General features: G+C 41.5%; 85 protein-coding genes, 6 long non-coding RNA genes, 5 other non-coding genes and 1 pseudogene across 173 annotated transcripts in view; 51 read left to right on the top strand and 46 right to left on the bottom strand.

Moving 5' to 3' along the window:
• Positions 1-3910: 3910 nt before the first annotated feature.
• On the bottom strand, positions 3911-11740 carry LOC139101822 (WD repeat-containing protein 20). 3 transcript variants are annotated; one of them, XM_070655264.1, is made up of 5 exons: positions 11099-11740; positions 10288-10479; positions 7755-9209; positions 5431-5503; positions 3911-4851 (listed from the first exon to the last, which is right to left on the bottom strand). In XM_070655264.1, the coding sequence occupies exons 1-4, from the start codon at positions 11366-11368 to the stop codon at positions 5453-5455; spliced, it is 1968 nt and encodes a 655-aa protein (XP_070511365.1). In that variant the 5' UTR covers positions 11369-11740; the 3' UTR covers positions 3911-4851; positions 5431-5452. The 3 variants fall into 3 exon arrangements, with proteins under 3 accessions (XP_070511365.1, XP_070511364.1, XP_070511363.1); XM_070655263.1 differs by lacking the exon at positions 5431-5503; XM_070655262.1 differs by lacking the exons at positions 3911-4851; positions 5431-5503 and having other exon boundaries at positions 6259-9209.
• A 184-nt stretch (positions 11741-11924) lies between these two features.
• LOC139101820 (U3 small nucleolar RNA-associated protein 25 homolog) lies at positions 11925-15354 on the top strand. The gene is made up of 3 exons (XM_070655258.1): positions 11925-12017; positions 12084-12358; positions 12707-15354. Exon 3 carries the CDS (start codon positions 12744-12746, stop codon positions 15108-15110), a length of 2367 nt encoding a protein of 788 aa, XP_070511359.1. The 5' UTR covers positions 11925-12017; positions 12084-12358; positions 12707-12743; the 3' UTR covers positions 15111-15354.
• A 220-nt stretch (positions 15355-15574) lies between these two features.
• On the bottom strand, positions 15575-21335 carry LOC139101827 (uncharacterized). 2 transcript variants are annotated; one of them, XM_070655272.1, is made up of 4 exons: positions 21221-21335; positions 20525-21063; positions 19465-20422; positions 15575-16153 (listed from the first exon to the last, which is right to left on the bottom strand). In XM_070655272.1, exons 2-4 carry the CDS (start codon positions 20666-20668, stop codon positions 15930-15932), a joined length of 1326 nt encoding a protein of 441 aa, XP_070511373.1. In that variant the 5' UTR covers positions 20669-21063; positions 21221-21335; the 3' UTR covers positions 15575-15929. The 2 variants fall into 2 exon arrangements, with proteins under 2 accessions (XP_070511373.1, XP_070511372.1); XM_070655271.1 differs by having other exon boundaries at positions 19465-21063.
• Positions 21285-24672, top strand: LOC139101828 (metalloendopeptidase OMA1, mitochondrial-like). The gene is made up of 8 exons (XM_070655273.1): positions 21285-21748; positions 22122-22679; positions 22779-22918; positions 23032-23205; positions 23278-23385; positions 23462-23662; positions 23792-23968; positions 24159-24672. The coding sequence occupies exons 2-8, from the start codon at positions 22334-22336 to the stop codon at positions 24252-24254; spliced, it is 1242 nt and encodes a 413-aa protein (XP_070511374.1). The 5' UTR covers positions 21285-21748; positions 22122-22333; the 3' UTR covers positions 24255-24672.
• LOC139101821 (nuclear RNA export factor 1) lies at positions 24629-31522 on the bottom strand. Of its 2 annotated transcripts, XM_070655259.1 has the most exons (10): positions 31328-31522; positions 30085-30431; positions 29704-29790; positions 29350-29593; positions 29055-29248; positions 28868-28980; positions 28669-28705; positions 28107-28336; positions 27802-27970; positions 24629-27698 (listed from the first exon to the last, which is right to left on the bottom strand). In XM_070655259.1, exons 1-10 carry the CDS (start codon positions 31395-31397, stop codon positions 27258-27260), a joined length of 1932 nt encoding a protein of 643 aa, XP_070511360.1. In that variant the 5' UTR covers positions 31398-31522; the 3' UTR covers positions 24629-27257. The 2 variants fall into 2 exon arrangements, with proteins under 2 accessions (XP_070511360.1, XP_070511361.1); XM_070655260.1 differs by lacking the exon at positions 31328-31522 and having other exon boundaries at positions 30085-31307.
• A 67-nt stretch (positions 31523-31589) lies between these two features.
• Positions 31590-34644, top strand: LOC139101824 (nucleolar complex protein 2-like). Its single transcript, XM_070655266.1, has 10 exons — positions 31590-31965; positions 32032-32132; positions 32207-32313; positions 32405-32559; positions 32647-32877; positions 32943-33131; positions 33204-33323; positions 33406-33537; positions 33611-33826; positions 33903-34644. The coding sequence occupies exons 1-10, from the start codon at positions 31924-31926 to the stop codon at positions 34221-34223; spliced, it is 1614 nt and encodes a 537-aa protein (XP_070511367.1). The 5' UTR covers positions 31590-31923; the 3' UTR covers positions 34224-34644.
• A 3583-nt stretch (positions 34645-38227) lies between these two features.
• On the bottom strand, positions 38228-42183 carry Patr-1 (Protein associated with topo II related - 1). The gene is made up of 9 exons (XM_070655406.1): positions 42056-42183; positions 41313-41504; positions 40780-41191; positions 40575-40672; positions 39715-40199; positions 39400-39613; positions 39122-39319; positions 38755-39021; positions 38228-38672 (listed from the first exon to the last, which is right to left on the bottom strand). Exons 1-9 carry the CDS (start codon positions 42092-42094, stop codon positions 38412-38414), a joined length of 2166 nt encoding a protein of 721 aa, XP_070511507.1. The 5' UTR covers positions 42095-42183; the 3' UTR covers positions 38228-38411.
• An 11-nt stretch (positions 42184-42194) lies between these two features.
• LOC139101914 (uncharacterized) lies at positions 42195-51700 on the top strand. The gene is made up of 6 exons (XR_011545639.1): positions 42195-42286; positions 42373-42452; positions 42552-42911; positions 43122-43200; positions 49367-49600; positions 51565-51700. It is a non-coding gene; the product is annotated as an uncharacterized lncRNA (long non-coding RNA).
• LOC139101902 (43 kDa receptor-associated protein of the synapse) lies at positions 43420-55178 on the bottom strand. 2 transcript variants are annotated; one of them, XM_070655415.1, is made up of 10 exons: positions 54605-55178; positions 51525-51744; positions 48024-48175; positions 47632-47778; positions 47193-47352; positions 46596-46796; positions 46106-46204; positions 44986-45177; positions 43970-44169; positions 43420-43810 (listed from the first exon to the last, which is right to left on the bottom strand). In XM_070655415.1, the coding sequence occupies exons 1-10, from the start codon at positions 54640-54642 to the stop codon at positions 43603-43605; spliced, it is 1617 nt and encodes a 538-aa protein (XP_070511516.1). In that variant the 5' UTR covers positions 54643-55178; the 3' UTR covers positions 43420-43602. The 2 variants fall into 2 exon arrangements, with proteins under 2 accessions (XP_070511516.1, XP_070511515.1); XM_070655414.1 differs by having other exon boundaries at positions 44986-45192.
• A 6778-nt stretch (positions 55179-61956) lies between these two features.
• Positions 61957-100286, top strand: Nau (myogenic-determination protein nautilus). The gene is made up of 5 exons (XM_070655421.1): positions 61957-65595; positions 67635-67938; positions 68788-68958; positions 76064-76142; positions 97942-100286. The coding sequence occupies exons 1-5, from the start codon at positions 65315-65317 to the stop codon at positions 98070-98072; spliced, it is 966 nt and encodes a 321-aa protein (XP_070511522.1). The 5' UTR covers positions 61957-65314; the 3' UTR covers positions 98073-100286.
• On the bottom strand, positions 81234-83491 carry LOC139101897 (glucose dehydrogenase [FAD, quinone]-like). The gene is made up of 2 exons (XM_070655407.1): positions 81652-83491; positions 81234-81541 (listed from the first exon to the last, which is right to left on the bottom strand). The coding sequence occupies exons 1-2, from the start codon at positions 83419-83421 to the stop codon at positions 81395-81397; spliced, it is 1917 nt and encodes a 638-aa protein (XP_070511508.1). The 5' UTR covers positions 83422-83491; the 3' UTR covers positions 81234-81394.
• On the bottom strand, positions 83669-86448 carry LOC139101899 (glucose dehydrogenase [FAD, quinone]-like). The gene is made up of 2 exons (XM_070655412.1): positions 84321-86448; positions 83669-84242 (listed from the first exon to the last, which is right to left on the bottom strand). Exons 1-2 carry the CDS (start codon positions 86091-86093, stop codon positions 84108-84110), a joined length of 1908 nt encoding a protein of 635 aa, XP_070511513.1. The 5' UTR covers positions 86094-86448; the 3' UTR covers positions 83669-84107.
• Positions 86535-93482, bottom strand: LOC139101898 (uncharacterized GMC-type oxidoreductase Mb1310-like). 4 transcript variants are annotated; one of them, XM_070655411.1, is made up of 3 exons: positions 93149-93482; positions 87111-88963; positions 86535-87001 (listed from the first exon to the last, which is right to left on the bottom strand). In XM_070655411.1, exons 2-3 carry the CDS (start codon positions 88884-88886, stop codon positions 86864-86866), a joined length of 1914 nt encoding a protein of 637 aa, XP_070511512.1. In that variant the 5' UTR covers positions 88887-88963; positions 93149-93482; the 3' UTR covers positions 86535-86863. The 4 variants fall into 4 exon arrangements, with proteins under 4 accessions (XP_070511512.1, XP_070511511.1, XP_070511509.1 ...); XM_070655410.1 differs by lacking the exon at positions 93149-93482 and adding an exon at positions 91797-93130; XM_070655408.1 differs by lacking the exon at positions 93149-93482 and adding an exon at positions 89523-90458.
• A 2058-nt stretch (positions 100287-102344) lies between the features above and the next one.
• LOC139101904 (maternal effect protein oskar-like) lies at positions 102345-107026 on the top strand. The gene is made up of 8 exons (XM_070655418.1): positions 102345-102693; positions 102931-103133; positions 103220-103373; positions 103705-103790; positions 103884-103989; positions 104277-104407; positions 104646-104944; positions 105120-107026. Exons 1-8 carry the CDS (start codon positions 102618-102620, stop codon positions 105229-105231), a joined length of 1167 nt encoding a protein of 388 aa, XP_070511519.1. The 5' UTR covers positions 102345-102617; the 3' UTR covers positions 105232-107026.
• Positions 107027-107633: 607 nt separating this feature from the next.
• Srp54 (splicing regulatory protein 54) lies at positions 107634-109904 on the bottom strand. The gene is made up of 4 exons (XM_070655417.1): positions 109815-109904; positions 109283-109742; positions 108354-109134; positions 107634-108118 (listed from the first exon to the last, which is right to left on the bottom strand). Exons 2-4 carry the CDS (start codon positions 109602-109604, stop codon positions 107737-107739), a joined length of 1485 nt encoding a protein of 494 aa, XP_070511518.1. The 5' UTR covers positions 109605-109742; positions 109815-109904; the 3' UTR covers positions 107634-107736.
• A 1025-nt stretch (positions 109905-110929) lies between these two features.
• On the top strand, positions 110930-112671 carry LOC139101912 (odorant receptor 47a-like). Its single transcript, XM_070655429.1, has 5 exons — positions 110930-111217; positions 111348-111953; positions 112062-112169; positions 112257-112412; positions 112580-112671. Exons 1-5 carry the CDS (start codon positions 110930-110932, stop codon positions 112637-112639), a joined length of 1218 nt encoding a protein of 405 aa, XP_070511530.1. The 3' UTR covers positions 112640-112671.
• A 78-nt stretch (positions 112672-112749) lies between these two features.
• Positions 112750-113909, bottom strand: LOC139101913 (uncharacterized). Its single transcript, XR_011545638.1, has 5 exons — positions 113767-113909; positions 113602-113685; positions 113337-113388; positions 113088-113133; positions 112750-112899 (listed from the first exon to the last, which is right to left on the bottom strand). It is a non-coding gene; the product is annotated as an uncharacterized lncRNA (long non-coding RNA).
• A 186-nt stretch (positions 113910-114095) lies between these two features.
• On the top strand, positions 114096-115680 carry LOC139101907 (homocysteine S-methyltransferase YbgG-like). Of its 2 annotated transcripts, none has more exons than XM_070655422.1 (2): positions 114096-114233; positions 114319-115680. In XM_070655422.1, exon 2 carries the CDS (start codon positions 114464-114466, stop codon positions 115424-115426), a length of 963 nt encoding a protein of 320 aa, XP_070511523.1. In that variant the 5' UTR covers positions 114096-114233; positions 114319-114463; the 3' UTR covers positions 115427-115680. The 2 variants fall into 2 exon arrangements, with proteins under 2 accessions (XP_070511523.1, XP_070511524.1); XM_070655423.1 differs by having other exon boundaries at positions 114098-114237.
• Positions 115681-115903: 223 nt separating this feature from the next.
• On the top strand, positions 115904-121587 carry Vtd (RAD21 cohesin complex component verthandi). The gene is made up of 13 exons (XM_070655403.1): positions 115904-116070; positions 116419-116593; positions 116666-116895; positions 116982-117165; positions 117333-117492; positions 117565-117757; positions 117873-118096; positions 118168-118388; positions 118479-118664; positions 118763-119116; positions 119295-119429; positions 119559-119714; positions 119830-121587. The coding sequence occupies exons 2-13, from the start codon at positions 116450-116452 to the stop codon at positions 119953-119955; spliced, it is 2313 nt and encodes a 770-aa protein (XP_070511504.1). The 5' UTR covers positions 115904-116070; positions 116419-116449; the 3' UTR covers positions 119956-121587.
• Positions 121588-121684: 97 nt separating this feature from the next.
• Cct1 (chaperonin containing TCP1 subunit 1) lies at positions 121685-125032 on the bottom strand. Its single transcript, XM_070655413.1, has 10 exons — positions 124861-125032; positions 124474-124559; positions 124262-124390; positions 123790-123887; positions 123541-123651; positions 123049-123454; positions 122776-122978; positions 122395-122587; positions 122158-122321; positions 121685-122086 (listed from the first exon to the last, which is right to left on the bottom strand). Exons 1-10 carry the CDS (start codon positions 124931-124933, stop codon positions 121876-121878), a joined length of 1674 nt encoding a protein of 557 aa, XP_070511514.1. The 5' UTR covers positions 124934-125032; the 3' UTR covers positions 121685-121875.
• A 92-nt stretch (positions 125033-125124) lies between these two features.
• Atf6 (bZIP_ATF6 domain-containing protein ATf6) lies at positions 125125-129113 on the top strand. The gene is made up of 8 exons (XM_070655405.1): positions 125125-125717; positions 125857-126039; positions 126110-126282; positions 126380-126596; positions 126728-127284; positions 127373-127542; positions 127798-128417; positions 128531-129113. The coding sequence occupies exons 1-8, from the start codon at positions 125636-125638 to the stop codon at positions 128788-128790; spliced, it is 2262 nt and encodes a 753-aa protein (XP_070511506.1). The 5' UTR covers positions 125125-125635; the 3' UTR covers positions 128791-129113.
• On the bottom strand, positions 128959-129912 carry LOC139101911 (sulfiredoxin-1-like). Its single transcript, XM_070655428.1, has 2 exons — positions 129439-129912; positions 128959-129373 (listed from the first exon to the last, which is right to left on the bottom strand). Exons 1-2 carry the CDS (start codon positions 129647-129649, stop codon positions 129225-129227), a joined length of 360 nt encoding a protein of 119 aa, XP_070511529.1. The 5' UTR covers positions 129650-129912; the 3' UTR covers positions 128959-129224.
• A 124-nt stretch (positions 129913-130036) lies between these two features.
• On the bottom strand, positions 130037-132293 carry LOC139101908 (uncharacterized). Of its 3 annotated transcripts, XM_070655426.1 has the most exons (5): positions 132165-132281; positions 131789-131974; positions 131324-131438; positions 130916-131214; positions 130037-130835 (listed from the first exon to the last, which is right to left on the bottom strand). In XM_070655426.1, the coding sequence occupies exons 3-5, from the start codon at positions 131430-131432 to the stop codon at positions 130572-130574; spliced, it is 672 nt and encodes a 223-aa protein (XP_070511527.1). In that variant the 5' UTR covers positions 131433-131438; positions 131789-131974; positions 132165-132281; the 3' UTR covers positions 130037-130571. The 3 variants fall into 3 exon arrangements, with proteins under 3 accessions (XP_070511527.1, XP_070511525.1, XP_070511526.1); XM_070655424.1 differs by lacking the exon at positions 131789-131974 and having other exon boundaries at positions 132165-132293; XM_070655425.1 differs by lacking the exons at positions 131789-131974; positions 132165-132281 and adding an exon at positions 131539-131739.
• A 109-nt stretch (positions 132294-132402) lies between these two features.
• Eff (ubiquitin-conjugating enzyme E2 eff) lies at positions 132403-135567 on the top strand. The gene is made up of 6 exons (XM_070655427.1): positions 132403-132723; positions 133953-134016; positions 134229-134260; positions 134516-134593; positions 134673-134778; positions 134872-135567. The coding sequence occupies exons 1-6, from the start codon at positions 132700-132702 to the stop codon at positions 135009-135011; spliced, it is 444 nt and encodes a 147-aa protein (XP_070511528.1). The 5' UTR covers positions 132403-132699; the 3' UTR covers positions 135012-135567.
• Positions 135568-135705: 138 nt separating this feature from the next.
• On the top strand, positions 135706-144496 carry LOC139101905 (progestin and adipoQ receptor family member 3). 2 transcript variants are annotated; one of them, XM_070655419.1, is made up of 9 exons: positions 135706-138180; positions 140146-140328; positions 140427-140447; positions 142037-142197; positions 142300-142456; positions 142539-142691; positions 142931-143210; positions 143329-143493; positions 143699-144496. In XM_070655419.1, the coding sequence occupies exons 2-8, from the start codon at positions 140182-140184 to the stop codon at positions 143466-143468; spliced, it is 1059 nt and encodes a 352-aa protein (XP_070511520.1). In that variant the 5' UTR covers positions 135706-138180; positions 140146-140181; the 3' UTR covers positions 143469-143493; positions 143699-144496. The 2 variants fall into 2 exon arrangements, with proteins under 2 accessions (XP_070511520.1, XP_070511521.1); XM_070655420.1 differs by lacking the exon at positions 140427-140447.
• An 11454-nt stretch (positions 144497-155950) lies between these two features.
• Positions 155951-158091, bottom strand: LOC139101455 (uncharacterized). The gene has a single exon (XM_070654609.1). The coding sequence runs from the start codon at positions 158082-158084 to the stop codon at positions 157779-157781; it is 306 nt and encodes a 101-aa protein (XP_070510710.1). The 5' UTR covers positions 158085-158091; the 3' UTR covers positions 155951-157778.
• Positions 158092-158324: 233 nt separating this feature from the next.
• Ptx1 (pituitary homeobox homolog Ptx1) lies at positions 158325-186149 on the bottom strand. 2 transcript variants are annotated; one of them, XM_070654608.1, is made up of 4 exons: positions 184209-186149; positions 172898-173092; positions 171631-171869; positions 158325-159155 (listed from the first exon to the last, which is right to left on the bottom strand). In XM_070654608.1, the coding sequence occupies exons 1-4, from the start codon at positions 184510-184512 to the stop codon at positions 158325-158327; spliced, it is 1569 nt and encodes a 522-aa protein (XP_070510709.1). In that variant the 5' UTR covers positions 184513-186149. The 2 variants fall into 2 exon arrangements, with proteins under 2 accessions (XP_070510709.1, XP_070510708.1); XM_070654607.1 differs by having other exon boundaries at positions 171631-171887.
• LOC139101456 (uncharacterized) lies at positions 167456-171291 on the top strand. The gene is made up of 3 exons (XR_011545554.1): positions 167456-167578; positions 169717-170304; positions 170420-171291. It is a non-coding gene; the product is annotated as an uncharacterized lncRNA (long non-coding RNA).
• A 15535-nt stretch (positions 186150-201684) lies between the features above and the next one.
• Positions 201685-204389, bottom strand: LOC139101653 (cilia- and flagella-associated protein 276). Its single transcript, XM_070654974.1, has 3 exons — positions 203664-204389; positions 203436-203576; positions 201685-203341 (listed from the first exon to the last, which is right to left on the bottom strand). Exons 1-3 carry the CDS (start codon positions 203868-203870, stop codon positions 203102-203104), a joined length of 588 nt encoding a protein of 195 aa, XP_070511075.1. The 5' UTR covers positions 203871-204389; the 3' UTR covers positions 201685-203101.
• Positions 204390-241196: 36807 nt separating this feature from the next.
• Positions 241197-290445, bottom strand: LOC139102207 (uncharacterized). The gene is made up of 3 exons (XR_011545667.1): positions 290374-290445; positions 290201-290292; positions 241197-244941 (listed from the first exon to the last, which is right to left on the bottom strand). It is a non-coding gene; the product is annotated as an uncharacterized lncRNA (long non-coding RNA).
• Lolal (lola like) lies at positions 272176-293491 on the top strand. Of its 2 annotated transcripts, XM_070655940.1 has the most exons (5): positions 272176-272305; positions 272417-272460; positions 291298-291531; positions 291616-291825; positions 292279-293491. In XM_070655940.1, the coding sequence occupies exons 3-4, from the start codon at positions 291343-291345 to the stop codon at positions 291808-291810; spliced, it is 384 nt and encodes a 127-aa protein (XP_070512041.1). In that variant the 5' UTR covers positions 272176-272305; positions 272417-272460; positions 291298-291342; the 3' UTR covers positions 291811-291825; positions 292279-293491. The 2 variants fall into 2 exon arrangements, with proteins under 2 accessions (XP_070512041.1, XP_070512040.1); XM_070655939.1 differs by lacking the exons at positions 272176-272305; positions 272417-272460 and adding an exon at positions 290397-290710.
• On the bottom strand, positions 284123-287924 carry LOC139101473 (CCAAT/enhancer-binding protein). Its single transcript, XM_070654628.1, has one exon. It carries the CDS (start codon positions 287123-287125, stop codon positions 286076-286078), a length of 1050 nt encoding a protein of 349 aa, XP_070510729.1. The 5' UTR covers positions 287126-287924; the 3' UTR covers positions 284123-286075.
• A 1397-nt stretch (positions 293492-294888) lies between the features above and the next one.
• On the bottom strand, positions 294889-298994 carry LOC139102202 (arrestin domain-containing protein 17). Its single transcript, XM_070655934.1, has 8 exons — positions 298861-298994; positions 296922-297077; positions 296562-296776; positions 296259-296444; positions 295963-296171; positions 295581-295828; positions 295367-295495; positions 294889-295275 (listed from the first exon to the last, which is right to left on the bottom strand). Exons 1-8 carry the CDS (start codon positions 298976-298978, stop codon positions 295259-295261), a joined length of 1278 nt encoding a protein of 425 aa, XP_070512035.1. The 5' UTR covers positions 298979-298994; the 3' UTR covers positions 294889-295258.
• A 1921-nt stretch (positions 298995-300915) lies between these two features.
• LOC139102206 (vesicle-associated membrane protein 4) lies at positions 300916-302965 on the top strand. Its single transcript, XM_070655941.1, has 6 exons — positions 300916-301195; positions 301309-301358; positions 301637-301687; positions 301762-301994; positions 302579-302654; positions 302737-302965. Exons 1-5 carry the CDS (start codon positions 301130-301132, stop codon positions 302608-302610), a joined length of 432 nt encoding a protein of 143 aa, XP_070512042.1. The 5' UTR covers positions 300916-301129; the 3' UTR covers positions 302611-302654; positions 302737-302965.
• Positions 302282-307090, bottom strand: LOC139102201 (U1 small nuclear ribonucleoprotein 70 kDa-like). The gene is made up of 9 exons (XM_070655933.1): positions 306628-307090; positions 306318-306508; positions 304172-304282; positions 303797-303893; positions 303658-303723; positions 303483-303590; positions 302996-303296; positions 302725-302890; positions 302282-302623 (listed from the first exon to the last, which is right to left on the bottom strand). The coding sequence occupies exons 1-9, from the start codon at positions 306951-306953 to the stop codon at positions 302607-302609; spliced, it is 1383 nt and encodes a 460-aa protein (XP_070512034.1). The 5' UTR covers positions 306954-307090; the 3' UTR covers positions 302282-302606.
• A 653-nt stretch (positions 307091-307743) lies between these two features.
• Positions 307744-311057, bottom strand: LOC139102200 (serine/threonine-protein kinase fray2-like). The gene is made up of 9 exons (XM_070655932.1): positions 310583-311057; positions 310274-310464; positions 309563-309673; positions 309156-309258; positions 309020-309085; positions 308841-308948; positions 308302-308653; positions 308020-308185; positions 307744-307946 (listed from the first exon to the last, which is right to left on the bottom strand). Exons 1-9 carry the CDS (start codon positions 310918-310920, stop codon positions 307918-307920), a joined length of 1464 nt encoding a protein of 487 aa, XP_070512033.1. The 5' UTR covers positions 310921-311057; the 3' UTR covers positions 307744-307917.
• Positions 311058-311202: 145 nt separating this feature from the next.
• Positions 311203-314010, top strand: Tfam (mitochondrial transcription factor A). 5 transcript variants are annotated; one of them, XM_070655937.1, is made up of 6 exons: positions 311203-311520; positions 311911-312277; positions 312395-312493; positions 312714-312852; positions 313145-313380; positions 313728-314010. In XM_070655937.1, exons 1-6 carry the CDS (start codon positions 311444-311446, stop codon positions 313737-313739), a joined length of 930 nt encoding a protein of 309 aa, XP_070512038.1. In that variant the 5' UTR covers positions 311203-311443; the 3' UTR covers positions 313740-314010. The 5 variants fall into 5 exon arrangements, 2 of the variants coding, with proteins under 2 accessions (XP_070512038.1, XP_070512037.1); XR_011545664.1 differs by lacking the exon at positions 313728-314010 and having other exon boundaries at positions 312714-313074; positions 313145-313286; XR_011545665.1 differs by lacking the exon at positions 313728-314010 and having other exon boundaries at positions 312714-313062; positions 313145-313284.
• A 115-nt stretch (positions 314011-314125) lies between these two features.
• LOC139102204 (uncharacterized) lies at positions 314126-315481 on the top strand. The gene has a single exon (XM_070655938.1). It carries the CDS (start codon positions 314539-314541, stop codon positions 315280-315282), a length of 744 nt encoding a protein of 247 aa, XP_070512039.1. The 5' UTR covers positions 314126-314538; the 3' UTR covers positions 315283-315481.
• Positions 315482-315687: 206 nt separating this feature from the next.
• Positions 315688-366050, top strand: Jvl (javelin-like). Of its 3 annotated transcripts, none has more exons than XR_011545649.1 (5): positions 315688-316697; positions 357510-358973; positions 359074-359172; positions 359471-361152; positions 362856-362996. XR_011545649.1 is itself a non-coding variant. In XM_070655580.1 (5 exons), the coding sequence occupies exons 1-5, from the start codon at positions 316653-316655 to the stop codon at positions 363168-363170; spliced, it is 2679 nt and encodes an 892-aa protein (XP_070511681.1). In that variant the 5' UTR covers positions 315690-316652; the 3' UTR covers positions 363171-366050. The 3 variants fall into 3 exon arrangements, 2 of the variants coding, with proteins under 2 accessions (XP_070511681.1, XP_070511682.1); XM_070655580.1 differs by having other exon boundaries at positions 315690-316697; positions 359471-360226; positions 362856-366050; XM_070655581.1 differs by having other exon boundaries at positions 315690-316697; positions 359471-359650; positions 362856-366050.
• On the top strand, positions 365268-371263 carry LOC139102193 (proton-coupled amino acid transporter-like protein pathetic; annotated as a pseudogene).
• Positions 371264-371998: 735 nt separating this feature from the next.
• Positions 371999-380733, top strand: LOC139102018 (proton-coupled amino acid transporter-like protein pathetic). The gene is made up of 9 exons (XM_070655632.1): positions 371999-372440; positions 373165-374031; positions 376764-376826; positions 377351-377440; positions 377615-377972; positions 378363-378644; positions 378726-378904; positions 378982-379157; positions 380227-380733. The coding sequence occupies exons 3-9, from the start codon at positions 376771-376773 to the stop codon at positions 380478-380480; spliced, it is 1395 nt and encodes a 464-aa protein (XP_070511733.1). The 5' UTR covers positions 371999-372440; positions 373165-374031; positions 376764-376770; the 3' UTR covers positions 380481-380733.
• Positions 380734-382694: 1961 nt separating this feature from the next.
• Positions 382695-392084, top strand: LOC139102022 (uncharacterized). The gene is made up of 6 exons (XM_070655635.1): positions 382695-383354; positions 383519-383674; positions 387952-388187; positions 388439-388728; positions 388806-389076; positions 389155-392084. The coding sequence occupies exons 1-6, from the start codon at positions 383211-383213 to the stop codon at positions 389414-389416; spliced, it is 1359 nt and encodes a 452-aa protein (XP_070511736.1). The 5' UTR covers positions 382695-383210; the 3' UTR covers positions 389417-392084.
• Positions 392085-393194: 1110 nt separating this feature from the next.
• Positions 393195-564371, bottom strand: LOC139102038 (cuticular protein 19). 4 transcript variants are annotated; one of them, XM_070655664.1, is made up of 13 exons: positions 564103-564371; positions 533958-534056; positions 533791-533834; positions 478290-478374; positions 473490-473775; positions 472432-472963; positions 468796-468909; positions 468496-468528; positions 411108-411310; positions 397422-397509; positions 394725-394903; positions 394313-394570; positions 393195-394142 (listed from the first exon to the last, which is right to left on the bottom strand). In XM_070655664.1, exons 11-13 carry the CDS (start codon positions 394737-394739, stop codon positions 393633-393635), a joined length of 783 nt encoding a protein of 260 aa, XP_070511765.1. In that variant the 5' UTR covers positions 394740-394903; positions 397422-397509; positions 411108-411310; positions 468496-468528; positions 468796-468909; positions 472432-472963; positions 473490-473775; positions 478290-478374; positions 533791-533834; positions 533958-534056; positions 564103-564371; the 3' UTR covers positions 393195-393632. The 4 variants fall into 4 exon arrangements, 3 of the variants coding, with proteins under 3 accessions (XP_070511765.1, XP_070511764.1, XP_070511766.1); XM_070655663.1 differs by lacking the exon at positions 564103-564371 and having other exon boundaries at positions 533958-534297; XM_070655665.1 differs by lacking the exons at positions 533791-533834; positions 533958-534056; positions 564103-564371 and having other exon boundaries at positions 478290-478946.
• LOC139102031 (probable basic-leucine zipper transcription factor N) lies at positions 398051-400547 on the top strand. The gene is made up of 3 exons (XM_070655651.1): positions 398051-398413; positions 398774-398873; positions 399124-400547. The coding sequence occupies exons 1-3, from the start codon at positions 398402-398404 to the stop codon at positions 400083-400085; spliced, it is 1074 nt and encodes a 357-aa protein (XP_070511752.1). The 5' UTR covers positions 398051-398401; the 3' UTR covers positions 400086-400547.
• LOC139101591 (uncharacterized) lies at positions 402584-407553 on the top strand. The gene is made up of 5 exons (XM_070654848.1): positions 402584-402926; positions 404833-404962; positions 405081-405320; positions 405405-405672; positions 405793-407553. The coding sequence occupies exons 1-5, from the start codon at positions 402915-402917 to the stop codon at positions 406403-406405; spliced, it is 1263 nt and encodes a 420-aa protein (XP_070510949.1). The 5' UTR covers positions 402584-402914; the 3' UTR covers positions 406406-407553.
• LOC139102194 (uncharacterized) lies at positions 409460-410325 on the top strand (the record flags this gene model as incomplete). Its single annotated transcript, XM_070655928.1, has 1 exon — positions 409460-410325. A coding segment is annotated over one exon (627 nt), but the record flags the coding sequence as incomplete, so codon positions are not given.
• Positions 414819-426151, bottom strand: Tll (nuclear receptor subfamily 2 group E member tailless). 2 transcript variants are annotated; one of them, XM_070654846.1, is made up of 4 exons: positions 425052-426151; positions 420535-420771; positions 420197-420417; positions 414819-420060 (listed from the first exon to the last, which is right to left on the bottom strand). In XM_070654846.1, the coding sequence occupies exons 1-4, from the start codon at positions 425116-425118 to the stop codon at positions 419395-419397; spliced, it is 1191 nt and encodes a 396-aa protein (XP_070510947.1). In that variant the 5' UTR covers positions 425119-426151; the 3' UTR covers positions 414819-419394. The 2 variants fall into 2 exon arrangements, with proteins under 2 accessions (XP_070510947.1, XP_070510946.1); XM_070654845.1 differs by having other exon boundaries at positions 414819-420102.
• LOC139102195 (uncharacterized) lies at positions 472889-478417 on the top strand. Its single transcript, XM_070655929.1, has 2 exons — positions 472889-473017; positions 473880-478417. The coding sequence occupies exons 1-2, from the start codon at positions 472889-472891 to the stop codon at positions 475749-475751; spliced, it is 2001 nt and encodes a 666-aa protein (XP_070512030.1). The 3' UTR covers positions 475752-478417.
• On the top strand, positions 482185-485650 carry Cpr27 (cuticular protein 27). Of its 2 annotated transcripts, XM_070655206.1 has the most exons (4): positions 482185-482637; positions 483329-483426; positions 483645-484043; positions 484428-485650. In XM_070655206.1, exons 1-4 carry the CDS (start codon positions 482626-482628, stop codon positions 484642-484644), a joined length of 726 nt encoding a protein of 241 aa, XP_070511307.1. In that variant the 5' UTR covers positions 482185-482625; the 3' UTR covers positions 484645-485650. The 2 variants fall into 2 exon arrangements, with proteins under 2 accessions (XP_070511307.1, XP_070511306.1); XM_070655205.1 differs by lacking the exon at positions 482185-482637 and having other exon boundaries at positions 482646-483426.
• Positions 487486-494090, top strand: Cpr97ea (cuticular protein 97Ea). Its single transcript, XM_070655238.1, has 2 exons — positions 487486-489952; positions 492020-494090. Exons 1-2 carry the CDS (start codon positions 489935-489937, stop codon positions 492896-492898), a joined length of 897 nt encoding a protein of 298 aa, XP_070511339.1. The 5' UTR covers positions 487486-489934; the 3' UTR covers positions 492899-494090.
• On the top strand, positions 498953-512128 carry LOC139101477 (uncharacterized). The gene is made up of 2 exons (XM_070654633.1): positions 498953-499087; positions 508611-512128. Exons 1-2 carry the CDS (start codon positions 499070-499072, stop codon positions 510267-510269), a joined length of 1677 nt encoding a protein of 558 aa, XP_070510734.1. The 5' UTR covers positions 498953-499069; the 3' UTR covers positions 510270-512128.
• Positions 518691-522254, top strand: LOC139101480 (uncharacterized). The gene is made up of 2 exons (XM_070654636.1): positions 518691-518870; positions 519320-522254. The coding sequence occupies exons 1-2, from the start codon at positions 518691-518693 to the stop codon at positions 521261-521263; spliced, it is 2124 nt and encodes a 707-aa protein (XP_070510737.1). The 3' UTR covers positions 521264-522254.
• LOC139101478 (sialin) lies at positions 523767-529613 on the bottom strand. Of its 2 annotated transcripts, none has more exons than XM_070654635.1 (9): positions 529025-529613; positions 527323-527528; positions 526950-527171; positions 526710-526794; positions 526303-526469; positions 525875-526024; positions 525511-525643; positions 524785-525038; positions 523767-524277 (listed from the first exon to the last, which is right to left on the bottom strand). In XM_070654635.1, the coding sequence occupies exons 1-9, from the start codon at positions 529089-529091 to the stop codon at positions 523984-523986; spliced, it is 1578 nt and encodes a 525-aa protein (XP_070510736.1). In that variant the 5' UTR covers positions 529092-529613; the 3' UTR covers positions 523767-523983. The 2 variants fall into 2 exon arrangements, with proteins under 2 accessions (XP_070510736.1, XP_070510735.1); XM_070654634.1 differs by lacking the exon at positions 529025-529613 and adding an exon at positions 528328-529018.
• Positions 530552-597734, top strand: LOC139101990 (tyrosine-protein phosphatase non-receptor type 13). 3 transcript variants are annotated; one of them, XM_070655552.1, is made up of 19 exons: positions 544706-547423; positions 555232-555796; positions 559944-560089; positions 575677-575849; positions 578986-579150; positions 584734-585611; positions 586284-586664; positions 588270-588450; positions 590213-590311; positions 591844-592064; positions 592177-592315; positions 592699-593477; positions 593631-593722; positions 594103-594686; positions 594798-595044; positions 595251-595496; positions 595727-595907; positions 596079-596346; positions 597604-597734. In XM_070655552.1, exons 3-18 carry the CDS (start codon positions 559945-559947, stop codon positions 596344-596346), a joined length of 4779 nt encoding a protein of 1592 aa, XP_070511653.1. In that variant the 5' UTR covers positions 544706-547423; positions 555232-555796; position 559944; the 3' UTR covers positions 597604-597734. The 3 variants fall into 3 exon arrangements, with proteins under 3 accessions (XP_070511654.1, XP_070511653.1, XP_070511651.1); XM_070655553.1 differs by lacking the exons at positions 544706-547423; positions 555232-555796 and adding an exon at positions 530552-531003; XM_070655550.1 differs by having other exon boundaries at positions 544706-555796.
• On the top strand, positions 535554-544092 carry LOC139102033 (uncharacterized). The gene has a single exon (XM_070655653.1). The coding sequence runs from the start codon at positions 536023-536025 to the stop codon at positions 536905-536907; it is 885 nt and encodes a 294-aa protein (XP_070511754.1). The 5' UTR covers positions 535554-536022; the 3' UTR covers positions 536908-544092.
• Trnae-uuc (transfer RNA glutamic acid (anticodon UUC)) lies at positions 560256-560327 on the bottom strand. The gene has a single exon. It is a non-coding gene; the product is annotated as a tRNA-Glu (tRNA).
• Trnae-cuc (transfer RNA glutamic acid (anticodon CUC)) lies at positions 588743-588814 on the bottom strand. The gene has a single exon. It is a non-coding gene; the product is annotated as a tRNA-Glu (tRNA).
• On the bottom strand, positions 588998-589069 carry Trnae-cuc (transfer RNA glutamic acid (anticodon CUC)). The gene has a single exon. It is a non-coding gene; the product is annotated as a tRNA-Glu (tRNA).
• On the bottom strand, positions 589424-589495 carry Trnae-uuc (transfer RNA glutamic acid (anticodon UUC)). The gene has a single exon. It is a non-coding gene; the product is annotated as a tRNA-Glu (tRNA).
• On the bottom strand, positions 589923-589994 carry Trnae-uuc (transfer RNA glutamic acid (anticodon UUC)). Its single transcript has one exon. It is a non-coding gene; the product is annotated as a tRNA-Glu (tRNA).
• A 28-nt stretch (positions 597735-597762) lies between the features above and the next one.
• Positions 597763-604207, top strand: LOC139101996 (putative leucine-rich repeat-containing protein DDB_G0290503). Its single transcript, XM_070655565.1, has 2 exons — positions 597763-601166; positions 601446-604207. The coding sequence occupies exons 1-2, from the start codon at positions 597885-597887 to the stop codon at positions 601515-601517; spliced, it is 3354 nt and encodes a 1117-aa protein (XP_070511666.1). The 5' UTR covers positions 597763-597884; the 3' UTR covers positions 601518-604207.
• A 2110-nt stretch (positions 604208-606317) lies between these two features.
• Positions 606318-662762, top strand: LOC139101989 (uncharacterized). The gene is made up of 12 exons (XM_070655549.1): positions 606318-610189; positions 636049-636511; positions 639237-639476; positions 639966-640441; positions 653097-653290; positions 654616-654798; positions 656888-657213; positions 657728-657894; positions 658087-658656; positions 658918-659099; positions 659527-659676; positions 659779-662762. Exons 1-12 carry the CDS (start codon positions 607852-607854, stop codon positions 659881-659883), a joined length of 5394 nt encoding a protein of 1797 aa, XP_070511650.1. The 5' UTR covers positions 606318-607851; the 3' UTR covers positions 659884-662762.
• A 42-nt stretch (positions 662763-662804) lies between these two features.
• On the top strand, positions 662805-670519 carry Trprs-m (Tryptophanyl-tRNA synthetase, mitochondrial). The gene is made up of 10 exons (XM_070655688.1): positions 662805-663081; positions 663205-663441; positions 663655-663843; positions 663953-664361; positions 664493-664773; positions 668965-669128; positions 669194-669456; positions 669654-669775; positions 669876-670146; positions 670257-670519. Exons 1-10 carry the CDS (start codon positions 663006-663008, stop codon positions 670480-670482), a joined length of 2238 nt encoding a protein of 745 aa, XP_070511789.1. The 5' UTR covers positions 662805-663005; the 3' UTR covers positions 670483-670519.
• LOC139102057 (uncharacterized protein C18orf63-like) lies at positions 665123-667919 on the bottom strand. Its single transcript, XM_070655689.1, has 9 exons — positions 667579-667919; positions 667287-667501; positions 667025-667178; positions 666754-666931; positions 666543-666657; positions 666338-666434; positions 665977-666204; positions 665483-665875; positions 665123-665407 (listed from the first exon to the last, which is right to left on the bottom strand). Exons 2-9 carry the CDS (start codon positions 667421-667423, stop codon positions 665336-665338), a joined length of 1374 nt encoding a protein of 457 aa, XP_070511790.1. The 5' UTR covers positions 667424-667501; positions 667579-667919; the 3' UTR covers positions 665123-665335.
• Positions 670520-670541: 22 nt separating the features above from the next.
• LOC139102026 (reticulon-4-interacting protein 1, mitochondrial) lies at positions 670542-672173 on the bottom strand. The gene is made up of 6 exons (XM_070655641.1): positions 671924-672173; positions 671526-671764; positions 671238-671447; positions 671061-671173; positions 670727-670994; positions 670542-670651 (listed from the first exon to the last, which is right to left on the bottom strand). The coding sequence occupies exons 1-6, from the start codon at positions 672171-672173 to the stop codon at positions 670544-670546; spliced, it is 1188 nt and encodes a 395-aa protein (XP_070511742.1). The 3' UTR covers positions 670542-670543.
• Positions 672174-678484: 6311 nt separating this feature from the next.
• LOC139102061 (uncharacterized) lies at positions 678485-681458 on the bottom strand. Of its 2 annotated transcripts, none has more exons than XR_011545656.1 (5): positions 681170-681458; positions 680583-680886; positions 680123-680244; positions 679259-679444; positions 678485-678647 (listed from the first exon to the last, which is right to left on the bottom strand). It is a non-coding gene; the product is annotated as an uncharacterized lncRNA (long non-coding RNA). The 2 variants fall into 2 exon arrangements; XR_011545655.1 differs by having other exon boundaries at positions 680023-680244.
• On the top strand, positions 679442-714247 carry Sif (still life). Of its 9 annotated transcripts, none has more exons than XM_070655535.1 (29): positions 679442-680012; positions 681648-681832; positions 682055-682173; positions 682404-682611; positions 682722-682963; positions 683085-683631; positions 684608-685021; positions 685586-685642; positions 685729-685903; positions 688643-688870; positions 690124-690253; positions 698785-698927; positions 699352-699619; positions 700292-700435; positions 700728-700910; positions 702043-702318; positions 702408-702578; positions 702835-703021; positions 704088-704354; positions 704616-704893; positions 704989-705183; positions 705426-705534; positions 706377-706556; positions 706630-706748; positions 706827-707003; positions 707090-707277; positions 707932-708317; positions 708403-708624; positions 708772-714247. In XM_070655535.1, the coding sequence occupies exons 1-29, from the start codon at positions 679843-679845 to the stop codon at positions 708948-708950; spliced, it is 6147 nt and encodes a 2048-aa protein (XP_070511636.1). In that variant the 5' UTR covers positions 679442-679842; the 3' UTR covers positions 708951-714247. The 9 variants fall into 9 exon arrangements, with proteins under 9 accessions (XP_070511636.1, XP_070511638.1, XP_070511641.1 ...); XM_070655537.1 differs by having other exon boundaries at positions 702043-702297; XM_070655540.1 differs by having other exon boundaries at positions 684671-685021.
• A 2241-nt stretch (positions 714248-716488) lies between these two features.
• LOC139101991 (NPC intracellular cholesterol transporter 1 homolog 1b) lies at positions 716489-724004 on the top strand. The gene is made up of 23 exons (XM_070655554.1): positions 716489-717764; positions 717937-718148; positions 718240-718370; positions 718462-718597; positions 718674-718863; positions 718981-719073; positions 719161-719378; positions 719500-719598; positions 719679-719878; positions 720037-720237; positions 720440-720644; positions 720741-720857; positions 720939-721119; positions 721185-721312; positions 721429-721683; positions 721807-721970; positions 722085-722200; positions 722267-722409; positions 722582-722778; positions 722946-723177; positions 723251-723364; positions 723499-723661; positions 723732-724004. The coding sequence occupies exons 1-23, from the start codon at positions 717542-717544 to the stop codon at positions 723740-723742; spliced, it is 3729 nt and encodes a 1242-aa protein (XP_070511655.1). The 5' UTR covers positions 716489-717541; the 3' UTR covers positions 723743-724004.
• A 92-nt stretch (positions 724005-724096) lies between these two features.
• On the bottom strand, positions 724097-726260 carry LOC139102027 (polyubiquitin). The gene is made up of 2 exons (XM_070655642.1): positions 726007-726260; positions 724097-725503 (listed from the first exon to the last, which is right to left on the bottom strand). The coding sequence occupies exon 2, from the start codon at positions 725483-725485 to the stop codon at positions 724337-724339; it is 1149 nt and encodes a 382-aa protein (XP_070511743.1). The 5' UTR covers positions 725486-725503; positions 726007-726260; the 3' UTR covers positions 724097-724336.
• Positions 726261-726504: 244 nt separating this feature from the next.
• Maf1 (repressor of RNA polymerase III transcription Maf1) lies at positions 726505-729266 on the bottom strand. The gene is made up of 5 exons (XM_070655671.1): positions 727988-729266; positions 727738-727887; positions 727289-727570; positions 727087-727206; positions 726505-727013 (listed from the first exon to the last, which is right to left on the bottom strand). The coding sequence occupies exons 1-5, from the start codon at positions 728068-728070 to the stop codon at positions 726941-726943; spliced, it is 708 nt and encodes a 235-aa protein (XP_070511772.1). The 5' UTR covers positions 728071-729266; the 3' UTR covers positions 726505-726940.
• Positions 729267-729415: 149 nt separating this feature from the next.
• Positions 729416-736095, top strand: Wdr59 (WD repeat domain 59). 6 transcript variants are annotated; one of them, XM_070655568.1, is made up of 20 exons: positions 729416-730005; positions 730099-730148; positions 730994-731129; positions 731212-731425; positions 731504-731637; positions 731712-731861; positions 731935-732094; positions 732177-732256; positions 732339-732378; positions 732472-732680; positions 732749-733012; positions 733082-733229; positions 733284-733477; positions 733550-733689; positions 733764-733982; positions 734073-734199; positions 734669-734698; positions 735188-735348; positions 735479-735732; positions 735819-736095. In XM_070655568.1, the coding sequence occupies exons 1-20, from the start codon at positions 729955-729957 to the stop codon at positions 735956-735958; spliced, it is 2901 nt and encodes a 966-aa protein (XP_070511669.1). In that variant the 5' UTR covers positions 729416-729954; the 3' UTR covers positions 735959-736095. The 6 variants fall into 6 exon arrangements, with proteins under 6 accessions (XP_070511669.1, XP_070511667.1, XP_070511672.1 ...); XM_070655566.1 differs by having other exon boundaries at positions 729418-730005; positions 732339-732405; XM_070655567.1 differs by having other exon boundaries at positions 729419-730005; positions 732339-732405; positions 733553-733689.
• Positions 736059-739411, bottom strand: Ahcy (adenosylhomocysteinase). Its single transcript, XM_070655636.1, has 6 exons — positions 739254-739411; positions 738436-738626; positions 737597-737938; positions 737040-737255; positions 736509-736732; positions 736059-736432 (listed from the first exon to the last, which is right to left on the bottom strand). Exons 1-6 carry the CDS (start codon positions 739279-739281, stop codon positions 736135-736137), a joined length of 1299 nt encoding a protein of 432 aa, XP_070511737.1. The 5' UTR covers positions 739282-739411; the 3' UTR covers positions 736059-736134.
• A 64-nt stretch (positions 739412-739475) lies between these two features.
• Positions 739476-741651, bottom strand: LOC139102060 (uncharacterized protein CFAP97D2-like). Its single transcript, XM_070655693.1, has 2 exons — positions 740957-741651; positions 739476-740652 (listed from the first exon to the last, which is right to left on the bottom strand). The coding sequence occupies exons 1-2, from the start codon at positions 741032-741034 to the stop codon at positions 740425-740427; spliced, it is 306 nt and encodes a 101-aa protein (XP_070511794.1). The 5' UTR covers positions 741035-741651; the 3' UTR covers positions 739476-740424.
• Positions 741652-743299: 1648 nt separating this feature from the next.
• LOC139102039 (protein big brother) lies at positions 743300-751965 on the top strand. The gene is made up of 3 exons (XM_070655666.1): positions 743300-743867; positions 744615-744806; positions 750022-751965. Exons 1-3 carry the CDS (start codon positions 743691-743693, stop codon positions 750430-750432), a joined length of 780 nt encoding a protein of 259 aa, XP_070511767.1. The 5' UTR covers positions 743300-743690; the 3' UTR covers positions 750433-751965.
• A 25424-nt stretch (positions 751966-777389) lies between these two features.
• Positions 777390-779180, top strand: LOC139102062 (uncharacterized). Its single transcript, XR_011545657.1, has 4 exons — positions 777390-777639; positions 777748-777877; positions 777991-778305; positions 778421-779180. It is a non-coding gene; the product is annotated as an uncharacterized lncRNA (long non-coding RNA).
• A 33-nt stretch (positions 779181-779213) lies between these two features.
• On the bottom strand, positions 779214-791703 carry Kat80 (katanin 80). 2 transcript variants are annotated; one of them, XM_070655583.1, is made up of 15 exons: positions 791523-791703; positions 790571-790701; positions 790036-790380; positions 789663-789853; positions 789428-789578; positions 789185-789348; positions 788989-789110; positions 788692-788745; positions 787971-788508; positions 787533-787836; positions 787244-787423; positions 787093-787169; positions 786936-787010; positions 783730-783849; positions 779214-783629 (listed from the first exon to the last, which is right to left on the bottom strand). In XM_070655583.1, the coding sequence occupies exons 1-15, from the start codon at positions 791554-791556 to the stop codon at positions 783497-783499; spliced, it is 2619 nt and encodes an 872-aa protein (XP_070511684.1). In that variant the 5' UTR covers positions 791557-791703; the 3' UTR covers positions 779214-783496. The 2 variants fall into 2 exon arrangements, with proteins under 2 accessions (XP_070511684.1, XP_070511685.1); XM_070655584.1 differs by lacking the exon at positions 788692-788745.
• A 188-nt stretch (positions 791704-791891) lies between these two features.
• On the top strand, positions 791892-793651 carry LOC139102045 (UPF0598 protein CG30010). 2 transcript variants are annotated; one of them, XM_070655674.1, is made up of 5 exons: positions 791892-792415; positions 792494-792722; positions 792815-792863; positions 792928-793148; positions 793237-793651. In XM_070655674.1, exons 2-5 carry the CDS (start codon positions 792567-792569, stop codon positions 793462-793464), a joined length of 654 nt encoding a protein of 217 aa, XP_070511775.1. In that variant the 5' UTR covers positions 791892-792415; positions 792494-792566; the 3' UTR covers positions 793465-793651. The 2 variants fall into 2 exon arrangements, with proteins under 2 accessions (XP_070511775.1, XP_070511776.1); XM_070655675.1 differs by lacking the exon at positions 791892-792415 and having other exon boundaries at positions 792501-792717.
• A 390-nt stretch (positions 793652-794041) lies between these two features.
• On the top strand, positions 794042-795982 carry P23 (cytosolic prostaglandin E synthase). The gene is made up of 3 exons (XM_070655687.1): positions 794042-794073; positions 794878-795247; positions 795336-795982. Exons 1-3 carry the CDS (start codon positions 794057-794059, stop codon positions 795459-795461), a joined length of 513 nt encoding a protein of 170 aa, XP_070511788.1. The 5' UTR covers positions 794042-794056; the 3' UTR covers positions 795462-795982.
• A 116-nt stretch (positions 795983-796098) lies between these two features.
• Positions 796099-797693, bottom strand: LOC139102054 (INO80 complex subunit C). Of its 2 annotated transcripts, none has more exons than XM_070655685.1 (4): positions 797190-797693; positions 796876-797068; positions 796487-796554; positions 796099-796363 (listed from the first exon to the last, which is right to left on the bottom strand). In XM_070655685.1, exons 2-4 carry the CDS (start codon positions 797057-797059, stop codon positions 796232-796234), a joined length of 384 nt encoding a protein of 127 aa, XP_070511786.1. In that variant the 5' UTR covers positions 797060-797068; positions 797190-797693; the 3' UTR covers positions 796099-796231. The 2 variants fall into 2 exon arrangements, with proteins under 2 accessions (XP_070511786.1, XP_070511787.1); XM_070655686.1 differs by having other exon boundaries at positions 796882-797068; positions 797190-797683.
• Positions 797694-797729: 36 nt separating this feature from the next.
• Positions 797730-799665, top strand: Tpi (triose phosphate isomerase). 3 transcript variants are annotated; one of them, XM_070655669.1, is made up of 4 exons: positions 797730-797855; positions 797916-798092; positions 798233-798486; positions 798626-799665. In XM_070655669.1, the coding sequence occupies exons 2-4, from the start codon at positions 797984-797986 to the stop codon at positions 799004-799006; spliced, it is 744 nt and encodes a 247-aa protein (XP_070511770.1). In that variant the 5' UTR covers positions 797730-797855; positions 797916-797983; the 3' UTR covers positions 799007-799665. The 3 variants fall into 3 exon arrangements, with proteins under 3 accessions (XP_070511770.1, XP_070511769.1, XP_070511771.1); XM_070655668.1 differs by having other exon boundaries at positions 797732-797851; XM_070655670.1 differs by having other exon boundaries at positions 797752-797847.
• A 12-nt stretch (positions 799666-799677) lies between these two features.
• Positions 799678-800646, bottom strand: Mrpl20 (mitochondrial ribosomal protein L20). Its single transcript, XM_070655683.1, has 3 exons — positions 800255-800646; positions 800043-800153; positions 799678-799943 (listed from the first exon to the last, which is right to left on the bottom strand). Exons 1-3 carry the CDS (start codon positions 800339-800341, stop codon positions 799695-799697), a joined length of 447 nt encoding a protein of 148 aa, XP_070511784.1. The 5' UTR covers positions 800342-800646; the 3' UTR covers positions 799678-799694.
• A 214-nt stretch (positions 800647-800860) lies between these two features.
• Positions 800861-803917, bottom strand: Lkb1 (Lkb1 kinase). Of its 2 annotated transcripts, XM_070655637.1 has the most exons (6): positions 803443-803917; positions 803126-803246; positions 802287-802472; positions 801908-802044; positions 801504-801847; positions 800861-801358 (listed from the first exon to the last, which is right to left on the bottom strand). In XM_070655637.1, exons 1-6 carry the CDS (start codon positions 803784-803786, stop codon positions 801195-801197), a joined length of 1296 nt encoding a protein of 431 aa, XP_070511738.1. In that variant the 5' UTR covers positions 803787-803917; the 3' UTR covers positions 800861-801194. The 2 variants fall into 2 exon arrangements, with proteins under 2 accessions (XP_070511738.1, XP_070511740.1); XM_070655639.1 differs by lacking the exon at positions 802287-802472.
• A 252-nt stretch (positions 803918-804169) lies between these two features.
• LOC139102013 (uncharacterized) lies at positions 804170-828715 on the top strand. Of its 2 annotated transcripts, XM_070655622.1 has the most exons (6): positions 804170-804552; positions 804630-804749; positions 804827-804922; positions 805117-805303; positions 824729-826251; positions 826642-828715. In XM_070655622.1, the coding sequence occupies exons 5-6, from the start codon at positions 824813-824815 to the stop codon at positions 826973-826975; spliced, it is 1773 nt and encodes a 590-aa protein (XP_070511723.1). In that variant the 5' UTR covers positions 804170-804552; positions 804630-804749; positions 804827-804922; positions 805117-805303; positions 824729-824812; the 3' UTR covers positions 826976-828715. The 2 variants fall into 2 exon arrangements, with proteins under 2 accessions (XP_070511723.1, XP_070511722.1); XM_070655621.1 differs by lacking the exons at positions 804170-804552; positions 804630-804749; positions 804827-804922; positions 805117-805303 and adding an exon at positions 816517-817536.
• A 116-nt stretch (positions 828716-828831) lies between these two features.
• On the top strand, positions 828832-838684 carry Galene (potassium two pore domain channel subfamily K member galene). 3 transcript variants are annotated; one of them, XR_011545650.1, is made up of 13 exons: positions 828832-829723; positions 829806-830141; positions 830271-830390; positions 830592-830718; positions 834345-834471; positions 834571-834672; positions 834777-834899; positions 835088-835227; positions 835536-835685; positions 835876-836115; positions 836359-836640; positions 836999-837761; positions 838120-838684. XR_011545650.1 is itself a non-coding variant. In XM_070655619.1 (12 exons), the coding sequence occupies exons 2-12, from the start codon at positions 829947-829949 to the stop codon at positions 837265-837267; spliced, it is 1875 nt and encodes a 624-aa protein (XP_070511720.1). In that variant the 5' UTR covers positions 828832-829723; positions 829806-829946; the 3' UTR covers positions 837268-838684. The 3 variants fall into 3 exon arrangements, 1 of the variants encoding a protein (XP_070511720.1); XR_011545651.1 differs by having other exon boundaries at positions 836999-837467; positions 837552-838684; XM_070655619.1 differs by having other exon boundaries at positions 836999-838684.
• On the bottom strand, positions 830811-834335 carry LOC139102059 (uncharacterized). Its single transcript, XM_070655691.1, is given in 6 exon segments — positions 830811-831251; positions 831253-831495; positions 831732-831818; positions 831908-832049; positions 832169-832345; positions 832472-834335. Coding segments are annotated over 6 exon segments (792 nt in total). The 5' UTR covers positions 832588-834335; the 3' UTR covers positions 830811-831224.
• A 1124-nt stretch (positions 838685-839808) lies between the features above and the next one.
• On the top strand, positions 839809-847076 carry LOC139102028 (TWiK family of potassium channels protein 18). The gene is made up of 6 exons (XM_070655643.1): positions 839809-841020; positions 841246-841411; positions 845148-845304; positions 845461-845545; positions 845658-845854; positions 846297-847076. Exons 1-6 carry the CDS (start codon positions 840712-840714, stop codon positions 846526-846528), a joined length of 1146 nt encoding a protein of 381 aa, XP_070511744.1. The 5' UTR covers positions 839809-840711; the 3' UTR covers positions 846529-847076.
• Positions 847077-847794: 718 nt separating this feature from the next.
• On the top strand, positions 847795-859985 carry LOC139102058 (uncharacterized). Its single transcript, XM_070655690.1, is given in 6 exon segments — positions 847795-850150; positions 855510-855938; positions 856135-856486; positions 856591-856988; positions 857115-857562; positions 858045-859985. Coding segments are annotated over 5 exon segments (2196 nt in total). The 5' UTR covers positions 847795-850150; positions 855510-855677; the 3' UTR covers positions 858782-859985.
• Positions 859986-860728: 743 nt separating this feature from the next.
• On the top strand, positions 860729-881619 carry LOC139102029 (MYG1 exonuclease). Of its 6 annotated transcripts, XR_011545653.1 has the most exons (8): positions 860735-860861; positions 860921-861148; positions 861250-861345; positions 861549-861785; positions 861861-862062; positions 862142-862506; positions 866498-866757; positions 881100-881619. XR_011545653.1 is itself a non-coding variant. In XM_070655645.1 (7 exons), the coding sequence occupies exons 2-6, from the start codon at positions 860925-860927 to the stop codon at positions 862502-862504; spliced, it is 1122 nt and encodes a 373-aa protein (XP_070511746.1). In that variant the 5' UTR covers positions 860735-860861; positions 860921-860924; the 3' UTR covers positions 862505-862506; positions 866498-866922. The 6 variants fall into 6 exon arrangements, 5 of the variants coding, with proteins under 5 accessions (XP_070511750.1, XP_070511746.1, XP_070511749.1 ...); XM_070655645.1 differs by lacking the exon at positions 881100-881619 and having other exon boundaries at positions 866498-866922; XM_070655648.1 differs by lacking the exon at positions 881100-881619 and having other exon boundaries at positions 862142-862385; positions 866498-866921.
• Positions 862549-863893, bottom strand: LOC139102048 (cuticle protein 18.7). Its single transcript, XM_070655679.1, has 3 exons — positions 863811-863893; positions 863329-863646; positions 862549-863044 (listed from the first exon to the last, which is right to left on the bottom strand). Exons 1-3 carry the CDS (start codon positions 863820-863822, stop codon positions 862856-862858), a joined length of 519 nt encoding a protein of 172 aa, XP_070511780.1. The 5' UTR covers positions 863823-863893; the 3' UTR covers positions 862549-862855.
• On the bottom strand, positions 867372-868159 carry LOC139102196 (cuticle protein 2-like). The gene is made up of 3 exons (XM_070655930.1): positions 868148-868159; positions 867708-868001; positions 867372-867569 (listed from the first exon to the last, which is right to left on the bottom strand). The coding sequence occupies exons 1-3, from the start codon at positions 868157-868159 to the stop codon at positions 867372-867374; spliced, it is 504 nt and encodes a 167-aa protein (XP_070512031.1).
• LOC139102049 (cuticle protein 2-like) lies at positions 868009-870726 on the top strand. The gene is made up of 2 exons (XM_070655680.1): positions 868009-869446; positions 869811-870726. Exons 1-2 carry the CDS (start codon positions 869435-869437, stop codon positions 870291-870293), a joined length of 495 nt encoding a protein of 164 aa, XP_070511781.1. The 5' UTR covers positions 868009-869434; the 3' UTR covers positions 870294-870726.
• LOC139102052 (cuticle protein 5) lies at positions 870857-873215 on the top strand. The gene is made up of 3 exons (XM_070655682.1): positions 870857-871736; positions 872088-872329; positions 872666-873215. The coding sequence occupies exons 1-3, from the start codon at positions 871722-871724 to the stop codon at positions 872883-872885; spliced, it is 477 nt and encodes a 158-aa protein (XP_070511783.1). The 5' UTR covers positions 870857-871721; the 3' UTR covers positions 872886-873215.
• Positions 875857-878824, bottom strand: LOC139102037 (uncharacterized). Its single transcript, XM_070655662.1, has 3 exons — positions 877409-878824; positions 876504-877122; positions 875857-876131 (listed from the first exon to the last, which is right to left on the bottom strand). The coding sequence occupies exons 1-3, from the start codon at positions 877418-877420 to the stop codon at positions 875941-875943; spliced, it is 822 nt and encodes a 273-aa protein (XP_070511763.1). The 5' UTR covers positions 877421-878824; the 3' UTR covers positions 875857-875940.
• Positions 880052-881141, bottom strand: LOC139102051 (cuticle protein 18.7-like). The gene is made up of 2 exons (XM_070655681.1): positions 881061-881141; positions 880052-880754 (listed from the first exon to the last, which is right to left on the bottom strand). Exons 1-2 carry the CDS (start codon positions 881070-881072, stop codon positions 880278-880280), a joined length of 489 nt encoding a protein of 162 aa, XP_070511782.1. The 5' UTR covers positions 881073-881141; the 3' UTR covers positions 880052-880277.
• A 723-nt stretch (positions 881620-882342) lies between the features above and the next one.
• LOC139102044 (uncharacterized) lies at positions 882343-883326 on the top strand. Its single transcript, XM_070655673.1, has one exon. The coding sequence runs from the start codon at positions 882343-882345 to the stop codon at positions 883021-883023; it is 681 nt and encodes a 226-aa protein (XP_070511774.1). The 3' UTR covers positions 883024-883326.
• A 110-nt stretch (positions 883327-883436) lies between these two features.
• LOC139102197 (uncharacterized) lies at positions 883437-886523 on the top strand. Its single transcript, XM_070655931.1, is given in 7 exon segments — positions 883437-883442; positions 883728-883922; positions 883924-883949; positions 883951-884008; positions 884465-885046; positions 885237-885414; positions 885943-886523. Coding segments are annotated over 7 exon segments (1281 nt in total). The 3' UTR covers positions 886179-886523.
• An 8941-nt stretch (positions 886524-895464) lies between these two features.
• Positions 895465-1144853, bottom strand: part of Heph (polypyrimidine tract-binding protein 1 heph) — a 349521-nt gene continuing 100132 nt past the window's right edge. For 5 of the 22 annotated variants that reach the window (XM_070655595.1, XM_070655596.1, XM_070655604.1 and 2 more), the window contains 16 exons: positions 1108625-1108780; positions 1057843-1057899; positions 1036584-1036637; positions 1002303-1002407; positions 978033-978182; positions 951594-951782; positions 933321-933458; positions 917972-918023; positions 914385-914443; positions 911048-911267; positions 909528-909742; positions 907285-907318; positions 905631-905723; positions 905164-905380; positions 904930-905071; positions 895465-904716 (listed from right to left, as the gene is read on the bottom strand). In XM_070655595.1, coding sequence (XP_070511696.1) covers positions 904648-904716; positions 904930-905071; positions 905164-905380; positions 905631-905723; positions 907285-907318; positions 909528-909742; positions 911048-911267; positions 914385-914443; positions 917972-918023; positions 933321-933458; positions 951594-951782; positions 978033-978182; positions 1002303-1002407; positions 1036584-1036637; positions 1057843-1057899; positions 1108625-1108780 — 1950 coding nt within the window. In that variant the 3' untranslated portion in view covers positions 895465-904647. Of the gene's footprint in view, positions 904717-904929; positions 905072-905163; positions 905381-905630; positions 905724-907284; positions 907319-909527; positions 909743-911047; positions 911268-914384; positions 914444-917971; positions 918024-933320; positions 933459-951593; positions 951783-978032; positions 978183-1002302; positions 1002408-1017849; positions 1018713-1036583; positions 1036638-1053379; positions 1053860-1057842; positions 1057900-1078439; positions 1082388-1085100; positions 1085155-1093625; positions 1094570-1108624; positions 1108781-1135749; positions 1135803-1139599; positions 1139713-1144853 lie in introns of those variants that run through there. The other 17 variants (XM_070655603.1, XM_070655617.1, XM_070655611.1 and 14 more) reach the window with 15 other exon arrangements.

Below are 1144853 nucleotides of genomic sequence, written 5' to 3' on the forward strand. Positions count from 1 at the left end.
AATTATATTATTTGATTGGCTCATCACAAGCCAACAATAATTTCCTGTAGAGTGCGCGCGGCAAATTAAAATTTACTTCTAGTTTCTAAGAACTCCCACAACGTGACGCCACTATTGCCGACGGCAGTACGAGCCATTCTAAACACTGACAAGAGTCAACCTCCACCGGCAAATGAATGTTTCATTTATCATTCTGTTTATTTGTTTAAATATCTCGACCACCTCTACGTCAAATTTATCTCTACCGTTGCATCGAGTTCCAATAACGGATTTAAAATCAACAAGACAAAGCATTCGGCAAAGTGGCGCCTGTTAATTAATTGCGAAGGTAGGTTTAATTAATTTGCAACGCGATCGCGGGGGAAAGGAATGTGTTGCAGGCGTAAAAATAAAAAGAAGCGACACAAGGCGTTTAACAATGAAATGTCTTTTTTTTCATTTACAATTACAAAGAATGTACACGCTTATAAACAAACAAAGAGAAATGCGCCGAGAAGTTACAGTACAGATCTGACGCGATGCCATAAAGCTCTTTGCGTGGAAAGGTCTTATAAAAAACTGCCGGAGAGATGCCTGGACTCGGTTACTCGTCCGATGTGTGTGTGTGTGTGTGTGTGTCGAAGGTATCATGATCAGCTGGACCGGTCGTCGCTGCCGCATACCGACGTATCCGAATTGCAAGCACGCTCTCGCCGCGACATCGTGATCCCTTTTTTTTCTTTATATCTCCCACGGAAATCGCGGACAATAACACGCAATCGCACGAACCGGCCGCAATTGTAAAATATCACTTGCGTTTGTACATAATCCGATACTCTCCGAGAAGTGAGAACCATCGAGAAGATCATCCCGCAAGTGTGAAAGCGCGGAAGGAATTCGAGTGTCGCATGGCAAAATATGGAACATCTGTCCACCTATTTCCAAGCCGCGAAATGATGCCGGTCGATCCGCGGTCGAAGTAAATTAAAACAGGTAATTATTTCACCGTCCAAAAAATCGTCTCCGATAAAAGACGCACGAAACTAAATTACTCTGCTCTCAACACCCAGAAATTTTCCTTTCGTTCTACAATCGTTTTTTTTATTTCTTTTTTTTTTCAAAGAGAAAATAACAGGCCTTGAATTAAAGTTTCATCGCGAGATATTTCAATACGTATTTCAACGCCGTTTTCCAGAATACAGAGGAATAATGCGTGCATTGTGGCTCTTGAAATAATTATTTCAAATGCGATTCTTCACCCGCAGCAGTAACGAACCGTGTCTTATATCGGCAACGTTTTAAGGAGGCAAAGTCGTTATTAAATTGTTTCGCGAGTGTCACCTGTGACTTATTACAGAGCAGCGTGACTCATTAGTCTGATTTACAGCGTCGCGATTGTTCGCGTTATTTTTGTCCCCGATGAGAAGTTCCCCCCGCTTTACGCGCGACGGCGAGAACTCGGCGTCGATTTCGTGTTCGGAATCAACGAAATACAGACGTGTCTCGTCTATTAAGACCGCCGCAGACTCCCGAATGAGAACTCGATCAAAACCGTGCCCGGAAGGTATTCGGATTCCTCGGTCGCTAATTGAACACTATTAAAATCCACGTCTTCACGCGCGCGGCGTTCTTTACGCGGGATCTAAAAAAATCCATTCGGTCTCGTTGAACGGCGAGCTCCTCGCACGTTTCACGTAGAAACCACTATTCCGCAGCGGAAATCCGTCGCCGATACCGTGGAATCTCGCCGTTTAGCTTACGAAATAGGAACTTTGTAGATCGCGATCATTTCCGCGAGGAAGGACGAGCTTGAAGGTATCGACAGATTCCACGCGAGATTTTTCCTATTCTTATCACGAGAGTCTCTCGATCCGAGTCTTTGATTTTTCTTCACTTTGACCCTCTCGAGCGAGATAAGAAATAAATTTTTTTTTTTAGATACACAGCTCTCGTCGCTGAAATACGTTACATAACTTCTTCTATCTTCGTGGTCGATTACATTGTATGTACGTTATAAACGGAAGGAGATAACGAGAGATTAAGATTCTCGAGAGATTAGATGCGGATCTCCGTTGATTCGTTCAGACTCGTTCGTCCCTTCCTTCGTGAAATCGTTGGATGAATAAAATAGGTCTGGTGTGTCGCAGGCCGGCTTTTTTTTCTTTTTTTTTTTTGCGTATAGTAAGTAAGAAACTAATCAGCGGTGACGCGTTGCTCAAAGGTTTGTTTCGGTGCATGACGGCATGATCTTTAGAAGCGCTATCAAGGTCTTTTCTATCAACGCAAATCAATTTTCATCTCGGCTTAACTTTTCTTTTTTTTTTTCTTTTTCTTCTTATTCTAAGAATTAGAGCAAAATTAAAAAAAAAAAAAGTTAAACCAAGATTAAAGTTAATACGCGTTGGTGGAAATGGTCCTTACGTCACCTGGACCGTTTTCGTCAAACAGTGGCGCACATATCACAGAATACCTTTAACGAACCCGCAGAATTAATAAAACAATTTCATCGTGCACGATAAATCACCAAGAATGTAAACGTCAAAACGGAAAGTCTTATCGAATCCGATCCCTTCTTATCGGCGTGATATATCAGTGCCCCGATAGAATTTCTCGTGCGCACGTCGTATGTCGCAAAAAAAAAAAAAAAACGTGGTATCGTTGAAACGTTACTTGAGACTTCGGGCTTGAAAAAGAAGCTACAGATAGAAATTATTTCGAAAAACTAGATCCTCGCTCGTCTCTGAAAAGGGGAGTGTAGAAAAAATATTCCTCAATTTCTTTTTGTACTTTGTAGACAATGGAATTTGCAGCCCTTTGAAAAGCATCACCGATATTCATAGTTATTTTTTTCTTTTTTTTTTTTTTTTTTTTTTTTAATAAAATATAGGTTCCCGATGGCTTATCTGGAGCTTCTTTTCCGCGTCGAATCTTCCATCGAATGAATGAAAATTCGGTGAACAGTGCTGTGACGAATTACCGCCGGCAAATTGAAGAGCTTAGTCGAATAGAGAACTCGAAAATATAGTCAACAATAGATAGTTAATCCCTGAATCGCGCGGGAATGCTCGTGACGAAGCTAATCGGTCGAAACGAGCTGCCGGATACGGGCAGCTGGTTTCCGACATTACAAATCAACATCGTACTTACTTCACGGTCAATGCAATACAAATCCTACGTATTAATATATAAATTAAAAACTAGTATATCGCCTTGCGGAATATTCTCTTCGAAGTAATCGACCGGGATGAAGCACTGAGAGTGATAGAGACCCAAGTCACAGTTTCTAAAAGCTAACGAAAAGCAACCCTCTATCGGGGGCGTTTGGGGAAGGGGAGGGTGGAGGAATGTTCTCTGAGTACTTCTGCGACTGTCCAAGCGACGAGAGGACGAGACGGACCGTGTAGAAAACAACAATCGTCTTTAGCGTGTCTCGTAAACGTTCGCGCCTGGCAGTCCGGTCTATGGCATCGCAATGAGCAAAAGTCGGAGCGAGTTACTTTAATGTATGGCCTAATAGATTACATGCTAGACTATGCCTCTCCGTTCTAGAGCTCGTCGTGGCTTAGGTCTATATGAATTTCAACGCTTCAAAATAATAAATACACGGAACGGCGTGCCGCGGCCGCCGGGAAAACTCGCTGGTCCCGTCGTCGCGGCGTCGCCTACTGACTTATACGAAATCTTGGTTTGGAATGATACAGCGCATCTCTGTCACGATCATCGGGCACACGCACGTGTACGTATATACATGTATACACAGAATTGCTTCCGATTCGCAGATTCCCCCTTAAAAGAGAGGCTCACGCGGGGTCGCGTAATGTTGTCGCGACGCTTTCGACGCGAGGAAAGGAAGAGGAAGAGAAATGATATGCACCGGAAGAGCGACTTATACCGAAACGAAAGCGCTGCATATGTATGTACGTGTGTTACATTTTCTTTTTTTTTTTTTTTTTTCTTTTACGTTTAGCTTTTTTTTTTCTTTTAAGCTTTAAGTCGAGCTGCGACCTGTAAAACGTAGGTGAATCAAAAGGAGTTCGCAAAGATATCCACCTCGCGAGCTTGACTGTCTAATCTTTGAGATATCGGATATTAACTTCGATATCTTGATATTTCCGCCCGTTTTCCTTTCCCGCTCATTCAATTTCTTTTTTGTCGTGATAATTAAAAAATAAAATAAAAGATAGAAAAGATTCTTATTTGAAAGTTTCTTTCTCTTCCGCGTTCGAGGCGTTCAAAGACGTCGTTAACACTAGAACTACCAAAGCAGCCGGATACTTGGTAATTTTTTTTTTTCTTTTTTCTTTTTTCTTTTTCAGCGAATTTATAACGGTGCACTTTCAAAAATTTCCCGTGACTCTCGTCGCGATGTGCTAGTAATGAAATTGATTAAGTTACTCTCTCCCTTTTCCAAAGATTACCATGTGGCCGTGTTCGAAACGTGGAGACGAGCACGTACGTCGATCTTGAGTAGTTCTGAGGGTTCTAGTGTTAAGGGCACCGCCGGTGTCGGGGGAAGACGTCCAGAGGACGAGGTCGCGCGACTCCGCGGTCCGATATCCGAAATCAAACGTCCAATCTCGCGGTGACGGATCCCCCACGGATTTCCATTTCGACTCGTCCGCTTTCCTCGACGAGTCCGCTTGCTTAAACGGTGCCGGAGTAGCTCTCGCTCGGCCAGACGTAGTACAGGTGACGTCGGCGTGCGTACGCCTGCTGAAGCTGCGCCTCGGACGCCCGCGACGGTCCCTGCGGTTCCTGATAACCTTGCGATGAAGCGGCGTCGGTGTCCGGGTCCGGCTATACTATGGTACCACCTCCTTCCACAGGACTGACCACGTGAAGAGCGGCGCCGCCGACCTGGTTGATCCCTGGCTGAAATGAGAGACAACGCGAACCACTCGTTGATACACGGCGACACGAGTAACGACGCGCTTTTCATTCGCCTAAGTGTCATCTAAGAACACGTGCCATTCCCAAAAAGTTTGCGCGCCTTCTACGCCGCGACGGAGACTTCTCCTCCGTCGGACGATTCAAAGTGGAATTTAAATTGACCGAGAACGGTGGAATTTTAATTTCCAAATTAATTTTCAAGGCAATGTACACATGGTACTTTATCAAGGAACTTTTCCTCTCGAAGCTGAACGTGTAATTTAGAAATAATTTCGGCTTAATTAACATACTACGCGTGTTTTTTTTCTTCTAATCTACGTGAAAACTTTTTGGGAATAATGCGAATCTGGCGATAAAGAGAGATAAAAAAAAAGTGCGTGAGAGCGGAGAAATGTATGATGCAAATCGTAGTTATGTAATTCAGAGGCACTGCCGAGAACTAATCTCGGCGAGAGCGGTGTGTGAACGATTCGAGCGTGTACACTATTCTACTTTCCATGACAAGTCTGATCAAGCGGTAAATAAAGCAAAATAGAACAGAAAATGATAAGTCATACGTACCATGCGATAACTCAGGGAAGTCTCATCCACGATATTCTCTTGCATCAGCCAAAGCGTGGTACAGAACATTAATCTTTCCGATCAATCAAAAGTGAGAAAAAAGGAATTAATGGTTCATCGGCCTTGAGAAATCAAGCGCAAGCATCGTCCGATTAAAATTATAAAAGACGCGCTATTAAAATTATAAGTCACGCTATAAAAAGAAGCAACGCACGTAATAAAACTTCACGCTGCGTTACTCCGGCAATAGTTAGGTATTTACGCGGCGTCGGCCAAAAGCGTTAAAGACTCGCTTTCATTAAATTGCAAGTGTACGTTGCGTTATTCTATTCAACGTGATAATGTAGCAAATTGATAGCGGCGATCAAACCTCTTTTTTTTTTTTTCTTCTGATTGAATCGCGCAATAAATAATTACGTCGCGGTATTCGTTTAATTCACAAACCCTGGCTAGTTTAGCCGGTCACAATTTAATGAGGCTGTCCCGCACTTTTGGACAAGACCGTCAAATAAATGTGTGAAAAAGGTGAGAGAGTGTGGAATATTCTCGTGATACAAATGCTCTATGCAAAACGCCCAGGAAATACTGTTCGAATCCTAAAATCGGGACCTAGTACTGTCTGTAACGTAAAAAAAAAAAAAAAAAAAAAGAAAGACATGCGACGTTCTTAGCAAATTGTAAATAAATTGTCTCACGTGTGTCACCGTACATATGCACGTATATATGTCACATATGTACCGTGTCGCACAGAAAACTCCCTGGCCGTTCTCTCGAGCTTCTGCATTTGATTCAACAAAATTTCAACAAGCGGGAAGCAAGCAGCGATCGTTCATTCAAATTTTTGCTTTATTGTACAACAAGGCAAAATTCATAGTTTGTTATTTTTTTTTTTTTTTTTTTTTTTTTTTTTTCTTCAACAAAGGATTAAATGTTCTCACATCTCACGTCGTAAGTCTGAGAGATGATAGTTTGGCTAAATAATTTCTTCGTTGACTCTCTATCAATGGTAGGCTAAAGCTAATTAACACTTTACAGAAGATAGAAAAAGAAAAAAAGATTTTTCCTCAATAAAGGGGCCTGCCCTGTCACGAGGCCTCATAGGGCTCAAACAACATTGCTCTCTCTCGAGGATGCAAATCAAAAACATAAATATATCGATATTCGATCGCTATCCTATAGCTCGTGCATCTCTGCAATATTCATCGCGAGAATATATCTTGACCAGACCATTATTAGGCACAGATATCAACGACAGTCTATACTATGAATGAACTAAGCATATTGTGTTCTTTTTTTTTGTTTAACTTGCAGCGCATGCACTAACGAGATATAAATTGTAGAATTGATAACATCTAAATAGAAAATAAGTTAAAGCCTCGTTTTTTTTCGCAAATAATAAACTATATTAATGCATCCGCAAAAAAACAAAATAGATATTATGGTGTATGTGTATGCGCGCTCTACACTACTTAACTTGAAATATCTATTTTCATGCATTTCGAGCAATTTATTTGTATTCAGAAATGTCGCGAGTTTATCTAATTAATGGAATGTTTAAAGGCAAGATTATACGAAAGATATTCATCATAATACTCGAAAACGATTGAAAATATCCGACACGGTTAAAAAAAAAGACGTCTTAAAAAATAAAAGATTGAGAGTTCGACAATACGCATAAATTTGAAGCTACGAACTTGTTCACTCATAGTATCGTCCGTCCATGTACTTCTGTAATTATATACATAATATAAACTTAAAGAAAAATACTTAAAAAAAATTCTCAATGCTCTTTTTCTACAATGGCACCTCCCAATACTAATAGAATTCAAACGCAATTATACACCCTATGGTCGTACTTAAATATGAATGGGGATTTTTAAGATTAAATATACTGATTGTAATATATAAAACTTAAATAACAGCAACATGATTGTCGTTTCAAACACCCGGCAAAGTAATACCGAATTTGTCAATGTACTTGTTTTAATACTTCCAAGCGAGAACAATCATTTGTTTTCAGGATATCCTCCCGTCACCACGGCAGATAATAGAAAGACTGCTCAAAAACGTAATTAGATTTTTCTGTGCCATTTTTGTCACGATAACATGGTATTTAAATTCTAACTCTACGTATATATGTACAGAGTTGTTGGATTTTCCGACTAATAGACTCTACACGATGGACTTGCTAAATAACGATTTGGAAATAACAGGTTACATCAGAGGTCGTTACACCGCATGGAATTGATATTACTAGTGTAGGGGTTGTTGCTATGATGGTGTGATGGCCTGTGCAGGGTGCTGCTTATCGTGAGAGGACCTACCATGTGGCCGGGCCTCGCCCACGTGTACACGTATCCATCTTGACACGCCGTCACGAAGCAATCTTCCCTAAACACTAACTCAGTCAGTCTCTCGTGCGCTAGCTTCTTGCACACCAGCGGCTCGAGGACCGGGCACTCGTCGAACCTGGGACACCAGGCGGTTCCTATCAACCTCATGGGATCGTCCATCACGGAACTAACTTTTTTACTCCCCGTCCCACCTACTAAACCCCCACCGACACTGTTGTTCAAACTACTACTCGTACTCGTCGAGTTGCCGGTGCTCGCCTTGTCGCCACCATTGTTCTGAACAATCGACGTCGTACTATTATTAGCCGTCGTCGCTGTTGCACCGGTGCCGCTACCTCGCATAGTGAGGCTAAAGTTTCTCTTGTGATTATCACCCTTACGTTCGCCGAAGCCAAGACCCGCTAGCCTCTGCGTCAACGAATTCACAGTTGCCACCGCGGCGTTCGTGCTAGTGCTATTGTTACTGGTCTCGTTATTACTACTCGCGTTTTCCTTGAAGTTTATATTATTCGAATTATTATGTTTAGCATTGGAGTTCGAATGATGATTTGCCGTCGTCGCCGCCCCGTTCCCACTATTAAACGTGCCCGAAGACGACAAGGTACCGCCGCTAGTGCTGCACGTCGCGGAAGGTCTCTGCTTGGCGCACACTGGTTGCCTCAGCACATCTTCCGTAATGTCCCATAGGCACAGTTGGGTGTCCTGCGATACACTGCCTAACCTATAGCACGTGCCACCCGACATTCTCAATTCTGAGCCGCAAGAATTACGGTTTGAATGAATGCCGCTCTGCGAAGTCGTGGACAGACGATGAGACTTCTCATGGAAGTGGTTGTGATTGTTGTGCGGCATCGTTTCGTCATCCGAACCGCTAAAGTCGGGATCGTGATCACCGTAGGACGTCGTATACGGATCGAAAGCGACCACGCTCACCCAACTGTGATGCCCTTGCCCTCGTGCTACGACCCGCTTCTCGTGGAAGCTCCAGATAGTGACCAGGTCGTCCTCACCGCCTACTACTACGTAACGTCCGTCTGGTGACCAGCACACGCACAAAAAACCGCCAAAGTAGCTTCTCGCCGACCCAACGAGTTCCATAGTATTGTATTGAAAAACACGCAAAAATCCATCCTGTGACACCACGGCTAAGTTCGTGCCACACGGACTGAAGGCGAATTCATTTATACAACATCCTTCCGCGCCTATTACCCACCGATACAGCGGATTCCTGGTAGATTTAGTTTTGCAAGTATATATGGCGTATCCGTCACCTGACTTGAATGACTGATAATGTGGTGCAGTGGTGCCGCAGAGCAGTTCTTCGTTATAGAGGTACAGCTGACCGGAACTATGAGACACCAGGAAGAGATTGTTCGATCCAGGTACCCATTTTATACATGTCACTTTGCTCTTGTCTATCAGCCTCTGAAATATAAACATTTTCCATTAAAAATAAAAATATTTTGGTATTCAAGTAACGCAATATTAATAATGTTAAAGTTATTATTAAATTTCTCTCTTGATACAAAACTTGAAAATAATTTCGATGTTATAATCTCAATAAGATCGATAAACGGAGATAAAAGAAAATAATACTCGCAACTGAGTTGAAAATAATGATTCAACGTTATCGGGGTATTAAAATACGTAATACAAAACTCAGTTTTATGCAACAATAATAAGTCGTTACGGATTTATCGAGACCAAAATGTATTTAAAATAGACAGCACGATCGTTCTGTCAAGGCCTGTGTCTACTACAAGAAGAAGCGGAAAGTTATGTAATGTTGCTTGTTGAGCTTAATTATTTGATTGAGATATAATTGCATTAGTGAGCGGGCCCACTGCTATAGAATAGCTTGGGTAATGTACTGCTAAATATTAAGTACAGTCATCCAGGATGTGACAGATGGTGCTAGGCATCCTGAACCAGCATTCATTTTTCAGTTTATCATGTTTCAATAAGATAACGCGAACGTATCATCAAGAACGGATAAGTGTTGACAGCTTTTACACACACTGCCAGAAAAACTACAGCGACATTAACTGCACTAGAGAATATTGTTTGAACTATGAGATTATTTATCTCTTTGTAAGCTAGGCTGACAGATAATGCATATAACATTTCTCTCCTTTCGACTAAATAAAAGAAGTCTCGTTTTCTCCATCAGGTGAAAAAGGCCCTTATCTTAAAGATAGTAATTAACCCTTTCACTACGGTGGTTCGGTCCACCGTAGTATCGCCACTGAATTAAACTCCGCGCCGAAAATGTGTACATTGCATTTGTACAGTTTATCTCGGAAGAAAAGACTTTTCTTTAAAACAATATACACATAATTTTTACATAAAAAATATAAACTTATTTAACCCGTTCGCTCTTAACACAGGATATATTCGGTGTTCATCTCAGCGGGTTATCACGTGAATGCCAAATATATCTGGCGTTAGAAACGAAAAAGTTAATAGAAATATGTAATTTAGATCAAAATTTGCTTTTACGTACATCTTCATTGTACAATTTGCTGAGTTGAGAGCTGTCCTTCTTTATCGGATCGATCAGCTGTATTTGCCCCGTAGAAAATCCCACCAGTAATGGAGCACTATCGGCCGTCGCTGTTGTTTGATTAAAATTGTGGCAGGTTGGATTAGTTCCCTTGTACAACTTTTTGTCCACTGGCTTGTTTAGGTCAACAGCCTGAAATATTTCAACAATGCGTTAAATCGAGACATCAAGTTTCTATGATCCTAATCCTATCAACAATAAATCATTTACTTTATAGTAGCAATGTGCAAATAAAAATGTATAAAACACTGCGTGCCATAGGTTATCGAAATATTTCATTTCAAAATCTCTTTGGGAATAATTTTAAACCTTCTCTCAAAGTCTCAATAAATTAGTTACGTTAATTTTTTACTTTTAACACAAATCAATGATTCAATCGGCGAATGCTGCTAAATTACGATAGCAATATTATCTGCGATGTTATTTATGCGATTACATTTCTGAGAATCATCAGTGCTAATGTTCACCGTCAGCTCGCTTGCTCGCAAATATAAAAAAAAAAGAGAGAGAATAAAAAAAAATAAAAAATAAAAAAAAAAGACGAGGAAAGTCAACGACGATTAACGCAAGTCGACCCCAGAAAAAGAGCTCTCGACGTCGCGCTCGTCATCGAGGTGTGCGGCGAAACGAATCAGCCGCAAAAATGGAGGTCTCGCGGCTCATCGAGGTTAGGTCGCGACGACGGCTCGTCGTTTCCGAATACAACACACGGTGGTCGTGGTCGCCGTAGAGAGATTGTCGCGGCGCTCACCTTCTTGACGCCGCGGTAGACGTAGACGTAGAGCTCCTTGCCAAAATTAAAGCACATTCGGTCGCCGAGACCCTGCGCGCCCGTGGGGTCCGCTGGGTCCGGTAGCGTGACGAAGGACACTCGTACGGACGCGCTGCCCTGGCTGTTGGTGTAGCCGACGCGATTCGGTCGCGAGTACTCCGACAGGGTCATCAGCTTGTAGGTACCCTCCCGCGTGACGAATTGTGTTTTCAGGTCCTCCTTCCCTCCTCCGTCCAGCTGCACAGCCATCTTACCACCAACAGCAGCAGCGGCGCGGCGGAGGAGTTCATCAGACACGCAGGGAATTATCGCTCGTAGGCCGCCCTCGTTTCTGATCCGTCGTTACTCCGCCGTGTTTGAACCACGGTTCTGATCAACGGGGCCGATCGGCAGAACGTCCGGTCGGTCGACCGTACGCGCGTACGTCCGTCCGTGTCCGCCTGCCCGCCTGGCTGCGTGCCTGCGTGCCGTGCGCCGTGCGTGCGTCGTCCGATCGCCGTCACTTGACTCCCTCGCCGCCGTCGCTCGCGTGTTGTACCTCCCCTCGCCCGTCCGTCCGCGGGCAACTTGACGCGCGCGAAGCAAGCTCCACCGGCGGGGACCGGCCGCCGCGATTGGGAAGAACCACACCGCGAAATGCCGCGCGGACTGCGGAGAATCGCCGCGAACTCGCGAACGTTCACGCCGGCCACCTGGCTGGCCCTTTAATGCCGCTTGTTTCTCTACCTGTCCCTTTTCGTCCCGCGTGACGTGACGGCGCGAACGCAGTTAGTGCATCCAAAATACCACCACGAAACCATACGAACTACTGCTCACGTAGTGCACTTACCGGACGGTGGCGGCGGCTCGCGCTGCCAGAACCATCGCGGGCTTTCCAGCGTCTCGCGCTTTGATTCAGGTAGAATTTTTTATTATATGCAATAAGAAGCGATAAGTTCGAAAGCGTTACTTAAAACATTTTCAGCGGAACGTCTTTTCTGAATGTTTTTTCTGCCGTCGTGAGAACATTTGCTCTTCGATTGTTCCGAGGACAATACGCGCTTCAGTTCACGCTGTCAATCTTATAATGGCCACTTCCGGCTTTGGCTCCACTCTCTTTTTTACTCACTCTAGACGTGTTTGGTTAATTGCCCCCTCTACACAGACGCAGATTATCAGAATAGGAGTCGTAGGAGATTGTAAGTGGATGAGGTTATGTGCACGTGAGATTTCAGGAGTATGCAATTGATTATTTAAGCGGTAGGTTTATTAAACATTTGAATTTATTGGAATTAAAGCGTCACAAGTTAATTATTCTTGAGTGAATATACAATAAGAGATTTAGTAATAAAGTTGAACTGTAATTGTTGTGTAATTTGTTTATTACATGCTGCTAATAAAAATTAATTAATAGTAAGTTTATTAAGGAGGACAACTTGTGTAAAAAGCTGAAAAATAGTATACCTTTACAGCTTTCTACACGAGTTTTCTTCTTTAAAAGTAAAACTTTACAATAAAACGATTAACGTAATTTGTATTATCTATAGATTTTTTAATTAGATTATACATCTATTTATTATATTTTTTTCTCTTTTGTAAAATTTGCAGTGATATACATACAGATTAAATCAATTATATTACTGCAATGGCTCCGAGAGGAAAGCACGGCAAAAAGAGAAAATTCAATGAAGATAATGCACAAAAACGACCAAAGTCAAAGAAAGGAAAATTTGATCTTAGAAAAACTGCTTATATTAAAGAGCGTGAAGCAAAAAATGAAGAAATTGAAGCTCGCAGAAAATTAATAGAAGAGGATAAAACACGCCAACGACTCGAAAAAATTGAAAGTTCTGAAGAAGAAGAGGTTGACCCCTGGTTGCAATATTTGTCTAAGTTATCCGGCTATAAACATAAAAATTTAATAGAGAAATTAAGAAAGCCTATTGTGACAAGCTCAGAAAGCGAAAGCGAAAGTGAAGGGTCTCGTACATCGAAAAAAACAGATAAAAAAAGAAATAAGAAAAAGATGAAGAAAATAAAAAAGAACATTGAAGAAAAAATACACGAGGAGTCTGAAAAAGAAAAGAACCAAGAATCCGAAGAAAATGAAGAATATTCCGATCATAACGATGAAGATTATGATAATGACGAAATTACAATTAGTATGAAAGAAAATGATTACGAAGACGCTGAAACTGCTGAAGAGGACGTTGGTCATTTGAGAGATCCATTTTCGTTACATTTACGCAACGATATGGACGACGAACTGTATAAAGCAGTCTCTGCAACACCACCAGTTACGGAGACCACAACGTTGGAATGGCCCACGCTCGGAAATTTAGTATGTCAGATTCCAAAGCCAGATTTGAATAGTAAAGTGACACAAGTCAAAAAACTTCTAGACGACGAAGAGAAACAATATACAAATTATGGTAAAATTCCAACTTTAATTGAAAATGTTGATTGGAACAAATTGCATGTAAAATCGCAGATTCAGAATAATTTAATCAAAGCTAACTACGATAATATAAAACATATTATAAAAAATGATTCTTCACCTATGACTCCTCTTCAAAAAGAATTGTTTTCAATAATAAATAATTACCAAGACTTGTATTATCCTAAAAGAACATTTTCCAATGCTGACGAGATACGATTCGTTTATTGTCTACACGTAATCAATCATGTTCTAAAGACTCGGACGAAAATACTTCACCATAGTGCGAAATTGGCAAAGTCCAGTCGTAGTGGCATGGGAGAAGTTCCAGATGAGTACAAGGATCAGGGCTTAGTGCGGCCCAAAATACTTATAATAGTGCCGTTCAAGCACTCTTGTTTAAAGATAGTCGAGATGTTTATCTCGATTTTATTTGGAGAAGACAAAGGCGGGTCTGTCGTCAACAAGCTACGATTCATGGAAGATTTTACTGGAAAGGAGTTAGCGATGCCCAAAAAAAATCCTAAACCAGAAGATTACAGACTGACTTTGCAAGGAAATCTCGACGATAAATTTAAAATAGGTATGGCAATTACTAAGAAAACTCTTAAATTGTACACAAATTTCTACTCTTCCGACATTATAATCGGTTCACCGTTGGGTCTGAGGAGAATAATAGGTGCAGAAGGCGAAGCAGTAAGAGACTACGATTTTTTATCGTCCGTAGAATTACTAATTATTGATCAGGTTGACATAGTCCTCATGCAGAATTGGGATCATTTGTATCAAGTACTAGATTATATGCATTTGCAACCTAAGAAATCTCGCGATATTGATTATTCTCGTCTCAGAAGTTGGTGTGTGAATGGCTGGACTAAATATTACAGACAAACTTTGATTTTCTCTAATATCGAATCGCCATACATAAATACATTGTTAATTAAAAAATGTTTTAACTACGCTGGGCAAGTAAAAGTAGCAAATGCATTGGAGCCAGGCTCGATTCGTGACGTAACTATTAAAATTCCGCAGGTATTTCACAGATTTGATGTCTCAGATCTTTGTCAGGCTATCGACGGTAGACTAGATTTTTTTTTGAAGGAGATATTACCACGATATACGGATCCTATATATAATCACACCTTGATCTACATACCTTGTTACTTTGACTTCGTATATTTGCGGAATCGTATGATGAAAGAGAAGATGAGTTTCACAATGATCAGTGAATACACCGAGGATCGGAAAGTCGCTCGAGCGAGAGATATGTTCTTTCACAGCGATGCACATTTCCTTCTTTACACAGAGCGCTGGCATTTTTGGCGTCGAACAAGGATAAAAGGTATTCGCCACCTTATATTCTATCAGTTACCTACTTATCCGCATTTTTACAGCGAAATGTGTAATTTAATGGATAATATCTACCAAAATCCGCGCTCCGGCACAGAATTTAATATGTCAGTAACCGTTATTTATAATAAATTTGATGCCATAACGCTCGCTCAAATAGTAGGTCAGAACAGAGCCGCTAAAATGATTGAATCGGAATCTAAAGTATATACGATTAAATGCTGAGACACTTAAAATCTTTTATCAGCTTGTACGTACCGTACGATGAAATAATTATAATATTATTTTAATTACAATAATTTTAATAACTGTTACCGCTATAAAAATTAAGTAATTATTTTGTAAATAAAATGTAAATATAATTATTTCATAATATAGGATTTTTATTTTATATAATTATAATCATATAAAATTTACATAAGATTGGATGAAATTTTTCATCGCGATAATAAATTAGTATTGTAATAAACGTCTGCAGTTACTGTGCATGCTCTTGTCTACAATACTTATAATTACAAAAATATTTTTGAGTATCTTTCTGTTGATATGACAGAAACGTTAAAAAAAGAATTTGAACACGTAAACTTCGGCAGAAAATTACATTTGTAATTTAGTTTTGTAAAACAATAAGAATGGAACATTTGTCTACGTTTTAAGATGAGAAAGATTAAATCTGAAGAACACGTGTATAACTTTATCTAAAACTTCATTATTTATTATTATTGTTGATTTTTATCCATCGAGTTTTCGCGATAGCGCCATCCATATACATATAACTTGATATAACTTTAAGCTACTAAACGATAAAACACTTAAATTAACTTATCTAATATACCTAATTTCTACATGTGTTTCGGAGAGAAGTTCTAGTTTGTATAATATTTTTTGTTTGGCAAGTTGAAGCTAATACGATTTCTGTCTGTAAAATACTGAAACTGTTTCCTTATATTTTATACTAATAGGTGTCGGTATTCTATTAGCTCTTAGTTTGGTTTCCTTGGACCTTATTACTTTCAATACGTGTGAAAAAAATTTGTTATTTGCTTAGGTAACATTCTCGTGGTCTTCGTTCATAATGCCAGTGAAATTATGATAATCCCGCGTTGTCGATATTGACGTGAGGTCCACGGACGTCTCCTCGACGTCCGCAATTTCCGTGAAGACTTCCGAGAAACTTTTTTGCTGCTGGGTGGTCGATACATCAATTTGTTCCAACTGTTTATTATCTATTGTCGCCGATCTCGCGGTCATCCTTTCGATTTGTGTCTCTGCAAATAAAGAATATCATTAAATTATCAAGATAATTACAATAGAATAATTGTAACTTTATTCATATCATAGAAATTAATATAAATTTAATTATTCCAGTTTTTTCTTTTTGTTTTAAATTAGAGCATTTTTTATTAATGTTCAATATTTCAATAATTTGCTTGAAACTCTCAGAAGTTTGTTTTCCGTTTCATTTATATTAATCTTTCTGTGGATTTTCGCAGTTTCTAATTATAGGGATGCTCGTATCATCCTCTTTTAGCTGGCTTTTCGGTCATTTTTACCATCGGAGATCGGTGGATTCGTTAGGGAGTCAAAGGAAGGAGACTTCGGGCATTCTGGCTGGTCTACTTTCGTTCTTCTAATCGCTTGATCCTTTGGGTTCCAAACGAAGGTGTAATACAGGGACAGCAATATAGCAGCCATGCTGACGAATATCACGTACGCGACCACTGTCAGCACTCGTATCAGTTTCTGTTTGTGCTTCGGTTCGTAGAGCTTATCTTTCCGCTCGTCCCCGGCGAAGCGGACCTCGTTGGGCGACGGCTTGCTCTCGCGATTACCCAGGGTACGACCGATGCTCGCCATCACGTTGTGAGCGCTCATTTTTCGTGGCAAATGCATCCCCCGACTCGGCGAGAATTCACGAACTCTCGATTAACGAGATGCTCGTCATTCCGCGGATGGACCTCACAGGAGGCACTCGAGAGAGACAATGCACAGCTGTTTCTTCTCAATATTGAAAAGCAAATCCACGCTTGATAACATCGATCAAGAGCGTTAGAAAAGCTTAGCTTGACGTGAATCGCGAGCTCTTCTGCGGAGAGAGAGAAAAAAAAATCCAAGATTTTAATTTTGCTTTAGAGATTGATATTTAGAAGTTGTACTTTTGATCGAACGCCTTTTAAGTAGGTATATGATATCGTATATCGTTAATCGAAAACTAATTAGATCCTCGAATATTAGCTCTTTCTGGCGAATACATTTGTGGGCATACCTCAACGTTAAACGCATCCGCAAATGACGCATGTTTATTTCCAACAGCGTCACATCCTCTCGAGATTCTCAGCTTGCGGCCTCCGTTACAAAGATCGTTTGTTCGAATACCGTTCGATCACAGCACAAGAGGGAAAACGTGTCTCGTAGACAGGGCGTGACTCGCCCGAGAGGCGAGCTTCGCCCGCAAGCTCCAGATTACGTGCCGAGGAGATTGGTTTCCGCGCTCCGGGATCGATAGGTCCAGGAGCTTTCAGCTCTCTCGTCTTCGCCACAAGAACTAAACACGCGCGTTCACCGCTGGGCTATTTCTGGGTGCCGGCTTCCGCAAGCTGGCCGTATCTCGTCGTGTACGTATCGCGAGTATGAAAAAAAAAAAACAACACACCCGCCTTGGATACGTGCACGGGAAAGCAGCACCTAGTGCGCAAGCTCCGGGACCTTGACCAGCCGGGAGCTTTTCGCTTCCAACGCCAGTCAGGAGTTGATAAACTTACAAAGATATACGAGGCCGTTACACCTACTGAGATCTGCTTTGTTTAATCGTACCGTTTTTTTAATTTTTTTTCTTTCTTTTTTTACGGTTTCTTTATTTAAAATATAACATTTCCTGTTGCTTATTTTCTCCCCACCCGTATTAAAAATATCGCGAAACACGTTGGGCGCAGTTAATTCTCACGTAGCAAGAAATTTTGTAAGATACGCGTAATTCGCACCGCGGAAGAATCGCCTTTCTAAAGTTTGCTGATTAAAAGAAACGTTTTTTCTGAAGATACGGATAAGAGTTAGAGGAGAGACGAGTAGAATATTTTATCGGCGAAATATATAGCACTGTCTCGAGATGGGATTAAATGTAACGAGAGTTGAATAAAAACGAGAGGGCGGCTGTCTGGGCTACTAAGCAATTTCGTTTCGAGAACGGATCGGCATAAGGCTTTTGTCGCTTTACTTGTTCTATAAAGGGTGGCGCGCCTTTGTTTTAGTAGAAGAACGTCACAACGCAATCCCTCGATCTTTTCCTCGACAAACACGGCACACTGTCCGATCCCTTAGCATAGGTTTCGTTATAGTCAAAGTATACAGACGTGGGACCTTGAAAACGGCTACAAGAAAATTATAGCCGAACTCGTAAATTATAAAGCTTCGCTGCCGTATTATAAAGTGTCTCCATTAAATTATAAAGCACTTTTGACACAAATACCAAAAGAAATATTTTACACCGTAAAATATCGTCGAGGTACTCTTTGAACGATTTAAATTATACGGCCGCGATTTTTATTAAATTAATACTTGTACTTCAAAAATTTGTCTAAAGTATAATTTGCTTTTGTTAAAAGAAAAATTACATGCATAAAAAATATTTTTTGCGTTATAAAATTTCTTGCTTACGATTATTACAAAGCGTACATCCGTTCGTCATAGTAATTTTGCCATTTTAATAATAATTAGAAAGTATAGAAATATAAAAAATAATCAGCGAGAGAAGGAAATCTTAAGACCTCTTGTTTGGGGTAACAGATGACTGTATTTTTAATTATTTAATTAAAAAATTATTTAGAGGCGCGTGATACGTTACCAAGAAACCAAATATATATTACACGTGGAGATATTTAAATGTTATTGGATTGTAAATGTGATGTAATATCGGAGAAGCCCTATAATTGATTGGGCTGACCCTGTTTCACTTATTACTCGGTAACAATGGATAACTATCGTATGCCGATCCATCGACTATTTCTAAGGCTTTAATTATTGTTCTCCATCTCTGTCACGTTAAGAATTCCCCCCTTTTTTATTTTTTTTTTATTTTAGTCGGCAAGAAAAATTACTTCCCCACTGGATACATATTTATCGTGCTAAAACTTTTATTTCTGAGTCAAGCAAATTTAATTTACTCATCACGCAGAAAAGAAATATAATTTCTTTAAACATTTAAGTATAAATATCTTTTGAAATGTTTCATATTTTTTATAAAAGAGCATTAATCTATACAATTATTTCTGCTTCAAGTTCCACGATTAACAGAACAAAATAAAAGGTACAAATTAAATAATTATTTAAAATTTTAATCGCTGCTTATCATTTGTTATAGAAAATGCATTATATTTATCATGTGATCTGGTGAAAACGGGGTGTTTATTTTATGGTTTACGAATATAAATGGGAACAATCGTAACGGCCTCGAGGGAAAACTACGAGTGACGTAACACATTGTATAATCATACTTATTGTATAATCACACGGTCACGTTTTGCGTGGCTGTGCTTATTCCGTAGCACCCATAAGAAAAAAGTGTATAGATCTGAATTCTTACCTTTGAAATCTCCTGTTTTCGCGACGTGTGACCATGATTTTGCGGTAACCAGGCTATCATGCATTTGACGGAATCCCGGATCGTCGATGAATTCCAAGCGTGACTGGCCGGTCGATGTGGTATCGTGCGTGATCTGTTCCATACGATCTTTCGAAGAGGGTTCGTTAGAATTATTTTCTTGGGGGTTCTCAACGCTATCATTTACTCCCGCTTTTGATAGAACGATCGTTTGTACGTTGTTCAAATCACTTTTTCGGTCATCCTGAATGAACCGATCATCGTTAGTCTTACTTCGCCTCACTGGTTCTTTCCTGTCGATCTTCAAAATCTCCTGGATCTTTTTCTTGAAAGAATAGTTTCCGAAACTGCGTCGACTATCACCATTTCTAGCGCCGCTGTTTGTCGTCACGTTGCTGAGCCCGTTTTTGAGATTCTTTTCTTCGATAATTGGATTGAGCCTGATGTTAGAATTTTTATCTAAATGTGCCCGACTCGTTTCAGTTTCTAGGATAGTCACGAACCTCGTAGAAGACGTGCTTTCAGCCTCTGACGCGTTAGAACCCGCGAGCTCTGAAGACAAATTGAGGCCATGAGTTTTTTCTTCGAGGATGTTTCCTTGCGCTTCGCCACGTTGTGAAATTATTGTAGAATTACGCACTGTCGTCACTCTGACCAGTGAATTGTCGAACTTACTCGGGGCCGTCGTTGCTCGCGACAAATTTCGGGCGCGCAAGTTGTCTACAAGCGAATGTCTCAACTTCAACAGTACCATGTTCAATCTATGATTCTTTTTCTCGAGATTTGTTTTCTCTCTGCGATCGAGAACCGAATCGCCGTCGTCGTGCATCGTGCGACTTAAAAGAGGTTTGTGCGCGCGATTCACTTCAGTCTGCAGCAGGAAACTGTCCTCTGTCGTCGGATCGACTTTCTCCAAGGTTGGTGCAATCAAGAACTGCATCTGCGGATCCATCCGCAAACGTTCGCGGTGCATGAGTCTCGGATTTGGCGGCTCCCACAGGAATAAGTAGTAGGCGCTCAAAAGAATGCCTACGAAACTCACCGAAAACAAGTAGGCCATTACGGTGACTACGCGGATTATCTTCTTCGTTCCGCGATTCTCGTAGATGTCCGCATTTGGATCCTTTGCCGCGGCATCCGCAGTGGAGGCGTCCTGCAATTTTCTCTCGTCGTCCTCCTTGCTCATTTCGGCTTACGTGCGTCTGATCTCCTACGTGAGAATTAATAATTAAGAAACCTCGATCTTCTCAGTCATGATTTTTTGTTCTCGCGGGGAACGATTTCTTCTCTCGCGGTATTTTTTCTTAACTGCCATTCGTGATTACATAAAAGAGATATGAGTTTACCAGCCGGCGCTCGGTTTTTTCGAATCTGGTTCACATTAATGGCTTAACTGTTTATTACATCTACAAGCTACCGCACACCATGCAAGGGTAGGAAATATGAGACGGTCTGTCGATCGAGGTAGAGCGTCCTGGTAGCGATAACACGCGCGACTGCAAGTTCTTGGCGAGCGACGCACCGCAGAAAAGCTCAACTTGGCGGCGTCTACCACGTGCTTGCGCAAGCGTTCTCGTCTTCCTGTAATGTGATTCACGTTAAATCTTGACAATAATTTGACAATAACCTTGGAGTGAATCGTAAAAAGCTCTTTTACGATTCGCTACTGCGAAGCAAATCGTCCTGGAATTTAAGTTTTTTTTTTTTTTTTTATTAATTCGAGACATAAAGGGCTAACCTCGATCGTAGACATCACAACTTCCGCGCGTAAAACATAGAAATACTTGCTGGTGGAGGTCCGGCCGTGGCTAATTAAATACTTGTAAAGGCAGGACCAAACTCTTAACTCTTTCGTCTACGGTGGAAATTATAGGTGCAAGAATCGTGATAAATCGGTATATATTAATTTTTTTATTACGCTCTCACCTGTGTATAAATAAAAAAGTTCGCAGCGCGCGAGATGCCAAGATGCAGCCATGATGTTCTGAGTCGCGCGCCATGAAATAAACTTCAAAATGACTTAAGTCGCGAAGTCGAACGATATCGAACGACGCCAAATCGACATGGCGTGTCTTGTATGTACGTCAGTCTAGTCTGGTTGAGATATACTACTGAAAAATTGGATAATATTTAATGAAAGACAAAATAAAATAAGATTTTGAGCGCATACATTTTAAATGGAAAATAAGCATTTTACAGCTTTTATACATAAATGTAAAATTACGTCGATAAATAAGACCTTACTACTTTAACCCAACGTATCATTGTAAGTCAGTGTATATTTAGCCAAGAAAGAGAATTATAAATTTCGTTAAAATTTGTATAATTGCTAAGTATTTTAGTACAATAACTGAAATTAAATTTAACTCCTTTAGTTTTGCAAATTTAAGTTTTGTAAAATATAAAGCTTTCTACTAAAACTAGAAATAAAACTTATCTTACATAACCAATAACTAGATTCTTGCTCATCTTACACTTTAGTCAAGTTAGATTGTATAATTATACGAAAAATATGACAATGTGATTGTCAACACAAGTCCTTGCCCAAATCAATTTATCTAGGATTTATTACTAGCTTACAAGAATTTATAGTGATACATTTGATGATTGCATTTGACATTGGTATTTTATTTTTATAGGAAATGATCTCCCTCATCAAAGTATTGCTTGACAAATGAAATAGTGAAGAATAATGAACGCTTGTGATGTTTCAAACTATTCTTATTAATAGTACTCACAGATTACAGACAATTATAGTCACTGTACTCTTATATGTGGCATCATACTCCTTGACAATCTATAGTTTGATTTCCATTTTGGATTTATTTACTACAAGCTAATTTTCTTCAATATGCTTAACATATCGAAAAATATATGTCAAAAGAATATTCGATGGAGTACAACCCATTTCATTATTTTCTCAGCAAGAGGTTACCATCATTCTTGGCCTAAGAAGTTTCTTGTTCAAAATAATATTAACTGCAGAAAGATACAGTATTTAAAATTGCAAAAATGTAATTTTCGCACAACGCAGAACTTGTATGTTCCACCGTTAATAGCTATGGTTCTGCGTCCTGTTTTACGTTTTGGCGCGTTACTTATCGGACGAGGTATAAAAAAGTGGTGGACACGTAAGTCAGAAAAAGAGAAAGAGGAATACAAACACTGGTTTAGGGAAAGACGTAATATGTTTTTAGGTAAATTCTTAGACTAAAAATTGCTAATTAATTATACTATAAGAATTATTTTATGCCATATGCGCTTTATACAAATAATTTTTTTTTTTTTTTTACTAGGTTGTTTTGGACTCTATGGTCTTATGTTAGCTGTTTATTACATGACTCATCTTGAAACAGATCCATTGACTCAACGTTCGAGGTTTATAATTTTTAACCGAGAACAAGAAAAAAAACTTGGAAAATTGATTCTCGAAGCTGTAAGTAAACGATCGTTGTAATAAAATAAAAAAGTTAGATTTTAAATTCTTTATTGCATGTGTATTAAGATATATATTTAAAAAAATTATATAACAAACTCTATTTTACTTAGCATTTAGAAGCTCATAAAAATGATTTGGTACCACATAATCATCCGGCTTATAAGAGACTTATGAAAGTGATCGAAAGAATTATTACAGCTAATAAGGATTTAAAATCGATGAGAGATATACAGTGGACTTTAACTGTTATCAATACACCATTGACAAACTCTTATATTTTGCCTGTATGTGCATTATCAATTTTACAGAATGATATAATGTATATACAAATTATTCTGACTTTCGTTTTTTTTTAGGGCGGAAATATCTTTGTATCTTTGGACATTTTAAAAATTACAGAAAATGATGATCAACTAGGTATTATTTTAGCTCACGAGATGGCTCATTCGTTACTGTTACATTCCGTGAGTAATAACGCGAATGTTTGATTTATGTTAATTAGAATTTAGAATATAAGTAATTAGTTTTTTCTATCAACAGCTTGAATCACTCTCAGATCAATTATTATGGGATTTTTTAATAGCAATACCAATATTAATAGTTTGGGCATTATTTCCTGACATGGCAGCTGCTATAATTCACATGATAGGAGAACGAATTCTCAATATTATATATAATCTGCCATTTAGCAGAGTTTTGGAAAATGAAGCTGATGAAGTAGGACTTAAACTAGCTGCAAAAGTATGTTATGATTATATCTAAATCAACATTTTACATTTTGTATTGCTGTTTATATATTTAAATTGATTGGTAATTAAGAAATAATTCTTGCTATTTATAAACTAGTATGTTTAATTATTCTTTGCGCAGGCTTGTATTGATATTCGCGAAGCTGTTGTATTTTGGGCCACAATGAGAACGCTTACAGAAATGCATACACTGCCTCCAGAATTACCGTGGATATCAACACATCCCACTCATGGAGACAGAGAGAAAAAATTGAACGAATTAATGACAAAAACTTTAGAGTTACGAAAAGATTCAGGGGTATATATTATTAGACGTTTTTTAATTAATTATTGTTTAATGAAAAATGTTAACCTATTTTTTAGTTAATTTTTTATTACTATATAATTTATAAACTGTCTGCTGTCGTAAAATTACTTATCACATTGATTTTACATCATTGATTTTACAAATTACAATGTGTTATAAAAATTTTTACTTTGACTTGCAGTGTTCGACATTGCCTGTAATAGATCCAAGAGACAAGTTTTACAAACGATCGGAAAAAGAACAGGAAATTTATTTTAAACAGAGAGGAATAATGTAAGATCAAAACTAAAAAAATAATAATTTTATCATTGTGCCTAATGCCTGTATCAGATCAGAGATTAGGGATACGATCAAACCACTACGAATGCGTTAAAACATTTCGAATACAATCAACTAGTCATTTCCAAATATTTTAACAGCATCAAGGACGTAATTGAAATAACTCTAATCTTTAATCTGATAAAGGCTTATAAAGTTTGATTTTTTTTTTTTTTTTGAAAAAATTGTTAAAATGTTTATGTTGTAAATATCAAACATATATTTTTATCTAATTATAATTATATATAATTATATACATAAAAGTAAATAAAAGATTAATAAAATATTATTTTTTTAATTCATATTACAGTTAAGAATTGCTCAACAAAGCAATACATCACTAATTTCTTTAATAAACATATTTACATTATGTACAATGTGTATCACCTTATATAATTTTTATACTATTATATCCTATTTGTTAATATTTTAATATTTTCTCCTTTTTTTCATTTTTTTTTGTTTAAAAAGTAAAAATGATTAATATTATGGTTTTCGTACATTTATATCAGTAAATTTTTTTTACTTGCACACATCTTACAAATCAAAAATATATTTATTATTTTCTTCATTAATATTGATATAAAAAAGTTTTTCAGAAGAATTCTATTTCCCTATTACATTGATTATTTATAGCTAGTGTTTACAAATGTATACGCTAGATTTTTGATACTTTGCGTGTATCATTGTCGAATCACAATACATGCATGCTACTCTGTTCTTAAATTAAAAATGTCGCATACGAATATGTGAGTATAAACTATTTCTCTTTGCTTTTTCTCACTTTATAAGCGTTCACGATAATCCCCCACACTACTACGCGATTGGCATAAGCATAATACTTGTATGTTTAACATCACATCCGTACATCAAAAATTATCCGCCTCTTAAACTCATAGAATGTCTCTTGAATCAAGAGAAATGCAGATAAAAATTCAGCCAATCCCACTATGACGATGTACGTCATGCATATGTGAGATATCAATTGCGATGAGCTTAACTGTATCTCATCAGGATTTATTCACCTCGTTCTGGGAACGAACTTTATGTTCTTCAAACGAGCAACGCCGTTCCTTTGCGTCTTAATGTCTGATAACAGATGACATTCGGGAATTGTTTTCTGATATGTCCTTGGACTTCAGAAATCCCAGTTAAAAATATCAAGATACTGTTCTAGAATTGAAATTTTCAGAACATTATCCTGGATACGATGTTTTTGGCTGTTTCTTATTACATGGATGTGTGTATATGAATGTGTTACGCAAACCCCATTTAATAAAATAAGAACAATGAAAAAAATAGCTATTGCATCTTACATATATAATGCTATATTTATATCTATGTACATGCTGTAAAAAAAATAGAATTTGTCACGAAAATCTATCCAGTTGAATAATTTATACTCACATAATGTAAGCGAACTTTGTTTCATACAATATATGATTAATGATTTACGAACGTATAAACCCTAGTGTATACTTTAAGACTATTTACTATTTACAATTTACAAAAACTGCGAGTTTGCTCATTAAATAACAATTTTGCGAAACTGTTCATACTTTCTACAAAATTGCACTAGTTATTATTTTCAATATTATTTTACGTATATGTTATTTTGAAATATTTTGTTAATTCAATTATTATACGAAACTTGTAAATTTAAACGTATGCATAGAAATCGAGCTTTTATCTGTGCGCGTAACAGAACCAGTTAAAACCTCATTATTTCTTATTACTTTGTATATATATTTATTACTAATTTATTATCATTTCTATCTTTCTATCTTTACATTCGCATTTCATGTAAAAATAACTATTTACAAAAATGATAAGTACTTTGATTAGAACGAGTTCAATTGCAACTATTAAAAATAAATATTTTAAAACAGTTATACACTGTACATTTTGACAAGTTTTAGTTATTTTTATCTGAAATGGTAGAAAGCGTAATAAAATAGTAATAAATACATGTACAAAACTACACATTTCTAATTTTACGAGAAAAAAAAATCTGAAGTTATTTATTTTTCACGTACTTTTAAACGAATACTTTGTTAATAGAGCAAAATCATATATCAATATTAGAAAAATTGAATTTTGAATATACAAACAAATTTTTGTAAATTTTTTAGGTTAAAGATTTTAGATGGTTTTTTTTAACTATACAATGATGTTAGATATAATTAAGTAGATATGCCTTTTGTCGTAGGTACAAATTAAAATTTTTTTTATTTAGAGAAAAAGATATAGATACTTTTTAACTTTTTATCAAATATATAGATATTATATATAAGATTTGAATTTTCTTTTTTTCTACATATAATATAAAATTTTTTTTTAGAAAATTTATTTTTTTTTATTAAAAAAAAAATTAAAAAGTATCGATATCTTTTAAATATCTTTCTCTTTTGCCTTATAAATGTAACATAAAAAAATGGGAAATATTTGTTTAATATCTAACATCATTGTTAAAAATATGTTACATATAAAGCGTGGAGAAATAAACAATGTAAATATGCTAATGGAATATTCATTTTTCTCTATATAGTTTTTATAAATTAAACGAATTCATTGAATTTGGAAATTGTAATATATGTATATTGCAAACATTTATGTGTAATTATATATTTCTCTGTTTGTGTGTGCACACGCGAGTGCATGTGAGAATACGTAATAAGAAATAGATATCCATAAGATACATATAATATAGATCAAAGCTCGAAAGTAGTTGCACATTTTGAGCTAATTTCAGAGTTCACGTCCCTCACTACCGCTCGAGGCTCGAAATGTGCAACTAATTCCGTGCTCAGATGTAGATATAAGTATACCATAAAAAAAAAGTTTAAAAAATTTAATGGAATGAAACGAAACAAAAATTAATATTTTGCAAAGAGCTCGCTTTCTCAGACTTTTTTTTTACTAAAGAATTATCACAATGGCAAGTTTTTTAATTTAACGTTCATTACTTGGTAAACGCTTCTGACGGTACCTGTCCACGTTTGAAGAACTCTTGAAAGGCAGAAAGCGCATTGTCATAATTCCACTGTGTTTCTTGCAAACACTTTAAGCTCCATTCCAAATTCATATTTGTTTGCTGGCTTAATGTCATTGTCATTTGTTGTTTGATGTCATTGGTAGGTTCCGTTGGCTTCGGTACTGCTGGAGTGGCCGCCAGTGACGATGTCTGTGGTTGAGTTGGTTGATTATTCAGTTGATTTACATATTGCTGAAGCTGTTTTAGAGTCGACTCAGGTGGCTGACTGATATGCAATTGTTCATTTCGAATACAATATCCCTCGCCTTCTGGGACAATTATAAATGTTCGATTGAAATAACGGATAGGCTCGTCCTTCCCAACAAACTCTTGAAAGAAGCCCGTTATCGTAATAAACATCATCGCTTGCTGCGGATAAATAAGAAATAAATTATCAATTTATTTTCATTCCTCATATAAAAGCACATCCACACTAGTGTATGACTATTTGGCGTAACAATTAGTTACTTACTGTAACAAGAGAGATGTCCATGGTAAAGGTATTCAACAAATGTCTTGTTCGCGGCATTTCTGTTATAAAAGAAACTACTGGTAATCTGCCATGTTTCAGTAATTTCTGTCTTTTGTGCGTGTCTTTTATTTTGGTTAAATCCCGGCTCTCCATAAGATACCCATTTAGCCTGTAACAAAAAAAGTTTTATACTTTTTAACTGTGTGCAGTATTAAGAACAAGACTATATTAAAAAGATATATTTATAACACAAAAATACTTAAAAAAAAAAAGATAAAATAATACAGCACTATATAAACACTTACTTATGGTTTTGGAAAGAAGTTATCGTCATGCTAAAGCATGCATGTTTATCATATGCATCAAGTAGCGGTTGACGATTTTCGCTATCGTATATCATAAAATATTGCTGCAAAAATTGACTCGCAATTTCTTGTGCCTTTGCATCAGCGACGAACATTCTTTGCGATGGAAGTATTTTAGCAGTATCATCGATTACATCGAAGACAATTGGACGTGGTAATTCTATACCATCCTGTTGTAGTATAATTAAAGTATTTTGCATGAAAAAATAATTTAACACTTACAAATATGTGTACACTGAAAAACAGATATGGCATTTGCTGCGACGAGCGGCTGGCGTACGTGACTTCCACCTTTCTCAGCCGCCGAGTGCGGAGAGGTGTAGTAGGCCGCGTTCCCTCTCAGTCTTCTGTAACCGGTGCTCCGCAACACATCTACGCGCGCGCTTCGTGTGAGATTCGACGCACATCACGCCAAGATCACGTACGCTAGCCGACGTCGTAGCACCACGAATGCCATTTTTGACGGTGAGAGTGTACATGTAATAATATGCATGATACTTACTAATTTCAGCAACTTTGGGAATCGTTTTCGAACATCGCTATAATTAACAAAAATTTATATAGTCGAATAATATAAATAACATAAAAATTTCGTTATTAGGTAATACAAAAAAATATTCAATTAAAATTTAAATATAAATCGCAAAATTTAATTTAATACAAATTTGCAGTTTAATAATATATAACAAACAATACATTACCTGATATAATCATTTTGCCGAGATTTATACCTATTACAAACGGGATTTCCAGCCAACTTTAATTCGATCAGCTTTAGATCCTTAATGGCATCTAAATGATACATGTCTCTGATCTAAGAATATATAATTAATTTAAATCATTGAAATCAATGTTGAGAACAATATTTCTAATTCAAATTAAACTTACCTTATTATTGCCAATGTACAGAATATTTAATTTCGAGAACTTTGTACTTAGCACATGAAGTTTCTCAATATTCTGCAGCTTATTGCCTTCTAAGTTTAATGCTTCTAAATTTGGTATATGTTCCGCCACAATATTCAACACAGTCAACAAGGTATTAGGTAAGAATAACGCACAAAAGTAATCAGAGCAAAGATCTGTAAAATAAATATAAAAATTTAATCTCCCGATAACATATTTTAAATTAATACATATTTATTTTAAGTTTACATATGCATAGTCATAATTTTCTTCTTACCTGGATCAAGATGAAATTTGGATAAATCCAAGGCATTTTTTTCTTGTAAATATCTTTTAACCATCGCTTGCTTTAATCGTTCTTTTAACTTGTTATCTATTTCACAAACAGGATACCCTGGTTTAGCTTTCACTTGCAGTTTCCATCCATCACACATTGTAATCTTCCGATCACAATTTAACAATGCCTCGACTGTTTTAAACTCATCTACATAGAAAATGGCCTCATTTCCTATTACTTTGTACTATAAAATAAGATTTTTCTTTAGTTGCAAAAATTTATCACTTTAAACTAATAAAACTAATGAAATAATTAAATCATACTAGTATATACATAAAAAAAAATTTTTTTTACCATTATAGGAGTAAATTCTTCAGGTGCCATATAATTCAAAAGTGTATTTATAACATAATCCTTGTTATATTTTTGTCCATATGGTATCTAAAAAATACAAATACAGATTTATTTTAAATTTTTGCATAATTAAACGTATAAATAAATAAATAAATATATATATACACACAGGGTGTTTGATTTAAGGTTTCCTTCCCGATAACGGTAGATAGATATCAGGAATACTAATCGAAAAATCAAATACCACTTAGTAAAATTCGTAACCGTTACGAATTTTACTAAATGGTATTTGATTTTTCGATTAGTATTCCCGATATTTATCTACCGTTACCGGGAAGCAAACCTTAAATCAAACACCCTGTATATGTATAAAATACTTACAACAATTCTATACCAACTGGCTTCTGCAACTGGAAGAGATCTCATTCTAGAGCCAAACTGACCTCCCTTGAAATGCCTGTTTGGCATGGGACTATTCCTCCCACGAGAGACTGTTCGCCAGTTTCTATCGTCTCCACCTCTATCCCTCTGATTGATAATAACTTGTCTAGAGTTATTATTTGAGCTGCCAGCCATCGGTATGTCTTCGTCCATACTCGCCAATGCAAATTGACGTATGTAGGACATATCTCTATGATTAGGTCGATTAAGAGCCTTAAAGGATACGCGATGTTTGGTGGGACCGATATGAGGTCCGGTGTTATCTCTTCCTACACGATCATCATGACCTAAGAATAAAATAGCGATAAAGCAGTAAAATTTTATGAAATAATGGCTATTTCTATCACAAAACAATTGTTTTGCACATGACATGTATATAATATTCAGCGATTCTTGATTACGATTCCTCACGAGTATTACACGAGAATAATTCGTAACAATCGTGTAAATAACCCTGGAATAACATAGCTCATCGGTTCCTGTAAAATATCTTGTAATATTACAAAACTTTGTTACATAACGTTGCAAGAAATCTTAAAAAGTCAATTGCAACACAAAATTACAAAATTAAAAATAACATCGTAAAAACACTTAAGTTGTGCTAAAATAAACTTCGTTTTGCCATGCTATACGAGAGTTCTCGCAATTACTTGATCGAAAAATAGAAATGTAAAGCAAAAGTCGAATCGTAATAACAGTAATGTTATTTTTCTTGAGATATCTGTTGACGAATTTGAATTTAACTTTTCCGAATTTGAATTTAATTGTTCCGGAGTAGCTTATTTGTTCATATCGCTCTATTGACTTAATAAATTCGTTGTTATTAAATTAAAGTCGCAAAATATCGTGCGCAAAGATCGCGCGAGTAAAATTGCGCAGCGTTGCGAGTTTCATATGCCGTCGGTGTCCATCTTGTTTTCCTGCGTTTAACGACAACGACGTCGTGAAATGTCGACAAACTTGCGAATAAGCTCGACCTCGAGTGTGGAGATCATCTCCGATCATCTCATCGGCGGGCGTACCGAAGAGGCGAGGCGAGAATTGCGAAAGCGCGCTCGTAAAGAATAATCGCGCGCTTGTAAAGAATAATCGCGTGCTTGTAAAAAATAATCGCGCGCTTGTAAAGAATAATCGCGCGGTCCCATCGTTCGTGATTCGTCACAAACGGACGAAAGGCACTCACCGAAGTACACCTTGTCCTCCATTCCTCTGCCGCCGTTACGGCCGCCCCGTTTATTCGGTTTTTTCGGCATCTTTTCCAGCGTCAAGCAACAGACCACACTGAACCTGCTCTTTTTTTTAACCTCTACTTTCCAAAGAGTAACTTTGCTTCTCGACGCAGCGACACGATGTAGGTCGTGTCGTGGCTCCGAACGAACTACGGGATACCGGAAATGAACAGAAATATGTGACTTTCCTTTGCGCATACGCAAAGAAGATTGGCTAAACGATGGTTATTCACTTAGGCCAGATTTGCAATGGACGTGCCAAGTCATAAAAATATGAATCAATTACATTGAAGTTCGAAGGGAATAATCGCATGTGATTGATTCATTTTCTTTTATGACTCAAGGCTCATTCTACCATTGCTAATCGGCCTTATGGGGCATACGACGTGATAAATCTGTTGTATTTTGAAACACGAAGTACTACACGTGGGAATTAAAAGATTGGAGCACGATTTTGATCGATTTAGATCGTAACAGGATTCTAATCTTTTTCTATTTTACGTTGCGTACTTTATCTTCGTTTGACGACGAGGATAATAATACTTTTGCAATGGGTTTAAATAACAAACACATTTCTAATAGAAATTCAAAGGTATTTTATAAAACATTTACAATTTTATTTTTTAATATTTTTTTAATGTTGTTATTTAATATTTAGGTTGCGAGTGATGACAGCGATCAATCAAAAGGAACTGATAAATGTAAAAAGATTACTATACAGATACTAAAAACTTGGCAACAAGAAATACAAACGGATAAGTAAGTCATTTTTTGTTTAAATTTTTTTTAGGTATCTGTGTATTATTTATAACAGCCTTATTCTTAATTTACAGATCAATTGTTACTATCAAACATGTTATAGAAGCATTCCATTCAGCTGTAAACAGTACTACAGCATCATCGGATATAATCCTGCAATATACAGTAGGAGGAAGTGCAAGTTGGTTTTAATTTTTTTTTTTTTTTTTTATTAAATAGCTAATTATTTTTTTAATTGATTTTAACTTTATCTTACTAATTATTATGTTTAGCATATAATGGTTTGATCCAACTGTGTGTAATGCAATTGCCTGATGCATTTAAACAGTTTTTAAAATTAGATCCAGAATCACAAGGTGTACATAAATCTAAAAGATTTGAAAAGATACAAGAGATTTTAAAATGCTACATGTTAGATTTAGTTAAAGTAAGTTTATGAAATTTTTTTCGTTTATCTTATGCATTTAATACAATTTAAACAATAATTCAATCTAATAAACAATCTGTTTTGCAGGTATTGGAGCAGGTAGCATTATCCAATAATAATGCTGCTGTTACAGTGCTTTTAAAACATCTTCATCAAATGCTGCCTTACACTGAATTGATTTCATCTTTGAATAAACCATTGTTAAAAATCTTATTAAACTTGTGGTCAACTGCAGACCAAACTATTTATATTATAGCCTTTATAAATATATTGCATATTGCAACTAGCAAAGAATTTGTAGTTGACGAACTATTAGAGGTAAAATTTACATGTCATAATTTTTATTAAAAAAGACTATTTGTACTAACATTGAAATTTTTTAGGTCATGTATGAGATATACAGTCAAAATATGAAGATTGTTTCACTCAAGACATTACCAAGGATAAATTTCATGAGAGATTCTTTGATCGAAATTTATCTACTCGATCATAATACTTCATATAGTCATGCGTTTTTACATATCAGACAATTAGCAATTGATTTAAAAAATGCAGTATCATTAAACAACAAGGTAATTATTAAGTAATCATAATTAATGCATTAAAAATGTATAAATAATACTTCAGATTTTTTTTGTTTCCAGAAACATATTCAGACTGTATATAATTGGCAGTATATAAATTCCTTGCGTTTGTGGACAGAATTAATAACTCGGGCAGGAAATAAATCAATGCTGCCATCGCTGTTATATCCATTAGTTCAGGTACCAGATGTTTTAAACCAACAAGCAAAAATAACATAATAGTCTATATTAATAAAAACGCATTAAATTATTTTTTAAATAGATTATTATTGGAACAATAAAAGTTAATCCAACTGTGACGTATTATCCATTGCGATTCCACTGTTTGGAAATGTTAATAAATATTTCAAAAGGAACTGGAACATTTATACCGATTTTACCTTTTCTTCTTGAGGTATCAATTACTTTCAAATTCTAATTGTAGTTCTAAGATATATCTTGTAATATTTTATTAATTTTCTTTTTAGATTCTAGACTCTTATGATTTTAACAAAAGACATCAAACAGCTACAATGAAACCTATATCCTTCGCTTGCATTTTGAGAATATCGAAATCACAGTTGGTAGAAAATAGTTTCAAAGATAGCATTATAGAAACTATTTATCAACTTATATTGGAATACGCAGCCAGTGAAAGTTACAAAATATATTTTCCGGATCTTTATACATCTTGTATTATACAGGTATTAAAAAAAAAAAAAATAAAAGTTAACAATTTTTTAATACGTTAAATATACTGTACCAATATATTTTTCACAGTTAAAAGAATTTCTGAAAAAATGTCATGTGGCAATTTATTGTAAGAAAATGAAACAACTGTTATCTCTTATTGAGGAAAATAAGAAATTCATTGAGAACGAGCGTTCGAAAGCAACAGTTGATCTACAAAACATGGCGAAAATTATAAATTGGGAAAATCGAATAAAAACAGATGGCACAGAAATAGTCAAGTTCTATGCCTCTTACATTAATCATCGTAAATCCCAAAATCATAAATTTCCTGTGAAGAAAAAAGAAAAGGTAAGTGTACCCGTTAAGAGAAAGTCAACAAAACGTAAATTAGAACTGTGTAAAAGATAATTAAAATTAATAAAAAATAATTATAAATAATACTAATTACTATGTTTCGATATCAGAAAGATACGAATATTTATTATTATGCATCTGTTAAATAAGGTAAGGAAAAAACTGTTTATTACAAGATATATTTAATAATTAATAAGAAGAAAGTATGTATAAATGTCGCCAAATATGGGTTTCATAGTAAAAATTATATAGAAATATCAGTGTTGACGGAGTGTTTTAATTAATTAAATACACAAGAGATACATAGGATGCAAAACATTTATTTAAGACTTTGATTTCAAATTAGATCAATTCTGTACATACACAATAGCTACAGTTATGTTTTCAGACTGTCATAAATGTACAATCAATTTTCTTTTAATATACATGTATATCACCGACAAGTACATAATAGACGCAGTGGCGTTAAACTATGCAAGTTTTTTTTTTTTTTTTAAAGTTACTTTAACGATTTCGGGTTTTTCTTTTATAGCACTCCATTATATCCGTTTCGTTTCTAAACATAATAAACATAGCGGTTTTATAAAAATATATTTTTAATCACAAAAAAGCAAACGCATGATTTTCACTCTAATCGCTTTATCTACTTTACAAGAAGACATGTTGCATTTTTCTTATTTATTCAGCTAAAATTTCAATTTGTATGACAATGACACAAACAGAATATGAATCATTCATATATTATAATGTAATTCATATCTGTATTGTAACAGATATATATATAATATATACTGGATTAATATTAAAGTATACAGATATACTCGTTGACAATAAAATCCCTTTGCTGTACAAATTGAATAAATTTTAGTTTTATATCGTTCTGCTGTGCTACAATGAATTTTTTGATACAACTAGTGCATTAGCAATAGTAATATAGTATCGAAACAACGTTGCCCTTGCAACAATTAATGCAGGAGGCAAAATTAAAAAACTGTAAATACGTACATGAGTTATTAAGAATACGATTATGTAAAAAAAAAAGGGGGGGGAGAAAGAGACAAACTAAGTTCTATTACTACATATGCTACATAATGTGAGTGAGTAGAAAAAAAAAACATTACTTTATCAATATATGTATATATTTATGAAACATATACATATTCTTTGTAATTTTGGAAAGAAAATAACAATATTCATTAATAGTCGCCTAATTTTCCTCTTAACATGTAAATTAATAAAGCAGAGTTTAAGCAATTAAAATGAGTACTACTCTAAAACGTATTTCTTTTTCTTAATTAATCTCAAGAAATTATTAAAAAATTCTTAGAGTTTAAAACAATTCATAAATATGCTGCTCCTACATTATATTTACTCTAAAAAATTGAGTCCACAGTTACGTAGTAAGAAGAATGTAATGTAACTTTTAGACTTCTCAAACATTCCTGTTTATAGATTAATGGGATCAATTTATGTATCCCTTGAATTCTCAGCATTGGTTATAAAAACATAAATTTAATTTCTTTTTATTAGCTGTTACATAAAAATAAAACCATTAATTAACAAAACTTTAAGCTATAAATTAATAAATTACTCGAAAGCATTAACAAACAAGTACTCATTTGATTCGCTTTTTTGTTCAACTTATTAATTCATTTAGTTAATTATCAAAAATGTGTATATAATGAAATATAATAATAGAGGTAAATAAAAAGTATGTAACACTATTTGTTATGTATTATTTAAATACTATAAGCAGCTGATCGCACTGAAATAACGTATGTTTGTATATGACATTATAACTTAATTTATATCAATGAAAATTAACTGAAATGCTGCAATATTTTAATGTTTTACTTTTAATGCTCTATTTAGTGAAGCAATTTACGTTACGATAGAAAACTGGCGCGATAAAATATTTGTAACTAAATTTGGATTGTGCATTTACAAAAATCGTAGTTATATGCGATGTTTTCATTTTCGTTTTTTTTTCTTTTTTAATTTTTTTTTTTTTTAATAGATTTTCCTTTACAAAATTTCATGCAATTTAAAAATATTCGAATAATTGATAATCATTATTACACTTGTTAAGACTACAAACTAGCAACAAGAAAGTCTAACTTGGAAAAATTGTTTTTGCAAAATAGTATTATTACATCATGCGACATGGCAGAAACCGAAATATTTCTGCATTTGATTATAAAATGCACCCATCATTCACGCAATACCATTCTATATACAAGCTAGAAGTACGTAAACAAATTTATAAATTAAACTGCGATAAAAAGTAATCGTCTTATTTAGTATTCTAAAGGCCATGTCATCTCATTCACTTTATTTTTAAAATTCTATTGGTACTGCAAACATACAGTTGCGATTACAGAATCCCTTTTCTTTTTTCTTTCTTTCTCTCTTCTTTTCATTACATGATCACAAGATTGCGTCTGATATACAACAACTATTTTATATTAAAAAATAAGAAAAGAAAGAGAGACCATGTTTTCTAAACTAATGAATCTGTAATCTTTTATAACTAGGACAAAGATCACGTTGTCACATGCTTTTGATATCTGAACTGATAGAAATTTAATTTTACTTAATATATAATACAAATGTTATAAAAAGACTACTACAGTTTTGCTGCTGATGAACTAACTTATGCAATTGTTGTATACTCCTCATCTTCATAATAATATCTTAACAGTGCAGTGTAAATGATTATCCGTCGTTATTTCCAAAATATAAGTCATCTGTACACTGATAGTGAGTTTTTTTTTTTTCTTTCTTTCTTTCTAAGCGCTAATGATTTCATTTACAACAATGCATAATGTATTTATAATAACGTAGACATTTGTTTCACATATAAATAAAAAAAAAAAAAGGAGAACATATACGATTCATCTTATCTTCCGTAAATATCATATGTATGAATACTAATATACATTGAGAGACAGATATGGCACATTTGCCGCGACGAAGGCGATTAACGTATGACACTATTGTGATGTGTGTCGATCCTCGTACGAAACCCATAGTTAATATATCGCGAAATGCCGGCCGCTGAAAACCACTGAGAACTGAGGAAGAGAACAGTCCCATTATTTCTCCCCCCTTTCTCGATCGGTGTTTTTTTCAGCGGCCGGCGCTTTGCAGTGTATTAACTATGGGTTTCGTGCGAGGATCGACGCACATCACGATAGTGTCATACGCTAATCGCCTTCGTCGCGGCAAATGCCACATTTGCCTCTCAGTGTACATGTATGTTTGCAAAATATACATAAAACTAAACCTTAAAATATACATTTAGCAAAAAAAAAAAAAAAATTTTAAAACAACTGTTAATGTAAAATATGTTATTGCGTTCTATAATAAAACATATTGAAAAAGAATGCAATTTGTAAGTTTTTTTAATGTATGTAAAATATTATTGTGTTTTTACATAAGAAAAAATCACACATAAAATAAAAAAAAAACGAACTAATATGTGTTACACATTTAAAATAATTTAAATATTAATCAGAATAATATATCAATAATAATCGATGTAAAGACTAATAGTAGAACCTATAATTTTAAAGGCATTAAAAATGTAAAAACATTAACTAAAAGAACTATGAAATATATAGCAAATAGGAAGATAAGATGTGTAGTTTACAAAGTCAGACATTCAAAATTATTATTTTTACTAATCTAAAAACAGGTTGATCATTGCAAATAAATGTGAACTATGATAACTTCAAATGTCTTACGTTAAACACTAGATACCAATCTTACACAGAGTAGGAATCAAAGTATACTGCAATTTAAGAGAAAAAAAAATACCTGTAAAAAATTTGGCATGCAATCTCTAGTTATTTGATGTTTTTTTTCTGATATAGTAGCTTCGTCATGCTATCGATTATGAAACTGATTGGTGTTTATAAAATATACAAGGAAAAGTAATATTATATATGTATATGAATAAGAAACTTCATTGTGTATCGAGATGTTCACAACATTTCTACCTATATATATACATATATAAATTTATTTTTTCAATATTCCGCATCAGATACTTAATCTACTTTGTAAAATCATGGCATCTATTTAGAAATATTATACACAATGAACGTTTCAATAACATTAGTAATTATTAAAATATTTGTCTGTATGTATTATTTCTTTTTAGCGTAATTTACTTTTCGCACGTTAAAAAAAAGACGAATCTTAAAAAAAAAATTGAAGTGTAATTTGTGTAACGTTAGACTATCGTAATGAATTGGCATCAGTCAACAAGCACGCTAGCGCTGTGTACCTTTCTAGTTTTAAACTGGAAATCCGGTTCAGATGTTTATTGAGCGTATTTGTGTTAATTGGCTGACAAGGTGCAATACAGGGTGGCGAGTCACCAATTAGCTCAACTATTGTCACTATAAAATTTGACCATTCAGAAGGCAAGGAATCATCTGTGACACACAATAATTGTTCAGCTTGCTCAAGCATCGTTGCTATTGCAGATATACCAAACTGAAAGACAATAAAACAAAGGTCATTAACGTTTAATAAATATAATAAAAAATTAATAATTATTAGATGACATGAAACAAACCTTATTCAGAAGAGCAAAAGTTAAACTATTATTTTTAACAGGATGAACAGTAGCCGAATCGGATAATGCTCTTGCTAATCGTAATATGGTATCAAAATCTTTCACCGTATTAAGCCATCTTCGAAATTCAGAATAAAAATCCGTCAATATGTGACAATCTCTACGACCTATCACGGCTAATCCTTTAAATATAGCAGTCCACAATTCTCTTAACTGTTTATTATGTTCCGTCACGTTCAGATGAGGTAAAAAACGTAACAGTAATGTCTGGAACATACGAATATTTATATATATATATATAAATATAAAATGTTGAAAATAATTTTAAACTTTAAATCTTAGCTTACTTCGTAAAAAAAAAATTTACCTTTCCTTTTCGAATACTTAGCATACTAGCTAATTTATCATCTTGTATTAATTGCTGGATACATATTAAAATCATGCTTATTAATTCCGGTTCAGTTTTAGTCGCATTTACTTCAGATTCCCCTTCTTGTTGTTGTAGTTCCGGAATCGAAGCGAGAGGGTTACTCAAATCTTCGAGTTTAAATTGTAATGTGAACAACTAAAAATTAATAAGTTATTAATAAAAAAAAATACTTTAAATTATTTTTTATATTAATAGTATAAGAATATTGACAATACTCTTTCAATTTCAAGAAGTAATTGTCGGGTTTTTTTAGTGTCCTTCTGCTGGGACTGAGATGTAGATTGAGAATCGCTATTTGATACGACATCCATATCAATGAGTTTACGTGGCGCTGTCACACTGCTACAATGAAGTTTGCCTAATGAGTTCTCAAATTGAGCTGGTGTATATGCTGATCTTGAAGGGGCTTGAGATGATGGTTCCCAATCTCTAAAAGAATAATTAAACAAAATAAATTCAAATAATTCAAGTAATAAATAAATTTTACACAAAATAATCACCAATATATATTTTGTAATAAATAAACATACCTGTGATCTCTATGATAGCCGTTATTGTTATGGTGTTTCTTATCTTTTTGCTCTTGATTTGCATGTTGTTTATTCCGTTTATCACAGAATACGACATAATAATGGTCATCAATGTACGGTTGAATTGTATTAAGTTGCAATAATTGAATATTAATTAACCATTGCTTTTCGTGAGGCTTTATAGCAAGTTTTCCTGAGTGTTCGTATTCCCCTGAAGCATTACCATTAATACCGTGAGAATAATGTTGATGATGATAAGACCTTTGATTATTTCTGTCATGATTACGGTGGGGATATTGATTGTTTTTAAAAAATGGCTGATGTCCAGCTTGTTGTTCGCCATGATAATAGGATCTGTTCTGGTTCCTCTGATTTCCTAAATGTGAATAAGAATGTTGCTGATGATTGGTTTGGTTATTAGGAAATGCAGGCATCATGTGATCTGGCCGAAGGAACTGTGGGCCTCCTAAATTAGGATGCAGTTGCTAAAATGTAATAAAAATATATTAATATAATAAAAATACTTTAGTATGAAAAACATATTTTATAACAGTGCTCGGAATAAAATGCACATTCCGGCCCGATTCTAAGTACTCCTCCTCCGTTCCCCCTCAATATAGCTCAAAGGCTAGCGCGGCCGAGTTGCCGATCGCGCGTGTGACGCTATGTCTCATTACATTTGTCACATATAAACGCTTCTGAAACATAGCGTCGCACGCGCGATCGGTAACTCAGCCGCTAGCCTTTGAGCTGTATTGAGCTGTAGTGGGGGTACGGAGGAGAAGTATTTAGAATCGGGCCGAAATGTGCATTTTATTCCGAGCACTGTTTTACAAGTATAATTTGTAAAATATACTTACAGGAGGGAAACCATAAGAACCATGAAGGGGTTGCCTTGGAACTGGTTGTGGCAACATTAAATGCGGAGGAGGATAACGTAATACATTACCAGGTTGATCTGACAAATAGAAAAATAAAAAGTATTATAATAAAAATTTTTTTATGTTATTTTTAATTTGTATATATTTTAATGTAATATTTATCAATAATAAATATTATACTTACTAATTAAGCCTAATAATCTAGGGTGTTGTATTAACTGATGATGTGGTACTCTTATATTGGGCAAAACTATAGGATGTGCTCCAGGCAAACCTAGTCCTGGTGGAAAACGTGGTGGAGGTAGGCCATTAACTTGAAGTTTTTCTTTCAAAGAAAGGGCCTCAAAAAGGAGTGAACCTTCAGACTTTTTCTGTTGTTGTTGTTGCGTTTGTGGTTTGTTGAGACCTGGTGGTGGTCTATTTGCAATAAGACCCCTTTCCAATTCTTCCACTGTACAGGCATTTGGTAAAGATAACCGTGGCTTTGGAGGAGATAAATTTAAAGGACTACCCCATACACCAGGTCGAGGAACTATTCCTTCCTTATCCAAGACCAAATGTGATAAGTTATCTTCGATATTTATGTTAGAAATAGTCTGTAAAAAACATAAAGCATATGCCAAGATGTTTAATTATTTAAGAAAATCAAATAATTTCAAAAAAAATAGAATAAAATGAGAGAACTAAAAAAATACTCTCAATAATAACTAATAATACCTTTTTACTTGTTGAACTCTGATTATGAAGGCGATTTGATTCAGTAATTTCGGCAAGTTTTTCATGATCTTCTTCCCAATCACCAATAGCAGCATCTGGACCAAATGTTTCATCATTCAATGCATCATACTCTTCTTCCTCAAGTTCATCTTCTTCCACTGGACAATCTAATCCATCTTCTAGATTGTTGTCCTAATCATATCAAGCAAATAATAATTATTACATCGATATAGACCAGATAAAAAAAAATACCACAGATTTTGAGAAGGGAAAAAGGAGAAAATCTATCAAAGTCATTACAAAAGTCACAGCCATGTTTCGTAACGACGATACTTCCAGCACATCGGATTCAAGTAAATGAGACGTTAATTAAAAGGTGTACGCGCAAATCTGTCGACAAGCTCGATTGGGATTTACGACTAGATGTTAATGACCTTTAGGGTAAGGAAAATAAGAACGAGGTTAGACGACGTAACGTAACCCCGCGACCGGGAGACGATTTTATCATTTTCCAGAGGAAGGGGGGCGTTATCGACGAGATGCAACTTGGGAGTAGAGTTCGCGAGACTCGCGCTTTTCGATCGGAGCCGCCGACATCGGCGAAACTGCTGTTTTCTTCGGGCAAAAGACGTACCGCGACGCGAATGTTTATCGAGGAAGATTCGCAGTCGCGTGTTACATCAAAACGCGGACAAATCGGGCCGCAGGCCGCGCTCTGCCGCGCGCTACGTTTCCGTACTTACTCCGAGCGTGGTATCGAAACCGAAAAAAGTGTCTGCCATTTGTGAAAATGAAATCTGCAAAATGACATGTTCCGATTAAACGTCAAGTGCTACAACGCGGGGCATCAGCTGCCATGGCGGCCATGCCGTAACTCGCGGATAACGTCAGACAAAAAGGCAAATGTACAACGAGCGAATTACGCAAGCTCGACAGTACCAAACTTTCAACCATTGAACTATCACTTGGCTACTGTAAGTGTTTCATATTTTTAAAAACTATTGTCTTCTCATTTTACAGTTTTCTTCCATTTTTTCGGTTAATTAACATATATTTACAGCTATGGAGTATAGCGATTATCGACGTGAAAATTGGCCCGAACATTTCGTCTAATGCCGACTTGTGTTACAATACGAATTGGTAATTGCTAAAATATATTATTTTTATAATATTAAGTTAAACATTAATTTAATTATTACGTAAACGTTGTTCAAACGCGTGGATATACGTCATTTACAGGTTTCAAGTGAGAAAAGTGCATGATGCACAGCTGAGAGCAACAAGTGCAGCATCGTCGTGACGGTGGCGCTTTAGGAGCGCGAAGTTGTTTTATGACGTTCGAATCACGGCCGTTTGCGGACCTTCCAGATCGTCAATTGTGTGTCAAGCGGATCGTCGTTTTGTAATAAACACCCATCAGCACCTATCGAGTCGAAGGTTCCGCGAAAATCATGATTGTGTGGTTTAATCGTGTGAATATAGTGAATCGTGTTCTGCGACCGTCACGAGTGTATATGAGTGCCACGAGAAGCTATGGAGAAACAAGAAAGTGAGAGCGAGTCCGGCACAACCAAGAGCACAATGGCAACGGAATAATTCGTAAATAATTTTATTTTTATATAATTAATTAAAAAAATTAATTTAATTTGTATTTATAATTTATTATTTTAACTTTTTTTTACATAATTTTATTTATTATTACTATAAAAAAATTATTTATGCGGAATAAATTGCATTTATTTGTCGCTCAATAATTTTGTGATCTATGTATTATTTCATCATTATTTGACATACTTTATATTTTTGCAGGTCTTACCCAGATCCACTCCAAGTGATTCTGCACATCATATGACTGCTGCACATCATATGGCTACTGCACATCATATGGGTGAGTGAATTAATTTTATCTCAGATTAAAAAAGAAATTGATTTATATTGTATTGCTTGTACTTGTTAACATTGTTTAATATGAAGATTAAGAATATTTAGAACATGTACTTTACATTTGTACAAATATTAGAAAAAATGTCTAATTATAATAGGTCAATATAACTGCAGGTAGATTAATGATAGGATTCGGGAGGGAAAGTATAATTAACAGTCAGAGTCGAGGCGTGCATTTTTTTTATTGCCATTAAATCTTTTTGTATCGCACTACTTTCCTTTGGCTTTCTTATTTTTCACATTATGATTCCTTAAAATTATCTAATCGCATGCGGATATCAATGCGTTAAAATAAACGAAATCCGTCACGTGCATCCGTGTGTTTTTTTTTTTTTTTTTTTTTTTTTTAAACACTACTCGTCGCATGACAGTCCTCAAGTGTTGCTAGGCTGCTGGCCCTCAATGATGCCAGGCTCAAGGAACTATGATTCAGAGTATTCATGCCATGAGGATCTTCGCAATGCAGGTACAGCCGTGAACTGACAGACTTGTGGCAGTCGGGGCACAAACGTTTCTTCTTTTTGTCACGTCTCTTCAAGATGTCATAAGCGCATCTGCCAAATGCATGTTCCACGAGAGAATAAGAACAGATATTCTTTTCGAAAAATTTGGGAATAGTTAGAATTAACACAAATATTATATTTTATTTTTGCTCTAGCTTATCTGTTGTTTCTAACAGAGAAGCAATCTTGAAGTTTTTCCACGTGTCTTACCGGGCGTGTAATATATGAGAGCAAGGTAGTGCTTCCAAGGAATCGGCCTCCAGACCGAAAGGTTCGTTACAGCTTCCGCATCGTAGCTCCAGATCTTCCTCCATTGCGATCGCCAGCCTCTCATAGTGACCCTTTTGCTCTTCGTCTCCCAAAGACCCGTAAATTCTCGACAATCTGGATCTGACCGTCCGCACCAGGAGCTGTGAACAATCAGATTCTCGTAATCTTAGATTGAACGCATTCTTTTTGCTCGTAGAAAAACGTGTAGATTTATAAAAGTGATAGTATAATGACGGTTTTTTAGCGACATTAAAATGCCATTAGAGACAACTCCGTCTCCAAGCTTCTTCTTCGAGCAGGAATTTAAAGCTTCGTTAATATCCTACGGTTAACAACCCTGGCCTCATTGTATACATATAGAAAAGAAGCGATAGAAAGTTATAAATAGCGAGCATTTTATCGTTTTAATTCACGGACTAACAATAATTTTTATTCGGTTCTGCTGGTCGTATTGACGAAGCTCATTGAAAATAGTCTTTAAATGTATATCTATGGTTAAATAATATCGTATTTTTCAATCTGTGGATGAAACTTCTTCCGCGACGCTCTAGTATCCAAAATTCAGCATCAACTTAGGTTTTATATTGAATAATCTAAAAATTCAATGAGTCTAAATTTTTATTTGGCAAAATAAAGTCTTACGTGGGGGAATAATTAATCAGTTAGGCTTGCATATATTCCACGCTAAATATAATCGAATCTTTTCGTCTCGAATTGACTTTCTTTCCCGGCACATTCGACTTGTTGCAAATCGGCGTCACATTTATCTTGAATTTCATTCAACCTCGAAGACTAAGGAAAAGGCGAAAAAAAAAAAAAAACTCGAGCTTTAACGTTTGGCAGAAGGGAGAAAATTGATTTGGCAATACATCGCCCTCCGGCTCTCTTCCCTCCGTTTTCGTGAAGCGGAACGAATGACGTGCATCACGATCCCGTGATCTCTATTGGCAGTTTACCTTGGCGCCAACCGATCCCGCCACTTCCAAAAGCCTGGTATTAAACTCGAGGGGCCTGCAATTGCATATCTTGTGCTGAAGCCGGAGAGCTTCGAGGCACCTCGCCGCGCCGTCCATCGCTTCCATTTGGCACAACCGATCGCCGGTTTTCGCTGCCGAGCCCATTGCGCTCTCGTACTGTCGAAACGCTTTCTGCAAAACGTCCATCTTAATCTCACCGATGTTATCGTTCTGACTAGCCGGCCGGCGTACGCGATACGTGAACTAAAGGCTAATTGTATATGCATCGCGATCGCCAACTAAAAGACAGGTCAAATGTAACAGGCAGTCTCTATCGCTCAAAAGCGCAATCGGCATTCGCGCAAGCAAACGAGGCGGACATCGCTATCAGGAATTCGTAACAATGCACTACTTAGCCGCGTATATAAATTATTACGTTAAATATTACATATAATTTTATTTATTCGTTGACACGGAACGAAAGCTTCATAAATTATATTGCGGTATGCGTACTCTGCTTTGTTTCAAAGCGAAATGTTTCGTTAAATTTTTGTCAAACATTTTTCAAGAATGCTTCAAAGGTTTTTTGTTGCAACGAAACAAAAGCGGTATGCGTTGCAGGCGCGATATAGCGTTAAAATCACTTTGTAACATGCGTGACGTGCAAAGAGACGCTTCGGTTATCGTATTTTTTTTTATCGCCGATGACAGTGCCCGTAACAATGTTGGAGCTAACAATGAGGCTGTGAATGGTTCTAATAGAATCGCAGCAATTGACGTGAATGTTGATAAAAAAAAAAAAAAAACAAAGAAACAAAATCTATGCAGATACGCTTTTGATGCAATATGCAAGTAAATATTTCACAACGTTACTTTTTATTACGCGATCGTACATGTCAATCTCTAAGCGAATTGAAAAAGGAAATAATCTCGAACGTTACTACCACTGCGCTTTCAGAATAAACGTTTTGCATGAGAATTCCACGTATAAGCGTCTACTTGTAATTAACGAGAGTAAAAGAGAACGATATATGAACATCAATCGTGATATTTATTATTGAGCTATTCATGTCAAAGCTAGAGAAAAGTTCACACTGGTAACTTAGCGTAAATTACTCACATTTATATCTGACTTCTTTCTGTAAATGTCTCCCATAATGCGGATGCTGCGAGCGTAGCTCGCCTGGTCGCCGGAAACTAGCGATAGCCTCGTTGCCTCCTGCACAGAATGCAAGACAGAAGTTAATGTCAGTAGCTAATTCGTATTACTTTGATCTCAATTAGTTGTTGTAATTTTCTCTACGAGATTATCTTCGATAAATTGCACGACACCATTTGTGACGATTGTTTTTTTTTTTTTCTTTTTCGACGATATTAATTGATTGAAGTCTGAATGTCTTTGACAATATAGAAACATATTTTTGCCGATTGAAGAAACAGAAATTGCGAAACTAAAAAATTAGCTCGTGAAATAGTTCAAATCTTTAATTTGATTTATACCGTTTAATGCGACACAGTTTTGTGTTGGTTTCTATCTTTGATCTGAACGACGTAAGTTTCTCGGTTTTTCCTTTTGCTCTCTCTTGAGAAATTTTAGGTTGAAACTTTACCGAGCAGTAATCATGAGCGTCGCCCAATTCGCCCTTTTTCCTAAGCGCTGCGGCCATTTGTAATAACGCCGCCCTGTGATGACGCGAATTCAGATCTCCCAGCTGCAAACTTCGAGAGAGATCATAAGCTCTTGCCGCGTATCTCGCGCTCTTGTCCGCGTCTTGTAATCTGCAGAAGAGTTCCGACAGACCGACGTACACCTAGAAAAGTATCCCAGTGATTTGAGTTTATCATCATCATGGATAAATGAACTGAGGAGATTATTAATGATAGAAAATCTTCGTCAACGTCTGTATGTATGAATATATTTTATGAAAGAAGAACAAAATATTATTAGCATATTTTTAAATTGCCATTTGAATTTTGTTTATTTTTAAATCATATAAAATTTTTGAAAATAAACAGAAAAAAATATTTTAATTTTTTTAATTAATTTGAAATATATGAAAAACGAGTTCGGCTTATCTTGCTGCAGGTCATAACTACAGCTTTTCTAATCGTTCCTGCGTCGTCTGTTAATTAACGAACACCACAACAATAACGCACGCTTACACTCGTACGAAAGAGGAAACTGGAAAACAAAGGGATTTAATTACCTGTAGTTCTAAGGAGGGATCTTGAATGGAGTGGGCGATTTTGTGGGCTCTTTGAAACGCTTCCAGGGCTTTACAGAATCCTGCTAGCTCTAAGTGGACTCTGCCTACCGTTAAGTGAACTAGTCCGGCAGTCGCGCACTGATCGCACTCGTTGTACAAACTACGATAATGCAAAATCATGTTTATTAGCACACATAAGCATATCAGTATAATTATCATTTAGCTAATTCGTTTATTGATTACAGAAATAGGTAGTCCTTTTTTGTTTTTAATTTAGAATTAAATGTATTGTGACTATTAGCAACTAGTGAACACTAGCAATAAGATTACAGCGACAAATAATAGACATCGCGTACATTACGCGTTTATTAAAATTTTTTTTTTTAAGTGGTATAGCATTATTTATACATATAGGCCGTGCAATGAAAGAGACTCAAACCTGTGCCGAGCGTAATCTAACGCTCTATCCAGAGCGCCTAATCTCTCGTGAGCCCTGGCTAAGTTCAAATATGCTTCCGCTCGCATATTCGGTGAATCCAGCTCTTCGGAAATGCATAATTGCTTGTTGCCGAATTCAATGCTGTCTCTAAAAGGAGAAAAATATCCGATGGAAAGGTTGTAGTATTAATCTCAAAAGTGCTGACACTTTCATGAAATAGGCAGAGAAAAATAGACAATTATAAAATCGAAGTTAAAGTTTAAATATCTCTAATCAAGTGATGCTTATTCTTGATAAATTTTTTATTAATTTTTGAAAATATTTTTAATAGTACTGATATTATAATTCCAACAAGAGAATTAAGAAAGGGATTGATTCTAGATTTGATCTACCTGTATTTGCCCCAATCCATGTACGCCTGGTACAAGTAACCGAGAAGAGCGAATTTATCCTCGCGATGCCTGATACTCTTCAACGCTCCTCTCCATTTCTTAACCGCGGCTTGTTGTTTATGAGCGCGGTACAATTTCAATCCCTGTTCCACCTGGGTTACATATAATAATGGAACTTCAGCATTATGCGCTCTATTCGATGCACGTGCTGATCTTATTATCACTTATCGCGCAGTTCTCACGGAAGGTTAAGGAATAATCCTCAGATTATTTTTGAGAGTCCTTAGGGAGGGAAAAAAAAATAAAAAAAGAAATTAAATTTCATTAATCATTTATCGACCTTTTAAACCGCTCTTCCATGAACTGTACGTCGCGTGATTTAACACTTTATCTCGACATGCAAGTCCTTGATTTCAGTCGATCGCACACGTCCTTGTACCTGGACTGTTTATCGGATACCCATCACATTTCCTCATATTAACTATAGTCAGGTCTGCACGCCCCCAATGAAACCTTGAAATTGATGCTCATGAAATTGACATTGAGTTAATAACGGCCCTTTAAGCAAGATGCAATGTTGAAGAGCGTGTGGGCAAGTCAAAGAGGAAATTACACGTACTATTAATACAGGCAATATTAATAGACGGTAATTATAAAACGACGTCTGTAAAGCCCGTTGCTTGCCTTTTGCATAGAAATCTGCCTGAGAGTTCAATACCGTTACTCTTTCAACTTCGCACTTGCCTCGAACAGTAGAGAGAGAAAAAAAAAAAACTCGCGTCGCTTTTTGTAGGGGATAGAGAGAAATGTAAAAATCACGCGGTACGATCTACACGGAAGATGCTTCAAAATTTCCTACTTGAATCGTTAAATTTTTTGCACTGCGAGTCACAATGCGTTCACATATATCATCGTGAAAGAGAACAGTTCTTGATATCTCACGTTTTCTTTTATTTCACCAAGTGCCGCTGAATTTCCAGCGGTTCTAAGAGAGTGAAGGAAACAGCGGTGCTGAACTAGTTGAATTCGCAGCAGCGAATTTCTATACTGTGAAGACGTAAAAATTGCTGCGTCAATATAAAGCAAAAAGAGTGACTTAATTTTTTATTGCAAAGTTGAATAGATATATGGATGTTCTTTTCATTATGAATAAAACTTTAATTTAATTTTTTTAATAATTTTTTTCAGCTTTTTTTTCTTAAATAAAAAAAATCAGTGTGACGCCTGAATTAATTGTCAAGTCGACGATTTTGAGATTTAATTTTATTTTAGTATTTAATTAATATATCCAAAGCAAAGACGGTTTTTCCGCGAAATGTTTAATATGGAAACTCAAATTTCAGATCATATTTGAGAGCACGAGATCTGCACCTCGCCCGTCTTTTTCATTGCGGGCCGTCTCATCCGCCGCTTGAATGCAAGTTCTCGGCACCGTCAAAATAATCCAGAAACTGCCACGGAAGGAAGGAAGGAAGGAAGGAAGGAAAGAAAGACGGACGGACAGAGGACGGAGAACGGAGGACGGAGGACGGAAGGATGGAAAATAACCTACCTTAGCCTAACCAAAAGCTACAAAGGTAAGTAAACCGGCAATACGCCGTTGGCCGTAGATTACTTAATTGTAATTATTATATAGAAATTATTATAATTAATTAATGTCTTTAATCATAATGACGCGCGTAGCACACGCATGGTTTTTTTAGTATTAAAAAAATTAACGTATAATTAATTAGAATGAGCGAAAAATGGTTTTGTAAAGTTTTTAAAGTCACGTTTTACTTTTAGAAGAATTGTTTGAAAAGTTTTAAATTAATATTTGATTTAATTACGTGACTGCTACAATACTAAGTAAAAATAATCGTTAATAACATTAACGTTAAAAGCGAAATAATATTATGCATAACTAGGACGAAGAGTATAATATAGCACTGCATTTTTAATTATATTTTATCGAATTGAAATGATATGTATAAATTGAATAGTGTTATCTAAATATGAGATTATTCACTTGCTGGACAAATTATACATCTTGCAAAAGATGTTGCTTGATAGTTTCCCTATCCAGGAAGAAGTCACGATACAGGGTTATGGTCTTTATCACGCAGCAATAACTTTAGCGTAGATAATGCGAGCAAAGGTAGAAGGCCGTATCGATTTGACCATAAACTTTGTCCCTGGCAGATTAAACTTGGCGATAAAATAAAAATAGTCTCATAAGGCATATAAAAACGTATCCACGTGCGTGTTCCTTGCCTAGATGTCATTTATGCCTATCAAAATTGTAAATTTAATTTAGCTGATTAGCAAACACGTTTATTTATCAAAAAATTTAACTGCATAGAAAATAAAAAAAAATAATATTAATAATAAGAAAGAAAACTGTTACAATTTCGCTGATAAATTTTTTTTTAATCAATAAATTGACTCGACAGTATTAATCTCATGATTCTCTAGTCTGTCGTTTCGATTGAGATGTCGTGTGGCTTTGATGACAACGTGAGACGCAAATTACGCTCGTTACTATGTGACGGCAGGCATCATGAATTAACTGTCAGACGCGAGACGCGAAATCATAAGTTTCTTTAGGTGAAACGCATCCAGAACGGTAAACACGGTACGGCCGGCACTTCGGTTTTAGTGGTTGCGAAAGGATAGCGTGACCGCATCTACGGCATGCGCATCGTGAACTTGACAGTGACCGATAAAGCATACTTGTCCGCGAAATACGCTTCGTTATGTAGCCGTCATGCCCCGTCGTTTGCTTGAGAGGGCCCTCAGATACTGTTACCCGTTTGACATATTACACCCCCGATCGCTTTGATACATTAAACGGGTTCAATGGTTAATGGCCGAGAGCGGGTCGGTCTAAAGAATCAATTATAATTAAATTAATTTGTAAGATCATTAATAATTCGGTAAGTGTTATCGTGGCGGGCGGCCAATTCCGGCTTCTAAGCGCGTTTGTCTAAAATTGTAATCGCCGCTCGCGTTTTCGGATAAAACACTTGGCACGGAAGCGGGAGCTTTATTAATAAATGGACATTCGCATTGAAATAAAATGTGCATTAAAACGTGACAAATAACAACGGCGCTGCATCTATCGTGATATTTATATCCACCACGTCTCTGTAATATATTAATTTAATTGTCTCGCGTTTGTAGCTTGCAATTGCGATATAATAAAAAGCATACGATGCATATCATTTTAATTGATAGAAATTTATACTTATTAAAATTGTCATATATGTATATTTTTATATGTTTACTCTTATTACTTTTTGCACTTTATCGAGTGATTAGTTAATAAACGGCCGATTCAACGTACAACTTAACAACGTGCAATTCAACGTACGTTTCTTTCGCAATCTATCCGGAATTTATTGGATATAATTTTCTAGCGAGACGTTTATATATTAAAGAACATCTGTTTATGAAATTGGGCCATTTATTTATTGTCACACGATGCTTCCATGATAATTAAGAGAGATAAGACACGCTTACCCTTCTTCGTGCTAATTGTTGATCGAGTCGTTTTCTGCAGCTTATGAGACACTCCCATATGCCAGCGCCCGACCTGCCTTTTTGATGATGACCATTATTTCCGTTGCCGTTTTGATGCCGGTAATCCTCCTCGGTGAACTCGCAGACGTCGAGTGGATGTCTCGATCCATCAGGGCTACCCAACAGCGCGGTCGCCGAGAGCTGATGACTCGCCGATCCGCTGTAAATTTCCCAACGTTAAAGGTAAGTTCTTCCATCTTTCAGACAATTGTGTTTATCTCATTAAAAAAAAACTTTGTTACAAAAAAAGAAAAAAAATCTTTTAAAAAAGCGCCAATTTGCACTTCTACAAAAGTTATATCGATTTATATTATTAGAGAATCTGTTTAGACCGTGGTCACAATCGCTGATTGTTTAAAGATAGCAAAGATTGACTCGAAAAAGAGCATTCGTGGAATTCCATACTCTCCATAAAACCCAATGAAGGAATTTAAAGAAGTCGTAACTGAGCGCTCCGCGATATTTTCACAACATCGATCGTTTAAGTTCTGCAGGAATTCTGAAATTGTTTTCTCGCGCTTGGCTAATTTATATTTGCGATATACTAAAGTGGAGCAATGTTCTTTTTTTTTTTCCCCTCTCTTGGTATTTGCATAAATCGACGTTAGGCGGTAAATTAATCGTAGAAAAATTATATCGGAGGCATAAATTACAGGAGGATTCAAATACTTTCGGGATAGAAAAAGAACTTGATTTATGTATATTATTTAATACGTATGTATCAAACGAAGACTGTACAATACGTATCATTTTTATTTTTTTACATATTTGATATACAGCATGTACGAAAGTATATGTATGGACATTAGAGTTACTGTTTATTTTTTTTTATTAATATTAATGTTAAAATTAATATTTTATTTAATATTAATACGCTGCTAAAATGTGCTACGCGACCAATAATTTGTAAAATGCTTGAACAATGTGATTCAATTATTTTTGGACGCTTTTCTTTATTAGTCAATATTTCGTAAGTGCGTGTCATACGTTCACGTTATATGATGGATGTAGGCAACTGACTTTCCCTAGGTTACATGCGCGGACTCTTAATTTATTTCTAGGACGAGCAGAAGGAGCGCTCAGAGATAAACCGCTTTTGGCTGTCGTCCCAGAGGTTGAGTTTGCGAATTGCACGTTAGGGAAGTTACAAGGTACACAGGGTATTCCATATGTAGCTACTACATTGCTCTTTACTTATGAATTTCCAGATCAATTCTCGGTTGTGCAGGCAAACTTTTCTTCCCGAAAGTATTATTTTATTATGCGACCCGCTTCTCAAAGTGCGTTTGAATTTTATTATGGACATTAATAGTCGCAATATAGCTAAATGTTGGACCGAAACGAGTTACATTAAATTAATTCTCGTAAAATTAAATAAGAGATAAAAGTATGACTGTCATGTTGGCGCGAGGAAGTTTTTTTTTTTTTGAAAGGCCAATCACGTTTAATCGCTCATAACTCTGGAGAATTACTATCCTTTTAATCTTCGCGAAAAAAGAAAAAAAAAGAAAAAGTGACTTTATATTGATCGAACTGTCCCCAGGCGAAAGGTAGCGAGATATGTCCGAGACACCCTGTGTAGAATCAAAGTTCTTACCTACTCTACCGCAATGCGACCATTGCACATTTGCTCTATATCCCAGAAAACTGAAATTTATTTGTATCCTTTTTCTTTCAATTCCGTACCGAGGTATAGCGAAACTTTCCGCCAGAATATATACTCGTTCTAAATTACGGTCATCAGCTACACTTTGCTCTTTCTCTTCTACTATGCATCACGATATTCAATATTTTAACATAATTTCATTTTGTATAATTTATTTATCGCGCATATATAAAATCAAACCGTGCTTCTTTCATTAGTTTTTTTAAGTATTATTATTATTTTTTTTTTAATTATTAATATTTTTTTTCTAAAAAAAAAAATTAAAAATTATCTTCTTTACGATGACAAATGTTGAAAAACTAAAACACGTATTCAGCGCATTAAAAAAATAATGCTTATACATTTATAGGAAAATATTGCGGAATATTTAATTGCAAATTGTCTGACGTTGATGAAACTAATTAAACCGAGCGATCGCAAAGCGAACTATTTTGTGCCTGACGTTCGATAGAAACCCCGTGAAAATCACGCTTCTCGTCGCAAATTACTTTCCACTCCCGCTAATGTTCACCCCAAAACAGTCGCGTGCCTGTGTGCACACGCGCACCCTCTGATATGTGTGTGTGTATGTGGGTATGTGTGTATACTAGCTCGTATCGTGTAAAGAGAAGAGTATACGACACTCTATCGCTTTCCCACCACGTTCGCTAGGTGGGCGAGGCACCTGCGACCTCTTTTGCTGACCCATTTACGAGCTACGAGATACGGTACGGCGTAGCGATTCTAAGTGGAAAATCGAACCATCCCCCCGGTTCTTCCACGCGTCGAGGTCGATCAACGAAATACAAGGCACCTGCCCTTGCCGTCCCCCGGCGCGTCTTCCACTTCTTTTAGGCACCCTGTCCTCGCTTGATCTCGCAATGACTCTACGCGAAAACCACTTCCAGTCAACGACTTTTCCACCTAGCTTGGAAAATGCACGCATAATTGACGTATCCGATTATAGGATTTCTGAATTACGTAGTCTATTTTCGGTACCGCGAAATTATTTATTCTTGCAACGTGTTCCGCTTGTTCGCGAAAATCATCTAAATAAAACCCGAAAAAAAAAAATACATTTAACAGGGTTACGATTTTACGATATTGCTTTCGTGTTAACATTTTTAACGTGTACCTGTTAGGGAGTTTTTAAAATAATTTTTAATTAGTCTGGATAATTATTTTAAAATAGACAAAAATAATTGAAAGGAATTTTTTAAGTACCCAATAGAATTGCTTACAACAGTATAAAGAGAAGAGTAAAAATTAAGACACATCGTGTTGAATCATGTGTTGATATTACTATTGTTTTTTTGGATATTAAGTACGGTTAAAATTTGCTAATTTATTTCGCGCCACAGGCAATAATACCCACCCGAGGTAATCCCTGGACGAGATAGACTCCCATGACATGGCTGTGTGTCTTTCTTAGGGCGGCTTCTTCTTTCCGTTTCGCGATGCAGTTTCTTCTCTCGTTCTCTTTTTCTTGGCGCTCTAATCTCATCTCTCGCCGCTAGCATTATCATGTCCGCGCACCCGCGTGAGACGGAGCATATCACTTCCTTGATTAATGAATTGCACAACGTGTGATTACGCACAACGTAACGCGCGTTGGTATTCGAGATCTTGATCCTTGTGTGGCGGTTGCTATCGAATTTTTACTATCGTCCGACGAACTCGAGGGTTGAACGAGCAGCGATCGAAGCTTCGCGCGATTTGAAGCACACAAGGGTCGCGCGTATTCCGTCGATCATTTTACGAACTCGATATTTTTCATGTCTGATAGCGTCGAAATATTTTAGCTAGTGACGAACGAATTGAATGAAGCACTCGTCGAAAAAAAAAATCTTTCGAGCCCGATCGAGGGAAAAGGTCGGCTTCAGTAATTAACGCGGATCGAAGAAGGGTATTTTATTCCGAGAATGCGAAGTGATAACAGTCGGGGGGCAATGAGAGATTTAAAGTTCTAGGACTTTCAGTTGGACGAGATTCGCAGTGGTGATTATTCCTCGATGATCTCTCGCCGAGGGTATAGTTCGAACGAAGTGAAGCTGAGTCGACAGTCGTTGAGGTAGATCGAGGATCGTCTGAGTTGGCTTTCGCACCCAGGGAATATTATTATTATTATTTTTTTTTTCTTTGGACAGACTCGATGCGCTTACTTGCTAACATATAAGGATGCACGTCTCGATCGAGAAAAATAAATTGCACGCCTGCGTGTCTTTGTACTTATATGCCTAATTGAGCACCGTGGACTCGCGCGAGTACTTGCGCGCATTGACGAGAAATAGAGAGTCCTAATAAGTTCCCTCCCTCTTTGTTTCCGTTAACGTAATTGGCAAATGTTTCGTGGCAGTTTCTTTGATCATTCGATCGATAAGGATTGTTTCAGGTATTTGACTCGTTACGACATGTAACACGTATGTAACACGTACGACCGCTTGAGTCTCACGGTACAAGTACTTAAGTATCTTCCTTTTTTTTTCTCTCTCTCTGCCGCTCCTGCAGAGATCGTCCCCAACTGATTTTTAGCCCTCTAGGAGGTTCCTTCTCTTGTGAGCGTTTTTTTCTTTTTTTTTTTTTTTCTTTACCTCTGCGGTCGAATTATCGATATTTGATTATCGGGGATCGCGTAACGTGATATACTATGTAATTTGTCAACGTTGTTATTTAGATCTCTATGAAAAGGTTTAACACACGTATAATATTTATATAATCATTTACGATGTATTGAAATAAATTTTTAACATGTATGTATACATGTATCTAATATAGATCTGCGCGGTGCTCCGCGTTTGTGTGCGTATCTGTGTGTACCCGTATATACATGCGTGTGTACGCACTTGTTTTAATTATCGAACGCATTAATGTTTCACTGTACTAGGTACAGCAATCGGTCGCCGCGAATTATTCGTGTCGGACGGTGCTGAACGTGCGTTTAGCTTTAATTGCGCTTAATCTGTTTTTCGCTGCTTCGGGAACGACGATGGGGATGAAAAGACTCCGTACGAATGCGATTATCACTCACGTTTAGTTTACGTAAATCAGTATGTAGCGACGGTGTTTGATCGACAGAGAATCCTTGGAACAATCGTTTTTTTTCTTTCTCTCTCTCTTTTTCTCTTTTTCTTTAAATCTTTCCTCGTGTCTTGTAAAGCTCTTCGACTTTCAGTTTTGACGCGTGTTCAGCACCGAGAAGGTTAAGGGACACGCTGTCCCCAAAACTAGGATCGCGTCGGCCCGCGGTGTCCTAGTTACCCCCGGTGACCCCCGGCGCACTTTTTCTCCCCCTCCGAAGTCACTCTGCTACTGGTGGAGCGCTCTAACTTCGCGAGAGCTCGCGCAAGTGAGATACACGGATTCCCGTTTGCTATATTCCGGACGGATCCATCGAGCGTTCTCCTAATTCCATAAACTATCGCTGTTCCGTCCCTTTCGTTAGGGCGATTATCTCAAAAGGTCTAACGCCACGTGTATACGTAGATTTTCTTCTCGCTACGGATTTTTTTATATTTTTTAAATTTTTTTTTTAATTTTTGTATATTGTTTAGAACATTTATTTGTGCAGCAGCCAACAACAGAAAAAGCAGGGCGCGCGTGCTTTAGCCCTTAGAAACCTGTCGCGTGCCTCTCCTTTCCCGCGTCGTTTCCGAGAACACACGTATCGGTGTCGCACCGGGATTCAGCCAGTGCGGGAAAAACTCGCGCAAGAACGCGATTTAGATCGGAGACGAGAGGAGTTCCCGGCGTAGTGGCCGCGCTGACACGTTCGACAGACAGTCAACGTTTGTATCCGGCGCCCATCGCGCGCCAAGCGCTCGTTCGTGGACCAAGCAACACCCGTTCCCGCTTGCTAACGATGAGACAGTAGTCGTGGTGGTCCCGAGGCGTCTCCTCATGCCGTCGCTAATTGATCCCCCGTTCGTCTCGATTTCAGGCCGCCACGTTCCGGCCTTGTTCCCCTTCCGTCATGTACCACCGTCCCCCTCGTCCGTCGTTCCCGGCACCGCCGCCGCCGCCGCGCGCGGAAAACCACCCCGCAACCGCTCGTTATCGGCAACGAGGACAGCCGAGGCTGCGGAAGGTTACGGGCGCGCGATGCGGATCGAGATAGGAGCCCGCGCTCGCACACCCTTCTTTCTTCCCTCCACCCTCCTGCCTTTCTCTCTTTCTTTCTCTTTCTCTTTTTCTCTTCGTCTCTCTTTTTTTCTCGCTGGCGCGCGTATGGGGCTGGTCCTTTCGCGGAGGTACACCGCGCGGCACCTGCGAAAATCCACCGCTGGTGGCCGGAGCAGAACTGTCGCGCCCGAGCCGCAGCAGCCCGCAACACACGACCCAACCGATCCTACCCCACGAACCTCCACTTCGGGCTTTCTCTCTCTCCTCACCCGTTATTCCACCCCTGTTCCGCCGCCGCCACCGCCGTCCTCCACCCTTTGCTCTGCTTCCGTCTCACTCTTTCCACCCCTTTGCGCTCGTTCTCTCCACCTTTCTCTGTCTGTCTCTCTCTCTCTCTTTCGGCGTCCCACTCTTCTCTTGGCGCCGCGCTGCTGCGCGTCCCGCAACCTTCGCCTCCATTCTTCTCACCCGCGTTTCCAACCCCATTCCTCTCTCGTTTTCTCATCCCCCGCGTCCTTCACCGCGAGCTTCACCGCTCTCAATCCGCGAGCAAGTCGCCCTCCGAGAAAAGTTTCTCTCCCTCTTCTCCCTTTTGCTTTTTCGCTCCAAGCTTTCTTCCTCCGCTTCGCTCATCGGCTTCGCTCGACTCTTGATCTCCGTTCGTCTCTCGGCCGTTATCCCTCTGCGCCTTCGCCCTTACGTCAAACCCTGTAGATAGCAAAGTTTCAACTCGTTACCGAAACTTATAGCGGTCACAGCAAACTCTTTAAACGTGCCGACGTGTCGACACGCTGTATTCACTGTTGGTTAAACACAATTGTAATTGGCCAGCAAATATGAATAATTCTGAGCCGGCGAACGATTTTCAAGTATAACAATAAAACTAAATATCACGTACATTTAAAATATACAAAATGATGTAATTACAGCTCGTCAAGTTTTAAGTGCAAGCTTTTGTCGTGATTGGAGTAGATTAAGCAACTGGTCTTAAAACTGTTTGTTAATTAACTTTTTAGATTAAAATTCTATTCGAGAAGAGGCCTTTGAAATTAGTTGAACAAACCAATCCTTAAGAAGCTTAATTTATGTAGGCCTGTAATTAAAAAGAAATTTTTACTGCGATGTAGTTTATTTTTCGCGCTGTAAACATCATCTCTCTTATTTTTTTGTTAAGAAGAGTCAATTTTGAAATACTGTTTTATTTTAATAAAAGAAATTATTTTTTTGTTGCAAAAAAAAGTAAAAAAAAAAAAATCTTGTTGCTGTCGTTCTTTTACGAGTTCTATAAATGTATACTCACAGAAGGGGGATGATATTCAAGTCTCAGGTTCTTCCCTCGGTAGGGAAACTGCGACCTCGAGGACGATAGAAATAAAAATCCCGCGGCCAAGATCGGCGTGCCGAATTAAAAAAATCTCTAGCCTGTTATTGGATGGGCCGACTTTTCACCCTCGTACAAAATCCCGCTCCGCCGGATGGAACGTCTGCCGTTGATACAACGAAATATCGCGTAGGCGTCGCGGCACGTACGAAAGAGATTTCTTCTCGGTCCCTCAGAGACAATATCCTGGATATCCCCGGTAGGATTAGAACGCGCGTTCTCTCTGAAATGCATTTCAGGGTGGCTTGGGAGGGCGAGGGAACAGTGACACGCACCCGGCACTCCGCCGATCAGCTGTCGTCTTTTTCTCAACCGCTGGGAACGTTTCCCTCGGTTTTACGGCTCGAAGGTTGTAAAGCCTAATGGAACGCAGGCACGTTCGACGATATTGCTATATCGACGTTGGCGTTTAAGTACAAGCGACAGTAAAAGCTTCTCCGACCGCTGGAAAATGATGCAGCCTCCTTACGCAAACTAGAACCAAGACGGATCGTTGCGGAGTAAGCCGCGACTCTGACTGCTTCTCTCGCGAAGGCAATATTCCCCGTTACTTATAAAATTATAAAATTGTTCCGCGCGTAGGAATTTTCAATGTCTACATTATTTATGAGGAAGCGAGTGACGCCATGAGCGAGGAAATTGCGATGAAATATATGCAAATAGAGAAAATATATATACTGAATATCTCGCAGGTTGTATCCGTGCGTTATATCTAAAATCCATTTGCGAAATCGTATTGGCTCGACAAAGCAAGCTTGCAATATAGAGCAGAAAATTGGTTCGCAAACTAACAATTCGATTGCGGATAAATAAGAAATACGGTGAGACATATTGCACTGCTTATGCTACGTAGGAAATTTAATACAAAAGGTGATAAAATTTAGATACCGCCGTTGAGTGGACATTTATTAATATAAAAATTTTACTACATAATTAAGGCTCTATGTAATTTATAAAAAATTACAAGAAGAACGTTGTAATAATGTGAACCAGTCGCGGAAGGATTCGAAGAAAAAAAAAAATTAAAGCGGAAGAAATAAAATTAAGGAACTAAAATTAACGAAAGATAGGCGATACGAAATTATGTTGATCTTAAAACCAACAGATTCAATACGTTTCTATTTTAAAAGCGGATGGAGGCGCCTAAACACGTAAAACCCGTGCTACGCGTGTGCGTGATGTGATAGATTACGCTTGTTTGGATAAAGAAGAGTAGGAAAGAAAAAAAGAAAAAAAAAGAAAAAGAAGAGAAGGGCTATTTGGTTTAATGACGACTATAAAATTCGAAATTCAAGTAAATAAAACATCTGTAAATTGTCAAAAAATGTATTTTCTAAAATTATTATACAATTTTGTATGTGAAGACAATTGTTTAACGAGAGTTTAATGAGATCGAGCTAACGCCGTAGTTATCATGATCGATAGGGAGAGACGAAAAAATGGAAAAATAGAAGAGGTGATCGCGTGATTACGAGCGAATTGTTCTTGATAGGAACCGGGGAGAGATCTGCGACGTCGCGTCGACTCGTCGTATCGTCCTTCAACGTTGAAACTATCCGAGGCATTCAGGCAACGCTCTGGCCGATACACGTCGAAGAGAATTCAAGACGGCCAACGAAGTCACATCGGATTACACCAAAACTACGCGCGACGCCACAGCGCGAAAAGACATCATAAACGCCGACAGAAGCAGCCCGTTAACCCTCTCGAGGCACATATTTTTCACCCTCGATTTTGTCGATAGACCACCTTCCTCCACGTTTTCACTGAGCCGTTGCTTCCAGAACCTCGGGGAAAATTTGAAATTCCAAGCTAATCGTGCATAATGCGAATTCAACGCGCGGAATGAAAATGCAAGAAGTTCGTTTTGAAATAGCGATTGAAGAAATCCCGAGAAAGCAGTCGATTATTTCAAGGTATTAGGAGAACTGACTGATTGAGGTGGGAAGAATGTTAAATATGCACAATGTAATCTCTCAGATAGCGAGAAGAAATTTAGTAGCACGAGCGTTTAAAATAGAAAATTTTTTTCTTTCTTTCTTTTTTTTATTTTTTATTTTTTTTTTAATTAGAAGTACTTTGAAATATTCTTTAACATTTCTAATTTTTTGCGTGGAATTGTTTCGCGCTTTAATAGCATCAGAGGAAAGAAATTTTGACTTTGTAAGTTTTCTGAATCTCGTAACTTTTCTGGTTCTCCGTTTGCCAAGAATTCATCGACTTTTTCATTTACGCCCGTAAGTTTTAAAAGATGCGAGAAAACTGATTTGGGAAATAAAAATTCGAGAGCGAGCGGGCGGGATGCCTGGTGTTAAAGGGTTAAGACATAGTTCCGGTGATGCTCTCGTAAAAGTGGGCGAGGCATTGCCCTCTCGTGAACTTTGGCAGATGTAGGTATCCCAGCCAGCCGAATCCTGAAAGGAGGCGAGAGTGACCCGTTTTGCGTCTCGCTTCTCGGAGTTTGTACTCTTTGCCCCCTTGTGATCCTCTTGCTCTCTCCTCCTTTCGACCCTGGCGAGACGAGCACATCCGAAGCTACGCCGAGGTTCCACGACGTGGTGCGAAAGGGAGGACTACCCCGTGTTTGCGAGGGCGCGCGCGCACTTGTCATCATTCCTGCACGTCCGTGGCACGTCCATGTGCATACATGTGCGTGCATTGCTTCTGTTTGCATACGCGTGTGCGAGTGTGCAAACCGGACGTTCACGCGCGCGCACACATCTCGCGTACAGTATGCGAGAATGCAGGGGAGTCGTTGTGGGTGTCTTCGAGAGCATGTATCGCCGGATGCTGCGACAGCGAATGAGAAATGAAGTCCGAGCCTTCGCTTCTCACCAAGTTGCTTATGACCGTGGATACAAAAGGCGTGCCTTTATACCCGCGATGAATTCATGCTCGTGACATCGTCCGCGGACGGGGACGCGACCCCGCGCTCTCATCTCGGCGATTTCTGACGTCGTTCGATAATAACCACTTTTAAGGATAATTGGCCTTGTCTTTTCTGACAAGAGGTACCGGGATCGCGAAACCGCGCGGATGAGATTTTAATAAAAGTCCATGTCGGGGGATATAGGCGCCGCGATGATTGTATACGTTGGCAGCCTTAGTTTCCTTTTGAAACGATCCTCATTAACAATGCCCGATAATGCGTTTTGATGCAGCTCTCTCCGGAGCGAAGTTTTAGATAGGAATTATTGCCAATTTTTTTTTTTTTTTTTCTACGTGACTTTCTATTTAAGACGATTAAGACGATAATCCATTGAATACTTGTACGCTGAAAAGCAGATATAGCGTTTGCTGCGCCGACGGCAGCTAGCGGAACGTGACTTTAGAGTTGTATACGTCGAGTTTCACATATGCCCCATGTATGTACCGCGCCGGCCGGATTGCCGAAGACCGATTTTTACCCGTTCTCTCATTCTCTGCCTCTGCTGCCTAGGATTACGCACGTTAACCGTTGTCGCCGCAGAAAACGCTATATCTGCTTTTCGGTGCACGTATACGCAAGTAATTAAATTGATTTTCTTACTTGTTTTCAAAGTATCTTTCCTCATGTTGAATTAGTTACAATACCCGTCGTTATTAAATTCATATATATTCAGTAAATGCAGATATTCCTCAAATACCGTTTATCTGGAACCACTGCCGGTTCTCCTGTAATCCGAGCGACCAGCATATTAAATGCTACACAGCGATTCTGAACGTATGTGTTTGGACAAGTGACGTCTCGTGATTCAGTATTCAACCATTGCTTCACTGTGAAAGCGAGATAATCCCATTTAACATTCTAGGTTCTGGAATTGGCAATTATATGTCATAAAAATACATCCTCGACGTATTGCCATTAAATTGCTTTATTTTATCATGCTTGGCGAAGCATTTATTTATTAAAAAAAAATTTTTTTTTTATAAATTGCTGACGAAAAACTTTATTAATTTCAAATTTATCTAGTCGTTCAGTAAACCATGCAAAAGGGACGAAATATCATATTAATTCAAACTCGACGTAAACTCACAAAAAAAAAAATTAATAGATTACGACATATAAAATATCGATTAATTGGAGTTTGTTCTCGCGGGCTAATTTTACTTTTATGTTATCGGCACACATCGTGTCGGCATGTCGCGGAATTCTGAACGTGTTTACACGGGACTTATAATTTCTGACGTTCAATCGCACCTTCGCCTACGAAAAAATACGATCGCCACCTTCCCTCCCCCGTCAAACCTTATCGTTATCACGCGGACACGCGCGAGTGCGGATTGTAGCGGCGATCGGTATTCGACGGGGCCGATGTTTGGTAGGCTAAAACTTCACCCCATTTTCTATCTCCGTGTGTCTGGATCGCTGCCAGGGTAATTTTAGCTTTTATTCGACGCTCAATAGTCTATTTTAATTCCGTGAAAGCGCGGAGCATAAAATGTGACAGACGCCGCTAGATTTACGTAAAGTTTACGTATCTGCGTAACTAGCTGGCGAACTGACGGTTATCTATACATATCTATACATATAGGCGTCCTATATGTATAGTTCTATGGACTATAGGCTCCTCTCTATCTCGATATATATGTATATATATATATATATATCTAGCTAGCTTTCGCTCTCTCTTCAATAAGACCGCAAATTGGATTGACTATCGAACGCGTATTGGAATGTCTGTCAAAAACCACGACCCGCTGTAATGAACATTTTTCTTTTTTGTTAGAGCGCCCGGCTATGAACTGTACGTTTCAGTTAAGCATTTTCGAATTCTGTCCTGAAACGTACCAGAAACTGCTGGCGAGCCGCAACATCCGCAGAAACTATATCGCCGGACGAAATACCTTCGTATAATCGACACAGTTAAATTACAAAACGATCGAAGATTGAATCTTGGAATTAATAAATTGCGCAATTAATTAAAATACTCGTCTTGCGTTTTATTGAGGAGACAGAAATTAAGCGGAGATGTTTTTTATTTTTTTTTTTTTTATTTTTTTTTTTCTGAAAACGTTACGTGATACTTAATTGACTTTAATTTACAATATAAATATATAAAGTCTAGAAAACAAGAAAAAGTCTTTCGTGTCTCTTACTAAAGAAATGTACGAACGATAAAAAGTCTCTCAGAAACATCAGCTAACCCAATAGATGATCAATCATTTTCCTCCAGACGAGACTAGAGGAAGAGAAGCGGAGAAACGTTTAAATCTCAGTTAACCGCAACTAATGTTCGTGATAGCAGTCCTTAGTCGATTAGCACTTCGTCCGGGTTGTTATGCTTTCGGACCACCGTGCTACCGGCGTTGATTTAAACCGAGGCTCGCGCGTAATAGCCCTCACGTCGCTCGTCGTGATTTTCCTGCGGCCAAAAGCTCGCGTCCGACGAATCTAACTCTCATTAATGATTAAACCACACCCCGTGATGAGTCCCTGCCAAACTCGTGCATCTATGACAGCACAGAGGCGGAGCGACATTCAGTTTGAAGGCGATTTTCCTCGGTCCCGATTGGCCGGGCGTCCTTAAAAATAGTCAGCCTGGGTGTGACCGTCGACGACGTGCATGTAACGTGTAAAATAATCCCAGCGCGTCTCCTACGAGAGCGAGTGTGCGTGCACGAGCGACCGGGCGAGTTTAACGACACGCGCGTCAAGAGATCCCATGTGGCAGAGGGACCGATAACTACCCGGAGGATGTCCAAGTCTTCACTCTGATCTGCGACTACGAGCTTTTCGGATCCGGTCCGCATCTGCTACGGTCGAATAACCGCGCGGAAGTTTTTCAAAGCCCGCCGGCAATATTTATTTTTTTTTTTCCTCCCCGGTGCTTTGAAGAGTGCAGCTTGCTCCGTATGCGTTTTTTCTCACGCGATCTTTGTACAAGCGCGAGACGACAGTGCGTTGTTCGCATCTGTCTTACGCGATTGATTGATCGGTACGTGGCTTCTTGTGTTTCGTAAAATTCGTGAAATCAGTTCTTCAGCTTTCCACTTGAATCAGTCTGGCTATGCCGGGCCGAATATGCAAGAGTGGTCGCACAATCGGTAAAGAACAGAAGAACGAATTGAACGACTTGAATAACGAACGATGCGCGAGGGTGGAATTTCAGTGGTTACAATAAATTGAAGCGGAAAATCTCGCACCTTGAATGAAACTGGCCAGGAAGCGTTGGACTCGGCAAAGTTAACGAAAAAATTAAAGAAGAAGTCGACACCGGCCACCGAATACGTTTGGATCCTGAATAGGACCAGTGAATCATCGTTCTTTCTTCAGGGAAGAAGAGAAAAGTCAAATTAATCGCCGCTGTGACGAGCGAAAGCAGAGAAAAAAGTCGCTGTCACGTTCTCGCGACAGGTGTTCTCCAGCCTCGTCTTCGGATCCAGCTGACTTTTAACGCGATGTCATTTCTGAGGGAAAATTAAAATCGACAAATTGAATTAAGTACGCTGGGTCTCGCAACGTTTACCGTCGGCCTCGTGTGTGATGAGTTCGGGGGTGAACACGTGGACGGGTCGATGTGCTTCGAGGGCCGTCGCAAGTGATCGGGTATAGTGACCAGCACGTGACGTCGCCACGCTTTCCCCGACGACGACCGGCGTGAGATGATGACCTTCGTGACGAACACAGTACCCTACGCGTACGAAGCGGCCACGAGGTCGGCATACGACGGTTACCGCCACCATCTGCATCACCATCATCATCACCATCATCCTCATCATCCTCATCATCCCCATCGGTATCGGCGCGTATACGCGCCGAGCGAACCAGAGTACCTGCAGGGATACATTTCCAGAAGAGACACGGACGACCGCGCGAGAATTATCGGTGCTAACAATGTTTTGGCGTCACCCAGCTCGCTGAATTATCGCAACGACCGAATCAGGTAAGCTTTTATCCGGGGAACATTTTTAATACTCTCTTTGTGTGTGACGAGCTTAAAATTAGATCACTGTAACTGCCTGTTAATTCAGCCATGTAAGAGAACGTTTTTAGTAAAGCTTTACGATAATAAGGTTTACGTGGATTTTCGTATCGACACTATCGCATATATTTTTTAATGTTATTAATAGATAGTAAATTAAAAGAAAATAAAATAAAAGTAATATTAAATTGTATTAAATAGTTAAAGGTATTTATACCTTTTGTGAAATATTCCATTAATTTAGTTATTAATTATACTTTTAAAACTGTTATTTTTTATCTCAATGTGTAAACTTAATTAATTCAAATAATGTGTTTTTATATAATACGTAATATTTTAATAATTATTTCCGCTGCGCACAGCTTTGTTATTTCTGTTAAGAATTAACTTATTTCTTTGGTCTGTTCCGGTTTCCATTTCTGTTGGTACATTGCAACTTCATAGCATTCTGCTTGTCTCTTTCTCCTTGCCTCCCTCCGCCTCTAGTTAGTTGTTTCATAAAATGTAAGCGTAACTTCGGAAATAATTATAGCACACGGAGACAATGAAATATAGTTCATACAATGCCCTACATATTCGAGTATATATTCCGCAGAGAACATTTAGAACTGTATTATTTTGTTAATTCCCTCTTTTTTTCAAATTCCTTTTAAATTATCACAATAAAGCGGTTTAATGAAGTTAATAGCTTTACTCTTTTTTTTTTCTTTATTTTTGTAAATATAGCCATTTTTAAAATTGTTACATTTTGTATCGTTCACGTAGGATCAGCTCTCTACATTCTTTTCTCCTAGCTTTTACCTTTGTAGTATCGAAGCATTATTGGATTTGGCGCGGCCAAATCAGATTTATTCAACATTGTTCCATTGTCAAAGCGCAAGAGCTGAAATATGTTGCTTTTACGGATTAGTATTAAAGCATTAGTGTAACAGCATGTTTGCGCGGTAAAATTTAATTCGTATAAAAAAAAATTTTTAGTCTTACAATTTGTTACAGTTTATAAAATAAAATTTCACACACGCGACGTACAAAAAAGTATTTCTTCAAATAATTTTCTTCTTTCTCTTTTGTCGTTCTTTCTTTTCTTTCTTATTATTTTTTTTTCTTTCTCTTTTTCGCTTTTTCCTTTTCATCTTTTTTTCAGCTCTGTGCTGCATCGCACTATCGTTAAAAATAATAAGACCGATTAAACTGTTCTTTAAACATTGAGTACGTTAATTTATATTTGCATTGAGCGCATAATGCATTTTTAAAAATGTGCAGAAAGATATTTCTCTCCTATTGAATATTTAAAAGTCGAAATTTGCATTAATAATATATTTTTGTGTTAACCTAATCTGGCGGGCCTGAAAAAATTATTTTGATAAAACTTGTAATTTTTTTTTTTTTTTTTTTTTTGACCGTCAATTATTTGCTTACTCTTTTATTCTATGATACAATGAAATTTAAATGAGATCGACACGTTCGGTCGCACGGTTGTCGTGTAATTGAAACGAGCTACCGGAATCATTATCCCCAATGAAAATTTGATGACGGTTTTACCGCGTATTAAACCATTTTCACTTCGTTTCGTCGCTCGTCGCTTTTATACAAGTGTCCTCCCCCTCTTTCTCCTTCCTCGCCGAGACGAGAGACACCTCTTCGCGGTGCGGCGAGGAAATACTTCTCGGCGAAACCACCTGGAACGTGTCCAATTGCAGAAACTACCTTTTGACAGACCTATGCACTTGTGTGCGTCGTTAAGTCCCGGTGGTAAGAGATAATTAAACCAAGAATCCGCGAATTAAATACCTATACTGGACATTTCGGCGTTCGCAGCTTAGCGCGCGCCAGGTACTTCGTTTTTCGCGCAGAAGGGATTATGTCGCGTACAAGTTCATGAACGAGAATAATCGGCATTTTATTAAATTGATTACTTTTGTACAATACTTTGCGATATACATATTATAATTAAATGTTGCTTGTTTTTAATTAAAAATAACTTTTTTTTTTTTTTTTAGTGCTCGGTACACCCTCGATTCGGATGACGCCTCGTCAGTAATATCGGCGGATGCTTCGGCCGATCTCGAGTCCGGGTCCGCGGACGCCGACGAGGCAAACGAGATCAACGAGACCAACGAGGCGAGCGAAGCGAACGAGAGCGAGCCAATCGAGCATGTGCCCCATCCTCACGTTTTGGATGCAGGCTCGCCGCACGGGCCGCGCAGGTGTCTTTTATGGGCCTGCAAGGCTTGCAAGAAGAAGACGGTCACCGTCGATCGAAGGAAAGCCGCCACCTTGCGCGAGAGACGGCGCTTGAGAAAGGTTAGTTGCCATAACGTCTGCGACATGTGCCTCGCACATTTCGTTAATGTCTCGGTATCTCGGAAACAACACGTTTATTTATTTTTTTTTTACTTCGCGTTTTTACAGAGTGATAATTGATGACTGCAACGACAGCAATTTTTATTTTTTGTCTAGTTAATGTTTTTTTATTTTTTTTTATTTTTTAATATGCATTTGCAACATAAATCTGTAATAGTTTAAAGACATTGTTTCTGAGGCACCGGAGTTCCTTAAGCTTGATTAATTATTTTGTGGACGTATGTGCTGCGTTTGAATTATGCAAAAAGTCATGACGTGTGCGTAAACCGTGTTTCCCGTTTACCGAACGGACACGTTGCTGTTTTGGCCGGTCTTGTAATTACTTAAAGCACATCATGTGCAATTCGTGTTTTCGGAGTAAACAACCTCAAAGAGAACGCGCTGACGGAAGGAAAACATCTGCGTAAGCGAAGTGATCGACTAAACGACGCCCCGTGATGATTCGAATGACGAATAATGTTTCGAGAGGCTGGCTTAAGTGTTAAATCTCGCCGGGAGTCGTTTGAAATCCGACGCCCGCGTGTACGCGCGTGCAATATTGGGAAGAGCCGAGTGAAATATAAACGCGGACGGGCGCTGAATTTTTCGTGCATAATAATAAAATATTGCCGAACAAATTTCACATGCTCGACGAATGTAAGAAGTTCCACTGTCGGTCAAGCGTGAGGCGACCGTATTCCGTTTTTGCTCGATCGATTCTCCTTCTCTTCGACGCGCGCGTTGCATTATCGCGTGCATTATTCGCGCAGTCTGTGACGCGTGTGGATAATTATGTAATTTCTGTTACAGGTAAACGAGGCCTTTGAGGTGCTCAAGAGGCGGACGAGCAACAACCCTAACCAACGTTTACCGAAAGTGGAGATACTGCGGAACGCTATCGAGTATATCGAGAGTCTCGAGGCGCTGCTACAAGGTAACAGACCTTCCGGACATCAGGATCACCCTTCCGCTGAGAGCATGGTAAGTACTACGTATGTGATAACTCGAAATAGGATCAGTGTACAGCGATATCGGTTTCAGCGAAGCGACCCGTGCGACAAAATTAAATCTTACATTAAATATTATTGATTAATTGATAATAATATAATTTAACTCTCCGAACCTTCCGTTCGTTAAACATTTTTGCCGTCACATGTTTAGACACAATATGTTACGCCACCACTTTTTTTTTACAATTAATCGAACCTTTCTAATTGATTGATAGTGAGACTCTCGTGAAAAAGTAGCACGTTGCACTTGAGATACGAGATGCATTTAAACGTTGCAGTCTACTTAGCCACACACATGTCCGACACGTGCATCGCATATCCACCGGTTCTAATGGTTTTTGACCCGCGACACCATTAAGCTCGTATCACCGTTTTTTTTTTTTTTTTTCTTTCTTTTTCTAGCGTGCGTAAAAAGGGTTATACTCGAGTTTCTCGCTCTCAAAAGGACGCGTTGTCGTTTATGATGATTACCGTAGCGAATATACGCTGATGCAAATGCAACTGGTGTGCATAAAATTTCTTTTAACGAAAGTAGAGCAAGTGTTTCCTCGTGATCCCTTTGAAAAGTTATAAACTTAAGTGTGTTTTGGAATATATAAATTAACGTCTTATAAATTAACGATAACAGTTATGATTAATGTTTATGGATTGCACTTGAATTGCACATTATTACGTTTGTCGAATATGTTTCTTAATGTTCAATACATGAAAAATTATTATGTTAGAGAGAATCTTGCAGTTTACAAATAACATTTAGCGAATAATATCTTAGTAATAAATTTGTGAGTAAAGTCTCGAAATTTTGTTGGATTAAATTTCATATCGAGCGACGGTCAGCGGCATAGATATATCACGAACGGGTGTCTCGGAGCCATTTCGATTTCGAACGTTAACTGAAATGTAATTGTATTTCTCTTTTGTCGGACTTTTATTACCCGACGCGTTACATCCGATCGATCAGGCATCCATCCACGACCCATTGACATGCAGATGCGTTCTTCACGTTTATTATTTCTGCAAATATTAAATTTACTTGAAAAAAAAAAAAAAATAAAATATAAATTGTCACAGACTCTCGATTTTGGCGATGCGAGGCGGCGTGCTTATATTTAGCGAAAGTGCGTCGACGTGTCCGCGCGCGAAAAAGCGTAGAAATATATTTCATTGTGTAATCTCTCCTGTGCCTTCTCAGGGAAGAGAATCTCGACGAGCGCGACGGCGCGTCGCGACGGGATTGCCGCGAAATTCCCGTGCTCGGTCAGGAATCCTTTTTATTTTTATTTTTTACGTAGTGCACTTACAGAGCACCGGAAACGCGGGAGGAGGGGTCCTCGGCCCTTCGCCCCCAGCACCCTCCTGCGCGACACGACGACGAGCCTCGCGTTCCGCGGCCTTAAGCCGCGTCTTACAAAACTCAGGCTCAATTTGTCTCGCGCTTTCGTCGACCCCCTTGCTCGCCGATCCTTTTCGTTGCGACGACGAGCTTGTTTGATCCTAAGTCCGACGCGGACCGCCGCTGAGGGATTTTCGTTCGATATTAATACCTGGAAGCGCCGAGATCGCGTTGGCGACCCGATACACCGCTAATCAGTATGCGATTGGCAGGTCTCTTATTATTCTCTTATCTACATGTGTACATCGATACAAATTTATTAATGGGTCTTTTAATTTTGTTATTGAGAAATTATTTTGTCGGTAAATTTACTTTAAAATTGAATATAAAGAGGTCGGTTTTAATAAAAAAAATAAATAAAAAGATAAAGTGGGAGAGCAAAAGAGGGAGGAAAAAGGGAGAAATAAGAGGGCGAGATTGATTGATTATTTTCTACCGGAGATCGATTTTCGCATGTGTGTCATACGTGTTGCTGACGAACTTCTCGTTTTCGATTGTTCCCTCGTTTACCACCGGGCACCGTTTTATCTCGATTTCTCCGGTGGATGTATATCACTGCCGGGAGAGCGTATCGCGCTGGATGTCGGAGCGTTTCTCGAAACACGCGGCGAACGGCGCGAGAGGAGGAATCGCTTTCACTCCGAGAATAGTCCGCCGCGACGCCGCATATAGATGCGCCGAGGACAAACCGATGATACGGGGCCGAATAAAATGCACGCGGGGTGTGTTCGGCGAGACCACTCGCGGAGCGTGGGAATAAACGAGGGAAAGAAGAATGAATTTGCCGGACGGGCGTTTCGTTGCGCCACGTTGATCGATACACGAGCGCGACCGGGGAAAGGAAAAAAAAAGAAAAAGAGAAAGTAAAAAAGAGGAGGAGAAAGAACGCGGCACTCTCTTTTCTCGTGGAGAACGAGAAACGATTCCCGATCAACTCTTCATTCCGCACCCTCGTGCTTCCACTCTCGGAATGCATCCGACGAGCATTCGCCGACCGTGCGCCAATAGTAACCACTGACGGGGAAAACGAGCTTTCAATGTCGATCGGAACGATCGCTTCCTTGTTAAGCTTTGATTTCTGACTCTTCTCGTTACCTCCCGCGCGCTTATTCGACCCCCATCCCCGGTTACTCGAATTTTATCGGTCTTTATTTGGTCATTTTTATGATTTTTTTTTTTTTTTCCTCGTCGATCGACTTCTTTATGCCTGCCTGATTGTTCATAAACTCGAAAGAGATATCGCTAAAAGCAACGTTGACTGTAATTAAATCCTTTAACCTTTCATTGTGTGGTAATTCCATCGACGCAAAAGCACTCGTTAAACTGCAATTTGCAAATTTCAACGTTTATCTCCGATATTTCTGACGCTGTAATACAAAATGACGGACAAGATGAAATAAGTGCTGCTGGAACTCGAGTCTTTGTGACAGAGATAATTTAGATTCTCAGTTGTCAGCTTTACTGTAATCGGGCGAAGTTTTGCGTAGGTAAAAGGTTTCTAATTGAACGCTATGAAAGTACGTCGCAAAATTAGTTTTACAGAAAATCCTTAGACATTTTCTTCCTCTATTCACCCTGAATTTGCAGGATGATTATGTGCATGCGGTGGCTATACATATACATTTATCTGGAATGTTACCTGATAATATTCGCCAGGGCATTGCGCTTATAGATCGATATGCAATAATTATCGCCTTGCCGTCTAGACTGGCCTTTAGCGTATTGAATTATTTCGCTGCAAATGAAAGATTAAATATGACACGGTGGCAGGTCATTTGGCGACGTGCCAGCAGCTATCGCAGAATAATCGGCAAAAAGAAAAAAAAACCCGGAAACTTTTTTCCTACCATCACAGAACTTGAATTCTTAAACCGAACAAGTCGCTGGGTAAAATCTACATTAATTTTATTAATGCGCAAGAGCGATAAAAGACCAAATAAAATTTAGATTCTGCAATTCTACAAAATAGATAGTAGTAAGACTCGGTATCGTCGAACGATTTCCAAGACGTAATGCTCCCCCGCGAACGTTGGGAATTCCGCAAACGTTCCTCGCCGTCATCTTGCGGAATCGATAAATTGCGAGAGCCGAGTTTACGGGTTGTACATAGTGTAACAGATGGAGACAAGCGGGTGCTTCGCGCGGTGTCAAAGTCGACTCGGCGAAGCACCGCGAGACATCCGCTGGCGGGTCCACCTCGCTCATACGTCTCCGGGGATTTCCGGTAAACGCAAAGCGATCCAAGGCACACTCTCGGGCGAGAATATCTCTCGCACTTAATGCGCGCCTCGTATTCCCGAGCGCGCGATTATTCGGAATTTATTCAGCCGCAGCGATCCGCGGGCGCATTATCACTCGCGCTACCCAGCAGGGTGCATTAACGCCGCTTCTGTCTTCTCGCGCGCGATGAAGACGCTCGCGCGTACATCACCGGGATCTACGATTGGCAAAGTAACGGCTCCCCTTTCGACCCGGGAGCATTTTGTTTCGGCGAGGCCCTCTTCGGCTCGGCCCGCGACCCTAAATCGAGCCGACCGTATCCTTTGGGGTTTTATGACGACCGCCGGAATAAGTCGGCGGACGAAAAATTGTTCCGTGCCGGCGAATAAATATTCATTAAAGACGAAGGCGTTTCTTTCGGTCCTCCGGCAACTTTCGTAAGACAGATGATACCACGCTTAGGGGAATCGCGGGCAAAAATGTATCCAATGTTTAATTTAGTCCGAGCTTATGAAGCCGACCATGCGCAGATCTTATTTATTTCCGTCGTGTCTTATAAGCTTCCCTTTTTTTTTATTTTTAGAGATAAAGAAGAATCACTTTCTCTGCTTTCTGTTAAAAAGCTGCGAACTTCTCTTCTCTCTCTATCACTTTCGACGGTGTCTTCCGGCGTGTGGTTTGTGCTCCCGTGATTTTATCGTTTAATTAGTTCCGAATTCGCGCGCCGCTCGCTGTCACGCGCGTTACCGCAATTATGTCATGATTACGCGGCGTGATTACATGGGTTTGTATCACGATGCTATGTAATGCGTATCACGAGAGCCGCTCGAAAGGGCTTTCGAACGCAGCCGGATTAATTGAACGCGAGGTATTAGCGATTCCGTGGATGGTAAAACCCGCCGATTCCGACTTTCGGAACAAATGTGCCGAGATGTGAAATATTCTTCGAAATGTAACCCCCCGATGAAACCCCTCGTTAATTAGCGCGTCGATATTTCCACGAGCCATTTCGATCTCGGTTTTTGGCCTGCAATCTTTTTCGCCGCGTATAGATAGAGCGTACGTGTTTAGATAAATCTCGTGATGAAATTATGTCGGAGTGCAAATCCTAAATTTATGCCACATCGCCGTGAATCATCCTGCATATGGCTCTCTTGGCATATACGTTGGTAACTCAAGTACTTGGACGACAAGGCTAGAGACAGCTTCAGTCGGCTTGTCATAGTGCATTCTCATTATTTAGAGAGACTGCATTACGTTTTATGCGCTCGAGGATGAAGCCAGAATATAACGGTGCTGTTGATAAGCTTTTACCCGTGCCTTTATTAATGCTTAAAATTTTTTATTTTTTTTTATTTTTACGACACCAGTTTCTCGTTACTTTTGAACTACGTACTTTCTTTGACTCTTTAAAAATTGATTATTAAATGCACTTAAAATAAGCCTTGACGTGTACGTATAAAGCAATTTATATTATAAATCGTATATTGAAATACATTTGCAAGAAGAAGTACTTTCCAATTAATTTTCTTTTTGTTTTTCTTATTTTTATAACGCAACGCTATTTCCGTGAAATAAAATTTGCATTAATCGATGAGAGCGTCAGTCGTTGCAGAACTCGCGCCAAATGATCGCGTCTACAAACGAGATCGTGCAGATTTCGAAGGTGATGCTGCGTTCCGTGATCGCTCATACGTATTCTCGCGACGACGCGTGCAGCGAGAACGTCGAACAAATGTGCGGTGCATTCGATTTTCAATTTGCGCGTCCCGTCGATGCGCTTTCTGGGCCGCCGGTGACCCAATTTCGCGTACTTCGTGCACGCGGAGTCGGAGGAGCAAATTGGGTAACGATAATTCCAGCGATTCCACCCGTCGCCGCTTCCCGCCTATCGTCGTCACGCTTCGCTCGCGAATATCTGCAGGGATGATCCTCGACCGTAGGATAAACCGAGGCACGATCGGGTTAATAGCTCACTCGAATACAACCGGCATTTCGTGCTCCACGTTACTTAGCGGAGATTAATTCTCTGGGTCACGTAAACTTTCGGATACATCATGCTCCATTCGAGCGGCTGCTGCAGTTTCGAACATGTAACTCCCTGATATATATATTTACATATCGGCTCTCGAACATTGACGTTTTGCACTTTTATCTCCCTCCGTTACCCAACTATTTTGCTTTTACCGTGACGCGTAGGTGAGCGCTTCGTCAAAAGTAAAAAAATATACACATCAATCGTCTTGATATTAAGCCTTGTAATGTTCGGTGATAAATTTCCAGCTCGATCCTTTTTCGTACGGAAGCGATGGAGTCTGTTATCTCCCGGGCTTATCTCACTTTAAGATTCTTAGGTATTACGGTTCTTAAGACCGTGCTTTCGCCACGTGAAAATATCTTTGCAAACTTGAAAATAAAAAGTAAGCTAAAAATTCGATGTAAAGCGGCCATTAAAAGGTGGCTTGCGGCGGAAAAAGAAGCAATGTGCTTTTATAAACGGTTAATAGCAACGGATAATTTACAATACAAGTAATTAGGTCGTTTAAAGTATTTAGGTTTTTTTTTTTTTTTTTTTAAGTTTTACGTTAACATCGCTGCAATTTTGTACGAATTAGAATAAAGCTGAAGTCATTGCCTGATCAGTTTACCCTGTATCGCCGTACAAAGTATACTTGCATAGCGAATGCATTTTCTTTGAAATACGATTACTTCGCTAACGTATTTGGATCGCGTTAAACAGCGGAGTCACCGTTAAAAGTGAAGGAAGAATTTCATTACTTTGAATGTAAATCTAACAAGAGACAGATGAACAGATTTTCTTCGAATCCTTTGTATTTAAAATAAAATCTCGTTTTCAAATTAATAATACGCAAATAGCCATTATTGGCATAAATCACATATTTGATCTGTATAAAATTTTTTTTTTATTTTTTTTATATTAAGCAAAGCAAGTGCTAGTTCAGTATTTTTAATATCGCAAAACGTTTGGATGACATTTTCATGAAATTGAAAAGGGATTGTATCTATTTCTTTTTTTTTTTTTTTTTTGCTGGAGAAAAGAGGACGGAGTCTAGAAAGCGTAATTAAAACCGGGACTTATTGTTCCTTACCAGGGAAATCAAGCGAAGTAACGCGATCAATGGTTTCCTATCGGAAAGCATTTGCGCGATATAGAGTTAGTTCGATTTAATTCGAATTCGTCGTTTCCCCTAATCCTTCCCTATTGAGAATCCATTATTCTCGAGCACGCTCGGCCTCTGTTGCAAGTGATATTCCCGTCGACGTGCTCCGTTTCATTTGCGTCGCGAGATGAAACGCCGCGGTCACGGATACAGCTACATTGAGAGGACATAAGAAAAAAAAAAAAAAATTAGGAAAGAGAGAGAGAGAGAGAGAGAGAGAGAGAGAGAGAGAGAGAGAGAGAGAGAGAAGCACTGCTTTACATTCATTTTCTTATTTACAGAATGGGGAGTCGCCGCAGTATGTGACGGACAGACTTCGGCAATTCTCGGATCCTTTGGCAAGGTTTCAACCAATTAACGGTGAGTGGTATTACTTACATTTTACCCTGCGTACGGTTGCTTACAAATTTAGGCTCTCAGGGGAAAGTACTTAACACCGAGGTGCTCTTTCCCCGTCCTCCGCAACATATCTTTCGGAGACTTTAATTACAGTCGTGTGCATATACGCGTGAATTACGTAACAAAAAAAAATAGCCCCGACACGTTGCACCGGTTACTGAGGCGATAATTTTAACTATTGTCTTAAAAATGTAACAGTGACGGCAGTACTTACGACGGTCAGCTCACTTTTAGATACTGCGGTAAATATATTTACAAAAAACTATCGTGAATAAATATTGGATTAATCTGGATCATATTTTAAAATATTTAATGTCGAAGAAAAAAGAAATATATATTTTAAATTAATTTTATATAATTTATTTCTTTTTATTTTTATTAAAAAAATTTTTTATGTTTTAATTTGTTAATATACTTTTCGGTTTTTTTTTACTAATTCTTAAACTATAATTTTGCATGGATAGATTACGTTTTTTTATCATTACAACGTGCACACCGCGTACAAAAATTATTAGAAGAAAATTCCTGACGTTGCGCTCTCGCGCTTTCACAGAAGAAATGGCGAAATGATTAGCGCACCGCGTGTCCGCAGTCCCCCGAAATTCTCGTCGCTCATGACTCGTTCTGTCACGCAAAAAAATCATCAACATCTGCATCGCATAAGGCGGCATTAGTATACAAGTCGTTACACTGTCTCATGATTCAAGAGCTCATAGGATTAAATTTGCGTTCGTTATTTCTCGCGTACGTCGAGTAAAAATAGATGGTACGTATTTCCGTGAAAATAGGTGGACGAACGTAGTTTTTCGGCGCATGTACCTAGATCATGCAACGTACTTTTAACAAACTCCACAATAAAATAAAAATTATTTTAATATAAAATTATATTTCTATCGAATTTACGATAGTTTTTCTATTTCGAGCAATTAATTAAATTATTTACTTAAAACAAGAAAAAAAAAGATATTAAAACATTTGATAACCACGTAGATGAAAACCATAAGTTTTATACGATGATATAAAAAATGTCGGCGATAAGTCAGATATAAAAATGATATCGTTCGGCCGCGCGAACTCATTTACAGCACTTTAACGGGCGCGCCGGGCGAAGTGATAAGACCGCGATCGAAACTTTCGCCGCTTCCGTTTCCTTTTCAAGCTACTGAACTGCTCGGGGAATATGCACGGGAACGAAGGCGACGAAGTCTGCGAGTATTACCGTTAGAATCAGTCCGTGTTTCGTTGCGTGTCGCGTCGTACTTCTGCGAAGGTACCGAGGCGCGTCTTACAAAGTAAACCGACACGGGCGATCTAAAACGGCGGGTCACTCGCGCGCACCCCGGCAGGTATTTTTAAACAGATTAATGTCGGACATGAGACGGGGCATTAAGCAGATCGGTATTAATGAGCTTTGTCATCCCTGAGTGACACCCGAGTCTCCGTTCGGTTACACTCGTCGCTATAGATAGCCCACCCGTGCGCTTCTCCGCGACATTTCTTCCCGCGACCGCTCGCGCGTGCAAAGCCGGCGTGTCGCGCCTACGAAAATCCTCGGTTGTAAGTATGTAGAAACCGGTGGGATTATCCGCGCTCACATGCGAGCTGCGTTAAAAGAGCCGAGGCCAGTTGGAACGCGAAATCGGAACAATCGGACTGCCGCTCGCTTCGGCATTGGGTGGGATGCTGTTCCTTTGTTACTTAGAGCTGATTTTTTCAACTTTTTGATAAATTTATCTACCAGACAAATCGTCTATCGTTATCTTTTTATTTAAACGAATAGAGACAGACGCAGACGCTTAGCTATTTGCACCTCTAAAATTCGTATCACGGTGATATCTTATTTCTTCATTATCTTGATTATCTTTTAAGTTAAAAGGCTTTTGCGCTGCTCAGTTTCTAAACACTTTACTTTTGGGGTTTGAAATTAAAAAACTTAATTTTGCCAGTATGCTTTAAACTCTATTAAAAGTTTGCACTACGCCCCGAAAGCGAAAGGGTTAAAAAAAAATTCTTTGTCGCATCTGGCGCTCGCTCGCCCGCCCTTTCCGTGTTGGTAGTAAAACGTATGCCGTGAATAAGCCTTAATACTGCGAAGGCAACAACCTCTATCGAGCCGGTATTGCGAATCTTTATTTACGAAGATACTCTGCCAGACTGACTTTTATTTTTTTTACTTTTATTTCATTTCTTTGACGTCAAAAATATTAATACGTATCTATACGTCGCAAACAAATAATTACGAGACAAACTTTTAAACGACCAGAATAAAGGTATTTGAGGGTTCAACGAGATCACTCAGCAATAAATTCGGCTAGGCACTTGATATCCAGCACTGAGACAATAAAAGCAATAAATCTAGTATGCCGTTCTCTTCACCATTTTTTTTTTTTTTTTGTTACATCGTACATACAAATTCATACTTTGACGTGAGTGCGCCGAATATTCGCTCTCTTGACTCCCCGATGTTTCCCAAATGAATAATAAATCTTTGAAGGCTCCGATATACGTGCAATCAGTTTACCATAGTTTTACTGAGCTTTGCAGCAGAAAGAGATTACGTTTTACAAATGAATATTTCACTATGTTTTTTTTTTCTTTTTTTCTTTTTTTTACATTGTGTATTACATACACTTGTATACGCAAAATTATATTCTGCGTTCTCTCGTTTTCTTACATATTTTCGAACGATTTAAATTAATAGAGTCGATTACTTCCGAATATATATTTTGCCTCGCAATATTCCCGTCGTCCACGTGCTGTTCTCTAGTTTTAACGTTTACCAATCACACTGTCCGCGATACAGAGCTGAGGATTAATCCCGTTGTCAATGGGCTTGCGGTCGGGGTCGCCTTCTGACATCCGATCGATCCTCTCGGCAGATCAAATTCTCGCGTGGCGCACGCGGCACCGCCCGTTCGCTCGCTTTTTCGGAGTCCGCCCTTCCCGTTCCCTCGTTTTCTGGCGTCGAAGACGCGCTGCGTTTTCGGATAAATTATTCGGGAGGCAGAAGACCGTGCACTGGAGGGCGCGGCCCTATTTTCCGGTCGACCGCCTGTGCAATTTCGATCGGTGCGCGCCAAGAGAAGCTGCCTCGACGCTACCACAATGCGGCCTCGATCTTTATAATTGACTTCCCATCCGAGATTCTCTCTGACACTTCGTCAGCCCATAAATGATCGTATAAAAAGAGAGAGAGAGAGAGAAAAAAATAGGTGGAGATTGCACTGTCGATCGCGTCGAAAAGACGCGCGCCGTTGTCAATTTCCGTAATAAATGAAATATACAGAGCGTTTCTCTTCCGCTGTCTCTCTTACGCTCGCTCGGCCAAGCGGCGTTTATTTAGAGGAATTATTGCGATATCGAAACCAGCAGAGCACGAGAGAAGTACAGATTGACTGAATGAGGGCTCAGAATTTAATAATAGTTATAATTTAAATGCGAATTCCGTGGATTTACATTAAAATTGCACGTATGCGCCGGATGATGTTCAGAAGTAGTTTTCATTTAAATTTCAGATTATTTTACTGCCAAATTCCGCTGGTAGACTTTTATTTCGACGTTCCATCTGTTTTCTGTACATTAATTTACACGGCTTTACAAAGAAATCCGGAATGTAATCGTTCGATAAGCTGAAATTATAAATTATGCACGCCAAGCTGCGGTAGATTTAATCAAAATTTGACTTTAATCTTTCATACACGTCGATTAATATTCGCTTTTTGTTCAACGGAACTCGTCTAACCGCTTCGCCCACTCTAAACTATAAACGTTTAACGCGAAGATTGCTATCAATTTAATTTAGTCCTCTCTGTTTTAATCTGAGTCGTAAAATGTCGGCGATAGCGACACCCTGTCACTCGTACGTGCCGTTAAATGTTAACAAATTTATTTCTCGTCACGTAATACAGTGTGTTTCTCAACACTTCTCTCGAAAACGTACTTTTGCCTACCACTCGTGTCGTTAATCTGCTCGTAAACGGCGAATATTGCCCATGTAAACGCCATTAGAGCCAACGTCATCGAGATCAAGAGCCTCTCGACGTTTCCCGCCTACACTTGGTCCAAAATGGAACAGAGGTTACGAATTAATTGGTAATCCTCCTTAATCGATTGCCGACTTTTCTCCCCCTCCCTCCCAATTAAACAGCACGCGTTAAATTAATACAAATATATTTGTGATATAAATTACAAAATTTTATTCGACATATACGAGTTATCTATGATCGGGTTATACGTAATGAAAAATATATAATTAGAACGCTAGTACGCAAATAGATAATAGAATTTCCTGTTCGTCGTCGCGCGAGTCCCACGTATCACGCACGCGAGCGACTCTCGGGGTGGCAGGGCGTCGAAGTAGCCGGCGGGATTCTTACATGTGTTCTATATTAAATTATTGCGTTTATGCGACGCTACCCTCTCGCAAGCGCGGTGGGAACGAGGGAGCGAGGAAGAGCCGCGATAGAGCGGAGAGCGACCGGCACTTGGACATTTATCCCCGCGGCTATTTCCGTGAGACACTTGTAATGTTTTCGTTTTTCCTCTGTGCCGAAAATGCGGCGGGATTAATTGGCCTACATTCTGAAAATAGATGAGCGCTGCAACGAGCGCGTGTGCGTGCGTGGCTTCGCGCGCGCGCGCTCACGCACACACGTGGAGGGCGTGAATCGACACACGTTTACAAGAGCCGAACAGTTCATTAATAATCCCGATCAACTGGTTTAAACAAGATATATGTATAATTAGAATTTAATTGAAATTTATAAATGCTTGTGAAGCATTCTCTTATAGATTTACCGTTTAGTTTCTCGTTGTCCGTTCGAGCGATGGTAAAATTGTATCACTGTCGACAAGGTGTCACGATATGGTTACTTTGGGCGTGTGAACACTTCAGCCATGCCAAATCGTATCACGTGCGCGATGTACACGCCTGTTCTGTAACAGCTTGCGAGGAAATTCTCCTTCGATCAAGTTATTTCATCTGCAAAATGCTAATCCACACGTGTCAAACGTAAGAACCATGTTAATGAAGGAAATCGTAATGTCATTCGCTTGTAATTCTCACAAATTTATTGCCACCTACCATATAAAATCAACAAATATGTACATCGCATTACGTAGGGTTTAATATCGCCACAACATTAAATTAACATACTATTGGTATTATCAGAAATTTCGACATGGAGCCACTTTGAAAAGTATATCTATTAAATCTACTTATTCTTCAAGTAACCCCATTCTTCCTTGATCATATCCGCTGCTTTTTCGGCGATCATGTACACGGGTATGTTTATGTGCGCTGACACAATTTCGGGCATAATGGACGCATCCGCGATTCGTAATCCTTGAACACCAATCACCTGCAAAATATTACATATTAGTTGTTTTTTTTTTATTATTATTTTTTTTTAAGATAGCTAGTTATTCTTTTTATTATTGTATTTTTTATAAGCATCACGTTTTTAAATACCTTTAATCTGGGATCAACGACAGCAGTTGGATCTTCTCTCGCTCCCATTTTGCATGTTCCGGAATAATGATAGAGCGTGGAAGACATTATTCTTATCACGCATTCCCAATAAGCGTCAGAGTCGTACTCGTAGCTGTTGCATTCCGGATAAGTAACGTTTATTAATTGTGAATTAAACTTCTGCATTATCTCTGTCCGGCCGATATTTAACGAAGCTCTAATTCCGGCGATCATCGACCTGACGTCGTCGGGATCGTCAAGATAATTCGGAACGATTTCCGGTTTGTCGTTAACGTCATTAGTTAAGAGTTTTATTCTACCTCGACTTTTTGGTTTTAACAGTATTGACTCAACGCTGTAGCCGTAGGTGTTAAGGTATTTGTGCCAGTTTTGATACAAGGGCTCTTTCAGGCCCAATAATTTTGGAAAAATATCTTTAAATGTACCGCCGATAAATAATAATTCGATATCCGGTAAACCGGTACGTTTTTCCGGCTGTTTTGTGTTGATGAAACCGAGGGCCTCGCATCCGCCCGGTATCGTTATCGGTCCTCTTCGGTTTTTCATAAAGTTCGATACATGACGATTGACGGGTTTCATCAATTTAGATAGCCGCAAACTTAACGACGCATTAATTTTCCACGTTAGCCCATAGAAGTTCAGGTGGTCCATCAAATTCTCGCCGACAGGCGCATTTTTTACGACGTTTATGCCTAGATCTGCGAGATGCTTTGTCGGTCCGATCCCGGAGAGCATTAACAGTTGAGGCGATTTAATCGCACCGGCGCACAGAATCACTTCTTTCTTCGCGTACACAATGATACGTCTACCACTCTTGATTAACTCTACGCCGATTGCGCGATTTGATTCAGGCTCGATCAGCACTTTTGTCACGGTACTCTCCAGAGTTATGTAAAGATTTTTGCGGTCGCGTATAGGACGCAAGTACGCTCTATTGCTGCTCAGACGAGTGCCGTTCAAGATCGTAGTCTGCACATACGAGAATCCTATTTCATTTTTTCCATTGTAATCTACCGTCGGATATCCCAATTCCTCGCCAGCTTTTAAGAATCCCTCCGCTACCGGAGTATGAAACAACGGGTAAGTGATGTGCACCGGTCCGTCCGTCCCGTGATATGTAGTATCCGACTTCAGCTCGGGGATATCTATTTTTTCAAGCTTTTTAAAATATTTAAGAACATCTTTGTACGCCCAGCCTTCGTTTCCCATCTCGGCCCAACGGTCGTAATCCTCGGCGCTACCTCTGGTGGCTATCATGAAATTGAGCACGCTGCTACCGCCTAATACTTTCCCCGCCGACCATGTACAACTATTATTCTTCATACCTAGGCAGTATTTGTCGGACGGCTTGGTTTTGTAATTCCAGCTGATGTTGTTGTCCATAGCCGTAATGGGAGCGGCTATGGGAATATTCATGAAAAAATCCTCGTGGTATCCGGCCTCGATGAGTAGCACTTTGTCTTGAGGAGTTTCGCTCAATCTCGCTGCCACTGTAGCGCCGGCAGTGCCGGCGCCAATCACTATGAAATCGTACGTGTCTCCGAATTGCGGTGTCATTTGTCGCATTCTTCGACTTTGAAAGTCCTGATTTTGCCCCAAAAGGCTTAACATTCCTATACTAAAATCTATTACGTCCGATAATGTTGATCTATTCGTTCCGCTGTTGTGCGACAATTGTTCTTCAGACTGTAAGCCAAGCACGACACTTAAACTAAAAACACGAAGTAGAATTGTCACTTTGCCGATCATGATTAAGATAGTATTTAAACGGCGAATGGAAGTACTTTGGTAACAAGAAGAAATTTTATTTAACTGCTCGTTATATATAAAGACGTGTTTGCCATGTAAATGCTCAATCAGTTCGAATATGTATGTATGATAAAGAATTTACGTTTCAGTTCGCGGCTAAAGCTTCCAACCAAGTTTCTCCGAATCGAATCTTATCGCGAGTATGTTTAAATTTTTGTACATGTTTGGATAATATTTCGTGTCATCTTGTGCACTTCCCTAATTTATATTTTGATTCTGTTGTGAATTTGTGTCAGCGTGGCTTGATTGAAGAATGTTGTCGAATAACTTGTGACTTTATCATTTTAATGTCGCAGCTGATTTCAATGATCGTTATCAGTGTCACGTAATACTGATATTTTTTAATCGTATATTCGGTTGGATACCGTATGTGTAATGCACGTCAGTTTGTGCTTAAATTGACTCGAATAATATGAACGTCGTTAAATTTTTTATAATGTGATACAGAAAAAAAAAGATAAAAGATAATTGGACAAAAAATTTAATGATACAATCAAGTAATTTTAATAATGCATATGTAATATTTAATCGCTTCGTATAGAACTGATAAAAAATTAACAAAGAGTAACAAAACATAAAAAAAATAATAATAATTTCACGGTGTTCTATTACTATTGTAAATTATATTAGTATCCCCATTCTTTTTTTATCATATCTACAGCTTTTTCGGCAATCATATAAATGGGTATAGTTGGGTGCCCTGATATAATTTCGGGCATGACAGACGCATCTGCCACTCGTAAACCTTGAATACCGATTACCTGCAAAATATTTTATGTGAATTTATAAAATATGTTTTTTTTTTTTTTTATGATTAATTTTTTTTTATAAATAAATACTTTTAATTTGGGATCGACGACAGCAGTCGGGTCTCCAATAGGTCCCATTTTACAAGTACCGCTTTGGTGAAAAAGAGTTGTGGACAGCATTCTAATGAGGCACTCCCAATAAGCATCAGAATCATATTTGTAATTGCATTCAGAATAAGTAATATTCACCAACTGAGAATGCAACTTTTGCATTGCCTTCGTCCGACCAATTTTTACCGTGGCTCTAATTCCAGCTATCATTGTTTCAATATCATTACGATCGTCGAAATAATTTGGCACGATCTCGGGTTTAATATTAATGTTGTTAGCTAATAATGTTATTCGGCCACGGCTCTTGGGCTTTAACAATATCGGCACCATGGTATAGCCGTAGGTATCGTATTTTTCCCATTTTTCAAGTATAGAATCTTTAAAGTTAAATACTCTAGGTACCATAAAATTTTGTATTGAAGTACTAATGTACAAAATTTCCATGTCTGGCAAATTGTTACAATTTCTTAATTGTTTCGTGTTAATAAACGCGAGAGCCTCGCATCCAGACGGCAATGTGTACGGTCCTCTGCGGTCTATAAAAAAATCTCCAGCGTACGGATGCAAAAGATTTAATACTTCGGATAGATGGAACGTTAGCGGCGCTTTTGTTATCCACGTTAATCCGAAAAAGGCGATATGATCCATGAGGTTCTCGCCGACAGGCGCATTTCGGATGACGTTTATGCCTAGTTCGGTGAGTTGCTTTTCTGGTCCGACGCCGGAAAGCATTAATAATTGCGGCGATCCGATAGCACCCGCGCTTAAAATTACTTCTTTACTCGCGAAGACGGTGATATTCCGACCATTTTTAATGAACTCCACGCCGACCGCGCGGTTTGTACTTGAATCAATTAGCACTCTTGTTACCGTGCTGTCGAGAGTCACGCGAAGATTTTTGCGATCACGCACGGGATGCAGGTACGCTCTGTTGCTGCTCATGCGAGTACCGTTTATAATCGTACATTGCACATATGAGAACCCTTTAATGTTTTTTTCATTATAATTTACCGTCGGATATCCCAATTCCTCGCCAGCTTTCAAAAAAGCCTCCCCTACCGGAGTACGAAAATTCGGGTAAGTAATATGCACCGGTCCGTCCGTGCCGTGATAAGCTCTGTCCGAGCTTAGCTCGGGGATATCCATTGTTTCTAACTTCTTAAAATATTTTAATACGTCTTTGTACGCCCAACCTTTGTTCCCCATCTTGGCCCAACGATCGTAATCCTCGGTGCTGCCTCTAGTAGCTATCATGTAATTAAGAACACTAGTGCCGCCGATTACTTTTCCTCTCGGTATAAGACAACTATTATTTTTTATACCACGACAGTACTTATTGGACGGCTTAGTGCGATAGTTCCAATTGATTTTTTGATTTACGCTGACGACGGAGGCGTATACTGGAATACCCATAAAGAGATTTTCGTTAGAACCGGCTTCAATTAGTAGAACTTTGACTTGAGGCATTTCACTTAGCCTCGCGGCTATAGCTGCGCCGGCTGTACCGCCTCCTATTATTATAAAGTTATATGTATCTCCGAATTGCGGTGTCACGTCTGAGATTTCTTGATTCAAAAATCGTCGGTTTTCGTTTAAAAAATTCACGGCACCGGTCGTCGCTTTTAATACTGATTGCACACTCCATCTGTTATTATGGTTGCTAAAAAAATTGCTAAGATAACGTCCGTGCAATTTGTTTATTATAGCACTAATGATAAAAACGCAAAAAATGTATCGAGTTATGTTTATCATGATTGATGAATAATTAATGAAAAAGAAATGGAATATATTGAACTTGCAACATTAAAAAGTCGACGTGACTGTTCACTTTGTTTGTATCCGATATATAGTTTTTATATTTACTTCGTGTAATCACCGATAATAATTACCATTTCACTTACGACTCTCGAGTTTATAAAATTCAACTGGCGAATTTCGGTTCCTGCTTACACGTATTTTTATAAGTTAGTGTCCCCTCCGTGCCAAAAAATTCACAAATGTTGCACAAACGACCTTGACGGAAGCGTAAATTAGTATGCGACTAGTGAGTAACGTTTATATTTAACATAAATTGCAAAACTTACTTCTCCGTTAATTTAAATTTTTTATTAAATCTCATCGTGTTGCAACAAATATCTTTAGCATTGAATAGGTGACGTCAGTTTAAAAAATGAATAAACGCATTATTGCTCATATTGTGCAATAGTATACGCATGTATTTATAAAATTCTATACACATCACTTATTTTTACATTATTCTTTACATTATATAATAAATAATATTTTAATTATTGCAAAATATATATAGAATATTGTTTGCTTTTAATAATTTATACAATTTTTAATAAACTAAAAAGAAACAAAATGTAAAGCAATATTTTAATAACACAGAAAGACTATAAAATATTAAAAGTTTTGAAACATCTATTTACAATTTGTTTAAGTCATTTTTGAAGTTTAATAAGACAAAAATAATAACGAAGAAATTTACTTATTTAATAATATTTTTTTACTATCACAAATTAAAGTATTTTCCATTCTGTCTTAATCATATCTGCCACTTTTTCAGCGATCATAAAAACAGGTAGATTTAAGTGCGCCGATACAATTTCTGGTAGAACAGATGCATCTGCTACTCGTAAATTTTCAATACCAATTACCTATAATATAATTAAAAATGTAAGATGTATATTTACATATTATTAATTATATTTTGGCATAAATATTTCTTCGTGTTAAAAAAAAAAAAAAAAAAAAGGCAATACTTACCTTTAGCTTGGGATCGACCACAGCAGTTGGATCTCCTCTTGCCCCCATTTTGCAAGTTCCAGAATAATGATAGAGCGTGGAGGATATTGTCCTGACCACGCATTCCCAATAGGCATCGGAATCTTCCTCGTAGTTGCATTTCTCGTAAGTAATATTTAATAATCGACTGTCGTAAGCCTGCATTACTTTTGTCTGACTCAGACTTTGAGCGGCTCTAATGCCAGCGATCATGGTTTTCATATCATCGGGATCGTCGAAATAATTCGGCACGATCTCCGGTGCAACATTAATGTTATTGGCCACTAACTTTATACGTCCACGACTCTTTGGTTTTGACAATGTTATTGCTATGGACCACCCATACGTGCCAGCATACTTGCCCCATTCCTGGCGTAAATATTTTTTTAAGTTTAACATTTCTGGGAAAAGATATTCTTCTTTAAAAGTGGCAGAGCCAAATAATAGCTCGATATCCGGTAGACCGCTATGTTTTTTTCGGTGCTTCGTGTTGATGAAGCCGAGCGCGTCGCATCCGCCCGCTGATGTAAGCGGACCTTCTCGATTCACTAAAAAGTCCGATATGTACGGATTGAGAGGGTTTATAAGTTCTAGCATGTTCAAGCTTATCGACGCGTTTATTTTCCACGTTAATCCGAAAAAAGTTACGTGATCCATCAGATTTTCACCGACGGGTGCATCTTTGACGACGTCAATGCCCAGTTCGGTAAGCTGTTTCGCTGGCCCGATGCCGGAGAGCATTAACAGTTGCGACGATCCGATAGCACCCGCGCTTACTATCACTTCTTTACTCGCGAACACGGTGATGTTCCGACCATTCTTAGTGAACTCCACGCCGACTGCACGATTTACGTTCGAATCGATCAGCACTTTCGTCGCCGTGCTTTCAAGGGTTACGTGAAGATTTTTGCGGTCTCGCGCGGGAATTAAATACGCTCTATTGCTGCTCATACGAGTGCCGTTCATGATCGTAGACTGCACATATGAGAATCCTATTGCATTTTTTCCATTGTAATCTACCGTCGAATATCCCAATTCCTCGCCAGCTTTCAAGAAGCCTTCCGCTATCAGAGTGTGAAATGACGAACGAGTGACATGCACCGGTCCATCCGTGCCGTGATAGATAGTGTCCGACTTCAGTTCGGGAATCTCTATTTTTTCCAGCTTTTTGAAGTATTCAAGAACGTCTTTATACGCCCAGCCTTCGTTCCCCATCTCGGCCCAACGGTCGTAATCCTCGACGACTCCTTTGTTAGCTATCATATAATTTATTACACTACTGCCGCCAAGTATTTTTGCCGTTGGCCAATTGCATCTGTTGTCTTCCATGCCGAGGCAGTACTTGTCGGACGGCTTGGTTCGATACTTTCGACTGACGCCGGTCGTCTGCAGGTAGCCGGCGAGCAACGGGATGTCCATGTATAAACTTTCATGCGTACCATCCTCAATCAGCAGCACCTTAATCTTAGGATTTTCACTCAGTCTCGCGGCTATAGTCGCACCAGCTGTACCGGCGCCGATAATTACAAAATCGTACGTCTCTTTTAATTGCGGCGTCGTGTCCGGTATCTGTTCTGCGAGAAAATGTCGACTGTCCATCCAGAAATTAAATATTCCACTACATAGTCTGAATACATTTATTAATCTTGAGCCTTTTTCATCACTGCCGTAAAGCTCATGGTACTTGTTCGGTAGGTATATTTGTGACAGGCCGATCGCAACGGCAACGAAAATGATAAAAATTGACGTCTTCGCCATGTCTCTTAAACAATTATCCCTCGGGTGTTTTTTCTGACGTAATAATAAGAAGCTGGGCCTGAGCGCTCAACGCGTACCTGTATTACAACACATATATATTATAAATGCAAACTATTTTGATAAAGTAGAAGTTATATTGTCGAACTGCGTCTTAGATCTTAATCTCTATTTCTTAAATATAAGTTTAACTTTAATTGCATAATAATATCTGATTTTTTTTACCCCTGTTTATGTATCAAAAAATATTCTTGACGTATTTGTAACATTATGTATGCGATAAAAATACTGCGAAAAAATTATAGTGCCATCAACACGCACCACAAAATGTCATTTGATTCGAATTTACATACTGTCGTAAAAAGTTAAGACGTTTTATCATGCATTGAATTGACAACATTAAATAAAAAAAAAATTAGAAAAAAATTACCAAGATGAAAAAAAGATTGAGAACTTATGACTGTTTTAACATATTTTTCACAATGTGATAATATTTCAATATAGACGTAATAATGCGTTCTTCTCGACGATTCTTCAGTTATTTCTTATACTGTGCGATACGTATTATTGTAATAAGTACAGAGTCGAGGAAATTTTGTTGCGTTTAACGAAAGATAAGAAACGAAACAAATTACAGACCACAGATAATCGCTGCGATTGAGGATCGAATACACGTCTTCAGGTACTCATATACGTATCGTGACCTGTCCGTTTTGCTGCTTCCAATTTTGCAACTCATTACTTTTCACTCGCACACGCGCCGATTTTAAGATCGTGTCGGTGATTCTTTTGGATCGAATCACCTTTTCACGTATGATCCAGGTGATGTCTACAGTCCTTGTGAGCGAGAGGAACACTCTCTGTTTAATTTGCTCTTATGTAGAACGGTAGGGTGCAGAAAACTGATTAACTCGATGACGTAATAATGTTGAATTTAATATTCGATTGTGTGTGCCTCGGAAGGACAGCGGCGTTAAGAAACGTTCTGATCTTCAATTTGGTTAACAATAACTATTATTTTAGTCTCTGTGTCAACTTTTATATCTTTTTCATACCTCGCGATTATACACGTTTTATTTATCTCGAAGACACACGATATATACGTTACAAGGCCGTATTTTAAATACATAACAGGCACTTTTCTACTTACAAGTACATACGCGCGAGTAAGTGTCGTAAATTAAGTTTGAAACTATACAATTTGAACGGCAATACCGGCGATACAGTATTAAACATTATTTTCACGTGATGTTTGTATGCATGTATGAGGAATAAGTCGAAATAAGGAACTTGGATAGCTGTTTATCATGTTCCGACGTGAATTCCAGACGATTTTAAACCCAATGACTGGCGACTTGAAAATCATTAATGCTCAATTTCTTCATACTTCTCGATAACTATCTTTCGGATAAAATATTTCTCTATATTTGTCTAACTTTAAGTATAAGCAAAGATTGAAATATAATTTATCTGAAAGATAAACTTATGTACAAGCCAAGAAAGCGGCCCTGAATAATGTTGTACGGAGTATGGAAGTTTTAAATATGTAAATTATATATGCAGAGCTTATAATTTATTTTATATATATATATATCATTACATTTGTTAATAATGCTATTGGTTTTGCTGTAATTTTATAATTCAATATTTTTATATTTAAAAACAACATGAAACATTGGATAGTTCCGTGCAAAAAAACCTTTATCATTATTACGAAAAAAAGAATCTAAACGTTTTACGACTCTCAATTATTAGTCATAATTTAACTGCGTCAAATTAGAAGACATTATGCAATTAATTGAAAGGAGAAAAAAGAACAAATGAATAATTTTGCATTAGCGCATATGTGCTGATAATATTTTTTTTTAACATTTATTACAGTCATGATCACTTTAATTACGTAACCAATGTCTTTATTTTTGGTTTTTTTCTATTTAAATGTGCTTTTAACGTGAGATATTTTTTTAAACAAACCGTGAAATTTTAAAGTACACCAATGAAGGAATTCTTGAGCATATTGTAGTGTTCAGATTTTTAATTAGGAAAAAAAAAAATTATAGTTGCAGCAAATACGGCCGGAATCTTTTTCGGTGTTCATTACCGAGGGCAAAACGTCCGAAGTTAATTAGCATTAGTTACGGGAAATTTCTGTAACGGAACAACGCAAGACACGCCCGGTGATCATTCATATGTCCGCTTGATAAATTGCGAGACGACATTCTTGCGTTGCCACACTCGTCTCCGAAGGGAAATGTTCGCAAAAACGAGCTCGATAACAATATCGCGTTAAAGCTGGTACCGTTTCGTCGCTACACCCTTCGCTATTAAAATAACTTGAGATTAATTAGCGTTAACGAACGATTGGCAAGTACCTGGAAGAAACGTTATGTAAGCGTAGCGTTTATTAATTAAAATTTAACACAATTTTATTTTGCACTTGCCCGCGTAATCTCGAGCTCTTATCGTTCCCTTCACAACTTTTCACGCGATGCAGATTTTATATTAAGGATAAAGCAAATTTTTTTTTTTTACTTTGTCTTCAAACGGAATCAGTTTCAATTTTTATGGTTTCTCTTCCACAATCAATATTACACTTTTGTTACACGAGTCACGTTTTTAAGAAAAATCAGGAAAACTGTGAGAGATTTATGAAAATATAACGTTTAAATTTTAATAGGAAATATAATAATGTTTTATTGTTTTCCACTATATTCAGACTACACTACATTTATTAAAAATTGACGATTTTGTTTGTTACCACTGTGCCTAGATAACACGTTGAAAAAAAAATTACTTTTATTTAATTCTTTTATTTAATTTTGAATGTTATTAAATATTCTGTTACATGCACTCACGCACAAATTCATGCTCTTATATACATTACGGAAATATACTCCGTAATTTTGGAAATACCTTCGTGTATCACCTTGTCGTGACCAGTAATTGTTGATGGAACGAATGTCGGCGATATTATGTTAATGTATCAGAATGATAGGCATCTTTATAGTTTAATCGTTTATTCTATGACGTTTCACGAATAACATTATGGCGACACGTCACGCATGTTAGCATGTTTTATCATACTATCTTTGCTCTTAGAATTTATTTTAAGTCGAGCTATTAACTTCCTTTTTAATTCGCGCGAGCGACTCTTCGTCCAGCTGCGATCGTCACACCTTAATATTTAATATTCTGAGAATATATTCGAGATATTAAATAACATTGGGTGCACACTTAAATGATGCATACGTTTTCTTAACGTTTGCGACTCCGAGATCGTTTTTAATCAAAGTTGTAAGCTGTCATCACGATATTATATCTTATCTTATCGTTTCTAAGATTTTTCAATTTTTTTACTTTTTTTTTTGTTTTTTTTTCCTCTCCTTATTCTATCGCGGATTCGTTGGATCGAGTGCTGAAGTGTCGGAAGAGATCGCTGCTAGATTGAGTGATGGAAAACCGTGCTAGCAGATTTTTTTTTGTTGCACGACCGCCGGTGCGGGCCCATAATTCACGATTGCGTTAGAACGCGTCTCATGCCGGTGAAACACACGAAAATCCTATCTATACCGAAATTGCGAGAGGAAAGAGAGAGAGAGAGAGAAGGCAGGGGATCTTTGCCAAGCGGCTCGCTGAAGCGTGTCCCGCTAGCGCGGTACCTGATTATTTTAATTAATGCGCCGCCGTTACGTTCCATTTAATAAGTGTTATTAGTCGAAAATTGTTCGTTGTTTTTTTTTTTCGCGTATTGGAAAAATTACACTATCTTTGCGGATGCGAAGGATAAAACGGGACACAAGGCACACCCGAGAATGGATCCAGTGTGGACGAATTTCGCAACATAGTTTGATCCTGCTGCGTGACACGCTTGCGACTTGGGATTTTCCGGCCTTCATTCTCGTGACACAATTCTCTCTGCAAATGTTTATCAAATGTCATCTCGAATTAAAGAACATATCTCGTGACATCTCCGATGTCATAATCGTGCTTTCGATTCTGTTTTCTCAAATGCTCGCTAAAGTAACACCGAATCGATCCGCACAGTCGCAATGCGCGCGCTAAAAAATTATTCTAACTTGTCTATTAATTAAAGTTGAAAAGAAAAGCAGTCCGGGATGAAAGTGCGAGTTTGTTAAAACAATTTACGGGTGCGAAAGCGATAGGTGTCGGTTGAAAGTGAGCGGATTTCTTTTCAAGAATGGCATGCGAGAGGGAAAAAGCGTAGCGTTAAAACACAGAAAACACATCGACGTTTCGAATCTCACTTTAAAGCCCCGCAGCTCGACCGCAGGGTCGTGTAGCATTCGCGCCACTACGGCTGTCCGGACTAATGGTCGCTCCCGACGTACGCACAATGTAGAAGTTGTTTATCCTCCGTGAATTACTGCTCTTTTGATCGTCGCGATTACGGCACGACCGCGCTCGTAAAGCTGCTGCGAACTGGGAGAGACGGTGTCTCTAATGTGTTTTCCCTTAAGTACGTGTCGTTTGATTTGGACGCGCCATACGGGATGTAGGGCAAGAGTTTACTCTGGGGCTAATGATCAAACGACTTGCCGCGACACTCAAAGGGACGAGAGACGCTGCGTTACTTTGAGGGTAATTAGCGATTATTGTTTGCCAGAACCCGAGTAGCATAATAGAACGCAATCGTGATCGCAAATCCACCAGATCAAAGACGTTACCCCTTCGATTTAACGATCGTGTTACATAGCTGGTATCGATCGACGGCTGGAATATATATCGTCGCGATTAAATTTATTACGAGGCCCGTAATTGCCTTTGGCCCTGAGAGAGAGAGCTGCTTTCGAAACGAGGGATCCGATTACCGGAATTTTTAGTAACGATCGCAGCGCACGAGAACGCTATCGGTTATTAATCCATTTTTTTTTCTTTTTTTTTTACAAAGCATTGTAATTTATTTCTAATCGCGGATAATTATACAATCATTACATCATTCCGTTCCGAACTCGGCGCGACGGCGTCATTGGCGCACGTGTGAGAAGTTATCTCGGAAAAGTATTTGGCCTTCCTTCGCGAAGAGGATAAGAAAATGCAAGCCGGAGTGCCATATATTGCCACGGTACATTAGTATGATGCATCGTCACCGGAGTCCTCGGCTTGGCGGTGCGTGAATTTAAGCACGAAACCGCAGCCAAGGTACATACTGCGCCGCACGCAGGAATCCGCTAATGTGTCCAGAAATCTCATTAAATTTCCCGTTTGCCGCCGATGGAAAATGAATCGAACGCACGGCGTCTTTTCATTCACTTGCAATTTTTTTTTTCTTTTCTTTATTTTTTCTCTTGTCCAGGTCTATAATACTTTATGATATAATAATTTTTTTTTTCCACTCAGAATATTGTTTCTTACTTTTGATCGATTGGCAGATATAAAGCGCAGATCAACGGTTGTAATAAATTGTGATAAGAAACCTAAGCCAGTCTTGTTAATCCACGCGTTTACCTTGAAGATTGATCGTTAAATGCTGTGTCAGGATTTGAATAATTTATTGCTTTTGTACAATAATTGTTTTATTTTACGTAAACTTCGTGTGAACCAATCGACCGTTAAGTCGTGTATGTAATATTAACTGAGCCGTTACAGCGGTTCGTAATAACAAACGCGACACGGGAAGACCTTTACGTGTTTATAATCGTAGAGGAACCTTGACTTTTGAATATTGTACAATCGGCGAACGAGCCGAGTCCCGCGGTCGAAGAAAATATTTCCAAAGAAGCTGCGACCCATTTAAGACACCGGATGCTTAGGACAGCGAGTAAATTAGAGACGACTTAATTGCGTTTCCGTCTTCAAAGATGTGTCCTAGACGATTTTGCTGAATGCTCGCGGACCTCCGCTAACGGCACAACGTACCTTTGATTCCTCCTCATTAGCAAGAAATGCATCGGTGACTCCGAACTTCCCAGGAACAAGAGGCTCTAAGTACGTTCCTCGCAGCGTTACCCCGGACCTTTTTTTCTTTTATTTTCCTCTTCTTTTTTCTCCCGCCAAAAGAAAGAAAATCCACCGGGAATATTAAGCCTTCGCACTAGAAATTATTTCACGTGGCCGAGGCGCGACTTATTTTAACGACGTACACGAGCCCGAGTCAGTCGAACTGGCGAACCAATTAGTAGAACACTTCGCAGCTTCGTGCTGAGCTACAAGAAGACCATTTATTGCATATGAAACACTGTACCAGTTCTGTTTACAAAAAATTCCTTGCGTGAATATCACAGCAAAGTCAACATTATTCTTTAACTCTGGCAAAATATAATAAATCACGCCACGTGGTGCTTAATATTCATTTATGAAATATTGTTGTGAATTGAATTAAGTTCCGAATTTAAACAATTTTTTAATTTAATTGTAGATCTCTCTTGTTTTTATCTATTTACTTATATTTATAGGCACGTTTCCGTTCTCAAATCCATCTCCCATACGTTTCTTCGTTGACTGGTTATTTCTGTCGTTCTTACCGAATGTTACAGGGATTACGATTTAATCTACCGATTTGCCGAGTTGATTAGAACGCCTCGCCGCGATATAGAACAAGCGCGCCGGACTCGCCGCGAGAAATAAATTAGAAATATAGAATGCCTGTTATACCACTCGATCTAATATCTCACTTTATTTATCGTCAGCGTAGCAAAAATTAATTCGACCGTTTTGTTCAATTCTTTTTTAATAATACGCGCGCGCGAGAGAATTTTTATTAATAAGGAGAAATAAACGCTTTTAACTTTTGGCACCTTTCATCTTTCATTACTCTGACCAGAGTTGTTACAAGTGAAAAAAATCGCACGTCGGAGGATGTGTCTTGCCTGCGTACGCGTCGAGAATTACATTGCAGTTGACAGAGTTGTCAGGCCTGTAAATAATTTACGCCACTATCGAGATCTATTCGGTCTCGCGATTGCACCAAACGAATCTGGCAAGCGATCTCGGTAGTATATCATCCGCAGAAGTATGACAAGGAGCTATCATACGTTCTGGGATTTATAAATAAACATTCGGCTCACTCCAACGTTCGTGCTCTGTCAGACAATCGTTTTAATCGTGATTAACGCTTGCCGCGGAATATTTCTGCGCTAAATTCCGAAAAGGTTTTCGTTTTGAGACAATACGTATACGATATAAACGCAGTACGTTTTAAGCATGTAAGATGCGTGCGAGAGAGAGAAAAAAAACGCACTTTTGTTTGAATGAAGTACAGCTTATGAATACGAAATTAAAAGTTTCTCTATTAAACTATTAATTTTCAGTAATTGTATCTTGTCGTTCTTTCGTTACGATATCCGCACTTTCCATATTATGAGATACTAAGCGGGAGCTATACAAATTCTTCTTTGCATTTTCTCATTATCCAAGCGCCTAAGGTTCCATGAATATTCACGATCTCCTCGAATCTACGATGTTTTTAACTTTATGGAGATTAAAGGCGACAAGAGTTCGAGCTTTCGCAATATTTATGAGAAATTACACGTCGGTGAGGACGAATATACATTATCACAATTACATAAGTAAAATTTGAATTAATAACTTTTACAAACTTTATTTGCGAGATTTTATTTTAACATGAAACTGATTTTTCTTTAACGGAAGTTTGATTAAATTCTATATTTTTTTTTTAATTTTTTTTTTTATGTAACCTTTTATCTTCAAAGCTAATCACGTTACTAACAAAATTTCTAATTAAATTTTTATCAAAATAATGTTTGCTTTAAATTAAATAAAAATTTCTTTGTCAATTTTCACGAAGTTTTACTTTCGCGAAAAATTGCTTACAAGTAATTGCCTGTCGTTTAAACTTTATTCTTTTTTTTTTTTAATATTGTTATTAAGTAAACGTTAACTTGAACAAATAAGTTATTCAAGTTATTCGTTTATACGATAAATTTGTAAAGCTGAGAATTAATTACTATCGTTTCTGTTACGCAGGACGGACGGGGAATGAAAGAAGGAGAGAAGATTGAAATTACCTGTCTTCTTTCATATTTATCGATGCATGTCGGCGCATTCGTCGTTCCAACTAATATTATTAGTTTCGTGCTGCCCATTTTCTCGGTTACACTCCTCAGCAGATATATCTTTATCCAAATTTCCGTGCCAGCGACACGTCTAAAATGCCGGTGGAGCGTGGGCGGCTAATTAGTCATCGGTGGATTTGATGATCTGTCGTGAAAACTTATATTTATATTATTATTAAAATTAGCTTGTTAAACGTTCGCGGATTTAAATATCCGGATACCAAATTGAAAACGATCTTTCGTTTCTCCGTAAATAATTGATATTACTTTAAAATCTTCATACCGTTAAGCACACGTGCTTTCTCTCTCTCTCTTCGCGAAGGTGAAAAAATACACCGAGAGAAAGATATCGTTGCTTTTTGACTTTTTATAACATTTTCAACGACAAATGTGATTGCGTCAATTATGAATACAATCACAAGTCAATCATATTTATCGTTGGAAGTGTTATAAAATTATAGGTGGATCTAAAAGTAACTATATTTTTCTCTCGGCGCATCAGGTCGAATTTAAGGCAGAAAGACGGAAGTACGCGCCGATGCCAAGAATAACGGCTTCAAAGTCCTTAATGTCGCAGTACATAACTTACGTAAATGCTTTCTCCGTGACGGGCCACGAAGGAAGAGCAGCCCTTGGTACGTTCGGCAAGCGGTCGCAATTCATCCGTATCTGGATACACAGCGCGACACGGGGACGGAGGGACGGTCAAAGAGCACCTAGAGTTCACTTAAAACGCAGTTTGTATTTCGCGCACGTTGCCCTCGTGTTTGCAAGACCCCCCCGCTGGTTGCCTCGAGATCGCGATGATCTTTTTGTGCTAAACGCGGCGTGAAAATGAAGTCCAAGTCTTGCGCTGAGTTTCGACTTGTCCGAAAAGGAGTATTTTAACGTGCGCGGCGAGGCGGGATTGAGGGAAGACGACGTTGTGCAAAATAAACGCGGGATGCATAATTTTCTTCTCTTTTTTTTTTCTTTTTTTTAACGAGAGGTGTTATTCTAATGAGGTTTCTATTTTTGTGTTGCAGGTTTCGAGCAGGCCGAGACATTATCCTCGCAAAATAACGGAAGCAGCTTGGACTGCCTCAGTATGATCGTGCAAAGCATTAATGGGCCGCTGCAGCCACCCTCTGAGAGTCACTATTCATCCCATCACTGATGAACGCACGGTATCGAGATCTTTTAATCGTTTCCAATCGATTTCTATCATTAACTTACGACGATTGGTGTGACATTCGATATCTTATCACCGCGCACGGTCGAAGACTTGACTGTTTTTTGTAATAATTCTGTTAATTGTATTACTTAGTGCTTCAGAAGTTGTTGAACGCCGCACTTTTAACGATTCGCGGATTGCCGAATGAAGATGAGCGACGTATATCGTTATTGACTCGGTTTAAAAATAAATAATAGCTTGTTTAATTAAAAAAAAAAAAGAAATTAAAAGTTTAGCTGTTTAATTAAAAGAAAGGGAACGGCCGTGTGTTTTTAAACTTTAGAAAAGAAGCGCGTGACTTCTCGAACATCGTGTACGATTTAGCTGACGCAACGAGACCGGGACTGGGTTCTCGATTTTTTCATCGAAACGAGAATTATGGGCGTTGCCGGCGATTAATAAGTCCAGGGAGTTTCACGAAGGCGCGCAAACACGGGTATAGATTCCCAATTTTTACCGATAAATCTACAGCCAGATATATCGGAAGCGCCGTCGAATAGTAAAATATTTTCACCCGCCGGCCAAAGGAAAACATTTTCAAGGATAATTTTGGCCCGTCCGCGCGAGCGTAACTCGAAATATTGTAGCCGGTTAACGCCGAATGCACGTGGCAGAGACGAAAATTTATAGCGGGTCGAAAATTCACCATGACGCGCAATTAGTTTATCGCAACTTTTCTTTCTTTTTTTTTTACGATTACTTTAATTCTACGTATTTATTAGCGAGCAATTCTATCTATTTACTTATCGATACTCTTGATGATTTTCTAAGACCCGTTTCGAACTCGTCCGCTTTTAACGCTGTCGATTTACAAGAAATGTAAATTGGAAGACGGTGAGAGTGCCAAAGGTATTCTTCCTGCTTCTACACTGTCTCTATTTATTTTTTTTTTTTCTCTCTCGCTTTCCCGCGCTTCTCGCTGGAAGTTTCAACAAAGCTTCTCTTTCTAATTACGTATTTAACATTATCTTTTCGCGTTCGCGTCGTTTTGCATTTTCAGGTTTAAAACTTGCGAGTCTAGTTCCTAGATACGACGGGAATCTCTTTCTTGTCTTGTGAAAATTTTCTTATCCTCTTATCCCGCGTCTCACGCGGGACATTTGTCCTCCGACGTACTCGATAACTTCCGCGGAGATCGTCGAAATTTTTCACGTGCCTGTCAGGCATCGATCCGCGTAGCATGTAAGAGAAAATGCCTTGTCGATACCGCGACGGTGTAAATATGTGAGATTATAGGACAATAAAGAGAAACGACGAGAGAAAGGCGTGACTTCTTCCATCCGCTCGTGTTTCCACCCAGCGCGGCTGATTTTCCCGGCGCCCACTTTGCGAATTCGCTTTAACGAGCTTTCGTCAGATCGCGGCCATTCATCAGATAGTGGATAATTAATCAGCCGGGTAACCATCTCTGCGCTATTAAGGACCACATATTTTAACGCTAGCCGTCACGACCGTCGTGCGTGATTAATGACGTAATTGCGAACGTTTAACACGTATCCCCGAATGTCTAAATGCCAACCTTTCGACCATTTCTCGTTCGGGCCACCTTTTTTCAAAAGTTTCGAGAGATAGAGAGAAAGAGAGAAAGAGAAAAAAAGGTTCTCTTGCGCTCATACTTGCGCGAGTATGTTACCGAAGGCGTTCAAAACGCGTCGGAAAGGCGCCAAACGGCTCGTCGGAACGTCTACATTTTCACGATACGACGCCACTTTGGACTCCAAAACGAAATAAAATGTCAGCTGTCGTGCCATCGCTTCCACTTCAAGTGTCGTTTCCTTCGCATTCTTACCTAAACGGAAATCTCGAAAGCGCCTCGAGTGTCGTAAAAACTTTCGTTCTGGCGCATCACGAGAAGCTGCGTCGATAGATATTTACATCGAGCGCCGTAAATTCTCGGTGTACATAAATTTCTAGTTGGTGCAAATAAATTTCCTATAAAATCGCGATAAATCATCGACGGCCGTGGATGCTCCTCGATTCTGATTACGTAGATATCGAACGTGACGTTATTACATAAAGAATAAAAAAAAAGAAAAAGAAAAAAATATATAAATATCGCGCTGTAATTTTTATTCTTTATCGGATCATTTCCACAAGCCGCGTCTTACGTTGCGCCAAAAAGTACAGCTATTTCCGCTTCTACCCCGTGTTAAAAGCTCTACTTTCATTCGGGCAGCTTTCGAGCGCAACGCGTCCTTCGACCGGGTCACCGGCAACTGCCGTGTCACCGTGGACAGCTGAAATTGCCGGCGATTTATGAGATACGCGTAAAGAGGCGTTCGCCAGCCGTGACACGGGAAATCGGAGCGGAGGGCTCGCAGAGAGAGAGACTAAACCGGACATGCTCTCTCGACGGTGAATCCGAAAGCTCGACGGACCCCGACCGGCGTATCGGCACGTTTTCAAAACAGGGCACGGTCCCACAGGGCACGTCGAATGCATCTGCGCTCAATTCGTCACGCCGCGCTATTAATGGCAAATTTAGAATCGGGGGATTCTTATGGAAAATCTCTCCGCCCTTGTCTTCCTTTTCCTGTAAAACGCTCTCGTGCATCCGCCGATGTTTTCCCGCGAACAGATCGCTATTCGACACCGTCGCTTCGCCGCCTTTGAAGGACCCCCTTGAAATAAGAATATTTTTCACGATATCGTTATCTGGGAAAGCGGAAGAAGTGACAGACACCGAAATTAGGACCTCAGTGATCTACAAGCTCGGAATGTCGAGTGCCATTTTAACGTTACTCTTCATGGTTTATTTGACTTGACTTACCGAGTTACCGCGCAGCCCTCGGCGGTGTTCCAATATTGTACGAAACGTGCAGATAGTTGGGCCAACGTATATTGCAACACAACGACACGTGAAGCCTTCAACTCCAGCTCGACATCTGTTGACCCTCCTGCGGCGTGCGACCCTTTAGGCTCCTCGAGAACTTTGATATCTCGAGGATCCCTTCGTGACAAGTGCGTACTCCACCACCCACTGTGAAGACGAACCGATGTATCGGAAACCTTGGCGGAAAAAGACTAGATGGACGTTAATTCGCGCAAGATTGTCGACAGTATAAATGCTTACGTGATAAACATTTATCACGAAAGTATTGTACTTAAAAAATTTTCTTACATTTTTAATTACCTCGTCGCGCGTAAGTATTGAAACATATTCTTTGTATAAGTCTTAAAACGGTTTTTAAAAGAGATTTTTAATAAGCAGTAAATAATAATTAATTTGAACAAGACGCATTTTATGCGTTCTTGTTTGCATCAATTAACAGAATGAAATTAATATTTAAAACATGTGAGAAAGAGGTACTTGATGGGTTTTTATAGGATTACTTGTGCCTGGCAGAATTGCAATAATCTCAGCCGCAATGCCGAAGTAAATGACGCTGATACTTTCGCTGGTTTGCAGAAACAATGTTTTTAGATCCCGCCGAATGGCCATAATTAGGGAGAAAGCAATAAAACGTATACGGGAGTTACCCAACATTTGCTAAAAATATCTATGTCGCGAGTGTAAGAATAGTTTGGGACGACATAAATATTTTCGGAGTTACTGACCCGTCAAAACTCTCCAGAACTTCGTCGAGAGACCGTGGGCATGTAAGTATCGGCATCTCGTAGAATCTTCTGAAAAATCGACTGTAACTAGAATTCGGTTTGGATCCTACATAATATTTTATCAATATAGTCAGCATTTCTTAATGTACTCCTAGTTTAATAATACTTAAGTATTTTATTAATTTTTCAAATAATCGCAATTACATTAAAAAAAAAAAAAAAAAAATATTGTTATTTTTCTGCTTTATGAATTATACTTTATAATTCCTGAAAAATTCTTCTTGTTAATCTATATTTTTGCTTTCTTACAGCTATAAATTTCAACGGATGGTTTTTAAAGGAAGGAGGAAATTTTGATTATTGGTAATTGATGAAACTTCTCATATTCTCTTCAGATATTGGTAAGTTAAAATATTTCGAAGTACCTGAGAATAATCCTTGAAAGACTTCGAAGACTATTATAACTGTCGTCATGACAAATAGTACAAGCGTGGAAGATTTTCACCGTTCGTGTTCGTCGCGTTTCCATTCAAACTTTGTGTACATACACACTTCTTATAACGTTATTTTTTCTATCTAGATTACCACCCGACGAACTGTGCTTACGAATCGGCGGAATTTTCCAGAATATCGGTGGGATATTCGAATCAGGGTGGCTCGTATCGCCAAACGACGAAACGGCGCTTATTCTTCAGTATACCGTTCGCGAGTGCGGACGTTGCCATCGAACTCACAGCAGCAGCGGGTCTGCAGACTTTTCGTAAAAGGCACATTTTTCTAATAAGATAGTGCAAGTGACGATTTGCAATTAAACGAACTTACTCTAAAACTAATAAGTAAAATTTTTAAGTTTCCGAGAAGTCAGTTTATTAATATAAAAATTGTCCTTTTAACGATTAGACGTAAAAGTTCTTTTTTTTTAATATAAAAATGGAAGAAACGGTGGCACTGATTAAGTCGTGTATAACTTCAAAGAAAGGCGGCATATTAATTAAAGATTTAAATGGTGAGTATTTTCACGTTTAAATATAATTTGTAACTTTGTCTCAATTAGATTATTTTACGCGCTTTTCTAATATTAATTAATAAATGTTGGAATTAAAATTACATTCAAATAAAATATTATAAAACTATTCTAACAGAAAGGTGCTTGTATTATCGAAATTATTTAATAAAATGTTACTCGAAGGATTCTATACCGAAAAATCGTTAAGTAAGAATAAGAAAATTTTTATTTTTGCAGATGAATTTCAAACTCTCGTCGGAGAATCTATTCCATATCGTAGATTGGGGTTTTCAAGTCTTCGTGCTCTTTTAAAAAATATACACGGTTTGGAAACATTTTGGAACGAGTTTGGTGAAGAAATATTGAAGACAAACGATTCTAAGATCTCTCATATCAATAGACTTATACGGAAACAAAGAATGGATTATTCAAAGACAAGGGTATGTTTATGGAAATTTTACAAAATATACTGTAGGTAATAATTAAATAAATTGAAAAATTAAGTGATAACAATGCTTTATTTCAGAATAAATACTATAAACAATTTATGCAAAATGAAAATCGTCTTAAATGTAAAAACACTGTATACAGAGACCGAAACAGCTTAGTTTATAATATTAATCGCACCAATAGGCGAAATCAAGACTTCACTCGCCGCCGTGATCCAAATTTATTTGGAAGTAAGATATCCATTTTGAAATATTTGTAAAAAGAGATAATAGTATTTTACAATTGACGATACTTGATTTTATTTGCTTTTCAAATATGTTTTTAAGATTCATTTTTAGATTGCACCATTGTAACGTAGTTTCTTTTTATTTATAGCATATTTTATTATATATTTCCATCTAATTTTGCATTTCTAAAATGCAACTTCGTTTATTGTAAAATCTATTTACAACAATTTAAAATATTATGGATTAACTTATTCGTTCAAATTATTTAAAATAACATTAACATTTTCTGTAACAAAAAAGAGTTTTTAAAATTAACTAATTAATTTACTTTTAGATGGCAATCATATTAATAACTTTTTATATGGTGAAGAAGAAAATCATTTCCCGGTAGTGATAGAAACTAATGAAATGAAAAATCAAGTGAGTACAGAATTTAAATTTCAAAGTATGTCAAATAAAATATCCCGAAAAATAGTAAATATTTTTTAATATGTTATATTAACATTATCGTAGGATAACATATATGAACCTGTGGCAAATGATCGACAATTACTTGGCGATGATTTCTTTTTACAACTTGCAATACGAAATCTTCATCTTCCTATATGGAGATATCAAGGTATGAGAAAAATTATTTTTAATAAACTTTTCAATCTCGTTTATATAAAAATTCACTTTTGCTTCGTCACATAATCTACTTCTTATTAAAATTATTCTTTAACGTCTTTTATTTTACAACTACTTGTGATTTTTTTTTTATTCGGAAAAATAATTTGTTTTTTATTTAATTAAAATTATTATTATCTAACCAAAGTTATGAACAGTGAGAAAAATTAAAATTTGATAACATTCAAGAGGAAAATATGCTTTAAAATAAAATGCTTTGTGTTTTATTATTTCATACAGACAGTTTAGCATTGCACTGTGGGTTGTGTATCTCCGGACAAACTATTAGCGACTGTACTCAAGCTTTGAGGAATGTTAGTACCATCTCTAATCGTGTCGTAATTCTGCTTGGATCGGTTGATGTTTATAACGTAAGTCACTTTGACTTTGTGCCGTTTTCAATGAATACGGACGCAGACCTAAATATTATATATTAAATATATTAAGAAATACATTTTTAATTTAAGGAATTAATTATTAATCAATATAAATTTAAACTTATTTGTTGAATGAGCTTGAATTTATTATTATAATTTTATTTTTTTTATTTTTTTGCACTTGTGAAACAAGTGACCAGATTTTCACTGAATGTTCTTCGGTTCTTTCCAGAACGCCACTTGCGATGAGATGATAGACGACATGACGGAGCTTTTACAAGTTCTTCGAACGAAATTTCATCTTTCGAATACAGCTATTACTATCTGCACCCTTCCGCCCTTGGCTAATCTCAGCATCTACGCTTATGAGAAACAGAGTATGGCATTTTTCTCCTTCAATAATTGGATAAGATCTCTGGCGGATAATCCGTCCGAAAGAGAGTCTTCTTTCGTCAACTATTCTGTGATAGATTTATACGAGCACTTCTGCCTTGACGAAACGTATATCACGAACTATGACTTGTTTCAAACGTAAGTATACAAAATAATCCAAATATTCAATTTAGATTTGCCGTCTTCTCATCGATTTAATTTTTCAATTTATTTCACATAAATAACTTTTTCGAAATATTTATAATTTTATTTATATCTTTGACTTGTAGCGATTAATATTTGTATTTTTTACATGATGTATTATTATTGTTAGTCAAGCCCGTAGAGTGTCTGGCACGAAACATTCTTATGTGCTGTGGAATGATACTGGACGGAAACGAGCTATGAACCTTATCTGTAAAAACAATATCACAGATCACTCTTAAAGTTCCAACTCACTATCGATGCCCTGAATCAACTGGGATCTTCCGTAATATATATGTATATATTTATATGATGAACATCATATATGGAAAAAAGCAAAACGATGCACCACGGAGGGCCTTATTCGTCGCTTGCGACGGAGAACGCTTTATTGAGGATATTCCAAATTGCATCGTTCTGTTTTCTTCATAGATATGCACTTAAGTATCACGAACAAATCCAAACCACATTTAATCTATCTTGTCCATAAAAAAAAGAAAAAAAATTGTATAACACTATCCGGATAAATCGCTTCATTGCGTCTAATCGAATGGCCGTGTCGCGCGAGAGATTAGTTCAACGAACAATTACCGGATATATAAATTTCTGCTCTGTCGCAAATTAAAAGCAGGACGAAATAATACATGCGTCTCCTTCGAGACACATGTATATATGTATATGTCTATATATTAATTTATTTATGTAAAGTATACAAAATGTAATTTAAATTAAATTTGCTTTCAAAAAGACGCTAATTTCAAAGTCAAATTCGTTTGCTCACGTTTTAAAAAAAGTTGTCGTTGACTAAGATAAGTATTTGAATTTATACGAAATATTGATATGTTCTCAGTTCGCAATATAGGCTTTATTATTTTGTAGCATCGGCAAAGATTAAATTAATTGAAAGATTAAACAATTTAACAATCAATTGGTACAAGTGTTTAAACATATCGAAAAAGTATGGTGCATTTTTATAATTAAATGCGGGTGATTTAAAAATGATACGCATACTTTTTTTCGGAACTATTTCAACTTCCTTCAACAAACGGAATGCACGAATACGAACTTTAATTGCGTCTCTTGCCACGCATTAAACGTAATTAATTATTCTTTGAATATATAAAGAGTTTTTGAAGTAGAACTGATTAATTATTAATTTTCAAAGTTTCTTAAACTCGAGTATGACTCATGTGATATTAATACGAAAGATTTACAAATTTCTTTTATTGGTTATTAAATGTTAAAAGCATTATACATATATCTAACAGAACCGGTTACTTTGCATATGAATAAATTAGCGATAAAACTTTCATGAAACGTGATCAAACGAAATTTAGCAAATTACAAATTAGAAATGTGTAAATTCTTGTAAAGAAATTAATCATGAGAAGGAATATTCATAGAGGTGCAGGCCATGTATTTCTTATTATGTGCGTGTATGTAAGTTATTTAATTGTTCGAAACATTAACTTTTATATTTTCTATTTTATGTATGTTAGCGTTTTTTTAGTACTCTATTTGATATACGTAAGCAAATTTAAAACATTAAAATAAAATTAAGAAAATTAAATGGTCAATTCATTTTAGAATTGTATACAATTAAATTATTTAAATGCGATTATTAATGTAATTACAAGCTGCAGAAAAATTTTGTGAAAAAGGTAGAAAATTAATGAATTTTTAATTCAATTCTTTAATTAAAAAGAAGAGTATAATAAAAAAAAATTTAATTAAGAGTTTATAAATGTAAAAATTAAAAACATAGCATTGTGAAAATAATCTTAGTTACTTTAGAAATGAATGCGAGAGGTATTTTAGCCGAAAAGAGAACATACATGTATTAATATGATAAGACGTGCAATTAAATAAATTGTAATAACAATTGCTAGAAAAATGTAAATAATAATAATGCTAGCGACACTTAATATATATATATATTTAGTGTTAATTAATATTGTACACGATGAGTTAGTAAGACGCGTCAAATTTATTTAACATAGCATGTATTGTGATCAATAAATCACGAATACCTTATAATTTTTACTTTTTTTTTTTTTTTCTTATGCAAAGATGTTTAAAAGTACCTTAAAATTTATGTTAAAGTTATGTTGAAGATTACGATATAGAACAATGTATAACTAACAGGAAATAACTAAAAATGAGCTCCGTACATACGTGGTCAAGAAATGCTTATATTAAATTTTTTTGGAGAAGTATATTGCACACGAAAAAGTAATAGTTAATTAAAATGTACAAAATAATAAAAATTAACTTTTTCTTGCGGCGCGAAGTTACAATTAAACAAAAACGGTAAATTAATCATGCGCCCATATAGGTGATCGAGAAATTCGAAGTAAATAAAACGATAAATTCAATATTATATGACATACCTCATATATCTATCTTGACGTTGGTTGACTTTCACCACTAACTCGACTAGCATATATTATGTTTAACGTTTTATATTATTTCTAGATCATTTAAGAACGTATCTAAATGGAAGTACGTAACGAGAAGAGAGAAAACGAAGAAAAATATGTTAAACCACTGCCGATTCCGAAAAAGAGAAACCAGATCATAAAATTTTAAACATCACACATTTCGATTATTTTATATGTCGCTATTTAAAAAAAAAAGCTTGATATAAATTTTGTATATTTATGTATTTGTTACTGTAGCAATACATAGCGATAAAGACAAATAGCTTGTCAAATTTAACGAGATAATTGAAAAATTGTATTGGTCGTCTAACTTTCCGACTCTGTTGTTTTATCTTTGTCGTTGATTTCTGTTGTAGATCTACCTTTGTCATCAGATTTGGAGTCTGATTTATCGCTGGATCGCTTGTCTTTACTGGATTTCTTATCGCTTCTACTGCTTTCCTTTTCGGGTCTCTCCCGATCACTGTCGCTCCTTTTACCATTATCCGACTTATCTTTGCTACGCCTCTCTCGATCTTTATCTTTAGATTTTTCCAAGGCGTATTTAGATTTGGATGATCTAGATTTGGATTTAGAACGTGAACGTCTAGATCTGGATGTGGAACCCTTGCTTCGTGACCGTGAACGACTGCGACGACGCGGTGATCTCTTCTTTCGTTCTTTTGATCTGGACGGTGATCGACGTGATCTTTAATAAAAGAAAAAAAAATAATACATAGTACATGCACATAAAAATATAATAATTTCCTTATATAAAGCATTAATCACATCTTGAATATATTTTTTTAGTACTAAAAACTTTTTTATATTTAATATATTTCATATTTTTTTAGAATTTATTAATTGAGAGTAAGAATATATAATATACATATATATGAATATAATATAATATTAAAGGTTAGTAAAAATAAATTTAGTTATACCTTGATCTTCTCGATCTACTACGCGAACGATGCCGACTGCGCGAACTGCTGCGTCGTCTCGATGGCGAGTTGCGCCTGCGGTCCTTCGATCGAGATCGTTTGGAACGCGAACGCGATCGACGTCGATGGCGGGAGCGCGAACGTCGGTGGCGTGATCGTGAACGCTTACGTGATCTTGAACGTCTGCTGCGACCACGAGATCGCGAACGAGACTTACGGCTGCGCGATCCGCTTCTGCTTCGCTTATCCTTAGACAGCATACCGATCATTGGATCAATTGCAGCAGAGATAAGATTATGCGCTTCTTTTACTCTTGACATTGCTTCCTCAATTTCTTTCTGTGCAGCCTCGTTGCTCTTTGCTTCAGGTTTCGCAATTGCTTGTGTCGAGTGGTAAAGCTTAATCGGACGGTCCGCTAGATGTTTCCCATTCAGCAGCAATGCTGAAACAACAGTGGCCTGTTCCGACAGCTCCACCAGCGCATAGTGCTCAGTATCTGAGTCCCTACTGCACATACGCAGGTACTTGATCTCCACGTTATTATTGCTGAAAAAATCCAGCAGTTGCTCGGCGCTTACTGATGTATCCAAATTTGCCACAACAAGTGTCCGACGGATCTCTTCAATACGTCTACTGTCGAGATGACCTGGCAGGTGTGGATAAGATGGCAGGCCATTTCCCTCAAGTTTAGGATCCATTGTAGTGATTACATGATTTGGAGGAATACCCTCAATAGAATTCACTACGTTCGGCGGCAGCTTTGGTTCTGACGGATAAAGACCTAAAAAAATTGAAAAAATTAATTCGATTTATACTTAAAACAAGCAAAATACTTTGTAAAAATTAAACAAATAAATATGTCTCTTTAATTCGTTAAAATGATAAAAATTGCTAGTACAAAATTGTTGTATAATCTTACACATTCTTACCTGGTACAACTGTGCCATTATTAGTCAGTTCCAATGCACGCTGCTCGTCTGGGATATCTCCATTCTGGTATGGAATTACTATCAATGCGCGGTCAATAAAGACAGTATTTGTCATATGCTGAGCAACAGCGACGCAACCTTGATCATGAAACTTGATGTAGCATATACGTGATTGTACCGGTACAGCAACATCCCGAATTGTCGGATACAATCTGATGTCCTCGATTTTTCCCAGATACCCAAAAAGAGTCTGCATCTGGTCTTTGGTGGCCTGAGGTGCGATGTTCGTCACCTGGACCACCTTCGTCGATCCAACCGCCATTCTACTAGTTATAATTCACCGCGACTCGCACGAGGTTATAGAGGTTATGCGTTCTAATTTCGTCGCGCCTTCAATGAAATAGATAGTAGCTCATCACATTTCTTTCTTTTTTACAATCACTCGAATTTTATCACCGCCCTAGAACAAGAGATTGTTTAAAAGAAAACTCGCTGTTTTATCGTTGACGAGAAAATTTTACTCTAAACTTACTCAACGCTCTTGCTCCGTTCACTCGGCGTTGTTGCGGCAACAAACAGAAGTCAGCCGTGGTCAGCCATATTTCTCGCTCGTCGATGATGCACTTGCAGTGAGCGTTGTTTGATTGACTAGCTCGAATAACGCTTCAAGAGCGTTCTTTTAAATTTATAGTTTTTAATTGGGTTTCTTGAACCGGCAACACGTCGTTGACCATAGATTATTCAATTGTAATCATTATATAGAAATTATTATAATTAATTAATGTCCCCAATTATAATTACGCGCACAAATTGGATGGGAAACATTTTTTAGAAAAATAGCGCACGCGAAGCATGGTTTGTTCTAATAAAATTTAAAAAATGCATTATAAAAATATATAATATTAGTCAGTAGCAGGAAATTTACATTAGAAAACAATTAACCAATGCTTAATTAAGAAACAAAATCTGCTTTTGGTCAAAATAAAATTTTTACATAAAAAAGTAACATAATCGTAATTTATTAAATAAGTAAGTTAGATTTTATTTGCGCTTTTTTTTTAAATACAAATATTAAAATTATTATAGACATACAGGTTTCTGAATTTTTGATACCGACGAATATACAATATAGGAAAATTTACACCGACAGAACTATTTTTCTCGATGCAAGCTTGATGTAAAAGACTTCCCGATTCCTTCTAAATAATTTTCCTATTCGTTCGTTTTGCGTCGAGGAGCTTCCACTAACATATACTTAACTAATGCTTGAAGCTGTACTTTCGATAAATCGACCTCAATTAATCTTTCACAACTACAGCAGAACTGATTTGTCTTTTGATGAAGGATAATGCGAAAAGTATTTTCTGGACATGAGCTTTGAATGTGTTATCAATTCATCCCCTAATCTATAAATAACTAAGTAGTGATGAAACGTGCAATCATTCCACCCCTCTGAGATTCTAGATTTAGTAAATGGTAAGCTTTCCAAGTTCTGAAAGGGTGAAATCGAATCTCTTACATCATTAAACTTGCCGAGACATTAAACTCTTCCGGTGAACGCCGTACTTCATCGTTCATTTTGCCACAAATTTTCAGCAGAATTATACGTTGTTCAAGAAATTTTTCCTGTTATTTTTCCTTGTATCCATGACCACCTTGGCGAACGATTCTCGAGAACGAGGGAGAATAGACACAACGGTGTTTCGTTATCGCGTGTACGCTTATCGCATAAGAAAGATGCTCTACCTCGGCGGTGTTTTACAAGATCGAACACGTTCAGTAGCCTGGTCGTATTTCACGGGTCTCTTAGTGATTTTCATGTGCTTCAGTCAATGTGTCTTCATTATAAATTTTTGTCGGGACCACACTGACAATTTAATACTTCTCATCAGAGGTTTTGGCTTGACCTGTAGCTTCATTGCACCTGTCTTAATGGTATTACTTATCCAATTTTTTGTTATTTTAAAAACAAAAAATCTTAATTTCAATAATTACAACTTTTCAAGACGATTGTATTTAGTAGTCATTTAATATCAAAAGTTTAAGAGATCAATCTTCCTTTCAGGCGGCTTGCTTTCTGGTGAAACGCGAGAAGCTGATAGAGCTTCACGATACATTGAATAATCTTTTCGAACGAGAATTAGTACAGGATCGAGAAAACAAAGCGACTGTGCTCGCTACTTTGTACGCTTTTGACAAACCGTCTTATATATTTTGCTTTACTCTGGCATTAACAGTAATGCTATTCCTTTATCAATCGTTTTTATCTATAGCTCGTCATATTGTCGATCATGCTAAACCTAAAAAACTACCGCTCCCGGCGAAACTGCTATGGTTTATACCGACCGGCGACGGTCTTCCTTTTTATCTGCATCTCCTTTATCAGATTGCCAGCCTCTGGTGGATGATCTTCACTATTGGCAGCGTCGACAGTCTTTTTGGTTATTACGCGTTTCAGATCTCTTCGATATTGAGAGCGATGTCTGCCAGGCTGGCAAATCAGCATCAAAATCGGGAGATGTTTGCGGTTGTCTTGAATATGTCTGTACACACGCATCACCGATTATTACGATGCGGCCACATGATGAGCGATATCTGGGGGGTGATAATTTTACGGATGCTCTTCGCAAACGCCGTGCTCATGTGCGCGTTGATCTTCGAGGCCAGTCCGGTTAGTTCTATCGCCTATCTATCTAGATCGCTGATTCCTAAATTATATAAATTATGAAATAGCAGATTTTGATATAATAATTATTATGTTATAACAATAACGTAACAGTTCACTCACCTGACAATTGGCCAGTTTTTCTTGTTCATCTCTTACATGGCATTGAAATTACTGCAAACGTTTATTTACGCTTGGTATGGCAGTCTCATTACAAGTGCGGTGAGTTGTAACTAGCTTCTTTAAATGTCGGATGGATTGTCGATAAGCTTAGAATTAATTATTTTACGTACGCACATGTGCATCTAGAGTGAGCACTTTCGTGAGGGAATATATTTCAGCGAGTGGCCAGACTCCAGTCTTGATCGTGTTGTTAGAGCGAACATTATGGTGACGATGATGCAGAAGCCGATGATCATTAAAGTATTGCATTTGTCTTCCGTGAACGTCAACATGTTTACCAATGTGAGTACTAAATTAATGGCTTAAGCAAATTTTAATCGAGGCTCATTACTCCTTGCAAATCATTTTTTTAATTTTTTATTCCCTATTCGTGCAAACATATAAAAGAAATGAGAAAACAAATGTTATTTATAGCTATATTATAGCAGTGATGATTAATTCATTATTAGATCGTGAACACCGCGATGTCCTATTTCTTTCTTTTGCAATCTTTGGACGAGAGTAGGTAAAGATGAACGTTAGACATCAACGAGGTTTGTAAATTTTAAGCAAGTAGTATTGTAACAATATAAAAAAAAAGTATGATTAAAAGATCGGGAAATAATTTTTGAAGTAAAACTTATCTTTTAAATATCATAATTTTTATTTGCTTTTAATGTACAAGTAGAAACTAATACCTTCATCACACCTCTTTTTAAAATAAAAATATAATATAAATACCTTCTTACAAAATCTGAAAAAGCCTTTATACTTGAGATTCGCAAACAACCTGCAAATAAAATAATTTCGTTAGTTAAAATTGATACTTTTTCTAAATAAAAAATTAACAAAAATAACAATCAGTTAGCAAATACTATACAAATCATAGCAATCATAGATCTTGGTGGATAATATCATCATTTTTATATATTTATAATTTTAAAAGTTTAAGTTATCCGTGTAACAATTAATAATTACCTGTAGTTTTAATCCTTTAATTATGATTTCCAGAAGTCTGGTAAATCTGATATGTAACAGAAAAAATTCAGTGTTTATTAGTAACTCATTTTATGCAACATCATTAAAATATTTTATTGATTTATTAAGTCAGAAATTGTAAATTGAAATATCATAGCAATCATAGATCTTGGTGATTACAATAACATCATTCTATATAAAAAAAAAACAATTAAAAAGATAAAGTAATACATAGAAAAGTATAAGTACCTTTTTTACACATCATTTTAAAACGCCCTTTTGACCAAATTTCACCATCAACCTAAATAATAAAAAAAATTCCGTTAATTAAAATTAATATTTTTAAGCTTAAATTTTAGATTGATAATAATAATCAGTTAGCAAATACTATACTAATCATAGCAGTCATAGATCTTGGTGGGTAATTATCATCATTTTCACATATAGTTCTATTAATCTTATACTCCGAACAATTATAGTCTTAAATAATAAATTATTAATAAATAAAATTTACCTAATTAAAAACTGATGGTAATTATAAAAAAGATAGGACTATTCTCAGATGTCCTTAAAATTTTGATTTTGTGTAGAACTCGATCTGTAAAAAATTAATTTGCTAGTTAAAATCGCCGCGTTGTATAATTAACAAAATTATGAAATTTTTTTAATTGATACTTACGAGGTTAGGTAATATGGCACGCAACGAATGTCCACGCGGTCTTCGCATACTCGGCATGCTCTCCCATCATCCCAGTGTCTTCGTACATCATCATTTTACCTTTCTCCTGCTTTAGAGGAGACAATGGAAATAAACAGTAAGAGCCCCACAAGTTCAAGATAATACTATAAAACAGAAAAGAGGTAAAATGATGATGTACGAGTCCACTGATGAGATAAGGGGCATGCCGAGGATGAGTAGACATTATTCGTACGTTCCACGTGGAATGAGGGACGCATACGAAGGCACTGGAGAGAGTGTAGAGATGGGCTAACAAAGCAACCAAAAGCGACGTTCAGTGACCTCTTGTATCTGAAATATTCCAGAATCTGAAAATATCTGCCTATCAGATATAAGAGCTCACTGAGCGGTTGCACTTCTGGATGACTGAATGCACTCATTCGTTGCGTGATATATTACGTAACCTCGCAAGTACCGATTTAAAAAAAAATTAATAACTTTTAAAATAATAAAAAGCGACTTTTCTTTTACTTACATGTTTGTTTCGTACAGGTCGATCTACGTGTACATACATTTTCAAAGACATTGGAGAATTAACGAGACCGTCTCCGTGATAATTACCATTTAAATATTTTAAATAATTGTGAAACATGAATTCAAGTGGATACGCTTAACCATAAGCTAATCAGAGTTAATTATGTCAAAAATAATAAATGTTCTGGATGGAGGATTCGGCGGACAATTGTCGCGACACGTAGGTGTAAAAATCGACGGCGACCCGCTGTGGACGGCACGGTTCCTCGCGACTAATCCTACTGCTGTGTATGACACACACATGGATTTTTTGCGTGCCGGTGCTGATATCATCGAAACTAACACCTACCAAGCATCTATACCTGGCTTTATGAAGTATTTAAACATGAGCTCTACCGAAAGTCTAAACTTGTTACTTACAGCTGTTCACTTAGCCAAAAAAGCTGCGAACGATTACTCCCAAGAAAAAGGACTCTGTCCTGAGTCTAAACCTAAGGTTGTTGGATCCTGTGGTCCTTATGGTGCTTATTTACATGACATATCCGAATATACTGGCGCTTATGGAAAAACTATGTCACGAAAAGAATTATATGACTGGCATAGGCCACGTTTCAAGGCACTGTTAGACGCTGGCGTTGACTTGCTTGCTTTTGAAACTATACCCTGCGTCGAAGAAGCAGAGGCATTGCTCGACTTACTGAAGGAATTCTCAGAAGCTCGTGCATGGCTTTCGTTTTCATGCCGGGATGATTGTCATATATCAGATGGCAGCGTATTTAAGGAAGTGGCCCTGCGTTGTTATCATACCTTGCCATCGCAAATCGTTGCAGTTGGCGTAAATTGCGTCGATCCAAAATATGTAACTCCCTTGTTGCAGAGTATCAATCCATCTTTAGAAAAAAAGCAAATTCCGTTAGTGGTGTATCCTAATAGAGGCGACTGTTTTACAATCGGTGAACAGGCTGTAGCCTCAGATGATTTACTAAATTTACCTATATCCGACTGGCTAGACTTGGGGGTTCGTTACCTCGGCGGTTGCTGCAAAATTTTTGCAGAAGATATTAAAACGATTCGATCAGAAGTGAATCAGTGGCTATGTTCGCAAGGAAAAAATTACACGATCTAACAGTTACTATTAATTTGTATTAAATTTCCGTGACAAAACAAAGGTGTATAAATATTGTATAATGTTGAAATACATTTTTAAAAATTTTACAATATAAAAATAACATTAATATAATTAATATTTCTTTATTTTGTATACGAACATTTAAAATAAGTCACAATTAGCAAAAGCGTGGATTGTCATAAAAAAAAAATGTTTTACCCGTTTCTGCTTAACGAGTGCAACAATACATTAATCAAATAAATAAAAAGTTTTTTTTTTTTAATTAGCCCGTTTCTAAAGTAAAATTTTCAGTTTAGATTTGGTCAGACCGTTATATGATGCAGTTGGGTGTTTCATTGGCCTTAAGGAGTGCGCGTTCCTAAAATAAACTAGCTGCGAGTAAGTCATACGAGAATGGATTTCGGAACAGCACGTAACGGTGAATCGTTCCCGCATGTTGGCGCGAGTGATCGCGCGTAAGCGCAGTGAATTTCGGGCAATTTCGGGTACGCGTCGAGGTGAGAAGGTACGCCGTATGTGTCGATGAGCTGAGTGATTCTCGTGACCGCGGGCTCTTTTGTGCGAGATATGTCGCGGCTCTGCGCGGCCTAACGAGACGGGACGGCGTAACGAGGAGTCGTGCGTGTCGTGAAGGAGAATTGGTACGAAAAGTTCAACGTTACCTTGTAACCGCCAAAACTGTAGACGGAAACGCCATCTTGTGCATTGATGTTTATATTTTCACAAGTCAAGCGGTACTCGTGAGTTCTCGTACATTTTATGAATTAGATCATGTGCCAGACGACACAGTAACATTAGATCGAGAATCTAACGTCGAATTTATTTTGCAGCGGTGCGTTACCAAATTATAACGTCCCGCTACCAGACAGGAATGTTTTATTGATGGTGTTAGGTTTGCACAGGATGGCGTTTGTTAAACGTTTTCCCGTTTTCTAAAGGCATTTCTTATAAAATGTTTAATTCACTTATTAATTCAATTTTTTTTGCAGACCAGTAAGAGATTAGAGAAATACAACAGTTATGTTTTATGCACATTTTGTGTTGGCCAAGAAAGGGCCACTGGCCCGAATATGGCTGGCTGCTCACTGGGACAAGAAACTAACAAAGGCACATGTATTTGAGACAAACATAGAAAAATCAGTGGACGGTATACTGCAACCAAAGGTATGTATTTGTTGTATTGTATACATTGTTTTAGCAACTATTGAAATTTGAGAGATATGATATTTGTAACAGGTTAAAATGGCTTTGAGAACATCTGGCCATTTGTTATTGGGAGTGGTACGAATTTATTCAAGGAAAGCTAAATATCTACTGGCTGATTGTAATGAAGCCTTTGTTAAGATCAAAATGGCCTTTAGGCCTGGAATGGTAGACCTACCTGAAGAACACAGGGAAGCAGCTGTAACAGCTATTACTTTACCAGAAGTATTTCATGATTTTGATACTGCTATGCCTGAACTTAAGTAAGATAATGTTAAACCTTATTTCTCAAAAAATTTATATGTAATATTTTTAAATATTTAATAAATTGTTTTTTTTTTTCTTTCAGAGATGTTGACATTGAAGCTCAGTTTAGTTTAAACCAATCTAGAGCAGAAGAAATAACAATGAGAGAAGATTATGGTAGTTTATCTTTGGTTACACATGATCAAGGTTTTGGTGATATGAGTTTTGATGCTGAACCTCCAGAGTTGTTGCGGCATGGCAGTGGCATAGAGCCTTCATTGGATCAGGTATTTATATTATATTTTGTATTTTTATTATTGTTGTTTAACTCACATTTGATTATCATATAATAATAAATCAGATTTAATGTGCTATATATTACTTTTAAATAAGCACTTTAAATTATATTTTAAAAAATAAATTTAAAATATTGATTGCTTTGCTTTAATTTTAGGGTCACATGTTGTTTAGCGATGGTCCAGGAATAGAAACGACATTAGAACAAAAGGAAAAAGAGCCAGTTGCAGGAACATCTGCTACAGCACAACCCATGGACATCGATACACCTATTAGAGATGATGGTTTTGGTGGTCATCTTGGTCAAGATATCATATGTATGATAAAAATAATTAGTATTTTCTTCGTAATTAGATCCGATAATTGTTTATAATTGTCACAAATTTTAGCGGGAGGTCTCTTCGAAGGTGGTTTATTTGACGAAGCTCCAATGGGTGAAGTACCTGTACCTGAAGTTAGTTCGATAAATGAACAGCCGGAAACAGGCACAGCCCCTGGAACTGCTGCTTCTGTACATGATGAATCTGATGAAGATATGGGTGATCATTTTGGTGGCCCAGGCTCTCCAATGGGAGGCATGAGGTATTTATTATTTAATTAATTTTGCATTATTACATTTCTTTTTTATCATTATTATTCTTTGCATACTATGTAAAATTTCATTATTATATTAATGCATTGATTATGTTACAAATAGCTCCGACAGCTCGAGACCGACTACACCAGTCGCGGCTGGAGAGGAAATTGAAGGAAGAATAAGCGTCGCCAGCCGGCGTTTTACACCAGCTCCACAAACTATACCGGAAGAACACGCCATTGACAACATAGAAGAACCACCTCCTTTGCAAGATCAAACCACATTGTTACACGATGAAGAAGAAAGTTTCGCGCTAGCTCCAATTGATGCATCAGCTTTAAAAGGTAAATTTTATTTTTAAATTAATGTACCTATTTGTTTCCCATAACTAACAAAAAGTTATCGATGTTTCTAGGTTTCACAAAAGCCAAGCGTAAACGTAAACTTATTGTCGATGAAGTAAAAAATATTTCCGGCGAAGAAATGAAAGCACAGCTGTCCGATACCAGCGACATTATTACAACATTAGATTTGGCACCGCCTACAAAAAGATTAATGCACTGGAAGGAAACAGGCGGCGTAGAAAAGTTGTTTGCTTTGCCAGGAAGGCCTATTCCGGCTCGTGTTCTATTTAAAGTAATAAGATTTTATATTACATAAATAACAATATTAAGTAGAAAAATTTAAAAACTTGTAATGTTTTTTAATTTTTTAATTTTTTTACAGAATTATCAAAGGCATCTAACAAGCAAATCTTACGATCATGATGATTTCGGACGGCTTGGAACTGAAGAGGATGGAATGTCTTTAGAACAAATGAGAGACGCTCCAGAGCCAGAAGTATCCTCTTTTGAACAAAGTATCCTCACTAAGCGTACAGGTCGAAAACGAAAAGCACCATTGGATGATGAGGTTAGTTATAAAAATAATAAAAAGAAAAGAATCCTTTATTTAATTGGAAAAATAATTATATTATATTTAATAACAATATAAATATCGTTTATGTTTAGATAAAGCAACCTCAACCACCCCAACCAACTCCAGATATCAATCAATTGAATGAAGCGGAAATTCCAAATATAATTGCGCAACATAGCCTTCCTTCCGAATCTGCACCACCCGAAATATCTTTACCAGCAGAACCATCGGTTTCTGATATAAGCAGCATTGTGCCTTCTGGTGAACCATCAGAAGTTGTACCGTCAACTTCTGAAGCGCCTTTACTCGGTTCGGAAATACCACAAATCGCGCCAACCGAAACTGCACACGAAGAACCCCAAATACCGTCAACGTCAACTCAAGAAGATGCCGCTGCAGCCGTACAAACATCTAATATGCAGATGGAAAACATGGGTTATGACCAAGTGAGTTAAAAACTTTTATTTTATAACAATTTATGAAAAATACATGTATGAAAATTATAGAACTTATGTTCGAGTTATTACATTATAATTATTACTTTTTAGCATATTAAATTTAGAGAACATGTAATATATATTTAATATAAAAACTCTTTTTAATACTGTATGATTTTAATAACAGGCACAACCACAAGTTTCGTACATGGGTTATGATGAACAACATCCCCCAGCACATACGCCTGGTGCAATTTCCGAAAGAGGACCCGCTACACCATGGAACCACGAAGATTATGAGTTTCCGCCGTCTGTGGGACCTGTAATATATTTAACATTATTTATAAATTTATATTATAATTTTTATTTTATATTTTTCCATTTTTTATTACTTTTAGTAGATAAAAAAATGTATAACGTTAATTGATTTTAATTGTGTTAAATTTTTTAGCAAGAGGAACAGCAAATGGATGAAACTTACGAACAGTTCGAAGAACGCGTTCTTAATAAAAGAGCTGCGCATATGTATCACGTCATTAAAAGCAAATTAGATACCAAAGATAGATTAACACTATCAGAGATGGCATTCAAAAATAATCGCAAACAGGTTAGTGTTAAATAATTTTTACAAATAATTGATTATTTATCTAAAATTCTGTATGTTTGTTTTTCTATATAAAATTGTTTAGCGATAGCTAAAAAGAATAATTTAATTTTTGCAGGTTGCGCAGAAATTTTACACACTATTAGTCCTGAAAAAGTTCCAAGTATTAGAACTTAATCAAGAATATTCATACGCTGAGATTATAGTCACAAAAGGACCAAAATTCGAAAATCCTGCGTTATAAAAGTTATCTTCTCAAAAAATCACTGTAAGTATCGATATTGGAGAGACATTTACATTTTTACATATAAAATATCAAAATAACATTTTTATTTTTTCGTAAATAAATTCTAAATAAAGTTAATTAAAATTAAATTAATTTAATTAAAAAAATTGGTTGATTTTGAACACAGTGATTTATAAAAAATAGTTGCTTAAATCGCATTCCTTTCTTTACTCATATACACTACAAGTAATACATGATGTATTACTGTATCATTATTTTTTACTTTATAAAACAGAAAAATTAATTCGAGAATTTATTTATAGTACTTATTTACACATTTGTTAATGTCAGCAGTTATTAATGGAAAAATTTATTTGATTAGTTATGAATAATAATTTTATGTATTATTGTCAGAAAGAAACTGAACATTACACACATACATAAAAACTAAATATTATAAAATTAATTATACTGCTATTAAAAAAAAAAGAAATAGTATGTTAATACTTATCAGATTATTTAATGATTTATCATATTTGTAAATCAAATGATAAGTTTTACTGTAAATATAACATGAAACAGATTATTAAAATATTATCATAAAAAACTAAGTAATGTGTCCATCAAGATTAAAAACAGTTAATTGCTATAATGTAAAAAAATTTATTGTAAATACCATCTATTTCGAATTATATTGACTGAAAAATTCAATATCGCTTATATGTAAAATCGTTTATAAACGATATTGAACCTACTCTGAACACATATCATATAATACTTAAAACTGTTATTCTCTATTATTTTCCATTAATAAACTGTTAGATAGATCATAAGTCATTAAATCAATATAAACACTTATAATCATTTTCGTTTTTTGTATGCATGACTAAAAAAAATTTTGTTTGAATTTAAAACATAGTAATTTATTGAATGATGATCACATCACACATACACGTATGATTTATAAGTCCCGCATTCATCACTTCGTACACTGAGAGGCAGATACGGCATTTGCCGCGGAGACGGCAGTTAGTGTATAACACTATCGTGATGTGCGTAGATCCTCACACGAAACCCGTAGTTAATATATCGCGAAGCGCCGATCGCTAAAAACCACCGAAAATTGAGGGAGAAAACAGTCCTACTACTTCTTCCTCCATCCTCTCGATCACCACTCTTTAGGCCGTCCAGGGTGGCAATTATTTGCCTCTCAGTGTACATTATGACATCAGAAGTGAAAAAATATACCATAAAATTTCTTCGAAAATATGTTAATAGAGAAATATTTTGCAAGAAATTTTATCGTTTATTTCTGACGTTACAATCTAAAATAGTAGTGAGTAAACAGGAATCTTAATATTAATTTTATATTATTTTTATCTAAAATAAAATTTTTATATCATGCATACGTATAATTTAAGTCATATTATTTAAGTCATATTCATTAGTATATAATTACATAGGCACTTGAATAAGATTGATATAATTAGCATAGACAGTATAAGATACATTTTCAATATAATGTAAATACCATGATTATTATGGCTAATTACAAAATTTTCTTAAACATAATAGTTTATTCATCTAAATCAAAGAAATGTAAGTTTAAGAATATGTTAGTTTTTAGGAATAAAGGAAAAATTAAATAAATCTCCTACATTCTTGTTGATAAAAACATTAAATTCTCTATTGTTGTAATATTAATATAGTAACATTTAACGTCGAGTTAATTAATTGAAGTTTAACGTTATGTTATAAACCAATTTTATTTTAAATTTATTCATACACGGGCTTAAATTGTGTACATGCAATATATGAAGCAGCAAGTTGTAGTAAAATCTTTATTATCGCGTGGTATTTGCGCGCAGTGATTATATGCAGTGGAATATGTACAAATCTTTTATTGTACTCGGTATAATACGTAAATGCATTTTGATATTAATCTTCCAGTTCGCCAGCATCCATAGCATCTTGATAAGATTTAGATTTTGAACGTTCGGGATCTAGTTTAATCATATCATCAATTCGAAGAATGGTTATCGCTGCTTCAGTAGCGAATTTCAAAGATTTAATTTTGGAAATGGCTGGTTCCAATACGCCTGCTTTTTTGTTATCTCTTATGCTTCCTACAAGTAAATCAAGACCGACCCTGCAAAAGTACAAATATAATTTATAACATTTATTTTATGTAGCAAACTACAAAAATCACTTAAAACTTACCATTTTAAGTCGACAAGATCTGGTTTTGTTATACTAGAATTATGATAAGCTCGAAGCTTGGCGACAAGATCGGTCGCGTCTTGTGCAGCGTTTACGGCCAACGTCTTCGGTATAATTAATAAAGATCGAGCAAATTCGGCTATTGCTAATTGTTCTCGAGAACTCTGCAACATAAAAATATATAAATTTTATGCTAGAAAAAGAAATTTATTGTAAAGATATAAAATTTAATAATACCAATGATGTCGCAAAGTTTTCTAGATATATTGAAAGTGCAGCTTCTACACAACCGCCTCCTGCAACGACACTTTTGCTTTCCAAAACTCTTTTAACGACGCATAGCGCATCGTGTATGGAACGTTCCATTTCGTCACAGTAATAATCGTTTGGTCCGCGTAAAATAATTGAACTCGCTGTACGTGCTTTAGGCCTTAAAAATTGAAAAAAATTATTTTTTATAAAACTAATAATGTAAGATGGCGCGTCGCTCATGAATGAAACAATTAACTAATAGTCGATGTACCCCAAATTTAGAACCCGAACGTTACCCTAACTTTACATGTCTTACAAAATATAAATTATATATATCGGCATCCTAATATTAAAGTACACATATACCCTTTAATCAAAATAAGTTCGTCATCGCATATTATCTCCTGCACCACTTCAGCAGCCTCTCCCAAGAAACTGGCATCAAAACTCTCCTCTCCTTCCATGTTGGTCAATGAAGTCAAAAACTGAGCACCAGTAGCTTTAGCGATTCTTTTCAAATCAGCTTTCTTGCATCTACGCACTGCCATGGCTTTAGCTTCTACGAAATACTGTGGAGAAATCAAAGTAAATATTACCCTAGTTTTTAGAACTCATAATGTGATATAAATATCATTGTACCTTTAAGCATAAATCGTCAATGCCGCCAGATAAAAGAACGACATTAGTTCCAGCGGCAAGAATCTTCTGAATACGTTCCTTAGTAATATCAGCTTCGCGTTGACGAACGGCTTCAAGTTTTTCGGGATCTGTTATAAGTACTTCGACACCCAACTTCATTTTCGCTTTCTGTAATGAGAAATCTAGACACGCGATTTTCGCGTTTGCTATTCTCTTCGGCATTGCTTGAGAAGCGACGGTGCAATTTAAAGCATATCCTTGAACCAAAACTGATTCTCGAACACTTTTTCCGTGCGCCTTCAAGACATTGACTGCTTTAACAGGATATAAAAATCCTCCTTTGCCGTCATTGATTTTTATCGCGTTAGCAGCGTCAACTACCATGTTGCCAAAGAAATTGGCGTCACTAATTATTTGTTATAGAAAATATTACATCGTTCTTATAAAATAATGAAGATAAACTATAAAAGAAAATTGTAACATAAAGGATACGCTCCAATAATTTTGCTCGACATAGAGGTTTTTGCAACATTGACTAAGCAATCTCTTCCAAGCTCATCCACACTGACAGTAAGATGCTCCTGAATATACTTGCATGCTTCTCTAAAATTAATTTCATATAAAAATTATATTAATATTTTAACTTATAGTTGTGTCCTTTTATAAATTTTATATCGTCGTTCAATATCAATCGTATTAAATCGATTAAAATAAAGTATTTAACGAGAGCGGAATATTTACTTGCACGCAAGCCTGTAACCGCTAATGACTGAAGTAGGATGTATCTTCTGTTTCACAAGTTCATCTGCATTTTTCAAAAGCTCAGCTGCTACTATAACCTGCGAATATAAAATATTTCACTAATTATTTTGCAAGTGCATGTCATATGCGAATGAGAGAGAGAGAGAGAGAGAGAGAGAGAAAAAGGAGCCGCGAAAAGCGAAAGGAGGTGTGTAAAGCTCGAAACGAGAAACAGGAGGTGGATGCGGCTCGGCGGGATTCGCCTTTCGCTTTTTAATCCGCGAAACGCCAATTTCACGAGATGTCTCGCGCGCGATGGTCCACACGGCTCGAACGATACGTAGCCCGATAAAAAGCAACAGAACTGGGTAATAGAGAAAGAGAGAGAGAGAAAAAAGAGTTCAGGATCGAGCGTAACGATAAATTCAATTATAAATTTTATAAAATAAACAACAATAACTCGATTGCTTACCACTGAAGTGGTACCATCTCCAACTTCCTCATCTTGCAACTGAGCTAATTCAACTAGAACTCGTGCAGCTGGATGTTCAACTTCCAGCAAGCGTAAAATAGTTGCTCCATCATTTGTAACCGTGACATCCTGAAAGCATTGATATCGACATTAACATTTTACTTTAAATTTTTATTTTAAATCAAACGTATGTAAATTAAATTAATACATACTCCGATGTCATCAACCAACATCTTATCCAAACCAACAGGGCCCAGAGAACTTTTAACCACGTTAGCGATAGCACAAGCAGCCATGACTGAAATAAATTTAAATATTATAATGTATTTTTTGGCGAGCTACTTTTTAACTACTCTATTTCTCCGATTGCTAGCCTTATCATTCAATAGCTGTGCATCGTTTTTTGTTGCAAATAAAACAGTAAGGATACCCGAGCGTCGTACGTAACGCTTACGATAATCGATAATTTTTTTTCGCGAATTTTCGTGTTTCTCGGAAGACAAACGGTCGATGCATCGCGTGCAAGAACCGACACGCAAGAATCTCGTGGCTGAGGGACGCGGTATAACCAAACTTTGCGGAATACTTGATTTTCGCACCATTTTGCGTCCGCACCGGCGCTCCAGATTGCCGGATGCCTCCGACAGCTAAGGGACTCGCTACCGTCGACATTACGAGAAACTTGGGATTACTCCGACGTTATTTAGTCACGATGACGAAGAAGCACAAGATAAATCGAGAGAAAGCGCGTGCGACTACGAGACCAAATACAGTCATATAACAATCGGTAGTGTCGGCCAGCATAAACTATAGATATAGACCTGAGGTGGGGGCGCAAGACCTAGGGGATTGAAGAAGGGGATTTAACTTCTTCTTTTTTCTCAACGGCGCATGTTCTCTAGCTGGCAAGTAAAGGTTCTCACACACAAATGCTATTTTCCTGGCCAGGTCGACAGCAAGGTGTAGTAAGCTTTAAATGAATAATCGAGTGTGATGGCCGAAGACTGAATCCCTTTCACCGTTAAAAAAAAAACGTCACTCCTCTTACCCCAACGCTTCCTCTGCCTTCAGCTCTGTTCCGCACCTCGGCTTCATGAAGGGGCGTTTTGAGACTTTTGACGTTTATGACACTGTCAACTTTTTCGCTGTACTGTAAAATGTTTTGATTACGAACATATGTGACTGTTGCACACTTATATATTTGCGATTTGTATGTATGTTATACATGTTTAAATTCTTTCCGGCTCGTGCAACGAAATTCGCAGTCCTTTGTGGATGTATCACTGGGTTGAGTTTGAATTCTTTGATTATTTTGCTGTGAATGTATCTATCAAAACCTAAGTTCACCGTAGAAACACACTGCCGCACAGAAACATGCCGAGTATAGAGTTTGGACAACGAAGTAACGGCGTCGCGACGTCGGAAGCTCAAATGTTTAACGAGTTTGAACTCTTAGGTTAAGTATTGTGCATTAACTTTAGATTAAATATTATTATATATTAATTACCCGTGCAAAATGCTCGAGTATGCGATAAGAGCTTCTTATTTAGCTACACAAATTGACACATGCTTGGCTTAACATATTTATTTTGCAGATGGAAGTAATCATTTTGATTCTGATGATCTTTTCCAATCCTGGAGTTCTGAACTAGGAATTCCTATTGTACCAGAAGAAAATGCAGTCCTGGATTATGATAAAAGTAAAAATGAAGGGGTAAAAAATATATTTGATTTGTGGACACCTTTTAAAGAGTTTGACTTTGCACAAAGTAATTCAGGTAATATATTTTCAAACCTTTTTTTTTTTTTTTTAAAGTAATTTTTTGACCGTTTGCAAATTGTTTATAGGCTTGGAGGAAACAAAGATAATGAATGAAATTAAATTTGAACCTGAGAGTCCCACCATTCAATTTCCATTGTCACCTAGTAGCCTTAGTCATTCAGAATCTAATGATTCTGATAAGCAAATATGTTCTGCACAAGAATTGCCAAATTGTACAGTGCAAAATATAAAAACAGAGGTATATGCAGTAGCATATAAATTATTGATAAAATACATAAAGGTTTAAACTGTACATATCACTAATAGCTGTTTAAAATCGTTTTTTTGTTTTTTAGTTTTCTTTAGAAACACCAACGATTTCTTCACCACAATGCGTATCTCCGTTATCACAATCGTCTCAATCGTCTTTAAGTACATCGAGTGTTGAACAACTCAACTTTATACCTGTTAACAAGGATGATTTAAAGCTTACAAAATTTATTATTCCAAAACCAGATTCTGTAAGACAAGCTAATGTTCAGCCTATGAACGTCCCGCAACATATAAAATACGGTAAAAATTTTATACCTTATGTAAATATAAAATTATTTATTGGTATATTATTAATAACAAACAGCAAAACTACTAAAAAATAATTTAAATACTTTATTTAAACCTTAAAGAAATATTATTAACATTTACAGAAGAGTCTCAAAATACTATTTTTCTTCAAGACGTTGCTACATTCGCACAGAATGCAAATTCACAGCCTGTATTATATTCCTCCAAACTCCGAATATTACCGAATAAGCAACAGAGTTCAGTAAATATAAAAAATACAACTGATAAAGAAACGGAAAATGCATTTACGTTTCCGCAAAACGTAAAAATAATTAATACTGTATCAAACATTTGCACAACAAATACTACAAACTCCATGGATGCTCCTGTTGTTTTAAACAACGGATCTGCAAAATGTAACAACATTATCGTGACAAACAAGCCAATTAATTATACACCAGTTCAAGTAATGCGAAATAAAATAAACTCAAATTCATTAATTATACAAAATGAAGCAGTCGATTTCATGAATTCGTCAAAAAATAATCAAGAATATAAATTAAAAGCATTAAAAAGACAACAGAGAATGATAAAAAATAGAGAATCGGCTTGCCTCTCACGAAAAAAGAAAAAAGAATACGTATCCTCTTTGGAGAAAGAAATATCTGAATTGAAAGAAGAGAATAAACAATTAAAAACGGTAAACATTCCACGATTTATATGTACAATAATTTTTATAAAATTGCAATTCAGTATTTAACTTATTTTTTAATGATACATTTTTTTAGGAGAATGCAGTTTTAAAACAAAGACTATCAGAAGCGGAAAACAGTACAACGCATAATAATAACAAATATAAAGATTTAAATTTTAAGCCTTTGAAAAAGAAAATAAAAGGAAGTGCTGTTATTTTTCTCGGTATAATTTTCATGGTATCTTTTAACATCGACGGCTTTAGGTAAGTGTAATGATAATATGCATTAATATGAAATTTTTGAAAAAATAGAACTTTAAAATTTTTTACGATAAGTAATTTAATTTTAACTGAAGAGTTAAATATTTTAATTTTAATAAAACTTTTTACATTTCTATACTATCTGTGTACAATAAAATCTGAATACATTAAATATTTATTATTTTGTATAAATATAAAAATAGGAAAATATCAATTTAAGAAAACGTAAAAATAAAATATCTTTTATTTTTATATAAGGGGAACACATTCACAAAATGTACATTTTAAAACTGAATCTGATAGTCTATCAGTACCTTTAACAGAGGATAAACATAACAGAAGATTATTCTGGACGGTTGATGAGAACGATAACAGTATGGACGAGCGAATTGAAGAAACTTTTAATAAAAGTGTACCGATACATCAACCAGTATGTCCGATGTACATTAATCAGAGTGAGTCGATACGTTTAGACAACGAATTAAGACGTTGGATCGTTGGTGAATCTGATCGAGAAAATCAGACCGCTTTAAAGAAAACAAAGTTACAAACAGATTCATTAAATGTATCTTTGTCGAGATTGCCGCTAGCAGAAAAGGCAAGAAGAAAACTGTACTTATCACGGGATCGGAAAATAAAAACAATGCCCAAATTAATTGATATTCCTACCGTTGATCAATATCCAGATAATAACGCGATTGAGATCTTTTCTCCGATATTGAGTGAACATGCTTCTTTGTTTGAAGCTTTAGGAAGAAAGGACGATACATTTTATGTTGTCTGGTTCAGCGGCGAACATTTATTATTGCCAGCTTCACGAAAAAATAACACGGCTAGACCTAAAATGTCTTTAGTTCTACCTGCCGTATCTATAAATGGTAATTAAATAATGTTATACAGTTATATGCGTAATTGTACATGAGTAAAAATATCAATACGGCAATGTAGCAATACGTAGCACCAACGCGATATATCTTTTTTTCTTTTTCAGGTACGTTTTCAACGCCGTCTAATCATATAACAATGATGCAAATTGATTGCGAAGTGACTAATACGCAGTTATTACATTTACAACAGTCCATCATACCCGTTCATTTGCGAAATAGTAAACCCTCAAGTCAATCGAGTCAAACTCATTCTGTCGAGGATATGGACGACCCATCCGCGAATAATGTAACTAGAACTTACAAGCCTTACTTTTTAAAAGAGGCAAATCGAAAGCTTCGATCTAGAAAACACTTTATGCAATGATTAATGATAGGAGAAAATTACAGATTTTGAGGTACTATATAATAGAAATACTTAATCGTATAAGTATGTTCCTAGTCGTAATAAAAAAAATATGAAGAACGTTAATGATAATGTAACGATAAAACGTATAGTGATATAGTATAAAGTTACACAATAATATACATATAATTATACTTTGAGTTATAATCTATTTCATTTATTAATTTTTTCAAAGTTTTCTTGTTTATTACATTTAGAAAATATATTATAAAATCTTTACGAAAGATATAAATATATTGCTATTTGTACATACTTATTATTTTACATACATTTATAAAATTTAACTTGTTTTATAGGTGATTTAAAACCCTGAAAGGCTTTGATAATCTACTCTCACATTGCTTGAAATCTATAAAAGTTTATTACATTATTTTATGTAATATATATTTGTAAAATTATTTCAACTCCGGGGTAGAATTTCCCAAGTAACATCTTAAGTCTGTTAAAGTTGATGAAATTATTTTGGCTCTAATGGTCTCTTTACCTAATCGCTGATGGGCAGTGTAACGATGACAGCCACCAAAAGAATAATAATAATCACCACCTAAATGCAATTGAAAAGTTTAGTTATGTTTTTTTTAATTTTTTACATAGCTGCTTAGATTTTACCTTGGCTTCCTACGATCCACAATACATCGATGGGTGGTACCGTGTGCTCAGTCTCGGCGTTTTTTAACGCGTTCATTAAACTTTCGACTTTTTTCTCGTTTACTTCTGCGGGAAAAGGTCTGATAATCACACTCATCGGCATCTCGTGTACCTCTGCATGAGGACTCGAATGAATCGAGCTGGCCAGTTGGCACGCACTCCTGCGTAGCATTTTACTTAACGTTTGCTTAATCTTGCGCGACTATCACCTGTATGTACGTACAAGAATCTACATGCAATCTCCTGAGTACTTAATCTTAGAAAATTACATCATCTTTCGAGAAAAACATTCTTGTATCGAATAATCAGTTTTGCTGCTGCATCGGAAGTTGAAGGTGCGTTATATAACAAACCTGTTAAAGCGTCGATATAAAAAAGGAATAAAAAAATTATTAGAGATTGACATCTCGAGATTTGTGTACTGTGCACTGGTAAGATACTACCAGTGTTATTACGTTTTTTTACAGGTTAAAGTTTCTACTTAGTCGGTAATAATAATAATAATAGCGCTATTATTATATTTATTACTAGTAATATAATAATCGTATTAGTTTTTCCAATTCTTCTGTAGAGCGCAAATTTTTTTCAAGAGGAATAATAGAAAAAAACGCAAAATTAAGAAGAAATTAAGATATACGTATAATAAAACCGCAAATTGTTTAAGGATTTTTTCTGTAATTTTTATGTTTAATTATTTTAAAATAGATATTTTACAATTGTCCTGGATCGGTTGCACTTTGTTTTACAATATATCCGATATTCTACTAGGTCACTTAAAATTAAAGAAGACTTCCGTACTACAACTGTAGCATAAAAAATTTTAAGAACCAATGAAATTTACAGCATTAATATAAATACGAAATACAGTCACTACCTTTATGTATAAAACTTCTTTTAATTATATGTATTTTAATGCGTTTTTTTTGGGCTTATTCATGACGTAACAGCGACATAAAAAAAAAATCTGACAACACATTTAAATAATGCAAAAGTTTGCATTTAAATTTCTTTGACCGTCTTTTATCTCTTCAACATTGTACAAAATTTCCAACAATAGAATTCCACTTCCCGTTTGCTTATTTAATTATAAATAATTATGCATTTGGTAGTGTAGCCTCGTAATAGTAATAACGAATAATAATATAACGCATTAATACAAAATTGAACATAAATAAACTAAAATCACTTAGTATTACGGTAAATAATGTGAATGACAATTTAAACATATAAATTATTTTAGGTTTAACGTTGCACAATAGCAAAGCAGCTACTAACAGACTACTGTTTTGCGAATCGTGTAACGTTGTATACCTGTACAGGCGTCCTGCCGCCAATAACAAGTAAGGTACTATTATTGCCTGCAAATATTAACAACACTTATAAGTTATTAATGTCATCATCACAATTCCAGTAAAATAAGAGAATATTTTAAGTGTACCTGTCCAAATAATTTGTCAAGTTTCAACAGTAGTAAAATATTGATGATCCCAGCCAGTAAAACGAAATTGATACGCTTGAACAATAACGTGTGTAATATAGATTTGGACTTTGATGCTTGTCCTGATAAATGTACATTCTCATTGCTGGCATCATTTAAGAACCCTTCATATTCATTTTCAGATTTTGCACAGTCTTGCTGTGGTGTATTATTGGTATTGTATACAGCAGTTCTGATAATGTCGTCTTGATAATTTGACTCGGCTTTAACCCTGCGGTCTTCTACTTGCGAGCCACTATCTGGAAAATAGACTTCAACTGTATACATAATTTACGTGTAGTTAGCAGAAAGTTGGCTTTAAATCAGATTTCAAACACATTTCTGTTTAGGCATATTGGTTATATTTACCCTTTGTCTCACCCGGACTAGTTCTCCCTGTAATTTTGCGCAAACGATTTTCCGAGTTTTCTAATATTCGCCGTCTCCTTGCTTCTCTCTTAGCATTGGTTTCATCCATCGTGCCCTGACGATTGAATCAAAATACACGTCGTTAACTAACACGTGAATCCTTTTGCAAAGAAATTTAAGGAAAAATAAAAAAATAATTTTTAATCCTCAATTACAATTTAATCAAGCGCTCATACAAGTGGTTGAGAAATTCGAAGTAAATAAAATAATAAATATAATGTAATATGTTATATATAATGTCTGACTTCGCGTCAGTTGACTTCCATCACTATATCGATAGGTTTGATATCGAGAGATTTGGCTTGATTGCCGGTGGCGGTCTACTGCCATCAGTACCGCGATTTCAGACGGTAACGTCGCGTTTTGGAATTTCTCGGGAACTAAAACTAAATTTAAATTTCCTACCAACGCGCGGAACAATATTTGAAGTGGGCTAAGTGGGCATCTATTTTGCAAAGAGACGGGCAAGCTGAGCGTTCCTGCCGATGTTTACCGATCGCTGTCACCTCGTGAAACGTAGAGCTCCGTCGTTCTTTAATCGAAAACCGTGACGATATTTCCTCAGCATGAGTAATCTATTTAAGGCGTTCGCTGCAATGACATGCAATAAGTGAGCAAGGTCATTCCTCCGTTCGGTTCTCAGCAAATGTGGGAGAACACAACTCGGGCGCTCGGGGCGCTGCTCAAGGTGGACAATCGGGCGAAAAAAAAAAAAAAAAAAATATATATATATATATATATATATATATATATATATATATATATATATATATATATATACCTTATTCGCGCTTTCCAATTTCATCTCTACTCCCCTGGACCCGCGCGTCGACCCCAGAGGGATAAGTTTTCGACCTCACTTTCGACAGAAGCGGAACGTATACATATATGTATACGATGTATAGTATAATACACACGGCGCGCGTGCTGAATCGCAGTGACATCTGTCAACGGTGTTGCGAGTGCGGTGGGAATTTGTCGGTTGCCGATAAAAGGAAATTCCAGTCGCGTGGGATCAAAAGGTTGACGAGGAGTGCGAGAAGACACCGGGACGCGATATTAAAAAAAATATAGATTAAGGCCGGGTGCGTATTTGCCGTTTGAAAGCCACGGTGAATCCAGTGCGTGCGTGAGACGAAGGGGGAACCGCATCTTCACCGCGTGCGTGTGCGCCGGATTGCGGACAGCGCGCTTGACCAGTGCAGTCGGGCTACGTTTAGAAGACAGCCATCTTGCAATCCCTAATCAAAGATCCACGGCAAGCGGGTATCGCTGTCTGGTTTGCGGCCAGTTAATATCAACACACAGTTCGTCAAATGGCTTTAAAGCGAATTAATAAGGTACGTGGAGGCCGGTCGTCACTCGCGTCGCGTGACAACGCGCCCGGGCGTTGTCGGTACGCCGTTGTCCGGCCGTACGCCCCTTTAACGTTCCTCTCTTCTACCTCGCCGAGGCTGCTGGTGGCGAAGGCAGTGTGGTGCGAAGAACGCCGGAGAAATCTGCGTCGGCGGGCCTCTTTGGCCGTCGCCGTCGCCGACACCGATCGCGTACGATCGCCGGGATGGCGACCGTGCCGCCGTGTGCGTCCCGGAACCGCGCGAACCGTCCCTCTTGACGCCCCGCTCCGGCCGGGCACGGCCGTCGGTGACAGTGAAAATCCGGACGGACTTAACGTGTCCCTCGTGAACCACAAGATCTCGTAAAGTAACGCGCGATCCGTGCCGACGTCGCCGATGCGCACATCAACTCACGGGTCGTTCTCGAGGCTCCGCTTTCGGGTGCTACTCGCTGGTCTTTTGTGCCTTTTACCTCATGGTGTTCACAATTATTCTTTTCCTTCAGTGACCTGCTGTGAAAGCCTTGCGATTTGTATATAGTATAGTAATGTGAGTCATTTGACATGGTGCATTTTCTTACGAGAGTGCCAATAACGTTAGATTTATTGTTCATATAGTATACAGAATGGACTATGGTACAGAGCGGGATTGTAGAGCTTAATATGTATGACCAAGGCAGAAAAGTCTAGCGAAGAGCTACTATTTTTATTTATTATATATCGTTTATCATAGGTGTTGCAATGATATCAATAATAGAATACAAGAGTATAAGAATATGATCTTAGAGTTACTAAATGTTGTGGCAATGTAACAAATTTTTTTTTAACATAATTTTTATTTTTGCTATAAAAATATCATACTTGAGATTATGAATATCAAAACAGCTTTATTAAAAAAAAAAATTTATTAATATAAATATTTCATCTTTATCTTACATATATACATATATGTAATCTAGAAGATTCTATGTATGTATACCTATATCTATATATATCTATATGTAAGGTTTTAGTGTGAAGAGAATGTTGGTATAAATCTAGAACTGCTTATAAACTTATAACACAATATATTCAAATTATTGCTGTAGAGTATATTAAATTGTTTAATTACAATATAATTCTATATTATGTACTATATAATTTTTTTCATTTAGAAATATTCGCAGGAACTGTATTGAGTTGTGCAAAATTTTGAACTCTTTGTAATGTTATTACCTGTGCTTATAATTTCAGGAACTTCAAGACCTTGGTAGAGATCCGCCAGCACAATGCTCGGCCGGACCTGTAGGAGATGATTGTAAGTATCAAGTTTGTAATAAATTGATAATAATGTAAATCAAATAATATATGAACATTACAAACTTTAAGTTAAAACTTTATTTTTATTGGAATTTTGTATTTAGATATTTTGAAGTAGAAAGAACTGGTTATTGACATATCATGAAAGTATATAAGATATATTATACAATGATAATTTACATGTAATTGTTTAATCTAATATTTTTTTAGTATTCCACTGGCAGGCAACAATTATGGGACCAGTAAGTGATATATAACCTTATATAAATTATTAACTATATTGTATATTTTTTCGCATTATATTCAAGAGAGTGATAAATATCAACTTTAATAATAATTACATATACATTTTGTACTTCTTATATAATATTTTTTTTAGAATAATTTTTTAATACATTGCTGATAAAATATGGCTATCAAAAGTTGATATATAGTTTTATTATAAAAAAAATTATGTAATATATATTGTATTAATATTTTTTAATTTTTTTTTACAGCCCGACAGTCCGTATCAAGGAGGGGTATTTTTCTTAACAATACACTTTCCAACAGATTACCCGTTTAAGCCACCTAAGGTACATCGCGTTGTACTGACATAACCTTACATTTGATATGGTGGAAATGAAACAGCATATATTTACTATTTATTTACAGGTGGCATTTACGACTAGAATTTATCATCCCAATATTAACAGTAATGGAAGTATTTGTTTGGATATTCTAAGATCTCAGTGGTCTCCCGCGCTCACTATATCAAAAGGTACATATTTTATATTGCGTGCAGATACACGTATATTATATGTACATTTGAAAAAAACGTATTAATTTCAACGTTATCGACCTTATCTTCCAGTGTTACTGTCAATATGCTCCCTACTGTGCGATCCAAATCCAGATGACCCACTGGTACCAGAAATAGCCAGGATATACAAAACCGACAGGGAGAAGTATAATGAATTGGCACGCGAATGGACGCGCAAGTATGCCATGTGATGCGCCAATCTCCATTGACTTCAACATCCAACCACCAGCAAGAAACAGCCCCAGCCTATTGCCACTTACGCATCAGCACCGATTGAAATTAGCTATGGCTCGTATACTTTTAAACTTAAGTCAGTATTCGGGCCCGAGGAATCCTCAGGCATACGTGATCGATCTGAACTTCTTGCGGTTCAGGAACTCCGCGGATAGTTAAAACGTTGCCACAATGGCAATCGAGGCAATTTTGAAGGTGGTCACCCAGCATCATATATACTGAATCAGACAAGACATGTCCGCTTTGTTTTTTCATAATTAAAAAAACGGAAATAACATAGGAGAGTGAAAGTAGGATTTGTATTTGAATTTAATAGATTGGTTTCTAATTATTGTGCTTATAATTGTAATATTATGATACCTACTTTCTTCAGTGAAAATGAAAACTTTGAACTGGCAGCACATCGATTGTTAGTTTTAACGCAAGTGAGCAATGTTTGCCCGTCCCTTGAAACGATGTGGTCACTCTTTTGTAAGACTGGGCTATATATATATAAATATTACTGAAACTGTACGTGTATGCTTTGTTCAATTATTAAAATTCCTTATACCTGACAAATTCTACGAGTAACTCGAAATCTGTGCTTTTGGTTCCTGTGTGTGTGTGTAGTAATTTAATTATGCATATCGTTAATTGGCAAATGGCAACCGTGCAACTTTAAGTAATCGGAAGTATTTAAAAACGCTGGCTAAAGATTTTCTGTTAGGATTGTGGCCTGCGGTTTTTCACAAGTCTCAAATAAGATTCGTTACGTAATTTATTGAAGACATACAGATCGCTCATGTTATCCTTTTCTGTTTTAGATTAATGATAAGTAGTCGATGGATCCATTTCCTCGATGAATGGAAGAAAGCAAATTCCGATTATTTAAATTTATATACGGATCGCGTTATAAATTAGGCGACAATAATGTCGACGGGGCGAGAAGATCGTCATTGGATATCCAACATCTCGGCGATTTATTTCGCAGTGCATGAATGCACTCTATTATGTTTATGCGTCGCGCTTTGCGAATCAGGAATTCGCCCAACTCGTCGCTTATCGCGGCGCTATTTTACTCGCATCAATACTTTACAACTGTTTTGCGTGCAAATGTTTCTTTAAGCAGCGACTTTTTTTTATTATTTAGTTTTCGCGACCAGGTATTTTTCCTTTCATCCACAATATAAACGCGTGTACCTTGCGACGCGCGATCGTACTGTCCATTGCTGGACGAACGATAGACTTAAACCTGTTATTTAAACGTTGCGATTACAATATTATATCCAATATATTGTGGCTGTAAGGGTAAAGTAATGTGATTACATATTATTTCTTTAAAATCTAGCTCTACAAAATGAACAAAATGCATCGTTCAATTGCGCAATGTCATTCAACGCGATAATGCGTTTAAGAATATATGAAACTACATATTTGCACTGTTTGATGGTGCTAGCAGTGTGTTTTTGGCTTCTAACCATAGATAAATAAAATCCGATACACCGTTAAAAAAAAAAAAAAAAAAAAAGGGAAGATTATGATTACTTAATTAGTGCGTAAGTGAAACGATTTTGTCTTGCGAACCATGTGTAAAGCGCGCGCTAGAGGCGAAAACGTCTCTATATGATCGGTGCTTAAATATGGCAAGCTGATGGGGCGACTAAAGGAACTTAGAGAAGGCAAATCGATTAGTATGTAATGCGGCGGACCGCTGTTTACGCCGACCTTGTCTCATACGACCGTGTATTTGCTGTAACTTAATTACGAGTAAACGCGTCGAATCTGGTATTTAAAAGTTATAGCCCTCGAAGAAAAAAGAAAAAAAGGAAAAAAAAAAAAAACTGATCATCGTTCACTCTTTAGTAGAAGACGACTATTCATGTGTATAATTAATTATTACTACCGCAATAATGAACATTTTTAATAACTTATCTTGTGTACATTTTAGCTTTAGCCCTTTATATAATAAAGTCCACATGATGATAAGATAAAGCGCCGAATCCTTCTTTTCTTATCCTCGTGCGGCCTGCCGCAAACTCGAGCGTGCGAATGATAAGTGGATATCACGATTCATCGGTCACGTTTCATGCTATATAGTCATCATATGTCCTACCGTAGAAGCCGTGCGACTGAAGATTCGTGCCGATAGCTGCAAAAGTATTATCGCTGCGCCGATCACTCGTTCGAAAGTGGTCTTAGCCCACACGTCTTTCCCAATTCTTCAATGTCATCCGACGTGACCTACGTGAAAGTCACATGAAACCGATTTGTCCCCCTGAGGATTTTATTATACGCAGCTGACGCGCTTTCGACAAAAGAAACTTTTTCGCCTTTCGAAAGCGACGACAGAGACTAAAATCTTAAAGATAGGTATGTATAATTATAAGCTAGTCGAGATCTGCGATTTAGGCAGGACACTAAAAGTATAGTTTGTAAAAAAATAACCGAGTCGACTATATAAGATTAAATAGAAACGTGCGTGCAAAGGCTTGAACAGTGAGCGATATATTAAACTAATAATTACAATATTACAAAAAGCGATTCAGAACAAGGAAAGAAAAGAAAAAAAAAGTTATGTAGAATTTACAAGTCACATTGTTAATTACGTATACGTATCGTATCACTACGTCGTGCCGCGCGATTTGTACGTAGCGATTAAGAATCCGAATCGCTCCAGCGGACAACCGTTCGAATGCATATTTTACGTTATTGCGAGATGCGACATTGAAGGCCGTCCGGCGGTTCGCTGATCGCGAATCCGTGGAGAACCGGACGGGTGTTCGCAGTTCGGCGGGCAGTGAAAGTACCGACACGGTCCCCCCTTCGTGCCACGAGTACGAGGGGGGACTCTGTTGATTCCTGAGCATGTGCTCCTCGTACGTCGGGTGCGACCCTGGCCAGTCGACCATCATCCTCGTCGTCGTCGCCGCCGCCTCGCTTCGCAATCCGCGCCTCGGCCTCGGCTCATTTAGACCAGCATTCAGCACGGCGCGCTCGGTGCGGTCGATCGAATCGCGTTTGTGGTCCGATACGTGGTGGAGATCGCACGCAAAGAGTGCGCCGATGCGTCGGTAGGCACTCGACCACGAGAGACGTCGATGACTCTCCGTTTCCTCGACCGTCTGTGAACGATCGCCACTTCACGAGGTACGTGTTATCACCGTTAACCGAAGTGGCCGTCCGAAAGCGAGCCTCGTCCGCCGCGAGAAAAATTTAATCACCTTCGACCGTCAAACGGGACACGTCACTTTTCGCGATTGTACGCAAGCAATAGTGTAAAGAATAGAAAAAAAAAATCAGTACATACATATATTGTTAATATTTAAACGACTGAAGACACTCTGATCTTTTCGAGCGCCACTGTTTTACACGTATTTGAATATTTACGATTTGCAATCGAGAGAGACCGCGTTTTGAACCAAATTGTAATTTAAAGTGAGCCCGATCGATTGGTAAATTAAACTATTGTACCAATTAAATAAATAAATTTTACGCGAAAGGTGGAAACGAGCGATCAATTTTACTCGCTAGATTCTCAATGTCACTTTGCCTCTCAATGTGACTGAACAATAGGACTTTGTCCTGCGAATTGCAGAAGAGATAGTAATCTATCAAGGAAGCTTGAGAATTGACGACAGTCCGCAGGTCATTAGCTTGACCTACTGAATAATTATATATATGTGACGTACATAATGAAACGCCGCGTTATCAGTCACATTTATTTAGTTCGTTATCAGCTAATGAATTGGAGAACATTAAACATACGATAAAATTATGTACAACAAATTCAATTCACTTTAAATCTTTTAATTAATTGAGGAAATATAAATACACGCAGGTGCACGCGATTGTACTTTTTAAAACAATTGTACACGTGGTAATTCATACTTCACCGTAGTTTTATTACATTTATATTTTTACGTAATTAGTTTTTTTTTTTTTTTCTAGTTCATTAGCTAATGCATAATTCGCTAAAGCGTAAAAATGTCCACGATATCGTTCGTCTTTGTTCTTAATTGTTCGCACGAATATAAATATACTGTCTATTGCATAGAATTGACGCAATTGGTCTTTGTGCGTCAGCAAATAGATAATCACGATAGCACAATTTTTATCTGCCAAGACAATGCCGCCGGCTTCAACCTGAAGGATTTAATAATAATTAAAAGTATCCGTAAATAATATAAACGCCGCGACGCGGGGGGAAAGGCTGAAGATTTTAGAATTATACATATCGTTACGCGAACGCGCCTCTCGGTCACTTCCTGCTCGTATATATAATGGTGAAAATACAGTCCGTGCGATCATACTTTTCACCGGGTGTAAACGGTACGATCTCGGCGGATTCCAAAGTGCGCCTTCGACTTTCTCGTAGATTAGACGTAGCTGCGTGACGTAGAGAGAGTGAACAGAAATCTCCTCCTCTCACGCGGAGTCCAGATAAAAAGACAACTAGGACATCGCGAATGTCGGGCCGCGCTTTTTCGCTCCTAACGTTTTCCGAGCGCTCAGCTAACGAAACCGCCGCTTAATTCATCGTTAACGACTAGAAATTTCCGAACTATCAAGCGCCGAATAAGCCTTTTCGGCACGGCCGCGTGAATTTCTAATCGGTCGAACTTCGCGTTTCGAAAGCCGAGCCGCGTTCTTCGCCTCCGATTATTTCTTTCGTAGCGCAGTTTTTGTCCTCGCTACTGTAGCGACGGCAAATATCTGCCGGACTCTGCACGGCCGCGAACAAAATTCGCTTCCGATTAAATGGCGTAAGAAAGCATTCCGCTCGCTTACGACTAGTTACCGCCTGCTTTTCCGTATTCGCGCGGGGCAATCTCCTTTCTCGAGAAAGTTACGTATACCAACGTCACCATACATATCAAAGTTGTATCTCTAGTCGGGCTTCTGAAGAGCTTCGTTCCGATGGATAAGCATTCTTTTTTTTTTTTATCTTTTTTTTCTTTTTCTTTTTATCACGCGCGCGTTCGTGTTTTTCCTAAGCGGCGTGGAACAACCGGCGCTAGTTCGATAATCATTAGGACAAATTCGTTTGATTGTAACACCGTCGCGGATAACACGATGAACGCCTGTCTCTAATCTTTATGTCGTACGTTTCAGGAAACAGGTGTTGCACAAAAGGTCTACGCCGCTTGAATGATGAAACTACTTGCCGGCGTGGAGGAGGTTAGCGACCACTGCGAAAAAGAGACTAATAATGGCCAACTGCACAACAATAACAGTCATGAAAAGCAATCTACAACAGAATTGGCGCAAGAAGCGACGAAACCGCTCGTCAAGAAGGTTAGTCGACATTCTTAGGCCGTGCGCCACTTGTAAACAATATTTTACTAAATTCGCCGGCGGATTAAAAGCTTGAGATTTAAGGATAAAGCTTTCAGATTAGAGAACCGGAGGAAAAGGTAATAACGTCAAGCGATCACGGCAACGACGAAGTGACTTCCTCGAGAATCTTCCGGATAAGAGAGTTTGGTCCTGGAATTTGGTCGCTAGGTTATAAACAAAGGGCACTGCGAGGCTGATATGGTCTATTTCTTGTCGAAGTCATTCATTTCCGTCTTTTTTTTTTTTTTTTTTTTTTTTTTGCAAGACCAGGACACGCGACTACGATTTTCTGGGTTACACGATAAACTCTGTAATTTTACATTTCTCCTGTTACCGTGTGCGTTACGAGTGCGGTTTAAAAAAAAATCAGGAAATTTCCTATCGCTAGCCAGAGATCGCTAACGAAGTCTATTTTGCGAAAAGTGTATTCATCATTCGTCGCTTCCGCAAGTGATAATGTTAGTAGTTTGTCTCGGACGTAACGGGCAAATTACAGCGAACTTTAATCGCTTCGACGAGTATCCATTGCAGGGAGAGTATAGATCAAGTTCTGAAGTTATATTCCGACGAAAAGTCGGCGTTATTTTATTAGTTATTTATCATCTTCCGCAACGGCACTCGCTACAATCGCGCTTGATATTGCTCCATGCCAGCTTAGCAACGGGAATCGATTTCACTAGCTATAAATGCGGCACGAGAGGAAAACGGATGGCGTAAACTTGACACACTCGAATGAAAGGCAGGTTCCGTTGCGGCCTACTTACCGCATTCGCGTATCTGTGAAAGATGTGGTAGGCCCGAAACACGTCTTATCTACATCCTCTTCTATCTTTTATCCAAGTCATTAAGAACGCATCCTACATGCGCCCAATGCACTTGTCAATCTCCTTTCATATTGCTCAAATCTCCTTTCTATCTTGCTCTTAATATAGTAACTAGGGATTAAATTTCCATGTTATACTACATACCATGATACGCTATATTTTATAATTTATTCTCTATGCTATGAAACGATTTCTCTCTTAACGCGTTGAATACTTAGCTGTTATACTGTTTCTTAATTATTGTTAAGACAATTAAATGTGGCGTAGATAATTCATAGAAAATATTTAATTCTGTTTAGCATGGACAGCGTTTTCTCTTTCTAATAATTATATCAGTTAAAAGGAAAATTCATTATATCACGAAGTCACATTATTTCATTGTTTCTGCGAGGTTTACATCGTTGAGGAATGCCATAAACGAAAGCAATGAAAGCATTTGGTATTGTCCGGAAGATTCCGAGTACAGTAAAACGTTATTTCTTGTAGTAGGACTTATGTAAGTCAAGTCACTTATGATTATAACGTGGAGTCAATGATATGCACGAAACGAACAAAATACTTTTTTTTCCGCTCATGCAAAACAGACTGCAATTTTTTTTATTATTATTTTTTTTTTTTTTACATAATTATATTATTTGAAAAGTATAACAATAGGTTTACATATATTGGACAGCGCAAGAGGAAGATTGAATTCAATGATTATTCAATCAATAATTTAGAAGACAATTGTTTTTTTTTCTTTTATTATTTATAGCTTTTGATTTAATATTTCTTGAAAGCATACTGGATGTCTTATTCAGCGCTAACATAAATATCTAAAAAGTATTTTCTTTCTTAAATAGATATGCGACGATGCAACAGCCAAGAGGGAAAGTATATCAGTGGACGAAGAAAAGCTAAGACATTTGCTTCGGTTCGAGGACGCACCTGAATTTCTTCAGCATAATCCTTACATACTGCGTGGCTACCGAGGCTGCCTGACCACCAAATTGTGCCTGGAAAGGTTGAGTTTAACATTTCACGATTTAATAAATAAATTCTGAATTTTGATAAAAATAAATTTACAGTATGACGATATATTTAATGAAAATATTTTATATTTTAGCATATTTTGGTGGACGAACGAGACCGTAAACATATGGAGCCATATTTTCGGCTGGATGCTTTTCTTCGGTCTGACGTTATATGATCTCTGTTTATTGAACATTCATGCGCCATTTGGCGATAAAATGATTGTGTCACTGTTACTTCTCTGTTTCCAGGTAAAAATTACAGTAGCAGGCAATATATATTTAATGGCTCATTAAAATACAGAATAAATTTATTGAGTTAAATTGTTTTTAGATATGCATGATTCTGTCGTCTGTGTATCATACGTTCTCATGTCGGAGTGAGAAGGATTACTGGTGCTTCCTGGCTTTCGATTTGTTTGGTATTGCTCTGAGCATGCTATCGATATATATGTCGGGGGTCTACTATGCCTTTTGGTGTCACAAGGTGAAGAAATCATTGATTTCTCTGACTATAGGTCTAACGATTCTATATACACCTTATGTATCTTATATACATACATATATGAAAAAAAGTTAATGTTCTAGTGCTTGCATTAATGAAATTATTATGATTTGCAGTTCTCTTGAAATAATAATTATTAAAAAAAAAAAAATTAAAGTATTTTTCAGTTTTTAATTAAAATTAATTAAGTAGGTTACATTAAATAATTATTTTGTTTACAGGAGCTACAGCAGTTTTATCTCTCAACTGTGCTCGCAATCTTTATTATAGCGATGATACTCCAAATACCGAGACTGAACATCAATAGCAATATTAAGCTAGCCGTATTCGTGAGTTGGGCGATATATGGCGTATTGCCAACGCTGCACTGGACCATTGCGATGGGTGGTTTTGATAACCCGATCGTTAGAATGCTTATTCCGAGGGTGATAGGAATGTACATTATTAATGCGGTAGCATTTGCGTTCTATATGCTCAAAATACCCGAACGTTTTTATCCAGGTAATTGTCTGTAATTAGTACTCTCGTTATTGCAACAATGTTCCTTGTTTTGCATAATGCTGAATAATGGTATGATTGTCATGAAATAAATGCTAACATTGTTCGATGTTTCTTACAGGCTGGGTGGACTATGTTGGATCGTCCCATCAATGGTGGCACGCGTTGGTTGTGTTAGCCCTCTATTATTGGCACAACACTGGAATGCTTTACGTGGAATACAGAATGAATCACGGATGTCCGAGTAGTGCGCTATTATGACATACGGATTCTGGCGACCAACCAGGTATGCAAGATAATGGCCATAACTCAACACCGCCGATCGCCCGATAGTGATATTGATACTATAAAGTATAAACCATATCACATTTTTTTACAGCATCAAATATGATCGTCGGTTGTGTCGAAAAATAACCGAGATATTTAAAACTTTAAAATATAATAAATTTTATAATAAATTAAAGTTTAAAATTGTGAACATTTTATTGCAGAATCCATCCTCGCCATGGATTGCTCCTGCATGATGAAGATGGGTACTACTCGGTCGTCATGGGTCACGGATCCGCCGTTCTATAGTATTTTGAAGAATACATCTTGTGAGATACAAAATCCACTGCGTATGTACGCGCATCGATAGTCGTGACACGTACAGTTTTAAAAGAAATACGCGTTGCAACGTTTCTGAATAGAAAGAGACTCGTCCTGGATATATAAGTCACGATATTCCGTAACTCTATTTATATTTATCCGATATCATTATTTATGTTCGTTTCATGACAGCTAGCGTTATTTTAAATACTTTCCTCTTCTGATTTTTAATTCCAGCAAGACTATAAAATATAAAGTAAGATCAACTAATACGAAGCCTTCTAGTATTTTTTGAAACGCATTATTTAAATTTAATTATGGAATGAGACATAGATGAGATTTACGAACAAATTTAATTAAGTTAATTTATTCAATCTTGGTAAAATGTTCTGTTACGTTCTGATTTCCTGCTGGAATTAAAAGCCATTCTGTGTTTTTAGAAGTACATTACTGTTTTTGTTATGTTCCAAGGAAACTGGGGTTTCAAACTGTTTGATATAGACTATAGGCTATTGATACAGCGTTTTATCACACTTTTTTAAACAATGTTAGAAATAATTCGACTGAGTCTAAATGCTGCATCTTAGAGTGGCTCTTAAACAATACGCAATATTACATATAAATATTAAATGGTAATAGCTGTAATGTTAAAACACTGTTCCAATCATTGAATAAAAAAAAGAAACATATTTTATTTATAATTAACAGTATCTTCTCTCGATCAATTAAATGTATAATTGTATACGTTTAATGTTTCTTTTATATATTATGACTTTCTTCTCTTATCTCATTCTTTTTAATTATTATATTTATTAAATTAGTAACAGAAATGAAGGAAAAAAGGGAGAGATATTATATTTGTTCCAGCGTAAGTCTGTTTCTTTTTATCTTTCTTAATGTTTCAGTATTGTTTCAATAAACTTTCCTTATCCCGCACATTAATTTTATCCACAGAAATGCTATTACGTCTGTCGAACAAATTCCACTGGTTGGACATTTACCTTCGTAGTCTCTTTTACAACGTCGTGCACTTACGTATGTTTCCGGTCACTCGGTATAGGTTGACAGACGCCGTCCCGAGATGGCGACCTCGTCGGAAAATTCGAACTGTGCCAGTTGGAGCAAGTCGCAAATTGCGCGCGGCACGTCTCGCACTTTCGTCGTCGGATTATCATGATTTTTGACCGGATGGATCGCCGGAAGCGGCCCAAAAACCGAGATCCTCGATAGCTCGTATCAGCGATATGGTAAGAGCACCGTAATTTCTAGTCTGCTCGCGCTTCTGACGCCTCGAGTCCCGCTCGGCGATCTCGCAAAGGGCTTTGCGGGGGAGGTCGCTGTCCGCCATTACGTACGACCTTTCCTGATCTTTTGTTAATCGCTCCGTACGCAGCGGGCAGCTTCAGTTACGACTCGGTGCCTCCTTACCATACGTATACTCGCAAGGTGAGGGTCGCGTATCGGTGCCACATCGCTATTAGAAGTACGAAGTCGCGCGTTGTACCCGCGTACGTGGAAGTTCTTGAGAAAATTATAATTCAGAATTTTCATTCGACAGGTGGACACCTGGTCGTCGTTACATCGGTACGTTAATTAATTTGTCACCGGCCATTTTATCGTCGCAGGAATGGATGCACGGGATAACGGTCGGCGTTACGTCGCCGATAATTAAAGGTAATTTTGCCCGTTTATTACGACGTAGAAATGATCTCGCAGCTAGGTGTTACTTCGTCCTGCCGGGACCGTCGCGTAATCCCTCCTGCAGTCCCTTTTGCGTCCGCGACTTTCACTTTTCTTCCGTCGACGATGCGTCTAACCGAGCGGCGGCGATTCTTTATCCGTGCAGGGGGTAGGAAGCGCGAGGGGGGCAAGGCGGTGCGAGCGGTAGAATTTACGTAGCACTTAATCCGGCCGCTTAGAAGGCCTCGGCAAAATCACCCTACTTCACGTTCTCGAGCACCTTCGGCCCTCCGTTCCTTCGCGCCTTCGTCCTGCGCCACTCATCATCCTCGCCTCGCATTCCGGCGCTTTTCCGCTCGCGCTTTTCATTAGCTGGCAAGAGCGATATTCCCGCGAGACGTATTTTATCATTTTCCGTATGGTTTACTGGTCCATGTATTTCGCTACACTCCACCAAAATTAATTACCTGAGTATTCAACGAAACGAAGTCAGAATAGTCCTTAGTTGAAATAAAATAAATTCTTTATAGAATTAAAATCGCGCAAATGGAATCGTTCAATTTTAATGTCGATTACTGTTCTTGGTTTCTCATCGCTCGTTTTTTTTTTTTTCAGCAAAGAGGCGGAGAGCAGCTGAGCGAGCGTAAACACGCCACCGAACACTCCCAGCTTGGAGCTACGTTTCTACGAAGTGTTTTATCGCGAAGAGGCATCGCTCGATTTGTTTACGTCCGTCCAGCGTCTCCTTTTCCGAGGGACGGGCAGTACGGAGGGACGAAGGCGTCGTCAAAACAAAACCTCGGCCCGAAGTAAGTAAACGTCCACCTGTTCTTTCTTATATTTCTGAAATCTCCTTTAATTTTCGGATGACAGTCTCCGGGATTAAAATCTGTCCGGCATAATATTATTTTGTATTTTTCACACGCTTTAATTGCAAAAGCGAGCGTCTTTTAATAATCGCAACGAGTAACTTGTCGGCGTGGCGGTGAAACATTTTGTTAGCATTCGAATAGTCGGAGCAGGAAAACGTGGAACATTTTCGGTCCTCGGCGTTTCGTGGGTGCCGCGCGGGGATTTCGCGAAAAGGTTTCGCGAATCAGCCGCGAAGCCAATCCTTTAATCGTCAGTGCTAAAATATTATAAGGCGCGTAATCGCTCGCGATCGCGCCGAAATCCGCCGGCTAATCTCTCCACCGTAAAAGCGGGTTTTATGTACCCATCTACCGCGAGCGCGCCCCGGCTACGGCCGTTACACCGACACTTCGCTCTCGTTGCTTCGTTCTCGCTGCTTCCCGAGATTTTAATGGTAGTCACACGGCGGATCCGACGGCGGAGAGAAAGAGAGAGAGAGAAAGAGAGCCGGCCGATACGAGTGTACACATTATTCCGTCGTCAGAGACAACAGAAACGTTAATCTCGGTCGCCAATTATCGGTTTTAGGCAGCACTCCTCGTTGTCTTTCGCGCGGTGTCGCTCGCGCTAAAAACCGCCCGGGGTTCGCGCCCACTCGCCACCGTTTGCTCGAAAGAATGATTAAACGCGGCTCGATTCATCGATTATCGGCTTTGCGCCCCGAAGGGAAATCGCCGCGGCTGGCGTGCCCCTATATGCTGCACCCGATTTATATCACGAGCTTCAACGAGGTGTCCCAGATCCACCGATCTCAATTTACGATTCCTTGACCGAGTTGCGGTTTTAATGAAGATCCATTGTTGAATATTAAGAGCCTGCGGCGATACACGCGGAATAAAAAGGGGAGAAAAAAAAATGTTTTCTCGCACAATTCATTTTTTTACAAGTTTCTGTTTGAGATATAATAAGTAATGGCTCGGAGAGTTCGCCAAGGAAGGGAATTAGTTAAAACGCGTGCGAAGTAAGCTCGTATTTTAGGACTTGTATTCCGCGACGTAAAATTATCGCGCGATATTGAGACGACGGGGGACGAGCGAGAAAGACGCGGAAAGGAAAAGAGAGTGAAAGGGTGGGCATTGCATCCGGAAAAATAAAGGAAAGTAGCACCGGTAATCCAGAGCGTGGCCCGGGTCTTACCGAGGCTTCCGCGGATGTTTATTGAGTCGGTACGCGCACGCGCTACATGCAACACTATCATCTCATCTCATCCGGTCTCGTCTCATCGCCCGTGTATTCCCCCGCGGCTCCCGTTTCCCCTTTCGCTCTATTTCTTTCTCTCTTTCGTCGCCTGCTCATTTGCTCTCTTTCTTTCTCTTTCTGTCTCTCCTTCGTACTTCGTTCTTGATTTTATCTCTATCACATTTCTCGCTTTTCCTCGCCTTTCCTATTCTCTTCCTTCCGCTCGCCACCTTATCCCCCTTACGCTCGCGACGTCCATTCAATTCTGTCTCATCTGCCCGAGGTTACTTCGGGCCTTCCGTCGCCCTATTTTCCCTGGGCCATCGACTCTTTCATTCATTTCGAACTCGGCACACCCGCCGGCTGATTTTACCATCGCGATCTCCGCCACGTGCTTTATTTTTATCCCCGCGTTTCCAGTGACGCGGAAGTACCGAGTCGAGTCTATTTTAATATGAATTATGTAATTGTGCACGCACTGCATGCCTGAAGTTTAACATCGGTTAAGATAAACTCGTTAGGATCGTCGCGATAACAATCTTACGTTTTTCTTTTCTCTTCTTTTTCCTTTTTTTTTTTTTTTTTTTTTTCTTTCTTTCTTTCTTGTAATTTGAGATTAGAAACGAACAAGACATTTTAATGTTACGATTTATTTCCGAGTCGCAATTACACCGATTGAGCTCTCAAGATTGTGCGCTGCAATGCGAGCTGAGTAACAATAGAGGCGAGTGCGCGACGACACATACGCGCCGGCACGAGTTAGATAAATCTCGAGTGAAACACATGCACGCATGGTCCCCTCGAAAGGGTTGTTTGCACACTGATAACTGGCGCATACGATATGAGATTATTGTAAAGATAGGGAGCCGTATATAACGTACAGCTGTAACCCGCGCCACGTTGACACAGATAGAAAAAACAACGAGAACCGCTGCGCGCTTTTTTTTTTTTTTCCACGCCGCTTCAATTATATCGGCCCGTGCTTGCGCAACACTTATAGCGCGCTGTTTTCTGCACGTCTATTATTGCCGTCCAGCGTTCTATTTATTTTGCCGTCAGTGGGTCACAAATAATTGCCACGTACGTGTATCTACGATATTGTTTAAAGCAACGTCGGGTTTAAACACCCCCAAAATTTCGCTTACTATTCTTTATATATTTTTTTTTTTTTTATATAAATTAAAATAACCGCGAATGCGATACGTGGATTCTTCGTACGACACGCGCGGTCTTATCAGAAATCATTTTCCAGCGCATGTAATCTTATGTCAAAGCGAGAAATCCGCCGAGCATTACGTCGTTTAGTGGTGTAATAAAAGTCGCGAGAGATAGCGTTCGCGGAATCTAGATTCTTACATTAGTTTCGCTTATTTCGGTTTATTTCGTAGACTGGGTGGGAGCTCGCGTGGGTGCCCGAGGGATTTCTTCGTCAATAATAATTCAGCCGCGTTCGCTAATTCGTCCGTCTTCGCGCTATTGGCGTCGAAGTGGCGGAGAGGTCGGATAAAATTAAAAATAATTAACGAAGCTAACTGCTTCCCTTCCTCTTCACGAAGGAGCAGACCGCGGGTGGATTGAGAGGGAGCTTTAAAAGCCACCTGTAACCGTTATTACTTTTTCGCTTTCTCGGATCGTTCGCCACGCACGTACCGGCAAACGACACTGTCGTTGTTGCCGCGTGAATGCGGCCTATCTTTTCTTTGTTTTTTTTTAAATATTTTTTTTATTTTCTCTTCCCTTTTTTTTCGATACCAAATTACTCCTTCGTCGCCACACCGTGATGCACCACGCGCACGCGTAAGAGAGGCACGCGGCGATCAATCTCTCGAATCTCTCGAATTGCCTTGCGAGAAAACAGCCCCGTATTAGCATTCGCCGACATTATATACGAGATACAGCGTGGCGGCGATGATAATTAATTCAATCGAGTTCCGATTGCACATCCGGCGATATCCGCAGCTTGACCGCGCAAGCATGTGCGATTGTGATTTACAATTCGTAATATAATGTCAATTTGGCATCAATGAAAAATGTTTACTCCCGTGATCGTTACTTTAGAAATGTTTGAAGAAGAAAAAAAAACCCAACGTGTATTTATAAGAGCCGTATTTTTGCATCCATTATTTTTTATTTGTTCATCGCTATGCGACTCGTTATCCTTGATTTTTACGAGAGGGCACGACGAAAGTCGTCGGTTCTTCTCACGAGTGACAGGCGAACGCTCGTTCTTTACTTAATTGCGAAAATCCGAGGGGGTAGAGACCGTTCTCAGCTTTCCGAATGCTACGCTCGGTTAATGCACCGCTCCCTCCCCCGTCACGCTCGGCAGTCTGGAAAACCGGCGATTTTCTTTTCCCCTCTCTCTTCCCACCCGCCCGTCTTTCCACCGGCGTTTTTTCTCTCCACGTTCCTCCGGCGGAATCTCCGCCGTTCGTTGGTTTCGGTGCTCACCGACGCCAGAGAGAATTAGAAGCGCGGGGAGTGTCGACGGTGACGACGATGACGACGGCGACTTGTACGTTTCTCTTTCTAAGCTCAGTCGCTTCCTTTTCTCTTCTTTCGCCTCCGTTATTCTCCACCTTGGTTCTCCTGCTACTCTATATCGGGGAGCCTCCATTAAATTCATTAGGCCATTAGTGGCTGCAACCCTCCAAGATGGCTCCCGTCGCCTGGCAACGCTCTGCTTCTCCACGCTCACCCTCTCTTTGCTTCTCTCTCTCTCTCTTTCTCATCCTCTTTCTCGTTCTCTCTCTGTTTTCTCTCTCCATTACTCCCTATCTCCTAGGTCCAATCTCTCTCTCCCTCGCTCAGGTTTTCCTGGTTCCTCCTTCCGTTTCTCCCACGTTCCCCGTAAGTTTCCACTCACTCTGCGGGGCGGGTGGGTCTTGGCGGATGTAATTAGATTCAACGAGCGAGAAAAGGGAAGGGCGGAGGGTAGCTGCTAGGTTGGAAAAGGTGGTAGCCCAGGAGGTTAGCCTGCTCTCGAGGTACGTCGCTGAAGAGGGCCATTGCCAGAGGATGGCCAAAGGTTTCCCTCGTTTCTCTCTTACGATATCCCGCCAACCCTCTTCGTTTTTCTTTACTCAAGCCGTCGTCTACGACGAGTCCGTTTTGGTGTACACGTACAACGCTTCCGGGATCGTTTGCTCCCTGCTTTCACGCTCGCTTGGCATGTAAACGTTATTATTGCTCTCCCAGGAAGTAATTTTGCCGTTATTCATCTTTATTTACCGTTTAATTTCTTGTAGAAATTGCAGTGGCCAATTTTGTTATGCATAAATATTAATTAACAATTATTTATTGTAACATGCCGTCGGCGGCAATTAAAAATACGTTTATGATTTATCTTTTGCTAATATAAAATTGTGCAGGTTTTTTATTTTTTTTTTTTTAACATTAATTTGTTTCGGGAATACGAATACAGCGGACGTGAAAATTTTATTCTCGAGCCGACATTGCCCGCAAGCTGTGAAATTTGTTATTTTTTTTTTTTGTCATGTCTTTTGCTTTTGGATTTGCATCTTATCCTTTCGCGTCAAGGATTAGAACGTAACGCGCAGATGTTGGGAACGCGGCAAAGTGATAGTATAACTGCGGGAAGATTAGCCAAGTCAAGACGATGGTGGACAATGTTGCATTTCTAAACACAAGCCGAAGCGCGCTCATACGAGCGGCTGTTTTCGGGGGTGGCAGAGCAAAGGGGACTCTTAAAATACTCCAAGAGCTTCTAAATCATGGAGGCTTAGTCGCCGTCGTGCGAGCAGGGATTACCTACCTTACTTCAAAGTGCCCTGCAGGTGCAGCCTCCCCGTTCCGAATCCTCTTCCACGACAGAACGTTGAATCATGACGCGTCAGTCGCGCTTAACGACACCGTCTCGTGCGTGCTTGTCGAATGCACGTTCTTTTTGCCTCGACAGTCGACCATTTCTCCTACATTCGTTACCGAGGGCGCGAAACTTGCGAAGTACCGTTTTAACACGTGGCACGTAATAAAATGCGTACGCAACTTACGAAGAAAATGTCAAACATCTCAGAAGTACTATTAAAAAAAAAAAAAAAAACTTTTAATGCGATTCTCAATCAAGTGTAACAAAGAATTACTCCGCAAATTCGGGTCTTGGCCCGAAAGTAAACGACTCATTTTGATTTCTCTCCGGGTCAACATTGCCCTCCGGATTTTAAGAGCGTTTCTTCGTTAAACACCAGCAAATTTAAACGCGCGCTTATTTCCGTGAGATTTGCAGAACGCTCCGCTTTTATACCGGAGTAACGTTGGGTGAACCAGAGTATTCGGAAGCGCGTGGCTAACGATTACCATAAGAATTAAACGCGGACAGAAACGCGGAGCGGCTCTCTCTCTCTCTCTCTTTCTCTCTCTTACCCCGGACGAGGCAACGTCATTTCATTTTCGCGGCAAACGAAGCCGAGGAAGAATTCTCCCAATTCTCTAAGCCCCCGCCCTAAGCCCTCAATTTCACTAGAGTAAAAGCTCAACGGGAAGCGTGATAAAATGGCTTCTTATTCCCGCGTTTATATTCAATCTCAACGCCGACGCCGCAGCCACAAAGGGCTCCATTTGAAACACGTTAGTCGATGCGGTATACGCCGGATAGACACACACGCACACAATGGGGTAGGAGAGAATCGCGGTGATGCATTATGTAGCACCCTCGCTGATCCTTATATGCATCTATGCATGGTCTCGGCGACGTACCAACTTTATAGACGTGCTACAACACTTACCACCGATCCGAACCGTTAACATAACCACAAACGTATTTTGATAATGCACTTCTAGTTTACATAGCAAGGAACATTATTCATAATTTGAGCTTTCGTATTTGTCGTTAAAAAAAATTTCTTTAATGAAATTAATTATTAAATATGTATTTGTGATTATAATATTTATCGTTATTAAAATGCAAATTTATTTATACTGTTTAAATTTTTTTTTTAATTTATTATTTTTTTTTTTTACAGACAAAACGTGCCGTGTTCATTTCATTACTTGAGACGTCGAGACGACCGGTTGAGAGAGTTTTGTTCGAGAGAAAATGCGGGTACAGTTCGATTTTATGGCACCATGCATATGTAAGTACAACGTTTCGCACTTTGACTGATTGCTATGCGCGAAAACAATCGACACCAAGTGCACCGATCGACACCCGCGTCGAAATAATGTCACAGAGTAAATTCGATAAAAAACAATTTATCAAACACGTGTATGACAATGAGCATCTTGTGAAAATTAAGTTTCGCAATTCGGAGGAATATAACTTTACGAGAAACGTTGTCAGAAAACTAGCCTATGTAATTTACTAGAATGCAAAATGTATTTCTTTTTTATTAATGAGTTTCACGATACAAGAGCGGGCTAGCTGAAGCAAACTTCTAAAGTAAGTTGAACGATACGCTTGATTCGAGCGGTGCCTTGGTCGATAGCTCGCGTACCAGCAATAAATAACACCATACCTTAGATCCACTCTATATGGTATATGTGCATGCGATATATCGTACAATAGTTTGCATAAAGCGCTACAATAAATGTAGTACGGTGGAGAACGACGCCGTGCGGGAATTATATTTAGAATTCACTGATTAACGTCGTGAGTATCGGTGAAAAATATTTTTCAGTTATTCGAATGGTGAATCACTCGTTTGATAAATTAATGAAGAAGTTAATCAGAGTTTCATAAGCTGATATCTAACGATTAGTACTGCCGTTAATTGTTTTTTTTTTTTTTTATCAATTTTTTACGTTATTTTCGGTTGAGTTACTGACCTTAGTTACACAAGTTGACGGCGCGAGATAATAACGAAGGTGCGGAGTTCTCGTAAAACCTGCCGAAGATGTTGGTTACGCCAATGCGTAAGAACGGCGATAAGGTCGTGATGATGGCGCAGATACCCAGCCCGGTATCTTTATTACCCTTCGCGAGACACGTTGCTCAAGTTTACGTTAATTGCCATTTTATCTCACTCAGACGCCTGATATTTTGAGCGCGTGATCCGCGCAAACTTTACAGCGCATAAACGGGAGAGGTGACAAGTCTCGTAGAAATGTTTGTTTCAACCAATAGCCGAGATGTTCATTCTAAGGAATAATTAAAGAAATTATCATTATGAGAACATTTGTTTATTTAGAAAAAAAAAGAAACTGGTTACCGTCGAGATGTTTTTAAAGATACTTTTATCTCCGTTGAAGGCGCTTATTTCGCATTTTGATAAATCGTCATACGTGAGCCATTAAAGAAAGAAAAATCGGATCTCGAACTGGTATCAGTAGATTATTACAAATCTAGTGTAACTCCGCGATAGTAAGAATGCCGAAAGGGATTACGGTGTCGATTCGTAATATTTGTCTACCCGAATTGAGGACGTGCCCGTCAGCGGTGTCGCGACACAAGGGGAAAGGATCGCGCCGCCATAGGAGTTCAAGACCGCCGTAAGCAAGAACAACATATTCACGAGACTGTATCGGATTTTATTTCGCGGGTAAATCCTCGAATCTCAACGGGCCCGTTTTCGTCTTTGCGTATTTCGTTCTCCCGCGATTCGTCCCGCCGTTACGGTTCTCAGCCCTCCGCTTCCTCCTCCTCGTCCCGTGTCGTCCACGTGCTTTCACTCCGCCGAGAGAAGTTTCGGGAGTTACGGTGACTGTTCGTAAGCCGGCGAAGACGATGACGGCCCCGGCACGTCTTTTTACTGGCGAAGGTCATTTTACCGGGGGGAGGGAAACGTGGATAGCGGGGGATGCGACCCACCCCAGCCTACTTCGTTCCATTTCTTCCCGTCTCCCGCCTTCTCGTTTTCCTGCCACGTCTCGCCGGAGCTCGTCCGTATTCAAATATTCGGCCGGGGATGCATGGAGGCGAACGAGAACCGAATTACCTGCTCTGAATTGGAGACTGGCATGGAGAGGCGGCGTAGAACTCGTTGTTATGGAACGAGGCGAAAGCAAAGTAGGACGCTCGACCGAGAGAAAACTTCTTTTTTCGCTTCTCTTCGAAATTCCACGCGGTTGAAAACGTCGAGATATCAAGCCTATATCACATCCGGCAATTTAATTCAATACGCGAGACGAGGTTATTATCTATCTTTTAAAGTAAAATCAGAAATAGAAAATAAAGTCCGTACGATTGGGAGGGAATAACTTTTCTTAATGTCGTAAAATATTAAAATCTATGTTACGATGGAAACGTAAGAGATCTAATCGTTACCGGTTTTTCCGCGATGCTAATTTCTTTTCCCGTTTGGCTCACCTCGGAGTCTCCGCTACCTGCGTGCGTATTGCGTGGTCGGCCGCCGACAAAGAAATGCGGGATAACAAAGCCGCGTGAAGCACGTACGCCGACCTGTAATGCTTTTAGTATAGAGATCTTTTTTTGGAAATTTTCTTGCCTGTGAATAATAGAATGATATAGGCGTTTTAAAGGAGTACGCACGGAGATTTTTGAGGAAAGTGTCGTGCGCCGTATGAGCGATAAGATTACGGAAGAAGATAAAACGCGGAGAGATAAAACGCTCTTTGTACATTGGACTTATAATTAGGAAGAATTTTAAGCAGCTTGATGAGATCCACCAAAGATATCGAGAAAAAAAAAATACCGATAATATTAAATTTGTAACGCTAAAACGATGATAAAATCATATCTATCGCGGCGGTAATCTAAATTATATTAAATTCTAATCAGTGCAATTAATATAATTAGCACATTAATTTTCGTCGCTATTTATTGGATCGTAATAAAGCCGGTGACTTTCTTAGTGCGCGAACTGCCGTATGTATTGTGTGTATAACAGGGAAACATACGGGTTGTGCAACATCTTATAACTGCTGCGCCATTAACGGCGCCCACGATCATTGTAATATACGTTTAGTTTAGTTTAGCACATGAGGGTGGTTGCGAGCCAGCGTGCGATCGACCCTCGTGTGCCAGCCGGGGGTGCATAATTTATCGCCACGTCCCGACCGCCGTAATGCAATACGTTACACGCTCGGCATGCATGTGAACTCCACGTAGGTTATCGATGCTCCCTCAATGTCCGAGGGGCATAACTAACTACCTATAAATAGCACGATCATGTATCGGCATTCATTGCCCAACGTCTCTCCATTTGGAGTGAGACTTCCCGTTTCGTAATACGACAATACAACGTACATTTCGCGGCAATTAAAACAAAGTACGCGCGCGCCTTTACGCCTCTACGCGAGCACAATTATTTTTATCTGACTTTACGAGCTAGTCGTTACCGGAGGGATTTTTTAAATAACCATGAAACTACAAAATAAAAATTGAAATCTTATCGGCGAGCTTTCTCTCTCTCTCTTTCTTTCTCTCTCTTTCGCGCGCGCGGGTGAGGGATATAATTTCGAAGACGTTGTTTTAGAATAGAATTGGTTTTTATTGTGACTAGATTACAAACGGGGCCTTTTACGGCGCTCAATATCGCCCAGTAGGAACGTTTACACGTAGCGAGTGAGGTGACAAACGGTAATGAAGAACATTCTGCGTGACATTACGGATCACTCACCGCGGGGGACTGGGATATGTGATTACGACGAACATTTGTACGACATTGGGATTCATACAAAATAGCGGTCGTTTCTTATGCCTATCTTACATGACTATGCCTCGAGCTTTATGGCGATCAGCCGCTCGCTGCCGACTTCCGAAGTCGATACGATTCGCGCAGTGCCTCGCCGTCGTTTCATCTCGTCAAAATCTCCCCCGGCACACCACCCGCACTCTGTCCCCCCCTGTTATATGTATTAATTTATAGTTTATACAATTACCTCCGTGGCCTCGACGCGCGGCATAATTACTATACATACGTGATATTTTTTGGGTTTAACTTTGGTTTTTGTTGCCTCACAACGCGCGGTCTATCAAATAATAAGCTACTTATAAAAATAGGACATTTCCGTTGGTTACGTTAACGCGTCTCTAATTACACAATCAAAGATACAGTACATATAAGTTAAACACTGCCGTTGGAACGATAAGAGTACGAAGGGGTAGAGGAATCGACGGACTTGAAAAATCCCAATTGCACGCGCCGCGCGAGGATATTGTGAATATTGTTTTAATAATTCGACAATACTAATTCAGATTTATAACGTTACGCCTAATCGATAAAATGCTCTTTGTTCCATACACTGTACAACGCATAATCCGATTACTTACAGCCTATAATATTTTAGTATTCTGCTGAATAATCATTATTATCGTCATTACATTGTAACAATTTTTTGGTATACAGTTACGCTCAGCATAAAGAGCCGGCTTCTACTATACATATATCTACAGAATATGAGTACGTGATTCGCAGGGAATCTTCATTAGCGTCGTCGTTCTTAAAAATTAGCCCCACCCCACATTTATATCGTCAAAAAGAAATGACTGAAACACGCATCTGCATTCGGTGCGTTCGCGTTACATAACTTTCTCGGAAAAAAAATCTGCTTTTCGTTTCTTTTCAAGCGAAATAACATTTCATTATTTTATCGTGATATATGATAATTTGATCAATGAGCACAATTGCCAAATTAAAATATTTTAAAAATGAGGGGAGGGGAAAATATATTTTTCATCGCGGCGAAGGTTCAATTTTTGTACTCCATTAATTTTCATCTGTTTTGAGAAATATATGCAATTTCTAAACTCATTAAATTCATAGTGTAATCGTGCTCGACGTAATCGATTATTCGTATAATATATATCATATTTACAAAGTAATTAAATGTTTTTAATTTAAATTCTTCCACCGTGCTTTATAAACACTAGCTTTTTTACCCTTTTTCTTTGCCCTCAATTTTCGCGAAGATCCCGAAAACGAGGATTATTAACCGTAAGCAAATTAAAAATTTACAAAAAGCAAATATTTCCAGGCCTGACCTAATTTTAATCGCGTGTTTAAGTTCAATTGATTACCGATCAACGCGTAATAAATAACTCGGTATTTTTTATGAATTCTATAAAAATATATGAAAATGTCGTTTTGAATTTGCAGTGTTGTAATTTTACTGTAACTGAATTATTTTTACTTGTCGATGACTGAAAGAGATATAAATCTGGTATCTTCGAACCACATTCGTACATCAAACATTTGATATTTTTTATATAACAAACGAAAATATCTCGATAAATTAAGAAAATCAAAACAACGCCAACATTTTTATTGAATGATCAATAAATTTTTACTGGCCTCAATCATCATCCCGTGGCAAAGACAGCGTCTGCGAACCGGACGCGATTGGCGGCGTCGTCCAACAGTCGAACAATGACGGCCAGTAGCCGGTGGCGGTAGTTGCGTGTTGCCAGTAACCAGTCAGTCCGGTGCCACTTCCGGTGGCCGTACCCGGTCCTCCTACACCGATACCGACACCGACGCCGATACCGCCGGCAGTGGCAGCTACTACCTGTTCAGGATTGACCATGCTGCCCGTCTCGATAACACCACGTTCGTCCACTTCCATTTTTTGGTCCGCCGCGGACCCGTCCTCATCGTACATGAGGTAATGCGGGTGCGAGGTCGTCGACGAAGGTGTCGACGATAGCGTCGGCGAAGCGGCGGACCTAGGCCTGGGTCACTCTTGCGACCTGAGCTGATTGTCGCTCGGTTGACCTGACACCGTGGCCGTGGGTGCCGCAGATTGCGGCACTACTTGACTACCACCGCCACTGAGAGAACTCCCGGAATTCGGATTTGTTACGCTGTGATGATGGGGGCTAGATGTAGCCCCCGCTTCGCCTCAGACCTGGGCCCTGGCGGTGGCGTTAGGGTGCGCTTCAGGACCGCCCGGGGAATGAGGGTTTGTTCCGGCCGCTGTTGTCAACGCGTACTGACAGGCACTCAAACTGCTACCGCCGCCGCCGCCGCCGCCACCACCGCCGACGGAAGACGCTCTGGAGCTTACGGGACTTATACTTCCGGCCGTGGTACCGCCCGTAGTGCCGCCCGCGCCGAAAGAACCGCCGCCGGCGCTACCGTAACCACTGCTGTGCTGTTTCGCCTTCATTCGTAGCGAGGCGATGCTACTCGACGTCATCACCGTGCAGGAATCTGGCGATCGATGGTGTGGCGTGTAGACTGGCGGTCCATACGGATGATGCGGTGCCGCAGGCGCAGCGTACGGACACGCCGCGCCGGATGCCGCGACCGGCGAGCTCGCGACGCCGAGACCGGAGCCCATTCCCGGCAGCATGGACGTAGCCGCCTGGCCGACGGAAACCGACATGCCGCTCACGTGGCTGCCCGCGACCGACGTCGCTGCAGCGTTAAAAGGATTCACTGGGCTGACCTGGGCGTGATGGTGATGATGCGACGCCGCAGGCACGACCGATCCCAGAGTATTCATCCAGGGGAAGCTCTTGCCGCTCAACGGCGACGGCACTTTGGCCCAATTGTTGTAAGTGCTGTACGAACTGTAGAGGGTATCGGGGTCTGGAAATGGTTGGGCGATAAAGCCGTTCAAGCTGGCGGTGCTGAAGCCGGACTTGAAATCCGCCGCGGCCTGCGCGGCGGCATTCATTGCGTTGCGTTCCTTCTTTCGCCATTTCGCCCGCCTGTTCTTAAACCAGACCTAGAAGCAAAAATGAAAAAGAAACGAAACCTTGCGAGAAAAATGCGTTTGCTAGTTACAATAAGCAGAGTACAATTTTTTAAATTTATTAAAAGCGTGCCAGTTATTTTATATTTTCTGACACTCCGTTTCTATCTTTAGAACAAATATTTTAAGGAGACCCTGCGATTTTTTTTATGACATACGGACGCTACCCTTCGGATTTTGTTTCTAACATATATCGCTCGTATATTGAGACCGAGCGAAGGAGGAAAAGAAGGGAGGGAGGGGCGTAACGATGCGTAGTGTTTCGCCAGATTTTGCACACCGCGGGTTATCAGTTACGAACGCAACGAAGAGAGCAAAGGGCGGCGGTTCCGTTTCGCGGTAGACGGTGGAATCTCAAGACAAATAGCACGAAAACCCCGGCGAGCATCTCCATCCTGAAATATAATAGCGTTAATTCAAGGCGGCCCTTCTTCCACGCTCGATACTACGGCGAGCTCTGTCAGCCGTTTTCACCCTTCGCTCAGCACTCTCGCCCTTCACCCTTAAACCTACCTACGACGTCTTCCGACCGTGACGTCTCTCTTTCCTGACGACGCCCGTCGACGTTCTTCGCTCGCCCCCAACAATTATACGGGTGGTTGCGCTCAGATACACGTCGCTCTCGCGTAACTGTAAGGCAAGGGGCGGGAAAATGCGACACACGAAGGGTCGTGGTGTAAGTATTCGACGAGGAAAAGGGTCGGGAAGCTAGGGAACGGTGGATAAGAAAAAGGAGAGAAGTATACGGAGAACGGCGCAACGGTGAAGGAGGTCGGTGGAATACTTCGTAAGATGGATGGCCTTACGATCACGCCGTAGAAACGCTAAGAGGCGCGACGGGTCATTGAAAGTGGGGGCGGAAGACTAGCTAATGAAGAATAATGTCCTCACCGATTATTCTCAGGACGTCGCGTAACAACCCAAATTTGCTAGTAATCTTCATTGTATAATTGAACGGAGTAATGAGACGGCGGATAAATATAGGTAAAAAATAATTGCACTTAAAATTTTTTTTTTTTTTTTAGTCACGCATTACTTTGTAGGTAGTGATTTTTATTAATAAATAATTATTATATTCCTTTTATCATTATGCATTGCAGCCAGTATAATATCAATGCAATTTTATAAATACGACCTATCTGCTATTATCTTTTTTTTCTTTTTTTTTTTGTTGATAAAGAATGGGTTTATCTTTAATAATCTGTCTTCGCAAAAGATTTACGTATAGATGCGCATTTTTTTTTCCGCATCGGTAAGCCGCCCGAGAAACATCATTGGATTTTACGAAGCGGCCCGGTAGCCGCGACACTACGGACGACGGTAAGCCAGGAGGGAGTAAATTCGATAGGACAGAATGGTACGGCGGGCGAAAGATGCTGCGACTCGAGAATCAATAAACTCTCTCGCGCCAGGACGCACCGTGTGTACACAAGATGCCGCGCCCATAAAATTTCTAAACAACGTCGCGGAATTCTGGCTGCAGCTATTCAAAATGACCAGGAAATATCTTGATGCACTTGATTCGTAACTCGCCGACGATCGAAACGCGCGTGAAAACTATCGCCCGGCTGAACTTTAACTATTGACCGGATGATCTGCGGAATCGTGAGAGAAATCACGCCTGCGGCATAAATATACCGGCAACGTATCGTGTTTCGGTAATAATTGACGTTATAATTAATTGATGTATTATGTTAATCTCATTAATAGCTATTTCCAATCCAATTTGATGAGTATCCATAAAATAGTGGGCACCGTCGGTTACAATGCGGGACTGTTTACCGCCGCGCAAATAGCTGCACGTTCGTTCGCAGGTACGCGTAACTTTTAATAAATTAGAGAATCACGTTATTAAAGTGGCCGTCGAAAAAAAAATGTCGAGATATTGCCTCGGGAGGGGTGGTCCAGTTGACGCGATAAATCGAATTCGTTGTTTCCCGCCTGGCTACCGACTTGGAGAACAATGGTCGCGTCACATCATTCGGGCAATAAAATCTCATCAAATCACGACCCCTCGCCACCGTGTAAGCCTCCACTCTCTTTCTTCCTCCTGCTCGCGCGCGCGTTCGGCTCAATCTACGAAAGCTTATATAAATGTAATGAGACCGTGACCGGGGATGCCTCATCAATCACACCCCCTACGGCCTCCCCTTGTCCCATTCCATCGTCGGCGTTGCTCTTCCCTACGGTCGTCTTTCGCGCCGCACATACGTCTACGTACTACATAGACACCCTCGAACACCGCACCGGCCCGTCCGCGGTAATCCCGTGACTTAACATCGGGCTCCGGGCTTTCCGGGTAACCGCGATTTGTTCCATTGCGCTCAGAAGTTGCGCGCCACACCGCGCCGTTAGTTCCTCGGTCAAGAGAGTCTTACAGCCGGAGTCTTACTGGAGCCCCGGCTCTTGAGTAAGGCCTATTTAAGCGAAACGGTTTTCAAACTATATCCCATCGCACTGGGACCTTCTTTTACAGCACCGATTTACTACGCCGTGTATAAATTACATTACAATTAGATTTTCGAAGACTTGAGAAGTGTTATCGAATTTATTAAAGATACTCATTTTATATTTACCGTCTTATATTTCAGCTTATATGAAAATTGACTCGTATAAAATAAATATCTACTTTCATCGACGTATAATAAATTTGACAATATTTAAGTAAAATCTTAGAGCGTCGATGCGGCAAGTAAATAGTAAAAATATAAATCTTTCGATGTAGCGTTTGCCATTTCTTTGCGTTTTTCTGCATCTAGATTAACGATCTCGTTCATTCTGTGCGAAACGTTCACGTGAATTCGTGCGAGTTCGCATCCTTTACAAAATGAAGGAGGAAAGAGAGAGAGAGAGAGAGAGAGAGAGAGGCAGAGAGAAACAGAAGGACGAGCTAAAAGAGGAGGTTGTGGGGGATGGTAGAAGGGAGAGAAACCTGACATTCGTAGGGTGGAGATGGTGATGGTGGACGCGCCGGAGGGGAAACTCGAGGGGGAGTCTGAGGGAAGGTTAGTCGTGGGTGTAGAGATAGGGAGAGAGCGAGAGCGAAAGAGAGACGCATGGACGAGGAAACGGAAGTGGAGGTGGAGGAGGATAATATTGATCCCCTCGTAGCCCCGCCCCTCCTCGCCCAGCCGACGCCATCATTATATTATCCACCATCCCTCCGACTCCGTTTCCCGACGTATCGCACACCTACGACCTCTCGAAATTCGCGAAACTGCCCCGGCCGTGCACGCGACGTCGTCTTGTATTCCCGAGAAGAAACTTTCCAAAGAAAACAAAAAAATAAAATAAAATAAAAGAAAAAAAAATTAAAAAGGGGAGGAAAGCATCGAAAGCTACCCTTACGTTCCCTTGTGTTCTCCGGCCGATCCTCTTTCTTAACCTCCATCACCCTTGTTTAGCCTCAGCGTCTCCTCGCATCGAAAAAAGATGGAGAATAGCTTTGGGAGGAGGGTAGCCGTGGCCACGGAGGATTCGTGCCAGGTTTCCCGAAAATCTTCCGAGGACCAGCGCGCGTGCGAAAGCGCCACTTCATTAAAAATAAATTCCGTGAAGCAGCCGACGGATATCCGGGGGCTTCGCGAGGATTTTACGCCGCAGACTCGCTTCCTCATTCTCTCCCGTCCTATCTCTTCATGTCTCGTTCGTTGTTCCCTCCGCCTATCTATAATTCGACGCACCTTTCTCGTTTGTCTCGTGAACGTTATCTTGATGTTCTCCATTTCTCTCTTCTATTTTCATTGTGCCGTGAATTAGTTTTACCTCGTGCTCCACGTTTTTTTTTTTTTTTTTTTTAGTTGAATGTTTTTTATCGTAGAATTTTTCGGATTTTCGCATTGTTACAGATTTTTAAATAATTTGGTAGTCTCGTAAAATATCGTGCCACGTCGGCATCGAATGTGCCGTCATCGACTTTATTAAATATTCATTATTAACGTCATCGTCGTCTTTTAGTTTTGATTTCATTGCCTCGACCTGATTATGACTATGACTATATTGCGCTGCGTCAATTTGCAAAAATCATGAGCGTCGTTACGGAGAGTGCAAGCAATTACTGTGGTGAACAAACAGGTGCGATGACATCGGTAGTTACGCGCCGAAAACACGATGGTAGCGGCGCGACACCACTTCGTTAAAAGTAAATTCCGTGAAGTATACCGCCGGATATCCGGGGGCTTCGCGGGGATTTGACGGTGGCGCGAAGGTGGAAACCTTTTGTCTGTCGGGAATAAGCGGTTCGCCACTCGTAACTTTGAACTACTCCTACATCTCTTTGCGAAAGCTCTCGCGACACCGTCCGCGATTTATAACAACATCCGCTTTCTCTCGCCCGAACATCGGTCTCGTTGTAGCCAAGAGGAAAGAAAAAAGAAAAAAAAAAAATTTGCGACGCTACTAATTTCCGTTCGATATTCTTGAGCCCGCTGTCACTCGCTCGGGAACCAATTGATCCCACCCACGGTTATGCGAAGTAACATCCTAATAATTTTTTAAGTGCTTCCTCCCACGAGAAAATAAATAGTTTCGACGCACGGAGATGGCAGCTGCACGTTTATGGCAGACTCGCTTACCGCGGCCATCATGGCTGCCAGGATGAATTCTCCTTTCCTACGTTTCTCCTCTCGCTTTCTCCGTAAAGTATTTCTTTCTATCTCGGCTTTGATCCTCTCTCTTTCTTTTTTTTTTCTCTCTCTCTCTCTCTCTCTCTCTCTCTCTCGTACTGAACAGAATCTCTCTTTCTTTTTCTTTCTGCGACTCTACATGCACCCATACACGTCTTCTAGCACGCGAAATACACTCTCCGTCTTCTGGTCGTTGCTCCCACTCTTCGTCGTCTTTCTTACCTCCCATGCCCTCCGCTCGGTCTCAGTCTCAGGTTCCAGCCGTGGCGTCTCCATAAATCTCGCTATAACGCCGAGATGGATCAGTGAGAATGGCCACGTCCGACACAGGGGAAACGGGACACGGCTGTGTTTGTATCGTTGCATACATTGCTGGTATATACGTGGTCGGTGCGCACGCGTCTACGTTTGAGGGTAGAATCGGCGAGCACGCAGCAAACACGGCAAACCATCGGCCATCAGAAGTGGATAGGAATAAAATTCGTCACATCTGCGATACGAATCCCATCCACGCGTGTACCAACAATTTGAGATCGAAATAGTCGACGTTGTTCCTTAAGAAATTTCATATGCTTGGGTATCTGATATTTCTTCTCGATGTCATTCACTTCAATTTAATATGTTGACGCAAATGTTTAAAATCTAATTGAAACTTATCGATATTGCAATAAAATGTTCTCAATCGTGGGAATAAGCAAAATCATAACAATTGCAAGTTTAATAAATGCTTTTGAGATTTCATCGTTTGATGGTTGAAAACTGAGATGTTGAGCGGAAGTTTATGTTCAAAGCTTTTTTTTTCTATTAATAATTCTTTCGGGCTACTTTTGGCTTAATACTAATATTTCATTGTGTTTGCAGGATCCACGCAGATTGGAAGGATACAGCCGACGGAAGCGAGGAATCGTTCGCGTTAAAGCGTCGCGAAGGGCGGCACTGAACGATACAAACTGCGCGCACCACGCGGAATGGGAAGCTGGGCTTTCTCCGTCTCTTTCTCTCTCTCGCACTGAGTGAGTAGTTTTATGGATTTTTTTATCGTTGTGCTGGTGGACCGTAACAGCTGCACAGCCGGTGGGATTCGGATATTCAATGTCGGCGTACCTGTATGGATATTAAATTAACACCCGTAAGCCGCGAGTATTAACAACTTTGCAAAAGATTATACGAGATTATGAGCTCAAGCGGAACACGTGATTTTTAATGCCGCCATCCTCGTCCTGCCGGCTCTCGAGGCTCCTCCATTTCTTTGTAATTTATAAATAGTTATGGCTCATTGTCCGTGTTCACAGCCGATTCGTTTCCAGTTAAATGTATTTTTTTTTTCTTTCTTTCTGCTCCTTCTTTTTTCTTTTATTTGCTTTATTTAGCTGCATATCGGAGTCTGTTAGCTCGCGATTCTTCCGTGATATCGGCATAAGAGTGCCGCGTCCGAATTTATCATGAGGTACATTAGAATCACGCACGCACTCCATTCTCCTTGCTTCCGATAAAAGATATTTTCTGTGCCGCGTTATATATTACACTGGGCATATACATGTATTTTTTATTTTATTTTATTTTTTTTCAACGCATTCTATTTTTCTTTGAATGAATTTACGTCTCGTACTTTTTACTTCGCTATGGAGTTTATGAAACGATGAGCGCAATGATTTTATTTTACGACGCGCATACATATATTTACTTGGATCAAATACATCTTCTGCGAATTAAGATCACTGACCGTTAAAACCTGGAAAACATTTCTTTATCGCGATAAACTCCGATTAGTCCCGGAAGAATGATTAATCAATTTCAAATTATTATCCGAAAATCGATACATTCTTCAAGATTTTGACCGCGATCACGCGAGGTTTAAAAATATCAACTGCGTAAGATTACCAAGAAAAATTGACATACTCGAGATATTTTTTTTTTTTTACGGTAGAATTACAGAACACATTACAATGCTGTGTATTAAAAATACAGATTCCAATAGAAGATTAATTGCCACCGATTCGAATCCTGATTCGCCCGTGTAATACGCGCAGCTCGCCTTTTGCCATTTTTCATCTCGTTCAGCGTGATATTAACTTGAAAACGGCCACTCTCGGACATTACCGTAAAGCCGATCGTATCTCCGCTTCGACCGGCTTTAAAGCCAAACCTGGAGCCGAATAGAAGAGCTTTTTGCGGGATAAAAACTTACGACGCCTAACGTTAAATTGAATCTGACCATCTCAATTTATTGTGTATCGTGTTAAACATATGTCTACCACCGCACGTGACATGTAGTCACATTTAAAATAAATTTCAGATTTATTTCGTCTTTTTACTCGAAAGTTTTCGTATAAAATAAAAAAGGTTTAATCGTTGAACTTTAAAATTATCCGTATCTTTAAATAAAAAAAGTTGGCGAGACGTCTGAATTAATTGTTAATCGATTCTGTTGTTGCTACTTATGGTTATTTAATTAATATATCTAGACAAAGACGGTCGTCGCGATTTTCCCTTTTCTCACCCGCAACCACCAAATTATATGATTATACAATGTATTTCATGTATTAAATCCTATTAATAAAAAATTTCTGTGAACGCCTGATGTAGTTAAGCGTCGTCGGTACGGTACGGGAAAGAAATAGAAAGAGATAGATGTCCCTAGCGCGCCGACCAATTACAGCGCTCCATCGATCGCCTGATCACGAACAATCTACGCGATCCGTGGCGCAGCAGAGAACGTACGCCGGGCACGCGGTCCACATGGAGAGCAAGGGTTTTCAAGACTTTGAAGCATCTCTCACGGCTTTTCATCGTGCACGTATGTCTTGCCTCGCCCTAAGGGCCCTACGAACCGTAGTGTCGTGCCCAGAACACCGCCGTCGTTCATCCACCGACAATCGACCGGACAAATAAAGGTAAATTTTCTCGTTTCTTATTCCGCCAAGATAACTTCTTGTAGCGTACTTGTAGTCGGGCGACGATACGCGAGCATCGAAGTTGCAATGTTCGCGAAATGTTTAATATCGAAACTCAAATTCCAGATCATATTTGAGAGCACGAGATCTGCACCTAGCTCGTCTTTTTCGTTGCGGCCAGTCTCATCCGCCGCTTGAATGCAAGTTCTCGGTATCGTCAAAATAATCCAGAAACTGCCACGGAAGGAAGGAAGGAAGGAAGGAATAAATGAATAAATTAAGGAATAAAAGGAAGGAAGAAGGGAAGGACGGAAGGATAGAAAATAAGCTACCCTAACCTAACCAAAAACTACAAATGTAAGTAAACCGGCGACACACTGTCGGCCGTAGATTACTCAGTTATAATTATTATAAAAAAATTATTATAATTAAATAATGTCCGTAATTATAATGACGCGCGCGAATCGTGCGAGTGACTAGTTCTAGTTTATTCTAAAAATAATATTACTGTGATATGTTCAATTATTTATATGAATGTCGGAATTTATTTTCAGAATATTTCATTAATCGTGGTTACGCACTTCATAGCTCAAGACAGCGCAGTGCATTTTGCGTTCACGAAAACTTACGACCTAGCGATGTCATCGGAACAGCAGAGCCAGGCAACTGCCACGAATTCGATGTTAAACCACGGTGTAACTGGACGCGCGGGGGCCGAATCGGAGATGCGAGAGGCGCGTTTGCATACGATGCATCGCGATGCAAATCGGTTCGCGTGATGCGAACGAGATACGCGGGTGGATAGGCGATGCGCCGCGGTGAAGCGGGGTGTGTGCAGCCCCGGAATGCAGCCAAGCGTTGTGCGGCGAGGCTAAAGGTAATAATTGATATATAGCGATAGCATTGGCCGCTGACAGCCGCTAACCCGGCCGAATACGGATGACACTCGGTAATCCTCACTCTCATACCGGTTAGTGTCCACCTATATTCCGCGGCGTCCCATTTCCCATTCCCATGGTGTGTAAGCTCCTCTCTCCCGCTTTCGTTCTCTCTCTCTCTCTCTCTCTCTGTCTCTCTATTTCACCCTCTTTCCCTCCCTCTATCTCTCGATCCCTCTCGTTCGCGCAACCCCTTCGCCGTTCGAATCGGGCTGAGATATACAGACACTGGATATGTGTCGGTTGCGCCGCAATCAGGGGTCCGGGAGGGTGGATGATTGCGCGGTAGTGTAAGAGAGAGAGTAGAAATTGGATAGACAAGAAAAGAGAGCGAGCGAGAGGGAGAGACCTGGAGAATAGAGAAAGAAGGACAGAGGTAGCACACTGCCACTGGAGGCTGGTGCACAGAGCGACTCTCGTGCACTAGCCAGAGCGCCGCCGCGAGGTGTGCGGTGCAACCATACTAATCCGCCGATGGATTTATGGTCTTAATCACCGGCGGATTATCTCGGACAGCCGCGCTCTGCTGCCACCGACCGAAACATACGCCTGCCTCTTTGCAGATAACTGTACCCGGCTTCGCGTTCAACCTCTCTTTCTGTTGGTCTCTCTCTCTCTCTCTCTCTCTCTCTCTCTCTCTCTCTCTCTCTCTCTCTCTCTCAATTTTGCTTCTCGTCCTGTTTCTCTTGTCGACTCTTCGTGCCTTTCTCTCCGTTCTTCTCTTCAATATGACGTTTTCGGATCTTTTATCTGGCACCAGGGATTTCTATGACGTTATGTTACGCTGAGGAAACGAGCTTTAAAAGTAGTTCGCGATAGTTCATACTGTGCACAAAAGAAAACTCGTAAACCATTACACTCGAATAAATAATTTTAAGGTTTCTTCTACTTGTAAGCAATTTGTTAAATTAAATATAAAGTGTCAAGCCTACTTTTACCAAGCAAACATTTTTACAATATAAAACTTGAATTGTACGCCCGTGGGCTCTTGCGTAGCGACGCTATTATTTTTCATTACGAGAAATAGCGCGATTTGAACTTCGGGCTAATCAGGGCTTCGCAGAAGGATGTCTTTCGTACTCAAGGTAAACGCGCGCCGAGATAGGTTTAAAATGAAGAATGCCTCCATAATGGCGTTACAGTTTGCGAACGAGCGACGGCCGGGGATCTGCAGCGTTTTGGTACATGGCGTATAGCACCGTGGCGGGAACACCGTACCACGCTATGTGTGGTTCTATAAATCCACCGGGGCTTACTGGCGCAAAGCCTCCCCCTGCGGCCTGCGCGCGGCACTCTCACCTCTTTCCTCATGTGACCTATCTGCCCATTCTCTTCCACATACCCTGTGTCCTCTCTCGCTGATGCTGTGCCTTTTTCACGCACACTTCTTCCGCGATTTTCCTGTCTCGCGCCGGCGACCGCTCGCGGGAGCGTCCCGATGAAACGCAAGCAGGCCGCCGGGATTTCAAGAAGCATGTCTGGTCGCTCGCTTGATCCGTTTCGAAGTCACCTCGGACTTGGGCTGCGCGCGATCCGTCGTTTGTTCGCGAATCAAGTCGCGGAGACGCCGCGGCAAGAGGATTTATACAGCGCTTGCGGATTTGCGGACTTTCCAACAGTCTAGTTCCCTTCGACGTCATCTTGCGGCAACGAAAAGTGCTTTTTCCCAATCCCGGAAAAAAATTTCCATTGTGTTAACATCAGCGCTCTCGCTTAGACTTGTCACGATGCTACGCGATCGTTTCTGAATTCGCAAAATCCCACGGTGTACGAAATTTTAATTATATATATTTCTGTATTTCGAAAAATTCTAATTTATTAATTCATGTTATAATTTTATACTCTTTAATTAATTCATCATCGTTCATCATTTATTATTCATCATTTTAATTATATTCTTTTTCTTCAAGTTAATTACGTGAACTACGAATAGTCGATATATCATAATTAACAGATATCGTAACATATCCGCTAGTTAGAAATTCGTTGAATATTATTTTAATATTATCATTTTAATATTTAACGTAATATTTGTGATGCGTTGAAACTAATATTCAATATAATATTCTGTATTTAGATTGTTCTTCAAGCCTTGGAATACCGCAGCGCTAGAGATAAACAAGGTCACCGGCGGGGACGGGCGAGTGTCTACGCACAGTGCTATCACCCCCTCATTCCTTCCCGAATGGTCGACTGCGCAGCACGCAGGTAGCGAAGCTCCGTGCCGACAAGTATTATAATTGACGAACCAAGCTGTTTGCTGACGTGATTTAAGTTGCAGTAATGATCTTTAGGACACAGTCTTTCAAAGATAAGTATTTTCGAAGCGAACTTGCACAGATTACCCGTGATTTTATACTACAACGCATATGTTCTATTTCATAACTTTTATATAAATTCGTATACCGATGAGTTGATTTGATCATGTCGTGGTGAGTGGATCTGATATCTCAAAAGTAGTATCTAAGCACAGTTTATGTTTCGTTTAGATGCAAATCGAACGGAGAAGCTGACTACGTCGTTGATGTACTTGGAAATCTAACCACCAGCAGGTTCGTCGTACTCCAGGAGTGCCTTACGGTATCGCGCGAGTGGAAGCCACCCAGAGGCTGAGAGGAGGAGGAGGTCTAGGAAAGACATCGGGCCTCGTCGGAGCAGCTGGATGGTAATTAATTTTTGTGTATTAATCTATCGATTACTTGACCTTATTGTGTCGCAGTAAATGAGTTTAATATTCCAAAAATGTTACTTAAGCCCAACTCTTGTTTCTTTCTGTTTAGGTGCGTGTCCAAGGGACAGATTGACTGTGTCGCCGATGCACTTTCGTGAATTAAACCGTCGGCAAGCTCGTCGCGTTCGTTCCGGGAGTGTCGTTTACCGCGCGAAAAATTTTACAAGTAAAAAACGGGAGTGCCGTACGGTATCGCGCGGATTTAATTATCCGCGCTGGTCGAAAAGTAATTCATTGTACGAACCGCAGCCGGTTCGTCGGGCGTGTGCTTCGGGAGTGCCGTATTCGCGCGATTACATCATCCGCGTTTTTCGCGAGTGTCCAATGCGCAAGTGGAAGCCACCCAGAGGCTGAGAGGAGGAGGAGGTCTAGGAGAGACATCAGGCCTCGGCGGAGCAACGAATGGTAAGAATCATTTCACATTGCATAATATTAACAATTTCTATTAGAAATAATCTTTTTGCTGTTTTAATAATTTCAATAAAAAATAAAATAGCGAAATAATTATAAAGAGAAAAAATATTAAATTTTGAAAAAAATTTATTCTTAAAGATCTTGTTTGAAAAATAAATAATTGTTTTATTAAAGATCTAATTGAGGAAGAAATTAAAAACGCGTTAATTATTTTTTTTAATGATGAACATTATTTTAGATAATTAAAATTTTTTTTTTTATAATGTTGCAGGATTACCGCAATTGCTAAACTCCGCCGTCTACACATCGTACTGGTGAGTCAAAAATTTTTTTTTTTTTCAAGCGTTAACATTATGCGAAGCTCCATTACACGTGGAGAAAGAATACTATATGTTCTATAAATTTTTGTCCACTGATATTTATTCTCGCTACACAAAATGATTCAAGCGAGAAAACCAGTCGGCATAGAAACTGTCGACAAAATATTTAAGTAGAAACTTTGATTAATTAATAGTTATTAACGTGTCTCCTTTAAAAAATCTCGTTATTTTTGGTTTCGTCTCGTAAAAGCCGTTGGTATATTTCATTAACGTAAGAAATATCGCCCGTAGTCAGCAGATTGTTGCCTTTGTAATCGATACTTTGACGCTTCAATGCATTCGTTGTTCGTTACCGTTTCATTTATCGCGAGTCCGAAGTTTTAGGTTCGCTTCGACGCTGTTATATTTTTCCCTTTTCCGAGAGGATTCTTAAGAAAGCAATTCCAGAATCGTTAACGTTTCACAACGTAGACATTATGGCGCGATAGACTTTAGACGTAGATTGTAATGCCGTCAATTTTCTTACCCTGACTCGAGCTTCCGTAAGATTCGTGCAGCAAGCTATCTCTTCTCTAGTTGACATATCTGGGTATCGGTTCCTCATAAACGTCATCTCTAGATTCTGAAGTTGATGCTGCGTAAAGTGTGTCCTTTGCCGCCTCTGTCTTTTGTTCTTTTTTCCATCCTTGTCGTCATTATCGTTAACTCCGACCACTCCCCCAGGAGAAACGACACCACCACCGGCTCCCAATTCGTGTTTCACTTCTGGTGGCGTTCGTACACCTAAAAAGTGTTAAGGTATCATATCTTCGACGAGATGATCAGTCGTTTCACATAAAATATAGGATCAAATATTCGTAATAAAATTAATTATTTCTGAGCTTCCGTGGTAATAATACTAAAAAAGATACGCGCGATATATTAATTTAGTTTTTAGATATTTAGACCACATATATCTCAAAATAATAAAATTTTAAACAAACTTTTTTTTTTTTTTCTTTTTAATATATTCGGTTTATTGAACGAGATGAAATTTGCTCGTGTTTGCGCAAGTACCGCTTGTCTTGTCACGAAAGTATGATCAACCCTACCGAGAAATATGTAGGAATTAACGTCTCTACCGGTATTAGAATGGACGCAAGGGTCCATATACGGACGGTGAGATTCGTGGCGAAGGTTTGTTGTTAACCGGGAACATAAGACTCCGGGAGATATTTCAATTTGCGGGGATTTAGGACGCGAGTGAGAGTGTTCCGGCTAAGTGCCGAACAAACGTGCAAACAAACGTAAGCGACCTTTTCCGCTTTTCCTCCTGCTCGTCGTTATCCACCACTCCGCGCATTCGTTTTCAGAACTCCGTGCAAACGCGAGGTAGAGAATGGCGTCCGAATGGAACTCTCTTCTTCCATTCCAAACTAAACTTTGATTCGAGCAAATACGTCTCTCCCGTTACTGAATCTAACGTCGAACTTCGAATTACGTAAATATGTGAATATATGAAGATATCAGATTTTAGATTTGTAAAAAAAAAAAAAAAAACTCGTCGAGTTGATATAACTGTTTTAACGCGCCTTTTTTTATTTTTTTTTTTATTTGAATAAAATACAGCGCAAGGCCTTGAAACTAGATTACTTAACGAATTACGTATACATATATTTTAAGACAATAATTTGATATAATTTAATATAGTTGATAATAGAAATGACATTTACGTTAATTGTACTCTAGATGAAAAGTATTCAGTTTTTTAAATACTTTAATTAAAAAAATAATTTCGCACAATTGGAACGTACCTTTTCGAATATCCGGCCTGTGGGTTGTGTTCGTTCGGTTCCTCGGCTGCCCGGTAGAGTATCCGCCGGAGGGTGTCGTGGGGGTCGCTCCCGGTGTACTAGGGTTGCTGCCACCGGGGGTGTGAGCGCCGTGACCCGCGTCGAGCCTCGCGAGACCCCCGTTGGTCTCGTCTCCGAAGTCACTCTGTGCCCAGACTGCAAAACACATCACACCCTCTTGCAACGTCGTCTAGGCGCACAGTAATCCTTATTTATTCTTGGCTGCAGCCGCGCGCGTTAATTGAAGGGGCTCCTTTTCGCTAAGTCATTCGCGCACGACACCGCGACCTAACGAACGACATTGTCCTCTATACATTTCGCATTTAAGCCAGATAATTAAGCTAGTGAGGATTAAATGATTACCGTTTGCGTCGTATTAATAAATAAAAAATTAATTTCGTTCTCCGCTCGTCGCGAAATAGCCATTTTAGGGTTGTAACTCGTAATAGCAATGCACATGTCGCGCGAATGGGTTAATTAATAATCGCGCGTCACCTTGCCCACCCAAATAAAAGTTATGTCTCACTGCGGCGAAGCGTCCCTCAATCGACGACTATTTATCCACGGGCAAAGTAAACGCGATAAAAAGGACCGAAGATGACTTCCCGTTGCATCTTTCTGTACTTACTTCTTTGCCGATGTGTGCTTCTCATGCACGTGTGTGCGCGCGCGAAGCCATGCGGGACGGTCTGAGAAGTTAATCGGCCCGGTCGTTTAGTTTCGCTCCGTTTAGTTATATTTGGTTTCCACGGAAGCACCAAGGAGAAGGGACATAGTTCACAATTAGTCGGCGCATAACTCGGGCTGATTTAGTACCGTGGAGGCTGCGACGAAGACGCGCGTGTCATTCCATCGCGATACCTCCGCTTGTGTGCGCGACGCACACGTGTTCGTACGAAATAAAAGAGGACTTCTTGTGCGATATTCTCAGTGTCAGGGATTTTAAATACGTTTAAAGTTTTTTCAAATTAATTTTTTTTTTTTTTTTTTTTTTTTTTGCGCGCGCGAATAAGTGAGGCTCTAATACAGTTAAATAAGCGTTTTTACGCACAGAAATATTTATTTAAACTGGAATCAATTTTAAAAAAATTTAATTAAGTAATTTTTTATATATATATTTCGCGAATCATATGCGATTTTTTAAATATTACGCGAGTCCCAATTAATCTCCCTTTGAATTTGTTTAGTTTCTTTTATTTCGAAATAATTAAATACTTTGAAATGGAAGGGAATTGTTTTTATAATTGATAATAAAATCGGATATTAAAAATAGAACGTGAAAAATAAAAATGATACGGTTCGTAGCAAAGTTTAGTGAGGCCTTCACTTGGACGTTTATCTCAAGCGAAGTTATGACATCTTGGTAGACAACTAAGTTAGTACTCCATGTGCACGCTCACGAATGCACGCGTAATATTTTTTTTTATTTTATTTTTTTTTCTGGCAGCGGATGACGAACTTGTCGGCATGCGCGATATTTTAGCAAATGCTGCATTTTGTACCACTGACTTACGAACGCGCGGCTTAATTGAGGAAATCATTGAAAATGCTAACAGGCGTGCGGTAAACAATTATTAATATTTTAAACGATCCCTTTCTGTTAATATCTTTTTTGTTAACACTTCGATTGCCAAGATTGAGGTTGGCACAAGTTCTAGGAGGTTCAAAGTCAAAAATAATACGTAACTACTTTTTTTTTTCTTTTTCCTACGACCGTAAAGCAAACAGTTTGCTTTGCCAATCGTTTTATAAATTCATGCGGTTACGCTGGCACAACTTTTTCTGGTAAAAGTCAACGGTAAATGTCGCGATTTCCCAAAATCGACAGATTTCTCTCGGGAGTATTCTGTATTTACGGCACAACTATAAATTCGTAGAGAAACGCCTATGGGAAAGCGTGGTGAAAAACGTTGCGCCATCGTGGAAAATTGATATTGACGAATGTCGCGACTTCGCGTCGTATAAATCAATCTTGCCTGGACATCGTCGCGCGATCACACGTGCGGATACTCGTCACGCGTTCGTTGCAGGTGCATCGTGCATGTTCATACGATCATTACAGTTATTTATCGCTTCGGTAGCGGATATTGAAACCGGCATAATTTCGGTAGGCTTTGATCCCGACGCTACAAATGCCGCGGAAATGACCTGTGCAATTCGCCACAACGATTAGCATAAAAATTTTTTTTTTTTGAAGTACAATTAGGAACCAGTTTAAATTCGTAACGCGCGAGCAACTTGTTAAAATAAGTTTTAACTTTTGTTTCTCTCGTATATAAATTACTTTATTCCCGCGTTTTATGAACAGTCGGTATTTAAAGCCCGTTGTAAAGCGAACCGAATTTCAATCTCGCGTTCACTTGTTTTCTCGCAAGTATTCGTATAAATATACGATTGCGACGCGCGAAATTGTGACTCGTCCGACGGAATTTTGTGATTAATTCGCCGGCCGACGAAACGCGAGAGCAGACGGGTTGTGTCGACAACGGGATTACGCAAGGCGCAAAATGCGGTGCAATTTCGAACGGGACAACGTATAACTGTGCCACGCATCGCGGAAATGCTGGGGCGTCTCTCGAAATTTATTCTTGAAGCTGAAACGCTGTTCAGCATCGCTGAAATTATTCGGTAAACGATACGGGAATGCTTTTGATAGTACGTGAGCTTCGTCGGGCCGTTCCCTAATTTTCATAATCCACTCGGGCATTAATTTTCAAAAGTTAAACAATCGCAATGTGACATCGTAAATTACGTAAATAAAAACGGCCGTCTTATTTTTTCGTATTATTTGCCGCTTCGGATTTTCATAGTTAAATGAAACGCGCGAGAAACCCTTCGCGGAAGAGCTCGGGGATCTTCATCTGTTTGCTACGAAGGTATTTAAATGTTAACCGACGGATATGCTGCGCCTTTCTCGTTTCGCTGAAGATAATGTATACCGACAAAATCTCGACATACCCTGCTTGTATATTATTTCAAGATTAGAGTTAATCACATAATCTACATCGTGATCTAACATTACTCAAGCGACCTGTTCACTAGGTGAAATTTATAGATCGTCATTTCTCACGCTTCATACGCCCCAAGTAGCATTATAGACAAGAGGTTTTTACACTTTGACGACTCTATCGAACTCGTATTACCATTTATCACGGAGAGCTTTTTTGTACTATAAAAATTTTATATATTATAGTATGTCGATAATCTCGACGATTAATTTAAATTGAGTTGCTCGAAATTTCAATGCTGCCAAATAATCGAATGCAATTAAATTTTTTTTTCTTTTTATTGGACGTGACATTAGAAATAAAATTCGAATTTAGGGCGGTAGATGCGAAGTGAGGGGTGCGAATATTTTACGGGAGCCGGTAATAATAAATAGAGAGACTTGGAGCAATGATTTTCCAGGGTGTCGTTCGCGGATACACTTTCCTCGCGTCTAGCGCGCACGTTCCCACGAGATCCCCTGCGGAGTTCTCGGAGGCTTAAGATGTCGTATCGTTTGACGGCTGTGTACTTGCTCGTTGGTGGCCACCATGGATTCGTGGCGGAGTTACCGCGGATACGAGAGGATCCCAAGAGGGCGGAATGTGGCCCCGGCGCCCTCCGCCCCGCTCTGTCAAACACGTTCGACACCCCCGATCCCGTTCGCGCGCTCGAGCATTTCGTTCCTCGAAAAAGAGAGATCATATATTGATCCCTCGACCTGAAAACGTCGAAACAATATGGACTTTTCTTCGTCGTCGACGTGGCCGTTTCGTACGTCGAACCTTTGTCAAAAATATCGCGCGACACGTAACGCCGCGCTAATACATTTTCGCTCACCTAGACACAAATAAATGTAAAACGTAGTCTTAACTCGATGAGAAACGATCGCGTTTACCGCAATAATTATAATAATAATAAACGGTCGGCGCGCTTTCAACTTTCGTCACTTTCGAAAATGAGCGGAAAACGGATAGGCGCCTCGAGCTCCGAGTATCGCGTTGCGTCGGTTCGCACGTGTTTTCACACAAAAGAGAAGCGGCCCGAAAACTCGGTTCATGAGAGAGTGCGGATGACAAGGGGAGAAAGGAGCCGGCAATGTACGGTCGAGCGGACAGAATAAAGAAAAGCGAGAGTCAGGACGAGTGAGAAGGAAACAGGGTAACTAGAAAGAGAGAGGGAGGCGGGTTGTAACTCACAAATTTATTACTTTTCCCCGCGCGCTTCAAGTTATTTTATGCCAAAGACAAACCGGGCCCGTCCTGCGCGAGCGAGGGGAGACGACGAGAACGAATATCCCGACCGCCTCGTCGACGCGCGTTTTTACGCTCGCGGGATATATTAGTGGACCGCTAATCCGCATGGATTTTACGGGGCGGCTGTGCACGCGAGAACGCCGTCGTCGTTGTCGTTGTAGTCGTCGACGAAGGAGACGACGAGCGACAGCGACGATTGCAGCGACGAAGTCGCGTACACCGTTTTCATCTCGTTCCGTTTAGCCTCCATCGAGTCTCTTCATCCTGATCCTACCGACCTCGGCCATGCCCGAGTTTGCGCTCGGGCTAAGTCGACTTACGCCCTTTCGTCGATATCGCGATGTTACAGTGAACTTCGTCGATCGGCATCGCCTTTCGGAAACCCTTTGCATAACCGGGGGATATTTGATAGAGTCGCATAGGTCTCGTGACAAAATCACAAGTAGTCGTTATTATAATTAATTAATACAAAAATCGGCGTGGAGTAATTTGTCACGATATTACGAGTAGAATACGAAGACCGAGTAACCGTGCAACGTCCCGCGTTGCAATCGTATATGCGTACACAATATTCTGTCTTAATAATTACAATGAAAATTCAGTTTCAATATTGTACAATTTTATTTTTACGCGGTTGGTGTAATTGAAAATTAATATTTGTCCGCGCGCGAATAAATAATGCAATTTCGTTAATTTTTCGATACATCCGGGCAAGTATAATCCAGGCCGTGATTACTGTACACACCGACGCTAAGCCGTGGAAACTATAAAAGCCGTGGATTATGATTTAGGTCATTGTAGTCCGATCTCCGATACAAAATTAACAGCGTGCCGTTATTTCGACGTTGCCTGCTTTTCACCACCCGTAAGTTTTACTCGCGCGTAATAATGACGCGAGCGTCAATATTCCCGGCATCGAATCAAGAGATATTTGGCGCATTGACGTTTTGATGCTATTAATTTATTGCGGTAGTCAAACGGAAATATCTTTATGCCTTTTAAATAATTTATATTATTTTCGTGACAACTGTGAGATATACATATATGACAATTTTTCTATTCTTACGTATATAAATCAATACAGAATATGGACATTAACAGATTATTAATATCAATATTTGTTATTATTAATATTTATATAATTTGTACTTTATAAATGCACTTTATGACTGTTCGTGCTAGAGAGATTATTATTGTTTCTTTTAAAGATTTTGGTTATTTTACGCTAAACGATTGTTAAATATGAACATGAATACGTGACGCGCAAAAATTGTGCGTGTTTAGTGGACTATGACGCGACGTAATTCGACGATAAAAGGGGCTCATAGGGGGTCGGTGAAATATACGTATCACACAGCTGCGAAGTGCTTGAAAAGTCGCATGAAACAGCTCGATCATCGAAAATTTTCTTATGCTATTGCATTTTTATTAGATCCGAAGAATACTCCACTAAAATTAATATCCAATATCATCCCAATTAATATCCGTATGCTCGTAATACGTAATATCTCAATCAGGCACGAATAATAAATTCAAAATTAGTCCCTATTTATAAAATAAATTTTTTATTGTTACTTTTATTAAATTGTCACATATACATGTATATATATTTTTACATTATATTCGTCACCGTATATTTATTCCCTCGGTAAGACAAGTTGCAAGTCCTTTTTCGACAACAAATGGGCGTTTTCCCCCGATTCTAAGAAAACCAAAATGTGTCACGTATAAGGGATAGCGTTTCTCGAATGACGGACGAGCGCAGCCGCGATTCCAATAATTACTAAAGCGTGCGATCCCCGTAACAGGAGGCGGAACGTCGGGGTTACGTCAGGGATTGAGGTACGGCGGCGTGGTGAGAGCACCTGCGGACCCAGCAGCCTTCTCGGGCGAGAGAAAGTCCTAGTCTGCCGCTGGGTCTTCGCCTCTAATCTCCTAATCCTTGGCTTCCTTAGGAAGTCGTTTATTAGTCAACCGCAACCGAGCGCTATGCGTCACCGGTGCAAAGTATTTTGTATCCGGAGCCTTAAAATCACTCCGCCTATAAATATATAAAGACACACTCGTGCGCCGCGTCACGTCGATCGGCCCTCGTTATGGATCCCTATCGCTGGAAAATATAAGATTAAAAAAATCCCTCACCTTTCAATAGATATTACGGTCTTTAAATATATCTTTTTATTCAACGTAAACGTCGACATTTTTATTTTTGCTTCAATTTATTAACGTCGCGGGCGCTTTTATTAAATTTATAAAACTTTATTTTTTTGATGACACTGGCGATTTACGGTGTTTGAAGTCGCTTAACTATGTGTAAAGTGCTCAAGTGAGATTATCTCGGAGTGTTTTGTCCTACGTGGAGATCTATTCCCTCGCGATAGAGAAATCACGAGGGCCGTACAACCGATTAGTTTGTTTGCCTGACACAGAAACGTCGGGAGCGATTCTGCGGATGGGGTTCGTTATCGCTTGTCAAGCAGTGCGTTTAGTTTCATCTTGACGCGCGGGAAAACCACATGGAACCAATGAGTAATTTGAGCACAAGTAGCGCTCCTTCGTAGGCGTGACAGGGATATTTCGTAAGGTCCTACAGACCGAAAGGATCTGCGGGTTCAGACTGCCTGGCGCTTTCCGAAAATCTGGTGTCAGAATTCGAGAAGACGCCGGGAATGAAACGATCGGGAATGATCATCCTATTACAATGAGAAATTGTGAGCTCAGCGTGAAATATATACCCCCTAACAAGCTTTTAGTCAAATCGAAAAAGTTTGGTAAAGTTTTAAATTCTGCAATTTGACGATTAAAAACTTGATCGCGATAAAGCTAAATTATAATTATATTTAAAAAAAATACATATAACGTTGTTTTTTTATAATATTAATGGAATATACCGAAAGAAATTGCGGTAAAAAATAAGTTCAGGCAGCACACATGCTCAAAAGACGTCCAGATGTCCGTAGATATTCTATAAATAGCTTCTAAACGTTTTTTTTCTTTTTTTTTTAATATATGCGCTGTCTGGAATAATTAAAATAATTAGAAATAACAGAATAAAACGATAGCACCTGCTTCGGCCATCGTAGCATTTGTTTACACATTTTCGTCACTCGCTCGAATTTCTCACACATCGGCACGTCCGGGAATTTTGTCGGTGAAACAACCCTCAGAAATGAGCCGACGGCGGTCTGAACCTGCTGAGTACACAAAACCTCGTTGTTGAAGTAGACAGAGACCTGCCTTACCGCAGCAGCTGAGATAATGGGAAGGAAATCAGTTCATTTCTATGTTGATCCCACCAGTTCGGTCCCCGGCGCTTAAAGGATAGCCTCGATTGGCTCGCCGATCGAGAAAATCGTACTAGAACATCATCGTAGCTAATCGAAAGATTTGATCGCGACCGTCGATTGTGAACAATTCAAAGAAGCACGCGAAATGCAAGAAAATGCATCCGCTAATTGTCTCAAAAGGTCTCAAAAAAAGAAAAAAAAACATTTCACGTTAATATTATGCTTATAAAATTTTAGAATTTATTTCAAGTATTTTAGCGAATAAAAAAAAATTAATATCCACATATAGATACAATATATTTCATATTTTTAAATACGCGCACTGTGAACGCATTACGGTAAACCTGAATTCTCAATAGATTGCGACATCTCGCTTTTGTCACGTTAGGGAATTCGAAGTTTCGTTTGAAATCGCCGCACTGCAAAGTTTATCCCGATGGAGGAATCGCGGTTGGCGGCGGTCGCGGTTCAATTTCGCGTCTAAACGCTCATAAGTTTTGCGGCGAAGAAGACTTTTGCGGGCACACTCTCCGGGGAGGCTAGAGGCTAGCCGAGCAATTTGTCAACACCATTAGTCCGGGGGATGTGCGCCAAGGGTGGAGTTCGACGCATCTGCTAGCTCGATCGCAAGGCCGCGTGATAATAAAGGGGTAGTTAATGACTAACGGGGGCTCCGCAGATCGTAGCCGGCCGTATGCCGCCCTGTTGACAAAATATTGAGCCTCCGCCGTCCGGCCGGTCGGGGAAAGCAGATTTTCCGCAGCGATTCTTCCCCGATCTCGATCCAATCGGCGCGTCGCTATCTATTTCCGCGTCATCGTTTTCATTAGGGGAGCGGCGTTGCTTTTATCGCGGTCGACCGTCGGCATTAATTTCCATCGACGTGCCGATATTAATAGAGCTCGCGTAATCCCGCCGCGATATTAATGACAATAATATGTGGGGTAGCGTTCGCGATAGAAATTTTAATTCGCTCGCGGCCGCTTCGAATTTATCAGCGTCCTACCTGTTGACCGATCAAAGCGCGCCGGCAAATAACGCGAAAGCGAGCTGGCACTCGAATAGCAATAAGACAGTTAAACGAAAAATCATTGAGAATGCTGATTGCTTTGCGGAAACGAGAGCCGCGAGTAATCCCTCTTCGCGCGGATTCATAAATTGGAGCGCACGGATTTGATCCTCGGCACTCATTTATACATCGCGTATCTAGACGCAGGGGCGATTTATTGTCGGGAAAACGGATGGAGAAAACTCGATACATTTACGAGAAAAATGCGCTTCTCTTAGAGTATCCGCGATCCCAAATGGCGGGAGTCGTTGGCGCCGGAGCTAGGATTGGAACCGAAACGGGGATAGGTAGGATGCCATTGGAATAAGATCGGGTTTAGCCGCAGTGTCGGGTTCGAGCCCCGGATAAGTCTACCTTATCCCGATAAGCCGGTGAGTTAATGAATCACAAAACAGGTGGTGGCGCTGCCACGAGAGAGGATCGTCTTCGTCGTCTTCGACGATCGCCGTACGTGCGACTGAATTCGCCTGTCGTCCGAATGACACTACATTACAACGAACGACTAGCGTTATAAAACCTCGACTTCCGCGTCCGTCCCGACGAGCGTCCTCGACTGGCGTTTCCGAGCAAAATTTCGATACGAAGAGGGATTTCCGTAGGTTTTACATAAAAACATAAGTGACTCGTATCTTAAATCAATCATTAAAAAAAATAAAATTTCGTATCACAGGGCACGTAAAGTGTTCGTAAAAAAAAAAGGAAAAAAGAAATTAAAGAGATAAGAAATTTAATAAAAGCATTCACGTTCGGGCATGAGAAACGCATCTAAAATTAGGCATTTGAATTATTCGTTTCCGGTAAAAATATCACGCGGCTTTGAGTTTTTAGGTAAAGCGCATTACCACTCAATAAGGCAGGAAGTTTTATCTAGTACTTTGTGTCGTTGATAGAATAACACAATCGAGGCTTATCAAGATTATTTGTAAATTTTTATCTGTACTCGCCTGGCACTTGACAAGAATCAATGTCGTTTCGTCAGACGAGAGTCTCTTCTGATATTACGATTGAAAGAAAAAGAAAGGAAAAATAAAAAGAAAGGAAAAATACTTTAAGCTTCGAATAGGTCGGTCTCTAGGTAACGCGCGGAAATCCGCTTATTGATTTTGCCTTTTTAATTTGCTAATGATTATATACTTATCTATTGTTTGAGAGATTTGCTTGCGCGTACGATAACGCGATAGATTATGATTGGTCAACAGTCTATCACAACGGAAATAACATTTATTTGGTCTTCGCCCACGACAGGGAAGGGGGTGTTTGTAATAAACGCATCTGAATTACAGATCGTTTGATAAAAGCGCAACGAGGGAGAGGTAATATATTAAATTTTGCCTCCTTATCGAGGTTTATCGGTGATGAGGCGTGTAATTGAATATTTCAGATCGTCACACCGTGACTCGTCCCGCTGAATCACACGCCCGATCGAACCGGACGTTCTGTTATTTTTTATTATTATTATTATTTTTTTTTTTTTCGATCAAATTTTGATTCATTGACTCCGATTGTTTCCGCGTCACGCGTCTGTTTGTTTGTCGCGGTATTTATTTCGCGGCCAACGCCGAATAAAGAAAGTCTTCCCGCCTTTGTGCCCGCGTCGCGCGCATCAATCTTATTTTGGGAATGACGCGTTTGCGATATGAGATTTTTCGGCGAAGATGTACGATAATGCAGCTTTCGCGCCGCGCAAAGTCAAGAAAAACGGCGGGCACTTATCGCGCGAATAAATGAGGATCGATAGTATCGTCAACAATAAAATCAAACTTTACGACAAGTCGGTTTACACGCGATTACATCGGCGATAACGCGACTGGACATTGGAAAAAGCAAACCTCGTATCTTGTCGATATGTAAGAGAAACACGTCGTTTGTAAGTACCGAACTCATCCTCGAAGCCACTTAACCGCTTTATCACACTTAATCCTTTCGTAATCTTATAGAATATGTCCCGATTCATTATATCTCGTGCATTTTATGCAGCAACGTATTAAATCTTGTCCTCCTGCATTAAATCTTGAAGTAATATTGTAGAATGTTGGTTCACAAAATATATATATTAAAAAAAAAGAGAGAGAGGGATTTATCGGCGAAAGCCCTGGTCAGTTTTATTGAAAGAATGCATCGGCGTGCTATAATCATCAAAGTTATTTTTTGGAATCGCACGTTTGACGACCTCTTCTCGACAGTTTTCTAGACAAGATTATCTCGCTTCCCAACGAAGTGGGTATTTAAACGAGTTCCCTCAAAAAGCGACTAATTGTCAATCTCCGTTATTAAAACGTTTACGATGTGTTGATTGCACAAATCGCGCGGATCGGACAGACGACGAAATATAAGACGACTAAAAATAAGCGCCGTATATATGTATACATGATATCTAACTAATTTGCTCCCTTCAATATCTTTATATTAAACACATTGCTACTCAGCCGAATAAAAAGAGCGAACTGTATTTTCGTATTCTAGAATTTTTTTTCCTTTTTTTTCATATTTATTAACAGCAATAAAATTGAATTTACTCTCGCAAGCTCTTCAAATAGTTATTTGCGGAAATAGGCAGGCGATACATGCGGCGCGCGAATGTTTCGTACATAAATCGTCGATCGCGTTAAATTCGTATCGTAGCCAACACGGTCGCGGGCGTCCGGTAGCCCTTAGTATTGTGAACGACTCACCACGTTTAAGTTTTTCCAACGGCTCGTGGTGCAGCTGGTGGCTAGAGTTGTGCAGCATCGAGGTGTCGTGATGCGAATTACCGTGGAGATCGTGATGGTGCATCGCGCCCTGAAGATGGTCGCCGTGCAGGCCGGCCATCGAGGCAGTTGCCGCAACCGCGTGCTGGTGATGCTGCACCGAGAGGCCGCTCGTAGGTCCGATCACGAGGTCCTGTAGGCACAGGTCCGCGTTTCCGCTGCCACCACCGCCGCCGCCGCCGCCCCCGGCGAGTTCGAGGCTCCCCCCGGCCCCGCCGCCCCGCTCCATACTGTAGAAAGTTAACGTCGTGTTGACTGTTCCTTACGACTCGGTGACACGATCAGCCTGGCCCGCGAGAGGCCGCGAATCAGCGCGATCGACGCCGGTTTGCTCGTTGACGCCTTCTACGGACACATTCAAGTCTCCTGTTTTTTTCGTGGATCGACGTGTATCATTAACGGGAGTCCGCGGTGATATTTTTTTTTTCAGCGACGATTGTCAGCCGAGAGTATCAAGTTCGTTTCTTGCGAAGAGAAAGTTCTCGCCACGAGAATTTTAATTGCGTCGGGTTTCGTTAAAAAATTTTTTTTTATCAAGACTGCGCGAATAATTTTTTATTTTTTTATTTTTTTTTCACCGTGGATTCGTGAGGGAATTACATTCGGGTGATTTTAGAGATCGGTCACGATGCGTTCGTCATATATCGTCGGCAAGCGCACACGCGGCGTTGAAGATGGACCGACGGGAGCGTGTGGACGGTCGCGAACTCACGTCGTGATGCCAAAAAGCACGGAACTCACGTGGAAAGACGCGCGCTGCGATACGGAGGTGTGATAAATCTGATAACCGTTCAATGTCGCCGCGTTACGTAAGGAAAAAAAAAAGAGCGAAAAGAGTTATAAAATACGCCGCTTAAGTAGGTTAAATCATCAGCACTATCATCTTCATAAATATCATCCGCCTGAAAAAGATGAGGTCGCCTATCTTTCTTGCTTCTCCGCTGTTTGTATCTTTCGATATTTCGCCGTCTTTTCACCCTTTACGACGACGTCAGTCGTTGCAAATATTCACTGTTTGAGACTTTTCGTGCTTCTGCTCCATATGAGCTCTGTCGAAACGTTCATAGAGTAGGTGATTCGGAGGTTCGTTGAAAATTCGCAGTCACCGCGTTAAGATGGCTGACTCCCTGCAATATCTAGCACTACGTTGACCATCTCACTTTTGTCACCCACTCTCCAGCGAGCTTTCCACCAAGAGCCAACATCCACTGGCTTCTGTCACGAATCCAAGTCGCGCCGATATATTTTTGTAAGTGACGGACAAACTCGGCCACTACCCCCGTGATACCGCGATTTACGTTATCACCCACTTGCGTATTTTCGTTCTTCACTCCGGTGTGCTGTTTACAGGCGGTTTACAAACGCGTGGCGATAAACGGGAGACCAACGAGGTCTCCTCACCCGCGACCGTCGTCGGACGCCGCGGCCGCGGCCGCGGGTAACGACGTCGACGTCGTCGTCGTCGTCGGCACGAGCGCGTCGATGGCGATGGTCACGTAGAACTCGTCACTATTTGCACCTCCGTTCTTAACGTGCGTTAAAGAGGAGAAGCGCGGAGCGGGACACGGCGACAGAGGAAAATATAAGAAGGCGGCGGCGGCGGTACCGCCGGTCGCAGCGGTGTATCCTGATTTTCCCGCCGGTAGACGAAACGCGTCGTAGTGGCTAGCGCCGCGTAAGTCGGTTGGTAGGTGGGTCCGCCAGGCTTAGCCGGTTGAGCCTTTCGGACTGCCTGCCGGCTTAAGTCTCTAAGTCGGTAAGCCGAGCGGATCTAGTGGTCTTGGCTGGTGCACTGGCTGCCTGCTAGCTTGCTTGCCTGGCTGCCTGCCTGTCTGGTTGCCTGCCTGCCTGCCTGCCTGCCTGCCTTCCTTGCTTGCCGGACGGCCTGCCTGACTGTCTGACTGCGCCTCTCCCTCCGGCTCGTTCGCTCTTACTCCCCTCCATCCCGTAGCTTCTCTCTTCGCCTCCACCCGGAGCAGATTCCCCTCCACTCGGTGCATCTCGCTCGTACTCGTGATATCGCTCGCTCTCTAGCATCCGCTCGCTCCCCTTGGCACGATCTCTCACGCCTGTGCTCGCGCTGCCGCTCGCACCTTTCCTCCCTCGACTCGCTCTATCTCGATCGCATCTCGCTTTCTCGCTCGGTACCGTCCGCTCGCGATTCGTATCCTCCCGCTTCGTTTTCGTGCATCCTTGTCCACGTTACGCGGACTCTCGCCCGCCACCTCGCGATCTCTTGCACACCGTCATCTTGTCCCTCCTCTCAACTTCGGCCAACCCCTCCGCACGTCTTTCTCTCGCACAGCATCCCTTCTTCCAGAGCCGCATGGCGTTCCTTTCCTACCGCACCTCTTGCTACCCACGCGATCTCTAACGCCGAATTCTCGTCTCGTACGTCAAGTCTAGTCTTCGTTAATAGCGATTCTTCAGATATTTAGTTCATCATCGTTTCTCTCTTTGTGCCTGTCTTTTCGTCTTCGAGCGGCTCGCAATAACGTTACGATAATATTATCGTTACCATATAACTGTCCGTAACTGTTGCGATTTTTCGCGTCCCTTTTCGTTGCATAGTTGCATCGGTTAACGTTCCGTGTCGCCGACGCGCATCCCTTTCGGTGCATCCCTACCGTTGGATTTTCACCCCACCTTTGACCCGAGGTTGCCCCACCTACGGTAACGACGGTGGACGGCGTGCTTGTACCCCCGCAAGCGAACGCACACGCACACGTGGCATTTCCGCTTTTCTCTCGAACCGCCGGCGGTCTTGCGGACGCTGCCGTACTACGACGATTATCGTTTGTTGTTCCTCCCGGCAGGCCTTCGCCGGTACCTTGACCACGCGAGAATCGCGATCCCACCACCGTCGGAGTAGTCCCGAAGTCCACCCCTCGTGCTACCGTAAGAAATGCATCGCTATATCACCGTTTGTTTACCTGAAAACTCACGCGCGATAATGAAACCGGGGAAAATAGAACAGCCTTGCGCCCCTGCGAGAAGTCAATCTTGTCGCTTCTCTCGCGCAATAGAAAAGAATAAAGTGCAGAAGCATCGGGAAGTCTTGTTTACAGTTCCATAACGTTATTAGTTAGAACTCTCTTTCAAACAATTATTTGAAAAGTAAAACATCGAACATTGCTAGGAATTTAATTGGCAGATAATCTCGGCATTTAATTTTATTAAGAAAAAAAAAGAGGGGAGGCAGGTAACTTCACGATTGCATGTTTCGTGAAATTGAAAAAGTTTGCGGCTTTATTTGAAATCGGTCGGAAATGTTAGCACGCATGCTAGTATGCAGTTATCGCTCGGCTTATCAAACTCGGAGCAAATATCGGTCTGCAGTGACGTCTGGAGTAGGTAGTCTGTATTGAGCGTAGTATTCGATTTGGTGTGTCGCAAATGTTAGGAGTTTACGACTGCGGATATTCCACAAGCGAATTCCCGATTCTGTCGCTGATCCATTGCCAAATAATACGATTAGTTGTACAACATAGATGTTGCGCATTGATTTAAGAACTTATTACGTTGAGCAATTATTTAGAAACAGTTTCTACAAATTCTCATTTAATTAATAATCAGCAGTGATTTAGATAAACTAATAATCCCTTCTTTTTTTTTTCAATTTGTAAATATTGCATTTAAATATCGCAAGATTTAAATTAATTAAAATTTTATAAAACGAGTAAAATTTTTACGTACAGTCGGAATTTAAAGAAAGATACAAAGTAGAGGGGAAAATATCCGTGTTCGACAACTGATTTCTAGCTTCACGATTGAGCCAAAGGTGCAAGTCGCATTTACTATCCCGTCCGCTCGCTGTGTATTATATCGATTTCGTATTGCGCCAACCGAATAACCCACAAGTCTTTCGGTGACTACTTCGTAGACATGACGGCGTCCGGCTCATTCTTATTACGGCGGGGAACAAGGTCCGAAAGGGTCAGAGACGATGTGGGCCGCGCGTGATCCTCGTAAGAGAATCGTCAGCGAAGGGAACCGTGGACGTCGTGACTGGCGTCAAGAAGTTATCGCGCGACGAATGGGACGACGAGGGTAAAAAAAAAAAAACATCTTTCGGGAGGGAGAAAGAAAGAATATGCGTGGGAGAGCGATAACAAGGGGGTACGGAAAGGAAAACGGAAAGAGACGGAGAGTAACTACCTGCGGTGCCGAAGGTGGATGGGTCAAGGGGGTGGGAACGCGACTCTAAAGCACTCGATGGAAGAGAACGCGGCGGGCGCGCGCGGAAAACGAAGAGCGCGATACGAAAACGGGGGTTGTAGCGGCAGTACATACGTCAAGCTAGGAACAGAGCGCCATCCCGGGGATCCCCTAACGCCTCGGGGAAAGTAGAGGAGACAAATGACAAGATGGCCACGCCTACGGTGGAGGCAGCGTGGGCGTTATTTGCCGGTGTGTGCGTGTGACTTCCCAGAGTTCAGAGCCAGAGTGGGAGCATCACATTGGTGCAACTCTGTGCCAGTCTGGTGGGACAGAAGCGAGAGAAAGAGGAAGAGAGAATGAGAGAATGAGAGAGACCGGAGAGGAGAGGAGGATGAGAGAGATAGATAGACAGAAAACGAGAGAGTGGGTTACATAGGATACGGTTGCGGGGTAGGACGCGTTCAACCAGGGTGTCTTTTGATTTTTGAAGCGACCATCGGAGTTGTACATACAGTCAGAGTACGGGCAAACTAGCGGGGCCGCGCTCCACCTTGATACATTAAAATTGAAAATGACGGTCGTAGACGGGCCCAGTCTTTAAATAAAACGTTACCTTTCCCGCTCGTAGAAAATAATACGCTGCCTCTCTTTTTTTCCCCCCTTATCTTTTTCATTTACTCTTGTACATCGGCGGCGTCTTGTATCGGACGTGGGGTGTATTTCAGTATTGGCATTTCGACAGTTTCCGTTGGACGTATCGACAACTTAATATCGTTCCATTAAAACTGTAATAGCAATGTCTCGCGATACTTATCACGATGCACGTAAAATAATAAAATTAACATCCGGAATTATTTGGTAAAGTATAAACGGCGTTTATTGCGCCCAGTAGTAATAGTCAGCGCGACGCGATCTGCGACACGGTCGCATCTATTACCCACGACGGTGAAATAATAAGACTAATTAACAAATAGAACCTTGAGCCATTTAGCCGATGCATGACATAAACAATCGGGAGAGTCGAGCGTTTGTATTACACGTCCATAATTACCGTAATTCAATAATAATTGAAGGATTACGGATTATCTCTGTACATAGGAGAGTCGCGGCACGGCTTTGCGGTTAGCCTCAACGTCGAGGCTGTCGCACACGATTGCACTCGCTATTTGCTATTGGTCTCTTTCGATCTACATTCAACTCTCACTCGGATTCGATAATCGGGCCACTTTTGTCGATGGGTTAAACTTGGCGGGATGTATATTGGCGCTGTTCCTTTTTATCGACGATCTGCCTTGAAATCAGCGCGCGTATAAAGCGCTTAAAAACAGGCAAAACTTCGAGATGACAATCCTATTTTCTTCCTCGCGTATTTTGGTGTTTACGACAATTTTTGTGCACATTTTAATCAGCAGGCCTCGACTTTTGTTATTGGCATGTAATAAATGATAATTATTTACGCGCACGATGCTGAAATCGCAGATTCTTATCGCGCTTTTGGTCGGTTTTACGAGCCGCTAAAAACAAAGTCCCGGCGCATTATCTAATTACCACTCGTAATTCTAATTACCGCTCGGCATCATACGCGTGATTATTATTTGTACTTGCCATTTGCTCAATATCGGCGACAACCATAAACTAAGTTATTGCCGGGATGCCATAAAAGGATAAGATAGACGTTTATCAGCTACAAGCGGTCGGTTGCTCGTTTTAACGACGAGAACTCGACTCGCAGGCACACATGTCTGACATTAAATATTACCCGCGAGACGATTATTTTGCGACGTAAAAGAATAACGAAAAATTCAATTGCGTTATTGTAAATTACGTTTAATTTGCAATGCACAAAGTGTACAAGTGACGTGAAAAATCAATACCCAGGCAAAAAGTTTTTTAATAAAAATAACAAAGTTTAGATTACGGGTTTACTTTAATTTTAGAATTTTTTTTTCTTCTTTCGGAGTTACGCAATTTGTAAAGATAATTTTTCTTACGTAAGTGCAGAATATTTTCTGCAAACACCCGTTCGGCTGTCGATATTAGTCAATGATTATTTTTATTATTACTTTTCGTTGCTTGTACTCAATGTTAAACAACTTTATTCCATGAATGAAGACTCGCTCTCGTTCCTTTATACGTATTTCTCGGGTAGAAAATGCGGACGTGGAGAAAAATTTCATTTCGGTTTATTCGAAATATCAACAAGATAGGTAAGATCAGCTGATCGGTCCGGCCAAAGGATCCATTGACGGCATGAAGCCGTTTCTACGATCGCAAAGGGAGAGCAGATCAATTGTCACCGACGTCGTGACTCGCTCGTGTTTTACTAGCGATAGTAAAACGTGCCCGTGGCGCAATCAATACTCGGTGCGAAATATCGTTTTCGAGATTCGTATCTACCGACACGATAACATTCTTCTTTGTGCCTACGTTCCTCTTTCGCTGCTGAATCTCGACAAAGACGTCTCGAAGCAGGCAGAGGCATGCATTCTTCCGATTCTCTCTTATCGCCGTTCTCAGAATGATACGCATCTCGTAATGCTTATTGCAGAGTAATCGATATATCGATTAGCCATTTTTATCCGCTTTGCCGTCGAATACTGTCAAGGTTAATTTTTGATACTGCTCTGAAACAAAATATAATTTTTTTTCTAAAAACAAATTTTTAATTTTTTTTTTTTTTTTTTTGCATTTATTTGCGATGTAATTAAATTTTGAAATAAATGGCAATGTGTTCTAAATGAAGCTTTCTTCAGAACATTGGCGTGTATAAAACCTAGGCTCTGTTTACATAATGAAATATAGATTGCCGTACGATTTAAAGCCTCGCTGAAAAAGTGCACGGTAATTTACATCTTTAATCGGTTTTGTTTTCTATCGGCCGACCCGCGCGATAAAAAAAAACGACTAATCTATCTATCTTGATTGTAAAATGTGTCCATCTGACGCGTCGACAGTTTATCTTCGGGCGGGATCTTTTCGTTGAATTCGAACAAATGGCAGCGAGTAATGCTTATCTCACGATAATCTTCCGCCACGATCTCCAAAATCATTTCAAGATTTTCACGGCACCGGACGTCGAAAGGTACAGCTTTCAATTTTGAGCAATCGAGCCAAGAGTGTGTTTACACTGAAAGGCAGATATGGCGACGGCAGCTAGCGAACGTGACTTTTGCGTCGTGTGCGTCGAGTTTCACATGTACCGCATGTATATACCGCGCCGGCCGGATTGCCGAAGACTGATTTCTCTCCGTTCTCTCATTTTCTGCCTTTGCCGTCTAGGATTACGTACGCTAGCCGCTGTCGCCGCAGAAATGCCATATCTGCCCTTCGATGTACATACCTTTTTTTTTTTTTTTTTTTTTTTTTTACGCGCGAGTTGTCGCGTTCGTCGAGCCGTTCAAAGTTTATTCTCGGACAGAGGAATCATATCGATTGCCGTCAAGAACGGTACCTCGGGGTTGCTCTCTGTTTCGATTTCGTTTACTACTGGTGTCAGCCGTTTCTCCTTTTCGCTCCCTGGACGCTCGTGCGTTTTCCTTTCTTCATCGACTCACCCCCTTCGCTCTCACTCCATATGGCCAAGCCGTTCGGTCGTTACAGCGCGCCGTCTTTACAAATTTTATATCATTTTTATGAGGCATAAAGTCGTCGAGAAGCCGACCAGGGAGAAAAGGGAGAGGGTTAGAACCGCGAGGAGGAGCGGGAGGGAAGGCTCCTCCGTTCCAAATCGCCCCTCTCGGTCTCTCTATCACCCCCGCTAACCAACCCCGTAGTCACGTGGCTGGGCGGAGCGGATCGCACCCCGTCGTCCTTGCTCGTCGTTGTGAAGTGCAAAGAGCGGGGCAAGCCGGGCAACGTAGTAGGGGATGTTGCGCCACGTTAGGGGTGGAGGATTGTAATTCGCCGAACGAACTCTATATCGAGGAACGCTTCATGTCTTGTCTTGTTAAAAAACTCGCGATCACCAATACGTCTTTTTCATCTGTAAAACGAAATATAGTTACGGGATAGCGTTCCTTATTTTTTTAATTTTTATTTGTACGATCAAATTCACATGCGAGACGTTTTATAGCAAAGCTCGTAAAGGTGTACCGTATCAGGAAAGAAAAATGCGTAGGCAATTTTTTTTTAATTAATATAATAATTCATAGATTATTCAAATTAAATGAGTTAAAACCAATTTTGAGATACAATATTTAAAAAGAAAAATGTAATATTAAATTTACAGTCTCCGAAACCGCGTTATATTTCGCTCTTTATTATTTTAGTTGGAATACAAGACAGAATATGAGCCACGATTAAATCGGTTAATTGAAAAGAGAGAACGGGGGGATGATAAGTCGCGACGCAACGAATCGATCGGCTCTTTGCGACTATGCCGCCCATTGCCCAATTATACGGCGAGGATTATTCTCCCAGTTTAAGGTTAATCCTGTTTAAGATGGACGGAAAGTAGGCGAAAACTTGGCTTCTTACTCGGTCAGCCTTTCAGCGATAGTGCGGCTTAGCGGCATTAGGAACAACGATTCCGTTAACGAGCTTTCAATGGAGCAGACGATTCTGCTCGCGGATTCGTTTCGCGCTTTTTTAAATACACAGTACAAGATTCGATTCCCAACTAGCTTGACATCCTCCGATTTTTGCATTCTGATCCTCTCGAGTTAGCGAGAGAGAAAGAGAGAGAACCATTTGCGCTGTTCGCTTATTTCATGCGTATATTTTTATCACAAACATATTTACTCGATGTTACACGGACACATTTAAAGCTAGTAATATTTTAAATCGTGAAACTTCATGCATTATTCTAACTCTAAGTATTTCTAAAACAAATCACAAAATTATATTTAATAAAAGGTGTACATATTGTAAAATATTAATTTTATGCGTGTGTAAAAGTTAGATTGCAATTACTATTTTATTAGTTATTACAGAAAAGCGCAAATCTTCTTTTTTTTTTTCTTTTTTTTTTCCTTTTTTTTCCTCTTTTTGTACGAACTATATTCTGTCTCTTTCTCGCTTTTCCTCTTCTTCTTCTTCGTTATTTTAAAATTCAACGCGCACGTGTAAACGACGTCACCCTTTTGCGTGTTTTGATAAATGAACCGCGAGTACCGTCATCCCCTTGCCCGACCTTCTTCAGCCTCCCTTGATTCCACTCCATCAATTTTCAATCACAAAGAAGTCTCTGCGCCACCACCGCCGCAGTTATCGCGACTCGTTCTTTGGCCAGTTATAGCTACCTACATGTATACCTATTCCTCTATCTTTCTACTCGCATCGCTTTCCTCTCGCAGTGTATTTTAGTCCACAAAAACGTTTCGCCAAGAGGGGTAAAATCTATCTTTTAATCCTCGTCAATTGTTACATCCGACTATTATATTTCTCATCTTCCATAAAGTTTAAAATTGATTTATTAAGAATAAAATAAAATTTTTTTTTTTTTTTTTTAATAACTCTCGGGAAATTCAGCGTCGACTTCGTTTTTAAATCGCTCTCGTGTTCGATTGTTAATTTCGAATATCGACACATGGATAGGAGTCAACAGGACGAAGTGTCAATAATTTTTAACGAGAGCAAATTGGGTGAATTGTCTTAGCGAACATTGCGATAAAAATTATTGTCGCGATTCTGTTCCGTGGTTCGATGCGTGCTGCAAGGGATTATTAGGATAAAGAGAGGCGTGCAAGATAAGCAAATGTTTTTTTTTCCTCCTTTTTTTTTTTTATTATTGGCAAATGTTCGAGACCCGCGCGTGACTAATCCTAATGAAAGCGGACGCATTGGTCGTATTTAATGACCAATGAAGATAATAAATGTACACGGATGGTAAACATTAACAATTGTACGAATTATCTTCTTTCGTGCCGACGCGACGGCTCGGCAATAAAGATATCTTCTCATGATTACTGTCTCGTACATGGAAAACGTAATAGATGATCGGTTATTAGCATTGAAATTGAAATCTTGATTCGTAATACTGAAAAAAAAAGAATCAATCGGACTATATGTAGGATCGCAATAGTTGCATTTTGGGGATTAAATATAACGATAATTATATAAAGTGAATAAAAATATGATGGCAGTTTATTGAATAGTTATACAAATATGTGTAAAAAGAGTTGCTACGGTTTAATTAAATTCTTATAGTATTATTCCTATTTCGCGCAATTATTCGGACTATATCAATCAATTGCACCTATGTCGATAACTGACTTCCGCCGATTCCAAAATGTCTGTTATCTCGTTCTTCTATTATTTCGCGTATCTTTTTCTTCGCTTTCTCTCTTCCATCTCTTTGCCGATGCCGGGACCGAGTTTACGGAACGGCATCGAGGAGCACTGAAATCAAAGAAATCTTCCGTAATCCAGCCAGCGGTCTCTGCCGTGGTCTTCCGGACGACCAGTCAGGCCGCAAAATATACTCGAAATTACGATCTATCCAGTGCGAAGGGACGCTTTCTTGCCCTCGATTTCCTCGGCCCCAAGGAAAGCGAGTAGGGTGAGGTCCTTCAGTCCTCCTCGAAAATTACTCAACGCGCTCGCGTGTACGGCGCGTATCGCGTGTACGTCGATACAACGCACACCGTGGACGGTCGGGCGCGAACACAGGCGCGTAGTTCCCGTCGATATTCACGCACCCACACCCACCCGCCTTGTTACATCGGGCTCGCACACACGCGGCGGCCGGGAACGGGGAAGGAGTCTCGCGGCGGGGAGCGTAGGTGAAGCTGAAGAGAGGATACCACCGCGGGCTCCCCTCGTTTCCCGTCCTCTGGAACAACGAGCCGACGACCAATGAAAACGCGAGTCCGGGGCGGTGCCTTTGGTGTCGGCCAACATGGCAGCTCTTCGTCTTGCTCACCCGCCGGTGGACACAGTGCGGAGGAAGATCCACTTCGTACATCTCTCGTCGATACTCCCGTTTCCACCTATTGTTCCTCGCACGTTTCATTGTCGCGGAGCCCCCCGAGCCGCATCTCTTGCCGGCCAGCCGACAGAAATTTCACGATGCAGTGACCCGCGTAATTCGGGCCGGATAGACAGATATAGCATTGTTTTCAGTAGACGCCAGGTACGCTTCGCCGAGACGGGCGCGCAGCTCCACGTCGCCGAACGCCGGACGTGAGGTGAAGTGCGAGCGACAGGTGAAGCGGCCACGGCGTCGTTCTTAATTTACAAAGCTCGACGTCTACGAGAAATATCACCTAGTGTCCAATACACGCTCGACATTTCTTATTATATGCTATACTGATCTTTAAACGAATTTCTCGCACGTGACTCCGTTGTAATTAATTTGTCTGCTTGATTATCTCTTGAACAGATAATACGAATACTTTGATGATTTCGCGATGTACTTTGTTAGAAAATGGGAAAGTTGGTAGATTGAACGAACGTGAAACTAATAACGGGTGATTTTCGCAAATTTTATTAAGTATAAATACTTGAAGTCGCTCAAAATTAATTGCAAATAATCGCGTATAATAATAATATATATATATTTTTTTTTTCTACCCCGCATCTCTGATTTTTATTTCTACTCGATATACTGCTCGGTCGACGATCGAAAATGCTTATTGCTTCTTCCGCAGATCTCCATGAGAGAGACTTTACGTACCAACGTATAGGGTGCGTCAATAATATATCATTACAGGATTTTAGACTACTTTGGAAACGGAGTTTTGGCGCGAGCCACGGCTAATCTCTCATGTAGATAATAATGACTGGAAAAGCATTGTACGTCTACCCACAGAAAATTCATTTAGTCTGAAGCTCCGCATAACTTATAATGGCTTAGTTGATATCGCAAATTATTTTCCCACCGTGGCCCGGATTAAGCAGCGCCTGCCTAAAATAATTATCCCCATCCTATCCGCGCGAATGATAATGTTCCTATAAATACCTTAAAAGCTAAGAGCTCGCGCTTGAATTTTCCGACGCTTACACAGGTAATTATATCTCGCACGGCCCAGTTCATTCTCACACGGCCGAAATTGCAGTTATTCCAGTTGGGGCCAAATCTTATTTTACTTCCCTGTAATTTACACGCACTTTAATAGTAAGTTTAATCGGTAAGATCGCAAAAATTTACCGCGACGCGCCGATAACACGTAAGCTTCTCGATAACTGCCACATATTTTACGAAATTAGAATTTTATCCGATATGTTTTATTTCTCATTCTACGACCAAGATGCAACGACATATGCGACACTTTTGCAAGCGTTACGTCGCGCGTAGCCCACGTACTTGGTTCATGCGACTCGAGTACACAAGGTATATGAGTATTCAAGGACCGACATAAAGATAAGTTCTTTCCACGAAGACAGTAGGAACAAAGATTGTAAGAAGGTGTGAAACGAGCCACGTGCTCCACTACGCGCTCATATATCACAGCCCTTTCCATTCTCTTTCTCTTCTACATCGCCCGTTCTCTCTCTCTGTCTCTCTTTCTATTTTTTCTTTTTTTTTTTTTTTTTTTTTTTTTTACTTTTCTCTTTGCATCTCTCTGTCATTCCGACACTGCAAGGGTGCAGGGGTGGTGGCAGTCTATGAATATTCTCGTTCGCCCCGGGCAATGAAATGATGAACGACACCCCCGTCCGACGTCACCCCCTCTTGACGCTCAACCCCTCACCTTTTGCCGGCGTCCTACCGAAAAGAAGAGCCTCACGCTCGGTTTCCTTTCGCGGTTCCTCCATGCGAACCGTACCATCGGTTCCTTAAACTTTCGCAGGCGTTGGGACCACCCTCGATCTCATTTATCAAAATCAAGCCGCCTCTATTGGTAACTGACGTAATTGCTCGAAGATGTTGCGCGAATTCGACGGAATCGTTAAGACCTATTTAGACGATCCACTTAGGCGTTTCTCTGGAACCTGATCGTTACAGTATCATGCTAAAATCGTATCATTCTGAAAGTCTATCGGAAGTTATCTCATTCTCTCGAAATTTAAAGTATTAATATTTTGCATAATTATGATAAAAAAAACGGCGTGTTACGATTCCACTTGCTGTAAACGGCAATTTTTTATTGAAGAAAAAATAAATAAAAAAAGAAGAAAGAGAGAAAGAGGTCATCTTGACAATTTTAAGATAATTTGGGGCGAGACATTTGTTTTTCTTTTTTATGAGAAATTATCGTCTCGAGAGATGTAATAAATGCTGCTTCTACAATGGGGAGAGTAATTCTTTGGGCGATAAAAATTGTCGTTTGGTGGGAAATTCAAGTGTCTTCTTTCACAATCGTTCATTCTCTGATTGGCTTTTATTTTTGCGACAACTTCGGCTGCGTGTACCGACATATCCGGCGACATGTGACGCGAGTGATTCTCTGCAAGTTGAACGACGCGCGGCGGCTCGTCTCGTCTATGAGTGACGGCTCGTAAAACCTTATCGCTGTTGTTCGGCACGAGCAAACGAACCCCTCCCGACGCTATCGCCTCTCTTGGGTTAACGTAAATACGAGAAATGATTAAACGCGAGCAATCCTCTCGGCGACTTCCAAACACTCGCAGTTTTAGGTAAATTCTATGGCGCCGTAACTTTTTTTTTTTTTTTTTTTTTTTTATCTCGCTTTCGGCCGGCCAGCTTTCGAGATATTTGCGTGTCGTTAGAAATGACAGTTCACCTGATAATCACGCTGCAGATACGTATCCTAAAAAAATCTTTATAGTTTTATAATTATATTCTATGATAAAATTAATGATTATCCCTCTATGCCACGTGTCATTAACCCGTGATCGTCTGATAAGAAGTGGACTCACTTTGACGACCTTGACACACGTCAGTCACCCTCGGAACTACGGTAATTGTTACGTGCCCTTCCCATAGCCCCCCTTTTTCCCCCCCAAAAAATACTATTTGTGTGCGACCTATAGATATGTTATACGCGTCGCGTATTCTCATCCGTCAGATTTTCCGCGTCTGTGAGTCGACGCGACGTGCGCTCCCCGACGGCGACCGTAGGGAAACCTTTAGGGGTGAAAACGCGCAGGGGATAGCGGCAATCTCCGTCGAAACGCGTTTCTCACTGCGGCGGCTGGAAACGAAATACCTCGCGATTTTATTCGCGCGGATTCCCATTATATTGAAAAATACTCGTTGATTTAGCGACACGTCTGAAGATATTTTATAGACGCGAGATATTCGAATTAAAATAAAATTAATCTAGCTTACGCCTCATAAAAAAAAAATAATAACAATAAAATAAGATAAAACCTATCTTTATTCCACCGTACTTTTGTTTCTTTAATTAACGTTACCGTATTATGTAAATTATATAAATTGTTGTTTGAGCGTATCCGCGACTTGGTGCGAAATATCGCGATTTATTGTTCCAATTGATTGCAGCCGGCGGGCTCTCTCGCTAATAATTTGCATGATCATAGACGTCGCGAATATTCGAGCGAGTCGAGATGGCAGAAACAACCCCCGGAATTGCGGCACGTCGGGGCACGCAAAGGGGCGCCGTGGACGCGTGTCCGTGTTCCCACGTGTCGATGCCGGGGATCGTTGTACATACATGTATACCGTCGTGTGTGCCGTCGTTCTGTCACGTTTCTCACTCTCGCGAAGTTCTACGCCGATATTTGCCCTATTCGCGGCTATAAGTGGATACAACCGTTCTACGAAAATCTCGAAATACCGGACAAATAAACGATCGTCTCGTAAAAGCGTCATTCCCTCTCTCTTTGTGTTCTCTGGTCATTTTTACGTCGATGTAAAATAAATTTTACAAACGTGGGATTAATCTTAATCTTCGTGAAGACGTTGACGACGTATTATGCGCAAAATTATGTGACATTTGTGCTGCAATCTTTTACACATCGCGGGAAGACGCGTGCGATTATACAATATTAGAGGATACATCTAATAGGCGCGTAAATTATATTTGCCACTGGGTGCGATTAATGTGACGATCAAAGATAAATTTAAAGAAGATTTAACGTGACTCGGCCGGTCTTCGAAGTAGCCGGGGGAGGAGGAGGAGGAGGAGGGAGGGGGGAGGAGAAAGAGCGCGTTAATTAACTAAAATCAGATCCGGATAATCGAAATAATCTCCGGGGGCCGCAACGAGAGGGGGATTAGACGTCTACGGAAATACTAATCCATTTGTTATACACCACCGGCAGTAAAATCTATCCGCCCGGGCGAGCTCCTAGGACGTTGTTATTTTAGGTGATATCTGTGAGCACTGGCTGAGGTGACGCGAGGGGGGGGGAAACGGCGAATAGATTGAGGAGAGGCAGAAGGGAAACGCGGAGGGAACGGTCGTCGTCGCGCAGGTTGCGGGTCGAGCCTTACCGAGGGAAGCGCGCCCGGAGGACCCTCGAAGGTAATCTTGGCTCGTTCGCGGAGGGTTGCATTTTGATCCCCGGAGCTTCCACCGTGGCACGATCTCTCCGCGCCAACCGCTGCGTCTGGGGCTCACGCATTTACTATAATTAGAACTCCCTAATTAACGAGCAAACGTCGCACGGGTCTGTCGTAATCTCAGGCTTGACCTTCCACCATCGTTTAGACGCCTTTTCTCGCCCCGCGTTTTAATCCGCCTGCCGCCTCTTCCTTCCTCGCCGCCTTTCTCTTTATCTTTCTTTCTTTCTCTATCTCTCTCTCTCTTTCCCTGCCCATTCGTGGAGCGTCAAGAAAAAGTAGAGGCTGCTCGCGCCACTAGAATTTATTCCGCTCTTTTTATTGCGAGATTAAGGAAAACATATATAGCAAACACGGTGCTGTTTGGCGACTTGGTCAAAAAGCAAACGCTATTAAGTTTTTCGTTTTATCTTTACGCGAATAATTACATTCCTTGTGCAGTTAAGTCGTTATTAATATATCTTTTTGGTAGTTTGATACTGTGGGAATGCTTGAAATTATTTTGAAGGAAACGCAACGAGAGCACGCTGACTCTCACATTCGAGTAGTTGGTATTTTTTAAAACTCACGTACGAGAAAGAATAACATTAGAAACGTCCCTTCCCTCCGCTTGTTCCCACTGCATTTGAAATCGCACGACGCACGTAATGTCAGTCCTGATACTCACGCGTCACCAGATACCCCTTTTTCTCTTGGGGAGGGGCTGTTTTAAAATAATTTTAAAACATTGAGTAAACACTACACGTTAGCGCGTGCAACCGCGTTGAATCAAAATAAGAAAATAAGCTTTCTAATCCACTTCGCAGTTAGAGATTTTTCTTCCTCTCGTTCTGTCATCAGCGGCGGCTGAGAAACGCAAATAAATTGAAATTAAAAAGCACTCTTATGGAGTTGTACTGTAATTAAATATCAATACATTTTTTTTTTTTTTTTTATATTTTATTTTTAATTTACTTTGATTACATTTGAAGTACAAAAGTGTAACACGACACAAAGTTGAAAAACGATGAAAAAGTCGTCAAAAGAGAAAAGTCGTTTTACAAAGTTACAAAATTCATACAGTATTTCGAGATAAAAAAAAATTTGTAAATATGTTGGCTATCAATTAATGTCATAACGCGTTCTCAAAATTATTACTTATATAATATATTTTATGTGTAATGTTAGTTTCTTTAAACGTAGAATCAGAGAACGGTTTTACGATGCGAGTGAAGCAACGGATTAATGTGGAAATTGCATAATATGTGACGTCTGGTTAATTTAGTATGTTGCTTATTATTCGCTGTGTCATTTGCGGCTTTGTCTATTTAGCTAAAACGACGGTGGAAGAACAAAATCCGAAAGGAACGATAAAACCCGGTGGGGTAGTGCCAGTGTGCGCCGCGCTGATAAATATAACGTAACAAGTTCAGTGGAATAACAGCTTCATCCTGGAGGGATCAATGTGACTTTGCTTCGACTTTCACGCAAAATTTCCTTCTGGAAAAGCGTACGCGTGAAAGAATCGAATAGATAGAGCGGAGTCGGTTCAAACGCGGTATATACGACAGCGTCATTGCTCAGTCATTACGTGGATTAATATATATATATATATATATATATTTTTTAAGAATCTTATTTCTTACGTTAATTAACTTTTAAAAATTTACAATCTACACATTATGAATTAATGTAACTGATATTTTTACACGATTTAATATAATTTCCATTTGATTAACTTTATGATAACATAAATTGTAGCTGGTCATTTTTTATTCTTCTAATTTAGCATTTTTATAAAGTGCAAATTTTAATATAAAACTTTAAATTGCGCACTTAATCGCAATTATTTCTCTTTCTCTCTCTCTCTCTCTCTCTCTCTCCTTTTTTTTTTTTCTTAGTTGCATTCGATAGAACAGATCGCGTCCAGTCGTTAACTTGCAATGACAAAGAAGCTTTCCATTTCCTTAATGGCGGCGGCAAAATTATATGCGCGCGAGCGACCGTAAAAAGTAAATTAAATAAGAATTAAATACAAATAAAACCGTTCAGCCAAGTAATTGGCTGGTAACCTCGCTCGTTGCCTGACGACCGTCTGAGATCGTTCCTACCCTTATAGCCCCGGTAGCTCTCTTCGTTGTACCGGGGAAGAAAGAGGATCCGCGTCAATAGACATGTCCCACGGCGTAATCCGCAGAAAAATTACTATTATCGGGACCGCCGAGTTTACGATTAATCGGAACAATCGCAAATAACGGTATTGCGGAACGCTGTAATAAATTTAGATAACCGCCACGGTCGTACGTACGTAGGTCAAGTGTTGCACGATAAGGCATAAAGTCTGTGTTAACTTTTAATACAAAAATAATGGAGGAAAGCTAAACGCGCGCGAGAATTCATCACCCGGCGCCGCTGCGCGAAGTTCGTCAGAAAGCTTTTTAAAAGAGCTGGGAGAATGGGGTCAGACGGAGAGGAAGGGTGGCGCGCTGCATCTCATAGCCGAGGTGGAGTTTTCGTGACGAGGCGGTCGGCGGGGCAATCATGGCCGGATTAGACGTATGTATAAGGATCGTTGCCCGGCGGAGGGGGATGCCGGAGGGTTGTCAGCCGGGTCAAACGGGTCGCGAGATAGACGTTTGCGCGCAGGGACGAGAAACATAAATGATATTTCATGAGGAGCATATGCGTGCGGAGACGACTCCTCCTCCGCGCGAGCCCTCGGCGAGGGTGGCCCCGCTGTCACCCCGAGCTGGCAGCGGGGCGCTGGTTTATTACAAACAAGGATTACCCGGGTAATGGGACATTCTGTCCCTTTGCTTCGCCGTCGTGCCGAGTCGAGCAGTGAGAACTTTGGATGCGCACTGACTCACGCGTCTGCCGATCTTCTCGCGTCACTTCGTAGCCGCCGAAGGGAACGAAAATACGACCGGGAGATCCTCCGCTCGCGATAGGCCAGATCACGATCTACTGCATCAATTTGTCAACGCGATTTAGATTAGCATAGATGGCCGAGATAATCTCAGACTTTATGATACTGCGAAATAACGGCGACGATTGACCCGATTTAATCGTACGTGTTCCGTGACGTGAAAAGTCTCCTAATATGATCAATTTCGTGCCTACGTTACGGTCACGTTGGCGATCCACCGTTACTACGGGCGGTGTTTCAAAACGCAAATCTCGCCAGATTATGCCAATAGCGATAATGGTATTTGTAAAAGCGGGTGCTTCATTCGGCGAATTGCAGGTTTCAGTTTAATCCGAACGTTCTCCAAGCATGCCGCTCAAACACCGCCCAAATCCGTGTTTAAATACTGTAAAAAGTTCCGTCGATTTTGCGACTGTATCCGGGATTCGATTGGTCCATATGAGGGCCCTCGATATTTAATTTCACGCTGCTCGGATGAATTCTCCGCGGTAAAGTTGGTCCGCTATGACACCTAGATTTATCCGCCGATAAAGGTACCCGAACTACTGATTTAAGTTCTCCGTCCGAATGGCCGCTCACGTGCGTCGGTCTATCCGGTTTAGGTGGTTCCGGTAAAATCTAAAATGTTTAAACGCACCCACTTATTTTTTCACCCGGAAATTTCACACCGTTGAAAGAAGCGTCTGCATATTTTATTCCGTGTAAAAAGTACCTTGATCTCGTTTCGCAAGACACGCCAAGTTTCTCTGCCCAACGTTTCCGGCTGGATAGGCACGTATACTTTCGAAACCAGAGTGTCGCGACTGTGAGCGTAAACACTGTTCAGCGCTAAGTCGAGGGCGTCGCGCGGGACCTGTAAAAATAATTATTCATGTATATCGAAATTGTACAAGTCGAAGAGACACGATATACTCTTCTTTCACTTCCTCGTATGTCAAACCTGCGATCTGACGAATCGACGGTCTCTGCGGATGCTGTTCAGAGTGTGATGAGCGAAGAGACGCTCGTGGGCGCTCAGTTTGATGTTCCAGTTTTTGTCCGACGGCGAGACTTTATCTCCTAACACAGGTCCGCGCGATATCCACGCTCCTTCTCGAGAGATATCCGGGACGGGATAAGGATTCCGTACGTAGTATGCCTGGGCCATTGTAGCGCGAATTATCTCGTACCCACACTTGCGAATGCAAAATATACATAGGAATCAATTTTCTAATCGAGGCATATTGTAAAAGTTGAAGTCCTGTCAGTAAATCGTTCGACCAGCTTATCGAGAGAAGTATGCCAGGAACATCTAAAACTATCAGCAATATGTTTATGCGTTCAAAGGTTTAAATTAGCAAGTCAAGTTTTTATGTATTTTACTTTTTTTTTGTCGAAGGCAAGAAAAGAAATCTTGGTGCGTTATTATTTTCATTTTAAATTAATTTTTATTTGGCATTGCAAGGAGCGCGTTTCGCTTTATTCTCGATTTTTATAATTAAAAAAAAAATTGGAAAAAATAATTTTTTTAATAATTAATTAAAATGGAAGTGCTCGTGCTTTATTTATAAAAGCGACTGTGTTACGTGCGAACGCTCTTTCGTATAAATCTACAGCAAACAATGGCAAACCGTTCGAATTCAAGAGGCCTCATCCGGTCTTTCAGTCTGTTTCTTCGGGATTAAGACGCGACTCCGCCGCAAAGAGCAACACTCGAGCCGGCTCGCGTCCATTTCTATCCGACTTTAAACTCATGCGAATGGCCTGCATCACATCACTCTCAACGGGGTGTCCACTTGTCGTTCCTTCCGCTCGTTCTCGCTTTCGCGGCGGTACTTATTTGGAATATTTCCTAAGGCTCAAAGTTCCACCGAGCTCTCGGATACTTTCGCGTCGTGAAAGGATCTACTGTGAAATTCGGCCGAGGCTTTTCACGAATAACGCCGTTCACATTCGCACCTCCATTCGTACTTGTTTGAATTCAGCCGGCTCGGTTGACATAACATATCCGACGGAAATGAGTTTTCATGAGATAGAACGGAAACGTAAGCGAGCCAATTGAGTCTAATAAGCGCAAATCGGTTTGTGGTAGTTCGGAATATAGCGCGCGACTCTGAAGTTCAGCGAGCTGTAATTTAGAAGAAAAGAAAAAACAAAAAGGGAAATATCGCGATAAAACTTCCGCCGAAATTAAATCTAAACCTGAACGTGAGTACAGATCCCTGCTAAAATGATCCTTTATTAGTATCGTGCGTAAGTTTATTAAAATACGATACGTGTAGTTGACGTTGTTTGTGTGCATGGTATCAGGCTTTGGAGGAATTTCTCGAGTAAACCTAGAAATCGCGAATCGCGGTTGCATGCATCCGTGCTCTTCCCGCATTTAACGTACTTTGCTCAGGAGGTGGTCGGCCACGGCCAATGTCGACGTCCAATATTAAACCCGTAGTAATTTATGTTAGCGCGAGCGTGCATAATGCTGTTTGTATAAAGCGCTACCGGCACGTGTCGACTCGTGTCGACAGTACGTATCACTCCCTCCTGCCTGTCCTTTAATTCCCGCTGTGCTGCATAGGCGACCCGCAAAATCCCGGCCAGTACGCACGCATATCATTTTAAATGCGTCCTTGGATTTTGAGAATCGCGCGAGAAGATAATACTGCACTCGTCGGCGTGAACTCTCGCATTCTTGTTGCAGGATAAATTATTACAATTTCCCCACCCTTCTCTCTTTCTATTTTATACGTACCCATGGATTCGTACGGTTACAGAAAAAAATTCACGTTGAAGATAGAGTCGTGAAAATAAGAAAAAAGAAGTTGGATGTGTGTTACTCTCGCATTTATTAACCGTGGGTATAATTAATATTGAATATAATATATTAGGCGGGTTATTAAGTAGGTTTCGATGAAAAAGTGACGGAGGGGGATTTCTTTTTTTTTTCTCTTTTTTTTCCTCTCGGTAAATGCTGATTTATTATGCTACTTGTACGTGAATTCTCGTTTCTCGTGGGGGAAGCGAATCATCTTCCGCGTCATTGCTTGTTTGGCCTCTCCTTCGGAGCCTCGGTTCCCCGAGCTGTACGATGGGGAGACGACACGCGTAATCGCGTAATCGCGTAATCGTGGCGCGTGCTGAAGTTCGGGTTGCGGGAGCTTTGCGTGCGTCTACACTGGTACACGTGCGACATTGCACACCCTGAATCAACAACGATCGCGAATCGCACAGATCTATTCGTGAATGTCAAACGGACGCGTACGTCTGTCCGTCTGTCCGGGCGACGAATCCCCGGTAGCGCGTTTTACGAGATAATCGGCGCAGCGATCTGGACCGGATTACCGCCGACTATCATAAGCGCATCAAGTGCACTCCGACCGGAATGACGCTAATTAAGCAAGACGGATAATCGCAGTAATGACCAATTTTACGTATTTTTCCGACGAGCAGATTAACAATTAACTTACGTTAATGACCGATATTCGTGATATCACGGTCGTATATTAATTCGTTGGAAAATAAAAGAAACAATCTTAAATGTAATTTTTGTAACATTATATTAATATTTAAAATATTTCTTTATAGTAGTTTTTTTTTATTGCGGGCTAGGCTCGTATCTTTCGTATTCCTTTTTTTTTCTTTCTCTTTTTTTTTTTTTTTTAATTTTTACGTTTTAAATTTACGCGAAAACGTAAAAAAGAGAAAATAAAAGCAAAAGGGTAAAGCTGTCCTTTTACTTTTTCGACTTCCATGTTTACTGTCACCCCTCTCGCACAAGCAACGCGGCATATTCCGCAGAAATGACCGAGTTCCTACGATTGTGCCGAGATTCCCTTTAAATCCTAATCCGGTAATATTCTCGGGCCGATATACCGGCATCGGTAATGGAATCGCGCATTCAAATGGACATCGTTTCCCACCGACGGCGGTGGCGGCAGGAGGCAGGTCGTGGCGAGGGACAATGCCAAGGGATGATATTGCCAATATTTGGCTTGATTCTGGTGCGAATGTGCTCGGCTGTGTGCCGAGGGTTGCGGCCCGCTCTCTCGCACCCCCTTGAACTGGGGTTGGGCAGGGCGCGTCGGTGTACGTTAGACGAGCAAGCCGATTACCATTTGAATGCATCTACCGGCGGTCAGCCTTTGTGAGCCCCCGTGACACTGACCGCACCTACCTATCTATCTAAGGGAGAGATTCACCTACCCCTCGGTTGCCTCCCCCCCCCATCTTTTGTCGACGACCGTCTGTTCCACGATGATGCCGCGTCGAGAAAGAGTAGTCGTCGAGATTTGTCAACATCCCTTACTCCCACTTAATTTTTTTCCACGATCGTTCCGGCTTGGTTGTCGACCGGCGTCTCTCGTACGGAAGATCGATCGAACACCGGGAAATAAAAAAGTGATCGAATTGGCCGTGCCGGTGGTGCAAGCAGTTCACTCCTGAGGTGGTGGACACTTCTAATCGATTGAGTCTAAAGGGCGTTCCGACGCTCGGCACGCTTCCCTTTGTTTCCTCGATCTGATACATTTGTTGCTTCGTCAACGTTGCGTTTAAACGACGGCAGACAAAGCTCGGGATAACATTTTTTTGATAAGGATAAAAGTTAAATTAAATTTTTTTTAATTTATAAGTGATAATCGAAAGAGGCATTAGAAGAAGTTACTTGCCGCGCTCCACTTGCGTTTTTCGCGAATAAGTCAGTGAGTTAGCTTTTACAATTTGCTACCCTCCGTTTAGAATAATGTCTTACACCCTGCGTGACCGATGCGACGCAACGAATAGGGCGGATGAGGCGTCGGTGCGACAGGTGGCCCGTGAAATCAGTGCACGAGCGCGTCGTTTTCTACGACCCTCGCTCGATGCGCTTCATTAGGAAATTAAGTGCATAATAATTAGAATCGAGGCGCCGATAGGCCACGTTAAACGTTTCGTTTTACGAGCTATCGCGTCGCGTAACCAATTTATTCTTTATACACGCGGTTTAATATGCTTGCAAAAGAATTTTTGTTTTCTCTCTTTTTTTATTTCATATTTTTCCGGACCCAACTAACGTTTTGAATCTCTCAGCGATAATACTTGAAAAATTATGTTCAACGTGAGCCCGTATAAGTAAGTTATCAAGATTGGGTTTAGATCCTTGATTTAATTTACTTTCATTTATCTACTCGGAAGAAAAATAATCTTGCTTGCGTATAAATGGAATTAGTTGGGCATTATTATCGCCAAGGAGTAGCTCTCGATGCCGCGTATTCATCAAAGACTTCGTGCGTGAATTATTTTTCGGTAAATGTAGAACATTTCGTATACAATGCTCGTGCGCAATTTGCATACCGATGATCGAGGGGGAGGGGAGGAGGGGTGGGTGGTGCTCGTGCAGAGTTTCGTGCGTCGCGCGAGCTCGCCGGTGTATTTTAGCATTTCACGTTTGTTTCCATTTAAATGGTAATCGGGTTCATAATGTAATTGTATTCGCCGCGTAAGCCCGGGCTCACCGCAGCGGTACGTCCCGGCCATTGTTTGCATTGTTCTCCTCGCGGCGCGAACAATCCGCGCGCACCCGCGCTGCCTTTCAGCCTCGCGTTTTGGCGAAATCTAAACCCCCTCGGGTCCCTCCCCCGCGCACCTCTCGCGCCAGATATTTCGCCCCGATGCGAAAACAACGCGTATCTCGCCGACGAATGTCCGTCGAATGCTTATTCGATTGGAAATATTCATATCGACGTGGAGAATTTTTAATCCGCCGCTTCAAGCGTGTACATATGCGTAACAGAAAAAAAAACACACACATACACAGTACTCTCTAATTTCTGACTGCAGCTAAATTAATTTTAAATCGAAATCGTATAATACACCGTAATCAATGTGGTCACGCGACCTATTCTCGTACTTGTACTTAGTTTAAAAAAAAAAAAAAAAAAAAAAAAAAAGAAAATACTTGTATATATTTTTGTACAATAATCGTTAATATTTTTATAATTATTATCTGATTTACGTCCAGTACGCTCTTTAGACGAGCTGAATTTTGTCATATGATAAATGTCGGCATTTTATTGTCCGGCATTTTTTTTCTCTTCTCTTCGGTGACGTGATTTTTTTCATGCAAATTTATAGAGACACGACATAGATCATTGCGTAACGTTAACCGGCGCTACCTCGCACGGGGGAGAGCGTATCGTTAAACAGCTCACGGAGGACTCGCGGAATCCGTCGGTCGAGGTGAAACGCGGAACGACGGGGTTTGAAACGAGGTGTGCGAAAGGGGGGTTGGGCGTTATTGCAACGCGAGGGATGTACCAGGCAACGTTAGCGTATACGCATATCATACGTGCGTGCTTGCGCGCAAGTAGTATGTGTGTATACACACGTCAGACTCGCGGTCGCCTTTCTCTCATACATATTCATCAAACGCTAATTAATCATCGCCCGCCCGGCACACCCACGGCGAGCTACCCCCTTGGTAACCTACGAAGCAGGGGTAAAAAAAAAGTACGAGCGTTGTCACGCAGATATCCATATATTACGAGCTGCATCCAGATGTCGAAGTCGTCACTACGTAGCGAGATTTTTTTTACGCGCGACAGTACGGAAAAATAATAAATTCGGCACCGAAAGAAGTCTGTACTTTCCTTTGAGCTGCACTAAAAACGTTTCCAAAAAAAAAAAAAAAAAAAAAACACGTTTAATATTAAAATACTTATCGAAGTTGAAATTAAAATATCGGACAAGGCTTTATCAGGTTTCCGCAAATTTAATCGAGTGAAATGATGATCGGGATGCCTTTCAATCGTTAATCGAAACAAAAATGATGCAGAACAAACTGTCATTGTCACAAGGAGACAAAAGAAATTGCATTTAAAGACCCGTCATAAATTTCACGGACGTTATCTGGCGCGCGAGAGGAGTTGTACGATAGCGAAGTATCGATACGGCGGAAACGAAATATCCGCGAGCCGCGCGACCTCCCCGCTCGTAGCTCATAAATATCGCTGTGTTGGGCGATCAATCTAAATTGTAATTTTGTTATCCCATTAAGCAGGCGGCCACCTTCGCACGCACTTGCGGGGTTCTTGCGTTCAGCCCCCGGCCCTTTTCACGCAGACGGGCCGCATATAATTAGGTGTCGTTTATTTTACATCTGAAGGCGCCGTGCATCGTTGGGGTGACATCTCTCTCTTTCTCTCTCTTTCTCTCTGGCTTTCTTGCCATATATTTATATGTATATATACCGTATACATGTGTCGCATACACATACACAACTTGCGCGATGTGGCAGTGGCTCATAGAACGCTCGACTGCTAATGTGACGCGATCATCGCCACCCAGCCATCGTCCATTGATATTATACGCGCCGAGGGATGCCCGCACCCTTCTCGTCCTTTCGGTATTTCCTGCTAACCCTGCCTTCGCCTCGGCACCCCACCTCTGCTTCTCGTAGAATAGCAGTGCAGTTTTCTACGTCACTGTTCGTACATTACGCGATCTCGCCCGCGAGATAACGACACCGATACCTAAACCAGTTAAGCGAAATTTAGCTCTGCTTAGCGCGAGGCTGAGAGAACGCGTGATAAATAAAAATAAAATTATTTTATGTATCCGAAAATTAATTAATTATTTCGTACGTTTGAGGCGCAGGTGGAATGTTAGTTAGAACGAATGAGAGATGTGTCCTCGCGATTTTGCGCGATAAAAATGCCATTTTTTTTCTCCCCTCGCTGACACTCGAAATTTCAAGATTCGGAAACGCGTTTGCTGAAAAACATGCCGGCGTGTTTTGACTGTCGCCATCAAATCGCAACGAAGCGGCAGATTGCGACCTGACAAATGAGCACGGGGACGCGATTCACGGTAGACATATGGGCTTCATAAAAAAAAAGAGAAAAAAAAAGAGAGATATAGGTGGCTTGCAGTCGATCCGAAATTAATGGAGACCAAACACCGCACATTCTATGTCGCCGCCGTCCCAGTTGTGTGTACACATTGGCGATCGCTATTATGCTTCTGTTATAATGTGTGTACACACCCCCTTTAGCACAATAGAATGATCTATGACTGCTGCAAGTACGAATCGGCAAGTCGGATTCACGCATTTTTCTTTTCTATTCCTTTTATCATTCAAATTTAAATAGCTAGGCTTTCTATATTTTATTTTAAATCTAAAGCAGTTAAAGAATTATCAATATGAATAAAAAAAAAAAATAGACACCGCATATAGTTTTGGCTTAATTAATTATTTGTGACTAAAAAAATAATATATATTTCGGCAATCTACGAATGTATATTATGCAATTTGAGATTTCCTCGTAAGAAGCAAGACTTTGCACCTTATTTGCAATATACTTGAAAGGGCAAACGTCTGCGTTACGCGCACAATCGTGTAATTCGGCTGCGTCTAAGCGTACAAATAATAAAATTGGATTTCGCCACCCCCGCCTTAATGCATACGTGGCGCGTGACTCTCGGAGGGTAGGTTTCCGAAGGTGGACAGGGGTACGGCGGGGGGTTCGAAGGGGCTGGGATGCTGCTTTGAGCTGCAAGATCAAAGATGCCCTGTAGCAATTCCGTACCTTCTACGTGACATATTACGTGTAAATTGACGAGGACAGGCATGAGTGGCGCGGCACGTAGCGAACTTTGATCATTTCACCTGTGGGACTTGCATGTACGCCCCGCGGCAGTCGCGATAAGGAATACGATCGTTGCCGATAAATTTGTATTTGGTCCTGTCATTGTAATGATGCTGTTTGATGACGCACGCTAATCGATTAATACCTTACATCAATCTCTGGATGATTCTTGTATGTACGTAACGAAGTATTTGACGCAAAGCTCACTAATTTATCAAGATAACAATTGCAAGAATTTTAGGTTTTTTAATTGAGCAAAAAAAAAAGATAAATTTGTTGCTTTAATTTCGTTACTTATAATAATTATTATTTTGTCGCGAGGAAGAAATGTGGCACGAGAACGTCTTATGTATTATTTGTATTATGTATTTTGCGAGAAAATACGAATACGTATTGAATTAAGAAAAAAATTATTAAATGAATAAATTTACCTTTGTAAGGGAAAAAAAACTAATTTTTGACGCTCGCCTGCGACTTCTTTCTGCACGAAACGCACTGGATATCTCCTCGAAAGAACAGGTTTCCCTGGCAACAAGCGGAAACATGTATACTGTACAGACGTAGAGTTATATCGATATTACTTTGATAAAGAATCTTGAAATACGCTTTCCGTGCTCCATCTTTTCGTTGCTTTCACGACTCGAGTGACTCCGATAGAACTGCAGTGGATAACATTTAAATCTAGAACGTGTGTGCGTTGAACTTATCTGTCTGAGAATGCCAGAAGTACCGGGACTCGGTGTTCATACTCAATCGGTAAATTGAAAGTATAAAATATTAAAAATAAAGCGTAATTTTTACTAAAATACTTTTATTACATATTTAAAATTGTGGACAAAAATTTGCGTAGAACAATATTAATTTTAGAACTGTAAATACAGGTAATTAGATGATATTTATATGACCATCTGTTGATGTGGTATCATGCTAATAAAAAAAACCAGATCTTATATTAATTTTTATATTAAAGATTATTTAATATTGCTTAACAGAAAGAATAATTACAACTATTAAGTAAGAAAAATTATATAAGAAATAAGAAAAATTTTTGAATTGAAATATATTACATTCTAGATAACAGAAACCTAAGATAATATTAAAATATAATAATATTTCGCGGTGAAAAAGTAATATTTTGTAAAATTACAAAATTATAATTACATTAATTCGATATTGGATAAAAGATTTTTTATTTTTATATTGTTTTTTTTATTTTTTTCTTTTATCGTGATGCATTATACTTTATTTGTAATTTATTAAAGTGGATAAAAATAATGTTATTTAAATTTCTAATAAGATCGTTCATTATTTCATTTATTTTCCATCACTCAAAGTATACGTATTATCAAGCAGAGTTTAAATGGTTCCATCTTTATCGGCTTTGCCTCTTTGATGTAGAAGATATTTCACAGTGGTCTTGTATGATGGCGGCATCTGTGTACACAACATTTTTACTTTTATTTGAAATGTAAATTATTCCCAGTAGTATAATACATCGAATAATTTTATTTTAAGAATATTATAACAGAAAATTTAAAAAAATTTGTATAACTAATCTTTTTTTCTTTTTTTTTTGATTTCAGATTTCCAAGTAAGTGAACTACCACCTAAGAAAATTCTTCAATGCGTGAGTCTTATTTATTTTTAATTAGCATTAACGTGTTTATTATAACGAACAATTATCTAAATATCTATAATATATCTCTTCATTTACTGACATCGCTGGTTTTATATTCAGTTACATCTCAATCTTTACGTTCGATTTAATATTTCGTACTAACGCTTAAGCGTATAAAGGCGTGAAGATGGATAGGAAAGTAAATACAAATGTTTCGCGATAAGTCCCTTATAATTTTTTTCTTTTGAGCATGTCTCTCAGGCATACGCTGTTTATAAAATTTACCATTAATTATACGTATGATCTGGGTCATGTGAATCGCGAACGGTTAACAATCCATAAGTCGCCGCGTGCCACGTGGAGACAAAGCTGATGGTCCATGGTATCGAGTGATTTACGGCACGTCGAGATAATCGGCCTACGAGAGCACGTCACATTTCGATAATGCGCGGGCAAAAAATATGTTGGCATGTTTCGGCCAACGTATTATTAAATATCACGTATTATTTTGCCCCTGCGGGGTCATCCGCGATAATGACGTAGCAGCGGCTCGCGGGGTCACGTGTCGGGGGTAAGGCATCACGGAGACCGATTTCATTGGCGGACGCCACCATCGTACCACCCATAAAACGTCGTTATTCTCATACACCACGATAACAATTGTGTATTTTCACGCGAGGCGACTAACCGATGTTTGTCAGCGGAGAGCGCGTTGATAACGATAACGGGGCGCCCCGTCACACCCGTCCGCTTTCCTCGTCGTCGTCATCACTCTCGATCGTTAAGATATGCCGATAATCGTAGGGCGTTTCTGAACTATTTATTAAAGACGGAAAAGTTGGTAGAAATTTTGTAAAGAAGAAAAAGAAAAAAATCTAAATTTAATTTAATTTTTTTGGGGGGTTTTTTTAATAATCAAATATTGAATATAAATAATAAATACTAAAAATTTCTTTTCTAATTTCTTCTTCGAGACTCTCGAGAAAAATAAGATTGCAGAAATTTTGATCTGCTTATATTCCGTTCAGTTTTATTAGGAGCACACGTGATGTATATATAGTATAATTTGTGTATTAAAATGCTCAAGTTAAACTACGACAATTTAAAACCAAGTGCAAAACACTGTAGAGATAGTAGAATTAATGAAGATCACGCATTTGAATGTGTTATTTAAGGGGATCTGATGACCTCTTAACGAAAAACATAATATATGCATCGTTCAGAAAATAAATGAGAAAGCATTTGATGATACTGATACCGTGTGGGCAGGCGTTACGAGCAAAACATGTTTTCTTATATTACAATACTTTTGTTACTTTTGTTACATTAAAATCCGATCTTTCAATTCTTATTTTTTTATTTTTTTTTAATTTTTTTTTACGAGAAAGAGATCAACATATCTCTGGCGTAAATTAACTACAAGTCCGAAATCTACATTGATAGGATTATTTCTAAGTACGTCAGCAGCATCTCGAAATTTACGGTGCGGAATAAGCGGGATACAAGCGCGACAATATTTAAACGTAGATTCGAGCATAAAATATTTACTTCGTATTAATTCATGATACTGTCTAATTTATTTCAAAGGATTTGTATTAAGATATTTGATACATTAACGAGAGTTACCTCTCTTTCACGTTTACTGTTTCGAACAGCTTTCAGATCAGTTTTCTATAAAAATTTCCGAGAAAAATTGCGGAGAATATTTCTTTGTCGTTATTCTGGCACGAGGATTTTACTTAATTTTATTATATTTATTATATGGAGACCCGGAATAAATGAACGTCAATCAGTTTTAGATACACGGGCGGCGAATGATTCACGGGAAACGCGAGATGTCGAGATGCTGTTGGCCGGCCGTTTCTCGTAGTCAGGGTTCAATGTTCACTCCGCACAAGGACGTGACTGCCGCCGCCGACGGCGACATCGGTGGGTGATGGCGCGGGGGGAAAAAGAATAGCCGGGGTGTAAAAACATTGGTATTTTCTACTGGATCGAGTAAGCCTAATGAGTCGCCTAACACGCTGAAAAATGATAAGGCCGGGTCCTTGACAGTTGGCACTTAAACGGAGCCCCGATAAGCGCGCGACGCCAACGTCGCCTTTCCGGTATCGACGCGATCTTAACCCTGAGCCGCATGTACGAATAAACACGCCGCGTCTGTAATTAAAAAAAATTACCAGAAACAGGAAGAGCTACTTTTTAAGTCGATAATCGAGAGATAAGGTAATATTTACTGTCACGTGAAATACTTTAGCATTGCGTTACGCGTGATAATTGGTTACGACAAAGTTTTAGTTTCAGCGCATGAATTGGACACTTAATAAGTCGTAGCGTTGGCGATAATTTTATGCGCTCAATGGGAACTAAAGTTTTTGCATTCCATTCTTTACATCGCTTTACGTTATCTTTTTCGTTATTAAAAAAAATATATACATAAATTCTCAAGGCACTGTTACTCCTCGAGAGATAATTTTATACGCACGTAGGCACTGCGAATTGCAGTTTGCAACGCGATACTTGCATTCGCGTAAGTAGCGCAGGGCACGGAGGACCGGCTTCTAATTAATTAGCTTTGGTTGTTTATCAGTTTGAATCGAAATGTACGTTTTGGCCATCGTCGGGTGAACTTCGCACCCGATTAACGGCGGACTCGCAACGCACCAGCCGCGGCTCCGTGCGCACTTATTCCGCTCGAGTGACGATTCGACTCGGTAATGATTGTGCGGCGGCGATTACGCAACGGGGGTAGAGAGACTCGAGAGCCCGCGCGCGATCGTTGAGTAAGAGACGAGGTGAAGGTGAGCGGTGAAGCCGAGAGTATAGTAGTAGTAGCAACGCGCTGGTCAGGCAGCACGCGGGGAGGGTGAACTGCAGCTGATCGCTCGCATCTACGGGCGGGAGAGCACGTAGGATCAACGACCGGAACCGCATCGTGATCTCGCAAAGCGGGGCAGAAGGCAGAATTTCCCTTTCATCGCGAAGCGCCCGTGGTTGCCCCGCTCTCGCGTAAGCCACGGTTTGTTAGATAATGTGCGCGCTACTTAGCTATACGGCCGGTTATATGCCTTTAACTGCTTTACGATCTGCTCCACTTCGCTCAAAGACGAAAATCAGGTACACTCGTTCGACTCATTTCGCAAGTATAACTCGAGACAAATCCGCGTAAACAAATAGGCGAGAAGTCGAATATATGCGGACGGGGGATCAACGCCGAGCAGTGTAAGCATGGTTACGTTGGCTTTTTTTTTTAATTTTGCTACAAAAAAAGCCTCCGAGTTAAAGAGATGGGAAGTATTTTTTTTTCTCTCGTCTGAATTAAACTATACGCTAAATCAGGGTACGGGATAAGGTTCAAAGAAATGTTTAGCTCGTCGGAAATGATAAGGGTAAAATAACGCAGACACAATAACGCGCTTCTTCGTAATGGCGATTATATTTAAATATCAAGGACGTTGGATGGCGATGACGTGAAATGGTTGCGGTGGCCGATTAGCGGCATCAGGGAATACCTCGGGATTTATGTCGAAATCCTGGCCGGTGCTGACTCGTCACGCTGGATTCGCACACGTACGCGCGCCCACAATGCACGGAGGGAAGCACGTGGGCACGGAGGTGGGCCTTATAAAAGTAGGTGTGCTAGCATGCACGTAGGGGGTTTTACGAGGAAACTGCACAAACCATAACCTACTTCAATCGAAGTAAAGTGGACGCGAGCGGTTCGGCCGCGGGAAAGAGGGAGAAAGTAAATCGAGGAGGAAAGAGGGGCCACGGTTCTTTGGAATTTGTATGGTCATCGTTTACGTGGACGGACATTCTCGGAATAATTACATCGGGCATTCGGAACGGTTAAATTCTGCCAACTTTCCATTTCAATGCGAATCCAAGGCTTCTAAAGAATTCGATTGACCTACATTTGCGTCTGGTTGACGTGTGCGAAAAAATTTTTTTGCTACGAGATTAGCACCTTTATAAAGTAATATCGTTTGATGAAAATCTGAAGAAAGAATATAATGTAATATGTTGACGGTACTTTGTAATTAGGTTTGAACTTAATACTTTAGCCTCTTATTATTCCGACTAATTACAAACGAATATTGTGAAATATTTCGCTGCTTTTGACAAAATCCCTCGGTCGATATTTAAAACAAGGTTTAATATTAATCGTCGCGGTATCGCGTAAATTTATAAAATGTAAAAAATAATGTGTCGCAGCTGGTTTTCTCTAAAACTCGTCGGCTTTTATCCGAAAAATTCTGGAACTTATTGGTCGTTGCTCGCACTTAATCGCCGGATGGATTCGCTATCGATGCTTTGGGTCAAAGCGTGACGTGAAGATACAAGTTGCAGACGTGAAAAAAGTTCGCGATATAAAAGAAAAACGTAAAGCGTAAAGTATGCGGTTAATTGTGTTCAGGCTGAAAAGTTATCAGGCACCGGATAAAGGTTATCGAAAATGCGAGACTCATTATTTCGTTTTTTATCCGCAAAATACCGTTGCATCTTTCAGCTTGCTTTTCCTTGTGCCAACTAAACGATGCTTACCCTTATGAAACCTCGTTTTAACATGCGCGTTAATTACGCGTGATTATTAATAAAATTAAGTATTTTTGGTAGATGTTAGGGATGGCGAAAGGAAAGAAAAAAAAAAAATAATTAAACAAATTATTCCTCAGGCAATCGTATCTTTATTTTCGCATGAGTGCTACAATTATGATATTGATTAATGTCGCGTGCGGCATGTTGTATCGCAGATAATGCATCCTGACGCACATGCATTTTTTAACGGTAATCTCTTAAATATTAGCCAAGTGTTATTGTATTGTGTTATTGTATAATAATGTGTATTCGGGATAAACGAAACTGATATCGCGGTATTATCGCGGTGTCGAGAAAATATGGCACATCGGAATAACGTCAAAGAAACGTTTAAATTGTTGGCGTCGGTGTGTTGCATCAAGGGGAGCTTAGAAAATAGAATGGAAAACACACAGTTCAGCCGCAGTCAGCAAAAATACAAGAATCGCAGAGTTGATTTAACTTAGCGTGTTGTTCAAACATATTTCTCTTACATTTAAACTCGCCCACGTCTGCAAAACTTTTCGCCGCTGATAATCGTAATAGAATTTTAATACGCTCCGTACTTCGGCGTTAGTGACGTTTTCGCGAATAGGAGCCTCTCGTCCTGATTTTCGAATTTTCCGTGACGGCAGGCCGGTAATTAGGTGTCGAAATTTCATCAGCGCGCGTCGCCGAGAAAGATCGTGCACACGCAACGTTTGACGTCGACGCCACGATAATTTTGTAAACCGTTACATGCGTTGCGTGATCTCGATGGAAGAAAGAAGGTTCAGAGGCGACGAATCTTTTATCGATTGATAGGGGGTCGTGGCGGGACGACACGGCGAGGTTGAGGCAACGGGCAAAGTGGAAAACGGCAATAACAACGATCCACATGGACCCCCTGCGACGCGTATCGCTCATTTCCATTGCGTCAGTAGCTTCCAGTAATAACGCCGACCCCCCGTGGGTTATCGTTCCGTATTTTTGCTCCTTTTCGCTTTCTTCGGCGGTTCTTAATCGCGCTAGATTTTCTTCACTCCTCGCCTCGTCTCTCGCCTTGTCGCCGCGGTCGTCAGCGATAACTCTTTTGATAAAACCATCCGCGGAGGAGTCGCGCTACGAGCGAAGTCGCTTAATTGCGTCGCGAGGCCCTCCGCTAATTTTTATCTGTCCTCCACGTGCTGGCGTCCCTTCGTGGTACACTGTCGGTTGCGCGCATCGATGTCACTGGAAAGTATTCCTCAAGTTGCATCAGCCACTCGTTTCTGGTCCGGGAAGTGTGTACGACGTACGTGATGTAGTTGAAATCGACGCAACGGGAGATTAAGGCACGTAGAATGTCCGTCGGTGTTTTTATTCGAGTATGGTGAATAATATCTTAAATGCAAGCTTATTAAATCTATAACATATAAGTGTCACGGTTACGTTTTATAACAAACAAAAAAAAGGAAAAAAGAAAAGCTTGTATTTGAATCAACCCCTTGACCTTATACATACACTTCGAAAAGTCGTACGTGAGTCATTTGCAAACAAAAAAGATTACATGCGTATCAGTTTACTTCACGATAATATTAACTGTTTACGGCGATGATTGATGTATCACGTATTAAACAATTTGGTTGATAAAATGATATTTTTAACACATACCGGTAACGGTTCCATTCAACGGTTTGGTTTTATAATGGAGCCGATTGCGGCAGCGCTTACTCATTGAAAATAACCATGAAGAATAAATATTGATAATATTGCAGTTTTTAATCAATATTTCATTTGTGTACGAAATATTCACCTCGGGAAATATATATTTAATAAACCGGCGGGATTAAATATATAGAACCTACACGATTAATTGTACAAGAGATAATTATATCAATTTTCCGCGGAAGTTCTATCTAATAAAAAAAAAAAAAAAAGAATTTTAAATAAATAAATATAACACGAATAAAAATTCGGAAAAATTGACAGCCTCGCGTAATTTAATTTTAGGAGTAAAACGGACGCGATCGAAACACTTTTGACCCTTGCTCCTAATGAGCGACAGATTACGCGCAACTTAAGAGACAATATAATTAGCAGATATATTCCGTCGGTCGGCAGACACGGCGTCCTTTGACCTTCTGATTCCACTCGAATGAAACGTACATATAGGCCTGTATTAATGTATAAGTTATATTCCATTGCATCAGATGATCCGATTAGTTTTATTCCAAACGGAACCGACTGTCATGTGTTTAAAATAAATTTTTTTTTCCGATACAACGTTCGATATTTTCTTTGATACTGCGACAAATATCGGCTCGGAGAAAACACTCTTCGCTATAACGGTAGATAGCGATTCTTATTTCTTGCGTTCTTTGTAATGCTAACGAGGCGGTATAAATCGCGCGTATATTATGCAATTGGATCGGTTTGTTATGTATGCAACCTAGTGACATGTGCTATGAATACACTAATGCTATGCATGACTTCACGAACATTGTTGTACCTGTTAACTGTTCGAGTCATGAATTCATGAGCTTTTTGTAACTTGACCAAATCGTGTGTGTGTCCCATTTTACTTCGCTTCAAAATATTACAGACGTTTATAAGATTTCTATTTTTATTAAATATATTTATTTTTCTTATTTCTTAATATATAACGTATCTTAAATTGCATATTATACACGTACGAACCCGCTCGCTATTTCTTTTTATTATCGACGATTTTATTATTACGTAATACGCGTGTAAAAAAAAAAAAAAAAAAAAGAAGGTGCATAGGCTTTTTTTACACATATCTTTTTCGCAGTCAATTACAACCGATCTTCTTTCTCTCATCGTACTATTTTAAGATTGCTTTCGCTTTTTATCGGCACTTGTGATTTTTGAGAAGGAAATGAGACGGATGCAACGAGCACGCGCACGAGCTCGGTCATTCGGTCACTCGTAGTACATGCGGCTGCGTACGCTAATATTAGCAGCGCAACATGGTAACCGCGCATCGAGCTTATTCCTGGCCTAGCAGCCAGCTGCTTGGCTAGCCAGAGTCAAGGTTACGGCATTACTAGCGACTTGTCGATGTTATAGTTGTAGATATCACGCACATGGTCGCGTGTGCATCAATTACATCGGGCTGCTTTTTCCGGATATAAGAATTTGAATGGGAGGGCGATACCGAAGCAGGTGATACTAGCGATAGTAGCGGCAGTAGTTATATGTATCATTCAGAAAGGGGGATATAACTAGACTGCGATTAAGAGGTTCAAAGTGCGGATGGCGGTATAAAACTTTTAACATTAGTTGGCTCTATATTTTTAGTCGTTTTTATAGATACATTTTATCCGCGTTATTATTGAAAGTTTTTCAAAGCAAAAGCGATAAAGCGATTGGAAAAATATCGGCGGTCTGCGAAGTTGAATTTTCCCAATTAAAAAGCACAGACTTTTTATTCACTTCCTGTTTTACTTACAATACTTATCTGCTTACGTGCTGTATCAGCGCGAGCACGGAGGAATGACGATAGCACAATTCTATAAAAAGATGCTGCAAAATAGGCCGCGGAGGATTCCACGACGGAAATGTCGCGCCATTTCGTCGTTCGCCGTACGGTCGTCGACGGTGACGGCGGCCTTGGCCTTCGTTTTCGCACCAAGTTACCGTACTCCGTTGCCTGTAGCAAATCGTATCTACGAGCCAACCCACTTCGATTGGGGCGGGCGAGCCGTATGTGGAGCATGCGTTTCACGGTAAAAGTGACACGGCGACGTTACGTTACGTGCCCCGTTATGGCGCATGTCTGCTAGTCGGGATGCCGGTTTACTTCGTTTTATCCGCTAACCTAAGGCCAAGGTAGTGGGCATGTTACTTTCACCGATTATGTTGATCCCTCGCGACGCCGTCGGTTTCTCGAAACTCTCCTCCTACCCCCTTCCTCCGCCGCGGGTTTCATTCCTGTCTTCGGTGTGTGCCGTATTAGGCACGTATCCTGTTCTCGTTGATTTTGTTATTAGAAAGAGGGCCCCGGCTCCGAATCCGACGTCCGACGTTTCATATAAATTTCACGTCAATCAGATGAAGTTTTTGGTAGCATTTGAATACCAAGTAGATTACTATCAAAGAAACTCCAAACGAATCCCGGTTGTCGTATATGTATTATTATTAAATTATGTATTCCATTAGCGCTATGGTTCTATATAATTACGATTATTTTGCATTTAATTGTGTTATTTTTAGAGGTTGATAAGTAAATTAATTAACATTGCTTGCATTTCAAATAAAATATTACATCAGATTTGATATTGCTGTCGCTAGATGCAAATGGCATACTTATATGCAAAACCAGTTCTTTTTTTTTTTTTTTTTTTTTCAAAATAATTAAAAAAAACATTTAATATTCGCTCGAAAATCGCTCAGTTTATCTGAAACCATTTCCGCTCTAACAGCTATTTTTAAAGATTATCTAGGATTATATTAACATTACTCGATAACAAGAAACCTCGTGCACTGTAACAATTTATTTTTATCTGAAGACAATGTACAATAAAATCAGTACGAAGAAGTTGCTCTTTAAATATACTGATAAAAATGCCGTTCGTTAAGATAGTTATTTCTGGTTTTAAGATAAAAAATTATTATTACTTTGTTAATTTACATATATGTATAAAACGGCAAAATTTATTTCATTATATGTTTTATTCGCAAAAAAATAGTCTGTAATTTTTTTTTTTTTAAAGATACAAATTAGTCGATTCTAAAATTTGTAGGCATCAAAGTTGTCGCATCATCGGCGCATGATCGCGTAATCGGCATGCCCTAAGCACTGTTTAGAATTCAGCGCGCGCCATTAACCCACAAAGTGCCTTTCTACTACTAAAATAGAAGGGCACTCGCGGCTGTTAATGGCATGCCCCGAATGCGTTAAAGCCCACGATGGCTCTTTTCTCATAATTAGGGGAAAACTTTATCGCCTAGCTGTTAGCATTCTTCGCCGCCACTTGCGAACATAATCATTTTCAAGACGTCATTCCAATGACGTAGGTCTTAGAAGTTTAAGCCTCCCTAATTCTCTGCGATTCTGAGATATCAAACTCTAGAGTTCGTATCTGCAAAAAAAAAAAAAAAAAAAATTTAGAAGTTGAATGCGGGTTCTTTCTCCAAACGCGCTATCGCTGGTCTCTGCTTTTACCGGCGATAATAGGGCCATGATAAAAAAAATGAAACATTGCCACGGGGTTAAGTACGCGCGTACTTGCACGGCGTGTACGTACATACGGCCGACAGTGAATGAGCGTAAGCGAAGCGCTTCTTGTGCCGGCCTCGTAATGAAAGTGAAATCGAGGGCGCCGCCAGTCGAAGTGCCTGGTTGTTCGTTCGCTTCGTCGCGGTTCTGCCCCGCCAACGACGTCGGGACTTCGCCGAGAAGTCACTCGGCCGACAGGAACAAACAGTTCGCACGTCGTGGTTACTGAGTAACCCGTATGTCTGCCGGAAGTAGGTTGGTGCTGATCTCGTTACTCGATTTCGCTCGGACGACCTCGCTTGAGAAAGGGAAAGGCACGCATATAGAGGAACGTATCATCGTTTTTATAATCTCCTACGCGGCGAAATTACCCATTTTTGGTATTCCCGTCGAGGCTCGGTTTCTGCACGAACTGCGTAATACGAAAAATCTACGTAGAAGACGGAATTTGAGCGGGACGTGTCGATACGTAAGATGACATAACGCCACGCGCCATCGTGGCGCTTTTATTTTGAATTTTAAAAATTATTGTATTATTATGTAAGCGACGATTTTTTTCCTTTGTTTCGCGATATTTTTACTGTCATTTTTAACTAAAATGCACATAATATTTTGCAATAAATAGTATAAATAATTAATAACTCTGTCGCTATTAAAATATTAATTTTGTCTTCTCTCTTTTTTTTTTTACATTTATAAATTAAATTTATAATATTAATTTTGGAAACCGTAAAAAAGTGTGATATTTATTATAATTTGTCAACTTATTTATTATCCACAAAAAAAATGTTCGAAAAATGTTAAATAGGTAGTTGAAAATATTTTTAATACACATAATTTACAAAAAAAAAAAAAATTACAATAAAAATATCGTATTTTAAATAGGACTGTAATTAAAAATAGCGTTGTGAAATTTCGTACGTCGCGTATAATGAAATGTTTATGATACGTGAAGGAATCAAGATAGAAAGTTATATGGAGCAAGGTACAAGTCTTATATTTCGAGAAAGAAATTAGGAACCAGGCATGGCGGTACCATCTAGAATTTCTAGATCTTAAAAAAAAAGAAAATCAAGCGCAGGTCGGCGGAGGAGATGAAGAGAAGGAAAGAGCGGCTAACGTCGCCCGTGGTAGGGAAGAGTGAAGGGCGGGGGTTTTAACAAAGAGGGAGGGACAGCCCACAGTGTTGGCTCAAACTTTCACTTTTTTCACCTCTTCGCCTCTCTCACAATGGTTTTTAAAAAGTGCCATGGCGGTACCAGATTGCGATTGGCGGATTTTTGTTCGGTCTTCTCGTTCATTGGATCTTTCTTTCTCCCCCTCTCCCTCTTTCCCTTGTAGAGCGGATTCTCTCTGATCTCTCCTGTTCTCGCTCCTTTCCTTCGTTCCCTATTTCGCGTCTCTCTTTCTAGCTTATGGTTCTTTTTGCTCGCTCGGCCAGGGTCCTCTCTCTTTTTCTCGGATTATCCCCTCCAGGACGATCGGTCTCTCCCTCCGTTTAACCCTTCCGATACTTCTGGGCACGGCAGGAGTCCTTATGTAACTGACACCATTCCGCTAGAGTAACCGGGACAAAACGCCGTACGGTATTATATCGGATAAACAAAGGAAACAAGGGGCGCAAAGAGCGCCTTCGAGAATCGAGCTAGATAATCTGATAACGTGCATCTCGATATGAAGACGCGTGTTTAAACGAAGAAATAAATTAATTGCGAAAAGCAAAAAAGAACGCAATGGTAAACTTTCTAGCTTTTGAAATACACATTCGTGTTAAAAAAAAAAATAGAAGTTTGAAAAATCAAAAAGAGAAGTAACGAGAGGGTTTAGTACAGCAATACAAATTTATTATAAAATTGCAATGTAGGTAGAAAAGTGCTATAATATTTATTATTAAAATATACAAATTATATTTATACAAGAAAGTAACGAAATCATTTTTCAAGGGTCAGTAGTTTTTACCAGTCTTCTTAACGACGACGTCGACGTTCATCTCGGGTTCGAGAAAAAAAAAAGAAAAAAAATTTTAGCTTCCTTTTTTTTATGACACAGTTAATCGTCACGCTCTAACCGTGTCCGCATTCCCGGCCGCGTTATCGTGCTGAAATCAAAGGGGGCCGGTGGACGAAACCGCGACGCGCAGAGCGCGGCGTGCTAATTGCAGCAATTAACAGCGGGTCGCGCGAACGTTCGCGGATCGCGCTTGTCTCTCGGGTGCGCGAATCTGGAGCGGATTCAACGATCGCCGACGACCGTTCCATTGTTGGCCGCGGCCGCTAAGAATTCCCCGCTTTAGCAATCTTCCCAGGCCCGATCTAGTTGCCGCCCGCCAATCGGCGCCCCACGGGAGACGACAAAAGTTTCGCGCAACAATAAGCGACGTTGCAAATCCGGCGGCGGCAGCTTGCGAAACGGCACCAGATTATTTTTCTTATAATCCGCTCTGCTTCTCCGTCGTGCGAAGTCGCGCGGGAATTTCTATCATTTTCTTCATCCTTCGCGCCACCCGCCTCTGTTTCCGCGCTGTCGACGGGGCACGACCGCGTATTTCGTGCGATCCGTACGCTTTCGAAACGTTGATCACGGTCGATTTGCCGAGGGGCGTCCTGGCCATCCTTCTCGTACGTTGATTCCTAAACGAATTTTCCCGCTAGACATCACGTTCAAATAAGGAATTGAACAAAGTAACATTCCGATCGGTCCTTAACGATGTATAGATAGCCAACGGTGCAGGTTCTCGTTCGTGAAAATAATCGCCGTTTTTTTTTTCTTTTTCTTTTTTTTTTTTTCACGCGCCACGATTGTTCCTCAGTACAATCGTTCTTTTGTAACTACATTTGTTTCTATTCTGCCGTGCATTTCGTCGCTGGTATCCGTTTTTCATTGTGCTAGGTAACGTACGATGAATATTTCAATCGGAAAGGTTAATGATAGTGCCGTTAATTGCGCATTGCTTGCAAATCTCGATCGCGTCCCACAAACACCTTATCCATCTTTGTCACGCGTGTGTTGTTGTTTTTTGGCACGACGAAGATGAATATTCACGATTGCCTGTTGAGCAACGTCGAGAGATAATTTTGCGATAGCGACTTCATTAATTTTATATTTAATTATGTGCGCTAAATGATAATAGCAAATTGAACTATCGAACCGAAGCTTCTAACAGCTTCAAAGTGATGATATAATTATTATAATAATTGAATAATATTATAAACGATGAATGGACTAAGCGGTTCTATTATCCTGTCGATATTATCTCGATACGCAACGTTGTTAAAAATAATGCGTCTTTTTCACCGCGCATGCATGTAGTGTTACATCAGTAGAGGCAGTTGCGAGTCCCGTGCATTTTCCTTTGCAATTAATTGTTATCGAAAGCCTGTTACACTTGGCGCGTAACCAAGCGATTATGACGCCGACGATGACGATGACGACGCGGCGACGCTAAGCGACGCCTGCCTGACGGTGGGGGACGAAGTGAAAGTGAGTCGAGCATTGTTTAGGAAGCCTCATTCCTGCAGCGGCTCTCAATGATGCCTTGCACGCCGGCGTTGGCTTAGGAGTCGCTCGTAAAATGTAAAAAAAAAAAGAAAAAAAAACCCCTCGACGCAATTAGTAAGGAATAACTTGCGGAGTAAAAGCATTTTGGAATTCATTGAGAAATCCACTTCGAAACGCCCGCCGACTTCATCTTCACTACGGAGGACGACGTTTAAAATATAATTTAATTATAAACACTCTCGGTCGAAGTTTGTTTAAAATACTCGTTTAAGCATTCCGACTATTCTGGCAAATGTCAATTTTATTATTTTGAATCGCTTCCCATTTACAATAAATTTTAATTAATTAAGCAGCGAAGTAGTTAATCGCACAAAGGTGCAGTTTAAGTATCAAAATCACTATACACATAGGAGACGTCAACTATCGGTGTCCTTGGTTTTCAACGACGCGAAGCGTTTTTTTTTTTTTTTTTTTTTTTTTTTTTTTTTTTTTTTTTTTTTTTTTTTTTTTTTTTTTTTTTTTTGTTTAGCTCGATCAGCAACACGCTCGATTGCGGAAACGTTATGCGTAGCGAAAAGATCGTAAATGTAAAATTATTGATAAGCGTCCGTGCTCGGGGCTGCGTAAAAGAAATCAGGTTCTTAATATGACTTGGAATTATTTATGAACCATCGTTGTCCGTCTCTCTTTAGGTCTCCATCCATATAAATCGAGGCATAAGAGTTCTTTAATGAAGTGAAATAATACCTTTTTTTTTTTTTTTTTTTTTTTTTTTTTTTTGTAAATACAAATGTAACACGGTAAACATTTCATTTATTCAACTTCACGAGGCTTTTAAAAAATATTTCGCAGCCACGTCGCTGCCATTTACGGCGTGCGTATTATTCATAGAAAAAGAATGCCTGCCGGTAATAGCTTTCATTAATTTTTACCGAACGCGCGAACGTCGGGAGCGAAACCTGCGGTTAGACCGCTGAACACGTCAACGATTTTCCATGGTGAATTCCCGCGAGGATGTGGCATTTTGATCAATGTTGGAATGATGCCGGGTATTGGTGCCCGTTTGCTAGCGGGCTGATCGTACGAGCTCTCACGACAAATGAGCTGTGCTTTTGGCAAGACAACTTTCCGCACGGCAGATGAATCGATCAAGTAAACGCCCGTGGCGAATATTTCCACACACGTGTACGATATTTTTTTTTTCTTTTTTTTTCTTTTTTTATTAGAGTTTAACAAGGAAAAATATTAATTAAATCTGTAAATATTAACCTTCTTGGCAAGTATTTCTTAAGATCAGATGCAGATACGATAAATCCATCGTCGATTTAGAAATATTCGACGCAGTTGGTGGATACAAAATTTCACGCAACGGACAAGGGTTTATTTAAGTTAGTTTATCGTGGTGTAGAAAGATATTTCTAACATTATGCGTCATTATGTTCCACACACGTTCATCGTCTTTCTGCTAAATCATCGCGTTTTCTTATTTCGAAGCCTCCTACAGTTACGGTTTCTTCTCGATTCTTAAACGCCGAGCCGATAATTCATTCATAATTAAATTTCCGCGTCGATGAAACCGTAGTAGCGATACCGGCAATCGACTCGCCACAGAAGAAACGCGGCGGGCATTATCACATTATCTTTCTGCAATTTCTGGGAAGCGATCGTACGTTGACGCGAGCGGAGCTAAATAAGCGGGATAAATGTTTAGAGAAAACTTCCGTGCAACAACCGTGCGCATATAATAGCCGTATAATAACCGATTGTGAAGGCAATTAAAGTCTCGGCGAGGTGCGCTTTTAGAGGCGTAGAAATCGTAGGTGCGCCAGGGCAGTGACGCAAAGCGACCGACGCATTTTCTATTACGCATCGGCTCGACGTGGATATAGACTACGTCGGCGATGATTTTCTTCGGCCGATTGTGTTCGCGAATGCACGCGCGTCCACCGGTATGTGTACACATCTACCAGGAATCCGCTGCGGGTAATACCCGAGAGTGTCGAGCTGTCTGATCGCGAGGCCGTATATGTGTGCGTACTCACGTCCCACGCGTACAGCCCCGCGTTTATTACTCGGGCAACTCGATACCCATTTCATTGCCGAAGAGTCTTTTCCGGCTTGTTACAAAATATCGCTTAATTGCTCGGTGGCCTTCGTAAAATTTGAATTAGCGATAAAAATATTTCTGAAACACAGAAAAGCGCGATGCGAGTCGGTAAATTATGTTCTTATTTTACAAATTTATATATCGTTCTTGAAAAGAATCGTGATTAGGGGGAGTTTATACATTTACGTGTAAGATTTTAATAATAAAGAGAAAGGGTTTATTATCTGCCTGTCGTGTCACTTTAGAGATACTAAAATGGTAATCGTTTTTATCGTTGCACGTGAGATTTGCATTAACCTCGGGTTAATATTCCCGTGCGAAAAAAGGGTATTGTCGCTTTATTATTACAGCGGGATTTCCTTCGAACTTGCTCGAGGCCGTGCGTTATTATATCGTTAATTATGCAATAATATCACTTTGACATCGGTGCCAATTTAGCGGGAATTCCTATTAATTTTCCTCGAGAATTTCCTCGAGAATATGCCGCTTGCGCTATCATGTTTTCACACATTAATCAATGTTGTCTTCACGGTTTTGAATACCAATAAGATAATTCCTCATACTTTGTTGCGCAATACGACCCAATGTGAAAAGCGTATTTATATTTAAAAAAAAAATAAAAAAAAGACGTATACCGAGATAAAAATAATCGTGAAAATTACAATTTGAATATTTCTCGAAAATTAATATTTAATACGAAACACTTGAAATACTTTTTGACTTGACATCTCGACTACTTTCTCAAATCCTTTTCACTGAACGCTTTCATAAACTGTATAATTGAAAATTACATTCCTCGAGTACATTTCCGTTCTAAGCAAAATTTAATATCATTAATATTTAGCACGAAGCTAACGTTGATCAATTGAAGCACGCATTAAGTAAATTTATTTCGCTTTCTTCAAAACACGACGGTGGGTAACATTAAATTCTAAAAAATCTTAATATTATTTATAGTAGGTCGTAAATAGTTTTTTTAAATTTTATTTTTTTTTTATTGAAAAGCTACGCTGATTGTCCGCTTCCAGTAGCAAATATCAATGCCGTGTCATCCGTCGAGTCCAGTTATTCGAGTTCTCAGGAATTTAATCATATTCACGAATAAATTATCGGCGAATCATGGCGTCACATAAAAATGTTATTACTTCCGACTGCGTGAAACATGAATCGAGAATTAAAGCATACGGAAAGACGGTTGCAGCAAGGAACGCAACGACTTCATACATAGAATATCTTCGAATCGTTCATATTATAAATCGTCGTTTCGATATCTCTTCGTGAAATTACATTCGTCACGGAGATGGCAAAGGTCACGCGTGTCCGAATACTTCTTCGAGTTGTGCACAGAAAAATTTTGTAGAACCGTCAAACTCCTGCCAGTTTACGCCACTTTGCATAATATCTATAGAATAATACCGCCTCGCGCCGTTATCTTATTCGGAGACACTTTTTTAACGTTAAGTATTCTTTTCTCGGGGAACGAATCGGGTCAGTTCTCATTTTCTTTTCGGTCAATATTACCGTAACGTCACGTAGAGCGACGCGTGCAGGCTGTGGAAGACGAAGGCGCGTGCGAGATATATCTGCGACGAAATAACGCTTCGCAACCGGTTACGCTGATAAAGCGACGATAGCGAGGACGAGCACGGTCGCGGGTCAAATCGTTACCCATGACCTTACCGAGCTGGTATCGTTCCACGTGCGGAAACGGCGATTCGATCGAACGACTCAAGGACTCCTACTGTCCTATACGGCGGTATCTGATAGCATCCGCAAGCGATAGCGCGCATTGCATTTGATACGGTTACTCCGTAACGTAAAGTAAAATCCGTCAGCGGCATGATTTGCTGCGCGAAGAAGCTACCTTAAACGTCAACCGTGCCTCCGTAACGATATTACTTTCCCACAGTCCGTACGTGTATCCGCGGCTCGAGAAGCTTATTTAGAATCGAGGTAAAAATATGGCCAGCGCGTGTGGAGCCGTGCAAACGAAAAGTTCACGGCACGCTCATCAGGACTGTTTCGCAGTTTCATACTCTCGTCTTCAAGCACAATCTCGTATTACTATTCCCGTAAAGAAAATTGTATTTTAAAAGTCGATATTCTATTCGCGTTTATGTACGATGGATTAAATATTTTTACTTCGCAAGATTGTTCTGTCTAGATATTTAGAAAAAAATTTTTTAATATACTTTTTTTTTATCGGTTAATAATTTTATAGAAAAAAAAAAAGGAAAAAAAACCCCACAATGTTTTTGAGCGATATCTTTTATTCAGCGTACAGAAAATATTTCTCATTAGAAAGTCAGGCGCTAGGCCTGGGCTCAAACGTTTGGTATACCGTCTTAAGATTAAGTGGACAAGTCGAGGCCATCTTTGGCGGAGGTTCGATTCGATTCGACGTCTCGTATCTACCTGGTGGACAAAACCTATTTCTTCCGGATAGGGCTGGCGAGAGAGTGCGGTGCAAGGCGCGTGTTCTTTTCTAGGGTCGATGACCGCGACCGACCAGCTAGGAATTTGGTGCAGGTGAGGCCCAACGGGAGGAACCGCCTTCCTCTCTGTGTCGGCAATGGCCCGCAAGGGGGATCATGTCTGCTCGTTTGCTTGTCCTCTTGTGTACTCTTGCGGGCCAATGACCTGTCGGGTGCACCTTGTACAAACGCCGACTTCCGTCAAGTGACCGCGTGCGACGCGCGTGATTTCTTTCGCGTAGCTAATTGCTCGACTTACATCACTCCGAAGGTCTTCCCGTCTCTAAATAATTACATCGAAGTTAAAGACTCGCGACAATTTCGCGGCAAGAAGCGCGTATCTTTTTTGTTACAATATTAATCGATAACCGCGTTAGGTATTTTTTTTTCTTTTTATTTCCTAAGAAAGTTTAGGGAAAATCTTACTCTATGTATCGGACGCCACCCAGCCAACATGAATGAACGGTTGTTAGGGAACGTAATTTTTAGTACGATCGTGTGTGTGGGTAGGCGATAAATAATCGCGGGGCGAAAATCGAATTGGTAGTGTAACGTTCTTTCGGCATCCTTTGTGATTCCTTTGTTCACGGATTCCCGCGGTGAATCGGAACTCTCGTCCGAAGAAAATAGGTAAAGGGTCGACGGCCCTATTTCGCTCGAAGTCAAATATCTCGAAAGAGCCCGGCCGCTTCCGCCTCGTTTTGTAAAAAAAAAGAAGGATATGAAATAACACGGTACGGATTAGGAACCCTAATCAAAAGGCGGATTTGGGGCTGGCGGACGCCTCAGTTTTCGTACTGCCGCTTCGGCTTTCTGGTTGCTTGCCAATTTGCGTCCGGCATAAATAAACGCGTTCCCGTGTGGGTGATATCTGTGCACGCGCGCGTGCGTGCACGTGACGGTACCGCGCGCGCCTTGGCGAACACAACGTCTCCTTAAGGTCAGATGAGCACGAAACTCTCCCGAGGAATTACGTTCGTTTTTTTCTTTTTTTTTCTTTTCCCCTCTGTCCACGCCGGATTTAATTCCCGATCGTGTGAGAAGGATCCTCCCTTCGTGGAAGGCAACGAGAAGTCGAGAAAAATGCGGAAGAGCCGCGTACACCGCGGCGCGATAATTATTTATAGTTCTCAAATGATAAAATAACTATATGCTGCCGTGGTCATGTGTGACTCGATGAAGCGTCGTATGTTTCGTACTGCGTCTTTTGAATTCGAGATCGGTATCGGCTTTGAGACTTCTCGGGTAAAAATAAAATTCGTTAACAGATGTCCTGTTCGTAATTAATAGACTAGTCCGTTAATCTACGAGCAATTTTTTCATAAAAGAATAATCGTAACTTATGCCCGTTCACGGTTTCCGCAATAGAAGCTTATTTTTTGCACGATATCTGACCTACCGTAATACGTAAGAATTTTTACGCACATACGGAGGAAGAGAGAAAAAAAAACAGCGAAATTTACGTACATCATTTATTTTCGCGTCTAAACATAGACTTGGAGAATAAAAAATGATCGTATACATGTTTTCAGCTCATGCAAATTTCTCTCAACTATTATGCTCAGGGTTTTCCGATATTCCCGATAATTTATACGGTTTCATATATTTATGCACCTAGAAAATACAGTTTTTTTTTTCTCTCTAATTGAATATTTAAATAGAATATTTTAAAATAATTACTAAAAATTTTGCGGGGGTTTCTTCTTTTTTATTATTTTTTTTTTCCTTTCTCTTCGTGCGGCTCGTTAGATTTTAACAATCGCGTTTCAAGACTTTCAAATATTTTCGTCGCACATTATTCTTTTAGATAAATGTACTGTACGACGATGATTAATCCTGCGACTTGTAATATATTTCCGTGTATGCTTTCTTAACATCTTTATGTGCCGAAAACAAATGTTTACAACTTCAGTTTTCGTTGAGTGTGTACGCACGTATCGGCAGTCGTTAGCTTGAAATCCGACAATGCGTTCGCACGATTAATGGATGCTAAATATAAATGCGACGTGGACGTATAAACAGTGTATTCGAGTGTATATTTGCATAAACGTGGCGCTTCTCTAGGCGCTGCTCTAGAACTTAGAGCAGCTCGTATCTATGCCCGTGTCGCCTACACTGCAACTTGATCGCAATAGACAAAGTGAGGCATTTAAATGAACCCGTCTCGATTTCGCCGTGGGAGCCGGACAAAGATGATTTATTCAAAAAGACAGTAAACCTAATGACTTGGAATGACGTGGAATATAATCGAACCGTTGATTGATTTCCTCTTATCTTTTTAAATTACACTCGGCGTTTTTAGAACGCGTAGCGCGTCATATTTTACTGAGATGCTCACTTGCAAGTGTAATTTATTCAGCTGCCGAGTTATGAAAAAATTAAGAGCGCAATGGTAATTTATGTTATTTCCTCCTTTTTTTTTTTTTTCCCCTCTTTAATCTACATTCGTTGACATTTCTCTTTTTAACCGAAGTATGATTATCGTAGAAATTAAATCTCCGACGGAGAGCGAAACAGCTTTAACGTGACGTAAAGGACATAAAGGAAGAATAGCGGCTTCGTCCGAGCGTATTCGTTGAATGAATGTGATCACGTAATCACGCAGTCGGCGCCGTCGATTGCGCTAGCGCGACGCGAGCCGGATTGCGGAGCTTTTGTCTCGCTGGTAGTAAATCGCAAGCCCCGTAGGTCAGCGACGTCGATTACGAAAAGTCGTTCGCTTGCCCAACTGCTTGGTCTAACTAACTGACTAACTCACTGACTGACTGACTGACTGACTGACTGACTGACTGACTGACTGACTGACTGATTGCGCGGTTGATTGACTTGCTCATTCGGCGTAGGCCGTACGTGTACACATCGCCGTGATGCAAGGCAAGGTCAGGGCCTCGCGAAACAGCTGTTAGGCCTAATCCAACCCACGTACGGGCGCGAAACGGACTTACGCGCGAGCGTATTTGTTAACACCGCTCTGTTTCCGCGTCGATCGGGTCGGTCCACTCGTGTCCGGTGCCCTCTGTTCACCACCGACATCACTCTCTCTCATTGCAAGGCGTAAAAGCGACCTCGCGCTCTCTCGGTTTACTCCCCGGCGATTAGCGCCGATGAATCATCGTGCAGCGAGAGAAAGGCGAATGATGTAAACGAACATCCGCGTTAAATAATGAAAGAAATCAAGTCACTTCTCGTTTCTCGTCCACTAACGAGTTTTTGCATTTGAAGAACGTTAGTACGATCGTACTTGTCCTCGCGCGAAACACGTCGCTTAGATCGGATCCTCGTACGAGATTTGCGAATTAGAAGACTCCCCGTCTTATGGGATACCTCTCGCTTGGTGCTTCCTGCTTTTTATTTTTAAAACGAAAATCTTGCGTTATATTATTTCTGTGCAGATAAGCGTAGGGATGCGCAGGCTATTTCGACGGCTGCCGGAGTTTTCTTTTTCATTCCGTGGTAGGGGAGATAGTGAATGCTTTATCTATATCACGCGTTATTCCCGTGAAAATCAAATTCACGCTCGTAATTTGATTTCTATAAAAAGAATTCCAGATAATATTTAATATGAAATTTTGGCCGATACTCGATATGCGCGGTATTTTCAGCAACGATAAATGACGTAAATCGATGATTAAAAAAAAAAAAAAACGTTTGACAAGTAGAAAAGGGCAGTTGGTTTACGCGGATTTCCGCTAGATCGCCACTTCGAGCTTGGCTCGATCCGGCCGGCGTCTCGACGCGGACCGATCGCTTCTTCGCGGATTCTCGCGCCCCGGAACGTCATCTTTTCATATAGGTCATGCACGATCGTTCCTCCTACGAAAGGCTGCAACAGACAACGACGGCGGCCTTGGCGACTTCAGAGAGAAAAAGCGCGCTCTGATCGTGACCTTTGGCGCGGCCGCTACCGCCGTTCATTCGAACACGAGCAAATATGTACGAGCGCACGCGTGCAACACACGGATGACCCGCGTGCGCGGCATCGCGTGCGCTTCAAGAGACTTCTTTGCGCGATGCATCACTCGCGGACGAATCGTTTGATGGCACGTGCGTATCCGATGCGTGTCACGCGTGCCACACGCCCGCGACTTCGATTTATGCGATCCCTTAAAGCTCGAAAGCTTTCAACGGCCCGCAATTGCGGATCGTCGCGCTGTGATCGATCGTACGAGGAAAAAAAAGTACGACAATTTTAGACGACGACTACCGTGCTTGACTGCGTCTCTTAAAAAAAAAAAAAATCTGACAATATTTATTCACGTAATTAGTAAAATATACGGAGTGTGGTGTACGACCTTTTTTTCTCTCTCTTTCCACCGTGCTCGCTAGTTCATAATTTACGAATTACACTCCGAAGATTAAACGGTCCGAGAATTTCGTTTATTTGCGTAAGTGCTTTATGCGTCAATTGGCGCGTGCATTACCGTCTATTCTTCAATTCGCGAGTCGATAGCCTTCGGCTTTGTTGGAGTGAACGTATTCAGCCTTCGTTCATTCAAGAAGAAAAACATAAATAAAACCGCGGCTTAATATGCGTCGCGCGTTCTACATTATGATGAATGACTGGTAGTTTGATGAATATCTCCGAGCGCGAAGGTTCAACGTACAAGTATATATATATTTTTTTTTCTTTTTTTAATTCTTAATAATCGAACGCGCGATAGTTCTCACTGGGACTCGAGTAAACGGCGATGAAAGTGCAATTACCGGCTCGCTTTAACGCAAGCGTTTATTTATACGTTATCTCGATTTTGATTGGAATAAAAGTCACACGGGACATTTTCCCGGAATGCTGTCGAACGTAAAGACAGCGACGTGTGGTAGCCAAAAGCAGGTGTCGCGATTCTTTTCAGGAGAAAAATCAACGACTCTCGCGTCGCGTCGCTTGCCGAGTGTTGTCCGCCGTTGCACTTTGATCGCCCGTGGAAATAGTAAAATGCGTAGGAAATCAGGGAGTGGTGCGTGCAGCGCTAAATTCTCACGCCGAACGTGAGCGTACCGTGCGTGTACGTAGATACGCGCGAGAGAACACGAGTGGGCGTACTTAGGTGTGGAACGGGGGCGAGAAGAAGGTCTTCGATCGGGACGATCGTTTGATCGTGACTTGAGACCACGAGCGAGATCGATACTTTTTTTTTTTTTTAAAGGTGGTCGTAGGGACTATTGCGCGAGTAACCACCTACGAATGCTTTGTGCGCGACAAGCCTCGCATATGATTACCATCCATTTAAATAAGTAATAATAAAAAATAAAAAAACGGTATTATTAAATAAGAGATGTGATCTTGGGTGGTTGATCGACAAAAAAAAGAACAAAAAGAAAGAAAAAAATAATTAATTTTATTATTAATATTTGATTACACGATCAATTATTATTATATATACAGGAAGAATATATGAATAATCAATTATTTACTTAGAATATATTTGGGTTTTTTTTTTTATCTTCTGAACTTTAAAATAATAAAGTTCTATTAAAGTCGAATTCAAATCAGGCTGCGAAGAATAAATTTCTCAGCTGGTCCGTCCATCACCGGCAGGCTCAGTTTCTTACAATTGCAAGTCGATTTCCGTTCGTATCTGTCGTTCGTATTACTACGCGTAAGAACATCGCATTGTCTAAACACTCTAAAGAGTTACACCGCAAGCAACATCTATGAAACTAATAATGCAGTAAGTCACGAGTGCGGACGTCTATTACCTATTGACTCTCGAGAGTGCGAGGAGAGTTAACCCTCTCGCGACCGTTTCGTACCGCGAGAGTCCTTAATCTCTTAAACAGCCTTTGTCTTTGAAAGCGCGCTTCGCTCTGTCGAGGTGCAATCGCAATAAAACGGAATCGGTCGGTTCACGAGGGATTTACGACGAGCGGCGGTCTCCCGCGGAGTTGTCGTTTCTAAACGCACTTGGGCTTTAGAGCTCGGGGCCCGTTTTCCTGCCGTCTACGTTGCGACACGGACCAACGGTACATCCTCTCGAATGACAACGCACGTACGAGCTAAAGAGGATTTGTCCGATGGAACTATACAGATAGCGAGGTGCGCTTGCATACCAATGCAATACAATTAGAAATAATTTAATATTATCAACAAAACCGCATTTATCACGACGGAACGTTGATAGGGTGCGCAAATTATTACAAATCCGCCGACTCTAGCCTTTATTTAGAGTTCGTTGGAACTGATTTACACTCTTTGGTGATTCTTTTTTTTCCTTTCGGGCTATCCCGCGAAGTAATCTTTATTCCGGTACAAACCTCGCTTTACCGTTCTCGTTACCCGGCCGAGATTGGGCCGAGCGCCTCATCATTCAAGCAGAGAATTACGCAAACGGCTCGCGACGGCCGTTCATCCGTTTGAGACTTCCCAGAGGTGCTCGTGAGCGCGCTCGACCCGTCCGTGTATCTCCGGGCCCCGATCTCTGAGCGGCGGCGGCGACGGCGTGCGAGCCAGCAGTCAGTGGCTTTCAGCTTCCGTGGGCCGATATCGGCGGTGACGGTAGAAAACGGTATGGAGAACGCGAACGTCTTATTATCGTGCGTTCCGTAGTCGTCGCCTAAGCGGCCGGCCTTGATCCTTTAGTGCTGCAGTCGCCCGGAGCTCGACTACTCGGCGCGCTGCTCGCCACTTTCACTGACTAAGTACTCCATCCTGTCCTGTCCTGTCCTATCCTGAGCGCTTGTACGCGCACACGTGCACACATACGCTTCGCGCATTATGCTCACCTAGCTAAACCGCGGGCACAGAAACGACTCTCAACCGGTACTCTCTCGAGAGCTTTTCGTCTCCTCGCCGATGCGCCACGGCATCGCGCGGGTCTCTCTTTTGATTATCTGTTAGCTGTCCCGTTAGATCTGACGCTATAACAAAACACCCGCTGCTCCCTTTTTTTTTTTTTTTTTTTTTTTAACCCTTCTCCCTCCCCGCGGCTGCGGGGCAACATGCCCGAGCCGAGATTGCGGTACGCTCTTGGCCGTGCATGCGAGTTACGACGAGTTATCGCGTTTCTTTAATGACGGGGGGATTACCACGTGAGAATCCGGGTAATTCTCAGTTAGGCGCCCGGAATAACTGGACGGATCTCCAATTTCGAGAAAGGAGTATCTGCTTGCCTGATTTATTTCAGTCGCACCATTATGTTTTCAAATAAAACGCAATTATTTTTCTACGATTCCACTCTTTAAAGGTGCCGTTTTATTTTTAGACCGTTCATTCTTTCGTCTTCGACGAAACTATTGGATTTATTTTTTTTTTTTTTTTTTTTAAGTTTGTATGTGTGGAGATACCAAGTGTCAGTCAACACGCGAGTTATTGAATTTCTTTGACGTCCGTTTATCGCGAGAAAATCCCAGGGCGCGCGTTATCGGGCACCGGCGGCAGGTCGGATACCTGCATCTTTTTCTCGTCGAAACAGCTCTGCCGAGTTAGGCCGCAGGAAAACGCATGTCGCGATAAGACGGCACCCGTTGATCTATTGCGTCGACGTCGATCGCGACGCGCGACGCACGTACGGGCGCCCGCAGAGTTGAGCACCGCTTCCTCGTTTCTAGGTTACACGCGCAGCGAGCTGAGTTTCACTTTTTCAGTGTTCGACGCCACGCTCCGCGGCCATCGGGAAGTTGGCCGGGTCTCGTCTAGCGTTCGTCGGGGACGTCGATGTATAGACGTTCGCAGCCGCGGAGAGCAACGCGCTACCCGGGCCCCATCCGATCCATCACTCGCGATCGGCTCGTGTTCACCGGCACCAGCTTAATCAGCGTGAATTATTTCGGTAAAAAAAAAAAGAAAGAAAAAAAGGGAATGGTATAAATAATGATATTAACGGTGCAATGCATCACGTTGAATCACAGTAGCCAAGCCAGAACGAAAAACTCTTTAATGGCAAACACGTTTAAAGTTTTGGATGCTACGCAGTAGTCCGTACTGCTCCAAGGTTGGAATTCGCATAGTTACCTAATAGCAACATTCCATAAATCTGAGTCATCCGGTTGTAATTATTCTTCGGCCAGATTTCCCATATTTAACAAAAACATTGCGATTTGCCGAACTCGCCGAGTCGACGAATTAATTTATTAATTATCGTAGATTTTAATCGTCAACTTCGAGCCGCTGAACTGAAACTGACGACTCCCTTTTTTTTCTTCTTTTTTTCGCGATCGTCCGCAATCTCCTCGATTTGATTCCATTGACCTGTGTCGCGGTTATCGCAACATTGTTATCTAACGTTTTCCGTTCTAAGTCGTTTCTTCTCCGTTCGCCGTTCCGTCGTTCTCACGCCTTGTTTCTCCTCTCGAATTTCAGGCTCTCATGGTCGTCCGTGCTAGACATAGCACATGTAGCGAGTGTTCGGTGAAACTCGCGGCCGACACGAGCCTGGAATACGCGAGGAGCTCGAGACTTTCGTTTTTGAAAGAGCCAACTTCGCCGCCGAATATGCGTCCTCGTTCGTACCGCCTTTTTAACGTTCTAAGCTGCAGGCCTCGATCGTCGCGGCATTGGCGAACTATGCGCTGCACAGATGCGATAGTTTCTGCGAGCGAGCCGACTCCCTCGGACTCCATTCATGCTGAAATTCAGTACGTTCGTGTGCCGAATCTTTATTTAATTAGAAACTTTTTTTTTCCCCTCGTACAGCAAACGGATCTTAGTCTTCTATAATTTCAAAAGTGATTCTAGGATTTAGAGAGCTAAGAAATGTAGTTCTGTGTTTTATAATCTCGACGATACTGTCGAGGAAATAATTGAATAATTTTTTCTTCCGAATTTTCGAATTTATTGCTGAACTTAATAAATTTTACAAACGGGGCGCACGTAATACTTTACCTCTCTCTCTCTCTTCGAGTATAGTATTATCGTGTCGGTGCCAGTAGCAACTTCTAGTAGCGCCATCAATGGAAAACCTGATTTCTTGACCACCTGTTGCTTGTCCCAACAACTCGATCTATTCCCGCGCGTGTCCCACACGCATACCTGTTATTTTCGCATAAATAGACCGCGGGCTCGCCGGATCGTTGAATCTACATGGGATCTACGAGGCCACGTGAGACTTCTTTCCCGTGACGCGGCCCACGAAAGTTGGTCCCCCAGCACGTCCGTAACCCTCGAAAATTTGAACTTTCACCACCGAGGATAGCCATACATCGCGGCGTATAGAGGAATCGTTTGAGTGAGATACGTGAGGTATAAAAATAGCCAGCGGAAGAGAATCAACGAGAAGGAAAGTGAAACTTCGCGTACGACCGGATAGCCAGACCTCCTTTTATTATCGCACCAATTATCGCGAGATCTATTTGGCGCAATTTAGGACCTGTATTCGTCACCGAATCCCTCTCTATGATTAATGGATCCCGCGTATTAAACCGCGATTTAATAAACAAGAATATGTATTTTGTCGCGACTAAGATAATGATCGTTTAATGTACTAATGACTGTCGTGAAGAGAGTGGACCTCTAGCGTAAAATTTCTCTTACAAAAGCGAGATGTATCAGACTGATTAATATTTCTACAGACATTTTAATAATTGCAGTAATTAAAAAAAAAAAAGAAAAAAATGTACAGATTTGATTTATCTAACGGCGTCAAGATTAGCAGGCTGAGCATATAACGGAAGATACGTCTAATCGTTATACCTCATTTTGTCAAAGTAATGTAGGTAACTTCCGTAATGTTGGCAAAGATATTAGATAAGCGAAGATAAGAAGTGGGAAAAGTGTGTCGGAGCGATTCACGTAACAGGCGAACTCGATAGCCGGCATTCCTGCCGAGCGCAACAGTCTCTGAGGAAGCGAATCCTTCGGTGGCTGATGTAACATCGCGGAGACCCACTGACACGCATCGGTAATGCTTATCCTACGGAGATACGGAGAAACGACACTTTAATTAATTAATCACGATGCGAGAAATGAGAAAGTGTATTGTATTTTCCGAGTTCACGGGGACTTCCAGAAAAGTAGCGCGGCCGAAAGACTGAGAACAATCCTACCCGACGTTTTGTTGAATGATAAAAATTCAAGATATTGTCACGTAAAAAAAAAATAAATAAATATTTATTAAACGTTATAAAAATAGTGAGACAGCGTAACGATAATTAATTCTTAATTATTTATTAGGTTATTAATTTGATTACAAATTATTTTTATCGTACGCAATCTGAATGACGCGTGAACTGGTCGCAAGTCTGCTGTCGCGGATTCTAAATAAACCCCGATGATTTATTTTAATATTTTCGGGACCGAAACAAACTTCCGATGCGGAATTAATCTCCACGTAGAATTTTTTTTTTTTTACGTCGACAAAGTTAAACGCGCACACATAGTTTTAAGTGTCACATGCGGCGAGATGTGATATCGGCACATCAAACTCGCATGTCACGAGCATCATCATCGGCGACGTAACGTCGGGTGGATACGATCGATAACGAGTTGTCGGTTTCATCGTCTTGTCACTTTCCCTGCGATACGGGTTTCCCGCGCAGACTTGTGCGTCGGCTTAAGTGTGTCACCGGGTCTACCGAGTGCAAATAAAACGCGATCGCTTAAAGCACTATATTCCCGCCGTGCGGAGCAAACTGTCGCATTGTATCGCGCCGTTATTTGCTAAGCATAAGTACCTATAGTTATGCAACGTGTACAAATCCGTGCTACGATATGATAGACGTCTGGCGGACCTTTCCGTATTATGATACGATATACAGTTTAAAAAAAAAAGCGATAAAATAAGATTTCTATTATTTAACCTCTCTTGCAATAACTCTTTACTTCTCCGAAAATTATTTATTCGAGACCTCAAATACAAGTACAACACATTTTTTTTCTTTTTTTTATAACCTTAATGAATTAAAAAAAAATCTATAGCATCTGCGTTCTGAAAAACAAAAACAAAAAAAAATGAATTCTATTGCGTTGCAGTCGGTAGTCGACAAATGTCAAGGTTTTGTTTTAAAAAAATATCACCGCCCGTTTATTCTTGTGTCTTACTGATTCTTGGCTGTAATCACCGAGATCGTGAAAATTGAAAAATTGGAAAGTGTGTCGACCGCACTCTCCCTTTCATAGCCACTCCATTCGCGCATCATCGAAGACGTCTTCGACGAGGTGGACGCTTTCGATGTCGCTTAGACGTTGCGTAACACCTACCTACGAACCCGGTTCTAGTTCTCTTTCTCTCCTCCCCCCCTGTCTCTCTCATTCTCTCCCTCCCTTCCTCTCTTAATAGAAGAAGCAACGGGGAATTTCGGGTAAATGGGTCGCTCGAGCGGGGCTCGTATTCGTTTCGCGGAAACCGGATACACTTCGACAGGCGACCGCTTGGATGCTGCGATTTGTAAGGAATGGAAAAAATACCGAGTCGTCCGCTCTCGTGGTCGCAGCAACGGAGAAAAGGAAATCGCCGAAAAAGGAAGCTTGCTCGCGACGTTCGTTGTCGTTCTCGATGATGATATTGTAAAACGATAAGATCGCATTACGATGCAATTTTAGTCCAGCTGCATTTTGAAGTTTTATAAGTATTTTTAATCGGCAATTAACGACTTTAAATAATTTTACGATTTACATTGCGAGAAAAGGAAAAAAAGAAAAACAAGAAATTAATATCATAAACATTTATTTACTTAATTTTTAGTTACATTTAATAAGAATTAAAATTAATTTTAAAAGTATACTTATTTAAATAATTAGAAAATTTTTTTGCCGCACGTGTAAACACAACTTTCGATTCCATCTATGAAGTGTGTAAGAAGAAAGGAAAGAAAAAAAAAAAAAGTAAGATCTTTTTGGCGATGATAAATCGATTCGTAGAGATCTGTTAAGGGCCGGAAGTGAGCACATCGTGTCACTTTCCAAATACTTTTTACTGCCGACTTCGTCTCTCTGTCGTGGGATCGGCGACGTTTTTTCCATGAACACGGTATGAAAGATGGAAATGAGTAGGGACACACAGCATTGTATAACTAACTGTATGCGTGCAATGTACGAGAGTGTGTACGTGTATCTGCATGGAAATCGCCGTGCGAAACGCGAGGAGACTATCGGAATCGAGGTACAGTTTCGTCGCTTGTGTAACAAAGAAGTCGGGGAAACAGGATAACGATTAAACGGAATAATTACAATTATGCACAAACACGAGCGGGTAAATTATAAAAGTGATTCACAAACCGCAAGAGAAAAATAGTCATTGCCCCAGTAGTTTCCACAAAAAAAAAACTAAATAAATAAATAAAATTAAAAAAAACTTATTTCCTACGCGGTAAAAAGAATCATTGAGTCACGTGTTAATTTAAAGATACACGCCGATGCAAAGGGATCAGATAGGCGGGGAAAAGGGTGAGACGGAGGCGTCCCGTGCTCTCTGCGGTGAAGGCAATCGTCGCGACTGGCTTGGCAGCGCTCACGATCCGTGACGCTCCGTGACTCCTGGATCTAGGCCGATTGTATAATGCGAACGTTTCACTAAAATCGTTAAATAACAGCCTACTTCGGCGATTCGCCTAAGCTCGCCTAAGAGAACAGGGACTGGCCGACCGTCGCGCATCGATCGCGACTGCGTTCCTCGTGCTTAGTCATCGGTCATCGGGTTCTCCTCTCTCCTCCCCCTGTCATCACCCCCGATCCTTGGATAATCGTTTTTCGCTTTCGGTACGCTCGCTCATGATCCTCTGGACCCCTCGACCTCCGGCGATTCCTCGCGAGCACAGCCGCGAAAGGAGCGACTCTTCTTCGCTGGCGTCGCGTGGCCGATGCTTTTACAATAATGCCCGCGGAATATTACGCACTTGCACGGAATATTCCGTGGCAAAAGTACATTCTTCTACTACTTTTTTTTTTACGGGATTTGTTTCTCGCAATAAAAATTTTGAATCAACACGTTCGAACTTCTTGATTATAATTAAGTATTTTAATTAATCTTTTATGAGCAAACTATTTTTTTTTCCTTTCTTCTTTTCTTTTTTTCCGTAGATTTCTTTTCGATTTATTCCGTGTTAAATTGAAGGACTTCCCGCGACTTTATTTCGACGCAAATGAGGTAAAAGTACGTTGTTACAATTCAATACTGTTATGACAGGCTGGTAAAGGGGTGACCTTTCAAGGCAATTGTTAGCGGTAATCACGTGTAATAATTTTTTTTGTTTTTAAATTCAGAATACATTATCGAGTACGGCGAGCTGAGTCACATAGTTAACGCGATTTATGTCAGGATAACAGAAATGTAGAGTGCGATAGAATAATTAGCATATCATGCCCTTCGATGTTGTCTAAATAAAACAATCTCATATCTTAAATGAAACTTTACTAGTGCTCGTAACTAGAAGTTCTTAGTTAATTTTAATATTAATTTGTTAGAGATGAATATATCAAGATAAAATAAACTCACGACGTGTTCTCACATTGAATTGTGTAAGTACATAACGTTTTGTGTACTTAAAAAAAAAAAATCTATTGACTTCGTAATGAAATTTTAAATAAGAAGCCAAGTAAGTGACGGTAAGAAAAATCGTTTGATTCACTGACAGTTTAATAAAAAAAAAAAAAGAAAGAAAGAAAAAAAAATTTAGCCTACGGCTTTGAAACATATTTCATTTGCGGCCTGTTTCGAAAATTATCTTGTCGTCTTTCAAACGACTGACTTGCCGAGCGATAGATGAAACGGTAATAGAGTCGAACTCCGTCGTGGCGGTACGTTGAGCAATTCCGCAATCACGTTTATTGCCGAGCGTTCAAACGCGAGAGTCCGCGCGATCCCGGTCAATATTCATGTTAATCACGGCGAAGTGCACTCAATTAAACATTATCCCTCCCCGCGAGAGACGGCGATCGGCAAATAGATACGCGCCATCGATCGTAAACCCGCTACGGCTTGGAATACCAATGGCGCACAAATGAAAAATGTTGCTCGCGACCGAGCTGAGACTCGTACCTGATTACCATCCTGGTACAGACATCCTGTGTGTACGTGCCCGGTGGTACAGTTTTAATTGCACCGTCTTTAGAGCAAGGGCAGTAAAATATAGTATATTGATACGGTTGAAAACTCGTGTCTCTTCCAGAGAAAGCACGACGTTTTATAACGACGAAGCAGATTAGCTTAGGTTCGTAAAACGAAGGCTGATGAAACTGAGATTAGTGAAATTAGTTGAACTGCGCCTTAATCTGTAATTAAAAAAAAAAAAAAAATTTGTACAACTTCCTTATTGATATATCTTTATGATGAAAATTAAGCATCTTTAATTACTTTAAGGATAAATAATTTCGAAATCGTAACTGGTTTACTTGAGAAAAATCGTTCGACTGATATCGCGTTAATCTTCTGAAACTTTTGCGATTATATTTAGCAATCTCTTGACATCCGACATTAATTATCTACGACGGTACGGATTAAAGTTATCTTGGCTAACGTCACATCCGTACGTTTTGAACGCCATTGACCTCTCGCGCGACGCAGATCGGACAGGATGGCGTTAGATTGAGTGGTCGAGCGATCGCTTCATCGGCATCGTTAATCATCCCCGATAACGACGCGGCGGGAGGAAACGATGGAGCAAAAAAAAACGCGATTGCACAAAGACGTAGCTACAACGTGCGCGGACGCGGTGGCCAGTTACTCGGAAGTAAACCGCACGGCGGTTCTGGAAGTGAATCAGGATATCTTGACCGTTTTCCTCTTCCGCGCGGGAATACTCCGTCGACTCGCAAAACCGCATGACGAATCGGCGATAATCACCCACGCGCGGCTTTCCCGGGGACGAGATGTGCAGGTGCGTTTTTTACAGGACGCGTGACGGTTGTCTCTATTTATAATCATTTCGACCGCGATTTATCCTGCTCCGCCGTAGACCTATTTCGCAGATTTCGCGGATTTCTTCTGGGAAGTATCCCTCTGTCTCTCTGTCTCTTTCTCTTTCCCTCTCACGTTTAGCGACATTGGACATTTTTATATATTCCTCCGCCGATGTCGACGTGAGTAAACAAGCCATTAATTTTGCATACGAGTCGATGGACTTTATTGACTTATCAAAAATATTACCAAAGGTGCGACAATAAGTCGCCGATTTGGATTCGGAATGATACGGATCGAATAATCGCTTGCGGCGTGCATATAATTTTTGAAAGCTCTTATTGTTGATAAATTCACAGAAGTTACAGCCGGAAATATATGTCAAGGGGGGTAATCTTTCCGGTAAAGACGTCGGCAATTGACGCGTCGTCGAGAACTACGCTACCGCACTTCCTCGACGTTGCACTCGCGGCCGGAAGCAGTTTGCGCATCGCGACCAAGTGGTCACAGGCAAGAGGGGGAGCAGAACTCCTGGGGTTTCCTTTGGCCGCGCTCGGAAAACCGTACGAGAAAGAGGAAAACGAAATGCGCGGGTATACGAATGTTACGCAACGTGGCCGTCGAGAGTGCGGTCGTGCGGCCGCAATCGCTCCTAAACTCCTAAGCGCTTCGCTTGACAGCACGGCGCGAGGTTCGAAAGTAAGTGCCCCCGTCGAGACAATGCCTCGTGAAAATGGGGCAGAATAATTAAGCCGTTATATAACCAGAGTTCGTAAGCCTTCGGAGTGTCGCGGCGTGGCGTGGCCACAGCGTTGGTAAATAGGGTGGCATGACGACTCCGCGGCGTCATTACCCCCTTACCAGGAACGATGCCGAGTAGCGATAAACAATTTCATAAGACGCCTAAAGACTTCCAGATATTTTCCCCGACACCTTTCCGTAGATACGAGACGTCTCGCTATACGTTTTGCGTTTTTTTTTTTTTTTTTTTTTTGCCGCATCAAAAAGTTTAATGTTCCCTTGAAAGCCACTTTCGATGAAAGGCGACTTGAAACTTTGTTCCGTTAATTCTCTCACTTGGAGGCAAATGTCGAACGTTAAATTAATTATTTCGGACTCTGTTAGTATTTGGACAAATCACGTTGATTTCTAAACGCGAGCCGTACCTCGGTGACATCACCTCTTATCGTTTGTATAATACAAACGACCTTTGCCGCCGTGCGCGCGTACGTTTTGCACGTTATTATTACAGCACCGTTAACGTAACCGGTTTCAGCGTGCGATTATGTTCAATTTATTCGGTGCGTGGCTTCTAAAATATGCTCTCTCGTTTCTAAAAAGAGATATCCGACAGACAGCCGGAGATCCAGGGTACACCGGACCCGCGATATCTGCAATCTCGCGAATCGCGCACGATCGCATTCTCCCCTATCTCTCTTTCCTCCGTTCTCGCGAGTATCTCAATGTCACGCGAGCGATTGAGCATCGACATCTAGAGCGACAATTTAAATTTCATTATTTGCCCTTAAGACAACGTTTCAATCGCGATATAATTTAATTAGAATCTAATCCGCGCTCGATCATTTACATTGCGCAAACCGTTTAGAGCAGATACGCTGATCTGAGAGAAATAGAAATAGATGACCTACGGTCTAATTTAAAAGCATTGGGAAGAATAAAATGAAATACAAATCAAGAAACGTCATTTATATATGCTTTTTATTTATTTTATTTTATTTTTTATGTCGAGCTAATTTCTGGATTCTTTAACTTCTATTGTTCACGGAGAGCAGGAGTAGAACGTTTTGTATTCAGCGGTAGAAGTAGCAACGAAGTGCGTGGCGTTTCTTTTCTTTTCTTCTTCTTCTTTTTTTTTTTTTCTTTTTTTTTCTATGTTCTCGCGACAAAACAACGAATTCCTTTCGCTCGCGCGGGTCCGAGGCGGTAGCAGCCCGACACATCCACCTCGATAACTGTTCGAGCCAAACCAGCTGAGAAGCCTATTACGCCACTGTCTGTTTACACTGGAAGTCGACTATACGCACGGCCACGAAATGTTTTTCCACTTTAGCCGAGAATGCAAAGAGAGACTCGCTCGCACTCGTGGCGCAGCAGCGGTCGTTCGGCCTTTAGGGAGAAATTGGCAAAGAAAACCGCGGGCTGCGGTCGATCCTCGATGGTTTACGCCGTAAATTATACGATCGGAGGTTACTTCGCAAACGAAACGTGGACAATTTTTACGCTTGCAAAACTTCGCTGTGATTTTTGCCAATTTTTTTCTATTCGACCATTTTGCAATTTTAACCATCTTGATAATGAATTTCGTCTGGCCGTGATCACTTTTAGTAATCGGTGAGTTATTAGGAATTAATTTATTAATAGTGAACTCGCTTACCGATGTCACTGTCGTATAGAAGTTATCTTACTCGGGGTGATTACGAACGATAATATACGTTGAATGAGTTTAATCTCAAGCATCTTTCTCGCCTGAATAAAATGGTAGTAGGATGAGAAAATATTGTCAAAACAACGGGGATTAAGTAAGGGCGCAGGACTGGGTGAGAAATGATTGTTGACGAACGTTAGTAGCAAAAACCCGTATCGACGTATATGAATACTATAGATTCGTATATAAGGATATAACTAAAAGAGACGTCATAAACACTAAATTGTGACACGAGTATTAATACCTCCAGTTTGCCATACTAGTTGGCATTGCATCACTTTCTACTTAAGCATTCTATCTACGAATATATATTAATCTATCATATATGCATAACTTTTTCTACGTATTTATCATTTTTATACATTTAAAAAAAAGGAAAAAAAAACCACACATATAACTTATCAGAAAGAATTGCCTCGTTTAATCATAAATTCGAAAAATATGAATACTGAATCTACGCAACGGGACAAAACATTGTTTAGCGGAAAATATGGCGATTCCAATTTTAACTGACATTGACACTAATCCATAACGTATTGCTGCGTCTGTGACAAGCATATTACAATCGAAAGAAAACGGTTTCGCGTAAATGATCGAGTGATCGGATCCCGCGAGGCGGAGTGCCGAAAATGTCGGGTCGGTCAGCGGGTTCAGGCCAAAGGCGAACACCAGGGGAACCAAATCGTAAAATTGTACGGGTCGAGGTAATAACGAATAGCCGGGGTGGAGTTTCATCGCGACGCAGTTCTTCAGGACACCAGGCAGGACGCGGGCTCCGGTCGCGGGGATCGTATCTGCGACCGGCCGATCGGTCGGATGGGTGCCGGAGGTGGCATCATAGTAGTAATAGTAGTAGTACCAACGGCGGATAGCGTGGCTGTTTGCGAGTCTCCGGTGCCTGCTCGACGGCGGTGCTTGTGCCACTTTCACTTGGTTACATAACCAAGGTACGTTCGTGCGCGCGAGCGAGCGAGAGGGGAACTGGGTAAATGGGAGAACCAACACGATTCCGCGCCGCCAGCACCACCGCGCCGCGCCGGTGAGGACGACGGCGGAGTAATAGTATCACGACTTCGGCAGGGATGCTTGAATTCAACGGGGTATCGATACTTTCACCCGTCCGCCGACGAAAATACCGGAGGTATTTCAATCCTCTCCCGACGGGTTATTTCCGAAAGTAACACCGCCGGAATGCGTAAACGTCACTCGTTCGCAAAGGGGGAAATAAAAAACCAGTTTACTCCGGATTAAATTAATCAAGATCGTTATGAAATATATTAATATACGCGTTGATCTTGTTATATGAAGAGAGAGGACGGTATAATCTGCGAGGCGGTTGATACGAAATTATTTACTCGCGATGAATTTTCTTCTGCGTTGTCTTTGAGAGAGAGAGAGAAAGAGAGAGAGAGAGAGAGAGCGAAGAGTATGCGGTAATATAATTAACGCGATTAAGAACGATTAATGTTATTCGGCGATCTCGGGTCTAGTTCGTGTATTTGACTCTGCGATAATACCGTGGACTTGGAACGTCTCGAGAATTCGCAAAAGGCTCGCGCAGCACGAGTTTGCGTTTCTTGCGACCTCGTCGTGCACCGGCTGCAAAGTCCATCGGTGGCCCACGGCTTTTCTGGGTAATGAATGCGTTGATATATTGGCAGTGAGGCGTGAATGGAAAGAGCGGGGAGATTGTCGATTACGGAGAAATTTTCTTCCAAGTTTTCCCCCTTTGCAGTCACGAAGTTTACTGCTTGCTTGTTTGCTCGTTGATTTAATCGTGATTTATCGGGAGGCTAAGTCCCCATTGTAATTAATAAGGCCGTTTGAGCTATAAGGAACGAACGAATTATGCGATTCGCTCCCCGCGTAAAATGCTGAACTTAACTCATGCAAGTAAGATCACGGTAAACTAAAAATTAATTGGCGTGCGATAATAATTCGATCTCGAATTTTATTTCTCAATATAAAATCCTTGGATATTGTATTATTTATTTTTTATTTTTTTATATATATATATATTTTTTTTTTTTAATGATGTAACAGCACGATGTGTATCAAATAGAAATCGTTGGGTATTTAACGTTAAATATACGGTGTGATGCAGCCTACGTAAAGAAGAGATAGGCCTCGCGAATTGCATAACTGCTCGGAGGAAATACGGACTTTACTTATTCGAACGTGGACGTTGAAGCAGGCGCACATTATCCAGAACTAAAAGAATTGAACTTACGATGAAATCTCATCGCAACTCCTTGGCGTAAATTATAATAAACAGCTGTCTATTTTTTTTTCTTTTCTCCCCTTTTTTTTTTGCCGTGTGCATGAATGCGCTTCGCTTGCTTTATGGCAATTATGCTCCCGTCAAGATTTATAGTCGTCCTCTCGCGATCTGGCTCCAATAGTGTCTACGCGAGCAAGGTTTAAGAGTGCCGCCAATCACGATCATTAAAGATTTATGTCCTCTCTTTCCTTTCAACGGTACCACCGTGCGCTAATAATAATGCACAATTACGTCGCAATTGCATTATCATTGCGCTCACGCATATTCGCGGCGTCCGTTTAGTGACGTGCGCACATATCGATCGACTTTTGCATAACCGAGTTAAAGAGCCTCGAAGTCAACAAATCGAGCACACTGTCGTATGTCCGACAGCATCATAATGCGGAGTAACTACATAATTGGTAATAACTTAAACGCGGCCTTTATGCTGAGGAGCGAACGGGCATTTAGCGGTGTTCTTCGCTCAAAGCTGAACATATTCAAACGCGTTGCGTACTAAATCTCTTTCTCCTCAAATTGTGCCGGTAGCAGATATCTAGAAGCGACGAGAGTGCAATCGCGGTTCTTACAAATAATAATTGTCAATTTCCTTCGTACGTAACATACCAGTAAATTTACAAAGACTTGAAGGGGATCGATCAAAGCGATAATCATCACTCAGACATAGAATAAGAAGAAATCTGTAAACTATTCTATCGTACGAGATTAAATTTCCCTAGTGTCCGCTGTAAAGAGAGGTTAATTATTGCAAAATTAATGAATCTGTCGCAGATAGAGGTAAGCGAGGGGAAAAAGTTCCACGATTAGGTTCGATTTTAATTCTCGAGGGTAGCTTGCCGCCAGGCGTCTTTTCTCCCGGTGTGCGCGAAGATGCGCGGCACCGGAGCAACAAGTGGGAAGCGCAGCTTGAGGAGGCTGGCGGGGTCCATGCGGCAGAGGACGACGCGTCCTCCACATCTCGGCGGGGAAGCTTCGTCGTCCGCTGTGCGCGACGCGGCGCGAGAGCAGCTGCGGCGCGGTGAACGCGCGGAGCGGATCCTTTCCAGCAACCCCTCCAGAAGAGCGGCCAAGAGAGGCAGGCGAGGTGGATGCGATGACCCAAATACGAACCAGTGAAAGTGGCACACTGGTCAGGCATGGCCTGCGCCGCCACCGTTCGTGTTCACCCACACGCGCGCGTACGCGCCCGTGCACGCGCGGAGCGCCTTCCTCGACAACGTGCGTGCCTACGTGACGCGTACGAGCTCGCGCTAGGTTTACGTGCGTGCATGTGTTTTTCGTACCTTAGGCGAGTTAGTTCTCTCCCCGGCTGGCACCGCGCGCCGCGACGTTGACGAGGTGAAGGCGAAGTGGGCGCACCAGCTACCGACTGATTACTAATTAGAAATTATGGAAATGCATCGCACGCTCGCTCACGCGTGCTCTTCCATTGGCACGCCCGGCCTTTCTTTTGTCCCCTGAGTCGAACATAATCCTTTATTGCTTAATTGATTCTTTTCATATCTTTTTTTTTTCGTTTTATCTTTTTTTTTTTTTTTCCGCTTTGTCGTTTAACCCAACTTTTTAAATATTATAATATTATACGCATTTTTTTGAGTATGACAATAACGCAGTAATTAAGAATAAATGTTGCAATGAATAATCTGTAAACTATTCTATCGCAAGTACGTGCTAATGAAAAAAACATTCTTCCTTCTGCGTCATAGTTTTCCTCATCAGTCGCTCGACGTGCTAGGTTTCTTCTAATTTCCGACGTTCGCAGCTTCATTTTTACGCGTGTTGCTTCAGAGGATCGGTGACGATTGACTTGTCGCAAAGGTTTCACTCACTGACGGTGACTTAATTGAAAATACTTGAGTGGTATCTTTTAATCGACCCTCAAAGTGTTTTTAGATGACCGAGCAAATGTAGCGCGTGAACGGCAGATTCTTTTCACGATCCCTTTTCTTTCTGAGCAACGTTTCTTATACGAATGTTTTATTAAAATATATTACGGAAGTACTTAGATCGATCTCGATTGTATAATTCGATAATTAAATCGTTTCTACCGGAAGGAGAATGATTATATTTGATCGCGCCGTCCGTCGATTCGCCACTCGGGTGACTTGGTCGATGATCGTGGACTCGTGATTCACGAAATTCGCGTTTGTCGGCAGCCGGAACTTACGCTTTTCTACCTCCTCGAGACGGGACGATCAAGGACGAGAAAGTGAATTATAGCTGGCTCATTTACTCTCTCGCGCACTCGCCGATCGGCTGATGAAAGGGCCAACGCGCGGCACTCTCGTTGTGTGCTCGGCCTGTTTTAAAAACTAGTCATTCAGGCTTTGCGCGACCGGCCATTGTCGTTTAGAGAGATTGTATCGCGCCGTAATCGACGCTCGCTGCAGGAACGACGTTAAAGATCGTTAGAACGTTTTTCTTTTTTTTTTTTTTTTCCATAAAACCAGCGAACTGTAAAATCTCATTCTATTCAGTTAGTCACTTGCACGTTAATTTTTGTAATTTATCTAGGAATCGTTAGAGAAATAACTGGTTTTAGTATATCGTTAAAGTCTTTAATATTATATTTTAAAAAATTGCAGAATTAAATTTGGTTTTTATACTTCAAGATTTTTCTATTAAAAAAAAAAAATTTTTACCTTTTTTTTATTAATTTTATTAACTAATGTACTGGCATGTCTACAATAATATTTTCCATTTTATGTTACAGAACTCCGGCAGAACTTTACAACTCCGTTGAACTTCAAGCAGATTGGTAAGTAAAATAATTTTTTCCTTTTTGTAGTTTGTAATTAGGGTTTCTTCAAAAATAGTGCGCGCATGGTTTCTTCTAGTGAAAAATAAAAACGTCGATGGGAACGCGACTTCCTAATTAAAGCCGCTTCGATTTCCGACGCGTCTGCGAGCGCGAAATGATGTATGGCCGCGAATGATCTACGGGCGTTTAATTACTCGACGGATTGGCTTACAGGTGAGGCATGTCTGCGTTGACAGAGCCGTAACAAAAAGGAATAATAGCCGTGTACATACGAGCCGGAACGAGGCTTCGGATCAAAGTCAGCGGCACCCTCGAATCTAGTTCTAGTACGACTATGAATAGACGACGAGGTCTCTTGGCCCAAACGTGCATGGCTCGTATCCCAATTAAATGGCCATGCGATCACCTTACAATTAGCGCTGTACCGCAAATTAAATTTGATTTCGTTAGTTTTCCATTCCGCTCGGAGGCGACAAATTTAATTTATGATAAACGTGACAGACAAACGTCCAATACAAAGCTCGTACACAAATTACCCGAGACAATGATCGGTTAAGTCAGTAATTAACTAATAAAAATTATGCGGCATCTGAGTAAAAAGTCAATTAAGCCGTAAGCGCGCATCTCTTTCGGTTTCTACAATAAATTTATTACGATATTAATTTCTGCAATTACCCGCCGTGTACATTTACATTTGCCGTGTCATTCTACCGACGGTGGCGGTACTCCATTTCTCCTTCAATTTCCGTGCGGAAACTGGGCACACGTTCTCGTTCGAACTTTCGTCTCTCTTTACGTCACCACCTACCACCACATGTTCCTCGGATCCAAATCGGAACCCTACGGAGCGGCGCGGCCGCCGGCCGGCATCAAGGGCTAAAAATTTTCTCGGCTTCTATTAATAGGGCGAATGCCCTCAATACTGGCGTCTATATTCAGCGCGCGTACACACACGTGCGTGCAGGTGCACGTGGACGCATGTGCGTGCGCCCGTCTTCTGTGCGCGATAGGCCCGCGTATAGGGCTGTAGGGGTCCCTCGTCGGAAGCAGCGGACGGTCAACGTTGACGTGTCTAGGCATAAAATCAACTTCGCAGTCGTTTAGTCAGAACGGAAGATCTTGCGGTTCCTATAAAAGGAAATCAGCTTTCGACGATGTACTTCATGAATTGAGAGTGACATTTGTTTGCAACGGAAGTTTCGTTTCCAAGTCTGCGGTCGGCGCAGCTTCCTTCGCTCTTATTTTCTCGTCTCGTTCTTCTCTCAACGTGCGTATTCTATGTCGCTTTTCTTTTTCTTTTAGTATTGTCGAGTTCTTTGTCGGCGCTAATGATGGCAATAAGTCGTCGTTTATTATCAAAAGTCCTCCCTGAATGCATAAAAGCGTGTTTCATTGAACGTTTTATAAAGAAAGAAAATGATCACTTTCGTGTTTTTAAAAACTTGTGAGATCTTCCTAACGTTCGTCGTTATACGTTATTCGATTTTCGTACGTGGCGAATAATAAAAATTAAATAAAATAAAAAATAAAAGAAACTTGGCACTTGCACGCAGAAATTTTGTAAAACACTTGCGTAAAATTGTATCTCTTCTTTTTATTTTTATTCGAGTTCTGCGAAGTAATGTTTTACGAATCATTCTACGACCTGTCTTTTCGCAATAGTCTTATTCTTAATCTGCGGTCGACGTGTTTTCCTCCACGGCGTCATTTCGATGCATTATAGTTCGATCGTGCGTGCAATTACGCAGAGGCAACCTGTTTCCGTCGTTTCTGGTATCATCAGCGTGATCATTTCACAGAAGGGAAAAAAGTATATTCACATTCGAGTCGTTGCGTTAAATTTACAGCGTTTCTAGCTCGCGTTCCATTAAAAACGCCGTTTGCATTCGATGCTCTCTCCGCGCATTTCCACCGTTCCTGTTAATAACGTTCAATCAATTTGTTATCTCCGTTCGTAACCTCGTGCTATGACACCTTTGTTATCGCAGCTGTCCTAATCAGTCTCTCGACCGGTCACTTTTCCTATCGCCTTTTATTGCTGTCGCCTAAATTCTTGAAGACAAGACGGCCGCGCAGGTTGCCCATGTATCTTCATTGAAAGATACATAAAAAGATATTCGTGTTTAAATGTTTACTTACTTAGCCTTTTTAAAGTTCTACTTTTGCGATAACGAATGAAATTACTGTGAGATAAAAATTACAGCTTGTTCCTCGAAAAAAAGAAAAAAAAACATATATGTATAATATATAGGGATGTATAACCAAGCAGAAAAAATTTTATATATAAAAAAAAGAAAAAAAGAATTAATGACCACGGAAGCAAGAGATACGCGAGCCTTCTTCGCACTTCATTTTTCATAAAAGCCACATAAATGGTACATTAGAAAGTACGCTGGCCATTTTCGCCGAAGTGGCCGATTACGTAACTCCCCGCGTTGTCGACGTGTCGAAGACGACGTGGCCGCGCGGCGGTGTCCTTTGCCGAAAGTTCTCGAAAGCAGGAAAGTGGGCATCGCCCAGACTTCGTCGCAGGCATCCCTAATCACGCTCGTTAGCGCGGCGCGGAATAGGACCGAATCCGTGGCGGCCGGCGATAGCCGGAGCGCGCGGCACGGCGCGGAGCAGTAGCGGTCCAGCCGGTCCGGCTTTCTCGAGAAGTGCACCTTGGCACACTTACTCGGCGCAACCCCACGCCGCGCCGCACCGCGCCACGCCGTACACGGCTCCGCGGGCGATTCACCTACTCGCTTCTACTCGCGGCGTTCCTCTTTCGAAGCACCGCGTCTCTTACCGACTTCGCCGTGCTTTCCGCCGGTCGTGTCCCTCCTTTGTCTTCCGCGTCTCTTCTATCACCATTGTTTACGAAGATCGCGGCAAACAACACCGGCGACATCCGACCCACCGTCCGATACCCGGGATTTATTAGCCGCGGCGATGATTAATAATTTTCGTAAAATTTAAAGCCTTCTCCGCTCACGTTTAATCTATTTTTAGTATCTTGAAAATAGTAAATATTCAAACTGTAATGAATATTTAACGAGAGGCAGGCCGGCCTATTGCAGTGGGAGAGATTCATTAGCGTCACTTCGCGTTATTACTTCCGATAGGGGGAAATGTTATATTAATTTGACGTTTATACAATACTATTTTGTGTTTTTTTGTTCTTTTTTTTTTTTTTTTTTTTTTTTGCAATGTTCTTACTTTTCAATAAGCGTCGAGGAGCGTCGTTGACGCTGTGTGGCACGACGTTCTCACATTACCTTTTTTTTTCTTTTTTTTTTTAACACGAAGCATTAATAATCTCACTTGTGATGAATTATTCCCAAAACTCTTTAGCGTCGGACTTACTCCCAATAAATTATATCCTTCCCCTCAATACCTCCGCGATAACGGTGATGCCGTCCCGGTGAATGGTGTAAATCGATCTTGGCTCTCGCGCCACGCAGATCCGTTCGCGCATACATTTTCACGACGCGCCTGTGTGCGTGCGTTAGTCTCGTCGCTGTACGTACGCGGGCGCACAGAGGCACACGCGCGCACGTACGCACGGCACGTACGTGCGCACATGCACGCGTACGCCGGCCGCTTCACTTTCACGCTCTACGCCTGATTCCAGGGCTCACTCTCGTCTTCTAACGCTCGGCGAATGCGCTCGCGCGCAGCATCCGTGTACTTGCACGTGTGCGCGTGTCTTGTACGTGCACGCGATAGGCTCCGCACAAATTGACCTCACTCTCGCGCGTCGCTCGGCTGCTGCTGCTGCTGCTGGCTCCGAGAATCGTTCGGTTACATAACGGCGGAGGCAGAAGTGCACGCTTCTCCGCTCCTCGCGGGCTCCTTACTTTTCCTGGCTTCGCCTCGCTTCGCTCAAACGCGCGACGCGCCGCGACCGTGCCTTTTAGCTCGGCATCAAAAGTTTCAACGTTTCCTTCTTTCGAAAAGCGACGCTTGAAAATTGTCACCAGACGACTTTATATATTTTTTTTTATTTCTTAATTTTTTTCTATTAAACTGTAGACAAATTTACATATGTATATTAGAACAGAAATATTATTTAATTTAAGATACACGTATAATTTTCTAAATATAAAGCAAATTGTACTAAATGGATTGGACGTATATAAAATGAATATGTTCATATTTCTAGTGACATTTCAAATGTGTCGGACTGCATTTCGCAGAAATGAAATATGTTTATAATAGATATATCTGCTGCAGTTGCAATAAATTCATATAGAGAGAAAGAGACAGCAAAAGTGCTGGCATGAAAGGGGAAATTCCCGGTTTTAATGATCCCTTAATTACTCGCTCCGAATATATAGAAATCTATTCGTATCGATAAGATTAATTCAACGAAGCGTCACGCGAGCCGGGACGTTGATTAATTCGCTAATCCGATAATTCCGCTACGTCTACTATAGAAATCCCCGTGAAGCCTATGTGATCGGTCAACAAAGGGAAATGTGCACGTCCTATCTTATCGCATTTCACTGGACGTAGCATAGAGATACTGCGGAGCTCGCGAATAAAAATAATGAAAATTACACGGTAGTTACGGAAATTCTGATGAACCGATCAAGTTTATCATTGCAGATATCTACATATACATATATATGTATGCGCGAACATGATTCTTTAAGATAAATTCTTTTTTTTCTGTCTTTAGACATGAATCACTAATAGAATTTTAATAACATGCCTTATTTCGCATTTATTTCTTACATTTTTTTTTCCTATTTTTTCCTCTAAGAATACAAAGAGTTTCTTTCGTTTAAATTACAAATCTCAAAATTTCGACTACGCTGTTATCCACATTTAATTACTGAAGTTAACGCTAAGCTGTGAAGTAAAAAGGCGCTGCGCGTTCGGTCTCTTTCTTCACGTTTGTCCTCTTTCTTTGGCTCGACATGGATCACCGAGTTACTCACGTCGCGCAAAAAGAATCGGGCGGGAAAAACAAAACAAAACAAAAAAAAAAACGCGATACACGCTGACGCGGATTGTCACGGTGCCCACCGCCGTCGTTCTTCGTCGTACCCGGTGAGAGAAGGTGTATAGGGCTCTCGATGGGGAAAGAGAGAACGAGAGCGAAAGAGAGGCCCCTGGCGCGCCTGAGCTTAATCTAGTGAAAGTACGGTCAGCGGTAATGGTCGCGGCTATTTTATCAGCCCACTTCTTTTTTCCACGGTGTCGCATTGTACGCAATGGCACCGCGCGCGTTTTGGCCGTTCGGTTTGATTATTTCCATGATCCCCGGCGATTGGGGCCGGGCTAGAAGCGGTCCGTGGGTTTCACCGAGTTTCACCGTTCTGCCGTGGCGGCTTTTGGGCCACGAGGCTTATCATTATGCAACGATTGGCCAACGTATAAATGAATTAGGTAATCCCCCGTTCGGCGAAATCTCAATTGAATTGGATTGTATTTTTTATCGTCCCGCGGTAAATACCGGGGAATTGTGTTCTACCTGGAGGACCCGGCTAGAGAGAATAATCGCTACCGAGATAAGCGAAATGCAACGCGACGAAAATGAATTTTGTTGTTTTCACGATAGGGCAGAGAGCTTTTTACCGCGAAAGTGGAAGGGGGGGAGGCCGCTCTTTGTTTTTTCTTAGTCACGCATACAGCTAAATCGGCTGCGCTGCACACACGATAAGCACCCGGCTATCGTCCAGGAATCACTGATAATCGTCTGAGTACTGCTTAAAAATAGCCTTGTGGCGCGACATTTATGTACCAGCGGGTTCATTCATGAGCTATCGCACGACACGTGCGCGGCAACGGTGCACATATCTATGTTCGCTTATGCGATAAAAGTCATTTAAATACAAGTAATTTTATGTTTTAAATAAACGCATTGATACGAAAACAAAAAAAAAAACTAGCCAGATACTAAAAAGAAAAAAAAAATTGTGAACGTATTTGATGGTTTAAAAAATACTTTATTAAAGTCTTGCTTTATCACGCTCTTCTCTTATTTTATTATTTTTTTTTTTAATAAAAATATTGCAATAAAAATTGACGGGATTTCTTATGCGGAAATACGATATTTACGTCGAATGTCGGGAAATTTTTCAGGTATCTTAAAATAAAAAAAATAAGAAAAAAGAATTTTTACAAAAAGAAAAAACCACAGATTATGATATCAGAAACGACGATTAATTATTAATTGAAAATTAATCCGATATTTCCGTAAATTAAGATAAGCATTAGCCATGCATTAGCCCTGCTTGAATTTTAATTATTTGAGAGATACAACATCCGTTCGAGTTTAGCGATTAACCACTCGAGCCGAGTCACCAATCGATATTTATTAAAAAATTTAAGGACTCAGCAAAACTTCGTGCAACACAAGGCGTGTGTCAGCTTTTAATACTGTCGCTCATGCAAAAAAAAAAAAAAAAATGCGCGCACGTGCAGTCGCTTAAACGAAAATGCGGTCGCTAATCACGCAACGTTCGATGTCGTTCCTCTGGATTCGCAGCCGGTGCGCGGTGCTCGCAGTTTCCGCCATTAGTCACAAGACGATTCTGTGGTTAAGAATCCCCGCGAATGGTGCATCATAATTGTTCATTTCGTTACGACACGCGCAAGATTGCACGCAGCTCATTCGCTTATTAGTATTTACAGCCTTCGAGGCCGACGATCTATCGTTTTTTCTCTACAATATATTTCGTATACCATTGGGTTTTTATTACAACAGTATTACAAATTCACGTTCCGTATAAAATTAAAAATCCCGCGGCACGTGCACGCTTATGCAGCAATTTTACGATTTCAGCCATCGATCTTTTTTTCCGCGGGTCGAAATTAAATTAATGTTGATATATTAAATATTCCCCGTCGCGTAAATTTTCGCGCCAAATGCCAGCGAAACTTATACAATTATTACAATGTCCGTGCATATAATACTTATTAATTTTTGTAAAAGAGGAAAAAAAAACCATTGTGGCAGTTTGAATTAAAAATTCAAAATTTAGTCATTATGCATACCGTTTTTTGATATTGCTCAGCAAAAAAAGAAAAATGAAAGAAACGAAAAAAAAGACAGACATTACGCCGCGTGAATCGGTAATGGTAATGACGTGCGCGGGATATAAATTATATCTCGTGCAAGATTATTTGTAATCTCCGAAAGATCGCGCGGTTCATTCTTGGATTAAAGGACGTACGGTCGTCCCGCCTCCTGTCATTGACATGTCTCGTGAATAATCACTGTCGCCGTTATCGCTGGCCGAAAGTGCAGTAAACTGTCGTTTTCATGGAAAGGGAATGACTCGTACGTCGGCGTTAATCTGTCGGCGGGACGGTTTTAAAGGTGTTTGTCGAGCTATCGTTGCACCGCGCACAACAGGTGGGTAACTACCGGCGCGTGCGCTACTCCCGAGAAGTCGGCATGCTCGACGAAAGGATTCGATCAGGACGATTGTTGTACAAAGATTTCATATACCACTTTAATTTTTTTTTCTTTTCTGTTTTTTTTCTTGCGACGCTCCGGAGGACGCAACGCTTTCGATGCTAAAGATCATCCCGAAGAAGAATACGCGCTTGTAATTTAATAATACTCTTCGACTTAATATGACACAGATATATGACGACAAAACGTTTAAAAAAAAAAAGAAAAAAAATATTCGTTAAAATCAAGAAACGAGATGTGAAATATGATTATCACAACGGACAACTGACAGAAACGACTTCTCAAGCTCGTAAAACACATATTTTATCGCATGACACGCGCGGGAAGCGAATCCTTCAATACGTTCGGGTTACTGTGAGTCGATAGTCATCTTGGCGGAGAATTACCATCCAAATTACGATTAATGGTTAGATGCGACATTGATAGTAAGTACGTACAAACCGCAATAGAATCGATCACGAGCCGATACGTTTAGCCGCGTTTCGAATACGCATATGAATATCTCCGGCTATTATCTGGTCTTCAATTATTCACGCACGTGTGTGTGCTTTTTTTTTTCTCTTCTTCCTTTTTCTAAATTATGCTCACACGTGTAGTACGCGAAGTCATCACGCAAGCGAATCTTTTTCCCAATGTGACGATCAGACGCGCAACTATTACGCGAGATATACCGCGGTTAATTATACGAAATGCAATGAGAAAGACGGTATCACGTCTCGAAATCGAAAGCGTCCATTGAAACGACGCTTGAAGTGACGCCAAGTCCATTGAAACGACGTTTGAAGGAACGCGAAGTCAAGGAATCATTCATAAATTTGCGATAATTAGCCTAATAATTACCGGACAATTATTTATTATCTCAACGGTGACGCATGTTGTGACACTGAAAACCGATACCGACTAAATATATTATATGTTAAAACAGTATACGTGACCCATACAATGTCTTTCGTATTTAACCTACGAAGTTTCTTCAACAATGGCTTCCATGAATATTTAGAGATACGTTCGCTTCATAAGTTAAATCGGGGGTCAATAATTTGTAATTATCATATGCGAGCTGTCGAGCGTATTAAAAGAGCTCGGGCCTAATTGTGATTCGGGCCGGAATTAATTAACGAGACCTTATCGCGCCGGGTGAGAATCCGAGGGCGTTTTGCGTTTTTAAGTTTATTACGCTTTGTACATAATTAATTCGAAATTTTGCAGTTTCGGCGGATTTGTCGTTAAATTACCGCGAGGAGTAGCTCTCCGCGACGTTCTTTCTACGGTTCGCCTGGATGTCGAGATCTCTTTCGCACGAGACACGGTATGTCCATTAGGGCCGCTAGATGCTCGGTGATGTCATCGACAGATCCGCGATTTCGCGACGGCAAAAGATATACTCGTCGAGTAATTATCGTTAGAAGCGATGGCTGAATTACGAACATGATAGAAGAGACACGTGGGCCCGGTATACGTGGGTCGTCGGTGGCGATGCGCGTTTCTCCCGTCCCGCGATCGATTCGTACACACGCCAGATTCTCGGACACAATATTTATCAGCGAAGAGATTCGACCGATTCGCGATAACGCGCTGCGTTGATATCAAAAGTAAGGCAGGGTTCCTCCGCACGTGTCTTTATCGTGTACCGATCTGCCTGCAACGCCGATACGGTTCTTTTTAATAAACGCCTTAATCGCGAATTTATTCTGACATTCGTTGAAACGTATTCCGAGTAGGTATGTACGATAAAAGGCAAATATGGCATTTGCTGCGTCGACGGCAGCTAATGTAACATGACTTTAGCGTCGTGTGCGTAGAGTTTCACATGTGCCGCATGTATGTACCGCGCCGGCCGGTTTGCCGATGACTGATTTTCTCCCCGTTCTCTCATCCCTTGTTTCTGCAGCCTAGGGTTACGTACGCTAGCCGCTGTCATCACAGAAAACCCTAAATCTGTCCTTCGGTGTACGTAGAATTTGTTTCACATTTCGCTTATTATTTTCCTGAAACTTTTCTAATGAATTAGCATCGTTGAAAAATGCCAGCTATTTAAATCTTTCACGTCCCTTTTTTAAATTAAAAAAAAAAAAAAAGAAAAAAGAAATTAAAAAGGTAGAGTAATAATTCACTGCATAGCTGTGTTTAATAAATGTTTAATAAATGTTCGCTAAAAGTTCAGTAATTCACGTAGATCGATTTTAGGATTACTGTTTTTAGTTGGTTGCGCCTGCTTTGGGCGCGATTAATTCTTAAACGATATCGCAGTCGATGCGCGCTCACAATCGGATGATGCGACGGCGGAGAGTCTTAATCGCAAAAGTCGTTATCGGTATACGTTGTCAGGGAGACCTGACAGGTGATCAACGTCGCTGTCCGGTCATCAACGACGCGCGAGTCAATGACCCCGCTGCACCTACAGCTCTTAATTCGATGAGTCACTTTCGGCACATGCAGTTCCTTTCTTTATCAAGCTGACGCTATACACGGTCCGAGAATACGTACGCTATCAGCTTTCTGTATTGTGACATCTCGTATTTCCGCGCGCGTATGCTTATCCGCATCGAGGATCGACTTTGAATCCTTCATCGAATTAATAATTTTACTTCTTGTAGGGATTTCGGAAGCGACTTCTCTTGATTTTTTTTTTTACGTAAAAAATACGAATAAATTAAACAGTTATTTATTTTTTTTTTATATTTTACCAAAACACAAATCGATTAATTAAAGCAAATAAAGAAATTTAAATTTTTTTATTATTTTATAATAAACAGATAATTCTAGTTTATCAATTGTATGTATATCTCGGTTGTTTAATCCAAGAATTTTTAAAGAGAATATGAAAAAATGGTAAATATCGCTAAGCGGAATTGTTAAAGAGATTGTGTTACATCATACCATTGCCATATGCAAATTGCTTTTCAATATTATTTCCTTTCGTTCGCATTACAGAATCGGCATGCGCAGGTATTTTATACATTTTGTCGTGTGTGTTTGAGCTACGAATAAATTACCGAACCGGATATTTTTGTAGATCTAAACCGCGGTAATTCCTTTTATTTCCCGTTCCACCATTCAAGCACGTGCTAACAGACACGTGTAACTTTTGAAACGATTAAAGATCCGATCGCGAGGAGAGATACAGCTTCCTTATGTGCGTTATGTTTTTTTTTTAATTTTTTTTTGTTATCCTTTATTGAAAAGACATAGATTAATTTAAAGAAATATAAATATATACAAAATTAAATAAATTCCTGATTAAAATTCCTAACTAAAGATTTATCTTCTCGAGCGAGCTGCACACGTAAGAAAATCCACGAATGCCGAACAGTAGCAAAACCAGTAAAGTACGTCTGAAGTAGGACAAGAAGCCGCGAAGAAAATAAGCCTAGCACCGGAAATGCAATATGGCGCAAGAGAGAACGCGATAATAAAATAAAAAAAAAAAAAGAATAGTACGAAAGAGATTGGACGGAAAAAAGGACGTAGGTGACAGGGGAAAAAAAATGAGACAGAAAGGAAGAGTGGGAAGAGAGTCCCGAGTGAAAGGTAGAAAGAGAGAGTGCGAGAGAATGGTGCGTAATGTGAGCTATGTGCGTACACGTAATGCAGTTCGCGATGCAACATTACACGACCTTGCGGGCCATGCGCACGTCTCGCACGCGCGAATAACGACGAGCTCGTGTGTGCGTACGCACGTCGTACGAGTATACAAAAGCGTGTACGCGCGGGCATGTCGCATGCAATCCCGATCGGAATTCGTTAGAAATTACGCTCGCCATTGTAACCGCGAGCGTATTCCCCACCGTGCTTGCAATTAAATCTCGTGGCATTAGTTTTGCGTTAAATCAATTGCAACGCGGCAGTTAGGATTATCCAGCCGGCTCATTTCCGCTCGTCGAGAGGTGTGATTCTCGTGCGATTACATTTTCATTACCGATACTTTTGCTATCGAACTTATTTTTGGTTTTACTATTTCTTTCTTTTTTTTTTTTTATCTGCCTCGAATGCATGTATATCTATATTTTTTCGTAAACAGTTTCTATCTTTGAGCATTCCGCCTCTTCCTTATCTTTTATTTTATGAAGTTTATTTAGAAAACGATAAGAAATCTCTCTTTTTTTTTTTTCTTTCTGCCTCCATTTTTCACGATCGCTTCACATAGGTAATTTTCTTTTTTTCTTTTTTTTTTTTTCTTTTTGTGTAATTTTTGTGCATTGCATATGCGCACCGCTGGTAACGGTGAATATTTTCGCAGCAACAACTTAATAAGTAAGTCTTTGACGATAGGAGTAATCGGTACTTGGAGCGGGAGGTTAACAAGTGATAGGTGGCCTGCGTTCGCTTTTTCGAAATTTTTATGGACTCGTCAGAATATCGTCATATTGTCATTTTTTTCGCAACAAGGGAAAATTATACGTTCGATAAAAAAAAAAAAAAAAATTTTTTTTTATACTTTCTACTTACAACTAGTCATTTTTTAATACTTTACGTTATTTATTTTACAGCCTTACAATTAAATTTTCTATTCTGAAAAATTTTAATATAGCAATTGAAGGATTAATCATTTGTGTTCGAGATTCAAAATGATCTGACTATTGAATAGTTCTGTGTTACATCATTTCGATATTTGAACAAGAACGAGATTTTCTTAGATGACCTTCTGAACTTCAACTCATGAAGTCTTGTCCGGGGACGATAAATTTACGATCTACATGTGCGTTTATTGAGATATCGCGATCCTGTTCTCGAGAACGAGAAAAATTATCGGATATCTTTCGGACCTCATATATCACATATCGAGCAACGTAAATAATAAAGGCAGAGACGCGATCGGAGAAGTTATTCGGAGTCTTAATTATTAGCGATAAGACTACATTAATGTGAAGAAACACAAGAGTGATCTTTTATCATCCCTTATATAATATTTTTTTGTAAGAATGTAGGAAATTTCTCGAGATTAGGCGGAAAATTTATGTGCGTAAAAAAAAAAAAAAAAAAGAAAAAGAAAAAAGTACGAGCGTGATTCATTGAAATAAGTGATGGATTGATATTAACAATTTAATTCAGGCGCAAAACAGAATTCAGTCACTTATGAACAATCGAATTGTATTCAATCGCTACGCAAGGATAAGAAATTTATTAATTAAGTAAGCATTGATAAATCCGATGCTCCTGTGATTTTGTCCTTGCGCTTAGTCACATTGCAGCAGATAACGTTCATGACTTGTATAAATTCTCAGACATTTCGATACGTGTGCAACTTTGTCGAGGTCGCGACAATATCGTGCTGCAAATTGGCAGCAATGCATTAAATAGAAGTGATCGTACGTGCGAGGAAATTGGCTCTGTAGTATATACCCGTACGAAGTACGAAGTTGCCGCGGCGCTGCTCTCAATCTAAGAAGTGTACGATTGAAGTTTAGATATCGTTTTCCTTTTCTTGCCTGTTCTTTTTTCCTTTTTTTTTTCTTTTTTTCAAATTGCCACGGAATGTATAATTATCATGACGTCAATGACCATTTATGTCTACGAGATATACTGTGCGTGAAAAATTCACGCAGAATTCTCGCGCAAGTCGAGAGTCGAAGTGTCAAGTCGCAACGCGAAGAAAGAATATTTTTAATGTTGGATAGATTGGGCTTTTTTATATTGATAAGAGTTAATTGGAAGTTAATATTATTATATAACACAAATAGCATAATGTGCACATGCAGCGAGAAAATCGAGAAATGTTTGACACATGTTTCTATTATCTATGCGTACCGTTATCTTGTATCGCATGTCAATTCGCCACACCGGTGTATACTTTTTTTTTTATCTGCTAATCGGTATTCTAATATAAGAATTGGACATGCAGAGCGTTGACCTAATTATTACGTTTTTTTTTTTTAAATATTTTTTTTATAATTAATAATGAGGATGTAACCTGAAAGCGGATTGGGTTACGACGCTAAAGTACGATCCGCATCACTTACATGATAAATGCGTGCACGCGAGTTCTTCTTATCATCTTCGTTCCTCTGGCTAGATATCTTTCTCATTTATCCCTACGTCGACGTAGCTCTCTGTCTTTTTCTTGTGCGAACGAGTCTAATCCGGCGGCCACTGCGCAGTAATTAAAATTCATGCCACAGATTCGTGATAGGAAAAATCGTACGTCGACCCATGATTTGCAGAGAAGTCCTTGATATGCCGTCACTTACGAACGAATCATCAGCGCGGACGTAATTCTTGGAAAAATTATTTCGAGCGATATCGTGCGTTACGCATAGAATTAATCGAACTAGTTATTGCAAAGTTAACGTATATTTGCATTTAAAATAGATAGATGGACAATTCGAGATTTATAAATGGTTCAGAACTATTGGATACCTTCTCGCAATTGACATGAAAATTTTGTCACGCGCAACGATGAGATAATTGATTTTTAATTAACGATTTTACGAGCTAGCGAATCGCCGTCGCGGCAATTAAATGTAAATAGAGGTAAAGCGTACCGCGTTATGTCTAAGCGGTTTAATAGCAGTAAAAGGAATATATTGGTCGATCTAGCCGGGGAAATGAAAGCGTATGAACAAGGGTGACGGAAGGCCATCGGGCAATTTACTGCTTCGCGGCTCAAATGTTACAACGAACGTAAATTGCAACACGTATAGGAACTGGAGGAAGAAAATCGCGAACGAAAGTGTAAAAGTAAGAGAATGATTGGCTGGCGGTGAAAAAACATACAATCAACGGATGCTGTATCATCGCATATCATCGCGATGAATTCATTCGACGTAAACTACGCGATTGTTTTATCTCTTTTCCGACCGAACTCTCGTCTATTGTGCGCACAAGCTCGTATCTAAGTACTTAAATCTTTTGAAAATTCATGTGCCGATCGGTATCGCGTCTCGCGAAGCGGACAGGGCGCGGATCGTCGCGCGGACGTGATTTAGCGGGAATGTGCCTTAATTTAGGAGTAAAATAGAGTTGGTTTAGGTAATCGCGAGAACGGGGAAGAAGCTTGCTCGTCGGAGCGATCGCGAAGGTTGCCTTGTCCGTTCGACCAGCCCGCGCGCAAAGCCGCCTGGCCACGCTGTGTGCTCTCCTACGCGCTTCGCTCCCTCGTATCTAACGTTGACCCACTTCTCGAGCCGCCGCGGAGAACCGCGGGGACCCGGGGAAAGGATGAGCCGAAAGTATTCTTCGTTCTAGCGCGAGCAGCCCGCGCCTCGTCACGCCGTAAACGATCGCGAAGCCGTGCGAATAAAAGATAAAGAGGCTTACGTCCGAAAAGATACTTTTTGCTTTGAGGTTTGCCTCGAAGACGCTATTCGTCGCTACTCGGGCTTAAAAATTAATAAAGGATTTCACGTCGGAGAAATAATAATGTTGACGTGAAACTGTATTGAAAAAGAATTATTTTGCCGCTGAGAAAGACTTCGAGGGACCATGCTGGTTATATTAGATGTGTCGCGAGGCCACTTTTGTCTTGTGGCAGAGTCTCCTGTTTTACTGCGTTTGCAATTTATTTTAAAGGGGTAACAACAACTGGTTCAGCAAATTCCCGAGGCGGCAATGACGGATCAGCGATTAAAAGCGAGATTATTTGCTTTCGGCGACCCTGTTAACGGTCCCCAAACGAAAGCTTCGAACAATGTCCTTCTGCTTGTGATACTTTTACGAAGCCTTTCGAGAATGATGATAGAACTGCTTACCGATTAAACAAGACAAATAACGTTGGACGAAATCGAGCTCGTTCTCGAGGTTAACGATGTATGTTTTATTCATTCATTTATTTATTTATTTATTTATTTTTTTAATTATTCATTGCCCGAACGCGTCGCTTTATTCGCTGATTCTGACAATTTCTGATCGCCTTAACAGATCGTAGTGTATTTATTGCCCAGTCAAACTTGAACTCGTAAGCAGAAACATTTGGAACATTCGTTTTTGTACGTGCGCAACACTTTTTCGCTGGCTTCTTTAGGCCTTTTCGTTGCAAGGAAAGTTTTTTTTTCTAAGATGGACGAACATTAGGGTAATGTGTCGTGACTTTATCTTGCCCGATTTACAAAACACTAGTTAGCATCACATACCTATTACTGTTCATGCGTGATAAAAGCGACGGAACACCTGACATTATTGGCACATGTGCCGGTGGCTCCTTCTTTGAGCTTGATGGTTACATTGTGTAACATACCTTTTCCTTTTCTACCGGCGATACAGAGTAATATTTAGCGTGATGTAATATAAGCAGAATTTTGTGTGACACTCCCTTCGCATGTAACTTAAACCTTTTTCAACCTTATTATCAACCCGCAATGCACACGTACACGTCTAACGTCCACGTTTAGAAAAAATTCACCGAATAAGAACGCTCAATAAATCGATGCCATAAAAAGGAAATAAAAAAATAATAATAATAATAAAAAAATAAAAAAAAGAAATTTCTCTCTTATATACGCGGATTAATTAACTCGTGTACAAACTTAGGCGCAGGAATTAAACTTCCTGCGCAACAGAACGGAGTCCCGTGGCCTTAAATCGCTCGGTAAAAAGCGCGGGGAGGGCAGAGGATTATTACGAGGGATAGTAAACGTCAGCGCGATATTACTTGCGAGAGAAAACACCTCGCTGTTCGGCTGGTATGATTTTTCATTGAGCTAATCGCGACCGGAAGCTCTCATTGGAGAGTCAGTCGCTGTTGCTACAGGCGGCCGTTATGAGGCATGCATTAGCATTCCCTCGAGACTTCGACGGCGTAGAAGGCGCGCGTATGCGTGTGCGTACACGCCTAGGTGCACACGTGCGTGGTACCTACGGCGCACACGTGGATAAAGTGCTGGCGCGAACTAAATGTACAACGTCACTTGAACCTTGATCTCTCGGTACTGGTTTCATCGCATGCATAAAACTTGTATATTTACGTGTGTATGTATGCTATACATATATGTATATAGTATATATATACACACAGTGAAATGCCGGTTCTTTTACGGTCCACCGAAAATTGATTTCGTCTATCTAAATTTCTCCTGTGAAATCGTATCTAATTTTTTTTTCCCCCTCTTTTTTTTTTTTTTTTTTGCGCCGCCGTTCGCATTCGCGCAATTTAAATCGGCGGAGCAAGGCAGTATTTCAAGTCTCATAAATCACGAAACGCTTTAATTTGTAATATCGTTTTATTATTAATAATCGCGCAAATATGTGACGCACGCGGACTGATAATTAACACATTGATTAACGTCTCTGTCTCTGTAATTATTTGACAGCTTGTAATTAAATGGATAATGTTTAAATATATGAGACACTTTTTAAGTCGTAAGAAAGTACTGTTGGCGATATGAGTGTGAATATTTTTAACGTGCCGCGTGCGTATTGTGTTTCTGACGGCGTTACTGGTTTAAAGTACGATCCAATTTTTTTTTTCTTTCTTTTTCTTTTTAATTCGATAGACAATACGCAGCCGAGTTTAAACGGCACGGAGATACAATCGCGGTTCTTACGCCGCTGAATGTACAAATCGGTGAAACTGAGAGTAAAAGGTAACGAACGAAGCCCGCCGTTTCTGCGGCTCTGAGAGAGGAAGACAGGATGATCTAGGCCACTGAAAAAGGAAAGTGGCCGGCTACCGCGTCTGCCAGTGGGTAGAACTACTCCGGCGTTCATTATGCAATAATTATTATGATCGCGCCGCTGCCGCCGCCGTCGTCGTCGCTCGTCATTATCGCGAGTCAATTGCAGACCCGACGCGCGTATCGCTACTATCGTAACCCGACCTATCCTTTAGATTGTAAATAATTGCGCGTAGAGCTCGCGATCGCACGAGCCGGTAGGCGCGCGATTAACGCCGCTGCTGCAAATTCTCGGCGGCGGTAATAACAGGCCGGCCTCTTTCGGCTCCTTTCCTCCTCCACTTCCGCGGCGACTCAATCTCGGCGTGTCCACGCGAATCTGCAATTATTCGCCGCGAATCGTTTATTGATGCTTAGATACTCCGGCGCGTGAACGTGTGTGAGTCACGGCGGGCACAATGTGACTTCAGATATAAACAACGTACGGTTTCTTCACCTTCGACTATAAATACTTTACGCGTCTACAAATCTTACTTAAGTTATTTAACAAAAAAAAAAAGAAAAAAAAAAAGCTGAACTTTGCTACTATTTTTCCGCGTGATTTTAATATCGATGTACGAAAAGAGAGAAGAATAATGCAATTCGGTGGCCTCGCTGTTCGATTCGTTGCGTACGAGCTGGTAGCATAAGACCGAGAAAATGGAACGGTTGCTATTTGCTGACGAGCAGCAGGGCTAAGGAAAAGAAAAAAAAAAAGTGGCACAGCCATTCTACAGGCTTGTGGACTGACGAACATAGGAACGAAGCGACGTACCTCGTGCCATCGTCATGACTTGACATATACGCTTGAGGAAGATCTGGCGGTTTCCAAGGATGAGACTCTCTCATCCTCGCTCGTGGAATCCAGGAACAGGTCTGCATCACTCGAGACGTTAACGATTCTATTAAAATATATCTCGTTCGCATACAGTTCACGATGTTAACTTATGTCTAATTTCTATACAGCCGTTGTCATTTTAATTTTGGTTAAGAGTCATTAACATGCTGAACATTACCTTGATTTTTTTCTTTTTTTTTTTTCATATGTCCGTATTTTTCGAGGGCGAATATCTTTCTTTTCATATATTAATATTAATTATCAATGTTTTTATTACGCGTTAAAAAAAATACTTTACTACATTTTAATTAAAACATAAGTTTTTAATTAGCATAAAAAAAAAATTTCTTGATTTGATTTTATTATTGATACAAATTTTTTTGTTCTTTTAATAATGGTGGGAAAAAAGATGATAACTTTGTCATTCGATCATCGGCAGTTCGATGAACCAAGAATACTCGGTTATTGTTTTTGGAAAAGAAAACTGTCGACTCGACGGGATCCAAGCTTTTTTGATTTATAATCACATCGAATTGCAAAAGACAGGATATAAAATCTTTTTCAGCGAATGTTTCTCGTGTAAAATTTCTCACAAGAAAACAGCTATAATCCTATCTTAAAAAATTCGTGTGACGCGTAAATTAGCTGTTAATTGTTACCGCTTAAAACCGACGCTGATTAGTTCTCTCTCGCTAGGTTTGCTTCACGCCAAGCGAGAGTCAACGTCGGCTGTCGAGTCTGCGATTTCGAGATTCAATTTAATTTTAATATGTAATTAATATGTCTAGGCAAAGACGGTCTTCGCGATTTTCGAGATCGAGGATGACCTGGTGGAAGTACCGTCTTTGTCTGGACATACCAATTAAATATTACAATTAAATCGAACAAGAGTAACGAATAGATAGCCGCGGGGAGGCAGAGAGGCGGGGGGTAGAGCGAGCTCTAACCTACGTGCCGTGCGCTAGGTATATTCCTCCACTACTCCCACTCTCACTTTGTCCTTCTCTAGCAGTCGTGCGAAGCACACGTACGCACTACACAGCAGCCACGTGTCCGTGCCGAAATTAATACGTACTTGCGTTTAACGAAAACCGCCCGGCACGAGAACTATTTTCTCCTCCCTATTTTCCGTGTGAAAAGAATACGTGCGATTACGTCTCCTTTCTTTAAAGTAAATTATATCCTTACGCGTTTATCTCTCCGAACTAATCTTTTATTTCAGAAGCGAATTAATCGATTCTATTGTTGCCGTTTATTAAATTATATATTTTTTTTGTTACAGATCGATGCAGCTGCATTCGCTACTGTTCAACGAAAGTTGATTTGTGCGCGGAAGGATGACTCGACACGTCCCATCTGAGAGGAGGAGCAAGCCCGGGAAGGGCATCATGCATCGGCGGAGCAACTTTTAGGTGAATATAAATTTTTTCTTATTTTTTGAACTTTATAAAAATAAAGTTTTACTTTTACATTAATTTTAATACTAACATGTCTACATTAATATGTTTTATTGTATGTTACAGACACCAGCAGAAATCTATAACTCCGCTGAAGCTCATGCAGATCGGTAAGTTGCATGATTTTCTTTTCGTAGTTTGCAATTGGGATCTGTTAAAAAATAGCGCGCCCGTAGCAGCGCGCATGGTTTCTTCTAGCAAATATATAAAAAGAGAGGAAAATTGCAACTGTACGTTATTGCGCAAGAATCTGTAATAATTTGAAATAATACGATCAGTTCGTTTATGAAGTACAGAATTGATTTCGCGAAAAGTGCTGGTTACCGTGTGCAATAGTACCGACGGTATTTATTTTCCATAAGCCAATGCGGCACAGTGAATGCAACTTGCTCCTTGTCATTAGGTAAAGTGCCATGCGGTGCGAATGGCAACATACTAGCCTGCACATAAAAAGTATAAAATTTTCCTCTTCGATTTCCTGTTCTGTTTGTACATTTTTATTTCACGACAGAAATATCGAAAGGTAACAGCAGCGCGCACAAAACATTTGTCCATTATATTTTTAAGTCTTAAACTGGCATACGTATGTATATGGAAATACTACGAGTCTTCTTTACTTGCTCAAAAAAAAAAAAAAAAATTTTAAAGAAAAATCGCGCTTGTCCTTACTTCGAGCTTTACGTTCGTTTTTTTTTTCTCTTTTTTTATTTTGGTAAATGTGCAATATCACGAGACGCCGAGCGGAGGCGAAGGTGAAAGGATGAGAAACACAAATTCGGGAAATATGTGGTACAGCGGTTAATTGAAACAGCGTCAGCGGCAGCAGGTCGATTACGCGAGTCGTGACTTTGCGAAAGTAAGAACGCGGCAGGCCGGTCGCGGTACAATTGCTTTAATTCTCTAATTAATTAAAGTGTTCGCGCGCGGCAGTGGCCGAGCCGCATACGTTCGCGCGCACATCCGGCATCTCTCACGTCAGCATTTGCATACAGTTGAGCGTTTTCACATTTTTATTTTACACCGCGGGGAGATACCGGGGCTTCTCTAACACCTCGGAGTTACCTATTCAATTTAATCGTGATTAATTCATAATAGTTGCGCAATAAGTCGATTAATTTTCTCGAACTGCGGACGGTTCTCTCTTCCTTTAATTGAATAATTACGCTCTTTCAACACATTGTATTTCACGGTGTACCGCGTTTTATATTATTCGAATTTTAATTCCTCCTAATTATAGATTCTGCTTTCTCTCAATGCACACCGAGGATACAAATCATGCGACGATGAAGTAATTCTTCTTTACGAAATTTTATAGAATTCTTTTACATTTTAATGCATCCTGGGTTTTTTTTTTTTTTTTTTTTTTTTTTAAATTGACAGGTGTAATCCCTTTTCAAAGCGAACGATTAACGCTGCGGTCTCTAGAATAAGATAGAGGCTAAGTGCGATTTTCCTGTCTCTTTCTCTCTCCCTGCTTATCGGTCTATCTGTCTTTCCCTTTCGCTTCCTCTGCCAGCTAAGCGTGTTACGCACGATCGGTATCGTCGCAAATTATGCATTTACGACGCGTACAACTAAACGACATTGAACCGCGACCTGTGTCTTAGCGGCCCCACTTTTACTGACCCCCATCTCATCAATGATTTCGCAGTATCCCCGTAGTGAAAATACGCCGGTTCTTCTTCGCGTGGAGCTACCTGTAATTTATAACGCGACTTCGCGCGCGTACACGCGTATACGCGTCTCACGAGATACGCGCGAGATAACGATTACTTTTATAAATAACAACGCGTTAATTCATAAGGTAGCCGAGAGGTGAAAGTCTTTATAAAAGGCCAAAGGGTCGCGTTTTCCGATCGGCAAAAAAAAAAAAAAAGAAGCCTTAAATGATCAACGCACGATGCATAATGGCTCGCGATACTGGTCACGCCTAAAGACTCGGTCGTTTCTATTCGCCGCGAGAATATTAGATGGATAAATAAACGAAAGATTTTAATGTTACTCCCGTTTTTAGAATATCAAATGCATACATTTGAGAAATTTGTTCGGCATTTGCCTCAATCGTCGTAATTAACTTTTAACGGTCGTAAAGAAAAAAAAAAAAAACTTTATGCCTTACGTGCGTTATAGTTATTAACTGCGGTATAAAGGATTAATTACATGAAAACGATATTTTAACTTCGCGTGTTTAAACCATCGTGAGAAAATAAAAAGAAAAAAGAAATAATAAAGTTTAGCGTTCGTTTTCACTTTCTAGCTGAAACATCGGGCGTTTAACAAATGTGCAGTAGCAGCTACACGAAACGATACTTTTCTCGGGAGAAGAGCCTTTCCGCGTGTTTCGGAGCACCGAATGTAAATTTAGATTACTTCGCAATCGAATAATTTACCAAACTCGACGTTACGAGATGCCGTTGTCATTGTCGAGACGTTCGAGTGACGAATGGATGCATATGCCAGCGTATTGCGAAACGTGTGAGAAAAGCGCGTGCAAAGTAACGCGGAATACACGGCGCGAGGGAAAGGTGTTTGAGGAATGCCATTAGCATTTCGGATGACCGTGCGCGCAGACACACGAGCACCGTCGTACAATAATTGAACCATGACCCGCACGACCCTTCTCTCTTTCGCTTCCTATGTGCGGAGCGTGTCAGCTGATCGCGCGATTTAGCCTGCGTCCGATTTAATAGAACAGTCACTGTTAAAAGCTTTGGGATTATAAATTTTTTTTTTTTTTTTTGCAAAATATAATGTGGAGCGTTAAAGTACACGGCCGATTAAATCATTAAGAAACTTTGAGGGAACGACGACAAACCGCTCGGAAGTTAAATCGACTAATGGCTGAAATAGCTTCGCCCGCGAGGTGTCCGTTCTTCGAATGTCCGTGTATCTCGCCGAAAATAAACCGCGGCGCTCAGCCGACGAAAGGAAAATGAAAATAGGTAATTACGTGCCCGTATTTCGCGCACGCGGTGCGATGACCGATAAAGTTTCCACACCCGAGGCGACGAATGCAGCGTGCTCGGTTGCACCGTCAGCTCTCGGCCGGGCGGCCCGATCGCGTGTGCATACGCGAAAGTTCTGTCGAAACGGTGCCTTAGTCATCGTCCCTTTCCGGAGGATATAGGTATATATTCGATAATACTAATCCGCGCTCTCTCGCGTAGTCGCGGCTTTTGCTTTCTTGCAGCGCAGTGACCTGATTCCTTGCGTGCAACAGTAAGAGCGTTTTCCAGAGGCAGGAGGAGGAGAAGGAGAAGGGAGATGGAAAGAGAGAGTGGCACAGCTAGAGAGGAAACAAGAGAGAAAGAGAGAAGGAGAGAGAGAGAGAGAGAGAGAGAGAGAGAGAGAGAGAGAGAGAGAGAGAGAGAGAGAGAGAGAGAGAGAGAGAGAGAGAGAGAGCGCCAAAGAAAAGAACGAGAGAACGCTCGCGCGCCTCGTGACACGTAATACCCGTCACAGTAATAGCGGTACGATATTATAGCACCGCTAATGTCATTCATTTGTGATTTAATGAGAGGAGTCGAGAGACCGCGGCCGTCCGACTGCGAGAGGACGCCGACTGCGCGCCGACGACATTCGTATCGAGGAAGAACCGCGGGGATTTCTTGATCAGATCAGAAAAGAAGCTTTTCGTCCAAATAGTAGCAGCAAAGCGCTTTAAAAACAGCTTTAAAAAAAAAATAAAAAAAAAGATTTCCAATTTTCGAAAAAAAAAAATTCTAACATATTTCGTTAAAAACTCTAGATTTCAAACCAGCAAGTGCCATCGTTAGTCTCAATAGCGACTAATATCTCAACTTTATGTGGGTTATCTCTGTTATGTTAGTTATGCCTGGCTCTAAGAATTTAGGTTGGCCATATGGTGTACGGAATCGTCGCGTTTCTTTCTTGGCCGGTTATTAATATCGCGCTGTCGCGTCCGCACAAGTCGTCCTGTCGATCGAACCGATCCGCCCGATGTGCATAACATTTTCGAAAATATATTTGACGTATCTTCATCTCAAAAATAAATCTAACTTATTTTCGTAAAAATATATAAAAACTACCCGAGCTAACGGCCGGCTATTAACGCGATCGCCAAACTATACATATAATTAAAATACGCATCACGAAGTTACGAATTTGTTGAATTTACGTAACGAGTTTTTTTTTTTTTTTCTCTCTTTCTGCTTTACGCTGACGCGTTCCCACGCGTGCGGATCGAAGTTTTACAGTGATGACACGCCGAATGATCGCACTCTCATCAATTCACGGAGTGCTATACAAGTCATGCTAGATTTATGCGGCGTTAACTAGGCATTGCGTAGCATAATCCACTCATGAGAACACTCTCGTTAACCTTTTTATACCGCTACAGCAATTTGCGTATCTTCGGAATGTTCTCGTACTGATTATCTACGTTGCGTAGCGGTTGTAATTGTACCCCGCTTAATTACGTTTAATTAAGGACGCTGATTTTCTCATCTCCCGCCGCGCCTGTTTGACACCGAGGGATCCGCTCAAACTAAACGCGGCCTCAAAATTATTTGTAGAACGAACAAGCGTTACCATGTAAATTATGTTACGTAACGAGAATTCGGTAAGAATTTTTGTAAAATATTAAATTTTAAACTGCTAATATTTAATGGGAAGGCCTTACGTAAATAATTTGTGTGAAAGTATATGAGAGCACATTTTATTACGGATTATAATTTATATAATATAATTTTTAGTGAAATCTTTTTTTTTTTTTTTTTTTTTTCTAAAGTCAACACTTTAACGCACAGTTCCGTTTCGACAGAAGTGATCGAAAAAAAGAATTCAGCTTTCTGTGTATTGAAAATTACCTCTTGCGGCTACCTCGATATCTATCTCTTAGATTAGAACTTATGCGTGTCACAAAACTAGATTGTGACGCATTGCATGTATCGAGCGTAAAGAATCGAGCGCGGAAGTAGCCTTCATTGACTTTTAGGCAGCGCCCGTACCATTTACCGTTGTCCCGAGGAGTAAACGACCGTATAAAGGCACTGGTGTGTGGCCTTTAGAGTGTTTGTGGCGGTCCACCGTGAGCGAGTGAGTGGGTGATGCGTTTGGAAGCGGCCGCGACGAAAATAAATCCCCTCCCCCTCCCGGGCCTTCCTCGCGTAAACGACGCACGTTGTGCGTGCACGCGTGCTGTCACGGGCCGCGTACACGCGTGTCCATTCGTGGGACGAGAATCGGCCGGCACGTTCGAATTTCATGCGATCGACCAATCTGGTCCTTCATTTCTCTTTTCGTGGGAAGTGAATGCGTCATTATTCACATGTACGCATAGCTCACGGTAAATATGTGACGAGCCGTCATCCACGCCGTCCGGATGTTATGCAGGCGTCGAAACGCGTGAAAGTATATCGCACGTTTTTTTTTTTTATTATTTTTTTCAAATTTATTTGGAAGTCTCCTTGGATCAATATATTACTTTTGACATCGATAGGAGATAACTTTAAATCATTTATCGAGACTTGTAAAGCAGACATAAATATTGCCAGAAATGTCAAAATAATGAAATTTGCATTGATTTACATAAGTTAGAAAGTCTTCAATTTGCTTTTGTCTTCTTTTTTATTTTTTTATATTTTTATAAATGAATTTTAATTATCTTCTTTACGGATGTCGCTTCGCGTGATGGCTCATTTATAAATATTCGCAAATAATCGTGCATAATCTAACGAGAATTAGAACGTAACGTTTAAAAGCAGGCAGGGCAAAATTTTTATTGCTCTCCAAATTTAGGCGCGATTCGCGGCAGGTGAAAAGGAGAGTGAAAGAGAAAGAGAGAGACGCTTTCGGACTCGTCCCTGATGCGTTGTATGCGTCTAATATAGCGATGCAGGCGTGGAATATAGGTCGCATGCTAGAACGCTCTTTTATATACTTGCCAGTCCGACACTCGAAGATTGTAACGAGGATATACGCGTACCCACGCGCTGATACATAGAGACACACACATTATGCATTCCAAGTTCGACATACGTCTTATCACGCCCGTTGAAAATAACGGTTGAGTTATCGTAGAAATACATTAATACATAGTCCCCATACTTAATTAATCAAAATTCTTACTTGCGAATTTATTAGAGATCAACATCGTATTTTTGAATAAATAGAATATCGCAATAAATATAAAAATTTATATTACTTCGTCGACTGTACATTTTATCATTTTTATTTTTCAGTTGGTAATAATTTTGTTCAAGTTTTTATTTTTTAATTTTTTTTCTTTTTTTTCTTTAAATAAATTATACGCGATTTTTAGTTAAAATTAAGATTTCAATAGCTTATTGCTCTCTCTTCCCGCGAAAAGTGGCCGGAAGTTTAAATTTTATTTTTTCCTCCGGACGTTAAACTGGCAAGAACAGAGGTCCAGCGTACGATGATGCGGGATTGTTACCCAGACAATACCGGAATGTTTTACATGTCAATATAACGTTGCAGAAGATCACTGAGGTCTATCGTTCGGCAACGATCGATTCGCGCGGGATACAAGACTGTCTTTCTCGTCTCTCCCGTTGATTTTCATTCCCGTAGAGTTCCGCACGTACGGCTACGAGCCGTTACGGCCAGCATAACAATGCATGACGTAACTCTGGGGTCGAATCCTCCTTACCTCCTCCGTGCAACGATGTTACAGGAAAGTGAAACTCTCGCAAACCAGGTCACACCCACATCGTGTTCGCGGCGCTGAGCCGCGCCGATCGACGGCGGACCCTTTTTAACTTCGAGCTAGATGCTTTTCCGACACATTAAACGGCAATTGGAAATAAAAAGAAAGATAAACTCTATCCGCGAAAATTAATTAACACATCATTAAGCGTGTTTTAATTTAAAAGAAAAAGGAAAAAAATTAAATCAAAAAGAAAAAAAATAAAATCAACTACGTTCTTAATTTTCGATAGTTTAGTACAACTTTAAAAGTTTAATACAATTACATTTAATCCTGTAGTTTTATATTTATGTTCCGGCAGTTATTAGCGATTTGTTTCACCGAGTCTTATTTGAATACGACAATCAAATAAGACATTATGTATATTTCATTTAAAAACTAGCGAGATATTGATTCTGATATTAATCCGTGAATATATATTCGTAAACAACTGACTAGAGATGCCAGAAAGATTTATATATTTAAACATTTACTACGCCTATCTAAATTTTTTGTATATACAGATTTCGCAAGCCACTTTCAATTTTTCATAGTTTAGTTAAAGTTTAAAAAAAAAATCTTTATTTTCTTCCCCTTTTTTTTCTTTCTTTTTTTAGTTCTGTTTTTTTTTTTTTTTTTTTTAATATTAAGTTATACGTACAAAATATTTTAAAACTCGATAATCGACGACGTTCGGTTATTTGAAATTACGAATAACAAAAATTAATAGGTCAGACGTACTGTCGCAGACGTCGGCAATTACGATGATACCAGGCAACTAATTCGGTGACAGCTTCCGCTGCACACGAGCGATCATCTCGGGAATCTGGCTCGAGATGCGAGATGCGTCGGCTCAATGTCACCGGCGGCATTAGCGTCGCGATTTCGCTAAGCTCTTAGGATGCGCGGACGGTTCTAGCGGATCGGGAGCGAGAGTCCGTTTCCGCGCTGCAACACAACGGCTTCGCGACATCCGCCGCGAGGCCCCCGTGCGGCTTTACTCGCGTATTCGTCATGTGCGCGCAAAACGAGAGAGAATCGGACGCGGGCGCGCGTGGGTGCGGGGCAGTCTTGGCAGAGTTGGCCCTAACCCATATAACGTCCGCGGCCAGAATAGAGACCGAGCGATCGAGCGAATTGGAAGATAGGTATGTGCAGGTAAACTCATAAGCACGGCCGGGAAAACGGGAGTATCGAGTTGCTGGCGATGCGCCCTTACCGGGCCACCTTTTTTTTTTTTTTTCCTCCCCGCGCGCTTCGATGTTCGAGACGAAAAGTGACAAACAGAAACACTTATCTATTTTAGCCGCGGTAACTTCAACGCGATCGGTCCTCCGAGTCTTAGTTTAATTTTATGTACATTTATACGATTTTGCAAGCCGTTAATTTGTAAATATCTTAATAGTATCCGGTCTTAAAATAAAAAAAAAAATAAATATATTGGCCGTAAAAAATTATCACGAGTTTCTCAATTTAGCTGCGCGTATATTAAGGATTTTTTTTTTATCGCAAAAGCTATTTTCTTTGTATCTTTATTTCTAACCGCAACAAAATTTCCTGTGCTATTTTCTTCAAAATACAACATCGGTAAAAGGTAAACCGATATGACACTAGCAGTTAATACGTGCAGACAGAAGCGGATGATAATGTTAGTATGAATTAACCATTGCTGGCTCTCTCATAATTCGCACTGGCGGTACGCCATCATCCCCGAAGCTAAGACAAAGAGCCAGCTGATAATAGGAGTGGAGCTAAGAACATCCGGCACGAATAAATATATTCTGCATTATAATATTATTAATACGCGCGTCCTTATGTAAATTTATACACAAAAATATATAATCAAGGTTAGAAGATCTATTCCGATTAATTATTGTAATCATTTGTATGAATAATTTAATTGTGATAAAGTCGACTGACTGCCGATGAACGTTCTAATGTATTATAAAAACGCATTATAATAATCGTCTTCGCTAATATAGACTGAAAGATCATCTTGCTGCGTCAGCATGAGGAATTAAATGAAGATAATACTGATAAAATGCTGATAATAAGTACTAGTGGCAGATATTATATCACACGCGTAAGAGAGTTAGTCTTGTTTTCTTCTTAAATTTTGTTTAAAGGTGAAAAGATGGAATTAACGAGCAAGTAGCCGTGCGTAACGTCGGTATTATTCGGCAAATAATATTTAAATTAAATTAATTCTGATGGATCGAGAGAAATATAAACGCGCGAAATAAATATCACCCTTTCTATCTTTCCGGTGATTTATCTCTCATAAATTTCGGCAGTTCCTAGTTAATAAATTTTATCGGAAACAAACTTGCGATTCATTCTCGCAAGGCCGAGAGTGGCTCGCGCGAACCGTTTTCAATAATATCAGAAGTTGCTGTCCGGTATTCTCAGTGCGTGCCCGAAAAGTGGACGCACCGCGTAAAAACTCCTCTGGCATAGCTTGCGTCTAAAACAGGAATCGTCAGTGACACGTGCATGCAGACATCTCGGCGTCAAAACTTGGCGCATTATGTCAGACATTTAACGCCGGTAACAAAACGAAGTGCCATACAATAATCGTCGGTTATTGGAAATTGTCAAGTCGTTCAATTTATTGTTATTGTTCAAGTTTTTTTAAATTTTTTTTTTAATTTTTTTTAAGTTAGAAGAGCGTATACTATACAATTTCTTATCTAAGAAGGACGGGCTAGTACATTTTTGTGTGATATGTCATTCGAATGTTTTCAGTAGTAGTATTGAACATCATCGGTTTATACTAATTTTAATCTAAAATCAATACATTTATCAAAAAGAACAAAAAAAAAAGATTTTGTTACATATTGTTAGATTCCATGGATGCTAGGCGCCAAAAACAAATAAAAGTGAAGTGGGACTGTCTCTTTTTTGGACTTTCATCTCTTTAGATCTTTGACAGAATTTATAGGAGGAAAAAAGTTTATCTAAGACAGTCGTCGAATTTATTTGAGAACATATGCGTCATAAAGTGTTCTTTAGGAAGCCATTATATCGTGGCAAAGGCATACGGCTCGAAATTGAAAAGTGAAAATCTACACAGGCTATTTTAATGAATGATTGCAACTAAAAAAAAAAGAAAAGAAATATTATCTCAATAATATAGCGTTTCAGTTTGCGCTGCCGTCTACTGTTCTCAACATTTTCCTCAAGAATCCGCGCTACATTTTCTTGGCAGTGCGTACGTTCTCCTGCATCAATGTCAATTCCAATTCTTCGGAAGTATTCCGTCTTGGCATTTCATTTTTATTCTTTGTATACTCGCCTGCGTGCATTTCTACCTCGAACAATGTTGTCGCGTGCATACATACAACATGACTCTTTGCATTATATCACGTAGAAGTACGATAAATTGTCCGCGAGACTCGTGAAACCAAGCGGCGAGTTCACGCGAGGCCGTGCACGGCCTAAGGCGCAGCGACGTCCGCGAGAGGAGGTATTTTTCCATAGAAATAATTTTTCATGGAAAAAAAAAGCAAAGTAAAAAGCGAGCATTCAGTCCGATAGTACGCATACGCGTATTCGTATATCGATTGTGCGTCGTCGTCAGTTCTCACTGATTTACTTTTACAAAGTTTTGCTCTCTCATTTTTTCACCTTATCGCGATAAAATGAAGAATATGTACACACCGATATAATGCCAATGAACGCGATCACAATCAGTGCTTGAAGTCATGTAAAGGAGCGTTTTATTTCAATGCATTTTGGTGCTCTCTCCATTCAACTCCCTGCGTCGGTTTCATCATCGCTGCTACGATCACCCCATTCAGATAACGCGCTCGATAATTCTTTTTATAATTATTTGTAAAAATAAATATTAATTAATCTTTTGGTGACTCTTACGTTGCTCGTTTTCAATTAATGTCGATATTGTCGATTTTACGTGGCCGACGTGAAAAAACTCGCTTCGCGATTTTTCACCACGTGAGCGATGTGCGACTTCTTCTTTACGCGCCTTCGCACGCATCGTGCGTTCGTTTGCGTGCGTGATTCGCGAGCACGTGCGTCCACGCGTACACGCCGCGTATCCTGTTCCGCGGAGCTCTCGCTGCAACGCGTCACGCTCGTCACAATGGTGCTAATCTATTTAATCTGACTAACAACAAACTTATCTCGTGACTCACTCGCCGCGCGATGGATTCGCGCGCCATTGCGCCAGATCGCTCGTCGCACCTCCTGCTCGGTTTGATGCAAATGCCGATGGATTTTTCCGGCAGATCAACGCCCGGTTATTTTGTTTTGTACGCACGCATGGAAATATTCCCTTTGGCGGGACTGGCTCTCGCCTTGACCGCATACGTGACGTCATTAATCTCAGGTCAGAACGTTATCAGTGATAACGAGCGAGTTCGTTTCCTTATCTCGTGATACTTTTGTGGTTTAAATCTTACTTTTACAAACACCTGAATGGGCTGTTGACTTTATAATGCAATTTTTTTTTTTTTTTTTAATATTTTCGGATATTGATTTACAACAGAAGTTCTTTTTTTTCTCTAAACGCTTTTTTTCAAATAAATATCTTTATTTATTCTTACGTTTCGCGTTGCGTAAAAAAGTACTTTGTACGTGAAAATCTCACTTAGGTATGCCAAAGTAGACAACTGTCGAAGTTACGGCTGTGTACATTTTGGCACTTTAATATTTTGAAAATAAAAAAGAAAAAAAAAGAAACAGTTGAGCGCATTTTGTAAAAAAATTCTTTAAATAAAACGTAACGTTCAATGATCCATAATTGGGAACGGCTAAAAGTTGATATTCGTATTGTGCGTATCGTGCAGCGATAAAACCTACGCGTGTATTATTTTTGTACATGTGGCCGCCGGGGGACACATCGACGGAACGGAAAAGTTCAGTACGCTCGCATGTAGTTCTTTAAATTCCGGGATTACAGCGCGAGAGCGTTATCAGCCGTCGTGGAGAAGCCAGCTTTGGGCATCAAAAGCTTAAGTGTGTGACGGAGAAGTACATTTTCGAGCGGGTGGGAAAAGTAAGGCACGGGAGAAATGGCGGGATAGGTGACGCGACCGAAAATGAGATAAGGCGAGAAACAGAGGCAGGCGTGTTAACGTATATACGTTTCATATCAAAATATATTTGTGCATAGACAAGAAGACAACCGTGGCGGGTAATTTTCAATGTACCCTTAGCGTCATACATCAGTCATACAAGGCGCGCGCGTGCACTACATCTCGCATTCACACCAGTTGCATGCGCGGTCGTACGTCTTCGTTTAAAACAATTTAAATTGCAGGTAAAAGTCGCAGGTAAACGCGCTCGTGTTCAATATATGGTGCGCACCCGGCTGCCGGCGACTTTGTCGCCCGGAATCGGATTTAATGTGCGAGCCGACGCCGCGCAGAAGAAGCCCGCTTCGTGCAACTGCATGCTTGTACAGAGCATTACGTGTATGATCCCCTGGACTCTTCCGCCCTCCTGATTATCGGTCTCATTCTCGCCGCTAATAAAATATGCAATTACAACAATTTCGTTTCTCCCGACGCATTCGTGCACGCGATCGCGCGTGTGCACGTGCGCGCAACGCAATGCGACTGGGTCTGCACACACGCATACATGTATACAATCCGTTCGATTCGCCAGTTTCTCTCTCACATACTCACTTTCTCTCTCTTTCGCGCTGTTTTTCTTCTAACAAAATATATTAGCTTTTTATGTACATACATCTCAAATATAATAGTAATAAAATTAATTAGAACTATAATACAAGAGCGTGGATAAAGTGCTCGGCTGTGTTGTTTGGCCATGTCTCGTCAGATACGACGAGTACGGAAGCGAATACATATCGAGAGGAGATGGGGATGCCTCGTTTGATGTACGGTTATTGATACGAGCCACGTTGATACCGATCACCGTGTTCCGATATGACTTCTTTTTTAGGTACTTGGTAATTGAAGAGTGATAACCTAAGTTTCATTAATTTAACGTTATCTAAGAACCGCATCTAAATACAGCGCCGTGTGTGCGTGTCTTTCGCGTTGGAGATGTAGTAAATGTGTGTCCGTGTTTTTGTTTGTGTGTAGTACGAAATATAATATACAACTAAAGTGAGAATTCACCTGCGTGAATCACATCAAGACGCGATTCGTTCGAAGTGTCTCGGGAGCGCTTGCCTTCGCGTTGCGACTTTTCGAATTTACGAGAGAAACAAAAAAAGAAAAAAAAAAAATATAAAAAATATTTTATCGGTATCGAGATCGATGAGCAACCTTTGCTTATCTAGCCCGTGAATGCTAAGAAGGTAGATCAAGAGGGTCAGGATTTTTTTTTTGTTAATAATGCGAATGACGAAGAAAGAATGACAGAAAAAAGTTTTACTTTTTCTCGCATCTTCTTTTTTTTTTTTTTTTTTTAATTCTAAGATTCCGGGCTCTCGATGATATATCACGAAATTGCAACATGACGGCTCGCTCGCGGATCACGCGATCGATTCTGCACGATTGATTGTTCCTTATTCATCGATGTTCGCCTCCCTTCCGCTGTTCAGTGTCCAAACGGCACTCTCGAGCGAAGGGCAAGCTCGTCCCGCGGACAATAGGCACTTCTTTCTTCGGTAATACGCGAAGTTCTTCCGCGAACGCGTTCTTCAATCGTCGCAAGCTCTCGTAGAGCAGCTTCGCTCCTCTCGCTCGCCCTCCTACGCGACTCTCATCGACTCTTTCCTCCCACGCTCGCGACGCAACGACGACGCATGCATGCACGTGCGTTCGCATCGCGCGCTCTAGGCCAAGTGAGATACAAAGGACGTCGCAGAAGAATCGTCGAGAGAAATGAGACGGAAACGGAAAGAACGGGTTCGCGCGACGGGAAAACCAGGGCGGGGGGGGAGGGGAAGGAGACAACCTTTCTTCAGAGACGCGCGCGAGGAAGCGGAAGACGCGACTGATTTGGTCTCACAATCGAAGCGGCCTGATCGCCCAGGGACGCGAATGAACGGCGACGTCGTCGACGGACGATGTCACCTCGAATCGCGCGGCAATGTCCGTGCACTGCTGATGCCGTTGCTGCTGCTACATGGGTCCGACCGCGTGCTGCTGGAACTGGTCGAGATGCCTGGAGATCTCGCGGTGCAGTTGCTCGGGCACCACACCGACGCTGCTGAAGAGCGATCTGAGGACGTTGAGCTCTTCGTTGAGCAGCTCGATCCGCTTCTTCAGCAAATCGTTGTCTTTCACCAAGAGTTTGACCTTCTCCTCGGTCTCGCGCGATCGCACCTTCGCCTTCTCGCGGCTTTTCCTCACGGCGATGTTATTCCTCTCCCGTCGACGCCTGTACTCGTCGCTCGCCTTGTCGATGGCCTTGGTCTGCTTCCTGGCGACGTTCGCCGCGCTGTGATGCTGATGGGCCATTACCGGGCCCTTCATGGGCCCACCTCGCGGCGGTTGTTGATGGACCGGCGCGCCTGGATGGCCGGCCGATATCGTGGACGGCGTCAAGGTGGTGAAGGTTTGGCCACCGTTGGCGAATGGGTTGTTCGTTACCGGGCTGTAACCAGCTGGCGGATACTGAGGGCAGTGGCGTCTGTAGTCCGCCGGGTCCAACGGTTCCTCTTTGATACTAGGCGATTCCGAGCTCGAACTGTTGCTGTCGCTGCAGCTGTTGCTGCTCTGGTGATAGGTCGCACCGCTGTGTACCGGCTGCGGCATGTAGGCGAGGGTCGTGCGCGGATAGCCCGTCCGAACGTGCTTTATGGCGGTGTTGGTACCGAGCATGTCCAGCAGTCCGTCACCGAACTGATTGTCATCGATCAGATTTTGTAGATCCAAGGAAATCTCGGGGGCATTGAGATCGGTGAGCTCGCCGGCGGCGGCGCAGTGCTCAGCGTATTGCTGATGCAAGCTCGCCTTGCTGCCGGAGACCTGCTTCACCACCGCGCTGTTCTGCTGCTGGTGGTTGTGATTGTGGTTGATTTGCAGCGCGGAATTATTATTATTCGTCGCGGCATTATTGTTGTTCTGGTTGCTGGTGTTGTTGTTGAGAACCTGAGACTTCTTCAAGTCAGCCGTACCTTGGGCCTGGGCCTGGTGGGCCGCCGAATCGTACATGACTGGTGATTCCATTGCTCACTCGCACATCACAGACGAGAATCCCTTCGCGATTATCACCGCGACCACCCGGCACGTCCCGTTCGTTTGTGCGTAGAAACGTCGATCTGCGCGGTTACTCTCGCCGTTTTTCTACTACTGGCCTCCCTCTCCTTCGGCCGTCGTAGCGCGTACTACTTTGTCCAAGACGGCCCGGCAGGAGATGAGGAGAGGTCCTTTTTCCAGGGGGAGTATCTACTGTCGTCGCACCGTCACCGTCATCGGTAACAAACGGATCCTGGTCTCTTCGTAGCGCGCCACGCGATTTTTGACACTGTTCCAAATACTTACTTAATGGTTTCCCCGGGTTATATATTGCGGCGACCTCGAGGACGACGTTTCACACGTTTCCGTCTGACGAACGACGACAGTCTCGGCTTCGACTTTCGGTCGTTTTCTGGCCCGTGTCAACGCGCGTCCGCTCGAGAACAAGTCCTGAACGCGGCTCTACTGACGCCCACGCGCACCGCCGTACCGTCTCTGTGTGCGATCTTGGCCCCTCGCGCTCACCAGTACACACGGAAAGGACCGCTACGTGGAGCGCGGAGAAGAGTGAAGGGAGCTCGTTGCGGTAACAACAAACGCATTCGAGAGTTGGCGCGCGACTGAGCGCCTCCACGGCATGTCGCAAGCTTTCAATGTGGCGCACGCCAAGAGTCGCTCTGCGCCTCATTGCGCTTGCGCCCGCGAGCGTGGACGCGCTTCCCTCCGCGCGTTCCGCTCCGTGCTTCGCCTTCCTCTTGCAAGCGGTCCTCTCTCAGAGGGACCGACCGCGGATCGTCCGCCGCCGCTCCTCCTCTCTTCGCGGCGCTTGCTCGCGAGTCAGCTCCCACTTCCCCTGGCCCCTTGTCTTCCCCCGGCTCTCGTTTTTTTTTTTTTTTTTCTTTTCCTTTTTTTTCTCTCAGTTTATTACCTATGCACGCCTCTCTCTTCACGGTTTCTTCAACAATTTCCATCCTCTTCTCGTATTTTAATAAAATCTGATTTTTCTTCACTCGTTTATTAAGACTCTTCGAGGCGTCGCAGGCCTTTTCTCTTTTCTCTTCTTCGTCTTTTCATCATCTCCCCGCGACACATCGCGGTTCCGCTGTGGCTCCACACAGCGGAAACGATTTTCCGGCGCTGGATCCTTCGTTAGAGTTCCCGTCGCGCGTGTGACAGACTTCTTTTTCTTCTTTTTTTTTTTATTGGTGACGGGTGTATAGATTTTCCTGCTCGGACAATTAGCCGTCGTGGCGTTCATTAGGCGAATTGTTCGGGCAATTAGTCATCTGTCCGAATTGATAATAATTAAATTTTAATTAAACGCTAACCTACGAGATCGTCATGAATTTCCGTTGCTCATTTATGTCCTTTAAATTAATATCTTACAAAATTTATTTGATTTAACCTTATAAATGCCACGTAACGCCTCGCAATGATCTACTTTGAAGTGACTTTTGGAAGCATCTTCCCGCGGTTAACAGGAAAATTATCATCATTTGCACGATATTGCGCAATCGACAGTAATCAATTTAGCATCAACTATCGTACGTGTTTCTGAAATTTCTAAAGAGATGATTCTTCAAATCATTAAAACATCACTTTAAATGCTCGAAATACATTCGAATGACACGGGACATGCAAATACCAGGATTATTCAAATAGTAGAATGAATTATTAAATAAAACTCGCAGAGGAACTTAGATTCTTCGTCAAATTTAATCGAGATCTCTGACGAAGCGCGCTGCTTTCTAATTGAACTAATAGATTTTATTTCAACTATGTTTTCTCAATTTCCGAGAATTATTAGATTAAACTAGATTCTATTTCCTTATTTGTGTCTTCGACGGTCATCGGCGGCCTTATCATTCCGCTGTGATTGAAGCACGTTTGAGTCTCGTACCCTTGATCAGCTTTAGATTTTCCTTCGCGGAACCTCTCGGAACTTTTTAAAACCCTCGGCCTCTTCTGACTGCCACTTATACCCGGATCGAATGTTTTATTTTTAAGGGACAATTTTTTTTTTCCTCCCGCAGGGAACACAGATCTCCGCGGTGCTGCACGCAGACTCGGCAAACGGCTTCGCGTCCTCGCGAATAGGCGAATCATTGTTGCGTCATGTTTTGATTGTTTATCAACGCACATTTTTTTATCTCAGCATCGCGCGCGCAGCGTAGCTACGCGTGCGTTGATCTACAAACTAACGCACGCTGACGTATTAATCGCTCGGATTGAACGACGAGTTTCTGCATATCAGCGACTCGCTTGCGTCGATATTCTTGTCATTATCGAATCAAAGCAGAAGAGAAAAAAAAAATGGGGGAGGAGAGGGGGAAAAAAAATAGAAAAAAAAATACCAGAAGCGACTTTTGCGTGCGATTAGCAACGCGATTATATCGCGTTAATTAACATCCCTTCGCGAATCACTAATTAAGCGGCTTACACGCTCTAATTCATGCTACATACGTGTATCGGTTATGTGTGTTTATTATATAACAGAGTGATGAAACAGGAATAAGAGACCTGTAAATGATACGTTATCTCCTGTCCGTTTCTTTCTTTTTAGCTCTTCTATTTTATTTTATGTCTCGAATCCTTTTTTTCTTATTTGCTACTTATAACTTTTCCCTCCCGCATGTCTTTCTTTAGCTCGAGAAAATATCATATTATTTATTTAATTTTTAATGGATTATTAATTGTTACCTTAATAGTAGTTTTTTTTAATGCAGTTTATATTACTACTTAATTATATCATTTTGTTTCACAGTAAATTATATCTTTCTTGAAAGTTATAATCAGTTGTCGTATTACCTTTAAATGCGCAAAGAATTTTTTAGGGCTCAACATATACCTCACATTTAAGAAGTTTAAATTGAAGTATGACTTAAACAAGCAGTCATTGCTTATTAGACAAACAATCGGAATGCTACGAAAAAGTTGAGCGGCCGAGAGGTTAATATTATCATAATTTACAATTAATAATTTATAATTAAAGTCTTTAAAGTTTAATATCATAACAATTTTCATAAATTAGCAAAATTAAGAGAGCGGATAAGAGTATGAACTTACCGTTTGCGAGGGTCACACACATGATAAATGAGTTTCGAGTACGGCCACGGGTAAAGTCCTCTCTCTCTCTCTCTTCCTCTCTCTCTCCCTCTCTAAAAAACAGAAATGGCATCGATAAAATCTCAATTAGGTTTAATCTGTTTTGTGAAATAACTGGAAATTAGCTTGCTTACCGGTTATTTTAAGTCTACGCAAGTTCCAAGCACGTACGCCATGTTACAACGAAACCAGCGACTAGGTCTCTCGCACCATCTAGCGGCGTTAGTGTTATTACGTCAGTCGGTATTACGCGCACGGCGACCGACCAACCGACCGATTGCCGCCGGAAAGACTCGAGCACAGCCGAATTTCCTCGCCGTGATACTAGCCACAACAAAAAATTCGTGGTGGTCGCGCAAAAAGTTTTTGGCGCAACGTATTTTTCGCATTTCCTCTACGGAAAGACAAGGTGCCAGTCGTCAGCTACGTCGTCGCCTCGTCCAGGATCCGGCGGCCCGTCGACGGCGCGAAGTAAGAAAAGCGCGTGCGGCAAGCACGCCGTGGGGCTCTCTCTCTGTCTCTCGCGTTCGATCCCGCCTGCCGTGTGTTGTGCATCGGACACCCGTGTGTTCCCTTTTCGCGGGCAAGACGGCCCTCGACGAGCGCGTGCATGCTCGCCGCGATGTCGTGACGGCGAGGAATTTACGGAGGTCGATGCTACCCGTCGCAGCACGCGGCCAACAGTTCGCCCGAATTCTCCTCGTCGCTACGAAACGATATGCTTGACCCCGTGCCACGACTCGGCGCTATCGCGCTTCGTTGATGCCTCGACCCGCCGTGGCATCCTTTGGCTTAACCTGCAAAAGACGTCTCGCCCGCGCGCCTCTCTGAATTTCCCACTCGTACCGAAGCTTTGCGTTCGCCGTAACGCAGTTCATGCATATTTTCTCACGGAAGCGTTGCCGAGACCTTGCTTTTTACGCATCTTCTAATTTTGTTTTGTCATTCTTAATTTGTGCCTCTTTTTTTACTTTTATCTCGATTGGTATACGAATCTTACGAATACTCCCGCAGGTTCCCTGATTTATTTGACTGATAGTCCTTTGTTATGTTTACAGACTGCACAATTACGCAAGAGTTATAGGGCAATTCCAGGATTCACAATGGCGGGAGAACAACAGCAGTTTTTTCTCAAATGGAATGACTTTCAGTCGAACATGGTGTCATCGTTTAAACACCTGCGAGATGAGAAAAGCTTCACGGATGTGACATTGGCTTGCGATGGTCAGACTTGTAAAGCGCATAAAATGGTTCTGTCCGCGTGTAGTCCTTACTTTAAATCTTTATTAGAAGTAAGTATATTAGTAATGTTATACCGCTTGGTGCCGCTAGTTCGCCGATATATTTTGCAATTAAATAAAATTTTCCTTTAACAGGAAAATCCGTCCAAACATCCAATTATAATTCTAAAGGACGTTGCATACAGCCACCTACAAGCCATTCTCGAGTTCATGTACGCAGGTGAAGTGAACGTTTCGCAGGATCAGCTGCCAGCGTTCCTTAAAACAGCAGACCGGCTTAAAGTTAAAGGACTAGCTGAAGCTCCTGGTGCCATTAAGAGAGAAGGTTAAAGATACGTAAATATGGTATGCTTCAAAATTTCGTTAATTTCAGATAGATTTGATAAAAATATTTGTCAAAACATTCCAATTTTTCCATTAATTGCTAAATTTTCTTTTCGTTCATTCAAGTATGATTAATTTAGTAAGATATTTATATATCAATAATAAAAAAAGTGAGATATTTTATAATATATGCTGCTAGTATTTCTTTAGTAATATTGATTTCAAAGTGTATATGCTATATAAAAGTTCATTGTTCAGTTAGTGATTGTGCAAAAAAGTATTTATTCTCTTGCTTCAATTAATATGTACGTATAAGAACTCTTAATTTATACAATTGCTATATAAACATTGAACATACATATTAAGAACTGACTAATTCATTAAATACAATTTTGCATTATCATTTTTTATGCATGATTGTTTAGCTGATTAAAAAAAGGCAAATGGGGCAAAAATGTGAATTTTCCATTGCAGGTATTTGAAAAGTGTGTGGACTGAAAAAACAGTGTAATAATGTAAAGTGATTGAGTAAAACACATGTCACACAACCAAAACACACCACACAACATACATTATAAATATATAGAGACATATGTAAAAAAAAAGAAAAAAAAAAGAAAAAAAAACACTGCGTGTGCACAACTCAGTGTCTTTCGGTTCATGACTTGGATCAACACGCGGTGATGTAAAATAATGCCTTTTTCTTATTCTCAGTTAAATGTTAACGGTTGTATCGATAGTATGTACACATGCATACAAGTAGAGAGAAGATGTTGATGTTTGTCTTGAACCCAATTATGCCACATTGTGGCAACAATAACAACATTGATTATTTTTTTAAAACAAAGTATCGCGAATGAGTGAGTCGCGATAGTTTTACAATGCATGCTGACCGGGGCAGTCTTGGTGGATCAAGTTGGAAATGTTGAGAACAGCTGTTACAACGCCCGTTTTTTAAAGCCGATCTACCTGATTCATAGCACTCCCCTTTCAATTCTATTTGGTAGATCTATTCACGAAGTAGCATTATCTCTCATTTAATTTTGTCGCGCGTCAGCTATTACTTAACTCACTTGCGACAATATGTCGAAATATGAAAATGTGATGTTTTCTTTTCATAGAAGTTTATACTGTTTTTATTGTACGTTATCGTAAATTGTTATGAAGATTTTTTTTAAGGAGATCGATCGATCGATCAGGGCATTAACGATCTTGTATCTAAGCTGAATTCTGTATAAAATATTAAGTAATAAATAATGAAAGTATTTTATTGACATTTAATCAGGCTCCTATCGTGGATAGATTTACGAAACTCCCAGCAAATCATTTAAAGAATGTCAAATCAAGTTTACTGGAAGTAGTAACGTACGCGTTTATATCGTTTTCTTTTGTCAATTTTACGGAAATGCTCTTTTTTTTTATTATTCTTACAAAATGTAAAAAAGAAGAATATGGATAAGTATGGAATACGTCAGGAAATGTTTTAATATAATCAGTCCCGTACAAGTTACCTCTTCTAGTGATCATGATTTTTACTTAACCAAATACTGCCAGTATTTGTACCGGCGTATTCACAATATTACCGATATAGACCAAATTTATTTATGATAATAATATATTAAGGGTTAAATGTCTTAAATTGAGGGAAGGTTATTGTAATATAAGCGAAGTAAATTTTTGTAAAGTCGGAGCGCACAGTTCCTTTTCCCTCCCTAACAATCAAGATGCTTGCAAGTCTAGAGAAGAAGTCAGGAAATATCGAGTGCAGAATACAAAAGTCGATTTTTAAATTCGCTCTTTTCTCGTCCACAATTAACTAATTTAACATTCAAAATGTTGTATTATTTTTAAATTTATTTTATGATACCCCCATTTTATCAATTGCATTTATCACTAGACAAGTCAACGCTCGTAATTCCTGACTCCGCTGTCTCTTGTAATTACATACATATTGAAAAGTTCTCCAGTGTTTCGTGAGTTTTCCTTGCGAGTTAATTATCTTTGTGCCTAATATGACTTTATTCCAAGTTTTATTTGGATTATATACCGAATTAGCACGAGTGAAGTTTTACGGACACTGAATGCCGACTTAAAGTCGTACAATCTTGTATCAAGTGTCAGTTATATACTGCAGAATGTTATAAATCATTGTGCATCGTTTCCTACCGATTTTGCTTCGGATGTTTCTGTAAATCACCCATGAGACCGCCCTATTAAAACTTACGGGCCATATATAAGAATGGTCCATTAAAAAGAAATTGTTCATAATAACGTATTGAACTATGTGATTAAGTCCAGATTTTTTTATGGAACTTGACTTTGTATCAAAGTAAACGCTTCCATACCGATGACGCCTGACAAGTTCTGATAATTACTGGGACCATTCTCACGTAAGCGGCATTAAAATAAAATTTTACGCTACTAGTTTTTTGACTTCATCTTTTCAGGATGAGAAGTTAATTACTCGAGGTTTTTTAAACATCGAAAGACTTTATCATTTCTGCAATCATCCGATAGCAATATCGCGTAATACATAACCGACGTTCAGTCCTCAGTATTTAAAGCAATGTTAAAAGCGTCGAAATGGATGGGTTCAGTTCCTACAATGATATGTTTGCCGGGCATTTGGTGGCTGAATGTGAATAATAATACCATGTACATTTGCTATGCTGTAAATTTGGGATACAATTATTGTAGAATAGAAAATCTCATGTGTAGAAGTGACCGTTCGCGCTAAATTCACGAAATCATGTACGTCATATAATCCTTTTTCTTCATTTTTTTCGCTCTATCTCCGACTTCCATATATTGCACATTTTGTGTTCGCGATTGCAAATTTATTAGTTTGAAAACTCTCAGGATGAATCTCTTCCTTTCCCTACCATCTGTCCCTTTTTGTTATTCCAGTCGTTATATTCAAAATTTGAATATTTCCTTATTAACGTTACTTTTTCTATTATATGACTTGATGATTACGATATAATGTTGAGATATAAAATAAATTGTGTAAATATGCCATTTTTTCTTTTGGCATAATTGTCTTTATTATTCCTTCTCATGTATTCCTTCTTATAGATTTCTTACTTCTTTAATTTTCTTAAAATATTTTATTGTTTGTAGACAATCATTGCATACAAAATATGTATCGCAAACGGATCTTTTTCATTGTATGTAATTTGTTCTGCACAAAGCGTATCGCACAATAAATTTATATTCACATAAGCAGGATAAGATATAAAATATAAAAATATTTATACTTATGTATATACGATCAATTTATACCTAAATAAGTTTAATAACATCCACATAAAATACTATATGAGGTAGTAGCAATTAATTTGATTAGCTTTTTTGATGTCCCAATTAATTTGTTCGTTATCACAAATGCGTTGAATGGAAGTAACTTAATTGGTGTTAAGCTCACCGTTCTTATTGATTTTTCAGAATGGGTATTTTATTTTTCAGGTGGACCTAAAAAGTATATATAAAAAATTTAATAAAAATTAAACATGTAATGTTAAAAATGAAATAAATTTAATAACGAATAGCATTCCATTCTTACGTGGTGGTGTAAAATTAAAGACCGGATATCTTGGTGCAAAAGGTTCATTAGCGCCGTGCACGTAATTTGATTCGTCTTCATCTTTAATGCTGTCCGCTCTTTGCATACATTCTTCATACGATGGCGGTGCTAGATTTATAAATGGTTTATTACAATTATTACAATTTAAAAATTTATTCAGTTTTTTAATTATTTATAAACAAAAACTACTTACGAATATCCCATGGATTAGTCGATGTGCCAGGTGCACTCGGAGAAATAAAACCTAGTCCTTGAGGATAGGGCACGTTCGGTGGTGCATAATCTGGAGATGTCGGCATCGGCGGTGGTGGATCATAATCTTGTTGCACTACAGGAGCTGAAGGCTGATGTATGTTCGGTAGATAAGATGCAGATGTAATAGTAGAGTGTAATGGAATTGTTCCGATCAAGATTGGATAAGTCTTAGTGATGCTACAATGCCTGTCATAAAAATTAAATCGATCTCTTAAATTACTAATTAATATATTAAAAAATAAATTACTGTTAATAACACGTATATAATTGCATGCATGAATTGAGTATTTTATTTTGTTATCCGAGAAATGTATACATACGTTCCAGAGACATGGATTGTAACGCGCATGGAATATTTTTGGTCTATTATACTGCAATATTCCAGTTGGGATGGTGGTATTGGTGGAATTTGTAATCGTGATATAATATCGGTTTGTTGGCTGAATGGTCCCATGCTTTGTTCGGCTTTTAAGATTGCCTTATCCGTCTTGGTCGTATTATATGGTGATCTTGCGTGGAATTCTAAAGACTATAAGGACAAGAATTAAAATTAAAGATTACTATTACTATATCGATTGAAATTAATTTGTTACCTCGGTTATAATGTTATACCCACCCGTTCTAGTTTAACGCAGATCTTCGTCACGTTAACACTGCTGGTATTATTGAGGTTGACCATAGTTTCTATTGATTGTCCAGGAACGAACCCCGTTGTCGGTATTCTGATACGTACTTTTATTGAGCCCAAGTTGAAACAACAGAAACAACAAAAATTTTCATTCACGTCGTCATCTACACCGATCTAAAAAATCAATTACCTTTAATAATGCTAATAATGTTATTTTAGAATCAATATTATTTTTACGTAATATAGAATTCTTATTTATTAATAAAAGAAATTTATCGGAATTTTACTTACACACAGATGACTTCGAGAGTTCAAATCATAAGATGAGACTACGGTAAATGCAATTTTGCTTTCATGATCGAATCTCCATGGTCTATCAATGACGGCTTTCATCGTATATCGAATGTGACCGTTTGTATGTTCGAAACTGCATGGTATATTGTATGGTAGTGAAAAATTAAAGGAATATCTATGAAATCCCACTGGTATTCGTACTTCTCCATTGCCTGAAATGTGCCACATTGATATTTATTAAACAAATTTATAATTTTTGTAGGTAATATTATAAATTATATTTTTACAGCAATTTTTTTAAACATACTTTCAGGTGTGACAAATTTATTTCTAATAGATTAATCTTGTGAACGTTACCTGCTGTACTCCCCAATAGGTAATAAGTCAAGTTGAAATACTGCTCGCTTGCTCGGAAATGATCAACCTGGGTGTGACTGCGTCCTTGGGAATCTTTGGTACTCCTTCTTCTCTCCCAGCTAACATTAGCTTCTCCCTTAATCGACAATTTTAGCGCTGCAATCAAAGAAATACTGTTACTCTTATCGCTACGTGTTTTTCATTAAAATTATTCTCCTACTTTTTTTTTATCTCGTCGCAATTATTATCAAAAGAAATTTAACGTCTATGAAGAGTAAAAGAAAAGTAATTTCAATAATTTACCTACAAATTATACGGTATAAAAGGCAAGACTTGCGCATCAGTAACAATACTCTACCTCACACAAAGTTCAATGTCGTTTCAAACGTATCAATAATATTCGCAGACATATTGCACAATGTGTGTTGCATAACTTAGTTACAGCTGATGGACATAAAAATAGTTAGTGAAAACATTAAAGTGATCGGCTTTTCGTATGTTACCTCACAATATATCGATCGTTTTCTAACAATCTGCGCGAAGATCGTCTTCCAAAAAATTTATTTTTAGCCTGTTGCTGTTTTACAATTTTAAAGATACGATGTGCGAAACGCACGTTTGTAACGAGTGCTACTTTCCATTAATTTACACCAATTGCACAAAAAGTCAAATAATTAATTCACGCTCGTGACGTCATTCTCTACCTTTGATGTTTAATAAATGTTGATGGAAGATAGAACGACGTCGCAAATGAAAATTATTCGAGTTTTGAAGTAAACGAGAAAAGCAGCTACACTGAGAAGCGTTCGTAGACGTGTGCGTAAGAATTATGTTACGTAGACCGATATTACAATCCAATTGTTCCAACTTTGTGGTTAAACTTATCAAGTAATCATATGTCTATCTTCATCTTTCTTTTTAATTAGGTAAAGATAGGAACATGTTTACTTGACAGTAAAATTGCCAGGAAGTTAGAACAAACGACACGACATATATACACGTGAGAGTTAACAGAAAGTTTCCGAGACGTTTCTAGTATGCAATATTTCAATGTCATTTGCCAATTACTTTAAAATGGGCTTATAATTATCACAATGTTCGTATCGCGGGCACGTGAATGAGATAACTCCAGCAATCTTTTCAGATGCATTCTCGGAAAGTCATCTCTGATAACATGGATCGATAACCGGTTTCAGATCGAAATGACATTTCTTTCATTTACATCCGAATTATACGAGCACGTTTTATTTCTTTAACCAAGTTATTTTTAAGACGCGGTGGCCAAACTAGAATTTCAACGCGAATTCCATTAATCCTGAAGCAAGCCAGAAACGTGAATAAACGCGAGCTCGTATTACGTTGCGCCTATGAGTTTGTGGTATTTGTTTCCGCGTGATGTCATCATTCATTGATCGTTTAATCAGATCTTTTTTACAGTCGATAGGATCTCGTGTACAGAAAACCGCTTTTTTCACGAATGCAATTACGCGATTAGTGGAAATGCATGTCATTTCCGACCGTTTATTTCTTTTGTCGCAAGGATAAAAAATATCGATATAATACATTCCTACAAGTGTACTATATAATGTAACAAAAATTCTAGCGCTTGTTAATTTTTATAAATGTTTCGGTTTAGATTTACAATTACACAGTTATCGTTATTTTCACCAAATTGTAAAAGATCTATTAAGCTTTTTCAGTCAGTCAAACGCTTTCTTTTACGCCCCTGACTTCACACTGACACAAACTTTTACGCACGTGCACATACGAGCGCACATATGCCGCGCGACGCGTTGCTGCTTCTCTGGCGCCCGACGTTCTTGACGACGCAACGCCGACGACGCCGATAAAGCCAGCGCCCGGCGCCTACAATCGCTCGATACCATGAAGTGCGTGCCGTATGCCAACCACGTGCCGGGCCCGGATTCACATTATTTACCTCGGACAGTCTTCTCCCTGGCCAGGTCTATGATGACGTCGCCGGTGACGATGTCACCGGGCGCGTAAGTAGCGCCCGGCCGATCAAACTCGATGCGAAAGGTCCGCAGCGACGGCATTCGTGAAATGAGCCGGTTTCACGTTATCACCGAGCGGGTACCAGATCGAACGACCAACGCGGTCCAAAGTGGGGAACGCAACTGGACGTGACCGGTTCAACGAGACGCACGTCGACCGAGTCCCTTTGCGATGTAGGCACCGCATGTTCTGTTCGAGTCGTCGCTAGACCGATGAGCGTCGAGACATGGGTGGGCGGTTTGTATCAGCACCCCACTTAAACGTCATCGGGGTGCGTGCGGCCATATCGTGTCCCTTGCGATAGTTCGCCGATGGAGGGAATTTGCGGGATTTCCTCGGGAAATAAACGCGAAACTGAGGGCGTTGGAGAATGATTCTACACAATAAAAAGCTTCTGTATATCGTGACGTTAACTCGACAATTACAAAGTTCGTCGTAAAGCTAAAAATAACGGTAAGTCTCTTCCGTGAGTAACAAAAGTTTTTTTTTAAACATCTGCGTCACTCGGTAATCATCCAACTCGCACGTGAAAAATATTAAATCGATTTTTGTAAAATGTTACAATCATGAGTCATATAAAGAGTAATAAACTTGAGTTAAACATAAACCGTATGACGCGTTATTAGATAAAAATACAACTCCGCGAAATGACGATAGAGGATTACGGAGAACCGATACGCAGTGGAGTAAAGTCAGAAATGTTGGCGGTATGTTGGCAAAGTGCCAGTAAATTCCACTTGGCTACATCTCTATAAAGCTGTGTTTTTATCAGCACCATGTGCCGTCATAATGTAGGAATTCAACAAAAACGTAACAGCGATACAATAAGAAATTCGTGTTTTTAACATTAAAAAATTATATTAAAACAATTTTTTTTAATAACATTAATGTATAAAGGTAGCGAATATTTAAGATAGTTGACTGAGTCACTTTACATTAATCGATGCAACATACCGCCAGACGATTCCTCAATGTGTACAAATGTAATGTAAATCATTCTCCATAGTAAAATTAAGATATTTTAACATAATCGGATAAGCCTAGCTTTTCATATTCTAACGGTACTGTCTGTGCTAATGTTTGTCCATGTCTTTTTTCTTTTTAATTGGAGAAATTTACATTATTCTAATCGCTATATTCGATCGTTTCTTCGTACTCTGTTGACTGTTGAGACCTGGTGGAAGAGGATGAGACCGATTTAACTGAAGTCGACGACTCCACGACTGACTTTGTCTGGACGCTCTGTACGGATTTCGATGTTGAAACGGATTTCGTCGCCGACGTCACGTTCATCGATTGCTCGACGAGGCTGCTGCTCGAGTCATTTGCTGAAAAAAAAATATTATGTATTATTTTTGTATAGATTGGGTTACGCGAACACTTCCGACTGTTTCGAAACTGTTTCCTGAAATAATTTGCGTTGAGAAGCTGATCAAGTTTCGTTCACCGCACATCACGTTTATTGCTAGCTAACAAGCCTTGGAAATAATTTCGTTTAAATAAAAAAATAATAATAATTCCGTGAAGTAATTAACAGTATCACGAAGTACATCGTGTTCTGTCCGGAATTTTACTGAAAAGTAAAACTATTTGCTTAGTACATAGCCGATATTTTAAATTATAAGTACAAGGGTGCAAAACTAAAGAAAGAAGAACGGGGACAATTTAAACAGGTGCAAAATGCCAAATTTCAGTTTGTCGAAATTACCTTTGGCGACTTCCATAACGGCGTTTTCGGTACCTTCAACTTTGCGTGAACAATGCACAACGGTGAGAATTATTCGGGATCGAACTTACGAATGGTGAGAGCATCGGAGCTTCGGGTTATTTTAAACTTCACGATACGGAGAGGGAAAGTCAGCATCACGTGGCAAGGAACAGCGGACAAAACGTGAAAAACTACGACGCCAAATATTCGTGGAATCTCAGCTGCAACGACGAAGCGCGACACTGAGTCAACGATCTTCATTTGGAAAATATTTTTGTGCTGTTACAAAACGTGAACGGTCCTGCTAAGTGCTGCTCTCTGCCGCCGTTTCGCCTGATACGCGGTTGGTAAAGCAAATTGGTTCCTGGTAAAATGGCCGACTGCCCGTAGGAGGTTATATTCTAATCGCCAGAGAAGACATTCCAGTGTGCAAATTGGTTATTCGAACCCCGCGAATAATACGCGGGCCTATTTTCCTAAGGATATGCTGTCGTCTGGTAAACGCAGTTTATCCAGAGAGGACATCAAAACCGCGGACAAAGATGAGAAGGTAAGCACTCCTCGACACGGCATCGGCGACCCTCGAAAAAGCAGCGTTCTCGTATGATGTCATACTTTGGCGGGAAATCTGACATATACTTAAATCGATGTATTGCTTTGCAGGAATCATTATTGGAACATGACAGTGATCCCGACGAGGATATGCTGTTTACGTAAGATGAAAAAATTCTTTCCGGCTACAATATTAATTGAACAAATTTCTGTAAGAATACAGTAGGCGACCGAGTTTTTGGCACAGTTAGCATAAACATTGTACTTGGCAAAATATCAGAAATAATTTTTACGTTGTATTATTCGGCTTAAATTTCACATCTGTGAATTGTCTGTGTGTCTATCTTTGTAGATTTATAATTGATTTTATTCGGTTCTTGCTATATTTAAGAAAGTGCCTTAATTAATACAAATGTACTAATGTGGAATTCAATTCCAGGCGGCCCAGCACGTCAAATGGAAATGAACATGTTGATGATAAAATAGATGGGTGAGTGGTGATAATTTTTTTTTACTGTTTAATGCAATTTTAATATTGTATATAAATTATGTCTGTATTTAAAGCGTTAAGCTGCAGATTCAAGAAGTGGCGGATGTGATGAGAGATAACGTTCAAAAAGTAATGGATCGGGGCGAGAGACTGGAGGATTTGCAGCAAGCGAGTGATCGTTTGAATTTGGCTGGAAATGAATTTAGAGAGGCCGCGAAGAGAGCTCAACAAAGAGCGTGGCTACAGAACATGAGATCGAGGGTTATTATTATCATGGTCACGGTGACGATTGTGCTTTTCATTGTTGGTATGAAACCACTACTCGTTCATATACGTATACACACATAAGTATATTAATATATATTTATCTGATAACACCACGATAAACGAAATCGAATTATAGATCGTATCACGTTTTATCTCTTCATATCTTTAAAGCTTTTAGAATCTCGCAAATAACGCATAATTACTCATTGTTTTATCTCTATTCTTTTTTCATGACATACATATATTTATTTACATAAAGTTCTGTCGAGCTCTCAGCGTGAACTCGTCTGAACTCGTCTCGATCGGATATACATTTTTACCTCCATGTTATGTGTAAGAATATATTATATTTCCATGATACATTTATAAATACAATCTTATTACAATGTCGATTTTTACGATTTTACTGAAATATATGTAAACTTCACATATGTAAAGTTCACATATTTTATTTACACGTAATATATGGCAATTAATATTTTAAGCTCCATGTCAAAAACCTGCTTTTTATAGACATTAAGCAAAGTTAAATAAGATAACTTATACTAATGACAATAATAGATGAATATAATATATATATTAAATTATACTTATATTATCGATAACAGTTTTTTTTTTTTTTAGTGCTATCGACGGTGTATATAATCCAATATTAAAATGGTCCAAATCCTGTAAAAAAATTGTGTAATTATACATATAGGTATGTTATACATATATAAATTAAACATACACATGTGTGCAGATAAGCGTATGTATATTTATTTGCATACTTGGATTTGGAGGTGGATGTCCCAATCTGTACATATCCGGAGGAAATCGTGGCGGAAATGGTCTGACTGGTGCCATTAAACCAGGATGTCTGCCTCTTGCCATAGGAGGAATTTGGCCTCTCAGTGGAACCATAGGACTTACTACAATTGGTCTCGGAGGAAAACCCTAAATACATATTCATAAGGATAAAATAAATGAGTAATCTAACAAATTTTCATTAAAAATATTTATTTAAATTAATATAGTAGAGTTTTTATATGTTTTACTTACACCATAAAAAATTGGCATAGATATTGGCGATTCTATATAATGAGGTGCTATGTCCCTTCGTTCCCTAGATCTACCTCTATCTTTATTTCTGTCCCTATCTCTGTCTCTGTCCCTGATCCTCTCCCTGTCTCTCTCTCTTTCTCTATCCCTATCTCTGTCTCTGTCTCTGTCCCTATCTCTATCCCTGTCCCTGTCCCTGTCCCTGTCCCTGTCCCTGTCCCTGTCTCTATTTCTATCTCTCATTTCGTAAGAACTTTCATTTGATCTTTCCCGATATTTGTGATTTTCTTCCATAGCCGATCTGTAAAAGTCACAATTAAACATTATTTTTCATAGTTTAATTAAAATATCTTTTTCTTTTATTTTGCAAATTAATCAATTACATCTAATAAAAAATTTTTAATTAAATAATGGAAATTTACCAAACATTTAAATCAATGAAAGAATTAATTATTTTAAAAAAACATTAAATAATCGTACTTCCTACCTCGAATAAGAATGTAAATCTCCAGAATGCGATTGACGACTGTCGCGTCTATTTGAATTTTTTTCTGTATATCTTTCTTTATATTCTCTGTGTTTTTCTGAGCTGCTTCTAAAAAATGTAAAAAAAAGTTTAGTTTTTTATTACAAATAAGTAAAATTGCTCAAAGAAATTTTACCCTTCATGTTTATGAATGTCACGAATTCCCGTTTTGTTATCTTGATGATTTAAATCTGCATGATGTCTAAAATTCGAAAAAAAATTAATTAAAAATACACATTTAATATATATAAAATATCATTGTAAATGAAACAAACCTAGATGTACAAGAGGTCGAATATCCGGTCCTATAAAACTCGTCCCTAATTGAATTCGAAGATGGTCTTCTCGAGGTACGTGGTTTTACTGTTGAACCTGAAATATTAAAGTTATAATATGCATTGCATTATTTTAATATTATACGGTATTATGCATTTGTTACAAGGTTACAAAAACCAGAATAAAAATTAAAAATTAATTTAATCTTTTTTTACATAATTCGTTTTTTTTAATTAAATGCATTTATCATGCTTATTGTATTTTTTGTTAAAAAAAATGTAGAAATATTCAATATAATTTTGTATACTTATTAATTCAAATTTATTTTACACAATAATAATATTTAATTAACATACATTAATTAATATACATACCCGAATGTTCTTTATCTATAGCTACGACTGTACGTCGCTCCTCTATTTCATTAGTTTTGTTTATAGCCTTCTTTATGTCTTCCCGGTCGAAGATTGGTTTGCATCCTTCTCCTAGAGTTTATACTACTGTTTAATGATATATTTCTAATAATCATAAATAAAAAAAATTAAATAATACATTTTTACAATTATTTAAAGTGATTTTTATTAAATTTTTGGCTGCTTTAAATTATGTTTTTTTTATTTTTATTATTATTAACTTTTAATGTTGATTGCTGTTATAATTATAAAACCATTGCACTATTATAAACACTACATGCATTAAAAATATTAAAAGATATATTGGAAAATAAAATTAGTATTTGCTACACTTATAACAAAAAAATACAATATTTTATAAATTTAAATGTAAAGAATAAAAGAGTTATGTAATAATTCGATAATGTTACACTTGCAATGAGTATAATTTACAGTTATTAAAATTTTTTTCTTTTTAATTATTAAATGTCGTTCATATTTATATATTACACTTTTTAAATATGAAATTAAATTATATAATTTATTTAAGTAATATATTATTAATTATTGTAGATGCACAATTATTTTATAAAAAGGTTTCAAAAGACAAATTTCAAAATTAAAAATAATTTAAACAGAATGTAAAATCTTGCGTGAAGTACATCTTCTACATAGTAAGCAGAAGGAAATCTTCCATCGTTAATATATATTTATCTTTAACAAATAATGTCTTCCACTGTTGATAAACTGTAATGTTGAAATAATTAGCGATTATAAAATTTGAGCCAATTATTTTTTTAATTAATTAATTCAGAACTAAAAATTAGAAGTTTATTAACACATCGATCTCGTTGCGCAAACACTTAGCGTGATACATTATAGCGCCTCTTGATATAATATACAGTGTCCCACTTCATATAATAAAACTTTTAGAGGCAAATAGAACTTTTGAAGATAAATAAAAAAAGTTCCATGCAGTTTTACATTATTTTCGTAGTAGACGAGAAAGCAATTAAAAAAAAAATATCTTCCATATAATTTAGAATATTTATTGTTAATATTTAATTGTATGAAATAATTTTTTAATGTTAATTCTGAGAAATCGCATTCAATTTTCATTTACTATAAGTATCTTCGATTTTATTAGGCGTATCATCTATGTATCATCTTCCACGATGCAAAAGCATTTTTATATCTACAAGCAAAGTATTAAAAACTGTACCTTCGGTAACAGCGGGTCCTTTGTAGAAATATTTTTATGAATATGAACTTTAATTCGATGCAGCTCCGTGACATCAATGTCTGCATCCTGCAAACCTGTATTCTGAGGTATTTGTTTCTCGCACCTCGCCCTTTTCTGTTTCTCTTTAGTTCTTGAACGTAAAATTGAATAACTGTTGTAATCTTCATGATATGTCGATTTTTATATATACTTCATCTAAAAAAGTTGAATACATTGGATTCATTGTTAACAATATCACGTAAGGCACAGTTAATAAATCTTATAAAAATGAAGCAGTTTAGGATCTTTATAATAATTATTTCGAGTAATTAAGTCCGAAACCGGCAAAATTTCAATTACTAAATGTTTTTTAAAGCATTCCAACAATAATAAAAATTAATTTAATATTTTTTAAAAGTTTTCACGGTAACGCTTGACAGACTCATTATATTCTAATTGACAACTCGTTTAAATATGAAACAAATATTGAAATATAACTGATTAACTTTTTATGGTACTTATGCAAGGAATTCGGAGATGCTACTCTATTAAAAAAAACGATGAAGTAACCAAAATTTTATAACCAGCTTCATAAATGTTTTTTTTTTTTTTTTAGCATTTCGAGTGTTTTTCTTGGTGGATGTTATCTTCATGAAGTTTGTCATCGACTTTCTGTAAGATCTTCATGTATGAATAGCAGCTTCGTGTATGATGTACGGAATAAATCTACCAAAGTATTAATGTCGCCTATATATATATTACCATACCATTATTACTGTAACCGCTGTCAATGATTTAATTGTAATATAATTCACTCATTGTAAAATGCTAGATAATAATTATGTTTCTAAAAGGAATAAAAATTTAGAAAATTCAAGATTAAAAAAAAAAAAAGCAACATTTTACCATCTCTTCTCTTAACGATTACATCGTCAGGATTAAGTATATCTCGTTGTAATTCAGTAACAATGGGTCCTTTTGCAGGAATATTCCGATGAATGTCAACTTTAATTCGACGCAGCTCTGCAATATCAATCTCTGCATTCTGCGGACCTCTGAACTGAGGTACCGTTCCACTTGTACTAGGCCTATCTAATCTAAAAAATATAGACATATTTCTTGACAACAAATGCCTATATGAACAACTTTTAGACCAGTTCACACATTTTTTTTTTTCAGAGGCAGCCCAAAAATTATATGTGCATCTTAAACTCACTTTTCGTGCAGACTACTGGACTTAGAGGTAGTTGAAGCAGATCTACCTCTGTATTGTAGATGCGCGGGAGACTCACTACCACTTTTGCTTTGACTATGACGTGAGGATTTTTCATGTGCATATTTTAAGGTAAGTGCACGTTTTCTTTCGTATTCTTCGATTTTTTCCCGCTTTAACTTTTCGTGTTCCTTCTCTCGCTCTTGCTGACGTTGCCACTCTCTCCTACGCCTCTGCTTCTCTTCCTCGTTTCTTGAACGTAAAATTGCGTAAGTATCTTCATTACGTGCCGATCTTGATGTATCGTCATCTCGAAAAGTGGACTGCATTAAATTTATTGTTAATAATATATCAGGCACAGATCCGCTGTCAAATTTCAGCGAAATGGAGCAAATGAGAATCTTTATAATAATCGGTTTTGCTTGTATTATCTTGCGATAAGCTGACAGAAATCTTGCTGCAATTAAATGCAAGAAAAAATTAATGGCTTCGAGTAGTCCGAAGCCGAAAAAATTCCAATTATTATATCACCAAACGTTTTCAAAAGCAGACAACAGCAAATATTGATTCAATATTCTTTCGGAGTTTTCACATAACACTCGACAGACTCGCTATATCGCGCGATATAATACGACTTTTCTTCGACAGTTTGGCACTTTTCCCTGTTACTAGGCACTGTTACTAGGATAATACGATCGATTCGAACCGGTAGGCGGCGTTGCGATTCCAATGGGATATGGGCGTAAACCTAGAAGGACCACGGATATGGGCAGTATAATATACGCCCATTTTCCATAGTGGATCAAGTAAATGTCACGTATTTGGGGAGGAGATATGGCGCTTGTCTAGAGTGACGGCGACCAGCGTGCGTGATCTTAGCGTAGTCACATTTTGCAGACAAATGCGCGCGCTTTAAAAAACCCACGTCGTGACCAATCAGCTTTCCGATCTTGCGGAAAAACTACGAAATTTCGCGTTTCGTTTGCAAGAGCACAATAGATAATAAACTCGCGATTTCAGCGGTGAATTTTAAAACTTAGGTTTTGTATTAATAGTAAATAAAAAAAAAAATATTAGTATTCTATATATTTTAGTTAATTAAAAAAATAAAAGTCACTCTGCACGTATAAAAAATTTATTAATTATATAAAATGACATTACTTTTGAAATATAACATATGTAATAACATTGTTCGTTTATTTACATTTATTAGCAAAATACAAATATGCAAAAGTAAATTAAAAGTAATGGATGGGATTCAGGCACATAGTACTTGTCGGACAGCTTGCAGTATCACTCACTTGCAGTATCAAGGTTTTCCTCTTTACACAGAAAATTGCGTATTCACATTATACTGAATAACCCGAGATGTTTTTTGTATATATATTTTTATACCTGTATTTGGGGGTGGACGTTCAAACATGCGCACATCTACAGGAAATCGTGGCCAAAATGGTCTGGGTGGTAACATCATACGAAAAGGACTGCCTCTTGCTATAAAAGGAATCTGTCCTCTCAGCGGAACAATAGGTCTTACTGCAATTGGTCTCGAAGGAAATCTCTAAATACGTATTAAGAAAAAAAAAAAAAAAAAAAAAAAAATTAGAATTTTGACAAATTTTCTTTCAAAATATTTATTAAAATTAATACAGCCAAGTGTGAATATGTTTTACTTACGTTACAATAAATAGGCATCGGTAATGGCATTTGTATAGAATAAGGTGCTATATTCCTTCGCTCTTCAAATCTATTTCTATCTTTATTTCTCTCCTGACCTCTGTCGCTTTCTCTTTCCCTATCCCTATCCCTATCTCTATCTCTATGCCTATCCCTATCTCTATGCCTATCCCTATCCCTGTCCATATCTCTATCTCTATTCCTGTTCCTGTCCCTATTGCTTTCGCTGTCCCTGCCCCTATTGCTTTCGTTGTCCCTGTCTCTATTCCAGTCTTTATTTCTATCTCTCATTTCGTGCAGACGTTCATTTGATCTTTCACGATATTTGTAATTAATTTTTTCTCTAAATGATCTGTAAAAATAACAATTAGAAATAATTTTTTATAATTTAATTAAAATATCTTATTTTTAGTTTGCAAATTAATAAAATCTATTGCATTAAAAAAAATTATATAAATAATTATTTAAATATTTAAATCAATAAAAAATTATTAATTAAAAAAAATTAATTATGTACATTAAATAATTGTACTTCATACCTCGAATACGAGTGTAATTCTCTAGAATGCGATCGACGATCGTTACGTCTATTTGAAACTTCTGCATATTTTTCTTTATATTCTTCTCTGTATTTTTCTGAGTTCCTTCTACAAAATGTAGAAAAAAGATTAAGTTTTTTTTAAATACAAATAAATAAAATTATTTAAATAAGTTTTACCTTTCGTGTTTATAAATATCACGAATTTCTGTTTTACTATCTTGACGATTGAAATCTGCGCGATGTCTAAAATAAAATAATAAAATTAAAAGTGCCCGTTTGATATAAATAACACTCTATTGTAAATGAAACAAACCTAGATGAATGAGGGATTGAATGATCGACACTATAAAACTCATTCCTAATTGGATTCGAAGATAAAGATCGTCTGTTCGAAGTATGTGATTTTATTGCTGAAGCTGAAATATTAGTGTTATATAATGTGCATTGCATTATTTTAATATTATGTTGTATTATACATTAGTTGCAAAGTTACAAAAACCAAAATTAAAAATAAAAAAGTTAATTTAATCTTTTTTTTTACACAATTCGTTTTTTTTATTAAATGTATTTGTCATGCTTATTGTATTTTTTGTTAAAAAAAAATTTAGAAATATTCAATATAATCTTGTATACTTATTAATTCAAATTTATTTCACACAATAATAATATTTAATTAATATATTTAAAATAAATAAAAGAAATAAAAATTAATATACATACCCGAATGTTCTTTATCTATAGCTACAACTGTACATCGCTTTCTTATGTCATCAGTCTTGTATATAACTTTTTTTATGTCTTCTCTGTCGAATATTGGTTTACTTCCTTCTCCTATATAGTTTATACCGTTGTTTAATGATGTATTTCCAATAAGCATAAGTAAAAAAAATTTTAATACCAATGTATAATTTTTACAATTGTTGAAAGCAATTATAATTAATAAAATTGCTCATCCTTATATATTAAAAACGTTAATATATATATGTCTTTAACAAATATTATCTTCAGTTGTTGAAAAATGTAGTGTTGAAATAATTAGAAATTATAAAATTTAAGCAGATTATTTGTCAAATTTTACATAAAAAAAGTAGAAAGTATATTTTTAATATAAAAAGTTAAGCATTAATTAAGCTTTGTAATGTATTATTCAATACATTTAGACTATTAACACATGCATCAATGTAATCTTCATGAATGTCATTGATTTTTTAGATCTTCATGTATGTAGAGTAACTTCAAGTATGAAGTAAGAAATACTACCAAAGTATCAATCTAGCATTTGTTAGCATAATACCATTATTATAGTAACTTGCTGTCAATGCTTTGATTATGATACAATTTACTCATGACAAAGTGCTAGAAAACAATTATGTTTCTGAAAGAAATATGAATTTAAAATATTCAAGTAAAAAAAAAAATGCAATATTTTACCAGCTCTTCTTTTAATAATTACATCGTCAGGATTGAGTATATCTCGTTGTAATTCAGTAACAACAGGTTCTTTTGCAGGAATATTCCGATGAATGTCAACTTTAATTCGACGCAGCTCTGCAATATCAATCTCTGCATTCTGCGGACCTGTGAACTGAGGTACCGTTCCACTTGTACTAGGCCTATCTAATCTAAAAAATATAGACATATTTCTTGACAACAAATGCCTATATGAACAACTTTTAGACCAGTTCACACATTTTTTTTTTTCAGAGGCAGCCCAAAATTATATGTGCATCTTAAACTCACTTTTCGTGCAGACTACTGGACTTAGAGGTAGTTGAAGCAGATCTACCTCTGTATTGTAGATGCGCGGGAGACTCACTACCACTTTTGCTTTGACTATGACGTGAGGATTTTTCATGTGCATATTTTAAGGTAAGTGCACGTTTTCTTTCGTATTCTTCGATTTTTTCCCGTTTTAACTTTTCGTGTTCCTTCTCTCGCTCTTGCTGACGTTGCCACACTCGCCGACGCCTCTGCTTCTTTTCCATGTTTATTGAATGTAAAATTGCGTTATTGTGATCTGCATTACTTGTTGATTTTGATGCTTCGTCATCTTGTAAATTTGAATTTTCTGCATTCATTGTTTTTAAATCTTCAAATGTAAAAAGGTAACGGATGATGCAATACTCGGCAAAAATAATAACAACCTGTTGACAAGTAAAAACACATTCGAACACGTTGTTTGTACTAGCGTCTTTCCACAATGTGACTTTCCTGCTTTTAGTGGCTTTCTCTGTTACTGAGCACTGTTACTAGGATAATACGACCAATTCCAACCGGTAGGTTGCGTTGCTTTTTTTTTACTTTTTTTCATAAACCGTTTACACGCGCTTGGTGTCCAATCAGTCTTCTACTTTTACGGAAATACGGCGAGTTGATTGGCTTTTGCGTTTTGTATGCAAAAACTAATGGATTCGCAGCTCCAATAGTATATTTGGAAACGGAAATAACGGAATTCCAAAAAGAGTATTCTTAACCTCAATTTAGTCTTTCTCGGTGGTGTTTTGATCATATCCTCTTCTTGACAAAGATATTGAAAATATTTCTTGATAAAAATCTCGTTCGGGATTGTTTCAATCAACTCGGTGGTAATACTGAAATACTATGATTACGGCAACGTACAGGCTGCTGCTTCCTATTAATAGAAAGCATTTCAATCCGCTAAATTTCTTTTATACTAGGTAAAGAATATTCTAATTTTCTACGACTGACAATATAAATTTTATTTATTTTTAAACGTTTGTAAATCACAAAGTAGTATGTTCTTTATTTCGTAAAACAAGAACAAGCAAAACCTTTTTGGCAGTGTGTAAAAATTACTACAGTGATTCATGCCTGTATTCAGTAATTGTCATGTAATTTTGCTATTTTTTAGTTATTGCGGTTAAATTTCTGGAATATACTTCGATTAATATACAAAACGGTTATTAAAAATTACAGAAAAATTATTTGCATAAAATTTATCTTTAATTTTATTGTATTATATAAATAAGTAACATATAATGTTAATAACTATTACTACTTTATATCTTGCAAATTATAATAATTAGATTTTTTATTTATTTTTTCAGAGAATTTGCTTCTGTGGAAGATTTTTCAACTAAATCAAAACTTGGAGGAGGAAAAAACTCTTTACCACCAAAACCAAAAAGACCTCTAAATGTATTTTTAATGTATTATACTTCTGTAAGAAACAAATTGCAAGAGGAATATCCTCATTGTAAAGCAAAAGAACTTGTGGTAAAAGCATCACAGAAATGGGCAGAAATTGATCCAACAATAAAGCAGAATTTGCAGAAGCAGTATCTTGAACAGGCTTCCTTATATAAAAAGAAATTAGTGGATTATGAAAATTCTTTAACCAATGATCAAAAGGTGGAAATAGTACAAGAATTGTTAAAGAAAGGTCAGAAATTTAAAAAGAGTGAAATTAAACAGGTATTTGAAATAATCTTTAATATATATATATATATATATATATATATATATATATATATATATATATATATATATATAATATTTTATAATTCTAACATATTTTTTACTTTTTGATAGAAACTTTTGGAACTTGGAAAACCAAAACGACCATTAACTGCTTTTATGTTGTTCTTGCAAAGTAAAAAAAATGACAAAAAGCCACAAGTATCACACAAAGTAAGTTAATAATATAATCTTTAAACTCTGTATGTACCTATGGTTGTGTGTTCCTTATTTTTTAGCTAAATTTTTAATTCTGGGTATAATCTTATTATATTTTTATTATCAGGTTTTCTTCATTTTTGTTGGCTTTTATCGATAAAATGTGCACTAAATAAATATAAATTTAACTATTTAATTAAAATGTTTTAAATAGGTTTTTTTTTCATATTTTCAGGATTTCTTATTGAACATGAGTGAAGAATGGAAAAATATGACGACAGAAGCTAAAAATAAATATAACGAGGAATCAAAAAATTTATTAGAGAAATATAAGATTGAGATGAAAAAATGGGAGGATAATATGATTCAAGCAGGTCATTATAATTTTATAAAGTCCAATGTTAAATTGAAGCTCCAAACCAATAAAAGTGAAGAATAGGATTTAGAGTGCCCCAACCAGTGTAGTATGCCCATTGCTGAATCAATTGCTGCAAATTTCTCCAATATTAGGATAAAAAACAAAGAGAATATTAAAGTAGGTTGGGGCACTGATACTACACAATATACATTTGGAAATAATCTCGGTACTAACAGTGGTAATAAGATTGCATTAACTAAAAATAATTATGTATATGCGATTAATTAAATTATAAAATTTACATTTAGATCAACGACATGAACCTAGAGAAGGCTTAATATCCTATAGCAATCAACAAAATACTTTACAAACTGGAACGAAACATTTGAAGATTACGGTAATGGATGCACCGATAAATGATCCCAAAAAGACAGCTGTACAATCTCATAATACATGTATACATATACAGATATATACATATTTCACCTCTACATGGAGAAGAGTTTTCACAGTTTTAAAAGAGATTATTGAAAATTGGAGGATGGTAAGAGAATACATATTTATTGGCACAGTTGGTATCCTAATATCAATATATTGCGTTTTAAATCTTATGTATAAATAAGCACGATAAATCGTTGTGTACATCGAAATCTATCGAGCAGCTTGTGCTTTATTTTTATATATCATGCACTTTATAATGTATAAGAGTATATTTTATTTCCATAATAAATTTATACAATTGTTTCTGTGTAAAATATTCCTTATTAATATATCAATTAAATTTAATTATCTTTACTTGCACATAATATACAGAATTTAACATTAATACTTTAAGCATCATTTTCAGAACTCACATACTAACACCTCATCTTTTTTCTTGTATTTTTATAGAAATTATTCTAAGTCAAATGAAGTGACTTATGACGATGACAGCAGCAGATGCATATAATACACTCCAACATTTATAAAATATATGTATCTAGTGTATCTTTATATTTACATTATTAATGATTGTGAAACTTATCCTAAAATAACATAAGTTATTTTTCATCTATTTCTCTTTTCTTATACGAGTATGATTTTTAAAGTACGATATTTTACAATAAATTTTTTTATAAAAGAAACAAATGTATGGTAAAAGAGATTTAAAATATATGAAAAAATTAGAATGTAATTTAATTGTTTTTTTTTTTAATTATTTTATTTTTATTTTAATTGAAGGATTGACTTATATGTTAAGAATTTCACATTTTCTTTTTATACTATATTTTTAAAGTTTTTTGTTTTTAGTTCTACATACTTACTGCATTTGATAAACAGAATTATGTGTTATAAATGATCGTGATAAACGATTTAATATTCATGATTTGAAACAGGTATTTAATAATTACTTAGATTTTAACTACATTTATGCAGTTATAAAAAGCAAAATTTAAATAGTGTTCAACGATACAAAACGAAATAAATAAATTCTGTGCGCAATATATAATCTATGTGTACGTATAAGTTGTTGATCGTATTTAATTATTTTAACGAATAGGCAAGCCAAGTCCATGAGGCAATCGTTGCGTAGATAAACCAAGTTTGTCGGAGCTGCTCGCGTCCGCCTTCACGCCGATCATTCCCTTCACTCTGACAATATGAGATTGGAAAAATAAAGAGACCTAAATCGACGAGTGTAAGCCGACAGCCAAACACGGCGATGCGTGACAAACTCCAACAAATGTGCACGTGCCGTGCGAAGAAATATGCACATCGCAAAGAAGGGTCGAAGGACCGTTCCAGGCGAAGGAGGCAGGTCTTCGTGCATAATCCGAAAGAGGAGATCTGGCATGAACCGTACATGCAGACGCTTCACCGTGAATTCTCGGACGAGTCCATGCTGTGCGGCTCCAAAATCGAGCTACCCTGGCGGGACATCTTTTTACCGGCAGCGGACGTGAGAATTCGTTCCGGCGCGGCTCCGACGGCTGATCGAGAGGTGAACAAGACTGAAACAGAGATCGCAGCCAGCGGGGAAGAGCGAGAATCCACCGGCGAAATGACGCTGCCTTGGCGAGCGGATCTGCTCATTACGGAGATGTCGCGAGTCACGTTGGACGACCCGGACACCTGTGACTCTTCACAGGAGATACCCTGGACCGACTTGATTCTGGAAAAGCCAGTGGAGATACGTCCGTCGACAGAGGAGCAGACTTGCCCGTCTGACGACGTCGAGATTCCCTGGAATGAAATTCTAGTGCCACGCGACGTCGCTATTAAACCTGAAAAGAAACGAAGGCATCCTTCCTTCAACCGAGCGCCGAATCCGCGTACCGACACACCGTGCAATTTCAGTTGCACGCCCGTCTGCTGCGCGAAAATCCGTCCGAAAACTTTTTCTAAAACTTATAACAAAGCGAATTCGAGTGTCCCGAATTCCGTTTGGATGCCTACCTGCATGTAGACATTTATTACTACATTGATTGAACGTTAACGTTAATTATAGTTTCAATATGTTTTTTTTTCTGTTAATATAATTTCTCTCGAGCAGTTTCCCTCGTCTTGCAATAATTTATTGCACATTTAGAAAAGAGAAAGTATATTAATTTAAAGAGAAATTATGTCGAAAAAAAGGAACAAGCTGTAAGATCTTTGAAACAAAACGAGCTTGTTTAATTTATTAGAAAAGTTCAAAATTACTTTCGAGAGAGATTGCAAAATTATTCATGATAAAACGATCAAGCGAATATCAATTAAACATTTTTGTTAATCGTGGCAAAAGGATATTAAGGTGTGTTTATTCCTTGTTATAAAATTTGATAAAATGAATAAAGCTAAATTATCAGCAGAGTGAGATCAACGTCGAGCCCGAGATCGACGTGATAGCGATAGGTGGCACCTTCGTGACGCTTCGGCCATCATTGACCGCTCGGCAGTCACATACGTTGATGGTGCGGGTAGCGGGGTGACCACTGGCCAGTCGGTACGAGACAGTCAATGCGTATGGACGCGTTTCGCAGGATCAAGGACAGACCTGGAATCGACGCGGTACTGTCAGGTGGCGTCACCGTGTCGTTTCGGCCATCGTTGGACGCTCACGTGACCCGCGTCGTCGGCGACGGCGGCGGTGCAGACGCCGCGGTTGCCAGTCAGTTTTGGACAACCAACGCGTATGGACGTAAGTCGCGAATCAGCTCGCGCGCGAGAGAGAAACAGAGATACAGCCGTGTCGTGCGTGCAACGAAAATGGCGTAGTGATCGAGCGCGAGTGTCCGTATTTTCACGAACAGGCAAAGGCCGGTGGGAACATCGCCCGACGGTCGGGCTCTCAATCGCGAGGACAATCGCCACCGACGAGAGCGCGCCATGATCGAATTGGGACGACGAACCCGGCGACGTCGTTGGTGATATCAATGCAGTGCGTATTCCGGGCGGTGCTACGGTGAAGCTGTGCGCGCATCGGGACCGGAAAGAGTCCGGCAAGTCTCGCGTTCTCGTCGCCGTCGCAACGCCCGCGAGCGACGACGCCGTCGCTGCCACGCCACAGTCTTAACGTTGCGGCGCAACGCGCGACGTGACGTAACGCGACGTGTGACGTGACGGGTGACACGCGAACCCAAGTGTCCCGGCCGCGAAGTGCATGAACCCAGGAGAAGCGGACGAAGGATGGTACCTCGTCTCCGATCGGACTTCGGTGATCCTGCCTGCTCGTGACAGCCCGAAGACTCGCACCGATCCTGGCGAGAACAAGATGGCGCCACCGACGTTTTGACACTTGCCGAAGGACGACCCGTCAGCTGAACTTCACCGCTGCCCGCAAGCGATCCGTCTATTATGAGCAGAGAATTCTACGTACCCTGCACACCTTACGCCTATCAGGTAAGTGACGTTGCTACCACTTGCCGATCTAATCTCTTATCTCTCGGACTCGTGTACTTTCGAACCGCAACATCAGCGGTAGCTCTCGATTCGCACCGCCGAAAAAAGTACGTTCGATCTCTTTGTTTGAGATTTGAAAGTATTGCGAAGTAATTTTTTTTCAGTATTGATCGTTGTGCTAGGAAACTCGATGATTCGGTAACACGCTTCATAAAAGAAAACAAATTTTAACGCGAAATACTATGCCGGATATTTCTTTTTCTTTTTCTTTTTTTTTTTTTTTTTTTTTTTTTTGCAATTGTCGAATAATCGGGAGGGTATTGAACACACGCATTTATTGCATTTGCATAACGTGCGTTGTGTGATCGATGACAAACAAATGCTGATCGACCAGCGATCGATATACATATATCAAAACGAGCGACGTTCAAATTGATAAGTAGAGCCGTGCCGTCAGTTCGCTCTTTTATCAGCGACATGATTCAGATATGAGTAACACGGCAAACGTCGAGGCTTCGGAGACCTCGGATGCTCCGAAACGACAGGATTCCGCGGATCACGTGCCCGTTAATCACACCGAGCGTAGAAACTCCGATAAGACATCTCTGTTCTCCGCGATGAAGGAGAAGGTGAGGCTCGAACATTTTAGATTCCGATAGGAAGATATTGAGAAACAGGGGAGGTGAATATTTCACGAAGAACCCGGATACTTTCCGGAGACTGTATATTCTGTGTACTCTCGCATTTTCGGAGCTCTTATCAAAACTTTCGTGTCGTACGCCAAGCGATTTGTAACATCGAGTTAGTTGCAGCATCAATTCAGGCGTTAACGGTGCTTTCCTTTTTTTTTTCTTATATATATATATTCTTTATTTTCTCTAATACTTTAGTATTCAACACGCGATCCTCGTACGGTACTTGTACTAGATATCCCGCTCTACGCTTTGAAACAGTAAATAAAGTCTGCTCGGTAAAAGTTTATCTGGAAAAGTGTCGGGCTGCGTTTGAAGAATTCACGGTTGACAAGCGAGAGACGCGAAGCGTGGAATATCCCATACGCGTTCTGCGTTATAAACTTTTTGTAGTACTCCATTACATAATTAATACGAGTCTCCCGTATCTGTGTTCCACACTTTACACGCGGCTCATTCGAACGAAAAGGAAATGATCCTTTTCGAACGGAAGTTTCTCGTAACGGTGCAAAAGTTTACTTCCCGTTTGTTATAGCGCGTTATAATATTGTCAGACAATCGCGTTAATTGGAGAGCTCGGCACAGCAAATGTCAATGACAGAACGAAAGTTGAATGGCCAGGCCGGTCGCGGCAAAATATATTAATTAAACAATTCAATTGACTTTGCGACACGGGGGAGGAGCGATTTGCATGCTTTACGTTCGAGAGGAAACATCGTCTAATGAACACAATGCACAGATTAGATCGAAGCTGCCCACCTTTCATAACCCTTTGAAGCGATTTATGAAATCGAAGAGTGAGAGGGAAACCGACTCCGAAGTAGGGAATGCGAATCACTGCGAAATTCGTCCGCGCGTTCTCGAGAAATCCAACGAGCTCGCGAATCTCAGTGGTAAATATTGCATTCGATGGAAAAAAAATCTATCGTTTTTTTTTCACGTTTTTCCGGAAGAAATATACATTTAAAAGCACTTAAATATCCTTTTTAAATTTCCACTTCGTCAGCGTCCACGCTGAACGAAGAAGACACGGCGAAGAGCAATGGCTCGGATTATCGGTCCGAGCATCATCCAGTGGATGCTGCAAGGACGCGCGAGTCTTGCCAAGACCTCGCCAGTTATTTCTCCGAAGTCGACCGCGATGAACCCTCGACCTCCGGTACGAACACTATCGTCCTCACCGCGAGCACCTTCGATCGCGACGTCGAGAGAACGGAGCCGAGTAAGACCTTATGGAATTCAGAACCGCGCTTGCGATTTATTTACGAAATGAATATAGAACGAGCCATATAAAGTATCTGCCCACGTTATATTCAGGGGGGAAAAAAAATTTCAAGATTGCCGTAAATTTAATTTAAATTTATCCGAAGTGTATGAAAATTATAAGATATTCTTTTAAATTTTCTTCATTTAAGTCGAAATCTTTTTCGAAATACGCGGCGTATTTAATAAATTATAAATACTAAATTAGATTAGTTAACATTCACAAATAATATGGAAAAATGCGATAAATTTTTATTCCGTTTATTATTAATGTAATTAATACTTAAAATCGCGCAGCGTGCAGTTAGAATCACATGCGACAGTTGCAACGTCTTATTTTCCGGTCGTTTTTCTCGACGATGCGCACGTTGCAGGTGAGACTTTGCAAAGTGTGACAATGACGACTTCGACATCATTTGGCAGCGAGATAGCAGATACCTTTTCGTCTTCCATGAACATTGAAGAAGTGTCGGACGTGGATTTCACAGACACATTGCAGCATGGCACCATTATAGCCGTGGTAGAACAAACGTTTCCCGCTCAATTAGGGTATCGCTAATTTCTCCTTTTATATTTTCGCAATTCGAAAAAATTACAATTACTAAGTGGAAACTTCAGTTTTTAATTATCTTGTAGAAAAATTAAAAAAATTATTTTTTTTTTGTTTTTTTTCTTTTTTTTTGTCGGCATTTAGGAGCTTTTTCTAAACACCGTATTTTTTACGATACTGCATTTTTTTTTAATTTTTGACTTCATTGTTTAATATTTTACGCAAGCTCTCGTTTATTCTCGTGGCACAGATTTTGAAATCAATTGTCGACGCAAAAAGCAGAGATATCGAATTTATATTGCACATAGACGTAGCGTTGCAGCTCGAATTCGCAAGCCTGTTCGCGTGCTAACCGCGCTAAAAATCGGTAACGGTATCGCCATTGCGGTCGGTTTACATTCGACCAACGCGTCAGCGACACTCACAGTACGATACTCGCCGGAAACGGTCTCGACTGGTTGATCAGCTTGACCCTTATCGGCTCGCAAATGACTGAATAAACTTTCAAATAAGATGCCCCTACTTAAAAATTGCACGCATTTATTCGAGAAGAGAGTTCTTTATTTTTCTTTTTACATAATACATACTTAAAAGTACCTTTTACACTTTCGTAACTTTTTAATATTAGAAGAAAATCGTCATAGAAATATATTTGAGGTATTATTATGGTTACGCGTAATTTTTTTTCTACCTGCATGTTTCGAAAGAACGCTACGTAACGTATTGCAAGAATATTTATCTAGGAACGTGGAGCATTTCAATTAACATGTGCACATCGAGCCGATCGATCGAGATACGTTTACGTTAAAGCGATATTTCTTTAAAGGCATCCGCGGATTCGAATTGCAACGAGTTCTGCGAGTAACGCAGGGTGTAGGACTGCACTTTCACGGCTTTGCGTCCTGTTCACTGGATCGTATGGAGATCCTATTTGATTACAGGCTTTGTGCTATATGCGAGTGGCGGTTACGTCTCTCGATCAGCGTGACTCATTCGCTTCGCGTACGCGCGTGTACACGAGCAACGTGCTTGTATCTATCGATCACCTCATTTGAGAAAGTTGCGTGAGGTAACGCGCATTGAAACATTACATTTGCCATAAAAATATGAAATCAACCATCCTCGGTGATATCGTGGATTTCTATTCCTCGCGAGCTCCTGTATCTCACCTCTATCTCCTCGGTTTCTCCTAGTCATTGCTTCATCGGCTCGAAAAATCTTCAAGCAGATCGTTTATCGATACTGGAACTTTTAATTTTCGGTGATCTATCCAAATTTAGCAATATTTTATTGGGTATTTTTTTTTAAATATATTTTTTTTTAATAACTTGGTTTAAATACAAATATATTAATTTGCTTTATCTTGTGTGCAAAATCGCTTTTAATTTTGCAATCTATGTTGCATTTTGATAACGGGGATATAGATACGTCGCGAGGCAATTATTTTTGACGTACCGGCTTCTGCGTCTTGTCGGTACCCGGCTTAAACACGATCAGATATCTGATAATGATTAATAACGCGCTACGATGACAATATCAGACAAAGCGATCCAGCTGTATGAAAGCGGGAAGAGAGGTGCACTTTCTCTATGTGCGATATAAATAAGATTTCGAGCAAATTTCTCTTTCCGAGCTTTAACTGCGGTTAACTTCTTCACAGTATCGCCTTTTGTCCACCGCGGGTTCTCTAAGGAAAGCTTAAATTGCTCCTCGCCGCGAAATAACTTAGCCGATTTGTCAGACAGGCAGGTGCATCCTGGCACGGAATATGGATTCGGGACATCGTAGCGCGGAGTGATCGATCGCTTATGTTAATGTACAGGGTGTTTCTGAATCTTATTAAGCGTTAAAACTTTCATTTGCTACATAACTCGTTCATTAATTAAGCAAATTGATATTTGCTATCAATTATGAAAGCATGACCGCTCTTACGTGTCATACTTTCATAAACGCAGTATCGATTGTCTCGCGTTTTACGTTTTTACACATAATACTTTTTAATTTGCAAGAATTTCTTTTCCACATTTTTATTACTGAACAAATTCACGAACGAAAATTTACTCGGACGGGACACCGATATGATTTATGCAGACGTAAAATTCGCGAAACTGGCGCGATAAACATGAACCACTCTGTATACTGGTACAAACGACTGTGGCGTGCCGACAAACTTCGAAAAATTTCGATCGCGAGTTAAATGAGGAATTAGTCGTCGTTCCTCCCGACGATCGACTGCAGCGGCGCTTTCATATACCGTGACGTGATGATAATTTTAGTCAATAGTTGCCGATGTCACGCGGTTCCATTTCCGAGGGAAATTGAAATCGTGCTCGTACAGCCCTGATTTATTCAAACCGCAATAGATCACCGTACAAATCACCGTGTAAGAATTTCGATGTTAATTCGTTTGAGCAATAGTTGCTAATTCCTGCCGATGCATTAAAAATCCTTTCCCCGCAAAATGGACGTGAGTCACGACGCAGGAATCGTCTTATATCAAAGGTAATAAAATTAATAGGATAATAAAATAAGCAAAGGCGCGCGTGCAAGTTCGATGATGTAAGGACGCGGGTAGGTACGATTTCGTATTATTAATCGATGAAAAATACGTACATACGGGCGGCGGGTGCACGTGCGCGTCGAGTATAACATCGGGTTCGGTCACCCATTTCATGGGCGTCTCCTAAATGCGACTCTTACCCCGGCGTGCGAATGCGTACGTGCGTGCACGCGTGTGCGTTCGCATGAGTAAGTTTTACGCGATAGCGTCTTACTTATTGCTTTAGAAAGTAAAAGTCGTCGTTCTACGATGCGCCACATGCACGCAATGCGACATATCAATGTGAGGTTCCTCGGGAAACCACGCTCCCGCTTTGCGAATATTTATTAGCTTGTCTTCTTGTTTTTTTTTTTCATTTTTTCTTTGATCACGTTTGAGCCAGTACATGTAAACTATACAGATAAGCTTATAATTTTGCAATAATTGTTTAATTTAAGAAGTAACATTGCCGTGCAATTGAAAAGGGAGAGATAAAACATATTAATTTTGAACTAAAGTACACTTTTAGCTTGCTACTTTTTAAATTTCTTACCTGCAATTAAATGTAAAGATATTTTTTGTAACGAAATTTAATTACTGGATTAATAATTCAATAAGTATTTCGAAATTACACTCCTACTGGCGGACTAACGATAATTGAATCTCAGGAATCGGATCATTAACGTGCCTGAGGCGACCGGGTCAAGAACGCGGGATCAAAGAGTAGGTCGGGATGATCCGCAAGAATTTTACAACAGTCCTCTACTGGTTATTCGCAAGCCGATCTGTCCGCAAAACGACGAGCCTAGCATATACTGAAGTTAGTGATTGTCAAGTATTGTGATTATCGCAAACGAGAAATCAGTATTTCTCGCATGTATCATACATTAACGATTTATCCATGAAAACTTCGCAAATAAAGCTCGCTCTAAACGCGTAACATGTTCATTTTCTTGAGGCACCGCGGCGGGAGAGAGAAAGAATATATATATATATATGTAAAAAAGATCGATTATGCAAAAGGCAGCGCAGTAGCTTGTCGGGACATTTAAACTCGCTAACTTACGAATCCCTTCAAATCCGTTGCACGTTTTACTTGCTCGTCGCACGAGCTGTCTTCTCCACTTACATAGAGGAGGATTCAAGCGGCATCTCTCGCACGAGACACGTGCAGCAAATATCCATGAACGTGTCTCTCGTGCACATTCGTCGTGTCAAGCTAACGCGAGCCGCGCACGATCGATAAGAAAAGTGTTTTCTCGCAAATATTTAAGATTACATATTCCACTGTCGGTGCGCATCTCCACGCGATGTCGGTACAGCTAATAATTTACGTCAGCTACCTTTCGTTATATTCCAAGGAGCGTGAAAGTCTTTTTCATTATAACGATCCCGCCTGAAAATTGCGCTTATTATGGAAACAGTTACTCACGAATTATCTCAGCTTTTAGGATAAATAGACTTCTAATTACGGACTTTGATCTCCGTCGATGAATTTTAATATCCGCACATATCTCCTTACTCAAGGCACCTTCCAGGCGTAAAATAAATTCGTAATTTGTAGATTAATCGCACGGTTTACGTCGATCAATTTATCCCGGTAGTATTTCGAATGTCGATTTCTCTTAAAAGCGCAAATAAAAATATGTGTGCCTTTGGAACAATAGTGCGCTCACTGACGTCGGTGTTATTATGCACAATTATGTGTGGTTAGCGCAATCAGCGTATGCAGTGAGGTGTAACATTTATAATTAACCCGACCAACTGCGCACGCGTGCATGAATATAATCGCGAATTGCAACCGGAGGTAATCCTTCGATGAAGCATCCGAAAAAAAAGAAAAAAAAAAATTAGCGTTTTATGCTGGTAAAGGAAAGTAAGAAGACACAATTGAGTTAATGATTTAATAGAGAGCGTTGAACAAATCCGTTTTAAAAAGGGAGAAAGAAAGAGAGAGTTCAAATATGCACGAACATTAAGTACTCGCATATGTCCAGGTGCTGATGTTAGAAAGTGAGTTACGCGAGCATGCACACCTTTGTTCGTCTTCATTATATGGCGACAATGATTCGACGGTAATTTTATTATTACTTTTTTTCCATTTCTTTTTCTTTACTTATCTATTCGTTTACATAAACACGCATAACGACGAGAGAGGCGCCGAGACAATGACTGAGATGCTACAGCGTTTTGGCGACGTAGCGCAGTCGACGTTGCAGTAACTTACGATGTAACTTTATTACGAAATACGGTTATGCAATATGCAATTATGTTAATTTATTTTTTTTAATTTTTTTTTAACGCCGGAAAATATGAGATCTTTAATTTTGAAAAGGAGACTACGCAGAATTATTTTACTTCCGCGATTTGCACATGGATGATGTATTTAGTTGAGCAGCGAATCGCCTTGTTAGATTATTTTTACTTTTTTCTTATTTATTCGAAGGATAAAATAGGTGTTTTTTTAAATTACCTTGAAACTGTCTTGAGATAATCTTTTTGTTGTTTCATTAAACCAGTGGACCAATTTGTAATTAGCGAGTTTATGTCGAATGAGCGAACGGAATTATTTCAGTAAGTAGGAAATCACGATTACGATCAAAGGGATTTTTCCGTGGCCGTTGGTTTGCGCCAAATTATTTAAGATAATTACGCGTTTCTTGCACGTTTTATCTATCCATACAGTTTACAGTGAAACAGGGTTAGATGGTAATATTGCTGTTGTTACGTGGCAGCGGCCATTGTTCTCGCAGAAAACGAGTTCCTGACATTGAAAACGATTCACGTGTCGACAGCGTGCGGCCAAGGCCCATTTTTTGCGTGACATTAAACACGATCATCGTGATAACACATGATTTTAATTTCCACGATGCGATTTTGACGTTAAATTATTACAGTAGGTATTAATCGTGACATCGCGGTAAAGTAATAGGTACGTAAAGATGCAATTTGTGTAACATCTGTTACATACTCGCGTAATATGTATTCGTCATATTTCCACAACGTATAACTAATTACAAAGTTATTAAAAAAAAAAAAAAAAGAAAAAAGGGAAAAGGAATTATCTGATGTAAGATACTTAATTTAATCCCCGATTAAACATCACAGCTTTCTTCGTGCTGGGTGATTCACACGTTAAAATATTTGACACCGCTGTTATATTCCTGTCGGGAAGCCTCTCGCAGTTCTCGTGACGACCACAGGTTCGTATGTACGGTAATGTTTATTGGTAGAAGTTCAGGAGGTTTCACCGCCACGCTTTCAACAGTGTGTCTGCTGCGTGTAAGAATGGTTTGCATTTCACCAGAGAAACTCTTGCGGGGAACGGGTCGACGAAATCGTCTTGCGTTCGCTTTCCATCCTTTTCGATGGCTTTGTCCTTGCCCGGGTTACACCCTTCGCTCACGCGGATGTTTCTTTTTATGGATTGTCGCGGAGCGACACGTTGCGTCATGTGGTCCACAGACGAAAGTAGCTCCTTGCTAATCAAGTTCAATTTCTTGTATTATCTCATGCTAATCTATATGTAAAAATGTTTATACGAATTAGATATTTAAAACCTTAGTAAAATTTATATTACATTATAATTTGAAAAAGAAAGAAAAACGTGCATCTTGGGTATAAAAAAAATTTACATGTTCTTTTTATCGTCTATGGACTAAAAATATACATATAAAGGGTTCGGTTTTTGTAACATTAATTCGAAAGTTATGCTCACCTTGTACACGCACAATTTTAATTTCATTAAAACGAGCTCATTGAGCGCGTGTCCAACGCGGAATTTCGTTCCTTTTTTTCTTTTCTTTTTTTTTTCTTTCCACAGTGATGAAGAAATTTCCGCTTGCAAAATTGCGCCTCGAGATCGCTGTAATTAAGCCTCTTGTCGTCGCACGACAAGTAAGAAAGTGGAAGAGGCTTTTCGAGCGTTGAACACTTTTATTCCTAGTTACATACATATGGTCATGCGTTAAATTTCATTTAATTAATTTTTTGCACGCGTACATACTACAACCGCGACGATTAAATGTACTTTCTCATGTAATGGATGACCATTATTTGAAAAGTTATCGCTACATCAACGTGCAATTGATCTCGCTGTTTCGTGATTGCGGTGTGTTCTAAAAATTTTAACTACATACCCCTTTAATTAATATTCTGTTAGATATTACAAGATAAAGATCCGTGTCACATCTTATTTGAAATTAAAATCAGATTTAAAATTAATACGTTGTAAATTTAATGTCTTTTTTTTTTATTGTTTTACGTGTTCCTTGACATTTTCATGCCAGATATATGATTATATTAAAAAATATTACGATAGTTTTTACATTCAGATCTCTCTTTATAGAATCGCTCGGTCGTAAAAGTCCACGCTTGATTGCAAATTTTGTTTTATTGTCTTTTTTTCTTTTTTTTTTTTAACTATAAATCAGCTTTAGATGTGTTCGTTGATGTACCGAATTAACGCGTTGAACATTCCATCATTTCTGATCGGTAGTACATCGATCGCGAAGTATTTTAATCGTGAATGCCTTCGAACTCGCTCATCGAACTCGATGTGGCGCGACGGCCGGCCCCGCGACAAGTTCCTCCTCGCGACACGAAGCTTCAGCCGTGATATGTGTGTCATCGTGTTAACTATACGGTCGCCCGACGTGTCGTGCGACCTGTTTTCTTGTTTTTCACAAGGCACTTTTAGCAAATCATTCTTGCGTGAATATTTTGTATATAGGTACGACACGTTCCAAGGAATCACGGAAGTCGTTGCGCGTCCAAGGCTGCTCGCAATTTTAATTCGCGGATATTAAATAAATTTCTGCTCTCCAGTCGCACCTACGTCCGTGTCGTGTCATATGCAAAAAGCCCATTACGCTTCCTGAAAAGTTGCAACGGGAAAAAGCCGCGTCGAGTCTTTCGAGAGCCAGACGGGGGCCGGGGTGGTGCTCTTTTACGCTCTATCGCACGTCCTTGATTTCGTTCGGCGGTAAAATTACGGAGAGAAGAAAAAAAAAAATAAAAAAGTATCTCCTTTTTATTACTAGTAAACCCCGTGGATCGCGGTGCCTTTATTCGCAGAGTTAAAGAATGCAGGTGAATGTTGAGCGATCTCCGCGAGCGGCGGGCTCTCGCGTTAACGAGTCTCCAGAGATTTTCTCCTAGCACAGCGCGAGGCTACACTGTACTAATTCACTTGCATTGCCATGACGCACCGTGTTTGCGATACGAGCGAATTTATCGCTCGACGATAACCGGCAGCAAATGCGGAATGCGCGTTCGCGAACCGGCGAAGTCGAAAAGCCGGCGAGCCGATAAATCGCGGTTAATAACGGTGAACTGGCGCGCGCGCGTGTAAGGTCGGCGGTGTCTCGAAACGCTTTCGATCTTACGATTAGTAGCTCGACCCCGTAGCGATAGCGGCGTACTCGTGAATTGTGACCAAATTGAATAATACCGACCCGATGCGGCCACGTTGAGGCGAGACGTCACGCGGATTATTAATCGCGCGCGTATTGCGTGCGAGCCCCGTGCAATAATTTCTAATTAAAACTCAAAGCTCGAGGCGCACTGTTGACCCGCGAGCATAAATTCCGCGACTCGGGAGAGAAAAAAAAAGAAAAAAAAATTCGAGCTCTTTAAACCCTTCACCACCTTTTACGCAAGATTGTAGTTGCACTTTTTTTTTTACTTTCGTTAATTTTGCTCAATGTCTTCTTACTTCTTTATTATATTTTAATTCAATGGTTATTTACTGTTACATCTATTTATTCTACTTTTCCTTTGACACGTTATTCGCACTTCGCACTCTTCCGAGTGTCCATTTCGAGGTGATTGTACGAGAGAATGGCTGTTCTTACAGCATCTAATCTGCATTGAACGCGGAAGCTCGTTTCGCACCGCTGTGCGTTAGTCTGCCATTCAGCGGAAACTGGTTCTGTCGTCGGACAAGATCAAGGCTCGATCGCCGGCGATCTATTGACGATCTATCGCAAATGCGTGTCAACAGTGATCAGCGATTGACCGATCTCGGCCCGGATAAAATTTTTCCGCTCTCGCGCAGAGATAGCGGTTAATATTAGATCCGCACGCAATTCACGCATTCCTGAGGCCTAACGTATCGATACCTTACGTGCTTCCTAGCCGGCGTGATGGAATTTTATAAATAACTTCTAATAACTGGCGATCATTCTGTGCTGCGAAGTATCCCGCTACTTCCTTCATTTTTATTCTTTGCTATAAATCTTTTTTTTTTCTCTCTCTTTCTTTCTCTCTTAAATTGCAATATTTTTAATATATGCAATATACGTGTATATGTACATATTTCCAAATTTTGCTCCGTGTAAGTTTAACAGTTAATTTTAATAAGATGTAAATATGTGTAAATATATACGTATCATATTTTAATAATATGGATTTAATAAGGGTCGGCCTTAGTGGCTCATATCTAAATCATCCCGGTCCCCTAAGGCAAATGTAAGGTACCTATTTGTTTGAGTATGAAATTACTATTTAACTAACATAAAATTGCGCTAGCAAAAAACGAGTCACGTATATTCACAGTTCGCCGAAAGAATCTCTATATTAAAAAATTTGCGAGACTTATTTGGGACAAAGTTGCTGGGAATCAAATACGAAGTCAAACTCACAAATTTTTTTTTTTAATTTACGTATCCTTCGGAGAAACATAAAAATTTATGACGAGAGGCATAATAGCCTACGTAGTCGTAAAATAGTGACGATTGATGATTGGTGACTTTCCCTCCGCCCAATAAAACTCATAGACGCGATAGTCTTTGATAAATGTAAAAAAAGAAAGAGAAAAAACGTCGGATATCTAGATACTAAATGTGGTCCTGCGATCTTGCGTACCGGGTCGTCGATCGGAATTCGATTCAGAAGATATCCGGAGGCGACGTGTACGCGATACAAGGCCGCGAATCGTTCTCGTGCTGTTCAAAAATAAATTACCGGTCTAGGCCTTCCTGGCGCAAGACGGCAAGGTTGCGCGAGCGACGAACCAAAGAACCGTACCTTGCGACGTGTCTTTTGAGCCCTCTCACTTTTTTTTTTCCTCTCCCCCGTTCGCGTTCCTCGGCGTTCGATTTCACGCGGTAAATCGGATCGACTCGTTTCGCCGCGTTTCCTTCATCCGCGCAAGCGTCCGCGCGAACTTCGGAAGCTAAATTTATCTATAACAACTATTAATAACTTTCCCTTGTTTGCGACAGCCTATAAAGTCGGGCAGGCATCGTTAATCTCGTGCGATTTGTTTTTAACTTAACGTGTTAGGTAAAGCACCGACATTACGTATTACATTTTAGTACAATTCCAAGACGTGGAGTTGCAAAGACCAGGAAGTCTGTCGGTAAAATAATAATAAAAATAAAAATAACTGCAGCTCGAACGGCCGGATACACGATAATAATTAATAACTTCTTGTGTTATTAAATTAAATTTATTTCACGGCAATCTGGAGGAACCCACAGTGTAACGCAGACGTATTAAAATCACGCGGATAACGTACGGCTTATTGCTTTTTAATTGCGAGAATTGCAAAATTATTAGCAGCGTGATATGTCATGCGTTAAACCGTCGGTAAGCCGCATCCATCATTAACAGCCGTGAACGAGCTTCTCACGGCATTTCTGTCTTTCTTCGACCTTTAATGATAAATTCTGATTAATCTAATTAGGGAATGTAACTCGCCGCACCGTTACCGTACTCCGTTGTATGCGCTTCCAATTAAATTTACGCGCTCGCTTAGAGACGTATTTTGCGCGGACACGTATTATATGTAACGCAGTTCGCGTTCGTTGCGATTTGCACCCGAAGTATTGGAGTGTGATTGATACCGATCGGTGGATTCTGCGATACTGTTATAGGACGCGGTCAGCGGCGGATCTCGCGCGACACGGCTCGTTAATCGTCTACTCGCGATATTTCTGCGGTGAGGAGAAACATGGGTGGCCGACTGAGCTGCGTCCGTTACGCATCCTCTTCGAACGCGATGCTGCATGCGTAATTAGCCGGCATATGTGCGTGCTAATCGCCGGAAGATTTGATTTTCGTCCGTGCCGGCGCAAATCATCTGTCCTGAACGCTAATATTAATTTCTTCCTTCCCCCTTTTTTTCTTTTCTTATATCATACGCGGCCGAGAAATATTTGTGTTAAATCTTATTAAATCTTATAAAATCTTATTAAATTTGATCTTATCTTTGTTGCGTAAGAGAAAATTAAAGAACAATTTTTTAAAGACTCCGACAGTTTTTTTTTTTTTTTTTTTTTTTTTTTAGCATCTATAAATCTGCAAGCACGATCGCCGTGTGATGTGAACGCATCTTAAATTTCGCACCGCTCGCTTAGCTTCACCGTCTGCTTCGTCATTTTCAGAAATACGGGAATCCTTCGGTGCTGCATTTCGCGGTGTAAAGCATTCCTCGAGGTACGCCAGGCGCGGAACGGTGAATTTGCATAATGCGAATAATTTATTAACGTTCTACGCACTCGCCGGTGAAATTGCGACGTGCACGCTTTTCCTTTTGGATATGTCGATAGTTTTGTCGATTTGCATATTTCTGCAATATTCGTGGCCAGGGTTGCATGCGGAGAAAGGCATTTATATTTATTTCATCAAATGCGGCGTGTTACATATTTCAAGACAATAGTTTGTATGACTGTACATTACCGACGAGACATAAATTCAACTTGTCGCCTCTCGGCAGAGTTACAATTACTTTTATTACATATTTCTTTTGTATATTTTTTTTTTTTTTTTTTTTTTGTAGCGAGATTTTTATTAAAATTCTCATTAGCCAAGTCGCGAAATTGCTCGAGCTCACATATTTTCTCCTAGTCTCTGTACCCTTTTGAGGTTTTTGTACGGTAATGTTTTTTCAGACCGGACTTGGCCTCTTTAAACTCTTGCATAGTTCAGTCAACGGCGGCACATGTATATGCATTATGCAAACGACGAAATTAAGAGTTAAAGTTCGTGGCCGCGCGATTTGGAACAGAGAAAACGCCGGTCATCGTCGCACGTGCGTTTAGTGATTGCGAGTTGGTTGGCCGGCGAACGATGCGCTGGAAAATTATGCGCGACGATAAGGGCGGCGTGTGCTAAAAGTCGATAAATGCACGCGAGTCGAGTTAAAGCTTCTCACCGATGCCCGTTCGCGCGTCGGTGTTTTACGTGACCTCAGAGGCACGCACGCAGCGGATTTCCTTTGCTTTCCGGCAAGGAAAAATAAAACAACTTCCGCATTTAATTCGGAGTAATTTCAGAAAAACGTCGTTATCTAACCGGATCGAAATAATGGATGTATATCATCCGAGACCGCTTTCTCCGCGAGGCGGATATCGTTAACAAAGTTAAGTCTTCTAATCTGAATTTGTGTTTGAAATGGAGATGTACGATTTGGAATGAGATTGCCGCATTTTCGCGCACGAATATACGAGGCCGGTTATCACGATATATCTCGCGAGATACGCGAGAAGATAAGTGGGAACGTTCACGGAAAGGCGAAGTACACGGAAGTTTAACTTATTGAATATAAAATTAGATGTAACGCAGAAAAAGCCTGTCGAAAAATGTCAAGGATTGTGAATTTTATTTTTTTTTAGTTTTTTTTTTTGCCGCAGTAGAGGTTTCGGGAAAAAAAGAAAGATGCGGAGATACTTCGCACCGGACATCGTAATTATTTCGAGTACGGATATTAATATTATGTTCGCGCGCGATGTTTGCTCTGGATAGCTCCGGCAGTTAGCGATAATAGGTCCATCTAAGAAATTTCCGAGGACTTTGTTGCCACGGTACGGTGAAATCGTTTGTGTGCCGGTTTCGCAACGGCCACGCGCGGTTGAGTCAGTCATGGGTTTTAAAATTTTCTATTCGCGTGCAGGTACCCACGGGCGCTGATGAACTCCTGGCACGACAGTGTTATCGAATTGTCTAGCCGGTAAAATGTTACTCCGCGCTCGAAATACGATAATGGACACACGCGGTAACTTCGCCTTTATGTAACAATCTTTTCACGTCTTTCCGCGCCGAGAGGACAATGTTGCCCCAGTGAGGCGAGTACAGTTTTCAACGGTACTTAGAGTAGCGATCTAAATTGGGATTGTCCTCTTTAATTAAACTTTCCTTCCTTGTTATATCTATTTTCTTCCTTTCTTTGGAATGCGAACGCACGTTAGTCACTTCAGTTTGAGCACGGGGAAAGCGTCGGGTGGAAAAAAAAAAAACTGTTGGACAGACCACATTTGCTTTACGCTAACGAGATGTCGGGGAAAAGAACTTACATCAGCGACTTTTTGTAACGTGATTAAGACTCTTTGGCGCATAAGTAACGAGAGCTTCTAGAATATGATTGTAAAACATCAGTAACGAAAATGTGCCGCCATTAGTACAAGTCAAACGTACGCGGCCGGTTGTTCTTTCATCTTCTTTTTTTTCTTTTTTCTTTATCTTTTTATTCTTGCGACCGATGTAATGTTGGAGAATTATCAGCCGGGATCCGCGACATACTGGCTTACATAAGGTTTCGTGTATCAGGCGTGTACCTTCACAGGACGAAAAATAATACGAATGCTCGAGTGAGCGCGTGTGCGAGGACCGGTCCGCAAAGGAGGGCAGTCAGCTTTAGGGGTCGAATTTTAAGTCGCCAATTCTCATTTGTCCCTGGGCAATGAACGTTCTGCTTCTTACAATTGAATTGACTGTTTGATTGCGAGCAACATAAAGTAAACGTTTGTCATATGCAAAAAAAAAAGATTAAACAAAGCTAATAGCGTAACAAATTCGCATTTAATATAATAATTTTAATGTACTATTTTTTTTTTTAAGTTTATACTAAGAATTAACGTTCAGGTGGAAAAATATTTTAAAATCAAGCACCGTTTCCTTTAACATCTGCGTCGCGTCGCTCGTACACGGGAGAAATAAAATACGCGTGAGTCATAAATAATGACACTAATTTTCTACCGGCTGCGAATGGTTTTTCGCGAAACTGTAAGCCGGCGAGTCGCAGGCTCAGCTGATCCGAGATCGTCCAGATTAGTTTCTCGGGGAGTTCCACGAAGATAACGATCTCCATTAAAACTTCCTTCATAGGATAAAGTCGTTTTCATGCTCATTAGGGTACACGCGGGTCCGCCGCGCTGCTACCGATTTCTACTTTTTACGCGACACCCAGCGTAATTTTGCAATGTTATGATTCCGAGCACGCATACGGCCACGCTGGATGGTGATGGCCCAAGGAAGTCGATGTCTGACAAGCGAGACGAATGTAGCATAACGAATTACGCAAGTCTCCTTCTCTCTTTCTCTTTCCTCTCTCGCAGCGGCGCGATGTGCGCGCGTGAAAAAGCATTCTTTGTACCTCCGGTCGCTCTTACTTTTTGCCGGGAGGATCGCAGCTGCTTTCTTTTCCGCGTCAAAGGGATTTGCTTGCTCGGAAACCCGGCTCAATAATTATTGCCGCTCGCGCGGTTCGCGGAACCTCGCCGCGTTTCGACGTTATCTCTTGCGAAAAATAAGGCTTTCTCTCCAGATTTTTCCTCTTCTCAACGTACCGCTGGATATCGCGGCGACGATTTGCGGAATCGGGAACGTTGCGGGTAGAAAAAGAAAAAAGAAAATAAAAAAAAAAGGATGCGTGAGTCTCACGAGGCGCTTTGGAACCGGCGCAACCGAACGCGGTTTCTTCGCCCCCTTGCCGGCCCGACAACTCCGCGCTATTGTATCAGCTGTCCTCCTTTTAATGCCGAACGGAATTACGAGGCTGTGTTTAATTGAGTACCAGCGCGAACTCGACTCGCCTAAGGATAACGGTGCGTTTTTATTACCTCGTTGGCCTGGAACAATCGACAAGTCGGATTCGCTCCGGCCCGGTTCCGATCAGAATTTTTCATTTCTGCATCCGGTGCGGAAGTGCTGCATATAATATTTCCTCGATTTAAGGTTTAATTGGCGGCCACTCTAACGCGAAAGTGTTAATTTCGACCCAATTGGGTAAAATCTCCATTTCGTAATTGCCGGCGAGTGCGCGCATAACGGTAGATCCTTAATTAAAACTATTTACTTTAATTTCGATAAAAAACAATTTCTCGACTCGCGCCGCAAAGCATATTTCTTCTGTTGTACTCTTCGGCCGATAATCTCATTGATGATCTAGTATCTTCGCCAATTTTGATCAGAGTTAAAATCATAATTAAAATAGAAAATGTAATTGGCATTAATTTAAAGGAATTAAACAGGTGAAGATAAATAAGGAAAAAGAATGACTTCCGTACCATCTATTCAAATTTATTAGACACAAAGTGCAATGGCCGTGAGCATAAAAAATAAAGAAATAATCACGAGGAAATGATCTTATCCGACGTGTTATCTAAAATTATTAAAAATTTCTTCTGCGCGTAAGAGAACCCGCAATTAAGTTCATCACTTGGTGTGCACGAAGCTAAATTAATAAAATGTAGCTTCGTGGTAATTTAAGATGTCGCATTTAAATAACAAATACACGCGCGTCTTTTTGCTAGGGTAGAGAAAGAAGCTTCCGTTGGTTCTTTAAAAGAAACGCCGACAAACGACGGTAACAAAACTGAAGGAGGAGCCGTACACTCCTGTTCTCAGTTAGAAACAGCTTATCAGATCCCTGATGTCAATGGTGAGATAGTGCAGGACAATTAGGTTCCATCTACAAATTGCCTCCGTCGTGCCAGATGATATCTCGGTCTTAATAATCGGGTCTCGTGCATTGTTCCGTCATGTTTATCATTGTCCCACAAGTGACGATAATAGTCTCACATGATTAGAGTCTCGGTGTCGTTTCCGGTGCGTATGTACGACTCTCTTTCCGTCAATGATCGCGGATGATGTAATCTCGGTAACACATCGCGGGGCAATGTACAATTAATTAAACACAATGAAACATTTCTCCGTCGGGCTGAAATCCTCCGCGCCGGTCCCTCGTCCGCGGTGAAGGAAAAAAAAATATATACCCACCCGCGGCATTATTGCACACCCAATTAAATCGCCGGGCAATTTGAGAGAAAGAAAGAGAGATCGGCGATTAATAAATAAATGGCGAAAGCAATCCAGGAAGTGCGAAGATCGCGGCGCTTCGTCAGGATCGATGAACCTCTGTCGCCCTTCCTCCCTTCTCCCCCTCTTGATCCTCGTCTCGGACGAGAGGTCGCGATTTTTTTACAACTCGACGCCCACCCCGGGATGATTTATTCGAATTATAAATCGGCGAGACTCCCACGTTGAGACACGTGCAACGCCTGCCTTGCCGTTCGTGGGAGGTCGAACGCGTCAATTATACACGACCCACGCCGGCCAGGCTCGATTTGTACACGTGAAAGTGTTAGAGCATGTCAGGAACCTTCGTGCCTATCTTTCCGCACGCGTACGATCCGTTTGATTCTTATCAACGACAAAGGAAAAAAAAATAAAAGAGTAAAAATAATAAAAATAAAAATTGTTTTACTAATCGAACCGAAAGGTAGTTTTCACTACAATAATTAATTTAACAGTGCAGAAATGGCAGCGCACGAATCATTTATCATCGCAGCGTGCAATGTTTTGACTAATATGCTTAATTTATCATTGTTGCGCACTAATGTTTTGACTGGTATGCTTATTTAACGTTTCGCGCTTACCGCTCTCAATTTATCTTGCTAATCATTTTTTCCAATCGTTATCGCTTTTGATTAACAAATCACGAGGTTAGGCCTTATCGCTGCGGTTTCGAGAATTACTTCACGTTTTCGGGCGTAGGATGCACTTTGTATTTCTTTTCTATCGTGCGAATCGATCTTGAGGTTTCGCGTAAGCCGCGCGTTTCCTTTGTCCGCGTAATCCAAACTTGCGTTCGGCGCGCTTGGTAGGCGAATGGTTTTAACAAAAGGGGAAACAAAAGACGTAAAGGAAAGTCGCGATCATAGTTAGCTGCCGTCCGTTGCGAACGTGGCGCATCGTCGCAAATACGATTGTACTCATGCGGGAAGTATTCTCATTAAGTCCTGCGGAATAGGAGGTGTAATAATCAAGATTCTTGCACCTGCAGGACCGGCTCCGGCGTTCTCGGTGAGTTGACGATGATGACGGGGGTCTCCGCAGGGAGAAAGATCGATGCACCGCTCGATGTATTTTTACTCCGGTCGATTATTTCTGTATCCGACGGTATTTTAAATGCACACAAGACCCCGGCATGCGCAAAAAACTGTAACCGCTTCTTATAATGTACGAGTAACATTAATCGACAATTTATTTTTCTACTCGCGTCACATCCATTTTGTGGCGCAGTAATTGCACTTACTATTCCAAGAATAGTAAGTTAATTTCTCTGCCCTTCCTCCCCCTTTTTTTTTTTTTTTCTCTTCTTCCCTCTTTATTTTCTTCGCTCGTCCTTCTTTCCCTCGCCGGCCAGATAACCGCATGATCGTCGTGTAGCCCGCGAAACGAGTTTTACAACTAGGCGACCTCCGCAAGGCGAAGTTACAGAGTGAGAGAGCTTCTCTCTTTCTCTCTCGCGGGCCCGCGATGAAAAGAAGGCGTACGAAAGGCGGCCGAAAGAAATTTTGCGCACGTTTACATTCCATGTACGGGGAATACATACCGATGATCGTCTTGTAATAAAATCGGACGGTCATTCCGCGGATTCCGCTCTCGCGTGCAAGCGCGAAGGCAATCAGCCCACATAAGCGAATAAACGTTCGACCGCCGGCGAATGAAACGGAAAAAGGGGGAGGGATGGGGGATTGCGCCTGCTACCAGGGAGAATTCACGTAGGTATAACGTAAGAGATCCGCGATGTACGAGCATGCAAACTTCAAATTGCACCCGCGACATGATGCACTAATGAGGAAAGAAAAACATGAAGAGCGTAAAGACGCGTCGTTTACGTATACGTAAATAAGTATAAAATGTCATAAAAGATACTGCCGACTTGTACATAAAGCGAACGAAATATAGGCATAGGCGCGCGTATGTGTAAAAGTAAAATTGTCATACGCGTACGTGTGAGGGATTAAAATAATTAAAAATAATGTATAACAAAAGACGAGAGATGTGCGAATGCGAACTTTTAAGCACGGGATAAATATTAATTTTATATGTATATATAAATTTTATTTTTTTAATCCTTTATAAAAAGTGCCACTTAATCGCCGCTTTGGAAACTCCAATTTACAAACTAATTACACGATCATTTACAAAGTTATATATGCTCAACGTTCCGGGAACGCTTGATGCGTGCTAGGAGAATGCACGTGACGTAAGATTTCCGCGCGCGATAGTTAGCGCATATGGATTTGCGTAAATAGCTACGTGGCTTCTTTTTCTCTCTCTCTTTCTCACGTGAAGCTCCAGTTACCAACGTGATTAGATAGCTCGAGTGTAGAATTACTTCGATAATATGTACGCATCGTGTATTACCGGGGCAATGCGATACCGAGATAAAGATTCTCTTTGCGCGCGGCGCGCATCGCTCATGTCCTCTGCGAAAAGACACGGGTTCGCATTACGTAACTGTTTTTTTTAAATACATTTCATATTCTTACGTTCTAGTTTCTCTCGTACGCACCACGTGCGTACACTTCCGATCTTCCTCTAACAATTTGCAATTTTAATATAAAGATACATTTCAATAACTTGCTTTCAATAATTAATTACATGCTGATTAATACAATAATAGCGGATGTTACGCGCGTAAAAGTATACGACGTTAATTTTTATTGCACGTAACTTTTTCGATTGCGCCAGCTCATAGACTCGAGAGCCTTGAACAAAACAACTAGACTAACGACATACGGTTCGGCCCCTCGCGTTGCTCCGATTTTCTTCTTTTAATTCGCATCGCTGTCCGGCAGTGAGCACGGATCAATTTCCTTCAATCGATACCGCGACATGCTGCTTCCCGTGCAGAATCGCGCTGCCGCTTCGTAGTTTTCGGACTCGGTGGCCGAATCCTGAAAAGCCAGAATGACAATCGTGCATCCTGCGGAAGCGGATGCTTGTCAGCACGCTTGGCTAACTCCCTTCGTCGTTTCACGACCCACTCCCCTCCTGAAAATAACTTTCAGTGAACGTTTGCATAGCAAAAATATGAATACGCTTTACTTTATGATCTTGCAGTGACGCCAATACTGCACTTGGTACTCGCCTTTGCGCAATTCGCTTGTAACGTCAAAAAAACTCGTCGATGATAAGCGCAATCTTATTATGTACACTCTTTATCTCGTATCACAATTGCCTTTCCGAGTTTTGTTTCTGCTTGTCTAGAATGAAGAGCATGCCAGTTAATGATGGAATATTTTCCGGTTGTTATTTTCCACTCGAATACTTGCGGAGACCGTCGTCGCGTTATCAATGATGATCAATCAGAAAAATCATCTCTCTCCCGGTCGATGTAATTAAAAGAAAAAAAAAAAGAAAAAATATAAAAACGTGTAGCTGTCGCATATCGTCGAGGTAATTACTGTTTTTTCCGTGTAAGCCTCTGTCGCAAATTTTATGGCTGGCTAGTATGGTCGCTAGTATGACGTAGGTATTATTCTGAGATGCGAACCGTTCAAATTACAGCTTGGAATAATCAAATTCTACGACGTTGTATCCTGCCCCCCATGCATCATGTGCGCCATGTGTGCGCGGCTAGTTTCAATTCCAGGAGCCTAGTTTACGGATGCAGGCATACTCGTGCACGCGAGCCGATACGCGGGCAACGAGCGTGCTGAGGAACGGGTTAGAACGGACATGCGTGTACGTGACTGTGATCGCGCATATGGCCACCGGTGCCGAGATCGCTGCAGCACTCGAAGCCGAGTGGAACTTCCGGTTGTATTAAACAACTTTATCGGCGAGGAAGTCGAAGACTAACGACATCGATTGCGTCCCAAAAAGATATTAAAACAGCCCGGGAATTCTTATTAGAATTTATGCAATTAAAAAGAATAAAAATAAAATAAAATAACATTATGCACGTGCTCGTGCCCCGGCTTGAATGGAACGGTGACCGTAACTGACTAAGCCCCGCGGTTTCTAATACTTTCTTTAAATGTCTGAAGTGCAACGTTTAAAATAGACAGACGTCCAGACAGAAATTGTTCATTTAGACGTGTTTATCTTATTTTAGAAAGTGCAATTTGTTTAATGCTCGATATAAGAGGCGTGAGACAAGATATTAATTTTTCTTTCTTTCTTTTTTTTTTTTTTTTTTAAGACGTGAGGGAAAATCGACACTTATTGCAAATTACATATTGACCACTTAGTCACGGTGGTGAACAATGCGTGCCACTTTTGTGATGAAATAAGTATCCGAATTTTGTTCGCTTTTTTCGCGATTACGATATACAGCAATAAAATGCGTCCGCAAATTGTCCGCTAATTGACCTGTTTATGTCCTATTGACATAACTTTAGCATCCGTTTTCTCAGATTATGACGTACACGCGGACGCGAACGTAATCCTTCCCGCATTAGTCTAAATGGCCGCTCTTTGAAACAATATTGCGGGAAACGGTACACAAACGCTTTCCTGCGGACGAGACCGAATTAGCAGAATGAGAATGACACGCAACTTGCAGCCAACAATTCGATTCCCGTTACCGTGAAAGAATAACGCGCCGTACCGTAACACCCAACTACCATACGATTTACTGCGTTTTCGCTGTTATTAAGAGAAAAGTATCACGGCTTCTGATATCTGATGATTCATTTTTCAGGAGAACACTTTGTCTCTGCGCGAATCTTTTTCTCTCGCCAGGCGTTGCGCCGCTTTATGAACAATAAAATAAAAAAAAATAAAAAAATATATATATACAATATATAAAAGCGGAATAAATATGTCATATATGTGTATACATAAACGCGTGGGTACGAAATGAAAAGAATGAGTACATACGTTCAGACGACAATGTCTTTATCTGCTTACTTTGTACACTAATTACCAAATAAGCTCGCCACGTAAAAATGCCAAGTCCACTTTCTCATCCCGGATGTAATCGCGCTGGTATTCAGATCTCGCGGGAGATAAAATTGGCACGAGACCGGCAAGGTTAACGTCGATTCCTCTAATTTAATAAATTTTCGTCAAGTTATTACGGCGTGGATTTTACGTTTTTAGTATCTCCAAAGAAACGTGCGTGGGCTAACGTCGCGGCCGCATGCGGATCTCGCGCATTACGACGATCGACCGAGAGGTTTCTTCCTCAGCCGGCGAGGTTGAACGCCCTCGTAACGTCTCAAAGGAGAAGCGATTGAGCCACGGCCGCGGTGCCCCGCGCCGGCTCCGCCGTCATTTAACCGGATTAGGAAGCCAGCTGAAGAAACTGGCGGAGTTCGTGTCGCGCGATATACTCCAGATACAATATGACCGCGGGAGCGCGCTCCGCGTGTGTCTGCAAAGCTCCACGCGTGTACGCGGGTGCGTAACCGTACACGCCGGAGTCCGACAAACCCGGTGAACCAGCTCGCTTGCCACGGTTTTACGAGACACTTGTCGAGTGCCGGTTGCACTTCGCCCGCGATCCTTCCGCTTTCTGCGTGAAAGCCCGACGTTCACTCGGAACTGCCTTTATTCTTGAGTAAATTGGCGGCAATTATAATGCACGGTTATACGCGAAACCAAGCGTACTCGCAATCCCGGCTAATTGTAAAACAACAGCTGCGCAAAAGTCCCTATGTATTTATCCGGTAGTGCGATATTGTAAAGTACGACATTTTTTATTTTATTATTTCTTTTTTTTTTTTATTTTTACATTTATGCTTCGCTGGCTCGACGTCCGGCGTCTTTTCAGCGACACTCGTGGGCCTGCGGCATTTTCAGTTGCGCACACAGCAGACGTATCGATATTTTCATATTCAAGTACGTGTGGTACACATACGAGAGTAATTTGTCCGTCAATCGTTCGCGAGTTGAAAGCGGGCACTTCATACGTGCTTGCAGCTCAAGTACCTGCAGAATTGTGTGTCGAAATAATTCATGCGGGCTGAATTTCCGACGACGCCGGGGTAAAGCGCGAATGTAGCTCAAAAAAAAAAAAAAGAAAAAGAACCGAAAAACTTACATCACGTCTGAAATACGTACTTGAGCCTACTAATAACCGAGAGGCCCGTTAAGATAAAATCTGTAAAACCGTTCTGAACCATTACCCTGACATTGTTAAGTCTTCCATTGTTCTTTTCTTTTTGTCAAATGTTTATGTTTTGCGTAAGTTTTAAAACATACCTCGTTATTAATACTCTTCACATTTTTTTTTTTCTTGTATGACGAATTCATGTTTAATTTTATTTACATCGACGCTCACGTGGACATTAATTCAACGTTATCGTTAGTCAGTGACAGGAGGAAATATCGAGATATCTTGTTTCTGTTTTTCGCCAATCAGGTTCGGATTAATTAAAAAAAAAAAAAATTAATTTCTATCTGTAAACACATAAAAAATAAAATAGTCGCGATGCAATTCATGATAAATACGATTGAAAAAAATATCTCATTATAGTCCGCGACAATTGAAACTTAACTGCAATTTCTGCAAACTTTTCGACATGTGGATGCGATAAATACGATTGACATTAAATCTCGTTATCTCGTCCGCTACTATTGAAACGTAATTGTGTAAGCGATTTCTGCAAATGTTTCAACAGTGGACTGCACGGCTAAAACATGCTTCGATGATTTCCCTTCTTTTTTTTCCTTTTTTAACATTACACCGTTACTGCCTGCCGTCCGATGCGTTTAAAAGCGATTACGACATAGTGGGAAGGGAAAAAAAAAAGAAAAGAAAACCCCGCTGCCTTCGTCGGCAGAGTGCGAATTGGTTGTAATTGGACTCGCGTCTGTAACACAACGCAAGATATGCGTGTAATAACTATAATTACGGCGGAAAAGGTGAACGTATTGATCGTTCGCAATCGAATGTATTGGCCGTCTGCAATCGCAGATGCTTCGTCCATTTCCACTTTTCTCCTCCGTTATTTATTTATATCTACCCGTACCGCAAAGTTAATTATATAATTAAATATTAATTAATAACATACGCGTTACAGTCTCTATTACGATTTATTATCGCAGATATGAAAGTTTCGCCGAGAAAAATCTTTCTCTTACGTGTCGCGCTTGTATATTAACGGTTTCTCTGTTTCATTTCACATTTACCAGACGATTTGTTATTTTTTATAACAAAGTAAAACGCGTACAAAAAGCGCCGCGCGTGCGTTTGTTCAAGGAACATTTCAATGTCCCCCTCGGTCGATACCGAAGTAATTAACCATCGCCGTCTTCCTTCCGCGCTCGGGTTTATCAGCGATTTGTTTATAATGCGTAATCAACAACCGTTTTCCTCCCGTAGAAGCTTCCGCGTTTATTCTTTCCACGTGCATCCCGGTATCGTCGATTTGCACCAAGCTCGGCGCATCCGTGCGCACTTACGCGCAACCAATTGCTCTTCCACTTTCCGGGGTTAACGCGTATTTGCTGTACAATTTAATCATTGCCTGCGTTCGATGAGATAGAGCTAGCCACACGGCCGTCGATGCCGGAGAAAGATAATCACGATAATTTGTATGTAAAGACACAGATATTTACACATTTATATTGGTCGCCGGTAAAAATCCCGATGCATAGAGATAGATTGCGAGCGATTGAAAACCGGCTTTACCAGCCGAATATTCTCTCTCCGTAGGGATCGCGGTGGGGCGAGAGGAGGAGAAAGTGCGTATAGTAATCGGCGTCGGTGGAATCGGCTCTAAATCATCCTTGATCTTGCCACCCCGCGTCTTAGCCTGCTGCGCCGATGGCAGCGTTCAATTTCCGCTCGCATCCACCTGTGCACTTGGGTTTTTTTTCCTCTCTTTTCTTTTTTTTTTTTTGTGTTCCGCACATGTTCCGAGATAACCTGATGCTGCGCATCGCAGGTGGAGGTAGCGCGCGAGTGCTCGCAATATCAGCGACGCAGAACAAGCCTGCACCTCGGATGGTTTTACATACGTTGCTCCTCGCGTGCAGAAATAATCTACTCTTAAAGCGAAGATTCAGCCCGTGATTCTAGAGCGCGGATCGTGCTATAAGAATGTAAAACAATGGAAGACATATGTCACGCGACGTAGATAAGATTGCACGTAACGCGTTGGTTGCATAAACAGTTCCGAGCAGACGACAGTTATCAAGGATCACTTAAAAAATGCATACTTATCATCGACGCGCTTATCTGATATTTGTTTATCGTTAAAATTTGCGAAATAAGCTTGTAAGGTAGAGGCGCGAGTTCAACGTATTTGATCTTGTAATTTATATATTACTCGATAACTTTCGGGTCTATTTATGAGGTTTGTCTCTCGCGCGAAAGTGTTTCGGGGAAAAATTTACGCATATGACGAGCATTCTGCTTTCTGCGCCAAACATATAAGTGAAAATGTTTGAGCGATATTTTTCTTCCTCGCGCACGGTCTCCTCCTATATCGCGTTCGCGATATACGCCGTGGCCGACGTACGCCGATTTAAAATGTTGATAGCGTCCCATTATGGTTAAATAACTGCTGACCGGGAGTAGTGCTCGCTGGCTCTGACCGTGGATAAAATAAAGCGGCGTGCTGTGGCCACGCTCTACAAATCAGCGGAGAAAATGCTCCCGCCTAGTGCGATGCTGCACGCGTAAAAATGTACCAAGTAAAGTATATGGGGCTCAAAATAATGTTGGAGGGTAAACATGTTTTTTGGGAAATCAAAAAAATTTTTTTAGATCTTTTATAGTCTCCCCGAAGAAATTCTTTTGATGTCTTATACAATTTCGTGTTAAAGTAAAAATCAACAGAGTTCTAGCTATTCAAAGGGTTTCTTTTTTTTTGTCTTTATTAGAGAAATTTTGTAAAATGAGATGGATTAACCGAATTGATCAAAAGATTTACGTACGAGAAGAGACAAATGTTAGTATTCTTTAACAAGTGATCACGTTTCGCAAATTTTTTAACCGCGTTTCGATCGAGATGAGGCAGTGAGCGATTTCACTCGGCTCGTACGACCGTTCTCATCATCCACCATCTGTCATCTTTCGGGAACACCTGTTTACCGAGAGTTTAACTCCACGTAAAAGGAGCTACATTTTATTATTGCATCATCATTTGGACAAAAAGTTCAGGATATCTGCTTACGATAAAAAAAATATATATATATATATAAATATAAAATATTAATTTCAAATTAAGAATATTACATATTTACAAAATGTTTTTATTTAAGCTCAGCTTCTCGAATTACTAAGCAGCGTGCATCTCATTGCGTTCTAGTCGCTGCAATTAAAAAAAAATTATTTTATCAAGCTTATAAAGTCGCATGTTTAACTTCGATCTGTCGGTTGCGCAAAAATTTTATATACATATATAAGATTTATCGGACGTATCTAGAATCCAGCCAACTCTGTCGTCGCATCCTTTCCGCGCTTCTTGATAATTACGCTGGCCCATTTCGCATCTAGTTACAGTTATTCACAATCAGTGGCACTATACGGGAACGCTAATTTCCGCAGATATGCGACCCAATCTGTGCGATGCGTGCAGTTATAATGATTGTTTTACGTCTCGCAGAAGTACTGCTAATTGCGCGCGTAAGAAACTTGATTTGTATCACGGGCAGATGGGTTATTGAGCGTAGTTTCGATACCATCGATTTTCCCCACGAGAAGAGTTCATTGTCAAAATAGTTTTACGCTACGTTAATTGAAAAGAAATAAAAGTAGAAATAAAATAAAAAGTGTGAGGCGTTCCTTAATGAATTATTCTTTTGCGTGCGTAGAAATCGCTGTAACAACTTCTTATTCAATTTCGAGATTTATGCGTTGTTTGATCGATTCGAAACGTGCGGATTAGAACGCGAGATTAACCGCCCAGACTGTTTTCTTTGACTGAAGTTTCAAAGGCACCACCGCTTAGAACCGTACCACTTAATTGCACGCGAGCGATTCGTTGCTGCACAATGCGCCAACTTGCACCAAGGGTCAAAGTGACTTTCAACTATACCCGGCCAATCCTCGTAATTAGTGGCTGCGCCCTTCGCCACAAGAAGTGGTCCCTTAATTGAGTCTCCATGAAAGAAAGAAAAAATAAAAAAAAAAAAACGTCTGCAGAAGCGATGACTCTTATTAAACTGCTTAATTGTTACGGCCAGATTAATTCGCCATCTCTCATGATATTATATTCCGAAACATTTAAACATATTCATAAATTATATAAAAACTTACGTAAATATTAAATAAATTTCAAATTATATAACGCGCGTCTGTGTAAAAAAATTTTATACTTTAAACCACGGTACGACGAAGTGAAAAACTTGAAATTAATTAAAAACGTTATATAAATTATACAAGGAAGGGAGGGAGAAAGAAGTTTGAATTAATTCGACACGAATTCGACCGTCGACGCAACAATTTGATCGCAAAAGAGGCCACGCCATTATCGGATGTTAATCGAAGCATTCGGTTCGATCGATTAATGATGCTGGCATATCCGGCCCGATGCACCTGCCCGTTTCAGTCGATTGAAACTGCGCGCTATCGATAGAATCGAAATCAGGGCGGGGATTCGCGGTCGCGGTCGATTAACTTACGTAATCACGCAAACACGGGAAGCGATACCAATTAGACGCAGTCATTATTCTTGCTGGTCTCTCGCAACAGCGTTGCTCACCGGTCCCCCGCTTTGACCTTTACCTTTTCGCTGCGCGGCTCGCGAGATTTCGGGATCGCGTGGCGTAATCGGGCGGGGCAATTTTAAATCCACGGCTTGTTTATTGAACGGGACAAAGGCGCGCGGATTTTGTTACCTAATTACCGCAGCGTGCATGCCGGCCGGTCAACGTACTCGAGCGTATTGCGGAGTCACGAAACGGCGTTACGAGCAAGCGCGCACCGAGTCCGATAAGTGCGAGCGTCTCGTCGCGCAAGCACGCGAGAATTTCTACACTTTGCCATAGGATCGTGCTAATTGCCGCTCGTTGCCCCTCGCCTCTTGTTGCGAGACCAACGCGTGCACGGAGGGCACGCTTTGTTACCGGCTTCCCCACCGGCTGTCCTTGCGAGCCGCGACTCGTATTACCTTGTAGAGCCCAAACTAGATAATTATTTAGTCCGCGATGCTGAAAAGTATTTTTATACCCCTTTGGTATCTTGATTCTCCCTTGCCTTGCCCCGACACTTTCTCCCGCTCTGCGCGGCAAGAAAATGCAAAATGAAAATCAAGAGTCGATTTCACATTTTTATTTTCTGCAGCTGCTTTTTCAAGGATAAGCGAAGCATGAAACCCGAGCGAGCGCAAGAATCTTACCTGAGTCGGCCGAACCGTCGAATATCCCTCTGCTCTAGTCTCCGCGTGAACCATTCGCGAATAATGGGCAATTTATCACCGCGTATTTGCGTCACTAGAATGATATCGGGCGAGTCGGTGCTCGCGATCGAACGGAACGGCCCCATCGTGGCAGTTTTATTATCCTTTCATGCTATCATTCGACCGTGCGAGAGTTACGGCGCTGAGAGGTGCGCTGGGCAAAAATGGGTCGAAGATCACGACAGCACGAGCTGGCACCTCGTCATTCCCGTGACATTTATTATTGAATTACAGAGTTAGTTGCCGCGATCCATTATCATTATTCTTTTATTTTTTATTACGGTTTTGAAATTAATTTTTTAATATTTTTTTACTATATAACTTTAGAGTTGAACACAGTTTCAGAGTCGTAATATTTTACTATATATATATATCAGATTACTTGGTAGCTGGTGCGTCAATTTTTCCGTGAATTATTCGTACGGTTTCCTCTTTTTCAAAGGAAATATTTATTTTAAAAAGAATCCGCGAACGTTCCATTCGACGAAGCAGCCATCGCGTTCTAGGATCCAACGGCTTAATTAGCTCTTTACCAAGTTCACAAAGGCGCAACGATATGTCTGAAACGAAATTTACATCACTTTAAATAAAAACACGCATAATTGTTGCATACCTACTCTTTGCCCCGAGAACTGCCAAAATTGTTTATTCCAACTTTTGTGCACATAATTATCTCGACATTTTTTAATTGCTTCTATTACTCAAACTATTTTATTAATAAAATTTATTAGCAAACTCGTGTTATATAATTTATATATAAAAGTATAAATTGTTCTAATGGCCTCAATCGTCGTTCTCAGTGAAATATTAAGAGACGACATGAGATTAAGATGTTTGTGAACCTCTAGTTTAGACTGTCATGCGCGTTTGCTGCTATGCAACCGCATACATTCTTCTTCTCATGCGTATTGAGTCGCGACATGCATGTTCACGATGATGCTTCACGTTACGAATCGCCAATCAACTGCATCCTGCAGTCTCGTTCCTTCTTTCTCTCTCCCCCGCACCTCGCTTTGTTGCTCATTCAATGCTACTATGATAAGCGATGATTATTATTAAGACTCGACAAGAGTTTAACGAATCTTTATAGCAAGCGTATCAATTTTTTTATTTTTTTTTTATTATTATTATTTCTTATTTTAATGTAAAAGAACGTTGATATCGCGAATCGAAGGCGACAGACATATTCGTTTTATTAATTAATGAAGCTACGTATATGTATGGTATTAAGGCAATATTCCGCGCAGTATATTACGTACATATTATTAATCAAAGAAACGTCAAGTATACGTGTACGTACGTGTGTTAAATTTTGGATTTCTCCTCTACCCTCAATTTAAATAAATTTTTCTCCGAGTATCGCGTTATGTCGAACAAGTGTTTGATCGATACAATGTCTCTTAATTTCGATATTGGCCTACATTGCTTTCACTTTTGCTGTATCCCTACTTTCCCATGGTCACGCCGTGAGGATTACTCGAGTTGCATTGAATTGCTCTACCCGGTGATTTACGAAAGACTGCAGAATTGCACTGTGCAAAACACGACATCGCATCACACGACTGGACGTAGAAAGAAAGCAAAGTAGAAACCGTTCAAATTACAAAATTGTCGTGATACGATACGCTAAAATTACCTACGCAAATTGTTTTTTTTTTTTTTCTTTTTCCTTCTTTCTTTCTTCTTCTTTTACGTACAATTGATTAAATACTTAAGTGTTGTGTCTGGAATTTTGAAAAATGCCCCAGCGTAATCGCTTATCGGACGCAGCTGCACGGAGCACGATGATAATTTAAACGCGTTCTATATACATGTATTTTTCCTTAATCAAGGCATGAATGTACTGTACGCCTATCCTGAGATTTATTATCAATGAGATGCTCACTGGCGCATGCATAACACATGGCGTGCATCTGGTGTGCGTGCCCGAGTTGTGTGATGGAAGAAAATTGCTTTTGTTAAACAGCCCCTGTTCTACTCGCTGTTGCATTACTTTACTCCTGTCGCTATTTTATAAAAAAAATTTCTTTTTCATTATTTCTACATATATATTTACATATTATAATATTTCTTTGATTGTAATTTTTATTTACGAAATTTTTATATTTAAAAATACTTCACGTTACTTATCGTTGTAGACGTTTTGTAGAGAAAATTCTTTGCGACTCGTACGAGCAACGCAATTGTTACCTACGTGTTAAGCAAGAGCAGTTCATCTTTGTGACATTAAAACCTCACGGGTGTACGTGCGTGAATGAAACATGCTCGAACTCGAGTGTAATATACATGCTATAATCGTCCATTATACCGACGGCATCGTGAAAGCGAAATTGTGGGAGTTGGAAAACATTGCTCCTGCTCCACTTTTCCCGTTAATTGTTGAACGCGCTCGAAAGAATGGACAAAATTTGCGAAAATTGCTGCATGTTTTATTGTCGCCCGTACGCCGGAACATTTGTTTCGAAGTTTCCACGTGGAGAGTTTCTTATGCACAATGTGCTCGTTTTCCTACCTCTCACGTGATAACAGTTTCTAAATTTAACGGGGTTTACTTTTTTTTTCTTTTTTTTTTTCTTTTTATTGAAATTATGTGAACGTTATGAGCATGTACCAAAACTCAAGAGTGTACATGTGCGGATTAAAATACAGGCTCATTACTACAACGATGACAAGTCGTTCTACTTTGGGCGGTTTACGGGCGGTCATTATCTAAATTATTTTAGCACGTATCCGCTTGCGAGCTCCTGGTCTGATATTTTAAGATTTATATTTGCTGGATATTAAAATTCGTCGGAGAATCTTCGAAAACTACGTTCGCTCATCCCTTTAATTTTTCAATCGCCTTAATTATTACAACCTGTTTTCGTTTTATCTCAATATTTCCTATCAGAGACTAACTTTACGAATCTCCCATTCTTTCTCATTACACTGTTTAGGAATTAACTGTTAAAAGGATGATGCGCGTATCGAGAGTAATATCGACGACGGATTTAAAGACAATCTATTTAAACGAGTGTGATTAAATTCATCCGGTATTGTGGAATCTGCAATTAACTTCGTGATCCTCTGTTACATGCCGCTATAATTCATCGGGCTCTTTAAGCACGAGCGCAAACTGCCCGCTAACGATCTGTGATTTGCAACGTTTCTCGAGTACGAATCACGAAGACGGGCCGGCCGCCTTCGGAATTATTGAATCGTGAGCAAGATTTAATTTATTGAGTACGGTCTCGCCAGGGGTTGCACGTGTTGTTACGAGTCAGTTTGCGTTTTGTAGCCACTGATATAGGTAGGGACAGGCCCAGATATAATTATTTTAAGAACTGCACAATATCCGCGGGCGACGCCGCGGCAGCGTTATGCACGGGAAGCAACTTTCACTGCGCAAACAATGAGAAATGATGATTGCTCCAATATGACCGCGGCGAGCGAACTACCGAAGCGTTACGTTAATACATTTTTGCCGAGCGTTTCGTTTTTTTTTCTTTTTTTTTTTTTTTGCGCGGGGATCGTAATGCACGTTTTACGCAGCAAATGATGCTCGCCTGGCATTAATCTCCTCACCGTGTCCGTTATATTTTGCACTTAGAAAGTGTTCCGAATTTATATCTTTACCCTCCATGTAGACGCAGAATGGTAAAATGCATTTTCTCAACGCATTAATCTATCCAAAGCGTATATCGGGCAAGTTTAACATCACCTTACACTTACGTCCTTTATGACAACTTAGTTTTTAAATATCGATTTTGGTTTAAATTGTGCAAACGGAAACGGGGGGTTTATGTAACGCTTGAAACTCGAATTATTACGTAATAGTTTTTACTTCTGTCTACTTTCATCTTTTTTATTGCGTCACTTCATCAAGCGTTAATTGACTCGTTAATACTTATTTCGTATATATTTTTTTTTATAATCCGACGATGTTACGATTTATTCAACGTTGTACAGCGCATTTTTATCGAACATAATCTTTCTTTATTATATTAATACACTTTTGGTTTACAATATTAATTAAAATAATGCAGAAATAGCTGCGGTTAAAATTCAGAAAATGGTACTTAAATCTTCGTGTAATATTAAGAGAACTGAATTGGGTCCATGGCCGGAACGGACACAGATCACATGACAGTTCGCATATGTCCTTATATCGATGTAACGATCGATAAATTCCATAACAGGATGTCGAGCGGTATTATGTAAACCCTTGGGGATCGAATAGATCAGCCAATCGGGTCAGCGATCGATCAATTGATCAAGTTTTCATTGCGATCCGTCTGCGTTTGATTTCGATCGTCACTATTCAATTTTTTGTAATTTAAATTAGTTTCGAGAACTCGATCGACACAGCCACATCCCCATTACTTACACAACGCGACGGTAGAAAGTTATTTTCCTCACTGGGATCATTTTTTTTCTTTTCTTTTTTTGTTTAATTTTTTTCTTTTTGCGAGATTTAATAGCGATTGCTTGCGATGTGAATTTTTTTTTTTCTATCAGCAACCTTGCACGCAATCGCTTCTTTTCGTTTGACATTCGTATTGGCACAACGCTTGGGGAGATAATTTGACAAATGTTGAATGGCCGACGCTGAATAAAATTGAAAATGGGGAATCGGGTACCCAGCTGAGCATCGCGGGTGCACGAAATCAATTGCCCGCGTAAACACGTAATGGAAAATCAGCTGGAATGGAAAGTCGCGTCGTCGGCAGTCCTACTTCTCGGCGGCATCAATATTGACCTTGCGGCGCGGCTGGATTTATTTTACTGTCGTCGAATACAGCCGGCTTTAAAGGCGGAAACCTCGACGCTCGCCGGAATGCTCGTCTTTACACGCACCCACGCGTTCTCGTAGCGCGAAATGTCGCGAGCCGGTCGTACGTCAGATTACTCTCTTGGACTTTTTGACGAGAACGAAAGTCGAATCGTTTCCAGACCGCGATATTTCATGCGATCGCCGATATTTAGGGCAATCTTTTCGCGTGATTTGCTTTGCAGTTTCAAGTTTGTTTTTATTAGTTATTAACTTTCCTCGAGAAACAACGACGTAATTCGTCAGAGGAATAGAATCTCGCTTATCGAGGACTCGATTGTACATTCGCGGACGCAAGTGGCACCGATCAAGGTTCGCCGAAGGAGGATCATCGTCCTTTTGCGGCAGGAGAATTCCGTTGAATGTCGAGGGTCATTTTAAGATACAATTTACCGAAGTTAGCATTGATCTATTTTATCTTCCGTGACGTTTCAGGCCGTTGAATTATCGAGGTTCACAATTCATTCGTTGCTGCATTGAGATGCTTGAGCGTGCTATTACCGCGTGTTAATCGATAAACTTCGTGCCGTTAATTAATCACTGGAATTTCAAGTATTCCTCGGTAAGAATGAGTGTCATTGAGAAGAAGCTAATCACTTGACTAAGTAATTACATTCCTGCATACGTTTACTGCCTATACGTGAGCTGTTAAAGCATTCGAATACCTTAGATCCTATCTCTTGTAATTTATACTCTATTTTACCTATATTAAATATAAATTTTTTTTTTTAACGATACATTCAATTTTCTATTGTATTGCATCACGAGTTCGCACATTGACCTGGTTTTTCCAAATGACTGCTTATCTCGAAATCGAATCTGTTACAAGTCTCGTGCATTTTGCGCCGAAGAAGCGAGGTGTGTCGAAAAAAAGAAAGAAAAAAAAAAAGAGAACAATTTAGTTGGCGGCAGGCTGATTCTTTTGTGAGAATAAATTGCGTGGGAAGGTTCGTGGAAGTTTTCACGGGTCGGCTTGTAGAAACCGCTTCCTAGTTATCGACGATCCGCGTGTCACAAACCCCATTACTCATCAACGCCTCCCTTGACCCGCATACGCGTTCACCGTTGACGCCACCGTCTTCGACGCGCCGGCGAATTTTTAGCAATTAGATATCGGCAGCACGCGTCGGTAAAATTACACGAGTGGAGAAAGTCCTCGACGAGTATTCCTTATCAATTGATTTCCCCCCTGGGGATTTCACGCAAGTTCCACACTCGACCTCGTTCGGAAATTACAGTGATCGTTCCAAAGAGCTTGACATTGTGCGTTCTGATAGAACTAACCAACGACATATATATATACGTATATATATATATATAGGTACACCGAGCAATCTGTCTGCGAAGTGAAACCGGACTGAAGCTGGAAATTAGTAGTTTCATATTGCGGAGAGATTGTTTGCGCGCTCGAGTATACTTTTTCTCATTTCATCCCGTGTAAGCGTCTTAAACAACATTTTACTACGGTACATTCTTAGGAAAAGGCGCGTCTAATGAGTGTTAAAGCCACTTTTGACCTGGATTTTTAAGCGCTCTTCCAGCGCACTTTCGTGGATTTCTAAGGGGTTTCTGGTAAGACAATTACTTGGTACGTGTATAACTGGCGGTTCGAATCCTTGAGGTTCGAAATACCGGCGCGGCCTTCCTGCGGCTTCGCGGTGCCGGGCGCCCACATATCATCGCTAACAGATAGTCTTTCCCGGCGAGTTCGTTGCCTAGGGTACCGTGAACTTGAGGCGTAACGAGCGTTTCCTTGCGCGAAGTTCAACGTGTTCGATCCGCGACGCGAGATATTCACAAAGTAACGAATAAACACGCCTTTATCGAGCATCGTTGAGGGGCGGAAAAATCAGCATGAAGCGAGACTTCCCCACGCCGATGTTTTATACAGTCGACCCTTATTCTCGATTAGCCCGCCGTGATGCGAAGAGTGATCGCCTCTCACTCCGTTCGAAATTAAATGGCCCGCATACGCGCCTTGCCGCGTTAAACAAGCGGTCTTGAGCCCCGACACCGCCTCTAACTATCGCACTTGTACTTGGAGAATACCCCCGGTCGAGCTTTTATCTTTGACAATTACTTTTATGTCGTCTACGACGCCCGGTCTCACCCATATATATGTAACCGAGATGGAGCAACGTCGCGGTTTAACGGATAACCGTTCCACTTGGAAGTTCCGACCTCGATCTCGCAAGAAGTTTTTCATAAAACCTTGAATTTTGACGTGAAATATATATTCTGCATTTTACAATACATCTACACAATTGATTTTTTTATATCGCATTTTATACCAGATGCAGCATATTGAGCGTTACTTTAAATTATTTGCGAACGGAATATTATACTTTTTGGTGTCGAAATAATTTATTGTTGCGATAGACTAGTAGACGAGAAAAAAAAAAAAACTAGCGGCAATCGCCGAGGCTCCTTATACGAGTGACATGCACGTGCAACGGCCGAGCCATTATTATACGGATGATTACCGATGCGGGGGCTTCGCGTTTGCACGCGGATGTGTCTGCTAAGATCTGCTCGAGGCATCGTCTTGTGGGTTGAAAAGAAAAGCCGCGATATAAGCATCAACGCCTTATGAATCACGAGCCCACGAGCCAAGATTTTCATTCCTTTTCGCTCGTAATCATTTCTCAGCGCTTGATTATGATAAATGGTCCGAGTGAATGACAATGTTTTTATATTTTAATTAAACAGATATTATATAGAGTTAGCTATTTTTAACTCGAAAGGAATTGTTAATCAAGAGGACAATCGACGTTACAGGGTTCACGTATATTGTAAAAAGTCGCCGAGGTAGTAAATAAAGTTGCAATTAGCATTGATCCGACGGTATATCGATGGAGACCCTTGTCCTTTGGGGGCATTGTTTCCAGGGTGAAGAGAAGGCCTTGAGATTACCATCGACGCTTCATAAATCACGCGAACCCCTCGAGCGTGCAGGCGAATCTTTTTCGCCTCCGTCTCTCTTATTTTTTTTTTCTTTTTTTGTAACGTTGATTTGTAGAAGTTTGATTCGTCGTGGATTTGCGCGTCAAATTAATTATCCTTGTTAAGGAACAAAAATATGCCTCGCTTGTTTCATTACCATCCTATATCTCGGTCAATGTGGCCTCTTATAGAAACGAGGGTGTCCATCGGAAAAACGCTGCTCCTTCGCTCTTCGGTACATCGCATTGTGTCGCGGGCTCGTAAAGATCCGTTGTCGTGACGTTCTCGTCCTGGAGTAGCTGCGTCTAACGAGAAACGTTTAAAAGGAGCGGCACGTTTAAGGAACAATGGCGAAAACGTGTGTGGGTGAATGTCGCGGAAAATGCGGAGGCCGTGCCCGGGAATAGCCTTCGAACCGAAGGAGAGAATTGATCTGTCGAAACAGTCAATAACCCGTTATTGACCGTTAACACGAAGTACATATTTATAATAGAGAGGGTAACATAAAAAAAATTATATAAAACATTAAGAATACATAAAAAAAAAAAAAATAAAAATAAAAAAACAGACTTAGACGAAATGAAAATTGCAAGGTTTAGATTTGTTATCGAGGTAAATCACGTCGAGTCCTTGATGTCGAATGTAGCAATCGAACTTGTTTGAAACAATTGTTATTTCGTAATTTAAATACTGGTAATGAGGTACCGAGCATAAATATATTTCCCAAACATTTAATTGCAAAAGTTCAGTTGAAATATAAATATTTAACTACGTGACTTTGAGAGATCTCTCGACCTGAACGAGCTCACGGTGAATTCGCTTAAAAATGTTGGCGGCGACGTCCCGCACCGGGTACGATACCGTCTGTCGAGATCTGCGTGAATCATTCGTTCGCGGACAAAGGTGGGATTCGTTTCCTCGCTCGGGACGGCATTATGCTCCCAGTTGCAACATTACGTTGCTTAAACATTACGCAGAGGTGACCGTACAGATAAACCGATTGTGCAAGGAATGAATGGAAAAATTCTTTGCGTGAGCATTAATAAGCGGTCGGCAATTAGCACTGAAAGTCTTTTTAAAATGCCAATTTTGCGGGCATAGGAATCATAAACGAGAAAGTGCTGTTCCTTCGCGATGCCGAATTAGGATAAAAGCGACGAGAGCGTTTCGCGTGACTTTCACTGATTGCTCAGCAATTTTATTCCCCAAAATTCACGCGTGACGGTCTCGCTACGAATTCTCGCCGACTGTCCGAGATACACGTTAAAAGGTTAGGCATCGCGTCCGCTCCTCGTCTTCGACGTTTACCGTTTCGACGAAGAAATATCACGAGAAAGACTTTGACACAAAAGCCCCGTTTTCTCTCGCACTTTCCTGCCGCCTTGCCGCTTGACTAATCAGACGCGTCACGCATCGTATCGTCGCGCCGAGATGTGACGGTAGCAGGCGTATCACGCATAACCGGCATCGGCATCTTCGACATCGTGTGGTGCAAATTGCGCGAAGATAAAATAACGGGCGTGAAACGCGTGTCCGCTACATGGGAGGTTTCCACTTTCTTTCCCAGCTGGGGAACATAGTTCGAGGTACCGCCTGCCTACTCGATAACACGTACCATAAAATAAGACCAGCAATTTTGACCGCGCACTTTGGAAAATTACTCCGGTCTAACTATTTAACTTTACTTAATTATAATTCTAAATATGATTACCGTATCTTAATATTTGTGCGTTATTTATTACATATCGTTCATAGATAGCGTATCATTACCGACAGTTGTCGTGCTGTTTATTTGGTCATTATTGACACCATTTGGCGATATCCCATTTAGAAATCTGATCTTACAGCGGATATCGCAATTAGTGTATGTATGATATATATATATATATATATATATATATATACCATCCGCTTTTCTCTAAATTATTTGACAGGGAGTAAAAGTAACAGTGACACTTAGCTTTTCCCGGATAATGCGATTGCGGACTAATTATCTCTACGCACATCCGTTTCGGTGCACGCTTTCGCATCTCGCTTTCGACTACACGGGACGCGCACATAGGCGTTTATTTTACGAGGGAAAATGCGTGTTTCGTCATCAGCCTCGAGTTTGCACGTTGAATCGCGTATATAACTAGTAAGAAAAAAAAAAAAATTACGACCATGTTAGATACATCGCCTAAATTCAAATTACTTAGGAAGAAAAAAATCTGTATGATCGGATGCTGCGCGTGATCGCCGGCCGGGTCGTTTTATCAATCGGTGGCGATCAGTAGCGATCGGCCGTACGAATTTCTCATTATCACCGGCGCGATATACGTGCCAGTGAAAGTAGGAACGACACCGCGTGACGTTGCACGCCTCGTTAGCGTAATCCGGTGATTATCGCTTTTAGAAATGGTATACTTTTCGGGACGGGCCTCGACGCCCGTCCGGAAGCGAGCTCCTTCGTATCGCGAAGGAAGAATATTAGGTCTCGATAACACGATTCCCACTACCGGAAATGCATCAGGAAACGATAATCGCGGCGTGGAAGGCTTTAAAAGCCTAAGCACCGTTTTATAATACGGCAGACATACGATTATCCATTTATGCATTTTATGCATTCGATTATGAGAACGCCGGGGATCTTAGCGATGCACGCGAATTACCCGAATCTTCACGCTTGGCGAATTCACAGTAATCTGGTAATCTTAGCCGGTAAAGTGTTTCCCCGAAGGATAATTAAGGCTTGTTGCGCACGACAATGAAACTACGGGCAATTATAAAGATAGATAATTCGCGAACGCAGGAGTCGTGGCTTCGCTTTTGCCGTTCAATGGTTGTAATCAAATCGACATCGCGCATAAGTGACTTTCCAGTTACTGGACACCAATCCACGCGGTATATTCCGAATGACATTTCGCGCTAAGTATATGTATATCGCAAATGCTTTGGAGTACTCATTTGTCGCGAGCGTGAGATATATCGGACGTATCCCTTAAATGGCGGAAAGGACGATCTCGCGGGAACGAGATAGAAATTGCACTTTCCAATGCGATAAATTACGTCGATTATCGACGTAATTTCTGCTGTCACGGGGTCCGCTCGCGTGCGCGGGTGTGTCCGAAAGGAACGACGCGGGATTGACGGTACTAGAGAAGATGCCGAACTCGGCAAATTACCAACGTGTTCGGATAACAGTTGGCGCACCTTCACTTAGGATTAGCGGGTATGTTATTTTCGCGCAGGAAAGTGGTTTCACCGTCACGCATAGGGCTTTACTTCGTGGTACTTATAGAAAACGATCGAGAGATAGGAGAGTGTCGTTTTCTTGTCGACTTCAGCGGCAAAAAGAAAATTTTTACCTTGCAATCGATTTAATTAATGAATTTATAAATAGATTAGAAACTTAAGTAATTTTTATTACGACATTTACGTATTTATTCTATATTATTACACGATATATATGTAACGAGGAACTGTTTCCTTTTTTTTTTAATTTTTTTTTATTCTGGATTATCTAGATTATCGTGTAATGTTTAACCGCAAATTATAGATTGGGTAAATGCTTTACAAAGTACGCGTTATTTTGTGGTTGCACGTTTTCTTTAGGCTATAATAAATTGCTAAGGATTACAATTTCTTCTTGATTGTTGCAGCATTCCGGCAGCGGTAGCAGCGGCAGCGGCGGCGGTTCGACGGAGGGTGTTGTGGTGAACGTCGGTGCCAGCAACGGCGTCGGCAGCGGCGTCGGCGTCGGTGGCATGGACTGCATGCCCTTGCGCCCTGGTCCGTTCCACTACCTTATCAGCGAGCAAGCCAAGTCCCTGGTGGCCCTGCAGGAATTGCAGAATGAGGTCGGTGCCCTGCTCGAGTTCCGGGACCTCGTCATCGAGACGTTCCCAAACCTCCGGCACAAGATGGTCGCGACGGCGTCCGCGGGTGCGTCCGTGATGTCGTCCACCTGCACCCAGAGCTCGCACATTCCGCTACCGCTGTCGAGCCCGTCCTCGCGAAGGATATGCGAGTGGGAGCCCGGCAAGATAAGACGGCGAGTGACGCGCGAAAGTAGCGGCGGCGGCGGCGGCGGTGGTAGCGGAAGCGGCGGCGGAGGTGAATCTTCATCTTCGCTACCTAGAAGCCGCAGCAACTCCCACAGCGGCGGTACCAAAAACAACTGCAGCGCAACGGTCCAGGACTCCGGTTTCAGCACGGAGACCTCGTCGAAGGATAGCGCCTCGACGGCGATCGCGCCGCGCGCGAGCAGCCCACGGCCGAATGCGTTGGACGAGGCGGAGGATGAGCTCTGGAACTTGCTGGACGTCATCCACCGTAAAGGAATACGGTTACGGGAGGAAGTCGAGTGCCTTCAAGGTCGCCTGGGGAGCGTGGCGACGGAGGACTTAGTGTCGACGGACGTGCTCGAGGCTGTGAGACAAATCACCGGCCTTGACGATGACGACGGGACGATTGACCGAAGTAGCGACGTCGTTGATGACGAGAACGTCAATCGGCAGGACAGCAGGGACCCGCAAGTGATAGCTCTCAGGCGGGAAAGGGAGCAGCTGCTGGATAAGGTGGCCGAACTGGAAGCGGAAACGATATCGAGTCGCGCCCGAGCCCAGGAACTACAAACGGAATTGGCTGCCTTGTCGGCGCTAAAAACTGGCCTGGAAGATCGGTTGCGGGCTGGACTGACCGAGAACGTTACGGAAATTTTAACACCGGGCGTTCAAAGACTGCAACCCATCACGCCGGTAATTACCTCGCCCAAGAACGCCAACATTACTAGCATTAAGAGCAAAAGCTCGGCGTTTGCATCGGTGATCGGTGGTTCTGGAAGTAAAGCTCATAAAAACCGTTTTCGCACGAGGACTATCGAGAAGAATGTGCTGCTGGATGTCGTCGGGCGCAACGACGAGATGCGCAATGTCGACATCGATATTGAGGCAAACGTGAATGAAAGGCGAGTTAGGTTGGGAGCGCTCGATTCCATCCTAGTCTCGCCCACCAGGGTGACTCACGTGAAAGATGTAGATTCAAAGAAAATTGCGGCCATTCTTCGCGAGCACTCGCCCCTCGAGCTTCAACGGCACCTAATCACTACTACCGTCCATAATCAGGTAATTGACGATTTCCACTCTAATCCATCTATCTATGAAAGAAGAAAAAAAAAAAACCTTCACCTATATCTGTTAATCTCTTGACAACTTGCTCATTTAGGTTTTACAAAAAAGGCTAGACGAAGTAAAAAAGAGTAGCGAAACTCTTTCGGAACGACTGGACAAATCGCGCGAAGAAAATGACGATTTACGTTTCCAGGTGAGTCGCTTTATTAAAATCTTATTAAAAAAATTTAAAAACTATTATAATAGATGTATTTATTATTTCCCTTAGAATTACTAAATTTCTTCATTTTACTACTGGAACGTAGTTAATTATTGTCCTTCCCCTGCTGCCCACAAAGGTATACTCCGCTTCCTCTTCTCTTTACTTCTCAATTCATAATCCACCATTCCTTTACTTCTACAAACTTAATTTACCGTTTTTTTTTTCATTTATTTTTTCATTTTTTAAATCTTTTTTCTTCTTTTTCTAATATAAAATGCATTGTTTTCAGTTGGAAGAGCGAAATATTGAATTGGAAGGCACGCGGGCGCGAGTACGCGTGTTGGAGCGTCTTCAACAACGACCGCCAACGGAGACTGAGCCCGAGGCGGATTTAGAACAGCCCAGGTGCGAGCAGAACGGTCTCGAACCCGGCAGCAGTACAGAGTCCGCGCGGGACCATCATCAGCCGGTAGAGATCAAACCGTCGCCGCGGCGGCGTCCTAGTCGTATACCTTTACTCGGCAACATAAGCGGCAAGACAGCATCGACGACGCCTACAGCGAATGTAACTGCAACGATACCTGCGCGACCAGTCAGTCACGGCAGGAACGATAGCAGGGAATCGCTCAAGTCGCTAACGAGACCGCCGCGTGATTCTAGTCGCGACAGCCATGGCGGCGGCAAGTCGTTGTCGAAACCGCGCGACTCCAGCCGGGACTCTTTGGGCAATAGGAGTTTATCCAAGAGCGGTGGTAACGGAAGCAGCAACAATAGTGTCAGCGGCGGAAACAGCAAAGAAACAAACCGGGAGTCATCTTTGAACAACCGGTCCTTGCCGCGTAACAATTCCAGCCGAGACTCCTTAAATAAATCCTCCTCGCTGTCCCGCGCCCGTGACTCGCTGGAGTCGAACAACAATCTCGGCACGTCTTCGCCGACCACGGGAACGATTAACGTTCCTCCTCGACGACCGCCCGCTCCCGCACGCCGTTCCCACAGCCTGGCGCGCGCAGCGACGTCCGTCGATACGGCCGAGAACGGCAAGGTACGACCCGTAAAGCAATTCTTTTGGAGCAGCTGGCTGAAGTCACCGTTGTCCAACGGCCCGGTATAGTAGAGAGCTCTTGGCAAGCCTTCTCTCCCCCAGGATGACGGACTGTAGTCGCTCTCTCTCTCTCTTAGGGACAATCACCGCCTTCGACATCATTCCCTTCGAAGTCCATTCTCTTATCCTTGGAAATCGAACTAGAAAATCGCTATCCTTTTTATTTCCCATTAATATTTCGATTCGCACTGACTTTGGTCTCGTTAAATTAAGATCGGCTAGACGGATTAAATGGCTACTCACTCTACCGTCGCTTTCATTTGACGGTCAATCCTTTTGTAGTATCTTGCTAACTGTTTCATTTCTGTATTTCTCGCCTGTAACTATTACTATTACTATCATTACGTCACATCTTTAACGTACATATTAATTGTAACAGTGATTATATCTGTCGGTGAAACCGAGGGACGATATACATAAATTTATCGAGGATATATCTGACGTGATCTCCTATAATGATACAGATAATGGTATGCACCGACATTTTATAACATTTATTTCCTATTTTTCCGTGACGTTTTTCTTTGTCCTATCCAATTTCCTCTAATACCATCGCGGACTTCGATACGGTACCAATGATGTACGATTACACGCAGGAACAGAATTTCCATTTTTCTACCGAGCCACTATCTTTACCTGATAATGTTCCTGGAAAAAAAAAAGAAATGCCTCTCTAACATGCAGAGACTTGAGCGAGCGAATCGACTGATTCTTGTTTTAAAACCATCAATTGTACGTCCGACCGTCCACCATACCGAAATCAGTCTGATCTGGAGGGTAGGCGAACGTGCGTTCGAGCCCGTCCCCAACGGCGGTCCAATAAAGAAAGAAAGTGGCCCCTTCTCGCGTGCCGCCGGTTTTTTCTCGTAAGTTATGCTTCTTTTATTATCATTTGCTTCGATGCTTCTTTCCTGGATGTGGTGAGCTGTAGCCTTTATCTTTTCAATCCACTTTTATTCCCACCCCCCTGCCCACACTAGTAGAATATACACAATGGTTTGAACGTTCTCACTTGGATTTTGGCATGCGCACGTACCCGTAGTTAAATCTCCCGGATTGCAAATATATAAGATACTTCTGCAAATATATTACGTGAGTTCTTTAAGCTATTGGAATGAATAACGTAGTTTTAATACGCTTTTGTTTGAATTATATAGAACTAATAGGTATTAATCGTTTAGTTTATTGCAGTAGATTCAATTTTTTTTTTATATATTATTTTTAAGACACGTTTTTCTTTTTGCTTTTCTGTCGAAAAAGATCGCTTGTTCTACACGTTATTTTATAACAGAAAATAATATATTTTTAGGTATCTTATTTCTTAGAATCTTAATAGTAGTGTTAAAACACACGGTAAAACGAACAGTTTCTTATATTATTTCAAAATCGCATCGCGAAAGGTGTACACGGTTACTCGCACATTGGACATTGCCGCTTTTTCTTTTTCTTTGCAATTTATGTACGAGAAATCCATTAATTTGTGCATGCGCGGCCGATCACAGAATATTTGATCAAAGTCTACGCATCCATCGTGATAAGCGCGAGCTTTCATCACATAGCTTTGTTTTAGTACGACCGACCGCTCGGTAGAATTAGAAATATCCTAGCACCACATTTAGATTATCACATTTGTCTTTCGTTCATAAAAATGCAAACAGCCGTGAATGCTCGGTTCGTCGCATTATCCATCTGTCTTTCGTACATTTTGCTGATACGTCTTTTCGAGCATCTGTTATTCGCACGATGTGGGGAAAAAAAAAGAGAGAAAAAGAAAAGCCATTTATTTAGCACGTGCATATTTTTATCGTCAGCATTCATCGCCAGCGAATTTTCTCCTTGCTCTTTTAAACGTATGTTGTGTGTTTAAATTTCGTTTGCTCTTTTCGTTTGCCGAGATTTAATCTTATTTGCTAGCGTAGCTTGTATGTGGAGCATAGAAACCCGAGAGAGCTGTTATAGTCGCGATCGATCATAGCCGCGTTTGCGATCAGCGATTTTGAGAAGAAAATGAATCGACCACACGCTTACCTGCTTGGATTCCCCCCAGTTCATTATCCATCTCATGTCCAGCAATATCGCGCGGGACAGTTTTATATTTTTTACGACACATGCGTTCCATTCGCTAAAATAATTTAGAACGTTTCTCTCTATCTAAATATCACGATTCTTATTTACATTTCTTACGAATTCGAATCATCAGTAGTAAATGCGCTTCGTATTAAAGTCTTACTTTCGCCTATATATACTATATACATATATTATACAAATATAAGGAATGATAGATAGCATCTTGATAGTATTAAAAGCCAGTAACGCTGATACCTTTTTTTTTACAGATTATTGCCACTACGTTTAACATGTAATTTTCTTTTGTGTAAATTTTGTTAAAAAAAAAAACACACAAGATTGATACAATTTAGCAGCTCTAAATAATGTATAAAATTTATCTTTTTTATGCATCTCTAAAGCGATGCTGTAGTTTCGGCAGGAAGGCTCTGTCGCTTTATGAGAGAACAGTCGGGCGCATTTGATTTATTCATTTAGGTAATTTGAATTCCGTGTCTTTCAGAACTGCGCCGAGCCAGCGTGTTCCTGGTGTTCGACCAACAGCAGTTTCCGCCACAGCGACTCGTCCCTTTATCCGGATTCCTTGAATCAAGAGACATCTTCGGTCACCGGCTCCACACGGGTGGAATTCATAATTGGCTCGCCCACCAGGCACTTCCGCACGAACTCTGCGTGGCCTCATCGTTATTTCGACAGTATCGACTCGGCGGCTACGGTGCCAGAAAGCCTGCTAACCGACGAGTTCCCTCTGCGACGTGGTGAAGCCCTGGCAGAGTGCGATTCGCTCGAGTGTCATCCGATTTCGAGCGAATATTAAATAGTGCCGACATTAACGCGAAGCTAGTTAAACGGCGAGTTGCGTGGAGTTAAGCTCCTTGCTCCGGCTTCTTTCATACCATTATTTCATACCACATTACTGGTTATGCTTCTACGCGGCCTTGCATGCGTTGTGTCACCGATGCATACATAAATGTATACATAACAAGAATTCTAGACACGTAAAACATATTCGTTCAAATGATACGACGCGCTGGAAATGTGACACTGGCGTTCTCAATGACTCTTATTCTGTGCCTTTTTAATCGAATGTTTTTTCGTTTTTATTTTGTTGAGGAGTCGAAAACCACGGCGATTCTAGACGTACAGAAATTTAACGATTCTAAACTGAAGTATAACAGCATTTTCCTCAGAAGTTGATATGTACTGCCCCCCGAATTGCATTTAAAGAACATTTCATACATCTTTGTAACACGACGGAGATTTTTTAGCAGGCAGTTTTGCTTTCTGGCAATAACTGAGAAAATGCTTAAAGCTGTTACTTTCACTTTGAGGAAAATGCGCGATCTAAAGACGGTAGTACGATCAAGTTTAATTTTTCATAACTTTGTCATGTTTAAATACAGTTTTTCAAATTTATATAAAAATATAAAATTTGTTTATGAAAGTAAAAAAAAATAGTATACACGTACGTATCAATATATAATACAATTTTTTTTCGAATTAACAAAAAAAAAAATGTGTACAAGAATATACGTTTTTTTTCATCTCTGCTCGAAGTTTTCACGCATACGTGTAAAATATATACCTGAGTTATCACAAACCTAAAAGTTATATATAATTTATATTAATTAAGAAACATTTTTGAATATTTTATAAAATCGCATATCAATAAGTGCAATGGTAAATACTTATATATTTTTTTTTTTTTGTTTCAATGTTATGTTTAATACTATTTTCCACGTGTATTTGGTTTACCTAACCAACATCAAGAATGAGTTTGTTAATCAAACTTTCAATTACTTGGTCAACGTTCGGTAACAATATTTCGTAACTTCATACATTTTACGTCTTTATGTATCACTATTTGTATGTATTTCACGAATATTTCTAATTTCTTTTACTTTTAGGCGAAAAGCTTTGGTTTAATAAAAGTGTATCGTTAGCAGTCGAGTGTTGTGGAAAGGTCCGCTCGGGTTACTAGCTCGCGACAGAAGATAACAGTCGATATATCTCACATTCCATAACTGCAATTTCATATTCCATTTAGCATTTCTATTTTCGAATTAAATCTATGTTGTGATTAATTACTATTTTATTTATTACGTTTGTTATTATAATGTGGATTTATGTCCAAGTGTAGCCGATGTTAAGTTGACGATACGAAAACAGTGCTATGCATTAAAAGAAGTGCGTGGTGATTGTTGAAAAATTTAAAAGACAAAGCATATGTTGGAGTTTTCATTGAATATGAAAATATGTTGAGGGTTCTTTAGTCACACTTTCTCAAAAACAACACATATCATTTAATTATCATGCGCTTGTCCGCAAGATGCAATAACGGGTTGTACATTGGAGAGATATACATCGAATGCATGAACGAACAATGAATGCGAACAGAACGAATAAAAATGCGGTGTATTAATCAAGTTTTCAAAACAATTTTAATTTCGTATTTGCCGTTCATTCGTTTTTCGTTCTCAACGTGTATATTTGAGTGATAAAATGTGAACGATGTGAAACTCTTACTCGTTATAGGAAGGTTAAAGCTCGTCGAATTCACCGGAATCGTGTATTTCAATGTGCGATAATTAAATCCTACGATGCCCGCGACTCCGGAAAGAGCACTTTCTACTACACAGTTCCTCGTTTCAACAACCAATTTAATTATTTATAACTAATAACGTGACGATTGTGAACACTGATTAATAATCACAGACAAAACCTGTGATCTTAGCTATAAATAACCGTGAAACATGTGATTAACATATAGTTTAAGGTGTAAGCCACAGGACTGACGGATTTTACTTATTATTTAGCGCCTAATATCTTTACGCGCGATGGAAACGAACAGGGGAACCGGCGCGCACTCGGTGAATTTTTGCTCTTTTCCTTGTCTTATTTTCCTTCTTGTACAATGAGGTTCGTGATGCCAGCGAAAATGCTCAGATATTATTGTTATTCGTACAGCCGGTGGACTTTAGTGCTCGTATCGACGTGCTCGCTGCCGACTGGAGGCTATTATTTTTATACCTTTAATTAACAAGAAAGAGCATATAAATGGGCTGCGGGGGTGCAGCATCCTCTCGGTATTGACGGTTATTTAAGCGCTGTCACTGTATTATATTTTATCTAGTTTAGATATGTCTTATCATTATAGAATTATTAATTATTGTTTTACGAATACACACCGATATTTGTACATAGAGGACGTCGCGATTTATTTAAATAAATTAGCTATAATGTAAATAAATATTATATGTAACGAATCTGCGATGATGTGATCCTATTAATAAAAAGAATTACTTGAAAATTACAAGAGAGATATGCTCTCACAGATCTCAAATACAGGACCTAGTTAGCGTAGAGCTGACAACCGACCTAACAAGGCTAATCTAAGTGTGTCGTGAACGCAACATTGTGGCCTCTGAATAGGGGACATAATGATATAGGCTGAGGCTCGTTCTGAGCTGCGGTGCCATTGGAAAAAAACCAAATTTATTTCATCGAAATAAATACCACTTTAGATAAAAAGAAGTGTTCTAAAAAATTGGCATTTTCACACGTATTTCAAGTCAAAAACGAAAACTCGAGATACTTTATCTCTTCAGTTGTATGATTATGTAACTAATATGTTTCTTATCGTATTTATGCAGCTAAAGAATTTCTTATAAGAAAATGCCTTTTGATAAACAGCTATGTAGAAATAAATCGCGTTACCGTGAAACTATTTGTTTTTTAAAACATTTTGAAACGACGACTTTACACTAATGAAGTCTTTTGTCTTTTTTTTTTTTTATGTAATCCTAGGTGAGATAACAACGTTGAATTATGCAGTTCCGATTTCATTAAACTATTTTTTTTTTTTTTTACATATATTTCAAGTTTATTGAAAGTAGTATGAAAGCGTAATTATTTAAAAGAAAAGTTAAGCATAAAATTGTTATGTACAATTAAAATTCGCAGTAAAAATAGTGCACTTACACTATCGTGCTAAATAACGAGTAATTATACGTTGTTTAACACTAAACGACCACGTTTATCTGTTTTATTTCTAGAGAATGCGTAGTTGTTGAACATTGTTGTAACATGAATGTTCGAAAAGAAATATCTTTTATTATATTTTGCAGTTATAGGTCTACTTTAACTTCGTAATATTAATTTTAATTACGATGTAATTTTTTTTTTTCTAGTTTTCAGAAGGATGAAAAATAAGTTGACGTGGATTAAAGTTAATTTGCATTAGCAGAAAATTAAAGAGAAAACACTTAATTTTATTTTATTATTTTTTTTTTAATACGAACTTGAGAGTTTCCAATCTTTTTCTCGAGTAATTTAAATCGATAGTAAATTCATGAAGATTTTGTACTCTTCGGGTGTAAATGTCAGTCAAAGTTACGAAGGTAATTGTCCGTTTGACTTAGCCGTACTTTGAAATTGCCGCATTTAAAGACGTTTTCGTCACGTTTCCTTCGACGATCAGATTGCGTGCGGATGTTTTCTTGCCGGATTAAATGCCACTTCTGCTAAACGGGTTTACGAGCAGGCATTAATACCACACGTAACATCACGCGAGCGGGTTAATAAATAGTTTACCGATTAGCATCGTCCTACGAGAGCGTCTCGCTGGATCCGCGAGCGAAAGATCCGGATGCTGTCGAAGATATCCAAGGAGACCTTGCGGAATTCCAGGCAACGCGCGATATGATCGATAAGTAAGATATTTTCTGTTGGGCATTTAAATACGAGGCGCGCATTTACATTCTTGATCCGATGCTGATGACAGAGCTCGCGTCTCAAAAGGGCAAGTCGCGGGAAATAATCTAGCCGAGCGGTCGATCCAGGAAGATGCGTACGATCCCTTCACTAATCGCGCTTCCACGTTTCTGACCTCGTACGTTGTCCGCCTTTAATCCTAAACTGCGCGATTAACGTGAAATATATTCGTGAAATATTTATCATTGCGCAGAACGACGTGGGAAACGATTGTACGCGATAAATTTTGTAAAATTAATCGGGATTAACGGTTGGATTAACGATTAAACGTTATCTTATTTATTACACGCGGTTAGCTTATCGGGCACGCAGAAAAAAAAATCATGTCTGTATTATTCGCGATAAACGTTTCGCAGAGATTTCGCCGTGTTCATGCATCTGGTGAAGAGTGCGATGGGCACCGACGTGCTTTTCCTGCCGCACGCGTTTCGAAGGACCGGCTACGCGTCGTCGATCGTCTGCGGTATCGGCGTCGGTACGCTGTGCGTTCACACGGCCGTTATCGTCATACATGAGAATACGGGAAAGCTCGGAGAGAACCTTTCCTTCCTCGAGTCGTCGCCGGCTGAGCATTTAAAAACCGATAAACACCCGGCGGGAACGGAAAAGAAGGAAACAGCCCGGCGACACTCTCGCCCTTACGCCGCCGATGACTCAATTGTTTGCGAATCGGCGCCGCCGATGAGATAAGCTATTAAACATAGAGGGAAAGGAAGGTCCCATCGCGCGAAACCGCATCCGAATGCAGACGGGTTCCTTTTTCTCTTTCTTCCTCTCTCTTTCTTTCTCGATTCACAGGTGCAATGCTCCCAGGAGTTATGCAGGCGCAATCACGTGCCCAAGTTGGATTTTGCCGAAACGGCGCAGTTCTCCTTCCAGGCGGGACCGGAGAGGATTCGAAAGTACGGCAGGCTATTCGGCGTAGTTACCAACGTGATCATTTGCTCCGTACACTTTCAGGCCGCCGTTGATATACATCTTGTACGTGGCCACGTCATTCCAACAGGTATACGACAGAGCACCGCGGATACCGCCGGTGCCGGAAGTCGAGGCGATAAAACAGCATCGTGACGTCCGTTCGGTGACGAATAAAAATCCTCTTACCCGGAGTACCCCCGGTCCGGAACGGCCGGCCTCAATTTCAACCGCCGGCTCTCTTTACGAAACCGCAAGCCGTCGCTTGTACAGAGAACGGAAGATCCTTCGCTTCCACCGGTCACCCGGAAATCGCAGCTCGGTGTTTCAATCAAAGAAACACCGACCTAAGGTCCACTCTCGCAGACGGGGTGGGGAAAAATCTTTTTGCTGCCTGGATCGCATTTTATTTTACGCGCGCCGGTCTACCTCGCGTTTTCGCTGCATTAACCAAATAACAGAGATTGAACAAACAGTGCCGATGCGATACGACAAATTGCGGGAAATCGCGATATCTATCTTGAAATCAAATCAGCGCCTTTTCTTTTTTTTTTTTTTTTTTTCCCCTCCGCGATAAGTTTTCACTCGTTTCGACGTAATCGCGGATATCTTTAATTCAGAGATATCCGGCGTTATATCAAAGCCGAATTAGTTACGCAACGCGTATCGCTTTGTGCACCGCGGCGCTCATTTCCAGGTGATAGAATTCTTCTCGAGTCTCGAGATGAACCTACGTCTCTACGTCGTTATCTTCTTCCCCGTCACCTGCGCCCTGGGATTCGCGCCGAACCTGTGGTATCTTGCGCCGTTCTCCGTCGTCGGTGCTCTCTTCCTGTTTCTCGGGGTCTACATCGCGCTTTATTATTTCCTGGAGGATACTCCCGATCCCCGTAGACTTGACGCCCTAACGACCGTTCTACCCGTGCCCATGTATTGCGCCATTATTATGTTTGCCTTTCACAATATGACTCTGTACCTGCCGCTGTAGAACGGAATAATGCATCCCGGCTGTATGCATCGATTGATCGTCGCCAGCACGTCCCTCAACGCCATCGTCTACCTGGCTTTCGGTTTACTCGGCTACTACAAGTACCCGAAACGCTTGCGACACCGTAATTAAGAACTTGCCCATGGAGGAGACGTAGGTGGATTAATTTTCTACCTTGCGAAATACTCGCGCTACTACTCGCCGATATATTTATATAATTAGTACCTTAACGTTGAAGATATTTGACATATTTCTCTCTGTTTTCCTTTCCCTTTCGATCAATTATCGTTAATTACATTTCGATCAAGTACTAGCCGGAATTTTGGCGGACCGCTCGGCGCACGAAATACCGGACGGAATTACGTCAGTTTCACGTGCAAATGAACTTTGTTACTTCGCCAGGGATGTCAGCTAAATTGTTATCAACGGTAATTACCCTGTGCACGAGAACGTGCGACAATCGGTAAATATCTCGGCTATGAGTTTTGAAAACTGACAGCTGTATAATTAACGTCTCGTAATCGGCGGTCGCAGAACAGGATGTGCTTAACATTTACGTGGCCGCGCATTTTTTTCTACGCGCACGTTATTCCCGATTTTCACGTTCTATCGCTCGGCGTGCCTAGTCGAAGTGGACGGGCTTATCCTTCGAATAACGTAAATTTTTAACAAAAGCGAAACGGGATAGGCAGCCAACCATGAGCTGGAAAATACGCGAGGGTCAGTTTGACCACGTGAACGTGAAGGACTCGACCCCGGCTCGAAACTAGTTTAAAAGACAATTTCAGTCAAATTGTCGGAATAGTTATATCTAGACAATGCGTCCTGACGACTTCACGTGTCGTTGATTGCAATATGTAGATGTAATATTCGAGGAATTGTCCGAGCGCGAATCAACTCGTTCCGCCGATTGATTTGCATTTACGTCGCATAAAATTTCGAGTTATTAAATCCGACCGTTTATCTGCACGTAATGAGTAATGTCCTGAATTATTCAGATTATTATTAACACGTGTCGAGAAACGTAACTCACTTTAGAATGTTGTTATGGAATTTGTCTGGAAATATTTCTTCTTGAGTCATCGTCGAGCTCCCAGACGTCCCGTATTTTATTATAGTTAATAAAGCCGTGTCGCACGTTTTTGCGACGTTTTAACGTTATTTTAAAATCCAACTGATAATAACACAATCTCACAGCGACAATAATTATTCGTTCACCGTAACTATAAATTTCGTCAGAAACGTAAACGGTTCACGTGTTTGGAATTGTACCGTGATAATCTTTTCCACTTCAGCATTAATCTAAATCTATCTCTTTCGATATAATAATTGTACTTTAAATCGATAAAAAAAGGAAACGGAGGGAATATCGTTGCTGTATCGTCAATTGAGATGCGTAATCTGATATTTTTATCGATCGGAGACAATTAAAAAATTTGCAATTCATCCACTTTTATCAATCAAGTTTTTACTACATTTTTACAGCCTAGCCCAAGTAGTCAAGGTAGTCGTTTTCCTGCCGGTCCTCTTCACTCTCGGTTTGGCGTACTACGTCCCGATCAGCGTCCTGTGGCCGGCGATACGTTCGAGAGTCGCGGCGAAAAGCGTGGCGCAGCAACGATTTTATGAAAGTTTACTTCGGTTATGTGGTGTAATGGGCACCAGTGAGCATGTCGCGATTATGATCACTCGATGGCACGAATGTTGAATGTAATTACCAGGAAGTAACTCGTCCTTGTCCCTCTTTCCCGTAGCGCTCTCGGCCATCGCTGTGCCCCAAATGGTACCCTTGCTGGGCCTGTTCTCCGCCTTGGGCATGTCGACCATCATGCTGCTCATACTCATACTAATCGAGACGTCGACAAAGTGGGCGGAAGCCACGAGGACGATGCTCGCGAAGAACATCGCTATTTTCGTCGTGTGGCTGTTAATCTTGGTATACGGTTCTTAAAAATGGATGTGCAGAGAAAAAAAAAAGAAAGAAAGAGAGAGAAAATCGCGTTTCCTTTTAATTTGTATAACTTTTCGAAATATATGTTTCCTTCAAGTTTTTAAAAAGTTCGCCTCGCGCCACGAGTTTATTAAAATAATTCCTCCGTGAAAAATACGAATTAGCTTCGAGATCCGTTTATCGACTCTCTTTTCCAATTTAATCGATCGTGAGATTATCAGGTACACATAAACACTGTTATTATTTATCTGACACAGCGAGTTTGTTTTAATACGCATTTAAATAATCTTTAGGTGATGCAATGTACACTTGTGTTACTTTACAGATTTTCGGGACGATAGAGAGCGTCTGGTCGATCGTTAGGGAATACGGTGGTACGAGGCAGGAAGAATGCTGATTGATTACTTGTCAAATTACCCGCGAAAGAGACTGAAAATTACGATGCCACTTCCTGATAGTGTGACACACTACGTTAAATAGCCTGATGTCACCCGTGGATGCGAAGAGTCACGCGGTAAGGCGATATTGCGATAAAAGATGAAGGACTCTCCAGAACGGCGCGGCGAAAGGATGAATATAAGAATTTTACAGCCGCTCTCTTTGATTGCACCTGCTTTCTACGCACTACGATTCGCGGGAAGAAATATCTGCTGCCTCGTTTATCATGAGATTACTTCAGCTTGCGTAATTACAAGGGTGGCACAGTTCAGCTTATTTTTTTGCGACCTCCTCGCTTCTAAATGTCAACGCGGCTAACGCCAATATCGATACCGAGGACCCTTAATTTCCGTAAAGATTGGAATGTCGCAATTGCGAGACATTCCAGAAGGGAGAGAGAAAGAGAGAGAGAGAGAAAGAGAGAAAGATAGATACCTTCAATTTCCCTCGACTGGCGTTTACGTAACTCATGCCGTTCGCAATGTGGAACAAGAGCTACAATGAGAAACTGCACCGCGGCGCAGCGCGGCCCAGAGAAGGTGGGAGATCGCCAGGGACCTTTTTACGAGAAGAGGAAAAGAGCTGGCGAGCACCGCTCGTCCTGTGAATGGAGGAAGATGAGGATAAGGTGAAAGGGAACGCGCGAGATACACACAGAGGCAGATCAAGCTGATCGCACAGTCGAATAGCCGACGTCCCTATGGATATACGAAACTCGACGGCGGTTACTCGGCTAGTATACTTCAAGAGTCGGTGGTGTCGGACGATCTCTGATCCTAGTGGCCCGTTTCTCATCGATTCGCCGATCTCAAAGTGCCGTTAATCAATTAATCACGCGGTCGTCAACGCTCAGGCGGGGACAAATGCGGAATGGAATAAAGAAGCGGAAGCGACGCGGCAAAGATTACTGGAGGGAAATACGTGAAAGCGGAAAGCGATTCCATGGTCGATATTTGATTTCCGAACGTCGATTCTCCTCACCACTGAAACTATTGTCCATTCATGAAATCACAAACCTCGAGGTACACCACGGAGAGAATCCAGATATTACTTTATAAATGCAGCTCCATTAAAAACATTTCGAACATCTCCCTGACCGCTTTGCATGCATCGTAATTCTGTACATTTATTTATCGCGATAAAATTTTCAATTTAATTTATTTAACTTTACAACTGCCCCGATCACTGGATAATTTTTCTTACCCGCACCGAGACATTTAAATTCATGTAATTAAGAAAATAAAAATCAAATTATTGTTCTCTTTTTTTTTTATATCATGATTGAATCAATTAATCGCGCGCCCGGAAAATTATTTCGCCTAATATGCCAAGTACTTGATTACTTTCCGATATTAAACGTTAATTATACGATATTATTTTGAGCTATAATGGAAAACAAAGTCATCGGCTTCATACGCAGGCATGCGGCAAAGTAATGTCGAGTACATTACATGCTGTTACTATCTACTCCCTCTCTTGCCAGCGTCTTCGCACAAGTGAGGAAGCTTGTGCGAGGTAGTTACTCACGTGTACTGACTGACCGTATATATACCTGGCTAAGGCGAAGTCGCTCAGTCGTGTGCGGTCTGTCACCGTTTCACGTTAATTTCGCTTGTTCCTCATTATAATTATTGTTTTCCTTGCCCTCGGCGAAAGACCAGCGAGAAAAAAAAAATATATATGTATCGAATACATCGCGAAGTAACAGTTATTAATTTATTATCATACGTATATTCGACCACTTAGCGACCTCAAACGGACATCAATCATCCGGATGACCACGGGCACTGATAAGTCTACCATCGTGAAAATAAACCCCCCTGATACCGCACCATTGTGGAAGCGCACCGGCAACACCTCGACGGAATTCAGGAATAACACCCACAGATGAGTTATCAGAGAAAATTTATATCGGAACCGCGTAATTCAACATCGCGCGAATATTCGCCGTCACCGAAGTGAAATCTAATCGTCACCTTGCAACGCGAGCGTGCGAATTTTCAAATCGTATTGATTCAATATTATCGAGAGGCTTGAAACGTAATTTATCGTGAAATTTTATAAAATACGGTGACGATTGAAGAAGGATCCATCCGGCTATCGATCCCTTTTTGCAATTACAAATTGCCGGGATCGCGATTGGTCCGGACTTATTTTTATCTGAAAATTTTCTAAGCCGCACTTGGCTAAATTTAATCCAGCGATAAGTTATTATCGTTATATTACACAAATATAGCCTTTGAGAAAGAAAGAGAGAAAAAAATTTAAAAAAAAAAGGCAGAAGGATACGAGACCTTGAATAGAGTTTACAGTTCTCGATCGAACGGAGCTCACGTGAGTGTTTCGTGCTCCGAAAGAGGGAAAGGAAAGTAAGAAAGGAAATAAAGAAAGAAAATAACATTTTTCGAGTAAATAAGAAACAATTCGCTAAGAATTTGAACCAGGATAATAAAGTATATAATGTAGAGCTAAACGAGAAAGCTGGAATTTTTATTTTACGCAAAATGACTATGTGAAGAAGGATTCGGTGTACGAGAAACGTCATTAAAGAAAGAAACAAACCTTCATTTAGAAATCAAGTACCTGTTCGCGTCCACATCTCAGAATTCAAAAGTAAGTATAATTTCAGCAGCTTAAATTATCTACACACACTAATATTCGTTCTTATAATCAATAGATGTTCTTAACTTACAAGCTTGGCTTGTTATGTAAGGATTATGTACCTACGCACTCATTGTCACAGAAAACAATAAGTTCCCCTGATACATTGCGAGCAATGACTTTGAAATTCAAATATTTGCAACCTACATACAAAGTCATGAATAATAATTTTTTTTTTTCTTTCAAATTTAAACAAATACTTCTCTGCCATAAATTATATAATAGAGCATTGTGATATATTTCTTAATTAATAATATAGTTTACGCAAAAACTATTTTTATACTTTATCTTAATATATTTACTACAAATTGTTAACTTAGTATTATGTTTTTTTTTTTTTTTTTTTTTTGGTACTTATTTGTCTCACACTGCAATTTCATAACACATAGCTGAGATGTTAATTAGTCTCGAATCTCTAGTTGCCGGTCTTTTTTCTTGAAATATCACTTGAATATGTTACGTTAGAGTTGATAAGCTATCAACACACAAGCAACAAACGTAATAATTTAAATACCCTTTCTTATTTTTATTTAAAGGATTAATTTAACTTTTTCTTATTCACGCCGGCGTGCAATCATTTTTCTCGACAATTGTACGTGCATATTTGTTAAGAATCTTTATAGCATCTTTATGAGTAATTTTATACGATGAACGACTTTGTGTCCGAGTCGGAATGTATTGCGGAACAAAATTTTTGTAAAGCAAAATTTCGTAAAATAATTTAAAATACATTTTATGTCTGTAGTAAATTATTAAAATAATATCAAGCGTCGGATCACTTAATTCAGGTATATATTTTACAGGATCTTACAATATATTGTCGACAGTTAGTCTTTTTTGCGTAAATAATTCTAACTTGTGAAAGTTAGAAAGTTTCAATCATACTGTTCGATTTTTTTGCCATAAAAATAATATCCTTTGTAATGATAGGATGACTTGCAATCCGCTGGACAGATAATGTTGTCCAGTGTAGACGAATATTTAAAATAATAATTATTCAATAATCACTTATCGATTATAAAATATCATTTCATAACAAATGGTTACAATTCGTAGCAAATAAAAAATTGAATTTACATAACGTCTAAAAGTGACAAAATATTTATATTATTTAATAAAATTCTTTCGAAATTGTGCGCTGCGAATAATAAGATCTGTGTCCACTTGAATTCTCAGTCTTATCGATACGAAGCTTATCTGTAAGACTTCTGCGAAGTAATTTATCTCGGTAAAATCATTTTGTTGATTAATTTGTAAAGAAATATTACGAGTAGCACAATGTGTTCACAATTTTTTTCACGTCATATCACGATATGACGCGTCGAAATGATTAAAAAGAAAGACGTTCTTTCTCTCCACTAAAGAAACATTTTAATTCTTTTACAAATTGCAATCGTAAACCGTTACTTTTTTTTTTTTTTTTTTAATCAGAATCACTCTTTACTCTTCGTGGAATATTTATGAGGTGCAATTTCAATTGAACGCGTCCTTCGCAACATTGAAATCTGTCACATATACGCTGCATGTACTCGTTTATACAATCAAGGATCTTTCGAGGACCCACATGTATTCCGATTCGTTTATTATTACTGAACGAGATTGCGCGATGAATAATACAGTATAATTGAGTTTCTGCAATGCAAAGTCATTGTCCTGTCGCTTTTACGTGAAATGGCGAAAGGAGAGTCAAGAATCGGTCGCTATCGACCGGCTGCAATAATGAGCGCAAGGAGCCGTCTTACATAACTTTGACGTTTTTTTTTTTTTTCCTTTCTTTTATATCTCTCATTAATTTCCCACGTGAATCTCAGGTTGCCCGTCGGGTGGCAATCCACGAAGAATTTTCGTCATCGGAACCACGAAACTGCGCGCATGTTTTTATTAGCAAATTAACTTCGGAGAAACTTTTGAGAAAATTGGTCAAGGTGAAGTATCATATAATGCCCATTTGTCAGATGTGTATCGTATACATACGTATATGATAGATATGTAGGTTTTTTTTTTACGTAACTGGCTACCTGTGTCAATAAGTTTTGAGAAATTCCGATTCTTTCATGCATCCCTTTTCCCAGTCCTATTTTTCAAATTCAAATTTTGTTTTTTGTTATTTTCAATGAATACTGCATACATTTTAGTAGATCAACTACCGTATAAAAAAATGCACAATCGTTTACGGCAATGTATAATATATTTGTTCTTTCAATAATTTATCGTCTCGGTAATTCGCATCAGCATAAAAAAAAATCGCGGTCAGTGTTTGTTTAACTGATTGCCATTTTATATTTACAATATGATACGGCAACGAGGAAGTTTTTCGTTTCAGCATGGATGATTCCGATAATGCTTATCTCATATGATGCGCTAGTAATACATTTTATGTCTAAGATTATCAATTGTTCGACAGCTTAACATATCATGAATGAAAATTGAAAGACAAAACCGATAGGGATGTTAATGTTGCAATAAGTGTTTCGAATTATAATAATTTACTATAACAATGTCTTTTAGAGTTGTTGGCGTGCTAAGTTTTATTGAATTATTAATTCATTTATTTTTAATTCGGTAACGATTAATTTATATTAATAAATGAGATAATAATTGCATGTAATACCCCGCTAAGATTTAATTAATGCTGTAATTTTTTTCTTTTAATTTATTTTATAATATTAATGTTTCTATAACAGGATCACCATGGGTCGAGCGGAGAAAGAACAAACCGGTAACCCCATGACGGAATTCAGTAGCAGGTATTTGTGCTCCTAAATTAATTACCGATGCTGCATTATTTGCACAGATGATTTAAGCGACGCGATAAATAAACTTGAAACTAGAATATAAATTTCGGTGAATCAATTGCAAGTAACCTTGTCGATACTGTCCATACGCGACAACTATGTTAAAGTCGTGCTGATAAAAATTAAATACGTGGATGACTGACAACGACATTTTTAATGAGCCTGGCGATAAAGATTCTAAAGCTATAAGAATCAATCGCAGACAACGCGACTTCTGTATACACAGCGTCTGAAAAAGTAATCGTTATCGATTAAGTATAATCATCGTGGAATGCGATTGTATCGTACTTTACCCAGAGATAGGAAGCGCGTTGCATAAACTCGACCTTTTTTTCCCTGTAACTTAATTAACACGTCGAGTTTCAATTTTTATTAACACCCTTAGTCAAAGTACGGTAAATACTGCGGCATCGAATAATACCGGCGGACGAAACATTTTTCCGACAATTGTAACAATTTGATCTTATCGTTTTCAGCACAATGATAGTTCCTAATATTGGCGAATATAAGGAAAAGGATGAGCTGTACGATCCATTTGAACATCGGGACAAGCGACATGCAACTTCGTAAGTTTCAAGTCTTTATCGACGCACTGAAAGTCACAAAGTATCGCAATAATTAAAAAACATTTTTTTTTTTTTTTTAACAACGAAACGGAACTATAAACAATTCTAAAACACTACGACCCGTTTCGGCAGGTAAGGCCAGTAATATAATTCCACATTTCGCGAATGTTTCAGAGATCTGGGTTCCTTGACGCATCTCCTAAAGTCCTCTTTAGGAACGGGAATTCTGGCCATGCCGCACGCGATAAAAAACGGAGGGTTGCTCTTCGGCGGGATCGGTACAATTATAATCGGTATGATCTGCTCTCATTGCGTGCACATACTGGTACGCACGTCTCACGTGCTTTGTAGGCGTACTAAAACGCCACAGATGTCCTACGCCGAGACAGCGTACGCAGCCTTTCTCTGTGGACCAAAGTCAGTCAGGCCTTGGGCCAAAGCCAGCAAGATATTCGTGAACATTGCTCTGTGCGGGACGTACGTAGGCGGCACGTGTGTCTACGTCGTCTTTGTTGCTACGTCTATTCAAAAGGTACGTACGTACCTTGCATTATTCATGACGGCAAATCTACTTATCTAAGTTAATTGCAAGACACGCTTGATACGATAAGCGCAACTTGTCAATGCATTTTGTTTTTTTATTTTTTTTTTTTCTTCTTCTCATTCCGTTGTAATTGTTTTCCAAGAGAAATTACATTCCGAGCAATAACAAGAAGATAAGTTTGATAATGTAGGAATTATTATGTAGCTCGTTGGATATTTCACAAATAACATATTATTATCAATAAGTTCTTATCGATTTAACCATTGTTATAAAATTCTTTCTTCCTTACTCGTAGTAATTACTGATTAACCGCGTCGCAAATACAATTTAGAATCATTATCTAATTTATTATCCGTCTAATATTATTTTCTCTTCTAGGTCGCTACATATTACATCGATAGGCCATTGGATATACAATTGTGCATACTCTCGCTGATCCCGGCGTTGATATTACTCGGCCAGGTGCGCGACCTGAAATATTTGGTGCCGTTCTCGATGCTGGCGAACATCTTTATGATGACCGGCTTTGCGATCACGCTATACTTCATTTTCAAAAGCGAACAGCTGCTGACGTTCGAGAACAACAAATTGTTTGCTGAGGTGGACCAGCTTCCTCGTTTCTTCGCGACTGTGATATTTGCCATTGAAGGCATCGGCGTCGTAAGTTTCAATTAATTGGGCAATTAGCCTCTTTAGTATTCTCGACCGCTCTTTGAACCTGATATATAACTGCCGTCGCAGGTGATGCCGGTGTCGAACAACATGAAAACGCCGCACCACTTTCTAGGATGCCCTGGTGTGCTCAACATCACGATGTCGATAGTTGTGTTCCTGTATGCCATGATGGGGGTGTGCGGTTATCTCGCGTTCGGTGAACAGTCTCAAGGCAGCGTCACGTTTAATTTGCCAGACGATGACCCGTAAGCGCGGGCCCTTACTTCGATACATATATTATTTCAAGGGGTGCATTACAGCCTAACGAGAGGTATTGTTTCAGTGCCGCCCAAGTGGTGAAGATCTTCATCGCCGCGGCCGTTCTCTTCACTTACGGTCTGCAGCTCTTCGTGCCGCTCGAGATCATGTGGACTGGCTTGAATTCCATGAATTTGTTCAGCCACAAATACGCAGCCGTCGCCGAGACGCTAATGAGGGTGTTCGTAGTTATGATATCAGGTAAAGTGCATTGTATCATTTATGTACGGTAGTTTTAATCATTGTTCTATAATTAAATCTTCACGGATGTAAATAGAAGAGCATTTTCCATTTCGCGTATAAACAAATAATTAAAGCGACGATAAAATTCCTCGACGGTAAAACCGCTATTGAAGAGATACTTTTTTATACACGAATAAACCGGTTTCATGCGTAGGCGCTTCTTTACGTTATTGAAAAGAATAAAATATCCGTTTGGTGGCTCGTATGTATCCTCCTCCGTGTCTGTAAATGGATTTTTGGAAAGAATCTAGTCTTAAAAAATATTAGAAAAAAAAAATAAATAAAAAGCAAACATAATTTCGTATTCTGAATCAGTTTTATAGAATTTTTTGCGCTATAAATCTTCGCTTTTTTTTCTTTTTTTCTTTTTTTATCGAGTCCTTGACAATTTAAAACGCAAATTAAAGGTTCGCAAATTTACACGGAAAAGTAATATAATTAATATCACAAACAGATTTTACATTTTTTTTTTTCAAAATGCTGCGTTGTATAAGAATCGTCTATCGCGATCTCAGTGATGAGTCTAACGAAACGGTTAGATAGTCACCGAATACTCGAAGAGACAGTGTGTTTTTCACATCGACGTGCTTTAAAAAGTTAACACAGCTTTCCCGTAACCTTTTCCGGCTGCGTTTTTACGACGATGACTCACGCAGTCTTGACAGAGAAAAGGTCGGGTCGGAGACCCGATCGGCGGGTTCATTGAGTGATCGGTGTCACCCACTTATCTCACGCGCGTGTATGCGTGACGCGCCTTTTTATCGCGGAAAAAGAAAAGGAATTGTCTGTGTAGCCATCTGCTGCAATTCGAATTGCAGTTTATTCAGTATATCTTTCATATATTTGTATAAAGGTAAAAGATAATAAAAATGCCGTGCTTGTAGCGATACTATTTGATGAAAATTACGATGCACGCCGCGTGTTTGTCGAGTTCGAATGTAAGCTTTGATTTAATCATATTAAAGCGATTGACGTATTTGTGATATATTGTAATTTTATATATATATTTTTTTTCTGTTTCTTACAGTGGTCATGGCGATAGTAGTGCCCAATTTGGACGCAATTATTTCTCTAGTCGGTGCAATATTCTTTTCTATTCTTGGTATTAGTATTCCAGCCGTTGTCGAGACAATTTCATGTTGGGAAAGCCATTTAGGCGCATTGAAATGGCGGCTGTGGAAAAACTCTTTGTTACTTGTATTCTCGATGTTAGCGTTAATATTCGGCACTTGGATCTCAATAAGCGACATAATCGAATCTAAGGAAAAACAAAATTCATAAGAAAATCAAGAAAAAAAAGTGAATAATATTCATGTTTTATTTGCCGCTTCGTCTAAACGCTTTATGTATTTGGAACTCCAGTGTCGACGAGAAATGCAACAAAGTTTTTAATGAAACAACTTCTTAGAGCAGTACTCATGTACATACATTCTCGTGATTTGCGTTCATATTTGACTCGTGGATCTCAATAATTTTTTTTAAATATAATGAACTATTGTAATTAATAATAAATTTTAATAAGTTTATTGTTTAACTGCCTCGTATTTTTCTGTCAAAAGTATGTACACCGAAGAGCAGATATAATGTTTTATGCAGTGATAGCGGCTAGCGTATGCAATCCTAGGTGATAGAGACAAGGGATGAGAGAACGGTGAGAAATCAATCATCGGCAAACCGGCCGGCGCGGTACATATACGCGGTACATGTGAAACTTCGACGGACACGACGCTAAAGTCACGTTCTCTAGCTATCGTCGTTGTATCTGCCTTTCAGCGTACCTGCTATTTATTGTATGTATAGTTTTTAAGTGATTTCTTTTCAGCGAGTTAATGGTTTTAAGTTACGTTCTTTCTAACGTTGCTTCAGTATATCTGTTATTTGAATAACTATCTTAAAAATGCCGTGTCGGATCGAATTAAATTCAGTGTTATCGCTTTTCCGCAAGACCGTGACCACGGTCCCGCTTCCGACGCTATCCCAATTCGCCGGAGGCGGCTCGTACTGGATTTCCTCGGAACTAACTAGCAGAACGGCATTCCCGCTAATTTCGTGGCCTCGGTAATGGGAGATAGCGGCCATTATAAAATTGGCGTGGTCATAAAATTGGCGGGTACGGCGCTCTGACCATGCCGCTAATTTACTCTACCTACACTCTTAATATCTCCCGAACATTTTTGGATACTCTGGGGCCGCGAAATCCCGGGACTGACGGATTACTCATCTTGCTCAAACTTTTGAATTCGATTATTTATATGACGCATGATTAAATTACCATTATCGTTTAATTATATTTGAGGATTAGATATTATTTATGCGATTGTCAATATATTTTTTAATAACAGTTTAAGAAGCTACGCGCGCGCTGTTTTTTGAAGAAATTTCAATTTGCTAGCGTTATTAAATTGGGACATTACTTAATTATAATAATTTTTTTATAATAATTACAATTGAGTGATATACGTAGCTGACGGCGTATTGCCGGCTCACTTACTTTGTTTCTGCCAATTGGGTTAGGTTATTTTCCGTCTTTCCGTCCTTCCTTCCTTCCTTCCTGTCCTTCGCGGCATTATTTTGGATTATCCTGGACGTGTTGTAGCATTAAAATCACTCGATCGCTATATTACACTGCTCTGCTTTTTTTTTTATAATCACTATCACTATCAGGATGTAAAGCGAGGCCCAAGTCATCTTTAGAATCTTCGGTCAACTCATCGGCTGGATGAACAATGCCGAGAGCTTGCACTGAGCGGCAAATGAGACGGGCCGCGATATGAATTAAATGTTCCTCGCGCACTTTGTTCCCCGTCGACAATTATTCGTATGCGAGACTTTCTGTTCGCGGTAGAAAATACGCGTAATTGCGGAGCGATTAGAAACACGTCTTTGCGCCCGAGCCTCCGCAATTAGACTAAAATGGCCGTTAGAGATTTCGGCCCTTCGAGGAAAAGAGACGACCGCGTAAAAAGTGAGTCAATAGACTCGATCGTTAATTGATCGTACTTCTCGCGCGGAGCTCGCAAAGCGCTTGATTTGTTCGCATTTGATTTTATGTGCTCTGTGAATTCGTGGCGTTTTCCTTCAAAACAGGAAAATCGAATATAATAAATCCGAATATATTTTTGTCTTCGTAAAAATAAAGGATAAAACATGTTACAAAACGCGCGCGCGTTATGCACTTTTGATTTTCCGTTGTAAAAAAAATTTGTTTTACATTTATAATTTTCATCAATAAAATATTTAAATGTTAAAATTGTAATTGACGATTTAGTTGCCACCTCGCAATTAAAATTTATTTTAAATAACTTTTTGGCCGCCGGGGTGTCATCCATACTTTTTAGAACTGTGACTGAGCGCGATGTTGTCCGCTGCGCCTGCTAGATCGCGCGCGGATGCAGAGATGCGGCGCCTCTAGAGTGCCTCCGTTCACGAAGAAAGTCTCGTGCCGGCCGCCATATTTGTTGCGGTCGTGTTTGCCGACGAAGCGATTTGCCGTGGCTGACGGGAGTAGAGTATTGACTCGGTAATTTCACAAATGCGAGCGTATTGCGCATCGGTGCACGTGTCCGGCGAACGCGAGTCGCGCTTTCGCTTGTCGATTACCCAGGCCGCGGCACTCGCTTGCGTCTGAAACCAGGAGAAGCGCCTCTCGCATGTCGAGTCGAAGGGCAGGCCGGGCGTCGCTTCGCGGGGACCTGCGGAGATTCTACAGGGAGTCGGTGGCACGGCGCGCTAGCCGACGGTAGCGACAAAGAAAAGCGGAATCGGTCGTGGCTCGTGGGCCCTCCCCCTCTCGTACGAGACACGGTTTTCCCGTAGACGTCCTCTTCGTGCCCGGACAGCGGCTCCCGCATCGACGGTGAACGGCGCCGACCCCGAGTGCTCGCCATCCTCCGCATCCCGGCGCGTGGCGGCAACGTCATAACCTTAATCCCCCGGTGTAATCGTGCCGTTGCGCGCGCGTGTGCGTGCGTGCGTGCGTGCGCGTGTTTCGCGTTCCCGTCGCCGTTGACAATGGCAATGCACGAGGAGCTCCGAGGCTTCGCCGAACTCTGCAGGCTGTGCTCGCTCAAGAGCGGCCCGCAGCTGCAGATATTCGACAAGGAGAGCGAGCAGCGGCAGTTGCTGTTCAAAATACGTTCCTGCGTGCCCATCGCGGTGAGTAAAAGCGACACGTAACTCCTGCATTGCCGTCCGGAAACGATCATGTGCGCGAGATGTTTAACCGAGCCGCAGTCTCTCCTGCGAGAGATTGAGTTATCATTTCAATTTTTTTATTTTTTTTATTTTTTATTGAATTAATTAATTAATTTTTTTTACAGATAGCAAAGGAGGATGAACTGCCAAAAAATATATGCCAGAGATGCATCTACAAGTTGGATATGTTCTACGAGTTTCGCCTGAGCTGCCTGTCTACGGAAACGATACTGAAAAATTACGCGGATTCCTTGAAGAACATCGTTGCACTTAATAATCAGGTAAGTGAAATTTTCCTTCGCGCATAGGAATTAAATTGTGTAACGCTTTTAATTGTAACCAGGTAGATTGCCGTAATGTCACATGTTCAGAAATTGTGAGCTTGAAATTTTGATATTAATCGTTTGGATTACATGTATTTTAATTCATGTAATTGTCAGTAGGTTTACAATGCTACGAGAATAATTACAGCGTTCGGTATCCAATTCTTGAACATGGGAATAATTATGGAACGTGGCGAGAGTAGGAAACCATCGTGAGAACTGCTGCTTTAGCACGGGGAAAAACAAGTTCTACGATTTTTGATTTAATTGTACGAAGATTGAGCTCTACGAGACGACGCGGAGATCTTTCGTGACTTCTTCGAGAATGCGCCGCATCCTCCTTTCTCGTTCTCTTATAATTGATAATCCAGCGATATACAGCATCTTTCCAAAAGTGTTCTGCGACTAATACGACTGGTACGTGAGATTAGAATTCAACTCGAAAACGTTAGGTGCCTCCGAAAAAGCCGACTACAAAGGTATCAGTGGCGCGCGGAGTATCGCTAGGTGCTACATCTCCTTTTTTTTTTCTTTTTTTTTTCCTTCCGTACTTCTGGTAGCAGCGAGCCATGAAAGGGACAGGGTCGACCGGACGGGAGCACGGGTCCTGTCGGATGGTGATCATGAGGGAGACGGAAAGGAGTGAGGAAGGGGACACGGGGAGAGAAACGCGCGCAGGAGCGTCACTGATCGGTAGCTAGAGGTGCTCGAAGACCCCGCTGACCCCCCTTTCCGTGTCTGCTGCACCCGGCGGCGCGCGATCTCAATAATTTCACCCTCGCGTACGCAACGTAGACAGGCAGGAGGTGAGGAGGGTTAAATAGGAGGAGGCGGAAAACAGGGAGAAAGACAAAGAGATGGCGAGAGCGAGGAGGCGAGACAGAGAGAAAGAGAGAGAGAGTACATACGTTTGTGTGTGCTATCTGAGTAAATGTATGTGCGTGTGCAAACGACCGACGTCGCGACGCCTATTGATCGGCGCGTCGCGACCGCGAGACGCGTTGCGCGCACAGAAAGCGAAAGTCGTAGTACCTAAACTCCTTTCTTCGCTGTCTCGACCGCCTCTTGCCCTCGTATTTCTGCTATCTGCCTCCGCGACTTATTTCTACCTGCCTCCTCCTGTCCCCGTTGTTCGTGTTTCGAACACCTCCGTGTCTCTCCTAATTTCGCCACGTTTTTTTTTTCTTTTTTTTTTGTTGTTGTATATCTTTCTTTCTCTTCCACGTTTCATTTTCTTTTCTTTTTCTCTCTGCATTATATACGTATACTTTATCTTCTCGCGTTAAGATGCACGCTGCTGCTTTGTTCATTTTCAATCGCAGTATTCCGAATCTAATTAATGTATTGTTATACATTTTTTTTTTAATTCCCTTTCTTTCTCGCGACGTTTCTCATCAACCGCATTCTTTCTCCCGCATACTTTTTTACAAATTTTCGTCCTATCTCGGATAAATTTAGTCGCGGAACGCGTATAAATCCCGCGCTACTCTTTCTCCTCCGTTCCCCCTTTGTTTCTCTTCTTCGATCCCGGATCGCTTGATCTTCGCCTCCTTCCTACGGCCGTCCGTTCTCCTCCCCGCTGTTCTCGGCGGTCCTGGGCACAGGTGCAACGTGAGTTGCCGAGCTCGTGCGCCGTACTTCTTCGGCAGGAAACCTGTTTCGAAACCCGGGATATACCCCGAGACGAGATCAACGCAGCCTCGTTACGTGGGTGACTCTCTTTCTCCCTCGTCGAGCGGAATATCGGCGGCGGTGGCGATGGCGGCGAAGGGCAGCGCGACGAGGAGGATCGCGAGACGACGTTCTCCTCTCGTCGTCCCTGGCGTTCCCTCTCATGAATCGCTCCCGCGTTGCGACATGTGTGTGCATGCGCGCGCGCGCAAGTTCTACCTCCTCTTCTGCGCCTCTCTCTCTCTCAGGACTTCGTCTTCTCTCTTTCGCTCTCTCAATGTCAGTGTCAAGGTCAGCGGGCCGACGCACCGGTCGCGCCGCCACCACTGTTGCACCGCACACAACGGCGGTGCCTTCTCCTCTTGCATCTAATATCGCTCGCCGGTAGTACGCGCGCACATAACGCCGAACGAGACAGGGATAGAGAAATAGGAATGGAACGGAAAGAGGAAACAGGAGCGGGATCGTGAACGCGAGCGAGAGCGCGCGGGTACGCGCCGGCACCCCCACGCGGTCGTCCTTAACGCCGCCACTTCGTTGTGCCCCGTTGGTCTCGCGTCTCGCTCACTCCGGTTCGATCTCGCATTCCGGAGATATCCACGCGGGTACATCGTAACGCGTCACGTCGATGCGCCGTTGGTCATCCTCCAGCCCTTTTTCCCTTTCGGCTCTTCTTTCCTCGTCCGCATTTTTTTTTATCTTCTTTTTTTTTGTCCTCCGTCGGATCTCCGTTACGTCTCCCCAGCTTCTCGCGCGCGATTCCTCTCGTGGTGGCGAGTGATACACGCGTATCATCGTACACGTGAACGCACACCTTGCGTTCCGCCCTGCCGATCGGGTCGGTCCAGCCCCGTTTGTCTCTCTCCCCGTCGCTTCCCAATCGTGCCTCCTCTCCGCGGCGCCCTAGGGCGCGTTACAGCGCCGGCCGTGGTGCATTCCGCGGGGAACCTCCGCTCTGGCGTCGTTCGTACCGCCGCGTCGCTTCGTCCGTGTGTCACCAAGCTCTTTTTCTCTCTCTCTGCCTTATTTCTTTCTCGCCGTGCCCTTCCGCTCGCCTCCGTCGTCTTGAGGAACGCGCGCACACACGCACACATCCCTCTTTCCGCCCCGTCTTCTCTCGTCCCCGTCGCCGAGACCCCGTCTCCCTTTTTCTCCTCTTCCCCTCCCTCCCTCCCGTTCCCCTTCACCTGCGGTTCCGTCTTTCTTTCCTCTCTTTCTTCTCCTCGCCGAGTCCGACGGCGAGGGAAACGTCTCCCCGGTCGTCTCGCGCTTATCCCCTCTGCGCTCCCCGTCGGCTACTTTTTTTTCGCTTCTTTGTCCTTGCATCCTCCCGCGCCGGGAATCGGCCGCGGTCGCCGCCAGCCTCTCGCGGCTCTCTTTCTCTCTCCCGTTTCGCGAGCCCGAGCCGCGACGTTCCCTCGTACGCGTCGCGAAAAGCACGAGAGCGCGTAAGAGAGCCCATTTGCGTAAGAGACCGTAAACGCGCATGTCAGTGTCGTACGTTCGCACACCGATAGGATTGTTTCGTCCGAAGCGTGCCCGGTTATCGTCGTTGCCGTGCGTCCGGGGCGTTTTAGGGAGCCCACCAACCCCCGAGGATGAACGCCGGGCTCTCGCTGTCGCCGCCACGCCACGCGCGATCCGTGCTGTGACTCGAAAAATCTGGACCCCCGGACGAGAGCCTCGGGGAAACGTCGTCTGTCTCTCTCCCCGGCCGAGGGTTCTGCCGGCCCTTTGACTCTCGAAGCCCAACAGTCTTCCTCGGAACGTGGACTGGTCTCCGTTGGTGCGTGGTAAGCGCGTCCGAAAACTACGGCCCGTTTCTTTTCTCTGCGAGAGACCGACTCGCGCGACCGGCTTCTTTCTCTCGGTTTCTCCCTTTCGGTAACCGTCCGTTATTTATCGATCGCAATTTCACGTTTTATTTCTCGCAGGATTACTTTTGGTGCGGTCTGAAATTTAATACTTGTTGCGTGAAGTAATTTTTGTTCTTTCAGCATGATTTATGGTTAATTAATTAGAGCATGATGTATTATTAAAAGAAAGAAAAAAAAAACATTTATTCTGTAATTATTTTTGAACAAATTTTTATTCCGCGTTTCTCATATGTACGAATAATATTTTAAGCCGCTCTCGTAAGAGGAGTTTGGTTTATGTTAGCATACGCACAGATTTCCGGATCTTCGTAAAGCCATCTTTGATGCGCCGTTCTCGTGTCAGACGACGGTTTGACGCCATAGAGGACGATACATAATTGAGACACGCCGAATATTCGTCGAGTGCCTCCATTCTGTCTTTGGTGATTATATTAAAAAATAAATTAACATTAAATACCGCGACATAGTAAAGTCTGCGAAATTTATTTAGAGAGTGCTGCGATAACAGCTGTGTTTTAATAATTTACACGTATTGATATAAAAAGGAAGTGAGGCAAACGAGTTTAAAAGTTATAATCCACCTATTAGATTTTTTTTCGATGTTGATTAAGCCATGTAATATTTAACGCGTTGTTAAGTGAAAATTAATTATACATAGTGTACGATTAATCGATGATGTAAATTTAGGATAAGGACAAGATGTCAAACGGCGGTCAGCAGCAACAGCACGCGAGTTACGCGGAAACACATTCTGCAGCACACGCGGCACTGCAGCAGCACATGGCACAGCAGGCTACTCAGGCCAGGCTAGCTGGACCGGTGCCACACGCGGCACCGCAGCCACCGAATCCCACGTTTACCTTGCCGGACGATGGGCTCGGTTACGATGATGGTGTAAGGGTCCTGCGATCTATCGGAACATGGTACGTCATGCGTACTTTAATTTGTTGCAAGAATATTATTGCAAAAAAAAGAAAAAAAAAACAGAATGTTTTTCAAAATCTTTTATAACATTTTAAAATCATATTTTATTTTCTTATTTTAAAGCTTACATTATTGATTGCATTAAATTTCAGTACAATCAATAGTTGGATTTTAGTTTCGAGGCAAAGTATATTATTGTAATATGATAGTCATTGTTCCTTACTTACTCTACTTTCATCACACATTTCAGGTCATCGGATTACTCTGCCGCAATGCGTCCCAGCATGATGCCGGCGTTTCCCGGAACAGACCAGCAGTTTGGAAGTAGAGCACCGGCGGTAAATCAGCCATTACGGACAACGACAACAAACAGCGTAAGTGTTCGTCCGGGATCTGTTTCAAAAGCTACTAATACTGGTGAACCAACGACGAAGGCGTTTGCGTGTTCTGTATGTGGCAAAGGCCTCGCCCGTAAGGATAAACTCGTCATACATATGCGTATACATACTGGAGAGAAACCATATTCCTGTGAAGTGTGCGGTAAGTGTAAAAATCATATGAATATGTTTTATCTAAAAGGAATCACTTGAATTAATAAATCTAACTCCATGTTACAGGTAAAGCCTTTGCGCGTCGAGACAAATTAGTCATTCATATGAACAAACTTAGACACAAACCTGGCGTCTCACCTTTGTCAGCGCCTACAACTCCAAGATCTGATCAGCATCAACAGCAGCAGCAACAGCAGCAGCAGCAGCAACAAGCGCAACAGCAACAACCATCTCGCCAAGATAACATTCATAAGTTAAAAGAGGAGCCAGTGAGTTGGGCCTGCGAATTATGCGGGCGATCACTTGCTACTAGGGAGGAATGGACACAACACGCTCGGTTAATATTATTATTTTTAACATTAATATGTTTAAAATTTAATTTAATGTCTATAATTTTAATTTTGATCAATCACAGATCTCATTTGGAAGCAAGTGTGCCACCACAACACGCCGCTCCGTATTTTCCTGGGTCTGCACCACCGCCGCAATCGTACGCTGCCGAGAGGAATTTTTGCTTAATGTGTCGCGCCGACTTTACAGATAAGGCTGAGTTTATGTTTCATATACGTACACACTGCGAGCACGGTCAACCATCAGGTAAACCAACCGGCGGAGACGCTGCAACAGCTGAACTTATTGCTAGAGGACTCGTTGATCCTTCCGGATTATGCAGCTAGAATTACTCTTTTCCATGTCACCACGTACCGTCGATTTGTGTCTTACCATAGTACAAGTTTTCTGCTCTATTTCGATCAGAAACTTTCGCATAGGGTGTCATGCATATTGTGATTGTAATGATATATATACCAACTTATCAATAATAGATACACAGTAGCACGTTAGTAGTAATTGATAACGAATAGCTTTGTTACAATGTTCATTATAAATTAAGTTGGTAATTCCGTGCAACTGTGATTAATTTCTAATATAATTAGAGCCCTTTGCACATATCTTTTTTTTTTTTTTTTCTTAAAATAATAGTCTTGAATTTTAAGATTGTTTTACGACAGATTATTAAAACAGAAATACACGTTATGTAATAAATACATATCATCTGAACAAAATTTTGTAAAATAATTTACAGAAATACACTACTGTGTATCTTTTCACGAGATAAGATCTACATTATTGAAAATAAAAAAAAAAAAGAAATTTAGATACTGACATGATACTGCGATATGGTAAGAACGTGCATTATTGTGTCAGTATTTAAAAAGCTATTACTTAATAGTATACGTTCCTACATAGCTAGCTTCTTGCTATTTGTAGGTACTAAGAGACCTATTCTGTAACTTTTTAATACGTGACTGTAAGCTTTATTCATGTTATAAATATATTAATTATTTAGTTGCACTTTTAATTTCTTTAAATAGTAGCATTATTTAGATGCTTTTTGTTTATAATTAATAAATTTATATTTTATATTAAAAAAAATTTTTTAAGATTTAAATACGATCGATAAAGTTAATAAATATTAAATTTCATTAATAAAAATTTTTTTACTGAAAATGTTTAATAAAGAATGAGACTGGAAGGTAGATGGACTGCTATGATATCTACATAGCGTGAATAAAGTTTAAAACCAATTATGTACTTGCATACAAAACATACATATAAAAGGGCCGATTAATGATTATACGAAAATATTATATTGTTGCGTCATTTAAATTAGAGTTGGATTTAACTAAGTTACATTTAAAGAGTTACAAAATGGGCCTGTAGCAGAATAGTAATCTCTGATGTACAGGTTTGTTCTCAATGCTATTATATTTTTTTATATGTATATGTATGTTTTTCAATTGCAACGTTATAATTTAGAGAATTTATTATTATTTTGGTAGCACGTCGTTTTCTGCATTTTAATATCAATGAGAACGAACGGTGCCGTCGTTTACAGATCTGATTTTGAAAATTATGTTTTGTACAGAACGGTTCATCTAATTCGATTAGTTTAATTTTAATTAAAATATCTTTAATTAATTTACATGCAAATAAAAATTGTGTATTTAATGGTATACATTAGTTTAAAACAATAAATGATTTTCAGATATCTCTTTGGAAATTATTCAAGTTATCGAATTAGATGAATACGATTTGTATTATACGTTTATCGAAATTTTATAAACTTATAAAGACAGCGAACTGAATACATTGTTAACTTAGGTACGAAGCATGGTTCTCTGCAATGCACAATTATCAGCAATGGTCGTGTAACTAAAAACGAAGAGTTTTCGCTATTCTATTTGAAACAGGCGAAGTACGTATGCTCAAAATATTATTTTTTTTATTATTAATTAATTTGTAGCGTGACTAAACATTTTTTATAGATAATTTTTTAACCGTGGTGTAATTATTTTTTATTTTATTGTTACAATTATTTTTTGGAATCTCAAGTATCAGCATGTACTTAATCAAAGGCAAGATTTATACTTAGTTATTAAGAACAATTGTATGTGTTATTCGCACCGGGAAATTAGCGACAATAATCGAGTTCCAATTTTCGCCGGGAGCCGAATACGCGCGTCATCATATTGGCAGACTCTCAGGCACTTTAATGTAAAATTTGCATTGTGAACAAACTATATCTTCCAGAAGAAGCCGATAGGATTCGCTTGTTATAGCGCTTAAAAAGCTTCCTCTCGTCTCTCTAGAATAGTTTTCTAAGATAAGTCAGTAAAATGCGCTAAGAACGCAAAACTGCCGTGCCTCCTGCCCCCACGTACAAATCCGCTTCCGAGTTGTTTTCCATTCGACGGCCGTTTTATGAAACGGTCCTGCCTCTGATGTAAAAATCAAAAGTTTGAGCCTAACGATGAGCATATATTTTGTGTAAAATAACATTTACAATTATGCCACTAGAGGTATAATCGCCGCGACAATAGCGACTATCTTAGACTATCGTACAAGCAATTACAACACCCGGGAATATCCCGAATTTTTATCCGATCGTATATATTCAGCGTAGTGAGATTAATGTAGAGCACTGGCTTCCCACGAAATCGACTTTATTATTTTTTTTTTTACCGTACCGCGTCAAGATAAAAACAACAACTTTTAAACTATTATTAAATTAAATTAATCTAAGGAGATTAAATTTAAATTAATCTCCTTAGACCCCAATACTGTTTGCAGTCGAGGAAACGGATAACTAACTCGCCCACAGATTAATCACGACATTAGACGTTTGATAGAGAACTTAGGGATACTAGAACCAGTACTATTCTTCACGTGGGAATGAAACAACGCAGACCGATTACACGCTTTATAATGTTCAGCGTAAGCGTGAGAATGTATGCAGCCATTGTAATTTGAATTTCTTTACGAAGATTTATTTTAGTATTTTTATTTTTCTCGATTTTTTTTCTTTTATGTAAAAGAGAAAAACAGTGAAAAGAATAGAAAGAAAGAGCGACATGTTCAAGTAGACGCGATGCATAAAAATGTTCTCATGCGTTGAGAATTTTGGAAGAATAGACGCATAGTGCCTTTTCTCTGGGACTTATTCACACCATCATTTGAAATTCACGTGTTCGGGGCGGCACACCGGCATAAATAAAACATTGACATAAGTTAGTTACTTAGGTAAGACGGGCGTTTATTTTCATTTTCGTCCTTCCGTTAACGAGGGGAGTGAAACGTTCGATGCCACACTGCCTCTACAGCAGCTGTTTTAGACTACTTTTATACTGTTGATGTCACGCGCAGCTAATCAGAGTCTGTATATTAATGCCATTATATACGGAACAAAATGTATACTCAAATATACCTTTATAAATAAAACACGACCAAAAAGCGAAATCGTATCTGGTGCTGGTCCGCGTTCGGATTTCGTGTCTCTTGCGTTCAAGATTTAACTCTTGAACCGTAAAGCGTTGGCGCTGCCGCGATGACAATGCCGGCAATTCGAACGACAATGTTGTAACGCGTTTCCTCGGGCGACGGTGTCGGAGATTGACCTGGAAATATCGTGCCGTGCGCATTTCTTTCTGCCCACCTTTGGGTTGCCAGAGCTCCCGCCCGGATGCAGGCGGTTCGCCTTGCCAGATCGCGCCGCGCCCGTGTTACGACCAGCGATAATAATGGCTAGCGAACCGGCTCGACTTCGTTGCATTTTTATTTCCTCGCCCTTGCCGAGCCCTCCCCTCGCGGGCGAGCGACGGCGCGGTGCATTCGCATTATCACTCGCGAGCCTGGGTAATAAGATAATCGTTCCTTTGTCCCTCCGGCTCTTCCGTTTCTGCCGATAATTTGTCTTTCACAGAACGAGACGCAACGAAGCGCTATTTTAATAATATTTCGTGACGGACGGTCGCATTTAAGTACACGCGCGTACCTTTTTACTTTATTATTTGTAAAATTTAAATAAATCTTACCACGTCTTTCTTTAATTAATTTTTCGTAAAAAAAAAGGATTTTTTTGTATGTATTTTTTATTTGTTATAATATTCGTATTAGATATATATTTAATTATAATTGTAAATTAAATTAAAGTAGAATGAAGGTAGCGTTTCTCGTAGAAATGTATGTATATCGGGCGTATCCTATACTTCTTTCGGTATCGTGGGATTCTCAGTTGCAACATCACGGAGAACGCAAAGGTTACCGGATGAAAGTAAGTCGACCCTACGGAGCATGTGATTGTACTTGCATTTGTACGGGAAATTGCTATGCGGGGTACATCGGGCACTACGCGCGATACGGTCGAGACGAAATTTATTGTATTCCGTGCAATAACGATGATTTATTTTTCACACGCGGGCAAACGAGGCGCGATTATATGATAGAGCTCTGGTGAGAATATACTTTAGTTAAGTTCAAAATTATTATAAAATTAGAATTTTTACACGAGATTTTTTTTTCTTTTTTATTTATTAATTTTTTTTCACACGATACTCAACTTTTGCTGAACGTGTAGGAAAAACCGTCGGGGGTGCGATTGAAGCTGAGCTTTCCCGGTGGATAAAACTTCGGAGCCGCCGGGGTTGATATCGCGTTGTGTTGCGACGCAGGGCGAAGGTGAGGGTGTGAGCGCGGTCTCGGTGGTGTATATGAGGGTATACTCTGCAATTCTGAGGGATAATGATAGTGAGGTGACGGCTGTGGTCGGTACGGATACCGCGGTGATGTTGGGACCGGTTGATACTGAGGCGGCTCTGACGTTGGTTGATACTGCGGCGGCTCTGGCGTTGGTTGATACTGCGGCTGATACTGCGGCCGAGGTTGCGGCTGATAAACGACAGGCTGCGGCTCGTAATCCGGTTGATAGCGGCGCGGGTACTGCCGAGGGGTTGGCGGCGCGTAACTCGGGGGTTGATAATCCGGTGGGTTGTATTGCGCCAGGGGTACGTACTCCGGTTGCGGTGGCACCTGCGGGGGTGCGCTGGGAATGTGATCCCCGGTCGCCTGTCGGAAGAGAAAAAAAAATGTGCGAGGATTAATTTGATGAGATGAAGAAGAAACTTGTGCTCTTTAATTTTTAATCCGTTCTTTTTTTTTCTTTTTTTAAATATATAAGTGTTATTAAAATTAAATTAAGAAATCAATCAAAATAATAACGCTTATTGTCTACATACTTGAAATCCGTTCTTTCCCGCCGTGTAAGTCACCGTGCGCCTCTGGCCAGTTGGATCGATGTATGAATACGATCCACGTCGATTACCCTCCACGTCGCTTTCTTCCTTAAATTCCACTCCGTCGTCTTGAGAATAAGCGGCGCCGAATGTGCCGTCACCCGCGAGATAACGCGCATCGCTCAAAATTGCCGCTTGATGTGGCGACGGGTAATAAGACTCTTGACTGGAGACACCGGCGACGACACCCAGCAGAAGCACCTGATGAAATAATTAGAATAATTAGAGATACGTTTTTTTTTAATCCATGCGAATTAAAATAAACTGTGTATTTTATATGGAGTTACTATATCGTGATGTTAAACGAACAATTTGACGAGAGCACGCCGCGGTTCGAGATAAGACGGATACTTACGATCCCAACCAACATGTTGAAGGTATAATGGATCCTTAGGCAGCGGGAAGCATAGCAGTGCTCCCAGAAGCCGATGAGAGGGGCGTTTTATACAGGTCGGTCGACTCAGGGCAACCCGGCGAAGAGGCCTTGATGGCAAACCCGCGCGGTCCCGACTCGCATTGATCTTCCACCACGCCCTGCGAACAATTTCTATGCAAGTTTCTAGTCTTCGTACTTTCCGCGTAATAACTTAGGTCTTTAGCCTGACATTTCGCTCGGCTCGCGAGAAAAGAAAACCGAGCATACCCGCTCCTACACTTTCAAAAGGCTTTTTTATTTCTTGCCAAAGAAGCGACATAAATTTTTCATCAAGATTAAAGTCACTTATAATCGAAAAGACTTTTTAAATGTATAGTTTATGATTAATGAAGTAAAGTGTACTTGTAATTTACGTTCTTTAATAAAAAATAAAAATCTTCAACGTGGAATTTATGCCTGTCATTTTTTAATTACCCGCTGCCAGGGATTTCTCGATGAGAATTCATATTGTTCGGGGCTGAAATTTGAGATCCTTCACTCGTACACCACAGTGGATTATGTACCGACTTTACTGAACGCGCTTACCGACTTCCAGTGGATTATCGGAGGTATAAGGACGAACGTGCCGAAAGCTTAGGGCATTCTTCGGGGTTGGCGTCACGCGCGATCCTCGAAATTACTTTTCTCGGTTGGAATCAAAGCCTTCGTCAAAAAAAAGTAAGATCGTTACCTTCCACTCGGCGGTAACAACCAGATCATCGATTTCACTCGCGAACTCGCGATATTACGGTCGCGGTAATGAGTTTTTTACGTCCATTACCGCATCGCAAAATTGGCATCGACGGCGCGAGACGCCGAGAAAATCAAATCGACTTGCGCTTTAATTGCTCCGGCACGCATGCGGTATTTAATCTTAATATGTTTCCGTTTTCCTTAATAACTCTCAGCCGGTGGCGAAAGCGCGGATCACATTGCTTTCAAAAGCTATCTGACATTTTTTCTCGTTTACGATTATTTCTACATCTCGCAATCGCGCAGCGCAGTGTAAATGTAAAAGATTATAAAATTCCTCATCCGACGTTAGATATCCTGTTTCGCGTTTTTACACAATTATCCCAGCACGCGATTTTCCCGACACGGATGCAGAAATTAGCCGCCGAATAAAATGCTTTCCTCCTCAATTTTCGCGGTTTTTAATAACTCGTCGACATGAACACGAGAAAGAAGAATCGGAACGGGGAAATAAATAATCGAATCCCTATAATTTAGTTCGAATCAGAACAGTATCTTATCCAATATTATTTTCCACTTAATTAAACTCTTAAGCATACGTGGAATTATAAATTAGCGAAAAAACAATAAAGAGATCGTTCTGCCCTCTTCCGCCTTTCTATCGTTGAATATTTAATAGCGTATCTCAGTTTGTGGGACATTTTGGCGGAAAGTAAATCCCGACGAATTAGTTCACGCGTGGTATCTACCGAGCGTAATTGAAGCACACCTCGTCGGACGAGATATCGCACATATCGCGGGCACAGTTTGAACGGAAGGAAGTACATTTCTACACTCGGCTGCGTGAAACAACCGGTGCAGTATCAGGCGCCGCAGCATGAGATCTTCCCAGTCGATCGGCCGAGAATAATCGACTTTCTCCGCCCGCTTCCTCCTGTCAAATCCTTTTTTTTCAGTTTTTTTCTCTTTCTTTTCGTGGTCGATCGTACCTTTCAAATCTTATCTCGCGACTGTGCGAGTTTTTCATCGTCTACATCCGCACGCGCGGACGTAGGCTGACGCCCGTTTCCAAGTGTGTCGCAATGCTCGTCGTTTCGTTAGCAATTTCGAAAATTGCCGTCAATTTCGAGCCGGAAAAGGAAAGGGAGGAAATTCGCCGAGGAACGCGATTTTACGCGACTTTCATGGTTCCATTCAAAGCGTGCGTTTCCGGTACCCGCGGATAATCTTACACATGCACCTAATATTCCTTTGTACGATCCATTAATAAATTACTTCGACCCTAAACGGCTTCTCGGAAGGATTGTTTGGTAATCGGAGATTGCCGAATAAAAAAAAAAAAAAAAAAAACAATGATACCATTTCTAGAATAAAATTATATAAAAGGAAACTGTATATCTTATTTCGACATTTGAATCGCTAAAGGATTAATGCAACGTAATGTCCGCCGTTCGTTTCTCGCGAGCGGCTAAACGAAAAGATTTCGTATTAATTTGTACACAAAACGCAGCAGGATACGTCGGACATTTATGGAGATTTAATTTACGCGTTTTAATACGTCAGTGCGTTATTCTGGGAGATAATGATCGTTATTCGCGAACGGTTATGTTGCATTCTCCGTCGCATTAAAAACTCACGTCATGCGGCCGCGTAATTATCTTCCCCGTGTGCGGTTTTCTTTTCACGCGGCAATAAAGCAGGTCCATTATCTCGCGGAATTTATAGATCCGAGTTAAGTAGATCCCTCGTTTCATTTTCTTTTTTTTTTCTTTTTTTTCTTTTTCCCTCTCGCCGTCACTTTTCACCCCTTAGTTTTCCCGGACTTGGCGGTGCGCCGTGAATCGCCGGGCTGACGCAAATTGGTGGTCTTTAACGCGCGGCGCAAATCGTTCGCGCGTCGTAAATTTAATTACATGAAACGTAGAGGGACAGTGTAGTACTTACATTACGGTTCTTTCTTCAACACGTTTCGGCCGTTTAACCAGGAAGATCCGCATTGCTCCGAGCTCGACTCAATGCTACGTCTTTTTTCCTGGAAAATGAAAGATGAATTAATTTTCACACGGGGAATATTTGTGAAACATTTTGGAAAAAGGGTCATATGTTATACGCGGAAAAATAATACTAATTAAAATTTTTTAAATAAAATTCTTTATCTTTTTCTTTTTTTTTTTTTATAACTACGAAGTTATATTTATTATCCTTATTTTCATTCCTTTTTCGTTTCCTGCAATTCTACGCGATTGTGCACTTTGTTACATCGCAATGTGAATTATTAGAGACATTTGCTGCTATACTGCGCACTCTCTTCCCATCTGTACTTCTTACTTGTGATCATTTAAGTGCACACACGAACCTTAACGGCTCTGCTTTAGCGCTCTAAGACGCGGGATTCAACTAAAAAAGCACCGCGCCAATGTTTCTTATTACATCATTGTAGCCTCGTTAAAATCCTCGAGATCCCGCGGAGCCTAATGATTTCGCCATTCCGGTTTCTGAAATCTAAAAAATCGTTTCGCGGAACGTCAGGTTGAACGCCTCAATGTGTTCAGCTCTTTTAATATTTTTATCCTTCTAGTCCGAGTAGAATAATTATGAATTTCTTTAAACTTCTGAATTTTAAGTGTCCTGGGTTCGCGAGAGGTCGCATCTCTAAATACAATTTCATTATAACGTTTCGCAAGATACGTTGCATTCTTGCTAACGGGTGATAATATGTCTTCCAGGAGAGGGAGGCCTTTTGTCGGAGTTCGCTCGTTACTTCAGGTGGAATTACTTTAAAAGTAGGTAGCTACCAGCCGCGCGCCACCAATTACGCCGGGGCGACTACGGCTATATAGAAGAGCCACGCCGACTCCGCGGGCTGTATTCTGCAAGTAAACTCGGCGCGACAATCCCGCGTGCATCTCTCACCACACGCAGCCATGAAGCTACCAGTGAGTGCTCGGAATATTCGGAATCGTATGATCGTGCCGGAACGTACATTGATAAAGTGATGAGTCTTACAATATTTCCCGTCGCATTTAATTTCGCTTTCACGTGTGACCATTTAAAGTGGACTGTATTACTTCGTCGGTTTTTGATATCGAACAACTGATGTTGAATCACCTCGGCATTAATTTTTATTGACACATATGCCGCAGTGATACTCGTATGATTTCAATCACGGTCGCGTAATTGTTCCTTGATTTTTCAACGTTGTATCTTTCGGACGTATTTATTCGGTGGTTTGCTCTTTTAATGCCAGCGGACATTATCGGATATATCGCTAATGTTACTTAATACAAAATTTGCAGATTCTTTTTATCGTGGTGACGTCGCTTGCATGGGCGAAAACGGACAATGCTGGGAGGATTCCTCGCGCGCCGCAAGGGCAAATTAAATACGTCGACGGTGGTGAGTGAAAAGCCTTTTTCAATTTTTTTTTTTTAAATTAAAGATATGCTTCGGAAATTTCGTTTCCGATGTATCGCAATTAAATTAACCGCTTACCGCTACTGCCGTTGCAATGCGCGCATAAGTTGATACCCACATCCCAGATCTTTAGAACAATCGTGATTTCCTGACCGGGGTCAGCGTTGCGCAAGCACTGACAATCGGCGACTGGCAATAAATGGATGTCGGAATCACGGAACGTTTGTTGCAGGTTCGAAGGTCAACTGGGAGTACCTCACTCCCCAGAGTCAGCTGCGACTGCAACGGGCGAATGCTCAACGGGCACAGCGTGCCGAAGGCGGCTCACCCCTTCATCTGCGGCAAGCCCAGCAGTCAGCCCCGCGGCAACGTGCCCCGGCACCGCAGCCGCAATCCCAAGTCCAGCAGGCCCAGGCTCCGCAGTACTACAGCTACCAGCCGTACACGTCGTTGCCGGGCCACCTAAAACAGCTAATCGATTCGGTCTACCAGCCGCAAGCTCCCTACGTCGACCCTTCGTCCTTCATTTACGGTGGTAACTACTTCGCGGCGGCGCCTCAGCAACGCGAGCAGCAGCCGGCACCAGCCGCGTCCGAGGTTCCTCGCAGTGCTTATTTGCAACCGTCGGCGAGATATCAGTCGATCGACCCTCAAAGGGCGCAGCCCAGGTACGAGTACAGCGACAGGAGGGTAGAGCGTCAGGACAGGATCGTCTACAGGGAGGATTCCGAACAGCAGCCGCAGTCGCAGCTACAGCTACAGCTGCAACCGCAGTCGCAGTTACAGCTACAGCTGCAGCCGCAGCCGCAGTTGCAACACCAGCCACAGCACCAGCCACAGCACCAGCCACAGCACCAGCCACAGCACCAGCCAGAGCCGCAGCCACAGCCGCAGCAACCCCAGCAAATAGTATTTCCGCTAGGAGCTGTACCTGAATCTCCGCTACCTACCTTGTATCTAGACAAGAACATGCCGACGGAAATCAAGCAGTTGCTGAAGTATCAAGCGCAGATACCATATGACGTCACGGCGAATCGCATTCATTACAAGCCGAAGAGCATCTTCATTCCTAAGCCGTTATCCGACGACAACAAGGGACTCTATTACTATCGCAGCAAGGTTTACTATCCGAACGACGAGAACGTCGAGGCGGAGGATCCCCAGGACAAGCCGGTCGAGGAACAGCGCCATTGACCGAGAATTGGATTATGTAACATGATTTTTCTATAATTTAATATTCTATTTCTCGATAAACCTCGAGGAAAAGAAACTAGCTACAAGATTTTTGTTCAGTTTAATTCTATTTTTACCTGCGGAAATAATTTTCACCTTCTTGATATCGCTGAGGTTTTGCTAAGAGTGTTTCTTGCGCTTCTGAATTTGTTGCATCTCCTGTTGAGATTTCAAGACACATTTTTATTTTACTATATTATATTGACAATCCATTCCGATTAATTTGACAGTCGAGAATGGATAAATACTCGTTACCCGTCAGTTACAATTAATATATTAATTGAAAAATAGAGAATAATTGACTATACAGTAGAGCGACGAATGTAACTTTTTGTACGAAATAAATCGTTTCCGCTTCTGGCATCGTAGGAGTCATTCACCTCCTCATAGCGCAATTTGCTTTTATTATTTTAGCTCGCGCTACTTCCGCTCGTAAAAAAAAAGAAAAAAAAAAACAAAGTGAGTTAAACACGAGCGAAAATCCGATAAAAGTAGAACTTATCGTTTACGCCTTTCAGGAAGTTTTGCGCGACGCATGATTTGCTTAATTATACATGAGGATAGATACCGAGTCTCACGATATAGTGCAAATAGAAAGCTAAACAATTTTTCGCTTTCTATTGAATAAAGATATCTGATCTCCCTACAATATTAGAAAGCGATATCTCACGCGCAGATTCGCGATACAGCATTACAATAAAAAAAAAATAAAAACTAAAAAAACAAAAAAATTTGAGTTAAGATGTATGTAAATTTCACAAAAGAAAGCGAACTAAACGGCTTAGTCTGAGAAATTTCTTATCAGATTAAATCGTATAAATTACAGAAATTACTGCTCGGCGTGAACAGCTCGACGGGGGAAAAAGGACTATGCGCGACAGCTGTACTAACTTTTTATCAATAGATTCAATGCGTTCTGATTAGAAAGGAAATTGAATTCTTGTCTGTCGCAAAAACCTATTTAATTCTACGGAACTGGAAATTCGATCGGGCGTTGACGCATAACAATGCAAGGTGAGAATATTCATAAGGCAAGAATTCGAAAAGGCGTATTCTCGCCAGGCGCGGTTTCGTTTTCGCGCGGAAGATAAAAAATCTTAAAAGCACAGACGAGACAGCATTTCTCCGGAAGAGCCGACTGTTCGCTTTCGTACCCTTCACGCTTCGCACACGTCGATGAGTTCGTCGAGTCGCCACAATTGCGAATAATTGCGTTTTTATTTCGCGCGATTTTCCCTTTTCACTCATCGCCGGAGCGAAGACTCCTGCGCGAACGAACCTCTCCGTCAGGGTCACTTTCTTTAAGTTCATTGATCTGCCCAAAGAGATTCGAAGGAAATTAAAAAAGCTCGAAGGAATTTAAATGAGAGAAACGCGAGTCGTCTCACTCGGCGCTCACTTTTCTATTTCTTCGATACTTTTTTATTTACCTGTATCGAATATTTCAGTAAGAATTGTTTTCACACGTCGATACAAGTCGCAGGGTAAATCTATAATTTTACGGGAGATCGGCGGCCTATCTATCGCGATGCGACACGGTGCAGCTTTCTACCGTAAACTGACGTAACGCGGCATTTCCATCTGCGAGTAAGAGCGACTTTGTAGTCAAATAATTGGATAAGGGAGAAATACGCTCCCGTAATTGCGTATCTGAAATAGAAATCTGCGAAACCAACAATAAGACTTCACGAGTTTAATGATACGGAGCATCGGAGATCCGTTATCGAATGTATTGCGAAAATAGAAATCTGTAATTTCTACGTGCGACGAGGACGCAGCGTTAAGAATAATATAGGTTTAAGACACATTCGAAGTAATGCAGCGTAATTCGAAGAATAATTTCCCTGATTACAGTTTTGTAGGTGTAACTATTACACGAATCACCGCGGTATTAAATTAATGCTTCTTACCGTCTTATTTTACTTTCTTTCGAGATTCAACTTTGTTTTTTTTTTCTTTTAATATTTTTTTCTTCACTTTAAATCGATGTTATCGTCAATATTTTTAATGCTCGAAGCGACGGCGCGCAGCGGTCTTTATGCGCGTCTTCGCTCGACAGAACAATAATTGAATTCAATGTCGGCAATTAATTACCGTGGATCCACGCGCGGTCTTTACTCCGTAACCTTTGAATGGCGACCGCCTGGGAAATATCGTGTTGCATCACATTCCATCGCGGCTATTCCGTCGTTTTCCATCGGCGCGGTCGAGACTTTTTTTCACGATTAAAATACATCATGCGAGAGATGCATGCCTCGTATTATAATTGCATAGAGAGAAGGCCTAATGATTCCGAGATAGGCAGAGCCTCCCGAGGTGGCACTCGTAAGAAACTATACCTTCTTGTGCCTTTATTGGAAAAATTTAATCATCAAAATTTATTATAACTTTTTTTTTCTTTTTTCTTCTTTGGTAAAGGAAAGTATTTGTAAGAATATAGAATAAACTTGAAAAGTAGGAACTTTATAAGAAGGCTATTATGGTATTTGCGAGAGAAAAAAATTTGTAGGTCTAGAACTTTACAACGGGATTAACGTGAGACTATTGCTTAGCGCCGGAAGCGATTGCCTTTAATATGCTCGCGCTCGCGAGAAAAAGCAACGATTGTCGGAGCAACGATATCGGCCGGCCGGCCGGCCGACAAGGTGCAAGATGGAGGTGGCTCTCGCCAAGTCACATCCCCGTCATCGAAAGGCTCCTTTTACGTGGCCGACTATAAAGTTGTTCTGGTGACCGCGCGCCCGCTTCAGAAACACTCCACCCTCGAACGAATCGACCAGCTTTCACGCCATGAAATTACACGTAAGTACGCAGCCGACTTGTACCGTTCCTTTTCTTTCATTCTAAAGTCCCCGTTCAGGAAAAAAAATAAAAAATAGATAACAATGTAAAACATACTTTCTTCCCCTCGGCGTGGACAAAAAGAAATCGCGTGCGCCTAATCGCGCTGAAAATACCAACCGGATACACCGACTGATAAATGCGCGACGATTCAATTAACGGGTGCCGCCTGTTGCTTTTTCACCGTCTCGTTTCTCCAACATTTTCTTGCATATCTGCCGATCAAATTCTTAATCACTGCGCGAATCTCGGAAGGCTTGTCACTGTACGTAGATTTCACGATAATCGTTTACGAGGAAAACGTCGCGTGCATGTTCCGCAGAGTATTTCTTTTTTTTTCCAAATATAAGTTAAATGCTGAATTTATTTCGCTCCGTTTTTCACATCTCCGTTCACGTTTTTTTTTAAATATGAAAATTGAATATCCTCTTGCAAGGTGTTAGACGTAATCGTAAGATTCGAAAAGGCGAAGTCGTTTGTTCTGTCAGAGATACAGGTCAACCGCCGTCCGTCAAAAGGTAACGAGCGTGAATAAGGGAATGATGAATGTCGTGCACGTAATTGCATCGTTAGATGTCGTAAAGGGGGTGACGATTCGGAATGTTGCTTAATTACCGCGGTCACTGGCCGGGAGTGCATTTCACGACCCAATTGTCAGCCGCGAGTAATCAGATTTTTGCAATCCTGTTGCAAGCTCATAGATCGAGGTTTCAACACGGGGAGCAGCCTGATCTATCGACTTCTTTCGCGGTCGCTCTACGTATTTTCTCTCTTTTTTTTTTATTTTAATTATACCTACGATGAGATCTAATAAATCTTCACAAAAAGAAAATGACAGACGTAACAAAAGCAACTGTATTCGTTAAAATTAAATACTGAAATATTTGCTAATTTTTCAACCGGTTGTAATTAAAAAATAAAATTATTTTACTCTGTTAAACAAGAAAATATATGTAGACCTCAATAATCAGCATGCGTGACGTAAAATGTCGTCGGGTTTCCGCGTTCTAGCGAGACACGACTGCAGAATTTGTGCAATTTCGAAGCAACATTTCGTCTCGCGATAGCCGGTCGTGGACATTCTTTCTTTTTTTTTTATTTTTTAAACAAGTCAAAGTCGATTTTTTTTTTTCGAATAATCACGTCGGGCGTGTCTAGACGATTAATGTCTATCGCGCTTTCTACCGACTAACCGTATACGTTCGCAGCCTGGCGCATTCAATCGCCTTAGCCGCGAGTCAACTTACAGCTTGCACTTTTTTTTTTTTTTTTCTTCCACCTTGCCTTTTTGTCTTGCGGCCGCGTTCCTAACGACTCGAGTGCGTCTTGTGATCGCGAATGTTAGCCGGCAGCCGTGCTCACCTTTTCCCGATTACCGTGATTAAAGATTCATGCGCTCGTGCACTTTCCCTTCCAGCTTCCCGGTGCCGGTTGCCCGATACGCTTCCATATATGCAATATAGTATACATACCGTAAGACAGATTCAGGTTTAGTGCCACGCGCATTAGATAATGATCTCTGATCGTCTGGTTGCAAAATCGAAAACGCTCGATATCGAAAGTGAAATAAGTACTTTAATACCGTAACATTATATTCCGATTATAATATAATAATTAAAGAAAGTGACATAATAATGATAAATATAATTACTCTATCTTTTAAATATAAATTATAAGAAAGATAATATAATTTACATTAAAAATTATTAATATACGATTAGTTAATAATTTTTTTCTTTGCGTAATCGACTTTCTCTTATTACCAATGTACGTATATGCAGTGCATTTTAATATATCGCAAAATATGTGGCGTTACTACTGTGTTCTGATAGTCTTTTAAAATACGGTCATAAATATTCCGTTACAGGTTTTACTACTGACGGCACTTCCTATGTGCCTAGCTCAATTTTCAATCCAGGGGCCTAGCGACGGACATCGACGGGCTCAAGGTCTTAAGTTCAGCCAGGAGAAAGGACTCGAATACACAGAAGCGAGTGGTAAGTGGGAACGGGCGTAGACAATGGAAAGTGGCTGTACGAACTAGGGGGACACTTTGCATCAATTAAAAATTTTATTGTTTTCCTGGGTGGCGTCTTTAATATTTAATTTTTTTAGAGGGAGGAGGTGCGGGGGACTTTACCATTCAAGGTGCGACCGACGGTAACAGCAACTTCAGGATCCAAGGTGCCACGGACGGGCACTCGAACTTTCAAATTCAAGGACCCTCAGATGGCGGAGCGGCCACCTACAACGTGCAAGGGCCGATAGACCGATATGGCCAGTCCACGCAGCAACAGAATTACGAGCAAGATAATCAGGTTAATGCCAAAGCGCTCCAGTACAACGACCCCACCGGTAATTAGCCTCGACTTTAATTAGCGAATTTTCTCACCCTCAAATTTATGTAGGAGTCGGTTTTATGTGAATTTCCATCGAAAGGTTACAGGGTAAACTGGAGATCGTACGACCGTCAGGCGCGCCCGGAAGCTCAACCGGAGCCACAATACGCGACGCAAGCTGCGGCACCGATTCCGCGTGCTCCACCACGACAGCGAGCGCATCGACCCCAAGCGCGACAGCAGTCGCAGCAGCCGGCGGAACCGTTGCCAAATTACAGGCCGTACTCTAACGCGCCACCGCAGATCCAGCAGTTGCTTCAGTTCCAACAGCAAATTCCGTACATTAACATAATCCCGGAGCCGTACAGGTATATAGCAATTAATGAAGACGGGACCTTTTAGTCATCAACGTCTGTTCTTTGTTATCTTTTATAGAACTAGATTTAAAAGTAGGTACGTGATTTTTATCATTCTTAATTCAATTTCAGATTCGACGAGGAGGCCGCGGTTCGATCTCAGTCCGAACAGGTCCAGGCGCATCTCAAGCAGCTGGCTCAAGAAGCTGCGGCCGCGCCTGTGCGTAATTACGCCGCCGATTCCGCGCCTACGCGTAATTATGAGCCAGCACCCGCGCCCGCGCCCGCACCTCGTCAAAAATCACGCGGTCACTCGAGGAGCAAACGTCAGGCTCAGTATCGCGCCCAACCGCCGGCCGAGCCACAGCCTAATTATTCGCCCAATCTACCGTCCCATTTGCGCGAGCTGTTGAAGTTCCAAGCGCAAACGCCATACAACATCTTTGCCAACCAAGTTAATTACCAAGTCGACAACAAGGGATACGTGCCGCAACGCGTGGACTCGCCGCAGCAGCAGCAGCAGCCTCTGCAGCAACAGCCGCTGCTGCAGCAGCAGCCGCTGCAGCAACAACCGATACTGCAACAGGCGCAGTACCAGGGTCAGGGTGGCGCCTATCAAGGCCAGGCTAGCGCATACACGGAGGCTCGCATACAGCCCGAGTACAACCAGCTCGCGTACAACCAGCAGCTCGGCTATAATCAGCAGCAGTCTGGCGTAAGACCCGTCACCGAGAACCAATACTGATTGCCTCGGCGAAGTGTCTTCACTGTCGTATCTTTTCATTTCGACTGGTGGAACGAGACCCTGCCAGGACTGGATTAAATTCTATATAATGTGATAAATTATGCTCGAGTCTTTCCTAACACGCAGGTCGATCAAGAATATAATAAAATTTGTTTATTAATTGAACGTAAAATGAATATTTGGAGAATTATTTTGTTAGGTTTGTAGAGAGGATTCTTACGAGAGCAAAAAAAAAAAAGGATTGCTTAGATCAAATTGATCTATTTCAAATTAAAATATTCTGAAAATTAATTTTCTACCGTAATAAATCTTTTTAATAAAAACGAGCACATTAAAACGCATACCGATGCATGTTTAACATTATAAAAATATATGTAATAAGTCTACTTGTACTATAGTCTTTTACATTTGTACGTGTTGTCAAATAAAATATTTGCGATTGTGTCCTCGTGACGCAAGCTTACTCTTTTTTTTTTTTTTTTTAATTTAATTTAGCTGATAGACATCAATTAATTCTAAAATATTAATAAAATTTTATATATCTTATTTTATTATTATTATTTTTTAATAATTACGTTTAATCGAATTTATTTTAATTTTATTTTCCGCGCGCTCGCACAAAAATAAGTTAAATAAAATGTTTCATACATTAAAGACATTGGAAAAAAATTTGGAATGTCGAAAGCGGAATGCAGAACTTTTTACGCAATCTTAGCACGTAGATACATGTATGCCACGCTTGACGATGAAATTGCACCAGCTGATAATCGCGATCAAGTCGTTTCTATATTACTGAGTTACACTCGTCAATTAATTTCAGCAATTTTAACGAGAACAAAGCGGCGTATTTTCCAGAGAGTTTTTGATATTACAAAAAACATTTTTTTTTTTTAATAAAAGAAAAAAAATCTGCGTAACAATATTTATATTAATTAAATTTAATTACTTCAAGTTTAATTCAAGATTAATTTGGAAAACGTAAAAATTCATTATATTCAAAATTTATTATGCCGTTTAAATACTTTCTGCATATTATGCTCCAGCGGTATCATTCGTAAAAGGCGCATAACGGGACCGGCCGCGTTACTATTGTAGCTGCGCACTTTAATGATGCATTCGATTTACGACTCGCGGTGAATACGGAAGTGATGGGTGCATTCGTTTCCTGTACGATGTCGACTGAACCATTACGTGACTGGATGCGGCATGTAGTACGTGTATCACCCTCTCTTACAAATAGCAGATATTCATCAAGGTGTACCTTCTTTCACTCGGCGAGCACGTGGAATGCCGTGTTTCCATCGTGAGCATTGAGTTCGCGAGTAATCAACATGTACCACGCGATTAAAGATCTCACGGCGCGACGACGGCGAGATTGATGGCTCCGATAGCGCTCTACGTCTACGTTGTAACTAGAAAAGTATTACGACCTGTCTCTTGTTAATCTCCTCGAAAGATAGAATACAACAATCATTAATAAACGTAATCGCGACTATCTGTTAATAAAAAAAAAAGAATTATATAAAATAATAATAGAGAAAACAGGACATTGGAAATTTTGAAATGCTTCATTAAATAAAGAAATGCAAGGATCGTATCGTTGCATGGAGCTGTGTGTCGATATTAAAGCTACAACTGCGGAGAAACGAACAACTTTCACGCAGTTCGAAAATAATTGATGATATAACGTATAACAATGTTTCGTTCGCTCGGCGCAGTCAACGTCTTGATGGGCAGCGCAAAATTCTAATTGTAAAATTCGATGTTCGGCACGGCTGTAGAGAAAATACGGGGAAAAGAAACGGTCAAACCACTTTCACGTAATGGTATCGCTATAATCCACGATGTAATGTAGAATTACATAATGTATGAAAGGAATATGAAATTCCACGTAGGAGAAAAGAAAGTTCGCTATCCTTGCAATTTTGTAAATTTATTTCCAATTAGGCTGTGAATGTGTTTCAAGTTTGATATTACGTGCCGCATGCTAGACGCGTGCCGCCTATAAAATAGCTACGTATTAACCGAATAATTCCAAATTTAATAATTACGTTAATTAACTTGGAAAAAAAATTATTTAAGTGAATTATTTAAAATAAATAAAAATAAATAAGATTTTTTTTCCGATTAATTAAAATATCTCGTTGTTACGGATGGAAATTTATTAAAGAAAAATTCAAGCAAAATTACTGACCCATATTTCGCCGCGGGGCATAATGCACAAAAGTGACGAATAGTATATGTATCGCATTGCGCTTTGACTTTTCTAGTGCTCCGGCCACTTCCTGGCGCAACTGGCGGCGGCTGGCTGTTATAGGCCACGGGGCGCACTGGCTCGTTGAATTACGTGACAACGGGCGGGGGATTTGCACGCGAAAGAAAAAAATCGGTTGAAACCCGTCCAACCATGAAAGCTGGTGGTGGCCGACGGCACGGTTCAACTCGCGACGACCGGGGCCCCATATAGAAGTGCGTCGCGACGCGGCCGCCAGTTTCGTCCTGCTGCCCTTCGGATACCGTTGTTCAGTAATCATGAGATTTCTTGTAAGTCTGCGGCCGCGAGAGCATCGTGAATTTTCGCGGCGCGATATGCACGTTGGTAGAAAGTGCCGATTAAATACGCCGACGTGGAGAGTCCGACGTCCGAGCGGAGTGCTCGTTTTTGCTTTCCAATCTCGAGTTGATCGTTAAAATCGTCGCAGTTTTATTCCCGAGCATGTAATCTAAAGAAGGAAAAGAGAGGACAAGCAAAACTTTATCGTTCATCGATCGGGTGTCAAGTACGTCCCGAGGAAATTGACGCGCAAAAAGTTGACGGAACGAACGTTCGTGTCTAATGGCCTTTTCATTTTCTTCCTTTTGCGGTGAAAATTAATATCTTATATATTAAGTCATCGCGGGTATAAGAGTAAGGATAACGTTTAAAGAAAGAAGTTAATTAAATTCGTGACCATTTTTTCGTTTACCTTCACAGTACGTAATTAAAAAAAAAAAATTTTTTTATTTGCCTAAAATATCATCCCCCCGTTACTATTGTCTTTCAGCTCTTGATCCTCGTCGTGGCGCCCGCTACGCTGGGTACAGAAGTCCACAGTAAGTAGCAAAATATTTCATTTGGCATATTTTTTAAATTCTCTTTTAGGACTCACTATTAATTATCGCGCAGACCATAATCGGGAGCGTAGGCAGGCGCAACCCAGCTACCGAGCCTTCAATCAAGCGCCGGCGGCAATCAAGCAGATATTAGCCGCGCAGCAGTACCGAGATCCGATTGTCAATCTACCGCCGCAACAAGTGCCGAATTTGAAGCCTTCGCAGCCTATCGAGCCCCAGGTGCTGCAGCAAAACCAGGCGACTCAGTATCGACCGAAAGTGCAAATAGGCCAGGCGCCTCCGCAGCCGACCTACAAGCAGATCCCCGTAAGACCAGCTCAATACGCTCCGTCGGCCGGAGCTCGACAACCTACCCCGCAGTACAACAATAATTATGCGCCGCAACCGCAACCGCAACCGCAACCCGCTCCGCAATATCGTTCCAATTACGCCCCGCAACCGCAGCAGCCACCCGCCGAGCCTAATTATCAGTACTCCAGAAATCTCCCGCCGCATCTTCAACAGCTCGTGCAAGCTCAATACAACCTGGGTAATACAATCCCGCAGGGACAGGGACGTCAGGGATAACGCTGATAAGAACGTCGGGACGACGATCTAAATTCTAGACGTCGGTCGTTTCATTTCTTTTTTTTCTATTTTTTTTTTTTATCATAAAAGCACCCGTCATACCTCATATACTTTATCATTGCATCCATTGCATTTATTAATCTTTATTACCGATGAAATCGTGATTTTTGTTGAAATGAACATCTTCGCAAGGATGATTATTTCTTTCTGTAATATTTTATTAAACGTCTTTAATTTATTCTGACAAATTAAATCAAGAAAGTTAAGTTTATAGATTTTATATTTTTGTCCGAATAATTGCGCGAAAAATTAATCTCTAGAGATTTTTTATTACAAATTATGTCAGAGCTTTCTATCTTTTTTTTTTTTTAATCGTTATTAATTCGTACATATTTTTTAATTTTACTTCGCCCATTTCGTTCATTCACGACCGCATTTAGATTCTCATACCAATTTGTAAATTAAGAGAAATTCTACGCAAATAAATTTAATCCAGAGCTTCTCTCGATTCGAACACAAATCGTATTGCTGTGTCAAATCGTGTCGGAACTTTAAGATTATATATATTGTCATCGTTTACGTCAACTTTGATACGTATTTGTCGTTTAATTATGCACCCCTTAACCATTCCCTTTCGGATCTGCCGGCCGCAACCACCGATCGAAGTACGCGTTTTCTTTAATTCGCGCCAATGAATGAATATTAAACCGAAAACGTTCATATTTCTGCCGACAAATGCAGTTGGGTGAGCGTTCGGGGCTCGTATATAGAGCGCGGCATAACTCAGCCGAGAAATCCGAGGGTATCATCGCACCGATGGTTCCGCACAAGGGGCGTATCTGCACGTCACCACTCCGGCAGAACCGGGCCGAGGAGATCACCCCCTTGTGCGTCACCCCCTTGCCGCCGCCATGACGGCGGCCCGCACGAACGAATGCAGTCTTCACTTCGCGCACCCCAGAGAGGCGCACGCACCGCAGTCACACCATCCCGTTCTGCCCCCCTCGCTGCCGATTCTTACCTCCGTGCATCCCGTGAATGCGTGCCCCCTCGCCGACAAACAGGGAAGAGGATTAGCGAGTCCATTAAAGTCGCAGACTCTATTATCCGGAGGGCACGGCCACGGTGACATCAACTGCTTTCGGCCATTGGCGTAGATCATTCTGTGATCTCGCGAATCAAGCTTCTATCGTCGCTTTGGAACTTACGGAGATGCTTACTTATCTGAAAAAAAAAAAAAGAAAAATAATTGTATTACTGAACATTTTAAAGATAACTAATTTTTTCACCCTATTCGTCGGGCGAGTCCGCTGCGACAATCGTTCCGCGCGATTAGTTCGAGTGTCAATTACACGCAACGCGCAATTAGTTTACATAATGGATCTAGTTTAATTTCATAATGTGTTTGATATTTTTTTTCGCCGCTTTCTTTACGCGGTTGCGTTTATATCGCAAAAGCAAATAGATTAGAATGGGCGGATTAGAATTTTGCGGCGAAAGTGCCGCACCGATGGCTAGAAAATTGCTGAAAAACACGCGGGGAAAGGTTCACGGAAAAAAAATCGACGCCACTGAAGGGAGAGGGGGTCATAGAGGCAAATTACAAAGGGAGGATTACCGGCAGCTGGACTACCAAGCAACCACGTCTCTTTTCTGGCTCTCGCGAGCGAGCGAGCGAACGAGCGAACCATCCATGTCGTTCAAGAGCTCTTTGTCCTTCGACGCATTGGTAACATAATTATCGGAGTTATAGCAAGCCAAAACCCAGGCCGCATCCGAAAAGGGTGACGAGCGGTTAGGCAGTGACATCACGTGTACGTGCGCGCACGTGGAACGGTGTCACGAGCGTTAGAGATTTGTCAAGGAAACTTTGCGGAGTTGGAGCGCGATAAATATTCACAAAATTTTTACGTTTAGCCGCGAATAAAAATATCTTAGCAGAAAATTTGAGAACTTATCGAAACCTCTGTTTTCTGCCTTTGAAAAGAATTTCTAACTGATGTTTAATATTAATAAATGCACACGGTGAATAATATTAAGGATTAAAAAAAATGCTGCTATAACTGCACGCTTAACGGAACCTGCTCTCGAAGCGTGATCGCAAAAAAAATAAACCGCCAGCATTTCATTTGTAATACAGATTAGATATAGACTGCGTAATGTGCTTCGCATGGCTTTTGTGCAGCTAATTACGAGGCTAACGCGATACAGGTATCTCGGCTCGTTGAAACGTACGTTTTTCGTCCGCGGATTTCGCAACGGTGCTAACGGGTGTCGTGTTTCCTTCGCCGAGGTAACACGAGGAAAAAGAGAGAGGAGGTCGGCTTTTGTGGCTTTCATCGACAAGAAATATGTTACCCGATTTCGAAAGTACTTAAGAAAGTATTTATAATACAAAATATTTTCTTGAAAATTCTTGTACTTTGGATTACAGCTCTTCTTTGAGCAAATCTTGGTCCGTTAACAAAAGCGTCGAGATATTAAATTTATAAACGCTCAAAATTTTAATACTTATTAGGTCAAAATAAGCGTGATGAACAAACAATAGTATATGTATGTTAAATAATTTTAGGAATTAATTATAACAATTCCAGAAGATAAAAAGGAATGAGCGTCACCTTATGCACTCGACGCCGTTGCAAATTCCGATATACAAAGCGCGATTAATGTTACCTCGTTATACTGTTTTATTGCAGCCTGTTGAACTGCACATTCACTTAAATACCCACTAGTTAAATACAAAGACCAGTGATTATTCTTCATGAGCATATGAGAAAAGAAAGATCGATATTTTCAGAAAAAAAAGAAAAAAAAAAGAAAAAAAAAACGAGACATTTTAAATTCTTAATAAAATCTTATAATATTTAATTTTGTTTTCACGTTTACTTTTATGAGTGAATACTGTGCGCACGTATTTCGAAATATTAAGATATATTTTAATAGCGCAAGAGCTTTCATGACAGCCCAAAGGACGTAAAGAGCGTGTGAAACGGGTTGTGGTCTGTTGGAGTGATTCCAATAATTGCGCTTAATCCTTAGGGTGGCGGCACGCGGCGGACAATCGAGTCCCCCCGGCAACCCTCTATTTTTTTTTCGCTCTCCGCCTCTCTTGACCATTTCTCCCGGCGCTGCTGGCTTATTCCAGATTCCATTTGGAAGTGTTAGCGATGATTATGACGGGATTTATTTCAATAACAGAGGCACGCCGCGTTCCTGTTTGTCATAATCGACGCAATCGTCCCGTACGCGAAAATGTTTCATGTGTCACCGGCAAACAGTCAAGAGTGTCCGCCAGGCACGAGGGATTTTCATATCAACGCGTACGGCGCATCTTTTTCGCACGGAGTCCTGCTTTAAAGCTCTAAAAAAAAACCCGATGGGAAATAAAATGCTCTTTCTTCAATCTAAATCGTTCTTTTCGTATCTTTATTTGCTCGGGAGATGAAATCTATGGACAGTCGATTCGACGTTGAGCCTACCTATTTTATCGAGGCTGACGAGCAATGTTGTCAGCCGAACAATGAATAAACGAAACGCTCGCGGGTACGAGAGCGACGTGAGATGTTATTGGGCGACCCTGATCTTTAGCGAAGTTACTGACCCTGTTCCAAGTCCTCCGTACTATTATGAGGAGAAGCCAGACCGGAAAGATTCAGCATGGCCGACTAATAGTGCCGGCCAATCGCTGCACTCTCTATGACAGCTGCGCATCCCTCGGAAACTGGCTCACTCGCCGGTCCCTCTCACTCTCTCTCTTTCTCTCTTCGTAGCCGAGATATAGTACGGGATCGGAAGCCTAACTTTCTGATTTTTGCCTTACGAAGTCAGCCATTGTGAAAGGGGGGGCCCGGCTTCGCTCGTGTTGTGAGCCTTCATGTGGTCTTAAGTCGCCGTAGCCGGTCTCATAATTGTCTGTCGCACACACGTGCTTTTTAGCGTCTTAAACGCTCGCGCCCAACACTGGGGACATGGTCCTTTGAGCAAACGATGTCGTAACACAAGGAGAAAGGATGAAAAGTCCTGTCACGATGCAGTGTGACATTTCTACCTAACGGGGGAGAGAGAAGAGAGAGAGAGAGAGAGAGAGAGAGAGAGAGAGAGAGAGAGAGAAAATTGTGAAATAAAAATACGAGCCCGCGCACGTTACCAAGCTTCCATTTCTGCTAACGATTAGTTAATAATAATTAAATATAGTGGTATTCCAATTATTAAAAAAATTTCCAACTTACTTTAATTATGTCATTTATATAACTCATTATCTTTTCTCTAATAAAGCTTCCGCTTGAAGTGCAATCAATTACGATAAACTTTCTTGATTTGCATACCAAATATTAAAAACTGATCCAACCTGTTCGCGCAAAAATAAATACGTCTATTTCAGTTATATAAGTTCCCGTTTGACATAATCACGTAATATGTGTACATTCGATAACATTTAATTTTAGTTTTGCATCATATACGAACATATCGTAAGCAGAAATTGTTTAACATAATATTAAAATCCGTCCGTACGAGAAAATCTCGATACGCCGTGTACTTTTTTTTTTTTTTTTTTTTTTTTTTAGGCTAAAACAACGAAAAGTTATTACTTCGCGATGTGTATATGGGGACTATTTAAATTTTAAGGGATTGCTAGAGGCGGCAGGGCCAAGCCAGCAGCTGGAAACGTTCCCGCGACTTCGGCACGGCTTCTCGCGACTCGGATCTCCCGTGAGCCCGGGGGGTTGGCTCGGTTGAATTTAGCGTATTTGCCGTAAGCAAGCCCCCGGAATCGTTGCGTCTCACTCGACGAACGAATATTTGCACGTGCCGGGCGTTTCGCGTCAGGAATTTAATAAAGCGGGACCTCGCCTCGTCTCACCGTAAACCTACGGGCCGAATTATATGCGTTACCGCTGCGCTGCGTTGCGTTAAACGCGTGCATCCGCGTTTCGAGCATGCCAGGAAATGACGACGACGACTACGACGACGACTGTCTCTCACCCCTCGCCCGTGCCCACTTACTAGCCACCCTTCGTTCACCACCCCCGTCAATTCCGGGCGCAACCACTGCGCGCTTCTGTAAAACGCTACCCGGCTCCCATTGTCGCTTCCCGCCGTTGATGCGTCCATTATGTACTTGGCTGATGGGAACAGATTATGTTGGTCGCTGTCATTGAGGGGCTCATCACCGTGCCTGACACTGATGCCCACTGTACGGCGGAGGGGTAGAACGCCTGTTAGACGCATGCTTATTGTCCGAATAAATTATATCGGCGGGGTAAGGCGAGTTTCTTCGTGACGGTACGGATGCTCGATTTTGATCGCTTATTTTTCCCTTTTCCTTTTTTTTTTTTTTTTTTTTTGCATTACATATTGGTACAAAAGATAACTCAATTCAATGCTAAAAAAATTAAAATCTTTAATAATAATAAGAATAATTAAATGCATTTAATGTTAAAACAGTGCCAAGCCGGTACCCTTAATTTAAACTCGGAGAAACTCGAAGCACGTTAATAATGTTTCGTGAAAACGAATTATAAGCCGAGACTACAAGATCGCGAGCTGAGAATTCAGGAAGTGTCCCACTTTACGAGATCTACCTGGGGGGATCGCATGGTCACTAATTGACTAGAATGCCGGTCGCGTTTTCTATTTTGTTACCTCAAAACAAAGCCAACAATGGCGTACAAAGCAAAGCGCAATTCGTGAGAGATCACTTGAACGGCATTGACGCGGTCTCTCAGAGCTTCTCTCTCTCTCTTTCTTTCCCTCGCAGTCTCTGGGCCTTCGTGAATCGGCGACGAAATCGAGATTGTAACATATAGTCGAGTGCCCTTTGTACGTATAAGTACCAGTTGCCACTGTGGGGTGCAATTACATCGTCGCCCCATTGTCCCTCGTTCGCGTTTTGTTACTGTTACTTATACGATACGGCGATACGCGGTGGGCAAAGGCGAGCGATGGGAGATCGACGTTATTGTTTACGGTATTGTCCCGCGGAATGAGCCGCGCGTTCTTGAACTAGAGCCGTGTGTTTTCATCGCTCTCCGCGGTCGAGGTGGCAAGGTGCTGTCAAATACTTTATCGGTGGGAAACCGTTCGCGTATTAATTGCAGCACACACAACCGGCCATCAACTAAAATTATTAAAATATTGACGAAATTTTACAGGTAGTTATTTTTAATCTGCTCAACTTTCGTTCACATTTTAAATAAAATGTTTTACATTATATACGTACACGTTCTTTTTTTTTTGTATAATTTTAAGATAATATATTATCACGATTATTCTTTAAAAAAATTAATAAACTATCTATAGAGATTGAAACGCTTCTTTTCAAGAATGTAGTTTTAATTAAATGTAGTAAAAAAAAATTGTTATGTATGTCGGTGCAATTATTTGCATGCGCGTAAGTGTCCATGTGTACTTTCGGAACAGCTTTTATTTTAACCAGAGGAATTCCGCAGCCCCCGGCTATAGATCTATAACGTTATAATGCAGCCTCTCTGATATCGACATTGTTGCCCCCGGAGTGGCTCGTCATTGTTCAAAAGTCCCAGGATTATTATTCACTCACCCGGAAACGTTACAGTGTTACTTGCTGAAGAGCGTAGGCCTCCTCGATTACGAGAGCAAGCTTCGAGGGTGCAGTGAGGACAGGCGGACTCTCCCTCTTTTTCTCTCTGTCCACCTTTCTTTAGCCGGTAGACACTTTGTGCGAGAAATGGTAACATACGGCGGCTCAAGAGAGAGCTTTATTAAATCGAGATGTTAATTGGGTGCTACGGATATTGCTTCTCTTCGTCCCTCGCAAATGATACACGCACCCCTCCGCTTTCGAAAAGCTCAGTGATTTGCGTGGAACTTCGCTTCAATCAAATTTGTAAATTTTAAATTTAACAACGATTGTCTATGTTAAACATTTTGCGATTTGAAATTATATATTTTTTTATAGCAGCATTAATAAAAAAAATATTTTATACAGAAAACGTTGTGTTGAAATTTTAATTATAATTTCTTTATATTAAAAAAAAAAAAAAAAAAAAATTAGATTTATAGTCTATCTTGCAGGATTTCGACCTTTCTAAAATACAAAAATGACTGGTAGGTATATAATTTGTTGAGGAAACCTATTATTTGGATGGCTAACTTTGAATTAAACAGTAGCCGGTCAAGAGTTCAACCGGATAGCGGAATCCTTCAAAAAAAAAAAAAAAAAATAGTCTGGATTCGGGTATAATAGCCTGTCGAATTAGCCAGGTAAATATTCCACCTCGATCCACCTATTGGGAAAAGTTTTAGCTAAACGTGACAGTTACATTCTCCAACGCTTTGATTTACAAAATCTTTTAGTATTTGTACGAGGAAATATAAAAGCCTGCGAAAAATTTACTCGTAAAAGTCGACTTCTTGACGACTTCTATTAAAGATCTTTATCGTTCTATGAAAAGAACGATGGAATAGGTGGAAATAAATTATTTTATTAAAAACGAAATTTTTTGCAAGTCGATTATGTACGTACACGCGTCTTTCAATCGTTGTTAATATTTTTAGACGTTCGAAAGATCTTTGCACGTAAGTTTGAGCAAACAAGAGGGTGAGAATTGAAATGCGTATCGACATAAACATATTTAGGCAAAAAAGAAGCAGTAGTGCCGATAAGTGGCAACATTCGAGAGTTCGTTCATGCGAGTAACGAGAGTCGCAATTGAAGCGAGCGCCAAAATTACTCCACATGTCCCGCATCTCGGAACTTCGTGAGAATATTCCGTCGCACTTTTTAAGCATATAGTAACACCAATATAAATCGATCAATGTAAAGTAATTTTATACAATTACCTAAAAAAAAAATAATAATAATAATAATTAAAAAAAACGAAACCCATGACGCAGCGTGCAATTATAATATAATTATGTTAGAGATAAGCCGTCTTAGACTTCATTATCTAATACCTTTCTCGACTCGTTCTTATTTACACAGCGTAAGAATAGCAATGTGGAGAAACTAATAGAAATTTGGCGACGGCAGACGGCGGTAACAAAGATGTTGAAAAGAATCGAGTCTCAGAAATAACTAGGTCTCCAACAGAAGCACGACGGCCGTTGACAGAAATGTCGACATGGATTAGTTCGGCGGGAACTATTTGCCCTGGTGATTACACGTTAGCTTACGAAGGTAGGGAAATATACAAAATATACTGACAGCGCCTTCGGAGTCCGGCATGGTTTTCTTTGTGCTGCGATTATAGCTCAAATCACTGTGAAATCACCGCGTATTCTGCGGCCCGACGGCCCAGGTAAATCTCGAACACATAATCCCTTTGCTTTTCTCCGCTCTTATAATAAATGGAAGGTAGATCTCTATCTCCTCTCGTCTAGATCCTTCGGTTAAAGGCAGGCAGAAAATACCGAAAAATAATTAGCGCCATTGTCTTGATACCTGTAAATATACGGAGATTCGTGATGGAAATGTCAAGGAATATTTTAAGATAAATAACGTTTTAAATATACATTGTAATATACAATACTGTTAATATACATATTCGTAGATCTTATTAATACACACGTTTGAGTTGTTCGCACGTGCACAGCAATAAGATATCATTCTATATATTTTTTGTCTTACTCATTTAATTCGACAATTAAACGGTAATGAGGCTACGTTTTTACATTCGTATTTACATAGATATATCCGTATAATAATTTCTTTAATTGTCAATACAATTCTACTAGTGGTTTTGATTAACTTCTTGCACAATTTCGAAATAGTATATTAAATAATATTTATATAAATGGAAAAATTCTGATATGTTTAAATTTAAATTTGTACATTGGACAAGTTTAAATCACTTGCTTATATGTATACATAATTTAATGTGTGTAAATGCAATCAAGAGGCACCATAGTGCTTCGCGCCAAGTATAGGCGCAGCAAAGCACTGCCTTTACTTTTTATACGCGAGACGCCGTTTTTTTTTTTTTAAAAATCCGTAGATGTCGAATTCTCAACGACGACTGATAATCTTAACGTCAATGCACATTATATGTATACAATCGAATTCGATGTAAATGAATTGTCATAGAATTATTACATTTATATATCAGTATAATAAATTAATAAAATTACAACTTTCTTGTCATGCAATAATAAAAAAAAAAATTTTTTTTAAGTAATTTAGAGTTTTAAAAAAAAGCTTTTTTTTTCTTTTTAAATAAATAAAATATTTACAAACGTTCAATATTTTTTAACATGCTAGAACAAAAACATAACAAATAAAGATTTCTATTTGAGTGTCATATTGCTTCGACGGGACCGGCTTGTATACGTTAAGACGCTTTATACACGTCGCAGATAATCCTTTCGATCGGGATCACGCCGATCGTTTTTCTGAAAAATAATTCTTCGATAGCATGCGCAGATACGGATCGTAGCGTAGGTAATAACAGTAGCAGTTTGTTAAGCCTAAGAGTTCCATAAGAAGCTCCGCTGAGTCGTTGTCCTAAAGCTAATTGTGCGCTGTCCATCAACCGAGCAACGCATACGGCGTCCCTAAGCCGACTCCCGGGGCTTGGTGAGTTGCTACTAGTGCTCCTGCTGCTGGATAAAGATTCTGTGTCTAGACCAGCTTTGAAAAGCACTATCGCTCTAATACAGGCGAACTCGTGCTGATCGAGGTTCATCGCGTGAAAACCGGCTAAAGTTTCGCGAAAACGATTTACCTCTATCGCAAGCCCGATACGTTGAAGATTTAACGGTAGTAAAGGCGTGGGGTCGAGAGTCGGAATCATCTGTGCGGCGGCCAGTAAAAAAAGCTCGCGCCAGGAAGACTCGAGCAGCATCAGCTGGTCTTCCATGGCGAGGCTAGTCGCTGATACTAAATCTCGTGCCCAGTGCACATTTAGGAAGAGTAGCCTCGCGGCCTGTTCGCATATGGATTCGGGATTGATCGAAGGGATAAATGGCAACTGCAAGCTCGATATACTCGATGGCATCTGCAACAGATGACGACAATCCCAATTTCTTCGATGTTGAAACTAAATTTTTGCGATTCCAGAAAAATGTATTTTATTAACATTTTTTATTTTTTTTTAATTAACGTGCTGTATAGATATGAAAATGTAAACGTACCTTTGACATCGTCAATGCGTTGCAGTATGCCGGATGCAAGGGAGGATGGGGCGATGGCCCAGCCACCGAAACGCGTGGTTCCGACGGCGCTTTAGGTAGAACAAGATCTAAAGCCGTTGGCGGCGGTGCTACCATGCTATTCATAATTTCAGGTTCCTTAAGAAATAAAGCCATTTGCCTACGAAGTGTCGAGTTTCGTGGGCCACGCTCATGTTGGACAGCTATAAAAAAAATATAGATATGTCATTAAAAAAAAAAAAAAAAAAAAAATAAAATATAAGAATATTTTAAGAAATGACGAAAACGAAACAACACCGAAGTGAGAACGCCTCAATTACCATCTTTGTTCATGCCGGCCTGTATGCATTTTGCTAGCCTACAGGCACGGCATTGATTCCGATGCGTCTTGTCTACCATGCAACCCCCCTCGGACTTAGCCTTGCATACGTATTGACGGTTTCTTCTAATTGATCGCTTGAAAAAACCGGCGCATCCATCGCAAGCAAATATACCGTAATGTTTTCCCGAGGAGTGATCTCGGCACACCTTGCAGGGTATATCATAAAGAATGCGGCCTGAAATGGGAGAAAATATTCTAAATAAAATAACGACAAAAGTTTTTTAATAAGAAATCAAATAAAATAAAAAAAAAAAAAAATAAAATAAAATAAAAAATAGAAAAAGAGTGCAGCTTCCTTTTTCGCGTATTTTTGCAAAGTCCGGTAGGTCGAACAGCAGTCCTTTTAAAGGAACTTCAGCGCAATTTGATCCCAGCGATTGACAGACGTTTTCGCGAGGCAGCGACTTCAGTGATCTGTGCAAGGAACGGCGCTGACGCGGATAGGCACTTCATCATTCCCTCGTCAATCAATTCGATACAATCGTCGCGTCAACTTTCTCGCGTTCAGCGACGGAGTCGTCGCCGGTCGGCGAGTAAGCACGGCCATTGTTAACGATCAATGGGAAAGGACGCGTTAATCTCCGCCGGCGAAAAATGCCGGTATTTTGGTCGAAACCCGTTTACGAGCGACAACACGAGCCCGCTGAATGACGTTTTGGACGTGAATGGATCGATTTGTCGCCAATAGTTCCCGCAGGAGGGAACGTGGTACAATATGCCGCGTACACACGCAAACGTGGACCCGAATCACGGGCGCGCGGATAACAGGAAGGGAAAGAGGGAGCGCGCGCGTTTGTAATGGGGTACCAACTCCTTGTCACGGGCTCCGCCTACGCCATTGAGCCCGAGGAGATCGTGAATGGGCCTGAATAGGCCGGATGTGGCTGCTGCATTCAGTGATCCTAAGTGAGCAGCCAGAAACACGACACTTTGCTCGAACCCCGAACTCTCTCTCTCTCATTCGATCTGTCCCATCGGTTTCTTTATCTTTATCTCAGTTATTGTAGTCGCTACCTGTGCGAGAACAATCCGACCCAAGGCTCGTTTAATTCTTTTAATTGCGAGCGTGGAAAGCGCGCGCGGCTAAAGCCGCGCAACAACCTGTTGATTAATAGATACCAGCTTACCGAAGTTAATGGCAACTTTACACAAGATACCGTGACTAAATACTTTACATGATCATTAATCCACTTAAATCTCCGATTTCTTTGAAAACCTTTGGGGATCGCTCGTGCGAGAGTCACACACTCGGTTGTTAAGTCTCAACTTTCATATTACACGTTTTTACTGTTTCTTACAATTACCGGATAATAGCGACAAATTGAGAAGTTTCACGGTCGTGCACGCGAGCCGCTCTTTCTCTTTCTTTATAATATTCACGGTTAAAAGGCGCTTACCCTTCTTGGCGGTGCGTGTGACCGAAAGAGAGAAGACATTGGTGTTCCTGAGGGTAAATCATTGACGAGAAGGTCGCGGTAATGCGCAAAACGCGGTGCACATGTTCGCAAGCGGAAAGCAGACGGGTTGGCCGCGGCCGAATGACAGGGCAGCACCCCTCGCCTCGACGAGGAATGTCCACCTTTTTCTCTCCCTTCCCAGGAGGGAAACTTGGTGCACGCGTGCCCACGATCGCAAGCACGCGTCGGAATCACGCAACGTGTTTCTGCACTCGTCGTCACGCGGCTCGCATGAAATTTGCAGTTGGTCAGCTCGCGAGTCACTCGCGATTGAATTTTTCATCGTCGAGAAATTGAGCACTGTACTTTGCACAGGCAGATCTTCCTTCTGTCACGTATATCGCGTTAAATATTCATGCGATTTTTATAGCAACTATCGCGGACAGTCTATTCCTTCGTGTCTTCTTCGCCGAAGTAGGAAAGAGGGAAGAAAAGACGGAGGGGAAAGGGGAAACGCTTAGGTAGAAAAGGGAAGCCCTTTCACGGGGTTGCTGTAAAAATCGCGTGAATATTTGATGAGGAACGTGAATGCGCGCGTTTTCAATCGCGTATATATGCGAAAAATACTGTCATTAGCCTCGGCCCGGAGGTGTGGCTCGCGGAAAGAGGGGAATGTAAAATCGTACGTTTGCCGTGCGGCACGAAGACCGGTAAGTATTACTCTAAAGCGCGAGCACGTGTGCCCCCGTATTAATTATTTCATTTGAGCCACCGACGAAAAACCGCCCGAATACACGTATTACGTCAGAATTGTAAATTCGAGCCCGACGCGCACGTGGAACATCCGACATCTGAAATTCAGAAAGCGGAGGCGTGCGGGGCGGGGAGACCCGGGTCCCGCGAACATAATCGGATATGTAATTCGCCGGCCACGTTATTTCAAGTTTTCCCTCTTTATCTCTCGCTTACTCTCGCCGAAAGCCGAAAGTTGGCACCCGCGCGTGTTCGTGACCACGAAATTAAGGGAAAAGTTTCTTGCGCGCATCGTCTGCGGCCGGTGCGCGTTCGCATGCAAAGGGTGAAAGAGAGGACGAGTCGGCGCGACAAGAATTGACAAAACGCGGGAGTAAAAATGTATCCACCGACCGAACTTTCGTACTAAATTACGAACTTCTTCATATAATTGCAGGGGGTTGATAAATTGTGTCTCCGATCCACGAAACATACATGACTAGCTTTGCGCTCGGCGACAACCCATAGTTGCCTCGCCACTCGAACGGCACCGAGTTTCGTCAACAAAAAATAACCTGTCCTGCCATTAAACTCTTTTTTTCGTATTGATCTTTCATGGTGCTCACTTGTAACACATTCATCTGCATCGACGGGTACAGAATCGAATAATAATGTAGTAAAAATGTCTGCTAAATTCACATTTATAAATACCATATAAAACATTTACGTAAAACAATTCGTAGTAATGTGTTAATAAAAAGTTATCGAAAATATTAAAAATCGACATAAATGTACGATATAAATATTCGTAATTTTCTGTACAAAATGTACGCATGTAGTTAAATGATGACTTGTTTCCTGTCGTTCTATCATTTCATGCACCATCAGGTGGCACATTGCGAACGAGCATGGGAATGTAATGACATGTGTTTTTCGAGACAGCCGTTTGCTATCAGTACGCATACGTATTCATATTTAATTGATCTAGAGTAACGCAGCTTATCAGTCATCTGCTCGGTTCATTGACGCGCGTCCCTCTCGCGTTCGCAAAGAAAGTCTTGTCTTAATAATTTAAATAGAAATTTATATAACTGCGCCCAAATTAATCCTGTGCGTTGCACTGATTCGAGGCCAAATGACGCTGTGTTCAACCACCCGCGACAACCTGCTAGTCGACTACCACGGTGATTCGTTCCCGGTACATCATTTTAAACCATCTGTTGTTACTTTCTCATGGATGAGCTACGCTCGAGGATGAATCGCTTTAAATGCACGGTGGCTCGCTATATTTAAAGGCCACATGTTTGTTGTTTCACACGAGATAAAATTAGTACGTGACAATCTATAAAAATCGACACCGCAATTTATGATCACGATCGGTCAGTTAGAATTTAGATAAATAATTATTATATGTATACATACATTGCATATGTATATATTATATACGTGTAAAAAATATATTTTAAAAAACATATAAAAAAATTAATATAGTGAAGTCGGTTAAATTTACTTTTTATTTTTTTTATAATCTTTAAGACTAGAAAGAGAAAGTGAGCTAAACTAAAAAAAGATAAAGCAATTAAACCGAAGTTACAATAAAATGATGGAAATAAGCATGACCCTAAAAGAATCAATATAATGACGGAACGAAGATTAGAGCAAATTAGATAATATTCAATTCTTTGTGCTTTCGTGTACAATTCTGTTTATCTGTGAATATTGTCTGTGAACTCTACTTATCGAATTCTTATTGTTTCAAACTACGTTTAATCAAACAATTTTTCACGGTTTTATTACGGAATTCATATGCTAATAACTGACTTTAGTTAAAGTACAATGACATAAAACAGAACAAATATGTTCGGACAAAAAAATATTTGTACAAATAAAACAAATTTTAATACAAAAAAAAAAAAGTTGTTTGTTAGTCTATCAAATTTGTTTTTCTGATTGTAGATTAGAAATTAGAAAATATTGGTTAGATTCAGCAAAAAAAGCAGCTTAGAGCAACTGTTGTAAATATGGTAAATACAGTTAATGTACATTTTTAGTTGAACTTAGCCACTGGCTGCTTTTTCTGTTTAATCTTACCTAGCCAATGCTTACAACGGAATGTTCAAAATTACATTTCTCTAAATAAAACTATTTTGACGACGTTATAAAATATTGTTAAAAGACAAGGCAGATATTGGCACAAAATTACACGCGCACATCGAAATTATTAATTAAAAAAAAAAGTACAAAACGACTTTAAAATAAAATATTAAGAAATGTATTCGAGTTCTCGATAAAATCAAACAAACATAAAATAAAGAAATATATTTACTTGAAGAAGCCGGCATCTTTGACGGCGGAACAGACATGTGAGCCATCTGTGACTCCTGATTCTGCATCCTTCGTGATCGTCACTGCACAACAGTCATTGAAAAAAATCTCGAGCGAAAGATAACTTTGACCGACAGAACCGCGCACACAATGGGATGTTGTCCTTTTTATTTCAAAGCCGAACTTTTCGGACGGCTAGTCTACCGTCTGGTTAACGGCATTTTTGGCTGCGATACGTCGAGAACTAGCATCGAGGTGAAATGTGACTGAGAGTCACCTTAGCTAAGACTTTTTGATGCGAAGTACCGATAGTGAACATTTTTGATGCTGCCACGGAAAGCGTGTCTCATTGGCCGAGTGCTCCCTACCCTTGGCGAAGGGCGGTTCTGACGTTAGGAGTGGTTCGTCGCTGACGTGTCCGGGGGTTGAACGCCACTACTGTGAGACGACAGGGGGTTGCGTCATCATCCCCACTGCGTGCATCACGTCGCGAGTCACAACGAAGGTGAGAAGAAGAGGAGCATCCGCGCATCTCACGAGGGGGTGCACATAGCAATTTTTTTTACATTACGTGTATAATTTTAAATTTACTTGAATTTTTTTTTTTTTTTTGCACGAGCTAGTCTTGGATAGATCGTCATCGCTATCATTGCAATTATTTTCAAAATTACTAAGAAGTTGAGACAATAAGTCTTTAGCTCGGTTAATCCGGCTGGTTCCACAATTTTGCGGTAAGCGCCGTAATTTCGAATGCTCCGCTTGAGAAATTAAATCCTTCGCCTTTCGCGGCCGTTGTGATTCGTTGATGCGTGCGTTCGGAGGAGGCTCAGGTAGAGGGTAGACTTTTGTACGGGCTTTGCCATTCAAAATGCCACGGCGATACGCGGAGAAGGTTAAACGGCGAAGCGCATATACTTGGAATAATAGCGACGCGGGCAGATGCACCGCGCCTGACTCCCTGACTCCATCTTGAATTATCTCGTGCCCGATCCCTACGATACTCCCCTCGCAAACCGTGTACATGCGTGCGCGCCGTGTGCGTGTGCGCGCGAAACGGAGTTGGGGCGCGAGCTGTTTTTGCAGTCGGCGAATTACGCTAGGAATCTGTCATAACCGATGTAATATCGCGAAGATTGGATCTCTCGATGGCATATCATACTCTCCCTCGCCCGAAAGAGACCTATACGAGTCGATGCTATCTTTATAGATTGCGCCAGGTGCATTTTTTATAACGCTCCGCAAGTATACATGCGAAGGGTGCTTTGATAACTTTAATTAATCGCGCGCGTTATTAATTCCTCCAGACACGTGTATTTAAACAGTTAAAGAAAAGATTTAAATTTTCTTTGCGATACTTAGTACTATTTTTTTTTTTTTTTTTTTTTTTTTTGTATGACTGGAAAATAAAAATGTTAAATAATTCAGAAAGAAGAGACTGGCACAGTTGTTTAGCTACAAGTCTTTCAGCTTACGAATATTTACGTGTGTTTTATAAACGTTTCCGTAATCTTTTCTTAAACATTGACAGTACAGGGATTCTATAAACGAGCGACAGAAAAAATATTTTCTACGAATAGAAATGTATTCTCGGTTTTATATGTTTGTAACCCTCGACTTGGCCGCCATTGACAGGCCGATGCGGCCGAATGCTCGTCCGACCGTGCACCGTTTTGGCTTCGGTGCAATATGTCGGGATAGAAGATTATCTACGTAACTACCTCGGGAATACGGAGCTTGACAATAGACACGTCGCTTCTCTATTCTGCACTGCCGTTCACGGAGGGGGAAAATTTTTTCGCGTTTCTTACGTGAGCAAAAGATTTAAGTCACGTTGTCAGAAAGGCAAACGCCTAATAAAATCGAAATCAGAATATATTTATCTGTTGCAGATATCGTAAAAAAACAAGTAGGTTCTTAACAATGACCAGAATTATGCAATAACACGTCGGAGAAAACGACAACGTTATTTTCGAGAATGCTTTTTGTTGCAAGTTACTTCCGACCTGACTTCGGTTTTGATATATTTTTCGTCACAACTTAAAGTAATCTTTAAAAATCCTAGCTTTGTTACAATATTATTGACGTGTCAAGTAAAAAAAAAAAAAAAAGATAAAGGAGTTTCAGTTTTTAAAACTGAAATAAAATATCTGAACGTTACTGAAATGCCAATAACAAGTCAATTCGTAAGAGCAACGCACACATATAAAATTTAGGTATAAGTCTGAGCAACAAAAAATTGGGTAATAAATTTTTTAAGTATTAAAACGCTCAGGGCACTTTACTGAGCTGTGCTTGAAGCTAATATAAAAAAAAGTGACGAAAGGGAAATTTACGTTGGATGTCTAAATCATGCCGGAAAGCACGTAAAACTATAAGATAAAAAAAAGCAAAAGTCAAAGTTCTATTCCTTTAAAATCCGTCGTTATTTTTCTATGAATATGCGATTCGACCAGCCAGGAAATACTTTGACATAGTTTACATTTGCCTTGACTCTTTTTTTTTTTTTTTTTTTTACTAGCGTAGTCACTTAAGCTTCAGGTAATGAATGTGGCGCCGAAATCTCCTAAGTCGTACCTAAACCGTACGCTTTTTCTTAATAGCTTTCCTTGCGGTCCGTTTGCGTGAATGCCGCTTTGGCATTTATAGAAATTTTGAAGAGTTTTTATCACACTGCGAGATGAAAAGAGCCGATAGATTTGTTTGGCTCTTGTGTCGACGCAACGGAAAATTTATTACTAAACCCGTTCTTAACTAGTCACAACTATGTTTTTATAATTTACTTTTGCGAAGTAAATTTTTTATTTAAATATAATTTTACACGGCGTTAGAATTATATTGTAATAACCACTTTTTCATTAATCCGCGATGAGCGTAAATTACAGGAAGCAGCGCGAAAGGCACGAGATTAGGCGATTATAGTTTACGTGACCGAGCAAATCGCTAGTTCACCTATCAGATACGTGACGGAGTGATTAGAACAATGACGGAGCACCTACCTGTTGCTGCCTCTATCTAGACACCGCCGCGTACATCAGCGGTACTAGGATGGCAATATTATGGGAACTAACGAGCATATGGTCGGGTCAATATCGCACAAACGCGAGGATCGGCGATGGCCCTCGTGTTTTACCTGATCGTTGGGGGAGTAGAGCGGGCGCCCTTTGGCGATGAAACCATACGAAAATCCGCCATATGCGTGAACTCGCGCTCATGAGAATGCTCGAGTCTCCGGTTAATTTGACATGGGAAGCTAGCGTGAGGGGCGGCATCGCGCGGTATTGGCGGTTCACGAAAATTTCCCAGCGCGCGATGTATATGCTTCTTTCCGCAGGTTATTAAATTTATTTTAATTTTATGCCCTTTTATAAGAACGTTCCCGAAAAGAATTTTTTTTTTTTTTCCTCCCAATATTTCTTCCCTCCCGAGTCGGACATTTCCTCGCCGCGATTTGCTGCTACGGGAATACTGTGATAATAATGACCCAGACGACTTTTAACCTCTTCCGGCTGCTTGGAGACCATGAAGTTCTCCAGCTTGGATGACGATAGAACGTCGGGGAAAAACGAGGGCGCAAAGACGTCCGTTAGTCGGCCGGAAGTTCAGTGTTATGAAAATCACGTCGGTTAGTCCGGTATCCGATTTACGTAACGAACTTTTCGCCGTTTTCGCGTTCGCTATTTGTTCTCAAAATGGGCGGTGCGACGTGCAAAGCGACAAGTAGTTACACCGGCCAGTAGATCAGAAATCAGAGACGGCGCACCTTGAGAAAAGAAGACGAAGGAGCTTCTTGAGGAGTACCTTACAAGACGCGCATCCATCCTGGGCGGAGACATCCGGCCTCTGGTTACGCATTCATCTATGTGCGAGAGACTGCTTGTCATTATATCAGAAGAAAAAGAAAAAGAAGCCAAGACGATCGGTGGGAACCATTTTTGGAAGCAACTTGCAAAGAAGAACTCTCTCTTTCTCTCTTTCTCTCTCCAATGTGCAACGTATTTCTGATGAAAGGATTATTTTATTTATAGTTTGATTCCCCGAGAAAATATTTTATTATAGTTAAAGCAAATCTAAAAGAACATATATTTTTTTTATATTCTTAACATTGTTATCTGTAATTTATTTTACATTTTAAAGTAGCATAAATTTATTATTTTTTATATTTTCTTCAGAAACAATTATATGTATATTTATTACTGTAGAACGTATAAAATTAATAAAACGACAGAAAAAGAAGTATATGAGAAAATTCTTTCTTTTTAATTAATAATTTTTTAATTTTATATATTCGTTCGAAAATTTAACGTTCCTTGCTAAGACAGAGTTTACTTTGAAATCCCTACTGCAATGGCCGACCATTTCGATGGAACCACTCCCACGTCAGACGCCCAAGAAAGATGTCTTCTTGCAGGAGATCATGTGGGCTCCAGTGCAGAATATAAGACGCATCCCCATCGATTCCCGTAGTCGTCTACCCGCACTGACTGTAAAGCGCAGCTTTGAATGGCCGTTCTGAAAAAGCGCAGTGGCCCCCGACCAAGTGACGTAACTCGAACCCGCTGTCAGCACTGACAATGTGCTGACAGTCGATTCTTTGTCAGCGTTGTCCATCTCACCTATTCCTACAGTCTCGTCTTCTCTCTCCTCTTTTACTCGCAATAAAAAATATTTCTTAACGCTCTCTTTAACGCTGCTCTTATAAATTGCTCAGTAAACTAAATATCGTCACTTTTCACTCGCCATATTGCGCCCACTCTACTTCCTCTGTACGTATTACTAATTAATATTAATAACGTAATCTGTTTTTATATTTTCCCTTTTTTTATTTTTTTTTCTAATAGATTCTCGTAAGTTACGCGGCTTTTCTTTTTTCGCTGGTCCCGCTCTCGCCCTGTTAACGAGTGCCCCCGTCGTTCGCTTCTATTTCGCCTCTCTTCGGCTTCTCAAATTTCCATCGGCGGCGTTTCGACGCTCGCCTTCCCCTTTTCATTTCGTGTCCTCGCTCGGGCGATTCGCCTTTTGACGAAGTGCTTCTTTAGTTTGAAAACGCGCGTCATTCAATACTCCCGCCCGCGCCAAACAAAGCGCTTCCGGAAGCGCCGTGAGATTTAACTATCTCGCTGCATCGCAGGTAGTTGATGCTGGCTGATTTACCCACTTCGCGCTGAGAGCCGTGCAACACCGACCAACGTAAGTTTCCGTGAAAAGAAAAAAAGAAGAAAGAAAAATACGTAAAACTATCGCGTTTCATCAACAGTAAATTAAAATTGCTTAAAAACGTCATAAAATCAATTGCTTTCGCGCAAATGCATTGTTTAAAATTTTATGATTAACGTAATTTTACATGCGTTTAAACAAACGTAAAGCAATATTTAGTTAATGTACACCTGCCGTATCTAAGAGAAATCGAATTTTAGGGTTATATATTTAAAAAAAAAAAAATATAAATATATATAAAGGTACTAATGATTATTGAACCTTCGCAAAATTGCACATCTGGGCAGACAGTCATAAAAGTCGGCGCCGTATAGATCATAAGGTGTCATAAAAAAAAAAAAAAAAAAAACACTTCGGCACGTCATAAAACATAGCGGAAAGTGATTCACAGTATAACTAGTATAAATTAAAAGTTAGTCACAATACGTGTTTGCTCAAGTTCACACGTCTTAATTATAAAATTATATTTTTAAAAGATAACATTATTTTATTTTAATCGTTCGGTCGTCCTGCTACTTTTCATAGTATAAATCGATACGTATAAAATTTCTTTCGTTTGCTCCAAATTATTTTACTCCGTCGTTACGTATCATTAGCGAGAAGTAGATAATTGCCAGTCATAGATTTTCCTAATCGACCGCTATCAATCAATCATCCAATTTTGTCGACGGTACGGCGCTAGATAAACGGAGAATGGGACGAATCTGCGGGGCTTAGACGTGATTCATGCGAAGCGCGATGTTCAAGGCAGGGGATGATGTAACGGAGAAAGAAATCCGAGGGTGAAGAAGAGACGGAAAACGGAACGCACGTGTTTCTTGTATGGGAGCGTTCACACGAGGACCATCGTCGTCGGTTAATCTAATCATTCGAATGTAAGGTAGGTATATCACTTGTACAGGGCGCTCCTTTTATCTATAGAATATTTTTAAATAATCCGATTTGAACTATTTGCTAAACTCACATTTTTATAGTCGATTATTTAACTTGACTCGGTAATAATAATTTTTGTCGATAAGAAACTCGTCATATTTTACTGTTAATCAAATTGGTATACATTTAAGAATTTTAATATAGTTTCCAAAAACCTTTTATTCGGCACATGTTAAAGTTACTTTAATAGTAACAATATTAAAAAATTAATATTGTTGAATTTTGGCACAATTTACATATACGTCCTAATTTAATTTTTAGCGTGGAAAATCTGGAGCAACCTGTATATCAAGGTGTACGTGCAGCATCATTCCTTCGCCAGTTCCTCATTCCGCGACGCCACCCTCGGGTTACGACGCCTGATCCCTATTCACCCCCGCGGCACACGACATTTCGCAGCCGTGTCAATGCGACCCCCGTTGAGAATTCCATTATCGCGGCGACGATTTATGCCCGTCCCGACTCGCGAACGACGAGCGCGGTATTCCTCGTCGAGATGGAAGCGAGCGTTGTCACTCCCGGGATCTCTTTTGTGCCCAGCCGATGGCGCGCGGAATGTATGTCGGCGGTTTTCCATAAGCGACGCTATTTTCGCGCCACGACCTTGCGCGGTCGGACGTCTGATTTATAGTGATTGTAAATCTGACGTGCTGGGAACCGTGCGACCTGTTCGGAAATATGATACGATCCCCTCAGAACTATGCGAATTCTTAATTGCCAATCGCGGAACGTAATTAAGCAAGATGCACCGTGCATTCCACGGTTCTACTTTTCTTTATGTTATAACGTCAGCTCGATGATGTGAGAAAAGAGTTAGAAATATGCGATACCAGGTGTGCTAATGGAGCCGTTGACGCTCCAAGTGGTGTAGGGAAGGGTGCATGTTCGCCAGAGATCAGATCACCACGCCTTCCGCGACATTTACCTATGGCACCCGCATGCGCGATGTACCCCGCGATGCGCTCGCTGGTGGTCGCTTTCGTGCCACTGTGGTGGCAACGTGACGTATATTTAACGACATACGCGATACACGCGACCTGTTCGTACGAGGGCGTACCCCCTGCGCATCACACGTGTGAATGTCCGTACGTTGCCGATATACCTGACGTAACAACGCTGCGGGGTCAATTCTATACTATTATGCTTAATAAATTACAGATAAATACGTATGCTTCGAAAAAATGCTGCACGACTTCAAACCGTGGAATTAGAAAGGTGAAAACAGTTGAATAACTTCTTTTTCGATTTTTTTTTCTTTTCTTTTTTTCCGCGTTTATAACGCAAATTTATCGTACTGTCACGTATCGAAAATTGTGAGGAGTCGACACGGGGGGTGGAGGAAATACGAAGGGAGAACGCTAAAGAGCGTCGACGGGCACGAAGTTGCGGTGGAAATTGTAGAACGCGTCATGCAAACTCGCGTACACACGAAACGCGTTCACCCTCGCCTCTCCACACGTGGCTCACGTGAATGTCCATGAGAACTCGTGGTACCGCAGCACCGTGCAGTCGTCATATGGAGCTCATTAGTCAACTAGCTAATGACGCGCGATACCATCCACCGTCCGAATGATTGTGCAGTCGCACGAACGAATCAATACAAAATAGAATAAATAGATAATGCGAATTATCATGGCACACGTCCTGCAGCTTTAAATTAATTTAAAAAAATAGAAGCTCGCGACCGAGTTTTCGTGTATGAGATTTAAACGCCGTTCGTAATTAGTAGGATTATTTCTTTATTTAACTGATAACGTTAATTTGATTTTTCCTACATTTATTCCTCTAGATTAAATTTAAAAGATTTATGTCAACAAAGAAAATATAAAAAAATTTATATTAAGAAAAAATGTAAAGTAGAAGACGGGCGTCCCATTTCGGAATTAATCGGGGCAAGAGTAGCCGACACAAATTCCACAATGGGTCGCAACGGGTGTTCGCGATATAAATATTTGTCTCGCGAGAAAATACGAGAGGGTGCCGGGGGGCAAGTGCGAGAGCCGTCGCGAGGGGTGGAGTACCTCGAAAAATAATGGCGTGCACGCGTGTGAGCGCGTATGCGTGAATACGCGCGAGGCCGGGGAGTTCTTCAGTCGGGAAAAGCCCTCTTCGGTACTTGAAAGACAAAAACATCTTGGCCGACGACGGCCCGCATGTCTTCGCCTTTCAGAAGAGTTTGTGGGAAAGTTTGTCGGACTTCTCCCCGCCTTTTAGTCGATCCTTCACAGAAACGTTTATCGATACGGGAAATGGGAATTTTTCTACGGTAATTTTTGCAACAACCGCACGCTTTTGTAACGTCGCATGTTAATAATTTTTTGTTATCGATTATAATATTTTATTATTTATATGTATGTTATTTATAACCTTTTTTTTAAATTTAATTAATTTAATTAAAAATAATTAACATTAAATCTGAGCAGAATAAATTTTTCTAAAAATTAATGATTGATTTGTCGACGAGCATAAGTAACGTCCGATATTAAGATCCTCAATTTGCTCAGCGGGCTCTTTTTGGACGAAGAGCATCGTTCCATTCTAGCTGATCGCACGTCTATATTCATAGCGGCGCATAATAGCGGCTCCTCGGGGTGGCAAGGACAAATCACTTAAGATCCGACACTGCTGTGGCGCCGCAGCTCGATGTGACAAATTACTCCTCCATTATGATTCGCCGATGACGCGCGGTGTCAATGATAAAATATGGAAGGCGCTCGCTCGCGCCGGGACTTAATTAGCGAGACAGACACGAACGCCGGGATTCACGTTAACGGTAATACGATGGAGGCCCGCTTATCTCGTCGTGCGATTTTAATTGCCGGGCGTGAGATAATTGAAAAAAAAATCGCGAGTGCATTGCCGCGTTTTGCGCGCGAGAAAATTAAAAGGAAACTGAATTCCAGAGACGCCACTTAATTATCATTTGCCCAGACGGTATTTACGGCCGACGAGGACTGATCGAATTTATTGCGGCCGCTCGTGATAGTCCTTGCGCGATAACAGGATGCGAGTTTAATTGCACTACGGATTTCTTTTTTTGTTTTTCCCCCTCGAAAGGTAGGTCAATGCCACCGCAAGGCGTTACTTTATGGCTCCAGATTTTTACGAGGCAGTCGATATATTTTAATATGATAACCAAAATAATAATTGGATGAAGATGCATATCGCACATAACATGTTAGCTGGAACGTATAATTTATACTATCTTCCGAGATTATCGCGGGGTTTTTTTTTTTTTTAATTTGTTTACCGGCAATCAATATTGTATCGCGCACGAATTCTTCGATCATTAAACAGCGGTATTAAAAGTTTTCGCATCGAGTCCCAGATTTCGAGAAAAAATATAAGCGTCGTTTCAAATAACGTAACACGATGAAAGCAGTAATGTTTAGTATGCGAGTCAGAGGAGACTCGTCCGACGCTATTGTCAAATGTCGTTGTTAGTGACCTGAAAAACTGTCGTCGAAGTTCACTCGTCTTTATACCTCGCAGCAGCCGTTAGATCGGATCTCAAACCAGATCTCGCTAGGCCGGAGATCCGGATAGAGATGCGACGGCATTTCCACTTCGTTTTGTGGGCGTACGTCCCGAGGAGTCTACCGGCAGAAGGACACGGGATCGGCCCCGTTGAAGACGGGGAGAGGCGGAGGGGCAGGTAAGCTTTGAATGGACGCGGCATTCAATGTTTTATCGAGGATCTACGTCGGCTGAATACCTTCGTCGACCACCTTTGTACCAGGTCGCGTTGCGAGATCCTTCGTCTCGTGGAATAAGAGAGTGGGAGGAGTAACGAGTCGCAAAAGGATACCGGGCTTCCCTTTTCCTCCATCTTTATCTCACTGTCGAGTGGGATACTCCCCCCGTTGTGTCGGGGGTAGGTGCGCACAGGTGGTACATCCTCTTGGTACCTTCACGCACCACTAATTTCCCGCTCGTTAGCCTCCGTAGGTGATCGTTTCGGAGTCCCATTCCAGAAGCTGTTTCCTCCGCATTAACCTGACCCTGTCCGCGATTGTTTGCGCCGTGAAATTAAGAACTAGGCCAGCTTAAAAGCCGCTTTGTACGTATTATCGGCGATCTCTCATTAAATTTTCAAACTGTGAGATACCGAATTACTATTATATAAATATTTAAGATTTAAAAAAGTGATACTTCGACAATAAAATTAATCCACCCATTTTCAATCATGTAAAAAAAAAATTTATATTTTATATTCAGATATTTGGAATAAAGAAAAATTTATTACTCTTCGATCTACGAATTATTTCATAATATGAGCTACCTTATTCCTCGACATTACTCCTTTTTGCATCTCGATCCTTTGATCCTGCAGTTCTTTTTTTTTATCACGTGAGCGCTCTCAGCCTTTTCAACTGCAACGCGATCGAAAGTGTCTGTAGCAAATATACAAGACCGTCGTCGGCAATAGTTAAAAAAGTAAGTGTATTGAAGTCACGTGTACCCCCGCGGGATGAGTGCGCTTACGCTTCCATTTTTGGGGCGCTCGTTCCGTTTCGGGGTAGAGTCCCCTCGAGTACGCACTTCTAAATAGCGCCATGTCCGATCACGTCCTGATTGTCAACGCGAGGGCAAAGGGGATTAGTGTTTCAATTATCTGCACAATAAGAAACGTGACCAAACGGCGGCGCGCGAACCCGCGCAATATCGAGTGGCGGAGTCGCGTGACCATGTTTATTCGCCGTCGAAACCCTGGTGGTTGCCCCTTTAAATGCCACGCTTCTATTTTAAATCCAGCATCGGTAATCCAACCGTGTAACGGTAAGACCTGCTCCTAACTTACCGGCTCCTACCTGTGCCAGGTGATGGTTACCTGGTTCCATCTACACGTTTAGATAGTTTTGCAGAACATAATTGTGACCGATCACGAAAATACTTTTACGCCCGTGGTGGACGCACCCCGAGGCTCGCGAGTCTCGCGAACCGGATCTCGGCCGGTGAGACGTTTCCCGTCGTTAAAAAGCGATCCATCAGCTGTTTGCTGGTGAACCGATATCGACAGCGGACTTCGGGGACAGCCTCGTTTCTGTACGGACGCGTATAACCAAGTCTCGCGGGTCTCTTTGTATACGAGCCAAATAATAAAAGCCTTGCTCTTTCTTATGTGTGAGTAATTTTCTTTCCTGCGAGAGTGTGCGGGAAGTGCGAGCCAGCGCAAAGAGAGCGTGAGCACTGGCGTAACAATATATTATATGTATATATGTAGATACTTCTCAGATACAGTAAATTCGAGAAAAAAAAAAAAATTTTTTTAAATAAAAAGAAAAAAAAAGCGGTGGTCCTGACTTGATTATTAACGGGAGTTTTGATTCGGACAGTTACGGAGACAGCGGAACAACGTTCGGCGTTGTAATTAACTGCCGGATCGACGTCGTATAATACGAACGATTCGATTAACACTATAACCGTATGCCAGTTGTATGATTTCCAGTAACGAGTCAGGTGCCATTTATTCCAGTATCGTCGACGGCCATCTGCGGCGTAGCTCCTCGTCGCGGTATAATTTACAGCGGCGCGAGCGTAAATTATGAAAATTTCCGACTGTCGAAGGGGGCTATCCTCAAGGTTTTCACGTCGCGGATAATGCCGGCCGGAGCTACAATTATCATCGGCTCGAATCAAGGATGAATCACGGCATTGGGTGCGCGAGTCGCGCGGGTCTCGGAGCGACCGGTTCGATTTTATTCAAATTATTTCGTCCCGATACATCATCATCGGGAGCCAATTATTGTTCGCGCCGTATTCCATTTGTAATTAACCGTGCACCTGCAATTGAATGCGTTCCGTCTTACTCTATTGCGAATAAACAACCCATCGTGAAAGCAACGCTGGCAAAATGTATCAGCGCCGATACGCGCGCACGAGGCTGCCAATTAACGATAGCTAGTTGCCCGAAAGATCTCGTAATTGATCGCCCATGGGATTAAATTGGCACATCAAGGAATTTCTTTTAAAAATAAAAAGAAAAAAAAAGAACGAAAGACGGAAACAACGCGTTTATAAATCTCGCGTGGCGATTGTTTAATATTTCTGCGGTTATTCGTGCACTCTTCCGCGCTTAACGAGTCCGATCATTTGTGATCCCGATTGTCGCACGTCGCTTATTGTTAGCGATTATTATTAACCGATCAGCTTATCCCGCGGGACGGTAGTTACTTAACGCGTAATGCGAATCACGAGCGGGACTATATTCGCGAAAGCGACGACACGTAAGTATCTTATCAACCGTTATTCGCCGGGCATAATAGAGGTAACATTGAAGTGCGAGGAGGTAATGCGCTCGCATCGTTCCCATGTATATCCGAATAAGATCCCGTTGAATTGGCGCTCTGTACACATCGGCAGAAAGTTACGGCGCCGTGAAGCGCCGAAATTACGATTATGGGCGCGTGCAGAATTTTCATCCTCCTTTCGCGGAGCAAACAACGGGTGCAACAAAAATTCTGATCGCCGAGATTCCTCGGGGCTAGCCCGCATGCGATAATCAAGAAATATGCGCTATTAACGATAACCTCTCTCTCTCGTTGGACTACTTATGAAAATATCTTATCGGGTATTCCGCGAAGATTCGTTCCGATAATTTTCAAGTGCGCCATTAAGTTCATTGACGATTCGAGTACACGTCGTTCTCGCGGGGCGTTCCGATTAAATCTGTATTCGCGTTATGGATCTTTTTTCTTTTTCTTTTTTTTTTTCCCCTCTCCCCATCGGTTCCTCGTTCCTTTTTGCTACTCGTCGAAATTTATTCCTCGCAAGTGTGTCACACTGGCCGCGGCACAAATCGCTCGAATTCCTCTCGCGGAGTTATGCGAAGCGCGTGGCGGATAATCGAATATTTTTATTTTTTTGTTAATTTTAATCTTAACAGGTTGATTTCGAGGCGCGCCTCAACGGGAGGCCGAGAACTTTGTCCCAGCAATTCTTTTTTTTTTTTATTCGCAAAAGGCACAACGAGACAACTGGCGCCATGTAGCTTTTCTTCGCCTGAACGATCGCACATAGACGCAATATATTCGACTGTAGATTATGCTAATTAATTGCCGCACGCTACCGCTTTCTGCTCACGGCTCTTTTCTCCGTAGGTGGCCGTGGCTATCGTATTTGAAGAGCATTCTATTTTCAGATTGTATTATCTCGTTCAGTTTTACGATCTTTAAGAATGGTTTTTATTATAATATAACTTTCTTCTCGCCAATAAATATCACTTTTGCGAAGTTAACGATGATCTATGCGACGTGTCTATGCGACAAAATCTTCATTTAATTTAATTTAAAGTGCTGCAGGCGGTGTTTTAAATATAAAACGACTCGAGAGACATTTCACTCAATTTTCTGTCGCAGTTATTTCCCCTTCGCCCCCTCTTTTTTTTTTAACCGTAAAGACTGTGCTAAAGAATGATACGATCGCAAAATCTGAGATACCTAACGCTGATTAAATTTTAAGATCTGGCTGACATTGATTTTATTTCATAAAGCTTCTCATCTATCACTCACAAACGTGAAATCAAGGCAATCCACCGACGTGTCGTTCCCAATTTGCTACGATATAAATGGGCTCATGTAACTGAGTGTCGTACAACGTAGATAGATCGTTAAACGTGCATTTTTTTTCCTTTTTTTTTTGCCAGTATTTTCTCGTCCCACTTGCATGTGAGAATGAACGCAAGCTCATTCGCGCTGATCGCGGTATGCAAATCGGGCTCGTTCGATTAATTCTTATTTGGTATGCCCTTTATTGTGATACGCATTATTATATGTTAAAGACAACCGTCTTGTTCAGTGTGCGACGTGAAGCATAATGGGAAACTGGGAACATTATTCATAGAACAGATAACGACGCGATACGTGATTAATGTCAAATAAGATTAACGATGAGAAGAATCATAGTTCCCGCGTGAGCAATCGGAGTAATTAAGACAAGAAATATTATATATTTTCCAAAATTGTAAATTAATTAATTTACTGATCTTTCTTTCTTTGTTTTTTTCTTTTTTCTCTTTCTTTTTTTTTTAATTTTTGCTTCAAACTTTTGTTCTAGAATATTTCATGTAAGATTAATATGATAATGATGGACCATACCTTTGTCTTTGCGTATGCAATACTTTACTGCCGCGAGGGCGCGGAATACGAAAAGAAACGGCAAATCTTTTCGACGGGGAGGAGTTGCATTATGCAAATCGATTGTCACCGTGTTCGGATTTCTTCACAATATTGAAAAATCATTCGACGTTGGCTTGACAGAAATTCGACCCGCTCCTCAGGTCGTCTCACCCGCATCGCTACGAGGTATAAATACCGGTTGACCTTGCAAAAAATGCAGATTCACGTGGCTCGCATTGGAGACCCATCCGAGTTATGCGGAACAACGCCCCGTCAAAGAAATTGGACCGGCCGCGTCGCGACGATCCTTTAGTATCGTAGCTTACCATGTTAATTCACCCGCTGAGTATGTAAACCTTCCGCGGACGGAAAAACAAGCTGACGTTTTGAGGCGCATGCATCAATTATACCCGCGATAACGCAAATTAGTTTTAAAAATCAGTAACCGACGACATTGTTTGACACGTGCACGCAGCAGACTGCAGGTAGCTAAAAGTACGATGTAATTAAACGAATATCACGACCGGTCAAAGTAGCTGCTGACGCCCATAAATTAAATGTACAGTAAATTTATATCAGATTTCTTTTCTCTGTCAATTTTATTATGCGAAAATGTAGCGGCTACCCGCTTCGCCGAATGTCGAGAATGACAAATTAAATACTTACGAAATATTATACGTAATATAATTTTTTGTTGCTTTATGTCAAACTTGTAGCTTTAAAATATGTTATTTGCCTGATTATATCTGTAGAAAAAAAAAAATAAATTGGATATTCAGGGCGTCCGACAGTGTACGTGTTATATGTATTGCATGTCGCACGATGTCCATCAATCCCTCGTAACGAAAGAGCGGAGGAGCAATGAGAAATAATAAACAGAATATTCATCGAGACTGATGGATGGTTGTCGACAGGCAGAATGAGCTCATGATCGAATAATCGTCTAATTAATCGAGTTGTCGGAATTTGCGTAAAAGGTATTCATCATTCGGACATATAGAGATTTATATGTCCGCGCATAATGAACATCGCGTTGCGTTAATCATTCATGATGCATGACAAGTTTGTACAAGTGCGAATATTTGCGAAATCGCGGACGCAGTAATGCAATTTTCTAGTCCTTTTTTTTTCTTACCTCTAATAAAAAAAAAAAGAAGAAAAAGAGAAAAAAAAACATTTTAATGATTCTTCGTAGTGCAGGACATTTCTATTATCAATCGGGTTTATAACACGCATTACTGTATATTCTCTGTATGATATAAAAAAAGATATGCAAATGTACGTGCTATATATTTAATTCTATCGCTGCGATTTCCACGTAAAGCCGCGAAACGATCGTATGACTTATGGAAAACGTTAGGGTTCCCAGATCCCAGAATCTTGATTGAAATTCACATCGAAATTCCCGCGGAATTCCACGCGAATTCTATTTTAGTCATCGAGAGGGGGAGGGAAAGGGGAAGGAGCATCGTATGTTAGAACGCACGGTGGTTGTTCTTCCAAGTCGAAGGTGGAGCTCCAGCGAACCTAATCGCGAACGTTAAAAGGATCAGAGGAGTAGAGGAAGGTTTATCGACACTTGGCCTGATCCACCCCCGACATTCTCGTCCGAACGCCGGTACTATTTATAGAGGGGCCGAATGCGTGAGTGGACAAAAATCCGGCGCCACGTAAAAATTGGTGTCATCCACGACGGTAGATTCAAATTTCTCCTCGTCATTGGCCTCCGTGCTTTTGTCTCCTCCGCAAAAAGTATCGTTTACCCAAACCGGGCTTTCGCGCAGCAAATCCCAAACTTAATCGCCATTAGTTGTACTAAATTAATTAAAAATTAATTACGCCGTTTCGTTTTACTTTGCAGCGTTCTGACTTTTGACTGAGAATGTAAAATTGTGAAATAAAAAAATTAATATATATCTATCTCGTGTGTTATTTGTTTCAAGATTTTTTTATGCGTAAGAGGCTTCTCGCGTTCAACGTATCTGTTCGCGATTCTGAACACACGCGCGCGAAGACCCGCATACGAACGTTGCGTCGCCCTACGATGATACGGCTATTCGTTCGAGCGCTAGGCGCCAATCTTAATGTCAATCTCCGATCTTGGACCCGCTACCGTCTTACGTGGGGATTTACGAAAACATAACAAAGTGTCGCAGGGCCGACCCGGCGGAGCCGGTGCCGTGCCGGCCCGATCGGCGCGAGGATCCGGTCTTGTATCCCCGCGCCGATTAATTTCAAGAATGCACCGCCATTTATAACAAGCCGGCATCCCGCTCGCTTAATGGTTACAGATAGCCCGTGGCGGAGTCGCTCCGACCTCGTATGTGCAACTGCATCTCGTATGCGTCACCATTTCTCATACAGCCCGGCGAAGTACGACGCGTTACTAATAGCGCTTGTAGGGATACCCGTTTCAACTCTTCGAAACAAGGTGATGACTGCAAAAAAGTCGAAACGTTATTTCGGATATGTGCATTTATCTTCTACGGCGATAGTCGAGAATTCAATTTTTTCTTTTTTTTTTTTTTCTGCAACGTCTATTTACAAAACATTTATTTAATTGTAACGAATAAACTATTCCACCGACGTTACGTCGAATTGAGGCAATCGTTTGAAAGTCCGGCAAGCTGTTTCACAAAAATTGCCATTATTGCAGACTGAATCATACAGTTTCGTGGACCATTTGCGGTGAAATCGAGTGTAATTAAATTACTTCCCGTTGAATCATCGGATATCAATATGTAGCGCAAACGTTTCTCTGAATGTTGGCGTCGTTCAAGGCCGCTCGCGTCATAAATACATCACGTTTAAAAGGTGTACCGCGAACGCAAATGCTAATTGACGAGAGTAATTTAGATAAATTTCTCGATTCTTATTTCAATCGTAATTTGTTCAGTGAGGTGAGCTTTCCCAGGGAATCGGTCCTATTAGAAACAGTTACCGTTTTCCTTTCGATTTCTCAACGATTTAGTGTTCGCCGGTACCTTGACACGCATATTTTCGTTCCCGGCGATGTGTTAGAAATGAAATCAATCTTATAGAAAAATGGAATTCCCATAACGCGCGAACTCAGACGTCCCGAGTTGTTATCTCGCAATTGATAATTCCGAGCAATTCACGGCTCAAAAGCGATTGGATCTGCGTGAAAGAGAGCCTGATTACTCGATATTTATTTCTTCGATATTTAATGAACGGGCAGAAGTCGTTAATAATAGTATGATGGCCAACTTATTGAATATTATCCTATGCATATTAAACAAGTATCCCCGTTAAAAGCGGATTTCGCTTAATAATCCGCGTCGCGTTTGAGAAAAAAATAAAGTCGCAAATAAAGACGCGATTTAAATCGTTCGGCTGCGAGATTTACGACTTCGCGCGCGCATTATCGTCCGAAGATTTGCTTGCCCGATGCATACCTTGCGAATACGAATGCGCAATAGGTTACCCCTCGAAAGTACATATGTATTTTTTACACATACGATACGTAACGGGCAGAGAGTCGCGTAACGGAATCCTGAAAAGAATTGCACCAAGTGCAATCTGACAAATTTGCCTATTGAACAATCGTCGTTGTTATTAATTATATCTGAAGAAATTACGTCGCAATTGGTATCGAAGATAGATTATTAAATTTGTGTCCTTAAGTACCGGCAGTAGTAGAACATTTATTTCATATTTTAATGATAAAAAAGTAATTACTTTTATTGGACTGTAACTGAAAAAATCCGAGGGACGTATAATTTATTAAAAGAAAAAAATAAATAAATTATGTTACACGTCGAGATGGTGTCGTAATAAGATGCAACGAATCCCGTGGGAATTAAAGCCCTGACTTTGCCATTGAACGAATCCTCTTTCGTGGAGATCAATATTTTTTTCCAATCGCCATGAGCGAGACGAGCCGAGTGAGTTACAGGTACATTGTAGTCGCCGTGGAATGCAATTACATTGTTCGCTCGGACGCGCGGAATGCGCCGAGAATAAATACGAGTTTTTATAACGTGGAACTGGACCGTAGGCGAGACTGATGGCCCTTGTTCAAATTTTTCGACGATACTGCGCCGCATGTTTAAACAGGAAAAGACGCTTGTTATTCTTTATGCACCTCTTCCTTTATCATTCCACCTACGCATCAATTAAGTAAAATTATTTCTCGACATTTTATTTATTCACACCGTACTCGCGTGTTGTCATTTATATTTATATTTACTGCATTACATTTTCTTTTTCTTTTCTTTTTTTATCATCGCAAACGCCGTTGTTAAATTTTAATTTCGTGTCTCTTTCTTCGTGTTTCTTGAATTAAATTAATCGACGATTACTCTCACACGGTCGCAATAATTTATTGTCCACGGGGAAAAAGTATTATTATTTTGCCGCGATATCCGTGGTATCCGAAGCACCCGGCCGCCGCGATTTTTGTCAGACACTTAGAAACTCTTCTTGTTTCCCCGGGTGCGAGATATGGATCCCTCCATCCTCTCGTATCTTGACCTTTCGCCGGCGAAATCGCGAAACAATGCCGACGCTCGCGCGGGAACAATGCGCGCATGCATATTCCTAGGTCGCGGCTGACCTCCGGTGTAAGATCCAGCCGCGTCTCTTAGATTCTTGCGAAGGCCCCGCGCGAGTAAATGCACCAGCCCGCGGACGACATAGGCACGCGAATAATGCAGATAAAGGGAAAATTTAGCGACCAGCGCGTGCGGTACACCGAATGACGCAGTACGCGATCTTCGAAGCATCCTCGAACTCATTGATGACGTAACGATCCTCGCGAGATACGCAAGTCCTATGAAACGCGTCAACACTTGACAATATTTCGCTTCAAAGTAATCAAAATAATTTTTTATTTGAAAATTTTGAGCCTATATATGATTTTTAATGTATCATTATTTTATATCGTAAGTAATATATACGTAAAAAATAATTCGTTGATAATAAAATCAAAAGAAAAAAAAGAAAACTTATGTAGTTAGCTTAAACATTCGAGTTTCGTTAAAATGCAAATTCGTGGGAAGTTATCTGATGAAATATTTCATTGACGATATTTCGACGGAAAATGATCTTATCGCATTCTTAAGTGCTGGTTCTGGGATGCAAAAGCTGTTCCCTTAAAATCCTTAAATGTTCGTTTTTCGTCGAAACAAACGGTAGCCGAGTGAAAAACAAAATTGCGGCCCGTCGAGACGGCGCCGATAAATTCGCGCGTGGTTAATCATCGTGAGCGACGTGCCAAGCGAAACGTGCGTTCCCGCGTTCGGTTCGCGCCATGCGTGATCAAGTGTAAACGCGGTCGAAAAGCCCGATGTAACTTGAGTCGCTTCGAGACATTTCGTGCTCCGTATCCGGCGTGGAAAAACCTAAAGAAGGCGGGATATATCCTTCGTCTTCGTGAGAGCGCGCCACCACGAAGGTCGTTCCGCTCATTCGCAAGGTCGGTTATTCATCCGCGCCCGTTGCACAAGGATTTCGTTAAATGCGCTTTATATCCCTCGCCAGTCATCGCCGTCATCATCCTCCATCGTAACGGAGAAATACCGGAACAAATGGCCGTTCCGGGAGTTGTACCGCGCCGGACCAGTTCCGTGATCTTGATTTTCCATCCCGTGAAATCACTTCTAAAGAGCGTCTATTCTTCGATGACTATCATTTTCGAGATTTGAAATCCTCTTCTCTCCCGAATAAATTTTGTTAAGTAACGCCGCCGCCCGATGTGGCACGCAAGTAAAAAGATCTCAAAATTGCTCGCTTAATTATTCATCAAATTAACAGGTCATCGCACGTGATTAAGACGGAACGTTTGATATCATTCATCCGCTTTTGCGAGATACGCATTTCGTAAGATTCGCTAGCTTACAACAGAGTGATTTCCGATGAGTGTTCCCGAGGTATTACTAACGAGACTCTGATGAGTTCTACCATTTTTTTTGGGTTTTTTTTTATTCTTTTTGCCGAAAGGAGTTAATCGCGGCACTAAACATTCTCTACCTTAAATCTCATTTTAATTATAATTTAGGGGCTCATATATAAACCAGAGATACGCCGGAGAAAAGCCGATGGCGCGGCCGTTAAAGGTACGCAGATTGTATTTCCAGAACGCGGAGATTTTAGAGCGTCGTCTGTCTGCGACCGCGTGACAGTTCGCTCACGACCTTCAGTGCGGTAACGAGCGCCGCACGACTAATTAACGCGCTTTAATACGCTATCATTTTTGCAAGCTCGTAAAACCAACGACGAAACGTTCGCAAATATACGAGATCCGAACACGTTTAGGTTCTGGGATCTAACAGCGCTGTAGTTGGCAATCTGGTGTTTCCGCAGGCAATATTTTTCAACACGATTCACAGCTCGGTCGTCTCCGTGTTTGATTTGTACTTTATGAATAGCGGGGTCGGAAATTCCGTTAAGAATAAAAAAAAAAAAAAAAAAGAGAGAAGAAAAGCGGCGATTAAGGATGCCTCGCTTTTAGGAAAAACTCACTCTTCCATTCTTAATCTTTAATAAAGATATATATCCTATTGAGATAAATTGTCGGAAACCCCCTCGGAGCCTTTCGAGTGGTAAAATATGTATCCTTTATATTCCCCCGCTCTATTCACGGCCTCCAGGTATTCGAGTATTAACATAATCCGAAGATCGGAGTCAACCCGGGATGAATCGGGACGTCGGAGGGAGCGTCGCGGCGCGAGATTAAGAATTGCGCGTTAGAGAGAGGGTACCCCCTCGCGAAGGAAGGAAAGAGGGGGCGCTGATAGAGGCGATCGGCTCTCTCAGATCAGCTGTGAGAGCGGCGTGGCGCCGTGTGCCGCGGCTCTGACCCGCTGTCAGTTGCCCGAGCCCTGTGCTACGGTTAGGACCGCACATAATCGTCACCTTTTACACGACGACGCGTCGAACTAGCCACGGGCCCGTCCGCGCCGATCCGCGTCGTCCTCCGCAAGCAAGCACGTCCTTCACGTCCCCGTTACGAGATCGGCGATCGGGCGAGCAAGATCGACGGCGATCGGCATCCGAGAGAGGCGAAAGGCCAGCAGCGATCGAGAGCGAGTGTGATCGACCGTAGTCCGATCTCCGATCGGACCTCTGTTCGCGACGGGGATAGCCTGGCATGTCGTTAATTCAATAATCAATAGTCGCTGATCACCGCGGGCTGTCGGCGAAATTCCGAGCGAGCGTGTCCTCTCTCGTGGGAGGAGTCGCGAGTCGCGGGAGAAGGGCAGTTCGATTAAAGGGCGTGATTAGTGATCTTTTAATTTTAATTTTTTTTTTTTTTTTTTTTATTTCTTTCCTTTCTTTTGTGTGACGTCGAGAAGTGAGCAACAGGCCTCGAGTTACGAGAAGGAGTCCCCGCGGGTGGCGCAAACCCGGGGAGCTGCGGGTCCAGGATGATCTGGTAGAGAAGAGCGAGCCACCCCCTCGGTTCGAGAGCGCGAGAAATGGCGTGCGGCATATCGATCGACGTGATCACGAGCACGGTGCTTCTCCTGCTGGTAAGCCTCCGATTATTGTTGTTTTACGAGCTATCGGGCCCCGAGAGGTCGATAACGCCCTTTCACGAGAGCGTAGTCAATGACGACGGATCCGGTAATAGGGCCAGGGCCTTTTTTCCCATCCATCCTCCGTCACGATCGTCTATTACTACTTAAAAATTTCCCGGCTGCACGCGATTCCGCATAGAAAAACGTTTCTCAAAAAAAAAAAAAAAAAAAAAAAAAAAAGGAAAAAAAACGAATACCGAATGATTCGAGCGTGATCACATTCGGACTCCCGCGTGAAACGCGTTCAGAGAATTAGAGCGACGAAGTAGATGCAACGCAGGGAAAAATAATTTCACGCTCGCCGTTTCGTTAGCAATGAGATCTATAATGTCGCTTGGCTCTCGTAAAATCTCTCGGCGCGCGTTACCTTCGTATGCGGAGTGGCATTCACACACGGCGCGTGCAACGTGTCGACTGGTGTACGTGGTTGGAGTCAAGGATAACGTCGTTATCTAGCCCGTGCCCCCGCTATACTTATGTACATCGGGTATACCTGGTGCATACATGTAGGTACACAATAAACCGTCGCCGTCGCGGGCGAACGCTACTTTCGTTATGCAAGCTGGGAATGTTAACTTATCGCGGTCCCTGCGAGCGATCATGCGCCTTTTCTTACGTAATGCAAAGTAAGATGAGACCAGCGTGAAAATTTCGTGTGCCGTACATTTTAGAGACGAGAGAGAGAGAAAGAGAGAGAGAGAATAAACTTTGTAATATTTACATAAGCATCGAAGTGAACCAAATTGACGCAATCGGATAGCGGAATGTTCTAAATCTTGATCAATTTCACCGATGAATAAATTAGTTCTAGTTAGGCGGCGGTGGTTTGTAAATCACATTAGATAATTTACTAACAAGTGACGGAAATTAAAGATGAATTAATTATTCATACGTTATTTATGCATATTGGGTACGGTAAGCTGTTTTGTAAATTTGGCTCGAGATACCACGGTACAACATACGTGGAATAAGTTATCAAGTAAGCGGTATTCCTTCGCGACGTTGATGAAATTTATAAAATAAAGATCGTAAAATAAATGTGTACACATGTCGCGACTTATGCGAATGTCGTGTTAATTTTCTGTTCGCCGTGCGCATAATCGTTCACCAGACAGTAAGTAATTAGGGATAGAAGCAAACTACTGATGTCTTTCAACATTAATTTTTAAGAGATAATAGCGTAGCATTAATAACATTATTATCAATGATCGTTATAAATTCATTATGATCACCAAACGATATACATATTCGCTTCCTTGCAAATCAACGAGAAAATTAATAGATACTCGCGTAAGTTTTTATTTCTTTCGGATAAATGTATTTTTTTTTTCATTATCAGAGTCAAATTTTTAATTGAACAATAATACGCACAGTTTCTCTGCATATTTAATTAAGATTTAATTAGTAACCGGTATACTTTTGATCGTAACGAGTTATATGCCTATTATTCATGGAGTCGATTTAATTAATCAAGAGATTATTTACATCTTTCTTCTCGCTTAAATTGATATTTCTTTTTTCCCTTCCTTTTCTTTTTTTTTTTTTTTTGGTCGAATTAAAGATTCTATCACAAATTACGTGATTGCGCACGGTCGAGCTTAAAGCGGGAGATAGTTTGCGTAAGTGTTGTATATTTAATTATCGACGGGACGGTATGCTACGAGACAGTTCAACAATTTAATTAATTAACGCTCACGAACCGTATGACAATTACGGAACCGCCGATCGCAAAGTGATCCGGTTCTCGGGGCAACTGGTTTATTCGCGCGAATGTTTCTTACGGTATGGAAGCGTATCGTTTCGAATGCACATTTAGCGATGCATCTGAAATGCAGGGCGCGTGTGGACGCACGGTTCCCGTTCGGTAGCTGCCTGCCATTGAAAAATCCTACGCGATAAAGCGAGATTTATGGATGCGCATTTAGATCCGCATAGGTAGATCGTACCGCGTTTATACGTAAAAATAAATAATTGGGCCCGTGATTTAAAAATCCACGAAACTGTATCGAGATAAATTGAATGCATCGTGAGTTTCTTAATATAAAACGCCACGTACTGTACAGCTTTCGTTTCCACGTGTGTTTCAAGCATATACACGTATTTTTCGCATTCGGCTCGCGTCCGGTACGGGCTTATATCGTGCGTGATAGCGCTATGTAGGTAGGCGCATCTAGAAATTGCAAATTTAAGACGCAATAATTTATCTGCGAATACACAAAAAGTTAACGTCTTACGGCGCTCACGAGAGAATCATTCGGCCGAGGCCAATAGCGTTCAGTTAAAAAGACTGTTATAGACGGCCAGCCGTCTCGTCTAATACCGCGGTAACATACGTAATCCTAGCACAATCCGTGCACAAACGTGATGCGACGTCGCGTATGGTACACGCGCACACACACACGGGAGATACTCGGCGTGCAAAATGTCTTTTATCTGGAATCTCGTTTCGACGTAAATGCATTTTCCAAACGCCGATTCGCGTTGCTGCGTTCATTATTTCGGGATCTTTATGGAAATTTATAAGAAAAAACATTGCGTAACTTACGCAAAAATAGCCTCACGTCGTAACCGAGTTATTGCGCTAAATTGAATATTCTCCCGCTGACACGTTGGATTTCGTAGATTCAGCACGTTCTCCCGCGAACCCTTTTCGTCGATATCGCTAGCGTTGAAGCACACGCGGATTAAAAATGTTGAAACAGTAACGAAAATCTCGTCTTCCACGTGCTCTGTTAATTAAGATGCCCCGCGGGAGCAAGTAGCAGTATGAACGAAACTCGGACACCGCAGGATATCCGAGTTAGTTTCTTAATTCACAGCGCTGGCCAAGGCGGTATCTCTTTTAATTAAGGTGCCCGCGCTCCGTTACAAAGGCCCAAGGTAATTGGATAACGAGCGGTTTAAGAATCGGCAGTACTTGTAAGACACGCGCGATTTAACCGAGGCCGGAAGTGACGAAAATCAACGCGGTAGCGTCTTTCGTTTAATTTAATACATGCGCTGGCCCGGCAAGAACCGAGGATAAATGGCCCGTACCGTCAACAGGAGATAATCTTCGAGTTAGGCCGATAACTCTGTTAAATTGTAAATATTAATATTTAATGATCGATAAGAACAGCTCTGCCATTCAGTTTTGAGATTAATGAAGACATTTTACCGGCGATTATTATACCTTTTTATTTCTTTTCTTTTTTTTTTCAATAGACGTATGATGTCACGCTTGTATCCTTTTTATTTTTTTCTTTTTTTGCCTCCAAGGTAAGATTTTGACTGTTACTCGCGTGTAATAAGTTACGAAATCGCCGTTACACGATAAATCCATCGTGCATTCCGTGCCATTACGTCCGATGAGAGTCACGAGAATGTCGCGGAGATGTGAACTCGGTGTTTAAATGCCCGACGCGGTGTCGCTTGGAAAAAAAAATTAAAAAAAAATGTTCTCAAAACGAGAAACGCCCGTGCGCCATACAAGTGGCCTGCCTGCGGGAGGTGGATGCATAAACGTATGCATCTCTCCTACAGGGAGCAAAGCGAAATTTACGATTTCACATAACGGACGAAAGACGGCTTTTCACGTGCGCCGCGACACACGACTCTCGTCCGCGGTTATTGCGACCGAAGGTCACGGTCAGGCGGAATAACGCTAGAACTCCCATGCGATCGTACTGTTTATAGAATTTATGCTCCACGCTTGTCTTGTTTTCGATACTGGGGTTAATATAAATCACCATTCGCGATTGACGCGTTTCGTTGCAATTCACGTACATTACAATTTATTCGGAGGGAATTATACGACTGACTTTTGAAAAGTTTAAGTAATGTTCTTTAAAAAAAAAAAAAAAAAGAAAGAGAGTTTGAAATGTTATTTTAAATTATACGAAACTTGTGATATATTAAGTTGCAAAAGGGATGATACGTATATTCGAAAGAGAAAAAGGCACGGGCGTTTTGGGCCGAGGCGCGTGCTCATTGTTACGAGAAGCTATCCGCAAAACCGGTCCAATGATATTACAGAAAATTTATCGCTCTCGCCTCTCGGGCGCCGCGTCAGAGCGTGGAAGCGCTGCTGCAACGGTACATACACATAGCCGCGCATACCGTGGAAGATTTTGTCGAACAATTTAAAAGTGTGCCACTGCTCCGCAAGCTGCGTTTACCAGCGCAATCGCTAGCAATCAAAGAAAAAAAAAGAAGGAGAATCGAATGTATAAAAAGTACGCGTTGCTCGTTGAAACTCTCGTGAAATCTAGGATAATATGAGACGCGGTAAAAATGGTTTTTCTCGGCAAAACGAACGCGGCATTTCCGCTACATCGCGTCAGCATTTTCACGCCCTGTATAGCATTAAAAAAAATGTACGACGAGAAACGCCGCGGAATGCAGAAACGCAAGAAGTAGAGCGAAAATTTATTTTACAGCGGGGTGGGGATATATGTTTTAAAATCAAACGCGTTATCTCTTTCTCACCCGCGAAAAGGCATTATCGTTCTTCACCGCGAAAATGAGGGAGGGTCAAAGAAGCCGTTAGCATAGTCAAACACAAAATCTCGATTTTTTTTACCTGGCGAAATACCAGTCAATCCAGTATTTGCGTCTCGAAAGAATGCAATTATTTTATTTGAAAAAGTAAACCGACGATTTTTCTACGGTCTTTTCTTGAATTAAGCACACATCGGCGATAATGTGGATTAGGGAGATGCCTAAATCGCGCCTCAGGAATCTCGCAGTATCTCGCCGCAGGCCGCGCATCTCGTGCGTTAAAATCGTCGCACTTGAGATATCGCGGCGCCGTTGTGTCGATCGAAGCCCTAATCAGAAGCGGCGAAAGATGACGCGTTAAACCGCCCGTTTATCGCAAAAATAAAATAACGAACGGAAAGATTTCAGTAAATAAAACTTCTGCACCGTACGCCGGTATTCTTAGCATGAAAAAAGACATACGCGATTATTTATTAAAATAATTTCAAGATGCAGTAACGTTTATTCTGAAAACTCTTCAGGTGTCGAGTGCCCTCAACATCTCGCCTCTTTTGCATTCAAGTTATTTTATTTTGCATTGTGCAACTGAATCGATCGTCAATGAACCAGCGACCGGAGATGATGACGACGAATGATTCATGCAATTCTACTTAATGACGAGTGTTCGAAGCGACAAGTAGCTTCGGTAATTTCTGGACAGCCAGTCTATAAGTCTCCTGATAAGTAAAAAGAAAATTCTTCAACGCCAGAATTGTCGCTAGTCGATGTGCAATCCGCGTTACGATTCTAATTATTAAAACGCGAAAAAAAAAAATTCTCCGCGATTTAAATTTCAACTTAACGTAAATATAAAATTGTAAACGTGTATTTCCCTTCTTTTTTTTTTATTCAAATAAAATTATTTTATTTTGCACTTAGACACACCATTAGAAATTATTAGGTACTGAAATGATTGTGATCCCAAGTCGCGTGTATTCTACCCTATAATCAAACATGACAATACCGTGTTAGAATGCGATTATATTGCTGTAGTCGCGATGATAATGTCATAGGTGACTGTGAAGTCGCGAAGTGCGCTTCGCTAATGGAACTAAATCACGATTAAACAGAGTAGGATGTATTCGCGAAGAAATCCTTACGAAACCCGTTTTACGGGAACGATTCCGACTAATCGCGCGGTACCGTACGAGGGAATACACACGGATGGAACCGAAAGATAGCTTTGTTGTGCGTCTCGGGATACCGTTAACGGATATAAAGACGCGCGGAATTCACGTTGCATTGTTGACGACGGCACGTGTAAAGAATGATGGTGCCTCGATAACGGTACACTGTAACAAATAGAGAGCGCCCGATTGGAGAGAGTTGGGTTGCATGCCGCCGTTTAGTCTCGACAAAAAATAGTAGAGAAAAGAAAAATTAAAGCGGTTGCGCACCTCGGACTTAACTAGAAGCGAATCTTCATTTTTACGTTATAAATGCCATCGACGTATAAAAGTATGAGAAAAAAAAAAAATAAATTATCCGGGGACTGGCTGGGGGAACCGAAATGATGAGAGCGGGGAAAAATATAATATTCGATTAATAACATAAAAGTGAGACTAAAAAACGTGATTATATCAATTACATCGATAAGTATCATTGCCCACGTTTGACGATGTTACAAAAAAAAAAAAAAAACCCGAGATTAATAATGAGAAACGGGTTACCCGAGCCGCTTTAGTATTATTTTGTTCCCTTTTGCGGATTTTAACGGCTGCTGCCGGTAGCCGCGTTATTAATAATAATTTACGTTTTATCGATGAACGTTATTATGCCGCGCGTTTAAGAGACGAAGGGGAAATGAGAATCGGGTTTACAATGCCTTTCGATATTGCGGACTGCGAGTAACGCGTATCAACCGGGTGAGAATTATCGTCGGCCGACGGGACAATAATAACGAATGACATATCAGATTCTCAAGGATCTCGTGATATATTATCCGACGTCGCTCTGTGATAGCCGTTTATCGAAATGCGCCGGTAATATGCCTCCGAAGAGTTGTTTTATTTTGCGCATTCTTAAATATAAGTTCGTGATGCTCTAAGTAATATTTTATGCCCTTTTTCTTTTTAACTATATTAATTAGTTTTTCTACATCTGCCTCGCGACGCTACGCCTTAAGTGTTAAAACTCTTAATTTTACAGTCTAATTACAAAATTTATACGTTTAAATATTTAACCGTATCGCTGTACTGTGAACCTAACTCGCGGAGAACGAATCACATTCCGCGCGCTCTCATCCAATTTCCTGCGAAGTTAATAGAAAATTTCCGTTGACTTTTTTTTTTATGAAGCAGCGGGATGCTTCACCCCCGTAGTCAACAGCTTGGTGCGTCACGTATAAATGTAGTTCCCGTCACACAATTAACTCGTCATTACAATTAATTAAAACAACAACGCGAAACGAGCCAGGGATAAACGATATCATCTCCCCTTCGTGTTTCCTCCTCGTCGATGTTTCCCCTCTAGTTACAAAATTATAAAATTTGTCTCTATAACTAATACTGTAATTTATTTTGGAATCTGTATTATAATTTCAACATTATTTTGAGAGTATCGAAAGTAAGCCGGCATTCCTAAACGAGCGGGTACAATTTTAGTAAACGAACCTTTAATTTTGGCGTTGATCCCGAATTATTAGAAAAATACGTTCAACGATCTCACCCACACGAGACTTGGCGATCGCTGCGGATTTATTGAATGAGAGCAAAGCTTAGTTAGAAAACGCCGCCCACGTTCGTGCCATATTAAGTCAGCGAGCCTATCAATCGCGGCGCATTGTCACGTGCGAATGTGTGTATCAATCATTGACTGGCATTCGCATGACATCAAGTGATCTATTAATCGTTGCGAAATGAAATAGTCGGCATCGAACGATTAAAGATCCCGATCGAGAAACTAGCGCCGTTATATTACGTCTCAGAAGTATACGATTAAAATTTAAACCATTTGCATGAAACTTTAATACCTTTGCGGGATACTTTCCTATAACGGCGTCATTCGCAAAAGACGTGCTAAATTTTCGTTCTTCCGTTCGTGAATGTAAACGTTTAAAAGAGTTTATCGTATATTATACAGTCCCGTTTACGAGTACACCGAATTATTCTCGGACTAACTTCATATAGCTCAACGTTAAGTGCATCGGTTAACGTAACTCACGAGGGATCGCATTAACTCAAACGATATTTCTTTACCGGGAGAGGAAGGCACCATTAATTCTGAATAATTGTAATGTATAGCATTAGGCTAACAATTCAACTTACCGACGCGCTAAGAATCCAACATTAAGAAGCTTTAATCGCAGAACGCTTATCGCTCGCGTCATTTGCATGCAACGTTTCTCAGGCAGATCGTCGATCATAAATTTTTCCGGGATAACATCCCGCAGAAAATACGACAACGCGTAAAAATTCTCGTCTCCCTGCGAAACAGGTAAAGGGCCCGGCACAAATTCTTTCCCTCCCCTCCGACCCTTTGCCCCTGAAGCTGTAAAACATTTGTCGGCGACGAAATCAGGTAGGAAGGGCGAGAACTGGGCGCTATTAATAGAATTGTGCTTATCTCGACGGATTCTATATATAGCCGCGGGGTGCAATTTTACAAGGGGGTGTATGTCGACGGACACATTATCTGTACCGGTTTTCTGGTATGGTGTGCGTCAATCGTCCGAGGAATATGGAACGTTTAAGCACCACGGACGCTTGCGATAATAACTGCGTTCAAAGCCGCGCGTACTTTGATAACCGATAAGTTCAATTAAAGCGCAATTAAAACTCACATTTACACAAAACGGCCGAGGGAACGGAAGCCCGGTAATTCATTCGATCGATTTTTTAGCACCGAGAAGCTAGAATGCCGTTTATCCGTATACGTCGTTCGTTTCGTCGAGATTGCATGTAATGGTAGCGTCGCGAACTCATTGGCAGTCGCCGCGTTATTTATGTTCCTCGAGGCAAGGTTGAGAAAAATGGTCCCGAGCACCCACATCCCGTGCTCTCGTGTACGACCTTAGCTCATAAATCCTCACGTTCGTTGGGAAGCAGATCGAAGATTGCGTCGACCGTATTCTCCATTGAGTCCCGGCGAACAGGTCGATGTTCTTCAATCGAACCTTTTTTTTTCCCCCCTCTTTTTTTCTTTTCAGCGCCGAGCTGCGTTTTACTTACCACCGAGGTTTCCAATTTCGATCGCGCTGCGAGTTTATTTATTCCTTTGTACGGAAAGCTAAAATTTCGCTCTTTTCCTTTTTTCTACGCACAATCATCGGTTCTAGTCTACTTCTACCCGTGAGCTAGTTTTACCATGTAATTTTTGTTTTTTTTTTCTTTTTCTTTTTATTAGGAAAAAGTCTGGCTGGAGCAACCAGTTTCAAGTAGAGCAACAATTATAATATACTATATCACTAATTATGTTATTATATGAAATTATGAAACAATTAAGAACTTGTTTATATCTAAGAGGCATACTTTCCGAGTCTATGTCATTATTAAAGTTTACGTTATTAGCTCTTCAATCGAAACGATGCGCGAATCTTCCCAGCCGACAACAACGTTAATTTAACATTCGCCGATCACGGTCCGTTGGAATGCACCGTCAAATTCTCCGTTTCTCTCCTTTTTCCTCATTCCGCCTCCTTCTACGGGGATCGAGTCGTGCGCGGGGCCAACTTCACGGGGAATTTTGAGAGGAGCTTTATAGTACCCTTTATAGTACTCTTATCTCGTCGTGGCTATTCCTTGCGTCATATATTTGGGCCGTTGACGCCGCTTGTCGCGATGGGTTGGAGGACCTCGACAAGGACGACTCAGACTAAGGCAGGATCTGGCAAACAGCCACACGAGTGTGGCCCGTGCCCTGTGCCATCTCGCGCGTTTCTTTTTTTATTTCTCCTCGCAAGCAGGATTTTCCCTTTCGTGGTCCCAATCGGTCGTTGACACATCTTCCCGTAAAACCACACGGCTTGCACTAAATTCACGTGCCGAAGTCGCGACATTTAAACATTTGCAAATTAAACCCGCAATTAAAATTTACCGTATTTTAAAATTCGCAAATATAAAATATAAAATCATACGTAATTTTGCAAATTATATTTTTCATGAAAAATATTTTTATTAATTTAATTATTTTTCTCACGACGCGCGGCGGCTCGAGCGTTTGCCGTTTATAAAAATCGCCGGGACGAGAGATTAACAAAGCGCCTTTTTTCCCGCCTTTTCCCTTATTCTTCGAGCAGAGCAGAATAAAGAATTGTCTTCATCGTCAAGGTAAACTTGGCAGGGCTTCACTTAAACCGGACAGATAACCTTTGGCAGAACGCGCGTGTAGAAATCATACGGGCAATTAAGTGGTCTTTATGAGCATACAATGTGACATATTCCCCGTGTAATTTTGCCGAGCGAATGCCGGCAATGACTGCACCGGATAGACCGCGCACATGCGTCACGTCGTATTTTCTTCGCTTTAGCCGCGCGTCTCTTTGTGCTCAAATCCGTTTCCAAGGAATTCCGCGCCGCAGGCCTCTCTTAGGCCGAAAGATTACGATGCCGGATCTCTCTCTCTCTCGGTTCGATTCGCACCACGCGGGCCTCGAAATTCTCGCGTAAGTGCGCAACGATGTTAATCCATTTTGAAATAGTAATCGTGATACGCGACATAATTTCGTATTAATTTAATCCGAAGCGCGCAACGCATGCGTTTCCAATTGCTCGCTATCGTAACGCGACAACGGCCGAGAGGAGTCCCCGTTCCGATAAGGTACACCTCGTAAATACCTCGCTGGCTCGCTTTCGGCGGTACAGTTTCCCTTTTAAGCGCGCGGTTCTTTATCTGCTTCTTATTGTTAACCCGGATCCCTGAAATATCGGATCAGGCGCAATTACCGCGCGGAAAAACGAAATTCGAGCGGGTTAATGTTAACGAGACGTGAAAAATGCGCCGACAAGGTGAAGAGTTAAGAGCGAAAGATTACCCGTTGACGAGTGCGCGGACGGAAACGCGGCCGATGAACCATTTAGCGCGCCTCAGAGAATTCTGCGTAAGAATTCGAAAGGAATTATATAGGGCCACCTGGTACGAATGGCATTGAACGACCTTCACAAATCGGGGTCTCTGTCCCGTGAACGGCCTCATGCGGGAAGAGGATTTTTACATTCGGCTCGACAGGGCGCACATTAAGGCACGATAGGCATCGGTGACTGAACGCCGGTCAAATTATGTGTTATCCCGGCTACGCTGGCAATCGGTGGATTCGGAGCACGTCATCCGATCGCGGCTATAAATATCTTCATCGGCAACAATGTCATTATTATCCATAGTTAATATCGTTTGTCGTGCCTTCGCAATCATACCGGAGAATGACGCGGCTTGTTGTTGCTCTCTTACGATTATACGGCAATCCCGCGTGTCATCTTTTCCCTATTTAATTCTGTTTGATAAAAAGAACGATGTACGTTTTGAATTGTTACAAATTTATCCGTTTTTTATTTCTCTGTATTCATATGCAGAAAAAATCAGTCAATCCGGGAATTAATGTATTTTTTTTTAAATAAATATACATTTCATTACAAACGTTTCTAATGGAGATTAATAAAATCTACTGTATGTATAAAATGAAATAAAAATTATTTTATCGTCACACGATGCCGACGCGAACGGAAGGAGGGCTCGTTTATAAGTAGGGAAGAACGTCAACCGTTCAATTCTCTCGTTTAGTTGAATTCGCCACGGAAAAGAGTCGCCGAGACGTCGCCGGGAATGATTAGGTTCTTCGCTCGTTCGTTTAAACTCGCTGGTGACCCTTGATCCGGATGTCGGTCGCGTTCGGACACGCGATGGTCCCCACGAGATACATTATTACCATATGGGCGCATCCGGGCAGGGTAACTACGGCCGACGCGATTTATGGGCCTAACTCTTCCGGCGAGAGATGAGAGCGCGACGCATCTCGACGAGAGAGCACGCGAACGTGAGCGATACGGGGAATAGCTTTGAACGCTTTGTTGCTCGCCCCCTAATTGGACAAGTGATCGTGCTTTAAAAGCTCCTAAACGACCTTGGGACTGGGGTACGAATAAATCGCGCGACCACCACTCGACATTATCTCGCCGAAGCGCATTTGTACTCGTTGCCGAACCCCGATGTGTACATAATTTGCAGTAACGCGCCCTTAAAACTGTGATAATCATTTTTCTCGGGCAGCACAAGCTCGGGAAGGCAGAGGGGGCTTATCTCGTAAATGATTGCGACGTTCGAACTCTACTTCTTTCGTAATTCTGTATTATCGGTTTGTTAAATCTTGTAAAAAAATTGCGAATAATGCTACTTTAAGAGACTAATTTTACGAGACCTGCGGGATAATATCATTTTCGCGTGTAATTTGTATATTTAAAGAGTAAGTGAGATGTTCATACGTTAATTAAAAACTAAAATTATTGGGTCTCTGTTTTCTTCACAAAGTATATTTGGATTTTATTCGAGAATTAAACAACGATTATGTGTACGAATTATGAAAAATTTTTAATTTATTAGCGGTCCAAAAGACTTAAAATATTTTTTTTTTTATATATACGTAGCGTCAATAACCAATATGCGAGGTATGCCGGTTTGGAAATCGGCTACTTGCACAATATACATTTTAAACGCGTACGTTCGTTCCCTCGAGCCCTGCGTGCGTTCGGGAGAATAAAAAAAAATGATTTAAGATGTCGTAAGGTGTCATTTACGTCATTAAATTAATTCACGACACCCGCGGTCCATATTTAACAGCATTCTTCTTAACTTTACGACGCGCTTCGAACACCTCGCGCCGTCGAAAAAGCGCCGTTCGTCGGAACGAAGACGCTCGTCCGCGCTTTCGTGTAAAAGTGAACTTTTACTTTTCACGAAGCGAGTTCGTCGATTATAACCGGCCGAGATATAAATATCTCTCGCTTCCTTAATAAATTTTAATACCCTCGTTAAGGAGTTTAATTGTTCATAAACCGCATGTGATTTTGCCGGAGCGTAAGGCCGGCCGATACAAAGGAGGACGTTAACGGCATGTCGTACGTTATTTTCAAATGTGCAAACAGCGATATAATTAAAAAAAAAAATTTGTGTCGTAAAAAGAAAAAAAATGAAGAGAGGAGGGCGAGACCGTCTTCCGCGCGGTTGACGAATGTAGAATGTTCGTTGTGCAATTGCGTTATCGAAGTTGCGACACGAAGAGCCCGGGCGGTTGCAGTAAAGTCGCATTAACCTTCCGACAATCGCTGCTTTTTGTATCTTACGATCGTGTCCGTGCACACGGTGACGTATCATCAAAATATATGACTTAATCTCTTACGTAATGAGAAAATAAATAAATTGAGGGAGAACCGGTTCATCCGATAAATAAATTTGACTGCTGTCGCGATGATATATATCCTAAAAGCGCACGCGAGAAATACGCGCCATTCGACAACTTCATCGAGCAATCTTTGCATTTATTTCCCCATTCCTGGGACGATCGCGCGAAATCTCGGAAGCTGACAATTACAGCGTTCTAACGCTCTCGTACAAATTCTGGGGCAAGTAGAGCGCGATCTCTCGCGTGCCCGAGTTCTCGAAACGGAAACACGCCGTCGCATATAAATATATATTTTCAACACTTCGAGAGTGCGCCGACTTACTTTTTCCTGTTCGCCTTTACGCGCAAAGATGCAATGCGCATCGACGGAGGATAAAAATCGCAGTCGCCATTAAAGTCACCTCGTATTTCCTGTGATTTACGACTGCACGCAACGCTCGGAGCGCGGATGCCGTTATATATATATGTATGTACGTACGCACGCACGTGTATATTTCTTCTCGTCGTTCTCTTCAATGCGCGCACGTGTCCATCGGTGCTCGGTAAGTGCGCCCGCAACATCGACGCATTCGCGCGTATTCACCTTTGAAAATAACTCACGCGCTGCAACACGAGCGGATATTGCATTTTGAGCGGGAGAGTCGCGTGCAAATTTTTTTTAATCCGCGTGGAAAAACACGTAATTTAGAACACGAAGAAATTTGTCATTATTTCTCTTCTCACCGCAAATTATCTTGAAATCTATTTTTCCAAGCGATTCTTTCGAGAGGTGCTTTATTGAAAGAATTAACGAAAAAGCGTATATGATTCCTCGCGAACTTTTCGTTCTCGCGATTCTTTAAAGATCGCGTTTCAACGCTGAAAATCGAGACTCTCGCGAAGGCACAGAACGAACCCGATTTTTACTCGTGCGCGCGTTTGTCCGTGTCACGGCCATCTAAGATGGAAAATAACAGCACGCATAATACGCGTCCAGATAGCGAAACGTCGTTCATCAGTCATACGCGAATCTAAGCCGGGCATCGAAAAATTCGGCACGACGAAAGAGCCTCTTATCGAGCAACGTGATCGGTCACTGGCTCCATCGGGCGTGTTTAATCGTATACTTCGGGCCGTATTAATAAATTTACATCTCGCACAATTTGTCACGGGAATAGAGAAAAAGACCTCGACAACCTGTTGCTCGTAATGATATAAGTGACATAATGGCTGCCGGTGATGCGAAACGAAAGAAAAAGTTCTTTACGACACGATCGTATCCTCTATCAATTAATTCCGGAATAAATTTGCGACGAAAGATGCGTAACACGTACAGAAAAAAAAAGAAAAAAAAAATGAGCAGCTAATTTCGCATGAATGCGTCATTAGGATTAATTATTCAGTTATCTATTTCGATACGCTTTAATTTTGTGTTAATCTTGTCACTCGATACGTGGTTAGATAAAATATTTTATGATACGAATACAGTATTACGCACGAATATTTCATCTTGTATTAAAAAAAAAAAATAAAAAAATAAAAAAAAAAACGTTTGCTAAAAGCTGATCGTTATCTTCATTGCGGCATTCTTCAATTGATATTTTTTATGAAACGCATTAACGCCGATTCCCACGTACGGGGACAAAATTCCGCGAAGCGATGCTTCCTCAGACTCCGCATCTTCGCGCGAGGGAATGGGAATCGCGCTTACCCGAGTGTACCGATAAGGTTCGCGACCCGCTGCATGCAGCCTCGTGCATTGAATCACCGCAGGTACCTACTTCGCCTCTAGCCCACTTAACGTTACTACCTGTAATCGCTACAACTGTCTGATACTAAACGGCAACGTGCGGGACTGGATGACGCGAAAATAAACATTCTCCTCGGGACTTGTTGATTGAACTATACAGCGGAGGAGTATTTTCGCGCATTAAAAACTATTATTGCGACTATACTTTTAAAGGTAAAAGACCGATTAAGTCAGTTAAAAGAAAGTTTCTTTACGTAAGGCGTTGATAAGAATTACAATTATTCACTCGTCCGTGATAACAGACGATTGTTTGCGCGGCGGATACCAAGTCGCAAATCGCAGCCAATGTGTCCACGGCAGAATATAAGTTAATTTTTTTTTTCCCTTTTTTTTTCATCGAATGAGATATATGGCATTTGCAATTTAATTTCCAAGCGGCACATCCGTAATTCATATCCCGGCGTTCACCCACCCCGATTGAGTTACTACAGCAGACAATTAACGAGAGACCTACGTCCGTTATTGCAATTATTTCACGAAGCAACGAGCCGCGCTGCAAATATATGTAGACAATCTCGCGTGGAAACGAGATAAAGTTAGAGAGAGAAGGAGCGAGGGACTGCGACCAATCGCAATTTCTTTCTCCGCTCGGCGACATGGGCGGTCGACCTGCGTTAATTAAAATGTCAACCGAGGAAAAGGAATCACGTCCAAGGAGACGTATACCGCTGCGACAGTTTTATTATAATGGCGAAACTACCGGCCGGCAAATTATACCTTTGTCTCACTTCGGAAACCCAGCGATTAGGCTAACAGCTAGTTTACCCGCACGCGTGCCACGTGTCCCGCGACGTGGGACGCAAAATTTAATCATACGCTCATTACATAAGGATACTAATTATCAATATTACGGATTTACTTTCCAAGTTTCACGGCTCATTTCACGGCGCGAGCAATGTTTAAAATGATGTATCGTGTAGAAACGCGCGTTCGTTCGTTCGACAAATTCACGCGCGCGTGTCATCGGGAATAAAATCGCGTGTTCGTACCGATGTAATGGCACCCACGATTGACTGGGACCGATTCTTATCGACGTATTGGAACTCACGACGGACGGTCTCCGCTTAATTGTAGCATCTTGCCTACGCGCGGTTATTAGCCGTCGAGATGAGCATCGGCCGGGTCGCAACAACGGCGGTGCACGGCGAGATGTATTGTGCAAGTGTGCGTACTATGTAGGAGTACCTTGGGCACCGGGCGAGATATGCCTTTCACATAACTGTGAGTAAATGCCAGGCCGTAACTGCGCGCGCTAGCGGCTCTCCGTGCTCCACCTCCTAGATGAGACCTATCCTCTATCTATCTCGCCGAGCAATAAGCAATAACTCGCTCTCGACGCTCCGCTGCATCGAAAAAAAATCCTACCATTTTCACCCACATCGGACGACTTCAAACCTGTGAACGACTTTAATCCGCCGGCCCTTCGTAAAGCATTCTTTTACGGTACGCGATCATAACTCGTATAATCCTTACCAAAGATTTTATTGACGCAATAAATGACTTATTAACGGGATTGCTTTGAGATCTTGACTTAGTCGCCGCAGTGGAAGCTAACTGTATCTCTTAGATCTCGCCGTAATGGATTCAGACAGAATGAAATTTAACTTGATGATGCCCGATCACGTGCGATTCAATATGTAACGAGATTTTAATACGACAAATATAAAAGTCGGGCGTACAGTTAGCTCGAATTATATTTTATCCTAAGGTTATGAAAAATCTTTTTTACATGGCTCTTGAATAGTATTTAAAAAAAGTAATACAATGTTAAAATTGGGGTAAGAAAGTTTTCCGAGAGGGAATATGTTCAGAAATCTCGATCATTTCGATGCATTTACAGGTGAAAGTTCGTTTTAGCCCGTTTAATTTTATTTAACAGATAAAATGCTAACGGAAAAGTGTTAACGCATTGAAAGTATCGGCACGATGCACCGCAATGATGTCGACTAGGTATCGCGAAGTCACATAGCTTTGCGCGACGCGGATTGCCGCGGCACTCGTGAAACTCACGAGGAGATGCCTGATCCACCGTGGCGGCACAAGTATTCCGCGAAATCGCAATAACAATCGCGATGAACCGTGCGAAATTCAGAATCGATTCTGTAATACGAGCGCGTACCGCGTATCGAATTCAATCACGGCCCGCCGTCGTCAATGCGCAATTACGCCGAGAAGACATAATCGTTATTATATTAAAATCACGTAACCGACGATATCGCAACTGAAATTACCGGCCGTACGCCCGGCAAGCCCGAGAGAGACAGATTTTGAAACGTAACGAAATGTCGCGATGCCGAATTTACATTTGCACAGGACCGCCTAGATCAGCGTTGCGTGACCTCGGACAAAAAAAAAGCACGCGTTCCACATTCGAAATGTCATGATCTTTCCATTCGCGGTGAGGTTTTCCGACGATCGGGGTAGCGATCGCCGGTGGTGAGAAAACGTTAGCCACGGAGTTCGATTAAAACATTATAAATCACATTCTACGTCATGTTTAGCGCGATATGACGGATAAGATTGTACGATAAATAAATACTGGGATGTACTTGCGGTATCTTATATTTCTTGGCTTCTATTTGCAGAGTGTCTACTTTTAAAATAAATATGTAAAATTAAAAAGGGAGAGATAAAAAGCGCCCGTTTTTTTTTCGCTGATCGGGGAATAAAAATTAATTTATAATTACATGCAAGACATTTCGTTTATATAGGTGATTTCCTGCGCACGTTCAACTAACGTTTGACGTCACACAACCCACATAACGCATAACTTATAATTTTCTTTACTTGCGCAACCGCCGCCTATTTCTAGAGACAAAGCTTTTAAGATATAAAGTCGTCAGATATAAAATCGGATATCCTGTTATAGTTTTCGCTCCGAGCGCCTTTAGTGCCGCGTGAAGGCCGGCTTGCACATTGTAACGCATAATGTGACGCACACGGACACACAGACACACCGAATTCTATTAAGCGAGGCGTGTAAGAGCGAGGGAAAAGTATGACTGACGCTAATAATTGATCGTTAATGTGCCGGCGAGCAGACCGTTCTAATTAATTCTTTCGCGATTATCTTCTCGTGGCCCGGGGAATGATTATTAAAACGTCTTGCAAAACGACGTGCAACTGCATAAGGATACCCGGTGAGATTATCCTTCTTTCGTCGTGCGCGCCTGTCCTTTCAACGTCAGGTTCGTCTGACACGTGTCTACTGCGAGCAAACCTTACTTTGTCCGGTCAAAAGTGCGTCGTGAGTACGCCCGAAGAGAGGAAAAAAGGCTCTAAAGATCCTCGAGCGACCGCGGGGTGCCCCTGTTCACGAGATATCTTTTTCAGGAACCTCAGAAAGAACCTTCGGTTATCTTGCGCGAGTACACACCGCGTATCCCACGTCTCAATTAAATTCCGTTCTGAAAACCGACACGTGATACTCCACACCTCGTCGATCGGTGAGATAAACCCGAATTATTCTTCCATCATTACAGCGTCCGTAAAGAATTTCGTGTTAAATTTTTATTTCTTTTTATTTAATTTAATTTATCGATATTTTGTAGTCAACATGTCAAATGCCAAGAGACTACCACGAAACTGATGCTTCGTGATAAATTTGACGAAAAGGAACAGCAAGTTTTTTTTTTTTTTAATTAAAAGGTAGAGATATGAAAAGATTTTGAGTCACGTAAATGACATCCTTGAAAAATAATACAAACTATGAATATAAATTAATTTTTTTTTCTAAAACAAAAAAAAAACAGATGTTCGACAAATTTCATTTGCAGTTCGAGCAATCAGTCAGCTTAACTCGTTTCTCCATTGTTCTTAAGTGCAAGTATGGCGAAGCCTTTCACGACCACGAGCGCAATTCGTGCAATCATATTTACCTTCAACCGCGCCGCGCTAACTCCGGTCGTATGCGAAATGCGTTTCTACCGGTGGCTAAACTCTTCTTACTCTGCTTTCCTGACGTAATCGCGCAAGGCCGCGACGAAGCAATCGCTCGAAGCGAGGCTGCGACCACTTATAAAACACTTAGAATAACTAATTCTCAATAATACCCGGGGATATCGTGACAGGCGGCGTCGCATTACCATAATCGCTCCAAAATCGGATCGCATTACAACTTCCGAACAACGCTGCTAATGAATTAAACCAGAAAAAAGTTCCCGAGGCTAAATATACCTCACAATAAAATTCAAATACTAACAATATCCTTATCGAGTCTCTAAATGTCGCTAAGCTTGAAAACATTCGTATATATATATATATATATATATATATATATATTTCTTTTTTTTTAATTTACATAAATTTTTAATTTTTTTAAATGTAATGTAATAATTAATTTTACACCTGTCAATGCGCGTTCGGTTACATTTTCGACCGCGTGACCGTCGACGTTCACCGTTCGTTCTCGTCTGCTCTGATAATTGCCGCTCCATACGTTCGTTTAAGTTACCAAGGATCAACGGACTGTGGTCGATGGCAAGGTACCTTGCCAATTTCTGTGCACCGACCGACCAGTCGGCGACCGGCACAATAATCGTTTATCGCTTCATTCGCCGGCCATTATAAGCAAGCACCGTGGTAATAACGTCTCCCGCTGCGACCATATATCGTCCTGCCAGAGTTACACCGCCACGGATATCGAACGCGAACGATTTATTAACCCCTTTATCGGGCTCCGTTTCACGATACCGTATCCCGAGTAATTACCTGATGAGTCTATAATGCAACGTAATCAACCTGTCACGGGCACGCGAAAAAGAAAGCGTCGCCTGCGTCGTCGGCGTAATAAATGCGAATTTCTTTATTCAATTGCACCGGATTATTAAACGAACTTTGTTTACAGGCGCGGGCATAAATTCACCGTCGCGTGTACCACTCGCGACGGTCTCTTCCCCCGAGTAAATAAATACAGCACGTATTTTTTGCTCTCCCTCCTTCTCTTTTTTTTTTTTCTTTTATCTTCCGCGGCATAATATCCATATTTAATATCCCATTACTAGCGCGAGACGCGTTCCGATCCGCCCTACATTAAGTTCCAGAACACGTTTCGTACTTTGTATTACAAGGCGTACGTAAAATCAAAATGTGCTTTTATTCGTTTTTAGATTGGCGGAACCTTCTTTCCAAAAAAAAAAAAAAAAAAAAAAAAAACGTAAAACTTTTCTCCGTGTAAACGGTCGTAATTTCTGAACTTTCACTTTCGGAGGTAGCGAACCTCGCTTACCGATTGCAAACTAAAGAATATAACTGCAACGGTTCCTACCGCAAATCGATCTGCGAACGAGTTGGCATTTTCGTGCTCGACACGGGTAAAAGTGTTTCCGTAAAATTTTTGCGCGATGCTAGACGACCGTAAGAACGAAGAGTTTACCGCTGCAGCGAAATAAAAAGAAATTATTATCCGCGGCGCACATGTCTTTCCGCGGTAAGTAGATAATGAACTAACTACGCGGATACGTTTTTATTACTCTCGAGAGTCGGAATACGATCGCAGCAAACTTATCCGCGCGGTGAGCGCACAAATTTAATTTAATATTCTTAAATCTTTATACGATAGTTCAAACATAAGTCAATTCGCCGGAGAAGTCCGGCAAGCGGAAAACGATTCCCTTTCCGATTCTCGACCTGACCCGCGTTACCGCATCATTCTCGTCTGCCAATGACGCTCGTTCCGCCGCCGAACTTTACGTGAACGCCGAGGAGTCGCCCACGCGCGTACAAGGAAGTCATTAGAATGATGTATCTGATGCGAGACGCCACACGACCGACCCGAATACTTTCGACGCGCGTGCCCGCCGCTTTCTTTCCCGATACACCCGAACGTGAACGCTGTGTGCGACCTTGCGATTATCCAACGCCAAAGAAAGAGCGTGCGTAAGCGTTTCCGAGATGCGTTTTCACTTTGATTTTTATTAACGGGGGATTTTTATCTGCCCCGAGCAACCTGCTCTCAAAATAGAATTACGACGGACCCAGGCGCGGCGAAGCTCGCCCGACAAGCGTGCAGATTTTTCATCTGATTTTCGTCCGACGGACAATCCAACTTTTACAATGTTCCGCAGTAATATTAAACGACTTCTGGAATTGTTACGTAAACTACCGCGTTATATATATCGCGGGTACTTTGCGTGGGACACTTTTCCCGGGCTTGCTTAATACGACGGTTTGGTTAAAAATGTCGCGATTTCTTTTAGGCCTCGATTACAGTGTCGTGCTTATAAAACGGCGCGAAACGCGTTCGGCCGCGTAATCTCTTACGTAAATTATTTAGAAGCTGCGTGTGGGAGGGCGGTATTTATAAGACGGCGACTCCGAGCACGAAATTACGCCACGTGTTCATTGTGTAAGTATCGCCCGATGTACGCAAACTAGTTGAACTTTCGCTCGACGGGTACTGAAAACTGACCCTTGACAGTCTTGATAGAACGCGCGATAAATCTGCTACCGATATCTGATGCCGATCAGAGAGCGTGCTCAATGTGAAAGATATGTCAAGCGAATTAACGGCTCAGGCACGTCCTTCGCGAATTAAATTGAACTTCAAATATATGTATAAGAATTCAAGAGAATGTTGAAGGAAGAAAACGCTTTGGGAAACGAATCTCGAATAAAATTAAGTGAGATAAGCGCAATAAGAAATATAAACACTGAAATTCAGATGTGCGTCCGCGTCTCGATATTCGAATGAATCGTATGGAAATCTTTGACTGACGTATCCTGATACGATCGTTGCAAATGGGATATTTATTTGCATAAGTAATGCACCATAAATATAAGTTATGGATAGTTTCAGCCCCGCGCTTTACCTTGACTCCTACGAATCGACAGGAAAGCGATTTGCTATGCTTTTTCGCGTCGTGATTTAACCGGTAAGAAGCGTGAGAAAATCGTGTAACTTCACGTTACACCGGAATGTTCGCAACGCAACTGTTGTCATATATTAAAATTCAATTCTACAACTACTACGTTACTACATTAAAAAAAAAAGTCATGCGACTCACCGATCGATGCGCAGCAGCGGAGTTTCGACGATCCTGTAACAAACAAATTTAAAAATTAAATTGTAGAGAAGTCAATCAGAATAATATCTACTGTATAAAAAAAATATAAAAAATTACTTTAATAAATGTTTTTAATTAACAAAACCATAATAATATGTTATCTGAATAAAATTTCTAAGAGATTAAATTTTTCTGCAATTAAGAGAATTTTTTTTTTTACAAAAAAATAAACTATTATTTTAATATTGATCTTGATAATGTGAAAGTGTTAATTTTATGTAAATAAAAAATGATATTCACCTTTGGGTTGCTCCGCCGAAGCATGATGTCCTTCCTGGACCTCCTCCTCCTCTCAGATAAGAATGTGTCGAGCCATCCTTCCGTACACACAGAGAACACTCATGAAAATCGTAACTGTAATTATAATTGCGAGAGTTATAATTAAAACACCGATCACTTCAAAATTTCTCGTGGGACATTATTAGACGGCACTTGCGTTTCTAAATTTCGCATAGTAAAATTTGCGCGATTACTTTAACGATATTCTCGAGAAAACGGCCGACGAACCGTTCGTTTTATTTACTCGAATCGATAGCTACGATTTCCTGAAAACCTCTTCCGGATTTTTATCTAAGCGGAACAAAAGTTCTGTTTCTTATCGGAAGTGAAGACAAAACAAGCTAGCACCCACGAAGGGACGGAACGCTGAACGAGAGCATTAAATCGATTTGCGCCCACCTCACGTCGGCTCGCAAATCCGCAATTCTTTTGCGATGATGGGATCGTCTTTTTTAAATCAGCCGCACCTGCATATTGTTTATAACTTATCGGATAAATCCGTCGGCTGCAGAGACGTCGTCACCGCTCTTTATCACTTTGTGGTACCCACGCGCGAATTCCTGCGTAAATTCCTGTTTATTAACTGGCGTATTACCGCGCTGTCGATTTCGCGCGAGCATAGTCGGGACGTAGATTACAATCGCGTATCTCGTTGACTTTGATCCAGGCGTTAATCTCGAGACCCGCTTTAAGTACCTCGATTTTTAATCATACTTAAAAACGAAAAAAAAAAAAGAAAAAAAAAACAAACGTTAAAAATCCTCGGTGATTTCATTATCGAAAATAAACACGTAGCTTCTCTGCCTGCAGAGAGAGCTTGACTGAAGATATAATACATTTGTATAATAAATGAAAGTACGGAGTAATCAATATAACGAAATGACGACTTTGTTAGCGCACGGTGGAATCGTTCGATCTCGGACGTCAGCATAACGAAATAAATTATCCCGAATACCGCTTGTATCGGTATACCGCTCGCGCAGATATATTAGCGCAATTTATCGCGGTCGAGCCTCCGGAAAAGAAAACAAGGGTGAAAGAATTTGTTATCGTAATAAAAACCATCCCGCGGGGCGTGCGCCGTTCGTAATTGATTATGGACCTTGACACATCCTTTGATAAACTTTGCGCTCTTCGGTAATGGACGTAGACTTCAAACGCAGATACGTGGCGAAAAGAAGAAGAAAAAAAAATAGGAAAAAAAAGAAAAAAAAATATGAGAAGTGATAAATAAATATATCCGATACGAGAAATCGCGCCGTGCGACGTGTCTGATTTAGCCGCGTATCAATCACCGCGCGTATCAAGCGTCGTAATATGTGCGACGATTATCGCCATCTCGTTTAATAAACGACTCTGTCGCGTGGGATGCTTCGATTACGAGAGTGCGCCCGTGGAAAAAAAAATGCGTGCGTGCACGAGCAGATACTCGTGGAGTGACTCGACGCCGGTGACCTCACGGCGAAGTGTCCAGCGCGACAGCATGCGTTCCCCTTTCAACAGGAAACTACCATTCTCTATTCCGCCGTGCGACCAGTCCCGCCGCTTTTTAACATCTCGTTAAAAGTATCGTTGCGCCCGACTGCTTTGTAAATCGGCCCGTTATTAATTCTACATTTTCAATATCCGCGCGCGACTTAGCACCGATTTATGAGAGAGCGCACGAGCCGAGGACGACGCGATTAATCTCCGATATGCAGGACCGAGTAAATATCGGGATCCACGCATTTGCGTCCGTTTTGACGTTCGTAATCATCCCGAAGAGCAAGGCTGCGTATTAATCTTCCGTGAAGAATTGACCGTGGTGGCTCGAACAACCGACGTTTAGCGCATCGCTCATGCCTCGTACTCGAATTTTTCTTTTTACGTTGTTACTTTTTGTTTAAACATTAACGTAATAAATATAGTTGTACACTGAAAGACAGGTATGGCATTTGTTGCGGCGACAGCGGCCAGCGTACGTGATCTTAACGTGGTGTGCGCCGAGTCACACACGAAGCGCGTAGCATACGTGCCGTGGAGCGCCGATCGTCGAAGACTAAGGGGGGAAACGCGACTCCGCTATTACATCCTGCGCGGCTGAGGGAGGAGTCAAGAGAGGAAGAAAATCATGTACGCTAGACGCAGCAACCACCTAATCTACCTCATATAAATACAATCGCGTACAGAAAATTTAGATCTGGCTAAAAAACTTATTTCGGGCTTTATTTCCTGATAATTAATCCGCGGACATTCTTACGTTTTGATAAATTGCATATGAACAAAATAATTGTATAAGTAATTAGTGCGCGATAGTATTACGGTTATTTGAACTGTAAGTAAAGTACTTTACCGATTTTAATACCGAATCCTTTTAAATGGAAGCGTGACTTAACTTAACTTTTCGCACGGTATTGAACGCGCGTGTAATATATTAGATAACTTTAGCGTTCCAGATATTCGCGGTACAAATTTATTCAACCGTAACCGCGTGCTCGTATGACGGTAAGCAGAAAAGACGCGTCTATTTTCGAGTATGCGAGCAGATTTCCCATCAACGGCGCGCGAATATGGTACCGGTGGTACCGGTTTGCGGATCTCAGCCTCTTTTATTCAGAGTAACTCTTAGTTCTCCTCCGCATCCTCCCACCCGCCCTACCCCATGCCTTCCATTTCGCAATCGCGGGGGCACGATAAGTAATAAAAGCGAAGATAAAGTCCTGCAAATGCCCGGTAAATTGCTGCGAAATAATTGTCGAAGCAGCGCCGTTAATAAAATAACTTACAAAAGACAGATATGATAACGCATTCACGTTTAAACGTCGAATTCGGGCTTGGTGTGACGAGACAGATATTTATTTAATTAATTTATTTCCTTTTTTTTACTTTTTGTAATTTTTATAAATCTCTGGAAACGCCGTCCTTTGTTGTTGCGCGGCTGTGCGTAAAGAATGTTGAAATTCGACGTTTAAGGGAAATGCGTCGACGGCGGGCCTCGAGCGAAAATAATTCCTCGCCGTTGTAAAAGTGCGCGAGATTTTCATCGAACGAGCGGCTATCGTTGGAGGACTTTACGAGCGATCGCGTCGGGGCAATTTATAAATCGCACGGATGCACACCTGCCTGCGTCCTTCGTGCAAAACGTCGTGCGGGACGCATAAAAGCAGTTTATCGTTTCTCGGCGTGGATTCGACGTCAAACCGACACGATCGCATAGTCGTTCGCATTTTGTTCGTCTTCTTTGAGGAAGGCGAAGCGAAAGGAGCAAGACATTCGCGAGCTTGTCCGGAGGTTCCGCGTGCGTTTAATGACAATGCGAGACACGCGCGATTAAAATGATATACCCCGTAATTGTTCCATTCGGATTCTTTACTTCGATATTATAGTCATTAAACTCATTTCAGCAATATTTTTTTACTTTATTTTTTACTTGTTCTAGGACTTAATTTAAATGAGAAACGTTCTTCATAATTATCTTTCATGCGTGGTAATTGAATTTTTAATACAAATTTTAGTTAATTAATAGATCTCGATTCGCGCGCGTTTATTACATTTGGGGACATTAATTAATTATTATGATTTATTTGTGATAATTACAATTGAGGGATTTGTACTTACATTTGTAGCTTTCGGTTAGGTTAGGGTGAGTTATTTTCCAGTCATCCTTCCTTCCTTCCTTCCTTCCTTCCCTCCTTCCTTCCTGTCTTTCGTGGCAGTATTCTCGATCATCTTGACGTTTTGTAGCACTTTAAATCACTTGACATCATATCACACTGTTCTGTTTTTTTTGTTTTATTTTTTTGAGTCACTATCACTAACGATTGTCTGTTTTATACTTCTGATTTTCCTAGCGTTGCTTACTTCCGCTTCACCCCAATCGTCCTTGATCTCGTCGCAAGATAACTGGCCGCGATGTAAGACGAGGTTATCCTTGGTTCTTCTATCGATCCTCGTCGGCGGAATTAACAACACCGAGAGATTTTACTACGCGACGAATGAGACGCGCCGCGATACGATATGTTCCCCGCGCACTTGACCTTCTCGAAGCTCCTCAAAAGTCACTTGTCGAAATGGGATGAGAACCACGGCCGCGACGAAGAAGACAGGCGAGGTGCGGGTGTCACACTCCGATAATATGAATCGCCGGAACCTGCCGAAAAAAATTGTGATGGAAGCCGGTCGTCGAAAATGCCCGACGCTAAGAGTAATTCACGGACGCTCCGTATGCGCTGTGTGCGCTGAAGTCGCCACGTAACCTTGTCCCAAAGCACTTTTTCGCGGCACGGAATAAAGCACAAAGCGACAAGTGAAATAGCTCAGACGTGCAAAATATGATTGCCCGTTCCCGACTCGACGACGTCGACACTACTTTGTACGCGGGATTATCCTAACCGCGACCGAAAATACGCGTAATTGCGGAGCGATTACCGACACGTCCACACGCCCGAGACTCCGCAACTAGACTGCCCGTTAGAAATTTCGGCACTTAGATAGAAGGAGACTACCGCGTGAGCGAGTGAGACAGCCGATGCAACTCGATCGTCGATTGGTCGCTCCTTGTCTAGCAAAGATGGGAGACCGAGTCCGCGTAAATTCTCGGAAAAGATCCGCAACGCTGATCCGCGACTGTCAACCTTTCGACTACGAGCGAAAAAACTAAAGGGGCGATTACTAACCATCGTCTCTCATGCCTCACTCCTTACTGCACTCCCCTGTAGGTTCGATCTTCAACTGAACGGCTGTCCTTCTCGCTCGGAGTTCTCGGAAGCGTCGAGCTCAACGCCGAGCTCGTCTATGTTTGTTTTGACGCGCTCGTCGAGCTCGATGCGTCCTCCCCCACAATTTAAAAACCCAAGCGAGCCCGTTTATGTTTTGGCTGTTCCAAGCTCGGCTCGTCATTTTCCAGTTTCCAAATTGTCGTTGTTAGAAAGCTCGTGTTCGACGAGGCCCAAAAAAAATAATCTGAAATCATAAAAAAATTTATAAGTTAGTATAAAATATTTTAATGATGCACACTTAGTAAAGAAGTTAGTAAAGTAACATTAAACGATTATGTGGTTTTTTAGGTACTGCTTCAGGCGGCACTAGTCTGGGAGGAAGTGCGCGGCGCTCCAGCGAAGAAGAACGACATCCTCGCTGGTACCGAATTTCTCTCGGTCTTTATAAACGGCGCTATGGCGACCCCGTCGCCGCGACGCCGAGGATTTCGACGTGGCCACCAAGCGTCGGCGTCGGCGTCGGCGCCGGCGTCTGCAACGGCGGGTGATAGCGCGACCGCCGAGTCGCACCAGCACGAGGCGTCGATTTACCGAATATCCCAAAATCCAAGCGGCGGCCGACCGATCTCGGTGTCGAGGCCGCAGACGAGCGGCCGCGAGGAAGTCGTGCGCTTCTACCCCATTAATCAAAAAACGTTGGAGAACCGACAGCAAAATTTAGCGTCGCTGATCGATGACCTGAGCACTCCCGGCGGAATAGGGTCGACACGTTTGACTCCCTCGAGCGCGGTAACGGCGACGATGACCAGCGTGCCGACGTTGGCTTACCAAGATCGCACGACTTCGAGGTCGAACGGGACCAACGGACCCGTCACCGGCGGCAAGGGTGTCAGCCGGCAGAAAGTAATTGGTGTCAGCGTCACGTCCACGGTCGAGGCCACGCCGTACAAAGTACGCGTCGAGCATTACGACGGTGCCGGCGCCGCGGTGGTTACGCGACCGCCGAATCCGGAATTCGCGGCAAGCAAAGAAGTCGCCAGGGAGTCGAGTAAGAGCACGACGAGGAGCGGTAGCAGATTGGCGACGCCGTCGTCGCCTACGACGACAATTTCAACGACCGCGACTACGACGACTACCGTGACGAACACGCCACCGCCGGTGGGACGATTTGTTACTGAGGAGCTCAGCAACATCGTCTCGGAGTCGAATAGGAGCGAGTTCTCCGTTGACGAAGACTTGCCGAGCACGAGTTGGCGCGGCCGCGTGACTATGACGCCGCGAATTCAGCAGGTTTCCACGAAAAGTCACCAGGACGAGGAGGCTGACGAGGCGCGGATTATCGACGTCGATGCGATCACTCTGCCAACGGAGGATAATTACGAGCTGCCAGTAGAAAATTCGGAGCGGCGCGAATTGAACGAGGAGCTGCCGGAGATATCGGCGGATCGGCTTCAAGGTCGCAAAATGGGACGTCATTACGACGCGCCGTTCTATAATCGATCGGGCCCGAAGGTGTACAGCCAGTCGTCGAAGATCGTGTACAAGCCGCCGCGGGTTTATAACGAGCCGGTCAAGGTGTACGGAGAGCCCGCGAAGGTGTACGGTGAATCCGAGCGGGTGTACGGGGAGCCAGCTAAAGTGTATAGCGAGCCGGCTAAGGTCTACGGCGAGCCAGCCAAAGTTTACAGCGAACCCGCGAAGATATACAGCGAGCCCGCCAAAGTCTACGGCGAGCCGGAGAAAATCTATTCGGAGCCGTCGAAAATTTACTCGGAGCCGGCTAAAGTCTACGCCGAACCGGCCAAGATCTACTCGCAGCCGGCGAAGGTGTACGGCGAGCCCAGCAAGGTGTACGACTCCGAGGGTCAGCCGGTGGATCGCCGGCGAGAAAACGGCGAACCCGACGAGCAGAACTACGAGATCGACGAGTCGGTCAGCGTCGGCAGCAACGGCAACGTCCACGGGCCGCAGCTGGTCGTCACCGAGGAAACTCCGGGTGCATCCGAGATCGAAGACGGCCACAAGGTTGGCTACGTAGTGGAAGGCAGAAATTACAGGAAGTACAGAGTCGAGGAGAGAACGCCGGATGGCTTTATCGTAGGCGAGTACGGCGTCGTCAGTCACGATGATGGCTCGTTACGCGGCGTTAGATACACCGCTGACGGTACCATCAATCCCCAGCTCATTTACGACGCCCTGATGAAGTTCCTCGCATTGTGAGCGTCGTGATAAAAAAAAAATGAAGTGAAAGGAAGGAGGACGAATCGTCGCGAGGCATCGGGGAAAGTCACACTACCGTCGCTAAACTAATTTTTATCATTAACTATCTATGCTCGCCTTAGAAATCAAAAATAATTCATAATTCGCCGACAGACGACGGGCAAAGATTTTGCACGGTCCGTCTCCGTTGTTCGAAGTGACTCTGATTAATGAAACTTTTTATTTAACGTCAGCTATTGATGGATCACAGCCATTGTTTCTTTCTTCAAGAAGACTCGATCCCGCGACGTCGACAGCGAAATCGGCGGACCGCGGATCTCTTCGAGATGGCTTCGGCGACGTCGTCAACGAGATGAACACGACTGATTCTTTTGCTCTTGCCAACTCAACTGCCTCAACAATTAATTTTAAGACAACGATTTAGGATCTAAGGAAGAAACCCTTTTCGACAAAGACGGCGCGCACGCCGACCCGAGACTCGATAGGTCCACCAGGACCAACGCACGAAAGTCGAATCTCGATACTCAGTCATTGCGAAACGCTGACAGATGAAAGTTACTCTTTGGGTGGCGAAAGTACGAACTTTTGTGCGCAGTGCTGCTCGATGGCCTTTGACGATTGTGGCAACCGATCGAAGTGGTTGTCGAACGTTTTTCTTACAAGCTATTTGTAAGAACTTTGGAAATAATAACCCGGCTACTTGCGGACCGCTAAAAAATATATCTCGTAGGGAGCTGGCGCTCGTGTACGCGACACGCACGTCGGACGTTTTAATAATTTTATCGTAACACTGACGCTGGGAAGTTAATAATTTCTCCGCAAGTTTTATATAACAATCAATGCGGTTGTTTTTTTTTATCCTTCTCTGTGAGCATGATATTGTAGTAAATTTATAATCACCGTTTCGTCGTAATTATAAAATAAATGAGAATCGCCCGATAAAAAAAAGCGTCGAAGAGATGTCGGATTTCTGTGCGACATCGGCACAACTCGAAACTGATTTTCAAATATGATTGACAATGATTTCTTTGCGCGTGTATCGATACGCATCATCGTAACTGAATACTTTATACAACGATTTTACATAATGATAATCCGTACCCACCTTTGTGCATTTATCGAGAATGTGTCCGCGACAGATCCTCGATCCCTGATCTCTGATCTTTGATCTCCGGTAAGAAAATATTAAATCACGAAGGCACGGGATTCCAGATACTTAGGCTGTTGGAGTTTGGCTGAATGCGTATTTTAACACGCGCGTGTCACAAAAATGATCACGATATTTTCCCGCGCGTTCCGTGATCGTTCGATCAATTTTTTTTAGAATAGTGAACGTCAGAGATCCTCGATCGACCGATATGATACGATCTCGCGTGACACGAAAATACGTCATTTCTTACACGTTGAGGGGAAATGTTCCACAAAGTGTCACATACTGTTAAAAGATTCGATTTCATCACAGATTAATTTAACCGAAGGGGGATTTAACAAATTACTTTTATATCGCAGTTAATGATAGAACATTCAATACTATCCTTTATTATTATTTTTTCTTTTAAATAAAAAGTAAATTAATGTGCATGCGATGCAATAAAATTTTACTACGTTTAGCATTTTTAGACATTTAACAAAAGTATTAAAAAAAATTAATATTACGTACGTAGATTTTATTAAATATTTTATTGAGTGTCGATCAATAAATGGATTGCGTTCGAATGTTCTAACGTCAACGGCTTCTCAAATCATTGACTGAGAATCCCCCTCGCGTACTCTTATCGCGGTCACGCTTCTGCGATGACGAGGTAGACGAAATAAAATTGCAACTGCCAGGGCCCTCCGTTTCGAAAGAAAGCCGATCAAACGAGCCGACGGGGCCCCGCGGCTGCGATGGACCCGACCCGACTTGTCGCGGCAGCGTCTCCGCGCGTATCCTAGGTACGTAAGTTCCCTAGACCTAAGGCTGACAAAGGAAGTATCTCAATCAGCGGGCAAGCTCGTATCTTTTCTGTAGCGTCGATTGTATTGTTTAGCGATTTACGACTAGTTTGTTCTTTCACATTACCTCAGTCTTTTGAGATAGTTCCTCTCGCCACGCAATATCGAGCGAGCACGCTCACACCCTAAGCGCGAGTATCGCTCTGGAGACTCACGAGAGACGTATTATTCGGAATGCGCCGAAATCGTCTTTGCTTCTTCGACGAGAGATTACGGGAAGATAAACCTCGACTTTGCCGATCAACGGAAAACGGTAACGTAATTGGATTAAAAGCAGCGACGTTAGTTTTTCGGCGGCCTGCGTGCGAATATTTATCGCGTATTGCTCACGTTCGTAGACTATAAATGTCTCAGTTATATTCTACTTTACTGTTCCATATGTACATTCTAAAGCATTACAATATATCGCAGAAGGTATCTATAAGAATTTACTTTCGTCTAAGGCATGAATCCTAGATAATCTCTACTATAAAAATATTGTATAACGCTGTGTGCAAGCCATCGCCATTTTCCAGCAGCGACTTTGTAATATCTTGTACTCACCGTTAAGTTTTACTTTCTTGCGCGCAGTTCAGCATCCTGGAAATTTGGTTCTGCTAGCTGGCCCGATCAGTTAGCTGCATCCAATCTGTACAGAAAGACAGGACAAGAATTAGAAAAATAAAAACAAACTATCGTTTTAGCCTGTTCCGTAATTAATTTACCCCCTGTGTTTCGCACGTCTAATCGTTATCGTCGGGAAATTACATCGAGTTTCCCGGCTGCAAGCCGGCTGTAATTTGCACTGCGCGGTCCTTATGGCCGCGTTCTTTAACATCACGAAAAAGAAAAAAAAAAAAATATTAATCCCTAGAAATTATAAATCTCCGATTGCATGTGGCACTATTCTTCTTAAATCAAAAGCACGAGACGTCATCGTTTCAGCGATAGAATTGCTTTGCAATTTACGGTAACCGATCAAATTGATTTAAAGTTTATCATAATTTCGATGAAGCTCAAATACTTTCTTTATGTCGTTAAGGAAATAATAAAAATATAATACCTTAAGTAATTAATAAAAATATGCATTTTGCTCGTACCTAAAGTTTTACGTATATTCAACGAACGATACAACTCCAGTAAAAATGCATCTCGCATGTACCTAACGCGGAACCCCTCGTACTCCTTCCCGTGCTTAATCTCAGTCATTAAATTATCATCTCGTTCCAGATATATATTATCGTTTGCGCCCGTGCTCACGTTCTTTCTTATTTAACGACGGAATATATTCGAAGTTGCAATAATCTATAAAAATCATGCCCAAAGATTTTTATCCGAGTTACTAAACTCAGACTTTAACGTGAGGATATACGTTTTGCGAGTCTACGTCAGCGGCGGCTGAAACTTTTCGTTATCAACCAGTTGCCAATTTGAAAATGTAAGGTATGTACATAATGTAATGCAATCACTCGCAATAATCGCGGTATATTTGCACCGCGATAACATCTCGAAAAAAAATCGACGGCAGCTTATTATCGCGGTTTATGTGTCTCCCCGCCGATATTATAAATTGCGTTAACCGAACGTAAAATATTGCAACGCGAAGCGCAAAATACGAGAACGAAGAGGACAAGAGAGCGGTGGATAACGAATCACGAATGCGAGGAAACAAGGTAGCGTGGTTTAACAGGTGGTTTTTGCTTCGTGCCGATAATTCGCGAGCAGAAGGGCAGCAAGAGCGCCTAAATGGGAGTCTTCATTGTTAAAAAAGTTTTTTTTTTTTTCTTTTTCGTCTGATCAACGCTTCCTCCTTTCTTCCCTCTTCGCAGTAAATGTTCTCAAAGTGCACGCTCGTTTAAGTTTTTAAAACGACGACGGCTGTCGTGCATCGCGACGATATCTATAGTAACAGGCGTATCATGAAGTACACGTAACCGTACAATAAAAAGAATATACATATAGGAGAGATACAGGGAGAAAGGATGATGATTACCTCTGCATTGTATATCAGCTTAATCTGTTTTATGTGACGCTTCAATTTCGTATATCATACTCGGGAGCTGAGCGCACATTGCGTGAAAAGTAAACGGGGGTTTCAGAACGACCGGGTAATCAGAATCCGTAAACCAACGAGAAATATGGGAATATTAATGTGCAAGCACGTGTAATTTTTATCGTTACTATCTGTTTACTTTACGAGGGCGGCGAGCATGTAGGAATATACGTACGTTTATTACAGAAATAAAGACTGGCATATTTATTTTTAAATCGTAGAAATATATCGTGCATTGCAAATTTGGCGAGGAATGGTTTTTCACTTTTTGAGATTTAAATGTGTTAATTTTTAATTTAAAAAAAAAATTATTTGCGAGGTAAATTGAACGCCTGTTTGCTGATTACCTTTCGCGGCGAAGTCGGGATGAAAGTCGAAGGCACGGCGTCAGTTTTGCAGTCACTTTGACGTTGCAGTGTCGATACCTTACGGGCCGATGGTGAACCTCGTGCACTTTCATCGACCAAGGCACGAAAAATATTCGCAATCGCGTACTGTGATAACGTAAAATTATCTACGGTATCAAGATCCATTGATAATTTAATATTTATTTTTCATAACCTTATTAAGTCGCGTACTATTTATTTTTTTATTTACTTCATGCCTAACGCTTTTTCTTTTATTAATCTTATAATTCTGAAATACTATAATTAATCAATTTAGAGAATTGCTTTGTAAAATAAAATTAAAAAATTAACGCATTATTTTTTTTCCCGCCACGTTTGCAGTATAAATACTTCGAAGAAATAGATTTCAAGCTAGAAGTTCTATTTGGTACGTGAGAATAATACAAATCTAAACGTACACACTTACGTAATATTCATTATTCATTAGAAAATAATTGTACGCAATCCGCGTTACGAGCGAAAAACTCGGTGAAATTAAAATTCGCTTTCCGTCTTGGAGTTGCCGCATCGATTCGCAAGGTTTTTCGCGGAAAGCGGATGTTCATTGTCTTCATCGACGTGGTCATTCACGCGGCGAGAGCTGTCACGTAAGAATTATACCTTACGACACACGCAACAACATTGCACAAAGATATAACGAGTGTGACATGCGATCAATGAGACGGGTAATAAACTCTCCAGTTACGGCTGTCACTCAATTGCAAAGGAATACCGGTCGCTTTGTTTGTCATTGCCTGAATGTAAATTCCGGATCACCGTCCTTACATACTTTCACCCGCCACGTTTCCCCGAGAACAATGCAATCGCAATATTTTCGCGCGACAATCTGTCCGTCTTCAGAGTCGCAGAAACCATTTTTCTCAATAACGTCCACTTACTCGCTCGTTTATTTATAAATCGAGTAATTTCGCGCAGAAACCGGTCGCGCCAAACCAATATACCGAGCGACAATATGCATGCAAAAAAAAATATAAAACATTTTGACCGCGTTAAATAAAAAATATTTTTCGAAGACAAGCGAAAGCATTTTTACGAGATTTCGCACCGGGTTGAATTTATTTCAGAGCTTTATTCCAAATCGCTGCGGGTGAAAGATAATTAGCGGTGAATTAGTACGATCGGCGCTATTATGTTCGCACCGTACGTTTCTCACGGCGGCGAAAACCACGCTGCAAGGTGGTAAAAGCAGTAGATTTTATTACGTTGCGATATTCCGCATCACCCTTGTTGTGCTGCCGAGCTAAATGTCAAGATGTTCTCTCGTATGATCGGAAAAGTTCTGGGTTAACCTGACGATTCGTATAATTATATAATCGATGCTCGTAGCTTGTGCAAGTATACGTCAAAATCATTAGGTTACCGCGGGCATTACGGAGTGAAAAATAGGTATATAGGACTCGGTTCGTCGAAGTAGTCGAGTTCGTTTGCGAATAAACACGCATGTGTGCAAATATATTTTAATGGAGAATATTTAACATCGCGGAACCGAACGATCTTTAAGAAAGAAATTTTTGGAGTTTAATGATTGGTAATTAAAATGTCAGTTCGTGCCGCTCGAGCATTTAACGTCGGGATCGCTGAAATCCGCGCGGTTTAAGTCCACAGCAAGAAACGTATCTCGCGGATGCAGACATCCTTGAGATGAAAATACAAGAGGGTCTCCACTCGCGCTGCGAAATTACGTCTGAAAATCAAGGGCGTTTTGAGTGGTCAAGGGCTCATGTCGGGCGTCGTGTTGCGCTTGCATGTCTGCCAGTCATTTAAACAACGTCGAGAAATTACTTGTCATCGATTGCAATATGCATCTCGCCCGAGTAACGCGTAATTTTCTTTTTCGCTGAATTTCTTCAGGTTAAAAAATAACAGAGTTATTATTTCAAAAACATAATCACGTCTGGCGAAGGAGCATCGTTATAGAGAAGAATAAACAAGTGTGATTCGCTTCTTTTTTTTTTTTTTTTTTTTTACGTTAATTTACATAAAAACTAACTGATGATAATATTAAGACAGGAAACAGAGAAAAACTCGTTTACTTGATTTATTACGTGTACGTATTAACATATTGGAAAGTTTGAAAAGACTACGGACGTAACTCTGAATCATCGCGTGCAGTAATTTAAACCTACGATAAACTCACCGCGCTTATTTATAAACGTTCAATAATCATCGCCTCATTTGTCGGTGCCAATTTGTACTTACGCCACGCATCGCGCTCGATAGTTACGTGCAGTTTTGTCGTCAATGAAAATCGGAAGAGCCCGGGAGATGCAATAGAAATTTTCAATCTCTTTGTAAGGTAAGCTCGCGTGCTGAGGTTGAGGCGGAGGTCGGGCCCATGGGCGGGCCCCGCCGCTCCCGAAGGGGACCTATATAAGTAGACTCGCTCGGCGTATAGCGCGATCCTATAACACAATCACTTCTGCCTCATCACCAACCAGACATGCGTCTTCTCGTGAGTAGCGCTACTCCTCTTTCTCCTAAAACCCGTTTCATTCATTCGTACGCAACAAGTGCTGGACACCGCGGCAATTAGTCCGCGAAGGGAAACTTAATTCCGATAATTGTGCGCATACCTGTAAGCGATGCTAATTGTGTGCTAATTAATAGTGGGATGGCGAGATAAATTGGAATATGTAAGAGTGAAATTTGTTTTTTTCTTCTTTCCATTTTCTTTTTTTTTAATTCCGTGAATAAAATTGACTTTATGAGATTATGTTAATTTCAGTGAAAGACTTGACGCATACGAGTCTTGTAGAAAATTGTATAAAAAGGTGCGTGTTACGTTATTGCTACGAATTTCTTTTTTAATCTGTCCACGGGTAAAAGAATTACAATGTGTGTATAATAAAGGGTTTTAGAATGTTAACTAATTTCAATGATCAGCGATTAAATTGTTGCTATTTGATTATTATCGATTGATTATCATTAAAAGCGATGTATATTCTGTAAAGAATATTTCTGTAAAGAAGCGTGTATCGACAAATTTTAAATTTTACGTGGTTATTTATTGAAAAAAAAAATTAGCAGAAAATTGTAATGGCACGTCTTCGCGCGATCTCGACACCGACTTTCCTCGAATGCGCGTAGGCCATTGGAAAGTGTTCCGAATACCAATTCGTTTTTACGCAAATGCGTGTCACCAGGTGCTGTTTCTCTTGTTTTGCCTCGGCCTTGCGGTCGCTCAGTACGATCAACCGTATCCTGTGACTACACCGGTGCCTATCTTAAAACAGATTAACAAGTAAGTGCTAGATCGGCATTACGTAAACGAATGCAAACGGCAACGTAACGAATACCTCTGAATTTCTTTTCGATGTGAAAGTTATTTTGTTAAAATAACATTACTTTTTACGACTTTTCCTCCGGGCTTTAACTTCACTTTCTCAATTCTGACAAAATTCCGGCGGCGTGCACATACGGCTAGGATCCCCGAAATATGAACTCGTCGATTTTCAACAGGCACAACGAAGATGGTAGCTACAGTTACGGTTTCGAGGCGGCGGATGGCTCGTACAAGATCGAGTCCAAATACCCAACCGGCGAAGTTTACGGTAAGTACGGGTTCGTGGACGACTCCGGGAATGTGCGGGAGATCGAGTACGGAGCGTCTAAGCGCGGCTTCGAGCCGGTTGGTCCTGGGATAAACGTGCCCCCGCCAACCTTGACCGGCAACAGCATCAACGGCAACGCGAACGAACCCGAAGACGATGGGCAATATCGCGAAGATCCGTCGATCTACCATACCGATCCGCGCTTCACCAATGGAGAACGTTACGATGTGCCACCGCAATATAAACAGCAACTGATATCGTACAACGTGCCGCAATCAGTTGCACCGGCTGCTTACAATCAACTGAAGTGAGTCGCAATTTTTTAAATCATCTGAGATACTTCAAAAATCTGATACACAAGAAACTTAAGAGTTAAGTGACAATGAGTCGCAGCAAGGATTAATTATTTCTACTAAAAGTATGACAATTGAGAATCAATATTTCTATGCGCTCTCTGTATTAGAGCTTACGATTTTACTCGATCGAATCATTTGAATTAAAACACACGCGAAGATCGGCCCATCGCGGAGAAACGCGGAGCGATAACGAGCGGGCTAAATGTCAAGTGAATCACTGAAAGTACAGAGATCGTGACTTGCTCAACTTGCCGGGAAATCGGTCGTACCTCCGAGCTTCGGCGGGAATGGGAAAGGAAATATCGGCTGACCCAATTTCTTTTTTGGCTTTTTAGATACAACGCGCCCGCCGATTACGAGCCGACGACGGTAAGTCCGCGGTTCCAGCCGGAATATCGACCAAAATATCGATCGCAGTACAAACCGCAGTATCGAGGTCAACAGCTGCAGTCCGCATATCCTTCGCCCGCAATTGCAGCCGTCCCTCAAGGACATTCCGCGACCAGCATCGACGTCAATGCCGGATTGGCATCTTACACGGTTAATTACTAACGATAAAGAAAGAGGGAGAAAGTCGTGCAATCGTACATGTTGCACGTGTACATATGTTATTTATAGATATTCTGCGATCGCTGCGTTCCGAGTACTCATTAAATTATCGCACGTAAAAAGTTAAATTAGTGTCGCCGTCGGAATATTTTCGACAACGCACTGAGTTAGTGGTCATTTAAGGATAAACTGCATATGTAGACACTATGATTAGTTTAGATATAATCCTGATACATATTTTAGACCGTTGCTAACGCGAGTTCCGAATGAGACACAGTGTCTTCTACCTCTGGTTCTCCAATGTTTTCCTCTTCCGGTCTCTACCTCTTTAACTAAAAACTTAGCAGTGGCTCTTCTACGATTTACTTGTTCTCAATTTCTACTTGCACATCTTTCCCTATCTCTACTAATTTTATTTCGCAATTACGCGAAGTAATATGCGTAGAATGCATCGATATACAACTGAATGATTTAATCCTGATCGATTTATTAATAAATTCAAGTTATGTGTATCAATACGTGCACCGATAAAATAAGGATTTCTAAATTCCCGCGACTGCAGACGTTAAAATGTAAAAAAACGTTGCGTTAAAAACGCAATTAACATTTTTTTCCCCCCCCGGCGCACGAAGAACGCCATCGGGCTACATCGGGGCACGCCCAAGAATTTTATCGTTGTGTAACATCTAAAGACATGACATGCTACCTTCGCACTCGGCCTTTCCGAATGCGCGTACAATAAAAATTCACGTGCATTGCGGTGGATCAGATCCGGATCTTACCTCCACGTTCTTTTGAATTCTCTATCTTCGACAGGCCTCGCTCTCTGCATAATCACTAATCATATTCATTCGAATAATAATCTGGTATCACATTTAAATTCATAAAAAAAAAAAAAAATAATTTTTTTAGAACCGACATATTATAAGTTAAGACACGAAAATAAATCCTAACTTTGTATTACGAAAGATGTAATATTTTCAATAAAGCACGACGTCGCTTCAGCTTTTATCTCGATTTTTTATAATTATAACTATGAATAAACGGACATAACAGGAACAGTTGACTTGTACTGGCATCACGTTTCAGCTTCTGGTTTAGGATCCTAATCTCCACGCATGGGGCTTACATGTCGCGCATACCTGATACGTGGAGAGTGCCACGGACCACCGCCCAAGTCCACCTTTCACAATATAATCCGCGATCAAGTCGATTCTCGTCTAGATCAGCGTGTACCGCTCAATCAAACACATGTGTATCGAAAGCATCAATTCCACGGGAGAAAACATTGACACAGCTACTTCTAAATCTCCGCAAATACAATAGAATCATTAAAAGATTATATTAAGTCGGGATTAGGTTGTACATGTACAATAAAATTAAAGAAATAAAAATAAAAATGTATTCTACACATAACCCATAAAAAAAAAATTAAATTTGTAAATTATTATATTAAATTTAATATTCCGCGACCACAATTAATTACCGCAAATGCACGTATAGAACGTGCATACCTCTTGCAACGTAACGATATTTACAGAAAAAAAAAGTTATATTGTTAAGAAAGAAAGTAACACGCAATTGTCACGCGTGATGACTCGTCGATACCTGACGATCGAGTTTTCATTCCCCTTGTTTTCGATACGCATTTTATCGAGGCGCGACACGCGTGCACGCAGTGTATCGCGATTCCGCGTTCACTCTCCAGACATTCTGATGCAAGGCGTGGTGCGACGGTCCGGTGCACCAGATGTCGGCAGAACTTGCTTTCCTTTATCGGCGTAATGAACACGTATAACTTTCCTCTTTTTGTCGCGCCGCTACATAATTATAAAACAAGTCGAATCGCGCTAAGTCAACCGAAAGTCATTTGTATCTCTTATTAAAACGCGATACTGCATTAAGATATGAATACTCTAATATTTTTCAATATTTTTCATTATTTTTAAATAGTACCTTTTTCATTTCTACAGGGCGTCTACGTTGCGTTGCAATTTGTCGAGTCATAATATAAATATCAGTAATCGTCGAGTAAAAAAAAGAACTCTTTCTTTTTTTTTAACGGACATTTAGTATTTATTTCGTGACATGCATTAGTAATGATTTCTCGTGTGATTTAAACAATTTGTATCCTTTAATGCATTGCTGCGTAACAAAATGTAAGTCATAACTCGACAAATTTAATTTTATTTAATTGACAAGTTTTACATCGCGTACTTCAATACGAAAATAATAACTTTTGGAAAAGTTACTCAAAGAATATCTCACCGTACTTTTCAATACGGAATATCTTATAACGTAACGTAGATATTACAGTTGTTGCTATGTAATAAAATAATTTATACGTAATTGTGAGCACTGGTTTTCTTTTCCAAATACGCACGCGTGCCACAACGACCGGGCGGCTTTTACATTTTAGATAGTGCAAACGTTAATCACATCACCTTCTCTTACTAGCAAACGTCAAACACATCGTCCAGTTTTTGCGGGTTTAAGATCCAGTTTCTGCGCGTATGTGCCGTCGTTAAGCTCGGTCAATTCTTTTCGACTGTTGCATAAAAATAGAAAGTCGTAACGTCAATCAATAGAAGCTGCTGGGCGAATCGTCGTTGGGTGGTTGAAAAAAAAAAAAAAAAACTACGCGCCTTGTTTGAGCCACAAAGTGTCGTTTTATTTCCATCGCAACCATGTCCGTGACAATTTTACAATGAAAATGAGGGTGCGAGACTATAATGCGAGATTTAAAAAATTAATAAATAAATAAGAAAATTGCGCAATTACAAGCGGCATTGCTAGACGTCCTACGATATCAAGAAATTAATTCAACCTAAGATGATGATCTATATCGGTAAATGTCAGGGCTAGCGGCTGTGCGACCAGCAAACTGTTTTCGTAGGGAGAGACTCGTGAAAGGCGACGTTTGCACTTCAGTAAATTATACAGATTTCTGTACGTGTGCTTTCATCATGTATTGCGAGTGAGTAATATTTTTTTTTTTTTAATTGTGGAAAAAAATTTGCAAAGAGATTTAATCGAAATTTTTATGAATATTATTAAAATATTCGCTTGACCGAACTTTGTAATACTACAACGGTGTATTTGGAAAAGTTAACCTGTTCGTGTTAAATAAAATCCAATGTCTGAATCCAATCGGTTCATTATACGAATTTTTTGTTCCCCGGTTGTAAAAAAATTGACCGATATATCTCCTTTCACCGGACGGCATTGGAGCAACCGCGAAATCTTCGGCGAAACGAAATTGTAAATGCAGACATAATCTGAGTCGTTCACGGACGATTATCGCGGGTCTTAATCGTGGGGTATGTCTCGTGGAAGTCATCATTAAGCCACGCACACCATAATACGTCGTAATCGCCTTGAAAACCTTGAGGACGAAATTGTATTACATAATTATTCGAAATAAAACAGTTTCCGAGTCTACTATAATTTTTTTTCTTTTTTTTTAATCTTTTTAATAACTGTCTAATGCTTGTGCCATATTGTATTTTAACGCAAAAAGCGTGACATATCACTTCGCAGAATATTAAGGAAATTTATTAGAATTAAATTAAAATAATCTCCAAGTCGTCGACACATTATCGATATCAATTGGCGCGTGACGTGGCGAGAAAAATTAGCTAACGAAATAAGAGACGGGAATATCGGTCGATTGGTTGGTCGGCCGTTTAATATGTCGATAGAAAGTTACAAAATACCGATCCACCGCATAATTTCGCAGGCGGAACCCATGCGATTCGCGTGTTTCGTAAAAGCATCGGGTGAAAACATCACGAGTGCTGACCGGTTGATCGGCCCGCAAAGGCCGTACTCCATTTTACCGAATCGCTACTCAACCTTGCTTTCGGTCAGTTCAAGGAGACGAATGCGAGTCACGCCATTATAATTTAAAAGCTCAATGTCGCGCTCTTATTTATAAACCACGTGAAATCGAACGGCGCGAGCCGTACGTTGTTTAAAAGTCCCTCGTTTTAAAGTCTCCCCCTTCCGTATACGATACACGTGTTTTATATATATAAAAAAAAAAATCTGTGGAAATGATGCGATTAAGATCACCGCGGAGAATCACAACAGATTACTTCTCCATAAGTTGATATTTATTCTGTCGATATTTGATTTTCAAATATGTGTAATCAAATCAGGGTGGGGCCACATGTAATAACACTTTCTCTTTTTCAAGATACTACTTAAGCGAGAGTGAGTGTCGCGGGGCAGAACGTATTGTTGAGATTGATATTACATAAACCCCGATGCCTCAAATTGCGGTCAATTACTTGATCGTCTACGCGAACGATCTTGTACAATTTATATGCTCGCAGGAAATACGTGATTTCGTAGGAAGTGCCTTCGATTGCGACTTTCAAATTAATTTTGGAATGTATAAAATATGTGTTTAGCGTAGTTATACAGACATGCGTGACACAGGAGTTGCAAAACCCGTCAAGTTGGTGGTCCAATACTGGCTTGAAAATCGCTTCGCGGGGAGAAAAAGACTGAGCGACACACCGACGTAGATAAAATGGTTCGGTTTTTACAATTTAGCGACCGGGAGGCGAGACGGTGACCAGTGATAAGAACGAGCGCACTCGTCAAATTATTTGAAACGGTGCTCCTGCGTAATTTCTCTCTCGTGGCCCCGATCTATACCTCTATCGCCTCAGTTTTACATAATATCTTACCTTAGAAACTCGGCACACCAGTTTCACAAAACCGATCCAATTTTTCGTCGGTGACGACGTTACATGATCGCCGGCTACGAATATCTAAGCGTCATTTATTCCGTTCATTCAAGAAGATGTCGTTGAACGAAGAGAAGTCGGTTCGGCCGAGCGCCGTTAATTCACGAGCCGTTTCGATTTCAGCGGAGTACACAACTCGATGGGAACGAATAATCTTTCAGAGTCGACCTGACGCGAGAATTACGCTCGCGTAATGACGAAACCCAAACGATATTCGATCCGCGAATCACCCAACCGAGCAGCGGGGCTCGCGGATTTTCCAGATTCTCGAGAAACCAGAACACGCTGGTGGGGAATATTTAGGGGATATAAGGTGCTGTGAGACAAGGCGAGCATACGTACGTACAGAAGTACGAATAGATAGTGAAAGTCCCCCGGAGCGAACAGGAGTGTAGAGGAAGGGATCGGGGGGCTCGCAGGAACGGGGGGGCTCCAGTAAGGTATATGAGGGCCTCAGTTCGAGCAATCGCCGGTACTCTAGCCTCGCTGCCTACTTACATTCACACACACTAACACAACCACCGCCGGGAAACACGATGCGCACCCTCGCGACGGTACGTATCTGAGTGCACCATCATCGTCTCGTCATTGTTCCTCTCGCGGATCTTGGCTTGGAAAAAAAAAAAAAGAAAGAAAGAAAGAAAGAAAGAAAATTCCTACAGCTGCAAGCGTGAAAGCGGAAATCGCGTGTGATGTGACTGTGGCTGTGATAAGTGCATACTCGTATCGTGAGTTCGGAAAATTAACAATCCTAAAGAATATTATACTTTTTACATCCCGCCTTTAGAGAGGAAATCGAAAACGAAATCTTTTAACAGGATCTTTATGCTCCTCTCGACTTTCTATTCTTTATGCGACTTTGCCTGCTGGTCGCGTAGAATGTCGCGATTTTACTACAGATGTTAAAACCTGTACGATTTAACGGCGTTGAAGAAGAAATCTCGAAATCGCAAAATGATGAATAACGATCCAGCGATAATGCCGGTAGCCGCGATTTTCTTTAAAGTTTTCGCTATCTTCCCCGGCTCAATTTATGTTCCGCTTTATATTTCTTTTTGTTACTTAAGAATCAGGATTCTAATGTTATTCATTGGAATCGTTAAGCCCGGCGCGCAAGAAGCGAAGCGAAAAACAGTATCAATGCGTAGGCTTGGCCGCGTTGCGCAACTTTCGTGATCTCGTTTCCTACTTTCTTCCACGTCGTGGAAAAATTTATTAAGGTTTCACCTATTATGAACCACGCGGGGATGCATTTATTTTTATAGCGCGCCCACTGGCGCTTGCGGAAAGGCGATTATATAATTCGTCATTACGTTCGAGGCGGTCGCGTGCGATGACCGACGAGAGAGAATACAGAGTTCTCGAGGTCGGTTGCACCAGCATCGGTTAATCATGGTTAATTAACTGTTAGCCGTAGACATGCGCCGCACAAGACAATCTTCTTTCATTTCTTTCTTTTTTTTTCTCCGTTTTCCTTGCCACGATAATAGTCCGGATTCTCAAAAATTATTTTCTACTATTTTCCACCGTCTTTTCCTCGGTAGAAATTTGTATGCGAAAGAAAATGCAGTTTGCTTACAAGTTAAATTCACCAAGAGCATATTGAGAAAATAAACGTGTGTAAAAATGCGGAGAACGGAAGTAAAGATTGCGAATTAATAACGGGGTTACTTGCACTAATATTTGCGCGCACGTATGCAAAATAGCTGTCGCGCGGGGAAATACGAGTTTCTAGTGGCGAGTCAATGTAAGATAACGACGTAACAGGCGTAACAACGTGGCATAATGTGATAAGAGAGCAAACAAATTTCACGACACGGTGATTTAATTAGTAGTTTATGCAATTAATTTAAATCAGTTAACTAAGGCCGGCTCGGTTAATCCCTTCTCTCGACATTTCACGCTTATTTGGAGTTACAGGAAGCGTACTATGCAGATCGAGGAAATTAATTATTCCTCGTTAATTTTAGAATCGGCACGCGGGCGTAACTGGTAATGAATACGAGCGCGCACGGTCACGCGTGAACGATATGCGATTAATAACTTGATTTATCGGTTTTCGCACGTCGGGGTAAATTCCGCGACGCGAGATCCGTATCGCCGTCGCGGAATCTCGGTTCTTTTCAGACTCCGCGGACCTATTCTATGTCGCAACGTTATTGACGTGACTGACGGTTAAGGCTCTGCTCGATAGGATAAGGAAGATTCGTCACGCGATAATCTGACGATTACATTTCACGAAGAATTCGTAACTGTATCGAATCTCGACGCCTTTCATACATTTGTAACTTTCGAAAAATATTGATTATTAAATCACGAAAGCTAGAAAGTTATTAAGTAACTAAGAAAGCAAAGTTAAATCGAGATAATAATGTGGCTTTGGTTATAATTCTTATTTAATTGTGACTCAATTTACATGATTAAATTGAGCAGAAATAAATCTTGCAGCTAAGCGAGACGTAAAAAAAAAAAAAAAAAAAAAAAAAAGGGCAGTTAAAAGCTTTCTATAAAATACTAATGCGCAAGCAGTCAGCAATGGTGCGTGCCGAGTATATTAACTAGTAATACATGGCAAAAAAAAAAAAAAAAAGCAATGACCTAAAGACACTTCCGCGTTTCAGGTAGCAACGGTGGTTACCGCGCTGCTGGCGGTGTCGGCACAGCAGTACCAGCCCGGCGGCAATTACGTTGACGATTATGCCCAGTACGACTCCCAGCGGCCAAGCCAGCCGACTCCACGTAGTTACGCGACCGACGCCGTGCCGGATCGTCAATCGGCCGCGCCAGCTAACGCGAAGCCTACACCGGTGGCGATCCTGAAGCAAATCAATCGTCACAACGAGGACGGCTCGTATACGTACGGTTTTGAAGGCGCGGATGGCTCCTTCAAGATCGAGACTAAGCTACCAACTGGCGACGTGAAGGGCAAATACGGCTTTGTCGACGACACCGGCAAGGTCCGCATAGTCGAGTACGGGGCAAACCAGTACGGTTTCCAGCCGGCCGGTGAGGGAATTACCGTCGCTCCGCCGACCCTGGTCGACGAGACTACCAGTAAGGAGGCACTCGAAGCCCAGGCCTACGAAGAGTATCAAGAACAGCAAAGACGGCAACAGCTGGCCACGCGTCCAGCTTATCAACAGCAATCTCACACCCAGGCGGTGTACGCTCCCGCGCAGGTAGCCCCGAGCAGACCTGCCCTTCCTAAATCGCCTATTTTCACCCCGGCCGCCGCGGGACCGCAACAATCTCTACTGCCACAAGGCGCCTACAATGAGCCAGCACCGGCCTCGCAGCTCTACAATCAAGGACCAGCTCAGTTCAGCCCGTCGCCAAACCAAGCGGCCGCTCAGTTCAACCCGTCGCCGAATCAAGCGCCCGAGGGCCGCCAGCCGCAGACCCGCAGCGGCGGCGGTATCCTGGACCAACTCGCCAGGGACTACGCTCTGCCTCAGGGAGTGGCGCCGCCGTTGCACGACATCAGCTTCGGCTACTACTAGGCCGTCTAGTCCTGCCTCTTTGCCTACCGACGAGTAGCGGGATCTAGGATCAACCGTTGGCGCCTCAACAAATTTTTGCATTTCGTTCAATCGTACTATACGAAAATCTCTTGTATTTTTTATTTTTTATTTTCTTTCCGTAGGCTAGATCTTACACGTAGAATTTAATTTTGGTGTTCATAGCAATTAAGAGCTATTGAGATCTCGAATGTTACACGATTGATCCTAGATTCGACTGCTCGTCCCGGTTGCATGTTGGTCTTGTATGTATTTTATTCGTGAATGGGACGCGTCGGCGATTTATCGTAAATCGCAGTGTGATTCACTCTTATACCGAAGTGGACGACGCTGTGATTGATGATCGCCGTGAGTAAATCGCCCATTACATTCGGAAGTTGAGAATCATTAGTATATTGGCATCTAATATCGCAAATTAAATGATAAAACTCCATTTCATCTGCATAACACGATTTTTATATTTATATTTAATTAAATAATAATTAAAGATATGTATCTGTGAGATTAAAAAAAAAAGAAAAAAGATAAATTTTTATACTTTAAATTGTATCATTTCATCCAGAAGTAAACTGTGATAAATTAACAGAAAAAAAATAAAAAAAAAAAACAAAAAATTTTTGATAAAAATTAATACATCGTTGTAAATTGTATTTTCAGCCTTATTATATTTCCTTTTCTCGATTTTAAAGATGAAGTAAAAGAATTGTTCGTACGTAAAAACAAATTAAATCTTCAACAAGGAGATAAACGCCAAAGTCTAAGTTCTCAACTTCTTACCTCGATTATCTTTTTTTTTTTTTTTTCACAAATATCCATCGAATTACGACATTAGAAGATAATATTTGACGTCATTTTTTTATCACTCATTAAAATTATTACTACACATATCATTACTTGTTCGAGAATTATTCGGAATAACAATCAATTGCACGACTTAAGTTGTAAAAAGAACAAAAGATGTAAATAAAATTTCTCATCCTTCCTTTCGGCGGGCGTTCGCCTCTGCGGCAGAAAACGCTTTCGCGCTGAGAAACAAGCCATTGGAATACTGTTGCAATTAATTACAATTGCGACGAGAGTCCCGCGAGAATGTTATGTTAATTGGGCGTGCTTACTATTGTAACTAGATTATTGTAAGGTAATTTGAGTGGAATAAAGTGAGGCCAATACTAAATTCCACTGTCTGTCTTGTGGAACGCAAAAGAAAAAAAAAAAAATTTCTGTATAATGCCGATGTGACGAGATTTCCTGATTTCACCTTTCCAATTACGTTCCTCATTAGGCTTCAAGCCTTTCGATGCTCGTATTTGTTGAACGCACAAAAGAACAGAACGTAGTTACATCTTCGCTTGAATATACTTCCAGTAATTAACACTCAATTCTAAATTACCAATTTGTTCTTCACGTTTATAAACGTGGCAAAGATACTTAAATTATTAAAGAGAATACGCAGATAATAATTTCTATAATTTTATAAAAATATTTTATCATTAAAAATATTTTTATTTTTTTATTTTTTATTCGATCCGTTCAACGTACGCAAAATATGGTTTAAAAACGCCTGATGCGATGACAACCAAAGTCACAGTGTTGCAAGAACGGCTGTATCCGGCTGCAATTTCATCTTCGCCCTATTTTGACTTCCAAGGATTACGAAATGCCGCGGGTAAGTATAAACCGGTCCGATTTCTCACAGGTGAAAATTTTCGCATCGCACGGAGAACGCCCGATCTTTATTTTCAGCTTTTTGATTCCCTTCAGGCAACCAAATTTTTCGCGTGTTCCCACATGTTGCTCTCGCAAATAATTCCCGGTTTCTTCGGCGTTTCGACACAGCGATTCGGCAAACACTTCTCGAAACATTCCGCTACTTTCGGAGATATCCGTCACAATTGAGTCTTGTTACGGCGAACAAAGGGGTTCTACTTTCGTTCTCAGAAAGTCTCAAGGTGAACGAGCCGGCGCGATACGTCTCCGCCTTCAAAAGTTCCCGGCGATCGGTCGCAAAAAGTGCGTGCGCGCTACGAGTTATTACGTATTGTAAAGCCGATCGATAAAACGCGACCTTGCTGGCCCCGCAATTTTCGCCATTACTTCCTGCATCTTTCGTAACAAATAATCAGAAATATCTTTATGCGGCGTTCCTCTATTGATCGCATCGATTGTCTGTTCTTCGCGCCATAAAAACAGCGCGTTTTGTAAGCGTTATCTCAATCGTTATTACCCCAATCGTTTCGCGCGTGTATAATTTTCTGCGAGCGGACTTTGCTTCTTTTTCTTTTTAGCGTATTCAAGGGTACCCGATAATCACGCGTTTGCATTATTTATGCCGTTGTTTCGCGCATTTCAAGGGCCGTCGGATAAATATTCCTGTACCATCGGCCATTTCAGGCCGCGAGGCGAAGAAGACTCGCGAACTCGCGCGCACCTGTTTATCAATGAAGGGTGTTGGGGCATTTAATATAACCACCGCGTTCACGGTTGCGGGACCTAACCGTGGCGAGACGTATCCTGGCGTAGCGCCAAACGATCGCGTCATAACGTACCTTTGTGCAAGGTGGGCATTACTTCATGCACGTTGACCTTCTCGCATGCAAAGAGATAGCAGCCGCGACGCGGATGCGGCGGTGCCTGACCGACAGCTATCGCGCGTAAAAGCGGCGCCGGCGTAAAATGTACGCATTGACACTCACGCCTTAGAAAGCAGCGAGACGCAGTGCCGAGATAGCCGGCAATTATCGCAATCTTAATTTCCCCGTAGAATCTCAATTATTCTTATTGACTCGCTCGCTCGATCGCGGGCCAACGATAGCGCGCGACGCGACGACGAGGTGGAACACGACTCGCGCTATAAAATTCGTAATGAAGGAAAATCACCCGTGGCACGCGAAATTATACACGCTACTCGTAACGGACCGTTGACTTGTCAGCCAGGCGAGTCACGCAAAACGTTCCGTCGGGTTTCAACATTAGACGGCAAAGCTGGCAGGCTTCACCTACCTCGGCTAAATTTATGCTCCCCCCATCGACGTTGCACAAAATCAACGATAACATTGACGCAAGCGATCGTGACTTTTAATCGAGACTCGCTCGGGAAAAATTCGGCGAGGCATAATTGAAACTCTTCTGACCTGACTTTGTTCGGCCAAACGCGGCTCTTATTCGCGTTCGCTAAACTTCGAATAATACGTATACATCGTAATACATTTAAATAGCATGTAAACCATTCTAACAGCTCTAATATTAACAAGAAAATTTTATATAAACGCACGATGGAGCGATATACCATCCGAATAAATTTTTACGTAATACCAGAAATAAAACTGATTAAATTACGGAGTAGCACGCAAGGTACAAGGGAATAACGAAGATATGTGTAACGCTCTTGTAAACACTTAGACCGGACCTGCGAGTGTGAAAATAGCCTCGTGAAAATAACTTTCCCCTTCGAAAGTTTTAAGACGGTCAGCTGAGCGCCATGGAATCCGTTCGCGATCGCGTCAGGATGTAGCATTGATAATCAACTCTGCGCACGTTTAAAATCGATACGATTCTCTGTATATTATTCTAAATATATATCGCAAAGGATTATAAGTCCAACAAATTAAAATATTCGCGGTCTGTAAAAAAATTTTGCCAAAGCTTAAAGAAAGAAAATTTTCTTACAATTAGTTATCGATAGCAGCGATGGTCTAGCGAGTGAAAACGATATTGCACCTGTTTAATGAAACCGAATTAATTGTACAAGACTCGTTTATTATTCCCGGGTGATTTTATTTTCGCCACAACATTGCGTACTGGCGCAACGACGCCGCTACGACTGGCCAAGGCATGCGGCAGAAAATGCCGCAGCATTGATAATGAACCGTGTGCCTAGGCACGTGCCCCTGCTTGCGTGGAGATGAATCGATGCCTCGAGAAGTAATAACATCGTGCACCACGTTCCGGTGCGGTGCCGGCGCCGCGAGCGTATCCATTCGCCTCGTCTTTCCCATTGATGATACCGAAAGCGAACTCGAATACGCCTCCGTCAGACCTAATGAAAGCGAGCGAATGCGATTTCTTCCTGAGAAACCGGCTTTCGTGATATTGGCATAAATAATCCCGGAGCGGAATAAGATTCGTCGATGCTGCAACACATATATCGCTAATTCATCCCGCCGTGAAGTTTTACGATAATTTCACAGAAATTTGAAAGCCGACTGCGAAAGTCGCCGATATGTATTTCGACGGAATTGGAATCTTTCTACTAGATTACTTCCACCAATTTCGCACGGCGCTCACGTTATAATATAATTAACGCAGCTAATGCCGGCATTTGCGTGATCACGTACCCTGAGCATCGCATCGATTCAAAATCGTTTCTTTTTTCGAATTTATCAATTTCGCCGTTCGCTGCCTTGCGTTATTATGATTCCGATAAACTGGCAAGACGCATGCACACGGCGCCGAATCGATAACTATATCGATTATGCTAAGTGCACTTCCGTTCGTAATATAACACAACGAGCGAAAGCGTATCGCCATCTTCTAGGCTTCACGTAGATCGGCGCGGATGCTTCGTAACTGTCTTAAGAAATAGGAACATCAATTACCCCGCGACTCTCCCGAATTAATATACATCGTTCTCGCGCGGCGCCTGAATGCGATATTAGCCGCTCTACCCGGCTCCTCCGTCACTTTCTTCTTCTCGCCGGTGCGTACGTGTACCAGTTCTCGCTCTTCGCGTACTAGTAGATTAATATCGAGACCGCTTCGGTTGATATTACTATCAACGTCTGTTGCGCGATAAACCTGGCAGATCGTATCGCACATTATTTCACTCCCGTAAAAATCGTTATTGGAAAATCTCGAGATCTCGAATAGAAAACGTTATTAATTATTGACTCACGGGACTTTACGTCCGGAGATCGTTTTCTTAACTAAGCAGAATTAAACGCATTGTTTTACGAATATATTTATTATGTATTGTTCTTTTTTTTTAATATTCCATCAATTTTGATTGAAAATATTAGATACGCAATATATTATTATATAAATGTAGAGACAAAACACACATGCGAGATAAAAAAAAAAAAAGAATTGAACAATTTCCGCGGATTGTGAACACCTGAAAATGAATTCCCCGGCAGCGTTCTGAATGTATCTCGAATATCTGCCCATGTGTATAAATTTTTCTCACGACCCTGTACGATCTAGACTATCGGTCGATCTAAACTTTCGTTTGCCAATTCGCCATGCGCGCTCACACAATGCACGTTATTTACACGCACTCCGTTCTAATTAAGCACCGCAGAACTGAGTACGAATTGATAATGACTTTGCCGGATCTGGAGCGTTATAAAATAATATTATCAATGGAAGAAACATACATACGCACACGTGCGGCTAAAAACCAGTCATGTAACAGCGCAATTCTAACGATGTCAATTTAATTGTAAAAAAAAAAAAATAAATAAAATAAAAAAAGAAAGAAAAATAAAATCTGCTTGTTGTCGTAAACACGCCATCGTGAACTGACAGAGACGTATATCGGGCCGCGGCATAACGTACGGAAGAAACTTTGCTGCATGCCGGATCGTTTTAGAGCGGTAATTAATATGCCAGCGCGTTGGCTCATTTGTGCGGTGAATACCTCGGGGGTATTCTATTATCCTATATGAACCGCCTTTCCATCATCATATCTCAATAGACGCTGACAATCTAATTTGGCATAGGGCATAACGCGCCGGAGCGCGTTGTCTTAGGCGTAGAGAATCGGTTCTCACGACCCTGCCCGATCCGATATTCCCGTACCCCTTTCGGCGATCGAAGTGTCCACCCGCGCGCGTTCCACGCACCTTCGCCAGATTTTGCGTACAACGTATACGCAACTCGGAATAGTATTTCGCCATCGCGGTGGGCCGTGCAGCTGTTTGGCAATGGCCGTGCCAAGCTGGTCCTCACCGGAACCTAATTCGCCGGGTGTCGCGGTGTCGAAGAGGACGTAGCGCTATCCGACGACCGGGTGCCCCCCACTGTAGGCAAAAGCCTCCGTGTAGGTTATAAAGGACCGAGCACAGAACTATACGGCTGCACTCTCTCAGTGAAACTCACGGAGGACCGTTCCTCGACAAGTAGTATCTCCCCCTCCTCGTCAGCAACGCGTGCACCATGAGGATTATACTGCTGGTATGTACTAAGTCATTCGGTTCGTCTTGTTAAATGTGATTTTTATCGGCCCTTTCCCTTGGTGATTTTCTTAAAAATTCTCTTACAAAATATTAACAATTTTTTAATTATTTACACATGTACACACCAGTCCGGAAAAAAAGTTGAAGTAGAAAATAATCTTTTTTTTTTTCCCCCCCAAAATGGTTCTTGTATTCCGTAAGACATTTTATATGTGATACAGCAATAAAATTTAATTTTTAAATACTTCTTAAACTTACATATTACTTTTTATATTAATCGCATTTTATCATTGACAATGTATTTCGTCATGAAAGAACATTAATTGCAATGTCTTGAAAGCAGTTATTATTTTGTAACCTACATCTAATTAACTGTTATTAACGTAGAAAAATTAGTCTTGATGATATATATCGCGGTTTATTGTTGAAATTGGCGCACGTGTGTAAGGGTATTTAGAATTCATAGACTGCGAACGATTAACTACGACGGAAAGTGAATTGTGTCCGCCCACACGGTGTTCCGAGCACGGCCACGGGAATTTTCGCTGAAAGAAATCCCCCGTTTTCTCATCCGTGCGAAAAGCGCGCCGGACGCGCGCGAGGGAGCTGTTCACCTCGAAAATTGCAACAGTTTTCTCGCGAATTAATTGTGCACCGCAAGGCGGTTGTTGACATCCATCCGTTGCCTTAATGAACCCGCACCCGAACGGTTGAGTAATCTTTTGTTGAATGGGAAGCGGCCTCACACATCTCGCGCGTTGAAATCCGCGTTTAAGCGCGTTATCTCGTTACAGTCTGACATTTTTGCGCGGCAACTTGCATTTTTTTTTTTTCTTATGTTTCGAACACGCTCATTACATGCCACGTTGATTGACAGTGAAAGTTGCAGTACATTATATTCCGGTTTGGTATTGTTGTAACTAATCCACGGCCCGGCATTCCTGACCCGAGTCGCACGAGTTCAGTGGACATGACATTTCTTTCTTCATCGGTAAAGCTTTTTTCCTCGCGGCGACACGATACGAATTTTACCGATTACATTTCGCACTTTTACTCTCAATAGCGTGTAACAATCAATTACCGCGCGCGTACGGCTGTAAACAGCCTGGTGTCCGTCAGGTTGTTGTGGGAACGTTTAATAATTGCCGATTTCACTCCGTGCACTTGCAGCACAAGTAATTCGCGAGTCGTGCGAAGAAATGCACCGGGGATCTCGCACGCGGATATCAGCATCGATTTCTCCAATTCCTTTTCCCGCGCAAGGCGACAATTAAACGCTTATTAATAATTCACGAGCGGTTTCTATATCGCGATCGTTTCCCTATCTCCCACGTTTAGCGAAATTAAACCGCGCTCCCAAGATAAGCGGATTCGTTCCGCGGGAGTTAATCGCGCGAAACGCGGACGATCTCTCGCATCCCGCCGAGGAGGAAGCGCGGGATAACTCCGGATGCGTTCGCGAAACGCCTCGAGTCGATACCAAGAAACCGGCGCTGATCGAAGCGATCGGTGGATCTGGAGAAGTTTGCCCGGGGTAGTCCGATTATTGGCACTTTCACCGATTACACAAATATGGGACGTCTGTTTTCGCGAGACTTTTCGTGGCGATACAATGCACAATATTCCCGCAGTGTCGACTTACGTCAATCATGATTCCCCCACGGCGGCGGGTCGTCGATAACGAAGGCAGAAAGCGCTCCTACGCACAAAAGCATTTTTTTCTCTCTCCTCGCCCGTGACGTGAATCGAGAGCACTTCTCGCGGCGCTTGATACCGGCAATCGCGAGAAACCACGTTGGAAACGTCGGTTTCCAATGACGCAGCTCGTCTGTCACGAAGATCAAACGCCAAATCGAGCGGCGCTTTTTCTCCGCTCAATCGGGCTCGCTCGAGCACGAACGGCGTCGATATGCTGCCGCATAAATCGCGCGTGATTCGTAGCGGATGAAAAAAAAGAAAGGAAAAGAAAAGAAGATAAAATAAAAACGACTTATCGCGGCGATCGTTCGCAAGATCGTCGTCGAGAAACCGGAGTTTTCCCGGAGTCAGAACCGACGGTGAAACCTCGGCAACGCCGAATTGCGAAAGCGAGGCTAATATATATAATAGAAGTAAATATCTCTGCCCGCTTTCAGCAACGATTCTTTGGCGATAAACGATCTTCGGGGCGCAAAGGTTTCGTTCTTTTATTGGCCGCGGGTCCTCCGCCGCACATCTTAAAGATATTGAGACACGGTCGGCAACCTCAGCTATTGTGCCGATCACGTCACTTTACTGCCCGCTTTTTACCGTTATTACACAACAGGAAATCGATTATCGCACGCTCCTCAATTATATCGGCTCATCAAACACCCGTCAATTTACGGGCATGCACTTTCGAGGGAAAAATCAGGCGCAATTTCGGGGAATTTATTTTTTTATTACTATTACAGAAACGTAATAATTATTGACGCGTTAAAAAAAAAAATAATAAAAAAAAATATATATACATAAAAAAAAATCGGCGCGAGATTTCAACGTCAAAAAACGATCGTAGCTGCCCCGACTAATTAGCATTCCGAGGCGGGCTTTCCCGTTTTTGCGCGCGCCCGCGGCGGCGGTCTTGCTGGTCTCATTAGGCAGCCAGTTCAGAAGAAAATGTGAGAGCAAGAAATATATCGCAACACACGGGAGGCAGGCAAATCCATAAATTAAGGGCATGCCGATCTTTCGAGCGACTCCGAGCGGTCGCTCCTTACGAAACGCACCGCGCCGTCAGTGTTATAATTACGCCCGGTATTGTGGATGCACTGGCGAACGCATTAACTTTGCCGCATAAGGTCGGCAGGGTAGTTTAGAAATATCGGGTAGATCGTCGGCGTATGCACACACGCGGTACCGCGTGCACCGATGAGGTTGAACTCGCGATGGCGTCCCGCGATAGAGATGAAACCCCCCATTACGGTAATGAGATTGCCCGATTAATTCGACGTTCGTCTTCCGCATAGAAATTCGAGTGGGTGTTACTTCTCCCGCAATTATCCATATTCGACGTTAAATATACTGGTAATCACTTTAATTACTTTCAGCCCGAGTCCATTGTAATAGCGCTCGACGAGTAAAAACGCGTTTATTCACCGGCGAAGACTCCAATTCGTGAAAACCCCGTGACGATTCGCGTAATTATGAAAAAATATCGTTTCCACATCTTCGTCGATAAATTGCGAATAAATTAAAAAATTAGCGTCGTAAAAGACGCGGAAAAATATTGGTACACGTCAAATTGCGTTCTTATTAATCTGCTTTCAACTTTCCCGCGTGGCGGTCTGAAAAAGCGGCCGGCCGAATGACATTCTAATGATAAAGAAAAACGAAAGTTAGAGACCGGCGAGCGCGCGCAAGACCGGCTGGCCGTAAATACAAATCCGCGGCACGGCCCGCGGGGGTTTCCGTTCGGCCGGGCGGAAGAAAGTGAGAGCGAACGGGACTTGACGCAAATAGATTGCGGTTTTCAAAAGACAAGGGCACGACGTGCGCTCGACGCCATACGAAATGAGCCGCCGGTTAGCTCTCGCCGCGCGAAACCACCCGCGAGTTATTCGAGCCTTCGAACGCCTTTTTCCGAGCGCCGCCTTTGTTTAACACGTCGGTGCACCGCGCGTGCACGCCACGTCGCGCACTTTCAAATATTTGTCTCGACCTTACGTGAGAACGATCGCGCGTGCAACCGGGGCGCGAATCGGCGTTCCCGTTCGTTCTCACTTCCGGCGAACGCCAGATTATCGGGGGGAAGCGAAACGAAACGCCCGGATGCTGCGCGCAGCATTCCGAATTCTGCTCTCTCGCGTCAATCGCCGCCCGCGCGAGACATCTCCTCCGCTCGAGAAAGTCATCTTTTCCCGTCACCTTAGAAAGACCGCGCGGGAAAAATAGTCGGCGCCAGATAATGAAAGCCGTCAGGCTGATTCTTTACGCGGCGATCTACATCCTCGTGGCGTCCTCGCCGGGGCCGTTGCACGTAATCGCGACGCCTTACGTGTGACTTTCGCCCGTTGATAAAACGTGGGCGCTGTGCAGTTGCCCCGCACGCTCATTGTTACAACGCCGGTTATCATTGACATCTACACGCTTCTGCGCAAGAAGACGAGATACGCTGGGACAGGTGTCGAAAGTGGTAGAAAAAGACTCGTCTTATTTAAACGTCGGTGTTTCAACAGCGCCGGATTAACATATCTTTCTTTCTCTCTCTCTCTCTCTCTCTCTCTCTCTCTCTCTCTCTCTCTCTCTCTCTCTCTCTCTCTCTCTTTATCGCGGGCGAGCTATTCTTTCGCCGCGACCGGAGACGTGGCTGGAACACAATCTCGTAACTTTCTATCGTCCCGAACACTTCCCTCGCGATTTTTCCGAGACGTGTGCGTAATTTCTCGCAACTCTCGGCGACGCACGTCCGCACCGCCACCGGTGGGCCTTTATTCGCGCGAGCGCGAGACCTCGTGCCACCGCGACCCTCAGAGCCCACCTTTTCTCGAGGCGATCTCAATTCTGGATTGCGTCGATCGGCATTACGTCACGATATAATTACAGAAACGATGGATTATTTGGGTTGCTTTCGTCATTCCGCCTATCCCTGCCGGCGATACTTATACATTCGTTACGATTCGAGACGCTCTGGCTCGCGACGCGGCGGATTATCTACGGTTATTTTATTCGTCCTCGTTACCCGATAATTATCATATTACTGCGACGAGTCCGGCCGTCAACGCTTCGATGATTCCTGAATGCGCGAGAAGAAATTCAATCCGCAAGGTTAAACGCGACCGGCGCCGTACTCGCAATTACACGCCGCTGAGGATTCATTTCTTATCTCAATCATCGCCGACCGTTCCTCGTTGAATGCCGGTCGGACAAGTGGTATAATCGCGCGGCTGAAATTGCATCGATGCGTGTTTTAATCACCGCATTACGGCCAGGAGGACGCGGGTATCGCGTTCCCGGTTGGAATTAACTTACATCTGAGTCAGCATCCCACTTCTATTTTCTATAACTTACGAGTATATGCCGGAAACAAGAATCCACTTTCGCTCTGTTACTTTCCGCGTGCTATTTATCACGCGCGCCGATAAATACTTAAAACAAGGATTCACAGACGTTTCTCATGACGGTTTGTATGCTCGTTGCGTCACGGGTTTTATTAAGAAAGATAGAAAAAGGGAAAAAAAAAAAAAAAAAAAGATAGAATGTATTGATACCTGTGTAAATAGCGTTCAGAATACCCTTCCTGGTGCGCGCAATGCAATTAATCATGTCGGGCTCGAGATAAAGCGGATCTGATACGCTCGTCAGCGGCTCGCTAATTACCGATAATAAACGCTGAGTTCATCGAGAATGAATTCACGAACGCGACGCGCAGCTTCCACCGCTTCCGGAAATCTGGACGAGGAAAGTTGCGGGCGATCCAGTCTGACCTAACTACTTCCTAGCGCGAAACGCGAGAGGAACGTTCAAATCGGCATTCGCGATCGATATTACGTATACGGGTATACGTGTGCATACGGTTGGGTGTGCATACGTACGCGCGCGTGTACGTGTGCGCGTGTAACGAAATCGAGAACGCGGCTGTTGAGGCGCAACCGGTCGTCGTAAGTCATATTTTTCTTTTTCTTTCGAAACCAACGGCGTCACCTTCACCGTGAAAGGAACTACTTGCTATCGTGCCCCTTGACGCCACTCTTGCCGTTATATTTATCTATTTAGCTCGACCGGGAGATCATTGTTACGTTATATGAATATATATATATACAGCGGTGTTTCCCGCAAGCACACTCGCTTTCAACGACTTCCTCAGATTTTTTACGCGAAGCGTATTGGCGTACAAGCGGCACGTTACGAGACCACCGCTAATCGCAGATCGGTAATTGGCTCTCTCGCTTGCATGATTGATCCCACGCGCGGCGAGGTTTCTTTCATTTTCTAAAAACCCACGGTTAGCCGGGTAAAGTGGATATTGCCTATTAATCGTCTCCCGCCATCAAATTGTACGCGGCGTAAAATTGAGCGATTGTGGATCTTGGCGGCAAATAATTATTTTACCGTTACGTAAAATATCGGATGACTATTTCTTTCATGAACTCGTGAGAGTAATTATATATTGTATTGAGAATGAGTCGCGTAAACATTTTTTTTTCTTTTTTTTTAAATCATTCCTCAGAATTATCTAATCTTTTTTCGGACACTTTGATGCTAATTAACTGTTTCCCGTCTCGAGATAAGAGACGGAAAAGGGGGGGGGGGCAAAAACGTCGCGGAAACGATCGAAATCGAAGATACGAGGTGCCGGCGAGCAAGCGAAGCAGGACGTATGCTTATTGAGCGCGGCGAACGCGGATTTGCGCGCAACGATTCTTCCTTTCTCCGGATAGCTTCGCGCGGGGGCTCACTTAGACCGAGGCGTGGTGCGCCGTGGTCGATTGCTCCTAACTGGATCGGGCCACGGACCGAATGTGTCCGTGCCTCTCACTGTATGTGACTGGCATGCCAGAACGTTGATTACAGAGCCCTACCTCGGCGTCACGATTTGCCTCGAACCCGGACCAGATGGAGGAGTCATTAGCCGGTACACGCTGCCAACGGCCCGGACAGTTGCGAGCGCGTACGCCGTGGCCGACGATAATGACGACGTTGCAAGTCTTCTCGACGATTTCGTCGGAGGCGGCCGCGGCGCGGGTCCGATAATCGCGATTCGACTTGTACCCGAAGACCTTTTCTGCTTTCAGAGAGCGCTCGGAAACCGGGTACGCAATTTCGTTTTCCCTCAAACATCGATTAGATAATCAAACGGTTTATCTCGTACCCAAGGGGGAGATCAGGGAGCGTCTGATAGTCCAAAACCCGGAAGAATCGACACGCGAACGGTAGAAGCTTTGAGAGAGATAATAGTCATTCATGACGATGGCGATGGAAAGTCTCTGCCACTCGCAAGGGCCGCAAGAAATTTTGCGCCGAGTCGTTTTTTTTTCTTATATTTCTTTTTTTGAGTCAATGCTTTAATCGATTGGTTCGCGAAAAATGACGAAAATACGAGGGTGAAACACGCAGGATTGCACTGCGGAATGGGTAATCGTTTTATTAAAGCTGGTACTGCACGTTCGCAATCGAATTCGCGACCGCGAGGCTCCGACTGAGCCATCGATTATGAGAGACAACTTTCGCATACTTTTCACGCTTACGACACCCGTTCGTTCCCATTTGTCACAACGGGCCGAATTGAGTCCGGCGGATTTCGTCAGCGGGCAATGCGCGCTGCGTCGAAGGAAGGCGCCGACATTTTATCACCGGGTCGACATGGAAATTAATCGGTGCACGCCCAAGAGAGCACGCCGCGGCCATACCGTATCGCGCGAAAGTTTCAGGACGACGTGCCTGCCTTCTCGTCCCAAGGACGGATCGTGTGCTTAATGCGCAATCATCAAATATTCCCGATCGGGTCATCGCGAAGTCGAGCGAATCGATCTTATCGGTCGGCTCGACCGGGCGCGGAGCCCCCACTTCAAGGAGCAAACGCTGTCGTACGAGATCTCCCTCGTGCATCCGCGTCTGAAATATTTCTCCCTCCGTTTCCCCCACGAACGGCGCTGTTAAAAAGATTTTCAACAAAGATCCCGCTTCACGGCGATAATAAAAAAAAAAAATTTAGAGGCAAGATGCCGATTACGTACGCAATTATTAACAGCATTAATTGACGCGGATTGGAGATACGAATCTAGAATGCCTGAGAAAGTAAAAGGCTCATTAATTCTCCACGCATCATTACATAAAAATGTTCGACTTGCGTCCGTGGCACTTTCGATTGACCCAACCCGTCCACGACGACCAAAGAATAATAGACTTTTTTTTTTTTTTTCTTCGCGTGTCTATCTTTTATATTATTGTATTCAACGAGAGATACACGGCGTTTCCTGTGGGTCGTCACTAGGTGTGGTTAACCGCCGCCTGTCTTTTGTGCCCGCGCGGCTTGCTCTCGACTTGGTTCAAGGAGATCCAGAAGCGGCCCCGGCAACGACGGCGAAACATGCGCGCCGAGTTACGTTACGACGCTCTGAATCTGAATCTCTTTCTCTCTCACGGTAGGCAGCGACGGCCGCGCGCTCCTGCCTCGCCCCGTATTCGGGTCAGCCAAGTAGTAGAAATTACGTAACACGTGTGCGCCAGGGCGGTTCCCACCGACAGCCTTACCGGAAGTCGAGGCCACGTTTTGTCAGAGGGACCGCGTGGTCAGCCTCGCGAGAAAAACGGAACGGCCGAGGAATGCCAAACTGGGAGAGACCGTTTAAACTCTGACTTATGACGCACGCGATGCGATAAGAAAAAAAAGAATCTCCGCGCCGCGTATCTCCGATTTCATTGATTTGGAGAAATATTACGTATTGTTCGTTAAACGCATATATCTTTGTTCGCAGAGTTGGATCGGTACAATAGCGATCGCGCGCTCTGTAAAGTATCCGCGCGGCGATCAGATTCGATTCGCGCGAGATAAGATAGCCGATTAGTAATTCGTAATGGAATTCGCGGCATTCGCGGTCGCAGAAAATTCACGTTCCGGATTTACCGTAACGGACACGGTCGTGGAATCGGAGCAAAACCAGATGCAATCCGGTGCATAGGTTCGAGCCTTTTACGATCACTCGTGTTTCCCGTACTCGACCGAGCATTCGGTCGCGTTCGAGCAAACGATAAGGAATTTTTCGCGCGTACCGCTCGCGCGCGCACGGAACGTTCACTGATCCGCAAAACTCGCTCTCTCCTCGCTCCATCTTCTGCTTCCTATTGACTATAAGCGTACCTCCGCAACGCGGATCCGGCATCGCGCTTGAAAACCAGACTAGGCCCATATTCATTCCGCCTCGAGTGGCTCAAACAATTTTCGATTACGCTTCTCGCGTGACGCGATAACGCCGCGCGCCCACTTCCTCCCTTCGCTGCGAGTGAAAGATCGCGGCCGTCTGACAAGTATCGCAAATTTCTACTTAACGCCGCTGATTTTTTTACTATTACGCAGGTTATTTAGTCGTTTCTCGATGCGCACGAACGCCGACGTTAAATATCAGGATTCTTCCGTTACTTCGCAAATTAATTTTTTCAATTCGATCTTTATATACGTACAATTAAAGAGATATATTTTTCTCGGACAGAGGTGAGAAGTAAAATCTTGCCGGTAAAATAAATGTATGTAAGTATTCCTCTTGAATAAATTGAGAAATTTTACGAAACGGATAATTACGCTTGTTTAGCCTTATCTAGATTTTAGCAGACACATAAAAATTTACAAACCACGATATTTACTGAAGAAACTCTTATCTCGTTTCCCGGTTTCACTTTGCGAAACTTCTCTAAAAATTTCGATCCGACGGGAACACGCTGGCCGCTTTCTTCCGTGCGCACCACGCGTAACGTCGTATCAACACATTAATAATCATATGCCCGTACCAATTGTACAATGTGTGTGCTGTCTGCCATAAATTCTTTTTCTTTTCTTTTATTGTCAGGTGATCCCGGCGTGTCTGTTCGCTTTAACGGAAGCGCGGCGAGTGCAGATCCGGCCTCGCGTAACGGAGCCTCAAGTCTACTACGAGGAAGACAATCAGGCTGCCGAGGACGAGTTCGATAGCGTGGCGGTTTATCAGCCACGCACGCGTGCGCTTCCCTCGCCGCGGTCGAAAGATGCGCTGCACGGATCGAAACCGCCGCCAGTACAAACCATCAGAAATTACAACAAAGTGAACGACGACGGGTCCTTCACCTTCGGCTACGAAGCGGCCGACGGTTCTTTCAAGGAAGAGACTCGCGGCACCGACTGCGTGGTGCGCGGCAAGTACGGCTATATCGATCCGGACGGCAACAAGAGAGAGTTCACCTACGTCTCGGGCAACCCCTGCGATCCAAACGCGCCGAAAGATGAAGAAGAAGAAGAGGAAGAAAAAGAAGAGGAGATCTCCGGGCCGGCAAATTATCCCGTCGTCAGGCCCGTGCCCCGACCTGTGAGGCCGACGTATCAGCCGGCGACCACTCGTGCACCAACCACGATATTCCAGACCGAATATCACCTCGACGACGACGCGAGCCAAGAGCTAACCGAGGACGATCTAAAGCCGCAGCTGCGACCATCAGCCTTCAGAAGACCTTCGAACTTAGTGCAAGTCACACCCTCCACCGCCCTTTACGAATCTTCGCAGTCTCCTACCCCGTCTCTTTTTAGGCTAGCCTCCACTCCCACGGCCCAGTATCAGACGACTGCGACGCCCGTCCTCCGTAGCCAACCCACAGTGACCTCGAGCGTTTATCAGTCGCTCGAGACTACTACTCGCCGACCAGTAACACGCCATCCCAGGCCCCAATCGGTCGCGATAACCCCACGGCCCCATGTCGCCCAAGTAGCCGCGCAGTACGTCTCCCCCAGTAGCACCGAACGTCCCGGCAGTCTGCTCTACACCCCCACGATATCGCCGTTGCGCACCACGACGGCCGCTAGTGCTCCCCATCTCGACTTTGCTGCCGAGCTCGAGCGTTACGTGAATACGATCGGCTCGCACGTTCCCGCCGCCCCCGTTGCGAGGCCCCAGCCCGCCCAACCGTCGCCCCAAACCTCGAGAGTTAAGTTGACCGGTCAGACGTCGGTCACCGCCGCTTCCGCCGCCGCCGAGCCTATCTACCAATCGGAACTCGTGTACGATCCCTCGACCGGTCAGTACAATACCCAACTTTATCAGACATTACCCCAGACAGTAGGTGAGTTTAGCCTCAGTCACAAACTCCAACCATTCGTAGCCCAGCCCCAGTCCCTACTCGGTCTGCAGCAGCTGCAGCAGGCCCAGCGTCCAGTCTATAAGCAGGCCCAGTCGGCGCCGACCCCGACCATAACCCAGCCCCAGGAGGTACTCTACAGGAAGCAGCAAGCGCAGCTGCTCCAGCAATCTCAGCAGCTCTACGCGCAACAACAACGTCGCCAGCAGCAACAGCAGCAGCAGCAGCAGCAGCAGCAGCAGCAACACCAGCAGCAGCAACCACACAGGCTTCAACTGTTGGACGCGCAAAGAGACCACCAGGCGTTTTATTACGTCGCGCCCTTGAAAGCTTCCACCGCCACGTCCCTTTCAGTAGGTCAGATCGATCAGTTTCTCCGAGGTAGCAACCCTAACAACTACTGACGCAACCTGAGTCGCGATTCCTAAGAGATCTCCCCCCGGATCGTCCCGAATCGTCCCCCTCGTCGATATTTATCATTCGGTATTTTGCCTCGGGCGTCCCGCACGAGCCGAATCGCCGAGGCTCTCGTACTGGTCAACGTCAAATTGTCGGCCCGTGCGCGCACAGAGTATTACGTATAAGTATATGCATTATATATATATTATATTAAATATATATTTCACGTGGTGGCGCCGAAGCTAGGATATACGAAAAATATATCGCCGAGAGAACGCGGCATACGCGAACGCTTCGACGCACGCATTGCATATACGCGAGAAATGCCCGTGCGTTTAACATAATCCGCGCGCGACGCGAGAAAGGCGCGCGAATATACATAATTGCGATGAAAAGTATCCCGATAATGAAGGCCGTGGAATTTTTTTCTATTTTTTTTTACCATCGGCGTATTGCACGAAACGCGAACTTTCCAAGAACACATTCTCGAAGATCGTTATTGTGAGCGGAGGTATCTTGCGGTCTTTCCGTAATTTTCATTTTGCAGTAAGTAGAATTTTTCGAATTACCGACGGTACTCTTTCGCGCTTTGATAGTCGCGCCGTAATTGTATATAGCGTTTCGCTTTTCCATTCAATGCGTGTCTCAAAGCGTTTTCGCGTTTGTCCGCTCGTCTCGGCGAACGCGCGAACGATAATACCGTCCATAAAGACGACGCAATCGGAGAAGGTTACAGAGATTAAAGTATGTGATAACGGATGGAGGGTCCGCGCACGTAAATACATATACGATTACAAAGATAGCGTAACTCGTAACAATAACGAGGAGCCGAGCGGCAAGACGTGATACGTGACAAAATTTATATTCTAGATAATCGTCCTCTTTTTATTTCTACTTTTTTTTTTCCCTCCCGCCACAATTTCCCAAGCTGAATAATCCCATCGCAAGTCTCGTTATTTCCGAATGCCTAACAAAAAAGGAATTATTCGAGCGAGCCTCCGCGCCCGCTCCGGTAAAAAACAGCTTGTCGAGACAATGCGCTCTCATTAGGTGCAGCGAAATTTTATTTATTCGCGCGTCGAGTTGACACCGTGCGAGGGTTCCTTCCGTTTCTCAGGCCGATCCCGAGAACACACACAGACACACACGCGCACACCTCCTTTTCTACTCCGGTATATCGTGCGCATTTATGAGGCACGTTAGAGAGTGAAAGCCAACGACCTGACGCAATACTCACGCACGCATGTACGATGTATTACCGCGGCAATTTCTCGCGGGTCCCTAACGCCGCGCCGTCGCAAGGTATCCACAGGAGTATCCGCGATACAAACAGAATATACTCCGTCCCCGCGGCCGCGAACCTTTTATGCACGACCCCGTAAAAGCATGAACCGTGTAATAATACTCGGCTCGATTACAAAACGTCGATTCGGTGCAAACGTCGAGTCGCATGAAAGGCGAGTGAAACGCGATCAAGCAGAAGGGGATAATTAAGTCGAATCAAAAACCCCGTCGGTGTTTCGAGATACTTTCGATTAGGCATACAATGTTGCACATCCATACTATTATGTCATAGAATGCACGGGACGCATCCGTGACATAATAGTTGTAGTGATATAACGTCGCGGTTGATTGTTTCTTCATTGCCGCTCGCCTTAATCTTTTCCGAGGTTCTTCCCCGAAAGTCTTACCGCGCGTATAGTGCTAAGGCGTAAATTGTATATTGTTAGATTTTATATTTTTCAAATTAAACGCTAATTGAAAGGTATAACGAAATATAAAATCTAATAGAAGTGTTTTAAATGTTCAACGTAATTTAAAGTTACTATGTAAATCTCTATTTTTATTAAATAATATATATATATTTTTTTTTCTTTAATTAAATAATAATGATTGTTCGTAACAATCACGACAAAAGCTTCCATTAACTTAATACTTCGTAGCGTTTCTAATATTTCTCGAATGTGTCAGGGCGTCGAAATTTCCCAGGCTCGTCTGCACTTCGAGTTCCGCGTGGCGAGCATTGCTCGCGTTTTAACCGTGCAATAACTCCGATATTCGATACGCGAGCGTCGGTAGGAAGTGTACACGGCCTTTTGCAACGTAGAAATTTTGCAAGCTTGCCCGCGAGTAGGGTTCACTGCGAGTCGACCGTCGGGGAAACTGCAATACATTCTTATCGGCGTAGCCGGGTTTGTAGGGACAACATTCTATTCGCGCCGCGGCCGTCGAGGACTTTCTATTTGCATTCTCTGTGTCACAAGTGTGAGAGAATCGATTCGAGGTTTAATGCGTTCCGCGACTCGGCACCGTTCGGTCCGCGGAAACGCGCGTATATATCGAATCCGGGAAGGAAACGACGGTGGATCGTCGCTCGCGCGCCGACGAAATATCACTTTTACCGCAAAGCCATTAATGAAAACTGCAAAAAGAAAAAAAAAAAAAATAAAATAAAATAAGGAAGGAAAAAAAAAGAAAAACAAAAAAAAGTTTTCCGTGTATCCCTATCATTACGGTTTTAATAACGAATCTAATTTTCCTGCAACAAAATCTTAACGAGAGATTGTTCTGCGATAATTATTGAAATTGCAACGTCCCGAGCGCATTAACATTTAATGCTCAAATTACGTTTGCGGCAAACCTCACTTAAAATTAATAAGAAAGTGATTTCAAAAATTCAATTAGTAATTGTTTATAAGCAACAGTTGAAGTTTCCGTAAAATGCAATTCGATTCGCATTTCAAGAGGGTTTCAGATACCGCGGCAAAAAAACGCGATCAACGATTTCACGGTTTAATCGCGATCACGTCGTTGCTGTAATGGGCTCAGAGCGGCGGTTGTCTACTCATATTGTAAATAATACTCGTTAGGATTAAAATGCATAGCGATTACTTAGCAATTCATACTCATAATTAATGATACGACAATTGCGCATAAATCTTCGCAAAGAGGAGTCTTAGGTTACAGTTGTTTTTCTGTATTTTTAATTATTATTTGTAAGCGTAATCGAAAGAAAAATATTGTAAAAATGTCCTGCGCTGTCACTTTATTTCTCCCCTGATCCTCCAGTATCGTTTCGCTTTCGCTTACTCATTGGAATATGCATCGCGAAACGGAAATATCGCCGTACGCGCGTGCTGATTGAAACAGGCGTGTCGAATGTTTGTTTATGATAAACGCCGCGACGGACGTTCCGCGTGTAAGCCGTATGAAACCTATGGGCACTTAATTTTTCCGCGTTCCTCCGCAAATCCGCATATTTATTGTATAAAGGAAACACCGACGTCCATAATAATCAGATTCGTCGTACGTGCTCGCCGTAACACCGGCGTAATTTACGATTTTTCTTTCCATCGCAAAGCGAAGAAGTTGCAAGAGGACACTTTTATTTATTATCTCGCTATTAAGGCATTATTTTAATTCGCTGCCGTGATCACGGACAAAAACTTGTTTGCTAAGAAAGTGAGAGAGGCAGATTTTTACAGATAACAATTACCAACTCTCTCTCTAGTTTAATAGAAATTACGGAGGCTGTAAATTCCAGCATCCGCGCGGGTGAAATATTATCTCGCGCGGTTTGACGGCCTCCGAAAGGTGCTGTGCTTTTGCCGCACATGCGAACGCGGGATTTTTACGAGGTGAGAATGAACGGCCGACGCCCGGCGGCGGGTCATTTTTCGTTTCGTGCCGCGGTTAGAATCACGCCGCGGTAGGCGCTTCCGCGAGAAGAAATTGGAAAAGTGAGAAAGGCGGCGGCGCGTCGTTGTGCACGATGTACATAAACGCTGTTACGTCACCAAACGACGGCTACGTGCTATCCACCTGCGGCGTTTTCTCCGCTCCGATTATGAACCACGTGCCGCTGTGAAATCGCAATCGGCGCGCTCGCTCTGGTAAAAATGAAGACGAAATCGTCCCGTAACGCGCAGTAACATCCCACGAATCCGCCACCATCAACAGGACGCCTCGCAAAAATCACGATTTTAATTGCAATTTTTACAATCCGCGCTTCAAAACGCGCTTTCATTATAGGGCACCACCGTTCTATCTATTTCATATTTTCTACTCGCGAAAGAATTGTTCCTGAAAAGGTTAAATAAATCTCATATGTATTGGGTTGCATCTCTAATTCTCGTCGTTCTGCGTACCTAATCAACGCCGATATGCATAATGACCATGTACGACGTTAGCTCCGCTTGACGGGTAATCTTAATGAAATGTCAATTTCAACGGAACGTACTTCGTACGCGAAATTTTCCACGCTTTCATAATGTCGTTAATAATAAATTTTCGACTTTTATCGGCTCAAATGTGTAATAAACAGGTTAATTTAATAAACAAGGATGTATCACGATATACGTCGTTGTATGTATATACATTTGATTTTATAGTAAAAGTGGAGTGCGAACGCTTAAGTGAAAGTCATCGAAAATGAAAGGGTCGAGAGTGAAGTGTTAAATCAAACCACACTAGACACATGCACTGGTACTCGCCGTCTGTGTATGTGAATGACCGTTGCTAAATATATTATCTAAGTTTTGAAACGTGCACGCGCGTGGATACAATCGCGAAAGTAAATTGGATCGATGATTTATTTTCGACGCCGTGTCGAGAAGATGTATCATATTTTATTAGCCGTGTCATGCAACAGCTGAACTTCGTTGCAAAATCAATAAACAAGCCTCCCCATTATTAATCAATAAAAAAAAATAAATAAAAAATTAAAGAAAATAAAATTCCCGACTTATACAGCAAGAATGCTCTTTTACCGTTTCGTTTCTCGAATGCCGAAATCTTTGGAGCGTAATAGCGGCATGTGTAACCTTGAACTCCAAGCTTCAGTGGACCGTGATACTACGGTTTTACTATTTATCTACGATTTTGTGGCTGGCGCAAGCCGCAGATCGTTAGCGAAAGTTACGCTGCTTTCTACAACGCGCTCTCTATTTTGCCGGTAAAAGATGAGCAAGACAATAACGGCTGTCACTTAACGAAGCGACCGACGCATCTCTACAATCGTAAGGAAACTTCTCTGAAAAGTCTATAAATATTATCACTTGCGCGGTAGCCGTAAGTGGCGTAAGTGATACTTGACCGTCGCGGTGCGCTAGATGCGATTAATTAACCGCAATTTAATTATTAATTTATATTAATGAACGCACCGTGAGAAATTAAGTTTCATACATCCAGCGTCCGCGGTGGAAATAAATGACTGTTTAAAAAGCGCGACAGATGGACAGGTAAATGTAAATGTCATTAGTTAGTGTCAACGCGATTCAATCACGCGGAGTAGATTACGCGCAGGATGACGGTCATGCGCAACATCCTCCATTCTATGAGATAAGCGTCAGAGGAATATGACAGCCGTAGCCGTTTTTGCCACTCTCACGGCGGATATAAATGCGTAGATTGACATAACATAACGACGCCGGTTTATGTCATTTAGATGCGCCACGCCGATGCAAGGTAAGTTGAGCTCGCAAGAAAAATCGGTAACAAAAGATGACGAATCCGGCCTACGGGCACTTATGCAAAACTCTATGAAGTAATCCAATTACAATAATCTCGCCGTGAAGCCCGGCTTCAATTACATTCGGCGAGTTCCTGACGCATTTCACTACGTCGTGCTACGCCGTATGAAAGGCAGTATACTCGAGGAGCTGAGCGATATGACGTCACGAGTGCTAACTACTAACACATAAGTTCATTACGGATGATAAAATATGTATTCAGGATGAGAAATATTTCCCGACGACTTGGCGTATTTCTTTGAAAATAATAAGTTTATAAAGTCACTCGATCCGCAAGCGGTGATAAAATAAAATAGCAGGATCAATTATCAGATTAGTATTTTCGCTCGATTTTTGATACCTCGTTGATAAGCACTCCTAATTATTTTGGTAATTTATTAAAAAATTTTTAATCACGTAATTGCATTTTCTTTTTCTAAATTTATATTTTAATATTCGTGTCGCGTAGAAAATTATCTTATTATATCGAGATGTTTCGCAATATTTCGTGATAGCGTTTCGCAAACCCGAATAACAGATTACCGCAACAAAAAGTCAGCGCAGCCTCTGTGGATTTTTGGTGGCTGGAAATAGAGCACGGATCTATGGTTTCCACGGACGCGGTGTGAGACCTTTCGTGTGTAACGAAGTAGGTGTGTCAGTCGAAATATAATTGAAATAATATGTAACCGGTAGTTGCGTTACGATTAACTCTGTACTCGCTTTCTTTAAAAGAAACTAATAACGCTATTGTCTAGATGTGCAAAATTAAAATGCTAAAGAATTATAACCAGTAGAGGCTTCTTTAAATACTGCATATTAGAAATTAAAAGCGAAAGAACGCTATGTAAATTTTAAAAATTAAAAATTAAATAACAGATGATACGATTAATAGCAGTTTCGTACCAAGCAGCCCGTTAAGAATTTATTTTTCTCTAACAAATCGTTAGGAAATCTCATTAACGTTATACAACGTTGGAAATTGCAACGTTTTGGTGAATTAAGCGTCAAGAGCGTGAACAGATAACAAGATCTAATTTTTCATTCAATTTTGAGCAAATTTTCTTCCGATAGAAACTTAATTTAAATTACGACACCGATGGCGTCGCGATTACGAATAAATGAAATTATTTCTACAATTAATTGTGCAATTTTAACGCGTGCAGTAATATTAAGAAGAGATTAGCATTAATTATACTGTCTGTTGAATAATTGTTAAGAGAAAGTCTCGCGACGAACTGGAGAACTAATGTCACCTGAGGTACTTCGCGTACTTTTCCCGGATATCCTGCATATTTTAATTATTTAAAATTCAATGGCCGGCCAGAGGTTCGCGTTTGCGGGGCCCCGAGGCACGGGCCCACCGAGAAAGACAATGATTCCCCGCGGAGGAAACGTGCGACGCGAGGTAAGATAGACAGCCGATACGTCCGCGAACGCGGGGCATATCAAGGTGGCATCAAAAAGTGAATACGAAACCGGAGGAAATTGCATGATGTAATAATTGTCCTGTGGGAGTGCCTAGAGTGGAGCGAATACCACAATACCGGTGTTGCACACTATGGGAACTATTGTTACAGATTTTACAGTCTACTACTGTGTGCTTCTTGCCCGGCCGTCAACTCCCACGTGGCTTTCACTTGTCCCCGCGAAACCAAACTTCTTCGTATGTTCCATTCTGTCAGGACATCGCGCTCATTCGTCCCCTCTACGGTAAACGCGTTTCCGTTCTTTTACGTCGCCATTATCGATGCACTTTCTTCGGCCCCGCGAAATGAGTAAACTTTTTTTTTTTAGACTTTCAACAATGTCTAAGAGCCGCGATTGTAATACTTACAGAAATTTATTAAAACGAATTAATTAATATATTTCCAACCCTACAGTTTGCAAAATTAATTTTTAAAACTTAGATAACTCGGAAAAAAATGCAAAAGGTAAAGAAAAAAAAAAAGATTGGTTTTCGAAATTTATGTCGCGGAGAAGTCAATCACCAGCAACTTTTCTTCGGGTCGTTAGAGAGTAATTTTCATGTCGGTAATTTTGCTCAACGGAAAAAAAAAAAAAAAAAAAAAAAAAAGAAAAAAGTGTAATCGAGATGAGCAAGCACAACCGCGAGCCATCATTGTCCCGTATTCTCCGTCGAAGCGTCATTGCGGCGCGCGCGACGTTTCGCGTTTTTTTTGCCTGCCGGGAAAGCCGTCACTCGGTACTCCGACGTCTTAATGAACGTTTAGGGGTCATCAAGGTTGAACGTGGCGGCGCGGTACACCGTGGAAGGGGCGCGGCGGTGGTGCCTATTGTGTCACCCTATATATAACGGCACCCGACACCCCACGCCGTATTAAGAACATTCACCGCATCCGCGGTAACATGGTTTCCAGTTCCAACAAGGTATACCGCCGAGTATTCCGCGCTAGCGCGAGTGCGTGCCTCGCTAGTTTGGCGGCCGCGTACGCCGGGAAAGAAAGAGAGAGAGCCGAGATCAATTTCAGCAGCAATCAATCTAAATGCGAGTGCACGGTCTAAACGTTCCGGCGATTTTTTTATTTTCGCAATGCCGATATTGGTGCCCGTGGGAAAGTGCGCGCGCCTTGGCGAACCCCGTTTGCACGCGACGTTTCGCCTACACGTCCTCGAGATTTACCTACCGGTGAAGCGGTCTAAGAAACGTAGAGTGACAAAGTGCATCGTTGTGTGAACGTGAACGCGTATTATGAATATTGCAATTTAAATGCGTAAGCGCCGAATGAATTTAAAGCGCGCGGTTTCCAGCGCGTGGAAATATACCGCTTGCTATCTCGCATATTCAATGATTTACCGTAGCTTTCGGCGTTATTTACGATGCACTGTGTCGCACGTTGTCTTTCGCATTGCAATGTTTCCTCCTCATAGAGAAAAATCATCTTTCCTTTTAAGATGACGCCATGGCTGATGGCATTTTTCTGCCTGGCGACCGCTAGCTGTTCGAACGTCACGGACCAGCAACCATCGGAAACGCAACATGATCACCAAGTGGCGATCTTGAAGCAGATCAGAAAGGTGAACGAAGACGGTTCTTACACATACGGTTACGAAGCCGGCGACGGATCATTCAAGGTAATTATGCGTAACTGCATAAGCGCGGCGTAATGTGTAACCGCGCCTAACGCCTTGTCTTTTTTTTTTTTTTTTTTTTAAACTACCATAAATTATAGCGCACAATAAGTTCCCACAGTATTGGATATTAATTAGCCAGAAACATTCTTTCTATTTCTGTTCATACTTAAAATACCGATGTGCTGAGCAAGTAAAATTGATATAAATGTCGATGCAAACGATTGAATATAAAAATCTAATTATTATCCACAATAAAAAAAAAATTGTTATATAATTTATTATTTACGCTTACTTTTTTTTTTAAATATTATTAAAATAAAAATTTTTTATAGTTTTCATTATTACTTAAATTTCTGTGAAATAAGATGTTTAAAAAAATCGTATCGGGGATTCGCAGTTAAAGTCGCGCCACTTTCGAAGTACTGAATAAAAAATACTTGCTTTGTCAGGTCGAGAGTCGCGATGTTTTGGGCAACATTAAAGGCACGTTCGGTTTCGTCGACGCCGACGGCGAGATAAAGAGGGTCTCGTATTCCTCGTCAAACGGGACGGGCTTTAAAGCAACCACCATGTCGCCATTGCAGGAACACGTATCGGTCGTGCAAAATATACCGCGCCTCAACCGTACCGTAACCACGAGAAAACCAAGCATCGTATACGCTACGACGACGGAATCGTCAACCAGGCCGTCGGTGGTGCAGTCGATTCCTCGAACGAGGAAAACGACCACCAGCACCACTACGGCGAGTCCAAGTACAAGCTCTACGGAGGCACCGAAAACAATATTCGGACACTACCTAAAGGGCACGTCAAAGAGCAGACCGCGCTTCGTTATCAACGGCCAACAGAGGCCGATCGTTATAGAAGAGGATGCCGAAGATGAAGACTCGCAGATCAACCGACCCAGCACGGACGACAAGAGCGGCGCTTATCGAAGAATTATTTTCGCGAAGCGGCCGATCGAGCACAGCCTCCCGCCGATCTCCGAGGATTTCGTGGAGAAAGACGACGAGCCTAAGATCACGACGGGAAATACTTTGCGGAGACAGCTGCACGACGAGACGACCAAATCGAGTTCCGCTATTGTCGACGACAGCGACGATCATTCCGACGTTTACGGCGGATCTTTATCAACGACGCGTCCTTTGTTCACCACGGCGGCTCCATCGCGAGTACTCCAGAGAGTTTCCAGCACGCAGCGACCAGAACGACCGAAATTCTACGTCAATCGGCAAGAGAATTTAGGAGCGGCTGGTCGGTTCGACAGTCCAAAATACGAAGGTACTCGCGTCTACGAGACGGAGACGAAGCCGACTCAGGAAGAGCGCACGACCCAGCAAGTTCTGCTTCGCACTTCTACGGCCAGGGTGCCGACGGAGAGCCGTGACTACGTCAGACAGAGCACCGAACCTATTTTTATGAGACAGCAGCCGGAACAATATCTGCGAGAACTGCCGCCTAGATTACTCGTCCAGCCTCAACAGGGAAATCTTGAAGAGGACGGAGGAGTTTACAGAGCGATACCGATCGGTAGAATTTTGTTGCGACCGCCATCGAATCACCAGCAAGTTTACTCAACCACGACGGACGCAAATGTTCACTACCTGACGGAGACTCCCGTGCCCGATCCCGAAGACGAGGCGCGAATCGCATTGAACATGAATTATATGCGCCCGCGTCCCGTGCGGCCGTTAATTTACTCGGATCCTGAACAGAGAGCCCGGCCTGTTTTGCGACCGATCCCGGGCTCGGTGGCGGATGACAGAGACTACCGAGCGACCACGCCTGAGTATCCTTATCGTCCAGGAGGAGGACTAGCGCTACCTCCGGAGCCACCAAATCCGATCTCGCCGCCTCTAAGTCGGCGAGATTTTCAACTGTTACTGAAACGGCTGCTGGTGAGCCAATACGGCGTGCAAGCTTTATCTTATCCAAAGAGCTTCCTCGAAGACGCTCTGTACGATCAGCAGCCGTATCCTTCCTACTCGACGGACTATCAAGCGCCACTTCCGCGATCCGAACTCTACGATCAACAGGCGCAGTACGGCGAACGAGTATCCATGAGACGTCCGATGTATTCCCGAGCTCTGAGTCCGCTCTATCATCCTCAATACGACGATTACCAAGACAGATACCCCAAGAGAGTATACAGACAGAAATTCTACACGCAGGACGTGCCCGACGACGGTGACGAAATTTTGCCGGCGCCAATTAGGGAAGCTTTGCTACTGCGAATGGTGAACCTTGCGATAAACACTGAACGATCGACGATGGTACCGGCGATGACGACGACAACGCCGGCGTCAAGATACAGAAAGACAGGCCCGGTAAGAAGCGTGCAGATTATTACCGACGACGACGAGGAAGAGAAAGACATGAGGAAGAAGATATAACAACGGACAAGCGAGATTAGAAGTAGCTAGGAATTACGAAGAAGTATTACATTCGTTTGAAATATAATATATAAATTAAATTATTGTAGAATTTTAACTAATTGTAAGAATTTTTTTTTACACGAGAAGAGAGAACCTCGACAGAGAATAACGAATTTATTTTCAGCAGTGCATTTTTAAATACGCAATTTCGATTATTAATTATCTTGCTACAGTATCAAATTCTCACGAGAATATATTTAAGTATGACGAAGCGGCTTACGTCAACGGTGGCCTTTTTTTTTTTCTGTAGCGAACGAACGGATATATACGTCCATCGGGTAAGGACCAATGTCTTGCACGCAACGGACGCATTCGTCGTTAATGATTCGGATCGACTTCGCGAAAGGGAAATCGTTGCTGCGCAGCCCGAGCGATTTTCTGCACGATAACCTCCCATTTGTTGACGCGCATATTTGTATACGCATCAGAATAGGTGCACCCAGTGTACGACTACGAAATTAGATAATTAAATTTCTTTCCTAAGAAATTATTTTCTCGCATACTTGTCTATTCAGATATCGCATTACGTTTTTCTCACGCTGCCGCGTCGGAATCACGCTGAAAATTTATAATGAAAGAATACTGTCGAAACAGCGAAATCATTAGTGAACGACGATTTCAATAGACGACAGCTTTAATTTGTAATTGTATGATAATTATATTGTGACGGCAGATAATTAGCGTATTTTAAGCGGCTTATTAGAAGGCGGACAAAACACGCTGGGCATTTATTGATCAGCGATCGATTACTGGGTGCATCCGTCTTAAAGCAGCTATTCGAAAGAAATCTTTTTCGCGAGATACTGTCCGCTGTGACGGGCAGCATCCGCGAAAGCTCTAGATCCTAAGGCATCTCTAGCGTGCTCCCTGCTTACGGTTGTAAATACGGCGTTACGTAAGAGACTAGTGTGATATATACGCATCGAAATAAAGAAAGAGTCGGACGGTAGACGCCAAGGCGTTGTGTGAGAACTCATTTCATAAGTCCCTGAGAGTCGGCGTTACCGGGAAAGAATAGTAACGCGTCTACCGACGGTAATTAGCGTCGCGCGTTGCGACATTCTTGCCCAGTCGGGTCTAAGCGGTAAACTTACGCGCGAATATGTGGCCGAGGAGGCCTGTAGATCATGAGATCTCGCGCGTGATTTCCACGCATTCGGAAAGCCCGGCTGTTGTTCTACGAGCGAAATTCTTTGTCGCAAAAAAAGGGAGGGGAAAAAAGAAAAAAGCGTTACGCACGACACGCGACGTAAATATCTCTCACGCGCTTCTGAACGATACGTGAGAAACGGAACGATCGCCACCGCACGGTGAAACGTTCGATTTGTCTCGGTAAAAACAAACTAACGAGACACAAAAAAACACAAACGAGAACAAGTTCATTAATGGCACGTGTGTTTATTGACTCGTTAGGCGAAAGGACTCATTTTAATGTTTCTCGCTTAGTAAATCCATAATTTTCTAATAACGAGCTCGAAAAATAAAATAAAATAAATTAACGCGCTGGCGATGCGAAATATTTTAATATTTCACGTTTCGAGGACGAGAAAAAAAAAAATATGTGCGCGTTATTGATAAGTGAAACGAATGATCGCAATACTAAACAGCTCCGGTCGGGAATGCCGATCGAAACGGGTTACCGATGTAAAAAAAATAAAAAAAAAATAAAAAACAAAAAAAAATAACGTGCGAGATACTTGAATTCGCGGCGAGCGGCGGATCGTTTTCCGCGGGTATCTAAAGAGTGCCCTGATTTTTCCACGCGCGCCGGATATGCACGCTTGCATTTGAAAGGCTGTCGTTAGGACGCGAGGACACTCGCCGGCGCGGAGACAGCGGTCTTGCATATTCTTCCGGTATTCCGTGTATACGTGCCAGTGGCGTAGGTGCGTTTTCGCAATGGGACCGACACCGACAACGCGGACCCGCAAGGATTATCTAATTAGAGTGCCGCACATCCGTCAGTCAGTCTCGCCTTCCCCGCTTTTTCTCCGGGGATAGAAAGTCGCTAAGGGGCACACGGTGTCTCGCAGGCACGCGCGTAATGCATAGATTTGTATGCAAAGAGGAAATAACGCGAGCGGAGAAAAGACCGCGGCGAGGGTATCCCGATGAGGCGGCTGTGCCGCCGCCCAACAATGGTTGAAAGCGAGATTGATTCGAGACCGAAAGCGACGACGCTCACCCGAACATTCGTCCCCCTCGAATTTCTAACGCGCGTTGACATTTTTATCAACTATCGACTTTCTACGAAAGTCGAATTATATCTGTCGACGGATCTACCCGTTATTATTCACGGCATTGTTTCGCAACGATTTTATCTCGGGCAGGCTCGAATCGCGTTTCGTGGACGTGTAACGACGGCTCGCAAATGGCGGCATTATACACCTTCTGCAAAAGCAAGATCCTGTTGAAAAACTTATATATTCAGTTTTGCAACTATCCTCGAAGGCAATTCGTCTTGATTGTATAAACCTTTTTTTTATTCCTACTCTTAAAATATATTTTCTTATATACACCCACCGTTACATGTCTTCGAAGTGTTTACTGTACATAAATTTTTTTTTTCTATCGATAATGTCTCGAGGATGAGGGCAGAGGGGAGGAAGGTGGAGTATCCTTGGTGCAAGATGAGGCATGAAAATAGCGCGGAGAATTGGCACGAGGGCGGTCGCAATTCAATTGGAGGCCACTGAGATCTTCGAGTGAATGGACGAGGATCGCGGCACGTTTTTTAAACTCTCGACGTCGTCCTCGAGCGCATAGGGCACAAAGGGCTCGGTTTGCACGCCCACGTCCTCATGATCGAGCTCCAGCGTGTCTTGCTCGTAGATTACGTCGTGACTCCGCGGTCTCGCCACAGATGGGATCCACGGTTGCGGAACGCCTTTGCCGAGCGCCAGAAAAACCGCAGCGGTCGTCAGTAAAACGACAGAAGCAACGCCGAACACCAGTCGCCAAGAGCCAGCGATCTGAAACGGACGACATATCGCAAACGCGAACGCAGACTTAAAGAATAAATATCGAAAAACTTCATCCACGACGGTTGCGAGCAATCGAAAACGAGAGGAGACCATAAATATGCCACATAAAAATTTTAATATGTGCGATACCTCGCCTTTCAAATATCACTCCAACGTTCCACGTGCAAAGAGATTAGAAAAAGAATAATAAAGCCTTCAGTACTCCTCTCTTATCTCAAAATTAAAAACATTACACGCGATTATTTAGATTCAAAGCCTGTCATGCTGGAGTAACAATAGCGCGGCGTGTAGTAATAATTGTTTCGGTGAAAAGCAGCGGGAGATTTGTGCGAAGCGTTAGAAAGTAAGAGGAAAGAGTCGTCGCTAAGTTCTCATTGCGTAACCCCGGCCATTTAGCGCGTTTGCGGATGTAAAAAGCTATTTAATGAGTTAGAATCGCGCGCGGGCGGATAATAACGCGCGCCCGCGTCCGCCGGCGATTACGATTCGACTTACGGAGCCATGAAGAGCCTGGGTGACGAAGTAATTGGCGGCGAGCAGTCCGGCGGCACCCAGCGTCGAGCAGAGAGCGCACGCGGCCGCGGCGCACGCCGGCGATTCCGCGGGTGCGAGGTCGGCTATGGCCGCAAGGGCACCGGCCGGCGCGGTGCCGGAGACGAGAAGGGCCGCGATCCCAAGCCAGGCGGCGCCCAAGGCCTGACAGCCAGCGTACCCGGCGACAAAGAGAAGTGCCGCGGGGATGAAGTGCGCTAATCACCAATTTCAATATTATAAGTAACCGGGGAAATACACCGAAGGGGAAGGAAATCATTCTCACCGCTTTGCCGCATGTGGGATAAAAGTTCTCGCGTTACTCAACACATTTGAGACTTTCCGTCTTCAATTATCGTAATGAGATCTCGTAAGCTATTATTCTCAGAGCAAGGTAACGCCGACAATCAATTCGCCTCGCCGCGTGAAACGTGAGTAATGTATAACGCATCGGCATCGCGCAGCGTTTCTATGACTAACGCGACGGTCGTTGAGAATTTCTCGCGGTTTTTCACATTATTATATATATAATTTTTTTTTTTTTTAATTAAAAATGTTGTTATCGACTAGATAGAAATTAGAAAATACCTTCTTTTATGAAAATTAATTTGATCGATATTAAATGGCATTAAAGTGATCGACATTCTTGTTTTACCGCAACGCCGTTTACGGGAAAATGAAACAACGCACCTGTGTAGACGACTAACTTTCTCGCCGTGGTCGTGGAAACTATTTTAGATTCGCGGACGTGATCTACGAGGAGACCGCAGGTCAGCGCAGCCATGAAGTGACCGATGTGAGGTAACGTGGTCAGCACAGAGTCCTGAATCGAATTAGAATTTAGTAACGAGGTGAGAACGCACGAGCTCGTGGCTCACGTAATATCAGTCGCAGAACTGCAGCTCTAACTAAATATATAGCATATTATGTCATAACGTTAAGCTTGTGTTACCTTCCCTCTCTCCTGTCATCGGAAACATTTTCTCCACTTTCATATTTGCGACACGTTTTGAAAATAATGTAACTAGGTAATAATAAATTTCTGCCAACTTACGTTGGCTGTGGAAAACCCATAGATGAGTTTCAGATATTTCGTCATGCCAAGGGCGAGAGTCGCGTCGCCCCATTGATTGCCCATCGTCGCCACCGCGGACGCCCATACGGGTACGGATCGCAGCAGCTTTCCCCATGGTATCACAGCCGCCTGTGATAATTGCCATCCTCGTATTTACGTCGGAATAAAAAAAAAAAACTACCTCGCTAAATATTTAAACGGTAAATCACAAACCAACGTTAGATGCGCGACAGGCATTGTCGCGGTTTACTAATTAGCAAATGGAAATTTTCTAAAGACCATGACGGAATCCTCTGTCCAAGGGCCGTCTTTATCAAACTGTTAATTAGCACGTTCTCGACTACTTCGATAAACTACTAAAAATACCGCGAGAGCATTCGTTAAAACAGATACGGGGAGTCGCTTACGGTTGTGTCGTGTTGATAGGACTTTGGCGTATCCTTAACGAAACGGCCGAAGGCGAAATACCAGCACAGTGCCAAAAGAACCAGACCGTAACACAGGGAATCGCGGCCGAACGTTCGCACTACCGCTGTGCCCAACCATCCGGTGAGACAATAACCCACGCTGACAGCTTGAAACACGAGAATTAGAATTAATCAGGCAGCCTTAAAAAAAAATAAAAAAAAGAAACAAACCACGCGGTGTCTCGAGGCGTTTAACGACATATTTTAGAAAATATCTCCGAGCTCGTAAAATATATTATTCGGTACGTTCTTACTGCAATAATTAATGGCTCGGAGGGTTCGTTGTTCTCGTTACACTTTTTACATTTCATTTGTAAACGGCCGTCCGCTCGCAATTACCAACGTACCTGCGTAGCAGCTGAAGTACCAACTTCTGTGATTACTTTTAAACCAGGTCATAGCGAACATGTGAGCAGCGGGCATGGTTGCGCCCTGTAAAAGAGGATGTCGCAATGATACCCGCGCGCGCTTTACGGTTTTACGCGGCGCCGCATTTTTACGACGATACGTAAAAGCCGTGCCCCGCGCGCGTCGTCGCGCGGCGTCTTCCCGAAGACAACGACAATAAATCTACGGCGCCGACTTACGGTGCATAATCCTTGAAACAACCGAAGCGCGACATGCGAAGGCCCACGCCAGGCTGCGGGTACTAATAAAGAAGCTAAGCAGGCGCTAAGAACCGCACGTGAGAACACCATGGAGGGTCCGGATCGACCCCATACCAGGCAACCTCCCAGGATCGGGCCAGCGACTTGTCCCCATAAAAAAGCCTCGCGCATAATCGATTCCGCCCGCTCTTCCTGTGGCAGCTGTCGTTCACAAATTATAATTAATTATAAATGTCATTTTATAACAGCGTTGCTAAATACTATTTTCCGAAATTATAAATCTACATAATTCTTTATTTGGTCTTTTTTTAATTTACTTCTTTTTAAATTGGCTTTTTAAATACGTGTATACCTCCATAAAAATAATTTCGAAGTCCTCGGTGCGATTGCGGCTGGTAATATTGACCAACATATCGCAGTGCCAAGATGTGTCGATGATGGCATGATTGTCTTTTTGATTCGCTAACAGTGCGACGGAGGAGCTGACTTCGACGGCGCCGCAAAGCGCAAATCCAACTGCGACTAGCGCGGCGACGATATGTCGCGCTCGTACAGCCGCTAACAAATAACAGTATAATTACGTAATGACATTGTAATTCTAACTAACTCGATTAAATCGCTAGTAAAAGTCAGTGAATAATTGTAACAATAACCGATCTACCATATTACCGATAAAGATCGACAAATAAAAATCGGCCAAAGATTATTTTATCACAATTGCTAATAAAAGTTTCAGAACATGAAAATTTTTCAAGTGCCAAATTGTCGATAAAGAAAATAATTAAAAAAAAATGTTTTTAGTCTCTATTATTCTCCGCAAATTAGAAGAACAACGGTAACAAAAGAAATTTGTGCACGTATGTAAACACATTCATTATCGTAGTGTCTAAACGCCAGAGCAGAGCAATGTTTGATTTTGATAAGTTACTCAAACGGCTGGTACGATAGTATCTGCGTACAAATTCTAAATATAAAAAGTACTTATACCATTTTTCCAGTGTAAAAATATTGGTATTAAAATGTAGTCTATATAATGTAGTCGATATTAATTATAAAATTTTAATAACATACTAGCGATTTTTTTTCTGCATTTCGAGAGTATCATCGTCAAAAGATTTAGCGCAGCCCTTCAAAATTCTTGAATATCAAAAAGAAAAGTGTCTTTATTATTTTTTAATTTGTCACCATAATTATAATCATAAAATCAAATATATGTATATTCGTTTTAATAAAGGATAAATTTATAGTATCGATAGTTATTTAAAGTTTGGCCGCGTGACAGCTTAAAATAAATTTAGATCTCACCCGCGCGATATAAAAGATAAAATTAGTTACGGCGATTAAAATTGTGACGAACCTCGAACTTCTTGCGCAGCAAGCTTTAGTTGACAACTGCCATGTTTAACGAACTGCACGCTACCTCTCTTGACGAAGTCTGCCATCTCACAAAACTCAAAAATAATAAGATCGACCGCGACATCTCGCTCTTATCATGCCCAGTGATTCTTCGCGCACTATCTCTCCACTACTCCGAGTATATTACCAGCGACCTCGACTTTCGTTCGGCGATGATGCAACGCAAATAGCTCATTTTTTTTTCGACTACACAATGAACACGTAACGATTTTACTTCCTCTTGTAATATAAACCGAAGAAATAATCTCATTATTATTATAATTTTTTAAATTTAATTATCAATTTGTCGTACAAATTACAGATAAACGTGACGCCAATCACTAATACCAATACCGAGTAAGATCCTAACGTTTTGAATCTATTTAAATTTTAAAATATAATTTTAAACCTAACGTGACTGCAATCCTAACTTTTTCTTCTTGTTTTTTTTTTTTCTTCCGTATGAAACTAGTTTAAGAATCTGATGAAGTATCACATTGCCGTTTCAGAATGCTCTATGAATAATCAACAAGTTATTTAACCTCCTATAACGAGGAACGTCGTAGATTAATTATCATTCTATGATATTCGGAATTAGGCCGCGTTAAGAAAATACCGGAAGTCACTTTGCGAGGGAGGCCGATTGAGGGCACACGTACCTTTGACTTCGAGTGCCGCGTGTCTCAGCTGGACACTGCCGCGTTTAAGGCGAACCAATGCTGCCATCGTCGTCAAACGAGTCGGCGCATCGATTGCAGTCCCGTAATGTTAAACCGATACGAGCGCATATCAACAACGAGTCCGTATCCGGTCACAATTTCCGATTACGCGGCGCGAGATTGATGGAACACGACGAAGGCGGCGAGTTACGCGAGCCATACTGGTCAACTGGCCGATGCGAGTGTGTGAATGAATATCCCCGTTAACGAGACTTGATACAATAAGTACCTATGCCGAGTCAGCCTTGAGGCACCGTGCGTGAGGCCCGCCTCGTAATATTTTACCCACGTCGGGTTCGAGCTGAGCGATACATCGAATCTCGTCACCGATAAAGATCTTCAAGCCGCTCGAGTTTTTTTCCTGGCCTTATCATGAACACATAACGCGTGATGTGGCAATAAATATTATTGAATGTAATTAATGCAGTATTATTATACGCGCGCGCCATTGCGGCGCCTGTAATGCGAAAGAAACATTTCTGGATTCGTTACTCTATATTCGCGAGTTGCATTTTTCAGACCGACAAATATTTGGCGCGCAGTTTTTTTTTTTTTTTTTTTTAATTGAAAATAAAATTCGTACAAAAAAAATAGAACAAGATCAAATTCAGATAAATTACTCAATTTGTTACTAACTGTTAATTAAAACTTTTATTATATTTTTTTTTATAATAATTGATAAGAAGAAAAATAAAATTTGTTTTGTTTAGTAAGAAATCGAACGGGGTAAATATTTAAAATTACGCCCCCACCTTAGATTTTCTTTAAACTTGGAAAATGGATTTATTTTTATCCTAAGAAGGAAAGTTAAATTTTACTGAAATTTAATCATTTGTTGAAATTTAATATTTTAGATTCGCTTTAACGTTAACCAGTCTAAACTCATCGGTTCATCAGTTGATAATATAGAACTGCATTCATGAACAACGGAAGGTGAGTGATATTCATTATTTTAAAGTGTTATCATTGAATGTACAATGCAGTTCACTACGGTAGACCATTCGTGGTAAAAGTTAAGCGATACTTTCTTCATTGCCAGTTACCGATAGTTTCTTGTATTAAAAATTTATTATAATAATTAAAACATACATATGTATATCATATCATACGTAAAGATTATCAGTTCGATAATAGAAAATAAATTCATTTTCTAAGTTTAAAAAAAAATCTAAAGTGGGGACGTAATTTTAAATATTTACCAATTTCAGATAAATATAAAGTTCTAAACATTATACTTAATAAAAATGTTAAACATTTTTTTTTAATTTAGCATTTTAAAGAGCCCGTATTACCAACAACCAGTTTACCTCAGCAGGCAAACGAACCTAGAAATCTTGCCATGAATTGATCTTGTTTCAGGTCGCGCAGGTGGTGGGCCCCTCTCTCCTTCACCGGCCACCAGCAGGGGCCAGTGGGGACCAGCGGGTTACCACCTGCGCAACGATTGGTCAGTTTGCAGGCAGGTCAAAACGGCAACGCATCGCTCGGCAGACGTTTGCCGCACTTATCCGCCGCTTTGAAGCGGAGCGCGCGGTCCCCGCGGCTTCGCATACTTTACGTGTCCTATCCGCAGCCGATCGGTACGCACATGTACGAAAAACCATTGGGCATAAGGACGCGGCGTGTAATCACGAAAAATAGGAAAACGCAGACAACGTGGTGGCCCGACCAGGAAGAACGGGCTCGGGATTCCCATTGTGAGTTTCGGGGAGTTGTGCCTGTAACGGAGGATCGCTTTTGAAACGAGTCCAGGGCGATGCAGCGCGCAGGGCACCCGGGTGTTTTGACATTCGCGACACGTAGTTGTGTTTTATTGTAGTGATTTCAACGCAAGTGCTCTGAGGGATAGCCGCGCGCGATAGCGGTGAATGACGAGAAGGGCACTGCCGGTACGCAGCGGGGGACGAACGAGCTACTAGGTGAGTGGACTCCGGTTTTCGTTGCGTTTCGACCGTTTGCTTTGGGAGGTTAAGTTGGATACCCTGCTGGGGTCCCGCGATACCACCTCCCCCGATCCCTACCCGTTGCCCCTCGGGCCCCCTCGTGCGGCCAGTCACGAATGGTCCGACGCGGACAATACGGGGAGACCGACGAAGGGCACCCAGGTCCATGCCGACCGAGAGGTCCTTTGAACGTTCGGAATGCGTGCCGGCGCATCTCCATCATCCCCGCTCCTTCCTCCACTCATCCGGATTCTTCTTCATCCCGTACTTCCCATCCATTTCACTCTCACCGTCGCTCCATAATTCTTTTCAATTTTTACACTCGCCCAGACGCCAAATGAAGTAGCCGCGTCTCTATGTTTTCCTCCCGTTGTTACATCACGCGTATTAATAGTATTTTTTGGAGAAAACTGCATCGAGCGTATCGGATCGTCTGCTGCTGTCGGTTAAAATTGCGTCTACGATACCGTGGCATTATCAGCGAAATAAAGCGCGAGATAACTACGTTATGAGTCAATCTCTCCGTCCGGAATAAGCAAGCATCTCGGAGGCTTCTCTAAAAATATTTAACTGCTTCTTTTTTCGGACGCGGATATTTAAGTTCTATTTTATTTGCGTTATTTTGACTTTATTTCACATATTTTCTATTGATGCATTTACGTTTATTAAATAAGTCAGCCTAATTTTGTGAATACTTTCGATGTATATCGATGAAATTTATTCACTCACGTCGTGCACGAGAGTCATATCTTTTTGCATAAACGTTTGTTTCTACGTTACATCTCGGGGTAAATCTCTTTTCAATATATCTTCGACAGGAAATTACGTTCACGCCAGGCATCTGAGCGATCCGGTGCGAAAGGTATGAGAAGAAAGTGATCGGTGACGCGAATATTTGCTCGCATCGTAGTCGACATCGCGCTATTTATATATATGTTCTCTAAATGTAAGTGGGAAACCTGCCTGCCTCCTCCATTCGAAATTTTAGACAGCTCGTATGATTAATCGAATTTCTTCATGGAGCACCACATGGGAAATGTTGCATGCGATCTAATCGATTGGAAGATGACAACGTCGGATTTCACCTCATGTATCGGTGATTTATTAAGCCGCGGATAGTAATTACCGGATTGTGTATTAGATCCTAACACAATCGTTAGAATCGACATTGTGTTGTTATATACAATTAAGGGCACGTCGTAAAAAAATTCGATCCTGATAAATTCCGATTATCGAACGAACGTGTAGAATAAATCGATACGTAACGAAACGCAACAGAGAAAATTAATTTCACAATTGTTTTTACGCTTTAAAAAAAAAAAAAAAAATTATTGATTTTGAGGTTGCACGATAGCGCACGTAAGATTATATGAAAGATTGTAAAAGAGGTTGGCGCGTAGTATTGAATTTGCGAGATACTTAGGAATGCTGTCACGCGCTGTGCGAGTTCCGAAGAACTCCAAGGCACTGCCACGAAATCTTTTAATGAGCTTACGAAGCCTAGAAGCCTTATATTGGCACGTTTCACGGCAACGTAAACGCGAGTAGCGGCAAATCGCTGATGGCAGTTGTTGCATGCGTCACGTCACCCGGATTTCACGCTCCGTAAAAAGCTATAGAAAACGCAGGCTACTTCGAAATTCAAGCGCACGTTTACGGGGTGTTCACGAACTCGGAAGAAGTCGACGTAACTATGGTGAGTCCGTCCGTAACATGCCCATAAATTAAACACACGAGAGAAACATTACATTTCCCAATGTCCCATTAAATTCGTTAAGTCAAATTCTAAAGTCAGCCTCGCGATTTCGCAATTTTAAATTAATAAAAGTTGAGCCACGCTATCTTGCACCTAAAATCCTAAAATCATCGTTGTAAATTGTAACTGACCAAATATTTGACGAGATCGGTAGAACGACATGTAATAACGGTGTTCGGTTAGTAAGGTACGTTCGGCGATGACGACGGTCGAAATTTACCAACTACGATTTGTGGTGCGTGAGAGCAACGAGGGAGAGATTAAACTTTCCCGTACAATAGAGCAGTTCGACTTACGGTGAAGGGATGCGCCGGGGAACGAGAGAAGGGAGGGGCTCGGCGGACATATCACTTTCCGTAGAAATGATCGCACACAGCCCGGAGGGCTGTCCTTTGCCGATAACTGCGTCGTCGGTGTAATTTCCTCTTTCGCTGACCGCGGAGCTCTCTGTCGCGCTCTACGTGCACGTTTTGTTGCGCGCAATGTTCGTGTTCCGTCGCACTTTATTGCGTACGATTGCTTCTCTAGTAACGGCACCGAATTTAAATTCAGGATCCGTGGAATTTTATTTCGTTCTTGTCGATATCGAGGGCGCGTTATCAACCTACCTGGTTTTCATTTACACGCGTATCGTTTTCGACAAAGCCGGTCGGGGCTCGAGTACTCGAAATAGGAATAACGAACGAGTCAACTTTTCTAACTAAACGTTCGACGAACGACTTCCGAAGTGGAGCATCGGGGACAACGTTCTACTGTTACCTCGTGATGACCAACTTTTCGCTCGTGACGTAATATATCCGAACCATTTAATTATAGGACGAGCAAATATGCAACTAATAAACGATCGGCGTTTTGACGTATCTCGATTTTTGTTCGTTACACTCTCGATACTTTTTTTTTCCTGATTATTTTTTAATTTATCGTACTAGAAGAAACTATGCGCGTGTTATTTTTGATGAAACCCCAATTACACACTACAAAGAAAAAAGAAAAATTATTTAACTCACCATTCTGCATGAGCTTCAGCGGAGTTGAAGACTTCTGCCGGTGACTGTAACAAAAAATGGAAAATATTAATGTTGACATGCTAATAAAATAATTAATAAAATTAATTAAAAAAAAGGTAAAAATTCTTTTTTTTATGAAGATTTTATTTTAAAAAGTTCATGCTTACCTAAAAGTTGCTCCGCCGATGTATGATACCTTTCCTAGGTCCTCCTCCTCCTCTCAGCACTGGTCACTACACAACGGGGATGTCAATCTGGATTGTTATCTGAAACAAAAAAATTAAATTTTATTAGCAAAAAATGATAAAAATCAAATGTGCTGTGTTACAACTAAGTAACGCAATTGCGAACGCTTCACGTTTTTTTCATTCAGGCGTATTTTTAATTCAGGCGTCACACCAAGTTTTTTAAATAGAATATGTACGGCCTCGTACGATTTTACCGCGGTGAACAAAATCCATCAATTATTACCAACTTTTTTACGACGTACATCGACATACTGTAAAACAAATCAGTTATTTGTCGATTTATCTTGCTCTCATCGATACGCCTTTCACCGATCGCGCCAGCGACGTGAAATATTCTCTGTCGAATTCAATTACGATCGATCTTTGACCTTTGTAACCAATTTGAGATCTTCCGCCACCCATCTGTTTCCATCAATGCCTCCCCCATGATCCCATCAGCCCTATTATTCGTCGTTGAGGTGTAAACAATGGAGTCAAAATTTTGATAACTAGCCAGTCACCGGACGACACTCTCGAGATAGCGAGGGAACGAGTAAAGGGAAGGGCGCGAGAGGGGCAAGGCGAAAGAGGGAACTAGAGCATTGTAAAGAGAACGATTTGCACTGGCGAAGGCTGTTCTTTGTCGATAACGATTCCGCTATTCCTTCTTGCGAACTGACTCCGCATAATACCGTAAACTTTCATCTGCCAAGTTCCATATTCGTCCCTTCCGTTTCACACATCGCTCCCCGCGAAAATGGAAAGTTGTTAATCAGTTTAATTAAAGTAAATTAAATTTTAGTTGACTAAATAAATTTCTTTTTAAATTGTAGCTTGTGTCGAAAAGGCGCGCAAAGAATCTTTAATACCTCTTTCCGTAATTTTAATTTCGTATGCGACGGTTGAAGTGCTTAACCGTAGACTCGATGCGTTGATCGCGGTCATCACACCCACCTCCTAAGTATGCGCGTCTCCTGTACGCTCAGGAATGCTACATGTAACTGTGCCCGTGCACACGTGTATCTATCTCTGCTTGGAGAGGATTGTACGTAAACGCTTTTAATTTCATCTTATCCCGGGCTCACCAATTATCATACATCACGCCACGAAACAATTTCTCTTTAAACTTCCGATTTATCATCGCGTCAATTTTTTTTTAGCTGACAAATCTGTTGTATCAATTAAATGTTTTTATCTTTAACAATCAAACGCATAGAATGTACTTTTGTGATGCGCAGCATTGAAAATATTTCCAGATAATCGTTATATGATCAGTATGAAGAAACGTGGAAGCAACGAAAATAAAGGTAGTAGAAACGATCAGAATGGAGGCAACTTATCAGAGAAGTCAGATCCGGGAGGTCTGAGCGAGGATGAGAATCAAGGTTTTGGTAACTGGCTTCGGTCCAGCACCGGTATCGAAATGATGCGACTCTTCGTAATTACAAATTCAATTTTACTTTTCGTAACAATGGGCTGGCCGAACATAAGAGAATCCTTCTATATTATCAAAGACTATTTGATGGATGAAGAAAATTGAAAATGAATATATTATATCATCACCAATTTTAAGCGCGCACGGTAATGTTTTCAGTTATTATAATTTAGATCAATAATAAGTACGTTCTAAGATTGTCAAGGAGGTAGACAGATATTTAAATTTAGATCTGGAAAGATAAACGAAAAGTAATTGACGTCTTTCGAAAGATTTAAATTTGTGTCACAAATGGGGGTAAACTGAACGTAACAAAACTTCTTTTTCGCGCGGCGTTTGAAAGTCAGATGTGCAGGTGTTATTTGCGCAAGATAAAATTCTTTCTTACATTTTTCTCACTAAAAGTAGTTTAACAAAAAAAAAGAAAAAAAAAATTTTAATTTTTTATTAGTATAATATATCGTTTGGCCACATCAACCGACAAATAAATGCGGTACTATTAAGATATATTTTTATTATACTATATATATCAATAGTTACGTTGTAGTAGGGTAATCGCGACGTTTAGTCATGCTGGCGTTTATTGTTCGCGGGGTGTTTCTGGTCAGCGTGTTGAGTTGGTATAGCGCCATCGTTTGGAAGGTAATCGACAGTTACTTCCAAGACCAGTTTCGCGCTTACTTGCAAGAAGAGTACCGCAAGCATCCGCGGATCAAGGCCGACGTTGAGAGCGCCGTAGCTGTCTATAAGGAGTCGCCGAGCGCGTTGCCAGTCGAGTCAAGTTTAAGCCCCGGCGTTGCGGAGATCTGCGATTCCAGCGTAGGGCGACCGGCCGACATCGCGAACGCCTATCCCGGTGCGATCGTTTCGGCCGTAAAGCCGGCGGAGCCGGTGGCAGGTGGCACCAGCGAAATCGCGGCCGCCGTAGGCGTCGGTGCCACGGATAGGGAAACATTCCCGGCGGACGACGCGACCCGATTGACGCAGGAAAGTAGGGAAACGCCGAGCGACAGGCGCGATAAAAAACAGTGGACGGGCGCTATCAATCAGGACAACAACCGCGAAGGCGACACGGCTGAGGATGGAGCGCTTCCGTCCCCCACGTTCGCGCGTCGTGTCGAGAAATCGCAGCGTCGTCTCGGCAAGAGGAAACTGTCGCGTCCCTCCAAAGAGGTCTCGGGGGAGATGTCGCGGGAAAAGCCGAGGAACCGAAGAGTGAACACGCTCGTTCTAATTGACGCCGACTTTGCCGCCGCGAAGACCGGCGATAACGATTTCTCAGAGTTCGAGGACGAGGAGGAGGATTCGAGTGGTAAGGAAGGGGTCCTCGTGTCGCAATTGCCGTTCCAGCCTAAGGCGGATATCGGAGGCTTAGATAGGGTAACCGCGGATGAATTCTGTCCTCTAACGTTGGAAGACGAGGCTTCCTGCGGGGAAATCACTACGTGGCCGTGACTGATGAGCCCGTCGCGGTAAGAGTGTTAGGTCGCAAAAAGAAAAATAAATTATGCATTAACAGCGGGACGTCGAAGGGCCCAGGGACACGCTGGGAAATCCGAGGGAAAGGACCGCGGCTGTTATTAGAATAAATCTGTTCAATTAGTTTTTATTAAGGACGATGATGAAGGACGTAGCATAAAGATGTTTTAGATCTTCTTTTGCTTATTGCAATTTATTTAGTTCGCAACTCGAGTGGAATATAATAAGACTATAATGTACGACACAACTGTATGCGGTTTAAATATAAAATGATATTCCTTTCAATTTATAGAAAAATGGAATTTAAACTGAAAATTAAATCTCGATAACGACACACGTGGTGAGCGTTTTCCTACTTTCCTGGGACAAATGTAAAAAGATATTCATTTGACGTTTAATTTTCTAATCGCTTCTTGTTTTGCGTTCTGGTGCCATGTAATAAATCTCACGATTCATTTATCTTATGAGTTCTGCGATTTGCGGCGGCAGTAATGCTCGTGGTATTAATTGAGAATAAGTTTTCTTTGCCTCGGGATATTCCGAATCCAGGACAGAGGCAAGTGATTCCGTAAATCGAATAGGATCGTTAAACGAGCCCGCTGTCCTTTGACCTTGCGAAAAGAGGTTCTACGAGGAGAAACTAGCGAGGCTGACTGTGAGAAGTCAGAGAAATCGCACCGCGCTGTATCGGGAACATTTATTCAACGGAAAAGTTGAAGTCGCATGCCAAAACGTGAAATTTATCTGCGAGTACCTCGTCGCTGAGGGATAAAATTAAACAACAGTATGCGAATGTACGGCGCAATAATGGATAGCGTTTGTCGCGTTACGTAAAGATGACGAACGTCCTGAAGTAATTATTAAGAAAGACGCGTAGACGTTTTGTAGATGTAACTTCAAGCAAGATCGAGCAAGGTCAGGGCGTCTTAAGTTTCTTTTTAACAAGACGCTGCCGCATTTTCTTTAATAAGTAATCATTAATAAAGCATATAATCAGCTAATAGCGAGGCAAACACGATTCGCTACTATTCATTACGCTCGAGAGTAAAATCAAGTAATTTACACATTTATTTTCTAAGCTGTACAGACTGCAAATAAAGCAAAAACAAATTTTTTTTATGCTTTTAAGTCAATAATGATAATGTTTGCAGTGTATTATCGTTTTATATTTATTACTATCGTCATAGTAGGTATTATAATTAACGACTTATCGATGGACATCCATGCAAATCACCTGTTTCATTTACATTGCGAATGTAACATTAACAGTGGTCAAATTATGAATAATAAAATTATAAAATATATATTATTTCCAGCTTTAGTAAAAAAAAAGAAAAAAAATAAAAAAAAAAATACAGATAGACATTTAATGTACGGTTACAGAAGCAATTATGGTAGTTGAGCAATTTAAAGCAATAAATCAGGTTATTTTGGATGGTTTTCATTTCCCCGCCACATTAATCACATAATGAGTCTGTATTTGATTGTCGGACATTCACACGCCCCGTATTGACGCGTTTTATTACCTCGAAAAGCCGCGGTAATTGACTACGTAGATTCAACTAATTTGCATTTGCTAAATACTGCGCGGTATTGATTACGATTCAAAAGCAGCAACGTCTGTGACCACGAAAGAAAACCCCGTGCACCCAAATAACAATACTACCGAATGGTAGGTGGTGACTGCGATATCCTTTGCCATTCGAACAACAAAATATCTCTGAATCATTATTGTCGGCTAACAAGACGGCAGTTTATGCAAACTGCAGTGTGACGATAAAATAAATGAGCGAGTATTTGCGTAACAAGCAGAGCACGAATATTTTGCAACAAGGACATATTACGAGCGTCGTGTTTAACTTTTCGCGAGAAGTAACTTGTACATTTTATTTTTTTGTCTTTTTTTTATTTACATGTAATATTTGTGTGCGTTTAAAAAAATGATTTAATTGAATAAGACTTTGCGCAAGGCTACAGAACAATACCACGTACCAAAACTACGCGGCAATTCCTCGCGTGGACGCGAAGAACAAAGAATGATGTCGAGAGGAACGATCGTGGACGCGCGCGGAGTAATTTCCTATGTAATTGAGAAAATACACCGGCAATGGCCTCATTACAGTAGCCGTCGATTTCTCGTAACGACTTTCCGCGCGCGACCTGATTTGGCGCTACGCTCATTTTTTTTTTTTTTTTTTATCTGCTTTTCTCTCGCGTCGCGAGAATTATAAACAGCGAACGATAACGTCGATATCACGATCTACTTCCGGCGAATATTCCCGGCTGAAAGATACAGACGAGTCGCGGGGTTTCATTAATCGCTTTAATTAGGTATGCCGTATTACCACGCTTGCTTTCAGATTAACGATCGGCGATGAGCTCTCGTCAGTCGTAACATCGAAAATTAACTACCTGCTCATCGTTAAGCGACTCACTAGTACGCAAGATGCGCTCGAGTCACATGAAACTTCACATTCCACGTAATCGTTATCGAGGGATTATCCTTTTAGAAGTTATTCCGCGTGTTGGGAAATCGAAGGATTTACCTAGAGACCTAAATTCTCCCTCCCCCCTCCCCCGTCTTCGTAAATAAAGAAATTTAATTTTATTCAAATGTGTTATACGGGAAAGCGCGGCTCTCTCGTAAATAATGCACATGCAAAAGATAATCCTAGTGTGTCATACCGCCTGGTATGTGATTTGCTTCAAAAACAATTACACATAATAAACGGCTCGAAAGAGTCTCCCAGCCCCGTGACCCTACTTTCTCAGTTTCGGCGAGAAGAAAGTAGTCCGGAATCCTTAATCTTCTCGGTGTTTTCAAGCTTCGCGGCAGCCGGCGGGGAAGAACGGGATTTTGGAGCAATTAGCGGATACTCGCAAATGAACCGTGAAGTGCGGCGCCGCGAATTGAATAGGCAACGGAGAGAATCTAGTTTCACTTTTACAACCGTTGTGGTCCTTCCTGCGCGTTACCGTGCCGTCCCGTTTCCGCGAATGGATCTCTCTCAGCGAAGAGATTTATTATCTGTATTGGTGAAGTCAGCCCGGTTAATTGGATCTCGGTAGGTATTACGTACAAGGCGCTTTGGGGTGTGACGTGATTTAAGCCCGCGAATAATGCTAACTCTCGGCAGCGTGAATTTCACTCCTCTTCACGCCGGCAATTAAAACTATGTGGAATTAATTTGCGCGACGAGCGCATAGTCCGAGCACGTTGCAAGGTCGCAATCTTTTAGCATTCCCGTACGTGAAACGTATACGTAATCGATGAATACGCATCTAAAGAGCAACCAGCTGCGGCGATCGATTTTTTAAGCCGCTCGCTGATCGCGTTACGTAATTTGCCGCGCGACGCGTAATTTCAACGTGAACACGCCGGCGATTTTTTTCGTTAAATTTCCTCGACGTTATCCAGGACACAATGCCGCGGAAAGACTATCGCACAGTCGTGTTAAACTTTCTACCAAGATTCCGGTTTAAGTTTTAGCGTTGCGGGATCGTCGCGTACGAGTTCTCACCGAAATGTTATCGCGCGGCGAACAACAGAAGCGCCGTAATGTGACACGCGTCGGGAAGGCAACCAGTATTCACGTTTCCTCCGCGATTTGTGTCGCACGCAGAACGCCGGTGGCTACTCTTGCGCTGAATCGCAGGTAGATAGGTGAGTGAACGACCTTAATGCAACGGTATTTGTGCGTGATTTTCAAAGCACGTACGACAACGGCACGTTACAGACAACGGGTGTTAAAAGTGTCGTGCACCGAAACTGCTCCGGTTACATCGCCCGGATCCGCCGCCTACATTCTGCATTCACGAGATGAGAAAACGATCTTCGTGAGCGACACAGTGCAGTACAGCGTACTGTTTTATTTATTTACTGCGCGGTAACAAAATTAACGCAAATAAATGAGTAATATAAATATTAAAAGAAAAAAAAAATTATTTATTACGTTATTGTAGAAACAAAAATTAAGATTAACAATTATAGAATGAGTGAAAATATTTATAAATATTAAGCAGCACATTTTTAATTTATCACCGATGTGCAATTAATAAGATCGTAATACTGAAAAATAAATGTCTTTCAGTTACGCTGCGCGGCGTTTAGAAAACGTCACGTTAGCTTTAAATTAAATCCATTTCGATAAATATTTCAAAAAATTATCATACGCATACGTTTACACGAGCGAGGCGTAACAGTAATAGAATTATAATTCCGATACGAGCTAACGTAAGAATCGACGAGGGAAGCCCCGTAAATCTCCCGGAATATATTAATTAACTCGACGCATTCGCTCACGCGCGCAAACTTGTCCCTAGCTTTTTATAATCGCTATCGAGACCGCTGATTTTTGAGAGTAGAAAACTAGCGGCGGCACAAGTACGAAACCGCTCGTGTTTCTAGTAAGCAGAAGCGGGAGGCTCGAAACTCTAGTCAAGAACCTGTTGCGGACGATTCTACGATCAGAAATATGCCTGGACCCTCGAGAAGCACATTCCAGAGGAAAGGTCGAGAAGGAGGGGTAAGGGGAGAAGGGAACGGAAATCGGAATAAAAGGGAAAAAAATTTTTATTACGATTCAGTTGGATTAAGCGACGTCGCGTTCTTCGCCGTTATATCGCACTAAAACAATTTGATATTCGATATGTCACCGATACGCTATTATAGCAATTACTCGTATCGCGATAATTCTTCGCGATAAGTGAAAAGCGATCCGAGATAAAGAGACGAAAAGGAGATAACATTTACTGCGTGATTATCGGGCCGAGCGTAACGAGGAAAATCGTACAGCAACAAGCGAAGGCGCTAATGAGAATAGTTCTAATTACAACGATAGTGCAGCGATTTTCACGATAAGTAGGAAAATACTGATGTATTTTGATGTTCCCGGAGTATTATTACATCACGCTACGAACTCTTCCATTATCCTACCATTTCCCTTTTACTATCCTTCGTGTAACATTTTTGTATCTGAAAATGTGTCGCATTTTCCCCAGGGGTTCCTAACGTCGGTACAAAACCATACCGCTACTGTTAGTAGTGCTAATTTCTCGGATTACTCGTAAATACGTGTCGCAAAAGAGAGCTGACAAAAAAAAAATGTCAAAGTAAAAAGTACAACGTGGCCATTAGTATTACGTTTCTTTCGAGAAAGACGCGACCAGACTCCAAAAGGTGTTAAACCATTTTTTTGCGGCTCCTCCGACTGCTGTTGCAATCTCTCTCTCTTTCTTTCTCTCTCTCTGTCTCTTTTGCCGTTTGTGACGAGAAAAAGTAATCGGAGTTGGAACTCCCTAACGATCGTACATCAGTCATCTTAATAAAGAATTTCCAGGCCGTTTTTCCTAGTAAGTAACACGTTACGCAACGTTTGGATGGCGCATGGATCTCTCGGGAATAGTATTCCATGAATAGTATACCGCGAATGTTACATTCGATGCGCGTATAGCGCGACCTCAGAATAGCTCGGATTAAAATGCACCCGTTGCTTTCCGTCTACGAGCCTAACGATCAGAATTTCAGAAGCTTCTAAATACTAGATGCACTAATAATAATGGTTAACAACATGAAATCTTGATGATTAGTGATTGATACAACCTGTTATTAATACAATCTGTTATACCGAGAACAATTCTCATTATCAGAAATTATTAATATTAAAACTAATTATATTCAATTATACTCAATTATTAACTGCAGTGGTTAATGTGACAATTGTGTGATCAATGTGTTGCAAATTAGAAATAAATCGATAACGCGTTGACTTTATAAATAAATATTGTACGATTCAACCAAATCAATTTAAGAATAACAGTGATTAAATAATGTTCACCGTCAGTTGCACGTAAAAGCGATTATCGTCGCGAGTTATAATTTACGGACCGAACAGGGAGCCATGCAAAATTACGGTAATATCACTGCGCATTGTGAACGAACTGCTTTACCGCGCACAAATATAACGAATGGATAGGGCCAGGCCGTGAAGTCCGTTCGAAGTTAGTCGTTCGGCGCGATATGCAAACCCTTTCGCAACTCTCGAAATATCCAGCAATTTCGTTGGAAATTCTCACAACCGAGTTTAATTAACAGATTTATTGCACGACGATTTAGAATTTCAAACATCTTTGCAGAATATTTGATATAAAATTGTCCAATATATATAATTATAGATTAAATAAAGAATTTTTAAGAAAAAAAAAAAAAAAGAAGAGAAAGACGTTTAAAAATAAAATCTAAGGTTAAACAACAATATGGAGTTTATAGCTTATAGCAGTTTTCATTATAGTTTTAAAAGCGTCGCTTCCCTTCTTATTCACTCAGAACATCGCCTGTAGCTTCGTTAGAATTCTTCGTAATTACGTTTCGTCATTGGCGCAAACTTTATCGCTACTTCAACGAGAGCCTTGCGCCAATGTAAGTGTTTAACCAGTCGCGCGAGCTTTTCGTCTCGATCAACGTTAAAGAGCATAGAATGATAAAGCTCGACGAATAATATAATCGTACGAAAGTGTACAAAACAAATGGCTAAATGCAATATTTGATTCAATCGAACAGCAGAAAATGTAATTATTTCGTAATATTATTATCACATAATGATATCTCACTTTGTTTCGCATTGGATGCATATAGGAAATAGTTATGTAATCAATACTATAATGTATTAATTATTAAAGTTTTCATTACGCATACTTGTCACAAATTAAGCTTGATTAAATTGTAAATTGAACTCTATTAATATCTAGAAATACTTATAAATAAATTTTGTTAAAAAAGAAACTTGCGGCATATTTATAAAAATTTTATCAATAATAATAAAAAGTTAATCGAGACAATATTGTTAAATTGCTGAAATCATAAACTATTTTAAGCTACCTAGTCTGCAATTTTCAACGTCGTGATATGTTTACCACACTTATTTCATAAAGTCGTGCTTTATCTTCATCTGCCGAGAATTCGGCTCGTAGATGTTTGCGCACATATCAAAACTTGATTCTTAACAAAAATTTTTATTTAAGTCAATAATTTGAGGGCTGCGAACTTTTACACGAAAATATGTATATAGTATAATCAGACGAAAGCAAAGATACATGCAAATCGTAAACCTAAACTAAGTTTAGATTGTACACATTGATTTGCACGTTATCATTGTTTTACGAATATAAAACCGTTCTTTAAAAACTCTATCACACAATTGTCGGCAAAAACTGCTACTTTTAACATCAATTCAAATTCAAATAAATCACTTCGTGAACAAATTTTTTATTCGACAAAAGAAAAAAAATTTTACGATCGGTTTTCAAACGTAATTATCAAATGCAAATTATTCCAGAATTATTCTCGGCAGAAAAAAAAAAAAAAAAAATGAATGAAGATTTGTCCGACGGTGAAATACCTGTTTTTCATGCCACAGAAGCGAGTAACGAAAGCAACTCGAGAAGAAAACCGTGATAATGCATTAATGAACTAATTCAACAGAATATTGAGAAACTTCGTATAAAGAAACGCGCAAACGTCAGACTTAATTTCTTTTAGACTGTTGCAAGGAGATTAGAAATATCAGATTAAGATCGGAAATTATCGAGATAAAACAGACAGTAATACCTAATTAAAATAATCGAAAAATACATCCTTTTTAAAAAAAACTTTTTCTTTCAATTCACATCTCAGCTATTATCGCGAATAATATAACGTGACAAAAATATAAAATTAACTTTTCTAAATAAAAATCTGTTTAGTATCGGTCGTCTGGTCACTGTCTAGCGCGGACCATGTATCTAAATACATAGATATCTAAACGCTTTTCGCTGCGTACTTGTTTACTGTTGTGTGTTGATCTTACGCAACTCTCGCTCGACTGCCGAATTCGCCGGGCAAACCGGTTCTTGCCGCCCGCATAGGATAGCACGTGCAGTATACTAGTACGCGGCGAAAAACGTTTAGATTTCCAGCTTTTCTAGCTCGTTATTAGCCGGTAATAATTGTCTAATACTTGAAACGTTACGAAGGTTACATTTCTGGCTCAGTGGTGGACAGTTTTGTTAGACGGTCACGAGATAAACCACGGATTGGCTAGTTAATCGTTAGATAACGGTAAGGCTAAAATTTCCATTCAGGTATTCACAGCCTGACGAGAAAAAAAAGTATGTACGTAAATTATGCATTCGAGCTGCGAAGCTAGCAAAGGTCCGGTCTAACTGGCTGGACCTTTTTTATTCATATATTTTTGTTTAAAACAGCTATTGTTTGCGACCCACCGAATTGACGCTTAATGATCGAAATATTATTCAGTCCTGACATATACATTATCCTGTCTGTTGCGAATAAATTGTGTACGACTCCGCCGGCGATACAAAATTCAGCGCAAACTGTTAATCAATCAACCAGTCCAGACGGTTAGCTGAAATATTCTGTTTGCGGGACGAACCGATACCTCCGCCAATACGTCACGGCTCGCTTAAAGTACACGTTCAATTATTCATGAAATTGTCGGCCGAACATCACGCCTCGTATGTCTTGAGATCACGTTCTATTCGTAGATCGCGTACGAGTGCAATCAATGCCCGGTGGAATCGTCAAGATTGCCATTATTGGCGAGACCTCGCGGGCGATTTCTACCGCCGGTCTTTCGCACACGAAGAAAAATTTATTCGATTAATACAAATTAATTATATCGGCACACGAGGGTCTCGGTCGGAAATTTTCGGCAATCACGCACCTCGTCGAAGAGAATAAAAAAAGACCCAAAGTTACTTTAACCCCGTGTCTTTTGTGTCCAGTCCTTCCTCCACTTATCTCGCACCGGTTGGCGATGCGTAAATATTTCAGGCGCGTGCAAACGCGACTAATTAGAAACGCATTATTACCATCTCTTCCCCCCTCCGTCCCTCCCTGAGCTGCGAGAACGTAATTAATTAAGCGGCCTCTACAGAGGAAGGCTTGGCCGTAAGAATTCTACGACCGTTACAAAACTGCCGTTAATAAATCTAGGCTAATTAGTTAGAAGCGAGGGCGAGTTACGTACGCCGACATGTTTTATGCATTGTTTGAACCGAGTTGGCAAAGTGCGACGTGCACATTATAGCCGGTGCAGCCGTCATCTCGACGCGAGAACATCAGCACTTAGCTCTCGCGCGTAAAAAAAAAAAATTGATTAACATATCTTTCGTGATCTGTAGTCGCCGGTTTTTTTGCACAATCGCCCGTACCTATCGCGCTGCGTACTAATTACAGTCTTCTATGTCACATTCGAAATTCCAGTTTGCGCAATTAAGATCGGTTTAACGCAAATTACTAAAGTAACAATCTGCCGGCGATAATACACCGTAAAAAAAAAACTGAAGTGTCGAAAACTTTTACGGTTTAACTTATCGCGGTTTAAAAAGTTTACTTAATGTTATAAAACTGCATTTATTTTTTAATCTATCTAATCGGCAGCAATTTAGCTCGAGCCCCCGCGGCCAAAAATTGATAAATTAAATTGATAACCGCTCTCGGATCGTGTATTGTTCTAAAAATGGCGATTTAATCGAATTCACAGCGGCACTACGGCCAAGCCTTGAAAAAGTCGAAAGGTCGGCATGTTTAATTGATTCTTTTAAGCAGCGATATCGATATTAACTTAATTTACGGCGATTCTAGCCGGTGGTACAAACGAAAATTAATCATTTAACTCGATACATTTGCAACGGGTATTTTAATGCGCGAGCACGCGATCGCGATCGATCGCCGGCGCGACTCGATTCACGTCACCACGCGTTCTCCTCGTCGGACTGGTTGGCAAAATGCTCAGGAATGGACCAGAAACGGACGGGGGAGCAACAGTTGCGTAGGGTGGGTGGATGCGCGGCTGATGAAGGAGTAAAGCGGAGGATGGTAGCAGGGGTCGGACGAGGGATGAGAAGCACACGTAGAAGGGGGTTGAAACTCGGCGGCCGACCGCCGATGTGACGTGCCTCAGTACTCTCCACCAGTATTCATCCAGCGTTCGCATCGCGAGCAACCCCCAGCAAGCCTCCGTAAGAAATCACGTTCGTAAAAAAGGAAAAAAAAAAAAAAAAAAAACCCAACGAAATCGCGATCGGTTATTAACTGAGATCGACTCCGCTCGAAACATAAATCGATTTTTGCGGACCCGTCGCGTTTCCCGTCGCGCTCAAGTTACATTTGAAAAAGTTATCAATCGAACATTGACGTGCGAACGGTGGTGATCCGGTGACAATATCGAAAATGCGAGGGGCTGTCCCTGGCAAGTGCGTCGAGGTACTACGATGCGTGAGCGCAGCGATCGCAATTCTACCTAGAAGTTCGATATTAAGCGGCGATACCACGTGGAACGTGGTCCACGATTTTCGTATCTTCAATCAGGGTTTGGATTCACGAGCGAGATTGTTCGGCAGACAAATTTTAATTTAATTTTACCGCAGCCTCGTTAAGCGAAATACTTGGCAACGTTTTTCGAAGGACATTAAATACATGAAGGCAATCACGGTAACTAACTCCTGTCCACGCATGTTAATACATCCCGGAGTTTTTTAAATCACGTATATTTTATTATTACGCTCATTAAAAATTGCGCGTCATTACCTTCTTAGAACCCAAGTGCGTCAAAGTTTCGCATAATTATACGTCGGCTGAAAAGTCCCAAAACGATGCGTGGGTGTCGTAAAAAGCCAGATGAACATATACGTGCTGTACTGATATCCGCGAAATATTTCCGTAATATCGCACAACTGACGGCACTCCTACGCAACGTTCGTGCTATAGAATGTAGATCCCGATAATCGTGGTATTTGTGCCCGGAATGCGAGTGTAAAACTGCGGGGAATATCGAGAAAATAGAAAGCCGCGAAAGAATACCATTGGGGAAAAAAAAGAAAAAAAAAAAAAAAAACATCGAAATAACAGGCATTAATATAGATTATAGATAGTACTTTAGCACCGAAATAAGCGCAGAATAATTAGTCTCATTATCGATTCCATTTATCTACACGCGTTCTACCGCACAGTAACCTACGTCATTTCAATGGAATTATCATTGATTCCTTTGATCCGTGTGGAATTCACGTACGAATTATTTCACTTTACATATCTCTCTCTCTCCGCATAAAAATTATTAACAATTCAATAAAAACGAGCCTTCGCAAGGTTCTTCTAATTTGTCGTTGTTATCGCAGCTCTCTTTTTTACGAACGTAATTATCGAATGCGGTGAATCTAATTTTAATACTTTTATCTTAATTTTGTAATTGAGGAATATAGCAAGGATGTCCTCTGGATAGGACGTGCTTAAACTATCCAAGAGACATCCATGTGCTATTTGGATAGGACCTCTCGAGAGGCACGGCAAGTCGAAAGCAGTGCTCGAAAACCTTCTTGTTCAGCTAAACGTATATTTGAAAGAGACGAAGAGGCGGCCTTGCTAAACACAATAGCCGTGAGCCATTGGTTGCAGCGTTGGCAATACAGCGAAAAGAGGGAGGCGCAGCTAAACACAAATGACACGAGCAGATCGATCGATCGACGATTAAATGATTAAACGATTAAAGCATAATTCGCAGCATTGAGAGGGATATTTAGATTTGCGTTTCAAGGACTCGCAACGAAGCACGGTTGAACGAGATCCATACAAAGAAATAATTGCGTGCGCGATGTAGACGTAATTAATAGTAAAAGCTATTTGAATCCGTTATTTCTTTTTCATGTTTTTTTTTATTTTATTTTTTTATTTTTATTTTTTTATCCGCGATGAGACGTCGAGATATAAAGTTTTTTAATTTAATTTAGTTTTCTCTCTCACGTTGAATGGTTCAATCACGGACGAAAGATTGCCCGCATCGGGGGTATATCTGCCCGCGGCCAAGTGATTTTCCAGTTATGCAAGTTTTCCAGCATCCACCGGTCCCATTCAAACGGGTCTCGCCGTAGCGTCGACTACCGCCGGAAATTTACGGGGTGACATAATTTCCGCGCGGCCCAATGCCCCGCCGAAAAAGGCGCGCCCCCGTCTTCGTGTCAGTTGCCCCCGTGCGCTCGTTGAATAACCGGAGGAAAAAAAAAAAAAATTCATAAATCATCGACTACGGAAACGCGAAAGTTACAGATCGATCCGGCGAGTTATTTTCACCTCCGGCATAAAATTTTTCACGTCGCGCTTGTTATCGTCTGTTATGAATATCACAAACTCGAAATACTCATAGTGATAATAACTTCGAGAATATATTTACCAAAATTTTATTTTAAATTTTTTACGTCCGTAGCCGATGCGCATAGTACCGAATGTTAATTTCACTCTAATTATTCGTAGATTTGTCAACGATTGGGATTTTCAAAATTAACTACAAAAAAAAAATCTACGGAAAGTATCCTCGAAACTGGCAGATAATAGATTTACAAGTTTTTTTAATCGTAATTAGAACAAACCATGCTTCTTGCGAGCCTTATATTTTTTCGATCCCCTTAAACAATAGAATATCTCTCGTAATTTACAAAATACAGGAGTAGCAATTGAATCGCGCTTCAAAGCGGAGTTCGACGATACTATTAAATAAGGACGACAGTTACGGGACGAACGGAAAGAGAACGGATAATAAGTTCGTCTCTCTATGCCAATAATGCAACGGGCCCGTGAGAAAATAAAAGTAATAATAAAATTATTCCATCAGTGATTTAACTTTTCTTCGGGGCTTGATCCGGGTGGATCAGACGGGCCCGGCTCGTAATTTGAACTTCGTTCCTAGGAAGGCAACTTTCGTCCTTCAGCGCGACTGTTCGGCAAAAAGTTCGGAAGAGATCTTCGCGAGGAAGATCCTTCATGATACCGGTATTGCGCTCCGACAACAAACAAGAGGCGAAAAACGGGAAATGTCATATGCGTCTGCCAGCTGTTGCGTATTTTAAAGCTGAAAAGCGTGTGACGCGCATGTTTCATGGCGTGACACGTGCTCCGTTGCACAGCATCTCGATAAACGGGCCACTGCTATGCGACAGAACGGATTGCGTCATAATATTCGGAGATGATGGTCTTTGCCCGGCGCGGTAATCCATCAATTTTCTCTCATTTACAGAAAAACAGAACAGAATGCTTAATCCTAAAAGTATTTCTAAAGAAACGAACGTGCCTCTTTGAAGTATCTTCAAATTTATTTAACGTAGCCTTCACATTCGTTATTATTCTCAAAATCTTTAAAATATATTACAATCGGGAAAGAAATAGATATTCTATATATGAAAAATGATTGCGCACTGTATAAAGTCTCATCAAAGATATATAACTTGTAATTTGTATTATTTCAGATGATAAATTTTTTTTTTGTTAATGCACAATTAGCGGCAGGCGGATGATTTATTATGATTTGAATTTTTTTGCGATATATTGTTGTGATAGGACGCATTAAGACGTCAAGTCTACTGAACTGAACGTATTCATTGGATGATTAATTCGTCGCGATGACGCGTAGAAAGTCGGTGGACAATTATGCTTGATCGAGTGCGGAAATAATAATGCTCTTATCGTTTTTAGCGCTGATTTTCAGACGTTTATACGAGAATCAAGTATGCACGGGTGCAGACGCGATTAATAAAAAGACAAAGTCACTCGTGTAAATATAAATGCAGCCTCCCTCCCGTAATGGCGTTCGTTTAAAGCTGTACCGGAAATACGATTTTATTTCCATTAAAATTTGCTTAATGTACCGAGAAGACTGGATTAATTTTGCTCGGTAATAATAACGTGACTCTAAATGCATCTCTTCGACGGTACTGAGAGCTCTCTCGCAAATTCGACACTGCGTTTCCGATACGTCTTTCCCCTCCTTCGCGATCAAACTATTTCGAACCGATAGAATCCCGACGGGATTTATGCTAATTTCAAGATCGAGTACGACATAGATTGCGCGGCAAATGACGTGTGAAGGGGATAGATAGAAAACGTTGTAATGTACGGTATTGGGTTTTGTGGCAAAACGTGGCTTTAAAGCGAGCGAAAATAGAACGAACAGCGGCGACCGATGATACCTGATGAAAGGGTTCCCTTAGCGGCCTCTCTCTCTTTCTCTTTTTCATACCGCTTCTTTCTACTTCCCCGAAGAAATTCGTTGGGTATCGAACAGATGAGACGAAGGAGGAAGGGAGTTTAGAATGGTTTACGCCGCTGCCGAGTAGTTGCGACAGATATAGACCGCGAGATAAACGACGTATTACCGGTATAAAGCAACTTCACCGACGCACGGCGACGGCTATACCTGTCAGCACGATGTACCACTGCACTCGTATCTTTGCCATAGCCTCTTTTCTCGATCCAATTCAACGAATCCGTGGCGTACGTGTGCGCCGTACGTACGTAGGTTCGGGGATATGCGCCTCACACGTGCACGCGCGGGAACACAATAAGATTCGCGTTCAACATCGAAAAGTGAAAATTCGAGGAAGTCTTAGAATAGAAACCGCGAATGGAGGCGAAAGGAAAAATAGAATCCTCGTGAATTTTTATGAAAATTCGATATTAGATAGTAGCACGTAACACTCGAGATAGACCGAACTACGGTGAACGAGATTTCATTAAAACGTGCGTAAGAAAAATACAAGTCCGCCTTATCGAGTTGTATCTATAATTACAGCACCCGGGATATATCTTGCCTTTTCTTTGCCAGCAAAATTGATATAAAGTGTTCGCGGGGAATTTAATGGGCCATGAATCGGAAAGGCACGGTATCAGACGTGTAAACGCTAACTCTACCCTCCTCGCCCCCGTTGATTGCCCGACATTTTGTCGCTGTAACGACGCGGCAATCATATCCATTAAGCATATTGCATTTATCTCCACACTTCGTGTAATTATTGCGTCACAGTGGCGCAATCCGCGATATCGGGGTACCAATTGATTGTGGGAACATCAATTTGGCGATCTCATTTGACATGCACCCGTGGGCGCGAGGTTACGCGTTTCGTGCACGTAACGGCACGCGATCGACATTGATTTTGCCATTTAATGGATCGTTCGATTTTTACGACGGTCTAGCCCGGATTTTATTAAACGGCTTTTCTACGGCCGTGTTTTTCTTTCCTCTTGTGCTTTTTGGTTCTCACGCCTCAGCGATTCCACCCTCGGCAAGCACGCGTCAACGATAAAAGCAACGTTTTCCGCGGCCAATTTTTCTTGCGTGTAACGATAAAATTGTTGTTTTTATCTCGAAAATATTTCGGCCAGAATAAATCCGCGAAATATAATTAATTAATTAAAGTCGTTACGGTTACGTAAAATGAAATACAATTACAGAAAGAAAAATTACAATAATATAACTCGCAGCTAATGTGGTAAATTCGTAGTTCATAAATCAAGTCTTTACTTTTTTTTTCTTTTTTTTCCCTCCCGAAAACTCAGCACGTTTTGAATACGCGAAAAAACTTTTTCGGCGAAGTACACAAAAGTTTTATAAAAATTTAGAATGTATACAGTGAGATAGTTTTCGAATGCAGCGAAGACGAAAGTTTTAGTTGCAACTTCTCGCTGAAAAGGATTATGCCCGACGGTATTCTCGGAATGGACAGGTTGACAGACGTTAAAGGAGCATAAGAGGAAAGTTTTTGCGCACGAGATGGTCTCTCCCCGTCGCGATTAAATGTATGCATGGGATACGTTGGTGCATCTTAGGCAATCACGGTTGCAGAAAAAAAAAGTGGCTGAGTCGCGAACGTGTTAAACGAACCGCGACGTCGTAATTTCCAACGACGGTTTGCGATGCACTTTTAATTTCGCCGGGACGAAAGATACGCGCGCTTTTACAAAGTAGACCGACCCCGGCGACTCGCAAGTTGCCAACCCAGAGAGAAACTACGAAATTCCTTATCAAATTTCCAGTACATTATTTCTCACGGAATATTGCAATTCGCATAGAAATACGAGCCGCATTAACGATTCAGGATAGAAGACGGGGAATTATTAGTGGCTTCGACAATGTGCGCGAACATGAAATACGTGGGAGCAGTTAGTGCGATGTGTGAGTGTCCGATGATACAGACATGTACCACCTGATATTCGCGAGAGAATTTAATATGCGAGAGAAATATAGAGAAAGGATTCTATTTTTTATTTCTTTTAAATTTTTACTTCGCATAATTATTTGCATTAAAATTTATTTGAATAAATTCGAAAGAAGTGATAACCGTACTACTTTTTTTTTTTTTAATATAAATTGAATTATAAAATCTTATTTGTTTGGAACAAATAAATTAGATTTTTTTTTTCTTTTTTTTTTTAATATAGAATGGTTGTACAGCACGTAAATTGACTGCGATTCGATCTTTTATCTCGTTCATCGGAGTATGTCATTTTTCTATCTAATACACACACGTTCAAAACTGATAAAATACATTTTATTTTTTATTCGAACGTTGAATCGACAACAAATCTCATTTCGCGGGAGAATATTTTTCTTTATGCTGCATCACGATCAACTCGCGACAAAGTTTATCCTCTGCCGTTTTTTTTTTTTTACGCCACGATTGGCCAGACAATTAATCCCGCAATAATGAATTGTCGGTTCTGAACGTTATTTTTTTTTTTCTCTGATAGAAATCTCGTCCGCTTTTCGTCGCGTAGCAGTAATCTTTTCCTTTGCTTTTATCGTTTTTAAAAAATATTTTATCAGTGCAATCGGTTCTTCTCAAGCTCCTATATCACAAAACTCAGTAATCTATGAAAAACCTTTCCGTCCTGCGTAATAAATTTTTTTTAGATAGGATTTATTTTTTATCGTGACCCCTGGCAATAATGTAATTTTCGGGGATTTAATTTATAAGGAATCCCCTTACGAAGTGTGTTGCGAAACTTGATTCTGCGAGAATTCATCTAGAAGTTTTATGTAAAAAAAAAAAGTATTATACGCTACAGGATCATGGCAGAAAAAATGGTTGTATTTTCATGCGACTTGGACGCGACGTACAAACGTATCGCAAATAAACTACTTCGCGAAATGGTTTATTTGCAATATGTTGTAATAAAATTTTTAATTCATTTTTTCCATTTGCCTTTTACATGAGAATCCAATTACTTGTTTTAATTAATTAATTACAACCCCTTTCATTTCGCGTAAATGGTAGCGTATGCTCAGCGAAATTTAAATAGTAACTATACCATTCCGTAAATATGAATGTTTCCAGTCAATGAATCGACATATCAAAAGCAAGTTTCGAGTCACGTAAAACACCAAAACGAAAGTTCAACGTTATTGAATATCGCACGTTTAATAATATGTATAACGTTATATCGAGATTATGCTAAATCGAATAAACGGATTCATTGCAACTCCTTTATGAAAATATTATCGTTGCAATTGATAGAATATTATTACCACACACTTAAGTACATGGCATCATGAATATTATTACGCAGTCGGTATAATTTGCATATTTAATTTAGGTACATGACGATATTGATCTACAAAGAAAACGCAACTTAAAATTTCACATTTAAACTCATTAAATTACTTAATTTGATTAGTACCGACATACGAAGCATTCTTAAAGGAAGGAGCTAAGCGATAAATTATTAATAGCTTTGGTCCTGCAATATTAATAATGCCGGAACCTTTTAAAAGGGATTATGCAACGTGTTTGCATGAAAATAATTAAAGTACAAACAAGTTAAAAATTGAAGAAGAAATTCTGCGCAATAAATTGCAAATATGACGATTAAATTAGCAAAATGTAGTTTTATAATTAGAAATAAAGAGAGAAAATATACCGTTCCAGCCAATCGGTATCGGTTCTGTATTTTAAATTAAATTTAAAATAGTATAAAGATTAAATTATACATATATTAGTTCATAGGCTTTATGGCACAATTACGTCCGATATAATTGGTTTTTCTTTTAACGAACGAAAGAAATAAACGCAGATATAATAGGCTAATATTTCATGCAAATGATAATAATTGCTGATATCGGCACGTACATTCCTGTCGGCAGTAATACGCGCAACTCGACGATTCTGGTGCCGTTGGTTGCGATAACTTTCGATAATAATTCGTGAGAAATCCAATTACCGCGGTCCTGTCGGCACGCTCTCGCCATTGGTCGCATAGCTGCCACGATTCGAGTTTAGAAAGAGGTTTTTAAACTCCACAATAGAAAAAATTAAAAAAAAGAGAGAGAGAGAGAGAGAGACGTGAAAATTGTCCTACTACTTTCGCTACCACGCTGTGTCTCGGGTTACTTTTAATTAACCGCTAATTACCCTCCGCTGCGCTCAGTGCATTACAAGTATGCAAAAGCGTCATCGCGACAACGCACTCGATTTCAGCGGCGCGAATACCACCACGAGATAAATTGTTCTTCCACCCCATCTACATACAAGTGCGGTACACTCCGGAAAATATCAAAAATTACTGAAATGTTCGTGTAGCAAACGTGAGTGTGACACGGTTTTGCAGAAATGATCGTCGAAAATTTGCCGATCGCTACGCTCGCAGTCCGAGCTGCCTGAGGCCCCGAGCGGATTCATTTTTACACCGCAGTTACGCGCGCTGCGCGACGAAAAGTTTCCCCCGTTACGCGTGCAAGTAGAGGCACGTCGATGAAATAAAAAGGGACTACGGTGGTGGACACGAGGACGGAGCTTGGCTGGGCTTGCCGTGGATGCACGCGGGTAATGGTGAAGGAAGCCTGCACGCGCACAATGCACCTGATAACCTTAAATTCCCTGCTGATGTTCGACCTCGTGTTCCTGTTTTTCCTGTTCCTCATCGGGGTCTCCTGCGTCGTGTACTACATGCCCGGTGGTTCACGTGGACACACCATCGCGCCGTACGAGATCATCACGGCGCGAATGCCGCCGCGCTATGACACACCGATCGACAATGTGTAAGGTGGGTATGGGAGTGAATGCGAATCGCAGACATCGACCAGGGTGAATGAGATTGCGCGGAGATGTTCCGCCAGACATCGGGATTTCGCCACCCCCGCGGATTCATGAATAGCCGATGAAAGCGCGCAACGGTTTTTTTAGAAATCGATTCACCACGCGGGACACGGAATCGCTCTGTTATAGGTGTCATGTTCTCGGGCTGGCTCGCGATCAAATTGTCCATTGACGTTCTCGATTTGAAAACACCGTGGTCGCGTACGCAACACTGATTTGATTACGAGCGATCCAAACTTCCTGCATGATTGTGCATCGCGCAATTTTGATCGGCGTTCTGATTAAATCGTGCGAAATCGGAATGGCTACCTTCCGCTCGACGCTAACTGATTGTCCGCTAATTAAATACCAGCCCCCCTTTCTCGTAATCGCTCGTAAACGAATGCGCTAACGTTATTACACGCGCATTTGTCTGCCTTTCGCAAATGTTTCCGCGGTGACATTGGAAAAAAAAAAGGAAAGAAAAAAAAGCACGATTTTGGTGGTTTAGAAGCGAGGCGCGATAGCAACGAAAATTAATGGCCAGCCAACCGTTGAAATGTAATGGCAAATGAAATATCCGGTGCGCGTCTGATTACGTACCGATCACTGAAAGCAGTTATCGCATGATCAGGTCTGTCAAAAACACTCAAGGCTGCCTCTTTTCAACTTACGCGACCGAATTCGGATATTGCATAATTCAACGCTGTTCTGCTTCGGGCGTTGCATAAAAGGTGACCGAGTTGCATGAATGGTTGCACGTATGCCCATTGTACGGCCAAGAATAACCTAAAACGCGGGAGCGATCGAATGTGATTCAAAATAAATGGCATTTGGCTTAAATGACGTACGTCTTAATAGAAATATCATACGTCTCGTTAAAATTATGCAATCCCGCGAAACGAATATCACGCTAATAATAAGGCGTCCGAAAATAAACGGATCGATAGTCGCGGCATTACCATTTCAATGCCTAAATTTAGACGGGGGCAACGAATTAGAAAATACGTACTGACAAAAGTGACGAGGTTTGCATACGCAAAAAGGTCAAAGTTTTACCTCGTGGAATATTATCGTCTAATTTGGAGGCGATATTGACACATCCCTTTAATAATCGACTTTGCGCGCCGAGCAACGCGACTTCGGCACCGTTATCCGAATTAGCCCGTTAATTGCCCTCGACGTTTTCCTGTTACCGACGGGCCAAACCCCGCGGAAAACCGGCGCCCGGCCACGCGAAATGGAATATTTGTCGCAGAAAATTAATATTTCCGCAAAGTTTCTTTGCGCTCGCCGCCGGGAGAAATCAAGGTTGATATACACGACGCTGCAGACTGTAGAGAATCACAAACAACGATATTAATGAAGAACGAAAGTTTCCCAACTGGGATGACGCTCTAACTTTTCGGCGAACAAACGACGTGACAAAAATAAAAAAAAAAAAAAAAGAAGCATAAAGTTCTAAGTATATAAAGTAAATTACTGCAACTGACGAAAGAATAACAAATGTACGTGTCGTACTTAATTTTCTTTTTCTATATCAGATAAACTTTTAATTAATTAAATTTAGCTTCGTTTAGAATAGTTTGCAAGTGATGCACGAATTTATTCGTTGCTTAAAATTGAAAATAATTAGCTTTCCGAAAATTAAAAATTAAAAAAAAAAAAAAACTGGGTAGATATTATTATCGCCAATAACGCAACGTCAATTTAAAAGCGACGAATAATTGTAAAGATGAAAATGATTGATATTGCAGTGGGAAAGCGCGAGGCAATATTTGCAATAAATCCTATCGCTGTGCAATCTAACGTTTTGAACTGCGTGGTTGTGTGCGGACCTACGGCATATCCATCATCGAGTCACTATATTTTACGACAGTTCATTGATTAAAAATGATGGGAAGATAATGCGCGATAGGGATGCGTAAGCCAATGTCAATACGCGAGACAGATATCAATCACGAAATGGACCGTTGGGGGTGAAAGACTAATCAAGGTGTTTGTTGACATCGCGAATAACCGCGATCACAATAACGATCCAATTGCATCGCCCTAATTACTCCTGGAAAAGTTACGTCTCTCAGAAAATTGTTCAATTTATAACTTTGTTGACGGAATGAAATTCATGCGTGGTTTAATGGTATGCATGATGTTGGGGTGCGTGCAACGAATGGGAAAATTCAGCCCGGCGATAACTTCGTAATGTACGTCAATGTGAAACGGCCCAACCGAGTAAAGTCGAACACGTTGTAAATTGACAGCCGTCGTACCATACAGGTAATAACAATTAAAGTTATCCCGAACGAACAAATAGGGAACGGTCGAAGAATTCGATGTAAGTGTACCTGATAAAACTGCAATTCGTGAAGAAAGAAAAAAAAAAAAAAAAAGAAAAAAGAAAAAAAAAGAAACAAAAGACAAGATAGAAACTTCGTGTCGCTTCGAAAATATTTTCGAAAACTTTTTCATGTATCACGTCACGCGGGAAAGTTTCACATGAAAAATCGCGGTCCTGATTACATAATAGAAAGGATAATCATAAACTGACTAGATCGGAAGTACGAGGAAGCGTAAATCGAAACACACCCGCGAGATAAAACATATATGTATATCGGGAGTAAACTATCTAAACTACAGTTTCGCGGGGAAACTCGATAATCTGAAACTTTCATGCGTGAGCTCACCGTTCATCGAACTCCTCGATATAATGCGCGAACGTTTATTTTATTAGAGAAAGTATGCAATAATTAAAGATAATTGTTATTACCGAGAAAGTTGGGATACAAATTAGACTTGCGTACGTATAAAAAAATTTTTTTTCTACGCTAATTTAACGGAAAAAAAAAAAAAATTTCGTGATGCAGCAATTTAGATGTAATATTTTAAAGTTTACCACTAAATTCGAAACCATTTGCTATTTTCCGTCAGACTCGATTGCGTTCGAACGTATTCACTTTTCACGTTAATTAGCGCGACGTGATAAATATGTAATGGATTAAATTTTGATACGATCCGGACGTGACCTACGCACGTGTACGGGACACCTTTCGTATAGAAACAGAGAAAAGCAGATAACGATAGTCCGCGTTACTCTGCTTGAAAGAGCAGTCGCGGAGAACAGTGCTGAAAACGGGACTGACGTCTATTGTTTTCCCTGACGATATATCTGTTGATTGTTCCTCGAGATGTGCATATGACGACGAGATTTCCGCAGTTGCTAGATTTATCTGCGCACACCGGGGACAAACCGCGTCGCTTGATTAAAAAATAAATTTACAGAAATACCGAGGAATGTTCACGTTCAATCGATAAACCTACGAATATCCTCGATATTCAAAAAGAATTTTGCGAGGTGTTAGAAAGCTGAGAATTTTTAACCAAAAAAATGTAACTTGCGTAATATTATCATTCCTATATTTTTTTGTGACGTTATAAAAACTTTTAAAAAAATTTTCTCACAAGATATTTGTAAAATATATCAATTTAATTTAGATTTATGTAACTTTGTATGTTTGAAAGTTAAAAAAAAAATCGTACGATATTAAACTGTATATTTATTATGCGATTTAATAAAGTCAAGCGCTCTGAAATTATGTTTGCAATAATTTTTGTCATAAAACGCTTTACTTCATGCTTGCACGCTGCACGACGTTATTGAAAAAAAAAGAACCTAAGTAACCCGTAGAAAATAATTCTTCATTCGGTGCTGCATCAAGTCGCAGCGACATGTCGAACAAAGAGGCTAACATAACAGAACTGAACAAGCAACGTGCTCCGATACCTTCAATATGCACGCTGTGGCTTGTTTGCATTTGTTTATTCGCGATACGCGCTACAGAACATGTTGCTATCATGTCGTTTCCCTGATTCTGCGCATGTTCATCGTACAGAGCAACGCGAGCACCGTCCTGACATTTAAAATCTCTATTTCGTAATTTTTATCTCTTAATGTATTCATGTCACATTAAAACATTTCTAGTTTAAACTCTTTTTATAAATATATCGTTAACGTTTTTTTTTTCTACGTTGTCATTATCTGTATATTTCAAAAATTCACGTAAAAAGTATTTCAAAGTTTTTAACGAATGACCGATATGTTACTTTATTATTTACAGAATGCCGGCGGATGTAATCGGAGGCCCGGGACTCGCAGTAGTGGCAGGAGATGTCCTTACCCTACGAGGTACAGGACTCGCTGCTGCAGAAACGTGGGCTCTCCTCTGTCAGGCGGCCCAGGCCCTCCAGGACCTTTTTCTTTCAAGTAAGTTGAAAGAGTTACGTAAGCAATTACAAATTGCTTCGATAAATGCTTTTATACAATTTAAATAATTTATTTAAAAAAAATAATAATAAATAGACTGCGGTATAAATTTGAAAAAAGTTACTAATTAAATTAAATTAATAAAAAAAAAAAAAAGAGTAAAAAATTCCGGTACCGGGAATCGAACCCGAGCCTCCTGGGTGAAAGCCAGGTATCCTAGCCACTAGACCATACCGGATTATACAAACGATCTTGTGTTAATCCGGTACTACAGTTCCAAAGATTCGCTCGAATGGCTACTTTAAACATTTTAATTTTATAATTTAAACAAACCTACCATAAAAACTGCGCTTTATTAATCTTCGCGTGCATAATTACTATTTCTAAAAACTAAATATTATTTCCCACCCGTGATAAAATCTTTCATAAAGAGATAAACCGTGATCTCTTGAAAAAGAAAATGTTACACGCCAAAACGTTTCCGCTGAATACACTGACGCTTTCGCGAACGCTATCGTCAAACCGTCGCCAGCGTTATTATAGATAATACACGCACGATTACGTCAATTCTCCCCTACATCCCTGCAGGACGGTTAAAACGTTTCAAGGGTCGAAACAGTGTATCAAGCCTGTCACGATTTGATGAGGCAGTTCTCTTACGATATATTCTTTCATATCCGACTTATTTCACGCCCCGGCGACCGTTGAGAACAAAAAAAAAGGACGTTTTCCGTATAACAGGATGCGCTATAAAAATCATATCCACCCGCCTCATCGCCGAAATGGTCAATCGAATTGCGTGGTTGATGAACCCGTCGAATAATCAAGGGCTTAGGATAAGGCAGTAGTAGCTTCCCTCTTCCCTTCTTTAGATTATTACTTATTATTGATTATTATAACTACGTGATCAACCGTCGTTCGTCAGAATAATAAAAAAAAACTATATAAAGTAAACGCCTAAGTTTTCTTAATAAAAAAAAAATGTGCGCGGCATTTAATCACGCGCATTTATTGTAAATTTTATCCCGCGTATTTATATACTTTATCACACAATTAACATATTATCCGCAAATTTTTAATTTATCGAGCTCGTAGTTAACGCACGGCTGCATTTAGTCTGTCGCCCGTACGTTTGCTTCGTGAATAAATCACGAAACGCGTAAATTCCATTGCGGTTTCATTCATTTCTAACTCTTTTGTCAAGCGATGCTCAATTTTTTAGTAAAAGAAAAAAAAAAACCGGCCTGTATTATAATAATAGCCGCGATTGGGTAAACTACCGCAGCGCGCTCGTTAATTGAATTCATTAATATCTCACGCCAGCGCTTTTTTTTTTATTTATTTTTCTCGCTGGAAAAATTCGCAATACATCTGGCGCCAGATGCCGTCATGCCACATCGCTGCTCTCTGTCGATTCATTTACGTTCCCCGTGGCGATGAGTGAATTTATCATTCGCGCGAGATTAACACACTTTCGAGATGTACTACGAAAATTACATTGCTGCGAGTGGAACGAAGACAGCGCGTCGTAGCGCGAAACAAATAATCCCCGCGATATAAAATAATATTTTATATCATTAGAAGCAGGCTTGTAAAAAAAAAAAAAAAAAAACTGTTCCGCGATTCGTCCCGACGTTTACACGTGGCGTTGCGTTGGGAAATTGCAAATAAAATCCGAAATGGGAACACCGTGATGCGTACCAGGGAGAGAGGTCGATAATATCAAATCTAGACAAAGGACAAAGGCCAGGGGGGCTGTTAAACCGCATGTATCGCGATGATTACGACGCTCTCTGAGCAAAGTCAAACGTCGAACAGGCGTGAACGTTAAATATTCAATAATTACAAACCGTGTCGAAAGACCGGCGTCGTTGTCAAAGAGACATTGCTAATCGAGTAATCGGCGACGTTGTCGCAGAATTAATCGCATCATCGAGCAAAGCTACTGTTACGGCAATCGATTACCGTCCTTTAAGATCACCCTTACGATACTTTCCGTATAGATTTAAATTTATCTTCGCGATACCATATTCAATTAACTGCGTATACATCGCGAAACTTTTAATCCTCTCTCATTTCTCAGCATAAAAATGTTTTAATAAAAAGTCTAATGACACGCACTCAGAAAAATATTTTAATCGTAACAATAAAATAAACGCAAATCATTAAGTTGCAGCGCAATGCTACGAAATATTAGTAACGCTAATAAATATGTGGTCAATGCGTGTTTGTTTTGTAACATTCGCTGTTAATTACAAGAGATTGTTAATTTCAATGCGTATCAAACGAATTAGTTGTTACATTTTGCTACAAGTACAAATAAAATTTAATTTTATTACAGTTACGTAACGTCAAGTATTTTTCTCAGTGGCGTACATTGTTTTTCGACGAGAATTACGCCGAGTCAAACAATCAAATATTTTTTTCCCTCGATCGCAAAAGTATTAAAAAAAAAAAAAAACGCTATAACGTTACGTTAAATCCGCATCTATCCGATTGGAGGCATAAAGATTTGCAAAACAATAAATTACAGAGATCAGCCCGAGTTTGGGCTTTTTCCTCGATGGTGCCGGACACCGGACCTAACTAATGGAGGCGGGTGAGGTATGGATAGTAAAGCGAAGTAACGATATATCTTCGGTATCGAAATATCCATCAGCATCCCTCCCTAGCGCCGTCGCGCGAGATTAAACGCGTCAAGCCGCGCGCTCAACACGTTGCGCTAGGCTCTCATTCTTGACTCACATACGCGCGGCTTAACAGGCGTGTTTACAATGTCGGCAATTCGGACCCTCCGAATCCTCCCTCTGGGATTGCCATGAGATATCCCTGCACGCGATTGCGATGCCGCATAGCATGACTCACGAGCGCGTTGTATAATAAGCTGTGCAACGCCGGCACTACAGAGCTCCGAATGCCAAGAATTCGTCCCAAAGTTTGCCACGAAAATTAAAACCTTCCCCCTTTTGACTTTAAACATAACGCGACACCGCAGCTTCCCTCTTTCTCAACGCTCTTAAAAAAAATATTTCTAGACATCTAGTTTACTTGACGTAACGTAATAAAATATTTAAAGTCAAGAGACAAAAAAAAAAAAATTACCTTTGAAAATTGTAATTATTAATTTTAAAGTGGCGGTGTTATTGTCAAACGTTTATCGAGATGTTATCCGTATCACCGATTTATTATAAATTTTATTAATACCGGAATGCTTTACAGTGAGGAGCCGTAATAATATTATTGCATTTCCTAGCACCGTGTGAAAATATACGTATAATTTTCCGCGTGCGTCTCAAAAGTCAACCACGCGGGATGATTCAACCGCACATCCTCGAAATAAGCTCGTGTCAGAGCTCGTGTCAGAGCTGCCGGAAGGCTCGGAATTATATTAGTCGGCATCTAAGTCGTTACCGCAAATCGATTCTGCTGCCAGCCATAATATGGCAATGTAATTATCTTCTGAATGCGAAGCATTGGAGAAAAGGAGCCGAGAAAGGGTTGAAAGCATCGTTACCGGCGACGGAAGGTGTAACGTGGAAAATTTAAGGAGTAAATATTTAGCTACGAGGGGTGCCTACTGTTGAGCGACAAATGACGCTACAAAGATGGTAGATCATTAAGCACTACATCTCGCTTGAAGAGCGTACCGGGGTCGCTTACCCTCGCAATTCTTAGCGACCCTCGGAAACCCGTCGACTTCGAGAAAAATCGGAGAGCCCGGGGGACATATCACTGTAAAATATGTATGTACATTTACATACATTTCCCATTTTTTCCGCTACCAGCTTCCCGTTCCGCTATTTCGAGCATATGCCGTACCTCATAAATGAATTGAATACAAACAGCTGCAAATCCGTTTACGTTGAAATTTTTTTTAACCCGGTGAGACTGTTTAAAGATTAAAATACTTTCTATCAAAGACCGGAAAGAACCTAATTCGCGCGCGTTTATTACATTTGGGGACATTATTATAATTTATTTGTGTTAATTACAATTGAGTGATTTGTACTTACATTTGCAGCTTTCGGTTAGGTTAGAGGAAGTTATTTTCCAACCATCCTTCCTTCCTTCCTTCCTGTCTTTTGCTGCAGTATTCTGGATCATCTTAACGTGTTGTAACACTTTCAATCACTTGACATCATATCACACTGTTCTGTCTCTTTTTAGTTTTTTTTTTTGAGTTACTATCACAAACGATTGTCTGTTTTATACTTCCGATTTTCCTAGCGTTGCTTACTTCCGCCCGGTTTTTACTTCAATCGTCCTCGATCTCGTCACAAAACACTGGCGATGTAAAACGAGGTTATTCTTGATTCTTCATTCGATTCTTCGGCGGAATGCACGACGTTGAGAATTTTCGTCAAGCGGCGAATGAGACGAGCCGCGATACAAAATGTTCCTCGCGCACTATCTTTTTCAAGCTCCTCAAAAATCGCTCGTCGAAATGGGATGAGAACCTCTGCCGCGACGAAGAAGATGGGCGAAGTGCGGATGTCACACTCCAACAATGGCGATCGCCGGAATCTGCGGAACGTCGCTGAAGGAGATGGTGCGTGAAGCGGGTCGGTAACGTCGGACGCGTTGCGTAATCGGACGCTTCGTGCGTTCCGCCCGCAACGCAATTTTGTTGTTCCGGAACACATTCTCGAAGCACGAAACGGAGCGGCGAGTGGGCGTACAAAAAATGTGCTTGCTTCCCCTAGGTCGTCCTTGATCTCGACATGCTGAGGACCGGCGCCAAGCAACGAACGAGGCGGGCCGCGACGCGAAATGTTCCCCGCGCACTTTATTTCACTCGAGTTCCTTAAAAGTCACTTATTCGAAACGGAACGAAAACCTCGGTCGCGACGAAGAATACTGGCGAGGTGCGGATCTCTTCCCGCTTCTCTCGCACAATGACGGTTGCCGGAATCCGCCGAAGAAAATCATGATGGGAGCTCCGGTCGAAAATGCCCGAGTAATACGTGACGATATTCACGTCGGACGCTCCGCGCGCGCTCGCCCGCTGCATAACCTGCTTATTCCGGAACACTTTTTCGAGGCACGAAACGAACCACTAAGCGACGAGTTGAACGACACAAATGTACGGAAAGTGTTCGTTCGTTTCTGAGTCGGCGACGTCGACGCGTAGTCATACGGGAAAATGTCCTATCCGCGGTCGAAAATACGCGTAATTGCGGAGCGATTACCGACACGACCGTACGCCCGAGGCTCCGCAACTAGACTGCTCGTTACAGATTTCGGCACTTGAAGAGAAACAGTCGACCGCGTAAAAGAAGTGAGACAGCCGATGCAACTCGATCGTCGATTGGTCGCTCCTTGTCTAGCAAAGATGGGAGACCGAGTCCGCGTAAATTCTCGGAAAAGATCCGCGACGCTGATCCGCGACTGTCAACCTTTCGACTACGAGCGAAAAAACTAAAGGGGCGATTACTAACCATCGTCTCTCATGCCTCACTCTTTACTGCACTCCCCTGTAGGTTCGATCTTCAACTGAACGGCTGTCCTTCTCGCTCGGAGTTCTCGGAAGCGTCGAGCTCAACGCCGAGCTTGTTTATGTTTGTTTTGACGCGTTCGTCGAGTTCGATGCGTCTACACCCACAATAAAATAAACTCCAAGCGAGCTCATTGCTCGTGCATGTTTCTTTCTTCGTTATTCCAAGCTCAGCCCGTCGCCTTCCAGTTTCCAAATCGTCGTTGTTAGAAAGCTCGTGTACGACAAAGCCCGAAAAAATAATCTGAAATCATAAAAGAATTATAAATTAATATAAAATATTTTTATTACGCACACTTAGTAAAGTAGTTAGTAAAGTAGCATTAAAAAATTATGTGGTTTATTTAGATGCTGCTTCAAGCGGCACCGGTCTTGTCGAATGCATTTAATAAATTTTCTTATGTCTTTGATATAACTGAGAGCTATTTTAAACGACCCATCAAAGTGTGGAATATTATCTGCCGGCGCGGATATTCGCTGTATACAGCGGACTATGAAAGAGAAGTTAGAAAGATCGTTAACGCGAAAGACGTTCGAAGTGTACCGTCGTAGTCCCAGCTTCGGCTGCAGCGGCGGCGAAACGTAATTAATGATCGAGATGGAAGTCGCTAACCGTCGAAGGGTGGCGGAGAGAATGTGGGAAGACGGAACAGGCATTTCCCACGCGTTCAAGATGAGTTTGGTGGAGGGAATCACGGAATCTCGCACTCGCGCGGATGATCGAGTTATGAACGTAGCGAGCGCGAACCGATGATGCTGTTATCGTGATATAATGTACCATCTCTGCTCATAAAGTCATTATCCCAAATTGTACGTTGCAGCGGAGGGATTCACGGCGGAATATGTTAACGACGTTATTAAGAGAGTTTCGCCGACATGTAACATGAACTGATTACAAGCAAACAGACTGGAGAATAATAAAAGTAATAATAATGTATGATGATTATTTTTATTTGCAAGCGTAGGCAAGAATTTTACGTGATTTGACAGAGGAATCCGGTGTAACGCGTATATAAATATATTGTTATTTGACACTTGGTGGTGGTGTGGAAAAGAGTTGAGTTGCAAGATGAGGTAAAGCTTGCGGGGATCGACGAGGACCCTGAGGACGACGGAAGGCCGGAAACGGAGCAACTCGAGCGGAAAAGGTGCCAGGAAGCGTCTCGACGTGCAGTTTGGAGGCACGGAAACATGCGATAAGACGAGAGAGATCAAGGTGCCGCGACGAGAAAAGATATGCGCGGAGAGGGAGCGGCAACTGTTGCGACAGAAGCTGGTGATGCTGCGATGGACCCCCGCGGCCGGGAACGTAGCTGCGAAAAACGGATCCGCGGGGCGTACGATTCACGCAATCTCAAGGGCCTGCGAGAGACCGAGAGCATTCCAGATTTCGAGATGGTAATCGTGTTCGAGCACGAACAACCGATAAATTCGCGTTCGCGCAGGCCGTCTGTTTCGCGGACAAAGAAATCTTTTACAAAAAATATTTCCTATAAAGAAATAATAAGGTTTATTATTATAAGAAAAACGCCTCGCAGTCTATCAAACTTTTTGCAACAAGCCAACGTTATTATCAAATAAAATCAGCCGTGGCCCGATTCGCTTGAGAGATTAACGATATAAATGTTGGCGAATAAATGGCTGGAAACGATCGTCTCGAGTTACAATTGCTAGGCACGTGCCAGGTGGAGTTTCCAGAATAGAGACTTATACAATTCATTGAAGAATATTTTCTATATTAAACGCGATGCCCATTGTTTAATGAGCATAAAGCAGCAATTTACCCGCAAGTATTATTTCTCTAAACAATCATAATATTTCTCTTGGAATTACTGCCCGGCTTTTAATTTGCAAAAGAGCATTTAAGTGGTTCTACGCGGGTGGGCGGGCGGGCGGGTGTAAGTGTCGAGAGTTAAAGGGGCCGTCTCTTTGTGGATAGATAATGAGAAACAAGGATAAATGAGATGAAACGGAGAGAAACTTCATATGTCGGAGTTATCGTGATTCTCACTCTTCATCTCTTGTTAAGTTATACGCGGTGAATAATTTCAACTGTTTAATTATAAATGACTAATTAGCGTAACAACCTGACTGCAAATTCGAAGTTGTTGACTTTCGTTCGTTCAACTCGCCACGCTTTGTACAAATATAGAACTCGAGGGGGAAAAAAAAACATCAATTTCGTTCGAATTGATTGCATTTTTACGTTTTACCAGACATAATAGATACTAACATAAATTAACAATTTTATGCGACTGTCGCAAATACTCATGAATCAATACGAGAATCAATATTATATGTCGCGATTATTATAAATTTATATTTTTTATGCTACCCACTTGGCTCTTTTACATCGTAGCTGTTTGATCTCATAACTTGGTACATTTATTCCAGCCAATGTTTGCTAAAATGTATAGTAAAACATATTTCACAGTCAATTTCTCTTTTTTACTGTCCGTATTTACACTTTTTCATGTTTCGCAATAAAAAGGTTATTAAAAATTTTAATTAAAAATAAAGAAAAAAAAATGATTAGCTGGAATTTTGGCTGAAATTTCAATTCGCTGCGAGTCATCACGACGGCTTAGGAAAGTGGAGAAGCAATTTGGAGAAGAGTGAAATTTAAGCGCGCGCTTTTGATAGACGGTTGAAAACATTTAGAGCAGCGACACCGCTGCTTTTCGCCAAGTTCTTTATTAACGTTGATATTTCAAAGACACGGTGAACGTACGGATTCATCGGTAACCCTGTTCACGCGTCGGCGGATGAGGACTTCTCGCCGAAGGCTATTGTATGTTGTCGACATTATTAAAGCTTTTGTATATGTATACTTTCTTTGACGTAGGCCAAAGGAGTTGTCGCCGATATTTCAAGTTTCTTTTACAAAATGTACTACAAGCGAATAAAGAGCGATATTAATTAGCTCTTGTTGTCGGCGAGTTGAAAGCGGAAATACCACGAAAATGATTGCGCGACGGGGACGATTCTTAATGATGGAACGACAGAATAAAACCTGCTACAGAGAAAAATACCGGAGTACCTACTAACTTTGCCTACCAGCGTTCGCGTCACAAACAAGCGTCCGCATATCTTAATAAATTTAGTAGGGAAAAAATTAATATAGAAAAAGAATTCATTAAATTTTTTCTTAAACAAAAAATTATTGTTCAAAAAAGTCGAACTTCTGCAAAATGCATTCGATAAATCACGACGTCGTGCCTCCTACCGTTTCTTTTTTTTTTCTCTCGATTCAAGACTTCGCCTATCTCGTCCGCGGAACAGAGGATTGCCATTAAAGGTACAGATACTCTCAAATCAATGTGCATTTGTTTCAGTGTAGGACTAGCGGCATAGCTAATGCAACCAGAGTTAAGTCCTACGAAACTTTGTTTCGCCAACCAATGCAACAAGCAACTACAAGTGAAAAACATTCGTAACAGAACTTTCAAATCCGTTACAAAGGGCGAAAGTTGAACGGGTTTGCGTGTAACGGTTTTGCACTCTTCTCGCCTAACAATCGGGCATTAAAGGGGACAAATTTTTACAGAAAATAAAAAAGAAATAAAAATAAAAAATAACGTTATTTGTCGGCCTCGCCTTTAAACGCGCGTATGTAGGCCGCAATCAATGCGTTTGTTGCAATGAGACGTGCATCTTCGTGTAAATCGTGGCGCCTACTGCAACGAAAAGTTATGCGAATAGCGTAAGGTCGTGGAATTCCAGTCATTTTCACATTCTCTCTTATAAAATGAAATTCCACCCATGTGAAAACCGACGCTTCAGTATTACCGCCGCGTTATCCTTGCATGATGAGTCTCGCGCGCGACGCGTACGTTTTACACGGTGATTTCTCGATATCCCGCGGTTGACCTGAATTTTAATAACACTCGAAGAAACCATGCGCGCGTTATTTTTTAAGAAACCTCAATTGCAAACTATAGAAAAAAAGTCGTACGACTTACCAATCTGCATGAGCTTCAGCGGAGTTGGAGAGTTCTGCCGGTGACTGTAACATAATAAAACAAATTAATGTACACATGTTAGTAATTAAATTAATGTAAAGGTAAACCCTTTTTTGTTTTTTTCTAAAAAAGAAAGAATTTATATTTACCTATAAGTTGCTCCGCCGATGTATGATGCCCCCCGGGCCTGCTCCTCCTCTCAGATGGGACGTGTCGAGTCATCCTTCCGCGCACAAGTCACACGCGAACACCCCGACCGTGATTTTATTATCGCGAAATTTACTGAACACTATCGCGCGTTATTTATCGGCACACCTGAAAAAAGAAAATCCTGAAAAAGAAAACAAGTTACTGACTTACCAATCTGCATGACAGCGGAGTTGAAGAATTCTGCCGGTGGCTGTAACATACAAAGGAAAATATTAATGTAGACGTGCTAGTAAATTAATAGAATTAATAAAAAAAAGATAAAAAAAATTTTTTTAATAAAGATTTTATTTTAAAAAATGTATGCTCACCTAAAAGTTGCTCCGCTGATGCATGATGCCCCCGGCTCTGCTCTTCCTCTCAGATGGGACGTGACGAGTCATCCTTCCGCGCACTAGACATTCGCGAACGCACTCCCGTAATAAAATAATCGTAAAAACAACGCCCGAAAACTAGCGGCACACGCGGAACGACCGACGAACCGACTGCGGTTCGTATAATTATTAATTTCGGCGGTAACGACACTTTTGTTAACGACGGCGGATGCAGCTGCGTCGATCTGTAACAAAAAGAAATATAAAATTTAATTGTAGAGATGCTACAAGTATTTAGTCTTTAAAAAAGAATGAAAGAAAAATAAAATATTTCTTACCTCTGGGGTTGCTGCATTGATGCACGGATGCCTTTCCGAGGCCTCCTCCTCCTCTATGAACACCAGACCTCCCGTCGGAGTGACCAGCTTCCTTTCAGGCTATTCGAACTTCGTCCTCGCCCTGGTTATCTGCAAACAAAAAGCCCAGACAATTAATTAAAATTACGCGAGTCTATACAATACTTCTAAAATGGAAAGATCACCTCAAAGAGATGAACGCATAAGTAAGGATGTACATAGCTTACATTAAAGAAAAAAGACGTGGCCACAAGTGCTCCTCACACGGAGAATGAGGAGAAGATAGTTATCGTACCGGGAGGATTTTCGTTAAACGCAAATACTTATCACGTTAGGCACGTGCACGCGGTTGCTGTGAGAGCGTAGTACGTACATGTGCTTCGCGCGACCGCTGGAGAAGGACAAAGCGAGAGTGGGAGTAGTGAGGGAATATACCTAGCTCGCGGCACGTAGGCTCGCGCTCGCTCCCCCTCCTCGTCCTCCCACCCCCCGGTCCCCACCCGCGCTTATCTATTCGTTACTCTCGTTCGATTTAATTGTAATATATAATTAGTATGTCCAGACAAAGACGATACTTTCACCAGGTCGTACTCGACCTCGAAAATCGTGAAGACCGTCTTTGCCTGGACATATTAATTAAATATTAAAATTAAGTCAAACCTCAAAATTACTGACTTAACAGCTGACGTTGACTCTCGCTTGGCTTGAAGCAAGCCAAGCGAGAGAGAACTAATCAGCGTCGTTTTTAGGCGGTAACAATTAACAGCTAATTTACGCGTTACCTATTTTTTAAGATAGGATTTAGAGACATATTCCAACAGCAGTCGTGAAAAATATATTGGCTCGCGCGTTTGGTTTAAAGCAATATTGTAATTCTTTATTTTATTCATACGTAATAAATAAATTATAAATTCTTGTTATGCCGTTTCACAAAAATAATGTCTAAATTGAAAACGCAATTTTCATACTCGAAATTTTAACCTTAAAGCGCCACAAATTTTTGATTATGCTAATATCTAACCCTTGCGACAAGCCACGCTGCAAGTAAGGACCAGGTAGAGCATATTTCTCTTCCGTATTCTCAAGTGGAAAGAGACGCGTCAGTATCAGGCTTCTTTTTAAAATGCGCCAATAACGCGCTGGCTATGATCCACGGGAAACTCGTATCGTAAATCGCGGACCGGAAAAGTGAATCGAGTCGACGATTTCTCTGGTTTTTACATTTCTACTTTTGTCGGAAATCTATAAAGCTAGATGCTAGAAACTTTCCTCTGCCCGTCGAGATGTTTCTTTGTAGAAAATTGATCCCTCTAAAATTAAATATTTTTTTAAGTGCTATTAATAAACTGTTCTGAAAACAAATTGCGTGCAATATTACTTTACAGATACCGTAAAAAAAAAAAGAAAAGTTTAATTATACGTACTTGACGATATTTTATTCGCCACTTTCGTCGGCTGTTCGTTTTCACGGCCTGAAAAATTTCCCTCGTTCACGGGGCGCATTTCCCCATTTCGCGGCACGATTTTTCCCCGCCAAAACGGTCACCGACCGTATTACTCAACAAATACAGAAGACTCGACTCTAAACGCATGCCGGAAGGGTTGTGGAGGGTAGATTTCGAACGGTCAGTGTTTATAGGACGGACAGAAACCGAGGGTTCTAGGAGACTATTCATCAATGTCGAAACACGCACGTACACGTGTACACGTATATCCGTACGTATATATTAGGATACGTCCTTATCCCTCTTTGGGGAAAGGGATGTTGCTAGCACACGTACGCACGCCTACGTTACACGCCCACGTGAACGAGACACCGCTCCTGGAATCCGCCAACGTGGTTAGGAGATAGGCGAACATTGCGATGCTTCGCGAATCTCTAAAACAATCTTCAAACGTTCTCTAATGCGGGATGTCGATTGGGAGCTCAAAATAATAAATATCGTCAATTGGAGAACCTACTTTCCGGATCACGATCGAATATCTAATTGATTCAACGATGGAATTGTCACCTTCTTTCGAGCTTTACTGCAATCCGCGGGAGATTAAAAAAAAAATTATTTTAATCATAGAAAAAAAAAAAAATATGCCAAAAATTAATTCCCCTTAATGAATTATTTAATTAAATCTTATTAACTATAGCTTTGTTTTCAAACTAAACTCGAAGCTAAAGATTTAATTTTGTTTATTTAATTTAATTCAGTAAAGAGCCGTAACGGATTATTGCCTGAGCGAAGATCGATGGAAGACAAGCACAATACGATGTAACGCGGGATCTGCTTTGACCTCTCACGGCGTGGATAAACGCGAGAGATGTGCGAGGGATGTAGAAAGAGCAACCTAATGTTTGAAGTATACGCACGGATCATCAATCATGTATGAAAACCTCGTGAATACGTTCGCATTTGTATGCACTAACGAAAATTTACTTCATATCAGTAAGAAGTTACAATGATTTGCGACAGTAATTAATGTTATGCGCTAATTGCACTTGAAGGGATTTACTTATACCTTCAACATGCTTCGCTAAATAAGGAGAAACGTGGAATTATAACGCGTTTACTGTTGCTTGTTAATATACTTTAATAACGTTTATTATTTTACCGAACGTATATTAATTCATCGAAATTCTATAATTACATATTAATTTAATAAATAATTAAAAAAAAAAATTATATAATATATATTTCAAAATGAGTGAAAGACGCTCTTCTACGCGATTCTCTTTTCTCACAAGATTCTTTTATACTTTTATGTTTAACTTCACGAGCAATAAATATTTTTGCATCGCAAGAGAGTTTTATTTCACTTTCGCGGAATAGAGTCGTCCTGCGAGTGGCGAGTTTGTGCGTTGCTGCACATGTTGCATATCTAGAACGAGTAGGATCGCCGTGACATTAGTTTCCGAGGACTCTCGCATTCATAGAACAGGAAATCGCACCTTCGTCGACGACCGGATTGCGCCGCACGGCGGAGTCCGATCGTTTACAGAGATTGACTACCGGCGCGACATAGAGGGAAATAACATTGACGGCGACAAAAACGGACGGTGATAAATGACGCCGAGCGTTCGATACCTAACCCCCGCTGTACAGTTTATATCCAGCATATTTCTTTTCCGGCGACGAAATGCAAATGACATCGGTAATTAACGTGTTAATTATGCAAATTGGCGTTTTCAAAAACAGCCAAACTAAACTCGTGACAACGTAGCGGCGCCAATTATATTCCGTTTGCGTTCGATTTTGCCCGAAAAGCATGTAACGTGCGTAATGGTTTTTTCGCGTAATTCAATTTTAAATACGTCCCCGAGCATGTGCGGATTTGAAGTGACATGGAAGTGTTCCGTTAACGATCGGCCGATGTGACTCCGCGCAGATCTCTCTCTCTCTCCCTCTCTATCTCGGGATTAGTCGAGATTTATCGGAGAACACGTCGATCCGTTCAGATCCACCTAATTTCCTTAGAGCTTAAATCTTCGGAGAACGGAAATAGTTTATTGCTGGAAGCGTCGTCCCGTCCGACGCGTCTCTGCTTTCTAATTTACACGGAAAACTGTCCAATCGTTCGCGGAGATTGACTACTGGTAGAATTAGAAATCGCATCTCGTATCGGCGAATGAAGATATATAAATAAAAAAAAAATAAAAATAATGAAAAGATGGGAAAAAAAATGTAACGATGCAAGTAACGATAAGAGAGCATGCATCGTCACGTAGTAATTCTCGCGTCAGTTTAAAACGCTTCGCGCGCACATATGTGTACAGATTCACGTTCGTGAGGCTAAAATAGAATGTGAGGATTAGGAGTTTACATGCATATTAATTCAAGTTAATCGAGCGTGCCGCGGTCTTAAACGCTTAACGTGTCGATTATGACAGTGCGCTATAATTTCCGTGAGGGTACTTGCGGAGCACACGGCGGAAGAGGAAGAATTTGTCGGCCGGAGCGCTTACCCAAATTGCCACGGAATACTCGGGAGAATATTCTCCGTGTCAAGGCGCTTTAGCCCACCATTAGGCTGTTAATGTTCGTGACGCGCGCAGAATTAGCACCCCCAATGGTGAATTATACGGGATTTATAACGGGCGGCAGTATAATGGATGGTCTAACATTTCAAACCGGGTTTGCTTTCGCAGTTAAACAAAAGTGACGACCACGTGGAAAACGTGGCTTTATTAAGACAACAGAACAGAAAACGTTGATGTACCTGCAAAATAACCCGCGGAGCAAAACTTGAGAGTCCTTTTAACTTCTATTCGGCGTAATTCCATTTAACACAGAAATTGCGGGGGCGCGACACCCGACTTCCATCATTTCGCACCGAGGAGATGCCGACGAATAGCAACCTAGGCCAATATTGAAGCAATCGGAACGTCGAGACCGATCGGGCGATCGCAAGTCGATGAAAACACGATTACGAGTTTGAAGAAAATATGATTTGCAGAGGGAGAAGAGGTCGAATTCATTCGCGGTTTCCTCAATCTTTTTTCTCTTTTTTTTTTTCTCTTTCCAACCTCGATGCGACTTCCTTTCAATTATGTTTCAAACGTTTGACACAATTTTTAAGAATAAGATTTTAGAAAAGTAGATTAAAGAAGACAGCAGACGTTAAAAAAAAGGGAAAGAGAGAAATGAGTTAAAAACGAGAATAAATGATCTGAATTGGTGAGGACGTACGATCGCGGTAAGTAACTCAATTTTCAGAAAATCCTTTTGTCGAGTGAAAAGGGTCCCCCTCGTGCACACCTGCGACCAGCTTTCTATCTTTAAGGCGGCTAGACGCTCCACAAGCTATTACCAATCAAAAAATTAATTATAACCCTAATCCCTTTCCGTAAGTGGTTTGCTGCGCATATAACTGATTGCAGCTTTGAAAAACAAACCGCTACTCTGATCAGTCGTGACCGACGGCTCTAAAAAAATAAAATAAAAAAAAGGCAGTTTTCGCAATAATGTGTACTTGATGTAGTAAATGAATAAATACAGAAAGAGAATTTTTGTGTGGAAAATCTGTCGTCTCGCAGGGATACCTGACAGATCTCATTTTATTTTACGCAGTATTATATGGAAACGCTCTCCATGCATAATTAATTTTTTATGTTTTTAAAAGCGCATTGTGAATGAGAATAGATATACCGTGCAATTTCATGTTTCGTATATATGAGGCAATTTATATTTTTTCGAACGCGAAGCAGAGATAAGTTTGCTATTCTGAAGACGGGGCTTACATTTTCCATTAATATTTGTTTCAGATGGTGGCGTGGTGGGTGGTTCGAGAGCAGGACCAGTGGTCACTCCGCACACGCTGGAACTGACACCACGTGGCAGAGTTTTGCTGCAGCTCGCACCGCCGGAAACTGCTCGGGCGTACCTGCCGCCGGAGTATCGACCCGGCCGCGTATATTCGGACACGGATTCGGAAAAAGTACGTCACATTCAGCCTAGCACTTAATGACGCGCCGTTAATTCAATAACGAATTGCCCCTTACGTTGAAATTGCCCGACGCCGAAGACTTTTAGAGCGAACGCTTCGAACGTTTCTTATATTGCACAGCTCGGCGTAAGATCACGAATTACCGATGCTCCGAGCGGATACGTATATCTTGTTTAAATTTCCTTCGTCCTGCTGTTCTGTTTTCCTTAATTCGCTTTACCTCGGTCACCGATCGGTCTGCCCGTGACGCTGTACCATCACCTGGTTCTCACGAAACGTTTGAACAGGCTCTCGATGCGCGCAATCGCAATAATACTATATTATATTGACAAAGGTAAACATTCGAAAACAGAGACGAATAATTGCACGTCGTGAAATAGATACGAGGATCAAGAAAGAACGTGACAAAACGGATTTATCGGGGAACATCTCCATTTCTCCGATTGTTGAATTATTACGCGTACGCGTGCACAAATGATGGGCGAGTATTTACGAAAGGGCGAGAGGGCCGATGGTATAATTAAAAGAGCATCGCGCGCGAGGAATTATTAACGCGTCCTATTAAAATCCTTTCAACGCGAAGAGGATTAAGCCGCTATAGTCGTCCTTTGACGGCTCGACGACTTTTTATTTGCTCGACTTCCGCGTTTCAGCGCCGGATGAATTTTTAACAGGGCGGCCGCCGCCGCCGCCGCCGCGCGAAGCTGAACGTTCGAAGAACTCGAAGAACGAAAAGAGATGCAACAGAGACTGAAGCTGGTTTTTGTGTACTTTTAGCAAAATCCAAGCGCCGTTCCTACGCCTCCTCTCACTTTTTTTTCTCTCTTTTCTTTCTTCCCCCAAGCACGCCCGTCATATTTTCTCGCTCTTTCTACCATCCCTTTCCTCCCACAACCTTTTCGCTCCTCTTTTAGCGTCACCCTTTCCGTTGACGGCTGCACGTTGTTTCAACACGAACCAGTATTTATCTTGTGCAGATTAAAGGGAGAATAAACGGCGCGTACGATGAATAAATAAATAAACTTTGGCATATCACTCCTTTATATCACCTATCCCGAATTCCTCTCTTTTTTTTTTTATCTCGCCCCCGTAGTCAATGAAGAGATAAGTTATCGCGCAATCTTGATATACTCCGCTGCATCCGTATCGCTCCATAAGCATACGAAAAGACGAATTTGCATGTAGTTTATGTTTGCGCGAAGAACGTTCGTAACTGTTAAAGTAAAACTCCCGGCCGTTTACGATGGTGACTATAATGCTTGTACGATAGAAGTGAATAAAAGCAAGAAGAGAAATGCCCGTGGAAAGTCGTGAAAAACTTGGATAACTTCAGTAATTTGATGTTAACGAGATCGTTGACTTTCCCGTTTCATATTTTAATATTTTATAAATAGATAATTTAAAATTAAAATAAGAAAGCTGTGTATTTGAATAAGTAATGTAGGTATTTCCTCTTTACGCAAAATTCTGATAAAGGCCAATGTTAATTACCTAAAAATTATCTTACTAATTTAATGCAAAACGAAAAAGTTCTTTTAATAAAATTCATCAGGATCTAATATTTTATTTTTTTCATTCATGCTGGTATCGCGAACCAACAAGATGTAATATTCAGTTTCAATCAAATAAAGTACTAGTGCATCTCCATTAACGATACTCTAAAGCGTATCGAAAAATAAATTCCAATTCGCAGTAATAGGATTCTAGAAGAAAGAAAAATGGAAAGCTTCGTTGCACGCGGTAAAAAAAAAGTACGATAAATATCGCTGCACTTTTAAATTAGAAATAATTATTATTTCGTTAATAACCTGTTATCTCCAAATGCGAAGACAATAATAAAAGACCTCTGCAATAAAGAGAGAACAGTTTTATTTTAAGCGCCGTAGATAGGAAACGTTTTCAAAAATATCTGAATAAAAATTTGTCATAAGAATTATCTAGTCTCCAAATTTTTCTTTTTCTTTTTCGTGGAGTCACGCTTTTGATTTGAAATATCCTAAATCCATCATTGATAAACAGAGTCCCCCACGTGTCTTGACAAGCACGTCACGATCTTTCCGGAGAACACGAAACTTTTGCTGGTGATGGTTGCAGCACCGCGGTACATAACGACGATTACCTGAGCAGGATAAAGCTAGCGCGAAAAAGCACTTGCCTTTCCGGCGGTTGTCGCTCTTACATTTTTCACAGCGTGACACGGCGGCGCACAAGCGAGTTGTTAGAATGATCTCTCTGACACGGTGAGAGCACGAGCGCTTATAGTTGTACGTGCAACACCGCTGCTACTCTTCCGCGCAAATAAATGAGGAGATCAATGGAACAAAAAGATTTTCCCGAACGTTAAAAATAAATATCGGCAAATAATCGTGAGCTAAAATGCAAATGCAGAAACAAAAATTAGAAAACCGACGGAAAAATCGCTCGTAAAATTATTCAGGGAGAATATTTATTCTTTTCAAACGACGAAAGTATCAAATAACTTCGATGCTTATGTTTGAAGTACCGAGCGGATGAAGAAACGTGATCGACGTGTTCTAGTATCGCCGACGGAAGCATTGGACAATATTGTTTTTCTTTTTTTTTTTTTTTTTTTTTTTTCAGTAAATAAAAATGTCGATAACTAATATTTCCTGAAATCTACATGATCCTTCTAGATGTGTTTAGAAGCGTACGCGTACATATGTATTCCTTCGCGGAAATAAGAAAAAAGTCCGATTATTGCGCGTCGATTTTTGATATAGGAATTTCGGCGTTTCGAAATCCGTGCGCATCTCGACACACTTTTATCTAATACAAGAGTTGTTCCTGACATGCATAATAAAAATATAAATACATCTCTACATTTACCGTTTAAAATAATCTCTTTATTTATAAATCTTCGTGCGGAGTAACGTGATGCACGTTACATATTTATTTTATTTAATATTTTGTACGCGCTTGATGTTGCTGAACATTTTATTTTAAATGTAAAAATCCTACGTAAAATAATGATACGATTTATTTAATGCTATTACTTTTTATATAGTTTTATATATCTGGCGTATCTCTGCTATTAATTTATATTTAAATATATATTTCAAGTTTAATGTACTTAAAGAAATCTAATTAGTCGCAATTTGAATTCCAGATGTGGATGTATTCTTTAGGCAGAGCATTATTGGACACAACTCCCAGAGCAACGGCGTTAACGGGGACCGTTTCCGTTTCGCCCTCTTCCGCTTTGCAATCAGTGTTGGCCGCTATGACAGAGCCTGATCCTCGCAGACGTGCCTCCTTGATGAATTTGCTCGACGTAAGTTCTTAAGTTTTAATGAAATTCTTCTATCCAAATACCCACCCTAAAAGTCTCTTATCCACGTCGAGCTCGCGTCAATCTTTGCCAATTTCCGTAAATATCCGCGAAAATTATTAACGTAACATACATACGTAGAAAAATGTGTAATGAGTACGTTTTATTCGTATTCGTCGAAGGTTCAACGTCAGCGCGAACGTTTCTGCATACAAATAACGACTGCACCGGACGATGTATACGGTCTGCTAATAAAAGGCCGAGACTACCGATTTTTACCGTAGGTACGACCAGACACACTCGAAATTCCGAAGTTCGTTGTGTGCGCACTATCGACGGTTCGAAATAAATCAGCGAGTATCGCTTCGAGTGACTCTTCAGCGTTCAATACTTCACCCTGCGCGCCGTAACAACGCGTCATTTTCACGTATCTTTCTCAAAACTGTTTTCGATTCTCGCGTTACACAGTGCCGCTGGTGGTTCGATATGTCTGGACTCCGGAGTCAGATAAATGCATCAAAACGATGCAGACAACATTCAATAATGAACATATTACTTTTCTGTTTTTTTTTTGTTTGCATTACGATTTAAAATTTTAATATATGAATATGTAAAAAAGAGAAAGAGAGAACAAGAAAGAAGAAACGAAGAAAGGGAATGTATGTATATGCATGTGTATATGAATATGTGATAAGAGCGGCGCGGTTAAATAGATCGGCGGCGTTTGCCGATATCACTAAGAAGCGGATCAGTTATCGACTCCGCTTTGATAAGCTTTGCCGAAAAACTTGCTATGTAATGCGAGCGTGTATGCGAGGTAATGTAAAAAAGGGAAAAATCGTCAAGCAGTTCGGTTTTTTTTTCAATCCGCCGTGTTAAACGAATATCTATGCGATTTGGTTCCCGACGATCCGCGAATCAATTGTAATCTCGAGCTCGCGTAAAGCAGCACACAGCTACATTAATTTTCTTATCACGAGTTACGAGTGACTCGACATTGCGAACGTATCTGTGCAAGCAGCTGCGTCAGACGGAAATTGGGCGCACAAATGCACGTGAAATGCATAGCGCGTAGTAAGAAAGGCCGGGTCGTCTCCACGGTGAGAATAATAAAGCAATTTGTCGCTAATAACACGTGACACTACCGTGACGAGGAAATTTCAAGACGCAACGTGTCACAGTAACTCGATTCTTAGCATGTGACGTAGACTAGATGTTACAGCAAACATGTGTACGTGTCCGCCCAGTCACCACGTCTAAAATTCACACGAACAAGCGACCTGCCGCGATGCAGAATAGACCATAATTGCAAAAACCAAGTATTTTATGTGGGCCATCATACTCCCGCGTTTTATAATTTTCCATTTTATGCTAAAATACGAGTCTCCTAGCTTCCTGGAAAAGGGGAAAAAAAAGCGACCGCCTAACAAATCTATATTTTTATTCGAAATTTACATCGCTGCGATTTTATTTACCTTTCATTTATTTACCTTTCATTCATTATCTCCAGTGAGTTGATAACTTAGACACTGAATGAGATGAGAAACTCGGGCTCGTTAATTGACGTTGTGGATTTTCTTTCCCGCGACAGTTTCATCGTTATCTGGGCATGATTAACGTTTAACTTCGATAATGTTCATGTGGAATTAACCGATAGACCACATAGACTAAATCATACCCACGCGACACCGTGCGGGCCTGGAGTGTCCGCCGTCGGCTTGCATGAAAGCGCGCTTTAATTGAATCACCTATCACGAGCAGAGTGAGTACGTTGCGCGTGTTGCATTTGTACGTCGAGACGGCATTCGAGGTGCAGGCGGACACCGATGATTTACGTGACAAGAAACGGCGACGTGAGATGTCACGTTATAACGATGAATACACGTAGGTTTAAATAATACTCGTAGAACGGAGTCAGAAACAATATTTAGCTAATCTGATCGAACGCTACGTCGTGAAATTTAATTAACTGCGCAAAACAACAACGAAAAATTCCCCGTCAGAAAGAGTCAGCCCCCGACACTCTCCCGCATTCAAGAGGCGGACAAGAGGAGTCCGTGGAAACGGATCTCCCGGAAAAGGGAAGAACTACGGAGCTTGAACTACGACCTGCACATTATTACAGGCGAACATTGGCCACGCCCGCGAGAACCCAGGATTTTTTTTTCCTACAAACCTTTGCGGAGGGTGATTGCAATTTTACAAAATGATACGAAACTTTCTTACTTGTCCTACTGGAGTTCTATTTATCCCTAAGAGTTTAATGATACCTAACCAAACACCCTGTATGTTAAATGACACAATTTTTTTTTTTTTTTGTAACAATGCAAAGTATTTTCTATCACATGTAACATTTTTATTATTTTTCACGTCATTCTTCGAGCGTGTTATACCACAACTCGCCCAGCTATTATATGCGGTTGGTGGTCGCCGGAGCGCATATGCATTTGATTGATTTTCAATTCGTACAGACATTCCATGTACATACATAAATCCGTGTAGATGAATATGTATAAAAACGATAATAAGACGTAGACGTTTCCCTCGATATTTTTTTTTTTTTTTTTTTTTTTTTTATTACGACAAATTCTTTTGCGAATTAAGAGTTTTCTCTTGCACGAAAGGCGAAATGGGCGGGATGGAATTTCATTAAATGGGATTTACACAACTTTTTAATTGTGTACATTAAATATCTTGGCAAAGGGAGACTGAAATTAATATTTCATTTTAGCGAAGTTTCGAACTGAATTAAACTCTCTGCACTTTTAACCGGGCTACCGTTGCAAATTGAGTTCGCGTTTATTATTTGCTTTCTGTGCGAATTGATACAGGGGATGTGAATAGAAAAGATCTAAATGTTATAGTAAGAAGAAGAGCTAATCCATCCGTAAAAGCGATGGGAGCTCAAAAGCGCGTTGTTCCACGTAGAATTAACCCGCCGCAACATCTTCCTATGCAACAGAAACTTGCTACCGTTACCCTAGCAACTGAAAATTCGTCAAAGGATACCTTGTTTGCCATTGGCAAGAATATATCCGAAGTGAATAACGATACTCAGATTCAACCGTCCGTACCTAGCCTCATACCCAGAGAAAAATATAGTTGAAATAACCATAAAAAAAATTATTTTATAGTTATTTTGACTATGCAAACTTTGCAACAACTATGTGCATGTCGTTAGTATTATTAAAATTAGCATTATACATTACCTCGAAGGTAGAATTAGTTAATTAACGCATATACATGTATATATTATTATATATAATATAAAATCAGATAAACGTCCATGGCAAATCTGAAAGTTCTTAGTAATCATTGCAGACATAATATGATCTCGCAGATGCGTTTATCGTGCTACCCAGCGCGCCGCCGATTATCTAGTTTCAAAACTTTCGTGCAGTAGATGAACTATTAGCTTAAGAGGACAATAGTTGTTGCCGGAATTCTATAGATCCTGCTAAGCTAAGATCCTCGCAGAGAAGTGCTAGTACCTATTAACGCATCATTGTGTTCTCTGCGATGATAAATGCGAAAATGTGCGCACGAGGATTAAAAAAATATAGCTCTTCGTCGATATGTATAATTTCTCGGGTTAATTTTTAGAATTAGCGACAATCGAAAATTAGTCAATTAAGAAATTAATTAAAAGATCAAAGTCAAACAAATATTTATTAAGCAGTTGAAAAATTTAATGTATGAAGATTTTGCTCAGATCTGCGGTTGATATTACACCGCGATTTAAGGAATAAACAATGCGCGGGCGGGGTAATAAACGTGTAGACTATTATCCCGTAACAAATAACGGCAAATGGCGCCTCGCGGGTTAGTCGAGCTCGTGCAACGATTGGCATCTACCGGCCGCGAACTCAGTAGGGCACTCGTCCTAACCCCAGCAGCCCGTTCGGCTACAGGCTTTATCCGCGCGGATAGATACGGCGAGGCAAAGTAGGTACTCGGACGGATAATTTATTGGCCGCCGTGGATTCCTCCTAGAAACTGCGGTTCCGCATTACGCCGCATACCGTGTGCTCTCGTCCTTCCGCTTCCCCGCCGGCCAATTTCATCAATTTTGGGGGGGTGGCTATCAGAGCTGCAGCTGCAAAATTATCGCGGCCCCGAGAGCTAGGCGACTTATTACACCGCCGACGTCGTTCTTTACGCGCGATAACCGCCCGCCGCGTTTTTGAGATTACCGGCCGTTAATCATCGAGCTTGGCGAAATTATCGTAGGTACGTATATATGCGAGGATGCCACCGTCGTATGCAATTTCGCGTCCCCGCTCTCATCGTGCCCGTTCGAGGCGCGCTAAACCCCCCAGAAGATCCCCGGAATCGTACCGGCGAACCGGTTTGTGAATTTATTTCTTGTAATGTCGCTTAATGACGTCCCGCGCCTGCATAAAGTAATCTCTCGCGAGCTAGATTTAAACTCACGATCTGACTCACGCAGATTTATCGATGGCTTCATTGCGCTTGCAGCAAGTTTCACTTTAGCCCTTATTTCAACTCGGTATTACCGAGTCGGTAACGCTGTTGCTTATTGAAATTGCTATAAAATCTAGACGCATACTTTGCGCATACTTGTTTCGACTGATTTCTGCATTCGACGCATTAAGCGACACACGATCTGTTTCACACGGAGGAGGTTTCTCAGATTTTCGAAGCGGATAAATTGATTTTTCTTCTTTACTCAAGCTTACACACAGTTTCAAGACTCGAATTGAAAAATTTCCTAAGCATCGATGCGCGTGCTCTCGCGTGGGAATACATCCCGCATCTTCGTGGTGTTGCAACGTGCAACCGCATCCTCTATCGCGCTATCTGTTCACCCTAATATTTACACGTGAGAGAAGTGTGCATCACTCGTGTCTCCTTGTCTGTTTGCTGTCTGATCAAAATAATTTAATCATGCGCGGAGGTGTCGCGGGTGTCCATCGCGCCCACGATTAAATTTCATCTTGCTATTTGCATCTGTATAATGTCGTCGAAAATCCGATGAGCAGATAGAAATCGCCCGTTTGCGTCAACCCCTTTCGTAAAATCCCCTCGACGCGAAAAGGACCGAAATCGAAAATTCTCGCGTCTGGAAAATACATTTTAATTCTAATACGCGAGTAACAGAAACAGAATTTCAATTAATATTAAATTATATATTGTTTATCACACGGGCGTAAAGTGTACGAACAATGCGCACAATCGGCAGAAATAATTTCAATGCGATATATGAAGGTAGCGCATTTATACGTATGTATATTACATACAAAATTTGTTTATTTAATTGAGTAAATTAATATAAAATAATTTCTAATATTAGATCAAAAATAATATATCGCAAAGTGATCGATATTTTATATTTGTTAAAACGACAGACACGAAAATTAATTATATCACGAAACTAGAAATCCGTATATTTCACGAATAATTCAAATAATATATTTATATTATAATAATCATAAATTAAAACTCGTACCATTTCTATTTCTATTCTATCTTACTAATAATATTCTATCTTACAATAAAAATCCAACCGCGCCATTAATATACAGTGCGACAATATTACAGTATCGTATTCTCGCTTTGTGTCAGGTAATATCCGAATACTGCCGGACGCGACTACAAGCAAGGCCCTTCACGCACATAGTGATGGAGATGTATCGAGAGGTTGTGAAGTCGCCGCAATATGCCGCGCGGAAACGAGCAATCCACCATCAACTGACTGTCCAGTGCCCGGCGCGGAATATGATTGAACAATTCAATCAGCAGAAGATCTACAGTCTTCCACAACGACACCAACAGGATTACGTCCAATCTATGAATGGCCTACCGTTTTTTCAACACCACCCCCGCATCGGGCAGCACATGCCGAATCAAATATCTATGCAGCAGCAGCAGCGTAATCATATTCAATACCTAGCTAATCAATTTCGCTCGCACCATCAGCAACAAGATCAGCAGCTACCAAAAAATCAGCAGGACCACGGCAATCATTACTACAGCCATCAACACGCTGGAATGCATTTTAGAACACAGTCGCGCAATTCCCAGTCGCACCCGAATCTAACGAGCTTGTGCGACTCGCAGCAACAAGAGCAGCAGCAGCAGCGACATCGAGATACCTCACTAAATGCCCGCAGGACACACTTTCAATCGCACCTGGACATCCAAAACGGCAGTCGATCGATAGGGCCGGCGATGACACGTCGGATTCATCATCATTCGAGGACGTATTCGCAACCGGTTTATACGCGGCTTCAACATACTAGGAGCAGCGGCAATCTGCCGACGGCGACGAGCACGATGGCCGACGGTAATCCCGATGGGAATGTTTACAACGACCCAATATACGCCCTGCCAGTTAAGCCTTTCCTGAGCTCCCAGGATGTGCGAGTCAATGGACTGTCGGCGAAAACCCATACGATCTGTCACGGCAACGATGTTTATAAAGGATCATCGTCGATAAACAGGTACGTGCGAGACATACGTATACTTCCACGCGCATCAGAAAAAACACTGATTTTATTACCCTTCTAATACTACCTCCGCGGAGATTCGACGTGACCGAAAATATCCGACGATTAACTTGCGCCAATTAATTTCAATCGTAATTTATATTCTTGGACCCGAGTGGAAACTCATCTAGCTAATCTGATTTTGCAGCTAGTGATTAGATCGCGCAGATTAAATATATTTTCTAATTAGTAACTAGCTTGGTACTAGCCATAAATTATAAGAAAGTATTTATTATTTAATGACTATCTTAAAAAAATAAAGTTGCCATTAAAAAAAAAATCTGTTTTTTTGGCTCGTTATTAGAAATAAATAATTGTTTAGTATCTAGACGCTTTGAACGTTACGTTTCTGGCTCAGTTTCGTGCTGGACAGTTTTGCTAGACAGCCACGAGATAAACCACGAATTGAATAGCTAATTATTAGGTAACGATTGAAATCAATTTTCACTCGAGGCATTTCTCGCTTTCATATTACAATTTCTTAATTTAATTTAATATTCGATTAAAATTTTGAAATAATAAAATAATCTTTTTAATCTCGAGTAATAATTTTTTTTCTGTTCCGTGAAACGCCTAATTTTTTTTCATTCTGAAAAAAAGTAAAAATAATTTGTTTCCCAAAAACAGGCACCTATCGAATACCGATCATTCTCAGCCCGACGTAACTTCGCCATCAAACGAGCGTCTTCGCGAAGACGTGTACGGGCGAGCACCTGCGGAAAGAATAATTTTACAAAGGCAGCACTCGAATCCGCAATTACCAAGCAGAACGCAAGCTAATCAAGATTTTAAACGGCTGTCGCAACCGAGCATTACAACCGCCGAGACTCGATGCGTCGCACGAAAGGAGGAACAGGCGATACGAAAACAAAGTTCAGCTTCCACCATGAGGATAGGAAGAATACAGGGACCACCGAAGCCACCTCGCATTATCACCACCCTAAGAAAAACCGCTCTTTCCGATTCGGAATGTAACAGTCAAACTGAGCCGCCGGCAAAACCTCCCAGGTATTTCCATTTGTTCCTTATACCATAATCAAATTAGATCTGCGTCAGTTTATCGTAGCCTGTAACGCAGTTTTTCTTCGCGATAAAAAAAAAAAAAAAAAAAAGGAAAAAAAAAAGAAAACGAGATGTTCGTCAGAAACTCGAGTAACAAATTGTGCGCTACTCATTATTAGAAGAAAAGCCATTGCGATGCAATTTCGATCGTTACAAACCATCTGAGCTAACCGATAAAATTTTAATCAATAACCAATTTCGTTTAAAGTGAAAAGAAAAGGAAAAAGTGGAAAGAGCATATCTCGGGATAGCGCTTCCATTCTTTAATTAAACCTTTTATTTAATATCTTCCCGGATGGAAAAGTAAAATGTAAGTTTCGCGCTAATATGCAATACAATTTTATGCACAGAGAGTAAATTTATAACTTTTTGCAATAATAACGTCGAATCGCGAAATAATTCAGAAAAATTTGTAGTTCACGCTCTGCCAGAATTTCATCGATCGCGCGATAAAGGTCGAAGGCAAACGAGGACACGAAGGGGGACGTGAAACAGTTTCACGATCTTCATGCACGACCCGCATTATTAAGTTTTGCCTCTCAGTCGTACGTTCGTGCTAATAAGCGCTTGCAAAGTTCACTCAAGCAGAGAGACAGGTCAGAGACACGATTTTCCTCTGACACATCGTAGTTTCGAATAGTTTAAGATACGTTCAGGGAGCTCGAAATCAGCTGTACGGCGCGGCTAATTGCGATTGAATGCATACCCGATCGGCTACTCCGGGTTCATGTGATAAGGTCAAAACATGACGTTGCTGGTCACAACCTTTGACTTTCGCGAGAATTATGGAATCCCCAGATACACATATGCATATAATGGCAAAACTCAGTCGAGCGGAAGTAAAATGAAAAGCTCGCCGTAGCTTTATAGCATCAAAAATTGAAATAAATGAGAGGCAATTTAATTGAATTAAATTTTGTCTCTACCGAAATATCCGGTCAAAAGACTTTGATGTTAAATATTCACTGTAGCAATTTTCAATATTACTATTTCTCTCGTACGACTTTCATAAATCTTTGCCACTTTCGCCCGTGGAAATTGGTCTTAACTCTTAACAAAAATTAATTCACTCTCGAGAGAACACGTGGCCCGTTACCTACTTCTTCTCGCGTCAAATTTTCGGTGCGAACGATAGAAGATGATGAGAAAGAGACAGAAAAAGAGAAAGACAAGGAAGTACTTAGCAACGACTGCTCTAAAAAAGCATCCGGAGCATACTCCAGTTAAAGTTTAATTAAACTCAGTACGTCAAAGTTCATTAACACTGCTGCATATGGCAAGATCAGATTCTACCAGGTGCTATCTGAAATTTTGACGTAGGTTTCGGTTCGTTGCATAATTAGGTGCAACGTGGTATGTTATGCCAAATGAAAAACCCTACTTAGCTGAATGCATATTAATCATACAGACTGCAGAAAAAAAGTTGGAGAGAAATAAAGCTCCACAGCTCATTTTGTGGATTATACTAAATTTTTCGCGCTTTTTACATTGAAATGTATTGCTGCGTTCGTACGTTACTTTTGAAAGAATCCTACAAAAATATATTTTCAGACTTATGGTAAGGAATGGACCACGAGCTCGACGAGGGAAAGCAGTTCAAAGAGCACCATCGCGTTTATACAGGACAGTTGGTGGGCCTACGAGGTGTTTTAATAAAGCGCAATGCGTTGGTCCTGAATTTGTGGTTCGTGCTAATCAACCTCCGAAAACATTATGCGTGGGACAAATAAAGGTATGTAATTGTAACGTTTTACTGATTAGCATGATCAAATAATTAAAAATTAAATTAAATTGTTTTATGAACTTTAAACTGTTTAACATACATTAATTTTTTTACTTTGAATTTTTTCGTGTGTTTTAATTCTGTCTCAAATTAAAATCTTTTATATTTGATTTTTCAAAAAGAATCTGCATTAAACGATTTTAATAATTCGTAAGAAAAATCCAGTGGACGGAAAATTAAAATGCTTTTGCTCAGTTTTACCGGTGTGACGTTATGAAGTTCCGCTAAGTGCAAAAAAGATTTCCGGTACCGGGAATCGAACCCGAGCCTCCTGGGTGAGAGCCAGGTATCCTAGCCACTAGACCATACCGGACGTCGAGTGGTTGTTCATTCATAAACGATCACCCTCGTCCCAGTATTCAATTTACGACTTGAAATAAAAATTTACTTTAAATTTTATAAAAGTAAACATTTTTTAAATATATTAAAATATTTGGAAAAACGTAACAGCAAAATTTATTATAAAACATCGTTAAACATGAGTAAAAGAAAAAAATTCCGGTACCGGGAATCGAACCCGAGCCTCCTGGGTGAGAGCCAGGTATCCTAGCCACTAGACCATACCGGATGATCGAGTGATGATCCTCTAAGTCGAAACAATGGGCACAAGCATACGAAAATAACCTTACTTCCAGAAAATATATTATTATATATCATATTACTAAAATTTAATATCTAGTATTTTAGATACTATCATTATAACATCATCCAAATCTTTTTTTAGTTTTATTTCATTATTATCTATTGTTTCGAAATAACAATTAATTTTTATTATTCGGGACATTAAATTTAAGTAAAATTGAAGTTAAGCAAAAATATATAAAGATCGTAATTATAAAATAAAAAAAAAATATTTCTCCTAACACGCGCAAATAAAAAATAGTGTTAAAAATATGTAAAAGAGAAAAAAAAACAAAAAATATTCCGGTACCGGGAATCGAACCCGAGCCTCCTGGGTGAAAGCCAGGTATCCTAGCCACTAGACCATACCGGATTGAAATCCAAAAGGCTGAAGTTCAAATATCCAACTCTGCTAATATCAATAACTTTTCAATTTAATATTAACTTCAAATACTAGATATAAAATAAACTTTGTATCGAGAAATGTAAATTTATTTTATAAACTTTGAAACAAAAATGACTAATGGATTCATAAAATATTATACATTTCCACTCAATCTGAATAAAAATATTAAAAACATATTTATTTTAAAATATATATTTTCTTTTCAAGACACAAAACCATGTGAATTGTTACATCTACTTTAATATCTATTGTTTAATATTTCTACAATAAAAATAAAAAAAATTGGGAATAACTTTTCGGAAGTTTATCCCTTATACTATTTTACTAGTTTTATTTAAACTATTTCTTCGATAGAAGTTTATTCTATTTTTATAAATATCAAAATAAAAAAATATTCCGGTACCGGGAATCGAACCCGAGCCTCCTGGGTGAAAGCCAGGTATCCTAGCCACTAGACCATACCGGATTCTGGTATCGACTCCCAATTTGGCTGTATACGAGGCTATATGTAGGAGGCATAGGTTACTTTAATATAATTTTCTGAATTCTTATATCTCTTGTCTAAGATTTAGTATTTTTTTAATGCAAAAAAAAAAATATAATTTAACATTACATATTCGTATCAATAAATAAAACCAGAGAGATGAAACAATATGACAATAAACCAATAACTTATTTGTGCAGGCGGGCAATTCTGGTCGAATAGTTGTAATAATGCTAACAGGACAACGCGTGGAAGTGACCTGTGATCCTCAAAAAGTCACCGCCGGAGATTTATTTCAGGTAAGCTCACAGATAAAAATATCAAAGTGCATTATATTAATTAGTTTCTCAATCAAATGTCAAATTTATTCCAGATATTAATGAACTGGACTGAAATAATTTAAAAATCAATTTTTTAAATATTATCTTCTCGCGTATTTATCCTAACTCGTAAAAATTTTTTTCGTGAAATAATTTTCCACACTAAAAAATTGTATCATTATTGGACCTCGCGAAGGCATCGTGAAAAAAAATTATTTTCCATTTGTTGCGCGCGCGAATAAATATATTCCGCCGGTAAGTGTCTTGACAAAAATTCTGTGAAAAATATTTTGTCCGCTAGTTCACGAAGGGAGGTTCGATCGCAATGTTCGTGGCCTCTCAAAGCCACACTTAGGCCGCGAAAGCCAAGACGTGGCCGGTTGTTTACGAGACCACAAATTCCGGCGTGAACTCGCGAGAAGTTCTGGCGAGCCGCCAAGCCTAATCATTATATACGACAGATCCACAAACCATGAGTTATGTGATCTCTACAACGAGCACATCGTGCAATTCCTTCTCCCATAAGAATCTGTTTTAACATTTGTTCAAATTCGATATCACAAATAAAGACATTTCTTTTGTAATATAATCCATAAGATTACGAAGAGAAAAGTCGATTGTGAGTAACACTCTGAATTATTTATAAAAATGAAATGAATAAAATATGAACCTCAATGCCACTACGATAATGAAATTAATATATCGCATCATTACAATTTCATAATCTGTGCTACTACAATTTTTATAACTTACAGAATAATCAACTTTCTTTTTTACTAAAATTCTAAAATACGAAAAGAAATGAAGGAATCTGGCATTTAATTTTACTAGCCTAAAAAAATAAATTTCTGCTTTAAAGCTACAGCATCTTCTGTTACTATCTGCTATTTAATTCGAACTTTCGAGCGTGACTGGAGTATTCATCGTGCAGTTTTTAATAAACAGCTGATTTACAGTGAGCGGCCAGATTCAAGAGTTCACTGAGAGAACTTCCAAATTGAATTACTCTCGTAGATTCGCGCTAATAAAAAATTATTTCTGCAACAGAAATCCGTATCATGTCGCGCCATAATAATCTTTTAGAGCAATCAAATGCACACCCGGTGCTCTCTGCATTTAATTGCTTGTCTCGCATAATAATATTACGATAAATCGTTTACGAATATTATTTCAACTCTCTTTCTCTCTCTTGTACCTCGCGCGCGCCGTACAAACATTAATTTTAATGAGAAACGTGTAATGTTAAATTGTTACATTGCTGACTCGCGCTAAAAATTACGTACTGAATTTATAATTGTTAACTTATTTATTAGGAATTGTGACAGCAACGAATCGCGTTGCGTTTACCGTTTGTAAACTAATACGTATTCGCGTAACTTTCGTTTTATCCCGTTGCATTAAAGCTATCAGTTAAATCAACACACAGATTTAACCAATCTCAAACAGAACTCTACATAAACCGTGCGTAGCATATATATCTTTTTACACATTATATATGCAAATCCTTTCAGGCTATTGTTCAAGCGGAAAATCTCGATGAAAACTTCACTCTGGGATTGGCCGTGCTGCTGGCCGGGGATTTTGCGATATTACCACCCGACACGAAATTAAATAAAGTCGCGCCCCCGGGCTGGTTGAGCAGTGGCAAAAGTAAAGGTTTGTTGGGTCTGCCGACTAGTTTTATGCTGTACTTGCGGCTTCGGTTCTTCCTGCCATCTCTTCGCGGCACCAGGTTCGTTTTTTTTTTTTTTTTTTTTAAACCCACATGATAAAGTTAACGTGCTTTAAATCTGTGCTTTTATCTCGTCGCGACTTAAACAAACGTTTTTCTATGCCGTTTTCAGAAGCTGGATATCGAAGCATCTGCTATATTTGCAAATAAGGCGATGTATACTGGAGCAGCAGCTGGTCTGCCCATATTCCGAATTAATCAATTTGACAGGCCTCGCACTTCAAGCTGAATTCGGGAATTATAACGTCAATGTGAGTTAACGAATGATTCATACGTCGCGCGTTGTTTGAAATAAAATATCGTCGTAACGCGAAGTATGATAATATTCAAAAATTATCGTTAAGCTTTAAATAATAAAAATTAAGCAAAGTTGAAAGCAAAAATAAAACAATATAGTAGAATAATAAATTTGATATCATAAATTCGATCAGTAGTGCTAGTTATTAATATTAATAAACCGCAGTGAAACAGATATTAAACTATAATAAATCCCTGTAACAGCTGAAGTGAGTAGTTGTCAAAATTACTTTACTCTGTTGTGGCGGAGTTGACAGCAATTTTGACATAATCTGTTCGATTTCTCTACCTCATCGTGACTGATCTTTATATATATATATATATATATTTTCCACAGGAGCACGGCTGCGGGGATTACTTCCTTCTCGAGCATTACGTACCGGAATCCTTGATATTGAGCGCGGACCGGCATCAATCGCAACCCTGTGTCGACGCCGATACACTTCGGGCGCAGCTACACCGCGCTCACCGCGACCGCCGTGGCTTGGACTCGAACAAAGCCGAGGAGATGTTCATAACTCACGCGCAGTCCCTGCCGGATTACGGCTCGCACTACTACATCGCCACAGTGGACTCGAAGGAGCTGGAGAAACTGATGGCGCGACAGAGAAAGGGGAAGAGCGCCGTGTCCGACAATCGCGATGCCGTGTCGCCGCAAGACGCTGCGGGAAACGCTTATCGCCAAGAGAAATCCACCCGGGAAATCTGTTCAACCTATGGTAGAATTGGGATCGCGCGATTAAATTCGCGTGAAAACGCACCGACGATACCCTACTCGGACGAGCACGCGAAGAACGCGAATTTACGCAACGACGACGCCTGCAATAACAATCACAGCAACAACAAGAACAACAACAGCAGTGTTAACGGCGTCAGCCATAACAACAATAAAAACAAGAGCGGCAAGAGAAAAGTAGACAGCAACGTGTGGCTGGCGATACATTCGCAAGGGATGAAGCTGCTAGAACGAGGGGGCGAGCCGAGGGAGAGAACGGAACTGGCCCACTTTCAGTGGCGAGATGTACAGACGCTGAGTTACAACAAGAGCTGCTTGGTGGTGCACAGTAAATTGAATGGGAAGGGATGCAAGTTCAAACTACGAATGGATCATCGAAAGTAAGTTTGCCTACCGCGATTTCGGAGATTAATCGGATGGAAGTCTTATTAATAGAGCGAATACTTGGAAATGTATCGAGTGCGCCTCAGTACGAACTGCCGCCTGCCACTTATCGTAACGACTTATGCATAAAGTATCCTTCTATTTTCCAGAAGTTACTTCGCCTTCAAGCTCACCTCCCTGCATCATCAGTTCTTCCTAAGACTTCGCTCGGAGCTCACATCGCTTCAGGGCCTGGCTAAAGGTACACGTGCCTTTTCTCTTCGATTAAGCTTGTTGAAATGTTTCAGACTTAAACTTTCCGCGAAAGTTACGCGATAGGCAACTATGTAAATTGTGATACTTTATCGCACGGATTTTGATCTCCTCCCGCTATTCTTCGACGGAGATATTAACGTGTAAATAATGCAGTAAATTTCAGCAAGCTACAGCGACTGTATCGATAATCTTACAAAAACTATTAATTACGAAAGCTTTTTTCAAATATGATATTTCAATCGCTATTAATTTTTTTATTTTTTTTTTATTTATTATGTTTTTTTTTAATTAAAATTTTCTGTCGAGTTATTTCGTTGAAACGTTTATCAAGATGTTTAAAATAAAATCAATGCGTAATATTTTCAGATTTTGGAGTGCCATTAATCGAGACGAAACCTACACCATTAAAATCCAAGATCGTCGACGGTAAAAGTAAACAAACTATCGGACAACCGGTCAAGTCGCAAAAAAGGATAAATTATCCGATGCAACTGGAGGAATATCAAAATAAAGAGAACGAGAACCCTCAAAAAGATACAATCGTAGTGACGGCAGCGAAGGACGTCGGCCGCGAGCCCGGATTTTATTCGTCGGAGGAAGATGTTCTTTACGCGCAAGTAAACGTGCGATTAGAACCGGAGGGACAGTCGCGAGACACGGAGGAGGAGTCGGAAAGAGGCTTGATGACACCGCATAAAATCTTGCTCGAAGCTAAAGAAACCAAATCGGAGCACGATAAATTGTACGCTTATACCGGCTTAGACAGCGAGGCTGAAACTGAATGCACATACTCGCTACCAAAAGTTATATCGAGCAACCAGCTAGATAAACCTAATAACCCGGAAGAGCTATACGCCGCTATTAATAAAGTTCGTCTATCGGGAAAGAGCGAGTTTCCTGTTCCGGAAGAAGTTTGGAACGTCTCCGATGTCAAGAAGACATTACAAAAGGTGCCTACGTTCCCTAAAATTTGTATATTAATTGCAAATTGCCCGCTAAATTTTCAACATAAAATTATTTTTCGAAATAACGTGTTTAACAAAGTTATATTGTCACTTTAGATGAAAGCAGCTAGTTTACCGAATTACGGTACGCCGAGGCAGTCGGGTGGTTTTCGCACGCCCAGTCTGCCACGTCGATTGGGTGTGAAAATGGGAACGCGAGCGATTTACAGTAGTCTGGTCCAGAAAGATACCGCGCTTACCGACGACACGGAATCTCTGTCTCTAAAATCAGACACCGAATCGTCTGCCCAGTCGTTATCGGCACGATCCATTGAATCGCCCATGCCGGAAGCGTACGTGCTGAGTGAGTAACGGTGTTAACTTTAAAGTATCTTCTATTCGAGTTTCTATTTATACAAAATTAAATATCACGCCACTTGCCATGTGAGCGTGCAAACTTTTCTTTAGCTATTTATATTGCTTAAAAAAAATTTTTTTTTAATTATTTCTGCTTGTTACAAATATTGATAAAAATTTTATTTAAAATTTGCTTGCTTTCTACTTCAACAGATGCCGATATACGAACCGACGACGAAACGTTCCGCGTCCCGGAGGACGAATCGATATCTGCGTCCTTAATGGCTCGTTTGGAAGAACTGTCGTTCACCGAAGAACGGGTTTTGCATACGATTAAATTAGAACGTGGCCACGGTGGTAGCATAGGTTTGCAAGTAATGGAAGGTAACGATGGCGGTGTTTATGTTCAAGCAGTTTCTGTCGGCGGATCAGCTGATATGGCCGGAAACGTAAATAAAGGTTCGTACGATATTCACGTTGCTTCAAAATTAAAAAAAAAATTTAATTTATAGAGACATAACAATAGAGATCATATTTAAAATCATAATTAACTGCAGTGTTAACAAATTGAATGAATAAATAAATTAACGATATACACAAAGATATAAAAGTAAATCAGTGGATAAAATTAAATGTAATTAAATACGTTAAATAAATCGAAGTATTTAAAGTAAAAATTATTTTAACAGGTGACCGGATCGTAGCCATAAATGGACAGAATCTGCTGAACCTTTGTTACGAGGATGCTCTGAAGATGTTGCAGAGCTCGTCTGAAATGATCGAGCTGGTTCTTTCGCAACCCGCGATTCAAAAAACCACGGAATCGAAAAATGACCAGGAAAAGGGTTCTATTGAAAACCATTACTTACAGTAAGTATTTCGAACTGACTAGCTTAATTATTTGATAACAAACAGATGTCTATAAAAAAAAAAAAAAAATCACGAACTAATCGATTTTTACTAATAAAAATCTTGCTACAAAAAAAATAAGAATAAAAAAATTAACCAGCAGAATAATTTCATTTTATATCACGTTCGCAGCGAGATCAAATTTGACGTGTCGTCGGAAGCGGAAACGTCCAGCATGATGAACAAGTGGATCGCTCAGAAAACTACGGATGTAGCGTCGGTGCAGAACACCTCGAGCGCATATAGCAGCGCTGCATCCAGCGCTATGGGCAATCACAATAATGCTAACAGCCTATACATGACTGATCTCATTGACAATAACGCGTTAAAATCTGCCAGTATGCTGTTATCTATAGAAGATTTCGACGTTAGTAGAACGAGTCGTCAAGTTTTCATTTAAGTAAGTAAAGTGCCTCTTCCCGAATGAAAATTTATCTACCTAATCTGATTTTGCAGCTAGTGGTTAGATCGCGCAGATTAAATATATTTCTTAACTAGTAACTAGCTTGGTACTAGCCATAAATTATAAGAAAGTATTTATTATTCAGTGACTGTCTTAAAAAAGTAAAGTTGTCATTTAAAAAAAAAAACAAAATCTGTTTAGTATCGGTCGTCTAATCACTGTCCAGCGCGGACCATGTATCTAAATACATACATAGATATTTAAATGTTTTTCGCCGCGTACTTGTTTACTGTTGTGTGCTGATCTTACGCAATGCTCGCTCGACTGCCGAATTCGCCGGGCAAACTGGTTCTCGCCGTCGCGATAATGTGAATACGTACGTGTGTTTACATCAGCTGGCTGCCTCGCGTTGGATACACGTGGTGGAGGCGCGAATATATATTTTTATCTAATATTCTATATATAATTCAATCACGTTATTTCTGGATAATTTATCATCGATTATACATCTGATAATTTATCAGTCTCCTACTGCACGATGGAAATTCACAGAAAATTCTATTTGCGATAAAACTATTATCTCGAATTGTAAGCAATACACGACTGTGTTGAACATATGGCACTCGCTTGTAATCGAATTGTTTTTATCCGTTTAACGAAGCCCCTTGTCGGAGCTACCGAAGTTTGTATAGCTCTTGCCCTTTAAATTAAAATTAATAGACAAGATTTCAGGCATGCAAATAAATTTTTTTATTAAATTATTGAATTAAAATAATCTTATAAAATAAAATAGCATTGTTTGGTTTATTAAATTAATCTTGAAAACGTTTTGAGATTTAAACGACGTGCCTAAAGGAAGAATATTCAGTTTCGCATGAAATATTGTTCTTTGTTTTAAAAAAAAACTATGCATAAATTAAAACAAAAAAAGTATATATGTATATATCACGTATTTTAATGTGCAATGTTCACACATTTACTTTCACATAGTATTAATATTGACCGTGTAGGTCAGGAAGGGGAAATCTATGTGTCATTTCTAAGGAATCGTCTTAGTAAGTCTCGGACAGTCTAACGTCGTGGTTTCTCGCGTTTATATTCTAAATACCGGAGCCGTCTGTGCATTACATTTACATAATCATTTACGTTATGTATAATTGTAAGAACAACCATCTCAGTTGACCTTTTTTCTCTATATTTTATCGAAATTACAGAATTTTTCTATAACACCCTCTTTATTTTTTGCCGCAACAGATAACGGAGATTCGACCGAGCCACCTGTGCCACCGCGACGAATAAAACGTAAGACCAAAGGTCCAGCGTTTGTGAAGGATAAAACTGCAACGGAAATTACGAACAATGTCGCGATATATCAGCAAAAACGTCCACCGCTGCCACTTCTGCCGGAAAAATGTCGACGAAACAGTTCTCGACACCTCGAAAACCGTGATCCGCAATGCGACACCGCAGCAAACTGCCCAACTGTCGAAGGCGAGCGACACCCCGAGACCCGCGTCATTGACACTGCGTCGGAGATGATCGACGCGAAGCCTCGTGGCGATGCGACGTCCATGAAAAAAAGCGAGACGACGAGTAACGACGCAAACGGTGACCTAATTTCAAAGTCGAACGTAGCGAAACCGCCGTTTCCATTTTACTTCGACGCCGCGTTGTCTAATCGAAAAGTGTCTAACAAATATCCGTCGTTTTTTTTTACACGGCAGGATTTTGAAAAGGTAGTGTTCGATACGCGAAACGGGAACTATCATGTAGGGCTTGAGGATTCGCGAAGCTTACGCGAAGAGTCGCCGACGAAAGCGCTTACATCGGACGTCGACAGTAATGTTTGTTTCCGCGTCACGACGACAAATCGTCCGTTCGAAAAGTGTCTAGATGGATGGACAGATCCTTTCGACGACGATGATTTTACTCGGCAGTTCGATCATCGCCACTTCGGAGACTGCACCAACGAAAACGATCGAACGAACGAGAGATCATCTGGTTGTGACGTTAACGATAACAATAACCATTCGAAATGTCGCACGGGCGCGAAGGTACGATTCGCGATAGACTCTCAAAACGCCTCACCGTCAAAATTCGACTCCGCCGTAAAAATCGGTGCACCGTGCGACACTTTACAGACCTACAAATCCATTCTCGACGACGGACAAGTCGACGAACAAAGCGCGGCTTCTTCTGTGAAACTGACTGAAATCCGAGTGGAATTTGCGGACGTAAAAGATTGCTGCGACAATACGAGAGATAAATCATACACGTCGAGTGTCGAGGAGGGAAGTTCCGCGATGAGAGAAGACGATCCTTTCATAACAGTGGGCGCAAACAAGGTCGACGCGAAATTAAAGACGAAGATTCCACAAACGTATCACAAGGATAGAAATAACGACGTTAATTGCGTGAAAATTCGCGAGGGCTTCGATTTGATATCATGGAATGTGGAGGCTAAAAGCGCTCTTAAAACCGTAAAGGAAAATGTAATAACCAAGGAAACTATCGCTAGCGAAGAGCACAATGCGAAACAAGTGGCCCGAAGTGACGCTCCGTCAGAAGTTTCCGAGAACGTTCGTCGCTTTACAGATAAAAGTTTGGAAACGGCCTGCGAAGTTGAAAAAACCACGAAAATAACTCAAGCAATACGTCGAGGCGAAAAAATGTTTAATGTATCGCCACATAATTTTTTAAACGAATGCAATGAGCCGTCGAATATTTCCACTAACGATTTTATGAATAAATCGAATCGAATTGACCAAACTAAATCACTTCTTGAAAAGACTAAAGAGAAAAACAATTATTTCGTGGATTCTAAGAGTAATCGCAAGATAATTTCTCCATCGAAACACATTTTCATAGAAAAAAGCATTCCTGTTAAAGCGAGACGAAGTTCTTTTTTGGAAACTATGCTGTTTGATGAATCAACTGACATGTCGATGTATCGTACGGTAATTTCGACCGTAACCGACGTAGATAAAGAGTTAAACAACTCTAATAAATCGCCGAATAAAATTGCAAAAGTAGAAACGGATATCACGATGGAAAGTAAACGTTCGCGTGATACAACAGAAATAGATACGAGGGATCATAAAGTTTTAAAGAACCTCGAGAAGATGGAAGAAAAGGCTGTCAAGATTTCAAATGTAAAATCAATCCAATCGGAAAATAGAAGTCCCAGTGACGTAAAGAATGATGTGTTGAATGAGCTTCTCTGCAATTTTAGCAACATAAAGTTAAAAATAGTGAGCCCCGAGAATAAGAGATCGTCAACAAAGATAAGAGATGACGAGAGCCTTTCTCCCTCAATTGCGATCGGTAATAACAAAAATTTTCGAGAAAACGCGGATGCGTCTAAATTACAAAAGTCTCAAAACGTCGTTTGCAGCGTTTCTTTAAACATTAAAACTGTTGATGTGAATCGTAACGCAACGGTTGAGGAAGTCGTAAAAAACGATGTCATAAAAATAAAGATTGAGGAAAAGCCACAAGATCCCACGAGCCACTCGCCAGCGCTCGATGAAAAAATCACGAAGAATAGAATAGACATTAAAGGCGAAAAAATGAACGAACCTTCCTGCGACATCGAGAATAAAATTGCTAAAGATAATTCCGCGATGAAGATCGCTGAAAGTTCTTCGGACATTAAATCAAAAGAGATCAATACTGAGATAAGTAGCGAAAGAATATCCGAAGAGGCAAAAAGTAAGATCAATCGGGAGCATAAAAAATTACGAGATACTCGGATCCCCAAGACGATACTTAAAAAGATTAGCGTCGAGACCGTCGAGCACGAGCAGCAACGGGCACGTGAATTCCAGAAAAGAATTCTTATCGGTGCACCCGCGACAATGAACAAAATTTTCGACAGCAAAGAATCGAAGGTCAGACGCAAGACTAGTATGGAAAACCATAAGAATTGTGAAAAAGCATCAGGGAAGATTCATAGCAAAGAAAAGACTGACGCAAAATCCGTGACTAACGCGGCCGATGACGATCGAGGAAGGATCGAAGATCGGCCGATATGTACATTAACACCGGACACGATGAGCAGCGGCGATAAGTGTGCCATAATTAGGAACTTTTCTGTAAACCGTCGTAACAATAATGACAATAACAGGGCCCTAACACCCGTAGCTAACGTAAGTAACGACCAATCGTTCCGCGACGTTGTAACGATAACCCCGGGTAAAGTTAAAAGTTTCGTTAAGTACTACGAGATTCGGGACGCGACGATCGTCGAACAGCATTCTAAAATTAACGATAGGGAGAAAGTAGCTAGACCTAAGTTCACGGTGAGCCAAGCTGCGCCCGCGGTCGCGAGGAACTCGCAGCAGCCGGAGCCGATAACGAGTGAAACGAGAAGTAGGAACAAGAGCGTTAAATCAAACGACTATGATCTTCCTAGAATATCGTTTAGCAAAAATCAACCTTTGACGTACGTCCCAAGGGCTCCGGAGCCACTTCTCAACGGTCCAATTTGTAAGAAACCGACGGAATTGAAGATTAAACGGAACGGAAAGAGTACGCCCGACGAGGAGACACGTGCGCGGTCCACCAAGGCTACTGCGAAAAAGTCGGTGCAATTCCTAAGTGGCTGCACCGTAATTCATTCAGAAACTTTCGCCAAGGACGAATCCACGGTAACTACGGGCCGCGATATAAACACGTTGAGAAAGAGGAGAGCCCCTGGAGTACCATCGTCGTGGGATTGCAACGGTTCCCAGAAGCTAACTCGCGAAAACGTGAAATCGGAAAACTCGCCGAACGTTGGAAAAGATTCTCACGGACCTCGGGAGGCCGTTACTGAGGTTAGTGAAGCAAACGAAAATTCTAATTACATTTTAACGAAGGCAATATTTAATAAATCTAATAATAATAATTACGTAGCTTATTGTCTATATGTATACAAATACCTTTTTGTATAATTCACAATTATATTCTATAAATCTCTTTAATTAGAGAGTTAGGGACGTTTCATAAAAACGCAATATTATAGTAATAATTTCGTAATTTTGCTGCGTTTTAAATTAAACTTGTATAAAATAAAAACGTGTTATAAAAATTTGTTATTAATCTCTCCTTTTCAGAGACATACAGTAGCCGATCGTACGCAGAATTCAGGTACTAATCGCTTTATTTTAAAATCAGAAACCCCATAGCTCGTATTTTACTGTATACATAAATAATATATGTAGTTATTACGAGTCGTCGTTGCTCCGAATCTCAACAAAAAAAAAAAAAGCAAATGTATCTCGTGACAAAATCCTTGTGTAAACTTTTTGATTTTCGCTACTAATGGAAGAATAGATTTTACATATTAGCTGTTAAAGAGTGATTTTTGCTCACCAAGCACTTCGTATATTTATTAATAAATTTTATAATACGTATAATACAAATTTTATCTCAAAGACAAAGTCCATTGTTTCATATAAAACATTTGCTTCTTCTATTTGCTTTTTGTGTCGGCACAAAACCAATTTTTAAATTATAAATTTATCATATAACAACTTTAAACTTTAAAGAGAAATTATAGTATCGATTTATCTATTGAAACTATTCTCATTTAGCTGAACGTCATGTGTTCCGATAAGCGAGATACGCCACGTGCATAAATCCCGTTTCAATAAGCCGGGTTGGCGCGCATCCCGATAAAAGCGATGAGTGGCTTTGCAATGACCAAATTTTCCGTGTGTTCCAAAAGGATTGGAGGATCGCGGTGAATCGCTCGGCAAACAGACCGCCCCGCTATTCTGGTCCGAGTGCTTTAAACTGCAATGCGTTCTAAACGTTCCCGGCCGTGAACAAAATTTCGCCAATTTATGGAAAGGTACGCGGTATCTCCCTCCCCTCGGCCTTTTCCGCCTAACAATTATTCGACTCGTGTGCTTTAAATGCTATAAAATGTAATTAAAGAATCGCCAAATCCATTTATCTTAAACGTGCATCAAGCAAACATTCGCATATTACATGTTAATTATTTTATTTTATTTTATTTTTAACAAGTAACAAAAAAAAAGACGGACTTTGTCTTAGATAACAAACTCGAGATAAAATTGTAAATGTTACATCAAACGGTAAGAAAAATTGAAACGAGAATAAAATACATATACCGGACAAGGTACAAATTCTCCTACCGTAAAATCTATTCTTCCTTTGACGCTCCATGTATTGTTAGTTTTGAGCATTGTGACTATTTTAGACACGTGTGTCTGAAAGGACTGCTTGTAGCTCTGTTATTGTCGCGATTTTTCCTGTAAGTTTTCCAAATTGGTCCGGGTTTAAATTTTATCAGGACCGCAGAATAAACGTAAGTCTGAGCATAATTAAGTTTAATGTATTCGCAGATACAATGCGCAAAAAGTACCTTTCGTTGACATTAGCAACGTAGTAATCTCATATCATATTTCTGATTTGTTTGAACGAAAAAATCAGCAGGAGAGGGCAACGTGGTTCGGAACACTACGTGTAACTTGATATTAAGAAAAAACCTCGCGACATTGAATGCCACTCGTAAATAGCAATTTTAATAGCAAGCGTTTTTTTTTGTTTTTTAATTATTATAAGATGTCCTTTTTTTAGAGTGATTTTAACGCCGATATAATGATATTGTATCTACTGCATAGGATCCTCTTTCATAGCGTTCTTATCTGACTGCTTTACTCGATAAGGATTCAGAGCGTCGCGAAAGTACTTTTTACGACAACGCGGTAATAACGTGATAGAATAATTTCCTTAGTAAAGAAACGTGCAATTTTTGCAGTAAACAAACGCACCTATAATTACGTAATAGTATTTCTGTTGACTTATTGTAAGTATTATGATTTATCTTACGGGCGAGTGCATCTTTGTATTGTGCGAATTAAAAGCGATGTATCTCAGTTAGCCATACTTAAAAGAAAAAAAAAGCTTGTTGTGCGATTCGGTGTTATTATATGCATATATATGTATGTGTATTGTATGTGTATACATATGCAATACTTGCTACGCATATTATCACATATATTATGTAACTACATGTACACGATAAATGTATCATTGTGGTGATAATTCTATCATTGCTATGTGAGATATCTCGTCGTTGATTATACGTACATTTTAAATAACGTTAATTATCATATAGATGTCTATGCAAGCTTATTCTAGTTTACTTATAGGTGCATTCTAAAAAAAAAAAAGAAAAAGAAAAAAAAAGATAAAGCACTTTCTGTCTGAAGAAAGCAATCAATTTTAAAACAACGGTTCCTTCTTAACGTCGCTTTCGTACGTCAGACGGTGATATACAGTAACAGTTAGTTTTTAAATAACCACCGAAGTCGTATTACGACCATTTTGGTTTATCGATAGCTTAATTTCGATAGTTTATGCTTTAAATTATTTCTGATAAGTCAGCGCAGTATTTGCAGTAAACTCTTTTTATTAGCGAGTCGTGATGAATAAAGATGGCATATGCAGAAAAAATTATCATGTACATTCATTCAACGATACCTGGCAAAAAGAGCTAGAAGACTTTTTAGAAGTAACACGTAGAATAAAAAGACGAATCGTGCAAAGGACTAATCTAGGACAGTTTTGTCGTTCATTTTCCCTTTATGAATGCATTTTTAAGCACAAAGGATATTAATAATATTTTATAATATTTAAGAGAAGTTTATACTATATACATATATATATAAATGACAAAACTCTATATACCAACTTTCGAACTTAGCTATACGTGGTGATGCAATTTGTTGTCAAATTACATAACTGTCGTTTATGTTTGTTCAAATAGATGTAACTCCTAGTAATGTATGTTTATAAGTGTCCGCTGAACGCTAAAATAAATTATTATTTTTATGGTGTATAAAAACTTTTCTTCTACTCGCCACCTATCGTAAGTCGTTGCTTTGTAACGTTAAAAATTTATTTTGCAATTCTTGTTGGATTCTTTTAAATGTGTTATATATTTTACGTATTTGTTGTGAGAATAGTACACACATCTCGAATGAATTTATTCGTATCTCATAAAATATGTCTTTATATCGCAAGTATTTTATTTAGAGATTGTACAAAATGTTCTTTTTTTTTCTCTCTTTCTCTCTTTCTCGTCAAAGCCTGCATTTCGCTCGAAAATAGATGTCCGAGTGCAGGGTACTAAAAATATTCCCTGGAGATGACTAAGGTGACAATTTCTGGCAATTATATATGTTGACTCATCTCTCGCGAATTACATAAGCTCACTACTTAATAACGGTTCATATCTGCTAATCAGTTAACAATATAACACAACGTGACAAACTTTTATCTCTGCGCGAATACATCCGTAGAGAATAGCGCGTGATTTCTGTTCTATTTCTATTGATCCTAGTCATCGATTTCTAATCCAAAATAAGACCTGCCTTACGACAGATAATTACAAACCGAACTTGGATCAGCGTATCGAACAACGGAAGAACGGATTCCGAAGGGAACATATATGGTACGTTTCCTTATCCGAATTTAGCACAACGCGACATTACGAGAACGCTCCGCGATATCGGGGCCACGTTGGATAAAAATAAAGTGCCTGTTACGAGCAACGCATGAACCAGTTTGACGCGGTCGCCGCATCGCGAATCGGCGTCAAGCGTGCTCGATCGTAAAAGGATACCGGTCAATTTTTTTATTCACGACACCTGACATTGCGCGACGGCACCGTCCACGCCGTCGCTGAAACGTTCCCCGGCTCGCGAACGTCTCACTCCACGGAGGAATTCGATTACACGTCTGGGGAAAGAGACGTGCACGCTCAGTTAAACATTCCTCGTACGGAAAATATGAAACGTAACCCGCGATTCGTGGGAGATACCGCGTTCCTAAGGAGCATTATGCGGATCGGGAAATATTATGCTAATCCGAAACTTCGGCTGAGGTGAAACTCGCTTACCGAAACTGCGTCAATGTAAATCTCAACTTGTGCAAAGTAAATTTTCAAAAAAATTTAAATATTTCCTACTGCGCGTGGGAAGATTTTCATTCAGTGCGATTTCCACCGCGACATCCAATCTCACGGTAGTCGCAGTCACTGGCTTGCAATTGCGTAAAAGGAAGGGAGAAAAAAAAAATCATAAATTGAACCGACAAAGCTATATGGCATAATTCAGCATGCTCTGATGATGCGTGTATGCGGCACCTATTTTCGCCAACCCTACCCTCGATCGATCGTAAACAAATTTCTCTCGGGGCATTGATCCATTCTTGAGATGCGTCGATGCAGCGATATTGGCCGACATCATCGTCTCGATCGACCCACGTTTCGTACTAAATCTATATATGGGGTGTCCCGAAATAATAACTATTTCCTTGACCTACGCATTGCTGCATAAATTTTTAACCACAACCATTTCATAACTTTAAAACTTATGTAAAAATAAAATGGCCAATTTTCACTGACGCTGATACGAGATTCGTGACCGTTACTCATCCCAATGTTATGAAGAATAGAATTCCAGCTACGTGTAAATATAGTTTCTAAACTTGCAAACTTAAAATTAACTTTACACCTACTACTTTCAACTGGCAGATGTCAGCGTGCAGAGCGCTAACTTCCTAATTTATATTTAAGATGCGCGTCTTGAATGTCATTTAACGCGGGGCGGCTTTTAAACGAACGTGAGAGTACCTCGCGAAGTAGTATCTTTCTTAAAAGTTATAACTTTGTACGCTGCATGGCATTGCATATGCGTTTACTAGTTCCTATGCAAAGCGAAACGTACGATTTGGCTGGCCTGACTCACCCACGGTGTTTAAAACGCTCGTGCGAGCACCTGTGCGCGCTCGAGAACAGCGCAAGTGAGTCTTCACTGATATTCGTGACACGTCCCACGTGCCGGAATTCCTACACCCTACCCGATAGATCCCGCGGGATTTATTTTCGGATCGGCGTGACGCCACCAAGCGGGTTTACAGTAGTGCCGTGCCGCACAGACCCGGATTCGCCTTCTTACACTGCGTCGATCTCAGTGAGGTCCACGGCTGCTTGCCGCTCAAGTTTACGCGACGACTAATCGATAACGACCGAAATTTTTATCGTCAAACATCGGCGGAAACGACGACCGCGGAAATTCCGTGATCGAAACAGATAAACGAGCCTGCAGTGTTAAAAAAAAAAAAAAAAAAGAAAAAATGTCCGCGTGCAATTAATCGCTGTCTGTTTAAAAATATTTCTCGTCTCCGATTTCTATCTCCGACGTTTCTCAAAAGTGTGCTAAGTACAAATACATGTGTTTCTGGGAATACTGGAAAATCAGATTCGCAATTTTCACGGCGATTCGCGACGATTCGTGTCGTCGGTCGGCGGACCGATTGACCGCCGCGAAACGTTTCGCGCCAGTGCGTGCAGCCGTGTTTCGCGTTTTATTCCCGAGAGAAGTTAAAATAAGCTGTGCTATCGGGCAAGAAAATGTCACGAGAAAGGTTCCAGCGAGCGTCACGTATCTGACTTGTATACATCGCCGAGAAATATTTAACGTCGTTCGCTGCAATATATACAGATGCGTATAAACGTACCGCCGTCCGGCCGCACGTGTGGTATCGTTTCGCGAGCGCAGCGGTCCATCTGCTTTGGAAAATTACGAGCGGCGTGTTGGAACGCGCGAGATAAATCTACCGCGAATCGTCTTGCAATGTGAGACGTAACGCGAAATTGTGGTTCTCTCTCTCTTTCTCGTCCTCTTTCTCTGCCGTTGTCACCTCGACAACTGCGGAGAAAGAAAGTCTGCGCGAGTCTTAGGTCTCCGCGAATTTGACAAGTTGCCAAGTCCGCGAGGTCGCCTTACATAACGCCATGTAACGCTCGCGAACTTGGACTGCGGCGTCCGCAAAAGCGAGCGAACCGGCAATTCGCGATCGTCGATCGCGCGGCGAATGCGGGAAACACGAATGCCACGACGTGAGAGCGCATACTACACGGCCCGGCTTGCTATTCGCGGTCGCATGGAAAACGGGACTGCAGTTTTAACTCGGAACTGATCGCTGAGCGAACGACAGCTGAGCGACAGCGACTCTAAATCACAGAAGCCGGTAGTTGACCGCGAGCAACGATCGCGTTAAGTGTACGATATCTTTCTCGTGGCCACGGGGTAGCGCTAAAAAATTTTATTTCTTATTATTTAAGGTGATATACGCGATTATTCTCCGAAGAAGTGTGGAATAATTATACGATTGTACAATAACGAAATACTTCATTTAACTTTAATAAAAAAAATTTTTTTTTAATTGTTTTATCGTGAGAATAAAAATTTATAGGCAATCTGAACGAACGCACGTTGCAACAAAACCAAGTGACGAATGATCTTTCTCAAGGGCCATAAAATTCATCGAGGCAAGGAGGGATCCTGTTAAAAAGTTCAGAGACGATGAACTCGATTGAAACGAGAAATTAATCGGGGACGATCAGTGGACGAGCGAGCGAGTGGTTTTTCCGGCAGATTATTCGAGCGAGAACGAGCGAAGTGGCGGAAAGAAACGACGACCATGAAGAACGCCCATCCGATCGTCAGCGCGACGACTTCCAGTCCGGTCGGTCCAGATTCCAGAGATCTTGGTGAGCCGGCGGACCCGATCATCCGGCTAAAGCTGCAGAAGCCGCTGCACTGGGAGTGGGAACTGACGACGTCCGCCGACGCGCTACCCGTAATCCAGTTGTTGGACAAGGATGGCCGGCTGCTAGTCGAGACCACCGGCCGAACGGCGCAGCGGGCGAGAGGTTCCTTCAAGGAGGGTCTGAGGACTCACGAGCAATTCCCCGTCGACGAGTCAGCAGCCAATTCGAGAAGCAAAGAGCAAACTTCCTCACCGTCGACATCGTCCACCGCCTCGCTCGCGATGCCCGTTCGGAATAATCGCAATATCGACGGCTTTAGCAGTAAATTCGGCACATGTAACTTCGTACCGCGAAAATCCCGAAGCGACGTTAATATTAAAGAAACGCGGAGTAAAAGGCGACACTCGTCCACCGTCGAGGATCCAACTACGAAGGCGAAGCTCGAAAAGAATATCGAGGAAGCAGCGACGAAGCTGAAAAGATACTCCGTCGGAGATTACCTGCGGCAGCAGATTATGAATGATTTGCGCTCGCGTAGTACAACAGCTGGAAGAACTGCGGACGACGTAGCCAAGGACAGGTGCAGGAAGGTTAAGGCGTACTTGAGAAGTCAGAGCGAAACCTTACTTAGCTTAGTACGCGAAGAGGAATGCGAAAACGAAATAAAAAATTCTGCGGGATTAAACGGCAAAAATCTCCAAGATCACAATTTGCAAAACAGTGACACAGTCAATTCCGACGAGAAAAATTCGAATGGAAAAAACACAAGGGTGAAGTCGTATCTGCGATCCCGAAGCGCCTTAATAACGACGGAAAATTCGGCGAAGGAGAGCTCAAAATTGAACGAAGGCGACGGAGTTGTTCGCAAGATAAAAGATGACATGAATGAGGAGGAGCTGGCGAGAATCAGAGCGTTCCTACGCGAAAAGATACGAAGGCGAATGAATATGGAACAGGCATGCTCGAAACCGACCGTTCGCGCCGACATTTCCGGGACCGTCGAAAAGACCGGGATCAGAAAAAGATATTCGAACTACGGCCACGAAGAAAATCAAAGGCACTACAGAACGCGAAAAGTACGCAGCGAGACGAGTATTTTGCGATTCAATCCCGAGGTGACCGAGAGAGAGAGACTAAAGTCCAACAGACAATTGGAGAAATCAATGAATTGTAGCGAATCTCCGGAGAATTCTCAATTTCAAAGACAATCGCGCAACTATCGACGATCGAAGAGCGACGCTCTGGTTCAAGCTACGGAGCCGGATAATCGAACAAAGTCGCAGCTCAGGAGAGAGTCATCGAGCCTGGACAGAAGGAAAGTCTACCGAAAAACTAAGAGCGACGTTTTACTCGGACAAATGACGGCGGTAACATACGCAGACAGCGCCAAGGACCTCGCAAATCCTTTGAGACCTATAAAAAGCCACGAGAATGTGGAGAAATCCTGGCGAGAGTACAAAGAGCGAAAAAGAAGCGAGAGACTACGCCGGGAATCCGAAAGAGAGGTGCCTGAAGAGGACTTCATGAGCAAGCCGAGATGGAAGGATCTGCAACGCGATCTTTGCTTTTCGCGTAACTGCAAGATTTGCCAAAACTTAAGCAACTACGCGGATCCGCTTTGCTATCAAAACGAGAAAACGCATCAGAATAACGAAGATCCGGCGAGAAAGGAAACAGTCGCGAAAATATTCGACGACGAGACTTCGTCGACAAACGACAGCAGACCTGGCACCAGCTTGCAGGAAAATTACTTGCTTGTCGGACGGAAAAATGAGCGCCGATCGCCGATCGTCGCCAAAATTCAAGTGAAAAATCGTAGCAGCGATATCAGCGGTGTATCCGCGTTAAATATCAATTCCCCGGATTTCGGATACAACTCGATCCCTTCGAAGAGTGCTTTCGAAAATTACCGAGAGTTGTACACGCGCTCCAACGTGAAAAAGAGTGATACCTTTAAAATTGTCGACGGAAGTGAAAATCTCGAGAAACGACCGAACGACACGAAGATAAACGGCATTGATACGTCCGACGATTTCGGTTATCTAAACGGCAAGATTTCACTGAAAAATAAATCGAACGAGGACATCACTAAGGATTACTTTAAGAGAGTTTACAAACTATTGAAGAGACGACAAGAGGAAATGAAAAAAACGATAAATGGTAACCACGACGAATTTCCAGACAACGATGATTCTTCGTCCTCGAACTATATCGAGGAAATGGAAAAAAAGAGACATCGCCGCAGAAAGAAAGACAAAAATCCACAAGGTACGATTATTCACAGTATAAAATTCTAATATGTGATCGTTGATTATAAATAGTAATTAAAAAATTACTTGTACTTTTTTAAGCATTGGAGAAATATACATAGTTTGTTAAAACCACAGATAAGTGCAACTTATAAAATACCGAAACTCGGGCGAAGCAATAATTATTAGCGATGCTTGAGAATTTTAATTTACGCTGCCTGGAACAATATGCATAACGAGCTCTTTACAAACTGGTACATCCGATATCGCCCTACCTTTCCTGATGCGAAAAGTTTTGTCATGAAAGTACACTCGCTTGTATATGCTACTCGTATTTATACAACGTCTCTCGTAACTCATTACGTGTATTTCAACAATATTCATTAGGCGTCATGAAGTTTTCATATTTTATAAGACTAAATTACGTGTTATCTTATCGCTTGACAATCACTTTCGGCAAAAAATTATAGATAACTTCGCACAAAGAAAGAAAAAAAAATTAAAAAAATTGACTTGACTAAACATCTTGACATCTCTCACGCTTATGACAGTTTAATTTCCCCTCTTTTCACGAAGTGATTTTGTGCGGTGGGAAAACTCTGTTTTTGCTTTCAATGTGCATTTTCTTACGATTTCCAACTGTTTGCCTCTGGTCTTCCAATATCCGTTCTGTCGACCCTTCAAACTTTAGAAATCTCCTTTTTTTCGCATAGGCTTTCGAAAGATAATTAAATTTATCCGAGTAGCAAAGGTAGTGATCAAGATATAATTGTAAAAAAAATTTTTTTAATAGGACTTATTATTATAATTATACGTATTATTCGTAAATATGTTACCGTAAAAAAAAAAAAAAGATTTAGCTAACTTTTTAATAAGGCATCAACAAAACAGTATATCTGAATAACGCCGCATCGCTTCAAAAAAAGAAAGCTCTGAATTTTTAATAATTTAACTGCCACAGCTTTATTATACATTCGACGATTTTACCAACTGTGAACCTTTAACTTTTATGAATTATAGAACACGACCTCTGTTCTCGTTGAATCGAAATCTAACATTGGCAGAAAAATACTGTGTAAACCTTTGAGAGGTCCCCGGAAACACTTCTCGTGCATTGTCAATTCTCAGAAGCCTTGCGTAAACTTCGAGACTTTCGGTTTAAAGGCTTGGCAAAAGCTCGTCCCTCAGGACTTGTAAAAATCACGAAGAAATCTTTCACTCGCTCTGACCTATTCATGTCTTTCGTAAGATCACCCTGTTATTATAACAAGAAAAAAAAAATAAAGCGAGGGTGTAAATTTTCAGCTGGAAGGTCGCTTTGAATTTCAATCTCAAAATGATACAACCGCTCCGCGATCTATTTATCTTTATCCCTAGCCTGAATTATAAATATTAAAAAATTTCACCACCCAGACTTTTCGTCAAATAATTCACCGAAATGAAATAGTTCAAATAAAGTGCGTTGCACAAAATTAACGTTTTCATCACGACTGCAAAATATCTCTATTTTCTCATTACGCTTGACCGGGAGATTGATCTTGTAAAATTCCATTTAGCGCACGTGCAGATATACGGTATTACACGAAGCGACAAAAGGTATATTTGGTGCGTTGTTGGCCTTGGTTCAAAACGATTTGAAGCTATGTGAGATGAGGCACGTGCCTGAACGAACTTGTTGCTAGATACGAAACGTCACGTTTGACGATGGCAAATAGACAATTGGCCAGTAGTATCGCGCACAATAAATTATGTCCCATTTACGATATGATATGCGTATATCTAGCTAACCCGTTATTTTTAATAACAAACGCACGACATGAGCGTAAAATTGTTAAAAAAAAAAATTAAAAAGAAGTGGAGAAAAAGAAAAGCCGTCCGCTTTCAGACCAATTTTTTAAAAGAAAAAACGCCGAAACTTTTTTTATATTTATGAAAATACTCATGTGTTTTTTAAAAGGAACCCGGAATTCTAAATAGAACTACGAAATTCAAATATACGGGGGCTAACTAACACGCCACGTAAACCACACGTTGAAAAAACAGCGGTTTAATTTCTTTCGCAATATAGTTCGACACGTCGCGCGGCAAACGTTTATTTCAAAGTAATTAACAAGCTCATCAGTTTTTATCGCTAAATAAATACACGTTTGAGCGTAAATCGCGAGAATAAATAAAACGTGGTCCACGTACCATATACCTCATCGTGATTTCTGTTATTTAAGAGGAGCGTTCGCTGCCGAGTAGCACCGATTCATTACAACCAGCGCGATGCATTGTCGCAGACAAATAAATCCGCGAAGGAAAAAGCGCCTGTTAAAACATAATTCTTTCCCGGCATTTTTAAACGGAGCTACCGCTAACAATACCACGTGTGACGGCAGCAAGAAAATGAATCGATAACTTCCACCAGTCATGCGACGTCCTCGATTTCAAAGTTGAACTTGTCTTATACATGTTGAAATGCATTGCAATTCATGCAAGCGTCAAGGGATTTGCTTCAATCTCGAGTATTAAAAAAAAAGAAGTAAAAAAAGAAGCTTATTTAAGTTTGTACAGCATTTGCTACTTTAATCGTTTATGAGAGTGTATGCAAATAAAGCGAAGTAACCCATTGAAACTATTCGTCTACAAAAAAAGTAAAATAAAAAAAGTGTAAAATTAGTCCCCCACTTTTCAAATCAATTTTTTAAAAGAAAAGTACTTATGTGCTCTTAAAAAAGAACCTAGAACTCTAAACAAAATTATAGAATTCAATTGTACAAGAAGCCTAGCTTCGCACACCCTAGTTCACGCTGTTGTAAGAATAATTAAAGCGCCCTGAATTTTGTATTCTCGCGGTCTGCGTAAGCGGTAACATTTCACGGAAATATCAGATACTCGGAAGAGTAGCCAGTAATAGCAACAGGAAATTAGCTCAGCATCCACCGAAGAAGAAAGTTTCGAGAAGAATAACGCTCAAATAATTGGAAAATTAAAATCATACGTCGCTATATAAAACGATGATTTTATAAAACTAGAGAAAAAAAAGTCATGCGACTTACCAATCGGCATGAGCTTCAGCGGAGTTGTTGAGTTCTGCCGGTGGCTGTAACATAAAATAAAACAAATTAATACACACATGTTAGTAATTAAATTAATGTAAAGGTAAAACCTTTTTTTTTATTTTCTAAAAAAGAAAAAATTTATATTTACCTATAAGTTGCTCCGCCGATGCATGATGCCCTTCCCGGGCCTGCTCCTCCTCTCAGATGGGACGTGACGAGCCATCCTTCCGCGCACTAGATATCGCGATCGCGAACGCACTCCCGTAAATCGACAATCTTAAAAAAAAACGCCCGAAAATTAGCGGCACACCCGGAACGACCGGCGAACCGACTGCGGTTCGTATAATTATTAATTTCGGCGGTAACGACACTCGTTGACAATAGTTGATTCAGCTGCGTTGATCTGTAACAAAAAATATATATATATAATTTAATAAATGGCAACAATAGAATCGATTATATCAACTAATTCAAAGCAACTCACGGATTTTTTTAAATAGAGTACAATAAATATTGCGCAATAAACCAATACGTGAAAAAGAAAAATGCTTCAATAAAAATTTCGGAATTTTCTGATAAATCTCTCTTTGCTTGCATAAATATGCAAATACAATTTCCATCTCTATCCATCGAAGGTAATACCATCGGAACAAATATTTGCCAAATTTAAAACTAAAATTTCTGAGAGTTTCACAATGATACGGAGAACTGTGAAATTAGATCATGCAATTTCGACGCGATGCATTATCCCGATTACGTAATACGACATCTCTCCCTTTGAATAAATTGCAGGCACTTGAATCCGACCACGACCATCGCGTAGATGTTGAAACTCAAGCTGTAAACTAAGCTCTACTTGCAATGTTTCTAATACCATATTACATATGCAATATAAACACAAAATATATTCCTGGATAATATCGCACTGCATATTTCATTAAAAATCACTACCGCAAAAAAAAAATAAAAATAAAAAGTAAAAAGAGAAATTTATTTAAGTTTGTACACCATTTGATCTTTTAATCGTTTATAAGAGTGTGTGCACATAAAGCGAAATAGCCCATTGGAACTATTTTTTTACAAAAAAAAGTAGGGAAAAAAAAAGTGTCAAGTTAGCCCTCCGCTTTTCAAGCCGATTTTTCGAAGGGAAAACACCGAAACTCTTTTTACATCTATGAAAGTACTCCTGTACTCTTTAAATAAAAAAAAAATCCTGAAACTCTAAACAAAACTATAAAATTTAAATGAACAAAGGCTAACCTCATACACCCTTTTTTTTATAATTGACTGTATTATATAAATTAAAATAAATAAAACCGTTTTAAGAAATTATGTAGTTATGGAGTATCTATGTAGAAATAAAAGTAGGTGCTTCTCTTCACAATCGAAGATGCCTTTGTCGATATGACATCAGCAACACACGGTGAAATCTGCTAGTGGTGCAGATTAAACTCGCGAGGCGTGAAGCTAAATCTTAGAGCGCGGAAACGCGCTAGAATTCTCTTATTGTTCATAATTCTGGCCTGTCTTTTGTTCGCAAATCGAGCTAGCGGACGGGTAGACGTAAGAACGAGCACGCGGGAACGAGCTCGGAGAAAGAAGAAAACGCGAAGGAACGGAGAACTTGCCGGTGCATAGATCTTCCAAGTTACTGCTAGATAAATTGTAATAATCTAATACAAAAGACGGGTTTCCGTTGCTTCCTCTCGGCGCATCAGTCATGAATAATCATCGCGAGATTCGTCTACTTGATGGAACACGCGTCACCATTAACCGCGTTAGCTATTTCTATTATGCCTATTCAAATCCGCTAATTATACCAGATATTAGTAACCTTATCCTAACGAAGGCAATTAATTCTGCATCTATTAATAACCGCAATTGCATTCGTTACGAAACTGTCGATGCAAATAATCGTAAAACCCATAAAAATAATATTAATTGAAAGCAGCTCGAGATTAAATCTCTCGCACTCTGAATTAATTTCCGAAAAATAGCGCACGCGAAGCATGATTTCTTCTGGTTTTAAATTAATTGCACGAACGGCATCGTGGCTGTCTGTCAATTACAAATAAAATTAATTTCTGTACAAATTAGATTAATTAATTCAGTATTTATTAGTATTTAAGATAGAGAGAAAAAAAAAAGAAGGAAAAAACCTCAAACTTGTTCTCTCACTGAAGTTTCACGTGAAGTCTGCACCTTACATCGCGTCTCGCAGCGTGTAAAAAATATTCGCGAGATCCGAGAGAAGAGGAAAGCGTTGATACGCATGTAAATAAAGCATCTGACAGGTATCGGACTCGACAGGATTCCAACCGCGTCGATCCGGACCTGGGATAAGTCCAGGGGTAAATGGGGGATACACGTCGAAAGGTCGGCCAAGGGTAGGGGATGGCAGCTGGTGGCTGCGACGGCGCGGGTGAAACGAGGACAGGGATGGCATACCTGCTCTCGAACGGCAGTTCGGTCGGTCGTTCGGTCTAGTCGGTTAAAAAGGGGTCGAGTAAGTTTGCGTTGGCGCGCAGCCCGCCAGTTCCTCGCGAACCGCGAGCCGTATCGCACCGTGTCAGGTGCAAATGCACCAGACTCGTGCGTTTTCCCTGCACGTCTCGCACCTGAACGGGGCAATCAATTCGGCTTCGCCGACCAAAGTGTCGTCTTCTCGCGAACGCCGCCTCCGCGCTTCGGAGAGAAAAAAAAAATTTCAAGCGTTACCTCGCGACACGTTCGCCCGATCAAGACTAAGGACAAGGTCGACTCGGCGCTGATCTCCATTCATCGTCAGCCGAAAGTTGCCGCACACGAAACAATACGGCAGTGCGTGAGAATTAATTGCACCTTCTTCAAACGGATTTTTGGAAAAACCGCGCAAAAACGTGAAATCTATGACTTGTGTTTAGCGTATCGGGTTTGATTGAAACCGAATAACGCATCCCATAGAACTCCGTGCGGAAATTAACGAAACCGGTGTATACGCAAGTGCCTTTTTCTCCATACGTACTCGTTAGGTTGTCCAAAAAATATCAACCAGCGAAAATACTAACAATTTCATAGTCATTACCTCCCTATAATGTCTCGTGAAAGCGAAATAAAAAGGAAAATTCCCGTTGCTGCTACTGATTTTGTTGCTCTTTTATCTAATAATCTTAATCGGAAAATGTCTACGAACGTATAAACATAGAAAGAATATGATTACGCAAAAGCAAAGCGAGATGAAACTCGTCAAGTATAAATACATTTCACGATTGTGCTCCCATAAAGTAAATCGATCGATCATGGACGAGCCCGTAATTACTTTTGTCGCCCGAATTATCTCAACCTCGTCAAGAATTTCTACACGTGTCTGATCGCCGCGGCAGCCAGGATTTTCACGAAAGCAAGAGCACGCCGTCCTTCGACCAGTGCATCTCCTCCAACGATTTTTGCACGCTGCAGTCGCGACGCAAGGCGTGATTTACTCTCGACCAGAACTACGCGACGGACGAGCTCTTTGTTCACGGACGTGAACCGAAATCGAGTCCCCGAGATTTAAATGGCGCTATACTCGAATGGAACGAGGCAATAGATTGCGAACCCAACGGAAACGCACCGCGTCATTTACGGCGTAGCCAAGTGCATCAGCCGACTGTTCAACCGTTTGAATTGCTGTGAATCACTCGACGAAAAATCGTAAGGCTTTAAAAAAATATTAGATTGTATATCATTACATCACCCGTTCATTCAAAGCTTATCACTCTCTTGTAAATACGATTTACTTGCAAGAATTTTCTTTTCAAGAACGCCTGCAATTATGTTAACTTACGCTGTTAAAGTTGTCTAAATGAAAAAGTTATTTTCCACGGAAATGTCTTTAAGAATCTTGTGAGAAAAATTAAAAAATTTTTTTTTTTTTTAACAGAAACTTCCAGGTGCACAAAGGAAAGAACGCTTTAAAAATACAATAGTACGACTGTCTTTCTTTTAAAAACAAAAAAAGCTCCTTTTGTTTTGTTGCATTTGATTCTATATATGAAACGGGAAACGGTATTGCGCAAAATGGTATAGACAAATATTTACAATTTAATGGAGAATCACTCGAATTCCTGTATGCGCCCAAAATGAGAAGCGCGACGTTTTAAATTTAAATTTTTGATGCGCTGCGCTACATGCTGCGTGCATAAAATGTGCATAAAGTTTTGTCGTAAATTGCAACGTTTTACAGTAAACCAGTTAGCGTGCGCAAATTAAGTTTAGATATTAATACTAAGTTAGTTGGTGTATCACCGTTGATTTTAATCTTAGGTAAGCTCATGCTAATGAAAAGTTTTAATTCACTTTCGACATCCGAGATTTTATCTCGCTTAACCCCCCCCCAAAAAAAAAAATAAAAAACTACAAGCAGATGTATCGCGTATATTGTTTGATCAATGAAGGGGCATTGCACGTTTAATTCATGTAGCGAAAACTGAACGCTTCTCATAATCAATAACATTTGTTTTGACGTTTCTGTAGCGTAGCAACGTAGAAACGTAGTCGGTATTTGAAGTCATTGGACTTGGAAAATTTCTTAGATTTAAATACAGTCTATTCTGTGCCAGTAGTATTGTGCATATATGTATTGTACAAGTGTAAATTTTCTATTAATTATTAGAACAAACCTATGTGACCGTGGGCGGAGAATGCCTTTCCCATCGCGCGACCCTGTATTTACCCTGTACATTTTGAAATAATAACCCAGTCCAACGTAATTAAATACATTTGCAAAAATCCGAGATAATTAAAACGGTCCAGTGTTCGCTTCTGCTTCGACGATACTTATGCTCGCAAGTTATACGTATAAAGACAGGCATATAAAACAGTCACAGAAGTTGACGGCATTCATGTAACTGCGAAAAGGGCTTGGGCGGCATTAGCTGCTTTAAATTAGTTCGCAGCGGATTACTTGAGAGCCACTGAAATGTTATTAGTTTGCCGACAGCATAATGAGATTGCATGCACAATCGCGCACCGTTATTAGAAGCGTTATGTATGATTTTCATGATGACTAAAGACGCTAAAGGGTACATTTTGCTCGGTGAACCGAATTCGCAGACCTACGGATATTCAGCAAGCGGAACATTTCCTCACGAAATTTGAATTAAATCAGATATACAATTTCTCCGCTTTAATTATACCAAGCGGTATTGTTTTGACAGAGGCGCTAATCAATAACGCAGCCGGTGAAATTATTAATTAGAACAACGCCTACGTATTTTTCTGATCATTAAAATATAAAATATTAAATATAACTATTTTGATGTAATTTGTCACTCTGGCGATTTTATAAATTTAATCGATTTCTTCAAAAACATATAGGGAATTATATTTTGGGAAGTACCAATAATTATTTAACTGTCTAACGAGACTGTTATCTATTTCAAACATATTTAAAACAAATTCTAATTCTGCTTATTTCGTTTATGCCCGGCATAATAGATTGGATGTCGTCTGACGAACGAGACAAAACGGTGACACGGGTGGGTCCTTTTCGAAGTTTTCAGAGCAAAAGCTCGAAGCGCAACGAACATACAAGCGCGATAAGTCCTCCGTTCTCGACGCCGAGATAAAGCACAGGGAGCCTCGAACTGCCAAACTTCCAACCTCGGGGAAACTTTAAACATCGTCATTCGGCCGAACCGAATTTCTAAAGCTACAGCACTAGCCCGGATTCTGTTCGTCACGCGCGAGTGCTAGCCGCGGTTAATACTGCGGAGTGGTAGCACAACGGATGCAGCGAGCATCGCGTTGCACAACAGGGTGTACCCGTCCCCATCGACCGATCTCGAAACTAAGTAACGCCGAAAGTTTGAATCGACTTATAACCCTAAGGTAGGAAAAAGTGACGCTTCGGCAAAACACTCTCGCGAAAATTTCATCATCAGTAACGGGATCCCTCGTGGAGATAAAAAAGACCGTCAAGGTAATCTTGTAAAAAAATTGTACAGGACGGACGAAACGAGGTCGGTATAAATATATATAGGGTGAAGTGGTATCGTTCCAAATAACATAAAGTGAAATTTACAAGCTTTAACAACATTTCGCTAATACGAGGTGTTCAGATTTTCTTCTTTAGTTTTGATATATGTACGAAAAAGTGTGCGAAATTCAGTACTTCTTTGTACAATTGTACATTAAAAAAAATTTTTAGCAATTTGAACGCAACAAGCACTGTAAATCGATGTTGCTCTAGTTAATTAAATACTGTTTGTAAGCCTCGGGGAATAGCAGCACGTAATTACGAATAGAGAAGGGAAGATTATGCAAATATCGAACGATGACGTAATGATAGCACGTTTGGAGTAATTTCGTAGGTAGGTAGGTAGGTTCAATCGGTATCAACACTATTAACCAAAGTAAATTTTTGTAATAAAGTTATAACACGTTTCATAATTATCAACCTCACCTCGCAAACGTTAAAAACGAAAGATGAGCCCTGCTTCATTTATCGGCACAACATCAAGGAATGTTATGTACTGAGAATATGTAAACTTTACGCTCTTCTTGTCGCAAGACGCAAGCGGTCTCGACAGATATTAAATGACAAGGTCACATAAAAATATGTAAAATTTTTATCGTATCTGACGTGAAATATTTGACAGGCGTGAGGGGAGACGCGACACGATGTTAAAATCAGTGTCGACTCACGATGGTTGGTTGACGCATAAACTTATCGATCTGATACATAAACGTTTAAATAGCATTGATAACGAAAGAATGTACGTTACCGATAATAATTGATAAGACAAAGACGTGACTTGAATCAGTCAATTCTCCACCTGCATCGGTCACAGGTGATAAATAAAAAAATTTAGCCGAAAGTACACTGAGAGACAGATATGGCATTTGCCGCGGCGACGGCGGTTATCGTATGACACTATCGTGATAATGTTCGTCGATCCTCACATGAAACTCACACGAAAACCCGCGGCAAATGCCATATCTACCTCTCAGTATTAGGTATACTCGCTTTGAGTGTGCATTTATCTTTAGCTCTTTTGTAATAGATTAATGTATTAAACAATACGTTATTTGTTTATTCAAAATTTTTTTTTCTACTTCTAAAAAAGTCTGCACCCGAGATAAAAGTTTTAGAAATTTAGAATTAATTCCGTGCTTGTTGTTAATTACTATAAAATTTTCGAAACTAAATACATACTAAATACGAAAGCCTCTTATTTGAGTACGTATAAACAGAGAAATTAAATGGGCATCAAGATATTTTTCTACTAATTGAACTTGTTCATAGAGATCTAATAATTGCTTGTCTACTCCTTTGGGAGAATTGAGGTTTGATGGTATATAGGATATATATATATATATATAATCTTGTATAACAGGTGAAGTATTAGCGAAACGTTTTACAGTACCGAACGTATCGAGTAAGGAATAAATGCACTTCTACTGTCCATTCGTGTTTCTTTTTTATCTCTATAACCTCTACAGTAATTTGGTCAGAGCTCTTGATACGATCGAGCACCTTCTCGATGTAGCTGATACTTTTCGATTAGCGAATTCTCTCTCTCTGTCGATATCATTTTTTTTTCTTCTTTCTCCCGTTTTCGCTCGCTCGTGCAATTACAATTTCTTTACAACGTTATTGCAAAAATTCAATCGTTGTATTTTTAAATATTATTTTTTTTTTACTTTAATTATTGTTAGTCAAATTTAAACCTAGACGTTTTGATCGTAATATGTCACATTGCTGGAGCATTTCGTATTTGCGTGCTCCTCTTAGCGTAAAATTGGGGCTTGGCAGAACTTGGCAGTAATTTATTCTCTTAGGATTTACAAACTTCTTTCGTTAAGTCGCTTGGAGTGTCCGATGCAATCGAGCACATCCCCTTGACACTGTATTTATTCTTACATTTTTTTTTTTTTTTAATTTTACTCGTACCGTGTAATTTTTAATTTGATATCCGATTGCAACAGAAAGTTATTTTTACTGAGTAAGTTTAATTGACGTACAATTTATATAAAACGTTATAAAAATAATAGAAATAATGTTTTAGATATTTGTTAAAAAAACATTTTTCTTTAATATTTAATATTCGCTTACGTTAAAATTTAGTTCGATATTTATTTAATAGAACTGTGATACCTAAAAATTTCCTATTCAATTAGTTTCCTATTCAAGAAACCGGCGACGTTAAAACTCTTTAACAGGCATTTATTCCCCCGATTCTTTAAAAGTCTACCATGAAAATTGCGAATAAAACTATTACTGAATTTTAAAATTTAACAATATCAAACATCACCGTTGGCATTTCTGTTAAAAGCATATCAGATTTGCGACGTTAAATTGGAACGGATGCATCCCGACGGTGAATCCGCGCTACCGAGCCCTCGCCGCGCCGACACATTGTACCGGCGTGTTCTTATCGGCTACGTATGTAGTCGACGAACTTCGGGCTGTCGTGCCGACTCTGGAATGCCTCGCATACCTACGAGTGCCGTGGGTGACGGTGCCCTACGTGGGTACTACGTACGCGCCCCTCGGTAATTTATGATCTCGCGCGGGCAACGTCTCCGGCAAGGTCCCTCCGCCAAGTCGTTTCTGGTTGCGTAAGAAGCGCGGGAAGTAGCGAGCGATGAACTGATACACACCTTATTACGTCCCGACTACTAGTCTTATTACGTATTCAGCATAATGCGGTTTACGTTGCAAATGCTACGTGTGAATTTTAATGGAAACGCCGGTATACAAAACTGATACATCGATTTAAGTAGGGGACTCGAAATTAATGTAAGAGATAAAAATATTCAAGATTGTAAACAGCAAATGATAATTTATACGAGATAAAGATAAATTACAACGACACGAGGTTTGCGAGACACAGCTAGGTCGTGCGAATATGAAAACGGAGGAGGATGTAACGCGATGGCCAGACATTGAAAGCGGAAACGACAATTCTTTCGTGATTTTATTACGTTTTAGCATGGAACTTCCGACACTTGCATATTGGCGTTATGCATGCGAACGATAGATAAAAGACAGAAATATATAGTGACGTGGAAGTTTATAGGTCTACTCGATGTCTTTTGGAAAATGTTGAGCACTTTAAAACTCTCGTTATTGGGTGGGAAAGTTTCGGGATGATAAAACGAACCTATTTTGTTTCAATTTCACTTTACAGTTATCTCGGCGTACTAAAAGCTTCAGATGTTTCAAGTGCCTCGTAGATTACTTGCTGCAGTATATGAACGAGATTTTATGAAAATGTCGAGAATTCGTAAAATTATTCACGATACTATTTACGTGATATATCGAAAGCAATAGTATATAGTTATAAGTCTTGTTTTCCATATATTATCTGGCAGTAGTTTTGCAAGCTTACACTGCTTTATCTTTAACAGTCATTTATCTCGATCCGTCGTTTCTTCGAGGTCGCGCAAGACCAGACGCGCTAGTCGCGAGATAAATGATTCGAACGACGCAATGTAATTCCGCCAGGCTCCGCCAAGACGCCGTTGACCATTTCTTTTTTTTCTTTTGGAATCGCACTACGCGAGTCGGGATGCGTTAGCAGCCAGGAAAAGGAACCTTATTTTATTTATACGCGCAGCTGGATCAGTTCAAAAGCGAAAAAGAGCAATGCGCGGTTTATCGCATGCGAAAATAAAAAAAAAGAAAAAAGAACGAGAGAAAGACTGAGAAAGAGTGAGACGAGACGGCCTGGAATGGACGGAATGGCATGTTAGGGGAAATGTACGTGTGCAAATGTTCCGCACACACTCGTGGGTGTTGACATCCAATTGTAGCGAACACTTCGACCGAATTAGAAAGGTACGTTTAACGATATACAACAGCTGAGAAAACCTGCCTGATACATTACTTTTAACGCGTCGTATACTGTTCTGTAAATCAGTATGAACTTTATTCAAGTTCATACTGTAATTTCGAATTACGGGATACTTTGAACGTATCATGATGAATAAAGAATTTATTTTATAGAAATTATATTTTATAGAAATATATATATGTATATATATTTTTAAAAATGTACGATTTTTTGTGTACGCAACAATAGTTCTGTGACTCAGCAGAATGGCGTGGGAACGAGATATGCCATTCTTAGTCGTAAACAGCAGGGGGAACTGCCACCTGATTTTAGGATATGTTTCCTTTTTTTGAGCTTGTCGAATAGACAAAAATTCTTTAGGCGCGGTATAAATTTTTAAGAAAGTTTCTACGTTATCTTGAAAGGAATAGTTTGAATACTGTTTTAGTTATTTTGACTTAGTCATTTTGACACGTGAGACAGTTGTTTTTACGCATGAAAGAATGTAAAACCGTAGATTAATAATCTTAATTTAATAAAGGTTTAAATGGCGACAGTGAAAGCTACATTCGAAAAGACAATGCTTCAAAGATAAACTACAGACGAAGAAACCAAGTTACATTAGCTGTAATAGTTTGTCATAATAAATCTTTACACCGGCGTTTATCTACTTGTGAGTTTAGGAGTGTTCTCGAAACGAGAAAATCACGACAGCCAAGTTCTGCGAATGCAATGGATTTAATCGTTAAGTTTCAAGTTGCTGACTTAAACGTCTGTTAAATTTGCGTCTACGTACGTAATTAATAATCCATATATTTAATGTCGATACTGACAATTGCAAATAAAAAATAATGTACACAACGCGTTGCGATAGTAATTCGTGCCTCAGACAATTAATTAAACATAAAAAGCTTACCGACGAATTATCACGAATGGAAAGTGATTACATTAGAATATTTTAACGCGATTTCTACGAGCCTAGGTAATTTGAGATTACTAGATTGTACTAAAGAGAGAAACACCAGAAAAAAAAGGTAAAGGCTAATTTTCGAACGTCCGCTCCACGAAGTATGTCCCGAGGAAAGTGTAACGACGTGATGCTATGGAAAGAAAAAGAACACGTCGCGAAAAAGCAATCGAAAGTAACGTGGCGCGTGCTAAAGATTTAACAGAGCGAGAACGAAAGCAAATACAAAGTCAAACGAATATTCCATTGCGCCGCGGTAAAATTAACGGCGGACGACGCGACACCGAGTCTGCACCACGGAGATCAAGAAGTCGTGCACAAGAAGGAAGTATAATAATTGAGCATTTCCGCAGCTCTCGACATTTACTTTACAACGTCGCCCTAATACGTTTATTTCGTTCCCTTTCCTTTTTCCCTCGTTTCTCTTCTTCACGTATGCAGACGAATAATATTAAGGCGTGCCTTAGAGTAAAATGCATCAGAGAATGCACTCAGCGCAGCCATGAGATCGCGTGCATCTCGCGATTGTTTCGGCGAAAATTAACTTCGAGCGACATAAAATTATTAGGAGACAGTTACAACCACCCACATTATGGATAACATCATCGTATAGGTGTTCAAGAATGATAGTTGCTACCAAACCAGATTTTCAGAAAACCGTAAATTAGAAGTGACTTTATAGATAATGTAAAATCAAACTTTAACCGGAAGTTGACTGCTTACGCATAAATGTTTTTGAAAATATAGTAGCACGACGTTACAGAAAAAGGAAACGTGTCAGGTATCTATGAGACGTAGCTGAACGCTTTGCGCCCATCGATCGCGTGCATTCTCCGATACCAAAAAGCCATTGATACGATGGAGAATGCACTCCTTAGGACCGCAAGTTATTTTAAGAGAACTGGTTTGGTAGCTGTGCTATATTTACTTTTCTCCGGCACGCCAAAGTCATTGACAGCGTTCTTTACTCGGACTTTACTTCTCTTGTCCTTCGGCCCGGTACCGAAATGTAGTTGAAACAGATTTTTACTAATCTATTTTTTTTTTTAATATATATAATTATTAATATTAAAAATTCGTAAGAAATGGAAAAGCTATATTAAGATTTCAGGCCAACGATATTTAACTGCGAGAAAATAATATATTTTGTACAGTTACCGTCAGGAATGGTGTTCGTGGTGCTGCGACGGCGGCTAGCGTACGTGATCTTGGCGTGGAGTGCGTCGAATCTCATACAAAGTGCGCGTGTAGGTGTGATAAGGAGCGCCGGTCACAGAGGACTGAGGGGGAACGCACCCTACTACTATCTCCCTCGCACTCAGCAACCGAAACGGGGAAGTCACGTACGCCAGCCGCCGTCGCCGCTCGTCGCAGCAAATTTCATATCTGCCTTTCAGTGTACACGATTGAGTATAAATCTACGAATAATTCAACCTGAGATGTTTAAGCTGTGAATAATAGAAACACTGGGTCAACAGTGTTCATATTCATAGCACATTACAGTTCGATCGTAAATTAGAGCGAATAATGAATGTGTTACAGCGTCATGTATGTAGATATCCGATACGAAATTATTCAACGCTTGTTGAAGCCTGGTATAGTCTATCGTCGCCGATAATCGGCGGTGACGGCCCCGATACGATAATTATCCCTGGTATTGCCTTTTTTAGAGAATACAAAGACCGAGGCCGTTTTCAATACTCTGGCCTAGTGCGAACAATCGAAAACTTCCGCTTCCTAACCGAGCGAAACCACTTGACCACGCTCACCGAGGTGTTCCGACGCGATGCGAGACTGTCTTAATACCAAAAAAGGCAAATTCTGCGTCAACACGATAAAAAATACTCAGAGCATATCGTGGACCGGAATGGAATCCGAATCGACTCCGACAAGACCGCCGCTGTCACAAACCGCGAACAATCCGGCAAGTTCGGCAATTTTTAGGAATCGCCTTGTGATACTAGCGATTAAATGAACATATATTAATAAATTATACCGTAAAAAAAAATTTTTTTTTAAGTATACAATTGAGTTTATGCTGTACAACATGAAGAAGAATATAGTTATGCGAAAATTTGAACGCGATAAATCCTTCCAAAGAAAACCGAAATGGCAAGCAGAACAATTTATTTCAGCCATAAATCTAACGCTCTGCTAGGTTTATCTTCTATTCCACTATGCTACGAGAAATAACAAGTTTGTACGCTGTTCCTGCGTGTTTCCGGCCAGCTATCCACGTACATCTATTCAATCGCGCTAAAAATTGATTTTTGGATTAACAGCTTGTAGCAAGCCGATCTAAAAATGAGAATTTGCCACTTTGTCCTTCGAAATACTCGAGACGTGAATAAACAGGATGAAAGAAAAATAAAAAATAAGTAAGGTTACATTGCGTGACACTCGTATTTGCAACGTGCTGTAATTATTTAACTGAATGAATCTACTTTCTCTGTCTCTCTTGCTCATCGGACAATGTGCGTCAGTCTTCCCTGCTGCGAAATACTCTTCCCCGTGATAAATTCTCGACATAATTGAGCGCTGAGGGAGAACGAAAAAGTTTGGACAGACATGTCAGTATTTTTCTACAGTTTCCCTGTTGAAAATGTTATAAACGAGAAAAGCATTCAACGCGTCACAGTTGTTTTCTGTATTTTAGTAGTTTATTTAAATCCATGCAAACAATTATTTTTTACGTAACATTGTCTGTCGTCAGTTTTTTTTTCTTTTTTTTTAAATATTTATTAAATAATTTATTCAGAGTTGAAGTTTAAAAATCTTTAAAAAGATGAAGTAAATATCGACTAACCGCCGACGCCGCAGCAGACACCATAACTCTCATGTACATTTCACAGCATACAAGCCAATATTTTTTTATTGCACCTTCCACCATTTAATATGTATAACGTTTCGAAAAAAATGTAAATTGTATACAGGCACATTAATAATTTAAATACTGAATTATTTAAAACATACCTAAAGTTATTGAATAATTTTGTTTTTCTTATAAAAGTAAATGTATTATTAATTTCTTTCTTATATAATTACTTCGTGTGATTGATATCTTAGCGATACAATGTAAAAGTTACATTACACGAGTAATAAAAATTTTTTTTAACTATTTCCACAAAAATAAAATTAAAATCGACAAATTAAAAGAAGAAAGATCGTCGACCACCTCCGAAACACTTTTTCAGCTGCGAAATGTGCATCCCCGAAATAAATTCTTTAAGTTAATAGAGTATAGGGAACAAATAAAAGTTGAGGGCAAGCTACGGCGCCACCGAGTCGAGCAGCTTCGGTTGAGATGAATATGTATCGCAAGACTTACTCGGTACCATTTGTCTTTGGACTCAGCTTCCAAGCGTTTTGAGTCGACACGAATCAAAAAGTACCACGATGATGAAAATGAATAATTTCTAGTCCGCGAAGATAACACCGAGAATCCGTTAGCTCCTACATTAAAACTTGGCAAGAAACAGTTCAACTTTTACATTTTAACTCGAGCAGAGTGAAATGGTCGCAATTAAAAAGCGAAAAGGTTAATATAAGTGTCATTAAAAGAACCCTCGAGACTAAGTCTTAATTTAATTTAATGGCTTTACCTAAATTTCCGACTTAAATTAGAAAATATTAGAAGAACGACGAAATAATGAAAGAGTACAGAATACATTGAGTTTTCAAGCTTTGTAATCTGCACGTAAATGTCGAAATCATTAATTGATAATAACAAGCTATTATGTAATTTACTCATTCAGACTGTACGTAAAAATAGTTTATGTATAGTTCCGCGTATACATTCATCTTTTAAAATAGTGTAACGAAATTTCCGATACTTCGTTTAATGTGTCAGAATTCCACGTGGCCGTACTACGACCACACGAACGGAGCCTGGTACAAGTCGCCAAGTGGCTAACAACTAACGACCGGTACGCAGCGTATACCTACTTTATAACCGAGCCGAGATATAGCCCTATAGCGGACGAAAGCGTATGGTGCAGGCAGAACGGCGCGTACACGTATATACTTATGCACATATATGTGCACACACGTGCTGTCGAGAAGGCAGCATGCAGTGAACCAAGCACCGTCGAAGAGAGGGAAGAGAGCAGTTTCATGCCGAGTGAGCAGTCGAGCCTCAGAATCGCGCGGAGCTCCAACTCGGTCTCTTGGACGCTCAGGCACGCCGTGGCCAGAGAACCAGCCAGCCCAGGTCTCCTACGACACATTCCGACAGCCGTCCGGAAAGTTATCTAGAGACCATCTTCGAATCACGTTCCGAAATACCTGCCGAAATACCGTGATCTCTCGCGCCGCGTCGTCCACTTCCGAACGCGCGTCCCTCGCGGAATCTCGCTGTTTTAATGTGTCGATCAAACGTCACGAAGTGAAAATGTCGACGTTAGGACCAACACTAATCTGGACTGACCTGGAATCGATCCAATGCGGCCCTTTTCAAGCTACCGTACTACATTCGTTTTATTGCCGTCGACGAGAAGATTAAATGTGGTATCGATTGTGTGTTACAAAGAAGATCTCTGTACGTCGATTAACTACTACGATCTAAATCGGCTTGGAACTATTCCAATATAAGACACATTTTTAAGTTTATTTCTACTTTTTGCCGTGGAGAAATAAAATTATATTTATTGCGCACCCAAGAGTGATATCGATGTGATTAGAAAAATGCATGCTATTCAAAATATTTTGTCATTTTGGCGCGTTAATCGAAGTGCAGTAATTCTATGCGTTATTGCTGGAATATCAGTTGTTTGAAAACTACTCAATCAAACTTTTATCAAAGAAATATGTTCACGTTATTACGCGTTCTATATTGCGACAGTGCTAAATCTCTTTCTGGAAGAGCGCGTATCAGTTGGTGAATCATGTCTCATTATCTAGATTAAATAGCACGTCAATTTTATGTCGACGAATGAATCAAGAGCCAAGCGAGATCGAAAAAATTGTTCACAGCACTTCTTGTGAAACGGAGAGCATATATCGTTTCGTGTATCGTTCGAAGAAGCGGACGTAGCAACACTTTGATTGAACGGATCGCTGATTTCTCGCGTGTGGGTTTAAGGAACTTCGCCACGAGATCGTTCCAAGCGGGAACGCGCGTGCGGTTTGAGGATAAACGTCATGTTCTCGCGTTGTAATTTTCGGATTACAAGTTATCCACAAATGCGTAGTGTAACTTCAAAATTTGACGCGCACTCACGTTTCATCGAAATCTCCGAAACTTTCACAAGCAGGAAGCGAAAGTTCGTGAAATGTTAAAGTGCTACGTGCCCTTACTCGAACAGATGATGTGTTATTTGTAAAGATTTCTCTAACCGCCCGAGGATTCAAGAAGTAGCCGAAGTCTGACGAATAAATCTGGTTCTTTTACCTGAGATGCTTTTAGGAGCTATACCCGCATACCTGATGTCTCATGTAGCTACGTTACAAATGAGATATAGTGTATAGTGACGACATCATAATGCTTTTGAAAAACAATTATGAAATACTGGACACACGATAGACAGTAATTAAAGATATGGTAGCTCTGAGTGTAATAATCGTGAAGTCATAAAAACAAAAAAGTCGAATAACGTATATTACACAAATGTATACGTTACGTAATCGAAAGTTACGAAGGAAGCAAGACGTCAAGATATAAAATACTATCGTGCCCGACAGGTGAGAAGAGAGTTCTCGCGAAAACAGAAAAATCTACCGAAGCGGCGACAGAATTATTCGGCCTTCACTACTACACAACGAAAACATGCGTAAGTCATAGCGTAGAAAAAAAATATATTAGAGAATCGGACACTGGTCAAACACGTTAGGTCAGTAAAAATAGAGAACGAAGACGCACGATCGTGTGGATGCGTTCGTAGATGCAGGTCGAAAAGTAACATGGACTACATGTATCGAGGCATCTCGGCGATTAACACGTAACGATTGGTATCGAGAATTTCGCAGAAAAATTATTTGTGAAACCAGTTCGCCCACCATGCGCGCATACGTGACCGGCTTGAAGAACTGAATCGCGATGCTCATCCGCAAGCCTGTCGATTCACCTCCCTCGATACATTATTCAAGGATAAGTACAAGTTACGCATGGTCAGTCAGTCGAGACAGTAAACGTTTTCTTACCTTTTCTTTTTACCACTGCCAATGCAATTATCGACGTAACAAAGCGTAATTTTTACGTAACGTTAACATTGACAAAGTTAAGAACGCGAACTTGAAATATTATCTTAATTTAAAAAGAGACGTAGAGATTTAATTGCCGTTGCTTTTCCGCGACGTTAATTTATTCCCTCGCCTGTCTCATTTCGGAGCACCTGTGTACTGTACACTGTTTTAACCTCCGGCTGAGGAATGCGGGACTCGTATTCTCAAAGTCGCGCGAGGCACGTACAACGCCCGTCCACCGACCTTCGCCTGTGTATTTTACCCCTACGCAGTTTAACGCCATATAATAGAATATATGTCTACACTGAATAACATATCGAATATTACTTTTAATATATCACAAATTTGTCAAAATACCGAGAAATAACAACGATAATAATCATTATCTGACAAATTTACGGTAATCAGTAATCACAACTAGTAATTACTTATTTGAAAGAGAGATAAATTGCGACAAATTTATGAATGATTTTGGCTCTTAATGGAACTGTTATTTGTCATATTATATGTCCTACTTTTCCGCATGTCGCATAGTAATCAGATAGAAAGTAATAAATGCCAGTAATGAGAGAAGCTCTGCGCTAACAATTTCCGCAGCGCGGCACGTGGGAACACGTTTACTTGCGTTTCACGTGCATCATTCGTAGCGTAATATGTTTATTAGCTGTTTGCGAATCCGCACTTTCGCAATAACAATCTAGATAATTTACCGGCGTATAAACCAAGATTCCCGTGCAACGTGCACGAGTTAATTAGACATCTTGTCGTTCCCTCTGATTCTGCTCGCGGTATTCGCGTGATAACTTGGCTACGTAGAACCTCGACCGCCGTGTTAATCTAATTCAAGATTTATCACTTGCGCTATATCGGATATTACATCTGCCAACTATAACATCTGACGCGCCTATTATGCATTGAATTGCCATCGTAACGAACATCAATCAAAATTCCCTTTGTAACAAAGATTGATAGAATTACTTAAGTATTCTGTATCGATAAATCCATAACTCAAACTTAACTAAAATTTAGTGTCTAAAATTACATTCAAACATATAAGAATTTTTCTAGACATAACATTCAACAGTGAATTTCTGTGCGGTTATTCATACATTATAAATATCCATGTTAGCGTTAAAATTGATGAATATAGAATTGCGAGAAGTGCTATCTATTAAGAATGAGCAAGCTCGCGATAAACTGATATAGAAATATCCGTAATCGCACACCCGTTATCTAAACTCAATACGTCACCCCAATATCGATGGAAAGCGGCAAAACCTGTTTAGTTTCTACGTGTAATTCACCTGCTACTTTAATTTCACTATTTTCCACGTCACGTCTTTTATTCATTAAACTCACCACCTGGCGCGTACGTGAAACAAAATGATAAGTATTGAAAAGTTGAAGATAAATTCTCAAACCGTTCAGGATTTTCCTCAACGATTAAAGATACCATTTTTCATAACTGACAAAGATAAAAATGAAAACTTTGATTAAAGCGAGATACACGAAAAAAAGATTGACAATATTGTTTGAAACAAAGACTTTTTTTTTTTACCAGCGACCACTAGAAAAAAAGAACAATTCATCTTGTTTCATTCGCTCCGAGCTTTTTATTGCCAATAACGAACAGTGACGAGCACAGCCCGGTGTGAAACGCGAATAGCAGCTAAAAATCACGAGAAACGCTGACAGGTAATTCAATCTGCGCAACAGACACCGAAACATACTTTGTGCAACTAAAATTCTACGACCAGACATTTCTCGACTGCATATTCTCGACTGTATAGAAAGAGAGATATAACATGCTTTTCAACTTATATTCATTATTGTAGTATACTTGAAACTTTTCCATTACTAAAGTATATAACAAGAATTAATGTGATAAATTAATGAATATTAATAGAATCTTTATGACCTTCAACGTAAGCAAAGTATTACTTCCACACTGTTTAATTTATCAATTTTCAACAATATTAATTCCAAATAAAACAGAAATAAAAATAATTTAATATATTTATTTGAAAAGAGAGAATATTACGTTTAATGTCATCATTCGAAACCGAATGTGTGCGCACAAACACAAATGTTTGTACCAAATAGCAAGCAATATCTGAGTAACAAGCTTTGAATGCTCAGTTAATGATATCTAATTGTCCTCTTTCCCTGCCTATCTCTGTATAAAGATTGATCCGTGCAATGTGATGCACAAAATTTCTCAACTCATCGCACTATTATTTCGCAAATTTTACTCAGATTTAATTACTAAAGTTTTTCATTTGGTACCCATACGCAATAGAAACAACATTAACCAACGGCATTATCGTAATCACAATGCGCTTTATGATGCAAGCGTAAAGTTGCGCTGTAATCAGCAGCATTGCGCATCAAAACGCGCAAATTGCACGCGCGAGTAAGACCGAATACGCGACTGCCGCCGTTTCATCCTCACGATTGTGATTCGCACGAGCGTAGAAATGTCCGTCGCGAGTATAAATCTTTGACGGCGCAACCGACTATGAAATTATCGTTTTGATGCTTAAGAGCTCCAACTATACATCATCTTGGCCACGTAGCCCTTCACCTTTTCGTCCGTCCGTCCGCCTCTTTTCCGTCATCCGGTTCGCCCCGATTCTCTATCCCTCTCTCTTCTCTCTTTCCCTTCAAACCTGAGATGCAATTTTTTAAAAGAAACGTTACCAATTAATCACGGCATACATTTCCCCTACGGTTCGCTACGTTCTTACTCTCGATTCCCTTTTCCCGTTTGAAATTCGCACGCACAAGAGCTGCACCATGCTGTTTCTCCCCTTATATCGCGAAGCGTGATATATGTCGAATAAACGGTTCAGTATACGGGCTACATTTCGTACATACCGCTGAACGCCCGCATTTCGTTGGCACGAATAGCGATGGATAATCTAGGAGACATTCTATTCGCGAGAAAGAAAAAAAAACGGGAAATGCCGAGAGCGAGCGCCCGCACTCAAAGATCTAGATACTCAAAGTCGAGAGGCTGGCAGTTGAAGTATTAACGACAGTATGTCAGCCTACGGCGGCGTAACATTATCGCATGAGCGACGTGTCATTAACAGGCTACATAATCGGCTCGTGTGCACATTGCGTTATATACAACCCACCCAATAACCAAATAATTTTCAAATTATAGTTTAGACAATTTATATCGTTAAGCAATTTCAATAATTATAAGTACTTACAGTATAAAACATACATAATTAATATCTGCCATTTATACTGTCGCGATAAAACTTAAAAAACCTATATATAGCTGAATATAAAAAGTTAAATTATAATAAGAAAATTATTAAAACGAAACCACTTTGAGTGTGAAATCTTTAGAAATTCTTTTTATTTTATTACTTAGCTCAAGCTCTTTCTTGTCGCTGCGATAATTCACGTATTTCATAAATATAATAATCGGCCTTTTTTTCAGGATTTGTAAACTGTTTAATTACCCAGAACGTCAACCAGACCGCCGCCTTGACCTTACGATAATAAATCCACGGCAGACACGGGTTAATTGGCATACAAATGGATTTTCCAACACATCAGTTTGCACGAGTGCACAGTCGTTGTTACTGCTTACTGCTTGCGTTGCGTTTACGATCAACGAGCACGTGCTTGGCATAATGCGAATTAGTGCACGATTCCGCGCGCTATTCCGGTTATTTCCGCCCGCGATCTCTTTCCGTCCCAAACAGTCTCGAATTGTTTTTCGTCGGCGGTGTCGGTTGATAGCAAAGCAACGGTAATTGCATGACGATGAATCGAGCATTTCAGTTCCGCTAGTGCGTAACGCTCTCTCGGAACTAATTGTGAAGTGATTATAATTCTACATCCGTATTATCCCGCATTTTGTGTATTTCCACCTTCTCTCTTGATCACGATAGCGCTAAATATTTTATAAGCAGAAAAGTGCAATTTATTGTTTTCAACGATATTTCTTTCGCATGAAATAAATTTTTTTCACGGATAAAACTAGGTAATTCTCTATCGTGGGTTTTCATGTAGCATTTCGCAGCCTGCATTTTACATCAAAACGAAAAAAATTTCTTTTGCCACCTCACATGTATATCTTTTACTTCGAAACGTTATTACTAGTACAAACGCACGCATTACAAACGCGTCACGCACTGGTAAGATAGCAATTACCGACGCAACGGTGATTTCGCGTGCGCGGTGGAGAAGGCTTTTTTTTTACACATCGGTTCGTATGCGAAATAATGTGCGCCCGAGGACCACGTATTAAATTAAATAAACGTATCTTTAGACATCTTTTACTTAAGACGCTCTTTCTAAGATAAACTCCGACAGACCAGCATCTACGGTACTGCAGAAACCTTAGATTCGCGATCTTTGTTAAATGGGTGCGAAGGACTAGAGCTTCTTTTCAAGAGTTACAACGTTGTTACAACTGCTTCCCCTGACTTCTTTTTATTTTTCTTGGTTACACCGTAAAACAGCGATTTTATCGGTTAACCTAACAGCAACGACAACGACGACATTATCTAAAATAGGTTCTATACACATAGAGAGAAACTGCTAGGAATATAATTAAAAAAAAAAAAAAAAGAAAATCCTACATCTAGTGCGCGAAAGAGATAAAAGATTTGAATTTTATAAAGGTGAAACTAGAAAGAGGAATCATGTCATTTGTAAATTGAAGAAATATTATCAAATAATATATAAAATAATCTATTTTTTTTAATAACATTAGAGACTCAACGTCTCTTTTTAGAAATCTGTTCTAAATATTATCATAGAGAAAATTTAAATGGCTCTTTTAAAAAATATTTAAGGTCACACATTTAGAAATCATTATCCCTTTTGTGTGTCGACAATGTAATCTGCAAGTTAATTTTAACAATTGCGTTTAGCGGATGTTGCAGATCTATGAACCAGTCGATTACCGTTAACGGTTGATCGTCCCGATTACCGTAAAATTGCTAACGTAATACTTTCCTACGAGAAATCAAGTACAAGCATGCGAAGTATGACTCCCAGGCATTTCCTTCTCATGTGTGTTAATGACCGACTCTTTCTTTGAATCATTACAACCTTCCGCTTGCGAGAGCCGTGAACGGCAGGAAGTGCATTCCGACTATATTTTACATTAAAACTGAAGTTTCAGTCCAAATATTAAGATAAACATTCCTGTTTTTCTCAGAAGAAATAACAAAACTAATTTAATTAATATTCCTCGTTTAAAAACGGATTGTTACCTCAGAAAAAGTTTTGGAAATAATTATATTTTCACGTTTACAATATACGTACGCGATCAGTTCAAACGCAATTTTACTTTCGGCAGAATAAATCGCAATTCATGTGCGCGCGCGCGCGCGTTTGAGTCGCCGATGAATTAATTGGACTGTGTGCGGTACCGATGCTCTCATTCATTCTTCTGTTAGCTGTTGTTTCTTTTGCATCGAAAATTAAAACTTTCCGCTTGTAGACATAACAACCGCGATACGAGTCTGGCGTTTCGATCTAGCTCCGTTCGTTGGACTTGTGGAGGTGCATGCATGCCGGTCGCATTAATAATACGGTTATGCAATAAGTATCGTGCACGCTAGTTATTAGTGACTCGAACCCCGGGTATGCAGCTATGAAACGCGCTCTATAGACACAACACTAAGCTTGCTGTAAATACGAACGAATGCAACCGCAGCAGAAACTGGAAAAATGGGGGAGTCGGCGTTACTTTGAAATGTGATCGGAGAGATTAAATGTGCGAAGTTTATACAACCTAACTTGTTTTTATCAGATCTTGCGACTAAGCAAAAAGAGAGAAATTTATTTTCCCACAATCGCTAACAAGAACAATGCTAATCAAATGCTAATCAACAACGTTATTTTATAATTGCAGGTGAGGAAGTGGCGACAGTACCGTCCACCAGCAACGGCCAGGAGAGCTGGAAGACGCAGAGATTGTCCGTAAACGGAGAATCGCCGCAATCCAGCAATCGTCGCCGCGGCTGCCGGCCCCAATTGCAACCAGTCGTTTCCGGTAGTAAGAGAAACCGGCCGGCGCCACCCCCGCCGCCAATATCCTGCAGGGTCAATGCCAAGGATCGACTCGACGGATACTTCGACTGGCCGAATAAAGAGAACAGGCCCGGAAATGCCGTGAACCAGTGCGAGGACGACCATCAAACTAACCAGATACAGGCAATCGAAGAGTCAACAATGGGATCGAATCTCAGCAGGCACGACAGAAAAGGCCTTAACGGTCGGCGCACTCAATCTTCCGGAAATCTATGCGAGCCTAAAGGTGGAAAACTCAGCATGGGGAAGATACTAGTGCCCTGTTCCAGCGCGCAGAAAGAAAGGTCAGTCGTTCGTAATCATTATCTTTCTCATTACTGAATACAATTTTACAATTTATTTTTAACCACGGTATAAGGACCTTTACGAGACCAATACGTTTTAATTATATTCTAACGGATATTTAATAATCGTAATATTAAAATTGATTTGAAATAAATTCTCTTCGTTGAACAAAACTTAATTCGATAATATTATATTATAATTATAAAAAATAAATATTAAATTAGGTTGCATTCCGGTTAAAAAAAAAAAAAAGAAAATTATTGAAATTATATGTATCTAAATATAAAGCTGGTATGAACTTTGTTGCCACGAAGTGGAAATTAAATATTGTGAAATATTACGTGAATTACGAGAAATTACGAGAAAAAGGAGGCAAGGGAAAGAGGTGTTTCAGTCACACTTCTCTCGCGACAGATTAGATCTTCTTTGTAATCTAGCCTTACAAACACGTTAATTTTTTGAACGGTACGAGAAACGACTTAAAGCGCTGGAAGGAACAGTTGTGTTGCAACACGCCGACAGAAAGGTCAATTCACGATCGATTACTTGTCTAACCCCCTTAAGGCATTGCTAGTATCACGCCAATAGTTTACTTAACACAAATTTACTTGTGGGTGAGGGACATGTTCGAAATAGATTTCATATAGTAATACATTGTTTAAATTAAAACGTGACAAATACATGCGATAAGTTATAAATATTCAAAAATTGTAGAAGATATATTTGAATTAAATACGATAGTCGATATTCGTTCATAAAGTAAAACAAATAAAAAGTATCATTATCACGAAAAATTAGTGTAGTAAAATCAACTAAGATTGATTGCGAATCGATTGATGGGTTTCTCTTTTATGAGGTCATTTTCTTGATTATTCCGTCGAGGATTACGAGGCAGTATCTTCTTATAAATTATGAATAGCTATATTTACTCGTGATTACTAGCCAAATAACGCAGCCCAGTAATTTAAAAGCAAATACTAATTAAGTATAAAAAGATGTTTAGATATTTTAATTAAATGAATAAAATAAATTATAAAAGGAATAACATATTTTGTTATTCATAATTGCGATATTTCTCTAAATTCATGCTCGGTAGGTTCTCCGTTTCAATGACAATTGAATTTAACAAGATTATTTAAAGTAACCGGGTTTAAAACAAAAAGGAGAAGACGAGTAAATTTTACTGGCGCAAAAGCTGTTCTGCATCTTGCAACGACGTACAAAACAGAGAACCTACTTGCATCAGCGTCTCCTGGGTGCGTAGTTCTCTCTTGCAGCGACTGCACAAGTAACCTTACAATGGGGTTGGCGCCGGCGCCTCCGGTAGTAACAAGTTGCCGGCCGCGAGATAATTTAAAGTACCTCTAAGGTCAGCCAGTCGCTGAACCAGAGCGGCTTCCATTAAACCCTCGTTTACACAGGGATGGCGCAGAGCCCGGAGGAATAAGGGTACGTGGGCTAAAAGAGCAGTCACGGGTAGAGAATATTAAAAGGTGGCCATGCGCTTCCTGATCTCATTTGCGTAAGTGCTGTTGTCTAACCCGGCAGTGACAACACTAGTGCAAGTGAAGTCGTCGCTCTGTTTGATACCTGTTTTGCTTAAACCTCGATCAAACTGCGTTTTAGTTACATTATCGAAAAGTCGTTTCTTTATTGACGTAAGAAATTATTTTTTAATAAAAAAAAAATTAAATTAAATTAAGATAATAATTTATATTTTATTTGAATCTATAATGGAGTATTTCTCACAGTTTTGTGTTATTTTATTCTACTTCTCATCACGTTAGAGGCTGTGCTATAGGACTGTCATTTGTATTATTTCTCTCTGACTAAATAAAACATTTAGATTTAAGTGTCCGCGTCGCAAGAGGTCGAACTAAGTGGAGAGACCGGTGAAAGGTCAGATGTTCTGTGCGCTTATGCATGCCGCGAAGGTTTGCACAAACAAGCATTCGCCTATTCACACCGGGTGTGAAAGCGAACTACGGCGGATGATGTCACGTACGAATTATTAGTAAAGTTTCCTATACCCAATACGGTTCGTTGTCACGTAGAATGTTTTATGAGACGCACGCAAACACGATCACCGAGTAAATATGAAATGTTTTCAAGTGCCGTGACATTATAACGATTATATCACGCTTCCTTGCTTATTTTTTAACAGTTAAAATAATGTAACATAACGACAACGAATAAACGAAACAAGTTAAAAAATAATAAGATCTATATTGAATTTTATTTTAATGTGATTTCTATATTATAGTAGAACCATTTATTAAAAAACTGACTATTTTAAGACGCTACTTTTTTTTTATTTTAATACCTATACATTTGCAAACAGAGGACGAAATGGCGAAATATCTTACGAAAATCATCTATGGCGGTATTTCGATTCCAATGCACTCGATTTCATCTTGTTCGAATGTCACGTATGTCACATAACACGAACGTGCTGTCACGGGAGAGTTTTTCTCATCGCATCGAATGCACCTCATATATATATATCGCTTTTAAGTGCTTTTATTTTATTTGCAATAAAGGAAAAAGCGAAGTAGCTTACATAATATACCGTAATATGGAATATTTAAAAGAAATGTATTCTATAAAGTGTCCTATTAATATGTGCGTCTCTATAATTTCTAATTAATTATTTCATGATCCGTTCCGGATCAATTTAAATAAATTGAAATAAATTTATCTTAATTATTAATTATTTCTGTGCAGATATAAATTTTGCGGTTCGCTACCAAATCACTTGGATGATAAAGATACGCTGGATGACGACGAAGGAGATAACAACAACGTTACGCCAGATAATGTTGGCGGAAATTTTAGGACGTTACCACATATGAAACGCTCGTTTGGAGTGCATTTCTCGGATGGCGAACCAACTGGCACATTGGATCTTGTTAAGCACCGGTCGCAAGAGTCTTTGGGCTCTTTAGACGAGAACGATCCCTGGAGGTACGTAATAAAATAACGCAACCATTATTCATGCCACGTCACAGAGAAGTGCGATGGGCATTAGACATTTGACAGTTAGAATTAATTATTCCTAATAAATTCCTGAAATTAATTACTTCACGATTGCGCGTACACATTTCGTCGCAAGACTATCGAGAAATCGACACGAACGGAGGCATGGCAATTTGGAGAATTCCGGGAATGTCTCTTTGGACTTCAATCTTCGTCGATCGATTGATCGCGCATATTCTCATATCAAACACGAACCCCCGAAGTTTTAACTTCAAATCGGACGTGGCTCTCTCCCCGTTTCCCTTTCACGCGCGTAGGAAACTTTTCACATTTTAAAGTCTGAGAAAATATTTCTCCCATCGGTCCTGAACTCGAAATGGCTCCCTTTTGTCAACGAACGCAAACGTGCAAACTGATCTCATCCCGGTGGAAAAGATTAATGGAGATTAACGGCAAGCATACCCGGCTTGATTTCAGATATCAACAGAGCGACCTCGACCTCGTGCGAACGCGTTACGGAAAGTGCGATTCGGTTAAGAGAAATCGCAGCGCTGACAACGTGTTAGTCGACTCTGGCAGGAAATACGGAGGCCGCAACGTATCCTCAGAGGACAAATATCACCGAAACACGAACCTCGACCAACTCGGCACGATGCCGAAGCGCAAGGAAGATGCCAGAACCAGTAGTGGCAAGAGCCTGGAGTCGAATTCATCGTCTTCGCAACCGCGCATAACTAACGTCAACAAGCCAATAGACGACTTGGTGATGATAAAGATGCACAAGCCTGATTGCGAGCTGGTCAAGCATCGCCAGCAGCTTGCCAAGTGCGTCGACTTGAAGCTGAACAAACTAAGTGGGGAACCGCAGGACCAAGGATACGCGTCGGAACGTTCGCCCGAGGACGAGCACCCACCGTCGTTACCAGGTCAACCGTTTCCAAATGTGACACCCGGTAAGTGACTTATTACAGATCATTCACAATAGATACTTTCTTTTTTCTATTTTATTAAAGAAAATCGCGACGTCATTCTTTCTCGTACTAGATGCAAATCTTTTTTTTTTTTTTTTCTACGTTCCATACGACGATGCATAAAACGTGAGTGCCTTTTCCCTCCCTGTGAAAAAGAGTCCATTATCCAGCACGTAATTAACACGTAATTAATATTCACTTGCGCGTAATCAGCTTATTGTTAGCAAGCGATATTCACCGTAACGCGAATACTTACTACTATCCAATCGTGTGAAATATTCACTCGCGTGGAAGAACGAACGTTTCGCTCGAGGGAAATCGGTAGGAGAATAAATAGTATGAAAATGCGTTTACGCAGGGTAGACGTGATAGAATTCTAAAAGATTTAGAGGAAGGTGAATTATAAGACGCGTCAAAGTCCCATTTGCCCCTTGCAACGCTTTTATAAATCTTATTTTATATAAATTACCCGTATTCTCGCGCAAGAAACTGTCACGAACTTACTGAAGGCCGAAACTCCCTTCTTCGCTACCTACCACCGTGAAAATACGCAACAAAGTGGCCTTGCCACATGAAGTAACGAGCGACTGATAAAGATGAATAGCTCGGTGATGACAGGCGAATGAAAATCGTGCTCTCCATAATCGACTGACTAGTTAAGAAATATGTTTAAACTGTGCGATCTAACCACTAGCTGCAAAATTAGATTAGAAAAATAAATTTCTACTCGGGCTATTCTACGTAACCGACTCGCGCGCTCCAGACTTCCCGAGTCGAAGAACCGAAATTTCTCTACCGTGTAGCGCATCCGGCGATAGGGCGAGGGTCGTCGCATTAGCTGGGAAATCGGTCGGCGAAATTATTCATGCTGCGGCATGTTACGGGCCGGCCACGTAACACACCACGTACCACGATACGCCACGCGACGTACCTTCGAGTCGGCGGCGGATTTCCTGACGAATTGCAGTCCCCACGCGTACGAACGAAGCAAGGGTCGTCGATCGGAAATTACCTTCGTGCCAGGGATGGAAGTCGGGCCAAGGCGTGATTGAGAATTAAGTTTCAGTGTTTTTATCCGGCTAACTGCACGTAAAAACGATCGATACGAACGCGATTGAAAATATCGGTTTCTTTGCGTAAAGTCTTTTAATCGTAGCGAACGTATCGTTTTTTTTGCAAATCTGAAGGTAAATTCCCGCGACATTATTCTAACACGCTTGTCATTGTAATTATTTCCTTTTGCAATTATGACGAAAAATAATTAGCCTTTTTGTACGTATTGCACTCTGTGAAATATTACATAATACGCGGTAATTTACACACAGAGCTACTTTTAAGGATTTAACGCACGGTTGAAAAAAAAAATTACCTTTTGCCGTAAATCTCTCTCTCTTTCTTTTTTCTTTTTGCCTATCTTTTTTTTTATGGATAAACGAAGACGAGAGAAAATCGCGAGACGTGCACCGTTTAACTATTCTTCGGAGAGCGAATCGTTTTTCTTCTTAACTCATTCATTAGCATTCAACGCGTTACGGCTTTTCTTTGTTTTTACCGGGGAATTATTAGACCAATTAGGGCCGTACAAGCACAATGTGCGGAAATTGCAAGAACGAACCGTAAAGTTCTACCTTCTCTTTAGACTGTATTGCGATCGAACGGGCCGAAAGTTTTCATTGCGGCCTTTTGCGCAAAAGTGTTCTCTTAGGATTTCAATTTCTAGGATCATTACCTCCGAGCAGCGTAGAAATTACAGATTTTGCATACAGAAGCCGCGGGTAAAATACAGATATATTCTACGGTCATATTTCACACATACCGTCTCTTTGCAATTTTGTAATGAATGGACACTACTATGGATTTATTATGCAAAAGGTTCTGTCTGAAAGAAATCGTATACGATATGACACACCTATATTTAGCTTTCATTCTAGGATCAATATCCCTCCCTCGTAAAAGGAATTATATTTTATATATAATAATATTAAAAAAAAAAAATGTAGATGTATATATCGTTATATATAAAATGTAATTAAAATAGCATAAAATAATATAAAAATAAATAAAGTAAAAGATAAAAGTTAAAAAAGTGTAGAGTAAATATTTGTTAAACAACAATTTTTTAATATTTGTTCAATCTTGATAGAACACGCGTTGCGTAATATGTGTTATAATCCACGTCGCCCTACAACCCGTTTTTCACCCTACTTTCTCTTTCATTTTCCACCTCATTTCTCAACATCCCCACAACTCGATTGCAAATGTAGCGATCACACGTATCTTCATGCGAATATGAGGTGTAATATTTCCGTGAATTTATACGAGTTATAAAATTCTAGCACGAAGAAAATAGAATCGGCACCGACTGATCCTATTTTCACTTTGGAACTTTTCAATATTCGCTGAATAGTCCATGATTATAAAATATTATATCCGAGCCTTCCTACAGTCAGCAGAGATAACATTGGTAAAAAGTACATGTACAAAATTCTATTCTCTAATATAACTTTTTTATAATATAGAGTTGTTCTCGTTCTATAAGAAAAAAAAAAAAAGTACTATTGATCAGCCAGGCAAATATTTTATATTGATAAAAATAGTGAAGGATGAGTGTACGTGTCTCTAAGAATAATTAATAATAACTGCATAATAATTTAACGTGTAAAAATAATATCAGATAAACCGAGATACCGGCGCTTCCTCAATGAATGATTACGTCAGTCGCGCACATTCGTTCGACCTAAGAAAAATATGCCAACGTGCCCGAAAATGCTGTCCAGCATCCCACGGAATTCGCATTAGGGTCAGTTGGTCATCGCGCGGTGCAGCATTGTCAGGAATACCGAAATTAACCGGCGCCACCGACCTTGTAATCCGCGCATGGAACGCGCCAAAACTGTGGAACAATATAGTTAACCACTTTCACCCCCTCCCCCGCTTTTCAACAACATCCCAACAGCTCGCGGACTTACAAATGGGTCAATAGGTGAGACGCATGAAACGTACATCGAAGTGACCCAGATCGGCGAGAATAAGGCGAGAGCGGTCGTGCAACGGCCGTACGATCAATAGCGTACAATCTTGACTTAGAAAACCTACAATGTCAGCGAAGGAAGGCGGCACTGAACTAAGAGAGCGGAATCGTTTGCGAATTAAGTGCTTTCGGGATTCGCGACAGTCAGCCTCTCTTCTTTACGTAAATTTTAATAGGTAACAACTGCACCGAAAAGCTATTTACTTGATCCGATTCAGGTAGAAATTTCGATATGAATTTTCAATTACCAATTTCTGTTGTATATGATAATATTTAATTGAAAGCGGAATAATTTTTAATATCGAGTCGGAGCGAGCCAAAATAAGCTAGTATTTAAAACTTGTTAATAATAAATATTAATGTTATATATGTGACGTGAATTAATTTGGACGTTCGGTATCAGAATGCGAGGTTCTAAAGATTTGAATCGCTCAGTTCTCTCGGGTTTAGCCAACGTTCTGTCATAGACATTCGTATTCGAATTAGGAGGAGCGTCCTGAATCAAGTCCCCGACTATTACGTGAACGGAATGTTTCTCGCTCGAGTGCACAGTCCTGTTATGACACAATGACGAATATAAACAATTCATATCGCGAAACATGGAAACTGCATAACAAGGATCATACCGCCTGATTGTATATCGATTGAATCTTCTCAGCAGTGTTAACCGAAAATGTACGGATTGAGCCCTATGTAACGAGTATCATAAATACTAGAGTGTTGTTTATTAGTTTCGCAAGTTTAGCCTTGTTCGCATAACTAAGGGTTAACGCGGCGAGGTTTGCGCATTACGTTGTTAAATATTCTCATCCACCGCGCGCGAGATGTACTTGATGAAAGATAACTAGCGGTTTAAAACGCGCGTTTGACATTTATTACATTGTATATTTCGCCCGGGAGATAAAAATGTTTCATTAAGTGTCGCTCGTTCAGCTAACAGTGGACCGAGGGCGTTTAATAGAGTAACCCGAAGACTTCGGAGTTTCAAACGACGTACGTCGACCGTGTTCTTTATTATCGCAAATCGTTTTTTAACACCATTGCGATGCGCCGCGCGCATTTGAGCGATATATTATTGGTAACCTTGTAATTTCAAAGCTGCCTGGATCCCGTCGCAAATCACCAGTTCGTACAAAGTACATGCAGCCGTAGTTGTTCACAAAGGACCGCGGTTATATATTCTGGGTCAGGGTCTCTCAAAACTGGGTTGTCTTGCCGCATGTTCCGGAGCATGCAAAAGCGCCCGGCTATCCCGGAAAGATCACGCCATCAGCTTGCGACTCGCAAGATCCTTGGAGCACTTCAGTTGATCCCGTAAAGTTACAGCGTCGTGACTATTAAACGTAAGCTCACGTAGACTCGCGTAAACGACGATCGTGAAATTGCCGGCGGTACGGAAGGCTACATACCAGAAATAGTTTACGTTTCCCCGTGCACTTCGAAAAAAATGCGTCGCGCAGGCCATATCTTACGTGGCAGGGAGATGCTGTCGCAACGAGATCTTTATAGACGATAAATGGGATATTCATAAATCGAAAGACGTGATGGATGATTTGCGTGAACTAGAGAACGACCTATGAGAACCGCTGTTCTAGAATACATACGTAAACGTTATTCGTGGGCGGAAGGGTAATAACTATGCTACGAAACTCGCCCGTCAGGCGCAATGAACAACGGTGTGTTGTTAAATTGTGCCATTAACGTTCTAAGGACGCGTGTCATCGTGTCACCGAGTTATATTCAGAGGATGAATGAAATTTTTTGGCGTCGTGTCGAAAGCTAACGGCTTGCTCGAATATGCGTCATGATATTTTTCACATTTTACCTTTTTCACTGTAGATTGTTATTTCATGAAATAAATATTAATTCTTTTTTTCACTTAATTAACGAAATACTAAATTAATGTATGAGCAAAGTAATTTACTTGTTAAATGTAAAAAAAAAAATAGTAATGATAAAACAACAGCAGCTGAATGAATAACGAAAAAATCCGAAAAAAAAAATCTAAAACCTGTAGGTATTTATGTATAACATATTCCTTTTATGTGACTGTACAGTTACATAAAAGGGATATGTTATACATTAGATCGTTGTGAACACTGGTGAGAAAAAGATTGTAGGTGTGCCATAAATCAAATTCCTTTTATCTACAACTTTCTTTTCCAAGCGCGGCAGTATTTTTAATCGGATAAATCTTTCATTTCTCGTTGCCCGGACTTGCACGTATTTCTAACCGCAATTAAAATGCATCCTTAGAATCTGAAAATTTCCGCAAAATCATACTTGCATGTCCCGTCTCATTTATGCGAAACGAGGAGCGAGGGATTTCGGTTCCTTCTTAGCGAGGGCCGTCGACACGAAACTAAACTCCGAGTAGCACGCCGACGGAATAGCTGCGGACATCCGGGTTTCCAGGTACGATCGCCTTCCAGTTACCCTCCCACCCGTCGAGTAATTCATTGTTCGAATGATGGCGATCGCGTTATCGCAGTTTAATGCCCTCTCGTATCGCATTAGCATCTGAGTCGGCGGTGCGCGCGGGCCGCTTATGTACGCGAAACACCTCGTCCCTGAAAATTGTCGCCGATTATTATTCCGCGCGGTCGCGTGCCGTGGATTTCCCCGTCCGGAGAATCGGTAATGAATGTTGGAAACATGACGCGATAAATGCGTTTCGTCGAACGAATTCCGATTTGCGATCCGCCGCATGCGCTAATGAATACACAGAGCTCGGCCAGGAAGAGTGACACCGCACCACGCTTTCTGCGGCGACCGTTCACCCGGCTTTCTTTTTTAATTCTCCGTGCTTGGTTATTTCCCGATTTTCTCTCTGCATTACCGCATTATCGCAGTGCGCTTCCGCTAAACAAACCGTTACTCCTCGAAATAAATAATATTAAAAGGTTCTAACTGAAAACCGCCGAGAGTCAGAGTGTACTTATTTTTCAAAAAACGTTAAAAAAAAAAATCTCTGAATGTTCTCTTATTCACAAGTTTGAAGAACGACGATCAATCAAAATTCTTAACAAAATATTATCGAATTATGTAATAACGATATTTATAGTTTCCCCTTTTTTTTTACGAAATTTTTCGTTATAATTAAATTGACTATACATCAGAAATATTGTAAATTATCAAGACAATGTCAAAAGTTATCACCAAGTCCGCTCTTTTTTCTATTATCAATTTATCGTCGTAACTTATGTGGTAGCGGACTTTCAACTCTTTCTCGTCACTGCCTTATGATGCGATTTAATAAAACGCGTCATTAATCACGAAGCACGATAACGAGAAACGTGTGTTAACAGCGCAGTACCGTCAAGAGCAGGTCAATGGAATACTCAACCGGATTTCCGATCGGCGGACTCGCTTTCAGATTTAACCGCATGTTCGTTCTCAACCCTACTGGGTAATTTATAGTTGGCCTGATGGCGATCGCATTATCGCGATTTAATGGCTCATCCCTATGTTCCATCGCAAAATATCGCCCCTCTTTCCTCTCCGTTATCAATTTTAATCTCGCTTTATAAAGCACACGAATATTAATGCTGAAGTTTTGCTACGCGATATTTAATGTGAAAAATATTTTTCTAGACGTTGCAGTTTGCAGTTAAAGTCTATTTTTCAGAATGAGGAAAATGTTTTATTCAATACGCCAGTAATTTATGTTAATGCCTGCTGAGATACGCTCGTGTGTGATAAGTTACACGTGTCAATCTCGGGAAAATTTTCGTAAGATCACAGTCGATGTTCCGAGGACCGCGCATTTTTCTCTCGATAGCATTCGATGCATTATACTTCGATGCAACTCGCGGGATTATTCTTTTTTGGGGGGACAGCTCTTAGCAGATTTTAGTATGCCACGCGTTTTCCCGCGATTCGTTCAGTATTTACGATCGCCAACTTGATAAATGGCGAAACATCTTTACGACGATGCATGAACGCGGCGTAAGAGGATCACGTAACAAATGGCACAGAAGATATCTCGCGACCACGTGTGACGCGGACTAAAGATTCCGCTACTTCCCTCCGTCTCGTTAGGAACGAAATATCTCCCGATAAATCTCCCCATAGCGCTCTAAACTCCCATCGCACTTCCGTCACGGATGCAAATGCTACTGACGTGCGTTAAAAAGGAAATGACCACGAGTTATGGCGCTTTTTGAATACGTATTTTTTTTTTTTTTTTTTAACCAGAAAAACGCATGCACTAACTTTTAATATAGCACGTGAATTTTAAATGTCATGTTTAAAAATGTTGCTTTAATTTTCTTTATCGATCAAATAATTTACATATGCAAAACGTGGACTTCATATGTATATTATTTTTCCCTCCAATGCGGCATTTTATTTTTACAACAAGCTTGAAACATATTGACAAATTAATCTTGAAATAAAATTTAAGAAGGAGAGAATGAAATGTTTACTGCTAGGTACTTCAGAGATAAAGTTCACTTTTCTTGAGATATGACTTTGATATAGTGGCGAAGAAATTAAATCTGATAAAAAATGGACCGTCGGTAGTAGTAAACAGAACGATAACTTCTATTATAACAAGACCGTACTCGTTATCACGTAAATCTAAAAGCTATTAATCGACCGGAATATTCAAAGAGGGAGAAACGAGTTTTCTCGATCGAATTGTTCGTACAGAATAAGATTAATTAATTTTCCGAATATCTCACGAAGCTTAATTACTGCTCAGAAAATTACTCCGGCTTCATGACGAGAATGTAATCCAATTTTAATGACCTAGACCTCGCTTTATTGTGTCCGTTTTTCGTCTCAATTCGGAACAAAGTGATCCTTAATAATTCTCGTCGGTGCGGGCGGATGGCAAAAAAAGAAAAGAAAAAAAAGTGAAATTGATCGAGTGATTAGGTACGGCAATTGCCGCAATTGAACTTAGCCATCGTGGCAATTTCTCAGCTAATATAAGTCGTCGAAAATATTCCCGAGCTACTCTTACAAGTGTAAAAAAAACATATCTGATAAATAAATCGCTTGCAACATTTTATTCGCGCAATTATCGGTGAACGGGTGCTTGTGTATTTTTTTTTCTTTTTTAGTCGTTTCACTGTTAATTATCGGAATGAGCCGACCGTGCAAGGAATTCTCAGCGTCACGCGATCGACATGTGCATACGTCATCTAATACATTTGTGGCAACCATTTGAGATCTAATCTCCTTAAGACCACGTCGTATCTCGGCAGTCATTAATTATCAAATAGCTTCTACGAAATCATCTGTAATACGAAGATGCGATTTCCGATGTTTAATTTATTTGCAGAATAAGCACACTTGGTGCCACTTGTTATCGCAATGAGACACTTTATTATTATTGAAACACACGGCCGTAGATTACGCGCGTATCATGATTCAAGTTAACGTTACTAACCGTACAATGTGAGAGATCTGACCGAAAAATCGCTGTGGTGACCCAAGTAAAAATGGGCTCACTGTGTAATTTATCTCGATTCATAAATGATACTCCGAAATTCGTCCGGCCAAGAGGAGGCTAAATGCGCGAAAGGCCCAACCGTTTGTTCGCTCGCCGTCCTTTTATGAATCGTAAATTTTACAGAGATATTTCTAGCCCTATTTCTCTCTCTCTTTCTCTCAAATCCGACTGTTTTCCGACAAGGCTCCCCGCACGTAATCATTAGAATTCTTGGCAAGTCGTGCAATTCAGTCTCAACGCGAATTACTGATCCACACAAGCGTACGATAATTAAATTCGTCCATTAAGAAAGTTTTAGAATTAATGTAAAAGCAATAACATTAAAAAGTCATTAATTTACGTATATGTTTATTGTGTATAAAAAAACCCCCCCCTAATTTTATTAATTATCTTTTTAGAATTAAGATATCAAGCATAAAAAAATCTATGAAACAACTAATTCCGATAATTCCGAATTCGCGGCATGTAGTCGGCGATAACAGCAACCACGGCGGTAAATTAAATGTAGGAACCTCGGAGATAATGGTCTCGTCTTTATCGAGGGTATCTTACAGCTACCGCCGGCAGGACGTGGAAAAGTAATGGCCTGCAGATACTACCTTTCCGAATAGTTGAAATATCGGCCTGTCAGAAATTCTAGAACTGGAATTGCATTCCACCGCTCCTTTTACCGGCCTCCGTTTTCTCGCAGGATTACTTAATTTATCATTGTAACTTGAAGTTTATACTTGCTCCGTGGACTGCATCCACAAGTTTATTGTATAAATCTTATCGAAACTTGAATATTATACAGCACCTTCAGTCGTATAAATCGTGTTAAAATAGAAATGCTACACCGTTTTGCCAAGCGTCTTTTGCTAAAATTTTAATTGGATTCGCATTAAAATTTTAATTGTGCCGAGAGAATATTTAGACGGACGAATTAACGACGGATCCTATACTGACAGAGACATCCAACAACTCGTAATTATTGAATTACAAATTACACAATCATGGTAAATTGCGAAAAGCCGTCGTCGGCAAGAAATATCGTGAGGATGTGAAAAATTGGCGTAAAGAGCCAATTTACATCGTCGCACACGTCGCTCGTTAAGTGCGTGTTTGTTCGACGCGGTAATGACATTAGATTTCTTGCTCTAGAGTGGCCGCGCTTGCCATTAGACGGTGCATTTTTCGCCGATGAAAAGCAACCTCGAACCAGAATGTCGATGACGAGAAAAACTAAGAGTGACGGGATACGGGGCGGACGGTAGATGAAAGGGGAAAAATATGTCACAGGCAATCTACAACTAACGAAGCCGGTATTAAAGACCGCCACCCGGGCTACTGAAACGCGTACATTAGTCCAATATTTCGTTCTTTGCTTTATCGTGTTTTTAGAAAGTTTAATTTTATGGCCAACGTTGATCCCTTTCGCTTTTCACAGTTTTAATTACATGAACATAAAAAAATATCTATTCTCGAAAAGTATCGAATAAAAAAACCCGCGGCATAACTTTATATTTAAAAGTACGTTGTTACGTTAAAATGCATATCGAGAAATGGAAAAGAACATCTTTCTATACAGATGCCAAATTGCTGGCGTTCCCTTCGAACGGGAATAATTCGCCATTATGTAATTTGGAGAATTGTCCGCGGTACTTTAAGATATTCCATTATCGAACGAACGGGGGATTGGGACTTTCGAAAGAGCCTAGTTCCCGCGGATGATAATCTACACGCCAACGGCGGTATCAGCAGCGAGTTTGTTAGACCCGTAAATATCGGTATCTTCATCACGAACCACGGGTGGCATTTTCTGCTATCTCGTAATGGATTCCATAACGGACGTTGCATACGTGTTAGGCCGTTTCGTTCGTGCGGATACCCCGGAGGGGAATCCTCTTCTCTCTCTATCGCGAGTCTTCGCCCGTTACAACCCGCTGACCAACCTAAATGCCGACGTAGCTTTAATTAAACGGCCTCCCTCGCGTATAACTGATCGTTTCCGTAATCGGATGGTTTTTACTGTCCGCGGATATAGGGCGACACCGGGTGTGCACGTGGACTTTGGGGTTGAGCTGCAGCTCGAGGGGCGCGTCTGATCCACGCGAGGCGATATGCACGTCCCTTCCTCATTGTTCTGCATTTATTTTAGTAAACGGTGAGAGAAATGGAAGATCACCGGCGGTAGTTCGCGCGTTCGCGGCACGATGCACCTCCCGAGGCATAAAATACTTTAGCACGCTGAACCCTACACTCGGCGCATACCTAGTTGCATCGTCAAGTGAATTGTCACGATTGGCGGTGTAGCACGAGACGTCGAAACGTACTTTACGTAGGTTTACTTGGCACCTCTCGCCGAGGATGTTGATTAATTAACTGCTAACTGATATCTCTAGTTGCTTCTTGAGAGGATACGAGAGAATTACACGAGATATGTAACAGAGAAACGACATTTCAGCAACTGTAATTAATTAACGCCGTTGAGATCGCACGTTACCAGATTGATTAATAACCGAGAGTTAATTACGTAATTTTAGTAACGCAGTTGATAATACGGTCGGAGCATATTATTAAATTCATCTCTATATTTAATTTATTTTTAGACGCGCTCGCTTCTAACAATCGCACGAAGAAGTTTATTATTGTAGTTTCCTTGCTAAAGTTAAACCGTAATCATTCTTGGAATGCACGAGAGCGTAGAAATTATCGCTCCTCCAGTTTCCAACGTGCAGCCGCTTTGTCAGCAACTGTGATCTTAATTGTAATAGTCGTGTGGAGCACAGTACACACGTGACGCAGAATGACGGAGGAAAATTGTCGCTCCTAGATTCGTCGAATTGTCCGCTCAATTTCGCGAGGCATTTAGCAAATGATCGAGAAATCTATTGAACGTGAATCCCGCAATTTTGAAGCGATTCCAACAATGGCCTATCTCTTTCTCTCTCTCTCTCTTTCTTCCCCTCTTTCGTGTATAGAAAGAGTGACACTGTGTAACTCTAGACAATAACGCAATGTACGTAAATTACCTCTTCGCAAGGTAGCGGGAGAGGCCTCGATTTGAATAGCAAATAAAATGAACAAAAGTGAACAATACGCAGGATATGTCATCTGAAATGGGTTAATATCCGGTGGTGGTAGGTCATTCCAAACCGTTTTATATCAAATATAAATTCCATTTAAAAAAAAAAAAAGAAAAAAAAACATACGTTTATTTAGAATGGGATAATTTACAACCAAAAACTCTCGAGTCAAACGTCGATAACCACTTTCAATCGCAAATTCGTCGCTTTAATATTACGTCGCGCTTTGAACTTCTAATGAATTGAATTCTACATTAGGTTTGCTGCGGTCACCGCGGCCTTTTAATTGGTGCTAAGTGGCACCACGCTCTGTAACGCTTTGTAACACTTCGGCTTTAAGCGTCGGCCCGGCACAAACGGCACGCGGCACAGTTACATAAAATCAAAGTTTCTCAAATCAAACAATCTCTCTCGCGCACGATCATTGCGACTGTCAGCGAAATTTTGATGGCGTGAGAAGCACGCCGGAGAAACGGCACGCGTTCCCGTGCGCCGGTTTATCCACATTTCAGAAACATGTCCTCCGAGTGAGCGCGACGAAAATTATGACCGACAGGACGCATCTCGCGAAAGCCAGCTACAGCGGTTGAAATATGCACACAGCGTGCCACTGTGTTGCACAGAACGCCACGACAGAAAGTAATTGTTCCTATTGTACCACCGCTACCAGATATTAGGCCATACGTCATCCCGGCAAGAGCAATGAATTATCTAGCCCATCCCGGAGGCAATTCCGAGAAATCAGGATTTTAATTAGGCAAGATCCGCCCTTTGTCTGTGCTTAATTACAATCGATATCGTTACACCGCAGCCGCGGTGCGGGCCGTTGGTCTATCTTATCTATCTTTTCATAACGATTATCTGTCACTTGAAGCGCAAATAAATTAATCATAGATCGCGGCAGATAAAAAATTAAATCTCAGCCTTTATAGAGCTGTATTAAACTTGCGTTTTGCATATCCAGTTCGTGACACAGCTGAATTAGCCATGCGAAACAGATAAGCGAAATATTTTCAACGAAACGTGACATTGTACAAGGGGCACTTGTAAATCCAGTGAAAATGTTTAAATAATTTTCAGAGAACACATTCCGAGTGACGCTACAGAAAAGTAGTCGAGGTCTCGGGCTGAGCGTTTCCGGCGGCGGCACCGCAGGACCCGTCAGAGTAAAGAGACTCTTTCCTCAACAACCCGCCGCCTTATCTAACAAACTTCAAATTGGCGACATACTACTGGCAGCCAACGGGACCCCGTTGACCGGCCTTACCAATTACGTAAGTAATCAATTAGCAATAATTAGAAATTCACTGAATAAAATCGATCGACAGACGCTACCTTAAATATTTTTTTCTACTTTACGTTTACAGTACAATTATATTATTTCTCGTGGAAATTATTTCTTTCCCTAAAACGTGAATAGAACCTGCTTTCGTGGAGGAAACAGCGCGCGGAACAAATTCTATTGATGTTAGATAAACGTAGGAAAACGCACGTACGCGCGCTCTTTGTTACATATTCTAAGTACTCGGTAGTAATGATTGCTACGTTCTCGACTGACGGCCTCAGCCTTGCTCTCTTCTCGCGGCTCTCGCGAAGATTTGCATTGGATTAGCATAATGCAGCTACGCCCGCGAGCCCCGGTAAGAGGATAGACGTTATCTTGCGTGTACTTGGCAGCTTGTCCCACGAGGGCAAAAGCGATGCTGCTTCCCTTTGCTAGTACGCAAACGCGTATGCCTGCGTCGTAAATTCGCGTGCTTCCGTAGCCCTCGCACGTTTTCCGCGAAACGCACGGACTCACTTACGGAAGACGTTAAAACGTTAACTTTATCTAAACTCGGTTGCTCCGATTTGCTACGGGATACCAGTTTGAAAATTATAACCGCGGCCAAGTTCAACTGCAGTCGTTGTGAAGCAAAAAAATCGCACGCTCACTGCTTATTAAATTTGATACGAAATTAAAGAAAAGCAGTCTTCTAAATTCATATCGCAACGCGTAAGAAATAGACTAGCAATATAAATTACTTTCTTTGAATGTGATGGACTTCGAAAAACTTTACTATTTTTGCGAATGTAATTTGATTCAAGTGAATCGTGAAGTACAAATTATTGCGAGAAAAAGATGCAATAACAACTTCTTCAGAGTTCAAGAATTTTATCGACGAAGATATATGAACGTCCAAGTCTTAATAGATGTATCTATGATTTATTTATTTCTTGTACAGAGTAAAACGCAACCGAAAGAGAAATTCAGAATCTAATTTAAAATAAATTCAAGTAATAAGATAAATCGTTGTCAAGTAACAATGTCTTTTTAAAGACTTTACGTATGTTGAACTATAAAATCACCTTCTTTTCGATTGCCCTACATATTTCGATCGACGTACGTGTCAAATTTCTATTCGCTAACTTCGTCGACATTACGTTTTTGTTATAAACGAATGGAATATACGATTCGCTGCCGTTTTGGCTTTTTGGGTCACCGAAAACCGTAATGCCTTTGAGGAAAATGACGCTGTCACCGAGTCAATAACTTTGAAAACATTATCTTTATATTACGAAAGAGCACATACTCTTATTTCAATGCTACTTGTTGCAGGAGGCTCTCGAAGTTTTGCGTACAACCCCTAGCACGATCGAGCTGGTGGTGTGTCGACTTCCAGGAGACAGTAATGTTACACCACCAGGTGCACCACCACCACCTCCGGCAAGACGAGAACCACCCCGAGAGTCGTTACGTTCATTTGCCCCTCTACCGCCCCTTCAGATCGAACCTTGCGGGGTAAGTAATGTTCTATATAAACTCTCTATGACTTACCAGTCTGCATGAGCTTCAGCGGAGTTGTTGAGTTCTGCCGGTGGCTGTAACATAAAATAAAACAAATTAATATACACATGTTAGTAATTAAATTAATGTAAAGGTAAAGCCTTTTTTTTGGATTTTCTAAAAAAGAAAAAATTTACATTTACCTATAAGTTGCTCCGCCGATGTATGATGCCCCCCGGGCCTGCTCCTCCTCTCAGATGGGACGTGACGAGCCATCCTTCCGCGCACAAGTAACTCGCGAACGCGTCCGGGTGAAGTTACAATCGCGAAAATTACTTAACAAATTTTTCGACACTCCCACATAAAAAATAATCGTAAAAAAACGCCCGGTAACTATCGGCAGCCCCGAACGACCGACGAACCGGCTGCTGTTCGTATAATTTCGAATTGGCGTGCGGCACTATTTTAATCCTGAGCGATGCGACGCAGCGGAGTTTCTCTTGAATCTGTAACAGAAAAATGAAATAATTATTTCGTAGATGTTACAACTAATTAAATAAAATAATGAAAAAGTGTTATAAAAATTCTAAAGCATTTTATTCCTAAGAAAAAGTAATAATTACCCTGGGGTTGCTCCGCTGGTGCAGGATACCCTTCCTGGGCCTCCTCCTCCTCTCAGGATGTCTCCGGGATGTCGGGTTGATCCTTCTTCAACGGTTGAGTGTTCTCTGAAACAAAAAAATTGCAATTAATATTCTGTTCTGTTTTGTTCAATATAATGTTCTGTTCAATGTCTTATTGAGCACGTAATGTTTATCGTACCGCGCGCGTGTTTTGGTGCTGGGTGACCGGACGCACATTCCAACGCTAGCGCAGCAAGTACGTACCGTCCCCCTTACTCCCTGCGCTCCCCGCGCCTACAGGCGTTTTTACGATTAAAATTAAGAAGCGCGAGAACAATCACTCATTGTATAAATCTACTTTATCGATATTCGTGGCGTTGCTTACCTTTATCGGGTCTTCACTCGAGTCGTCCTCGATCTCGAGACAAACTGGATACGACGTAAAGCGAGGTTGCAAGATTCATCTGGATCTTTCGATCAGCTCTCCGCGAAATAAACGATGTCGACAGCTTCCGCCAAGCGACGAACGAGACGGAGCCGCGATGTAAAACGTTCCCCGCGCTCTGTCTTCCTCGAGTTCTTTAAAGATTCCTCGCTCGAAACGGGCTGAGAAGACGCGACGGAGAAGACGTGCGAGGTGCGGATCTCACGTTCTAATGGCGGTTGCCGGAACCCGCTGAATGTCGTTGACGAAGGTGACGAAGAAAGCGGGTTGGTAACGCCGACCACGCAGCGCAATTCAAGTCGGACGCTCCGTGCGCTGCACCCGCTACGCGTAATCTTGTCTTTCCGAAGCACTTTTTTGAGACACGAAACGGAGCACAAAACGACAAGTGCAATAGCTCAGACGTGTAAAATATGATTGTTCGTTCGCGAATCAACGACGTCGACACTTATTTAAACGCGAGAGTATCTTAATCGCGGTCGAAAATACGCGAAATTGCGGAGCAATTAACGACACGGTTTCGCGCTCGAAGCTCCGCAATAAGTCTGATTCGTTAGATGGCGGCACTTAGAGAGAACGAGACAACCGCGTAAAAGAGTGAGACAGTCAATGCAACTCGATCGTTTATTAATCGCTGCTCGTCTTGCAAAGATGGGAGATCGAGTCCGTGTGAATTCTCGGATCCGCGACACTCGGATCTCGGAATCCGCGACACTGGTCATGAGGTTCATAAGACCCACAGGGTGAGGTGAGACATAAGTACGTGACAATTAGCTGCGAGAGAACACGCAGATACCTCGACATCGTTCCGAATCCGCTGCTCTGCACGTGGCCGGCGTATCTTATTAACTGCGCATCGGGTGGCGCAGACTGTTCGCGATCACACTATCGAGGGAGCGCTGTGATTGGTCGGCGCGCTAGGGTCTCTAATAGTACTAGACTAGTTTACCCACCCGTCGCCGAGCTTCAATGTGACCCGAGCATGATCGCTGGTAAAAGTTATATCATATAACGACGAATGCAATTCCGTGTGCAGGAGTTTGACATCGAGATGACAAAAGTTAGCGGCAGTCTTGGTTTCACTTTGAGGAAGGCGGACAGTAGTGCCCTGGGTCACTATATACGTGCATTAGTCCGAGAACCGGCTTTGAGTGATGGCAGAATCCGGCCGGGTGATAAGATCGTCGCGGTGGACGGTGCACCATTGTCACCGATGAGCCACGAGGAAGCGGTGCAATTGTTACGGCAATGCGGTCCGATAGTGAAGCTACGTTTGTATCGAGATCTGGCACAGACCCCGGTCTCGGCACTCTCACCCACTGAGCCCGATCATCCTCTCCGTCCACCACGTACGAGTTTAAGGTACATTTTGATCCATTAATTACATTATATTTAATAACATTAAAAAGAAAAAAGAACAGTAGACGTTGTAGGCAAATAAAATATAATGGTTTTAAGTATCTATGAGTATTAAAAAATGATTATAAAGGCTTACATTTTTTTTTTGTTTGATTTTTATTTCTGTTTGACCTTTGAAAGAATATTCAATAGTAAATCTGATTTCAATTCCATCGTGGATATTCCTTTATGCTTTTATATCATGCATGCACACTCCATTTCTTCACCAACAAATTGCATAAAATCACATATGCAATTTATTTCTTCATGCCAATAGAAAATATTATTAATAAATGATTGCAGATGCGTGTACGTATATTTTATATTTAAAATTACTTGCTAATATGATCAGTTTCTATAAAAACGTGACGTTTATGATTTTTCTGTACAATAAATAATTTTTATAATAAATTTATTAATTAAATTTAAAATTAATTAAATTTTATAATAAATAATATTTTATGTAATTTTTCAATAGACAAGAAGCTGTGGATATGCTTTGCGATTTGGCTGTCCGAAAACTGTCACCTGGTACATCAAGTGGATCTAATAGTTGCAAACAGCAGTCACCTGGTGCATCTTGTAATTCGCCCCGAAGGCTACGTCGCCTCGCTACACGCACTCCCACTGCCGAAATTGATCAAGGTGAATTTCATTAATTAACAACAAGCACAGTAGCAACATATTATTTAACGCCAAGCTATCTTTCTCTCAAAATTATCTTGAATTGCAAGGGATTTAGTCAATTCTTAATAATAAAAGTTTAGAACCTAACTTCTCAATGAGTTTCTTATTCAAAACATAATCTCTTTATGACAAGTATTCTCCATATCGCAGAAACTCCGGATAGCAAGTTGCAAGACATGCCAACGACGTCGTCGACGGCCAGCCAAACGGAGACCACGTCAGACTCGGACCAATGCTCCGTCAAGACGCAAATCAGCAATTCCCAGGCGAACACACCTGCGGCCGACATAATCGATCCGCTGGCGTTCTACGACAAAGACGATTCGAAGCTGGCAGCAAACAATGCAGTCAGGCCTCACTTCCTCGATTTGTCGGCGCCGCAAGATAGGCCGCACTACCACTTTTGCAGCGTCAATTCGGATAGCGACTACTCCGGAGACGAGGTAATTGTCGCTGAGCCAGAGCGTGATCGTGTGGCCGAGCCGAGTTACAATGACGATAGAAACGTGACAGTGCTGTCGAGTGACGAGCACGACAATGATCTGCCATCCCAACCGGCTTCGATGCCGCCGATACTGTCGTCCACCAGCAGCACCAGCACTGCCTTCAGCTACAAAAATCCGGTTTATCAAAGCGCTAACCCAGCTTGTGGTAGCGTCGGTAGTGATCCGGGTGAAGCCAAGAGTAAAGTCACACATTCAAGCGATCAGGATATCCCAGGTAATTTACACTACGTCTACTCTATTGTTTGTTTTATCAAATTAATTATCAATAATTATCAAATAAATTTTAATGCATAAATATATACATAATATACGCTGTCTACTTGGTGCACTATTATCGTTGAAACTAATCAACGCTTTAGAGGGAGAGGCCGATAAGATAACGGCCACATCGTTGCAAAATAACGAAACGTTCTCAAGTGTCAATTGAGACATTATTTCAAACTTGCTAAAGTCAGTTTTTTGCTTTGCCGCACAGGGAAGATTTTGCGAACGAACAATCCAGGCGGTAGCAAAGGATTGTTGAAGTGGAAGGGCGTAATGTTCGCTCCAGACGACGAAGTGAATCAAAGCATTAGGCACAACGAGCAAGAAGAGGCTACGGGAGATACCACGGATTCAGCTCCCATCTCAGTCGACGATCTTGAACAAGGCAGCGAGGTTCGATTTTTCAATAATAGAGTTCTTTATTTTGATCCAAACATTAAATTTTACGACATTTTAATTTACAGCAAATAATCTTTACGATCAATTTTGTTAAAGTCCAGAAATTCAATTTAACATTTAATAATTTTTTTTTAAATAATTTTTTAAATAATTTTTTAAATAATTTTTTTTAATAATTTTTTAAATAATTTTTTTTTTATCTTCAATAATAGAGTTCTTTATTTTGATCTAAACATTAAATTTTACGACATTTTAATTTACAACAAATAATCTCTACGATCAATTTTGTTAAAGACCAGAAATTCAATTTAATATTTAATAAATTTTGCTCTTTGTTTCATCGATTGATTGTTTTTAACATTGAAATAATTATTGAGCCTGTCGTATTGCAATGTTGCGCAACCCATTTTTATCTTTGCAGGTGTTTATGGTAGAGTTGACGCGTGGGTGGAATAGTCGACTAGGTTTTAGTTTGCAACCGGAAGGAAATCGTACAGTGATATCGGTCGTGCATCCAGACAGTGTTGCAGCCAAAGATGGTAGGCTTAAACAAGGTGACATATTACTAATGGTGAGTCTCGCACATTAAACTGACCTGTCGCTTCTCTCAAAAGTGTTTTTATATAAATTTTTATTATATTTTTAAACTAAATATTATTTATTGTTTATTCAGGTTAATGAAGAAAGTGTAGAACACATGTCAACACCTGATATAATAGATTTGTTACGGAAAATACGCGGCTCAATAGGTATCACGGTTTTGAGGAGGCCTAAATAAGATAATATAACATCACACTAGTCTAGTAAGTGATCGACATAGAAAAATCGAAAGAGAAATGATCTGATTGATATCGTTCCTTATGAATAAGCAATGGCAAGTTTGATTTAGATGTAAGTTTAGCGTAAAGAAAGCTTAATCAGGAAAAAAAAGCTAATTTTCTTTGACAATTTATTACATTTTGAATAATAATAGGTGATAGAAAGAAATAATAATTATTGAGAAATAAATCACCATTGTTTAAAAAAAAAGTACAATGAGAGGTGTCATAAATTGGCAGATCTTCCACATTGGAAAAAAAAAATGAATCTATATGTCAACGACGAAGATACAAAGCAACAGCTTTGCAAGACATTTTTACTCTGTAGCAGCCAATGCTAATACCTTCAACTGTAAAAAAAAATCGAATTAATTAGCATTGTCTGTTACAAAGCAAAATTGATCATTTTCGATTCAGTCGATTATAAAAGACTGCCGTCATTAAAATATTAGCAGATGCCATCCAGATAATATTTCTAACGTATGTGCGGGAATAAAGTCACTTAATTTTACAGATTGACTTCTTATATCTGCATATTTACGATCAGAATTTCGCTGGAATGCTGTTACACCGTGATTTATTAAAGAATGTTTAATTTGACATGCTGATCGCGACAAACTGTGCATTAATAATAGAATAATCGAAGTCCTATCCCATAAGTTTGAATCTTTTCAATCTCTAATTATCGGCGCCCGTTAATAGTATTTCCAATAGTTTGCAGTGAATGTTTGTGAAAAATGGCATTCTCTGATTAATGCGTATTCCTCTAATTCAAGAATCAAAAAGGATTAATCAAAATACGATTAGAGAAAAATACAATATGATCGGCTTAGTCGGAAAGTAATCGATTATCTATAGGAAAAGCGACCTTAGTCTTTTTTATAAAAATGCGATATGTACATAGCTGTAACAATATTCTTTTAAATATGTTGACGAGCGTGAAAAGAAAAACTGATTTAGGAACTTGTAGTATATATATCTTACATATCTTTGTAAATTGTACATATTCTACTTTATCTAAAAAAACACATGCAGAGTTCTACGAAAGATAGAAAGTTAGTGGAAGTGAATTTGACGTCAATAAAGTACTCTTATTTTTTCTTAATATACTTCAAATAATTCAACTTAAAATTAAAACAGCATTTTATATTTTTTCGAAGGTGTTGACAATTTCTCTTCCAATTCTTTCGAAAATAGAACTAAACACACACGTATTGTGTAAATACTATATTTTTACTATAGAAAGTGTAATTTTATCGAAAGAGCTTGACGTTTATTATCGCAGAGTCATGCGAAAAATGCGGATTAATTAATATTATTTACTCAACGTCGCCACGAGCGAGAAATAAATTTCACATAAAATGAATTCATCGTGAGGCAACTTAACTTACATTTCGACTTCAACTTCGTCCGTTCGTGATTAAATGAGGGTTTACAATAATTAATATGTGTGATAAAAGAAACTCTGTGAAGTTTCATTATTCAAGTGAAAGAGATAATCTATTTTCAGGAAATTTCCTTTAACTGGTCAAATACATTTATAAATAAAGTAACAAATTTAACTGACTAAATAAATAATAGGAGACAATTGGCCTTCCTGCGGCGAAATCAAATTTTTGCCGTATTAATATTTAACTTTTCAGAAGCTGTTATCTCTGGTCTCTTAGCGAATCAAAAGACAATCTATCGTAAGCGCCAAGAACAAATAAGTCGTAAATATGTCGCTAACGAATTTGACGATAAATGAATTGCGAGTACTACTTGTAAGATAATGTCTCACACATCTTTAACATTTCGATCTTTTGTAAAGATCAACTGATTACTACGTACGGAATAAAAGTTCGAATCGCTTGTAGCATATACTTGAGGGATGTATCAACGTACGAGTAACTACCTCGCGTGATGCCATACAATAGCGGAACAGAAACTATTATTAACTACATGAATCCGTTCAAAGAAAAAGATATTTTATGCTTGAAAATGTGTATTTCCTAATCTTGTGTACGTGTATGCGAACTAGTATATGAAGGTGTATGTGTGTGTGTATGTGTATGCATTAATCATGTAATTCCAGAAAAAAGAGAAGATAATTATATTGATTATTCTATTGATGCTCTATGAAAGAATGTTAAATACGGGAGTTAGACATAAGTTACGTACTAATGTACATGAATTATTTTACATTTACATTATTACATCGACGCTTCCCGAGCCGTAAACAAATTTTTGTTCCTACGATAATGATGCACCTCACACGCAAATGAGGGAAAAGGTGCCGGTACGATATACAGTTTAACGGTCTATAACAGTGCAATAATATTAAGAACTAGAGAGAACAATATGTAATGAATGTGATAGTTCCGTTTAGAACATTAGCGCTGTAGACTTAAACAAGTTTATCGTGTGAATTGCATACATAATTGTGTACGTAAAGTTAACTGTACAGTTGTATAAATCGATACCAAAGTTGTATTAATGTCAAAGTTGTGTAATATCAAAGACGAGTAATTTACTCTGTAATCGATTGTTAAAAACAGGCAGCTATATTTTGACATTACGTTAAGCTTATTAAATTATTGTTAGTATATCTATAAATACATTCGAGATGCGTAAGTTTTATCGAAAATTGTTCCGATTAATATATCATTTACTGTCTTTCCTGTTCGTCTGACTGGGCGTTTAGACACCGCGCAAAAAGTTTAAATTTTGTTTAGTTCTTAGAAAATCCCAAAACGCGACGCTACCGTCACCACTGACTATAGTGTGACACTTGCAATAAATATGTATATTTTGTTTAGAAATTTCGCTATTTCAGTTCGATTTCGGGTATACAAACATCAAGTACGTTCTCTCTTTTTTCCCCCCCCTGTCTTTCTTTAGTAAATGTACTCAACAAGGAATCTCTCTACCACAAAGTTTCAAGAAAAAAAAAAAAAGAGAAAATATTTGCCAGCTAAATGTTCTGTGTGTTCAGTTGAATGTTTAGACGAAGATAGAAATCATCAGTGTTACACGTTGTTTTCGAGAGACTTGCTAGCTTACTTGTCGTAAATGTAACTATTTAAAGACGAAAAGTGAAAGAATGTTGAACTCAGAGTCCCATGATAGTGTAAAAAAGAATGTTGAGGCACAGACGATCACCGCAATGCAAAAGCAAGGTAACGATTTCCTTCTCAATTGTGAGATACTTAGAAAATTGTAAAACAGTTATTTGTACCTCCGATTGTGTCTCTAAATTTATAAATTGTCAAATAAATAACACGCGGAAACTTTTTGCGAAGGATACACTTTGAACGCTGTAAATAATTATGATGAGAATTTATTGCACGTAAGCGCAGCAAACGGTTGTTTCGAAATTGTGAGAGAGATTTTGAATCAGAAGGAAAACCATCGTGTCATAGATAGAAAGAACAAGTTTGGCTGGACTCCACTGATGCAAGCGATTCGCAATGGAAATATCGATACCGTAAAGTTACTTTTAGAGAAGAACGCCGATGTTAATCAAGTGACTTATCTGGGTGAGTAAGCAATTATTTGTAATTACAATTAACTGTTGGTATTAAAAGAGTAACGACTTTAAAATTTCTGTTTGCATTGTTATTTTTCTAGCGGTATTTACCACAAGGATAACTTGCCGATTATATTGTTATGTTGAATAATAACATTAAAAATAATAAACCAATGCTATAGCTGTATTCTAAGGGCAATTTCTTTTTTAATTATTATTATAGGCATGTCGGTTCTTGGATTAGCTGCTGCAATAAGTAAAGAGATGTTTGAAACGGTGTACAACGCTTGCCCTGACGCATTAGTAAACACAGTGAACGATGACATTACTCCACTGTCTGTGGCGGCCATGAAAAATGATAAAGAATTATTTCTAAGGCTGGTGGAGTTAGGCATGCCAGTCTCGACTGCTAGTTAGATAATTTTACAATTTTTATGCTTGTTAATTTTTTCGTTACTAATTATTTTATAATAAACGTAAAAAAATTGTTTCTAACAAACTGATTAATATTCTGAACACAGACGGATACACTCGCACCATGATGAAACGTTCTACGGTACCAGAAATAGCCGTCTTGGCGAATGAAGATTTAACTGCTACTGAGGACTATTGGAATGATACATCGGATAATATCGAAGTGATAGGCGAACCAAATATGAAAGATAATTTTACTTTCAATGACGACGAGAAAACAAAAGAAAAACTCAAGCTACACCTGTTATCCGTAGTTAAAGAATCTGATAAGCAAATATCACCAAATTTAACGTACGAGATGTTTAAGTTCCCGAAAGCCGATTTTGAGGAAGACAATATTACAGAAAAATCGAATGTTTCTTCTCAAGATTATAAAGCACATAAAATGCCTACGACAAATAATTTGGAAAAGTATTCCGTGATAAGCGAAGATGAATCAACGCCTATGCTTCGAAGGTAAAAAGGCAGTAATAAATTTAATTTTTATTGAGCTCTTTTTACATCGAATAAATGAAATACTTATTAAAGCATATATTTGAATATTTTAAAATAATATTAAAAAGAAAAACAAAATTGATACTTTGCAGATTACATTCGATACGCCCTACAGATATTGATATGCAAAATTTGTCATGTAATTTTAATGCTACGCTGGGATTTACGCCCGAATTCAGCCCAGTCAAATCACCTTATGTACCTGCGGATATCGGTGAAGAAAATGTATTTGGTGAAAATACTCCAACGCCTCCACGGTGCAAAACACCACCAAAAGGAACGCTTCTGCGTTGGCCTCAAACAAAAATGATTATGGTACTAAAACACTTCGGACTGGATCAACACATTTCTGTATTTCTTGAACAAGAAGTACGTTAATTTTTAAAGAGTTCGTGTATTAAAATTGTTAAAAAATAAACGAGCAATAGTACCCACTCTTTATAATTATAATAATTTAATTAAAATTTCTTATATGTTTTTATCACAGTTTTAAATATATACGATTTATTTTATTTTATTCTAGGTCGACTATGACTTATTTTTAACACTTGAGGATGAAGATTTGGTACAGATTGGTATCGAACATGAGAGAGACAGACGCGACTTGCTAAAGGTGATAAAAGAATGTCCACAATTCTAAACTATGAAAAATTTACAAGTATTTGATTATTTTTATTAATGAATTATTTGTAGAAACACGAATACAATTGTTGTTAATTGAATTGAAAAATTTTAACACATTATGATCTTTTCGTTTATGTTCTAAAAAATAATTTATAACTTTAATTAATTATTTAATTTACTTATTACTAATCTAAAATTCTATTAGAAGTATTATCTTATTAAACAAATTGTTATTATACAATACTGTGTTTTAGATGTAAAAAAAACAAATGATAATAATTCTTATTGAAACAGCATATAAGTAGTGTTTTTTAAAAATTTTTTAACAATTTTTCCTTCAGGCTCTTTTTATCGACCTTTTCTTCTTTCTCATCCATCAGTTCCTTTAAAGTAATATTATTATTAATTATTTCATTCCATAAACAATTGTTATAAGTTTCCACATATAATATATTTACCAAGAAAGATTTATCTCCAGATATTTGTTCTTCTTGCTTAAAATAATGTGACTTGCTTTTATCTTCCTGCTTTAATGATTTACTGGCTACAGCACTATCTGTGCTGTATATGGTCGAAAGACCAGTAATTTTAAACAATTTATCACAGTTATTCGTAGAACATGTCGAACTAATAACAATATCGTAATTAATTTCAGTCTTGCCCATAGAAGAATTATTAATTCCTGGCAACGATAATCGCGACCGTTTTGTGGGAATGTTGCACGTATCAAATGTTCGAGATATATTACTAATTTTTCTCAATCCTGTGCCATATCCCGTATCACAAATGGAATATCTATCAATCTTTGGTAACATCGGTGAGTAAGGTAGAATGGTTCCTTGATACGTATTCTGCAAAACCAGTTACATATTAAATGTAAGTACAATGAACGTATTGATTTAATCTGATTTAAAAATTAATATTCTAAGATATATGCAGTTTATATTCTCACCTCTGAACATACATCTAGTTGCTGATTGCATAACTTTGCCACTCTCGCTTTTAAATCTCCTATAAACTTGTAAATTTTTGATACTGGATCTGTCGTAAGAAGAAGAGTTTGTGGAGGTCCTGAAGTTAAGCATGTTTCAGGATATACGAAAATGTTCGATTTGAAATAGAAAAATTCGACGTCATAAAATAAGCATCCTTCTTCATAATCTGGCAATATATAACCGTGCTAAAAGAATCAAATTGGTTTTACAGCTTATCAATCATTTGTATAATAGCTAATTTTTATTAGGCAATAACATAATTAGTTTAAAATTAAACTTAAAAAATAGTAATTCGATAAATTATTAATAGATTCGTACCATATTTTTCCAATATCCTCGGAGATCTTCATAATTTTTAAATAGGTACTTTTTGTTAATTTCTTTTGATATGTTTAATATATTTGCCACTTTCAAGCTAGAAATAATGTTTCGAATTATTAAATACAATAAGTGTATTTGAAATTGATCGTTGTAGATAAAGACTGGCATAGATTTTTTATAGAATTTCCATATTATATCTTGCCTCGGTAGAACGCGTACTGGCGCCTGCAATTCGTGTTGTAAAGGACGCACGGTATTCAGTCTTAGGAACGGTATTTTGAGATTGAAGGCCTCCACGTGGAGTTGAGCGCTGTTATCTACAATATTCATTGTCTTAGAATTTCTTGTTTAACTAATTACGCAACTGAAATTACTTCATTATTCATTTTAGATATTGAAATTAAGGATCGTACTACATATATTTTTTATATTGAGCATCATCGCGTTGACATTTCCCGTCGAACTGAGAAAATCTTGTCCTTCGACGAGGTACAATCCGACTTTGTTCCATTGCGGTGCCAACCTCTGTTCCATTGTATAAAGCAGGCACGTTTTATAAACGTAAGCCGGAATGGGATCAAGTAGGTCTACCTGTATGTGACATTTGGACAACGAGATCAGTGAACAAAATCGATTACACGCGAGATGCTGCATTTTATGGAAAAAGCCAGCAAAGTCACGTACCACCTGCGTGTCGAGAGCGTCGCAGTGATCTCGAAAAGTACAGCTTCCGTAAAAGTCCTTGTCAATCATAACGTAAATCGAATTACCGTTCTCGAGTAGTTTCCGATTAGTTATTGGAGCGGCCATCGCCTGAGGAATTTCTTGAAGAAATTGCCTGAAAACCGACGTTTTTTTTTTAGGATCGAGACGTACGAGCTCGTCGGAAATTGAGCTTTTTCTTTTTAAATAATCGAAATATGCCAATGCATAATTTTATACATACCGACATTTGAGCTTGTATTCGCAGTATTTGGAATAGACCATGGGTCTATTCTCGGAATTCATAATCTTTAAAATTGCGCAGCAGAGATCGTCCTTTCGAGGTAGGGTGATGTTGAAGACTTTTACAGTGGAAACCATAATTAACGTTCAATCAAACGGTGATACAAGATTGTTCTACGACGGAAGCTCGTATGGAACGAGGTAACGGAACGTAACCTACATTTTAAAACATTTTCAGATTAATCGAAATATAATGCGCAACATTTCTTATTAAATAAAGTTTCTGTTATTACTCTTGAAATGTATTTTTTCTTCTGTTTAGAGTTTTTTTGTTTTTTTTTTCAGCAGAAAGTGGAAATCAGCCTTCTTGTTCTTTGCAACTGTACGATTGTTTGCAAAGAATAATTGCTAATGCATTAAGTTAGCCAAGTAAATTTCCAAATTTAAAAGGACGTTTATAATTGGCTGAGACATTCGCTGTGAAATTCGCTGAGACAATTGATCGCAACGCAAGATGGCCAATTATCGTACACCGAAGACCAGATATGGTGTTAGCCGCGGCTACGGCGGCTGGCGAACGTGACTTCTCCCTCTCTCGGCCGCCGAGTGATGTGAGGTGTAGTAGGCCGCGTTCCCCCTCAATCCTCTGTGACCGGTGCTCTGTGGAACATCTACGCGCGCGCTTCATGTGAGATTCGACGCACACCACCCCAAGATCACGTACGCTAGCCGCCGTCACAGCACCACGAATTCCATTCCTGACGATGAGTACGCTGAAAGGCATATTAACATTTGCTTCGGCTACGGCGGCTAGCGTACGTGATCTTGGCGTGGTGTGCGTCGAATCTCATACGAAGTGCGTAGAACATGTGCCGCGGAACACCGGCCACCGAGAGGAGCCCAGTAGTCCCCGTACAGTCGAAAACCATTGAGAATTGAAGGAGGAGATCGAGCGGTATGTATTGCGCATGCTGCGCACTTTGTGTGAGACTCAACGCACACCACGTTAAGGTCACGTATACATATTATAGTTAACCGCTGTCGCCGAAGCAAACGCTATGGGTGCATGCGTTTACGCAGTAGTCAGAGCAGTTATTGCACTTGTTCAAAGTTTATCTCTTTTTTTTTTTTTTTTTTTTAATGTAAAAGAACAAAGATAAACTCTCAGCTAGTGCAGTAACTGCGCTGACTACTGCGTAAACGAGTGCACTCAAAGTCTGCCTTCCAGCGTACCTTCTATTATTATTTAAAATGAAACAAACATTTATCAACCAAGTATTACATAGAAAAAGAAAATCATATAACAGGTAACCACACGAACGTGCATGTGCAGTTGATTCGCATTGCTGCCAATCAAACGAATCGAATCCGTTGTCGGCGAATTTGTACGATTCAAACCTCATATTCGCAACGTTAGGACAAAGTTAATATTAATTTTTTAAAAATGTTGAAAATATTGCGAGTTGCCGTTTGTTCGGAAAGAACTCGGATGGCAAGATCCGAGAGATTCAGAAAATATTGTAATCAGGTTCGGTCATGTTTTGTCTCCTAACCTAATTTTTTGTGAAATAAAATTGTTTTTAAGGTAGATTTAGTGTTTAATATATTACACGAGTGTGTTTAAAGAATTGTCTATAGTGTTGATTTTTACTACGTATCTTCTTCTATTTTGCAGGTAGCGGATATTGAATATCCAAAAAGGATATTCTCTGGAATTCAGCCTACGGGAAGTGTGCATTTGGGTAATTACTTTGGTGCCATTCAGAGATGGGTAGAATTACAAAATTCTGGCGAAGCAGTTCTATGCAGCATAGCGGATTTGCATTCTATTACTTTGCCACAAGTAAAAATACTATAGATTAAATTTTTATATTTTGTTATTATTTGCTGACAGTATACAATCTGTAGGACCCCCAAAAATTAAGAGAAAATGTTATGCTGATAACTGCAACACTACTAGCATGTGGAATAGATTTTAAGAAAAGTATTTTATTTGAACAATCCAAAGTATCAATGCATACAGAATTATGCTGGGTTTTGTGCACTATCACAACCATGGCAAGATTAGCACATCTACCACAATTCAAGGAAAAAAGTGAATCCTTAAAAAATGTACCTTTAGGATTATTTATCTATCCTGTTTTACAAGCAGCTGATATATTACTTTACAAGTATATATTTTTATTCTTAACTATATGTCAAATTGTTAGATATAAATTTAGAAATGCAAATAAATATAGTACTAATAAATAGTAGTAATAAGTGCCTATTTACTTCAAAATTTATTAAATTCTGATGTATTAATGTAATTTAATGTTATTTTATCATTTTTATGCAAGGTAATAAACTATGAAAATTTTTGTTTTAGAGCAACACATGTTCCAGTTGGACAGGATCAAGCTCAGCATATTCAGTTAGCACAAGATTTAGCACAGATATTTAACAGAAAATTTGGACAAACCTTTCCAATACCACATGCTCTTATTAGTGGTAAATAGTAATTTTTTGAAATTTGAATATGTTAATTTTAATTATACAAATAATAATAAAATTAAATAAAAAATAATGAATAAAACTTTTATATTTTTAGATAATCGGAGCCAAAAGATTAAATCTTTACGAGAACCTACAAAAAAAATGTCAAAGTCACATACAGATTCCAAGTCCAGATTAAATATTTTAGACGAACCCGATGTGTTGTTGGAGAAAATTAAAAAATCTGTAACTGACTTTACATCTGAAATAACTTACGAGCCAGATAAACGACAGGGAGTATCTAATTTAATTAATATACATTCTTTATTTACTGGTAAGACTCCAGAGGAAATATGTAAAGAAGCTGCAAGTTTGAATACAGGACAGTAAGTATTTTAAATTTAATATTTAGGAGAAAAAAATTCTGAAATTTTTCTTAAATAAAGGAGTTAATAACTGAATATAATCGTGAATTATATGTTTCGATTTTTAATAGGTATAAATTGCTATTAGCAGATATAGTAATAGAAAAATTATCCCCAATTCGTAATAATATATTGAGATTGACTAAAGAACCTGCTTATTTAAACGAGATTTTAAAGGAAGGTGCAGATAGAGCGACAGAACTTGCGACAAATTGTTGGACGGAAGTTATAGGAAAGGTTTTTGGTAATGATTTACGAGATGTAAAAAATGTAAAAAATACTGCAAAAGTTATGTAGATAATTATTATTAATAAATACAATACTTGTAAAAATACATTAATATAATATTTATCGCAGTCTATCTCATATCAATGACTAGCTTACCTCTTAAATGGCCTAGTTTCAATCTTTCATATGCCTGTGGCAAATCTTGAAAAGGATACACTTGCTGAATAACAGGTACGATCTATAACCCACACAATATACAATTATAAAATTTGTAGTAAAAAAAATGTATTGTGCCATGTATTTATAAACATACCTCTTTATTTTTTACAAGTTTTTGAAGAACATTAATCCCTGTTTGAGAGGGTACAAAAAATCCCCATTTAACACAACTGTTTTTTTCTGCTTTTGGAATATTAAATTTGAGAAGATCCGCGAGATTCTGTGCCATTCCTACGACTAACCCATGATGATCCAAATTTTTTAACAATGGAGAATTTAATGCTATGTAAGTATTATGCGGATATCCTTTCATTCTGACATATGCTGGTCCTTGATTCGCGCAATCTAAGATTATGTCGTACCTGCTCACAAATAATCGTATATATACATTTATTACATACAATACAATTTAATTTAATATCACTTACGGTCCTTCTGAAATAATTTCTCCGTCAGCAGTATCTTGTTTATAATCAATTACAGTATCAGCACCTAATTTCTGCAGCATTTCTACAGCATCACTACTGCATGTGGTAATTACCTAAACAAATTTAATGCTATTTATGCTGGAGACTTTAATGCAATATATGAAATTAAATATTTACATGCATGTTCCAAGCTTTTAGCAGCTGTATGGCTAAAGTACCAACACCTCCCGAACCTCCTACGACTAAGACGCGTCTGTTCAATCCCGCAACTATCGCTGTTTTGTAACAAAGTCCACCTGTGAGCCATAGTGCAGACCATGCAGTCAGTCCAGCGTACAAAATACTTGCCGCCTCAATGTAAGATATATTCTGAGGACGTGGATTTACCTGGTAAAAAAATTAATATTATTTGATATGATTAAAATTTAATATTGATTTGATTATTTTATATTAAATAAGTCTTACTAAGTTACTATCAACTACAACATAATTAGCATGACAGCCCTGTTGTTCAATTGGAACCACTCCCCACACTTCCTCTCCTAGCTTAAGTCGGCTTACATTATGCCCTTTTGATACAACCACACCTGAAAAATCTCTACCCAATGTCAATGGCAAATCTAATTCATTAACTTGATTCCAGGTCCCAAAAGCCAAACTTTTGGCTTTACGCATGGTGTTTAACAGAGTATTACCATAGCCATCTGCAAGAAAATATATGTCTTTGTATTATAACTTTTAAAATTAATTATATCTATATTAATTTTGATTCTAAACAGAATTATATATATTTGCTAACTTCAAATTCAACATATTTTAGAGCAGAAGACATGCAGGATATTAAATATAAATACAGGAAGTACCTGTCATCGCGACATCGATAGGATTCACACTAGCGGCTTCAATCTTCACTAAAACATCAGTGGGATTCGTGATCACCGGCGTTCTTACGTTAGATAGTCTCAAGTCTTTCAGCCCATTATAAGAATGTATTTGCCAGGCTTGCATCCTGTCTCCTAGATTCTCTTGCAAATCGACTGACAGCTTTGACAGGAAGCGAAGATGCATTGTTCGAGGAATACATCTTAATTTTAGAATCGTCTTACACAGCATCTTTCACGTAAATACGGATGCTGCGGTTAATATTGAAGGTTAGGTATGCACCTGTAAACGCAAGTTTCCCTCTTGAGTTCGCGTCGTATTTACAATCACTTAAAAATTGAGTGACGAATTTTTATACGTTTTCAGAGTTGCAAAATCGTGTAGAGAGAGCGGAGAAAAATGAGATAACGCGATAAAACTGTGCATTATGATTTTACGTCGTTGAGAAGATGTCACAAACATCAACACTCGCGCCACGTGTCTCTCGCATCGATTTAAAAGGTTTGTCCGACTCCGTTTTTCTCACTTTTGCATTTACAAATAAAACATGCGTTTAATACTTTTTAAATCTTTTTTGAAAAAATACATTAGCAAATAAATCTTAGTATAACATCTGCTCTATATAAATTTATCACAATTTAATATCGTAGTTTACATAAATTAATATAATTTTATTTTCTATTTTCCGTCGTCTTTAATGAATATTTTATTCACAAAAGGCAGTTTTACGAAATAAAAAGAAAAAAAAACTGGAGTTGATCTGCAAGTGGAAGAGGTACGTTTTTCGTCGCCCGTGGCGCGCTTTCATCACGGCCATACTACTGTTACTACTCTCTCGCTCGTAGCGACTATCGCAAAGTAGGAAAATGAAGTAAAAGAGAAACAAGAGAAGGAAAAAAAGGTAGCAGAACTATTTATAACAATATTTATTACGTTCTTTGCATACAAAATGCTTATTTGCATATCTTTTCAGTCGCCGTATTGGAAAACAACAGATGCGATCGCTGAACGAATTGCGGATCACGCAAACGTGAACCGTTAGGTTAAGCGCAAAGGAATAAAATCGTGACAAAGTGCGATGACTCCTGTGGATGCTGGATTTCTTTCGGATGGTTGGTGCGCGCGTGCCTCGCATTGATCGCCAATCGCCAGTTACTCGTTGGTTTGACGGATACGGTGATGCTGGCAACGAGGACGAGGACAGGACCGCCGATCAACCCCTTGCGTGGCGAAGCGACGGAATTAAAATCGATGGAGATCCATGCGCGCTCATCGTCGCCGAGGTGAAAACATCATACGCGAAGCACTTCTGCGAGGGAGGACGAGAGTGCGGTGAGTACGATGAGAAAATCTACCCTTTTGTCGTGACCTGTTTTTCGCCCTGAGGGGGAAAAAAAAAAAACGGAAAAAGGTTGCCGCGAGATCTTGACGGCCGAGGGAAACAGACCGAGCGAGCAAAACGGCAAGGGCGGTGATGCGAAAGGGCGCGAGTCGCAGGGTCGTATCTGAGCAGGGTAGTTGGAAAGAGAAAAGAAATAGAAAACCCCTCGCTGGATTGATCTCCATCAGTCGAAGTTAATCTCTAATTAGTACCGAACGTCGAAGCGTGATAAAATATTTTTTTTGTTATTGATGTGAGTTTACTTTATTTACTTCTTTCCACGTGAAGATAGTTTAAAGGCTCTTGTTAACGCAGTTTCACCCCTGAGTCGGTAAGGGACGATCTTGGCGACGCGCGCGTGGTAGGAAGGGAGAGAGGAAAGAGAGAGAGAGTGAGAAAAAATCGCCGCGGGGAACTACACGAAGGAAAACGGAAAGAAAGAGGGAGCGAATCGAGATGGAGTTGTGAAAAGGGGTTGGCGGGAGATGAGGGCAACGGGAGCGACATACGGAGGGCGCGTATAGTGGGGCGCACCGGCGCGGCACGTCGCGGCGTGACGGGAGGAACGGTGAGGGTGGCCGCGAGGAAAAGGGCGCATCGCGGGCGCAGCGCGAGAGAGGATATTGACATTTTCGGCCGTGGGGCGCGCATCGTGGTGAAGGCAGAGGGGGTGTACGCTGGAAGGTGGAGGCGGGGGACAGACGGGGAACGGGGTGTGCGCGCGACGGGGCAGTCGCCTCTCCCTGCCGGATCCTGCAGTATCCATGGCTACGTCGTCTGCGAGGATTTCCCGCGAAAGACCGGAAGCGTGATCGCACGACGGAGGCACGGGGTCCGTCGGCAGCCACGACAGCGAGGGGGGTCGAGCGAGTCAGCGAGGTAACGGCGACAACAGCATCACCGACAACAACCGCAACGGGGGTGACTTCGGGAGCGGCACCCGGTTCTTTCCGAACGTTCGTCGTGTCTTGCTCCGGTGGGTTCCGCGAGAATCTCCCTCTCTCTTTCTCCCTCTCGTCGAGAATAGGGTGGATACCGTACCTCATCCCAGTTTTCCCCCCCGGGACTCCCCTCCCTCGGGCTATCGCGGGGGCCGCGTAACCCCGGCCCCGCGCCTTCCCCCGTACTCTATCGTTGCCGTCGCCGCCGCCGCCCACGACCTTCCCTCCGACTGTCGTGCGCGGCGCTTCCAGCATCCCTCTTGAAACCGTTGTCCGTTTGTCTTTTCTCGCCGTGGTGGTGTCGTCGCGTGAGGACTCTCACTCACGGCATCCAGACCGGGGCTCCTTTCTCGGGAGCGACTGGTCGAGACGCCGGTTTGTTCGATCGAGTGTCTAGGAAGTCGAGGAAAAAGCGTCGCCGTGTGGGTGAGTGTGAGTCATCGTCACGCGGACGGAGGGCGGAGGATAAGGATGTAATAGATAATAAAGAGACGAGGGTGAGAAAATAGAGAGCGAGATGTACATATATATATATAATTTAGATAGATAAATAGGTAGATAGACAATTAGAGAGAAAGAGACCAGGTGAAACAACGGGGTGTACTCCTGTACTCCTGCCTCCTGGCAGGAAACACAGGAGAGACGTTCTCTCCCTTCGTCGGTAAGGTGGAAGGTGGCGAGGGGCGTTGATTGTACGTACACCGGTGCTGCACTTGTAGTGGTGACGGATAGCATAGTGGTGCTGTCGGTAGCGACGGTGGTGGAAGTGGTGGTGGTGGTGGTGGTGCATCCCGCAGTGTGTTTACCCAGGGTGAGGTGCTTCTCGCGCGCGCGACTAGGCGGAGTCGTACCTCTCCGTCCGGTCCCGCTTCCGCTTTCCGCGTCTCCCCGTGACCGCTTCGCGACGACGGAGCGACGTGTACCTCTAACCGTGACCCGCTCTCTTTTTCTCTCTATTTCCTTCTTTCTGTCCCTTTGTCTCTATCTTTTCTCTCTCTTTCTCTCGCTCCCTCTCCCTTCACGTATCTACCTACTTACTTCTCGTACCTAACGTTGACGTGTCAGAAGAGGCGTTGCCGCGGCGGCCGCGAGCAGCTTCCACCCTCAAGGAGGATAACCGGATACCGCTGGACATACAGTCTAATCCCTCGTTGCCGATGCTGTAGGCCCCGTTCCGGAAGGGTCTCTGTCTAAGGACACGTCCCAGGTATCAGCCCTGCTAGTCGATAACGATCACAAAGTTAGATACGAAGGCGTTGGCTCACCTCGCGGCGTTTCTCCGTCTGCGCTCCCACAAGAAGAACGGACATGGTGCTTCTGTGACCTTCTTTGTGTGGAGTTTCGTTCGATTCAGCGAAAATATCTCATCGGTATCGCGAACATGGATACCTCGAGGGCGTATGTAAATATTAGTGGAAATACTTAATCTCACGGTGGTTTCAATCTTCGGTATCACGGTGTGCTTCGATCGTCCGCTCTACAGTTATCTGAAAAGTTCCTCGGCTTCCTAACACGCGAACATTCATAGATGAAATCCGAGTTGATGAATATCACGAAGTGATGTGAAGGCGTTGGCTCCATCCTCAGTTTTTATTTCTCGTGCCTGAACAGTGTATAAATTTTTCATTATTTTGTAATTCTGTGCGTTGTTTAGTTCGATTTGGCGATGGGATTATTCAGGTTTAAGATCTTCATTTTCTGCGGAAAAGAGAAAGGGAGAGAGAGAGAGAGAGAGAGAGAGAAATGAATATCGGTGAATACACCCTTAATTTTTTTTCTTATAAATTTTTATTATAGACTTTTTTTTTAAAGATATAGAACTCGTTTTTTTCTAAAAATGTTTATTTATTATTTATTTTTTTTTTTTTAATTGATACACTTATAAGTTATATACGTTAAAATATATATTTAGATATATGTAAATAGAAATTTTAATGCATGACAGTGTGTATATGTAGATAGAAATAATCTTGATTCTAAAAGACTTTACTACATATTTAAACACGTGCAGGTATTCTGCAAATCGATAATAATGAAAGAAAAATTTAAGTTCTTTTTTTTTTCTTCTTCCTTTTGTTAAAACTTTAGAAGAAAAATACGTAACTTTTTCTACAATCCTTCCAATAAATGTTTAATCAACTTTAATATCGTTAAGCATACTATACAAGTTTTAAATTGAACATCAAAGTTTTTAAGTTAATTTCAAGTTGAAGAAAAATAATTGTTTATTTTAATTTCTGATCGGTATTCGAGTATAAAAGTTGGTGGAAACGCTTCTGCGATAAAGTCTGATCTTTATTAACGTAATTACATGTTATACATTTATACATTACGTATATCGTGCAATATTAAATATTTTTTTTTTAATTACTTAAAATATTTCTTTCTTTTTCCTTTATCGCGACAAAAAAAAATGTTTTATCCATATCAATAGCTTATTACTTTTAATAGTTAATATCCTCGTATTACATTATCATTAATATTCTATAGTATAATGCTCTTATATTGCATTTTACATTTTATCGAGAATTTACGAGTTTAATTCGCGCGAGTAGCGTATCCACCAGTCAAACGCAGCCGAGCGGAGTAAGAAGGAATAATCCTCTGGCTCACCTGAACTGTCGGATAGACGACAGTGCTCAACACCATGGAAGTCTGGTTTCACACGAACGGATAGCACGAACGTGCACCCGCCATTCATGTTTAGCCACGGACGACGAGTAACCGCATCGCCGCCGAAATCGATATAGTGTTTAGAGACTTCTCTCCCTTTCTCTCCTTCCCTCCCTTTTCTCTCTCTCTCTCTTTATGTCTCTTTACCTTTACACCCACGTCTACGTCGGCCGTATACCTACCTTCCGTATCCCGGCTTTCGTGTCGGATAACGAGCGGACTCCCAGACTCAACTAGGGCTTCCTGTCTACGTTTCTTCATTCGGCGCTACGCCCACGTCCATCGTATTTATCAGGCGAACCGATAACGATTCAGAAACTCTTAATTTCTTTTTCTTTCCCTTAGCCGATTTTGATCCGCTCGTTGCGTCCCGGATCATAACAGCGGCGGTAGCGTTGTCGTGATTTTTGCAGACAGCAGGCACACAGCATCCGTGATTTTCCGCCGTCTCCGCCGCCCATAATTAATCCTTTGAGACCACGGTGGTCATGGATGCACGCACCGTTTGACATTTATCCACTCTAATCGCGGGTCTCTCGTCCAATTAAGCGGCATTACACGCGCCGCTCATGAATCCGCGCTTTTGTCCAGACGGACGCCTGATGATGTAAAAAGCTTAGGTAACGACAGCCATCCGGGGTCTAAAAATAATTTGCCGCCTTCGGCACGGCTGCCCAGGCACGAAAACAATGTGTGAAGTTTACCGAGCCTGGCTGATTGTAGAGGTAGATGACCAATTAATGAAAAAAAAAAAAAAATTTCTATACCTATTCAGTCCGACTTTTTCCCCTTTTTCTTTTTTATATTTATTTAACGTACAATAATTCATCATTTTTGAATTATTCAACACGCTCGTACCGTTGTATCGACATTTAAAGTTATTAAAAAGATTAATACGTTACAACGTATCGCTGAATGTATCTTTAACGACTCGAACGATTGTTCGCGTGCCAATTTTGCACATACATATGTGGAACGAGCACGCGGTTGAAAATAACTGCCAACTGCATTGGAATCTCTAATAGGAATGTTCAACCTGGCTCCGGAGAATCCAGGCTCTTCTGCCTTCTCCGTGATAGCAGTTATGAGACGAAAAACGTTACTAAAACCCTCAAGGCTTCCTCGACATTGCGACGCAGCGAATGCATTCCCAGAACGAATGATGTATTGCGTGACCGTCGGTTCAGTAACCCTTCGGTGGCGGCTACTCCTTTTATTATCCACGACACATCTGCACAATGCCTCGCGTTGTTGACCTCCCACCTAACGTCGGCGGCTTCGGCCGAACGATAAAATCGCGCGCTTGCTTTAATCGATAGCACGTCGTGAAGGAACACGTCGCGGAAAACGTGAATGAAACGCGAGAAAATGGAAAGAAAAAAAAAAACTTCCGGAGCAAGCGCTGCCGAAGTTATTAAACGTCGCGAGAAATTTTAGACGAGACGAACGGCGAGTGGTAGCTTATACCCTACCGAAAGTTTGCCTGAGATGGGTTTAGTTTACCGAAGTTTAATTGATCTTGGACGCATTTTCGAAGCTGATAGATATTCATAGTATTATAAATTAGTTTATTGAAAAATTGAATATTGCTAATATGTTAATAAATTTTAAAACAAACTTGCAACTTATATAAATTGGATTGGCGAAGTGCATTAGGTTTCTAAGTGATTACGACGGTTGTATGGTCAGCCTTGTCTTGAAACTCGTCTCCTGAAATAAATTAAGCAAAGGTTTATAATTTTATTTGAAAATTTTTACACTTATTGATCTATTGATTGTCTATCTACTTCTTAAAAGCAATTTTTTTTAAATATATCTTAAGCAGGGAAGTTAATCGATGCTTAATTGAATTTTTGTTTGCAGCATTTGACCAATACTTTTCATACAACTTAAAACTAGAGCATTTTTATATATGTACATACGTGTTAGATTACATTAATTAATTTAAATAATAGTTTGTTACACATTATATCGGAAAATATACGATAAGGAATTAAATTAATTATAAAATGTCTCGCAAATGTGTATCAACAAATTATTAACATAGTAACAGAATAATAAAATATATAATTAAGCATTTATAAATATTGCAATTAATTTTTTTAGTTTAGTTGATTATTATTTTAATAAAAATAAAAGGTATAAAAAACAACGCGTATGTACATATAATATAAAACATATACTATACATGATACATACGCATATAATATTAAAACTGTAATAAACGATCAGAAAGTTGACGTTATATCGAAATAATTTTACAAAATTAAATCCTGTGTAACAGCATTATCAAAAATAATACTTTTAAAAATATAATTTACCTGAATTGCCAATTTTATTAGATGATATTCGATGTGCTTTTCTCATTACTAATCAACTTGTATCGATTTGCAGGAATCATGCTGGGAACGAGCTGATGATCATCGACGTCTGCAATGATGTGACAATAAAGATACCTTCCACTCTCTGGTAACTCTGGGATCGTCTCGATAATACACAGTGCTTCCCTATAACACACGATTTGAAGATCAAAACGCGCAAAGAAAAAAAAAAAAAAAAAAGCAACGTTAAACCGCCGACCGTGGTCGGCGTAGTGGAAATCGGTGCCAAAAGTCAACAGAGACAAACCGTACGAGCCAGCCCCGCAAAAGTGTGTCAAAGAGAAACCCAAGAGGGTGAAACGCAGAGAGATAGAGAAATAAACGAGAAGGATCAGGCCGGATATCCTGAGGTACGGGGGAGGACAGGACGGGCGGATACGTGCTAAGGCGTGTCGAGCCGGAAACACGAACAGGCACCACGAGTACAGGGTGGTGGTGACGCAGGCAGAGCGGTGGTGGTGGTGGTGGTGGTGGCGGCGGGGCAAGCAGGTGGCTGGTTCTAAGCCGGAATAAGAGCAGTTAGAATGGGCAACAAGCTCTCCTGCAGTTGCGCACCCCTAATCAGATCAAAGACGTATCGGTACGAGGACAGCCCATGGCAGACCGGTGCCAGGGGCGGGATGGGCGGCGGTGGAGGACGCAGGGGTGAAACTGGCCACTTGCTCAGGTGCGGAAGCTTAAGAGAGAGGAAGAGGTGCGCATACCATGCCATTCAACCATTGAATCACTCTCCATTCGACCATGTTACCCACTCTTTCTCTTCGATGATTACCATACACCCTTAACTGTATGCATTATACTGACTCTCTTTCTCTCTCACTTTCTTTCTTCCCTTTCTTTTTTTCTCTTTCTCTTTTTCTCTTTCCTCTTTTTTTTTCTTCTTCTATCTTTCTTCCCTTCTATCTTATTAGCTTTGTTGTTGGTACCTGCAAGCAGCATGAGAATAATAGATGCACTGAGTGACAAGAATAAAATACTTTATTTTGCGCATAAATTATTTAAAAGATATATTTAATTATTTTAATTCAATTAATCAAAAAGCCTACAGTACATTAAGAAAAGTATAGAACCAAGAAATTATTTTATCAACAAACAATTCTACATGAGTGCAATCTTAATTTTTTAGCATACAACTATCATATTTTATTAAAAGTAATGATCTTAACGAGCTCTTTCAAGCATTTATTTAAAAAATGTAGTTTTCGGTAACTTGGGTTTAATATATTACTTTATAGCACCTAGAAGATAGAAGCTATATACATACTTCTGCAACCGAATACCGAACATCAGACGTCGCGTTTTATTCACGTCACTCAGACTGTCTCGTATTTTCCTTATTTATTCCTCTTTTTTTTCCCTAACTTCTTTTTTTCTCTGGCTGGTCCTCTCTTATTGTCTCATTTGGCGCTTGTTCCTAGCCTCTCTTTCTTTCTTGCTTTTTGTCCGATTGTTCAAGCTGATAGCACATTTATCACAGCCGAACCTCGTTTTTCTTATTTAGACACGCTTCGTTAACTTCGAGTAATATTACGATCTCAACTTATTCTTTATCTTCGCCGGGCACAGACCTACAAAATAATACGCATAAGGAAAATCGCGCTTTACGTTTGGATAACAGAAGTGACAGTTCTTTTTTCGCTATTTTTGCTTCGCGCTTAGCATCTAGCCTGTGGAATTTCATTTGAATTAAGTCAAACGAAAAAAAAGAAAGAAAATTTATGCTTTGAATAACTTTTCTCCCTGGCGTTATCATTGTCTTTTTTTTTTTTTTTTTTTTCTTTTTACGGAATTCTCAATTGCACACTTTCAGGTTATATACTTGTCTACTTTACACCTCATCCGTATACGTACGCTTCGCATAACCATTAGTATTTTTAGTCGCGTTACTTTCTCATCCACTCGCCGGTGTACAAAATTCAATGACGTGCCGTTTCTTCGGAATTAAAAATAAATACCTGCGGTAATCGTAATTTTAGTACAGAAAGAGCTCGCTATTTAGCACAGTAAATGTTGCACGCGCGTAATTTATGTGTGCACTTGCGATTTCCCATCGACGCATACGACGATTTATGTTCTATCCGTTTCAAAATAAAACGACCGACGTCATACGGAAATATTTTTATGCAGTTTCAGCGTAGTATCGACTATCGACGGAGATATAATGAAGTACCTAACGAACAGACCGGTCTGTTCGTGTTATGTATATGTATTTTTTTTTTTATTGTAGTATCACGCCTGCTCTACTTTCTTTCCCTAGAAGTTTCCTAAACTGTCAATGTTTAAAAAATTACGTTGTCGCGATACACGATGTAATGACGAGAGTTTGTAGGCTGTGGGCCGAAGTGTTCCATGTAAATTCGAGCGGAGGTGGGACCGTTAAGTGGCAGCAAGTGTCCGAGGACTTGGTCCCGGTGAATATAACCTGCATCCAGGATTCGCCGGAATGCGTCTTCCATATCACCGCGTACAATAGCCAGGTCGATAAGATCTTAGACGTGCGGTTGGTCCAGCCAGGTGAGCCATAATTACACCACGTATTTTAAGAAACTTTAATTAAACCTCAGTTCTTTATAGAAGGAAGAACAACAACGTGTTTATTAAATAAAACAGAGATATGCGCAAAGAACAATCTTTGCAGACCGAGCTCTGCTTTCAGGATGATATTGCGACGAGGTCGATCACAGGGCTCGATGCGAGTTATTCTGCCGCAATTAATATTACTCAATTGTGTTTAAGGTACGCGCATCGGTCAAGCGTCGGAATGCTTCGTGTATTGGAAGGACACGGTGACAAACGACACATGGGGCCTGAATTTCACGTCTCCCATAGATGCAAAACAATTTAGAGAATGTTGCGTAAGTCTAAAACCTAAAACACGCATTTTGTTACATTATACATCAACCATGCCACAACCCTGTTCGCTATCACTCTCTCAGTCGCGTCTCCGCCTATTTCCTTTCATTATCCGGGTTCGCGCGCGAGGAAGTTGTGCGGAGATGACTTTAGGAGCGACACACAACAGTCCGATACAAGTCCGATCCGACTTCTTAGGTCATTTGCAGTCACTAGTTAATTTTCCATACAGTCACCGTCGTTCAAGATTTCAAGGAAAGCGTCCTCTTCTTACTCGTTGAAGCTCGAGCCACCGAACAAGCAGAAGATCAAAACGCGCCGAAAGCCGCTGTCGACACCGGCCTCACCGAGCCGATCCAGAGAACCACAATGCACCTGCATGACGCCTGAACAGTATGCCAGACTGCGCAGCCAAGACGCCAGATATCGAAGTCCATGCGGTACGTATGAGTAATTTATAAAATATTAGAATAAATATTTATTGCGACATATGTAATAAATTAATAAACGTTCTTTTAGTAATTTGTACTTTTTATTTATATATTTTTAGGGCCGTCTACTCTTCCACGGAACATGGGGCGATCGACGGAAATGGAGACGCTGCCGATTCGAGATAAAATAACAGCAGCCACATCTAGCGCGTCTCTATACGACAACGTTAACAATACTAGTGCAACACCCGGGAAAACGCCTAAGATCGGCGAGGCTAAAAAAGAGAAGCAGAACGAAACGTGTCAGACGACTCCGAAGACTGCTAATATTGGAATCGGAACGGTCACCGTAGGATCGCAGGTGAGTATCGGCCTCGGCAAAATATTAAACACGATGTCAAAGAAATTTCAGCTGTAAACTATTCGTTATTAAAATTAAAGAACACTACTTGGAGTTTATTAATGATTCGAATATTCCACAGATTGACAGTCCCGACGACAAAGGTTCCGCAATATCGCCGAAGAAGCAGAAAAGCCAGGACTCGTCCACCCAGCAGAACGGTATCGAGATGCTCAAGTCGGAAGGCACTCAAGCCGGCGGCACTCTACAGAGCAAGTCATTGCGCAAAGAGCAACTTCATCACACCAAGTCAGCTGATTACACCGAGCTGGAGATGCAAAACGGCAATCTTTTTAACATCGTCAACAACAATCACAGCCACAGATCGAAAAGCAAAAGCACGGACGACATGCGGATCGAGAACGCGCAGAACGGCCTCAGCCTCGACTCGAACACCTTGAAGCGCATGCTGAAACCAATGCCGAGCGTCGACAGCCCGGTGGCGTCGCCAGAAACGACGAGAAAACGCCACAACCATCATAGTTATCATTATCATCCCAGCAATAACAATCAGAAGTACATGATGCAGGAGGTCGACAACGAGAATTATGCGCATCCGTATCGCGCGCCTTACAACAACAAGTTCCAAGGTTCCAGGAGCATCCACGACATGAGTCGACAATACTCCGGTACGATTTCTTCTTGTCAATGATTTGCTACTAATTTTTATTATTTAATTTACGATCTTTTTAATATTTAATTATTTTAATGTCACCCTGGCATTTTAAATCATTTCTGCACATTTGCAATTGATAATTATCTGTTGAGATATATATATTTACAATATAATAACATTTAGTTATTTAAGAATTTAATTAATTGACGAATGCGTTTAATGTTTAAGTATTTTATTAGTTTTACATATTTTTACTGTGTGATCTATTTAAAATATGTTAACTATTGTAATTAAAATGGGGCCACGTTATCATTGTTGAGACAAACGGATTAATAATTTTATATAATTAATTAATCGAGTTAACAATTTTTGAAAATTTTAGAAACATTTTTAATTAAATTGAGTTTTCCAACAATGAAAACGTACAAAAGCAAAGAGATGGATCACGTTTTCTTTTAAAAATACAAAATTGTTTATACAATTTTTCGAAAGATCATGATATAACATTTATTAAGCTTAAAATAATGGGGTTTAATCGGGCGTGATTTAAAGTGGCAAAAAGTAAAAGGTGACAAAGTTTACACCGACAATTACGTGATCGATCTTGGATATGATCTCGCCTCTTGCCTGATTCCATAATACCGGCGAACACGTAACTCAGTAGGAAGTCCCTGCGGCTAACCGGTGACTGATCCTCTGATGTCCACCTGTCCCTCTAACCTTTAGCTACACCCTCGGTATAACGCAACATGCGCACAGAACGCATAATGCAACCGTATCCTGATGAAAGTCACGGGGTCACCCACCACCTTTTGCGGCACCCCCTAACATTTTGTTACTTGACCGTCTTGCATACATGCGCACTAGAGGACAACGTGGTTAGTCAGTCACCTCCATGGCCTCAATGGGTCATTCTCGGACGGACCGCTTCCCGGGTTACGCGTTCGCCATCTCCGAGCTAACTTGTCACGTCTCACCCCGTTGATTAGCGTCTGCATCTCATCACGTCCGTCGTACATCCTGCACACTCGGTTGCACATCTCTGCCCGCAGGCGGCAGAAGCAGGACGTACTTAGATTCGGAACGTAATCGGTGCACAGGTGACATGTCGCCGCCCTCGGACAATATCATCTTCGACAACCAGTGCTATGCCACCACGCCGAGCTCGTCGAACGGCAACTCCGACATGGAGCAGCCGAATCACTGCAACTCCCGCCGCTGCAACGGCGGCCAGACATATCAACAGAGCATGCAGTCAGTGTCGACGCCGGGCAGCCCGACCAGCCGGCTGCTCCTCGAGTACGAAATGCATCTCAGGAACACCCTCGCCAAAGGCATGGATGCCGAGAGCTACAGCCTGCGCACGTTCGAAGCTCTGCTCACACAGAGCATGGAAAACTTGGGTGAGACTAAATCTTCGATACGAAAAACCCAACTCCTGTTTCTTTTTTTTTTAGCCGCAGGATCTCGAGAAGAACTTGATTAATGTTTATAACGGAAACTTGATTAATATTCACAACGAAAAGAGAGCAGACTTTTTCACAGCTAGGTTGGAGCAATCTTTTTAATAACAAATGATTTTTTAGATAACTATTGATTACTCGTTTTGATATGGAATTTCGTTTAGGCGGTGCATTACATCGTGAAATTGCTTGCATTGCTTCGTAAGGGCTTAATAACTACAACGAATAACGTTCTCAAAAGCATTGGCAAGATTTCATTTTCATATCTTGTAACATGACATTTAAAAAATTAAATTTCAGGAAGATAATTGCGTGCTATTCTAGCGATGGAGAAATAATCTTTTTGCATATTTCATTAACTCGTGTTCTTTTCAATTGAACGAATTAATTAAACTTTAAACCGTAACCTTTCCAGTTTTTATCAATATGGTATATGTATCGAAATAATTGTCTGTAAATTACCACGGCACAAATGATTAACAAGAGAGTTTTTCTGTTTTACAGAATTCGCAGAAAACATACCGTTGAACGTTCAGCGCACACCTCATGCCTCGCGACGACGTAAGTTGAAAATATATTTCGATAAAATGCGACGATGAAAAAAAACATTTGTATATTCCCTTACTAACCAATTTTCATGGTTGCAGGTTCGAATTCCAGTAAGTCATCGACTTTGCCGCTATCATACCGCTATTGCAACGAACGACAGAATAGCAAGGACAGCCGCGACGGCTATTACAGCGATCACAACGAGGTAATGAGAGAGAAGAGAGAGCGAGACATCGATCGAGATCGCGGCTATCTCAGCGACTATAATTCGAGGTAAACCATTGCTTCCATTTTCATTATGATCAGGATTTGCACTGTAAAGAGTTTCACGCATTCGCTTAAGCGCGCTTTCACTCATCTGAACGAAACTGAATCCTAGCTGGACGGTACAAAGTAAAAATAAATCTTGTTTCTCTTTATATTAATGTAATTATATAATTAAATAAGAATAAGATTTTATTGAGAAATATTCTTTAAGTTTTCGTGGCACATAAAATAATATGAAATATTTAAAGCCTATTTTGTTTATTCGACAAAAGTATTTTCTCGACATTGAAAGTATGGATTCATTAAAGACATTGCATTAGATATATAATTCTACAATCATTTTTACACCGGCACAATGTAGAAACTCAGGCCTGTTCATAATTTTTAATTACTTTTTAATTATTCACGTAAGATTTATATAGTTTTCAAGTAATTTTTTAATTCTGTACGATTTAGAGTAGTCGATTTATTAATGCTTTCCACCTGCTTCGTTAACATATCCCGCAAGTAGTATAACGTTAAATAACGTAGACGCGCGCGGTAGGGCCCAATAATAGCCACCGACCCTTCGGCTGCCAAAGGGTGCGCGTATCAAAAAAGGCGCGAAAGTTGCTGTTGCGAGACTTTGACATTTAAAGGGCTGCGCCCGGCGGCCACTCGACTGATGGTCAATGAGACGTGTTCGTCCATTAAGGGCGACCTGGATAATATCACCGGATGTGATGGTATCGCTCATCGATAGCCCGCGGGTGGCGCAGAGAGAGAGAAAAAAAAATCATATCACGTGCGCCGAGGGTATCGATGGGCGTCGCGCGTCGACGGGCGTCGCGTGGTGTCTATCGAGGTCTATCGAAGGTACGCCTCTCGATAGAACCTCGAGCAATATCGGCGCATGCATGCACCACCATCCCCGCCGGCCGCCGGCGCGTTGTGCATCACGGGTCAGCGACGGCGGCTGACAGCGGCGAGCCGCATCGTGATAAATATAGACACCGCGCGAGTGGGCTTCAGCTGGACGGCGAGAGCGAAGAAGAAGGGTGTTCCGTGGTCCCGCGACCACGGCGAAAGAAAGAAATGCGCGCGCGGCGCGTTCTGACGGGCGATTTCCGGTCTGCTATCGAAGGCGCGAAACGGGGACGGGGCCTTGCGACATAGAGCTGCGTGGATCTCGCGCCGCGTCGTCCTATGCCAAGAGTGATGTGCTCGAATGGGGTTGCGTTGTGACGTGCCGAGTGCAGGTGTTGACGTGAACCTTCGGTAAATGTAAGGTGTGCGAAGAGACGTAGCTGATGGACCGCTAGTAGGCCGCAGTTAGGTATCGCGTGGGGAAAAATTCAAGTGTCGAGTGGAAAATAATGTGGAAAATGTTGAAAATTAAAATACCATGCGATACGCTTCGACGTTCTTGGGTAACATTTAATATCGTGCCATCGCTGAAAATTTAGACGAAAATTTGGAACTCTAATTCAGCGGAACAAGATTTTCCTCGTCCTATCAAATTATAGATAAAAGCAATTTTGTGAGCGAGTCCCAGAGAGAGATATTTATCTCGTCACTGTGCAAAGCTCGGATGGAGATGGTTTCCAAACAGAATCAACGGGGATAATCGCATCGTGGAAAAGAGGTGCGGCGAACGGAAATAACAATAATAATAATTATTATAATTACTTCGTCATGTTTAGTGTGCAAATATTAGCGCTTTCGAAAACAAATGCGAGGATAATTATTTCGTCGTGCCACGCGTGATTGTCGGCCGGCACGAAAAGAAAAAAAAAAAGAAAAAAAAAACGGGACGAGAGGAAATCATTATTCTACCGGCGCCGCGGGTGCAAACAGCGCACATTTTGACGCACCGACGATAATCATCCCTTCGTTATCGAGTGCAAGCGTTGAATTAATTGTCGAGCTGATCGACGTCGGCGTTGCGTGATCCGCAACTCAAACACTCGTGCGTTGTTTAACGAAGGAGTCAGCGCTAAATCGCAACAATGAACTACAGCCTGCAGCGTAAGTATAAGTCGCTCGAGAGGCGACGGGAGCCAAAAAAGATGCCGAAGATGCCGCGGCTGCCGGAAAAGATATTCTATCGGATCCTGGACGACGGGTCAAGCGGCCAAAACAAGAAGCAGGTCAAGTTTCAGATGCTCGGCGAGGAGGATGACATAAAGGCCGGCGTGTTCTCCTCGGACTTATCGCCCGTACCTGCACGGTACTACGCACAGAACACGGATCACACTTAATCCCTTGTACTTGGATATCATTAATGCAATAGCGCTCGGCAAGCGGAGCATTTCCTTCTTGCTGAACGTAACAATGTTCTCTCGACTACTTTGACCGTTTCTACTTTCTCTCTTTCGAAAGTACCGACGGATTGTTATTGTACAAACGAAATGTTAACGAGATCTTTCTGAACGAACTTTATCAAGGAACAATTGTAAATTGACTGAGTTATTATTCGAGTCCGGTCTCTAATATCGTTGATAAGAATACTATAAGAAATGCCGTACCTTGTTAACGTTACACTCTACTGACAGTATTTTTTTTATTAATTTATACAAATGTATTGCATTTGTACTCTTGTCAATTTGTCAGATATTTTTTATCTCGGGGGGGTTCACTCTGAGAAATTTGGGTTTTCTGTCTGGGTCGAACCGGTGCTTCTAAATACAAGGGTCTCCCGCGAAATGCGATAATTATCGTGATGTATCGTATACAATTGATCTACATGATGCACGATGCTTGCAGATGCGCCAGCTGTATCGGGGAGTCCGCGCGCGCACAATGGTTCCGGCATTCCGATGGTTGGCACTCCGGCAGCTCGACCTTCGGCTCCGGCGCTTCGAGTTCGATAAATCCAGGGTACTCGGGACACAAGAGAGAATCTCCTTGGGATTCTCTGCCGTCCCTGAGACACGAGGGCAGCCTCAACGACAGTGGTTACAAGTCCAATCGAACTGACTCGCTCGAACAAAGGTGAGGGAGGCAGATCCCTCACGCGGGGCCACGAGCTTTCGAATCGACGTTCGATCTTTGTGCGGAACGCCCAAAAAAAAAAAAAAAAAAAAAAAATCTCAACACGAGTTCCAAAGATAGATCTTTTATCGGGTTTTACTTTTAGTTACACGTTGGAGCGACAATGACTCTCTTTTCAGCTGTAAGTCACGTAAAAGAGGACGCCAGAAATTATTATTATTATTAAAGGTATAATGCGGGGAGAGATGTCTGGAAGGAATTGCGAATTTTTAGCGCAAACATGATTGATGATTGTACAATGAACGCAGGTGTAAAATACATTTCTATAACTTTTATAATTATTTGTTATTTTTTGAATACTTTTCGATTATTTATGATCTTCGGCGATGGTCACCTGGGCCAGCTTCGCCGTGAAAAAAATCATTTAGCAATTATCTTAAGATTAAACACGTTCATAATTTCAGACTAACATTTTTTCATATCACATTTATCACATAGCTTAGATTCACATTGTATTAAAAAAAAATGTAGAATTTATTTTTAACTAATATATACAATAGCACTTTTTAAAACGCAAGTACGTAGTAAAAGTATAGTAAAAATATCCGTAGTTAAAACTTAGAGAAGAACATGAAGTCTCTCGGTACAATGCGCACTTGTACCTTAGTGTTCTTTTCTTATAGTTGACGTTCATTCGCTATCATCTATCTTTTGTTGCCCTACATTGTTCGCATTGTCTTCCACACTTTCATTGTGCTCTGCGTTCCCTTCCTGCTTTTATCGCACATCTCTGTATTGTCGCGAGAACGATTTTATTAATCTTAGTGTTAACGCTCTTTACATTATCGATAGCAGCATTAGAGATGTAACATTTGCATTGTATTACAAACGTTAACAAAAGCTGCTTGCCAATCGTGTGTGCAAGGTATGGCTCGTCATATACATAATAAGTCAAGAAATACGCGTTTTCTGAAGTGATTAAAAAAACGGTTGTTTTGTGTGAGTAATGTCTGAGATGATTACAGTTCTCTACTCTCTAATATGTGCACGGAAAATTAACCACGTAGACATTTTATTACAAATTAATTTTTGTAACAATCGAAGAGGCAAAGATCTTTTCGCATTCGAATCACTATTTAATTAGGACACATCGCGAAGGGAGAAAGAGAGTGTGTGCATCTGAATGACATTTACCTCGCACGTCTTTGTCGTGTTGCGTCACAGTATTCACTTGGACGTGTTGCATATTCCAGAGTTACTTTCGACAGACAGGACAGCGTCAGATCTGACTACATGTCCGACCGGGATGGCAGATACGGAATCGTTCAACAAGCCTCATTGGAGAGCACCGACTCGAGGCTCTGCTACTTGACGTCTTCCGAAGTGAGTTATCCAAGCACTTGTTGACCTTATCAACCTGATACATCCAAGTGCCACTCAACAGTGCCTTTGTAGCGCACAGTTCGTATTCAAGCTATGCACGACTATGATATGTGCAAAGATCTACTTGGATGTCTTGTGTTAATATTCTGCATGTCTAGAATATGTCCCCGCCGGTTCCGAATAATTTTGTCCCAGTAGCAACCGCGGAAGGCCATACCGTAAATTATTAATAAAGATTGCGTTCCCTTAGTTCACTTCAATAATCGATAACTGTGATTGCTGCGAGCAGTAGTAAATTAAAAAATTTAATTCTTCACTTAAGAATCATAAATACGTCGTGCTAAATATTAAATTTAATCACGCGCACTTTAATATTAATTAAACGCGAGATGGTAATGAGCATTGGATCGCGCAGCACGATTGGAATTATTGATTTAACGGGAAATAAAGATTTCGTGAAGTAACATGAAGTAGATGCGAATAAACATTTTATGAATTGTATTTTATGAGTAATATAATTAATTAGTATCGTTAAATATTAAAAATAGCCTTGATAAATTGTATTACGTATAAAATGTATGTAATACAATTATCGAATTAAGTAAAATGAGCAGGTGCATAAAATAAAATACAACTTGTAAAAGAATATTTATTTCCATAAATTAGGGCTACAATAAATTAATTTTTCTTTCAATTTTATTTAAATTGCAATAGAAAAAGACGTGAAAATATTTTTGGAATACATATCATATTTTTAAAATTAAATATATCCTTTTGTTGCATTTAAATTTGATCACAGTTATTTTAAATAGTAATTAAATAATAAATTAAATCGCGAATTAGATGTATAAATTTATAACAAAATACTGGCTTTCTTTGTTCCCTTTATTTATAATGAAAATGTCGCTTTATATGGCTTTTTATTGCTGCTTGTTTTTTTTTCTTTTTTTTTTTACTTCTTTCGCCCCCGCTGCATGCATACAGTGCAAAACTTTTCACAAAAGCGTGTTCGCGATGTGGCGCGGACGCATTATTCTTAAGCCCTTTGAGAAGATACTCTGTCTCTCGTGCTCTTACCATCCATTTGTGATTTAAAACGGAGCGAAGTACCCAGCTGTACTTGCGAAAGCTCAAATCGATGAGCGATGGCGGCAACCGTTCCCGAAGGCTGTAAAGCCACTTTAAATCGCGACAAATAAGAGCATATTTTCGTAATTTACATCTTATTAGTTTGGTTTGACTCAGAATTCGTTGTTTCGCGACGAAATCGAGACGAAAGTCATATCCACAAAACCGTAACAAATCGAATCGTGCTTTGTAAAAGGCGCTCGGGATTTACATTTAATTTTTGATTATTAAAAATTCATGCATCGCGCTTTTGATTTCTCTGTCAGCGCAAAAATATTAATAACACGCCGAGTGCAAACGTTCGCACAATGCCTCGAAACTACTTCCCGTTTCTAATAGTTACGAGAAATTGCGCAACCCGCGGGTCATCTCCGAGTTATAGAAATCGCGCTCTCGCATCGGCCACGCCTATCGTGTAACGACGGCGTTACAAAAGAGGTCAGCGCGAATCGAGGAAACGGAAATGCACATACGTGCTCGATAAACGGGAAACGGTGCCTTATTCGCGGGCGATTCGGCAAAAGCGGGAACCCCGTGGATCATCGCGATCTACTTTCTCTCGTCTTGTTCACGATCACGCGTGAGGATCCCGTGTGAGCAATTGTATTTTTCGACGATTGCATTGTGCGGGCGCATGATCCGCTTTTGCGTACGAAGGGCGTTTATGCGCGACCGACGGACATCGATAACCTACTAACCCTGTGCTTCGTGCTCGCGAGCTGTTCGAGTCCATCGGTAATGCAACCCCTTACGGAGTAAGCACCCCGTCTCGTCTCGGTTGTTTTGCACCGCAAATAGAAACGTGTGGGTATGTGGTATACGTATGTACAAAGAGATATATATGTACAGACGAGCGTATCGTGAAATGGGTGGGGTTCGTACGTGTGCAGGAATCCCAATGCGCTTTATCGTTTGCGTATATATTTATATAAATACACCCCACCGCGGCCTTGCATGTGCATACGCGCGAATGGTACCCATTACGAAAATCAAACGCTGTGTAATGAAGATTCTGTTAATGCGTGCAAACGCCGGCTTTTATTCGATAAATTGTCAAACAGTTGTTTGCCGTCCCACTTCAGTCTACCGCGGCGACGCGATAATTCAGAACAATTTAAAACAGAAGCTCTACACCGAACTTCTTTTTTTTTTTTTTTTAATGTTATAAAATTATATCCACGTATTTGGATTTAGTTACAGAAATATGAATTTAAGCGCTCTCGTTCTAAGCGATGCATGTTTGTACTGCGAGTATTTTATTTTTATATTCACTAAAAGTTTTTTTTTTTTTTTTTTACTTGAAAAATCACTGACCTGTTTTATTTTCGATTTGGAAAAATTAATTTATATTAAGAGAAGCATTGAGCTTATAATTTTAGAACAATACTTTTTATGTTATATAAAATAACGTAAAGATTTTCTTTTTTTTTTTTAATTTGTAATTATTTATTCTGGTAACTCGTGTCGGTAGCTGTTTCAAAATATAACAATCTACCATAAAGGTTGGGGGCTTTTGCCGAGCATCGTGCGCAAAGACACGCGTCTAAGGGTTAATAGGTCGCGCCGAGATTAGCGGTCCGAGCTCGGTGTATGAGAGTAAATAAGAATCGAGCACTTCTGCATCATTGCACAAGTCGAGCAGTAGCCTGCGCCAACAGGTGCATGCGCAAACGAGCGCGCAAATCTTTCGCGTCTTCGGCCCTTTTTCAGCATTTTTTTTTCCCCAACGTTTTCTCGTCCGCGTTCGCGTTGGACGCGCAAATCCAAGTGGAAGAGATCAACGATTGGCGCGCGGCGCGATCGCACAAGCGGATGCATATCTAATTCGATCGACGCGTGAAAATCACAGATATCGGACCTTATTGTTTCGATATAATGGACGATACGCTCCACGGCACACCGACATTTCTTATCGCCTTTCTCTGCAAGAGAAACTGTGTTGTAAAATTCAATAAAACTTGGCGTCGCTCGCATGCGCGCCAACCCGTTATACATAATCCGCGTAGGATAATTTTTTTTTAACTCTTTTTCTTAAAGGGATTTTCCTTTACAGCGAAATGCACGGTGCTAAGCGCGAACAAAAAATTAAAGTACATGTAGATACACGACAGTTGAAGATCGGTCCATTTAATTGAATAAAATAATTCGTTATATTAAATTGCATGGTAAAGCTGGGGGGTTTTCTCTCCGCTAAAAAAGCTATTTATATAATTTGAAAGATAAAAGTGTTAAAAAATATAATTATCTCACTTTTATTAAAGAATAACACATAGAAAGAGAGTTAGACCGAAAGAAGCGCTTGAATTAATTTTACAACACTGTGAAATTCAGCGATAACGCTTCTTTGATTAAAGAAAATTACAAAGTGATAGATAAACACGCAGAATAGCAGCAGGCCAACGGATATCTAAAGATCCTTCTTACACCGTTTAAAAGTTTCTCGCTGCTATCCTTGACGTCCGGAATAAATTCGTCCGAGGACGCGACTCCGGAAAAGTAATCCCTCGAAGGAGCAGCATTCGAGAAAGCGGCGGAATTGACCCCCATTTATTGAAACTCGCTCAAGTTTCTCTCAATCAAATCGGATGTTCGTCATTGGGGCAGCGGTAACAATCATCGCGCAGCAACTTGGCTGTCAGAGTCGATCAGCGCAGCGCGTCACGTTTTCCCCTCTCCCACCTCTCTCTCCTATGCAACCCTCGGCGGTGCATACCACCCCTTTCACTAGTACCTCGTTACGTCTCCGAAGTGTAGCTCCCCACCTCATGCCACGGACACCTCCACCGGCGATATCCCAGTGGCACCCTCCCTCCATCGCATCCCTCTCCCGCTATCGCTGCTTTCTCCGCTTCTCCTCGCTTCGTTCCTGCAAGCCCCCTTCGACCACCACAAGGACTGAGATATTGATTCCCCTCGCGCGGTAGCAGCTCCTCTTCCCTGTTCTCCAGCGGCAGTCCGGAGCGAAGCGCGTTCGCGGCTGCGGACTTGGTGACACCCGCACGCAACCGAGGAAGAAAAAGAGGAAAAATAAAAAGGAAACGAACGAGCGAAAAAGAAATAGAGAAAGGGAAAAGAAAATAAAGAGTTTCCAACAACCCCGAGAAGTGTACCTTGTTAATTTGCTCGCGATCGGCGCCCTCTCTTCACCCCCGTGAGACCTAACCCGATTCCACCGTAGGCGGTGGCGACAAAACTTGGCGATGACGAGGGCACTCGGTCGCGGGACCATGTCGCGGCGTGACCGCGCGTGCAACGGGGCCCATCGATCGATGAGCGCGTATTAGCGGCCACGCATTATTAGCGAAAACGACCAAGCGGGCGACCTCGTGGAGAACGCGCGACGCTGCACGACGCAGCTTCCTCTCCCTCTCTCGGACATCATCTCTCCACCGCGGCTCGCATCACCGCCGGGGCGCGCTTGGGAGAGTGCGGCGCCCGCTGATGCGCCGATGCGTCGATGCGCGGGCGCCGGAAGTCGCCGAGCCGAGCGCGCGATACACGTCCCCGGACACGTCGGCAACGGCACCAACGGCTGTCGTCTATTCGGAGAACGCGGCGAGGACGCGCGTTTTTTCTTCGCGCAAACGACAGCCCCCTGGACCCGCGAATTGCATCCGATCCATCCGCTGCAACGAGCCCTCGTCGCGTCACCCCTGCGGGGAAGAGTCACTCACGGAGGCTTCATCGAGCGTGAATGCAAGAGCCTGTGTGTTCATCGGATGTGAGATTGCGAACCTTCCACGACGGCGCGTCTGGTAACGATAACGAGGTCCTCGGGGGATTCTCCACGTTTATATGCGGAAGTGCAGCCACCACTCGAAGAGATCTCCGATGAATTCAACGAAGATCATCGCGTCAAAGGAATTCCTTAAAAGTTCTCTTGAACAGTTCCTCCGCTAGTTTACGAGAATCGCGTAAAGGGGTGTTTCTGCAGAACGTCATTGAGACCTTCGCGTTAAAGTGTGGACCGGAAGTTAGACGACGCGCCGATCGCTTCTACGGGGACACCCGCGCGTACGGAATTCGGTCACACGTGCAAGGTCGGTGAAAAACGCGGTCGTGACGTGCCGGTGCGCGTCGACAATGGTAACATCGTCACTGGGTACCTGGATTCATCTCACCCCCTCGCGTCAATGATCACCTGGTGGGTCATTTCCGTCGCGGAATAACTTCCGGAGAATCGAGAATGAATGCAATCGAAGGACTAACTCCAGCTCATCGACGCTAGAGCTACGCGAGAGGGAGAGACTTTATTGATAGAGCACATTTAAAAAAAAAAAGAAAAAAAAAAGATTATACTTGTAAAGAGGGCAAAAATCAAATAGGTGAGAGACCGATAGAGTTAAATCGAAAAGAGGAGATTAGTTAAAGATTAAAATAGTATATTTGAAATGTAGTTAGCGATTACACGAGAGATGCGAGTGTGAGGGAGCGCACGATAGTTCGCAGCGCATTTTTCTGCGAGAGAGAAGAAAATCGATGCTTTGAGAGGGCACCTATAGCGATGTGTGGAAAAGGAGGGAAATCAGCTGGAGAGGAGCGAGGATCAACATTCAGAGAGTTCATCTATATGTATACCTAAGCATTGAGAGTATTTTTCTATGGATAGTTTGTTTCTATTACATAAGCGTGAAGAAAAAAAAGGAATAGAAAATATTCTATATATTATCAACCACCCCCTGAGAAGGCAGGAGTCGTAGTGGCGTCGTCCGCGATCGTCCAGCCCATCGTCGACGGCGGTAATCTCCTGCTAGGCACTTCTTGTTTAGAACCCTCAGGGTAAATCTCGAGGACTCTAATAAAATTCTGCGTACAAGTACCTGCGAACACCCGCGGCGGATCTTTCGCCGCGCTCTGGCTTCTCCGTAAGGCATCGCCCTTTGGATTTTCAAGGCAGCTAGATTAGATCGTAGTTATAAAGCTAAGAAGTCTCTTTAAATAGTAATTGATTTTAACAGTGCAAAAGACATTTGCCTTAAAATAGATTTCTTTATTGACAAATTCGAGAAGAGAATTCTCCGAGTATAAACTGATTATAAATCCGGCGTGAAATTGATCAACGGACGACTGACTCACTGTCGTTTCAACTTTCGAGATGTGCGCACCGCTTATTTATATTTTATTCGGCGGGTATATCTGTGATCGGCCAGCCGCCAAGTGTCGCATTCTGCGATAATTTCGGCAGAGTATATGTATGATATTTAATTACGAAAATAATTTTAACGAGAGCGTCGATTTGAGCCGAGGTTCACTAAGATCGCGAGAGTACAAAGTGTTTCTCGAAGCTATATCGTTGAGCTTGCACATCGCGACAATCGATCGTACGTGAATATCTCGTTGAGCCACGTGGATACATTATCTTCTGCCGTCCGCGAGACAATAATGACACCAGAGGAGAAACGAAAAGCTGGCGATGAGACCATTTCTCGTCGTGACCGAGAACTCAAGGATGCCATTCTAAGATCATCCTTCTTCTAGGCGTCGTCACCAGCCGCGGGTTCCGCGTTTCTTCCTCGTTCATTTCACCGCCGACAGCGAACGACGAATAATGGTAGAGCCGAGATGGTCGATCAAGTGTACGAATAGCACCCTGGACTTGCTGGATCCGAGCGACGATTTCTACACGGACCTGAAGACGCAGCATAAGCGACGTTGCTGGAAGTACTTTTGCTGGTGCCGCAGGCACACGATCAGTGTGATATGCATTAACGAGACGCGCAAGCTGTATTGGTTCAACTGTCGGAACGTGCAGGAGAAGGTGACGTACGGTTCGGGCGAGGGATACTACCACAAGTTACTGCGACTGGTGAACGACGCGCTGAGCGCCTGGGCGCAACGTTACATCGACGGTTTGAGCGTGGCTCGTCGCGAGATTATGTTGAGGATCAACGGTAGCGCGGAGAACAACATGAAGCTGCTTAAGGAGGGCTGTTACTGCCACTACCACCCGCACATGACTGCGGATGCGTGCAACGCCGACTTTCTTAGAAGAGTCGTAAGTTTCTGGGCCGACGAGAGCCTCAGGGGGATACGCGAGAGGCTCCGCGGCATGATGAATATTACGAAAAAGGTAGAGAACACGAATCGCGAATCTTTTTATATCTCTTCTGGAAGGAATGCTTCTCTCGATATTGTATATGTCCCTGAAATACATATATGAATATTTTCCCGGTGCTGCCACGGTCGCACCTGGATACCGCTCGTATTATTGGCATGCGCTTCGGCCAGAGAAGCAAGGGTAGAAAAGACCACCGAGTCAAGTCCGCGTCGCCAGATATGCCGCCGTTTCCGTTGGACTTTCGTTCGTCGACCCCCTGACTACTCGCACTCAAATGTCGCATCTCATTTTCATCCTCGCCATCGTTTCGCAACAAGATAATCATGCATCCACTCGGGAAGCGTCGCGTTTAACCAGATAAATCGATAAATAGTTTTGAACGCGACAAATGATCGAAAATAACGAGGGGATGGACAGCGAAAGCAGTGGAATTACTAAACGAAGCATTGCACTTTGCATTTGCGACGCAGCTGTTCTTTTTCTTTGCTGTATAATGCGAGTAAAGTAGAAGCATGTACGTTCGCGTTAGTATACGATACCGATACGATCTTCTTGTGCAAAGCACTCGTAAAATAAAAAAAATAAAAAACTCGTTGGAGTTGCATCGATATTAGTCGCCCACGTTCGAGCAGCATGCGCTGATTAAAAGCTGTAAAATTTCTCTGCATCTCCACTGCCAATTAATCGTAATGCGAATGCCCCTTTTCTTGATTTGCCCTTTTATTTAGTCATAGCGTAAACGCCTGATTTAATCGTAATAATATTAATTAATAATTGATTCTCCGTTACCCGCATATTTGATTAAGAAAAAAAAATCTATTTTTGAAAGTAATTTACCTTTTTTAATAAATTAATTGATTGAAATTGATATATATTGTAAATAACACGATTTTATATATGAACTCCCTAAATGCACTATTGTGATAGATGAGGAATTAACGACGAATTATGTACATATAAAGCATCCTATCATTGTCAGTAATTCAGTAGATCTCTCTGCATAATCATAATCCTTTTATCGATAACTACTTTTTTCTCACGATCGCACAATATATTTTTTCTACGCACATCTCTTCTACACACGACATGTTTTTCCTCTTCACGTACACGAGCGACTTTGCGAAACTTTTCATAATACTCAATAAATTTATCTTACACGACTAAAATTTATCTTGCATAATAAAATATAAAGTTCGAGCACGAAACAAATTTCAAAAGAAATGAGAAGCAATTGATCGGTATCTGTTGTTCAACTTGGTTGCGGAGTCGTTCGTATTTGTCACGGATTTTTACAACGGCAAGCGCGTTTATCATAGCTGAAGATAAACTTTGACGTGTTTTCTAGATGTCGGACGACGATAGGATGTCACTCACCACCGCCGTTAGCGACGATGACGACGGCGAGAGTGCTATAAATTCACCCTATCGGAAGCAGACCGGCACGGCTGCAGCCTCGTTTAATTGCACCGGAGCTGTTCGGAAGGCAGGGTAAGTCATTCGCATTATTCTTTTGTGTATTCATTAAAAATGACGAGTTTGAAGAGTATACGACGCTCTCACTCGAAAAATAATCTAAATCACGCTTTTTTTTTTTTTTTTTTTTTACAAATTTTGATACATATCGATATTTATATTGCACGGATTTGTATCAACTTACAACAAACGAAGAAAATTTGCATACAATAAATATCCATTATTATTTATGATATTTGATTAAAATTCCAATAATCTCAAAATAAATGAAATCGAATATGGAATAGGCTGTAATTGTAGAAACAGCAGTGAACGTGACATTAAATTATTTTTAAATATCACCGCATATAATACAAATTATTAATTGTAACGTAATTACATTGATGAATAATTTAACGTGAGAGAAAGCGTGGTAACGGGGTGGTTTCGGAATTTCTAGATTTCTCAGCGTGAAGAAATGGCTGCTGCGCAAGAAGCATCAGATCGAGCTGGCCAAGAAGAGGGGCTGGAGGGGTTACTGGGTCTGCTTGAAAGGCACCACTCTTCTATTTTACCCCTGCGACTCGCAGGAGAGCAGGGCTATGGAAGCGGCACCTAAACATCTGATCATCGTCGACGGTGCGATCATGCAGCCGATTCCCGAACACCCAAAGAAGGATTACATATTCTGTCTGAGCACCGCGTTCGGGGACGCTTATTTATTCCAGGTAAGAGAAACTCACCGCGTTTAACGTAATTAACTGTTTATTACAAAAATTGCGGAAAGAATTTGCGGATTGAATTTAATCAGCACGCGAAAAAGATTCTCCTCCCGTAATACAATACTGTTTCATACTTTTTTTTAAAAACTTTTAATAGCCAAGATTTGCGGGAAATAAAAACTGAAATTGTATAATTAGCATAATTTGCATAACTGTATATATAACTTTGCAGTTTATATGTATGTACTCTTCTTAATTGGCATGTTGAACATTGTCGTAAATAATACGCCAATTAAATTTCAAGTAAGACTGTTGTAAAGTACGTGGGTAAAGTATTGAAAAATCGAGGGAGGAACAGTTATACCAGTTCATTTTGATTCGCGCCACTTCGGTGGCCTCCCGAGAGTGCATTAACCGCGCGATTCGCTAACTAGGTGTATTTAATTAACCCCGTCTCACGAACTCGTTCCCTCGGTCACGCAACAAGGCGAACTTTTAATAATCCACTACTGACTACTTAAAAGCTCGCCTAGACTTTAAATCATCTCGGAGACGCGAGCGACGTGACGAGGTGACGATCGATCAGCATGCAAAGTTTACCGATGGGGGCGGGAGGGCAAGGGGAGCGGATCAAATTCTGGCCCGAAGAGAAACATGGTGTGTGCTCTCTTTGTTTAGGCGCCGTGTCAAGTGGAGCTGGAGAACTGGGTGAATAGTATTCATTCAGCGTGCGCCGCCGCGTTCGCGCGCCATCGCGGCAAAACCGGCACGCTGCATCTGCTGCAGGAAGAGATTTTCCGTTTGGAAAAGTCGATCGAGTCGGTACGTGGGTAGAATACAAGTTGATCGATACAATCTCGCCCAACTCGACTTGCTGTCGAAAGTCTGGATATGTATATGTAAATTAAAAGTGGTGCATGCACGAAAGGAAAGAGCTTCCGCGCAATCGCTTACCTGACAAAAATTACTGTAAGCCTTTGGCAAAAATTGAGAATACTTTTTGTCCGCGCTTTTTTTTTTATTTTTATTTTTTTTTAATATCTATATTTTGACACAGTTTTTAATATAAGAACAGAGATCGGATGGATACGGTAATCGTATTGGCTGCTTGCAGGATCACAAGATGAAACACATGGCGGATCTTCAGCAATCAGTGGTTTCTGACGTCGACACCAAGCAGCAGATCAACAATCAAATAGTACAGTGGGAGGAGAATCTGGAGCGACTCCATTGCGAGCAATTCCGTTTGCGGTGCTACATGGCCAGTTTGCAGAGCGGCGAACTGCCCAATCCCAAGGTAAGTATCACTTTCATTAAAACATCAACATTAAGATTGAAATAGAATATTAACGCTTCCTAAACCGACAGAAAAATACCGTAGCTCATAATTACTTCGTGTAATTATAGTCTAATTGTTTGGGCAGTAAAGAAGTAATTTTTTAAACAATAAAAATTGTCGCATTCGTTGTATAATTTATAATACTAAAAAATATGCAAAATATTTATATTTTATGAGATTAAATAATTTTTTTTTTTTTAATTTTTTGAATAAACAAATTTATAATAAAACCATTATCAAATAAATTTATTATTTGTAATATATATATATATTTTTTTGATTAATTTAAGTACAATAATTCGCTTTGTGCTGGCGTTGTTTTATCACGAGAAAAAAAAGTTTTTGAAAGACTTTGTCGTCGAGCTGATTCTATTTTGCCGTATGTACACGCGTTCCCGTTGATTGTCGTCGAATGCGATGATGCGGAATCGGTGGGTTACGTTCAATTCCAATCGCAATCGAACGAAAAGCCGTGATTTGGCTGTGAGCTTTCGTCGCCTCCGTGAAAAAGCTGGTTTTCCTTAGCTTCTCGCCGGTAAACAATATTACGCACTGCGATCTCTCCGCGCAACTTAGTTGCTGCAATTGCCTGAAAAAAATTGTTCCTCTCGCTAGTGGCGCACACGCAATCAGAGTTCGTTAGAGATCCATCTGCGTCGCCCTCATGTAATTTGCGCCATTCGTTATAAATGATATCGATCGTCAAGAAGAGGTGGAGGGAGAGAGAGAAAGAGGAGAGAGATGGCGAATTAGGTGGCCAGGCAATACCCGATGAATTAACGTTCTCGCGATCGTTACAGTCGAGCGACATTAATGACATCGATTCATAATCAATAAATGAAAATTGCCCTAAAAAGTGCAACGTTTTATCAAAGGCCAGTTCATTTTTTAACAGTCTCCTTTTTGAAAAAAATATAAACTTCCGCGACGAGCGGTTTTTATCTCATTTTTGTATATTCAATTTATCTGAGAAGTTCCCTGAATCTAAAAGATCTTTTTTCCACTTTGCAAAAGCGACTTTAAAGATTAACGAAGGGGCTTAATTCGAGAAAAACATTAAATGAGCTCGATTCTCCCGTTTCTTTTTCAGAGTCTACTGACGCACGTATCTCGCGCCACGAAGCAAATGCTGAACAAGTTGGGCGTGTTCACAGTGTCGTCTTTCCACGCGTTTATTTGCGCGCGTAGCCCGTCCCTGCTAAATAATTTATTGGCGGGTCGCGGAGCTACAAGGAGACGACCGCCGCTGCTGTCGAGATCGAACAGTGGTTCCAGCAGACGCTCGCTGCAGATCTCGTCCAGGGACGAGGAGAAGAGCGTGAAGGTGTCCGTGCCGGAAAATCAGGTACGATCGTCAGGACATCGGGTGAGTTGATCGAAATTCTTATTCCGTTCACTTAGTGTGTGGTAAGGATAAGGCGAGCGCGACCCGGCGTTTCCTGTTTGTTGTTTCAGCTGGTCTCGGTGTTCCTACGCGACGCCATGACCGTGGAGGAGTTCCTGGCGAGTGCGTGCACCAGAAAGAATCTCAATCCGATGGAGCACTTCGTGCGCGTGAAAAAACGTCGAGATATGGAGGACCATAATTACTTTGTGCCACATAGGACTGATTTGATAGAAACATATGTAAGTTCAACGGACCGGAATTAGTATATTTAAAATAATCGGAATGTGCAATAAAACGGTAGATAAAACCGGCGTATAAAACGAGACGTTGCTGCTTCACTTGGGAATAAAAAGAATAAGCCCAGAGTCATTATTTCAGTTTCAGCTGAGCAATTGAATAAAATTTAATGTATGCGAATAATTTTGTAGAAAGCTAGGAGCCACCTTAATAGCGATTTCTTGTACCGAAAGTTTAACATAAACTTTTTGTTGACAGTTGCATACGCACGAAATCGTGGAAGTCTGTGCCAAGATTTTATATCAAGTGGAATTGCAAAGGAACACTTTAGAGCAAATGTGGGGCTTCTCCGTCGAGGCGGAGCTCATAGAAAACTCCGAAAGGCAGGACGAGCTCTGCTGCTACGTTAGTAGAGTGGAAGACAAGAGCGTCGCCATGCAAAACGGTAAGCACCCCTTATCTAGGACAACTAAAATAAACGTCCCTCGAGTACAACAATTACAAGTTTCGATCGTTACAAGGTCTTTTTTGTTTCTCGTCATTTATCAGAGATAATTTTTTCTTATTGCTAGCTTCTATTTTAGCGTTATTGATTCTTTTTGCAACTGACCTTCTCTGTGGCAAAATTGTAAAATAACGTATGTAATTAATTAAAAAGTTTCTGTAACTTTTTTTTTAGGAGCATTATTCAGATTAGAAAACAAGGAGTTGAACAAATTTAAAAATTCATATAAATCTGTGTCACGTTAATAAATCAAGTGACACCAGCGGAATAAAAATGGCACCTCGTTAGATACCTTATTCTTTATTCTCCACTCACGATTTAACTTCTTGCGGATCTTAGAAGATAGCGTACGCCGTAGTCCGACCGTATTAATTTTTTTAGACTTGACGTCGGCGCCAGGACGCGCAAGGACGCCATTGAAAAATCATCGATTTTCCGCGCCTCGTCGCTTACTCGTTGAGCAGCCTCTCGTGCTTACGGTTAAATGAAGCGTATATAATGCGTGTAAAAAAAGAAATATATATATATAATAAAAATACATGTGTATATGTGCGCACACCGGGGGTGGGACGATCTTAGGGCCGCAGGCGCGAACAAATCCGAATGACATTTAGCGCCGCCTTTCCGCAAATCGTGTCTAAATTTATCGGACAGCCTGCTCGTTAAGCACAACCGAAGGGAGCGACTTATTATAGTTGCGAAAGATACCGAGCCGAACGGTTGATCAAGGTGCATCGCGAGTCGGAACAATGTCAGTCGGAATCTGAAAGTTCTTGCAAAGTTATAAAATTATTTGTGAGGAAAAACACTTGAGAGATCGTCTATAAATTAAAAATTTTTCGCGACGTTAATAAAAATTGATTATACTATATATAATTTCCAATCTTCTAACGTTGCTAGCCAGCGACAATAATTTTATTGCCGACAAAACTTTTACGCTTGTAGATATTCTTTCCCGGCATAAATCTTCGAAGAATAAATTTGCAAATTGAACCGCTGCTTTCAGGAATCATTAAGGGCGACGAGATTATGGTGATCAACGGCGCCATCGTGAGCGATCTAGATATGATGTACTTGGAGAGCGTTCTGCAAGAGGAGGTAGGTCTCTGCATGATGATGCGATCGTCCAGGACGGAGCCACCAGATCTCACGGGCATTATGCGAGTCACCGACGACATAATCGACAGCTTGGTTTGCCCCCCGCCGCCTACCGACCCGCCAGTAATCAGCGAAGAAATGATTTCCGGTCTGATTGTGCCAGCACCCGGATGGAGTAAGTTCTTTCGTTTTATCTTTTAAGAAATTGTTGCATTAAAAACCATTCGTACTACTGCTATCATTGAAGATTATACTACTTGTGAAAATGAGCTTATTAAGTTAATAATACAACATTAAAAGCACATGTTTACAAACTTTGATGAAGCAAGAAATTATATTTAAAAAGTAATAATTAATATAATTATACAAATTTTTATATAGCATATTCTATAGCGTTATAGCACATCTTAACGTTAATTTTATTTTGTTGGCGCAGGCAAAGAAAATATTATGCAGGAATGCTCATCAGCCGGTCTCATGGATAACAAACAGGCTTCGCGCACAAATTCTTTCGAAATCGAAAACCTCTTGAAGACTGCCGAACAAGTGACAGGGATTTGCCGTTCTCCAGGTGAGACCAGGAAGTCGAGTCCCACCGGAAGCGTCGTCAGTTCTCACTCGCAAGCTCTCACACCGAGCCGGCAGCTTAGCGACGCTGAAAAGCTTAAGAAAGTGATTTTAGAATTGATTGAGACTGAACGGACTTACGTAAAGGTAATAACGATTTAATATTATAATTATACAATTTTTTTATAATGGATAATTTATGACGGCTTACTTAACAAACCTCTTCTTGTTTGCGTTTGCAGAATTTAAATAATTTGCTGGAAAACTACTTGGAGCCCCTTAAACGCGAGACCTTCCTATCGAACGCGGAGATCAACGCGCTGTTTGGTAATATCCAAGAAATCGTCACGTTTCAACGACAGTTCCTGCAGAATCTTGATCATGCCATCGAGATGGAGGTCGATTTCAATAGCTTTGACCATCCGAGTCAATTTAAGGTACGCATCATTGATCCAAATCAAATTACATACCTCACAGCTCGATTATTTATCCAAGAACCGTAAACCGATATGCAGGTTTATGAATCAAGAAAATTGAGATGTATTTTTTTTAATATGAAGCATTGTTATTCTAACAATACAAATGTACAAACTTAATAACATATTAAATTAATTTTCAACTAACTGCATTTTTATAGCTTTTAAGTGGAAACTCATATTGCTTCTCGTATCTGTTACAGGGAGTTCTGTTTTCCATTGGAAGTGCCTTCTTATATTACGTAAATCACTTTAAGCTGTACAGCTCGTTTTGCGCCAGTCACTCGAAGGCTCAGAAAGTTTTACATCCAAGTAAGTTTCCTTTTAAAATACCTTCCTTTTCGCGAGAACAATCTCCGTTTCCTTATTTACGTCAACGCGACTGATTCTTCTCAATCGATAATTTATTTGCCGGAAATAGCTGCCCAGCATCGATCGTTACTCTTTATAAATGTATTGTTCTCGGAAAGTTCTCCAATTTATTATTCGTGTCAACCTTCCGCGAGTGGATGACATTTTTGTGACCGTCAGAGAAACGCGTTATTAAATATTTAAAGAGATTGGTCGACTATTTTTTGCGATACGTCTAGTATTTCACGTCTAATTTTATTTTAAAGAGTGATGGCAAAAAGACCGGTCTTTTGGCCTATTTTTTGGACCTCGAATTTCTAACTTTTTTATGCCAACTAGTGTTATATGAGATATTAATTTCAGAAAAATTTTAAGATGAGCATAGGCACGGTTCCGGATATATGAAGGGATAAAAGTGATGGTTTTTCATAATCCACGACTTTCATCCCCTTATATCTCTGAAACCGTGTCTGTGCTCAGCTTAAAATTTTACTGAGATTAATGTTTCATTTAATAGTATTATTTGGTATAAAAAAAAGTTTGAAATTCGAGGTTCAAAAAATGAGAGAAATTTGCCATCACTCTTTTCGAAAAATTTAATACGCTATTAGTGTTGCTCTATCTGCCCGTTCAATTTTCTATGTAACATCTTTACGCAGAAATGTCCCAGAAGCTTAATTTTAATTCCGTGCCGGATGAGTCTTTTTCTTTATTTTTTTTTTTTTTTGCAAATCGCATTTTATATAATTACGACGGAACGAAGCAATCTCCCGATAATTATCAGAGATAATCGACAATTTCAGACGAGGGAAATCAAGCTTTACAAGAGTTCCTGCAAGCGAGAAATCCCCGGCAGCAACACTCGTCGACTTTAGAATCGTACTTGATAAAACCTATACAAAGAATACTCAAGTATCCGCTGCTGTTACAGCAGCTTAGGAATCTTACCGATGAACGAAGCGAAGAACACCAACACTTAATCGGTAATTACTGCGGTTATATAACGAACAGTTTAAAATGCTATTAAAGATTTAATCGCGAATGCGTAAATTGCAGAGGCGCTCAAAGGGATGGAAAAGGTAGCAGAGCATATAAACGAAATGCAAAGAATTCACGAAGAATACGGCGCTATTTTCGATCACTTGTTTAGACAACACCAAAAATCCTGTAAGCAGGTAAGTCGATCTATTTATTTTTATACGTCGAGTAGTTTTAAATTGTTAATTAATGCAATTAACGCAATTTTTTGGCAGCCGATTGACTTAAGCCCAGGCGATCTTTTGTATTATGGCGGCGTCGAGTGGCTCAATATTTCCGATTTTCTCGGCAAGATAAAGAAGGGTCTCGAGTTGCATGCGATGTGCTTCGTATTTAAGTCGGCCGTTGTGTTCCTGTGCAAGGAAAGATTGAGACAGAAAAAGAAGCTCATGGTCAGTGTCCACATGACCTATTTTTTTTTTATATTGATCTTTGCAACACTTGATACTCAAGAAGTGGTGATTATGCTTTTTTTCAGGGAGTTTCTACGAAGGCTAATTCCAGCGAAGTAGAAATTATCCGTTACCAGGTGTTGATCCCGGTGACGGAAGTACAGGTCAGGGCCAGCTCCGCCAAGGATATGGAGTCTCACTTTTTGTGGGAATTGATTCATCTAAGAAGTCAATTACAAAGGAGATCGGAGAAAGTATACGTGCTTTCCAACAGGTATTTTCTTTTTATTTTCCTAAACTTTCTATCTGAATTAAAATAAATATCAAATTAAACGATCCAATATAAATTTTCTACAAAAATAAATTACTTTTATATATTAAATTTAACAGTAAGGTGAAACGAAATAAAATGTACTGGTTGACCTGTATCCGTAGCAATTATTCGTCGCACTTGACTGCAATCAATTACGCGACACAAATTAGTTTTACTACAGTTATCAATCAAAGTAAAAAATTAACGAGAAATATTGGAAATAAATTGCAGCTAAATGAAATATTATTTTGTTTAATCGATTTTGCCATGTCTTAATCAAATTTCATCTTTTTGCTAACAGATATATTTCGCTATTTTAACGAAAATAAAATTTATATCTATGTGCTATGCTTTTTTTTCTCTAAAAATATATTTGTAATAAATTAGTTAAATATTTCGAATCAAGATATTTATTTAATTTTTAACATCGTTGTTTTGGTGTATAAATGATAAGAGAATTAAGAGGCGGGCAAATGTAACAATTAAGTTTTAAAAAAGGGTTAACGTCGGACATCATTTATTTAGACTGTCGCAAGAACTTGAATATTTAACGCGAAGCACTACTGTGTTTCTTGATTAAATGAGTCGTTCTTTAGCTTCAATTTTTTTTTATAGCACGACGGAATTCCGTAATGCGTTCCTGAAGACGATCCGGCAGATTATCCGCGAGTCGGTGAGGAACATGAGTATACCCTCGACGAAACAGAATCTGAGTCAAGCGCCGATGTCGATGACGCCTCGAATGTCGACCGGTCACGTCGAAAAATTTAACAAGCAGCAGGTCGGCCAAGGCCAAACGCAAAACGGAAATGCCGTGACGGGTACGCTCTCAAAGAAAGCGATGAAGCAGCAGCTGTTGTCCAGTTCGCACAGACGTAAATATAGCCACTCGAAACAGCAAGTGGAGCATGAGAGTTCGGAAGATAAAGATCAGGAGGACGCGCCTGCCCCTCAGCAGCAAACATTTCGCTCCAGGAGCAAAACCATAAGCGACACTTCCGGTAAGGCAAAACTCTCGTTTGGTTAAAAATAGGTCGATTATAATGAGAATTATTATGAGCAAAGTTATTTGTGCTGTTACTTCAGGCGAGATAAAAGTCGAAATGGATTCAGGGACAAAGTCGGAAGGTGAGGAAGACTCGCAAGCTTTTTTAGGCGAAAAAAAGACGAACCTCGGCCGCACACCTAACCATCTGACGCTAAGTACCACATCGACAATTTCGGCGGGAAGTACTGGCAGCCAGGCTAGATTAATTCAGTCTTCCCATCAGCCTGAGAATTATCAACCCATCACCGTCAAAGAACTTGGTAAGTATATTAGTCGCTGATGTTTCTATGTCTGCCGAAACTCACATCAAGACCACCTTATTCTTTAAATATGAATTAAAATTAAAATATATGTATAATTTATTTTTTATTTGCTTAAAAATGTAAGACACTGATTCTCAAAATCAGGTTCGCCGATTTGGAAGCCACGGGAGCTACCCTCCTTGGGAGAGGCCACCACGTTGCCGCGCAAGGGTAAGTCGGCCGGAGAATTTACGGACATGGGCTCGAGCCAAAGCGCTTCCCGAAAGTCACTGATGGAAATCAATAATTGTGCTCAACAACCTAACTTTAATAATCACGTTTAAGTTGAATAATATCGAGGCTGACTCACTATAATAACGTTAAGTTACCACCGCCATTGAACGCGACCGGTACCACGACCACTACTAACATTATCATCGCCACCGATGTCACCCACCCATTACCACGACGATCCGAGTGTAATAACACAGAGATAATTATTCGATTATTATAATAATCGTGATAATGCGCGAGGTACACGCATCCCGCCGCCCACGTGGAAATTTGCGAAGACTGCGCTTTCTCCCTTTGCTCTCTTCCTCATTTCGTCTTCCAGCAGGGAATCCGTATGTGCTTGCATGCGTGCGACGCGGTCGACTGTATTATTTGTACTGGAGCAAGCGAGATGCTCGATCGGGGACTTACTCCTCGCCATGGAAGATCCGATCGGATCTGAGTATTTCTTCTTTCCTCCTTCGTCACGTCTCTTGGCGGTTGACATATTCAAATAGTGAAAAAAAACGCAAAAAAAAAAAAATATTAACGACGTAATATTAAAGTTAAGATAAGGAGTGTGTCATTAAAGTAAGAACGTCAAACTTACGGTAAATAGTTTTGATTTTGACAATCGTAACGCGAACGAAGTCTTAGAGGGTTGAGACCGAGTTTATGCCGGGCAGATCGCTAGCTCTGAAAACGAAATAAATCGTTAACGAATTAATTGATCTAATTCTTCGCGATCGAGCGTAAGACTGGATTGAGACAACAGGGAATTTGAATTTTTAGACGCTTATTGCACTTAATAAATTGTTTAAGTTTGCCCATTTTTACATATATAGCTTCGGTTTTTCTCTTTTTTTATTTATTTTTTATCTTATTGCCAATATTGCAAGATATTGCAGTAATCAGTTTTAATATAAGGCTTATAAAAGTTTTATTAAATATAAGGAATTTTAAAAACTGTGCGTTTAAAGTTAAATAAAACGCAGGTTTTGGTATTCATTTTTATACTCGTATAATTGATTTACAAACTTAAAATAATTTTTTTATATTTGCCAATAATTTGTAACATAAAACGCTTTCTATTCTGCAAAAAAAAAAAAATATATATATATATAAATAAATATAAATATACGTACAGAAAAGGGAGAAACTACGAGGCGAGATTAAATAATCGAGATTGTTAGCGCAACGTGCCTGAGGGATTTAGGAATGATGGGCCGTGTCGTCGCTTCTCGAATGTATAATCTCTATTTAACAGCGTCCATCGGTGTAATTTTAATATCGCCGGGTCACGACATGCAACTCGATTGTCCTTTTGAGGATCGCCGACGATCGAGGCTCCTTCGATCCTGTCAATCCCGTTTTCGCGTGGACGGCGGCGCGGACGATCCGGCGAGATAATCGACTCTGTAAATAATGTAATGATAATTATCGTCACACGTTGTGGTCCACATCGTGTCACAGGATCGCGCGTCACGCGTGAAGCGCGTAGGCGCGCTCGTTACGTTGTTCCCCATTGCTCCGCCACGCTCCCACGACCCACATCCCCTCATTTTTTTATTATTATATGAAACCGTCGTGTGATGCGCGTCACGCCATTGACGATCGCTGAATGACGCGAGGGCTGCAAAAGCAGCGTGAGAGAAACTTATTATAAGATCTGCATAAAAAAATAAAAAATATTAAAAAAAAGAAAGAGGGGAAAAAGGAAGAGGAAACAGAAGTTCTCTCGAAGAAGCTATTCGCGCGCGTAGCGAATAAGACTTAGCGATTAAAAAGAAATCAGTTAAGATATGTTACGCGTGTCTGCGCATACATACACATGTGTGCACACACATGCGTATGTATACGTAGGCGACGAACAGAAAATGTATGTATACATACTATATATATATGGAATATTATGTGGGAGAGAAAGAGAGAAAGGGTAGATTTGTGAATTGCATGAATTATAACGTCGTCCACGGTCCCCATCCCCTACTTCTCCCGAAAAAAAAAAGAAAAAGAAAACGTTCCGCCGCGTGTTAACCTGTTTTCAGGGTCGAGCATCCTCGCCAATATAGCAGACTTTATTTTTAACGTTACTTAAAATACAAAAGAGAGCGATTGAGCGAGTGAAAAAGTCTATACGTGATTGTGAAAAAAAATGAAAAGAAAAAGAAAAATTGAGATAGAGAGTGTGATTGAGTAATGGGTAAGAAGTACTCAAGATCGAAGCTGTGAAGCAAGATGCACCGAGAGACGCATTGAAGATCCGTAATTAAGGAAATGGGGATGAATGGGAGAGAGAGAAAAAGAGCGAAAGTGAGGGATGAGAGCGCACATCCTTTAAAACGTACATATTAAATTTTGGGGACGGCGAAACGGTATTGGCACCGAAACCTTTCACGATAATCCGATACATATACCGAGTTGTTAATGGGTTTTACGATAAACTAAGAATGGTATCGAGGGATAAATACGTGTAAATTAGACGACAGAAAGTATCCACATAGACGTATACCTACAACCAAAAAAAAAAAAAAAAAATATAAATAAAAAAAAAATATATTATACACACACATACACACATGAACACATACGCAAACACTCCTCGACATACAACATGCAAATGTTCAAGCACAATTGGTGGTAGGAGCTAAGGGTGTCCTCGGATATCTTCTCGGCAATATTCTTCAGAAATGTCCCGAGAAACTCTTAAGAACCCAGGATATTCGTCGAGATTCCGAGAACATTCCGAGGACTCTCCGGCGCCTTTCATCACCATCCGTACGCGTACTCGAGGGATGTGGATATCGCGCACACGATAACTTATAATCGATTAGTCCAACCGAACGCGAAGGAAGACGCTCGGAAATTTCGCAGTGGCCGTGTTTCCCGAGTAGGACAATAAAGGGATGAACCGGACGACGCCCGGGGCGCCGGTTCCTTCGATCGAGGAAGCCTCCGATTTTTTGGTATCGTTCTTTTACCCGTGATTCCGCTGCGGGATTAGCACCGATCGGGTTGCTACGATAAACCGGTTAGCAGCACAGGGAATCGTACATTGCGAGCTTAGATCTTCCTCGACGTCAACCCGGCGTTTTAGCGCGACAACGTCTCGGGTCATGCATGTTGACACCGTACTCGCTTCTATGTTAACATTAATACCAATCGCGCCGATACGGTATTGCCCTGTAATTATCAAACGATTTTTCACGGCGTTACTGATAACGGGAATTGATTGGAGTACCATAGGCGCGTATCGTTTAGAAATCGTCTTCGTTCTGCGCTTCAAATTGACGATCGTCTTCCGCTCGCGGGCAAATACGGATTTAATTGCTAACCAACGGGATTTGACATAGCCAAATCGAGTACTGATACACGACGCATACGCACACACTTGATACGTTGCGATTCGCGACGATCCGCGACGATCCGCGATCCTATCGGACGCGCCTCTCGTCAGGTTCCTTTCGTGCTTGCGTACAGGATTTTAATATTATAATACCGAAGCACCACGATATTACAGCATTGTAAGAATAAAATGTTATACTACGTTATATTATAATATTACAACGTTATAAGTTTATATAAAGATGAACGAGAGGAATCGTGCTGTCAATATTGCGCGCGATATCTAGTAAAGAAGAAAGAGGCTCTTGTCATAAAAGAAAACATCGAGCAAACGGAATTTCCAAGGGTTGCACAGCTCGGCGAATTTTTCCACTTAATGCTTTTCAGGGAAGAATGTCGTGTTAATACGTATCCGCGAAATCGCGTCAATTATTAGTATATTTCCGAGGGGTGTAATTATACAAACTATATCGAACGGAATACTTATTGTACAGTGTGCATAGAAACGGCGAGGACGGGGAACGGGTGACGCGTTTGATCCTTTTCCTTTCTCCTTCGTGGCGGGGTTGCGCGAACCCCGTGAATTTTATCCGTAATGTATGTTTTATCGAACGCTGTAATATTGCTTCCATCTCGAGCGCGTTACCACGCATCTAACATGCGTGATTTAAATGAAGATTTCTTACGATTTTATAAACCATCACGGATACCTCGGTGACACGCACGTACTTTTACAAAAGCTGCATTAAGTCGTGAAACTCGTCAGCTTGTGACACCCAATTATTTCTTACGATTTCAAATTGAAATTTTGTTCTTTTCATGTACGTTTTAAATTACAAATCTAATAATGTATTTTTTTTTTTATTGTATACGTTTAGTTTGATCAAGGAAATTTGAACTTGTCGATAAAGAACAAAATTTCTAAACTATTTTCGAGAAATTAAGAATATGAGAATTAAATTACGTCCCTTTACGACGATTAAAATGACAAGAACTCTTTCTTTTTTTTTTTCTTACACTTGAAATCGAGTATGTCGTTACGGACCCTGCTATCCTATGCAAAAGTGAGCCTTACAGAAGACAGAAATATCAGTAAAAATTGAACTGTAAAATCGTGACGCTTTACAATTAATTTATTTTGATAGAAAAATTTCTTTGACGAGACACACGTTCTTCGGAAAAAAAACAAGCCGGATTCTCTTCGAAACAAATGTCTGGGAAAATATGTGATGAACGTAGTGCCAAAATTGTCTTATAGCAATAATTAGTAGGATTAATATCAGACTGACTTTATAGTGTTCAAGCGCGAGAGTTCGTCGAAAGGTGAAAATTTAATGGAGACTTGTCGTAATTAATGAACGTCACTTTGACGATTGGTAATCGGTGGTCTTCAATTTAGCTGACTAAAAAATCATGCCTAACATCAAAAGAGAACATAAAATTTTCGACAGTAACTGTTCTTCTATAAGAACACTATCTCGATTCGAACAAACAAAAATTTGTGTAAAAACTTAACGCATCAAAAGAAAGATAACATTATTATCTCAAGATTTGAGTAATTCTGTGATTTTGCAGTTCGATTTTTCTGAACGATTACTTGCGATAAGCGGTGCATTAATGCCGAAAAACAAAGTTGTTATTAATTTTTGCCCATACAAATTATTCGAAAGTCGCTGCCTAAAGTTTAAGATAATGGAAATTTCACTTTAAAATAATTTCCTTGTATTTAACACAGAAGAATTTACTTTTCTCTGTATTTTAATTTAATTTAGTCATTAGAAAAAAGGGGGGAAAAAAAATTAAGGCAGTCAAGTTTTAATGGTACTATTTGACTTTTTCTTATCGATATTGTTCAAGTGCTCGTTGTATCAAGAAACTGGGATAGCAGGAATTAAAGATACGAACAGATACACGTAGCACATGCACACACGTACAAGTTACATACGAGACACGTACAGGAAACAGCAACACAAAATATATTTAATAAGGCATCGGTTAAGACAGCGAAAAAAAAAAAAAATAAGATACCTACTTACTAATTACTATAGGCGAGAACATACGTGCAGATTTAAGGGAAAAAAAAAGAAAAAAAAAGAAAAAAAAACAATTTACAGAGGACTTCTGTTGCTCGAATTATTGCATTGTCTACTATATATAAATTTTATTGTATAAATTTTGTCGAGAGAGGCACGCCTCCGAGCGAGAGTCGATGTTTCTTTTTCTCCTCGACCCCCGTGTTCTTCCCGTTGGAGGATCTACGAGGACATTCGAGAGAAAGAGGCTGAGGAAAGTGCGCGACCCACCGAGGAGTCACCTTTTTCGCACGGCTTGGTTTCTTAATTTTTTTTTATCATAATTATCGTGATATCGTGAGGATACCGCTGCTCCATAGGCAACAAGTTTCATGAACCTACGAAGCTTTTCCGTGTAGAGTCTCGCGAAGAACAATCTTGGACGTCTATCACAGATGGCTTGCGATAAAAGCGAAATCGATTTATCATTATCCCGACGTGAACGCTGTATCTCTGATAAATATAAAGTCCATTGCGCAGCTGTGTAAACAATGTAGTAAGCACGATTGTCTGCCGTGCATGTTCGAAACGAGCTGCTTTCTTCGTGTCTAACGTACGCACACAGATGATGAAAAGCATTCAGCCGCCGCCACCTTATCGTCGCCCAGGTGTCTTCTAATCGGAGTTAATCGAGCTTAAGATATTTTATCTTCCTAAGAAATCTTAAGAAATCTCATTACGAGTTTGAAAACACGGCATTACCAAAGGTTGAGGGTTTATTCAACCACAGCTGTTCGCAGAGATACGCGAAAATGACTTTACGCTTTGTATTCTTTCTAAAAATTATTTGCTTTATATTATCGTTTGTAGAATTATGGAAGCTCCACGTATGCATTAATATTGGAATAATATAAGAAAAAGAATGAAGAAACGCAGACGATATTACGGTTCGTTAACTTTTAAGAATTTTTTTTTCTTTTAATTAATATAAAAGTGTACATCGAAGGCGGTTAATTGAATAATTATCTTAAAAATTACGCTGTCAAGTAGCTCGACTTTCGTAAAACGCTGCCAGAAATTTCTTGGACTATTCATTGAATATATTCGCATAAAAATGCGAAAAGGGTTGAACGAATTATCGGCTGCTCGCGATTTCCGCCGGATCCTCACATTTGCGCACTTTCCTCGGCGACGAGTTAGGAGGAAATAAATAAATTAAAAAAAAAAAAAAAAAAAAATCGAACAGGGTCGAGACGTTCTAGCTCGGAGACGTATCCGAATAGTTGGCCTAGTATCGAGTTTCATACTTTTTGCTCCCCCTCCCCCTCCCCAGCCCCGGGTACGCAGTGGATCGAACGATTGATCGTCTATTGTATGATTATTGACATTCTTCCAGAAATTTTATTGATAGATATATATAAACTTTATCGCTACCGTTGAACATAGTAATATTTGGGGGTATATATGATTAGGGCGACACCTTGGGTGTTTATTGGGGGTACCGAGAATACTATATTGAGGGTGAAAGAAAACGAAAAAGAAAGAGAAGGAGAGAGAGAGAGAGAAAAATTATGAGAACATAAGGGGTGAGAGAGAAGTCTGAAAGGAAAGTGCGGGGGAAATTGGTAGGATTATTATACATATAAATATATAGGATATATAAGAGAGAAAAGAGGTGACGTCAGGGGGCACAGTCGAGGGAAAGGACGGGGGCGGGTGATAACGAAACGAAGACGAAGTAGCGATGTAACGGTGTAATGAGTCTTTCCAGGGGAAACGAGATAAGAAGGAACCGGTGAATATATTACAGAGACTTAGTCTCCTTCTTGGGTTGAACATAACGCGAGATGAAGCGGCGAGAACCAAGAATGAGATTAAACGTTACAGTGTGCACGAGCAGAAATATGTATATGGTACGCGCGAGAGATAGAGAGAGTATAAAAATGAACCCTTTACGTTTTCTCAACTCGTTACGTAAACGGTACGTTAGAACTGGGATATATTATGATTACGATGATTGCTATATTCGTTGTTATTGTTCCTCGGTTGTATACGGAGACGTTTAAGAGTGATCCATTTGTACAATCATTGAGTCATTAAAATATGATTATTCATTATGGAAGCCCTGCCTTTTCCCTTCTCTTTTTATCTCCGCCACCGTCGAGCACTGCTAACTAATCTGGTTCTATTTTTTTATCATATCGCAGTGGAGTTATCGGATTGATTACATTCTTAATTAATTGCTATGCAATTCATTGGTGTTTTATTCAGTAAAAATTTATAATATATTCTGTAGTGAGCGCATTTTAAGAGCCGTTGCAAATGATGTTGGTATTTATTAAGAATCGATTTTTCGATAAGTATCACTTCTTAAAATTGAAATATAAAAATACAGTATCAAGATTAAAAAATAAAAAAAAAATTATTAAGGACTGCGTTCGTCGCTTTTCTTTACATTTTGCTTTTTAAAAGCATTTTTTTAAGTTAACGCGGAAAGCTTTTATCATTTTGTTTCACGAGATACAATGTAGAGACAATGAGATAGATATCGATAACTCACAGGTGTTTGATACTTCTGATTGGGTTAAGTAATTAATAAGTATCGCAGATGAAACAATGTAAGTAAAATACTTGAGCTCTGGGTACTCGAATTATTCTCTAAATTTCTCCCTTTGAGTTTAATTAATTTACTCACTTTGTGAATGCATGAATTAATTAATTAACGCCTGATTCAATCTCGATTGAACAATTGAGAAGATCAATTCTTATGCGTCTATTGATTGCGTTACGTTCCATCATCGATAACAAATTGGAACTCTTGCCGGCGGTGATAAGCTACCGGGTGGATTGATAAACGCAATTCGATATGATGATGTGCCGGCCGTTTGAAACAGTTGTCCGTTCAATGCGGGGAGAGAAATATCAATGGATATTTCGACAGTCTCGCAAATCGCGGCGGCGCTTATATTGTAACGGGAGTAATAAGCTGTCTGATATTCAAATGAGTAAGGTGTCGGACAATTAACGCGCGGAGAGATTTATTGTGTGAACGTGGAAATGGACGGCAGCGCGAAATGAAAATTTGCACCAATAACTACCGAATTACCGTAGGGTGATATTTGTCGCGTTAATCTCCCTTGCGAGTGATTTGTCGCCGCGATAACGACTACGTCTTGAAGCTGCGAGTCCAGTTCTCGCTTCAAGACATTAATTATTAATTATCAATTAATCATCGGGACACAGGAATCGAGCTGTTCAGAGACATCCTCTTGTGTAAATCCCTCGATTAATAGTTTCCTGCAATTATGACGCGGTTTAAAGCGCTCAGTCTTCTCTTCGCGCTGTGCTTCGTCTTGGTATCGGCAGATGAATACGAATGTTCGTGGCACGGTCAATGTGGAATGGGGGTTCTATTGCCGCGAATGTGTGTGGCAAAGAATATCACCGCCCAGCCGATCACGGATGCAACGGCCAAGGTTCTCTTGCGAAAGAGATGTCCACACTTCTTCGACGATATATCAGAGAATGGTTTGTACGCACATTTTTAATCGAAACTTTAAAACCTTATGCTGAAAAGTCCGTTTCTCTTATCGCGTAATTAATAATAAAAAGAAAAAAAAATGCCAAAAAAGATTTTTACTTTTGAGGGTTTATTTTACACGTACTTATGCAACTAAAATATATTCCATTTTTTTTGTAGAGTCACCGATAACGTGCTGCGACAGCGAACAGATCGTTACAATGGATCAGAGTATGAATCTGGCGGAAAATATTTTTGGCAGGTGTCCGACTTGCGTAAGAAATGTGTATCGCTTTATTTGCGAGATGACCTGCAGCCCCGAGCAGGGTCGATTCGTGAAGGTGACCAAGTCGGAAGAAGAAAACGGCCTCGAGTTTGTCACCGAATCTGAGGTAATTTAACAGTTTTAGCTCTCACGAAATTTGTTTTAATTATCTCAAAGATGAAACAGCAATACAATTTAAATTGCCAATTGTATTTCAGATTCATGTCACGGAATCATTCATAAATGGAACGTACGATTCTTGCAAAAACGTTATCAATCCTACTAGCGGAAGCTTGGGCATGGATTTGGCTTGCGGCTCCCACGGAGCCAGCAGATGTTCTCCAAAATTGTAAGTAAGCGTGACAATGCGCGCATACGATTGCTGAAACAATAAATAAGGGAACCACAAACAATATGATATATTGTGCGATTTTTTTAAGATGGTACGAGTACATGGGCGATGCCTCGGCAAACTTGTTCGTCCCGTTCCAAATGACATACGTCTACGACAAAGCTGATGAATGGGGTGAGGAGCCGTGGAATTTTACGACCACAGAGTGCCATGAAGCTTACGACGTAAGTACAAGAAAAAAAAATGTTTTTTATTTCTTACATAAAATAAAATTTATAATTAAATTTTTTGCTTTGCTAGAACGCGTCCAAGGCCTGCAGTTGCGTCGACTGTCCCACTGCATGTCCTTCCACGAAAATAGAAATTAAACCAGAAGATACGTTCATGATTGGTGAATTTAACGGATACGGGGTCGTAGCGGCTATAGTTGTTGTTTTAATCACGATTATAGTAGGTGGCACGTACACCTTGCTGAGAAAATGTAGAAAAGGTACAAATAACAGAAGAGTTAATTCTTAATTAATTTTAGATGTAAAAAAAAAAACTTTCTTTGTTTAATATTTAAAACTTTTTCAAGCATTTCTTAAAAATTTTTTTGCTTTTTTAGGTTCTCTCAAAGCGTCGACAAAAGAGACAAAACAAAACTGGAGGCAAAGCTACCAAAAAGTCTTTGAGGTAGTCTTTGCTGCGTGGGGAAGAGGTAGTTATCGTCTTCGAGTGTATTTTGTATGAGGTATAACGTTTTGCTATGATCTAATAATATTAACGATTATGTGATATTCAACAGCGTTCACCAAGTATCCTATTATCACTCTGTTCGCGCTGTCATACGTCGTTCTTGGCCTGAGTTATGGAATCAACTACATTTTGGTGACGGTAAATCCTATCGAAATTTGGGCAGCACCAAACAGCAGATCGAGAATAGAAAAGGATTATTACGACAATCGATTTCAGCCGTTTTATCGAACCGAACAGATCTTCATAAAATCGGTCGATCTCGATACGGTAAAATACTTATTGCGACAACAATTAGTAGCTGTAGCATTTTTTAATTCGAATAAAATCTCTGATATTATCAGATTATATTATATTTTTAACGTAAACATTTTTTCACGTATGTCAACAGATAAGCCATAACACCTCGATCGGAGTTATGGAATTTGGACCAGTATTTAACAAGGAGTTCTTGTTAGAAGTATATGATCTGCAACAGCAAGTTCTTCAAGTATGCCGACGAAATTAAAAGACTGTTGTTTAACGTGCCAGGTGAAATACAGATTTAATTAATATTTTTCATGTTTACAGTTGGGTCAAGAATCCGACGAGGGATTGGAAAAAATTTGCTATGCTCCGGTGCAGAACGAATTTAGTGGGCCAGTTACTCTAGACCTCTGCACTGTGCAAAGTGTATGGGGATATTTTCAAAATAGCATTGAGATTTTTAATGAAACAAAGAATGAGGAATATGAGATCAATTATCTGGATCATTTGTACAAATGTATGCAGTAAGTAATGATTAATTTATACATTTATTTGTCCGATAAATTATTCAATAATAGCGTTCTTTGTAAAAACAATAATGACAATATTTATTTGTTTAATAAAAATAATTTAGAAAATTCTATCCTACTTAATTCTTAATAAAAAAAAAATTGTTTTTCAGAAACTCTTTTAATCCAGAGTGCTTAGCGCCGTACAAGGGACCTATAATACCTGCCATAGCAATTGGAGGCTTTCTGAGAGAAGGCGAATTCAAATATGATTCCTCGGATTACATTAAATCGACCGCATTAATTTTAACATTTCTAGTAAAAAATTCGGTTAATGAAAAGGACCTCGCACCAGTCATCAAATGGGAACAACGGTATGTAAAAAAAAAAAAATAATAATCCTATCTTAAAAAGTTAGTGCGTTACGCATGTTTTTTTTTTTTAATTTAGTAAAACATTTTTTAAAAAATAAAAATAAAATTATATTAAAAAATAGCGCGCGTGCATAATTTGTTCTAGTAATCATAAAAATGAGACATGAGACAATTTAAATCCCTTAATTATTGTAAATTTTAGTTTCCTCGATTTCATGGAAAAGTGGAACAAAAACGATCGACCTGAATTTATGGACGTCGCATGGTCCACTGAAAAATCGATAGAAGACGAACTAGAGAGAACGTCCCAAGCAGAGATAATAACGATGGTGATTAGTTACCTTGTCATGTTCCTTTACGTCGCCCTTGCTCTTGGCAAAATCAGGGCTTCCGTTGTTGGCTGTTTCGTAAGTTCTTTATTTTATCTACTATCAATATTACAAAAGTTATGAAACACATAAATGTATAATGCAAAACGCTTCAATCGTAATTTCTTAATTTAGACCGAAAGCAGAATCGTACTGAGCGTTGGTGGGATTATTATAGTTATAGCATCGGTCGCTTGTTCCCTCGGTATCTTTGGCTACATTGGTGTACCAACCACCTTGCTCACAATCGAGGTATCGTAATTAATTTTAAAACTTACATAATTGACAACAAACGTTCTTTACAAAACGATTTAATTGTAAATTATTATTCAGGTGATTCCTTTCTTAGTACTGGCAGTCGGAGTTGACAACATTTTTATCTTAGTACAAAATCATCAAAGAAATCCTAGAAACATTGACGAAACAATTCCTGAGCATATCGGCAGGATTTTAGCCGCAGTCGGACCCTCGATGCTGCTTACCAGCACGTCCGAATGTTTCTGCTTCCTGATTGGTACGTAAATAAAATATATAAATTATTTGTGAGTGTTAAAATTAAAATTAAAATTAAAATTTCAGGAGCATTTTCTTCAATGCCAGCGGTCAACACTTTCGCAATGTATGCTTCGGTATCAATTTTAATTAATTTTTTTCTTCAAATAACGGCCTTCATCGCTTTATTATCTCTCGATTCTCGAAGAGCTGAGGTAAATTAAAAATCTTTATCGCAATTTTTGTAAAAATTTTAATTTTTCTAGTCAATTAATATTTTATTCAAAGCTAGACTTGCCTTTATTTTTAACATAAATAATTTTTTTTTTAGAATAATCGCCTGGACGTTTTATGTTGCGTTTCCACTGAGAATTATTCAAACGATGACGAACGCAAGGGTATCGTTCACACAATTTTTGATCGCACCTACACGCCGTTTCTGATGAAGACACCGGTCAGAATGGTCGTTATAGTGGTCTTCGTCGCCGTTCTCACTACTCATATCATAGTATTTCCTCAAATCGAAATTGGAATGGACCAGAAGCTCTCGATGCCCGAAGACTCTTACGTTCTTAAATACTTTCAAGTAAAGATAAATTAATTAATTAAAAAATTAACTAAAATTAAAAAAATCAAACAATGTAAATTGTTTTGTTATTGTTACAATTCTCAACGTTACTTATAACTTTCATAACTAATATATTTTTAGTACATGGAAGATTATTTGTCAATGGGTCCACCCGTGTATTTCGTTGTAACAGAAGGCCTGAATTATAGCAAGAGTGAGGTACAAAATCTGATATGTGGCGGTCAAGGATGTAATACGGATTCCTTGTACACGAAGATATATACGGCTGCTAATGAATCTTCCATGTTCGTATCTTTCAATTCAAAATGTTTAATTAAAGATAGTTGCAGAAAAGATTTTTTTTTAATGTTATACACATAGAAAAAACTTTGTCTATTAACTTTGTCTATTAATTGTAGGTCCTACTTGTCTAGAGCAGCCTCATCATGGATAGACGATTATTTCGACTGGTCGACTATTATTGGCTGTTGCAGATATTTTGAGACCAATGATTCTTTTTGTCCGCACAGCAATGGTATTGACTTCAAATAACATTATCATTGTCGTGAAAGTTTCATATACATAATTAATTAATTTACAGAGTATTGTAAGCCATGCGATATCGTCATCGACAAGGATACTTCTCGTCCTGACGAGACAAGTTTTAGAAAATATGTTCCTTATTTTGCGAATGATGTTCCAGATCCAAAGTGTGCCAAAGCTGGTAAAGCCAGTTATTTCGACGTAAGTCAACATTATTTGAAAGTTTTTTTTAGCGTTTTAATGAATTATTAAATATGTATATAATCTTTATTACGCAAAAGAATCCTTTTTTTTTCTATTTCCAAAACGTAGCAATAAGAATTTAAATTTAAAAAAATTAGACCTGCAGTAATCAAATTTCTTGCTTGAACAGGGAATGAATTTTTATTATGACGAATTCAGTCTGACCGATGTAAACGATACGTATTTCATGGGCTATCATACGCCTTTAAAAAAGTCATCCGACTGGTATGAAGCTCTGCGAGCTGCCAGGATAATATCGGAAAATATCACAAACACTATCAACGAAGCTAACGTAACTGATTACAAAATTACAGTCTTTCCATATAGGTAAGTAATAAATATTAAATTTAATAAAATTACATATCTTTAAAAACAAATATCTAATCTTAAAAAATAAATAAGCTCGCGAAATAAACTATTTATTTTTTATTTCGGTAATTTTAATGCTATTAATAGTTATTAATTACTGAAAAATTGTTCGTTGCGTGTTTCAGTGTATTCTACGTGTTTTATGAGCAATATTTAACCATCTGGCAAGAAACTTTGACGTCAATAGGCTTGTCTCTCGCCGTGATTTTCGTGGTGACGTTACTTCTCACAGGATTATCATTATTCTCTGCAGTGATAGTTGTCTTCACCGTCTTGATGATAATAATTGATATAGCTGGTCTAATGTACTGGTGGAACGTTAGTTTAAATGCAGTTTCTCTCGTAAATTTAGTTATGGTACGTATAAGTAGTAAATCATTGGGTAATAAATTTATTGTACTGTTACACGCTAAAGTATAAATTCTTGTAGGCGGCTGGTATTTCCGTCGAATTCTGTAGCCATATAGTACACTCCTATATCACTTCAGTAGCAATGACGAGAGTTGGTAAAGCATCGGAAGCCCTTTCTGTCATGGGAAGTTCTGTAAGTTTAATTAAAATTGAGAAGCCTAAACGGTAACTAATTTAAATATATTCAAAAAATTTCTTGACGTTTGAATGAGTAAAATATCAAATTTATACATACATCTACTTCATATTTTTGTCGCTATTTTCTAGGTTTTCTCTGGGATTACTTTGACGAAGTTTGTTGGAATTGCGGTGTTAGCATTCGCTAAGTCGCAAATTTTCCGAGTTTTTTACTTCAGAATGTATTTGGGGATCGTTCTATTCGGGGCGGCGCACGGTCTAATATTCTTACCAGTATTATTAAGCTTTATAGGTGAGTGACGCACGATCGTTAAAAATAAAAATTTTATGTTGCGGCATATTAATATAATTAATTATTACAGGGCCTGTATAGGAATAATTACAAAGCGTAAGAAAGACCAACACAGCAATGGAAATTATTCCACGTCACTTTTTTATTTAGAGGTTATTAGTTAAATTAACGCGTAAATTATTTCAAACATGTCTCTATGAAATTTTAATTAGTATGTGTATTAGACTGAATAATTAATATGTCACGATCATCATGTATATAATCACACATACTATAGTCAAATTGAAGTGTAATCTTTCATCGAATGTTTTGCATTTGTACATTAAATATTTTTTTGCGAAAATATCCTATTCCTTTCTTCCTTACTTGAAATACAGAAAAATATATCATTTAAAATCATTGTATTGGGAAAGAAAATTATTCAAAAGACATCAATCTTGATCTGGCATCTTTATTAAACATGAGTACATCCATTTGTATGTCTGGATTACAATTTCTTGTTCATATTTTGATGCAAATAAATTTTTAATATTCTGAAAAGTAGTATTATAGATATATTTACGTAGATATGAACTTGAAGCAGGGATTTTAAACAAAATTTAAAAAAAGTAATTAATACTATTTCAATACTACTGGTTCTATTCAGTTACGACTATTGAACTGTTCTGTAGATTTTCAGAATGCGCCTCCACGAAGTCGTAAAACTAAGTGAAGCGTAGATTCCTTTTGAATGTTATAATCCGAAAGAGTTCTGCCATCTTCCAGCTGTTTGCCGGCGAAAATTAAACGCTGTTGATCCGGAGGAATTCCCTCTTTGTCTTGGATTTTGGCCTTCACATTTTCGATAGTGTCGGAAGCTTCGACTTCGAGGGTGATGGTTTTACCGGTAAGAGTTTTTACAAAAATTTGCATTCCTCCACGAAGACGCAAAACCAGATGAAGCGTGGATTCTTTTTGGATGTTGTAGTCCGAAAGAGTTCTGCCATCTTCCAGCTGTTTGCCGGCGAAAATTAAACGCTGTTGATCCGGAGGAATTCCCTCTTTGTCTTGGATTTTGGCCTTCACATTTTCGATAGTGTCGGAAGCTTCGACTTCGAGGGTTATGGTTTTACCGGTAAGAGTTTTCACAAAAATTTGCATGCCTCCACGAAGACGCAAAACCAAATGAAGTGTAGATTCCTTCTGGATGTTGTAATCGGACAAAGTTCTGCCGTCTTCCAGTTGTTTGCCAGCGAAGATTAAACGCTGTTGATCTGGAGGGATCCCCTCTTTGTCTTGAATTTTGGCCTTCACATTTTCGATAGTGTCGGAAGCTTCGACTTCGAGGGTTATGGTTTTACCGGTAAGAGTTTTCACAAAAATTTGCATTCCTCCACGAAGACGCAAAACCAGATGAAGCGTAGATTCCTTTTGGATGTTATAATCAGAAAGAGTTCTGCCATCTTCGAGCTGTTTGCCGGCGAAGATTAAACGCTGTTGATCCGGAGGGATTCCCTCTTTGTCTTGGATTTTGGCCTTCACATTTTCGATGGTATCAGAAGCTTCGACTTCGAGGGTTATGGTTTTACCGGTAAGAGTTTTCACAAAAATTTGCATGCCTCCACGAAGACGCAAAACCAAATGAAGTGTAGATTCCTTCTGGATGTTGTAATCGGACAAAGTTCTGCCGTCTTCTAGTTGTTTGCCAGCGAAGATTAAACGCTGTTGATCTGGAGGGATCCCTTCTTTGTCTTGGATTTTGGCCTTCACATTTTCGATGGTGTCGGAAGCTTCAACCTCGAGGGTGATGGTTTTCCCGGTCAGAGTTTTCACAAAGATTTGCATGATTATGGATCTATAAATCTGTAATAGGTAAAAGAAAAAATTCTCTTTTTTACATAATGTAATATATTTTATTAAATATAACAGGTTTTTGTACAAAATGCATTTTAATCATCGAATTCTGACTCTGACTTGTTTAACATTACTTAGAATTCGTCGAGACGTTTTGGATTACAAAGAAATGAGGACAAAGGAATCTATATTCTGTTTGTAACGTATCCGCAAACATATGACGCTTTCATTTGTTCGATAACGTCACAAAAGACAAAATGACGCGATTGCGTTTCTTGGCGTTTTACTTAACATTAAATGCGACTAAAAAAAAAAGTTAAAAGTCACATTGTACAGAAACGAAGTCCAAGGATCGCAGCTACAAACCTAATATTTAACGTGCATCGATCGTACAAGGATAATTTAACAAAATGGAGTCGAGGAAATGGACTTTGCGTCAACGAGAAGCAGGATATCTCAGACGAAGCGACGACGTATTTTTGTTGCAGAACAATCAATTACCGATCGCTTACCTGAAGTCGAATAGATCTGCACTTGCTAACTCGCGATTATTTGCAGATGAAGCTTCGATGCCTTCGACAAAAAATGCACAGAGGACGAGATGACCGTTCACGGACCTCACAACTATACGAAAGGCACGAGTAAATTATTCACTCGAAGTACCACTAGTACTAGAACGCCTCGATCTCGCGACTCAAGGCGCTGCGGACTGCGGAAAAAACAGGATTTAGGAGGACTTTCAACGCATGCGTCGCCAAGAGACGAGCTGAATACAGCCCCTAGTCACTCTTGCTTGCCTGGTAATTTTAAATATACGCAAAACGTATAATTTTAATTTTGTTTTATTTCTTGCATTTAAATTATATTTTCTATTATATTACTTTTATTTTTCCCTTAACGATTAAAGAAATCAAAATGTCTTTCTGACGAAACAAATAATCAAATATTTATGTAACTTAAAGATTCCTTACAGCAGTGATATCACTTTATGACTAAGAAAATATTGCATATAACAGTTATTATTGGATTTTATTACGTACAATTTGCCTTCAAAATATATGTTTAATATTATGTCAGTAGTAACATCACAAAGACAGAGAAGATTTCTTAAAGTTTGCTCTAATAAATTTGTAAGAATTTTTTTTTTTTTTTATACATGTAATATGATGTATTTATAATCTACTTCTTAAAAGAAATTCTCGTGAGAGATTTCGTTAGAAGGTATGTCAATATTACTTAATAAACTATGACAGTTTATCATCTAAGAAAGAGATTTTTGCCACAAGTGACGTATTAGTGACGATTGATAAACACAGAAATTCTAAAACAATATTCAAAATCAGTCCTGACTGATTTCATAATAAAAATCAGAAATATTACAAAGATTCAAAGTTTTAAAGCGAAGAATTGCAAATATAAATTTATGTATGTGTATGTGCGAATAATCTAATAACCATCTTCGTCATCTTCGTCCATAGCGAAGTCGCTACCTACTCCAGAATCCGGTACATAAAGAGGGCTGCAAAATAAAGTAATTAAATCGCATTACAAGGTTAAAGAAATAAGATATATTCTCTTGTTTTCAAACCTACTTTATCGCTCTGCACGTGAAAAATACGATGCGCTTTAGCTTTTTATTGTAGAAGAAATAATTAAAAGACCACAAGCATCCATCTTCCCCGAAAGGGTCTGATGCAAAGTCCGGATTGTAACTGCAAAAAAAAAATGTTTGCTCAGTTATATAGTTCCTGTTTTTTTTTCAGTTAAAAATAAGACGAAGAATTAAATGTTTACCTGTAAATATCACATCCGTGCAACGATATCTCTTTGTCAACGGCCGCCCAAAGAGCGGAACGTAATGAACGATAATGATCACCCGCAGTGGCGTTGAGATTACCGTCCACTGCATTCATTACCCATTGTAAACTTGGCTCTTTGCTGAATTCGTGACTCTTAGCGTCTGAGAAATCGTAATCCGGATTAAAGGTTGAATTCAATGTGGCGATCAAATAAAATAATGTTTTCCTGCTGATTGTGTCACAGAGCGGTCCTTCTTCATCTCCGGAAATGCTACGACTGTACAAAAAAAAAAAAAAAAAAAAAACGTTAAAGATATTATCAATTCATGACAAATAACGAAATCTTATCTAAAAAATTAAACGCAATCGGCGTGAGATAGCTAACATTAAATCAATATTTTTGGGAGTACGAATCAATGAACAAATGTCTCCAAAAATAGACACCTCAAGCATCCCTGAGCTGGAGACGTTCCCAACGATGTCTGTGGTGGTGATAAAGCTTGCAGGTCATGTGGTGTACCTCCCTGCTCCGCGTTATATCGTTTATACAGCTGCTTGTCATTGGCTGTCATTTTGCAAGAGTAACTCTCGATTCTGCAAGAATAAGGAAAATGTATCGTGTAAACAATAACGTGACAGTGCAAGATAAGTATGTAGACTCGATTCAAGATTAAAGAGGACCACTTGGCGCTACCTTCCGATTATCTTGCTGTCTCCAGTTTGAATGGACAAGGCACTATTTATAGCTTCCAAGTGTGTATTCTCCAGAAGCTTCATCCTGGATAACGGAGGTCTTCCAGACTACACGAGGAAACTGTGGTTTCTGCCTTGAAGAGCTGGAAAGTGTTGCTGCGTCGGTACCTCCTTAGCCGGGCCTACCCGACTTACAGCATTGACATCTTGCGACCCTGTCACAAGTCCTTTGTTGCTCGCTGTTCAGGCGGCTCCTAGATACGTTCAGATTGTCGACGGCCAGGCCGCTCAGTACAAGCGAAACGTTAGGAAGCTTCTTTGACTTCTTGGACTTATCGGGTCGCAGGGCATCTCTTTTATGTGTATGAAGATTCCTTTCCTTTTCGAGTGTACAAGATTAATTGTCGACGTAGTGGTCTTCCCGGTTTCCTTGCTGTACTTGCACATTACAGATAGCTAATTAAGGATTTGGAAGGAGGGGGAGGTGATCGGGTTCCAGAGCGAGCTTGGTGAGCGTGAGATCAAGGCCCTCCACTCCCCGAAGAGTCGCAAGTACTTGTCCTACGTTACGCTGCTACTCGGATGGCGCCGAGTGAAGGAAAGAGACGGACACACGGGATGCGTGCGAATGAGAGAGGGAGAAAGACACAGAGCAATGACGCGACGCGACGCGACGCGACGCAACAAATCGCCTGATAAACAAAGGTGCGCTTGCCTTCTCTTATGACGAAACCGCGGGATCGCGGGATCCTAGCTTTCTGGAATTGAAATTGGTGTCTCTTCGGCGAAAGCCGCGCAAAAAGGGAACGAACAAACGCGCACACACAGGCAGGCACACACACACACGCGCGCGCCGAATGCGCAGCGGACCAGGACGATTTCTCAGGATGCTCCTGGACTGACAGGAGATGTCAAATCTCAGCCTCGAGAGCTTGTTCGCCTCTCACGCGGAGAGAAAAATCGGCAGAGAGACGTATATGTATGTGTATACGCGATATATTCCAAAACACTGGTTTACGCGTAGCGTCCGCTAGTGACGATAACAATCCATAATCACGAACATTGTGGTTTCACTCCCGAGTCGCGGTGTCACGGTCACTTTCGAAATCGATGGGGATCGCCTCCTTTTGCCTCGAAGCGCGATGGCACTTGTCAAACTCGGCCCGATAATTTCGACCTTCTCTGCGCGCGAGCACGGTCAGTTTACCAACTCCAATTGCGACTCGATGTCAGCTCGCGGCACATACGTACTTACATATACATCCATACAACGCTTATACGCCGTCTGTACGATGGTGTGTGCTTGCGCATGTACGTACGTGACAGAAATAACAATGGCGAGCGACAGAAGGTAGGTGGAACGACCGCGGGGAGGCAAGAGCTACATCACGCTGTCTCTCTCGCACGCCAAAGCTGTGAATATATCGGTGAAGGGGGACAGGGGGCACGCGTAGTGCAGCCAATCGCGTTACGTCAGCGAGACGCGCGAGACTCTGTACATGTGTGTGTGTGCGCGTACGTGCGAGACCGTGACCAGGGTCTGGCATTTTTTTTTGTCTGAATATCGGGCCTTTCGATCGCGATCTCTTACGCTTCTTGCATATTAAATAACAATGTACTGTCAACTTTCTTCAAGAAATTAATAAGTACATCAAGAGACGGAAAAGAATGATTAATTGGCAGTCTATTAACGACCGAGTGTTATACAATTTTTAATATTTCTATTTGATGCTATTCAGAAAACCGCTATTTATAATACATCCTTTATGTATATCATGAAAAATAATGATTATAGTATGTATGTACTATATATGTAACATGTGTGTGTGAGTAATACAGCGGTAGCTGACCGTGGCGCGCGCGTTGGCCTGTATTTATTTGACATGGTTCTAACCTCGCGAGATCAGAGCAAGATCGGCGTGTAACAGCCTGTCGTCGACAGGGGTTTAAGAATTTATTTTAACCGAAATGTCTAAACGAAACAGCGACTATGTCGTCACGGAACACCGCGATTTGCAGGTTGGTCAGGAAAGCACTGTGTGATTATTTTATGTTGGAAATAATGACTTTTGTCGTACCGGAGAAATGAGTATCTTTTTCTTTGATGTTCAGGCTAACACTATGGCAGTGGATGCGACCGGTAATTACGTTCTTCTAGCCGGGTAAGTGATCTTTACAATCGATTTATCATGACAAATATTTATTAATTTGTTAATAAATAGTAGTCAGGTTTGCAATAAAGTTTACTTCAAAATTGTTCCCAAAATTCTATCTGTGTTATGTGAGAAAGAGATTTAATTATCTTATTATTATACATCAATTTATCAATTATTATTGATTTTATGTGAGTAAAAAAAAATTTAGTAAATGTATAGAAAACGGGCCTACTCTCCGATCTTATTCAAATTTTGCACACGCGTAGATTTTAACCTGTAAAAAACGATTTTGATAATTAAAATTGTCGCAAAGCATTAATAACAGGGTTACGAATTTTTTTAAATTGACACGTAGTAGATTAGGTAATATGTCACAACAAATGTCTATGCATACTCTGCGTGCTCTCTTACCTTTTTTTTTGCTTTAACATGCCCCCCTTACTATTTTCCTGCTTTAAAATAACTTAAATAAACAATAGAAAAAATTATTTAATTTTATAATTTTATTATTTATATAAATATTATAAAATTAAATAATTTTTTCTACTGTTTATTTAAGTTATTTTAAAGCAAGAAAATGGTAAGGGGGGCATATTAAAGCAGAAAAAAGGTAAGGGAGCATGCAAAGTATGCATAGATATTCGTGGTGTGAAATATTACTTAACCTAGTAAATAAATTTAAAAAAATTTATAACTTTATTACTTATGCTTTGCGATAATTTTAACAAACAGATTCGTTTTTTACAGATCGAAATTTACGCGTAACCAAAATTTCAAGAAGATCGGAGAGTAGGCCCGTTTTCTATACATTTACCAAAAATTTCTCTATTAATTTTCTGCTCTTCTTACAGCCGCAGGTACTTAGCAGTGAAACATTTGGATGAAGATGTGAATACAGTGAAGAAATTTCAGCGTCAAAGCAAATACGAAGTTGGCTCTGCTGAATGGAATCCATGTGACTTAAATTGCCACTTGTGTGCAATTTCTGTAAGTTTTTAGATATTTTTTGTATGAAAAAAAATGTATGTAGAAGATCTTTGTTAAGTTTTGGTGATTCTTTTTTTTTTAGAGTAATACACGAATTGAGATATTAAATTTTAATGAAGCGGGAGGATATGAGTTGCAGACAACACAGAGCCTGAAAGCTCATACCCGAGTAGTCAGCCATCTGAATTGGCATCCTAAAGAACCAGATATCATTGCTTCTTGTAGTATTGATACATTTATACATATCTGGGATATTAGGGATCAGAGAAAACCATGTGTGTCTTTATCTGCAGTTGGTGAGATAAAAAATATACTTAAATAATTCAAACAACAAATAATTCAACGATTAAAACGTTTTCGTGACTTATTTGTAGCGGGATCGTCTCAAGTACGTTGGAATCCACTGTCGTCTCATATCTTGGCCACGGCGCACGACGGAGATGTCAAGATATGGGACCAGCGGAAGGCAACAAGCCCCGTACAGTATATAACAGCTCACTTGACAAAAGTATATATTTCTGTCGAAAATTTATATTGTAATTTAAATAATTTTAAAATTTCTAAATCAAAATAAAATTTTAGATACATGGTTTAGATTGGTGTCCCTTCCAACAAAATCAATTGGCAACATCGAGTCAAGACTGCACCGTCAAAATCTTCGATATTGCCAATCCGCGTAGGGCCGAAAGTATTTTAACAACAAATTCTCCTGTATGGAGAGCAAGATACACGGTAAGAATGTGCAGATGTGGAAAAATTTTTATTAGTACTTTGTATGGTATGTAATACTGTAATTTTTTTACAGCCTTTTGGAGAAGGTTTAGTAACAATAGTAGTACCACAATTACGACGTGGAGAAAACAGTCTCTTATTATGGAACACATCAAACCTCAGCGCACCGATATATACTTTCGTAGGCCACACGGATGTCGTGCTCGAATTTCAATGGCGGCATCTGAAACTAGGTTATTATATTAAAAAATTATTAAAAAAATCTTATATTAAGAAATTAATAAAAAATACATATTTTATGCATTTTTTTGCTAGAAAATAGCCAATTCGAACTCGTCACCTGGTCTAAGGATCAGTGTCTGAGAATATTCAAAATAAGTCCATTTATTAAAAAAGTAAGACTTTAATTTATCTTTCTCACAATTTAACGAATTATAAAAATTACGAACGGTAATAATAATTTTTTTTTATTTTTAGTTATGCAGCAATGGTATGGATGACGGCCTGTCAGTTTATAGTCAGTATTCTGAAGAGAATAATCTAAGTATGTGAAATATAGTGTAGTATTTCTGTGATAAACAGTTTTAATGTGCAAAAAATGTTTTTGTAGGAACTCTGCAGTCCGTTCAAGAACTGCAATTAAACACTTCTCAGAGTGAACCTGAGATAAATTACATTACGACTAAAGTGGACGAACCTGTACCACAATCAGAAATAGTTAATCTTCCGGATAATTCCAAAAAAGTCTCGTCTCCAACTCAACCAAAGAGTTTGCAGCAGGAATTTTCTCTGATAAATATGAATATACCAAATATAGAGGTAATGATATTTAAAGCACATGACATATCAGCCGATTCAAATTAATTAATATTTAAATTTTGTTTTAGGTTAATGCAATGGACGTAGTGGAGAGAAGCTGCATGATAACCGCGTGTACAAAGAATTATAATGTGATATTAAAAGTAAATTTCCCCGTCAATTATCCGTATAGTGCGCAGCCAACATTTCAATTTTGCCCCGGCACGACGATTGACAATACGATGATGACCAAACTGCTGAAAGTTCTCGTGCAAACTGCTCAGCATCGCGTTAAAAAGAACAGATCGTGCTTGGAACCTTGTCTGCGCCAACTAAATATGACATTAGAGCAGGTAAGCGATTTTTTTGTATTATTATATTATCACAAAAATATAAATTTTTATTTACATCATGTTTAATAGATGTGTAAAAAAGACGAGGATGAAGGCGGCCGTTTGTATCATATGCAGGATAATAGCAATTTTTTGGCTTCACCTAATATCTGCGCGAATTATCAAGATTCCTATATACCGTTTCCTAGAACGTCCGGCGCTAAGTTTTGTTGTGTAGGTACGTATACGTGTATCTTTTAATTTTATATTTTTCTAATCATATTTTGAACAGGTATTCTTGTTTGCTTCGGCCGTCCCTCCTACGCGAGAAAATCGTCAATGAAACCAGGAGATGCGACGCCTAGAGCACTGTCTGCCTTGGATAATAGTATTAGTAACAGCGAACCTTTCATGCATATGTACCGAAGTTCCTATGTGCCAACTAATGACAATATGTCTATCAGCTCCTATTACTTTCAAGATCGTGTAAGAAATATTTGAAATGATAAAAATAAGAGTAGTACATGTATATTATAACATGCGTTATCGCTGTATCAGCAGAAAGATCTTCGACGCGGATTACATGGCGCAAGTAGAATGAACGATCGGTCATATTTCAAGAATTGTCACCCGATGGTTATGATATATGACGTTTCATCATTATTCTTCGTTAATAAAGAGCTCGCTGAGAAATATACGTGAGTACAGTTATGCATGTTGCTTAAGTATATAATGTTTTAAAAATTAATAAAATTCTTTTTTCTTCTTTTAGAATTAATACCGCAGATATTTCAACTATGTATAAGCACAATGCAAATGTAGCTGCTGCGTTGGAAAGGCCCGATTTAATTCAAACTTGGTGTTTAGCCGGTTTAATTATTTCGCAACCACCGTCCAATACTGAACAGAACTCTAATCACTTGGGTCATTTTCCTGATATTAATGCTCCATGGCCTCTACACCCTTGGGGCCAAAACTTAATTCATTTCTTGTAAGTGTTTTTGTTGTTGCAATCTTTATAATTATTAATATAATTGTCTCAATCGTCAATCAATTGTACACGTAATTATTTTGTATTTAGAATACAGCATTACGCTAAGCAGTCTGATGTTCAGATGTCTGGTATGCTGAGCTGCGCTCTTAGCTACCGATCCGAGAACACGGACGCTTTGCAAACCAGGCTGACTAGCAGATCTGTGAATGTCAGTGTAAGTATGCAATTTGTGTGAAAGAGCAAGAAGCGTAAGTTGTGTGTTACTTGAAAATTTCGCAGGACTGAAGCGACTATTTATCGCACAAACTTAACAGAGGAAATTCTGTATCTCGTATGCTTTGATATTGTATAATAATGACTTAGGCACAGCACAGTGTCCCTTTCTTCCGATGCATGGGAATATGTAACTTTTTTTTAAAGTGACGTGAAATAACGTGTAATTTGTATAATGTTTGCGAAACGGTACGGTATGCTTATTTAATCATAAATAAGTGATGTATTAACTAAAAGCTATTCAGCGAATTTTATGAAAATTTGATCGTGCAACATATGCTTTAATCTTCTATGCATTATGATTTAGTAGATATAACATACCGTACCGGCGTGTATTATCTTTATTTTCTAATTGGATATATATACATATATATATCACTGCTAACAATATAATATTACGTTTGTTATAGAGGCTTTCCATAGGAAAATGGTGGTTAAAGGTAAGATTTCTGAATTTCGTTAAAATAAAAAATGTTTTAAGTATTAATTTTTAGAATTTTGTTGTCACATAATCAATATTTTTGTTCTCTTGTCTCAGCATCGGACTGAAAGTGTTACCACTAAATGACCTTTGTCCACTACGATTGGCTAAAATTTAGATAATACGTTTATATAAACCCAATTAACAAAAAAAAATTATATAAAATAATGTGTGCAGTAACATGTTTTTTAGAAAGTAGCAAATTGCAGTTAGTGGTTAAATGACATGTGCTGTTTCTCACAACCAATTAATTGTGTATATTTATGCAAATAATCATCTCTTAAAAAAAAAAAAAATCATATGTAGACAGTAGTTTCATAATACTAATTTATTGCGATCGATTTATGTTGTTAAATGCTAATGTTGCTATGCGTGTGTTGTACACTGTATGTGTGTGTAATATATGTGTACCCCGACTATGAATTGTTTCATTCAATAATTCTTGCAGCCTGGTGGTTCGCCATATCACACGATACATTTGGCAGATACCACATTAGAAGGATGGAATTTTCAGAATTTAAAGCAGCACCGCTCAAATTCGTGGTCGGAATCGTTGGATGATTTGAAAGTAATTCAAGATACTTTCGGAGACTCTGCGAAAAATATTAAGTATGTTTGTAGACTATTTAAAAGTTCAGAAGAGAGAGAATGTGTTTAAGTATTGTTAGAAATATCTCTAAATTTCTGTACGTACACAAGTATTTTAAATTAAAATATTAATGTTAAATATTTTACGCAGATTGTTTGACGAAAAATATACGGCATTGTATGATGGCTACAAGAAGGCGTATGCCGAAGCGTTACACAGATGGGAATTATTGGAGGCTCGGACGCAAATATTAAAACACTTGAGTGTATCTTCGTTTGACGTACAGAAGGATGTCGAATTACAAAACGAATGTAGAATTTGCGGTAAAATCAGCCCAGGCCCGCAATGCGCTAATTGCAAAGGGTTGAGTTTTCAATGTATCGTCTGTCATGTTACAGTCAGAGGTTCGTAACTTTTTGCTTAATTTGTTAAACCGGATAATAAGTATTTCAAATAAATTTAAAAATATTGTTTCTATTGCAAAATCTAGGTGCAAGTAATTCTTGCATGTTCTGCGGCCATGGTGGACATATTGAGCATTTAGCAGCATGGTTCGCTAAAGAGATAGTATGTCCCACGGGTTGCGGGTGTCATTGCTTGCAGGAAAATTCTGTGCTATTTAAGATGTAAGTAACGTAGATAACATTGTATATAATTATGATCTGTGATAGTTACAATAAGATTAAAAAAAACTAAATTGGTATATAAAGACTAATATTTTTAAGTCAAATGCCATATAAAATGCTGTATTATTGCAGAAAAAACAATCTAATTACAATTTATTTCACATATGACCAAGTTAACGACTAGTATCGATAATGATCAGGTTTATAAGGTCCTTCCTCGGGTATGTCCAAATATTTTGCCTGACCTGGCGTAAGTTTTGTCAACTTCACACCCAAATGCTCCAGATGTAATGCCGCAACTTCCTCGTCTAGTTTTTTCGGTAGCATATGTACGCCTATTGAATACTTGTCTGATTTCGTCCACAGTTCAATTTGCGCTAGCACCTGATTCGTAAACGAATTGCTCATAACGAAACTCGGGTGGCCCATCGCGCAACCTAGATTCACCAAACGACCCTCCGCAAGAAGAATAATATGTCTGAAATAATATAGCTTAATTTAATTCGTTATTAAAAAAAAAAATTTAATTCACGTAGCAGTCACGCGCAACATACCTGCCGTTTTTCAATCGATATCTATCTACTTGAAGCTTTATATTGGTCTTTTCGGAGTTCTTCTCCAACCACGCGACATCAATTTCACAATCAAAGTGTCCTATGTTGCAAACGATAGCATCATTCGGCATGTTCATAAAGTGCCGATCTACAATAATGTCTTTGCACCCAGTAGTGGTTACATATATCTGGCCCTTTGTGCTTGCTTCATCCATCGTCGTTACCTGCGAATTACAAATACGTGTTAATCGTCATAAAATCGCCACGGTTCGCAAATATATATATTAAAAGGCAGATATAGCATTTGCTGCGACGAGCGGCTGGCGTACGTGACTTCTTTTCTCGGCTGCCGAGTACGGGAAGTAGTAGTAGTAGAGCGCGTTCCCCCAGTCTCCCTCAATCCCCTGTGACCGGTGCTCTGCGGAACATCTACGCACGTGCTTCATGTGAGATTTGACGCACACCACGCCAATGTCACGTACGCTAGCCGCCTCGCAGCACCACGAACATCATTTCTGACAGTGAGTATACCTCGTATCCTTCCATAGCTGCTTGAAGCGCATTAATAGGATCGATTTCTGTGATAATAACACGACCCCCGAGGCTTCTAAGACTTTGCGCGGATCCCTTGCCCACGTCTCCATATCCGGCCACTACGCACACCTTTCCGGCAATCATGATATCGGTCGCTCTTTTGATGCCATCAATTAGTGATTCTCTACATCCGTACAAATTATCGAATTTACTCTGTAAAAAATATAAAGACAAGTTATGTAGGTTGCAAAATTTAATATGAGATATAATTTATTTTTAAAAGTGCAACGTCATGCATTGTCATATTTGTGCATCACTTATCTATTTCGTCACTTTAAATAACATCATTATTTTACGCAATCCGTTTATCTCAAATTGTACAGATAATGACTGTTACATTTTAATTGAGTCATAATCGTTAATCAGATTTTTTTTTCTATTTGTTGAACTTACTTTAAATATTAATTTTGCGTCGATAGCTTATCTATAATGGACGTTGCGCCAGATTAATTTTCTGAACTTGTTATTCATGACCTTGCGTCTGTAAAACAAACCTTCGTGACGGAATCATTGACATTAATTGCCGGCACTTTGAGTGTACCCTCTTTCACCATGCGGTAGAGATTGTGTACTCCAGTAGTGGTTTCCTCAGATAAACCTCGACATTCCTTAAGATACTGTGGATACTTGGTATGCACAAGATTGGTCAGATCACCTCCGTCATCGAGAATCAAATTGAACGGCTTGCCATCTCGAAATACGAGGGTCTGCTCAATGCACCAGACATACTCCTCGTCGGTTTCTCCTTTCCACGCATATACCGGCACTCCAGCCTTTGCCATTGCCGCTGCAGCGTGATCTTGGGTGCTAAAAATGTTGCAGGACGACCATTGTACCTGCAAAAGAATTGACGTTGTTAAATTTCGGATCTTAGATTTCTAATTAAAAATTTTTGTGCACAAAATTATTTTTAAAATTAATAAATGGCAAGGTATGCGTGTTATAAAGGAAAAGCAATGCATGACAAATATATTACATATATATTTTTGGGGACGTTTCCAAGTTAAATAAGAGATCTTTTGAAATGCAAAGAAATATTCATGCACATAGATTTCATTGTTAAATATTAGAACAAGAAGAGCCTAGAATTGAAGTGACATACGTCCAGAAAAACATTTTCTATTGAATTGTAGATTGCAGGAAAGATCAACAGGGTCAACAGTGATAACCACATTCATGTGCAAATCACAGATTTATCTTCCTATATTTCTCTGCCAATAAGCAAATAGGCATGTTAAAGTTTTATTAGTGTTACTACTGTTTAACAAATAGAGTGTTAAATAATGTGTATGTGAATTTAGACTTGTTTAAAGTTCAGATTCTAAGCGTTTACCTCTGCACCAAGTTCCACTAGTGTTTCAATCAACACTGCAGTTTGCACGGTCATGTGAAGGCAGCCAGCGATTCGTGCACCATTTAACACCTTGGATGGTCCGTATTTTTTTCTAATTGCCATGAGACCTGGCATTTCATTCTCTGCCAGGGTGATTTCTTTGCGGCCCCATTCCGCCAAGGTAAGGTCAGCTATAAACATTATTTTCCAATTAAAATTAAAAAATTATTAAAATTAAGTAGCTTCATAATTAAAAATATTTATAAAATATTTACAAAACGTATAATTTATAAATTAATTAAATATAATGCCAAAGAATAATCATATATAAAATTTGTGAGAATAATAAAAGAAAACGCAACGTGTTATTGCGAAACACGATTGCAAAATATTGCAATTACAAAAGCATTACTATTGTCGTTAAAAATAATTTCGTAACGTTGTTTTTCGCGCGTTTATTTTTACCATTAAAATCTACCCAGTAAACTTGCGTAAAAATTGATCGGTTTTTTCCTTGCATATTAGTTAGAAGACCAATCAATTTTTTTATACATATGTTTCTGCACTTTGTCTACGATTACGTGAAAATTTTCTTTCTTTAAAAAAAAAAAAAAAAAAAAAAAAAAGACATTGTCATGTATTTTGCAGTCTTTCGTGACTTATTTGTCGAGTCGCGTACATTAAGTTTGTCGGCGAGTACTTCACATTCTTCCGCGATACGTGAACGTGAGCATGTGCTCCGCGCCGCGTTCGTGTTCTTTACTCCGAAATGCGATAACGTTCGTCCGTTTGCGACGTCCGGTGTGTTTGTCACTTACCGACTTTGTACGGAGGCTTGCCAGACATTGTGCTTCGATTCCGTGAAAGATCAAACTAGTGAAAAAGATTTTGGATACTCTGGAACTGAATAACCTATATACCCAACGTACCGGCACTTCCACCACCAACAGCGCTACCCACCCACCACGTGAACCTGGCGGCTGGACGGCGCACCGCCCGAGTCAAATGTACGACAGCTTCGTCACTTCATTTCCGGACTGACCACCGAGTAGTCGTTCTCGCTTGCGCTATTTGTGAACGAACATCGCGGGCATTCGGCCGTTCGGGACACCGGGGAGGAGAGAGATCTACGAACTTTACCGTCCAGGTATGTTCAACCAGTTATTATCTGTATTCCACAAACGACGTCAACGTCGATATTAGCGTTGGACATAGTCCGCTGTATTTTCTCTAAGCTACGCTTACGATTTCGTCGCGATCGCGTTTCCGCGCGATTGCCTTTGGCTAGGCCGCAGGCTGCCCTGCGAAGCGATCAGATTAATGACTGATTATTTTGATTTTATTCCGTTGTATGTTGTGTTTTTTACGTATATGAATAATAGCATCCATATGAAGCTGCTTGTGCATGTTAGTCTTGTTTCGGCGGATCATTTATGAGAATAAATTAATGAGATGGTTGGCAAGGCAAGGGGGTGTGGGGGGAAGGGAGGAAGCGAAAGAATATCGCAGCAATCACTGTGTAACAGCGAAATTATCATCATGAGACTGTAATATTTATTGATGATGTCAGTCAAATATGAATTAGCATTAGCAATTACGCGTATCTCTCTCTCTCTCTCTCTCTCTCTCTCTCTCTCTTTCTCTTCCTTTCTTTCTCTTTTTCTTACTTTTTCTCTCTCTGCATAGATGGTACATTATCGGGAACGCGAGATGGCGCAACTGGTAATATTATTATGGGGACTCGTTATAATGAGAACTATAACGAGTATTTGGAAATTATCTAACACTAGCTCGAACTGTAGGACTTATTAAAATTTACAAAAAGTTCAAAGAAAAATATAACTTAATGATGGAAAAATAAAGAAGAGACCCTTTATCAAATCTTTTCATTTTTGAAAGCATTGCCAGAGTATTTCACTTTTAATTGAATATAAAACGTGAAAGATACATGCAAATCGCGAAAGATATGATATAAAAGATCTGGTTCCCTTAACGAACTCTAATGCATTTCGATTCTTGCCACTGCACCCGTTGATTGTCCTCCGCGACCCGTCGCTTTCGGTGCATGATCTCGCGGAGTTTCTTCAGCAAGATGAAATTATCCCGCAGAATCTGCGCTTGCCGTTCGCGCTCCAGCTGCAACCTCTTCGCGTTAAACGAAACGTGAGGTCTGCCCTCCGGAGGGTTTACGTCCACCGTCGGTCTTGCCGTTTTTACCTGCAAAGCGACACGAATGAGCGCAATCGTAAATTTTCCGACGACCTTACGGAATGTGAAAGCGTCTCTCCGAGTTTTAGGAAAAAAAAAAAAATATTATTTAATAAAGAATTCATTGAATAAATTTTAAAGTCAAGATTTTCTTTACAGACTATTTTTATAGTTTTTTTTTCTTGTATTGGGCTTTCGTGAGACTCTTAGAGTTTTTATCAAGGAAGTGACAAAGAAAGGAAAGAAATGTAGGTCGATTAAGTGTTGAACAGAGTTAGACCAAAATTAATATTGATAATTTGTTAGTGCTCACCTTGGACCGGTGACGTTCGTACGCTTTTCGTTGCCAGGAAGGCTCATTCTCACTTCGTACCTTTCCTCGAGTCCACATGCTGCGTACTTGATAACGCGAATATTTATACTATATAGCTCGAGTGCCTACGTTTCTCTGGCAACGGAAACGTCTGTATTGATTCTTGTCGCCCGTGAATTGCGCGAAAAATTTTATCGCAAATATTTATGGACTTAGTTGCAAAATTTTTCTAATAACCAAGTACTATTTTATGTAACAAAGCATGTGAATATATGTAGAAAAATATTAACTGATGCAAATCGGAGATTTTTATAAACTTTTTACTTGCACGTGGTTCTGTAGAATTTCTTAATCGAGAATAAAATATAAAATACAGACTACAAATTTAATTATAGATGTTAAAAATTTGTATGAGTTTATATAGAAGATGAATAAATGTAATACTTATTTAAATTTTGCAAAGTCTGTTAGGAATATAGCAAATTATTGGATTAAAATAAAATTTAGTTATAAAGACACGGGGATTTTTCTTTTTTTTTTTAATAGAAAATAGATGAAAAGAGCTAATCTCTCGAAATGATATAGGAAAACGATTTCATCGAGCCATGTTTCTACCCTTGCTCGCGCAAGTACGCGTAACTAACAATATGTCATATGCACGCACGTGCATGCGTGTTTGCTTGTATGTATCATGCGTGCACTTCCTCCCTTCGCAGACGCGGGAAGGTACTGCCATTGGCGGATGCTGTTGGACCAATAGTCCACGGCAGGAGGCGGAGATTCGCTTATTTCGATCCGGAGACGCGCGTAAAATTTCTTTTTCGACACGCTTAAATATTCATGTGAACGATATACGAACAAAACGGACGAACTCCACGTTAATCTTATAATTAATTTGAAATTTTGTAACTTTGCAACAATCTCCCGAGATTCAGATTTTTTATAAAAATAATATTACAACAAGGAAAAACTCATAAAGCAATAAAACAGAATGGAGACAAGTTATGCCCCATAAAAGGAAGAAAATATATTGAAAATTATGGAAATTACAAGAGAAATTTTCTACCTGAATACGACCAGCAATACTTTTAGTCGTAAAACCTTAAACTTTTCTTGTATTGTTTTGTATTATACTGTATTATATGGAACTATAAAAATTACAGCTTATTCTAAATTTAGGATATATCTACGACTTAGAAAAAAAAAAGAAAAAATATTAGTACGCTATATTCACCTTTGAAAAATTAGTATAATAAAAGAACAGCATTAATTACAGTCCAATCAAGGTTCTGCAAAAAAATTTTTTTGTAATTTTTATATCCCGGGTTAATTAATCTCGCCAATTTTTACAATAAAACAATATTTTATTGAACATATTATTAATATGATGACATCAAGAGATTGATTCGTTTGAGCGTATTAAACGTACGGGAGATGAACAGTAGGATTACGAGAAACGAAGCTGTAATACATTGTCGGCGCTCAAGAGAAAAACGTTGAGATAGGGAGGGCAAAAAAAAAAAAGGGGAGGAAAAAAGGATAATAGGTATCCATGACCGGTGACGCCATGGATTGCGCGTTCGCCGGAGGGTCGTTGATCTTAATCGCACGCGGATCTTCGACAATGATCCTCTCAAATGGATGAGCCCCGCCACTCGAGAGAGAGACGATTCCCTCGAGGGGATACACGCGGTGTTGTATCATCTAAGCAGGCATCCGGCGACCGAAATGGGCAACCCCCGATCTCTCTGTTCGACACGTACTTCCCGTAGAGAAATAGCCGGCGAATCCGGACGCCATCGCGTCGATCTCGTGCGTTATATTGCCCTGCAAACTGGCGACGTATCCTTTCGTATCGTCAAGAGTGCGAGAAAAAAATTGTATGACCCCTTTCGGGCGCAAAGAAAAGTATTACACTCTTCTTGACTGATTTCGATTTTATTTTTCATTTCTAAAACGTTTCGAGTACGGTTTTATTTGTTACGTTATAATTGTGAGATTATAATTATTAAAGAAGACAAAATAATCGAGGACGCGGAGTTTCCCCGTTAATAATCACGTATCCTAGCTTTCAACCCCCAACGCTCGAAGAGAAATAAAACGCGCTTCAATGGGCTACGAAAATAAACGGTTCGCGAGTTGTCGAGTCTGGACAACGGCGTTCTTCCGTCCATTTATAAAATCATGAAACCAGATTGCTGGGTGAGTTTCCTCCTTCTCTCGCCCCCTGAAGGGGGGTGCAAGCTCGCTGCGCCGGGGTGCAGGGTATCGGTTCCGGAGGGTTGAATCGGGTGCCAGGCTGACTGGCTGGTCGGCTAGAAAAGCCTAGTGATTCAGAGATCGAGAGAGGGAGAATACCGAAGGCGGTCCAGAGTCCAGAGGCGTGTCGAGTACCCAGGAACGATCCGGATCCTGCGTGGGGGGGAAACTCCGCGCGCTTTTCGGTCCTCCAGTCTTCACCGAAGCGCCACATCGTGCGTGTCGTTGCTGGCAGTTGCTGGCGAGAGTGTTCCTTCATCGGTTGTCTCGTGGACCAGACGCGGGTTAATCGCGCGAAGTATAGTACGAGGTCGTATTTAGTTCGTAATCACTCGGGCACTTTGAAGTTCATCCACCTTTTCTCTGAGAGACGCGATCTCTCGGTGACGCAACAGAGCAGCGATCCAAGTGACATCCACGAAAAAGAGGATAGCGCGTCGCGTAAAGGAGGCCCGGTTAATCCGCGGCAGCAAAAATGATGCATGCAATGAGCGAGCATGCGGGGGTGGGTGTGCTACCGTTCGACGGGATGGGCCTGTACGAACAACCGCGGCCACCCCGGCTCGTCTTCAAGATGCCACGCGTGGTACCCGATCAAAAAGCCAAATTTGAGAGCGACGAGCTGTTCAGAAGACTGAGCCGCGAGAGCGAGGTGAGCCCATCGCGATAATCAACACGAGGCACAGGTCATCCAGAAAATTTTCAGAAAAGTTAGGAGAGGTCTCCTCCTTCCAAACCGAGATTTATCGTTATTGCGTCACCTAATCAGTGCTAAGATTCCGCGGACTAATCGTTTGGTTTCGAAATCAACGCCGGGGTAGGGGGGGTCCGTTTATTACTGTTCGCCGATCAATCTTGACCGGAAATCTCGAAGCGTGTCTTTCGAATTACGTGGCGCAATGTGCAGTGAGAAATCTCGAGGCGGCAGGATTTCCCGTCGCTCGCTAGCTTGGAATACGCGATGCCGTAGGAATGTTGTCCTTTCTTCGAATTTTGAGTTCAACCTGCGGATCACCCACGAGCGACGAATTAGAATTCCACATTCACTTCGTCTTATAAAAATATTCACGTGAATCACGGACGAACTTTTCGAAGCGTCGGGATTTCGATAAGTTGCCGCGCTAAGAATATCGACAAATTAATTGATTTAACTCGCTGAAAACGACTTTTATTACAAATTTCGTCACTTGATCGTATCGTGAAATCTGTACATTAAATTTAAAACGATATATCTGTAATATAAGCTACATGTGCAAATTGAGTTACGTATCTTTTAAAATTCAAATTAATTTGCTTTAATATATGTATATTTATAATTGCTTTGCACTTGTTATTCCCGAGATAGACATTTGCCATGTGTCAACCTGGTACATTACTAATATCTGGTTTTTCTGTGCAGGTGAGATACACTGGTTACAGAGACCGGCCACTCGAAGAACGTCAAGTACGCTTCCAAAATGGCTGTCGAGAAGGTCACACGGAAATTGCATTTGCGGCGACGGGCACCAACCTCCAGCTTGTTTTCGGCAACGCATCCGGGAACTACCCCGTCGATCCGAATGACTGCGACTTCGACAAGGAACACGGCAAGGTAAGTGGACGTCGCTCTTTTAAAATTATCTCGATTATCGTGGACTTCATTCTGAATGTGTTATCCCGATGGATCAATTTTAAATCCTCCGTCCTTGCCGTTACAACCTTAAATCCATTCCTGAATAAAAATCAATCTTAAAATTAAAGAAATAAGGTTTACCCTGCGCGAAAGTCTACGGAAAAGAAATTTCTTAAAAGCATCGGCTGCGAACGTAAAAATAAAAATATTATAACGCGACATATATATATATATTTTTTTTTTTTTTTAATCTCAGGTGGTTTTGGAGATTATATTATTCTCGCGTAAAAATCACAAATATCGCAAATTGCGCGAATTAGGAAAAGGAGAGATCTCCTCTATTGAATCCTCTTTTCAGCGGCAAGCTTAGACCCCGACAGTTCGATTCTCGAAACGGTGATTCCCGTATACGATTGTGCGGTCGTAATTGGTTCGTACTACGGGCAAATTAGGGGTCGTTAGGCATAGACGCTACGTAACTTTTCGGGCCCATAATTTAGTATCCGGCCGCCACTTCTCGAACAATAGCGCCGACGTGTCACCCCCGCATCCGGTCGCCAAGAATTCCGAGTCTCTCTGCGGGAGATCTGTCTCGTTCGGGCGAGAGAAACTGGCCCAATTTATCTTCCGCCGAATAGAACAAATTTGTTGGCCTAAAACGATTCCGAAAGTCGGGAATCCAAGAGCGATTTAACGCGACGCGACATACATGCGACGTTATTGGAAGGATAGCTCGAGCAGGCAAATATTTTAAATAATAAAATTCGAAGTTCGTCGATGGGGTTTTTAATTTAACTTTCGTGTTGGAATAATTTGTTAGGCTTTCTCTTCATGTTGCTGGCTAGCAATCACATACGCCGGCGCCGTAGCCGACGCCTGTTCGGCGTCGCCATCGCGATCGATAGTATATCACCGAGATGCCATTTTGCAAAGTGCGCGCGCTGGTTCTTTTTGCGGATGCTGGAAATGCTTCAAAATATTCTTCTTTGTAATTTTTGCATAAATTTACATTTTACTTTTGAAAGAATAGTCAATTTCATGCTTTACATGCATCGTAAATTTATATTTTTCATGCATTGTGTACTGTGACACATAAAAAGAACATTTGAGAATAGGAACAATTTTACTTTTTATCTACATATTCTTCAGAAATTAAATTGATTCTTTCAATATTTTGTAATGACCGAAGCGGAAAGTTTTAAGTTATACGTACATTAATTAGTGCTCTAGAAAAAATCTCTTTAAACGCCGACAGATGCTTTAGAACCGCCTTCGTTGTTCACACGATATAATAGCTCGTAAATCGTCCTATTTCTTACAATGGCCAAACTAAAAGTCATAATGATCTACATTTTTTTTAATCTACTTTTTTTCCCCCAAATTTTTCTTTATAACAATTATTTTTCTATAGTTTATCCGCCAGGAATAAAGATAATTTATTTTTCCAAAGCTTATATTCTCATCTCGGTCGTTTTATCATTTTCATTTTCTCCAACTGTGTATTATTTTTAAAACTTTATGCATATGACTCCGCAATTTTTTCTGGACGCTTTTACGGATCTTTCGTAAAGGATTTCTTTTCGCGAGACGAAATGGAACGGAAGCGATTCATTAGATTTCACGCATGGAGCGCGGTTGTGTTTACGGGACGACCCGCGGTCTCCTTTTTGTTTTAATCGACAATGAAAAAAAAAGAATAAAGAGCGACGCGCGACCACACGTGCCCGCGTGCATTGTGCCCCTCGACGTGCCCCGTTGGGCGACGTAATAATTAAGGGAGAGATTTCATTCGCGATCAAGATAAACCCGCGATAGAGAGTGCGCGTGCAGTGCCCGATAATGACGGCGTTTTTAACCCTATCCCATTGAGCAGAAAATGGAAAAAAAGAAAGAAAAATAGAGAGTTGATTCGCGCAATAATGAAGCTATCGATAAAAATCTTAGCGTTAAACGAAGGAAAAAGTATTTAAGGCAATATTCGCTACGATTCTCTCTTGGACGATAGAAAAGAAATCACTCGGAAAATTCAAGCGTGAAAATTTAGCTTTATCCAAAAGGATTATCTAAAAGAACCTTACGAGAACTAGGATACGTCTTAAAATTGAGCGATCGTAGGGAAGAAGGATGCGCACCTTTTGTCGTAGCGGGATCCCTTTTTACTTAGGCGCTGCTTTAATCGCAGAATTTATAGTTCGGAAATGATCCTAAGGGCTCGCGCACATCCTGCACACACATCCTGCTCGTAAAAGTTAAACGGGACTGGACCCGAGCGAGAGACAAAGGATGATGCTCCGTAGCTGACCGTATGCTCCTCACTTGCCGTCCTTTCGACGGCGCGTCCGTTGACGAATGTTTTCGGGGGCATTCGCAGGCCTCGATCGTAGTGGACCCGGCGCAAAAAGGCGCTGCCGGCGACGCCCATCGTGAAACAAAAGGACCGGTGAAATAGCCGGCCGTTTGTTTCGGGGCATTTAGGTGTTCTTCGCCCTTGCCGTCGATTTTTCACCCCTTTTTCTCGCGCGGCGCGTCGCTCGCCTCTTTTTCTTTCCGCGCTCTCGTTTTACCCCCGCCCCGCATTCCCCGATGCAAATCAGAAAGGGTTGCAAAGCGTGGTGGCGCGTTACATTTTAAATATCGCCTATTACAACGGGCATTGTGCGACGATAACGATTGTCACGCCCGTGCGCGGACGGTAAGTAAAGAAAAAAAAAAAAAAAAATAGAAACGAATGCCTCCAACTGTTCTTTCCTCGTGAGAACGAAGCAAGGCGATGACTAATGACGACGTCGTATGCCGCGCGTCCACTCCTCTCTCTCCGCGCGGATTCTCGTCAAAGATGACTTTTTGCGCGTCTCGAAATATACATATACATATTCCGCCGACTCGTTCCGTGACAGGCAGAGATCCAAAGATAACATCACGATTACGAAAGCGAGCGCGGAAATGATAACGTGCGCAATTTATAAATTTATGATCGCACACCTTTTCCGGCAAATGTAGTTTAATTGTTTGGGATTTTTCAGTTTTAGAAAAATACTCGTGGAAATTCTAATAAAATGTTTTTTTTTTATCTTTTTTTTTCCTCGCAAGTAAAGCGTTTAGTTTCGCTGTTTAAAGTAGAAGTATGAAACTGCGATCCGACGTGAAAGTAATGTAACGCGAATGTAGCTCACGATGTCTTTACGAGGAAACGGCAAAGGACATTATTCTCGAGCCGACGTATTTTCCTGGTTGTGTTTCATACTTATGTTAATATGCGCGCCGCGTAAGATTGAACGCATAATGATTTCGCCTTGCCTTATCTGGCGCATTAATATGCATAAGATTGCAGGAGAGGGACTTTCTGTCTTGAATAGAAGTTGATCTTGTCGCCACGCGTTCGCCGCGAAATAAAAATGCCTCGAGATTCAATCTGACTACTGACTGTAAAAGCACATGAGGAAATTTATTTTAATATGAACGTAAATTTTTATTTTACTTTTTTTTATCTTGAATAAAACAAGTCGCTCTGTCTAGGAGAGATGGAAAAAACGAGTTTTTTGAAAAACGGAAACCTGGGACCCGTAGTCCTTTGAGGGCTAAGAGCCGCGAGCGATTCGATTACGGAAAGCGTTTAAGACCCCTGCCAGCCCGCGTGGTCGCACCCTGCAGCTCGATTATTACTGCATAAAAATACACCCCGTGGCGCATTGTTGACGACGCAGCTGTAACCTTTGCGAAAGAATGTAACGAGAAGTAACGTCGATTTACCACCGCCGGGGCAGTCGTCCGTTCGCGAATTTCACGCCGAATTAATTAAGTTACAAATAGAATCAGGCCGTCAATGTGTTAAAAATTCAGCACTCCGTTGACTCAAGGAAAAAGAAAAAAAAAAATAAGAAAAGTGTTAGTGAGATCTTTTTTATTTTGTTTATCAATGTTGTCATTACAGAATTACATATTTAAATTTCTTATGAAATCGAGAGCGAGATATTACACGTATAGTCTATCTGGATTGTTTAGATCTCTGATTTGTTTCGTTGATTACGTGCTCGTTATGTCGAGATCACAAACACGGTCTCTCGACTGGTTTTCCCCGGATCGTTCTTGACCTCGTAATAATATCTGGGCTCCGCAGCGGGACCGGAAGTCGGGTCGTTTACCAGAAAATAAAATAACACCGTGTTGCATCGTCGGCGCGGAACCCGGTAATTGTCAGCTTTTCGAGAGCCCTCCATTAGACTTTACTCGGAAAACACCGCCTAGTAATATTCTCGGATTAATTAGGAGATATAAATAAAGCCAGGAAAATACCGTCAATTACTGCATCGTGACGCATCGAAGTTTAATATTTAACACGATATTCGTTACAATATTCGCTGAATAAACGATTTTATAATACATTAACAATTAACGAATTAACGCAATTTTTTTTTTTTTTTTTTTTATAAAAATTGCAACGGGTAGGAATGTGCGCATTAAAATAATGCGCTGCAAAAAATTGCGCAATCGCCATCGACATAAGAGTCACTTTTGCTCGTAATTGACTACTTAGGAGAAATGTAGCTTCGCCTCTCTCATTTCTCCCTTCATTTCGAGATAGACCGCGAAGCCTTCCCGTACCTTCCAATCTGCGTAATCGTTCTCCGGAAATAAGAAACGTTGTCGGACACGAGAAGAGGGGCGCGCGTGATTGAAACTTGTGGATCGCGGCACGTAATAGAGCTACAACTCACACCAACAACGTGAATTTTGTAAAAAAAAAAAAAAAAAGAGAAGAAAATCAAGGGTTGCCTTGAGAGCGAAACGAGCGGCCGATGACGGCTTTGAGAGAATATCGATGCGTCTCGTCGTTTTCTTTAAGGTCAGAGGACTCACGAGATAGAACAAAGTTCAAATCGACAATTTACGAACGAAAATATTAAATACTTCAAAACTCGAATAATATTTTAATAATCGTTAATTTATATATTGGCACAAAGTTATTGGAAAGCATACCCGAACCTCTTCTTCCTGCAATTAATCCAGCATCCTACGAAATATGTCCGATGCAAATAAAAGTTTACCTCAAGATTTTACCTGAAGCCTCTCCAACGTACATACCTCATCAAGCTCTCCATCAATCCCGAGACCATCCGTCCAGGAGTCACGATATCGGGAATTGAATGTCTCGCGACGTCAGCGAGTCCGTAACGCCTCGATGGCGATGTTTTAGGTACACCTGCGCTCGCACTTGATCATGAACGGCGTGTGCGTGAGGTGGCGGGGCTGGATCGACTTGGAACGACTGGATGGCGTCGGTTGTCTAGAATACGACGAGGAGCACGCTGCCGAGGAGGACGCGCTGCTGCGCGACCAGCTCGAGCGTTACAATCAACGGCTGCGCGACTTCGAGGAGAAGCAGCGGACCTACCGGGGTGGTCCGGCGTCGGCCGCGCAGCCTCCGCATCTCAATCATCACTATCACCACGACACGCACCACGCTACCAGCCACCATCATCACCATCACGGCCACCACAGCCGACACGTGGGTGGCGCGGGGGCGACGGGTGCTACCGCGACCGGCATCGAGCCCCACTTGCCGCATCGCCAGGACGAGATGGAGGTGCGACTAAGGGCCTACTGAGGCCCGCGTAGACCCTCCGACTGTATCCGATGATTGGTAAATGACGACAAGTCTCTCGTGGTCCCGGTCTCCCGAAGTGACGTCGTGACTACGCGGGATCGCGGCTCGATGAGGAACGATACCGATATCAGCTTTTTTCATGCCTGGTCTGCGGCAATAATTACGTGCCGCGTATCCTGTCTGTGTTCTGTAACGAGAAAATTACTAGTCAAATTTGAGTGATATAATTATTAAAAGTAATTTTCGTTATGGTTCGCGCTATTAATTGAGTCATATCGACACGCGCGGTAAAAGAAAATCGTTAAAACAGATGCGTTTTTACGTTAAAAGAATTTTTTTTTTTTTTTAATTAAAGTTCGTTAATTTAAAATTTATTTATACTAATATATAAAGGCACCATCATCAGCTAACGAAAGATAAATGGAATTTTGCTTCCTGTCTTGCCGGCTAATGGATCGATGAATTATTTTTGCGGTGTCGCCAAAAAATGTATAGGATTCCACTAAAATTCCTTCTTGTGAAAGTTATTCAGCATCACGTAAAGAAAGTACGGGGGATGACCCATAAATTTGACCTGGGTGGGCTCGAGAGTTTCCGTCGGCCGAAATATAACTGTTACATATAATTACAGATCGATGTCATATATTTTTTCGAAAGGTTATAATCATCACTCGACAGTTATTAATAACCTTCGTCGCAGAACAGGCATCTCTTGCTTAAACATTTACGATACTCGCTTTTTTTTATTACCTTAATATCTCGTAACCATTTTTACAAAATACGCATGTTTACGAATTAATCTTCTCGCTCAGGCATATTAAATCTTTTATCTAATTGAGCATTCGATTATTGAGCTTCTTAAATTGTAATGAGTCTCTCGAAGAGACAGGAATGTTCCGTGACTATCGGATAGTGGAGAAAATTAGATTTCGCGATCGTAAAAGGTATCGTATCTTCGGTCGTCTTCCGCTGCGGAGAGGACGAGATCGCCGCGTCCGTTTACGTTCGTGTGAAAAGGATCGTCGCGGTCGTAATGATTGTGTCATCGAATGAACGGTCATTGATGTTTCCCATCGGTAATAAAATACGTGAATCACGACGATTCTTGAGTGTTCGGCTAACAAGCACGATGAATCATCTGCTGATCGTAACGTCTGCTTGTGTTTCACGTTTGAGTTGAGTGCGCGATCATCGCATGGATGAAAATTTTTTCTTTTTTTTGTTACATTGTACATATTTGTAAAGAGTTTATAAATTAAAGATATCACTTGCGTCGCATTTTCCGCCTGATTCGACCCGTCTCTCCGCTCGTACCAAGGTGTTTTCTGTGTAACCGTGAGGATTGTGTTAAGAATCATTAAGTTATATACGTATTGTTTATGTGGATTGTCTTCGGTCACGTCAGTAGATGCTAATTCACACCGTTGGACTTTACCGTATTAAGTGGCGCGGAGTAATCGCCGTAATTCTAATCGTTCCATTATTCTAGGAATTTGTATTGTGTATTATAAATAATACAAGTGATACCAAGAAGATTTCTAGAGACTGGTGCCGTTTAATCTGTTCCCGCATTTATATCTCGATATTTTTCACTGTAATAAATCTCCCCTGGAACGCTTGTTCGTAGAAATGTAACGAGTAATTTCGGCAAGTCGATTATCTGCGAAGGCAGTCCTTGATTTGGCAGTCGGTGACCTATTAAATGATATAACAGTTCCACCTCGTGTCTATTGTCCTCTCATTGTCGAAAGTAACTTACTTTGACGTGAAAATAGCCACCGGCTTTGTACCTTTTACGAAAGTAGGACACGTCGAGGAGAATCGCCGGTGATCCCAAAGAAAGCATGCGGATAGCGCAGCAAAAAGTTCCCAAAAATCTCTATTAATCATCCCCATGTGTCCTTTCCCTTCGCAAGAGGTGTCCATAGACACTGTCCAAAGTACCGAGAAAGTCAAAGTAAAAGAAACAAGTCCTTTCTAACTTCGAGGAACTAGGATCGTTATTGCACTGCTCGCTAATCAAAGCGTAAATGATTCATAAATGCGACGTCCTTGAATAAAACGATTTTGCAAAAATAGCTCATAAGTCGTAAGAATAAGACCGTTCTAAAAACACGGTTTATGAACCGCGACATTGTTCGTGTTTCAAAACGGTCTTATTTTTACGACTGATAAACAATTTTTAGCAAATAATTTTCAACGCCATTTATTAACTTGATATTGAAATAAAAACTACCGAAACTTCTTCACGAAGAGAATTATCATCGAAGTTTTATCTTTTCTGAGATTATTGAAAGTTCGAAGGTTTGATATAAAACTTATTAATATTTGTAGATGGAAATTATCTAGACAGACAATTTTTTTGTCGCAAAAATTTATACGCACGATTACTTGAGACGTGGATATTGTTTGAAACGAGCGGTTTTTAATTGCCGAGATGGCTCGAATCTATAACGCGATCGCCGTTGATGCGTCTTAATCCCGCGTGTGTTTTCGTAGCGCGAGGGCGGTAAAGGGACGCATCCCTTTCGCCGTCCTCGCAGAAATAACGCCCGCGAGCGTCGGAGCTTACGTATCGTGACGTAATCCAGGATCATTGTCCTGATTGTCACGGCAAATCGGATCTTCTCGATAAGACGGCTTTATTGTTTCAAACGACGCGAGATCGCTTGATAAACGGGAAAGGGCGCGCCGTGCCGGCCGATGATTTGAGGACGAATAAAAACCGGTCCGACGGGAGAAACGAGACGGGCAGTCTCCCTTGCAGTTGCGCGAAACGACGCGAAGTGTAACACGATGACGACGTGCATTCCGGGGCTAAGGAATTCTTATAAGAAGCCCTACGGAAGGGCGGCCCCTTTCTTTCTCCCGCCTAGCAGGACCTTCGACTCGTTCGTTGGCAGTATCGAGTGACCCTGCGAAGGGTGTAACCTTTCGCGATAATTCGATACGAAAGACGGTGACTTTGCTCGTGTACGACATTGCGGAGCTGATGAAATTCATTGCGCCGAGTTAACGACGCGAGATGATTGACAAATAACGAGTCTCGACGATCGCAATCTGAGAAATGAAAAATCGTAGTCGCTAAATAACGAGAATATCTTCGACTCTGTTGTTACGCTTATGTAAGAAACGTACGGTTTTTATTGGCAACGGACGAAAATATCTCGCGAGTGAAACTTAACGCGTTAAATCGACGGCATTCTCACGTCTCCCGCGGGGCTTCGCGAAGGATTTTTATCATTGGACCCGCTACCGACTTCCTGTGGTCTGCAGATAAAAGAGCTATCGCGTACCTCGTTATTACTAACACGAGTAGCCGATTACTTTTCTTTTATTAAGTTGTCGAAGTAACAACACAGGAACCAGTTGACAGATAAGGCTCTGATAATTCGGTCTCTTTGTAATTAATTTTAGCTTAAACGTTCGATCTAAATAATTCACTTTTCGACTTATAAAATATTAAATTAATTCCGTTTGATACGAATTAATTCGAAATTGTCTTTAATAATAAATTACAAGTTTTAATATTAACAAAATTTTATTAAAAATATTTAAAAGATACATATTTACAATTTAATTTTTTATAACAAAGGATGTAAAGCTTTCTTTGAAGAATCCTAAAGAAAATCACGCATACACACGCGTGATTTTAAATAGATAATTATTTTCTTAAGACATTTTGAAAGAATTTGTCGCGCCGTGTCGCTTCAAATGGGATTCGTGTCACAATAAAACGGGAGTCCGAAATTCGCGCGTCGGAAAATGACATCGGAGGTGTATCGGGCATTTGGACTCGTGTGTAGCTTTGTACTTGCCGAAAACAGTGGTATTGTGTCCGCGGGGGGGTTGAGGTACCGGTCACCCGCCGCGACGGGCCCTGTAGGCAATCGCCGCATCTGCCTTCGATTTATTCCCAATCGTAATTGATGACTCTCTCTCGCCCTTCTCGGAAACCTCTTTGGGGCCCGTCGAGAGAAGCCGACTTTCGAGTGGACGAGGCGACCCCGTCGTTGTTGTGATTTTGCATAATGGGGAGGGCACGGAGTCGCGCTTTCGGCAATAATTTATGGCGACACCGATCGGCCCGTTCACCGAACTGTGATAATCGAATGTGTCATCGATACGGGAGTTCGAAGAATAACGTGTCGCTCCGAAGAACGTATCTACAAATGTCACGCGTATTTCGTGAAAGAAAAAAAATAGAAAAAAGAACGTAATTAATCTTTTTTCCTCGTCGAAGAAAAAAAAAATTAAGATACTCAAAGAATATATATCGTTAGCCAAAAAAACATACGTCACACGTAAGATAACTTATTCTCTTTAATATATCAATTCACTATCGTCCCGTTTGTGTGACACGACGGCCTCTAATTTCCCGCTTCACGGAAGCACGCGTCGCTCGATAAATTACGCTTCTGAGCATGAAGAGGAGAAAATACTTGTGCTTTTTTTCTCTCCATTCTTCATGCTCTCGCGCGTATCGTTCTCCACGTTACCTATAAACGTCGTCCGTGTTTTGACAGAACAAGTCGAGAATAGAGGCCCGCATCTGCTGCCGATTCTGTTTTCTCTCCACTCGACGACTCGGTTTCATTGTAGGATCCTGAAGGATCGCCTTCGAGGAGAGCGCTCATGGGGGACTTTGGAGTGGAATTTGATCTCTTCACCGGCAAAAGAGCAGATAGAAAAAACGCGAGAGAAAGAGAGAGAGAGGTAGAGATAAATATCGTAGGATTGTGTCTTTCACGCGCAGGACGCGCATGAAACGTACATCAATCCTATGATGATACAAGACGCAGGTGCCAGATTACGCGAGTGGTTCTTTCTTGCTCCACCGGAGCAGAAAGGGACATAAACAGACGTATAAAACAGAATTTCAAGTCGCCCATGAGTGATCATCTCAATTTCAATTATTTTAAGAAAGTACATTTTATTTAATTACCATTATTTTGTAAATAATTTTCTTTTTTTACTATTTTCTTAATTTAACTTTGTATCTTTCACTTTCACGTCACCGCGCCGAAATGTAAAAGGTACAATGTTGCTCCACGTGTTCGATGTTGTAGCACGGCTATTTGATTCCGCCGACATTTATCTTCCAGATTTTGTTCCGCTCGTTAGCTCGTCGTTCATAAATTCACGGTTCCTTTGAGTTTCCTCTGGTAAGCGAGCTCCAAAAATGACGAACGTTTTCTCGATGGTCACAACGCGCGCACTTGCACCGTGCCGTTGACACGTTTGTACAATGCGTTGTGCGCGCAGCATCTCGCCCGTCGTGTTCTATGTACCAACAGGCTAAATGCGTTTCACAGACGACCGCCTCCGCTCAATACGTCGTCTCTGCTCGGTGGTGCGATTTATGTGTACCCCGTGGAGCCCACGGGAGAATTCGGGACTCAGGTCGACGCGTATCCTCCTAATATAGATATCTCGAAGGGCTGCGTACTCAGGTGTAACAGTCCCGCGAGGCTCGAACGAATTAAAAAGTAAATTTAATTTTTTTTTTTTATTGCAACAACGATAGTTTTAATTATAACTGATAGAAATAGTAATATTTTGTAAACGCGCCCATTAATTTTATTTAAGTCTCGTTGTAAATTTTAATACTAATGCAATCGATAGCATTACGAACTCTCCCAGCATCCGTGGTCCAGGGTGAGTTCGGGCCTCGCACGAGCGCACACTTGCTCGTAGGTTAAAGAAGTCATTTTAGCGACAGATTTACGCGTGTCATCGCGCAGGAGCGAAAGGCACCACGTCGCAGAAACGATTAATAGCAGCCCAGATTTTTCGAATTTGCGATCTCACGCGGCGCGCTGGTAGGTGACGAGACCTTTTTTTTTCCACCCAGTTGCATTGTGTCGTTTCTGTACTCCCCATATAGGCCCCGGGTCGTAGAAAAAAAAATCTGTCGTCGCGCATTGTGCCGACACTGCATTATATTTAATGAACACGGTCGCGTCAGTCTTTCCCGATCAAGTTAGATTTTTTTTTTCTGTACTTCTCATTTGGCGCAATCTGACGAGAAAACTCGAACGCCGTAAGAAATTTCTTTTTACACTCGTCGCAGAGATACAATTATTCATTCGTCTGCCTGACATCAATAAAGAAAAAAAATAAAACTGATTACGTCTAAGACAAATTAAAAAAAAATCTTAAAAAACAAATTAATATAACAAACCGTAATAACAATAATATATTGCTTATTAACATTTTCTCAAATACCGATTATCTCGAATTAAAAAAAAAAAAAAAATGAGTATTTTCTCGACTATCCACCGTCCCTTCCGTCGACGGTGGTCCGCTCGCCGGGTTGAAGGAGGAATGTAATATCCTTGCGCATTGATTGTTCGGGGCATGCAAACTATTCCATTAACCCCTGGCAATAAAATAAAAGAAACGCGCCCTTCGGAGCGCGCCCGCGCGCTCCGAAGGGCACATCTGCGCGGCGAGGCGCGTACACATTTACGGATGTCGCGCACATACACACAGCCGGGGGTCGTTTTATTAATTCACTCCTCTGTCGATTTCAACGAGCAGAAACGCGAGGGAGGTACAGGGGTAGCCGGCTGGGTGTCCCGACTATTTATTACCTAATTGTCGAGCCTCTATTTCCATGAATTATTCCGTCAGACTCGCAGGTGCATCCAGGACCAGCGCCATCCTTCATAAAACGTTCAGCGCTTTGCCTTTAATGAGCTTGAACGCCATATGCTAGCATCCCGATAATTAGCCCTAAGCTGCTGACCTATTTTCTTAATTTATCTTTAAGATGTGGCATCCACGACGATATGACGAGTTCACTGTGCCGCGAATAAAACGCGGTTCTTGCCGATAAAAAAGCGCGTTGGTTCTATTTTTTTTATTTGTTATTTAAATTATTACTTTACCTAATTACTATAAATTAATAATTTTTTTTTATTGTTAGCAGTTTTGACAAATGTTGAATTCAGCGCTCGATTCTCGATAACATATGTAAAACTCATTTAAACCGCATATCTCGTCCCTTTAATCCCTTGTCTCTCCGCCGTTACGTGCATTACAGAGTGTTAATAGTTTTCCTAAGCGGTTTCTCGCGCAGAAGAGGGTGCACGTGCGTCCCTTTATCGTGATTTATGATTTTTTGCGGGCACCCCCGATGCAACCCGCGCGTTTTGTTTTGCATTTAACGGGGGCGGGATTGTGTGCGTAATTTGAATATGCAGAAAATTATGCGTTTTACTGCGACGAGTGTAACGCTTGACGCTGTTTAAAAAAGAAATTTTTATTCTTTGAAAATTATTCGCGAACGTAAATTATTTCCGTGTACACGCGTAAGCATTTGTAAGATTTTTATCATTCCATGGGAAGTCGGTGGATTCGACGTTTCCCAGGGATGAATCAGGTACTACCAGCATCCGCTTTTTTACAGTCCGCGAATAAAAACCAGCCCCATTAACGGGAACATTACGGGAACGAGAACGGAACGAAACGAAACGCAAATGCGACGTTTGTTATTGCCAATGATTCGTCACCGTCGCGCAAAAAAAAGATTTTTTTTTTCTACAAAAGAAACGCATATAAATAGTTACAATTCTTTGATAGTATTAGTCAACTTTTAACTATTACGATAATTTAATATTTATAATTAGGATTGAGATGCTTATTAATTCTTGTATGACGAACCGTGTTCTGATCGCGATGTGGAATTAAATGTTAAATTATCGCGAGGCGAAAACCGTCTAAGACCATGTCTGAATTAAAAAGAGCTTGCTTTGTTCTGACCAAGCGGAATATTTCCGTTTCGAAAATCGCGATCGGTCACGCACCGCGCGGACGATTCTCCGTCTCGATGAACTCCGATCGCAGGACGAGCGATTTACAGTTAGGGCAAAATTCTTCCGACCGACTGCTCAACCCTTTTTTCTCTGTCAAATGCGACCAGGTGACACATTACGGGCGTGTCATCGCGGGATAGAATTCGATCACCTCGAGCTCGGCTTTCCACGCGATTGCGCTCTGAGTGCATGACACGCAATTGCGTTAACACTTTCGACAAGATCGGTACCAATGGATTCGCTGATCCGCGATGGTTGTATAACAATTTAGAAACTGTAAATAATCGTAAAGAAAATTCGGATGTTTTTAAAAATGTATTTTATTAATAAATCTTTACGTTATTAAAGAACATTAAATGCGCCTGACTTTTTAAAAGGGAGAAACGTTTAAATTAAATAACTTTACATTGTCTCCCTTGGATTTACATAATTTTTCTAATAAATTAAACGTACGCGCAATAATTAATTTTTGCTATGCAATCGCCGGCGCTGTTTACGGTCGCGCAAGGTGCGTTTCGAAAACAGGTTTTTCCCAACGGGATGGAAGGGGAAAATAACCGATTATTCATTCGCGCAAGTATTGCCAGTGACGTGATTAGCATGTCATGTAATTCGCCGTATCCAGCGGACATTTATTTAAATTTTACGCTGTTCCCTTCGTCCCGCAGATGCGCGAGTTATACGAGCGTCTTTCGCCACGACGAAAGTCCGTGAAATCACGCGCACCCTTTCTGACGGCACAAAAAGAGGAACACGTACGTTAATTACTGCTGAGATGTCGTTCTGACTTTGCTACAAAAGTTTCTTCTTTTCATTATTTTATATAATTTTTCCAATAATAAATATATATACAAAAAAAAAGAACTCGGGGTGAAATAACAATTATTCTAATTAATAAAATATAATTTTCACTAAATAAGAACTCCGCCAGAGTTTTTTTTAGCTCCAATGAATGTTTAAAGAATTATTTTTACGGCGACACGCGTAGAATACGCCCTCGTCTGATAAGGAGGGCGAGGTCGTGACTATTTCTGGACATCTCGGTTAGAAAACAGCCCCAATTGTACCGGGAGCTTAGATGAGCTCTTGCTCGCATACTCAGGTGTTCGCTCTCAAGCTCGAGGCGCGGGACGTGTGTTTGAGTGTTTGACATTCGCATTACAGCGAAACCCACTCGTTGCCCTTAGCATACGTGGCCATACATGCGTACGTATAAATGTATCGTACAAAGCGGAGCCCGCGCGCTCCGAACGCGTGACGAATGGGCATTCTCCGGAGTCTCGGCAAGTTTGCCCAGCATCCCTTCGAATAAAATGCGATGAAATGCAAATAGGGAAGAAATCGGGGAAATAATAGCACACTGATCAGCACGCGCGTACGGAATTCGAGTTAAAAGAAAGCACGATAAAAACGGCGAGTATACGCAATTTTACTTTAGTGAAATTTTTCAAGAAAAAGAAAAAATCCCGCAAATGTTGCAAATATATAGAAAACTAAAGAGAAATATTTAATGTATAAAAAATCAAAATTGAAATGTATCCCAAGGCTGTCGTTAGAATTCAACGCGATAGAATAGAGCGCCTTATAATTTTCTCGATTGCGCATTAATTTACTGCTCGATGCACCGCGTATTGAGAATTAAGTGATTCGTCGGGGATCTGGGGGAGCAAACTCGTCCCGTAAAGCAACGGCGACGCGTACGAGAGAATAAAAAAAAAAGGAAAATACGCGTCGAAATTCTCGTGCCCCTCTTACGAAATCCACGCACGGCTTATCCCGGCTTATTCCGGCTTATCCCAATCATTGCTGCCCCGTTCGGCTCCTTCCTGGTGCCAATTACGTCAAATCAACGTCACGACACAATAGCATATGCGTGCGTGCGTGTGTGCACGTCGAGAATATCGCGCGGCGCGCAATATCGAGACACGAGGCTGAAGGGACCTTCCTGGCTATTCAGTTTTTAATTTCCTACCCTGACCCTGGGATTAAAGGGCCGAGTGCCCTGTTAGATCGATCCTCCGCGAGATCCTCGAGTCGTGATCTTTGCGAAAAAGGGTCACCGTCGGCAGCTTTTTATTGAATCATTTTTCGTACAATTTTAATTTCGATCCTTGAGCAAAAATAAAAAATTAAGAACAAAATTTAATCAACGGCGATCCTTCATATGTACATTTGTCTAACAATAAGTATTGAAACAGTTTGAAGTTACATTGCAAAAATAAGTTCTCTATTAAATAAAGAGTCCCTAATTAATAAGGATATTAATTATAATTTCTAATTACGATTAAGTCTTTTGAATGTTTTCATTATTTCGTCGTGTATTGAGATTAATCCTGCGATTGATATCGGCAGAGATGACGTCTCTCGATCGCCGCTAAAGCACACTCTCGCATACGAAATGTGCGCGTGGCGCGTTTCTCGTTCTCGTTCTCGTCCTAATGACCGGCTGTCAATTTTCTCCACGGGCACATGAATGGGACGCTTTGGGCAATTCGTTTGCAGGCGGGGGTGGCCCGCGCCATTGTAATGCCCGCGTCCGTGTCGTTCCACCCGGTAGGGTCAATATTGTACGAGCGACGGAGCGTATCCTGTGTTTTTCTGTTTGCATTTGTGCGCCGTACGGAAGAAAGGAGAGAGCAGGTCCGCAAAATTAGCGCCAATTAGATTCGTATGGCGCTGCGCCACCCCTCGCAAGGTGCGGGACACCTTTCGGCGAACGATACACGTTACCCTCGATAACTTTCACGAAAATCGTTAAACGAGACCAAACTGCCCGAAGGAAAACGGAGGGTGTCCGTAATCGAACCGGAAAATTAAATTGCCTAAACATTTGCCTAAATAATAATTTTATTTTTTTTTACGTTAACGTCCGAGTCTTAAATTTTAATTTTTCTTTAAATTCAGAAAACGCTAGATTTTAGAGTCGACACAGAAAATTTTAATACTGCTCGAATGTTGAATAGAATATTTAGAATTAAAAGGATTATTTTAATTACATCGACGACTAGATAATTTCTCGTCGATTTCACGTACTCCCGCGTTCAGAAAAAGAAACCCACGCATCTACCGGGACAATCGACAGGGATTGAGAGAATCAATGTTCGTGAAAAACGTATGTCGTTTCGCACCGACTGAGCCCGTTCACTGAATCACGGTATCGCTGCTACGGATCGCCGCCATAATCTAATCCGATCAATCGCAAGCGATCCATTACCGTAATCCACTTTGCGCGGCACGCTTTCTGATGCAGATGTTTCTTCCGCCGACGTCGGAATAAAGGGTCGTGACGGAGAGTGATATGCAAATCGCCGGATTCTGTCGTCTCCCACGTCGATCAAACGTTGTCGCGTCTCGGGTCGACTCTGTCGCGATTACGACGCGTTGATCGTGAAATTCCGGTCAATCGATCGTGTTTGTAAAGGCGATTCGAAATTTCTCTTCAGCTGTAAAACGTCGAGAAGCACAATGAACAGAGAGAGAATGTTTTTTCTCCGCGAGGCTCTCGAGCAATTTTTGCATCACGACGCGTCGCGCTTGCGTTACGACGACGATCACGTTTTACGGCTCCGCGCGCGATGCAAGCGGAATAAAATCGTCGGGATGTGGTCGGAATACCTTGCGGCCAGTACCTTATTTTGCGGCCGGCGAAAAACCGCAGAGACAATCGCGCGAGATGCTGCGCCGTCGTTCGTCTCGCACAACGTTTTACGAAATAACGCGCTTTAGCTGGCTGGGAGTATTCCGTCGATGTGTCTTCAACGCGATGCGACTGAACGAAGAAAATTTCAAGAGTTAGCCAAACTCGAGCCAAAGAGCTTAGTTTTGAAGCCGGCATTTTAATCGATAGCATTTTTCTCAATTTTTAACTTCAGAATTTTTCTATGTAAAAAAATAAAAAGAAAATAATTTTTTCTTTTTTTTTTTTTTTGCACGTTTCATAAATGGAAAGAAAAGGGGAATTGCATTTTATTTTCGACGAACGCTTCGCCGATGATCAGTCGAGAAACCCTCGTAACACGATATATCGATTTACCTGCTTGATCCCCGCCTGCCCGACCGTCAGCGCGTCCATCCGTCTGTCATCGAGAAAGCAGCTCGCGTCGGCTTTTCGACTTTTCGACTTTGATTGACATCCGAATCGGTTCAATCGCTGCCGAGACTATCGTACGCGGTTTTTATTCGACAAGCCCGTTTTGCGACCGGTCACATCTGGCGAAAGAGACGTCCGATACGCCATAATTACGCGCCATCCGCTCGCATTATGCCACTCGATTTATCAATAGCCAAGCGAGAAGAAGGAACGAAAAAAAAAGGGGGAGGGGAGTGACGCAAGCGTGATGTTTTTGTACTTTTGTCTTTTACGGAAAAGTGAAGCAAAACGAAGTGACTTTATATTAATTCCTCCGTCTACCGATCTCGTGACTGTGCATATATCAACGTCGAAATCGCTGCCTCTTTCCCTCGGCTTGATTTTTAGAGTTGAAAAGACATCTCGCAGCGTGCCGTGCATTGGCTTTGTGCTACGCGACACAACAGAGGACACTCGCGTATACGTGACGTATAATTAAAGCGTAGTCGCACCGATTTCGTACACGATCCGTGTTTGTGATCGTGTTCCCCCGTGATGCTGGCAATTACCAGGAGCTTAGGGCACCGGGATCCGAAGTAACGTCACGGCGGTGCTCAAAGGTCGGCCCACCCCTAACCACCCCCTGGCTCTGCCGCGACGAAAGGGACACGTGTCACGCGTCTACAAATATTCATATCCCTCTGGATACGAAAGACCGAAGACTCTCCCTGCGAACTTAGGCCGCTCGACCAGCCAGCGCGACGTACTTTACAATCACGTACGTATAAAAATCCGTTATGTGCGTGCTACCTGTTTGCTTCTCCGCTAAGGAATTTATTTAATTAACCGAAAAAAAAAAATGCAATAAAATTATTAATGTTAAAGTTTTTTTTTTATGTAGAAGAAACAAGAGTAAATGACGCGCGCAAAGCACGCGCTTTGTTTTATCTTAGACACTCAGGTTTATTTTAAATTTAATTAGTTTTAGGTTTAACTTGCGCGGAGTTTGATATACGTTTTCGTACCTCTGAATGTGATTTTAAAAAATATCTTCTTACGCGTCTGTCGTTGAAAAAAAATCTCGGCGGTAAGAAAGACGGCAAGGAGCTCGGTTCGCATCATCGTTTAAAGGGCCAGGCGGGCCCTGACGCGAGGGTATACAACTCAATTGAACTCGGAGTCGCTTTCCTCGAGCCCCGAGCAAATCCCGATATAATGCACGCTCGCGTTTCAATTCGAAAACGACACCAAGCACGGCCGAAAGCGACCGGCGGCGGCGCCGGCATTAAATCCGGGCATACGTGTTTGCGCATGTTTTACATCGGCGCCCCGTCTGTTTGCAGACAGTAAATTATGTTGCACAATGCCGGCCGAACCCCTTTCGCTCGCGGATTATAAAACGGGGAAAAACGGAAAGAGTCCCGGATGCCCTTTTGTCGGTCCGTCACGAAGATCGTTGACACCTTAACCGGTGCTTACTCGGCCAGCCGAGAAACGCGCTTTTACTTTAACCGAGGAAAAAGAAGCGTTAAATGTCATCAAATTAAACGCTATTAATATTTTTTTAAATTAAATTAAACTGATATGTATTCTAAAAATAAGAAGTTAAAAAATTGAAATGTAAAACACGCGCGAATCCATCGGTTAATTAATGCAAGTCTAGTCGGCGATGAGTCATTTACGATAGAATTGCAGGACCTCCGATTGCGCTGGGGCTCTCGGGGTAGGCGTCCCTCTTAAGGGTCGCGTGGGGAGACGCGGTGAGATTCCGCGGGACAACGCTTTTATCGCGACGAGGAATCCAATTACGCTGGACGCAGGCGCCGCGACGCTTCTCGGCGGCCATCGCAATATCGCCATGGATACCAGGGAGGAGACGAGGAGGAGACGTCGTCGTCGATCAATACGACGCTCGCCGCCGCCGTCTCCTCGCCGTCCTCCTCGCGAGATTATTTTCGGCAAATTTTCACGCTGTCGCAGCATCCAGGCCGCGCGATTCAGAATCTCCCTCGTGCGTTAATTATCAAATTAAATTAGAACTTAATTTATCGATCTCGAAAGAGTACTTTTCCTGAAATCTCTGCGAGGTTTACCGGCCGAATGTAGGAGCACGGATCTGAAAGAGATTTCGGATAGAACATTTCGTCGTGTCAAAAATTCAGCGGCTGAGGAGAGGGTTGAGAGGGACCGCCGACGTGGAGCGTGCCCGTGCACATTAATAAAAATTTCACCGGTCGATGCGTACGTACCAAAGCGAGCGATCTCGCCGCGTGTGCGTCCTGGAACGATAGGTATATATGGTGCGCGCGTAACTCGGGAAGACGGAGCCGTTAATAGGCGAGTCTTCCAGCAGGTAACTCTTTCAACGTGCACCGTAACCTCACCCTTCGAACTCATTCTCCTTTTTCCGGCCCGTCGCCCAGCGGGACTCGATCTCTACGTGTGCCCTCCCCCCTTTTATTTTGATTTATTCGACGTTGACTCGCCTGAGCGCCCTTCGTCGGGTTCGCGCCCCCCGTGCTGTATCCCGGTGCCCCCGTGAACGGATTGTGACTTACGTTACGCGGGACTTCGCCAGAAAGGGCATTTCAATCTATTGTCTAGCGGCGTTAGCCCTTCCTCGGCGTTGTAATAGACAGATGACTAAATGGGACATAACATTTCGTTTTACTGTTTTAATTTTGAATTACGAAGTTTTATTTCCAGCTTGATTAAACGCGAGATAGCCCTTCGTAATTTAGAACTAAAGCTTATCCACTGTTTCTCGTATAGAGCGAAGTACTTGTCGGCAGCGTAAAATAAAAGAAAAAAAAAGATATCGGCAAGCGAAATAACGTGATTCGTAACGTGCCTGCGCCGACGAACCTCGTAAAAAAGACCTCGTCACAGCTTCTCCCGATAAAGATGGACATTCGCGGCGTTACCCCATCGCATTTACCAGGGTCGATGAGCGAGTAACACATGTCGGTGAGTATAGGGAGAAGATAGAGACGATGGGGTTAGATTCGTTCGCTTTTTACCCCAAAAGCGTAGTTTAGCGTCGCCGGTCCCGGAGTCGTAAATCAACCGGCGTAAAATCAATTACCGCTTATCGCCTTGTACAATCGTTGGGAAAAAATTGCCCTGCGAACCTGTCGCCTCGTAATTTTTTTTTCTTTTTTTTTACGCGCGCAAATTCTCTCTTTTTTATTTTTTTATATATATATATTTTTTTTATAATCGTCCAGATGTTGCCGCATGATGCACGTTGTAACTTTGTACATTTTCCAGAAGGGTGGGAAAAGTACCTGCGCGAAATTGTTTCAGCACACAACGTTTTATCGCACGATAAGAAAAAAAAAAAAATTAAATATAATTCGAGAATATCATCAGTCTCCGTATGTCGATACGTCCAAGATAAATCGGGATATATCCTGCTTCAAAGGATACCGAAATACGAGCTCTCGCAAAGATCGTTTTTATCTCATCTCCGCATCGATCGACGATTTTATCGCTCCCAAAGTGCAATGGATATCCTTATTCCTTCTTTTCTTTCTTCAAAGCTCGTCTTCGGACGTGTCCTTCCGGCCCGGGGGAAAAGAAAAGGAAAAGCGAGGCGTAACGACGGCAGCGATTGTAGCTCCTGCCGATTTCTCGCGCCGTAAAACACGAGTCTTCTCGCTATCCTGCGCGTACAAGACTCTTGAGACACAAAAAATGTTATTAGGAAAATTTTGAAAGGCACCGAGTAAAAGAAAGCGCAATATAAAAAAAAATAGAGAACGTGATAATACAATAATTTAAAATATGACGATGACGACAACAAAAAATAAAGCTACAAGAATATAGCAATAAAAAAAGAATAGGGATTTAACGCCAGGGAAGCAAAACTTTAAATATTAAACAGCGTTTCGAAAAGCTGTAATTTATTAATAATTTGTAAATCACAAACATGTTTTTCCGAGTTACAGTTCCTCTGCTATTAATTGGCTGCTCCGGCCATTCTCCTGTTTGCCTTTCCCAGATATACGTATAATCTGCCGATTTTCTCCCGGCGTTTTCGCGCCTCCGCATTGTCGTGAAATGGGTAAATAAAACGAGCGAAATCCTTCGGGAATCCGCTTAAGCGTACCATTTTCGACCACTGACGTTTTGACGTTTATCGGCCAACTCTGCGAAAGGGTGAACTCGATTCCCGGCCATTTCCTAAGCCCACCAGCGTCTCATAACTTGTATTTAATTTCCCATGAACGCGTTTTGCGCCGGCGAATCAATTATGATTCATCGAGCAGCGAGAAGAATTAATAACGTTCAAGCAATAATAACTTCATTAATCTCGTTAATTGCCGCGATCTTGTACGCTATATGCAGACCACTGCAGAGAAAAATATTTCACGTTAACATAAAAATTTCTTTCGTAAAATCAGCAGGCCGGTATTCGATATTGGTCAAGGTATATCTCGCGCATTTTTCATCCCTCAAAAAATTCGAGTACGACCCCTCTACAATCGAAATCTTATATCTTGTTGTACACGAGAGAGAAAGAGAGAAGTAGAGATGTGTAAAAGAAAAAAAACTGTTTTTAAACGCGCTTCACGAAGAGCGGATTAGCTTTCTTTCGATCGCTCGGCTTTCAGGGTGTTTGTTCGAACCTCCGAGAAGGCGCAGCAAGGGCGGAGGGCGCAGGGCGGGGGCGCAGCCGGAGAACTCCGCGCCGCATTCATCTCGCCTTTAATCCGCTGATTCCGCTCCCGGCGCATGACGACGCTACGCGTCCCCGGCTCCAATTCGGTGCCATTCTCCTTTTCCGCGTCCTTCCCCGACGTTACGAGCCATTCAATTCGAATCCCGAGATTTCTTTCAGGGAATTTGTAACGCTATCCCTGTTTGCCGACAGGACCCGCCCTGCGCTCGACCGTCCATTCCTCTCGTCGCTCGCGGCACGAAAACGCCGTATATCCCGCGCACGTAATTGCCGATTAACTTTTCGAGTGCGTTCTAAAGCGATTGTACTCCCCCGCGGGAATGTATCGCCGGATCAGGACTTACAAAAATGTAGAGCTTGGGACTCGGGTCTTTCAATTTACTGCGCTGTAATTTAACTTTAGTTAAATCCATGAAACGGACGATATAACGCTATGTAATATAATTATTTTAGAATTGTATATCGTCAGACTTTGCGTGCTTCGTGATCAGAACATTTGAATATATGACGAAGAAGTCACGCGGGACTTTCGGCAGGGATGAAGAGATCAGTCATCGCTAGGATCCACGGAAGACGGCAGGGTATTTTCCGCGATTTGCAGCGCTCGTAGGTCCTCGATCGAGGATGCGAGGATATGTACGTATACATCAATTGACGTTTACGTCTGATGGACGGGAGCTCGAGCATGCCGAGCAGGCACCGTGACGTGAATGTATCGATATTGATACGCAACGGCGCGGCAGCCAGTGATCGATAGGCATTCGCCGCCTCTGATCCGTGTAATTCGCGCGCATGAGAGGATACCAAGCGGACGGTATTGTCCAACTGTCAGCTCTTCTCCGTTCGCAGATCTCCCCGACTCACGGGGGCATGCCGTTTGCGCATTTTTGGAGCCTTCAACAGCGAATCCGCGGTAGCTACCTGCCTGCGATTTTGACGGAGGATGCCTCACTCGGACCCTCGTCTCGGTTCCGGCTTCCGTCACGCGCCTAGCACACGAAAACGTCCACTCTTGATCGCGTCGAATCGCAATTTCACGCGAGTGGCCCTGAAATAAGAGAGAAGAAAAAAAGAAAAAAAAAAAAAAAAAAAAAAAAACCGACCGAAATAAAAACACCGTGAAAGAAAGAGAGAAACTAGGTCCTATTTCGTTCCCGTAAGGATAAAACGACACCCGAGCTGTCTTTCATTGCACACATTGACAAATTATTTTGAGGAAAATATCTACCCCACACGTGTCGCATTTTATTCCACGAATATATATATATATATATTTTTTTTTTTATTTTATTACTTGCAAGAAAAACTTTTTATGCCAAACGTTGAAAATGAAAAGCAAAACGAGTTAATCGACGAGTTAAATTTAGGACTTAGAGTTTCTCACGGCTGTCCTCGCCGTCTCTTTCGAGGATAGCCGAGGTCGGGCGTTCGCTCTAAAAATGTAGATCCCAGGGTGCGTATCGAGGCCGACGGGTGATGATCGAGAGCGAAATTCGCTAAGAAAAGCGGCCCGCTGGCGCGAGAATGAACTCGAGGGTGAGACTGAGACGAGTAGACGTCAAAGGAAGGGAAGAAAGAGGAGAGACGCGAGGCTAAGGTGCAACGCGTAGGTGCAACGGCGCGCGTTGTTCGCCGCGGATTGAATGCCGGCGTTGCGTTCCTGTTTGAACGGAAAAGAGAAAAGAAAGGTGGCAAGGATCGGAAAGTGAGTCCGGCAGGTAGCGGCTCACCCTTAACGGCTTTAACGGCATTTTTCCAAGGTGCCATTTACACCTCCGAAAGTCGACGACGACAGGGGGTTGCAGCGTCACCCTCAGCTCATTGTCGGGCCCCGCTACGCCTGCACACAGTAGCCATTGACGAAGCGACTTCCCGTCACGCCAACTGCCCACTCTCCTTCTATCTGTATCGATATCGTTTCTCTTTCCGTCCGAATTGTCGCGTGTGTGTAAAATGCGATCGTTTCGCTCCGCGTGGGACTTCCAGGCGACCTACATACGATGAAAGGGAAATACATTGAAATAGGGTGTATTTGTAAAGAAACAACATTGTGAGAATTTATTTGGGAAACGGGCCCACTTTACAAAAATGTTGTACAAACGTATAAAAAGACCAAGCAAACCTTAAAATTATTATAAGTATTTTTTTTTTTTTTTTTTTTTTTTTTAGTATTATTATTAAGCTTTCAAAACGATCCTGTTGCTGCATGCTTGTCGTTTGCGGTGCGAGTAATTAAATTCGTCCGTGTATCGCTTTTATTTTACCGACCGACCTTAATTTATGGACTTGAGAGAGGAACATTATCCCGAATCGCTTACAATGTAAGGAAAGAGGCGCCTATTTCAGTAGATGAGGATTTCGAGAGCCCGAGGAAGGAGGGTCTCGAAGAGAAGAGCGAACTCGCGCGAAATTTAGCACCTAGAAGACAGTTACGAGGCGCATTGGACCGCGGCCGAGCGAGGAACGCTAATTTCACAGCCATTCAAACGGCGATAACTCAACGAGATTTACAACACGCGCCGATAGAGGATTTCCAGCACGTGTAGGCCCTGCGAAACCCCGAGGCTTGACATCATATTCCATTAGAGCCGAAACCGGCCGCGGTTCTCCGCTTTGATTTTACGATCGTTTCGTCCGTCAGGACGAATAGAACTTCGCATCCCTTTACACAATATTGCTAGCATTGTGTCTATTTTTATACGTAATTGTGATGATATATAATTTGTGAAACAAAATCAAATGGCGACGGAGCCAACGTAGATTATACAATTTTATAATTCTGTCTCGTACAATCGCTGAACGTAAGAACGATGTAACTTCGTCCGTAACGCGATCGCGTCAGAAATAGAAGGATCTTCTTGAAGGGCTCCGGGCTCAAAGAACAGCTCTGCAATTGCGCCGGTTCGATCCGAGTTCCCGGGACACGTGGCCGATGTCGCAGAAAAGACCCGGGCTTTCTCGCGAGGCGGAAGGAAGTCCCAAAGCGCCGCGTCGTCGTCATTGCCGCCGGGTTTAACGAGCAGGCTCCGGACGGCGTCGTCCAAATAAACAGCGCGCCATACGCGGCCCCCGCGGCTTTTATTATCGACGAAAACGACAATTTTATTGGCGGCGACGAGAACTGTTTGGACCAAGCCGGGCAGGCTTGCTGCGGATGTAAAATAAAGCGCTTTGACGAGTGCCGACAACGCCCCTGACAACTACCAACAAAGACCGGAGAGACTCTCAGGCCCGATGTCTGGATTACGCGTGATTTCTCAGTCCACGATCAAGTTGTCTTTGATCTGGCGAGTCGAGTGATAAACGGCGCAAAATATTTTACAGCAAATTGCGTAATATTTTTGATAGTAATATTATTTTATAATCAAAGACAAATCTTTCTTTTCTATATTAACAATTATTGAAATAATTGATTTTAAGTAAGATCTAAATTAGGCTCCTTATTAGGTCCAATAAAAAAAAAAAAAAAAAAAGAAAGGGTGCAAAATTATACCCTGATCTCTTCCGGCGGGTAGAACTACGTCGGTAGACTGGACAATGTCCACTTCGTGCAATTACCAGGATAACGAAAATTGGCGGTAACGTTCGAATGGGCGGTGGTCGGTCTCGCCCAGATTTTTTACCCTCTTTCTTCCCCACCCCCCTTGACCGCCTTCTCTAGCTTTTACCTAACGTTACGTCAAGTCCGCTTTTTTTTTTTTTCTTTCTGAAAATGCAGCTGCGCCACAGTTTTCTGAACGCTATAGGATTTAATTGACAGAAGCAAGGGGTCTTGCCGGGGGGGGGCAATCTTGTATCCACCTTCCGTGCCACCCTTTCACCCTCCCCTTCTTATATAATTCGATCAAGCGCCCGTTGACGCGCCCCGACACTGTTGACATTTGGTTATTTTGATGTCATGCTGCGAGACGTCGTTGATTCAACGAGAAATAGCAAGACAGAACGAGAGAGAGAGAAAGGCAGCGGGGGCCTTTTTCTCACTGTAGCAACCCTTCTATGGGCCCTCATGTTTCCGGGGGACCTCCTGCTGATGGACCGAGCCACCGTTTTGGTCCATAAAATGTGAAAGCGTGAAACGCCTTGAAATTAATGATTCCGGAGAGAGGTCGAGACCAGGTTTCGTAAAAGATACACAAGCTTTTGTACCGCCACTTAGCTGACAATAGTTTGTGAATACAATCATTCATAATCAAAGAAAAGGAAAGAAATAAAGCCGACAATTCGTAGCGACCTTGAAATTCCAGCAGTCCTTTATGGGACTCCGTAGCATCTTAATGCGGCGGTTTTACAAACGAGGAAAAAAAATAGAAACTACAATGTCTTGACTGATAAATTACCAGAAATATTGCTGACTTTAATTACTTCTTTCGACGAAAGCTCCGAGCACATTGTCGAAGATATTAGAAAGAGAAATAAATATTAAACATTTCAATCGAGCATTAGAAATAATAAATTAATTTAATCGCGACGTGGCCTTTCAACAGAAATCTAACGCCCCAGTATTACGCTCGCCCACGAGGTTTTAAAAACGTTGTATAACGCAAACAGCGACGTGTGATGACGCGTAAAAAAAAAGAAATATTTGGAAAATCGCCGAGAAATGTGTTTAGATATTCTTTCTTGCGTGCAACGGGACCGTTTTACGATTTCACTGTTAATCGCGAACGGATGAATCGCTGCCCCGCCGTTGAAAAATCACGCGAAGGTGCGCGACAGCGATGACGCTGAGCTTTTTCACGTACCCGCCCATACAGCGAAACGAATGCGAGACGATTAAACCGTCGGCACGAGTCATCTCGCGCACAAAAACCAGCACGCCGTTTTTCCATCGAGCCTCGGCCTTCACCCTTCGACTTATAAAAGACGATCGAAATGGAAGCTCGATACAAGCGGGGGCATTGAAATACTTTTCGATCTCGAGCCGCCGTGAAATCGTCAAAGGTAAACTGCCTGCTGAAATTATTAAAAACCGATAGCTATTCGTCGAATAAAAATATCTCGTGGTTACAATAATTAAATATTTATAACACGCCTATAATTTGACAAGCAATTTTTGCCTGCCGTAAAATTAAATAAGAAATAAAAAAAAAATTAAAAAATACTATAAAAATATTCGCGTTTAGAGAAAGAGGAGATGTCGTTGCAGAAAGGGATGGCACCTAACACGAGGGGGTGCATCACCTGGTGGAACCATCCATCATGAGTCCAGGGAAAGAACGAGGGCACCGGCGAGGGCGAGGGAGTCTGAGCTAAAGGGATGCGCCCGCAATTTGTACGCGTCACGTTTCGCGTTGGCGCACCGTAAGAACCGAAAGGGGTTGCAGCTCATACCCTCGTTATATATCGAGTTATATATTACCATCGGCCGTCTCCTCGGCCGTACGAGGCAATGCGCGCCTGTCTATTAACTCCTCGTCGTAGGATATTAACGTTTTGTATATTATCCGAGGCGGAAGAGAGAGATGAAGGCGAGGGACGATGCGATCCCGGTTGAACTCGTAAAGCGCACCCGGTGTACAGTCGCCCACGTGTATTCTTTTCGGTACACGAAACTCCTTTGACCCTTGCACCGTTAAGGGTCGAAGGGTTTGACGCAACAGTTCGATCTATCCCTTTTAGAGGGAAAAACAAAAAAAAAGAAAGAAAATCTTTAATCGTGGAAATTAATCATAGAATAATTACGAAAAATGTATTTTAATCTAAATTAAGTCAATTTGCATTTTCTATTCTACGTCAAAGTAGACTCATGTTCTTCACTAATAAAAGAAGGGTGGCGATCGCGCGATGCCATTTGGACGTTTTAATGCGAGCGTAATTGGAGAATGCGTAAGGGAGCTGATTACGAACGACGCGGAAGGGGAACGCCGTTCTCGCGACACAAAAGTACGGCAGAGACAATTGGGCGGGCGACAAAGCCGGCAGCGATTAAAATGGGAATTAAGAAATTAACGCGCTGGCCTTCCTGGCACCCTAATCGCGCCCTTATCGTTTCTGCGAGTCGTAGCGCGTGTCACCTAAAATGTCGTCCCCGATTAAAAGGTCTCCGAGCCGTCAGCTTTGTTAGAGTTCCAGCGTCTCCTGGCGGCCCGATTCATCTCGGAGCGCTTTAAAACTTTGTTTTCTCTCGGCTGCAATAAATTTGTGCGTTCTCCAGCGGTCCTTTAAGCACCCAGAAAAGTCCCCGGAGGATCGATGAGTCGGCCGATCAATCATTCGCGCCGCTTCTTGAACGTGTGCCCCGGCCGGAAGTAGAAATCCCGCCTCGCGTCAGCTTCGGTCCCGATCGTGTTTGTACAAGCTGACCCTCGTAGACCTCTGGCCCAGAGGAGGTCCTCGAAAGATCCTGGAGAGCTCCTCAAGCGTAATCGAGGACGCAGATGTTTATTTTGACGCGTCGGCTCTGCGACTTTTCGAGTGCGGCGACGAGTCCCTCGCTTCAATCGTTGAAAGCCTCGGAAGTCATTAAAAGTAATTATTACCCGAAATTATAATTTTAAGCGAGCTTATTTAAAGATTATTGATCGGCGTGAAAAGCGCGGAAAGATTATTTCGCAAAAATTTACTCGAATACTCGAAATAAAATCAAATTAAGAGACAAGATGGAATAACGAAGCGCGCAGAAACACGATCCACGGACTCGTTTCGAGGCGAGCGAGGCGGCCGAGTAAATTTGCGCTTTGAAAGGAACGGGCGGAAGGGATGACGAGAAGAACACGAAGAGGATGAGTAAAAAGGAGGCCAGTCGGAGTGAAATCGAGGGGAGGTAGAGGACTTCGGGAGGCGAGGAAGCCGTTGTGAGGCGCGATCGGCGATGTTCCTTTGTGCGGTTTCGCTCGCCGTCGCGGATCGACTCGGCCAAGAAGAAGAAGAAGAACCGTGGGAGGAAGGGAGGCGAAGGAGAACGTCTTCAGCGAGAAAGAGCGTTCTCCATTGACGAAGCCAAAGTAACCGTGTAATCGAGACCGGTCAAGACGCAGTTTCTGGGCCTTTTCTCTCTTTTTTTCTTTTTTTTCTGTTATTTTTTCTTTTTTTTTTTTGTCAGCGCTTCCTGCCGTCGCAAATTTCACGTTCCCAGCACGCTCGATTTCGCACGATCGGCGTAACGCGAAAACAGTGCAGTTTTCCAGTGAGCAAGATTAGTAGATTCATTAAATTGTATGTAATCTGACGCACAGTTGCAGCGAATGCGTCACCGCGTGACTCTCGCAACTTGATATATTTAATTAATTTAATCGCAGCTTGTAACATGTCTATTTAGCAGATACCGGCTTAGGAAGTTGTAAGTCGGTTCCATTTTTTTTCTCTCTTTTCCCTACTTTTGTTTCTTTTTTTTTCTTTCTTCTCTACTAGTGTCGATTCAAGACAGCGTATAATTCGATATCGATATCGCAATCTGATATCCAGCAGTCAAGTCGCTCGTCGACCACGCGCGTCGTTGGTTCCCTGTATAACGTTTCCATGCTCGTCTAGGTATAACGGTACGGTTCTCGTCGGTGCCGATTACACCAAGCGAATTAACTGATCCTTAAGCTCTCCCTCTTTCCCGGTATTGTCCCACATTTTCGTTAATTCTCATGCTGGACGGACATCTTAATTATAACGCTGAATTTTGAAAGAGAACGTGGCAAAGTAATTATCTCGTTTATTTATTAAAAAAAGAATAATAATAATTGATCATCCCAGTGTACTTTTAAATCGAGAGAATCCCGAAAGGATATTCCCTCCGTCAATTAAATTTAAATTTTACTTTTCATAATTAGAGTTCTACAAATTCATCCACCCTCTCGTAGCTTTCTCTTACAACGGCAAACTGCCGCGACGTCTTGGCGAAACAGGAGTTTGATGTTCGAAGGAGCACGTGCTAGTCGTCCTGGCTCGTACGCGCGCGCTCGCCAGCTGCAAATATCCTGGAAAGTGCACGCGTGCACGCACGAGAAGAACACGCGGCCCATCTGGCGCGTGCGTGACCTCCTTGAATTATCCTGACGGGACTCTCGCTGCAGCCCAGTCTCCGCGTGCATCCTCGCGAACGGTAGGCCAAAGGAGACCTCGAGTTGAAGCCGGTCGATATTGGTCCTGGGACGCTGATTGGCCCTTAGGAATTTAAATTCGAAACGATTTCATCTCGATATGAAGTAATGGGGTATTTTTCTCGGACAGCTTAATACCGTGGGACGATTTTATAATTGAGACAGATAGAGGAAGAGAGAATACATCCCAACGGCGAAACCTAAAATACTCGAGGCGAATGAGAAACGTTTTGCATAAATAAAAAATGATATACCTTCGTCCACCTTTGTCCCTTTCTCGAAATAAAAACGAAGCTACTCGCGAGGTTCCGGATAGAATCTTTACGCGGCCGTACAGCCACCCCACTCTCTTCGAAACGGAACCCTATCGATTAACCGTGGCCCTAGGCGGGTAGTCCCGCCCTTCCGCCCTGTTCGCGTCTCCTCCGCGGAACCTTTTCGCTCTCCGGCCACCCCTTTTCGTCGCGTCGAAAAGAGACGGAGGCAACGGGCGCTGCAAAAATAGAAACTACGGGGTGACTAGCTACCCTTCGACGACGCCGGCCAATCGCGCCGCGAGCACGCCCAAGTGACGTCATCCCTTGCATTCCCTTCCTCGTGTCCTCGTAATTAGCCAATCCGATCGCAGGGGTGAGTCGACTCACCCCTTGGCCGGATTACGTTTACGAACCAATGATTTTTGCAGCGCGACTCGCGTGTGCGTGCGTGCGTGCGTGCACGTCCAGATTGCAGACGGGGAGACAAGAAGAGCGCAACAATAGTGCCACCCTTCGCGTTTCCTCCTGCCCTTCCCTCTTGTTACGAGGCTCTTTGTCCCTCGCGTTCCCTATTTACGCTCGTTCCTCTCTTTTTACTCTGGCGCCTTGGAACAGGGCTTCGATTCTCTTCTCCCCCGTCCCGCCGTTCGAGATTTTTGCTCTCGGTGTCTCGCTCTAGATATTATTTACATGACAATCGTTGCCGAACGTTGCCATAAACGCAGATCGCGTGAGTACGCGCGCATCGCGTGCACGTACGATTTCGAGCGGGCAGCGTCTCTGCGGAATCGCGTTCACCGAAATTTCTCCAGGAAAGATCCCTTTCAAGGTGGGAGTCCTCGAAGATCTTCGCGAGGACCGGGAATTTAAAAAAGAACTTATTTCAAGCGTATTCAAATAACGCATCTTACTTTTGCGTTTTTTAAATTTCTGCACCACGGCACTCTTTTAAATATTAAACCGCGCGCGTAGCAAATCAAATTAATTGCCGTTTGAAATACCGCGGAAATTTAATAAACCCCGTCTTGTGGGATAGCGCGGAATTACCTGTCCTCGAAACGTGGCTCGTTCACATTCATCGCATTCCTGCGACGGCGAACAAGGGCAGGTCTCTTCGGGGGTGGAAGAGAAGATCCCAAGAAGATAGCCATTACGCGATAAAGATGTGTAGGGTGACTGCGTGGGGCGGAGGTTTTCTCGACGATGAAAAAAAGGAATCAAAGGCCGGCAGAAGGCCGGCTTTCAACGTGAGAGAGGGCGGACAATGCGTGGACGCGGAAGCTGCGCTTCTTCGTATATGGATCCGCCGAGTATCGGTATCGCTTTCCGACGAGATGGGATAATCCGCTTACGTCGGTCCATTCTCCACCGCCTCCTCTCCTCCGTAACGGCGCATTGTTGTCGGTGCATTGTCAGAAAACAGCATTTTCGACGCTCGAGGTGACGACAAGAAGAGGACTTAAACTCATCACCGTCACAACAATCGGCACGTCGCTCGGCGTGAGAGGATACCGGCCGATGCACCTGACACAAGTTGCACGCACCTCAGCGGGCTTCTTTCCTGCGCATTTTCCCGCGGGTCTGATGGGAAATAAAAAATTGTCTTAATTCGACGCTAAGTACGACACTTAAAAATTGAAATTGGTATTAAAATAGAATGCAGCGTTATCTTCGCAAACACCTTTCAACCTTCCAATTTAAGAAACGCTTCGAAATAATTTCACTAATGTATATTCTGATTTTATATTTCATGCCGTATATAAGTAATTCTATCGTAAATAATTGGTGTAACGCGTAAGTTAGCTGTTAATTATTACCGCTTAAAACCGACGCTGATTAGTTCTCTCTCACTTGGCTTGCTTCACATCAAGCGAGAGTCAACATCGGCTGTCAAGTCGGCAATTTTGAAGTTTAATTTAATTTTAATATTTAATTAATATGTCCAGGCAAAGATGGTCTTTGAGATTTGTGAGATCGAGATCTACCTGGTAGAAGTACCGTCTTTGTCTAAACATATTAATTAAATATTACAATTAAATCGAACGAGAGTAACGAATAGATAGGCGCGGAGGGTGGGAGGAGGCGGGGGGTGACGGGGTGAGAGCGAGCGCAAGCCTACGTGCCGCGAGCTAGGTATATTCCTCCACTACTCCCACTCTCGCTTTGTCCTTCTCCAGCGGTCGCGCGAAGCACATGTACTCACTACGTACTGTATAGCAGCCACGAGTGTCCGTGCCGAAAAGTTTGCGTATTTGCGTTAAACGAAACCTCTCGGCACGAGAATTATCTTCTTCTCTCCATTCTCCGTGTGAGGAGAACACTTATGGCTACGTCTTCTTTCCTTAAAGTAAGTTAAATCCTTACGCATACATCTCTGCGAAATAATCTTTTTGTTTCAGAAGTGTTGCGTGGACTCGCACAGTTTTAATTAAATATCTGGGCTTTTTGTTTGCAGGTAACCAGCGCGAGAATCAAGTTTAAATGGACCGAGAGGAAGCTAGCCACACTCTGACAGGAGGTCCGATATTCTGAGAGGAGGAGGAGGCCTCGGAAAGGCATTATGCGTCAACGGAGCAACTCCACGGGTAAGAATTACTTTTTTGAAACACAAAACTAGTAGCTCGTTGTAATGGAAAATTTTATTTTTAATTATTTGTAGCATTTCTAAAATTAAATTATATATTTCTTTTTGTTACAGATCAACGCAGCTGCATTCACCTCCGACAACAAAAGTGCCGTCACCGCCGATATTAATAATACGAATCGCAGCCGGTTCGTCGGTCGTTCCGGGAGTTTCGTGTAGTATTCGGGCGGATTTTTTTGAAATAAGACTTTCTTTTAATCGCGATTGTCGAACATGAAACGCGCGAAAGTGATCAGTCATTTTTATGATTGTAAAATCACGGTCGGGGTGTTCGCGAGTGACTTGTGCGCGGAAGAACGACTCGACACACAAACTGAGAGGAGGAGCAGGCCCGGGACGGGTATCCTGCATCGGCGGAGCAACTTTTAGGTGAGAATTAATTCTTTAAATAAAATCTTTAATTAAAAAAACAAAATTAATTTTTTTTATTAACTTTATTAATTATCTGGCATGTCTACATTAATGTTTTTTTTTTATGTTACAGTCACCGGCAGAACTCCACAACTCCGCTGAAGCTCATGCAGATTGGTAAGTCGCATAATTTTTTTTTTCGTAGTTTAAAATTGGAGTCTCTTAAAAAATAGCACTCGCGTAGCGCGCGTATAGTTTGTTCTAGTAGTATAAAAAAGTTTTACAACTTATTTCTTTTTAATCAATTTTCGCGGAGGGGAGGAAGGGATCGCACATCGTGATATCGCGAAGCCGGATATCTCGATGAAGGGTTGCCGGTCGGTGGACACCCCGGCGGAGAAGGGCTCGTATAATCCCATGAATACATAATCCAGATGCAAACAGCCGCCACGCGTGCCCCGATTTAAACGGTCGCGATATTTCACGGATTATAACGCGAATATTTGCACTATTTTTCACGGTGCGTCGTCTGAGGTCCCGATCGTTCGCTGGAGTTAACAGTGTCCTTCGTTCCGAGCAGCATTATTTTAGGTTCTTAGTTTCTCACGAGAGTTCTCCGCCTAACAATTGTCACATTCGCGATTAAATGGAGCGGCAAGATTGATTGACAAAAGTCAGCTTTTAAAAAGCAGCACAAGGCGCTGATGCAAATACTGATAGTCTGACATCGCGAGGGTTTCTTTTTTTAACGGGATAAACGTACACGATAAAAAAAAAACTTGGCGTTGATGGATGAGATCAGATTATCGACTTCTTCGAGCTGCAGAACAGTCTCGTCAATCGACAATATTATAAAAAAAAAAAAAAACGTTATCGTAAAAAAAAATTTTGAAAGAAGGGAAGGACTGTAAAGTAGATGACGCAAGTTTCTGTCAAAGGACATTATTATTGCAATTAGCGCGCATACGATTGCGACAGGATGACAAACTTACTAGCTAAGGTTGATTAAAACGCGTACAACGCTAAGTCGACACGCAGGAAAAGAAGAAGTCTCCGAATAATTATTAAGGCAGTTGTGTGCGAGGTTTAACAAGCCGTCCCTTTGGACGTTCTTCCTGTTTCTCGATCGCAAGGTAATTAATGACGGGCCCGTCCAAATCGATTAGATCGCAGTCAAATGGGCGAAAAATATATCTACAGATAGGCAGGATCGAAGAACCCGCGATCCTTTTTCCTCACATGTCCCACTTTACAAAATTATTTACAGTCGCAGGGTATTCGTCAAGCAGAAATATATTCGTCAGTATTAATTAAAATATTAATCAGCGAGGGATTAATCGTTAAATTCCTCTCTGCGACGCGAGAACAAAGACCGCAATTTTTTTTTTTTTTCTTTTTTTTTACATAAATGATAGATAACAAATGTGATTTACAAGTATTGCACATTGGAATCTTACCCGAATACAAACTAGATAGAACCTCGACAGAATGGAGATTTCTTATACTGCTGATATCAAAAGTACTCGTCCACCGCTTAAAGTTACATCCCAAAATTACACTCACATTAAGAATTATCATATATATTTAAAATATAATATATAATTCTTAATATTTATTAATACAATTAAAAATTATATTATATATGCTACATTTTCGTCATGAAATAGACAAAGGTAATGTTTTGAATAAAATGCCTTCAACAGCCGACGCTCATACTTCGCGGCATGCAACCACTAATTAACGTTCTTCTAATTCGCACAAGCTTCTAATTCGTGACAAAGGAAAATGCATGAAAAAAAAAAGAGGATACAGGGGTGGAATAAATAACACAGTTTATTATTATATTCCCGTTTAAACAACACAATCGGCGCAAAATAAAACAGCGATAACGCGTAGTAAACTAACATGTATCGATAAAACAGCAATAAAATTTGTTATTTAATAAAAATAACATGTGAGACGATTCGATGATGGAACGGAATTCGCAGGATGCAAGTTCCACGCGGGATTATATGCGGGTGATAAACGACTGCCGGCGCAACTCGGGGCGAAGTTACACGCTCGATACGATTCTCCCTCGAAAATCGATATCGCGCAATGTATGAGCGTAAGCTTAAGCTAAAATCGGAGCGATAAGTTACAGGACAAGTTACAGGACACGCACGCACACGCACACGGAACGCATTCGCTCTTTTTCTTTTTTTTATTTTTTTTTTTTTCTGTTACTTTTTGACTTTCTCACTCTCTTACAAAAATAAGTTGGACGGAACAGACAACGAGTATCCTCGTAATTTTCTTACCCCCGTTTCGAAGGCGATTAGGCCATCCGGTTGGAGGTTTGAGCTCCTCTTCCCTCGCCATTTCCGCGTAAAACGCTTGGCAAACTGCAGCTCGAAAGTCTATCTGTGCTAAGAGTGCTGTTAGATGGCTTCAAGCGCGTGCGAAGTGATTTCAATCTCGCGAACCCGTAGACAACGCGAAGACTATCGAAAAATTAACGTAAAGGGAATTTACCCGTATAAAAATAGAAAAAGAGTCTCTTTTTTCGCGACTCCCGTCGACAAGTTATTCACCGTTCGTGACGAATAAGCAGATCCACATCTGGACCTTTTAGTTTAACTCGTTTCATCGTTATCTCGCGAATTTTGTATGTTTCCTGCTCTTTGCGTAGAATTAATTATCTTTCTAATATCTACTAACGTTACGTTACAAATAAGGATTTGTAAATTTTTTTTTCTACGCGTGAAAGGCCGAGATGGAACATAATAACCAAATTGTGTGATGGCAAGGCGTCGTACGAAAAAGAAAAAAAAAGAAAAAAAAAAGAACAGAAGTTCAGATGTAAAATTAACGAAATTGTACGCTTTATTACATAATACTTCGAGGCAACGTTGAAAGTTATAATACCTATCTGTTGGGCATCGCTTTGCCCTGTCATTTGTGCAGCGCACGATTTTCTTTTTCCTTTTCGTTTTCCTCGAGGACGAGAAAATGTGAACGATCTCGCTATGCGGAGGATGATCACACGACCGAATATTGCACTATGTGTAATAAATAATCTTCTATTGGCAGCAATATTGGGATCGCTACGTTGGAAGGGAAAGCTGATCGACTTAACTAATAGAAGACGCGATAATTAATAATTTAAATAAAACACACAATCAGCAGTAAAATATTAACTATCGCGACAACAATAACGAAACGGAACCAAGCACGCGAAGAGCATAATTACCATCTCCCTCGCAATTATCGTGTATTATTCTTCTAATTTACGATTTATTTCTGAACGAAGTATTAAAAATCGCTATGCGAAATTAACTCGTCACAACAAAGTTAAAAGGCAGATGATATCACAAATCGAAATACAAAAATATTTCATGAAACTGATTTGCGTTACGTTGAATGATTAATTACAAAAGTACGTTATTAAATAAGTATTCGTATAAAAAAATACCTTCGTGGCAAATACTATCTCGGACAATACTGACCTGATTTTCGTTGCGAGGCCGCGCGTATAAAATATAAAAATATTGATTGATCTTCGTTTGCATTAAGGTAGCAAATGCAACGTTTAAATTAATTGCGTTTGATCTTGTCGCGTGACCACTGCCTTTTAAATTTGTCACAATAAAACGCAAATATCGCAAAACCAGATAAAACTATCTCACAAAGCAGACGCGTATTGTCTCAAGGGATTTATTTTGCTCCCCCATATCCTTGCAAGCACTAATTAAAACATTCACCCGGCGACAAAAATAGGAAAAATATATACATTATTAAATAGCTATAAAAAATTGCTTAAAAATCTTTAAAAATACACCTTTTGGCGATGTGTGTTTAATAGCGACATCGCGTCGACGCTTTTCCTCAATGAACTTTTGCATTTAGCTCTACGAAATATCAGGCGATTACAGATGCAGAGTTTATGTGTGGATGATTTCATGGATGCTAGCGTAAAAAAATAATTTAAACGTGAAAAAAAAAAGAAAAAAAATAGATTGCTCGTCGATACACGCTTTCTCCGTTCCAATTTTCAACCTTTCCCGTCCTTTTAGGCGTGTACAAGCTCTCGTTTAGGCTTTCTTTCTCGCACCGTACATTTCATCTTAGTTTTTCTTTTTTTATCCATGGGGTCAAGGTATCTACGCCTACGGTTAAAATTGCTTTATTAGTAAACGGCCGCAAATACCTTTCGCAAAAATACAATTTCTCTCGTACGCTAAGAATGGGGTGTTATATGCTACGTTATACGCTTCGTTATTTGTTTAATCGTATTAATCGTCATCGCGCGGATTGGAAGCTGACTCCAGACAAAACGTTCGATAATCAAATTTGATTTGTGGCAAGAAAGGCGCAAAATATCAACAAACGAAACCGATACTCGTCCCAAATATCTTTTCGGATATAGAAAATCGATGTATGTACTGATGCATCGGGATTTAGTAAAAATTATTTTATAACTGTAACTTCGTTATTGCTTTTATTAATTGACGGCACTCCGATATGCTTTTACTACTTTTAAAACTGTCCTATTAATAAGAAAAATATATTTATAAATTTTCGAAACCAGTTAAATTTATTTATTTAGATTTTTTTTAAAGCAGAAGTTCTTTTTTTTAATATTTCTTATTAAAAGATATCTTTCTAAAAAATATCTCTCAAGAAACTGTCTATTTAAACTAATAAAATTAATTTAATCCTGATGTTTCAGTATAATATTAGATATGTTTAGAGACAAAATACCTCTTTCCTTTCACTCGCCTTTTGTTTAACTCTGCAAATTTTTTGTCTTCCACATTTTTCTTTTCTTGCCTTCACTGACGTTCTCTGTTTATATTTTCTTCCTCTACCCATTAATGATTGTTCGGCAACAAACGTCTCGCAGTTTCGTTAGCTTTCTCCGTGAATCGATGCGCGACTGCGAGAATGACAACGATAAGGTGATTGGCAAATCGGATCGACCGAGCATGATGGAAGAAGACGGCAGCAGCGGCAAGAAACCAGCTTCGCGAGTCACACAATCAACAATATACCGTAATTTCGTTGCGACTTCTTGGCGGAGTTCGTTTCGTTTCCAATTGACCGCTACAACACGGTCTTCGTTTTGCTAGTGATGAACCGATCACCGCAAAAAGGGTCAATGATTGTTGACCAACGACGATACTGGCGGTCGAATTCACGAGGGTCTCAGACGACGCCGCTCTCGAGGTCACTCGAGGCTCCTTATGAGCACCGCTAATTCGCGAAACGAGGCACCTAGTTTCCCGGGCGTCGATTGCTTCTTTAGCAAGATAGCCCGTATTGCCGAGAGCTTTTCGTAGCAGGAAAGGCACTTGTGATACCTGAAAAAGAGAGAACGGCTCGTTAAGTATCCGCGTGAAAGATTAAACGACAATGTTACTTCTTTTACTTTTAAAGAGCAATGTAATGAATAAAACTCACCGTTCCTCTCGCGAAACGTCAACGCCAATCGTATGAAGAGGTGCTTCCACGTTAGACTTTATCACCGGGGCGAAGTTGCGAAGAATAAGTCTCAATGCCGAGCAAGCTACCGTTATATACCTAAAGCACAAACAATTAAAAAATTTTAATTTGAAGGAAAAATAAAAGAGTTAAATTTTAGTATTATGTAATTTATAACTCGTTGGTTTAGGATGTTAAGGCAAGAACAATCGTGGAATAAAATGGGAAGCCTGTCTCCCAACGCTATCTGGTCACGCCTGGGCCGTTCGGTAAAACGGGTGTTATTAGGCTTGCTAACGACGCTAATAAATAACGAAAGGCACGGAAGGCTTGCTCGCTCGATTCAGCACGCTCTCGCTTTCGGACAGACGGGGCGATAAAGGGTTCGAGCTCCGGTTTGAATCGGCGAGACGAATCGCGAACGGCCTCATGAATGCAACGCGCGCGACGCCGATCGACAATACTCCGTGTAATGCACCATGTATCAGTCCCGGCAATTCGAATTTCATACGATTTGCGACGAAATGCGAAACCGACACAATAACAGGAAAGTCAGGGTTTGAGAAAAGCGTCTTTTCAAATACGATAAAAATCCTGTCCTTAAAAATTGATTATAATTTTTTTTCAGACTTAAAATAGAAGAATAAATTTCGGGCTACGAAGTCTCGATTTAAACGCGAGTTAATTAATATAATTTCTAATTTACGTGATAGACGTCAATATATTGATTAAAATAAGTATTTATAATTTTATCCTAAGATTTTTTTTTTATTATACTAAATATTCAATGTTTTACGGAAAAAAAATGTTTTTATCTTCTCTCAAAAATTTTTTCTGATCTTGCCGTGGATGAATACAAGCGCGAAAAAATACAGAAGCGATCGCGAAATTGGAAAACGATCGGGCGGGGCGCAAACCCTTCCCCTGACACGTGACACACGTCTAGGCATTCTGGCCGATCCCTTTTTTTTTTCTCACGAACCACCGGGTCCAGGACGAAAGGCCGCGACGAACAAGCCGTGAAAATGAGCGGACAAACGACTATATGCAAACCAGTACTTTATATAATGAGTTGTTCTAGATGTGTATATTATACTTTGGTATAGTTCCTGTTGACTTTGCGACTTGTAAAATCGAAATGTCATTATATTTAAAAAAATCCAGAATAACAAAGCGGTCACTAACATTTTCAGATAAAGATTACTCTTGCAAGATCACGTATCGGACTATTAAAACTTTAAATTTAATATAATTATATTATAAAAATTAATTATATACAATTATATAATTTGCGAGCAGAACGGCAAGCACTAACAAATGGTTCGATGGCCTCGCTATTACGAGTGACTGCGAACGACAGCTGCTCAGCGGCAGATAATTAGTTTGAATTCACTTTTCACGGTATTAAATACGTTAGGGTGCTAATATGCGACTGCTATTAACCGGTTCGCTGTAATTACTCTAGGCAATCGGCATAAAGTGACTCCAATTAAAATTACAGCATTTTTCCTAAAACAGAACTGTTGCAGATGTTATTTTATTTTTTTTTTATAGTAGTCTAAAAGCCTTTACAAATTAAAAGTTACAAGAAATTTCTAAAATCATATTTTAGGTTTTAAACTTTCTCAGTTACCTCAATATTGTGTATAATTATCTCGCTACAATAAATACATATATCTGACAGAAAAAAAAAAAAAAAAAAAAAATCTTTAAGTTAGAAAAAGAAAAAAACGGGAAGCTCGTTAGGGCAGTTGGCGTTCGATCAAAGCCTAATTGAGGGAGAGCAACCCTTGCATGTTCAACGGAAGTTACGCGACTGATCCACTGCCCGATACGACTAATTAATCGTCGAATCAATGTCAGAATGATTTCCGGTCCAATCAAATCGAGATTGCACATACAGAAAATTGACTATAAATTTTTTTTTCCCTCAAACTCGTACATAAAGGCTTCTGACAAAAAAAGATCAAAGAATAAAGTTACAATTAGACTTTTAAAATCCAAATGAGTGGCCATCATTATCGAATTATATCCTGATAATGAGAAAACAAATTCTTGCAAGGTAACACGTGCGCGGGAAAGGCTGAGGGCGAGTAATGGTAGTCCACAATAAAATGCGGAAAGAAACAGTCGTTTCTTGTCATGACAGAGTAACAGCTTGGAACTGAGGGCAGTCGGTTAATCGCCCACTTTCGTACGTCAAACGGACGTAAAAAGACAAGCTCTCCCTCTTTCTCATTTGGATTTATAGCCGAATGGTCAGGAAGTGGCGCGTATCTGACGAGAAACCGTTTAAATTTGCAGTCATTGGACTTAACGGTAATCTAAGACTTTACTTTAAACTTGTTTCTGCTAAACTATATAATAAAACTTAGTTCGATACATCTTAATAGTAGACTGTTCGATATATGTATATCCTAACAAAAAAAATCAGTCAATTTAATTATTCCTCCAAATCTAAAATTCCTAAAATTTAATTTAAACTATGAAACATTTCTTTCTCTTGCTCCTATAAATTTTGGTCGGTAACAATCGTTTGACGTTGAAGATGACACTAGGCTGCTCTGTCCACCGTCGTCCTATCACGCTGGCATATGCGAACGTGGTGTCACTTCAGATTTCAATTCACGAACAATACTCAGCGAGCGACACGGACGATTCGCGTGTCTCGTCGAATTTGCATCTGTCACTATCTCCCATTGTCTCGGCTAATTTCGCGTGCTGCCCTAACGCTCGCCTCGGGTTTCCCTGCTTCGGCTAATTAGCCATTCCCATAGTCTACCTCCGAATTTTGTAGAATCCCCCACTCTCCCCTCTTCCCGTTCGAACACAGGGGATGCGAAAGAGACCCTCTCGAAAGGGGTGTCTCTATTTTTCAATACAAATGCCGCGCGCGTTACAGCCATTGAAGATGAAGTAATCTTACACGATAATAGATGCAAAGCGTGCCGCAAGGAGCGATGAATATTCACGGTGTCATCTCTAAATATACTCCCGTGATGCGACAATGAGATGCGTTGCAGTCGGATGGGAATGCAAATGTGACACTAATAGTAAAGCAAACCGATTTGAAAACGTGGCAAAATTGAAAGAAATATTTCAACAAAAGAAACAAAATTATATTTAAAAAATAACGTTATATGTTATTTGCAAAAATTTCGTAAAACAATATATTTCATACTTACGTTTCATATTTACTCTGAAAAAGATCGCTAATGGGACCCAATAAAGAATTGCATAGATCCAAGTTCCACATTGGTCTGCAATGAAAAAGAATAAAAGGTAATTATAATATCAAATATACCTTTTAATTGAAACTATTAAATCGATAAGGCTACATACGGTTTTAATGTAAGAATACCCAAAAGATCCACGATGACCGCCAAATCATTCATCGCGACTGCAGAGTCTACCGCGGCCTGAAATTAATATTGCATTAACATATTTCTCTTTAAGTTGGTACGTTTTTACGTAAAGTTAAATGAATGATTACCTTGAGATCTTTGTTATGCCAGAGTGAATATATTATCTGTAATGAACGATGCCGACTCTTAAGTACTGCCATCATCGAATCGTGGTTGCGCATCATGCTATTCAATACCTCGGCCTCCGACATTTCCGTCAGTACGCCCATCTGAGGATAGCCCAATGCCGCGGGACTGGTGTAACTATGCTATAATATAACACATTAATAAAATAATTAAAACGTAAGAACCTTTTAAGTTATATAAAATAATTATTAATTTTACTCGCGCAATTTTCAAGTAATAAAATTTATCTACCGGTAAGAAATTCTCTACGTCCAAGCCGTAAGGCTTGTCGGTGCTCATCGGTACCAATTCCTCTTTCTCTACATCTTCGACGTTAGTCCTTATTTGCGAGACCCGTATGTCGACTTTGGGATTCGGAGAAATCTGAGCCTTATTAGGTAGCTTCCTTGTAGAAGATGACATCGTCGTGGAAGCGTTACGCGCTGACAACGCGGTTGAGGTAGAAAAATTTCGATTGAGCGATGTCGATCTCGTCTGAGCTGTGTTCGGCCTGTTTAACGCAGGATCCGAGGGACTATGTCTTATATTATTAATTCTATAACAAAAATATCATCCTGAAGTCACATACCATTACAATTACTACTATTTATATTAATATATAATTTATATTAATATATTAATATATAATTTTTTTTTCATTATTATTACCGCGTAATAAGTAATACTTACTGTACAGGATAGTCACTTTCATATCCCTGCTCCCCATCCCTACTATTCTGTCTTTTCAAGTAATGTTTTGGAGAATCTGGACTGGGCACTCTGGTCTTTAACTTGCCGTCGTCCATCACAGGAATTACTGCAGCCATCGGTGCAACACGCGGTGTCAAAGTAGAATTTGATCTTTGCGGTCCTAAGGGATGAGATACCGTTTGATCGTTGACAGCTACCCTTTTTCCGGGGAACGGTGTAATACTTTGTCGCAATGGCGGTATTGATGCGAAATTTTTAGATGTTCGCTGATTCAAACTATTGTTCGCCGCTTGCAAATTCGCCCTGATTTGGCTTGTTGTCGTAATTGAATTTCTTTGTACTGGCGGCGAGGACTTAATTGGCTGAACCCGCACCGGTACCGGCTTTGTCAAAGATAACGTGGGCGCTGGCGGGGATGACGAAGGAGTTAGTACCGATGGCACTTCTTCGCGCTCCATCGTGCTTATGTTCGACATTGAGGTAGAGAGATTTTGCAGTATTTGAGGCTGTGCTGGATCTAAAAATTAAACAAAAGATTACGTTAATATACTATTCTAAAATTTGGATTAAATATTTTACATTAATATTTAATAAATTCGCGAGAAATTCCAATACCGTTGTGCAGTAAAAATTTTGTTGTAAAACTTGTATCATATTTTAGTAATAAGATACAATTCATGCAAAGGTTATTGAAACTCACCTACGTCGTGAGGCTCCTCGAAAGCCTCGGGTTCAGGAGGTGGGGTGCGAGACACTGCAACATATCATGCGCGGCATGCTCATTCACAAACTATACAACGTTTGCACTCACATTTAGACGTGTTTGATATATCGTGTGCGTTAGTATCGTGAAGGATTGGATTAAATGTTAGATTGGAATTTTTGTCACACGCACACACGCACGCGCGCACACACACGCACACACACATCACGCATACCACACCACACACCCAATGAACAATGAGGCATTACAAAACGGATGTGGCAGATCACTTACACGCCCTGCTCGGTTGAAAAATGTCCCTGTACTCTGTTACATTGGGTATGTCCGCGAAGGTGGCTTCGTCTTCCGGATCGGTCCCAGATTTATCCGCTTCTTCTATTGTTCGAACATCCAGCCTACAAACACATATAAATGCAAATATAAATTGGCGTTAAAGACTTGATATTAATATTGTAGAGAAAATACTCACGTATGTTTCTTCAATCCTATCGGTCTTTCTTTAGAAAAGCTTTTCCTCAGAGAATTTCCGTGACTAAACGGTGAACTTACAGCAGATATTCCTCCCAAAGGTGCGATTTTCTTCAAATCGCACACATATAAAACGACATTTGCGGTGTGAAGACTCGCGCCGATCTGAAACAATTTCATGTTTCAATAAAACCGACGTAAATTAAATATATTAAAAAATTTAGAACTTAGCACTTTGTCTTACCAATTGATTTTGAGCTACGGCTATATCTTGAACTTTTCCCCAGCCGGTCGGTATCGTGTCCAGAGTTCTCCCCGGTTCCCAGCCGTAAACTTTTAAGACGTCATGGCTACCGGCAAATAAACATTCTCCACCTTGACTAAAATATAGGCACCTAAACAATGTAATAATAAAAAAACAATTAATATTATTACATATTAATCGATACATGTTATACAATTATCGTTATGTATCTAACCGAATGGCAGAAGAATGACTTTGTTCCGTGGAAGATACAAGTTGAAATGATTCTAAGTCCCAGAAGTGAACCGTTCTGTCGGCGCTACCGCTGGCTAATAAAAATTCGTGCGGATGGAATTCGACAGTTGTAGCAGGTCCTCTATGTTCTGAAAATTCCTTTAGTTGTCTACCAGCCTTTAGGTCCCACAGCTAATGAAAAAATAACATAAAGGTCAATGTAATCTTCGCTCCACGTAATATAATAATAGCATGCTAAGAAAAGAACAAAAATTGTGCAACATAAAATGATAAGAAAGCTTAACAGTAAGATAAGACACGATAAAAAAAATAATTTATTTTTGATATATATTCTAGGAAAGAATCTGACTCACTTTAACCATTCCTTCCTCTCCAGCACTGGCAATCCACTGTCCATCTGGACTAAACTTTAAACTATTCACAGTCCTGTTATGCCCTTTGTATGTAAAAATGCAGCCTTTCCTACGAATATCCCACAATTTAATCGCTGTATCCAAACTCCCAGATGCTAGTAGCTCTCCATAAGGATGAAAGTCCATGCAGCGTATCCCGGATTTATGTCCCGTCAGCGTTCGCGCCAATTTGGCGTGCTCCAAATCCCAAATTTTTAACGCGCCTGTTTGTGAGCCAGCACATACAAGATCTTCCGTTTGCCCAAAGCGTACGCATTCTATGGGAGTAGTGTGGCCACTCAAGCTCTATAAAAGCATAAAAGATATGAATATCACAGTAATATCAATAAATTTCAATTTAATGTCCAAAGTACAAATCAATATTTAAATCTTTCTTTCAAAGTAGCCTTTTACTAAAACTATATACAGATAAATATGACTCAAGTAATCTATATTTAATATTAAATTAGCAAAAGTAAAATTGCGCAATAATTACCATAATACAATTCTGCTTCCCGACGGCCCATAGGTTCACTTTTTTGTCGTCACCGCCTGTGACCAGAACACGACCTGACTTGTGGCCTAATGCCAAGCAATTGACATTCGGCGTATGAGCGGCAAACTCCTCTGTGCCAGAAAAAAATAAGCTTAAATTTTATATCCATCACACATACATACATATATGTATAGTTTATTTATAATAGTTTAATGTGACAAGAGTCATGCAATTATTTTTATTAATATTTATTAATTTGCAAATAGTTATATAATTTTTTAACAAGAATTATCTAAATTTTTCAGAAGCCAGAATTATTAATACTACTCTTTGTAAATTTTTTAATTATTAAACCAATTCATAATTTTTTAACAATCTTCTTTACATCTGATTCTATAAAGTTTATTAATTTATTTTCTAAAAGATACATTTAAATTTCTTGAAAAATATTAAATTTTAAATAGAATAATCCTTTTAATTTATCTAAAATAAAAAATTAAGAACACTAATCGTATAGACCTTCTTTATCAACAAGACCTAACTATTTAATGTCTCTCTGCATTATTACAAAATACAAAATAAAAAAAAATAAATAAAAAAATGTTTAGAACAAATGTAAACTATTCAAAGCAGATTTTCTGTGCATTGCATTCCAGCTCCTGCTACCATAAAAGAAGTGACCTCTCATTCTCGCCGCGGGACAAGTTCCCGGTCGAGTCAGATGTAACCATAATTGGAAGAAACCTCGCGGCAGCAGCCAAGTGTGCAAGTAAACAGAGACTGTTTGCCCGCGAGGAGACCTCGCGGAGAAGCAGGACTCTCGTCACGGAGGAGGAAACAGAAAGAGAAAGAGCGATGCGGAGTAGGAGAGAGAGAGCGTGAGAACCTCTCTCGCGCGCGCGCGCTCTCTCTCGCCAGGACGTTCGTTTATTCCGGTGAACGACGATCTTACGGAGCTTCCAGGACCTCCTCGTCGACGAGGCCATGTTCGTGCTGCGGGATTTATTTGGCGGCGGCCCTCGGTCCAGGTTGGCGCACGTAGGATCTCCTCTCGCTGCCGCCGCCGCGCGAACGTAACATGTTTACCAGCAGCAACAGCAACAGCTTCCTCTTCTTTCGTGGCACGTCCGCTCGTCTGCCTCTCGCCGACCGGACTCTGCGGCGCGTGACGTCACGTAGCGTCGCGTCGCCGTCGTCGTCGCCGCCGTTCTCCCTCCGGGAGAACGTCTGTAGAAAAGGTTGAACTCGGGTGCTCTGTCGCGAGAGCGCAGATCAACGATCGCCTCTCTCACTCGAGAAACTGCCAGTGGCACCTCCTCCGCGCTGTCGCCGTCCGGTATCTCATCTCACGAACATGTCACTATCCGTCCGTCTCGCTCGCTCCCGCAACAAAGGTCGCGAGGTGATGTCGCGCCTCCACGTCAGATGGCGGTCGGGCACGCTAGAGAACTACCATTACCGACTTCCTGGAACGGTTCCAATTTCTTTTTTTTGTATCTAACCTAAGAAAGTTTATCGTAAATTGGAGCACGTCGAATTTATTCCTCTTGTATTTGTCGGAATATAAAATGTATGATTAAAAATAATAACGGTGAACGGGATCTACAGAAGCGAACTCGTATAATTAAGCACAATTATGAGGGAAACTATGACGCCGAGTAGCGGTACTCGCGAAGGAAATTTGAACCATTTGACGATGTTTGTAAATGTAAACTGTTGTAGACGTATATGTGGCTGCGTTAACGCACATTAAAGAGCATGCATATAAATTAATATATTGTGTGCAATTGATTGTGTGACGTAGCATAATATTGAAACTGTGATAGAAATCGAATACAGCTATAGGTAATGATTTATGAATTTATTATTTATAACATTTAGAAACAATATCCGATTAATCTATGTCGTTTTTTTAAATTACAGGTTTTCTTTAAAAACAGCTTGCAAATTTTTACGTCGTCATAACCACAATTGTTATTAAATTCTGTCCATTGAAATGACATCCATACTTCGTATGAACACTGTTTTTGTAGTATGCAAAAGATTCCCTTTACTCGGGATTTTCAAGAAAAATTATGCAACTTACATTCAAGGTCAATCTCCTGAGCCTCGAGTGCGAGAGTACTTTTACTATATTGACCATCAAGGCATGGTATTTTTCGTTTACTTTATTTATTTTTATTTTATTTTTTAATGAATATTTATGTCACATATTACTTTTATTCATGGGAATATTTATTACAGTTGTTCCTCGATGATGTTCGCATAAGGAACTTTACTTCTTGTTTTAAAGGTATAGAATAGCATTTTACATTAATTGACAAGGCACATTTTTTATGCACATTATTTTATTGTAGATAAGAAATTTTTGGCATTTTTTTTCAAACGTCTAAGGAAAAACAATACCGGACGTTACATGAACGATTTTCCATTCTTATCAATCTGTGGGGTGGAAAGAAATTTTGTGAGATGTGACGACTTGCCACTGGTTTTTACAAAGGTAATTCAGAAACTCAACGAAGAAACTGCAGTAGAAGAGGATTGGTTCAGTTACGCACATGCCGATGACTTGTTAATGGTAATTCTATTTTTAAAAATTAAATTTTGTTTTATATGAAGTTAAAATAAGATTATAATTTTACTGTCAATTGTTAATGAACTTGCAGGTGCCGTTTGAACCGCAAAGATTATTTATGAACGTGAAAACGGGAAGAGTATATCACCCTGCACCAGAAAAATCAGGTGGAATTGGTCTGGTGAGGTCTAATTTGGCTATTGAATTCAGTGCTTCATTTAACTTTAAAAACGGTGAAAGAAATCCTCCGACACATTTTGCATGGAGAGACAAATTGTATCAGCTCGATACAGAATGGTATAGGGATAAAGTGTCATAAATGATTAAACAAAAATAATGAAAGCTTTATTAATAATTTTTAAATAGACGATGTGATAGTAAAAAAAAAAAATTTTTTCAATAATTTTAATTTTGTTTCTTTTTATTTAAACTAAATATAATATTCAGTTTCGACACGTTTCCTCTCTTTATAACATTTGCCAAATAAAGATATATTTTATAAAATATATTCCTGTAAATATCCTATCTATAATAAATTAAAGTAACGAATATCTGTGTCTAGTTTAGCGTTGTATTGGTCGGCGCGCTAGGGAAACTACTACTATGTCATCATCCTATAAATAGAATATAAATATATATATATATATATATTTATTGCTTCAATGGTACAGTATTATTTAAAGCAAAAAAATTGCAGGTAATATTCTGTTTTGTTCTGTTCTGTTCTAGCGCGCGATATTGATAAGTCAGACTAGTCGATTAATTGGCGGGCTCGAAGTGCAGTGTATCTCGAATCTCGATCTCGACGGAGTTACGGAATCTCGAGCCGCGGCGCAGCGCGGGTGCGCGTGAGTGCGCTACGTGCGCCGTGTGTTTGTTTCATTCTTGTCGCGTGCGAAGTCGTTAGCAACATGACGCAAGAAAGCCAGTGAGTATATCAAAGCCGGCAATGATTTCGCGCGATGGCCCGTGCGGCCGTGTCCACGGGGCGAGTTCTGCGGTCACGTTTTTCGCGCGCGGCCACGTCCGGCCGTCGCGAGCGTACGGATGTCACCCCGTGCACCTCCGATTATCGCCATGTTGGTGGGACGGTTTTATTGATTCTCGAAGCTTCCCGGATGGGAATACGACTCGATCGGCGGTGCGGCGGTGACATTCCACTCGGTCGGGAATTTCCGATACGCGTAACATTCACCCGCACGCGTTGCTGCCCTCCGTTCTCGCTCCGCGTCTTCCTCTTCGCCACGCGTCCTTTGCCTCCGTTGTCTTTCGTTCAAATCGGACGGTCATAATGGCGTGCCGGGGAACGCGGCGGGGGTCTCTCGATGACTCTCACTTATCGAGGAAACCCTTGGCGTGGTGTACGAGCGCCTGTCCCGACGGCAAAACGTGCCCCCGATGCATCGGCCCTAGTCCGCGCCACGCGATACCTCGCCCGACGATCGGTCGCCTCGAGTCTTTCCTCTTTCCGTCTCTAACCTATAAGTACACAACAGGTCCTCCACATATTTATGCATCGGCAATAGCACGCCGCGTACACGTGCGCCCAATTTACTCGCGCTCGGTTTTTCCACGACGCGCGGAAATCGCGTTTCGAAAGGTATAATTTCACAGGACGGATGTTTATATTGTTTAATAAAACGTTTCAAATATTGCAACATTTTAACAATTTTTACTTTTATATGTACATTACATGGGCATTTCCATTCGTTATTTCTCTTACAATTTCCAGGATACCTCCCCCACCAGTTATGTGGGCTCAAAGAAAAGACATCTTATATGTCACAATCTGCTTAGAAGACTGTAAAGATCCTGTTATTGACATTGAACCAGAAAAGATATACTTCAGAGGAGAAGGAGGCACAGATAAGAAAATGCATGAAGTCACAATTAATTTGTACAAAGAAATCGAGCCCAACAAAACTATAAAGAATTTGAAAGGTAGAACTTTCGAATTGGTTCTCGCTAAGAAAGAAGAGGGACCATACTGGCCGCGACTAATTAAAGATAAAACAAAGGCCCATTGGTTAAAGAGTGACTTTAACAAGTGGAAGGACGAAGATGATACCGACGATGAAAGTAGCCCACCAGATTTAGAAGAAGTATGAAACGTCCGCCTTTACATTAGCTCGTGAAATATAAAAAGATATAATTGTCAATTAATTTTTTTTTTTTTTTAATTTTCCGTAGATGATGCGACAGATGGGTGGACTTAGCGGCTCCGGTGACAGTAAGCCAAATTTCGACGATTTGGATGAATTAGGAGACAACGACGCCGATAGTGACGATGAAGATCTTCCCGATTTATACGACTAAATCAATAAAAATATTCACACACATACACATCGATCAAGTAACTAATTAACTACATTAAAGACAAATGGCAACCTAAAGATAGTGCACAATTGGGCAATATTTCAGTAGGCCTTGCTGTTTGTATTTTTAATTGCAAATTTGTTAAAATGACCGTGTTGCAAGTAGCAAACGGGGCGCGCAAACTGGACTAAAAAAAAAAAAAAGATAAAAAAGAGAACAAAAGAAACCGATATAAAAATGCAGTGCGTTAATGACGAGCAGTAATACAACTTTCGAAGATCCTTTACTGGTTTCTTCTGCCTCCCCTATTAGCATGTAGTTCATATACTAAGTTATAATGGACAAGCTTTTTTAATAATGTACTTGTGTAAAGTAATGAACGAAAATGAAAAGGGAAATGATATGAAAAATGGTCGAAATTATCAAAGGAATTGTTCATTTTTGAAAATTCTGCGAAGCATTATTTGCAGATATGACGAAATGTTGTAAATGTTGTCTGAGATAAAAATATCGATACTTTACTCTTTGCCTGTGTTTTGCCTCGTGTCTGTTTTTCTCTCTATCGAATTGTTCCGTCTCGCGTCTCCTTGTAAGGGAAATATTTGCCTCCATTCTTTGTGTGAATAAAATTTGGGACTAATTTAAAACTTCGAACTATATTAAACGCAACATTACGGAACATTTAAATATACAAAATGCAAAAGTTGTAAACTTATCGACACTGTGGACACAAGCCGTTCGTCGTTACATATAATACATACAAATTAAATTTAACCGACAATGCTAGACGCTCCACGTAAAGCTAAATATCCGGCTGTTATATCCATCGGTAAACTGCGAACCGTTGCGAATTCTTCGGTAGTGGCATAATACAGTTTAGTTTGTGGATCCGTGTATCGTGCCTGTAAACAAATGTAATTTATTTAATTTAAATGTAGTAGCTGAGTTGTCGGTGTTGGAAGAAAGGATAAAAGTCGGTAAATTTTTGGTAAAAATATGGGAGACCTTTTTTTTTCTATACTCACCGGTAATCCAGAAATATCGGAGTATTTCTTTGCAGGTTTGAAGCTTGGTGGTGCATTGATAGAACTATCTAAAATTAAATTAATTTATATAAAATAATAGGCATAAGAACCGTATATTCTATTAATATATTTTATTTTGTTTCAAAGTTTATTGATGTCAGATGCTCAGTAATGAACGTCTCGACTCGTCTGAGATCGTTTTAATTTGATTTATTGAAATTTATGCGAATTTCTGGTGGAAAACTATACAATCGCAAAAACAACTTGCACACAGACACGTACTTATTGCAGACACATACATTAAACTTTTAACGTGTTGCAAAGTTCTGTTTTTAGTTTCATGCACGTAATTTTAATGCAATGACAAAAAGTTCTGTCACACTACGCACACATACAATGCTTTACTGTCGCTGGCCATGGTAGCGAGCGTTCTTGAGCTAGAACCTGCTTCAACGATCGCCAAGTACGTTTCTTCCCACTAGTGCTGGTCTGTCGGAACTTTTGTTGAAACGAGCGGTTTTTGAATACGGGTTGCGGTTTTCTATTGGCTTCAATTATTTCCTCGCTCGCCATTGTTCCTGGCTATCGTTTAAAACAGACAACGCGTAATAAGAAATAAAAGAAAAGAGCGTACGCTTGGACTTTGAAACGAAATCAAGATCCAGTTCTTAGTTTTTGTGAAACAGTGTCTCGCTTATCTTACCGTGGCATCTAAGTGTGACCTCCGGAAAACAAGTTTTCACTCTTCAGCACAGGTCGTCACCAGATTCAACAATGTTGTTAACAAGAATTGTGTCAGCGAACACAAATGTCTACACATGCCTGGCTTGCAGAGAGTTGATACCCCCACATTTTATCAACCGTATATGCCGTAAGTACAGGATGCAGGCGTGTATATGCGAAATAAATTTGCAACTGAGTACAGAGCAGTCAGGAAATAAAAGTTGTAAGGCTTATAAGTAGAATACGCGTTAATTGTCGAGTTAATGCCCAGGTCGAACCGTACGTGGCGTTACATATATGCGAATTACATGATACAATTGTAACGTACGGGAATTATATAGAATTATATAGACGAAGAGAGGGACGGTCCTAGATCTACCTCGTCTATCCCAACTGTTAATCTAAGCGGCGACCGGCGAGTGGGGAAGCAAAACACATGACTCGTATGATATAACATGAGGAGTACGGTTAGAACGAGAAGGTTAGAGATACCATCTGCGATGAAAATGATGAGAGTAGGGATAGAGATACAGGTAGGGGTAGGCTAGCAGAGTCTGGACTTCGGTGGCTCGAGCGGGGCGAGGAGGAGGTTGTTCGTTCACCTTGGTCCAAGGTTGAGAGTCGATCGTGAACGTAAAGTAGGTAGGTGAGTTATCAGAGATTTCCATCGACGTATGTTTGATGAAAAGATTTTCCTCCGTTGTAGATTACGTACCACACAAGCACCGGCTGGTCGCGCATCAAGTGTCTAGAATCGTGCAGAAAGCGAGAACCATGGGTCGCAAATTCTTCGTCGGCGGTAACTGGAAGATGAATGGCACGAAGAGCGAGATCGGCGAGATCGTTGCGTTTCTGAAGACCGGTCCACTCGATGCTAATGTCGGTACGTAGACCCATCTTTATGTATGCACATGCCAGTCATTCTGATGTATGCACAGGCCACTTCTCACGTCGGTACGGTATTCCGATATTTGCATATTAATAACAAATTTGCACAAATAATGACACATATGTAACTTACAGAGGTTGTAGTCGGTGTTCCGTCGATATATCTCACGTACGTGGCCTCCATCGTTCCTGGCAACGTTAGCGTCAGCGCACAAAACTCGTACAAGGTACCCAAAGGAGCGTTCACCGGTGAAATTAGCCCGGCTATGCTTTTGGACAACGGCGTGTCTTGGGTAATTCTTGGCCACTCTGAGCGTCGAAACGTGTTCGGCGAGACGGACGAGTTAGTTGCAGAAAAGGTTGCTCATGCTTTGGAAGCTGGACTGAAGGTAGAATATGACACGAGTTATGTTAAAAAGATAACACAATGTGTTAGGATATCACTGTAATTGCAACTGTCGTAAAAGAAAAAAAAAAAAAAGGAAGAGCCATACATATATAAATATATTATATTTTGTCTTCTCTTAGGTGATTGCGTGTATAGGTGAGAAACTGGAGGAACGTGAAGCAGGAAAGACCGAGGAAGTAGTCTTTAGACAAACCAAGGCGATAGCGGATAAAATAAAATCTTGGGACAACGTGGTCCTGGCTTACGAGCCAGTATGGGCGATTGGTACGGGTAAAACCGCGACGCCGCAGCAAGCCCAAGAGGTTCACGAAAAATTGCGCGAATGGCTGTCGAAAAATGTTAAACCTGACGTCGCGGAAACTCTGCGCATTATCTATGGTGGTTCCGTAACGGCAGGCAACGCTAAAGACTTGGCAAAGGAGAAAGATATCGACGGATTTTTAGTCGGCGGCGCATCATTGAAGCCTGACTTTGTACAAATCGTCAATGCCCGTGCTTAAATTATAAGCAAGATCATATGTCTCGCATGAGATTTATTCCTATTAAAACTACACACAAATTACGTACTATGTTTGATCGGATTGTATAGATGTATATAATTCGTTCAAATGTGATTACCAAATATAATGCCACAAAGGAGAATTTCATCCTCATTTGTCACATATTTTCATGCTAAGCTTTTTGCAACATAGATCTAAAACGACTGCATTAGAGATGTTACATAAGTCGTTGTTGTTGCCGTTGATGATTGTTAAACATGTGATTATTAGAGTGTATTTGTGACAAAAAAAAATATACATTGAAAGACAGATGACATTTGATGCGGCGACGGTGGCTAGTGTACACGATCGTACGGTCGCCTAGGAATGGGATCGAGAGGATGGAAAAAAGTTGTGAGGTGCATTCTTTACTTATTGTTAGTAGCCGGCTTATGCACTTCGCGTGAAAACAGACTCAAAACATACCACGTTAGGGTCACGTACGCAAATCGTCGTCACCGCAGCAGACGCTATATCTACTTTTCAGTGTACTGGCAAAGAGAATTACTGAATTGTAGCTGCTCTAATCTGTTTTGTAGTGTTCTCGGTACAATTAACGCATACGTGCGTTATATGCGAAATATAAAAAGTAATGAATAAATGTAGAAGAGGCGAAAAAATCAGTTGCATCATTTAATTTTACTTAAATTTATTTAATTAAACCTCTTACAATTACAGTATTTGGTACTTCAATAGCTAAACGAGTTTTGACATGATCTTGCTTTGCTCTAGCACACGCAATATCAGTAATGGCTTTGAAGGATCGAGGTTCCCAAATTGCCAAATCGGACAATGTCTTTCGATTTAAGTGAATATCACATCTTGTTAATCCTTCTTTAAGAATCTGGTAGTCAATACCATGTTCGCTTGCAGCGGCTTCTAATCTCTGTTCCCTCAACTAAAAGTAGAAAAATAAGGTGATGTAAGTGCAAACGAAGGTTTGAAGGCTTTATGTGCAATTATTTTATCCTTAAACATGATAAATTTTACGTTGTACCTCTTTTATATCGTGCTTCTTCGTTTGTCTACCGATAGTGGAATAGATTAGAGCTTTATGCACACTTCTGATACTTAGACTGTAACAATTTCTCGCTCTACCGATGTAATGCTGAAAACGTGTTGAAAGTCATATAATTTGTTTTATGGCATATACTTAAAATATATAATATAGAACATCTAGAAATATCTTTTTTATGGGCATTTACTTACCGCGGCAAGCCTAAATATTTTTCGTTTCCGCCAGAATTCATCAGGTCCGCGGGCTCTAACCAAAAGGTTTAACGACAAGAAAACCATTGTTACGAATCAAGTGATCGGTCGAATAAAATTGCTTCAAGAACTTGTAATTATAAAACCGTGCAGCCTCGTTACGATCAAAACTTGCATTGGTTGGGAGGTTATGTTGCAGTGCTACTGTATTTGTGTACGTGTGTACAGGTACAGTAACATCGTCACATCGATATTGTAGTTTTGAAAAGTATTCGTACGTTATAAATTTTATTTATCAAATATCTGACTTCGTGCCTTTCTTTTAAGGGTACGAAAATCGTAAGTTCGAAGAAATTCGAATAAATGTATGTTAATACAAGTACATTTTCGTCGATTTATAAATGATCATTAAAAGTAAATTAAGTTTTAATAATATAAGTTGTGCTATCGCGTCGATAATCAATCTCAATTAAATTTTATAATATGTTTATTTAAATTATATTATTTGTGTGTTTCAGTTTGCTGCTTGCTGTCTCATTAAAAAGAAAATCGGAATACCGGCTTGAAGACACCTAAAGGTAAATAAAACAATGTTGAACATCGTGAGACGATTAACAACTTTATTAATCGTGTTGTCAATATGGCACGAAAACGAAATATGACTTTGATTGGGCGTCTTCTAGGCATTGAACGATCAATAAGGATGTCACTGAATTATTCGCTACATGATTTAATCTTAATATCACAATCCAAGACACTTTTGAACTGACTCAAAAGCTTTGCATTCCATTCGTGCTGTTAGATTAGCTAGATTACATATACATTTTGCAAGCTTTGCATTTCTTATGAGCCTTCAGTCGTCTCCACCAGACTTTGCAACTGACACAGTCAGCGAGATATGAACAAAAAAGATATGCGACACAATTAGAGAAATCGTAAATCACGATGGCTTGCAAGATGGAAATCTTTTAATACTAATGCATGAAATCGGCTTTCGCCATCTCCGTTTGTTTTGACTGTTCGCGTTACATTTGGCGTGATGGCTATTACATGTCGTTTTTTGATCCTCGCTAATGCGATCTAACTCTTGAAGTCTTCGTTCTTCTACGGAAAAAAAAATCTTGATTAATTTCTTTTCTACCGTGCCGTGTCGAAAGCGTATCAGTTCAATCGCATTTCAAATTTTACATTGCCGACACGGAGACGATTTCACGTTTCTTAATCGACATTACAAACGTAAAAGACTTACCATTCAACTGATGTTCCGTATAATATATAGGATTGTCGTCGACTCCGTAATGATGCTCTATCAGGTATGGCAAAACGGTCATGCTGTGGCATCCATTGCTTTTAAGAGGAGGTATAGATACTTCCTGTTGCGTCTTAGGGTGCTCGCACATAGTCCACGCGTGTCTTTTAACCTGTTGCAATGTAAATCTTTTATCCGCATCTTTCTGCAACATTCCCTCTATGAGCGATTTTAAAGGTTCTTCTACTTCTCTCGGTACTGTATAATAACCCCTTCCTATGTTTTCGTATAATTTATATATATTATCCCCCTCGAAAGGATATGAACCTGTAGTTATGTTGTATCTGCAAAATATAGACGCATTATTTTAATGTTTATTAAATACTATATGCTGGGATACTTACAATGTAACACCACTGCTCCATATGTCGACCTTAAAGCCTGAGAAACTTTCACAGCCGTTTGCAATTTCTGGTGGCTGAAATGCTGGAGATCCTTGACCTATCGTACATGTATCGTCTTTGGAAAACATGTCTAATGCCTATCACAGTGGAGATGCGTAATCACAAATAGGAATGAAACACACATATGCGCAATGTATTTGCGTGTGTATGTGTACAATATTTTAATGTGTTTGATATTTTTTAAAAAAATATGCTCTGTTTATCTCGATACGTTTTTTACTTGTTATAAATAATGATAAATCTTTGTAACTGAATTACGAACTAAATGCATAATACTTTGTTATAATTGAAACAAGAAATTGGAAAATGGAGTTTGTACCTCCGCAACACCAAAGTCACTAATCTTCAAGGTACCGTCTAGGGTTAACAATAAATTTCCAGGTTTTATATCTTTGTGAACTATTCCCTTACTGTAAAGATATTCTAAGCCGTCCAGCAATTGGCAGAAATAATTATGCGCCTGCCAAAGTGGAAGCTTCTTGGTCGGGGTACTTTCCAACATGTCCTGTAAAGAATCTAATAAATAGAAATCTAATTGTTGTTAACATTCATGCAAGCCATTGTTATAGATAACAGAACCAAAAAGTTTAAAAGTTTTTCATCTTAAAACTTTATTATGCTTTTTTACAACGTAACAAAACTATTACGGTTTACAGCACATGATACAGCACATTGTATTATGTAATAATATATTACTGCTTTTTTTTTCCTCTCGCTCTTTTTTACGATAATTTTTCCCATACTTTTTGTACAAGTAAAATGCAAGAAAAAAATTATAAAAACAATTATAATGCAACGTGATAAACAGAAGACATAAGCGCACAATAATTTTAGCTCTATTTTGTGGATAAAAATATTATACAAAACTTAATACATAATATTTAAGGATAGCACAATTGATCATTAATGTCAATGTATATCACAAAGTTGGTATAAAGTGCAAGCTTGAAATAAATTAAAGTTTTTTTTCAATATCTTTTAAAGATACTGCAAAGTGGTATTTAAAGTACAACAAATAATTATTTTATGGTAATAAAAAATTAATATAGTTTGCTGAAATTTGAATTATAATTTACATGCAACATATACCAATACAAGTGAAATACATGTTTGACAATTTGGAGCTGAATAGAAAGGAAGGCTTGTATCAAAACTTACCTGTAGTCCACATACACAGAATTCCATAACTAGATACATCTTTTCTTTTTCATCGTTGTATAAAACATCTACAAGGTTTATTACATTTTTATGCTTCAATATTCTTAACAACTTTATCTCCCTGCAAAACAGTAATCATTATTAAAGTACAAAACGAGACAGATGCAACAAGAAGCCAGTGCAACGAGAAGAGACTCGTTGACATTAGCGCGAGTGATAAAATAAAATTCAACCCATGCACGCTAGTGTAACATAAAGATATCGTGTGCACGCAGGGCATTCGTAAAAAAAAAACATTTGCACATAGTCGAACACACCGTTGAACGTTCTGTTCCCCGTTCGGTATCCTTCGGAGTTTCTTTTTCTTTAGTATTTTGACCGCTCTTCGGCAAAGCGTTTGCGAATCCAGTACCTCCTTCACCTTCCCATAACTACCCTCACCGAGAACATCACCCATGACATATTTACCAATAAATTTGCACTTTTTTCTCTTCTCCTCGTATATAATTTGATCCGAGTCGACTCTGTGAAAAAACATGTTAACCTCGTCCATATCATAGTTCGGATCGTCGTTGATCCAGATAACCGGCTCGATATCGCGTAATATGTCGTTCTCTACTTCCTCATCGTCTGGGTCGCATATTGTTATTTTATTGTCCATTTTTATTCCGCCGGAGTGTCTATAAATTACGGGATAAAGAGATCACGCGAGTGATTTTAACCTAAAATACAACCGGCACGATCATTGTTGTGAACACTGGTGGTGGCACGGTAGGGTGGGTACGGCGAAGGGTAGGTGGGGAAAAATGGTGCAAGTTTGGTGATACACCGGGAGCGGCAAGAGTTTCCGAGAGAAAGAAAGAGAGAGAGAGAGAGGAGAGAGCTATTACCGAAGGGAGAAAAGAGTTTTGATCCATGGATGTCACCCATAGAGACCATATTGGATTCGGCGCTCGAGCTCAGATCTCGATCGATTCGAGATATTTCGCGGAAAACGGTCATTTTATTGGCTGCTCGTTGCTCGCAGCGAGATCTCGGTTGGGATGTTAGCTAAAGACGTATATATGACGACGGCCATCTTGGCTTCTCCATTTTGTGGGACGAGCGGCTTGCGAGAGGGACGAGAGGGACGAGAGGAACGAGTAGGACGAGCGGAAACCGTTACAACTCCCGTACGCTACTGCCATCCACTGCGATCAGCATCCTTCGCTTCGGCTTCTACCGGCTTCTGGTATTAGATAGAGCCACGTGCTATTTGCGAAATTGCCGACCTAATCGCATCCTGGTGCGTGTCGTGCGCTACATCCGTAAATTGCGTTCACCCATCATCATCGCTTTTGCCTTCTCCCTGCGGCCTGAGAGTCATTTGTCACAGCACGATTTTACGCATTAATATTATCTCCCTACGAGACGTTTAATTGCGTCGGGTAATTATACTAAATTCTGATTCGGTTTAACTTGGCATTTTCCTAATATTGTTAACGATAGTATCTCGCTTTTTCAGGTTTGAATTCAAATTTCTTCCTTGTAAAAGCAAGCCAGCTTATGGAGGCTCTCTAGTGTCCTCTGCTTTGTCGAGTCACGCATTACAATTACATCTCGACGAGACGTTTAATTGCGTTAGGTAATTATGCTGAATCCTAATTCAATTAAACTTTTGCATTTTTCTAGTATTATGAATTAAATGATTCGTTTTTTCAGGTTAAAATACAAGTTGCGACCGCGCTTGTAAAAGTCTCGACACTAGTACCCCTATTAAGTGTAATCGACGGTTTCCTTTTCCTCTACAATTGCAAGGTTTTATTAAATTTTAATAATTTATTTTACAATGAATACATATATATACATATAAAAAAATTAAAATATAAAAGATATAAAAAGATTAGTAAAGAAATTGTTTTAAAAAATCACATACGTGTAAATGAAATTTGCATCATATATATTTTCTTAAACTGGAAGTTTTAATTCTCTTTTATGTAATTACTTTCCAGAAAGTGACATGATGCCTGTGTCCAGTTTAAACTCGAAGCATGTGCGTTTTCAATGTATGCTGACTGTCGGCGCTTGCGGAGGCAATTTCTTCGAAAAGTACTTCGTGTGCATAAATATGCTCGTTTTCATCATGCTGTTTGCTGAGAAGTTGGGACCATTCAGAGAGTACCCGGAGTCTCCATCTCGGTGAGTAAAGTTAATGCTTTGCCAAGGTACCCAAGGAGGACAGAAAGTTAAAACGATACCAATTGAAGTCGTAATGACCAAACTGTTACCAAAAATATAATAATAAATTTATCAAAATTTGGCCAATATGACGCCAAGCTGATATTACTTTGACCTTCTGTTCTTTGTGAGTACGTTACGCTTATATTGTATCACATTTTCTGATGTCCGAGAGCAGTTTACACACATGTGCGCTTTACTTTTCAAACTCTTCGCATCTTCAGGTTTAATTTCCGAGTTTCGCGAAAAAGCGATTATGGCAAACGGTTGCGTGACACGTGTTCAGGATTAAAAAAAAGGCGATTTAATTTTCCACGAACGCGGCTTGCGCGCAAAGAGGCTACCGAGGATCCAGCAGCTGGGCCTCGAGTCGCCGGTGTCGCTTTACGAATCGCGAACGCGAAATACGCGATCCCGAGTCGGGGAGGGGAAGGGGGGGCAAATTGAAAAGTATCGTCGTTAAATTGCATAATGCCGGTCGCGAATCTGTTACAAAACCGCGAAGTAATGAGTAGCGCCGCATGTACTTTCGTCTCGTCACGTCTCGTCTCTCGTTGTCGGGGCCTGCTCGATGATGATCAGCCCGTCTGCTGCGGACGCGTCTCGTCCCGAGACGCGATCGCGAGACGCTCGACAAAGATTGCGTGTCTCTCGGACTCCGGGAGCCTGAATTAAGGCGGGGCCTGGGCCCGGCTTCGACGAGACTTCAATTTCGCGCTCGGTGATTCTCGCAAGACTTTGCGCTCGTCGGGCGAGATCCTCGCGCGAAAGGGATACCAGATGCTCCCGCGAGCGGACGGATTCGACGAGCCTTTCCAAGGAATTGCGATCGAGTTGCGAGACGCTAAAAATCAGCACAATACCATAATTATCTGCGCGATTATGTATCCTACGTAGCGCACTTCGCCGAGATCTTTAACAATAATCGCGATTTTTTTATTGAGGTCAGTTGATTCGAGTCGATTATTAATGACAAAATTTTGTTACATGCTGGTGAATAGAAGTAACGTTTCTTTGACGAGGTAAATCTTGATAAAGATAGGGGGAATGATAAATCAACGTGACCGTCGTGTAGGTTTAGCTACTCGTTGTGTCGCAGCATCCATGCTCGCGATGCGCTCGTTCCGCGAACTGGCGTCTGGTGCACGTGCACCGCAACTTGTGCGTACGAACGAATCGACGATGAACGAAACCAATTTAGACCCATGGCTCGTCTCTTTGTACACTCCATAATAGGGTGCGTGTTATGTACAGCTCCGCTGCACCTCGCATAGCGATTGCTTTACCAGCCTACTTACAATTAGAATTGGAAATATTTTCCGGCGATTGTAACGTCGCGTTGCGTTGCGTTGCGTGTCGCGTCGGCGATCGGAGATACAAACTGCTTTTAAACAAGCTATTTACCAAGAGATATAACTTAGCATTTTTGTGATACATTTGTTTGCCTCTTTGTGAAAAAAAATTATTAATTAACTTAGTCGCGTTGCAGCACACGATGTCACCTTGTCGCTTTCCGACAAATTCATCCGAGTACAAAAAGAACGCTATATAAAACAAAAAATCGCTTTAAATAACATCGTATCGGTTCGCGATACTTTTTCCCTCAATTTTCCATTTCAATTTTTGATTTTTGAGGTCCACTTTTTTTTTTCTGCTGAATCGAACGGCGTTTCTTTCCACATACGCGCGCATCCTTTTCGCACGGCCGATGGCGAAACGGAAAAATAAATAGCGAGAGAGCCGCCGAGTACAGAATGTACGGCGATCGATCGCTCGTGCGAGCAGCCTCTCGGCACGGCGGTCGTAAATTATAATATGTTCCACGTAACGCCAAAAACGTTACGTGCGTTTTCGGTCCGCGGCGACCGGATGCACGCTTCAACTCATGGATATTAATGACGAGTGTTTTGCGGCCGTGAGAGCCTAACTGACGTCCGACAGATATCACATGCATAAAAGAATAGCCAAAAATTATCCTTGCGATGCAACGCTCGTTAAATTAAATCCTCTCTTGCGTGCGCGTGTGTATCGCATATCGAATATCGCGTACGCTGTCACGCTGTTGCGTTCCACGGCGCGGTAAATCACACCTATCTATCTCCGCGTCCCTCCTCGCCTCCACGTCAAAATCGTCTTTTAGAATAACGACTTCGCGATACGTTAGTCAGTATCGAAATCGAGCAAGATGAAATAAAGTCCCGGTCCTTGGCATGACGCAATCTCTATATTTGTTTCCGGGGTAAGCTTTAAATTTTTACGTCGCGAAAAGAGGTACCGCAGCTTCGCGGCGCCAATAAATCAAGTATAATTTAGCTGAAAGTCAGCCGGTGCCGCGCGTATTTTCGTTAGTTCTCATCAAGTTTTGAACAGCTTTGGTTTGTATGTTATAGATTTTTTTTCTTTTTTTTTTACCGTCACGATATTGCGAGAAACGTTATAAATCGCGAAGCAGTAAGAGATCGCGCTTCTCAATTATTAATCTTCAGTTGGTTAATCTCTCGTAAGAGTTCGCAATGAAAGCTTATAAATCTCGGTCTGGAGGAAGATGACTATTTTTCACACCCGAACGGCACTAATCATAGATTGGCTAACCTTATATCGCAGCGGCCGATTCCGTGAAAGTCGGAAAGTCGCGACTGGCAGAGCGGAAACGACAACTCTTCCACGGAGGGAGAGGACGCGATTGCAAGAGATATACCCCTCGTATACCGGAACTCGATGAAGTTTCCTCAGCCGCGGAATCGAAAGCTGTCGTTTTCAGCTTGGTAACCGGAGTTTCCGCGTGTCGAAAGTTAGAGAATCGCGCGATTCCGAAATCCGATAAGAGGACCCCATTATTCAATCGTGTTCGTATCGATTTTTATACCATTTATTGATTTTATCAAGTTTTTATTCCGCGCTCCCCTTTCCAAGAAATTTATTCTGCCCAAAAAATTTTTTTTTTATAATTTAGAGTTAGGAATAAATTTTATAATGATGTATTTATTAGTTTTTGTATTTTTTTTTTTTTTATACATGCGACACTGAATCTTTCGTCAAAGTTTCCGACGTATTAAAGGGCTCGCCTTTCTTCCTGCACCCTAACGAAAGCGCGAGTGAACACGTACAAAGGTCACTAAAGCGATTCGCGATTTGCGTCACGACTTGTCCTCGATCGGTATGCAAGCATCAAGTATCTTTTATGTGTTGAGGTAGCTTCGGCATTGAAGTAGTTAGACGCCACGAAAGTGAATTTCAGAAGCTACCAGGTGGTGTTTACTGTCTATAGCATTTCTAATCCACGAATCTGTGTCTCGGATCGACTTATTCCTATTTTTCTTTTTCGACATTAGGGAAAAAAAATGACAATAGTCGTCGGCAACTATGTTTCTAAATAGGGAAAGTCGAAAGTAACGCATTAGATGAGAGAGAAAATATCGCTTTATGCTTTAGGAAAATGCTTTTCAAGACGCACTCTCGCGCAACAAACATGCAAAGTTTATATTCTAATTGTTACTCCGTAAGTTATCATTATACCATCGTGCCGTCATGTAATCGACATTGACCGCAATCGGTTGTAAATGTTGCTCTTAGTTGATTTCTAAGATTTCATGGAAATTGCCTGTAATTTATATCGTAATATTCGATACTCATTTCACCATTAGTCAAAGTTTCCATTTATAGTCCCGCGCTACTATTAATCATTTTATTACGGACTTCTGCAACGCGATCAACGCAAATTGCGCAACGTGATCTCCGCCGTGCCAGAAATTAAAATTAGCCTTTAATATTTGGCAACAAAGGCCGGTTACTTACTTGCCGCGGGTGCTAAAAATACGTTTCGTAAATTTAACATTCCCATAACATTTTTATCTCGCCGTGCGTTTAACCTGGCTACCGTCAAGCTTCACTATCGTTCACCTGGACGTGAACGAAAACGTAATTCCGTTGTTTTTTTTTTCTGTATGCCTAAAAGACGGTCGACAGTCGAGTTGATGATGGATTCTTTCTACGCTACATATTCAACGATCCGCGACGCCTTTCGTGCGAATTAACGTAGCGCGTACCGGCCGTTACGAGAGCAACGAACGATAAGATTACTATTGTGGGATACGAAATAGTTGGCACGTGTCCAGCCTTGGCGCCGTCAGGTTTTCGCGCTGACACACCACGTCTGCCTTTGTCCTTTCGAAACCCCCGACTCTGCACCTTACAGTATTTAATTTTAAACTGTCGCGTGACTTAAGACTGCCATCGGCTTTTCTTCATCGGGTCAGTTACACCATTTACATATTTTTTTTTCTTTTTTCTCTCTCTCCACGAGATATCTTTTTGTTTCTTTCGGGTTTAATCAAGCCGATACGTGACAGCGCAACGTTTTATACTTCTATCGTCGTTAGCAATAATTCCTCAAGACCTTGCGTCACACTGTACGCAGTATCGCGCACGTATCACACTTCGGCTGCGCGCTGGAAATAAATTGCCGTCCTGCTCGTCGGGAGGATTGCGTGCGTGAATTTTGGGGTGGAACGAAGCAAGGAAAACGCGAACTCTTGATCGTTATTGCGATAGTCGTGCGACGGACCCGCGGCTCTTCTTGGCAGCTTAATGACAGCTTATCAACGCCAGGTTCATTTCGCTATCGCGCGCGATTATTCACTCAGGCCTGTCCCGTACCTGAATACGCACCTCGATACGCCTCCAGAAATATGTAATTTGCCGACGAGTAATAGGACTAGCGTGCGGAACTCGCGCAGGGTTTTTCGCCTCGCGGTTACGTCATGAAGGTCGCTCTGAGCCGTGGAAAGACCGCCGAGGACGGGATCGCTGCTCTCTGCCGGGCGCTTCTCTCGCGTACCTTCCTCGCCACGTCGAAGGAGTGCGTCCGCAACTGCGTGCAATCGCAACTCGACCTTGATGGGTCATTGCCCCGAGATTTTTATGGAGACAGTCTCTTTCTCTCTCTTTCTTTCTTTCCCTCGCTCTCTTTCCCTTTTTCTTCTCCGGTCCAGGGGATACCGCGGCCTCCTACGTACGTTAGGCGGGCTCTCCGCTGCTTTGTTGGAAATTTAAAAATATCATCGCCCCAGGCGTGAGAAACAGTATCGAGGAAAAGTTGAGAAAGTTGGTAAGATCAACTCTTCGAGGATATCCCGGAATACGCGCATGTGACGGGAATAAATGCGCGGTATCTTTCAATATCTAATAGTGTCAGATAAAAATTCAACTTTTGAAGTAGACGTACGATAAAGTGTACGCTCGCAGAGTTATCGAATAGCTATTGGGTGATCTTTACGAAGTATCTTTACGTCTTATTGTTAGTTTTAACGTAAGGGACCGGAATTGTTTCCTATCTTATGTTAACACCTTTTATCTAATGTTCAGCAAGGTAGTATGCATATAGTACAAATATACAATAGTAGTGTCAAGTGTAGCGCAGCGTTGCTTTCACCGAAAGAACTCTTCTCCGCCGTGAAAGCGAGGCTCGCCCTTAAAATCTTGCTACGCCGAGCCTCAGCCTCTCGTATCGCGCCTTGTTCTCCGATTACGCACTCTTGTAACGCGATAAGTTTACCAGCGAAGCTGATAGTACGCATTGTGTACGCACCGCGCGTCCAGTAATTGCCTAACGCTGTCGCGACACGTATTCCTAATTGAATCTAATCAGTGTCGTTTTAAAAAGTACTCTTTTTCACAAACACGTCCAGCCATATCTTTTATATTCGAACCATTTGTATTACGGCGCACGATGGCATTCAAAAGCGTAAGTGCGCGTTTTAACGCTTGCTGCGAGCGAACGGCATGCCTTTAAACGGATCTTGATTCACGCTTAAGACTCGTAAGTATATTTCACCTTGTGTTCCGTCGAGTGGCCGGCCTAATTGTTAGCGCGTGCATTTAGCGTCTTGCGCAATTCGTGTACCGACATTTTCAATCACGGACACGTTGAAGAAACGGAGACCGTGGTTAGACCTTTGCACACCTTACGCGGCGCGAAATCCGCGAGCGCGTAGAAAATCTGACGCACACGTTTCCTCATCGTGGAAGTCGCTTGCGCATTTTTTTTTCTTCTTTTTTTTTTTTTTTTCCTCAATTATTGCGATTAACATCGTCGCGGTTACACCGCCTTGACTCAAATCTCTGCGCCCCAATTCTTATTATGATACGCGATTATTATTTTTTTATTTAATTTCTTTATTATACTCGAGCACGATTTCAACATCTTGTCTTTTAATTAAATCGTGCAGCAGCGCGGACAAATGTCAGGCAAGTGTTTATCGCGCAATAGATATCAATAGGATCAAATCGTCTTGGCTTGATAGTCCGTCGTGTGGCACTTATTGCCAGATTAGAATGCACTCTATTCATTGAAACGAAGCGAGCGCGCGGCAGCCCGTTACGATCGCGGGGATGTAGCCGTAGATTGCAGGAAGGCCTGCATCAGCGTTAAAGTGCATTATGGTGTCCTCGACAGCGCTCGGTTGTCCTAATTCGGCCGTCGTCATCGTCACGAAGTGGGCTTCGACCGTTTGCAGGACGTGCAATTGCATAACGGACTCGACTGCGTGTCGGACTTATTACGAGCGGCCGCGTAGTGCCTGCTGTAACAGCGCCAATGACATTTCTGGGGCATGCGAGTCCTTTGCGTCACGATAATCCGGTATCGCTGCGTGATACGCAAAATTAGCAATTATTTCCTAGAGTCGATTTGTATTAAAACTGACAGGGAAGTACTATCCACGAAGACGGATGACGTCCGGACGCGACGAGTTCTCTTTCTCAATCCGGCCCTCTCGTAACGCCGTTTTTTTGACGTTTGCAAGTTTGTTTCGCCGATGACGTTAAATTAAGAATCAAATGTGGGTTAATTAGACGCGGTATTGAGCAGCCGTGATCGAGCCGGTACCTTAATGCATGTTATGTGAGGAAAGTGCTCGAGGGGGAGCAGCCAGAATGCGGTTCGAAAACGTGGCATTGGCTCGGCCTTGCACGACTTTGTTCCGAGAGTTTGCGCAAGAACGAGCGGCAGGCCAGCTCGGTGAGTTCTTTGTCATCGGTGTTCCAATGGCGCGCGAAATTTGCCGTGAAAATGAAAATCTATCCCTCGCTCGGCTCTCGTAGTCGCCGATTTCGAGGCATTGACTTTCCTCGATACGTTTCTCTTCGCCGGATCGATTTTCGACGCACGCCCGCGATCGAAACCGCGACACGGACCCTAGGCTTGCCGCAAGGTGAGGGGAAAGCTTCAGCGACCGGGCACAGTGAAAGAGAAAGGCCACGGGAAAGGATATGTACTGTGATAGCGGTGACTCGATCCTCCTCTCCTGGTGCATCAGCACGGTGACCTTTCGTTGTTACGAAAGATTTAATACCTACGATTAGCGGCATGCGCGAAGGAAGAAAGACGTTATTGATGATGCCGCACGACGAGGTAATCGACGGCATCATCGTATTTCCGTATTCTAACTGATAAATAAAATAGTGGATCGCGTAGCTCTTCTTTCCTCCCACGCCGCCAGAAATTTGCACGTTTGAACTTTAACGTACATATTTACGACACGATCGCGTTGGGTGTATGAATATTCGATATTGAATTTAATATTATTTCAAATGCCGATTAGTTCCCGTCTGTTCCCGGACTGATAGCGGACTGCATATACCCGCCGTTTGCGAAAAAGTACCCGGTGAAAATTTCATATCGAGAATTAACGCGGTGTCTTATCGCTCTTAGACCGCTACGGAATTACAAATTAAATACTGCTCGTTATCTGCCGCGGCGGCTTAAACGTTAATTCCAAGATGGTCCACGACTGGCCGCGACACCCATAGTAATTCCTGGTATAAAGTTTTCCTCCCGTGCAAGAAGTGGCTTCTCAAAGAGAAGATTGGATAAAGGACCAAAAAGCGCGCCGATAATCCTGCCGCGGCACAGCATTAATTGCGCTGGTAGGCACCGCGGCCAGAAATAGCGCAGCGAAAACAGTACTTTAAATAATTTATTCCCGATGCGCGCTTAGGCCACGCGATAAATAAAGGGCGGAGTGAAACGCGCGAGGAAACGAGCGTGGAACTAGATTACGGTGGCCGGTCGACCTGTCGTTAACGTCGGTGATTCATGATGTTAGACGAGCGCTGAGAGGATAACCCTCCACGCACACTGACGGCCAACCCCTTCCCCCCTCCCTCTTACCCTGTGAATTTATGACTCTGTGCACTTTATGATAAGAACGCGCGTATGCGCCCCTTTACGACGAGGAGGCGCGGGTTAGCGCGCTTGTTTAAGACGCACTCGCGTCTTTAGCCGCGCAGTATTTTTTTCGATCGCCACGAGATAGAGCCGCGATTATCCGAATTAATGGGAACGTCTTTGGATATCGGGACACGCCCGCGGAGGAAACTGCGAATGAATAGATCGAAGTAGCGGAGCAGCGATAACGAACGCGGCGATAACAATTTTCTTATAATTACTTAAATCCGCGTATCGAAATAGATATTAGCTAATTTTAATAGAACGTCGCGTTTTCCAGTTAATTTTCCTCGGCTCGTCTCGCCTAAGGTGCATGCAGTTTAATTATCTTAACGATATCGCATTTCTGTAATTCTGTAAGGATTGGAAAAAAAAGGAAAAAAACCTACTTACTGTCTATTAGCGTGAGAGTGTCGCGTACTCCGAGCGCTTGGTATTAATAAAGATCTTAGTTAAAGGTTCTTCGCAAGGAATTTCGCAAGGACGCGGCGCGTCGAGAGGTATTCGTGTATTATGAAGATAAAATCTATCCGTGGATAATCATCGTGCCGCGCACCGCGAGGAGAGCTTAATGATGCTCGCAAAAAACGTGCAATGACATCACGCCACGATGACGACAGTTGCATTGACAATTCCGAGGTCATTCGTTTCGGCAACCGCTCCTTCAAATAGCTCAATTAATTTGAAATTTTTTTTTTTTTTTTTTTCCTCAAATATCGTGATTCGTTGTAAAATAAATAAAAAAAAATTCCCGAGAGGTAGGCGCTGCGATGTATAAATATGAAGTAGAGCTTTTGCAAAATGCGACGAATGTCCGAGCTACGATTGCAATCGATTCGTGCAGATAAACAGAGGCGCGCGCAATCGCGGCACAACCGACAAGTCGCAGAAAATTGCACGATTAATGACGATGGTCGAATCAGCCGAATTAACGATAATGATGAACGATTAGCTAAACAATGAATATCGTAGAATCGGATCAAAGAGAGTTATAAATCAGAATTAATTTCTGACGGGCAATCATGTAATCGTTTTAGGCCGCGATCTAAACATTGCAGCTGTTTGACAATCACGTGCCATTGTTTTCGACTACGGTCCACTTTCGCCAGATATCTGTGTTAATATGTACGTACAAATTTCCAAAACCGGATATAAAAACGAAGTAATTTAAATTAAATTCAATTCAATTGCATTCATTTTAATTAAATTTACTTTAATTAATACGAATTACATTAAATTAAATTAAATTAAATTTAATAACTCGACTTTTGAATTTAACAATCACGCGCGCGCGCGCAATTATCTGCCGATCTACGTTTAGCCGGTACAGAGATTCTTAAATCGCATAGTTGGTTACAGCACAAGACTTTCGTTTCTTACATCGTGGAAAAGTATTCTACTTTTACACACGCCTCCACTTTCTGTATACGCGATTTGAACTTTAATGCCCATTGTGCTGCAATCTTAATTAAGCTTCCGCGTCGCGGAAGATGTATTATTTAATCACTGTAATATGTAATGTAATATTTGCGGGATATGGAATTCACCTGAAAGCATCGAATATTAGGAAAGATGTGAATTCTTGTGCAAGTGAATTCTTGTGCAAAAGCGATATCGGCTCTCTTTGCGCGCGCGATATCGCTCTGGCACGCATTACGTCGTTATCGATACGTCGCATATTGCAAATTTCATCAGGAAATTTCAGTTTGCATAAAGTGCGCTCCAAGCAAAGCGTTATCGTTACATCTCGTAACGCGATATTCGTGTGACAGTGCTACGTGTCGGCTGTAATATATTTTGCAAATTATATGGAAACATGTCATTAGTAGACTCGCGGAGTTCGAATTCAACAAGGAGATACCTTCTTATTCATTTTCTGTCGCCTCGCGACAAACTTGGCATTTTATTTTATTTTATTTTTTTCTTTTCTTGTTAACAACAGGACAGATCAATATACCAAACAATGAATAATTCAGTTAGTGCTAACATCGAGGAAATCCTCAATTATTGTCAGTAATGATGATCGTGACAACCACGTCCCAGTTGCAGGTTTCGCTTGCCGACCACGTGCACTTTATTGTTCCTTTCGTTGCGAAGAACGTTATCTAAGATATATCCAGTCACTTTTTTTAACAAGGATCTATGATCCGTGCGTTTGAAAATCCGGCACGCAACTACGATTTTTCATTTCAAAACTCCGTTTTGACTGAATTTTTATTATATTAACAAGAAGGCAACTTACTAACGTTTGACAATCTACATTACTCCTACATTACTTTTAGAGATTCACAATGTGTATTACATAACTTTTACCCACTAAAGGGTATTGTAAGCCATCAAATATTACTACAGATTTTTTTTTTTTAATATAAATAATTAATCGTTATCTATTATAACAAAATTTTGTAATAACTTAGTTATATTTCGGTATACTTATTCTATCTTATCTTATATTGATTAGATAAGATTTATCTGCAAATATATTAGATCAATATTTGCCGAGCATTAATACCAATCAATATTATTATTAATATTGATATATCAATATAATAATATACCAACTAATAAGTTACTAGATTATCGGAGGACAAATTGTAGAAATTAAATATTAATTTATTTTTTATCATCACCGTAGACGATCGTCGCAATTTATCCCTCCGTGAAGGTTCTAAACTCGTGTAGATGAATGTCTGCCTGCGACTACAAAGACCGTTGCTTCTTTTTCAATGTAGACACTGCTCCCATGCAACATCCCATATGTTCCCCAATATCCTCGTGTCCCGGAGGAATCTCCCTTCCCATCGGAGTCATGTAAGTTGACCAATCAACCTTTCTCTCTCTGTTTCCCGCTCTCTCTCGCTCTCTCTTCGAACTCCCCTCTCGATCCTCCACCAGCTCCCTAGTCAAAGACTTCGTCTGGCGTCTGGCGGCAGTTCGGAGCGAGACGCCGGCACGACATACGACGGGTATTTTCGTCCGAAATTCACCGGACCCCGGAATGTAGTTTGATTTCGGTATCCTCGTACGTAAACGTTTTTATAGAGTTGTGGTTTCTAAATCGAGGTGCTTCGTCGGGACAGATCGTTGCTCCGTTCACCGTGCCGAATTCTGTGATTTGAAGAGCACGGCAAGAACGTGTCGACAGTTGATGTGGCGGTGCGCGTAACAGGTCCTTGCTTATCCTTTCGAACGGCGACCGGCCGACCGGCGACCGGCTCCCAGAAACGGCTTCTTAATGCTCGGGATTAATTAAAAGATCGGAACGCCACGGAGGTGGAAAAAGTTTGGTGAATTCAACAACTTGGGCCGGTGTCTTGTTAAAGATATTCCCGAGTTTCCATCGCCGTGATCTTCACAAAAGACAAGTGGGGAGAGGGAGGGGGGTATCGTACATTTGCACGTGCTCGCGGAAGATAGCCCGAATATACGTGAGATATCACGAGAACTGTAAGATCTCGGTACACCGAGAGCTCCGCTTCCAACTCTGTTCCTTCCATTCAAGCACGTCGCATTCATCCGGCGCGGCAACAGCAGCCGATACGCGCGCATACCTACACATATATGCGAACAATCGGGAGAAGAAAGCGCGTCCGGTTCGCGTTCTGTCCTTTAACGTCGTTCTCTACGGGCCGTTCAGCATCCAGAAGCGGAAAAGGCGGTGACACCGCACGGTGATCGCTAGACCGCCGTTCTCCATCCGCGTAATTCCGAAATGGACCGGCCAAAGGTTACGCGCGAGAAGGAATTACGAAATGCCGTGACGTCGGGTGCCGATGGGAGAGGAATGCCGGCGTGTTGAACCGGACGGATCCGTTCCTTTTATCTCCCGGTGGAGGACGTCGTCGAGTGCCGCGAGATGCGACCTGGACACCGGAACGTCATCCGGACGGATTCGAATGGCTGGCGATCGACCAGGCTGTTCTGACTACCACCGTGATCACAGCCGATTAGTTTCCTCGTATTTCTCGTGAGTAGAAAACAACGCGGGCAAAAATTTTTCGAGCAAGAATTGCTACGGGCGTCGCGGTGGCTGCGGACGATCTTGGAATTGTGGATTTAAGTGCTGGCCATTGCCCGCCGTAGGATTTAATTTCATCATTCCTCGATGGTCCTCAGCTACTGCGACACTGTAATAATTCGTATTATACAATTTTCTCCGTGAAGCTCTGTACCCGAGGATCGTTGCATTCGTACGCTCTGAAATCTAGATCGGTTTGATAATGCCCAAGCAATATTATGTTGGAGAGTAACACTATTAAAGTTTTTATCTCGTATAGCTGCAAAGCGCTTGGTGTATAACGGTATCAGAATCCGCTAGTATCGAGATTTAGTCCGATGAGGGGAGTATTACTTTTCGATATACTCGTACAAGTTTCAAGTTTTTGTTAAGTTTTTTTAATACCGTTTGCGAGCTCACTTCTCCGAGGAATGCCTTTTTTTTTCTTTAAATTTGCTATCAACGAGTGGTCAAGAGTCTAAAAAAAACTAATTAAAAAACTTTTCCGGTTTTGTAAATAAATTTTCTTTAATTCAACGTAACGCTATGTATTCCACGGAGGTAAATAAAAACTTGAAACACATTTAAAAAAAAAGAAAAGAAAAAAGAAAAAAAAAGCCCAAAAATATACGTATGAATTCCAAGAATTTTTATTGGTAGTTGTGAGATTGACGAAATTTTCGTGACGCAATTAGGCGTTGATCGTTTTGACGGGTTCGTGAACGAGGCGGATTGCCTGAAGGAATTACCGTTAAAGCGATCGTGACCTCGATCCACCTTTAGTGGATTCTGTGTATGGATCCGCGTTTCTGCAATTGCATGCTTAAATAATTTTATTAGGTTCGCCGGGCTCGTTTTGATGGAAATCGACGTAATAGTAACAAGAAAAAGGTCTGAATTTTGCCATACGATTATTACACTTATCGGTGGCGTTTACGAGCTAAAAGTAAAGCGCGAAGGACATCGAGCGTCCTCCACGTTCTTTTCCTCTCCGGAGAAATCGGCTGCTCTACACGCATCGTATGTCCGTACCGGTGCATAGAATTTCGTTCGAGTACCATTCATCGCGGCCGCACGCTACAAATTATGAAAGTGTGTGAAAGCCCTGGAAAGAGCTAAATACACGCGGCTCTCGTTCGATTAACCAATATCGCACGATTGTTCGTTTTAATGACCCAATTCAATTGATTTTAATGACGTCAATCAATTAAATAAAAAAAAGGCTGAGCGAAGGATTCAATTTCCGTTATCGACGAATAACGAGAACGCGCGATAAGTACATACGGAATAGTTTTATCGTGTTAATCGATATATTTTGTAACGAACGGCCTCGGTGTTACTTTAATTTTCAGTCGTCAATGCCTCGAAGCAAGTTTTTTTTTCTTTTTTTTTTCTGTTTTTTTTTCCACGACGTTACAAATTATTTTTAGTTTTTATGTAGGTATATTAGCTTTATTGTCTTTAAAGAAGTGTCGCGCGCGTTCGTGACTGGTCGGGCAATTTGTTTGCGATCGAAGTTCGTTTAATTAATCGTCATTTGTTCCGCTACTTTTAATTCGTGGAAGTTCAGGTAATTAATTCAATTCTCGAAGGACAAGCGCGATCTTCACGCGCCGGATTGCCATTCTTACGTATGTATAATTTGCGCCAGGTGCGAACAAAGAAAATAGGTTACGAGCTGATAACAATAACAACATATTATAATGCATCATGACGCAATCGAGATATAATCTGTCGAAGAAATTATATTGCAGTACCTCGTGCTCGCGCTCGTGTAAACGCTGCCGAGACGTTCTTCCTTGTAATTGTTAATTATCGGTATCTCATGGTCATTATCACTATCAATATTATAATTTATACATTTAATTTATGTTACGAATATTAAAGACTCGCGACTTGTGAAATAAGTAGAATTATTTATAGGTAAATGAGTTGTAATTATAAAGATATATCAAAGAAAAGAAAAAAAAGGGCTTCGCAAACTTTATTTTTATTTTATTATTAAAAAAAAATATATATTACTATTCACGCTCGATATTTGCTGTGACGCAACAGAAAATAAAGGCAAAAGAAAAAGAAAAAAAAAAAAGTTCTGTCACGTTCAAGTAATGAAAACTAGTTTGACTTGCCGAGATTAATTAAAAGAAGTATGCGATCATAATTAAGGCTGCAGCCTCTTCTTGAGTAACGCGCACGGCAGATGTGACATATCGATAAAATGCTCGATATATCGCGAGCACGAGTTTGCGGCGCGCATTTTCTAGAGGTGATAAATGTATAATCTTTTGCTCGCGGGAAGAATGACGTGCGTTAAGACCAATATGCACGACTAAGCTTGACCTCCGGCTCTTCTCTCGGTAACGGTTGTATGATCCAAGTATCACAACCTGACTTTATCCCCGATAAAGTCGGACGTAGCGCAACAAGCGCGTCACGTAACACTGGCGCGTTGCGTCTCCACGTATGGCGGCGCATCATTGCCGAATACGCAGCCGAATCTCCGAAATGTAATTTCAATTCTCTCATCCGCGGAGGAAATTGTATAGTAAGAATCACCATGATGACACGGTAGTTGCGGGCCACCTTAGAATTATGTTTAAATGCCACGGCATGAAGTTTTTCCTCCGTGCGATCAAATCTATCGGGCGATGCCGTCTTGGAATTTCTTTTCGACGACGCGATTTATGAGGAAAGAAAAAAAAATTTTTTTTTTTGCAGCTTTTAATTATCTTGAGATTCTACCGTGAAATTTTTAATCGGCTCTAAAATCAACAATTTTATATAATTTCCCGGCGACATCTGCGTTGTTAATAAATATGTTGATACAAATCTTAATTAATGCTAGTAGAAATATGTATATAAATACAGGTATTCGTGTGAAATGTGAAAGTAGCATTCTCGCCGAGAAAAAGCAGTCGTTTGTCGACAGACATTTTAGGTTTCGTGCATGGATTTATTGAAAAAAAAAAAACGAAAAAAAATAAACCAAACAAACCGTTTGATCATCGTCTATCTTGCACCTTTTGTCGTAAACGATGATCGGATAAAAGCCAAGTGGCACCCATGTCGCTCGAATCAAAACTGCATCTACACGAGAGAAGGATCTTGTGCAGTTATCCCTCGACGAGATGATGACGTGCGTGCGGCCGGCAATTTAAAGTTCCATTTGCTTCCTGTGGTAGGGAACAACGGCCTCGTTTCGACATTCAATACAGTGCCGTTAAGTATTTACGTGTAATAGGCTTAATCGCTACACCGTAATACGAAGGAAAGTATTTTATTAAGCCGCGCGTTTATTATAACGTATACACATATGCACGGTTTGACAAAAAGAGAGGAAAAGAGCGCGCGATACCGGCTAAAAATAGTTTTATGGGCGTACTTGAACGCGAATGAGTCCTATCGAATCGTCGATGGTTTTCCAAGCCGCGGTCGAGACAAACTTTAGAGACGTTAAAAAAATAAAAAAATAAAAAAATAAGAAACTAAAAAGCACGATAAGTTATAAGAGAAGCAAAGAGAAAACAAGTAAAAACGCGTAAAAATATTCCGGCGTGATTTGTCCTCGATTAATCGAGGAAAGAAAAATCAATCGCAGCAACGTTCGTTTACTCTTCCGATTTCTTATCAGACGTCACGCAATCCAAGGTATCTATAACGCGACGTATCGTTCGTTATATCTCACGCCGCGGAGATGCGCAGTTAATTATAAGTGTCAATTAATCGACGTATTCGGTCACTGATCACCGGCATTAAAACGTGGGCCAAGTAACACATGTTGCCATATTGACGTTGTGTAAAACATACATAAATGAGCCGCCTCGGGAACCGCGTGGCTGACGAGTGTGCCGCGTCGAGAATCAAAAGAGTTCACGCCGCATTTGATACACGCGGCACGTATAAACGTGTGTGTATGTAAGTGTGTGTTCGTATTATGTACGACCAATTGCAGGCGATATTGCACGACAGAATACTATCTCGCTCTCGAATCGCCAAGATCGACGACGGGATGAGACTGGTGAAATCGCCTGTTATAGAGCGTCTTTCCTCCCTCTCTCGTCGTTCTACTCGTGATCTATCCTTTTCAGTGCCCTCTCCCCGCTTTTTTTTTTCCTTTTTTTTTCTCTTTCCTCTTTCCCCCTCGTACAATTAGGGTTAATTAGCACGCGTAAGCGAGAAATCGCAATTGGAGCAGGCGAACGTACGAGCCAGCAGTAACAGCGGTAACAGCATCACTCGCTCTCTCTACTCGACTTTCCACAAAATCGTCCTCGCTGGACTGCGCGCACATGTCGTCATTCCTCCGGTCTTTCTCTCGCGCTACCATTGAAACCGGTCTAATTTCGATGATTTCAGCTCTTGAAACTACATATAAGATCTACACGTACGTATGTACGTAGCGGAATAAAAAAAACTGAGAATGTTGTTTAAGTCTTAAATGACATTAACTGTCACGTATAAAGCAAACGTAAAGAATAACTTCCTTTCGATGTTTTTTTTCTTCGTCGAAAACTTAAGGAATAGCATAAAACTTGTTCCGTAAGAATTGAACATTTTTCCTTTAAAGTGTTTCTTTTTTTTTCTTTTCTTTTCTTTTTTTTATCAGTAAAAAAAAATAATACGTGCGAGTATATGTATTTTAAGTCGCTTTCGCGTTTTTGTTCGCGTTGCATTTGTCGAAAGTATGCCGAGGCTATTACTGAATAGCCTCGGTATCCTTGTGAGATTCTGCAGTTATCGGCAATTATATTACCGATTTAAATAATGCTAGTGATTTCGTGGGGGATATTACTGACGTAGGATAGATTCTTTGACACTCTCTTTCTTCGTGGCGGTTAATAGCGGAGGAAGAAATCGCGGAGGTGCAACGGAATTACGTAAGACGCGGAATGCAGATGCATCTTGCACGAGCGCTCGTAATGAATCTTCGACTCATCCTAAAATAACTTTTTGCCACAGCCTTATTAGATAATACCAATGCATCGTGCACTCGAAACGTCACACACGTTTCTTAAAAAAAAATAAAAAAATATGTTAAAAAAAAAAAAATACAGCTGATATTCCGTATTGACGATCCTAATGACATCCAGCTGATTGATTCAGTCGCGAAAGCAATTAAAGCTAAATTCGGCGGACCGGTATTTTCTGCGAAAGTCGTGAAATCACTTTAAATAACCAGCCACAGAAGATGATACAGCCGCTGTGACTCAGCTACTATGTATCTTGTGTACATGCAACTTTGATGAATAAAATTTATCGGTGACTGACGCAAGCGGATAGAGGATTATCGGCAAGAAGGCGCACATGTGCGAGAGATTTCTACCGTGTAGAAAACGCAAAACAAGCGGGATAAATGCAACTTTTTTTTTTCCGCGAAAAGCGCAACAATTCACGAATGTGTTTTTTAATTAGAACCTTGAAGCGTAATCACGATTGTAACGAAGAAATATTTATTATTTTATTTGTTCTTTTATTTATTCGGCGACTTTTTTTAGCGAATGCATTAACGTATGAACAAACACGTGAAATATAAATTTTTTTTAATAATATCTTATCAACGATCTAAGATTTTGGAGCGAATGATAAATGCAACGAGCACGTTCGAGCATGTGTAAAACTTTAAAAATTCGAGCTCGTTATGTTCCTCGTGTTTTAATTACTCCTTTAAAGAACTTTCGACTGTTACAATTTTTAATTTGACGATAACGAGAACGTTACAAGCTGAAACGTCAGCTGTTAAATCTTGACGAATAAAAAAAGAAAGGACCGACGCTTGGAAAAATCGTCGATAGAGAGTCGCGCGAGAGGAAAGTTTCGGGGAGGGAAGTCCCAAAATTTTCCTTCGGATAAACGTAATGGAAGAGTTGTATTGATCGGTGACGATTGAGCCGATACGAAGGCGTTCGTTCCGCACAATTTGCGTTCCGGGGGCCGGCCGGTCCGTTGTTGTGCGGGATTGCTAATTCCGAACGGGACGATAAGAACGGGGTCTGAATTAAACGGGAACGAGGTGGCATCACGCTTGCATGTGCGCGAGCCGCGTATTGCAATTGCTGTGATTCGATTTGCCGAGCTTAACGCGTGGCGGCCAATTAAACAAATACACAATTATCAACGATCGCGATTCGTGCGCAGTTACAAAATGCCAGGTATATTAAAAGAATTGTAATTAACGTGGAAAACATCGATGGATAGCTATCGATGAAATTATCATTTGGCTAAGTACGATCACCAAGTATAATGAGCCCCGCGGATTAATCAATGTGACGCACGATAAAGTGAGCAACGGCTCGTGCGGCGGGGAGCCTCGATGGGAAATCCTAGGCCGCGGCAAAACTTGATCCTTGAAAGTCCGCCATCATCACCTAGGTTTAGAAAGAGAGGAGAGGAAAAGATAGACAAGGGGAAACATCGTCGGGCAAAAGGCTCAGTGGTGGTCAGGAAGGGAGGAGGTTAGTTGGAGCGAGGTGCAAAAGGTGAAAAACAGTTTGCCATCAGCATAACCGGTTCCACGTATCTCCGAAGCGGGTCCTGCGATCTTTCTCCCTTCTTGTTCTCTCTCTCGTTCCCGCGTTCGAGACTTCTCTCGAGGCTCGCGCGATCCAGCCAACGGGGTTTCGCCCGACAGGGTCGCTCGCTTTCTTGATGATAGTCGAGTACCCGGCTACCGGTAGCGGGTGTCCTTATACAGTTAAAGACATTATCTCGTCTCTTGCCCTAAATTCTGTTGACTAGTCATGGATTATTTCGCAGCTCTCGTCCTGTCCGCGCCGAGCTCGCGGGATAAATCATTTATTCGCTTTACTACGTCCTCCTCTCTCGCAACGCGATGACTTTACAGCCGGCTTTGCAATCGAACGAACCATCGATGGTCTAAATGAGGCTCCATATGGACTTTAATCCGAAATGATTGAGCTACCATTCTGTACACGTCGTAGACATTAAATTATCCACACTTTTAACAATTAACTTATTTTACACATGAAGTAACCGATACTTTGAGAATCTCGGTAAGAATGGAATAAATAATAAATTGGCTCGTTTAAATAATAAATTGGTTAATAAGTAGTTCGGTTTTTTTTTTAATCGTCGCATTAGTCGCATTAATCGCTTTGATCTATTTAATTGACACTTTGTGGATGACGGAGCTTTCTTGTTTCAGATCCGGGTCTTAGGACGAGAAAGTGGACGCTTTTGAATACGACGGAAATTTAACGATCGAGTAAACGTCGGGAAAACCAGCAGGATGACAACGATACAGAATTGCGGCGGTAGCTCGTCGAGGTGTGCGAAGCGCGCTTTTGTCTTCGTGTTCGCCTGGGGACTGCTGATGATTGCAGCGATACAGTTTCGTCACCTGGAGAACAGAGTTGCACGTCAAGATAGTGGTCTCACGGCCGAGGAAGGCCTCGGTAGTCTAGTGGAAGTCGACGGTGTCGGGAACGATCGAGGCGCGAATCGAGGCTTCTCCGAGAGCTTGAGCATGTCTCGATATCTTTTGCAAAGGTCGTCTCTGAGCGAGCTCACTAATTCCGGTGGTAACGGCCTGCTGACTACCCTGACCACCCTTAGAAACCGTTTAGAAGCGACGACAAACCCGCTGGAGCTGGAGCCGTTACTAGACAAGAGGCCCGCCAAGACCGAGCAGCAGCTGATCGAAGAGATCGCCGAGAGGATACCGAGCCTACCGCTGAGCGACTGGAGCAAAAACAACAAGCTGACGAAACGGGCAAACGAGAGCTGCGCGAAGTATCCGCAGATCTACGATTTGGAATTTAATAATATCTACTGGCAAACTCTGCGAACGAGTAACGGAACGTTTCAATTTTTCGGCGCGTTTTACGATAATCGGAAGCTGTCGAAGATCGGCCCGGCGGTAAGGATCGTCGGCATGATCGATCGAATCGAGCCGATCGTGAAGACCTACTGTCAACTGTGGTACGAGGGCGAGAGCGAGCCCAAGATCGTCGAGACGCTCGAATACAAATATATTTGGTACCCTAAATGGGGTAATTACAAGCAAGGAATTTACCAGCCATACGTGATAGCGTGTCGAGTGCCACCGCAAATGTACGGCAAGCCACCTTCATCCGTCTCCGTAGTAGAGAAACGTTGCGACACGGCCACGAATCATCTCCGAGTAATTTACAATAAACCCGAGCGTAAAAAAGGCTTTGCGGTGTGCGTAAAAGGCCTGGATTTTCTGCACGAAGATCTGTCGGTGCGGCTAGTCGAATGGATAGAACTTATTAGCCTACTGGGAGCTGACAAGATCTACTTCTACGAGCTACAGGTGCATCCGAACGTGACCAAAGTACTGCGGCATTATCAGCATCTGGGTATGGTGCACGTGACCCCGTTGACTCTACCGGGCGGCCAGCCCAACGTGCCCGCTTTTCAGCACATGTATCTTACGAAGAAAACTAATCACAAGCGACAGAACGAACTGATACCCTACAACGATTGTTTGTACAAGCACATGTACGAGTACGAGTACATCGCGCTGCTGGACGTCGACGAGGTGATTATGCCTGTGAAGGACACGACCTGGCAAGAGTTGATGCGCCGGGTGCTGCCCAAGGCCCTGCAAATCCGGAACGAGACCCGCGCCTCGTATAACGTCAGAAACGTCTACTTCCTCGACGACCTACTGCACTCTCACGGTTACTTCAAGGACATACCCAAGTAAGTAAGGTTTTCACTTTCACGTCGCGCATATCGACCGTTCGTGATGAGAACGCGAAGGTGGATGGCACGTAAATACGTTAAGCGTTGATATCAATCCGCAACCTTTATTGCAACTGATTAATAAAATTTTAATTACAACCGTGATGGAAGAACATTATTTAATGACCTAGGAAATATATCTGTTGCGAGAAAAAATGTACGTATAATAAATTTTTTTAATTTTTATTTATTCATTTATTTATTAATTAATTTTTTTTTTTTTTTACAGTAATTGTGGAATTTAAAATAGTTAATTTTTAATTATACTCACATGTCTTCTATTAAACACATGTTTCTTATATTAATTATAATTTATCACAAATAAAATCACGAAAATTGTCTTCGCAGGTACATGCATATGCTCCAGCACGTGTATCGCTCGAAGAACTTTACGAAACCAAATCAATACATCAAATGCTTTCACAATCCGGAACGAGTGGTCACTTTGCACAACCATTTTCCGCTGGCGTGCTTGGGCGCCGGATGCACCAGTTATCCTATTGAGACTGAGGACGCGCAGTTACAGCATTACCGCGCCGATTGCGTTCGATCGCTGAAGAAAACCTGCGTGGAGTATCGAGAAAACAGCGTGATAGACACGACAGTATGGCGTTACAAAGATAAGCTGATCAGCAGGGTCACCGACACTTTAAAAACACTCGGTTTCTTCGGCTTGAGATAGCACTGGAGATTCGTCTTTTCTTTTCCTTGCTCTCCTTTTTTCTCTCCCATGAAGATCTAATCGATCGCCGCGGGAAGAATGAAAGAAAGGACTGTACTGCCGGGACGAGAGGCGATGAATCTATCAGCGGGAGGTAATTGCTGGTGGGACTTGATCAGAGATTTAATCCAACAGATAATCGAGACCGGTATAATCGGTGAAGTGAATCCATTTCTAGTGACAGCGTAATATCGCGTCTTATATTTCTGTGTGTTTTTATGCGCATGAGAGTAGCGTGGATCGGTTGTCTAATTTTTCTCCGATGATAGTGCTGCAGATATGCATGCTGTTGTGTCTGAGGCGTCAAAATATCCTTATCAATCGATTGAATTACGATTTACAATTACGAGGAAAACCGCAGTATTTTTCTTTTTCCTTTCTCTTTTTTTCTTTTTTTTTTTCGTTTGTAAATAATTTTTTTTAAGTCTTATGTATGCTCAATGAAATATAGGACACACCAAGCCTGCGATCGATCGTTAGCCATAGCGAATAAGCGCAATGTATCTCGGTAAATAAAATACAATTAGTACTGTGTGCAGTTTGAAATTTTCGTAAAAGTTACATTATAGGAACGTAAATAACTTTTAACATTGTGCTTTAACGAAGAATATTAAAAAAGGAAAAAAAGAACAAAAAAATTACACGAAAGAAAAATGAAACAGTAAAATTATTAGTTACATTAAGAGTATTATTTCGAAGGTATTTATATTTAAGACAACTACGGTAAAACGTGAAAACTTTCCTTTTTACTGTTTAACGCTTGAGAATATTTGTTTTGGAATGGTGCTAAGAGAATATCGACCATTCCGACGACTGAAACGCTGTGAGGTATATAAGTATCAATATTAAAGACTTTTAGAATATCTTTTGTAATCATGAAGCGATTTGATCTGTAGATTTTCAGAACAAGAAGCAGAAACCCTTTTATTTTAGTTTTTTTTATTATCGTCGTATTTAATAAAAAAGCCAAAAGAAAAATAAAAGTAAAATAGCGACGAAATAGAGTCACGTAAAATCGTTCCTCTGTCACAGCTCTTAATTGCTTCGTGATTTCAAAGATCCTTATGATAAACCTCGATCGCTTTCTGCACGATGAAAATTGATCACTATTTGACATCGTTAATGAAAGCAAGAAGGCGATTCACGTTTTTATCATGAGATTTATCGATATAAAGGGACCATTGTAAATAAGAGTCAATTAAAGTTAGAAAAATCGATTCGCATGACGCCATTGATTTATTCACTAGCGTAAAACAATAGTGCATTTCTTGAAGCTTATGTGGGCCGTTTTTTTAGCTGAAACATTGACAGATAAAATGGCATTTTTATTTCATTAAATTTGATTCTGTTTCTATTTATACTTATTTAATGTAATACGTAATACAGAGATTATTATACATGTAAAATCTCTGTATTACTTATTATTACGTAACAATATGTCGCATACATATGAAGTTAGGAACAATTATAAGATTAAAATATAATTAATTAATTGATTTAAATATGATTATTTAAAAATGGTTATTACTCTTCGAGTTTACCAAATGAAAAGAAAAACTGAGTGAATTCCTCGCATAATCAACGGTTCGTACGTTCTTTTAAGAAGCAAGCAAACGTTTTATTTGCTATTTTTATTCTTCGATATATTATATCATCGAAATGTTTGTGAAATAATAAATTGCTACAACAAGATTAAAAAAAGTATTTTTATACGTGCCTATAAATGCCCTGCATTTATCGAAGTTTGTTATCATCATTAGTCTTAACAATGCGAATGTACCTAAGTGGGTAACGATAAATTTTTGTAGGTAATGATGTAGACTTTGGAATGTATTTGCCCTAGTTTAGTGTCATGTGAATTGCGTCGACTTGTCGTGCGTATGTCCAAATTGTCGGACGTTATCATCGTGTGATGAGTCAGCATGTCGTTCGACGTGCGTCACGATAATCGATGGCGACTGTAACATAAACTCCCATTAATCAGACGACCGCGATATGATATACCGAAAGAGAAAGAGAGAGAGATCTCGAAACTACAAACATCCTATTGATTCGTCATTTATTCCATTTATTTAAGTTTTCGGAAATATTTTTACGCGTTAGAACACAATATTACAATTTTTTTTAACGTAAAAAATTATTTTATGTAAATAAATTCGAAGCAAATGATCCTAAAAGTAAATGAGAGTTCGTGGACAAAGAAAATATTACAAAGCATGAAAAAGATATTTAAGAAAAGACGATCTAAATTTTTAATAAAGAATGTAATATTTTCTCTTCAAAAATTTATTCTTTGCATTTGCTTTAATTTTGTATTGCCGACTGATAATATTGTAGCGTGCGTAGAGTTTCTTGTAATTTGTAATTATTTGTACGTACGTTATACAATAATCTCATTTTCTAATTTATTTTTTTCTTTCTTTTTTTTTAGCGATAATTTAAAGGTACATAAATACCGTTAAACACGAGTCTCCCCGATCATAGATGGATCCACGTGCCATGTTATCACCTTCTTCACGCTGTTTTCTGAATAAGATTTCGACGCTGGGATAAATTTGGAACCACCGCCTCGCGGATGTAACTCAACTGCGCTCTACATTTCTGCCTTAGTTTTGTGTTTCGAAGAACATGCAAGAGTCGTACGCGTGTCCGCAGATCGCGATAATTTGGATATTTACGAGCGAACGTAAAGCCCAGGCTGTGCCCATGGTAAAAAGTTTCACTTATCTTTTATTATTTATTATTATTATATTTGTTCTTAATATTTTATTATCGTTATATTGACCGATAGCCTTCCGCGGGACCAGAGAGAAAGGAATCGAAGTGTTAGCGATTAAAGCTGTATGGTGAGGATAAAAAAAATGTCTCTGTAAATGGAGGATTTAATTAGAAAATATCCATCGCTTAAAGAAGTTAGAAAAACAAGTAGAAAATGCCGCGTTCGCGATCGGAGGTATTCAATATCGTGGAAGTGGAGAAACCATCGAGGTGCATCAAGTTCCTTCGGTTACTGTGGAAATTCAGCAGATGCATTTTCTCCCACGTGATACTAATCTCTTTGGTGGTTGCTTATTGTCTGATAGGCGCGTACGCCTTCGTGTTACTGGAAGCAAATCACGAGAAAGAGGTAAAAATGCAATCGCAAGACTAAGGGCAAACATAAAAAAAAAAGAAATATCACAATTTCTTTTTTTGGAATTAATATTTAAATTAATACTTGAAGCGTAAACGCGAACGTACTGTTCTCTTTTCGCAGGTAAAGAGAAGCATCAAGTGTATAAGAGAAAACGTTTCGGAAAAATTATGGGAAATTACCAAGGATGTTGCCGTGCTAATTCGCGAAGATTGGACAGAGCAAGCGTTGAGCGAGTTGGAGGTACGTTTCCCATAGTTTTGCATCGTTTTCAGTATTATTACAGTATTATGGAAACGAAAGTCGGGCTTACGAGCAACTCGAACCTATGATTCGGCAACGATAGCTTAACGTTTATTAAAGAAATAACGCGAGAAAATTTTAATTTAAAAACTTTAATAATTTATAACACGAAATATTGCTCACGAATAATGCACGGTGCAGAAATTTGAAGACAATCTTTTGAGAAAAATGGAGAAGGAAGGGTGGAATGGCAACGAAGAGGAGGATAAGGCTCAGTGGACATTCGCCGGTGCTCTGTTTTACTCCATCATCGTTATCACAACGATCGGTGAGTCGAAAATTTAATAAATATTAATAAAAAAGGACAAGTATGGCTGGCAAAAGATTTTATCCTTTAATAATAACAATAATTACTACGTATTACTTAAAAATTAAATTTTATTTTTTTTTATTACATTTGTTACATACACACGAATCGATAATTTACTCGTTACAAAAAGAAATAGAAGCTTATTTAGTTGAGATTACTTTTATCAATTCCACCAGAATCTTTGAAAAGAAAAACAATGTATATTTCATAAGATCGAAAAATGGGGCGTCAAGATTTTCAATGCATTAAATTCCTCGTTTGAACTTATAAATCATACATGTAGCCGCTTATAACTTAAATCAATTATTCATGGAAGAAGCTCGTATTAAATTCTCGTCTAGATGCTTATCAATTAGTTACGTAATTACTTTATAAGATACGTGTGTCTCTTTTATGTCTTTGGTACCACCAAGAAAGAACAAAGAAATAGTGAAAAGTGTTTCGAATGACGAGAGCTCGCTTATTTACTTAGTACGCTCATGCGTCTCTGGCTTCTTCTTTGCTTTGCGTTTGGTTCTTGCCCAATGACCTCTCGTAGATGACATAATCGTCGGATTCCGGATCGTAGCCGTACGGCCGTAACGACTCGAACTCGTTACGGTGACCATAAACGCCGGTGTAGGGCCCCGAGTGATAATCACCGAAAGACGGATGTTGGTAGCTGCCGCCGTACGGTCTTCGATTGCCGTAATAATTGGGCGCGAAGCCGTCCGGTCTGTACTTGTGCGGCGTATCCTAGAAGTTTTATTGTTACGTAATGGACGACGTAAAGATCACTCGGGAGTTTTGTGCTATAAATAGATAAAACCTGGATTAAACGATCAATAAAGTGGGCTATTATTTAACTCGTCCGAGGCGATATTTTAAAGAACGTAGTTTGAAATGTACGATCTCGGATCTTTGAATATATTATGGGTGAACCGGTATTGTTTTTTTCAGATTGCCCGAATAGATTAAGACTCTTTCGTTACAGGATAATATGGATAGCGCCCTCCAGACAATCCTGGGAACCTCTTGCTATTGAAACAACAGTATTTCTTCTCCCTCGAGCAGTGACCCTAAAATCAATAAGAGAATTTCGTTAAAGTCGTTTTAGTCCACGAATTTTTAAGGAGGAAAACTCGCGCGATATCTCGGTCAGACTCACGAATTTCAAGCTGGGCGATGGACAGTTGAAGCTGTATCTACATTTGCAAGTGTCGAAGTCACGGTACCGGGGATCTTCCCTGATCCACGGCGGTACCGAGCCGAAACCGCCGTCGTGTCCGTTCAGTTCAATACGGGAAGGCCTAAAGTATTAGTTACGTTACTAGATATAATTATGTAATTATATAATTTATATATATATATAATTATATAATTAATAATCGAGAACTATTTGCGAGAGAGGTTGCCGGAGACAAAGTACCTGTCGACTATTCCGGTTGGTCCACCGGGACCTACGAGGATACCGTTATTGCCGTGGTACGACGGTACCAGCGGTCTGCCATTGGGACCGTAAGGACCAGGACGCTGAGGTCTAAATCCCAGCTGAATCCCATTGTCAAAGCTATTCAAATGCTCGGACGGCTCGTGTACGAGATACCTAAAAATTGCGCTCGTAAGAAGATACACCGTCAAGTATCACACGTAACTACAATCACCGGTTCCGTAAAATTTCATTTTACTCATTTCTTTATTTGAAGAAGTCTGTTATAGATCGATAGTTTACCTAGCATCGTCGTTTCGGCTGGTCTTTTGTTTACCGTCGTTCCACGTCCAAGATTCATCATTCTCGGCGCATCCTATCGCCACCGTGGCGAAAAGGATTAAGAGAACCGCGCGCATTTTTATTTTTTTTTATTTTTTAAATACCTGTTGAGTAACGTAATTAAGACACTTGGCGCGATACGATTTAATTAATATTACCGGACAAGAATGACGTACTGGTACGTATAACATTCGACACCGACTAAACGAGAGTGAAAGTGAATCACGTCTTTATATATATGCATAGCGAGAAGGTGAACGCATCGTTACGTTTCGAGGTCTTTCTCAATTGATAATCATCTGCGATCAATGGACTGTTCTTCTTTGTTCCCGTGTAAATTTTAAAAACCTCAGACCGCAACATATTACAATCGCGCAATATTACATTTTGAAATAAGTAGCTTTTTTAAATAAAAATATAAGTTCGAAAACTTATTTGTTCGTAAACGCAGCATTGGCAGTGAACTTGAATAATGCATCTGTATGAGTTTTAATAATATCAATAATTATCTGCACTAGAGATTTAATAATAAATTCTATTCGCAGTAGAATTCGATAGATTTAGTGACGTTAAGACGGCGTAAATATAACGTAGAAAGATCCGGTTGGATTTGAGGCCGATTCCGCTTGTACGTGTGCCTGTCCTTCGAACCGGGAAAACCCAACTCCGAAGGAGAGAAGCCACTTGGTCGCACTAGTACGCGTTCTTTGACCTCCTTCTTAAAGTAAAATTAAGACACATGGCGTAACGTTAATTCCCGCATCTTCGTGTCTCGCGCGACAGCGAAATTGTCAGCATTACAAATTTTCAACGTTTACTTTTGAAAACAATATCCTCAATTAAATTACCTTTGCTTGGATCTGCATTAGACGTTAAATAAAAATTGCAATGTAAACCAGAATTATCGAAACTCTTTCGCGATCTTGAAGCGCTTTCTCGCTTGTAATCGCACTAAAATGATTGGCTTCACCAGTATCAGACATTATTAAGAAGTCGAAGTTTATTAAAATTTTTTTACGGACAAATACTTGCAACGATTAAACGAGCCAATTTCTTTCTTAATGGCAATAATTCATCTCTTTGACAGAAATCCTGCTGTCGTGCCAGATGACCGTTTTTCTCTAAAAATTTTTTTCCTTTAAGAATAATTTCCTGGCATCGACTTATTTTTCATTTCCCTTCGCTGCTTTTTCACCCTTCTTTTCTACTCTCATCCCGATTTCATTTCTTTCTTCTAATTCTTTTTTTTTATCGGAATAAAAATGTCACATTTTGTTATGCATAATTGATTTTATTGCTCCTTATCGAAAAGCAGCAATTGTTTGAATTATTTCTAATAGTTTCGGAAAAGTTCAAAATACTCGAATGCAGATTTATACTGATGAATAATGGATCTTATATAATAAGATGGTAATAGATAGTTTTCACGTGTCATCGGTAATAAAAAAAAAAATCTTGACAACCTTGACCCAGACTTGTAGATGATGTTGTGAAACTGCACGAAGCCTTGAAGAGAATAATCAAAACGAAGGTGAATGCAATTTGAAAACGTGGACTACCTTGTCAGTTTGTTTCTTCTAATTTAAGATTTGACGTCGATAATTAAACTAGGCTGCGACTTGGATCGTACGTTCCTCCGTCAATCGAGCTCGACAAAATAATTATTCCTCGTCCACGATATAATCTAACCGAGCAGCAATGATTTCTCATTACGCCTGCTCCTCAAATACTACTTTATGCAACTAATACGCAAACAATAAATCTGCGACCTTGCACGAAAAAAAAAAATGTTTTCTTTCGCATACTTCAGATTTTTATTCTATTTTTATTCTAGGATACGGCCACATTGCACCGAAAACAAAAAATGGGAAGGTGGTAACTATTTTTTACGCCATCCTTGGCATTCCGCTTATGCTGCTCTGCCTGTCAAATATTGGAGACGTGATGGCAACGAGTTTTAGGTAAGTACAGACCGAATTTATTTATATATGCACGTAAAATATAGTACAATAAGAAAATCAGAAGCTCGCATAACTTTTCATACAATACGAAACTTTCAGGTTTTTATATTGGAAAGTGTGCTGCTACGTATGCACGAAGCCACCGAAAAAACGACGAGGGCGTAACAACTTAAGCAGATCACATTCTGTCCGTCAACCGGGGTAATTAATTTTTCCTATTTAAAAGAATGTTCTATTTAAAGAGATTTTGTTGTTGCTCAATTATGCCGAATATGTATCGCACGAATGTGTTATTGAACTTTAAGGAGATATGGATCGAGCAGAGGTCCATTTCGTCGGTCCATTAGAATAAGTCAGAGATCAGCCGACTCGGCCTTAGGACTTTCCGAAAGTATGACCAAGTCGTCATATTCCGATACTGATTGCAGGTACACGTTACTTATTTTAATAAAAAAAAAATAACAATTATTTTTAATTTTTTAAATAATATTTTATACGTAAATGACATTTCTAATTACTCGCTAAATTAATGCAACATTATATTGTCATACAAATATAATTTCTTTGTAAGAAATTATAATAATAAGAAATAAAATGTGTACAAAACGAATTGCAGATATATGTCACGACGATTGGAAGGAGGTGAATCAAAGGCGCCGATTGCTTATGGACCTTCTGTAAACCCAACGGAAATGAAAGCATCGACTATACCGCGTTACTCGGATATTCCAGTAGCGACTCCGAGAACCGTGAGAGGTATTTTTAATCAACTTCATCGACTGAGTTTTATATTGTTTTAATCAGTTCAATATATATATAAAAAAAAAACCAAACAAATGTGCGTGTCCAAACAGTTTAGATAGTGCAAAATTACGTAGGCTCACACGAAACGGAGTGATAGGGATATAAAGTACTGTTATCGTATTTTAAAAACATCCGTTTGATATAAATTAATTATTTAATTCAGGTACATTGATTGCGCGGTACTGCGCTCGTTATCTCCTCATCAATTAATTAATTAATAACTACCGGTTGGTTTGCGTTACTTCTATTATCGCTTTCAGCTGGTTCCAGAATAATGACACAGTCGTTGGATAGAAAGTTGCTGATGAGTCCCAACGACGCGGATCGCTCGCCAGTTTTGTGCAACAAATACGCGCTGGACGACTTGGAAGATGAAATATCAAGGTGGCGCCCACCACCTCGAGACAAAGGTGAGGTCGTAATCACACGTTGTTCTAAAAATAAAACAAAATAAATAAATATCTCTTTGCGTAAAGCTGGAAAAAGCTCTTACACAATACCAGATCTAATCTAAATAAATATCGGTGCAAATTAAAATGATGAAAGAAGAAGCGCTCTTTGAAGCGTCTGAAGAAATTAAACAAAGCGACGCTATTGCAGCCGAGAGCTCGGAAAAACCGCAGGGCAACAAAACGGTTGAGGAGTTGGACGGTGTTGAGAAGCGAACCTCCTTTAGACCTAAACCCACGCCAAGAAGATGCCTCTCTGTAGAAGAAGCCACGACGAATCACAGAATGAATTCGTCGTCTCCCCAACCAGCTTCGATTTACTTGGAGATGGATTATATGAGGAGATCGCAGTCGACCAAAAGTAGACGCACTAGGAGCAATTATTCCGTCGGTGAGCAGTCAAAATTTTGTCAAACTAATCTACTCGTTATAAATAATGGAAATATATTCGTGATATCGAGTGTTATAGCAGGGGTGACTTTAACATATATTTAGATCTGGCCTAAATTTCATTTGTAGTTGCATAATTATCGTGGGATCAATCATTTGAATTCTTAAAGCGCAGCTTACGGACTTAAATAACGTTACGATCGATAACGAGCGTATCTTCTGATTGTTGAATATTTTTCTCCAGCACGTTCTTATAAACGGGAACCACCGCCATCGCCGAGGATTATGTCGCCGATGGGATTTGCCGTGCATCGACAGGTTTATGCCGATGACATTGATTTTGATTACGATTATTATACCACTGCGGATGATCAGGAGCGACAGCCAACCAAGCCCGTGCCTATTTGGTTATGCGTCTTTCTGGTTGTCAGTTACATACTTGGCGGCGCGGTACTTTTCAGTAAAAGGGAAAATTGGTCTTTCCTCAATTCAGCTTACTTCTGCTTCATTACATTGACTACCATTGGTTTGTTTTCTAATTAACTTAATACCTTTTTTACAATTTGTTAAACGGTGTTGCAATCTATTACTGCTTTAAATCCACCGAAATTAACGAGCTCTATCGATCTTGCGAGTTTATTTTCGTCGAGGACACTATTTTATTTTCCTATTTTTGAGAAAGAAAAAGAAAGAGAATTTAACTTTGAAAGTTAAAAGGTTTAATTTTACTAGAATTTACTAAAATAATATTATATAATATTTTCTAATAGGTAATCTTAGAAACTTTACCTTTGCTTATCTCTATCCACTTATTTATTGATCTTGCGTTTATTTTGAACCCGATGACGTAAAACTCGCACGATTGCCTATCTTTCTATTTTAAGGTTTTGGCGATTACGTTCCGGAGTACAACTTGGACGCGCAGAAGGGCATCGCCCTTTGTTCGCTCTACCTGTTATTTGGAATTGCCTTGCTGGCAATGAGCTTTAATCTGGTGCAAGAGGAGGTCATCAACAACGTCAAGAGCGTCGCGAAGAGACTAGGTATCATCAAAGAGACCGACGAGGAGGAGGAGGTGGAGGAAGCTGAGGACTACGACGAATACGACGCTGAGTACGAAGATGAGGTCTATGAAAACGAGCCCAAGCTCTGATCTCGGATGGGCTCCCTATTCGAGATCGAGGACGCGAATTTCTATCCGTCTCGCAGCAATATGGGATACCAAGATCTAGAAGGTCTCTCGGTATAAGTCTGAATCGGCTACGAGTCGTAGAAACAATTTCGTAGCACAGATAGATCTGTTCTCGCGTAAATCTGATATTCCCGATCGAATCAGGCTCCTTTCACGCAAATGTAAGAGAAATAAATCCACGCGCGAACAAGGCGGATTAATATATAAACGTTATTTTCGTCTAAATTACATTTGTCAATTTATAGATGTTCGAAACGGCTTACGACTTTCAACGATGTTTTAACTCGGCGACTTTTTATGATTTAACATTACACCTTCAATATTTGGTAACATATGCAACACTAAAAATACTATTGTTCATTGCGCATTAAAGAAATAATAATGAAGAAAGGAATTACACCTTGCGGACATTGAGGAAAACAGTGTTGCATTATATGAACTCTGCTGTGCTGTAGGTACGTATATGCCGGTCTGAGAGAATTATAGCTTCTCTATGAAATGAATAGGAGAACAATTGCGGCATTCAATTAAATTTTACATATACCACATATCGCATACGTTTGATAATAATTAATTGGCATTTGCATTTTGAATAGGTTTCTTTCCGATTTTGCCCAATAGCTATTTGCAATAGGTTTTAATAGTTCTGCGTTATAAGCGATATTTTAAACAATTATTACACACATATTTAGAAATATTACATAAAATTCTAGTGCTATTTGTATTAAATATATTGTTTTTACATAAATATTTTATAAAAAGTACTACTTTCCATATATGTATATGCTTTTTTAAAATATTTTTTTTTTTCAGCCAAAAAAAATGCACAAAAGGTAGAAGAGAAGCACAATGTTTATTCGTATCGCTCGGGAAGTTATGGAACCGCTGGAAAGCTGAAACTCACGTTTGTAAAAAGTGGTTCTACCTTCTAGCAGTCTCTTAAATTTTACTTCGACCGCACGCGACACGAGAATACGATTATCTTACAGTGAGAACAATATTTTTGTGCGACTTACTACTTTCCGTGGGGAGAAGATTGTTCTTACAATATTCTCCCGGACGCACTTGCCGCATGCAAAATGCACGCTTGCTATGCAAATCCCTTTCATCCCCTTTGCGACACGTATATATATGTTCGCGTACATTTTCGCCACTATGCTCGCAGTCGCATTTCGTCGTTTAAATCGCAAGGACGTTAATCGTCTCGACGACGGCGGCGGCGGCGATATGCAGTTAACGCGGCTCCGGTTTCAACGACTCGATAATCGCGCGATAAAACCCACTCAAAGAAGAAATAATAGTCGCTAAGAACTTTCGTTCGCGTCCATTACGAATGAACAATTCTGGCACGGCCAAAATCTGCATTTCATAAATTTTAAAGCCCACCCTCGCCCCTCCGCTCCCCTGCCCTCTCGTTCTCTCATTTTCCCGGCGTCGCAAAATTATACCCTCTAGGATTTTTCCGCGAATATACGCAAAACGGTAGGTGATCAAAGTGCGTTAATTGTTTAGACGAGAGAGAAGAAAAAAAGAATTAACTCATATTAATAACGAAATAATTACTTTAAATGTAATTCCGTTTGCAATTTGCGATTACATATTTCCCCGTTAATTTCAACACTTTGTTAATCCAGCCGGAACGGTGAAACGAGTCTTTGTCTACCGGGTGTCTGGGAAATTTGGCAATCCGATCGGCATCATGACCAGACCCAGGCGACTTGAACCCAGTTATTTTCAGCCGCGCGCTATTTCAGGATAGTGCATGTCGTGGCGCGAGGTACCCTAAAGAAATCAGTTTACAGGGGAACTTGGCCGAGGTGGGTTGCTCTTGTTCCTACGTTTGCGTACCGGCTCGAACCGCAGGCTCGATTGCTCGCTCAATTTGGATCTTTTTTTTTTTTTTTTATTTCTTAAAACCCTCTCGCGGTGTGGCAAACGTGGTATATACCCGTGGAACGTCGGCAGTAAATCGCACGCTGCACCGTGAACGCGCGTTGTAATAATGATGTAACGGGAGGTGTGTCGCCTCGGATGCCAAAGTCGGAGCAATTAATAATGAACGCGCACGTGCAGCCACCTCGAAGAATCAAGGTGCAAAGATTTTCGCGAAGATTCGCAAGCGTTCCCGGATCATATTCGTGGTGGCAGTAACAGTAACGCAGTTTCCCCGCTGAGAATGATCTACAAGAAGAAAGCGAAATTATAATCGTAACCTAATAGACGGTAACGCACGCCTCACTGAACACGTGGATCCTTCGCGTACGTCTCATCGTCCGGTGTAATAATGTGCATATGTAATAATAAACGTGGGTTCAAGTATAGCTTCTGCTAAAACGAGGGATCGAACGCAGAGTTTCTGCGTCAACGGGCAGCCGGGGTTGAAACGCGCGATAGATAGATAGATAAACGACGACTCTGGATTTCAAGTTTGCGATCCCGTTTCCGACGTGATTCTCGCACGGCCTCGCGACCGCGTCCCGCGTCGTTATTTCATCGGTGCACGTTGGCGCGTGATGCAGATAAAGTAATAAAATTTAAATGAAATAGATCTCGTCGTGTTTATGGAATACCTCACGCGCCAAGGACCCGTTGCTTTCGTATTAATTTAACTTGCGTCCAAACACACGGGGAATACCAGTTGGGGGAGGTAGGCAACGTGCGAGACAACGCGCGAAGTCCTGCTGATTTATTTTCAGTCTGCGGGAAATCCGGGAGGAGAGAAAACCCGAAGGGATTTAATCAAGGTCCGATTTCGCCCCCGGGTTTGCCATCGACTTCGTCGATCATTTTTCGCGGGGCAGTAAACAGTTTCACAATAGATTTTGTTAAGCGGCCAAGTGACTCTCTCGTCCTCTCTTTTCCTCCGATACACAGTAGACACGATAGCAAGGACGACCGTCGCGTATTCGATTCCCTGCTGATCGCAAGGGAGTCGATACCAGAGACTCGACCGTGGTTCAGAGGCAAAGAAGAGACTCGAGCACAGAACGTTTCCTATTAAATTGTCCGGCGTAATTCTCTATTAGCCCCGGTCAGTGCTCGCACATAAGAGTTCGCGATATCTTTACATCCCCTTGCGCTTCCGTTCTTCCGTATCGATTCGTTACACGCGCTTCGAAGATTGTAAATTTCATTGCGCGATGCAAGATTTTAGTGAAAAGCTGAGAGAGAAATTTAAAGTCACAAAGAAATTGCAGAATCGACGGTTGATCAATCGAGGGTGATTGTTCCACGGTAGAACACTCGGATTATCCGCAGCTGTGTCGAGACGGGAAGTTCACGGGGAGAGAACTTAGACGGCGCGAAAGGGTTTCGGCGGTCCAGAGAAGGCGTGATGCTCGCGAATCGGCACCAAGCGGCACGATCGAGGTGACATTGTCACGAGAAAAGAAGTCGTCGTTGTCGATGGAGGCGGACAGAACGTCTCGCACGTCGGGCAGTAGGAGCTGGCAGCGTGGAAGTTATCGCAGCCGGGGTGGAAGACGCCGGAAACACAGGCGGAAGCTGTGGAGTGAGCGAATCGCCGACTGGTCCAGGGCACTGATAGCCTTCCTCTTCAGTAACGTCGGCATCGTGTGCCTGGTGGTGGGCTACACTATAGCAGGCGCCTTCCTATTCACCCACATCGAGGGTGAAACCAGGCTGGACGTCGTCGACAATGTTATCAGGCTAAGAAATCGGACGGCCGCCACTCTTTGGGAGCTGACCTCCAAGGTGAAAATTTTACGCTAATTACAATTACGCGCCGTGATCTTTGACACCATCGAAAATCGCATGCCGAGAGATATCCGAGGTTTATCTCCTGAAAATTTTAGTATTAAATACTATACTCTTACGTACTTAATACATTAATTCGGATATTAATTTATATTAATTGTAATTAATCGAGCCTTTTTATTTATGTCTTGACGGTACATTAATATTATACTGTATTCGTAGGAAAATGTGTTTTCGGAAAAACTCTGGAAAGCGAAGGTGAGAGACATTCTGGAAAATTACCAGAAGAACGTAGTGGTGGCCATAAACAATGGGTACGACGGCGTGGACGAAAAGTGGACCTTCGCCGGTGCTTTTCTTTACTCCCTCACCGTGATAACGACTATCGGTGAGTCTGAATTTTTATACACAAGTATATCTGTAGTCGCATTAAAATATGTAAAGCGTGTAAATATGTAAACTCGATGCTTATCTTATAAAAGCGAGATGAATAATTCTCTCGGATGTGCGAGGAAATATCTAATAACGTTGAACGCTGCCGCGGCGCGATAAGAAAAATTCCGCGTTCCAATAATAATTGGGAGAGCCTCAAGGTTTATCAGTTTCGCGCAAACAGTCCGAGATCGGGGTCACGTGTCAAATAGAAAAATCGGCCGGCTGCAAAGCACGACGGACTGCTGTCCAAGCTAGGAATAATATTCTGAGATGTAGGATTTATCATTTTCCGGCAGCGGCAGCAATGAAAGGATAAAGTGATATTAATGACTCTATCGTGATGGCGGCTTTGTTCTCGACGCCGCGCGCGATGTCGATATGCCGCACGTGGGTGTGCGGCGCAAAGAATATAAATCATGATTACTCGGTGAAATTACGCGAAAAGAATTGGGCGATTTATAAGGCCATCACATAAATTAGAAATATATAAAAGAGTATCTGTACAGCCATATCGTGCTGGTACATTTCTAAATCTCGAATGTTAAAAATTCTTTTATTCCCACCTATATTAAAGTATTTTATATAAACGCGGTCAATGTTACTCCGTTAGATGTAAAATTAATACACGCTGTTCCGTAATAATTTAGCAGTCAGAATAATGAATATCAAATAATAATAGTACAGCGATAATAATAATAATTATTATTATTATAATAATACAGCACGTAATTAAACCGCTGTTAATTTATATAATTCTAACAAGATTCGTCACGCAACGGTAATCATTCAAAGATTTATTGCATTTCAGTGTTACACGTATTTTTTCCACCTCGCATTTTACATGGAAATCGAAATTTGTACTCGCACAGCGCGCACCGTAACGACGGATTTGCGGACTGCTGAGGAGTTCGTTAGGCCGGAAATTAATTAAACGCGCGCTGATCGCTCGATCCTTCAGGATCGAGGAATCTCGCTCGCTCGTGCATTCTCGCCACCGACGATCGATATTCCGTTTCGCCATTAATTAATTTCTTTAGCCAGCTATTTCCATTAGATTAGGCGAGTCCGGTCAATCCGTTGGACGAGCTAATAAGCTTCGATATTCGACGATATTCGTGTAGGATATCCATATTTTTGCAAAAAGAAAAAAAAAAAGGACGTTATGATACGAGACACACGCACATTCGATCCTCTTCGAAGCTAGACTTTCAATTCAAATCACGAGAATAACAAAAAAAAAAAATTAATTATGTAATTACAAATTAATTATCCCGAGTACTATTTCCCGCTTGCAGATTACGTTGAGAGTTTTAGATATAATGGCCATGCAGTGTCGCGAGAGAGCCGGATAGTTGGTAACGCAACGCGGTATAAATCAAGCGCGACAACGATTGTCCAACACCGCCGGCAACGGGCATAATTAATTTTCAGGCGGGAATCATTTCGCCGTTAAACTTCTTGACAAGCCGATAAATTGATGCCGCGGCGAGATCTTCCGCGATTAATTCTCACGATAATTGATCACCGGCCGACGCGTTTAACGTATACGACGCGGCACCGCCTTCCGAAGCGGCGAAACAGCGGGAGTAAGCGCGCATATAAGTACAGGCGGGAATATCGGTTTCCGTATTTTTGGTTAATCGCCAATAACTCCCTGGCCGAAGGCCCGGACGGACTAATGTCCCTGATACGTCTCGCACGTGATACCTCTGTTACGTGCGCGGCAAGACAAGCGTGTCGTTACGCCGATAACACCATCCAGCACGCCATCAATCGATCGAAACGCTTCAACAAGCCTCTCAGGCCTTCTAATTAATCGCACATTAAAATCACCCGCGGTTCTAAAATTGATTTAAAAAATCATTAACTATTTTTTTTGGTTTGCGTACAAATCTACTACGCACCGCCGTTTTCTATCTCGTCTGTTTTTTTTTGTTTTCTTTTTTATTTCAATTTTTGACTGTCGTCGCCTCATAATTCGATATCCCGGCCAATCGTACTTAAAACGACCGCGAATGGAAACCGGTGAATATGACGAGTGCATATATCATGTTAATTTATGTCACGACGCGTTGCAGTAAATCATCGTGGAGGCGAAAGAGGATAAAATCGAGCGATCCCGTCTGCCAAAATTGTCAGTTAGTGAAAATGATAAACATCGCTGGCGGCGTATGCCATACTTCACTACGTGGTTATCGGGCGCTTTGGTATTATCACGTAGTCGCCGAATCTATAATTGCACCATCGCCAATGAATATTTACTTGTCAAAGCATTTGGGGCGGGAGGAAGCAAAAAGAAAAAATAAAAGTTAAAAGACATATTCTCGTTCGTGTTTTGGAATTTTTAATTAAGACTCGATAAGGTTTAATTAATTTAATTTAACGCAAAAGGGTCGGCTACGAAAAAGTTTACGAGCAAACTTGAATGCATTCGTTGGATTTTCTCAAATCGTTAACGCTCGCCCGGTAATTTTTTTTCTGAGATTACATAACTGGCATGAAGAAATCGATAGCAATGAATAGCGAAACGGTTTTCTCGGATAATGTATCGAAAAAATTCCAACTTTAACAGCTTTGACGAAATCGGAGGTAACGTTTCCACAAATACGATCGGCTCTTAATTAAATTCGAGATCGTAATGCCGATACGTAGGTGTAGCATTTATTTAGTGATGGATTTAGGTTTGGCAATAAAACCTAATGGTCGTCTGTGGTTTTATGTAATGTCGCCGTAAATAAACGTCGTTTTGCCAGCTCGAAAACTGTATACGGTAAAAAAAAAAAAAAGAAGAATGTTGCTAAAAATTGAACAATATTAAGAACTGCGTGGAATTTAAAAAGTAAATTATTAATAACATCACAAATTAAATTACTGCATAATTCATTTATTTATTATTAATTACGCAGAATGTATTAACTTTTTATTAATTTTGCTGTAATTTAATTTGTGATATTAAAAACAGGAGACGTTTAAAAAATTTTTTACACACCGACACTTAAAAAAAAATAATAATAATTTGTACTTTTAGTTTCGTACAATTTTTATAATATTTCCGATTCTTACGATTTTTCTAAAAGCGCACGATATAAATTACGCGTCATGCAAAAATATGACTAGAGTTTTTTTTTTTTTTTAACGTTAAACAAACTGTTAAAGGAAATCTCGCACGTATGTATCGTGTGTACTCCGGATTACATGGTCGGGAAATGCCGGGGAAAAACGTTGTACGTGCAGAACGGCCGGAAAGTCAAATGTCAACGGCGATACGTAACACGGCTCGTCGATAAACTTGGGACTCGTTCTATTCGTATCGCCGTTCTACCATATCGAGAACTTCCGGTTTCCCTCAATTTTTGATGCGTACGTACACGCACACGCACATAAAGCTCGATTGCTTTAGTATTCGTGCCACTATGCGATCGAATTTAACACGCGCCGCCGTCGATTTTTCCCAAAAGTAAGTCCGATTTCCGCGACTTTCTCGTGGTACCCTTTGCTAAAACGCTTTTATTAAAAGTTTAAAGAACATCCCCCGCCGGAGCTTTACCGTTGAAAGGTGTAATAAAAAAGAAAAAAAAATCTAATTAGTTTATGTACAGTATGAGAGAAGCAAGAAACAGAAAGACAGAGCGATGAAGTATTAAAGCTTGTCGATAAACTCACTTGCCGCGTTCTCGTTTACTGCGCAGGTTACGGCAACATTTGTCCCAGAACAGATTGGGGCAAAGTTGCGACTATAGTGTACGCGATAATAGGGATGCCGCTCTTCCTTCTCTATCTCAGCAATATCGGCGACATTCTGGCCAGAAGCTTCAAATGGATCTACGCCCGCTGCTGCCTGTGCAAGTAAGACCCGCTCCTCTATATCCGCAAGTATGCCGCGTTAAAATTAAATTTTATTTCGAAAATGTACTCGAGCCCCTTTCTCGACAGCGTGAAATCAAGCCCGATCATCTTTTTATCTATCGAAGAAGATAATCACGGTCGATTTTTTTTTCTCAGGTGTCGAAAAAAGCCGCATGGCGCGGCGAGTGAGAGAACATCGGAGACACTAAATGATTCGGTCACGAAGAGAGACAAGTGGCAGGTGAGCGACAATCGTTGACTCCCTTCAACTTTCTCTTTATTTCTTTTTCTTTTTATTTTTTTTTTTTTTAATGCAAAATGGAGAATATTCTGTAAGGAAAATTTGTCAACAGTTTGTAAGCACGTATGGCGAGGAGGTTGATACGTCAAGTCTGGATGCGGAAGACACTTTGCCTGGAGACGACGTTAACGAAGGTAACGGCAACGACGAAGACGGCAACGACGAAGACGGCGACGACGGGAGTGACGAGAGCTACGATCCTCAGCATGTAACGGTGCCGTTAACCCTCTGCCTCGCTATTATGGTGGGGTGAGTATCTGGCAAGAGACTGAAGGAGACTATTACGTAAAAGATTTGAAAAGACGCGTGTCTGGCGCAACAGATAAAGAAAAAAAAAAAAGAAAAAAAAAAGAAAAGGGGAGCAACGTAAAAATTTAATTTTCCTGACATTTTTCTTGGCATTAATCGATTCTAAAGCACTGTCAGGAGTAAGTTGACTTAATGTTCGTGTTTGTCGAATTCCTTTCGATTTAAATTATAGTTCTATTAAAGCAGAAAGTTGCCAAGTGTAATTTTTGGATGCGCCGGAGCTGCATTAACTTCGCCTGGCCATCAATTTTGCCGAGTTCTGACAATTCCAAAGTAAATTTGAACGTAACTTATCTCGAGGAACTCGGCAAAGAATCGCTGGCGGAGCCATCCCGAATTGCACCTTTCCTTGTTTTTTTTTTTCATTTCTTGTTCCCGATAGATACATTTGGGGCGGCGCAATTCTGTTTTCGATATGGGAGGATTGGAATATGCTGGACGGCTCTTACTTCTGCTTCGTCTCTTTATCGACCATAGGTTTCGGCGACATCGTTCCTGGCGACGAAATCTATTCCGGGCAAGGTCTCGATTTATCCTTCATCATCTGTTCCATGTATCTGATGCTCGGTAAATTTTACACACTCACGCACGGCGTATATCCTTTTATTATTTAAAAGTCAATAGGGAATTTAGGGGCTTACCTATAAATGAAAATCCTCTTAACCACTCCCGGACGAGATGTTACCACCTCTGCAAAGGAGATTGCGTTTGTTATTACGTTGCAGATTAAAAGCGTATAAAATGATTCGCACTGATCACATTTTTTTTCTTTTTTTTTTCGTCAATAAATAAAATTTAAAAAAAAATGAATAAAAAAACAACGGAGGGTTGGCTGCTTTTAAGAGATCCGATTGCCGAGCCGAATTTTTGACGCGCAACGCCCGCGGCGCGAAGACAATTGTTGAAAAGGGATCAAACGCGTTAAATCCTGCAACGCGATTTCACCGGTTGCTGTATGGCTTTTCCATGATGCGAGCGCATTAAATTTGTTTCAATCAATACCCTCCTTCCATCCCGATTGCCGGGCAGATTTTTGCACGTAAAGTATTCGCGCGCTTTCATACGTTTCGACCGCTTCCGTATGAGCGACCTCCACGATTCGCGCAACAATTGGCGCATTAACAAATGTCCGCAATGCCTAAAAAATCGCGCTCTAGTTCAGCTTAGCGGAGACGTTGAGCCGCTGGTAATGTATTTGCGTTTTCAGGAATGGCGCTGATTGCCATGTGCTTTAATCTTATGCAAGAAGAGGTGATAGCGAAGATACGTAACCTGGTGCGCATCGTCAAGTACATCTTCAGGTGCGAGAGATGACGTACGAGTCTCCATTGTGATTTTGCATCATCGAGATTATCGGTGAGTTATCAAAAATCTTTTCTTTAATTATTCAATAATATAATACGACTTACCGACAATTTTTAATCTTCGCGGCAAGCGCGTGGTCTTTCCTTTTTTTTTCAACCCTCGCCGCTAAAAACCCGCGCGTTATTGCGAAACAATATCATGAAAAATCGTAGTCATTTTTGAAAACGAAAAGCGCCTGCTTAACGAGACGAGACCTTTCGTGTAATTGTCAATTTCACGTGTGCATCGCCACCTCGAGTCGTGCGGGAAAAAGGTTGGCGTGTAGAAGATGTTCACATGCGAATGTGAGAAAGACATTAAATATATTAAAAAAAAAGAAAAAAAAACTTATCAAGTTTCTTCGCTCGCGAAGTCAACGTGGGTATACTCGTCGTTACCAATGCAATCCTAGAGCGAAGACAAAAAGTGCATCAATGCGTGCGTAATAAAAGCGAAGAAAGAAAAACATTTATAAAGCCGCAGGAGGAGGGGGTGAAAAAGAGGCGACAGGAAAGGAGAAAAGAAAGAAAAAAAAAGAAAAAAAAAAGGTAAAAAGGGATGAGAAAAAAGCAGAGAGGAAGAGAGAGAACCAGGTCGACGAGGCTATGACTACGCGCTCCCGCATGCAGCCCTCCGTTTCTGTCGTACGTCGGGCGCACATGCGCCATGGCCACCCTCGGAGACATCGGAGAGTGATCCTGCGCCCTGCCTGGTACTACGGGGGTGCGTCCGCACGTAAAAGCCGGCGTACACTTCTCGCGAGAGATTCGCTCTCTGTCGTCGCTCGCTTCGGTTCGCGTTTCGCTCGCACTCGCCACGGCCTGGCTTCGCCCTCGTCCTTCCGATCGAAGCTCGAACGCGGCCGCGACCTCGATTCAAACAAGAGGATCTTCGTCCCATCTCGCCCGTCAACGAGCCCATCCGCGTCGCCGACGTTCGTCGCCGACAGTCGGCTCCATATCCATCAGCCCCCAAGTTCGCACGTATTCTCGCCGCCGAGGGCGCGACAATTGCTTTAAATGCGTCAAGTTACACGAAATCGGACGGCCCCGCGGAAACTTCTATCGGAGCCTTGCCCCGGCGTTGCGTCCCCGCAACATGTGACTTCCATCTAGAGGAAGGGCTGCTGGAAATAAAGGATCGTTCGCCGAGGATACTCGTCGCCGGGAGAACATGGACAGCTCGAAGCTCGATAGAGCCTGCGTGCGTCTGGACGGGAATTTAATTCGTGGTTTAATATGGTGAGAGAGTGCATTCGACGACTGGCGACTAGATCGTCAACGTATCTTCTTTAAACGGGAACATGAGTGAAGGGTTTGCATGCAATTTCCTACCGCCGCTGATTTTTTTTGCTGACGAATCGCTATCGTGCCAATTCGATAATGACCCTTTGGCTTGAAATTATATATCGAGAACGTTAAACTAGTTGCCGCTGACACGGTAATTCTTAAGAGACAAGACGCGATGGAAGTTGAATTTCGTACCGGAGACGAGTAACGCGACGTGGTCGGATTTGTTAAAAATAAAATGTACTCTTCACCACTCGGACAATGTGGAAATAATTTAATTTTTATAATCTTTACAGCAATTATTTACATGGAATATAAATCATTAAAATTAAAATGGAAATAATTACTAACTTGATGAGACTAATAAAAAAAAAAAAAAAACGGTTCTCCTCCTTCAGTTTCTTTTAACATTTTCAAATTTTTGTCAGCTTTTACTAAATTAATAAACTCCCGTGGTTGAAAAAGAAAAAGAAAAAAGAAAAAAAATACTCGCACGATTTATTTCATTCGTGATTTATTCAACTTCTGTATTCCGATCGTTCAAAATTAATCATTCGGTATGTCCAACGGTTGAGTGTTCATTTTTTATAAGGGACGTTCCGGAACAGTTTGTCAGAATAAAATACGGATGTGATTCGGGGACGGGTGTCGTGCTCCGTTTCAAGAATTACTTCAACGACGTTCGTGACAACTTATGAACGTTGAAAAAAAAAAAAAACGCAGAACATTAAGTAAATCATGATCGGCGAACAATGTGGAGTAATTAGTGATGCCGTGGCGACCGATTCGTCGCGATTTGTCGTAATCTTGGGAGAACGGCCACGACGGGAAGCGATAAAAAGAGATAAGACCGCGCAATAAATGATACCGAATGGATGCGCAGCCTTGCATCTCGCGATGCGAAAGGGGCACGCTTCCGATCCTCGCTCCATTTTGGGAGTGATCCAGCGGCGAGATTCACTCTTCTCGGGGTCGAGTCGATTCATTCACCGGCGGTACGCGATATTCGTCGAATACAGGCGGTACAGATCGATTACGGTCAGTTGTCGCGAATCGTAAGTGACATAGGTCAATCATAGTTATCGGCGGTGTCGAATGTTAGTGAAACACGAGGATGTCCAGACACCGTACAGCAACGCATTGACTGCAGCGTGATTAATCGTTAATAATGACAAGTGAATACGGACCGATTGTAACCGCGTTGGCTGCTCGACGCTTCTTTTCCCGCCGAAGGGGAGAAATTAATGCGAAAATTAACGCACGGCGCGATGCGCGGAGCGACGTTAAGTTGTCATAAATAGCGTTATATACGACATTACTCGCGCGTACACAGGGATATAAAAATATCGTGACAGCGGGCCGGTGAAAATGCTGGCCGCTCATGGAAAATCCACGAACGCGAGCTGCTCGAAATAATCGTTGCTTCCACACACGGGTTTTGCGAAACGCCGCGTAATCGCGCGGAGTGACAAGCAAAAGTTTTCTACACTCTTTTTTATTATTTTTTTTTCTAACTGTGTGACATGCCCCGCGTAACCAACGCGCGGATTTGAGGACCGCCGTGAAAAACAAGGGTGGAAAGCGATCGCCGGTGAGCTAAGTGGTGAGTTTGCCGGGTAACAATCAAGTCTCTTCGCGGCTGAAACCGTCGCGATGCACATTTTTTATATTGATGTTTATATCGTTTCACGCGATGCATTCGGGAATGTCGAGTAATTCGCGATATTTTATTTCAGATTAGTTAAAAAAAAAAAAAAAAAAAAAAGAGAGAGAGAGATAGGATTGCTAACGTAACTGGTTTTTGTTAAGCAGCAAAGTATTCTACATTTTTTTTTTACAATTTTACACTTTTATTGATTTCAATTTTTATGCCCGCTTTTGCATTTATTTATTTATATTTTTCGAGCGAGGTTAATCCTTGCTTCTTGACGAGAGCATTCCGGTAATGAACGTGCGATACACGGCGCTTTTGAGGATTAAAAAAGGGAACCTGATTATGCTGACAGATTATCTCGAGCTTCCTGCGAAAGTTGTCTGAGCGAGATTGATGTGGCACTCGGTGAAATTTGCATTCGCTTATACTTTCCCCCACCTACCCCTCCCGTTACATATATCGCAAGAAATATCACGTTTCTCGAAAGTAAAGCTGGGATTCAATTATCAGCGGAATCGAATTTAAAAGTGTTTGTCTTTCTAATCCGACATCCGCTCTTACACTCGAAAGCAAAGCAGGATCTTTTCATGCAACATTTAACGGTTCATGTCAAAGTTTACGAGCTTCCCGTGGGACTCATTAAATTTTTAACATCTCGTTTAGCAAATTTCTATATATTAAATTAATGAAAGCGAGGAGAGGTGAAGGAAAAATTTGCGTTTCGCGAAAAGTTTACAAGCGACCCACCCTCCGTGAATGAATTTGCTTCTGTTTTAAATAGTTTTTCTTTAAGTGCTTCGGTATAAATCACGTTCTTATTTCGCGGATCGATAAGATGGATAAAATAAGTCTCTCTTTTTCGCGTGATTTTTCTTGATAACAAAACTCGCGGCGTTTGCCGATGGACAGAGGGCGATAAAAATTTTACCCGGCGGCCGACGTGATTCCGATTGGACGGTTCATCTTTGCGACATCCCGGCAAAAGTTGCAACGTGGCGATAAAATTAAGATAAAGGCCTCTGGATATCGAGCTCCACGGGAAAGCGAAAGTCACTCATAAGCGCGTGACCGTTTGAAAATAAATCGATGCCGGACTGTCCCGTTCGATTATACGTTCACCCGCAAACTGTAAATTTTTCCCCCCTATCCCCCTTTTCTCTCGACAGGTACCCCGTTAGTTAAAGGGATATTGAGGGTACGAACAACAGCTCCATCCGATAGAATATGATACATCGCGCGAGCCATTGCGCGTGGTCGGCAGATGCGTTTTAATTAACATCGTCAAACGTGAAGCGCACACATACACACATATGCACAACTCTGTTTCTCTCTCTTTCTCTTTTTATTTTTATTTTATTTTATTTTATTTTTTTTTTTCGTTCTCTCCTTTTCCCGTCCGTGGCAAACATCACGAGCGATGATCCCGTTAATTCCGCAGCGCGAGGTACGCGAGTTGGTTAAATAAACTTTTCAATTGGAAACCGCGTCCTACGCGAATTAATTGCAAAAACACGTGGGATCGTACGAGCTGTCTGGTTTGCTCGAATATGATTTTTTATTGGGAGTCGTATTACATTTTCGGCCTACGAACGAAGCGTTTCATTATCGACGAAAGGTGGGATAGAAGCTCAACACTTGCGGACGCATTGTTCAGCGGACATGTCCTTCCTCTCATACGATCTAGAATTAATTTAATTGCCGATCGATTCTTTCTTTTTTTTTTTTTTTTTTTACAAATCAAAGGTTGCTGAAACGTTACAATTGACCCCGGCGAATCCGAGTTTGGTTTAATATGGTATAAAAATAAGTCTTCGGCGTCTCTCTGCCTGTGGAGTCCACGGACGTGCACCTATTTAACTAGGCAGGCACCGTGCAAGCGATCAGAGGGAGATTTAATTCGTCAGCGCGTCTCTCTCTTTCATCCGCTCGCTTATTCGCTCTTTCTCCGTTCCTCTTCTCGTCATCGACCCTCACACCGACCTCTGCGCTTCCAACTGCTGCTCGGCTATCGATTGCGAGCCTCCAGGGCCATGAGAAGGCACCCTCTCGACATTCTCTCTCTCTCTCTCCCTCTTCCTCTCACCCTTCCCTTCCTCTTCCCTCTTTCTCTCTATCTCTCGTCATCTCTCGCTAACTCGTTATGCGGTGCTACCGCGTTTCCTATCAACTATCGTTCTGTACAACGTACCTATCTATAGGGTAGCTTATGTACCATTACGAGCATAAATTCCAATTAAGCGTGGTCCGCTACTTATAGGATGGAATTCCTTCCTGATTGTTGCGTCAATACGTACGGCAGTCGCTTTTTCTCGCTGGACTTTATTCTGAAAATCACTGCCAACGTTGCTTTCGAAACACGTACTTGAATTAATTTCCCGATAAAAGTTAATCGTAAATCGGCGAACGATGAAACATTAAGCAATAATCTGCTTAATAAGCGAATAATTTGTACATTTAATTTAAATAATATCGATTTATTTATCGTTCTTTTTTTTTAATTAGAAAGAAATTAATAATTTAATATTATTTTCTGTAACGATCGCGACTACAGTAATAGTAGGGTCATTTATCTTTATTGTAATCGTAAAAAAAAAAAAAAAAATGACCTATGAAATCTGTGTTTTAGAGGCGTCTAATGCGAACAAGCCGCGTATCGTATGATTCTTAGGTACAGCACAGTCCGGTGAAAGATGAGGATATGTTGCAAAATCCGTCTGGCACACAAATACCAATTAAACTTTCGGAATTCCTTTCGCGTGCCAATCGAGTGCCACGGTAATATAACTCCGGACTCGAGATGCACGGTATTATTTCCCGGATAGGCTCAGAAAGAAGTGTCCTACACGTCCCGGCACCGGCTCCGATTTCTGCGAGCGTAGGGAATATTTAACGTGACGCGTCGATTACGGGAGAAGAGAAATAAGTTATCTCGTTTGTAACGGCACCATCAGCGCGACGGCGTTAATTGGAAATGTTATTAGTTTCAATGAAACCGCCCTGACGATCGAAGACTGTAAAAGGCCTGACTGATAAGCTCTCCGTTGAACGTCGCGGAGGGTGTAATTCACCTAGAAATGGGGAAGAGCGAGAAACCATATCGATATTGGAAAATCATTTATCCCGTCTGCTCCGCGTGACAGGCGCACCTTGACTTTTGACAGACCCGAATCGCTACCTCGCTATGTAGACAGCCTAATGCATTCTGCTCGAGACCGACTTAGGCTATACGTCAACGTCACGAAGCCTCATGCATAATATATAATATACAAGAGGCTCCGTTCGACATCTTGACGCGGAAATGGCGTGGAATCTGAAATATTAAGGGATTATTTAATACAACGATTATATCTCTGAGCTCGCGGCGGGATGCAGATGTGCATCGAGTAACGATTGATGATTAGAAAAAAAAAAAAAACAGAAAAAGAGAATTTATTGGTTTTCGCCGACAGATAGAGAATATGTATTTCAGACTCCAGCACCGTGCCTACAGAATACACTTGTATTTCTAAAGCTATTTGCTTTCAATCCGATAGCACATTATACAAGCGACGTGTTGTCCTAAACAACGTGCTCCAGCTTTTTGTTGGAAACACACTTCTGGCACTTTCATGGTCACGACCATTTAAATGCCTCGCAAAAATAATAAAAAGAAAATAGATAAAAAAAAATAAAAAAAATATTAAAAAAACCGAGGATTTTACACGTGAAAAAAATATTTAGCGACTGTCCCGATATTTACGATACTCGCACGGGGAAAATTGTGTTCTAAAAACGCCAAGGGAGTCGCGGACCACCGAGAAGTAATAAAATTAAATTGCCACGTTAATATTTAATCTGGTTAACACCAACCATTGTCCGCGCTCGAAATTATAATTGCAAGATGGTCCAACTGCCACGGCACCCATGATAACTCTTAGCATTTCTCTTCACCTCTTAGTATAAAATTTTCTCTTTGCTCGGACGCATTCCTCGTACGTGTGCACACAGGTGGGTGGACGTGAACCGATGTATCTCCCCGACGCTCTCTTGTTGTCAGGCAGGACGTGACGTAGAGGGTAGCGCAAGGAGTCGTACGGCACGACGACCCACATTCCGTCGAATTTAATTTCATGCCTTATCGCCGACGGTAGCCGTGGCACAATGCCTCAACTGGGACGGTCGCGGATCTCTTTCTCGCGCTCTCAGCTAGCTGCATGCGGAACCGCAGCATCACGTACGCATACGCGCACATATGTACGCTTGCTAATGGTGCCATACGTTTCGCTCTTTACTCGTCTCGCACACGTTCTATTTATATATATATATTTCTCTTTCTCTCTCCTCTACACTTCTCTCTTTCTCTTATTCTCACATACAGAAGGTCTCTCTTTCCCTCTTTTTTTCTTCTTTTTCTCCTTTTTTTATCCGCATCCCTTAATCCATTCATTCAACCATTCATCTCTCTTTGCGTGAACTTCTTTACACATCTTAATGTTAATATCTTGAATTAAATTCTAATTATGAAATAAAATCTTGTAGATTTAATTTTCATTATTTTATTCGAATCGTGCTCTTGTCCCATTCGAGAAACTTATTTAGCCGCCCGGACGTCGCCTCTCGTTTAACTCGCAAAGGCGAGATACCATCTTCGACGAGTAAGCAAGTATGCCTTACGCGGCTAAAAAAATTCAGTGCTCGCTCACTGGAAACTTGTGCGCCTCTCGTCGATCCATATACGAGCACGCTGTACGTTCTCCTGGTTTTGACCCCCTTCATCTCCTTCTCTCGGATGCACCCATTCACCCTGGTCCCTTTTCCCCCTTCGCCTCCTCCTCCCCCCAGCTTCTCAGTCATTTACAGGCATTTCTATCACAGTCTGGAGCATCGAGTTCGCATTCTCGCGGTCTCTATCTACCGTTGCGGCTCCTCCGCTTTTCCTCTTTTCCGGCACGTCGTCGAGCCGCGCAAGTGCGCCTATTATGCACCGTGCATCTGATGTACGCGTTTCTGTAACGAGCGCGAAGCGCGGCGAATATATACCTCGGCGGAGGGTCGATCGTATGACTGGCTATTTCTACACGTGTCCCGACTTCGCGGCGACGATTGCCCCTTATCAGATTTACGGGGCTGACTGACGGAACGGGGTACGCGTAATCGAGGTCGGGTATCGAAGGTGCGCCGGGAGCGATTTATTTGGTTGATCGTAGAGACGGAAAAAAAGCAGGAGACAACGCGAGCCCGTCGATTTTATTCAAAATTATTTTTGGCACCGTCTACGTCCGAAGAACGTTTAATTCACGCGGATAATTAATTAGTAATTTTGATGTAGGTCAAGCAGCCCCCGCATCGGATGGATGGCGACGGCGACGGTCACAGCACGGCGACGGTAGAACGACGTTAGGGCGCGCGTTACCGCTTGCGGCTGCAGCTGCGGCGTCGTCGGTCGCTGCACCTGCAGCTGCGGTGGCGGCGACGATTTAATCAGAGGGGCGAAACGATGCAGAACGCCGGCGACTATTACCAAAGGGCGCCGAGATGTTGTCCCGGCAGAAGCGGCAGTAATAACAACAACAACAGCGGCATCGCGGGTGGATCGGTGCGAGGCGCCGAGCTGCTATGCTGCTGTTGCAGCTGCAGCACCGCCACCTCCACGAAGACTCCGGGGCTGCTGGCGAGCCTTGGCGTGTGCGTGCTCGTCCTTGGCTACACCCTGCTCGGCGCGTTCGCTTTTATGGCTCTCGAGGGAGGTCTGAAATCGGTGAGCGGTCGAAACCACCGCCTGTCCTAGGCGGGGTCGTTAAAACTTGAATAGATAACGATTGGCGAAGAATTATAATTATAAATTTAATATAATTGCTTTTTTTTTATATTTTTTGTATTTAATGATTACTACAGTCAACGTCGAGTATTTCGATCACCGCGATAGTTGTTGCATCTGTGATTTTTGCACGCAGGATTCGCTGACCGAGGTTGTAGCCTCGAAATCCGACGGAGCTTCCTACGTGCCGCCTACCAATCTGGAGAACGACTCCGTCGCCACGGAACTGAGAGCGCGCACGGTCGAAAAGCTGTGGAGCATCACCGAAGATCTCAACGTTCTTTATAAAGAGAATTGGACTCGATTGGCGGCCCGGGAAGTCCTCGAGTTCCAGGAGAACCTGGCCCGCGGTCTCAGGCGCACTTCTTACGAGCAGGTGCCGCCGTTAGCCCCACGATCGCGAGAACACCAGGACAGACGGCTGCATACCCGACGATGGACCTTCAGCAGTAGCCTGCTGTACTCTTTGACATTGATCACGACCATAGGTCTGTCCAGGTTCAATTCGGCAATAAAGCTTACGAGTTGTTCGCCGATATTTCCTTAGCTCGTCCGCGATATCAAAGTCTAAAAGCGGCGATTTCGATTTCAGGGTACGGCAGCGTAGCGCCGCGCACAGTCTGGGGCCGGTTGATCACCATAGTTTACGCCTTGGCAGGAATCCCGTTGATGCTGGTCTACCTGAGCACGGTGGGTGATGTGCTCGCTCGCAGTTTTCGTCGTCTGTACGGACGCATGTGTCGGCAGCCGCGTAACTGCGCGCGGAAGCAGCAACCGCCACCGCCGCCACCGCCAGTCGGCGGGATAATGGCCAAGGCGTATCGTTACGATAATCACATAGAGACGAAAGGTGCTGGTAACTATTATTCGGCGAGCAGAGAAAGTTCCTGCGACGACTTGGGTATTCGCGGCACCGGCAGCGCGATCTTGCTCGACTGCGGCAGCGAAGGTCTTCTACACGCTACCACCAGTTCGACAGCCGCACTCCAGGTAACGTCATAACGACCAATCGTGAAGATTGTTGCGTTAAAATTATTCTCTGAAAAACTGACGAGTCGAGTTTACCATGCATGCGTCATTTTTTACGCCAAATCTTTCTCGCATTCTTGGATTCAGGACGCGACAGCTGGCAATGGCAAGCGGCATTTCCACCCGTGCTCGCTATCCTTATCGTCCACCTCATCGCCGGCGTACATGCTAGAGGCAAACCCAGTCAGGATACCGATCAGCTTGTGCCTGGCGATAATGCTAGTGTACATATGCGGCGGCGCGGTCATGTTCAACCGTTTGGAGGGCTGGAGCTTACTGGAAGGCGGGTACTTCTGCTTCACCAGCCTCGGCACGATCGGCTTCGGTGACCTAATGCCCGTGGGCCGCAACGCGCCCACGACCACTCTGGAGGAGCTCAGTCTGTGCGCATGTTCGCTCTACATCCTCGCCGGGATGGGCCTGATCGCCATGTGCTTCAACCTCGTCCAGGAGGAGGTGGTACGCGTGGTCAGGGTCTTCGGTAGAACCTGCGGCATGTCGTCGGGCGTGGTGGTCGGACCTATCGGTGGTACAGGTATCCCTGATGAAGGCATTCGGTGGGGAATCAACGACGAAAGTCTTCTACGAGAGATAAAGAGAGAGAGAGAGAACATCGTGAACCATTGAATCATTTTCTCGACCGTCACGCAGTTATCGCGTTCGGAAACTGCAGCAACGTGCACAACGGTTCTGTAATAGTTAGTTTGGAGTATCTAAACAAAATATATTGTTGCGTCAGTCCGGGAAACATACATATAGATGTATATATGTACATGTATACTAGATACATGTATTTATGCATCGAGCAAACGTAATTCCAACGTTGAGGGACGGGTTTCATCTTCCGAGTGCCTCGTTGTTTCACGTAGTAAAAATTATCGTCAGTACCGATGCCAATCGCGACCGAAGAAACTGAATTTTTGAAAAATATCGGAAAGAATAGTCGCGGTTGTACGGCCGCGGCGAAGCGAGTAAGCAGTCACGAGTCACGCGTGGTTCCTCTCTTTTTCTTTGCAGCAGGCGCCACTGCCGGTCTCAAGGCCGACCTTGATGATGGAGGCGGCACCAGCGACTCGCGATTGTCCGAACAAGAAGAAGAGGCGATTGCCATGTCGATGGTGCCAGCCAGTTCCTGACAGCACCAGGCCAGGAGCCCCGGTGACGGCAAGCTCCTGGCCCACCCCTCGAACACTGCCATAAAATTGTCGCCCGGCCATCACTCGCTACCGCGCAAGAAGACGTTGCCCTTAGACGCTGCCGGATGCAGGGCGGCGAACAACTCGTCGTCCACGGGCGTTAACGTTCAGCAACAACAATTCCAACGTGGCCAGCCTTTGAGAAGGAGCTGCCTGTCGCCGACTCAGCAGCATCACCATCATCAGCAGCAGTCGCAGCAACAGCAGCAGCCGCCTCATCACCATCAGCATCGACAGCAGGAGAGTTCCTTGCACTTCGAATACTTTGTGCCGCGCAGCGTTAGCGAATTTAATCTCGCGGCTGCTGTAACGGACATGGCGGTACCGCCGCCACCTTCGACGTCGGTCCTCAGGCCTTCTTCGGCGATCACGCCGTCGGTTGCCACAGGAGCAGTTACCACCACCAGCCAAACGCGGTTGCTGGACAGTAACAACGCTAGCATCACCACCAGAAGTCGCGAAAAAATGGTTACGTTCGAGGACCAGGGGGTCAATTGCGGCGTCACCTCTACACCCACCAGGAAGAACCTGCCCACCCTAGATAACGTCTTTATGTGACGTGTGTCGCAAATATCGCGGATGCTGAAGCGCTCACTGCCCCGCGGATGGGCGGACGCCTTGAAGGTTTCGTACGCGTAAAAAAAAGAAAAAAAAAATAAACGACGAAAAGCTAAAAACTTTGAGAAACTTGGTAAAGGGAAAAGAAATTGAAGGGATACAAGAACGATGTCAGAAACTAAAAACCATATCTGGTTATATCGTGAAACATATACGTTAAGTAAAAAATAAAAAGAAAAAATAAAACGAAACCTACTCTTGACTTACATAAATTCTAATTAAAAGTAACAGAAAAATGAAAGGAAAGAAAGCAAAGGGAAACGAGAGGGCGGAGATATCGACAACCTTTGCGGAAAACTACGTAATGTGAACTGTATAACGTGCACGATATTACTAGAGAAAAAATTGCCAAACGTAGCAAAAAATGTGAAAAAATATCAATTAACAATCAAGAAGACAGTCCAAACGAAATCCGACGTTAGAAAGTATTTTGTTCTCGGGTAGAGCAAACTTTTATTACTATTAGAGCGAACTGTTATTAAAAACCATTTAATGTGAATTTTCGGCACTAAAAATGTGTTTTTTTTTAAATTGTCACGGAAAGAAAGATTGCCTAAATGATAGTAATCTAAGACAATATTTAAAGGACGCTTAAGAGACATCTGACAGGCACTCTAATTTAACTCTAGATACGTTTCAGACTTCGTCGAAGCACATTCATATTGTTTTTAGAATCACTTTTATATCTAACGTTTTTTTTTTTATAAGGTTTATATAATCTAATTAGTTTTATATTTTAATTTACGATATTAACGTGCTATGCACAATTGTTATAAAAGCGAGAAATAAAAAAAAAAATAAAAAAAAAATAAATAAAAGTAAATAAAAAAAAATATAAAAAAAATAAAAACCGGTAAAAGACCTCGCTCGAAAAGACAAGAAAAATAAAAATGTTATATATATATATCGATAGAAGTCGCCGGAGAACTAAATTTGTTCTTGGTGGACAATTGATGACTGTATATTTCTTATTACTGGTCATACCGTAATTATCATTGTCAAATTACTTGCGCTCAGCGTAGGTTATCGAATATTGAAAATTTTATGTGCGATAAGTCCGACTGTATTCCGAATATTACACAAATAGTTTGTATATATATTCAAGAAATATATTGAATAATTCTAACTTGTATAATTACACACATATGTCTGAGATGTTTTATTACTTTTCTAATTTTTAAATCATTTTTATAAGTATTTATTTTTTTTTTAATAAAACATATTTATAGTATATTAAATTTATTTTATATGAAATTATAATTTTATTCATTGCTAGAGATTGCAGAGCGCGCGCTTCGCGTTTATTAGATTTGGACGTTGGTTAATTATATTAATAATTACAAATGAGTGAACTAGAACTGATGGCGTGTTGCCAATTCACTTACATTTGTATCTTCCAGCTAGGGCAGGTTATCTTTCATTCTTCCGTCCATCCTTCCTTCCTTCCTTCCTTCCTTCCTTCCTTCTTGTCTTTTGTGGCAGTAATCTGGATTATCCTCATCTTGTAGCACTTAAAATCACTCAACACTATATTACACTGCTCTGCTTTTTTTTTTATAAATTACAATCACTAATCATTAATACTATCGCGCGAGAGACGAACGACTGAAAAAATGACGGTGGATTATCGCGGCGAAGATGACAAGTTCGTCAATCCCGGGATTTCGCAGCAGTTTCGCGGCAGTTTCGCGGCAGTTTCGCGGTAGTTTCGCGGCAGTTTCGCGGCAGTTTCGCGGTTTGGTGACACGGAGCCTGCTTCCCGCCAATTCCGTGGCTACGCCTCTTTTGTAATGGTTGCCATTCGATATTTATTGGCCCATATGGACTAATCAAATAATATAATTTTCTTTTAGTTTCGAGGAAAGTTGTTACGAACCGCCACTGTCAAGTCGAGGCCAGTCGAGGCAGCGTCGGAGTCGGCGAGAAGTTGATTATGAGGTTATAAACACTTTTAATAATATTATGCATAATTAAGTTGTTAAGCTCAGTTTAAGGATTTCTACGCGTAAAAGAGCTTCTGGTAAGAGTATTAAACAGCAATATTATTTATTTGGTATAGCTTTAAGTCACGTAATTTAGCATAATGTTCCAGGCTTTCAATCGGTTATCGAGATTCACGTGCTCCGATAGATTCCTTGATCTTTTCCAACGACAAAAGGCTTTTTTATTTGACGCATCTGTAAGAAAAATGTCCGAAAAGCCAACGATGAAGATCGGTACGCACGACGGAACTTTTCACTGCGATGAAGTTCTCGCCTGTGCACTTTTGAAACTGCTGCCGCAGTATAAGGATGCATCCATAGTGAGGTAATCATCCTCGACTCAGACGAGGCGTAATAAATTATAATATCGAAATGAATAAGCAATATTGGGTTACAGAATCCATGGGTATTCTATTACATTTTTAGGTCTCGAAATCAAAGTATCTTAGACACCTGCGATATTGTGGTGGATGTTGGTGGAGAATACGATCCTTCTAGACATCGATACGATCATCATATGAGGTAAAATAACATATTATTTTACTGTGAAATTTTCTCGGCTTATTTCATGAGTCAGAAGCTATAAAACTATAATTTGTTAATTCTTTACAACTCATTTTCAGGCAATAAACTTCAAGGGCTATTTAACACAGGCATAAATATATATGCTAAAAATGGATTATTTTATTTTTATTGCATTGTTACTAATTGTTTTCTTGTTTCAGGGAATTTAAAGAGTCAGTGAGTACCGTTATGAACAAACCAGGCTACGATTGGACAATAAAACTAAGCAGTGCAGGACTAATTTACTGTCACTTTGGTCATGAGATATTGAGGAATTTACTTGTGGACATATCGGAGGACAAAATCATTGACGAAATTTTTAAGAAGATCTACGATACGTTAATCAAAGAAATTGACGGTATAGATAACGGCGTGCCGATGTACGATGGAGAGCCATTGTAAGTGAGTGTTTGTGTTGTAACATACTTATGCTTTTTCTTTAAAACTAATTGTTGCACTGATATTTGTTTCAGGTATCGAATAGTTACTGACTTATGCGCGCGCGTAGGCAGACTGAATCCTCAGTGGAACAGCAAGGATGTTAACATCGAGAAACAATTTGAGAAAGCTATGGCTTTAACTCTAGAAGAATTTTTAGAATTTGTACAATATACAAAAAATGTATGGTTGCCGGCAAGAGATATCGTACGACGTGCTGTAGAAAGTCGTTTCGAGGTAAGAAAAAAAAAACTTTTTTTTAAATGTTGGATATATCTATTTTTGAATATCGTTTGATGTAAAACGTTCTTATAAGGTCGATCCGAGTGGGGAGATAATAGTATTATCGCAAGCGATACCATGGAAAGAACATTTATTTCAACTGGAAAAGGATATGAACGTATCGCCGTCAATTAAGTACGCAATTTTTGAGAGTGACAACGCTTATCGGGTTCAATGTATGCCAGTAGCAGCAGGAAGTTTCGTGTGCAGAATATTTCTTCCGAAAACGTGGGGCGGTTTACGTACCGATTCTCTCGTAGAGGCCTGTGGAATTAAAGGTGCGACATTTGTACACTCCGTAAGGTTTATCGGTGGTAACGAAACCAAGGACGGTGCAGTAGCCATGGCGCGGAAAGCGCTCGAGATCGGGAAGGCTGCGCAATGTGAACAAGAATGACGGTAGATCGTACTTAGTATTTCTTTAATAATTATTGAATACCCTTTTTTTTATTCGTGTACATTTTACTTTATTTAAAAACTTCAATCATTGAACATTTACACATTTTTAAACAAAAAAGTAATTTAATTTTTAAAAGTGTCATATATTTTTGAATATGTTTAACAGGGATGAACTAAACTGCGTATACATATTTATATTAGAAATAAAAAAAGGATTCGTTTATTGTCAGTTTCCTCATATCAGATGCATAAAACATGGCACAAATTTCTCCGCGCGTCTGCGATCAGGAAGAGATAGCTTGATTTTATCGATACGTGCGTCCGATGCTTAACTTGGTTGCTTAACTTGTCAGTCAGCGCTTCGGGCGGCTGCTTGAGCGTGCGCAGCCAAATGTGCAGCCTTAGCTTGAGCTACTTCGGGAGTGTCGATTACTCGACCGTCCGGTCCAAGTGGAGCGTAACTGTAAGTGTAGAACGCAGGCGAAGTGGCATATGCCAGAGCACCATACGGAACCAGTCCGACCGTCTTGGCAATCTCCTGCGTAAAAGAACATTTGATTAGAACACTCGTCGACATGTTGCAACGCAAAGAAATTACAAAAGATGAATTAATATTATCAAAACGCTTCGGCGGTACAACGATACGAAACGAGATATACGAATAATCACGACTTCTGAATCTATATAACATCTCTATGTTGTAAATCAACGTTGTATCGATGGCTCTCGGCTTTTAATAATAAAGAGCAGCACTACGTTGAATATCGGTCACGAATAGCTATTGCCGTTTGCGCAACCATCTCTAAACCGAGATTGTCGTACTTGGGCGTGAGCGGCGAGATGGGCAGCCTTGGCCTGAGCGACCTCAGGTGTGTCTATCACCCGACCGTCCGTGCCGATGGGCGCGCCGTACGTAATCGCAGGTGCATAAACTGCAGGTGCATAAATGGAGGGCAGGTATTTGTATCCGAGCGTATTTCTAGCGGCCTCGTAAGCCTGAGTGGCGAGATGCACCGCTTTCGCCCGTGCTACCTCCGGCGTATCCAAGACTCTTCCATCTAATCCGAGCGGCACGCCGAATGAATATGTCGAATATGCCGGCGTTGCAGCCGCAATGGCACATAATGTAGATAGAACGATCTGCAAGAGAAACCCATTTGTAAATCTCCAGCGTTATCAATAATTGAATTTAATTGTACAAGAATTAATTTGCTTCTGATAATCGATTTTAATCGTGGAATACTGAGCGCAATTAAATTTACGCCCGTAAGACCAGTTTGCGAGGAGCCCTCGTCGGTACTCACGAAAGCTCTCATGTTTTATCAGTGCAATCAAGCGCTGCTGGATGATCACCAGTACTCGCCCTAAAGTATCAACTACTATGTCGTACCGTCCCGAGGCTCAGATCTCCTTTTATATATGTGAATCCTGGTAGGGAGTCGTCAACCTGTAGGAGGGGACCACACCCTGCAGCAAGTATTATGCTTTAAAGTGCTGACATTGACATTACGTTAATGAGACCCTGCCACCATCTGAATCTGCCTGGGGAGGGATACCTTCCCCGGATTTCTTCAGATGCGTGTGGACGCATCGTCGAGGTCAGTCCAGCTCTGTCTTCCGACTTCGTTCACCGGCACTTTTTCACGCTCATCACCATCATCATCATCGAGAATGACCGCCAAAGGCCTGGCGGACCTATCAGGAAGTCTGACGCGGTTCACTGCACGAAGGGTCAATTACTTTTTGCTGAATAGATGCGCGGAAGGTGACTCCGGCCGTAAAGTCTCGTTTATTACCGTGAAAATGATAGATAATAAGCGTACCTCTCATGGACGTGTAACCGCAACGGGCAAGACTATTATCTTGCAGGTGCATGAATTTATATAGTGTATCAAATAAAACTTGACTGATAAGAGATGCAATTAAGACAAAGAAAAATGCGCCAGCTCTCCTGGATCTTACACGCAACTTAACGACGACCCGTTTAATTTTAATCGCTGCGATATCCGCTGTTCAAGTGTGATGCACTTACGTTAGCGCGCGAACAAAAAGACTCCACTTAAAATTATAATAAACGATGTAAAGACAAGATGTGGAACATTTATAATCGCACTTGTCTTAATCTTTATTGACAGATATATTTTATATGCGAAAAACAGAAATCAAATAAAATAAAACCGAGGCTGCGTATCAAATGTATCTCCGTTCGCCGCGTTAGCATAACTTCTTCATATTCTCAGGTGCGGGATAAACGTCCGTCCTTGCCGATATCAAAGCTTCCGAAAGGTGGAAGGGAAAGGTAGGGGACCAGGCGCAATTAAAATGTATGAGGTGCGACGTAGAAAAAGAGAGCGAGCCGAAACGAAGGTCGGGCGCCGCGTCCTCGAGATCGGGAGAGACTCTTTTTCCTGGATGCGATCAGGAAAGATCGCTCTTTGAGAGCGTCGGCAGGTGCGAGCGCGTCTTTTTGCTCGGAAATTTCCTCAAGGACCAACTTCCCGACGAAGAAGTTTTCCCTTTGTCTCTCGATCTCGCCGCGCGGCCGCCCAAGACCCAAGCACTCGGCGGCGCATCTCGCGGCGCGAGAAATCTCGGCGAGAGATCCTTATCGTTTCACTCGGAAACGAAAGCTTCCTCCGTGAAATTAAAACGCGTTAGTTTCTAAAATATTTCGAAGAAAGTATCTTTTAAAATCTTTATTCGTAGGGAGGGGAGGGAAGGAAGGAAGGGAAGCTTGACTCGTAAACTTACAGGACCACTTCTTGATGATACTCGAGTGATTTACAATTTTATTAAATGTGAAATGTAGATTGTAACGCCTTGTAAGCATTACGTTAATTCATTATACGCGTCCTACCGACGTAATATCATTGAGCAACGGTCAAGTTTTACGATACATTTGCACATAATAGCGAATTGTTAACCTTATGATTTGTAGGCGCATAAATGCGGCTAATTAATTATCACGAAAATCGATTTAAATATGTTAATTAATTATTAATGAGAGATTGTAACTAGGTCAATTCCACAGAGAGACGGCAAAGCCGCCCGCGGTACAGATGCGTACTCAAAGTACGTTTAAACATTTATGCTAATTAAAAAAAATGTTCGAGCTGAACGTACGGGAATTTCATACGTTACAGAATACTCTCTGTACATAACGAATATGTTAATACTTCAAATACGTAATTAAAATGTAATTATCATCACGCAAAAAAAAAAAAAAAAAAAGAAAGAAAGAAAAATATAAAAAAAATACAATAATACGTAATCGCGTGCGATTTCGTAACGAATAACGCGTGACCGCTATTCGGAACGTTGCGTTAATTTTCTTTTAACACGAAGAATTTTCACTTTTACATTATTCTAAAATTGAATGAATAATTTTCCACGTACTCGTGTGGGCGCGTTATTAACGCACATGTACGCAGCGGCGGAGAAACGAAGGCCCTTTTTTCCTTGGAGTTCGAGATAATCTCGGCACGCCCGGCGACCCTATTGTCTATTAGCATAAACGCGCGCCGGCACGACCATAATCGTACCGACCTTAAATTCTTATTAAACGACATTAGCAATTAACCTGGCCAATTTGTCGTTTTCCTTCGCGTGTGCGTGGGCCGCGGCGTCGATCTTGCAACGATTTCTAAATACTGATTAGATGTATCGGGCAAGAGCTGTTATGACGCGCCGCGATTCCTCGCGCGAAATAATTACGCGCGTAATTATGTAAGATATTCTAAGATTTGCGTGCATGGAAAATTGCCTCATCGCGGGGAAATTCACTTTCAAATTGATGAAAGAGCGAAAAAGAGAAAGCCCGTTATATCTCATCGAATTAAAGAAACACGCGCTGGAAAGACGGCGAAGGAAGGAAATACAAACATACGACTTTAATTAATTTCAGAATTTAATAAAATTGATAATATATATTTTCTTTTATTTAAATATTTATAATTAATTTTCTTTTTCTTTTGTTTTTTTTTTCTTTTAGTCAATGGATCGCGAGCGAATTTATCGGCATTGCTGAGGGATGTCGGCGTTGTAAAATGTGGAACCAATGGCTCAAAAGGGGTGTGAAATGCCGCACACCTTGAATTGAATTTGACTGTGACGTATTTGGAATCCAGCTCCACGCTCGGAACGCAGTTAAGTGATCGGATCAATCATATCTCTCGGATTCATTTGGAAACGCAAAAGGACAACGAGGTGTGCTGCTTACCAACCTGCGAGGCCGCAGGCGGATATTGACAGGTATGCCTATTACATACATTGACTCTGAACGAGTGATTATTTATAGCCTAAGAGATACTAAGAGAATATATCTTCAGATCTCGTCTTTTCTCCTAGCGATCATAAATTATAACACTATAATGTTCCATCGCTTAAAAAATTGTTTTTAACACCAACCATTAAAAAAAGAAAAGAAATAAAACAAAATAAAATGTGTCATAAATAAATTATCCTTAGTAGAAGGTATATTCTCGACTAAAGAAACATGCGCTTCAACAGAAACAGTTTTATTGAGAGCGTACTGTTGTAACAAAATAAGAAATCAGGTAACAAGGAAATGTGTACATTTCAAACAAACGCACGTGTTAGATAATGAGTCGATACGTGAATCTTGCGAGTTTTAGCCTGCAAGCCGATTGTGCAAGCTGAAAAATCATATCACGAAACTCGAATGTTTGAATTATATAATAAACTACTGTACCGTATAAATAAACACGTTTTCCAATTGTGCAACGTTAAGGTAACGTCAGTTTAATCTGTTCTTTTTTTTTTTTTTTTTTTAATTCTATCAATAATAATTAACTGCTGAGGAATCAATTAGCGGACACGTCGCCAGGTTTCTTCGGCCGACAGAATTAGTAATCGTCGTAACCGTTAATTGAACCATCGTCATGAAACTGAGAGTTACCGTAATAGTCGTCGTGGCTATAAACCGGCGGCTTGTAAACTTGTGAATGATCGAACGCGACAGGTGTCGAGGAGGCAATATGATTGTAGGCCGCCAAATGCGCGGCTCTCGCTCGGGCCACTTCCGGCGTGTCCACCACGCGACCCTGAAAAACGACAAGAAACGATAAAAAAAGAAACGAAAAGAGTGATTTTTCAATAAACGCGTCGTTCGCCTTTACAGCAATTTAAAAATTAATTTTCAATTATTGCATTTGAATTAAATATCTTAAAAAAAATCTTACGTCGTGATCTAACGGGGCAGGCGGGCCGTGATATTCGTAATCGCCGTGGTACGTGCGATGGCCGACCGATGCAGGCTCGTTATATCCGTGATAATTTTGATTTCCCGCATAGGAAGCCATCTTGTGCGGTATTCTTGCGGCAGCTTCTGCCACGGCGGCGAGATGGGCTGCTTTGGCATGTGCCACTTCCGGGGTGTCCATGACCCTACCATCGTGGCCTATGGGTGCCGGTGGTCCATGATACTGATAATGCGTCGGCATACTTAAAGCCGTCGCAACGGTGGTAATTAGGATCTAAAAAATCAATCTTAAAAATAGAGCAACTATCTTCGTTAATCGTCGCGATTATTGTCGCAGATTTCGTCGCACGTTTATTTATTCGGACACCTATCCGATATTTCTGGATTAATTATTGAATTTAATTGGCACAATTAACTTACCAAGGCCTTCATTTTCATGCTCGATTCGGAACGAAAGTGTCACCGATTTGTAACTGTCGAGAGCGGACTCCTCGGTTTATATACAATCGATGATTTAATCTTACCTAACAGCGTCACCCCACCAATCGTTTCTGTTCGGCTAATATTCGCACCGATCGTTCCGATTTTCACGAAAGTGTCAAAATTGTACAGTTCTCGATATTCTCGCATCAGTGGTGCGAGACTATATTACGCAGGCACACAAATGCCGCATTAACTGCGATCTAATAGATAATTATGTCAGCAATTTAATAACAATAGTAATGATTAATGACTTCGCAACAAAAGATTAGATACATTTAATTTACTGTAATTACATTTGATGTAATTATAATCGGTGCTCTTACTGCTCTTAAAGTGAACCGCGACGGCTCATTAAGCAATTAGACGGAGCGCTGTTACGTGCCGGAGTTTCCAGCAGGCCTTAACAAAATAACAAATTGCAGATCACGTTACGGATATTACCGCCGCGCAGACCTGTATTTTATCGTACGCCAGTCATTAATTATTGCCGGAGGAATGTCAATGTTAGAAGTAATTCAATTTTATAAGGAATATCGAAGGATACGTTTTTCTCACGAACAGCAATCGACGTCGCTTAACTTACTTTTTTTTTTTAATTTATTTAAATAAATTTATTACGATAAGCGCGACGTCGAAGGATTTTCGATTAAATGTTTGCTTTGATAGCCTTTCTGATTTATGCCGAAGCTCCAATCGCGAATCTTTTCCCGGAGCGTTCGCTCGAGTAATCGGGATCGACGAGATACGGGATCGATCGAGCGTTCCCATCGCCACTGACACTTTTTACTAAAGCCAATTGTACAACCATCGCTCGTAGAACACTTCGCGTTTTGGCGCAATCATAATTACGTTCTTGCCGACATTCCAGTCTCCCACTCTTTTTCCTTCTTTCTCTGCGCTTCTCTCTCTCCGCTTTCGTTCTTTCTCTTTTTGCGTTGGAATCTTTTTTTTTTTCCTTTGTCCCTTTTTGCCGGACAAAATCTCGTTGGTGTGTCTCCATTTCGTCTTCCGAGCGAAATCAATGAAATAGAAAAACCTCTCCACCCCGTTTTTATTACATGAAAAAGGCGGTCCCATGTGTTGTAAAACGTTCCGCGTTTACGCTATTTAGTACAGACATCTATACTAAATGCTCGTATTGTTCGCCGGTATATAAGGTCTACGTAGCCTGATCGACGGACAGAGATTCGCCTGATCTCGGATAGACGTGTGCGAGCCACAACAATGCAGTCCCTTGTAAGTAGACGGATATTTCGGCCTGATATTTTTCATTTTCACATATTTTTATTAATAACAATATTATTTATATACGTAATATTTTTTTTTTTTAATAATAATACAAACTTTAATTAAAAAAAAAAATATATATATATATATACGTTACACTAAAAGTATTTAATTTAAATAAATAATAATATTCTGTGCGCGATTAATCAAAATTAAACTTTCTCACGTATAAAAGACGCACTTTTCATCTTGCAACGCGCACCCTGTGATTTTAAATAATTATCTTCATCGCTATCATTCAGCTTCACAACATTTTCCTCTTTTTTTCCCTCTCAAGAATCGACTTAAATCACTCGCGCGCTCGTCTTTTTAGATCGTTCTGTCGTGTTTCCTGATGTCGACGCTGGCTTTGCCAGGGTTCGCGCCTCATCAGCAAGTATACGACTTGCACGGTGGATATTATCACGGACCACCAGCCCCTCTGGCTAAGGACGGTCGCGTAGTCGACACGCCGGAAGTGGCACACGCAAAGAAGGCGCATTTTGCGGCGTACGCCGAGCAGGCTGCGAAGACCGCGCATTACGGATATCCCGGGATCGGTGGCTACGAGGGTGGCGACGGAGGGTATAAGGGCGGCGACGGTGGATACGGGGACGGTGGCTTCGCTGTTTACTCCGGTTATCACGGTAAATACCACGGCCCGCCCGCGCCGCTCGGCCACGACGGCCGTGTGGTAGACACCCCGGAAGTGGTCCACGCCAAATCCGCGCATCTAGCCGCCCACGCCGAAGAGCTGTCGAAGGTCGCCCATCTCTCGTACAAGAGCCCTTATCCGCACGGCGGCGGATTCTTTTGAACCACTTGCCCCGAGGAACGTACTGAAAGGCCACTAATTCATTACTTTCATTAATAACGCAAAGCGACGTCGCCCCAAGGACCGTGCCAGCGCATCCTCGCTCGCGTTGGCGAACGTGCATCATCTCCGGGTCAAAAAACCGTAAATATTTTATATACGCACTACAAATGTAACGAAACTAAAATAACAAAATAAAATATACCATTGTGTGATTAAGTAACAGCAGTATGGGCTACCTTCTCCGGCGTATCTCGTTAGATTTATCATTAATTTCGTCCTTCGTCGCCGCGCCTGTCGAACAACTTACGCGGCGAGTGCAAAATGCTTCTTTTTATTTCGCGCGGTTAGAGTGCAAGGAATTTCTTTTCTCTCTCGCGGTGCTGCGGTGAAGTGTTCCAGCGACGTGTTCGAGCTCAATTACGATTCAAAGGCACGAGAGTCCGGTATGGCGATCGTGCGTATCGATCACTCACGATCGACTGCCACTCCGTCAAGCTCGAGTAAACGCCTAAACGCGATAGTATTGCGTTGGTGACGAACGCGCAATACCTTTCGGATCGGACGTACCAATAAGGGCCTCGATGAACCGGCCGGTTGCGAAACCGCCGTCTCCGTTTTAGCAATTCAACAACTATTGTTATCGCCATCCCGTGACATACTATTGTGATTGATATGACACACGCGGATAAATAATTCCGTAAATCGCGGAGTATAGTGGGTGTAACTCGTTGCGCGATCGTGGACCGAAGATAAAAGCGCACGTGAGATATAGTCGTAAATCAGTCTCGCGCAGACAGTTACATTTTTTCTCCCCAATAGAGCGGCAATAAAAATTTATTAAAAATTCGTCTCCCGAGGGGTTCTCCAACATTCGCGCGAATGCTTTCATGTTGCAGAAATAAAAAAAAAATAAAAATAAAATACATACGTACACATATATCTGCTTTTGTCCCAATGACGAGGTATATTTAATTTTTAATCCCTTGCGAGGTGATCTGTAACTTCTTGATTTGATTTTCCACGTTTGAAGAAGCCGCGACGACGATAAGTCGCATTCGGTACCATTTCGGTGAAAGCTAAACGACTTGAACGCACCGCATAGTTGCGCGGCATAGCCGGGACGAATTTTTCTTCGCGACACGAGGACACGGGTGCCATTGTTAACGCACGGCGTAAATGTTACGGGGCATGGCACTTAAGGAGAACGCTTTTCCTGGGTGTGGTTATTACCCCGTGATCCAAGCGGGACCAGGCGGGGGCACGGGTGGCAGGACGCCCGCTGGTAGACACTCGTACCCCTATAAATTGCGCCACGCGAGTTGATGGCTATTGTAATACGGATCTAAACGCACAGCCGCGCAGTATCTCGCCGAGATATCCGAGGGTGACGGGATACCTCTGGAACATCCGCAGGGTGTGATCGCTACGATGATCGGACACGCTGTGAGTATGCTCGAAGGGAAAAGCGAAATATGGAACTTCCGATTTCTCGCGTTTATCACTTCGGTGATTAACACTTGACTCTCTTGGAAAATTAATATTATTCTGCTTTCTGAGTCTCATTATTCGAGCCTTGCTCGAATAAAGTCACGAATTAGCCAACCTACAGTCGCTCATGTAGCTCGTTTCTGAGTTTATTCATTTATAATTAATGTCGTTAGCTTTCATTTTCCGTCTTAAAAATGTTTTTTTTTTTTTTTTTTTAATTTTGCTCCTTATAGATCTTGAACAAATATTAATTAGGAATAATAAAAAATCGTGTAGATCGAATGATAAGACTTTGTTACATCGCAGATCTTATTCTTTGCAATGTCGAGTGCCACTTTGGCGGCACCGCAGTGGTACGGGTCCCATGCTTCTCCAGCACCGTTAGGACCCGACGGTCGTGTAGTAGATACACCGGAAGTCGCTCAGCTGAAAGCTGCTCACTTGAGCGCTTTAGCGGAGGCTAACGCACGCGCGCCGAAGGGCCTGGGACCAAGCCCTTACGCTGGACCCAGCGGATACGCTCCCAGAAACTACCTCTCGCATTACAGGTTTGTCTCGTAAAAATGCGTTTTTAAATACTCTTCTAAGGTGTCTTCGTAAACTTGTAAAGTTGAACGCAATTAAATTCGAATTAACAAAGAGGGGAAAAAACTTTTACACTAAGAATCGCTTATAACTATAAGTTCAAGCATCCACAGTATATAATCTTATGACTTCTTAATGGTTCACAATTATTGCGACACCATGGTAATTCTTGGTGTAAATTTTTCTCCACGTAAGGAGTATTCCTCTCGAGATACAACGTTTTTTGCTTTTAACAGATTCTTCTCGCTTAGCCAGTCTAATTAAATCTATTATCTTATCGTCTAAATGTCGCGTTGTAGTGGACCACCGGCCCCGCTAGGTCCGGACGGCCGCGTAGTCGACACGCCCGAGGTTCAGCAAGCCAAGGCCGTACATTTCTCTCTCTACAATGCGGAAGCACGGCGCGTGCCGATCGGTCCGGGCGATCCAGTTGGCGCCTACAATCCGTCCTACGATCCATCCTGGGATAATGGTGCTTACAATCCCGCCTGGGACGGCCCGGCCAGCAGCTACTATTAACACGACACCCAGAAGATGATCGGGTCAGAACGCGCTCCCACTCGTTCGGCGAACGTCGTCGATCCCGGCGAGAAATCGATTGCATTCCTGATCCTCGACATACTTCCCAGCTACCTCAAAAATTGGAAGACTATATTACTAACTACCTCTCTCGTTCGAACAAACGCTATTATTCCTCTCGCGATCATCCGGTCGTGTCCACCCAACGATCTTCCTGTCTATATTTTCCGCGTCGAGCCTCGTCTTATTTATACGCGCGATAGCGCGTATTCATACTTCCGGTGTATATGGGAAAAAAAAAAAAATATATATATGCATATTGAATAGCAATACTGTAAGAAAGTAACTATTTCGTGCACCTTTGCGCACGGTTCGTTCAACATCCTTTCATCCACTCGTTTTTTAATTTAAGAATTTAAAGAAAGCTAAGGTTTAATTTCTTAAATACATATAAATCTTCACGTATCTAAGAATGTAATTTAAAAACTTGTATGTCAAAAGCATTTTCGAACGCGTCATTAATTCCGGCACTTCTCTGAATGAAAAGAATCGGTTTTTCATTCACGGGGTTATTGGTGCCTACAGCATTTGATGCTATCGCTGCGCTACCGTTACCCAGACGCTGGTCTCGCGAGAGTACGCGACACGGGAGATCGCTATCTGTTGAACCCCGTTGTTGCATACCTCGTTAAGCACGATTAATCGCGTCCTTGCTAATGGCACGAGCCGTCTAGGACCACGCAGGATAACCGCCTCACACCGTCTCGCTATTACAGAAAACCGGTTTCCTCACCGCTTCTCGTCGCAATCGAATTTTCACTTCCTGTCGCTAATCGACGTCAAGCGACTAACAGATCTATTAGTTAATCTTTAACGCTAGGACGTGCGTTCGTTGTCTCAACTCGTTCTGCACGATGTTTTCTACTCAACCATCCGCGACGCGTCAACGCAACGTGCATTCGAACGAAGTCAGCTTGCGAAAGTTTCTGTTAAGAAACCGAAAAGTGCCCAATTTCATTAATAATTCGTAATTTCTTTTTTTTTTTCTTCTTTTTTTAATTATTTGTCGATTTGAACCGTATTTAATATATTACGAATATTTCTCCTTCTATTGTTTTGCAATTTCTCTTTACGGCAGAGTGATAAACCGACGAATTAATTCCCTTTGAGGTCAGTAGAGCAGAGCAAGGGAGAAGAATTATTTGATCTTGTCCTCGTTATAAACGACGCCGATCCAGCGCGGTAACGTGAGACGGAAGAACTCGGCCGGAGCAGCTCGGCGATTGTTGCGCAAATCGCTACAAAACGGGGCCTCGTAATACGTAATCCCCAGTGCACGTAATGAACCACCACAGCCACGGTCGCGAACGGTGGCCGCCGATATTTTACGCAGCATCCGCCGATCTCCGCGCTCGCTCACGGAATTTTTAGCTTCTCTCTGGTGGGCGTATCGTTTGATCCTGTATCTTTACATCGCGGTCAGTTCAAATTGCGCGTGGATAAGAGTGGGTGGTGAGATCGCAGCGCTTTATTGCGAGCGGAATCAAATTTTTTATTTTATTTTATTAATTTTATCTTCGCGGGAAAACGCCTCGGCTGCGGGAAGGTTCTCCAAAGCTGCGGGCCCGTCAACTCGCACCGATAGCGTCACCTTTGACTCCCATTCCAGACATTTTATCCAGACTAGTCTCGGCTGTCCGTCGAGAAAAAAAAGAAAAAGATTTCCCCGATGCCCGCTTTACGATCGGATACCTCGTAGCGTATTCTGCATCAGTTGCGAGTTACGATTCCTGACCTTTTCGCCGCGAGGTATTCCGAATCACGATGTGCTCGGGATCGTTCTCGAGGAACGAGAAGCTATTATTCCGCTCCCTCGCTCGTTTCTTCTCACGTCTTTCGTACACTGGGTGACCTATGTGGCAACCATCCACAACCGTAACGCGAGATGACTACGTTTCAATAGGATTTACATGATATTTCTTAGTTCCCAGAATTAAATCGCCATTAGAGAACAATGTCGTAAACATCGTACGAGTGTCTTCCTGAGAAACGTGCGACGCGCAAAAAAAGAAAAAAAGAAATATTATAATAATCGCGTATTTTCCCGTAAATCTAGTGTGGGCGCTGCGCAAATTCTGCGACACCGATTAGACCTCCGCGGAACGTTACGCCTCTTTTTACACGAAAAGTGTCACGATTTTTCTTACGTAAAAATTGCGTGCCGTAATCGTGCAAGACGATCGTTACGATATTGTCCCGCAAAATGCAAAACTTTCCTAATCGACGTCCCACGACGATCGGATCGCTCTCTTCTTGCTCTTCCGATTTCTATCTCGAGATTAAGACACAAGAGTTGCGCCACGTACCGCGATTTCTTGTACGAGAAATTCCGGATCGCGATCTTTTGCGAGCTCTTTTCCTTCGCGCGTGTCAAAATGATAAATATTAATAATTTAATATAAATGCAATGCCATGAGTCAGCGTAGAAAATATGGAGTACATTTAGTTTTATTTAAATTCCGTTAGATGCAAGATCGAGAAAAGAGAAAAAGAGAGATAAAAAATAAGCCAGCACGTGAATAAAGATTTTATTAAAGTTTAATTACCTATTTGACAACGAGAAATATTTTTTACCATGTTATTTTGCAATCATTAGGATCACAAAATATTTTATACCTATAATTCGTTCGTGAATAATAATAACCAACTTGTACTCTTATTTTCATAATTAGCATACGTAGATGCAGAAGTAAAATATTTAAATAAATTTCTAATCGTGGAATAATATTGAAAATAGTGAAAGAAATGAAAGTCAGAACAAACGAGTTGTTCTCAGATTTTTTTCAGCAGGTTTTATATATCACAATTTTCGAAACACTTTAACGAAGTGACGTACAAGCGATTGGATTGCAATGAGCGTCGCGAAAAAATTAAAAAAATATATAAAAAAAAACAGAAAAACAGGAATAAATTCGTAGGAAAGGAAAACAATTATTTATTCATCTAGAATATGTACAAATACCGGAACATGTTAACCCACCGCGATCCGCTAGGTTCAAAAGGCTCCTAACAAATGTTGAGACTGAAAATGATGCGGTTGAAAACCTGACGGATCAAACACTTGCTGCGTGGTGTAAGGCTGAGTTCCTGTGAACGAGGATCCTGAGAATGTCCTCGAGGCACCGTAAGGCCCTAGATTAGGACTGAAACTGATAGGAGCGGGACCAGCCGGCGATCCAGCGTAAGCTAAAACAAATACAAATTAATTAAAATTAAAATCAAAATCAAAATTAAAATTAAAATTAAAATTAAAATTTAAAAAAATTATATTTTTCAGTAATTTATCGTTAACATTCTTTTTATTAATTTAGATAAAAAGATTTAAAAAAAATGTACAGAGGCTATGATCAAGTAATCATGCACTTTGATCTTTTAAACTCTTCGTTAATTTTTCCCGCAATTTTCCTGTCAATCTATCAAACTTTTGCGTCTTGTACTTTATATCGCGTCGCCGCGAGCAGGCTTCGAAACGTGTTTCTCATTCTCGCCTTGTGTCAGCGATTTGTGCCGCGACCCACGCAGCGGATCGTCGGTCTCTTCGAGTTCTGCTCGGCTCACCTTGACCGTGGTCTTCATTCGGATGCTCGCTCGCGTGCTTGTAAGCCCGGGCTTCTGCTTCGGCGAGTTCGGCTAGCCTGGACGCTTTTAGGGCCGCCACTTCCGGTGTGTCCAAGACCGTTCCGTCCTCGGCTAATGGTGCTGGTACGAAGCTGGCGGTCTTCGCCGGCAGCGCGAAGCTCTTTTGCCCTACAAAATTAGCCCGTGCGTTGTACTGCTGGGGTTGCTGGTAATTCACCGAGGCGTAGTTGGGCGCCGATACATGGTTAGTCGTCTGGTAGATCGGGGTTGGTTGCTGGTAGCTGGCCTGTCTCAGATAAGGCACCGCGGTCGGCTGGACGCCCGAGAAGCTGTACGCGGGCGACGAAATCTGCGGATTGTAATCGGAGAAGTGCGGCTGGTTCTTCTCGCTTTGAGCCGCGCGGGCTGCGGCCCTGGCAAATTCGGCAAAATGAGCGGCCTTCGCCTGAGCCACTTCCGGGGTGTCGATGACGTTGCCGTCCTCGCCGACCGGAGCAGGTGGAGCGTAGTTCGGCCGCTGATGGACCAGAGGGTTTGCGTACGGGGATGAACCGACGTACGCGGCTCTACAGGTCACCGCCGTGGCGAACAAGAAAATCTAATAGAAAATAAGAATAATTAAAATAAAAAAAAATATATATATTTTTTTTTAAATTCATGAAATAATTATATTCTCTATTCTGTACGTTGCTTTTACGAAAACGTTATCCGCGAACTCTCGCGGAAAGTTTGATTGAAGCGATTGAATTTAGTCGTGAAAAGTTACCAATAAGCAATTGATCTTATCGGGATCATCTTGTTGCGCGATCCCGATCGGTATTTATCGCGATTTCTTTCGACCTACCCCAAAACCTTTCACTTTCCTTTGTCCCGGGATCACTCACCAGGCCTCTCATGACGATCTAGGGGCGTGTATCCTTCGCTGTGCTCCCACACACCTTCTGCCCGATATAAAGTACGCTTGCTACGTCTGTCAATGCTCGCTCCCAAGAGTGAGAGACCCAGGCCGGGCGTCGGTTCGGTGTTTTGTGTTCTTGGAGAACGGCCGGTTGCTACCATTTATAGTCGCGTTCGTCCGTCCCCTCCCACGTGAATCTGATAGCCGGGCGATCTGGAGGGAGCCAGAGGTGATCGGCTAACCCGGTGGCCCAGGAAGTTTGTTGGAACGATCGGAAAAGGGAAGGTATTATCATACCTTTCTCTCTTTCTCCCGCGCTCTATTTCTCTTTGTCTTTCGTCAAAGGCGTCCTTGACATTTGAACGCCACTCTGCTTTTCACGAGCGGAAGTGTATCAGTTTGCTAATGATCCACTTGATTACGTCTCAACGAGCATCGACTATTCGCGGAAGGAATTTTTATTTGTCCGAATTTCAAACCGATCGCCACTTGTAAAGCCTTAAAATTTTCCCCAACAATTAATAGATTCAATTATTAATTAATTAAACTTATATCAATGTTCTTACAAAGAGGCGTATAGATTTATTTTATTTTATTTTATTTTTTATTCACACGTGATTCTGATTAAATTATGTCGCCGTGTCATGATAGAAGGGACCCGCTGAGAAACAACAAAGGCGTGTATCGACGTTAAACGACTCACCAACCCTGAGCAAACGAAGGACTCGAAGCCGAAGGACGTGCTGGATTAAAAATGCATTCTCGCAGTGCAAAGCGGTATTTGCTCGTAATGCATTTACGGTGCACGCGGACCTCCGTGACCCGCGTGGGAAATCTACACAAAAGTTGCGTTTCCATTGTAACCGAAAACTAATTTCTCAAGCATATTTGTCGTGCACAATCTCGTTACTAATTGTTCCTAAAATTGCAACATTAATTATATTCACTCGTCGATATTAATTCCTGGGAAAATACGCGGCGCGATAGAATTGCGCTTCATTAAACTGCAATTAAATTAATAACTTTGACCGTGAGGTAATATTATCAATTTTTAATAAACGTTTAAATTAAATTGCATTTTTAAATCTAATCATTCCAATGCATAGAGTTATTTATTAATTTTTCTTTTTAATAATAAAAAAAAAATCTTTGTCGCTGTAATTACGACACGCAGTTACAAAAATTTTATTCATTGAAGATCTCCGAAGCTCGCGCGAAGAAATGTGCGCACGATACCTCCGTCGAATGTGTATTAAACGGATGTGGCGTTCACGCATATGTCGCGTGGAACACCTTTGACAATCCCACGTTGCAAAGTGCGGGCCGATATAAATGCGAACCAGCAAGGTAACGCATTGCTGTCATCATACGTGACCGCGCCTTTCCTTGCCTCTTGCTCCGCTATCGTGGCTTATTGATCTTCATCGCTATGTACGATCGAATCGACGGGTGATCTATTGACCACCCCTGAGCCGCTCGCTCGTCGAGCGTGGCGTGCCGATACGATATGAAAGCGACAGCGTACGACTATTCGCCGTGCTCAATGTCAATCTCACCTTTGCTCTATCCCGCGAGACGCAAAAACATTCCGGAGTAAATGGGCGCAGCGTGCACCGAAGGGGGAAATTTTTTTTCACTATCTCGGATTGGGCAAATCTCCGCAAGCCGCCCGCGATTCGGTGAAACCGCGAGGTATCGCGGAACGTAATCATGATAATCACGTGTATGTAATACGAGAAAGCGGGCGGTTCTTGGCTTCTCTTTCCCGGCAATGCGCTCACGAGAGCACTCGTTGATTGCGAGCCCACGCTTCGGCTGCTCTGTTACGTTCGACGCCTAAAACCGCGGATGTTGACCTAAAAAGTCAACTGCGCGAGAGAAACGGCCGAGAGATCCTGGCGCAAGAGTGCCTTCTATTGTCGTCGTGGACGAGCGTGGCATTATCATCGGCGGAATTAGGCGTATCTCGACGAGATGTGGGATTACAAAAGTCGCTCTTTGCGGCGCGACTTGTCTTTCGTGTTAGCCGACGGCCGAGCGATTTGATTTTTCCATTTCAATCGACGAGCTAGTCGTGAATCAGAAGGAGCTTATGGAGATCACAAAATTATAGTCTGCCGATCGTAATTGAACGCAGGGTTGATTGAAGACTCGGGCTGCCGTAGCGCATTACGTCGAAATCAATTCGCAAAACTGCAATTGAAACACAATGATGAGACTTAACGATAGGTTTACGAACGGCGGGTGTTTTAACAGTGACTTTCATGGTCAACAGCTTCGTTTTTTAAATTGTAAAAGACACGTTTCGAAACGATTGCACTCGAGATTGAATTATTATTTATAATAAGGTGCCTTGTCGCGGTGCAAACTGGAAAACGTTTTCCGGGACCGGGATTCTTTTTAATAGCGCTACTTTATCACTTCGACGAGCCTCGTATAAGTATCATGGGTATCGATTTATTTAAATGTATCGATTACATTTAAAAAAATCAACAAACTTGTCGTAATAAATACTTCAACGTCTAATTATACGCTTTTGATATTTTAACCCTATCGTTTCAACCAGCATGGTATTACAGCTCGGTCGAGAAAGTCATGGTGGTGCGCGCGAAATAAATAACTACCTGCATTTCCAAAATTTGTAGCAATGTATTTCCGTTTTTTGTTGAAAATTATTAAAGAAATCATTTTTATATTCACTACTGGATCATAACAATATTAACTCTGTAACAATATAAAAATTTAAAATATAAAAAAAAAAAATTCTGCAGGCTGTTCTGTAAAAACAAGAAGGTGATCGAGGTAAATCAGCCGGTGGTCCAGGGTTATTTACTCCTGAGCGTGCACGTAATGTGTCAATGATAGTAGTAGTGAACGAGAGGCGCGCTGCGATCCAGAACGACCACCGGTTCATGGTAAACCGATCTCAAAGCCTCGTGACCGAGCTTCTCGTTGACGTGAGCCGCCGCGTGTTCTGCCTTGGCGAGGGCCACTTCCGGTGTGTCGACAACACGGCCGTCTGGTCCGATTGGAGCACCGGGGACCAGTTTCGCTGCTACCGCGACCGGTTGCACCAGTTCCGCGCTCTCAACTACGGCCGCATCGGACGGTGCGACGTAAGCGAGCACGTGCTGATCGGCCGATCTGACGGCTTCCGCAGCCAAATTAATCTTCTCGTTGACGTGAGCGGCCGCGTGCTCGGCCTTGGCCAGAGCGACTTCCGGGGTGTCCACCACCCGGCCGTCCAGACCGATCGGTGCACCGGGTACCAACTTGGCGAACAACAGCGGCGAAGCAGCGAGGCTGCAAGCCAGAACGGCGGAGAAAACAATCTGAAAAGAATATGTTAATTAAATTTAAAAGTCACGTTAATCCGATTAACTCTAAATAGCTCACCTTTTTTTCTATTAATTTATATTTTAATAATATTTTAACAACAAATAAAAAGAAGTATACAGATTTAAAAAGCACGTTGAATTAATTTATAATTTCTAGAAATAAGAATGTAAAACTCACGTATAAATGCAGTGTATGATTGAGAAATATTATGTAATAATAGAATTACAGTAGTCGTCATTTGTAACAATCGCTACTGGAACACCAGATTTTTTTTTCTTTTTTTTTTTATTGATACTCACCAATACTTTCATGTTGAACGATATGATTTTGCTTTTTAGCGCTGCCGATCAAGATCAGTACTCGCCAAGGTGCTTGGTTAATATGTTGGGCACTACCCTGTCCGCGGCTTTATATACCCCGGGAGTAAAAGAGATTTTGTAGCGGACCAAGCGCCGCTACCAGGATGTATCCCATCGCAAGGTAAATTCCAGTGCCTAATATATGTATCTGACATTGACGACGTTCGTCATCTCAGTTCCGTTCGCAATCGTGAATCTCGTTAGCTCTGTCGGCCCTCGTGGCGCCTGTCTAAATCGGTTCCCCTTCTCACGCGATTAATAAAATCTGCTTGAAAAACGATCGATCTACCAATTCGTCGCGCTCGCTGACTTCTTTTTTTTTCTAGCGTCGCCAATTTGTCACAGATAAATTTTTTCTGTTTTATTTTAAATTAAAACACCGACGCATTTCACTCTTTGTCTCGCGGGGACAGGATTTTTTTTTCGATGAAGAAAAAATTCTACATCTCGTTAATTAATTACGAAACGGTTTTAAGTACAATTATTAAAAATGTTACACGTACGTATTTTACGTAATTAATTAAATTTACATGAAGCTGTTTATTTTAATTTTGTTACTTAAGATTACTCAACAAAATATGTATATGTATCTCCTGAAAGTCAATAAGTACAGTAGGCTCAATAAAAAAAGAAGAAAAAAAAATTAAGAAATGCAATGCAAATGGATCGACTGATTTATTTTCGGCGGATCAATCAGGGATTAAGTAACGCGACAGGCATGCAAGTAGGTAGGCATCCTAATCGAGCTGAAACGACAAGCTCGCTTTAGAGTCCGATTACGCGACCGTCGTAGCCTTCAGCGTAGTGCAGCCTTTTAGATCACGGCCGATCTGGCAGAGAAATGGGAACGGGATCGGGTGTCTTCCCGGCCTCGTAAGAAAGAAACGGAAAGGAAATCCCTCTCCGTTTCATCTCGTCGTCCCCGTCATCGTTGCGTCCTCCCTCTTCATTTTCTTTTTTTTAATCCGGTGTAAGCTCTCGTTTTACAAACGGGCTTATCTTACCTGTGCGCGGAAGCAGCGGACCGTACCACAGCTTTTCGCACCGAGATCTCTCCCTTCGCGGCCCTCCCACGCGATCGCCCTATATTACGTGATCTAGAAGAACTATAAAGGCGTCTGCGACGTCTAGAACGGCGCACGTTCTCGAGTGAATCCCGGTGACGCTAAACTACTCGTCGTTTTCCGTGGTACCACTTCCCGGCGCAGCTGAATAACGCGAGATGAAGCGTTTCGCACTCGTGCTGCTCGGTTTGACGAGCTTGGCGTCGGCGAAGCCTACCTTCCCCGTATCCCTGACTTACGCGACGTCTCTGATACCCAGCGCCCAAGTTGGTGCCAACGTTCGGCTGCTGGAAAGCTCCGAAGTCTCAACCGTCGGCGAGAGAACGGGGGTGGCGAACGCGAGATCGGCCGCTGCGGCCAGGCTGCTGCGAGAGAGACACCCGGCGATTTTGGAGTCTTCCGCGCCTCTCGGCGCCGACGGCAGAGTCGTGGACACGCCGGATGTCGTAGCTGCGAGGGCCGCTCACGCGGCTGCACATGTCAACGAGAGGATCAACCTGGCGAACGAGATAGCGAGGTCTAGCGGCGATACGGCGGATATGTCTGACGGTGGAATTCTGAGGACATCGAAAGTAGCAGCCTCGCGGGGGACCAAGATCGACCTGGTGAACGAACCCGCGAGATCTGGGAACCATCTCGCGAACGGTCGCGTGGTACCGTTGATCATCGACAACGGTGTCGTCGCCGCTCTGGTACCCATCGGTCTCGAGGGCAAGCCGCTGGACGTGCCGGAAATCGCCGCCGCGCGCGGCAATCAGAATCTAGGGAGCGACGTGAGATCCGTGGATGCTGTGGCGGTGGCTGGTCCATCGCTCGCTTACGGCAGATTGATTTATTAAAAAGGTTTTCACTGACGCGTTTGAAAAGAAAAATACAGCTTACTTTGTACACATATCTCTGTATCAAATGTGGATTTTAGACAGTAATCCTGAAACTATTCGTAGATCTACCGAGGATCATGTGTCGCCTTTTAAAATAATATTTAAAAAATAATAAAATAATAGAAAAAAAATTTCTAAAAATAGTAGAATATAATTAGAATAAGTTAATCGTCTATTTCTTACTTGCACGATTATTTCCACTCTGAACTCGTATGCACTCTGTACCACGACGTAAAAATAAATGACACATACCCACGTGCAGCCAGTGTATCGTGAGGGAATAAAATTTTTACCTTACGCGAATACGATACTTCACGTAATCTACTCATACTTTACGCCCAACTTTATCCGTCCGTCGCGATAAAATGGAAATGCCGGTACGGCGACAAGACTCATATTTTCCGCAATTCACTGATCCCCGTGAGATCCTCTCGCGAGGATAACCGATGGACCACGCATCCCCCGGGCAACCGATCGGCGAGATGTCTCCGCGGCCGTGGCGATCGGCCGATAAATTAGCGATAATCCGCAAGATCCTCGTCCCGCCGCGGCAACCCCCGCGTTTAAACGATCGGTGTTACCGCGCGACCCTGACGGCCGACGTATTAGGGCATAGTTGAACACCGGCTCTGGGGAAAAAAGCGTTGTCCGAGACCGCTTAGCGGAGCGCAAGGCACCGCGAGGAGCCGGATTCCGAAGTCCGCGACCTCGAGGGGGACCACTTCGCGCGACCAGTTCTCGCCGCGGTGGTCCACGAAGTCGTGGGGTCCCGCGATTCACTCGGGGTTCGCGAGGGAGGAGGAAGAGGACGCAGAAGGGCGAAGCATCGTGACGCGAGGCGTGGTTGCACGCGACCGGCGCGCGTATATAAACGTGTCCTGGCGACGTGTCGCGCCGAGGATATACCGGTGCCGTCGATACGATCGCCATGAAGAGCGCATCCGTAAGTGCTCGTTCGATTTCACGCGTGGGAGGAACTCCACGATCGGTTTTACTCCGTCCCGCGGGATTATCACCGCGAGAGATCGCGCCCGGGGTGGATCGGGAATTTATTCCCCTCTGGAACAATCGGTTCGGCTTTCCTACTTGAAGAACGCATTCGCTCGGACGGTGGACTTAGTTAACATTTTGCATTTTCCATTTAATGCATTTAGTGAATTTTATTGAAACTGTAATTCGCAATTTTTAATTCCGTACCGTGCGGTTTTCTTTAATGCAACGGGGGGATTTCGTACACGACGCTCCCGTGAAAGTACATAAATCATTGATATATATCATGCGGTAACGTTACGCGATACCAATCTTAAACGCCTAATGCCTACCGCGTATCTCTGACAGATCTCGTAAACCGCGGTGTGAGTTAAGTAAATTATGAGCTGAGTTTATATTGCATTTTCAGTTGCTTCTCCTTTACTGTCTGGTCGCCGTCGGCTTTGCAAAGTCGCCGGTGTTTCTCAGCTATCAAGATAGCCTGGGCCAGTACAGTTTCGGGTACAGTGCGCCAGGATCAGCGAGGTCGGAGGTCAGGACGTCCAATGGCGCGACCAGAGGCACTTACAGCTACGTTGATGAAACCGGTGTTATCCAGACCGCGCAGTACGTTGCTGACGGTGAGAACGGCTTCCGGGTGATCGCGACAAATCTCCCGCAGGCGCCACTTCCGGTCCAGGACACGCCGGAGGTGATGGCCGCGCGCACGGCGCATCTTCAGGCCTTGGAGCTCGCGACCAAGAGGAACGAGGAGGCTCATCATCGCGAGCAAAATCGTGTGAAGATTCTGGGAAGTCGGGACGACTCGAAGATTTACAAGATACGAGGATGGTTGGGTGCCAAGGTCACGGAAATCCCATTCAGCGAGGGCCAGCAAAAAGCGGTGGTGAGCACGAAAAACGTCGCGCTGAAGGACAGCAACGAAATTCTGCAAGCGGTCGCTACGAAGAGCGGAGACGGTGGCAAGGCGAACGAGAAGAGCGCGCAAAAGGTATACGTCAGCTATCAAACGCTGAAGATAATGGACTCATGACGTGCAGAGTAAACTCGAATATTTTTCAGTCACTTTATAAAGTTTGCAAGTTTCTCAAATATCTGCGGAATATCTGAGAAGCGTTTTAAGGTACTTTTACACATATAAAAGTGGTCTCTACAACGGCAATTTTTAACGCGGTTCGCAGGAACTCGTTGGAAAAGTGTCGCAGGAAGCTGTTAGCGGCGGAAGTATCCCGGCGATTTCATTAATCTCCTCGCAACTACCTCAAGTGCTGAGGCAGCACGCGGTGCCGGTGTTTCGCATCTCCTACGGCAACTACGAGATCGAGCCTTCTGCCATACCGGAGTCATCGCTCGTCGAAGGTCATTATGATTTTAACTCACCTCACCGCTCACTCTCTCCTCTGTTCTGATAAATATTAAACCGCCGTGGGCTATTTTTATTAAATATTTTCTTGTCACGGCGCTCCGCAACAGTTCTCGGCATATTTTTCTTTGCGCTTAAATTATTTCGCGATTTAAATGGAAATGTCAAACCACGAGAAGGTACTCCCGCTGCGCGATTCTGAAAATCATTCATTTCTTATTAAAAAGAGCAAAAAAAATAAAATAAAATAAAATAAATAACAAGACAAATAACGAGCTCGTTTTCTCACGTCGTTTTTTTTTCTCCCTCGTTCCTTCGAAGGCCGTCTCATTTCCGGGGCCGAGGACCGTTTGAGGTCACCCTTCTCACGTTGACGGTTCGCGACCGGTTCGCAAACTCGTTCGCCGATATCGGTTTTGCAACAAATCAGGCCGGGCAAATTACAGTAAATTATAAAGGGCCCTAGGAACGAGCTCGTGCGAGAATGTTAATGAAAATGATTGTCTCTCCGTTCTTCGCCGCAGGTGTAATCACGCCAGCGGCAACAGCCTTGAGGAGCGCAACGGGGATCTCGACCGAGGGGACAACGGCGCCGAAGAAGCAAGAGTCTTCCCAAGGAACGTCCGAAGTAATTCGCGCCGTCAATCCGCTGTCGGTTGCGTCGCTGAAAGTGATCCCGAGTACTTCTCAGTTGAGCAGATTCTCCATCGGATACACCGTGCCGCAGACTCTTCCCTACGTCGCCTACGACGTTCTGTAAATACGGCGGAGACGGTCCCCATCGGGAAGCGTAAAGAGTGAAAGCACGATCAGTCTGAAATAATCAAGCCGGACTGAGGTTCTCTTCCTTTGCGTTTGTCAAGATATTTTTATTCTTCTTTACAAAATAATGCAGGATGTTGTCGGACAATACAACGGAGTAGTACACGTACATGATCGATACTAAGGATAAGGACAATCAAAATCAGCATCGTCGTCGCCATCACCGCCATCGTCACTCGTCGTGGGGACATTAGTTGTAGCGTGAGAAGTAATGCTGGGTAAATGGGAATATTAAATACTCCAAAAAAGGGGAGAATTAAAAAAAAATAAAATAAAAAGAAAAAATATTTAAAAAATAAAAATAAAAATAGGTAAAAAAAGCAATCTAGCGGTTTCTTACAATGACGGATAAGACGGCCTAATTAAGAATTAATGTAAGGTCCGATAATAAAACCGCGAGACTACTGCGCAACAGCCGATACATCTACACAGCTACGTGACACTGTCAGTTGAAACAAAGCGTACCCTCGACATTCTAATCAGATTTGAGAGACGTCGGACAGAGGACGATTTGGACACGAGCGAAAAAACATTATTCTTAAAACCTCACTGGCACCTCGTCCCCGCGCACCTTAAATCTTTGATTAAAATTATCCCGAAGAGAGCGGGGAAGTTGGCGATCTGGAAAGGCGGTCGTTCGAACGCGTCGCGACAATGCGCCAGGTGTGCTCGAAAATTGTCGGACAATTGCGCCGGACGGCCTTTTACGCCGGGAATGTTTACGCGAGTCTACTTTTTATTGGCCTGAGATTTATATCTAAATTCTGCGTCGCGAGAAATCGCTGCGGTCGCAAGCGTTTTTTTTTTTTTTCTTTCTTTCGATCGCGATTGCGCCTCTCCGCGGACGATTTAAGCTCGAGGTCTGGATCGTGCTTCGCAACAATTCAATTACCACGACAGAAACGAATCTCACTGCAGCAGGCTCGTCCGAAACTAATTGCAGCTCGATCGAGTGGCGGGTTTTTTCTGAAACCGCCGCTCGTACTCGCGCAAATCGATCTGAACAACGAAGGCAAGTCGCCGATAACAAGACCGCCACCACTGTTTAATCGCTCGATCATTAATGATAATAACGACGCAATAAAAGTATATATTAACACATTTTTTTGTGTGCGAAGGAAGAGTTATAACGACGTAATCGATATCTGTGCCTCTCCACGCCCCGCCGTTGCCCATTTTGTCTATACATAACATTCTCTTTTACATATATATTTATATATATATATATATTTATATATATATAAATCTAAATTTTATAATATATGTATTTATAATGTTCATATTTATATATAACACACTTGTTCTAGACGTCAAACGCATTGAATCGAAGCTCGGATGATCGATACCCTCCGATCTTCGTCGCGTACTCTCCTTTCTTTTTTTTTTCTTTTTTTATTATTTTTCTTTTTTATTCACCGTCCATTTATCTGCGCTGTATTTCCCTATTTTTTATTTTTTTATATTTTTTCTTCGCCGATATGCTGCCTCAATATGCTCGCTACGCCGCTACCAGCGACGGGTGATTGCAGCGCGTGGCTTACGGAACATTGTGTATACGGCTAATATCGCGCGAATGTCTCCGGATATTTTTTTATTTAAACTCGAAGATACAATCTCGAAGTGTGCTCGTTTATATATCTGGCGGATTTGTACCTGTGGACGCTGCTTGCCGCGACACTTCCGTCAAATATCCGGCGACCTGCGGAGGCTGCGCGGGCTGATGAGAACTCGCGGTCGAAAGCTCCGTCCCCCGAGAAGTGCCCTGAAGAGTCGTGCTTTTGTCGACCTCCGCAGCCTCCCCCAATCCCTCGAGATCGCCCACAGCGCGACGATTTCAATGTTCAACGCGGGCAAAATTATACCGAGAAAACAGGACATAGAATTTATACAGGCATGAACTACTGTACACACGAACACTTCGCCGCGACAATTCGATTACGCGCACTGTGCGCAACAACAATCGGAATACTTCTTGCAAAAGATAAAATATTTACTTAACGTTACGTGAGCAATATATATGGAAAACGATAGTACAATTTTCTCAAATTTAAACGATTCTCGCACCCGATCTTCGCCGTGTTCCCCCCCGAGTGTCTTTAATTCACGCCGATCGTTCGACCATTTACTGAAAACTTCTTGGTACTTTTTTTGATATCTACCGAGATGAACGTTGTCCCCGAATCGTCCGGCCACCCCCGTCGTTTTGGCGGCGCAAAATTTAATCTCGTGAACGGACGATTTCGAAAAGGACGCAAGCTCCTCCGTCAATATCCGTCTGCCGGTCAGAATCGAATAATAATTCTTCGCGATTGAGTTTTCTGGACATGGCTTTGGCATTTGGGGAAAAGAAAATGTAAAGAAGACAGCTTTTTTTTCTGTGCGGCGCAGGTTTCATCCCTCGCCAAAGCGCAGCGCTTTGTCTCTTGTAAAAATGTGGCAATTTGATTGTTTGATCCAAGATACTTGGTCTCGAGGGTAGTCTCGCAACTTTTCGGATGGAAAATACGACGACACGGCCCGTCGAATATCCATAAGTTTCCCTTTTTTTTTTCCTTTATTTAAATCGTTATATTCTCTCTTTTGTGCTACGCCTCACGAAACTACTGCCGACTTATTTGGCGACACGATAAAATTTATTACTTAATTAATTCTCTATATATAGTTCGCTATAATATTAATCTTTTTTTTTTCCTTACGTAAATATGTATACGAGTATGATCTGTACACCGTTTTTTTTCCTTTTGTTGCATCTGTATCTTTTTTTTTGTTGTTGTCGCACGTGTGGGTGAGTATTCGGGTTTTCACATCGTGTGAAAAATGTAATTAGCTCGGATGATCTCGTCCTGACTTAATTGTAATCATGTGTCGACGATTCAATTGACTACAGTCGAAAGGTAGGCATGTTTTCCCTTCCCACGCACTTAATTACAAACAATTGACATCTTTTCTTCTAAAAAACAGACATCGAAAAGCTCTATTTCTCTTTCTCTCTCTCTCTCACTCTCTTTTTCATACTGTCCTAAATGATAATCTCCTTAATTGTCGCGATCAAATTTTCGCTAAAATGTCTCATCGTTATGCACATAATATCTCGCTGATTATTAAGAGATGAATTATTAGGCAATGCGCAAAAAAATATGTACTGCTTTCTCTTGTTAGCGTATTAGCTTAAAAAGATCGGTAGGCTAAGAAAAAATTAGAAATTTGCACTAATAATTAGATGCTACAATCTCGTTATTGTTCTCGTTGCATTTAACTTTTGAGAAATATTATTAGATTGTTGCAAACAGAGCAGTGTTTCTTTTTTTTTTAATACTGTTTCATGAGTACGTCTGCGATAAACTTCTAATAAATACTAAGAGTAATATACGGAAGATATAAAAAGAAAATAACAAAGACGTTGGGAAATATGAGAAAAAGTTAATAAAAACGCGACACAAATTTTAATTAATCCTATAAATACAAATATATATCGCATGATCACATTGATAGATTATTAATTATTTATAGACGAAATTTAATTTAATTTTATAAAATAATTAATAACTTTCCGAGTGGATTTTGATTCCAATCGTCACATAATAATTAGCTAGCCAATTCGTGGTTTATCGCGTGGCTGTCTAGCAAAACGTAACGTTCAATGCGTCTAGATACTAAACAATCATTACTCTCTAATAACGAGCCAAAAACGGCCAGATATTTAAACATTTATAAAGCTACAAACTACAGATTTCTCTCAAAAGAAATCATAATTTTCGTATAAAGGATAAAAAAAAAATTACTGAGTTTGATTTGTCATTATCGCTCGTTATAAGAGTATTTTTTTTTTAATCTAGCGAGTCCGTAACCTACATCTATACTAAAAAGAAAAAAAATTCTCTCAAACCTCTCATCTTTATCAAAATTATTTCGCGTTCGGAAATAAATTTGTCGATACCGATGCAATCGGACGAGATTGAAATCGAGACGCGTCGCTTCTCTGGAAAGAACGAGACCTCCGATTCTCCTTTGCTAAATAAAAAAAATAGCAGCTTACCTACATTTAACGCTACGTTAACATCTGACTAATCGTCAACGTCCACCCGTTGTTCCTCTTCTCTATTAATCTCGGGAACGCTGAGGAAATATTCAGGGACTTTATACACATATTACTTTTATCTCGCGCGAGCGCGCGGTGTTTTTTTTTCTTTCTTTTTTTCCTTTTTTTAAATAATTTACCTAAATTACGAGTGCCACAATCTATGTCTCGTCAGCGTGAATTTTAACAATTGCCGACCACGACGCTCGAAAGACGGCTTGGCCCTCTCGCGCGTTTACCGGTGATCAGGCCGAGCTTGTCTTCCACGGCGCGAACACTGCCCGCCTCATCAATTTTCCCCCTCGTAAAGCGCATAATCTGAATATCCATTTGTCTACCTAGCTACACGAAGCCTTCACGGTGGCTTCATCATCACGCATGTATCACACATACGACCATTTTGGCAGGCGATTAATCAACTATTAGACCGATCACTGTTTCGTGCCAACGAAATCGGCGAGCTTCATCACTTACAAACATCAGAGTGATCTAGGCGGATTTAACCCGGAGATGTTGCGCCGCGAAATTCTACACGTGGAATAGAGTATTTTTTTTTCATTTTCTTTTTCTTTTTTTTTTTTTTTTCAGGTGTATCTTGCTGCTCGTGAGGGTGTCGGTGGGTGTGTTTGCGAACATGTGTCTCGTGTAACACACAATGATGCACAGAGAACAGCATCATGCAGGAGAAAGATTTCGAAGATCGAAAACTGCAGCGACACGGGCCACATTGTCGTTCTTGATTCGACGTTGCTACGCGCTGAATCGTTTTCCATCTCGCGACAAATTTAAAGATATTCCTCGGAAACTGAGAATATCAAACGTGTAATAAAATATCGAACTAGTACGGAAAAGTTATACAATTCTATTTACTTTCGCATTAATTGCAAGACAGGCCGATTGCTGTCGCTTTATCTGTTATCGTGCGTAGCGATATTGTTATCGAGCCAATAACGACATGGTAATGTCTCTGAGAGTGTCCGTGCCAAAAAGATTAGAGTTTCCAGTAATAGTGGTAATAGAATTATATAGTAACAGTTATATAGAACAGTAGTAATAGTAGTAGTAATAGTAGGCCGTTCGAAGTAGATGGCGAAGGATAAAACGACGACAGGCAGTAGCATAGCGATAGTTCGACGATCAGTTCGAGCTGGAAGAAAAGTCATCGGGTGGAAAGAGAAAAGAGAAGCCGGATTAGAACTATGAATAATGAATAGAATTAAATGACGTATAAAAATAAAATCCGAGAAGATCTCCTTGACAATTAATTACAATCGAAACTCCGATGTCCCGGAGAGAAACAGATCTCGGTTAAATAAAAAAATCAAAGAGAAAAAAAAGAAAAAAAAAGAAAAATAAAAATAAAATTGAGAGGGTTGTTAAACGGGATTAGTTTCGGAAGTTGAAGCTCTAATACTAGTACAGACATTATTGCTGCGGAATAAATACATCGTGATAGTATCACAGCAACGTGTGAGGCATCTCTTTTGTAACAAGTTAGGGCAGAGGGTGGAAAAAGTAAGAGGGGCGTTATTGGATCCGTGAGTCGTAGAAAAGGGACAGGGTACAGTACATATATATACATTGAGATAAGAGTGTGTATATATATATAGCATGTATATATATAGTATACAGACAGATGTAGAGCTACATAGATATACGGAACGCTAGAGGTACAAGTAGAATATGATATATGGAATACGAAATTATATAGAGTGCCACTAGACTTAGTTATGCAGCTTGTTGACAATACAAAACGTTAGTACGATAGTGGTCAAAGCTCGTCAGAGATAAACGCGACGTCCATTCGACAGCTCGTGCGCGGCCACCTCCCCGGTTACAACACCTTACGCAAAATATAGTCCTCCTCTCCCAACGAGATATATGCTATCTTGTTCGATAAAAATACAAGTATTTACATCAAGTATTTTCCAACAACGCGTTGAATAAACCCCTCGTAATGCCGAGCCAAGAATTTTAACACCCCGAGAGATCTCGCCTGACGATGATCCTCCCCCCATCGTTCAAGCTGTTAATCTAATTTTAATAATCGTCGATTAAATGGATCTTAGCATGTCTCTTAGATTTTTATTTTTTGGTAGAGAGCGATCCGCTCGAAATTCGTTTCGAAGACATAAATGGACGTCGGGGATGATCTCTGACATCGGAAGTGTGTATGTGTATATTCTATATACACCTGTTGGCAAAGATTCAGTGCCACCGGAGCAAAATAATCGCACGGCTTCCGATCGTGCTCGCAATCTCGACTCGGTGTCGATCGACGTCGCGGCGGAGACATTGCCAACGCATATATGTATAAATTACTCTGTGGATCGCGACTCGATCCATTCTCTCTCTTCTCCTCCTTAATACCATATTAAACGCCTCTTGCTTCCCTTCACTTTTCATCTCATTCTCTCGCTCTTTCTCTCGCTCTCTCTCTTTCCTCCCTTTTCGTCACTTCACTTCGCGCACTCTTTCTCGATTCTAAAAAGGTAATGACGTTGATCCCATAGAATACAGTGTTTTAAACATCTAGGCACAATTCCTAATGATTGTTTTGGGCGAGCTTGTGCGCAAGAAAGTCCTCCCTCACTCCCGTAACGGCGGAGCCTCGCCTCTCGATCTTCGAACGCGTTGACAGAAGCGCATAACTAAGAAAGGTAATTCTTGCTGCGTCCCTTAATTACCGAAACTATTAAAAGTGAGTCAACAGATTTAAATACGACTTCGATGCTTTCGATCTTTGTCGAGCGATCCAGGAAGACCAGTTTGACAGAACGTACGATTTTCTCCCTTTGATGTGAGATTGCAAACCCAGAGATCGAACAATCGTGGTTAATCAATAACGTAATTAGTTATACGCTTCTGATAAGATTTTTTTTTTTTTTTTTTTTTTTTATAATGCAACTTTCAGACGCGCTGAAAGATACAAGATACCAAGCTCGGGTCACCCTTTCTTCCTGCGTAGACCGTAAAAGTCGTCGCGCGCGTGTGGATCATGATCGTACGTGCAATTTGTGATTTACTTTGTTTTGATCCACATCGGCGTGATTTTTCTCGATTAAAAAGAATACAAGGATTAAAAAATAATTTTTTTTTAATAAAACAAAGCAGGTTGAAAGCGGAAAAAATAAGTTTCTTTCCGCAATAAGACAAGCTCTTTAGGTCGCGTCAAAAAAGTCGCGCGACATGGAAGATGATTCAAGGAGAAGGGCGATCAGGCGGCCGGAGAAAAAAACACAAAAAAACGGGTAGGTTTATTCTTTTTTTTTTTTCTTTCAATCGTTTTCTTGACAAATTGAAGATTGATTAATTATATGTATACGTACTTTCGTCCCGCTCGCTCGCGAAGTCTTTTTATTCTCGCTTCGACACTCGGTGATATCAAAGGAAGGGTCAATGAGCAAATAAGATGTTTTGGGGAAAAAAAGATGGAAAAAATAAAAGATCAAGAAAGATTCATCGAGTAAAACGTCAAGGGTGGGGAAAGGAGTGAACGGAAATGGATAGAAATTTCGATAAAAAGTCATTGTTTCCGCTAAAAACGAGATAAAATGAAAAAGTAGACAAGGACATACAGTTAATTACGAGCCGTAAACACATTGCTGTAATAGCTAACATTGGTCGGAGCGGCAACAGTAGCACTCATAGTATAGTAGAGTAATACAATAGTAGAGTAATATAGTAATGATAAGAGTAGAAGTATAGTATAAAGCACATACGATTTACATGTATAATTTTATAATAACATATGTATAGAGAGAAAGAGAGAGATAGTATGTGAGAAAGATTTAGAGAAATAGAATATAGGTAATAAAGATTGAGAGAAATAGAATATAGGTAATAAAGATAGATAGATAGAAGATAGCTAGATAGTTAGTTAGATAGATAGTGAAAAAGAGAGAGAAGAGAGAGAGAGAGAGAGAGAGAGAGAGAGAGAGAGAGAGAGAGAGAGAGAGAGAGAGAGAGAGAGAAAGTTGAGAAAAAAAAAATATAGTATAGTTATGATTTATTTTGTAGAGTGACGATCCGCATTGTCTTCAAATTCAATTATAGCATAAAGTTAAAATGTATCCTATTTTTTTCCTTATTTTTTCGTTAATTTTTTAGAAAAAATTACTTCAACGTTACAAATTAATACAAGCAATGCGGATTGTTGTAATTTTCTGCTAGAAGGAAAAAAAATTAAGCAATAAAAAAAAAGAGATAATTAAACGTGGCTAATGATAAAAATGGAAATAATAGAATAGAGTAGTGAAGTAGAATATGACAGATAAAAGTAAGAATGAGTAGTAGTACTATTATTAAAGAGCGACAGTTCAAACAATGAAAAATTAAGATGATAACGCGCGATATCAATACACTAAAAACTAAAAAGTACGAGAAAAGCAGTCTCTCTTATCTCTCCCTCTCTCTCTTTCTGTCGGCACGTAAAATTCGTAAAATTAAGCGCGTCGTTAATGCTAAAATTAAAAAAAAAAAGAATTTAAAGATAAGAATAAGATAATTATAATAAAAGTAGATAATTAATATTAATTAGCGCTAATAACAGTAAAGGTCGCAGTGGCGACAATTAAAAAGTATAAAAATAAGATTAAAAGTAAAGGATAAAAAGCGCAAGGGTATAACGCAAAAAAAAAGAGACAAAAAATTACGATAGCTTTAGCGGGAAGAAGTAGTGAACGATGATAATACCGATAATGCCAAAGTGATAGAACGGGAATATTCGTAAAACGCTTAAACCGCAGACAGATCTGGAAGACGCGCGATCGAACTTCTTCGTGTGATATGTACATTCCCTTAAATATTTCCTGAGGTAATTTCACAAACGTATAACGTAAAGGAACTGCTTTCGCGCGGTGAGATTCGTAAATCGTTAGTTCGATTTAATTTAGTTTCATTAACGAAGTCATCTCCAACTCGCATAAAAGTTACGCTCGTGTAACACACCTTTCTGAGACTGATAAAACGAATTATTGTTAAACCGGGAAACTGTATTAAAAAAAAAAAAGAAAGAAGAAAAAAATTAACTGCTCGAAACTCAGAGCGATATACAGCTGATGGAACAAAGTGACGCGTTAATGACGGTCAATCTTCTCAGCGGCAGATGAACGGTGAGAGACGTCTCCAGATCTGTCGGGATGGAAAATCGCGAAAAAAAATTGTTTTTCTTTTTCTTTTTCTTTTTTTTTTTTTTGTAAAAGGGAGCTGGGGTCCAAGAGTCGAGCTATAAAAAGGTCGTGGGCGATAATTGTTAACAATATCGCGTCGGCGTACGCTGTACATGTGTTTCGGTTTTTTTTCCCCGTGTGAGCGTGTCGCGCCAAAAGAAAAAAGGCACGTGGAAGATCGTCAATCGTATGTGTTTCACGCGTGTCGAAAAAATTATACATCCTCGAGTGTTCAATACAGTATATCCTTACGTGTACATCATGCATGCGTGTGTATGTATGATAAATGCGAACGAGTGGATGTGCGCGCGTCTCGCGTAAATGCTAACCGACAATAAAACAATCGTTCCGCCAATAATTTTTTTTTTACGATTGGAGAAAGAGTTTCTCCCTCTCCCCTCCTCCTTTCGTTACTTTTCTCCACGATTACGACTGTGTTCCCTGAAATTTTTGTTCCTCTTACTTCCTTTCCTTTCTCCTGCCGCGCGCTTCCATCGCGATTCGCACCGCGGTGCAGGGCGCAACAAAAAAGAAAAAAAAAAAAAAAAAAGAAAGAACAATGATCACTCGAGATCTCCGCCTTCCTACCGATAGACTAATCCCTAATCGAACTTACTAAGAAAGAGCTTAACCGTAAAACGCCCGCTCTGACAATGGTTCTCGTCGAAAGAAAATTGTCTGTTTTGCCGGAGACGAGCTGATTGTGACTTGCAACGCAATTCCTGGCCCATGATTGGTTTTCTCTCTCACATATATATCTTTTTATTTTATTATTTTTATAAAGATTTATCAGCTTTTAGAGCGCCTCGCCGACGATCGAGCTTCTGACGGGACAATTTCGCGCAAGATTCCAGATTTCATCGACCGTGCTCAAATACTGTCTCTGCAAATAACAGAGAAATGTCTTTCCAAAGATTAAAGATCTCTTTTCATCTTTTTTTTTTTTTTCTTTTTACCGAGAGCGACGTGTGGAATCGTCATCAGTTGTCGATCGGATCGGCGAACGGCAAATTGTGAGACGAGGGAAAGAAGGAAGGTACGCGCAGAAAACCAAGGATCTTCCTGGGCACGGAATTTTGGAAAGTTTGAGAGCTAAAAGGCAGAATTGTCACTGACAGGCATGGAAGTTTTTACGAACAGGCGAAAAACAGATGGCAAGGTGGCTCGAAAAAGCTTAGAGCGAAGAAATAGTGTATGTACAACCTGAGATTTTGCCATTAAATCACGGGGAATGAATAAGTAATATTAAAGACGTTACTTAAAACTTCACAAATTTATCGGATAAATAATTTTTCAATATTAATTCGTACGCGAACAATTTTTATAAGATTTCGTCTCGTTAACGAGTCAACTTAATCGAATATTCAACGATGCGGCTAAAATATTTTAAAAGGCAATTCATCAGATAAGTTTATCAACCACGTAATGTCACAAAGATACAAAAGTATCCTCCCGACAACCATCTTGCGAGAGAAACGTCGATCTAAGTTACGAATCTGGATACTTTCGGATAAATAAATTCGCGACAACGACGCGAGCTGGAAAGAAATTAACGTGCCTTAATTATCTTTTTGTTTCCTCTTCTCATTTTTTTTATATACAATTCTTGGGTTGCGAATTCGCTCTTAGTTGTCCGCCAGCTCGGTGAAATTCTCTCGAAGAAAGAACGTCCACGATCGGAGCGTGGGTGATAAGGGGGGAGAGGGGGACGAGGATTAAGGGGACCAAGAAGGGAACGCGAAGAAAGGAGTTCGGTGCGTAGGCAGCTTATCACGGCTTTTCCGAGATTCCCTTCGTCAATTGTCGATACAGAGAGTCGAGTGATTGTCATTTAACTATACACATTACTTAAGTCTGGAGGCTTAATTAGAAAGGGGGCTACTACACGAGTCTAAGACCCTACGAACGCTTCATTTTTTTCTTTTTTTCCCTTTTTCTTTTTAATTCGCTAAAACAGAACCGCGCCTCTTCTCCTCCGCCTCTTCCCGTCGTTCGACGACTTCACGTCGCTTCAACGATTCATCGGTTAAGTTAATTACTACGACTCACGTCGACTTGCAACGTGGAGGATTTTGTTTTTAATTCGCGCCGTTCTTTGTACGCGCGCTAATCGAGAAGAACCAAACGGATACCTTACATTTCCCGGCTACACGGAGGTGTTGTGTCTCGTCATGAGAGGCTCTAGGCGGATTCATCCTCATCTCGCTGTATTCCTTCTCTCTCTTTTTGTCGACTCGAAAATTAGGCTTCTTTAATTGTACGTTTATCTCTACGTTCGCCTTCTCTCGTGGTATACCTTGTTACATCGGCATGGCGATAGCGATACAGTCTCGGTTCTATACGAAATCTGTCACGCTTTCCTCGAGATCTAAACCGGCGTGACTCACGTGAAAGAGCAGGCAAGAAAAAAAAAAAAATCGCAAAATTACTCGGTCAACAGGCACATCAACGAATAATAATCTGCGTATCATACGATCAACGCACGTCGAGACGATGCCTACGCGAAAGGAGAAGACCTCGTGTGGCTTCTTTTCACCCACTCGCGGCCAAAGGATCGAAATAACAGCTGACGTGGCGGGTGCAATCCGAGAGAACCAAGTCTGAAACTTCGGCAGTTTCACCTAAATAAGGGAGGTATTATTGGCGGTTTGATAAAATAGGCAAGCATCTTTGTGAATTTTTTCTTTGGCACTCAGAGCACTTACGGAGGTAGCGCTCAGTTGTGAGTACTTTTATTTAGCATTACGTGTCGTCATCGCGGATCGGTTGTTATCTCGATCCTTTTCATCCCTCGTGTAAAATGCCCATCGGTTCACGAGCTGCTCTTTTCGTCCGCACTTTGGAAACCCGCGTGTCTTTTAAACGCTTCTCGCCTCTCGCGACAAACTAACGTACACTTATTTTAATTTTAAATTTTTTCGAGCTGTGTGTTTCCCCATAAGTCTCTCTGTGTGTGTGTGTGTGTGTGTGTTCAGTATATGCCGTATGTCAAAACTGTCAAGTATTTTCTTACTAATAACCGCCCCTCACTGTAACACGGATCGTTCTCTTAATATTAGGAGAAGAAGTCACCTGCGAGTCACGACGGACCGCCCGTAAGCTCGCAGCTGAGAAACGTAACAAGATCTTCGCGATTCGTTCCGCTAATTCGCGACGTTCTAACGCTAAGACACGGAGAAGAAGTAAAAAGAAAAAAAAAGGAAGAAGAAAAAAAGAAAAAGGAAACTGCACGCGGAATAATAAGGATACCGTCGTCGGATCGCACCGACGACGCGTCAACTTTTAGATCCGTTTCTTTCTCGGTATAAACGACGCCTAAGGCCCCGGTTAGGCAAGCAGATCATCCTGATAATTTTCTCAACGATATATCTAAGATAGCACAGATATAGTCATTTAAACCTCATCATATACATATACTTTAATACCTCACACCTCTGTCCGATCACGTTAACGCTGCATATTGTGTATATGTGTGTGTACGTGTCCGTATCTGCCGTTTCTATGTACTTGAGTTTCGCCGCGTATCATATAATATATATTTATATATATTTATATAGATTAATCTTTTCTCTAATTTATGTGATAATCCGTAACACGTTAGTAACCCTATATATAGACTTATCCCTTATTAATAAAATATAGATTATCGGGATGCAGCCGCTGCGCATTTTGGACACACCTGTTACAATGCGATATATCAAATATATAATAGATAGAAGTCCGTGTCGCTGTTCGTGTGTGGTGATAATGATGGTGGTGTGTGCGTGCGTGTGTAAGGGTCTCGCATTCAAGACGCGAATGTGTTTCTTTATACGCTCGCGTACATATATAGGTCAGTGTGTATCACCTGTGTGTAGGCTAAGCTTCGTCTACTAACGTGGCTCTCTACCAGACTCCGAATTTCCTTGGTCCGAGTGCGACGTCTCACCGACGTCGCCGCGCCGTCGATTTTCGTGCCGCGACCCTCCGCCCCGGGATCGGCGAACCGGGAGATTCGCCGACGAGATTTTTACGCCCCGACGAGAAGACGGGCATCGCGTCGGGATAACAAAACCGTTGACGTTCGTTTACAGAATCTTGACTGGAAATCATTCTTTTTTTTATTTTAATTTTTTTTTTTTTTTAATTTCTTTCTTTTATAATTAGAGTCCCGTACACCGTGTCGAAAGGAGTCCACGTCGCGAGGGGGACGAAAGCGAGCTACCCCCTCGCTGAACTGCCGGCCGATTCCTCGCGCGACGAGTCTGGGGAAATTTCGGAGTCTGAATAATCTACAACACCATGTAGCGAGTGCTGGCTACTCCAACCCTCACCTCGGCCCCCCTCAACCCAGCTAGTGATATAGTCGATCTATCCGTCTACAGGGTGCCTCCTTTTTTCAATATTTCTTTTTTTTCTTTCTTCGTTGCCTATCACGCGAGGACCATCCGTGCGGAAAGGAGGAAGGCCGATCTAACGTAGGTCGTAACGGCGACAGAATAAACCCGAGTGAACGTGCGATTTAACGTCGGGCACCCTGTAGATATCTACAGCTCCGTATATAGCTGCCCCGTTTCCGGTACGACATTTCTACTAAGAATAGTCCATCACGGAAAGAAACGGCTCGCGCCGCTCGTGAAACGTGTTGCTTTGGCCATAACGCTTGGAAAGAAACCTCGCGTCGAATTTCTTCTGCGAGCAGAAGAGCTGATTGTCACCATTAGCGTGGTGTGGATGTCAAAAGAAAAAAAAGAAGAAAAAGATCGGGGTTTGCGCGATTATAAAAATTCCGAAGGCAAATAGAAAAAAAAATATATATATATATAATAATTAAGATAAAATGCTGGGTACGTGTGCTTACGTAAGATCATCACGTATGTTGTGTTTCATGTAGATGTGTGCGCGGACGCGTGTTGCACGCGTCAGCAGGAATGTGCTAAAAGAACGGTCGGCAAGCGACAAAGTGTAATTAGCAATCTGACGTGAACGGGTGCTCGACGTTGCGATTCGCGAAAAAGATATATGTGTATATATTTATATATATTTATGTATAAATCGAAATATATATGTATATATATATAAAAATATAAATATATATATATACATATATATTAGCTCGGGAAATCGAGTAACACTCTCTGTGCGAGCTGTTCAGGTACGCTTAGACGATATTTCGTGCCGAAAGTAAGAATTGTACGGAAAGCACCCGCACATTCTCTTCCTCCCTTTTTTTCCCATCCTTGTAGCACTCTCACGCTACGTTCCGCGATATGCAATAAGAATCAAGGAGATACGGAACATATAAACGTTAGCGCGCGCGGGCTGTTCGAGACGCTTTAAAGGTGCCGCGCGAAGAACGATCCGAACGTAACAGATAAAGTAGAAGCACAGGCTCGAGAAGCGCTTCTTGAATTCCTAAATCAATACTGCGAACTAAGCGGGCTACTTAAAACGAGAAGGTTCTCATCATGTTCGGCCAAATGAAAGCTACATCGCGCGCTATATGTAAATTCGTGGGCGTTTTGTGCAGGTGTACTTTTTTGTTTGATGTTTAATGACTTGTACGTGTGTGCGTGTGTGTAAGTGATTGCCTCTCGTGTGACAGACGTTACAGTCCGGGTGCTCGGAACCCAGAGTGTCCGGTTAAAGAACGTATAAATGCAGTCGAAGTAAATAACGTAGTATCAGAGGTCCGAAAGACACAGATCATAGATGCAAAGACTGGCCCCTTCGCTCATGCCGGCTACTCGCTACGTCTCTAAACTAGCTGATTGGTCGGTATTCGATCAAGGCGAGACCGCCGATCAAGGGTGCTATAACGTCGCGTGCGACGACGAATAACACCCGGGGATCGGCGTCCGCGCGATCGAACAGGGATATCCCGTTCGCACTGCTACCCAAGAGATCCCGTTCTAGAATTTGTAACTGCTAGCCTACTTTGGCACAAACCGCACACCATGCCCGAGCCGGCATTCGCTTTAATTTTTTTTTTCTTTTTTCTTTTCTTTTTTATACAGTTCCGTCATTTCCCCTGCCTTGTACGGTCGCTACGCGGTTCTCGATTTAAAGGAACACCTTCTTTCTCATCCCTTTATGGTTCATCCGTCAGAGTCGCGCGACGCTACACTCACGTGAATACAACTCTTTCATTTTCCTATTTTTCTCGCACTCGCGCAATTACTCTCTTTCTCGCTCGCCCAATTACGCCTTCGCATAACAGTCTTCTTCCAACGCGCGTTATTCCTCTTCCTACTTTTTCTCTACGATCAGTTATGTTATATCAGTAAAATTTAATTGACTCCAACAGAACGTCGATTAGACAGAAACCCGTGAGCATCGCCGGCGCGCGCGCGAACACATTCCACACCGCTTAAGGACTCCCGATTATCACTCGTGATAGAAATGAGAACGATTATCCTCAATTTTGCAGCGCGATTAAAACTCCGCCTCGCGCTTTTCGACGGCACTCCAGACACCTCGAAAATCGTCCCGATCTATTTCCGCATCTTGCCACGCTTCTACTAAATCCCCGTAAATACCATTTTAATTATTATTATTTGTCTTTCTCCCGTATTCGCGCATTTATGCATCGGTTTGTCCGGCGGGGGACTTAATATTGCAAATAGATTCGTCAAACTATGATCAGTTATCTCGAGCATTTATCTACACATGCTTGATACTTCCTCGAGATACTCGTTTGTATTTACGGGGCATCCTCTCAATCGTCAACTACTGAAGGAATGCTTTGATATCAGGAACTCTCGATGGGATAGATCGGGGCATGTAACTCAAACGATGGAGCTATCATTGGCACAGAGATAGGATGTAGTTCTCCTCTTTTGACACAGATATCGTTCATCGACGCGAGTCATCTTCGAGGCGTCCCGAGTGCCACGCCGATCCGTCACGGTCGGCGCAAACTTTCCGCGCGCGCCCCGCACGTTGCAAACTTTTTAATTAGCGATATGTTCAACGATTCACTCCTTCCTCTCCTAGTCAATTACTTATCTAGTCGCTTACTATACGATTAAGATCCTAACACATGCCTAAGCATCTATTCTAACTAAGAAATCTGCGCGCATTCAGTTGTATCTATGCGTCTGTGTGTGTATTCTTGTTTGTGTATGTATGAATGTAAATCAGAGGGCGGTTAAAACAATTAATTTTGTCGCGCGCGGCGCGTGCATGATTGCGTGTATCTCATGTTCGTGTATGTATAACTTCATAAATGTACGGTCTCGTAAAGACGCGGATACGTGTGCGGGTGCGATATAATACTTATTTTCAAAACTGAAACGTACAAATTATAAAAATGCCATCTGTGACGACCGTACGATGACGCGCACAAACGCGCCGCGTGGGCCTCGAAGCGAAAAGCTCGCCTCAGCCATCGAGCGTTCAGGCGCCGCTCGACCTTGCCTAAAAAGCGTTCGACCTCGCCGGACAGTCGAGAATACTGCAAGTATCTTCGGGAGCGAGAAACTCACCACGCGAAGAAGCATAAACGGTAGGTCGAGCGAGCCGGATACGTTCAGAGTGGCGTACCCTAATTAGAATAACTCTCAGCACGCAACGAACGACTTTGATAATTGCTTCACTTTCGCCTTACGAACAGATCAACCAATCGCGATAAGTAACGGATACGGGAAGAATTTTGAAAGCCGACCTGTGGCGCTCTGCCACTTCCAACTGTCTCTCCCTCGATTCCGGCCACTGCTAATTCCGCGATGTAACATCAACGAAGGCGATCGGTTCGTCGGCGAAATAGTAGTACCTCGTGAAAGCATGCAAAAGGTCCCGTGACATTGGCCATTTTCTTACTTAGATACCCGGTTAATTAGATACGTCGTTCCCGTCGTACTCAATCGATCAGCATCGTCGATCGTATTGTCTCGCCCTCGAACGGAACGGAAGCCACGAAGAAGTACGCTCGGTCGCACATGTATTTGGTCGTCAGAAGAATGAAGATTGTCTCGTGGGGAACGTTGCTGATTCACGGCTGTCGGCCGCCGCGTCGCGCGTGAACGTACGACGAACGTCGGGATACTTCGCGGTCCATTTATCTCCACTTGGCTCTCGCCTCATCCGCTCGTTGAACGTACACGCTGATCTACGGAAACCTACTTCCGAACTGTGATATATGGACGCCGTCGCGCGCGCTTATCGCGAGAAGGTCGCCCTTGTGTCCACGTAACTTTGAAAAATTCTTAACCGTAATCACTGTTGCGGTCCGGGCCGCGCAATCATGAATTTTATATGTATAATAATATATCTTATCTTCCCTAGCGTCAGTACAAGAGTCGAGGATTGTTTGCCACACTGCGCTGATTCCTCGCTCCTGTCTAATTTTAATCTCTCTTTCCTCTCTTACGCATGCTTTCTCTATAGCCCGGCTGCTAGGCTTTTCGTCTCATTTGCATATATGCATATATATGTGTATATATATATATATATATATATATATATATATATATATATATATATATATACATATTTATATATATATACATATATATGTCTCTCTCTCTCTCTCTCTCTCTTTCTCACTTTCTCTCCTTAAGTTTCCCTTTCCCCGCGACGGTCCTGGCTTTCACAAAAATGATAGATTTGTCGCGGCGTTATTATCTTTTTCTATTCGTCTCTCTTTCTCTTTTCTCTCCTCGCGATCCTTAGCTTTTGTTTTTAAATTCTTCACATTTTTAAAATTAAATTATCGCGTTAATGCGCACGAAAGCCAGCACCGGAAACTACCTTCAAGAAGGCCGTCGCAAATTTGTCTCTTCATCATCTAACTTGAGCGCTTGCAGCCCTGGTACATCTCCAAACACCCTAGCGACCCTCGAATTGTCAGAATCAACCGGATGCAGAAATAGGTGCGTGCCGTATATATAGACGTCCCAATAACAAGGGCAAGGCCTCGAAAGCATCCTAAGCTCGCTCGGACGAGGTAGCTCCTATCCGCTTGTGCTGCTTCAAAGTCCGAGTGCCCGACGCAGCCCTACGTAGGTCACGCGTGCAGTGCAGCCGGCCGACAACAGTATATGCGATTCTCGCAGGAACGGATGAGCACCTGAGCAGATCCAACTACGGAATCATCAGTCGTAGACCGAAGTGGGTGACCAAAGGGGGACTAGGGCGTACGGCTGGTACCACTGCTGCTCGTGCGGTGGCGATTCTTGTTAGATGTTACTTTTGGAGAACGACACTCTGAGATGGTTGGACTCGCTAAGCTGGTAGTTGTGCATTTTCTAGAGCAGAAGATCGAATAATAACAGAAATTAATTAATTTTAAAAGCAAAGCTTCTTTGGAAAATAAATTAAGTAAGGAGTTCGTAACACTTTCCTATAAAAATTATAATTAATGAAACAAGAAGGGCAAGACTTATATAGGTTGGCCCTTCATCAAGAGTTTAATTGCAACCTTAGCTGTAACGCTATTGATAATAATAACAGTGACTTACGATCAGCGCAGCCACGGCATCGTCCATGTTAGGCATCTGTATGAGAGCCATCTTCCTATCCTTAGGGAAAAACTTGAAGGCTTTCACGGTAAAACCATTCTTTGTGAAAGCATCCTTGATCTCTTCCTCCGCTACCGTACCCCTGAAAGAGTAAATTAAATGTTGCTGGTCCGCCAAGGAAAAAAATACCACGTAAAACATTTTTTTTTATTGTATTACTGCTGGATTACTTACGGAATGTTTGATAAATGCAGAGTCGCGCTTGGCGGATAGATGTTCTGATAATTTTTCGAGCCGGGTTTCTTGAATCGGTGAAGGGTGCTGTTGGTATAATCTTTCGTGAGGCCCGCGTCTGGCTGGCCTTCTTTTGGCAATTGGACAGTTTGGTGTTTGCTCAGCATTACTTTAATTTGCTTTCCAAACACTCTTAATTTGTCCATGTGGGTTAACGCTGTTATATAGATAACAATATTAATTAATTATTGATGTATCGCAATTTGATTGCGCTGTAATTACGATGCAACCAATATAATTGTGAAACGAGAAGCCGTATATCTTTCGATTTCTCGCGTTAAAAAATTATATATTTTAGTTTATAAAAATAATTGCTCTCACGAGTAGATTTTAACGAATTTATTAATTTACACGATAAAATGCAACTTTGAGTTATCGTTTTACTCGCTAAAAATGTTTCCACTCACCTAAAAGTGCCTGATGAGGTTCGGCCATCTGTATTAGTGCCGAGTCTTTTTTGTTGTAGAGGATCTTCACACGCTGTACATCCCCGTAAACGCCTACGTGCACAATAGGCAAATGTTTCTTTAGTAAAACTCGTGCGGTAGCAATAAATCGCTGATTCTTTTAAGAAAGGCTGCTTTAAGGATTATCGAAGATGAACGGGACAATAGTTCGGCCGGCCGAAATCGGGGTACGATCGAATCTAAGAATCGGGACATGCAAGAGGCGAGCGAATCGGCTAGAAGCATTACTTTCAGAATACAAAGTTCAGCCGGTTTATTAGTAAAACAATTTTGACTTTCTAATTATATACATTGATACATTGTAAAGTGACCTTTTTCACGAAACGTTCCTTTTTAATAACAATTTTGCTAAAAGAAAAAAGCCAAACGAACTACAAGTTATTATGTGCACAAGTAAATTTGCAATTATTAATATTTATAATAGATTTTTATTAAAATAAAACACATTAAACATAAACGGAACAGCGACAATTTATTACTTGCGTTTCCACGCAGTTTAATTCATTTAAATTCTACATTTTTCGATATTACGCGGCTACGGAGCGAGGCGAATTAAATTTTCGCTGGCTAAAAGTCGAAAAATGGATGTCTACGGGACGGACTGGAAATTTTTAATAATTTTTTAAAACGCGCCCCGTAACACAGTACGTGACTTTTGTACGTTCGTCTGTAATTATCCGAGAGAAAATCTGCATAACAATCGCTCGCGGAGAGGAAAAACACGACCGTAGCCGAGTCGCCACGCCTCGTTAATAGTGAGTTTCCTATGGAATTACGTAAAATAAGCGAAAGCTTACGTAATATTAAGGTTGTGTGGAACTGATATTAATAAAATATTAATGAAATAATTTGTATAAAGAGATGCTTGGAAATAGAGATTGTGAGAGAACGTGTTCGGTGGTGGTCGAAATGACCGGCATGACGATGGTTGATGACGGTATGACGGTGAATTTATGAATTTGCGAATGGAGCAGCTTGTAGTAATAAAATAAGTTGAAATCACGAAAATATCGAAAGAGTACGGATTAAACGTTAATCAGAATATGTTATATGGCGGATGTATCACGAGAATAAAACATTACGAGAGAGGAAGAATGGCGATGTTTAAGTTTTGAGTGAGTTGCCGAAAAGAAAAAAAAGAGTGAAAAAAAATTCATAAAAATAAAAATTTTTTTTTTTTAACCGAGGAAGAAGGAAAGGTTCTTTTCTTCATTTTCTCTTTTTATTCCGGTATGAAACGGTAAATCTCGGACGTGACAATCGTATGAAAGATTTTATGTTGGCGTGCTCGTTTTGTGCGTGTACACATTTTGTCTTGCTCGTCGCGAGGAATATCTACGTGACCGAAAGAAAGATTCGGACGATTGTCTTCGCCTGCCATTTTCCATCTCTTTTCTTTTCTGTATTTTTTATTTTTATTTTTTCCTTTTGCGTTTAATCGCGCGAGTAGCAAGATATCCGCGGTACATATGTATATGTCGCGTGTCGCGCGTCCGCGTTCCGTATTTTGTGTGTTGCGTGAGAGCGCGGGGGGAGGTGTAAATATAATAATTAATAATGTAATATAATTAATAATATAAATGTGGAGACGTACCAAACAGGGTAAAGAGAGCGTCAGGCGTGACCATCTACACAGAGAACAGACAGAGTCCAGTCAGTAGTCAGCGAGTATAATAGGATTCAAATGTATAGTGTTGATGTGCGCACAAGATTCGCGTTTTTAAGCTGAAAAGGTTTACACGTCGCTGCGAGGAAAAAAAAAAAGCTTCGTGCAAAATTGACAGGAGATACGAGAGAAAAAAAAGAGCAGTTTGGTTGTCGCCTTTTTTTACACGGCGTACCCGGTATAATCGTCCGCGCGATCGACTTTTAACGAGTTTCGATGACAGAAAAAAAAACACGTCCTTTTTTTCTTTTTTGAAAAAATTCAGAACGATCGAGAGTGATCGTTCGCGAGGCTTGTGCGCGACACAACGATAGTAGACACACAGTTATAGTACAGTAGTGACAAGTTGCAGCTGCGAAGTGTGACGTCGACACACAGTTTCTTGCAGAGGCGACATTCATCATCCCGGTTGATACTTCTTACGCGATAATGTCCGCCCGTTTTTGTTATTGGACGCTACATCTAAGCTCGTGCACGGGAGCTGATAGCACGGGCATGCATAAACACTCTCAGCAAAGACGAGGAATTGATTATAAGCGTACCAGATAGTAAATATTAAAGATACGTGATCCTTCGCGGAGTATCGTAAGCTAAAGTGGCGCGTAGGTGGAATCGTGATGAATGTCGCCTCGCAGGAAGGTAACGTCGTTTAGTCGACGACGCTACGAATTAATTAGGGCGCGGGATGGTGACACGTTGGAGTGATCTGTATGTGTTTCGAAAATGAGCGGGGGCAAGTAAGGGGAGAATCAAAGATCTCGTGACGAAACAAGGCGCATACGCATCGCGGCTCGATCTTTCCACTTGTAAAAAAAAAAAAAAAGAATTTTCGGTTGTCCCAAATAAATCTTTGTCGCTCAGAAAAATAAATGAAACGTACCATCTTCGATCTTTGAAACAATTGAGATACTCCATTATTTATTTTTTTTTAAATTAAAGATTTTAATATGCATTAAATTTCAAAATTTAATAATATTCACATACTCGGCGATTTTTGTGTAAATTTTCAATCTCGGTAACAAGCGCAAGCATTGAGATTACGTCATCCCGTAGACGTTAGCGATCACAGGTTGTGCACGTCGCGGAGTTTGCGAGCTGATCCTCCATCTCGGAGTTCATAGTTGGCGAGATCAGACCGAAGCCTCGACACGGTGGAAAGATCGAGCTGGAGAATCGAGAGATTGCGGGGTTCGCCTACGTAGCACTACGTTGTAACTCGCTCGTTAGGCCGTGTAATTATACGTGTATGCACGTGCGTGTATACGGGATAGGGGTCGGTTCCGCGTGTTGCGCACTGAGAGAAATAGCGTGCGGTCTTCTAGGGTCGAGTGACGAGGGTACGAGAGCCTCGAGAAACGGGGAACGAGAAGAGAGTAAAGAGGAACAAATGAGAAGGTATAGAGATAGAGAGAGAGAGAGAGAGAGAGAGAGAAATATAGAGAGATAAAGTGGAGATTCACGGTATGTGTGCGTGTGTCGCGGCGGGCAAGACGATAATGTTCTTGCGACGGAGTTACAGCGGACTAAGGCTTGAATGCACACACACACTCCCACACACACGCGCATACGTACTGCATGAAGATACAACAGATGCCACACTGCGGATACATTACTTGCGTACGACAGACTTATTCGTACGTGGCGGTGCCCTACTTCTCTCAGTGCTGGTCGAGGTTTACCCGAACGACGCGAAACCACCCCCCCATTATTGTACGCGCCGTTTAACGCTTCGTTTCGTTAGACGTTGTGCCTAGAAACACGCCTACATTCGTCGTCTCATACAATAGGAGCTCGTTCGAGCCAGGCCCGGTAACAAAGTCCGTAGGAATCGAAACGAAGAATTAAACGAGCGCGATGGATAGGTGGACGCGGGATTTTCCACTTCCGCCGCGTTCAGTGCGATTTTAATCGACGAGAAGACGATGCGCGAAGAAAATTTCCGAGCGTAAAAAAACGAACTCCGGCGTTGAGCTGCCGGAGGATTTTTAAATCGGAGATATCGCGAGAAACTTTCCAATTTTTTATTATTTTTCTTTTTTTTTCTAAAGACTCCCGGATTTTCATCGCGCATTATCACCTTCTTGGCGTCTTCGTGCGGCCTCTCGTCCTTAGGCACGTCGTCCTCGGGCAAAGGAAGAGAGGTGAGAGCTCGAGAGTATCACGGTACTTACCTCCTCATTGAGATTGCTGACAAGCAGCACGGCCGATGCTTGCGCGTTTCCCTGGACCCGGACTCCTAGACCAGCCGCGCCGAGAGGAAATCCGCCGAGACCGGCGAGCCCTCCGGCCGGGGGCACGCCGTTGTAGGGACCGGCCAAGGGTGATGCGAGGCCGTGCATGGCAAAGGGCGTGGGCAGCACACCCGGTGCCCCTGCAATGGACTCTACTTCAGGAAGTTCAGACGACATTATTACATTGTAAACATTGCAACGAAAGATAAAGAAAAAAAAAGTAGAGCGGAAGTTCTAGTAGAAGAATCGCGAGGTCCGAAGAGTCGAGAGGTCCGAAACGTGAAAATCTCGCGCTTCTAATTACCGCACGAGCTGTCGAATAATCATTTCCGTTCGAGCGCCGCCGAAACTCCTCGGCGTCTAATTAATCGACCCTCCCCGCCGCGGTTTTCGGGGACCGACTGTCACCGGGGGGGCCGCCTCAATCCTCAGTCATCAACGGACTGTTTGCGTAACGAGATAGGACGCAAAAGTGGATTACATCGTTACAGATTAAACACCAACAACAACGCCGTGAAATTAATTTAATCCAAACAAGCGCCGGGCCGGGCGTGTAATTTAAACTAGCGTTGTCGTCGCGGTGCAAACGCAAAAATCCGGGGCGATTCGGAGCCGGATCGCTCGCCCGGCACTTTGTACTAATTAATTAATTTATCCGAGGAAATAATAACGTCCGACCAGCGCACGCAGCGGACAGGATGTAGTTTGAAACGCCGGCAAATTGCTTCCACCGTCGCGAGATAATAATAATAATTCAGCTCGACGTCAGAGTGACGTAAAATCGGTATCGCTACTAATGTAATTAATTCCGATAAATGTAACGCCGCGCGATCGCGCCGCTAATTGGCCGATCAACCTCCCAATTGTACTTTTCACAAAGCTCCGCGAGCTTTTACGTTCGCTAAAAAACTATATATAGGTATAAAAAAAAAAAAGAAAATACAAAAACGTTCGAATTCATTCGAAATTGACGATATAACGGCGATAAATTCTGTAAAGCTCGCCTGTCACGAGCTATTGCTTGCATATTCATAACCATTAATCGGGTTATTAATGCACAAAATCGTGTAAGAGTAACCCACTGTTTACGCGTCTTGTGTATAGTCTATTCATAATTGTTTCGATCGAATCTCATCGGAATGAGCGTTTAATGACGATACATTTTGCAAAACGGTTTGACGCGAATTATATTCGATTACTGCCGAATATTATTATCACAGAAGCATTCAAAATTAACTTATCACCGATTACATTATTATTAAAAAATTATTCTTGTTTCAATATTTTAATTAAAAATTTCTCAAAAAAGTTTTAAAAACTATTGTTACACCTTACGCAAATTTTTTTTTTTTTTTTTTTAATAAATTTATAATTAAAAATATTGAAAAATTTTATAATATTGAACAAACCGAAATTAATCGGAATAAAAGTAGTTTGGGAACGAATTTCACAATACTCACCGGGTATTCTGGCACGCGGCTGAGAACCGGGACCCATGAGTAGCAATTCGCCGCTTAGAGCGAGCGACGCAGCATCCAGATTGGCGTCGCCGGTCGGGAGATTCGGGTTGGTGTAATCTCGAGACTTGTCATTATTGTACTTAACGTTCAAATTTTGCATCTTGCTGTAGTCGATGCGCAGCGTGCAGCAGGAGTTGTAGACATTTTGCCCGTCGAGCGACTGCACAAGAAATTTACAAAATTCATTGTTAAATGAGAAGAAATAAGCACACTTAAATTTATAAGTTATAACACACGGCGGCTAGTAAAAGTACAGTGACAACGACCAAACGTGAATTCATATCGACCTTTTGTATCATTTTAATCCGGTCGCATTACCAACAATTTCCTGTCAATTCGTTCATAAAAAATTTCGACAAGTGCTCAGTTACTAATTACATATCTTTTACTTTAAATAAGAAAACTATAAAATAGATCTCTTTTTTTTTTACAATAGTTTTATCGCGCGAATTTATCAAAGCAAAAGTGCGTAATTAGTTCCATTGTCAAAGATGAGAAACTTTCACGAAGCATTGCAACAAATCAGGGCAACAAACGAGACGTTAGCTTCAAAAGCGAAGAAGTTTGAGAAGGACCCAAAATTAACATAACCGCCGAATAAATAGAAAAAAAAAAAAAGGATTTACACGAACAAACACGGTATTGTCGCGATAAGATCCGTGAGGGGCTGCGAATCCGGATTCCCGCGGACCTTCCACAGTATTAATTCGAGTGCTTCCGAGACATATGATGAAATTTACGTTGCGGGTTGTCATGCGCAAATGTTTCGTGCGCTTAATGCGGCCGCAAGCCGGTCCAGGTCGCTTGTTTGAGCACAGTGCGTATTCTGCACGACGAGGCCGGGCCGTCCACGTTTACCCCCTCGGGTATCACGCGGGCATGTGTGTTCCGAGCCGCTCTATATTTACACGGACTAATGAATTTCGTACATAATTAGCGGGTCGGCCCGCGCCGCGAGCCTTCGGCATGCGCGCACGGCTTCGCTCTTTCTCGCTCTGCTCCTCAGGCGGTTTGTTCACAGTCGGCGAGTCATCAAAAATGCACAATCGAAGAGAACGAAATGAATCAATTTCGCCGGTGAAGCGACCACGTTTTGCCCGCGCGCCGCAGAAATTTCATCCGCAGTTTTAAAAAAGAACCAAAGACCAAAAAAAGACAATCCCTTCGCGAAGTACATTCGACTCGAGCCGCGATCTTTGAGTAATGTGATCCGGACGGGTTCGTCCTGCGGATTCGCGCAGGGTAGTTCCGTACGTTTCTGCGAAACGCCGCGCGCGGCGAGAAAAGTAGGAAAAAAAAAAAAAGAAGTGGCGTGGGATCAGCGAAGAGGTGGAGAGAATTGGAGAAGAGCGATATCCGCAACAAAGCTGAATTAATTTTCAGTCTTACGCGCTGCCGGTTGGCTCGCAGTGGCACACCGGTATATTTCAAGCGAATTAATTTTCCCTTTGATCAGCGCACAGGTTTACTAGTCCACGGCGCCGAGCTTACGGCGCGGGTTGAAGGCGCGACGAGGACCAAGGGGAAGTGAGAGGATCTGAACGCGCGGGAAGGGACGAAAGTTTCCGGCGAGTTTCCGTTCGCGATGGCTTGTCGTTACTCGGTGTAAAACAACGCAGCAACATCCCGAGAGAGTATGCCGGCGCGGTTAATTCCGAATGCAACTTCCACGTGCGGGTGTCGCGGAAACGGCGCAAGAGGCGTCTCGCTAATCCTTTTAGATCCGCCCGTCTTTTCTGATCGCCAGAAACGCTTTCTAAATTGTACTTTAAACGTACGTTCAAACATGAAGCCGGGCAACGTTTCCGCGTTTCGCGCCGGTACCGTAAATCGATTACTGAGCGGCGACTTTTAAAAGCCGGCGACCGAGTAGAAAAATAAATTAGTGCACACACTAATCGGTATTTACACGACGACCGAAGTGGATCACACTCACGTCACAAAGTTATCGAGTATCTCAAACACTCATAAGACAGCCGGGAGAAGCTGAGTACACGAATTACAGATATGTACAGTAAATTCCAACGAGAGAGGTGGAAGAAATGTTTAACACAGGAAAAAAAAAAAAAAAACCCAAACTTAACGTACACAGTCAAAAATCCGAAGGAGTTAATTCGAGGTTCTTTTTGAGAAAATCTTTTAGAATTCTTTTAGTTTCTTAAACCATTCAGCATAAAAGTTCGGAAATAATCTATTGTATAATACAACGTGCATTGTTATAAAAAAAAATAATAAAAAAAACCGATGTAAATGGATTTTTTTTATATAAAAGAATTAATTGTAATAGTCATAATAAAAAGAAATCTCGAACATAAATTACACGCACATTCTCCGTCTTTTGTCAAAGCAATATTCGCTTCAATGCTGCAAAATCTCTCCGCTTTTTTTCAGAGAGAAAAGAATGGAGGTAGTTATGTGTCAAAATAGTGAGGAACCACGTAAGATACTTCAAATCGTGATTACGGGAACACGAAACGATTACGCAGGGAACTACGGGTAAAACCAAATTTACGTCAGAGACACAACTCGTGGTACCTTAAGCAGCGGCAAGTTTAATGCTACGGCTTTCTCAACCTCCTTAAAAGAAAAGAAAAAATAGAAGTAGTTATCATCGGGATGTGGCGTTTTTAATCCTGCGGGCTGAATAATCGCAATAATAATTACGAACTGCAACAGTACCGTATTCTTTCTTAACAAACGGAGGTACCGCGATTAAAGTATCCGTATCATGGATATTCGCGCCGAGTGCGAGGAGCAGAGCGAGTACAACAGGATCGATCGCGCATCTGTAGTCCTGCTTCAAGAATTAATTTGGTTTGCAAAGCAGCCGATATTTCCATAAATCCGGGGAAATACCGTGTATCTGACTAACCGCGCAGCGATCCTCTCGTTCCTCTCTCCAATCCTCGTCCGTGGGGGATTCTTTCATTCGCCATCAATCTTTCGATTACATTTATCGGGCTTTACTTCCGGCAATTAAACGGGCGCGCCGTGGCTTTCGGCGTGGAATAAGCGGGGAGAGACGGGAAATATTTTCCTGACGCGCGAGATATTCCGCGGAAAATTTTGATCTGTCCCGCGAGAGCGTGGCGGATAAGCTCGTGGAAGAAAGTAGCTGTAAAGGGAGGGAAAAAGAGAAAAAAAAAAGGAAAAGAGAAGAGGACGAGAACGAGAAAAAAGGAGGAAGCGGAACGCACCGATGGCGGAAAGATGAAATAAAGGGAAGCCGCACGGGGTGGTTGGCTAGGAGTGGAAGCCAAGTCAAGTAGATACTTACAAATTTAGCGGTCTGCGCCGACAGCACGTCCGCGTACTGTATTAGTGCCTGGAAAGAGCCTGGAACAGAGAAACGATAAAAACCATGAGACCACGTCGTCCATATGTGAGCTTTACGAGTATTCCGCACGAGTCGCGTTCGAGATCGCAAAAATGCCGTCAGGATGGCCGATGAGTTCATTCGCGAGTCGGGCGCAATGATCGTTAATAATAACACAGGCCCACAAAAAGATAAGTATCCTGTGCTGGCGGTATGACTACGCTTAACCTATGTAGTTTCGCCGACGAGTAAAATCATCGTTAGATTTGAAGATTAGATTTATCATTCGTTAGTTCGATCGGAGCTTGCTCGAGATGGGATTGTACTTACGAAAACTGCGATATACTCGAGTTAATACTTTTATGCAAGCGAGCGACGAGCGTTGGCGGCGTGGACGGCGTCGTGATTTTGCGCGCACGGCGTACAGTAATCTCGGCGGTAAACATGGCTCGCTCGCGCGCGGCAACGGACCCGCGGTCAGCCACCCAGCACTCGAGGTAGGGATAGTCTGAACGTAGGTCAAGAAGCCAGTTGACTTACTTTCAGCGTTATCTGTCCTTCTCTCTCTGTCTCTGTCTTTCGTGCTTCTGCCAGTGACCAACGACACAGCTGGCGCCATCGCGTGGACCAACAACAAACTTCTCAGTGACGAGCGCAATTCGCGCGCGCTTGCACAAAATGGCTGACGCGACATAATTAGCGGGTCATCGCCGATAATCCGGCCCCAGCATCCGATGACCAAAGAAAAGAAAGAAGCCTCGGAGAAGCATTGCGGCATGCATAGGTTAATTACGCGCTGGAAAATAAATCGCTGATCGTAAGTTGTTGGCCGACGCGATTGAAATACTTGTTTTCTGTTTCAGGTAAAGATCGAGAGAAGCGAGTGTGGAGAGTATTTCGTGTGCGAAAGAGAATCCGGCTCGACGTCCCAAGAGAAACATGAAGTTTCGGAGACGCGTTATACATCGACGAAGCAACCTCAAAAGTAAGCTATATTTTGTATTTTCGTAAAATACCTAGTTGATAAGTAAGGTAGTTAAAACTGACGAGACATTGGAATAACGTTCAGAATATTTGCCAGAATAATCGGCATGAAATTCTTTTCCAGCGTGTTGACTTGCTTTGAGACCCAAGCTGCTCGGAGAATCTACATAAGCATTGGTCAGCCGGGCGAGCGACGAGCGGCGAGCGTGGCCTTGATCGCGACATTCTTCAGGCGGAGATCGAGTCATTAACACCCATACGCCCACGTACCACACGGCGAACAGACTCCGTACTCTCCTTGTCAAAAGGTAATTCCATCCAATATTTTTAATTATCCAAATTTATTATTGTATGTGAATTATATGCTAACTATAACTGTATACTTTAAGCATGCAAAATGAAACGCTTGATTATTTTTTCATTCTACTTTTTAGTGGCGCGCCGTGCAACTTTTTAAGATTTGCGTTCAACGCGTATGGCACCGATCAAATTGAACCCCGAGCAATCACGAAGCATCTTCAAAGTAACAGGAAGGACGCGGAACCGAAAGATGTGAGTCGCACAATATTTCGTAAAACCTGTTGGAAGCGCAATGCGCGCTAAACCCTATCGAGCACGTTGCTTTAACTACAAAATGCGTAAATTCCTGGAAATTTGATGCGAAGAACAGAAAACGATATATTTTTTTTTGGCGTTAAACGCGTAACGCGGTATTCGAGGTACCGTTCAGTCCCGGTGGTATAAAAAGCGGTGATTTGTTAATTTGGTGCGCGGGCGCAGCGAGAAACTAACTCTGTCATGATAATACGTTTTTCCCGTGCGGCCGGAAAGCCGGAATTGTTTCGTTAGCAGCGTTGACCAAAGTTCCAGCCGGCGGCTACGGTATTTCATTTTCGAATTTGTTCCACCGTGATAATGGAACTCTTTACAATAATACGCTAAAACCCGAGCACGTTTGCGCGCGCGCGGTGGCCGTGATTTTGCTGAAACCCTTTATTTTTCTGAGCCGCTTCGTGAGCTTTATGTGAATTAAGAAAAATGATTGATTAAATTTTTCGGTGGTAAACATCGCGTAATTATATTCAGTGGGATATCAAAGAATATACTGTGAAAAACTACCGCCTCCGTTCGCTCAGTTTTTCTTTTTTTTTTTTTCTAAAAAAATCCCAAATTACAGTAAATTAAAAACGTAGCGAGATTGATGTATCCAATAAAAATTTAACGAGTCGTTCAGTGATAATTAGTTGCGGATATTTAATTTGCTCCGCGATGAATTGACCGATTGTGCGAATGAACGTGTGCTACGTCCAGTTGCGTTACACGAAAATAAATAAATAATTACTTTGGACGTTTTGCGAAGTTAATATCACGGAATTCCACCGTCGCTCGCGCTTTCCGCGTCCGGTCGTATACGCGAGCGGCGCGGCCGCGGGGTTTATAATTGCCATTAAATCTCAATTAAACGAAACGTCGCAAGGCAGCCCGGGCAATTGCAATTTCGCGAGTTTTAATCTCGCATACGTACGTCAAATTCGCGCAGCCCCGACTGCTATTTCATTACGTGGTGCGCGTATGATACGAAACAAAGGTTCGGGCTCGCGGCGATGTTATTTAATTTTCGAATCTGAATTGCGGAAGCGAAAAAGAGAGCGCTCTCGCCCCCTTGGCGGTGGCGGAGGGGCCTCACCCACTTCCCCGCGACGTCACGGAGCGTCAGAAAAAGGAGCAGCGCGCGTGTTTCCGCTCGCGCTTTTCATCCCCACGACAATTGCGGTCCGTCGAACGATGGGGTAACGATAATCGCGATGATAACGTTTACTTTGCCGGCAGATGCGGTTCTCGCGCGCGCGGTGGTAACCAAACGCGGAAAAATTTTTCATTGAAAAGTTTTTTCTGTTACATTCGCTCGTTTGAAAACACCGGGGCTCGTCGCAAGCCGGAATAACATGGTAAAGCATAATTTGCTTTCGCAGCGATGTCGACGATTTTGCTTTTATGCTATTTACAGCGCCGGCGTAATCCGTTTTACGTTATTCAAGAGGTAATTAAAATATCGTTTCTGAAATTTTCTTTCCGCTCGCGCGTGACACCTTCCCCGTCCTCCACTCGTAAGGGAGAACGATTTCGACCGAGATAAAAGAAAAAAAAAAAAAAAAAATTTAAGACACCCATTCGCGTTGGTTTTGAAAATTTCCTTTGCCGTCGCGGTTCGTTTCTACTTACAAATTGTTGAAAATTTAAGTAACGAATGCTGCCTCGATTTTCGCGCATCGTGCGTTCGCCTCGAGACCGATTTCGCCATCAAGGTGGATTTCAGAGACACCCTTCGGGGCTCTCGGCGCGAGTTCTAAAAGCACTAACGACGCCAAGTGCGCATAAAGACGGGCGGCCAGGACAGAACGCACTTCAAGCGCACTAAAGTAGGTATAGAAGTAGTGCACGGCCTGTCTGCTGGCGGGAGCAAAATCCACGCAGCTCGCGAATGCTCATTCGTTCCTTTCTATGACGCATGGAAGACTAGATCGTAACACAGCAACGATACGCATACTAAAAACGGTACTTACTGTTCTTTGTGAACGTGACGATCTTTAGAACCTTGCCAAAGCGCGTGAAAATCTGCAACATACAAAGAGAGTCTTTGAGAAAAAAAAAAGAAATCGATTTAGAAACTGCAAGAAGTCTTGTCTCACGACTTTCATTTCTCAAACGATTTATTTTGAAAACGTGGTCGTGAAAAATAAAGGAATTTATCTGTATAATCGTAATTGTGTTTCGCTGGGAATAACAATCGGCGGCATTCAAGGCGGGGGCGAGTGTTTTGCGAAAAACTATCTCGATTGAGTTTCGTAATTAACGGGGCTACAATTGTCATAATCGTGTCGCCGCACACGTGACCGGCGAAAATTATGAGTTTGGCAAACCGACGATATTTCGTGAGCGGTGAAATTACAAAATAATTGGTGCGGATATTACGACAAAGCGATTTATTTCGGGACAACGGGCTGCAAAACGAGCGCGTGGATTATCAGACTTATAACACGGCAATTATCCACGGTAAAAGCAGCTATCGGAATCCCCCAGTAAAACAGTTCGTAATTACGATAACCGGACGGGCGGTCTAAAAAATTGATTTGCGACACACAACAGGCGGCGGCCGCGAAATGGCGTTCTGTATAAATACCGGGCCGATATTCAAAGGCCGTGGTAAAGCTCATATGAATTTTCAAAGGCCTCTTTGGCGAGAGCAGCGGCGACGATGGAAGGCAAAACCGGCAACGGGCGCAGTATCACGCAATATTTACAGGCGTATACACTGTCGAGCCGCGGGCTAATAATCGCGCAACGGCTCACGTCAAACCGGCCGTCATTGTCATATATTTGGCCGACAATGCCGATGATCACATTAATGCCGCGAATGCAAATATTTGGCTCGGTATAACCGTTGCGTTCGCAATGGTCAACTGTATACGGTTCTCCCAAACGTTCTCCCTGGTTGCCTCCAGCATTAATGATTTTTCCGTCACATGGCTTTTCGACTGGTCGATCGCGAGCCTTTTTTTTTTAAGTGCCATTCGTGTCATAATTAAATTTCGTCATCGTCTTGGGCAATTGACAACGGGCTACAGCGATTCCGCGAGCCGTCTTTCTCGAGATCGTCAAGAGAGCGCGTCCCTCGATTAAATTCACGATAACGTCATACATGTAATAATAATATTAATTTTATTTCAATTTTCCATTTTTATGTTACTGCTCGCGTGTTTTAGCGAAGATAAAAATATGTCGAATTAATAAATAAATTTTTAAGTTAAAAAGGGAGGGTAGGGAGATGGGACATAACCTGAAAGGCGGCTCGAAAGAATGTGAAACACGCGCCGCGGGTTTTACACAACGGCTCCGTAATTAGTGAGCCCCAGAGAGAAAATATGTATGTAACCAAGCTGCATCTGTGATGCACGCGTGGACCAATTGGGACAAAGACCCTTCGCATGCCGAGCAGAAGCTTGAACTAGAAGGCATTTTTTCTAAATAATACGACAAAGCCGTGTATTCACCTCCGCAATGCTCATAACACGCATGAACGAGTGAAAATTCCGAAAAGCGGAATTCTTTAATCAAACTAGCCCAAGTATTCTCTCTAGGGAAAAATTTACTTGCAAAATTCAATGCAGTCGCGTTAGATTACCTTGGCACGTTCCTTAATAAATTTTTAAGGTCTTTTTCTCTAAAGAGTTTTTGTAAAAAAAAAAAAAAATTGTTATTTTGTTGGAAGCTGCCCGACGGAAAATGAAGATTAAATAGCTAATGATGTGAGAAAATAATTATTCGGCAATACTTGTACGTTGTGTAATTTCTCCCGGTTACTTTGCTTGAACAACCTCGTAATTAAAAATATTGATAGAACCACTGTATATTAATCATTATTCTTCAAGATACTCGAGACGTTACAGAGTGAACAGCCGAGTCGGGAAAGTTTTAGAATTTTACCGTATTTAAAAATATACATTAATTTCTATTTACTTATCAATCAAGTACTACATTCCATTATTAATCAATCCGGTTCTCTCCCACTCTTTGTTTCATATTCTAAAACACATTCGCTTTTCTTTTTTGACCAAACCAAATTTATAAACTTAACGATAAGTTAAACTAGACGTTTCAAACCGCGTGAATCTTACTTTAACTCCTTGTTGACGTGTAGACACACGTCTAAAATAAACTGTTTTATATTTAATAATTTTTAACAATCGGCTACGGATATATATATACGTACATATTTCACATAATACTTTAAACGTTTCTACTTCCTTTAAATATAATTTATACAATACATTCGAATATTAGCATACAAGTAAGTGATTTAATCAGCGAGTACCGTAACATATCGACCACGCAAAAATTTACGGTGCATTAAAATTAATAGTCAATGTAATAGTCAATACAATATTCAACGTATTATAATATGCGGCATATAAATTCTTTTATAGCGCGTTGAACTCCGCACCGATGAGGCAAAGAAAGAGAGATAGGGAGATAGAGAGAGAGAGAGAGAAGAAAGAGGGAGGGGGAGTTGAAGTGGAGGAACGCCGAGCAACGAGCAGCTTGGGTAAGGATTACTTCTTTTTAACAGAAAATTAACACAAATTTATCGCTTCGATAACAAATAATTTTACTTTTAATTATTTAATTGATAAATTAAATTAAAAGCAAATAAAAATTTTTTTTTTTAATTGTAAAAAATCTTTTGAGCATTTCTAGATTTAATGTTTTATATTTGTTTGTTACAGATCAACGACGTTGTACTATGAACTCCGCTGCTGCGCATCGATTGGTAAGTCGCACGTTTTTCTTTTTCTTTCTTTTTTACAATGTGTTTTGAACAAAAAAAAAGAACAAACAAAAAAATATTACATGTACAAAAATAATAATTAACAAAATCTGTAAACTAATAAAAATTAATGGGGAAATAAAAAATTGAACTAACAATTAGTCTCGCGGCTTAAAATAAACTAAGCAAATAAATTAGCATTCGCGGAAATTAAATCTCGACGACAATTAAATCCCTGATCTTCTTCGTAAAATAGGATTCAGATAACGTTCGAATTTGTATGTTTCGCAATTGGTCTCTCTTGATATTTTCAATCTTATTTGTACGGTTGTAACAATTAACTTTTTCCGATAAAGGGCGAGCAAATTTTCCAAAGAAACTGTTAAAAATAGTTTGAAACGCACGTAGATTGTGTTAACGGGGAGTAATGAAATTTTCCTTGCAAATAAACGCAGAGTATAATCATTACAGTCCGCCCATTAAAGAGGCACCGATAACGATAAAAATTAGCGCGTCTACGCAGGTACATTCCCTCATTATCGTTACGTTTACGTTTCACCGCATACAACGGGAAATCATTTTTACGGTAATTGCGTCCGAATTTTCGGGAGCGCGGTTTTGCATCGACTCGTTATGTTTTTGTGGGACAGCATTCCTCTCTCCCTTTCTTCCCTCAGTGCAGCAGCACGCAAAGTACCGGCGATAATAATAATAAATGCACCGCGTAACGTCACGAACACCACGGCTAAGCCTGGAAAATATTGTATTTCCGCTGACGTCTGCGGCACGAACGCAAGCCGGAAGGTCGAGTATCTCCCGCGTCGGCTCGCATTACATCAAATAGAGAATTCGATTATCACGGGTCCATTATCGCTGGATGTTAAGCCCGGGGATTGTAAACCTCCGTAAATGAAAAGTAGATGGATCGTCCGCGCGGACGGGTCCGGCCAAGGCTCGCGAAGGCGGTGAGGTGATAACGATGATAATGTTTAGAATATATGGATTACGGTTCCATCCATTACGTTCGTACATCCGCAGCGTCCATTACAGGCCGCAAGACCGTCCGTAATAGCTCACTCGCTCGTTCCGGCCGTGACCGTTTTCCCTCTTCTTTCTCCACCTTCGCCATCGCGGCGGCTGCAGCTGCAGCTGCAACTACCGCGCGTTTCTCTGAGCGGTAACAGCGCACGCTATTTACAACGCGTAATGCGAGAAGCACCAACGCCGGCAATAGTAACGGCGCAACACCGTCAGTCCGCGCATGTTTTTATCCGTTTTCCGATAAAACGGAAAATATTTCAATTTTGACGTTCGAATTTTTCCCGTCGAGTTTCCGGCTCGGGGGATGCATGCGTCCGACCGAAAACAGTTCGATCACGAGCGGATATGAAGTCGCGACGCCGTCCCGCCGGTATTTACCCCGAGATTGCCCCAATAAACGGGGCCGAATCGACGATAATCGGGAGAAGTCGTAAAGTACGGAGGACAAATAATCAACGAGCGGTTCCGCGACCTTTCCCTCCCCCCTCGGTGTTGAAAAGGTATGCGACCTCGCGGAAAGTTCGTCAAGACGATAGGTTAATTTTCCAGGCAGAATTTCAGCGGAATTTTTGCCCATCGAATATCGAATGCTCGTAAACTCGAAATTAATTCCGTCGTAATTTCGAATCGCTACTTTGATTTCTTCTTTTCGGTTTGCTTCGCGATGATAAGTCGACGTCGTACAAATAAACGCAGCGAGCGTGACAGGGAGGCCTCCGCCTTCCTTTTGGCATTTACGCGTGTCTTTTTACAAACGTATTACACAATAAAATTAATTAAATCGGTATTTAATTAATTAATCGAAATCTGACGAATTTTCCGCTTTCCGTGCACCGGGGCGCAAATTGTCCCTGCGTATTTTCATCGAAATTCGAGTCTGCGTGCGCGCGGTGCCGTTTATTATCGGCACAGTTGATGCATTCCGCGATTGCTGCCGAATACACACAAACTTCTGTTCGTTATTGCGCCATTATTCCCCTATGCCGTCGTTAGCGTTCGCCTCCTACTGTTCGAGATTAGGGAAGTACGCTCGACCGTCGCCGTTACTTCGCGATATATCGCACCGTGCGATACACGTGCGGCAGCTAGAAATTACGTCATCCATTACGTATCAGCGGCTATCGCCGAAACAGCACTGTCCGTGTTTGTATCCTTAAACAAGCGAGCACTTCGCGTGACTGGTACCTATAAAATATTGGCGACGCGACGATAGGACCCGTGCTATTTTTATAATCTACGCGTCGCCGATTCGCGCTTTTTCGCGCGAAAAAAAAAAAAAAAAAAAAAAAAAAAATGCGCGCTTGTAACGAAACCTGGTGCCGCGCCCGGACGTATACATCGACGCCGGGGGAACGTAATATCGATAATATTGGATGTCCCGATATCTGTAACTTTATGACGAATGGATTAAGGCAATCCGCTTTCACGCCCCGGTGAACGAGCAGCGGCGAAATACGTCCACCCGACGAGATGTAAATAAGCGTGTTCGTAGGAAATCCGGGATATCTGAAAATACATCGGCCCGCCCGGTTTTGGCAGCCGATGAAAGAAAATCGGCGTTTCCAAGTTTCCGCCGGGACTGAAACTGGGACAAATCGGAACCACACGCGTGCACGAATCGCGATGGTAGCTTTAATGAGTAACCGAATAAAGAACGTTGATATAACAGCTGTGTTTTAATAGCCGACGTCTAAAATAAGAAAAACCGTGCCGCCGAATGCAAAAATAAAAGCGGTCGAATATGCGCAACGGGTTAAAATCGCGCGCAGAGGGGAGGAGGGGAGGAAAAAAGAACGTCCCTTATTTTAATCGACGGCAGAAGGTTAAATGTCGCGATCCATGTCTCGGAATAGTTTCGGTGTCTATTAATATTTTCGTCGAGAATTGTCCACGCGCGAGAGTTGAACTTTCGGCCGCTCGTTACGAAGGCCGGTTTGCACGATTACGCTTTGAATTAAACGAGTTTACGCGCGGTAATGTAATGTAAATTAAAATGCGAGAGAGAAAGCGAGAGGGCGAGGAATTATTTAATGGTAAGCGTCCGAAATCGGTCCACGGGAAGTTCGGGAAAAGCTGCGGTCGTTATCGCAATCAAACTGTCATAACATTTCGCGAGGCGCGATAGTTCTCGTTACCAGCTATACTTTTCAGACCGCGACTGTGTACGTGAGATTGTCCGTACGCGCGTACTTACGCGCCACTCGTTTGTGTGCTCGAGGAGTTCCCGCGGGAAATCATTCCGCGCGTGCATTCTACATCTGCAATCGATACGTCCGTGTACGCGTTACGCGTGCGGCCACGTCCATCGCCGACGAACGCTCGAAAGACAACGGCGTTGTTATAACTTTCGCAATCAGACCGGCCATGAGTTATCGGAGGTTCCTGTTCGATCCGAACCTTTTCCCCGCGCGGAAACTCGCCGTGAAAGCGAGAGAGACGCGTCGCGCTAATCAACGCCGCTCTTAATTATCACGAGACAAGTAGTGCGCCGAGATGCGTAAAATTTTAAATTTATTTTATTTTTATTTCTTATTGTTTCATAAGAAATCGAACAAAGAAACGTATCGGCGAACAATCGCGGGATAGTCGGGTCATCCGGAATTAAAAGCGAGATGGATTATTCACCGATTGTCTTGACACGAGAAAATTAAGTCACGACTCCGCGTCGAAAATGTATACCGCAATTAATAAATTAAGAATGATTCACCGGCGTAAATTATTGTCATCCAACGTACAACGCGAAGTTTGGATTTGATTCGATTCATTATTGTAGTTCATGTAATTGAAACTCGAAATTGAATGAGTCTGCCCCTCGCATTAGCGAGCGATTGTAAATGCAATGAAATTAATGTGCCTCGAAATACATGTTATTCAATATGCGATTACGCGAATCGGATATATAATAATTCAATAACGGCGGAATTATTAATAGAATATTGTGCGATGAAATTATATTAAAAAAAAAAAATTCGGGAGGGATTGCGGTTCTTAATTTCGTAACGTCCGCGTAAATCGGATTCCGAGGCCTCGTCATGCTCCGCTGCATTTCACACGCAATCATGCTCCAACGCGATTTTTCCCATTTCATTGATTTTTAAAATTATTCTCTTTATTGCGCGGACATATCCAAATTGGCGCGTAGTTTGATTAAAAAACTTTTGTTTATCGCGGACAAAGAGCATTGTGCATCGCAATCTCGGTGTCGTGCTTGTGTACGCGAGTTCGCGTTTGCTCATCTATAGGCGACTCGCAAAAGCTATCGTTAATATTTTATATTCCCCTCCCCCGCCCTTGCATTGTGTTACCAGCCGTCTCGCCGTACTTACACCGCCGAAATGGAATTGCGCGTTGAAAGCGCACGAGGGGAAAAAAAAAAACGTATACGCGGCTTGGGCTCGAAGTAGCCGTTGTCGCGACTTCGGGGTCGTGCGCAATGAGAAAACTTTCGATAAGGGAGTATTGTGACCTTAAACTTGCCTCGAAGCGCGGACTGGTCTAAGAGGATTGCCCGTGAACGAAAAATTCGTATTCTCCGACGCAACTGTCGCGAGTCACCGCGATAAATTTTGATTTTCAATAAAAAAAAAATATATATATATCCATGTTCGTATCCAATGAATTGTCTTTTCGAGCACTTATATGTAGATATTGCTACAAATAATAAAGTTGCGCTCACGATTATAACACATGCAAATTCAGACTCGAGATCAGCTGTAATTCGAATACACAGACGGATTCTGGCGGCGAACTCTCCTCTAATGACGTAAGATATGCGTCCGATTAAGCGATTATCTGTTCACCCAGTGCTAGATATCCGATGCGCGTTATTTCGAGGGTGCTCGCGTTAATTCACATACGCGACCCCCCTTAACCCCGTTTCGCTGTGGCATGTCGACTATGCGAATCAATTCGCACCACTATTTGACAGTGCCGCGTGCGGTGTTGGATCTTTAACATTCCGGCGTATTCCTGAAAGCGCAAATTGACTCGGGAAAAGCGCGTGCAAATTAAGAAAAGAGCAGTCTCAACGTTCTTCTATTTTCTTTTATTTATTTTCTAAATTTGCATAAGCTTAAATTGATAAAAAAAAAGAAAATATTAAAAAGCGTAAAATATTAAAGAGAATTGATAGTCTGTGATATCACGATGATTAATAAAATGACCGATCCGAAATTCGCCGTGGAACACCGCTGTTGAGAAATTTACGGAACGCGCGGAGATGCATCGGCCGCGCAACAATTTCATTCGATATCTCGTCGGCGAGGAATAATTCCTTTCTTCTGCAAACATTCATCTCACGCATATTTCGAGCGCAGCCCTCGCGCCGACTCGCCCGCGCAAATTTATCCCCGTAACCCAGAATAAATATATGGGGTGTTTGCATTATACATTCTACTCGCAAAATCGGCTTTTCTCAGTCAATATTTCCATAAAGATTTAATCGCACAGAGCGTTAATAGAATCCAAGCCTTTGCCACGTTTTATACATAGATATAACCACCGCAGTAATATTTGAATAGATCAAACAACAAGAACTGTCAAAAATCATAATCCCTTTGAAAAAAAAAAAAAAACTTTGTTCGTAAATTTGTTTAAAAGAAAAAAAAATAATTTACACTGTCGTGTGGAAAAAGTATAACACAGTCGCGCCCGTTGCCCCCTTGATCGTTCTCGAGAGAGGAAGGAAAGCAAGCAGAAAAAGGACAAGGGAAGATGTCGAGAACAGCTCGTTATTAAATCGAACGCGACCCTTTGGCCGATGGCCATCGCTCACGGTATCTCGCGGGAATTTTTCCCCTAGGGATTACAGGTGACCAAACTCCTCCCATATCGTCGCATTCATTTCATCCCGTTTCGCAAAAGCCCACCCATTACCGCATCGCGTATTGATTGATGTAACAGTTATTAATTCGCGTGCTCGATTATCAATGTTCGATGCTGACGCGGCTTTTGCCTCGCAATAACGCCGCGATCGCAGTAACGCAATTCTTGCGTCGCGGCTCCCTGCCGTTATTCATTTAGACACGAACATAGGGGAAGGAGGGACACCCCACGGGCGCCGATAGGGGGCAAGCGAGAGTTTCTCAATGTCTGACGGCAAGTCGGAGTTTACGGGGGCGAAAAGATCCGAACTTATTCCCTACCCTTCACCGTCGCAGGGTGTTCGCGGGCAAAAGTTGAGCGAGAAAACGGATAGGAATTTCTGCGAAAGTTTCCCCTGGAAGTTCGCGCGAATTTTTCCTCTTTCGGGAAATATGTTTCGTATCGCAACGATTGCAGTTCGGGAGTCGTGCAATTATAGTTACGCGCGAGATCAATTTTTCTCGAGACCCCAAGAAGCCCGTGATTATAAGGGTGTCCATTGGCGGGTGAAATAGATTCCTCTCTCTGCCATTTGTACGCACGTACAAAGAATCAGTTCCCTTCGCGACGTTGGGATACAGAAAAATATTGTACAAATAGCATGTTAAAAAAAAAAAAAAAAATTTAGTTAAAAAATCGATTTAAATAACTATGAGTTTATGGAAAAAACAAAACTTTTTGAACAGCGGAAAAATTTTTCTATGTCTTCGACTGGGCAATTATTAATCAATAACAATTACATTTACATTAGCTTATTTGTAATCTGCGTAGAATTTTGCAAATCCTATAAAAAGGTTTTAGAGTGCATATTGTGCACTTGCGTGGTTGGTACGATACATAAGCTGGGACTGTTAATGCTAGCTGCATTATTAATCGCTACAAATGCATCCTGATATGACATAGGACCGTGCAGGCCACGAGGCGGGCTTTTACAAAGCCTGTGTCGTAGGTGTCGGCCATTAGCGAAATAACTTTTAATATCTTTGTGCTGCCAAGACCCCAACGTCGCAAATATCATCGCGAAAAATCCCTCCGTTTTTCCTTTACTCTCGCCCACGGTCTTTTCCGCAAGTCTATACTTTCAATGACGCAATCTCACTCCCCATTAACATGAACAACGAGGACGATGTAATTCAGAGTAAATTCGAGATAAACATCGCGAAACTTTGTCGATTACTGCGAAATGCCTTATCATCCCGCGCAACGAGGTGCTCGACGCAGAAATTTACATAATCGCGAATGCAGTGTACGTTACGACATACGTATGTTTAAATTAGACGAGCTTCCAGGCCAACTTTTCTACTTGCCCGTCGACATCGATCGTCAAACGAGAACGCGTGCGTTTCTATTGTAAACTGCAAACTGCCGGAGTGTGTCGGTGAGAATACGGAAAAAGGCCACGGACGTTTTCACGTTCGATCGAACGGCGGCCAACAATCGAGATAATTAAAGTAACCGGCCCGATCTGTAGCAACGTTAACCGTAATAATTTCGCGTTTATACTCGTGTTAAAGCCTCCAACAGATTCAAGGCGTAAAACACTCGCACGCCGAAACGCTTGCTCGTACACGAGCGAGCAACTGGAACGATCGAACCGAGACATTAGACGGTTGCCAGCGGCCATTAATCATACAGGACGAGGAGGCAGGTGATTAATGTTTCCCTCTGTGCGTGCTAACTTCGACCCTTCCCCCCTTTTCATCGCCCATTTTCGCACTCTCCTCTCCCTCCCCCCTCGTCGCCGGTTTTCTTCGAGTTCCATCGCTATTTCCCATCGAGATCGCGAAACCGCCGACTGCTATCGCCGAGCGATTAATTTACTGTATCTGTCACTCCGCTCGTTGTCCCTGCCACTTCGATTTTTGACTCTCGCGAAACATACACCTCGTATACTCTGATAATTCTACCGACGGTTTTCATTTGGGAGAAAAAAAAAGGAGGGGGAGAAAAAAAAACATCACGCGAAACGCGTGCGTGTTGCACAGAAAACATTTTAGCGACCATAAAATTTAGATGACAAGCCATTCGCAAAATCCATCATCTCGCATATTTATAATTCACGGTTCAAAATAATTTTCATTATGTAAAACCGCGGCATCAATTTATATGAAACTTTCGTTGACTTTGTAATGCAAGAATAAAGCAGTCGATTTTAAAACACATGAAATGCAATATCCGTGATTTCGTTAAATCGTTCCAACTCTAATATGAGCTCCGTAGATATATCTATCTCAAAAATCTTCTATATATATTTATACGCCTTATTTTATGTTCATGTATCAATTAAAACTTTCATAAAAAAATGCGTTACAAAAAAAAAGAAAAAAATGAAAAAATATCCGAGATAAAACCGTCCGCCATATATAGCTATTATTTCCGAGGTAACTTTTTATTAAAACACCCGGTTTAATCGGCGGATTTAAAAAAGAAAAAAAAGAGAGAGAGAAAAAAAAAACAAGAGAAGATAATTAAATCTGCCGCGTTCTACGTAATCCTTCACCCTTCGTTCGGCGCCGATGATGCAGTCGCTATTTCAGACCGCCAGACGGGCCTTAATAAGATGAGATTTAGAGCGTCCCAGGTGGCAGACTGGGCCTCAGTAGTGGCAGTTTATGTCGTCGTGTACCTCGGCAGAGTTCCTGGACCATTTAACCGGGACGTAAATGTTAAAAGCCCGCCGTCTTTCCCTTTACGCTCCGCGCGTATCCGCGAACATTACGACCGGTTTTACATTCAAGCTTCGACGCGTTCTCAGACCCGCGGGGTTTCGCGGCTGGTAGCCGAGGAAAAGTACGCGCGATGCGCTCCGCGAGCGGAAAAAAGACGGAGAAAATTGTCGTAGAGGAAACGGGTCATGGTCACTTAACGTGCTCGCTTGTCCACCGCGTAATCGAATTCGTAAAGAAATTCTATCTGTTCAAGGAAACCATTACGCTCCCCGCGTATTATTGCCGTTCATTAAATATACACTTCAACGTTTTAATAAGATATTATTAAAATACAAAATGTAAAATCTGCTAAATACGAGACACCGCGCTGTTTAATTAAACCGTTCAGCTCCGAAAAGCTTGTACTGCAATTCGTTAAAAATTATTGTTAATCCGAAATCCCACAATTAGGAAAAACTCTGCGAGGCAAGTTCCTTAGGTTCAATCCTTTTTCCTTTCGCGCGACACATTTTTCCTCACGGATCATTAAGAATTTCCCAGCGCGAGAACGTCGATTAATGGCATCGGCTGGATTACCAAGTTTTTAGAGCCGAGCTCCCGCACTGAGAGTACGCATCTAAACACCTGCACCCCTTTCTTACAACCCTCCGAGACGCAACCTTTCTCCACCTTTCCCGCGAGGGTAGCGCGAAGAAGTTTCCGCCCCGCGAGAGCAGACTTTTCGCGGCATTTAACCGCCCCGGCTCGGGAGACCGTAAAGTTAAATATCGGAGGAGGATTTCTAAGGCAGAGGGACGCGAGAAGGTGGAAGAAACACCACCGCCGCCACGTAAATTGGCTTCGCCGCCGGAGGCGGTCGGTTAATCGCGCGAGGAGGTCGCGGCGAACGAGCAACAAACCGGGAACAAATAAAGAACGAAGTTAAAATTCAATTCGGCCGGAAGGAACAATCGAAGTCCTGGGACGCGAGAACTGGAGAAACCGCATTTGCGACCGTTCCAGCGATGCCGGGAGAAATCCAGAGAGACACATGGAAATTTCACGAGGGTCCCCTTTGTCTTGCAAAGAAAGAACATAATAAAATTAACAGTAAAACGCGCGTTTGCAAGGGTGTGCGTGATATTTTTATTTTACATCTAGATCTGGACGGGCACGAATACACTCTCGAAAGTATCTGCGGAGTTATGTTTCTGTCGGTCGCCGCAAACTCTATTACATTTTAAATAATGTAATTTTTAATAACCGAATAACAAAAAATAAAATATTTTTTATTGAAGTAACAAGCAAACCTAGATTTTAAAGCAATACTCAGTCTTGAAAAAAATTTTTTATAACATATATTTACATGGACAGCTCTGGATCGCGGATTATGTGCAGTAGAACAAGTCAAGCGTTCGTCAGACTCTCAGTAAACCGTGCGCGCGGCACGTATACAGAATGTGTAATAAACTCATTTATTAACGTTATTAAAAATTGAAATTCGGAAAGACACGGTGGCATTAAAGTTCATAGACTTAAACAACTCATATTTTCTAAACTATGAAAATTTAAATTTCTAATTCTCTCACACTTTTACGAACAAAAATTGTTGCGCAAAGCTGAACGTCTGCCTTTTTCGGCATGTATTTTCAAGTCGAATTGATCGTTCACGGTTTATTCAGAATTTCTAGCAAACGTCGAGTACCTGCTCGAACGAGACAAAATTCTCTTTTTTTTTTTCGCGAAAATTGTATAACGCCCGGAGGATCGAAGAATCCGTCTGACCAATAAGTAAGCCCAAGATAGCTGGCTTTGACGCGGGTTAATCTTTCGAGCTGATTACAAGTCGCAAGCAGCCGGACACAAATCCAGTTTCGCTTCTGTCAAAACCGTCGGTGTAAGCCTACTTATACAGCCGAACATGTAGCCAGCCAATCGTCAATTGGTAATCCGGGAATGTTTTCTGCCCGGTCCATTATCGGCTTAGCGCGGCTCCCGCTGCTACTCCGTTCCGCAACGACCTGATTCCACGCGAGAAAAAAGAAAGGCGCCATCCTATATACCTGGCGCCCCTGGATAAATCGATAGTGTTAAAGATAGTTTCCTTACACGCCATTTCGCAATTTCTCGGAGGCATTCGGAGAAACGCAAAAATCCTTTGTCGCAATTGACGCGATCACAGAGCGCGCGCGCTCGCGTCAAACGTTTTAAAACAACCAGAATAACTAATTGGCAAACTATTGTACATTTTTCGAACTGTTTATTAAATATTGCTGACAAGAGAAATTATATTACTACGTGTCCATTTTATAAATTAATTGCACGCATATTTCTTGACCATTTCAATTTGTTATTGCGCTCGATGTAACAAGCGAAATGCAACCTTGTCATTGGCGCGCAAATATAAATTTATTAAAAAAAAATAATTACAAAATTTGGCGCATTAAACGTGACAGTTTTATCGATGCGGAAAAAAGAAAAAAAAAAAGAGTGAGCGTGTGTCGTCAAAGGCAAAGCCTCTTGTTTTCGCAAGCTCGAGGAAGAAAGTGCAGCTTTCGTGTACACACACTATCACCGAGGATATTATTCGCGGCGCTATTGAGTACGTTTAAAAATGCATGGGCCACTCAACCCGGACCGGAAGCACTCCCGCTTATCCCGTTATCCGGTATCCTCGGGGATAAGCCTCGCCCTTCCTTAATGATGACCAACAATATTTGCCCCCTTTGTTCTCGTGCTCGGAAGAAAAAATAATGCACCATCTCGTGCATTAGCACGCCCTCGTAAGATTACGAAGTGTTTTGTTATCGTGAACAGGAAATTTAAGCGTGAAAATGATATTAAAAAATAAAAAAAAGGTCACATGTTATATATGACAGGCGAATCTGTTCGTTTCCTCCTCGAGCTGCAATTAAAAGGGATTATTTTCGAAAGACGTGAAAACTCAAAGTTTCGCGTAAATGCAATTATTAATTTGATTGCCTTTCGCTTTTCCTTGGCGGGAACAAATTTGTTCAAATAAAAAAGTTTTCGTAATTCAAAAGCGTATTTGCATAAATCTGCATAGGTAAACCCGTAGCGGGCGACGTTTAGAATGCTGCAATTTAATTCAATGTCCCTCAAAGTATTTCGATAACAAAGTAAAGTGTCAATTCCGCGAGCAAGTGCAATCAGCGTCTTACGAACAAACGTCAGCGGCCAAGTCTATCCGCAATGCGAGATGCAGGCCCCCGACAATTTATCCCACCCCCGTAAGGAGATTATTCTGTAATTTTAACAATCAATTATTTCGAATTCAGTTATCCCGGCGTGGCTACCAGCGTATATTCAATTTTAAAACTGCAAATAGTCGCCGGGGCGCCGGCCGCGACGAGGCACTCAATATGTAAAGCGCGATGTAACTTCGCCGCGGCCGCAACTCCCGCGCGTCGCAACGGATTAATCAAGCGGAATTCACGCCCGACTTGTAAACGTTGATCAAATATCCGTGAGCGAGTTAACGACCGCGGGATTGTCTGCGAAATTCGACTAATTCAACTCCCGGCCGAGCGCGCGCGGCATTTTTCGGCGACGACATCCGTCGAAGTTAAATTGCATTAGCCCTTTCGTTTCCCGGCGTCTCCCCAATTAGGAGCACACTTTCCCTTCACCGGTAACACGCAAACACAAAGTTTGCACTGTGGTATTTCCCCGCTGTTTCTCTTTCTCTCTCGTTTTTTTTCCCCGCCCCTCTTTTTCACTTTATGATGTAATTTTACGACAGTTCCGCGACACTCTCGCGAATCTGAACCGATAAAAAGTTCCGCCGAAAAATTTTCGGGACACGCCGCACGGTCACGTAGCCGACTCGTGAAAAATTTCCATTCCTTCCTAACGTTTGTACGCGGGCGTACTTGAATATGTATATAATTCATCGTTGCATTACACGCGATACTGCATTCAGCGTGCCGACTGCGACCGCTTTCAATATAAAACGAAGAAATAATAAATGAGCCGGCCGTCACGTACCGGGTGGTACATTAGGTACACACTTACCTGATAGAGTATGTCGAGGGTGATCGGGTAGAGCAGGTGTTCCACGATGACTCGGAGCACGGTGTTGGGTCCGCCCTGCGTTTCGCTGGCGCCGGACACCTGATTCTGCCCGGCGATCGCGACCTGATTGTTCGAGTTCTGTAACAAGAGCAGAGTGGAAACGAATTAAGCAAACTTCGGGGAGGAATCAGCTCGGTGCGATCGACGTTTACACATCGCCCTAAGTAACAAAGTTACAAGCTGCCGAAGTTACGAATAACGTAAATTCCACAAGTAAAGCGATCTTCGTCAAGCTCGATCTTCTTTCGTAATTGTTAAAACTTCTGCAGACAAACGGATAAATAAAGCTGGCTTACTGTTGATTAATTTAATTATTAATATAATAAAACAATACATACAATTATTCTAATTAAAATATGGAATAGGGTATGTATGTAAAATAGCCTTGATTATAAAATTAATAAGTGTTCTTTTTATGTACATTCTACTTAAAAGCTTGTTATTAAAAAGAAAAAAAAAAGGCTATATTACATCAAGAGTAGAGGAAATAAAATATTGATAACTCCCTGACTTAAAAAAAAAAAAAAAAAATACATCGTGGATAACCTTACTGACTTCGATGCGTTGCATGATCCCTCCTTCTTCGTACGATACATAGAGATTACGGAAATTCTCTCTCGGTGTGTCTGCTGAGCGTGATGAAGCGGAATGGAAAATGATTTCTTTGAAGCGAGAGGCAGAAAAAGCGAGCGTCAGTAGGAAAAACGAAGAAGAATGCCAGAGAGCAAACGAAAATAGATGCAAGGAGTATTAAAATTGGACGCATACTGAGTGTAAAAACGAGGAGACATTATACTTTGTAAGTGAGAGCCGTATAATGGTGCTGCTAGGTTATTAAAAGGAACCGTGTCTTTTCGAGTCCCGCCCCCTCCCTCCCCTCTCTGTGAAACACCCGGTAAATTCGATCCCAATATTAGATTGGAAAAAGAAATGGATTGGAAAAGAAAATCGTATCAACGGGAATTGTGTCGCGAGCTCTACAACAATCAATTTCCCAAGATCCTGTCTTCTCAATTTATTGGACAATTAGCGCAATGTAAAAATATTTATTGTACGTTCAGATTAGATGAGCAATTTACTTAATTTATGTAAAATATATATCGTCTGCTTTTTTGAGAATTTAAGTTCTATCGCTGTAAAAGCGTACTTATAAAAAAAAAAAATAAAAAAGTACAATAAAAAAGAAAAAATATTATTATTTTAAAATCTTTATAAATATATGCCTTTGTAGAAAAGATCTCTCTGCAGTTTGAGAATAAAGTCGTGGTAGAAATTTGGCAAAGGTTCACTCTTGCTATCTTTCGCACGTGCGAAATGCATCTCTCGTGGACCGTCGCCGTTTTCATCAGCTGCCGCTGCCGGTAAAGCTGTCAAAGTGAACTTTAAGGGGTACGACGCGGCGGGTATTAGCATAAAATGCTAAAGAAACGCGCCACATTAGAATTTCGATGTAGATTAAAGCGCGGCGCCCGCCCGAGCGAGAGGCTCCTAAATCTGACTTCGTAAAAATAACTTCTCTCGAGTTGAGTATCCTAACGAAATTTCCACGTCGACGGCGACGACGGAAAATCGTCTCGCTTCCTAGTCCGCGGAGTTACCGGATAACTAAATTCTTAGATATAAGTCGCGAGCTAATTATTTGATTGTCCTGTAAAATCTTCTTATACAAGCTGTCCCGAGCAACGTGTCGCTCTTAAAAACTCTCTGTGGGTAAGAAATTAAAATCGAAAGACGCAAAGCTATATTATAATATTCTAAAATACGAATACATAAAGTGCAAGTGTAATAATTGATTTTCACGCAGCTTCATGTAAGTCTAGTTATTCAATTTTATATATTTGTTTAATGGATTAACGCGGGCACGGTAAAAGCGGCTTTAGCCACTGAATAAAACAAAAGTATAAAAAAAAACTGATTATAGTTATAGTGCGTGCAACGATTATCCGAAGCCATTTCGGATTACAGCAAGGAATACACACGGCTTCGTACAGCGAAGCTCTTCTTTCGAGGCGATATACGAGGCGACGTCTTTAATAGAGACAAAAGCAATTCCGATAACCGGTTAGACGAGCGAGAAAACTGATATACAAGAAAGATACCGTTCTCGCGAAAGAAATCGTAGATATATTACATTTTAAATACGCGGTGTTTTATCTCAATGTCTTGAATTAAAAAAAAAATACGATGTATCGAGGAAGGTTATAAAAGTAGTAAAAGGGTAAAAAAAAAGGTGAAACCGAGTGGCACGGTTTTTCAGCGACGTACGATAATCGGAACAATTCGAAAGAAGTGCTTGGTGCGGAAGTAAAATTCTATTTCACGAGAGTCACGTTGGCGCAGAAACTTCCGATTTCGCGGGGACGTTAAGCTACACGTGTTTGAGAGGATTAAAATAATAAAAAAAAAAAAGAGATGTCCTATTACGGTTCCTAAATATTCGTTGTTAATCGCAGCAAAAGACAACCGGGAGTTTGGTTTTAATGTCTCATCTCGGTTCGCAATCACGTTAAACGTCCCGGGCGTATTTTAAGAAGAGACAAGTAAGAAGTCTGGGGAAAGAGAAATATATCGCGCATAAAAGGACTTTATGATTTTTAACGTGTATTTCAAAATTCTCGAGAAGGAGGGAGAAGGAGCCACTGGCAGTAACACGTGAATCTTTCTTTATGTAAAAACTTGCACGAACACCGTTTCTCGCAGACGAGTGTGCCGAGGCTAAATGAATAGTTAAATGGCCAGTGTTTCTTTCACTGCCGCGCGTTAGATCTTACGCGGAATTTACGGGCGTTTTAAAGCTCGCTTCATTGCGCTCTTGTTTCTTCACACCAGCCAACGGTCATTTGTAACATCGCCGTTGTTTTTCACGACAGCCACCCCTCCCTCCACCCACCCGAGGCGCTACTTTTTGTAGTGTGTAATTCAGTTACACGCATCCCTACGTTTAATTGCGATGTAAAGCGAATTGAGGCGTCGTCGCAAGTACGACGGATATTATGAGCGCCGACCGTATCCGCTAATAATTTTACGAGCAATTTTATCGAAGTTTGCATCGTGCGGTCCGGTCGAGTTTCCGCGCAAATTCGAAGCAGCTTCCGGCGCCATGTAATGTTGATGGCATAAGTGTTTTTAACTGTAACCGCTTTACGGAAGTACCGAACGTCGGGATCACGTGGAATAGAAATAGGTCAATTAAAATATAAGAGAATAACTGTAAAATGTCAAAAGCATAATTGAAATGAGAATGAGACGCAATAAATGTTCAGAGTAAATTAAAGTGCAGCTGTTCGATTTTAAATTATGCCCGCAATTACAATACGGATAATTCGCGATAGGTAATATTTAAGATCGCCGCGATTTTCTTTTTATTATATCTTCTTTTTATTTTTTTTAAAGGGAGTTGGTTTTAGCATCTCTGTATTAAAAGAAGTGCAAGACGGGAGGGATAAGAATGAAAGTTCGCCAGCTGTTAATTAATTAGCTCGACAAACCTTAACTGACGGCTGTTTCCCTTCCCATCTGTCTGTAAGAATAGCGTGCGGCCGGTCATTTTATCCGAGAATTAATCCGAAAAGTTACGTGGCATACATTCCCCGGCCCCCCTTCGCTACGTTCCATCTTCGTTTCCCATCTTTTCACCTCGATGCCGATCCCACCCCTCCAATTAGCGGCCCATAAATTTCCATGCGTGCGGAACATAAATTCGCGCCGACGCTCCTCGCTCTTATTTCCTGCCCTTTCCCCTTTCCCCACCCCCGTCTTCGTCTTTTTTTTTTTTCCCGAGGAATTCCCGGGACCGCTTACCCTCTCAATGCAATCCTTTTTATCGAAACCATGCGTCTTTCGTGAAAGACACGCGATATTGAGAGATTCCTGGAATCCCATCAAACCGCCGCGAAAGAAATTTTCTGCCGTCTTGAACGCCGGCTTTCGCGAAATTTAATTTTATTTGCCGCTTTATCGGAACAAAAATTGATTATCGGCGCCAAAGACAGAGAGGGGTATTTTAGTTTCTCCCGGTCAGTAGAGCGGTCCGTCAGTCTGTATATTTATTGCTAATTGCGAACACCGGTGACTTTCACGCGTGGCTAATTATGCCACGGAATAATATTGTACCTCTTCCGGGACGAGCTCCACGGATTTGTGATAAATCTCTTGATCTCGCGCGCAAAGATTTCCCATTATATCGCGTCATGGCCATTAGCGGTGCTCTCGAGGACACAGCATAAATTAATAACGAAGTCACAGTTGTCATCATCTTATTTTAATTATGACTCATCTCCACGACCGAGTAACATAAATTTATATCAGAATAAACAGCTGCACGCTCAAGAAACGTACGCTACTAATATTTATTAATATATTATAATATGTGACGACCGTACGAATTAGTTGCTAATTAAAATTATAATATGTTCATGTTAGAATTACGTTATACCAACTGTGCTGTATGATAAAATTTTCGTTATATGTGCAGAAATTTGCTTGTATATTTCGCGAAATATTCAGAATTGCAGATAAAATATGAAGTAAAGAATTAGCAATAACAAAATTATGCATTACTTAATTACGGAGCGGTGGCTCCAAATATAAATTGCAACTAAATAAATTAAATGCACAATTTTTTTTTTCTTCTCTTTACTTCTCAATTTTCGTTTTAATCGCGCCACATTTATTTCCCTTTGCGTATCGCTGCAGCGAGACTATATCTTTTGTTCAACGAGAAACATTGCAATACATTGAAAGACGGAACCGTTTTCCGTTCCAGTACTTGTAGATTACGACAGAGAGACGGAAGGGATCTGCTCCCTTCCCGCTTAGACCGACTTAATTATACTGAATGTCGATAATAAAGTCACCATCTGCGAAGCGGCCTGGAGAGGCTCAATTAAAGCCGTCCTCTAAGCCGCCAAAGAAAGATCCTCAGAGACCGGGAAGGAGTCTTCAACCCGAAAACTACAATTCCCGTTCGAAACTCTCGCCGTGAAATAATAATTCTAATTATTGTTATCGCGAATCGCACAATGAAAGCCCAGAGACACGGCTGCTTTACGGTGCTCGGCAGCTCGGTGATACACGAGGTCTCTCCAATCGTTGTGCGATTTTCCACGATTTTTCAATTATAAAAATTATAGAAGTAAAAAAAAAAAATTACCCACTTTTCTGTCTTCTTACATAAACAATCGTTCATAAATCCGACGTAACCATTGTTAAACGTTGTCGATACAATTATTTTATTCCCATAACATTCCGTTTTTCTCGACCTTCCATTTTACGAACACACCGGACGTGTTTCGAGAGGAAAAAAAAAAGCTGCCCGCTTCGCGCCCGAATAGTTTCGCCCATATCAGAGATACATACGTGAGTTCTGCGGCCTCACTAAAAACAGACCCGGTGGGTGATAAAGCGGCGAATATCTCTCCAGAACGTTGTGATCCGCAACGCGTGCGCGGCCTGCATTCCGGGAGGGGAAAGAGGAGGATGAAAAAGGGGGAGAGGAGGAGGCTACGAGATTGCCGCGGCGGAACGCCTCGGTCCGGATCGTTACCGCGGCTATGCACTTGCCCGAAGCCGCTTTCAAGGGGTGAAATAACTACTCCTAGGGGTAGTTTCTATCCCCCTTTGATAGCTCGGCCTCGGAACTAACGGTGAGTGCCGGGACTGAGAACATTATCATAACCTTCCATTACTCGTTACCGCCGATCCGCCAACCCCTATCCTCACCCTCTCTTTCTCGAACTCCCACGTGGCCTCCTGTTTTTTTTTTTTTTTTTCTTCTTTTTCACCCATAGTACCTGATTCGCGACGCGTATCGCCACCTCCGCATCCGATTGCCATTGTGCAAAAGATCCGGCAGATCCTGGGTTTTTTTTCACGGTTGTATTCCAGCGCCGGAAGCCGCCGCGAGATCGAGATCGCGTTCGTAAAATTTTCCCTGAGCATCGCGGCGCGAAACGAATCGTTAAAGTTTTACAGGCGATCTCTCGCGGAGGTCTGAGCCCATGGATATTTCCCGTGATCTCCGCAACTTCACGGTCTATCTGGAAATTTGCAACTCCATTTCCCACGGTACAATAAACCAATCCGTTCGCACTAACGCGTCATGACCTATGTAAATTCTTGCTCGCCGTGAGAATCTCGGGTCGAAATTGAGTCTTTTTGAACTTCGGTACGAGCTCAAAGGAAAGTCAGCCTTCAAATATTTCGGGACCGATCGCGTTTTGAAGTTTTCGTCCCGAATCTCGCGGGTGAAGTTTCTCCTGGTTAGTTTTTTTGTCATTTGAGGAACGTCCTTCCGATGAAAGGCGTTGAATGAAAACGACTGCGATGATAAATAGCAATGCCGCTCGGTGTTACATCTCGCGATAAAATACGAGCCGGTAGTACGCGGTGTTAAAAAGGTGACGATTAATGATTGCACAACGGCCATTTCGTTGATTTTTTTTTTTTTTAATAATATCGTCCGCTTCTCTTAGAGGCTTGTATTATTATCGAAACCAGTTATTTGATCAGCAATACACTGTTCGTTTAATTGCATTGAATTTGAGTAATGATACTCCCCCTCGCCGTCAGAGTTATTGAAAACGTGACGGCAGCCCCGAGAATGATTAATACCGTCACTCCGACCATTGTTATCTTTTTTTTCTTTTTTTTTGTGTCCCCATTGCTTAATTGCGTTCGATCCGCAACTCCAAATAAATTACATTCGCCCGGGAATTATTTGTTTCGGCGGAATGAGAGTTGCGATGAGAATTTCGAGAGTAAGTCCCGTCTGTCCCGCTCGGTTCGCTCTCTGTCGAATTGCCCGAGAAAATAATAGTGTCTGAGAAAATAAGAGGATTCCGCGGACCGCGATATCACCGGCAGCAGCTTTAAAACCCATCTGGACTCCGACGCCGCATTTTATTAGATTTGAATTACTTCGTTAGGAGAGGTGTAATATTTTCGTGAACTTATCGGTCGACGGCGCCAAAAAAAAAAGTTTGATGCTTAATTATTATCTCACTTTAATAAATCTTTAAATAATAGTATTCCTCCGCGCCCGGCACTCTCGAGCAATTTCCTGGAGAGTAGCCAGTGAGAATTTTGATGAACGATTTTCTCTCCGTCTCCCTCTTTCTCTGACCTTTAATTAACATCACCGACAATTATTTCACGATACATTGTTTAACTTCGTTCCAACGAATACGAAACGACTTCTCTCGCTGCGCAACATGCGCTCGAAGGCGGAGCGAAGGAATTAAGAATTAATGAACACTCGGAAGTCGGTGGAGAATCGCCGGGAAACGTCCCGCGATTTCTTGGCGAAACGAGGAAGGATAACACGTCGGAAATACGGCTATCCGCGGAATGTTCCGCGGATAAGAGAAAGAGAAAGAAAGAGAGAGAGAGAGAGAGAGAGAGAGAGAGAGAGAGAGAGAGAGAGAGAGAGAGAGAAAAAAAAAAAAAAAAAAAACGTAGAAGGTCGCGATAAGAAAACTGCGCGGCAAGTGCCGCACGCTCGTTACACGAGCAGCGCAAAAATTTTTCCTGAATAATTCATCGGCCGGGGCGCGGCGATGGAATTTCCGCCCGTATACGTATACGGAGATGCAGTCGTGACGGCGGGAGCCAACGTGTATATCACCGCTAATGGACAGCGAGGGGCACGAAATAAAAAAGTAATCGGACGAACTTCATCAGCGACAAAATCCGCGCTTGAGCCCGAAACGGTGAGAAAAAGAAAAGAGGGAACACGATCCTTGGTTCTACGTCGCGGACGATCGCGAAAAATTATTCGCCGCTCCACCGTCGCGTAAATCTGAGCTTCGGGGCTAATTAATGATTCCCGATACGCGCAAATCGGGAAAAAATCGTGAAAGCCTAGTAAAGAGAATCGTATATTTAACATCGTAAGTGTGTGTAGGCGTTTTTAATTTCTCTTTTTTTTTCTTTTTTTTTGTATTATATCTCTGCTTTGCACGTCCATTTCGATTCAATCTAATTCACCTCGATCCCGTTGCGTTGCGCGCGGCAAACGACATGGAGGAAGCGCGCCTCGAGCGGGCAAAACAAAAAAAAAACAAACTCCCATATGTGATTCTGTCAAATTAAATTCTATCCATTAAATTCGTATTCACGGCTCGATCTCTGCCTGATACCGGTCTTTGTGCAGCATTCCTGGCGACGTGAACGGCGCGTCGTTACCGTGGCTCGGATCGGGGGATAGAATTTGGTTGGCCCGGGTCGACGGTACGGCCATCGATTTCAATCATGCGCAACCCTGACACCGTTTTCTCACCCCCTTCTATTGAGGTACGCACGCGACGTTGCGTATTCCATTATACGCGCCGAGTTTTTCAACCCCTCGACAGTCTCGCTTTTTCACGACTTTTGTTTTTTTATTTTTTTTTTTATTACTTTTCTTTTTTTATCTCTCCCTCTTTTCTTTTCTCTCTTTCCTGTCTTTTCTGCCCTTTCTCCTCTCGCGCTCTCTTTTTTTTTTTTTTCAATACTTGTACATACCTCGCGAGCGGGATAAAGAACGCGCGTTCATTGGACGACATTACGAGCGGGATTCGCCGCTGTCAAAATGATGGAGTGGCCCACCCAGCCAGACGGACTCTTCTGCAGTCAGAATAATCAGTCTTCCCGGCTTGTAGCGTCACCCCTTTTCCACCCCGTCGCGTCCTCCCGCGCGTCCAAAGCAGCTCGCGCCGCGCGAGGAATCCGTTCGAAATCGTCGCAGCTATTTTCGACATCGCGTATTCGTGATGCTAAACGAAGTCAAAGCATTAAGAGGCGTGATAGTGTCTCACGTCAAAGTGTGTACGCGCAGCTGAGATTAGCGGATCTCATATAACGGTCAAACCTATCGGACTTTAGATGATTTCGATAGAAAGATGTAATTTTAATTAAATAAAAATAATAAAAATTAAAAAGACCTTAAATTTAATATCTGATTATATATTATATTATATATGTATATTTCGTATTATATTAGGCGTATTATTTAATTTTTAACGCTTTAAATTTCAGAACGGTTAAGAAGAACAAAGTCTTCGATTTTCGTGCGTTTCTTGCACGCGAAAGAACGACGGCTCGACACGTTTCAATTGAGAGAAGGAGCAAGCCCAGGAAGGGCATCCTGCTTCGGCGGAGCAACGTTTCGGTAAGATTAATTTTTTATTTCTTTAAAATAGAGTTCTCCATTAGTCATTGATAATGTTTTATTTCAATAACAATTAAATATAATAGTGAATTTAATATTTGAGAAAGTACGAAATTTTATATTTTAAACAAAGAAGTTTACTTTATTAAAAATTTAAAATAATTATTTTATATTCAGTGACAATTTTCCGACCGCCTCTACAATTAATTTTTTTTTATTTGTTTGTTACAGTATCATCGTACTGCGTTGCAGATATCTCCGCTGCCGCGCATCAAATCGGTGAGTAAAGAATATTATTTTATTGCATGCCGCGAGAGACTCGAGTCTCTTCGTAATGCGTTTGGACTCGACGTTGTGGAGTATTGTACAAGCTGTACAATAAAGCAAAAATTATATTTAGCTTTTATGACTTTTTTAAAATAGGAGAAAAAAAAGTTATAATTTTTCTCAATTGAATTAATGCGATACTTTGGCGCGTTCGTAAAAAAAAAAAAAAATAAAATAAAAAAATTGCGATTAACTCCGAGAAAAATACACACAGAGTTTGCTTAAAAATTTGTTTGCAATATATCATAAGTAATATATCATAAGTATTTTTCAATTTTTATTTTTCTCAAAATTTCGTCGCATTTACGTTACACGTCGCGGCGATACGACATAAACATCCATTATGCACCTTCAGAAAATTGTTCTCGACACACTTGGGTACTATGATATTCACCCCTAACGCGTGACGTTTTCCAAATCACCCCACAAAACAGCGGGATAATTCTTGTCTAAAAAATTCACGCGGCAGAAGTCGAATTTCGTCGAAGAGGTGACGTGTCCCCCGTCCTCCGAAGACATTCCTATTTCTCGAGTCCCGCGTGTCCACGTTTCGGCACGGAGGGGAAAAAAAATTGAACGATCTATCTTCGAGCTCTTGGCGACCCCTCGTGCGCCTGGTATTGGTAAAAGCGCCAATAGGCTCGCGTGTGCGGCTTCGCGATACGCATACAAAGCCGAGATACCGAGATCCGATACCGAAGCGAGGGGGTGTACAAAGGCATTGGGAGTGGGAAACGGCCGTACTCTTTTCCAGTGACGCAAGGGGCAGGGAAGCGGGCGGAGAGAGACGGCAACCTTTCAGATTTGTTGCGGGAAAAATATTCGATTTTTCTCGCCATCGGCAAAGGGAGCTCTTTTTTCCTCCTTTACAAGGGAGAGGCGGAGGGGGTGAAATATGACGAGAAACGCGAAAAGCGCGTCGAATGCGTGGAAATGATGGATTAGGTCGGCACCGTTTACGCCTTTAACTCGCGGTGAAAAAGAGGGCAGAAGGGAGTTTTCCCCTCTCGTGCGCGAGGGTACGCAATTTGCATATGTCTCCTCCCCCCTCCTAACTAACGAGGGCTAAGTACATGTGTTTTTTTCTTTCTCTATCTCTCTCTCTCTCTTTCTGTTTTAACCTGGCCTCGATAACGGTTCGCATAATGTCGTATTTCATCGGATGATTTGAATGGCGCGGTTAACTGTTGTGCCCATGCTAATACCGGTGCCCATTATCTCCACGCAACAACTGCAGTAACATCGTTGTCAGCAATTATGATTATGTCGTTCCATCCGTATTACAATTATCGGACATAATTAATATCTTCAAATCAAACGCGAGATATTATGCATACGCCGCAAATGCGTTAGCTATGACCTCGAAGCTGCGACAAGTACATATCGCGATCGCACCGCAGATTGCACTTTTTCTTACGGCAACGCTACACACACACATATACACGCACGTTGTAATAAACGAGCCGCCTTGCGCACAGGTGCGATAAAGCGCGCCCATAAAAATGTCCCGCGGACTCCGTCCCGCGAATCGTGAATTAATAAATAAACGCGGAAGTTAATCAACCGTTCCGTGAAGTTTACTTTTGTCGGAAATGTTGAATGTTAAATTACACGGCAGTTTAGGTTGAATTACAGTCTACTCTATTGAATTGCGGCGTGTCGGAAAGTTTTTTTTTTTTCGCGTGCCAGTGAAAAGTTCATCTATTTCGACCCACCATACCGCCAAGAAAAAATTACATGCAATTTCTCGTTTTTGAGATAATGATAACGCGCGCGTAGCATTTAAGAACAACGGACGCGCAGGTCCGATACGTCCGAATTCAATTTATAAAGGCAGTGCCTTTTATAAAAGCCTTTCCCATAAAAATAAAAATAAGATCGCCAGCGGTGCTGACGTATCAACTGATGCGTGAACTTTATTTGACGTATAATATTACGAAGTTCGATATCATTTCCGTTGTACACATCGATATAAAGTGCCGGCTAATGTTACGAGATAACATCCGCGGACGTTTCGTCCCACGAGATAAGATATTTGCGGTCGGGCCGAAATTTCGACCGCGAGGGTGGGAGCAAAAGAGACATTTCCTCTCGGCGATAAAGCTCGCAGGGACCGGGCGTGTAAAACCGCCCTTGGCTCAAGGGTGCGCGGAAGGGACCTCGCTTTCTGTGAGGCGACGGTCTTCATGGGCTGCATATTTCAGAGCTCGATACAGTGAATGTAGGTTTAACAATGGCACATTGTTACTCGGACCTGTCGCGGCTGCCAACCAAAGTGGAGTAGGGTGGGTACGGAGGGGTCGTTCGAGCCGCCGGCCACGAAGGGTTCTCGCAGCGGCGGAGATCGGAGAACAGCTACGCGCGGGCAAAATGGTGTAATATTTTTAATGGTGGGCGTCCCAGGTGATCTACGGCGCGCGGCATTGTTTCCGCGAGACACCTCGTGCATTGTATCACCCCCGTTTCTCAACCTTCTTTTCTCACCTGTTTTCTTCCGTCCCGCCTTGCCCATCTCTTCTCACGTCGCTCGGCGCGTCCCTCGAAAAAAATCCCCGAAAAATCGCGTGTCACCCATGTCTACGACGATTTAGTTTAGAATGTATGTACATAAAATGCACATCATGGACATTTTCATGTTCAATATTCGTACTAATTTAAACGCTCTTAAACAATAATAAATTTTATACAACTTTTCATGATTCATGAACAAAGGGCGAACGTCCCCGCGATTCACTTCTCGGTAAAAATTCGCAAATACGATAAATTATTCGCAAAGAGAAATTATTTTTCGAGAGCAAGATAGCGTCGAGATATAAAAGGAAAATCAACAGCAGACGCAAGAACCACCGTGGCGGATTTGTATCGCAACGTATTAATAATTAAATGTAGCAGGGAGGAACGGTTATTGAGGCACCCACGTCGTTGTATTCGGGCCGGGAACAATGGCCCAAATTACGGCACTCCGCGCGTATATACTCTCGGGTTGAAGGGAAAAAGAGTGTGAGATCCATCGCCAGTTTCCCTCCGGACGCGGCAAGATTATATATATACGCGCGATCACTTTTCCGGCTTTAACGCCCAGCTTTTATGTTGCTCGCAATTACCCCGGGTGGAAGGCATTAGCCCGTAAACAATGGCCGCGCGGCAAACAGATTAATAATCCTTGTCGAGATTAAGCCAGTGCGTATTATTTAACTCTTTAATTGGACGTTAGGTGCTTTTTCAATCTTATCGCGGAGTATTGTTAACAAATTTCGAGTCTTTAATTTAATGCCGGAACCGCCGGCCCCGATCGCGTGGCCCTTTTATTTTCCCCCGCTTTGCCCCGTAATGCTTTTTACATATACTGCGCTGCGTCGTTTATACGTAATGCCCCGTTATACCATTCCGCATACCATTTATTCGCCCGCTGCGCATTTTTATCGCCTCGTCGTCGAATCAAATATTCAATTTTACTTTTTCCCACCCCTATGGCCTTCTGTTTTTCTAGTTTGTCGCGCCGTATTACTTCGCGTCCCGGTTCTATTGCTTTCTCCGCGGAGAAAATAGCCGCGTACCTCTCCCTCGGCGGTCCGATAGCATCTACAACGTACCGCAAAAGTGTACCAACGATAACCCAGTGCCCATAATAAAAAAAGCAACGGCGAGAGGTTTTAGTCAAACGCGTCGCTTAGCGAACGCGTTTACTTCGTGGTAACGCTGATTTATTCATGATCGTCGCGCGTTTATCGCGCGGCCGCGCCGCCGGTTGGCGTCGGCGAAAAATGTTAATGTTGACACGGGTTAATTGCAGAAAATTTCATGTACGCCGTTTCTTTTTCCGCGTTCTCGTTCATACGTTTCCTCGGCCTGGACAAAAATAATTCCTGTAGCAAGCCGTCGCAAAAGAACCCTCACACTCCGGGCGTTTCCGCGTTTCGAAAATAGACCCGCGAGAGAACGTCACGAACCGCTCGTCGAATTCTGTTCGTGGATCGGAGCTACTGTAGTTATCGCAAAACAAAGTCGGCTGCGTTCGACACCTACGCAACGCGCGAATACACAGAATCGCTCAATAAAAAGGCTAGATTTCCCACGATATACTGCTTTTCTTTCTACGAAAAGTTTTCCAAGACAGAGCGGGGAAAAAAAAAAAAAAAAAAAGAAATTGCCGTTGGCCGGACGATGTAAAGTAGAATTATGTCGCACTGTTGTAAGAGAACACGAGACTGCCTTTTACAGTGCTTCTTGCGAAGGGGACGGTGGGTGGTGAGGATTTTCAGTACGTAAGGGCGCGACTACTAAAGACCACCGAAAGTTTCCATGGCGGTAAAAACCATTAGCGTACGGGGCACGAGCGGCACACTTTTGTCGCCGGCTTTGTTACGACCGGCGCCGAGCGAAATCTGTTTTAAAAGTATCGGAGGCCGCGAGGGCCGTTCTCGCGGCCGCCCCCGCGAGGTGATAAAAATTTTTCGCGCGCGTGGCCTATCGCGAACTAGCTTTTCCACCGGATTTTTCGCACCATGCTTGGCACGGACTGGCGAAAGCTCGGCGACATTTCGCGCCCGGCCGTTCGTCAGGACGTCATCGCGCGCACGTCAAACAAAGGCACCCGTGGGATTCGCGTATGAAAAATCAACGTTTTCCAGATATTATAAAAACACCAGAGAGATGAATAACGCCGGATTAATTTTTGGGGCATGCGGCTCTCTCTCGCCGAATATTTTGTTGATTTTCGAAAAAAAATAATAAGGTAAACTTCGGAGACACAAAACCGGTTCTCCTTCGTGATTTCATTTAAAAAACACATTAAACGCTCGCGTGTTTTTGTAACGGAGCCGAAAATAATAAATATTTAGTTTCGGGCGCTATTGAGAGATGATTTTTTTTTTTTTTTTCCTCTATTCGCGGCTATGTAAAAACAAATAGGTTTGCGATGCAAAGCCGAATGGTTTACGCTTATTATTATACATTTACTCGTATATTTGGCAATGATACGTAAAAGTACGGAATAAATATCAATTAGCGCCGAGGAATCACAATATAAATTACAGGTATAGTTCTGTGCGACCGGTTACAATTAAAAGCGGAATGCTTTTTACCTTTTTCATTTCGAAGTTGACATCGGTATCGTATGTTTTCAAATAATAATATCGAGCTAACGTGTTTTATAAATAAACGCAATAAACGACACGTAAAAAGCTGACGCTGTGAATAATGCATTAGTCCGATGAAAAAGACCTCAAATTTTCTCGCTTCCCCCAAGTTCGTTTGTTCTCCTCTTTCCCGTAAATAGGTGTATCATTGTGAAACCCCACTTGCGATATTTACGCGCGGGTTGAAATTAAACCACACACCGGCTCGAAGCGTAAAAGCGAAATCATTGAACGAGGGACGGTGCTGATGATAAAAGCTGCCTCGTAAAAGCAACTGAAAATATCAGAATTGATCCAAATTGCTAGTTAATTGTTGACGTGGAACAGGAAGAAAGCGACCGGTGAAAAGTTGCGAAAAAAAAAAAGAAAAAAAAAACAAAAAATACCTCTTAAATTTAGGCACCGGTTTCTAGACCGCGTCGGAAAGCTTTCCGCCAATTTTAAAAACTCAGAGGCAAAGCATTTTAGAGGATTTAAAAGTGGACTGATCGAAGCTAATAATATCGTGAAAACTTTTTGACCGCGTAAAAATACATTAATCTGAAAATAGGTGCAAAATAAGTTATCTAAAGTGAATTTGCAATGTGACTATACCGCAATTCCTGCCGAGCTTGACGCTCGTGTCCGAAAAGTCGGACGAAACCCGATGCGTTTAAGGCGAAGCAGCGCAAAGAGAGAAATTCGGTCTTCGGTACCTATTATTAAAACATATTTTCAATTCCGGCGTAATTTCAGCACATGTTATTCAAACGTGTATCAATATTATTTCAATTTCCACGTAATTTTACATATTCAAAGCGCGTAATTGAAAGTGTCTAATTGCTTATACAGTTTACTTCAATGGCATTTAATTTAGTTTTAATTGGATCTCTCTTGATGGTAATGTATTTTTCGGCGCAGCGCCGTCGCATTATAAGTTTTTCACCAGGTTTTTTTTTTTTTTTTTTTTTTTTTAATCGCTCGTTGTCCGAAATACTTATTTTTATCTCCCTCGTACTTGTTCTAAACAGCGTGGTTATTCGTTGCGGGTCGGCGAGCTTGGCTCTAAATTAATTACTAAACAATGCCGAGGCGTCGCGGCGCATGGCGTCTTTATTAAACGAGTTCGCCAACCGGGCATTTACTTAACCGACACATCATCCCCAGGGGTTGTCGCGTTTTACTCATAAATATATTCCTTCGCCCTCGCGCTCGTTCACGTTCGCTAAATTTGAGCTCTAGCTACTGGTTTACACGTTAAAAAAATTAAATAAAGAGAAAACGCTAGCAGAAAAATAATATCGACGTTAAAAGCAGAAATATCGAATTGTTACATTAAGCTTTCAAATAAAAAAAAAAAAATTTATTGAATATATGAGCAAAGAAACTTAAATACGTAGATGGTTCATTCCGCACCCGAGAACGCGCGATTATATTTTAATCGGGGATAAAAGGACAGGGCTCGACGCTTGTTTCGTGGCGGCTGTCGTCACAGATTTGTTTCTTCGTTCATGTAAAATTGATCTTCCGTTCCAGACAACGAAACGCGCGGAGACTGGCGCGACGTTTGTCTTGCGCTCGGACCGCAAAATTTCCGCGTCATCGTCGCCCGCGTAGAGACAGAGGCCGATGCCACGAGTAGTGCTGCCGAGGCTTTCACGGCGATTGCTTTTTCGGCGTCGTTTGTCAGTCTGGACGGCCAGCGAGAAATCATTCGACCGTAGAGAGAGAGAGAGAGTAAACGCGCCGTGAAACCTTTCCGACCATCTTTGCATTTTTCTCAGAAGTACAGCGCCGCGTTTTTTTATTTATTTATTTTCTTTTACTTAAGATACTGAGGTAATTTTAATATCGCTTTCGTACGAGCGGTAGCAGTCACTTTAACTCTACTTCCTTTCTCCCTCGTATGTTTTACGATCGTGTCTATACGTTTAACGAAGTGCTAATGACACTACAGTACACAAAGATAAGAAGACAAAAATAACGTGGAAATTACATAAGAATTTCTTAGAATCAAGATGAATGAATTTTGTTCCCCGGCAAGCCGCCACACAGTCACGGTTCTGCAAATCCTACGGATTATAAAGTTTCCACGGTCACGTGTACGGGAAGTTTCCGCGTGTTAAGAAAAAGCATCAGCCGGCAACGAGGCCGCCCTTTCCTCCCCCATCTTCTTCCTCCCTCTCGGGCTATTTACTTCCTTATTTATTATTTTTCGTACGGACCATCGCCACCTTGCTGCTTGCCTCCTCTCGTCCCGGTACACGTGAAACTTTCCCGCAGAATTCCCCGTGGGATCGGTGTCCGTTTCCACCGCGAAGTTGCGCTCCCCGAGGGGTGGGCAACGGCAGTTCGGTAACTCGGCGAAGGGCGGCAGACAGACCGACACGGGGTGGCATCGGAGAATTCACGGAGTTACGATGTCGACGACGCGAATTGGCGGCGGGGGCTGGTTAACGATAATACCGACTTCGTTTCTCTGTCAGCGGAATTGAAAGACGACGGCGAGAAGACAATGACGCGCGACGCGCTTTGAGATTGTCCCTGTATCGTTCTCACCGAATAATCTGACCGGACGCGTTTCACACACTGACCGCTCTCGGAGAAACCGCGTTAAGAGGACGTTAATTCCGACCGAACAGAGGGAACCGTTTGAGAATCGAACGCAGGCCGGTGCACGCACAATGACGCGGGTATCCTAACTGAATTTCGTTAATTGATTCGCTGGTCGAGCTTGCGTGCTAATTAATTCGCTGACAAATTTCATTCGGAACGGTCCCGGAATTGCGCGGCGAGTTAACTAGTTCCGATGATGACCGGTAGCACACGATGACACGTGCAAGTTGCAGGTTGTATGCGTTTGCTCGCACGTCACGTAGACGAGGGATGAGGTAACGGAGAGGGCTCAGCGGGGAGGGACGACCGTCGCCGCTCGTTCGCGCCCGAGGGATCGTTCATAAATTATGGACGCATTAATTATAACAGAGTTTGCGGACGCGAGTGTTTAGATTGACTTGACGGCGAAACGGCCGTGGCGGGTCCCACCCGCTTCCCGTGCGCCGCGCCACGCGTTGTTCCGATGATCAGCAAAGACACATGCAAGGGGCTCGATATCGGCTTAATTAATTAAACCGCACAAATAACGCACTGCCGGAGCTTATTTAACCGTGCGGAGCCTATCGACTGTATCGACATAATTCCTCCCCCCTCCCCCTCCGTTTTACGCCCACCCTCGACAAACGCCTCGAGGCATCGAAGTCACTGACGGCACATAGAGAGACGACTACTTTTTCCCCTTTTTCACGATAAGAACGCAAAATGTTTAGTAAATGTTATTATAATATCGCCAAACAAGAAGCTGCTGTATAAAATTGAAAAATTTCAATCGTGCAACAAAACTTCTCTTTCACTTCTGAGGTTTGATGCTACTCCTTTGGAAGCTTTTTCGCCTTTAGGCACCTGTGTTCTCAGTAGGAAAAGGAAAAGAAAAGAAAAAGCGAGCGAGCGAGCGAGCGTTAGTAGGAAATCGAAAGAGTTAGTACCGCGAGAATAGCGTTCATGCAGCCGTTCCCGTGGTTTAGTGAAGCGAGAAAGAAGTGAAGCGAGAAGTATGACACAGACCTCAGAGGTGTTGGCGACATCATTTGTTGGGCTACTGACCGCGTTGTTGGAGTGCGTTTGATCCGTCTTGAGTTCACGGTGATTGCTGAACTGAACGTAGACCGCTCTGCCTCTGAGTTGGGCCACGCCGGAAGCATAGTAGGTCACCATGGTAGCTGCAGCATTCTCGTCCGCCATTTCGAGAAACGCCTGCAAGAATAAAAAAATTTTGTCAGCTACGCGCTTTAAAATGTTTCCAAATAAATTAATTAAATATTTAATTATATCAATTTTCATACATAAAAAATATTAAAACTGATTATTATTACTTTTTTATTTTTTTCTGTCGATATTAACGTATAATAATTATATCACACAATTTTTTCAATTTATTTCAAACACGTCTAATTTAGTTAAACTAAAAATATCAAATGATCTAAACATCAGGGTTTTTATGGCAAGACTAATGAATTAAGATCTGATATATAATACGCTTTTACTACTTAACCGCTCTCGTGCAATGCTACGCGATTTCAGGAAAGCGTTTACGTTTTATAGTCTTCCTGAGCAAAATCTCTTTCACGGTTTTGAGATAAAAGCAGACGTACGACTGTCCAAGTTTGCGCAGTCACTTTAACCAGAAACCGATCTCGGGAAGTTATGTCGAGATTCTTTTCTGATTTATGCGCAGAAAGGTAAAACATGCATGGAAGGAACGAAAAGCATTTTTATATTTACCTCGGAGCGCAAGTCGTAATGGAATATCTGAAACTCGCGTGCGGGTAAACACGCGTGGAAACAGATGACAAAATTCGAGAGAACGAGAAGACGAAAGTGGGAAGACTCGCGAGACAAAGTTTCTACGGGAGAATTTTCGTTTTAATTACGTCACCGCGCGACACGAAGCCAATTGATTCTGCAAAAATAATACCTCTCGTTTGAATATTTTATTCCACCCGCTTGTTTTAACAAATGTACGTACAGCGTACTTTTATCATACAGCCGTATTACATAATTTATATTGTAATTTCGCCGGAGAAATAAAAATAACCATGCGGCAGAAGAAGAATAACGTCCCTTGAGAGCTCGAGTGAATTTCGCTTGGATTCTTTTCTCCTTTGAGTGTTCATGAAATTAATAATCCGGTATTTCTAAATCGTCCTCGTGCGCGGCTCGGCGTAAAGGAAAATTCCCCGAGGACCCCGGGTCGCGAAAGTCGCATCCGCGACAGTCAACCGGTACGTTTATCGAAGGAAACTTAATAAAAAGCATTACCTACACCGCCGGTTGTCCTTCGACCGTTTTATTATCGCGGCCGAAAGGGGAAAAAGAGGCCGCGCGATTACGCCGAGATAGAAATCGAGATCCAGATATAGAGAAAATTGATTCGTCCCGGGCGAGGAAAGAGGAAGAAGCGATGAGAAAACAGCGGCGAGATTAATAAAACGTCGCGTAATCGTTTCCGAGGAGGCGGCGGAAGGTTCGCGATAACTGCATTTTCAAGCTCATAATATATATAAGCGCGGCCGGTAGGTAAGCAAAGGAATGAAAAGCGGGGAACGGGAAGGAAGGATGTTTATGTGCGAACCGTGGTTATATTCGCCATCGAATAGCTCTTCCGTCCTCGCCGTTTTTTGTGCGATCCATTTTCAATTCAATATCGATGCAGCCCGCAACGCTCGCTTCCTCTCCCGTTTTCTCTTTCTTTTTCAAACGTGCACCCTCCTTCCCTACTTCGACATCCGTCTTTTCGCAACGATATCGATATTACTTAAAGCCTCGTCTCGTCTCATCACGGATCGAGAAAGAGAGGAAGAGAGCGACCGGTATTGAAATGCGAATGATAGTTTCTTATATATTACAAAAGCACGGAAAAGCTCGTTGTTGGATTTGCGGGGCCTACTCTCGGCGAGTCAGCTGGATTCGTCGTTATTGTATTATGCGCCAGTCAAGTACTATGAAAAGTGCTGTAGGGCACGTCTTATTATACGTTTAGCTTGATAACTTTCTTCAAATTTTATTATCTCGTCGAGATAAAGGCATAAAAAAATAAAAGAAAAGAAAAAAAAATAAAAATAAAAATAATCCGTATTTTGCAGCGTACCTTTTTAAACTATCTTGAAGCTTTTGAGCGCTTCAAAGAAAACTTGATATCGAGAAACTCAATTTTATCCGGATAAAAATATCCGTTGCACACTTTATGTAAAACTGACGTAAGTTTCTTCCCGTTGAAGAATATTACCGCGAGCACGTTGTTACCGATTGTGTAATTTTCGTATTTAATTTATGATATTCAATTTACTTTTTGCGAATACACTCGCGCCGCGTTTGAGTGTTTGAAGTAGTTTCTCCTCGGTACGAATCCCAGTTAATAAATGAGAATTACAGCAAGAGAAAACAGAGGGAGGTAACAATTTAATATATTGTATCCCCCGGAAATGTCGCGAGACTGCGAGTCTCGAGGATAATTTTAGAGAATAAGATGAATATGCACTGGGCAAACTTGCATATATAATATTAGTACTTAATTTCATATTTCGCGTACAGATTAAATGCGGAATGAAAATCGGAGGGATCAATCCCCGAAAAAAAAAAAAAAGGGCGTGTGATTTATCGCGGCATAAAGCGTAGCGCGCAACTCTCGGAAATATAACCGGTTAATCTGAGCAATGAACTAAATTGGGGGAAGGGGGAGAAATTATGTCGTTACGTGAGGTGCGTTATTTCGAGTTTATCTAACTACGTGTGTCAACGCGTTTTGGATTTGTATTCCGAACACTTACGCTAATTACAGTGAGTGCAACGGACAAATTAATTAATTGTTAACGTCACAAGTAAAGCACTAAGTAAACAGTGATATTACTTTACACGCGGTATTTGTGTTTACTTCGACGAACTATCCTTTGTATCCACACTATGATCTGCAACCGATGTGATCTTTCCATTAGCGAAAAAGCAATTTGTTAATGTAACAAATACACGGTGGTAATTCGCGTTGCGAGCAAACAATACATATCCATAAACAAATTATGACATATTTAATTAAATGCATCAATTAAAATAAACATTTTAAGGACCAGGCGTACCGAACGTCGTTTATTTTTATCGAATACGGAGCATTTGTATATTTAACTGGCTCTTCTCGTCGTATCCCCGTACGTTGATAAATCTACAAAAATTATTTACACCTTTGTAAATGCGCTGGCAAACGTAAAAATATTGAAATATTCTTTCCTGCATAGAGTGGTTCATTTTACATCAGTGTAGTGACCCAGTTTTAGTTTGCGTATTATAGATCGAAAATATTTGCCGAATAAGCCATGAAAAATATTGGCAAAGCGACGAGATTCGATATTGATAGAACCGTTAAAGGAAATAAAATTTCTTGTCGGTAAATTTTTCAAGTGTAAGAAAAAAAATTTATTTCCTTACATAAAAGCGCGCGCAATCCCGGGAAATACGATTATCATCGAGGGCAATTTCAATTTTTCCTAAATTCAGAGTAATTATCCTATGCATTCGATGCGAACGGGCTGCCGATGTAAAATTAGTCGTGAAATCTCAACTAGACGCAAAGTAGCACGTCGGATGTAGAAACGATCTCGCGTTATTAAATCTCTGCGCAAATAATAAAATTATAAGCTGTCCTTTCGCGATTTTTTTCCGATTACAAATTAGTAGTAGCTTGGAATAAAAATGAGGCGAGGAGTCTTGAGAGAGAAAGAAAGAGACAGAGGGGGAGTGCAAGGGGCAAGTTGGAAGCGCGGCGTTCGAAAGAGAGGAAAAAGTTTGATGAAAATTGGGTTAGTCGGGAACGAACGATCGCTCATTCGCATCTCGCACGAGGGATCGCGGCGACAACGCATTTGCACGGTCAAACGAATGAACGGAACGGTCGGCACAAGTGCGAATAATATCGCAGCCGGACCGACCGGGACCAACCCGGATTTAACGGCGTTAACTCCGTTTCCAGCGCTAATGACGCATAGAGCCGCGCAATTGGGTTTCCGTGCGAATAGGACGAAATCCTCCGCGCGAGGTCCGCTGAATCCGGGATCAACCCTTATGTTGGCGAATACGCAGCCATCCACACGTCGCTCGTTTCGGCGATCAAGCGTCGCGATTTTCGGTACAATGATCCATTCAGAACAGCGCCTAACGAGAAACGCCCGCTCCGTTAATCGCGAGGAGTGCTTTAAAAGGGCGGAGGGGGAGGGGAAGGTGGAAAAAACGATGTAACGTATCTTGCGCGATAAGCCCCGTCGCATTAACCGAAGGAGATACGTTTCGCGCGGACACGTCGGGCAAATTAATTTTAATTGAAGGCTGCGGCGCACGTGTGCCCCGATTACGATCACGGCAAACAATTAGCCCGCAATCGGAATTTAATGGGTGAAATTTACGTAAAAAGTTTACCCGAAAACTAGTTTTCCGCATCGTTGAATGAACAGCCGTGTTCTATTGTGCGTGCTACTATTCGCAAAACGATTTGCGCACTCATGTTTTTCGTTTCGCTTCCGACGGACCGGATAAAAGATCTTGTTGTAAAACTACGTGCACGTATACGAGAGAGCGTCGATAATTATCGAGCAAACGGCACACCGTTATGGTCGGCCGCTGTATTTCACAAAAGCCGAGCATTTACGGGCGATTCTCCACGCCATGTATTTCTCCCCTGCTTTTTTATTTTTTTTTATTTTTTTTTTTTATTTTGTTTCCGCTGTACCAAACGCAAATAAGAGCATTCTTCGGCGACGGGGCCGGCGTGTATGTTTCGCTGTTGGATGTTCCGCGTTGTTTGCCGTTTTATCGTGACATTTCGAAAGCGTTTCGGATTTCATGGACTATCCAGAAAATGTTTTTCGCTACCATTTGCAACTCTCGCTGTCTGCATTCTCCGATGTCACTGCGCCGCATTTAATTATGATCGAGGACGCTGCCGGCCCTCGGCCGCGAGCGATACCTACGAGCGAATTTGAAGTCTATCAAATACAATCCGTTACGCGATGTCACCATCGCCGGATCGCGACGTATTATTTCCAGCTTTTACAATGGAGTTAATTCATCAGTCATTCTATCGAAATAACTCGTGACAATCGTCGCGCTTGCTCGCGTGAACGAAATACTTGCGGACTAATTGCCGCCGCGGGTCGACAAGTAACAAAGACGGGATTCGAGCCTCCGGCGAAGCTGGAATGTTTTTAACGCGAGAAACGTATTGCAGGCGATCGCGAGAACCTCGGAGCAGGAGTGGCGATCATATACGGGCGTATGCTACTAGTCGTACAGGCACGGGTCGCCTATTACGAGGGCGCCGGTTACATTTATAGAGCCGTACATCATCGAGAAAAAAAGCGGAAGGCTTTATTATTTTGCAGATAGGTATATGTATTATATACATAGCTAGCGACACAAAAGTGAGCGGTGTCTCTGCTTGACTTCGGGATCAAAAAGGTTGGATGTCGCGCATATGTAATATATAACACCACCCTTTGCCTCATTTCTTTCCACACGCTGGAGCGCGATATTATTCTTTCTTCGCGTCCACAACGCGCCCCCGCTGCATGCCTTTGATGTATAATAAGCCCTCGTGCCCCGGCGGTACGCGCGCAATTATATCACTGTAATTTAAACTTACAGTGACGTAATTCACTTATATAATTCATCTCGTCGCCGCGTAATAATTTTTAATTAAAAGTTCGACGTATTCTCCGCGCGTCGTCCTACCATCGGAATCGAATTAGGACCGACGGTCCCGGTTTCGCAAACATGTTTCGCCGCAAAATTCTATAATCCTCCCACGTCGTGACACACGATAGATCCAAGCTCCCCTTCTCGCATCCTCCGCCCGGAGCTCCGGCCCTCCCCCGATCTCGGTTTGGACGGGCATCTCGCCCTTTGTGATCCCGGATTATCCGCGGTCCTCCTCCGGGGGGTCTGGCCACGAACTTCCTAACATTTTGCCATCGAGAAACCGCGGCGCTCGCTCGAATGTCGGCTATAAAGCCGTTATTGGATTGAATACTCGCGCCCTGCCATAAACATCTAACTTACCGAAGCGTATTGCGGCGCGCACACGTGTGTCGATGTGCTCGCGACACGCGCGATTCGTGTCCTCGCAATGGATCGAAGCGGGTCGCCCTCGCTCGAAAAATCGACCCTTCAGAAAGCCACCATTTCTATCTCCTTTCCTTCCGCGTCGTTCAACTTCACTCGCGAAGCCCCGCCGAAATTTATTCGCATCGGGTGAATAAGTCCCGTCCGAGTTCGCGAATTCCCGTGGGTGCTTTCGTAGCGAATACGTCTCGCATTTCGCAGACTTGGGGAAGGACGGCTCTTTCGGAAAGTCCGATAATCGCGGTTTTCGACGACACTAGAGATTACTGTCATCCAGTTTTCTGAATCTGTCGTGTTTTTACAAAAAATACTCGAACGTGAGGAGGGAGGAAAAAAAAAAAAGAAAAGAAAAAGAGGAAGATACATACACGTACCCGAGGCAATTGCATAAAGAACTCAAAGCCCTTCGAATAACATGAAATTCAACGATTATTTTCTTAAACTTGAAAAATAAAAATTGACGAGGAAATACCGCCATTTGCTGAGTCTGCTTAAAAGAAACCCAAGTTGATTAGCAACGGGAAGAAATCGTCGTAGTGCTACGGCATCCGTGAGTTAGGCAATTTGTCATGAGATTGTTATTAGAGCGGATAGAAGTGGAACCTCGTTATCATTGACGGAGTTATAAGCGCTATAAGCCATCCGCTAAGTTTCGAGCGAGTTTCGGTGCAGGGAAGAACGAGAAAGAGGCCGCGAGACGAGAGGATCGGGGGGGGGAGAGGGGGACGAGCGAAAGATGGGGAACGACGGGATATGCGAGGGAGGAGACAGGGCGCGGAGAGTTATTTCTGATTTAAATAAACTCCGCTACGTTCCTTGAATCTCGTCTTCCAACGACGATTCGAACGGGGACTCGCGCGGTGCCCGAAGGTAGTTGCCCCAGGCGATAGAAGGGGGGAGGGAGGCCGAGGATGCGCGGGGGTGGGAAACATGAATGTAATTTATCTCCGCTATAAGGGACGCAAAACGGGTTTTCCTTCTGCTGAAACTACGTTTGAACTCGTCCACTGTCTTCTTCTACCCTCCTCGGTCGCTCAAGGAGACGGAGAGAGAAACGGAGAGGCCGGGATCAACTCGGGGACCCAGGGAGGGTGGTTGTTAAGGGAGGTACACCGCTCCGGTGAATCAAAGAAATATTATATCATTAATACAGACCCCAGGGTGCAATGGGGCCGTTGGGTGTCTGCGAGGAGCGCACAACCATCCTCCTTCTGTCGATTTCCCAACCACCCGAGCGAGCCAGCCACCCTCCCCTTCCCTTTACTTCCTACGCGAAAGCTCTTCGTCTCTTTCTATTTCGCCTTAGCCAACTCTTTCCTTTTCACCTTTTCGCTCGTACCACCCTACGAGCCTTTCAGCCGCCCGGGGTACCTTAGGAATATATATCTTGATAATTTGACGCGCCTTATATACCGGGGGTAACTATTGTTTACGGCTTATAGGTTCGTTGGGATCGCGAATGCGCGACTAAGTAAAGAATGCATGGCTGCGAGAGTCGGGCGTCTCGCGTGCGTGCGTGAAATTTTTACGATTCTTTCGACGCGGCCGCTCTGTCGCGCGCGGCGCGACCGATTTTTATGGGCACCATAAAAATATGCGTCCTGCGTATATCAATATTTCCCGACTGGAAATCGTTAACCTGGCGCCCGGCACCTCCGTCTTCTTCTCGTGCATATATCCACATACGAACGGTATATTATGTTTTCGTCTCTGATATGGGTAAATCAAAAGTTTTATTATTAATCTGAATTTCAAAAACGTTCCTCCATCTGGCATCAGGTTGAATTTACTTTTACGTCACGTATATATAAATAAAAAAAAAAAATTTTCCTCTATTTCAGAATTAAAAAAAAAATAAAAAAAAAAAACATGTTTTCTCACCCGCCGATGATTGCAGTAAATTTATTAATAAAGATTAATAATGCAATACTAATTACGCTCTTAATTCTCGCAAAACCCTCGCTCTTTCAGGTAAAATTATCTATACTGCAAAGTTAATTTAAGTAACCGGTGGAAAATAATACCACAAAGGAGATTCTACTTTCGAACGTTAAAGATTACAGTCAATTAATGTCCTCTTTAATTAGGATAAATTATACACCCATTATGTCTAAAAGACGAATATAAAAGAAATACATTAATAATCTTGTTCGCCTTATATTAATATCCCCGCCGTTATAACGCACGTAAAAATATATCAAAGGTTTATTTCAAGCGTGACGTTGCAGCTCTAATCATTTTCAAATCGATTATTCAGGATCTCTCCCCTTCCTCCTTCTTTTTTTTTTACTCTGCGAGAATCCCATGAATGCACGAGCATTGACAGGCGCGCGAATCGGAGTAAAAAAGCGCCCGAGTTCATTTTAACGATGACATTGCGACTTTAATTCGGTCGTTTATAGGCGCCCACTGGAATATATGTTTCGCCCGTGACGATGCCGTATTTTCCTGTATCGGTGCGCGGGGCTATCGATACGCAAGACGTATCTCGGAAGTGGCGCACTTTCTCCGTAGGTACCATAGATATTGAAAGGCAAGCTCGCTGGCGGGAGGGGATATCTTCAGGACGTCTGATACATGCTACATAAAACCAACGCGAGGGATCCGTCCTTTTTCATACAACGGCGCGTTTTTATCCCGCGAAATTGAAATCGGCGCATTGAAGACGGCCCGAATCGTGACTGGATGCTACACGCGACAAAGCTCGTGAAAGGCTACGGGCCGGGCGTTGTAAAAAGGTAATCATGACGATCGGACTTTCGATCGGAACAAACGACGGGCCGCGAAAGAGGGTTGCGCGGGACGTGTCATCCGGACTAGACAGATAAAGGGACTCTGAAAAATTAATCATCTGGCTATAAAGGTAACTCTTACGAAGGGCCACCTTCGGCACGCGGTAATAAATGGCAGGTGTATTTTATATTAGATGAGAAAATATCAACGTTGTATATGATACATAAATATATTTCTATATATGTAGATATACATATATCCGAATTTTTCACTTTAATACCCCCGTCCATAAAAACTATTGTGTAATCTTTATAAAAGTCGAGCAATAATAATGGGAAGATGTCATATAAAAACAGAGGTGGGGAGGAGCAACGTGACTCTCGTGAGCTCGGTCCCGCGATTCGCGAGTGCAATACAGGCGCCATTTATTTCCTTTTATAAAAGCCGACATTTTTCCGACGAGATCGAGTGGAGCAATACCTTTTCTCTCGATTAGCTTTTCCCTTTTCCTCAAGCCTGCAGCGCGAACAAAAGCGGCACAACGATCGCGGAATAAACGTCTATGTCGACGGTATACAAAATTCCACATAACAGGCTATTTTTGAGATCGGCTAAAATAAAAAAAAAGTTGAACGAAAGAAGAATGGATCTTTTATTTCGCAAATCTTGCTTATCGTTTTATGCGTGATTTACTTTCGAGTCAAATCTCGTTTAGTCTTTCTCTTATCTTCATCCATTCTCTCTCTCTTTATCTCTCTCTCTATTTTTTTTTCTTTTATTCGATTACGAGCCGATCAGTGCGTCGTGTCGCTTGGGGATTCGATTGCTAGTCTAAAAATTAATAAGCGCCCCCAACAGATAAGCGGATTATATCGGTACGAATTAAAACTCGCGCGTTCCGACGAGCTCGAAACATGCACGCACACGTGCAGTTGGCTCGCGTGTCAGTTCGCTTTCAGCGCAACGACAATATCGCGAATCACGAGATTCAACGTGGAAAAATAAGCGCACCCCCGTCCGCGCGTGTAACGTTATTTCGGAACGGCAAAATTTACTTTGGTGTAATCTAAGTATGCCATATAATCTCCCAGTGCGGCAGACCGAGATACCGACAGATCACCAACGTCGTTAGATAAAACGTAGGGATTGCGAAACAGCCCCGAAATTTCCCACGCGAGAAGAAAATGTCGTTTCTCCCCCGCTCGGAGACGCGAACTTATTCGCGGCGCTTCGAGAGCCGGAAACTGGATCAGAGTGTCGTAATTTTCACCAGTACCTTCGAGACTGCCGACAATTACGGTAACTCAGGCAAATTTTACGGTTATGTGACGACCGCAAAAAGGAAAAAAAGAAAAAAAAAAAATCTTTTTTAAAATAAAAATACCCCTGTGGAGTTAGCACTTCATATTTTCAAATTTCATTTTTTTATGTTAATATTGTAAAATCATCGGTACTCTTTTTGAAATGTATCAGAGGCTGTAGTACTCTCGTGGGTGCTAATAGTAATGTAAAAAAATCTTTGAAATTTTGAAAACGAAATGTCAACTTCACAGGAGTAGTCAAAATTATTGTATATAAGAGATTTTGTACTCCGAAGCCTAAATAATCTTTTTTTTTCTTCCATTGTAAAAATTAAAATTATGTACATGTACGTTTGTACAATAGCTTTTCTTATCAATCAAGTATCTTTCTGCTGCCTTGAAAGAGGTTAATCTCGTTAACGACTGTAAAGTTTGCTATGGTATCGTATAATGGTTCGAGGAGACTTGCACTAAATTCTAGGTACACGTTTACTACAACCACTATCGTCATTACTAGCACATTCTCCGATTTCGAATTTTCGCGGAACTTTAGCAGGTACCATTAGCTAATAACAACAGCAAGATGGGATCTCGAGCTAGTTTCTAGAAATAACACTCCCAAACAACGTCATGGTGGTTGTAAGACTATTTGCTTATCTCCGCCCTGTAAAAAGGGACGGCACGAAGAACTTTTCCGTCGGTCGAAGGGAGGGGAAAAAAAAATCTTAATGGCAGGCGGACGGTTCGTTGTTTATTTGTGGACGGGCGAGAGAACAAAGAACGGACAGAAAAGAAAGAAAAATAAAAGAAAATCCGCGTGGGACATCGAAGAAATTAAATTATGTGCCCAAGTACTATACGGTTGCATTTCTCCTGAGAAACAAAAAGCCTTTCGCGGACCAAGACTCGCCTCTAATAATGGCTGTTAATTAATTAATATCGAACTATCAAACTGTGTTCGGTACGTGTCTCTAAGAGGATCCTCTACATGTCAGAATTTAATCTTCTTTTGCAAATGAAACAAAACGGGAAGTTTCGAGAGGGAAAAAATATCTAGGTATGCAGTCTCGAACCGATGTAAAAATGCGAAACAACGGTGAACAATAAAACACATAAAAAAAAAAAATCAAGCCTTGCAAGTGTGGATCTCGCTTCCAAGTCTTCAGTAGCGGGAGCTACGCGATAAATGACAGGACTCGACGATATTAAAGGACTCCAGCGACTCTAGTGACGCGTAGCGAGAGCGAGAAAAAGGAACTTACGCGATACGATCGGCTTTGCTCGACTTGTATGATTCCACCGACAGCAAAGAGGAACGATACGAGAGCTGGAGAAAAGCACGGGGTGGAGTGCAACGAGGGGAAGGGGGAGGGAAGTGGGCGCAGAGGCGAAGGTAGTAGGGTCACCACCTGGAGTTCCCACCAAAGGCTTTTCTGCGGCTTCGATCCCCATTGGCTCGCCAACGACGGGCATTTCCCTCATCCTTCTTCGTTTCGGAGATATTCACCAGCCCTCGTCGTCGTACCTGTCCTCCCTTTTGCGCAACAGAATTCTACCCTCGTTCCTCCTTCGTTTCTCGCACTCCTTCGCCAAAATCGCCGCAAGTTTTCTTTTTTTTCTTTTTTGTTTTTTTATCCATACTCTAGCTTCGTTTACTTTCAAGGTTTTCCTGTTCTCCATCGCGAGACGACGCTATTTTAGTGATGTATGCCGCTAAATAAATTTAAGCCACTTTTTTATGATTTTTGATAATGTTTAATCTACTCGGAAATAGGAACTTTTGTAAATTTTTTTCTTTTTTTTTTTTGTATTAAACGCGTGAAGGTTTTCTTTTTCTCTACATTTATTAGTGATCGTTTATAAGCTTCTCTGTTTATGATGTTAGTTAAAAGTTCAATATAACAATATTTCATATTTTCGATACGTGCAACAGTAATCCCGTAATCCATTGTTTTTCTTTTTATAATGCAGAATTTTATTTTTCAATTTTGATTACGCATTTATTTATTGAAATGCTTTTCCGCAACGTTTCCATTAATTTCCATTAATTAAACAAAATCGTATATTTATATATTTGTTATAAAGTATACATGGAACGTATAATATTGTTAGATTTGTTTTCCCTTTTGTACATATTGCACAAAAAATTTTCTAATCCTCTTAAATATGTATATTTCTGACAAGAGATGTTGCACGTACGTAAAAAGCTATTACGACCGCGGCGAGAATAATGAATAAATTTTAACTCTCAATACAATTATGAAACTTCTGTTTACTTCGTAAATACAAACTGTGTTAGTTAAATATTATTAAACAATTGCGTGAGACATAATGTGGCAAAAAATCAGTTATTAATGACTTAGAACAACGTAAAGAGCCGTAAAGAAAAAATAAAAAAAGAAAAAAGGAAAAGAAAAAGGAAATAAAATAATTTAATATTATTATCCGCGTATAACGAACTCTAGTAAAACGACAGTTAAGTGCGGCCGCGGGCGGACCTCTAATCCGAGCGATTAAAAACTTGGTCCGTAAAAACGAAGGGCTATCTCTCCGATCTGAGTGAGCTGGTCACATTTGTAAAGCAACCGCCGGGGGTTTGAGGACGTCGTCATTAGCGAACGAGGAGGACTCCAAAGTTCACGGGATTCGGTCGAAAAAGCAAGATCCCTACAGACGCAACGCAAACCACTCGAGCGACCCTCAAACGACAGGGGGCGGAAAGAGGAGGAGGAGTAGTAGGGGGATTAAATCTCTTGGGTCAGTCAAAACGCACACGAGAATTTCGGGAATTAGGAAAAGCACTTTCCTCCCCAATCGCTACTTACAAGACTGTCCTTCCCTCTCGTCATGTTTTCTTAATGACACAGTAGATACGCACGAAATAAGCGCTTTCGCACAGTCACCGCGAAAGTCAGCTCTCCCAAACGAGAAAATCGAACAAATACGCGGTTCTGATTTTCACAGCGTTTAAAAAAAAGTAAAAAAAAAGAAAAAAAAATGCGGTGTATCGAACGAAAAATACGACATTTGATGTGTTTTTAGAGCGGAATGATAAAAGCAACCGTGCTCGTAGCCCTCAGCAGAAAATGTTTCTTCCCTGCGGGGGCAATAGCGACGATATACAAAAATATACATGCGACGCACCCCGAAAGTGGTTTAATAACGCCGTGCTCGTGCCCGTACGTAATATTTCGACGGATTCGCGTTTGCGAATTTGCCGTGTATTTAATGCGGGCGGCTTAACGCGCTGCAAACCGACGGAAGCCGCGAAAAGCGGGATCGGTTATTTCCTCTCGATCAGCTGCAGCTTTCCCACCATCGTCCCGCGCGTTAGGTAGCGAGCGCGAGACAACCTGCTTGATAAATCGAAAATTTTGGGGACCGGTTCACCGAGCGATCGTATAATTATTCGACCGGTGCATCGGTAATCCGTTGGCTATTCAGATGTTTCGTTATTACAGCAAGATAAAAAAAGAGGTGATCTTGCACGCGTGCACGCGCACGGCTGAAAGAGAAGCTGTATTTTTGAGCGAGACTGTTTATGATGCTCCGAAAAATCTGGACGACGCGAGGAATTTTCGACAAACGATTCCGTGTTTCTACCACGTTAAAACACATTTTTTTTTTAATAACCTACGGTACAATACCTACGCTTATTTCGCGACAGATGAATCCTGCCGACGCGTAAAATACAGTTTCACGCTTTGCTAATTGAAATCGATCAGTGCCTTTTCGGAATGTCGAGGAGACTCCGACAGCAATAAAGCGTCCGAATTAAAATATTCAAACGCGAGATTACAAAGGCGCGAAATAAATAAAGAACGATACCGACGATAAAAAAAAGCGAATTTATCGTTACGGAAGAAAACCAAATGATTGCTTGATCGTGCGAACGCCGGGAAGTATTGCCGCGTGTAGCGATAGCTCTTCGGGATAAGAATCTCGTTATAATTCTCAAAGGACCTTCCTTTCCAGCTCGTCAATCGGGCGAGAAACGAAGGCGCGACGTCCGAACGCACAGGCGTTGATGCGCGACGCTCAGTCGAGCATTCTTGCGTGTACGCAAACACCGGTTGGTGACCGATACGCGGAAAATCCGCTGACGGATACACTCGATTATGCACGCAAGCGGGTTTGAAAAATTAACTCCCGCCGTTTACCCCGCACGCACCCTCTCGATCCCATTTCATCTTGCCGCAAAAACAAAATTATTTGGCTGTCATTGCTGTACAATCATTTTTACCCGCGTCTCGTCGAGCGTCGATGTTTCGCCAAACATTTTGCTTTGGCGATCCCCACCAGAAAGAGGGAAGAAGAGGGAGAGGGGAAAAAAAGCTTCGCGCTTTCCTTCTTTCTCGTTGTTGCGAGCTCTCCGCTCGGCCAGAATGGAAGGGACCAGAGAACGGACGCGAACAATAGGAGGTCGTTATTGATGGAACGAAGCAACCCGGCAGCGAGGCGTTTGATCCCGAATGCAGGCTGCGCTAATGGTGCTAATGATCATCGTATCCGTCATGTTGGTATAATAAAGCAGCTCGCGGTCCCGGCGGCTCCCGTTTTTCCCCCTTTTTGCAATGTGAGAAACGCGAAATCGCAGTGGAAAAGCGAGGAGCGGTGTGTGCGTTATACTCGTTTGCGGTATCGTTGACGAACAAAGGATGGAAAATCGCATTACACCGCGGGAAGCATTAATAAGCGACGCAATGTTATCAGATAATACGATTTATGAAATCTAATAGTCGTTAACAAAACGATCGAATTACACGCGTGCGTGAAACGTACGTGGCGTTTAATCGTATCGATGGAACCGAGTATCGAGGCAAGGTGAGTTTCTGTATTCGGCGCAAAAGAATTAATTAATTAAATGGACGTTTTAAATACGCGTTACGCTCGGATCTGTTTAATTGAGTTTGCATTACGGGCGTGGTTATGTTTTCGAAGTGTAGAATCGTGCACGAAAGAAACAACCTTCGCGCGTATTTCGTTTTGACAGCGCGGTATCAAAATTTCAGTCAAAACACCGAAGAAACACGGTGTACGCCGAGAACAGGGTGAGAACTCGGAGCTCAGCTCGATCAGGATCGCTGGAAATAGCCGGCTAACATGGGTTAATCGGATCCCATCCTGTTTGCGATTGGATTAAAGTAACTCGCTTAAGACCGGGGCTAGGTATAACCCCGGCATTGATCCTGTCGCTTAACCGAGTTACCTTCCACGATGTCGAGACGACGAATTTGTCGTTCGTCCGAGCGTACAATGCTCTCGGCATGCCCGGCATTACTCGCTCGTGCGAGCGCGGGTTTTGTTCCGAACGGTACTTTCCTCGCGCGACGATCCCCCGATTAATAGACCACCGACGAAAATCGACGACACTTCCGACGAGACGTGCCACATATTTTACATGCCGTTGAAAACAACGCGACAAAGTGCGGTTGCGAAGAGTCGGCAAACTTAAATCTTCCGAAACAAATCTCGCGAAACTTTATTCGCCGGCACTATCGAATCCGGATAACCGCATTATTACGACCGGCGTAAAAAAAGAAAAAGAGAAAAAAAGCCGATTTCAGCGAGCGCTCAACGAAGCTTCCTCTTGGTTTAACTCCCGCGGAAACATCCCACGAACGATCCGCGCCGAGATCGGGAGGAGTCAATCTCGGCGGGACTAACTTTTCAATTTTCCCTCCCAACTTTGCGAGGATGTACACTCGCTGTATGCGTATATGTGAATGTACGTGGCTCGATCGTGCACGAGGAAGAGAGAAAGAGAAATAGAGAGAGAAGGAACGGGAGGGCGTCGCTCAATTTCCTCGCTGACGAGCCAGGCGACTACCTGTAGACGGCTCGATTTATCACGGCCTATAATTGAACGGAAGCAATTTATTAATCGGCCTTGCGCGTCCAAGCAAATCGATCGTATCGCGCCGGACAGAATACTCCTTCTATTTCGAGCGTTTAGCTGCTCCCAAATGCTCGACGTGTATCGTTCAGTATTTTAAGTTGGCGACAGTTCGACGCCCGGGGCGCAAAACGCGCAGCACCGAGAAGAGAGAGATTCCTATCTTAAAAAATTGATGTAACGCGTAAATTAGCTGTTAATTGTTACCGCTTAAAACCGACGCTAATTAGTTTTCTCTCGCTTGGCTTGCTTCACGCCAACTTTTACATTAATTTAAATACTAACATGTCTATATTAATATGTTTTATTTTATGTTACAGTCACCGACAGAATTCTACAGCTCCGCTGAAGCTTATGCAGATTGGTAAGTCGCGTGACTTTTTTACGTAGTTTGTAATAGGGTCTTTTGAACCGATAACACGTCGTCGATCTTTCGAAAAATAGCGCACGCGGAGCGCGCGCATGGTTTTTTCTAGTATATATAAAACTTGCGAGCGAACAAGTTCATAATTAGCCGAATAAATTTAAATCCTCGCGGCAATTTCGCGTCAATTTTTCCCTTTCTTTAGACCATTAATTCCGCCCCCATCTTGAGTAATTAATTTCCCTAAGTCTCCGAGGTACTTCTTCATGCGGCACGTAGCCAACAAATTTCCAGTTTGAAAATTTGAGACTGAAGTTTCACTCGTATCCCACTGGATGCATCGCGTCATATTTCCACGCCGTTTTTCTTATTTCGCTCCACTATTTACCACGACAACGTAGTTACGACGAGTATTTTTCAACGTCCGCTGGTGATATTTTTGCCATGCGCTTCAAATGTAAGTGAGACAGCGACGCAACCGCGCAACAATGGTCGCTCTTAACGGTAATTGTCTAAATATGTATTGCAGTTTGTGTTTAAAAAAACAAAGCAAAAAATAAAAAATTAAAAAATAATAAAAGAGTATAATTTGCGAATTATTAATTGCCGCAGTTATTTTAAATTACGCGATTATTTTTTGTAAAATTATAATATACTTTTTATCTTTTCGCACCGAGGTAGCAAACCGAAGATAAACTTACGTTAATCCTTAATTATACGAATAATAATTCTCTCTCAAATTGTCGCAGGTCGTAGAATCGCCGTACGATTAAATAAGATGCATACGGTTACGCGATTCTATTTCTCATCCTCGCTACTTTATAACACTGTAATTGATAACAGGTCATCGTCACGACGCGTCGTTTACGTCACGCGCGAATTTTTGTTGGCGATGAAACAAAGGTGTATGGAACTTTAATTGCCGCGTTTGCTCCCTCTTTTCCACCCCCCATTTTTTTACGTCATTTACAGTCATAAAAAGAGCGTGCTCTCGTCCGCAATTCCGTCACGGACCGAGGCTGTCTCGCGAGACGTCTGAAGCGAACCGAGAACTCGACCCTTTCCGCATGAAGCGAAACAGAACGGCAACGAAACGTGTTTCCAGAGGCCGGTCGTAAAAGTCTTTAACCCGTTTCGAGACGTGACCACTCTCTCTAAACGTACACCGCAGCTATACACATTCGCAATGACGGCCGAAACTTTCCGAACGTTCGCGTTTCACGATTCGGCCGAATCGCCCTTCCAAATTCGCGAACAGTCGGCCGAAGGAACCTGACCACCTTTCCTCGTCAAAGAGCCGTCGAAAATTTTGCGCAGCACTCTACCGACGCTACGCTCGAGAAGGGTTCTTAACGAGGATTTAAAAAGAAAGAAAAAAAAAAAAATAAGTAAATAAAGCGTCGGCATACTATTGGTCGCAGAAAAAAGTAGACGGTTGTAAAAACGGCGGACATAAATGGAACGGACGTTATAGAAGAAAGGGACCGCTTCGTGCCGTGAATACGATTTTATTTGTCGCGACCGCATCGTCGTTAAGCCCCGGAGCACATCGCGCGCTTGCTGGCGACAATTTTCAAGAAAAATTTGCGCGCGGCGCCGCGACATAATCGAATGCCGTGACTAACGACGCTCCAGGCAAAGTCTTGACGCGCGCGTTTCTACTCGCAATTAAAATTCGTCAACGTTATATTATGCACGGCGCTCGTAACGTTAAGGCATTATTATCTCTCGCAATGTACAATTAAAGCGACATCGAGGGGGCGGGCGCGAAAAGAACTCGCGGACCCACAATTGTAGCTTGTGTAGCATATAAAAAAAAAAACAAAAAGAGAGAGACACGTCGTGGAACGGTTATCTCGTCACGCTATTGCAGTCGCCGTCTGTCGACGTGCTTGCGACCGACTAGGGTCGAGCTTTTCACTCGCCGAGGCTCAACGTACATCCGTCGGCCGTCGTAAACTTTAAAGGATGCTGCACACGTACGAGGGATGAATTTCTATCTCTCGCCCGTAGCGCCCGGGAGGGACGAGGAAACTGTGAGACGTATTAACGAGGAAACGAGATTAACGTTTCGCGCAAATTGGATGTTCAGGAAAAATGGCAATCGCGCGGGCGCGAATTAAAATGCGCAATCGCTAACGAAATCACGAGATTAAACGAGAGTTCGATCGCGGCTGCAGCAGATATTCGGCCAATTATTTCGGAGCGCAAATCCGTCGTAGATACGAGCCGGTATAATCCACGTAAGAGTATTAAAATACGCGTAATAGAAGTCGCGAATAATTAATGAATTATTAGCTATTTATAGTAAATTGATTAACGCCCGGTTTAAGAACTCCACGTGCCTCATCCGATATTGCATAAAAATTTTACACGCGTTACGTGAAATTGTGATAATGTTATTTTCATCGCGCTAAGAAAAAGCACTTGAATCGTAATCGAGTGAATAAAGATTTTTTGAACGGACTCGTTAGAACGGCAACGAAAAGAACGTGTAATGCAAATTATTAAAATTTTTTTTTTAATGATAGATGCAAGTGAATGACGATTACCGCTGCCGCGTTTTTTGCGCTCGACGAAATAAGACGTCTTTTCTTTTTTCCGCCCTCTTACCCCGAGCCTCTTAATATCGCGCCGTTGCTTTAACTTCTCTTTTAGTCTGTAAAAAAATTCTGCACGGTACGTATGCTTGTAAAATAGGTACAAGTCGCGCCTCCGGGTCCTCTCACCGAGACATGTTCGTCACACAGCTCGCTTTCGAAAAGATATACACGGAAAAAAAAAAAATTCTATTGCAAAATTATATATATACACGTAAAAATCCATTATTGCACGTCATAGAATTTGAGTCTCTCTCTAAGCGACAGCCCATTCGAAAATTTCAAACACACGTCACTCTCGCAGAATTCGCAATGTAGAACGGAAGTTGAATTGAAATTACAAATTTTTAATCCGCAAGCTGTCTTTTTGTATCGCATAACCGAATACATCCAATTTATGTTTCACGTCGAGGATCAAGAAAAAAAATTGAGTCACTCGGCGTTGAAAAGATATGCTTTCCTACGTCTCTCCCTCTCTTGATTTTTTTTCCCCTCTCTGAGCTTTTATATTCTCAAGCGGCAGACGACATGGATTTTTACCGGAATGAAAGCGGAATTGTTATTTATTACCGAAACGAGAGGCGATTCGTCTCGTGCACAAAAAGCCGAGCGTATCAAAATGTCATTGGCGAACGCAAAAAGTGGGTCGAGTTTCGAGGAGACGGTAAACCGTATTTAGATAAACGAGTGCGTTGCACGCGATACCGCGAGCGGGTAGAATCGATAGCTCGACTCTGCGAACGGTCACGCATTCCATGCATCCGCGCATTTGCATAATGGAAATTTCATTTCAATCTAAATACGCGTGCCGCGTATCCGAACGCGCTTCCTTGCGAGAGAGCTCTCTCGGTGCTGTTTCAACGACCATTGAGAACTGTCAAACTGCTCGAAATTCGCTAGCGGAAAATTATATCTTTTTTTTTTACGTTTGCTAATAAAATTACTTTAATTCCTTTAATTCCAAATTGAATTTAAAAATATGTATCGATATCATCGTCGCTAGTCACTTTGCCCGCCCGAGGCATTACACGGATGATATTCAGTTCTCCGCAGCTATTTCCACTCCGGACTGATCCTTCCTAAAAAAAGAAATACTCCGCGTTTGTTTTTTTGCAGCCCTCTTATCAGCGTCGTCGGTTCGCTCGACGAATTATAATTAGCCAAAAATTGAAAAGTCGTAGTTAATTATATGAAAGTCAAACCCAAGGGATCTTTCCCTTCGTTCACTCGTTTCTCGTTTTCTTTTTTTCTTTTTTCCTTTCTTAATTAAATTACATGTATAAGAGATTATAGACTCATGGCTCTGAAAACGTGCAGCGTCGCGGACGTATATTTCTCGCGCAAGAAACGAGATTCGAGATGAAAGACAAACAGGGGACTCGGGTTACAAATACACGCTGCGATACCGAAAGCGTCGAACGTCGCCTTTCCCGCTTTATCGCTGATTTACCTGTCGTATATTAATTTTTATAAACGAATCGCGGAGACGGAATTATAGATCGGGGCTGAGCAATATTTCTCGGCAACGTGCGCGCCGCAGCGCCGCGCCGGGGGTTATATCGAGTTTAACGCGAATTTAACGGACAAAGATAACAGCCGAGTCCGAGAAACTCAGGTGGGATAATGCGTCGGCCGTGCGTCGAGGACCGCGTTCGCTGAGGATTAAAAGGAGATCCGGGCCGGGCTCGCGCGGCACATCACTGAAATCCTAGGAGGTTCCGGTATAACAAACGCTAACGCTCGTATTTGGATACTCTGCAGGCACGGCCGTCGCTTTTGTAGATCGAACACCGGGCACGAAAGTCGGAGGCCGCCTAAGGGCGGAGACCGAGTAAACACAGCGTGGCGAATGGAAAGCTCGCCCGGGAGCGCTCGAGGATTAAACAAAGCGCGGCAGAAATACATTTCTAATGCCGGGAATAGTTGATCGATAGTTGTTTCCTTTTTCTTTCCACTTTTTTTTTTTTTTCTCTTTTCCTCTCCGAGGGCCGCGCCCCGCAATGCCGGATCCGACGTAGGGCGCGGCCCCTACGGGCGAGCTCGCTCCGTTAATTAAAACGGAGAGAAACAGAAAAAAATCAAACTCCAGCCGATGCGTGTCTAACCGACTGATATTTGCGCGAAGTTGCAGCGTGCGGTGGGATTTTTTTCGTTGGGAAGGGGAGGGAGGGAAAATGGCCTAATGGCGAATCAACAGCGCGGAAAAAACCGGCGGCGCAGTGGAAAGAAATTCGCGGCTTGTTTCGATATCGACAAATAAAGTAGATTGTTTTCCAACGGTTTGCCTCCCCGAAGGCACGCCGGGACTATATTTGCTTCAGGGGTGTAAAAATATTTTTATTATTATAAAGTTCCTCGCGCGTAATTAAAAAATATACGCGCATTGCGCCAGGCGGCGGATTGTTTTGTCACACGGCCTCACGATTCGCGGCAGAGCCTGAGATTTTCCCCGACGTTTCGCGCGGCGGCTTTTCTCGTCGAATTTCAAGCCTAGCGATATGAATCTTGCCGGCTCGAGGAGCCGATAGCATCGAACGGCGCGGAAAATCTGCAAGTGAAGGACAGAAGGGGAGAACCGCGGGGGGAGTTAGAGGAATCGGACAAAGAGCGCGCCCCGTTCCGGTAACCAACTTAACCGGAAACTTCGAATCAAAGCAAACACAAGCGAAAGTGCCCGCGGGGGTCAGTCAGACCCGGGCACGGCGGGTTCATCGCGAAACTCGATTTACTACTGCGTCGTAATGCACATGCGTCTCTTCTCTGCTTGCCGCCGGTTGCGTTGTCGTCTTCGTCGCCGTGGTCGTTTGTTTGCGTGTAATTGGGGAGCTCAAGTAAGCCCGGGTGTACACGATAATAACGCGAGTTTCCCTACTTGATCGAGTTACTTAGGGATTGTCTTGGCCGCCGCGGGCGGACACGCCGCCGAAAACGGAGCCGGGGAGACGGGTGAATCGTGATTTCTGAAACGACTGGAGAGGAAATTGCATTTACGAAACACAAGCGTGGCTGCGATTTGCCGTAATTCCAACCGGGGGAAAGCCTTCTCAGCTGGAGCTAATGGTTGCGACTGTTGTCCATAATTTCCTGATTATTACAATCGTAATTCCTGCTCGCGATGGTTACGCCGGTAAATCGCATTGCCTACATTATCGGATTTTGAGTTAATTAGATTGCACTTACGGATCATCAAATGCAATTCAAACGCTTTTCCCGTAACGTGCGCGATCTTTCGCCCACGTAGAGACCGTACGTGCGGAGAAAAGGCTCGTTAAGATTCGTTATCGAATAACGAAACGGCAGTATGAGCTCCGATTGTTATTACTAACAAGAGAAAGTGGACGCGCGTGGAAACGAATAAGACAATCTCGTCGCGCGAGATGCTGGAAAATTGTCCGTAACGACCCCCGGTGTCAACGGAGTCGCGTTCTCTTACGTTCACATTTGCGGGAATCGTCGGGTCATTAGACTGGCTTCCGGAGAATCATCGGTGAGGCTTTGTCGAGATTATGCGAGTGCGTTTAATGCTCGCGCGCGCATACCACATGCATACGCGCACTGATAACTATAATACGGTGGCGCACAACAGGTATGATAATGCGAATCGAGCCGGGCCCGTAGTTTATACCGGTGGGGGATTAAAGTAATGCATCGATGCACCGGTTCGCCGCATTGAGCCAGATGAAGAGATTTACCCCCTCGTGCAAATTACATACGCATTAGCGGCGGCGCTCGCGTAACCAGTAAAACATTCCCTTCCTCCAAAATCGCGTCGCGATCTCAGGTGAGACGTCGAACGCGCGCGACGTTGGTCGATTCGGTCGTTTATCCAGATAAAATTACTTTCAATTGAACGCGCAAAATATTCCTCAAAGCGAAGCAGCTTGAGGTGCGCCGTGAAATACGTGAGGTGGGGAGGGAAAGCGTCCACGATTAATTTTTCTTTTAGGCTGATTGTCGCGATGCTCAATGCCGCTCGCGTAACGCGATAGATCAGAAACGTTTCGCACACAGCAAACATTCGATATCCGCGTAATTCAATTTTTGGGCGAGATATTCGCGAAATGAAGACGCGCCGCAAATAGAGAATTAGCACAAGACTCGCGTAATGTAATGATGGTTGAGCAAACATTCCTTTGAAGGAGTTCTGTGTCCGTTTATAGTGCAGTCATTTAATGGATTCCAAATAGGACGCTTCGCCTATTGCGTATCTCGTGCAAAGCGCCACGCTGCAATTAACCACGCTGATTAGGCAATGCCGCTTTGAAGCGACATGCAAACGATGAAAGGTTCATACATCCCATATATCCCTGATTTTATACCCAAAGGATTCAAATTTCTCGAAATGTAATCGAAATAACGAGAACGCTGATACAATGCGATCGCGATAACGTTATCGTATTCTAATTAGCAAATTAATTCCGATTATTGTTACAAGCCGAAAAATCGTTTTTCAAATTAAAAAAGAAACGGAGAACGTTTATACAATGCGTGGAAATTTAAACAAGTTATTCTTCTATGTCGTAAGATTGTTAAATGAAAATTTTGCATTACAATTTTTTATTTTTTCTTTTTCATTATTAATATAACTCAATAATATTTCAAAGAAAAATTGAAGGTTACGATCATTTATCGACGTAATAAATTAACTTCTGATTAAAGCGATCGACGTTTTAGCAATTTACAATGAGAGGTGCGGTGAAGTATGATCAAATTGGTAGTACAGGGGGGGAGAGGGTGACTAAACATTGAAATAAGGGAACTAAAGCGAGGAAAATTCAAAATCGAAGCATACCGTGAAATACGCGTCGGGTGGATTTACAAGTTATTCAAATATTCCCCGCTCGATAAGCCATGATGAATACTCGGTATTTCAATTTAATCCCCTTCGAAGGCCCCGTCCATCCTCAAATCACATCCTTGCCGTTAGTACATCGACCCTACCATGATTTCAGACGATTCGCCATTAATTCGTATCGAAAAAGAATTTTGCACGAGCCCGAGCAACTGCCGGCATGAAAAACAACCTTCCCCCACCCTCCGGAATAATTTGCGGTAAAGCGGATTTTCGGTGCACCATCAGTAAACTCGAGCAAATCATTGATCGACCTGGCACGAGCATAAAGCGTTAAGCGAGATTTAAAAAAAAAGAAAAAAAAGGAAAAAAAAAGATAAAGAATAATATAATTCTCCTCTATTATTTAAACGTTCAACGTTTATCAGTGAAATTAATAAAATATTTTGTAAATTTAATTTACTGGATATATGTTTGAATAATGAACGGACTCTTCTTCTATATAAAATTCTCCGCTTTTTGATACCAGTTTTTGTGTGACGATAAAATATTAAAAGTAGATTTTGTTATGTTTAATTACGTGTTATTGCGAGAAATATAGTTATTAATTTTTGAAGCATTAAAACGCGTGAATCTGAATTTTTGAGAGTATTTTAAATAACGCGAAGAGAATATGCGAAATTTCGGTATGCACACCGTTCGAAATCTGGCACAGTGTACACACAATATGAAGCTGTTGGCCCATTTTTGCAATCCGTGGTTACATTGCTGAGAGTAATCATTGCAACTAGAAGTTGTGGGATTTTGTAGAGATATTGCGGCGATGCGTTGAACGTACGTCGTTCGTTCGTATAAAATTCTATTTTTGCACGAAAATGTAACAGAACAGTAATATAGTATACCGTGGAAAGTAATTTATGAAAAAGAAAAAAAATGTAACGAAACTCCTTCTCATGCAAAAAATAAAACTCTTCAAAAATTAAGCATAAAATGGTCTAAATGTGAATATAAAATAGTATTAAAAAAAATATATATATATAGAGTAACATTAAAATATTTAATATTGATAATAATATTATTAAAAAAAAAATTATTAGCGCCATGCGTTTATTTTTCAGCGATATTAATATAACTTTTTTTTTAATTTATCACGTATCGAGATAACGGTTTAAAATAAATAATAAATTAGTACTTTTCGCAAGAAAACTGATTATAAACGCGTAGATAAGAGATACGGAGTACTGGAGGATATCTGAGAGCCACTTACTGCGATTGCATCGCATACGGGCGCAAAGTCAAGAGATGGACAAGCGTTGTTATTTGAATACGCCGCCGTATTACCGACGATGCACGTCGCAAAACCCGCAGAGCTTCATAAAGCGATGTTAACCTTCTGGCAAGTATTGTTGCACGTGCGGGTGAGGGAATTAATGCCACCGAATTGATATTTTGATCACGCAGGTCAGAACGACGCCCGCGCGCGCGCGCTCGCGTAAACGTAATTTCGTTTATGCGTAATTGAGCGGTACTTCGGGAGAGATCGCGGATGGTTAACGTCGTTCGTAAAACTCGATCGCGCCGCTGTGATAGTTATGCCACGAAATTGCTCCGAATTTGGCATCTCCGATTGATCCAATCGTGGCGCAATAAAGAGGAAGCATTAGAATCCATACGAACCTAATTACAACCACTGAACCGTGAAAGGTAATTTATTTCCTCGCTAATAGAGGATTTCTCTTTATGGAAGTAAAAAGAAATATACTCTATAAATAGTCTCGGAAGTACGATTAAAATTCTAAGAATTAAGGGAAACCAACATCACAGAAAAAAAAAAAAAAAAGATAAGATAAGAGATCGCTCTTCTTCAAAACCTTCTCAAGGTCTCTTACAAATACGGAAGTCCGTAAATGCGTTTAAGCGCAGTATCCACAGCAAATAGCACAAGAACCAAACAAGGTGGGTTCGATAGGAAACGTCGCTCGATAAACCGGAGACTCGATAAACCGGCTCTCATCGTACGGAATAATAGCCTTGCGATGCGTGTAGCGTCACGGACGAGCATCGATGGAAAGGGTGAGCTGCCAGACGGGTTAGAGCTGACGAGAATGATGGTACGTCGAGGGGTTGCGTTTTCATGGGGCAGAGAACACGGGGTCGCCTTTGTCGCGACGCGGAGCAGAGCGCGGCGCGCAAGTAATAATGGATAATAATGCTTAAACGGACGATCGTCGACTCGACTAAACTCGGATCGACCTAGACGCGACCGCGCATCGGCGATCCGATTGTCTCCGCTATTGCACGGCCATTCGCATCGCGGTCGTTGAAGCGCGTCATTCATGCGGCGCAAATTCTCTCTTTCTCCCCTCGCGTGCCGCGGCACTCTCATCTCGATTCCATCAGGCAAGAGTACAATGTCGCTGAGCACGTGTAAACGGCGCCGTTACACGGAACGATGACAACGTTCGTTGAAAGATCCCGCGATCGAACAGCACGAGTAAATGGGGTGTTCTTCCGCGGTACTTTCCTTTTTTACCGCCGCGTCTTTCATGCGTTCGTTCCGTGGTTTTAGTTCCGGTTACCGTTAGCGAGAAAATAGTTACTTGCAACGCTCTTGAGCGTATATTTACATGCAATTTAACGATAATAACTAGACTCACCTGATTCTTGCCCTTGAGAACGAGTACATTGGTGACACGGCCGAACGGTAGACCCAGATGGATGATCTCCGCCTCTGTCACCTCGTTAGGTATGTTCCTAATATGAATGACTCTGGAAGGTTTGCCGCTGTGACTCTTGTCGAGCTTAACCTGGAACAAAAAGAATGGATCCCCGGTGAGTCGTCGGATAAAATGAGCTAAGAACTTAATGTCTAGTTCGCCACAAATGTATAGCTCAGAAAAGGGGGGAAAAAAAAGATATAAATGATCCTATAAATAAGAAAAGATGTTAGGATCATGTAATGCCTAAGAAAATAATCATGTCGCCCTCCCAAGTTTATATCGGTGTAATGCGGTGTAACTGCTCGAATACCATTCGCGTTTTCCTGCACATATTTTACGATTATAATCCAGTTGATTTTCATATAAACCTCGATACAAGTATTGTAGTAATATTTTAAATAATTTTGTGTCCTTTTATCGAGGATATGCCATTATTGAGTAAAATACTTTAATGTTTAATATTTAATAAAATTATATATGCGCGGATCTTACACATGACGCAAACTCTAAGAGATGGTGAGGGAAAAGACGGATGCGCTTAGCCAGCCTGGCGAAAGTTTTACCCAGGGTTCGTTCTCGCGTAAAGAGAAACTTATCGAATTCTCGGACGAGTTTGCGATTATCGGCCGCTTATATTATTCCATATGCGGTGGCGGAAGGTCGAAGAGCGCGAAACACGTATATCGACTGCGTGTGTGCAAGTGTGTGTGTATGTTTAAGTCGAAGCTCGTGCCGCCGGGGGCGGTGTTTTCAATCACAGCTCTATCTAGTCGAACTCGAGAGCACGCTTCCTCCCTCGTCTCGGCAAGAACCCTCCGAAAGCCATCTTTCTCTCTCTTTCTCTCTTTTGGCTTTGCCGCCACTTTTCCTCGTCTTTTTTTTCCTTTCTTTTTTTTTTTTCTTTGCCGCTTTTCCTAGCCCGTTCCAAAGCTCTCTTAGGAACGTCGCTGAGGTTTAGTCGAGCTTAACTGATCGGAAAACGCGCTTCTTACCGGGTTAAGGAAGATGGATATTTCAGAGGCGCCCCATCCTTAATCCTCCTTCCCTCTTTCATGTCCCGGAATGGGGCTCGAACGAGTGGCGGATATTTTTATTTGAGCGTGCCAGTCGATACAACGTGAAAGAGAACAAGAGGCAGATAATTAAAAATAATTTGTGGATTACGAGTTATTAGCGGATAATTGTTTTAATTAATTAGTTGATCAATTAATCGCGCGAGCGGATTTACGTATAATAGCTCGGGGAAAATATAAATATGGCGCGGTAGCGAAATAAAATATAAATTAAACGGAAACTTTTTTTTAATTGCGGCACGCTCATTTCGTAAGCCGATTCGATTTATAAACCGAGCCGCATATAATCGCATCAAATTATATAACGCGTATAAAAAAAAAAGTATGCTGTATTTTCTAGGAAACGATCGACGGTTTTCGTTAACGTTTTCAAGTCGCATTTATACAGGAAATCAGTTACGAACGTTCTAACTTAAACATAAAGCGCATTTGAATGTTTAATAGGAAAATCCAGCGAGAGTTAAACGGTTTATCTTCTCTCATAAACACCGGGGTTGGCATTGTATAACTCAAGTTTAAGAGAGGGTCCGACGAGTTGTGTCCGGCGGTGGTAGACTACTCCGCGAATGAATTAAAAATCAACTCTGCCCGACGTCCATTTACGCTCTCCTCAATTTTACCGACGTTCTCCTTTTTGTCGGCCGCGGCTTCGCGCTTTTAATCCCGCAGGTACGACGACGATGACGACGACAGCGCAACAATGAAATCGAATTATAAGAGTGTTGTCGTGTCGTATCGCGGCAGTATACCGACGTCGTAATAAGGAGGCTTCGTCGATAAGAGCAGCGTACTATAACTCATTACAAAAACTGTTTCTAGCTCAACAGGTCGAAGTTAACGTCGAGACAGCTACGATTTAAAAATTTAACTGCTAAAATCTGATCATCTCTCGTGTCACAGTATCAGTTTTAATATGATAATTAAATTAGAATATTAGAGAAAATATAGGATTGGAACGAGCGTTAAATCAGCGTTAATTACACGCCGGGCAAATAAAAAAATCAATCCAAAATATGAAAAAAAAAAAAGAAAAAAGAAAAAAAAATGTCTGGAGAAGACGTGGCGGCGACGCGAAGAGTTCCGGTCGAGATGCGACGTGAGTGGATGTCGAAACCAGAAGAAGAGCCTTAATTGCTCGGTGTTTCTTCGGCGTACACGGAAATCACGCGCCGTGGAGAAACGCGGTCGCGTAAACAAGACTCGCTTCAAGTGACGTTCATTCACCGTCGAGAACGATCTTGAGAATCACTACTACTATCATCTCGCCCGCCCACGAATCTAGATGACGTGTTTCCAGGTTCAACGTTTTGATCGCACATAGCGCGAGCGCCCGGTTAGCACCCTTATCCTCCCTTCGGACCCTTGCCCATTGGGCTATGAGATAATGAGCCTCGACTACGTTCAGAAACACCGCTTCGGATCACTGATTGTTTAATACATCCACGCGTATTCGTTTTTAACGGTAATGACGTTGATAAGATGAAAAATTCATTTAATTAATTTTTCTTTTTCCCTCCGTGTAAAAATAAATCACGATCTGCTCCGAAGTTCTACTCCGCTTCTCGTTACCGTCCGAAGAGATAGGCTTCGTTGGAGCCGATAATTGGGCATAATAGAGGCAATTCGCGGAAAATCGCTCGTAGGAAATAGGCCATGTGAATCTCGTGCGTCACAACGGCGGGAGCCACCGAAAGTCGAACGTGACCCTGCGATCTGATTTATTGACAAATGCGCCGCTGCACGGTCGCGATAGCGTGCATTCTTGTCTGACACTGGACTATACATTTTGTCGACGTTACATGTCATCGTGCACGCCACACACGCGATTGATAAAAATTTTCAATGGCCGTTTCGATAAAAAAAAATAGTATGTAAGGGAAATAACGATTAATTCAAAGTTCTATAATACAAATTAATTCAGGAATATCTGTAATTTTAACAATATTAATTATAGGATTATGTATTATTATTATGTATGCCCGAGGTATTAAATCTAAATTTAAACGAACGTAAAATATTCAAACGCAAGCAGGTTACGTCATCGCGATTTATAAAATGATTACAAAGAGCAGTATATTCGCATTTCTGTCTCGCAATAAAAACTCACAAGATTTTGCGAAGCAAAAAGCGACAGTCATTGTGAACTCGATATGGTACATTGTAAGGAGTTACATCTGGCATGAGGAGAAAATGTCGGTAAGAAATTTTATAAAAAACGATAAACGAGTAAATCCCATCTCTTGCGCGTTCTACACACGCTAAAGATAAAGCTTGCGAAAAAAAAAAAAGCAGTTAACACGTTAACAATTTTTATATGACTACCGTAAATTTACAATATAAGGTACAATATAATATTTTTTAAAAATTACAGAATTATTAACTGCGCAAGAATACATTAACGTGGCAACAAATTTTTTTTTTTTTAATTTAAAAATGTGAAATAAATTATTGCGTTTGCAGTGCGTAAGAGACATTGGTCACCTGTGAAAAATAACATTCATGAAACCGTTATGCGGTACATATGGCACGTAGAGAGTAAAATAAATAAGTACGCTGCGATCCGTTATTGTATACGAGTATAACGAAATCTCGTGTTACTAAATGCATTCTCTTGTAACGTGAGAATTTTTTCAACGGGATAAAATAATCGTATTTTTGTTTTGCGTATATTTTTGCAAAAATTGTAACTTATACGAAGAAATGTTAAAATTATCTCTTGCAAAATTTATTGTAAAAAAAAAATTGAAGATATCCGTAACTGATATTAAACATATTTTTTAAATATTAAAAATATAAAATATTAAATTTATGTACTTATAATTATACTCAATTTAGCTTATTTATAACAATTGATATAAATTGCTCATTTAATATATCGTTAATTTGATTAAAATACGTTTAAATAACGTTTTTTATAAATCATGTTTTCTGTTAAAATAATCAATTTTAATAACTATTAAAAATTACTGGCTGTTTATAACTAAAGGAAATCATAGATATAAACATATCTGCAGCTTTAATAATTAACAGTAACAAGCTAAATATACACGTTATTAACGATTAATGCTAATTAAATGCTAATTAAAATGCAGTAAATATTCAAAGCGCGATAAAAAAAAATCGTAGGCAAATATTTCAATGTTAATTTCATATAATCGCGATCAAAGAGTACCTATATCGCGCGTTTATCTTTCCATCGCGGTTAAGAAACGCGGCATCGAGAGTTCACGTTTCGCGCAGCTTGCGCGGATCCACACAGCCGCGTATAACGCGAAGATCAATCGCGCCGAGCTTCGCCGCCTCCGTTTAAAGCCTACTACAACCGTAAATAACGTTACGTTCATTGTAGTTTACGCGGCGTCTTGCATCAATAATTCGCAAGCACTCGGGAGCGTAAGATAAACGACGTATTAAGTCTCAATTATCCGCCGCGGGCTATTATACAAATTGCCCTCGATAAAGCGGTATCTGAAAATTCGTGATAAAACCGAGGGCGGCCGAATATCGCCCGCGAGTAAAACGAAAACGAAGATATCCTTTTTCTTTTTCCTCTTTTACCATGCTTTCCGCGCCGCGAGGTCCAGACACGTGCCCGATATATAAAAATGATTACGTATCGATCCCGGAGAGCGCAGTTAGACGCGACATTAGCCACCGGGGGCCACCGTGGATACACTTGAGATCGGAAAAACGGTCAAATAAGGAGTAAAGAAGGAAAATAAAAAAATACAAAAGTAAATAAATAAATAAAAAAAAAACAGGATTCGAGCCAGTAATAGGCGATCGGATACGTTTGCCTCATTTGTTCGTCGCCCGTGGCATTTTCTGAAATGAGGGAAACCCGGGAGCGTCGTAGCTTTTCGCCGTTTTTCTCTAGTCTTTATCACGAGAATCAATGACGCGCCGCAAGTACATTTTCGATCTTGGTAATTGATAAGAGCGGACAATTCGGAACGGACACGGTACCTGAATTCCGAGCAATCTTTGGTCGACTGATTCCTTTATTAGTTTATCCTCCCCCGGGGAAATCCAACGCAATTCCAATCGTTACGGAAATAAAGAAACGAGATACAGGATTGTACGGCGGTGTTTCTTTTAAAAACGATCGCGGATTAGGCGAGTTAAATGCGCTGCGGTTTTACTAATTTTAAATAAATACAGATAAATACAAATACGCGGGGCATAAAAAAAGCTACCAAGCAGCTTTCTGTAAAAAAGAAATAGCGTGTCGTGTTCGTACTGGGTCGGCATAGTAGCCGGATTTCATCGTTAAGAGACCGTCGCTAGGCAAACGATCGAGATCGAGAACACTTACGTCCAGGTAATCCATGCGCATTCGCAGGTGCGAGCTGGCCCTGGCCCACGTTTCGTGCTTAATGCTGCCGCGCATGCCTATCGCGCCGTTGAGCGCGAGTAGGTGGTGAGACTCGCGGTAGACGTCGAGGGGCACCGGGTGCCCGACGTAGCCGAGACCGACGCGGTCCACAGCCGCCATCTCCGCACTTCCGATCGCGAGGTTCTTGTTGACGAAGCGAAGCATCGCGTACTTAACCGGGGTGGCTCCCGCCGTCGTCGACGACGCCGACGACGCGGACGCGGACGCGCAGCGTCCGTCGCGCGCGAATGTAGCCACGGAACAACATGTTGCAGGCGCCGCGTCCGGTCGATCACTCGGCGCCTCCATTCGACCGTCTCCGGCACCATTCGGTCCGCCCTTGCGTCGCTCCTCCGCGCCGCCACGCGCGCGCGATATAATTATTATGTCATTAATAGAAATACGGTATCAGCAACATGCGAAGTAATTACGCCGAAATAAACGTAGGAATTTTCGAAAAGGCTTCTCGACACCACGATTCCCTTCCAGCTTCTTAGAAATACAATTTCTTCCATTGTATGCTTTCACCTCAGCACGCTTTCGTGTTTCGCGAATGCGTGTTTTGTACGGAATAAAGTAGTACGCGTAATGTGCAAAAGAAATATAAATGTAGTCTGCAATTATTATCTGTGAAAGTACAAGATATCTTTCCATTTTATCGTTTATCACGTCATCATTTATCTCTGACAAAATGAGCAACGCGAAATCGCTAAATTATGATTGATGTGTATTTGATTTATGTTTGCAAGTTCCTTTCTTTGTCGCATTTAAAATTATTATAGAAAAGAAAATAATATTCCGAATGTTTCGGAATAACGCGAATAATGATACTGGGGTATTTTTTTTCTTTCTTTTTTTTTTGTCCAATCTCGCGCGCTTAACAATTTAGCAATGAGGAAATGCCGAGCGAGCGGTAAACGAAGGTATTAATCACGTTAAAATTTTTAATTAAGAATGAGGCTGATAGACAGAATTTGTTTGCAGCTTGTCCCGGGCCGAAGCTTGCGCTCATTCGATTTGAAACGAAAGTGAAGCTTTAAAGCTGCAAGGCCGTTTAAAAATTCTATTTCATGCAAATGACGAAGGAGAGGAAGAGAGAGTGAGAGAGAAAGAGAACGGCGCGCGTGTGCTTGCTGCAGGTTTCGCAAATTCCGATACCTCGTAAAAGGCACTTTGGTTTGTGTCAGCGTCAATAACAGGCAAAATTTGTTTTCATTCAGTATAATTAGAATTCGCAATCGATGATTAATAACGTCAAAACCGTTGGCGGTAAATTGGCATAATTAATGAGCGCCGTACGCCCAAATGTGAATATTGCATATTAATAGGCGTATTTTCTAAATCCAACCCACTCTCTCGATTCGCGCAAACAAACTCCGACGTGAACAACAATAGACTGTTGCGCCGCCCGCTAGGTACTGTCGCTCGCGAGAGCGAGGGAATCGTTATGCAGAATTCGCGCGAGATTAAGTTGTTGCGACAGCTTTATCAACTAGCCGTCTAATGGCGCAAATGCACTTAGATTTCAATGGCACGTGCCACGGCGAAGAACGCAACAGGCGGGCGGCAGTCTCGCATCTCCATTAGAAATCCGAGTAGGCGCCCGCAGCATCCGCCGTCGGTCCAAAACCCACGATTCTCCTACGACTCCTCTTACCTCTCTTCCTCCCCCCGGCGTGTCCCAGCCGGTCGTTCCCGGCCCCCGCCGTCCCGCGGGAAGATCCGGGCTTCCCTTTCTCGGAAGTCATCCGGAAAGCGCCTACGGAGCTCCGAGATAAGCGTCGCGACAGATGCACCCGAGTGCATTTCGAGGGTGATGCAGAAAGGAGCCCAACCCTCGCCCTCTCCCCACGCCTATCCACCGCCCTTACAATGGGATGTATTCGCGTTACCGGGTTGCCGAGCCTTTGTGCATCTCTATGTAGATGCACCGACGACGAATCTTTTATAGCAATCCGCTCTTCCACTGAACGCCTCGCCGTTCAAATTTTAATCGCGAATTCTTTGGCGAGCTTTCGCAATTCAATCTCTCCTCGTAAAACACTTATAAACGCTTCTTTGTGCAGCGGATATGTTTTACCTTTCGAAGTGGACCATCAATTATTGCCTACGTGTCTCTGTAATTTCTTTTTATATTATACAGAATGTTCCAACAACGAGAATAAAAAAAAATATTGCGGCAAATGATATCGAATTGAAGAAAGTTATATTTAACGTTAAATATGAAATAAGAATTTTTATTTCTCTTCTTCCGATTTAATATGCGGCGACTGAAAATTCATGAAAGCGGACGGCCGAAGATTTATTTCAATGTGCATAATTTAAACCGTCGGAATCAGCGATCGATCCACTCTTTCTTGCTATCGAATAGATTAATTAGCGCTGGTAGTGAGCTCCAGGCGTGAGAACTAAACTCATTTTCCAAGCGACCCAGAAAAACGCGACGGACTGCGAACGGGAGAATAGCCGGGAACGATACGAATAGCGGGGAACATCGATCGTTGATATTATTGACGTAAACTTTTAAAAGAGTGACGAAAGAAAAATCTTCGGTTCAATTAATTGGACGTCCGCGGTAAAAAAGAATTGGCGGAAAGAAAGGCAAAGGGGGTGACTGGCTGGCTGAAACCCAATCACGTGACGGTGTCGATAAAAAAAAAAAAAAAAAAAAAAAAAAAACCGGAGAGAAACGAGAGAAAGAAGCAAAGTAACAACGCGGCGAAAAGGTAGCGGTCGGAAAAACGTAGCGGCACGAAAAAAAAAAGAAAAAAAGAAGCGAAAGGGAACGATGAGGAACGTATCAAGGGGGGTTGAAGCGGAAGAGTTAAGGCGGGGAGGGACGGGCGGAAACGTTGCCAATGTGCGGGCGCCCGTTCTCGATATTAATTAACGCCAATAATGAGTTATTTTCTGTTTGGCTTGGCGCGGACTCGCCACGCCGCGGGCAACCACCACCTGCTCCCGCAGTACAGTTGTACAAACGATCGTTTTCCCTTTTCCCCGCTTCGTCCCGCAATCTCGTGCGTACCCTGCCCCGCGCAGCGTCCTACAGGGTAGCGATCGCACCCGCGACCCACCGATCGCCAATCATCGTGCGGGCTTGACTCTGATGAAGGCGAGCCGCGATATCGATTTCGATGGAACACTTGTCCCTCTTTTTTTTCTCCCTTTTTTTTTTTCTTTCCTACGCTCTTCCGCTGTCCTGGTTTTCCGCAGCCCTCGGGTTTCCCGTCCCGCGGCTCTCTCATTCCGCGAACTCGCGGAATTAACTGGTTGCGAACGCGCGTCGTTCAAAAGCGCGCGAATATATAGTGTAACGGCTACTGCAACCGCTGGATTAATTAATTCGATCGAATTTCATATGCCGACGGCTGTACGGATGAAGGGGTTGTTTTGGCGAAACGATCGAGGAGCTGATCGGGTAAATACGGTCGGGTGAATTTCACAAATACGCGACCAAACGCGCTGGGAGCCGCAAAAACGGCGGATATTATTTTTAATTTCTTTTTCCGCAGCCGTGTGTCAAATCCATTTTCTCCCGGCATATCAGCGAACTCTTTGCATTTATTTAGCTCGTTCTGTCGGTGTATCCCGTTTGATTATTACATTAATCTTTTAATACTAAATTTTGCAACGGCTTTAAAGCCAATTATTAGGTAATTATTGGCTGAAAAATATCAGACGGTTTGAGCACACTGAATCTCAAATAATTATTAAATTTGTAATGCCTACATCCAAATTGTACGGTAATCGAGAAAACTTTATGTATATTTTAACTTCAACATTCGGATTTACGTATCAACCTTTTTTTTATGTAAAGCACAATCGATAATATTGAGCGGTTCCAAACTAAAAATAGCACACTTAATCCGTTTTCGCTTGATTACGCGATACGAAATTGTTGCATTTGAAGAATAATTTGCACACCCAGCAGCGAGCGTCCAGGAGTGTAAAATTGCTGTCGCGTTTTCGACAATTGCAACGTGAGAGCGGTAACTCGATAGTCAGGAGGTAACAAAAAAAAAAGAAAAATAAAAAAAAAAATAATAATATTGCTCGCAAGCGTTAGAAATTTTTCCCCGGTCGCGTCGAACGTCAAAGTGGTTAGAGGAAAAAATTTGTCACAGCCCGATGTGCCGCGATGAAATCGCACGCGTGCACCGAAACGCGAAAACAAGCAAGCGTGATGACGGTGATCAACGCGGTTGGTCGCGACCCATCGGTGTTTATGAATACGCGTCGGACGTATTTTGTTAAATGTTAAAACAAACACATATGTCTATAAAAAATAGCAGGTTATATCGCTCGTACCTGTGTCGCGCGCGAATGCACGAACAAACGCGCGCCCGGCATTATTCGCGTAATAAAAATACCCGGAGTACAAAATCTCGATCGGCTCTTCGAGCAATTTGCATCGTCCGCGCTGCTGAACAGTTTATAAAATCCACAGAGTTTCCCTCGATTGACTTTTAAAGCGCGTCCGGCGGTCAGGGCGAATCGATTCCGGTCATCGAAATGACAAAATGGAGACGCGAGGGACTTGCGGATGCAGAAACGGAGAACGGAAAGGTTCGTTCAACCGAGGACTTCGATCGGGAAAGAACGGTATCCGCTATCTGGAACATCTTGTTCCTCTGACCACCCGACCACTCGATTTATCTACTCTCGTTTCCTCATCCCGGAAACGCATTCTGTCCGCAGACTTTGCGCACAAAACGCTCTTGTGGCCCAGGGTTTCCTCGACGCCTAGCGCCGGGACGCGGGAATTATCGGCAAAACGTCAATATGCATTACGTCGCCGTCTCTCCATCCACCCGGATCTGACACCATCCTCCCCCCCTCCCTCCCGACTATCCTAGGGAGATCGAACCCTCTGCGCGTCCTCTCGACAATCTGTAATCTCACCGCGCTCGGTTCTTCTGTTCCTCTCTCTCTCTTTCTCTCTCTCTATTTCATCCTTCTTTCCCTTTCGACCAACTTGACTATCTTTTCCTTTACCTTTAGCAAAAAGTTCGCTCGTTATTCCTTTTCTTTCGTCGATTTGACACGCTCGATCGCCGATAGAAACGTTTTGCTATCGACAGAATTTTTGGGAACGGTTCGGCGAACTTTTAAAACGATACCAATTGAACGTGTACGTTTTGTGAAAAATATTTTTAACCGTAAACGCGCAAAACCTCGTCGCAAAATGTCAAAATAATCGCAGACATTTTTAGTACACATTTATAAATTTACAGTAAAATAAAAAAAAAAAAAATTTTTATACTTAATATGAGTTTCGATTTAAAAGTGTGAGATTAATAACGATAATCTTAAAATAACAATTTAAAACATGGTTTCAACCTTTCGATCTTTGCTTTAGCTATGAATGTATAAAAGAGAAAGAGAAAGAAAAAAAGAGAGTGAGAGAGACACGGGAAAAAAAAAAAAAAACCGACAGTAAAATATTAAATTCGAAACGCAATCAGTCGATTTTGAACGCGACGTTATTGCGTATGCAAATGCAAAACGCACCGTGACACTTGCGTGAGTTTTCGTCCCAGATCACACGAATAATCGAATTGCGGAAAGATTGATTTGTCGCCCGCGAGATACGGGAGTATGTATCTGTCCTTTCTTTTGCGTCTTTCTCGTTACACCGATGTCTGTGCTCTGAACGTGGTTAATAAATGATCCACGAATCGGACGAATTTAAACACAGGTATTATGAAATCTGCGATCGCGATTGTCAGCGATCGGATTAAAGATTAACAGGAAATCAATCTCGCGAGATAGGCCTCCGCCTCTCCTCCAACTGATCGGAGAAGTGTAAACGTCCTAATAGCGAAGCGACGTCTTGAACCAAATTGAAGTCTCGCGAATAATTAATCGAGGATTCGATGCATTTTCTCGGAGCCGCAATCTTCGGCGAACAATGCGCCCGGGTAAATCTACATATTATGCAAGCTAATTTTGATTACGCGGCAGGCGATAGCTTCGTCATAATTATACCGGCGAGTTTAAGAATTTCCCGCGCGAAATGCGAGTTCCGAGATTGAGCGGTGAATGTAATGACTAGATTCACCGAGTCATGCCATTCGGTTCCAAAGTTTCAGCCGGTAAGAGAGCTTTATCTTCTCGTGAATATGCATTCGGCATGCAATACTCGGTCGTAAAGAACCTGTCAATAAGAATCGCTCTCGGTGAAATCGGGGAAAATCGCAGCCGAGCGCTTCGCAGTTAATATCGACGCGAGGCAGCGGCGTGGGGCCGGCAGACAGGTCGGTTAATAAATTGATAGAATATCGCGATGGGGGACGTCTACATTTTCATTGCTTTTACGGGGAGCGGAGGCTCGGAAGGCTCGAGGGACGAACGATAGGACGGCGGGAGAGTACCGGTTATTGATGAACCGTTCACCCTCCGTGCGCACGTTTCACCCCTTTATGTCCGGCAGCGTCCCGCCGGCGTGCGCGCGGAACGATACAATGAATATTTGGATACGCCAACTTGGCTAGTTTGTACACGACAACGTGATTAATCGCGCTCCTCTTTCTTTTCGCAAAATGAGCCGCCCGCGCGACGAGAACGAGGCGGCTTTGTCACGTTTCCCGGCCATCGCTTCGAATCGATTACGCGCCCATTTGTGACGACAAAGACCTAATCTGCTCCGCTAAGAGACACGCGAGCGATTAGTGAGACCGTGGTGCGCGAACTTACTCCGACGATTGATCCAAGTAAATGGATTGCCGGCAATACGCGGGAGAGAGTCCTACACATCGCCGGCGCTTAGTTCGGAACTGTGATGATGACGTCAATAAAACGCTGGCCACGTAAACTGGTTCAATCAATTTTCCCCGTGCGTTTGTTTGGCTTTAACACTGCCGATTTCGATTGAAAATAATTACGATTTCGGACATGCGCAAACTGCGCTGTTCAAATAGAGCTGCGAAATATCTGTATGGCTAGCAAACTGCTGGCCGAACTATAACGGCAAACTCTGTAACTCTGTATAACTCGATGGAAGTTAATACCGTAAATTAAAACTATTCCGATATTATTAATATGGGAGCGGGGAAAAAGGGGGAGGGAGCATTCGCGCGAGGGCCTTAAACATTTCATTTTCATTCCACTCGATTGCTATCTTACTTTTATACGATCGCTCAAGTTATTAAACGTGAGTTACGTTCTTCGTAACACATAAACTTAATGACGCAACATGTAACAACATCGGCTTACGCTGAGCTCGCCGACGCGCAACGAGATCAACTGGATTATCACGTCACATTGCCATATCAGTCGGTCTCGATTAAATGCAAACAAAAAAAAGAAAAAAAAAAGAAAAAAAATGAGCACCGTTAAGAACTCGGAAGTAAAATTATTATCCGTTCATTCGGTTTCATCAAAACCACTCTCTAATTTCTGTATAGCTCTCCCCATTTATTTGACAAATATCTGCTTCGCGATCTTTTTATCATATTAATCTTTGCCACCGTGTCACATCGGTTCGATTATCAAATCGCGATGTGAAAAGAAAGAAAAAAAAAAGAAATTGTATTATTAATACCTGCGCATTAGACACGTCTGTGAGGGAGTGTTCGAGGCTTCTCTCGACGTCTGATTACGCCTGAATCGCTCTTTGCCGCGATTAAGACCGTAGGAAAGCTTCTATTTGCTCTTGAATCTCCGCATGTTCAAACATAAGAGTAAGTTTCGACAGCCCAGAGGGGCTCGTCGGGCTTATCGTACCTGCGTTGTAAATTCGCGAACTCGATCCGAGGCACGCGTCGGATAAACTTGGAATAAGTGCACACATGTACGCGAGCGTGTAGAAGAAAGGTAACCTGTTCACGTATTAATAGGCGAGTCTGCATTTACAACGCGGTAATTCAACATTCCGATTAAAAGCTTCTCAACTTTCGTGATAATCGCGAGGCAAGCCAATTCGAAGGTATTTCACCGCAAAAATGTTTTCTACAACGTAACGTGTCATATTAGAAGTTTAAATTCGTGTTATACAAAAGATTTCTTAAACCTTGACGAGCTTTCGCACGTACCTTGGTCACGATTACTCAACTCCTGTTGAAAAATATTACGGCATTAAAGGCTTGTCCGTTTAATCAAATTTACCAATGTACTTTCATCAGGTAAGTTCAGTAATCTATCAATACCATAATTAATATCTCTCTTATGACTAAATTATTATTAATAACGAATATTAATAACGTTTCAATATAATCACCGATACATTATCAGGGTCCCTTCCGGCATATGCGTAGTACGGCTTAGTTAATAATGATTTCATTAGTATCCGCCTGGTAAACCCGATTAATATTAGATTACATGTTAATTAATTTCAAAACCTGTACATGTAAGCAGAAATTCTGTAGTCCAAAATAATTTTTCATAATACGCATTGATAATCCCTAAAATAATTGCGTTCGGCCCATACGTTTTTCCATAAAAGACTCTTCGGTATTTATAAAAATAAATACTCTAGTCGCGTTTTATAATTTTATAATCGTCAGTTAAACATTAAATTATTTTCTGCTCTAAAAAGATAAATGCACGTGGCAAACAAAAATGTGTTCAATAGGCGAGTTTTTTATTCTTTTTTTTTTAAATCATGCTTCGTCACAGAAAAATATTACAAAGATTGCACGTTTACATTTTTAGCTCGTCGTGTCATTTACATGCACGAGGATATGAACGTCTCTTGAATGGTAGGCTAATTACTCGTGCACAGAGTTTATAATTACAGCGGCTTTTTTATCTACGCGGGAAAATAAATTGAATAATTGCTAAAGTAATACGTGTATGTATTATGCGCCAGATAATTCCCGTGAAATAAAACGCTGTGCTTTCATGCGTGAACTCGGAGTTTCAAAAAGTACTCGGCAAACTGTAAAAAAAAAATTCTACGTCCTTTAAAAGAAAAATATCAAAATGTTTCTTTTATTTACTTATTCCTCGGAAGGGAAAGGGGGGAAAGATAGAACAATTCAGAATGCAGCTCGTAATTCAGGATACTTCAGGCACGGCCTGATTACGGCCACTCGTTAGAAGAAACCGCAACTTTGTTACATTTCTGAAATACACACTTCACTCATTGAGCATCAAAACTCAGAACAGACAAGAATTGCGGAAAAAAAAACGAGACGTCGCAGGCAAAAAGAAAAAGAGAATAAAAAAAAATTTGACGTTCCGAACGCATTTTCTCGACCAAGTTAAACTTGTAAATAATACCACGGGCCGTGACAAAGAAATAAGAATAAAGAGACTACTTTTCGTTAATATTTGCATAGATACGGCAGAAGAATTAATATCCTAGAAAAGGAACAATTTTCTGAAGCAGCATGACTAATGAGACGTAATAAAATCGAACGTACATTCGGGCAAATTATTCTCGAAACGAATGAATCATGCACGTGTGCACTTTTCCTCGCGTTTCCAGAAGACGCGGCTTGGCACGGCTTCAGCAGCTTTAAATCTCAATAGGAATCTTGTTATTCGTCCCGCGCTACTTCGTGGGTGTTCCATGTCACACTTGTCCTAATCTCCACGTATCTGCGTGATTTATCACGCAATATCCGGGTCGAATTTAAAAGGAAGGGAGATTTACGACTTAAACGCGCGATCGTATAATAATGAGCCTAACACCAATTTATAAGACGCGCTTTAAAAATGTATGCGATTGAATAACGTTGGATGTGAAATAATTTTAACAAGGATCACCCTCCGCTACGTGAACGCAGGACGAAATTTTTCGTCTCGCCTGCCACCCCCGCGGTACAAAAATATTCCGAGGGCTTCCCCTTTCGTTTTACGGAGGTTGCTTTAAAGCCTCTCGCGCGCAGTCGACAGACGTCGATAAATTCATCGTCGCACCTTCGCATTTTCAAGCCGACTACGCGCAAAAAGGGAACGTACGAGTCCTCGCGTTCCACACAGGCTCTTTCCGCCCGTGCCTCTCGATAAGTGGCGTTCTTCCGCCGCGCGAGAGAACGTTTCCGCAGCTGCTGCTTATCCGGCAAATAAAAGCCGTCGTAAAGATAGTCGTGACGTCGTTCGTATCGTTAACGCCACTCTCGTCGTTATCGCGTTCGTTAGCAAATGTGACGTCAGTGCATTAAACCTGTATTATTACAATAAGGGTGGAAAATTTTTTTTTTTTCTCCCCGCGGAAGAAAATAATACTCAGTCACTCGACAACTGCCGGTCTGTTAACAAGATAAAGATGATCATTTTGATCGCGTCGCCGAGCATCGTCTGACATTTCACGTGGAGGTCGATTGTTATCATCTGTCAGTGTAGCTGCAACCGCAGATATAATTTATAACTCCGAACATTTACCTGGAAAATATTACGGCGATATTACAGAGATATTACAAAGATATCATCCAAGACGTAATTTTAAAATATCGATTACCGCGCAATGTACCGCGATTATTTTATAATTACCCGAAGACAAAATGCCTTCTCGGCTCGAGAATTCGAAACGAATGTTATAACCAAAAATTTAATCCTACCATAAATATACAATGTATACCGTGTCACGTCGCGTGGATTTAATGGGTCGATCTTGAGAGTCTCCGCGTGTGCGACGGTAGTCCCACGAGTGCATCGTACTGTCAATCGTTTACTCGTACCTACTACTCGCGCGAATCGCGTGGCGATGCTCGACGGTACGGTGGCGGGTGAAAAGCAATTTATCTAAACGACAGCTTTGTGAGGTCACTCGAACCGAAAGCAGTGGCCACTCGTAATATTACTGGCCGGGCACACTGCTATTACGTCGCCGAGATTTTGATTCTTTTGTACATTCCGGGGTGATGCTACCGACCCCGCACTGCCCTACCGTCGCCCTCGCCTCGTGGGCGATTATATACGTCGACGTCGTGTATCGGGAATTCATATTGGTATAGCCGTGCACGGGTCATGCCGAAGAACGGGAGAGAGAAACGAAGGAGCGAGCGCGGTGGCCGATGTCAAGAAGCGAAGCAAATTGGCAAAGCCGAGCGATCGCGCACAAAAATCGCCCCCTTTTATTATTATTATTATTTTTTTTCCTTTCTTCTATTTACGCTTTCCGACTTCGTTTCGCCAATCTCGAGATTTTATTTCATGCCAACCCGACTCGGGGGACAACGGTGCGTCTGCGATTCGTAATTGACGGCGGCATAGATATCAGAGATTTTTGCGATTCCATTACGAAACGTTCGCGAATGGAAAGCGGCAACAATCGGGCGGGCAATAATGAAATCTCTACATCACCATTTTAAATAGGAATGATCGTCATCGATAATAGTTGTGGGAATACCTTCAGCTCGTCTATTTCCACAATCGACATCGCGGTTCAGATCAATCGTAACCTAATTCGACAATCCCCTTCATCGTCTATTTCGATTTCGACGTCGCTTGGATTTGACATAAGCCCTATTAATTGATGTTTCTAAATGCGCCGTACAGTTTGAACAATCCCACCCGTCATTAAATTTTCAATAGATAAGCATAAGATCTAGTATTAAACAAAAAGTAATTTAACCACACCAAAATAGAAAATTAATGTAATTTCAAAATACATTAATTATTTCACACCAAAGACGTTTATACCATAAACCTAAATTAGACCGCGTCTTAAAAAGCTTCGAGATTTATTTTCAATCGATTCACTATCAACAGGCAAAATTATCACTCGCCGTTTCGAGACAATCTAATCAAGAAGTAAAATTAAAATTAAAATTAAAAAATAATTTTTTTTTTTTAAACTCGGAAAACGTGTTCAACAGCCATTCGAATTAATCGCCGTAAGAAGAAATATTTGCTGATCGGGCGGGCATGCCATCGATACTTTGCTCGGCGCCGTACGATACTGCCGTTCTTAAATCGAGATTATCCACACGAGGGGCGGCTGGCATTCGAAAATCGTACCCGACGTTCCGGTGCATTCGCAGAGAAACATTCCGACATGAAATATGTCAGACACGCCGGCGAGAAGTTCTAGTCCGGTTTCAGACGTCCCGCGCGTCGGTGATTGGCCCTCTCTCCCGTTGCAGCTCGTACGTATGGATACGTACATACACGTTTTTAATATAAAATTCCGGGATCCGCGGATAGAATGGAACAGGGAGCAACTTCGCGTGCGTGCAGTCAGCAATCTGGAATACTTCACCGCTCCCGACGTGGCTACGTCAACTTATCGGTGGATAGCGGCAAGAACGCGAAAGGACATTCTTTTAGCAGAGAATTCAGAAACGAAGTATTTACGACCGTTGTTACACGGATACATCGCTGGGAATTTCGGAAAAATTTCAAATAAATAAAATCTTCTCTAAACACCCTTCCTTTAATAGATTTTTAATAAAATTAATAAACCGGTCTTTGTATCGGCACAATTAAGAAAAGGCGTCTCGCGAACGTTAATGTCTCTCAATTAAATTATGTAAGAATTATGTAACTTATAACGGTCATGACACTTTTATTGCGTAACTGAAATTCACAAAGGACCAAAATTTCTGCTTGCCCCTTGATTCGAAGCACTTCGTTACCTTCGTCAATTTAAGATCGCAAGCCGGTGCGGCGGTGAAAGGACTCGATGCGGCTTCCTTAGGCGCTTTTGGAATTAGGTTGCCGCTTCGGAAGTGACGGTTTATCCGACAAAAAGAAAAAAAAAAAAAGAAAAAAAAGAAAAAAAACGATGTTCGCGCTGACCTTCTGTCGGCCTTAATCGAGAAAATGGAAGCGCCTTAACGTCGTTAGAATAAGTATTCAATCTTAATGTACTCATCGCGAAAGAAGAGACACATATTGATTGATGTAAATTACCTTTTACAAGTCTTTGTATGTGTAAAGACTCGTGTATTACGATACTATACATTTGATTTACAAAAACTCGGCAAATAATTTTTCTTTCTTTTCTTTAATTAAATTTTTTTCTCCAATTGGATCGTATTCTTTTAATTAATCATAAAATAAAAATGTCACAGGATCATTACAAGGGTTGTCAAAAATAATTTAAAAAAACAAAGTCTCGCGATGAGCTAATAAAACCGACTGCGTAGTAACACCTTTAATGAAACGTTGATGTTACCAATGTTCTCTCTTTCTTTCTCTTTTGTCCTCTAATGTCCAGGCACAAGGGATAAGCACGTGGACACGCGTTTAAGTGGTGACATGGCTACCATTCGTGGATAATGGGACGGAACGAGGCAGAAAATGGTACATCAAAAGGAAACGGGGACAAAGAAGATCCGTTGTCGCCCTTATAAAACGGAGTGGCGAGCACGCCAAAGCAGGTTTTTGCACAAATCCGGCTTCTCCTAAGATCCCGGGTCACCGTCCTATCAAATTTAAGAATAATTTTGGCAGGATCGAATAGCGAAAGCGCGTGAAAGAATTAACAGCTTCGTGTAAAACGAAATCGATCAAAACTGCAGATGTTTCGCAAAGCTTTACACGTGAGTGTTCCCCCTTTGTTTTACTACCCAGCTATTTTGCATACTTTTTTCGGAAGAATAATTAACTTCCATTATTTCCAGCGCTCGTTTAATTATTAATAAATTGTTTGTCCCGTTTCTGATAAAATGCGATTTACGAAAAGTTAATTGATGATTCATGAAACGCATACAGAGACCGGGTAGAAGATTAAACGGTGAATTTTCAAAAGAATCGCTACGGCCTTCAGCGAGCCGCTTCCCCGACTGATGGAAATACAAATTGCGATATTAATTCTATATGGAGTGTTATTTACGAAACGGAAATGGGACGCTGATCGAGAAGTATTTACGTTTCACTGAGCCCAGTTTCGCGATTATTAAAATTAGCAATTCACAACGGCCGGAATGTAAATTACACGGTCCTCATTAAGCCGAGCGTGCAACTAATCAATTTATATACCCGCATTTAATCCGCGTTTCCCAAACGCGATTATTCACGCTAGACAGGATCTTACAGAGCGAATTAAAAATCCAGATTAAAGCGGATACACACCCACTTAGCCGCGTTATAGTGTTGATACCATATTATACAATTTCCCGGTATGCGTCTGTTTAAGAAAGGATGCAAAGCACTGTATCGACCCGCCAAGAATCATATCGGTATCAACTACTCTCCCACCACGTTACGTTGCGTTAATTGCGTCGTCATGCACATTCCGTACGCGCGACTCGCATCCTACGTTCATGCATATTTGCGGGAGAACTTTTTTCGAGGAATCGTTTCACTCGCGAGAAAAATAAAAAAAGAGAAAAAAAAAACGCGAGTGAATAACAGCTTTCGCGACGTGCGACAAGCATATAAAAGACTGCCACTTACAGACATCTCTGCCGTTGGAGGGTTAAGTAAAGAATCCTAAGTGACCGGCGACGATCGAGAAACCTGTCCCGGGACTCGACTCGTCCTCGATTGATACGGTATCCTAACCGGATGGGAACAGTCGTTTCCGCGGAGATTTGCTGAAGAGGAGGACAAATCTGAAGGCGAATCCGGAGCGATTGATATCGAGAGGAAAGCCCTAAAGGCAAGGTACTGAAAATATGACGGTGGAGGCAACGGAAAGCTGTACGCTTTCTCTCTCTCTCTTTCTTTCTTTCTCCCTCGCTCTCCTTCTTGCCTTCCCCTCTCGGAGCTTTATTCAGCCTGGAAGGCGCAATGAATGGGAGCTTCTACGAGCTCCGAGCGTACCTCTTCAGACCGTCTACGCGAACATCGGCAGGACTCTTTTCCTTTTTCTCGTCCTCTTTCCACCTAGCCATCCACCCATAACGCTGCGCCTCCAAGAGAAAGAGAATATCCCGCCTTTTCTCGTTCTTTTTCTTTTTCTTCGCTTCGAAAAAGTCGACTTTTCGCGCCCACATATTTTCACTTCGCAAGCATCGCGAGAAAAGCAAAATAGATTCCTCGACGCGTCGCCTTTTATACAGTGAGATTAATTTGCGCGATTTTTTTTTATTGCGAACGCGTATCGCAAATTAATATAAAAGTGTAAATTAATTACGTTAAAAAATAGAATATAAAAAAACAACGTAATTTCGAAAATCTTTCTGGGTCAGGCAGATACTTAAAGTAAACCGGGAAGACGAATATTAAAAGTACGCAAGGGATTATAATGCAGAAAAGTAGGACATTCGTAAAAGAAGAAAAAAAAAAAAAAAAAAAAATAAGAAGAAGAAAAAAGAATCGTCCAATACATTGCCACTCGATGATAACATGCAATGTGCCTATACGTCGGTCAGCATATCAATTTCTGAAAGAAAAAAAACGAGCGCTTTTCTTCCTATCCGGTATATAATATGAGAATGCTGTTTCTTCTGAAATAAAGTCGCAACTCCGCGGCCCCCGCCGAAGGAAATCGACTTTTCTCGTCCTTTACGAATTACACGATGATGGCGAGCAGCAAGTTCGATTTCCCCACTGATAGATCGCACCCTTCAGACCTTTTTCCCCGCACACCAATTTATATTAAGTGGGAGAAGCATACGTGTTATGGCAAAGCGCCGTCCGGAAATATATGTGCCGCATAGGTCGGGGGCGAAATTGCTCTGGCCTGGGTCAATTTCGAGAGAAGCTTTCGTTTCGAGGCTACTCGGCCATGTTTAGGGAAGAAACCGACAAATCGCTACTCAGATTGCTTTGTAGGCAACAAAGTGGATCTAAATTTCTTTTACGTTAACCAGTTGTTACAAATTAATTTAATGTAGAAATAATTAATTGAAAGACCCTTTTCGACCAAGCTCCGATCAAACAGATTGAAGATTAATTGTTATTGCCAACAGCGTGTCTGCAGGGCAGACGTACTTATACACGGTCGGCAGAAGCGTCGTTCGTACTAATGAAAATTATTCGTCGGTCAGCTCAGTTGAAGCGTAGGGTTTCTCGTGACGTTTCTCTTACGCGGCACCATAAATGTTGCGATTTCGAGCACACGTTGACTCAGGTAATAATTTCCTCGAATTTTTCTCGTCGCGTAGAACCGTCGAAAAGTAGAGAGCGCGTATGCTTTCAAAGTAAAAGGCGGGCAACGGAAAGGCTCGGGGCTTTGTTACCGAATCTCCACGCCGTTTCTCGCCGTCCTCGCGTGTCGCGATGCCGCGTGTAAAAGGTGTGTATCCGCGCGAAAAAAAAAGTAACAAAAAAGAAAAAAAAAAAAAAAGAGAAAACACACGAACATTAACGATCACCGATAGACACAACGGTTTTGCGTTACATGTCCCGCTATTGTAATGCGCCCGCATTCTCGCTGAGGTGCGAAACGCGCTGCGAAAAACAGCAGACGCCACCGCGGCGCGATTATTTTCATTTCCGCGATTTCTCTGTAAAACAGTGGACGTTCGTAGTTGTGCGTGACAAGAAAGGAGACGCAGACGCAAGTGTACCCAGCCGCGTGCAAATATAATTACGGTAAAATTAATTAGCATTTAATTTCCGCGAGAAAGAAGTAATGCCGATGTATTAAAGAACGAATTATTCGACGGCGGACACGTTTCGTGATAATTAAAATGCATTTAGCGTGATTAATCTGTATTTCAAACAACGCGGAGCGATATTTTAGACGCGTTTATTGAGCGGCTAAAAAGTCGGGTCGACGGTAGCCGCTTTCGCTCCGGCAGTTATTTTAACGAGGCTATTAAGATCACCGTGACATTTTCAAATGACATTGTTTGTCATGATCAAAAATGACGGTGACGTTGAGAGAAATAACGCGGGGACGCGCTTCGATACGTCGATTTATGCCCGACGGCTAAATGGCCCGGGCGGCGCACACGTCTCTTCGTAATTTATAAAAAACACGTGCCAAAAGATAACTCCCGGGCTTTAAAGAGCGCATCGGTCATTACGTTTTCCCCGATTAAAATACGAACGGCCGAACGCGGAGAGGGCGGGTTACGTTCTCCCGGCCGAGCTATTAATCAAACCGTATCGGCATTTTTCGGTGACGCGAACTCGTGGATTCAGTTAAACAGGAATTTCGGTAAATTCCGCGGAAAATGAAAAGCCCCTCCCCCTCCCCGCCGCTTTACACGTATATATCGCGGGGTTGCTTCTGTTCGCCGGCTATACGGAAAATGATTAACGACGCGAGGAACGGGGTCGAACTTTCGGCACATCCGGCGGTTGCACGTGCAGCCGAGTGATCCGAGACACGCCCGGGCAGTCCGTGCGGTTTTCAGACGACACACGCGCTCCGTCGTTCGCGTTCCACGGAAATTTCACCATTTTTTCCCGCCGTCTCTCGTCGCCGAAACGGCATGTGACGACGTTAAGCATACGTGACGAGAGGCAGGTGCGCGAGAAAAGTGCTGTCCGTCCCCCCTCGCCGCGGAGGCGAAGCTTACGCCATAAACGGCTGTCGCCTCGGCGGCGGCGCGCGAAATATTAATTAAGGTACGTTACCTCGCTAAAAGGTCGCATCTTACAGCCGCGTTGTCTCTCTCCTCTCTCCTCGGAAACGAATGTCAGCCCTTTATTTTTCCGGTTCTTAAAGCGTGAATATTTCAATCTCTTAAAATTCTAAACGTCCCGCACGAAAATTCTGCATCCTCCTCTTTCGCGAACCATCCGCCGCTCTTCTTCGCATCCTCGCCTAAATATTCCGGTGAAACATCCACCGCCGACGTGACTATCAATTTTACCGAATATAAATAGATCGCCTAGCGGCATTAGCGAAATCATTCATTCTTTCGCCAATGCCGATGAGAAGTGAATCGATTAATAATCGTCAGACAATCGGATGGCCACTTTCTCGCCGCCTGCAGTTTTCATCGACTCGAAAGCGATGCGCCCAGCGCTGCGCGCCGGGAATTAATTTTTCCTCCACGAAACTACTACACGTGATAATTTTTCTTCGTCCATCGGCCGTCGATTATCTCATGACACGCACACACGAGGCTAATTAATATTTGTCGTGTCTCTCGTTGACGCGCGTCGATAATAATAAATTATGCAAAAGAAAAAAAAAAAAAAAAAGAAAGAAAAAAAAAAAAACTTAAGTTATCTTTTGCGAGTATCGTAAGCATTATCCGCCGGTGCTTTTTCTTTCCCCTTTCGTTTCGTGAAAAATTTCTGCGCCCAGCGACTCCGCGTTAGAATCGACTTGTCCAGGGAAAGAGGGGAGGAAAAAAAGAGAGAGAGAGAGAGAGAGAAAAAAAAGCGATCCCTTTGATGGACAGCCATACGTTCGTCGCAACTGGGAAGGCCGGAAGGAACGCGAGAACTCTTCGGGGAATGCGAAAGCGACCGATCAGATTTCAATGGACGCATTTCAATCGGGGTCACTGCATACGAATTTCTCTTTGGTATGCAATGATTTATGGTTCGTTGCGCGTTTTGGTTGCGGTCGGTTCGCCGCCGAGGTACCTGGCAGAGAAAAAAAGCTCTTCTAAAAAGCTCCGCACGACCGCTTCACCATCAACGAAATGGACGGGACCGAAAAGGAAGTTATCGGCGTTCCTTAGATTTTTATTTCGTCATGTTGCGTGTATCACTATAGTCGCCGAAATCGAAAAGGGGCATTTTCGCAGAGAAACGAAATATATAAAGTACGAATTCCCGTGATATTGTCCGTTTTTCATAGTTTCTTCGCATTTTCATCGTTTCACCGTAAGAAACAAGCAATAATTGTTAACGACGGTTAGCAAGATTCTTCTCAATAATTATTTGCAATACGATCGTTTCCTATTAAACCGAGGAGTCTCGTCGCGAGTGTCACCAAGTGTTTAGACCTTGCGTAGACCGATATCGGACTCCGTTCAGCAGTATCTTAATTTAATTAAAACCACTCACCTTCTTTGCGTCATTATTGTTGTCGGCCGCGTGATGAGGTTGCGGACTCATTGAAGCACCATTGCTGACTGCCCCGCTTTGCGATAGAAGCTCGTCGCTACCCCTCTGAAACAATACAGAAAACATTCGTGTAAGACAATTATAATTCCTTTCGCACGGCGACTTTTTAATAAACTCTATTTTTCGCCGTCGCGTATTTTACGTCAGCAAAGCAACAGTTCAGAGATCTTATTTAAAATCAAATCGGCGATTTTAAGGTTTAGTTTAAATTTAATATTTAATTAATAGCATTGAAAGTTTTTAATCGAGTCTCTTGAACCGACAACACGTCGTCGACCATATATTACTTAATTATAATAACGCGCATGAATTGAGACCTACCGAAAAATAGAGCACGTAAAGTGTGCTCATGGTTTGTTCTAATATTATAAACTTTGCAAGTCTTCGTAATGGTTTACACATCGCGATCTTATAAATAATATACTTCACTGCACGAACACCGATCGATAAAAGTCATATAAGTATTGAAAAATACTTACAGACCGACGTCACCGACGGTTACAGTCGGCTTAGTATTCCGCGAGCACTAATCGGCGTCTCATTTCATCTGCCCCGGGTACTTTGAAAGGAATTGAAATAAATTATCGCATCTCAGGCATCTTTCGATTACTTAAAAAGTGAAAAAAGAAGCAACGCAGATCTCGAGCGAAATCCCATTCGATGTGTTTCGTACTTAGAGCGCTGATAAATCTCGGACTTGGCGTCAAAAGAAACGGGTCAGAAACGTACGGCAGTAAGACGCTTTTAACACGGATCTGAATCTAAATAAATGCTTAACGGGAGTCTCCTCTTGGACGCGGAAGAACGTTGCGGCCGTTCGAGCGAGAAGAGCTCTCTCTCGCGAGATATTAATAATTAATCCCCATAAATTTTCGTCTCTTTCGCGACATCGTCGACAAAAACCTTCTTTCGATTCGTCGTCTCGAGAGATCGTTAATCGGCCTACGCAATTGCTCCAAAGAAGAATTTACAGAAGTAAGCGAACGAAACGTATTTCTGTTTCAACGACGCCTCTACGGATTATTTATTTCACGGATCTTTCACCGAATCGTTACGTTACTCCTCAGATACTTTGCGCAATATGGGAGGGAACGTAGTATCCATAAAAGTAACGCAAACTCTCACGGAATGCAATACGTTTTTCTTATTTATAACAAGACACTCGCCCTCTCACGATTACGACTTTTCTCATTTGCATCGTCCTGTTCATTATACATTCGCGGTTTTCTCGTCGGCGGTGTTCAGCATCAAAGGAGCGATGCCGTATGCATTCGTGTATCCCTTTAACGAAATATTTATTCCACGCCGTGCATTTATTCACGAATTACGGACTGTATTATGCAATCGCGGTTGGACGCAGTCCGTTAAACTTGCAAGTGAGCTTTGACAGCGAGATTCTTCACCGCGGCGTCTCGCACGGGCGAAAATGCATGAAAGATAATTCATAACTTGTAAGGAAAACCGCTGGGGACTTCGGACTACGGCGAGAGACGGAATGCGAGATCAAAGGCTGAAAAGACGACTGAACGAGGCGGAAGAAAGCTAGCCACGGGATACGGTAAATTCACTCGTGCCAAGTCACCGGTGACAAAGACCAAGACTAACTCCCGGCTTCGTTATTCTTTGAATGTTAACTGAAAAGTTGCCAGTCGATTTAAATTAAGTGCGTTCGTTCGTTTAGGAAACAACGATTTCATTATTCTTTCTTATTTCTTTCGTTCAACGAGGATCTCTTTCGATTTCGTGAAAACGCAAAGAAAATTCACCTCAAAGTCGTAATTTCTTTAAATAAATAAATTAAAGAAAATTGGCTCTATCTAATTTCTCCTAGCGAAGAAACGTTATCTTAATTTTTTTTCCCATTCTAAAAATATTGTTCTAAAAGAGTTTAACTATTAATATTAATTAATATTAATATGCCCGAAATAATCATAGAAAAAAACACATAAATTAAATAAAAAAAAAAAAAAAAATTAGACGTATTTAAATGCACGTTACTTGCACTGAAGACAGTCGTAAAACTGTTTATTCCAAAGTCAAAAAATAAATAAAAGTAGACAGCCCCGCGAGTGTAATTAGGAAGGCGCGTTCTCTGCGGCGACGCACGTCTCGTGCACGGTTTATCTTGCGAAAGTACACGGGGAGACGATCTCAGCACATTGAGTGCACGCTGTTAGGCGGAATATCGTTCAAAGAACGGCAAGAAGGTGCTCTTATAGGGGATGGGGGCTCCGTCTTCGCAGAGACGTAAGGAGAGAGATATAGAGAGGGTGCCTTCGTGGGTGGAGACAAGCCGCGGAAAGGAACTCGGGATTTTGTATTTTCCCCGGTCACGAGGATAGGGGTTCATCCTCTCTGAACATCCGGCGGAGCTGTCCGCCCCGATCTCGACGCTTGTGTATTATTTATTTCCCGCGGACGTATGGATTATGGACCGGCCAGGCTCCCCTTTCGCTCCGGAGCCTCGTCACGAGCTCCGCTCTCCGTCTTTCGATCCCTCTACCCCTCGCCGCGTTCGCCGTATCTCGATTCCCACGTCAGTTTCCCTCCCCAAGCCTCGCGAATCGCGAAGTTGTTTTCTCTCGATCCTCGCGAACCGTCGAGACCTTAAATCCGGCAGCTGTCTCGCTCTTTCCTTCTCTTCTCCCCATCTCCGGTCGTCGTTTCCTTCTTTTTTCCTTCCTCCTACCTCTTGCTTTTTTTATCCTTCGTGTTTCCGCTGAAAGAAAATCTTCCGTGCGACCCGGCGACGAGCGCACGAGCGTTTTACGTGCCCGACGACCCGCACGAAATTGTCTCAAGATCGTCCGCGCGGAGGCGGACGTTGGTACAGTGAACGAGCGCGCCCGGGAACGATGGAAGCTTCGCTCGGATGACAAACCAATCTCACGCGCCGGCTGCGGGCCCGATGAGCTTCCCGGAGCCGCGAACGCTATCGAAGAAAAGAGCCCGTGACACGCTCCGCTGGGCTCATCCGGATCCGTTGACTACCGAACGAATAAATACCGAGTGCACAAGCGGGTGCATTAAATTGTGCTCGGTCACCGAAAAAGCGTGGTCGTGATACGCGCGTTAAGAAATAAAATGCAATCTTCGATCGAGATCTAGACATCCGGGCTGTTACCGGAAGCAATCTTAGGCTGTGATCCTATTATCCCGGCGCACGGCTACTCGTCGTTTACGAGACGGCGATTGCCTAGTAGGTGGGTCAATTTTCCCGGTAGATCGTCTCGAGCCGTAGAGGAGGAGAAGGTCGTCGGGAAGGATGTGAAATACATGACGTAGAGCCGCTAAAATAATATTGGCCGAAGATAGTCCTGGCGATAGGCTGCCGAGGAAAAGGCCGGCCGGAGCGAGGTGCCATTATTGTCTCTCGAGATGGATGGCCTCTGGAGCCACGAGCTACCGACGCAACCGGCCGAAACTTTAGCCGAGAGATTACGAAGATTTCAGGACCGAGTAGAAGCTCATTTCGTTTTATGGAGCTGGATTATACACGGAATCGCGTACCCGGCGTGTGCGCCGCATGCGAGAGTCCGATTGCCGCCGACGAATAAAATCTCGTTTTCTTTTCTCGTAGTCGCGAGAAGTTATTAATATAGAATGACACCCGACGGCGTGGATTTATCCGCGATTGATCGAGGATCTGCGCACCTGCGACGGGTCATCGTTACGCAATGAATTCTGAGCGCAGTCAACAAAGCGAGCCAATGAGAGATAAGTATCTTGAATTCGTTTCGTTCACGCGTCGGAGATTTAATAGTGAAGAAACGCTCGGTCATTAAAATAATACTTACGCAAGACGGGTCAACGTGATAAATCGAACGACGCGGGTGAAGCTCAACGAACGAGAATCGTAGACGCGAGACTTATCCGTCCGTTTTCGAGTAGGTAAATTCGCAAAGATCCCTTCTCCTTCTCGTAATTCTTAACTTCGCCGAGGGTGGAGGCCTCGCTTCAATTAAAATTTAATCGAATGCAACAGAATAAGTAGCCGAACGTTAACGGAATTATCGAATCGATATCGCCTGTAATTACTAATAAGGGGAACCTTTATGCGACTTGTGTCACGACTTGCCTACAAGCTGGATAATTTGACGAGAACGGAAGTTTCCCGTCGAGTCGTGATTCTCGTCGAGACCCTCCACTACGGCAAATGACGTGGAAAGAGGGCAGGAATTAAAGCCGCTCGTTAGGATGAAACGCTTCCACTGCGATCGCCGTGCTTCGCCGTCACTGAACCGCGAACAGAGAGGATGGAACGATCCGATATTCGAAACATACAAAGAGCCGCGAAAGTGGATAGCGTCTACTCTTTCATGGGCGTCGGAATTTCGCGAGCTCGTCGGGTCAAACGGGCGAATGGAAACCGGATTATCGGCTACGATAATCGCACAACTTGCTGCATCCCTCCACCGTGCGGTTCACCTACCCCGAAATTTATTTAAGATTAGATTCTTGGCAAACCCTTTGCTAATTCCCTGACAAATTTCCGGTTGACTTAAATTAATTATTCAAATAAGATCTTTTGTTTTTCGTTCTTTAGTTTTATGTTGAGAAAAAGCAATTGCTGTAAGATATTAAAAAAAGAAAAAAAAAAAAATTATTGTTACTCGAAAAAAAAACAGGTAAAAGCGTCGATGGGATTCTGCGATATATATTTTTTTTTTTTCGATTTACGCAAGCTTGCGTTTTCGCGCAGCTTCCGCGTACAGATATGCTGAACTTAATGAACGGAACGGTTAATCTAACGCCTACGATAGTAAGGGTCGTATTGAAAAGTTCGACGTATACATAATGGCGCCGATCGACGCTATCAGTACGACGCCATATGCTCGTGACTATCATCATTAGTGGTGTTTCCCTCCGCAGCGCTGTATATCTATCCGCTAATGAAGTCGATACGAGGATCGAGAATTTCGCTTTAATTAGCGTGCGCAGCTAGAAGGGTTTCATTTGCATCTTGCAGTCAGGAGAAACCTGCCGATGCGTTTTCATCAATCTAACGTGAAGTTGATCGACGATCGCGTTACCGCAAAAAAATTGTATACATAACGGAGAAATAAAAAAAAATTTACACCAGAGCGTTTTTAATTTTTTTACCGATTAAATATTATATACGTGAATTTGCTGTCAATTTTGCTTCTGCCATTTCAGCACAATCCGTTAATAACGCGAATGATTTAATCCAGCGAATCGCGCACTAATAATTCGAGTAGCTCCGTCCTGCCTCTGAAAGTCAGATATAAATTATGTCGAACAAAGTTCCCGGTGGTTTCTTTCCAAGCGCGACAACAAAGGCAGAAATATTCAGTCCCGTAGAATCGACAGGCAGCGCAAGCGAATGAACATCGCAAATGGTTTTCCAATTTCTCCCCATCAATCGAGAGAATTAATTTTCTATGGAGCATAACTGACATTGATCATATAGGAGAAATAACTCACATGAGAGTTATGAATTGCAAGCGCGTGTCTCTACCTCGAATTGATTCTCGAAACAATACGATAACCCCGCAATGTAACTAACTGAAAGTATTTGCTGCAACTTCCGCACGTCGCCGGTGTAAAAATGACTTTTCCCAAATGCATTTAATCTCGGGGAAAGGGACGGATATTCAAATATCGACGGTGTACTTTCCGCCGACGCATGCAAAATAGCGAATGTGTTTGCCAACGAGGCGTCGCGGTGCCTTTTTTTTTTTCTTTTTTTTTTCATCGCCGGATGCCGCCTCTCTTCCCGCCGCCGCACTCGACAAAAGTTACTTCAACCGGGCCACTTCGCCGTTCCAGCCCTTCTGTCCCACCCCGGTTCCAAACTTCGCCCTTACGCGGTTACGCCATTCGACCTCATGAATTTCAAAATAATGCCTCGGCCCACTGCCTACAAAATGCGCGCGAGCATCTTCGCGAGAGAGTAAAGCCTGCGAAACGACGAATTTCGCGCGCGTATATGTATGTATGTATACATATATGTATGCTCGCGGATAGTTGTGTACAAGTGCAAGTACTTTCGTGAAAACCAAACACAAGATGGGAGACGCACGTGAAAAGCTTGCCGACTGCGTTCCGCGAAGTAAATTAAGTTTCGACGAGCACAACTTCGCAATGAAAAAGAACTCGGTAGCTGGGTAAATAATCCAGCGCGGCGTAATTGTAGCTTCAATGATAAATCTGTTCATCCGACGTAGCGTCTCGAATTCTCTTTTAAATTTCCCTCGTAAAAGTAGCATAAAGGAAATTCATCAGCGTGCAAGGAAGGAAGCTGCGTTTATCAATTGCAATTTCAAAATTTCAATGCTCAAGAAAGTGAGGTTCAAAATTACGCACAGCCCGCAAGTACTCTCATCTTTCCCCTCCATTTTTTTCCTAATATATATTGTATTATAATGTTGCAATCTTGAATTCCTGATTTGGAAAATAATCTCAAGACAAAGCTTTTGACCTCATACGTGAGATGAGATTTCCTCAAGGGCCTTACACACTTCGAGTTTTTATTACGATTGCGTCGTTCGGCTTCATGAATTTCAGAATAACGCATTTAAAAAAAAAAGAATAAAAGAAATAAAAAAAAATACGTACCGAGCTCTCAGAGAAAAACACAACAATAACCGGCGACCTCGAACATTACCACCCATGCCTTTTCACTCATCTTACAAGAACGTAGCGCGAGATAAAAACAAGAGATGAAAAAATATACTACTTTAACCGTACATATCGTAATTTACGTTCTATGAATTTTTATCACAGAAAACAATTTGCGAAACTCATTTGATATTCTGAGCGTAAGATGTGAGGAGTAATAAATGCACGAGACAATTGTAATGGCATAATTGATACTAACCCTTTTGTGAAAAGTGTGAATAAAGACCGGTTTTTCAATCCGAATTTAATGCCGTCGTTTTTAATGTAAGAGGCAAATTGACGACAATAGAATTTTTGATACATAGCAATTTCGCTTAACCCGGCGACTGCCTTGGGAGAAATAGAGCGACAGTAAAGAGACGCGACGCCGATAGAAGACGATCCGGGGAGAAAAGTCGCCTTTACGGACGATTATCTTGAAATCTTTGGGGAACAAAAGGGGAAACTCGCCTAATAAAGGCACGAGAGCTTAATAAGCCATAATCGCGGAAGAAAGTAGACTTACCGACGGTTTTTCAAGAGGTACTTAAGAGTTCTTCGGGCGGGCTAAAAAGCTTTGCGCGAACGACTACGGCGATGACGACGACAGCGACGATGAGAAACAATGAGAGCGTAGCGGCACAAAAATAAGATCCGCCGGTGCCGGCCTGCGGCTGCGAATCGAAGAGAAAAGTACGAGAGTGCCCTTCTCAAAAGGGATTGGCATTTCCCGGGAGTTTGTTCGAGAGCGCGGGTGACCGATCGGCCAAAAGCGTTTAAAGAACTGGATAAAAAAAAAAAAAGTTGACCGAAACACGAAGCTCTCTCGAAAACTGGGCTATCGGCTCGAAGTGGCGTGTCTCTCGAAAGCCGGCGTGAGTCCAGATGAATCCCGCGGGAATCCGCGTCGGAAGAAATTTTAAAGCGACGCCCCAAACGAACGGAACTAAAAGTCTAAGACGAATAATCAATTTTTTTCCTCCCTCTTCCAGAAACTCCCGCGTATTTTCGCCCGAAGGAAATTCTTTCTCCTACGCCGCGCCAGCAGAATCCCTTCGCGTCGTACCTTTACGTTCTATTTTTCTCCCTTCTTATATACTGCAGATTCAGCATTTTCATCATTGTCTTGAATATCTTCAGCATCTTGAATATCGGCTGGGATCAAATCACAGGCGTATTGTGTAAACAGCACGCGGAAGTGCGTCTGACGCGGACGAAGTTTAGTTCCGATACTGAGGAAAAATTGTTTACTCGCCTCCGTTCGAAACGGTATTACGATGACAAGCTGTATTACAAATTTTAATATTCGCGGTAGCTTCGACGTTCTCGCGTATAAGGGAGATCGGGTTAAGTTTATATATAAGCCGATACCCGAGTGGAAATTTATCTAGCCAATCTGAATTTCCAGCTAATGATTAGATCGCGCAGATTAAAAATATTTCTTAACTAGTGACTAGCTTGGTAGTAACCATAAATTATAAAAAAGTATTTATTATTTAGTGACTATCTTCAAAAAATAAAGTTGTCAATTAAAGAAAAATTTCCACTCGGGTATAAATTAATGTTTCAGTCGAACGAACGATATTCCTGACATTTTAATCGCAACGAGAGTGCCAAAGGTTGCCCTTCGCCGTAATAAATAAAGCGATAAATTAGGAGGAGCGAAGCAAGAGTACGCGTTTCTTTAAACCCTTTATCGGCTATGTCGATTTAATAAACGGCAAACGATCGAGTATCGTACGTACGATGTACGCTGTTATGGTTGTATTATACCGCGGTAGAGCTGTGGACGATACAATTTGGATTTTTCGCGAGAGAGCTCGCGATCATCTCTATAATTCCGTTACGGAGAAGTCCGCGGAAAACGGTCCCGCGGGGAAAGCTGAATGGGAAATTTAGTCGGCTGGATGCGATTAAGGTCGAACGTGGCGCAGATGAAATTTAAAGCATCGCTCCTCTCGCCGATCCTTTGAGATATGCTTCGCCATTCATGCGCGGGATATCTCGATCTCGCTACAAAAGGCGCGTAGCTATCAGCTTCGATATTTCACTTTCACGTTGGTAACGCGAATCCTTCGGCAAGCCGATTTTCAACGCCTCGAAGCGGTATATCTTGCAAAATCTATATTTAACTAAAATAATAATTTCTTATATTAATCGCGATTGATATTAAATAATTAAATATATTTCGAATTAAGAAACGCGTATATAATAATTAATATAAAAATTATTATGTTAACTTGTGAAATATAATTATCTCTAAAATTCTGCGTTTAGAAAAAGTAATATAAATTTTTAAACATTTCTATTATTTTTTTTTTTCTGTCATAATTTTTCTATCGCTTCAGTTTAATTCAGATCGAATAATTCAGTCAAAGGGCTGATTAGAAATCATTGAGAATGTCTAAAGACAAGAGTAGGCTAATCTCGGAAAAGAGCACAATTCAAATGACGTAACGAAAGGATAGAACGAAGGAATAATTACCCGTCGATTAACGAAGAGTCGCTAATTGTTCGAGAAAAAGCAGAAACGCTCAATCGATCTCGCGATAACGTTCCACTTTTTTTTTTTCTTGCATGTACAGCTTTTCATAGTTATTTCGTTTATTCATACAAGTTTCTCAAGTATATTTGCATTTGAATTAGTGAAGTAACGTTTTGAATATTTTCGTAACAATTAAAAATAATATTTTAAACAAATTAAAAATTGTTCTCTTTAAATAAAGTATTTAAAGAAACCATATTAGAAGTATTAACTTCGTTTCTAGAACAAGAATGATGAAAGCGGAACACCACGAAATGAGCGATGAAAGTCGTTGAAAGAGGTCCAATTAGCCGTACGTGTCATAGTGTATAGCGAAGAAACTAGTAAAATAACGCTTTTGCCGTCAGCTTGATCGTAAAGACTGGTTTACAATCTCGTCTTTTGAGCTAAGTACAAGAATAGACGAAAGACAGAGAGAAAGAGAGAGAGAGAGAGAGAGAAATGCAGAAGCTTGCTCGTCGAGGAGAACCATTCTTCAAATGCGTTCAGTTCTAAGCAGTACAAACGCGATTTCACAAAGTTCTCTTAAATTCCAAAACCCTTTAGAAATAAACGTAAGGTTTTACTAAGAATAGAAAATCGACACAGGTTTATTAAAATTGCAAGACGCGATGGAGATTAGAATATTCGATTATAAAAACGTTTATCCTATTTTAAACGGAGAAAAATGAAGATCGTATTTTTACCGAAGAAAAGAACTTATCTAGATTCAAAATTCCGCAAAAACTGATTTACAGGCGAGAATGACGTGAGCGAAAACCCGTTTTCAGTAATCGTGCATTTTTACGATGAAAACGAGGCCGTCCCCGGTCGATCGACAGTAAAACGAACGTTTGGAGCGTTTTCCTCGGGATATATAAGGGCAATTATATTGGCAGAAACGACGGATGGATTCCGGAAACGGAAGGGACGTCGGCCGATTGTCCGGAAGGCGGCGAAGATTGCCGTCGCCAGCACGTTTCACGAAGCCGATTTTCGTCTTTTCTTGTCCATTCAAACCTCTTGTCTGGAACTCACCTCGTTCGAGAATGTCAATTCTAACTCGTAGAAATGCTCTCTTCGACTATCTGGTCATCGACAAGCTGATAAAGATCACTCGAGAGGCGAGCAAAACTTTCCAAAATAAATTTAAATTAGTATACCTTTAGGTAAGAAATAGTTTTTTTTCTTTTTTTTTTTAATACAAAGTAATTACATACGCGTATCTAAATCTTTTTGCTCAAGCATTAACTATTTTTAGCATTTCTACATTAATATATTTTTATTTTATGTATCTTTTTCAAATATATATTTTCTTGGAAAAAAAAATTTAATTAAAATATAAGACTTCCGTAAAACGACGTAATTTCGTAAAAACTGCTTTTAAAAAAAATTGTTTCAACGTTAATAGTAAAGTCAATTTGCCGTGTATATTGCAGTGCAATTTTATTCCGATCAAATATTCTATCTACGCCCCATTCTCGTTCAAACGACCTCTCGACACCGCTTAAACCCGCCCAGGCGTTGAAAAATTTCCTGGTAGTTAAAACGTTAACGTCGTTTCAATTTCGAGGTCTTCGAGGACCGCCAGTCCGAGGCTTCAACCCCCGGTGTATGCGCGCATACGCATCCGAATTTATCCCCTTTCGAATTCTACCCCTTCGTGGCCTCGTCGGGAGAGCCGGCAGCCTCAGTCGACCGCCGCGAGCGGCGAAATTGGATTGTTATTCTATTTTCGAAAGCAATTTGCAAGTGTTATCAAAAGTTTTCGGGCCACGCCTGCCATTCTCCGTTCGCAACCCGACCCCTGCGAGTGCGAAGCCGCGCCTCCCGTTTTCCTTTTTACGCTTTTTCCCTCGAAGCCGAGAACGCGACGCATCGGCGCGGCGCCGATGGGGCTCCGCATCTGAATTTCGGATTTCCCAACGCATCTCGCGAAGACGAGCGCGACGAGGGAATCCGTCATGATAAGCTTCTTTTCGAAATTCCGACGACGACGCGATTTCAGCCGCGCGTTTATTGGCCCTTAGACTTCGGCGCGCATTGCTACCTTCGCACAATTTGACGCGGAAAAATAAGCCCGGGCAGACGAAAGAAGGTCACGCAGAATGCATCCGCCACGAATCTCTTCCTTCGAACTGAAAAATATTTGTCACTTCGACATTTCATACTTGTTTATAGACCGACGGTACCGTGATTTTTAAAAGATTACGCGGGTGTGATAAAGTTTTTGATCAGATTCACGATTTAATTCGCTCTATTACTAAGGAGAAAAAAATTAAATCATTATTATTACGCTGCTATGCTCAAGTAAATAAGTTGAAGTTGGAGATCATTCATTATCTATATACCGTCTCAAGGGACAACAGACATTTCCATTTAATCCCGAGACACGTTCTCCACTTTATCTCGCGACTCGGTGCGAACCGTTTTATCCTCGGCTGACGATTGTGGAGATCAACAGATGGTCGTTCGAACTTCAATACTTTTCCAACTTCGTCGGAAGGGAGAAACGTGAAGGACGAGAGTGTCGTCGCGCGAAAAAAAGAAAAAAAAAGAAGAAAAAAAAAAGAAGCCCCGGTGACGAAAAAACGAAAGATGAGCAAAGAAGGAACTCGGAGATCCGTAATTAAAAACAATCCCTTATCCATCGGCTCGCGATGCAACGTACACATTCGCGCGAATCCATTTTCGTCCCGTGGAACGGTCGTATGTAGCTACGGCGGTTATTTCCTAAAGTTTGCGAAGTAATCTTGGATAGATCGTCCGGGATGCTGAAGGGAGATCGAGCCCTTGTGTTGTCAGCACGGCAGAATTTTATCGCCTTGAGAAACTCGCTGTCGCCACCGTAGCGCGAATTTAAGAATGGCATAGGGCGTGTTTGAAATTTCGTGCCAGCGTGGTGTGTCGATAATAGCCGTTCGAGCACGTGAATAGATCGCAAGAAAACTTACGCGAACGAAATAAGACATTAAGAATCTTAATCGTCCAAATTGTATATTCCATTCGTATTTTTATCTCAAATCTAAACGACACTATTAAGAAAAGTATTATCGCGATATATTTATCAAAGTTATTCTGCTTTTATTCTTTTATCTTCTATCTTTGTACCCAAATGCAAAGCGCGCGGTGTTTAATTAAACCGATCCGGCGGGGGAGAGAGGGGGCGATAAAATTACTCAAATTCAGGCACGGTGATCGAAAATGTAGGGAGCAATTTTTCACCTAACGCAGAAGAAACTGACATCAGCGGGAAATTTGTCGAGTGATCGCCGATGGGCTTCCTTGAGATCGAGCAAATCGGATTTCCCGACTTAACGATCAACAAACGTAACTGCGACCGTGGTGTAGTCCCCCGTTGGACCACTCATTCGTTCTCTTCTCTCGTTCCCCGGTTTCGTTGCCTCCGCTTCTGGCAGACTATTCCCACCCTCGTTCTTCTTTCCCCTCGAGCAATGGATGGATGAGTTAAGTAATTCCATTGGACGACTCGGAAAGGGTCCAACCAGTTTTCTCCCAGCCAAGAGTTCGTAACTATGTCAGAGCGTTTTCCCCGACTTCCGAGCCGCGGAATTCGATTTTAATCATTCATCGCGTTCAACCCAAAACGATTTCTTTCCATCCTCCTCCTCCCCCTTTCCCCCCCGGTACCCCGCTCGTTCGCATCCGTCGCGGTAAACGATACCGCGAAGCGGTCTTACGGGTGGTAGTTCACAATAATAAAGCGTGTCCCTCGTTGGGCGGACAGATAATTTACGCCCCAGTTAAGTCCGCCGCAGATTGCGACCGCGACGAGACAATTAAAGGGTGATTTTAAAAAGGAACCTGCAGATGTTGTACGCGGCATAAATGAGAGATGTATTTGCGGGATCAAATGGCAGAGAGCTACGAAACGCAGGCCGGTATCCATCCCTCATTACTTTTTATACGCGCGTGTAAATCTTCTCTTTCTTTAAAAAGATGTAAAGACATCACGGTTATATATATTTGATGGTTTTGTAAAAGAAATATACGTATACTCGTCGCTTTGATTTAATCTTTCTCTTTTTATATATAAATGCCGAATCGATAACTCAAAAGATGGAAAGTTTACGAGAGTAAAAATTGTACGTAACGCGATACGCTCGACAAAAATATTTCGAAGTAGCGTATTCTAAAAGTTACGAGTTAACAATCTGAATAAATTGCGTATTGAGCGCGGCGGCGCGATGCAAAAATCTCTGAAAGTGAATTCTATGGAATTCTGTGAAATAGAGTGTAAGATAACGATGCAATTGCAACTTTTCCGCTTTCTCCGCGTTTCTCCTTTCTTCTTCTTTGCCCGGGACGGTTTATGAATAGATACGAATCCTCCCTTTTGTAAAATTATCGTTCAACGAACACTTCTGGGCCCGAAATCCGCTTCCGCAAAACGTTTTCGAGATCGAAAATCGCGAATAAATCACCGGACTAACTGCAACGTTCGCTTGATCTCCCTGTGGCATTCCTGAAATTTGTATCGCTCTCTCTCCCGTGCATATTATTTTTCGAAAAATACCGACGCGGCTCGGCGGAAATTCGGAGCGAAGCGGGAGGACATACGAGCATCGAGCGAGGCGTAAATCAAATTCGAATGTCCCACGTGTGCGACTGTGTCGCGAGGAAGCGTGCGTGCGAACGGACGCACGGCCGCCGGTGGGAGATGAAATACGTAAATACGCGAGATGAAATACCGCAAAGAACCGGGCAGCAGCTTGCGCGACGAAAAATTCTCCCGGGTGCCGTTTTCAATAGTGTCCAGAGCTATCGGGAATCTCTCTCTTTCTCTCCCACTTTCTCTCTCTCTCCCTTCGGACTCACCGCCCTTTTCGCTCCCTAATCGAATAAATGCTATTGCGTGAACTACGAGGCTGCAACCGAAGACAATTGGATTTTAATTCGATTTCTTTTCTTGTTATCTCTCGTTGTCGTTGCCGGTATTGCGCTATTTTTCTCCTGCATTTTCTTTTATCTATGTAACTCGCTTTCTTCCGATAGTCTGTGAGACGAGAGAGAGAAAGATAAAGAGAGAGAGAGAGAGAGAAGAGGGCACGCGGTGGTTCCCGGGTTACAGTGTTTCCTATGATCTCAAATTTCTGGCAAGATTGGATTACGGGGCTTCTCAGTGCTCGCAAAGAACGGGCGCTCTTTATTATTTAATCGATCGTGGAATTAAAACGGAATTCAATTACTATGTCGAGGTGAAACGAGTATTCCCCGCTGTCCGTCCGCAATTACTCTCGTTTTTCCTTGTAAGATCCGTATACGACGCTCGCCAGTGAGTAAACCGAGTTTACTCGGAGGATGCGCCGGTCGAATAGTTTTCCGCGATTGGACACGACGATTTAAAGACTTCTTCAACCCAAACCGAAGAAAAAGAAACCAGATACGTACGATACCAATAGACGAAAAACTTCGAGAAGAAATTTTATCTGAAATACAGGAAGCGTTCTTGATTTTTAAAGGCTCAATTATTTCCTTTTTTATTTTCCTTTAATTTGCTATTCTACCTTCGCGCGTAACTGCACTCGCATCCGAAGCGTACGATTATTTTCCAAGAGTTTTTAATTCGCGTTGAATGCGCCGCTGCTGTCGGGAGCATATTCACGCTCGCGGTGGTCATTTGGAAGCGGCGCACCGAAGGCACCGCGATTATCCGCAGGGCGTCGAAAGCCGCAGCCGCAGCCGCGGCCGCCGCCGCCACGCTTGAACTAATATTTAAGCAGCGGCTTAAATCGGCAAATGTAGTCCCAGCGGTTAAAACGACGTTGTTGCGAGCTCCGTCCGGTCGCGGATTAACCCAATACCATCCACTTTCGAAATTAACTGGAGCCCCGCGCGTATCTCGATTCCGCGGTCGACGCGGAACGAAGATCGGACGCGACGGCGAGGAAAAAAACCCGCGGTGTATACGCGACGATGAAATATTCACCGCGCGAACGATTTTCCATTTGCATCTTTTAATAGTCGGCATTAGTACGTATCAATTATGACAGACTCGAAATATAAATTTCACATAATATAATATAATATGGCCACGTAGTCAGCCATCTTTTGCGTCATCGATAACGTAAGCGATCAGGCGATCCACGTACCTCCCCTTCCCCGCTCGACCCAAGCCCGCTACGCACTAGCAACGCATTGCACGAACGAATTATTACCGTGAATCTTACATCCATCGCTCTCTACGTATCGCGAATGCATGCCCACACGATACAACACGGTTCTCGTTCGCCGAATTTAACTCTCGCGAGCTCTCACCGAACGGATTGACGACGGAGAGACGTTGAATATTACGCACGCATTAATGACGATAGAACTTACTTGGAAGGAAAAGAAGACGGTTGTGGTAGCTCCCCGGGTGCGGACGATTGCGGGGAGAAGGTACAATTTAACGCCGGATTACTTCTAGCACACCGATTATGCGGTCCTTTTTCGGAGACGGACAGAGGACTGCCGCGTACGCGTTAACCGCTTGAACGACAACGAAGCAATGGAAGGAGAAATGGCTACCGCCCGCACCGCGCGGACCAGCAGTATCCCCCACTCCTATCCCCACCATCTACCAACCTTCACGCGTTACCTCGTCTATTTCAAACGCAACTAAATATGTATTATAAAAGAAATTAAATATACGTCGAATATTATATCTGTGAACTGATTCGATTACGGTAAACGCCACCGGCGTTATAGCTGCGGTGCTATTTAAGTTTATACGTAAACAATTACCTTAAGTTTCAGCGCTTAAAATAGGATCCCCCGTCTATTTTCCGTGTTAAGCTGGCAATTTCGCATTTTCCCTTGATCATCGAGGAAAACAATAACATGAAGCAGACGCGCGCGGCAAACATTCTTTATAAATTAATTAGCTTGCGTGAAAAGGAAAGGAGCACAATCACCGGCTAACGTATAACGTATAAACTGGCGGCTAATTGCCCGCCAAATCGCCGAGGTTGAACCTTCGTGCACCGGCAGAGAACGTGCTGCAACGGAGAGGAAAAAAAATCCCCCTCTCCCCCCTTAAAAAAAAACAAAAAAAAACAACGATGCGGTAGAAAATTGAGAAATAACGTTGCCCTCTATCTCCCTGAAAAACTCGACGACACTTCACCGACTAACTTGATTTACGAAATTTCCATATTTATGCAGACGATCCTCCCCATCTACGCGAGAGCGCCCACCGCTCGCCATCCATCCGTTCGCGTTGTATATACCGACGATCCCCCCGACCTGCGTGTTCTCTCCCCCGCCGCCCCCGCTTTTCTCGCCGGAATCGCCCCGGGGTCAAAAAGGGAAAAGAGTGAGGGAGTGAGAAAGAGAGAGAGAGAGAGAGAGAGAGATGGATCCTCCCGTCCATGATTAATTTAAACGTGCGAACGTGAAAAAGCGTTCTGATCCTCAATCGCTTTTCGACGTTGTGCGAAATATCGGGAAAACAGGGGTCGGTTTCCCCTCCTGCCTCCCCCACCCCCTTCCGTGAAATTGCGTTGACATCCAGGAAAAAGATCCAGCGCGTTAGAGGGTGCCCGCTTGCATATTCGGAAAATTGATGAAAGCCCTGCATAATTCATGCCGGCACGAAAGACACGCTGTTTCGCCGGATATGAGAACGCTGCTCGAATCGACGATAACGATGTAACAGTAATTGCAAGCGCGGTGCGTTAAGACAACGCTCGATGTTTAGAGATTAACGTTTTTTCTTAGATCGATCAGGTCGGATCAAAATTTAATTTTAAAATTAAAAAGAAAAAAAAAACATATTCTTCACAGATTTTTAACACGATGGAGAGAAATATTTAAACCCTTTAAAAAAATTATAAAACTAATCTGCCTTCGTTCACGTCGTCTTATAATTTACATTATAAATTTGCATTGTAAATTTGTAATTTTTTACTATTCAATTTCAACGCTATTCTTTTTCGTATCGCGGGAACATAGAACGGAAAGCAGTAAGAAAACACTAAGGAAGATCGAACGCTGCTAGTTTCCGATAAACCTTCCGTCGCGCCGGTTTAGCCGACGAGAAAATTGCCAGCTTCATTCTCTTAATCTCTCAATCATGTGGAAGGTTATAAGTAGTTCCCGTGAAATGGAGTGCAATATTAGCATGGAGCAATCGGCTCTAACCGAGTTTAACAAATACACTTCACCGTCGAACGACTTCCCGCGTTTCCCTACCCGGCTTTATCTCTCACTTGATTTTTTTAACACCCCGACATTTGTCCTTCTCTCTCCAAAACTTCGTTTCCGCTCCTTTCCGGCAAACAGGTTTCCAAACCCCTCGTCGGATTATCGTGTCGAACGGTACACACTCGCTATTCGATATCGTACACATCGACGTTTTACCGTCCGCAAACGCGTTCCTCAAACATAAAGTCGCAAATACATTTTCAGAAATGAGAAAGAAAAAACTTTCAAATTTTGTAGCGTCTGTCCGTAAAAAAAAAAAAAAAATATCTAACAAACCGCTACATCCGGTTCAACGCGAGAGATACCCACGTGTGTGTGTAATATATATTATATATTCGAAGGGTAGGTAAAACGCCAGTGTACACCCTTCGCGCGGCTCATCCAATATTTACCTGACCAGACCATTGAATATTCTCTCCTAGCAATACATTCGGAGTACGACGTAATGCCCGTCGTCGTTGGCGTTGCCCGAGGAACTTGGTGTATACAGGGTGTCGTCGATCAACAAGTTCCACGATTATAGTGCACACAAATTGACTCGAGGACAAGTTTCACGCGATACAATATTCGTTTTTAACAAAAGCCCAATTAAAGTAACAACGTCACCCAGCGGTTCACTTTGCGTCGCGCAACAACATATGTAGAGCATCTAAATCGTTCGTGTCAAAAAATCGAAAAATAAAATATCTCGATCCCGTCGCTAACTTTTTTTTTTATCTTTCTTTTTGAAAAAAAATTCCGCTCGGAAAGAAGGAAAGGTGCTCGTTCAATGACACCGCGTATATACGTGAAAACCACGTCAAGTATCGACTGAAGGGCCAACGGCGAGCGGGAGGTTGCTTAGGGTAGGTGATATCGAATTTTCACCCCATCTGAGAGCACTCGAATTAATACTGCACGCGACTGCAACCGACCGCGCTTGGCCACGAATACGGAAGGTCGCGGACCATTCTCGCGGAACGAAAGTCGATCTCGTGAGAGATCTGCTTTTAACCGCATCAAACATTTATCGTTTTTGCGTCCGTATAATCCTCCGCGGTGACAAAACGTCAATGCTGAAACTCGACAACGTTGTTTCGCTGCGACACGACGGTCCGACGTTACGGGGGATTCGCCGCGAGGACGGATTTCACAAAGCAAGATCGTTTTTCTAACTTCTTAGCTTTCTCCGTGTCATCTCCTGCCGACATAACACGCCGCGTAATCATGTAACTCCCACGGAAACATCGATATTCCAAGAACGTAATAACAAGATCGGAGCCGCTGTATGAGAGGAATGCCAGTAGTAAAACCACGACGAAAGAGCGTACGTATGTTCGGTTTAATTAGGACGCGACAGTAATATCACGACGGAAATACCGCGGCAAGAAATCGTCGAACGGAGCCGCATCATCTTTATTCGTACCGCAGTTAACCCAGTTTCCAAGATCAATATGGTCTCATTACGACGACGTTGGTGCAACACATCTTTTATTTTCGTTGCGAGCTTAGATATCTCTCGTGCGTTATGATTGTCATTATTATCTTACGTTTCACTTTATACTTTATGCAATTCGCGGTATCTCTTAAGTAGAAAAGGACCCCGTTTGACAAATGTAGATAAAAGACCAAGGAAAAAGAGAAAAAAAACCGTGCGCAATATATATATATATATTTTTTTTTTAAATAATCGTCCAATTAATTTCCGGACTTTCAATAATAAAATTATAAGTAACGATAAACAAACTGAAATTCGATCGATAACGCGCGCGATAATAAATTTTAATTGGAGAATTGCTAAATGAAATTTGTATATAAATTAAAATCTATCAGTTCGGACGCGTTTAGCTCCAATTTATTTATCATTAATATTTTATCGTTTTAAAATACTGAACGTGTTATCCTTAATAAACACACACGTGGCAGTAATTGCGCAAGTTCGCAGCGAAAGTATCAAAATCTATTTATTCGAAGGAAGTTGCCGTAAATAAAAACGGCCGGGGGGGATTAATGATACATAACGCAGCGTGATCGAGGTGCACGGCCGGCGTAATCCAATAAATATCTCGAAAATATCGAAAGCGCGGCAAATATTGGCAAGTTTAGTAGTGAGCTATGGCCAAATAACAGTGTTATTTTTAGAGTAAGCTAACGGTGTTATTTCATCTGAGTAAATATCTGGGGGAGAAGAATCACGCGTCGTGTCGGAGTTAACGCGATTTCTTCAAACGCGCGCGCGGCAGATCAAAAAGGGCGCGCGGTCCTTTCTTCGAGCGGTTACCGCAGATTTCGTCCCAAGTCGTGGCGACGCCGCGAATTTAATCCAACAGTTTGCCCGGCCCGGATTTAATCAGGATGTCTGCCGCGGATCGATTCGATCGCGAGTCTGAGGCTTTCGTTTCGTCCCGTAACCCGCGAATAAACTGCGACGAAAACAGCGGCTGGTCTTTTAAACGAGTGGCAGAAAAAAACTTTCGTTATCATCCGGCACAATGGCGAGCCAAGGCTATGGTATTCAGATAACGTCGTTACGTTATGTGGTGTAACTACCGCGCCGCTTTTAATTCGCTGACCGTTAATTGCCCACCTATTATTATAACTTATCTGCGTTTCAATTTTGCTTATAATTTCAGCATACGTTGCAACGTACGTGTAATTTTTATTTTTTTTTTTATTTTTTATTTCTTTTTTTTATCGTTTAAAAATATCGCCGCATCAAACGTATACGATTAATACTCCCGATCGGGTAACGAAACGCAACCACTTGACGTAATCGACTGGTCCGCTTTATCGGAATTATTAACGGAAAAACATACGAAGTAACAATTTTGCGGCGCTAAAAAACGCATCTCGATCAAAGAACGCGAGCGTACGAGAACATTACGGACCGATAAGCCGACCAATAATTTTCACGGTAATTGATTAATTAATTCGATTCACTGGAGTCGGAATATGCTTGAATAAAGCCGCTAATACACGTATCAATTAATAAAGCTAACCGAGCGTCGATAACACTTTGTGTAAGTATCGCGAGTCGTTCGAATTCACTTTGTGACCGGTATCGCCGCGAATTCTCAGACCAAGATCGAGGCGGTTCACCGACGAAGAAGAGTTCAAGCTTACTTACGATTCCCGCCCAATATCTTATTTCCGCGCGATGTCATGCGTTATGAAAGCGGTTATTTTGACGGCGCCGATAAGCGACTTGTTTCCCAGCGTTTCATCGAGGGTAGTATCGATCCTCCGGCTGATCATTAAATATTGACAATGCAATTTGGCACTAGCAGAATGACGTTCCCGGCAAATGCAGCAAATTTCTGCATCGAATCGAAGTGGACTGAAAACCCGTCTAATTAATTATTGCCGTGTTATTGGTCCCCGTTATTGAAATTCTTGCGTCTCTTGTGCCTCCCCGGACCGTAAAAAATCTTGAAAGTAAATAATCACGTACGTTGCAATTAATAGGTATATTAATTATGCAGATATCTATAATTTTTCGTACTGTCGCGAGTGTGCAATTTTTTTTTTTGTTTCTCTCTCCCGCTGATCGTCAAAGTTATTCGCATTTTTCTACGCACGATGGAATAAAGAGAACGTTGATCGCGGAGGGGAAAGTAAAACAGAACACGTAACGAAATAATGCAGAAACATTTCCAGCGGCTTCTTTCTTACGCTTCCCATCCGCACTTTTATTTTATTTCCCCGACGGTTACATATACGAACGCCACGACAGGATTTATTTGGCGAGCTTTTCGCGAGTGGCATCTGCGCGCGTCGACTCGTGAAACTTGCACGAGGTTGTTTCTCGCCCCGAAACTCCACGGTTCTCTTCCCTTTCTTTTCTTTTTTTTTTAATTTTTTTTTCTTTCGGGTTTTTTTTCTACGGTCTTTCCATCTGCGCCCGCGTATCCCTCCCGACGGTCACGCTAATTCCACCGTTAATTGAATCGTTTTCTTGCACGTCCAATTTATCGTTGATTCGCCACGATGCCCGGCGAAAGCAAATCCTTGAACTGTCCGATACAAACGATAGTGCAAATTACTAATCGGACGAATTCTGGAAGGCAGAATTATGCGCGAATTGAAAATGCGAATTAAATGCAGAGGTAAAATTTACTCAAACGTATCCGCTGAATATGACGTTTCCTGTACGACGTGATTTTTCGCAAGCGCTACCGTTTCCGGAATTAATATCTCGGTGGGCGGTTTTTATCATTCGTATAATAAAAGTGCGCGGTGGCGTCTGTGTGCTTTAGAGTTCGCCGCGACAACTTGAAAACGCAGTTTCCGCTTCATTGAAACAACGTCAAGCTTGATATGCAATATCCAGTGCATCACGAAAACGACATCCGACACGACATTTCGTTTTACTGAACATTTCACCTGGTACACAGAAATGCACTCATGAGAGTCTCCAAACGATACTGCCGGATGTTACATTTCACAATCATATCGAAATGTCCCGGTACAACTGATTCATTAGACGCAGAAATCGGCAAGTTACGACCGTGTCGACTCCTTCGGTATATTATCATTTAAGCTCGACGTCAAATCTCCGTCGCGGTTATTAAAACAGCCGGGCTCGCTCGACGGCGATAGAAATAAATTTCGGGATAACAGCGAGACGGATAAAGGACCGACAAAAGAGACTGGCGGCGATTTAAGACGATTTAAATTTCTCGCAGCTCTCTGGAGCACAATTACATCGGGCGTAATCGAGAAGAGTTGCGGTAACCGCGCGGTCGGAAAGGCGGCGGGAGGTAAGAGACGAGGGCGGCGAAGAAACGCGGATAATTGCAGACGGTGGCGATTCTCTCGTCGCGACGAAACACACGTTAAACAGGAATTTTATCTTCTCTATTCTGAATAAATCAAATCGTCGAAGTATAGAAATATGTCTGAACCCAAAGGCGCGAAGGTATTTCTTCATTAAAAGTAATACTCGCACGTCGGAAAATAGTGCGTTACATCGGCGACGTATTAAGCGAGGTATCCGCAAAGCAGGCGGAATGAGAACAGCCGGGGCTGTTAATCGGAGGACGGCCGCAATATAAATGTTAACCTCAGCGATTGAGGCGCGGTTGTTTTGATCAGCGTTTAACGCGTTTCGGCGAGCCTGGGGAAACGCTCTCGTCGCCAATACAATGACACGTCAGTGCTATTGACGAAATAGTCCGTCAGTGGTGAGGTAACACGTCGCCCGCTGCCTATCGATATTCTGTTTCAACCGAGACGCGTTCCCATTTGCCGCGCGTTAAATTCTGTCGATGTCGCGGCAAAGCTCGAAGGAAAATTCCCGGAAAATCGCGCGGCTCCGATCCGCGCAAATGTTACTGAAATAAATCGACCACGTGGCCGTACGATCTACTTTGAATTTCTTACACCCGTGATTAAACGAACGAATGATTTATTCTCGCCATTGTCTCTTATCCTCCACGTAAACATAAATGGGTATACGTAGCAGGAATTTAAAATGTCAGATTGAACATCTTTTTCTCGCATCAAACGGGGTAACGACTGCATAATGCTCGAGATCGATGCTAAAGATGCTAAATTTTGCTCTTTCCACGACCGCGTATTACGAGAAGAAAAAAAGGAAAAAAAAAAAAAAAAGAAGAAGAAGAAGAAGGAGATGAGAAAACGCGCCCCGCGAGATGGAAAAGAAGAAAAGCAAGTACTTCACCCTCTCCCCTCGTCTTCCGCCGCTGGTAATTTAACTCAACCTTATCGAAGTTTATCGCGGCGGTTCTGATAGGTTTGCCCCATAATCCACTGCTTCGTTTCAAGCTGGGGAAACCCATTAAGGTAGCAGTTGCAACACAGCGTGCGCGAGAACAAAACGAGAAAGCAAGAGCAAGAGAGGTGGGCCGCCTTTCGCATTCTCTCTTCCTCGCCAGAGTGATTAATGTGAATGGATAAAGAAACAAAAAAATAAAAAAAAAGGAAGAGAGAGAGAGAGAGAGAGAGAGAAAAAAAACAAAAAAAAACGCAAGACCCAGTAAGGTGGGGAAAGCGAGGGATGATGGAAAAAAGGAACAACAAATCTGGCGCGAAGTGCAGCCCCGCGTGACCGTTGTTCTCTCCTTTTTTTTCTTCTTTTTTTTCTTTCTCTTTTCTTCCTCTTCCCGCTTTCCCTAGACCAGGGCATCACTGCGCCCGATGAAAATGCGCGTTTCGTTAAAATCGTTGGGAACCGCCGGGCGCTCGCGCTTAATTGCAAGCTGGATTAAATACGACGGCCCTTTTCACGAGTCGCGAAGGAGGTGTGGAAGATTTCACGCATTCTGGTGCCGGGACAATTTATGGCATTTCGTGAGGCGACTGATGTCGCAGATTTCTGAAACATCTCTATCTGAACGTGACGCGAAGAGGAAAGAAATTCGAGCTATTTCAATTGTCGGAGCGATTATAACGTTGCGCGACGAGATTGTCCCACGTCGATTCCGATCCCCATCGAGCGCATTGTAACGAAAATAATTTACCACCCTCGTTAATATGTAATCCCTTTTCGCACGATAAAAATGCCGGAATTCCTATATATCTGATTCATCCGCGGCCGGATATGGCCGATTACCGTTTATGATAATCGGCTCGCCTGCCGTTTTGTCCGATTTCGCGAGCGAACGGTCTGTTACATAATTAACGATGAATTTTCATACATGAATATGAAACATGGCTAATGAGAACATTAATATTGTCCGTTCCCCATATTTTGTCGTTCATCCCTTCTCCGATTGCGGCCTACATTAGAATCGAGCGAACCGTAAAGTCCCGGCACGTATACGCTCCGAAAGAGATATCCTCCGCAGATTTCGAGGATTAAAAAAAAAAAAGAGAAAAAAAAAAAAGAAGAAGAAGATTCTGATAGATTATCGCGCTTGTCTCGCAAGCGCTCGCCGTTTCCGGCGAGTTTCCTTAACGCGTTAAATTCCACGCCGGACGATTGACGAAACTTTATTCCGATGCGCGAGAAGCAACGTGCAATTACACGCGAACACGACCGGGAAGATTTATCGCGCCGGTAAATTTTATTACACGCATATACGAATGTATGGATGAACACCAATTAATCGTGGGGGATTTAATTAATCTAACGTAACGCGGCGCGGAAATAACCGGATGCGGGATTATTGTGCGGGACGCGTACCATTTTGCGCGTTGCTCCCTCGATGATAATCTCCCCTGATTATCTTTTATTCCTCAATAATAACGTATCCCCTATTACCCACAGTATTTCCCTCCCAAAGAAACGCCGGCCTCTCCGATACGCATTGTGAGCAATAATCCGTTCTTGGACGCGCGATCATGCGTTGGTCAGCGAGTTTACTATAGTTATTCATACGCCTACCATTAGCGAGTACTGCAAGTCACGACGGCTTATTGTAACATCTCGCTTTTTCCCTATCAAGTTAAACCTACGTGCAGTCCATTTGAAAATATACGCCGTATAAAGAAAAATCAAGAGCCCCCGGCAATCCGGTGTAATCGCAGCCTGTCTTTATGCGCATTTTAATAATCGCAACGTGGGACGTGATTTGTTTACTTCCCGTAACGATCGACGATTTTATTTTAAAATATCACCGTAAAAGACCGAGGCGTCGCCTCGGGCTACAATAATCTGATGCGTTCTTCTTCTCGCTCGTAAATAAAATACTTTTTAAAGCCCGAGAAAGCGGCCGGACCCACCTCGAAGCACGTGACAATTTTGAATAACGACGTTTCGAAGCGCGACTTCTTCTTCGCGCGTGTTTTACTGATATTGCTACCATTTTTAGGGGGGAGGGAGAAGAGGGTTTTTACGTGAAAATTAAATTTATGATACGAGTGTTAGGCTATCGCGCTGCTTACGACTCGTAAATGTTGCAGCGAAATCGATATATCGACGAATATCTTTCTCGGCTTATATTTCTTATCCATTTGCTCCTTAATGCATATTTTAATACGTTCTATATCTTCTTAATGCGATTGTATTCCGGTGCCGTTCAATGTTACAATCGTTATATGGACATTTTTTTAACGCTTGGAAACTTCGGGCTTTCTCTTTCTGTATCATTGTCTCCTTATCTGGCGGAGTTATAATACCGCGCTAGCTCCATTTGCGTGGCGCCTATAGTTAACCAGAAACTGAGTGTGCACGGTTATCTTTTTGGGGCACACCTCACGCCCGGCGAGAGTGAATGCCAGAGGCATCGGGGCGGAACGAGAGGAAACCAGATTGGGATGCTCTGCGCCAAAGTATCCGTCGTGACGACCGACCGGGTGAATTGAAATTTTGAAACACGTCGATAGCGAAGAACTCGACTTTTCGATTCGTTTCCCCGCGGCGTATATTTAACAAGCGAACTTTCTAAATCAATAAAGCGCTATTTTCGACTCGTTTAATATTAAAAATCGAAACCGCGGCCGACAGAAGCCCCGGGCTACATTTTTACTAGAGTAGAATCGCGAAACCCGTCCAAGAATAACAATTTTGCCACAAGTTTACCACTTTTTCGAAACAATCCCTAAACATGAATGTTTCATATGATTCTTCGCTTCGCAGCAACCTTGTTTGCCAAGAAAGAGCTATTATATATATTTCACGGAAAAAGAGAAAATAAAAAAAAAAAAAAATAAAAAAAAAGGGAAAAAATTTTAGTTCAAAAGGGTCGAAGGTTTATTTTAAAGAGGTAAAGATCGTTGCGTTCGTTTCGATCGCTCTCAAAGTTGAAGTTAAAGTGCTCGAAGGCAAACAATGCCGATAACTGCGAAAGAAGGAGAAGCCTGCTCGATGCAAAATAAGTTTTATCTTCCTCGGGATGATAAATACCTTCCGCGACAGAGAGGGTTGCAACGTATAGCGAGGTACATGTCTTAAGGGTCGTTCGGTGACCCTTTTGTCAGTTCGAACCCTCCTCTAAATAGAACTCGACCCCTCTTCGAATCTGATCTTCGTGATTCTCTCCGACATATGTAAGAACGCGGGGGATCGTAAGTGTGATGATATCTCATAAATATAGAGCATACAGTAATTGGAAAAATAATCGAAAAATAAACAATTCCATTCTCGCCAGAAAGTAATTCCGACAAGAATATCTCTTACTTCCAAAGTGAATTCACCTTCTTGTAATAATAATCCACCGTAATTATATCAAATCGCTTTTAACTTCGTTATATTTATTTCAATTTCAATTTCGTACACATCTTTATTTTTTTTTTTGTTTTTCTTTTCTTTTTTTTTTTCGCGTCACGTGCTCTGTTTAATATTCCATCGGCGTTAAACTCAAACTTTAATAATTGCTACTGATGGTTTCTCTTCTTAACGTCGTATATAATGCATAAGCATTCCAAGTATATATTGACGCACTATGGAAGATTTATCGTCGTAAACGAAGTACACACGGACAAGTACAAACTAAGCTTGCGAAAGCTGCTTTACCAATTGCCCGCAAAAATGAATTTTGCACGAGACGCTCAGAAATTTCTGTTAACCACGGTCGAAGGGACTCAGGGGTGGAGGGGCTGCACGGGAAGCGCACTTTAAGCAGCCTTCCGCATTTAATAATTAGGCAGCCTCCGGTCACGAGAAGGAAATGTGACCGGCACTTCTCCAAGAATATTTATATATGTATACATATATATACATATATAAATATACACATACACATACATATATAAATATTCTTGAAGAAGTGCCGGTCACGTACATATATATATATATGCCAACACGCGCTTCGTTAATTAAATATCTCAATTTTCCGAGCCACGTTCCACACTCGCCCGCGACATTTCTCGATTAATATTGCAAACACGTTGCTTGCTAACTGCATTCGCGGAGAGATCAAGAGGAACTTACTTAAGACGGTAATATCGAGTTCTGAGGTGAGCGACAGACGGCACGACACACTCCGATAATATTGGAAAATTACGAAGGACCCACACCGCGAGCTATCCCTAGGGTTGTTAACAAACCTCGACACCCTCTTTCCCTCCCTTTCCGCGTATCGAGCCCCTTCCGCCCCTCATTTCGCTCTTGCTTTCTCGCTTTCGTAGATAGAAGCATCGGTGGGGCCGACGTATCCTCGGGGACGTGCTCTAAGTCCTATTTCATTGGACTTCGCTGGGAGTTCGGAGTCTCTGAGTTTCTGATGACTCGCGAAACTCCTCCAGACGCCTATAAACGGATATATTTATTGCCTGGTTCCTCGAAAACTCGTTCCTTTGGTCGGCTAGTCGATTTAGTAAATGAGACCGAAAGTGGATTGCCCGTCACCGACACCGACGTACTCCTGATCTTGTTCGAGGAAAAAAACTCAAAGTGTTGTCCGCCAATTCTTATTTTGTTCCCTCCGCGAGCGACAATTCACGCGTGACTTTTCGCAACGACGAAATATACCGCGCGAGCACGAAAATGAGAGGAGTAAATTCGTCTTACTCGTTAGAATTATCCTATATAATAGATTAGCGTAGTAATTTATAATTCAAAGCAGCTTATACTCTTGAAAATTAAATATTAATATTCCGAATTATTCTTGTAGTTATTATACCTCCGTCTGTTTTAAATTTTAAAATTACAGGCGTAACGAAAATAATCATATTCGTCGATTAATATAAATTTATATACATTTCTTTTTTCCCCTATCACATCCGCAATGATGTGAAATCCATCGTAAGAAGCACGGATTGCGTGCATAAATATATGCATTACGTGCTCCCACTACAAATAAACCGCATTAAAAAAAAAAATTTTTTTAATAGAGAAAGAAAACATACGCGTACACTGGACGAGATTCGGTGCAACCAGGCTTGAAAAAAAAAGTACGCCGTTTAAAAAAGCAGATCGGGAAATCGACGGTGCAGGGTCAGAGCGCGAGGGTATACCGAACGCGCTTCCATGTGCGGGGCTTATCCTTTTCCAGGCGATTTACGTGCGAAGTTCGCGTGGAAGGAAGCGAATCGTTTATCACGCGGAGAGCTAATAGATAACACGGCGGTTACGTGTTCGAGCCTCGATCGGCGCCCAGCCACCGTTCCCTTACCCCACCTCGCTCTCTCTCGTTCTCTCTTTCACTCTCTCTCCCATCCACCCTTCGCTCCGCCGTGCACTCTAACCCCGAGAAATTCACTTTATCTGTCTCGATCGGGGAGCAGTACCGCGCAGTTCGGTCCTACAATACCGGATTTACCCCGAACTTCGAGATACGATGTACCGGATGTGCGTAACTCTTTACACAGCGGGATCCTTGTTTCGCGAAGCGCACGTGTAGCGCGTGTACGTTAAACGCGCTCCTTCTGAAAACGAGGAGCCGGCCCCCCTCCGCTTATCCGTAATATTCATTCGCGAAAAATACAGGCCGCAGCTCACGAAGCGTGTAGTTAAAATAGCGCACAGAGAAAATTAAAGAGTTAAAGTGTGATAACCGCGTCACGACGCTAAAAACGCGCTTGCAACGGAAGCGTCGAAGTTGCGAGCGACTAACTTTCATCAAGAATCCTTTATCAGCGCCCGTCAACGACCCCCGGAAGAACAGCAGACTGCCAAATGGCTTATGCATGCGCGGGGGAGGGCGGGGAAGGGGAGGGGGATGGAGGTTGCCGTCGGATTTTATGTCACGGAAGAGAGTGCGACGCGACGCGACGCGAAGAGTGGACTTTACGCAACGACCGTTTTATGATGTCCTTTTCGCGACAATATCCCATTTATGGAGCGCATCTGAAGAAGCCGAGTCGTTGTCCTCGGTGGGAAAAAGAAGGGAAAAAGAAAAATAAATAAAAGAAACACACCGACCTTTCCCAGCAGACAGTCGTAACTACTGTTTTTTTTTTCTTTTTTTTCCCCCCTCGGTGTCTCACAATTAATCTAACGCGCCCCGGATCGCGTTTTTCTTTCTTTCTTGAAATGAAATTAATGAGGCTTTACTCTGAGCGATGCAAAAAGGGACGGAGAACCATTTTTTTTCGTACAGCGAACTTTATTCCGCCGAGACGTCTATGTGAAAAAATAACGCGGGGCTTGATAATTAATTCGCAATAATTGCACAGATCAAGCTGTATATTAGTAATATCATTAACATGAAATGCGCAATAATTAATGATGTTAATTTACATTACAAAAGGATAAATCGAGAGGCCGTATTGTTCGAATAATTTACGCAAATAATTTACACTTGTGCGAAATTATCCATAAAAGCAATAAATCGTAATAAAATATAAATCAGACATTATTACTTTGCATTACAAAAATAAGAAAGAAAGAGAGAGAGTGAGAAAAAAAAAAGCGTTAATTTAATCGATATTACGCGCGAATATTACAAAAGTATCAAATAACAATCATCGTAAGGCGTGATTAATTTGCGTTAAAGAAAATCCGCCAGCCGTCAAGCGTGAAACGCGATAGGGGGGCTTTGATTCCCGCTTGATAGTGAAAAATGCGAGTCGAGAAGCACTCCGAGCGAGTGCAACGAGTGTAATAGAGCGTGCTCGTGGTTTTACGTGGAAAAGCGAGCGGGAGTGGAAGGATAAGAAAAGAAGGGGGCGAGCTATTTTCACGCGTCACAGAGATGGTAATTGAGTCGTGTGCCGCACGAAAGATCGAGTCACCCTCCACTCACTGAGACACGAGAAGAGATTCAAAGTGACACGCGCGTGCACATGCGACGTACCGATTGAGATGCCAATGCGAGAGCTAGGTTTTAGAGTTAAATCTTTCGTTAAATTTACCTCCTTCATTCAAATTTACCTTCGAAACGTTAATGCAATAAATACAATTTTAGAACATTGTTATATGAATTACAGCAAAGCTTGACTCTTGAATCTCGTTTCGCTTGACAGGAGGTTCTTTTTAGCTTCCATCTTACATTTTTAAAAACGTGAGGACGTTAAACTCTCCGAGCAATTTAAAGAGCAGATCTATAATTATTTTCCGGTACTGAAAATCAAGTATCGGCTTTCACGTCGGCACGTGTGCGATATTTGCACTTTTCATACGTTTCGCTCTTCGCTCTCGTTTCCGATGCCTCCAACGCGCTTCCGATGTCGACGAACGAATGGTATTTCCGTGCGGTGAATCGCGCGGAATCTATTTTCGCGACGGAGTGACATATTCGCGGCTGAGCCGCTCAATGACGGCGGAAGCCGGCGCGCGGGTAAAAGTAATCTATCATAGAGGCATTCCGCCCTCAAGATATTTCGACGAAGCTAGTAAACTAAGGCCGCGTAATCCGAGCGCGAATAAACGCAAGAATAATAACAGTAATAAAAATTGAAAGCAACGCGGCTGCTGACGAGTTTATTAATTTGCGGTAATTTTTTTTTTTTTTTTTTTTTTTTTTCTAAGCGTCGAAAAGAAAACCGAACTTATTTTATGGCGATTCGAAAGCAAAGCACATAATCTATATGTAAAACACCGAAACGACGTTACGGCACTTTTGTAGCCCTTTATGGCCGCTCGCGTGCTGCTAGTAGCGAGTTGGTTAAAGGGCCACGAGCTGGAAGTGTCAACCCAAGGATTCTGCCCGGAGAAACGGTTTTCGCGTACGTTACGTTCTCTCGGAAATTCGCCGTCCAGGAAATCGCGAGGGCGAGAAACCGCCGTGCGCAACGTACGCTTTGATGTCCTGGTGAACAACGTAAGCTCCGCGACACAAAGGCGAAAGCCCTGAGAGAAGAAGGCCTCAGGTTCACAAAGGAAACACTTCGCGATGAGGCGTTTTCACGCAGGAAATCGCCCGAAGATGAGAGAGAAACAGTCACCCCCCCGTCCCTCCCCCTCTACCTCGTGGCACGCGGACTAGATATGAATTTCAGGGCGCTGCAGGGGTTACCGCGTGAATATTTCATCAGGATATTGTGCGAGCATGTCCCTGTCAACTGGAAACATTAATTCAAATTACTTCGATCGAGCCCCGATTTTAACCAGTATTATTAATGATTCATATTAGCGAATAATTACCATTAGCACGCTGAATTTGAGGTGTTAATCCTTCCATTTGTAATATGCGCTAAAATATGTAATATTACTATCACTATGATCAATTTCGTTGATTGCGTGTTTACACGGCCTTGTCAAAAATGCAGACTTTTACCTCGGCGAATGGATATTCGCGCGCAGAGGATTAACGGCGGAGTACATAAATTTACAATCTACATATATGTCATATATTTACGAAACGGCAAAACAAAGAAAAAAAAAAGCAAAAAGAAAACGTTTAGAACATGCGCCAAGTGCGTGAATACGTAATGCCGGAGGTAAAAGACGTTGCGAGGTACTCGCAAAGTAGTAAGGAGCTTCCAATAATGAGATGGAAAAGAGCGCCGGGACCCGGAACGAGGAAATAAATGCTAATGGTCAGCTTGTTCGTCGGCATGCCGGGAGCGTGTCGCGCTCTAACGATACCTGGAGGCGTGCGCCGCTGATAAGACCCGTTTGCCCCCGCATGTTTGCGCGTGGAATAAAGATAAGCCGATGCGTCATGGCGTCGCGCTGGCTGATGCGGGTCGTAAGTCGGTGGGCTCCACGTTTTTTAAAACAATTGCGATCGTTAAGTCCGCCGTGCGCAATGTACCGTATCGATGATACGGTGGAAACATGAAACCGTCCGGAACGAAGAAGGATCTAAGGCATTATTAGGAGGCTCCGAATGCAACACGCGAGTCGACGACGCGTCTCGGCTCGCAGTCATCTTTTGTACCTTTCCGCTATATACCCTTTCGCACCGCGCTTTTAAATCGGCGGCCGTGACGCACGAGACATGTTGATTCGCTCGAATGAAACACGGTGTAAAGAGCCGAGTGATCAAACCCTTTTACGATCCGCACACGAGAGATTGAAAACGACGACAATCGATACGCATTAATAACAAATTCTGTCGTAACATTCGACGAAATAAAAGCGGTCTATTCTGCTTCCCTTTCAATTTGTTGCCGCTCAAACATGCATAAACATTACGCCGGAATGGATGAAGGTAATATTTGCACACGCCGACAAAGTTCCATTGCAATAAATGTAAAGAGTACTGCCGGGGGGAGAGGAAAAAATATAAAAAAAAAAAAAGAGAAAAGAGGACGACAGAAACAATTTTTTATAAAGACTGCCGAGTCAATGCTTAAAATAATGCAAGTATAAAATAAACAATAAAAATAAAAAATTACAGAAATAAAGAAAAAGAGAGAGAGAGAGAGAGAGAGAGAGAGAGAGAGAGAGAGAGAGAGAGAGATAAATTCACGTCGACAAATCTATCTCCTATTTCCTTCCGATATTAACGTGGATTCCCTACACTTTGTTTGACGTGTACGTCATATCCGCCGTTCCGAGCACCGTTTCAACCCCCTCGCGACGCTCCGTCGTGCGTTACAGGTTCTCGTGTGACACCTCTGACGACCGGCCTGACAATATACAAACACATTCGTCACTGTCGCTTACGCGACATCTCTTATTTCGCGCGATAAGGACGGCTGAAACAACGATAAAGAAGTAGAGGCGATCGAATAAAGGGATCTCGATTTTTCTCTTCAGATACGGCCGGTTACAGTCGTCGTTAAAGCGCGTCATTATCTCATCGTAAATGCTTTTTTTTTTTTTAATTTTTTTTCTTCTTTTTTTTTATTAATAATTTAATGAACGTCTCGTCGATTTTGTGCGAGGCCGACTTTTTCGTCGCGCGATACTTGACGAAATATTAACAAACGTTGAGAGAACCGCGTGCAGAATCTAGGGCAAGTATAAAAACGTATCCATTCGCGATATGACTGAAGCCACATACCGTCGTGTGCACTCGCCTGTTTGAAAATACATAAGAGGTCTCAAACGCAGCGCGCACGGCGCGCCGCCGCTGTTTTATTTTCATTCGACGGGCCGCATCTTCCATTTTCACAGGCCAAAACGAAAGTGGATGCCTGCTGGCTGTTTGCACACGACTGTGTTCCATAAAAGTTTAATTAATTAAGCCGTCGTATTTGATTAACGCCGCAGGATCCGCCGCGTTTCACGAAAATTGCACGGATACGCGAATGACGACTCGTTGCGTTAGCGTTGGAGGCACTGCTTAATAAAAGCACCGTGACATCAATAGATTAATGCAGCGGGCGCTGCAGCTACGTTACGTTGACGCATTAGATCAGCTTAATATACCGGGGCCACGGTGTGAGCGATGGAAAATATCGGCGTTGGCCAGCCTGTTGTTTTCAATACGTAAAACATCGACGCCAATATTTATTATCACGCTAAAATGATTGATTCACGCGCGATTATACGTCCCGGCGGAATTGCCATTTATATTTAATGCGGGAGCTGCACGACCGAATCCACGTCAAATTTATTAAATTACAAAATTTATACAACACCGCGCGCACAAGTCAGATTTTATAAAGTGATGCGCACATTTAGCAACGTTTCCCTGCAATAAATGTCGTAAATTACAAGGTAATTGCGAAGTTCAAAATTACTAGGACAATAGAACTAACCTGGCGTGACACGCGGTAGGAACGCGATACCTAATTAGCGTTCATTTATGTATTATTTTGAAATAGAGCGTAATGAGACGACGCACCGTCTCTTATCGTTCATTTCGACCGTGTAATTTGCGATAGTTTCCGAAGGGGACGGTGTGTGCTTTAACAACCGGGATTTAACGCGGGGGAGGAAACAAGCAAAATTTCTGTAGTAATATTTGCCGTCCGGCCGGGATTATTAGAAACGAGCTGGCGGGTGTTAAACCGAACACCACAGAACGCGCGGGGAGATCGAAGTGTAACGCGAACGTTAATTAAGACGGATGTGTGCCTGCGAGATATTAGAACCTCTTTCCCCGCATCCTTCGCGAGCCGCACCGTCCTCGGGAAAGAATCTTTCGGCGGAAGAACGGCGACGTGGCGACGGCTAAAACGGCGGTGTACATTGCTTTGTGGCTTACCATCGTTAGGGACGCGCCCGTCCCGCGCGCGTACTGGAATTCCTGGACACTCACCTGAAACAAGAGAAAAAAAACAAGAGATTAAACAAGCCACGAGGATTAAACAGACGAAGTGAGTTGTCGTGTAAAATGTCGACCGTGACACGCACGCGCTGAATTGTCATGTCAAGTATTTAGAATTTGAAAAGCTCGACTAAAATGTAAAATGTAGAAAAAGTTAAGTACAAGAATTAAAATAAAATAAAATAAAATTAATATAGTTTAATTAAATAAAAATTAATTAATCAATTATTACGCGGAAGTTATCAAAGAATTTTTTTTTTCTTTTTACGCCAAATTGATCTTCTCGTTTTTAACTGGCAGCGAATATTGCGGGTCCATTAAATATTTAATCGCGCAAGTTAAAGGCTTTCTCGTCTCGCGAGCGCAAAGCAGATATCGATGATGCACTTGGCGAGATGCACGGCCCAAGCTATCTCGATCGTGCCATCTGGCACATAGGAGTTCGCGAGATATCTCGGCTGCGCCACCTAATAGCCAGATTAACACGTCGACAAGCGAACCTATCGACCAAATCACACATATGGCGTACAGTTTGCTCGAATCGCTCCGCAGCGGACAACCTAATTTCCCATCGCCGCGTGGAAAATTTGCCTCGCACTATATGTGTACTATATTTCGTTCACGAACGCATAAATCGCACATGTGTGTGATATAATACACATAAGTGATACGTATTGCATCTCTTTGAAATAAATCTCCGCGCTCTTAATACGTTAATCAATCGTCGTAACTAAAATCTTGCTTTAAGCGAGAGAACATCTTGTTTCTACAAAGTGATAAACCAAGACCGTAAAACTCTTACGTTTTAGGTGATTAAAAAAAATGATGGACATACCGCGCGATATACAACAACATAAAAGTATTAAACAAATTTTCGAGTTTATACGGCGCACCGTGCGAGTTATAGCGCTAAGAAAATCGCGTAAAAACGCAAAAGGAACTTTCTAATAGGGACTAATAAAAAGGCGAGGTATCTCGGGGATATCGTAAAGCTCGTCCATGTGCAGGAACGCGCTGATGAAGAAGGCAACCGGGGAACAAACGGAAAGAAATCCCGCCAGATGTGGCTCGAGAACGTGTTTACGTAAAATATCGAGGACGGGATCGATAACGTTTTGCCACTCTCGGCACGCAACTTTGACGATTGGCTCTCTTTCCCTCCGCGTGATCCTTTATGCATGCTCTTTGACATGGAATCGACAAGGCGGTACTGTGCGCACCTATTATCGGCCACTCGGAATACGAGATCTCGCAGCACACGCGGAACAGGTCTCGCAAAAATTTTTAACGATACGCGTCGCGCATTACACGCATCAACAGAAGAATACCGATCAATACTGCCAATCGAAGCCACCTTAGTCGACTGCGTAAACGATGCTGATTAGCGACGGAGCCTGCACGATTTTTCTCGACGAGAGGGAAAAGATCTGAAATCCGTGCAGCACCTTTCGAATTCTGCAAACGAATTTTATTTTATTTTATTTTTTTTTTCTCTTCTTTTTTTCTATTTATTCCTTTTTACTCTGCCGCCATAATAAATGTAGCGTCTTGACGAGTTCTGATTAACGCGTTTCGTCCGTGCGGCTCGGCGCGAGAACGAGCACGACGGAGTTTGGGAAGAAAATTTGTCGGGCGATACCGCGAGAGGGAAAAGGCAATTTATCTTGTTACATTAGCAAATGGGGATGATAATAGTCCCGCGAAGGGAACCTAGGATCCCGATGGAATCAACGGAAACAGCCGGTCGGTGTTTACGCACATTCACGCACCGCCGAGCCCGCGTACAAGGTAGAACGTGTTACGCGTGCGTGTGTATGAGCGAACACCTTTGTGAGATTAAGCACGTTTGCCTGTCGGACGTGTAAGTATGTACAAGCTTGCATCGGTACACATCGCGTGACGGCGAGCGTGCGCCGAAGGTTGCATCTGCACGAGTTGCCGTAGGAATGCGCCGACACCGTCCGTATCCATCCAATGATAATTATCAGAGTGCAGAGCCGCTCGTCGACAGCAGCAACTCAAAATACGTCGGGTGCGGGCACCATTACCCGAGCCGGAGAAATGAAAATGTCTCGATTAATTGAGCTTTAACGACGTAAACGGATAACGAAGTCTTATTTTTCTGTCAATTGCAAGCGAACCTGTCTTCCATCGGAACTTTTAATTCGTTCAATCTCGAACGGGCGGGGCTTAATTTAACGGAATCTTAACTTCCGATTTACTCAAAAGCTTTAATAAAATTTGAGAAATAAGAAGCGAGTCTTTTGTCTTCCCTCCTGGTTTCTTTCTCATTCTCTCTCTTTATCCTTATCCTTGACATTATTTCTCGCAAGGAAATTGTAAGTAACACATGCCAACCGGTGACGTGCGTGCGTGCGGAAGAAGTTAACGCGCGTTTCCGTCAAATGTGCCCGCTCGCAAGAGTGTGTACACAGTTTCAGGCGCCTTATGATACTAATTGATGTCGGCTGTCAGACAGGCGAGACAGCCGGATCAACGTGGAAGGCGCGCTAGCGCTTCCAGAGGGTGGAAGCCCCACACACCCTTCCGTCTCACGATAGTATTCGACTTCTCCTCGCTTCCGCTTACGAGCCCGGACGCGCTTGACAATGGACACGCCACTAGGAAGAATGTAGGTGCATGCCTCGGCAACAATACGCGAACAATGCCTCGTAACGACTTCGAGTCTCTCCTTTTCTCCCCGTCTCTTTCTCTCGCTCGCGAAAGCGCAAATTGGCACCGCGAATCACGGGGAAAGATGTCTGTCGACTCGGCGCAAACTTGTTTCGGGAAAGAACCATTCCTCGACGTCGGTTTGATAAGCGATTCACGTCATTCGTTGCGTTTTCTCCGAAACGCGAAAACGTTTCGCCGGCGCTCAAAGGGCTTGCCCTACTTTTCTCAATGATACGAAACGATCGAGTCCGGTTTATACTTTCTTTTGAAGAAAATTTTGGAAATTGACAAGGGCTGATTTTCGAAAATCGATTTAAAAAAACGTAATTAAGTCGGTCAGTAGGTAATATACTTATAAATCATTGTATCATTAGCCGGCTTTTAATCTCGTGACAAAGTCAATTAACGCAATCACGAAACGTTTACGGTCTTGACGTCTTTATGATCTCGAATTTCATCATTCTGCGGGGGATCTCGTCAAATTTCTTGCTTCCGACTACCCTTCTCACGCAAAACCAACATAACGGACAGAAAAAAAAAAAAAAAAAAGAGGGACGGTGGTCCATTCAGGAGCACGTGGAGACAGGTGGTGAGAAACACAATGGACAGATAATAGCTGGAATTGATGGATTGATAGGAGAGAAAGGCTCAGCTGCGGTAAGGCGATTGCGGCGGCGCAAGGAAATATAATTTTCCAATCTGCCGCCGATCGGAAGTCAGGCTGAGGCAGAGGGACGACGCGAACGTGAAATACGTATCCTACGAAGCGGCAAGAAAGGAGTAATTCCACGAACGCAGGTACATAAGGTGCCTCGGTGTGAGGCATTAAGATACGCGCGAGGGGACGAATAGCCGAGGAGATGGAGAAAGAAAAGGACGAAGGATCAGGGTGGAGTAGCGAGGAGCGAGAGGGCGGAAATCGTCCCGGCAGCTAGATGGGCTTCAGGATCGACCTTCCACTCGAGTAATGAGAAAATCACAAAAGACGTGTCACTTCAATGGGTCTCCGGTATCTGTCGCGTCTCTCTCTCCCTCTCCTTCTCGTCTCTATCTCCGTTCCTCCTTAGAATCTTCTTCCACTCGACTACCAACGACAATCTGCGAAGACCAGTAACCTACATCGGTCCTGTCCAAGAGCTTATTATCGAATTTTATCCTTAAGAGAGAGAAATCGTCTCTAATAATACGCATTGTTGCGCTTTCCGATTGATTAATCTGACATTTTCTACTCGACCACGCGGACAGATCTTATTACTGAATTCTCGATACTCTGACATAATGCACGATATAAGGATCAAAACGTCGGTTGATATACGACGAAAGCAATCGGTTGTCGAGGTTTAAAGTTATCGAATGTTATACATCAGGATACATATAATATATCGAGTCGGAAGTATAATTCGATCGTTAATTCCTTAGCGAGAACTTTAAGAAAGAAGTTATTAAAATTGCAATTGAGAACCTTATATAAAAATCGCAATGTGATTTTTTTAAATTCCCCGTGCGCACTTAAGTATTCAGACCGCCGCTGATGGGTCTTTGACGAAATTTACCCTCGAAAGAATTCCGCGGAGTGATCAGAGATGGTTAATAATACCGGCGAAAGAGGCTGTTTAGTGGGTCGATTTATTCAGGAACACGTAGCGGCCATTAATGCACGATAGCACCAGCTGATCGTAGACGGCGATACGAAGAGATTTAAGTATCGGCTGACTGGGCGGTTTCCAAGGCTTTTCCCCGCGAGCGGGGGTGGCAACCATCTTTCCAAATAGTTTATTTACCCGTCTTCAGTTCTCATCTGCATACGTACGAGGATAACTCGAATTTAAAAAAAAATTAGCTCCGCTTAGCGTTAAAGTTGACCGACGGAAGATTCTTTTTTTCTTTTCCCATTTTAGCTGAATATCTTTTTACGAAATATCCGCGCCGTTTCCACGAATGAGGGAAACCAGTTCAATAAAAAAAAAAAATATATATATATACATTCAACGTCCGAGAATATATATGAAGAAATTAAATCACGGGCTCAGTTAATAAGTTGATTGCAGAGAGTTCGAAAAAGTCTTGCCTTAAAAATTCCGTCTCTCGCAGAGCTGGAAATTTAAAGGAGTCATGACAGAAATTATAAATTACATCTTCTTCAAAGAGAATTGACTTTTTTAATTTACTTTAAGAAATCCCGACGGTAATGCGCATTATTCCGGGGCGCCTTGTGCATATATCAGGCACGAAGCTGCCGGCGGATCACTTTTATTTCCACAACGGTACGTGTTTAAACGGAGCTGGGAAACGAAGGGAAACGGAAGGATGTCAAGAGGAGGCCACGCTTCTACCGGGGTGAGCTAAGAGCAGATGGATTTCATACAAAGAGCCCGTTATTTCATAATGTACGTGGATACTAAACGGACACGCGATGGACGTTAACGCGCACAGGGGAGGAATACATGTAAAAATACAGTCGGGAAAAACAATACGCATTTTGCCCGTTCCGACCGCCGTCGCCGTCGCCGCCATTCCGTTTCGTTGCATGAAACAAACATTCGCTTTGAGTTTCGCGCGCGATAAAAAGATGGAAAAAAGGAAGAAATAATATAAACAAGAAAAGAAAAAGAAAAAGAAAAAAAATAGAGAACAAGAGAGAAAGAGAAGACGATGGAAAAATTGCAGAGATGCGCTATGTCTTCGCGCTTTTACTTTGACTTCCTCCGATACGAGCAATCTTTCTCTCTTCCTTTTCTCCTTCGTTTCTCACTTCCTCATTGGAAATGGAGAATGGAACATTTTCGAAGTGCCGCAATGACTTGCAGTCGCAAGTATTCTCTATGCATGAGTCTGCCACGCATGTCGGCCTGTCTCCGATTTATTTCGCACGAAACGCCCGGATGTTCGTTATACTACAGACAATAAGAGTCACAAAGACCGACTCAGACGTACGGAATAAATTTCAGAGGAATTTTCCCCGGTGGCGCGCAATTTGTTTAATAAAATATTTATCCCAAATGACGAAATTTATATCTCGTGCACGTGCGCGTGCAATCTTGGCAAATTAAAAATCCAAAAGTACTATTAGTTTCCTCGTTATTACAACATGAAGATATCCGAGTGCAATTACACTCGGAAGTAAAACATTGAAGCTAAAGAAGTTGATATCAGAATGCGTAAATAAATTACACAACCGCCGGCGATGGTTGTCGCAAACGTAATCATCTCGGTGTACGTCTTAAGTAAACGAGAAGATAAAATACCGTGACTTTTTCTCTTTCGCGCGATCTCTCTTTTTCTCTCTCACCTCCGACTTTTTCTACGTTTTCCATCGGGCGATGTTGTAAGAGTTATTGCCAATCTCGTTCAGTACGCAAAACGAATCTCCTTTGATGTCTTTCAGAAACCCTGAGATTGCCTAGAGGCTCTCTGGTCGAACACGTTTTCAAAACTGCCCGACCTTTGAGGAACTTCACATTACTCATTAAAAGTCTGATACCTCATTAACTATCACTGAAATTAAAGTCACTTTTTGTAGCTTTGCATTTGACTGCCAAATGCGAGGACTTTGCATCGCGACCAATGGCTCCAACTATTTTTTTAAACTCGCCCGGCCTTTGTTACATTATATTCGAATATAATCGCGTAAACTTCGTGATGTAATTTTAATTAAATTAGAAATTATAAGTTAAAGTATTTTAATGTAAATTTTTTTTTCTTTTTTTTTCTTTCAAATAATATTCTGCCGTAATATTATTCCCACTTTCGACATTCTGACCGGGTCGTGATTTCTGAGGGACGGCGACTCTCGTCGACCAGTCAGCGACGGATACAAATCACTTTCGCCGTTAATGCCGAGATTGCTTCCGACGTGAATTAATTCTTTCTTTCGTCAATTCGGGACCTCGAGCCGAGCTTTATTATTCGACCGGGAGAAAATAAGCAGCGCGGTTCGAGGGAGGGTAGCTGAACGATATCGCTTTGTTGGCGCCCGGCAGTCTCTGCGCACAGCGTGGTTTACGGTATAACTTTGTCGGTCGGCCGTTTCCGTGGGTATATCGCGTCGTAAAAGGGACAAGTTGCCGATCTCACGACGGGGGAGAGAAGACCTGCTGGCTCATATCGCGACGATGTTTAGGGTGAGCCTACCCCTACCCGACGAAGCGATTTTACCACGCCGGGCGTCCCTTTTTCAACCCGGGATGTAATTCCTATCGCGGACGACGATAACGTTCAATCGCGTCGAGCATGCGATCGTCGCGATCGAACTAATCTACAAACTTTTCCCGTCAATATACGACCTCGTGACGCGGGGAGAGAAGGAGACAAGAGAGAAGGAACCTGTAAAAACGGGATCGCGTAGCACCGCTGATAAACGCGGCTGATAACGCCGATGGCATTGGTAATCGCGGCGTTAATCGTCGAAGGGTTCCGTCGAGAGGTATTCGACGGAAATCGAACTTTTAAGAATAGACCGTTTTCAAAAGCCAACGAGATCTCCTGTGTTAGTAAACGCCAATAACTCACGTCGCACGTGTCAGGAAATACGTGCGTTTAGCGCAAATTTAATTAAGAAAGGTAAGCATATCATATTTCGCCAAATGGAAATAATTCGTGAGCGCCACGTTTGATATTTCGCGCATTGATTTTGAACGACCTCGCTGCTACCGAACGCTACAAAGAAGCACTGCATTTGTCAGAGAGAGAAAGAAAGAAAGAGAAAGAGAGAGAGAGAGAGAGAGAGAGAGAGAGAGAGAGAGAGAGAGAGAGAGAGATCCCCGTACCCTATTAACGAGGCAATTAATAATAATGGGGCACGAACCCCCGCGCAGCCACACCCAATTACCGCCTCGTTCTACGGGCCGCTGTATTATCCGTTTTAATTAGTGCAACGCTTTGTGCGATGCTCGCTAATAGCGATAACCGGCAGCCGATTACTCCGGACTCATCAATATTCCGTTTAGTCGGCGTTGCGCCTTCAACCGGCTTAGAATTTCGCGCGGAAACGGCAAGATCAAAGTCTCAAGTAGAGACGCTGTCGGCCGGTCAGTTCTGCTCAAAGGAAATCGGCTCAATGCGTCATCAATCCCTCATTCACGCAGATCGGCTCGTCGTCGCTTTTCGTTGATGATCTTGAAACCGATTGCCGTTGAATAAATTCGTAGAAAATTTCGCGTGTATATTTCTCTTCAGGCGCGAAAGCAACGCGGGGGGAAAAAAAAATAACTCTGTCGCGCGAGTTTGTGACAAAACGTTTTAATCTCCTGTATAAATGTGTTGCGCAAACACATTCGGCGATTATCTATTGAAAGAGTCGTGCGGAGAATTAAAAACTGCCGAATTTTTATCACTGCGACACGCCGTATTCAGTAAAATAATTACGCCCTTTTTGCATTTGAATATGCACGTAAATGAATATATCATTTGCAAACTCGCTAATTTGCAGCTTACTCGATGTTTGTGAATTTGGAAATTTACAGGCTGTAAAGTCTTTTATACGAGTAAAAACGCGCAATAGCAATTTTCTTTTTTTAATATTTTTTTTTTTTTACGCGGCACTTTCAAGTGCGTTTATACGTACACTCGTGTAAAAACGCGCAACATGTCCACACGCATATTCCAAAGAAATGGAGTGACGAGAATAACGGCGATAACACAGATTCATCGCGAGGCTGCAATCGGCAATGTCGATATAAATGGAGGCTGATACGAAATCAATCAGCGAATTCCCGTCGATTCGGGATGGCACCGGGCCGTATGTTCTCGGAGTCTATTATTTACGTATCGGCAGTGCGAAATCAAATGATCGACGGCGCAACAGAGAAACGTGGAATTTCGTTTCGACGCCCCTCGCAAGAGGTGAAGAATGGCCTCCTCTCCCCGGCCAGTGTCCGGAGGTAAAAGCTGGAAACGAATTTCGAGGTGCAGCTTCGCCGCAGGCGGCAGCGCCGGATCGAAGTAACAATACCGATGATTGCGGCCACGTAGTTAGTATCGCTTAGAGAACCAGCTTCGCCTCGGTATTAGATTCCGATCGAAACTGGGTAAAAGCACGTTTATTGGAATTGTCCCGACCGACACAGACCGAAAATGATAACGATACGCGGCCGAGATAATCGCTATTTTAAAATCCGCGATATACATTTCTTGTTCGTGTACGTAGGAAACTCTACCGAGCAATCCATTTCTCGGGAGCGAAGAAAATTATCAACGACGAAATGGAATTTAACGTGCACAGCGCAAGACGGTCGGATCGCAAAACAAGTACATTTTCACGATACATTGCACTCAATTTTGCGGGGAAAATAGTCTGTGTAATAAATATTATACAACGAGTGCCACTGCACGGGTCAACAAACTACAAAGCAGGCACGGTGAACGAGAAATTTTGCATTATAAATTGCACACAGCCGTTATTATACGGTAAGGGCATTACTACATAATGTCATAATAGTAATGTTGCTATTTAATTCAGTGTTTACGAAACGCAATTTCATAACGCCGCCAGTGTAATGAAATTTAATCAAAATGACGTATTAGACGCTCAATTATTCATGACAGCGATTGTTATTATTAACGAGCGGGGTTTCATCCGTCATGTAAAAGACTGTCGTTCTGCCGCGCAGATCGCACTAGAAAATATTAACATTTTTATACCGTGCATTGTACATGTGTAACCTAAACTTCCCTCGTACAGCCTTTTGCATTTGCTTTAATCTTGAAATTTAAATAATATATAATACGATTAATCCTAATATTATCTACTGACCGAAACGTTGACAATATTTGACTATAGAAAATACGTAGCAAAAAAACAAGGTTCCTCTGTCGTACGAATCAGACTTTAAATACGGTCGTGATCGCGGGGTTGGAGTCCTCTCTTACAATGCGACGTTTCATATCTGGGCCTCGTATCGTTAACGAGAGAAAGAGGAAGGAGTTTGAAGCAAGAGCGGATGGAACGGAAGTTGAAGCCGACGTCGCCTTCCCATCGACGGCCCCCCGGCCAATGCGAGGTAGATAAAGGCAAGAATGAACGCTCGAGAGGGTTGCGCGCAGATGAAGGCGACGCCGGGCGAGGGGATGGATGGTCGGGCGCGGGGAAAGAGAAAGAGGAACGGAGCCCAGGCCAGGAAATCGACTTCCCCGGGCTGGCTGGCAATGGCGATACACGATCGCCAATTGTCTCGCCGTGCTAGCAAACGCTAACAATGCACTCGCCGTCCGCGTCGCCGCGAAATGTAGGTAACGGGCACTCGAGAGTTTAATTAAACTCGCGGCGAAAGTCGGCCGTGGTTGGCTATCCCTCGAAATCGAGAGCATCTCTCGGCGGTCTGGCGAAAGATCGCTTTTCCATTCAAAAGGTTGGCTGTTTTTTTGTTTTTTTTTTTGTTTTTTTCCCCTTTTTCTTTTCTTTTCTTCTCGGTTAAATCATTACCATCGATGTTCCATTTGCGTCTCTACGTCACGGACAACGCTTTCGATCCCGCGAGACTCGACGGGACGATGTTCACGCGGTGGACGTACATTTCGACGTTCGGACTTGAAGGGGTGTAAAATTAAATGCTAAATAATACATAACGGCGGGCGAGGGCATAAAGGGAACGTAGGCGGCGAATCGTGAATTATTTCGCGCACCGTCGACCCGACCTGCTCCTCCTCGATATTTCTCGAAATCCAAACGCGCCGCATCCGGTTACGGACGGCCGGCCGTCGCCAGCCGAGATCGATCACGCGGGTCTAACACGGCGTGTTCTACATGCATATTTCGTTACCCTTTCCCGCGGTTCTCTCGCCCGCGCGTTCGGTTACGCCGCTCACGTCGCTCGTGGCCATTCCTCCTCGAAATCCCCGTTCGCTCAGCTGAGAGCGGCGTAGCACGGCTCCCCAGCATCCAGGACAGTATTCATTCTTTATCCCCCGTTCCTGCACCATCCCGAGCTCGTCTTATTCCGCCGGTTACTCTCGCCACGGCAAAGCCGACTCCAATTACATCCGGGATACCGGAATCCCACCTCGTGCTTGCTCGTCCGGGCAATTGAAAAATAATAGAAGCTCTGCCGGACAGGCCGTCCCTACGCAGCTTCTTCTTTCATTTTTTTTTCCTTTTTTTTTTTTTTTTTTTTTTTTTTCCTTAACATTCCCTTTACCGTTAGAATTCCCTACGGGAATTAGCAGGAAATACGCGAGGAGAGATACAAGTCTGCGGAGGCGGTAAGGAAAGGAGATCAGGGAAAGAACCAAGGAGAAAGGAGATACCTTCGTTGAGAGCGGTTAAACGGTTAATCGACGTCGGCAAGGGCGTCGATTAATCAAAAGCGGCACGAACCACGAACGGCAGGTGTCGTCTCGATTTACAAATGGTTCTCCGCTTATTTCGACGATAAGCGGATCCTTATTGGACGGCTGGGGCCATCCCCGGAGGGATCTAGCGGGGTCGATTATCCACAGCATCCGAGGGAGAGGGAAAGCGAGATTTTGCCGACCCGGGCGAAAGGCTTGTGGCGACGGTGGGAAACGCCTAATCCTCCCACGCTTTTTCGTTCAATATATCCCGCGCGAAATAAATCCATTGTAAAATCTACCCTTGCGAGATTTCATTACCCGTCGAGCTAAGGGAAAACAAACTTCGCAGCGTATACAGTACAAATCTTTACGCCAATTTTAAAAGTCAACAACGGACCCTGCTTTTTCACTCACACACTTTATAGGTATTTTATATATAAGGTGGAAATTATTTTTTTCTTTTTTTTTATGTCATGTGAATTTTATCGTTAGGAATAATTGAAATAAAAAATAAAAAAATAAAAAAAGTTTGATTTCGAGAACGTTAAGAAATACCACGCAGATGTAAGTCGTAAGGAAACGGGAGCATTCGAAGGTTTCGATAAACGTGAACAAACACCGGGGATCTCGATCGCGTCGCTGTAAAGCGCCTCAAATACGTCACACACAGCATACATCTCCGGATCTCGGGATTTGCGGGATCTCGCGAACGAGGTTCGTGCGTGCGGGCCGAGAGAAGAAACGGCAACCGGGGGAAAAATGACAGGGCGAACAGGAAGCGAAAAGACGGGGGTGGGGGAGGGGCAAAAGGATGAAGAAGCTTCCGCGGAGGACTCGTGATCCCTGTTGACGAAGCGAACGGACAGCATCCTCGCGCCCCCGTAAGATATATTTCCTATTTCGCGGCGAACGTGCGCCGCATTCGTCGCGCGAGTGACGAAAGAAACGACGAAAATCTCTTTGTCGACGTTATAGATATTTGTTACAATTGCACCCGGTGTTTTTTTTTTTTTGCCCAATGAGACCGCGCAGGGAGCGAAGGAAAAGAAAAAGAAGCAAAGAGCGGAAGTTCGTTTTGGTCTCGTTAAAACCTCGCTGTCGAAAAAATCAACTTTTTATCGCGAGATCTGTAACGAAAAAAATAAAAAAGCTATATTCGCCATCGATTCTCCGTACCGATGACAAATCATCGAACTGCCACTCGTGTCGGTTAATCCGTCACGGGAAAAGACCGAGGGGTGTGCTTTAGTTTGGGAATCCTCCCGGTTCGTGACATAAACCGCGCGTCGGTCGACAAGGGACGGCAGCTACTGAACGTTAATTATACTACGAAATTTACTTAGAAATATGACGAAAGGGGAGCACGGAGGACGAAGGAAGCCGACGGGAGGTGCTGGATAACTCGAAGGATGCACAAACGAAGGAGATAGAAACTACGAGCGGAGAAAGATGGATGAAGAAGCGGCGAGAACGTAGAATGCTGGAAACTACCCCGGAAACTAACTCGAGAGCTTAAGGAGAGCGAGGTCTTGGTTGCCGGAGACGGCCGAAGTTTGCCCCTTGATTAGACATTTATGGCAGGGAGTTGTAAACGAGCGTTACAGACATTAATTAGCATTTATTATTCATCATGGCGATTGCCACTTTCAATCAGCGCAAATCGACCGGGGAAACGTTTGAGATGATTCGTTGGTTGAGATTCGCGGAATTCATACTTGTCATTTCGCAATTACATCATTTGCGTTAATAGGCGTTTTCTTTCTCTCTTTTTTTTTTTTTTTCTATTTACGATTGCTGCTAAAATATTTATCAAGTAAAGATTGTCTAATAACCGGTACTTTCTGAATATAGAATTTAAATATTGTATTCAGTTCCGAGCGTATTTCGCTGTTACCAAAAGAAACGCATATATATACCGTGTAAATTACGCAAAACGTCGTGCTCTGCGGTCTTCAGGATCGGCAATCGAGCGGCACCGCACTCGTCCATCCTCCCTTGTCCCGCGGCACAATGCACTTTGACAAACTTTGCGGCCAGCTTTGTGAACCGCGGAAACTACATTGGCATCGCCGATGCGCACCCATAAAACTGATCCATTACAGACGCAGCCGATATGGTTACGCGGCCATAACCGCCGCTCGGCAACAAAGCTCTCCCCTTTCGCCTCGCGTTCCGTCCTAAAAGCAACCTTTACAATGCGACGAGCTTAATTGGTTTGACAGCCGCTATGGGCACTTTCATACTTGACCCTCCCCCGATACCGGAGCGACACCCCAGCGAAGCCCCTACGGCTCATCCCGGGATCGCGCATCGGAGATGAGCCGCGCGCTTTTTTATTGTTTCGATCCGCGTTCCGGTGCCGCGCGTGATAAACCATAAAACGTAAAGAACAGTTTTTTATATTTCGCGGGTCGAGAAACAGGCGTACAGATAAAGCCCGCAGCGAGCTTGAACTCGTTTCGAGCACTCGCTTGAATTTTAATGCGTTTAAATACACGCGTCCGGCCGCACGGCCGCCGTACAAACGAGAGGTCCACGTGCGCGGATGCTGCCGTTCTCCGCTATACCGTGTCGTGCTCGCCGGCGTCATAAATGCGCTTTCGAGGTGGTGTCGCATGTAACAGTTGAGGGACACGAGATCCCGGCTCCACGAGACACCGTTGCAATCGTGCACACGCGCAACACCGTGAAGATTACGTGCTCCCGTGCGCGCATAAAATTCCATCCCTGTCGCGCGTCCAGCATCCCAAGCGACCGCTCTTTGTCACTACCTCGACCAGAAATCGCGTGTGCATGTGCGCGCGATGCGGTATTTCTAGGAGAACGTTAATTAATAATTTAATCGAAGAGCCTGTTTCGGTCCTGCAGCCTCGGGTACGTGGCGCAGGTTCTCTAATTAAAACCGACCTGGTCCGCGTGCGAGCGTATACGCACGTGTGCACTGGAGTCGCGCGCGCGCACACGCATACACGCACACTTACACCGATTTTCGTGTTCATAGTTTCGGTATCGAGGAAAATAGGGGAAATCACGATGTCCGCTCTCACGGGCGAGAGGTGATACCTGCCGATGTATTAGATACATTTCACGCGCGAAAATCGTCTCGTCTTGTGTGTTTCGATTCATTTTAATCTCGCTCTACCGCGCGTAAATACGAGCGCCGGCGTTATTCATCTTCCGTTTCGTTTTCGGGTGGCTTTTGTCGTCGGGACACCGACGGCGGTTCCCGGTCGTCGCCGATGTATAGTGGTAACCGAGGGACTGATTGATGGACGTGCTTCAAAGGGGTGAACGGAAAATCTCGAGGCTGTTCACGTCTTACCTCGCGCCCGATGACGCACCGAACGCGGTAACACCTTTTTCCACCTTCCTGCCTCTGGAATATTTGGCGCGGCGTTTGTCAAAGCGGCGGTAATGAGTCTGCATGATAAATATAACGTAAACTGCATTACGAATGCATAATGAGCGCAATAATAATAAGTATTGAAAATTTAATGGCCGGCGTTCGCGCGGACGTGCCCCGTAATGAATATTGTATACGCGCGTAATGTGATTTCGTGCAATTTATAAGTCATATAATATGTAGCAATTTTTCGCGGCGCCGCTAATGACGCGATAATGCTATCCGTTTTATCGATACTGTTAATGGCATTAACTGCCGCCTTAACGCGAAAGGGATGCGAACACGTAAAGGGCGTTTAGAGTGCCTCCTATCGGTGCAAGTGCCACCGGGGCTGCTGTGTAATTTCTGCGTTACGAGTCTTCGACCAATAACAAACTGCCGTAAGTACGGCCGATGCTTCGACGCGCGTATATTCCGTCGGTATCGTCATAAAGGATGACCATTGTCCCGCGTGATTCCCAGTTTATCACCGTGTAACTTAGTAGAGAGATAGAGGCGGGAGCGCGAGTACCTATTGGTCAAGATGAACGTTTATACGACGCTCCAGCCGGGATACCGCTATCCCGAGTGCACGCGAATCGACGCTATATCCTATCGGTAGCTCGCGAAATAAATCGCCGTGAACGAAACTTTCCACCGCGACGTGCGTTTAATGATCCGTAGATTGAATTACCGGAGAACAAAAAAAAAAAAAATGCACATTTCAAAAGCATAAAAAATAATATCCTACGAGCGACCGTGTACGAAAACTTTTGCGTGACTATTGTGTTTTACCTCGTCGAGATAATTATCTTTCGCTCCTCATTGTTATCACATCAGCTCTTATCAAATCGCCGTGTTTGAGCGACGACTCAAAGTAGTTGCGGGGTTCGGACGTAGACGGACACGGCCACAGGCCGCGAAAGCGAGTGCCGTTACCGGCGAGCAATATAGCGTGGCCAAGTATTCAACGAGATTTCATGCGAGCATTTCATGCATCTCGGGCTCGTTACCGAAGGGACAAGCGAGCCGACAGGGCCGAGAGAGAACGAACGCCCGGCGCGTGTCGGCCTCGATGTTCCGCAGTCGGAGGAGAGAACGAGAGATAGAGAGAACACGGGCTGGCGCGGTACCTCGTTCTCCGGAGGGTTAATGACCAAGGCCGCAGGCTCGTAACAATGCATCTCGCGGCATTTCTGCGCGCTATTTTGCAAGTCCCTACGAGCATCGCTCGCCTCGGACGCGCGCCGTAAACCGACGCGAGGTTTCAGCAGCGGAATGCGCGAACCACGGCTTCGCAGCCGATTCTGACACCGCGCGATATTAATACTTGCCTCGCGACGACATTCGCGACGGACGATTGGAAGCTTTTGTTTTATTATTCTTTTTTTACGCGAAAAATCTTTTAATGAAAATTTGTATCGTATCTAGTAATGCTAAATAAGATAAGACCACCTTCGTAAATTATTCGCTGCAAAAAGTGCATTTTAAACAATACATTTAATCCTCTAATTACTGTGCCATAATTTCGTCATGTATAATAAACTTAGTACAAGTACGTGTGTGAAACTTAGCTAATTAAAACTTCCTTTTAACGTCGAAAGGCACAACGGTTCACGCTCAAGCTGATTCGAAATAAATCGCTCTAGTAGACTAAAAGTATTATACAATTGCCATTGCGGTTAGCAATTGCGGGATTAAAAGATTAATTTACCGAGTAGACCTACGGTGAAATTTCTGGAGCAAGACTGTAAAGTAAATATCGCACTTACCAACGGCACGTTGAGTTCCCTTGGGAACCTCCTTAGAAAGGGACGAGACGGAGACCGTGGAACGATATTAATATGGGCTATGTACGTGACGCATGCCCCAATTCTCTAAAAGTCCATTAGAGGAATCACGGGAACGATCCTGGGGAACTATCGTTCGGCCGAAATGCAGATGAAGGGAATTGCGACCGTTGCGATAGCGTGGATTTTGGGAAGATCCAACTTGCCCGAACCAACAAATAAATTAATTAACCAAAACAGAAACGAAGAACAATTCCGATCCGCGCTGTGCAATGGAATGAGCGAAAATAACGAACGACGATCGAATTTCAGATCGATAGTTTCAAGTAGAACGACAAATATAACAAACACGGGAGAAGCGTTAAAGTCAGATTTTACTCGTTCTCTGAAATCATCGAAACGCACAATATTCTGTCATTTACGTTAATCGAGAATCGTGAATTACCCCGCCCGCTTGCCGAATTTGGTCAGTCGGCTGCGAGGAAAACCCGATTACGTTATTTCCCCGGTTGCCTCGAATCTCCGACGGTAATCTTCAATTACCTATCCGCGGCGTAGTGATCTGCACGTTATTCCTCGAAAGAAAAGAGTTTCTCCGGCGATTAAGGATCTCTTACCTCCGCGTCGCCGCAAAGCGCCGTCGGACTGCTTCAGACTTCCGCGCACGTTTCAAGATGAGTTTTGAAATCCCATTGTAGCTGAGTCAAGGCGGAGGTGCGCGAGAGGAGGGTACAACAACGTATCGTGCTGGCGGTGGGTTTATCCCTAGGGGACGTAGCGTACCATGTTGCCCCCTTGGATTCGGACTCGGGAATTACTTCGACTCAGATAGGCCGGAAAACGGACAGAGACCTAGGCGGTCTAATCGCGTTTACACGGCCAATCCGGCCTGGACCTCGCGCGTCTCGTCCGGCAACGTGGACAATCAGGCGTCATCCGTTTAATTTTTAACAACGCCCCCGTCCACCGTTCGCGTTCACTCTCGAAATTACGTTGAACGCGTCCGGCAGACGGCTCTACACAGCGCTTCAAAAAAAAAAAAAAAAAAAAAAAAGGGTAAATAAACTGGAGTGACAGCGATTGTCATGCGATCGGATATCCCTTTATCGACTTTCCCCTTTTTCCTCCCCTCTCCCCCCCTTAATTTGAAGTCGTCATAAATTCAATAAAAAATAGCTTCGTTCTTAAATTATCTGAATTCGTCAATAAATTTTTAATAAATAATTTCCGAGTGAAAATTTATCTAGCTAATTTAACTTTGCAGCTAGTGGTTAGATCGTGCGGATTAAATATATTTCTTAACTAGTGACTAGCTTGGTATTATATTTGTTTATTTTAAAAATAATCACAACTTTGATTTTTATTGAGTAATTTTATTAGCCACTCGAAAGAGAATAATGTATATCTTGGGGAAAAGAAGCCGCGCGAGTATATGGAACAGAAAAATACAGCGCGGCTTATGTGAAGCCATCGGACGTTACGGGGACTCAATACTTTTCGCGAATGAGATCTATTCGTCGAAGAGTGGGCTCTCGCGTGAAAAGTTTCATGGATACCGCGGACGGAAAAGCGCGTTATCGAAGCGACGGATAGATTCCCGGAAAGAAGAGTTGCTTTCCGCTCGACCGGAGTAACGGGCCGAGATATCTAATCGAGATATCACGATCCGCGCCATACGCTCGAGCGATCTTCGACTTTCGTAGGACCGAGGGGCAAACGAGGAGCGAAATCCGTGGCGCGTAAATTTCCAACCCCCGTTCGAGGGGGAGGAGGGAGCAAGGGGAAATGGGGAAAGAAAGATGTTCTCGAGAAACTATTCCAGAATGCATTTTCGAGCGTGAATTTCTTCGACTTCGGTGACATGCAAGGTATCGAAGGAAAGACGAGAGACTGAGTGAGTGAGCGAGTGAATGAGTCAGTGAACGGGAAAAAGAGAGAGAGAGAAAGAGAGAAAAAGACAGAGAAAGAGAGAGAGAGAGAAGATCGTTCCGCTAGGAGAAAAGAAAAGCATCCCGAAACACGGGAATAAAAGCGCGGAAAGAGGCATCCTCTGGTTGAATCGACTACGAGAGATTGCGCTTGTCTTCCGACGGACGAAACGAAAAATATGGTCGCATCGAGAGTGTACACCGGATGGTTTTGGCTGAATGGGAGAGTACAGCTCGCCACATTTTATGGACGGCGAATGATAAAAATTGACTACCGATAAAACATGAATTTTTCCTCGACGCTTTACGAATATCGGCGTCGGAATGATTGTTTTGCAATTTTCGAGCGTAAAAAAAGAAATTTCCATGGAGATTTTTTTAATTTTGAAAAAGTCGCGTACGCTAGGCCGCAGCGGAGGAATCAAATATTCATCCGTTATCTCGCCTTTCTTCACTCCCTCGCGGAATTTTAGAAGCTTTAGGCGCGGACTAGCGGACCACCGGAATTCGCCTGATGCATAGTCGATTCCCGCGGCGGGTTTTCAAACGGATGTAGAAGAAGCAAGATGTACGTAGTGGTACAGCTCCACCGGGAGCAGCCCGGCGCATCGTAGGTCGGTTATTGCGAGCGAGAAGCTTCTCGAGAAGGTAGCGCGCGCGACTTGCAAATCTTTGGAAGTGGAAGAGCGGAAAGTCAAATTTGCTCATGATAATATCGCGAATTTCTTATGAAAAGGTGAAAATCGTTTGCTTCCCGTTTATCCGCTGCTGTCCCGACGACGTGTTCAAAGTCGCTCGTGAGAAAGAGGATTTTATAAATCACCGAAGGAAGAAAGATTATGCTCACGACAAATAAATTTGTCTATCTTATCAAGCGTGTTAAATAAATTGTTTTATTAGCACTTTTAACGAAACGCGATATATTTAATGAAGAGAATCTTTAAGCGGAGTGAAACGATATAATTTTAGCTTTCCCGGCTGTGCATTTAATTCACAATTTCGCGAACAATAACGTTATCATTGATTGACTGAAATAACTGAATCTAATAAAACCAGCGCTCGAAATTTTGACGAGTGAAGCAAGGAGTTGCGATTCAAGTTGAACGAGAATCGGAAACTTCGCTTCTCTATCGCCGTCAGATTAGTGCCGCTCAAACGGACTTCGCTTCAGTTTAAAGAAAAGATCGCTACGGGTTTCCGAGGCATGGGTAAACACGGAGCTTCGACAGCACTTTGAAGACGATTATCGAATGCGGAACAATGACCCGTCTTCGAGCTGCTCCTTCCGGGCTGGGCGAAAACCGGCGGAGGAAACACTTTATTTCACTAAACGAGATGCACAGCTCTCGCAGCTGTCGCTTTTAGTACAGTTCTCCGATTTCAAATTTAACGTCGTTAAAATGATTAAAAGTTAGCGAGAAAATACGAACAGATAGCACAACAGACGTATTTAAAACGCGTTTCTCAATCAACTATTAAAATCGCGTTTAAAAAGAAAAGCGAAAAAAAAAAATGCCCAGTCATAGAAGTTCTTACGATCGTTATTTTCCTGTTTCTTACGACGCGATATCACTCTTCCAAGAAGATAAAACACTTCTCGCAGGTTGTTCGAATGCCGCTCGAATTCGTACAGCGGCCTGCCTACAGTATAAATATCGAAAATGGTGGAGCGCTTCGTGAACCGTGATAAACGGCTCGAAATTTCTCCGTGTCTGTCCCTCTCTCTCTCTACCTCTCTCAGAATCTAGCGAGGCCTCCTCCACTCTACTAAAGCGTGAAGCTACACGATCGACCATGACAGAAAAGTTGGTGTGAGCGTCTAGCGCGGTCGGGCTGCACACAACCACACGCATCTACATACGTGCACGAGCAAGTGACTACGAAAATTCGATGCCCGGGGGAGCGGCTGAGTTAAAGGTACCGGGAGTACCATAAATCCGTTTAAATTGCAACGACGACCCTCGATCCGTAGACCGTTGCCGCGGCCTGTGAGCAATTATCCATCAGCTCGACTTCTCTCGCGCGATTCACCTGTCCTCCTTAATCTACCGCGCACCTTGGCATCTTTCCACAGGGCGCACGAAACGCCTCGGCCGTCAGCACAAAAACATTAATGCATCCGAGCAGAGCGCATACAACCCGCTTGTACACCAAAAAGCAGATATGGCATTTTCTGTGGCGACAGCGGCTAGCGTACGTAACCCTAGGCGGCAAAAGGCAAAGGATGAGAGAACGAAAAGAAATCAGTCATCGGCAATCCGGCCGGCGCGGTATATACATGCGGTACTACATGTGAAACTCGACGCACGACGCTAGTCAGGTTCGTTAGCTGCCGTCGATTGTCATATCTGCTTTTCAGCGTACATCTAATGCCGCGATTAACAAATTAATCCGATATTCGTCACGCTTAACAGAAATTTATTTTTTATTTTTTTTGTTTCTACTTTCTTATCAACGATTTACTCGGTGTTAATACGTAAAACTTTTTAACGAAAATAAATATATCTCGCGTGATGAATAATAAAAATAAAAAATAAAACAATAAAAGATTACAGTTATCGCGCCTCGCTCAATACAGTTGACTGTTTCCCCCGCACTTTTACGATTGCGGAAGCACTACTTATTCAGAGTTCGATCGGTCTATTGTTTTTCCTTATAACTGGCGCTACGAGCAAATGCGCGTTCGGAAATCAACGCGAGAGCCGTGTGACAGAACGATAAAATAAATGTCGCACCAAAAAAAAAAAAAGAAAAAAGAATAAAAATAAACAGTCGCGCGATCAAACAGAAACCCATAATGGCGCGATATTTATTTCTTTATCGTACGAGAGAAATAAAAGCGCGATAAAATCTGCATCGATATTCTTTAGGATCTTAAACCAGTTTTAAAAACTTTGCATACCTCGCAATTCGCCTTCGCCATTGTTAATCGGTAATAATTTGAAAAAGCTTATAGCGAGTCCGCCGTTATAACAAATCGAACGTCCGAGCAAACATTATTTTTTCACATGCAAATATTACACATTTATGTAACATACATTTATGTAACATACATTTATGCAACATTTGTGTAAATAGACGTAATATTTTGAATGGTAACATTTCGCCGAGTCGCGTGAGTAGTGTGTGTATATGATGTGAGCTGAACTTACCACCGGAAACGGTGCTGTGGGAAACGGGCGAAAATTCGAAAGGTCTGGAATTCTTACCTGCAACGGAAGAAAGACATAGTTACGCTCAGACAATTAACGGCGTCCCGAAAACCGTGTGGCGGAGTATCCCGAAGTTTTATATCTTCCTAAAGGGCGTACGAAATTTCTCAGCTGAAAGTTACGTCTGATAAATCTTCTCGATAATCACGCGAGAGACGGCGGGCTCGAAAGGGAGCGGGAGCAGATAAAACCCGCGATAAGCGGACACGTACGACATGCCGACTGAGGTCTATCACGGTCTGTTGCTCTGTTGCAAGTCAACAGGAAGTGCAAACCGATTTCTTTCGGTGCTCTCCCTTCGTCACTTCCATTTATCCTTCCGGCCAGTTCTGCGATTGCAAACTACCTGCCAGGAAACTTGAACGTAAGAAGGGAAAAAAAAAAAAAAATTGCAAAGGTAACGAGCTCACTTCTTCGTCAAGAGTCAAACACTTTTAATTAGACAAACATATGTGCCGGTACGTAATATTCAAACGGACATTACTTAGCGCATTACAAGCTTGTATTTATGGTTTTCTGCAGGCGGTGAGTATTATAACACCACGATCCTTTCTTAAGATACAAACGTAGCTCGCGATCGTACAATTAACGCGCGTAATTAACGTATGATCAGAGCGTGTCGCTCGCGGCTGAAAGAAGCTAAAGAAGTACGCGTCGCGAGCCACTTAATTGAAAGCAACGATGGAAGGCAGGCAGGCAGGCAGGAAGGAAGGAAGGAAGGAAGGAACGAAGGCAAGGGCGAGCAAAAGAAGAATGAGGAGGAATGGCGCTCCTCCAGCCGCCAGCTGCAACCTGTTGAATTCGGAGATACGGAGATGGGGAATCACGGGCACCGTCCATTTGGTAACTTCGAATTACTATGAAATTGTTTTACTACTTCACACGCATCGTCTTCGCGTACGTATCACTTGTCGTCGATTCGTCTCTTTTCATTCGAGATGTAATTACGACACTAGAATCGAAGGACGAGAATCAAACCGGCGCGACTTGTCGTCGTACTGTCCTCGCGATATCGCTTATAAAAATAATTAAACGTTTTTAAAGATTGTAAAATTATATTAACTGCTATTCGTCGAGAAAATAAAAGTAGATACGTACCTAATAATTTTAAAATCAATTATATTTAATGCGACTTTTATCATTTTCTAATGAATTTAGAGGAAGAGGAAAAAATAAAACCTATTTTTTTTTCTTTTTTTTTTTTGCCAATTTAAATAACTTTTTTTTCAAATTTTGTGAATGTTTTTATATGCGCGATTTTGTAGGGAGATAACCCAGATTTTTCCATGATGTGAGCTTTCATAATAAATATACGTAAATCGCGATTCGTGATTTATCGAAATGTATCAGCTCACTGAAGCTCCAAAAGTGATGTTGTAATTTATTTCTGTCGTATAAATCAATCATTTGCCCGTGCAATTCAAAACCATCGCAATTTTTTTTTATATTCTCGCGCCTCGTGCATTTTTCGTGCGCTTTCAAATTGCGTGATTTAGCCGAAGAGAAAATATACATTAAGTACGTCATATCGGTCGCAGAACCTCGCCGATAGAATGGCTTGAAAGTCAATTAGTGTGTACAGTAAAAATAAGAACAACCAATGTCATTTAAGAAATTTCTTCGCTGCATTACTTATTAAAAAAAAAATATAAAAAAACGATTAAATATCCTGCACTTTTCCTTCGTTAATGGCGAAAACTACACCTCGATTAAATGCGTCGTCACGAACCGTCTCATATTCCCAAGAAAAAACCTCACTATTCGAGACATTAATTGCATCGCGCTCGACAATTGTGTTGCTAAAACCGTCTCTCGTAGCTATCTCTTCGCATCGCAATATTCCTTCCTTATTTTTCAATAAAATTTTACATTCGAGAACTCGCGTCTTCCAATTATAAATACAAAGAGTTCGAATAAGGGTGATTATCTTGGGAATCAAAGTCTGATTTCAGCAATTAATCTAAAAGCTTTCCATTTAAAAGCGGAAATGATGGAGCCTGTCGATCGAGGAGATAGGGAATAGCTCGGAAACGTGCTGAGCAATGATCGACGCGAGATAGGGATAGAATGCGCGAATCTAGGAGCGACGAATAAAGTACGAAGGGCGAAAGAAAGATAGGAAGAGTGCAACGATCAAGCGCACGTGGCCGCGCAGCGCATAAAGCGGGAATGTGCGGTGAGGCGAGCCGCTCTCGTGCATTCCGCGGCTTCAAGGCTGAGGTCAAGGCACACCTAAGTATCCGTCGTCTGAAGTTCCGACTTCTGCGAAGTGACACGGCGAAGGCAGCACGAAGATTTTGGCGTGAACCCCGCACGCCTTCCGCCCGACAAGCGGTTCACCCTCTGATAAAATTATCGAAACGAAGTTGCGAAGCTGAAAGGGTTTTATCCTATTTTTAAAACCCGTGATTCTAGACGTCGGGCAATGACGTTTACTTCCGCATCGTACGCCGCAGCGATCTGCTGCGGCTGTTTCATGGTTATCAACTACGGCTTTCTATGTTTATTTCCCTTTTATAAAAATAAAAAAATAAAATAAAATAGAAATATTTCGCGCGCGTGAAACAGAAATAAAAAAAAAAGAAAGTCGGCCGCGGGATTGACTGGTATTTTTTGCACTGCGTAAAAATTGCACGCTGAAACTGCAACTCCCCGAAGGCCGGCTGTAAGATCGCGTGGCGCAAGATTGCGCCTGCACGTGCAATGAATCGATAGCACAGAAATAAAAATTACATCGATTCATGCGAGTCCTTGAGCGAACATTACCATTTTTAAAGATATTTTTATATCACTGTGGTAATCTCAATAAATTGCACAAATTGCAATGCAAAACAAGATTAATAAAGTATTATGTGTTATGGTACAGCGTATCGACAATGATATTGGCATCGTATAATTGTGCAATAAATCGCCGGAACGAAAAGAATGGAATTGAACTCGAAAGTATTGAAAGATACAAAAGGAATAAAAAAAAAAGTTTATATGAAAAGAAAACCATGGGATAAAGATATCTCGAAATTTACATACGCGCGAGCTTTTCTTTACTTCGTCATCACGTAGATTTTCTGCGCGCGATAGAAATAATTTCACAGCGTGAGCAAAAAAAGATTCACGAGGCTTTCGTCTTTCTTCCAGTCGGATTTACGCCGCTCAAATTATTATCAGAGCAAGATCTCAATAAAAAAAATGTGGAAAGAGATTTAAAGAGAATGTCGGACAATCAATTTCCACTCTGGTTAAAAGAAACAGACATCGGGGAGAATAAAAGCTTCGCGGAAAGTCGCGCGTGTTGAGGCGCGTAAAAAAAAAAGAAAAGAAAAAGAACACAGCCAGATTTTAAACGAAAAAGTATAATATTAAGTTTAAATATATTTCGAACAAAAATCCGTGAGTTTCGAGATTTCCGTACGATTAGATTGTCGCAAAAGAGTACTTTTCCAAAACTGAGTTGCCGGTGATAAAACTTTTAATTGTAATACGACACATGTTACAAAGTTATTCTTATATACTAATGTTAATATTGCTCTCGACGGTGAAAAAATGTATTTTAAAATTTAATATTTCACAAATTTTCTTTCTCGTGTGTGAACAAAAAAAAAAAAATTATAGGAAGAGCATGTTCTAGTTCATCTAAATTTCTCCTGATATACATTACGTAGAGAGTCGGTATTTCAAAGACGCAGCCGTAGATTACGAAAGTTCGCACGGAGATAAAAAGTATACGGGTGGCAATGCGAGGGGAAATAATTCTAAATCAAAGGGGAGCAAGAGTTACTCGTGTCAAAGTGGCAATCCGACCTCTTACGACCTTTTATATATAATATATCCTTTTAGTGTTTCGGAATTGCGACTCTCTCGGATACTCCTGCTGAAAGTGCACTCCGAGTTAAGGACAGCATAAGTAATCTTTTTCTGATTTTTCAAGAAAACGACGTCGGTTGCGAAGATCGAACTAGAACGGCGTCATGGAGAAAATTCTCCTTGCCTCGCACAATATAGGTCATAAAAGACTTATGGCTTCTGTGCTCCGAATTTTACTTTCAAAGCGAGTCTCTATAAACTGCAGACGAAATACGTCTCGCGCGAAGTATCATTACGAGTAAAAAGGACGACCATAATTTTTCATGCCGAAGCGATTCAGCGAGTAAAGCGGAAAATAGTTGTCCAGTTTGTAAAAAGTTTAAAACTGTAAAAAAAAAAGAAAAAATAACAATGATAATTCGGCGCAAGCAAAAGCGACTGGTTCGTCATAGAAAATAAACCTCTTTAATGTCTTTGATTTAGTGTCGCGTATCTTGTTTCATTAATGGCTCCGAGATATTTCCGTTCCATAATAATGCAGTTCGCAAAGTGCCTGAGGAAAAGGATTAAACGGAGCACCGTGTATAATGGCATCGCCACGTCCTGAACACGGTAACCAATATCCGAACTTCGTAAGCCTATACGAAGGTCAGGACGCGTTATTACATTATTGCATTATACATCGGTATATGCTACCCGGGTGCATGTCCATCGAGCTTTCGAAGCGATACACAATGGCGGCTGACCGCCATGGGGCAACCAAGTCTGTAATCACGGGCCACGACTAAATATCCTTCTAAACGAGTCCTCTAGAGAAAAGTCGATAAGTAGACACGCGAACCGTGAAAATGAATACAGTTCAGTTTAATTTCAAAAATTTAAAGAACGCTTTGTAAATAAGATTAATACTTCGTGTGCGCAGATTGCGAGCTACGTCTCTTGAAAGAATACGCAAAAAATAATGGTTTAAATAAAAATTAACTTGCTTTACTGCATAATAACGGAGAACCGATATAAACCGAGCGTAATCATTTCAGTTAACTCTTAAGTAACGTCGGAAACTTAAGAAGAAATTTTCTCGCGAGAATACGTCGTTTGTCAGAGTCCATTTTTTTTTTTTTTCGTGATGTCCGTCATTAGACGTAGCGGTATCTTTCGTTCGACGGTGACGGCGATCGCGAGATAAACGGGAACTTGGGCGAACCGGGTATACGGACTACCGCTCAGCTAAAGCATAAGATGCCCGCAAGCTCCGACATCTGTAGCAACAACGCGTTCTCGTGGACTGTCACGATAATGTGACAGCTAAGAAACACGCGAAAGCCCTTAGCGGCGCCGCGACGCCCTCGTTTTCGCGTCGTCGGCGTCATCGGGCGAGAAAGGTACGACAGTTTGCTTTATTTGGCCGCCCGATTTCATGACGAGTAAAACCCGACGGTGGTATGAGCGGGGAAAAACAGAGGGAAGGAAAGAGAGAACGTGATAACAAAGAAAACAACCTGGCGGACTTGTGTCTGCGAGATCGAAAGGATTTTTCCCGCGTTTCTCCCGCGGCTCCACGGCACTCCCCCGCGTACAAGAAATAAAGGCATTTTCCAGGAGCTCGCCAAGTAACGATCGCGTCTCGGCGGCGCTTGAACCTCGGAAAATAATAAGAGATAAGCTTTTCGCGACACGTCGACACGTCGGGAGATTCATCCGGTTGTAAACCGGGGAAACAATATTTCCTCCTCGATGAAGCCGCGGAGTTATTTGGCAGGGCGCGATTATCCGGGCGTTTCATCGATCACGCGGATGTTCATGCGGTGGACGTTCACATAAATTTGTCGCGCACTTAATCCGGATGTCGTTAATGTCGTGATGCTCGATGACAAAAATTACGAAGTCGCGTACGGCAACGACGAGATCCCTAAAGTGGGTGTGTGCACTTTGTTATAAAATCGACGGAAAATCTGCAGGCTGAGAATCCCCGGGCGCAAGAAATTCCGCACCACTCGCGAGTGAGAACGGGCGCATTCGTGCGTCGTTCATATGTGCTTCACACAAACATACTTATCCGCGGGGCGGATGACGACAATCGAAACGAAGACGGAGGGATAAAACGGGAGCGGCATGAATATCTCAGTCGGCTTATTTACATATTCCTTTTGTAGAGATTCACGGATAAGATGACGCGCGATAGGATCGAAGCGGGGCCACCGCCGAGCGCCATGGAAACCTCATCGCCGAGAGGAGACGCGCCGGGGAGAAAACGAAAGCGAGCGTCGTGAGCACGCCGGACCGCCGGCTCCGTCACCGTGGAGACGCGCGAGATTTGTCGAAGGAAAAATATATCTTGCTATTGTGAAGAGGAATTTCAGACGACGCGAAAAGTATGTCTTCCTTAGCGAGGCAGTCTCGTGGAAACGATACGTTAACTCTTGAGTCAGTCGGATGTATCGGCTTTGTCTCGTCGAGCAGTACTTTAGAACTCTCCGTTGCCATAGTTGTGATGTAACGGAGACAGATAAAGGAAACAAATTGTCAACAATGGGACTCGTTTTAAAAACGCGTAAGAATGCAGCTATTTAAAATTATAATATGATTGTAAGAGAAAAGCGGGACTTCGGTAGCGCGCGTCGCGAGATAAATGCGAGCAAATTAATTCTAATTTATGAAAATCCGTCGACACGTATGGAACTCACGGCGGCCCCATCGCGCGCGATTGTCGCAATTATTATCAAAGCAGCGCGGCCGAGGCGCGCAAGTTCGATGCCGACAATAATTCTCGCGAACTTCGCCGCGCGCGAAAAACGCTGCGAAAGGCCGTGGGCGCCGAGCTCCACGAAATAATTAAACGATTCCGGCAACTCGAACATTAAGTAGACTTAGTGGGTCTACTTCGCCGCTCTCGCCTCGCGGCGCCACAATAATCCTCCCAAGAATCTCCAGAAATAGCTTTCGCCGCAACACGAGACAGACGCGGGGGAGAAAGAAAGACGGAGTGAAAGAGCTTTTCCGCTGAGACGAGTGAGAGAGAGAGAAGAGAGAGAGAGAGAGAAAGGAGCCTCGAAAAGCGAACGGAGGCGTGTAAAGCTCAAAACGAGAAACAGGAGGTGAACGCGGATCGACGGGACTCGCCTTTCGCTTTTTAATCCGCGAGACGCCAATTTCACGAGATGTCTCGCGCGCGCTGGTCCACACGGCTCGAACGGCACGTAGCCCCGATAAAAAGCAACAGAACTGGGTAATAATAGAGAGAATGCTGTAACTCCGAGGGCAAAGAAAATGGGTCGTGGATCATGTCTCACCTCTCGTATTTCTGCAACTTTCCCGTCCACATGCTTCACGTGTCACAAAGTCTCTCTGAATATTACGCTCGCAAAGTGCACAATGTTCTTATTTTAAATAAGAAAATTTCATCTCGGGCCCCGGTTGCACGAAAAAGATTTCGCGGGTTGTAATTCTATGTGGCCTTTTGAGAGCTGGTTTCGCTTTTTCCTCCCCCTTTATCTTCTGCGAGAACAACACACGGGCGTCTTTCGTAAAGCAACGTAGTATCTTTTACTCTCCACCCTCAATTTATTCGATCTCGAGCAATGTTCGTATCGATTGGCAAACGTTTTCAAAACGGCGCAATCACGCTGAAATAAAGAAAGCACGTCTTCATCCTCGAGCGGGATGCGAAAAAGAAGAGAAGCGATCGGGAACGATATCGCGCGAATTTTATCCACGCCGCGGAAAATGGATTCGTTGCTGTTCGCGAGCGGCAGAGAAACAATGTTTACCTCGTTGCATGCATAACGTCAGATATAAGCGTAGATTTAAGCTTTATCGCTTATATACCCGGCTATATCTGCGCGCTCGTAGTTACGGTCTGTACTTTATCGTTACTTGCATGAAAATTATCGCGCATGCACTACCCCTCAAGGTAACGTTTACACTCCGACGGATTAACCGCACAGCTGTACTCGCTACCACGGTCTACTATTTTCGGGGTAAAAATTACGATATCGCTCAAAATAAGCACCTCGAGTTGATATCGAGCTCGAAAGGTAATGAACAGCGGTGTACAAAAGTAATAAGGAGGAAACGTAAATATGATATATTTCGAATAAAGATTTTAAAACGTTTACCTTCGCGGTAGTAAGTTTAACGCCGCCGATTAGCTTAGAAAAAAAATAAAAAACGACGTAACGCTAGTCGCCGGTATATTCACGGTGATACACAGGCTCTTCGAGAAATGCGAAATTGACCGCGGAGGAACAACTAAATCACAGCAATAAAGTGGTCACTACGCGCTGCTCTGTTCTATCAGCAGGTACGACGCGGATGGTGCGCCAGCATGACAGAATCGAAATGCGCACAATAGTAATTCGTCACAGTGAGCGAATAGTCGAAATGGCTGTGTCGCGCGGGTCACTGAAATTCCAGCAAGAGTCGTTCTACATGAACGTCCATCCGACATTCCAACCGGCTGCCGTCAAACTCGCAACAAATGTAATCCTCTTACAGAATCCGCCGTGCGGTACAGTTACATAGAAGGCGTCGTAATTACATCATCCGTACATTGAACCTTAACCCTATTCAAATGACAAAAGGCTAAATACTAATCAATTAACAAGCGCTTTGAACTACCAGAAGCCTAACGAGCTTGCAACGACATGCGTTCAATTATAATACCTCGACTCGTAAAATTAAAAAAAAAAAAAAAAGAAAGAAAGAGAGAGAGAGAGAGAAGAGCGCGAGGAAGATAGAGAAGAAAAAGAAAGAAATGAAAATCTGACGTAAAGACAAAAGGCGGAAAAGATAAAGAATCCGTACAGACGCGTACGGGCCGCTTTAAAAGGATTAACGCGCGGCAAACTTTTTTGTCCTGCGGTACGCCGCGTAATGATATATTTCGAGAAGGTAATATTCTTTTTCGTTGCCCCAGACGTCGCGCGCCGCCGTTCGAGATTGCACGCGAGAAGACCGAGAGAAATCAGGTAAATGCACGAGTCGCGTTAAAGAGAAGCGCGCGAAAATGCATTTCTCAATTGAAAAGAATAATCGGCAACGTGATTCGAACTGACAGACTGTCGGAAAATAAAAGTGTCGGGTACGCGTCTCCAGCTCACCACGTTTATTTTGCGAATTGCGGAGAGCCAATTATCAACATTCTCAAACTTTAAATCGAGAGAGAGCCGAAGGAAAGTTGAACGCGTTAGGAAAGAAGTTTCCTCGGTGATAAAGTAATCATCAATATAATTAAGCTGACGTAACGACACGCGCGAGCGGAAGAACCGTTCGCTGACGTGAATCTCGTGGAAACGTCAAACTCTGCGCCGTATCTCGATCCGGAAAGCCGGGCTAGGCAGTCCGGCTACGTGCTAATCTGAAAATACTGGCGATGAGCAGCGAACGATCGGGAGAAAGAGAGAAACGGCAGAGGAGAACAAATGCGATTACAAATTCAGAGGCCATCGTCAGGTCGACGAAGTGACAAGTTCCAGTTATCGAAGCTCCAAACGGGCCACCTGTTTTTCCAATCCTCGTGACTAACCCCGACCTGACGTTCTATCGAAGCAAATGAAACGTTAGAACGCGATAAGTGTGAAGGTTATCTTTCGCACAAACTGTGGATGAATTTATGTGTTTCGAACGCTGGATGCTCTTCGCTGATTTCGTCAGAGAAATTTTCGATTAAAAAAGAAAAAAAGGAAAAAAAAAAGAAAAAAAACTGGTCGCTTATCTTTTTTTTTTCTTTTTTTTTTTAATCTCTATTAATCACGATTCGTTCATTATTTGATCCACTTGACACGGTTAGATGAAAAATAATTTACAGAGCGCGTCATCAACTCCTATCCGCGTTCCATTTTTCAACGTGTGATTTTGATTTAAGGCCAACATGACAGCTGGCTCGTACAGCGGACAGCATCCAACGAAAAAACATTCCTATCTCGATTTTTTTCCGCCGAAGCGTCGACTTTGCAGCGAAATGCATCGGCCACGCTGCATTCGGCGGCGCGCAAACGGTGTAACGATGTTTCAGCGGCGGCTCGCTTAACAAATAGATATGGCAGCGTAATAAATGAACGAAATTTTCGCGCGAAATTCACGTTAGATTGGCAACAATTATTCCGGCCCGATCGGCCGGATATTTTACTTGCATTCTTTCTCAATTTATCGCCAATAATTTCTTTCATTCAAACGCTCTTCCGGGCAACGTTCGAAGCCCCCGTTTAAACAATTTTCCCGGCGTTCTCGCGGAAACATTTTTTTTTCTTTTTTATCTTTCTATTTTCTTTTTATTTTTCTCTTCAATTACCATCCGACCCGCGCGGAACTCCGCGTTATTCTTACGTTGCATCGTGCGTTTAGAAAGAGATTATTTCGCCGTGTGGGAATATAATGCGGGAAAGGTATCGCGTGCACGGAACTTATGTCATCGCCCGTCTCGCCGCTCAACTGTGAAAACGAACGTCGCGTGTCAGCGCGAGACCTACGCACGTCAGAGTCACCGGGTAACTACGTTAGGTACTACGTGCGCACGGAACGTATATTTCGAGAGCACTCGACAGAGAGCGAGAGGGAGCGAGGGTGAAGGGATGGGGAGGGTGGTTGCTGGCGCCCGATGCGGCGCGTTAATGACAGGAAACCGGCAATATGAACTTGACGGCTCGGTACCGCACCGCGTACCGCAGTAACGTACCGACAAACCGCAGGTCCCATCGTCGCAGCCCTCCCCCCTGGTTTCTGTCACTGTTTCCCGCCGTGCTGCATCTCCTGACTCGGTTATCTCGCCTTCGTCATTAGCCGTCGCTCCGAGCCTCGTCCCAAGATATGTTGCGGGTACAGATAACTTTAACCAAATATAAACGCTCGGTATTGGCGCGCGATACTTCCGATTTGGGTCTAAATGCAAATATTCGAGGGCTAAAAGTCGGATGAGAGACGGAGATAAATTTTCAAACATCTAAACGGAGTATTTAATAATTATCTCACCTCGAGGGACGCGCGCGTCCAGTGCCTTCCAGGCGTTAATAATTTTCTAGAGCTAACCGCGACGTATCGCGTTGACGCGAGGGAAAAAAGAAAGAGGGCCGCGATCAACGGAGTCTCGTCCGAGGAAAAACCAGCAGATTAAAACACGCTCACTCGTATAACCACTCGTTAGCACGAAATTACAGCTCCGCGCCTTGCAATTACTTTCAATATCGCGGCCTCCCCAGTCCTCTGCCCGTCTCCTCGCCGTCGTTTACACCGTCGTCGTTAAATTGGAACGCGGTTAATTATCATTTGAGCGGCAAGGAGAAATAAACATTTCGCTTTCCATTGCGTTCGGGCTCCATTCAACGGAAGAGCAAGCGATGGTCAAGCAGTTCTTCGCGAGAGGCAAGTCAAGTGCACGCGTTCGTGTGCATCTCCTCGAATCTAAATAGATTGTACCTACTAGAAATACACAATTGTTACTGCCGAAGTTGCCAGTAAACGAAAAATCCCCCGAAAGACGTGATCGCGCCATGCAAATAAATATTTTACAATCTAATAATTTTTTCAATTTGCAAGTCTGCTATCGTTACATACGTCGTTCTAAATAAAATCCTTTCCGCTCGATATCGCGATTGTCGTTCGTGCGAGTGCACGGGTGAGCTAAAAGTCGAGTGAAACTGCAAACGATACTCAGGAAGAAAAGACGAGGAAAACGAGCATTCGTAGTAAGAGATAAATAGGCAAAAATACTCCACGGCGAGAATAAAACCGAGTTCTCGGCTCATCCAACTTTAATTAACGTCATTAGGCAATTAGACACGTAGATCGCATGCCTCTTGGGGTTGCGTGTGGGCGAGTGTTACACGAGCTAGTATTTAAAAGAGCTCGCGAAAGAGCGACGATAAATTCAGCAGCGAGTTAAAGGTATAAAACCACGCCGTATTATCGATGTCCAGAAAAAGGTAATAAATAAAACTCGGCAGGTTATTGCGCAATATTTCGTAAGATCTAAAGAACATTTTATATATAATACCCTAGCGTGATCTTTAAGCACCTAAACATATTATTTAATATAAAAAGGCGATAAAGTACACGCGTCGTAACAGATTTTATAACATAATGCCGCACAGTAGTACGAGAAATATATGTATATAGACACGAAACATGAAGTACAAAATAGCGACCGTTAACACTTTAAAAACGTATTTAATAATACCATTTGCAAGATCTCGAACTTACGTCTTCGTAACGCGATGAATTCGAAGGGCGAAATAATAAAAAGGAATGGCTGATTAATCGTCACTTCGATCGATCGCTCGTAGAAAATTACTCCGTCCTTCGGACAGCGCAATTTCACATAATACAATATTTCCCTTTCCATGTCATTGTGCTCCGAAAGGAAACACTCCTCTCTTCGGTATCGCCCTCGAAAGAGCCGTCGATCGAAATGCAATAACATGCGCGATCACCTGTCGCGCTTAAAAAAACGGCATAATCGATACTAAGCAAAATAAACCGGGGATACTTTGAAGAAGATTAATACATCGCTCGTTCTCGGCGAGAGGGGTAAAAAAAAAAAAGGTTTGCACGTCGCAAAACTTTGAAAAAACGTTGTGCGAACTTAACGAAATGACATCGCGCGAATGGCGCTCGCATACCATGCACTCTAACGCCGTTACCTTCCGCGCCGCGTCGAATAAACATCTCACGTTGAACAAATAAAGCGCGACGTCGCCAGACGATCGCATTTAACGGCGAAATGCAGGCAGAAACTGACGCAAACGCCCGCGGTCCCCAAAAATATACAGCGCCGAATGACCGAGGCGCGCAGGATGAGCCGAAAATACGCGATGACGTCGCGGCGTGGACGGCGTAAAATCGAACGGAACCCACGTAACTTCGCCCAGCTCGCAAGTAGTACGTACGTACAGGCCTGACAATTCGCGGTAAGATGGCCAACGATAATTTCTCGCCGGCGTCACGTGCCGGCGATATAAATCACATCCCTTTCCTGCCCACGCCACCGGGCGACCCCCTTTTCCGAACCCTCGACGGAACTCACCTCCCTCTCCCCTCCCCCTCTTATCCGCAATTACCTAATACGTCCGCCGCGTTATCCCTAGGTACCATCGGCGCGAATCCCTTCGGCCCACCCACACTTCTTCGTTTAACTCGCGCGGCCGCTAACTTACGTCCCGGCGCCCAATAATAGATCTAGACAGCCGCAGCTTGTGATGGATTCCCCTAAATCACCGTACCACACGGCGAGGAGAAATTGCACGTCGCGTCCTGCCGTTGAAAAAGGAAGATGCGATCGCGGAGAATAGCTTCTCGATCGTTTTCCCCCGATTCGATCGCGACGGGGCTGCATCGACGTCGATCGCCGCGTGAGCGACTGACCTTCGTAAAGTCGATACACGTCGCGCGCGGGCGGTATTTCGATATTATTGAAGTCAACGTCTACGCTGCATTTTCTCTCGTATCGTTTATTCGGAAACGGAGCGCGCGCCGTAAAGCGAGCGGCCCGAGCAAACTGATACCGAATCGAAATTAGAATTCGTTCCTCGTATCTCGCTCGCATCGCCGGGCACTTCGGCGAGAAAAAAGAAGAAGAGGCATGTCCGACAGCGGTAAGCCGATAAGCTCACGTCTCGGGGAAACGTCGCGGGGGTTGGTTACTTTCGTCGCCGTCGGACGGCGGCAGGCCGATGCCAGGACACGATCGATCTCTAAGTGGAACGCAGAAAACGGCTGCGTAATCCCACGGAAACTCTTTCTCACGTGCTTTCCATATCCCGGTCGTGCGAGACCATTCCCGGCGCCTACATACGTAACCGACGTCTCTTCCGCTTTCGTCTTCTCCTTCTATCTTTTTCATGGCATTTGCCGCGTGCATTTGCCACAGGTAAGTATTCGCGTTACTACACCCGCAGGATACATATCCGGAGCACTCGGAGTGCATTTGCCGGCATCGAGAAGACTCAGGGACATGTCTACAAGACTCGCTAGTGCCACAGAAATTCGCGCGATTTCTCGACGACGGTCTTTATTTTATTTTTTTTCTTTTTTTCTTTCTACGATTCTTTCACTCCTCGCGAGAAGACACTAATCGATCCTGAGATCGCTATTAATGTCGAACAGTCCCGATATATCTTCGCACAATTCTGAATTTTACATTCGCGACATTCAGTCGTTTCACACGTGGTTCTAAAAAAAGAATCGACATTGTCTTTCCGCCGTCAGTACTGCAAATATTTTATTCACTTTTCAAAAAAAAGATTAAAAAAAATAGAAGCTACATTTATTTTTGCGGAGGGAAAAAAATAACACCGGCTATATAAAACTCGAAAAGCAGTTGTTTTTTAATAAACTCAGTTTAAATTGGAAACATAGTATTGCGTATGGTTGTGTTGCAGAGGCGTATCGATTTAAATAGTTTAGCATACAACTGACACTGTAAGTGAGTTATCGTTCCCGCCATTCTCACAGAAAAATGCAAGACATGTATAAATCTACACAACAGCTTTCCTTCCTCGTGTTTTTGCAATCGGAAGCCAATCACATCCATTAAGCGTATAGACAGATGGTTAATCAAAAGACTAAAAATACGAGGTACATTCAAGATTCAGATGTGACCTTTTGTTCCGCCTCGAATTATTAGGCGACAGCGTTTTCCTAGTGATAACTTCGCAAGGTCCAAGTGCATTAAAAGGATACATCTCTCTTCGCGGAAAAGTGTAAAATCGAAATCCATCGACACACTAAAATCTACCCGGTCTGCCGACGTTCGCGCGTTCAAAATGAAATTACCAATTTCCGTTTGACCGAGCCCGGAAACCGCCCTATTCGACGTGCGAACGATTTCCCACGTACAAGTCGCGAAAATTCGCTCGCAGCCGACATTGTCGCATCGCTGCTCGTGCTCTTTTTCACAAACAATATTTTTTAAAACATAACAATTTTCAATCACGATTTAAAATTTAAGAGCATTTATCAACCGTCCCGAAAAATAAATAAATAAATAAATTAAAAAAAAAAAGAAGATTTAGTAAGAAATCCAGTTTTGACGCACGTAACTGCACATCGGAGTAATCGCCTGTCTCGCGACCCCCGCGGGATACGTCCTCAAGATACTGCTATCATCCCTCCCCCTCACCGGTATCCTCTTTCTCACCTTGCGTCTTTCCCGTTCGCGCCGACATCCCGGTTTCGTCTGCGACGAAATTGCACTCGAAGGCTGAAGTACGCGTGACGGATGATGGAAGGCGATCCTCGAGAACGAGATCGAAAGTAGGCCCGCGATGTGCATAAAAGCGAACGAAACGAGGTTCTCTCTTTGAGAAGAGTGAGAGGGAGGTAAAGAGGAGCGGAGCGGGGAGTGTAGATAGAGGGTACATAGGTATTTCTCTCCGAGCGTTCTTATCCTCCGCCGGGGAAACTCTATTACGCGGATTTGGGTCGCGCGTCGTATTATGCAGATCACTCGAGTCGATCCGCGTGTAAGCTCTCGTTACTTACGGATTTTAATTACGTCGCGCATCACGCGTGTTTACCGAGAAACTGCCGTTCGGCGTGGCGTTATTATGCTTCATTGGTTAATTTATAACGCGAAGAGCTAACAGAATCACAAACATCTTCGTGAAAAAAAGAAAAGAATTACACGGTTGTGCAACAAGAACACGGGTTGAATATTCGAACGCGGGTGCATCGACGTTGCGTGCGAGTTATTCTTTATTCAATAGCCGCGAGTTCCGTTTTGTCGTAAAATTTTACGTTTCAGTTAACGTACGTCGGACACGTTCAACGGACGGAAAACTCTCGTCTCGCGTGTGCACGTAAAATTTTCGACGAATTATCAATAGTTAAACTCTTTGCGCGCGGGCGCGCGCGATTTATCTCGTCGCGATCTTTTTATATTCTAAATCGAGAAAGCGGGGAAAAATACGAGCGCCGGCTCGTATAGGATATCGCCGATAAAACCATGTCGCGCGTCGGATACTCGACCGCCTCTACGATAGAGCCCTGTTGAGCTTCGTCGGCTCGTAAAGAAGAGAATCGGTGTGCCGGTGGCGAAATCCAGCGGGGCATCGAACTGCATCGAAGCCGCACCAAGCCGCGCATCTCCTCGGAATCGTAAAGACACGAATTCGATGCGAACAAGCACATGCTACTACGCCGTATTATAACGATCTTAGTGCACAGCGGGATGATTACGCTCGAGAGATTATTACCGCGTTTACTGCCGAATAAAGGAGTTTCGCGGACGATAATAGAATATCTTCGTTCATTTTCTTGATCCTCCTATTCCCTTCCTTTTCCGTTCGATTCAGTTCACGTTTCTGCAATTTGCACCGGCGATTCAAACTTTTTATCGGGAAAAATTTTATCGTGATTAAACGACAGCGATAAAAGCCCGAAAATGAAATAGAAAGGTATTACGAAATTATTAAAAAAAATGTAAGATAAATTCTGCCACTGAGTTTTATATTACAGTTTTTTTTTTCTTTTTTTTACATTTTAATAAGTTAACCCGCGCAAATGTCTGCGACGTGAAAAAACCGATCACGGCTCGGGATTGACTAATTGGAAATGCCACGCAAGCATGTGCCGGGTAGCTTGATCAAACGCGGTTCTGCAAGAACTTCCAAATTCCCGAAGAAACACGAGTAACATGTGAGCGAGGCTTATGTGACGGTCGGTCAATGCGGTTGCAACACAAGCGGCGGTTCTTCGCTACAATTTAACTTGGCATGAGAAACTGTTGGACGCGAGTTTCCTGATGAATATACCACGGTCGAGTTTACCGAGCTTATGTGTGCTCCATGTGCGGCTACATGTTGGCGCACACATTATGTCACGTATGACGTCGGTCTAATTATGTATACTCAAACGGGACAAAATTATCGCGGTCATTATAGCGCCGCGTACACACAATATTTTCGCGCTTTAACGCGCGCGGGGCAAATTTCGAACGTCCAGGGGCTCGAGACGAAAACGTTGCAGCGACTGTTTCGACAACGGCAAGCGCAAATTTTTTTTTTTAATATATATACTTCGCATAAAAGAACTAAATTTTTTTGTCAGTCTGCAAATTTAATTTCCGCCTTCGAGCGCAGTAACGACTAGAGAACGAACGTTACGAGATTTCTCATGAGACGAGAAGCTTCAATTTTTTTTCCTCGCTCAAGACGGTACGTAGACGCGGGGCGCTCGTGAGTTTCCAATCGCGACACGGCGTATCGGATTTGGCGATGGCGGGTTGATGCACACGTCACCCTTGGTGAACGCGCGCCCGGGAAAGACAGGCGAGGGAAAGACGCGGGGGGTGGAAATGCACGAAGTCGCGCCGACACAGTTCTCGTTCGGGAGTTTACGTCCATTTTCATTTCGACGCGTCGCCCGGCTTTTCAGACGCCGAGCTTGCGAATCGTCGGGCGAATTCGCCGCCGAGGGTGGCGATTAAACCACAACGGTGAGTGTCTCCATTCGGGAAGGGCAAGGACGGAGAAAGGATTACGCGCGTGTGGGAAAGGACCGGTGGTTTCGAGATCGCCCGAAAGCAACGTCCGATAGTTACCTCTCGTAGCGACACTCCGTTTTGATTAACAGCAGCGTTTTTATAGACTTTATCTGATTTAATTTGCGAATGTGGCCGTTCAAGTTTACACACGCGATTACATCAAGTGCAAGGAAAGTAATAAAGATACGCGAGCGTTTTGCCTGCGTTAGGCGTTTACCGATTTTTCACGGTTTTTTATTCTTTTTTTTCCCCCATTTAAAAAGAAATTTAAAACGAATCAAATTAAATAGTCGCGACTCTCGTCGTTTCTACCAATACAGATTAACTCTAATCTCAGTTTAATCTACTTTTCATCTTTTTCTAATTTTTTAGATTGAACAAAAAAAAAAGAACAGTAAGTTAATCCGGGATTTAAATTAATCTGCATTGATAAAAATGGACACGAATCAATCATATCACGGCTTTCCTTATCTCGACTGTGTTTTCGATTAAGCTATTAAACGACGGAAAGTGCATATTCGACCTTATTCCGTTGTGTTACCGCAAAATCGATATGTTCGTTATTTCACTCTGCGTTTTGCGAAGAATCGGCAAATTGAAATTGTTGCAGCGTTCGTAACGTGAAAGCAAGCTGAAAAATGTTTACGGGAATAAAGTCGAGAGACGCCGTATGTGCGGCACCTTCGCACCTTACCTCGCTCGCATTTTCGCCGAGTCCCGTCCCTTTCGAATAAAATTCAATCGAATCCCTCTGACACATACCATACGGCCCCGTGCATACCATTTCCGACGTAATACGCGTGTTACATTAAACGTAGTGCGCCCGCGAGGAATATTGCAATAACGAGCAAGAAAGCAAATTTCCAAAGAGATTTCTACCGAGTAGCGGTATTCCTCTTTCCGTCTCTCCGCTTTCCGTTTTCCCTGTTGACGTTTCCTCTGAGTCTCATCCGACGAAAGGAGGAAGGAACCGTAGATACGTACATTGTGGGAGCAGGATGACCCATTTTATCAGAGGCGCGCGCGGGAAAAAGGGCGCGAGAACGGGAAAGGGAAAATTTCCGCATATCGTTACGAAATGAGTCGCGCGCGCGTCATCCTTCAAAATGGGAACTCGAACGAGGCACTTAACATAATTACTTCGCTTGACGGGACGCGAAAGCAATTGCCACCGAGACGGTCTTGACGACTACCTGAAGGATCGTAATGTCAACAAGAATTTCTAAGCGTTGCAAATTATAATTTGAACGTGAAAAAAGGAAGAAAAAAATTAAGTTTCGGACCAGCTTCGTCTAATATTAATGCGAGTTTTAAGAAATTAGTAAAATTTGCTGGCGTGTCAGGTAATACTTCTACATAGGCGCGCGAGTAAATTACGAGAGTCTAATGGCCATTCATTCTTTTAAGCAAGATATATTTCATGACAGATTTTGCAGCCTGCAAACACAGATCGATCAACTGTCGGGAAAAATTTGATCCTTTGCCACAGTAACGTTAATAGATTTTTTTTTTCTTTTTATTTTATTTTATTTTTTTTTTCCACGATAAGAGAATAAAAAGAAAAGACACGAACGACGTCTTGCTAGTTTATTTCAAACGTCGTAAAATCAAAAGTCGCACGAAGCCGGAGAGAACGTAAATCTTTCCGCGAACGTTACACTCGAACGAGCTGTCAAGACAGTAACGACCGTTCTTTTTTAATATTTCGTGATCCGCTCGCAAGGAGCGAAAAACTGCGAAACTGATAATCGTGCGAATATTCGCCGGCACGTAAACCTATCTCGAACGATTTTTCGCACGCGGCAGAGCACATTAGAATGGCAAATTTTCCGGAGATACACAGAATTACGTGTTCCAACAGATCGAACGATTACCAAATTAGATTCGCTCCCCGAGCCTGGAGAACTATCTGCCGAGATCCCGATGCCACGTACGATCGCGGTAGGCAAACTTCGCGATCTCATCCGACATGCCCCGTCTTGACTCCCACACTCGCGGTAAGTTCTGCGCTCCAACAACTGCGACTGGAGATTACACGTACGCCAATTAAACACGCATACGCGGGGGTGTGCATATTATACGTACACACACATATATTTTATATACGTTACAAAACGAGAGAAAAGAGAAGAGAAATTGCAGAATATCAACCATATTATATAATATGCCGCCGTATAACAATAATGCGATTTTTTCGCTACGTGCTCAACGAGGCGCGGCGTATCTCGGGCACGAAGGCGGATAGAACGGAACGTCAGCGGGGGAGCTGAGGGAGATGCAGACGAAGGGCGGGGTGCGAAACGAGTGAGAAAATTAGGTTCTCGTGCCGAGGAGCGCTCGGGATCGACGAGAGCGACGCGATCATCCGATCAACCGGAAAGAAGTAGGTTTGTTCGGGATTCTCGATCGCGGGATGTCACGTCGCGAGGTACGGCACGCCCCCGCTCGCGTTCTTTCGTTCCTTCTCTCCTCTCTTGCTCGACACCTGTCGATCGAAGGATTAAAGAGGATGCCCCCGTAGAGATGCCGCGGGATTTAAAGCACCGTCCGCGTTTCCCTGAAAACCGTTTGCCGACCAGCGACGAGAGGAGAGCCAATGCGGAGGCAGCAGGGACGAAAGCGTGAAACTCAGGGCAGGGAATTCACGCCAAGCCCGGGGTTTTCGGTGAGGATACTCCCCCTGTTTACACGGCAAACGTAGGAAGTAATTCATCGTGGCTCGTCGCGACTAAATCCATTCCTGATTCACCGCCTCTATATCCTCCGCCGCGCACAGGAGTATTACTCATGCCCGGCAGTAAGTACCCTCGTTACTAGCTGCCGCCGGAGGGTTCGTTACCTCCGAAGAACCCTTCTGGCCCTTCCCTCCCCCCTTTCCCCCGTGAGTGCTTTGTCTTCGGAGACACGCGGAGTACGCGGATGCTCGGAATTCCCACAGGGTGCAGCGCCATTCTCAAAATTGCGAGTATTGCGTGATCGAAAACCGAACGAAAGGCAACTGATTCTCACGCAAATTAAACAGCCGGCGAATGACAATCGATCGACAAACTAATCGTGGCATATTTTTAAGTCAATAATTTGGGAGAGTCAAAAAAATAAATCAGGTTCTTGTTCAGTTATTTTAAATTAATAAAATAAGAAACGTGAAATGTTCTCCATAACATTTTCATCGGCAATTTTATTGCAGATCGCGGGAAGAAAGCCGATCCGAACTTTCAGATCTACCGCTAGATAATTGTACTGTCAGAGAAGATGGACTAACCTTCGGCAGAATTCCTCGTGGCAACGATTGAGCGAAGAAAGGTGGACTCACCATAGTGTCTTTGATATGATCAACTGGTTGCAGCAGGACCGCCGTGGTACCGAGTGTCCTGTGGTGCTGTTGCTGCTGCTGCTGCTGTTGTTGCTGCTGATGCTGCTGCTGCTGCTGTTGATGGTGGTGCTGATGATGATGGGGGTTGCAGTTAGCAACGATGTTGCAAGAGCAAGTGCAGGCGAGGTTGCAGGCCTGCTGCGCGCCGAAAAGGTGTCCCACCAGCCCCGGGGTGATCGTTGCTGCCGCCGGGTTGTTAATGCCGTTTAGCAGGGGCGGGGGCAGGGGCACCGCACCACCCGGGACGAACGGGTACGAATGAAAATACGTGGTGATGGGGGAACGTGTCTCGTCAGCGCCGATGATCGTCTCCGCGAGCCAAGATTTGCTCGATGGGTGCAGGAAGAGATTGCGGCTCGTGGCGGCCGCGAAGGACTGCTGCAGGCCCCAGAGGGTGCGTGCGCGTTCCTGTGCGTTCCAGCAGGCACGTTCCAGCGACGCGGCCTGGCAGCGAGCGGTTTCCGTCTTGCACGAACGGCTCCACTCGTACGAGGGCCACCACAGCTTGTACGAGTACCCGCCCTTGGCCTCTCCCCGCCGGTCCCCGTTCAGGGACGCTCGTCCTCCTCGTGTCTCTCTTATTTTTGCGTTCTCGTCGTCCTCCCCTTGGGACAGGACGCACAACCGGCCGTTTTGTTTTCCCTTCTTTTCGTCCAGCGAGCGGGAGCCGACTGACGGCCCGTTCGACTTCTCGTTACGGCGAGTTCCGCGCCGATCTCGACGGAGCAGCGATGTAGAAAAAGAGAGAAAGAGAGAGAGCGCTCAGCTGACGGTCGAATTCGCGGCGGGATGCGGATAGTCGTTCGGACTAAGCCCCTTTAGCACGCGGAAAATCGCGAGAGCCCCGCTCCGGTATGCGAGTACGTCGGATTGAATTCTACTTACAAACTATTACACGTACACATGTACACGCACGCGGAAACGTACACACGCGCCTAACTCTTTACGTTACATCGATACAACAACGACGCGGGTCTAAGCGTTATCTACATATGCAGTCGAGACAGCGGGGGGACAGAGATCCTTAAATGATACGTGCGAGGATGTTACCCTAGGAGAAACGACGGGCGCGAGCGCGTCGTCAAGGGTGAGCTTCCGAATGATTGTCTGCGTGTGAGCGAGACGGAAGAAGAGTGACAGTTATGACCACGAAGAGAGTGCTCCGCGAAGGTAAAGGGCAGGGGGCGGATTGTGACGGGTGATAGACAAGAAAGAGAGGGGAAATTTATTACGCGTGCGGATTAAATATGTATTTAGTGTGCGGAAGAGGCGCGAGAGAGACGGAGGGCGACCTCGTCTCTCACCTCGCACGATTCTCTTGCCCGTGTAATTGAAACGACGTAGGTACGTGAAATATATATATCTTTTTTTTTTCCTTAATCCTTTCTTCCCCTCGTTAATCCCTCCGACTAAATTCGATGAACGTTATCCTATTCGAAACGAAAGGTGATACACCTCGAATATTACACACTAAGGAAGCTAGCTGAAAATGATTGTCACGAAGATTGACAGAGAGCAGTCCTATTGCCGGACTAGGGAAAGAGATCCTTAAGTTGCTTTTTTTTTTTATATATCTTCTAGGTGTCTTAATCTCCTATCAGTTTACAGTCCGCTTCGTCTCGCTTCTGTCCTGCCACATTCGAATCACGTGTCAGCGACTCTCGCGGCGCGCCAGCCGGATATGTTTTACACGTATAAACGTACGTGAATATAAGTGTAAATATATATATGTATATATCGATTGTATATATTTATATAATAGAGATATTAACGTAGAGCGTGTAGAATCACACGTAGAATCGGTACAGAGGCTGAAGATCACATAAAGACACGACGGCCGATCGCACGACCTCTTATTTCGCACTAGACACGTACTTTACTGCCCCGACCGAGAAAAAAATTCTCCCAATACTTTCCCCTCTCTTTCCCTCGATATGTCCCAACCCACTACAGTTACAATTGATTGTCTTGACGCGATTCTCTTTGTTCCTCGACGGTCACCTGACGACGCAGATGTCGCGATTGTTTCTTAATTTTTTTTTTTTTAATTTTTTTTTCTCTATTTTATTCCTATCTTTAACCTAACAACTTAGCGAGACGAGAAGACTCGTTATTATTATTATTTTTTTTTTATACACATAAGTTATACATTTAGCACAACCGAGACTCTCGCCTTTTCTATTACTATTACTCGATTTCTCGCAAGTCTCGCGGGTCTACCCTCGACGATTGAACAACGTCTGAACGACTATCGCTCAGCGACTTAATTAACGATTACTTGTAGTTCTCGCAGGAGATACTTCTATTCTCTTTTTTTCCCACGGTTTTCTTCTTTCTCTCTCTTTCTCGACCGCTCTTTCTCGAGACGATCGGCGGAGGAATTGCCGAGGTGAGGCAGCCGCGTGGCCCGTCTCGCGGCTTCTTGCGGAGATATGTGTACGTCTATTCGTGCCGACTTCTCGGCTGCTCGGACGAGCTTCTCTTGCCGAATTTTCGGTCCCCTGCAGCGATCTTGCATTCAGCTCGACATTCTTTTCGACAGCGATCAAACGAGTTGGCGAGCAGTTCTTCGTCCAGTAGCAGTCCCCGACGTGTGTGTGTCACGGAAAGATATGTGCCGGCGACGACACGGCGGCGGCGACGACGACGGCCTCGGATTCGCTCGCAATTCAGTCCGGCAAGCTGTCGCTACACACGACACCGGTGGCTCGTGCTTCAGCACACACAGACACACACACACATACACACACGGGCTCAAAGGGGGGAGACAATAGGGCGCGCAGTCAGAGGGCTGCTTTATGCATGCGTACTCGGCGTACGGAAGGATAGATAGAGAGAGAGCGGGAGGGAGCGAGCGGAGATGCAGCGTTTGAACGTGCTTGGGGGAGTCCTTTCGCGGCGCTGAATCACGTGGACTTGCTTCGAACGTTGCTTTCCTTGCGCCTTCTCTCTTCTTCGTGCTGCGTATTCTCAAACGGCAGCGAAAGACTAGTAGACGGCGACGACGACGTGGACGAGGGGTAGACGTATGCTCTCGGCTCGTGCGGTGCTCTTACGCGCGCGTACTTCGCGGATCGAGGCGCAAGATAAACGAAAGCGGAGGAGAGTCGGAAGTCTGCTCGCGGCGAAGAGAAGGAAGCAGACTGCGGGGCGGATAGTGACGCGTGCGTGTGTGTCGTGTGTGTCTGTCTGTGTGTGCGTTTGCCGTGCGAGCGCTTATGACGCGGGCTTCGCGCTGGCGTGAGGTGCGGACGTGCGTTCCGTGTGCGGATGTGTGTCAGCCGGCGGCGTTGAAGTCCAGCGTGGAAGGAGAGACAGACGCGGCGGAGGCGGAGGAGGAGAAAAAGGAAGGGAAAAAAAGGAGGAAGAGTGTGGACGTGTGATGTGAGTGTGGTGTGTGTGTGTGGTGTGGTGTGTGTTCGTGAAAGAGAGAGAGTAACTCGGAGGCGGAACGATTAAAGTGCGTCCTACTCGATCGCCTAGCTTGACACAACTGAGGAGCGTCTCTCTCGCGCGGCGCCGCGTAAGCTCCCGCCGCCGCCACCACCGCCGTCGCCGCCGTCGCTACCACCGCTGCAGCGGCCGCCGAGTCGGATTACAGCGTATACGCGCCTTTCAAACGTGCCTTTCTCGACCCCCCACCGTATGAGCGACGCCACGTAAACCAATGGGGCACCGGAGTACGCCGAGAGGACGCGAGCCCGTACGAGACCCGTCGAGTCTGCGCGCCGCCAGAGCTACTCTCGAGTTCTCTCCCCCACGTGCCCTCTCTACCCTCTTTCATCCCTGGTGCCTCGTCCGCGTACGCCTTCCTCCACCCCGCGGCGCCCTCCAACATCCCCGACACGCTGGCCCACCGTTCGCCCCCGCAACCCCGCGACGACCCGCGCGCGCGGACGCGTCCATCTGAGAGGCGCCACCGCGATCCCGAAACCGCTCTCTTAAGCTTCCACCCCTGCCACCGCGAAACAGACCCTCCGCGCGGCCGGAGGAGGAACGGAAGAGCTTGTATTTATTATGCGCCTGAACAGATACTGGATCCTTTCCGCGAGTGAGCCAAGATTCTATTCGCTCTCACTCTCTCCTCGTGAAAGATGGCCTGCCCCCGTACGTTAAAAAGATTTAAGAAGACGCAGTATCCAAACGATTTCAGATACACGGCATTTAGCGAGTTTCGAATTTCAATCACCGACTGTTATCAATCTTCAAAGAACGACCTGAATCTTTATCAATATGAGATAGCGGCTGCTGCAGTTAATTTTTTCAGTCGACACTAATTTAACGATTGCTAAATAAGTCAATAATTTTTTCTTAAAATATATCGGAACGCTATGTATAAAACAAAATTAAAAGAACAATCCAATATAGTCCAGTTCGTCGGTTTTCGCCTCCGTTAAATAATTTCGTTAATTCTCCAGACTCTTTGAAATCGGCGTGGAAGCAGTAACCATTTTCGATATTCGAATGGACCCTATTTGCCGAAGGTAATTAACATAACAGCCGGAGTTTAAGGTTAAACATCAGCCGTTTGAAGAATAAAAACAAAAAAAAAAAAAAAAGAAAAGCCCGTTTCTTTTAACGCGCATAGTCATAGTTGCAGCTGTGGTGCGCGCCGCTTAACGATAGCGCTCTCCGGCAAAAGTACGCTGAAGAAGTTCAATGGATAGCAATAAAGCACCGACGTCGCAAATGGTTGCCTCCACTCAGTCCGTTATAGCAATAGGCCGGCGCGCTAGAACAACCGAAACTTTTGCGTGCCGAGTATCCGCGAGTCGAGCAGATGAAAAAGTTTTGAGAGACAAATAACGGGGATGAGAGGGATGAAAACGCGTAAACAGAAGCCTCGTGAGTGGATCCGCGAGAGCGGGCCGAGGTACGGCGAATTGCTGATTTTCAAGTCGGCGAAGAAACAGAAAGGTGTAAGTGTGAAGAAAAGGACGGGGAGGAGGAGGGTCGCGCATTGCCATTCGTTCGACGAACGCTCCTCCGCGAGAGTTCGGAGTGTTTGTTCGAGACGGAGATTACTGTTTTCGCGAGGAGACAGAGAGACCTGAAGAAAGAGAGACAGATTCGAGCATAATCACCGCCTTCCATCTCGACGTTCTCGACGACGTCGGAACGAAAATGGCAGAACCGCCGCACCCCACTGCGAAGGGCTTCGAAGGGGTTCTTCGAAACTGACGATTGCACGACCGACGAATTCGAAGTTCCAAGAACGTATCCTCGAGCAAGGATCGATTGCGCTTGCGAATGATTTTCCCCGGAAACGGACGTTTGCGAGGGCACTTCACTAACCGCCAAGTAATATAATTGCTAGGAGAAGCCGGAACTATCGCGGCAAAAAGGGATGCTCGAGAGAAGATTGAAGAGACGAGTAAACGAAAGAGAAATGTCTTGACGTTAATATGAAAACTGCATTCGATACCTAATCACTGTCAAAGAAATTTAAGTAATTAATCAAGAAACCATAATTGCCGAAATAATCGAAAAACTAAAGATGCTCCAAGTTTTTCAGATCGCGTAAAAAGTTTTGTTTCGATAAAAAAAAAAATTTCGTATAGCGCATAAAGAATTTTTTACAGCAAAATCTATTGCGTCAGATGTACCGGCGTTTAAAAGGAGGAGCCGGTGACGTCAATAGAACGCCATTATACAAGCTGCAACTGGAGTGTCCGCAGACATTGTAAATGCTCGCAACTTCTATAAAGGATTGCTTTGTCCGCTCCACGGCAGTGCAGAAGCGCCAAGCTTGTCATGTAAAATTATGTAAAAGCGTACCGTTATTTAAAAACGTCTGCCCAATTGGTAAATATTTGCGGATTTGAAATTAGATGCCGTATCTTCCGAGCGGCACTCGTTCTAGATTTATTTCAGCGATTTTTAATAAACTCCGCCGCGCGCGCTCTAGTGCTGTTTTCTATCTGCGTTTACATTTCCAAATGTCATTTCAATTAAACTGCACTTCCATGTTTAAAATACCTATCGTCAAATATAGAAAATGAAATGTTATAAAATACGAAGCACGGTGAAACAAAATGAAACAAAATAAAACCTCCCCCCCCCTCAAAAAAAAAAATTTTTAGGCAGTCCCAACTATTTGCCGTAGTTTCATCAAATTGCAATATGCAACGTAGATCCATCGCAGACAGTAAATGGTAGAAAATTCAGTAATCCTTGTTTAACTAAGCACAGTCGACGAAATACGGTCGACGTTACGTGGCAAATAATCCGCGCTGTCCAAAATTAAAAATAAAAAGAAGGGGGAAAAAATTGCCGCAACTGTGAAATGCGAAGGGTCTTAAAAATCTCGGCGATGTCGTCGAAATGCGGCGTAAATATCAAACGTTTCGCGATTTTCGGTAAATTATCCGAGTTAATTTCGCTTTGATCCTCGCCTAAAACTAAACCGCGTATCGCACAATCGCTTTAACGTTCATTATCGGCCGTCCGCCGCGTTTTATACATATTTTTAATTACGTCAACGAAATTAAAGCCGCGCAGCTGAAAGGCAGCCGTGCGCCTTTACTTGTGGAAAGTTTAATTAACTTACTAAAAGCTTTGTGTGCCAGAGAAAACGATGTCAAAGGGGCCCGGCAGCGCTTACCTGTAACAAAAATTATTACGGGAATTAGTCGCGGACTTCACTGTATTAATATAATAACACGTATGTTGATTCAAATAGTCGTCAGAAAGTTTTTTATTCAATAAAGAATAATATAGATAATATGCAGAAATAAATATCATAATAAAAATTTTGCTCGCGGAATCTACCTGCCGTCTACCTTTTCGCATTTCTAACAATTAACTTGTTTATATTCATAATTACACAATGATATAATGCGCATAAAATTAAGTAAATAAACCGATACGTTAATTAATATCCCAGTTGTCCCAATAAACATTAAAACGTTAAAATAATTTTTGTCCACATTACACGACCAATTACGTATTTCGTTAAAAATATTATTTTTATTTAGATATTAATCCGCTTACCGATATTCAATCTTTATACTTTCTAACATGCTGACAATAACTTTACGTACATACTTAGGAACACTTTAATTATCAAAAGCACGGGAAAAGACGAAGGCGGAGGCGAAACTCCAACGCTCTACGCTCCAATGTGTTTCTTGGCTCGCCTCGCTTCATAAACAGCACACGAAACCTATATCTCGCTAGGTGATGTTGTAAAGTAAATAATTGAAATTCCAGAATAATTGGAATGCACTTCACAACTATATTATTATAATATGCATAAACTAAGTTTCGCAAACGGTTAAAAACGGTATTAACAAACTACGACGTGTGCGCATTTCGTCCTCCCCGGTATCGCGTATTTCACACTTTTATCGCGGCGTACCGTTGTATTCGTTCGCTTTATCGCTTAATCAAGTTCAGCGTTAAACTTACGGGGCGCGATCCCGGCGGAGCTGACTCGAGCTTTAATCGTTCTCTGGACGGGGGCAGATCGCTCGCGTCTGATAGGGGCTGCGAATTGCTGCGAACCTCGCCCTAATATAGCGCTAATAACGTCCTAAGAACGCGCACATCGCGCGCCCGAGCCCTTCTCGCGCGGTAGGTGCGAAAACGAAATCGCGAGGAGCGTTAGAGTGATCGTTAATCCCGCTGTGCCGACGACTTAATACGTCGGGTAAACCGTTTCGCGCCCTCTCGGGAGGTCGGCCCCTCCACTCGCTAAGCCCCGGTGAAATTACTCCGAGAGTAAGCAGTATGCAGATCGCGAAATCGCGACGTACGTTAAGGATTAACTCCGGGGGCCGCCGGCCCGGAGGGGCGCAAAGAGGATCCGCGCGAAATCGGGAAGTCGAAATGCCGCGCGACAGCTGCGGCACTCGCCCGTTTAATCTATTTGATGGGGACCTCCCTTCGCGCAACTATTTCTGGAAACCGGTTAAGTTTCTCCCGCGTATTTAAGCGACCGGTGCCAACATTACCAGCTCCCGCAAATAATCGATTTCCAGCGCACGTGTATTGTTACCTCTGATCGATAGTTTTTATGTTAATAGAGGAGCGGTGTAGAAAATTGAGCCGTGTAAAACCTCGAAGATCGGTGGACTTTTAAAGTTACCTCATAAAAGAAGAATGCAACGAGATAATTGGAAAATTATATTATATAAATGTATTATACTATTCATTCAAGATAAATCTTATTCTTTCAGGAAGTACGTTAAATACTAATAAAAGCCATTTCGTGCGTAAAAAAAAAAAAAACGGACGATGGTTATATACGAAAAAACTGGTAAAGCAATGATCTTTGAATAATTCAGTATTGACAAGTCGTTTACGGGTTTATCAACATTCGTACGTTCTTCGGCTCGAAGATCGATCACGAGTCGCTTCGGGCGCGTTTGATTTTCATAAACGATAAATCGCTCCCGATAATAATCCATTACGATTTCTTGCGCTTTACTCCGGGCAATCTTCCCCGTCAATCCGCACTCGACATCAATCATCCGCCGCAATTTAACAGGTGGGACAGCTGCCACGTAAACGGATTCGTCGGCGGCGCACTGTTAGCGGATGACCGCAATAATGATTCGTCCAAACAAAATTATGCGCCGTCGATTCTGGCGGACAACCACCTCGTTCCTTCCAAAATTCGCTTTCGCGTTTCTCGACGCGTTCGGCACCGCTTGCTCGGAGTCGTGTCAAAATTATTGGACGTCGGGGGAAAAAAAAAAGAAAAAGAAAAAAAAACAACCGTATGTCATACTTTTTGTGCTCGCAAGAAACTTTCAACCCACGGGGAATTCTCTCATGCAGCTCGATCCGTTTTCGCAAAATGCCCGGTCGCTCTTTTCCCGCCGTTCTCATTTCCCCGCGCAACGATCGGCGATATTACGCGGCCAGGGGATCAGCGGGCGATAGATCACGAATCGCACTTTGCCCTTTGGCTAATCACGCGTCTCGCATGCAGCATAAAAATGCAAAGAGAAATTTTTACGAATACGTGTAATCGATCCGTTCTATTGCAACAAAAAATGTACTAGGTTGATCGAATAAACGGAGCATCGCGTACTAGTTAGTTCGGGATGTGCGCTCATATACCAGTTTTTCCTTCGGTCGATTTAGGTTTAGTATAATTGCACGTTTCGGTGTTTTCCAGGGCCACCGGAGAGTCAGATACGCCGATATCGGGTAACCCGGCAGATTGACGCCGGTTAACGAATCTCGGATATTAATCGGCGCAACGCGTCAGCTCTAAATCTAAATACGAATTTTCAAATAGAGATTCGATATTCGCGCTAACGAGCGCTCGTCAGATAAACATTTCAACGCGGAAACGGGCGACGGAAAAGCGATACGATGAGCAACAACGAGCGGGATCGTTAACTGAAACATGGTAATCGTACTCCAAAACAGGGCGATTCATAAACCGCCACGCGGGAATGGAAATGGAGAATGGAAATGTTCGCGCTTCGCGTGTAACACGGCCAAACGACAATCTTGCCCTCGAAATACACCGTCGAATATGTTATTCCGCAATGAATAACGATCGCGACGCGTGTATCGTTTTACGCTCTGTCGAGGAAACGGAGGCGGGAATGGCCGCGAGATACTTCACACGCGATGTATGCGGCGGCAGTTAATCGCCTAATCATCCCCTGGCAATCGAGGCCGGCGGGTTTTTCCGCCGGATTTCTCGACGGAACAAGATTTTATCACCGCCGGAAGTCACGCGATACGCGGAAAACTCTTACCGCGTCGAATCGTTCCTTATCTTGTCCCTGCCCGCCGTCACGGTTCCACAAAACCGTGGCGGAAAATAGCACTTTTACGATAACGGGGAGCACGATAAACCAGACCGATGATGAATGAATTATAATGGCAAATACGCTGCTTCGCGAGCTTCTCAAGGTAAAACTAACGTTACTCGTAACATAAAATGCTTCAAGATTGTGCGGGAGACCTGTGCGAAATTTCGAGCTGCGAACCAACCGAGATTTCTTCGCAGTTCGCGCGCATCGACCAGGAAATTAATTCTTAAATTTCAGTTTCTCGAAGCTGGGCAATCGGATAAGCGCGCCTCCAATCTCCTCTTTTCCACGGTTAACTGCGGAATCGCGAATCTGCCTGGTCCCGGGGCCCGGCAGCCAGGGAGCGAGATGAACGGGGTTTCCTGTAGATTTCAGTTACAGCCAGCGGGAAGCCAATAGTTAGGCTGTCGCGGGTAATAGGGGTTGATGCATGGCTCCCACGACGCGGCTCGGTCCCTCTCGATCTGCCATTCTTCCACCCCCACCTCCCGTGTGCAGACCGTCGCCCTCGCGCCGCCATCCTTCTCAGGCCCGCCGAATCCACCATTCACTCCTCTCGCGAGTCACTCTTTATTTATTTAGAGCCCCGAGCGACCGGCCGTCCGCGGTCTGCACGGAGAGAGTACCCGGCATTTCCGATGGGATTTAACCGCGCGGTGGGATTTGGCTCGTGCATTCCTCCCATGCGTTGAGAGAGATACAGATATAGATATAAATAGAGATAGAGACAGATTAAGGGAGAGAGGAGGCGCGCGCGCGGTCGATCTCCATCGGTCGATTCCCTATTTCCGCCGGTTTCGTTTCCGCGAGAGTTATCGTCCGTCGTCGCGAGCTCCGCGTCTCTTCTGGTTCCCGGCAGACCGATTACGCTTTTGGACGGCCGGTACCGGTCATCTTCCTATTCTATGCCCGCTCGGCCGATTTATTTCACCGCGAAATCCGGGCTCGCGAAACTTTCCGTTGAGAGATGTACCGGAACAAGGCCATAAACCATTAATCTTTAACGTTTCGGGAAATAAACGGCAGAAACGTTAGATATTCAGAAATTTAATTTACTCAGTCGGCTTTGCGATATTGCTAACAAGTATTAATATAACGCGCTTTTATTTTACTACCTAAAAATTTATCGCCGGATTGGCTTATTGGGTAAACGAAAGATATATAAAAAGTAACGGGGGGAGAGAAAGAAAAAAAAAAAAAAAAAAAAAAAAAAAAAGAAGAAGAGCACCTCGTCGGAAGATCCACGACAAGAAGTGAAAGCTCAGGGCAGTCCGGTCTGGAGACGAAAATCCCTTTCGTCGATACCTCACCCTCGGAACCGGAGGATTAGCCAGGATCGAAAACTCGGGTGATTTGTAGCCGACGGGCAAATAGAATCCTGACACGGCCAACAAAGTCCGCGCGACGAAAAAGGAAAAAGGCTTGTTTGCACGGCTGAAGCAACAAAAAACATTTCCCGTGTATCTTGTTGACCAAACAGGCCAGGTGTTTAACAACAATTCGCCCCGCAACGTGCTGCGCACTGCCCGTAATTAACCCCCTTATCTATAGGTCAGTCGTTTCTTGATAACGATCACCGCGACTCGCGTCCGAATGTTAATTACATTTTCGTGCGACTTCTCCGATATTTTTCTTTCTATCGCGTATACGGATCAATGTCGGCGAAGGGAAGCGAGAGTTTTAATCTAGGAAACAGAGATACCGCCGATTCGCCGCGCGACACGATTTGGCATCGACAACTTTTTTTTTTCCTTTAAACGAGAGCAAACGCGCTATCGTCCGCATTTCGAGGAGCATTTCCGGGTTAACAAGTTTCCATCAGTTCATTACCCTACCCATCCGAGTAAATAAATCATTGCCACGGATTGCGCCGGCTCCCGACTCCTCGATCTTTGCCGTCTAGTTTCGACATCTACGAGTTTACCCCCGGTGCAACGGGCCGTGACTCTCGATTAAGATCTCGTTCGAGAGCCTGAGATACACACGCGCGCGTATACGTACAGCACGGCGCTTGTGTACCCAGTCGAGTGTACACAGCTTGTTCCTTGCTGACAATTGCGTCAGGATGCGAAACGAGGACCATCATTACGTAACAGACGCGCGAGATACGACGGTGCGAAACCACCCTTAAATTACTAGTAGATCGTCATCAAACAAGACCCGCGCCTCGCAATTCCAACATTCACGAGCGCCTAGTTTGCCTTAATTTCACGGAAAATTAACGTAACGTCGAAAAACTTAAATTTTCTCGCTAAAATTATATAATATATTTATAAATTCAACAGATCAAATCAGGCGTTCCTATTTTAATTAAGTCATTAATAATTCATGCGAAATAACACTTTTTATTTTATCTCTTTCTTTTTTTTACCGTCAGAAAATTTCGCGGAAACTCGCAAAAAGCACTACGACCTTTAAGCCTTCAATCACATGATGTAATAAAACGTGATCTCATTTTCATTCTGTTCCTAGTTGCAAAAGCCAAGGTTGAAATAAAAGTCGCAGACGCGAGACGTGTCTGAGCTTGCATTTTTCTGCGTAAACTAATAATGCAAAAAAGAAAGAAAAAAAAAGAAAAGAAAAAAAAAACATAAATCAGATATTCCGTAACGCACGCGTACGTCGGAGCGCGCAATTCTTCGAAGAATCCCAGCTTTCGCGAGATATGCGAACCGAAGACAATTTGCAGCTGCACGCCGCGCTTCTCGAGTGAAGACAAACGTATCAAATTCCGCGCTCATTGTGAATCGCAACAATGACGCGATAAAACGTTGGACGGCGCGTTTTCTTCTTCGCTGAAGCAAGACTACCGTTCGCGAGAATGCGCGAAGAATTCACGACCGAGTGACGCGTCAAGTGCCGAAATACGAAAGGGTATGTCTAAAGAGAAACAAAAAGAAAAAATGTCGGAAATTCGATTTTCAAGACTCGTTACTGAGCCCCGAATATTATTCCGGTGAGAGACGACGGTCTCCGGTCTATTCGAGGTCTACTTGGACACTTTTATTGCGTTCCATAAAAATTCTTGGTCTAATAGCTCGTGGCCGAGCAGCGGCCGAGTAAGCCAAAGGGGAGAAGGTAATGTTACAACCGGGATATAGGACGTAAAATAAAAGCCGGACAGCGACACACATATATATATATATGTACATATAGACTGACCCTCGCGTAACTTTTGATCCAATAAGCCCGGAAACCTATTAAATTCGCGAAATGAAAAAGATATGGTTAAACAACACGTAGAACAGCCTGCGTAATTAGATTAGCTCGTCTTGCAAAATGTACACTGCCAAAATAAATCGTTTAGAGCCTGCCCACGCGGTTCAGTAACACGGGGAAAAGATAATGAAATTCGCATAACGGTTGCGCAATCGAAGTTCCGAAAGGGCACTTCCATCCGAGGTTCAATTAATTCGCGATTAACGTAATTAAAATACGGGATCGTCGCCGAAGTCGAGCGACATTTCGTTCGCATTAACTGCCTAAACATTAAGCGGGGAGTACGACAGCCTTCAACTTTAATTACACTTTGATTCGCTCTTCTTTACTCCGATCTTATTTTTCAAAATCATAAATCCATTCGAGAGGAGTTTGCGGACGCGAGCGGAATTATCATTTCGCGATACTTAGCGAACGATACGTGTCCTCCGGGCGTTTACTTTCAAGGGACGCTCCGCAGTTCCTTCGCCTGGAGAGCACATTTGCGGAAACAACTCTCAGACAGTAACGCGTTTAATCGCGTGAACGCGCATGACTCTGTATAGTCGACAGATGCTCTCAACTGTACGTATGCACTTCGTAAAGTTCAGAGTTGTCAGAGAGAAAACACGTGACCGGAATCATTCGCAAAGATTGAAGTAATATTGGAATGTTTAAAGATAAATCTTATAAGCGCACTTTATTACATATATAAAGAGAAAAATGCAAATGACGTTTTGAGAATTAAACTGCGCAATATCAGGCCACCGGGGAACGTTTAAAAGAAATTCGGCGATTGTGCCATTCGCAATTGCAAATGTTACTGCGTGGAAATTCGCGATAGCGGAAGAAGCGTCTTTCGAAAGGTTAAAACACCGCGACGGCGACGTCTCCCTTGAGAAACGAAAAAGCACGCGCCGCACCGAGTTGGACAAGTCACATTAAGCGAAACGCTTAAGCGCGGATCGATGCGAGATAGCGAAACGTAATCTGTAAATGAACGAAGCAGCGACTTCCGGCTCTAAGCAGCCGGCTGACTTTGATTAATCGTGCGAAAAGTCCAGCTCCAAGGGATCGCGAGCGTCCCCATATCGAGCTCCAAATTGGCGTAATTCCTTCGTTCAACGTTTGACCCGTCCTCGACGAGGAAAATCTTAGTTTCGTCGCGTTCCCATTTAGTCCTAATGCACGAAGCGCGTTCTCTCTCCTTTAATCTCGACGGCCGGGGAACCGTGCTGCGCGAAGCATGGAATGGAACACGGAGATTCGCTGCTTTGTGCCGGCATAAAAATGATAATAACGATAACGCACTCACAATGCGCTCCGTTTACCGTGATATTTCGTATGCGATATTTATTGTGTCGTTTCTCCTGCATCAACCGCGCGAGTTCAGATGTCCCTTATACGCTATTACATCATAATTCTATACACAAGACGCGCACGTGGAAGCAGGTAAAAACGCGGATGTAATCCGATCGTAAATAAGAAATAAAAACGTTTCTGCATAATGCAAATTGATCGAGTGAGCGGCTAAAAGAGAGAAAAAAAAAAGAAAAAAAAAGATAGAAAAAAAAAGAAATATACGCAACGAGAAAAGAAAACGCTGTGACTGTCCGTCTGTGATTAAATCGCTATTGTTCAACGTTCAAGTAGCGTAAAAAAAAAATAAAATTTTTATTTAGAAGATAACCGTTCAAATTGGAAATTTTAACAAGTTGTGAATAAATTAATGGTAATTCGTAACTATATTCGTAATTGCACAGAGAGATTAGCGACCTGCCAAAGGGGGCTCGTTTTCATTAGACGCGCGTTAGCCTCCTAAAAGAATCTTTCTGATCGTACCAACGGCCCGAGAGAAGCTTGCATCAAAGTGCACGCAAAGGTGATAAGACAAAAGATTTTTTCTTTTTTTTTTTTACAGCAACCTTTACTTGTGTTTCATTTCCGTTAGTAAATTTGTTAACTAATGTATTAACTAATGTATTATTCTTAAAAAAATTCTTTGTAACATTTCTATTAATATGTAAGTTGTGTTATTGCAATTGTTGCGCGATGGAATTCGAACGATTGGCGAAACGTGAAATAATAAGTAACTTACAGACGGTCGACGACCGACGGGCGACGTGTTGCTTCGCATACATTTGTACTTGATCCTTTGTAAATGATGACGCAATTTCCTTTTCTTTCTATCCTCCTGTCCGTCCATCTGTTCGTCCTTCCTTACGTGGTAGATTCTGAATTATCCTGACGTGTTGTAGCACTTTAAATCACTCGACGATATATTACACTGCTCTGCTTTTTTTTTATAATCACTATTACTAACACTAACACTATCACTCGAGAGACGGACGACCGAAAGAATGACGGTTTATTATCGCGGCGATTTATGACGATTAAAATTAAGAAGCGCGACGAACGATCAGTCGTTGTATTAATTTTCAGTCTTGATATTCGTGCCATTGCTTACTTCCACCGGGTCTTTCACTAGAGTCGTCCTCGATCCCGACTCAAGAAACTGGCCGCGATAACGTAAAACAAGGTTACTTTTGATTCTTCGATTAATTCTCGTCGGTAGAACGACGCCAAGATCTCGCGGCAAGCGGCGAACGAGACGGGCCGCGATATGTAATGTTCCCCGCGCACTTTATTTTCTTCGAATTCCGCAAAAATTACTTGCTCGAAACGCGAAACGATGAGAGTCTCGGCCGCGACGAAGAAGACGGGCCAGGTGCTGATCTCACGCCCTGGCAATGGCGGTCGCTGAAATCCGCTGAACGTCGCTGAAGAAGATGGCGAGTGAAGAGCGTCGGTAACGTCGGACGCGCAGCACAATTCAGATCGGACGCTCCGTTCGCTTCGCCGGCGACATAACCTTGTCGTTCCGGAGCACTTTTTTGAGGCGCGAATCGGGGCACAAAACGACGAGTGAAATAGCTCAGATGTGCAAAATATGATCGTTCGTTTCCAAGTCGACTACGTCGACACTGATTCGTACGCGAAAACTGCCTACACGCGATCGAAAATAACGCGAAATTGCGGAGCGATTAACAATACATCCTCGCGCCCGAGACTCCGCAACTAGACTGACCGTTAGAGATTTCGCCTCTTAGATAGAAGGAGACAACCGCGTAAAAAGAGTGAGACAGCAATAGGCCCGATCGTCAACTGAACGCTGTTTTCGCTCGTTCGCGAAGGCGCCGAGCTGGACGAAATTCTCGGAAGAGCCGAGCTCGACGAAATTCTCAGAAGAGCCGAGCTCGGCGAAATTCTCGGAAAAGTCGACGCCAAGATTTGTTTATGTTCTTTTTTACTAGCTCATCGAGCTCGATTCCCGAGATCCACTGTCACTTTCGAGCTCCCAGATCGTCGTCGTAATAAAATCAAAGCTTCTGTTCGAGCGAGCCTCGAAAAATCGAATAACCCGAATAGTTTTCTACATTATATTTCTCGTATCCGTTTTAGAAAAAAAATCGCACGAAATATAAACGCGCCAAGATGCGACGTAACGTTGCATCGGGATTTATTAATCCTGTCCGATAAATTGAGCGTCGTCAGATAATAATTTACGCGCTCGGATTATATTAAGACTCATTCGTTTCATCGATAATGCGCCATTACATCTTTGTCTTGAAATCTTTATCTGAAAATTCAATAACCGTAACTCCGATAATTAAAACTCCAATAACTGAAAAATTAAAGTAAAACAAACGCTGATATGGCTGCGCGTAATCTGACAAGCATGGAGTGCAAACAAAAGCTTAACCAACCGAAGTTGTTAAACCAACCGTAACAAGTATAATAAAAAAAAAAAAAGAAAAAAAAGAAACAAAAAAACAAAGAGATTAGTGCATACGAAGAACAAGAGAACTTCACGCAGAACTGAATTCGGCCGCGAAACTTCCATTTCGCGGCAGAGCACAGCCGTCACTGCAAACAACATTGTTACAATGCATGCGAAACGTTTTTCAAAAAAGGGAGGCGGAAAAAGAAACATTCAGCAAACTCAGCCTTGCCGCGTTACTTGTATTTTCGTTTTTCTTTGTCCAATCGGAGCAACACGGCGACCCACAAACGCCAGAGTACAAGCAAAATTCAACCACCCTTAACATCTATACGGAAATAAAGAGAGAGGGAGAAAGAGATAGAGAAATAGTGTGTGTGGGTGTATTCGGAGTACGAACGGACGCACGCTTAGAGACGAGTATACACGGGCTCGGGGCCGCACGTACGATTCAATCGCACCCTTAATTAGCACACTCAATTAAACACACGAGCGCGCAGCTCGGACCCGCACCGCAACCCGGCAGAGACTGTGCCACGCGTGAGTTTTTGCGTTTAAACTGCGTTAGAGGATCGAATTACGGACAATTACACGCCGGTTGAGCGAACTGTTTGTTTCGCGCAAACCAAATTAAAGAGAGAGCGAAAAGCGTCATGGCGAAGCACGGAGGAGAGAAGACAGGGAAGATAACTTCTGCGGCTTCTCTTTGGAAGTATATATTCCCACAGCTGTCGACCCCTTTACGCGTTATACCTTTTTGTGACCGCTTTTCTCCGACTTTTTCTTGAAGTAGTAAATTAAAGTTTATCTCCTCGGTACATTGATACTGAATAAGAAAAAAAAAAAAGGAATCTAATTAAACCCGGGCGGGCAAGAAAATTACTGTCGAAAGTTTCATAGAAATCAATAAAATTTTTATATAAATTACAATTCTAATTTTATCAGCCTGCCTTCCATTCAAATTAAAAGTTTAATTACAAAATCGAGTATTTGTTTCCACCGAATAAGTTATCATTTTTACAAAAAAAAAAAAAAAGAAAATAATAATAAAATAAAAAAATCGCTATTTCTTTTGCGGTACATTTGTCGAACGTTGCGAATATAACAGAGACACGTCGCATTGTGTATATCGTGCAATTTCATTTTTTGTTCCACGGCTGGCTGGACTTTTATAGGTCTCGATAGTTATAGACCTTGCACTATCTTCGTAAATGTTCGAAAGAACGTTACACTATGACGGAAGATAGCGGCACGTCGGCGTAATATGCGTTCACAGATCCAACACGTGCCGCAGTAAAATCGAACGAGGGCTCAATTTTCCATTTCCTACCAACGTGGATATCCCCGCTATTCTCAAGGATTGCGGTGTAAGTGCTTATTGGAAGACCAGCACCGGGGCCGTTCTCTACCGCCTTTATCGCGCTTTAATAAATAGAATAAATTTCTTTCTCGTTAATGAAGTAACGCAAGCATTCGACGTGCCAAGAAGCGGATTCCTTTTTTAACGATATCCCCGGAATACGTGCCTACCCGGGCTGTCAAAAAATTAAGCATCTACTTCGGAAAGCAATCTGCTTCGAGAAAAATTTCCATCGGCCGAAACTCATACGTCGAACTGTTACGACCGAGTTAAGTTCTTCCGCGAAGTTCGGCGTTGAGAGAGAATTCCGGACGACGCATATTATAGGCGATATCGGATCGCAGCATCTCTCTGCTCGCGGTCCATTTCCGACGGTAGACGGGCAGCTCGCGGGCGGGAAAAAGAGAGGAGAGAAAGGGAGTCGTGTGACAGCCGCATTGTCTGTGACGAAACTCTCTCGATGCTTGTTTACCGCCACTTGCCTCGAGTGCACGGGAACAATGGCCGGGCAAAAAAGTCCAATACTTCGAGCCGAACGCAGCGCGACAAGTATATAAGCGCTCGCTCAAGAGATGAGCCGCCTTCTAAGACTTGAAGAGGTGCACCCTCGAGGCTGCACCGAAGGAGGATATAGAGAGGAACGTGGGTGAGGGACGCTTTGATTATTTCTCGCTCGCCGAAACTTTTCGTAGCCCGGGTGGCAAGAAGCCAGGATTAATTGGATGCACCTCGGCGTTAATGTAATTAAAATTTTGATTTACCTCTCGGTTACTTGGCCCGCCCTTTGTGTAAATGATGAACAATAACGCGCTCGCATCATTTAAGATTTATATAATTATGGTATAAAGGAATAGAGGCACTATTGTGCCTACTTAAGATATCGTTAACACATTTCTTTTTGTACCTATTTGATAGCCTAAGCAAATGTGAGAATAATTTTTTTATTATACATTATATTTTAATTTCGTTAAATACTTTAATTTAAAAATTAGCAAATGTTTAGTAACCGTATAAAATGAACTTTCCATTACGTACTTTTTACACATCAGCTATTATATTTTTATGACATATGGAATATAAAACTTTCGACATTAATAATATGCTTCTATGTGTTACCTTAATATAATTTAAAAAAATTATAAAGTTCACAAAATTAATTTCTACAAATATATAAATTATTTAATTATATTCTAAATTATTGTCTTAACAGATTTATTGAATTAAATAGAAATATAAATTTTATTTCCTTTTTTGAACTATATCAATTTGCATTTGCATTGAATCTTCAATACATATAACACATAATGAAATAAAAAAAAAAACTCAGTACACCCGATAACTTCAAATTAAAAATTGTTTTATTGAATGTTAAAGAAAACTATTTTATTAAATATTATATTCTGCTATATACTGTTACGTAGATAAATTAAATCATAATTAAACGATAGATTATAAATGGCGTTTGAAGCCACAGTTAAAACTAAAAACTAACGCAAGCTGTCCGGCAAACTTTCCAGGGAATAAATTATCGATATTCTTATTGGAATAAATTATCGGACTCTTAGACACTCTTAAAAGCTCGCGCGGGAACTTCCTGTCTCAGTAAATATCGGATATTTCGCGAGACGAGTTTTATTTTCCCACCTTTCTTACTCCCTGGAAAAAGAAATTTCCAACTGTGCTTACGCATCAACCTCCTGTTTCCATCGACAATCTAAAAATCCCGTTTACGCCGCTGATTGCACTGTTCTGTCTTTATCTCTCTCGCGAAAACTTTTGCGAACCAAATGCTGAAAAGTTGTCAAACTAAATGCGCGAGTGACGTGCTAAAGAAAGAAGTGCCGCCAGTCAGGAAGACATTGTTATTCGCGTGAAAATCGTTTCAAGACCCGACAGAACACATCATTAGACACAACCCTGGCAAAACCTCTCGACGTAAATTTAAGCTATTGTTCTGCGCCGCATATATGTACGTGCGAGAATAAAAATAAAAAGTAAAAATAATTATTTCGTGATGTGTTACATAGGACCAAAAAAAAAAGAAATCTATTTCTTTGGGCCGTAACTCGCGAGTGATTAATTCAGGCCAGCTTCAATCGAAAACGATATATTCAGGTTAAAAGTTTTGTGCGGGCGAGCGACGAGTTCGGCAGCTACACAATCTCGGTGATAAACTGTGAGTGAGTGCGCGGCACACGGACCCGGCGACCGACCACGTGCAGGCAGTCGAGGTGATAAGCAGCGCGTGCGCGCGCGACACACGGACCCGACGACCGACCACGTGCAGTCTAGGTGATAAGCAGCGCGTGCGCGCGCGGCACACGGACCCGGCGACCGACCACGTGCAGTCGAGGAAGGAATAGTCTAAGCGTAGGTCAGGAAGACAGCTGAGCGTTATCTGTCCCTCTCTCTCTGTCTCTCTCTCGTGCTTCTGCCGACGACCAACGATACAGCTGGCGCCACCGCGCCGACCAAGAGAGCAAACATCTCGGTGACGAACGTAACTCGCGCGTACTTGCACAACATGGATGACGCGACGTAATTAACAAGTCATCGTCGGCAATCCGGCCCAGCATCCGACGACCAGAGAAGAGAAGGAAGCCTCGGAGAGGCATTGCGCCATGCGTAGATAGGTTAATAACGCGCTGAAAAATAAATCGCTTATCGTAAGTTGTTGCCCGACGCGATTAAACAATACTTGTTTTCTGTTTCAACTAAGGACTGAGAGGAAACGCGAGTGCGACGATGTCTTGTGTGCGAAAGAGAATCCGACCCGACGTTCCTAAAGAAAGAGGAAATCTCGGAGAAGCAATGTACGCCGGAAGGCAGACATAGCTGCTGCGCCGACAGCAGCTAGCGAACGTAACTTGAAAATCGTGTGCGTCGAGTTTCACATGTGCCGCATATATGTACCGCGTCGGCCCGTTGCCGATGACTGATTTCCCTCCGTTCTCTCATTCCCTGTCTCTGTCGTCGCAGAAAACGCCATATCCGTGTACATCGACGGAGCAACCTCAAAAGTAAGCTACATTTTGTATTTTCGTAAAACATCTAGTCGATAGTAAGGTAGTTGAGACTCGCGTGACATTGGAATAACATTCTGAATATTTGCCAGAATAATCGGCATGAAATTCTTTTCCAGCGTGTTGACCTGCTTCGAGACTCAAGCCGCTCGAAAAATGTATATAAACATTGGACAACCGGGCGAGCGGCGAGCGGCGAACGTGGCCTTGAGCGCAACATTCCTCAGGCGGGAATTGAGACGAAAACATCATACGCACACGTACTACACGACGAGCGAACCAACCTCTTCCTATCCGCATCAAAAGGTAATTCCATTTAATAATTAAAGGTATCGGTTCTCGCGAATAAAAATCCCTGAGTACCTCTGTGTACGTGTAAAGTATTTTAACGCGACACATGTTCGATCTTTATATTTTAATACGTCTCTCAAAAATATATCTAATTATTTAATTTTCTTTTTTGTTACAGATTAAAATCTAAAAAAGTGAACGCGCCGTTGTCGCCGGTATTTAATGAACGAACCGGTTCGTCGCGTTTTGTTTTTTTTTTTTTCTTTTTCCGGGAGTGCCACATAGCATCGCGCGATTTTAGTTTATCTATGAGTTGCGTCGTGAGTGTTTTGTACTGAAGAAGGACTGACTCTACAGACTGAGAGGAGGAGCAGGTCCAGGAAGGACATCATGCTTCAGCGGAGCAACGCCACGGTGAGCATAATTTTTTATTCTCATATATAAAATAATAAGCTCGTCAAAATTTTGTTTTTACATTGCCTGTGATTTTAATCTTTCTACAATTAAAATTTTTTATTTCTTTGTTACAGGATCGTCGTAATTGTTATTTCACTCCGCTGCTGCGCATCATTCTGCATGTAAGTAACAAAAGATATTTTTCTTACTGTATAAAAACTTCGGGTGGGAACTTTACATATGTACAAATATTTAAAAAAAAAAGATTTAGGTGAATTGTTTATTTCGGGTACATCGCGTAAATTGCGATACTTCGCGAAAAATAATTATTAATGTACACATATATAACGTTTAATTGGTTAAAATTTTTCGGCACCAAGTACTCACCGCTCAAACATTATTAATGATTCGATGACATAAACGCCATTTTTCTCGACTCGCTGCCTAATAATAAATAATTTGACGAAAATCGCGATTCATTGTAACAGATATGTTACGTATCAAATTACTTTGTCAGCCATTACGACGCGGTTGCAAAGGCAATTTACGCCGGACACACTTTTTAATTATACTATGTTAGAAAAAACGTCCGTGATGCATTGCGTGTATATTTAGAAAAATTTGCTGCGCAATGAACGCATATATACGGCCATTAACTGTGCACAATTATTCGTCAACGCAAATGCGAAAGACATATTTTACCTTCATAAAAGAGATGGGTGACGCGGCGTTAAAAATTTCTCGCGAGTCAGGGCGATTTAATATCCTACATGTCACGGTGTTTCATAGATTCAACAACGGTGATCTTCAACGTTCGCGGAAGTAAAGTTCATGAAAGAGCAAAAGACTTATACATTTTCGTCCTATGATCCAGCGTTCTTTTCATCGACGGTCTCGCGCGCGCACAATGTGCCAATTTCCAAAATCTTCAGTGTAGAAAAAAAAACAGCATTAATTTTTCATCGAAGCTGACCCGTCGTGCTTCCATTCAAGAAGCGTTTTCGCTGTCGAGTGCTCATTGTTCACACTGATCCGATCCCTGGCAATAACCTAAAGTTACCGCGTCGTTCGTATAATTGGACGTGATCGCGCGAAAGGATCGCGGGTCAAAAACTACCTCAAACCCGCGCGAACCGAGAGCCCAGTTCGGACGCTTCTTCGAAAGAGTGATGCAAACGGAGCACAGCTGTCGGCACAGCTGTGATTTTGAACGTGGAAAAACAAACGAGTATAAAACAGACGCGACATTTATGCAACGTCATTGCGTTCATCAGGGCAATTAATTGACTCTCGAGTTTTTCAATATCGGACAACGCGTGTTTACCCTGGCGTTTCATTTTGACGAACGTCATTAATTTTTAACGGCCACGTAACCGTGTCGCGTTACATCTTTTCGGCACTTTGTTAACGATAATTAAAATTAATTGAAAGCTCCCCCTCCTCTCGCTTTCCTCACCGCTGTGCCGAGAGCTGATGGCGATTCGCGAGCGTACGGAAAATCGCGCGCGGGACGTTGCACGATTTTTACAACACACCGAGTCTCATGGCGTTAATTAAAAACAATAAAATATTTTTCACAAAGGGACTGCAACAGCGCGCTCTCCGGCTTTCAATAAAAAAAAAAAATAATAAATAAATAATGAACAATGACGCACAATTATCCCTAGTTCATTTACGTAACGCCGCTCATCCCCCAATTACTCTGCGCGCTCGCGAAACTTTCGCAAATTATTTCGCATATAATGAAATAACATTGTAATTATGCGTAATGCGATAGCTGTTTTCATTACGTGTAATGCAATACATGCGACGGCTATCTCACTTCCCTTATTATCAGGCGAGCTTCATTCGCGGCTCTCCTAAAACTGGCCCGACATTTGCAAATCAAATTCACCGCAACGTGAATCACGTTGGATCGATTAAAAGCGTTTTTTTCTTTTTTTTTCTTTTCGCGAAATTTGATTTCTCGGTATGTGAAAAGATTGCGCAATACCGCGTAATTTTCACGAAAACTATTTGAGAGTATAAAAATATATCTTTTCGAAATAACACGTCGTGCTATAATACAATCTAACTAATAAAAAACAAAAAAAATATAATTCATATAACTCTGCGCGCAATTAAAGTTCAATGTCTTTTTTTTTTTTTACATAAATTAAAATAGATATCGACGCGTGAACTCCATTTAATCGTTATAATCGCTTCACGTGCATTCGAAGTTGCGGAGTTCCGCGGTTTTCGGTTGTCGCCTCGGAATCTTGAATGGATTGCGTTTCAATGTTTGAGGCTCGCTCGCACATACAATTATAGGGTTCGCATAAAAGCATCGAGTCGGATTTCCATTAGTTTAATTACGGAAAGGAAGGATAGTCGATGCCAATAGGGAGCGAGCCGCGTTTTCGGGAGCTGCAGCCGAGACAACAGCTACGAGGCAATTCCACGAGGATGGAAACTCACGTCGTATCATTATCGAAGGGCAAATACGTATTCGTGTGCAGTCAAATACGCTCGTGCGTGTGGATGCATAGAGGCGCGCGATCACACAAGAAATTCGGGACGCTTTGAAAGCGCGCGGAAACTCTTCCTCGATATTTTGAAACGTTTCTCGAGTACCAAGCACACTTCGCGATATTTCGAAAATGTGTCACTTATCTGTTTTACCGTTATGGAGGACCGGCACTTGTCACGCATTTTAGTTGCAACTAAATTTAGTGGAAAATATTCAGCGGCGCGAAACTTTCCTCGGTTCTAAGAGCACGTCTCTTGGAAACGCCTGCGTCCTTAAACTTCTCTCGCCCGGAGCCGAAACACACGCGCGAGAAATATCGATAAAGTGGCGGACCGATGTGACGAGAGCAGAATTCCATTTTCATAGAAATCGTAAATCGGCCTTCCGGTCGGGTGTGTAATTAAAAAGCCGCATGCATTCGAAATGATTCGCCATTGTAAACTGTAGCGTAAGGGTCGGCATCGAAGGGAACGCCGGGATAGCAAATGAGAGGAGAGCGAAGCGTTGCGGGGGGAGGGGGAGGGTAGCGGCAATGGTTACAACCGTTGGAAATAGTCGGCATAAAGGGAATGAGGGAGGGAAGCGCAAACCCCATCTGAAAGCTACCACCATCGTCTCCTCTGGCGCGAGTACCAACGCTCGTCTGCGAGCGAACAAAGCGCGAAGCTGCGGCCTACAAACGTAGCGCGCTGGAAGTGCCGTGCGCGAGTCTAACAATGGTTATTGTTTCGGAGGCCGCGCTGTGTAACCGGGCTAATAAAATAGAAAAGAGCTCGCGAAAACGCGGCGCGCGAGGTATGAGGATACGAGCGTGGACCGAGCCGGGAGAATCAGTGCAACGGGGGAAGCATCAACGACGAGGCTAACTTCGCGAATCGAGCCCAGCCCAAGTTCACCCTCTCATCGTTCTTCCGATGCAATAGTCGCTTATATGCCGAGCCTACCGTTAAGTCCATTTTACCGTTCACGATTCCGCATATATTTATCGAGAGGCTTACGCGGTAAATGGTTGAGTGTTTTCCGCAATTTCAGGGGTCAAAATTGCAGGAAATTTTCAGCAATGGTACTACGCGCACCTTCTAATGCACCCACCAAATCGCAATAATGTCCAAAATTAAAGTCGCAGTAAAACTGTTTTACGTCAAATGCACGAGTTTAACATTCGCGGCGGGGTTAAATTCGCAATAGCACCTTTATCACGCCACATAATCGCGGTACACTGGAAATCGCCGGTGAATTCTCGTCTATTTAAAAAGCTCGTCTGTTTAGGAAGAGATAGGCGGTTCTCTCCGAAATAAGAAAGTTGTATATTTTCGTACGCGAAATTCGGGAGAAAATGGAAAAAGATGGATGGCCTGAGATACATCGTTAGCCGCTCAAGCATTAAATTATCGAGACGCGAACAATGCTTGATCGATTGTGATGGATCCTTCCCATTTAACTGACATTCGGCGCGAGCATATCATTATGGTTTTGATTAGGTTAAGATCTGCATAAGATAGGAAATTCATTGAGTCAACGATTTGCCGATTGATTCTTTCGCAGTAAAATACAAACGTCAGGATAAGCGAAATAAAACAGCAAAATTAACCTAAAGATAAAAGCATAGATAACAAAAATATCGGCATCAAGTATCCATTTGAGGCTCATAAAATAAATCGACGCGGCGGAGACACCCTTAGAAAAAATGATAATAAGGAAAAAGGGCGGCCCACGTAAGGAACGTAATAAGGGATCCATTCGGAGTTTATAAACTGAATATTATTGAGATACTAGCTGCCGTAGCGAGAAACGTTGTGACAGTGAGCGATGAGGTACCTCGCAGTTCTCCGATTTTCTATTAAACGTCGATTTATTTATGGAATATTCGATGCGACGTGTCTCGTGACGGTGAGGGACGCCGCGAGGCTGAACCGACATAGAAAATTCAAATCAACCCCCCGTCGTGCCGGGAAATTTTTCACGAAAAGCCCCTAATCCGTGAATCATTCGCGGATTTCTTTCGCACCGCGAGAGCATTGTTACTTATATCTATTAAACATGTGAACAGACATAATAAATAATAAAATAAAAGGTGCCTTTGCTTAGAAAATGTCCACATTTTCAATGCGATTTAATCGGACACGAGTCGTGATTTATTTCTAGAATCGCTTTCAAAATTTTTCGTTAAAGTAAAATTTAATTTTGCAAAGTCGCGAATTCAACGAAGCACAAGTAAATTTATGAAGCCCGTTGGAAAATAGACGAAAGATAAAGCGACCGTAATCAAATTAGGTACTTCGCGCGCGACCGGAAAGAAGTCGGGGACGCGAGAGTTTGGCAAACGTGGCATGCGAACGGAGACCCGGAGGACCCGTCAAATTTCAGGCAATATTGTCGATTGTTCCGACGTGTTTCGACGACAATAACCTGCTCGAGACGACAATAACGCGCTCCCGGGGGCAAAGGACCTCCGATCGAGCATGCAGCGCGACGTGTCCGGCCCTAATTCCACTGTTTGCGTATGCAAACGAAGAGACGAGGTCACCAGCGGGGCGCCAGGATATTCATGCGCGTTTCCATCCTCTTCGTTTTGTCGTGCAGCCGTGTACAATAAGCGTGTGCGCGCTCGCGGACGATCAGGCGGAGCAATCGGCGGCTCAACGGCGAACACAGTGAAATGCAATTTCAAATGAAATTAACGCACACGTGAGATACATTACAGGTAGGTTAATTCGGTTCGATTACGTACGGCGTCCTGAAGTTTCGCAGATGGAAATAACGGGCAAATTAACGAAAACGGAGGGGGAGAACGCGGGAGGAGTAATAATAAACGGGCGAGAGAACGAAGATACGGAGTTTTGAAAATCCAGCGAATGTATTACATCGTCGGTCTCGTTGTTAATCAATTAAACGATATCTCTTTCGGCGCGAAATAAATATCAGGAGTAACGTTTATTAATAAAACGGGCGGAGATGGACGAAACGCGCACCCACGACGCAAATGGAAATTAATCTGCCGCTCTCCGCAACAATCAAATCGTTCCGAATTTGATGCACGCATTAGCTCACTCTCTCCCGCTCTTTCTCCTTTCCACCCCCCCTCCCTCTCTCTTTCTCTTCCTCTCTCTCTCTCTCTCTCTCTCTCGCCCAAGCGAAGCGTGTATCTGACAGGTGGGCAACGCGGTGGGACGCAAGTGGAAATAATACGAATGACGTCAGAGCGCCTCGGGAGTTCGAGCGATGCTGGAACCCCGGTGTACGTGGGATCGCTCGACCTGGACATGATTAACGCAAAGAAAATATGCGAAACTTGCCGGGAGAACGACGCGGTTCTGGCGTACTCGAAGGTACGCTTTGTGAAGCGGCGAACGCCCTTCAGGCGAAAAGAGAGAGACGCCGATACGTGGAAAGTCCTTCCAATCGAACGGCCGCGAAATTGGTCAAAGTGACGCGCGGAGAATCGCCAGATCTCCGGGGTAATCGTTGCCGATGGTCCCGCGGGTCCGGTGGTTCAAACAACGGCGAGAAATCGCAACGGAGCCGTGATCACGACACGACGTGCCAATGACCGTAGTCCGAATATATTCGCGACGAGACAAAAGCCGCGAGTAGCCCTTATCCCGACGGCCTATTTGGTACACAAAAGGCACAATTGTGACGGAATAAATTTCTAATTTATCGTCTATGGCTTTTTGTATTTTAACAGTATAATAAATACCATTACACCGCTCGCTAAATCTGAAAGCGAGACCGATGTTAATAAAATATAAATATTAATCAGATAAAAAGATTAAGATGTGGGGGGTTTAACGGAGGTAAGAATCTGCGCCGGCGGTTAGCTGCGAGAACACGGCTCGCGCACCGACGGGCATTGTGTATTAAAATTAAGGGAATACATTAAGCGAGTTAATGTTATTCAGCTTTTTGTTCGCGGCGCTTCCCATAGAAGCGCCTCTTTGCCAGCAGCTCGAAAACGCCCTTTTCTCTCCCTTTCCCGACGTGAATCTGCGCCCAGTATACTTCCCGCGACGAGCCGACAAACTTCTTTTGCGTTGAACTCTTAAAAACCTCGCGCACAGCGTGTCGCAAAACTATCCCGAGACTTTTCTCAAGTACCGGAAAGATGAATTACGCGGAATATTTTCAATATCTGGGAGGTTTAAAATATCCTCCACGTGTGCTACTTCTCGAATGCGAAGTCGATTTCTTCGCGAAAAGGGACGATCAAAACGGCGTGCTATAAAAACTGCAGGTATTAATAATACAATGTTCAATTAATTTCAATTTTTTTTACTCCCGCAATAATGGAAGAGGCGTTACGAACGAGATAGCGTTCACATTTCTACGCGGCTATCTCTCGCCGGGAATAGTTTAATTAAAGTTAAAGCAACCGCCGGGAAATACGATACCGCGGAAAATACAATGACTCGGCCCCCGAAGAGAAAGAATCGAAAATAACGCAAAGAGTAGATATTCTGGCGCCTCTCGATCGCTAACTATCTGTCGTTGAAAGCGCACCTCGCCGATCCGTTTGAAAGGTTCTCACCTATACACTTAAAGTGAAACATCGAACGCATTCTTTCGCGACAACGAAGATAAGTTGCACAAGTCTTGACGTAATAAGATCCTTACCTTTCACAAGTTTTCCGCGGCGACCACGTTTTACCAAAAGAAATCCTTATTTTATTCTGCGCATAAAGTAACTCGAATCCCAAATTGCTTTATGTACGTATGCGCTTTGATCTCATTCAATTATTTATCCATCGATATACTTTCGATCGGAAAACAACCAAATAAAAAAAAAAAGAAAAAAAATAGTTGTACGTATTCAAACGAATTTAAAAAAAATACGAATACGAGATACTAATAATAATATTTCGTATAAAAGATATTGTTAGAATCCATTGTTACTTTAATAGCGACTGCATGTTACTTTTTTTTACGCATATATGTATACATATAATTTAAATCCACTTTATTCTCTTCTTCACGGGGTTGTAAGCCCCCCCGGATTTACCTTATCTTAATATTAATTAATTTTATCATCTTAACGTAATCGCATCCCTCGCTCGGGCCATTATGAATGCAACTATTAGCTTTCACGCGGAGTTGACGTAAGTAGCATAATGGAATGTTGATGGCTGTTGTTGCTTATTTGAGAAGCGTGGAAGATCGCAGAGTAAATTAGACGCGCCGGCGCAACCCCCGCCGGTTATCCAATACACTGCGCTCACCCTTCGCTCTGCGTTGGAAGTATTTCGGACGGAATTTTAATTAATATCTCGCGGCTTGGCGCTCGCACAAGAGCGCGGGCATGAGGCACCAAAAGCCGAGGCATGAAAGGCGATACCCGATGCTCCAAAGACCCGCCAGGGGTGCTTTTATATCGACACTAAAACGTCCCCGATTGCTCCGAGGGAGGAAACCGCAGAGAAACGAGAACCGGCGAGAACGCGTAACGGTCCGGTCCCTTTTGGATAAAAATGTTTGCAATCATCACTTAAATCGCCCGCAGCGGGTTTATGCTCGGTATATAAAAAAAATCAATTTGCGAGAGATCGGCGATATTTTTACGTGGAGCGGCGCAAGATTTGTTTCGAGTGATCTGTACATTCTTGCGGGCTCTACCACTTGCGTTTAAATAAACATGCACCCCAGGGCGCGGCTAAAAATTGTAATTGATAGCTGATTGGATGTTTGTATTATATGAAACTCGTTTTTACGCGCGAGGTCCCCGGAGGGTAAATCGACTCACCTTTATTCCGAGAGTAGGCGTCAGCATCCCGTAGTCCGTAATGGGCGGCAGCATAACAGGGGGTAGGTTTGTCATCATCATACTGTCTAAATTCTTCACAAGTATTTTCCGTCGGTGTATCGAACACAGATCAATTCTATTTCCTATTAGACCTACCTGAAACACGAAAAAAAAAATAACATGAAATATCAAAATATTATTTGCAGCTTTTAACGTGACAGAAAAAACAAAAAATTGTTACAGAACGCTATTGAAGGCATTATCAAACCCCGTCAAGCTTGTAAAACTCGAAAATGACTGGCATTTCGAAATTATTTTGAGAAATTAAAAAAATTGCAACTTAATTAAAGTTGGCATAATAAATTTTAATTTCCAGCGATAGCGGATTTATTTACAGAAACAGTTGCTATAAAATTTTACATACGCGGGCAATATTCACCGCGACCGCTTCGACTAACAGACTTGTCACTTTGTCGCTAAATCACTGAAACGCCAATCGATTGTGGTACTTCAAAGCTCTGATAGAAGCTTCCGACAAAGGGCCGGAATAGTTTCGTATCCCAAACTTTTCCATAAACTGGTAACGCACAGTTGACATTTCCGAACATAGTCCGAAACTCGCGGTCGAGCCAGAGTCCGAGAATTTGGTTAAAATTTTGTCGCAAGCCCTTGCCTTACCCGTCTCATAGTTGGGTAGTTGTACCTCAATTATACAAACCACCCAATTACAAAATTAATCCATTAAGCCCGGCGGTATCACGAGGTTAGGCTTGTGCCGGTTTGCCTGACTGAGCTTAGAATCGCAGATCAAATCGCGCGAAAGTCAACGAGCCGCATCAAAGATCGCATGATTACGATTGCATTAGGTAATAAAGCCGTGGTTGAGAGAGCACCAGAATTCGAGATTGATTACCCGAAGACGTTATCAAAAAGATAAGCGTGATATTTTACACCGTCTTTTACTCATACTTGTTCTAATATGTTTAAAAAAGAAAAAAAAACTGTTACATTTAATAATTTTCAATAATAAACTACGGGCGTACGGGCATAATTTTTCATGATGCTTTAAACGCTTTCCGTTCCTTTAAATATAATTTATATACATATATTCGAACATTAATTATATTAATTTCTTAAGTTAATTACGGAAACTATAAATGATTAAACTAATCAACAAGTACCGCAACGTATTCAACAGTTATAAATTCACGCTGCAATAAAGTTCATAATCGACATAATAATCGACATAATATTCGATATTATATTCAACATATTATTCAGTATATAAATTCTCTTATAACGCGCTCACCTGTGTAGAGGTAAGATACACAAACAAGGATCGAGCGCAATGCGTACGTGCTCAGGGTGGGAGAGCGTGCCGTCAACTCGCTTGATCTCGGCAGAGGTCGAGCGGATCACACGCAGAACACGCAGGTAGTCGAGCTTCCGTCGCACGTGGCCGTAGCGTAAGCATATTTAATGAACAAATCTGTCGGTTTTAACGCGAATTGGCTTTTCCATATCGCGTATTCTTATCGTGGGGCATTGACGAAGTGATCATTATGCGTAGAACGCGTGTAAATGCTCGTAACGTTTAACCCGTTTTACAGTATAGTCTTTCCTCTCTGTAATTACGATCTTGTCGCGGTGAGTGGGCGAGAATCTAGCTAATCAAATATTCTTTTTCTGTTTAGGTGAATCTGGAGAAGGCAGTGTATTCTCGTCGCCGGTATTAGTGCAAAAACGAACCGCAGCCGGTTCGTCGGCCGTTTCCTCGGGAGTGTCGTTTAGTCGTGTCGCGCGACAAATTGTTAGTGATAAGATTTTTGGATTGGCTTGGTTGTATAATAAATTCACCCGGTCGCGAATATCGCGAGTGTCCAGTGCGCGGAAGGATGACTCGACACACTTACTGAGAGGAGGAGGAGGTCCAGGAGGGACATCATGCCTCGGCGGAGCAACCCCACGGTGAGAATCATTTTTATATTCTTATAAAATAAGAAAATCCGTCAAAATTATTATTTTTCTTTTAACATTGCTTATGATTTTTATTTCTCTACAATAAATAATAATTTATATTTCTTTGTTACAGGATCGTCGCAGCTGTTATTCAACTCCGCTGCTGCGCATCGATCGGTGAGTGACACAATTTTTTTTTTCTAATATAAATGTATTTTGGGAAAAATTATACATTTCCTGCGAAAAATAGTAATTAACTTGTACAAGATAATTAAAATAATTAAAATTATTAAAATTAATAAAGTAATTAAATAATGAAAATTAGGCTGAAATTTACGCTCGCGGCACAATGTGAAACAACGAATTATAAAATCGTGGAAAAATGGTAGCAATTCGCTCTCTAAATCTCACTTTTCAATGAAAAGCGCGAATATTCTTTTTTTTTTTTTTTTTTGCGAGAACTTGTAGACTCTCTAGCTGCCGGGTGAAGGATATGAGAGTAGGTTCGCAAGTCAGTAAGTGATATCGTGTATATCGCGATACCTTCCACATCCCGTCTGTAATATACGTTTTGCCACGTTCGCGCGTCGCACGGCGGCAACCCCTTCGCGCCGTGAATTTGTGACGGAATCATTTCGGCGGGATCTTCGATCCCAGTGCGAGGTAGTCACGTATCGCATCGGCTCTGAGCCGGTCTAAGTGCTCTTCAATTACGCGGCGACGCAAGCAATTATGAGCGTAATCCTTTAAGATTTACATGGCAGACACGCGCCCGCGATGCAGGCAGACCCGGGGTTTTAGAATCGGTTGGAGAAACGAGGCCGGGGAGAGAAAGAGAGAAAGCGAGAGAAGGAGAGGAAAATGGGAGGGGGGCGGTTGAGCACTTCCGGCGACGTACGGGAAACGCCGTGGAAACATGGCGTTCGCGGAAATAGAGATTTCGCGGGGGGGTCTTACCTCGGATTTGCCGGTTAAGCCGCCTCGAATCGTGCTGTTGCAGCACTCCCCCGTCTATCTATCTCTTTCCCTCGCGCCCATCCTATCTATCGCCATTCCGTTCTACTCTCTCTCCTCGGTATTTCTCTCTCCACCCCCTGGTCTCTTACTTTCAGATCGCCGAGAGCCACGTGACACCAATCTAAGTTTCGAAGTGTCCTCTCTTTCTTTCGCCCGCGTCCCTTTCTACTTCGCCCTGCCTTCGCACTCCACCGCTTTCGCACTGTTTCATTTTCTCACTCTGTGACGTCAAGCGAGATTATTCGCTCGCGAAAGTTGGCCGAGTTGCTAAACACCGGCGTCGAGTAACCGTAAACAATGGGGAGGGAATATTGTCGGTGTAGCCATTGAAATGACCAGCGACTGAGTGTGTAAATTTCATATTAATTACGCGAATAAAGCGTATGATACGTTATAATTAGATGGCATTTCATTTCGCGGCGCGTATCGGCGCTTTTAAACCCGGCCGGCTTCGCTAATTCTGAAATAATCACGGAGCGCGCGAAATAATTCGTAACCGATCGATAGAGACCGCGACGCGAAATAAAACAACGTAAGCGCGGAAGGGAGCGCGAACGTGTCCCGATTTCGATCTATTCAGATATTCTTCGTGAGGTATCTGCGTATCGTGTGCAAAAGCGACTCGTGAAAAATTCAGACTTTACCGTCGTGAACGAATGAAGACTCGGGGACTCGGTGGACGGGCTAAAAAGCCAGGACGACAGTAATATCGGGGCCGCGTTTCAATAAACAAGAAAGAAACAACGGCAAACGGCGACGGCGAGGAGCGATCGGGCGCGTAATAAATTACCGCAACGATCGGGGAATATGAGGCGTGCTTTAATGCACCCGCGAGATCCAGCGCGGTTGCACGTTCCACCCGCCGGTGTATCCATTGTACAGCAGCCAGGTATAGGGAAATCGAAATGCGTCTGGCGGCCGTACCTCGCCCCGTTTTCCCGCCCCGCGCCTCGTACTTTTTTCCTCAACGGCACCGGATATTTTATTCAACGGCACTCCGCTCGCGCGCCGTTTGATATTGCAGTCTCATTGCATAAAATCCAAGGCCTGCATAAAACAGCCCTTCGCGCCTCTTTCCACGACCGAGCCCTTTTCCCTCCCATCCCCCCCCCCTGGACATCCCGGAAACACGACCGGGAGACCGCCGTTACGGCCGTAGAATGGGATGCTCGCGCCACGATCGAATCCCGAAAGGGATTTCCAAATGCAATTCCCAACCAAGTGCGTCAGTTCATTAATGTGCCCCGTGTAACATTTCTCCGTTAAAACAGCCCGCCGTAAAGAATCGCTGGTCTATGTTGTTCCCGTTCGCTGCATTTGTTACCGCGTTAAAACGCAATCGTATTATTGTTATTCTCCGTGTAAACTGTCGAGCACTCGCGGCGCGCGGCATCATCGCGCCCAGTTAAGAGTTAACGTGTATCAGAATACCACTCGTTAAATTTTTTTTTTTTTTCCGCGGCGTGAATACCAGCAGAAGTATGTGAAACGCGCGTGCCGATAAAACAAATTTTGAAAAATAATTCACACATTGAAAAGCGGTCTATACATGTGCGAACGATGCGACGCTTCTGCTTGCGACAAATCTCCTCCTTCGTAGAGATTATTTTATAGATCTCAAATAGATACTTATAATAAAAAAGTTATCTGGTCGTTGCTGCTATAATAGATAAATATATCGAATTAAAGAATTAAGTAAAGTAACTTTTAAACATAACTGAATACAAAAAAAAATAAAATATAAATAATCTGACGTTTTAACGTCAGGTCGATTAAATATTCTTGAACTTCATAAATTAATTAGGCGTAATTACATAACAATGTAGACAGATTTCTACGCCATATCCACGAGTAAGAAATCGTTTTACGCGACGGAGAAACGGAAACGGCGGTTCGTCAACAAAACCTTCCAATATTTCTTCATTTCGCATTATCTTGAGCGCGGCAGCTCATCGCGTGAGAGTGCAGTAATAAAACAAGTTATAGTTATAAAGAAGATATGTGATGCGCTCCTCTATAGGAAAATGTACATGAATTTTTCATGCGTGCTCACTTAACAAGAAGGATTGATAAAGAGGGTAATCGCCGACGGCGTTATCAACACCTGGCACTTAATTGCAATATTAATGTCGCAATTATCCGAGCTGCGCACATATCCGCTGATTCTCTTTCTTTTATCATAATAAAAAAGGGGGGGAAAGGAGAGAATTGTAAAAAATTGAATTCACACAAGTCTCAAATCCGCACGAGGCAAGGCGATCAGCGTTTTCAAAAAGTCATCCAAGCGCAAAATATCATGTAGAGTCGCAAATTGCAATCGCCAATTAGGATTACGTCGGATGGCCGCTCGGTCAACGATATTCGCGGTATTACGACTCGCGAGCACATACATCGAATTCGAAGCCTTGATATCGACCGCGACACTCATCATCCGGGATCACGGCCCGTAATCCGAATCGATCCCGCGTCAATAGCTAGGCATACAGGGACGGGCTTTTTTTATGGATTTGGTCCATAGGTTAAATCCGAAGGATTAAGCTCGGTAGATTCAGTCCAGCGGTTCTGATCTCTCGTTGTCCGCTAACGTGACTTCGTTCGCGCGACTCTACTCGTGAAAAAAAAAAATAATAATAATAACAATTCAGACGCCGTTAATTAGCGAGTTGAAAAACCGCCCGAAAAGAAGTTTCTTCAGAATATATTTTTATTTCCTATCTACTACTCGCTATTCGCGCGGCATCCGTTTGAAGTTGCCCAGATTGGACGAACCGCGACATATAGACGGACGCGAATCCGCTACGTACTCTTGTTCCACGAGAATTAACTCGCCGCCACGCAAATCAGTCATAACGTCCTCGTTCCCTCCCGGAAGGCAGACCTTTTATATGTTTACGCATTTACGCGACACAAGTGCGTATGATAATGCGGCCGTTCGGCTCTGATTCGCGAACGCGACGCGCACAGACGGTGGACGGCATTTCGAATAGCGGGCTCAAAGCAACAATTGCGCGCGTTATTCCGCATTAATACGGATAAAGCGGTTGTAGCCTGTCCGCGATACCGGGTCCGGGCGATCTCCCCTGTTCGCCCCCTATCTCTTTCTCCTCCTATTTCTCTTTAGTTCTCGTATACGCCACCCTTTGCGTCTCTCCTTCCCCTTTCCGCCTCGCGTCGTGCATTTCCCTCCGGCCACGCTCGATTTCCGCATTCTCTCTTTGCCCTCGTTCAATCTGCCGCATACCTCTCTTCGCTCGTGCTTCTGGCATCCCGGCACTTTTTCTGTCGCTACAGTTTGCATTTGATTTATTCCGCGTTCACTTACAGTTAATTCGCCGCTGATTAACTCCGCTTCTGTCAAGAAAACATGCGGATATGGAGTAACGCCAGCTCACAAAATGTCAACGGACATGCGAATCTATATATTTATATTCTCCGCACCGATAGCGAAATACGTTCCTAGAAATACCCGTATAGTTTTCCTCCTCGGAAGAAAAAAGGATAAAAAAAAAAAAAAAAAAAAAAAAAACGAGAGATCGCCTTAATGTTCTCGCGAGTGACAGGCACGCGGTCGTTTAATGGGGGCAAACGAGGGAATGGAAGTGTCAAAGTCGACGGTTCTCACGGTCGGAGTTAACGCGTTATTTTGGGAGGTACAACACGGCGCTTCGCGCCAATGACAAATTGAACGTGTCGCAGCTTTCAGGGAGAATTTCGGAAAAATATTTTTCCCTTTTTCCTTTTTTTTTTTTTTTTTCCTTCGTCCGTTACATGACGCAGTGATGTATTATCGGCACGAGCCACGACGTTTTCCAACGCAAAAATAAATCCCTTCCGCGTGCTTTCTATCGCAACGTTCGAAGCACTTGCTTGTTTCCAACCATTTCTGCGATTTACTGTACAGCCGAAAAAAGACTTCAGACAAAAGCAGACGGTATGAGAAATGTGAACTATCGCGGAAACGATATATACATAAAGAAATAAATCACTATCCTTTCACAAATTTCAAATTTATATTATCGACCAACGCCGAATAATTAAATAATCGTTTCACATTGATGTAGATATTACGTATGCATATATATCGCAATTAAAGTATTCTGACGGAGAAATAATTCGAAATCGATACTCGTTTAAGAAAACGCTATCATATGCGGCTCGCGAAGAAGGCCGGCCATACGCGGACGTGTACTACTGCGGATTTAACTTCGCCCCCGTCGCGCTTCTTCAAAAATAAAAACGAAAATAAAAATATTAAGTACACAAGATACCGAAATAAAAATGTAGTTTATGAAGTATTTCGCGAGACGTCTAAGTTAATACGTCTTTGTGAATATACAGTATATACTTTTGTTGCCTCGTTTTCTCGCTTTATAGAAGTATTTTCCGTAAAAGTACGACGCTCGTCAAATACGCGCAAAATAGAAACAACATCGGTACAACGGAAGGAACGATTCTTGGTCAGCGTTGTCAGAGAAAACGTGCGTTTTTAATTATATCGCTTCCCCGCGATCGAGGAAGATATGTCGCAACGAATAAGAAAACGACCATGAGAACCGGTGCCGAGGCAATTTACATTTTTAGCCAATATTCGCGCCATTCCAGCGACGTCAGCTCGATCGAACGTAATACACCCTCGTTCGTCGCCCTTCTCTTTCTATCTCTCTCTTTTCTCTCTCATTTTCTTGCTCGCTCTCCTCACACGAATACCGAATTCACGTCGCCTCGTTGAAATCAGCATACCTGTTGCCGAATTCGAACGGCGCGGTTACCGATAGAACGTCGCGAATTAAGAAAATTACATTAAAAAATCTCTATTACTATTCGGCTAAATTAAATTACAAATGGATTTAATTACGGATATATTATATATGCATAAACTCGCATATATAATATAGTTACGTCATCCCTCGCTCTTTCTCGTTTTTCATTACTATTATAATACTTGGATCAACTTGACAAATACGAACTAACTACCTATAATCCGCCGAGCGTTTCCTCCGCCTGAACAAGCAGGAGGAAGGCAGAAAGGAGGGCACGTACCCACACGGAATCCTAGGGAAACCTCTTGCTTCCTTCCAGCTATTCCCAGAGGAGCAGTGGGTACCTAAGTTAGGCACGGATCGTTAATTCTGCTATGAATATGCCGAGTTACGGCACAGTTGCAGTCTTACTTAACTGATATATCCTCTAGCTATCGTCTTCTAGCTCTGTTTTGACTACGAGTTTATCTCGAGTAACTATCTAAAAACATCACGGTTTATCTATTATTATAAATATACATATATTTCGCGGTAACGCGCATATTGAACTCGCCCATTAATCATCGAAATTTGCCGACGCGAAAGAGTGTCGCTGACGTGTTCTTTCGACGTGAAAGCGACCGGGGAGGGGAAGGGGAGGCGTCGCAGCGATCAGCCGTCATTATAGGCCGATGAAAGATCAATTTACATCATTTATCAAAATGACTTAATACCAGGAAATTTCCAATTGTGCGTCAGACAATCGCCTCATGGTCCTCCATTACCGCGGGCCGGCCCATTATTACGATTGTTGCCGGACGATAACGCCGACAAAGCGCCCTAGGGTCGCGATTCGGTTTCTCTGCGTGGCGCGCATAGAAACATTAGCGCCGAACATTAGCGAGCGCTAATGTACTCGCAATCAAAGTAATCGACGTCAATAGACAGCCGTCGGTGTTTCGCGATTATCGGGTACGATCTCGCGAAACTGGCGGATCCCGGGCAACAGGTTCCGCGCACAGGCTTTCGCAGCAACGGCCATCGCGTTGAATTGAATTTCAACCAGATTGTAAATACGATTGCAGGCGGCACGCGCGCCGCGTTGCGACATTAAAGCACGTAGGCGTCATCGCGAATTAATCGCCATTGTTCGCGGCGAGCAAGAAGTCGGCGGGATCGACGTTGTTTTTTTTACATGCACGTTAAATTCCTTTGCGATGTATATCTGTACAGCATACATATCGCATTAGAATATAATTATATGTATAGTTGTTAGACAGCTTGATATAAAGCTGTAAAATAAAAATTTTCTCACACGGCGCTACGCGTTATTTTTAATTTAATTTTAATTTATCTCCGACAACGAAAATTAGCCTCTTCCGTAGAATCATAAAAAGATATTACGACGGTAAAGTTGATTGAATTCTATTTAAATAAACGTGCCCTAATCTCACGCGCCCGGGCCAACTTTAATTTCGGTGTTGGTAAAAGAAGGAAATTAATTGGGGAAATCTTTCTCTCCCTCCCCCGTCGCTATGAAAGATCAGAGGGATCGTTAATACAAACGGTATCTCCGAGAAATCGCTTTTGAAACGGCCTTCGAAGCATCCCGGTGGAATGCATTACGCAATCCTTAGACGGCGCCGTAGGAAATGTGTCCCAGACGAGAAGGCGTCATCCTGCGAAAGCGTGCACGGGTTTATAACGTAATAAATTGCGGTTCGTTAAACAGTTAATGGAGTTCGTCTAGCGGCACCCCCGCCGTCGATGGAATTACGAAGAGGCGACGGCGGCAGCAGTTTCCCCTTACACGGCACGCTTTGCGAATTATTATCGACAGGTTAATCCTTTGGTTACGAACAGCTGCGAAGAATGTGCCCCACGGCTATTGAGCTAGGAGCATGCAACAGCGAAAACTAATGCTTACACTTTAGCTACACGAGAGCGAAAAATGGCAGTAAAGTTAATAATATCAGGGATTTTAGAAAGCCCATTGCTAAAGTATTTCGACACGAAAGTGCCAAAGGAGAAAGGGAGGGGAGAAAAAAAAGGGGACTTATATTTTCAAAAATTAAAAGAGAAGAAATATTAAAATCTTTATTCTTTCATTCTTATAATCGTAAAAAAAAAGTATTGAGATAAAGTGGCCTCATCTTATATGCGAAATGAAAACTCTACAATTTCGTAATAAACTGTAAAAGCCACGTGCTAACTTGCCTCCGGAAAAAAAAATAAAATAAGGCGAGGAACGAGAAAATCCCGTCCATTAAGTTTAACGTAAAACACGAGAACAGGATTGGTTTTTAATAATTTGCGACACGTGATAAGCGATTTAATATCGGCTCGCAAGGACAATGCCGTTAGAATATCTTTATGATGCGCAGGCTTAATTACCTTTGGCATCTCGCGCCCCTATCTCCGAGCGCAACAAGCCCTCTTCCCTCTGCAAAAATATACTATCTTTCTGGCGCAGATAGCTGGTACAGAGAGAGCTAGTGCAGAGTTACTCGGCCCCCTTTTGGCCCCCGGCTTTCGTACACATGTATTCGCGCGCGCACACGTACATTTAGCTATATGTGTCTTAGTCCTGCCGACGTCGCCGCAGCCTCAAAACATAATTAAAATTTTCTAATTAAGAATTTCGATAAGGAAGCGAGCGCTCGCTTCTATATCCCGCAAAAGAGACGGCTTTGCCTTGTCAGGACCTCGTCCTTTCTTCCTGCGACCCCTCACCGCTGAATCCTTCGCGGCCCCCCGTTCGCTCTTGCCTTCGCCTCGTTTAATATCGAGGCCGCCCTCTACGTTTACCGAATTAACGAACCTCGGAACACCGTGCCCAAAGGCACGGCTGCTGCATCCCCTTTTATTCTTTTAAAGACCATATCCCGGCTCGTGACTTAACCGAAAGTTGATATCTCGAGGTTTGATTTAATTTAAACCGCATTTTATAGATTCGCTACAGCACCATGATTTTATACGTCCGAGTTATCGTTTGCATCGTGTACGTTTGTCTTAATAAATAATAAATTAAAATATACATGTAAATAGGGATGCAATTTAGGTCGCGATAATCACGTATCGGAAGTTACGGGGATATTCTCGCGCCGAAATCTCATATTATCGTTGAATATCGAGATGTCGGGTACGAGGAGGGAGTCTAATCGAAGAAGAGGCACTCCGGATCACGAGAGATCAATCGTGCGAATTACGAAGAGACGCGAAATACCGGTGTTACAATTCCAACTGTATCCCATCCGCCGCAACTCTTGGGACGAAGACTTAATCAGAATAACCGAGATTCCAGACTCCGGGACTCCGAGCCTCTGAAGCATCCAATTCCGGGTTAACCTCGTTCGTCCTTGTAACTAAGTGCCGCGATCCTGTCGTGGATTCTCGTTTCGGTGCTTAATCGACTTGGCAGCTGCTCATACGCGTCGCTGATCGAAAACCAAAATTCTCTATCGATCGATCGGCACGGATGTCGACAAATTGAAACGTGTAGAATTCAATAATTAGATCCTTAAGGCGAGGGAAATTTTAGATACGCGAATCTGAGGGTGTGCGCGAAAGAAAAGGTTAAGATGTACGTTTCTAAGGCCGTCCGTTGAAACTATGCCGCGAAAAAAAAAAAACAAATTCGTATTAAACGAATTATTGTAAAAATAGTCGAGAATTTCGTCGGCACACACGAGTCATTAATTGTCTGACAATTACGCGAATAAGCAAACTCTTTAGAAAATAAAAGCTTGTACAACGCAATAAAATAAATCTGCAATTGGTGGTTTTTATCGAAAACATTTTCACCAATATCAAGCTGGATAACTGTTCGAATATATATTTGAGTGAAAGAGGCCAATTAATGCGACTCGTACAAATTAGTGTTCACGATGTTATTCCTCAATAATCACTACATCCCTCTCTCTCTTTCTCTCTCTGCAAATATTTATAAATATATTGCGTATGAAAAGTAATTCGACCTAAAATAAAATTTTTAATAATTAAATAAATATAAATCTCGTAACAATTGTAAAAAAAAATTTATAAAATACTCAAGAGACCAAAAACTCGCGTAATAAAATACTTAAAATTGGCCAAGGAATTTATAATCTAGAGAAAATACGCGACGCCTGATACATTCTGCATATTTGTGATGTAATATCCTTAATAAAGCTTTCGATGAAAAATGTCTTTTCGAAATTCCTCCAAGGACCCCCATTAGCACGCGAGAATTTCACCAACACACTTACGGGCTAAGAATGTCGAGCGCCGAAAGGATTTTACCCTTGTAGCAACGTACGGCGCGAATACTAGGGCAACTTGCTCGAACGGGTCGTGCCGTTTCTATTTTTTAAACAGATTGCGCAAGGTTGCATGATCGTTTAATCGATCTAGGAGTGTTGCCCAGCCAGGGAAGAAACGCGATGGCCAGATGTAAACGGAACTAAAGAAACGTTAATTCCTAATAAACACAAAATGAGATAGCATTAGCAGCATTTTGGGCAAACGAAAACGAGCAATTTACCGCGCGAATGACTGGTATCGGTGGAACCCTGTTTTTCACCTAGCCCCGAGTTCACCCCCGCCGCGCGCTACTCCGACGGAAAATTGGAGCCCGACACTAATTGAAAGTCGATTGAATGCGATGAATGCATCGGTTGGTTTGGTCGATTCCCCGCCTCCCTTCGTCCGGAAATCGCGGCATTCTCATTTCTTCCTCTCTCCCGCCGGTGGGCTCTGTCTTTGTTGCCGCGGGAAAATACACGGAAAAGCTTTCGATTCGCCCCGGAGATCTCTTTGTACCGAGCGAAACGTGGCGGGGGTATTTAACCCTTAACCGCGGGGGTCTGGTTTGCACTTTGACCGGAACGCAATCCGCGGATTACAAATGCCTGACGCGAATTTATTTTGTATTGGCGTTTAAAACGAATAATTTACGTTAAGAAATATCTGTGCGATATATCTGCATTAAAAAAATTAACGGTCTTACATTTTCGACCTATAAATTTGTAAATACATTTATAATATTGGCAATTATTCCCAAAAATTAATAATTTAATTAGCAAAGTGTATTAAAAAAAGAATTTAAAAAATCAGATTGAAAGGTTGATGAGAGCGACTGACTAATCGTCATCTCGAATACTGAGATTCGACAGAAACCTATTAAGAATAACGACCAATACTTGGAGGCAGCAGTTGTGCTTCCGTGTCGTATTTTGACACATCTGCGAATTCTGTAGGCGACACTGATACAGTACCAAGACCCGTGCAAGTTTCCCGAGCACTTGGAGACGCCACGAGGCCCTCCTTGCGCCCACCTCGATGTCTAATTAGTTATTACTAATCGCCGTGAGTAGTTCGGCAGTAGTTCGATTTGCGGGCGCATTCGCATCGCGGCGACGACATTGACAGCGGGGGGTGAGAGACGGTGAATTTCAGAAACTCATGTCGGAAGGGTAAAGGTTGTGCTCTCGCTCAAGTAGCCGAGTTATATGCGGAAACTCGTATCTTCCGTTTAGCGATGACGTGCGCGTGTTTTGCATCTCGAGTGACGTAACGAGATTCAAAGTGCAAATTTAATCTACTGTTTTCGATTAGTCTTTATCTTTTCTCCCTCTCCCTTCCCTTATTCGTATGTTAATAAGGGCTCGTGTGACGGCGATCCTGAAAGAGCGATATCAGAATTACCTAATTAGCAGTTTAAACGTTGCTTTTATCAATCGCAGTTAATGAAAGTGATTCTGACAACGGAAAAGAAAAAAAAAAAGGGGGACGCGTAAAACTTGAGACGATGAGAACAAAAACCTCAATCAAGGAGGTATATCGTTTTCTTTCTTCCGTCTGTCGCGAAGTCGCGAACTTCACGCTGGAACAAGTCGCCCTCGGAATCGGAGACAAAGAATAATTGCGGTTTCACTTTGAAAAGTATGCTAATGACGCGTCGTTGCAACAATAAAAAAAGAAAAAGAAAAACTTTTCGTAGTTAGGTGTTAGTTATTATTGTCAGTTGCATCTGCCCATTTTAGACGAAATATCTCGTACCCAGTCGTGAATTACTTCAACTTGAAAACTTCATAAATAATTTCGTAAAATTATGTGCGTAATCTGCGTTTATAAGTAACTAAATATATTTTTTTAACAAATGTATTACAGCGAGTACACAAAGCGCGCCTGCTCGTAATATATTTATAAATATTGTACATTTAATTAAAGTAATTTGTTTTCAAGAGATACGGGAGTGAATTATAAAAAAGCTGCTCCGCGCTTCGCCACTTCAATTTAATAAAACCCACTTCCGTTATTTTGAAAGCAGATGGAAATCAAACACGGGCCTTAATTTAATTTACAAAAAAAAAAAAAAGAAAAAAGAAAAAAGAAACACGCAAATGGAGCACGAGCGTAAATATAGGCGCGTTTTTCAAACAACGCGTATTCGCCGCGATAACGACCGTTCAATTTTCATCGTCGATCGCCGGGGCCGTATTCAAATCCGTATTCGAATTATACAATAAACGCATCGGCGCTGTTATCGTTACCGCCGATCTTCGTCGATTGCGCACCAAATCAAATATTCTCTCTAGTCGATGCGCCGATAAACTCGACACATGTTTGCGATCGAATTCATTTCAGAGATTAATTTCGGCGCGGGCAAAAACGGAGCGCGAATCATATCACGCGCGATGACATCCCAATTAAGACCGCGCGGTCAATAAAAGATTAATCGAAACCGGATACATCCGCGGCTATAATAATGGCAATCGGGCCGTACGGACGGCCATTCGGAAAGCTATTATAAATGCAACGTACAATTCATACTCTATATCGTTTGGCAAGCTTGCCTACGTCGGTTAATATTTTTTTCATATAATCGCGAACGATCGGGGTTCTTCATAATTCAGGATTTAATACGCGCCGTAAATTGCCGTTTACGAGAGTCAAGGGCGCGACCTAAGATCACGACGGGTAACGCGAGTCACGACCCGATGCGAGAGCGTGCAAGTCGCGAGGAGATGACTGCTGTCGAGCATCAGCAATTCCATTTGACAACCGCCTGACTGTCCGGCGAACTCCTGCGACGGCTCGCGTCGCCGTAACGCAATCCGGTCGCGTCGTCTGCATTATTTATCGCGACCGAATGACGGACGAGCATCTCGCCGTCGAAGACCAAGAGACATCGAAGATTGAACGATGTCGGGAAAGCGGCGGGAGATACGAGAGTGCCGGGGGAGGGAAAGGCCGAGAACGAGCCTCTAAGGGAAGCAAGGGGGAAATGTGGGAAACGTTGCCTGCGTTGTCGGGACCTCAGGTATTGTCTTCGTGCTCAATATTTAATTAATTCTGCTGCCGCTAAGGAGTTTACCCTGGAGGTTGAATCATAGGGTTAGGCTGGGCCCGAGTTTAGCATCTGCCACGAAGCAACCGCCTTCGTACACGCGACGCAGGTGGGGAAAGGTCGGAGGCTCCGTCGAACCGACTCCTGACAAGCCCCGGGTGCTTGATTGCCTTAGCTCGCGGAGACGTCGCGTGACGATCGTTCGCGATCGTTTCGTGTAATTGGCCGGCTACGTGACGACAGTAGTTACCCGTAAATACGGCTAAATCGTGACCGAACGCAGCCTCATCCCGACGCGCTCCGAGAGACGGACGTAGCGGGCGATGTGTAAAAAATATTGTACTAACGTCAAACTGAAAAGTAACCTTATAAAAAAAACACACTAAACAAAACTTCATCACATAAAACTGTCCATTAAACTTTTACAAGACGGCGAAACTGCGATAGCCGAGTAAAACGCTCTAAACGTATGCTCCAATTGCGTAACGAACTCGGCGTTCCTTTATTCTTATTATCCAAGCGAGCGGAATACGCGGAAAATTAGACGCCGCGTTTCAGAGCGAAAGTATATCGCGGCCATTCGGCTCTTTTTAATTTCGCCCTCGTCTATTATTCTATCACCGCTCGGGGGATCGAGGCGAAAGCCAAATGGAGGCAAGCTTACGCTACTCCGGATGGGAATCCCCGCGTGGGGATGTGCCGATAATTCTATGAATCCGGAAACAGCGAGTGGTTTCTGCCCGGAGTTTCTGGAGAGCCCATTACTCGGATTACTTTTCCGGCGTTATCTATCCGACGGTCTCGCGGCACTTAGAACATCCGACTTTTGCGTTCCGCGCCGTCTGAATGCTGGCTGATTGATATGGCGCATCGGCTGCGTACCGATAACGCGTTTTCAACGCGCGTCCGTGATTTTCGCGATGCGCTCGATTGAGCTCCTGCCTTTAAGAAACCCCGTGCATTTATCAAAGGAATGAATAGTCCGCGAAATTCAAGCGTCAATGCTCATTAAAACTTTCGCAGTATTATATACCTAAAAAAAATAATTACGTCCCATTTACGACTTACGTATACATATACGTAAGTCGCAAATAAGACGTGATTATTGTACGTGTATCCACGTTAATATTATATCAACTTCACATTAATCTGGTATAAAAAAAAAATTAACTAGATGAAGTAAACTAGTCGAGATGAAAACAAATGATAGAACCAACGCGATCTCTGCTTCAATCGCGGAAAGTAAAATGGCGTTTAATGGGAAAAGTGCTGAAATCTCCGACGTCGCGGCAGGCGCAGAAAGTCAAAGTCGAAACTTTCACGTCGGATAAAAATCCAACTCGAGGCATTGACATTTTACTCTCGTCTTCACGTATGAAATATCCCGTGGGACCGGGGCGAAAGAAACATTGACAAGCGCGTCGAAGAGCCAAGTTCGCGGAAAGATGCTGCGGTATCGACACCAACCGCGCGCCACCGACCGTCCTATTAAAGTATTACCGCTTTGCGAAGTTGCGAAATACTTTCGGATCGCTATGCTGTAATATAATTTATCAAAGAGTTAACTCTCCTACCTCCCCGTTAGTCCCCTCCCCCCCCTCCTTCCTGCTAAAGCTTAGAAAAGTTGAATCTGTCGGAGCGGACTTTAATACCCCCTCGCGAGAGCGTAACATAAACTTCTGGATTTGTACCCGTACAATCGAACACAAAAAGATTTTCTGACATAAAATTCCCATATTTCTTTACATTCACATTTCCAATATCATCAATACAGCGGAAGAATATTACGAGGAGCTTGCACCTCACTTCGAAGCGCCGTAAATACGTTTCCTGAAAATTCAATCGACGGTCGTCCGCGACTTTGAAATTTTCAGAGCGCAGTCTCGAGGCTTTCCGTTCTCTATGTAGCCGTTATTCGAATATTATCTTCAGTTGAATAGCTGAAAACATTTATATTTCGCGAGTCGCCGCCATGCGGTAGCAGAAGCCTCGAACGGCTGAAAGGCTGCCTAATATGTAAAAATTATTAGGAACAATCGTGGCGATATTATATTCTTGAGGAAGATACACGGCAGGTGTTACGGAATACGATTTTCGGCCGCTTTCCCGTATACAATTTCATAAGGAGGGTCGAATGAGACGTTCCCGGGGAACCGATGCGATGGAATGTTTCGTACATTAGTCACGAAGGTATTTCGGGAGGTCGTGAGCGGATACGTACTGGCGAAGGAGCTTTTTCGCACACGTGGCGCCCATCGGAAAAGCCATCAGTGCGCAATAAAGAGCGCCCGTGTCGCCGCTTGTAGACGCATAGTTTCGACGTTACATCCTTCCCGGTTCTCCACCGCTTTCGGAGAAGCCACCGGCGAAGCGTGCACGTGTCGAGGTCCTCGCCGCGTTTGCATTCTCATCCCAAGATTTTCCGCTTCCTTCTCGTAACGATTAAGATACTATTATAAAAATGCATGAAAATGCAGAACAGATACAGTTGAATACATTTTTTTTCTTTCTTTGTCGAAAAAATTTTTTTTTTTTGCGCGAAAGAAGACAACGATCGATGTACGAAATAACTGCTGCGAGTTCCGCTTGAAGGCTAACGATGCATGACAAATCGCTAAAAATCTCTCAGCGGGCGAGCAAACTCGGAGCCCCGAAACTTCGGCAAACTTTCCCGACATCTGCGACGTAATAGTTCGCGTAGTAACCGGTCATTAGTTATAAAATTGCGCATAGGCTTTCAGCTATATGAACTGGCACTCGCGCCCCAATCGAGGGGGAAGGGGGAATAGCTTCAAGAACGAAGTTTGACCGGGACGAATCTGTCTCGGCGCAGCTCAGCAAATTATCCCTTTTCATTAAAAAGATTCTTTCTGCGCCTGGCGGGGAACTTTTCCTATGAAACACTCGCGAACTTATCTCGCCGGTTCTGACAAACTTTAACCCGAGCTAATGGAAAAATGTCCCGTCTCGATCGCACGTGGCGACTGACACTCTTCATTTATTATCGATAATCGACGCGTCGCGAGAACGGTGTTTAAAATCGAAAGAACCGAACGCAATCCAGCGTAAAATACAAACGAAACGGATATCATTAAATCGGATTAATTTATCATTGATTAATCTTTTTTTTTTTATCTCGATGTGGAAAAGACGAAAAGTTTAAACGCGACTACTTTCTTATCAGAACGGTAATTGGAAAGTATGTACCAATGACCCGATTATAACCGAGAATTTAGGCACGTAGCTCTGGCTTAGAAAGGAAGTTACATTCGTGCGACCCAATCGTTTGGCAATGGCGAACGTGCCTATTTTCATCGGGGTAAGAAGCCGCAAGTAACTTGCTCGCACTAAGCCCAGGTGCAATCCTGGGAACTAACGAACCAAGTCTAAGTGCCACTGACACTCGATTTGAAGTTAAAACGACGTCTACACGACGCGGCCCGTGCCGCTTTTTCGCTCTCCTCGAGGACCCTCGACGACTAGGTACTCGTCGGTGCTCGGTAAATTTTTCAAATCGACGTCCACTTTAGAAACGTTGTTGTGAACTCGTGTGAGAAAATCTTTCGTTGTTGCAAGATCGTTAGGGCACCCGAGTGCTTTCTCCCTCAACGCTTAATCGCGCTTCCCTAAAATTTTCGAGACACATTCTAGTAGATACTTGCCGTAATACATGTGCAACAAAACTATTACGTTATGAAAGAAGAACAGAAAAATACAAAATGATTTAAAACGCTCGAAGATAATTTATGTTCGCGCTGTGGGGGAAATACTGCGCGCTAAGTCTCATGAAATATGGAGTGTATATATTGTGGTCACGTAAATATGGATTAAAACATGGAAATGACAATCAGAAATTACGCAGAAATTACGCAGAAATTACGAAGCGAGATAAAATAACGCCCAAATAAAGCAAAAAAGGGAAGTTTCAATCAACGTAGATATTATCGTTGCTTCAAGTTGGACAAACGTTGATTAATAACCGACGCTAGCAAAAATTATAATTGTCGCGCCGGCGACAAAGCTTTTTCCACTCGCGCGGTCGGTCTCTCATCTCTGTCTCTTTCTCTCCCTCTCTCTCTGCGAATTTCCGAACGCATTTCCCGCCTGCTAATTGAACCTCAATTTCGGCGGCAATTTAGCATCAACTAAAATAGATCGATTCCCAATTTACACGGGTGACCATTTGCTGGTCAATATTAGGTTTTGTCCACTTGGTACTTTCACACAAAATTTTTCTTGAATTAAAAAAAATTACGTACAGTTCGTACGTTCGGGGATAAAAAGAGGCAACAAACAATACGCGACTAGAAAGAACAGGTCCAATAAGCTTATCATCGCTTTTATTTTTCCATATCGCTGCGCTGTTCTTTTTCGGTTATCGGCCAACACGAAAGAGGGGGGAAAAAAAAAAGAAAAAAGAGCTTGTTCGCGGCATGACGAATGTTCGAAGCGAACGAAGCCATGGCTGATTTACGAGCGGTCATTCCACAGAGACGTTTTAACGATCGGCCAGAAGCCGCGAGGTGTCATATCGGCATGGATGAACCCCGTATGGCTCGATTTTAGTATCCGATTTAATACCCCATTTAATGCATGCACACGGCGGAAAATAATAGCCCGCATTATCGGCGCCGCTGTAATAAAAACGCGCCGCGCGCGACCCGGGCCAACGATTAACAATCATTATGTATCCGATTCGATTTCCCGAAGCTTTTAATGCCCGCACGACTAATGACCCAACTTCGATACTCGTATCTTCATCTAATAATTTATAAACGCTTGATAAACAGTTCCGCGCTAATACTGGAAATGGATGAACCCGATGATTAATCAAGCCGACGTATTTCCGTAAGTCAGGCGAAAGGAATAAAATAAATAATTGATGCTCTATGAAACAGATGTGTGTGCGAGATAATTAAATAATCAACAACGCACTCTAAACAAACACCAGCGATAGTGTTATCTATAAAAATTAAAAGATAATTGTTCCATTGTATAAAATTCGTGAACGATCTAATCTCATTCTAAATATAAGAAAACTTCCACAATTCGTTCCACATAAAAATTTAAAAAAATAAAAAAATAAAAAATATATATATCAAGATTTGTGACTAGTATAAAGCACGAATTTTTACGATCTTTGTTAGCGCGACGTCACAGACCAATTGGTACGTTAATTAAGAATAATTACTCGTCTTGGAATAAAAAAAAGGCACGAAAGGAAAAGAATAAAAAAAAGTGTGTTAGAGAGAGGAGCTGGCAATGCTTCTGGCTGCAATCACTTAATCGCAGAAGCGAGAAAGGCGACGACGAAGAAAGGCGAGCGAAGTAAGTAAGCGAGAATCGAACCGGAGTAATTACGGTCGGTGAACTCGCGCGAGAAGTAGCATCGCGAAATAAACGCGACTCGTCCAACGATGTAATACAGAAAAGGAGAGAGAAAGAGAGAGAGAGAGAGAAAGGGGAAGGGAAAGGAAGACGCCCGAAGCATCTCCACCCGCTGCATACACCGGAAGATTTTCTGCAAAGTGGAAGTCAATCAAGGAAAACGCGCGCGTGCAATCGCTTTAAAGAGCCTGCTCGCAGGCAGAGAAATTAAAAAACTACCACCGCGCCGTTTCATCCTCTGCGTTTTCTTTCCCCTTCCCTACTTTCTCTCTCGCCCTCGTGATGCAGAGCATCTTTCGACTTTAATCTTTCCCTGTACACGCGAAGAGAGAGTGAAGGGCCGTTACGAGTTAAAAAAAAATTACACAAAAAAAAAGAATTCTTTCGAGAAAATTTGTTTGACGACAAACTGCCGTTTCTCTATGACAGGGCCACGCCGCAAAGCGCGTTTGCCGCAATCAATATTTAACTCTCAAACGTCGGTGGTTGTTATTTCGAAAATAACACCATCACTCGCATCCGTGCGAGACACGCCATTCGCATGAAATACCGCGAAATCTAAAAAAAAAAAAAATCCAGATAAAATCGCGAATATTTATTAAAATTCTCGGCCACTGAACGCGTCTACTTCGAATCGGTGCCTTGTTCTAAGGGACGTACCATACCTATCGCTTACGCACGCACACGAACGCGAGATGCGACGGAGCATAAATTAATGATCTTTGCGCAAGTACCAGAGATAATTTAGCCGGGTATTAACTAACCCCGTTCGAGCGGCACCGTTAAAGCTACTCCACTCCGGCAAATGGTTTATGAACGTTGTTAATTAATTTGTATTTGTCGCGTGCCGCGATCATTATGGGCGATCGTCGTTAATAATCAGCCAATCAGTATCAGTGACAACCCTCAGACAAGTCTACGGTCAATTTAGTCCGAGCGCGAAGTAAATAAACCCTAAATAAATCACGAGCCCAAAGGACTGTAATAAAATTCGCCGTAAAATTCATTTTAGTCTACTTTTGCGTAATAATAAATTGGATTACTCTTTGATAAAATCGTCCATTTACTATCGCGAGGGGGTTGTCCGTCGCTTTATTTATTGTATTTCATAATATTTGCGATCGCAGACAGAAGTCTTCAATTGTAATGTATATATTTCAAAGCCCGATGAGGAAAGTATGCGATTATCGACAATTGGCTATCCGATATTGCGAAAAAGGAGGGAAAACAATAGCTGCATACGCAGCATGCCGTTTACATTAATAATTAACGTTCGTGCACGCATAATGAGGCATTAATAAGCTATTAAAACGGGGCACAATCAACCGTGTTACATAATTAACATTTGCGCCACTGCCCCGTCATAAAATATTAATACAATAATTAATCCGTCCGTAATTGCGTAGGATTTCTACTCTCGTGTCATTATAGCGGAAACAAAAATCGTGCGCGTTTTCCGCGAGTCGGAAAGATAACAATAATCAAAATCGAATATTTCAAACGTGAGACTTTTGTATTATTATTGTCAGAGACATAAGGCAAGAGTAAATATAATTTATTCTTAAATTTTCATATTTTAACGCAGGTATATAGCCACGTATCATAAATTATAAAGTAAAATATATTACCGCAGTCTTTATTTTCATATTCATATTTATATGATATATAGTTTCTTATAACTCAGTTATCTATATATAAATAACTGTAAAAAGGAATAAGTTTATAAAAATAACACATTTTATTATACTTATATATAATATATACATATAATATTAAAAAAATGTTCGATAAAATAAAATATTTTTGTATAATTTTTTTACTTGTTTCCGTATAGTTCGACGATGAATTTATCGTAAGTTCAATAAGACCTCGTGAAACGATAACTTTCTTGAAATACTGTGAATATAAATTTTACCAAAGATAAAAAGGTTCGTTGTGCATAATAATATTAAAATCCAATTGCACATAAATGTACGAAAATAATGCGTATTTAAAAAAGTTTTAGCGGTTTTAAAATATTAAATTAGTTCCATTGCAAATTAATTATATAAATTCCTATAAAATGCGCAAAAATATAAATAAATTTTTGCAGCTGTTAAATTATTAGCGAACAAAAAGGTTAATAAAATTACATTTCTCCATAGAGACAGAACAGTTTCTGCAGCGCGATTAAGCCGTCGGCGACGCGCACGCAGGTGCGTGAGCAAGTTTTAAAATTTATAGCTACCCTACAAATTTCCACGGTACAGCGCCCGTAACCGGATTAATATGAGGGTGCCAATAACGGCAGCCGTTAGTCCCCGGACTTTAATATTAAGAGGCACTCAAGGCGACCCTTTAAGCCGAAGTGTCGTCACCGGCGACGGAAATGACGACCACGTAAGGATACATAATTTCGCGAGCACGTCGGTTCTGGTTTATTTTTAATTCACTTTGAAGCGTCGATTAAGTTTGTCTTTAAACGGAGGCGGGCGCAAGCGCGATAACTCGATTCAACCCGTTAATTCAGCACGCTCCGCGAACGAATAAACAACAAAGCGCACATTGTACGCGATCACGTGCCGTGCACGGAATGGCCTGGCGACGGTAATCCGATGACACCTATTTAAAGCGCGCGTCTATGCATCCGAGAGCTAGCCATTAAGACATTTCTACCTGGGTATTCCAGAATTAGAACCACTCGTCTTGGACAAATGCAAGTGCCCGTCACTCGCCGCGAGAGATTATTCCGTGAAAAAGAAGAGAACCCTAAAATTATCGTGCTTACTAGCGTGACGGTTTTTCGCCGACCTTTCGTCAGCCGGGAGTCGCGAGACTTCCAGAGACTTTATAGCCGCGACATTACTCCTCTGGTAAAAATAATAAAGTTAATGGTCGTCCCCCTAAGTAAACTGCCGGCATAAGAGAGTACCTGTCGGTGCATCTCGAAACAAATCCAGTTTCTCTCCTTTTTATGTCGCCATTCGCAGCAAATTACAATATTACACCGGCAAATATCTGTCATAATTTGCACACTATATCAATTAACGCCATTCAACTCTTAATCCATAAAAAAAAGGAACAAGTAACACGTGCCGCTGCAACGCGACATTTATAATTCGATATTTGCAATGTTTAAAGAACGTTACGAGACAATTCCCGTTCCGCAAGTCAACATCTCAGCGACGGGAAGCTGAACGCGATGATATAAAACGGAGAGAAGGCGGTCGAACGACCACGGCGAAGGTACTTTATGGGCCAATAACGGGGACGTGTGTCCTTGTCGGTGTAAATTATTAGGCCACCGGCCCCCGCGCCGCGCCTTCAACGAGCGATAAAACGCGCCCAGGTGATATCTTCAGTCGCCCAGGTACACATACGCGAAAAGACGTGCCGCGACGCGTGTCCGTCCGGCTCTCGGGCCGGTCCCGCAGGAAGATAGCGATTAACTCGAGATGTCGCCCCCAAGCGACACCGTATATACCCCCGTAAATCACGCGCCGCATCCTCGCCCGCGGCTTTGTCGGGAAAAATTCTATTAGATGCGTTCATCGCCCACGCGGCGAGAGGCAAGATGCACGCGGTGCGCAATTTATTTCTCGAACGGTGAAGCCGCAACGTCGTCTTCCTCCCTCTTTCCCTCCCCCTCCTCCCCCGAGAGGTAAGCGTGGTGTTTATTAACGTCGGAGATTATTTATCGTTAACTCGCGCGCGCCGTCTATCACTCGATCTCCCACGGCCGGGTATTTTACATGCAAATATTAAACGGATTCTTCGCGGAGATTCTATTTTCCGGAGTCTCGACTTCGAGTGTAAAACCCGCGTGGATTTGTGAGATCAACTCCGTAACCCCCATGCCTCAGAGCGAAAACGGCGAAGTGTAACGAGCCTCGGCGATTTCGCTGAACATCTCGGTTTGCACTCGCGTTACCGGAATTAAGAAAAATTAAAAGTTACCAACGTTGCAAAACTGTCGGCGCGCGGCGGTACTGATTAAAAAATATAAATCGTATCTTTGCGCGGCACGACGTGAGACAACCCTTTGCAGACGACCCCCGTGGCCTATAGTATATTGCACCCCCTGCGGGCCGCGACGACGTCGGCGACGACAGCCCTTATATTACGACTCTGATCTTCGAGGCGGCGACAAGAGACGTCTCTAATTAAACTCTCCAGATTTTTAAAACCCGACACGTTCCGTCTAGGCAAGTGCTTTCCATCAGAGCGATAGCGAGCATATTAGGCGTTCAAAAAAGAAAAAAAGAAAGAAAAAATAATCGGGTATATCTCGTTCGTCGTCCATTCGCTTTCAAAATGCAAGAGACCCACGCAATTGTTAAAACAATCATTAAAACACAAATTCTTAATTAAATTGCCCTAGAGTGTACTACATATTCGCATGAAATATCTTAGTTCTCTGGGGATCGTCGATCAGCGCTGAATACACTAAAGTGAAATCAATTCGTAATTATTCCTGCCGCCGTCAATGCTTCTACGAAATTTTTATCGATAGGAGAAAAAAAACAAAGGTTTGTTGTCCGCAAAATGCAACAATTTAATAATAACAATGTACCCGCGGCCGCGGAAAATATTTTTCTGTCAACGGGGGAGTTTCAGCTGACTAGAATTCAGCATTAATCGACGTAAATGCAACCTGGGTCGGGATGTCCCTTTTGCGGCGGGCTCGACGAAAGCCGTTTTCTCTCCGTTCTCGTTCGGGAAACACATTTCTCGTCGAGCGAATTGTTGGACGAGCGCGCGGGCGCACACGTTGTTACCTACACGCGCGGTATTTATCCGCCGGAAACCGTGGCCGTAACTTCGTTTCCATGGGAATTGTTTGGCAACAGGTGGGGAAAATTTCCACGCACCGGCTGCCCACCGGCGTCCCCGTTCCCGGATTCCCCTCGCTTCCACGCTGCACGTTAACGCAATTTTCGTTTTCGCCGGCCATCTTCCTGCTTTCCGATGTCGCGTACATTGGTGCCGAGCGAATTTGCGATTCCCGCGAGAAGCGCGCTGCATGGGAAATCGATGATGGCCCGCGAAATGTGCGCGCCATCAAGAACCGAGCAACTTGCTCGAACGAACAACCGCCGAGTGCAAAAATAAACCCCGGGCCTTTCATCGGCGAACTGTAACCCTCATTTCAATCCGGCCAAACGCAATTCAATTAAATTTCAGATTTTTAAATTGGTTTATGAATTATTACTCCCGCAAATAGAAGCGTTAAAACGAATCTTGTTCAAACAATGTGTCTCTCTTCCGGCGAGTTTCACCGACGAGAAAATAAGTCACTTTTATAATTCGAAGTCACAAGTCGCCGTTATTAATGACGAAAGCCGCAACGTGTGCCTTACACGCGCGCAGGTCGAGTCAAGCGTTAATTAATTTGCACGGTGTTATCGCTAATAAGATAATATGTTTGTGAAGTAACCGTTGTGCTCTAAACTGCTACAATAATTTCTGAAAGATCAACCGCTCGCGAGAAGTCACTCCCTCGTTAAGAACGCAACAAACGTTGCTCGAGTATCCCTAGCGTGCCTTATCGCCGGCGCTTCCTCCCTCGTGATAAAGAGAAACGTGCTCCCGTAACTCCGATACCTTTTGCAGACTGCGAGAAGTAGGCTGCCATTTTTTTTAATTTAACATTTTAAGTAGATTGCGCCCACCAACGGGGGGAAAAAAAATGGATCGCGCGCGTCGAACGCGCTCTAATATTTATTTTAATCTCGAAACGAGGGGAACATTCCGCATTCGCGGAAAGTGCCGCGGGAGGGGGAGGGAGGGAGGGAGAAGGGCGAGTTATCACGGTCGGAGATTTTTAGACAGCGCGCCCGCATCGCATATCGCGAGCGTAGAGTGCCGTACTTGTCCTGCGCGCTCTGGCAATAAGAGAACGAGCGGACGGGACGGAACCTCATGAAGAAAACAGCGAGGGCTCCGAGCCCGCAGATTGAGGAACGCAATTCCGTTTTTGTAAATGCGTAATGCTACTGCGGCCGTAACCTCTTCGCACGACCCCCCGAAGAACGGGCCGTCACGCTCGGCGGGGTAACCGGCCGCCGTGTTACCCGAGGGTGCAATCGGTTATTTAGAATTTCGCGACCACTCGGACTGACACGGTCCCATCGATTTCCCAATCGCCCGCGCTCGTTCCGACCCGCTCCCGTTGGACGGCCGTACTTTTTTACTTACTTCGCCGGAAACACCGGACGAACGCGTCGCAATTTGCCGCGGCAACACAGAATTTTACCCGCTCGCCTAATAAGCATCCCTAATCGGAGAGACCCATAAACGTTGTTACGAAGTTTTCTACAAAAGCGCGCTTGTAACCGAAATACCGGCGACGTTCGCGACAAAACTGTGCCAGCTAATTAAAACGTTTGCAGGTTAAAGCCCCCTGGCCACCGACTTAATTACAAGGTATAGATCGGGCCCGTTTATGTTTAGGTTGGAAACTTTGGAAATAACGCGACACGTTCGGTTTTATTTGGCTCTTACCACGAACGGTCAAGCGTTTGACATTTAATATGGGTATTCTCATTTCGTAAACTCACTCTCGATGAGAGCAGAGGAAGTTCAATGCTGACGGAAAGGGTCTCGATGCTAAACTCATCTAGCCGAGATTCTCTCGGCGGCAAATCTCCAAGTCCAGCGAAAGAGGGAGAGAGAGATAATATGTCTTTACAAAACTTTTCATTTTAACTCACCAACTTAAAGCACTGTAGTATCTTGTTTCTCAAGAAACAGAAAGCAAACTCACCTGAAATAAACAAAAGAACATAGTTAAAATCGATTGAAATTACAAAGAGATAGAATCAAAAATAAAAGCAATATGTTGAACATATTATTAATATTATTCGAAATATTTGTCACCATATACTAATAAACAAAATAAACTATTGATATATATAATTACAATTAATTATCTATGATAACATTTGCGGTAATTTGTTAATTAGAATTTTCGTTATAACATTAATCGGCCGCTCGAATTAAACAAACAAAGTTTAAAGTACGCAGTGTTAACGATACTTCCGATTTCGAATGGCGAAACAAGAGAAAAAAAAAGAAAAAAAAAATGCAAAATTTTCATCGCGTTGTATCGACAAATCCTACTAACGAGGAGTCGTTGTAATTCCGTCGGAAAATTTCTCCCGAGTTTCACGGCGATTGCTCGCCTTACAAGATTTACACGCTCCAGGAGCGACGAAAAATTCCTCGAGTTTGCAGCGAGAAATTGGCGGAAGTTTGCCAGAGTCCAAAAGGGGCGTTGGATGTAACCGGATCTACGCTAAATGCGAAACTTTCGTAACTGTCGCATAAAGCGAGCGTGACGCCGCGGCTACTGCTACGCGGCAAGACTTAGCACGCGGATATTTAAAAATTCACAGCGCAACAGATTCGCAAAATGGGGAAACTGCGTTCGAATTAAACAATCCAGGTCCGAATTAAAATTCCACGAAAATACAACCGCCGATAAGTCCACCTTCGATCGTCTCTAAAAATACTCACGCCTCGACACCTTTCGCGCCCGTCGCGTTACGAGAAATCGGATCGTGAAAGTTTAAAGGCATTTCAACACGCTCGCTTCGCTTTGATTTTGAACGTAAACGTGTGACGGGGAATCAATGATAATGAGAGTGATCCAACCGGGAGAACGTTCCGGGAAAAAAAAAATAAAAAGCCCGGTTGCATAAAGCGATTCCTCAACCTTGGCAGTATCGGCGTGCGATGACAGGCCAATAATTCATTGGCAATCCGCGCAGTCATCGCGGCTAAGGGCTTTATCGCGGGCCGCGTGCAGCGAGCCGTTACAAGATTTGTCACGGTCGTGTAACAGGTGCCCGGAGGCTGCGTCCGTGGCGCGGCGACGTCTCTCGGGCGCACGTTTCATCGTGGCGCGCCACGCACGCCCGCTCGTTTCCACGACGGCTGTCGCGTACGTGTCGCGGCCGTACGCATCGCACGTGGACGCTCTCCCGCGACGCGCATCGCGCGAGGGGAAGTGCGGCGGAACACGATGCGACAACGACAGCGGTTTCGCACCGTCACCGAACAAATTAATTCGCGAACGTTCGCGTCACGAAGCGGTCCCGCTTCGCGAAATTAAAATAACCAGCGTAAACTCGTGCGCGCTCTCTCGCGCACGTGTCGCCCACGTGTACACTCCAACGCGATTAATTATAAATAAAATGACATTGCATTGTTATTTAACGTATTTCGATTTACTGGAAATTTTTTTTTTTTTTTTAATATTTATATCTATTTTTACCGGCCTCGGAGCGTCAATTAAAAAAAAAATAACACCGCGCGATATTAAAAACGTTCCCTTAAAACGACTGAAAAGCGCGTGTGGCACCTGGCCATTTATTTTCAGCTTTCGAGTCAACCGTTTGACGTCCCTCGAAATGACAGGAAAACCTCCCACGCTTTTAGTCGTTATACATTATTCCGCGTTGAATCTTCGTTAGAACAACTAATAATAAATCAGGAACGGAAATGTCATGTACTCGTCAAGATAATTGCGAAGACTTTGCACAGCGCCTTCTCCCGCCGGGTGAAAAGTATAGAAATAAATAAACGGAGAAAAGGAGAGCAAAAAAAAAAAAAAAAGAAAAAAAAGAATTGCTTTTACGGCGCTCGTATTATGAAGCGATAAACTCCCGACACTTTCCCTCGTCCCTGCGCAATTCCGGGACAATTCCAGCGTTTCAAAACGAAGCACGACGACGAGGAGGACGAGAACGACGACAGTGGTGAGGACGGATTCAAAATGCCTCACTTCCATAGGAAGACTGCGCGAGGACGTTCCAGGATTAACTTTGTCGATCCAACTTGTCGCGGCCAAAGCTCCAACTTTCGTAGTCGAAGTTTGCACGAGAGCACCTCGCGCGGAGAGACAAACGCGGGGGGAGGGGACGGGGCCCCAGGAGTTCGTCTGCTCAGCCTCGCACGCGACGGTACGCCTAGATTTAGCGCATTTCCTTGGCAAGCCGTGTTAACTGTCGCCTGCCGTCGATTAACTCCACGGGCAAATTATCTCGCGGACGGAAGAAATTTGGAGATAAATTTTCAAGTGAGTTTGCATTCGTAGAAGAAGAGGCAAAACAGTACCCGCTCAAGTAATTCACCCGCGTTCGGTTATTCGCGAAGAAGCTGACTTCCGCCTCGAGAAGTCACGTTTGTCGCGGGCGCAATATGAACAATAATCAAAACGTAGAAATCAAGCGAAGAGACGGGTGAAGGGGCGGCAAATTTTACATGGTGGTTACGGCCGTAAGTTTCCTTTTCTCTCCCCCTGTATTAGCGCAATTCGCGGTGGCACCAAGGAGCCGCGCTTTTTAATTAAAAGTACCGCGCGCCGCCATTATCTCACGAATTTATAATCGCGCCTATCCACCCCCGTCCCGTGTCGCGAAAGTCAGCCTTTATTCTCGCGGCATGAGACCTTAATGAGCAATAATTCAAATTTCTATGCTTTCCCTCGCGGCGCAATAAAGGAAGAAGCAGCGTCGGTGAATATAAGTAGGAAACCAGGATGTCTCCATCCCGAAGCGACATTTTTCCTTTTTAACGAGATTCTCGCCGATTATTGTAACCAATTGAGCCACGTTTTACACTGCCAGGATGTTCTCAGTTTTAATAAACAGATCTCGAAGCGATAGCTTCAGTATATCACCTGTGATACTTTATGTAGGGTATTATATGTATAATACGTCTACTTCTCGTACATTAATTTAATATTTTTATTCCCTTCTTCTTCATGTTAAAAAAAAAAAAATTAAATATTAAGTATAAAACACGCGCGGGTTTTGCCCGCGTCATTTATTCTCACTTCTGCTAACTTAAAAAAAAATGTTTTATATTTAATAATAATTTAATAATTTTCAGAAAAAAAAAAACTACAGATTTATGTACATGTCTTACATAATTCTTTAAACAATCCTCGTTTATTGAAATATGTAATTTATATACATCTTCAAACATTAATATTTATATCTTTAAATTAATTTTAAAAACTACAAATTAATAATTTAATTAATCGACGAACACCGCGACGTATCCAGCAATTCAGATTCCTAGTACGTTTAAGTGATTATTCGGTGTAATGTTCAAAATAATATTCAGTGTATAAATTTTTTTCTCGCGTTAAATTTCGTAGAGATATCAGTAAAGGAATGTATTTACACAAACAAAGGCTCCAAGGCCTTCGGCTACGCGGACGACCTAGGCTCGCGCGGTATTCCCCCACTACTACCACCACAGCATTCCTTCGCCGTAACCCGAGCAAATCACACGTAGATACGCACACAGCGGAGCCTCTTGCGCACGGCATGGTAATTAGTATATTCGATAAACGACGATGTCGCGGACGCGAATTAACTTCTGCGATCAGTGATTTTTACCCGGATAGTATTTACTTACAATCGCGCACTAAATGTTACTTGTTACTTGCAACGTGGTAATTTAATTCGTAATATCTCAAATACGACCAATTATAGTACATTAATTATTTAATTTTATATTCAAAAGTAATTTTTTTCTTCAAGTTCTCACCACGGTTAGTGAGCCCAATGTCCCAGGATAGTTATTGATCAAAGTTCTTTTTATGTTTCAGATAGAATTAGCATGTGGAAGGATGCTCGGACCCGACATCCCAGGGCATCATCCTGAAAGGAGAAAGAAGCTTAAGAGAGACATCCTGAGAGGAGGTGGAGGCCTAGGAGAGGCATCCTGCATCGGCGGAGCAACCCAAGGTAAGTATCATTTATACGAAATTAAAAACTTTGCCATTTCGAAGATATACATTTTTTTTTATTACTTATTTTATTTTATTTAATAAAGTAATTAGAGACGCGTGCAAATTTTTTTTTTTTTAACAGTAAAATATATCTTTAGCATCTCTACAATTAAATGTTCTTTTTTATTTGTTACAGGAACATCGAAGCAGTATCTCCGCTGCTGCGCATCGTTTGGTAAGTCAAAAACTTTTTTTTAAATGTCAGCGATGTGAGGAACCGCTGACTACGCGTAAAATTATTCATAAAAAAAAAGTGCGTGAAGCGCGTATTGCGGGAAAATCGCGTAAAATCGGGTATTCCTCATAAATCGCGTATTCCGCGGAAATCGCGTAAAACAGTTTGCTTAGTAGCAGTAGTGGTAGTATAATGTACAATTTAATACAGTTTTCTTTCAGCTGAGTGTTTCTTCTAGGATGTTATCTAAGTAAAATTCAATGTTTTACTTAGATAAAAATCCGAAGGAGAATTTTAAGTGCCGTCGTCGATAATCGAATACACGAACCACGGTCGGGGTTCGTCGCGAATACCGCAAAAGTAGTCGGGCGTCCGATAATTATTATATGAATTTTTTTAACGGGAATGTCGTCAGTATCGCGCGAATAATTTTAATTTACAATCCGCGCGCGTATTCGGGAGTGTCGCGAGTGTGTGAGTGACCGACGAAGATGAGATCTGAGTGCTGAGAGGAGGACCAGGTCCCGGATGGACATCGAGCATCGGCGGAGCAACGCTGGGGTAAATATATTTTCTTATTTAAAAGTAACAAATTTTTCTGGGTTTTTTTTTTCTTCTTATTTTGTTATTTCAAAAATTATAGAAATGTAAAAAAGAATTTTTTAAGTTTTTCTTATAAAAATATTTTGAAAAATAGAAAGTTATATCAAATGTTATTTTTTTGAAGATTGAATAAAAGTCGCATATTAAAATTATATTTAAAATCAATAATTATTTTTATATACATGTTTTTCATTTTTGTTTTTATTTGCGTTACAGAATATCAGCCTACTATGGAATCTTTGTAGCTGAACTCCGCCAGTATTGCATCAGCGGTGAGTCACAAATTTTTTTTTTAAAGAGGCAACGAATTTATAATAAAATTTAATAGTCTATATTTTAATATTAAGTTTTTATTATTTAATATTGAGTTATAATAATTAATAGCAATGTAATTAAAAATGTATCAAAACTCGTAAATTCGTTGCTTACAATATTGTAATTCGAAAAGTAGTATAACTTGCGAACGAAAAAAACGTTTCGTCTTTCTCGACAACCTGCGATGTAATCGATATTTATCAAGACTTACATTTCATATAAATCCGATCCGTATAAAACATCGTTTTTTAACTCATCTACCGACTCGTAATAAATAAATTCTCGTAATAAAAATCTAACTTAAACGCCTAAGCTAAAGCGTTTTTAAGCAAAGCTACTTTACGGGAGGGAAATTAATCAAAATTAAGCTGACTTTTATTCTCGCGGCATCAAGCGAGCCACGCGAAAGAACCCAATCAATATTACGTAAAAACTGCAATAGAGAATTCGATCCAACTTCGGCTTTGTTAAGATAGAAAATAGAGAATGTTCTAAAACCAGACACGATATTCTTTAGAGTTAATTTTTTCCGAGATAAAATAACTCGATACTGCTATTTATGACGATGATAACTTATTATCACAGCGGCAAATTAGAAAAGTCCGCAAATATAATCAACGCAGAACGGCACGCTTTAATACCTAGTTGATATATCGCGAACAGAGTCGCTACTGCGAGGCGGGAACGTGCGTTATCAAGTAACGTAATCCCCTGGCGTGATAACCGAATGGCGGTTGCAATTACTCGAATAACCGCTGACATCGCGAACCGATCGAGACGAGTAGACGGAAAGATTCGTGTCGAGCAAGAAAAAAACGGATGCGGGGAAGGGATAAATTTACCGACGAAGGGAAGGGAAAAAAAAGCATTCGACACCGCCCTCGCAGAATTTGCATGCTAACGAGGCAACACGGTCCAGGCCTTCCTCCGGTCCGCGCCCCCTGATGAACTTTCAATTTATTCATGACGACTACCTTCCCTTTTCTCGAAGCACGTCATTGGCACGGCGCAAAACGCCGAATTTACCAGCCAAGTGGGTAAAAGGATAATGAATAGATTTGACAACTGGTAACGGAAACGATAGACTTTCTCCGAGAAAAAGCGAACGGGGGCAAGGTTCGCCGGAGTTATTAATGTGTTATTATTTTAACGCGTGTCCCGACGGCGCACGGGAACATTAGGATTCGGATGTTCGCACGTTAGGAAACTTTCGCGCGGCGGCAATTAACGGGGTCTTCAATTAACGGAAACGCGTCCGTCCAAAGTGGAGATTCTATTCTTTATCGACGCCGCGGGACTAAAGGCCGCTTTTTGATCGTTCGGTCGCGTTCAATCGCACGCGAATAAACAATATGCGCGGGGAAAGGTGGGAGCGAAGGATGGAGAAATCTCACAAGGAGAAAAGGACATTGTCCCGGGTTCGTTGCGCTGCGATGACCATGGGGTGCGATTTCGTCGAGCGACACCGGGCCGCGCTGCGATTCCCCGAGATCGCGCCAATTGGCGAACGCTGACGCGACACGTCTGTCAGTCAGCTGACTTTTCTTTCGACAGCTGACTGGACTGACTCTCGTTTCTGGCCGCTGGAAGATAAGGTAGAAATTCCGAACCCATCCGCCGACGGTAAGGAAGCGTACCGGGAAAGCCGAATGCCACGAATGCACCCGCGTACCGACCAGAAATAAGCTTCTCGCAGATCGTTTCCGTCCAAAAATCAGTCGCGAAGCCCTCAACCTCCTCCGAGGCATCGATAAGAAACTCGGGCACTTCTCGGAAGGTCAAGAATGCTCCCGAAAACTTGTAAAGACCCGAGAAACGACTCGGGCGCTCGAAGAAGAGTTCTCGAGGCTCCTCGTGATCGTAAGATTCCTCGGCGCATCGTCTCACACTTGGCTTTTAAATTAAAAATAAGGCGCGAAGGAAAAAGCTCTTCTCTCAAAGTTGGCACCGAGAATAAAGACACGCTTAGCGTCGCGTTTCACGGACGAACTTTTGCCGACGCTTGTACGCGGCCGCGATTTGAATTACAATCGGCGTGTCCGTCCGTCGGTCCGCGTCCATCCGACACTTCTCGTTAACCACCCGCCATTCCCGTGTAATTTTATGCTAAATTTCCCGCCAGCGTACCGCGTCTCCACGCCGCCGCGTCTCGTTTTTCCCGTGCGCGAGTTATTTTCCTCTTTTCTTTCTTACACTCATCACGCGCTACCGAGCCAGCGGAGCAGGCCACGCTTTCGCTGGTCGGCTGCCTCTTCCCGTGAATCTCCTGCTCTCTTTCCCTCTCTCGTTCATTCTTCTCTGCCGTTTCTGTTTTTTTTATTCCCCCGGTCTCCCCTTTTCACGCGCCCTTGCGCCCAGATCGCTTCGCCGCGATAGTCGACGGATATTCGCGGCTCTCCTCGGAACAATGGCGAAAAGAGAAGCGGTAGGCCTCTTGATACAGCACTGGCTGGCCTTGGCCTTGGCGATTTCACGTCATCGTCCTACGATCGCGGCGTCTCCCGGCGCGATTTTACATGCACACGTGGGTCACACGTACAGGAAACGGATCGCCGAAAGCGCGCACGCAAGCGCGAGGCTCCTTCACTTCGTTTATTTCGGTCGACGATTGAAGCGGAATCGATCGGCGAAGTGCAATTTGCAAACGAAGTGCACCGCGAGTATTGTACATTATGGTTAAAGAGGAAATGCCGACGCTCTCGCGAACCGTCTACGATCTTCTCGCACAGACTTTACGTTGAAACGCACAGTCGCTTCTGTGAAGCCAATCACAACCGAGATATTTCCGCTAATAAGCATCGCAATAATTATATTATTAATTAACAACGATTTGATTCAATCGCGTTTGTCGACAGAAATATCACAAAATTGTGACCGAGTCCAAAAAGCGATTATATTTCGTTCTCGGTGTATTATGAGCAAACGAAATTCGCACGCGTGTCAGCGATCAGTTAAATAGAATGCACACGTCGTATATTTTATAAAAATGCGGATCTCAATTTACACAAGATTAATTGTTCAGTTTTAATCCGCGGTTGGATCGAAAAGGGAACGCTCGCAGCGGCCTTCCCCCGTTTTAATTCTGTCACGTCGCCCTTCATAAAATTGTCATAAATCTTCGGGCTCTTCCTGCCGAAAACAAATGCAACGCTCTCGGAAAGTACGGAGGCGAAGCACGAGCGAGTTCATAAAGAATAAAACGGCGAAAGCCTCCCCCCTTTCCGCGGAATTAATTACCTATTCTCAACCCGCGCACGCATCGAGGAAACAAATTAACAGAAGCAGTCCACTTTAATTACGTCGACAACGCGTCGCGTATTTTTGCGGGGGGGATTACGGAAGCCTGCGAGCCGATCGAAACGAAGATAGATATCGGAACGCGAAAAGGCTGAGAATAAAGCGACGTAAACCTCCTCGCTCTATCTCTCTCTTTCTCTCCCTCTCTCCCCATTTCTTTTCGTCGCAAGTTCATAAAAGATAGAACGCATCGGCCTAGATTTTCCCAGGATCGATAGGCGCTCGATTGTTTCTCGCGTCGTCCTAAAATCTTCGATAAGAATTCCGCGATTGCGGCGTAAAAGTTCGCACGCCGTCGCGGCGAGAATGAACTTTTCGAATAGGAAATCAATGGAGCAGAGCGCACGGACACCCTTTTACAGGCCACCCCTGAACAATAAACGTCACGTTGCATGTACAACCGATATCCGGCGACGGCGAGCGGGCGAGCGCGCACACATACGGCTCGTTTTTACCGCCACTTGTTGGAGCACTGCCATATGTCGTCGAGACGAACATGCGTGCATCTCCGGGATACACGTGTGCGTGTACAGCCTCGGGCAAAAATCGAGTCGCGGGCAGATGAACGGTAACAGCTGACGCACCTCCCGGTGGCGAGATAGGCTTTCTTTCGGCCGCGG

Source organism: Cardiocondyla obscurior, linkage group LG04 (genome assembly GCF_019399895.1).
Source record: "Cardiocondyla obscurior isolate alpha-2009 linkage group LG04, Cobs3.1, whole genome shotgun sequence".
Classification (NCBI taxonomy): domain Eukaryota; kingdom Metazoa; phylum Arthropoda; class Insecta; order Hymenoptera; family Formicidae; genus Cardiocondyla; species Cardiocondyla obscurior.

Excerpts from the sequence above, each read along its gene's own strand:
- LOC139101822 (XM_070655262.1), bottom strand. The coding sequence starts at position 11,368 with ATGGCTGTGCAGCTGGACGGAGGAGGGAAGGAGGACCTGAAAACACAA. Across the intron at positions 10,480-11,098 it reads TCTACCGCGGCGTCAAGAAG|GCTGTTGACCTAAACAAGCC; the intron begins GTGAGCGCCGCG and ends GAAATATTTCAG. Across the intron at positions 9,210-10,287 it reads GCAAATTGTACAATGAAGAT|AGGCTGATAGACAAGAGCAA; the intron begins GTACGTAAAAGC and ends TTTATATTTCAG.
- LOC139101820 (XM_070655258.1), top strand. The coding sequence starts at position 12,744 with ATGGCTCCGAGAGGAAAGCACGGCAAAAAGAGAAAATTCAATGAAGAT.
- LOC139101827 (XM_070655271.1), bottom strand. The coding sequence starts at position 20,668 with ATGAGCAAGGAGGACGACGAGAGAAAATTGCAGGACGCCTCCACTGCG. Across the intron at positions 16,154-19,464 it reads GAAAACAGGAGATTTCAAAG|AGACACAAATCGAAAGGATG; the intron begins GTAAGAATTCAG and ends CTTTATTTGCAG.
- LOC139101828 (XM_070655273.1), top strand. The coding sequence starts at position 22,334 with ATGCTTAACATATCGAAAAATATATGTCAAAAGAATATTCGATGGAGT. Across the intron at positions 22,680-22,778 it reads AAGACGTAATATGTTTTTAG|GTTGTTTTGGACTCTATGGT; the intron begins GTAAATTCTTAG and ends TTTTTTTACTAG. Across the intron at positions 23,386-23,461 it reads ATTCGTTACTGTTACATTCC|CTTGAATCACTCTCAGATCA; the intron begins GTGAGTAATAAC and ends TTCTATCAACAG.
- LOC139101821 (XM_070655260.1), bottom strand. The coding sequence starts at position 30,516 with ATGTCATGTGCAAAACAATTGTTTTGTGATAGAAATAGCCATTATTTC. Across the intron at positions 28,981-29,054 it reads TGTACATTGGCAATAATAAG|ATCAGAGACATGTATCATTT; the intron begins GTAAGTTTAATT and ends ATATATTCTTAG. Across the intron at positions 28,337-28,668 it reads TCCCAAAGTTGCTGAAATTA|GATGGTATAGAATTACCACG; the intron begins GTAAGTATCATG and ends ATACTACAACAG.
- LOC139101824 (XM_070655266.1), top strand. The coding sequence starts at position 31,924 with ATGGGTTTAAATAACAAACACATTTCTAATAGAAATTCAAAG. Across the intron at positions 32,560-32,646 it reads ACATGTTAGATTTAGTTAAA|GTATTGGAGCAGGTAGCATT; the intron begins GTAAGTTTATGA and ends TCTGTTTTGCAG. Across the intron at positions 33,538-33,610 it reads TTTTACCTTTTCTTCTTGAG|ATTCTAGACTCTTATGATTT; the intron begins GTATCAATTACT and ends TTTTCTTTTTAG.
- Patr-1 (XM_070655406.1), bottom strand. The coding sequence starts at position 42,094 with ATGGCAGACACTTTTTTCGGTTTCGATACCACGCTCGGA. Across the intron at positions 41,505-42,055 it reads GTTTCGATACCACGCTCGGA|GACAACAATCTAGAAGATGG; the intron begins GTAAGTACGGAA and ends TGATATGATTAG. Across the intron at positions 38,673-38,754 it reads CTTTTGCTCTTCTGAATAAG|TTTGGTATATCTGCAATAGC; the intron begins GTTTGTTTCATG and ends ATTGTCTTTCAG.
- LOC139101902 (XM_070655414.1), bottom strand. The coding sequence starts at position 54,642 with ATGTCATGGGAGTCTATCTCGTCCAGGGATTACCTCGG. Across the intron at positions 47,353-47,631 it reads TTAGATTACGCTCGGCACAG|TTTGTACAACGAGTGCGATC; the intron begins GTTTGAGTCTCT and ends GCATTATCGTAG. Across the intron at positions 43,811-43,969 it reads TCTCATATATTACACGCCCG|ATGCGCTTATGACATCTTGA; the intron begins GTAAGACACGTG and ends TGCATTTGGCAG.
- Nau (XM_070655421.1), top strand. The coding sequence starts at position 65,315 with ATGATGACCTTCGTGACGAACACAGTACCCTACGCGTACGAAGCGGCC. Across the intron at positions 65,596-67,634 it reads TATCGCAACGACCGAATCAG|TGCTCGGTACACCCTCGATT; the intron begins GTAAGCTTTTAT and ends TTTTTTTTTTAG. Across the intron at positions 68,959-76,063 it reads ACCCTTCCGCTGAGAGCATG|AATGGGGAGTCGCCGCAGTA; the intron begins GTAAGTACTACG and ends TCTTATTTACAG.
- LOC139101897 (XM_070655407.1), bottom strand. The coding sequence starts at position 83,421 with ATGATCGGCAAAGTGACAATTCTACTTCGTGTTTTTAGTTTAAGTGTC. Across the intron at positions 81,542-81,651 it reads TCGTTGATCCCAGATTAAAG|GTGATTGGTGTTCAAGGATT; the intron begins GTATTTAAAAAC and ends AATATTTTGCAG.
- LOC139101899 (XM_070655412.1), bottom strand. The coding sequence starts at position 86,093 with ATGATAAACATAACTCGATACATTTTTTGCGTTTTTATCATTAGTGCT. Across the intron at positions 84,243-84,320 it reads TCGTCGATCCCAAATTAAAA|GTAATCGGTATTCAAGGTTT; the intron begins GTATTTATTTAT and ends AATATTTTGCAG.
- LOC139101898 (XM_070655411.1), bottom strand. The coding sequence starts at position 88,886 with ATGGCGAAGACGTCAATTTTTATCATTTTCGTTGCCGTTGCGATCGGC. Across the intron at positions 87,002-87,110 it reads TGGTCGATCCCAAGCTAAAG|GTAATTGGTATTGAAAATTT; the intron begins GTAAGTATTGCC and ends ATTATATTATAG.
- LOC139101904 (XM_070655418.1), top strand. The coding sequence starts at position 102,618 with ATGGAAGAAACGGTGGCACTGATTAAGTCGTGTATAACTTCAAAGAAA. Across the intron at positions 103,990-104,276 it reads TCCTATATGGAGATATCAAG|ACAGTTTAGCATTGCACTGT; the intron begins GTATGAGAAAAA and ends TATTTCATACAG. Across the intron at positions 104,945-105,119 it reads AACTATGACTTGTTTCAAAC|TCAAGCCCGTAGAGTGTCTG; the intron begins GTAAGTATACAA and ends TATTATTGTTAG.
- Srp54 (XM_070655417.1), bottom strand. The coding sequence starts at position 109,604 with ATGGCGGTTGGATCGACGAAGGTGGTCCAGGTGACGAACATCGCACCT. Across the intron at positions 109,135-109,282 it reads TAATGGCACAGTTGTACCAG|GTCTTTATCCGTCAGAACCA; the intron begins GTAAGAATGTGT and ends CAATTTTTTTAG. Across the intron at positions 108,119-108,353 it reads AGTAGATCGAGAAGATCAAG|ATCACGTCGATCACCGTCCA; the intron begins GTATAACTAAAT and ends CTTTTATTAAAG.
- LOC139101912 (XM_070655429.1), top strand. The coding sequence starts at position 110,930 with ATGACCACCTTGGCGAACGATTCTCGAGAACGAGGGAGAATAGACACA. Across the intron at positions 111,218-111,347 it reads TCATTGCACCTGTCTTAATG|GCGGCTTGCTTTCTGGTGAA; the intron begins GTATTACTTATC and ends TCTTCCTTTCAG. Across the intron at positions 111,954-112,061 it reads TGATCTTCGAGGCCAGTCCG|TTCACTCACCTGACAATTGG; the intron begins GTTAGTTCTATC and ends ATAACGTAACAG.
- LOC139101907 (XM_070655422.1), top strand. The coding sequence starts at position 114,464 with ATGTCAAAAATAATAAATGTTCTGGATGGAGGATTCGGCGGACAATTG.
- Vtd (XM_070655403.1), top strand. The coding sequence starts at position 116,450 with ATGTTTTATGCACATTTTGTGTTGGCCAAGAAAGGGCCACTGGCCCGA. Across the intron at positions 118,097-118,167 it reads TGATGCATCAGCTTTAAAAG|GTTTCACAAAAGCCAAGCGT; the intron begins GTAAATTTTATT and ends CGATGTTTCTAG. Across the intron at positions 119,117-119,294 it reads AAAACATGGGTTATGACCAA|GCACAACCACAAGTTTCGTA; the intron begins GTGAGTTAAAAA and ends TTTTAATAACAG.
- Cct1 (XM_070655413.1), bottom strand. The coding sequence starts at position 124,933 with ATGTCGACGGTAGCGAGTCCCTTAGCTGTCGGAGGCATCCGGCAATCT. Across the intron at positions 124,560-124,860 it reads GCCGGTGCGGACGCAAAATG|TCATGGCTGCTTGTGCTATC; the intron begins GTGCGAAAATCA and ends AATTTATTTCAG. Across the intron at positions 123,652-123,789 it reads GGTTACAGGCTTGCGTGCAA|AGAAGCATGCAAGTATATTC; the intron begins GTAAATATTCCG and ends AATTAATTTTAG.
- Atf6 (XM_070655405.1), top strand. The coding sequence starts at position 125,636 with ATGCCGAGTATAGAGTTTGGACAACGAAGTAACGGCGTCGCGACGTCG. Across the intron at positions 125,718-125,856 it reads TAACGAGTTTGAACTCTTAG|ATGGAAGTAATCATTTTGAT; the intron begins GTTAAGTATTGT and ends TTTATTTTGCAG. Across the intron at positions 126,040-126,109 it reads CTTTGCACAAAGTAATTCAG|GCTTGGAGGAAACAAAGATA; the intron begins GTAATATATTTT and ends AATTGTTTATAG.
- LOC139101911 (XM_070655428.1), bottom strand. The coding sequence starts at position 129,649 with ATGCTACGCAGGAGTGCGTGCCAACTGGCCAGCTCGATTCATTCGAGT. Across the intron at positions 129,374-129,438 it reads GTGGATCGTAGGAAGCCAAG|GTGGTGATTATTATTATTCT; the intron begins GTAAAATCTAAG and ends AATTGCATTTAG.
- LOC139101908 (XM_070655424.1), bottom strand. The coding sequence starts at position 132,188 with ATGAAATTGGAAAGCGCGAATAAG. Across the intron at positions 131,215-131,323 it reads TAGTCCGGGTGAGACAAAGG|ATAGTGGCTCGCAAGTAGAA; the intron begins GTAAATATAACC and ends TCTATTTTCCAG. Across the intron at positions 130,836-130,915 it reads TTGACAAATTATTTGGACAG|GCAATAATAGTACCTTACTT; the intron begins GTACACTTAAAA and ends TAATATTTGCAG.
- Eff (XM_070655427.1), top strand. The coding sequence starts at position 132,700 with ATGGCTTTAAAGCGAATTAATAAG. Across the intron at positions 134,017-134,228 it reads CGGACCTGTAGGAGATGATT|TATTCCACTGGCAGGCAACA; the intron begins GTAAGTATCAAG and ends ATATTTTTTTAG. Across the intron at positions 134,779-134,871 it reads CGCGCTCACTATATCAAAAG|TGTTACTGTCAATATGCTCC; the intron begins GTACATATTTTA and ends CTTATCTTCCAG.
- LOC139101905 (XM_070655419.1), top strand. The coding sequence starts at position 140,182 with ATGATGAAACTACTTGCCGGCGTGGAGGAGGTTAGCGACCACTGCGAA. Across the intron at positions 140,329-140,426 it reads CGAAACCGCTCGTCAAGAAG|ATTAGAGAACCGGAGGAAAA; the intron begins GTTAGTCGACAT and ends TAAAGCTTTCAG. Across the intron at positions 142,198-142,299 it reads ACCAAATTGTGCCTGGAAAG|CATATTTTGGTGGACGAACG; the intron begins GTTGAGTTTAAC and ends TTTATATTTTAG.
- LOC139101455 (XM_070654609.1), bottom strand. The coding sequence starts at position 158,084 with ATGTACGATGAGGACGGGTCCGCGGCGGACCAAAAAATGGAAGTGGAC.
- Ptx1 (XM_070654607.1), bottom strand. The coding sequence starts at position 184,512 with ATGGAGCGGGGCGGCGGGGCCGGGGGGAGCCTCGAACTCGCCGGGGGC. Across the intron at positions 173,093-184,208 it reads GCCGTTGGAAAAACTTAAAC|TCTGGGCACAGAGTGACTTC; the intron begins GTGGTGAGTCGT and ends TGTGTTTTGCAG. Across the intron at positions 159,156-171,630 it reads TTACGGAAGCTCGAGTCAGG|GTCTGGTTTAAGAACAGGCG; the intron begins GTAAGAAAATTG and ends TTTTGCTTCTAG.
- LOC139101653 (XM_070654974.1), bottom strand. The coding sequence starts at position 203,870 with ATGGCCCAGGCATACTACGTACGGAATCCTTATCCCGTCCCGGATATC. Across the intron at positions 203,577-203,663 it reads GTCGATTCGTCAGATCGCAG|GTCCCGCGCGACGCCCTCGA; the intron begins GTTTGACATACG and ends TTATTTTTACAG. Across the intron at positions 203,342-203,435 it reads TCTTGCGAAACGAGATCAAG|ATTTTACCGGAACCACCTAA; the intron begins GTACTTTTTACA and ends TAAACATTTTAG.
- LOC139101473 (XM_070654628.1), bottom strand. The coding sequence starts at position 287,125 with ATGGAATCACCAGTCATGTACGATTCGGCGGCCCACCAGGCCCAGGCC.
- Lolal (XM_070655939.1), top strand. The coding sequence starts at position 290,414 with ATGTTACAACGAAACCAGCGACTAGGTCTCTCGCACCATCTAGCGGCG. Across the intron at positions 290,711-291,297 it reads CGGCCCGTCGACGGCGCGAA|ACTGCACAATTACGCAAGAG; the intron begins GTAAGAAAAGCG and ends TTATGTTTACAG. Across the intron at positions 291,532-291,615 it reads ACTTTAAATCTTTATTAGAA|GAAAATCCGTCCAAACATCC; the intron begins GTAAGTATATTA and ends TTCCTTTAACAG.
- LOC139102202 (XM_070655934.1), bottom strand. The coding sequence starts at position 298,978 with ATGCCGTCGCTGCGGACCTTTCGCATCGAGTTTGATCGGCCGGGCGCT. Across the intron at positions 297,078-298,860 it reads CAGGGAGAAGACTGTCCGAG|CGCTAAAATTGTCGATTAAG; the intron begins GTAAATAATGTG and ends CTTTGATTGCAG. Across the intron at positions 296,172-296,258 it reads TCTGCGTTAAACTAGAACGG|TCTTTAGAATTCCACGCAAG; the intron begins GTGGGTATAACA and ends TTGTCCTTATAG.
- LOC139102206 (XM_070655941.1), top strand. The coding sequence starts at position 301,130 with ATGCTGTCGTCTGGTAAACGCAGTTTATCCAGAGAGGACATCAAAACC. Across the intron at positions 301,688-301,761 it reads GTTGATGATAAAATAGATGG|CGTTAAGCTGCAGATTCAAG; the intron begins GTGAGTGGTGAT and ends CTGTATTTAAAG. Across the intron at positions 301,995-302,578 it reads GATTGTGCTTTTCATTGTTG|TGCTATCGACGGTGTATATA; the intron begins GTATGAAACCAC and ends TTTTTTTTTTAG.
- LOC139102201 (XM_070655933.1), bottom strand. The coding sequence starts at position 306,953 with ATGCAGTCCACTTTTCGAGATGACGATACATCAAGATCGGCACGTAAT. Across the intron at positions 303,724-303,796 it reads TCGACCTCTTGTACATCTAG|ACATCATGCAGATTTAAATC; the intron begins GTTTGTTTCATT and ends TTCGAATTTTAG. Across the intron at positions 303,591-303,657 it reads GACATTCATAAACATGAAGG|AAGCAGCTCAGAAAAACACA; the intron begins GTAAAATTTCTT and ends TACATTTTTTAG.
- LOC139102200 (XM_070655932.1), bottom strand. The coding sequence starts at position 310,920 with ATGAATGCAGAAAATTCAAATTTACAAGATGACGAAGCATCAAAATCA. Across the intron at positions 309,086-309,155 it reads TCAATCCCTCATTCATCTAG|ACATCGCGCAGATTTCAATC; the intron begins GTTTGTTTCATT and ends ATTTTATTTTAG. Across the intron at positions 308,949-309,019 it reads GATATTTATAAACACGAAAG|AAGGAACTCAGAAAAATACA; the intron begins GTAAAACTTATT and ends TACATTTTGTAG.
- Tfam (XM_070655936.1), top strand. The coding sequence starts at position 311,444 with ATGATTACGGCAACGTACAGGCTGCTGCTTCCTATTAATAGAAAGCAT. Across the intron at positions 311,521-311,910 it reads CTAAATTTCTTTTATACTAG|AGAATTTGCTTCTGTGGAAG; the intron begins GTAAAGAATATT and ends TTATTTTTTCAG. Across the intron at positions 312,494-312,713 it reads AGCCACAAGTATCACACAAA|GATTTCTTATTGAACATGAG; the intron begins GTAAGTTAATAA and ends TCATATTTTCAG.
- LOC139102204 (XM_070655938.1), top strand. The coding sequence starts at position 314,539 with ATGCGTGACAAACTCCAACAAATGTGCACGTGCCGTGCGAAGAAATAT.
- Jvl (XM_070655580.1), top strand. The coding sequence starts at position 316,653 with ATGAGCAGAGAATTCTACGTACCCTGCACACCTTACGCCTATCAG. Across the intron at positions 358,974-359,073 it reads CTACTACCGTCCATAATCAG|GTTTTACAAAAAAGGCTAGA; the intron begins GTAATTGACGAT and ends TTGCTCATTTAG. Across the intron at positions 359,173-359,470 it reads ATGACGATTTACGTTTCCAG|TTGGAAGAGCGAAATATTGA; the intron begins GTGAGTCGCTTT and ends CATTGTTTTCAG.
- LOC139102018 (XM_070655632.1), top strand. The coding sequence starts at position 376,771 with ATGGGTCGAGCGGAGAAAGAACAAACCGGTAACCCCATGACGGAATTC. Across the intron at positions 378,645-378,725 it reads CCATTGAAGGCATCGGCGTC|GTGATGCCGGTGTCGAACAA; the intron begins GTAAGTTTCAAT and ends CTGCCGTCGCAG. Across the intron at positions 378,905-378,981 it reads AATTTGCCAGACGATGACCC|TGCCGCCCAAGTGGTGAAGA; the intron begins GTAAGCGCGGGC and ends GTATTGTTTCAG.
- LOC139102022 (XM_070655635.1), top strand. The coding sequence starts at position 383,211 with ATGGCAATGCACGAGGAGCTCCGAGGCTTCGCCGAACTCTGCAGGCTG. Across the intron at positions 383,355-383,518 it reads GTTCCTGCGTGCCCATCGCG|ATAGCAAAGGAGGATGAACT; the intron begins GTGAGTAAAAGC and ends TTTTTTTTACAG. Across the intron at positions 388,188-388,438 it reads CTGCGATCTATCGGAACATG|GTCATCGGATTACTCTGCCG; the intron begins GTACGTCATGCG and ends CACACATTTCAG.
- LOC139102038 (XM_070655664.1), bottom strand. Across the intron at positions 394,143-394,312 it reads CGGGAAAGAACGGATTTCAA|GCGACCGGGGATCACATTCC; the intron begins GTATGTAGACAA and ends CTCTTCCGACAG.
- LOC139102031 (XM_070655651.1), top strand. Across the intron at positions 398,874-399,123 it reads AATTAAATACGTCGACGGTG|GTTCGAAGGTCAACTGGGAG; the intron begins GTGAGTGAAAAG and ends CGTTTGTTGCAG.
- LOC139101591 (XM_070654848.1), top strand. Across the intron at positions 405,321-405,404 it reads CCAGTACAACGACCCCACCG|GTTACAGGGTAAACTGGAGA; the intron begins GTAATTAGCCTC and ends TTCCATCGAAAG. Across the intron at positions 405,673-405,792 it reads ATAATCCCGGAGCCGTACAG|ATTCGACGAGGAGGCCGCGG; the intron begins GTATATAGCAAT and ends ATTCAATTTCAG.
- Tll (XM_070654845.1), bottom strand. The coding sequence starts at position 425,118 with ATGCAGAATCAGGAGTCACAGATGGCTCACATGTCTGTTCCGCCGTCA. Across the intron at positions 420,418-420,534 it reads GGCCGGCATGAACAAAGATG|CTGTCCAACATGAGCGTGGC; the intron begins GTAATTGAGGCG and ends TTTTTTTTATAG. Across the intron at positions 420,103-420,196 it reads ACGCATTGACGATGTCAAAG|TTTCAACATCGAAGAAATTG; the intron begins GTACGTTTACAT and ends GCAAAAATTTAG.
- LOC139102195 (XM_070655929.1), top strand. The coding sequence starts at position 472,889 with ATGAGAACCACGGCCGCGACGAAGAAGACAGGCGAGGTGCGGGTGTCA. Across the intron at positions 473,018-473,879 it reads GAAAATGCCCGACGCTAAGA|GTACTGCTTCAGGCGGCACT; the intron begins GTAATTCACGGA and ends GTGGTTTTTTAG.
- Cpr27 (XM_070655205.1), top strand. The coding sequence starts at position 483,263 with ATGCGCGTAGGCCATTGGAAAGTGTTCCGAATACCAATTCGTTTTTAC. Across the intron at positions 483,427-483,644 it reads ATCTTAAAACAGATTAACAA|GCACAACGAAGATGGTAGCT; the intron begins GTAAGTGCTAGA and ends GATTTTCAACAG. Across the intron at positions 484,044-484,427 it reads GCTGCTTACAATCAACTGAA|ATACAACGCGCCCGCCGATT; the intron begins GTGAGTCGCAAT and ends TTGGCTTTTTAG.
- LOC139101480 (XM_070654636.1), top strand. The coding sequence starts at position 518,691 with ATGACGCCATGGCTGATGGCATTTTTCTGCCTGGCGACCGCTAGCTGT. Across the intron at positions 518,871-519,319 it reads CCGGCGACGGATCATTCAAG|GTCGAGAGTCGCGATGTTTT; the intron begins GTAATTATGCGT and ends TTGCTTTGTCAG.
- LOC139101478 (XM_070654634.1), bottom strand. The coding sequence starts at position 528,412 with ATGGCAGACTTCGTCAAGAGAGGTAGCGTGCAGTTCGTTAAACATGGC. Across the intron at positions 525,644-525,874 it reads ATGGGTTTTCCACAGCCAAC|GACTCTGTGCTGACCACGTT; the intron begins GTAAGTTGGCAG and ends AATTCGATTCAG. Across the intron at positions 524,278-524,784 it reads CCCAGGCTCTTCATGGCTCC|ATCGCTGGCTCTTGGCGACT; the intron begins GTAAGTCGAATC and ends CGTCCGTTTCAG.
- LOC139102033 (XM_070655653.1), top strand. The coding sequence starts at position 536,023 with ATGCTGGCGTTTATTGTTCGCGGGGTGTTTCTGGTCAGCGTGTTGAGT.
- LOC139101990 (XM_070655553.1), top strand. The coding sequence starts at position 559,945 with ATGCCGGCGGATGTAATCGGAGGCCCGGGACTCGCAGTAGTGGCAGGA. Across the intron at positions 586,665-588,269 it reads CCGCCGGCAAAACCTCCCAG|ACTTATGGTAAGGAATGGAC; the intron begins GTATTTCCATTT and ends ATATATTTTCAG. Across the intron at positions 595,497-595,726 it reads GGCCGGAAACGTAAATAAAG|GTGACCGGATCGTAGCCATA; the intron begins GTTCGTACGATA and ends TTATTTTAACAG.
- LOC139101996 (XM_070655565.1), top strand. The coding sequence starts at position 597,885 with ATGATCGACGCGAAGCCTCGTGGCGATGCGACGTCCATGAAAAAAAGC. Across the intron at positions 601,167-601,445 it reads CTCGGGAGGCCGTTACTGAG|AGACATACAGTAGCCGATCG; the intron begins GTTAGTGAAGCA and ends TCTCCTTTTCAG.
- LOC139101989 (XM_070655549.1), top strand. The coding sequence starts at position 607,852 with ATGAAGAACGCCCATCCGATCGTCAGCGCGACGACTTCCAGTCCGGTC. Across the intron at positions 640,442-653,096 it reads GTTTCCAAATGTGACACCCG|AGAACACATTCCGAGTGACG; the intron begins GTAAGTGACTTA and ends AATAATTTTCAG. Across the intron at positions 659,677-659,778 it reads AAGGTGACATATTACTAATG|GTTAATGAAGAAAGTGTAGA; the intron begins GTGAGTCTCGCA and ends TTGTTTATTCAG.
- Trprs-m (XM_070655688.1), top strand. The coding sequence starts at position 663,006 with ATGTTGAACTCAGAGTCCCATGATAGTGTAAAAAAGAATGTTGAGGCA. Across the intron at positions 669,129-669,193 it reads ATTCTATTACTTTGCCACAA|GACCCCCAAAAATTAAGAGA; the intron begins GTAAAAATACTA and ends TACAATCTGTAG. Across the intron at positions 670,147-670,256 it reads GCAAGTTTGAATACAGGACA|GTATAAATTGCTATTAGCAG; the intron begins GTAAGTATTTTA and ends GATTTTTAATAG.
- LOC139102057 (XM_070655689.1), bottom strand. The coding sequence starts at position 667,423 with ATGGTTTCCACTGTAAAAGTCTTCAACATCACCCTACCTCGAAAGGAC. Across the intron at positions 666,205-666,337 it reads GAGGATATTGGAAAAATATG|CACGGTTATATATTGCCAGA; the intron begins GTACGAATCTAT and ends TGATTCTTTTAG. Across the intron at positions 665,408-665,482 it reads CTGGAGATAAATCTTTCTTG|GAACTGATGGATGAGAAAGA; the intron begins GTAAATATATTA and ends ATTACTTTAAAG.
- LOC139102026 (XM_070655641.1), bottom strand. The coding sequence starts at position 672,173 with ATGCTGTGTAAGACGATTCTAAAATTAAGATGTATTCCTCGAACAATG. Across the intron at positions 671,174-671,237 it reads TAAAAGCTTGGAACATGCAT|GTAATTACCACATGCAGTAG; the intron begins GTAAATATTTAA and ends AAATTTGTTTAG. Across the intron at positions 670,995-671,060 it reads GAAATTATTTCAGAAGGACC|GTACGACATAATCTTAGATT; the intron begins GTAAGTGATATT and ends ATTTGTGAGCAG.
- Sif (XM_070655535.1), top strand. The coding sequence starts at position 679,843 with ATGGGCAACAAGCTCTCCTGCAGTTGCGCACCCCTAATCAGATCAAAG. Across the intron at positions 688,871-690,123 it reads ACTGACTCGCTCGAACAAAG|AGTTACTTTCGACAGACAGG; the intron begins GTGAGGGAGGCA and ends TGCATATTCCAG. Across the intron at positions 708,625-708,771 it reads CATCACCGTCAAAGAACTTG|GTTCGCCGATTTGGAAGCCA; the intron begins GTAAGTATATTA and ends TCTCAAAATCAG.
- LOC139101991 (XM_070655554.1), top strand. The coding sequence starts at position 717,542 with ATGACGCGGTTTAAAGCGCTCAGTCTTCTCTTCGCGCTGTGCTTCGTC. Across the intron at positions 722,410-722,581 it reads GTAAAGCCAGTTATTTCGAC|GGAATGAATTTTTATTATGA; the intron begins GTAAGTCAACAT and ends TTGCTTGAACAG. Across the intron at positions 723,365-723,498 it reads TTTCTGTCATGGGAAGTTCT|GTTTTCTCTGGGATTACTTT; the intron begins GTAAGTTTAATT and ends GCTATTTTCTAG.
- LOC139102027 (XM_070655642.1), bottom strand. The coding sequence starts at position 725,485 with ATGCAAATCTTTGTGAAAACTCTGACCGGGAAAACCATCACCCTCGAG.
- Maf1 (XM_070655671.1), bottom strand. The coding sequence starts at position 728,070 with ATGAAGCTTCTGGAGAATACACACTTGGAAGCTATAAATAGTGCCTTG. Across the intron at positions 727,888-727,987 it reads GACAGCAAGATAATCGGAAG|AATCGAGAGTTACTCTTGCA; the intron begins GTAGCGCCAAGT and ends TTATTCTTGCAG. Across the intron at positions 727,014-727,086 it reads TTCACGTGCAGAGCGATAAA|CCCTCTTTATGTACCGGATT; the intron begins GTAGGTTTGAAA and ends TTTATTTTGCAG.
- Wdr59 (XM_070655566.1), top strand. The coding sequence starts at position 729,955 with ATGTCTAAACGAAACAGCGACTATGTCGTCACGGAACACCGCGATTTG. Across the intron at positions 733,478-733,549 it reads CCTATTACTTTCAAGATCGT|CAGAAAGATCTTCGACGCGG; the intron begins GTAAGAAATATT and ends TCGCTGTATCAG. Across the intron at positions 734,200-734,668 it reads GCAGATCTGTGAATGTCAGT|AGGCTTTCCATAGGAAAATG; the intron begins GTAAGTATGCAA and ends CGTTTGTTATAG.
- Ahcy (XM_070655636.1), bottom strand. The coding sequence starts at position 739,281 with ATGTCTGGCAAGCCTCCGTACAAAGTCG. Across the intron at positions 737,939-738,435 it reads TAGTGGAACTTGGTGCAGAG|GTACAATGGTCGTCCTGCAA; the intron begins GTAAACGCTTAG and ends ATTCTTTTGCAG. Across the intron at positions 736,433-736,508 it reads TATCGATTGAAAAACGGCAG|ACATATTATTCTTCTTGCGG; the intron begins GTATGTTGCGCG and ends ATATTATTTCAG.
- LOC139102060 (XM_070655693.1), bottom strand. The coding sequence starts at position 741,034 with ATGTGGACTCGAGGAAAGGTACGAAGTGAGAATGAGCCTTCCTGGCAA. Across the intron at positions 740,653-740,956 it reads ACGAACGTCACCGGTCCAAG|GTAAAAACGGCAAGACCGAC; the intron begins GTGAGCACTAAC and ends GTCGCTTTGCAG.
- LOC139102039 (XM_070655666.1), top strand. The coding sequence starts at position 743,691 with ATGATGCATGCAATGAGCGAGCATGCGGGGGTGGGTGTGCTACCGTTC. Across the intron at positions 743,868-744,614 it reads GACTGAGCCGCGAGAGCGAG|GTGAGATACACTGGTTACAG; the intron begins GTGAGCCCATCG and ends TTTTCTGTGCAG. Across the intron at positions 744,807-750,021 it reads TCGACAAGGAACACGGCAAG|GTACACCTGCGCTCGCACTT; the intron begins GTAAGTGGACGT and ends GCGATGTTTTAG.
- Kat80 (XM_070655583.1), bottom strand. The coding sequence starts at position 791,556 with ATGGCCTCGTCGACGAGGAGGTCCTGGAAGCTCC. Across the intron at positions 789,579-789,662 it reads AGTCATTCTTCTGCCATTCG|GTGCCTATATTTTAGTCAAG; the intron begins GTTAGATACATA and ends TACATTGTTTAG. Across the intron at positions 783,630-783,729 it reads GACGTTTCGCGAGAGGAACG|GTATCACAAGTGCCTTTCCT; the intron begins GTGAGTTTTATT and ends TCTCTTTTTCAG.
- LOC139102045 (XM_070655674.1), top strand. The coding sequence starts at position 792,567 with ATGACATCCATACTTCGTATGAACACTGTTTTTGTAGTATGCAAAAGA. Across the intron at positions 792,723-792,814 it reads ATATTGACCATCAAGGCATG|TTGTTCCTCGATGATGTTCG; the intron begins GTATTTTTCGTT and ends TATTTATTACAG. Across the intron at positions 793,149-793,236 it reads ATGCCGATGACTTGTTAATG|GTGCCGTTTGAACCGCAAAG; the intron begins GTAATTCTATTT and ends ATGAACTTGCAG.
- P23 (XM_070655687.1), top strand. Across the intron at positions 795,248-795,335 it reads GCCCACCAGATTTAGAAGAA|ATGATGCGACAGATGGGTGG; the intron begins GTATGAAACGTC and ends AATTTTCCGTAG.
- LOC139102054 (XM_070655685.1), bottom strand. The coding sequence starts at position 797,059 with ATGGCGAGCGAGGAAATAATTGAAGCCAATAGAAAACCGCAACCCGTA. Across the intron at positions 796,555-796,875 it reads GACAGTAAAGCATTGTATGT|ATAGTTCTATCAATGCACCA; the intron begins GTGCGTAGTGTG and ends ATTTAATTTTAG. Across the intron at positions 796,364-796,486 it reads CCGATATTTCTGGATTACCG|GCACGATACACGGATCCACA; the intron begins GTGAGTATAGAA and ends ATTTGTTTACAG.
- Tpi (XM_070655669.1), top strand. The coding sequence starts at position 797,984 with ATGGGTCGCAAATTCTTCGTCGGCGGTAACTGGAAGATGAATGGCACG. Across the intron at positions 798,093-798,232 it reads TCCACTCGATGCTAATGTCG|AGGTTGTAGTCGGTGTTCCG; the intron begins GTACGTAGACCC and ends TGTAACTTACAG. Across the intron at positions 798,487-798,625 it reads CTTTGGAAGCTGGACTGAAG|GTGATTGCGTGTATAGGTGA; the intron begins GTAGAATATGAC and ends GTCTTCTCTTAG.
- Mrpl20 (XM_070655683.1), bottom strand. The coding sequence starts at position 800,341 with ATGGTTTTCTTGTCGTTAAACCTTTTGGTTAGAGCCCGCGGACCTGAT. Across the intron at positions 800,154-800,254 it reads AAATATTTAGGCTTGCCGCG|CATTACATCGGTAGAGCGAG; the intron begins GTAAGTAAATGC and ends ACACGTTTTCAG. Across the intron at positions 799,944-800,042 it reads AGAAGCACGATATAAAAGAG|TTGAGGGAACAGAGATTAGA; the intron begins GTACAACGTAAA and ends TTCTACTTTTAG.
- Lkb1 (XM_070655637.1), bottom strand. The coding sequence starts at position 803,786 with ATGGACAATAAAATAACAATATGCGACCCAGACGATGAGGAAGTAGAG. Across the intron at positions 803,247-803,442 it reads GGGGAACAGAACGTTCAACG|GGAGATAAAGTTGTTAAGAA; the intron begins GTGTGTTCGACT and ends ACTGTTTTGCAG. Across the intron at positions 801,359-801,503 it reads TACGGAACATCAGTTGAATG|AAGAACGAAGACTTCAAGAG; the intron begins GTAAGTCTTTTA and ends TTTTTTCCGTAG.
- LOC139102013 (XM_070655622.1), top strand. The coding sequence starts at position 824,813 with ATGACAACGATACAGAATTGCGGCGGTAGCTCGTCGAGGTGTGCGAAG. Across the intron at positions 826,252-826,641 it reads TACTTCAAGGACATACCCAA|GTACATGCATATGCTCCAGC; the intron begins GTAAGTAAGGTT and ends TTGTCTTCGCAG.
- Galene (XM_070655619.1), top strand. The coding sequence starts at position 829,947 with ATGCCGCGTTCGCGATCGGAGGTATTCAATATCGTGGAAGTGGAGAAA. Across the intron at positions 834,673-834,776 it reads CATTCTGTCCGTCAACCGGG|GAGATATGGATCGAGCAGAG; the intron begins GTAATTAATTTT and ends TTGAACTTTAAG. Across the intron at positions 836,641-836,998 it reads CATTACATTGACTACCATTG|GTTTTGGCGATTACGTTCCG; the intron begins GTTTGTTTTCTA and ends TTCTATTTTAAG.
- LOC139102028 (XM_070655643.1), top strand. The coding sequence starts at position 840,712 with ATGGAGGCGGACAGAACGTCTCGCACGTCGGGCAGTAGGAGCTGGCAG. Across the intron at positions 841,021-841,245 it reads TTTGGGAGCTGACCTCCAAG|GAAAATGTGTTTTCGGAAAA; the intron begins GTGAAAATTTTA and ends CTGTATTCGTAG. Across the intron at positions 841,412-845,147 it reads CACCGTGATAACGACTATCG|GTTACGGCAACATTTGTCCC; the intron begins GTGAGTCTGAAT and ends TTTACTGCGCAG.
- LOC139102029 (XM_070655645.1), top strand. The coding sequence starts at position 860,925 with ATGTTCCAGGCTTTCAATCGGTTATCGAGATTCACGTGCTCCGATAGA. Across the intron at positions 861,346-861,548 it reads CGATACGATCATCATATGAG|GGAATTTAAAGAGTCAGTGA; the intron begins GTAAAATAACAT and ends TTCTTGTTTCAG. Across the intron at positions 862,063-862,141 it reads CTGTAGAAAGTCGTTTCGAG|GTCGATCCGAGTGGGGAGAT; the intron begins GTAAGAAAAAAA and ends CGTTCTTATAAG.
- LOC139102048 (XM_070655679.1), bottom strand. Across the intron at positions 863,045-863,328 it reads ATCTCGCCGCTCACGCCCAA|GAGATTGCCAAGACGGTCGG; the intron begins GTACGACAATCT and ends TCTTTTACGCAG.
- LOC139102196 (XM_070655930.1), bottom strand. Across the intron at positions 867,570-867,707 it reads CTGCCCCGTTAGATCACGAC|GGTCGCGTGGTGGACACGCC; the intron begins GTAAGATTTTTT and ends GTCGTTTTTCAG.
- LOC139102052 (XM_070655682.1), top strand. Across the intron at positions 872,330-872,665 it reads AACTACCTCTCGCATTACAG|TGGACCACCGGCCCCGCTAG; the intron begins GTTTGTCTCGTA and ends GTCGCGTTGTAG.
- LOC139102037 (XM_070655662.1), bottom strand. Across the intron at positions 876,132-876,503 it reads GAATGAAGACCACGGTCAAG|CTTACGCTGGATCGCCGGCT; the intron begins GTGAGCCGAGCA and ends TATTTGTTTTAG.
- LOC139102044 (XM_070655673.1), top strand. The coding sequence starts at position 882,343 with ATGAAGCGTTTCGCACTCGTGCTGCTCGGTTTGACGAGCTTGGCGTCG.